We start from the raw sequence: 1,051,402 nt of genomic DNA, 5'->3' as shown, positions 1-1,051,402 counted from the left end.
TGCACAACAGAGACTATTAATTTTAAAGGTACATCTCCATTCCATACATTAGCACAGTCTCCAAAAAAATAACTAAAGTCCTTAAAAAATATAATATCAGGACCTTCTTCACTACACTTCCTAAAATCCGTTCTCTAATCAGCCATCCAAAACCTACTCATCACAACCTTAAGTACCCTGGAGTATATAAATTGTGGTGCGATTGCAATATCCCATACTTTGGACAAACAAACAAATCTATTGAACAAAGGATAGAAGAGCATAAGAGAGACATCTCTTACAAAAGATCTCATGCAACTGCGTTATCCAGTCATGTTCTTTTTTCAAATAATCCTAATGATGACCAACAAAGCCACTCCGTTTGCTGGAATAGATCAGAAAATATCTTTCGCTGTGATGATGAGTTTGAGAGGAAAATTGTAGAATCAAGAGAAATCCTGCTGAACCCGGTCCACTTAAACAACAATTTAAGTTATAACATCCCAGATAGCCATGCTGCAGTTGTTCAATATTGGCGTTCACGTGAACCTGCACGCACAATTGCAATAAACAATGGCACGCCAGTTGGAACAACTTGAAAAAATACAACGTTTTTATGTATCGATTATGTGAGGCAATTTGTACCTGTAATTTCCAGTTTGTTTAGATAATTCAATGTTTATTAGTATTCCTTTATAAATACCTGAAGAAGGCTGCTATATGCCGAAACTAGTAGTATTTATCATTAAAATCTTTATATGTTATCTCGGTTTTATAGTCATTAAATCTATATTTTTTTCAAATGTACAACAACCGAGTAAAAGCTGATCACCATATATATATATATATATATACATTATATATATGGTGATCAGCTATATATATATATATATATATATATATAAATCAGCTGACGCCTTTTTATTCCCGTATACGGGGAGTAGGCGAGGCCATTTAGCCCTATCTAACTTTTGGAGACTGAGTGGGCAGTTCAATCTCCATTGGTACCAATCAGAGATAGATGGCCCAAAGCTATCACTAATTAAGCGGTACTCAGTGAAGGGAGACGGCTCAAATGTGCCGCCATCTCGTGGTCCCTAACCCTAACACAATATATTTAATGTCTGAAATAATGTGGGTTCTACGGTCGATTTTCTTGAGTTTACAGGACGAAAAACCCGAGTTTATATATATATATATATATATGGGAATAAATTTTTAACTTGGGTATATTGTATATTAGGATAACCAAGCAATTTTATATGCTTGGTTATTTTAGTTCCTAATCCCAAGTATGCAAACAATTAAGTTTGCGCCTGAAACAAAGTTCAAGTCTAAAGATGGGCACCATTTAACCACCTTTACAATGAGTTGCCCTGGTGTTGTACCATCTTTGGACTTGAACTTTGTTTCAGGCGCAAACTTAATTGTTTGCATACTTGGGATTAGGAGCTAAAATAACCAAGCATATAAAATTGCTTGGTTATCCTAATATACAATATACCCAAGTTAAAAATTTATTCCCATCAATATCTCCTCCAGAGATTTTTATTAAAACTTAATACACCTTGTTGCAACTTATATAGGTAAAGTTGATAAGGCTTTGTATTACTAAAACCTTGGTATTTAGGGTCTAGCTACTCACTGAGGAGACCTCAAAAAAGGTCGAAACCGGTCTGGGTAGTGACCCCACCCATAATGCATTGCAGTATACATCTTCTAGTGAGATGTGCTTTACATTATGGGAAAATACTAAGAATAGTGATCAAAGCTTTAACCACCTTTACAATGAGTTGCCCTGGTGTTGTACCATCTTTAGACTTGAACTTTGTTTCAGGCGCAAACTTAATTGTTTGCATACTTGGGATTAGGAGCTAAAATAACCAAGCATATAAAATTGCTTGGTTATCCTAATATATCCTAATATATATATATATATATATATATATATATGAATTGAATGACTAGAACCGAGATGTAAGTAAAAAAAAAAAAATTTTAATATAAAAACACGACTAGTTTCGGCTTGTAACAGCCTTCAAATGACATTATAAAAGAAAGAAAAAACACTAAAACACTGAAGCTTAATTAAAATATGAACACCATAGAGAGTCTCTATACATAATTGAATATGACCACAACGATTTAGTGTCAATTACGTATAGAGACTCTCTATGATTCATTGTTTATTTAAGCTTCAGTGTTTTAGTGTTTTTTCTTTTTTCTTTCTTTTATATTGTCACCTGATGAAGGCTGTTACAAGCCGAAACTAGTCGTGTTTTTATATTAAAACCATTTTACTTAAATCTCGGTTCTAGTCATTCAGTTCTTTATAAAAATGTGTATGTTAACCAAGTTAATGATCATTCTTTCATATATGAAATGGAGTAAAACCAGGTTTAAAATAGCTTGGTATCTTTAACATATATAATATTCATCAAAGCTTGATTTGCTTCCTCAGTCTTAAGAAAAGGTTGGTTACATTCCACTAATTTGGGCCCTACCCAAGGGCTTATGAGTTGTGGAAATACTTTCTGAAAATGAAAGCTGTGCCGAACAAAGCGGCCTTTTGCAGCTGCCCAATTTTTAATCCATCTAACTCGAGTGCTTCTAGATGTTCTTTCAATGTTTAAGGGATGGCGCCTAAAGCACCTATTATTATGGGAACAACTTTCATTTTCTTTTGCCAGATTCGTTCAACTTCGATTTGCAAATCGCGATATTTTGTAATGTTTTCATTTTCTTTGTTGTCAATCCGACTATCTCCTGGTACTGATACTAATGACATATATATATATATATATATATATATATATATATAACAGACAAATAAGTCAAGTTTGTGCCTGCACGTAATGCAAGTCTAGCTGACCCTGCAGGTAGTGCAAGACCAAGGTAACTCATGGTAAGAGTGGCATAAGCTCTGATCACTAATCTTAATATTTACCCATAATGCAAAGCACATCTCCTGGAGGAGATGTATTTAATACCTGTTTAATACCCTTGCCTTTAATACAAAGCATCATACATCTCCTCCAGGAGATGTGCTTTGCATTATGGGTAAATATTAAGATTAGTGATCAGAGCTTATTCCACTTTTACCATGAGTTACCTTGGTCTTGCACTACCTGCAGGGTCAGCTAGACTTGCATTACGTGCAGGCGCAAACTTGACTTATTTGTCTGTTGTTTTCTTGGGAAATTGAGTAAAACCAGGTTTAAAATAGCTTGGTATCTTTAACACACACACACACACACACACACACACACACACACACACACACACACACACACACACACACACACACACATATATATATATATATATATATATATATATATAAACACAGGTTTTTAATTAAAAATTGTAATTTCTTATTGATTCATAAAGTATAGGGTTATACATAGAATAGCATATCGGCTAAATGGCCTCCACGGCTTTGCTGGCACATACGCACTCTTTTGTCGAAATTTTCCATGACCGTTTTGCATAAATGTGGCTGAATTTCGTTGATACAGCGTTCAATTTTCTCCTTCAAGGCGTGGGTGGTCATGGGCATGTTGGCATAAACCTTAGACTTCAAAAAACTCCAAAGAAAAAAGTCCAACGGCGTTAAGTCATGTGATCTGGGCGGCCATTTCTGCTCACCAAAACGGGAAATTAGACGACCAGAAAATGACTCATGCAGTAATTGAATTGTTTCTCGGGCTGTATGGCATGTGGCACCGTCCTGTTGAAACCACATGTCGTCCACATCCATATCTTGCAATTTAGGCACAAAAAACTGGATTATCATGTCGCGATAGCGAGCACCATTAACTGTTATTGCGTTACCAGCCGCATTTTCGAAGAAGAATGGACCGATGATGCCTCCAGCCCAAAATCCGCACCAAACAGTGACACGTTGTGGATGCATTTGTTTCTCAACAATCACTCGTGGATTTTCTGAACCCCAAATGCGACAATTTTGTCGATCAACGAAGCCATCAAGATAAAAAAAATGAGCCTCATCGCTGAAGATGATTTTGTTGGAAAAATAAGCATCCACTTGTTGTTGTTCCATAATCCATTCAACGAACTCTCTTCGCTGTGTGTGTGTGTGGTCAGTAGGCTTCAATTCTTGAATCAATTGAACTTTGTAAGCATAAAGATGCAAATCTTTTGTAAGAATACTCTGTAGAGAGCTTCTCGAAATGCCCAATTCGAGACCACGGTGCCGAATTGATGTTCCTGGACTCTTAGCAACACTCTCACGAACTGCTTCGATGTTTTCTGTTGAACGACTTGTTGAAGGACGGCCATAGTATATAAGATCACTAATTGATCCAGTTTCCTTGAATTTTTTAATTAATCTTTTCACAGTTGATGAAGTTAAATCACTATTCCGACCATATTTTCTACGAAAATTGCGAACTGTAGCTGCCAAACCTTGATTATTTTTAAAATATTGCTCAACAATGAAAATGCGTTGTTCTTTCGTGTAGCGCTCCATTTTTAATAACCCTGAACTGTTAGCTGTCACACTGTTTTTTTTTCTCGTTGGCAACACTTTAGCGCACAAATGGCGCTAAATTTAAATCCTGCGTGAATTTTGGGACACCCTTTGTATGTGTGTGTGTATATATATATATATATATTCTGAACATTCATTTTTACTCGGTAGAAAATATTATAAATTATTTTAAATGATTGATACGGAGGGATAAAGAGATGATATTATTTATTTAAAAAGATATACTAGTTTGCTGGTTTCGTTGAATGGATCAACTTCTTCAGGTATCACAATCAAAGAAATATACAAAAAATAACAGAGACTTAAAACTTGCATTAACAGTACTAGTCCAAAAAAAAAAAAATAGAATAACATTTTGAAAACAGTGATGTGAGCTTGAGTTCCAAATAAAAGTTGACTACGTGCTGTTACGAGTGCGCCAGTATTGAACAGAGGCAATGTGTGCGTCAGAAGGATTGAAACTTAGGGAGTTATTGATATGGGAAAAATCTAAGGCAATTTCTCTGGACTCGACAATCTTTCTTTCAAGTTCATCATAGCACATTACGATATTAGATGTTTGTGTCCAGTCCACAATGTGTTGGCGGCCTTCATATGAGTTAACAGAGAAAAGAATGTGGCTAGAGAGAGCGCTGGCTCTAGTCCTGTTGTAGGAAATATCTCTACAGTGTTCTTCCAGGCGAAGAAGGATGGATTTAGCAGTTTGGCTGTAGTATGGCTTTCTGCAATCACATAAGACCTTGTAGACTCCTGGAAACTGAGTTGAAAGATGTTTCTCTTTAGGTTTACTAAGTATGGATTGAAGTTTTGGGAGCGTAGTGAAGCAAGTTCTGAAGTTAAATTTCTTCAGAATTTTAGCTAGTTTTGGTGAAAGAGAGCTGATGTAAGGCAAAGAAATAAAGGCTCTTGGGAAAGAGGGATCTTCAGAAACAGTTGAGTGATGGAGAGAAAGAAATTTTTTAATCTTATTAAGAGAGAAACCATTATTGATAAAAGTCTTTTTAAGAAAAAGGAGTTCATTTTCAATTGCTGTTTCTTCTGTTAGTAACGATTTGGCCCAGTGTGCTAAGGTAGAAATAATACCAAATTTTTTCGGAGGGTAGTGATGGGAAGAAGCATGAAGGTATCTGTCAGTATGAATAGGTTTTCTAAAAATTGAGATTTTAATACTTTCAGAACATCTGGTAAGCTTCAGATCTAGAAAGGGGGAGGCAGCCATCGGATTCCAGTTCGAAGGTGAAAGAGATTTTTTCATGAAACTTGTTTAGGCGGTACAAAATGAAATTGAGGTTGTTGGCACCGTCTTCCCAGATGAGTAATATATCGTTTATATAACGATACCAAAATTTTAGTTTAAGGGGGAAGGAGTTAATAGCTTTTTCTTCAAAATCGTTAAGAAATATATCTGCGAGAATCGGAGAGAGTGGGCTGCCCATGGCTAGACCTGAGTTTTGTAAGTAGATCTTGTTGTCATATTTGAAGTATCCTGACTTTATGCAATGGGAGAGTAAAGAAAAGAGTTTATTTGGATAATTTGTTCTTAAGAAGATTGAGGACTTCTTGAGCGGGAACATTTGTGAAGAGAGAGACAATATCGAAACTGGCCACTAAATTGATGTCCTTGAATTTTGACACAAAGTAAGCGGAGTTTTTAATATGCGAAGAGGAAATTCCAAAAAGATTTCTTAAAAAAGTTGCGAGATACTTAGAAAGTTTGTTGGTAGGTGAGTGTATCCCTTCAACTATTGGTCTGAGCGGGACATTTGCCTTGTGTATCTTGGGGAGACGATATAGTCGAGGGATTAAAGGATAAAGTGATCTACATGAAAGACGGATATTGTGTAATTCAATTGTAGGATCACTGTTAAGTTCAGAGTAAGTATCACTGTTTAAAAGTTCCAAAATTTTATTATGGTAATCAGACTTGTCTAAGTTGTCAGTCGCATTCCCTTTGTCAGCAGGTAGAATCACGATGTCATTATTATTTTTTACAGACTTAATAGCTGCTCTTTGAGAGTAAGAGATGTTGTGTGGAGGTGATCTAGTGACTTATGTTTAAAATGGCTTCTATACGAAGGAGGTTAGCTTCTTTGATTGGTAGTAAAGATGCCGCCTTTTCTATCTTCGTTAAGAGCTGTTCTTTAGGTATGGAGGTAGGAGCAGTGACAAAATTAAGACCTTTAGCAAGAATACTTTCTTCTGCCGAAGACTGTTGGTGGGAAGAATTATTAATAACAACTTTTTTCAAAAAGTAGAATCAAAATGAGAAGTTTGGCGGTCTTGCATATATTTAAGAGAATCAAATTTTCTGATTAGGTTAATTTTATTAGAATTCTGAGTTTTAGAAGCTTGAAGAGTGCTAATTTCTTTTAAATGGTTCCAAGATGAACTGTCCAGAGAATGAGATTAACTGGTTTCAAAATAGGACTTCTTTGAGAAATAAGTGGCAAGACAACGTTTGGTTTCAAAAATGCGTTCCGATAAAAGTTCCAGTTTGGCTCTGCGGTAAATTCTTTCAGCTTTAGTAGTCAAAAAGCATCCTCTATAAGTATCTACTTTCTATATGATAAAGGAAGTATGTGATACTATTTTATCCCTATCTAACTTTTTGGAGACTGAGGGGGAAGTTCAATCTTCACCAGAGGCCAAAAGCAACAGCTGGCCCAAGACTATCACTAATAATATTCGAAATCCGGTGAAGAGAAGTGGCTGAGAAGTCCCACTATCTTGTGGTCCATAATCCTAACACTACATAGAAGGTGTCCTATAAATATGTAAATATTTCAATAATTCATAAAAATCGGAAAAATGGGTATATTAGAGTGTGGTTTGCACGTAAGGAGGGGGAGTTTTTTGGGGGGGGGGCGGAAACATTTACTCCAAAATTTCACCGATAGAGTGCGATCCCAGCGGTGATAGCCAAATGCCATTGAAAATTTATTTATTCATCTGCAGAAACTCGTTACATATCGGCACTGTAATTTTCAACGTGTCTGCTGGCCCAAGTAATTACATGCTGCAAGTGAATGAGAACACCGTTTACTGAAGCATTTAGCATATCTGGGTGGATGCAAGCAACTTCACAGAGAATGGCATCTTTTAAATACGCTAAGGAAGATAGGCTGCTCAGGTACACGCGGGACTTTAAATAGCACCACAACAAAAAATCTACTGGTGTCAAGCCTAGGGACCATGTTGATTTGCAATTATGGCTGATGAGTCGTTCTTGACCAAATGTGCTGATGAGAACCTTCATGGGAGATGTGATATGGGGTGTGCACTGTCGTGCAGGAACATGAACATGAAAAAAAAAAAAAAGAACTTTTTTTTTCTGCAAGCATGGAACCACGTTTTCGCGTAACAGTTGCAAGTAGCGCTGTGCATTTACTGAACACGTCTTCCAAGCCTTTGTTGCACATGGCTCTTTAAAGGAAAAGGGACCAAGAACAATGGATGCAGTGAAACCAAACAGTGTGTCGCGGTGAATGCAACGGCTTTTATGTGTGTGTGTTGTCCTGCTCCCAAATTATACAGTTAACTGCATGTTAACTCTCCCATGCAATAAAAAATGCGCTTCGTCTGTCCAAAAGATGTTATCCAGCCATTGTGGATTTTTTTTGCGATTTTTGTCAAAGTAAACATTACGAGTTCCTCCCACTTAGTGGTATCACTTGGTGAAGAGATTGCAGCTTGTATGGATACAAGTTTAACACTCTTGAAGGATACGGAATACGGACGTTTTCGTCATGCCCGTGATTCTTGCAGCTTATCCATGCACTACTTACGCCGCTCGTTGATTCAACCGCTAGGGCGTTCATTTGCGATACAACAACTGGATAACCCTGGTGTATACCGGTGCGAGGTCTACCTGACAAACTTCCAATTTCCTCAAAACAAAACGTCGTATTAGAGTCTGTAGTCCGGTAGAAGTGACGGGATCGCGACCTATCTTCATGTTTTTTTTTTTACAAATACATTTCTTTTCGCACCGACTGGGAATTTGCACGCATTCATTACGAGCTATCAGCGGGCGAATAGCATATACGGTACAGCGTAGATACGCTGGATAAAGGAATTCCCGTCCTGGGTGGGGAGGCGCGCAATTTAAAACTTATAAATTGTTTATTTCTGGAAATTTCTATTTAATAGTTTTGGAGCTGGATTCACCACGGATAACTGAATCCTCGCTGGAAACGAACCCGCGGATAAGGGAGGCCTATGGTATACCAAATTTTCCAATTTTTATGAATTATTGAAATATTTACAAATTTATGAGACACCCTGTAATTTGTCACAGATATTCTGGGTTCTACAATCAATATTCATGAGTTTGCAAGAAGAAAATGGTCGATTGGTAGAGCCTCTGCTACTAATGGCTCAGCAAAAAGTTAAGCAAGTTTAATCCCGGTTAGTAGTTGGAAGGGGTCAATCGTTCGATGCTGTTGGCACACTCTCCTGAAGGTGTCACATAATAATAATAATAATAATAATAATAATAATAATAATAATAATAATAATAATAATAATAATAATAATAAAAACCCAAGTTTCCAGGGGAAGTAACTCTCCTGCCCGTGCTAGAGATCGACTAACTCGTGAACCGGTCGAAGAAAGGCTTATAAAAAGTTCTTCCAGTCGAAGACTAGAATTGAACCTAGGACTGTAAATGAAGATGGTTAGTGTGCATTTCTAATGTGTGACATTCCATGAGAAATAAATTAATTAATTAAACCTCGAAATTCCTCCTCTTTATGATTTGATCTGGTTGAATATTTTCTTGCTTCACATTACTGCCTTTTCGAGGGACCCTGTAACCTCTAGAGAGTATGTCCCCTGAGTGGCAGATAGGGGAAGCCACCAGATATGGTAGAGTGGTCCAAATATATTGAATAAGTGCTCGTAGATCATCAGGTCCATAAGGGGCAATAATCTTGATTGTAAGGGAAGTAGAACTCCTATGGTCCCTTAGCGGGATCTATCATCTCCTTCCTCTACTTTGAGGAAGATTTACTCACTTTAATCCTTCCTAAAAATTGAATGATAAAGCCTTATCAGCCAACGCTTCTAATTTTATGATCCTTATGCTATTAGAGAACCCCACGGTTCTGGGGGTCTTTCCATTTCAGGCCTATATCAATGTCCCCTATATAATCTACTCTTTCCCACTTCAGTATACCCTATTCCTGTGGGTTGAAATTTGGAAGAAGGCCATATCGAAAGCCTTAAGGTAGCAGCCCTACCACTGGACTATCCATCGCCAGTCTAGTCATCTGACATGGAGAATATTAATCTAATTTAAGCCAACAGAGAAGGTAATCGAAATGAATCTATGGAAAACGACCATGAAATGGAAAAGGTAAAACGAATATGAAAACGACAAGATATAATGCATATTGCAAATTGCATTATATTGAGAGGAATAGCATATACAGAAATATAATTAGACCAAATATTAAATGAAAGACATTTTGAAATAGCAGTAATCACTGAAACAAAAAAAGAAATCAAAAGGAACCATGAGAACTGAAAATTTTAATGCAATATATAGTGAAGTTGACAGAGACCAACGAGCACGTGCAGGTATTATGATCTGGATTCATAATTCTCTTTCAAAACAGTTAAAATAACCTGTATCCATTTATATTCCAGCTTCTGTTATTCGTTCATTCCATGATTTAAAATAATTGGTTTACATTCCCAAGAAGAAGGAAAAGATGATGATGATATTGAATTTTATACTCAGTCACAAAATATATATAATAAAATAAATAAACTTGATTATGCAATATTAGCAGGAGACTTAAATTCAAGAATTGGAAACACGAAAATTAATAATAATATAGGATGGGGAACATACTCTAAACAGGAATGGTAAAAAATTGACGGGCTTTGTAGTTAATGATAACCTGAAAATAATGTGTTCTTTCTTAATAGAAAGATAAACATAAAGACATACATAAATATACTTGGAGAGCAAGACAGTAGAAATCAATATTATATTACTTTATCTTAAATGAAAAGACATCTAAGTTCTTTTTAGATAGAGTCAGAAATAAGTAGTGACCATTTCCTCGTTAAAAGAAAATTAAGATTACCACTTAAATGGCTACAAATAACAAGAACAGAAAGAAAATTTAAAACATTTGTTTATAATTCTAGATCATTAAATGGCATAAATATATAATAGCTATATGAACAAAGAATTAACCTATATTTAGAAAAAATAAACGAAATGAAGAAATAGAAATAGAATGGCTTAATACAAAAATTATACTAAATACAGCAGCAAATGAAAGCTTAGTAAACACTAAAAAATTCAATAAAAAGAAAAAAAAATGAAGATATGGGACGATACAATCAAAGAAATAATTAAAATGAAAAAGCATATCATAAATGGTTAAGCAGTAAAAGATAAGAAGATGATATAGAATATAAAAGAATAAGAGTCATAGCTAAAAGAGATGTCAGAAAAAGACAGAGAATCATGGAACAAATTTGTTTGTAATTTAGAGCATGATTTATATAAAATAAGACCCAATGTATATAAGATTTTGAAGCACTTAAGTACAGATACTAAAGAAAAATTAAAATTAAATATCGAATTGACATTATGAGAATTTCTAAATTTCTATACAGAATTGTGGACAGATAAATATTTTAAAAAAGATAACTGGTAATCACTTAATGAAAATGAAATAACTACAGAAGAATTAGAAATCAGCCTGAAAGAAACAAGAAATGGAAAATCACCTGAAGAAAATAAGTTATGTTCAAAATTATATAAATATGCAGAAATAAGGAACAACGAAAGACTCCTATAATTTTTAAATAAAATCTATTTAACAAATAACCCACCAATAGAATGGAAAAAAGAAATTGTGATCCTTTCTTTAAAAAAGGTAATAGAGATGACCCTAAAAATTATAGAGGTATAAGTATTCTAAATTCCTGTTACAAAATATATAGCAGCATTTTAAATAACAAAGTAATAAAATAGTCTGAAACCTGTATTTTAGAAGTACAGAATTGATTTAGAAAAGGACGATTATGTATAGACCCGGCCTTCTGCCTAAAATTAATAACAGAGAAAAGAAGAATACAATTTAGAAACACATATTACACTTATTGACTTTGAAAAGCATTTGACAAAGTTAAAATAAACATATTATTTAACATACTAAAAGAAAGACAAATACCAAATAATATTATAAAAGCTATCATAAGTATATATGAAAATAATCAAATACAAATAACATTCATTTATGAACTAACATGTACGAGAGAGATAAACCAACAAAGATGTTCCCTTTCAGAAACTATTTTAAATATTTCTTCTTTTTCTAACATTGATTTTAATCCAAGTGGCCTGTTCCAGTCTCGTGTCATCTCTTTATTGGTCTTGAAATTCTTCTTTTTCCATTTATTTTATATCTGTATAATATTTTCTGTAGTCTGCTGTTGTCCATTCGATTTAAATGTTCTGTACATTTTTGTTTATACTGTCTTATGTAGTAATTAATTGGTTTTATATTCAGGGATTGTGGTTCCACTTGATATATCCAACTGCTGTTTGAATTCGTTTTTCATCTTTCCTTTTTATGATTCATGTTTCGCTTCCGTATAGTAGAGTTGTTTTTGACAAGACATTATATAGTCTGATTCTAGTGTGTTTTTATACTAGAGATGGCTTAAAAATATTATTTACTACGACATTTACTTGGACAGAGTTTGATATTTTAGTGTCTATGTCAGAGGTGTCAAACTGGCAACCCCCAAAACAATTTCTTGCGGCCTCGTGACGCCTCAAGGAAAGATACAAAAAAAAAAGGATGGTTGCTTTTTATCATAAAACAGAAATATCGATTTAAACATTCGATTTATTCGGTTTCGTACAACATTTAAAGTTACAATATGGATGCAACAACCTGCTACAATATAATTGCAATAATAAAAATTTATATCGCAATTTCAATGTTAGATCAGATCCTGATCAATCATAAACTATTATGATTTCATTGTTGATTTATAGCGCCCTGAAAAAAATTGAATTCTATTGGCTAGCAGCTGTTCACGTGACGCACATAATACGCGCCCATGTGAATCCAGGCTACGCGACCGACTTTATAATTGCTTGGTAGTCAATCAGCGATCTCAGAAGCACATGTCAGTGCGGCGAACATGAATAAATAAAAAAAAATAAAATAAAAAAAAAATCAGCTAACGTCTTTTTATTTCCATATATAGGGAGTAGGCGAGGCCATTTAGTCTTATAGTCACGTAGCAATTTGGTGGACCGTATATATACATATATATATATATATATATATATATATATATATATATTTTTTTTTTTTTTTTTTTTTTTTTTTGTAGAATTTATTTTTACTCGGTTGGAATATTATGAAAAAGCTTTAATGACTGATACCGAGAGATAAAAAGATGACAAGATATATTTGAAAAGATACTACTAGTTTACTAGTTTCGTTGAATTGATCAACATCTTCAGGTATCACAATCAAAGAAATATATAAAGAATTACAGAGACTTAAAATTGTCTTAAAATTGACTTAAAATAAAATATATATATATATATATATATATATATATATATATATATATATATATATATATATATATATATATATATATATATATTTTTTTTTTTTTTTTTTTTTTTTTTTTTTTTTTTTTACTCGGTTGGAATATTATGAAAAAGCTTTAATGACTGATACCGAGAGATAAAAAGATGACAAGATATATTTGAAAAGATACTACTAGTTTACTAGTTTCGTTGAATTGATCAACATCTTCAGGTATCACAATCAAAGAAATATATAAAGAATTACAGAGACTTAAAATTGTAATAACAGAACAAGTACAAAAAGACAGTAGCATGTTTGAAAACAAAATGCGAGCTTGAGTTCCAAACAAACGTATTGTTAGATCTGAAATGGGCGACCACATTCTAAATGAGGTCACCTTTCCAGAGTCTAACAGAAGATATCCATTAAATAAGCATACTTTTCATTTTGGCACAATTTAACTATGTCTTAAAAGAAATGACAACTGGCAAATTAGAATAAGAACTGTTTGTATTATAGTTGATGGGTTTGTACTTTATTGTAACTGTAAGTCAACAAAAAAAGGACTTGCATGAGAGTAATTATCAGTGAATTTCTACACGTAAAAGAATACCAATAATTCGGTAACAAGGGGCAAAGGTCGCTCAATACTACAATAGCAGCATAAGCGTCCGTGGATGCTACCTCTGAGAAAATATCAAGACGTATGCATTCCCGGAATTGGAAAGCCCCGTATGAGGAACGGTGAAGTCACTCAGTCGGGGACGAATCGAAAGGGCGAAAGGAAAGATCAAACTCGGAAAGATGGCGCTCATGGGGAGCGTATAAAACCTTCAACACAGAATTGAACCCCCCCCCCCCGATCAGATTATCCTGGATCGAGAGGTGGAGATCTTGATTGATCTGATTATGATCTTGAAGAGTGTGTCCTTCACGCAGCAGATTAGCAGTTCAATCGGAGTTTACTACTGTACCGTAGGTTCGTGCTCGATAAACAGAGCAGGTAAGACTTTTAGTTCTACTTTTAGTTCTAGCTTATTTTCATAAGCCTAGCCATGGATAAGTCCTTCGACGATCTCAATTTTCAGGAACTTTTGACGCTTTTCAGGGATTTAGGCAACTTGCTACACAAAAAATGGCCAGATAAAATCGGAGCACACCAGATCCTTGAAGCGGAGACAGAGGATACCCATCCCTCTAAACTTCCTCACCCTTCACATGACAACGCCTGCGAGCCAGCAATAACTACTGAAGACATCTCTCCTTCAAACTCCAGTAGCTTTCAGGAAGTTAAACGGAAGAAGAGAAAGAAAAAATCCCCTGCGACACATCCTGAAATAATACCTCAGACGTCGGAAACTACAGCTCCAATGGATACATCAGCGCTAGCTGATGAAAGAACAGGGACATTGACACAGCCCAAAGAGAAGATTCCGCCAGTAATCTTGAGAGCTAAAGAAAACTGGTCGTCACTTGCTGAGATGATGAAGAACAATAACATCAAGTTCTCATCAGCTAAAAACACCGACGATGGAGTCCGCATACAGCCCGAAGGAGAAACGGACTACCGCCAGCTCACCAGACTTATGGATGAACAGAAAGTCCCATATCACACCTACCAACTAAAAAGCGAAAAAAACCTTAAAGTAGTCATCAGAGGTCTGGCAGAAACCATAACTACTGATGAAATAGCTACGGACCTCAGATCACAAGGTCTTGAACCAATTAAGATCTCGCGCATGTACCGCGCAGACAAGCGCCCCATGCCTCTGGTCTTAGTGGAGATCAGTAAAGACCACAGAGCAATTTACGACCTTACTATAGTCTGCAACTTAGTCATCAAGACCGAACCACTCAGAAGAAAGGCATCCGCCGGTCAATGCCACCGCTGCCAAAAATTTGGGCATGCACAAAAGTTATGTAAAGCAGATTACAAGTGTGTAAAGTGTGGTGACAACCATCCCTCGCACACTTGCACAAAATCATCGTCTACACCTGCTAAATGTGCGAATTGTGGCGGCCCCCATCCAGCAAATTTTAAAGGCTGCTCAATTCACCCATCTAACCAACGGAAGACTAGAGCGGCGTTGGCTCCGCCCACTGAGATTCAAGACACGAAACCTTCGCCGGAAGTCACAGTGCGGAGTGTTCCCGCCGATAAAACATACGCTTCTGCGGTCTCTCCCCGTATTTTACCCGTAGCCTCGACAGATTACAATGAAAATTCTGCACAGATTCTTGCTGCCTCACTTGGGGAGATGCTAATAGCCTTTAGCAAGATGAACCCCAGCCAAGCCGACACTAAGAAATTCCTCAGGAATGCTCAAGTCATCTTCTCCATGATCACCCAATGACATGCTCTCCTGCATCTCGATGCTGATATCCCAGATATTTCCACATTGCTTCGTAACACTACCGCTACTTTTTCACCTAAGCAGCTTCTCATTCCGAGCAACTCATTCAGGAGTTTCCTAAGCGCCCGAAAGTTGCACTACCTTTCGGCTCAGGCGCTTCCGCATTGCCCTAATCAGGGTGAGCCGAGTGCTCGCTAACCTTTAAAATAAGTCTTTTTCATACCGATGACGGGATCAGAATCCACGGGATTGACATCCATCAAGCCACAGAAGTTAACACAGAACCCCCCCCCCCCATTTTGTTTGTTCCTGTATTCTCACCGTGTGCTTCGAGTGGTCATCGTGTTTCAGCTTAAGAGTTGATCTCCGAGAAATCCCAGTATGGCACCGCCACAGAACACGGCAAATTTGAGTGCAGGCCATTGGTAAGGAATAGCATCGACGTAAATCCTCAGTAAAGAAACCGAGCATCCGATCCAGGGAGAGCACGTGATTCCCACGTGGCAACAGAACCAAGGCAGCCAGAACCTCGCAAGAAAGAAGAACGGAGAAAATCCCAAAAGAACTTAAGATAGAGTAGATAAGTAGTTTTACATAGTCTAGCCCTTTAGAGAACTTGACTTACAGAACGGAAGAAAGTGTATCTCGAATTTATGATAAAGGATAAGCATGAAGAATTAATATATGTGTATATGACTCTATATCATTAAACTGAATTCTGAGAACTATTAATTTACTAGAGATTCTGTCGTGACCTATTCGAGGGAGATCAATAATATGCCAAATACCTAGCTGGATCCTATTAAGTTGTAAACTAAATGTTTGATAAGTTGAAGGAATAGTGTTGTAGAGATTAAGAAATCCATGTTTATCTAAGAATGAGAAAGTGAGAGAAACGTAAGAGTTTTAACCTAGCATTAATATCAATTTTGTCTTTGTATTGTAATTAATTATGAATTCATTAAATTTGTATGTTACCTTTCATGCTTGTTTTTCTGACCATGTTGACTGACCTAGACCCTTCATTAAAATACGAACCTGGTGACCATATACGTGCGCAGGGACATCCAAAGTAAGAAAGGAAAAGGGGCACGACTGCAAACAGACTAGGAAACCTATAGCTTCTGATTTTAAGTGAATTATGTTAGTAGCATCTGATACTTTATAACCATCCTAGGCCGAGTTTGACTCTGTCCTTAAAGCCCAGGCTTGCACAGAAAATAAATTATATATATATATATATTTATTTTAATTCCTTTTCCAAAATCTATCCCAAGAGAATCACTCCTCACAAAGATAGAAAAGGCTGCTTCCTTCCTCCCTTCACAAGATGCAAAACCTCTCCGTATCTAATCCATCTTTATCATTAGCAATGCTAAACCACCAACAGATAACATCTCTTCGTCGGAACGACAGGCTCTTAAGAGTTTAAAAAATAACAGAAATATACTTATCCTTTCTGCAGATAAAGGCAATGTCACAGTTGTGCTTAACTTTGAAGATTATAAAAAGTAAGATGTTTCAATTACTACAGAGTGACACTTACTCAATTCTTGAGAGAGATCTCACTCGTGAAATTCAAAATCGTACCAACAATTTATTAAAAACAACTTCTGAACTGTCTAGACGCATTCGCCTTTCTCTTCGCTCTCTCCATCCGCTCATGCTACGCATATATGGAGTTCCCAAGATCCACAAGGAAAATACCCCACTTTGTACCATTGTTGAGGGCAGTTATTCACCAACATACAACCTTTCAAAATATCTCGCAAAATACCTTAAATGTTTTTCAAGCAAGTCTTCGTCTTTTATTAACAACTCTGTGGATTTTGTCATACATTAAAGATATTACTGTTCAAGAAAATGACATTATGACTAGCTTTGGCATAATATCCTTGGTTACAAATGTTCTTACAGACGAAGTCCTGACACTACTCAAAGATAAGATATCTAAAAAAATGTTAGCCTTACTAACTCATTGCATCAACTCTGAATACTTTAGGTTTCAGGACACCATCTACAGGCAAAATTGGAGCCATGGACATGATTCTCTCCTGGATTTCCTTGAACATCTCAATAGTCAACACCCGAATAACCAATTCATGGCTGAGTTTGAAACTAATGGTTCCCTGCCTTTCCTGGACGTGAAACTGACACGTTCTTCTGAAAAACTTAAAATTTCGATGTACAGATAACCAACACACACCAATAGATAGCTCCATAGTCAGTCCCATCATTTCCCTCCTCAGAAACTTGGAATTATTTCTACTTTGGGACATAGAGCTCGCGCTCTTCTTGACGACCCAGGTGAACTTCATAAAGAAATCAATTTTCTTAGACCTACTTTCAGACTGAATGGGTATTCTCAAAAAGTTACTAAAAAATACCTTTTTAATCCTCCTAGTCGTCATACTGAAGAAATTAATAATGTTAAAGGCAATATATCTATACCCTACATAAGCCCAGTCTCTCAAAAATTAGCCAAGGTTCTTAAAAAATATAACATTAGAACTTTATTCACTCCGCTTCTTAAGATCCGCTCTCTAGTGAGCCGACCAAAGCCATCACAACCTAAAATATCCTGATGTAACAAGATATGGTGTGACTGCGACATTCCTTACTTTGGCCAGACGGATAAGTCTATTGAATTGCGTATGGAGGAGCACAGGAGGGACATCACTTACAAGAGAACACATGCCAGTGCTTTATCCAGTCATATCCTTTTTTCTGCGGATTCTGATGATCAAAACCATAGTCATACATTCCTTTGGGATAGATCTAACAACATTTTCCGTTGCCATGACGAATTGGAGAGAAAAATTGTAGCATCTAGAGAAATAATTCTCAATCTTGTACATTTAAATAATAATTTAAGCTATAACCTCCCAGACTGTCATTCTGCTGTGATTATATACTGGTGCTCAAGAGATGCTCTACGCACGCACTCACCCAACAATGTGGCCAACGAAGGAACAGATTTGAATACGTTAACTACAACGTTTTCACGTTAAATATGTATATGTATAGACTTTCCTGTGCTGTTCACAGTTTTTTTTATCCTCAATGTTTAATGTTTTTTTCTTTTCATTTATGAAAAACACTTAAAGAAGGCTGTAAAAAGCCGAAACTAGTCGTGTGATAACCTTTTCCCTTTACTCTCGGTTTATGCCATTCAATTATTTTAATATATATATATATATATATATATATATATATATATATATATAATACATTTTTTAACTTGGAGATATTGTATATTAGGATAACCAAGTTATTTTATAAACTTGGTTATTTTAACTCCCAATCCCAAGTATGCAAACAATTAAGTTTGCGCCTGAAACAAAGTCTAAAGATAGTACAACACCAGCGCAACTCATTGTAAAGGTGGGTAAAGCTCTGATCACTATTCTTAGTATTTTCCCATAATGTAAAGCACATCTCACTAGAAGATGTGTACTGCAATGCATTATGGGTGGGGTCACTACCCAGACCTGTTTCAAACTTTTTTAAGGTCTCCTCAGGTAAGGCTCCGTATTACTTATAACCTTGGTATTTAGGGTCTAGCTACTCACTGAAGAGACCTCAAAAAGGTTGAAACCGGTCTGGGTAGTGACCCCACGCATAATACATATTGCAGTATACATCTTCTAGTGAGATGCTCTTTACATTATGGGAAAATACTAGGAATAGTGATCAGAGCTTTAGCCACCTTTAGAATGGGTTGCCCTGGTGTTGAACCATCTTTAGACTTGAACTTTGTTTCAGGCGAAAACTTAATTGTTTGCATACTTGGGATTAGGAGTTAAAATAACCAAGTTTATAAAATAACTTGGTTATCCTAATATATATATATATATATATATATTTTTTTTTTTTAAAAAAGAATAAATTTTAAATGACTTTAAACCTAGATAAGATATTAAATGTAATGATAATGATACAACTAGTTTCAGCCTTTTACAGCCTTCTTCAGGTATCCACTAAGGGTAGAACCCAGTAATAAAAATTGAAGATACAAAAAACTGAGAATTACAGGCAAAAAATGCAATACATAATTGACACAAAAACGTTCTGTTGAAGAAGGCTGTAAAAGGGTGAAACTAGTCTAATTGTATCATTATCATTAATTTTAATATCTTACTTCGGTTTAAAGTCATTTAAAATTTATTCTTTAAAATGTATGATTACAACCGAGTAGAAGCTCAGGAATACACACACAACCACACACACACACACACACACACACACACACACATATATATATATATATATATTTTTTTTTTTTAATCGTAAGCATACCAATCTTATGTACAGGAATAACCGGTTTTTTGGTTCTCTGCCTCTGCAGTCAGGCAGAGAGGTTACATGCGCATACTCTTGTTGAGGTATGTTACATCGAAATATCAATTATAGGGTGAAATTTTTTTTTTTTTTAAATGAAAGCCATTAAGATTTATTTTGAGATGATACTGTATAAGAACATAAGATCTGACATGCATGTGGAACATAACAGTTACTAAAGGACAATATTATCTATTTACATGGGAGTCGCACTGTTAAGCACAAAGTTCTTTCTTTCCCCTTTCTTTGGGAGGGGGGGGGAGAAGGATATCACTTCTATGCTGGAAAGTGGATTATAATGCGGTGCCCTGCTCAGCCAGGAGTTGATTCCGTAGATTCCAGTCTTGGTGGAAAATATTTAAGGTGTTGTTTTGCCTGTGGTGGTGATGCTCGTGAAGGATCCGACTTCTCATCTCCTTGTTTGAAGGCTGCAAGGAGTTTGTCAGCTGCCTCTCTCTGCGAAGTTTAAGAGCTGTCTGGTCTTGTATGTCTGAGGTAGAATTTGTATGTTACCGCTTTAGCAGTGATGACTTTAGCAGTAATTGCAGAATGAATGATTATTTGCCTCTGCATGGACGAGATTGAAATACTCCTCTTCTGTATGAAGACTCCCACAGGTGAGAGCTGCCGTTTCCTGAGACAAACTGATTAATTGAGTGTTGACTGGGCATTCCAAGTAGATATGCCGGACTCTTCCTGATCGGTAGCAGAACAGGCAGTTATCTGAGACATCTGAGTTAAATTTTCGTAATATAGTTGGAGTGTGTAATTCATTGTACCACCTTCTCCACTGAATATCTGCATCGGGTTTGATGGCTCTTGTACGATACGGTAGGTTCCTTTGAAATGGTGTTTGATGGGATGATGCAGGATTTTCTAATAAAGTGCTTTGGTTCGACTGTTGTGTTAGAGTGCTGTAGGTTTTGTTGGTGTTGCTGGGTGTAAGTTTCTCCAATAAATTATTAGTTTTTATCAGAAAGATAGGCGCCGGATCTTCTGATTTAGGAGGGCTAAGCTCCCCTTCTGTTATGCTATCAGGCATAGCGGCTTGAAAAGCGGCCTTTATAGTGTGCTCAGACTGCTTCCCATATTCTAGGTTTTCGAGCGATTTTGGAAAGCGCCAGGTGAGGCTTGGAGAGAGAATGTCACTCAAGATCCTCACGCTTCGCCAGCTCCATGGAGGAAAGCAAATCTCTTTCTGAGTGGTCGGGTTTCTTACCATCGTGTTGTGGAAGATGGGTTCCTTGAGGATTTCAGGAAGGGATGCCGTCTTCACTGTGTGCTGGAGATTTAGCTTCTTACATCTTCGAAGGGCATCTTTGTAGAAGTTAGTCAGGGGCATTGGAGAAAGAGAGAGACTTCTAGTGGCAGAGGCGAAAATATATTCAGTGGTGCATTTGTGTGATATTTCCTGATGTAGGGTATTAAGGAGAGGTCGAGCCCGGAAAGTTGTTATCCTGTTGTCAATGGAGGTCAAATTTTGTCCACCATCTTTGAGAGAAGTACATAGCTTGGAGTAGGAAAGCCAGTTTGTTTTGTTCCATATGAATCGATAGCTGGTTGACTTTATTTGTCCGAGGAATTGCACTGGTGGTGTGAGAAACTTTAGTGTATGCCAAAGGACACTGATGGCAATTTGGTTAACGATTATTGTTCTCCCTCTTGTGGAGACAGAGGCTCGTATTACTGCCCACTTTCCTAGTACTTGCTTGAAATTTTTTTTAGTGTTTCCCAGTTCTTATCCACATAAGGCGTGTTTCCTAGGTAAATCCCCAGGTATTTGTTTCCCTCCGCTGCCCAGGTACCAGACATTGGGAAATCGGTTCGATTTGTCCATTTGCCACACCACACCACACCACACCTGTGGGTTTATGTGTGTTTAGTTGGCTCATGAGGCTGTGTGACATTCTTGGTATGCCGTTTTCATGTTATGGAAGTCCTCTTCTTTGCGGGCTATGATTATAACATCATCATGCTATGCTGTTAGGGTTATGGTTTGGTGTGGAAGTTTAAGGCGGGATGCCCTAAGCAGCAATGTGAGTCTATACAAAAAGGGTTCAATGCCAACTGTGTAAAGAGGACCGGAAAGTGGACAGCCTTGTTTAATTCCTCTGCGGTATAGTACAGTTATGGTAAGCCTGTTGTTTATTTTCATGCAAAATGTGCCTTGGCATACATCATCTTAATAGAATGAACGATGCCTGAGCCAAAGCCAAAGGCTTTCATGTAGCTGAATAGGTATAGGTGTTCAATGCGGTCGAAAGCTTTTTCTTGGTCTAGTGTTAAGACCTATTGTTTCACTGTTGTTTTTGGCTATGCTTATGAGATCTCTTATGAGGTGTAAGTTTTCGTGGATAGATCTTCCAAAGATGGAATAGCTCTGATGCCTATTTATTACTTCGCTCAGAGCGGGTTTAATTTGTTGGTAATGGCTTTGATATAATTTTACAGTCGGTGTTTATGATAGAGATGGGTCTCCAGGTTCCTAATTTCGTCGCGTCTCCTTTCTTTGGAATGAGTTTAATAACAGATGTTGTCATATTGAGTGGTAGTATTGTTGTTTCTCATTTCCGGGTATATACGGGCTTAACTTCCTTACATGACCTTCTTCGTGGCAGTAAAAGCACTGAGCAGCAACAGTAAAATAAAAAGTGTAGGGTACTCCCTCTATTTCTGTGTTGATTATTTTGGGTATGGAGCCGATTGTATTTTCTCCAAAGTGCATTAGAGCCTGTCTTCTAAAGCTCTTGATGTGAGCGAATTCAGGCGTAGTTGTAGTGGCGCTTAGCTATCGAATTTTACCTGTCACTGCGCCGTATTTTGATAGTAATACGCGAAGCATTTGATGGCTTATTTCCGGTGGGACATTGGAACAGCAAACAGATGTTTGCATTCAAACTACAAGACGGGACCATCACCAGAGATAGATATGCTATAGCAAAAGAATTGAAGAATTCTACTCAATATTATCTCAGGATGATGAATTAAATGAAGAAAAAGACAACTACGACACAGCTGAAGTACCACAGACTCTACCAGAGCATCCAAAGTTTCCAAAATGGGAACGCTGCAGGTGAGGATAGAGTTATAGCTGAACTTCTAAAAACAGATATTCTACAAACTCTTGGCAAAACTATTTACTTTATGCCTGAAGAAAAATGATCTACCAACAACATGGATGAGGGCTACCCTAATTTTGATACGTAAAAATGGTGAGATAGAAGACTTGACGAACTAACGACCTACCAGTCTACTATCAGTGGTCTTCAAAGTGCTTACAAAAGTCTTAGCTCAGGTTTTGTGCGACTCTGGACCTAGCACAACCAAACGAAGAGGCAGGCTGTCGAAGGGGATTTAGCATAATGGACCATTTTCATGTTGTACAGCAGATTAATGAACAAAAATCACTTAAAACATGTGCAATACTTAAAGCATTACGAAACCAACAAGTGGAGGAGCCCTACATCAGAACCATCAAATCAGAATACACCAATGCCACAGCAGCAATTCATTTCAGTGGAAACATCTTTACTGTGGGAATACCGAAAGGTATAAGACAGGGTGACACAATATCTCCGAAATTATTCACAGCGTGCCTAGAAGAAATATTCAAACTTCTTGATTGGGAAGGAAAGGTCTGAAGATAAATGGAAGATATTTAAGCCATTTACGCTTTGCAGATGACACAGTTATCTTTACTTCAATTGCACATGAATTACAGACTCGTATCCATGAACTCCAAATTGCTAGCAGAAAAGCAGGCCTAAAGATAAACCTAACAAAGACCCAAGTTATGTTCAATAGCTATGTCCAAAAATAATAAAATTCAATAATGCGGAAATTAAACAAGTAGATCATTACATATACTTAGGACAATAGATATCAATGGAACAAAATATCATGGATGAAATTAAAAGGCTCACGATGCTTGGGTGGAAAGCATTTGGAAAATTACACTCAATATTCAAAAGCCAACTACCATTATGCCTGAAGAGAAACGTTTTTAACCAGTGTATTCTTCCTATAGTGGCATATGGCTGTGAAACATGGCCACTGAATGCAAAGGAAATTCAAAAAAAAAAAAACTACACAATTTAGTATGGAAAGATGTATGCTTGGTATCACAAGATTGGACACAAAACGAATACATTGATAAGAAATCAAACCAAAGTCTCTGACATCATAAGAAGAGTGAAATATCTGAAGTGGCACTGGGCTGGGCATATTTCTCGAAGACAAGATCAGCGATGGACAAAAGAAGTACTGGATTGGATTCCCCGAGAGGAAACACAACCACGACGCCGACCTAAATCACGGTGGCTCACCTTTTCCATGTCACTCCTGCAAATCTGATGATATCATCAATACACCATGATTTAGGTCGCGTCGTGGTTGTTTTTCCTCTCGGGGAATCCACAGAGAGTTTTGGAGTAATCTTGGAAAGCCCTTCATCCAGCAGTGGATCGACAATGGCTGATGATGATGATGATGATGATATATATATATATATATATATATATATATATATATATATATATATATATATATATATATATATATATATATATATATATATATATATATATATATATATATATATATAATTATTTGTAACAAAACAATATATATATACACGAGGCCGTTTTAGCTCTATCTAACTTTTGGAGACTGAGTGGACAGTTCAATCTCTACTGGTACCCAAACAGAGATAGCTGACCCAAGGCTATCACTAATTAAGTGGCACGCCGTGAAGAGAGACAGCTCAAAAAGTGCTGCCATCTCGTGGGCCCTAATCTAACATTTGTGTTTAATGTCTGAAATAATGTGGGTTCGATGGTCGATTTTCTTGAGTTTACGGGACGAAAAACTAGAGTTTCCGGGAGAAAAAACCCGCTTGCCCCTGCCAGAGATCGACGAACGCGGGAACCGTTCGAAAAAAGGTTTAGAAAAATTTCTTCTAGTCGCTGACTAGATTCGAAACCAAGAAGTCCTCCGTCGTGCGGTCAAGCGCCGTAGTATGCAAACACCACATCCCCTGAGCTCACAGGCTCCAAAGAATAAATTTAGTTTTAATGATGTACGTAATTATATAAATACATTTTAATAAAATTGTTATTAATAACATATTTACTAACCCAGAGAAGGTCGCTTTCTAAGACAAGAAAAAGAAAAATTGCTAATGAGGGGAGAAAATTTCAAGAAAAATGAGAATTGAATACTTCTGTACTGAAACAAAGGACAAAATTATGTGCATTATTTGTAATAAAACAATTAATGTCGCCAAAGAATATAATATAAAAAAGGCACTACGATAAAATTCACAAAGAACAATATTCACGCTTTGAGCGTAAACTGAGAGAAGAAAAATTAAAAAGTATGAAGAATTCATTTCAAAGTCAACAACAAGTATTTTCAAAAATTATGAAAAGCAATTAATCAACAGAGAGACAGTTATGAAATTATCTATTTATTGGCGAAACATTCCAAACCGTTCAGTAACGGTTCTTTGGTTAAGGAGTGAATGATAAAAGCGGCCGAAAACGTCTGTCCCAAAAATGTGCAAGTATTTCGCGATATTTCTTTGTCCAGAAATACCGTGATCGAAAGAATAACCGAAATGGCAGATAATCTGTGTGACCAGTTGCAAGAAATATCCGCAAATGTACGATGCTTTTCAATTGCACTTGACGAAAGTTTCCATATTCACAACGTGGCTCTGTTTCTTTGAGCTTGCTACGACAATATGAATATTACTGAAGAGTTCTTTGAAATGATTCCCATCCATGGAACTACTGCAGGAGAAGACATTTATTACACCGTGTGGAGCATTTTGGAAAAATTCCAACTTCCTCTGAACAGGCTCGTAGTTGACAACTGATGGTACTCCAGGAATGACAGACAAAAATAAAGATTTTGTACCAACACTTGCAGCAAAGTTAAAGGAAACGTATCCAGACATTCCAAAACTGCAATCTTTCCACTGCATTATTCATCAGCAGGTCCTGTGCTACAAAGTATTGGAAATGAGCAGCGTACTCAAGACTGCAACAAATACTATGAACTTCATCCGATCCAGAGGCCTCAATCGCCAGCAGTTTGCACAATTTCTTAAAGACTTGGAGAGTGAATTTGATAAGCTACCTTATTACACAGAGATTCGTTGGTTATCTTGTCAAAAGGTTTTGAAAAGCTTTTTTTTTTTTTTCCTTTTAGAGGAGATAAAATTGTTCCCAAAAATGAAAAATATGATGTTGCATTTATTAATGATCAGACATGGTTATAGGATCTAGCATTCTTAGTTGATATTACAGGACATTTGGATGATTTAAATCTCAAAAGATCAGTTAATAACACACATGTATGATGGACTGGCAAGTTTTAGATCTAAATTAGTTTTGTTTCGAAATCATTTAAAAGAGAATATCCTAAATTATTTTCCTATGTTTGAACAGTTGAACAATAAGAATCAAAATTTTACATTTCCTTAATATTGTCCCAAACTAGAAAAGATTAAAGGAGAATTTGATAGGCGATTTAAAGATTTAAGGAGCAAGAAGAAGTTTTTTTTCTTTTTTACAGGTTCTTTTCCCTTCAATTTCGAAATATCTCCTATTTGTATTCAAATAGAACTTATTTCCATAATAATTCCATTCTAAAAGAGAAATACCAAGAAGTTGGTGTTCCAAAAATATACAGTTATTTAGGTCAAAAATATTGGGAAATAAAAACGTTTGCAGCAAATATTCTATGTTATTTTGGAAGCACCTATTTATGCGAACAATTATTCTCATGTATGTAAGGTAACAAAACAGCCCACAGATCAAGACTAACCGACGTCAATCTTTCTGCCATATTGAATCGTATGTTCTCAATCTTTGAGTGCAAATTTTGGCAAACTGGTTAACAATAAACGTTGTCAAGTTTTGGGAAAAAAATAAAATATTACAATTAAATTACTATAAATTAAAATAGTAATAGATAAAATAGGAGCCTGTGTAGCTCAGTGGATGTGGCGTTTGCGCACCACGGCGCATGGCCGCACGAAGGAAGACTTGGTTTCGAGTCTAGTCGGCGACTAGAGGAAATTTTTCTAAACCTTTTTCCGACCGGTTCCCGAGTTAGTCGATCTCTGGCACGGGCAAGCGGGTTTTTCCTCCCGGAAACTCGGGTTTTTCGTCCCGTAAACTCAAGAAAATCGACCGTAGAACCCACATTATTTCAGACATTAAATATATTGTGTTAGGGTTAGGGACCACGAGATGGCGGCACATTTGAGCCGTCTCTCTTCACTGTGTACCGCTTAATTAGTGATAGCCTAGGGCCATCTATCTCTGATTGGTACCAGTGGAGATTGAACTGCCCACTCAGTCTCCAAAAGTTAGATAGGGCTAAATGGCCTCGCCTACTCCCTACAGGAGAAAAATCAGCTAACGCCTTTTCATTCCCTACTACGGGAATAAAAAGGCGTTAGCTGATTTTTTTTATTTTTTTTAGCTGATAGATAAAATAGAAGAATAATAAAATAGTAGAACAAGTAAATAAATACTTTCAAATAATTGGAATGTGATTTATCATACGAATTTATCATTTATCATGCGATTTATCAAACTCAATTAGACCATGAGCCATTGCCATAAAGTTGCATCTCAATAGGGTTACAAAAAATATTCAACCAAAAAAAAAAAAAAAAACAGCACTAATTAGAATCGAAGGGAAGTGAAAGAATTATTATTAAGAGCCACTTCCAGAGAGTCAGAGACTCATCGAGGGAGGCTATATATTACGCACACCAACTATCATACTTATTCTTGAATTCATTCACACTGCTTGCACTCACAATATCCAATGGCAATCCATTCCAATCACGCACCACCTTATGAAAGAAAAATCTAGCCTTTACCCCTTCTTCGCGGCCTTCATTCTCAGGTTCCAAGGATGCCCTTTTGTCCTTCCCCCCCCACTGCATAAATTGAAAAATTCAGTGAATTGAAATCCTGTTTGACCCTTTCAGAGGTTTGTAAGTCTCAATCACATCGCCCCTTTTTCTCCTGTTTCTTAGTGTCTGCAGTCTACTGAAGCTGTTATTAACCGCTCGGCTATAATTCCGTTTTAGAATAACAAACGGCAAGTAGACGAACACAATTCCTTTTAGTACCTGCATGTGCATTGACCTTACATAAATCTAAAGGAGGAACTTTTGATATTGTATATTGTTATGACAAAAATCAGCGATAGTAACGCATATATATTTCATACTGTGTGCGAGGTTATATGAGCATTTTGTGTGTCTTTAGAACATATTTTATTGGGGCTGTCGCCGCTAGAGGGATTCGTAGTGTGTAGTGTTCGTGAAAGTTCTGGATAAGATAAGTATTATTTTCAGTTATCGTTGATAAATTTATTAAATATTGCGTAGTTTTGTTTGCGTTGCGTCTCTTAGTGCATCTTTTTGTGTGTTTTTGATGTGTTATAATTTATAATTTGATAAAATACGTTGCAAGTAAGTATGGCTCTAGTACGAAGGAAAATGGCGGCCAGTAATGATGGTTCGCCATCTTTATCAAAGAACGGTAGCATAAAAGAGATGATTCAGTGTACTAGCTGCGAAATGTACGCTTTGCGGAGTGTGGTTAGATGATAATAAATGAGTGAATGTGTGTAGAAAATGTAGGGAGAATGAGAAATTGAAGAGTATTTCGGATCGTGAGTGTGATATATTTGTCAAACTTCAGAATGAAGAAAATAGGGATATGACAAGAAACGGTGAGGTTGTACCAGAGAATTGTGAAAGTGTGAATGTAGAAAGTCTGAATGATAGTATTAATGATTTTACTGAGAATAAAAAAGATGAGATAGACGCAATGAGTGAGATCGCGTTGTTGAATGGTGCGATACAAAGGGCAAAACAGCAGCTAGAGCGTATGAGCAAAAGTCGACTGAATGAACCAGCCAATAATAAAAAGTATGACAGGAAAAATAGATGTATGAGTGTGAACATGAACAAAATGAAGGATAGAGTGCTGTATGGAGACTCGTTAGTAAGAGGTGTGATAGTAGAGGATTTGACAAAATCGTACCAACCTGGTGCGACCATAAAGGATGTAACTGAGTCTATTAGAGAGCAAAAGGAAAGGGTGAAAGAAATTATTGTTGTGGCGGGTACGAATGATTTGAAAGGAGACAAAATGCAAATGATAGAAGACCTGAATGAATTGTTTGAGGTAGCAAAAGAAAAGAGTAAGAGAGTTAGAATGATTAGTCTTTTGCCACGGTATGACAGTGAAATGTTTAAAAGGAAGGCCATAATTGCGAATGACTTTATGCATGGGTTATGTATGACAAGTGGTGTGGAATTTGTGGACGTGTGGAGTGAGTTCGATGGGCGAAAGGATATAACAAATGCAAGCCATCCATCTATATAAGATGGATGGCTTGCATTTGAATGGTTATGGTGTAAGAAGACTTGAGAAAGTGTTGCTGAATGTGGTGGATGCGCAAATTCTGGGAAACTAGATTTATTAAGGGGGGGGGGGGGAGTAGATATACAGTCCTTGGAGAGGCAGTTGAATGTAAGAATGAATATAATATGCCCGAGCAAGCAAGGACAACAAATCAGAGTGGGATAGTTAATATAAGGTATCAGGGTAGGGTTGGGCTAATGAGGGTCTTAAATTCATGCACACTAATGCTAGGAGTATTAGGAACAAGAAGGAAGAGTTTTTGGCCATGGTTGGCACTTCCAGTCCACAGGTTATTGGTATTATTAGTGAAACATGGCTGACTGTAGATGATATAGCTAGTGGGATTGAATGTGATGGGTATAGTGTGTGTTCAGGAATGACAGGGAGAATAAAATGGGGGGAGGAGTATTGTTGATGATAGCTGATGAGCTGTAGCCAAGGAGAATAGAAGTTGAATTGCAGGACAGAGAAAAGAGCACATTTGAGGCCATTTGGTGTGAGATTGTGGCTAGCAGAACTTAATATAGAATTGGGTGCAGCTATAGACCAGGTGATGGAAAAGATGGTGGTGACAGTATGCACAAGCAAATTGAAGAAATGAGTAGAAGGAGGGTGATTATTATGGGAGATTTCAACTATGGTCGCATTGATTGGAGTGAGGAGAGGACACACGGGAGGAAGGAATTGGATTTTATGTGGTTATTAAGGGATAACTATCTGCGACAGCATGTAATGGAAAATACTAGGGGTCAGAGGGTGCTTGACCTAGTAATTACATCTGAGGATTTGGCTGTAACAAATATGACCACATTGCCACCAATCGCTGAGAGTGATCATAGGGTCTTGACTTGGGAGGTGGCTAAAGGTGTAGAATTTTCAATTAAGACAGGGTACATGTGGAATTATCAGGCTGGAAAGTATGACAAGCTTAGGAGTTTGATTGGTTCAGTGCCATGGCATGTACAACTACAAGGACTAGAAGTCGATAGGGCATGGGAGGTAGTTAAGAAGTGTTTGCATGAAGCAATGGCTGACTGTATACCTATATTCCGAATAATAAATCAACTAGGGGTTAAATGAATGAATAACACCATTAAGCTTGAGCTGCAAAAAAAGAAACAACTATCGAGGGAATTTAAGGAGAAAGGTGACCGGCAGGCAAACGAACGGTATAAAGCGCAGGCCAGAAGGGTAACGAGTGTGGCAAGAAAAGCAAAAAAGGATTAAGAAAGAACATTGGCCATGCAGGCTAAAGAGAATCCTAAACAGTTTTTTAGATATGTAGCAAGTAAAAGGAAAAATGTACATGGCAGAATGATTTTAAAGAATGCCGATGGTAGGGAGGTAACTGAATCAGTTGATACAGTTGAGTTACTGAGTGTGCACGTTGCAAGAATATATCATCCAGGTGGTGACATTGCAGAAACGAATGTACCAGTAGATTATACGGGAATTGTGGTGAATTAAGTGGAGGTGAGTAGTCTATTGCATAACCTCAATGTCAATACATCTGTGAGATTGGATGGTATAACATCTCGTGTTGTACGAGAAGCAGCTGAAGAATTGTCAGTACTCTTGACCATTTTGTTTAATTTGAGTCTCAGGTCTGGGTTAGTCCCGAGGGGTGGAAAGAGGGGAAAATAGTTCCATTGCATAAAGGTGGTTCCAAGACTGCTGTTATAAATTACCGACCGATTAGCATATCAGGAATCATTGTCAAGGTCTTAGAGAAATTAGTCAAGAAAAGAATACATGATTTGATAGATGAAAATGGGATATTGTATGGGGGACAACATGGTTTTGTGAAGGGTAGATCATGCCTCAGTAACTTGCTCACGTTTTATAACACAGTGATGGCTGAACTGGATAGGGGTAATGGATTTACAGTAATACTACTGGATCTTGCCAAGGCTTTTGATAGGATACCATATAGAACTCTAATCAGTAAATTTGAGCAGATGGGGATAGATATAGGGTTGGTGAGATGGATAGGAGGGTGGTTGAAGGAGAGATACTTGAGAGTGATTTATTCAGGAGTGGAGTCTAAAAGACGGCTTGTGACTATTGAAGTGCCACAGGGCTCTGTTCTTGGACCACTGCTTTTAAATTTGTTCATCAATGATATAGGAGAGGATTTGAGAGGAAGTGTTCACTTGTTTGCTGATGATGCAAAGTTGGGTAGAGCAATTATGAGTGCACAGGATGTCAAAATTTTACAGGATGATTTGGATAGTTTGGAGTACTGGGATTGGAAAAATGGATGTAAATTTAATGTCACAAAGTGTAAGGTTATGCACTTTGGGTGAAAAGAATAGCAGCAGTATATCGCATTGGTGGAACCGTACTCCAGGAGATTGATGAGGCCAGGGATTTGGGAGTGTTGGTGGATAGGGAATTGAAGTTTACAGTGGGCACATTGCAAAAGTGACTAAAACAGCTCACCAAATCACTTGGCTTCTGAAAAATACTTTAACATGCAGAGACAAACAAGTTATTGTTCCTCTGTATCGAGGAACAATAACTGTGCCCAGTTATGGGCACCAGGGTTTCTTCGTGATGGGGAGGAAGTGGAGAGGATCCAGAGACGAGTGACCAAGATGATAGCAGGTCTGTGGAATGAACCTTATGAGAATAGGTTAAAGATTTGTGGGTTGCAGAAATTGGTCGTTAGACGAAGGAGGGGTGATATGATTGAGACATTCAAATTACTGAAGGGTTTTTATAAGATTGATCCCGAAGATATTTTTGAAAATATGACTTGTGATGGGAGGACTAGGGGCCATGAATGGAAGCTGGGCAAGAGCGTGGTTGAAAAGGGTGTTAGAGCTAGGTTTTTTACTTGGAGAGTAGTGAATAAGTGGAATAAGCTTCCAGAGTATGTTGTGGGTGCTACGACCGTGAATGAGTTCAAGGCAAGGTGTGATAGATACTGTGTGAATGTCGAATAGTTGTTCTTGACATGATGTTAGGGCCTCCCTCGACGAGTCTGTCGACTCCTTGGAGTCGCCCGGAACAACAATAATAATATTTTCACATTATCTCAATCACCTCATTGGAAGATTTCTGCTGTACATGACTAATGCTCACAAACTTCTCATTTTATTACGGGAAAACAAAGAATAATATCTAACTCTTTATTGAAGTGAATCGGTTGAAAAATAATAAATCACCATCTTTACAAGACGAGTTACAACATTTCATACAAAACAGATGTATCGATGGTGCCAATGAACGGATAAAGTTTACGCGAACACGTACAGGACGCTTAAACAGACTCTCTCCATCAATTGGCCAAGAAAATGGTATTTAGACAACGGCGAATCTTTGCCGCTATCTTTACATTAATATGTGACCCAGTATAAAAGATCTGGCATTCGTTCTGGTAGTGGTGTAGCTACAATCAACATGAAGAATAAACTATCAACCTACTCCACACATGAACAGCAGTGTATCAATAGCTGAAGCAGATATATTTGGAGACATTTGTATAACTAAATACGATTTCATTTGTCAATTTGTATTCGTCCTTGCCATCGTCAGGCCGGCGCTACCATTTAGGCAAACTAGGCAACCGCCTAGGGCGCAAAACTTCAAGCTATGCTTTATTCATACTTTACCAAAATATCAAAATTCAATAGTGATATATGATTTAGGTATCGATTCTTTTTTCTTATCCCTCGTACATCACACTATTTTACTATTTAACTCTGTTCTTTTTTGTTCCTTACCTAAATGATTTGAACTTACCGCTAATTAAAATTCAGTTAAGATAAATATTTTAAAAAGTTAACATTTTAAAATATTAAATTTCGGAGTTTTATAACTTTTTTTGTAAATGAATTATAACAGAAAATTTCCAAATTAATTAAAAAAGAAAATAAAAAAAAAGCCTATTAATTTAACCTGAAAGACAATTTTATTTTGTTTAATGTCAATTAGAAACATTTTAATTTATGAAATATGGAATGCACTTGTGAAATAAGGTCCGAACTTTTAAACTTTGCCTATGCGCAAAATAACCTGCCACCGACAGTGGTCATCGTTCATAACAAAGATATGAATATCAACTATTCATTATCGTTGTTATGAATAGTTGATATTCATAAATTTATATACAGTTGATGGCATATTCAGCTGAAGTAAAAAAAAATTATTAGAAGAGCCACTAAATCGTTTGCTTATTATTATCACTGCATATAAAATAGCATCAGATATTTTAATAAATACTACGGGTGATGGAACTACTATTGAAGATGTATTTAGTAGTGAACTCAATTTTGTTCGGTTTAAAATTATGCATCCTACTTCGGTCATCACAGAACAATAATTTCTTCAGAGGATGTATAATGAATAAATAAATGGATATAATGTCCATGATATATTGAATATCATTTACAAGTTTTATTTTCACCTCATTTTTTATAACAATTCCCTCACACGAAAGGTTACAAAACCTATAACAGAACAGAACAGTTCAGTTTGTGACTAAATGATCAAGAAAAAAAAATCTGTTAATGTGTTGCTTGAAAAGCAGGACGTTGCTGCAGTGCATACATTGCAGGATAATGATTCAGGAAATGCTGTTCTAAAGAACAGATCAAAGGAAAGAAAGAAAATGATGAGAGTATATGGTTCGATAAGTTTTGAACTGAATTGCATAACGGCTGACTAGCAACCTTTCATATTCTTAGCCATTTAAAGGAAAGCGGGGAAATGGATGAGGCCAATTCGGAAGAGAAGGCCCCACAAAAATAATTATAAAAAGAGAATACGGCAAGAGCAACTCTCAGAAAGCGATTTGGGAGTATTTGTGAGATGTGACATCAATTCAGGGAACTGTCTCTTTGAACAGCATCTGCCATTCTTAAGGAGGTTTTTCAATTTTCCACTTTTTATCTACGAGTCCTTTTTTAAATTTGATTTTGATCCTGAAACCTGATATCTTTTTCTCTGCAGTAACATCTCAATATCTGCTTTTCCATTTCGTATTGCAATATGAAGTATTGTATTTAATCTAGAATCTTTTATCCGTGAGCGAAACTTTGACTTATTAAGTTTCATAATTGAAAATAATTATTCACATACATAGGTGTTTCCAAAGATTGACAACATTTTTTGCACAATAAATGACAGAAACGGGGTACAAAGAATTGTAGTACTAAGTTTTACTTTTGTTTAAAGCTGTCATAAAACATTTAGAAGTTTGAATTTTTTCTGTTTTAATCCCTCAGGATGTTACAAACATTGATTTTTAGAAAAGAAATCAATAAGGTCGCGAGCCGCCAGTTTGCGACCCCTGACTTCGTAATTGCCGGTGCCAGAAATCGACTATCTCGGGAACAGGTCGTAGAAAGGCCTAGAAAAACTTCCTCCAGTCGGCGACTAGAATTGAACTTAAGCCTATCTTCGAGCAGAGCTCCACTTCCTGAACTACATAGCCTTTCGGATGAATCTGGAATTAATAAAATGTTACAGTCGCAGAATATCAAAAGTAGTATTTTAACAAATTTGAGTTTTATTTTGGGAGCTGAGGAAGTTTTGGACCTCATGAATTTATGTGATAGGTGTGAAAGTCAACCACAGAAAACTTATCTTGACTGGAATGGAATGAAAATGGCACAAGTAGTGAACTACAGCTGGGTTTCTCAAAGTGGGCTCCACATCTGAAATTCTAGGGCTCCGCAAATTTTGTTTACAAACATTCACTTTTTTTTTTTTAATTAATGAATCAATGATATGATGAAATGATATAATGGTTCAAGTTACGTCCATTATACCAGACTGAAAAACTCTGCAGTTCAAAACAACTGCATTGTAATTATTAAAATGAACTTATTATGCACAGATATCAAAGAGTGGTTTACGGAGGAGCTGAGTCCAAGAAAAGGCAAGTGACTAGTGGTGTACCTCAGGGCTGAGTGCTTGGTCCTCTATTGTTTATTTTGTACATCAATGATATTGGAAATACCTTGAATGGAAATATCCACTTGTTTGCTGATGATCCAAAATTGGGAAGAGCGATAATCGATTCAAATGATTTAAACATCTTACAGGATGACTATATCATTTGAATTGATTATCAATTCAAATGATATAGTATGACGGCATGGACTAAGGTAAATGGCTGTCAGTTCAACATGGCTAAGTGTAAGGTGATGCACTTCGGGAGGATGACATCGCATGCTGTTTACTATATTAACGGAACTGAACTGCAAGAAGTTGATGAGACAAGAGACTTGGGAGTTATTGTTGACAGAGAACTTAAGTTTAAAGGGCGTATTGCAAAGATTGCCAAAACATCACATCAAATTACATGGTTGTTGAGGAACACACTAACAAGCAGGGATAGGGAGGTTATTGTTCCACTCTATAAGGCATTAATAAGACCGCATTTGAACTATTGTGCACAGATCTGGTCGCCAGGATTTCTTGGTGATGCGGCAGTGGTGGAGAGGATTCAGAGGCAGGTTACAAAGATTGTTGCAGGTCTGTGGGATGTTCCCTATGAGGATAGATTGATGATCTGTGGACTCCAAAAACTAGCTGATAGACGTAGGAAAGGAGATATAGCGGTATTTAAATTGTTAAAGGGATTTTAGGATTGATACTGATGCTATTTTTAAGACCAGTGCAGGAAGTAAGAGAACGAAGGGCCATCCAGGGAGATTGTGTAAGAGTGTGGTTAACAAGGGTGTTAGGACTAGATTTTTTACTTGGAGGGTTGTGAATGGGTGGAATGCTTTGCCAGAGGTGGTTGTGAATGCGTCAACTGTGAATGAATTTAAGGAGAGGTATGACAGGTATTGTGAAAAAAAAAATAATAAAATAAAATTCTCATCCAGAAAATTTTATTATCGAGCACCTTTTGGCTACTTATACATGAGAAATATATGACTTCTGCATTACTTCAACGTTGGTATCTCTCAGGGTCTATCTCCCACTGATGAGAACTTAATAAAGGTCGAAACCTGTCTGGGTAGCGGCCTTTCCTATTATGCATTGCATCATACACGTCTGAAAGGAGGTGTGCTTTGCGTTATGGAATACATACTAAGGCAAGTGATACGAAGACATTAGCCTCTATATACAAGTAGCTCAGACGAATATATTTCACTCACAAAACATTGTTTTGCTTCCTTGGGAAAAAGGATTAAAACCAAGTATATAATTTCTTTGTATCTTTAACATACTGTTCATAGAGGGAGCTCTTCTTAGAATGGATTTTAGTTTCAATTCACTTTAGTGTTGGTCGCTTGTTTGGTACAATTTATGACAAAACGTGGCGGTTCTGCATTCCCCTGACATCCAGGGGAAGTGAAAACCGCTAATGCATACCTCTTGAAACGAATAATTTCGCACTGCAAGGTTTTTTTGAATGAAAAAGAGAAATGGAGTGTATTGTCATCAGCAAAACTATATACAGGAATTGAGTTTTATGTATTATGATCTATTAATCTCACTAAACTCAAATCCTGTATATAGTTTTGCTGATGACAATACACTCCATTTCTCTTTTTCATTCAAAAAACCTTGCAGTGCGAAATTATTCGTTCCAAGTAGCAAAACAGGCAGCAAGAATGCCAGATTTGATCCAATGGCTTGCAAATATCAATAGCGGTCATAGGCGTTTATCTGAATTTTTTCATTGTTCAAAATTAGAAACGTTGGCTAGGAGATCTTCTGTGAAACAAGAATGGCAAATGATGACTTATTTCCTGGTAAGCTATAGATAGTGCAGTTGGCTCTTAATGACCTTCACCATTATTTTGAGGATGACCAAAGTGAGCGCAATGGAATGCTAGGTTGATGGCTGCTCTCTCGCGTTTAGAAACAGATTGGATAAAAGCTTGCTTTTAATGGGACACAATTGATGCCGGGTAAGAACGACAGCTTGTATAGGAAATACGGAATGGGTGTTAATTCAGAAGTAGAAATTTTTAGCACAGTTAGAGAGATAAAGACTTACTAGAATTTACAATGATAATTTTTCCATCTTTCTGGAAACTAATTATACAGTAAGCTGTTTGTGAATAGATGGTTAGCTACACAAGCATTGGAAGTGAACACTGGTGCAGAGAGGTTAGGTTATGTTTAGGTGATATTACAGAGTATTCCCTCAGTGTGAGGGGGGGAAGAAAAGGCAGAAAACATTTGAGCCTTAGATGCTAAGCAAGAAACCAATAAGTCTTCATTAGCCTCTAGGGCTGGGTCATTTCAGCCCTAGAGGCTAATGAAGAGACCTATTGGTTTCTTGCTTAGCATTTAAGGCTTAAATGTTCAACTCAAATTGCTTCTATAGAAGCAATTTGAGTTGAACATAAAGCAAGTTTTCTGCCTTTTCTTTCCCCCTCACATTGAGGGGATACTGTGTAATATTCAGCATATCTTGAGGACAAGGGACTGTCTTAACACAAGATATGCTGAATTTTTATCATGCACAGGGTGTTCGGGATAAATTTGACAGTTTCGTAAGGAAAAAGAAAATCTTCTTTGTATGTATTAAATTTAATGAATTGACAAAAAAACATTACAGGCAGAGTTAATTACAATACTATCAACAAGATTTACTCAAAATAACCACCATTAGCATCGATCACAGCTTCAATTCTGCTTCGGAACCTCAAACAAGCTGATGCTACAGTCTCCCTGGGAAGGGCCGCAAAAACTGTTTTAATTTTATCCATTAACTGGGCTTTTGTATTACTGGAAGTGCGATTGGTGTCTTTTTCAACTGCGCCCCATACAAAATAATCCATGGGGTTAAGGTCTGGGGAGTTTGGAGGCCAAACATTTGGACTGGTGAAGTCGTAGAAATTTTCAGACAACCATTTTTGACTTTTCCCAGAGGTGTGGCAAGGGGCCGAATCCTGCTGCCATACATACGGCCTACCATTGGCTACCCTTGTTATCCAGGGCTTGACTACAGTTAGCAACTCCACGAACAAAGCCCGAATTCCAATGCCAGGGTTCTTCAACACCTGTTCCTGCAGATTTGCGAGGAATTCTGCTGTACGAACGCAATCAGATCGTCTGCTAGGGATCTTTCTTCTTGCTACATCCTCGTAGTCACCATTGCAAGTCTCTAGTTCATGCCTGATTGTTTTTACTGTATTCAGGGAGCATTGGGCAGCAGTCGTAATATCCTTATTTTGATGGCGGGCATGAATCATCATGATACAAGTTATTCTCTTCCATGATTCAGGTGGGTTCCAGCTATCCATCCTTTCTGACATCTTGTATATGAATGAAGAAGGGTCCAAACTTTTAAATGAAGAGAAGTGTGTGTTAATACATGTAACTTACGGAAAAATATAATTAATTATAAATATGTCAAATTTATCCCGAACACCCTGTATTACCTTGGCACACTCGCTGGAAAACCAAGGCTTTGATATCTTTCTATCTCTGGGATACCAATCTCGATATCAACTTTATCCAGATAAGCATTGTGATAGCTGAACTCAAAGTATGGTCCATGTGGGATTAACATTTGTAAATTTGATATTAGGTTTATTCTCACTTTCTTTCATAATGTGACCCATGAAGATGTTGAAGAATTAGTGTGCGCCTTTGTCTTACACAATATTTTACATCTTCCCAACACTTCCATTTGTGCACTAAATTAAATCGTGAGAAGATAGATCTATTCAGGTTAGATTTTAGTCATCACAGAAGGAACATTTCCATGCATTGTTTTAAATTAAAATCCCCCTCCTCCTCCCTTCTTTCTCCAGGCAGTTTGAAATTCAGTCAGCAGATACTTTGGGTTTTATCCCCCCCCCCCACACACACACAAAAAAAAAAAAAAAAAAATTGCAGGATGAAAAATCCCAAATCCAGAAAACAGCAGCGTGCAAGTTTAGAATTAGGTGCGTGAAATAGCTGCAGTTATCTGTCATGGCCTCAAAAAGTTTCATTTATCTTTCCAATAGCACTTGCATTAATCTTCAGGCAAATTGAGATGGGTGCTGATAAAAGCAAAGATGTTTTATTATTATTATGAAAAATGCATTCTGTAGCCTTGTGAAAACATTTCTATTTCTATAATGCTACTGTATATATGCCAGACGAAAGTTCATTATAGGTTCAATTCTAGTCACTGACCTACTAAGAAACCTCAATAAAGGTCGAAACTGGTCTGGGTAGTAACACTTCCCAAAATGCATAGCATTATACGTCTGCAAGGAGATGTGCTTTGCATTATGGGATACTAAGGCAAATGATGTGAAGCTTGATCCACCTTTACCACGAGTTGCTCCAGTCCTGAAGATACTTCAGGTGCAAACTTCGTTTGCTTACACTTCGATAAAGGATTAAACTAAATATATAATTTGTATGACCTAGAGGTACTTTTTTTCTAGGCCACCATGCCATGATTGCTAATCATTGGCTCAGCCAGTTCAAGGGTTTAATACTATAACTCAGAATAACTAGAATTCAGACTATATACCAGAAGAAAATTAATTATAGGTTCAATTCTACTGACCTAGAGGTACTTTTTCTAGACCATGATTGTGGCTCAGGCAGTTAAGTATTTTCCTCCCAGAAATTCAAAGTTTTAATACTGTAATTCAGAATAACTGTAGAATTCAGCCTATAAGGACAGTTAAGAGTTTAGGAACACAAGATGACAAAAGTGGTCTACAATGTTCTCGTCCCAGTCTTCAAAATCATTGGCCTTGAAATCAACTAATGGTGATGAATGAGAGTGATGAGTACCTATGGATTTCCAAAAGAGTTAGGACTAAAATAGTTCTACCTTCTTATTCTCCTAAAGTGATAAAAGGAATTAGGAGATTGATTTATTTATTATGTTGGGTTTTTGAAGCGACTGATTTAGCACTTTTCACCTATGCTAAAAATTGAAATTTCTATTGAAGATCTTTAGATTTCAAAGAAAACAGGGGAGAAAAAAATCACTCAAAACTCCAGCATGAAGCTTTTACTTTTAATATACTACTACTACACTAGTGGCCAAAATTGTGGAAACTTTTTGGAAAAAGCGTATTTTTGAGATTTGATGGCTCATAACACCACTTTTTTTTTGGTGTAATATCATAAAATTATATATCAATGGAAAGATAATTTGATCAAGAATGTAATGCAATAATTTTTATGAAGGATTTTTTTTTTATTAGAACAGTAGTTATAAAGAAGAAAAGTGAAACACACAGAAAAAATGAGATATACAAAAATTTTCACAATGTGAGTTAATACTTAGTTGGGTAACCTTTAACATTAATTACGGCCTTGCAATGCCTTCCCATGGAGTGAACCAAGTTTTTTAGTTCTGCAGCTGTTATAATGTGAAACCAAGATTGAATTATTGCTTCTATTAATTGGGTTTTATTAGTGGGTTGCTTCTGACTAGCAAGTTTCTTTAATTGGCTCCATAGATTTTCGATTGGGTTAAGGTCTGGGCTATCCCCAGGCCATTCCAGCAGTGGAATATGATTATCTTGAAACCACTTTTTGCACACAGCAGTAACAGGACATGGAGCTGAATCCTGTTGAAATATAAATGCTTCATTATCTTGGAAAAGATCATGTGCGGAAGGCTTCAGTTTGGGCTCAAGTATTTCATTTACGTATTTTTGGCCATTTATATTTCCATTAATCACGCAAATTCTGCCCTTTGAATATGAAGATAATCATATTCCAGCAGTGGAATATGATTATCTTGAAACCACTTTTTGCACACAGCAGTAACAGGACATGGAGCTGAATCCTGTTGAAATATAAATGCTTCATTATCTTGGAAAAGATCATGTGCGGAAGGCTTCAGTTTGGGCTCAAGTATTTCATTTACGTATTTTTGGCCATTTATATTTCCATTAATCACGCAAATTCTGCCCACACCTTTTGATGTCATACAACACCAGATCATAACACTAAGTGGGTGTTTCACGGTAGGTGTAATGCAATCAGGATGCAAATTATTAGATACATGAAGAGCCAAAGGCTTCAATTTGGCGACATATGACTTGTTTAAGTTAAGTGATATTACATCCCATATCGTTTCTTAGCCGAATAAGAAACTCGAAGAGTTTCATGCCGAATATAGTAGAAACTATATAAAGTTCGGCGATTCCAAGCGTAAGCACATACCTGGATATGCAGCAACTGACCCTAAAGGTAGTGCAAGCTGAGGCAACTCATGTCTAAGGTGGAGCAAGCTCCAATCACTATTCTTGATATTTACCCATAATGTGAACTTAGCTCCTAGGAGCTATATTTTTGTTCAACATTATGAGAGAAGGTCACTACCCAGACCGGTTTCAACCTTTATTGAGGTCTCATCAGTGAGTAGGTGGACCTAGTTAATATCAAGTTTGTAGCAAACAGAACTTACAACCCTTCTATGAATATTGCCGAGAGGTGTCCTAATAAATTATTAGATATATGAAGAGCCAAAGGCTTCAATTCGGCGACATAATGTTCTCTGATTCTTCTCCTTATGTATTTTATGCCATCACTACCAAACAGGGAGATTTTGGTCTCATCACTCCAAATAACACTGTCCCATTGTTCTGCTGTCCAGTTAACATGGGTTTTAGCCCAGTTTAATCTTTTCAACCTTTGTTTGAGAGATAAAAATGGCTTTTTTTATGGAATTTTAGTATTTAGACCAAATTCCTGCAGTCTGCACCAAACAGTCCTTGCACTCAACTTCACATCGTATTGCACCATTTCATCTTGTATACACCCAGATGATTTTCTTCTATCACGTAGGCACAGTCTCTCAATTCTTCTTTCATCACTTGCTATTGTGCACCTTTTCCAGTCTGGTTTTGTAGTGACTGAGTCTCCTTATACCTCTTCAAAAATTTAGGAATGCCTCCTTTGGTTAAGTTTCCACCAATATTTCTTCTAATTTCTTCATAACTGCAGCCTTGTTCACTTAATAGTACTATTTTACATTGCTTTCTGGGTGACCAGTCAACTCTTTGCACCATTTCTTTAATTTTATTACGTTTTACAAGCTCACTAAATGAAAGAACACAAAAAAAACCCCAACCAACTTGATAGCAATCACATAACACATTGACAAATGTCCACCTCTCAGCTCCAATACATGACATCAATAGCTGAATCCTACTGTGACCTGATTGGCTCATTGCCAAAACAAGATGAAACCTGATTGGCTCATTGGCTACATTCAAATGAAGGAAAGTTACTTCATATCAACCTAAGCAAGTTGTGCTTCTTTTTTCTGGTTATTTGGCTTTAACTGTTCATAGAATACAGATAATTGAATAAACTTTGTTGCATTACATTCTTGATTAAATTATCTTTCCATTGATATATAATTTTATGGTATTATACCAAAAAAAAAAAAAAAGTGGTGTCCACCAAAAACCTCAAAAACACACTTTTTCCAAAAGGTTTCCACAATTTTGGCCACTAGTGTTATAAGTATGATTTATGACTTATTATGATTCATGTTCTGAATATAGTTATTGATCTCTCTCTCTCTTTCCCTGATGATATACATGTAACGTTGGATGAAATAGATTGAAGTTTTTGAATAAAATTCTATATAATTTTTGTTAGATATGTAAGCTGTGAAAGTTACTTTAATGCTTAGTGCATGTTCGATTAAAACTATATGTGTATTCCATCTGCATACCTGTTTCATACAGTGAACTAGTTTGCACCATATGAGATGGCCAAACTCACTTTCAGTTGAAATGCTGTTATCAAGGGCAATGGACAGGTTGAATTTAAACCCAGATAATTTTATATATATATATATAATTATATTACATTAATTTTATAAATTACATATAAATAAAATTACATTAAATGACCTTATGTTAAATCTTCCTTTAAGTACTTAAGGACTAACTGGTAATTAGTTTACGGAATTAACAACGCATATAAAGTATATTAATTAAAGGTAACTTTAATGAATAACTTCTATATTTCGGCAATGTCACATTGCCATCTTCAGGAACATAAAGATATGGTATGTGCACTCAGGAACTAACACAAAGCAAATGAGGAAGAAAGCAAGAAACTAATATTGTTCCTAAAGTCCTAATGGTGCCCTCTTGTGGGCTAATTTGGTAGTCTTGGCAGTTGGGCTGAAGTTCTCATAATGAAAGTCTCCCAAATTTGGGGCAGTTTCATGCACCCAAATTTGTTGAGGTTAGGAACGTTTTTTAGAGCTGCTGAAGATTCTTTGAATAATCTTTCGTATTTAAACTTGCTGCGATGAATTATTTTTGTTTTCTTCCAACGAATTTTATGGTGGGTATCTAAGGCATGGTCTGCCAGCCCAGAGCGGCTGTACTGGTGAAACCGGATGTAGTCTTGGTGTTCTGAAATCCTGATATTTGTTGTTCTGCCTGTTTGGCCAAAGTAGGACAATTTGCAGCTGCAAGGGACCTGGTATACACCAGGTAGGTCTAGGGGAAGTGGTTGGTCTTTGGTAGAGCGGATAAGGGATGCCAACTTTTTATATGGTCTGTAACAGGAAGTAAGGTCATATTTTTTGAGGATATTGGTTATTTTCTCAGAGGTGCCCTGGATGTAGGGGATGGTGATAGACTTGGTGTAATCTTTATTGTGGAGGGGGGTTGTGGTTTACAGGTTTTAGTATTTTTTGGATTTTTTTGGGGTTATAGCCATTGGCTAAGAAAGTGTTGAGGATGTGGTTTAGTTCATTAGTCATGGCCTTGTCATCTGAGCAGATTAATTTTGCTCTGTTATATAGTGTTTTTCCCACCACCAATCCCCCCCCCTCACAACAATATGGGATGATAAAAACACTATATAACAGGACAAAATTAATCTGCTCAGATGACAAGGCCCTGACTAATGAACTAAACCACATCCTCAACACTTTCTTAGCCAATGGCTATAACCCTAAAAAAATCCAAAAAATACTCAGAGGACTTTGTAACATTTCAAAAGATCTACCAAAGAAGTTTTACTAAATTTTAAATTAGTAAAAGTGATAAAGCAAATGAGCAATTAAACTTATTTGTATGTGCATGTAAATTTTGTTTTTGTTTCCAGGGTTGACTGTTAATCATTTATGGATATTAAGGCACAAGCAGGAGCAATGTATTTCCATAAGCAACATTTTTTCAGCTCCCTATCCCTGGTAATCATTGATAAAGAATTTTCCTTATGATAATACAAAGAAATACTGAGGAAACTAAATGACTTGCTGCTAAGTTTTTTAGTTTAGGAGACAGCTTAAAGCTATAGTATGGAATGAATAGTTCAGCAGTAAGGAAATAAATGATGCTTGGGAAGTGATACAGAAATACATAACTATCAATGTGTGAATGTATTCCAAAGGTCAAAAGGCTGAATAAGGTAGGTGTGCAATAGATGAATGAGGGGCTTAAGCATGAAATCTGTAAGAAGAAGAAGGTACTTTGGAAGCAGTACAAGAAGAATAATGGTAATTATCAGTCACATGAAGAGTATAAAGAATAAGCGAAGAGACTGACTCAGTAAGGAAAACAAAAGTTTATTATGAGCAGAAATTGGCAAATCAGGTGAAGAAAAACCCTACAGAGTTTTTTGGTATGTGGCAGGTAGAAGGAAGAATGATCATGGTAGGATGATGTTCATGGATGAAAATGGTAGAATGGTTACTGCTGCAGAAGACAATGTTGAGGTATTCAGTGATCAATTTATAAGGCGTTTCATCCTTATCAGGGTGAAATCACAAGGAACTTAAGTGTAGAGGACATAGGAGAGGATGGCTTTAATTGTGAGTGAGCAGGAAGTATCTGAGGAAATAAATAACCTTGATGTCAATAAGGCAATGGGTTTGATGACATATCACCACACATCTTAAGGGAATGTTCCAGGGAATAATGTCTTACAACAGCAAAGGTTCCAAGGGAGAGGAAAGAGGTAATAAAGCTGTGGCTACAAATTATAGGCCAATCTGTATATCGGAAGTTATGGTGAAGGTACTAGAGAGACTGGTGAGAAGTATAATACAGAAATGGGTTGATAACAGCAGTATTCTCTGTGGCTTTGAAAGTTTATTTTTTACTTGGTTAAACTATAATAAATTTAGTTTAATCCTTTATCCAAATGTGAGCAAACAAAGTTTGTGCCTGAAAGTATCTTCAGGACTGGGATAAGGTGGTACAACACCGGGCAACTCGTTGCAAAGGTGGAGCAAGCTAACATCACTCTTATCTCAGTATCTCCCATAATGCAAAACACATCTTCTTGCAGATATGTATAATATAATGTTATGCATTAAGGGAAGGGCCACTACCCAGACTAGTTTCGACCTTTATTGAGGTCTCTTCAGTGGGAGCCAGGCCCAAATGGGGATACCAAGCAGAAGCATTAGCAAGGTCATCTCTACCTATAGGAGTTGCCAAACAGTGTGCTACCTTTTTATTAAATTACTCTGGATTTAGAGAAAGATGTTGAAAGTTTATTTTTCACTTGGTTAGACTATAATAAATTTAGTTTAATCCTTTATCCAAGTGTGAGCAAACAAAGTTTGTGCCTGAAAGTATCTTCAGGACTGGGGTAAGGTAGTACAATACCGGGCAACTCGTTGCAAAGGTGGAGCAAGCTAAGGGTTTGTTAAAGGGAGATGATGTTTTACTAATTAATTTATGTACTATAGCAAGGTGACAAATGTCTTGGACAAGGAAGACGACAGTGGAATACATACATTTTGCAAAAGCTTTTGATAGACTGCCAAACTATTTTTTGAATTTAATAGTTTGACACGACAAACTATTAAATTGAAACGGATGGGTTGGATATCAGACTTCTGAGATGGATTAGTGACTGGCTGTCAACTTTCTAATACCTAACTGATAGCCAGTCACTGATGCACAGAAGTCTGTTATCCAATCCCATCATCCATTTCAGTTATCCCGAAAGAAGAAGAAATGTCACTAGTGGTGTGCTGCAGGGGTCGGTTTTAGGACTATTGTTGTTCAATTTGTATAACAATGATATTGAAATAGGTTTTAACTAGAGATATGCAGCTGTTTGCAGTGATATGCAGATAATGCAAAATTAGGGAGAGCAATGCAGGGTCAAGCAGATGTTATGTCCTTACAGGAGGAGACTTAGCACGAGGAGAATAGATTGCAAGAATGGACAGGTAAGTGGAACTGTCAGTTCAATGTTGCAAAGTGTAAGATTTTGAAATTTGGTAAGCAGTGATGGAATGCAAAGTATACACTTGGTAGGGGAAACTTTAAAGGAGGTAAGAGATGAGAGATTTGGGAGTGATGGTAGACAAGGACCTGAAATTTAGGGATCACATTGCATAAGTTGTGAAGATCACATCCGATAATGGTAATGATGCGAAGGACCCTGACGTGCAGAAATAGAGGTTATGATGCCATTGCATAAAGCCTTGATCAGACCTCATATGGATTATTGTGCACAGATTTGGTCACTAGTCTTTGGAATGTGGAGTACGAGGACAGATTGAGAAAATGTAAATTGCAAAGCCTCGTGAACACTAGGAGAAAGTGGGGGGAGATTGAGACATAAGCTAGCGAGGGGGTTGTTATCAGGTTAATATGGAAGAGATTTTTGCAAATGTTTTACCCTCCCCCCCACCCTCAGGAAACAGTTTCCTTAATCACAGGAAACTGTATAAGGAAGATGTGAGGAGAAGGTTCTTTACATGGAGAGTGGTTGGCATGTGGAATGCGTTGCCTGAGTATGTTGTGAACGTATACACCAGTGAAAATTTTAATTGGGAGGTGCTGCATATACAAAAAAAAAAAAATTCTTTTTTCCTAATCAGTAACGAATTTATTAATAAATAAATTTACATATTAGAAATTGCTTTATTAAAAATATTTCATCCTCACCACGAACAAACATCAACAATAAAAATTTTGTATCAATAGTAATGACAAGCGCTGGGCGTTAGATCACAGTGCATTTGTTTCATGTAACGATAATTGAAAAATTATAATTCTTTTCGTATTTTCAACAGTGACATTCATAATTCAGCCTTGTATCTATATATAAATAATTATATGTTATTTTAACAAAATAAAATGAGATTGACAAAAAATAGTTCACCACGTACAGGCACCAATAGTAAATGTTTCATATCTCACAAAATAACATGCGTATGGACACTAAAAATATACTGCTGTTTGGGCAGTGTCGGAATGATGTAACGTGCAATGACAAGCGTCAACGAATATCGGCGTTAGATTGCAGTGCATCTGCTTCGTAATCTAAAGCGTTAATCGAACAATTCCAATTATTAACTATTCAATCAATGTCAAAACATAAGCTGTAACCTTTAACATGTTGTATTGTATTTATATAATATTGTAAGCATTGTTATTATTTATAAACACAAACAAAATTAAAATTTTTCATTTTTTCCTTGGGGGTGCTGCAGTGTCGCAGTGCTTATGTACAGGCCGGCACTGGTATACACGTTTAAGGTACAGTTGGAAGAGCTTTATGTGCAATAGAGTGTACCTCTTATGATGAGTCTCTGACTCCATGGAGGTCAGATGTTAATAACAATAATCTTCAACTGCAGTTTTCTGCCCACTTCTGGAAAACTGTCTCCCCAAAACCATACCATCTAATGAGAAGCTATGTCTTGACGGTGGGAAGTAGTAAGTGTTGTACCTCAACATTTTATAAACGACTGCACAAGTTACAATAGTACTTGTGCATAAACAACAGTTCATATCAACATAATATGACAGGGCTGTTAATTCTATATACTGTATAAAGTTTGCTATAACTACTAACTATGTATTCTGTAGTTTACAAAGTCTGTAAGGCAAGAAACCTATCATACATGAAACAAGCTGACTCCCCTTCAGTTGAAAAGTCCTTGAAAGATTCCCATACTTAGACAAACATTGCATCACAGTTGATACTGAATTATCTATGAATATGTCATTTAATGTAAGGGAGTCTACAACATTAAAAATAGGGGAGAAGGGATGGATATTAAACTGGTGATATGTATACAAGGGTGGCTAAAGGACCAATATCAAAATGTAGTATATGGAGGAGCAGAATCCAGGTGACTAGTGATGTGCTGCAAGGCTTTGTGCTTGGACCACTGTTGTTTAATTTGTACAAAATTGATATAGGAAATCATTCGAAGGGAGATATTCAGTTGTTTGCTGATGACGCAAAGTTGGGTAGGGTAAATAATGTTAATCAAAGTGATGTAGTGAGCTTGCAGATTGATTTAAATAGGCTGACAGCATGAAAAAAAAACATAATTCAATGTAGAAATGCATAAAGTTATTCATTTTGGGATAAAAAGAAGATTATAAGCTGTGTACTGTACTGGGGAAACTGTAATTAATCCAAGAAATTGATGAAGCTGGAGATTTGGGGGGGTAGTAATAGATAGAGACTTGAAGTTTAGAGGGCATACAGTAGCTCACAGGATTACTTGGTTATTGAAGAACACACTAAACATCAGAGATAAGGACGTTATCATTCCTCTTTATAAAGTCTTGATAAAACTACATCTGTATTACTGTATTCAGGTCTTGTCACCTGGGTTTCTTGGGGATGAGCAAGTGGTGGAGGGGATCCAGAGGCAAGTGACCAAGATGGTGACTGGTCTGATTTGCTATCAGGATAGATTGAGGGTTTGTTCGTTGCCAAAGTTGGTTTACAAGTGTAAAAGAAGGGATATGATAGCAACATAAATTATTTAAACGATTTTATAGGATTAATATAGAAGAAATATTTCAGTACTTGACTAGAGGGGACAAAACAAGAGGTCATCCCTGGAAATTGGATAAGAGTGTGGTTAGCAAGGGTGTGGGGACTGATTTTGCTTGGAGAGTGGAGCATGAGTGGAATGAGTTGCCAGTGCTTTGTTAATGGATTCAAGGAGAGGTACAACAGATATTGTGTGACTAGTTTGGGTCTCCCACAATGAGTCTGGACTCCATGGAGGTGCCAATGCAATAATAATAATAAACGTAGAACAATTCAAGCATCTAAGTATGGCTGACTTGTTAAAAGATGAAAATGTAATGATGGGTATGGAAAAATAAAATGTTCAGCAAGCCACATAAATTGATGAAAAGGGATAGACTGCTAAAAATATCCATTTGCAACTTCCATTACACATCAGTAAAGTCTCCTAAATAGCAGGGGCCCACAGCTGCAGAGGTTTGCATCATCCATCCCTCTCATTTAACATCAAGAGATGCCGTAAAGCTTCTCTGGAGGCTTCAACTCTGAAGATCGGTCACTTCAGACACATCATCCATCGATCTCATTGACAATCTACCCCTTCCTCTCTTTCCCCTTAACATTACTTTCTATTACTGTTTTGAAAAACCCTTTCAATGTGACTCAAGTATTTCAACTTTCTTCTGTCAATATCCTTAAGGAGCCTTAAAGTTCTACTGATCCTTTCTAGAACCATCCATTTTTCTGCCTTTCAGTATGATATCCTCAACAACCTTCTGTAACACCCCATCTCAAAAGAAGGTATCCTTTTGTTATTTGACTTCTTTAGGTTCCAAGTCTCACAACTATAAGTCACTTTTGGAAAAATAGCTGCTTCCATTTATTCCTGTGGAGACAGATCCATCCTTCCAGATTTTAGAGAAGTCAGAGACTTCTCTAAAATTTTGGGGAGGATGGAAAGAATACCTCACAGTATTCTTTCCATCTGTTTTTGATTTCCAGTTCTCCTGTTAGTACTACTCCATTCCTGTCTTTGATGACATTCAATTTGGGCTTAAACTTGTCTTTAGGTCACGAACTAAATGAAACATCCTTTTATAATTACGTCTCCTCATCTGGAACTCTATCTCTTTGCATTTATTAGTATACTTTCTTTGTCCTGCCTGATGGTTCTTCTGACTTCTCTATGCAATTTCTTATTACCTAGACAGATTAACCAACCTTCATTTCTTTCAACAAAATCCAAAATAAGGTTTCGGTTTGACATGCATGGTACCGAACTCATTGGATTTGACAATATTGTTGGAAAGCTGTGGTGTTTTAATGAGGAATCATATACTCATTCTTTGAATCAGATGTCTGGATACGTTGGCTGCCAAGAAAATATTTAGTAGACTATCATTACATCTTGTTGGAAGTTTTTTCACTTGGTTAGACTAAATTATATATTTAGTTTAATCCTTTATCCAAGTGTAAGCAAACAAACTTTGCAACTGAGTCCTGAAGATACTTCAGGCACAAACTTTGTTTGCTTACACTTGGATATAGGATTAAACTAAATATATAATTTATATCATTACATGCTTCTCCAGGCAGCCGCTTAAGGGATTTCATTAGAGACTGGAAAAATGAACATTAAATATGATAGACATTCTGGAGAATTCTGTGTTGCCTTGTTTTTAAATGTCTACCCATACATGAGAGGTTAAGTTGATCAACCTATAGTACATTAGCACCGTATATGGGTAGTGGGTTAGGAAAGGAGGAACTTGTTTGCATTTGATTTGAAAGACTTTATATTGTATTCCTTTGGAAACACATTAGGGGAAAGGCTGTTTCACAATATAGCAGTTGCAGTGATGAAGAGGAAAAGAAACTTGTTCTGTTTGTTTCAAGGTGCATTGTGAAGGGATACTGAGCAACAGCTGCACGTGTTCAACAAGATTAGTATTAAGCAGGGAATTTATTGATGTTATTAATATTTGTAGAATATACATATTACAGAAACCAAATGTCTTTGTGAAAGTGGGAGGAGTGAGTTGGTAAGAGATGGGTTATTAATAATCTATTGTTCTCCTCTGTATTGAGGTAAACATTTTGAGGGAGCTTTTAGGGGCCCCACCCCATATGTGAGAGCAGTATTCAACAGCTGGGAAGATTTGTGATTTGTATTATATTAACAGTTGTTCAGGGGTGAAGTAACGTTTTGAGTGAAAGAGAAATCCTAGTTTTTTTTAAAGATGAGGATGCAATGGTTGTGATGTGTTTATGCCAGGAGAGGTTTGATGTCAGGGTAATTCCAAGAAGAGAAATCTCACATTGTCTGGAAATTTGGGTGTTATCAAAAATAATACTGGGAAAAAATGGTTCTTTTTTTTATGAGAAATAAGACTGCACTGGGCTTTATTAGCATTGAAATTGACTAGGTTATCTGAACCCCATTTGAAGATGGCTTGGAGATCAGAATTGAGGATGGTGTTTGACGTTCTGTAGGTTGAGGTGAGTTGTGTAGAGTAAGGTTTATCAAATGGAAAGGAGTGCAATGTGCTGTCATCTGCAAAACTGTGTATTGGGTTGAAGGTCAACTGAAGTAGATCATTGATATATTCAGTGTTCATTTTTGTGCAAGACCCGGTCAAAAGCTTTGGAGATGTCAAGTGCAACCACTCGAGATTCACCAAACTTCTCCATGGCATTTGTCCAGAGATGGGTGACATATGTGGGAAGATCTCCTGTTGATCGGCAACGAACAGAATCCATACTGGCGGTAGTTTATTAGGTGGGTGGCTTCAAAGTAGTGTAGGAATTGGAAATTGACGATTTTTTCCATTGCTTTAGACAGGACTGAGGTAAGTGAGATAGGGCGGTAGTTGGACGGCAGTGACTTGTCACACTTCTTGGGAATGGGTTGAATATAGGCTAGTTTCTTGATTATGGGATAGATACCAGTGGAGTAAGAGAGTGTATACAGGTGGCATAGGATAGGAGTCAGTTCTGGTGCACAAACTTTCAGGACAATTGGAGGAAAGCCATTCAGGGCCAGGAGACTTTTTTTGTGTCTAATTTGAACAATATTTTTCTGATCTCTTTCTGGCAAAAGGATAATATGGGGGGGGGGGGGAGAGATAATATGGTAAATGCTCTGAACCACTCCAGATGCCCAACATACAAGCATTGTATGTTGGGCATCTGGAATGGTTCGGAGCATTTACCATTGCCAATTGTGCATGCATTGGAAGCAAAGTTTGAAGTCAAAAGATTGTTTTTTTTCTGTGGGAGATGATCCAATAGAGCCATCTGGGTATGATGGGGTGGGAATAGTGCTGGGCTGAAGTTAAGGCCAATTGCTTTGGCAAGAGACCAAAAGGCTCGGCTGCCATTTGGGCTGCTAGTTTCCTGCTTTTTGCTCTTTCAAACTCTGTTTTGGAAGCATTGATTGTTTTTTTTTTGTATCTATTTCAAGCTTCAGTAAAAGCTCTAAAGAAGGATGGTTCTTGATTTGAGACAGTTACCATATATTTGGTTTTTCATTTGTACAGCACTGGCACATCTTTTGGAGAACCACGTTTATTTAGGGAATGGCAGTTCAGATTAATTTGGGGAATGTATGTTTCCATGCTGGTGAGGATTTCAGTGCATGTTTGGGTTGGAAGACCAGATGCAATAGTTCAACCACTGGAATGTGGCATAGAAGTTGCACAGGCTGTTCCACTTGGCACTATTATAATGCCAAACTACTCTTGTATGGGAGTGGCTGTGTAAGCATTATTACATGGCAGGAGGAGATGAGCGCTAGATTTTGGTCAGAATTACCTAAGGGGTTCACTACTTTCACTGTGTATTTGAAAGGGTCATTGGTGGGGGAGAGATTTAGGGTGTTTGGGGAGTGGTTTGGATTATCTGGTATTCTGTTTGGCATCTGAACAAGTTGTGTGAAGTCATTAGTGATGGCAAATGTTTCAGCATCTCTGCCTGCAAGATCTGTACAATTGGAGGAGGAAAGCCAGTTAGTTTTGTGAACAATCTTCTAGGAGGATAATTTTGCTGTTGGAAAAGTGGGCTGGAGGAAATCAATTTTTAAGAGAGGAAATTAAAGAGCTCCTCTCAAATGATGCCATTCCGTTTAGTTAGGGAACTGCCATTCCCTAACTAAACGTGGTTCTCCAAAAGATGTGCCAGTGCTGTACAAATGAAAAACCAAATATATGGTAACTGGCTCAAATCAAATGATGCCACTAGTAGCCACAATAGAGACAGCAAATGAATTTAACTGAGTGGGGAAGAGATATGGTTTCGTTTATGGAAGATTGATATAAATAGTGCTGGGGGAGGTAAGATTTGAGTTTGTGCCAGAAAGAGTAGATGGGGTTTGGCAGACTGAAGGTTAGTAGTGGACACAAGGTTGGAGTTTAGGCCACAGGTGTTGAAGTGGATATACAAGGTTCTGTGAGGCATATATTTGACATTTCCTATATGTAGTGCCTGCATACTGGTCTCCATGGTGACTACTAGTGGCATCATTTGATTTTTGCACTAATTTAACTACTTTGCTTGTAGTCGATTATCGGAGGCCTGTGTAGCACAGTGGAAGTGGCGCTTGAGTCCTCTGCGCTTCACTACTCAAAGTTAGACCTAGGGTCAAGTATAGCTGCTGACAGGAGGAACTTTTTCTAAGCCTATCTTCGACCGATTCCCAAGTTAGTTGATCTCTGGCACAGGCAAGCAGGTTTTTCCTCCTGTAAACTCAAGAAAATCAACCGTAGTACCCACATTATTTCAGACAATAACATATCCTGTTAGGGTTTGGCACCAAGAGATGGCAGCACTTGTTTGCTGGTCTCTTCATCAGTAGCCGCCTATAATTAGTGATAGACATGGGCCAGCTCTCTCTGATTGGCTACCGGTGGAGATTGAAGTGCCCACTCAGCCTCCAAAAGCTAGATAGGATATAAAGGCCTTGCCTACTCGCTATTAGGGGATAAAAGGTATTAGCTGATTTTTTTAGTAGTCAATTATCCAAATGGTGTCTCCATTCTGCCGTTTTTCTTTGAGTTCTCTTCGAAGATGGTGTCCTTGTTCCCTCTGCAAATGTTAGGTCTGGTCAAACACACATGGTGATTGGGGACAAGTGTCTTTGAATTTGTTTTTGAATCGCTGTTATTAATTTAGATATGTTGTAGGAGTGTCACAAGTCACTTTTATGAGGTGTGGAAAGTTCGTGCCGTCCTTTCTCTTATTTATGGGCCCGAAATGATGGCACCTGACGATATTTTTAGAATCGGTGTTACATTCTTCTGCTAATTTGTTGATGTCTTGTTTTGATTTTCTGTCAGAAAGTTCAAAATAACAGATGGGGTACTTAACATGTGTATTGATTTTTTTTTTTTTTTTTTTTTTTTTTTTTTTGGCCTCCATTGAGTCGTATACCTTTGATGACATTAGATTGTGGAGTTCATTCGTGGGAAAGGGTGGACTACCATTCCAACACTGATTTTCAGTTTATTCGAGCTTAGCTTCCACTGCTCATATTTTGGCAGAAAAAGTTACGTTCATAGCACTGATGTGTTATTTCAACAGAACTTGCAGAATATACCTTTTTTTTTTAAAAAAATCTGTGACACCATATTTACAGCTGCAGCATATTGTGGGTTTATCGATGGCACTGCGCTGGCGAGACACGGGGTGTTCGTTCGTCGTTGGCTTTTGTTGCTGCCATCTTAGCTTCGTACGGTAGGCATAGTGGGCAAATGTTCTGAATAGAGTTTCAACTTCCAATTTATTCAAGGAAAAGAGAGCAGAAGTCAACCTCTCCATTTGGCTTTACTATGATACCATACAAGAGAAAGATGGAGAATGATTACAGAAGAGTATCCCAACCAAAGAAACACACCAAAATTGTGATACATTTGATTATAGATTACACTGCATTACAGGATCTTTTTCTCTTATTTATTTTTGCTACTGGACAATTTAGTTTGTAATTCAATTCAATTCAATTCAATTTGACAGCTGACAATACACACCCCTTTTACTTCTCCCCATCCCATGGATACTTTTAGACTATAACATGCTTACAATTCATAGAATCAATAATTTGAAACATTGTGCAAGTTGGCCATAACTTTAAAATACGGAAAAGGATTTTTGTTGGCAAAACTTACATTAAGACAAATCTTTAATCTGCATAACTGATGGTCTCTTTCTTGTTCCAGAGAACTTAAAAAAAAAAAAAAAGACTAGATTATGCAAATATATTATTAAGGAACAGTGATCATGATCAATGTGCCATATTACTGTTTCGAAAATCTGCATGTTACCACATATAGTGATACATCTGATACACGAATCAGAACAAGTGCTGGATGAGATTTCAGCAACTTTTTAAAATTTTTCAGCTAAGCTCAATTAGTCCATTTCAGATTTCTTTTTTCTCCTCCTGTTCAAGACAAACTAGCTGAGAACAAATGCATTTTGGTACCTCACAGCTGAATTACCTTCATGCTAATTATAAAACAATCCATATGCATCTTGCATTTTCTTTTAGTGAGTGGATTATAACATGATTTACCACTAATGCATACATATACTACTTGGAAAGACACCAATAGACACCATACTGTGAGGAAAAACCAGCCATGGTGCACACCTTAATAAGATGTAGGGCCTCCTTTTGCTGCAATGACTGCAGCAATACTACAAGAGGTATACTTTTGACAAATGTGTGATAGCAATCAATGGAAATTTTGGACCATTCTTCCTGCAGGCACGTAATGAGGTCCTGGACTGTACATCCCTTGACCTCACCCAATGCTCCAGTTCATCCCACAGATGCTCAGTAGAGTTGGGCTACGTGGAGGCCAGTGAAGTATGATGACAATCATGTCCACAAACCACAGAGTTACAGCAGCAGTCTTATAACATGGTGCATTATCTCACTGAAAGAGACAATGGTCAGTTCCATAGAAACGCCACAAAGTAGGAAGCATTGCATTGTCCAGAATATTCAGTGTACCTTTTGGTGTTCAATGTTCATGGCACACCACAAACAGAGGTCCAAAGCCAAACCATCACACAGCCACTTCCAAATTTCATAGTTGGGGTTATGCACAGTGGTGAGCTATAAGGGGCTCGTGCAAGCCCTTTGTTAAATTTTTCTCAAATTTGTGAATCCCTTGTTCTTCTTGTTTAATAATCTTATAGAACTAGAAATACCACCATGGAACGTATACATGCTACTATAATTGCTACTTTAAATTCATATGGATTTTCTGATAACGATTTAAAAAATAATCTCATTGCATTTTGTTCTGATGGAGCTAGTGTAATGTTAGGAAACAAATCAGGTGTTGCAATCAAACTTACAAAAATTTCCCAGCATTGTGATTTGGCATTGCGCTCATCGTTTACACTTTGCATTAGACGATTCGATAAAAAACATTAAAGAAATAAATCATTTTGAAATATTTATGGATACATTATATGCTTTTTATCATCAATCACCAAAAAATCAACGAGAATTGAATAAGATTGCAAAAGACCTTGGTATCGAAATTTTAAAGATCAACTGTGTGTTTGGACTACGATGAGTAGCTTGCAGTTTACGAACGGCTCTTCCTTTGTGGAGAAATTATCCAGCTTTATGCAAGCATTTTGTATTGAACGATAAATATAAGGGCTTTTTACACCAACTTCTCAATTTGGAATTTTTAAAAGATCTAGTTATAAATGATTGATTTCCTACAGGAATTATCATATCTGTCAGGAATTCTACAAAGTCGCAATATAAATATTATAAGGGCTAAGTTAGGCTTTTTTTTTGTTCGACGATGTGAGACCTTTGTTAAAATTTCCATAGCTCACCACTGGTTATGCACTCTCTAGTAAGAGATGTTCACTCAGCATCTGCTATACCCACATCCATCTGATTATTATGGTTAGGACTGCAATAAGCAGTTACTGCAGTCCTGTCATAGAAACCCATGTTATGAGGTTTAGTTGTGAATGTTTCTGTGCAGACTTGTGTTCCAGTTGATGCCTGGAACTCTAAATTCAACATGTCGGCTGAGGAATGACTGTTTTTACATATTATCCTTCTTAGAACCCTATAGTCATGTTCAGTGAGTGTGGTGGGTCATCCACTGAGGTTAGCACTTGCTGTTGATTCACTGCACTTCCATCTCAGTATGGTATCATTGATTGTTAACATGTGATGTCCCAATTTGTTAATTTGCCGAACAGATAGGCTTTCAACATGGCATACTTTCACAATGCCTATTTCAAACTCTGTCAGCTTCCTTCTTGCAGCCATTTCACTTGGACATAGTTTGACTGACTTGGAAGCATTGTATTCCTCGGTTAATGTGGGTTACAAGCACGACTTGTTAAATGGCACAATGCACCTTGCCCATCAAGCAGTGTATGTGGAAATAAGGTGATACTTCTTCAGAGTTCTAACAACAGGTTCAGAGATACCTAACAGAAATATAACAGATTGGAACCCTGCAATTTTTGAAGAATCCTTAGGTGTTGGTTATAATCAAAGATTAAGATCATTGCAGTTTTTTTCCCCTCTTGGAATGAAATAATCAGTTATTCTTAAGTACCTTGCAAAAAATTGAAGAACATTATTTGGATTATTGTGTGTTTAATATTAAGAAAGATACCCAATATAAATTTTTCTAAATCATTATTTCCCAGCACACATGGAAGTAGAAATTATTAACACCAGACCTTCATGGAGTCAAGACTCATTGCATCATCCCAGAAAGATGAATTGATTGGTGTGGTTATCCATTGCTTGAATGCCCTATACTAATAATATCCAAAGTGAAGAGCACATATACTATCGGTATTTAAAAAAATCATGTGTATTTTTTCATCTACTTTCTGAGTTATAAAATGAAGGAATGCGAGATATAATTTATATCAAACAGGAACTGGTGAAACTGGTCAAATAGGTGAAAAAGAGGATATGGAAGAGATATAAGGAGGGGAAGGTGGCAGATGCATGAAGAATATAAGACTCAGGCTAGGAGAGTGACTAGTATGGTAAGGAAGATGAAACTGGAATATGAGAAGAGATTGGCTCTAAGATCCACAGAAAATCCTAGGGAATTTTTTTAGCTATGTGGCCAATAGGATGAGAAATGATTGTGGAAGAATAATGTGGGATAAAAATGGGAATAGAGTGACTGTGAGAAGGACATAGTGTTGTTCAATGAACACTGATAATCCATGAGAAGTAAGTTTTAATACTAGAGGGATAGGACTGGTTCGAGGTTTAGAGGAGAGTGTGTTCCAAATACTAAGTACTCTGGATGTCTGTAATGCTGTGGAACTGGAAGGTATTTCACATTTTCAGAGAATGTGCTAAAGAACTGGTTCCGTTGACCTGGCTTTTCAATGAAAGTCCGGCTACAGGAAAGGTATGCAATAAATGGAAGATAGTGCCATTGCATAAGGGCAGTAGCAGACTGGAAGTGTCTAATTATAGGCCAGTTTGCATTTTAATCGGTATTTGTTAAGATCTTGGAGAAATTAGTGAGGGACGATATACAGCATTGGGCGGATGAGGTAATGTTATCTGTGAGAGTCAACATGGATTTATTAATGGGTGCTCTTGCTTTAGTAAGATTGCCTTTCATAATAAAGTGACAAGAGCAGTTGTTGAGGGAAAGGCATATACTACCATTTTTTTGGATTTTGCAAAAGGCATTTGACAGGGTGCCACATGATAATCTAATATTTAAATTGCAGCACATGGATTTAGATGTCGGGTTAGTCAACTGGATTCAGGATTGGCTGTCTGATAGGTATCAGAGAGTTGTGTACGTTGGGGCAGTATCAAGGAGGCAGAAGATTATAAGTAGGGTCCCACAGGGCTCAGTACTGGGATCTGTGTTGTTTAATATCAATGAATTGCAGGGGATATTTAGTTGTTTGCAGATGATGTGAATGGGCTATTAGTAATAGTGCAGCCCTGCAAGAGGATTCAAATAAACTAGACAGATGGGCGAATGAATGGGGTTTCAGTTTAATGCAGCAAAATGTATTGAAGTTTGGGATACATTGATGGGAGGCTGCATACGAATGGAGGAGCTGTACTGGAGGAAGTGGGGTAGACAAGAGATCTGGGGGTGATGATTGATAGAAACCTGAAATTCAGGTAACATATTGCAAAGGTGGTGAAGGTAACCTAGAGGATTGCTGCAATACTGAGAAGGATGCTGACCTGCAGAGATGAGAGTTATTGTTCCATTGCATAAGACCCTGATCAGACCACATTTAGATTACTGTTCTCAAATTTGGTCCCAGGATTTGAATGGGATAAATTAACTCTGGAAAGGGTACAGAGACAGATATCAAAGATGGTTTCAGGACAGTAATATTAATTATGAGGATTGGTTGAGGGAATGTGGACTGCAGTTTGGTAGATAGAAGGAGAGGTGATATGATTGAGACTATTAAACTGTTGAGAGATAATTACAGGGTTGATACCGGGAGTTCTTTTGCTTGGTGGAACAGTGGGAAGGAGCGATGATAAGGGGCCATCCCTGGAAGTTACGAAAGGAAGCTGTGAGCAAGAGGGTGAGGAGTGGTTTCTTTGCATGGAGGGTGGTTGAACCATGGAATGCATTGCCTGATAGTGGTTAGAGCAAGAACAGTCAATGAGTTTAAGGAGTGACATGATCGATTTTATGTTTCCTAGGAAGGGCCTCCCATGATGAGTGTTTTTGACTCCATGGATGCCTGATTAATAATATTTTGATGTGTTTGCTTATTTACTATGTATTAAGTATACCATGGAAATACTCTGCTAGCTGGTGAGAAATGCTAATTTTATTTCTCTTAGTATTTGTGCTTTTGTGTTAAATAAAATGCCTTATTTTTAATCACCATACTCTATAGTAGTAATTATGTTTTAATTAAATAAGTGCTTAAGGGTCAAAACAGTATAACTGAGAGTAGACCTCCACATAGCTGTTAAAGGAGAACTACCAGGGCTTCTGACCTAATGTCCAATCCTCACATTCTCATGGTGAACACTGTTAGTTATCTACTTGGACACTGAATGAATGAGGATGGGCTGAAAAATTAGAATTTAGCCAACCAAATTGATTTCTTATCGGCTTAAACCACAAAAAAAACGATTGCACAAAATGACAGAATTTTGGGTGTCTTCTGGTAAAATAAGGCCCCTGTTGTTTTCACCAAGAAACCAGGGTGAACAGCAAAGTCAGCTATAGGAACAAATTGTGAAACACACCCTAACTCAATAGAGTTCAATATTGGAATATTGAACTCTATTGAGTTCAATATTGAACTCCATTCAACATAAGACTGAATGGCAAAGAAATAAAGCTGGCTGAGGAATTGAATAAGTACCAGATTGATATGATAAGGGTGATTGAAACAAAAAAGACAAAACCTGGTGAGATCTTGCTAAGCAATAAATACAAAATGTTATATTCAGTCAATGACAGTCAGGGAAAAGAAGGTATAGCTATAGTAACACAAAAGAAGGTGTAACACAAAATATAAGGCTAATATTCTTGAATGGCAAACAATATCAAGTAGAGTGATGTGGGCAAATATCAGAATGGGTAACTGGACAATGAGACTTATTTGTGCCTATGGTCCCACAGAAGGTTCTACTAAGGTAGTAGTGGAGGAATTTGAGGCTTTAGCAAAAGCAACTGACACAATGAAAAAGGAAAAGTTGGTCTTTGTTGGGGGATCTAAATAGCAAAGTAGGAAATGATTGTTAGATATACAAAAATATTTTGGGAAAATTTGGAGAAAAGAGCACAGATAATAATAATGGCAGATACCTGTTGGATTTCTGCTCAAGATATGGACTGGTTATTACTAATACCTTGTCCCACATAAAAATGTGCACAAATTCACATGGAGAGAAGAGGCAAGGAATAAGAAGTCTGACTATGTTATTGTTGATAGCGATGTTTTCTCACTTGTGCAGGACACTAGACTGTACAGAGGATTTGAAATTAGAAGTGATCATTACTTAGTCTTGAGCAGGATAAAATTGAATTTCATATTGAAAAGAACATGTAAAAAAGTTTTAAAGCAAATAAAAGGTGAGCAGCTCTCAGATGTGAACTGTAGACAAAAATACACAAACATTATTCAAGAAAAAAATGAAAGAGTTTGAGAACAAGAACCAAACCTTGGAGATTCAGTGGCAAGCCTTGAAGAAAATCCTGACTGATTCTGCCAGAGAGGCATGTGGTGAGGTTATCTGCAAGGATAGAAAAATGAGAACTCCATGGTGGGCACAGGAAGCTAAAGAGGCAACGAAGGAAAAGAAGAAAGCATATCAAAAGTTCCTGGCAAATAAGTCAGCCTATGCTCTTAGAGAATACAGAGACAAATGTAAGAAAACTAAATACTGTGTAAAACTAGCTAAACAAAAGTCATGGGAAGACTTTGGTAAGAACACAGAAATAAATATCAAGAAGGTGGCAAGATATTCTCGAGGTTGTTGAAGCTCAGAAATGGAGGAAGGAAGGAATTAGAGATGATAAAGGTGACATGAAAACAGGAGAAAAAGCTATCCTTGAAGTATGGAGTAATTACTTTGAAAAATTGCTAAATGAAGCACTCAAGATAGCACAGTGGTAAAAAAACACTGAGTAGGCATGCAATCAGGAATACATATCCATACTTGAAGTACAAAAAGATGTCAAAATTCTGAAATGTTGAAAGGCAGCTGGAGTAGATAATATTCGACCAGAAATGCTCAAGTATGGAGGTATAAAAATCTTACAGTGGCTGTACTGCATAGTTCAGAAGCCCTGGACAGAGGGACATATTCCAGATGATTGGAATAGCACTCTCATAGTAAAGTTAGTAACCATATATATAAAAATGGAAATAAAACTGAATGTTAAAATTACAGAAGCATTTCTCTACTGAGTGTTCCTGGTAAGAATTATGCCAGAGAAGGATTGTGGGAAAAACCTCTGTACACCTGTGACTTCAAGTAGCCCCATAACCAAAAGTCACTAGGTGTAAGGTCTGGAGATATTGGTGGCCATTTGTGCAGGAAAGAGCGACTTAGGACACGGTCATTGCCAAATGTCGATCGCAGAAGGTGCTGGACAGGACCTGTGATGTGCAGAGGTGCTCCATTCTGCATGAATGTTACACTATGGAGTGCTTGCCTCTCTTGTAAGGAGGGAATGATGCTGTCTCTTAAAAGAGCTGCATAATGCTTGCCTGCGACAGAAACAGTTCTAAATGTACCGCTGTGGAAATGCTGAAAGTTTAAATTCAGTATTCACTACATCTGAAATTTACGTACCTCACGGTTTAAATAGTGACAGGCAGCAGCTATGGGACTGCTACAGCGCCACCTGTTGGTGACAAATGTAACTATTCTGGCAATAAAATTTTCCATTATTAAAAAAAAATCATGTCTTTCTGTGCATTTCTGTGAAAACTGCATCGTGCTACTGTCTATACTTTTCGAATTATTGAATTTTTACTTTTTCTGTGACTTTTGGATCACCCAGTATATATGGTCACGTTATGAAGGAAATGGTATTAAACCTGATATCAAAATTGGAAATGTTAATCTCAGCTCTTTACTTTATGCAGATGACGCTTTACTTCTAAATGAATCTGGTACAAGTCTACAAGATTCCTTGACTAAATTGAATAACTGTCGTAATAGATTTGGTATGAAGGTCAAAAATAACAATACAAAGAGAATGAAAATAGGCAGAAACATGTAAAATTTCAACTGCATTGTGAATGGAGAACCTATAGAACAAGTGAAACATTTCAGCCAGTTAGGCTCGAATTTTAATGAAGGTGGTAAATTAAATATAGAAATAGACAACAGAATCAACAACGCTGGTATGGTAGGAAGTCAACTGAATAAATTTATATGGAATAAGAGAGAAATTAGTCAAAACACTAAATTAGCTGTATACAAGACAGTGTTCAAACCAATTTTATGGATCTGTGAGCTGGGTTAGAAGTAAAACACTTGACCAAAGACTAGAGACTGCAGATATGAGAGTTCTGAGAAAGATCAGTGAAGTGAACAATGGCAACATCACATTAAAAATTAGGATATAAGGAAAGAACTTGACATTGTTAGCACAGGAAAATCGTAGATAGGAAGTTAGTGATGATGTATGTTTTTCATGTAGTACTATCATAGCCTGTACATCTCTGGAGAGTACATGTCAGGAATTTGATGATGAAGACAGTAATGGGTCTTACAGTATAATTTCAAGTGAGATTTTGCAGCTCATTGGACATACTCCTAAAGGGGTTAGCTGAAGCATCATATTGGATAAATAATAAATTACACGATAACCACAGTAATTAACTTTAATGAAGGTAGATATTTCGCACTGAAAATAACTACATCATCAGTGTGCAGGAACAAGGAAATCAAAGCAGCCGGTGGTTTACCAATTAAAAACTGTTGCCACATGCTAGAAATTAGTACTAATAAACATTATTATTAAAAAACTATTTTGATGGTTAAACTTCTTTTTTTTTGGGGGGGGGAGACGATCGTTCCAATTCAGATTTGGCTAAGGGCTTCGCAACTTTCTTTGAAAAGGGCATTCATATTTAAACCTGCATCTATGGAGAAGACAAGCTTTATCCCACTGGATATTGTGTTTTGTATCAATACTATGTTATGCCAAACCAGACTTTTGAGGTTTCATATATTCGATATAATATTGATGTTCATTAATTATTTTTTCCACAGAACGACCTGTTTGTTCAAAGTATGTTAGATTAAATTCACATATCTGGTAAATGCCAGTTTTTCTTTTGTAGATGGCAATAAATGAGAAATTTTGTTGATCTGAAAATGTGGGAATGAGATGATACTTCATAAGGGATTGGAAACCTGGGGTCTATTGAAGAACCGTGAGGTGTTGGAACATAGGAGTCGATTATCTGCTGGATTTGATAATGTTGTAACTATTAAATTCCATTAACGTTTTGATAGAAGTTCTTGTTATAAGTTTGAGGGAGAGGAGCACACCTTATGTGCTCTATTAATTAAAGACTTCATCATCAAATTCCTGCTATGTACCCTCAACGGGTGTACAGGATACGATACTACTACATGAAAAATTCCTATCTACAATTTTCCTCCAAATCAGTCTGTTACCTGCCAAATTTCCAACATTTTCAGATCTTATATTTCTATCTTTTTACCATATCAATCCACATCTATTTTGGTCTTCCTCTGGGTCTATTTCCTGCCAACCTGGTATGACATTCCACCTGATATTAGCTCTGTTAACATGTTCCTCTATGTTGACAATGTCAAGTTCTTTCTTAATGTCCTCGATTTTAATATGATACTGCCATTGATGCCATCTGTTCATGCCCCTAATTTTTCTCAGGACTCATATCTGCAGTCTCTAGTCTTTGGTCAAATGTTTTACTTCTGACCCAGCTCTCAGATCCATAAGTTAAAATTGGTTTGAACACAGTGTTGTATACAGCTAATTTAGTGTTTTGACTAATTTCTCTCTTATTCTATATATATTTATTCAGTTGACTTCCTACCATACCAGCTTTGTTGATTATGTTGTCTATATCTATATTTAATTTACCATCTTCACTAACTGGCTGAAATGTTTCACTTGTTCTATAGGTTCTCCATTCACAATGCAGTTGATATTTTCAATGCTTCTGCCTATTTTCATTGTCTTGTTATTGCAGACGTTCATACCAAATCTATTACAACAGTTAAACAATTTATTCAGGGAATCTTGCAGACTTGTACTGGATTTATTTAGAAGTATAACATCAGTGTGCATAAAGCAAAGAGCTGAGATTAACATCTCCAATTTTGATATCAGGTTTAATACCACTTTCCTTCATACATTATCCATTTAGATAATGAATAACAGATGGGGATAATGTACATCCATGTCTGGCAGTAGATTTAACATTAAACCACCTTCCTGTACTTCCTTCAATTCTAACTGCTGACTTACCACTCAAATAATTAAAGACTTGATAACACCAATTTTTTTAGAGGTGTGATGAGCAGGGATTTCAACAAACACTGGTTGATAAATTAACGGAGGCTGTGCATGTAAGACAGATGCCCAAGAATGGTAACTTACTAGCCTTTTCTTTTCCCATGCTGAACTGAATGCAGGGTGAAGGTTATTGATCTGTTATAGGAAAGTGGCAAGTTCATTTTCAGAATGAGGCCAAATAGCAAAGACATCATCAACATAATGAAACCAATGAGAGGGTTGGGAATTAATGGATGAGAACAAGGTATCTTTCAGATGGTTCCACCTGTCTATAGATCTTGTTTTTCCAGCTGAATATCCTGACTGATCTTTGCAATATCAGGAGGGCAATCATCATATAGTAAATGAACAATGTCAAATAATGGCAAAGCTGACTAACAAATCTGACACTGTTGTATTTGAACATCTTTGATTTTTCTCAAGAAAATGTGTGGAATTAACTGATGAATGATCTGGATTGTCCAGTATGGGCAGTTAATGTGACAGAAATTTAACAATTCTATAGGTGAGAGAGTCAATACAATTCACAATGGGTCTTACTAGATAACCTTCTTTATGAATTTTTGGGAGGCCATATAAATGAGTTCTTCCAAAATGAGTGCGCAACTTGCCCATAATATTTTGATCCCAACTAACAACTTCATCAAGCAATGTGGAGGTATCCTGTAAAAGGCAGTCAATTTTTCTCTAATAGTCAGCCTTAGCCATTACCACTACTGTTTTTCCTTTATCTGCTTTCAAAATCGATATATTGCTATTTTTTTCTTAATGAAAATAGTGCATGGGTTTCTAGATAAATTACATGAAGGTAATTTGCTTTTAAAAATTGAATGAGCAACATCAAAGTATAGTTTATTAGCATCTTCCCTGGAAAGTCCCGAGATTGTGCTCGATGTTATGCAAAAAATCAAAATACAGGATGCATTTAGGTATTACCACAGCAAAGTTATGGCCTTTAGTTAATACACTAGTTTCAGCATCAGATAATGGGCATCCGGAAATATCCACAATCCATTTATTAGTAGTAGTGTTGTCAGAAGTAATTTTTTTTTCTTACGGTATAGATTCATATTTTTGCATCAGTTTGCAGGAATCTCTTTCATAAGAATGGACTAAAAATTGTTTAGAAACACGAAGAATGATATCCAGTAATTTGTCATTTGTCAGGGTAGCTGAAATCCTTCCTTCAAGATCTAAAATAGACCGAATATTGGAAAATCTTTTTTAGTCACTCAATGTTGGTTCTGTAGCAAGGAAAAACTTGAATGAATATAAATTGTGAGAGCTCCAGGCGACCGAATAGTTTCTCTAAATCAAGCAAACATAGGAATAACTTTCGTGTCACAACATTTTTTGAGAAAGGAAATCGGAGCACAAAGCTTACCTTGTAAAACCGATAATTTTCCTAACTTCCCTGTGAAGGATAATAAGTCTAATCTTTAAAAAGGTACCTATGGCAAGACTATACAGAATAAATTACATGATAACCACAGTAACTAACTTTAATGAAATGAAAGTACAGATATTTCGTACTGAAAATAACAGTACATCAGTGTGTAGAAACAAGTAAATCAATGGAACAGGAATACAAAGTACATACAGCAGTTGGTGGTTTACTAATTAAAAACTGTTGACACATGCTGCTAGAAATTAATATTAATAAATAATATTACTGAAAAAGAGAACCAAAAGGCTTCACTTTGGCAATACAAAATTATTCAAATTATGCGGCTATTGAAAGATCAGCTTACTCCACCTTTACAATGAGTTGCCCCTGTCATGAAAGGTTTGCTTACAGTTCATCATCATCAAATTCCTGCTATGTACCCTCAAGGGGTATACAGGATATGATAGTACTACATGAAAAAAATTACATCATTATTAATTTCCTATCTACAATTTTCCTCCAAATCAGTCTGTTACTTGTCAAGACTCCAACATTATCAGAGCTTATATTTCTGTCGTCTAAGGCACTTTGTACCGTATCAATCCACCTATATCTTGGTCTTCCTCTGGGTCGTTTTCCTGCCAACCTGGCAGAGAACACTTGTTTTGCTAATCTTTCCTTGCCCATTCTGTTTAAGTGACCATACCACCTGAGATTAGCTCTGCTAATGCATTCCTGGATGCTGACAATGTCAAGTTCTTTCCTAATATCCTCGTTTTTAATATGATATTGCCATTGATGCAATCTGTTCATGCCTATAATCTTTCTCAGGACTCTCATATCTGTAGTCTCTAGTCTTTGGTCAAGTGTTTTACTTCTGACCCAGCTCTCAGATCCATAAGTTAAAACTGGTTTGAGCACTGTCTTGTATACAGCTAATTTAGTGTTCGAACTAATTTCTCTCTTATTCCATATGAATTTATTCAATTGACTTCCCACCATACCAGCTTTGCTGATTCTGTTGTCTATTTCTATATTTAATTTACCATATTCAGTAAAAATCGTACCTAAATAGCTGAAATGTTTTACTTGTTCCAGAGGTTCTCCATTCACAACACAGTTGACATTTTCAATCATTCTGCCTATTTTCATTGTCTTTTTATTGCTGAGCTTCGTACCATATCTATTACAACAGATATTCAATTTAGTCAGAGAATCTTGCAGACTTGTAGCGGATTTATTTAGAAATATAACATCATCCGCATAAAGCAAAGAACTGACATTAACATCTCCAATTTTGATATCATGTTTAATACCACTTTCCTTCATAATGTGATCCATATAGATAATGAATAACAGAAGGGATAATGTACATCCTTGTCTCACACTGGATTTAACATTAAATAATCTTCCTGTACTTCCTTCAATTCTAACTGCTGACTTACAACTCAAATAAAGACTAAGTATTGCTTGATATAATGCCCCATTGACACCATATAACTGCAGCGTATTAAATAGCTTCTCTCTTGGCACCTTGTCATATGCCTTTTCCAAATCGACAAAACTTAAATACAGATCTTTGTTATATTCCCATGCTTTCTCGACTATTTGTCGTAAAGTGAAGATCAGATCCTGACAGCCTCTATTTGGCCTGAATCCGGCTTGTTCTTCACCAAGCTTTTCTTCCACAATTCTTCTCAACCGTTTCTCAAGTATACTTGCATAGATCTTGCCAGGAACACTCAGTAAGGAAATACCTCTGTAATTCTCACAAGCAGTTTTATTTCCCTTTTTATATATGGGTACTATGAGAGCTCTACTCCAATCATCGGGAATTCGTCCCTCTGTCCAGGCCTTCTGAACTATCCAGTGCAGCCACTGTAAGACTCTCACACCACCATACTTCAGCATTTCTGATCGAATATCATCTACTCCTGCTGCCTTTCCACATTTCAAGCCTTTGATGGCTTTTTCTACTTCAAGTATGGATATGTATTCCTGACTGCATGCCTGGTCACTGTTTTTTTTTTTATCACTGCTTGTTTCATTTAGAAGTTTTTCAAAGTAATTACTCCATACTTCAAGGATATCTTTTTCTCCCATTTTCATGTCTAACTCGTTTTACAGCACTCTTTCCTCTATTCCTAAGCTTCTTCAACAACCTCCAGAATATTTTGCCACCTTCTTGATATTTATTTTCTATATTCTTGCCAAAGTCCTCCCATGACTTTTTTTTAGCTAGTTTTACACAGTGTTTAGCATTCTTGCATTTGTCTCTGTATTCTCTAAGAGCACAAGCTGACTTATTTGACAGGAACTTTTGATATGCTTTTTTCTTTTCCTTCACTGCCTCTTTAACTTCCTGTGTCCACCTGGGAGTTCTGATTTTTTTATCCTTGTAGACATCCTCACCACATGCCTCTCTGGCAGAATCAATCAATGTTTTCTTCAGAGTTTGCCACTGAATCTCCAAGGTGTGATTCCTGTTCTCAAACTCTTTCATTTTTTCTTCAATAATCTTTGTGTATTTTAATCTACAGTTCATATCTGAGAGATGCTCAACTTTTATTCGCTTTAAAACTTTCTTACATGTTATTCTTTTCAATATGAAATTCAATTTTATCTTGCTCAAGACTAGATAGTGATCACTTCCAATTTCAAATCCTCTGTACACTCTGGTGTCCTGCACCACGAAGAAAACATCACTATCAACAATAACATAGTCAATGAGACTTTTCTTATTCCGTAATAACCAGTCCATGTTCTGAGCAGAACTCCAACAGATATTTGCCATTATTATTAGCTTTGCTCTTTTCTCCAAATTTTCCCAAAATATTTTTTGTATGTCTCACAATCATTTCCTACTCTGCTATTTAGGTCCCCAACAAGGACCAACTTTTCATTTTTCATTGTGTCAGTTGCTTTTTCTAAAGCTTCAAAAAATTCCTCACTTCTACCTTAGTAGAACCTTCTGTGGGACCATAGGCACAAATAAGTCTCATTGTCCAGTTCCCCATTCTCATATTTGCACACATTACTCTACTTGAGACTGACTGCCATTCAAGAAGATTAGCCTTGTATTTTATGTTGAATACTATGGCTACTCCTTCTTTTCATAGATTGTCATCTAAGAAAAGAAGGAGTAGCCATAGTATTCAACCTGAATATAACATTTTGTATTTATTGCTCATAAAGATCTCACCAGTTTTGGTCTCTTTGTTTCAGTTACCCCTATTATGTCGATCTGGTACTTATCTAATTCCTCAGCTAGCTCCATTTCTTTGCCATTCAGGCTTCTTACGTTGATAGTACCGGTCTTTAACTCTGGTGATGTTGAGTTGGGGTTTGTTTTCAGATTTGTTCCAGTAGCTGACTTTTCGCTGTTCGCCCTGGTTCCCTGGCGAAAACAACGGGGGCCTTGTTTAACCGGGCGACGTCCCAGCTGGCATGAAATTTTGTCATGTTGTACCATCGTTTTTTATTTTGGTTTAATCAATAAGAATACAATTTGGTCGGCTAATCCAAAATTGCCAGCCCATCCTCGTTCGTTCAGTATCCAAGTAGATAACCAACAGGGTGCACCATGAGAAGGTGAGGATTGGACATTAGGTCAGAAGCCCTGGTCGGTTCTCCGCATTCCTTTTAAGGCTATGTGGAGGTCTCCTCTCAGTTATACAGCTTACAGTTGGATCTGCCAAAACTTTTATAGTTTCTATATTTGGCATGAAACTCTTGCAGTTTCTCTATTCGGCTTTGAAATAATGTTGGATTCAATATCCACTTAATTTGAATAATTTTACATCGCTGAAGTGAAGCCTTTTGGCTCTTTTTCAGTAATTCTTGGTGCCTTTTGTGGTGCGACACCTTTTTTAGCAACTCGTATAGTAAAGTATAAGTTCTGCATCATCACTTCAATCTCAGTATTTGTTTACATTTTGGGTCTGGCTCTCACTGATGAGACCTCAATAAAGGTCAAAACCAGTCTGGGTAGCGACCCCCCCCACAATGTATAACATCATACATGTTTGCTAGGAGATGTGTTTTACATTATGTGAAATAATAAGGATAGTGATCAGAGCTTGCTCTACCTTTACTACGAGTTTCCCCTGTCATGAAAGGTTTGCTTACGCTTGGATCCACCGAAACTTTTATAGTTTCTATATTTGGCATGAAACTCGTGCAGTTTTTCTATTCGGCTTTGAAGCCATGTTGGATTCAATATCCACTTAATTTGAATAAACGATATTATTATAAACTATTTTTGATGGTTACTTTTGGGAGGGAGAGACAACTGTTCCGATTCAGATTTGGCCAACGTAAAAGGGCTTTGCAACTCTCTTTGAAAAAGCGTTCAATATTAAACCTGCATCTATGGAGAAGACTAGCTTTATCCCACTGGATATTGTGTTTAATGCCAATACTATGTTGTGCCAGACTAGACCAGAATTTTGAGTTTATATATTCGATATAATATTGATGTTCATCAATTCTTTTTTCTACAGAATGGCCTGTTTGTCCAAAGTATGTTAGATTGCATTCACATGATGTCTTGTAAATGCCAGCTAGTGATAGAGGTGCCAGTGTGTCTTTTGTAGATGGTAACAGATGAGAAATTTTGTTGATCGGAAAATATGTAGGAATGAGATGATACTTCAGATTCTGCCAATCGGTTTCCAAGATGCCAGAAATAACTTTCATTTCTGTACTTTTATTTCATTTAAAGTTAATTACTCTTTTATTGTTTAATTTATTATTTATAATCATGCCACAGGTACCTTTAAAGATTAGATCATATTGAATAATTGCGATGTCAGAGCAACACTAATTTCTAAGAAAAAGGAAGTCTTTGATCTGGATTACTGTTCACAGATGTAGAGCAGAACTAGGTCTTTCCTGAAAACTAACTAAGATTGTGGTTAGGAAACATGCAAGGTCCAACCTCTTCTCATGGCATGTGATAAATGTGTGTGGATTACCATTAGATGAGCTAGCATATTGGGTTAATGCATTCAAAGAGATATGATAGATATTAGGTGACTAAAAGGTCTCTCCCTCAATGACAATCCAATATCACAATTTTCCATGCCATCCTAGCAGGTGGTACTGTTATCATGGTGAAAGTCCATATATAAAAGGTACTGGAGGTGTGTGATGTATTGTTTGTTCAAAGTCATTGATCTGATGGACTTCAAGCTCCAGCTATGCTGTGAATAGTAAGCAGAGGACTAGGTGAAAAGCTAGGAATAGGAATCACTCCAATGTCATGGTCCATAAGAAATAGGCAGGCAGCAGCTTTATGGTATAGAGAAACTCTTGGAACCCTGATATCCACACAGACTATATTAAATGCTGAAAGCACTTGTGATTGATCAGATCATCCCTTCATGGTAACTAGATGGCACAGGTATGTTCTAGCAGAATATGTTGTATCCAGCCAGTATTGTTCCAAAGCAGTTTGCTGAACATGACAGCAACTTCCAGGTATAAATCCCACAGAACATTCTTGGGATTATGTGAATCAATAGTCAGCATTTGAATCTTCAGCACTCGCACATCTACTCTACAGGAAGTAATCCTAATAATGTGATACAGCATACATCCTGCAATGGTCAAATCTTATTTTAGAGTCCATGCCACACTATATAGTGGCAGTGTGAGCAACAACAGAGGCTATAAATTATTGGAGAGTAGTCATAATATTTTGACTGGTCAGTGTATTTTAAGTCAGTTTTAGAGGACTTCAAATAATGCATATGCTTCAATCTCTCTCAAAAGAAGAATGTATTAATGGATGAAAAATTACACAATTTAGTGGATAATCAAAAACTCTCTACTTAAAAAACATTTTATTACAATTTACACTTTGATTGAAAATCAATCTTCCGAATGCTGTGACAAACTGAAAGTTACTGAAACTGAAGGTTTCACGAACCCCTGAAAAACAAAAACAAAACATCAGATAAGTGCACAAATAAAATCTGAAATTAGAAATTAAAATATTGTTTTCAAAACATTCCAAATAAAATCATTCTGAAAAAAAAAATAAAAAAGATTAAGGAGGAACTTTCTTTCAGTGCATTTGTTCAACTAATGGTTGCAGATGGTTTCATCTCCAGAGGAGAGTTTCCTGTTTTTTTCATGCATTCAATGCAGGTTAATTAATCAAGACCTTGATTAATTACCCATAATTAACTAAGGAGTCAGCATCTTCTCCATTCAAGGGTATAGCAGTTTTCTGCAGGCTGAGTGCTAGATAGTACCATTGGTAATGGTTCTGGAAGCTTACTTATCAGCTGACAAATAATTCTGCTAGGGCGCTACTTAGTCTGTCTGGTCACATGACCAGGCAGAGGGAGTCTGTAGAACAGTTTACAGGGGTACTGTGGAGACCATGCTTAAATTAGAGTCTGGGCACTCTCTGTGTGAGACCCATGTCCACAATTCCATCACTACTGCTGTATGCCCCTGCTATATAAATTTTCCCCAAATCCACCACCATGAAAGAAACAAATTACAGTGCCACTGCTATTAAAAAATTTCCCTCAAAAACCAAAAATATATCCCAAATAATCCAACAAAATTCCATGTAAGAAAATTCCACATCAACTTATCTGGGGTCTCAATGCTAATAATGATGTGCACCAACACTTACAGATATCCATACCCAATTTGTTATTCATCACGTAAAGTGGCATTATCTATGACTACAGCTCACTTTAATTTTCCACATTGCATCATATAATACCTCCCATAAGATGACAGGTCAGGTCTGACATCTCACACCAAAGATTATTAGAATCTGTAATCTCTTTTATATGATTTGCCTGACTCAAGGTTTTCTTTATTTGTTGCTTTTATCACTCTTAATTCTAATAATTATACTAACTCCTATGATTCTTTATCTTTGAAAGTTGATCAAATGTAGTCTACACATAGCAGCCACTGAATTAGAAACCATTATACAGATGTATGTAAACATCACTTATGTAGCATGCATGGAAAATACTTGGTCATGTGCATTACCATATGTTCTAGGTGACTATTTAAGAATGCTGCTAATCAGTAATCACCAATATTGTTCATCACAATGGGAAAAATAAAGAATCTTTTGAAGTTCAATAATGGGCTTTTTGTGGGTGCCCATCTGGCTGGAGCCACAATTTTAAAAACAGCAGAGCTGCTGGTTTCTAGAAAGATGTGATATCCCAGGTTTAATATTTGGAAAAAATAACCCACATTGCTTGTCTAAGAGCTGCAATATGGTTGTAAGACAGTGTCAGGAACGAGAGTGCCATCGTTTGAGAAGACTTGAACAGAAAAAACAGAACTTTCCGTGTTTAGCAATTGACCAAAACATTGACTGTTCCCAACCCATATCTCACTGAACAATCAGGGAATTGAAGAGTTCACCTACAGTGTGTCAGGACCAATGTGACTAGACACTGGAAAAAAAGTCATGTGGTTTGACAAGTCGTGGTAACCTTGTTCTTTATTGACAGTAAGAAGAGTTTGGTGGGAGTTCCATAAGGCAATAAAACCCAGCTTGCCTTGTAAAAACAACTCAAGATTATGGTTGAAGTCTGGTAAAGTCCGATCCATTAATAAGGATTAGACTTTCTCTAGATAAGGAAGCAGTCATTACCATTCCAATTAAGACAATGTAATAGCACTTTTGGAATAAGCACCAAAATTTAAAATGGAAATGTAAAAAAGAAGAAGAAACAGGTCGGCAGCCAGAAGATTCTGTAGTCAGGCATGAACTCTGTGACCAGACCTGACTTTTCAGGTCTTCTTACAGCTAAAAATCTACAACTATTGTCACAAATGTTTCCTCCAAATGCAGTCAAGTTGTCCAATTTCATCATGCATTAAGACTATTTTATCCGTAAGAATGAAATATATTTACAAGCAGATTGAAGGAGACAACATGGGGAGTCCTCTCTTTGCTATGGTATCAAGTTACTACTTCAACATCTAGGAGACCATTTTCCTCCAAACAACTTTGACATCTTTCTGAGTGTGCTATTTAGATGATGTCTTCACTATATGACCACATCCTGAAATTGCTGCATCTTCTTTTCTAACCAAAATCAACAGTCTACACTCAAATATCACTTTCACCATGTAAGAAAAGGATGGAAAATAAGCTTTCCTGGAAATCGTAATCTTCACAGACCGATAATATATATGAAATTTGGCACATCATTTCATCTCAAAATACAGGCACCATCATAACTTTTCTTAATAGAGCATACCTTGTCTACTCCAACGTGTATGATCTTATAGCCTAATATTAGCCAAAGAATGGCTTCCCAAGGAAGATCCAGCATAGCACCTGAAACATACGAGCACCTGTTCCTGAGAATTCCAACCCATGTGTAGAGTGCCAATCCCATATGCTGCTAGAATCTTGTAACCAATTTTGAGGGTTCTCAAAAAGTATAATTTAGTGCCTACTTTCTTTCCTGTTAATAAACTTCTCCATATTATCTTCCAAAGATAAATACTCTCTTCTTTTTCTCCCAGGTGGCAAGTGTTTTCTTCATAATTTGGATAAAGCAGATATTTGGCTGAGAAGAGACTAACAAGAACATCAATCGTGCATGCATAAAATTCACAAAAAAGCAGGTGTAATGCACGGCAAAGTTAACATTGACCACAGAATCTTCTGATCTAAGACCTGTCTTTACATCATTTAATATTTGAGTGCTTATTCAAAGCGAGTGCTAAAGCACTGCTACATTAGACATACTACATTACACTACTAAAAAGTTATTTAACCCTTTTTTTTAAATGGTTAACGATAATTTTATCACATGTATGTATCAACCTTACATCCACTGTACTGTAGCATTCTGACATACAAGTTGCATCTTTTGAAATCCATTGTTATGTTACTTCTTTGAATTTTCAGTTCACTATGCCTCACATACAGTTTAATCATCAAACAGTGAGAATCTTTCTTGGAGATTTCAACATCCATCCATAATTCAAACGGGCTCCCCTTCTCTGGATTGTCTGCTATAAGTAATGATCTAACACAAATTGTTCACTAACCTACCAAAATACCAGATAACCCTTATCTTTCTTCAAAGATCCTGGCCATTTTCCAAACCAGCTCTAACTAATAATATACAACTGTTAGTTTGCCTCTTAGAAACTAACTATAATCTTATCCGCATTCCCCCCCCCTTTAGATTATCCCCTCTAGCAGCCATAATGTTGACGATTTAGATGACCTTCAGGATTTCTATGCCTCTTTTTTATAGTCTAATTATTGTGTCCACTCTGATCCAAGAAGCACATGGGCTGTGATTAAACTGAAATTATTCTTGCTGGAAGGAGTGCCTTTATTCCCAGCTAGACTCAAATCCCTGATTTGCTAACAATTGTACCAAAGCAGCCCAAGACAAAAATTCAGTATACATTCAATGGCACACATTAAAAATTCCAACTTCTCACTCAGCTTACACTACAATCTCTAATAACTATAGAAAAATAAACATCAAATCAAAAGGCAGACTCTGAAAAGACTAAATGTATTATGCTTGCCTCCTACTCAAATGGTGGTTGAGCATTCTTATCTCTCAAAGCTGTTGAGCCAAACATCTGTCTTTCCGTGTTTCCTCCTGCCACTCATCCTGAAGGTGCAATGGTAACCTCTCCTAAAGAAAAAGCAGACATCTTAGCATTAGCCTTTTCCTTTGCCCCTTATTTAGACAATCAAGGCACATCTCCTCCCACTATTCCATGAACTATCCACCACAGCATGCTTGTTCTGATCTGTCGAAAGGGTCATCATAAAAATACTCAACAGCCTTGATACTAATAAGTTCCTTGGGTTAAGACATTATCCCTTCAGTGAACTACAAGTTTGTACTCCAGAATTAATACATCATCAAATTCCTGCCATGTACCCTCAAGGGGTGTACAGGATATGATAGTATTATACGAAAAATTTACATCATTACTAACTTACTATCTACAATTTTCATCCAAATCAGTCTGTTACTTGTCAAGACTCCAACATTACCAGATCTTATATTTCTATCATCTAAGGCACTTTTTACCATATCAATCAATTGGTGGGATTAGGCTAGAAAGAAACTGATGAGGCTAGGGATCTTGGAATGTTAACAGATAGGAAGTTTAAGTTCAGGGGCCATGTGGCAAAGATTGCAAATACAACTCAAAAGATAATTATAATACTGAAACGAACATTCACATGTAAAGATAAGGATGTTATTTTACTCTCTTTACAAGGCCTTGATAAGACCTCACTTGGACTATTGTGCACAGGTCTTGTCACCCAATTTCTGTTGTGATTCTGATATATTGGAGAGAATACAAAGGAGAGTGTTAAACATGATATCAGGATTGTGGAATAATGATTATGAAGACAGATTGAGAATTTGTAGACTGCAGACACTAGCAAACAGGAGAAAGAGAGGTGATAAGATTGAGATTTACAAACTTCTGAAAGGGTCATACAGGATTTCAACTGATGGAATTTTTCAATTTATAGAGAGTGGGAAAAGGATGAGAGGGCATCCTTGGAAGGTGAGAATGACAGCCGTCAAGAAGGATGCGAGAGATTTTTCTCTCAGAGGGTGGTGCATGGTTGGAATGGATTGCCTTTGGATGTTGCGAGTGCAAGCAGTATGAATGAATTCAAGAATAAGTATGATAGCTGGTGTGTGTAGTATGTGGCCTCCCTTGATGAGTCTCTTAATAATAATCCACCTATATGTTGGTCTTCCTCTGGGTCGTTTTAATGACAACCTGGCAGAGAACATGTTTGCTAATCTTTCCTCTCCCACTCCGTTTAAGTGACATTACCACCTGAGATTAGCTCTGCTAAACACATTCCTGGATGCTGACAGTGTAGAGTTCTTTCCTAATATCCTCGTTTTTAATATGATATTGCCATTCATGCCATCTGTTCGTACCCCTATCTTTTTCAGGACTCATATCTGCAGTCTCTAGTCAAGTGTTTTACTTCTGATCCAGCTCTCAGATCCATAAGTTAAAACCTGGTTCGAACACTGTCTTGTATACAGCTAATTTAGTGTTTTGACTTCAGTTGACTTCCAACCATACCAGCTTTGTTGATTCTGTTGTCTATTTCCATATTTTATTTACCATCTTCACTAAAAATCGTGCCTAAATAGCTAAAATGTTTTACTTGTTCCACAGATTCTCAATTCACAACACAGTTGACGTTGTCAATGATTCTGCCTATTTTCATTGTCTTGTTATTACTGACCTTCATACCATATCTATTACAACAGTTATTCAATTTAGTCAGGGAATCTTGCAGACTTGTAGTGGATTTATTTAGAAGTATAACATCATCTGCATAAAGCAACGAGCTAGGATTAATATCTCCAAATTTGATATTCGATTTAATACCACTTTCCTTCATAACGTGATCCATATAGATAATGAATAACAGAGGGGATAATATACATCCTTGTCTGACACCAGATTTAACATTAAATAATCTTCTAGTATTTCCTTCAATTCTAACTGCTGACTTACAACTCAAATAAAGACTAAGTATTGCTTGATATAATGCCCAATGGACACCTTTTAACTCTAGTCGTATTGAATAGCTTCTCTCTTGGCATCTTGTCATATGCCTTTTCCAGATCTACAAAACTTAAATATAGATCTTTGTTATGTTCCCATGATTTCTCAACTATTTGTCGTAAATGAAGATCCAATCCTGACTGCCTCTATTTGGCCTGAATTCAGCTTGTTCTTCACCAAGCTTTTCTTCCACAATTCTTCTCAACCGTTTCTCAAGTCATAAATCTTACCAGGAACACTCAGTATGGAAGTACCTCTGTAATTCTCACCTTCAGTTTTATTTCCCTTTTTATATATGGGTACTATGAGAGCTCTACTCCAATCATCGGGAATTTGTCCCTCTGTCCAGGCCCTCTGAACTATGCAGTGCAGCCACTGTAAGACTTTTATACCTCCATACTTCAGCATTTCTGGTCGAATATCATCTACTCCTGCTGGCTTTCCACATTTCACGCCTTCGATTGCTTTTTCTATGGATATATATTCCTGATTGTATGCCTGCTGAGTGCTTTGTACCACTGTGCCATCACTGCTTGTTTCATTTAGCAATTTTTCAAAGTAATTACTCCATATTTCAAGGATATCTTTTTCTCCAGTTTTCATATGACCTTTATTATCCCTAATTCCTTTTCTTCCATTTCTGAGCTACTATGTTTTCATATCTCCTTTTATAGCATTCTTTCCTTCATTTCTGAGCTTTTTCAACAACTTCCAGAATATCTTGCCACCTTCTTGATATTTATTTCTATGTTCTTACCAAGTCTTCCCATGATTTTTGTTTAGCTTTCTTACAATTGTCTCTGTATTCTCTAAGGGTATAGACTGACTTATTTGCCAGGAACTTTTGATATGCTTTCTTCTTTTCCTTCACTGCCTCTTTAACTTCCAGTGTCCACCATGGAGTTCTGATTTTTCTATCTTCGCAGACAATCTCATCACATGCCTCTCTGGATGAATCAATCAGCGTTTTCTTCAAAGCTTGCCACTGAATCTCCAAGGTTTGGTACTCATCTTGTATATCATCTTTACAAGCTATCACTCATCTTGCATCTATCCAACAACACGTAAATAAGCTTTTTCTCTGGCTTGTGCCTTAAAAAAGAAGATGAAAATTCAACCTATTTCAATAATCTCAAAAATAATAGAAAAGATCATTAATGGTCAACTACTATCACTACTTGGAGGTCCTCAAATTAACTAGTAATCACAATACACATTCCATTACTCTTGCTCCATAGTAATTCAATTAGCTAACCTTCACTGTAAATTAAATATGCCAAGAAATTATTTGTTTAAGTTAAGGGATATTACATCCCATATAGTTTCTTAGCCGAATAAGAAACTCAAAGAGTTTCATGCCGAATATAGTAGAAACTATATAAAGTTCGGCGATTCCAAGCGTAAGCAAATACCTGGATACTGCAGCACTGATCCCAAAGGGTAGTGCAAGCTGGGGCAACTCGTGGTAGAAGTGGAGCGAGCTCCGATCACTATTCTTGATATTTGCCCATAATGTGAACTTAGCTCCTAGGAACTGTATTTTTGTTCACATTATGAGAGAAGGTCACTACCCAGACCGGTTTCGACCTTTATTGAGGTCTCATCAGTGAGTAGCCAGACCTAGTTAATATCAAGTTTGTAGCGAACAGAACTTGTACCCCTTCTACGAGTATTGCCGTGAGGTGCTCTAATAAATTATTAGATATGTGAAGAGCCAAAGGCTTCAATTCGGCGACATATAACTTGTTTAAGTTAAGGGATATTACATCCCATATAGTTTCTTAGCCGAATAAGAAACTCAAAGAGTTTCATGCCGAATATAGTAGAAACTATATAAAGTTCGGCGATTCCAAGCGTAAGCAAATACCTGGATACTGCAGCACTGATCCCAAAGGGTAGTGCAAGCTGGGGCAACTCGTGGTAGAAGTGGAGCGAGCTCCGATCACTATTCTTGATATTTGCCCATAATGTGAACTTAGCTCCTAGGAACTGTATTTTTGTTCACATTATGAGAGAAGGTCACTACCCAGACCGGTTTCGACCTTTATTGAGGTCTCATCAGTGAGTAGCCAGACCTAGTTAATATCAAGTTTGTAGCGAACAGAACTTGTACCCCTTCTACGAGTATTGCCGTGAGGTGCTCTAATAAATTATTAGATATGTGAAGAGCCAAAGGCTTCAATTCGGCGACATATAACTTGTTTAAGTTAAGGGATATTACATCCCATATAGTTTCTTAGCCGAATAAGAAACTCAAAGAGTTTCATGCCGAATATAGTAGAAACTATATAAAGTTCGGCGATTCCAAGCGTAAGCAAATACCTGGATACTGCAGCACTGATCCCAAAGGGTAGTGCAAGCTGGGGCAACTCGTGGTAGAAGTGGAGCGAGCTCCGATCACTATTCTTGATATTTGCCCATAATGTGAACTTAGCTCCTAGGAACTGTATTTTTGTTCACATTATGAGAGAAGGTCACTACCCAGACCGGTTTCGACCTTTATTGAGGTCTCATCAGTGAGTAGCCAGACCTAGTTAATATCAAGTTTGTAGCGAACAGAACTTGTACCCCTTCTACGAGTATTAACTAGTAATTAACTAGTAATCACAATACACATTCCATTACTCTTGCTCCATAGTAATTCAATTAGCTAACCTTCATTGTAAATTAAATATGCCAAGAAATTATATTCCTGGTTTCATCCTATATCCAAGTGTAAGCAAACAAGTTTGTGTGCGAGGTAACTTCATGACTAGGCTACTTGTATATAGAGGCTAATGTCTTCAAATCAATTGCCTTAGTATCCCATAATGCAAAACAATTTCTAATCCAGAGTATTTTAGTAATAAGGTGTGACACCTTTTGACTTCTTGTATATGGAAATATGACTTCTGCATTACTTCAACGTTTTTTTAATCACTTCTGGGTCTGGCTCCCACTGATGAGACCTCAATAAAGGTCAAAACCAGTCTGGGTAGTGGCCCTTCCCATAATGCACAGCATTATGGATACTAAGGCAATTGATGTGAAGTCATTAGCCTCTATATACAAGTAGTCCAATCATAAAGTGACTTCATGCACAAACTTTGCTTACACTTGAATAAAGGATGAAACCAAGAATATAATTTATTGGCATCTTTGACTTACAGTATAACCAAGTGAAAAAAAAAAATCATTAACCTTCATTGCTTTTTTTCAAAGCTGGGTAAATTTTGGAAACAAGCAATGAAAAGTTTGAAGAAACTCGTGCAGTTGCTCGACATCTCAGTGAGTTTGGCATTACAACTTGGTTACCAAGTTACCATCCTACCCTTTTGGAGTGGATCTCATGTAGCATGTAGAAATACTCATACATACAAGTACAAATTAATGATCACACAATTATGATCATTAATCATATTTATGTTCATATCCTAGTATGGCAAGGAAGGCAACAGGAAACTACCTTGCTCATAATCATTTCCCTAGTATGGTAGCATATAGCTACCCCTACCAGCCGTATGGCTGAGGGAATAAAATGGAATGTTCATATCTAATAAATATTTTACTACTTTCAGTTATACACAGTTTAAGAGATAATACTATAAACAAAATGAAAATTTATTACTTACACAATGATGTTGTTAATAGGAATATGGATGAGCTTTACAAAAAATCCAATGAATCCCATAATTGCAAAACCAATTGCTGTAGCCATTGCAATCTTCTGAAATTCTAAGTAAACAAGCATATCAAGAATAATGAGAATTTTTTTTTTAAACACTAGAAGTATACAGTTAAAATTAAGTATGTAATATTTATTATTTGATAAATGAAGAATGTTTTATGTTAACCTATATGTACCAAGAGGCCAATTCTTTAATATAAGAATGGTTTCTTTTTTTATTTTATCTTATGTGCTTTGATATTAATAACAGATCTGGTGATTGGGCTTATACATTGGTCATTCAATACAGGTATTTTTTAGTAAGGATATTATAATATTGAAAATATATTAATGAAAGTAATTTAAATTAATACTTCCAGTATTCTGGAAAAGCCAAATTTGCATCAACTTATACATAGTTCCTGATGAACTATGTATAAGTGGGAATGAAGCAGAGCAAACAAAGTTAGGCCCAAAATCCTAAACCCAAAGCGTTCCAGATATGAGGCAGTTTCATGCATCCAGACTTGATGTTAGAACAGAGGCTGATTCCAGGAATGATTTCTCATATATTTATTTGCTACAGGAACTAAGGTTGGCCCCACCCCCCAGAATATCACAAGTATCTAAAGAATGGACTGCGAATTCTGAGCAGCCATAGTGATGGAACCAGATGTAGTTAACATGTTCAGCAATTCTGATTTTGGCAGAATCTCTGAGTAGATATGCAACTATCAAATTCTCTTAGCCTGCATGTTATTATCTGGACTACTATGTTTTGGTGGCACAATAATATGAAGTTCATGATCTGGTCATGGATTCATTTTTTTTTATTTTATTTTATTTTAAACTACCACCTTGGGGGGGGGGATATGTAAACAAACAGATGTAATAACTTTCCCTTGTGAATGACAAGAGCATGAAAAATAAATGATTGCTGACAATCACAGAGAAAGATGTTTGATAATATCATTCATTATCACAAATGAACTGGTTTTTACATACAGATAGGCATATTTAGTCTAAAATTAGACACTAAATATGTTAATGCTAACTCTGCATATGCTAAATATATATAATGAACAAACTAATGTTTACATTAAAATGGTCCAATTAAAGTGGAAAAAAAAATTATATAACTGGGTAAAATACTGGGGGTAAAAATCCAAGTTACCTCCTCGTGGTGACCCTGGGTAAATATCCAGTAGGCTAACATATTAGGGCCAATCACCCAATATGTGGATATTAAATTATTACGAAAGGAAACGAGATAATATCAGCTACTTCCACACAGACTTGTGCCTTAACTGCTGATACAATTACTATGCATACCAAGGATCAAAGCCTTCCAGGAAGTTCTTGGTTGAATAAAAGAGGTACAAGAAAGTGTGATCAAATTAAATTATGGAAATCTAATCTCATCTGGAAAATAAAAAAATTTTCCACTTTTCAAGAAAACTGGAAAATTTTTTGAGCTACTTAGGGGTGCAGAAAAAGTCAACATAGACATTATAAGTATAGAACATAGATGGAGAACTGTCAATCATGAAGTGAATGAAACATCATCAGCTGACAAAAAAGGAGATTTATTTATAACTCAGCAAACAATGATGGTACTGGAGGGGTTGGAATAATGCTCAAGAAGGAACTAGCAGAAAAAGTAACACCAATTGAAAAAGTGTCCCTGAAAGAATTCTCCTCATAACTATAAGTACCAACCCAAAACTGACAATAATATCCACATATGCTCCTACAGAATGTGCTCCACCAGAAGACAAAAGACACCTATTATAAAGATCTTTCTGAAACTGTCATGAACATCCCAGTTCACAATGTCATATTCATTGGTGGTGATTTTAATGCCCAAATTGGTAAAAGACATTGCCAGTACTACTAAAAATGTGGATAAATACACTTATCATGAAACCACAAATAATAATGGACATTCTCTTATGAACTTCTGCAATAGCCATAACATGGTAATCACCCAAACCAAACTTCCCCATCCAAAAGGAAGACTGTGGACCTGGGAACATCCAAATGGTTCTCATTCCCAAATAGACCACAATGGAAAGTGGATCAGATCAATCAAGTACTGTCGAGCATATAACATGGTTGAACTAAACTCTGACCACAAAATAATCACTGCCCACATTAAACTTTCACTAAAAGCCTTTAAAAACAACACAACTGGGACAAATTAAATAACCCACAAATTGCAGCATCTTTCCACAGCACATTAGAAGACAATATGGAAAACATTCTTAAAGATCCAGTTAATGAAAAGCATAAGGATATCATTGAAGCAATAAACATAACATCCAACAAAATTCTTGGAAATAGCAACAAAAGAGACTCGGGAAAAATGGATTACTCCCGAAACTGAAAAATATATAGATGAAAGAAATAAAGCAAGGAAACTATTTATTTCATTCCTGTTTAAGCAGTAAAGATAAACTAGACATTTTATATAACAAAGTCAATGAACCAGAGACCAAGAAAATCAAATAAATAAATACTGCAGGGAACTTGAAAATTATAATAAAAGTGGGGATATTAGAAACACTTTTCAAATGATAAATTATATCTGTCACCATAAAGCAAAAAGAAGTGGAAATATTGTCACACGACAAAAACGGTAGACAGCTATCAGTAAACTCGAACTTGATGAAAGAATGGAGAAACTATTTTCAAGAATTACTGAATGTTGATAATCCCCAACATTCAAGTCAGCTAGCGGACCTGCATCTAACCACCACTCTATAAATAAATTGTGAAGACTTCACCGAAAAGGAATTCAAAATAGCAATAGATTAAACCAAAGCAGGAAAGTCCCCAGGGATTGACAGAATTAGAGCAGAAGCTTTCACAAATGTTAGGTGTAATACATATTCCAATCTCCTTGCCATAACGAATCAAGCTTTAAACATGGAATAATACCTCAACAATGGAAACAAGGCCTTATGGTCCCTATACCCAAAAAGGGCAGTCTTAATAGAATGGATAACTACAGGAGATATTACTTTGCTATCAACCACAGTTAAAATCTACAATAGGATGATACTCAAATGTGGGTAAATACACTTATTATGAAACCACAAATAATAATGGACATTCTCTTATGAACTTCTGCAATAGCCATAACATGGTAATCATCCAAACCAAATTTCCCCATCCAAAAGGAAGACTATGGACCTGGGATCATCCAAATGGTTCTCATTCCCAAATATATATTTGGGAATGAGAACCAAGACCTTACTTAACAAGAACAACTGCTAAGACTTACTTACCACCACTTTTAAGGAAAAACCAAGCTGGATTTCTAAAAAAACAGTGTACAATAGAATAGATACATTGCATCAGAAGAATCATAGAAGGTTCACATGATAAAAAAAACTTGCCACTCATTTTAACCTTTATGGACTTCAAAAAAAGCCTCTGACTCCATTAATAGAGAAGCAATGTTTAAAATACTCAGCTTCTATGGTCTACCCTCAAAACTCATACAAGCAATCTCAGTGCCTTATTAACCCCTTAACGCACCAATTAAAAATCAGAAACCAGTCGTTTTTCCGCCAATTCTTTGGGCAAGGGCAATTTGCTGGATCAAATATATCATTATTTGAAAAATGTAGAAATTGTTTTCTACATTTCAAAATGTAGAAAACAATTTTAAATGACCCTTAGAAAGAGGCAAGGATTTTCAATATCTTGGATCGTACATCAGCAATACAGAAAATATCAGAAAATGTAAACAGCTGGCTCTATCTTATATAACAAACTCTCCCCATCTGGAAATCATCATTAGTATCATTAAAGAAAAATTAAGATTATACCATGCAACCAGTAGATCCATCTTCTTGTATGGTTCTCAAACCTGGACAATGAGCACCAAAAAAACTACAGATCCAATTAACTTCTTTGGAACTACATGTCTCAGACTGATCCTTGGATACACCTGGATGGACCCCGTCACTAACTCTGCTGTGCTAAATCTGGCTAAGCAAGAACAACTTGTCAGTATAGTCAAAAAACTACAACTCAGACATCCCGAAGTCTCACCCTTTTTGGAATCCCTCATCCTGTACAAACCAGAAGATGGCAAATGAAGTAGAGGAAGACCATGCAAACAATTTTGCAATACATATGTGAAACCATCAGTAGGCTGAACTGCAAAACTCCATCTATAGCTCAAGATAGAGAGACTTGGAAGACCATAATTTGCAATATTTAATTTTTAGTATAAATCTCTTTCCCCTTTTCGCATTGTATCATATTGTGAATAAACTATGTATGTATGTATATTATTAACATTTCAATTTATTTTGCAGGGGGTGCTTAAGGGTCAAAGCTGTATAACTGAGAGGAGACCTCCACATAGCCTTTAAAGGAAAGCAGAGAACCGACCAGGGCTTCTGACCTAATGTCCAATCCTCACCTTCTCGTGGTGCACCCTGTTGGGTATCTACTTTGATACTGAACGAACGAGGATGAGCTGCCAATTTGGGATTTAGCCGACCAAATTGTATTCTTATTGGTTAAACCAAAATAAAAAATGGTACGACATGACAAAATTTCATGCCGGCTGGGGCGTCGCCCGGTTAAACAAGGCCCCCATTGTTTTCGCCAGAGAACCAGGGCGAACAGCAAAAAGTCAGCTACTGGAACAAATCTGAAAACAAACCCCAATTCAACATCAACAGAGTTAAAGATCGGTACTATCAACGTAAGAAGCCTGAATGGCAAAGAAATGGAGCTAGCTGAGGAATTAGATAAGTACCAGATCGACATAATAGGGGTGACTGAAACAAAAAAGACCAAAACTGGTGAGATCTTTCTGAGCAATAAATACAAAATGTTATATTCAGGCAATGACAATCAAGGAAAAGAAGGAGTAGCCATAGTATTCAACACAAAATACGAGGCTAATCTTCTTGAATGACAGTCAGTCTCAAGTAGAGTAATGTGGGCAAATATGAGAATGGGGAACTGGACAATGAGACTTATTTGTGCCTATGGTCCCACAGAAGGTTCTACTAAGGTAGAAGTGGAGGAATTTTGTGACGCTTTAGAAAAAGCAACTGACACAATGAAAAATGAAAAGTTGGTCCTTGTTGGGGATCTAAATAGCAGAGTAGGAAATGATTGTGAGACACACAAAAATATTTTGGGAAAATTTGGAGAAAAGAGCACAGATAATAATAATGGCAAATATCTGTTGGATTTCTGCTCAGGACATGGACTGGTTATTACTAACACCATGTTCCAACATAAAAATGTGGACAAATTCACATGGAGAGAAGAGGCTAGGAATAAGAAAAGTCTCATCGACTATGTTATTGTTGATAGTGATGTTTTCTCCCTGGTACAGGACACCAGAGTGTACAGAGGCTTTGAAATTGGAAGTGATCACTATTTAGTCTTGAGCAGGATAAAATTGAATTTCATATTGAAAAGAATAACATGTAAGAAAGTTTTAAAGCATATAAAAGTTGAGCAGCTCTCAGATGTGAACTGTAGACTGAAATACACAAAGATTATTGAAGAAAAAATGAAAGAGTTTGAGAACAGGAATCAAACCTTGGAGATTCAGTGGCAAACTCTGAAGAAAACATTGATTGATTCTGCCAGAGAGGCATGTGGTGAGGTTGTGTGCAAGGATAAAAAAATCAGAACTCCCTGGTGGACATAGGAAGTTAAAGAGGCAGTGAAGGAAAAGAAGAAAGCATATCAAAAGTTCCTGGCAAATAAGTCAGCTTTTACTCTTACAGAATACAGAGACAAATGTAAGAAAGCTAAACAGTGTGTAAAACTAGCTAAACAAAAGTCATGGGAGGACTTTGGCAAGAATATAGAAAATAAATATCAACAAGGTGGCAAAATATTCTGGAGGTTGTTGAAGAAGCTTAGGAATGGAGGAAAGAGTGCTGTAAAAGGAGTTAGAGATGATAAAGGTGACATGAAAACAGGAGAAAAAGATATCCTTGAAGTATGGAGTAATTACTTTGAAAAACTGCTAAATGAAACAAGCAGTGATGACAGCACAGTGATAAAAAAACACTGACCAGGCATGCAGTCAGGAATACATATCCATACTTGAAGTAAAAAAAGCCATCAAAGGCTTGAAATGTGGAAAGGCAGCAGGAGTAGATGATATTCGACCAGAAATGCTGAAGTATGGTGGTATAAAAGTCTTACAGTGGCTGCTCTGCATAGTTCAGAAAGCCTGGACAGAGGGACGAATTCCCGATGATTGGAGTAGAGCTCTCATAGTACCCATATATAAAAAGGGAAATAAAACTGAATGTGAGAATTACAGAGGTATTTCCCTACTGAGTGTTCCTAGCAAGATCTATGTAAGTATACTTGAGAAACGGTTGAGAAGAATTGTGGAAGAAAAGCTTGGTGAAGAACAAGCTGGATTCAGGTCAAATAGAGGCTGTCAGGATCAGATCTTCACTTTACGACAAATAGTCGAGAAAGCATGGGAATATAACAAAGATCTGTATTTAAGTTTTGTCGATTTGGAAAAGGCATATGACAAGGTGCCAAGAGAAGCTATTCAATACGCTGCAGTTATATGGTGTCGATGGGGCATTATATCAAGCAATATTTAATCTTTATTTGAGTTGTAAGTCAGCAGTTAGAATTGAAGGAAGTACAGGAAGATGGTTTAATGTTAAACCTGGTGTGAGACAAGGATGTACATTATCCCCTCTGTTATTGATTATCTATATGGATCACATTATGAAGGAAAGTGGTATTAAACCTGATATCAAAATTGGAGATGTTAATGTCAGTTCTTTGCTTTATGCGGATGATGTTATACTTCTAAATAAATCCGCTACAAGTCTGCAAGATTCTCTGACTAAATTGAATAGCTGTTGTAATAGATATGGTATGAAGGTCAGCAATAAAAAGACAAAGACAATGAAAACAGGCAGAATCACTGAAAATGTCAACTGTGTTGTGAATGGAGAACCTGTGGAACAAGTAAAACATTTCAGCTACTTAGGCACGATTTTTAGTGAAGATGGTAAATTAAATATAGAAATAGACAACAGAATCAGCAAAGCTGGTATGGTGGGAAGTCAATTGAATAAATTCATATGGAATAAGAGAGAAATTAGTTCTAACACTAAATTAGCTGTATACAAGACAGTGTTCAAACCAGTTTTAACTTATGGATCTGAGAGCTGGGTCAGAAGTAAAACACTTGACCAAAGACTAGAGACCACAGATATGAGGTTCCTGAGAAAGATTATAGGCGTGAACAGATGGCATCAATGGCAATATCATATTAAAAATGAGGATATTAGGAAAGAACTTGACATTGTCAGCATCCAGGAATGTGTTAGCAGAGCTAATCTCAGGTGGTATGGTCACTTAAATAGAATGGGAGAGGAAAGATTAGCAATATAAGTGTTCTTTGCCATGTTGTGCAGGAAAACGACCCAGAGGGAGACCAAGATATAGGTGGATTGATACGGTACAATGTGCCTTCGACGATAGAAATATAAGCTCTGATAATGTTGGAGTCTTGACAAGTAACAGACTGATTTGGAGGAAAATTGTAGATAGGAAGTTAATACTGATGTAATTTTTTCATGTGGTACTGTCATATCCTGTACACCCTTTGAGGGTACATGGCAGGAATTTGATGATGATGATGATGATGATTTATTTTGCAGATAAAAACAAAACTTTAACAAAACCTTTCATCAAGCAGTCTTGAACTTGCAATTAGTCTAGGAATTAAAACGACTTCATTGCAGCATATAAATTTGTAACAGATATTAGGGTTAGCAACTCTTACTGTTTATATATACAATTCAGTTTTATATTTGTTATATTGAAATTCTTTTTATTGCTGACAGGCCTCCAATAAGCAGGGCAGTGGACTCACACTGAGCAATGAAATTCTTCTCCCATCTAAAGACAATCACATCATTCATGCATACAGCAGCATTCACACATGCACCCTGTTAGATGCATGTTTGAATCCTGTCATGATACACCATCCACTCAGCCAACCAGGCCAGGAGTTGGAATTCCTCTTCTAAGTTTGCCAATAAAAATAAATAAAGAGTTAACACAATATATAATTGTTATATTTTCCCTTTGTGGTGCAAGTGGCCTAATTTAAATAAAAATTGAAGGGCTCAGATTTTTGCAAAGCTCCAAACACCACCACATTGAGTAAAATCCCAGCCAGAGTTCAACTTGTATACTGATGGACAAAACAAACACATGGATGCTTAAGCATTTTGAAAAATATACATAAAAACATCATAAGATGAATATTTTAAAATATAGTTTTACTGAAAATTAAATGAGTGAATTTTTTCATTGCAAGGTTTTCATAGAGTTAAAAAAAAAAAAAGCAAGATTTGGACATGCTATTGCAAATTAATTACAAAATTTCAAGACTTGATACCCTTTCCAGCTCTCTCACTTAATTACACCCACTCACCCATCTATATACACTACATGCAGGACTTAGAAAGCAGCTTGGGAGGAGAGGGAGAAGGAAATCCTAAACTGTTAAAAGAAAAAAAAAAAAGGCAAAAAATTAAAGATGATAAAACCTCAAATCAGAAATGTAGAAAGAATGAGTTGATATTTGACCTGAAATGCAAGATAGAGTATAATACTTAAATAGAGTATACATACTTTGCACTATCTACTACTGCATGCTTAATTCCAGATTGGTCAAGCTGATTATGGTTTGTAAGCTCTTCTCCCAAGAGCTTGCAAACCAGTTTTCAAAAAAAGATGAATAAATCTGAATCTGATAATTATAGAGAATTTTACTAATAAAGATACAAGCATACATCACAAGAAGGAAGAAAAATCACTCAAGAGAAATTGAACAAAATGGGTTAAGAAAAATGAAAATGTTGAGATCAGAAATTTAAGAAAGCAGTTAAGAAATGTAATTAAAACAAGGATCTCTAAGGTATGTAGATAATGAAGAGATAAGTTGTCATTGGTATAAACCTTGACAGTTGTTGGCAAAGATTATACTTTAGTGCTGAAAGTTGTAGGTTCAAATCTATCTATAGTATAGATGTCTTTAGATAGCAGACAATTATCAAGCAGAATGACTAATGCCATTTTTCTTTCAAAGCATGAAAAGAGCAAAACTTATCTGACTGTACTTCCTTTCACACAGTACTAACGTAATATAGATCCTTGACTTGCTACTATGGATGGAAAAGGAGGAACATGTTTAATGTGTGAGCTATGTGGCCAAACAGAGAACACATCACCAATACATCTTAACCAGATATTTCTGCAAATTCTTGTGTGTGTGTGTGTGTGTGTGTGTGTGTGTGTGTGAGTGAGTGAGTGAGAGAGTGTGAGAGAGAGAGAGAGAGAGAAACCCTAGCTGATATCTCATCTAATTTCACAGCTGAATTGACATTGAGATTCTGCAATATCCTAAGAACCTCGAATTCATCCACTTCTGTTCCCACATCAGTGTCTGACGGAAACAAAATGAGAGTTCTCAAGCTCCCATCTTTTTTGAAACTTTTCCAGATTTTTTAACTCAAAATATCTTAGCACTGTCTGCTAATGATAGTTCCAACAATATCCAAAACTGGGCTGAATGGTAACTTTCTGAAATGCATCATTAACATAATGCCAAAAGAAAGCATCTATATAGTGACAAAGATCTCTGTGGAAAGAACTATGTTTGAATCATGTATAGGATGTAAAGACATTCATTTATAAGGGCTTTTTGAACTAAAGGCAACAGACATGAGGTTTTTGCCTCACAAAAATTCAGCATTTCAAAGAGCATAATACACAGGCTATGGAGATAGAATTAAATGTCCTATAATTATATGCATGTGATTTATGAATATCTACATACTGAGAATGTTGAAATCAACAGCTCTCTCAGTATTAAAAAGTGGCATTACTTTACGTGCAGAAATTTTGGTTGAATATGTGTACATATTCACTCATTTCTTGCCAATTATAATGCACATAAATGGTAGAAGATGCGGAATAAAATTATTATTTTATTTTTTAAGAAGCTAACTGGCTGGAGATATGCTGAAATTAAGGTCTATTAAACATGAAATCACATAATAAATTACAAAAATCCAGTTTATCAAATAATTACATTTTTTTTACATAATTTTGTTATATAACTATGAAGTGAAGAAAGCATAGAAACGTCTAGTTATAAATAAGCAGTAGTCTGTCTCAAGTAGATGGTATATGTGATACTCTACAATGGGGGTTTGAATTTGTTGCTTTGGTGAATATGTTTTGGCTATCAGAGGTAGATGATGATGTTACTGGAAGAGAATGTAAAGGATATAGGATTTTTAGGAAGGGCAGAAGAAATAGAAAAGGAGGGAATATTGCTAATGATTTGAATCCATTTAAGGCAGGCACACATAAAAGCAATAATAGAAATAATGTCCAACGTAACAGTGAGTTTGAGGCTATCTGATGTAAAGTAGAGATTAACAGGATGATATATATGGAGAGCAGTTGCTGGGGGTGATGAAATGCAGCACCAAATTATCCCTATGGGTACTAAGTCAATAATCATTATGGATGACAATTTTCTGAACACTGATTAGCAGAGAAAACTCATAAGAATGACTGACAGTTTATTGAGTTGTTGCAAGGCAAATTTTTCAAGCAGCATGTGAAGGAAGAAACTGGGTCAAGGAGTGTTAAATCTGATACAGCATTAGGGGACTCAGTTAAGAATATGACTGTTTTGTAACGTGCTAGTAAAAGTAATCATGCTGAACTAGAAGGCTGGGAATTATGACAAACTGAGGAGAATACTATCTTTGGTCCCACAGTATCAGTTACTGAATGGGATTCATCAACTATACATGGGAAGCTTTGAAAAGATGCTTAAATGAATGTGTTCCAAGAGTTCAAAGAACAAACAGGGTGAGAATGGAATGGATGTGCTACCTCATTAAGCAAGAGATCCACAAAAAGATGTGGAAAGAATATCACGACAATAATAGTGAAAGAGTTATGAAATATATATAAAGGGCAGGCGAGAAAAGTTAAGAATATTGTGCAAAAGGCTAAATAATAATAAACGCATTGGCTATGCATGCTAAAAGCAATCCAAACAAATTTTATCATTATACCACAAGTAAAAGAAAGAATAAATGAGAGAAAATATACTGAATTCAAATGGTACTCTTATGTCAGAAGCTTATGAGATTGTTCACATAAGAATTTCTCACATTACTAAGATCAACCAGGTGCATGTAACATGGCACACAGTGCTGCCACCACATCAGAGGAAGAGATACAGGCTCATGAAAACAGAGGTTCAAGAGATGTTGCACAACTAGATAAGTATTCAGCAATAGGGACGATGGGACATTAACATATATACTAAAGCATAGGTTGCCAAACTTTTTCGGGCCACCGCCCACTTTGCAAGACATAAATAACAGTTTGAACAAAACCATATTTCAAATACTCAATACTGTGCTGTTGACATTTCTTCTTATATTCAGACATAATGAAGTAATAAAATTTGCAAAAATATTCACAAAATAAAAGGATTTAATTTACACTTTGTATGGCTCCACTTATCTATCATACTTTCGACTGATGATTGTTGGCAAAGCACACAAAAAATAATGAAACTTATTCCTAAACCACTAGTATTTATAGATTTGAAATCTAGCCCGAATCGACTTGCATGCGATACCATCTTACTCGTGCTTTGAACAAGTCACTGCAAGCACCCATATTCCTGTCAAAACATGCTGAATTGAGTGAATTACCTACATAACAGTTGACCGACATGCTACTAGTTAAGACTCATCTGCTGCGTGGATAGACTAAAGCCTGTATGGCACGATCAATTTTTACAAGAATAAATTTTTTAAGTATATAAAAAAGAAGTTAAAATATCCTGTATGACACGTTCAATTTTTTATTTTGCATGCAAGCGCATTTTGTTCGTCCAACCACAACATTGTCCGAATAATTATAAATAATAATTAATAAATAAAATAATTACACGATATAAACAAACCTACAAAACTTAACCACAGAAAACAGTATAATAAGTTTCGAATAATATTTGCTTTGTTTTTTCCCTCTAGTTAGCAATATAAGTTAGTACTAACTAGGCTAACTAAAATTTACGATTTTATTTCTTTGTTGCCATTATTATTTTTACTTGTAATATTCATCATCATCATACGTATCAAGGATTTAGGCCTAGTATGGCCTGTTCCGGCCTTAGAAGTCATCGTTGAATCGTTTAAGAGGACGTCCTGGTTTTCTTTTTCCTAATGGCTTGTACTTTAAGGCTTGTTTTGGTAATCTTTCTGTTTTCATTCTTTGAACGTGTTCCATCCATCTATGTTTATATTTTTTAATTTTTTTCAATTACTGGTTCTTGGTTTAGTTCTTTCATAATATCTTCATTTCTTTTGTGATCAAATAGGGTATATTTGCAGTTTTTCTCATAAACTTCATTTCTGCTGTTGTTAATCTTTGTTTGTCTTTTTGTTTTATTGTCCAGATTTCGCTTCCATACATTAAGACCGGTAGGGCTAATGTATTGTATACTTTTAGCCTGGTTTGTTTTTGAACTAGGTTTGGTTTAAATATAGAGTTAATTACTCCTGTTATTTTTAAATATTTTGCAATTTTTATGTTTATATCTTTTTCATAAGTGATCATACATCCTAGGTAGTTAAATGAATTCAACTGTTCTAAGATCTTGTTATCTAATACTATTTTAGTTCTTGCTGGATCTTGTCCTTTAAAGGCCATAGTTTTTGATTTTTCCGTTGATATTATCATACCATAATCTTTGGATATCTCATTTAGATTTAAAATAGCTTTCTGTAAGTGATCTTCAGAATTTGTAATTATTATTTGGTCGTCTGCAAAGAGGAGAGTGTTTAAGTTAACTGTAGGTGAAAGTTTAATTCCTTGATGTAAATTTTTACTCCATTTTATTATTATTTCATTTAAGTAGATATTAAAAAGAGTTGCTGAGAGGGGACATCCCTGTCGGACCCCTTGGTTTCTCTCTCTTGTATATGATAGCTCATGATTTAATCTTATTTGTATTTGATTATTTTCATATATACTTGTGACAGCTTTTAGGATATTATTTGGTATTTGTCTTTCTTTTAATATGTTAAATAATATGTTTCTTTTAACTTTGTCAAATGCTTTTTCAAAGTCAATAAATGCAATATGTGTTTCTAAATTATATTCTCTTCTTTTCTCTATTATTAATTTTAGGCAGAAGGGTGGGTCTATACATGATCGTCCTTTTCTAAATCCATTTTGTACTATTACTTGTAATATTAAATTATATAAAATTGGGTTTATTTTTGTACAAATCAATTAGAAAAGTGGTTTTATATATTTTATATTTTGAAATGAAATATAACGAATATATTTGCTACTGTAAACATACCTATTATACCCATATATACATGCTCTATTTTCTCATTGACATAGAAAACTGACATCTATTTCTATCTGACATGGTAAATTTTCAAATGATTAAATAATTGAAATAGAAAATTGATAAAAAAAAATTAATCCTGTAAGATGGGCATAAGATGAATTAAAATGCAATATTTAAATTTTAAATGATTATCTAATTGCAAAATCACGAAAATAATTAATTTTTAAATATATATTATTAATTTCTTCTATAAAGAGCCACCAACCCCTAGACCACCCCCAAATGCTTCTGATCCCACTATAGCCCCCCCCCCCCCAGAAGGCTTCAGCACCCACTGGAGGGCAGTACCACCCACTTTGGGAACCTATGTACTAAAGGAATGTTCAGCCAAAGTGGCAATGCCTTTGATATTTGTATAGCTGTAGTCTCAGATCAAGAAAGATATCATACAAATGGAAAGAATGTATGATAGTGCTGTTATTATAAAACATAAAATATGAGCAAATTGCTAAAACATGACCTCCCTTTATAAGCTCATGCTTTTCCTTGAAAAGTATGGTCTGTCTCTCAACCTATCAGTATATGAGTTCCTATCAACTTTTGTAAAATCTTCACAACCATCCATAATATACTGATAAGGTGGCCAGTCCATACAAGCCATACTTTTCAAGGAACAGCATAAGTTTACTAAAGGGAGGTCATGTTTTAGCAATTTGTTTATATTTTATATAATGGTATGGGTGAGTTGGAAAAAAGAAATGGATGCACAGTGATACTGATGGACTTTGTTAAGGTATTCAATAGAATACCGCATGGAAGATTGTTGCATAAACTGGAGAATATGGGATGGAATATAAACTGCTACATATGTTATTTAGGGAAATTAACAATATATACAATATGCTCATCCGTGAACAAAAAAATCAGACGAGAAATTTGGATGATTTAATCCTGAGTTTTATTTATGAAATGCTGATTCTGTTTCATATCGTACATAGTTTGATCATTTCAAACACCTGTTTTGCCGATTATCACTGATTTTTATCATAATGGAATTATGACCAATGAGTGGAGAGAATAAGTACACATTTCATAATTAATGAGTGCTCTGTAGCTCAGTCAGTATTAGACTGAAGCCCTTTGGTCGGAAAGACTTGGTTCGATTCCCATCAATGATGGGAGGAAGCTTTATCTGGTCTCTTTCAACAAAAGGTAAATTAGCCTGTCTCATACAGAGGTAGATTTTTTTTTTTTTTTTTTTGTCCCAGAACACAAACAGATTACAGTCATGAATACTTAGGGAATGCAGCAAGGAGTAACGAACCGGCCACATTAAATTAGTTGTAAATCCCTCATTAGGGGACTCTACCTGTCCTAAAGGGATGGATGAGATCAGTCAGTCATAACTATACTGTGAAGTATCTGCAACACAACAACCTATAATAGATATTCTGCAGACATAAATAATTAGCTTACTTCTTACACAGCAATGAAATATGAAGAATTTGTCTATTAATAGTGAATTAGTAAAATGTGAAAATTTGAACAAAAAAAAAAAAATTTATTTTCCCCAAAAAATATTTCATTATACTGATTCTAACCGAACATTTTTTTTTAACCGTTTTCTGAGTTGCCACAGTATCATATGACATCACAGCCAGCTGGATTTCTATGTCCATCCAACAATGCTTCAGAGCCAATTAGAATTCAGAAGCACACTAATTTGGTTATGCATGGAAACTTAATGAGAATTTTTAATGTTTACTTATAATGGCAGAGAAAAAAATGGTTTGTTTTTTCCATACAAGCAATTTAAGGCATTCTATAAATGTTAGAATTGAAAACTACAAAAAAAATTATTATTATCATTAAAAAAAATAATAATAAATGGTCTTGTATCACTTATAAAATCCATGAATTTATTCTTCACAGACTATAAATATGCTATTACAAGCAGATATGTTAAGTAATTAACATATCTGCTTCAACACTGGTACAGAATTATATAGCATTAATAAAAGCTTATAAATTGGCCAGATCCAGGAATAAACATGTGACTATAACATGAGGCAAACGTGGTAGGTAACACACAGGCCAACATCTGATGAGCAAGATATTTATGTGAGTGGTGAACCAGTCAAATTTTTTCAAATTAAAAGTTTGCTTAAGTTAAATTGGCATCTTCAAGGGAATAACACACACACACACACACACACACACACACACACACACACACACACACACACACACACACACACACCCCTACTGCCTTAGATAAGGAGTAGTTGACAGATGGTATATGTGAATCTGTCAGATTTAAGGCAATGAGTGATATACCCATGGATCAGTCCCTTGGACATTTGTTCAATCTATACATTAATGATACCGGGAAAGATCTGACAAGAGATGTTCAACTGTTCTCTGATGAAAAGATGAACAATCGGGGATGCAACTGATATACAGCACTTACAGAATGATTTGAATAACCTGGAACAGTGGAGAAATAATAGTGGCTGTCAATTCAATGTTAGTAAGTGCAAATTATACACTCTTATGTGATCAGATCAACAATGGTATATTAAATTAGTGGGAATATGCTATGAGAAACTTATGAGGCTATGGATCTTGGACTTATGGTGAATAGGAATTTGGAGTTCAAATCAAAAATTGCAATGTTGAAAAGAAACACTGACATATAAAGATAAGGAAGTCATTTTGCATCTTTACAAGGCCTTGTTCAACCACAACTGTGCACGAATTTTGTTTCCCAGATTCAGAGGAAATAAAGTAGCTGTGGAAAGAATGCAACAGAGTTACAACGAAGAAAGAGCTATAACTCAAGTTGTTGCTCTTCATAAGTTTAATCACATAGCAATGAAAATCCATCACTTTATCCTCGAAATCTTTCTACATTCTTTGGCAAAGGGAAATACTTTTCCTCTTATCTCGTGATCCAATCTCAGCTCACTTTCATTAATAAAAGATCGCGTGACTCAACAAAGGCAAGCTGACGATCGTTGAGTTGAAATGCTGATTCTCTTCAAATGAATTCCAAAATATCTGAAATTGCCATAACAACATTCACTATCTATTTCTTAAAGTTCTAAACTTTCTGTATGTGAGGTATATGCAAAACTTTTCAACTTATTTTCTTGTAAAAGTAAAATGGGGGGGGGGGGGGGGACAGATGCCAGGATAAGTTATATTCGAGTAAATATGGTAAATAAAAAAAATTTTTTTTTAGGATATTGTTCTTACCTTTCCTATCAGGTTTGGTGCACCTTTTTACTAGTCTGATAGAATCTTTTGCAAACTGCCTGCCCGGTTCAACAAATGCCATAACTTGATCCATGATTAATTTAATTGGGATCTGAAATTTAAATTTTTTTACAATGTTTATTTAAAACATAAGTAAATAAAGAAATGATAATTCAGTCAAAAATTAATTAATAAGGATTAGGTTTTGTGAACTAATCTTCAAATATTTTACATGAATGTAACAAACAGCACAGATTTTTAATATCTAAAATCTGCTGGCCTGGTTGCCGAGTAGTTAGCATATCCACTCTCCAGCCAAAAGTTTGCGGGTTCGAATCCTGCCGTAGGCATGAATGCTTGCGATTGTCTGTGATAGTACTAGTGGTGGTAGTCGGCGGTAGATGGCGTTGGTGTAGTAGTGAGACGAAGAGTTGTAGAGTAGATGCCCTCCCTCGTGAGTCTTTGGACTCCCTGGAGGTGTGATGTAATAATAATAATCTTAAGAAAGTAGCAGTTGAATTTCCAAGGACCTCTCTTCAATACTACCACACTGAAACAATATCAAGATTTACTCAATTACAGGTTATGCAATACGCTGGAAAATTTTTAGTAAACATCAGCTGCAATTTTTCTTCAAACTGGATTGGGTCCACTGCTGGACAAAATGTCTCCCCCAATTTTCTCCATTCTATTCTATTTCATCATCAAATTCCTGATAAGTACCCTCAGTGGGTATACAGGATAATTATGATAGTACTACACGAAAAATTTAATTACTTACTTCCGATCACAATTTTATTCCAAATTAATCTGTTATCTCTCAAGATTCTAATATTATCAGATCTCATATCTCTCTCTTTTAAGGCACTTTTTACTATATCAATCCAGCTACATCTTGGTCTTCCTCTGAGTCTTTCCCTACCAACCTGGCAAAGAACACTTGTTGTTTCGCAAACCTTTCTTCTCCCATTCTGTTTTAGTGATCCAAGATTAGAATTTTAAATTAAATTCTAATTTATAAATTAGAAATAAAATACTGCACTTTAAAAATAGTTGTTCATAAATGGACTCATTTATTCTCATATTCAATATTCTAGTGGTAATATCACGGTTATTTGCCTCTGAATGCTGAAACTGTTCCTTCATCCTTCTAATATCTAGTAACTAAGTCTGCACAGAATGGTTCTGGTTCACATGTTTGTTAAAAAGGCTCATCTTAATTTATTAGTGTTTCATTATTGCAATATTCATTTGTATTGTACTTATTTCTTGAGATATAGTCTTCTGGGCACTATGGAGATCAGCTATTGTTAATGCAACATTAATTACTTAAACATTTTATGGATATGACTCTTGTTTGCTACACATTGCACTGCAATTTGAGGTAAATCTTGTAATCAAGTGACAATTGTACTGGACAGAGGAGTGCAATAAGGTAATTTTTCTGGATCTTCATCAATGGTAGACAGTAGAATGTTCTATAAAATATATTAATAACTCACTGATAGATTTCAGTTAAGTTGCATAGTAAAATAGAATCTCAGTGAAAAGATATGGCAGGTGTATCAATGCTCTGTTTTGGTTTATCTAATGATATTATTATTTTGTGACACCTCCAAAGAGTCTTAAGGACTTATCGAGGGACCTACTCTACAATTCTCCATCTCCACCACTTAATCCACAAACTACAGATTGCCACTACCATCATCTATACTAGTGGTTCTTAACCTTTTTTTTTTTTTTGTCTGGTGCCCCCTTTCAACTATTTGTATAGCCTGTCACCAGTGGCATTGCTAGACCTTTTGCCGCCCTTGTCAATACACCAAAAATGCTACAAAAAGTCAAAACGATGTATAGGGTAACATTCAAAGTGCTGCCGGGGCAGACCGCCCCCTCCTAGCTACGCCACTGCCTTGCACCCCCAGCTCAATTTTACACAAGGTATCAATAAGATAATTATAATATATTATATTATTAGGCAAATCTAAATTATCATCAACATATTTGAACTGATTAGTATCAAAGTCTAATTAAAAATTAATGACATACTAATTAACTTTTATTCAAAAAAAGATACTGTATTAAATAAGCCAATTATTAACAGTTGCCCTGAGCCTGATGAGATACTGCTCATTTTTCAATATCAGGTTCAAGTTCGACAAACGAAGTCTCAAGTCTCCTCTTTCACTTATTTGCAATCTATTATTATTATTCAGGCCTCCATGGAGTCAAAAGTCTCACTGTGGGAGTCTATTTCGCTGCTTAGCTAACAATTGCAACACGATGCTGAATCCTTTCTCGACAAAGTATGAAGAAAAAGCAATGAACAGTAATTTTATTTCTTACCAAAGCTGAGGATACTTACATTGCAGGTTTGCCCAGAATCTTTCATACCCACACTACTGAAATTGTACTCGAGCTTCAAAAATCATTTTTTAAGTCAATAAATTCTTCACACAAATTTGGATGAACAGAAGTGACATCAGAAAGAAATAGATTTATGATCCAATCAGGTATTTTGAGCTCATGAAAGTCTTTGAATCTGAAGTCTTCTTTCAGCGTCAAAAGATGGGAACAATAACAATCCAAATCTGTATCTAATATTAAATCATCATCTATTATTTGTAGACTTGGGAACTGCAGAAAATCTCATCTTGCAATACTCTGTTTGAAGAATTAATTTGCTGATAAAAAGCATTTATAATTCCTACTGCTTTAATACGATTCATGCTGCTTTCCTGCAATTTGATGTTAACCTCATTTAATTCGGTGAAAATACTGGAAAGATACATGCATCAATGTTTTCCTTTTTTAGAACATTACACATGTTCTCATCACATGAATTAAGAAATTCAAAAACAGTATCGTAGAGATCATTAAAGTGTCGCAGATGGTTTCCATTTGATAGCCATCTAACTTCAGTGTGAAGCAAAAGACGCTCAAATTCTTCATTTTCATGACAAAGTTCCCAAAAAATATGGGTATTCAATGACTGGGCTTTTATTTTATTCATTCACTGCTTTAATAACATCATCCAAAGTCTCATGTAGTCTCCCACTAAGATGTTTTGCAACTAAGTGCTGACTATGAAGAATACAGTAAATTGTAAAGATATTTGGAACTGTTTCTTTTAAATGTGCTATAAATCCACGGTGATGACCAATCATAGCTGGTACTTCATCAGTTGCATACACAATATTTATGAGAGGAATGTTTTTAGCATTAATAGTCTTCAACAACCTTAAAAATTGTAGAACCTTTTTGTTAATTTTCAGTTGTTAATTCTCAGTTACTATACAAGTTTTTGACTCATTACTGCAATATCTCTGGAAGTTACGAAAGGAAACTGTGAGCAAGGGGATGAGGAGTGGTTTCTTTGCATGGAGGGTGGTTGAGCCATGGAATGCATTGCCTGATAGAGTGGTGAGAGCAAGAAGAGTCAATGAGTTTAAGGAATGGTATGATAGACTATGTTTCCTGGGAGGGACCTCCCATGTTGAGTCTTGATAGACTTGTGTTTCCTAGGAAGGACCTCCTGCAACGAGTCTTTTGACTCCTTGGAGGCCTAAATAATATCTCCACCTGGATAATATACTCTTGCAAAGTTCACTTAGTAATTCTTCTATTTCAACATTCAGTTACCTCCCTACCATCGGCATCCATTCAAATCATTCTGCCATAAACATTGTTAATTTTACTTGCAGCATATCAAGAACTGTTGGAGATTATCTTTGGCCTGCAATGCTAATTTCCTTTCATACTATACTGATTATTACCATCCTGGCCTGTGCTTTGTACTGCTCATGTACCTGGATGCAAGCACTGGTTATATACACAAACTACCCCATATTTTCTTTCACCACTAAGATTCCTTGCATCTATCTTTTGCAGTGCAGTCTACTAACATTGCTCTCTTCAAATCAACATTCAAAATCTTATATTTAGGAATAGTGAACCTGCATCCCTTCATATCCATCCCTTATGATCTATTGGAGTCTTCATTTGAATTTTTGAAAGTCAGGACAAATATATAAATAAAAATTGTAAGTCAAGACAAATGTTAACGTTTATGCAACTAAGATTAGCATAAACAATACACAATGTGTATATGCAAAACAAACATGATCAACGTACACTGAAATACGACTGCCAAAGTAACATTAACATCTCAACTCTTGCAACAATGCCAAAATGTCTATAGAAATATCTAATTTTTGTTAAGTTCCTGAAGTTTATTCTACATCAGACTGTATTATGTTAATCAGTCTGTGGGACAATGTATATCAAATTACATAGTTCATTGGCAATAACGATATCTCCCTCCCCTACAGTGCACATTTTTCCCAAAATTAAACCTCCTGATCACCTGATTTCCCCCCTCCCTTTTTTTTTTTTTTTTTTAGCCATTTGTAAACTATAGTATGGAGAAGTATTATTTATTAGTAGTATTGGCAATAGCATTAATCAACAGGGGAAAAAAAATTCAAAACCGTGGGGCAGCGATTTTAGTGCATAGCTATCTCTGGCTAAATCTGCATCATTATAAAATTCTTTACAATGATAATGCTGTATTGTAATTAATATTCACATTATTAATATAAAATTAAAGTGATACACTGGCGGCTCGCAATCTGTACCTATCAAACAATACTGCCGTAATCTCTTATTTTTTTCTAAATAGCTCTTCCACGTATCTTTCACTGCCAGTCTGAAAGCGATCCTCCAAGTTAACCCCTCATGAACCAACTATCCCCGTTAACATAATTTGGGCAAAGAGAAATATCAGACGATACAAGTGAAATATGTAAAACATGGAAGTACAGTATTTCCAAATTTATTGCGATATTCTTTCACAGAAAATACATTCATTTTTCTTTTAAAAATCCCTCTGATTTATTAATTAGTTGTAGAAAGAATTTCATAAAAAGATCATTTTATGACTCAATAATTTAAAAATTCTCTTCGGAACAGATGTTTGCTAAACGAATGCTATAAATATATTGTCACTATAATTTTATTTAAAACAGTAGGCAGTAATAACATCGTCGCATTATATTTTAATATATACTGCAAAATAAAACTATCGTTTATACTCACAAAACCACTACACACGATCAGGATATAATACAAAAGAACAGCCAATGGTAAAATTCATACTTCTAAACTACGTCACAACGTATCCCTGCCACGTCAACTCTGATAAACACAGTACGTGGTTACTTAACTTGGCACTGTTTTGGACCTTTGAACGAATCCATTCTCTAAAATACAAAAATGCCACATGCGCAAACTAAAACAAAGTAAAAAAACAAGTGGAGCAAGTCTCTCGAATCACATATAGCGCATCTATTCCCCGTGTTTTTTTAACTGATTACACTGGCCAACAAAAAAAAAATTTTTTTTCTGCTGATTATGATCTGACACTTCTTTTTTTACTAATTTCGGTGCGCTGATTTCAAATATCAAACCCATTTTTCTCTATTACGTCAGGTTTTTCCTCTATGGCATTTTCTTTTTGCTAATTTGTAAGTTTTTGATAATTTTAAGGAGGCAGTACTATTTAGAGGATCAAAAAAATCGATTTTTTAATATTATTTTCTGAAAGTATGTACTTTTAAAAATCTGTTCCTAACTTTTTGTCAAGAAATTCGAAAAATTCCCGAAGATATAGCCTATTATTCAAAGCGGTGCGCAGATCAGAATCGGAGCGCTCACCGCTCTCGCTTGTTAGTAAACGAATAAATGCGTAAGAACCTGCAACGGTACGTACTGGCGCTTTGAATGCGAGGGAGGCCGATAACCGACATAATACATTTAGGTGATGAAAAGTAGGCGATGACAACTGCCTAAAACAAATGAATGCTATATGCGTCATAGCGGACAAAGAACGATCGAAATCAGTTAATCGTCAATCGATCGTGAAAGTATGATGAGCGCTTAAAACGTTTCAATAAAGTCTCTGGTTTTTTTTGTTTTATTAATTGTATGTCAGTCGGCAGTGAAGAAAATACATCATGTCTACTACTCAAAATCGTGTCAATAGTGTAGATTCCTTCTGCTACATTTGTGGCAGCTTTACTGTTCCCAGTCAAAGGACAAATATCACTGATTTCGTTAAGAAAGTGTACTTTGCATACTTTGACGTAAAAATTGCAGATCAGGACAAGTCATGGGCTCCAAATGAAGTGTGTAAGTCATGTGTAGAAAATTTACGACAGTGGAGCAAGGGAAAACGCCAAAAATTAGCTTTTGGCATTCCAATGATTTGGCATGAACTGAAAAATCACGTAGATGATTGCTATTTTTGTTTAGTTCAGACTTCTGGTTATAATAAGAAGAATAAGAAAAAAATTGTGTATCCAAATTTCGACTCAGCAATTCGGCCAGTTGCTCATTCCAATGAAATAGCCATGCCAATTTATAAAGGACATCCTTTACTTCAGAACGAGCATAATCGGGATATGCCAGATGTTCTTGAGGAGCAAGACCCGGATGTTGATTTAGACAATGAAAATTTAATTTCTAGTTCTGGATCGCAACGTTTTACTCAAGCGGAATTGAATGACTTAGTAAGAGATTTGGGCCTATCGAAGGAATCATCCGAATTATTAGCTTCAAGATTAAATGAAAAAACTTACTGGAGCAAGATACGAAGATAACTTTTTATCGTAGCAGGGAAAGTAATCTTGTACAATATTTTAAGCACGAGTGTGGGTTTGTTTACTGTAACAATGTGTCAGGTTTACTAACTGAAATGAGTGTTGTACAATATCATCCAAATGAGTGGGGTTTAATTATCGACAGTTCAAGCAGAAGTCTCAAGTGTGTCTTACTACACACTGCGAATGTATATGGCTCAATTCCTATTGGCTATTCAGTCCACTTAAAGGAAACATATGAGGACATTAAAAAGGTTCTGAAGTTATTAAAATATACAAACCATAACTGGATCAACTGTGTGGATCTTAAAATGGTGAACTTTTTACTTGGCTTTCAAAGAGGATATGCAAAGTTTCCGTGTTTTCTATGCTTCTGGGATAGTCGAGCTAGAAACCAACACTGGAGTCAGAAACATTGGCCACTTAGAATATCCTTAAATGTTGGAGAACAGAATGTTATAAATCAACCTTTAATCGACAGAGAAAAAATCATTCTTCTACCTCTACACATCAAACTAGGTGTTATGAAGCAGTATGTTAAAGCTTTAGATTTACAAGGTGACTGTTTCCAATACATATGTGAAAAATTTCCACGACTTAGTTATGAAAAAATTAAAGCCGGTGTATTTGATGGACCGCAAATTAGAACTTTAATGAGAGACCCAAATTTCATCAACTCTATGAACGAAATTGAGAAAAAGGCCTGGACTTCATTTACGATGGTTGCGAATAATTTTCTTGGAAACAAAAAAGCGTGCAATTACAAAGATCTAGTGGAAACAATGCTTGAAAATTTCCAGCGCCTCGGTTGCAGCATGAGCATAAAGCTTCATTTCCTATACAGTCATCTTGATAGATTTCCAGAGAATTTAGGTGCTGTAAGCGATGAACAAGGCGAAAGATTTCATCAAGACTTAAAAACTATGGAAGATCAGTACCAAGGAAGATGGGATTCTCACATGATGGCCGACTACTGTTGGAGTATTCAAAGGGATTGCCAAAACAGAACACACAGCAGAAATTGCTACAAACAAAAATTTATTTTGTTTTATAAATATTCCTGTAATTTTTAATGAATATTTTAAGTAGTTATGTATCTAATTATCGGCCTCTCCCGCATATAAAGCGCCAGTACGTGCCGTTGCAAGTTCTTACACATTTATTCGTTTACTAACAAGCGAGAGCGGTGAGGGCTCCGATTCTGATCTGCGCACCGCTTTGAATAATAAGCTATATCTTCGGGAATTTTTCGAATTTCTTGATAAAAAGTTAGGAACAGATTTTTAAAAGTACATACTTTCAGAAAATAATATTAAAAAATCGATTTTTTTGATCCTCTAAATAGTACTGCCTCCTTAAAATTATCAAAAACTTACAAATTAGCAAAAAGAAAATGCCATAGAGGAAAAACCTGACGTAATAGAGAAAAATGGGTTTGATATTTGAAATCAGCGCACCGAAATTAGTAAAAAACAAGTCTCATATAAAAGTCAGCAAAAATGGTGTTGGTCAGTGTTATTAATCATTATTACTTCATAGGCTGAGTAGGAGTAATAATGTGCATGGAATGAATTTGAAGGATTAATCTGAAGCGGTGGTTCTCAACCTTTTATGCTTCACGTATCCTTGGAAATGTGTATATAACTGGTGTCAGTAGCGCACTCAGAATTTAATCTTGGTGGGTGGGGAAGAGGTCCGAGTTGAGTAGACGATTTGAGAATGACTGAGCATCTGCAATGATCGCTAATTCACAAGTAATATAGAAATAGAAGACACGACACGACATAAATAAAAAAAAAAAAGAAATTTAATTAGGAAAAGATTTTTGGAACATTTTCTAGTGTATTTTTTCCCCTTTTTCTTTGGGAGATCCATGACCCCCTTGTCCTCCCCTATGGGTGGGCCACTAACTGGTGTACCCCTCGTATAGATAGATAGATAAAACTATAGTTATAGCATACTGTTCAAAACAATTAGGGGATAGTTTGGTTTCCTTGTAAATTATAGTTATATAAATAATTTACAAATGTAACACATTTATTTTATAAAAATAAAATAAAATAAATCAGATAACGCCATTCATTCCCCTAATAACTTATAACCTTTGTTGCTGGATGGACCCCAATCCCATGGATTATAATCCCTTCATCTCTATGAAAAATGGCTTAAATTAATGAGAGTTTATCGAGCACCTGGCTCAGCCGTTTTAGGGCAGTGTGGGAGCGTCTGTACCGATGAGCAGGGCCGCTTTCGGGCGCTTGTGTTTCCACCTATCGGTTTCATCGTAGTTAGATAACTCTCGAATGAGTTGCTTGGGATGAATAGCTGCTTTGGTAAAATATGTAATGGCAGTATCACGAAGAAACACGAGAATATCCAGAATGTCAGCGTCTCGGTGGAGGAGAGTATTCCTGACAGACCACGGAGCATTGAATATCATATGGAGACCTTTGTTCTGGATAACCTGTAGCTTTTTGATGTTGCCAGGGGAGGTGTGACCCCAAGCCAGAGATCTGTAAGTTAATGTGGGTCTAGTGATTGCTTTGTAGATCTGTAGTTTGTTTTCGGTGCTGACACGGCTTCTTCGGTTGAGAAGAGAGCAAAGTTGCATAAATGCGGAGCTTAACTTGCTGCAGGCATAATCAATGTGAGAGTTGAGATGGTTATCTAGTTGAATACCTAGATATTCGGTGCTGGATTTCCATGGGATAGCTGTGTTGAAAAGTTTGACTTCTTCGTAGTGGTATGCCTTCTGTCTTGTGAAGAAAATGGGAGTGCTTTTGTCAGCATTCACAGCTATTCTCCATTTCCTGAGCCATTTTTCTAGGTTTGTTGCTGCAGTTTGTAAGCGCTGCATAGCTAAGTACGGTCTGAGATATCTACTCAGAATTGCTATATCGTCCGCATAGCAAACTATGTGGTTGATGTCGTGCTAGGGACGTCAGCAACATAGATGTTAAAAGCAGCGGCGAGAGCAACGAGCCTTGGGGAACGCCCGCAGTGATTCTTGTCGAAGAGGATTTGAGTTCTCTTAACTTGACCTGAAATTTCCTAAGGAGTCAATAATCTGAGTAAGGTATAGTGGAACATTTGCTGTAAACAATTTATAGATGAGGTCTTTGTGCCAAACCTTATCAAAGGCTTTTGCAACATCTAAAAAGAGAGCTCCTGTATGTTGTCGTCAGTTAAAGCCGGTTGTGATGAATTCCGTCAATCTGTGAATCTCTTGTGACCTGAAATTTCCTAAGGAGTCAATAATCTGAGTAAGGTATATAGTGGAACGTTTGCTGTAAACAATTTATAGATGAGGCCTTTGTGCCAAACCTCATCAAAGGCTTTTGCAACATCTAAAAAGAGAGCCCCTGTATGTTGTCGTCAGTTAAAGCCGGTTGTGATGAATTCCGTCAATCTGTGAATCTCTTGTGTAGTACTGTGCCCGGTTCGAAACCCAAACTGCTCTTTCGGAATTATATTGTTTTTGTTCACCACATCTTGAAGTCGATTGAGGATGACTTTTTCCACAATTTTTCCCAAACATGAAAGGAGACTGATGGGGCTGTAACTTTGCGGTAATTGAGGCGCTTTTCCTGGCTTATGAATGAGGATTATGTCTGCTTGTTTCCATCGGGCAGGAAAATAATTTAATCTGAGTATTGCATTTATAATGGCCACCAAATGCATGACAGCTTTGTGCAGAAGGGTCTTAAAAGTCTTGTTAGTAATCTCATCAGGACCGGGGCTTTTTATTATTAAGTTTTCTTATTATTGATTAAACTTCGTTAGGCGAGGTGTGACAAATATTTTCACGGCTGCAGGGTTGACAAAGCGCAATACCAATTCATCGGCGGATTTTCTCAATGAAGGGCAGTTCTGCATATATGTAGTTTGGTCTGCACTGAAGTTCTAATGCATCTGCAAGAGCCTCTGCCTTTTCATTGTCCCTATAAACTACACCTCTTTCTCCATGAATGGGCTGGATATTGGAACGATCTGTAGGGGAGACCTTTTGCAAGTTTCCATAAAGAGTTATCTTCAGCTTTCAGGGAACAAAGTTTTCTTTCCCATTGCTCATTTCTGTAGTCTTTTAGTACATAACGAAGGAAGTTTGATGCTCTATTCAGCTCTCGGGTGTCTTGAGGAGATAGCGTGTTGTGAAAATGGCTTCTTATTTTGTTTTTGTTTCTGATTACAGCAAGGATTTCTTCTGAAAGTAGGCTTGCTTGTGCTGGGGTGGAAAAAGGAGAGGCTGCGGCTAAGCCAGTTTGAATTTTGCTTTCTAGGTTGTTGACTATCGCGTCAATTTCTTCACAGGAGGAGATATTTGGTACTGAATCTATGATAATGTTGATTGTAGACTTGAATTTTGTGAAATTAATAAAGAATTGCCTGGGAATGAGTTCCGAATCCTCTCCCAGTTTTAAAAGTACTGGGTTCTGGTCTGAACTGAGGTCGTTAATCACTTGCAGCTGGAATTGATGAGATGTGTTTTTGAATATAGCTAGGTCTAATACATCGGGCCTTCCGTGTGTTCCATAGCGTGTTGGTTCAATCGGACCTGTGATGATAATATTTCTCAGAATAGCAAAATTCCATAAGGGATGCTTTGAATTTAGATATCCTGTCACTATTGTTGATTCCATAGTGTCAAGCAGCTGATAAAGATCAGAGGATAGCAGAGTTCTGCCTGGAGGGTTATAAACAGAAAATATTTTGAAAATGCCTGCATTATTGGTGTGAATTTCTATGCCAGTTTTTTCCAGATTGGTTGTAGGGATCTCTTTTATTTCATTGTAACGGATGTTTTTCTTGGCAAAGATCGCACTGCCTCCACCTCTGGCATTGAGCCTGTCATTTCTGAAATGAGTAATTCCTCAGCTTGGGATTATCACAGGGCCGTAGATGAGTCTCACTGATTAATAGGATATCAATTTTGAAGTGATCAGCAAATTCTTGAAATTCTATAATGTAGTTACTGAGCCTATTAGCTTTCCAGAATGCGACCTGTGTGGAATTTATTGTGATGGCCGGATTATCCATTAATGATTGAGAATATGACTTGGGTATTTTTGAGAAATCTGTTTGTATCAGCATGGTTTGGATTTGATTTGCAAAAATCTGTTAACATTTCTTCTAAAATGGCAGCAAGCATCGCAGCAGAGTTTTGACTGCTTGGTATAGTTTCTTCCGATTTGGTGTGTGAGGAAACCACTGAGGCGTGCGATCGGTTACTTGTAGAAGCTCGCAAAGGGTTTTCTGGTTGGGCCGCACCCGGTAGTTCGCCAGGTGCGGCCCAACGCAATTTGCGCATTTAGCGGGAGTAGTGGTGGTTTAAAACATGTATGAGAGGGTGATTGCCTCCACATTTAATGGACTTGTGCTCTGCCCCCTACAAAGCTTCTGCGCATGCCCATATTTCTGGCAGCGTTGGCATTGACCTGCAGATGCTTTCCTTCTGAGAGGCTCTGTCTTAATTACTAGGTTACAAACAATTTTTAGGTCATATATTTCTATCTGGTCTTTATTAATTTCTACTAAAACCAGGGGCATGGGATGTTTGTCTGCACAGTACATGCGCGAGACTTTTATAGGTTTTAAGCCTTGTGACTTGAGGTCAGCATCTATCTCCTGTGACGTTATTATTTCCACTAGACCTCTAATTATTACCTTTAATTTTTTCTCGCTTTTTAGCTGGAATGTATGATATGGAACTTTCAGCTCATCCATAAATTTAGTAAGCAGACGGTAGTCCGATGCTTCTGGTTTAATGCGAACACCTTCATCTGAATTTTTAGCAGAGGTGAACTTGATTTCGGTGTTCTTCATCATCTACACTACTGTGGACCATTTGTCTTTAGATCTTAGAATCACTGGTGAAATTCTTTCTTTGGGCTGAGCCGCTGCTCCCTGAAGATGCTCTTTCAATGGGCTGTACCGATGTGTCCATCTGTGCTATTCTATCTTTGGGCTGAACCTCTGCTTGTGCTGTTGTTTCAGGTTCTGTAGCTAGAGACTCCTTCTTATGCTTTTTTTTCTACTGACCACCTGATAGTCTGTATAGTCATTTGGGTCCATTAGGGGCTGTCCGATAGCTGGCAACATAATCTCCGTGGAGCTATCTTGAGAAGTGCTGGAAAGTGGATCAGGGGGTTGGTAGTCCTTTGATTCCACTTCAGTAATCTGGTGTATCTTTACCCTACTGGGCCATTTGGAGTTAAGGAGGTATCCAACATTCCCCTAATAGGAAGTAGGCGAAGCCTTTATACCGTATCTGGTTTTCAGAGACTGAGTGGGCAGTTCAATCTTCAGCGGTAGCCAATCAGAGATAGCTGGTCTATATCTACCACTAATTGTAGGCGGCTACTGATGAAGAGACCAGCAAGTGCTGCCATCTGTAGGTTCCTAACCCTAACAGGATATGTTATTGCCTGAAACAATGTGGGTACTATGGTCGGTGGATTTTCTTGAGTTTACGAGACGAAAAATCCGAGTTTTTGCGAGTAAAAACCCGCTTGTCCATGCCAGATCGAATAACTCGGGAACAGGTCAAAGATAGTCTTAGAAAACGTTCCTCCAGTCAGCAACTAGACTTGAACCTAGGTCTACCATTGAGCGACCAAGTGCAGAAGATGCAAACGCTACTGTCAGTGAGCTACACAGGTCCCTACATTTATTTTAAAATATTCTTATTATACAACAGTGGAGAACACACAACTGCATACAAAATCATGTTAAGACTTGTCAAAACGTGTCTTAGCCGTATTTGCATATTTGTATAAAAGAGTGGCTTGTTGTGCTCGCTTCCACAGTGCATCATTATCACATCAATTGTAAACTTGTGTCACCTAACCCAATATTTTGTTAGAAATGGCAGAATAACACGATATCCCAGAATCCATGGTTTGCAGAGTCATTGGTCGATTAGAAGCCGGACGAACACAGCAATTTGTCTCTCAAACATGTAGAGTATCTCAAAGCATAATTTCGAGACTTTGGAATAGCTTTCTGTAGACGGGAAATGTTTGCCGAAGACAAGGTCATCAACAACTCGAAGAGACGATCAGTATTTGTCATTACATGCCAGAAGATATTGAACATTTAACGCAACACAACTTGAAGCGAACTTGCCGAAGCAACAGGGAGGCTGGTATCAACACAGACAGTAAGAAATCGCCTTCATGCCATAGATTTATATACTCAAAGACCAATGGTTTGCATTCCACTTACTGAAAATCACAAAAGAGCCCAAAGAATTTGGGCACAGGAACACTGCAATTAGACAAATGAGGTTGGGCTCGTGTACTTTTTAGTGACGAGTCCAGGTTCAGTCTGCAACCTGATAACCGACTTATCTTGATATGGCGTGAAAGTGGCACAAGAAATATTCCACTGTTCGTTCGTGAAAGATCCCCAACGTCAAGGTGGGAGTTTGATGGTATGGGATGGAATAAGTATAGTGACCATACTGATCTTTATTTTATCAGAAACAGTTCCTTAATAGTCCAAAGATATCACGATGAGATTTTGAAACCTATAGATCGTCCATATACTGCTGCTCTAATTGGCCAAGAATTCATTTTTATGGATGACAATGCTCGTCCACCCGTACAAATTTCGTACAAGAGTGGTTTGAGGAAGAAGGTAATGAAAGAACGGACTGGCCTGCCTGTTTACCGGATTGTAATTTAATCGAACATACCTGGGAGCGTTTCTGCTCGACTGGTGCCACCACGATCGCTTCAAGAGCTCGAGATTGCTCTCACAGAAGAGTCGAGAAATATCCCACAAGAAGTGTTTGATCAAGTTATCCGGTCCATGCAATCAAGATGTACCGCTGTTTTGGCTGTTAAAAATTAACAGTAGCGTTTCTGTGCATTCTTGTTGTTATTCATGTTAAAATTATTTCACGCTAAAATGTATAATTTGTTAAATTTGTAATAAATATCGATTATTTAAACAACATCTCATCAATTACGCTCTATCCATAAGCAAGAAATAATTATTAATGTATAAAACACCCAATAGTTATAATTATTTGCAGAAATTTATAATTATCCGAGAGGAACTAAAATTGTTTTGAGCAGTATATCATAATGGGAATAAAATAAAAAACACACACATGTACACATTAAATTTTGTATTAAAAATGACATAATCGATAAACACAAAGCATCATATGAACAATTAACAAATCTTATAAACATGTTATTGGGTAATCATTGAGATGGTTGCGCTTGTTTACGCTAGCACAGTTCATCAATGGTCGGGTTAGCTTGCTAAGGTAAAATCGCAAGTCATCATCAACATCCAGCTTGTTCCTATATATTTTTTAAAGCAGTTAAAGATGAAAAACCAGTTTCACATAAACAAGTTGTTGTGAAAGCTAACAAATATTTGACTGCAGTTTTTGACAAAGTCAGATATTCCTTCTCTATTTCAATCCAAAAATTAATCAATGGTTTTTTGGAATGAATGCTATTTAAATTATTGTCGCAAGATATCTCAATCAACTCATCTTTATTGGACAATGGAAGATTTTCCAAATCAAATGTGAAGGGGTCTCGAATCTATTCTTGTGTTTCATCAGGAGATGTAAATATTGCCTTATAAGAGTTTTAAGAGAGTATTTAAGTGAACGATTAATTGTTGTCCGATGTCTTCAAAGTCTGCAATCGTTTGCTCATTTTGTTTAAGAAATAATTCTAGTCGCTGAAATTGATTACATCTGTTCTTTTTAATTCTGTTTTCCCAGGTATACTGTATAAATAAGTTCCAAATATTAATTAATTTAAAAATATCATAAAAATGCTAACCGTAGAAGCCATTATAAGTCTTGTAATATCAAAGAAAGTAGAATTTCGTGGTCCATGAAAAAAAAGGCGTACTTCATTGTGGAGTTCAAATAAATGGCGAAGAGACTTTCCTCGTGACAACCAACATACTTCTGTATGGAGCAGTAGTCTCTTATGCAAGCTACCCATTTCTTCACAGATGATTGAAAAACGTCGAGACTTCAACGGTCGGGTTTTGATGAAATTAATCATTTGCACGCTTTCATCCACAACTCTTTTTAAATCCTCAGGGAGAAATTTAGCTATCAGCACTTCATAGTGAAGACAACAATGTGAGAACTTACATTCTGGTGCAACTTGTTTTACACGACCTGTTAGTCCTGCGATATAACCACTCATTGCTTTTGCTCCGTTATACAGAAATACAGTTTATCAATTCAAGGTTGTTTTCGGCAAAAAATGAATCAGTCATATATTACAAATATCCTCACCCGTAGTAGAAGTTTTGAGAGGCGTAAAAAAAATATCTTCAAATATTGCATCCTGGAATTTTCCACGCACAAAAACAAATAATCGAGCTAGCCCAGGTACGTCTGTCGACTCATACACTTGTATGGCAAACCATGGGCTACGATAAATAGATTGAATGAGTTGGTCCTTAATATTACAGGCAATATCTTTAATTCTCCTGGAAACTGTCTTTTGACAAAAGTATGGTTCTGACAAGGTTTGTCTCTTTATGACCAAATATACAAGAAGCTATTTCTTCCATTGCTGGAAAAATGAGTGATCGCCTATAGTGTGAGCCTATCCAGCTTTGGCAATTTTAAGGCTTACTGTATAAGACGCTTTAAGTGCACTTACATTTTCTTCTACACTGGAAAAATGCTTAATTGTGGTTTTTCTACTACTCAAGTCTTCCAAAAGATGTTAAAAATAGCTTAAGGGCTTATTTTTTAAATGGTCATGTTTTGTTTCTAAGTGTCGCCGTAAAAGAGACGGGAGGGAGAATTAACAACCGTGTATAGACTTGAACTACAGCGACGAGCTTTGTCTCTCAGTTCTCAGAAATTAATCAGTATCAGTGTTGCCAACTTAGCGACTTTCTTACTAGATCTAATGACTTTTGAGCTCTCACGGCATATCTCCAAAACTTTTACCATGTACCCCCCCCCCCAAGGGATACGCGTACACCACGTTGAGAACCTCTAATTTGGAGGAAGTATTGGAAGAGAGAACTGATGTATAGAATGAAAACTAAGTATAATAGTTCTTCTCAGTGCGTGAGCGCACGCGCGCGCGCAAAATTCGTGATTAAGGCGGAGGGATCGTGAATCAAATGAGTAGAAGTGAGAATCACTAATGAATAAATGACTGTCATTTCACGGGGACAAATGTGAATGCAGCTATCCCAAGGAGATATAAGATCTGTGTACGACAATGTCAAATGTATCATTAACAAGGGTAAAGAACTTTTAACATCCACTAGTTCTAGAACAATAAGGGACGGGTGATCATTATGGGTGATTTTAATTATGGTCATATAGATAGGAATGAAGAGAGTTTTTAGGTAAAAAAAAATGAATTTCTTGAGTTCTTGACAGACAACTCAAGATGGGATGCAAACTATACATTTGGTAAGGAGACCCATACAGGAAGTAGAGGAGATGAGAGATCTGTGAGTGTCGGTGGAAAAGCATCTGAAGTTCAGGGGCCACATTGCAAAGGTGCAAATTCATCACATCACATCACAGTATGACAAGAATGCATATGACCTGGGAGCAGAAATAAAGAGGTCATCGTTCCGTTGTGTAAGGCCTTGGTCGGGCTTCATACGGATTATTGTACACAGATTTGGTTATTTGGTTTTCGTGGTGGTGATGATGATGATATATTAGAAAGGATCCAGAGAAGATTCATGATAGTGGTAACTGGGCTTTGTAATGTGGGATATGAAGACCGATTGAGGGCACGTGCAATTTGCAAAGTCTCGTGAATAAAAGGAGAGGGGATATGATTAAGATATATAAGTTGGTTGCTCTTAATTTATACAGAAGAAATTTTTCACAGGGGAGAAGGGGATAGAACAAGAAGCCATCACAGGAAACTATATAAAGAGGATGGGAGAAAAGGCGTAAGGAGCAAGTTCTTTGCATGGAAAGTAGTAAATATTGAACGAGTTTGAAGCAATGACTTGGTAGCTTTGTGTAAGATAGTGCATACTTCCCAGAATGAGTCTTTGACTCCATGTCAGTCTGACGCTAATAATAATAATAATAATAATAATAATAATAATAATAATAATAATAACATGGACAAAAATTATAACTTATGGCGAAACATAGATAGAAATGGTGATATAGTCCAAAAGATGGATAAAAGCTGATACAAAACTTACTCAAGCAGCATATGAAAGGAGGAAGTCGAAGTCAAAGAGTGTTAGAATTGATCATAACTTTACATGTTTGTATAACTTGAGTTTTAGCTCAGCAAAGATCCCGCAGGAATGAAAAGAATATATGACAGTTCATTTTTAAGGATAGTGCAAAAACCAATCTTTCTAATCAATAACCTATCGGTATCTCTGGTATAGCATGAATTTTAGAAAGGTTTCTAATAACTCACATACAGAAATGGGTTGACAGACAAGCTGTACTTTGCAAAGAACAGTATGGGTTTATTAAAGGCAGAGCATGCGTTAGCGATTTGCTCTTATCTTATATTGGATATTGCCAAGGCATTTGATAGGATACCATATGAAAGGATACCATATGAAATCCATATTCTCCAGTTAATTGTATTAACTGGAGAATATGGATTTGGAATATAAACACTTGATTTGGATAATTGCATTGTTGACAGAAGGGCATCAAAAACTGGTACACAGTGGATGTGAATCAGCCAGATTAAGGGTGGCCAGTATTGTATTCCAAGAACCAGTGCTTGGACCATTGCTGTTCAATATACACAGTAATAATATTAGAAAGGATCTAGCAGGGGATGGTCAGTTGTTTGCTGATGATGCAAAGATAGGTAGGGCAGTTAGATATGTTACTGACATCTGGCACTTAGAGAATGATTGAGTCTTGAAATCATGACAAATAATAATGGTTCTCAGGTTAATTGTAAGAGTAAAATTATGCACTTTGGAGAGATGAGAGTTCCGGTGATACAAGAGTAAAAGAAATTGATATGGTTGGAGATGTTGGTGGATAGGAATTTGAAGGATTTCACATAGCAAAATTGCAAATACATCTGAAACGACAATTGCGAAATTGAAACTATCCTGTAAGGATAAGAAAGCCACTTTCCTCTTTACAAGGCATTGATAAGACCCTACTGGACTACTATACGAAGATTTGGTGTCATAGATTTAAAGGGGATAAAAAAAAAACTACGGAAATGATGTAAGGAAGAGTTATAAAGATTATATCGGGATTTGGGACGTTGGATATAGGGACATATTGTATGTGGACTGCAGACTCTGGTTTAACAGGAGAAACAGTGGTAATATGACAGTGGCTATAAACTTCTGAATGGATGTTTTAGTCTACAATTAGTTGAAATTTTTGTTACATGAAAGGCAGAGAGAGAACATGGGCGCATCCATGCTGTTAAGAAAGGGGTAAGAACTAGATATTTCCTCACTGAGTAGTTAATGATTGGAACAGTTTGCCTCTTGAAGAAGTAGTGAATGCATCTAGGCATGGAAGAGTTTAAGAGAAGTTATGAGAACTGGTTTGGACAATGTACACGAGTCCTTACTTCCTGTAGGTGTTAGATAGGAACAACAACAATAATAATGATAATAACAACAGTAACAACAGTAATAATAATAATTGCATAGAAATAGTGGATATTAAAGATCGAACATTATTTCAAAGTGTTTGTAGAAACTATGAAAGTTTCGTAAATTTCAGTAGGGGAGAGGTAGGAAAGGGAATAGGCGAGACCATTTTTACATTACCCCCAGGAGTCTTTGACTCCATGGGAGTCTTGGGTTAATAATAATATTATTAATAATAACCAGTATACATGGTCGAATGACAGAACAATTTAATTATTCGCCGCAGTTAGGCTTAGTGGAAGACAGGGTAATATCTGGAAGTACATTTCTCTTTATGAAAGATAAGAGTGTGGACTCAAATAACTATCGTTTAATAACATGCTTAAGCTGTTCATTGGAATCAGAGAAATTTCCATATAATACGACTTCTCAGGTAATCAGAGTCATCCCATTGAACAAAAAGGCAATGTTAAAAAATCCAGAGGAACAAAAGATCAGGTGCTTGTTGATCTTCAGCAATTCAAAAAGAAGAAAAACGAACTTAAACATTGCATGAAGAGACTAGAAGGAAAGCACTGGATTCCCTTCCACACTCCTGGATCCTGAAATCAGTAGAAATATTTGGAATCAGCAAAAACATATGTTCGCTTCCGGCTGCTATGAAATCATGAAACACAACTTTAATAGTCAATAATGAACGATTCGGAGATATTAGCATTAACCGTAGAATTTTCCACGGTGATTCCCTGTCACCATTATCTTTAAGATTTCTTTGACACCGTTGTTTATGATTTTGAAGAAAATAAAACTTGAATATGAATTCCTAAATATATTATTAAAAATTTATATCTGCTGTATATATGAATAACTTAACATTATATGGTAAATCGGCACAGCAAACAGAGTGATTGCTAAATACAGTTCGTATTTTCAGTCACGATGTCAAAATGGAATTTGGTTGGGATAAATGTGCAATGATATCTATTAAACCAGAAAAATTAACGACACTAGCAATTTTAATTTTGATCAGGACAAATATATTTCTGTTAACAAAAAATATAAATACCTAGGTGTATATGTACGTAGCCAATGATGTATATAGATACTCGAAAGTTATACAACATGCAGTAGAGGAATACAGCAGAAGAGTCAGGATCATTCTGAGAATATGAACAATATTATGGCAGCTGGGTATCGGAACACTGGTATAGCCCAAGAATTCATTGTTCGCATTGTGTTATACCAGTGATCTGATACGCACTGCCATAATAGAACGGACAAAAGAAAACATGGACATATTGGATCGTAAAACTCAAATATTAATGCCTATGCATCATGAATTGCATACGCGAAATGATCTTGGCCGGTTGTAGCTACCAAGAAGAATAAATGGATGGGATATGTTACAAGTGAAATAGATTGTTGAAGAAAAAATTAGATTGAAAAATTACATCCACAATCGCACTAAGCAAATTCTTGAAACCATTTTACAAGAAAGTCTTCTAAAAGCAATAGGATATAAATCTGATTACAAGATGGAACAACAAAATAACCAATATGTGGTCTAGAAAAATAAATCTTTGCATGCAAATTTCTTCGAGACACGAAGGACAAAATTTGCATGACCAATACGTGGCAATGACTATAACATATGGATTTATTAAACAGGAAACGGATGGATTGATCCTAGCTGTTCAAGAACAGGCATTACAAACCAATGCAATCAAAGCAAAAATTGAGAGCTTCAGTAATAACAGCAAATGCACATTATGTGATCCAAAAGATGAGACAGTAGAACATCAGATTAGTGCTTGCAGAAAGATAGCCCAAATTGATTATAAATATCGCAGTGATCAAGAGGCCAAAATAATTCCTTCCCATGCATGCAAAAAATATAGTTTTCATATTTCTGATAACTGGTTGCAGCATAAAATAAAGAAAGTAAATAAAATAAATAAAATCAGCTAGCGCCTTTTATTCTCTTATAGGGAGTAGGCGAGTCTATTTTAGCCCTATTTAACTTTTGGAGACTGAGTGAGCAGTTCAGACTTTACTGGTAGCCAATCAAAGATAGCTGGCCCAAGGCTATCCCTAATTTACGCGGCAGGCAGTGAAGAGACGGTGAACAAGTACCACCATCTCATGGTCCCTAACACTAACACAATAATTTTATTCTTTGAAATAATATGGGTTCTACGGTCGATTTTCTTCAGTTTACGGGACGAAAAATCCGACTTTCAGGGAGAAAAAACCACCCGCCCTTGCCAGAGATCGAATAACTTGGGACCGGTCGGAAAAAGGCTTAGAAAACGTTCCTCTAGTTGGCGATTAGAATTAGAATCGAACTTACAACATCTTTCTTTGTGCATTCTAGAGTTGAGAAATGCAAACATCACCTCCACTGAAACAGTAAACATTATCTAGGATTTTAGAATACAAACCGATCTGCTTTTGGAACACAAGCCTAACATCACAATTATTGAACATCGACAAGTTTGGATTATTGACATTACAGCACCCACTGATAACAACATCAAAACAAAGAACTGGAAAAAATGACTAAATATCGAGATCTGGCAATCGATGTTGGCCAGCTGTGGTTTAAACACAACAAAGTCATCCCAATTGTCTTTATCGGTGGACTTGGTGCAATTTCAAAGAAGCTATCCAACTATTTACAAGAATTAAATATTAACGAATTGACCACACATGGTCAATAAAAAACGGCACTATTTGGAACAGTTCATATATTACTGCGCTACCTGGGAGACTTCTTGGGAAGAATCTGAATTGCTCTGTATCACCAGTCAAATTGTTGATTGAATGATAACTTGTTTTGACTTTTTTTTATGTTGAGTCCATACACGAGAGGTTGATTGGCCAACCTATAATACATTAGCACCGTATATGGGTAGTGGGTTGGGAGAGGAGAAACTTGTTTACATTTAAAAGCCTGTATATTGTATTCCTTGGGAAATACATTAGGAGGAAGACTGTTTTCCACAGAACAGCAGTGGCAGGGATGAAGGAGGAGGAGAGAAAGAAACTTGTTCTGTGTGTTTCACGGTGCAGTGGGAAGGGATGTTGGGAGGCAGCTGTACATGTTTTAATGGAGGAATTATTGATGCTATTATTTCAGATGGCGATTTGCCGTGGAAATATTTATAAAAAACGCAAATTGCAGAGAACAAACGTCTGTGTGAAAGTGTGCTGGTAAGAGATTGGTCATTTATCAATCTAATTGTTCTCCTCTATATTGAGTCAAGTATTTCGAGGGAGCTTTTAGGAACCCCACTCCAAATGTGAGCGCAGTATTCGATAGTTGGGCAGATTTGTGATTTGTATCAGGTTAACAGCAGTTTAGAGGTGAAGTAACGTCTTGAGTGAAAGAAAAATTCTAGGTTTTTGGAAGCTGAGGATGCAATGGTTGTGATGCGTTTATACCAGGAGAGGCCTGATGTCAGGGTAATTCCAAGAAGAGAAATCTCATCTTGTCTGGAAATTTGAGTATCGTCATAATAACACTGGGGGAATGTTTTTTTTTTTTTTGACAAATAAAACTAGGTTTTACTAGAATTGAAATTGATGAGGTTATCTGAGCCCCAATGAAGGATGACATGGAGATTAGAATTGAGGGCTGTGGTGGTGGTTGAAGTTAGTTGTGTAGAGTAAGGTTTGTCGAATGAAAAGGAGGAGTACAATATGCTGTCATCTGCAAAACTTTTATTGGGTTGGAGGTCAACTGAAGTAGGCCATTGATATACACATGGCAATTTTCTATGGATATATTTATAAAAGACGCAAATTGCAGAGCCCAAACGTCTCTGTGAAAGTGAGCTGGTAAGAGATGGTCATTTATCAATCTAATTGTTCTCCTCTGTATTGAGCATTAGTTGGACAGTGACAGGATAAGGAACCATCAACCATCACACACATAGTATGCGTACAGACATGAAGCTTTCAATCCAACTGCAGAAGAACTGAGGCAGTCCAAATGATAGAAGATTGCTTAGTAAGCCTTTGTGCCAGACCCGGTCAAAAGCTTCAGAGATGTCAAGTGTAACCACTTCAGATTCGTCAGATTTCTCCATGGCATTTGTCAAGAGATGGATGGTATATGAGAGTAGATCTCCTGCTGATCAGCAGTGAAGGAATCCCTACTGGTGGTCGCTTATCAGTTGTGTGAATAAAGTAATTATAATACAATGAGTCTGTTGACTCCATGGAAGGTGCGCTGATAATAATAACAATAATAATAATAATAATAATAATAATAATAATAATAATAATAATAATAATAATAATAATAATAATAATAATACGGCCGATAATTATAAGTAGTGGTGCAAAATGGGCAGAAGGTGATATATGAGTAATTTACAGATGGTGGATAGTAAATATGTAGTAACAAAGATATATGTGTAAATGATATTGTATTTTCAGATGTTACAGAATAATATAATGAAAAATAATAAATCTGTTAACCCTTATATTTCGCAGAGGGAGTAGTTGAGGCCGTTTTAACCGCATTTAAATTTTAGAGACTGTGGAGAAGTCATTCTACATCCTTAGTCAATCATGATCGCTTTTGCCCGCTAGAGGGATAGACGGTTGGTTGTGTTTTCAGAAAGCTAAGTATAATTTTGAGTAAAAATTAGAATATCGGTTAAAATCATAACATAATATTGTCTAATTATGGTAGCTTGTTGTGTCTGTGTGATTTTGGTGTGAATTCCGTTATTTAATTTAGTATTTAACGATACGTTTCATATATTTCGATATGGCGCCAATGCGACCTAAGATAATGGCGTCCAAAAATACGACGCCATTGTTCAAAAACTATAATGTGAGAGAGTTTGTCCAATGTCATGTGTGTGGGATGTACGCATTCCCGAATGAGGCTGGAGTTTGGATTGAAAGTGAAAGTCGTGGGAGAATGTGCAGAAAGCGAAAGCAAAGTGAGGAGTTGAAGTATGTGTCAGGTTGTGAGACAGTTATGGTTGAAGAAAGCCAGAATGTGACTGAAAATAGTGGCTTGATAGGGAATTGCGATGTACAAGATGGAAATGAGAGCGGTGATCAAAGAAAGAGTGAAAGCAACTATACAGAGAGAGAAAACGTTTTGAATGTTAAAAAAATGAGGACTTATTTGTAGGAAGTGAGATCGCTAGGTTTTGCGCCATGATACAAAATGCGCAGCGGCAATTACAGCTCCTGCAAAACTCTTTCCAGAGTGATTCGGCTAACGTAAATAAACAGCGTAAGAGTGGGAGAGTTTCGAAATGAAGGAAAGAGTATTGTATGGTGACTTGTTATTAAGAGGAATGCTAGATGGGAGTTTAACTAAATCGTGTTTACCGGGTGCAAAATTTCAGGATGTAAGTGAGAGTATTAGAGTGCAAAAACAGAGGGTGAAAGAATTAATAGTTGTGGCGGGTACGAATGAATTGAAAGGTGATAAATTTTTTATAAGAGAGGACTTGAAAGTATTGTTAAAGGTAGCGAAAGAAAAGAGTGACAGAGAATGGCGAGTCTGTTGTGGCGGTATGACAGAGAGGAGTTTAGGAGGAGGGCCATAATCGCAAATGACATTATGCGCAGGTTATGCAGACGGTGTGGTGTGAAATTCGTGGACGTGTGGAATGAGTTTGATGGGCGAAAGGATTTATACAAGATTGATGGCCTGCATTTGAATGGATTTGGTGTGCGGAGACTGGAAAAAGTGTTGCTGAATGAAATGAAAATGGATGTGCAGAACCAGGGAAACTAGAACTACCAAGGGGGGGGGGTGGATATGCAGACATCAGTGAGACAGTTGAGTGTAAGCATGTATATAATGTACCCGAGCCAGCACTAAGGACAAAAAATGGGATTGGGATATTTAGAATAACGCATCAAGATAGGGGTGTGACAAAGGGATCACTGCATTTCATGTATACTAATGCCAGGAGTATTAGGAACAAGAAGGAAGAATTTTTGGCCTTGATTGGCTCTTCCGGCCACAGGTTATTGGCATTAATGAAACATGGCTGACGGAAGATGATATAGTTAGTGGGATAGAATGTGTAGGTTATAGTGTGTTTAGGAGGGACAGAGAGAATAAAATGGGGGAAGGGGTGTTATTGATGATAGCTGATGAACTGCAGCCAAGGAGAATTGAAGTTGTATCGCAGGATAGTGAAAGGAGCTCATTTGAGGCTATTTGGTGTGAGATTGAGACTGGCAGAATAAAATATACAGTTGGGTGCTGCTATAGACCAGGTGATGGAATAGATGGTGGAGATAGTATGCATAAACAAATTGATGAAATGAGTGGAAGGAGGATAATTATTATGAGGGATTTCAACTATGGTAACATTGCTTGGAAGAAGGAGAGAACACATGTGAGGAAGGAAATGGATTTTATTCAATTATTAAGGGATAACTATCTGAGACAGCATGTAATTGAAAATACTAGGGGTGTGAGTGCTTGACCTGGTAATAGCATCTCAGAATTTGATTGTAATGAATATGACCATATTGCCACCTATTAGTGAGAGAGAGTGATCATAAGGTCTTGACCTGGGAGGTGGCTAAAGGTGTGGAATTTTCGATTAAGACAGGGTATATGTGGAATTACTGTGCTGGCAAGTATGATAAGCTTAGGAGATTGCTTGGATCAGTGCATTGGCATGTACAACTGCAAGGGCTGGACGTCGATAGAGCATGGGAAGTGGTCAAGGAGCATTTACAGGAGATTATGGCTGATTGTATACCTAGGGTCCGAATAGTAAAACAAGTAGGGTTAAATGGATGAATAACACCATTAAGCTTGAGTTGCAAAAAAGAAAAAAGAAACAACTGTGGAGGGAATTTAAAGAAAGGGGTGAGTGTGGTAAAAAAATCAAAAGCGGATTATGAAAGGAAACTAGCTATGCAAGCAAAAGAGAATCCCAAACAGTTCTTTCAATATGCTGCAAGCAAGAAAAAACTGTACACAGCAAAATGATTTTAAGGAATGGCGATTGTAAGGAGGTCACTGAATCAGTCGATATAGTGGAGTTACTGAGCGCGCACTTTGCAAAAGTATATCATCCAATTGGTGACGTTGAAAAAATGAAGGAACCATTAGTTTATACGGGAATTGTGATGAATGAAATGGGGGTGAATAGTCTATTACAGAACCTTAATGTGAATACATCTGTGGGATTGGATGGTATACCGGCACGGGTCTTGCGTGAAGCGGCTAAGGAATTATCAGTGCCCTTGACCATGTTGTTTAATCTGAGTCTCGGGTCTGGTTTAGTCCCGAAGGTGTGGAAAGAGGGGAAAATAGTTTCACTGCATAAAGGAGAATCCAAGAGGATGGTTGCAAATTACCGACCGATCAGCATATCAGGAGTCATTGTCAAGGTCTTGGAGAATGTAGTCAAGGGAAAAATACAGGAAATGAAAATGAGATACTGTATAGGGGACAGCATGGCTTTGTGAAGGGTAGGTCATGCCTCAGTAAGTTGCTCAAGTTTTATAACAAGGTGACGGCTGAACTGGATAAGGGAAATGGGTTTACAGTGATACTGCTAGACCTGGCAAAGGCGTTTGACAGGATACCACACGGAATTCTAATCCGTAAACTACAACATATGGGAATGGATATAGGGTTGGTGAGATGGATAGGTGAGTGGTTGATGGAGAGATATCAAAGAGTAGTTCATTCAGGAGTAGAGTCCAAAAGACGGCCTGTGACTAGTGGGGTGCCGCAGGGTTCTGTTCTTGGACCACTGCTGTTTAATCTGTTCATTAACGATATAGGGAAGGATCTAAGTCGAACAGTTCATTTGTTCGCTGATGATGCAAAGTTGGGTAGGGCAATAGTGAATGCAGAAGATGTCAAAATCTTGCAGGATGACTTGGATAGATTGGTTTTCTGGGCTAAGGAGAATGGATATCAATTTAATGTGACAAAATGTAAGGTTATGCATTTTGGGGTGAAAAGATTAGCAGTTGTATACCACATTGGTGGAACTGTACTCCAGGAGATTGATGAGGCCAGGGACTTGGGAGTGTTGGTGGAGGTGGGAGATGAAGTTTAGGGGGTTTTGAGAGCTTCTGGGACTGAACTGTATAGTTTGTTGAGTAGTTTTTTTTCTCTTTTTTCTTATCTTGAGGAGCGCGTGTGTTATGAAATATTTTCCTTATTTTATTTTTCTCTCTAATTTTATTCATGATACATTCTGGAAGACACATCAGAGTTGCATGTTTTAATGTATATAACATTTAAGAAAAAATGGTGTGATAGGAATTTTTTCAGAAATTTTTAAAATACTTTAATTATTTAAAAATTTTAAACCTATTGATTTAATGCTATTAAATATTTAAAAAGATTTTAAATAATTATTTTTAAAATAATTAAAAAACGTATATATATATATATATGCTCATTGACTCGGTTAACATACATAGTTTTATGAAAAAATTGAATGACTAGAACCGAGATTTAATTAAAAAGGTTTTAATATAAACACACTACTAGTTTCGGCCTGTAACAGCCTTCTTCAGGTGACATTATAAAAGAAAAACACTAAACATTGAGGGTTAAAAGACTATGAACAACATAAACAGTCTTTATACATTATTAGCATGAAAACGTTGTATTTGTATTTGAAGCTGTTCTTTCATTTGTTGCATTGTTGGCAGAGTGCCTGCTTGCTGCGTCACGTGAACGCCAGTACATGATTACAGCTGAATGACTATCTGGGAGGTTGTAGCTTAAGTTGTTATTTAGATGAACAGGATTGAAGATGATTTCTCTCGATTCCACAATTTTTCTCTCTATTTCGTCACTGCAACGAAAGATGTTTGTAGATTTTTCCCAGCAGACTTTGTGACTTTGGTTAGTTTACTACTATATATATATAAATACAAAGAAAATCTTCTTTGTATCTATTAAATTTAATGAATTGACAAAAAAACATTACAGGCAGAGTTAATTACAATACTATCAACAAGATTTACTCAAAATAACCACCATTAGCATCGATCACAGCTTCAATTCTGCTTCGGAACCTCGAACAAGCTGATGCTACAGTCTCCCTGGGAAGGGCCGCAAAAACTGTTTTAATTTTATCCATTAACTGGGCTTTTGTATTACTGGAAGTGCGATTGGTGTCTTTTTCAACTGCGCCCCATACAAAATAATCCATGGGGTTAAGGTCTGGGGAGTTTGGAGGCCAAACATTTGGACTGGTGAAGTCGTAGAAATTTTCAGACAACCATTTTTGACTTTTCCCAGAGGTGTGGCAAGGGGCCGAATCCTGCTGCCATACATACGGCCTACCATTGGCTACCCTTGTTATCCAGGGCTTGACTACAGTTAGCAACTCCACGAACAAAGCCCGAATTCCAATGCCAGGGTTCTTCAACACCTGTTCCTGCAGATTTGCGAGGAATTCTGCTGTACGAACGCAATCAGATCGTCTGCTAGGGATCTTTCTTCTTGCTACATCCTCGTAGTCACCATTGCAAGTCTCTAGTTCATGCCTGATTGTTTTTACTGTATTCAGGGAGCATTGGGCAGCAGTCGTAATATCCTTATTTTGATGGCGGGCACGAATCATCATGATACAAGTTATTCTCTTCCATGATTTAGGTGGGTTTCAGCTATCCATCCTTTCTGACATCTTGTATATGAATGAAGAAGGGTCCAAACTTTTAAATGAAGAGAAGTGTGTGTTAATACATGTAACTTACGGAAAAATATAATTAATTATAAATATGTCAAATTTATCCCGAACACCCTGTATTATTTGTGTGTGTGTGTGTGTGTGTGTGTGTGTGATGTATCCTAATAGACAAATTTATATGTTTATTCACTAAGTCAAAATTTTTATATGTATTCGTTTTAGTGCGTATTGTTTGAATAAACAGTGGTATATATAATTTCTTCTGGTTTCTTTCCTTCATTATGCACTGGTAGAGACCAATTTCGAATATTCTTGATAAATATTAATTTTACTTATATAAATTATCTAATCCAATAAAATTAGAATAAGTAACAATAATGATAAATTAGTTGGCTTGTCTGCGTGTGAAAACAACTGGAAGCATCTCGTATTATATTATAGGAATTGTTCGTTCCACTTTTCTCAAATGCAGCAGATAAAGGATTACTTTGAGTAAATTTAGATTTTAACTGCATCCAATAAGCTGGTATCGTATTGTGTTGCATTTATATTAAGATCCACCATTGCAATTTTATTTTGATTGTCATGGATATAAAATAAAACAAAAAATAAGTAATAAAATTAAAAATATATATATATAACTTAGGAAAATCTCTTGGCGACATAGGGTACTGATGCATTATAATGAAATAATTTACAACTTTTCGTGAGTGGGAGTCACATTAAAAAAAAAAAGAAAAGAAAAGGAAGAAAATAAATTGAATGTTGGCAAATCATTTTCTTTTCTTAATCTTTGTTTTGGTCTTTAATCGCATTCATCATCACAACAAGTGAACCTAAAGCTATTTAGGCCAAACGAATCTTGTAGCAAAACCTAATATCTTAAAAATAGCTATAAATTTCAGTAAAATTCTCAAGACAGAAGAAACCCAGACTAACTTGCGCACGAATGGACAATACCTATTGTCCTATTGGCGCACGAATGCGTAAATACCTATAATATTATAGGTATTTACGCATTTTATATAAGGACATATTTATGAATTTTATAGGTGCCTATTGACAAATGGTCCGCGCGGTTAGCCTAGTGGCTTTGTGCTTTGCAATCATATGCCTGGGGAAGGAGTGTCCTAGGTTCGATTCCCGTCGACTACGTGAGGAGCTTAAGGATCTTTCTCAGCCATTGCCAAGTTAGCCAGTCTGGGGCGTGGAGAGCAGGGTTTTTTCCCACCAGTTTATCTGGGGTTGTTTGGTTTTTCATCGCGCAAGCAGGCAAACCGGCCACGTGAACACACAGGCTACATTGTTTTGATGTGATACCATAAAATTATATATCAATGGAAAGATAATTTAATCAAGAATATAATGCAACAAAGTGTGTTCAATTATCTGTATTCTATGAAACGTTATAACCGAATAACCAGAAAAAAGAAGCACAACTTGCTTAGGTTGATATGAAGTAGCTTTCCTTCATTTCAATGTAGCCAATGAGCATGAGTGTTTAGATAGCCAATCAGGTGTCATCTTGTTTTGGCAATGAGCCAGTAAGGTCACAGTAGGATTCAGCTATTAAGGTTATGTATTGGAGCTGAGAGGAGGCCATTTGTCGGTGTGTTCTGTGATTGTTATCAAGTTGGTTGGTTTTTTTGTGTACTTTCATTTAGTGAGCTTGTAAAACGTAATAACATTAAAGAAATGGCGGAAAAAGTTGACTGGTCATCCAGAAAGCGATGTAAAATAGTACTATTAAGTGAACAAGGCTACAGTTATGAAGAAATTAAAAGAAATATTGGTGGAAACTTAACCAAAGGTGGCATTTCTAAATTTTTGAAGAGGTATAAGGAGACTCAGTTACTACAAAACCTCTTCAAAAATTTAGAAATGCCACCTTTGGTTAAGTTTCCACCAATATTTCTTTTAATTTCTTCATAACTGTAGCCTTGTTCACTTAATAGTACTATTTTACATCGCTTTCTGGATGACCAGTGCACAACAGCAAGTGATGATAGAAGAATTGAGAGACTGTGCCTACGTGATAGAAGAAAATCATCTGGGTGTATACAAGATGAAATGGTGCAATACAATGTGAAGTTGAGTGCAAGGACTGTTCGGTGCAGACTGCAGGAATTTGGTCTAAATGCTAGAATTCCACGAAAAAAGCCATTTTTATCTCTCAAACAAAGGTTGAAAAGATTAAACTGGGCGAAAATCCATGTTAACTGGACAGCAGAACAATGGGATGTTATTTGGAGTGATGAGACCAAAATCTCCTTGTCTGGTCGTAATGGCATAAAATACGTAGGAGAAGAATCGGAGATGATTTGCATCCTGATTGCATTATACCTACCGTGAAACACCCACTTAATGCTATGATCAGGGGTTCTATGACATCAAAAGGTGTGGGCTGAATTTGCGTGATTAATGGGAATATAAATGCCCAAAAATACGTAAATGAAATACTGAAGCCTTCCGCACATGATCTTTTCCAAGATAATGAAGCATTTATATTTCAACAGGATTCAGCTCCATGGCATGTTGCTACTGTGTGCAAAAAGTGGTTTCAAGATAACCATATTCCACTGCTGGAATGGTCTGGGGATAGCCCAGACCTTAATCCAATTGAAAATCTATGGAGCCAACTAAAGAAACTTGTTATTCAGAAGCAACCCACTAATAAAACTCAGTTAATATCAATCTTGGTTTCACATTATAACAGCTGCAGAACTAAAAAAACTTGGTTCACTCCATGGGAAGGCGTTCTAAGCCGTAATTAACGTTAAAGGTTACCCAACGAAGTATTAACTCACATTGTGAGAATTTTTATATATCTCATTTTTTCTATGTGTTTCACTTTTCTTCTTTATAACTGCTGTTCTAATAAAAAATCCTTCATAAAAGTTATTGCATTACATTCTTGATTAAATTATCTTTCCATTGATATATAATTTTATGATATTACACAAAAAAAAAGTGGTGTTATGAGCCATCAAACGTCAGAAATACAAATATAAAAAAAAGAAAAAATATTTTTTTCCAAAAGGTTTCCACAATTTTGGCAACTAGTGTATAGCTAGGGTAGCTATACACTGAAGCCTTTATTGAACTAATTCAAAATAGTTCGATTGAAATAAAAATTAAAACTACAACTGTCAACAGAATCCACCAACTATCAATCAAATTGACAAATGCCGTTATGGCATAGGACAGTTGGTGGATTCTGTTGACAGCTGGTTTTAATTTTTATTTCAATCGAACTATTTTGCGAAACACAAAACGGGACCAAAAAGACGAAAAAACATTTATTGCAATAAATCAACCTTGAATATGTGCAAAATTTAATAAACGTTCGAATATACACGAATTTAACACAAAAGTCAATCGCAGCTCTTTGTTTGAAACTCATTTTCCGACCGTTCGTCAAAACACACTGTCATCACTCTTGGCACTATAACTCGGCTTCTAATGAAACAAATGTCATAAACAGTTGAAACAACACTAATGAAGGTTGCCACTTTCGACAACAAAAAGATACAACAAGTGGCGTCACTAATTCCTTCTATTTTCCAAAAGTTCGGTTTCTTTTTGGACAGAGGATGTAGGATGTACACATATTCAGGGAATTTAATGAATATTTTTATTGGCCAATTGAATAGCTTTAAATGAAATTCAGTATTTAGAAAAAAAAAGTATATGGTCAAATACCATGTCATTACTCAAGAAAAGCAGCCACCATACAAACCATTAAATAAACAATGAGGGGGTTCTGGTGAAGAATTACTAACTAGCTTAACTATTTTTAATTCATTTTAGTAATGTATGAAATTTCAGGAAATTGCAACCAATAATTTATTAACTGATACTAGATAACAAAGGGAGACTGATATTAAATCTTGAACCTCTAAATCACGATCTTTTAACGCAGGTAAATTTATCAAGTCTACACGCAGACCTACGTAGCCCTCTATTCTCGTATTTGCAGTCGCAAAGAACACAAACCACATGCAGATTCAGATTACGGGAATAATGTCAGAATAACACTTAATATCAGAAATTTTTAAAATTATTTTAAAAAGAATTATTTTAAAAATCTTTTTAAATATTTAATAGCATTTTAAATCAATAGGTTTAAAGTTTTTAAATAATAACAATTTTTAAAAAATTTCTGAAAAACTTCTTATCACACCACTTTTTCTTAAATGTTATATACATTAACATATGAAACTGAAACTGTGATGTGTAATTATAAGTGCCTGAGGATAATTCTGGATGCCCCTTGGTTTATAAGACACACCCATATCCATAGAGAAGTTAATATCCCTTATATCTCTTCCGTGCCCCTTGGTTTATAAGAAACACCCATATCCATAGAGAAGTTAATATCCCTTATATCTCTTCCGTTCTCCTAAATCTAGCTGAGAAGTTCTTTACCAAAACAAGTAACCATCCAAACCCGTTAATTAGGGAAGCCTCGGAATATAATGAAGCAGAAATATTCAAATATAAAAGACCAAAGTCTATCTTAAGTTTAGCTGAACACAGCTAACTTCACTGCCCTCAATGGGCGAGCATATAGTTCACAAACGATCCATTCAAAGTTCTTTCATGACAAGACAAAGGGGAATATGAAAAGCAATTTTGCTTCACACATCTAGCCAGAAATGTTAATGTTAATGTGATGTGTAATTATTGGAAAATCGTCTATCATTTTGAAAACGTTATTCTGATGTTTGAAAATCATGACAAGAATACTGGAGGAGATTTTAGTTAGAATTACTTGAAGAGGCAAAATGATATACAGTATTTGTTTTATGATTCAACGTAGAAAGGATATCAATAATTTGATAAAATAGGGATAAGAAAATACGAGACTGAAAGATAAACAAATGAATAAGAATTGTATGAGAGAGTACAAAAGCTGAAACAGAAAACGTAAATGGAACCTGAGTAAAAGACAGATATAAATGATTCTATGAAAACTATGAATTGTCAACAAAGAAAAAAAAAAGACAGTGAACGAAGTGAAGATCTCTCCTCCACTCATGGGAGGAGTCGATGGATCTATTTTTTCAATGATATTGTACACTGCTTGGAAAAGTTAACACCTAACACCTATTCTCCCCCCCCCCCTAATTAGCAAGTTGCATCGCGCCATATAACGAGTCACGTGTTTGTAGTCGGTAAAATTTGAAGGAATATGATATTCTCAAGTCAGTGGAACTGTGTTAGGATGAAATGGTTGCGAGGAGGGAACTGACGGAATATGAAAGCGGCATTGTGATAGGATGCCATGTTATAGGCCTATCTGTTCAACGAATTGTTGACAAATTCGGCCATCCCAGGTTAACAATCAATGATACATACTGAGATGGAAGAGCAGGAAGTCAACTGCAAGTGCGACCAACACTGGACAACCCATCGCACTCACCGAAAGTGACTGTAGGGTGCTATGAACGATATACGTAAGAACAGCCATCCGTCGGCCGACATGTTGAATGTGGAATTCCGGATAGCGACTGGAACACAAATCTGCACAAAAACATTCAGAACTGATGCTCACAACATGGGTTTCTATGGTGGGACCAAAATATGCAAGCTCCACATTACCCGAACCAACATGCAGCGTCGCCTTCAGTGGCGCAAAGAGCATGTACAGCAGGATGTGAAAGCTTGGAAAACTGTGTTAAGAAGTAACAAATCATGCTACACCCTCTAACGAGCAGATGGACGGGTTCGGGGATGCTTGGTGAACGTCTCTTACCAGAATGCGTAACTCCATCTATGAAATTCGGCAGTAGCGGTGGATTGGTATGGTCCCGTTTTTCGTGGTTTGGATCCAGACCTCTGTGATACCACGAACATTGAACTTCGAGAGGTATCTGAACATTCTGGACAACGCAATGCTTCCTGTTTTTTGGCATTCTACCGAACTGACCATTGTCTCTTTCAGCAAGACAATGCAACGTCTCGTAAGGTGGTGCTGTAACTGCGTGGTTTGTGGACATGAACGTTACCACATTCCACTGGCCTCAACAGATTCCTGATCTCAACCCTATTGAACATCTGTGTGATGAAGTAGAGTGTTGGGTGAGGTCAAGGGTCCATGAACTCATTACATGCTTACAGGAAGAATGGTCCAAAATCCCCATTCATTGCTAGTACGATTGTGGAAAGTATACCTCGTAGGATAGCTGCAGTCATTGCAGTGAAATGGCGCCATGGTTATCTGTTTCTCCCACTATGGTGTCCGTTGATTTCTTTCCAAGCAGTATATTTATGACATAAGAAACATTCATATTGGGATTTTAATCTGTAGTCCTCTAGCCGAACAACGAATGCTCTAACCGTCAGGCCATCTATATGATATTCATGAAACATATTTATATTCATAATCAAAACCATAATATTAAGCATATTCAAATTCAAACTCAACATAAGCAGAATTGGCCATCGTCTAAAAAAAAAAAAAACTCAATATAAATGAAGTAATACAGAGAGATAAATTAAAGAACAACCACGTCAATCTAAGTTTTAGTGATTATTCACTAAAGACGAATATAATCTAATTGAATGGCTAGCAATTTCAAGCCGAGTAGTATGGGCAAACATCAAAATAGAAAACTGGACAATGAGGCTATGGTTCTGCAGAAGGTTATAATAAGTAAGAAGTGCAGAAGTTTTTCGAGTCATTAGAGAAGACAGGTGACAAAGAAGTACGAAATATCATTGTTGGAGATCGAAACAGCATAGTAGGAAATGAATAGCAATCATATAAAATGATTTTTGCAAAATTTAAAGAAAAGAACCAATATAATAAATACCTATTGGACTGTGACAGTGTAAACATAAGTGGCGTTGGGTCGCCAAGGAAACACCATTATCATTTCGATTTTAGTCGAAGAGAGGAATTTTTATATTATTATTATTACGTGACACCTCGAAGGACTCATCGTAGGAGAAGATACACTACAACTCACCATATCCCTTACATAATCATTCAGCAGCACGACATCACTGCCATCAACTGCCCACCACCACCATTAGTAGTGCATTTTATAAACTGTGGGTATTTTCATGGCAGATATTTCTGTAGGCGGAATGAAAAATCCGAATTTCAGGGAGAAAAAACCCTTCTACTCCCGTATGATATTGCCTAATCCACCTTTAATTAAACAAAAACAGATTCCTTTCATTATGACGAGAATTGTGTGTTTTAAACAAAACCTATATTAGATTACAAGTATTCGTGAAATACAGGTGAAGACAGTGAAGAAATATTTAATAAACGCTAATTAATTATATACATATTTCAGTTTAAATATCTTAAACCATCATCAGTGCAAGAGAATATATAATGAGAAATTCAAAAACAACAACGTAAGCTCATGAAGAATGCTATCTTTTTTTTTCATGTGCAGTTCGTAAGAAAGTCAAGATCATAATGCTCTTATGATATGATGACATAGATGTATGTAATTATACTGTATTTCTTTTAAAAAAATTAAGAAATACAATAATTGATGATGATAATTTTCTAAATATGAGCACAGACAAGTATCATGGAGGTCGAAGTATGAACAGGGCAGGATCATAGCACTTTCTCTGAAAAGGTGTTTAAATTTGTGGGTATTTCTGAGCAGAAATTTAGCGTTATTGCATATGCTAGTATTGATGAATCCATGTTCAACAAGGCATTTATATGGAGTTAAACAGACTCTAGGTAGCAGTAAAGATTGTACTTTGTCCTTTGGCGATGGAAACAAAGAGCTGGTTCGATTAACAAGTTTAAATGTCATCTCTTATAAAATTAGGAGAAAAATGGCTGGCGATTTTTTTTTTTCAACAAATTTCGGGTTGTAACCATTAAAAAAAGTGGTTGGTTTAGTGTGGAAATTTCATATGGTCCGTTATTCATCGGAATAACGGACAATATGGGCTTTTGATGGTAGGCAATTAATATCAGTTTCTGGAAAAGGTGATGTGTTGATGTTTGATGAATATGGCGACCGGAGAAAGACTGTATGTGCACTAGGCTGGAGAGAATAGGGAGCCATCTGTTCCGCTTTAGACACTTCCATGATATTCAATAATTTATTAGATACACCTATCTCCTTTACCTTAATCTTCAACCCTTTTTCGGTAAATTCTTGGCGTTCAATAAAGAAGATATTTAGAAGTGCCTTTTTTGTTGTTGTTTTTAATAAGTTTATTTCAAAAGAATTAAGACTTTAGGTAAAGCAGATCGAATTTCCCTTGTCAATATAAACTTTCGTGCAATCTAAAGCAAGCATGTTATCATTGGAAAACATATTTATTATTATTATTTACGTGACACTTCCAGGGAGCCCAAGGGCTCATGGAGGGAGGGCACCTACTTTACAATTCTCTGTCTCCACCACTCAATCCACCAACTACAACGAACCATCATCATCTACACCAACGCCACCTACCGCCCATCACCACCACTAGTATTTTCACATCCATCTCCATGATGGGGTTCGAACCCGCAGTCTTTTGGCTGGAGAGCGGATATACTAACCACTCGGCCAACCAGGCCGGCATTTATAATTGTGAAGACGTTTTTAAAATTCCGATTAGTATGCTATTTCGTCAACAGACGTCAAGACTACATTTCTAAGAAAGAAACAATCAACGAATAAAAATAAATTTGAATAATCAGCTTGGTGTTCTGTATGAAGAATTTCCTTTATATATATATATATATATATATATATATATATATATATATTTTTTTTTTTTTTTTTTATATTTATTTATTTATTTATTTATTTTTTTTACTTGCTAGGAAATATTTATGTTTTGGTAAAGAACCCTCAAGTTTAATTAAATTTATGAATAAAAATTCTCCATTAAAATAATTTAAATTTAAAAACATTTGTTAGTTGTTTTGTACTATTTTAATACTGCTACAGGGAAGATTATCTGCGTTACCAATGCGACTGTCGGTTTTTGAATATCGCCAAAACAATCCAGCTCGTTTACCCAACAGTATCAAAGAAATATTTACTTCATCCTGCTATTAGAAAACTGCAGCAAACGTATAACAAAGACATGCTGATATGAGAATAATTTTTATTTTCAAAGTTCTGGACAGACATTTAGCTTTACAAAACACATCAGTGGAAGTGTAGAGGAAAATGAGAATTTTATCCAAACGACCATACCCACCTCTTAAATAAACGACTACAACTTGCATATTATTCCCATTTAGTCGGCCGTGTAGTAGATATGCGAATGACGCATAAAAAAGAAAAAAAAACGCTAATGACAGAGGCACATTTTCCTATCCTAAAGTGCATAGTTAGGTGGATGTTTCATGCATAAGTCAATGGATTAAAATAATGATGATCACATTGTCAAGCATCGCATCTTGATATCCACCGCAGTTTTAACAAACGCGTGCTGGGTACGCGCTGTGTGTCATCAACCTTTCATTTTGCAAAGTGATACTAAAATACCAATGCTGACAAACTATTTGGTCATTTGAGAAGCAGAAGCGGGGGGGGGGGGTGCGGAGTGAAAGCGAAACAGTCTCATTAATAAACGCTTCGTACACGAAAGCGATGTTATCAATACAAACACGATGCTATTCTTATTTATTTATTTATTTTTAATACATCAGAGAATCCTTTATGGTACGTTACAGACCCCTATGTCGACCTGGTAGGACATCCGTTCTCCAGCCAAAAGGTTGTGGGTTCGAATCTTACCTTCGGCATGCACGTTTGTGATTTCTTTAATTCATTCATACATACAATACTGTATATGCACTCTCCCAATATGAACTGGGTTACCTTGGGGGAAAAAGACTTCTTCAGTAATGAGAGAGATCAGAGGCAACTCATACTCATACAGGTCATCATAATTCATGTTCAACAACTTTTACTTTAGAAGATTCAATAGTCTAAGGAAAGCGTTTACTGTGGAGATTCATATCAGTGTTATTTTAAATCCATAACAGCAGTATGGATAAACTAGTTTTCAACCTCGGATTGACTGTGATGTCAACCCAGTTGCAAGGTCTACTGAGGTCATGAATAAGCCTCAGAGAAACGATCAGCTGAATAACAGTGATGTCTTTCGGCACTTAATAAACACGTTAAACGCTATTAACTTATTCTATCATGGAGATGGCATTTCGATCATTCTACATTATGACCATCTTTCTTTTATTGTGAGCGATAGTTGCCACAATCTCCTATACTATCCAATATCTGACATGACCTATGGGTGGGGGGTTACTTTTCTAATTAAATACAAATAATAGTACAGTAACGAATCAGTTACAAATTGGGAACTACAAATTACATTTAAAACGTTTATATATATAAAACTACATCAAACACAAATGTTTTAGCATTTTGCGTTAGTAGTAGTGTAGTCACTTTTGACCAGATCAAGATCAAGATAAGATAAGGAATCGTGACGTGATTGGTTGATAAGAAGATGACGTCATTGTGTGTGTGACGTCATCACTTTGGAATGTTTGGAATTTCCCTGTGAGCATATGTGTCAATGGCTTCGGTTCTTGTGTTTTGGTTCGCGTATGGAATTATGGGTGATGGTAAAGATAAGGATTCGTGTCGCGATTGATGGTGCACTTCTGACCAGATCAAGATAAGATAAGGAATCATGTCGTGGGTGTGTTGTTTTCAGATGTAGATAAGTGACATAATCTGTTAGTTGTAAATAAGTGACGTTATTGTTTTGAATGGAAAGGAAGATATATTAGTGGATAAGGAATCGTGTCGTGATTGGTGGGACACTTCTGACCAGATCAAGATAAGATAAGGAATCGTGACGTGGATGTGTTGTTATCAGATGAATATAAGTGACGTAATTTGTTAGTTGTAAACAAATGACATAATTGTTAGTTGTAAATAAGTGACATTATTGTTTTGAATGGAAAAGGAAGATATTGGTGGATAAGCATTCGTGTCGTGATTGGTGGGATACTATGAACCAAATAGGGGTACGGTGAAAGGATAAGCGATGTCAGTGTCCTGGATGTGTGTTGTTATGAGTTGTAGATAAGTAAATGGTTTGCATATAGTATTATGGGTAATGGACAGTGATAAGATAAAGTTAGGAAATGTTTGGAATTTTGCTGGGGGCCCCTCATCTGTCAGGGACATCATGTAGTGTGTTTGGTTCGCATTATTGAATTGTGTGTTTGGTTCGCATTATTGAATTGTGTTTGCGTGATGTTTAGAGATAAGGAATCATGACATTTTGTGTTTGGAAATTTCTGGGGAACATGTCTCTGTGATATCACATAGTGTTTTGGTTTGCCTATGGAATTGTGGGCGATGTTTTTGAGATAAGATATCTTGGAATTTCCCCAGGGTGACACACATGTCATTGTCGTCATGTTTTGTCTTTGGTTGACTATAGATGGCTGTACTAATTTTCCAATTCATTTTGGAGTATTTCTTTCCTGTGAAACGGTGGGAATTCTTAGAGTAGAGTCTAGTGGTGGGAGCGTTTAGGCTTTTCTGAATAATTTAATTATATGGTGGTGTCCCTCAAACACACACTTTTTTTTTTACATAGCTCATACATATTTTATTCTATATTCATATTCTAAAGACTATGGGAATTCTTTCTAGAAATTCTAATGATAATTTAAATTGCTCAGTCCTTCCAGAATGGCTCTTAAAAATGCAAATATTCCAACACCTTTTTTCCCCATAGCTTATACATATTTTATTCTATATTCATATTCTAAAGACTATTGGGGGCGTAATGGCGGTTGCCAAGTGTTTATATATGTGATCAGTGATTTAAATAGTTGTTATGAATAATACGGAGTGTTGATTCAGATTTTTGATATAAGCGGAAAGCGAAGGTAAACAAGTAGCTGATGATTGTGTTGTTAATTAGTGATTGCGGTCTCGCGGTCCTTTAGTGTGTTATATTTTGTGTTTATACGCTATATGGAAATCTTTGAGATCCAGCTCAGGCAAGCATATATTTGAATATTTTAAACATGACCAGTTTAAGTCCCGATGACTTTATCCAATCGTTGGATAAGAAGTTAGCACTCGACCTCCTCAAAAAACTGTTGAAGAATGAGGTAGAGTGGCCAGGGTTTCTAAACCTATATTCAGCAACAGCGACTCCACAGAAGAGGACAACTCAACATCAGGGGAAGAAGGGAAGATGAACCTGATAATCTCTGCTCCCACTCCAAAACATGATACAGAAACCCATGCACGGAAAAAACGTAAAACAGCGGAGACTCAGATAAACGAGGGGATGGAAGGAGATACCCCAACACTGACCTCCCCACACCCAACAACAAAAAAGTTTCCCCAATTGTTCTACGGGAAAAAGAACGTTGGACGGCCCTTAGGCCTATTATGCAAAAGCACAAAATTGCCTATTCATGGGCAAAAAACGTAGACGACGGAGTTAAAATCCAGCCTACCACAGTAGGCGACTACAGACTCCTCACAAAAACCATGGATGAGTCAAATATTAAATATCATACTTACTGAAGTCGGAGAAAAACCTAAAAGTTGTACTCAGGGGAGTAACAGAAAACATCTGCACAGATGAAATTACTGAAGACTTCTGCCTCCACGATCTCCTACCTGTCAAGGTTAGCAGAATGCTATGGGCTAACAAGAGTCCAATGCCCCTAGTACTCGTTGAGATACCTAACACACACAAGAACATATACAACTTAACAACGATCTGTGGTCTGAAAATCACAACAGAACCACTAAGAAAAAGAGCCTCGTCAGGCCAGTGCTACAGATGTCAGAAGTACGGACACGCACAGAAACTCTGCAGAGCAGACTACAAATGCCTCAAATGTGGGCAAAATCACCCCACAGCAACCTGTTCAAAACCCAGGACCTCACCAGCGAACTGCGGGGGCCCCACCCAGCAAACTACAGAGGCTGCAGTCACTACCCTAAAAATAAAACAGACAACAAAAGGAAACAGATCTCTGAACCCTGCCCACAGGCACCTGAGTTGATGGCTTCCCAGTTGCCTGACACCCAACAAAAGACAACAAAATACCAGCTCTCACAAGTGGAAAATACCAACAGTCTGGAAAGCCACCGTCGAAGCGGGATATACGCCGAAGTAGCCCGCTCATCCAAATATATCCAGCAGGACAAAATTCTTCCAAACATGACAACAGTCATCACAGCCTCATTGGCAAACATGCTTCAAGACTTCAGTAAGTCAAACCCTTCACCAAACTACACAAAAAGATTTCTAAAAGAAACTCAAACCATATTATCAATGCTTGTTAATGAATAAAACTAGATTACTCCCAGACTCACTACAGATCGCCGCTTGGAACGCCAATGGCCTAAAAAACAAGACTCTGGAACTTCAAGAATTCTCTCAGATACAACCCTGACATCATCCTAATTAATGAAACTCATCTAAGACCTGCAGACAATCCAAAACTGAGCTACACACTATATAAAAACGACCGACTGGACTACAGAGGTGGTGGTACAGACATATTTATCAGGAACTGCATCAGGCACAATGGAATACTCACCTCTCCCAACCTAGAACTCACCCGTGTCGAAATCCACACAAATTCAACTGGAAGACATAAAATCTACGCCACCTACAACTCTCCTGCTAAGACCACCCTGCTATTTTCTGACTTGGATGCTGTACTAGGCACAAATGAATCCATCATCGTCGCTGGGGACTTAAACTTCAAACATCCCTCCTGGAACAGCAGAACCACAAATAAAAATGGCCGTATCCTCTTCAGCTACACAGGATTAAACAACACTGTCGTAACAGGACCCACTGAACCAACCCACCACAGCCCAACTGGCACAGCCGACATCCTAGACATCGCCATTCTACACAACATCAAATACCAGCACAGCATTCAAGCACTGAACGAATTATCATCAGACCACAATCACTACTTCACTTAGGGAACAAAGATCAGTCACCTCCCCGACCAAACCTCCATCATCTGGGAGAAACTTAAGAAAGTGCTACCAGAACACACTGGTCCGGTCCCCATATAAAAGCCAAGGAAGAAATAGATACGGCAATAAAGAACCTCACCAATCAAATCAATAAAGCAATAACAGCAGCCACAGTATCCACGATTACCCACAAACAAAATCGTCTCCCGGAAGAAATCATGGACTTAATAAGGGAAAAAAACAGACAAAGAAAAAGATATCACAACACTTGTGCTCCCCAGGACAAAACAGCCCTCAACAGATTAAACAAATCTGTCCGAGAAGCTCTCCAGAACCACAGGAACCAACAATGGGACAACAAGCTCACCTCCATCTCCACAGCAGATCATTCTATATGGAAATTCCTAGACAACCTCAGGATCAAGCACAAATCCCTCCCCCCCCCCTCTGCAAGCAGAACAGCACCTTGCATACACAGATGCTGACAAAACCGAAGCCATAGCAAGAAACCTAGAGAAACAATGCAGTCCTGCATATGAGAACCTAAACATCAGCCACGTATACAAGATCCATCGTAAAGTCAGGTTCACAGTAAATCGTCCCGATGTCAATCCAAGTCCTATAATGCCTACCTCACCTACCGAAATAATCGGCATCATCAACCATCTCAAGATCAAAAAAGGCCCAGGTCCTGATGGCATCATTAACCAAGTCATCAAGGCACTACCACGCAAAGCCATAGCACATCTGGCAAACATCATAAACTCCATCCTCAAATGGCAGCACTTCCCCCAGTCATGGAAAATAGCTGACATCATTCCAATTCACAAACCAGGCAAAGACCCACACCTACCTGAAAATTACCGTCCCATCAGCCTGCTATCCAATTTAGGGAAAATAGCTGAGAAAATCATCCTCATCAGACTCCAAGATCATGTCAACCAACTAAATATCATTCCAGAAGAACAATTCGGCTTCCGTCAAAATCACAGCACCATCCATCAAATCCATAGACTGGTAGAATACATCACCACAGGATTCAATTGGAATCAACACACTGGAGCTGTCTTCCTAGATATCTCAAAGGCCTTCGATAAGATCTGGCACCAAGGCCTCCTCTACAAACTTATCATCGCTAACCTTCCACTAAACATGATACACCTGATCAAATCATACCTCTCCAACAGGAGGATGCAAGTCAAAATCAATGAAACAGTCTCAACCCAACAGAAAATCCTCGCTGGAGTTCCTCAAGGATCACTGCTAGCCCCGATCCTGTTCAACATCTATATGGCAGACATTCCTCAAAATCCTCTCACATCCACCATCGCCCTTTATGCTGATGACACGGCTATTCTAGCCAGATATCGTCAACCACTTCTCGTCACCAAAAAACTACAAGATGCCATCCTGAATCTAGAAAAATGGTTTAAAGACTGGCGACTACAATTAAACCCCCAGAAAAGTACGACACTCTTCACAAGAAGACGAGCATCCCCCAAAGGAGACATCACCCTGTTTAACTCTAAAATTCCCTGGAAAACTGAAGCAAAAGACCTAGGAATACTTCTCGATAAGCGATTATGCTTCAACAGCCACATCAAGAGCATATGCACCAAAGCTTCAAAAGTTATTGCCCAGCTATACCCCTTGATCAACAGACACAGCAAACTAAGCTCAGGAAATAAAATACTACTGTACAAGACAGTGATCCGTCCCACAGTCATATAACCTTTAATTTCTTGGAGCCATACCTCCAAGACAAACATCCTCAAGCTACAAAGACTACAGAACAAATGCCTGCGAATGATTCTGGATGCCCCGTGGTTTATCAGGAATGCCCAGATCCACCGGGACATAAATATCCCCTACATCTCTCCACTACTACACTCCCTAGCAGAGAAATTCTTTATGAAGACATCTACGCACCCAAACCAACTAATACAGCAAGCCAGAAACTATGACGGTAATGACCACTGGAAACATAAAAGACCGAAAGCCATCCTAACACCCAACGACGAATAACCACTTCTGCCCACTCAGGGCGAGCTAAAATAGCTCAGAAATTTCTCCCATCACTGCTCCCGAAACAGACAACAGGGAATATGAAAAGCGTTAAGCTTCACCCTCTGCGCCATATATGTCCTGCATCCTAAAGACTATGGCAAATCTTAGAGTATAGTACAATCCAGTGGCACCAGCGTTTAGGCTTTTCTGAATAATTTAATTATATACTGGTGTCCCTCAAACACAAACTTTTTTCCATAGCTCACATATTATATTCTATATTCATATTCTAAAGAAGACTATCAGAATTCTTTCTAGAAATTCTAATGATAATTTAAATTACTTAGTCTTTCCAGAATGGCTCTTCTAAATGCGAATATTCCAAAATAGTTGAATTTTATATCCACAGCACAACACAAACGCTCACACAGAACAATATTTCTGTAAATAAACAGAAAACATAGTTGACTACATCATTTAGATTTCCACCCGTTTGGTTCCGTTCGTTTTCTTGGAGATGACTCTTTAATTTCCAGTCTTACTTTTCGACCTCTATCACACTATGGAACTGTTTGTATTAATCACATCCTGTAATATATGAGTTGCAGTATTGTTCAAAAGGTATCATTTTCGCACAATTGGATGTTTCTCAAACACTTACATATGACATCGCTTCCCCTTTCACCCTACCCCTATTTGGTTCATAGTGTCCCACCAATCACGACACGAATGCTTATCCACTAATATCTTCCTTTCCCATTCAAAACAATAACGTCACTTATTTACAACAACAAATGACGTCACTAATCTACATCTGAAAACAACACACTCCCACGACACGATTCCTTATCTTATCTTGATCTGGTCAGAAGTGCACCACCAATCACGACACGAATCCTTATCTTTACCATCACCCATAATTCCATATGCGAACCAAAACACAAGAACTAAAGCCATTGAAACATATGCCTACAGGGAAATTCCAAACTCATGACGTCACACACACACAATGACGCCATCTTCTTATCAACCAATCACGTCACGATTCCTTATCTTATCTTGATCTGATCACTACACTACTACTGTTGTATATGCGACATCAACTTCTTATCGCTAACAGCATGACCGCTGCTGGAGTTAATATTTTCATCACTTCGTTCCCCCCCCCTCTCCGCTTTCAATTATGTAACAATTTATTATCACCTCGCATCAACAGTAGATCAGTGACTAAACAACTTACTGGTGAATAACACGGCAGACAGAGCGGACTCAACGAACTCAACCGAAACATTACGAATCACTATATATCGTAAGGTCAAACCGTCAGATGAAATGATGAGATAGTAACCTCATCACTATTATCTTTGAATTTGAATATTTCATCATCAGTTTTTTTTTTCCCTCTCACTTGACTAACAATCGCTGTTTTGAACTTTTTCAATCAACAAGAAGGTTACGATCATCATTCTATTCAAAATGATTTTTAATGTCAGTTTATATAATAAAAATATAAAATAACTAAACAGTTCAATCATCAGACATCGAGTAAGAACTCTTGAAAGTTGGTGCAGCGATATAACGACGAATATTTCTTACCAACTCTTGACGCCTAATATTCAAATAATCCCTTATTTTTGAGATTATTAACAAAATTTGGCCAAACTCACTTTTTTAACGGAAGAGACTGATGAGTATTCTGCATAGTATTACAGTTCTACTAAGATGATATTTTGTTTGTTTTTAAATCACTTGAACATTATACGGTATATCGGTATGATGGATTAAATATTATATATGATATAAGTATGCATAGAAGCAGGCATTATAGCATTTTTCTATAAAGTTTAGTCAATCTCACACGTGAAAAAATAAATGAATTGAAAAATTGAGGGGGGGGGGGAAAGGAGTAAATTTCATTTATTTTAATAACTTATTTTCCTTGTCGGCAGATGGCAGCAATAGTCTGCCAATAAGTTTCAAATAACTATGCACTGGAACACATTCTGAGCTCTACTTTAAGACAGGTAGTGGAGACTTTATTTTTGGGATTATTAAAAATCAGTTCGGAAACGTACGCACAATACGATAACGCAGGCGCGTTTATGTGCTTTATAACTCCATAAACATAACGCAAGATTATTATTATTATTATTGTCATTATATGACACCTCCAATTAGTGCAAGAATATCTTTACAGGGTTCGAATAACATTCTCATGAATTTCATTGTCTACTCATGAGCATAACGAGAAATGTATTTTTAGTAATGAAAAGTGGCAGTTATTATTACAGCATTCTAAAAAGAAATAATTTTTCGACAATTTTTCTTCAAAGTCTTCATTATCAAAATCGGTTTATCTGTTTTCGAACTGTTCGATAAAGCCGATGAAGCAAATAAGCATAAAAAATAACTAATGGAGCGAGTGTAAGAACACAATGAAAAGTGATAAAGCATCTTCTCTGAACGGCATGATGAAAATTCTAAGTTAATCTTCCTATCATGGATTTTAGACCAAGTGGCCTATTCCAGTCTCACGACAGCGCTTTCTTTGTCTTTCAATTATTTTTTTCATTTATTTTATTAAAAAAAAAAAAAAATCAGCTAACGCCTTTTTATTCCCATATACGGGGAGTAGGCGAGGCCATTTAGCCCTATCTAACTTTGGGAGACTGAGTGAGCAGTTCAATCTCCACTGGTACCAATCAGAGATAGATGGCCCAAGGCTATCACTAATTAAGCGGTACACAGTGAAGAGAGACCGCTCAAATGTGCCACCATCTCGTGGTCCCTAACCCTAACACAATATATTTAATGTCTGAAATAATGTGGGTTCTACGGTCGATTTTCTTGAGTTTACAGGACGAAAAACCCGAGTTTCCAGAGGAAAAACCCGCTTGCCCGTGCCAGAGATCGACTAACTCGGGAACCGGTCGAAAAAAGGCTTAGAAAAATTTCCTCTAGTCGCCGACTAGACTCGAAACCAAGTCTTCCTTCGTGCGGCCAAGCGCCGTGGTATGCAAACGCCACATCCACTAAGCTACACAGTCTAAATATATTGAAATAGTTCTTACAGCTTATTCAGGAAATATACACAGCAAATAGAATAGCAGTCATATTAGAACAAAGAATAAAAAGACATATCAAGAGGAGTATGACGTATCCGTATAATATTTTTGGCAATTTGCTATTGTCCATTCCATTTAGATGTTCTAACCATTTTTGTTTATATTTACTTATATAGTGGTTAATTGGTTTTATATTTAGGGATTGTAAAATTTCTTCATTTGTTTTATGGTCTCGCTTAGTATATCCAGCTGTTTTCTGAGAAATTTCATTTCTGCTTTTTCGAATCCGTTTTTCATTCTTCTTTTTCATAGTGCATGTTTCCCTTCCATATAATATAATAAAGTTGGTTTCGTCAGAACGTTTATATAGTCTGATTCTGGTGTGTGTTTTGCATCAGAGATGGTTTAAATATATTATTTATTATGCCGTTCACTTTAACATTTGATATTTTAACATCTGTATCTTTTTTCATCGTCATATGACGTCAAATAAATATAAAAGTACATTTATATTTATTTGCTCTAATATTTTATTAAGCATTTTATTTCTTATTGGAGTTTTCTCATTTGAAGCCATTATTTTTCTCTCTACTTTAGATATCACCATATTATAATGTTATGAAATTACATTTAATCATTTTACTGATCTTTGTAGAGCCTCAGCAGCTCAGTCGACATAGATGAAGCCCTTTGGTCGGAAAGACCTGGGTTCGATTCCCGTTTATGACACAAGAAACCTTTATCTGGTATCTTTCGACTAAAGGTGAGTTAGCCGGTCTCATACGGGGCTAGAGAGTTTTTCATTTGGAAACTCGGGTTAAAGAAAGCCTGTGTAGCTCAGTAGAAAAGCCTCGAAATAATTCGTGGTGTTCAAAAATACTTTTCTTCACTATTTCAAGAAAAACCCAGCAGTCAGAAAGAAAGAGAAAGATTCCTATCACTCCTCCCCAAAATCACCCAGCAGGAGGCTGAGGAGATCGACGCACCAATCACCTTAGCAGAATGCCGTCTTATAGTGAAACAGCTCCCGGATAACAAATCACTAGGTGAAGATGGACTAACAGGCGAATTCTATAAAGAATACTTCCCAAAATTTGAACATATTTTTATTAAAATGATCAACACGATGATTACAACACAGACAACGCCAGCAAAATTCAACACAGGACACATTGTACTACTACCAAAGGTTGGGGATCAACAGAAGTTACAAGACATAAAAAACTGTAGAGGCATAACCCTACTGAATACTGATTACAAAATAATATCTAAAATACTTACAAACCGAATACAAAAGCACCTCCATAAACTTATCTCACCAGCACAATCATGTGCAGTGAAAGGAAGAAATATTCTTGACACAATAATGCACCTCCAATGCATTTGCGATTATTACAGCCTCACAGAAAATCCATGTATTGTAATGGGCTAGATATTCAAAAGGCATTTGACACAGTTAGCCACCAATACCGGTTTGAAACACTAGACCGAATAGGAGTTGGAGTAAACTGAAAGAAACGATTAAGCTTTTGTACAGAAACGGAAAGTAGGCTGATCATTAATAAAAATCTCGCAGCCTCTCCCAATAAAATGTTCCGCTCATTATAGCCATTAACACAAACAACAATATCAAAGGAACACATATACACGGAGAAAGTGACGCCAAAATTTTGGCATGTGCTGATGACGTCACTTTAACACTAGGAACACAAATATCCTTGGACAACACTCAAAATAATAAAAGACTTGAGCAAAGCCTCAGCACTGAATGTGAATCTGGCAAAATCCCACTGCAAAATAATTGGAAAGTGGGAAAACCAACCAAGGATTCCTTCAAGAATACATGTGAATAATTACATACTGGTTCTGGGCATCAACATCGGAAGCTCAGAATCACACGAAGCACAGTGGAAAGAACTCCATGACCGGCATAAAGAAGAAAATTAATGCAATGCGCCCTAGACAGCTGTCCGCCAGAGGAAGGGCCCGGGTTTGCAACATCTACCTAACATCTCGCCTGTGGTACAAGATACACAACACCCCGTATCACGGAAGGTGGGCCGAAAAAATACACAGGTTCTGCGCTACATACATCTGGGGCTCTCAGTATGAACTCATGCGCAGATCAACACTCTTCCATGAAGTTGAAGCTGGAGGTTTAGCATTGCTAAACATCCATCTGAAAACTCTCATCGGCAGGGCAATAACAGCAGCCCGAGCACACACAAAAACCTATCACGCCTATGCGGCAACATTCTTACAAAAATGCTTGCCGCATAGGTTTATAAGCTCACTTCCAGATATAAAAAAACCAAGCCCGAAAATGTTCAAAGAAATAGCCGAAGGGTATACATATATAATGAAACACTCAGATACCGAAACCTTACTGACAATCAAACCAAGAAAACTATATAAAACATTAAGTCAAGTGACATTCCCACCTCCCCAACACAGGGAAATAAGAAAAGGCTAAGTCCGGTGCTTAGCAAAGTTTTCCGACTTCCAATATCACCAAAATACAAAACATTCTTCTATAAAGTACATCATGCCTGTCTCCCCACAAAAATGTGGTGTGTAGCAAAAAAAATTCTATTACAAGGCCCAGCGAAGTGTCATTTCTGTCCCGACCCAGAAACAATATATCATATTATGATGTTCTGTAGCAAAACGTCCGCAGTATGGAACACCATACAGAAATTCCTACATAAGACACAACCATTCTCTGAAAACACATTATTTTGGTTGGAAGACCAAAAAATGAAAAAAAAAAAACAGAACTAATAATCATAATAATAACAATGTATACAATATGGTCCCACAGATGTGACAAAATACACGGAAGAGACACCAGACCAGACATACTAGCAAAAATTAACAATTATTTAAAGGAAATTATCTAAAGGAAATTAAACACTACACAAACCAAAAGCATAACAACACAGCAATGGAGGAAACTCGGCCTAATTGAAGAAGAGAAGAAGAAGGAAAAATAAAACTTATACCGATAATGGAACCCCCGTAGTTAGTGGTAAACAGTTAGTGATAACCCACTATCTGAACAAAAAGCATAATCCCAGACAAAGGTGCTGTTAACGTAGGCCCATTCGCCACAATGAGAGGAATAATGACAAGATATCAAATCTAATAAAAAAATAAATAAATAAAAATAAATAAATTGAAAAATATATATATATATATAAATAATTAAAATAAATAAATAAATAAAAGTTTTAAAAAATAATAAAAATATTAATAATAATATATAGGTACGCCTATATATAAGGGATAAGAATGTTATATATATGCATATATAATTGTGTAAGGAAAAAAAAAGAAAAAATGGAAATGTAAATAGCAATTACTCCTTAAGATAAGTCAATACTATTCGAGTAATAAATATGTAGATTAAGATATATTACCAGAAATATGTATATATTATTGTATATACAGACACAAGGATGGTGGAAATGTCAATTGTAAGAAATGCAGATAACATAAGTTCATAACATGATAATAACCCAAAATGTTAATAGGATATGTTATCCATTTATAGACCTGTAACTAATTCTGCAACTCAGAAAACTTTTGTATATGAGAAATTACAGATTTACCTCTTAAGTTAAGCAAACAATATAATGTTAAAGCAATATGGAATTCATTTTGTAAAAAATAAGAGTGCCTACAAAAAAAAAAAATCTGCATGAGGTATAGAGATGCTACCAAAATATATGCATTTACATTAAGTTAATAAAATAATCATCCAAAATATGTGAACAAAGATATATGTATAACGAATTGTACATATGGAAAATGTCAATGCTAACATACTGTATATATGTATATATAAACGTGAATAGACTGATCTGATAATGGAACTTATAAATAGACTGAAATCACTATGTAATATATACCAACAAAATAACAGCTCAAACAATTTAATAGGACAATAAGGAAAATAGAAATTGAGCATGTGACATGTTGTATCTTATTTAAACAGTGATTGTAAAACAGGTGTCATAAGTATATTGTAACGAGTAAATGAAAACGCCTAATAGAATTAGCAGCCTATGTACAAATTGTAAGTAGCTGTGTGTATATATATATATATATATATATATATATATATATATATATATATATATATATATATATTTTTTTTTTTTTTAAATGTACACAGCTGCTGTTGTTGATACAAATAAACTCAGTAGAAGTGTGGCGTTTGCACTCTACAGCACTTGGCCGCACGACGAAAGGCGTTCGAATCTAGTCGCCTGCTAGAGAAACTTTTTCTAATCCTTTTCTCAACCGGTTCCAGAGTTAGTCGATCTTTGGCTAGCGGGTTTTCCGTCCCGTAAACTCAAGAAAATCGGCCTTCGAACCCACACTATTTTCAGATATTAAAAATATTGTGTTAAGGACCACCAGATGGCGGCACTTACTAGCGCCTTCTTCACTACGTGCCGATTAATTAGTGATAGCCTTGGGCCTTCACTAATTAATCACGATTAATTAGTGATAGCCTTATCTCTGATTGGCTACCAGTGCAGATTGAACTGCCCACTCAGTCTCCAAAAGTTAGATAGGGCTAAAAAACGGCATCGCTCCCTATACGGGAACAAAAAGGCGTTAGCTGATTTTTTTTTTTTTTTTTTTTTTTTTTTGAAGTCGAGTTAAACAGGCAAACCGGCCCATGAACACACACGGATCTAGTCATAAAAATACATACTAAAATCCCTCATTAGGAGGACGCCTAAAGAATGGTGGACGAAAACTGGGGGAACCCCATACAATAACAACTAATCTTTGTAAATCATCTTCTGATGTAACTAAAACAATTTGATCATCTGCAAATGATAGTGCATCTATTTTTATTTATGAGTTTATTTACGTACCAAATCGGTTCTGCTGTTTCCAGATTGTTATTTAAAAAGAAGAGGTGATAGGGTACAGCCTTGCCGTACTCATCTTGTGATATTTGTTATAATTTGAGTGCTATTTTATTCCGTTTATATATTTCTCGAATAGGCGACAAGAGCTGGTTTGGTCTATTTAGATAGGTTAATATTTTAAGAAATTCTTGTCTGTTTATTTTATCAAACGCTTTTTAATAATCAATGAAGGAAACGTGTGTTTCTCTTTGAAATTAATTCTCTTTTCAATTAATAATTTTAGAGTTCAAACTTGGGTTAAATCATGCTTATGGATATTTTTCATGTTCTTGGTACGGACCAGGACGTACTAAGAACACGATCTTTCCATCTTGCCAAAGATCTTTCTTATTTCCAAAGATTAAGATCTTTCTGCTCTGAATCTAAAAGCGGCAAATATTGTAAACATTTATGCGCCGTGGAAGAAAAATATCAGTGTGCATTCCACACGTCACCAGTTTTAACGGAAATGGATAAAAGAAATATTGCTAAATTGGCACTTGGAAATAACATGCAAGAAGATTTTTATGATAATATGATTACATCAGATTTAAATATCAATCTCGCAAACACACAACCAAAGCACTCATTTTATATTACTGTTGACGAAACAGAATTTGAATCTCTTCCACAACATATATCAATAGAAGATTCAAAACAGCGACACATGGAGGAAGTGAAAAAAATGAGGGATGAATACTTAAGAATATGCGACACTACCTCAACTCATATTCGCCAGAATTCACGTCTCAAATAGTAAAACTGACAACAATATTGAAAACGCAAGCACAAATTGCAACATATATTGCTGAGAAGTCATCTTTTAAAAGAAGCAAGAAGATAAAGGTTCAACCCACATCTGTTAGTCGAAGAGTAAATAGAGGAATTTCAAAAACAGGACGACGAATTCAGTCTGGTGGACCAACGAAGAAAGAGAAAAGAAAACATTGTTTAGCAGAGAATATTGAAAATAATAGATCTAATGCAAAAATTCATTAAATAGTTTATTATATTATTTATATGTGCAAAATATTCCTGAATAAATATTTTTTTTTTATAAATTTTGTATCTTTGAATCGTGGTGTTAAAAAGAAACAAAAATAAATCTATTGTGTCTGAACTGATGACGGTTTTGTTACGTTATGCGTAACTATAGCACATACAAAAGCGTGAGCTACTCAGAGCAACTGATTTCTTTTCTGCTCTGAATCAGTGACGCCTTTGGCAATACGCGACCAGGATCGCCAAAATATTAGAGGTGGAACCCAGATCGTCGGTCTGAAGACTAGAAATAAGTGGTTATAGCTGTATTTTTTCCCTCTCTCTTTGTGTTGTGTGTGTATTAATATATATAATAAAATGAAATTATTCGGCCAATCCAAGTTACGAAACCTTAATCTAGATCTATTACTTGAAATAATTTTCTTTTGCAACATATACATTTTTAGAGGTCTTCTTGAAACTTTTTTAGAGTTCTTCTTGTAACGTGCGAGCCATATAGGCTCGCACGTTATTTGTTAATGGCCATTAAAGAGATACGATACACCCTGATAAAAGATTTAAATTTTAAGGAGGATCCGAGGTGAAGTAGCTTTAAGTGTCAATATTTTTACAGCCAATAAAACATTTCGTGATGTTTTGACAACATTTTCCCCCGTATTCAAATAGACATTACAGAACTTATACACATCACACTAACAGCAAACTGTCTTATTCAGATGGCAAAACTAGTTCCGTTAATAACAAATTCCAAGCACACTTCAGCAAGAAGAATGACAAAGAAAGTTGTTCAAAAGCGTCTCCGTAATATTTTCATTCTTTTCCCTCACTTGGAACATGAGTTTTTGTTGTTGTCATTTTAAATACCATTAGTTTTACATCCAGCCTTTACACATACTTATTAAGTAGAGTTACTCTCAAGAGCGCACTACAACTTTCATTACATAAGGCTTTTTTTGTAGAGATGAATGCTAAAGAAGCAGAGATATCGAATTACAGTGCAATATAAAGTCCAACTCAGCTTCTGGCTTTAAAAACAGAAGTGGATAGGCGCTACTCATGTATCGGCAGATATGGTTATTTGACCGAAGCATACCTTGGCTTTAGAGGCAAGCGTTTTAGTCAAGAAGGATAAAAATCCATATTTCTCAACCAGTACAAAAGCAAAGAAGAGTTTTACTCTATTTCAGTTACATTTGCTAAGCCGAAGTCTTTTCATGCTTTCTCAAAATAATGGTTTGGATCTCAAATGACAGCAAATATCATATGAGGTGCTTAACTTTCGAAATGGAGTTCTATAAACAATTCCGAGTTTCTGCCTTGGGAATTGTGAGGGCTCGTCCAAAAGCTGGGGGTCACATGCAGGGGTGGGAGAAGGAAGACATCGTTTGATATTAAGCCAGGAGTGTATTATACAAGCTTGCTGAAACGAATTTTCATCATTTACTATAAAATACAAGAAAAGCGAATCACTATCAAAAAGAACAATCATTAAAGATTTATTTATTCGAGTTCAGTGCAAGGGCTAACGCCAGATGTCAATATTTTATTTATTTTACTTTATTGAAAGGTCAAAAATTGCTTCAATGGACAGTGGCAATTAGACATGCAAGTTTACGTTTTACCAAAATGGGGAGGGGAACAAAATAAAATATTTATTGAAAAATATAAAAATTAACTTCTGAATATAATTTACTACATTTTGAAATAAAAATTTAATTATTTATTTTTTCAAAAATTAGATTTTAATTTCTATCAATAATTTTTATATTCACTATGAGTGAATACTCAGCTTATATTCATGTGCTTTCAAAACTGATTTCTAATTTGTTCGAGGGTGCACAGATTCACTACCTATTTTACTATTGAGGTTCCATATTTAACAATTTTCGAAGCGGTCTCAGATCTGATTCAGGAAATTACAACACAGAACCTAATTTTTGCTACTGAGTGGTATTTTAATGACACGATAACATGCGGATCTAGTGGTCAAATATAGTTTTTTCGGCTATCACTCATTTTTTTTTAAAAAATGCATTATTTCCTTAACCATAAAAAGGATGTTGCCCAACATACAACACTGATAAATTACAATGACTCGTTTTGTGTAATAAAATGGGAACATATGAGTAAATTAATATGTACGAATTCCTCCCCCACATCCCAGTTATGATTTTCAAAAAAAAAATTGCCGATAACTATTCAGTGCGTTTTAAACATCTGAAAACAATTACAGGAGATGACATTCCTTCCCAATTTTTTAACTCAATTATTTCTTAAAATTCTGTTAGCAATTTTCCAATTTTATTATTATAAGGCAAGTGATGCCAAAAACTGTTGAAAACCGTTTCCGCCTCGTATTAATAAAGCAGGTGTAGGATTAAATACTGAATTGGGTTATTATTATTATTTTTAATACTCAAGATAATTTTGTTACCATAAGGAAAATAACTGCGAGTTGAATCCTGTCCGTGAGTAACGAAGCCCAAAATCTGGAAGGCATATGATAAAAAAAATATTACGTAAACGTCGATGAAATAAATCTGTTTCTATTACACCATCTCTTTCACATTTTGCATTTCACGAAGAGTTCGTACACGTTTAAACTTTCCAAACTAAAAAGTAATCTAAAACAACGTCGTCTGCTCAAAATTAGGTCGGACAATTATATTAATATCTATATAACTACTTAATTAATTTAATTTACAAGAATATTAAGATTAATATTATCTGCACACAATGCAGAAATATATAAGGCATGTTTTCAAAATATGAATATCACTAATTAGTTAATAATATATACATATAAATGGTATTATTTACCTCAACTATATCTCTGTAGTATATTTGGAAATGCTAAGATATACTACGTACAGAAAGCCCCAATTTTTCAGCTGTCATTGTCCATTTGTGGAGAAGCTCTTTAAAACGAAACAAAATAGATATTTTGAATCAGCTTGTAGTTTAACAGACTTTTAAAAAATCGAAATAAAGGTTTTTTTTAAGCAATCAAAGTCACCAAGAAGAAAAATCACACTTAATTTCGTCTGACGTCATTTTCTACACACAAGAGACTCCCTCTAGCGGTCTTGTAGAGAATAATTATTGTGGATTACACAATATTGTACTGACTTGAAAAAAAAAAAGTTGTAGCCGAATGACAAGGTAAGGGAAATAAATCACTGGCTCGCCTCAAGACGGCAACGAAGTGGCTGCAAAAGAAAGTTGTCCAATGGATTCCGTTCAATTCTCAAAGTGATAAATAGTAGCCAGGTCAGAGTTCGGCTCTTTTCATCCATCACCGTTCATAGATCACACCTTTCGAATCATAAATCACCCACACACAAAGTGTAAGGGGGCCGAGGAAAGTAGAACAGAATTTAAAGGTGGGCCACCGATACTTGTGCCGTCAGCAGCACGTGGAAATACAGTTACGGAAGTCGGATTGGAAGTGCTGACGTCAACTGTGACCATCAACGTACAAGAAACACATCGGTCACCGTCCATCATACACTGCGTTTCCCGGTGACCGGCAATAAATCAGTCGAACAATTTACAGACGGCAAGCAGATGCCCACTGCAGCCACCATATCATCAACAGCCAGCCGAGTTCTTGTGGGATTTCGTCTCACCCTTTAATGCACAACACGAAGAGTCAATGGTTTCGAAGAAAAGATAAGTTTGATTGACTACACTGCTATTGTGGTTCCGGTTGTTCTACAAGATGTGTAGGACTACTTCACCTATTTATTTCCTTGCGTAGTTGGTGTGTTTTAAGCTGTCGTTACAGTAGAAATAATCCTATCAAGTATATTGCTAATTTCCAAGAAATAATTTTTCTTTTATTTTTGGAAGTAATATAATACCAAATATGAAATTATAAGATGATAAAGAAACCTAGTATAGTCCTTATCTCTTCGAATTTAAAAATACTTTTTAACTGCCAGCTATCAATACTTGAAACTCTATCATGCTTTGGTGGTGAAGTGAATTAAGAACAAATGAATAGTGCTTTGAGAGAGTGGCGATCTTAAGCACCCTGCTAAGGTTGATATGTGAGATAAGATCAAGAAACTGTAATTACCCCACTGAATGCCAATCCTTTCTTGGATATTTGTTAAAAAGTTTTTAACTTGGTTACAAATTAAATTAAAGATAATCAAATTAATTACTGTGCAATGTTACTAAACTCTGCAAATACGTGTTCGTTGACTTGCTATAGAGAAAAAGGACACTTTAAAAAGCCGTTCCCCCCGCAGATATTAAAATAAACCCAAGGTTTATTTTAATCTTTTTGAAATAAATAGTAACGGTTGTATTGAAGTTTACAACCTTCGATCAGAGTACACTATATTGCCAAAAGTACACGAACACCAAAATACAGAATGATCTAAATAAAAAAACATTTTACGCATACTTCTGACAAGTTTCTCAGCATATTAACTTTAAATTTTCATGTAATAGTGTTTTGTCAGTAATACTGGCTAGCCTCTAGGTGAACATCCTCGCACATAGTTCCATTTCATCTCATATGTGTTTGTTCGATCGCATATCCGAGCCAATTCCATTAACTTATTTCCAAAGCTAGCTAGCCATCCATACCAGTAGCAATTTGCTGGCATTGTATTGCACCAAAAGATCGCTTATTGTAATATTGTTGCCCATTATACAGAAGGTACAGTTACAGTCCACCGTTCATCGTGAAATGAATAAACAGCAGTGGATCAATTCCCCTTCACTAACCCCCCCCCCCAAATACACACATTACTACACTTCCATCACTTTTATAGTTGGGACAATGCAGGGATAAGCCCAATCCATATCCTCCCATTCAATGAAAAGAATAGCGAGATTCATCGCTCCAAATTATCGGTTTTCATTGGTTTAGAGTCCACAGTCGTTTAGCTCTATACTCCACTTTTCACTGAATTCAGTTTCCAAACTGAATGTGGTTCTCACTGATTATAAATATCTACATAAATTGAATCATGTGCATTTTTGCTAGAGTGTTCTCCTCGTCTTCTAAAAGATTCTGGAGTATAGTGTATTCCCCAATGTATGTAATACGATTCAAGTACAGTATTTTCGCTGTTGAAGAGAACTGATGTGGCTGCAGTCTAGGATTTTCTACAGTATAAAGAATTCCAGCCTCACCACCCAATTCCAGAAAACCAGAACTATCAAAAAAATTTCAATTTATTATTATTTATTTATTCAAAAATTGTATTCACCAGGACTCGACTCAATAATCTATGCGATAACTGACTCAGAAACAATAATGGCTGATCAGAATAACAATAATTGTGATGATCTTTTTAATAAATGCATAGTATGTCATGATTAGTAGAATTAAGATATTTATTCTCAGATACCGGAAGTACTCTCAAAATTGTCGGATTTTAAGAAGTATTCGAGATAAAATATAGCACGTAGACTTACTTCTAGATAATTATAATAATCGGTTGGATGTATATCAGCATAAAAGTTTTTAATTCAGTGGCTGGTATGTGTACAAGGATGGGGATGGTTTTTACCATTCTTTAGAAAGTTGTCACTGACTGTGACAGAATGATTATTGAATTCGTCAACTGAGATAAGTGTATAAAAATAGACAAAGTCTATTTTTATACACTTATCTCAATTTTTACATTGCATTTTATCTATTGTGTGATCTAGGGCTTAATTCTGTTCATTTTTCTATGACTTTGAGTCTTATATTTTACTGTTTAATATATCAGTATATTTATGACACAAGTTATCGGCAAAATACTTGGTGACGTACACCACCACGTGGCAACTATTTAAGAATGTTGCTGGTCAGTAATCGTCAATAATGTTGATCACAATGGTCTGGCTGGGGTCTGTCTGGAGCCACGATTTTGAAAACAGCAGAGCTGACTGGTTTCTTAAAAGGTGAAATACCCCAGATGTTTAACCAATGGAAAAATAACCCATATTTTTTGTCTAAGAGGTGTAACTGTGGTTCTAATGCAGCCTGTCAGGGAAGGCTGTTCCCGAAACATATCTCACCGAACTGTACGCAGGGAACTGAAGAGGATCAAATATTGGCAGTCGCTAAAGGAGTTTCAATACGGTATTAAAAATTCCTCCCATGTGAAAATGAAATTAAAGTGCACGATATAATGGTATTGTCAAAGAATTTCAGACATAACATTTTGAAATCCTAATTGTAAATTTTTAACTTATCATAGATGACTCATGTTTCGGTCAGATTTTAAGATACTGGAGGAGTACATTATAAAAAAAGGAAACTAAAATATCATTTTAAACATTATAGACCAACTCTCTTCTATCGGGTTTTTTCGAAAATATTAACGAAATTGGTAAAAATTAGGCTAAATATTTGGATAAAAACAACTTTTCAAAAATAAGTCCGGATTTAGACAAAAGTTTAGCACCGAACATGCTTTGCTGAATTTTAGTTTAGACCTTCCTGGATAACTATAAATCATTAATATTATTTAAAGATTTACATAAAGATTTGGACACTATAATCCTATGAAATTTTAATAAGAAATCTGGAAATCATAAGAATACGAGGTATTGCCCTAAATTGTTTTAAAACATATAGCTTAAGCGACAACTATAGCACTTTTCAAACGTAAGATTATAGTTATCACAAAGATCTGTCGTAGCGCCTGATTCACTTCTGTGATAAAAAATAAAATCGCATTAATATCCTCCTAATTTTCTCTTCAGACAAGGAAAAAATGCAAAGCATGGTAAATTCTGATGTTTTAAAAGTAAAAAATACCAAATTGGTTCCACCCTTAAATGAACTTGGTCTAAACGTTTCAAAAAACAAACTTATAAATTTAACTTGCGAAACGTAATAGGTAAGACGAACCTTACACAATTATTCTTACATGATCGGAATTGTAGAGCAAATTCAAATTGCTGTCGTATAGAAATAATTACATTCTGCATGGATTCAAAGCAGACTACAACAGTACGGAATGTTGGGGAGGAATTTATCGTACAACACTGAACTTAATTTCAACTCAAAATAATTTGGATTCTAACTAGAAATATATGAGGATATTGCGATGTGCCATAAATATACTATACTAAATCTGCTACCTCTTAGATATTTATAAACTACTATTTTTCATAAAAGTAGACAAAAGAGCACAAAATATAGTATACAGTTCACAAATCACACAGAGAAACAATACATAAACAGTGGCATAGGAACGCTTGGCATTTGGAGCAGTTGCCAAGGGTGCTAAAAAACCTAACTACACTGTTATTTAGCACCCAAAATATTCAATACTCTACATTTATCATTAAGAATATTAATTTTTCTACAAAAATGAGGAAAGCCTGTTAAAAATTATATTAGATTTACGTAATAATAGTTTCGAGCAGATTGGTTGTGTTCAAGGATCCAGTCTCATGTAAAAAAAACCTAAATAGTGCTTCTGAATACAATGAATCTCCTAAATTCTGTATTATAATATGGATTTTGGCATAAAATGATTATGTTATTTAGCAATTCTATGATGCCTGGTCTTCACTTTCGATTGCAATAATGACTATCTCATAAAGCCGATATGTAAACAGTCAAATGAAAGGAAAACAAGTTCATGAATTGGCCTGACCATTCCACGACTCCTGATGTGAACCCTATAAGGAAGTTTTTCAAACTTTCAGTACCTGCGTATCCCTTTTAAAATTTTAGTAACACCGGCTTACCCCCCCCCCCCCTTGGCAAAGGCAGTTTGGGAGAAGTCATAACATTCAATTCAAAAACGAATTATTATTACTACTATTACTATACAGGCATCTCCATGGAGTTAGTAGACTCATCGCAGGAGACCCAAACTATCCACACAATATCTATCATACCTCTTCTTGAACTCATTGACAGATGCACTCACAATTGAGTCAGGCAATGCATTCCGTTCATTCACCACTCTCCAAGCGAAAAATCTAGTCCTCACCTTCTTGTTAACCACACCGTTACTTAATTTACACTGATCACCTCTTGTTCTTCCACCGCTGTCGAAATATTTCCCCTGCATCAATCTTATAAAAACCTTTTAGTAACTTAAATGTTTCTATCATATCCCCTCTTGTCCGCCTATCAACCAACTTCTGTAATCCACAAACCCTCAATCTATCAATGTAGGGAGCGTTTCTTCTGACTCACCTCTGAATCTTTTCTACCACTTCATCTCCAAGGAATCCAGATGTGGCCGTATCAACGCATTATCAAGAGGAATAATAACTTTATCTCTGCATGTTAGTGTTCTTCAATAGCCAAGTAATCCTATGAGCTATCTTGGACACCTTAGCAATATGCTCTCTGAACTTCAAATTTCTATCCAACAACACTCCCAAGTCTCTAGCTTCATCAATCTCTTGGAGTACAGTTTCATCAATGTGGTACATAGTTCGTAATCTTTTCCCAAATGCAGGACTTTACACCTTTCTACATTGAACTGATACCCATTATCTTTTGTCCATACTGCCAGCTTATTTAAATCATCCTACAAGCTCTCGACATCAGCATGATTGTGCTACCCAACTTTGCATCATCAGCAACAACTGAATATCTCCCTTCATGTCATTTCTTATATATCATTTATGTACAAATTAAACAAGAACGGCCCAAAAACAGAGCCCCGAGGCACACCACTGGCTACCTGCTCATCCTGGACTCTGCTTCCCCCCCCCCATACACTACTTTTGGGTATCTGCCCATGAGCCATTCTCGTACCCACATCACCAGTTTAATATCCATCCCTATTTGCTCTAATTTGCATAACAGTATGAGCTATCCATTCCCCTTGTCCAACTCAGCTGTCATTCTATAATAAGAAGTTAATAAATTACTAAAAGACAAGACCAATCTTTAAACAATCATGTTGCCCCCCATAGAGTATCATATTCTTATCGACCTATTCCAGAATTCTGTCTTTGAGCAACTTTTTCCAATACTTTTACCACCACTCCCGAGATGGTGATTGGTCTGTAATTTTCTACCGGTCCTACAGCCGCCTTTATGCTAAGGAACTATTTTACCTTCCTTCCACCCCTTAGGGACCTTACCAGATTATTATAATGATATTGATTATTTAACATTTGCGTTATAATAAATTATAAGCAGGTGAAAAAAACAAAAATGATGAAATTTAAATAATAATAAAAAAGTTTAATGAAACGAATGGAATTTAGATTAGAGTACTGAACGAGTGGTTCAGACTATTTGAATTTAAACTTTTCATGCAAACAGTTCGAACGCGATCGTACCGTCAACCAGACGGTGTCGGAAGTTGTCAATACATGCCAACACACATATTTTTGCTTAAATTTTTCTTTAGATTGTTTAGTTATCAAAACAGAATAGACCTGCACTTACATCTGAAAAAGGTTCTCTATTTCAGTTGTTTACCACCATGACTGGTCGAAACGTCCCATAGGATCATTTCTGACATTCAGTTCAGTGGACCCGCACCTTTCTTTATTAAATGCATCACTGAAAATTACTTCTCATCAACGTAAATGGTGTTCAAATACTCTTCAAGAGGTATATGATCTGTATAAAGAAAGAGATTTCCCTAAAGACAAAGAGAAAGATCCCAAGACATCACCATGTTTGTTTATGGTTTGCAGTCAATTTTAAAGCACATACAAAATAAACCGCTGTCTACTGATAAACAACATATTACATATTACTTTCTGCTAATCTTTCACGTAAGACGAAACACAAATACACAACAGCCAATTACGGTTAAATCAGAACAGAAGCAAAGTCGTAAGATAATTAATCTTGCTATTACAGACCCTATTTTCCAATAATTACAGTATTAACGAATGATTATGGGTTCTCATTAGTTTGGGTAATAACCGGAAATGATTCATGCCTTATCTTTATCGGCTACATGTCAGATAATGGAAAATAATCACCTCTCAGACAAACCATTAATACGAAGTTGGGCTTTAAAAATTTCCAGATAACCTTCAACACAACAACGGCGATTTAAATATTCTTTGAAAGTATCAAGCAATACGAAGGATGCAAGACAAACATATAAACTAATCCCAACGAACGATGCCAAACCTTAAGAAAGAAACAAAATCCCAGCGACCATTAGAAGAAGCGGAAACACTTTGCCAAGTGACAAATGGTATGAAGGCTAAAGGTCAAAGGTGGAATGATGATGGCACTCTTTCGGTGTCTCCATCATTCCCCATTACACCTCCAAGGCGGTAAATCACGGAGTCAAATACCGTAAAGGTTATAGAAGAAGATGGATCTTTACGGCGCATTGAATCTACTTTCTTGGTTAAGTGTGGAGTTTTCTTTGGTAGTTAAGCGCTTCTGCACCATCAGAGTGAGCGAAACGTGGCGTGTCGTATTCATCTGAAGTGGTTCAAAAATGCATGTTTACAACATACAAAAGTTTACATACAACTCTTCGTAAGCGGAAGGGATAAATGATTGAATAAGATTAACCGAATAGAAAACCAACTTGTGACACCGAATAACTCAGTAAGAGGTGGGGGGGGGGGGAGGACTCAAGCAAAATTTCTCAATCGCTGATGTCATTTCAAATGAATATTTTTCATTTGGAAATCTGATTACGAAATGACCAAACAAGGCTTCCGCACAGCAAGAAAACAACCGTACTCTGAGATCGCAAAGGTCGAGTGCGAATCCCACATATCCGACACTCTCAACGGTGCATAAGCTGCTCAATTACCGAGACATTCCCACTGAAGACAGTGGATTGACTTAATTAGAATTAGCAATACCATCGAGGCAATCAATTCTAAATTGTTGTCAGCATCGGCAATATTTCAAACACCAAGTGGCTCAGAATTTCTGTATTCATAAAATATTTGTCGGACATAATTTCCATTATGTCCTTCTTTGAATGCACAGTTGGAGTTTTAGGAAGTACCAACTTTCTAAAACTCCAACAGCGGGTTTTAGCCATCGCAGCAGTTCTACTTTGTTATTATCTTCTGTAATGAAACACACTTACAATAAAATAAAATTACTTTATTGATGGTCCAAAAAAACGGCTTTAATTGTTTGAATTTATAAAAGTTAAAATCGGGGAATTCATTTACAAGGGCTTTTTATCGTATTAAAATAGAATAAACTGCACGATTACAATCATAAGGTCTAATCAGTCTTCGTCATCGCTTTCAATGATCCTCTTCGCCTTCTTCAAAGGAATATGGTCGTCAAAATCGGAGTCAGAATCAAAGCTGGGAATAGTTTGTAAATGGGTTGGTAAAATCACCTCAGGGAAAGCTAAAATGAGAAAAAAGTAAACAAATGAAGTATTTTGCATATTAACACATGCGCGTCGTACATACCTACACTATTATGACAAACACTAAAAACACACTTACTTTCTTTTTCCACGGCTTTATTAATTCGTTCGGAATGTTCCATTTCGGTGGAATCTAATTTTAGCTTCGCAGATTCTGAAGAAACTACAATATCTGTTTCAGTTAATCTGCCGGTCTGTTCATCTGCTTCATCATCATCTTCGACAACTCTTCGAATGCGGCTTTTCTTTACAGATCTGGATGAGCTAACTGATTTATCTTCGTCTTCTGACATCTTTCTGATCGTAGACTCATCTTCACTGGTTCGATCTGAGTCCTTCCCAAAGGGATCACTGACTTTCCTTTTCGCTCTCGGTTTTAATTCCTTGTCCCTTGAATAAACAATCAGAATTTGAATTGAAAGAAGAATAATAACCATCACTTCTAGTCTTTATATTCAGAACGCATTAATATAATAGAAACCCAAACTTAGCTAAAAAAGTAGCGATGCAAACTTTAAATTAAGGTAAAGATCAGCTGTTCGATAATATAAACATCATAAAACTATAATATTCAAGAAATAAGATCGAGTTATCGTTTTTCATGGAATTAGAAGAACCAAGGTCCTCCCAAGCGAAAGTTATATGCTGGGGTCGACAAATACGCTCGCCAGTGACGAATAAATTTTGACAGCTTGCGAATAGCTGTAGACTGTAAAAACAGAATATTTTTTATTTAATAAAAAAATAACTTTCTAAACTGTCTATTTAACTTTCAGAAAACACAGATGCAGCACAAGTAATCACTTTATGGAACTCCTACTGACTTATTGGAAATACGGATATATCATTGAAAAAATGAAGGGGCAGGAATCTCGGGAGAGCATTTTTTGCATAATTTGTCGGGCCTTGGTTATTATGTCATTCTTTTGATTGCGCCACGCGGTATCGTTAATAACAGGCACTAACCTTAACGACAAACGTTATTAAAGGGCCAATTCGGACTCTATCGAAAACTGATAAAGAGTGGGCTGGGTTACGTTGAGATGACATTAATAGAAGGAAGTAAGGCTATGAAACAGGTGTATTTATTTCTTAACTACATGTTTTTACCAACTGACAAACTACGACTATAAAGCCAATTTTATAGTCTGTGAAATGCGTGTATTCTTCAGACCGGTTTCCTGTCTTGAGGAATAAAAACCCGAGTTTTCAGAAGAGAATGCAAATACCATCAAATGATTTTAGACGAGCTTGCTGTTTTGCAGGATGAAAATCCAGTTTCGGAGAAGAAAATAAATTAAATATTGTATAAGAAAACTCTTTGAAACTCACAAATTTTTCTGCAGAAAAATATCTGACTTACTGTATTCATGCAAGTAGTCATTCCAACATAACATTATCTCAATTTAGATATCAGAATTCTGAAGAAGCGAACATCCTTTAATGAAAACAACATTCTTATTAATTTACTCTTTTACCATTCGAAAGTCAATTAAAATTCCTCGTGACCTGCGTATTATTCATTTATCGGATACACCTGTCTTTCTTTTTATATGAAGCAGAAGAATAAGCGTGCATGATGAATGGAATGCAAGAAGCTTTCTGTGGGAGAATTTCATTCTACGCTGAAGTCCACTATATCCTTCCTCAGGAAACATTAGTGCATCTAGGATGAAAACAGCATGAGCTACACGAATTAATTCCTAAACATTACTGAAAAAAAAATGGGTCCGAGATCAATTTACGTTTCAGAGGAGAGCGCCCCATAACAAACATCACAGTCCTAGGCTGGCTAACTCCATGCTGGAGAGTTACTCGGTCTAATGAACACCAGCTCTTGTAAACAATTATACTATAGCATTACAAACAGCTAAATCTAAAAGGTTCATCGGTTGCTATCGCTACTGAATAATGTCTACAAGTGAAATATTATATTCATTCTTTTATACATTTTCATAAGTTTAGATGTTCAGTTATCTCTATGTACAAAAACATAATATCATCACCTTCCAGTGTTCGGCTAAATTGTCTGTCAGGACCAACTAACTCGGTTTTTACAAAAACCTAATTAATACTCTGACAGAGCCGTTATTCTTACACTGGTGTCCAAAACTCAAGGACGAATACTTTTTCTGAAGGTTACAACCGCAAATTCAGACGACTCAGCTCGTGATAATTTCTATAACTGACGGCTTCGAGTAGAAAGAGGGTCTACATTCAAATTTTCGAATCGCGTGGTAGCACTCAATAGGATAAAAGGTAAAAGGTTGCGCTAAGCGAATTGTGTCTGAAGGAAGCTCTTTTCATGAAGGAATAAAATTGCAAACTTGTAATGTCGCAAAGGCATCATCTAGATGATTCCAATCGGGAAATAATTATTGGAAAGTTTGAAGGCCACAGAATTACTGATATTGGTAGAGTTGGGCATCTCACATAGCATTGTATCCAGGCTCTGGGCAGCGATTCAAATGTATGGAATGTGTTCCAGACGTTTGCTAAGAGGTCGCCCTCGCTCTATCACAGAGCATGAAGACAGATTTTTGGTTATAACAGCAAAATGTCATCGACGCACCACGGCAGGTTAAGCTTGAAAGTCTGCTCCATTCAGGCATAGGTACGCGGATATCTCGACAAACTGTGGCAAGACGTCTGACAATTAGGCCTATACGCCCGAAATTTGCCTCCAGAAAACAAACAAACAAGGCCTTATCCTTGCTCTGAAGGAGGAGTGGGCCAGTTTGTCGCAAGAACTCTTAAATCACTTGGTGATAAGCATAGTACGACGTTGTGAGAGCTGCGTCGCAGTTCGGGGTGGATATTCCCTAATGCAATGAAATGCCTCTCCGCATAGTTTTCGCACTGGACATTAATTCCTTAACTATATTCTTAGAAAATTTGTACTTTTGCCAAAAGCATATTGCAATTTGTACAAAATGTATAACTTTTTTTTTTTTTTTTTGTGTGTGTGTGTGTGTGTGTGTGTGTGATATAATTTATTTGTATGCTGGCAATAAATTTATGTCCACATTTTGCTTAGTTAGTGATGAAAATTAATTAATTTTCATCACTGAAATTAATTACTTTTAAGTTAGTGACCGGTCTATCTATTTGTTAAGATGAAAACTCGTTTTTACATCTTAACAATTAACACGTGGTCGGTGTGATCGGCTGAAAAGTTGGAGCATTATCGTTGCTGACCGAGGCGCTTGAAGGTCACCAAAAAGAGAATATAGTCGTAATAAAGCAAAATGAAACAGAAGAAATCACAAATAATTCCAACTTCTCTATGGATTGTTAAGCACAGAGCTTTCTTTTTAAAGATTTCATTAACCAGAAATCATGTTTCGAACAATTGGTTTGCTTCAGCAATGAAGGAAGATATAAAATAATCTACTCAGTACATTTTTTTTCAAGCTTTTTGGGATTCTCTTAAGAGAATCTTTAAAGGCGGAAACATTAGCAGGTTAGCAAAAATGGCGTTTGTACAGGATTATTCAATTCAAGTAGTGTAAAAGTGAGTCCGAGTTGGAAAAAAGCATCGTGTGTTATCATTGTTCAAAAAACTTTAGCTTCTCAACGTATATGTTAATTTGCCCGTGTGGTGGGAAGCAGATATATTTTATTCGTGACATTCTCAGAACTTCAAAACACAAATTTTGCGAATTAAAAATTTATTTATATGTTTATGTGGTGGCTCTCACCTACGCAAGGTTTTGGAAACCTATAGTATAATCGTACGGTACTTGGCTTAAGATTTTCGCAATCTATTTTTATTAATCATATATATATTCCTGGTATTACAACTATGCCCTCTCTATAAACCTTACTACAATTCTTCTATAAACTACTCTTTCCCCTTCAATATACCCCATTCCTCCTATGGGTTTAAATTTGGAAGAAGGCTAGTTCAGAAGCCTTAAGGTAGCAGCCCTACAACTGAACTATTCCATTATCAGGCTAGTCTCGTGACATGGAGAACATAATCCTACTTGTAAGCTGACAGAAAAAGATAATCGGATTGAATCTATGGGAAACGACCCTGGAATGGAAAAGGTAAAACAAAAATGGAAACGACAAAATATAATACACATAGCAAACTGGAATGTAAGAGGAATAGCATATAAAGAAATAGAATCAGACCAGTTATTAAATGAAAGAAACTTTAAAATAGCAGTAATCACTGAAACAAAAAAGAAATTAAAAGCAACTATGAGAACCGAAAATTTTAATGTGATATACAGTGGAGTCGACAGAGACCAAAGCGCACAAGCAGGAGTCATGATTTGGATTCATAACTCCCTTTCAAAACAGCTAAAACATTATAAATTATGGAATGAAAGAATAATAGAAGCTAGAATAAAAATAGATACAGGCTATTTAACAATAATTGGCTTATATGCCCCAGAAGAAGGAAGAGAACAGGATAATACTGATTTTTATAATCAGCTACAAAACCTATATAATAAAATAAATAAAAATGATTACATAATTTTAGCAGGAGACTTAAATGCAAGAAATGGAACAAGAAAATTAATAATAATATAGGAATACATGGAGAACATACTCTAAACAGGAATGGTAAAAAATTGATTGACTTTGTAGTTTATAATAACCTAAAAATAATGAATTTCTTCTATAAACATAAAGACATACATAAATATACTTGGGCAGCAAGAGGATGGAAATCAATATTAGATTACTTCATATTAAATGAAAAGACATCAAAATTTTCACTAGATGTTAGAATTCACAGAGGATATGAAATAAGCAGTGACCTTCCTTGTTAAAATAAAAGATTACCACCTAAATGGCTACAAGTAACAAGAACAGAAAGAAAAATTGAAACATTTCTTTATAAAACTAGACTAATGAATGACACAAATGTGCAATGGCTATATGAACAAAGAATTAATCAATATCTAGATAAAATAAAACAAAATGAAGAAATAGAAATAGAATGGCTTAATATAAAAACCATACTAAATGCAGCAGCAAATGAAAGCTTAGGAAAGACCAAAAAATTCAATAAAAGAAAAAAAAAACTGAAGATCTGGGATGACACAATCAAAGAAATAATCAAAAAGAAAAAAGAAGCTTATCACAAATGGTTAAGCAGTAAAAGATGATTAGAAGATGAAATAGAATATAAAAGAATAAGAGCCATAGCTAAAAGAGAAGTCAGAAAAAGACATAGAGAATCAAGGAATAAATTTTTTTCTAATTTAGAACATGATTTATATAAAATAAGACCTAATGTATATAAGATTTTGAAACACTTAAATGCAGATACCAAAGAAAACACAAAATCAAACACTGAACTGAAATTAGAAGAATTTCTAAATTACTGCACAGAACTGTGGACAGACAAATATTTTAAAAAAGACAACTGGCAAACAATTAACGAAAATGAAAAGGAAATAACTGAAGAAGAATTAGAAATCAGCCTGAAAGAAACAAGAAACGGAAAATCACCTGGAGAAGATAAGCTAGGTTCAGAACTATATAAATACGCAGGAACAAGATTCAAAGAACGACTCTCATTATTTTTAAATACAATTTACTCAACTGGTATCCCGCCCAACCAATAGAATGGAAAAAAGCAATTGTGATTCCTATCTTTAAAAAAGGTAATAGAGACGACCCTAAAAACTATAGAGATATCAGTATACTAAATTCCTGTTACAAAATATATAGCAGAATCTTAAATAACAAACTAATGAAATATTCCGAAAACTTTATTCTAGAAGTACAGAATGAATTTAGAAAAGGACGATCATATATAGACCCGGCCTTTTTGCCTAAAATTAATAATTTTAGGCAAAAAACACATTGCAGAAACACGTATTGCATTTATTGACTTTGAAAAAGCATTTGACAAAGTTAAAACATATTATTTAACATATTAAAAGAAAGACAAATGCCAAATAATATTCTAAAAGCTATCACAAGTATATATGAAAATAATCAAATACAAATAAGATTAAATCACGAGCTATCATATACGAGAGAGATAAACCAAGGGGTCCGACAGGGATGTCCCCTCTCAGCAACTCTTTTTAATATCTACTTAAATGAAATAATAATAAAATGTAATAAAAATTTACATCAAGGAATTAAACTTTCTCCTACAGTTAACTTAAACACTCTCCTCTTTGCCGACGACCAAATAATAATTACAAATTCTGAAGATAACTTACAGAAAGCTATTTTAAATCTAAATGAGATATCCAAAGATTATGGTATGATAATATCAACGGAAAAATCAAAAACTATGGCCTTTAAAGGACAAGATCCAGCAAGAACTAAAATAGTATTAGATAACAAGATCTTAGAACAGGTGAATTCATTTAACTACGTAGGATGTATGATCACTTATGAAAATGAAAAAGATATAAACTAAAAATTGCAAAATATTTAAAAATAACAGGAGTAATTAACTCTATATTTAAACCAAACCTAGTTCAAAAACAAACCAGGCTAAAAGTATACAATACATTAGCCCTACCGGTCTTAATGTATGGAAGCGAAATCTGTACAATAAAACAAAAAGACAAAAAAGATTAAACAGCAGAAATGAAGTTTATGAGAAAAACTGCAAAGTATACCCTATTTGATCACAAAAGAAAGGAAGATATTATGAAAGAATTAAACCAAGAACCAGTAATATAAAAAATTAAAAAATATAAACATAAATGGGTGGAACACGTTCAAAGAATGAAAACAGAAAGATTACCAAAACAAGCCTTAAAGTACAAGCCATTAGGAAAAAGAAAACCAGGACATTCTCTTAAACGATGACTTCTAAGGCCGGAACAGGCCACGCTAGGCCTAAATCCTTGATACGCATGATGATGATGATGATATATATATATTTACATAATCCGGAAACCGTGCTCTACAGACCAAACATGGAACTTTTTTCAAATCACTTCAGGTCTTCAATAAGCAGAATGGTCGTCTCACCGAACTATGAAATCCATCTTCCACCTAAAGACATTCACACGCATCCATACCCACGGCGGGATTCGAACTTAGCCGGCAAAATTTATTTCCAATATTTTTGCACTTAACCAATATTTCAAGACTGTTCCGCCATTCTCGGAAAAGAAAAGTATCTCATGCAAAGAGAACTTATGGAGCAATGCTGGACTAATTGTACCAAGCTCCAAGGGTACAATTAAATAATATTACTATGCGTAAAATTAGATATGGTCATTACTGAAAGCCATATTTAATACATACAGAAAACAAAAGAAAAACGCACATTTTTATTTATTTATTTTTTTTTAAGTTTTAACAAAGACTAAAGCATACTTTTCGTTTTCTGCATCATCGCTGCTGTCTTCCAATTTCGCCTTCAACCGAAGAGGCCTCTTTCTTTTTGGCTGCTGTTGCTGTGATGTGCGATCAGATTTCACTTCATCATTAAATACGATCCTAAAGAAATTTAAGTAGAAAGAAGAAAAATCAGATTGTTATATGCGCTAAGGCTAATGAACAAAAAAAAATAACATCTTTCCCACCCACCACGTTTTTGATTGTTGAGCAATAGCGAGTTAAGGAATCACTTCACTATTTATTCCAACATTCAATCGCAATTCCCCTTAACCTGAATTACCTCAAAATTATATTTCCACAAACCAATTAATCTCTGACCACCAGCCGACTTTGCCATCTTCGGAAATTTTTTTGCCATCTCCGTCTGAGACCGAGCTCCAATTGGAAAGGCGTAGAAAATGTTGGCATCTTCGGACCCACATTTTACAACTCAAAGACGTTCGTTCTTTTGAATGCACCATGGAAACATGGACTATAAGAAGCTGACAGACTACTAATATCCAAAAGAATCCGGAATGGATTACATTTCGACGTATACTGCTTGTTCGCAGAACATGCATGAGCAGATTTAGTCAAGAGAAACCGCACGTTCTCGGTATGTTGAAGTGACTCATCAAGTCTAAATGTTTCTATTCAATTTTATTTTTAAAATTGACAAAATAACCTAGTGAAACATAACTTATTTTAAATAGCATATTCCTATGCTACTCTGGCACGTACACAATTTCTAGAATGGTTCAGTCGAATTTCATTCAATGACCTCAAGACCTTTTGAATGAAATTCGGCAAAGAGTCTTGTGACCATCTAGAAAACGGACTCAGATTAGAGTTATCTAATAATGGCTGAAATCAGTCCGCCTCAGTAACTAAGTTGATAAAAGCTGCAATTTGCTACAAGAATGGTTGGGTTTAGAATACGCATTAAGCATCGATGCTTGTAAATGCCTGTACTGTAAGAGTTTGTACAGCTTCTACTTTTAAGACTTGTTTTACAGAAAATGTTGCTAAAGAAGGGTCTTACTTTTTGCAAAAAGGAACTCCAACTTCGATATATGCGAGTCTCTATTTCTTTATTCACATCAATCCAGATATTTTTTAAAGAAATCTCGTAAATTAAAAAAAAAAAAACTCTTGGAAAGGTCAATGTTGATATTAAATTCTCACAAATCAATTAATTTTTAGATGAAAAAACATTTTTTTACACGATCGCAAAACTTGTAATTGTGGGAAAATGGTTGTTTGACAGGCAACATTTAATTATGACCTCCTTCGAAAATGTTCGGCAACCATAACTCAACTACTAATAAAATGGCTGCCTAATAAATGACTACGGAATCCTCTGGAAATCTCTTGTTTGCTCCGACAATCACGCCTTCAACTCAATTCTTTAACGTAATTATTACTCTTTGACATGCTAACAATGCCTTACAATCTTCCGGCCAGTAGCATGCATTAGAAACCGGGAATCAAAATTTACGGGGAAAAAAAAAATAAATAAATAAACAATTAGCGTAAACCTTAGTCTAGTTAAAATGATTTATTCGGTCACAATTCCGTTCGGGTTTATGTTGTTCAAGCTGATATCTCTGAACTTCGGTGGCGAAGTCAGCATTAATTGCTAGCATGTATTTTGAGACATGTAATGAAAGTCATTTATCACATTTCGGTGGGATGAATGAAAGTAACGAACATTTAAGATGCTTTTAGTGTCAATTTCTCAATTCAATACACAGAATGATGGGATAATTAACTTCTAGGGAACTATGGGAAATTAATGACGAAGTAGAGAAAGGTATTGAAATGCACGGTAGGAAAATATGTGGGCGATATCAAGTCGCGGTAGACCGCCTATTCTTAGGAAAGCTCACGAGCTGTGGGGAGGGCAATGCTAACGACAATAATATGACGGAATTGACAATATCGAGAAAGAAAATATCAACAGCGGTGGATAACAAATGAATTCTGAGAAACTTCCATACGTTTAGGTAATCAGTAACAAAGAGACAGAATATAGAATACGCTGAATTCTCCAGCAATGAAGGGCAAGGTTTAAAGGCAATATTTGTGCATTGTTAATGGGGGCATTCATCTTTTGTTAAAATCAGAGGAATAATGATATTCCAATATAATATTATTTTAATTACTTATTATGATCACCTTTCATCTTCGCTGCTATCTTCCAAATTACTTATCTGGGATGGCCTCTTTCTTTTCGTTTTCTGTGACACACGATCCGATTTGACTTCGTTATCCAAAACAGAAACCCTAAAATGTAAGAAAACAACAATTTTTCTATTTATAAAGTAAGAAATAATTATTAATTCAAAGATCATGTGATTTTCGTTTTCATTTCGAGTAACTTATGGGAATTACGAGAGCCTCAAGTGTAACACGGATTCGTCTTTAGTTATTCCTCCATCCAATGTCCGTTTTTTTTTTTTTTGTCCACAATAAATATTACAACGAAGAGTGCTAAGACTTTTTCTTTTTCTTCCCATAATTAAGTGTCATTCAATCTCTGTGATTTTCAGAGAGAAAATATATTACTGAGAAGAAAAATCACTTGCTTTATAGAACCAGTTGTACAAAAAAATAATAAATAATACAATAAAAAATATGCAAATCATGCCCTAGAGATAAAACACGGAACTTTTTCAAGTTACTTCAGATCTCCAATAAGCAGAACGGGGATCTCACACCGGGCGATAAAATCCATCTCTTATCTAAGGACCGTAACAAACATTCGCGTTCACGGTCGAGTTCGAACCCAGTCTGTTGGGTGGAGAGCGGTACGTTAATCACTCGGCCAACCAGGACGATATTGGGCCATTTTTCATGTTATTAATCAAAAAATTATTCAATTTATATTTGGAAAACATCATGACAATATACTTATAAACGCATTTATAAATCTACTTAACTCATCCACGATACTAATGTACTAGAGGTTTACTACTTTTGTGGCAGAGACTCTCTCTCTCTCTCTCACACACACACAATTAAGTATAAACGTGAATGGTATACAATGAAAAATGCTTAATCCGAAACCAATTATATTTCCAAATGGGTTCATTTACTGATATTATTAACTCTGAACTCAGGAAGGGATACTGCCTTACACTAATTTTTAGGATTTGGAAAATTTAAAAATTAATTAAAAATACAAGAGTTATTTGATGTCAAAAGCATGGAAGCTGTATAGTTCGTGTTTCTTTTATTTGATTCTTGGTGGAAGATACAGAACATCAAAATATCTGGAAACACATTTATCTGTGAAATAGATTTCGTCATATTGTCAAAATTTTGTGATCTTTCTGCTCCACAATGTCAGCTGTTCCGCCGCTATCCCACTGTACGTACATAATGACAATTGTATCATGTACGTTTAGTTTGAAGAAGCGAGATTTAGAACAGAAAATATTAGTTAAGTATTAGCAGGAATTGGAGCGAGTCAACTAAAAAAGGAATATATTCCAAGTTAAGATTTAGGCGTTGGTGGATTTATTTATTTATTTCTATTTTCCACAGAAAAACCCAACTGAATGCCAGAAAAGTATTCGATTATGCTTAATAAAATGTTATATATTCGTACGTTAATTTAAATCTATTTTACATTCGAAAAAAACAAATAAACAAAACTGTTAATCACCCTTCTCTATGTTTGGAAGCAGCAGATTCTTCTTGATCCGAAAATGAGATGCTTTTGTTTTCTTTCTTTTGTCCTTCATCTGACACCAGTGTTGAAATTCCTTTCAATGCATTATCCAAAACCCGAACTCTGGTTCTCAATGCCGCTACGGTTAATGCTGCAGGAATTCGCCAGAAAGATTCCTATAAATAAATATATAACATAAAAAACGGAGCAAATCCTTAACTTTACTGAATGTGCTTTTAAACGGAATAGAAGTGAAATGTTTAGAATTCCGAAGCAAGCAAGCAAAAGCTACGAGGGCTCAGTGGTTTACGTCTGTTGAGTTTATTTTCAGCCCACTTGATCCGTTCGGGGAAAATATTGATCACACCAATTAATAAAAGATAATTAGATTTGCATGAAATCAGAATTCTTATTTCGATGCATAATAAACAGAACGATATAAGTAAAATAACTATAAAGTAATGAGCGAGACAACAACATTAAAGAACATATTGAATTTTCATAAAAATCAGTCCGCTACTTCACAAAAAAAACGTAATAAATACCTACTAAATACAGAACCTCTTTATAAACTTTCATTTCTCGTCTGATAAGTGGCATGGCAAATCTCGTTACAATATCCGTTTAAGTTTCCCAATGTCTTGTGGCAGTGATAATACGTCCACAGAACCCTCTTCACGGCATCACCGTAAGAAGCAGAGGTAGATAGAATAAAGTAGCATCTCCTCGAATACCACTTTCTATAACACGCATATGAAAATCAGGGAAAGAATCATTTAACTAAGGTAAACCCTAAGATTCCTCATTAAGTTGAAGTCGTAACAGATTGATATTAGCATATTCAAGAAAACAGTTTCGGAGATGGTAGTCAGCCTCTTTATAGTAAAACTGACCATCTAAATGAAAAATCAAAATTCTATTCTCATGCATTGTAGAGTTGTCTTCACTATTAACCAGCATAAAGAGATACATCCTTTATTTTCGAACTGTTTACACACATTTAAACCCATCTTTGCTACACAACTCATGATACAGAAAAGAAACTCATGCTTACAGGGATTACAGAGAAAGCTTACTCTCGAGGTGTTGTCATTCGCCTATGACAGGACCTCTAATGCTAAGAATATGAAGGACTTTCTGGCAGAACTGTCAAACAAAACAAAACAAAACAATTTCTTCAATTTCCAGCAATTGATTGATTTTATGAGATATGTAGTTTTACCTTTGGGTTACAAATAAAATTATACTTGACAAAAAAATTATAAAAGATGTTTCGTGTGCACCACCCACTTGACAAAGTGGGTGCACTCGAAACATCTTCACGCGTCAACCATGTTTGCTTATGCATCTTTGTTTACACAAGAAATATACGCTTTTAAATTCATATGATTTTTATGAGTTTAAAAGCGTATATTTCTTGAAAAACAACTTCTTCTTTTCGTACTGATATTGCTAATCAAATCCTGAGAGAAGAATGGGAGAAAATGTCATGAAGCCACAAACTCCCGGATACTCCGAATTTTATTTCATTTAAGTTTAAGACGTTTTTATAACAAAGGACTTGTGAAACGATGTTCAGAACCCGGGTGGGGAAAAAAAAAGTCTTCCCTCAGCTACCGAGAAAGTCAAAATCATACGCAAAATAGTCACGCTCCAGATCTCAAAATAGTGACAAATTGGGCTCGCTGTGAATAAAAAACTTACTCTCAATGCTGAAAAAAACAAAAGCTATATTTAAACTCAGAAATAAACCTATTAGAAACGTCAATGTTTCCATCCATCTCTTTCAACATAACTGGAATTGTAAAAGTAATTTGTATTGAAATTGAAATTTATCTTATAAATTATTTAGGATTAAAAATTGACAGCAATTTAAGCTGGAAATCACATACGGTGTTTGAGAAGAATGTAATCGACTAAAATTTATGTTATATAGTCATCTTTTTAAAAAGATTCTTAACTTTGACGATGTTAAAAAACATTATATTTCCCCTCAATACAGTACAGTACGGTATTGTAAGCTCGAGAGGAATCTATCACACCACACTGATACTTCTAATTTTTTTACAAAATAAATTAATGCGCATTCTAACTAACAGTAAATATAGACACCACAGTGTACACCAAATATAAGCTATTAAATATCATTATATTTCTATAGGATACTACTGTTCCTGATAATCAGGAACATTAGTATCCTATTTATACTGATAATCAGTAGAAACGATAGTTACTTCTGAAAAAAAAAAAAAAAAAAACTGGGCTTCAAATAAGTAATCCCAAAAGCACTATATCTATCTTCAAAATTTTTAATGGCATATCTCTCTCCTTCTCTCTCTCTCTGAATAAGAAACGAAACCAACATGAACACGTACAGAAATCTGATCAAATATTACTTAAATTTCGATAAGAATATTGAAAAAAAAAAATTGTTTAGAGTATGTACAGTATATAACATGAGAAATAAACCAATGCCAAAATTGGCAATTGGTGATCTCATGCCAATTTTGTGCGTGCGAGCAAAATATGGCATTATGCTCTGTATATTGATCTGTGCAATCAGTATTTAAGCAAGATCTTTAAAGATAAAATATTAGCCTCACAACAAAAATTAGAATCGTGAAAGCAATGGCATTACCTGTGGTATTGTACGATGTGAAAGTTGGACCCTGAAAAAGAGTGAAAGGGCAGGGCTGGAGGAGTTGGAATTAAAATTGGTGGAAGAAATATTAATAATTTGAGGTATGCAGATGATACCACCTTGCTAGCAGAATGCAAAGAAGATTTGGAGGAACTTATTATGAAAGTTAAAGAAGTAAGTGCTAAATATAGTCTTAAACTTAACCCCCAAAATGGCAACATGGGAACTTAATGATTTTGAAGTAGATGGGGAAAAAATGGAAGCAGTTAACAATTTTGTGCTCCTAGGATCTCGAATGATAAAGACGGTTATTGTAGAAGAAGTTAGAAGATTATTATTCGGAAAGAAAGCAATGACAAATTTAATCAAGATCTTTAAAGATAAAGATATTAGCCTCGCAACAAAAATCGGTATACGGTGAAAGCAATGGACTGCAAACCAATCAGGGATAGACAGAATAAAGCCAGATTGCTCCCTCGAAGCTATGATCATCAAGCAAAAATTGTCATACTTCGGACATATTATGCGAGCAAATGACAGTCTGGAGAAGATAATGATGCTTGCTAAAGTTGATGAAAGCAGGAGAAGAGGAAGACCAAGAATTAGATGGGTGGATGGAGTTAAAGAAGTAACTGGAATGCGCTCGAAAATTCTGAAAGATATGGCCAGGGACAGATATGAATGGAGAATGTATGTTCATAGAATCACCAGGAATCGAAAATGACTCGATGCAACATAACAACAACAAACAATCGGTATGTTTTGTAACCGAGTACGAGGTACTGTCCTAAACTGGTTCAAAAATTACTTAAATGCCAGATCACAAATTGTAAAAATAACCAACAGCTATAGCAGCTCCAAAACAGTAAACTGCAGGGTACCACAAGGATCTGTCTTAGGACCAATCTTATTTAATATTTCTTTTAATGACTTCTGTAATCTTAAACTAAATTTAAATTATATTAAAATAAATACTTTTGCAGATGATACAGTACTAATTTTCTCTACAGACACAGCCAAATAAATGCAAACCATAGTGAATGCTGATTTTTTAAAAGTAACAAATTGGTTCCAGTCAAAAAAAACTCAGTCTGAATGTCCGAAAAACCAAATATGTAAATTTTAACTTACGAAATACAACAGGCAAAATGAACTTCACTGCACAATTAATTTTGCATGACTGGAATCTATAGAACTACGCTGAATCCTTTAGTCTCGACTCAGAATTAATTCAAATCTTAACTAGTAACAAATATAAGGATACTGCAATGTGTAATAAATACACCATACTAAACATACTATCCCTTAGATATTTATACGCCGTACTATTATTCATAAAAAACGACAACGCTCTCCTTAGTAGACATAAAGGCCTAAAATATATAGTTCCTAAAGCAATACACAAACATTACTTATTTAGCGCCAAAAATATTCAACACACTACCTTTAACAATAAGAAATGAAATTAACCCAAAAAGCGAAATTTGCAATATATTTTGGGTTGCCTCCATGCGTCAGACAACTATTTTTACACTGTTATAACTGTTTATACCAATCAGAAATCTTACTTATGGCATTACTTGTTTTTCATAAATCTATTTTAGCCAGTCAAGTATTCAACCCATTTAAGTACGATACTCAACTGTAGTTTGTTGTCTACTAGCAAAAGACTGTTGTAGTCCACGTGACATCAGCAAACATAGTCCAACAAGCACGGTGTTGGTAATGGCTTGGTACACTTCATTTTTGTTTCTTTTAAATTGGATCTACCGCGATGCGTTTCTAAAATAATTTTTATCCCATTTTTCTGATGCGTAGTGTACTCGCAAGTCGAAGCAAACCTCTTAGTTAAATGCAGTCGTTTGCAGCGTCTCAGGAATGAAAGAAAGAAAGGCAAAAAAAAAAGTTCTTAGCAGAAAGGGAAGGTCTCTAAATCCGATCGCAGCTGTTTACAGTTTAACGACGTTTTAAATGTACCAAGACGGGAAGTGTTTGGTACACACAAAAGACGAATACTGATGTAAAAACAACGGAAAACGGCGCGAACGAATCGATCATGGGAGACTGCTAAGAAAAATCGAAGAGAACGAAATGCATTCTCAAAGTAAGGGAAAAAAGCTTTGCTCAGTCACCTGAAACACACGAAAGGAAATGGAACACTATTTGGGCCTAATGGAAATTCTGCATGGGCCAAGAAGGGGAAAAACCGTAGGTGGGTGGACGAAGAAAAGGGTTCAGTACTTACTGTAAAATCCCACTGGTTTACAGTAACGTACATAACAATCTTACAACTCATTGGTTTCGCTTAGCAAACACTACCTAAAGAACTTATTTTCCGAATGCTGCAGTATTTATTTGGTCGCACATCGAATGAACTAAAAATAAATTCGCTAATGCCGCTAAGAAACTTCACAGTTCACGTTATTAATTAAATTCTGCATTCTCACTAATGAATCACCAAGCTTGCTTTTCTTTAATTATTTTTGCGCGGCTTTAGGAAATGCCTATCCATAATTAGGAGTATTTCATAAAAGGTATAGCACTTATTACGTTTGTTCTGAGCATGCGTTTGTACGCATATCATAACTTCCTTCTGGCTAGGATTTTATTGAAATTTGGTATTTGAGATCTTGATTAAAATTTGTTACGTCGTTTCTATGTTTATTTTTATTGATAAAATAATTATGTAAGAAATGACAAATCAATCAAAATGTTCGTATACGAGTACAAGCCAAAAAATGTCTCTAGGTTCAACTGTTGTGATATAACGGCAACTATTTCGAAACACCACATAGGTTATTTCCATATTTATTAGCGTTTAAACTCAAGTAGATAATTTTGAATTTTATTAGTTTCTTCATTCAGAAGGTTGAAGTATACAGCGAAAAAAAAAATGCAGTCTTCAATTTTGTAAAATCAATACACAAAAATCTCCATTTCAAAGAGTTGACTAATAATAACAATCGGACTTAGAAGCCCTAAGGACCATGAACTGCTCAGATTGGATTTTGTAACCATAATTTTAGGATAAAGTGGCTAGCCTTACACCTAAATACACCCATACCTCGTTATACGGCCGAGATACATTCATGAAAAGTCAGCCGCAAAGCGAAATGCTGTATAACGAATCATTTATTTCCATATAAAGCCGTATAAATTCGGTAAGATCCGTTCCAATTTTATAAAAAAAAAAAAAATAGAAAATCATTGGGTTTCTGGTTGCAAATGCTTTGTTTTTTCCCCCCATTTAAAATACGTTTGCATTCGTTATTAATAAAAACAAAAATATAATACGTATAAAACGAAATAAAACACAAATAACAAATGAACGTTTTTTTTTTTTAATTTTCGAATCAGTCTAATGACGAATTGCACGACATCACTTCGTTAATGTCACCATTTGTTGTTGTCTGAGGACCAGGTTTAAAAAATTTGTCCAACGTTTGTTGTAATGCGTCCTTTTTCTTTCCTTTTCTTTTTGCAATTCTTTGTAGCAGTTAATAACTGTGTTAATGCCGCGAGAAACTTTGGCGCTGCGTTCTTCATTAGGATCGGTTTGAAGTAGGATGTTTAGTCTTTGTTCGAAATGAGTAAGCGCATTCGATAAATCCTTTGAGGTTAATTGTCGGCAAACAACTGGCTCTTGTTGTTCCTCATCAAATGTACGAATTATGTGCTAAGCGAAGATTGCGCGACTACAAGACGACGCAAGTAGTTCCTGCGCGGAGCGGTGCGGCCTGCATAGAACACATGACAAAAGACGTACACATGGGATTTCCCGACTTTTTGGCCGTATATTGAAAAATTGTAGGCCATAAATCGAAACTTACAGAAATTGTGTGTGTGTGTGTGTATGTTCGTCTGGCCGGTTTGCTTATCTGTTTTGACGAAAACCCTGCCACATCAGTATGAGATCGGGTAACCATCTTCAACTGAAAGGTACTTATCATGGTCCTTCCCGTTCTTGACAGGATTCGAACCCAGGTATCTTCAACCAGTAGGCATCGTAGTTTTAAATTGACAAGAGAAGTTCTCTGACGGAGACTTGAGTTCAGGGACATGTTTGAACACGTTACCGCTTGTGTAGATATGATCACCTTATTCTATTGCTTCGAGTTGTCTGAAAATCGGGAACGACGGATGATCGTTAAGTGTTAGCAGCCGAAACACGTGAATTCATGCAAACTGCATATGGTTATGATATTGAACCATGCAACAATTTTTAAGAGTTCTGCTGATTTCGTTCAAGACCCTCAGGAATTAAAATTCACGAGGGTCCTGAACGTCCTTCAAGTGCTCGAAATGACAGAATATCGACAATCTTGACGTATCTAAAAGCAGGAGCTTCTTAACGACACTTATTCGATGATTTTAACACAAGATATGGGAATGAGAGACCAATTCCCTAAGATTTTTCTGCTGCCACCGATCACATTTACTTTGCTTTAGCATGCAGCAGCCGATGAAAAGTTTAAAGCAATAAAATAGGTGGAAACATTGGTGCGTGCCGATATGATCTTTTAACCAAACAAATCATCAAGACGAGAAACTCTGTTAACTTGTGTGTCTTTCAATTTCCCAATAAATAAAAAAAATCGATCTTTGATATTGTCTCAAATATCTTTAACATTTTACACTCCCAAAGAATAAACATAATGCAATCTGATATTTTTCTGAAAGTATTACTTTCTAAAATTGAATTAAAAAAAAAAAAAGTCAGGCCTTCTTGGTTTACCTTTATGGTGTGCCAGAAAGAATTGAGCAACAATAAAAATAAAAATATTAAAATCAAAGTCCAGACCTGAGAATAAAAAATATCTCTGTATCGTTATTTTTGCAGTACATATTTCTAAATAGATTATAGATAATGATTCCAAACACTTCCTACTATTCTCTGGTTTAATATAAAGCGATTAAAATTCTGTTTCCAAGTCAGATTTCATCATCCAAAGAAGTAATCAGATGAAACATTCAATATTTAAACGTTTCATACGTGGGAGTTCTTGTTGATTTGTATTTCGATCAATTGCAATTTTTAGAAGTAACACAAAATATATATTTTTGGACCGCAGAATTAGGGCCGATTGGATTTTTTTTATTGTAAGCCAAGTCGTCCTACGCACAAGAACGAACGGAAGCTATTATTTTTTATCCCCAGATCCAATAAAAAAAAAACAGAAGTTGAACAGTTAATAAGATGGAGAGTTCTACAGCCAAGGAGAATAATGTGAGACGTGGCCACCACCTCTGCCTGCAAATAAAACAAATCGGCCGTGTCAGTGAAAGGTTGTACACTTCAAATAGAACAAGCTGTATTAGCAACGGATCCATTTTTCTATAAGGAAGTGTTGTATATAAAAGCCACCTGGATCTGTGATCAGAAAAGAAATTTTCAGAGTAAATGCAACTTTGTGTTGGTGACGTCTTAAATAGATCAATACTCATAAATTCTGGAAAAATTACAATGTCGTTAGTTTGATTTATATATTACTCCGAAGATCGTAAAATGAAGTTATGCTTACCTGTTCACTGAAAGGAGGAGCTACTCCTACTGTTTTCAACAATTTCTTAAATGCAAAATCTTGCATTGCCTGTTGCTGTCCAGACATCACAGGAACAAGAGGGACTGTCTCAGGCTCATCTGAAAGGTTCACACAGCTCAGTTACACAGTCACGTTACTTAAAAACTTCACTTTTTAAGAAAACGAAACTTACAACTTTAGGTTAATGTCGCTATCTAACTTTCAGCAATTCAACAAGTTTGCTAATCCTAAGATGGGGAAGGGATTTTGATACATTTTCTGAACTGACTCAAATTTATTTCTGGTACTGAGAAATTGAAGTCTTTTGTACATTCCAAGCAACTAATCCTCGGTGAAAAGACTTACCAACAGAGGATTTAACAATTAAGTTGGAAATGATATATTTATTATCCTCCACCTCTTCGTTTACCAGTTTCGTGGAAATTCCACGAAATCGTTTTGAAATTCTTCATATGTAAGTAGTGTTTTGGAAGAATTTCAAAACAACAGGATATTAAGTTTCTACCGCTCATAATAATATTCCCATTATTTTCATACAACGTGATCGGCAGTGAGTACACGTAAATTTTTATCCCTTCAAATGATTCTTGTCAATAATTGAGCAAATGTCCGTAAGAATTGCCTCATACTTACCATCTAGTCGGTCCTCCATAGCTTCTTCCAAGGATTCTTTCAACCATTCCAAGCCATCCCGAAATCCTAGTTAAATAAAGTCACATTATTTTATAGTTAATCAAGTCGCAGTTGCGACAATAATACATGGCTTAATAAACTTAAATCAACAGGATCCTCTTACGGTTTACATGTTTATAGAAAAGTTTTTCAATCTTGAAATAACACACTATTTTTTTGTTATTCCAATCCATTCAGAAAACGAAACAATGGAACATCTAATACTCGACACATTGTAAGAGTAATATATTCTTGTTTATACACCGGCATTTAGGATTTTTATTATAAATCAAATAATGAAATACTGGGGTTATTTAATCAACTTTCCTTCGTTTTTTTACAGGGTGATTAAGACAAAAAAAAGTTTCGTACTTTGGATTAGCTTATAGGCAACTAAGAGGCGGCTCTTTACTGGATCTGTCAATGACATCTGTGCTCTCCAGACGCTTTTCTGTTTACAAGAGAAACACTTGGACGTCAGTGTTTTAGACAGACTAATTCGATTAGCTTGGGAAAAACCTCCCGCGTTTCTGGAGGAATAAGCATATAGACTAAGTGTTATCATAGCAGCTTGGTGAAAACAGTTTCCTGCAAATTTTTAATCCCTCGTAAGAGTGAACATTTGATGAGTTTATCGATTTTATATTAATATGACATTATATTAAAACAGTATAACGATTAATATATTCGACCGTCAGTACATACTGGCTGTTGGCATCAAACGAATAACAATATGTAGCCATAAATGTAATATAATTTCAAAATGTAACCTTCTTCCTAACTCGAGAAAAACAGAATACATGAGGATTCTGAAAAAACAAAACAAAACAAAACAAAAAATCTGACATTTAATTTTAGTGCTACAAATACAATTTGACACTTTTCGATATAAACACAAATGCAAAAACGAATTCATCAGCATTTTAAACTACTGCGTAATAATATAAACATATTAATCAGAACTAATGAAGTTATTTTAACAGGACATCTAAATAGTGGGAATATAATAATTATAACTGAAGCAATTAATTCTTTGTAAGAGTTGGTTGGTTGGTTAGAATTCTGGGCAAAACACTAATACCATGAGATCAGTATGTTATACCATTTAACTGCGTGTGTTCTCAGGATGGTTTGTCTGTTTTTGAGAGAAACTAAAAGTTCTATTTTTTTTTTTCGGAAGGGAAAACCCAACTTCGTACATTCAGCTAACTTACTCGGGTCGAAGATAGAACCCGAATCTGGGTTTTTTCCCCAACCAAAGGGCATCATTGCTATCTTTGTTAGAGAAAATTACTGGATAATCTGAAGTTCAACTCACTATATTAAACATATTTTTAGTTGGGATATAAAATTGCTTTTTTTCCCCCCACTACAAAGATACCTCATGAATTAGAATTCATTGAAATATTAACAAAGCTATTCAAATCATGTTTTTAACTTAAGAAAATTATGTTCTCCTAACATTAGAAATTATATAAGAAAATAAAGAGTCAGTTATCTCCGTTCCATATCTGATGACGTTTAAAAACGAAACGACCAACATCCGTCATGTTGCTGTGTACAATAATAGCAGGTTTTGTTACTTTTTATTGTTTATTTTTAACTCTTTAAAATTATTCGTTTATTTACTTCCTTTCTTCGTTATTGATTTATTCATGTTTGGCTATTTGATAAGTGTATCTACGTTCAGAGTATCGGCTTTTCATCTTCAACACCTCCTAAATTATATCCCAATGCAGTCTAATCAGTCCAGAGTACTGTATCATCCTTACCTTCAAAAATGCACACAGGTATGCCAAAATTAATACTCTTTATTTAATGTAATCCCATTTATTTAACATCTCTGTAACCTACTTGGATAATTCTAAAAAGGGGTGATCCATCACCAAAAATAGCTTTGCTTTCTCCGTGTAATTACTATTCAAATCAACGTCACAAAGAAATAGGCTAAAACGATCAATGATCTCGCTTTATATAAAGCAGACAGTTTTATAATCGCCGAAGAATCCTCTCTAGTTCATCCTGAGTGAATGGGACATCAGATAATCAATATACTATTTTGATCCCAAAGTCAAAATAGTTACACATTTTGTTAAGTTACACGCCATTAATAAAACAATACTGATAAATAAATAGCTGTTCATCATGCATTCCAAATCCTAAAGCAGCTACATAAAACCATTAGTGCAAGCTTCCTCGATTGCAAAGTTATAGTTCTTGGCATTGTACCATTAAGCATTCGGTGGGTTTCTGCAGCATTTTTTTTTAGATTGAACCAAAATTTGATGCAGATTCTTTGTTCCTTAAAATCTGCCATTTTAGTGGAGAAGAAACTCGCCGAACTACTAAAACACGACGTTACAAAAACGCAGTCTCTCAGCTTTCCGGTTGTTGGCATACTGATTCACAAAATGTACTGTTCACTCATTATAGCGGTGGAAGGCCATACAACCGGTTCGCGTGAGCGCTATTTAATCCCCCGAATTTTTGGGTAGCACCTTGTAGACTGTCAAGCGATGATAGATATCACTCTAACAAATAGATATGATGTAAAGCATTCTGTGTGCTATCGCTTACTGATAAAGGCTTAATTTCAAATCCACTTTAAACATCCTGTAAAAGATTGGTCTATATGATCACAGGTATACGGCTTTATATATAAATAAGACACGCATGATATCTTTTCATTTAATTTTGTTATTTTATGAGTTCATTTTAAGGCCACTTCCAGAGCTTTTATTTCAACCTTAATTTTCGAGATCATTTCCTCCCCATTGAGTAAACGATACGCCATCAAAGTTGGAACTTTGGAAAAGAATAAAAAAATAATCCTAAAATCAAGAGAATGAAACGAATTTTTGTAATCGATTACCAATTACCTGAATCAATAACAGTCCTCAGAAGATCTTTCAGATCGCTAGGAGACAAGCTATCTTCCTGTACGGAGTCATCAGTGTCACTGGAATCGTCTTCATATACATCACCGTCGTCATTTGCGAGGTCATTTGGCTCAACGAAGGAAGATCGTTCTGGAACATCTTTAGAATGAGCAGAGAGAAAGAGAGGAAAATAAAAAAGCATTTATATTCTTAGGTGTTCTAAGATTCTTTCCTATATCTTATCTATAACATGAAAATTTCACTATTTAATAGATTATTTATTAATCAAATCATTTAGTTAAGATTAATATCGTTTCTTAACTACAGAAGCTGCTTTTACTTACCGAATGTTTCTGATTGCTCCTCATTCAAAGTGTCGTTTTGTTTTTTCTTAGCTTTCCTAGGCTTCTGTTTTTCCTCGCCATCTTCTTTTGACTTCTTAACCCTCTTTTTGTGTAGTTGTTTTTTGTCACTAACCAAATTCAGCTCCAACAGCTTCTCCACAACTCGGTGTTTCGGACGCTTAATTGTCATGTTATCCATAATAAGACCAAGAATATCTGAAAAAAAAAAAAAAAAACAAGGAGAAGAAGAATGAACTTCGTATGCCGGTGTATATATTTCTTTGAACATATACACCGTTCAAGTTTTCAAAGACTGAAATAATACGCTTTTCATAAAAGACAAATAAGAGAAAATATTAATAAGCCGATGAAGACGGAGATAAAATATTTCCTTCTGACAATGAAAATTATTAAAGAAATAATAAATACCTATCTATCATTACATCAAGTTGAAACTAGAAGTATTCAGTGTTCAATAACTTATCAAGAAAAGAAACCTTCCGCAGCAGTTGCCATGATACTGAGCTACTTAAAACTTAAAAGCCAGAATTAGGTACAGGAGTCCATATATATATATATATATAGAAAGTATTTTACCTTGGGTATATAAATGTTAAAGATGCCAAGCTATTTTAAACCTGGTTTTACTCCATTTCCCAAGTAAGCAAACAGACAAATAAGTCAAGTTTGCGCCTGCAAGTATTGCAAAGTCTAGGTGACCCGGAAAGTAGTACAAGTCTAGGCAAACTCGTGGTAAAGGGTGGAATAAGCTCTGATCACTATTTTTAATACTTACCGTTAAATATTAAAGCTTTAAGTAAATGGCAAGGGGCCACTACCCAGACCGGTTTCGACCTTTATTGAGGTCTCATCAGTGGGAGCCAGGTTAGAAATACCAAGGTTAAGTAATACAGAGCTTATAAGTATTTTACCAAAACAAGTTACCATAAGGTGCTTTGACCTTATTAAATAAAAATCTCAGGATGAGAGATAGATGTAGAAAGTTATTTTACCTTGGGTATAATAAATGTTAAAGATACCAAGCTATTTTAAACCTGGTTTTACTCCATTTCCCAAGTAAGCAAACAGACAAACAAGTCAAGTTTGCGCCTGCACGTATTGCAAGTCAAGGTGTTGCATATTACACCCAAGGGTGTATATATTGAACTTTTTATTAGCTAACAACCAATAAAAAGCTAATAAGAGCTGATCGTTTGAATCTTTCTGATTCACACACTATTTATTCAGAAGTACTTACTAATAGCCACTCAATAAACCCTTTCTGACCTGAATTTTTTTTTCCAAGTGAAAAAAAAAATTCTTTTTATTTATTTCGTCTTTAGGTCTAAAAAAGCAAGAGTATCAAGTATTTTGATGAAAAATACATTTCAGGATAGGAATTCTGATCAACTGATTCCATATGGAATCATTATATTCTGGTAGCAAATATTCAACTTCTGAGCTTATACTCTACAATCCAATATATGCATATTATTCTACTAAGTCATAAAAACCGACATTGGTAAGATTTATACGTATAATACATACCTGTTATTATATTAAAGAAATGGAACTACGACGAGCGATACCAATTGGAATCATTCGCCACGTAATATGGGCTACGAAAGCCAAGATAGTTAATGATTCCAATTGGAATCACTAGGGCAGAAAGGGTTTTAATAATTACTAACATCACTCTTGAAAAATCCTCTCCACGCTGTTCTGAAGAAAGCAGTTAAGCTTATCAATGAATTATTTCTCAATGATTCGCCCCACTTCTTACAACAAACGCACTCCGTTTCTGTGCACGATTTTTGCCATATATTTGCACAAACGAAGCTATAATACAATTCTACCATGAACTTCCGAATATAAAATATAATTTGGAATTCCGGTTGCTACATGCAGCTATTAGAGGTATTTTATAAGCCTAGAAACTTTCTTTGCCAAGGTGGTTTTTACCTCCTCTAGTTGTTACTGATATGTGCATTGCTAGATTAAATGTACAGATGACGTATTCCATTAGTATTTGAATTAACTTAAAAATATCTAACATTTCAACCATAGACAAAGAGAGGTGACTGTATTATCATTATTATGCGGTATCTCTATGAAGCCAGAAGACTCATCGCGGGAGACCTTTATTTACACACTAGCCATTATTCGTATAAACTTATCATTCCCTCCTTAAATCCATTCACTGACGAAGCATTTACAATCACCTCTGGCACCCCAATCCACCCATTCGCTATCCTCCAAGCAAAAAATTTAGTCTAACACCTTTGCTAACCACACTTTCACACAATTTCCAGGGGGTGGCTTCTCGTTCGGTTCCTTCCTGCCATGTACTAAAAAAATAAATAAAAAATAAAATAAAGTCTTCAGTATTAACCATATAAAATCCTTTTAACCACTTATGTGCTTCTATCATGCCTCCTCTTTTCAGCTAGCTTTATTTTTTAAGCCCACAGAACTCCAACTATTCCCACAGAGAGCATTCAATAGATCTGTCATAATATTTTCCACATCTTCTCCACGAAATCGAGGTGACCAGATCTATGCGCAGTAGTCAAGATGTGAAAGCTTATAAAGGGAAACAATAACCTCCAGATCTGGTCCTTGCTTGCCAGGTGTTCTTCAACAACCACGTAATCTGGTGTGCTGCCTTTTGGCTACCTCTGCACCATGCCCTCTAAACTTCAACTCTCTGCTCACAATAATCAATTTCTCGTAGTTCATTCCCACCAATATATTATACAACTTGTGATCTCTTCTTGCCAAAGTGTGTCACCTGACATTTGGCCATGTTAAAATGGCGGCCATTTACCTTTACCCATACTTTGCCAGTCTGTTTAAGTCATCCTGCATGATCTCTGCATTACCTTCATTGATTATCACTCATCCAAGTTTTGCAATTCTTGTGAAATCATTTCGTATTCTACTGATATCTAAATTAAACAACAGGGGAACAGGCATTGAGCCTCTACGATACACCACTAGTCATTTGCCTTCTCCTGGACTCAACTCCTCCACAAACCACTCTGGCATATCTGTCCATCAGCCACCCTCTAATCCAAATCACCAGATTCATATTCATCCCCATTTGTTCCAATTTATGCAACAGAGTTCCAAGTCCTACATGGAACAGATACATACAGATATAAACAGAAACCATTTAATATGGAATTGTAGGTTTCATTTACAACTTTTTGAGTAGTTATTTGACATTTTCCCCGAGGGGAAAAAGGCTACTTTTCTATTTCTAATCTCTGAAAACAACAATTTTCTGGATGAAAATAAATACGAAAATAACACTGTCTAAAAGTTAAAAACACAGCAGTTAAAAAAAAAAAAAAAAAATTTCCGACCATACGATTAGCATTTAATGGCACACTCTGTTGGTTTCAACAAATTGAATATTTGATCTCTGTATGGTATTATTATATTTCATCAATGTCAGACCAAATCCTTATATAGCATTTATACAAAGTCATTATGTTCTAGTTTTATTTATTTCTTGATTTATTTTTAAGATATGTGTCATTTTCTCTCTCTCCTTGTTTCCCCCCACCCCGATTCTTAGGCAGCATACACTAAAAGCAATTCAACATTTCCATGCTGGCAAGAGATGTCACTATTCGAAGTAGTGAACAGAGATCTAAACGTCACTCTTAGAATTTCCTTTACGCATTGCTGTATCTTTTATGAAATTCTTTTGACAAGACGTAAAGAGAATGTCTGTAGCTACAAAGCGATATTCGCAGCGAGTCTTTAAATGCGAGCGAGATGCGATCTCTGGCTTAGGGCCAGTGATCGAATCGGTATAGTAGCAAGAATTACATTTCTTATAGACTTGCTTGTCCTACACACACACACACACACACACACACACACACACACACACACACACACACACACACACACACACACACACACACACACACACACAACTGTGCGTCATCAACAGACGGCTATTCAGCCTCCTGAATCTCAAAAGATCCCTACAAAGAGATTTTTCAAGCTTCAGAAAGGGTCAATATATTTATTTATTTTAGGGGATCGTAAACTGCTGGTAAAGCGTTTAAGATGTCGCAGTTTATCAAGATTAGTAGGCGTTACGTATTTAGTCAGATGTCCAGTTCTCTACCGTAATGGTATAGTAACATATAAACCCAGCCAGATCTCTTGAAGATACGCTAATCGTTAATACTCCCGAGGAGAGTTTAATGACAACAATATCAACGATCTCGTCAGTGCATCCAAAGAATCCCAAGCTCGTGAAGATAATCTTAATGGACACTGAGAGGAAAACAAATATCCAAAGGATCAAAGCCATTCCTATAACCAGATCAATCACTAATGGATACCAACAAGAATAGAGATACATTACTGAGGTAGCAATGAATCATAATATACAGCTTTTTAACACTATGAGGACGACGTGGAGGGGAACCATTGTGCTATGAAGTTAAAATAAATATATTGGAAATAATTTTTCTGATTATAAATAAGTCGTATTAAAAGTTAACATCCACAATACTGTAGTTCTAGGACTCAACTAACATGATTCAAAAGTTTAATTTAATAATCAATCAAGTTTTATGTTTCAATTAAACTTTCCAGTTGTTTAATTGAAATTAGCAATGGATGGGCGAAGGATTGGTCAAACAATACACGCTGTCAAAGTTTAGTAATTTACTTGAAACCTACATGCCTGTATGAAAGATTGACTAGTCCTGAAATCGTCTGATGAAAAGTTTAGAAAATATTCCTCTAGTTGGTGACTAGAAACAAAGCTATAATGGTCCTTCGCCTCTATACCTATTGTCGGCAGTTACTATGAAGCCATGCATACATTGTCTTTGAAGAATATGTTCCAGACCTTTTCTTACAAGATTAAGTTAGCCAGCAGTGAAAACACTTATTCCTGCAAATCGATCTGAGAACACGCATCATTTATGGAAACACTACCGACTAATGAAATCTAAACCAGAGATATTCTGAAAGTTTAAACCGGGTTAGATAACGCAATGAATGGGACTGCTCCAGTAACATATCTTCTCTTCTTCCTTTACGTATTAGGCTTCGTGGTCTATTACGATTCGAAACCGGAAATCCCACTGAATAGGTCGGTCAATCCTATTCCAGGAGTGTCCTATGTCTGTAGATGCGTGTGTTCACACGTATCTATAGACATAGGTCGGTTTGCCTGTTCTGGGGGGGGGGGGACGAAAACCCCCTAACTTCCTATGAGCCAGTTAACTAACCTTTCGTCGAAAGAGACCAGATAAAGGTTCCTCACTGACGGGAATCGAACCAAGGTCTTTCCGATCAAAGGGCTTCGTCTATCCTGACTGAGGTATGGAGGCTCTCCAATAACATACAAAGTAGTGAATAAATAAATAAATATATATTTCTTAATCGATTTCATCTTATATGTATGATGTAAAGGAAGATGACATGGAAGAGCCTTTTAGGACCAAGCGACTTACTTCTGATAAACCTAATTATGGTAAGGAGCAGAGAAGTTAATCCTAACTCTAATAATTTACAGACTTTATCATAAACCTTTCTATACATGATTTTAAAAAAAAAAAAAAAACAGCCATATCTGTTTGTGGGAATATATATTTGAGTTTTACGAATTCAACATCTTTTTACTTCTGAGGCCACCCGACTCCCTTCCAGTTGATACAGAGCCGCCACAATTCATAATGTTAATATAAAACTTATTTTCAAATTTCGGCCTTCACTTGAACCAAACCTAATTATTTTCTGTTTCATCATAAACTATTCAATAGTTTAACATCGAAATTTGAGTTGATTCCTCGAGAAATAAACGAGCTATGCACAAAGTACCTACACAACTTAAGGATTCCTCTTATCATTCTGACTCGAGCTTTGTAATTCGAATCGGCTATCACTGGATGTCTTAAATATGCTAGTCGAATAACATCATTTCTGCAGAGTTTCATTGCTAAGTAAAGGCTACCGAATTTCTATTTAAGGAGAGCTAGAATGCTGAAAAAATTCAGATAACAACGCTTTAACATTATCACAGTAGCACATTATCATGAAGAGCAGATGTTAGTTGCTCTTAATCATCCCAATGCACATAAATGAGGAAAGAGAGAGCCACTTTTTATTTACTAGAGTTGAGTCATCGTTATTCTAATGATGATTATTATTATCATTACACCAACTACCGAGGGATCAATGAGCCGTTGAGGACTGTAACAGCATTATTACCATACTTTCTCACCATGATTCACTTGATTCTGTCTTCGTATTTACTACGCCACTCTAGTACACCCTGATGAATTCACACCTTCTACATGTGTGTGTGTGTGTGGGGGGGGGGAATTACAGAGAGAAACTCGAAACATACAGGTTTCACCAACAACAACAAAAAAAAAGCAACTATAATGGAGTAGAAATTGGTTGTTATGACAACACAACCCGAAAACTACACTTTCGTAAGTCAAAGTAAAATACTAGAGATTACACCATTATTCTCTTTATTAGAAACATAACATTAGAAACCTTTGAAACATACAGGTTTCAACAACAAAAAAAGCAACTATAATGGAGTCGAAATTGGTTGTTATGACAACACAGTAGACTATTCACCTCTAATCATGCGCAGAGAAATGTAAAATGGGTTACTGGCTACAGTACCAAAGCTAGTATCCCAGTTCGCATTTCTCTGCGAATGATTAGCATTAATAGAGGTGAATAGTCTAAGTTGATGGAAGTCTAAATCCGATGCAATCTCAGAGTTCCTTTTAACAGTCTCTTAGTTCTTTTCCGCTGTTATTGCTACACAGGTAAATTTATATCCCATTTTCTTCTTCTCTCTTCTACGTATTAAGCCTGTTACAGGGCTAACTTAAACCTTTTTAAGTCGTACCCGGTCCATTTTATATCCCATTTTACTTATCTTAATTCAAATGAAGTGTTGCTTTTCGTTTAATGCAGGTTATTTAAGGTCTCCAAGGTAACACGTGACCGCACAATGTATCCCTAATCGACAAATTTTCTCTGATTAAAAAAAAAAAAAAAAAAAAAAAAAAAAAAAAAAAAAAAAAGGTACAGGATATCTAATTTTATGGTTACATACAGATTCAATTCCTCTTCTTCCACCACCCTTGTAATCTTCAATAATGATGAGTACGGAATTACTCCAATAAGGTTATTTTCCGAAATTTCGACCCAAGCTGAACAGAAAATGTCATATTAATTTAAGGGCAATGATTTAAACCATGTCAACCACAAAGAAAAGCAACCAACTATGGTTATGGTGGAGAAAGAAAAGCAAAATTTTGGACAAACCGATTAATCACCGCAGTGTTTACACGTTTCGAGGCATTTCAAACCATGCGTGATAAATAAAACTGTAAATTCAGAAAATTGGTGCAACGTTCATTAATCATAGCAACGTTTTGACCCAGATTGGAGCTACTGAAAACGAGATATCTTGTCTAAGTGTAGTGGCTTGATAATAAATAAATAAAAAAAATGGCAAAATTAACAAAATACAACTATAATTATGGCTAATATTATGACATTAATTGCTAGGAATGTACGAAATATGCTTTGGAAACTATTAATGTAATAATTATTCGAATAACCGTAAACTTACATAAAAGATAAACGTTTATTAGTTATGCCGCTAGATGGCGGAAGCAGCCACATTTCATAGAATGTATAAGAATTTAGTTTTAATGCAACAAAACGTTAGTAAAGGACAATATTTTTACTCAGAAATCAAGCCTTGTAATTTGGCCCGGGTATTTTATTTTTTTTTTTATCCGCAGTTTCATGATGTAGTGCTGAAGTTAGCAGATAAAAAAGAAAGTAATCAAAATGGATACATTAACCAGACAGGCATCCTCCACAGACCTACCACACACACACACACATACAGAGAGAGAATGAACAGCATAATTTAAGAATAAAAAGGTTCATGATGATGCCGTAGCTTTTCGAAGAGATCTCCTTGTCAGCGCATTGCATTATCTATAATGATGTCTATAATGAACGCTATTTCGCCGTATTAACCTAGCGTTAGCTAAAACGGCACTTTTGCCCACTGTCTCGCTCACTACGTGATCTCACATTTAAATTTTATTGCAAACGCTCACGCTACGCCATCAATCTAAATTACTCCTCTGTCCCTTAGTAACAACGTTGGCATTTTGAATTCGACTTATTTTTAACACTGTATACGCAGTTTTCTATCCTGCAGAGCAACAAAAGAATTTTAACACTATGCGCTTTACATATTCTAGTGTTTCGACAGCTAGACAACTACGACAATGGTATTTAGATATCACGTCTCTCCGGCGAGGCGCTCGTTATAATGACGTTCTTTAGCGTTCTTTAGTTCGGTCCATTTGTGTGTGACAGTTTTGGATAGTAAGCACTTAGCTTGCTAATATGCTCAAGATTTATTCTGGAAAGTAGTTACAAATCAAAGAACACGAACAATGGAAAAAAATTAAGGGGAGTCCAACAATTAATGGCGCTGATAAAGGTAGAGAAAGAAACACAAAGATTTTAAGAATAAATCGCGCCATATCTCTTTTAATGGATGCTTCTTTATAAGGACATTAAAGTATTACTTTTAACTATGAATTGTATTATCTTAAATGGAAAGTGTTTGTTAATGTCACAGAATTACATCTAATCTATGCTTAAGTTTTTTTTTTTTTAATTTGATTTTTGATCATGGAAAGCATATGCGAATAGACCACAGTGATCTCAATAGAACTCAAACTTCAGATATCCGCGTACCCCCTTTTAAATTTTCATTATTAACAGTACCTCCTTATCAAATAATAAATAAATAAAGTATATTTCATTGTAAATGTCTATATTATTTGATTTTAATAGAATAAAATTTGGAATAGGGTTCCTCTTCATTTCCCGTCCATGAAAATTCACATTTCAAATACCGTATTTGCCGGCGTATAAGACGCACTTTTTTCCTTTGAATATAGTTCTGAAAAACAGGGTGCGTCTTATACGCCGATACTCAATTTTTTATTACTTTGATTTCTGGAAATCAAAGTAATAAAATGTTCCGAGTTACGCAATTTTTTTCTTGCTTCCTTGCGGTGTGTGAGAGCATTCCAGTTACGTAGAGTTCGGTGGATGCGCATGTCCTGTAATCGACGAACACAGCTGTGTTCCTGTTCGTTGAAACTTTCCTGTTGTCGCAGTTGTGAACGGTGATACATTTCTACCGTTAAATCTTCTCTAAATTTCTTGACAAATTATGGCTGAACAAAACGTCGGTATTGCATACAAGCTACGTGTGATTGCGTATGCTAAAGAACATGGAAACAGGGCTGCAGAGAGGCATTTCAGGCCCCAACTGAGAAAATGATAAAAACTTGGCGGAATCAGGAAGAGGATCTAAAAAACCCAACTCACAGTAAACATAATCTGCGAAGTGGAACTGCAAAATGTCCAGAACTTGAGGCAGAACTGAATACTTGGATTTTAGATCACAGAAAAGCGGGACTTTCAGTGTGTACAAAAATGTTTATTCATCAAGCGAAAGCAATTCATTATAATCAGAGATAAAGTTTTTTTTTTCCTAAAAAATGTGTACAAAAAAGGGGGTGTGTTTTACACGCCGCAAATACGGTAATTCATATCATATTTACGAAGATTTTTCATCTTCTTCCTAGTTGGTTCTCTAGAGATGTCAGACGACACACCCTTATCAATTTCATTTGATCCAGATGCAATATAAACGTTTTCTTGTTGCTTACAGCTACTTGTATTTGCTATATTGCTCTCTTTTATTGGTTTTATAAATCCAATCTTTAACCAATGACCCATACTTAAATTTGAAAGCTAAAAAAATTACCGTATTTACTCAAATATAACTCGCACTTTTTTTCCCAAAATTAAAGCTAAAAAATCGTGGTGCGAGATATATGCGGGGATTTTCGGAAACTAAAGTTTTCAGAAAAAAAATTTAAATGGTGTGACGTATCAAGCTCCTACTCGCTGTCGCTACTTTAGGCATAGAGAACAGTTTCCTTGTGTGCAGCGTCAAAGTCATCTTCTTTCCCATTATTTCAAGCAAAAATTACCAGTAATTTACAAGACTTGAGATACGTAGAGCAGCTATGAAGAAGTGCATATGATTGTTTCGGGATCGCGCGAACCAAAGATAAATTAGCATTTCAACAGTTGAGTTGAAATGCTAATTAGTTTTAACACGTTCACGAAGGGGTGGTGTCGAGCAAAACCATATGTTGCACCGGCAACATATGGTTTTGCTCGAGTCTCTAATTGGAATTAGAGACCAGTTGTCTCTAATTCCACTATTTGTTGAGAAATATGCCACGTACCCCCTGGTACCCCCGGGGGTACGCGTACCACACTTTGAGGAAACACTGGAATAGACTATAACTTCGAGAGCATTAAATATTGCCCATTGCGTTCTTGACGACGTGAAGAAATCTGCCATGCCTAATTGTAGCTGTAAGCATAGAAATAAGGAGACTGATTTTTTTTTTTTTTTTTTCGAATTTCGAACGAAGCGAAGCAACTAAGGTTCTGTTAATTGTGTGTTCATATGGCCAGTCTGTTTATTCAGTGGGATGCACAACCTCCGAGTTGCCGGAAGTACAACAGGCTAACATATCACCAGCTGAAAAAAAAAAAAAAATCCCTATACTCTCTCTCTGCTTCCTAAATGGAATTCAAACTCAGGGCGTTCCAACCAAATAGCATCATTAGTACCAGCTGAGCCACGGAGAGAAACAAGGAAGCATAACGCCACATTACTTGGGGGCTTAAAACCACACGTATAAAACAATGGAAGCTATTTACGTACATGGCTACCACCATTCTTTCACTATCCTTTAAGCTTTTGAAAACACGAACTATTTATCAACATCGATTCACTGTTCAGCTTCAAACCTACCGAGTTAACTTCTCGACCTCCTTTTTCATTCCATACATTTTGGTATTTGCAAATCCTTCCTCACAGGGTCAACAATCACCAGCTGTTCAAGAAACATAACACAGCCCTTCTTTTTCTTCTGCTTTTCCTTTTGTCCCCACATGGTACTGATGCACTATAGGTTTTGGAACTACCCGTGTAAGTTGATACAAGAGAGAGATTTAACTACATCAGATTTTCATCATTCATTAATTGTCCAAAATAAAGTTGGTCTTGTTTGTAAAGACGATGCCTTCTGGATGGAAAGAAGTTGGTTGAAATATTCATTGCGTCGTATACTGAAATCCAGTATACGACGCAATGAATCCTTATAATATATTTAATCCAGAAGAAATCGAGTTCCTCTCTCACGTGATTAAAAACCCGAAGACAGTCATGTTGCCAGGAATGATCCCCCAGTTTTACGACATCATACAAAATTTAACTATATGATAATTACATTGATTAGGTAACAATTATTTTGTTTTTGGAGATCAATGAGCTGCCATCCTCCTGACGTTATTAACAGCCGTCTTCAAAAAGTCAGACTAGTGCTGCCATTTCGTCGTCCTAAATTCTAACGTGTATATAATTATGGCTGAAAATAGTGAATTTTTTAAAAATTTATTTTTAAGTGGTGAATTGAGATTCTAAGGAAAAATCCTACTTGCATATACCAAAGACTAACTCGAGAAATGGCCGAAAAACATCTAGAATTATTTTTTTTACTGTTTTCTAAGAAACTGTTTAAAATCTTACCTGTTGTATCCTTATATTGTTCATACAACTGTCGTAGTTCTACTTCTTCAGTTTCTTGCCATTCGGGTGCCCTGTTAGCGAAAGAATATATATATATATATATATATATATATATATATATATATATATATATATATATATATATATATTCTATATATATACAGGGTGTTCGGGATAAATTTGACATATTTATAATTAATTATATTTTTCCGTAAGTTACATGTATTAACACACACTTCTCTTCATTTAAAAGTTTGGACCCTTCTTCATTCATATACAAGATGTCAGAAAGGATGGATAGCTGGAACCCACCTGAATCATGGAAGAGAATAACTTGTATCATGATGATTCGTGCCCGCCATCAAAATAAGGATATTACGACTGCTGCCCAATGCTCCCTGAATACAGTAAAAACAATCAGGCATGAACTAGAGACTTGCAATGGTGACTACGAGGATGTAGCAAGAAGAAAGATCCCTAGCAGACGATCTGATTGCGTTCGTACAGCAGAATTCCTCGCAAATCTGCAGGAACAGGTGTTGAAGAACCCTGGCATTGGAATTCGGGCTTTGTTCGTGGAGTTGCTAACTGTAGTCAAGCCCTGGATAACAAGGGTAGCCAATGGTAGGCCGTATGTATGGCAGCAGGATTCGGCCCCTTGCCACACCTCTGGGAAAAGTCAAAAATGGTTGTCTGAAAATTTCTACGACTTCACCAGTCCAAATGTTTGGCCTCCAAACTCCCCAGACCTTAACCCCATGGATTATTTTGTATGGGGCGCAGTTGAAAAAGACACCAATCGCACTTCCAGTAATACAAAAGCCCAGTTAATGGATAAAATTAAAACAGTTTTTGCGGCCCTTCCCAGGGAGACTGTAGCATCAGCTTGTTCGAGGTTCCGAAGCAGAATTGAAGCTGTGATCGATGCTAATGGTGGTTATTTTGAGTAAATCTTGTTGATAGTATTGTAATTAACTCTGCCTGTAATGTTTTTTGTCAATTCATTAAATTTAATAGATACAAAGAAGATTTTCTTTTTCCTTACGAAACTGTCAAATTTATCCCGAACACCCTGTATATATATATAGAATATATATATATATATATAGAATAAAACTAACAAACAATTTCAAAGTCGTGCATTTTGTCAGAAAAAATGTAAAGAATTTCTGTCTCACCGAGGTAAAAGATTAAACAGTTTTACGACTGATACTGTGTTTAACATTCGGTGAATTCTCAAATTATGGATCACGATTCCTTTGAGAGATAGTAGTGACTTAAAAGTATCAACTTCTTAAGATTACTTGAAATATTTAAATTAGTGATGTTAATAAAGCTTGAATGACTTTTTTTCCTTTTTTTTTTTTTACAATTTAAGTAAACCAAATCTTTCGTTATATGCTACGGTATCAAAATGGATTTGGTCATAGATTTGTAAGCCTCTTGCGATGGTCTTTTAGAAGTGCCACCAAACTTGTGAGGTCCCATAAGGATTTCCACGACCATGGCAACTCGAGTAGGATATATTTCAATTTTCATAATACACATCCAGTTAAAATATTATGACCGTCCTCATTATTTCACAGTCCTCCCCCCCCCCCCTCCCCAGGTGGCAGAGGTATGAAGGTGAAAGATATTCATACATGACGCTGTTCATTCGGAGCTACTCATCACAGTGTGATACAACACATCAATTATACTAACGCGTCATACCTTTGGACAATGAACTCTTATGGATCGCCTTTATTTCGAATTAAAGTTGTGACACTGATGGAGTATAACATTTTGTAGGATTATGTCCATTACATCGCAAAGGAAAGTCTACCAATTCTGCGTCAATGTCGGCAGAGATGATGATGATGATGACCTCTTCTCACATACACTGCAGAGAAAGAAGTTAACGTAAACTCCCACGGACAAGGTGGACTATGTAATGAGTTACATTTTTGTAGCTGGCATAAATTGGAGGAATATGATGTTCCCAAGTCAGTGCAACAGTGTACAGGTAAAATGGCTGTGTGAAGGATATGACGGAGTCATTTCCCTTCTGAAAGAGGCGTTCTGATAGGATGCCACGTCCCTGACCTATCTGTTTGGCAATTTGCTCACAAATTGGACCATCCTGGGTCAAAAATCTGCGATATCATACAGAGATGGAAACGCAGGGAATCAACTAGAAGTGCTACCCGCAATGGACGATTCACCACACTCACTGAACGTGACTATAGGATGCTAAGAATGATAACATGTAAAATCCACCATTCGACAAGTTGAACGCGGAGTTCCAGGCATCGACTAGAACACGAATCCACACATAAACATTCAGAAGCGAGGCTCGCAACATGGGTTTTCCATGGTAGGACCGCAATATGCAAGACCCACATTACTCGAACAAACATATGGTTCGTCTTTAGTGGTGCAAAGAGCGTGTACAGTGGGACGTGGAAGCTTCTTGGAAAGCTGTGTTACGGAATGACGAATCACGTTATACTCTCTATCGAGCAGATGGATAGATGTGAGTGTGGCAGATGCCCGGCGAACGTCTCTTACCAGAGTGCATAACCCCAACTATGAAATTAGGAAATGGCGATGTGATGATATGGCCCTATTTTTCCTGGTTTGTCTTCGGACCTCTGTTTGTGGTGCCACGAACATTGAACTCCGAGAGGTATCTGAACATTCTGGGCAATGCAATGCTTTGTGACGTTTCTACGGAACTGATCACTGTCCCTTTCAGCAAGACAATGCATTGTGTCATAAGGCTGCTGCAACTGCGTGGTTTGTGGGCATGAACGTAACCACACTTGATTGGCCTCCAAAAACCCCTGATCTCAACCCTGCTAAACATCTGTGGGATGAACTGGAGCGTCATGTGAGATCAAGGGACGTATGCCCCCACAAGTCCAGGACCTCATTACATGCCTACAGGAAGAATGGTTCAAAATTACCATCGATTGCTATTGTACACTTGTGGCCGTAGGATTGCTGCGGTCATCGCAGCGAAAGGATATCCTACATCTTATTAAGGTAGGTGGCATGGTGTCCGTTGACTTCTTTCCGAGCACTGTATCTGGAATATTCAAGTGAATGAACAGACCTTCACAAACAGTCTAATACATTTTTGTGTGATATGACCAACGTAGTCGCCAAACTATTTTTAATGCCACATGATTACCTAATGATCCAATTCTCATATTTATTATTGATAGATCTTTCGTCAATCAGCAGGAGTATTTGCGATTTGAAATGTGATGATCACGCTACCATCTGATCGTACTTTAGAATTCTTTCAATCACAATCCTCGTTTGTGTCATTTGTTTTGGCAAATATTTTATGGTCCTTTTGCTATTCCGGAAACTAATAAGAGCTATCTTACACAGAGAGAGAAATTGTCTTGCCGTAACAAAGACATCTAATAGATGTGTATCCAGGCTGTCGTCTCTTTGTGATGATCTGAGATAATTACCTTTCTCCGGTAAGATGACTGCAATACTATCGTATTTTTTTCCCTAAGCGATTTTTACAGTCGCAAAATGTGATCACATTACATGTCTTAAAAACATGTGACCCAACAGGAATTCTCATTTATTTTGATCGAACTCATTAGGATGAGGGAGTTCTTGAACATCATAATTTAAAACAAGTCGTTACACTTTAAGAAATCAGTGTCTTTAATTTATACCTGATATATTTCTTTGGTTTCAGTTCTTTCACGTTAGCAATTATACCCAATAATCTTAACTTTCTGGTTATCTGTCTTCTAGTCCTTGTCTTATTAATGATGTGGTCCAGGATATTATCGACAACATCTTTATCTGCAAACCAAAATGTAACGAGTTAAAATTATGATCTTTTTCAAGTTAAATAATAATAATAATAACTTAAATGGACTAAAATAACAAATTTCCCAAGCCATCACGGCTACATTATTAAGTAATCCTCCTCAGTATTTAAGAAGTGGATCTCTTTCTACTTCGAAAAATCAGTCTGATATTCGACTAACTGTTTGACTATACCAAAGGTACAGTGAAACAATCTTTTTAGTCGTTCATTTTAAAAATATAGCTATTAGGTGCATTTCAAGTTAAGCAAGTTATTCCTGGCAGGATATATCTGATTAAAATTCGGTATTTCGAATTGCATTTTTTTTTTTTTAAAGCGGATCATTTGTAGGCGCAAAACGCTTGAAAATGATATAAGATAACTACACTCTCGTTAAATGGAATTTAATAATATGTGGTATTCAAGGATATACACTCTCCAAGTGTTTCAATCGGATCATTTGTATTGGAACAATCTGGCAAAACGATTCCAGCTGTAGTAATAATTGTGCATTTAGGATCTCTATTAAATCTATCGAATCATTGCAATTTCGATTGCTAGTAGTGAAATTCGGCAAAATAAAAAAATTATATGTAAGAGTACATAAGTCAAACACGTATCAATTTATATAACTTTTGACATACTCGTTCTTTTTTTATTGTTTTTGTTTAACACAAAATGCCATTCGATAGAGATTTTGAATTCCATTATCTCTGATATGCATCTTACTTTTTTTATGACTGTCTAACAATTATTTCCTTACTTCTTATATTCAACATTCGTGTACGAATGTAGATATAAAATTATAATCACCTCCTTCTGTTTCATTCTTGTACTGGTCATAAAGTTCCCGTAACTCCATCTCTTCCTCTTCAGTCCACATAAATTTAGCGTTACGATTCCTGAAAGAAAAAAAAAATATCGCTAAAATTATATGCAAATAAAAAAAACTAACAAAATATAATAATCTAACCTGTGGTATTTAGGATCTTTCTCTCGGCGTGTTAGGTTGAGTTTACCTGATAAAGGTTTCTTGCGTTTTACATGGGATTCGAATTCAACTCTTTCCAATCTAAAGGCACTGTCCTTACTGACTAAACCACAAAGGCTTGTCAAAATCATATAATAATCAGACAAGATTGTTACTGTTGTTCGCAGTTCATATCCCGCGATACGATCTTAGAAATTTTGAACGCTGTATGCTACGGATAGCAAATTTTGGCAAAAGTTCCAACAATGGTTTTGAGGGGGAAATTCCAGTTCAAATCTCAAATATACCGTTTGTCATGCTCGATTTTATTACGTTCGCTTCCGAAATTTGGGACAATGTATATTTATGAAAACGGACGAACTGCACATAACTTTTCATGGAGATAGGATTAGATTAATCTTCAATAAAAAGACAGACGACTTCATGGAGCAGAAATATAATTATATATAATTATAATTAATATAATTGGCTTAATTGAGAGACTGATGGAAGTGTGTACTTAAAACACTAAGTTCGATGTTAAAACCTCGGTTTTTGCAAAATACTTACTGCAAATGGCATATACAACGAAGAGGCTTCAAACCTCCAAATAAATATTTATAAATACAGTCCCCCCTTATCCGCGGGGGATACATTCCAAGACACCCCGCGGATACCTGAAACCGAGGGTAGTACTGAACCCTATATATATTGTTTTTTCCTAAACATAACTCTGATAAAGTTTAATTTATAAATTAGGCACAGTAAAAGATTAACAACAATAACTAATGATAAAATAGAACAATTATAACAACATACTGTAATAAAGTTATCTGAATGCGAATGGAATCTTAGCAACCTCAGCATGTGAGTAGCTTTCTCCACCTTTGCAACAAGTTGCCCTGGTATTAGACTACTGGGATCAGCCGAATTGTCTATTACTTAAAGAAAGAGCCATACAGCTTCATTTCGGCGATGTAAAATTACATCGGCAAAGTGGATATTAGATCTAACATTATTTCAAAGCTGAATGTTTGTAGAAACTATGAAAGTTTCGTAAGTTGACCTGAGAGCTTACGAGAATACAATCATCGGCATCCTCGAGTTGCCTTAGCTACTTAAGTCAAGTAGGTAGTGCACCTCGAGGATGCCGATGCTTGTATTCTCGTAAGCTCTCAGGTCAACTTACGAAACTTTCATAGTTTCTACAAACATTCGGCTTTGAAATAATGTTGGATCTAATATCCACTTTGCCTATGTAATTATAAATTGTTTATTTCCGGAATTTTCCATTTAATATCTTCCGACCGGGGTTGACTGCAGATTAGGGGGAGGAGGAGGACTACTGTATGCTACTGATAGTATTGGTCAGCGAATGATCAAATAAACAGGTTGTTCGATTACAATCGATTGACGTGAAAACAACTTAATGACTTTTTGAAATATTTTGTGTGGAACAAACTTTGTTTTCATTTTCTGTTTTTTAGTAAATCATACACCACAAAATATTTAGGATGGAGAAATAAAATATTTGGTTCTTTTCTCCACTTAAAATCTTTCATATACAGGGTGTTCGGGATAAATTTGACAGTTTCGTAAGGAAAAAGAAAATCTTCTTTGTATCTATTAAATTTAATGAATTGACAAAAAACATTACAGGCAGAGTTAATTACAATACTATCAACAAGATTTACTCAAAATAACCACCATTAGCATCGATCACAGCTTCAATTCTGCTTCGGAACCTCGAACAAGCTGATGCTACAGTCTCCCTGGGAAGGGCCGCAAAAACTGTTTTAATTTTATCCATTAACTGGGCTTTTGTATTACTGGAAGTGCGATTGGTGTCTTTTTCAACTGCGCCCCATACAAAATAATCCATGGGGTTAAGGTCTGGGGAGTTTGGAGGCCAAACATTTGGACTGGTGAAGTCGTAGAAATTTTCAGACAACCATTTTTGACTTTTCCCAGAGGTGTGGCAAGGGGCCGAATCCTGCTGCCATACATACGGCCTACCATTGGCTACCCTTGTTATCCAGGGCTTGACTACAGTTAGCAACTCCACGAACAAAGCCCGAATTCCAATGCCAGGGTTCTTCAACACCTGTTCCTGCAGATTTGCGAGGAATTCTGCTGTACGAACGCAATCAGATCGTCTGCTAGGGATCTTTCTTCTTGCTACATCCTCGTAGTCACCATTGCAAGTCTCTAGTTCATGCCTGATTGTTTTTACTGTATTCAGGGAGCATTGGGCAGCAGTCGTAATATCCTTATTTTGATGGCGGGCACGAATCATCATGATACAAGTTATTCTCTTCCATGATTCAGGTGGGTTCCAGCTATCCATCCTTTCTGACATCTTGTATATGAATGAAGAAGGCTCCAAACTTTTAAATGAAGAGAAGTGTGTGTTAATACATGTAACTTACGGAAAAATATAATTAATTATAAATATGTCAAATTTATCCCGAACACCCTGTATATAGAGAGGGATGGCCAAATGATGTATAATGGGAAAAGTTTTAGACAACAGTGAAAATGCTGCGATCTTTATGGGCGAAGGATGAGAGTGCATTGAAGGCATGCACTGTCCTTATACTCTTAACTGCTTCAGCCATAATTAATTAATTAATATTGCGGTCAGATCCAGCCAACAAATTAGTTATCGCTGATGTAATAAGATATATCGAAGGACTTGTTTTTTCCTAAACAGCTACTTGGGTGCAAGTGCATTTCAGTGCGGTGTAAGTATCATCAAGAAACGAAAATATTTAGGGACTTATTAGCTAGGAACATTAGTTGAACAAGAGAAAATCTTCAACTAAATGCGCGCGAGCGTATACACACACACGCACGCGAAGTTGTTATTTTCAGAGCTATAAGGTATGTACGCAGAACATGTGCTTATTAAGTAATGGCGATCTATTAAAAAAAAAAAAAAGGGCCGATTACCAGAACAGGAATTGAAGCACTTAAAGAAGATTAGTGAACTCTCACGATTAACTTGATGTGAACAAAACTCGTTTGTATGTACATCGTAACGAATCACTGAAATTCCTTATAAAAGAACTAATTTTCTACAAAGAATCTAAGACTGTCGAATTCTTTCTTCTTCTGTGGTATTCACGTGCAACACGCATAGTATAACGAAGAAAAATGTAATTAGAATTCTACCTTTTTTTAAAAAAAAATTTAAGCAATTTGAAAAGAATTTCAAATCACCCAAACGAAAGAGGATTCTCCATTTCTCTGTTTATTATTAAAACGGATTCTGTTATATTCCTGTTTCGCAAAAGCGAGTTATGCGGTTTGGCTGCGTTTTCAATTAAGTTCGATAATTAACAGGATTAAAAACTAACCATTAACTTTTAGAAATAAATTTTAACTGCCAACAGATCCCATTGTTTTGGTATTTAAAATCGTAATTTAGATTGGAACTCAACTTCGCAGTTGACAAGCAATTTATTTGACGGTCATAAGTCTAACGAACTAGCACAAGACTTCTAACTGCTAACGTTCGCCTACATATAAATATCGGACGGCCCTTCTGTTGTTAAGTGTCGAAACACGCATGCTTCCATCAAATGAAGGAAAACTTTAGTTGTACTCATTGAAAGAAGAGAGAAAGGAATGCTATATTCATCTGCCATCGCTATATTACCGATGGTATGTCTCACAGACTTCGGCCAACTAAAATTAATAATTACTTCACTGGTAATGTCAGTTCCTAAATTAATATAAATTTAGGAGTTCATATATAATTATTTTATTCAATATATCCGCGAGAGATGATGTGACAGCAGCAACATCGACTTTGAAGAAAAGAGTCTCAAATTTTTCATTTTAGCAATTATTACGAAAGTTTATTCAACGAAGATCAATCATTTACATTTTTATACACGGAAGTTTTGATGATAATAGCATTACAAATCAGTTCGATTTTTTCTAGAGCAAGCAAACTTTAACAGACACACGGAAATAAGATTAACACTGGTTATCTTAAAGATAAGACAAATGTTGATGAATTCCTCAATAAGTTTAATGGTGATTCCAATTTTCATTAGGGCGATGACTCATAATTACTTCACTGGTCATTCAGATAGGCAGTATCTAGAATCCAGAGCAATAAGACTTCAAGGTACACTCAAATGAGCCAAGAGTATAATAATTTAGTATCTCCGAGGGTGGCATTTTGATTTTGATTTCAAAATCGGGCTGTCAGAGATCTGATTTTTACTTAACTCTTATTGCATACATTTATTAGTAAGTAAGCATTTCGCTAACCCTCTGTCTATCGGAAATATATAATAGAAATATCCTAAGTGAAATGATTTTCATGAAATTCAGCATCTTTATTAAAATTAGTTTTGAGCAATTTAGAATCTGTTTTAAATTAGGTTCTAAAACTGTTTATTTTTGAAAATTATTCGATACTAGGTGCATACTACCTGCTAGTGATGTTGGCGATGAATTATAGATTTGGCATCATTCGGCTTACATCAACGTTCATTTAACGTACTTATATATATGTAGAAAGTATTTTACCTTGGGTATAATAAATGTTAAAGATACCAAGCTATTTAAACCTGGTTTTACTCCATTTCCCAAGTAAGCAAATAGACAAACAAATGAAGTTTGCGCCTGCACGTATTGGAAGTCTAGCTGACCCTCAAAGTAGTGCAAGTCAAGGCAACTCATGGTAAAAGTAGAATAATCTCTGATCACTATTCTTAATATTTACCCTTAATGCACAGCCCATCTCCTTGAGGAGATGTATGATGCTATGTATTCTGGCTCCCACTGATGAGACCTCAATAAAGGTCGAAACCGGTCTGGGTAGTGGCCCCTTGCCTTTAATACATAGCGTCATACATCTCCTTAAGGAGATGGGCTGTGCATTAAGGGTAAATAATAAGAATAGTGATCAGAGCTTATTCTACTTTTACCATGAGTTGCCTTGACTTGCACTACTTTGAGGGTCAGCTAGACTTCAATACGTGCAGGCGCAAACTTGACTTGTTTGTCTGTTTGCTTACTTGGGAAATGGAGTAATATATATAACTTTGTAGTTATATATATATATATATATAAATAACTACAAAGTTGTATTTAACAAACTCGACATGAAAATATCCTGTAAATGTTACTAATTCCTCAACTCATTTCTGATGAATCTATTTCTCTCAATCGAAAATACATCAGGTCTATGTTTAATCTTCATTTACGCACGCGTGGCCATGTTAAATTTCATTATTACTGAACCTTCTACAAATGACTAATCAGTTTAAAATTCCTCGCCATTTTAATTCATCAGTGCAGAGCAGTGAGCAATGACAATGCTCACTCACTACCTTAGGAAGAAATTGTGACACTGTCCATAAAACAGAAAGACATCACCCCAAGATTTAATTATTAGAAAAATAACTTGCAACGTTTTACTTGAAAATATTGTTTATATTATTCCTATATATAGATATGATTTATTTCACAATAAAGTACAAGCAATACATGATAATATACAATAATAAATTATTAACGAAGAACGACTTTAAGCTCAACTTTTTTATTACATCTACGATTGTGCTGATGCATTTCATATTGATCGTACCTTCTTTACTCACAAGTTCCATCACTAGATGGCGAAAGTAAGGCTGACACTTAGTCTGCAGTATCAACCTTAAGATTTTGGAGAAACTGTTTTACTTTTCAAGAAGATTTATTATTATTTTTTTTTAAAGTTGGGTTGTTTTTGATGCTCTAATGGAATACAGCATTGCATTTTGAGATGTCTGACCAGACGTCAATCAATTACAATCCTGAAATCACGAATAGCGAGCGATTCAGGAATCAATGAATAGCGTTGTCACAATGTTATATGGACAGTATACTGTTCGTCATTTTGAACTAGATATCTTTAAACAACCATGCTAAGCAATATAAAAATATGTGATTTTATTAACAAATTACTTCAGATTTTATTTTGTTAACAATCAATCGTTTTGATTTAAAAACAAAAAGTACATTTTAATTTTCGGTGAATTGCTGCTTCGAGAAATTATCTTTTTTTTTTTTCCCCGACTAACTGTCTCTGCGATTAATTGTTTCGACAAATTGCTTTTTAGGTGGACATTTGATGAATTGTTATTCTGTGAATTATTTAATCGATTATCACTACTTTTTTGGAATTATAAGCTACCAGAGCAGTGCATTATAACTGTGAAATGCGTATGTTCTAAGGCCGTTTGCGGGAATGAAACACCCGAGTTTCTTGAAAGAAAAACTTTCCCACCTCAGAGTGGCACCGGCTAACTCACTTTTATTAGTTGGGGGGGGGGGGGGTGTCCTTATAAAAGTTCTTCGTGACAGGATAGGGACGGGATTCGAAATCAGGTCTTGCCAACCTAAAGACAAACCTTACAACGCCTATGCGAATGTAGGGCTAGTGGCAGAATATGTTCTTCGCAGAGTGAAAAAGATTCGGAACACAGTGAAAAAAAAATTTATTTAAACTTTTTCGTATTTTAGTCTGCTATATACATTTAAAATATTTAACACACACACACACATATATATATACACTATCTACCAATAATTTTTCCAAACACTTTAGCAATTTACAATTGATATCAGTAGACGAACTCTAATACCGGGTATGTCTCCATCTTTGACTTTGATAATCTCCTTTGAGGAAGGCTTTCCACCAATGTGTGTGGTAGACAGGTGGAATTTGTCTCCATTCCTCTATCAAAAGCATCACTGAGTTCAACGACAGATCGAGGACGTGCTGCTCAATCGCCGCTCCAATTCGTCCCCACAGGTTTTCGATGGGATTGAGGTCAGGACAATCGTTTAACACCCATCTCTTCATACCATTGCTTCAGCTTTGTGGTGGGGGCATTGTCGTCTTGATAGTACGGGCTGGAACGGGTCCGTTCAATAAAAATTCCACAGGCAGTACCTGATTATCCAGAATATCAAGGTATTGGGCTGCCTCATGGAACCATGGACAGCGACCAATGGCCCCACTTCAAACCAGATGAATACACCCCACACCATTACACCTCCACCACCAAACTTTAATGTGAGTACAATACACTGTGGTAACAAGCGTTCACTAGGCTGCCTCCACACCCATACCCTGCCATCAGACTGGAAACAGATGAACCTTGATTCATCGCTCCAGAGTACCGTTTTCTAATGGTCAATTGTCCAGTTCACATGCTCTTTGCACAAGGCCAGACGAGCCGCTGTTCTTCCGTGGAAACCCTGTAAATGGAGTTCTTTTCGTACAGTATTAGTGCTCACCATGGTGTTACTGGCGCTCATCACGGATGATCTGTGCCGATTGTAGCCGCTTTCTGCGTGCCACCCATTTCAACACCCTACTGTCCTTGTCAGTCATTTTCGGCGCCTGACGTGAGTGTTTTCCTGCACTAGTGATGCCAGAAAGTCTCCATTTGTTGATTTTAGATGCTCTAGTTGAGCGGCAATGGGACGGATGGGTATGCCCATGTATGTGACAGCCCACGATGACACCTCTTATTCAACTGCTACGATGAAATATTGCCTCCTACTATCTGTACACCAGTTTTTATGTTATTAACAAACTTGGAATGTTCCATAACGTTAAATAACAGGGGTGTCAAGACAATTATTGGTAGATAGCGCGCACGCACGCGCACACACACACACACACACAGAGAACTCGACATAGCTGCAGACTGGGCAAAACATTTGCGAAGTATCTAGTACCTGCTCTATATTCGATACTATTCTTGGTAGCTGTCTAGCATTAACTTAAGAAATTATGGTGAGTCTGAAATCAAGGCACCCAACTCCTGAAGATTCATTTACGAATGTTACAGAAACCATTTTAAACGAATAGTAAGAAGTTAAGGTATTATGCAAGCACCTGAAGCTTCAAGACATTCTTAAATCAGCCGAGTCACAAAAGGGCAGATTTCAGTTTTTCTTCAAATTAATATGAATAAGTAGTAAAAACATCTATTTTAAATATATATTTAAAATTATCGTAGTAATATTATTAATTGTAATAACAATAAATTGTTTCTGATACAACAGGACATTTTAATTAAAAATTCGTCAAAAATAACAAGTAAATAACGATCGATCTATATTTGAGAGAGGAAAAAAAAAAAAAAAAAAAAACGGAACAAGTCAACCCACTCTACCACAAACACCATTCATATTTGCAATAATGTTCCAAACACTAGCTTTCTACATATCTGTCGGCTCCTTATATGAATAAATAAAATTTATTAATTACCGTCATTAATTTTATAAGTGGATGTATGGAGATAGCAATAACGTTTATTATAACCTCCATCGACCAGTTAAAATTAAATGGTTCACCAGTCATGCACCCTATTTTACAGAGCAACGAACGCTCTTTTTTTTTTTTTTTTGCAAAATGGCTGTTATCCAACACGATATCTGTATTATCTATGTCACCGTGACTATAGAATAATGGATTAACATGTGTTTTTTCAAGTGAAATGACAGAAATCTTTACAATTCAGTTAACTTTATGTAACATCTCAGTGACCCGAAACTAGAAACAGCATATTTAAAGAGACTTCCTTCCCGACATACAAAATAAAGAAAAGATTTTATTGTTTCACTTAGCAAAACTGTCACATCAAGGCACAAACATACTTTTCGTAAGAGCCATATCCTTCCTGCAGCTCATAGACCTCTCTCGTGTTCTTCCAGAATAAAATCTCCATGAAGGTTTTCTTGTTTTTTTGACAAACTTCGAAAAACTTTCCAAGTACAAACTTGGCAAACGTTGCCAGTTCCTGAAAAAAAAAAAAAAAACATGAAAAATAGTAGAAAAAAAAATTATATAAAACAAACAACGTGACATACATAAACAGCAAAATATCTGTAGTTAGGATCACTGCACTATTAATAAATAAAATATTACCGAGTATGAATAAAAAAAAAAAAGATAGATTATTTGGTGTTTTATTGGGAACTATTTCTGCTTACTGACTGTCTCAGATGATAAATTCCGGTAAAAACGAAACGTGAACATCAAATATTCCGAATATATAATATTCACGTGATCTGTATAATGTTGACGATAATGAACAGTGACACGAAATATTTTCGAAACTGCTTACTAATCACTTGCATACAATTTTCGCTGGCGGTTCCAGTTGCTTTGTTAATCACAATGTGCTAATGCTGACCATATAATAGAACACGATAGAATGCTTTACAAGGGGCGATCATCATCAAGCGGGAACAATTCGGCGCATGCGACTTTGAAATTCAAGGTATTCACTGGCGTAGCAATTTTTGCAACACGACAGGTGGGAACCGAATTACAATTTGCCAGCGAATGAATGAGAATATAAACTCTTTCGGAAATGGCATTCAAACTAAATACAAGGTAACTGTAATGCATGTTTATTTTTTACTGGTTATGCTTTCGACATTTACATTCACTTTAAAAGTGAATATAAATTGAATTGAGGGTAAAAGTAAAAACCAAACCAAAACGAAACACGAAACTGAGCGGATTAAAATTAAGCTAAATAAAATGATGTCTGTAATATTCTAAACACTCCTTAATAACCTTATTAAATAGACTTTCGTTTCACGACGGTTTATAAGTAAACAACGTCGAGTTTAAATTGCTTCGATTAAGCGACATTGGTGGAAGTATTAAGAATCGATTCAGATTATGTTATTGGAGACAGAACACAGAAATCTCAGTGTAGACGTTATATCACCACACGAACCAATTAATATAACACGTAAGAAAGGGTTATATGTTTATCAAGCGGTTGCATCGACGGTGAAACTGAAAAGTGCACCTACGAGGGAGAAAAACACCAAGACCGAGTACATGCGATGTCAACGTATGGGGTGGATTGTTTCTAGTCCGTTGTTAAGAGCTTTCATACATCACATCGCTAATGTTTAAGTGATGGATCATCGTTGTCCGGACTTGGCTTTAGATCAGTCCTTAATCAGGTTTTGGCTGCGGTTGTTGTTTAAAGAATTCGGATTCTTGAACCTCCACGGCCCAACGTATTTATGTTATTATTGGCATATACATGAGTATTCTCTAGGACAATTTCTTTAATAAAAAAAAAAAAAAAAAAAAAAAAAAAAAAAAAAAAAAAAAACATTTGTCTACAACCGAAGTGTTTCCCTTTTACTGATATTCAGTTAAGGGAATGCGACTCTTGTTCAAATAATGCATAACTAAAATAATAAGTGCACGTTATTGAGGCGGTCTGGATGTGGATCGCCAGTTGATAATTCCTGATATATATGTCATCTCGGTCTAATGCCACGGAATATTTAATCCCATTATCTCCGCCAAAGCTTTGCATAATTTATGGACCAGCTCTGGTTACTCTTACTCAGTTGTGTGTGTTTCAACCCGAATCGTCTGTTTGAGGTAGGGAAGTTCCCACTTTGTAGTCTCCTTAACGGGATATTCAAGTCCAGGAGACACCTATGTTGAACTGCGATACATTTAATAAGATTGATATTGTAAGAAAAGCTTCCATAAAATAAAATAACTTTAGAGAACATTGATCTCAGTGAATAAAATAAAATTTTATTAGCCAGGTTGCCAAGAATTCCAGGATGCAAAAACTTTCTGAGAGTGGCTAAAATTCATTAGATAACAATTTCATGAGTTAACGTTTGATCTGCAACCGCCTCCAGGGATTCAGTCCAGCCGCTCTGATCCTTTTTGATATGCAAAGTATATTTTCCAAGTTTTGATATATGCTTAGAAAATATAAGCAGGAAATTCTCTCAAGCTAGTCTAGTGTTTACAATTGCATTATGAAAATCTACTTGGTCTGCAAGTGTTTTGAATGCAGTACTCAGCTTCATCTAGAGAAAAGTGTCAAGCCATCAAGGTAAGAGAATTACCTCCACATGATCCCAACAGAATGCAGAGTTTATGAAATAAATCTCCTTAGTAGACACTTTCCAGACAAGCCTTAGAATGAAATTACACACAAACATGAGAGAGGAAATCTGTAACCACGCCTGCAGGTTCTCAACTACAAAGAGACCTTCTCACTTCCTAGATGAATCGTTAATCCTGTAGCATGGAAAGATTCTACATAAATAATGTAATACCTCAATGTCTTGTTTAAGGGACATGTCTATCAAGTGTGTAATACAAAATTGAGTTTCTTTGTAAGCAAACTAATATAAGAGTTAACAATACACACAGTTAGAATGATTATCATAAAAAAAAAAAAAAACTAAAGAAGAGAGTTTGAAGTGAAACGCCCTGAAATAGTTTTAATAAACAACGAAAGTGCTAATCAATAACAACAATGATATATATATTCATAATTACTTTTTCTTTTTTTTTTTTTTGACTAGCAATCAAACTAGTAATGAAGTTATCTAAAGCAGTGGTCTCCAAACTTTTTTGATCGCGTACCCCCAATTGATTGAGCAAAAATCTATTGTAATAAGTATTATAAAGAGGAAATATGCCTTGTATCATCATATAATAATTAAAAATGCTAGATATTTTTACACATTATTTATATTATTAACAACTTACAAACATATTTATTACAATATTTAATGTGAACAATGGCCTTGCATTTCTTTCATAATTTCTTTAAATTCTGGTTTGATGGCTTCTCATACTACGATACGAAGGTCTGGTTCCAAGTTTAATTAATTTCGATATTTGGTTTTAATACCTGTCATTGCAGAAAATGATACCTCACATAAATAAGTACAGGGTGTCCCAAAATTCACGCAAGAAGTAATTTTGATAGAAAACACAGATTTTTAATTAAAAATTGTAATTTCTTATTGATTCATAAAGTATACAGTATAGAGTTATGCATGGAATAGCATATCGGGTAAATGGCCTCCACGGCTTTGCTGGCACATACGCACTCTTTTGTCGAAATTTTCCATGACCGTTTTGCATAAATGTGGCTGAATTTCGTTGATACAGCGCTCAATTTCCTCCTTCAAGGCGTGGGTGGTCGTGGGCATGTTGGCATAAACCTTAGACTTCAAAAAAAACCCAAAGAAAAAAGTCCAACGGCGTTGCGTCACATGATCTGGGCGGCCAATTCTGATCACCAAAACGGGAAATTACACGATCAGGAAATGACTCATGCAGTAATTGAATTGTTTCTCGGGCTGTATGGCATGTGGCACCGTCTTGTTGAAACCACATGTCGTCCACACCCATATCTTGCAATTTAGGCACAAAAAACTGGATTATCATGTCGCGATAGCGAGCACCATTAACTGTTACTGCCTTACCAGCCGCATTTTCGAAGAATGGACCGATGATGCCTCCAGCCCAAAATCCGCACCAAACAGTGACACGTTGTGGATGCATTTGTTTCTCACCAATCACTCGTGGATTTTCTGAACCCCAAATGCAACAATTTTGTCGATCAACGAAGCCATCAAGATAAAAAAATGAGCCTCATCGCTGAAGATGATTTTGTTGGAAAAATAAGCATCCACTTGTTGTTGTTCCATAATCCATTCAACGAACTCTCTTCGCTGTGTGTGGTCATTTTTAATAACCCCGAACTTGTCAGCTGTCACGCTGTCTTTTTTTTCTCTCGTTGGCAACACTTTACCGCACAAATGGCGCTAAATTTAAATGTTGCGTGAATTTTGGGACACCCTGTAGAACCAAACAGTAGGAGTGCATCATTTGCTGTGTTTACTAAATTGCTATACTCGGACTTCAGTCTCATCCGTCAATTGTGAAGAGATTTCTGTTGAAATTCGTTTTTCAAAGTTGTGTTGTATCTAATGTCAATTAATTGCTCTTAAAAAATAATCGGAAGGTGGTCAATTTTTACATTTTCTGCAAATGGCTATAAAATCCATTGAAATTCTTCGCTAGGAAGACCTGTGAAGTTACAAAAATATGTGTCCAAACTTTTTAAATGTACAGATATTAAACTTTTTGTTTGTTTTACATTTACATTATTTTCTGTAACGAAATCAGATAAAGATGGAAATATTTCTAAACATGCCTTTTCTATATCTTTATAACGTCTTTGTCTATATTATATATATGTTTAATTGATGAAAGAAAGTAATATTCTTTATCTTTAATTAATTACTTAATTTTTTCCCTATCAATATAAAATTTTTTTTGACGTACCCCCACGTATCGACTCGCGTACCCCACTTTGGAGACCACTGATCTAAAGTACTGATTGCAAACATAAAATTGAAACGTTTACAATGAGAATCATGGTTGTCTATTTTACTCTCATTTCGCAAATAATGTAATTTTTGCGATGGTATCTAATTATGCCCACATTTTAAGTCTAAGTCTGAAATACTATCACTCTTGCGCAGTACACTGCAACCGCTCTCTCTCTCACACACACACTTTTCGCATATCTACAAACTCCCGTGGCTGCGAATTAATTTCATAACGTTGCAATTTTAATCAGCAAACGCCACATGAGACTAAAGTATATTTGACAATAATAAATGCCAGGAAAAATAGTTTCTATTTTTCCTGTGTAGAGTTATATTCAAAGGAAATGTTTGAAAATGCAGACTATTGAGTATATGTAAGGTTAGACATGTTGGTTCGCGCTTTTATTTAACTAATACAACTTTCAATAGATGACAGCAAAATTTAGAAATTCTACTTTTAATTCACATAAACTTCAGAAACCCATCTACATATATATGTTAGTGCAATTTATGGTTTTATTTTCATGCAATTACATGCTATTTACAATTTTTATTATTAAATAAATAATGAATAAATAAGCAAATTGCTGCTTACTTGCAGATACAACAAATTAATATAAGTGATGTCAACAATAGATAGTGTTTTAAACACTTCTCATAGATAGGATATAATAAAACGTGCATAAAACAGCATATAGTTCATAGAAAATACCCACCAGCTATCAAAGAGTTGTAAATGCTGCTCTCATTGAAGTGAAGAAATAAAAGGCTTACCTTTACTGATGGAGAAGTATGTCTTGAAGGATCTTCTAGAATTCTTTGAAAAATCCTGAAGACAGACGCTTGGAAAAGAAGACCGTACATCTTGTTATCCCAAGAAATGCGATGTAGCATCTTAATAATACAATGATTGGTGTGGTTCGAGTTTTTGTCGTAAAGAGTGAGTTGTTTAACATACGCTTGAACAACTTTGACAGTGGCAAATCTAAAAGAGACGATAAATATTATCTCAGTCTGATCAGCAATTTGACATTGAAGCTAATGCTAAAATAACCAAATAATGAATAAATATACCGTTGACTTTTTTTTTTCTTCAAGATCATTTCCAGCAAGATATTTCTCTTTTATTAGAAGAAAGAAATTCTACCCATTTCTGCTCTTCCTTCACTCTAAAACATCTGACAAAGTTTCACCTTCTGCGCGTACAAAATACGCATTCGTATTTCTTTCAGTCTTAGAATTAATGAATAAAAAATCACAGTATCTACAATCAGTATATCAACAAACTTATTATGTTTATCAGCATTCCTTTTATCCAACTCGTTAGCTTAGGTATTGAAGTTCAGCGATAAAAACATAAAAACAATCGAGTTTACGCTAAAGTAATTTCGGTTTTAATTCATACTAAACTGAGTTCTTTTACATTTAATTTCGGAATATATTTCCAAGGTATGTTTTTACTAAAAAATATAATTTGGCCATTTCTATTTTAATTTCTAGAATTATTGCCCGCAAAGTATTCCTGGTGAGATTTTTTACAAGGGTAGTTCACCACTGCTATCCCCCCCCCCCCCCCCCCCCCCCAATTTTATCCGCGCTAGGGACGAGCACTATGGCTGGGACGCATTCATGACTGTAATCCATGTGTATTCACGGGGCCGGTTTGCCTGTTCTGGGGAATGAAAAACGGGTGATCCCCCCCCTACCTCCGTATGAGCCCGGCTAACTCACCTTTAGTCGAAAGAGACCGGATAAAGGTTCCTCACGGCACTGACAGGAATCGAACCCAGGTCTTTCCGACCAAAGGGCTTCGACTATACTGAGGCTCTTAGAGCAGACTGGATTATTTTTATGTTTTAATCACTAAACTACAGGGTTCAAGCTAATGAATTTAACAAAAAGGGTTAAACTAATAATAAGCTTGCTATTATAACTAGTTAAAAACAAGGAGCTTCATGAAGAAAAAAATTCAGAAGTCGTGTGTCCGTGTATTATTATAAAGTGTCTGTTCTGTTAGAATCTATTCGACTATTTTAATTGGGTGAGTTCTTCTGATGAAATACCCAGGAGGAAAACAAACAAACAAACAACAACAACAAAAAAAACTATATCACTTCTGTATGATCCTGGCTAACTCACTTCAGTTGGAAGGTCCTTATAAAACTTTATTTTGCGTTGTAAGAACACAGGATACGAACTCAAGTCATTCCAACTAAGAGGTATCAACGTTACCAACTGAGCTCGGAGCTACGGAGACTCCTTTCAGGTCTCTTATACCTGAGTGATGTAATGAATTATATTTTAATATTCTTGATATCAACAGGGTTTGAATCCCGTCTAAGATACGAAGAACTTTTATAGGACTTTTTCAACTGAAGGTTGAGTCATAGGTCTAATACGAAAATGGAAAGATTTTTCTTCCTGGAAATTCGGGTTATTCATTCCTAAAACAGGTAAACCGCCGAGAACACACGTGATTAACACACTTAAACCAGCCTTAGTGCTTCAGCCGTAATTCAAAGCAACCCAACTCACACAATGTTGAACATCATTGCAAAAATAATTCAATACAAAACAGCATTTATTCACTTTGTTATATAACACAAGAAGTGAATAAAGTAGCGGAGAGACGTCAATAAAAAGAATATGAACAGGAAAGAAGATTATTTCTAGCCATAATCCATCCAGCTCTGTGTGAGAATAATAACCAGAAGGTGGCATGAGAATAATAAAACAAATCCTTGTATCTTATGCTGAATCTCGTACGTGAAGCTTAAGTTAATATTCTTAGATTTCAAACATTCTTGTGTTAATATTCTTAGATTCTTATATCTTATAGATTCTTATATTTTTAGATTTCAAACATTCTTGTGTACAGTTCTGAAAAGTTTTCTCAAAGGAATATGTGACCAGAAACAAAACCAAAACAGCTGATGTGACATAAATATAAGGAATCTTCGAAGGATAACAGACGAAGTAACTAGGATAGTATATACTGAAAGACAAATCCGTGAGCCAGAATAAGATTTATAAGACATGCTTCATTTTCTTGATGGATGAATATTTACGAGAACGGCAAAAGAATGTTACTGACCAAGAAATGTGTATCTCGGTTTAATAAAAAGAGGTAAGTTGTACGTTATTCATGCAAAAAAGCACTTTGTATATTTTTAAGTTAATTTGCGAGTTTATGAAAACAGTCAGGTAAAAAAAATAGATATAAAAAGCGAAAAAATTCACTACATATTTTCAGAATTCTGTATAACCAAGCAGCAACTATTTTTTTTTTTTTTTTTTTAGAAAATAAAGATTAAAAAATTCGCAGTTTTCAAATCTCTTACTTCAACTACACCAAACGCTTACATGCACTAACGAACAGAAATAAAAGAATTTTCAACAAAACTTTAAAAAAAAAAAAAAAACCACAAAAGGAATGCACAATCTTTTAGAAAGGAGAATGTCAAGATTGTTGAACGTTAGAAGAAAAAAAAAAACTAAAAAAAAAAAAAAAAAAAGAAGAAGAGAAACAAAAAATCGAGAAGGGGAAAACCCTGGGGGTGGAAGAGCGGAATGCCAATCCCTGTCGGTTAGGGTGTACCATGGAGGAACGCCACTATTCCTATGTTGCCGACAGTAGTGGGCGTTCGGTGGTAGCCGTGTCGACTGTACCTCCGGAGAGCAGCCGATCGACGTGTCCGAGAAGCAGGAATATATTGAAAAGTCATCAATCACAGATGAGCCACCGAAGGTCGTCGTTAAGTGTCGCTGATCGTCCTGTTCCCGAGCACTGGGTGACATTTATGGCGATGCGCTGTCACCGAGCACGCGGGGCGGAAATCGGTTTAATGTTTTCTTTTACAGGGTTCTCATTCCGTGCAAAAATAGAGGGCGCTGGAGCATTTAAAGAGTATTCTGCTCAATGGAGTTGGTCCATCGGAGAGAGAGAGCTAATGGCGCGAGAAAACGAGCCATTCCTGGCTTGATCAAGCTTGAAGTCATATTGGTCAGGAGAAATGAGCCATGATATTCTGCTTTAAGGGGATAACTGAATGTCCCCTTGAGTCTGTGTCACAGTGAACTCCAGATGAATCGTGATGCGCCAGGGAATTTAAAATGCTCTCTTGACAGCCAACAAATGGAGGAGAGAGGGATGCTAGCTGTTGAAGAGGGAAAAAAAAAAACGTCTTGACAAACGATTTTCAAATTCTATATAACCTTGAAATATAGGAGGGGAGGATAACAATGAAAACAGCTGGGTTAAATCAAGAATCAACAGCAAGTCGTGATTGTTAAAAACTCCCTCCTAGCTTAAAAATATAACGATATATTGTAAATTTGAAGATAAAATTATCCTTTATTAATGATCCTTTTAAAATTTGAACTGGCCACCTGGATCTTCCATCAGAAATGTTCCAAATGTGTGCAATTACTAAATCCCATGCCATTTTTCCAAGAAAACGAAGCAGATTTATAATCGAAAATATTAGTGTATACTGTATATATAAATAGTATTGAAATCTTTTCTATATTGCAGAAACAGTTCAGAAGCAAACGGGGTTGTCGCCTCAGTGCATATTGGGCAGAAATTTTCTGAAGACTGTTGCCGAACAATTAGTAGGTGGTAGGGGAATAATATGAAGGCTAGAATGGAGAAATGGTCACCTGAATGGCATGTGGCCATTTCTAATGAGATGCGCCAATGTTAAGATACCCTGGCAAAAAGTCAGATCACGATGTGCGTCATCAAATAAATGGATATTGTACATCGATTTATCCATGTTAATTTATAAATGATGAAAACAGAGACAACAATTAAAGTCACTTTAGTTTGCTTTATTTATGATAATTTCACCGAAAAATATTGTAAACTATAGCATTTGGTACCTAATTAGATATACCAGAAATACCCTTCTATAGACCAAACAATGAAAATCGTCTATCATGTAGAAACGCAGGAATGTTTGTTATTACTAGCCTCGAGGCCAGCAATTTGTACTTGTTCACGCAAACAATATACTTATTCGTCGCACTTTTTGCCATTCAACTTATTTTTAAAACAGTCTATTTCCATGATAAATAGATGATTTTTTAAATAATTTATTTCATTTTTTTTAAATCAGATTTTAATGAATGAAAATTCTGAGATTCTTTCAAAGAATTATTTGAAGAAACATGTTCTCTCTGTATTTGTGCCTGTGTGTAGAGGGAAGGCTTTGATTTAGGTTCCACTTGACCATATGCTCAATTTTCTTCCTCTAATCCTCGTCAGTGCTGATTTGATATGTTGTACTAATATGTGTTGTATTACTTTATGCTACCATGTGAAAAAAAGGGTTTTCATATTCCTGTAGTTCCTTGGCCAGTTGGGTACAAAAAAAAAAAAAAAAAAAAACAGATAAATAAAGAAAAATAAAATAAAGATAAAGTAAAAAAGAATAAAAATAAAAGTTTGTTGCTAACAAAAAATTTACCGGTCTCAGAAAAGTAATTCTTTTTAATTATTACGAAACGGCGTTTAGAAAAGACTGCTGTTGATCGCCTGCTGCCATCCCCAATAAAAAAAAAAATCATCCAACCAGCTTCGATAACGCCCCAAATAAATGATGTACTGATATTTTCTGTGCTCCAGTTGTTGATGCATTAAGCCAAGTTGCCTCTTTCACTAAAGGTAGCTCAGATGATATTAAAGTCAGCGAAATAATTCTGCCATCATAAATCACCACAGTGAATATTCAAAAAGAGTATGTCATTTTGCCACACTTCGAGAGAATCAATTTTTAACAGCAAAGGATATTAAATTTTCAACCTTTTCCCTACGTCTCCCTCCTGTTTACAGCATGGCTGGGAGAGCAAGGCGAGTCAAACTGTTATAAACAGTTTGCATAAGACGAGGCGCATTATACATGAGTGTACTTTAAATATTTGCGCAAATGCAGTATTTTACTTTGAATCGTCGCTTATTAACAAAGAATAGGAAAGCTCTTTTCGTATCCAGGAATACTAGCCGTGGCTTCGATTTATTTAGATACAGTATGCACTGCAATACTACGACTAAAAGTCTTGAAGTCAGTATTCTGCATTTTGAATGATTCTCATTTTCGATCTTTATTTTCGATTCTCAAAATAAAGAGCAACAGAGTTCTTAAAATAAGCCTCAGCTGGTTCTAGGAGCAGCATTTGATCAACCAAAACCAACGAAGATTTAGGAAGGGATCAAAAACAATAGAAGCGATAAAAAACAGAAACCTAAGTTTTATAGAGTGAAGAGATTGCGAGTAACTTATTCGCTGTGAAACTACTTGAGACGGCAAACACAAGAGATATAACACACCATTTATATTTATATTGGTAACAAACAGTGCTACTGAAGTAAACTAACAGAGTGGTTTGGCACCGAGTATGGAAGGTTGTTGTCTCCTTTTTAATGTTTATTGAGAGGATATTCTGAGGCAATGTAATTTCGGGGTTTAAGGCAAGCAACGGCAAATCCTCTTCGACAAAGTTGCACTGCAAACAAATGGGCCTTTCAGTAGGTTGAAAGAAAACAAGAACTCGTTTATTTTCGATGCAGTAAAGCGTGCCAATAAGGATATTTTGGTGATGCATTTCTTGGACGTAAAAAAAAGTTTTATGTGGATAAAATATTCTCGAAAACTGCCATCAGCAAAGCGGCGTAGTGAAGCTTTTCAAAACTGGAGGAGAAGGAAAAAAAAAACCTATATGATTCTAAAATTCGATAAAAGATGTTTATCAAACCGGGTCAACATGTAGAGCATATCACATGTACGAGGAAGTAAAGATGAAGGGGAGAGAGAACTAGATGAGAAACAGAGATTAAAATCGAATTAAAAAATAACTTTCTAAGAATAAGAAGAGGGATAGATACAAAGAAATACACAACGAACTAAAGATGAGGAAGATACAGAATCAACAAATGAAGAAAGTCGAGTTCACTATTCATAGCTTGCCACAGTTAGATACATCTCCAGTATCCATTTCTAGAAATGTTTTCTGGTTATTATTTGTTTCAAAAGCTAATTTTAGCATTTGCTGAGGTGGTGACAATTGAAACATTCCTTTAACAGTTCCATACACGCAGAGAATAAAGGAAACATCCGCGCGAATAGTTTCTGTACGTGAAGCTATCAAAATTCTTGCAAGCAGGAATGTGGTGAGGGGATATCCACGAAGTAATAAAAACTTCACGAAGAATATGTGCACTGTTACAACACTGAAAACGAGAACACAAATCGGTATATAACTTCAAGTGCATTTTAATAACGTTCAACAAAGACCCAAGGTTTTGAGAAATGAGTAGCACTTTGATTCGTTTTGTCCGTAGGCATTAATTCCATTCTGGATGGATGGATTATATTCAAATATGTTATTTCTAGACAATTACCATGTCATCTCAATTTTGATTTCGACTAAATCATTTTTATCGGTAAAATTAAGACAAAATTACACGTCACGAATTACAATATATAAACTATGTATAGTACATACGCCAAAAGAGTGTGACATAATGAAGACAGCTAAGAAGGATGTTATTGAGAAACCATATTTTTATGATTGTCACGAAACATTTTGTAAAAGCTTTTCTTTCCTGTGCTACAAAAAAATTTAACTGTGTTAGGAAACCAGAATGTTTCTAAGAAAAAAAGTGGCTAAATATGCGCAATTACATTATAAATTTCGAATTAATACAAAAAAAAAGTGCCGAGACTAACCAAAATTTGATTATGTTAATATCAAAAAAAAAAAAAAAAAAAAAAAAAAAAAAAAAAAAAAAAAAAACGACATAAGGAGGTTAATCTCCGCTCAAAGAAGGCAACTTTCAAAGAACATAATTTTTTTTTTTTTTTTTTTTTTCATATTTGTGTCAACATATTCGTATCTTTGACATTCCATTTTATTTCAAGCTTAAGGGCAACTTTTGTGGTTACTTTAAGTAAGAGTGAGCAAGAACATCATACAGAACTATACCTGTAGGACTTCCATATATTTTTTTAACAAAAGCACGTATGCCTAAGAAAAACACACATATTATTTATTAATCACAAATATTTCGTTTTATGCATCGTAAAATATTATTAGTGTGAGCTGAAGAACAATCATAGAAATCTGAATACAAAAGAAAGAAAATGTGCGTTACAATAGAATCCGTCTGAATACGAGTATAAAGTAGCTAGGATAAAATACTTCTAGGTTATGTATGTGTGTTAAAATTATTTTAATACAACTGCATGTTTAGATTATTTCTCAGTAATATATATAACAATTTTTCTCAAACTTCACAAATAGAAAAGCAGTCGTTACGTTTTAAGCCATGACGGTAGTGTTAGGCTTCGGTACTTTTTTTTGAATAAACATTAAAATTTAAAGCTAAAGTTATGGAATTTTTTTATGTCCCCCCCCCCCCCCGCCGCTGCCCATGAAAAGTTGTAAAGCTATAGTATACATTAGTACTATGGGCGGGATAAGATTTTTTTTTCTATTTTATTAATTTTTATATTCATTTTTTACCTAATCCAGAAACCCTAATTTACAAACCAAAATCATGGAACATTTTTAAGGCACTTCAGGAACCACCAGTAAGTGAATCAGTAGTCTCAGTCTCACACCAGACGATAAAATTCATCTCCCACTTGGTAAGCAAACATTCGGGCCCAAGTTGCATTCGATATACGAGGCTTAATCAGCTGAATATGGCTCTGCTATTCTCAAATAGGTTTGAGTTGAAGAACAAATTGCTATTTATTGTTCTTCAACCAACAGGCTGCGAGCTGGAATTTCACGGTGGGCATGGATGTTTATGATTGTCTTTAGGTGGCAGATGAAAAATATCTCTAGGGCAGGGTTTCTGGACTATGTAAAAAAATAGAAAAAAAAATCCTCAGCTCACCCACCAAATATACTATAGGTTTCTAAATAATCTTTCGTGGGTGGGAGCAACAATCAAATTTATATTAAACTTCTCTTGTTATTAGAGATTAAGTTATTTAGAATCACGTACGAATTATCTCCTGCCTAATAATTATGCACGTTTTCAAGATGGATACTGTTTTTGAGCAAAAAAAAAAACGATAGAACAGGAAAATTTTCCGTAGCTCTGTCGGTAACGACACTGCTCTCCTGCTGAAGAGACTTAAGTTCAAATTTTGTTTGGAGACGAAACCTTTGTAATGGCATTTTCAACTGGAAAACTAGCCAGAAGAACACGCGCACAATTAACATAAATAACACACGTCTCATACCCTTAGTTGCTTCGGTTGTAATTCCAAACTCAATCTATACACGAGACCGGCTATCTTACCCTTAAGTTAAGGAGTTCTCAGCCTTATATGGGAACTAAGGCTTCATCATTCGAGAGAGAGTGAATTTGCTTCTAGATTCTTACAGAGATACTCAAAAGAATCTCTGAAAGAATAGAAGCAAAGGTAAATTGACTTCCACCTTGAGGCTCATTCATCAAATGTATACACTGTAAAATATGTAGTAATGGAGAATCTCGTCTAAGAATGTGATGCTGTATATTGAAACACGTTTATCCGTTACCTCATATGCTCGTTGTCTTTTCTCGACTTTTGTTATATTGTTTGCGACTTAAAGTTACTGTAATCTGATATTTACCTTTTGTGTTCTGAAACGTATTCGCAATTAAATGCAAATTTTAAGAAGAAAACCGATTCGTTCCAGTGAAATCTTAGAAATAACGGTATAAGACGTCTATTTATCGATAATAAATCAACTGTAGAATTTCGTATTGCTTAATGAAAGGATAAAAATTTCGCAGTCGAACTTACTATTCAGCTTAAAAAAAGATGAGAGAGAGAGAAGAAAAAAATGCAAGTAATCCAAGCTAGGAATAAATTTAAAAGAAAAACTAAGCAAATAGCAAGTACGCGGGGAAAACAGTAGAGAAAGAGGAAACAAGAAGTCATTTCTAATTCCAGCAGGTGTTGGTTTCCTAATGCCGTTAGATAAGGGGAGAGAGAGAGAGAGAGAGCGTAACAAATTACTTAATTATAAAGTTAATTTAGCCGGTATATTTAATCACAGAGCTAGGATTTAATTAATTGGTAATGAATTATTAATCGAAGAAAGCTCAAGATCCTTGCACTTTAAATAAAGATTTTCTCGGTTTCAAAAGCCTCACCATTTCAATTTGAGTTGGAATGCTTAGTATTACGCCGAGGACGTTCATTTTGCTGAATAGATGTACTGTCTGACAACTGTATCTGCTTGCTCTTCTTTTTTTATATTTTGTGAAAAACAATAATCCTCAGTGTACCAAAGGAAACTGCCTCCTTTGTAAGTGGGCAGCTAAAATAGACTTTAGTTTTTGTTTTTGTTTTTTTTAAAAGTTTATCGCATCTTTGACAGGATTCAAAAATGCTGTTGGGTAGGAAAGACCTGAGTTCAAACCCAGGTTTTTCCTATTCAACCGTTACACTAGTTCTGGGAAGTGATCTTTTTTGGGGGAATTGGGGGTGGTGTGTGTGTGGGGGGGAGCAAGTGTGACAGTAACCAAAAAGAAGGGAAGGATTTATTAAAATGAGCTTTTGGAAGTCTTATAATGAAGTCGAATAATTTTTACAAAAAATTGAATTTTCCTAATTTAAAGACAACGCAGTCTTTTGATAAACAAGTCTCGAAGCAGAAAGCAAATAATTACGCATACCAATATTTCAGCAAAATAAAAAAAAATATTAAATAAAAAAATTATACCGGAAATGATAATTTCATCCATAATCTCGAAATCAAATATTTGGTTTCGTATCCCACTCCCCTTGTAATAATAACAACGTTAATGAAATTGACGCCATTACAAAGAATGAGTTCGCACAAAAACTAAGTGTGCGAACTTATTGCCATATATTTCTGAGCACTAATTTATTTATTTTTATGCATTCATTTTTTGCGCTGCAGAAAAAAAAGATAAAATAATAATCATGAAAGTAATTTTTCTTTTCCCCCTGTCTTTTTTACGAATTATGGGTTAGTGTCATATATATATCCATCGCTCCGTGCATTTTCAAAACTACTTTCTCTTTTTCTAAAGGAAATATGCTTCCATCTTCGTTCTACAAACAGCTAAATGCGAGATGAACCCACTTAATTACGTAGGCATTAGTAAGCTACTTGGCGGTAAGTAATGCAGTTGTATATATTACCGCTAAAGTGCAGAAATCAGTTATTCTGCAGATTATCTAGATATTGTGCAGATTAACTACGGTGATCCGTTAATGTGCGGAAAATTGTTTCATTTCTCAAATTACCTAGGTAATCTGCAAATTACCTACTAGGCACTCGTTAAAGTGAAAATAAGATCTTTGCTGGAACAACAGCAATGTTTCTGTACGCTTAAATTAACATAATGTTATTTATTTATTTTTCGATATCTAAAGAATCAAGTTAATACAATCAAACAATCAACAAATTAGTTGATAGAATCAATCATCAATCAATTAATATAATACAAGGAATCAAACGGTTTAAAATATTATTACAATTAAGAAAAAAAACATATGATAAAATTATGTTTACTTATTAAAAAACCAAACTAAAAGTGGAGGGAGAGGGGGGAAGGAGTAGGGAAAGGAAATGAGAGAAACAAACTTTTGAACTTTAACGATACGGAAGCCGGTAATGTGCACATTACCTAGGTAAAATGCGGAAAACTCTTGATTCCGCACGTTAACGGAGCAAATCAGCTAATCTGCAGATTAGCTAGGCTAGGTAATGTGCACATTAACGGTTTTCGCACTTTAGCGGTAACATATACACCAAGTTAATACAAGAGGAGCACAAAGAGAAAGTAAACAAGCAGGAGAACTCTGAAATCAGCAGTCCTGTCATCATGATATCTCCAGATGGAGCAATTTGGTGCAATGAACTTTGACAAATTTTCCTTTACTTGTAGATCAAGACTAAGAATTCTTCTCTAAAATATTCAACAAAAGCTGAGTAGAAGAATATTTAAACATTTTAGCACTTTTTCCCACCTTCTTACTCATTTATTTTTCATGTGCGAAAGAATTGTTCCTAGCTGCACCCAATTCACTATATTTGGGTGAGGCGACATTTCTTTTCTTTTTTCAAGTCTTTGTACTGATCAGTTCTGATTATGGTAAGGCTTGGCATTGAGTAGGTAATAATTTTAGAAAGAAATCATGATTAAAAAAAAAAAGAAACAATATAACTAACAGTGGTGCTGGTTTTCCCCTTTCAGTCGTTTACGACTCTAGGTGATTTTGTTTTTGTAGGGCATCGCCCACAAAGTGTTCTTTGTGAGATTTTTTACAGGATAGTTCACAATTTCTCCCCCCACCCCCCAATTTTATCCGGGCTCGGGGACATATTCATGACTGTAATCCGTGTGTGTTTACGAGGCCAGTTTGCTTGTTCAGGAGGACGAAAAACCCGAGTTTCTGGGTGAACCTCCCCCCCCAACTTCTGTATGAGCGCGGCTAAGTCACCTTTCGTCCAGATAAAGATTCCCCACGTCACCGAATCGAACCCAGGTCTTTCCGACCAAAGGGCTTCGTCTACACTGACTGAGCTATGGAGGCTCCATAGCTAACAAAATTCAAATATCACGCAAACGAGATTTCGTTTTCGGAGAAAAAATAATTCTAAAGTTATTTTTCTCCAAATATTAAGTAAAACTCAATCGCATGTGGCCTGTACCTCATAAGAAACCAATAAGAGAGAGAGACACGAGCTTCACGTTAAGAATCTCTCTTGACTTCTTAAATGCAATCATTCAGACAGTGAAAGTTTCTTTTAATTTTCACTGTCTGGATTTCCGCATCGGCGAAATTTTTACTTTTCGGTAGATTATCGACAAACGTTTGTCATTTTTCTTTTGTTTTCTGAGAATACTTTCTAAGACAGGCACAACTTAAACGAAGTCTTTTCAGCTGAAATAATTTGATTGTCGACTACGTATAAACTTTTGATGTCTAAGCGAAGAACAAAAGACAATAGGTTTTCATTTGTTTTGTTTGTCTGTTAGACACTTGAGACAAATGCATAGAATATTGTTACACGTGTGCTCAACTTAGACAATATGCTATGCATTTGACTGTTGTGAAAATATCGAATTAAATAGAAATGAAGTCTATTTCTCAGAAAATCACCACATTGCATCATTTTTTCCCACTCTTTTCGTTAGATTTGGTAGCCTATTACCGTCAAGTTTATTTCTGAAACCCGATTTTGATAACATGACTAGTCATATCCAATTTCTTTTTAAAGGAAGGGCAAACTGTCATAAACGTCGCGACCGGCAATTCAAGCGTTACCTTAAAAAGACCTAAAAATATAATTTTTCTTTTATCACGCAAGGAATTTGAACTCAGGTCTCTTCCTCTGAAATCTAGCAAGTGAGGTAACAAAATCACTCAGCTAAGAGAACATTATATATACAGTTTGCCGCGGCAGTGTTTTTGTTATTGTTGTTTTGTTTTTAAGATGTGTTTTTCGCAAGTGGAAGCCAAAAGATTTCAGAGAATCTAATAAAATGAATAGCAGAAGTGGTATGCATGCATTTTATTCACTAAAATTTAAGCGAATCTTTCAAGTTATTTTAAACGGGTATATAGAAAACCACGAAGAAGGTAAGTGGCATATCGTTTTCTGATAAGTAGGATACTCAAAAAAGTCTCCAAATGGAACAATGATATTTAGGACCGGTACTAAGATTTGCTGCATCATTTGAATTTTGGTTTAAATCGGACCATTCTATGAGCAAAATTAGGTAAAACGTTTTGAAACAATAGAAAAATATATGTAAGAAAAACAGACTCATTACCTCTTGTATAAAAAAAAAAAAAGTTCCAGGATTAATTATTGATAATGAATGACGTCATCACTATGTAAGCCTACTATTGCCAAATCGCTTTTTCTTATGATTATCTAGAATCCTTTTTCACACACGCTTTTTTAGCATTAATATTAACAAATATAGAGATGCACAACTGATACTTTTTTATTTTGTGAAAAAAAAACATTAACATCATAATTAAATACAAAAATTGAAAACAAACAAGAAAAACATTGCTATATTAAAGCAGCAAGAAATCATGGCTTCATTCCATTTGATTCAGGACGCAAAAATGAAAAATTGCAAGCACATAAGAAAAAAAAAATCTCCCAAACATCTGTTATTGATACAGAAGATGATAGAAAAGGAATGCGAGATAAAGAGAAATGATATTAAGTTAAAAAAAAAAAAACGGAAGCAAAGGGGAAGAAAAACGAATGCGTTTTGATAAGAGAATGACTGCGATAAGCTAGGTGAAATGTTAAAATCGACAATTAAGCTATAAAATAAAGTGAAATAAATATTCCGTGAAAATACACTGACGGAACCAACAGAGCGAATTCTAAACGAGGCCTTCAAGTGCCACATCTTCACACACAAGGGAATAAATCAAAAGGGAAAGACGTCAAAACAAACTAAAAGTTCAGTGGTTAAAAAAAAAAGAAGAAAAAACAGGACTCGGATCTGACAGGAGAAAATGACAAGCATTTGCGAAACCCTTACTAGTGAGTTAGGAAGAACATCCCTTGGAGAGACATTTAAGATATCCTGTATTTGTCTTTATATTTGACAAAGTAGAAAGCTTTATGTCTGTCCATCACAGGCAAATATCAAGTCAGACGAAGAGATCTTTAGACGATTTCCACTGGGGACACTTTAAAAAAGAAACTTTTTTTTTTTTTTTCGAAAGCTAAATAAATAGCCTCAAACCTATACGTAATACTATGTAAAGTAAGAAGCTGATGCGTCAAAATAGCGATCCAAATTCACAATCGTACAAAATAAATATTCTAAATAAGGCACGTTAGGAAAGCCACGGTGTAGTTATTTTCTCTGCGAAGGGAGTACAGAGATCGAAAGGTAGTACTAAATATCTTCAAAACCTACTTCCCTTATAAAAACAGACTAATCTTTTCATTTACTGATTATTTTTGCTAAAAAAAAAAAAAATCCAGATGTATATTCCAAATCTAGAAATGTTATGTTATGTTATATCACATGATAGTTAAGAACCAATAATATGTTAATTAACAAATATTTTTAACAAGTTCATCTTTAGCATTTGAATTTCAGCTATATTTATATATGAATTCAAAGGCAGTATTATATGAAAAATTATACAAAGCCTGGTTCAGCTATGTTTATACAACAGATGTCAAATCTATAGGGTGCTGCTGTGACTAAGTGAGAAGTTGTATACTCGTATGCGATATTCGTCTTGAATGACCATATAATGTTTGGGAAATCCTTAAAGAAGAATGCTGTTCGAAAGAGTCATGATGTATATGGTTGGTGATCTGATATGAAATTTCTTCTGGTTTGATGTTCAGCAACTTAAAAGACTTTAAGTCATTCTGTGCGTTTATTTTTCTGTTTATATCGCTCATGTCAAACCGAGAAACTCGAGTCACAAGAGACCAGGGGTAAGGAACAGAAATTTTTGCAATTGAATTGCAGGAAGTTTATTCCGAATTTAATAAGATCAAACGCATGTAGCATGATCATTTAATTCAATTAAAAAAGAAAAAAGGAAATATCGAAACCCCCTTCGCTTTTGGAATCTTGTTGTTATCGAAGTAAAAATTAATAATAATTAGTATATCAACGTTCGTTTTGACATATTCATTTTGAGAACGTTGCACTTATCATTTGGACTTATCGTTCGATAATTTATTTCGCAACTAACGTAGTGGTTATTAGTCTGAACAGTATGTAAACATACAGAAGTGTTTTTAGAAAGTAAGCCAAAGGGTCGCAACTGAATGATGACTGGTGAGTGTATAATTTGACGTCATTAAATTTACATGACTGAAAAGTTTTTTTTTTTCATCCGACTTTATCTCTTGCGTCTGTTGTATACGATCATAGCTATAATAATCGCAAGCTCCATATTACAGGTCAAGCGCAATACAGACATGTCAGAAATCTCTATGCAGCATACTACTATCGAAAGCCTACTAGGTAAATGTCTCCCAAATGTCCTTGTCCATATATTGATTTCTTCATCTAATAAATGGTTAACACACCATTTGCTAAATTTAACTCCATCAGTTCAAAAACAATAGTCTAAAACGGCTATTATTTATCAACTATAACTGGTGTTCCTAACATGAGTTCATCTATCATCTATCCATTCACGACGTCCTAGCAATTTTGTTGGAATATCCGAACATCTTTCATACTTAGGCTCTAATAAAAATGACTCCCTAACTGCCATATACTAACCACAATAAAAATTTTTATATCGGAAATCCTATTAGTAATTGTGTTGGTTGAAGACTTCTTCCATTTTCTTCGCTCCCGTAATTCTCCTCTTAAAGAAGAATAAGTAGATTATGAGAAGTTATCAAGTTGAGGCAAACCCAATAACAATCTCGCATTTAAAACTATTATATATACACTAAGATGAAATAAGTAATTGGACATTTCATACACATCGTAAGCGTGCACATAAGCAGACATCTTCATAGAGTGCGGTCCTTACCTACTTTTGGTTCTGTTTACGCTTCTACGCATACTTTCAGCCAATTTGTTATACTGAGACCAGTCGTCTTTCATCACAAATATATCAGTCAATTGTTGTTGGACGCATTAGTCTGGCCCACGCCAGACGATGGAATTCATCCCAAAGGAGTTCTAGTTGGTTGAAATCGGAACGATTTCGTGCAAGCTAGTCAAGTTTTTCCGCATGATTTGCCTTTAGACATTGTAGTAATAGCACCTACAGTGCTTAATCTTGCTGAAAATGATAAATATTTCTGTTTTATAAAACGGCCACGATGTGGGAAGCATTTCATTATTCAGAAGTGTAGCATATCCGTGGGATTCATTTCTCCAGGTGCAACGCAACCAAAGATCCAGATGCATAACAGAACAAATAGTTTCAGTCTATTACAATTCAACCACCAATTTCGCAAATGAGATCATGCATTTCTTGAAAAAAAAAAATTATTTAGATTTTTTGTATATTACTGACGAACATGTTAGTTATCAGACTGTGAATTAACGTTGCAAATTTAACAGGCCGATTTTTTATGAATAAAAGTGTCGGTGGACAATATTCAACTCAGAAGCGGACTTACAGAACATCGAATACGATTGTTGTAATGAGAGTAGTCGTCAGTGATTCACTATAGTACTTTTGGCATATGTTGTGACTTGATAAATTTAATTGTACATTATAACGCTCTTGTCAAACATTAAAAAAAAAAGTATCTAAAAGGAGAGCTGTTGCTTCATCGGACAGTCCGGACACCTTTCATTAATATTAATGCCATGAAGTTGGGAATACTCGGACAGGACAGTGTACATGCATTGAAGAAAACAGCAAACACAGTCGACGCTGTATACTGTAAGGCGAAAGCGTTAGAAGTATCCTCTGCAGGAGACAGTGTCATGAACAGAAAGTAGAGCATGCCGAAGATGCATGACATTTGATGTCAAAGGCCTTTTTACAAGGCTTTCTTAACTTTTTTGTGATAAGAACTTTAAAATTAAACTTTTTTCCTCACAGCTTCTAAAATGTGAAGGATTTTATTTCTTTGGTGTTCGCTTTCACTTTTATCTCGCGCTGTGTCACAAGGTAATAATGCGTCTGGTCCTCGAGGCTGTCACTTATCCCACCATGGCGGCTTGATTGACGACAATTTGAAGTCTCTTCTACACTATGTCAACAATCAGGAGGCCAGCTAGCCGTCTTGGAAATCTCTCTCTTTTTTTTTCATGGACTGAAAGCACTCGTAGCCGACAGATCAGGCCAACAGACAGACGTTTACACAAGAAAGCGGGGGTCATCTCCATTAGATGTTGCAGCATGGCAAAAAGTGCTTTCATGTGCGACCAACAAGTATAAAAGTCTGTCTGTCAGAAACTCTGCTCAAGGCTCTTAGATACCCCAGAAACTACAGTGATGTTTAGCAACATGAAAATACACTTTTTCATTCTATCTTTGCTTATCTGTCACATAGGACATATAGGCTTAATGTAATGATATTGCCTATGTATTATTGATAAGTGCATCAACAGTCGGGATTAATTGTTGAGAGTGTAAGGTTCATTTTCATGCACTGACAAGTGAAATAAGATCACTAATGAACTAAGCTACAGTATGAGTAAACTGTGAGTATTGTTCCTCAGAAAACAGACACTGAAGTTTATTTTCTGATATTTATTTGAACCGTTCTTAAAACTGGCGATCCGGTTTCGGCCAACGAGGAAACCAGTGAAAGTATTGCTACTAAATGGTTGCCTTTCTTTTCGTTAGTGGTAATATATTAAGGGCCACCAAATGAGAATTCTAGAGTTACGAACCAAACCATTTTGATCTTTGAGTAGCATAAAATGAGCTCCAACACGCCTAGCTTGAATACTCATATATTGAACACTCAGCCAAGCTAATAAAATGGAAACTTTCGATCAGAAGTGATAAAAAATTACAGATGAGACAATCAAGGCCACGAGGCGAGCATATTATTGCACAGGCATCTCCATGGAATGTCGTAAGGCACATTTGGGAAGTCCAAACTCTCTTACACACCATCTATTATACTTCTTGAATCCAAAACATTCACAACTGACTCTAGCAACCCATTCCATTCGTTCACCACTCTCTAAGCGAAAAATCTAGTCCTCACATTCTTGCTAACCATCTATTATTCACAAGCGGGTTTATCTGTTTTGCAGAAATAAAAACACAGCTTTCCAAAAGTTACTGATTGGAATCACGGAAACAACTAAGGCTATGAAGCCAGTTATTATGTCTGTCAATTAGGTCGATGCTCTTACTGGTGTTGTGCCTATTTTGTGGAAAATGTTTCCTTTGAAATTACAGCCGAAGCAACTATGAGACCAGTGTATTGCATTTGTTAATTTATTAATGCCTATTATCTGGTCAGTTCGCCTGACTCCAAAATGTATAATATTCTTGATTTTATATATATATATATATATATATATATATATATATATATATATATATATATAATGCGCATTTCTATGGATTTTTATGGAAAATGCTACCTTCTTGACCATTAATATGCTGAAAGATTGAACAAAAGATATTAACAGAAAGGACAAAAAGAAAAAAAAAATGACCATTCTAACTGGAATGCGTGAACCATTGGTAGGATTTCTGCTCACCAACCAACACGCAGGGAATTCAAATAGTACTGCGGCGTGGCTATTTGTGAATGTCTGGGTTGATGATTGTCAGTGAGACGATCATCCAGCTTACTGAAGGCCTGAAATGGCGTTAAAAAGCACTATATTTGGGTATCCAGACTGGATTTCTGGATATCTAACGCTTAATCTGCGCACACAGTATATTAAATGCACTACTGGTTACAACTTTCGTCGGTACGACTGATATAAAAAATCTATCGGGCTTCTTTAGTGCACTCTCAAGACTATGTAATTCTCTGTTCAGAACGGCTTGAGTTTGAATTCCGTTCAGAATACGATGAGTATTACTGAATGAGACAGATAAATGACCAATGCAATTATTATTGTTTATTTATTGGACACAAAAGATCGCAAACTTATCATATAGTTAGTACAATGAGTGGAGCTGAGTTTCCTTGGTCTACAGACCAAATATGATACTAATTTAAGATATGGCTGGTAGGAATGTGGTACACTGGGCAAGAAAAATCATTTACTACGCAAAGACTTTCACAAGTATCCATTTAAGGCTGCAACCCACACCCTGTTGGATAGAGCGTTGTTATTCATTTGGCCAAAAGGCCGACATTAAGAGAAATGGGCTTAGTTGCTATTTCGTATTCTCAACAAAATTCGTGTTTTATCGCTTTTACAATCCGTATTTATTAAAGAATATTTCAGCAATAGCAGCGAACGGTGGGAAATAAGAATATTCCAAAACTGAACGCTATTTATTATTATTTTTTCATCTTTATTCAACCTCGTCTAAGGAAAACGGGGGTTATTAAATCAACTATGTTTTTATCTGTTCGTGCATGCCGCCATCATAACCTTTGTTTTCAATATTCATGGAACTTTTTAACAGACATCATCCTCTATCGTAAAGACGTCATCTCAAAGATCCTATAATATAACGTTTTACTTTCAGAGGCAATATGAATGCTCATAAATCTTGTGAAGGAAGACACAAAACAACTACAGACACATTTCTAAGCTTTTTTTTAAAGACATTTAAGATGGAAATGAGATCTGAAATAGATACAAGAAGAAAAAAAGCGCAAAATAATACCCAGAAACATGTTAGGGAATGTATGTACAACGTAATATTATAGGCGTGTTTCATGATATTAAGATATATATACTTACGACCTGATAATAGAAAGATTAGCGTGCCAGATTACAATACGTTCACTAGAAATCAGATATCTTGAAATTGCGATTAAAATCGCGTGTCCATGGGTAAACCGCTGAGTTACCCTTTCACTAGCTAAGTCAAAATATATTTTGGTTTTTATGTAAAATAGTGATTATTATTATTATTCCAACTTTAATAAATTAAAATTGCTCGGCACTTCCTCCCGAACTCTCAAATATTAGAGGAACTTGGGATAATCATTTCTCACCTCTAAAGCAGGGGTCGGCAACCTTTTCAGACTCGCGGGCCACATTCAACTTTTATTTTTAATAATCGGGCCGCAAGCGTTTAATTAAGAGAAAATAGTGAGCGAAAAAAAAACTTAAGTTATCAATTTTTATGATATCAATCTTGAAAAACACAGAAATATTTAAAGTACGAGATATGAAACAAGCATGAAAATGAAACTCAATTAAAAATTATTATCACCTAAAAACAAAGTAAGATAGTTGATATGTGTGTCTCCCTGATTAATGTGCCTTTTGTGATTGTTTTCCCTTAGCCAAATTATCTAGATCCACTTTATAACGTGAGGTGCAAATTCGAATCGAAGCATGCAAATATTCATCAGTCAGTCGAGAAGAAATTTATTTTTTCTAAAACTCATGGCAGAAAATGCTTGTTTGCAAATGTATGTGCTTCCAAATGCGACTATCATCTTCTTTGCGAAACTGATTAATCCTTCAAATTTTTTTGGTAAGAATCAATAAAATTTTTGGACATTTTCTAACGAAAATGCTTTCTTTAATGTTTCATTTGTGTTGTAATTCCAACACTTCCATCTGTAGTTGATTTGACACGTCATCAATGTCGACATTAAAAGGGTTCAAAAATAATCGCATTTCGATGCTATTTTTATGAAAATCCACAAATCTTGTTGAAAATTACGTTTGTAAATCTTCAATAGTACCAACAAAAAAATTTCCTTTTGTGTTTGCCATTCAACTATAGATACAAATTTGCAACAAATATATTGAGGTAGATTTTCTTCCATCATACATTTCTTCGACAGACATAGTTTGCCTTCAAAAGCTTTTATGTCAGAAAACAGTTCTGCTAGTAATTTACCTTGGCCCTGTAGGTTCAAATTAAGTTCATTAAGGTCCGTTGTAATATCTACCACAAATTCAAGAGACATGATCCATTTTTTATTCGATAGTTGTGGGACAGTATTTTCGTGTTCCGTCATAAAAATATCTATTTCTTCACATAAATTAAAAAAATCTTTTTAGCACAACACTTCTGCTTAACCATCTAACAGCTAAGTAGTAGATAACGTCCTCATACTCCAATTCTATTTCTATCAAGAATTCTTGAAATTGGCGCTGTTTCAGACCGTTGCGTCAGATGTAATTTACAGTTGATATCACAATGTCCATAATGTCCTTCATTGATGATAAAATTTTGCTACAAAGTGCTTCCTGATTAATGATGCAATGGAACACCATTGGATTATCATAACCTAAATTCTGTAATTCCGCACAAATTCGACCTACTGCACTGGTGTTAGAGCCACAAATATTTCTTCACCATCGGTTGTCACACTATATAATTTTTTTCCAGTCCAATTCTAAAGAATCAACAATTTCTTTTGCCTTTATGAACAAGTCATTGCACCTTTTAAACTACAGAAACTGGCCAATTCTTTATAAACATCAGTCACTATCGATGCCCCGAATAAATATCATTAACTGCGCAATGTCTGTTACTTCAGTACTTTCATCCATTGCCTGAGCGCAATACTCAAATGATTTTGCTTTAAATTTAAGCTGCTCAAATAAATTGATACCGATTTCTTCTACTTGCCTTGTACAAGTCCTGGTAGATAAACTAATATCTTGAAATAACGTCTTCTTTTCTGGACATATTTGTTCATTTTCAGCTAATAAACATCGTTTAATAAATTCTGAATCTGTATAACACCTTCCTTCTTTCGCAACAAGTTCCCCTACGACATAACTAGTACGAACAATCGATTCATTATGAATACTTTGCTTCTTAAATATGTTTTGATGAGCAGTCAACGAAGTTTGTAACTTATTCATTTGATTTTTTCCAAGTTCACGGTTCGAATCCGTGTATTAGCTTTCATGTTCATTCTCGTAATGACGTCTGATATTATATTCTTTCATAACAGCAACACTTTTATGACAAGTAAGACAAAAGGGATTACTCCCATTTTCAATAAAGAATAGTACGCCCACAGATTCGAGACCCTTCGACACTTCTGCGCATGTCACAAAAAAGGAGAATCCATTCCGATAATAGGGTAATCAATCCGTCTTCTAGGATGAGTTTGTTTATTATTACAGGTCGGAAAATTTAGCTTTTCTTTTACAAACATTGTAGTTTTTAAACTAGTACAGCGACAGACAAGAAAGCACGTGATTTCGCATGTTGGCGACCAATTCGTACATCCTTCATTTCTTTCTCCCCTTCAGCATGAATCGACTATTCTTGGTAGAAATCCAAGCGAAGCTCTACAAAGTGATGCGTACTATAGTACTCGCTATTCCATTCATCATTAAACTTTCTTCCTTCATCTGCAATTTTACGTGTTCTTGAACCGATTTTTGAAATTATTTTTAACAAATATACATCCTCTGAAAATAATAGTTGATGTTATTGAATTATATTAAAAGGCGGACCAAGGAACGCGACTACAAAAGTGCGCCAAAATTTCGGTTGTCGTTGGATGGCGATATCACGAAGTATAGGTATAATTATTTTTAATTTATTATTCATATTATAAAATGTATTATTTAAATAATTCAATATACGGGCCACGTGCCATGTAAGTGTGGTCAACCTTTTATGGGCCGCCAAAAATGCACGTTTGGGCCACATGTGGCCCGCCGGTTGTCGACCCCTGCTTTAAAGTATCGCAACCTACCAGACTACAGTGGAACTAATTAACTCCTTCAGCCCCCCTCCATGTATGCGAGGAAGTGGTATCGTTGAAGCTTCTGTCTTGGGTAGACATTCTTTTTTCGTATTTTGAAACTCTTTACAGGTAACTTTTCAACTTTGATATTCATGATTAAATGTATTCCACATATCCTTAATCACTCTTGGCTATCTACAGAACAAAGACTGATTTTCATTCCAGCCTGGTTTTTACGTTACTTTTGTCTCAGTTTGTGGTCATGCCAAGCGTCATTTTAAAATGGCGATATCGGGTATTATGGAACAGTTTCATTTCATATTACCCGACAAGTTTTCAAGTATTCCATATTACGTTACAAGTAGGCTTTAGCTATTTTTTCTAGGATTACTTTTTTTTTTTTACAGTTTTACGTCACAAAAAAACATACAGCTCATTGTTTTGGATGAAAAAAAAAGTATCCCGTATTACCCATACTACTACATATTACCTCTCAAAAACGTTTTTGGTGATCTTTGAATAAAAAGAAATGTACTCGAGATAAAGGAAATGGCATTTAAGGTATAACATTCTGTTATATCTTAGCCCAGAATGTTATAACAGTTTTCATTTTATCTCTTACAAAAACAAAATGGTATTCCATATTACCCGAAATTCCTCTTTTTTTTTTTTTTTAAATCAAAATCAGTTCATCCATTTCCGTGTTTTACACGGACAGACATGAAGAAACTAACAGGTGATGATCGTTTGAGAACCTTTCCCCTTTAGTGCAGAGCAGTTCTTTAGTCATTGAATTAGCAATAACGTTTCTTTTTATAAGGATTCCTATCTTCACCCTAACCTTAATTACCTGAGTTTATGATACTCTATTATAACTGATGTAGGTGGTACGGATGCTAAGTAGAGCAATAACTAAATACTAACTTAAGGAAGCTTTCGTGTGTAAGCAAGAGCAGATGCTATTTCTAGATACAATCACTTTCATGCAGTTAAAGCAAGAATAATCGGACGCAATCTGATCCATCGCATTGCTCACTGTCAAACACTGCCCTAGTAACTCCAACTTCCCCTACTAGCACTCCAATAATGACGCATTTTAGTGAACGCAGGCAGAAATGGTACCTTCGAGACTATAAAAAACGATTGCCCGTTCTCTGTAGTGTTTAGCTTTAATCCGAAGAGACGGCTACTGATAAAGAAAACGCCCTCTGAGGACTGGATCATCCAAGGGGCTAATACCACTTGGGTCTTTTTATAGAAGCAATAACTTTGTTTCCATTTAAGTTTCCATCCAGTCCAAATTACTGGTATTACTATAAAATAAATTTGCCACTGTATAGGTCCGCTCGTTCGGAAAATGCCAGATAAGAGCTTGCGCGCTAAAGTTCGCACCATCTCTCTTTTGTCATAAAAGGGAAAAGTACGGAAAAAACGCGCTGATCCGTATTTTGTGGCAACGCACAAGAATACAATATTGCGACTTTGAACTTATGGACAATTTCGGACGACGCGTCTAAGAAAGGGAAAGAATTCTAAGAGAGCCTTTTATATCCTAACGTCCGCGGATTTAGGAGGCTGAGTTTTAATGATCGCCTTAGCTTTATCCTCCACCTCCTCCTTCCATCGTCCAGCAGATTTCATAACCGTATAAAGTGCAAACGCTGCAAGAAAGTAGTTCTTTGTAGAAACACCCGTTGGTGATAGTGGGGAAAGGAGACTATACATTGGCAGATGTTTCGGAGACGACGAAATCGTGAGGCAAAAAAGAAGAGAAGAAAAAGCAAGCAATAAAGAATAAAGACGAAGAGAAACTACAATATAATAATCGTTGAAAGCAAACACGATTCTACATTTCAGATTACCAACGCAATGAGACGAGTGCATTACATTAGTTAAAATGCGTGTGTTCTTTGGCCTGTTTACATGTTTTGTGGAATAACAACCGAGAGGAAAAATCCAGTTATCACTTAACTCACATTTTGTTTAAAATACTCTAAATAATTCCTCTCATACTGTCATACAGGAATCAAAATTAGGTATTTCCAACAATACATAACATCGTCACAAAAAGTCACTCCTCTTACTACATTACTGAAGACCAAACTGGGGAAGTGGCTGCAAATAAATGCAAACAAACATTTCGGAATTTCGAACGATTAGCCCACCCATGGTACTACTGGTTTATAATCTTTCATAAGGGAATTGCATGCATATTTTTTCATTTCATTATTTCTAGCAATGTATATCACAAGACTTCTTTAACAAACAATCTGAACTGTCTCAAACAAATCGACCATTAAATAATTGTTTGTATTCAGGTTGGGATTTTAACCTGATCCAGTATTAACGATAATGATACTGGATAAATCAGGGTTAATATCCGAACCTGTATACCAATGTAATTATTTAATAGGATTCAATTACTTAATGGGTTGGAGGGTAAGAAACACGTGATTAGGAATACCTTACCACTATTTATAAGGTACTTTGATGCATCAATTTCTTTTCTAATACTTAGTTCTGATTTTATATCCCTATCTAGAATCACATTCCAATTGCAATAGATAAGCCAACACAAGAAGGGTAAAATACTTTGATTTTATTAAAAATAATAATTACTCATTACTATTCATAAAACTCAATTAAGCACCATTAGACGGATTTATTAGATGTATCTTTCGAGGTTATGCAAATAGATGAAAAAAATAAGGCCTATGATATTAAGGATATTATATCCAGTATAATTAATAATTTTATTTCATCCGCTGTCATAAGGTTTTTATTAACTTTGATCTTCTAATGATTACTAATTTGAAAGTGCCATAAAATTAGCATAAATATTCGATTAAACGTTCTGGCTTAAATTCTAGTGAGATAGCAGCACAAAAAAAGTGGCAGTTTTGAAATAATGGCCATATGCTAAGTGTATACCAATGCGGTCGTTCTCATCTTAAATTTAGTATTGTTCATTTTAGAAATGCCATTTATTTCTCATATGATATAAGCTACAGGAGAGGGAGAGAGAGAGATCTTTTATGAACATTTTAAGATTATTGCAGTTCTACTATTCAGCAAATGATTGTTATTTTTAATCTCATGGAGACATAATATACGACGAGAAAATGAGAAATGCAAGGTTCATCAGTCGAAACCCTATCAGTAAAGTACTTATTTCAAATGTAATTGGAAACAACCACTCAGTGGTAATCAACTCACTAAGAATAGGCTGTTGATGTTCGGAAAAGAATGGTTAAATGAATCGAAATGTATACTTTTTTTTTTTTTTTGCAAAGACCGAATGAAGAAATAACTGAATCTTTCATATTTTCTACGTTACGATACGCAGAAGGGAGAGGAGAAATAATAATATAAGGCATGAAGGCAAACTGTATCTCAAATCACACAAGTATATTACAATAATACTACATTTCTCTTCAGAAAGCGTTGGCAACTTTTAAAACTCATGAACCCACCACCGCATCAAACTTGCCAACAACTCGAGGAAGATAGTAGTTAAATCGTTCATCTCCAATGATGATGGTATCAAATAGATACCATCATCAGTACCTTCCAAATATCCTTGGATTTCCTAACCGTAATACGAGGATAAGGCGGTTACCCCTATCCATCCAAGTATTCTTGTCTGTAAATTGCGTGTGTTCTACTGGCCGGTTGGTCTGTTTTTGAGAGACGAAAGACCCTCTATCTCTGTATGAGACCAACTAACTCACCTTTAGTCTAAAGAGACCAGATAAAAGTTTCTCACGTCATGGACGGGAATCGAACCCAGGTCTTTCCTAACAAAGGGCTTCGTCTATACCGACTGAGCTACGGAGGCTAATTGAAATAGATTAGACCACTAGATAAAACACGCAATGCACGACCTCAACATTGAAGTACGTTATAAGTAAGTATTCAAAGCAGTACTTATCTGGCAAAAAGATGAAAAAAAAAAAATCAGCTGGTTTAATAAAGCTTTTCTAAATTTCTTATTACAAAAAAAAAACCTCTATGTGTGGATTTATGGCGATTATTTAAATTATAGACATAGGAATATAAACTTACAATCTAGTAAAAATAAATAAATAAAAAAAATAAAAAAACTATTCCATTACGAAATATAGTGTCAAAATTTAACAGAAGTTAAAGAACGAAACTGCTTTAGAAGTCTTTGAATTAGCATTTTTCTGTGTTACAAGAAGGGGAAAATATTCTTGGAACACATTGTATTTATTTCTAATATTTTTTTTTTTCTCGTTGTCTACAAAAAGATTGTTCTCATGATGAAATTATGCATTTATCCCAAATGGGAGTTAACTTGATAGTGTTACGTAATACGCAGTCATGCATCTAAGAAAATCTCCAATTATTTTGTCCAGACCTTCTTTCTCAAATTATGTCTCATGCCAGTTCATTAAATTTTAATCCAATTTTGACTTTCTAGGCTTCTGTTATTCCAAGATGTTGTTGCAGCTGCATTTATGTATCTCTTTATTTTATTTTAAATGCTTCATTTAGCCTCTCGGAACCTTCCAGCAGCTGTTGACTTACCCTCAATTGTTTGTGAATGTTTGCACAGTTTACATTTAATTTAATTTTTTATTTTTTAATATTATTTATTTCTCCATTTTCTTTCGAGTAGTACTAGAACAACAATAAAAATGACATGTCCAATCTATTAAATGTTGGAATTTACTTTCCAAATGCCATTGCAGTTATCAAAATTAAAAAAAAAAAAAAAAAATTATATCCCAGACGACAAGGTTGTTACGTAATATTCAGTTATAATCATAATGATCTATTGATGCTTTTTGTAAAAGCTCATCTGAGTGGAAATATGAAAATTTCTATTCTTTCATGAAATAATTATAAATGCTAACGATTTCATATTTAATATCTATCATCTTTTTACATAAGATGAAAAAAAGATGATTTGGAAAAAAGTCAACGGCACCCACTACTCCATGGGCAAGGCGCATCGTGGAACCGTCCAGATGAAATGGCTGGGAGAAGGGAACTGACGGAGTTTGAAAGAGGCGTTGCGATAGGATGTAATGTAGCAGGCATATCTGTTCGGCAAATTATTGAAAAACTGGGCCATCCCAAGTCAATAATCAGTAACACCATACTGAGATGGAAGTGCACGGAGTCAACTGCAAGGACTACCCGCAGTGGACGGCCCACCACACTCACCAAATATGACCGTAGGGTGCTACGAAGGATAATATGTAAAAACAGCCATTCGTCGGCCGACGTTGAATGCAGAGTTCCGGGCATCGACTGGAACACGAATCTACACAAAACCATTCAGAACCGAGGCTCACAACATGGGTTTCCATGGCAAGACCGCAGTATGCAAGCTTCACATTATCCAAACCAACATGCAACGTCGTCTTCGGTGGTGCAAAGAGCCTGTGCAGTGGGACGTGGAAGACTGGAAAGCTGTTATGGAGCGAAGAATCACGCTACACCCTCTACCAAGCAGATGAAGGGGGTAATGGGTGCGACAGATGCCCGGGAACGTCTCTTAGGATAGTGCATAACCCCAACTATGGGTATGGTTCTGTTTTTCCTGGTTTGGCCCCGAACTTCTGTGGTGTCACGAACACTGAACTGCGAGAGGTATCTGAATATTCTGGACAATGCAATGCTTCCTGCTTTGTAGCTTCCACAGACCCCTGATCTGAAACCTATGTAACATTGTGGAATGAACTGGAGCATCGGGTGAGGTCAAGGGACGTTCGCTCCACAACTGTCCAGGAGTGTAGCCGACTTCCTACAGGAAGAATGGTCCAAAGTTCCCATTGACCACTATCGTACCCTTTATGGAAAGTATTCCCCGTAGGATTGCTGCATTCATCGCAGTGAAAGGACGTCCTAAATCTCATCAAGATGGGCGCCACCGCTGTTTGTTTCTAACAGTATGGTGTCCGTTGACTTCTTTCCAAGCAGTGTGTGTGTGTGTTTGCATTTTTCCTAGTGAGTTTTGTTTTAAAATCTCACAGGCGTCCATTAAACACGCCACATGCACAATATTAACAAAATGAGAATAGAACTGAAAGCTATGCAGTGTGACATTTGCCTCAAGCTGACGTTAAATAGCACGTGCGGTTAATCTAGATTTGGAACTGTCGGTAAAAATATGTAATACTTTTCGAATAGCCAAACACCACTATTATACGGAAATAATAATCTAAACAAATTGCTGAATTCCGAAGTTTTCAATTGTACATAAAAAAAATAATAAAAATAAAAAAAAAATAAAAAAAAACGGCCAAAATTATAGCCAGAATTTTAAAGCCGTACGTGATCTGCGAGTATGGAATAGTAGTATTTCTATTTCACATTATTTTCACGTTATTTTCTAAACATACACGCAAATAAACCAAATAAATTTTATAAACAGTTACTGCGTTTCATCCCTTGACACCAGAATCGAAACAAAACCAAATAAATACATAAATAATACTCTAATTATAAATGTTGCACATTCAAATGTGATTATTTTCAATCGGATACGCAATATATATATAATTAGTATCAAAGTAAAAAATAAAAAAAATAATGTGGGAAGTTATGATCCGCTTCAGTTTAAGTGCACATATTTTTACCCTCTTATACTGCGTGCACATTAATTCTGAAAACGATTTGGTGAGTTTTTTTAAAATATATACTGTGTATATACAGGGTGTTCGGGATAAATTTGACAGTTTCGTAAGGAAAAAGAAAATCTTCTTTGTATCTATTAAATTTAATGAATTGACAAAAAAACATTACAGGCAGAGTTAATTACAATACTATCAACAAGATTTACTCAAAATAACCACCATTAGCATCGATCACAGCTTCAATTCTGCTTCGGAACCTCGAACAAGCTGATGCTACAGTCTCCCTGGGAAGGGCCGCAAAAACTGTTTTAATTTTATCCATTAACTGGGCTTTTGTATTACTGGAAGTGCGATTGGTGTCTTTTTCAACTGCGCCCCATACAAAATAATCCATGGGGTTAAGGTCTGGGGAGTTTGGAGGCCAAACATTTGGACTGGTGAAGTCGTAGAAATTTTCAGACAACCATTTTTGACTTTTCCCAGAGGTGTGGCAAGGGGCCGAATCCTGCTGCCATACATACGGCCTACCATTGGCTACCCTTGTTATCCAGGGCTTGACTACAGTTAGCAACTCCACGAACAAAGCCCGAATTCCAATGCCAGGGTTCTTCAACACCTGTTCCTGCAGATTTGCGAGGAATTCTGCTGTACGAACGCAATCAGATCGTCTGCTAGGGATCTTTCTTCTTGCTACATCCTCGTAGTCACCATTGCAAGTCTCTAGTTCATGCCTGATTGTTTTTACTGTATTCAGGGAGCATTGGGCAGCAGTCGTAATATCCTTATTTTGATGGCGGGCACGAATCATCATGATACAAGTTATTCTCTTCCATGATTCAGGTGGGTTCCAGCTATCCATCCTTTCTGACATCTTGTATATGAATGAAGAAGGGTCCAAACTTTTAAATGAAGAGAAGTGTGTGTTAATACATGTAACTTACGGAAAAATATAATTAATTATAAATATGTCAAATTTATCCCGAACACCCTGTATATATATATATATATGTATATTACCTGTTTTATTATTTCATTACCTCATTACGTCATTACCTGTTTTATTATTTTTTTTTTATATTCTTTTTTCTTTCTTTATTTTTTGCATGTACACATCTCATATCAGCCACTGAATTGGAAAATTTTATTTTACCGATTCTCTTCAATTCCCTGCACATAGTTCGGTGAGATATGGATCGGGAACAGCCTTCATTACATGTTTCGGTCAATTGCTGTATACACGAAGTTCAGTTTATTCGTACAAGCTTCTCAGACGATGACGATCTCGTTTCTGAGGCTGCAACAAGCCCTTTATTTGAACTGCGAAAGATTCTTTGTTTCTTCCATTGTGATTAACATTATTGATGATTACTGACTAGCAATTATTTCCAACGATTGCTAGATCACGTGGTGCTACACGTGACCAAGTATTTTGTATATACGCTGCGCAAGTGACGGTTATGCGCATCTGCATGAATGTTTCTAATTGAGTGGCCGGTATGGGTAGGAAAATGTGGGAAGAGTTATGATCCATCAGCTAGTATGTATCACTTTGGTTGTAATCACAGGAATAAAGGCAACAAATCCATTTTTTATGATAATTTTCTTAGGAGAGACCGTGCTCCAGACATTAACTATACAAATGAATTAAGGATCCACATATGCAAATCGTGACTTCCTTTTAAATTTCATATCGGTCCTTATATAATTTAATATAAATATAAATTTAATATAAATCTTCCACTGCTTTTAAGTTTATCTTTACCAAAAAATAGTAGGTTACTCTTAATGTTTATCCATACATTTTAAATTCTTAAATCTCAATCGCCATTTTTTAGACCATGAAATGTCCTATTTAAGTCTATCTGAAACAACAGTCTGCTCTTCATTAACTAAGTTTCCCATCCTTGAATTATCTATTAATTTGGATATTAAATTTTGTTTTAATATTTTGACCATCATCATTTGGAAAAATTAAGAATAACAAATGACCGAATAGCCTCCCCACCCCCAAGTCACAGTAGCATCATTCGGAGATATAACCATTTTAAACAACTCAGTGCTATCCAGGCCGTGTAACATCACCGACATAATATCGTAAGACTTTGTGTGAATTTTAAATGTGACAGAGAACTTATTCATTAATCTCCTGATACGATGACTAATCTCCTGATATGTCATCGATTAGTCTCAGTCTATTGATTAGTAGGGTAGAAATGCTACTTTATCGGAGAATTATTATAGAGCAAGTGGTTTCCCGTTGCCCTCCTTGTCCAGTAGTATTTTTTATCTATAGATGTGTGTTCAGGGGGTAGATTTTCCTGTTTGGAAGGACAAAAACCCGAGTTTCTGGAAAACTTCTCCGCATGAGACCGAATACCCCACCTTCGATAGAAAAGCCCTGATAAAGGTTCTTCGTATCATATACGGGATTCGAACTCAGGTCTTTCCAACTAAAGACCTCCTTCGAAACCAAGTGGGCTATGGAGGCTCCATCAATTAGTAAGATTATCATTTTTAGATGGTGGAAATAAACGCAATATTATTAAAAACATCTCTTAAAAAAAGATCTGGTCGAAACTGCTCGCAACGTTTTTAGTCGTCAAAATATATATATATATATATATATATATATATTTGGATTCAACGTAAAAAATAATAAGATGTACACCTGTACATCTTATTATATGAAGAACAGATCGGCGATATCACACGGCATGCGAGTTTTTTGTTTTTTAAAAAAACTGTTAACGAGAGAGAATGCTTAAGAAATGAGTCAATATAAATGTCATCAGCAAGGGACGAATTACATTATCAGGAAGAGAAAGCCAATAATGGAGAATCGAAGAGCCAACGGAGAAAACTACACGCCATATCGCCATATGAAAATATGAGTCAGAAGGAGAACAGATCGAAACTAAATATTATTTGATGACACATTATTTAAAGTTACGAGTACAGCACTAATGGTCAATGAATATACTGTAGTGTAAAACCTTAACTCTATTTACCCCAATTCCAACATGTGCATGCATGCTCAACAAGCTAATACAAACTCGACTTAGCCAGCGATTCAGAGGGGGGGAAAGGGGGAGGGGAATTGTACAGAAACATCGAGTTAGCAATTAAAGCAGCATTGTTTTGGTGACAGATGATTTCCATAGACCGATGTAAGACCATCTCCGTACTTATAAAAACGTATCAAAGGATCGGCACAATAATATAAGTAAGATAGCTGTCTGAGAAAGGTAGCTTTCAGCTGTCTGAGACTGAAACAACCAGCACAAATTGCAGTTAACTTGAAAGAAGAAAAAATAGATCCGGATAATCATACCCGCATACATTTTATGAGAAAAGTAGCTTCAAAAATAGCACATTACATTACTGAAGTACGTCTGAAAATTTTTGTTGCTACGGTTACAGTTTGACGTACTTAATAGGAGAGTCCTTGTAAATTTCAGTGAAATGTATTTCTACTGCAAGAATGCGCGCGCATCGTTAAAGATTGCATTAACTGTCATTATTCGGTGGACCAAGAGAACGGTCTTATGTAACCAGCGAAGCTTTATTTTTGTACAAAATTACTTTACCGAAGCGGCAGTACTTTACCCACCCTACCGTACGGATTGCATATATTTATCAAGCTCCCGAACACCCGGGAGGCTGGCACAGCGAAAATATCGGCGTGTTGTAGGAAGTGAAACAAACCACGTCGAGTTTAGCTTGTTTGCAGGCGAAGTCTCTATGGAGAACGGGAAAGACGACATTCGAGCTGAAGCAACCTCTTAGCGAGCAAACGTTACAGAATGCAGTACTTGGAGTGTCGTCGTGTGGTTACATGTGAAGTCCTTCGGGAGAAATGGCAGCGAGTTTCGATTTTACCGATTCACGAGATTGCAAAACAAACCAGTGGAAAGAAGTGTCTCCAGTTACCTTTAGCTGCTACTAAAATAGTACGTAGGAAAGATTTTTTTTTTTTTTACGAGTCTCATTACTAAACTAGATTGATATAACAACAATTAATGGAGAACAGGTGGTTAATATGGGAAATGGAGTTTTATTCAACTGATACGATATACGTCTGTACATTTATTTCTGAGCTACCAGTTGAAGGTCAAACGAGGTGTAACTCGATCCCGATTACAACATACTGGTGCCTGAAACAATTTCAATTTAGGGAACGCAGTGAATTTCATTGTTACGTTCCATCAAAATACTAGAAATAAATAAAAATAAAATAAATAAGCTGTGTCAATTAAAATTGATTTTTTTAGTTCAGCTTTTAATGATCACGATGTTGTATACATTTTATTTGTAATAAACACTTCGAAACAGTATTTATTTACATAAAAATAAACAGCAATAAGCACATTTTATTTATTTATTATTATTTTTTTTTAAAGATTTTGAGCTGGAAAACCCCGATGGCCAATAAGTATTAACTATGCAACTCCTAGCCCGCCAAACCGTCCTTTAAAAGTACAGCATTCGGATTTTCAAATACAATACCGAGTCGACTCGGTATTGTATTTGAAAAGTGGTGCAAGCACCCAAGTTGAGACAATTATTTCAAGTTTTTTTTTTATTTTTTATTTTTATTTTAAGAACAAACATCCTTGTTTACTGAATATGGATTTCCTTATTTTGATAATAAATCAATTCTTTAGTTCAAATAACGGAGTTTTTATTACAAATTTAAACTACAATGCCTGATTTTTACTGAGTTAGTTTTTTAACTAACTGCTATTGTATTAATTGCTATTGTATTTATGACTGTCTAACTTTATTTCTTTTATTAACTTACAACAGATTTTTTTTTTTTTTCACTTGAAGCTAAAATTACTGTGAGGGTTCATTTATTACTCTGTATAAGCAACGCAACTGTAATACGAGATAAAATTAATTTCGCGAAATGAATCCAGCACTACAGCTAAATTAAAAATTAATAATATAAAAAAATAAATGTCTAAAAATTCGCTCAAATTACAACCGTTCGCTTGGTGGTTGCAATAGGAACATGTGTTACACGTAGAATCAACGGCACTTGTTAAAAATTCCAGATAAAAGCAAGAAGGTTTTGACTGTAAGATTTTTAACCGACTCCCCCCAAAAAAATCCACAAACAAAAAAGCTTCTGTGATTACCTAAAAGCATTTAACATAATCAGGAAAATTTGAATTTCTCAAATTAACCCTAGTTTAATGAAAAAAAAAAAAAAAATTGAGCTACCTATCATGGTACATATATCTCCATTTTTTTATCATTTCGTAAAATGTATACGTGTTTATTAGATTTTGTCCGTCTGTCTGTCTTTACGCTAGCCATTCTTCTATTTTGAAAGAGTAGAATTTAATAAACGGTATTTGGAATGTATCCAAGAATATATATGCGATTCAATTTTGAATTTCAATCGGACCACTTTTAACAATTTGAACTGCTAATAATTCTGCACTGGCGGTATTTAGGATTACTATTAAAATTTGTTCAACCTTTTAGTTGGTCCATTGTAGTGGTAGCAAAATTCCGCGAAACAAAATTATATATTTAGGACATACAAGCCTAAAACCAGCTGACATCACATATATTTGTCGTTTACGTTATTCAAACATGAATTATTCAGATTTGTTACAGACTTCATGATAGTTCTCGAGAAAACGATGGAAATATCGACGGTCCAAAATTCAACTTTGAATAACATCGGTTTAAGACTGAATGATGAAAGGTTTTTTTTTTTCCCCATGAATAATCCCATTTTTACTGGTAAAACTATTTGAACTAAGGCCTATTTGGTTTGATGGAATTTAATGCATCTCTTATGAGATTCTCCATTAAAATTTGCACAAAAGATTCAAATGGAGTATTATTTTAATAGAAAAATTCGGCAAAACAAAAAAAAAAGTTCAACCGTTCTGATAGTGAATTGTGTCCACTATACAAGAAACCTATCATGAGACACATTTTCTTTTCTGTTTCTTTTTATAATTTAAACAACTGCGTGTAATTATCTGAAGTATCAATCATTACACCGACACTATATATTTTGAAATAACAAATCAAAAACCAATTTTCTAGATACACAATAATTTTTAGAACTGTTTAAGATTTTACGAAATATATCTAGACGCCATTTTTTCTAATCTGAAAAGGTCTTAATCTCTCCCAAAGATTTTTGACTTCTTAGTGACTTCAATGATGATGAGTTTTCTGCAAATTAATTAAACTTTTCTAAAAAAAAGACAATTTGTATTAATTTTCAGAAAACGTTTTGAAAAGAGTAAACGTTCTTTGGATGACAATGAATTTAAACAGAAATCAGGAGAATTCGGAGCGTTAACATAGCGCGGTTGAAAAGGCTGCAAATTTAGCGAATCACGTAAGCCACATGGTAAATGGCAAGAAAAAAAATATTAGAGGATTAAAAAATGAAAGTGCGCTTAAAAAAGGGAAAATGCTTTCAATTGCACAAAGGAAATCAACAAATGAAGTCAATTCTAATGAGATGAACGCTAAAGAAGCGAAACATGCAATTCGTTTAATGCGGAGACAAGATATATAGTCAATGCTAATTCTGCACTAGTACACTGGTTCAGAAAGACGCCCTCTAAAGGGCGCATCCGATATGCAGAAGAAAAAAACAAACAATTGATACGGTTAATGAAAACAATTATCAACAACGGCGGTCTTAAACTAATTTTTGTATTGACGCTATCGCCAATGGTTGGAACGATATACTGTACTGCAAAAATTCCATTAACTAATTAAAATAAAGAAGTGATCACATTTACGAATTCGACAAAGTGGTTCTCTTCCAGGTCTCAATTTTTAGTTAACAAGCTTCACACTGTTAACATTAGAGGGATTTGTGTAGTGTATTCTCGCAAACAAATCACAATTAAAATTCGTTGACTTTCTAAAACAGAACCTTAAAATATAGGGTAATTGCAATTAATTAATTATAGGAGTGTTTCTTTACCTGTATTGCATTTTCTGTATCTCGGTGCTAATAATTCTCTACTTATACAAGCTTGTTAAACAAAACAAAACAAGCACAATAAAAAAGAAAATAAAAACCACGGATTCATAAATTGCAATATGAGAAGCAGCAAGAAATGTGTGCAATTTGAACAAAAGTAAATAACAATAAAAATCAGACATTAATTAACAAATATATAAATTTTCTGGTACATTTCTGTAAAAGCAAAAAAGCGTATAATTTCAACAAAAATAAATCTTGTAATAATAAGCTCAACAAATGTTGCTTTCATCAATGAAATAAATAAATATCTGTTGAGCGGATATAAGCTCAACAAATGTTGATTTCAACAATAAAAACAAAACAAGCAGGAATGTTTCTTGATACTTATATTTTCACTAAACGGATGTAAATAAAAAGAAAATAAACAAGCGGATATAAAGTATTCAAAATTCAATTTTAAATAGAGAACAACAACAATTTAACAAACGGCAACGGCTTCAACAGAGGAATGAAAATTTAGCAAAAAAAAGAAAACAACAAAATACCACTTGCTGTACTGGCAAAATTTGCTCAAGTTAGTTCAGTAGACGAGAAATATTTTTATGGTTAGAGTTCGCAGCAGTAGCTCCATTAATATGCAAATAAGCGTTTCAGTAGGTCAACAATTTCCAGTAAAGCCACGTACGATTGTTACTTAGCTGATTAGATGGTGCATAACGTTGATGGAAAGCTAGCATAACCAGTTTACTGCAAAACTTCTGGTGTCCGTAATTCAATTTTCAAAGGAAGAAAAAGCCTCTCTGGGTAATATGTGTAAACAAAGAAGCAGAGTACAAGAACAGAAGGCAGGTAGCGCCATTTGCATACCATATCTCCTTCAGGCGAAGAGTTCATGCACGACATAGTCGTGAAATCTTAATGGCAATCGTTACAATTTCAACAGCTCCTCTGTCCCATAAACCAAAGTCGACATTATTTGGGAGGAAAAGTGGAATAATGTTTTTATTACTGCGAAGTGAGCAAGCTAAGAAAATAACACTGTCTACAAGACACCATCTCGAGTCTTCACTGCAATAAAAACGGTCAGAATCTGTTGATATGCAAATAGGTTTGTAGAAAACAGAGCAGTTGCTATGAAGAAATGTTTGTAATAAAGTCTGATTATTTGAAGGGGTATGGACTGTTTTGAAGGTGGTTGGGCGAGGAAAGAAGGTCTAGAAAGCTGTAAGAGAAACAAAACTATCTCATGCTAGACCGTGGTAACATCTCCAGAGTAAAAGCTACTGAAAGGCACTAAAGAAATGTTGCGATATAACTTTGCACTTAATACTTTGGAGGGCTGACTATCACAACTACATATATTGGATTTAAGAAGAATTTCTGGCACTTTACGTACTACAACTCCAATTGATTTATCAGTTGGTAGCGGAGGAAGCAACGTATAAAGATAATATGCACGGTGCTACTGTGTTATAACGGGGTGGAGGACAGCCTCGGTCTCTATTATTATTTTAATATATGGATCATGCGGTATCCGTAAAACTTTAACCACCAGCTCACCAAAGGTTGCTTCGAGAAAGGGAAAAAAATCCATATCAGGGTTGCTTCGCTTTTCTACTTTTATTACACATTTGCAACTAAAGAATCCTTTACTTGGCCACTTCTGATTTTTACTGAATTTTTCACCAGGCTATTTGTGTTGTTTTGGCAAACTATGGTTACATTGAACATTGAAAAAAGGCCAGTGTTGAAATACATACCCAAAAGATACCTACTGGCGTCATGGATCACGTGACACTATATCACGTTACCGAATCAGATGAAATTAACTATCATAGATGGGCTTAGTCCAACGAACAGAGATGAAATGTCAAAGCATCGAGTGACGATTTCAAGAATCTGCACGACCGAAACATTCCTGCAAGAATTAAGCAACGTGATGGTAATACTGATCGTCGTCTAGGATTTCACTAACATGAATGTAATTAATGATGAATGTACACTATTTCTGCTGTTTAAACTGTTCGCACATGCACAGGCAGTTGACAAACAATTCGTCTATTGTTATGCATGAAGATTTACCAAATCATAAAGTCAACAGACTTTGAAAACCGAGTACTTCTAGCAAAAACAAACTTTCATTAGCGAGAGATTACGTCCTCGTGCATGTAGGAAAAGATGAAACGATTGAATTTATTTATTATTTAATGAAATTAAATCAAATTCTTTACGTTCAAGAAACAAAAGTTACGAGGCAAGTCAACTAGGTCTATTAATTACATGTGTTCCCCCGTCAATCTGTTGTTTGTCTTGTGTGGGCGTAACACACACACACACAAAGGGCCGCTGTCTTCCCTTCTTCGTCAGCAAATGCTGAAAAACCGTAATTTTCCTGTGAATCCAGTGAGTTAATTCGTTTGCATCAACCTCCGCGGGTCGCAATTTGCCTGTTTAATTGATTTTCTCCTTTGCTAGTTTGCCTCTTTAATTGAAAAGCCATTATAAGATTCCTCGCGAGATTCAACCTCCCGAGTCTTTCCAGCCAAAGGGCATCTTCAAATCTTTCAACTAAAGGTGAGTTAGGAGGTCATATATAGACGTGATGGTTTCCCATCTCATCCTGGATAACACAAACCAGCTAAAGAAAACAATGCGGTTTGGCGTATAAACAACCGATCGATTTCATCAACCATATTAAAAAGATTCAATTCTTTCTGAATAAAAATTCGTCACAAGTCGGGGGAATAAAATTTAGCAGCAAGTGATCGATTATTTTAAAAGAAAGAAGCGACATCATGCGTAAGAATACAAAACTCTCATCCGAAGGAAGTTTTAATGGAAGGAACAGATAAAGAGAAAACGATAACGAACAAAACCATACTCCATAGGAGATAAAATGGGCGCAAGTTCACATTTCAGAAGTAAAGGAAAATAAAATTCTCTTCTTAGATCAGAATTTTTCTTCTTACAATTGCATCTGTGTGACCTTTATATCTAAAATTTCTACGAAGACGAAGCTTAAAACCAACACCCACAAGGAAGCGATTCGTCATGAAGGAGGAAAACTTACTCCATTCTTTAAGTGCACCACGATCGGAAGCTTCCCATCATTCCTCTTCGTCAAATCTATGAATAAAGCGTTATTGTTGAGAAAAGAGTGGGGGGTTAAAGAGGGGGAAGAGAGGAGTAAAAGTACAAATAAAAAGAAAAGAAACTATTCATCTTCCAAACAGTGCACTTCAGTTGTTTCATCGCAACTCCATCGATTCTCCACTGCTATCAGAAAGGGAGTCTTCGAACTTCTTTTTCAATTCCCTTTTTTTTTATTATTTTCTTTTTTTGGTCCACCGTAACTGTATAGCGATAAGCTTCGTAGAAGAGCCTATCGAAACGGAACAGAAGATCAAGAGATTACGGTAATTTGAGAACAAAATTTTCGCTTAATCTTTCCTTTTCGTGTGAAGAAATCTTCTTATTGGAAACCACTATACAGAGAAATCGTGTTTTTTTCCCCCTGCCAATTTTACAAGCTCGCAGAACAGTTAATATGAAGCGATGAAGGAGGGAGAGAGAGAGAGAGAGAGAGAGAGAGAGAGAGAGAGAGAGATGGGGTGCAATTCCAATCACAAAAATATGAAGTATGAAGTTCATTTTCTCATATGATTCACAAGCAACTGTACAATCACAGAAAATCTGTAGAAAGATTCCATTTAACTTTCAAGATCTTGAAACGCAAGTTTATTAATGGGAAAACTTGTAAGAGATATCATCAATTTCAATCAGAGCTCATCACATCACTCACAATAAGTTTCATCTTTCAATAATGCTAATCTATAAATTACGTAACACCATATTTTTGAGTTTTATATCCTTCTGTCCCTTTCCTGTCACAAATTGTCGCAGATAATATTCTTTGCGCGTTTTGGCAACCCAGTTGGAAAAACAAAACAATGCCAGATTAGGACTACTTGGGTTCGAAGAAAGGCCGAATTCGATTCTCATAGTGTAAGGAGCATTTGCAGAATTACTTCTTCAACTCAAAGTGAGTTTAGCCATTCTCGTATGGGGGTACTGTTTTTTTTATTTTATTTTTTCTGTCTCTCCTACCTCCCTTAGGTATATCTAAAAAAATTCGAACACTTCATATATGGATGATCCTAACGTAAAAACCTGGACTAAAAGGATCAAGATTTCGAACCTAATTAAACGGAAGTGCCTAGGCAGTGAATCTAAAAGTCGCGGCGACCTGAGGTCTACGTACAGGATAATCTACTAAGAAATCCTTCGTATCCAAACCAAGTTGAATAACAAAAGAAACAATGATATTTTATCTTCTTAATTTTATGTCATAATAATTCAGCTGATCGAACGTCCATAGAATATTTCAATAGACATTCAAACATGTCATCAATATAGTCTTTATTAAACCTATACTAGACTAGAGCCATCGACGAAGACAAAGATGCCCAATTTAATTCTATTTTAACAGCCTCACCACCATTTTCGATTACCGTTTCGTTAACTAAAGCAAATTTTTGCAGTGGTTCTTTCATCCAGTTTCATAAGTCTCCTCCCCTCCCCGCCAATTATCAGATTAACTCTATAACTCGCATATAGTTGAAACGTTGTTGCCATAGGAGTTTCCCTTGTTTAAAACAAAATTCTTGTCTAAGACAATTTTCAACACACCAGATTTAAACAGAAAGGGAGGAAAGAAATTGTACGAGTTCGATGTGTAATAACTCTGCAATATCTGACTTTATCTTCTCTTCGACTGGCATTAACCAAATATTTTGTTTCTGCATTCAGCAAAGCATACTTCCTTTCTATTAGGATTGATTTCAACAGCACTGACTTCTTTCCCTGATTTTCACCTCGCAAATGGAATTTTTTTTTCCTCTGAATTTAGGTCGTTTTACTTTCTGTTTCTTCCCTGAATAGTTTTTCCCATCGATTTAACCTATGGCTCACGTCTTTCGCAAAATTTCATGCATTTCAACTGCGCTGAGTTTAAATTATTACACATCGAATTCGTACAATTTCTTTCGCCTTTTCTGTTTATATCCAGTGTTTCCAAAAGAGCCTTAGACAAGAATTTCGTAGGCCTCGAAATAATTCCGCACGGGAAATGCTGCAAACATTTAAGAACAGTGAAGGATAGCTGAATGAATAGAATAATAAATTTTCAGTATAAATTCAAAATTCTCTAAAAAAGATTTAACTGTAGACAAACTGATTAACCATGGGAGATTGTATGCAATCCAGCAGACGATTATTTTCACACTGCAAACGCTATAAAATATTTCGTTTCGAGATTATACTGCCATGCATTATGAGGAGGGTCACTATCCGGAGCAACTTCCATCTTTATTGAATTCTCATCACTGGTAACTAGACCAGTGGAGATATTGACGCAAAATCAATGTAAAAAGTCATATTTTCCATATACAGTTTGCAGAAATGATGCATCATCTAATCATAAAAATCAGATTCATAAAAAAATCATAAAAATACACCATCAGATATAGTTTGTTATTATTATTACGGGCAACTTCAGGGAGTCGACAGACTCATCGAGGGAGGCCCTAACATCATGTCAAGAACAACTGTTCGACATTTACACAGTATCTATCATACCTCGCCTTGAACTCATTCACTGTCACGGCACCCACAACAGACTCTGGCAGCTTATTCCACTCATTCACCACTCTCCAAGTAAAAAACCTAGCTATAACACCCTTGCTAACCACATTCTTGCCCAGCTTCCATGTATGGCCCCTAGTCCTCCCACCACCAGTCCTATTCTCAAAAATAACTTCTGAATTAATCTTATAGAAACCCTTCAGTAATTTGAATGTCTCAATCATATCACCACTTTTCCACCTATCAACCAATTTCTGCATCCCACAAATCTTCAACCTGTTCTCATAAGGTTCATTCCATAGACCTGCTATCATCTTAGTCACTCGCCTCTGGATCCTCTCCACCTCCTCCCAATCAAGAAGAAACCCTGGCGCCCAGTTGTAGCAAGGTTCTGTGAATAATCACGCACTCGCCATATACACAGGGCTAGTTCTCACTGATGAGACCACAATAAAGGTCGAAACTAGTTTGAGTAGTCATCCTTCCCATAATGCATGGCAATATATGCTGTGCATTATAGGATACCATGGGAATCCGATGTGACGTCAACAGCGTCCGTATACATATAGTTTAGTCGTGAAGATACTTCAACAGTAAACTTTTATTTCATCATGCTTGGGTCAAGGATTTTAAAACAATATATAATTTCTCGTCATGTAATATAAATTATAAGTTTAATATATTTTTAAATTAAATTTAATAATAATTTTCGAGCCAAACGTTTTTTCTTTCTTTATGATAATTCCACCCATGAAAAATTGGAAACCATACAACACAAACACTGAATTCTTATAATATACATCATGCATTCAATAAGCAGAGCTGTAGTTTGACAGCTGGCGATGACATGATCAACCCACATAAAATCATGTACCTGCTTGGTGTCAAGGAAAGTATCAGCAGAAGAAATGGTAATTCTCATACCGACGCAACTTCTGTGCCAAACGTCGTCAACACTTTTAAGCCATACGTGGCGTCTCCATTTCATTTAAAACTATAAATAAGATCTGTACGATGGAGCCTCGTACCTCTGTCAGTAGTGATATCTTTGGTTGGAAAGAACTGAGTTCGAATCATATCCACAATGTAAAGAAGTCGTTATCAAGAAGGTGAGTTATTCTGTCACATACGGCAAGATAGCCACACCAACCAGTGAATAACCACGTAACACAAAGGTGATTATGTAAATAGAATTAACTATCTCATCACTAGATTTATATGAAACCAAGTTACTTCCCGTTACAGGATAGTGAGCCTAGCCAGTAAACTAAAATAAGAGCTTGATTGTTTCAGGTTGGCACGAAATCTACTGAGGTTTATTAATTAGTAAACGTATAATCACATTTATTAATCTATCTATATATCGATAGACATGTCCACTATTTTTTAAATTCAAAATTAGGATTTGGATTTATTAACGTTTAAGAACCTCTAGGCTAGACTAATATTTTGTGCTTATCAGATATCCCGAAGCCTGTAAATGAGCGGATGCCAACAACATTCCAAGCAGAAACTTCGGTGTCAGCAGTAGCTGACTCACGCTTAACGAAAGATCGCCAAGAACAATAAGGTGCATATACGACCACTTGCAAAAACTCCTTCAGTGCATTAGAAGGTGGTTCGTGGGTGTTCTCGGCCAATCTCTTTCTCTACCATTGTTGCAATCTAATCCATCCTTATATCGGGCGGGAGGTATTGACGGTGTCAACACTCCAGGAGTCGGCGGCCACGAAATATAAACACTTCCCGCGCCTCGAGCTCTCCATCGTCGAGGACATGAGCAAACATTGGCAGCGAGACAAAAGTCTGAGCTACAGCGAAAGAGAGGATTCGGAGATTATTTACCCCGCTGGATGGTGATCGCCGCTGTTCGCCTCTCCGCAAACCCCGGTGGTTGGCGAAGAGTTCAGGATATTGGTTACCGTTTTTAACCGCGTTTTTTTCTCCCTCCTTCCCACCCCAAGTGAGCGTTATCTTTGTGTTAAAAAAGGTTCTGTCAAAGTTAATACTTTTTTTATGTGCAACTTACCTCAGCTGACGCTACAAAAACATTCCAACTCATAGTTAGTCAATAACTTATTGCGTCATCCCTCAAGTGTATAGGGCTGGTATTTACACTGTCAAAAATTTTCCATCTTTGGGAAATTCCTAGAGGCGATGTAACATCAAACATTTCTGTGTAATGAGAACGTAAATTAATTCTGCTTGTGTCGACGTGATTGTTAGCAAGAAACTGTGATGAGAAAGGAAAGAGCTTCTTCACCGTTGCATAGCAATTATAACTTCTCTAAAATCCAATTTCTTCTTTTTTATTTTATAATATATAAACCGAAAAGAAATATCGATTTTCTCTCTCTCACAAATACACAGTGAGATGATTCTGATAAGACAAAGTTTGCGGGTATTAAGGCAGTAAGAAACTTTACTTCCATATGACACCGAATACCACACCTTAAGATGTAGTATTAGTCTTTCCAAATGTTTCTCACCTCCTACACGGGATTCTTTCCCAGATTTTTTCCAAACAACTGGCATATGACACGATGATCTCTCGGTTGCGTAGAATGGATTAAATGAAATAACTTAAAGCTGACTCTATACCACCAACAGCTGAGCTTGCTAACGTCCTTTTTTTTATTATCAATGAGACCCCCCCTCACTATCAATACGAAATAAATCAATTTTAATATAAAATAAAATTTAATATTTAAAAGGAACTTACACCCTCTTCATCAAAAAAATATACGCATACAATTCACTGGCTAACTATAAACAAAAATTAACTTTCTAACGTTAATAAATTATTATATTAATGAAAATCACAGTTGGTCCACTGAAGAAATCTGCTGGCTTCTTAAGCAGAAGGCTATAAATCCTTAAAAAGAATGATAATGATGTATATTTGTTAGGTAAACAAATATTTGTGCTAAGAAAAACCATTTCCGGAAATGTTAGCTACGTGATTCTTATTGATGTTTGTCATGTGGTTAGAGCTTTCGGCCTTTTATGACCTCCATTTTGCCCATCTGTCTTAAGAAAATCAAAATGATTGTGATAACTATATTTTCGTCTTCCTCCCACAACTTTTTTTTCAGATTACCAATAAGCAGAGTAGTGGTTGTCTCACATCAAGCGATGAAATTCAGCTACCACCTCAAGACACTGACAAACATCCATGACTATGCTATCCAGACAACAGCAACAAGGGTAATGTGCACTGGTTGAGCCATTTGATGGGATCGCAAAGCTGCCGCTACTTCCAAGATAGCATTGACTGCAAAATCCTACCGATTTCTGGAAAATATTTCCTTTTAAATTTAAGTTATAATCGCCCATTCTCAGTACGTTTATATTACTGGGACTTTTTTTTTTTTTAACAACATACCAAGCATATCATTTACAAAATTTTATTGATTTAAAAATACATAAAAATGTTTCATGAGAATTGAAAATGCGTCTTTCATCCTACTCTCATTTGGTTTTCGGTCTTCTCATGAATACTGTCACAGCCCTCTTGAAATGACGTCATCTATTATCATCGAAATTGCATAGTAAATGTATCACAATTCACTATTCTGGTAGTAAGAGTTGTTCGTTTTAGACCAAGATTGAAATGGATCGACATTTTAGTAAGGAAGTAAAGAAAAGCGAGTAGTAGGTGGAGTGACATAGAAGAAAGCCAAGCGACCCCTCAGCTAGAGTAATATGATGCAGGAGGATAGATGATATATTTATGTGTTAGAGTAATTCAATAAAAACATTTTTATATTAAGAAAAGATCAATGCATTATACTTATAAGCACTTAAGCATTACATATAAATAATATTAATTGTAATAAAATTCCAAGTAATATTTATTCTACTTGAATTATATATAATAAAATATATTTAATCTTCAATCAGTTTTATTTCAAAATGGATTCATTTACTAATAATTCTCATATTATTTGCAAACGAAATGTGGAGTGTTTCAAGAGATTTGGTTTTCGACTTAAAATTTTAAAGTAAGGAAAAATTAAAGAAACATTTAAACTTAAATATTTCATAATGCAAGGATACAGAAACAAATACTGCTTTCGGAATTTCAGAAAATTAAATAATATATGGAAATCATCCAATTATCATAATAAAACCAAATGAAAGATCTTCAATAGCTATGTTATTATATGGATCAGAGAACATGCAAGCGGACAAAAAAGAGCAGGATGCTAAACTAAATAGCTTTCAAGCAAAATGTCTGAGTAAAATATGAAAAGTATATTATTCCCAACGTGTAACGCACGATGACTTATATAAACTGACTGAGAAAAAAAGCATCACCAGTGAGTGAAATAACAATCATAAAAAAAAAAAAAAGGAAATGGATTGGACACGTACTGAGAATGGATAGCAGAGAGATTCCAAGAATAGCTCTGACGTGGATTCCAGAAGGAAAAGCCTAAATTAACTTGGCGGAGAATGACAGAAAAGAAGTATGGTTGGGTGGGAGTGCTGGAAGAAACGGATCTCGGCATTCTATACCATGAGGCACGAAGAGGATAAGCAATGTTGAAATGCTCTACAAGTCAGGTTAATATATCGTACTAATTGGGATTTATTGTCGCGTAATCTAATTTCAAAGAAGCAAATGAAGTCATCACATCCATAGAGCCATAAATAGGAATCGCAGTTTAATTTTGCGTCATGTGGAAATTCCTAATCAGATCCTGCAGCCTCAGAGATGCAAATGAGCTGAATAATCACAAACAAGAAATAAGAGAAGTAGAGAGAGAGAGAAAGATAAGATGAGATATAAAGATAACCGCCGTAATACCGTGTTTCCAATCATAAGTAGTAATGTATGAACATCATTGTGGGTTCTATGGTTAATTTTTCTGAATTTTAGGGTTAAAACTTAAGTTTTTTTCGGCAGGGAAAATAAGCCTTCACTTATCCAAACCAAAAATGGATTAAGTCGGGAAAATTTCCTTTGGTCAGCGACTAAACTCAAACTTGTATGCATTTGTTTTGCCAATCTAGAGTCAGAGAAGTGACCATGGGGGAGGGGGGGGGGTACGCAAAGCGCCTTATTCAAATTTAAGTAATCAAGAATAGTTTTGTGGCACGAAGAGTGCAAGATATAAATGTACAAATACAGTAAGGAGGAACAAACTGATTAAGTGTCATTTATTTAGTAATAATTTTTGTTTTTTTTTCTAATGTTCATTTAATTCACAAATATTGCATTTTGTTTGATATTATTTATTTGTTAAGTACTATTCATATTAGAAAATGACTTTTAAAAAAAAAATGCTCTCCATTGTGTTTTCTAACCAGTCGAGCTGCTACAGGAAAGAAAAAAAATGGACACCTCCATTAAGAGTGGTTAATTTAGCTTTGCCTCGTGCCAGAAAATTTATCTCGCCATGGATAAGATATGAATCCGAGTCTCTTTTCAAAGAAAGTGATGCGTGGCAAAACTGACTTTTGGAGGTAAATTTCAATCATACATAGACTGAGTGCCTAAACAGTGTGGAGTACAACATACGGAAATCAAGATAATAGGAAATTCATCCTTTCAAACATCTTTAGCTCAGGGTGAAACCACATAGACAGCTATTCTACTCAAATACATACACAAACTAGAACTTATAAAGATACAGTAGTAGAAGGAGACATCTCGACTCTCTATTTTTATTTACGTTGATTCTCAAATGTATTTTATAAAAAAGATAAAAAAATAAAGAAAATTACTAAAATTTCCGATCATTCATTGTCAAATGACCCAAAGGATGCATAACCAAGTGATTTTGCGAGTCGATTTATAAACTTGTCATCGGTACTCCACTGTAATTTACTTTCTCTAGAAAACTTTATTTTTAACGTTCCGGAACAGCATACACAACAAAACCAAACTTCATCGGATAATCTAATAAGAGAGGACAGAGGCAGTACATCAGTTGAAGATTTCGCATACAACAAATTCTAGTTTGAAGCGTGTTCTCGTTCCACAGAAATGCTTGTCAACTAAGGAATTGGCAGCTATGACAAGTACATTGATCTGATCCACTTCAACCACTCTAAGTGATGAAAATTGGAATCTCCACAGACAAAAAAAAAAAAAAAAAAAAAAAAAACTTGACGAAGCAACAAAAATCAGATATACCAAGATGAAATCACTTCGTAGATTTGAGTTTTAAGAAGATTCTCGTGCAACGTGGAAAAACCATCGTTTAAATTGATACAGCAACTTTCATTTAAGAAAAAAATAATGTTTTGTTGCTTTGATGTTTACGTTGTCTTCGAGGTGAAATAAGTTAACCATTTCGGCTGTGCGTGGATCGCCAATTCTTGAAGAGAGAAAGTTTGTCCGTATTTGGTTTATACGTTCAATAGTAAATTATGCTGGTAAAGTTTAGCGTTTCACTGGCTATAAATTTTGGATGGAATAAATGTAGATAGAGAAGTCCAATTATAAAAGGAGTGTAAAAAGAATAATACATTTCTTGCAATATTACCTAATTTAGTAAAACCATATTCAGATAAATACAAAAAATCAAAGTTCAAAAATTTGATTTTTCTGAAAATTTCAAAAGAAATCAAAAAAAAGAAATTCAGATATGTTGTTGTGTGAAAATCAACATTATTTTCAGGAGTGGTGAACTCGGAAACACCTAAATCGAAGTACAAACACCAATTAATTATCCCCCCCTTCATTTTCACCGGATATTAAAGGGTCGTGATGAAACAACATCGCAGGAAAAAGCTATTAGTGAAATAAAAGATTTATTTTTTCTTAAATGAAAGTTGTATCAATTTAAACGATGGTTTCTCTCTCTCTCCACGTTGTACGAGAATCTTCTTAAAGGTGGAAAACATACATGATGAAGCAGCAAAGTATGATGTGAAAGTATCCTCGGCGACTTAAAATCGACAACGACAGGCAAAGTTTACATATGGAACGAAACGAGGCTCACAGATTTCAATATCAAGAACATGCTCGTAAAGAGTACACGGATCCAACCAAAGGAAGGACATTTATAGTAACATGGATATCACCTGAAGGAGTAACCAGGAATCTGAAGTCTTGACTGATGCAAAACATGTTTCAGATATCCTGGAAGTGACGAGATGTAGAAGATGAAATTATAACTCCCCTTATAATTATAAAGAAATTATAAAATTTCTTTTGAGAATTAGATAATACAAAAGATTCACTAGGCAGAGAGTGATAAAAAAAAATCAAAGGAAATCTGATGTTGAGAAATAAAAAAAAAAAGTGAATTGTCAAGAAATGAACAAGAAAAGAAAATCGGAGAAAATTTCAATAACATGGAATAGTAATATAGACATTACTAAGAAAATGGATCAAAATGACGGAGATTTAACCAGAAAAAGTGATGACGGAGGAGGTAATAGGCAGGGAAGAACAAAAATGCAGGAGAGAGTAACCTATGAGAGAGAGAGAGAGAGAGAGAGAAAGAATAAGAAAAATGCTCCATAATAAAATAAAATAAATCAAGGACAACAGTTCTAAACCTAATCCATACAGAACAATAAGGTATTTGAAGTAGGTATTATGACAACAAAATTAAAATAGCAGAAGGAGAAATGAGCCGATATGTACATCACTTAATAAAACAATAGGAATAATATGCTCAGTTTATAAGTACTGCGTGTGAGAACTATCGACTAATTACTCTCGAGTGTTGAGCAGAAAGTATTTACTAAAGTGTTGGACAGAGATTATATCCTCGTCGAGACGGAATTATAGTCAAATATTCAAGATTTACGAAGAATCGATTGAGCACGAAGCAACTAAGTTCTGTTCGAGAAATACTTGAGAAATTTTATGAGAATGAAGCAAATCCTCAGCAACCCTCCAACTTTGGACAAACCTGTGACCCTGTTAAGAGAGTATAGAACAAGGAGTTAGAAGAGCTTTTCTAATAAAGGTGAGTTATTTATTTTCATATTGAATCGATAGTGCTTTTCTTCCTGGAAATTCGGGTTTTTCCAGAGGCAAACTGGCCTGAACGCAATTAAAAGACATATTGCCCTTAGATGTTTCGGCCCTTACATATTAGCATCACACGTTGGGAAAAATAAATTAAAAAAAAAAGGTTCTAGCGATTTCATAGAAACACCAAAGATCAAACAAAAATAATGCAGAGCAATAAGAGACTTAAGAATTCTCCGGAAATTAATCATTCTGATGAAAATGACAATGATACAAGAGTGTAAAGTGGAAAATTTGTTTTGATAATGGGGGTACATTATCTAAAACATACTTTAATTTGACCTTGGAGAAAGTGAGAAGACAGCCAGATAATGGAACAGCACAACACAATTACTATACACAGGTAATCTTATAATTAATGGTGAAAATCTGGAATATAGATTGTTCTTTGAGAGGGGAGGAGAGAACAACGAAGAAAATGGGCTTGTCGAGAATGCTGAAAAAACAATTTATATATTGGCAATAAGAAGAAGAAGGGACGAGGAGGATATGTTTTTAACAATAAGTTATCATCTATTTTTTGAGAGAGTTTGAGAAATAGCAGACAGACACTTAATTTATGCACCTAGGCGCTCTCGTTACAGAAGATAAGTATTTTAGAAGAATTCACAGCTAAAATCAGTTGTTTTTGCTTTAGGCTTTGTATAAACAAGAGAGACTGTTAGGTCTTATTATGGATGGTAGGGATTCGCTGACCTGCAATCCAGCCAAATTCATATCAGATATTGGCACCACAGGTTGGGAAAAAAAAAATAAATAAAGAGGTTCTAGCGATTTCAGAGAAACACCAAAGATCAAACACCTGATGACTTTTCATATTATGTATACAGTGAAGAAACTACTACAGATTTGTTAAGACCACCAGTTCTATCCGACAAAACAAACTTATTCCTATTCCAACTCTGTTTTGATAACCGCTTCTTTCCCTATCTGATTCTCGTATACATGAACAGAAGGAAGGCTTGGATACAAGTTCAGCCACACATCTCAGCTTGCAAACGCTACGTGGAGTCCTTTAAACTAGCGCTTCCCAAACTGTGGGCTGCGGCCCCCTTGGGGGACATAAGTTTTGTTGAGGGGGGGGGGGCGTGAAATAATGAAAACAAATTTAAAATGTTTTAAGACTAAGTAGATTTTTTTTAAATCTTAAAAGAAACGTATTTAATTTTTATTATTTCTTTTTTTTTTTTAAATATATATTTTAACGGAAAAAATCACACATTGGTGTTGGTTCACAAATTTTGCTTCTTGCGTATTTCGACGATTAATGAATATTAGTAAATATATGCTTATTCATATAAATTTCATTTCAAAGTTATTGATAAGAAACACAAAAAAGATTACAAACGCAAAATCTTGAATATAAATTGTATTGAATATAAATACAATAAATTTATAATAATATATGTCTATATTACGATTTTTTTTCGATGGGGGCCGTGAAATATTTTAATTTTTCCAAAGGCGGCTTTGGCATCCATAAGTTTGGGAAGCACTGCTTTAAACAACAAGGACTGTCTAATTACCATATATAGCCAAAAATGAATTGCATATATTGATATCGATGATATTTTGATTATCTGCCTAATAACACAAGTTCATTTCGTGTTCCTAGCCAGACGTGTTCCGGATAATAGCTTAACCACTTATATTCCTCATGTTAAGTTTAAATGCGAGACTGAAGCTAACGGATCACTAATTTTTTTATGTTCTTTTCTCTTTTTCCAACCGAAAGAAACTTAAGAAACGCCATTACAAAAAGAAAACGAATATGGGAAAATAAATACAAGCAGAATCACACCCTCATCACAGAAGACGAGGGTTTATGGATCCTAAAAAATCGGCCATACGCCATCTCGAGTAAAGAAGAAAAAATAGCATTATGTTAAACGCATTTTGACCAGAAATGATTATGGCGTTAGCCAGCAACAACAAAGAATGTTAAACCAGACACCGACAAAACCCAGTCGACATCAAGCTCAAAACTACAACGGTGCTGTGACGTTTCCATACATAAAGCATGTGACCAAATATATCTTAAACAATGGGATTATAGTGGCCTCTCATAACATGTTTCCTCTATCCTTAGATCCCTTAGCTCGTATCGATAAAGAGATCAAGTGTTTATGGCATTTATTGTCCATGTGGCATGTACTGTGTAAAAAAATGAACAAAGTTTACTACATGGAAGATGTTAAGAAAAAGAAGTCACAAGGGGTCAGGATTAGAATTCCATACTACATACATATAAGAAATATAATGTAATCTTGGAGAAGACAGAAAAGCTGTACACTAACATCTAGCAGTTACACAAGAAAATTAAATCCGACGGCAAAGATTTCACGCATTCTTCGAGTGCAATCTTTGTTGTATTATGGACATAATGCAACAAAAATCAAAATGTTCTCTGGTCTACACTCTGATCAACCAATTTAACACATACGAAATGAGCAATGAGAGAAATCAACTTATCAGCAATACTACACGTATGTGAAATGTCGCGAATTTTCACATATTAACTGTTAATTTATTCCTGTAATTTAACGAAGTTATCTGCTGTTTTTCTTGTTATAAGGAATGCTTATTAATTTACAATTTTTGCTTAAATGTCTTGTAACCCAGATTTCGAAGAAGCCACTAATAGATGTTTGTCTACGGTTCGGATGAACCGTACACAAACATTCGTAGACATCCACTCATTTATTATTTTTTTTTTTTTTTTGCTACGAAGATTTTGACTTCGTAGCCAATTATGAGGACTACACGACTGATATTGTCTAGCAGATGATTATCGACTGCATTTTCACTTAACGGGAAAAATGCAGAGGAGTTCCATCATGCTGGGAGTACATACAAGAGGTACATCACTTAATACTAGTGGGAATTTCTTTTGCAGAGATCGGAGATAAATATCTCCGGAAAACCGATCTAAAAATTAACAGACCACAGAAAATAATATCACACTGAAGCAGTTTTGAAAATTACTTTTCCACAGGAGCATGAGGATTCCTTTCCGACTACACATGTGAATTTTCAACATATTGGCATCGTCACGGATAAACCGAGCTTCACACAGAGCAAGATGTATCAATACATTCATCTACTGATATTGAGCCAAGCTCGGTTTCAAAACTGGCTCAAAAACATATATCAACGCCAAACAAGTAGCTTGCAAGAAACCAAATCAAAAAAGTAAGAAACAGAAACTGGAAAACATGAAAGAGATAGATTTGTGCCCTCAATTCTGCTATATAAACATTTTTGAGACGCTACAGGTATACATTTAGTACCTTCTTCCCCATTGTCTTAGTGTCACCTTTCAGCTCAATTTACTTTTCTGAAATAATCATTTGCACAATACGTAAAACAAGCAGGCATGTCAGATAAATGCAACAGTGCTGGGATTTCTACAGTCTCATCGGAGGTCACAAGAGTTCCATGTTTTAATATCAGCTTCAACAAGCTTCCATAATGGAATTAGTTTTTAATATTACTCTATTATTTATTTCATAATTAAATCTGCATACACCCAGAAGCTGTTTGACTTTCGTAGTGTCACGCTTTTATTACCAAAATACACGCGGTCCCTAAACAAAATATCAGTTGTATTGTTATTGTTCATGCATTTCACAGTCCTTAATTTCATAATAATTGAGGCATCTGGGGAATGTTGAATACCAGTGCAGCTGGGTGGAAAAAAGATGGAATTATGTTACTTAGTGCTCCATGTCATAAAAGACTTACATTATCTCAAAAGGAGAAGAATGTTTATCTTTTGTCTTCATTTCGGGATTAGCATCATCATCTATTCCGCTCTTTAAAATCTGTTTGTCAAACATTTATTTAGAAAACAAATTTTGTTTCGCTTAACTTCTAAAATGCTATTGTTCCAACAGTCTCTAAAAGACATGTCTCAGGATAACTGGAGAATACGTTCCATCCTTACTCTTTCTCAGTGCTTTCGCGGAGCAGCCGGGCGTGTTTCCACGCCTCCCGCCTAGGTCTATGTTCCATACCGAGACTTTTGGGCCTTTCAAGTATATATAGACTCTAGTCCAATAAAGAGGCTATGAAACAAGTATATCAAGCATATTATCAAATTTTCCTTTTTTAAATTTGATCCTCCTTTGCCATAAATTGCAAACTTTGAAGATCGTATCTTGTAGACTGCTCTTCGAAACTTCTATTTGAATCTAAACTACCTACAAATAACATGACGGCAAAAGGAAATATAATCAAGCAACTATTTAAAGGACGAATGTCAATTATCATTCTTGAACGCCATCTTCAGACATCAAGTTTCTGTTATTTTATATAAAAGGGGGGAGTCATACAATGTGCAGCAATGGTTCAAAGCAAATTTGATCTGTATACACCTTGTGTTATCCAGTTTATTACTTACTATCACGAAAAAAGAAAAAAAAAACCGGCATTCTCTTTCTGTTCCTGGCGTTTACTAAGTTCCTTGCTCAGGTCAATTTGTTATTTTGGTTAGACTGGAGGCTCGGTTGCAGTCAGAATTAAAGAACATCAAGACTATACTATCTGGAGTGTAAATGGACTTGCATTTCTTATCAGTCACACCAAGTTCACTGGAAACAAACGAAGATATTGAACAGAAACCAATTCAAATTTGGTTGTTTCATTATGAAATTCTGTCAGGCATTAATAATTTCCCTGTTCCAATTTAAATCGTTCTCATTATACACCTATAATTGTATTACAGAAAGTGGTTGAAATATAATTTTTTTTTAAATAAGTGTCTTAACTTTAATAGTGTATCGCTTGCACAATCTGTTGTGCTGGAAACTTTTATTATAAATGCGTGATAATCAATTTTAAATGCAACTTTAACTTTTCTTTACTCTCTCTCTCTCACACACACATTAATCATTTCTTTATGAGTAAATAAGGTCTGACCTACAATATCCTATTAAATGATATTTTTGTTTTAATCTAAACAACTCACAACAAACGTTACTCATAACCGCACACATTAAACTAATGTCAGCATTACGCACCCGGGAAATATTTATTTTAATTAAAACTATCCACAATTTTTAATTCTAAGATTTCATAAGGTAGTGTACGAACATCTCAGATTTTATAAAAATAATAACGACAAAAATATAAAATGTCGATGATTCAAAGGATTTCCGTTCTTTCCAACTTCGAATGTGATTGAACTGGTTGCCCAAAAAGAAAATTACTCTGGATTTTGCGTTTGTCGGTTAGATAACTAACTTCATTAACGAATTCAGACATCAACGATGGCTGGATACATTTCCTCACTGAAAGCTAGCTTAATATAGAGAACCATTCAATCATCACTCTTTCGTGGACTCGGGGAAAAGAACAGACAGCTTACAGAGAGCCGCGTTGGAAAAGGAACTGAAGTGGAAATAGCATTAAGCGGCGGCTGTTCGCAAGCACTTCCGGTGCCTACTTGATATCTGCTGTTTATAACGTAATTACCGTCACGTATAAGCGTGTGGGCAAAAGAACGTGAAAGCTGTCGTTTCTGTGTGCAATGAACTGGATCTTATGCTGTGATAAACAGAATGCGTTAATTTGCATAGCCACATATTTAGATTGAATCGTACAAGTTGTTTAATTAAATGCTTATTATTAACCGCAAAGTAGTCAGAAGTCACAATTTTAAAATAATCCCTTTACTCAACTAGCTTCATAGAGACTATCATAGTAGTTCTCAAGAAATCCAGATTGCGTGTTTATTTGGCTGCATTGAATTCCATTTGGATATGATTACGAAACCGTACGACAGACTACCAATGTCTAAATATAGAAAATTAACAACGTAACAATTGGCAAGATTCATACTGAATAAGAATATATATATATATATATATATATATATATATATATACACACACTCTCTGTCCAAAAAGAAACCGAACTTTTTTCGAAAATAGAAGAAACTAGCGGCAACACCTGCTGTATCTTTTTGTTGTCGAAAGCGGCAACCTTCATTAGTGTTGGGTCCAGGGACGCCGAAAGGGGGTGACATCTGAGACTTTTGTCACTGGCCCGGCATCGAAAAGGGCCCGACCGTCGGGCCCCCGACGTGTCATATAACTGTTTATAATGCATGGTTTTAATTCTCGTAATAATAGAACAAAGCTAAAGGATAACAGCATATCGAGAATGATACTGTATTTTGTTTTAGATAGACAGCTAAAGAGCGTATATTCTTTAGCCGAAATAAAATATTGCAATCCAGTACCATATCGATTGATGTTGCAACAGCAAATGTTGAGTCTCTTCTGAAAGAACTTGAACATTTTAGAAATAAGTGGTAAGATGTTCTCTCTGAAGCTACACTTGTTGCAGTTGAATTGGGAATAACTCCAAATGTCGAAAAACGGTCGAAAGCGAAGAGAATAAGGCTAGCAGATGAAGAAAGTGCAGATGGGGATGATACACAAGAACATTTTAAAAGAACTGTATATTTTGTTATACTGGATACAATTATTTACTAACTTCACATGCGTTTTACATCTTTAAAAACCATTCAGAATTTATTTTCACCATATATTAAATTTTCAAACAATGAATCAAGAAATTTCTGACTCGTGCAATAATTTAATAAATAAATATTCGAAAGACTTAACATTATCTCTGAAAGACGAAATCTATCACATAAAAAAGATTTATAACGTCACGTTTAAAGATGTTATACCAGGACTAGATATATTAAATACCATTTATAAATTTCGACTTCAAGTGTTTTTCCCGAAAATACTTCAATCAGAATTTTTTGCACAATACCAGTAACAGTTGCCGAAGGTGAAAGAGCGTTTAGTAAACTTTCAGTAATAAAGAGCTTCTGCAGATCAATGCTCCAGGAAAGATTAAACGGCTTAGCTTTGCTATCAATAGAACATGACCTGGCAATGAAAATTGATTATAACGAGGTGATTAAAGATTTCGCTAACCATAAAGTAAGGAAGTGGATGAGGCAATAAAAATTTTAAAATTCTCTTTTTATTTAATGTTTGTATTTTGTATGGTATGCAATGTACCGAAATTTGAATTTATTGTACACCCTTTTAAATGAATGTTTAATGTTTTATATGACTTCTTTTTATTAAACAAAAGTAATGCATTTTTTTAAGTGGGGCCGGGACCACAGACTTGTCACAGGTCCGAAAATTTCTCTCGGCGGTCCTGGTTGGGTCAACTGTTTATGACATTTGTTTCATTAGAAGCCGGGTTACAGTGCCAAGAGGGACAGTGTGTTTTGACGAACGGTCGGAAAATGAGTTTCAAACAGAGAGCTGCGATTGATTTTTATGTTAAACTTGGTAAAAGTTTTACCGAAACGCATCAAATGCTTCAAAAGGCATACGGTGATGAATGCTTATCCCGTACTCAAGTTTACGAGTGGTTTAAGCGATTTCAAAGTGGTCGTGAGATGCTTGAGGTCGACGAAAAGCTCGGCCGTTCAAAAACTGGGATGAGAGAAGTTAACATCCAAAAAGTGCGTAATTTCATCAAAGAAAACCCGAAATTGCCCGTGAGATTGATTGAAAATGAATTGGGGGATTCCAAAATCAACTCTGCACAACATTTTGACCGAGAGTAAATTGAATTCGCTATTTGTTCCCCACAAGTTGACCGACGACCAAAAAATTGCATCGCATTGAACATTGCAAGAATCCCCATTAAAACTGCTCATAAAGACTCGAACGTCCTTGAAACGATCGTTACTGGTGACGAAACGTGGTGTTTTGAGTATGAGCCCGAAACAAAGCGCAAGAGTGCTGAATGGAGACCACAAGAAGAGGGGCATCCGAAAAAAAAAAAAAAAGTCGCTTGGAGAAGTCAAAAGTAAAGACAATGCTGATTTGTTTCTACGATTCCAAGGGCATTATCCACAAAGAATTTGTTCCGCCTGGCCAAATGGTCATTGGTGAGTTTTATCTCGAAGTTTTGAAGCGATTGATAGCGAGAATTCATCGCGTACGGCATGAATATGGATGGCCTGCATTTGAATGGACTTGGTGTGCAAAGACTGGAAAAAGTGTTGCTGAATGAAGTGAAAATGGATGTGCAGAACCAGGGAAACTAGAACTACCAAGGATGGGGGGGGGTGGATATGCAGACATCAGTGAGATAGTTGAGTGTAAAAATGTATATAATGTACCTGAGCCAGCACTAAGGACAAAAAATGGGAATGGGACATTTAGAATAACGCATCAAGATAGGGGTGGGACAAAGGGATCACTGCATTTCATGTATACTAATGCCAGGAGTATTAGGAACAAGAAGGAAGAATTTTTGGCCTTGATTGGCTCTTCCTGGCCACAGGTTATTGGTATTAGTGAAACATAGCTGACGACAGATGATATAGTTAGTGGGATAGAATGTGTAGGTTATAGTGTGTTTAGGAGGGACAGAGAGAATAAAATGGGGGAGGGGTGTTATTGATGATAGCTGATGAACTGCAGCCAAGGAGAATTGAAGTTGTATCGCAGGATAGTGAAAGGAGCTCATTTGAGGCTATTTGGTGTGAGATTGAGACTGGCAGAATAAAATATACAGTTGGGTGCTACTATAGACCAGGTGACGGAATAGATGGTGGAGATAGTATGCATAAACAAATTGATGAAATGAGTGGAAGAAGGGTAATTATTATGGGGGATTTTCATTATGGTAACATAGATTGGAAGGAGGAGAGGACACATGTGAGGAAGGAAATGGATTTTATTCAATTATTAAGGGATAACTATCTGAGACAGCATGTAATTGAAAATATTAGGGGTGTGAGAGTGCTTGACCTGGTAATAGCATCCCACAATTTGACTGTAATGAATATGACCATGTTGCCACCTATTGGTGAGAGTGATCATAAGGTCTCGACCTGAGAGGTGGCTAAAGGTGTGGAATTTTTGATTAAGATAGGGTATATGTGGAATTACCGTGCTGGCAAGTATGACAAGCTTAGGAGATTGCTTGGATCAGTGCCATGGCATGTACAACTGCAAGGGCTGGACGTCGATAGAGCATAGGAAGTGGTCAAGGAGCATTTACAGGAGGTTATGGCTGATTGTATACCTAGGGTCAGAATAGTAAAACAAGTAGGGGTTAAATGGATGAAAAACACCATTAAGCTTGAGCTGCAAAAAAAAAAAAAAGAAACAACTGTGGAGGGAATTTAAAGAAAGGGGTGACCTGCAGGCACACGAACGGTATAAAGTGCAGGCCAGAAGGGTAATGAGTGTGGTAAAAACAGCAAAAGCCGATTATGAAAGGAAACTAGCTATGAGCAAAAGAGAATCCCAAACAGTTCTTTCAATATGCTGCAAGCTAGAAAAAAACTGTACATGGCAAAATGATTTTAAGGAATGACGATGGTAAGGAGGTCACTGAACCAGTCGATATAGTGGAGTTACTGAGCGCGCACTTTGCAAAAGTATATCATCCAGGTGGTGACATTGAAAAAATGAAGGAGCCATTAGTTTATACGGGAATTGTGATGAATGAAGTGGAGGTGAATAGTCTATTCCAGAACCTTAATGTGAATACATCTGTGGGATTGGATGGTATACCGGCACGGGTCTTGCGTGAATCGGCTAAGAAATTATCAGTGCCCTTGACCATGTTGTTTAATCTGAGTCTCGGGTCTGGTTTAGTCCCGAAGGCGTGGAAAGAGGGGGAAAATAGTTTCACTGCATAAAGGAGAATCCAAGACTATGGTTGCAAATTACCGACCGATCAGCATATCAGGAGTTGTTGTCAAGGTCTTGGAGAAAGTAGTCAAGAGAAAAATACAGGAATGGATTGATGAAAATGAGATACGGTACAGGGGACAGCATGGCTTTGTAAAGGGAAGATCATGCCTGAGTAACTTGCTCAAGTTTTATAACAAGGTGACGGCTGAACTGGATAAGGGAAATGGGTTTACAGTGATACTGCTGGACCTGGCAAAGGCGTTTGACAGGATACCACATGGAATTCTAATCCGTAAACTACAACATATGGGAATGGATATAGGGTTGGTGAGATGGATAAGTGGGTGGTTGATGGAGAGATATCAAAGAGTGGTTTATTCAGGAGTGGAGTCCAAAAGACGGCCTGTGACTAGTGAGGTGGCGCAGGGTTCTGTTCTTGGACCACTGCTGTTTAATCTGTTCATTAACGATATAGGGAAGGATCTAAGTGGAACTGTTCATTTGTTCGCTGATGATGCAAAGTTGGGGAGGGCGATAGTGAATACAGAAGATGTCAAAGTCTTGCAGGATGACTTAGATAGATTGGAGTTCTGGGCTAAGGAGAATGGATGTCAATTTAATGTGACAAAATGTAAGGTTATGCATTTTGGGGTGAAAAGATTAGCAGCAGTATACCACATGGGTGGAACTGTACTCCAAGAGATTGATGAGGCCAGGGACTTGGGAGTGTTGGTGGATAGGGAGATGAAGTTTAGGGGGCACATTGCGAAAGTAGCTAAATCAGCTCATCAACTCACTTGGTTGTTGAAAAATACCTTAACGAGCAGAGACAAGCAAGTTATTGTACCTCTGTACCGAGCCTTGATAAGACCTCATCTTGATTACTGTGCCCAAATTTGGTCACCTCGGTTCCTGCTTGATGGGGAGGAGGTGGAGAGGATCCAGAGGCGAGTGACTAAGATGATAGCAGGTCTATGGAATGAACCATATGAGAACAGGTTGAAGATTTGTGGGTTGCAGAAACTGGTACAGGCGGAAAAGGGGAGATATGATTGAGACATTCAAATTGCTAAAAGGATTCTATAAGATTAATTCAGAGGATATTTTTGAGATCAGGACTGGTGGTGGGAGAACTAGGGGACACCTATGGAAGCTTGGCAAGAGTGTGGTTAGCAGTGGTGTTAGAGCTAGGTTCTTTACTTTTAGAGTGGTAAATGAGTGGAATAAGCTGCCAGAGTCTGTTGTGGGTGCTATGACAGTGAGCGAGTTCAAGGCAAGGTATGATAGATACTGTGAGAATGTCGTATAGTTGTGTGGACATGATGTTTAGGGCCTCCCTCGATGAGTCTAAGGACTCCCTGGAGTAGCCCGAAAATAATAATAATAATAATAATATCGTGACGATCGACCGTTCGTCAAAACACACTGTCACTCTTGGCACTATAACTCGGCTTCTAATGAAACAAATGTCATAAACAGTTGACATAACACTAATGAAGGATGCCGCTTTCGACAACAAATAGATACTTCGAAAAGTTCGGTTTCTTTTTGGACAGAGGTGTATATATAAAAAGATTATACTGAGGAATAAAATTGACAGTCCATATAAGCAAAGCCCTGTTGATAAATGGTATCCGCCTTTCTTTCTTTTTTTTTTTTTTTTAAACACTTTTCTCGAGAACTTATCAGGCACATAAGCGCCCACGACCTTCCAAGTATCTTTGGGTTTAGTAACCACAATTCGAGTATTAGGTGGTTAGTCTTATGCCTATAAGTGTTCTTTTTGTCTGTAAACTGAGTGTGCTCTACTGGTTTCTAGGTGAAAAACCCGAGTTCCTGGAAGAAAAATTCCATTCCTACTACATTCGCATGAGACCGGCTAACTCACTTTCAGATGATAAACTCTAATAAAGATTCGCGTCATAGACGGGATTCCATCATATATCTTTCCAACCAAAAGGCTTTGTCTATACTGACTGAACTACGGAGGCTATCTCGAGGACTAATAGCAATAATATTCTTATTAGTTTCTAACCTCGGAAACTAACAATAAATGAGAAGGTTAACATTATCCCACATTAAACATTATTGTCGATGACAAATAGTAATCATTTTCGGAAACAATAATTTAATGTCTGTTTAGGGAAGAGAGAGATTAAAAATGTTCTCTTAATAAGGTAATCAAGAATGCTTATCTGTTGTCTTATTAAAGGAACTGAAAATATGTTTAAAGTTTGTCCCGGGAAGCTCAATTCAAGTTATAAGAAATATTGAACAGTGAAAATAGTTCATAGATGTCCTGTGGTCTATCAAGTACATAAAATTTCCTGTTTAACAAAAATGGAGCAGTTGATATAATTTCGTTTGTTCAGATGCAACATTTTAACATTCATCAGTTATTCAATATCGGGATGTGGGATGATATGATGTCTTTAAAAGTCCTTGCAATGACAATAACATCTCAAGAGATTCGATACAGCGTAATAAAATAAGAAAGTAGCACCGGATGATCACTTGATCTCCCTAAGTGCCTTCTGATATTCAGACCAAACCAAAAAACAATTTTTTTTAAAAACTCATAAGTTTTTTTTTTTTCAAAAACCGAACTTCATAAAATAAATTAGCAAAGGATATATATATAGTTACTGTATATTACTTGCCATCTGCAGGTAGATTCTCTTTTGTGCGAAGTTCAAAAGAGATCAAAGAACTTCGAACACAGGCACTGGAAAGGCATTTTAAACACGCCCAAAAGAAAACGATTAAAAAGCTAAAAAAGGAGAAAAAAATATTAGAAGATAGGCACGGTGTCATTTATCGATATACGCCCTCACTTTACCGAGCAGCCGTCAGTGTTGTTATTGTTGACGTAAAAATTACTTTCAATCCTTAATGGCCCGTTATTTTGGCAGCCTATGGGAAATAGACTCCAAACGACAAAGAAGACTTCAATAATAGTGTGCCAACAAAAATAGCCGATATCTAACCACCTCAAAAGTCTGGTTTTTAAAAAAGAAAACAAACAAACAAAAAAAAAACCCTATGACAATCGTCGATCAATGTCTTAATTACCAAATCAATAATTCCTTCTAGAAACCCAACTTCCTTTCTATCTCTCTCTCCCGCCCCCTTCAAAGTTTCGGTCTGGAGTTTCCAGAAAAATGAAAGTAAGGATAATAGGAGAACAGAAAAAAAAGAAAAAAGAAAAAACGGCAATGGCGAAATCAATTCCTGTAAAAGATAAAAAAAAAGTAAAAGAAATATCTTGTGCGAGATGTTCTGAAGTGTTAGCTGCATTACACCCTAGCAACTTTTCTATTGACTCTTCACTCCTTTAAAAAGTAATCTGCCTTTCATGCTTATTAACTATTCATTCTAATGAATGACAGATGAAGCGTGCTTGGATACACTCGATGAATGGGAGTGAAAATACGTGGGCGAGTCAAAGGATGGTGACAGTAACGATTTTTCATGACTGTAAAGATGGATATATAGTTTTTGTAAGCTCCAGTTAGCAGAATGACATTTTACTTTAATGATTTAGTTTTTAACTCCCCTTCCCCCCACTTCTCAGAGCTTTTTCCCAGTATATGACGTGAAGCGGTCTCGAAGAAGAAAAAAAATATAAATAAATAAAATTGCACCACCGTCGGCCAAGTATTATCAAGAGAGCGGAGCACACGCCTTTTAAAATTGGATTCCATTAGATTACCTTCCCTTCCTCTGATGATGCAGTGAAGTTGGTAAAGATGAGGTGAAAATTCATGATTATCACCCCCATCTTTTCCCATCCTTTAAAATGGATTTTATTATAAGATTCTTTGGGAGGGGGATAAGGCACTACCTCACGGCCTTCACGTAGTAAGTTTCGACGCAATTAATTACCAAAAAAAAAAAAAAAAAATGTACTTTCCCAGGACTCAATTGAATGTGTCCAATTTTTTTCCCCATTATTTTATATATTCCGTGGAAATGTCAGGATGTTGTAAAGCCTATTTTATTCAATTTGCTGCATTAGAATCCTTAGGGAGTTAGGTATTGAAGTATACTCTCATCAATAACTTCCTATCTAGTATTTAAATAATACGAACATCAATCTTACATATCTTACTACAGTATATAATATAAAATACTTTCGTTTGTTTGTTGTTGTTGATTACGAGAGAATTTGTTGCCATGATTTCTGGGCATCAGTACGGTCTGTACACAGAAATAATTCATGTGTGTGTTGTCGTCAAACAATATCATCAGTAAATGATGTTCTTTTTCTGTTTAGTTGTTTATACTTCCTATACAAGGTTTCCTTATTACTAGTACATTAAATATTTTTTATGTGCATCTCATCCATGAACGGTTGTAAACCTATCGCGTAGGTGGACTAAGGTAAGAAAATGCAGATACATGATATGTTTTCAAGGCACTTAAGCACCCAATAAAGAGAGTGGCAGTCATATTACATAGCGCATACAAATAATACACTCGCCTGCTTATAGGCGAGTACTTAATTGTGTTGTTAAAACAAATTAAATAAGTACTTATCTTTTTTAGTGTAAATATCCCCTGGCGAGCTTTTAGCATTCTGGCACGAGTAGCCCCCAATCACTGATTACAGAAATGTGTCTCTCTCTCTCTCTGTGTGTGTGTGTGTGTGTGTGTGTGTGTGTGTGTGTGTGTGTGCCAGATATTAAGTTTCTAGTGATCCAATTCGTTTTCGAGATTTAGCGACAAGCATTATGCAGAAATTTGGCCTGAAAAAGATGCACACAGACAAAAGAAAAACTTGGCGAAAGAACCACAGAAATCGCAGGATAGCATAGAAATATGCAGTTTCATAAAGGTTCACTTGACACAGCTGGTCGAATGCATAGCGTATCCGTTCTCTAAACTACAGGCTGTCGGTTAAAATCTCCACCACGGGCATCGATATTTGTTAATGTCTTTGGGTAGTGGAAATGTTCACTGTCTGATACGAGAGGACGCACTAGCTTGCTTTTTTAGAAATGTGAAGGGCATTAATGTTCAGTTTATATACATAAACGTACACAATTTGGGGCATTTTATAAGAACTACCAGTAGATGACGTGTCTGACGGATTCTAGGAATTGCTACTCATAATGAAAAGTGTCCAGAGAATACTAGCTCATTAAATCATATAACTAAGGCTAAGTAGCACAATAAATTATACATTTCTACCACACATAAATACTAGTTGAAACGACCCTATGTAGATGTGAAAACATCTGAAATTATTATTCTGTTAAAGTAGGGTAATAACTATGAGTGTACGACTAGTACAAAGATACTTGGCTGATTCACTGTCTTCTGTAGATATTCCCCCCCCCCCCATTTCCCTCTTTCATGTCTTCAATTCTTTCATCTGCGTAGACAAACATAAAATGTTAATGAATTATAGGAACCTTCTTATGGTTCACAAGAGTGAACGAACTTTCAGTTTCTGACACAGCAGACCATCTTTTCGGGCATGTAATAGAAATGTAATAGCCTTCTTCATGGTATTCCCCCCCCCCCCTCCCCCCATACACACCCAGCAGTGCATTTCTCTCTTTTGGTACACTCTTTTACTATTCTGAAATGGTACAGACGCAGTCTGGAAACCATTTAAAGAAGAATTATATACACAACTTATCTAGGCAAGTACAAAAACAGAACAACTCAAAAAGAAAGTACGAAGAGAGAGAAAGAAAACTGACTTAACAGCACAAGAAGTTTCGCAAGTTCAAGATTAATAAGAACCAATTTATGCAAACTGCACATAACTATCTGCACTCTTTGCAGCAACACATCTGGGGATGCCACGCATTGTTATATCGAGAGTTTTCAAACGATGATCATAAATTAAGTAATCACTGGCTTATTTCCCTCAAACCATGTGGCCAAGTCATTAGCTGCATTATATAAAATTAATACCCCCTTAACCCACCCACTTTGATCTATCCTCTTTGGATCCCTTCTTTCATTTCTTTATTGCAGCTGACATTAAAAACATACAGTATTCGTTACAAGCTGACACATCCAGCAAAGTCATTAACATTGCGTTTTAAAATCGCCTCAACCCGACAAGGCAAACAGGTTTTATTAATTGCAGTACTTATAGAAAAATCAATTTCTTAAGTTAAATACATTTATTGGTAATTTCTGAGAATGGCGCAGGTCATAAAAATAACAAAAGATGAATTTCAAAATGCCGTACAGATCTAAACTGTATTGCTAACGCTCTAGAAGCCATTAACTTTTATGCAATCTGTTGAATAATTTCGGTCCTGTCTTGGATCGGTACCAAAAGAAAAAGATTGCGTTCAATTTATTTATTAATATAAATATTAACCGCAGCTAAGTTTTCTCAATGGAACAAATAATGCTTTAGTAATGAAATAATGTAATTTTTGCTTTCTTCAAGGACAACTCAGTTATAAGGATGTCACTATGCATGTTATTTATCAGGTCAGCCCCATCTTTTGGTTCCTGTGCTGAGCATCATTTAACTTAAAAACTCTAAACGAGCATAGTGCTTTGATTAAAGTTATATTATTCATCCGGAGAACCACGAGTTAACTGCTTGTGTAAACCAAGCGATTAAGTATCCGTCTTTTATTTTATTCTTTTTTAAGGGGATTACTGTATATTATGATAAGCCAACTAAGTCAATGACCAGGTGTATGATGTCTGTGAGTTACGGGTATTCTCCAGCAGGTGTGTCTGTATGGACAAGTGGAGAAGAATCAGGTGAGGCAACATTGCCACCTCGTATTTTAGATTGGACTCAAACGAATCAAGTATTTTCTACTAAAGTAGGTCGTTTTTCTCACATGCCAGAAAACATATATTAATCTTATTCTTCAAATGCTTTGACTGGAAAAAGTTGGGAACTTCTAAATCTGAATTGTTCTTTACGGTTTAATGGAGTCATTTCTAAAGAACAGACATTTTAATATGTTTATACCATATAGGCTAATAAGTAGAGTAGACGGAAAGAACACCTGAGCTTGGTGGGAGAGGACGGTGACCATTGAAAGTTCCTCTTGCAGCTGCTGCCCCCACAATCCAATTAGGAAAGGTGGGCCTTGAAGATGTGTATGTATGTATGTAAGAGTGAAAATGATTTCGAGTATTAGAAGAAAGCTAGATCAAAAACAATAGCTAGTCAAACAGTCTGAATTGCACTGACTCAAGTTTCTAGCAACAACTATCTATTGATAATGCCCTATCTCCGTGCAACCACATTCAAGTCGTTTCATTACTTATTTGACATCAAATTTGGATGCTATATTACGCACAATAGGAAATATTTTGAAACCAGATTCGAAGATTTACCGGATAACACTGCTTCTACTCATAATCCAGAATGAAATAGATTCCGAAGCCAAAAAGCACAAGTAATATTCGCCCCATATTAACGTAAGAGAAACAAAAGATATTCTTTGACCAAAAAAAAAAAAAAAAGTTTTTTTTTCTATTCAGTAACAACCGTTTTTTTTTTTTTTTTTTGCTATTACATACAGTTCCACCGAGGCAAGTTGAATCTCTCAGGTATGATGGACAGAGTACAATCGTAACGATGATGGACAGAACGCAATCGTAACGACAATAGCTTCCATGGAAAGATATGGGTTTGAATCTTCTCTCTCTCTCACTAAGAAGCAGCTTTATATGGACATTCGAGTTTAGTTTCTCGCTTAGTAGAGGAATCGAAAGAGATCATTCCAACCGAAAGGCAAATATTGCGTACATCTTCAAGTTGGTGTATGAACATTATTGATCGCATTATACTGAAAAGAAGAGTACTTGCAAATATGAACAATCTGTAGCAGAGTTCTGAAGATTTTATTTTCAAACTCATTATCTTCGCTTCGTATCCATAAGAACATTGTCGATCTGATAAAAATACACCCACAAAATTCAATTTTCTAGTTTAAATGACAATTCCGAACTCTACTTTACACTAAATGTATGAAACGAATATCAGTGGAGATCATAGATTTCGTTTTTATATTAGAGCTTAGTAGTAAAACAGCTGGCGTGTGATTACTGTGCAACTGTTATCATTGTTGAGACGCAGTACTGCAGTTGTCGAAACATAAAGGTTATACGAAATGCACCAACTTATGATGCACTGATAAATAACTTTTCTATTCTTATGTTTTTTCCACTGTGAACCATCTTCTTAAATTGTACACAAATCTATATATTTCGTGCGAAAACACTGTCTTTGTTTTCCTATACTGTATTTTTTTGGTGAATTACATTTTGAGAATTGAATCACTTATTTAAATATATGTGACACTGCCAATGATTCTAGCAAGAATGTAGAACGCAGTCTGATATTGCTGATTATCGTCTTGAAATGTTTGCAATCTTGAGATCCACAGGAAAGTGTGCATCATCTCTGATATATTGTAAACAGAAAGATGGCAATGGCAACACTTTTAGAAATCTCTTCCAAAGTTTTTCTAAATGAAAAAAAAAAAAAAAAAAAAAACCAATGGCACAGACACAATGGATTGAATTCGTGAAGTACATGGGAGGAAAAAGAGTATATTCAGAATGACACATTAAATATATAAATAAATGTATGCTGAACTATCGTAGTGCGATATGACAGATGAACATTTAACAGCCGGTAAACATTTGTTACACAGCTGACAAAATAAACAGGTGGGGAACGGTGGGTCAAACGTATTCTTTGTTGCTCAGCTGACAGACTTGACAAACAGCATTCACTGAAGTGCCAATAATCTGTTTAGAAGTCTAAGCAGTCGGAGATTCCTCGAAGATTGTTGTCCCAAAGCAGTCTGGAGAATGCTTGAAACAGTATTGAACTAGATCACAGAGGGACGAACTTTTGAAAACTATGGAATTAAAAGACTATCTAAAGTTCTAAAGAAACTTCTCAAATCGCCCAATAAATTTAAAAGAGTAACAGAAGACATTACGACCCCTTTCCACTCGGATGCATCTCTTCAATACTGGTACAGTGAACTCAACAAAGGATGTATTCTTGGAATAAAAATGAACCTACACAGGAACAGAGGAATGTCATTAAAACATTTTATTATGAGTTTGCCAAGTTTCAGCAAACTTGATTTTTCAAGCTGCCAAGCGCACATGTAGAGAATGAAACAGTGTTCGTTCCACTTCAACAAATTAAATTAAAATACCTGAATTAAAAACATCAATTCCCATACCACTGAGGAAGATAGAAGTGTAGGATTCCTTCAGTAATTAACCGACCAGAGACGGGGGTAGTTACTGAGCCGAGTTAACACGTGCGCCTTTAAGAAATGAAACTTGCACACGATACTGTAATGCTCATTTTTCGCAATGCTGCAAACGTATGCAGGCAGATTTCTTTCCGAAGAGATATTTTGTACATGTAAAGAGTGCCCAGAAACTGTGCCATATCTTAATTAAAAATATAAATGTGTTGCATTCCGAGTAAAATAAAACTCTGTGGCGCATGCTGTTACTAAAGTGAGCACGGAATTAAACTTTTGTTGGAAAACTGAAGTTAAAATTGAAACAACCATTAGGAAAACTTGTTTCAAATGCTTCAGTAATTTAGAAAGTTTTTCTTCTTTGTAGTCGCACTCCAGTGCGCTTCTGTTTTTGACAAGGGAGATGGGGGCAAAAAGATTTCTTGATTTGTGAAAGAAATCTTTCAAATGCACAAATATTCAAGGATAAAAATTACAAAAATTATATATATATATATATATTAAAAATATTCAAACAACTATTAAAGGAAAAGGAATTATAATTTTTAATTAAACCAGAGTGAATATGTCTACTGAATAGTAACACTCGAACAGTTCTTTAATGAAGGTTGTTTGAATTTGTTTTCGAGATTAAACTGAATATTTAGTTCTTTATAGTTTTATGGAAAAAAAAAACGATATTATATTTACTTAAATTAAGGGGATATTAAATCCCACATAGTTTTAAAACCGAATAAGAAACTCAAAGATTGGAATCAGAGAGTTTCTTGCCGAATATAGTAAACTATAAAGTTTACTGTCGTCCGGTATTGTACTACGTACTAGGATCACTTGCATTTGCTAACGCTAGTGTCGCCGATACTTTATAGTTTACTATATTCGGCAAGAAACTCTCTGATTCCAATCTTTGAGTTTCTTATTCGGTTTTAAAACTATGTGGGATTTAATATCCCCTTAATTTAAGTAATGTTTTCATTGCCGAAATGAAGCTTATTAGCTCTTTATATTTAAGTAAAAAAAGACATTATATTTATTTATTTTTTTTTTAAACAAAAGAAAAACAGAAAGGATTTCAATGACTGCATCGGCTAATTCGGGTCGAGAAGCTGATTTTCTTTGTGATTCCAAAGAAAATCTTTTGACAGAAACCTTCTCATTTATTTCGAATAGTAGGTTTCAGTATCATTTTTTTAAACTTTTCAACTCATTCATATACTTTTCACCATAATTCTTATACGCCTGTTTTGGAACCAGCTAACTGACTTTCAGTTGATAAGCCCCAATAAAGGTTTTTCTTGTTCTAAACGATTTGAACCGGAGTCTTTTCGAACAAGGAGTATTCTTCATTACCGAATGAGCTATGGAGGCTCATAAAAGACGACTTGGATATAGAATGCGAACGTGGTAGCAGATTATTGCTTTGAAAGAACTTCATTTTTTAAATATGCATTAAAATACACCAGCTTCTAAATCTATTTCAATATGCACTTCGTACATTTCTCAAAGTATGCGGTAGGGGAAAAAAAAGTTCACGATCATTAATTTTTTTATATTGTTGTTTAACACACACAACAACAAAAAAAAAACATTTTTCAAAAAATGAAAGAGAAATCTTTAAAAGCAACCAATGAGTTACTTATCACATGATCTTCACTACGTCACTGACATTATCCATATATTAATTTAAAGAAAGCAGTCGTCATTCGTTGGTCAACCAATCTATCAACAGGGTTGAACATATTCTTTTCTAAGATCAAGATATTCACTGCGGTAGAGTGAACCTAATAATCACAAGAAAAAAACAATAATAATGAGGTAATAAAGCAAGCAAATTTGCCGAAGGTTATTCAAACAATTATGGAGAATAGTGTGAAGTCTTAAATAACACGTAAGGAGATGTCGGTACAGCGTAAAACAAGAAGATTAGCGAAATATCTTCGGCATTCAAGAATAATTCCACTACACGCATCACTCGCACAGTGAAGTTACTCCAGTCAGCGGAGCTGTAAAAAAAAAAAAAAAAAAAAAAAAAAAAAAAAGCGTCTTCATGTTAAAAAAAAAAGTGATAATAGTTATTGTCCCATTTGAACAACAAATAAAGTTCCTGGACAGTTTTTCTTCAGCAAGTTGTAAATACTAAATTTCATCAAAATCGGATGATGCTCTCTAATGCAGATGGACTGAGAATATACATGACAAAGAGAATATTTGTTGAAACTTAAATTTCTACATCGTCATTTTGGCACGTGAATTGCCTCTCGCGATGCATAAAGGGATTTTGGGAATTACTTTCATGACAGGGAAAGGTTACTGAACTGACGACTCATCAACATATTAATGAGTAGTGTTCCAATCATTGCATTTGATACAATACAGGAATCATATAAATATGCAAAATACTATATCAATTTTAAGTATATTTGCTTTACTAATGCTGTAAAACAAAACTGGCAATATTAAAAAAAAAATGATACATATAAATAAAATGGAACTATCACATTTTCTTGATAATTGTTTACAATCAATTATATCAACATTTATTTTTTTCTAAAGTGTTAATCCTCGGTGCGTATATTATATTAAATACATCGCACTTTTTTTTTTTTTAAGGCAAGTTTCACGAAATTCGTGGGCATCTAATAGTCATTTTGTTTTTGTTCATCCGACAATGGCTGGACACATTTTATTTCTAATCGGTTTTCGAGATGTTGCTTACTGAAAGGGTAAATTTACCTTCAAAAAAGTACTACCATAATTTTGAATTAGGGTACGTAAAAAATGCTCGCCTTTCAACATTGTATAATTTTGTTTCATGCATACAGTTTTCTCTAGATTCTAATTTCTTTTTGGCACAATGAAATAAGATCTCTATAAAAATTTGTCGAGTTATTTTAATCACAAAATCAGGCAAGAGAAATTCTTGCTCCAGTGCTCATGCAAAAAAAAAAGTTGGATTCATAATCAATAGTGTCAAAATGCGAGAATGGTTATTAAACCATACTTTTATTAACTGCACGATCAATTCCTTACTTGCAACTATACTACCAATAACACCACTACCATGATGGCGGTGTTATTGAAAGCCTAGTTACTATTTTTGAAATCATTAGATATACCAACAATTGTATTTTGTTAGTTTAATAAGTGCTATATCTTTTTTTTTTAAAATCTTTTTTGATCTTTTTTTAGATCACGTACGTAATATCCGAATTCGTTATATTTAAGTTGAGATTTCTTTGCATCAGGCCCACGAATATAGAGATACATGTCCCTCTGTGTTTATTAAGAAAGACGCAAGCAATTCTTGTTATTTTTAGCTATCATTTCGAAGTAGCAGTCGCAGAATTCCAACCACCACTATTATAATCAGGAAACTATGAATTTCCACGTTCAGTGTCGACACTCTAATCACGAAACTAGGATACCTGAAGTATTGCAATTTCGGGAAGTAATTTTATCGAGCGCTCTCTTGCTCTCTAGTGTGCACACACAAACACACAGGGGAGAAGCTGGTCAGTGGTTCCAAATTAAAGACAACAAAAAATAACCTTCGGGGTCTATGACCTGCCTATCAAGGAGCATAAGGTACAGTTCCGATATAAACAACCAGCTGGCTTTTATTATATGTGGTAGGTGAAGTGTTCAGGAGAAAGAAATAAAACACGGTCGCTTTACTTTTATTAAAAAAACTGAAAGTGTTGAAAAAGCCTAGAAAATATATAAAACGGCGATAAAGCTTTCTGAAGAACATAACTTGTAAAAGATACAATAATGAATTTGAAATTATCGTATGAAGATTATATTTGAATAGTTTATTGATTCTAGAGCAAATAATTTATTTAAAATCAATTTTTAGCGATGTGAAGGAAGCTTAAGAACAAAGAATGGATCGCTCTAGGCGCATCCAAAAAAAAAAAAAAAAAAAAGGGAAAATGAAGATCCAGGGATTGAGCTACTGAGCTCAGTAGCCCTTTTCAAATGATTTCAATATCATTCTGTTATGTGATTGAGTAAATATTCCATAAATTGTCTTCAGACACATTAATATAGAATAAGGTATTGCAGCATGCTACCACAACACGAACTACACTTTCTGTAAATTAGATAAAAGGCCCTACCAGCCTGTGCAATAACTTGGAAGCACGTTTCCCCGATGTAGAATCCTCATCAATCTTCATTCCTATTCCACAGCACAATAACCACACAGATGTCATGCCTATGAAACGCTTTGTAGTGCTCTTGGCCAGACTATTTGAATATAATTTAAGATATGTAATTTGTTATTCTACTAGTAGAAATTTCCTAAAAGAACTTAATGGAATGCAGTGTCAGATTAACATTTTTGGTCTTCTATATATATATATATATATATATATATATATATATATATATATATATATAAACACCTCAAATACCTGCAGATCCCTTATATTCAAATGCACTTTATCGCTTTGAACTAATGAGAATGTTTAGTGCTAACCGTAAAAAATTATCATTCACATTCATCCCCGTTCTTCAAAATTACTCTGGGTGAGGAAACCCCGATAAACTTTTAAGCGTTGTGTTTATATTTTCTTACAAAATTAAATCCTTGTGTACAGCACAATAAGTAATGACATAAGAAGAATAAAAATAATTTCCATTTTTTCGGCTTTCAGTTTCATAATAAGCTTCCAATACATCTTTGTTGTAGCTTGTGAATGTGAATCATATCATGCACCCACACAATTTTTCTTCTTTTTATATCACTTTCACCTTATTCGAAGACGGATAATTTAATCCCCTCCCCCCACATTACAACTATGAATATTCAAATAATGGTTGTAGTTGGTGACTTATGTGTCCAGGGAGTAACTGCACTCCTCATGGAGTTTGGCTTCGAGTAAATGTAAAGTTCACAATGGCAGTGAACACGAGGAAAGAATAGGCATCGTATAACAAGCTAACATTTCAATCATTCAGTGTCTCTAGTGTAAAGATCCATACTTCAGTACGGCTATGCATATAATGTTAGCTTTAAGCAAGTTTTTGTCTCGTCATGATTTAAACATGGATAATTAATTTCTGCTGCTGTGTAATTAGTAATTAAACCCTGTAATCTCACTTCGATGAAATAAATTATTCTGGTCCCAACGGAATATACAACACCGCAAAAGAGATCACTAATTTTATAAATAATTAGTTGCCAAGAAAAATTAATTAACACAAATTAAGTATTCATTTCGCTCTATAACCACGGCTCACTTTTATGACTCATGTGGGTAAATTTAATGCCGCATCAAAACAAAGCCACATAAACGTGTTTATCATGAAAATTCCAACATATTTTTATGGCAGTAAGCGGGCACAATTGTACTGCATAAGATAACATTAATAATTCCCAGCTGAGTCTAATAAATAATTTCATTTAACTCATCAATCTTCCTTCTGTATAGAATAACGAATGTTTATTTTTATGACAGGGAAAAGCAATCATGAAGACTTTCTTTGAAATACTCTTCTCTTCGTTACATGATAGGAACCAAAAGCTGTTCACATAAAAATATGATTAAAATTAAATTATTTGTGTTGTAAAATTAAATAATTTTTTTTTAAGATCAAGATTTCGCCACATACGTTAAGTAAGACTATTTATAATTTAAAATCCATTAAACTTCATTTATTTGGAGTGGCCCTCATATGCAAGTTGATTTAATCCCCATTGCAAAATGGCCCATATCACATATACAGTTTATAACAATTGTAATTTTTTTGACTGCACATTTGTATTTCTGTTACAATGCATAAGGGAAAATGTCAATGGTGGTATATGTACTGACTCTGAGATTTATCTAGTTACTTTCAAAATATGTGTAAAGGCATTCGCTGTTTGCAAATACGGGGAGTTTCATCATGAAAAGTTTTTTTTTTTTTGGAAACAGTATTTTGGAAAGTCACGATCTCGACCTTATGAAAAACTACCGCTATTCTAAGTTTTTTTTAAAGTTGTTCTACACACCAATACTTTATATTGTTACTACGCATTGGCATGAAGATGGGGGGGGGGGGGACTAGGGCATTTTGTTTCCTTCCAATGACCAAGGAACAAAGGAGGGGACAAAGAAGAACAATTTTCAAAAACTGTATTTGAAATCTGACTTGAAGTATAAGAGACCTGCTTTCTTTCATAGAGTCAGTGATTGTTATGTCTTGGCACATTCAACAAGCACGTTCTTCTGAAAATGTTACTCATTCGTTTTTAAACATGTTTTCTGTAAATACTTCTAATATAATTTTATATGCAGGATTTTTCAAGTGACAAGTAAAAATTATGTGTTATAAGTACACTCTGTTATCAGAGAATTCGAGGTTTTCTTTTTCTTTCTTTCTTTTTTGGTATAACAATTAAACTTACTTTGTATGAGACTTGTAACTGTTCATCGTGTCTGAGTGCAAACTCTTCCAATAGCGTCTTGACTGGTAATTTTAAATGTGATATACAGTATACCTTGATTATAAATATACTGAATATGACTAAAAAAATACCACGTCAGTATTAGTGATTACGTTATGAATAAAACAATCTTATGATGAAATAAATTTTCAACCTTTATTTTAATTTAGTACATGTTTTAAGTTTTTCTGGCAGCTTGGTTGGCCGAGTACCCTAAGGTCCAGCATACAGGAGATCTGAAGTGGGTTAAAAAAAAACTCCCATGTTTGGTCTATAGAGCAGGGTTTCTGGACCATGTAAAAATATAAAATATATAAGAAATAAATTTTCAACCTTTGTTTTAATTTAGTACATGGTTTAAGTTTTTCTGGCAGCTTGGTTGGCCGAGTACCCTAAGGTCCAGCATACCGGAGGCCTGAAATGGGTTGAAAAAAAGTTCCATGTTTGGTCTATAGAGCAGGGTTTCTGGACCATGTAAATATATAAAATATATACATTAATTTAAAAAATTGGGTTTGTGTGAATTGACTAATGTGAAACTGTCGCGTTAAGTTGAATAGCTTGCCTACGTATAAATGTACTATAAGTTTATAGACACCTTTGGTAGCTATAAAAAAAAAGTCTCCATCTTTATTTGTCTCTTTTCTGTAGAAAGAATATCCGTTATTCTTTTTTTTTTTTAAATATATTTGACAGATCAGGGGGAGATACCTGCGTATATTTTTATAACTCGTTTTAAGCAGAGAGGAGTTCCCTTTTTTTATAATTTTTTTTTCAGAGGGAGAGAGATTGATTATCTTTGAGGAGAAGCATAAACTACTGAAAAATGGTGTTATGTAATTTATGGAAGAGAAACCACTTCACATTTGTGAAAAAGAAAAATCAATATTTGATTTTCGAAATGAATTTTAGAAACTGAATTATGAAGTTGAAAAAAAAAAAGAATCAATTCCAAAAGTAAAAATAAAATACAAGGAATAGATTCACAAAAACAATCAGTTTCCAGTACGTATAACCAGCTACCCCCCCCCCCCCCCCAATCACAGATTGACACAACGCAGAAAATTGCATTTTAGTATTTTTACTTCAAATTGTAAAATGATCACGGAACTTTTATCCGATGCACGTGCAGAAAGACGTTATAAAACAGATAAGTAACTTAAGTACGTCAGAAACAGCAGCACAAAGATCTGCACAATAACTACATCTTATTTCTTTCTAACGAAGAAAGAAGAAAGGAGAGCGATGAAGCCATGTAGCTCTATTTCCATCTAGCCACATAATCTATGTAAAACGTGCACAGTCTGTTACTTTGTGTGTGTTATCGTAAGAGGAATGGCAAGTGGAGAAGATTAAATTGCTTTCGCTTGATAGTCTGTGACAGAAGTCCGCAGCTAATCTTCTTTCCTAGAATTCGCCACATGTTCTATGCAAATCACGAGATGATGATCTGAAAATGCTTCAGGGCTGAAATGGTCAAATCACTGCAACATACGGGACTCTGACGTTATTTTACTCGTCCCTTTGTTTCTTTCATTACAGACATCTAGTATTTATACAGACAAGTATATGGAGCATACAAAAGAATACATTCTTTTTTAGTTATAACAAAATCAAGCTGTTCTCTCATAGGTTTATGATGCACAATATACTGTTTTCTTTATATAACACTTAGAATCGTGTTTGAAACTGTGGAGTTAAGTTAAATGTAATCGATTTCTGAATAGCTTTTAACATTTATGAATATGATATACACATAAGATCCAAAATGACTGTATTGATATCAAAGTAGGGAATAAAAAAAGGGAAAAAAATGCATTTTTTCTCCAATCGAACCGGATAAAATACAGTGTATATAATAAACAACACAAAACATTAACAATTCATAGATTTATCTCTTTATCAAAAACTCATAGACATAAAAGACAGAGCGTCTGAGTAGTGAGAATATAGACATTTATCCTTTGGTTAAAAACTGAGTTCGAATCCTGTCTCAGACGCTTCAGGAACTTTTTTTTTATAAGGTTTTTCAATTGAAGGTAAATTAATCGGCTTCACCCGGAGATCAGGAAAGAAACAAACCAGATAGAGAATACACTAGCGTCAAAGCCTCTTACGGTAGTAATTCCAACCAATCAACTCATAACGAGCTGGCAAATTACAAATGTTCATACCACTAAAGTCATTTTAGAACGTGTGATCTTCCAGCTGAAGATCACACGTTAAATAAAAACAAATTGTTATTCCAAAAGAAAAGAACTAATTCCTTGATATACCAATACACAAAGTAGAGTAAAAATATGTTTACATTCCCCCAATATACCAACAACATTTAATGAACTGGAAGAAACGCACCCGTGAAGCCATGCGTCAATGAATATGGATATATTAAAAACTGGCAGGAGTTTGAATACAAACTGGATGTTTGTCTAAAGATGAACACATGGACCTGAAATTGTGCAATATAATTTAATTGAAAATTACTAAACTGGTCCCTGCAAAATGATGCTTTACTTTTATACCTACGCAGCTTTAGCGCTGCAAGCATTTCCAATCAGTCGGGTCTTTATGAAACATTCTGTATAAATATGACACACACGACTTTTTACAACTGCACTGGTGTCGCACAGAGTGGATCAATCTGGTCATCAGTTCGGTTTGAGAATACAATAAACCATTGTTGCACAGTGACATTACTGAATCTTACAGCAGTTATCTCTAGCAATTTTTGATCTACTTAGGCTCAGTTTCTTTATTATTTGAAATGCATAACTTTATGTCACTATGAGTTGTTGAGCCTAATCATGGAACTAAAACGGAGCTAAATGGATAGATTTTAGTAAATTTATCACAGTAAATGCGTACGGACGGAAAGGAAAAACAAATATCAAAAGTAGTTGTCGTAATGCTTGCACTATTGGCAAATACTGTATCTAAATTAATAGGAAGATTTCTGTTTTCTACTTAGGCTCAGGTTTATAGCAAGTCGTAATATTAATTCAATAGAAGGATGGATTATTTTTTGCTGATGTCTCTAAAACGTTAGCGTGAACTGGTAGTTTGGAACTGCAATAAAATTTCGTGCATTTTAGGTAAAATAGCTATAGAAACGGTTTACATGATGATAATACAGTCGGCACGACAGAGTATTTGAGTGCTATAAAAGATATTCTGAGGGATGTGGATCAATAGATGATGAACCCCGCCCGCAGTGGTTGACCGTTACATCACGATCTGAATCAAAAGTCAATAAAAACGGTCAATGAAGGGATACGATAGTCTAAGAGTAACTGTCGAATGCTATACCAAAGGACGAGGAAGTGTACTATTAATAGCATAACAAAAAGTCTTATCTTAAAGACCACGTCGCACTCATAGTTGCCAGTAAGCCATAAGTGAGGTTTGAGATCGTGGAATTTATTTATTTTTCCTTCTTGGAGCTTTAAAAATAAATGAGACGTCATTCTGAATCCGAAAGTAAGCTAAACAACGACTTCACGGATAAAATTAATTAATTAAACTATCAAACACTAGTTTTTCGCATACTTAATAGTCAAAATAAGGGAAAACATGACAAAAAGGAACCCTCAAACAATCCTAAGTATTATTAGAATTTATTACATTTCATTTTAGTTATTTATTGATTTATTTTACATACAAAAGAATAGGGAAAAGATTATACTTGAATAGCTACACTATGTACAACAGAAATAATTCATTCATGACACAAAATAAGCGAGTCAATCTACTTTACGAATGAAGCCAGTGAAGCAATTCACTGTTTAAGGCTGTTTTTATATTTCTTCTCTCGTCCCACTCGTCAGTGAGTGACTGTATTAGTCCACAGCAAATATTGGTCCTTTGCCACTATCGATGTTCCGTGCTTGGTGAGGTAAACAGAGCGCAGAAAATGAAAGAAAAATGAAAAAGAAAGAGTAGGGTCTAAACTGATAAACGACAGAAAATTAGAATTTCATCAATAAATCCAACTGGACGGAGCAGACGGAATGTCGATAAACTCACAATTCAGAGCAAGCAACAACTGAATTTCGACAACTGTAAGACTTGAGAAACTGAGTAGACTGCAACACTGTGTGATTCATGTACTATTTTATTTATTTATTATCCGGATTCCACCCAACAAAGACTGCAACCGAGACTGTAAATCGATTGTACGGATTTTTGTACAACTTTCGAGTTAAGGACTAGATAATCCGGGAATCTTCCTCTAGAGACCAAACGCAGAATATTTTTCAAGCATTTTAGACTTCCATTAAACTTGAAGAATTAAGCAGGGAATCTCGCCACGGTTGATGAAAATCATCTCAATCATTCTCTAAATTTATCCGATATGCAGCTTTTATTAAAAAAAATAATAAAAAAAAAAAGAATGGACCAATCCTATTCGGATGTGATGGAGTATACAAAGAAATGGGATTAAAGAAATTTAATCACTTCTAAAATGGCGGAGAAAAACAACATTTCTCTCCCCTCCCCACACACACCTTTCTATTCCTCTTAGAGCGATTCTACAAAAGGCCAAATAATCAAACCTACGTTACAGTTTTTGAAAAGCTAATTAATGCTCTCATGGGGTGGTATTATGACTGTCAACTGCGCGTGTTCTTCTGGCAGGTTTGCCAGTTTTACATGATGAAAAAGATCCTGCAACTATGGAGGCACCATTTAGAGTTTTATGAATGGGTTAGCTTTCTGAATATTATTATGTGTTTTTTAATATATCACTTCCACACCAGAGAGGTAAAATAATATCAATTGATTTATCATGTCAGCACAGGAAATTAATTTTAATAATGAATATCATTCATATTGATTGATATATTACATTAGGTACAAATGACATAATTAGAAGATTCGATACCACATATGAAAATGTTAGTATCGCCATTAATTTGTAATGAACACTACAGAATAGACAAAGTAATTTTCTTGCTTTTACTGTTTATATATAAAAAACAAAATACAGTATGTTAAAGAGAGAAAGAAGAAAACAAAATCTCCCGGTTTGTATCCATTTCATCGCGCCAAAATGTGTATCAAGTTGTGGTTTCCTCTGGGAGTTCCTGTAGTGCAGTTTAAAAAGTAAAAGTTGTGTGTTTTACTAAATTAACGTGTATCAACTTATGGATTTTTTTCTGGTGCTCAGGTAATAGGGTTTATACTCATGAAAAACTTGAACAAATAACTGGCCTCAAATTTATAGCAGATAGATTCGTTATAGAGTAAGAATTAAATTATTAGTAGAGCTTATACCATCCAGGATGGAGTCTATAATAAATTTGCTTTAATTGATCTTTAATGCTTAGATTTAATGAAAAATCTAAAAATCACCATTATCAATTTCCGAACTTCGCCTCTCAGAAAATCCTTACTGACATTAAGGGTTTTCTTTCTGTTAAAGAAATAAAAATGAAAATAAAATGTGACGCAAAATAATAGATTTGTTTCAGTCTTTTGTTTCTAGTACAGCAACCATCATGTGAAGATATCACTTGGTGTTCTGTACATTTTTTTTTTTTTTTGAAATCAACAGAAATGTCAAATGATAGTGAGAAATCTATCTCCCCCCCCCCCCAAAAAAAAGAAAATTGCTAGTTTCTAACTTGAAACGCCAAATTACCGTTTTACTTGCACTAAAATATATACATAAAGAGGGTCGCTGCAAAAATAAGCTGGTCTTTATCATCTTATTTATTTATTCTTCCCCAGAGTAATTTTGCAGTACATTGCTGAACATAAATTTTCTGCTGAAAGTATCGGTGGATTTCAGCTAATGGAGTGGGAATTCAAGCAACTAAGTAACCTCTTGGGTCATAAAGAAAATCAGAATCAGGAAGCAGGTTCAGGCAGAACGCTGCCACTAGAAAGCAGATCGTACGATGGCCATTGCCCAAATATCTACCATCCACTTAAGCACGATAAAGCCATCAATAATGGTGCATGTGGTTATGAATTATTTAACCTTTCCTCTCTTCCCCTTAACTTTCCCGGTCGTTTATTCCTCCACAGTCTTAAAGCAATGAAATGTCATACAGCCACTCAAGTTACCGTCATTATTATAACTGTTGTCACCTACAGAACGAAGGCATGCACGAAAACAAAGGCTACAATAGAAAAGGGAGAGTTTGTGCGTAGGGGAAGAATGGCAGGATCTGACAGGGTGGGAGTTCTATTGCAACGTGAAAGACACCCTCTGTCAACCTCCAACAGTCACCCTATCAAGGTACTTTCTGCACCGCGAAGCACTTATTCAGCGAGGCGATGAAGTGATGTATGACAACAGCGATCCCGTGCGTCACATGCGTGAGCGTTCACGCATTCATCCAATAGCATTTCCGTTGTCGTAACATAGCGACTTGTGATAATCAGTTGCTTGCGTCGTTGCTTGCAATCTGCCGTGGAATTTGACAAGGCCCGAATCTGACGTGCCATAGCGTTTGAACGGAGAGGTGAAACTTGCGCTTTTATAATCCACGAGCCAATGGCATGGCCACATTCGTGACGCGTTACACACGCAAGTGGGGGGGAAAAGGAGGAACAGAATTACGAAACATAGGTGATGACTCATATTTTATCGAAACATGGGACGCATTCTCGCTGGCTTCTGTCAAAATATAAGGAAACTTTATAGCTGGTAAAATTACCAGGAACGTAAACTAGCCGACTCACAGTGGTCGGACAGAATCACTTGATGTATCTCCCAGGTGAAAAGTTTTCGACTTTTCCACCGCCTTCAAAGTAATAAATGAGAGCAATTCTCAGTTTTAATATACTGCGCGGTCGAAAGGTCACTCACAAATATAGAAAACGATCTTCAGTAAATGACGAAACTATGTGGATCGTATTTCAGTGAAGGGAAGCTGGTTCCTTGCAGTTAATATGCGTGACAACGAGTTATGAAACAAAATTCACGAACCAACCGCCAGATATACAACTGGAATTAGCATAAAGCTGTTCCACTTGGTATTCAGTCCTATTGATCATTCGCCGTTTAGAGTCTGTTGCCTTGCAGTAATACCTGTAAATTGACTATTGTGCGTTGTGTGGAAGTGTACAATCCCCTTGAAACTTTGAATAACTGCCAGAGAAACTTTCTAAACGTAATTTTAAACAACCAACTTTCCCAAAAATACGCATTCAGAGAAGTTGTTGTTCTTGTTCAAACTGCGCTAAAGCAACTAAGCTATTAAGCGGAAGCGAGTATTATGTTTATAAACTGCGTGTGTTCTTCTCCGACCGGAATGCATTGTTTTTGAGGATGAAAACAACATGTGTGAATATCACTTCACGAGACCACCTAACTCATGTTTAAGTGAAAAGTCCATATAAATATTCTTCTTGTATCACTACGGGAATCGAACCAATGTCTTTCTAAGAAAAGGGCGCAGAAGAAACAATAAACAGAAGTTAACCATTTCAATGGTTTTCCAAGTTCAGAAGTGGAATGACGTTTGTTGAAGGAGAACGTTGAACACTTCACATTGACAGCAACAGGATGAATACGTGCTACTGCTCAAGGAACTTGTCCATGAAAACAAAAGCGTCACCATCTGTCAGCATATGAGTTGGGAATCGCATCCGAATTATGCTAAAGCACTCTGACACACCAGATCTGGTATCTTGCGACTTTTCACCCTATTTTCAATTTTATTTATTTATTTATATATTTTTTAAATTACACTTTGTATTTTTCAAGTATAGCATTTTTATTATTATTTTTTTTTTTTTTAAAGAAACCACCACTAAATCCCGAGCTTCTGTTGACGCATTAGATATTAATAATAAAGTCACTATAGGCACTGGTGAATTATATACCAAACAAAGATTGTTCTCCTCTCCCTTGAAAACGTGGTTTACCATCCCGTAAACACGCAAGTAACAGGTATTTCATAGTTATCTTCATAACCTTAGTCGCTTCATACTAATTTTAGCCAATAACGTAACTTCTGAACTACATGCTGCAACCCCAAACCCTCGCTTTGCAATATGTTGCAAACGTATTCAAACATATTTAGTGCAAATGAGCTGAGACAGCCAAAGACATATACGTCTGTTAACTGCAGTGTTTTCCATGCGAAAATATTTTTACCTAACTTACTTTCAGTGAAAAAAAAAAAAAAAAAAAAAAGAAGTTTATAAATGTTCCTCTCATCCCAAACAGGATTCGCCTCCAAGTCTGTTTCAAAACCAAACGCAGGTTTAGTTTTTCCAACTAAACATACTAAAACTCATCTGAAAAAAAAAGAAAAAAGGAGCGCATTATACTCGCTCGCATTCAGCTACCCCGGTGCTTCTCTGAAGGGTGAGGATGGCTCAATATTTGCTTTTCGGCTGGAAAAACATATATTCGAATTCCGTTATAGCAAGAGGAATATCTACAAGAGCTTTACTACTAGCGAGTTTTATCCATTCCGGAAACTTTTTTTTTTTTTTTTAAATTCCTCAAAACACACAAACTGGTTAACACATGCAATTAACTGGCAAAATATAAAGACTTTATTAGTCTTACATATTCGGCCGTAATTCCAACCACCATTACAACAGGCAGTGTATGTTTTCCTCACACATGTGAAAAATGTATATAGCCTTTTAGTACCATGAACGGGAACATTGTTTTAGAATGCAAACCTTTTTTTTTTTTTTTTTTGAAGCTATTTCTGTCAAGAATCTAATAAATAAGATCATAGGGCAACATCTACAACTATAATTAAGCATAAATAAGTGAACAACGATTAAGATATCTGTAGAGTTTTAAGCCTAACCTGGAAATCAAGGTCGATAGAGACTGCTCCATAAGGGCTACGATACTGGGATATCAAAATTTTCTTATTATTTTCCATATCCATTTCATTCCCTCTCTCTTATTTCCGGTGTGTGTTTTTCTTGAATTTACAGTAGAAGCAAACTGCGGCTACGATCATGAGATGCACCATTATTGCCATCACAAACGGTGGCACTAGTAATGCTCCGAGTGTTAGTGCACGTCTGCAAGCATTTACCTAACCAAATAGCACTCAATCACCTGTCCTCTTTGGAATTCAGTTCTCGTTAGCCTAACATGTCACCGGTTTCTCATTATTCCCAAGTGGCATTTCATGTCTAGAGACAAGATGTCTGTGGCACCTGGATGACACAAAGCACTCTTGCTTTCATTTGGGAGTCGGCATTATGCATGGTGTGAGTTACTCCTGGGTTCATGTCGGGGCACTACACAAGGAAATCACCAAATGGAGGTCAATTTAAACACAGTGAGCATAATAATTCACAATGAAAGAAAGTACAGAGATAGAATAACTACTGAGTGTGGAGGAGGATTTATCAGATATGTTCAACATATTTCTGCAAGGACCATGCGGCTAAAAATTGAAGTAATCCTCAAAATAATCTGTCACAAGAAAACATGTCGACATCCTGTGGATGCCACAACGAACGTGCTACGATAAATATGAAACATTTTTTACTCTTTTTTTTATTTTTTGTAATATCGATCTGCACTTCGCACACTACAAACGTGTACTTCGTTCATCAATCTGTTTTCATTTACGGCTTTCATACCGAAGAATTATTTATTCACCAGCTGACTTGCAGCACAAATCTGCACAGCTGATCCAGTCGTTCACGGCTTTCTTTCCTTGAACATTTCTTAGTGTTCATGATTTTCACGAAGAGCGGATACGCTTATTCATCTAAAAGTCACCAATTTTATGATTCTGCCATAAAGAATTCAAACTCCAATATATCACGGTTCTCATACACGCGATTTAGTCTAGAGCGCCAGAGAAACACTCTCAGAGACCTAGAAAACAAGAAAACAATTTTTTTTATAATTTTTTTTGTAGTAGAATAATATCAGAGACCTAGCTGTACAATATCAATAAGGAATATATCCCACGCTGCCTAAGTCAAGTAAAATTAATCTCTGACGAGAGATTGAAATTCTGTAATATTTTAAAATTTTTTTTCCGCATCTAGTTCAGTAGTGATGTGAGAACGAGGTGTACAAAGATCAAATATTAGAAGCTACTGAATTAAATAAACGTCAGTAAACTATATGACTTATTTCTTTCCTTTAAACTGTTTTCAGAGTTAGTTCTAGTTCAAACTCGGCTGTGCAACAACATGGTCTCTGCTAACAGAAAAATACCGCATAATATAACGCGAGTCTGGTATCATCGAATTTGGATAAACTAAGTCCCCCACTCTTACCAATTTAGTAAATAAGACGAGATTTTTCTTTAACTTTAACCCGCAATCGTATTCGCATTAACAAATTCAGCAAAATTTTCATATGGTGCAGAGATGAACACTTAGGTTGATTAATGAACCATCTCTAGCTGCTACCATCCACACCGCCACTTTTTCTACAATATTTTCATTTCGGAATTAGTAACAACAAATCTCTCCCTTTCCCACGAATAGGTTCCTGCCACGAGACATTCACCTTTCAACACCAACCTCAGAAAGAAATGCTCTTATCCTTCGTTCATCCCAGTTACTTAATGTACGAAACAACTTTAGTTTATACGTATTTTCCCAAAAGTAAAACCTACAGTTCAGATATTAAAAGTTTCATCTCAACCATCCTTTACAATATAGTGTGCTGCAGATTGAACATTATCACGTGTTTCGAACCATTAAAAAAAGTGCCCAATCAGGAGATTGAGGATAGTGAAAAGATTTATTCCTTAGGCAAAAGTGGATACTAGATCCAACATTATTTCAAAGCCGATTGTTTATAGAAACTATGAAAGTTTCGTTAGTTGACCTGAGAGCTTACGAGAATATCTGATTTCATTTTCCCGAGTTGATTTATTCCTTAATTAATAACACCACACATTGTCTGGATAATGAAAAATTTTTGAATTTTTGAAAAAATTTGAATAAACAAAAATCATACTGAACAGTCTTTTTATGACAACTTGATATCCCACGTTTACATTATAGCCTTATGCTCGGTAATCCCGAAAGCGGCCATTACTGCATCATCGTTAACATCCATTTCTTTCTTTGGTACAGTATACTGTACATACACACGGTTGGTTAGCTGCTGTACATTGACAAATGCGAACAAGATAAGAGCTTCTACAACCACCAAGATCACTTAATTAATAATAATCATTATCATGCATATCAAGGATTTAGGCCTAGCGTGGCCTGTTCCGGCCTTAGAAGTCATCGTTGAATCTTTTAAGAGGACGTCCTGGTTTTCTTTTTCCTAATGGCTTTTACTTATAAGGCTTGTTTTGGTAATCTTTCTATTTTCATTCTTTGAATGTGTTCCATCCATTTATGTTTATATTTTTTAATTTTTTCTATTACTGATTCTTGGTTTAATTATTTCATAATTTCTTCATTTTTTTGTGATCAAATAGGGTATACTTTGCAGTTTCATTTCTGCTGTTATTAATCTTCGTTTGTCTTTTTGTTTTATTGTCCAGATTTCGCTTCCATACATTAAGACTGGTAGGGCTAATGTATTGTATACTTTTAGTCTGGTTTGTTTTGGAACTAGGTTTGGTTTAAATATTGAGTTAATTACACCTTTTATTTTTAAATATTTTGCAATTTTTAGGTTTATATCTTTTTAATTTTCATATGTGATCATATATCCTAGGTAGTTAAATGAATTCACCTGTTCTAAGATCTTGTTATCAATTACTATTTTAGTTCTTACTGGATCTTGTCTTTAAAGGCCATAGTTTTTGATTTTTCTGTTGATATTATTATACCATAATCTTTAATTAATCCAACCAAAAAATCAGAGAATAACATCGTAACCATTATTGCTATACTATGAGTATTTGTATTTTCACTTATTTAACAACAGTTACGATCAGCATACCATATTCTAGGAACGTATCCTGAGCACTAACAGGGGTATTAGTGTATATATACAATATGACAGCTCACTCATGAAAGTTGTAAATGTATAGCATATTACTGCCATGGGTGGGCTATTGGTCAGATAATCAGATATAAATAGATAAAGCAGATAATCCTACTCCAGTGAATAAACACGGTACTTTTTCAAATCACTTCCGGTCTCCAGTAAGTAGGTAGCGGTCTCACATCAGGAGATGGAAACATCAGCCAGATAAGCAATACTTTTGAATAGCAAATAATGCACTACTACAGTTGACCACGCGTCAGAGGTTTCCTGCCGAATCGGTCACTCGGACTTTCTCGTAAAAAAAAAAAAAAAAAACTTTAAAACCGGCCATTTCTGTCAAGAATATAATAAATTCTTGACAGAGAATTTATTAGATTCTAATTTAAGTTAAGCATCAGGATTGAATGTATGTATATTAGGCTTTTTTCCAGCAGTAGCTTAGCCTGAGTCGTTTGAAACGGAAAATGACATTGAAAGCTGCGAAGTGATAACTATCACCAGCTCATCCAAAAAAGAAAAATGACGAGAATTTCAGTAAATGTACGTCTGAAATAATAATTGCCAATCGGCAAAGCGAATTTGTGTTGAATAATAATAATAATAATTTTGTCTGTGATCATCAAATCTTATAACTGTTTATCCAAAACAGAGGCAAAGACATTTCTATAAAACCGGGACAATTTCCTTTACAAATTAAATAAAAAGAAAACCGAATTCGACTTTTTTGTTTTTTAACGTCCCAAAAAAGTTTGAAATGTTTTCCAAGTTCCGCGTAGTTTAACGCAAGTGCATTCTTCAGCAGTCGATAGTGACAGGTGAAAGTGGAGCGGAGCAGTAGTACAAGTTGAAGAGGAAGTAGAAGCCTTGAAGATAACGACTGGGCGACTCCAGCTGACACAGAGTAACGCAAAGCAAACCGTAACAACCAACAAAGTGGAATGAAATTCAAGTTGAGAACCCCTTTAATTACATGTGATTAGTTGCTGGCACTAATTAAGAAAACCGATAGCCAGCCCAATAAATCAAAAACCCTCGCTGCCCGCCATGCTCTTATCAGTGTGGCAATGTCAGACTTTGGGATAATGAATGGAGTGGATAAGAGGGTGTAGAGAGAGAGAGAGAGCGAACGCGAACGAGAGAGAGAGAGACAACCCCATTTCCGAAGACTTGTGCCGAGCTTAATGGCTGGCTGGCAGTAAGCTAAGCTATGATTATAAAATCAATAGGTCTTGCCTGGACAGTGACATTTGGGCCCTGCATGTCTTTACAAACCAGCAATGACGAAGATGGAAACCAGTGTAGTTGCGGAACAAATAATGACAAATGGACCATTTATTGATTGAATCCAATGTTCGTTACCTATGTACTTACAAGGACGGAGATTTTCATTTACGATCTGATTTATGACTTTTCCTAACTACAAACCACGAGTTCTCGCTATTTAACTCTCTAGACAATTTAGTAGTGCAAAATTAGCGCGCATAGCTACCGCATGGTAGTCCGCTGGACTAGACTACTGGCAACAAGTACATGGCTGGGAAGCAAGCGTAATCCTAGGACGCATTCTTTCTATATGACTATTCTTGATCAAAGGGCTCGATGATCTACACACCAGTTTTCGCTTACTCTAAGATAACTTGCACAACTGCCTGACTGATACAAGATTAGGAAATTACGAAGTAAAAAAGATGTGTATGTTTCTTCAGTTTCTCAATGAAATGATGTGAACAATCGACTCTGCTGCTATTTTTCAGTTGATTTCGTAAAACAGTTCAAATATAAACCAGTGAGTGGCAGTGGTCAGTGACATTACCAATCACTCTTTACAAAGATTGCATGGATGAAAGCGCAGACCGCCTATTCGTAGCAGTGGACTTGCTAGAATCCTCGAACCGTAGCACGCCGAATCTCATTAGTATCGCTGATGACTGACACTAGTTGATTCGATCAGTCTGGACGTAAATGGTCGGACACTAAGTGTTGCTATTCTCTATAGCGCATAATCAGCTTGTTAACAATTCTGTATGATTTTAATCAGCCATACTTCTAAAGATTTTTTTTCTTCTTTTTACCTGCACCAACATCAGTGATTCAAGATATCGCACAGTTTTAACTTCGCAGGGTGAGGAATTAGGCTGTAAGGACAACGTGTGGATGTTGAAATGTTAAAAAAAAAAAACATAGCACGCCACATGTAAAAATGACTCTCTAAGTGGGTCAAGTTTACCTTAAAATCAGTAGTAGCAATAATTAATGGAACTTTTTTATATTATTTTTTTTCCACCAACACCTTTTAAATGCTCTTCGTAAGATTTCACTTGCAATACTTTTGCTTCAGGGTAATACGAAGCCTCACACACACACACACACACACACACACACACACACACACACACACACACACACACACACACACACACACACACACACACACACACCTTCCTGTTTCAGAAGATTGGTTTAAAAACGCTCTGGATATGCCGTCTTATTCAATTTAAATTTACTCTTTCCGGATATATTAAATTTAGATATTAGAAACATTTCCTGGAAGACCAGTTCTGTTATTTCGCTTAGATAAGTACACACTTCTTTATCTATGATGAACATCTTAAGACTTTTATCTAAAGATATGAAAGACGCTACGGTACTCTCGTTAATTCTTCCATCTGATTATTTGCGCATCCAGTGTAATATTACTAATGGTGTGTAATTAAATAACGATGTGATTATTATTTAATTAATGCGATGCAAAACTACGACTAATCACGTCTTACTTATAATTTGCCTTATTGCTAGTTAACGAGATGCAGTTTTACGTTTGCAGGCCTGATAATTTCGATGGTTCCTAAATGTGAGAAGTAGCATCTTGCTAAGTGCCATGAGATTTGCACGGAAGTCCCTAAACACGTTATTCTCCGTATCTGGTGTCAATCAATTTGATCAGTGCCTACTTCCTTCTGGATTAACTCAATACTTGACACTATCCCTTACGCACAGGGAAAACGAACTAAGAAGATAAATTAAATCCGTTTCGTTGTCAGAAGAGAATCGAACATATCCACGCGATTAGGTATAAATTTAATGTTACAATTTTCCAATGACAGTTAAGTATCGTACTTGCTTCAATATATGTTTTATTTGCCTGAAAAACTGTATATGGGAAAAAAAAATTATCCAATTTTATTTCTTGGTCACCTTTTACAAGCACTTCTCAATTCGTATAACGTCTAAGGTCATGAACCGAAGATGACATTACATATTACACCATTAATATTATATTAGCTCATGCATGTGCAACTGCACTCTTGGCTCTCCACCTGTTTTATAGCCCTCTAGACGTTAGATAATCCGCAGCAGGCTGATGAAAACCCTCAATGGGAAGTGTTCTTGAAATGGTTTTCTTTTCGATATTCCGCACATAATTATTCTTAAACATTTATATCAATGTGTTAAATTAAGCAAAAAGCTGTAGGATCCTTATTTAAGGGAAGGGAGGGAAGTAATAATAGATATATAGATCTTGGAAATCAGAAGCAGCATTCCAGTCGTTTGGTTTTCTAGAATGTATCAGCGACAAACGTAAATGCAAAAATCTTTCAGTGCTTTGAGAAAATATTTAAACTGCGGATTACAAAACTTAGACTCCCCCCCCCCCTCTTGCGTTCTTAAACTACTCCTTTAACATTTATAATCTTTCCATATAAAACGATTGTTTGTAAAGCCCACAAGAAATCCAACATTTTCTGAAATAAAACATACAAGAGGACACTTCCAAGACAATTCCAGTTTTATAAGTGTAGGTTACAAAGGAATAAGAGTAGCATAAAGGTTTAGTGCTTGGGGAGGAAGGCCTTAATCATGATCCAACTGTCTAATAATGTTTATGAATTTATTTTTCATTAAACTTCCAAAGGTGGATGTTAAGAATAGTGACCACGACGAACTAATTCTGGCTCATGACTTCACAGATGTCACTATATTAAAAGGGGCACTGACACAACCTATCGCATAGGATTTACGTTGGTAAATATCACTCTTAGAAAAACAGCATTTACCGTTCTAGTAAATTAGTTGAGTTCTGTCATGCAAACAGAAGGTCTTAATTATTCAAACATTCTTATGAGCAATTAGTGTAAATCTAAACACAGCTTATTCGGGCAAAGGTGATCACGAACATCTGGCTTTGCGCTAATGACGCGCAGTCGGGACATAGTTACCTTCTCGGAGAGGGTAACTACAACCTACAACAATATAAGCTAGAAAGAACAAAAAATAAGGTAATGAACTAGAAAAATATCGCCTTTCTTTCTTTTCTATTTGCAAGGTAAAAGCAGCGGATTCTTTTATGAACATAACAAACAAACAAACAAACACAAAAAAAGCAAGATGAACTCACAGAATGGCCGCCGAAAGCCTTATCTACAAAGCTTGCAAGAGAGAGCAGTCTTACATCTCGAATAGAATTCACGTCCCCTTGAGAACACAGTTTCTATTTCATTTGGTATTCCTATGTGTGCTATGCCTAAGTAACTTGGGATAAGTGCCCTTCAGCATACGTGCTTTGTCTGGCTGTTTTTTTTTTCTTTTCTTTTATGTAACTTCCACCACGAAAGGTAAATCTACAGAGTACACCACTACCGTGGGCAGGCTAAAGATTTTTTTTTTTAATTTTATTTTTGTATTTTAAAAAATTTATTTTTACATTGAATGGAAATCCGGCTCTAGAAACCAAACATGGAACTTTTTTTAAGCCACTTCGGGCCTCTAATAAGCGGAGAGGTGGTCTCACACCTAACGACAATCACAAACATTCATGTCCAACGCTCGATTCGAACTTGCAGCCTATTGGCTGGAAAGCGGATAAGCTAACCACTCGAAAACAAAATCTCCGCCACCTCTTAACAAGACAAATTAACTCGTGTTATCAACTGAAGAATAATCCTTATAACGTTCCTTGATTCATATATAGAATTCGAACTTGGATTTCTCCAACCCAAGGGCAACGCTGTTCTTCTCAATGTGACAACATGGAAGTGCCTGCTTTTCAGAAGCGTGTATTAGTGTATCTACAGCTAGTAGAAGTAAACATAGAACACAGCGAAGATTCCATCTCATAAGTGTAAATTCAAATAAATAACTTAATTAGAGTAATTATTTGGAGAATAGATCATGTGTTAACTAATAAATATTTAAGCCTACTAGTTTCACTAAACTTTAGCTGTTGGCATCTTCAGGATACAAGCACTTAGGTTAAAAAACATTACACAAATATGAATAACTGTAAAATTCTAACGTTATAGCTACAAACTGAAATAGCATTGAGCGTGAGTGATACACGCATCGCGTGTACATGATTAACTAGTTGTTGCTAAGGAACGTTCTGTAGTTTGCATTGAAGTTCGTTTCCTGTGTGTTAAGAGATTTAATTAGGGTTTTCCATATCTCTGGGAGTATTAAACCCTGGTTCCTGTTAAGGTTATCAACAGAACGAGCGACTGTAGCTGCTTCTTTAAACATTCGGGAGTGGTAATCTTCTTCTATGTAAAGGGAACAGCTTTTATTCCACTCAATGACATGGTTAGTTATAGAAAAATGAGATGACAGGCCTGATATGTCTTGTCTGTTGTTTTTGACGTAACCAATGTGCTCCTTCTGTCTAATTTCGAGGCTTCTTGATGCCTCGAAATTAGACAGAAGCCCGATGTAATTTAACCACATGAGCATGGAATATTGTAACCTCCAGCATATTTATAGAAAGGATGGTTATCTTTTGGAGATCTTAGTAGTTTACGAATTGTTCTATAGGTTTGAGGAGACTAGCGAGCTTGTTGGAGATGCCACTCACATACGGAATTGCGATAGTTTTGATATATTGAGTACCCTCTCACTTTCTTTGTGGTGGTTCAGAGAAAAGGATTTTGTTGACGAGTCTTCGTGGGTAGCCGTTCAAATACAGATTATTAGACATCAAAGTTAATTCGCCTTGAAGGTCCTTGTTATCTTTTCTTTAACATGTGTACTACACTGAGATTGTGAGAAATATGGTGAGAGGAGCTGAAATGTAGACAGTGACCCCTGTATTCGTAGGTTTCCTGGAAACTGATAGGCTTATATGGTCATTAATTTGCTTCTTAAGTGGCATCTCCAACAAGTTCGCTAATCTCCTCAAATCACACAAAATAAAAGTGACATTTAAACCTATAGAAACAATTTGTAAACTACTAAGATCTCCAAAAGATAATCATCCTTTCTATAAATATGCTGGGGTTGGTTCAAGTTACATCGGGCAGACATCAAGAAGCCTCGAAATTAGACAGAAGGAGCACATTGGTTATGTCAAAAACAACAGACAAGACATATCAAGCCTGTCATCTCATTTTTCTATAACTAACCATGCCATTGAGTGGGATAAAAGCTGTTCCCCTTACATAGAAGAAGACTACCACTCCCGAATGTTTAAAGAAGCAGCTACAGTTGCTCGCTCTGTTGATAACCTTAACAGGAACCAGGGTTTAATACTTCCAGAGATGTGCAAAACCCTAATTAGATCTCTTAACACACAGGAAATGAACTTCAATGCAAACTACAGAACGTTCCTTAGCAACAACTAGTTAATCATGTACACGCGATGCGTGTATCACTCACGTTCAATGCTATTTCAGTTTGTAACTATAATCGTTAGAATTTTACAGTTATTCATATTTATGTAATGTTTTTTAACCTAAGTGCTTGTATTCTGAAGATGCCAACAACTAAAGTTTGGTGAAACTAGTAGGTTTAATAAATATTTATTGGTTAACACTTGATCTATTGTCCAAATAATTACTCGTTAGATGAAGAAGAAAATAAGCATTCATTATAAATAACTTAATTATCGAAAAAAAAAAATATATATATATAAAGCCTTAAAATCAGTAACTGGATGGGACTGCCAAACTACGTATGACTGAATTCCCTTCTTATCCTGACATTGATTTAGTAGTTTAAATAAAATTCGGCATCCTCTTAGATTGAAAAAGTCTAAAAATAAAGCGTAACCAAAGAACGTATACTTAACATACCAGTGGGAATTTATGAAATACGAAACAGAATACAATAACGTACCATATAATGCATTTATACAGCAAGGTTGGAAGTATGACGTTGTTCGAGTCACGTTTTTCGCACGTCGATATAATCCATCAAAGTGATTCTCACATCCAGAGTCTCGGTAGCTATCAGCATGATATGGTATTCACATGGGATGCACTTCAAATCAAGTAGAAAATGCAAAGGAATACTCTTGTAAAGTAATGTAGTTACGATAATTTATCCTGCCATAATTCTGAAATGTTTCAAGAAACCTCCTAGCAACAATCTGATTCTGGTCTCCCTCTAGTGGCGATTTTATGAATTCAGTTTCAAGTAGTGAAAACAAATACATTTGAATTTAAGTGGGGATCGTTTTAAGAGACAATATATTACTATTAGAGAAAACCAGAAGCGTCTCTAGGAGTCCAGTATTTGAATAGACATCGAAACAATCCGAAGGAAGCTCGAATCCGTTTTCCAAGCACTCCCACTAAGTGAAATTATTAGTCCTATTAGAAAAGCCCTCGAGGAGGTGGGAAGGGGAGGAACGGTCAGTTTTCGCTCGTGTCACGTCGATGCGCGGAGTAAATTAGATCGAGAAAGGTACACGAGCTTCAGACGTGACGGACGATAATCTGTCGGTTAACGCTTCGCGAGTTTCTAAGAGGCGTCATGGAGATAAAAAGACGGAAGTTGTCAAAAGGAGCTCAAGCACGTCAAATCCAACTGTACACCTCGTTTCTTATAAATTAAACTAATTAGCATTCATTAAGGCTCGCTGAGCGATTTTGCGATAGACTTTTCTTGGCAGTTCGTAAGCGAAGGTATATGACCAGATCCATCAGCTGCTGTCAGGTAAAAGAAAGACTTTTTATTTTCGAAGAGCTACGCTATAAATGAAATAAAAAGAAAAGTATTTCTAAGGGTTTTTTTTTATCGTATATTACTTGAGTTTTGCAAAAGCACTGATTTTATAACTGCCCAGGCAGATCTCTATATTAAGTTGTTATTTTGCATTCAGAAGAAAGTAGTTCAAATTCATGTTCTTCTGACCAGTTTGCCTGTCCCTGAAAATCGGATTTTCAAAGAAAGAGAAGACCGTGCCAACCTCTAGTTGAATTCAAACACAGGTCTTTCACACCGAAGGGCATCTCTGATAGAGGCCGACTACTGCAACTTCTCAAGGAGCACATAAAAGTTAATATGCATAGCGGAATTTTCGAGGACAGGTCTAAAACTGCATGATCTTCCGTTTCCCTCTCATCATGTTTCCTCGGTACATTAGGAAACTCATTTATGGCCTTTGAGCTACTTTAGCAAAAGGAAAGTAGCGGAGGCCATGCAGAACCAACAGAACCAATATCCCCAATTTTAACACCTTAAAGGATTACGGAGCAGTCGCGATGAATATGATTTTGGTGGTAGATTGAAGAAAAGTAAGATCATGAAGTGTCCATATTATTTTATTTGGAGGATCTATTTTGTATTCTATGGACTATTTTTAGTTGACGGGATTAAAAACCTTTTCAACTCAATCTCAGATCATCGAATCGGACTCAGCAAGAAAGACTCAGAAAACCTTTATCACTAATTTTAGAAGTTTTTTCTTTCGTATGAATTGCAGGTCAGCTCGTAATAATCCTTCTCTTCTTAATTGCACGAGTGGCTGGCCTAGTGGATACTGTACCCTTACACTAGGATACACTATCCACTAGGACATGGATGTTTGTGAATATATTTAGACGGAAGATGATTTTCATCATCGTGCTTATTGTTTACAAGATGACTGAACTGGCTTAAGAAAAGTACGATGTTTAATCTCTGGACAAAGTTTTCGGCTTATTTATCCTTGTGGCTATCCATTGTGATATATGTTAGCAACAATTCGGCGGGGAAAAATCATTTTTCGTTTCGTTGGTTGGAGAAAGTTGGGTTCGAATTCCATATGAAAATCGAGGAACATTATAAGGATTATTCTTCAGTTAAAAAATAAATTTTCGTTTCAACTTTTGATCGTGCAATTAAATTTGCAGAAATCTCCACCACAGAGTAAAAACTATCAGTGTTTCATCGATACTAACTTGTTTATTTTCTTATGCAGTGTATATCTTTCAGGATAGCACAAAGATTGTTGGTCGCTTTTTTTTTTTTTTTAATTTGGAAACGCCCATAAGAGAATCATACATAGTTTACCTTCTATTATGACACGTTAAATTCATTATAATGGCAACATTGAAATAATTTTTTTCTTTCGGTCCGAAACGACTTCTTCCTTTTTATGACCTTTTTCTTGACTACTAGTATTAATAAATTAAAGACTTAATTCTGTATGTTAGTCAAGTAAATATTAGTTTAATATGCAACGTTTCACTGACTGAAATCTGTCAGCATTTTCAAAGCAATACACTGGTAAGCAATAGAAAGTAACAAAAACTAGGAAACTAACCGACAATTCTATAAAGTTATCACTGTGCGTGATACAAAGATATAATACGCGTGTCGCAAGCGTATTATATTTTTCTACGTGTCGTAGAAAAAGATAATAAACTTCCCTTCCTAGACGTCCTTATTAAGAAACAAACTGACAATAGCATCAACCTGTCAGTATATAGAAAACCTACTAACACTGGACGCTACCTCCATTTCGACTCGTCTCACCACATATCCCAGAAACTCAGCATTATCCATATGCTCAAAAAAAGAGCTATACAGTGTACCGCAGACCCTGGCGACTTACAAGAAGAATTAATGAAAATATCTAAAGATCTATCCCTAAATGGCTACCCTACAAGAATCATCATAAAGAGAATCTCATACCGCAAAGACAACGAGATGAAACCCAATACATAAGCTCTATAACAATTCCATTTGTTAGTGCCATATCCACAAAAATTAGCTCTTCTTCTAAAACCATATAATATCAGAGTAACCTTCAAACCTATTGAGACCATTCAAAAGTTTATAAGATCACCGAAAGATAGCCATCCTTTCTACAAATACTCTGGAGTTTATAGCATACCTTGTTCTTGCGGTATTAATTACATCGGACAGACATCTAGAAGTTTCGATACAAGAAAGGAAGAACACATAGTCTATGTAAGGAATAACAGACAGGATATATCAGGCCTTTCTTCACACTTTGTCTCTACCAACCATAATATTGAATGGGATATGAGTCATATGCCCTACATAGAAGACAACTACCATTCTAAAACATTTAAAGAAGCTGCTACAGTCGCCCGTTCAACAGGTAACTTAAACAAGAATCAAGGCCTAACTTACCATTTAACCAAAAAGAAATGAACTTTCATGAAAATTACATTAAATATCTCGACAAATAAAACGTTGCGCTTGCGACACGCGTATTATATCATTGTATAACTTTATATAATTTTCAGAATTGCCGGTTAGTTTCCTAGTTTTTGTTACTTTCTATTGCTTACTTACCAGTGTATTCCTTTGAAAATGCTGACAGATATCAGTCAGTGAAACGTTGGATATTAAACTAATATTTACTTGACTAACATAATAATTAAGTCTTTAATTTATTAACTTCTTTCTTTGTTGCTACACTCCGTTGTTCTTTACGGAATTTGTTCTAGTTTTCTCAAAGTCTGTCCAAAGGTGCTTCTATTTTCGGAAGAACAATTTGTGCAGACAATGAACAAAACACTTGAGAGTCAAAACGAATCAACAAATTTATCGAGAACTAGTATCTGCTTCCGTGAGCTCAAGAACATTTTGAGCAAACAAAGAAAAATCTACTTCAACAGGATTCTGATTCCACACATCATATGAAGAAGAAATAGTTCCCGCATTTAATGTTATCATAAAGCAATTTTATTTGGCCAATCACTATCCCTTTGATTACTTAATAAAGATGCATTGGAGTCGAAGACTGCAAATTCCCAAAAGTGAAATGAATCACTGAAGCGATTCTGAAGAAAACAAGAGGTAATTAGAAAACTGACTGACAAGTTTCCGAAGGGAGTGAAACCATAAATCGAGGTTGGAGAGCCGTTTTGTGATCAAAAATAATCTCACTGCATTACTTTTCCTTTTCTACGATAGTTTCACGACTCCCCACTCTTTTTCACAAGACCATTACTAATTATTCCTTTAAATTATTTCTCTATTTCGTCCAAAAAAAAAAACAAAAATCTGGCATAATTGGATTAGAGTTTTCTAATCCAAGAAAGCTGTTCTTTTTAAAGGTGTTTGATATATTTACCCTACAAGCTTTACAAAGATTTATCACTTTGCTCTTTTTAGGAAACTGGAATGATTAATATATTTATTTTGTGGCTTCAACCATATTTCTACCGAAGATGGATATAAACCAAAAGTTTGCTATCATTGGTTCAGGGCGATTCATCAGGAGTACTGTATATAATTTTGTGCGAAGATTCCATGTTCGATTCACTCAAAGTCATATAAAGATTCAATTCACTGTTAGACAGCAAGTGAGCAAAAAAATTGAAACTATCAGTATGGACAGATAACGTTATATAGTTTTGCTCCACATCATTGAAGCCTATCCTGGAGAAATGTCATATATCAACAATGATGATGAGCTTCCTTCATTTCTTTAGGAATAACTGATAGAGATGAAATGAATACCGCAGAACAAGATTTTCACTAGCAAACCCGTCTCTAAGATTTGTCAGTTATCATTATCAGCCATGCAGAGATTTATATATATATATATATATATATATAATAATCCAATTCAAAAGTTTAAAATATTCTATAAAATTCTAAAAATTCAACATACACCTATAAATGTTCTGAACCATTATTTATATTACGGTATTAGAATAAGCTCTCAAACTGCTTAATGGAAGCCTGAAAAAATTTCATGTTTGATCACTGAAACAAGATTTCGGGATTATACAAAAATAAATAAAATATCTTATCCGGCCCACCGCACTAATGTACTAAGAAGTTTACAACCTTTCTGGATTGAAATGACAAACAAACAGCCCAACGTTCCACTGATTTTTATAATACTGCATAGTTCGGCGTGCTGAAGGCCCTAGAATATATATTATACACAGACATTCAGAAGAAGTAATATTTAAATTAAAAATATAACTGAAACCTTGACAAAATACACGTATTCACTTCTGCTGTGGAAGAAAAACTATGGAATTCTCTGTCAGATAATTCAAACATTAACATCTACTGAGATAATACTATTTCCATTTTTAACTCAAATCAAAAGAAAATGATGGATTCTCTCTTTATTCCAAAGGCCATTCGAAATATTCAAATAAAAGGAGTAAGTAATCTTCATTAGGATTACAACCAAGTTAAGGTTTAACCCTCCACGTTATGATCACGTCTATACGATAAACTATTCGTATATTTGGTTTGTTACAATTTCCCATTTAATGCAGCTTTTTGACATAATTTTGTGGCTTCGAGAAGAATCTATGATGACCAAAATCACGACTGTTACGTACAAAATAAATTAACGGTCGTGGGCTACGAGGTTTCCTACATACGATGTTGCTAGGCGCCAAGTGGCTGCACGGTATTTATCGCATTATCGCTACTACAAGTTAAACTGTCCGTGCTTAAAGACCTGGAGAAACCACTAAGTGGCAAATATGTCCTTTGCGGTAAGATGGGTGGCGTCATGAGTGGACAGTAAGAAAGAAATGAATTTGTCGTCAACCAGATAAAACTAAAATAGCTCCCAGAATTGAGATTTTATAAAACAACTCGATAATATTAGCATACTCAGGGTAGTGATATCAGATGCCTACTAATTATGCGAACAATTTAAATATTTTGACTAGTAAATTAGGCTTACTGTTCTCTGTTAAGTCTAAATAATTATCGACCTCACCCTAAAGAAGCATATATATTCAAGTGGCCCTTTATCTTCGAAGGCGTAATCTCATTTAAACATTAAATCAAAGACTAGATGTTCGTAATATCTATCAGTCGTGAAAGACTAATATCAGAGAGTACGAGATGGCACTCGTGTGATTTTTCTCCTCACTGATAATTGACTACACAATATTAAATCAGAAACAAAAAAACATTTCACTTTTTTTGGCACTGAAAATATTACTATTGGTATAAGTAGGTACAATCTGTAGGTATTGGGCACCGTTCTACCGCTGGCTTTCATCCTTCATTCATGCTCCTTTAAGACTGCAAAAGAACAGTAAGAGCTGTTTGGCAACGTCCACATTCCTTTCCTCTTGTCGTCATTCTCTTTTATTCAATCTACTTCCACTGGAACACTTCTCCTCACTGTTTTCAGGCTTTAATCACTTCCCCACACACGGCACTGTATACTAAAGGTTTTGTTACCTCTGGCATGTCGAACTGATATATATATATATATAAACTCGCAACGTTCCCCTTGTCATTTCTAGCCATCTGATCGTGTCTGGCATAGATGTCTATCCGAAACTTCCATCTTATAATCGACGTTCCGGCATTTGCAATTGGGTTTAAAGTTTTCTCTCCTCTCTCTCCTGCCGTTCAATAAAAGAGTAATATTATGACACTTTCAGATTTCTCTACCAATGCCAGAGTACCACAGGACCCTGTAATTTCGTTGTTAATCTTTGGTACATTGCTGACTGCACCAAACTGTCAAGATGTGTGTGTGTGTGTGTGTGTGTGTTGTGTGTGTGTGTGTGTGTCATAATGTCATACTTCAGATTTCCCTACCAATGCCATACAGAGTATTTCATTACTCACTAACTACATTAAAAAAAAAAAAAAAACTTATTGTAAAGTCCCACAGGCAAAGCATTAAAAAAATCCATAGCTTATAATAGACCCGAGGGTTGAAGTCTAGGCTACCTTCACTAATAATTAGAGCCCCCGTAGCTCAGTTGGTTTAGACGAGTCCTTCATTTAGAAAGACTAGAGTTCGAATTCAGTCTATGACGTGAAAATCTTTATCATGTGTTTTCAGTCAAATGGTGAATGTTAGCCAGATTCAGATGGAGGTAGTGGTTGTTTTTTTCTCCCGGAAACTGTGGTTTTTCGTCCCTCAAATCAGGCAGGACACACACACACACACACACACACACACACACACACACACACACACACACACACACACACACACACACACACACACACACACACACACACACACAATATACAGTCATAGGACAATATAGGAATAAGGATTAACCACTCTATTTTGTCGGATATGGTTTCGAACGGCTGCCTATAATGTACGTGCGTAAATCAATAAGGAAGAAATCTAGTGACAACTGTAATTCACTGAAAATAAATTTAGACTGTTTAAACAGATATCAAGTGCATTAATGATTTTTCTCACATATTTTGAATGGTGAAGAGGAAGAAGACGAGAATTATTTTGTGATTCCTGATTTTATTATTATTATCTGAGACTTCCAGGGAGTCAAAGACTCATCGAGGGAGGCTATAAATAACCCAAACCAGCTATCATACCTTCCCCTTAAATTATCTTAGACTTCCAGGGAGTCAAAGACTCATCGAAGGAGGCTATAAATCACCCAAACTAGCTTGGGTGATTTATATTCTTTCCCCTTAAATTTCCCCTTAAATTCATTCACACTAGATGCAGTCACTACCCTTAAGGACAAATTATTTCATTCACTCACTGCTCTCTGGGAGAAAAAACCTAGCTCTTACCCCCTTTCTTGACTGCAAATAAATTCAAAAATTCCCAAGTTTATAGACCTCTATCATATTACCCCTTTTTCTCCTGTTAATCAGTCTGCAATCTACATATTCGCAACTGTCCTCATAATCTAAATCCCATAATCCAGATATAATCTTTGTAACTCTTCTTTGCACCTTTTCCATAGCTTCTTTATCCCCTTGGAACCCTATTTGATCAGATCAATAATTTCTTCACAACTCTCTTTTTTTATTTACACATATCTCCGTTCTTCTCTCCTAAATATCTTCTTTTCCTGTCCACCTCTCAATATACCATACTACCTATTTTCAATCACTGAGACTGCCTCGATGACGTCACGATAGAACGGACGGAATTTACAAAATAGTTAAACAGATTTAGTCATGACGGTGAACTTGCGTGCGTGTGAACTGAAACGAAGCTTCTCACTTAATATCGCTGCTTAAGTATCTAGAAGTCTTCTAAGTTCCAAAGATGTGAAAAAGTGCACATATCTGGATGATTTTTCTTGAAATCTCTGCACTAAAAATGTTTTCCATAGATGACTTTTTGATCTTGAGGTGGTCCTGCTTAATGGCCATACTATCTTACATGTCGATAACGAAACTAAAAGTGCTGCTACTCCATTTTCTTTATAAAAAAAAAATTAAAAAATAAAACACCGTTTTGAAAAGACAACTTTGTAACATATCAAGTATAATGATCTTGCAGTTTCCCCTATTATAAATTGGGAAAGAACTGAGTTCGACTATTGTCAAGAGAAGAGGAACGTTTATATGGACGTATTTCAAGTGAAGATGAGTCAGTTGATATCGTCTCGGAATGGCATTTTTTTTTTTTTTCATCTCGCATACAGGCAAATCAGCCAGAGAACAGCAACAAAAATACAATTTGCGGGTGGTGTAGTGTGCAGATAGTGGGTTGCGTACTGTACAGTTGGTGGATCAAGTAGTATAGACGGTGGGTTAAGTGTGTAGAGTGCCTTATCGCTATGGGCCTTTGGATCATGGAGATGTCACTTATTATTCCAACAATCAAATAAGGATTATTTAAACGGAGTCTTTGGAGTGTTAAAATCTGACTTTCAAGACTTTCCATAACCAATACCTTAAAGGCCAATCTCCTTATTCCAGTGGTCATGAGGAAGGACAACCTTGTGAAGTTCTGTGTAACCAAAACACAGATCTATCTTATCTCCATTAAGAAAGATTTCACTTCAATAGCCATTACCTTACATAATATTCAGATCTTTAAGTAGACTCTCAGCGCTCTTTTCTGGTATAAAACAGAGCAAATCGAAACCGTCCTGAGCTTCCAAATACCTTCTCACCTATTACAACTTCTTAAACTATATAAATGCCAAATTCGCGGAGCTTACAATACTGTTCTTATAATTGAAGAGGTTAAAATGCTGTATGATATCCAGAAGAGCAATCCGATTAAATAAAAAATATAAATAAAAATTCTTTCCGACATAAACACGCCAACAACTTTCTCACACTTTTTTTTGTGTGTGCGTGTGTGTGTCTTTACTACAGCTTTGATGGACATCGTTGTATCGAACTGGTCACCATCATTTCTTTTCTCATTTCCTCAAATATGTAAAAATACGAGCAGCTGCTTGTCAAAGGCAAGTACTCACACACAGTTCAGCTTCCAAGTTATTAGGAGCTTCTCATTTCCACTTTCATTCTATCTACTCTGTTCTTTAGAACAGTCTTCTCGACACCAACTCCCAAAGGATTGAAACCTTTGGCAACTGAAGACACACATCGAAAGGTTTCTCCTTGATACTTCTCCACACACTCTCATGTTATGGGTTTTGTTATCTCTCTGGCGACAGAAGTTGATATAAGAAACATATATTTGTACTTTATAATCCGAAGGTCCCCTGAAAATTGAACCTATTCGGATTAAAATAAAATGTTCAGGGAGACCTTTCCTCCACGAGTGTCAATGAGACACTCGTGGATTCACAACTCGGAAGTGATTTACTGGAAGCATAAAGCGCCGTGTTTGGTTCTAGCATGCCCACTGTGCTAGTATCTTTTGGGTCATTTTGTTTATACGAATCATTTTATCTCGTGATCATCAAAATCCTACAGGACACGAGCCGCTTTTGCGAGAAGTTAGATTTGTGCAGCTTTCTTAGATCATGCAAGTCATTCTGTGGTAATAAATTACTGATGCTTTGATTTGATTAGCTGCTAATATTTGATGACTAATGACTTGATTAGCTGAGGTTATCTTTTATTAAATTCCATCCAACTAGAGGCAGAGTTAATACAACAAATAGCTTTGAGACTTTACATGATATATAAACTCTGTGTCTGCTTATGAGAGGAAAAAAAAAAAAAAAAACCAAGCCAAAAGAAAGCAAGATGACTAAACAGATTTTTGTACGGATTCCAAATGTTGAATTTGAATAAAATCCAACCACATTCCAGGACTAACTTTATAGACGGATGAATAAAAGGGAATTTATCAAGCATTTTCTCACTTTGCGAAACATCGCTAAAATTGTTTCATTTCTTACCAATAATTATAATCTTTTGTAATCTAAAGCTAGATTTGTGCAAATAACTATGATCGTAGATAATCATGAAATGGTATCCGTAAAATAGTAACATCATTTATTATCACAATAACTGAACTCAGCCCCGTTTTTGACAGGTGTAGTGTAGATAATAGTATTTTTTTAAATTTGCAAATAAAATATCAAATAAAACGAGTCGACACATTTTAATACTGATAGCGATTCTAAATAGCAACTTTTATATAAATCAAGCCAAACTTTTATCATTCTGAATCATCCGGGAACAAAAATGAAAAGGATTTTTTTCTCAATAAAACTAGAATTATAAATAGAAAGCGGGAAAAAAAAACTTGCTAAGCAGCCTTTCAGTGTAAAAGAGGTTTAAGATAAAATTGTTGTCCATCACTATACGTTGTTATGAAGGCAAATGAGCAATCAGGATTAGCGTGCTGTTCTGTTTACATATAATACAGGTTGCAATTCTTCATAGTAGAATTTTCGATAGTCGACACTTCAGCTGTTTTCTAGGAGAACTATCACGTCCGGACATAGTTATGTTATTCAAAGGACTCTATCGAGTGGTGGTACTTTTGTAAAACTCCAAACGAGTGTGTGAAAAGCTAACATGCGTTGTTAAACTCTGCCAGATTTCGGCTTGATCTACTCAAGACATACTTTTATCTAATTTGGCCATTAAAACGATCTAAAAGAAATCAAATTTGATTCTTGTGCGTAATAAATCACAAATCAAATTAAATTCCATCTATCCATAGAACATTACCTTTTTTTTTTTTCAACTTTAATGAACTATCAGCTTAAGATGAATGACATTTACTTAAAGTAAAAGCATTATAAAAATTGCATTAGAATAGCCAACGAAAACAATTTTTCTTTGTTGTTAAGTTAAGCAATGGAACAAGAAAAAACCTTAAAATAGTCCTTAAAATACCTTAAGTCTCCTGATGGAAGGCTAATAATAATAGTACAAATAATAATTATAATAGCGACAACAAACGACAAATGTGCCTTATATGGTTTTGGTGGTTAGGCTTTACACAGTCATATAATCTATAAGTTATTACATTATAATCTGATAACTTAAGTGATAAATGCTACGTCAGCCAATTTCCCTTACAAGTAGCAAATCCTTAAGAGAAAAATAAGAATGGTCTTTAAATAAAGAAAATACGTCATCCAAAAGATTCTATTCTTCATTATATCAAAAGAGGCAACAGAGAAGTGTACATGAGGGGAGAGAGAGAGAGGTACGCACGCACGCAGAGGAAACCCGATCCGTTCTATGGAGTTCCGCGAGGTAGTTAAAAGGTCACGGATGCTTACACACTCTTTCACTGCGTCGATTCTGAACCTTGTGACGGTAATGCTACTGATTTCTAGGCTATTACACTAGACACACTGTAGAGATCAAACAAAACAGAAATGATAAGATAAATCTCAATCAGTTTATGATCAGATGTACTAGTTCATATGGATTTATTCCGATTAATTTAAGCGGTTAAAAAATGTGTTGTCAATCTTTCGAAACAAGAGAAAGTAATTCATAAACAGTGGGGGAATTATGAAATTCAAAAAAAAATTTCCTACGCAATAAATGTGCATGTAAACATGTACATTAAGGTCTATGTTACATGCACATTAATATCCTTAATGTACATGTAAACATGTACATTAAGACATTTTGATATGAATTTTGTATATCATATTATGTGCTACATAAAATAGGAAAACATTATAAATATTAGATTTGCCAATATTTTATATTGGCAAATCCTCTTTTCATCAAAAAAAGTCGTGTAACATCGGCTTTCGGCTATTACTTCAAATAAAGTTTAAAGCGATAGCCGATGCCAGTCATGTGAAATGATGCGAAAGATGTGTAGGATCATTTGAACATTGCATTAAACCGTAATGGAATCAGAATTATGATCTTCTCCTACTTAGCTGCTTTTTCCAGCCTTGAGGGATTTTGGATCCCATGGGATTCAAGGAGTATCTTCGCCATATTCCATTAAACTCAAATGACCAAGTCTCATTTCTGCGTAAAATGTGAGCAAACACGGTGTACCAAGGCAGTGAAAAAAAACGAAGATACTAAAAATGTTCTGCTTGGAAAATAACACACGATTGGTTCATTTTGCTGCATTCAATAAGTAATTATAATGTACAGAAATGGATTTTAGAAAAGTCTGGACAATGGTGGTAACAACATAAATTTGGTAAGGCGTTTAGTGGAGAATTTATTTAGATAATTGCACCTTTTCCCTTTAATATAAACTTAAGGTAGCATTAAGTATAAAATGATAGTTTTTCTACCTTCTATAGGATTCTATCAATGATATTTAATAGATTTATTACTAAATTCTACCATTTGTTAATAACATAAGGTAAGTATATGTGCGAGAAGAAATTTTTGTCCCTATTTATTTTTACGAAAATAAACGTGTGCAACCTAAGTCCTCTAGAGATACGCAATCCGGAAAGGGTTGAATTTCATCAGCAGAAGAGGTATAAAGAATCAAAAATCATTAAAGAAATCATGCTTTACATGAAATATTTTCTAGAAATATGGATTAAACGAAACAGCTTACTTGACGATGTTACAACTAAAAAATTCAATTATATTTTTTAACAATAAGTTGCCTAAAATTTATAATCAATAGATTTTGAATTGCAGGATGTTTTATCAAATTCTTTGTATAGATCCCATAATTTCATTTTCGCCCTAGCTCACAGAGATAACCTTAAATTTCATTTAAGTTAGTTTTATATTTTAAATTATATTTAAATTTTTTAATCAAAACTATTTTACGCATTGCTTGAATACTGCCAAGGTAATATATTTTAATATCATATCTTACTTAAAGATATCCTCAATATGGAATGACCAATTCTGGTATATACTGATATGAATGTAATTATTGTAAATTGGTTGGTTGATTGGAGGAGAGACGCTAATTTACACGCATCAACTCCCAGGCTTCGGGTTCCTACACTGCCCAGGTACCCTTTTTTGACTGGAGTTCTTGATACTTTCAGCCCCCAAAATCACTTTCCGATTTAGAATGTTGGATACCCTATATTCGGGTATCCAGCATTTCTTCCTCTGCATCCATATTTCAAAAATTTCTGTTCTCTAAATCCAGGTTCTACCAAAGACAATTCCCGAAATCTAGATTTCTAATCCATCAGACTACAAAAACACTAAATTCCTAATCCTTCAGCACAAACACAATTAAGTCCTCAATATCTTTCTGACTATATATAACTACTGCTCTCTGCATTCAAGCCATTTGATCTCGGTCTATGTATGTCTGGTCATTGTCAATGTACTTCAGTAAATTACTGAAACCAAGTGATGAATGCAGAAATCAAAGTATTGTTTAACGTTAATAGTATTACTTAAAATACAAATAAAACTTCAATATTTGAGTAGAGAATCCTTTCGTATATAAGTCCCAAAAGAGTGCTAAGAAATGGCAGTAGTTTAGAGGACTACACACAAATGCAGAACAGCTATGAAAACGATACGAGAAAACATGATTAACAGATAAAAATAAGCCCCCCCCCACACAAAAACAACTTCGTTTTCTAAGCAAAGATGGAATGCAATAACAGTAGCTATGTCTTGTTTCGCCTCGCTTCATCCCTGTTAGATAAAGGCACCTTAACCTTTAACTTTTCAGTTTTTTCTGTCTTTAGCCATGACCACCATCTCATGTCCAATCTTTGTAAATCCCTATATCTTGTTCTCTGGTGGGCTTTTCTTCCATTGGTAATCATTCGGTGCTTAATTTTGTCCATCCGTCATCTATTAATCTGCTAAGAATTTATTTGGATGAATTCACCCAGTCATCGCTCTGATTTTTTTTCCCTTCTAAAAATCCCTTTTTGTTATGTCGAACATTCTTCTCTCCATGAATGGGCCACAAGCAAACTGACTTCTGTTTTGTAATAGCTGCGCATCACTCACTTCCATAAGTAAACATTGGAATAATGCACACATTAAATAGTTTTATTTTTAAACAAACAGACAAATCACCCAATAGGTCATCTTTATGCAGACAAAACGCTTCGCTTCTTGGGATATTTGTATTTATTTTTTTATCTAGTTTTTCGATAAAACTAAAATTTACTCATTGCCTAAGGAAAATATAATCATCCCCAATTTCATAGGATTTAGTTCAGTTTGATCTGAATATATCGCTATTTGAATATCTGATCTCGTTGCCTCACTCTTCTCTCAATGCCCGAATTTCTTTCCCTGATGAATTTTACATTGCCGGTTATAAACCACATGATAAATTATAAATAGTAAAATTCTAGTCGAAAATATAATAAAAATCAGATTAAAAATTTACGCTTAGCATCTCTCTAGAAGTAAGAGTTCCGTCACCATCCTGAATCGTGCATAAGGAGGAGAGAAACAAGTGCCACACTACTGAAACTAGTTATTGATTTAACACTTGGCAGAGAAAAGACATTAAAAAAAAAAAAGAAGTTTTCCTTTAAATATTCAGTTATCAAAACTATTAACAGACGATGATTCATTCGATATATTGGTTATATTTTATTGGGTTAACTAAATTTCCAATGAGTTAATATTATTAAAAACATAGCATGCTAGTATAACGCAAATTCCGATAAGCAGATTAAAGCTTTATTACGGAGATGAATTCATTCGAAATCTGTTGCATGTAATTCATTATACAGTCACAAGGGAGAAAAAAGCGAGAGAGAGAGAGAGTTTGGATTTCTCTAGATAGTCCGTTTAGCCGGCAGCAGTGACAAATAAAAATATCAAATTTTAGAGGAAAATTTTTATCACGAAAAGCTAAAAATCGGTTTGATTCCAAATGCAATCACCTACTTACTGGGAGTAGAATCAGCTAAAAGAAAATTAAACAGAACTAAGTAATTTTATGATTCTATTATAACATCTTTATTATCTTTACAAAAGCGCGCTACACTGAATCCCAAGAGATTTCCATCAAAGTCATCTTCAAAGATGAGCTCTGAGTAATTAAATGCAACTATGATTACTTTATAGCGCACAGTGACATGAAAGGTAATTGCAACTCGTGGAACCGTGGAGGAAGGTGTGATTAAACCGGGTGAGGGGAGAGAAAGGAATCAGCTCTCTCTTTCCACTAGAGGGCGGACACACACACACACACAGACCGAGAGGTGTTGGCTAAAAAGGCGGATAAAACACTATTTAACAGATAGATAGATAGATAGACGGAGAGAGAGAGAGAGAGAGAGAGAGAGAGGCGAAACTGAGATTCAGGAAAAGTATTGTAGTGAAAGAACATAGAGAAACAGTACTCTATTGATTGAAACGAATAGACAAAAAAAAAAAAAAAAATGTAAAATCCCAGATAGAAGGGAGAGGATACACAGGAATACCAATCAACATTCCCACACTCTGCACCATCCCTCGTGAGCGAGTGCGTGCTCCCGACATCCGAAACCGCCACACCTCCAATGGAGTGAACCTCTCCCTTCAGGCCTGCCGACCTTCGGAGATCACGCACTGAAAACAGAGCGGAGGCAGCGGGCTAGGCCACAGAGTACGAGGTAGCGGAATCGCATGATCGCCCGTTACGCCATCAGCTCGTGTAGAAGAGGATGCAATGGGATAACTAAAACCTGCAGACGATCTTTTATTTCGGGAAAAAAAAAATTTTCCCCTTCTTTGTGGATAAGCTGTAAATGATGGCTTGTTACAACATGGCCGGTCACTGACTTTTCGTGAAATTTCGATTGCCAGAGACAGACAGAAAGGATCTTTCAGGAAGGCAATCCGTAGCGTTGGATAACGGCGTGCAGCTGCTAGTGTCGAAAGAAGAAACAACGACAACAGCAGTAAACAGGTAACTTCTATAATCCTTGATCGATGTGCTTTTTATGCGCAGTGAGATTAGCAATCTGTCTGTTAAGATTTTTTTGTCTGTTAATCTGTCAACCAGTGTCATGTAATACAGTCGCAAAACTCCTCTTTTTTTTTCGGTGATTCCCAAAATACTCTTCTTCTTCATTACATAAATAGTTCTTTCTTACTAAAATAAGTGAAAACATATTTTAGATAAACAAATAACTGAATTTCGAAAATAAGAATGCAGTACAAGTGCGTCAAGTTGAATGACGAAGATTTTGTCCTTGTCTTCAACAAGTATACAAAATTGATGCTAGTGCAGAATACTGATTATGTTACTGCGAAGCACAGAGGCAGATGACCTGTTATCAACCGAATACACCTTATTTTTGGTATCTCCTTTCATCAAAAAGCGCATAGAAAAATATATATTCGTCATACAACACAGATCAGCTTTGTTAGAATAACTGCCACGCTTGTGTTTCAGAAACTGCTTAATTTCTCTTAAAGTAATTATAATTTTATTAAATAAATATAACCTTAATTTTTTGTGGAATTAACAAATACGACGTTTCTTTAATTAGAAGAAAAGATCGAAAGGCAACAAACCATACGCAATTGATATTTGTATTCATAACCGAAACAATATGAAACTGTTGGGCATCTTCATCATTCACCTAATTTATGACATTAAAAGATAAGGATAATCGTTCATTACTTTTATCTAGTGATTACATGAGCATCAATTCCTAGAAGGTACCCCGATTCAACTATTAAATATTAATGAATATCAATATTGAACAGTTTTTATCTAGTACACGTTTTCATGGCACGGATCACACGTGCTATTCTTATTGAAATACTTAGCTGGTTCGCATCTCTTCAAGGATGCAGAAATCTCTTTCTAGGTCTTCGTCTGCCAGAAGGGAGGTAGTGGAGTTTTTATCTGATAAACAGTCCATTCACCCCCCCCCCCCAAACAAAAACAAATCGCATGGCGAAAGCATGCAACTGAAAGACGCAATGTACTCCGCCTCGTGGCCTTAATTCTAAATTAGCCACATGAACGACAGATCTGAAAGTTGGCTATTCTATAAACATATACTTTTTCTTCTGGATAATATCAGTAGCTGGTAAGGATCACCAAGTATTACATATGTTAAATTGACCGAGGGGCGGCATCACAGACGCATGCTTCGTTTTCATTTTTCTCTTCGGCTACCTCCTAGATAGTCTATCTAGTGTCTTACATTCTCAGCTCAGTATGAAAGGAAGCATCTTAAGAACTTAGATCAGGAGGCGCCGTGAAGACGGAACGACCGCATCAACAGCAGGGAAGCGAACTTCCTTTTCGTAGAGGTCAAACAGCGGAGCGATAGTAAACGCCAAGGCTTAGAATGTCAGACGATAAGTGAAGGTGAAAGGAGCTGTGCTTTCCAGTTGCCCCGATAAGCAGAACGTTAAAGTGTTTTATGGAACATTACAGCTGATGACAGAGGAAGCGGATATATGATTAAGATTTAACATGCAGGTATTCTCCGTCAGGTCGCGCGCAGAGATGAATACAAACCGATCCGCTAGCTAAAGAAAGTACCCTACTGAGATTGATTGTGTTTCTTATAATGGATTGTTTGATAAGAGCAGACTGGAATCAAGGTTTATACCGCGTGGTTTGGTTTCAAGAGCCTTGATGACAACGTTAATGGTCGTTATTCAAGGGTCATTGCTTTAATATACGGAAGGAATAGAAATGTCATAATGTCAAGATTCTTGTTTGTTTGTTTTTTAATAGTTAATATTTCTCTCCAATTCAAGGGGGGGGGGGTCTTCCCTCCATCATTTTTGCTTTTAAATTCCTGTGATTGGCAATATTTCATTTCCTAGTCTGTCTGTTTAAATGACAAGCTATTTTAAATGTACATTCCACTTCATTCTCGAATATTAACATTGCCAAATTCCGTTCGAATATCTTCATCTGAATACTATTCCTAGATTCATCCATTGGTTTGCTCAAATTTTATTGAAACCTTCATATCCGGTCTTTGATTATAATGAAAATGAAACAAAGCAAGATAAAATCCGTTCGATGACTGTGTTATATAATATTAAAAGTTCATATTTTAGCTGATTTTTCTCTTGTTCCACATAAATTTATTTATTTGAATTTGCATTAAATCAGCTTTAATTATTTCAATTTACTGCTGTATTTATTTTATCCTTTTCAATAACAATTCTGTCTTACAACAGCACATTAGTACCGTGGGTGGCTAGGGATTTTTTTTATTTTTATTAATTTATTTTTTACGCAATCCGTAAACACTGTTCTAGAGACCAAACATGGAACTCTCTCAAGCCACTTCAAGCCTCCAATAAGCGGTGGTCGTCTCCCACCTAAGGACAATTACAAACATCCATGATCACAGCAAGATTGGAATCTACAGTCTGTTGGTTGGAGAGTGGACACACTAACCACTAGGCCAACCAGGCCGGGATTTATAAGATATACAAGAAAAAATATTTCTTTCTTTTTTTAATCTTATTTGGATTTATTCTTTTACAGATTCTGTCATGGTCAGTTACCCATGGATTTAATACATCAATCTTTCTCTACAATTAAATATAGAAAAATAAAGAGTTGTGAATCCGTTGTCAAAAATGCTTGCTTGTTTTCTGGTACTTGCACATTCCTAACAACAGTAATACTATTTGGTACTTGCATTTTTAAATTTATTTCAAAAATATATATCACATATGATCCACATGTCTAGTGCTAGGAGCTGGGTATGAATCACGTGCCAACTCACGTTATTTCATGTTAGTAGAAACTGCTAGAATAAACATTTTAACCTAATTTTAAATATTAATACGTATGGAAACTGAACTAATTGCAAAAATAGGTGGCGAACTAATCCACTTTGATACCAACAATATGAGGTTGAATCCTACTGAATGCATGAAATATGATCTATACGATATTTACAGTATTGCGTGATTTTAGACCGTCTATCATTCCAATAAGCTATAGGTTTTCCACTTCTTAATGGATGAAAATTATAATCTGTCGGCCTGGTCTACTGATGGATAACATCTCCAGTCTCCAACTGATCGATCGCGGGTTCGAATCTCACTAGGAACATGGATGTAATTAAAGCGAATATCTTTAGGGTCAAAGATAATTTCATCGCCCGGTGCAGAATTACCACCCCACTTATTGGAGGTCTGAAGTACCTTGAAAATGTTATATTTTTGATGTACAGAGCAGGGTTTTCCAGATTATGTAAAATAAAAGTAAAGAGCGTATACCGAGCAAGCTTGCGCGCGCGCGCACACACACACACGCACACACTGCAGAATGGCTGTGCTTGGAAATGTGAATTTGTTTTTCACTTGAAACAAATGGCATTGGCTGAGCTATGTTCGATACAGTCTCATATGTTAGTGACATAAACTGCACCTGTGACTGCAGGAGCTCTATGTGCCAACACTCATCTTCGAGTTACCATGGTCAACGCTAAAATTTCATCAGTTTTCATCTTCTGCTTCGGTCACGGTGCCCTCAGTCCTGCTAAAGCTCACGTTTCTCGAGACTTATTGCTTTTCCTCTTCGTTTTATTCCTTTCTGTCCATTTATCGTATAAATTCATCAAACGTGGCGCATCGTATTGTAGTCAGTCTTCTAGAGAGAGACGTAAAAGGTGTATCTAGACATCTCAATGGGGTTAACAACTAGAATTGTTAATACGGCTCGAAAAATGCTTATTTGTAGAGTGCAAGAATGCTTTTATTTCTTCAATATACTTTTTGAAAAACATCGAAAATCACACGTATTATCATGAATACTTTGCCCCCCCCCCCCCTACTATAGATGCGGTTTCATAGTTGCAAAACAGCGACACATACTGGTATTTTTCCTAAATAGACTCTTTATTATTTTTCTTGGACAAATCTCGACATTCTAAAGTTACTGTGTATAAGGTTATTATTATTTTTTCCCCCCGGCATGTTTTCATTTTCTATAAAGATTTCTCTAAATATGAATTCTATTTGAAACAATCCAACACTAATAACCAAACTCTCTTGAATATCACAAGAGTTTCCAAGTAATTCCAGTACCCTACTAACTGTTCTTTCTTCATTAATTTTAGAAACCAGCGGAACAGAATACAAATTTTCATCCTTATGCCATTCTTTCCGTATTTCAACTATCTGGCAAAAACAATTCGTCAAATATTCAAGTGTTATCCTTCAACTACGCTAGACAGATGGTCATCACACGTCAAATTTTCTAGGTTTAACTGATCACAGTCGAATCAAATCCACATCTTAGTGAACCGTCAGTATGATTTAGGCGCCGTATAATGCAGCTGCTGTCGTCCTTTGGGCTTGTTTACGACACTTGTAAAACACTTTTGCTAACATATTAAATTCCTCTGGTTATTTTTTCCTCCCTTTCCATATGGATCGAATATTTGCCTTTGCGATAATTTCGCCGGAAACTCATGACAATACTTCATAAGACGAACATGTGGATGACGTCTTATGATATCACAACTATTTATTACCTCTCACCATGGTAACCATTTTTTTTTTTTTTTTACTCCTCGTTTTCAATTTTTTTCCTTTTTTTTTAAAAAAAAAAAATTTCAATTCGCCTCACTACTTGTCTCAACAAATTTTCGGCAAAATTCGCCAGAAGTGATCATCTTGCAGCGAGCGTCCAAGTGTAGAAACTAAGAAAGGCTGTTTCTTTTCTCAAGCCAATTAAAAACCGAAAAGATATTAATAACTGACTGACGCAGAAGGTGTAGGAGAATGGTCTCGAACACCGCTTACAGGCTAAAGTAGCCTAAGTGATGACAGATGATCAATGACTAAAGGGTTGCTTCGCGGGAAACAGCTCCGCATTGCATGCCTGCTGCCTACCTTTTTGTGCAGCAGTCGCGTATGTTACGCACACTGAAGAAATCATCTGGGCGGATAAGCGGGTGGGATGGTGTCGGGGAGACTTTGTTACGGAGCAGCGATTTTTGGAAATAATTATTTTGCAAGTCAGGAGGATAACTTTCGCTTTCAGGAGCCTCATGAAACAGCAAAACTTTTTTCTTTTTTTTTTTTTAAACAGTATATACAGCGAAATATAAAATGCCATCTTTCATTTTTTTTTATATATATTTTTTTTACTATATTAAATTTGCGTTAATCATGCTGAGAGAGCGTGCGTAATTTGGTTTTTCCCCATTCTGGCTAGAAAGTTACCGATCAGAATCTCGTTTAAGACACAAGAAAAACACTTTTAAACGGGGACGGAAAGGAAGCAAATGGAAAATCTAACTGACAAACATAATGCATGCCTCTCCACACGTTTTCACTAGAGAACCATATAAACTAAAGATGAGTTAACTTGGAGAGAGAAAGAGAGAGGATAGAAACGTTTTTCGATCACAAAATAGAAAAACCAGTCAGAATTCAAAGACACTCCAGTGGTTGTCTTTAACTTAAGCATCAGTGCTAATCGTTATCTCAGGATTTCATTCAGTACTCTCGTATCGCTGAAATCTTATATCTCTTCCGATTTCTCCGAATACTCTCCAAATAGAAAAACCATTAACAAAGCAAACAAGTGCACGACGGAGACAATAGTAAAAACGGTAGGTTTCGAGACAGCATCTTGTGCAATCATTCATTATCACAGCAAATGAAGCAGAATCCTTTTTGGTTTATTTGATGTAGACGGCAAATAGCTAGGTTAGCGGAAGCACAGTGTTGTTATTCACATTAACTATCTAGTGATGGCGCTCTTGTAGCACTTCACCATTGATTTGCATAGTGTAAATATATATAAATCCGTAAAGCTGGAGAAGAACTGTTACTTGGCAGTTTCGAAATGTTTTATACTAATTATGCCATTAGATAGGTGCTTGCGCTGTATTGGGAAATGCATCAAAAAAGATCAAAGGACGGACGGCCATTTATCCATCAACAGACAGCATATATTAAATGAAGATTATGTGCACACGCGTACACACAAAAACTTACGGTAAAAGTATGCAGTTTTCTTTTCAAAATTAAGAAAAAAGTGAATATTGCATATTGTTAAATATCTCTTATAAACATTACAGCAGCGCATATCAAGCCGTTCGAGTTTCCTCCATCCCAAAACCTTTCTTTTAATGATGTAATATTTTCCTATTTGGTTAAGTTCTGTGCAATTTATAGCCAGCCTGTGTGAAGTGTTGATCGCGATCTTCCGGTATACCGCTAACGCAACGAGGAAATAAATGTACTTTTTATTATATCTTCATCCCCCCTCCCCCCCCCCTAAATACAGGTTATACTTAAACGAAGCAAATCAACGATGAATCGCTACAAGCGCGTCGTCACTGGATACAAAACGAGAGTGACACTGTGCTTCTGCTCACCTACGATTTATATCACTAATAATTCAATTTTTATTTTGATTATTGCTTTATCAACTGTAGATACTATTGTAATTAAAATCAACAGCAGATTCGAGCATGAAGGAAAATATTAATTCGGAATGAGTAATTCGGTTAATTGTTCAAAGCCAGTAAAACTTAGAGAAAATTAAGTAAAAAAGTGAACCGAGGTATACGTCCCACTCCTGCTGTATTATTTGTATCAAAGAGAGCATTCATATTTAATTAGCACTTTTTAAATTATATTTTAATTCAATCCAAATTTTATTATATTTTAATTCAACTAGTATTTTCACAGACAATCACAAACATTCCTGCCCACGTCGGGATTCGACCCCGCAGCCGTTTGGCTGGAGAACGGATACGCTACCCACTCTGCCAACCAGACCGACAACTTAGGATGAGATTTTCTTAACTGATTTAAGCCAATGTCTAATTTGTATCTAGCATGTATGAGACCAGCTAACTCTTCAAATGAAAAGCCCTGATAAACTTTCGTGTCTTGGAGGAGATTCGAATGGTTTATGGAACTGAGTTACGGAGGCTACCTGATTGTAACCTCTTAGTATATTCGATTGTTATTTCCTCATCTCATTGATGGAAAATTTCGAGACATTCTTCAGTTGGTTCTGAGTTTGTTAGTCTCAGCCTTAGATTTTTTTTTTTCCGGGGAGGGGCGTCAAGTTTTCCTCCGAATTTAAACGAGCTTACGGCATTTTGCGTGACTTTCATAACATGTTTATTAGTTAACATAACATAGTACTTCGCCACAGGCAAAAAAAGAAAAAAAAAAGAATGTGAGTAAAAGTACTGTTCTCACATTCGCAATTCTTTATTTCATAAAAGTAATAGTTTCCTAATATTTCTTTAGTTCGTTAGGTGTGCTCTATCTCATTGTGATATTTGCTTAGGTTAGAAATCTATGCATAGTTGGTTCCTGATTTGCAACTATATACGTTTTCCCGCTCAGGGGAAAACGTATATTCCACTGCTAAAGATAATGCGATGAATTCAGTGTAGCGACAGAAACATCACCGACCATCCATGTGATTGGTTTTTATGTTATCAAGCAGGAGATAAGAACGTTCTTTTACCTTTGGAAGTAAACTATCGGCAATCTCTTTAACGCAGTACTCAGAGATTTTAGCATCAGTTTCTCAGTGCATCATCTACAATAGAATTGCGACACACATTCAACTTCCATCGGCTTATAGCATAGTCTAGGATTATGTTCCTGATACAATTAAACTCGTCAATGGTAATCCTATTGTGTTCTGATCGGATGAGAGATATTTGCAAACAACTAAGCAGTCATATGAGATTAAGTGAATGCCAGTAGCTCGGATGATTACGTATTGGCACGGTTCATTTGTGTTTGAAACCGAAATATAAAAATAGTGTTTAAATAATGAACAAATTCAGATAATGTATGAAACTTAAATATCTCAACTGCTTTTCGGAATACAAAAAAGACAATAAAGAAATGTGAATCATACAGCAGATGTATGGTTAACAGAAATTTCCGATCAAATAAAATCCAAACGATATGTTTTCATAAAGTGATATATTCCAAAAAATATATATAAAAAAATAATAATAAATTTCAGAGGAAAATAGCAAAACCAAAAACAATATGAAAACAATTATATGGGCACTCGTTAGCCATAATGCTCATTTGAACATTATGGCTAGCCGCAGTAGCCCTTTTATATTTTACAAATGTATATTAAGCACGTTCCATTTTATGTAACATTTTAATGTCCTCGTTTCTTTTAGGGAAGGACAAAGGAACGCTTAATGCAGTTAGCATAAAGCGTCCCTTTGTCCAACAAATGCTGTTAGCCTGCAGTGCGTTAGGAATAGTATTGTGGGTGGGTTAAGAATTAGATAATTCGTACAATGCAAGTGATAGTTTCGCACGGGTGATTAAATTCATCTCTCACCTAACGACATTCACCAGCAAACATGCCGGCAATGGGATTCAAACCCACGACCCGGTGGTATTGGACAGCGGATACGTCAATCAACCAGGCTGATCTACCGCTACGAAGATCTGCATGAATAGCGGCTTCACGTCAGGCATCTACCAACCACATCACTGCGAATCCTCCTATTCACTGTCTCAGAGTAAAGGCTAATCAGCGCAATGACCGGCTAAAAGACTACTCCGGAGCGCCATCCATTTTCAAGGGTAGTTGCTTCAGTAGATGAGTTGTTATTCTATAGTGGATTTCGACTTCCATGACCACGGCCCTACTGCTATTCCTTTGGAACTATTCCTATCTGACACTACGGTATACAATTCCAAAGGAATAGCAGTAAGGCCGTGGTCATGTTAAATGAATTTAATTGAGTATTTTGATACTTTTTAAAAGTATAAATTACTGTGTCTTTTCTCTTTTTGTACTCAAAAAAAAAAAAAAAAAAAAAAATCAAACGGAAAAACAGAAGTGAGGTTTTAATTTCACGTCTTCTGTAATTAAAATGTAAATAACTAATTTTTATTATGTTGCTCCCACCCACGAAAGGATATTTGTAAAACTATAGTATATTTTATAGCGTGAGAGGGCTAAGGATATTTTCCCCGTATTTTTATCAAATTTTATATTTTTTTATATTTTTAATTTATTTTTTTACATATTCTGAAACTCTGCTCTAGAGGCCAAATATGGAACTTTTTTTCAAGCCTCCAATAAGCGGGAAGGTGGTTTCAGCGTGCGATGAAATTCATCTCCCACCTAAAGTCACAAACATCCAAGTCGAGATTCGAACCAGAAGTCTGTTGGTCGGAAAACTAGTATACGCTAAGTGAATTTCCATGCATTGAATTTCACGAATAGCGTAGGTGTTGCATTTTTGAAAACAATGCACCTACGCTATTCAAATTATATGCATATATTATGTATCTACATTGCATTCTTGTTGTGTCCAGTTTCACACTTGTGTGAATTATAACCAATATACTGTACATGCAGATCCCAATGTGTACAATACATTTTCCTTATACGCGATATTCCTAGTTCGCCTATTCGTAACATGCACTATAGCCCCAAGACACGTTCGGAAAGTTTATGAAGTTACGATGCAATCACTTGAAATATGTTCGTGATCCATACTTCCTTATTTGATTTGTGCTTCGGTAGCTATCTTAGTAAATATAATATAATCACAGATGGCTTTTTTACTCAGACCATATGATTTGTTTCGCGTTCTTGCACTGTATCTGTGAGAAGACCACACGTTGTGCATTCGGCGATGAACTATATACTATTAACATGCACTGAAGCATTACTGACGCTGGTAGCGAGAATATGTTCATCTGATTATCTTAGTTAAGCGGATTTGATGACAGACAGGGATGGAGAGAAATGTGTGATTATATTCGAAGTAGCAATTGCAGTTATTTTAAGTAATAACTTGTAAGATACAGAACAGATCAATATCCGTGATCAATAGTACGATGATTTCTATGATTATTATTATGGCATATGAAGCCAACGACCTCTGTTATTCTTGATTTAATAACTCAACTGTCAAAGGTCGCGTTCTGCTAAGTCGTTTCGACATATAGGAAAAGGCTGAAGTAAGAGCGTCGCTCTAAGTCAACATGTCGCCTAAAGGTAAAATGAAGGAAAACCCCTTTGGACATGTGACAGTCGAAAGCTATCACTGCCGCTAACAATAAACGTGGTTACAGATTCAGGAATAGCTAACATGCTTGTCATTTGTCACCATAGCAACGAGGACTTGGTAACAGAGCCTCCTAGCAATATTACTTTAGTGCGAGTCCAAGCAGTGATATCAAAGGGCCGATAGCAAGGAAACTTGATAATTGGTAAGACTGCCGAAGAGTAGTTTCCTGCAGGCAAGGCACAAGATGTACGGTAGAGTAATTGGCACTCACATTTCCTTGGTGTGTGTGTGTGTGTGTGTGTTAAGGCTGTCAACAGACTAGATAGTGCACAGTTTTTTATTTCCTCTTCCCTCCCTACTATTTAAGATTTCAATGACTTCGTTGGGATTTACTACTCTGATGTATTTAAAATTCTCAGGATATTACTTTAAAATATCGATCTTAATATATATATATATATATATATATATATATATATATATATATATATATATATATATATATATATATATATACGTAGTAGCCAACACAGAGGAAAGTAGATTCTCAGAAACTGTTCGGAGAAAAAACAAACAAAACACTTCCTCTCATTCTCTATCTTTCGATGTTAACTTCTTAAGGATAGAGAAAGAATCAAATTTATCAAATATTCTTAAAGCGCACAATATTTCAGCACTTCAAAGAAGTACTAAAGCTGGAAACTCCCATTCGACTGTGAGTTTCAAGTCTGGTAGTAATGAAAAAAAAAAAAAAAATACGGACTCAAATTGGGAGGAGTGCTCATAAAGATAGAGTGAATATTTCGGATCAGATATATAAGTTAGGAAAATTATTTATAATCGCACTAGTGGCTGATAACAACAAAAAGTGACATGTTTAACATAAGCATTCATTATATACTATCATAATTTTTAAGTGCATTCTGCAAAATGCATTAGCATCAATTTATGTGTATGCATGAAGTCTGGCTGGACGGATTTTACTGAAATTCGGTATTTCGCATTCATACAAAATGTCTTGCTATTTCAATTTTTAACTCAATCAGATGCTTGTAGGGATGCCAAGGAGCAAAACCGTTTTAAGTCCACTCTGGTTGGATTAGAATTTACCGAAATATACTATATAAACAAATAATATGTCAACCGTACACATTAAGACGATATGGGGTCAAAGCTTCATAGCATGGTTTAACTTTTGCGGACTTGTCAAGGGCATCACGGTTCTAGCGAAAAATACAGAAATTTTGGTAATGAAAAATTTAACTCTGAATAATATTCAATGCAGTATTGTTTTTGTTTTTATTTTCCACCAGCTGCACTTGAACTGTTTTCATTATATAGTAATCCTGGTAGTATCTAAGCTACAATTACAAAAAACAGTCCATCTTTTAAATGAAGCATGTAAAAACTTTGGAATGAGGATCAACAGCAGTAAGATCATAATATATGCACAATAATAAACTCTCGAAACATTTTAAAATCAAACTACCCAAAGCCATGATCATCCCTACAGCAACATAAGGAAGTGAGTCATGGCGACTCACTAAGAAGGACTACTCAAAATAAATGCATTTGATGGGAAGTGCCTAAGAAAAATAAACAAAACACACTGGACTGAACATAACCACAGAAGAAGTAAAGCAGGATCTCAACTACCAGGACAACTTCACAGACATTATTCTTCAGCAACACCTCCGATGGTTCGGCAACGCCCCGAAAATACCTCCTCACAACAAACTTCAAAACGTCGTGCTAAGTGGAAGAACAAGAAACAGCGTCCACCCGGAAGACCGAGGAAACGTTGGCTCGGATCTTTAAAAGAAACAGGCGAACTCCAACTTCATTACTATGTCCGAGAAGACTAGAAGTAGAACCATTTGGAGACATTGTACAAAGGGAATTCAACCCGTCACCAGACGGATGAGATGAAGGGGTTCGCATCCCGGATGAGAGTGTGACAAACATCCATGTCCATCCCCTTTAGGTGAGAGATGAATTTCATCGCTTAGTGTGAGACCACTACCCCGCTTATGACTAAACTGGCATGATGCACTTTATATTTGGTCTCTTAGAGATTGATGATGATGATGATAATAATAAGTCTTAGCCTACTTATGTACTTTCTTATAGGTTTAGAAGCTTGTGGGGGTGAGAGTCAGATAAAAAAAAAAAATACCCAAAGAACTTTATAAGCATCCATGCCACCGTGAGGATAATTCATAGGCTGCTAAGTAGAGACGCTATTCATCCAGCCTATCAGGCAGGTTAAACGATTTGAAAGGAAAATATTTTCTCCCCTAGCTGGATGTCGTAAATTTAATGAAATTGATGTAATATCAATTTTCGTTTTAATCGGTTTATTTTCAAGAGAAAATGATGTCTAGCCTTACTAAAGAATGCACTTAAGAAACAACCTATTTCATGATTTTTTGAGATTATTTTTCTTACTTTACATATAAAATCCATCACACTTTTTCAAAAACGATTCTAGCCGGTTGATGAAAACAGTTTCACTTTGAAACATTCATAAGCAAATTAACTAATTTTGGCTTGAAATTGAAAGGTTAGCAATGACCATATAAGTCACTCATAGGGCTTTCATTAATGGGAAACAATACTTTTCTCAGCAATTAACTTGCGTACACGCCAATTATTGAAATTTCAGATTTTTTCCCCCCTCCTTGACATCGGGTAAGGTGATCTTGAAAACAAGTGGTCGAACATCGTTATAAAGACACTTTCATTGGATCTTTTTTTTATTTCGTAGACGAGAGCATATTTGTATTAGCATAGAAACGATGGATGAGCAGAAAGCTAATGAGAAATAAGAAACATGTTAACAGATGCTTTCTTTACAATGTTCGTAATCGGAGAAGCTTGCAAAATTGAATATGTCGATGACTGGACACAAAAGCTCAAAAGTAGAGAATGTGCTACTCAAAAAAAAGTTTCTTGAACTTGTTGCAAAACAAGGCGTATACGTCTGAATTAGCTACAGATTATTGATATTCCCTACAGACTAGAGAAACAACGATAAAAATGCGTTTCGTAATAGCATTCACGTAATCCAGCAATTGAACTAAAAGTCGTTTACGGTTATATAATGTAGACAGATTTCAATGTTATCTGTAAACATATAATTTCATATTTAGACTACTTCTAGCATATTCTGTGACTCAAAATAGTCTGGAATAACATCAAGATCACTCAATACATTTTTGAAGAGTATAAACAGTCAATTTTTCATTCATAATAATCCAGTAAGAGCACAGGTCATTACTCTGCATCAATTCAAAGAACGAGTTTGTCAAATTGCAAAGAAACATGACCCGATTTGAATCAAATTTCACATGGCTCGACAATTTTTGCAAATATAGAAGATACCGATTTATAAAACCCATCCAACAAAGAGCGGGGAGATCAAACATGCGTGTATACACACAAAAAAATTAATATCCGCAAGTACTTTTGGAATTTTTCCTTGCAATTTATTAATGAAAGATATCTTCATCTCAAATATCAATTTTACTGATTACGCAGAGTCTCTTCCAAAGAAACTAACGAATAGACCAACTATATTTTACTGATTTTAGAAAGAAATATATGGTGATAGTCGATATGGTAGCATTTATTATTATTATTAACCTTGTCGAGTTATAGTTTGAAAAGCAGTCAAGAAAGACTTCAATCTATATCAACTCTTTTATAAAGTTCACTTTGCCATCTTGTGAATCAGTATTTCCAATTCTCTAAAAATGTTCTAGGAGCAATTAACAATTCGGTATTTCCTAGAAAAATTATTTCTAAAATTTTAATATTTACCTAAAATTATTATTTTATTATGATTTGAACACTGGAACTTACAGAGTTTGAACTTCGCATCCTTAATCAGCTATAACCGTCGTCTAAAATATAGCTACAAATGAACCAAGTTATTAAACCGGAAGTAACCAGCGCACTTGGATTAAAGATCAGTAAAATGAACGCGATTAATAATAGACTGTCGTGCATATACATACACCAGTCTGGTTTGCCGATTGGTTAGCGTATAAGCTCTCTAACCGACAGGCTGCGAGTTTGAATCCTGCAATGGACATGGATGTTTGTGATCGTCTTTACGTGGGGAGATGGATTTTATCGCCCCACTTAATTGAAAAAGTTCCATGTTTGGTCTCTAGAGTGGCGTAAGTAGTAGGATTATGTTAAAAAAAATACAGAAATATAACATATATGCTGAAAGTTTTTTTTAACTTGGTTCTACTATAAATTAAAGATGCCAAGAAATTATATTGTTGGATTTAATTTTTTATCCAAGTAGGCAAAACAATACTTTGCGCGTGAAGTATCTTCACGTCTGAGCTACTTGTATATAGAGGCTAATGACTTAACACAATTGCATTAGTACGTATCCCATAATACAAAGCACATGCATACGCACCATTTCGGATGTGTATCATGCTATGCATAATAGGAAGGACCACTACCCTGACCGGTTTCGATGTTTATTGAGGTCTCATCAGTTGGAGCCAGACCTCAATATTTAGATTGAGTTCTGACAATATAAAGTTCTTCGCGTCCTGAAGGGGGGGGGGGAATTGAAACCAAGGTCATCATCCAAACCAAATAATAACGCTGGTCTTTCTAACACCACTATAGAGACACTCAAGTTTCCACACTGAGAAGGGACGATAAGCGACATTATGTATGCAAATTCAAAAGAATTATTTTAACCCTAAATGCAATAAACACATAATTCATAATCATACAAGACTTATTTGAGAATAGAAAAAATCAAGTCTAAAATGAATGTGCCATATTATAACAATCTCACATTCTACTACATGAAAAATTCAATAAATGCACGTTGAGTAACAAGGGAGTTTGATTTTTGCTGAGTAAATGAAAATTTATAAAGGAAAAAAAATCCATATCTACACTTCATTATTTTACGTGCACTCATTAAAAGCCAATGGCTTTCCCATACAAATCCAACAGAGAAAGAGATGTATTTTAACCCCTATGATCAATTGCGCTAACAACAGCAAAAGGACGCCGATCACGCGTTCAGGAAGTGCGTGCCGGGTGCCTGTCGTGCAATACAAAACAGTAGGATGGGATGTAACAAATGTGCGGGATCCACGTGACTAGTTCAAGTTTACAGTGTCTTGGGGAGTCTCGATAATCCATAAGGACAGTGCAAGAGAAACGTCGCTGTCATAAAATCGGAAGCGTTTAGCGTTTTCGAAATACTCCAATGCTGCGTGATCGGGTTATTGAGAAACCGACAAAACTCACTTCTGATGCAAGCGATGACAAAGTACTTTGTTTGGAGAAGGTGGGGACGGAGCTAAGGATACAGAAAGCAAATGATAAGGAGAAGAAGCAAGAAAAGTTGTAATTTTATTTTTATAAGAAATATTCTCTTGCATGACTTCGTCTTTTTATTCCTTTTTCCAATACTTCGTATTTAACATCCTTATTAATAAAAAAACAACAACTAAATATAATGTCAGGAGTTCAAAACACTGAATGTATAGAACTTTTCATTTTTCTCATTGAGACTATTTGACGTCCAACTTGCTATGAGTTAAGTCTGTTCTTAGTTGAAATATAAATATGCTGATGTTTGATTAATCATACGTTTATATATATATATGTGTGTGTGTGTGTGTGTCTGCACAAATTGAATCTTATCAACAATCAATTACAGCACCCTTCACACACATATTCAACAAAACGTGATTCTTGATATACAAAATATATATCTTGATATATATAATAATAAATTAATATCCCCACTACCATATTCTAACACTTTTAGTAAACCAATAACAACATTTCTTCATTTTTATTGTCCAATTTTTAACAGTTTATAAAAAAAACTGTTCTAATTAATAATAACTTCCGTGCTGTAGTTTCCTTTTTTGTTGTTGCAACTGGGCGGTCGACTTCCTTTCTAAGCCGTATATTATGCGTGGATGGCTCCTTACGTTCTAATTTTTCAATTAACTCTGGAGTACTTCAAGGTTTTGTCCTACTTTCACTCAATTTTTTTTTTTACTGTCCGACAAAGACCTTCCTGGCTTCGAAAGTTTTACTGATGACAATAAACTATACTTCCCCCGTTCCTCTTACTCCTTAATACGGCTACCAATAGCTCAATAAATGCAATTTCCCGATAGCTACAGATACAGAGTAATAACCTTGTTACCGTCAGCGTTTTTATAAAAACCCATGCTGTTTTATTGCAAACTTCAATTTTCCCCCCTTGTAGAGCAGCTTTAACCATTAACCTATCCTGACATATGATATTATGGTTCGATTTGTTTTCCAATTAACCTTATAGAAATCCAACATACCTTGAACTTTTGATTTTGCATCTTTGTGGGAAGTGTGCCAATCTTGTTTTTTTTTTAACTGTGCACAAAGACCTTTACATAGAAGTTAATTAGTCTACATCAGTCCTTAAGTACACAAAGTTTATAATCAAACACTTTTGTAGAAGTATTCCCACGGTCAATGTTTTTTTTTTTTTTTTTTTTTTTTTGTCTACATTTATAATTACAAAATTTCAAATTCAACGAACTAATTTGTCTTCTGTTCAGTCTAGCGTAACGCACCTCGTATAGAGGTCCTCTGGCATATACTCCACAAGAATTTCCCGAAAACTTCAAAACACTTAAGAGGTTTCAAATTAATGTCGATAAGTACATTCTCTCCTTTCCTCCCACTACCAACTTACGACACAATTTACTAAGCATGGTATAGATTCATTACCTTTGATGTTTGGGATTATTACGAAGGCGTTGCTTATTTTTCGGTCGAATATTCCACGCAGTTCTCCAATAAGCCTTCGGTCAAAACATTAGTTGTCTCTAAGCCTATTGGCATCTCTCCGTCTGTCATGGAAAAGCTGATTGATCTTGGCAATAGCCTTTTTCCAGCTGTCGTCGGCATTTCTTTCAACACTCGAATAATATCTCCTGCTACGAGTTGTAAGCGCTACTTGCGATTTGTAGAGACAAATATTTCAGGAGATGTCAGAGAAATACCGCTTAATTCTTATATATATTCTCTTCGTAAACAGTATATGATTCACAGTTCTGGAAGAAATCAGTAGAAGGAAAAATTATCTACAGTGGGGAGAACAAATGGTTGTGTCTGCGAGACCAATAATAATACCCAAGCAACGTTCTTTCCTACTAACATATAATCTATAAACATGTGAATCTTAGTACCATTATTCACAATGAATAATATGTATCTAAGGTTATTGCTTAATAACACGTAATAAATACAACATAACATATATAGCAATTTTCTCGTTGCGACTACGCCATCCCTTTCTTGCGTTTATTGCTTCAATGCTTCAATTTATTCTCCAATTCAGTTCTTTGAATGCAGCGTGCTGTATTTCCCCCCAAGAAATACACTGAATTCTGAAGATTTTCGAACATTTGTTCTCTTTCCATCACCTCTAAAGTCAAAGAGATTAAAGTGCATCCCTAGGGCACAAGTCTGCACAAATGTCGAAGTGTTGCATTTAAAAAAAAAAAAATCTGCAACAGGTTCAGACAGTGTTGCCTATACATTCGCTTTGTTAGAAAAATCTCACAGTCTACAGTAATGGTTCTCTTTCCCACATCCATTCCATATGTAGCGAGGTTCGATTGACATCAGTATTTGATCATTTTGTACTTTTTCAAGAAAATTGTTGACAGAAGTAAAAATCCAGTACCCGAACATGTGAGGTAAAGCTTACATATATAAAAATGTTTTTTATAAGGAAACGCCTTACAATTTTCATCCCTCCTCCAAAGTTCCGTGTTGATTTGTGCTCCTTTCACCCTCTTATGAAAGACGATGAACTGACTGATGAAATGCACTAAAATGCTGACGCCACCAACGCGGTATTTGAAATGTTCACTCTCGTTTTTTTTTTTTTTTCCCCGTCTTACAAATCCCGATTCACATATTTCTCTCTATCTTTCTCTTTAACTCTGTATTGCAGCATGGAACAAACTTCACTTTCAACCCACGTCAAAAGAACTTCAATTAGAAATCTGTGCTCGTAGAATGAAGATTGCCAAAGACAATCTCGATGGGCTTAGCTAATTTCTGTTTATCAACGCAAAAGAAATTCCCAACCCAGCAAAATTTCTCCTATTTGACAGAAACAAGAATTATGGGAACAGATTTTTCCTGTTTAATCAAACCAAGTCACTTTTCTTGACATGTCATGAGAATTATAAATGCATAATGCGAAATCGTTATGAAAAACGAGAATGGACGTCTGAAATTCTTTGACTCATGAATCATTGTATAGCATCATATAACGATAAAGTTCTATTCTTTGCTTAGTACAAAGCTTTAAAGAGGTTGCATTAATACCATCCTAACATTTGGTAGTCATGGCAACAAAAACCCGATTGAATATAAGGTGAAAGATGTTGTATTTTCATTCATTTGTTAAACTGGTGATTAAAAATATAAAACAACCCCAGATCAAAAGTTTTTATATACTATAACAAAGGAAGGAAATAAAATTCATACTTTACACGATACTTCAACATTCAAAGAATGAAACCAAGGAACCAAAAAATTAGTATGGCGCAATACACTAATCTGTTAATAGTATCCTGTGCGACAACTATTTTGTTCGTTTTTCGAGGTAAAATTTGGTTACGAGGTGGGCCTACTTGTCCGAGCTAAAATAAATAAATAAATAATAATAAATAAATAAAATGAAATCGTCTAACTCAGGAACCGGCCGATCAAAAGTTTGAAAAAAATTAATCTGGTAGGCGACTAGCATCAAACCTATAACAGTCTTTATATGGGTGGTTCTAGTACTGTTGATGCAAACGCTATTTCTCCAGGCATCCATTGTAATATTACTCTGCACATAAATTTGAACTATTTCTCCAATTATAAATTTCATACATGAAAGAATTAAGGAGTAAACTCAAACTCACTCCTTAAGTCCACTTGCTCGTCGCATGACATGCCAATATTAATAATTAAAGTAATATGACGAAATAATGAGAACCATTCGATAGATATTTAATTGGATTTTACAATATATAAATAAAAAATGTATGTTTAAAATTTCTTAATAAAATTAAATAAATTTAACAATAAACATCACAGATAGCGGCTATACGGCCACTATCTATGTATTTTTCATAAACATTCATGTTCAGGGTTGGGATTTGAACCCATAACCTATTAGATAAAGAACAGGAAGTTATCCTCTAGGACGACAAATTTACACCTCATATATGTGATAAGAAATATCAACTAACTAGGACCGCTATAGTCTGAAAGAAATGATGACATGAGAATGAACTAAATCACGGAAAGAGAGAGTCTCCAGTTAATTTTAAACCCATTTTATCATGATAAATATTACTCGCTTTTTTTACTTACACTAATGTAAGAATATCGAGGATCCTGTTATGATATCACAATGGCTAAAGAGGGTGTTGAGAAAACTGCACCTGCAACGAATTAAATCACTTCACAACCTGACGCTACACAATGCTATTCATGAACACCTGTTATATATTTTATAATCTCTTGTATGCCTCTTCATACAGATTCATTTCCCGTTCAGAGGATTATCCATATTTCTTTCTCCCCCTCTGGAGCCGGATGCGTGTTTGTGTGTGTGTAAGGTGAGCACATTTATTTTTGCTTCCCCTCATCCTCTTTCGATATTCGCGTGACAATTTTGACAGCCCGTAGGCAACTGAAAGTATACAATTTGTTAAATGGGTGTGATGATAAAGTTGACTGTAATTCTTCCATTCTGCTTATCTTGCGCAGAAACACGCCCTCGGTGATTAAAGAAGGTGTCAAATAGGCGCAATTTAAAAATGCCTAAATAGATGATTTCGTGACACGAAACAAAAACTGGATTTTCCCAATCTTCTAAATTTCCCACATATATAACATCCATGATAAGATGAGTAATACCATTCATTACAGTTCCTAGTTTCAGAAAAACGGCGAGAAAGATGTCAGTGACTGACTGAATGAAAAAAAAAAAAAAAAGCGAATGTTCGCATTATTATTACAGTTAACAAGGTCAAATGCGCTCCATACATGGAATATACAAAGTTGGTTTTAAAAAAAAATGAATTTTTAATGCATATTTTGAATTTCATTGGCTTATTTAAGGGACAACTTAAAAATATGTGAAGCAATTTTTTTGTTAATTAGTTATAATTAATAAAAATATTGTCGGGAATGCAGGTGTTCACTGCGATCACTGAAAGTGATATCTTCTCCATATTCTTTTACACAAAATACAGAAAATTCAGAAACACTTCACGTACAATCGATGATGAAATTTGAAGCATAAATACCGTCTTTCCTATAATAGGAACATGGTAGATCATACTGGTCAGTATATATATATATCAAATTTAATCGGAAAATATAATATAAAAATATAATTAAGGTTTTTTTTTTTAATTACCAAAACATATCAGTTACTTTTCCTAGTACACTTATTAGTAAACGTAAAACTTAATGCCGTCGAAACATTCTGGATACTGAATGCCAATTCCAAATGCCATTACAGATCCTTTAATCCATCTTATTTCCCTTTGCAACCTCGTTTTCCCCCAAATTCCTGTCAACCTGAAGATTTAGAGTGGGCAACCAGCTTAATGACAAGAGTTGTATGGGCGGCTAGTCACATAAGCTAACCCAGTCTCCACCGATCTTTCCCCAAGGCCACGGTCACCATCCATTACCATCTGTCACCCAGAGACGCGCGTGCGTACAACTCCCCCAAATCATGATTGATCACAGGGAACAGAGCAGTGGGAATTCTTTGATCGCCGGTTGAACGATTCTCTTGGATGGGTACTGGGTGAGGGTAGGGAGGGAGAGAGAGAGACGCACCTCCAACCCGCGCTACAACGGTGCACGTCTTTAACGAGCCTTTCTGTAATCTCCGAGTGCAGTGTTTCGTAATGAGACAAGCGGCACAGTTAACTTTTGTTCCTAAATGCAATATATTGAATTAATCTACTGCACGTGCGCGTGGCAAACCCACATATAAACAAATTCGCCTGGACAATTACGAACGCTTTCCTAAGCTTTGGATTTTGGAAAGGGATTTAATAAGTAGGGTAGTGAATGACGTGAGGGGAAGGAAATGCTTACGTCATAAAATTAATTTGATGTTTTAGACACACATAGTAGAGAAACTTGGGGGTAATACAGAATACCATTTTGTGTGTAAAATGGTATTCCGTATTATTCCAAGATTCCTCTGCTGAATTCAGAAAAATACAGAATAAGAATTACAAGGGTTTTATATTAGGATTCTAATTTTTCTTTTTAAAGATAATGGAGACAAAGTATGTCTAAAAGTGCTGGGTAAGATGAGAGGTAGAAACGGCCTTAGAAGGTAATTGACTGTGTTTAAATTTCAAAAGTCTGTAGTATAATACCTACCAAGCATTAAATAAATATGAGAATGCTTCTGACTCTCTCAAAGAGAGAGAGAAAGAGAGAGATTAAAAAATGGAACGTTTCTCGTCTGAGATGGAAGGAAGTTGGTTGGTTAGATTATGCCAAAGCAGTTAATATGCGAAACCACTTATCTTCATAATATGCATACATATGTTATGGCCTTCTAATAAGTTATAACAGTTTAACGAAATGCAACTGCCGTATTAAAAATTAAACTGATGATCCAGTCAATCGACAAACATGTCATTCACTATCCTGAATCTGGAATAACTCGTTTTGAATAATCTTGCATAATTATGAAGCACTATAATGGCTCGATTAGAATGGAAATTACGATTATTTAACAAATTTCAGCAAAACATCTAACTGCCATAGTTCATCAAAATCCACTCAACCAGAAAAGTGATCGCATGCGTACGAACAGACAGAGTTTAACAGATATTTCTACATTGTTAAAAAAAAAAAAAAACCTTAAACGAATTAACATAGCACTCATTTCTTCATGCATACTATGTAAAGGAATGAAGAATCCTTCTTTCATTAACAGAATTTTTAACAGAAAGAGAAACGCTTGATAATTTGAAGAATGCACTTAACTACAAACTACGTTTCAAAAGCTTATTTTGCAATTCCAATTTCTTCGCTCAAGTCCCGAAATCGAACTTCCAAGTGCCAAGCTCTGCTTAAGACACAATACTGCATATTAACACATGCAAAACTTGAAAGCGTATGCTAGGATTTAAATCAAAACTTTTTTTAACGAAAAAAAAAAAAACATGAAACTCTCCAAAGAACTTTTTTGTGTTCTTAATAATCACGAGCACAAAAGACGACATTGGGAGGGTAGAGAAGAGAGGAAAGAAAAAAAAGAAAAATCACGCAAACAACTTCAATAGGTCTTTGTCTTTCAGCCACCGAAATTTCAAATCGACAGAAATGTAAGCACGCATTGTGATCGAGGAAGGTTCTTCTTCACTCTGCCGTGCAAAAGCGGTCAATATTTCATGAGTCAGCCGAAGCTAGGAGACCGACAGGTCATTCTCCGGCTGTGAATCAGCCAGCGGGCGGAAAGAACGCCTTGTGCCTTCCAGCTGGAAGTTAACACTCTCTGATCTTCTCAACTGGAAATGTTTTAAACGTTGCTAACAAGTGAGAGCAAAGTTTTAGATTTTTTTTTCTTCTTTCCTTCTGTTCCGTTTTCTGTACCTTGTTTTCTTAGGGAGAAACAAAAGGCATGACTTGGAATGTAATCTCGCCTTGCTTGCAGGCAACACACGAAAGAGTTAAAAAGAAACTGTTGAATTTTTCTCCCCTCAAACCCAAGAAAAAACACTGTTAATTTGTTTTATTTTTTTAGTACGCGCTTTGTTTCCTTTTAAACCATGTAAATAGAAGCGTAGATGCAAAATGGCTCTTTCAATTTGTGCTTGGAAGATGGAATTTTATGTTACTTTAAAGTTATGTGTAAAGCTTCAACTTGTTTACAACGCGTCTTGAAATGTGGTTCATTGAACAAGTTACTTGAAATCACATATATTTTTCTTTGTCTTACTCTCAAATATTTTCTATTTCGTTTCATTATTAATATATATATATATATATATATATATATATTATGTGACCACCCACGAAAGGTTTTTGTGTAAACCTATAGTACATTCGTAGTGTGGGTGAGTTAAAGAATTTTTCCTCTATTTATTTTATTAATATTTCATATATTTCTCGTTTTTTTTTTAATTTTTTATTTTTACATAATCCGGAAACCTAGCTCTAGAGATTTATCAAGCCAATTCAGATCCCAAATAAGCGGCCGGTGGTCTCACACCGGGGGATGAAATTTATCAGCCACAAGAAATTCAGAAACATCGATGCTCACGGGATTTGAACCCATAGCCTGTTGGTTGGAGAGCGAATACACTAGCAACGTAAATGAAATAACACGATAAGTCTTGGTGTATCTCTCTTCGAATGAATCCAGTTTTGTCGTCATTTAGTTGCAATAAATAAAATACCGACAACTTTCTTTATTAAATGTGAATAATTAAAAAATAGAAACTAAGTTGCGTGCACCGTGATTACTACAAAAGATTCCTCTGAACGGAAAGGTAATTTTTTTTTTTTTTTTTGCAATTTACAGTATGAGATAAGAAGATATTCCTATACTGTCTTACTAAGAAGTCACAAAAACATGTATTAATTACTCAAAATCGAGGATTGGTCTTTCTGTTGTCTTTAACTTTCAATTTAAAATTTTATTTAATGTTAACCTGTATAAGTCTTGTTTTGCAAGTATTTCATTTGATTTTCACTGATTTAACAAAATCGACTGTTTGATACAGCCTATTTCGTAGTAGCAGCGACTGAAGGTATAACAGAAATAAGATTATTCGCAATAATGAATTTAAAATATTCAGAGAATAACTATAAAACATTGTATAAACAGAAGAAATGCTAATATTCAACACCACGATTATTCTGTTGGTAACTGAAGTACTGAAGAAACGAAGGTAAGCATGACAGTGATGAGCCCATCACTCAATTAGGCTTCAACGTACACCATGTAAAATTTGGTTGAGAGTTTCGTTTCATTTAGCGAAAATATCATCAAACAACTATTATTACAAGTAAACCTAGAGTAGTTTTTTGGCAATTTTAATTCTCCCATTAAAATAGTCTAATCGAAACGACTCTACAAATTTTAATAATCCTAAATATCAAATTTCATTAAGTTAGGAAGAAATTGCTATTTTGATTATTGTGAATCGCTTTCTGCCAATAAAATGGAATTGTAATGGAATGCTGTTTTTTCATAGATGATTCACGCGCAATTTCTAGTCATTCAGAGAATAAAATCAATGCAATTATAGCGAAAAAATTATCATAATTGCAAATTACTTTCACAATCAAAATGGAAATAACGAGAGAAAATAAATCTCAAACAGTCCTGAAATTAATAATAACCAACTTATTCTCCAACGATCTAGATGAGTATATAAAATGACCAGAAGTAGGCAAGCAGGCTTCTCTAACTATTTACATTCAATATAGATTGAAACTGCTCAGAGTTTAATTTTCAATAGTCAATATTTCGCTTCAGATACATAGTATTACTTTCTTTTCATTTCAGACAACTGAAATAGCTTCGCGTCTGCGACTTGACGATGAAAAGGAGAATTTCTTATAATCAAATGCCAATTCAATCACTGTTGTTGAAATAGAATTACACTCCGCATTTTTCTATATTCTTTTTTTCTTGCTACAATTTACAAGCATTCTGTTTAACCGCAGATTTTTTTTTTTTTTTAAACGAGCAGTCTCTCTCTCTCCTCTTGAAACTTTTCGAATACGGAATCAAAAGGTTGAAGCAAGACGTACTTAAAAACTTTTTCTAACGTAAAAGTTTCATTAATAAGAAACTTTTATATTAGCGTCTTCAAAATTCTTCTCTAGAGCACTTCTTTTAAACTGAAGTCATCTCTTCAGACTCAATCTCATTACTACAAGTTTTTACTTCTTCGACCAACTCTGAAGTGACAAGTCCGATTATTTCACAAAAAAAAGTAAGACAAAATAAAATAGGTGACAAGGATGGAATGTCTTTAAAGTACAATTCACGCACATCACTATCCCGCAGCTGTAAAATAAAGGGGGGGAAAAATCCCGAAGTGTACTTGAGCGGAGAAAGCTAGAGCTGTTCGTTTCTTTTCCGCCACTGTTTGTTAGCGTTCTGATACGTTGCTCGCGAGCCATTATCAGCTACTTCCTCGTGCTGACTAACGAACCGACCACATGCGGTGTCACCATCGACCGTTCTCTCCAACACTGTACTATAGCGTTACCTAAGAAAATAAGGTTAAGCAAATCCTACATACTAGGAGAGCGACAGGTTGAAAAAACAAAACAAAAATCTATACATCAACTCCGAGTTCATATAGGACATAAAAGATAAATGGAAAGAGCAGTCCAATGCATATATATGGAAATTTTAATTTTATGGAGGAAAAACGGAAAAAAAAGAAACAACTAACTCACCGTACACTCCTCACATGATGACACAAGAATCTCTATCACAGATTTCGGGACAATGCTGTGTGAATGTGATTCATTAGTAGCCACCTCACAATAGTAATACGTGTTAGAATAACTAAAGTGACCCACAATAACCTTGTCAAGCATAATAGAAGCTATAAAAGTAAGAAGAGCCTTTGAATATTCTAAAGGAATAGCAACAAAAGAGAAACAGAATACAAAGAAATCTGCAGTGGTAGCCATAGTAACAATATGAACACAATACTATACATAATAAAACTGATGGATGGACATTAGTCAATAAAGAATATCCTCTTGAAGACTGTATCGTCAGTTAGTGTTTTTATAATCCTAAAACAATACCTTCAAGATTTTTTTTTATTTTTTTTATTCAGCTCAACTGATACATAAACGCTGCTAGTATATAAAACAGGGTTATAGAATAAAGAAATATTCTTCACTGGCCTTGCTTCCAAATCTTTCTTATTTGAATAAAGTTTTTCCATTTGTTTAAAGCGTTCCAATAACTACCCGTAGAGAGCTACTGAGCAGGCAAACAGTGCACGAACGGACACAAGGCAGACGGAGCAGAATAAGTGAAAGCATTATTCAATCTTTCGAGATCGGGATTCACTCACAGTGGGAAAAAAAGGCAGCGACTTAAGGCCAGCAGTAACATAACGAACGAAGAGAGAAAAAAAAAGTGCCAAATTTCTTAGAAAAGCATTGAATTTTTCCCCTCCAAAGAGCTCGTCCCTACCCACTTCCTCCTGAAAACGATAAAGAAGGCAACTTTATCAACGATCATACAGAGAGAGAGAGAGAGAGAGAGAGAGAGAGAGAGAGAGAGATGGAAGGGCCACTCCAGACAGCTGTCAGGTGGAGCAAACAGAAGAGTGCACCGGCACGAGCCTACATTAGAAGAGAAAGAGGAAAGAAAGAAGGGAAGAAGAGAGTCAGAAATTACATTACCTGGCGTTCGAAAACGGCCTTTCAGACAGTTCTGGGAAAGTGAAGACCACCTTGAAATCGATAAGATATTGGCAAGAAAAGTGGAGGCAGGGTAGCGCACGAAATATCTGAAATGCGAAGTCCCACGCTATGAGTGAGAGAGAGAGAGAGAGAGAGAGAGAGAGAGAGAGATGAAAGTCTTCTGGAAGAGGAACTGGTCACGAATTATACACCTTGGTCAATTCCTAGGGGAAATACTGTGCAAGAAACAGCACCGAAATCTGCAGATGGAAGGCTTAAAACTTCTAAATTCGTTCACCCGCCCCCTCCCTATAAACGTCTTGACTTTCCATTGTACCACCTTTCTACACTTCTGTTTCCAATCGAACTCTGGTAAATCTAAAGGTATGTCAATAAAACAGCGTGGCCATATTTAATTATATAATCGCCAATGAAAGATATTAGACAGGTTTACTTTTTATCTTATAACAACATTTCAAGAGAAATGCCATTAAAACAAAGAAAAGAAATTCGATTCATTAATCGATGTTTAAATTCAACTGTGTTAGATTTTCATGTACTTTATTCACACACGTTGCGAAGAGCTTTACATTTTATTCAAATATTCAACATATAAGCAATATTAAGGTGTGTGCGTGTTTTTACAAAAGAAATACATTTATAATCTCAGAAAGTTTATGAGTTTATGATGTATGTTGCAAAACACGCAACAAACAGCGACAATCACTTAAAAATGAATCATATTTTCGTAATTGAGAAAGGACATTACAGCCATGCTTCCCTTTCTTTTATATCAGAGAAAAGAAGATAAATGCCGTAAAAATGAGCAATAAGAGAGAGCGGACTGGATATCTGCAGTGCTTCTTTCTACACTCCGGATGGAGTGTTCTCGGGAAACCTTTGTCCAAGCCGCCTGATCAAATAGCTACAAACATCTCCATGGCATTCGTTTGGAGGTGGCTAATGTAGGGTGTCCATGATAAGCACTGATTCACGAGGGACTTCTCAAGTGATGAATATATAATTTGGCTATCGATGGATTTCGTTCGATATTATTCTGGAAAGAATTGGAGTGAGCGTAACAGGTCTGTTTAGAAATAGGTTAAATAGTGGATTAATCAAAGTTACTGGAAATGGGGGAAGAATTGGACGAGTACTCTCAGGATCAGATGACCTTCTCGTATCCAAGCTGTTAAGACTTTTTCTGATTATTCCAGTGGGAAAAATAAATCAGGAGCATAAGTACGATTATCGGAAGTCTCGTGGCAAATGTATTATTGTGCGAGGTGATCACAGTCATCTTTTACCAAGAGAGAAGTGTAGAAATCGAGTCGGAGTTGTGTACACTTCAGTAAGTGCATAAAGCAGATGATTTTATTATTATAATATATTTTTACAAAAATCTTAAGGCAAATCTATTTGAATTATTTAATTTAAGATGAGGGGGGCGGCTAGTAACACAGAGATGATAATCAATTCGCTCGTTATCTTTTTTTTTAATGTCAGCTAGTTCAGTAAACAATGCATCAATGCATATTCAACATGCATATGAAATTTCTTGCAACCTATAAAATACAATAACACAAAAATACACTGAGCATTTTTAACTGCAATTAGAAGATTTATTTCTATAGCAACACGACCACCCAAGCACGAGTATAATATAAAAAAAAATAAATAAACAAAAAGAGAAATAATTTTCTCTAAGTACATTTTCAGTAATATCTTGAAAAAGCAGAGATCAGAAATGTTAATAACTGGCAAAAAAGTTTGTTACATTCAATAAAAAATAAATAAACAAAATTCTGCATTCAAAATTATTTTCAAATCTCTCCACATTTATAATGGACGAGTTTATGACCAATAAATAAACATGACTCTAGAAAACGTGATATAAAAAAAAAAAGGAGAGGAAATAACTTCAAAAGTAAATCGATATGATGTAGAGCAGAAGTTAGGAATTTACATGAACTCAGAAAGTCGAAAAAAAAATATATATATATATATGTGTGTGTGTGTGAGAGAGAGATACTCTAAGAATTTTCTTGTTACTGTACTGAGTTTAGTGCCTATCTATTTTATTTGCATGAGCAACCATGGAAACGGTTACTAGTATACTAGTAGCAAAAAATCCAATACAATGTTAAAGCAAAAATCCTTATGGGGAATTGGATAAAACATTCTCCATCATGTGGCATACATAAACTGACAAAAACAACAACGAAATCGTGGTCGAAGAGAAAGACCTCGCACGATAAACGAAAAATATGTCATACTTGCTGGTTTCGGTAGCCGAGAGGGTAAAGCCATCGACAAGCTGTAAGTTCGAATCTCACTGAAGTATGGATAACTGTGCACTTGTTTTCAGCTTTATATGTATAAAAGTTTTCGAAACATAAAATAAAATTTGGTAGTAGATGAATTTTATTGCGCGACTTGACAAAGTCGTACAATGGAGGCCAAGTAGCATGAAATGATGCCTGGTGTCTTAATAAACCTTTTTTTTCCATGGGTGAAATAAATAAAAATAAAAGAATAATTCATCAATAAGGGATGTAAATCTTTCTAAAATTTTTCTGCCTCAAAAGTTCGGAAATACTTTAATAACATTCCCTTAATAATAATAAAAAAAAATAATAATTCGGGGTTATTAAATGACAGGAATGAGGTAGCATTTCTTCAGTCTCATCTTTAACACTTTCATTGCCAAGCTGAAAATTGGAATTTCGTGTGGTGGCCAAATTTTTTTACACGTTTCATTTAGTTAGTGCCGTCCACGCGATAACGCGTGATCGGCCGTTTGGTGAGAACTCGCATCGCACGTATCGTTCATTGCCAAGCTGAAAATTGGAATTTCGTGTGGTGGCCAAATTGCTTTTATTTTTCTATTTAGTTAGCGACGTCAACGCGATAACGCGTGATCGGCCGTTTGGTGAGAACTCGCATCGCGCGATATCGCGTGATTGGCAATGAACATGTTAAACGATGTCACTATTTTAGGGGACGACATTCTTCGGCGGTTAGAATAAATAATTTTTTTTTTTTTTTTTTCACTGGGAAATTCAGTTATTTAGTCCGTATACAGCAATATCAGCCAGAGAACACACAATTTATAGACAAGAAACATTATTAGTAGGCTGTAGGTGTGTAGATGGGAGGATTAAGTAGTAGAAAACGGCTTGAATGTAGTAAAATCCCTTGGGCTGCTGTCACGTAATAATAACAATGAAAAGTTTCGCAGCAATCAACCATTCATATATTAAAAGGATTGTATTTTTTGAATATATTTTTTTGTATTAAAAATAAGCCAGAGTTCTTCAAACACTGCGATGCTTATATTTTGTTTACGAAGAGGTTACACGAAACGAGAAGAAAAATCATCGCAGTTATTGTTAAGAAACCGCATTGAGGATTATTGAAACTTCTACAATTAATCTCATTTTACGTTCACTGTAGAAGACCCATAGCCTGTTGACTGGACAGTGGATGGACTACCGTTCGGCCAATCAGGCCAGCAGAAAGGCATATTGCAGTAAAGCGATTTACAAGCTGATTGAGAGTAGACTACATTGGATGATCACATGCAGAAGAAAGGTTCGATCAGAAATTTAAAGATTCGTTCTAATGAGATGGCAGAAGTGATATGAAACAAAAATTATATGTAAAGAACCAATAAATTTTCTGCTTACACGAAAAAAAAAAAAAAAACAGAAAATTTTGCTTAACTTGAACACTTTATAGCAGTTATATGGGAATGCATACTTGCCTAAGACAAGTGGTGGTGTGACACCGTCCGGAGCTTATTAGGATTTCAAGAGAAGCATGCACACGGTATTAAGTAGTATAATTTTGTATTTCGAAAATGAAATACAAATGACAGAAGACTGAAGGGAGGTAAGATTTCCATGTTCATCAAAAGGGATTGCATGGACTATAATTCAGTATTGAAAGAGGTCGGATGATGGTCCTAAAGACAATTTGGTATCCATCTATTTATCAATTACCCAGATACCATCTTATATCAGGTCCCCGATTTCGCCCAGCCCCAGAAAATTAGGTTCCAATAGTTTAGTCATTAATCAGGTGCTATATAAGGAGTCCTACCAGCTCAGATCCAAGTTCTCTATCTCTGACTACTCAGAACCAATACTATGCATGCGAACCACCTACCCATAGTAGGCCTGTTATAAGCCCCGATATTTCTCGTCTGACTTCACTGTATGTTTTTTGGTCAAATTATCTAGTTGCGCAATTTTTTCATCAAAGTTATTCGAGAAGGAAGGAAGAATCCTGTTAACCTTCCCCGTTATGAGAATGGCTAACTTACCTTCAAATGAAAAAGGTCCTTTTCTTTCGCAGAAATATCTGTCAGGTCAGTGACAAGAATTGAACCCATGTGTTTTTCAACCTAAAAATGCCACATATGCACTTTTGTCGGACCAGACTACGAGAGGCGCTTGCAGAATGGGTAAAAAGAGATGATTCTGGTGTAGGACATTTGAATTATTATTAAAATTCTTTCATCCTAATATATTTTTTTAAAATCGGAAATGACTGCTTTCTAATTCAAAACTATTCTTTAATTAAATTGGGATAATTCAAAATTATCCTTTAATTAAACTGGGATAAAATTCCGATTTTCATCCGAATTCAATGAGGCACCTCTCCGTTAAATTCACTGAACATCTACAATTTTCAATATGGTTCATAAGTGGACTTAAATGAAGATGCACAAGTAGAGATACTTTGGATGTACAACGCTTATTGTTGTTCTCATTATTTATGATTACACTGATTGGTTGGTTCGAATTGCGGCCTGAAGCAATTAAGGCTATGAGGACAGAGTATTATATTGTATATGTAAATTGCATGTGCTCCTCTTGCGTTTTGAGGTAGGAAAAACCCTAGCACTTCCGGATGTGACCTTAAGCAGCTGATACGTGGGAGTGTATTATTAATTCTATAAATTGCGTGCACTCTCTTAATTGGTTTGCATGTTTATGAGGAATGAAAATCCATCCATCTCTGGATGATATCAACTATCTCACTTTTAGTTGAAATGCTTTTATAAAAGTTAGCTTCCAAGACGGAATTAAAACTCACAGAGTTTTAATTTGGTCCGGAAAAAAACAAACAAACATCCTAACTGATAAGAAATTGTCACCGAAAATGTCACTCACACTTTAAAACTTTAATTATTGGAAAAAAAAATGAGCCATTTGTGTCGACTTCGAAAATAATTACACTTTTCTAATGAAGCCTGAAACAAGTCAGTAGGGTGGTATCTTTCTTTACGTTAAAAAAAAAAAAAAAAAAAAACTCATTCCAAAAGTGATGTTCAGATATTTCAAGTAGTGAAACAGACAATTATCATCTCCAGCTCAACTAACCAACAGTTCCGTTCTCATCATTAATGATTTCCGGTTCAGAAATTACAAGTTCCCGAGGAAATTATCATCATTAGTCAATAACTCCATTTGAACTAATGAAATATTTGCATTTAATTCATCAAATATGCGTTATAGATGGGATGTCTTCTCTTGATTATTTCCGGTAATCAAACTACTACGTTGTTAATTTTATGTTTGGCCAAAGTGCTGAAACAATTATTCGACGAGAGGACATTCTGTGCCCCTAATGTGATTTCAACAAAATGAAATAACGGATGAGTAATGGACAGAAATTTGAGAATGGAACTTATTTTGTAATACAATGGAATCCAAAAACGTGTAGGCAAATCATCTACACATTACCTGGAGATTATATAGAAAACAATTTTTGATTATAGCACTTTTCAGTAAGCACATGTTTCCTACACAAATCTGTTGGAGTATCTTACATCAGATTAAAAAGAAAAAAAAGTGATTCTGATAAATCTAGATGACTCTCAAAGTAGTAATAGTTAAGTGGTCAGTTTAACTGGTCATTGCAGTACTTTGTTCTCTACCATGATTCACACAAACGGCAACAATCGATTATTTTTAATATATATAAATTTCATACTCCATTCAAAGAATGACATTTACGCAGCAAAGGGCTTGCTCTTCCCTCTTTCTTTATTGCTTATCTGTAATAAACTATTCATTGAATACAATACTCGTCTTATAAGGCTGACGCGTTTGTTACATCCGTTACCTTCAATAGAATTTCCTGTATCGGAAAATTCAGTCTTTTGTCTAAGTTAAATAGCAGAATGCTGTACATAACTCGCTCTCTACTTTTTTTTTTATATTCCATATCAACTCAGCGGTTTCTATAATACCTAGACAAAAGACACTTGTTTTCTTTCCTTTGTTCAACTTTTGCTGTTAATTTTAAATAAATTTTGACAAAAGGGATTTAGAAGAGAGTTTTATCATTTTATGAGTAGCCTGTAATACTTGAACAAATAATATGGCTTTTCGTAGGACAATTTATCGGTACTAAATTACTTAAATTAGGTCTTTTTTTCATTCTACTGATAGGAAGAATATCATATTTAAATCATCGTTCATGGAAATAGCGCATAAGAATCGGTCGTTCAAATGAAATGTGATATCGGATGCTGCTTTTTGCTGGATAGCCACAACTAAAGCCATGCGATGCATGCATCATGTTGTGAAATGCCAGTGTTCTCCATCTCGTTTACTGTGTAACGCAGGAGAGTCTGAAGGAACCCTGTCCTCTCGGTATGAGACGACTGGGTTCCTTCCTTTTATGAAACATAAAACCTTCACCTAAATAAAATGCACTGCATATTGGAACATGTCTCGCTGCCTATAGTTAGCAATATGACATCTTATTTCTAGAATGTTTTTGGCTGCTGCATGAGAAGTCTCTAACCATGCACTGCATTTTCTCATACAACAGTAAATAATTCCCTTTCAGAGCTTTCTGTGAAGGTCTGGCATTGAAAATCGAATATAGATCAGGACTGTGTGTGTAGAGAGAGAGAGACCCATGCAATCATAATTATACCTGCCGATGTTGCACTCGTTAATCTTCGAATTAACACTGAGACTTGGTAGTATTGTCGCTGTTCCCAGACTCAATTAACAGTAGAGCCTTTATAGGTACACGCACAGTCAGCATAACATTTCCGGAGCACGAAAAACAAAGAAATAAAGATTTTTACTGCTTTATTTTAGCACATATACTGCAAAAATTCCGCCTCTGCCCCCCCCCCCTCCCCCCGATTGGTTCCTAAATTTTGCATGAAAGTATTATTTTACACGCACTATAACTGTTTCCTTTGGAGATAATTTAAATTTCTATAATTAGACAACGAAATCGAATGAATGCCATTTACCAAAATCCCTTTATCACAAGCAAAGACATGTTACTCATGTTAAGAATATGAATCGCCTTTATGCTTTTCATTTGTTGAATTTTAATGAATTCTGATTTAAGTTCATTACCAGAGATTCGCATTATACTTCCTCGTCTAAATGAAACAATTCTAATGTGATTTCAATCCCTAACAGCTAATTCAAGCCCTTCTTTACAATAGAACTGTTCGTTTCCTGAAATCTTGGTATAATATGGAATATACATATGGAATATGGAATCTTGGTGGAATATGGAATATACATAAAAAGCTTCGTTTCTATAACACTCAGTATTACAAGAGGTTTGAATAGACACTAACATAAAAAATATATTATTTATGCGGGTTATTTCACTTCAAAACCTTATATAAATATTTAAGGTAGGAATAGTGCGCATACCTTGGGATTTCTTATAGCGCTATATATACAGTCATACCCCGACTTACGCGAATCCGGAGTTACGCGGTTTATTATATGTATGTATTCCCGTCCCGCCTCACCACTAGTCGTATCTTTCAGGCGCCGGCCGCATTCGCCAGTGTCGCACATGCTGTGAACAAGCACTGACGTGTTTCGCGCGGTCTCTATTCATACACGATTTTTATAGTCTACATACCTTGCGATTTTTTAATGTTATGTTCTTGATAAAAAATTTTATCACATAAAGAATAATAATGTCATCCAAAAGAAGCAAGTCCGATTCTTCTACTGCTAGCAAGAAAAGAAAAACATTGACTTTGGAAACAAAACTCAACATTATTAAGGATTTTGAAGGCGGAATGAAAATTTGTGAGCTAGCAAAGAAGTTCGATCTACAGGAATCCACAGTAAGAACAATCATAAAAGAAAGGTTTACAGATTTTGGAGGACATAGATTCTAATGAGGAACGAATTGTAGCCACAAGGCAAGGAATAAAAAAATCATTAATTATGAAGAAATTTTGCGTGACAAGAAAAAGACATTATGCCGCCAGACGAATCTATTAGATTTTATGAAATCATCGACATCGAAATAACTTCTTTTTTTATGTACGAAAAACTACAATTATGATTATATTTCTTAAAAAATGTAGGTGTTTTTGTAAACCTTTGGTCCCAATTGTATATTTGTATATATAAATTACAAGCAAAATTATACACCGAGTTACGCGCTTTTTGTTGGTCCCACCTACCGCGTAACTTCGGGGTTTTACTGTATATATATATATTAAAGATACCAAGAAATTTTATATACTTGGTTTTGATCCTTTTCCCAGGTAAGCAAAACAAAGTTCTGCACGTGAAATATATTCATATCTGAGCTACTTGTATATAGAGGCTGACTTCATATCACTTGCCTTAGTATGTATCCCATAATGCAAAGCACACCTCTTTCAGGCGCGTATAATGCAATGCATAATTGGAATTTTTAGCCTCTATATGCAAGTAGCTCAGACGTAAATATATATTTCACGCGCAAAACTTTGTTTTGCTTAGTTGGAAAAAGGATTAAAACCAAGTATATAAAATTTCTTGATATCTTTACCGTATATTACACCCAAGGTAAAAAACTTTCTCTCTCTCTCTCTCTATATATATATATATATATATATATATCATTTCAAAAGTATTAAAATTTGATCTTACGAGCGACATGTTTTTAAATTCAGCATACACGGTTATTCGATTTCGATTCTGCCTTTTTTTTTTTTTTTGACAGTTTATTTCTTATATGATGGAACACGTTCTATCCAATTACCGTTAAGGATTTCTTTCTTGAAACTGCACTGAATTTTTGAGACAACAAGAATAACTATTTCCATGATCGCCACCACAGTATGCTAAGAAAATCCTAATGTTTTCACATAATTCTGCCACAGATAAAAATGTACTGATTCTGTAGAAATACAGAGCACTTCTAAACACGCACACATACACTACTACCAATAATTGTCCGGATACCCCTGTTATTTGAAGTTATGGAACATTCCAGGTCTGTTAACATAAAAACCGGCGTACCCATAGTAGGAAGCAGTGTTTCACCGGAGCAGTTGAATATAGGCGGTATGGCAACACGACGTGAACTCAGTGGCTTCGAGAGAGGTGTCATCGTGGGCTGTCACATTGGTGACATGTCCATACGTGCCATTGCCGCTCAACTGGTGCATCCAAAATCAACGGGTGGCGATATGATCAACAAATAGAGACATTCCGGCGTCACTAGTGCAAGAAAAACACTCGGGGTTGCCGTCGAAAATGACTGACAGAAAAAGGAGTGTGTTAAAACGGGTGGCACGCAAAAACCCGCTACAATCGGCACAGACCATCCGTGAAGAGTTTCACCATGGTGAGTTGTACAAAAGAATTCCATTCACCAGGTTTCCAAGGAAGAGCAGCGCCACACAGGCCAAACATACAAGGCGGCTTGTCTGGCGTGGTGCAAAGAGCATGAACTGGACAACTGACCAATGGAAAATGGTACTGTGGAGCAAGGAAGCAAGGTTCATCTGTTTCCAGTCTGATGGGAGGGTGTGGGTGTGAAGGCAGCCTAGTGAACGCTTGTTACCACAGTGTGTTGTATCCACAGTAAAGTTTGGTGGTGGAGGAGTAATTGTGTGGGTTGCATTCAGCTGGTTTGGAGTGGGACCACTGGTCGCTGTCTGTGGTTCCATGAAGGCAGCTCAGTACCTTGATATTCTGGATAATCAGGTGCTGCGTACACTGCGGAATTTTTATGGAACGGTCTTGTGTTACTATCAAGACGATAATGTCCCATGCCACAGAGTTGCAGTTGTTATAGAATGGTATGAAGAGATAGGTGTTAAATAACTGCCCTGGCCTGTGCAGAGTCCTGACCTCAACCCCAATGAACACCTGCGGGACGAATTAGAGACGCGATTGCGATCCACAGCAGCATTCTCGATCTGTCGCTGAACTCAGTGCTGGTTTGATGAAGGAATAAAGACAAAATCCATCTGATGTCTGCCGCACATTGGTTGAAATCCATCACCTCCTCCTAAAGAGTGCAGGAGGTGATCAAGGCCAAAGGTGAGCATACCCGATATTAGAGTTCGCCTGCTGGTATCAACTGTAAATTGCTAAAGTGTACGGACAAATATTGGTAATTGTGTGTGTGTGTGTGTGTGTGTGTGTGTATATATACACAATATACACATTCCGCCCACCGTTCGCCAAAAGCAGCTAAAGGGGGCATTATATGCATATGAAAAGAATTAAGGCGACACTAAATGATACCTGTTTGAAATAAAACACCACGCTATCATCACTATTATGTATTGAAATATTTGACATTAAAAACTTTACAAAACGAAATAATCAGAAGAACATCCGTGCTGCTGTATTTTTAAATTAAAAATTTATGACCAACAAATACACACGTGTTCTGGGCAGAACCATTGCCGCAGAGGTGAAAAATGCTAACACGTATTATATGATAATGTCGCCTAAATACTTATAACTATTGCGAATTTGTCGAGGCAGCTATGGCAACGACTAACATCAATGTGTTTTTAGGTCAGTTGGCCCACCTTTTGCTAAGAAACTCTTATAAAATCATACTTAGGTATATTTTCTACACACAAAGGCCATCATGTAGTTCTTCCATAAGCACTGTGAAGATTCGCAAATATGTGAGAGCGTATGGGGAGTTGCTATTAAAAGATTTTTACACATCGATTCATACATTTATTAATATTGAATATCCTTTATATGTACAATGCAATCAATCCACGAATCTATCTTTACGCCATGAATGAAATGAAGTGCAAGTACTGAAGTACACTAATTGAAATCATGATTCTGCTTCTCCTCTTGAAGATGGGAACTAAACAAAATATTTTAGTTAAATCTCATCGATAGCATGTTCCTTTTCAACTTAAGAGATGTAGGGTTATTTCTGATTCGTCGTGGTTCGATTTCATGATATTTTAATTACCGTATATTATCGCGTATAATGCGAACTAGAAATTTTGTTTGAAAACTAGCCCTAAAATGCCATGTCCACGTATAATGAGATCTGTTAATCTTGTTCCATAACATTATAAATAATACAATACGAATTAACGAAAGAAATATTTATTTTAAAACAAAATGTCAAATCATTTAAATTCTTCTTCATCTTTTGAGTCGTCAAACATTTCATTTATAAATTCATCTGTAGGGATTGCGTCATCAGTTAGCAGTTGTCGTCATCGTCTTCATGCTCTCCAATTTGTTGTGCGTCATCCTCGCTTTCGTATATAACGTGATCTTCGGATCCATCCATTGAATTACTTATTCGACATTTAAGAAATGAGCGTTGAATCATTTCAGATGGTATCGAATCCCATGCTTCTTTAACCCAGCTGGTGACTAGGTTGATCTCAGGCTTCTGAAAATTCCCACCCTTTGTCATCTTCACCAAACCAGATGGCATCCATTTTTCACGTAAGTGATCTTTAAATTGCTTATTCAAGCTGACATCAAGCGGCTGCAAAACGGAAGTTAGACCACTCAGTATGACTGCTAGGTCTGTACGTAGCTCACGTGCTTTCTCTTTGCTTGCCTCTGTTAAATGCGCCCGGAACATATCCCAGACTAGCATGCTTTGTTGACGTAACAAGCTACCTGGACGTATGTTCCATACTTGATCCAGCCACAATTGTACATCTTCTTCATCCATCCAACCTTTCTGATTGGCGCGAACAATTACACCTGGTGGAAATTTCATATGCTTCGGAATTTTCTTCTTTTAAATATCACGGTGGGCTTTAATTGGGTTCCATCTGCCATGCATGCTAGAACAACGGCAAAATGCATTTTTTCATGTCCCGTTGTTTTTATGAAGACACCCTTTTCACCAACTGAGTTTAATGTTCGATTCCCAGGCATATCAAAAAGTACATGGGTGTCTCATCCATATTGCCAATTTGGGAAAGTTCATATCCGTGACACTTCCGCAATTTTATGATAAATTTATGGAAGGACCACTTTTTCTTCAAGCTGCTTTGGTAACTTCTGCGCAATTTTTGTTCGGTGTCGTAATGTTAATGCTTTGCGTTCCATAAATCTGTTGCCCCACCCAGGCGAAGCAAGAAAAGATGAAACACTTGGTGTGTCCTTGAATTTACCATTCTTGAGTTGTAGAGCTCGAAAACGAATTGCATTTCTTGTTACTATAATGCCATCTTGTCGTTGCGTCAAAATCCATTCATTTAGCTCTTCTTCGAGTTCTGGAAAGGATGCTACATCTCCATGACCGGGCACGTTTCGTTTTGGGGATTTTTTCAGGACTGTCTTTTTGCTTACGCCAAAGTCTAATATTACTCTCTGCTACACGAAATTCTCTCATAGCAACACTGTTATTATGTTCTTCTGCAAACTGCACGACACGCAATTTAAATCCTGCTTCAAAAGATGAACGTTTACGTTTCTGTTGGCTCATTTTCAGGCTAGGTGTTTGTTTAACGAATAATATTTAAAATGAACTGTGGTTAAACCGATATACCTAACTGTGCTCTATCATTCGGCGACGGAGAGCGCATCGTATCTGCGCATAATGCCAGTAATGTAAGTAGCTTTATGCGCAGATACGATGCGCGCTCGGTCGCCGAATGCGAGTGGGTCAAGTAGATTTGGTTGCATAGGCATTATGTAGTGTATATTGTGTGTCCAAGTCTAATAAGATGTTATATTTTTTAGAATCCGCATATAATGCGAACCCCTAACTTTAAGTAGTATTTTTTACCATAAATTTTTCACATTATACGCGATAATATACAGGTATAAGTATTTTATGATTAATGTAAATTTAAAACAAACTTTTTAACATTTTGCACCGATTTAAGTACCGGCATAATTTTGGCGTTTCGCGGTACAAAGAAGGAGACATGTAGAGAATTCTTTTAAGGACCTACAAAGATTTCAAAAAAATATTTAAACCTTTCTTTAATTAAACTTCCACATGGCAGTAACTGTGATCTAACTCATTATATTCAAGAGGAACATCACATGAGTTCACTAGAGAGGAAGCTTAATGACTTTTCATAGCGATATAGTTAATTTTCAAGTTAATTTAAATCTTTTTTTAGTCTGACATTTCTGTATCACATCATGGGATTACGGTTTTGAGTGGTGTGAAGCCGATGCCCAAGGACACCAAGTATACAACTGCAGTCACAGCTAATATACTAATCTACACAAGAGCATGAAATTAAAAAATAAAAAAACATGGTACACTGAAAAACCTGTTCAAATACTCCAGTCAGGAAGGATAGCATCTATACATATGCATAAACAAAGTGGATGTCTGCTAGTTACGCTTCAAAAACACTGTTATCATCCTCGAGAATTAAGTGGATGTCTCGTAAGAAGATATAATCCGCTTAGCTACCATCTCAATAACATATACGCTTTATTTAACTACTCGCAGAATTAGGAGTTGCATAATTCGCTGTTAAATATTCATACTTGCGCAAAATTTTTATTTTCTTCCTACTCCGTCAACATTATCTAAAAGATTTTCTCTGCCAAGTTCTGAAATTAAACTTCTCATTAGATTACATGCAAATGATGAAGTACTAGTCAGGCTTAACGCACATTATTTGATAAATTAATGGAAACAAGACCCAAGATTCTAAGGTCTAATGCGAGTGCTAGCAGCAAAAGTTTTCGTCGACCTTTAGAAACGCTTGACTTGATGTTATGCTTGGGGCGGAGTGACCTTGTAGTATCAGCTTGAAGTATCATTGTTAAAAGATTTGGTCGTTTGATTTATCTGAGAACATCGATATTGGTTATAATGCACATAAGCCAAAAAAAAAAAAAAAGTTTAAAAGAGGGATGGGGAATAACAAGTTCCACTTTATGATTTAGGCTTAGTTTGCAAAAATAAAGCTTCTAAAGCATTTTTAATGAGCAATAGTTCGTTAGTTTTTTTTTTTTTTTTTAAGTATGACATTAATATAAATTGCAATACTATAAAAGACAGGTCTATTCTCAGGTATGATATTTACTGCCATTTTTTTTTTTAAAGCGAAAAGGATAATATGCTATTTTTATGCTATAGTCATACTTTCATTTCGAAACCACAGAACAGGACAAAAAAAAAAAAACGAAGGAAGCTGATTATGGGTATTTTATCCAGCAGATTGCTCTGTTGTTTGAACAACAAAGTATGCCGCTGCGCGGTAAATACGTGCCGAAAAGGCACACTATAGGCAACTGCAAACTGGCGAAGTGAGAAATTTACATTAACACCAGATCAAGGATTAAAGCAGTAATTATCGGGTAATTAACATGGATCTAGTTGGCCGCTCTCCATCATCAGGTTGCGGGTTCGAATTCCAATGACGGCATGGTTTGTGAATTTCTTTACATGGCGAGGAACTTCAACAACCGTTGCAAGTCCCCCCTCCAATTATCGTAATTCTTGAAAGAGTGGTTTCTATTATATTATGTGCATGAGACACACAAAATATCAACATTTTTTGTAATACAAAAGTATTATTTCATTATTAAATTTTTGCACATCATCCTATTCTCCATCTTCTGATACGAGCAAGTGAACTTTGCTTTCATAAACGTAATGTTTGCGAATTAGGTGGTATTCCTATCCCCATAGTTAGTTGAATCTGTCAATGTGTATATTCCGTAATCAGGCTGTTTGCTTTGAGGAAGCAAAACCGTGTCGGTTTTGCTTCCTCAAAGACCGACTAACTCATCTTGGGGGGGCCCCCATTTTAACAGTTACCCGCATTTCGCACGGAGTTCGAAACCAGATCTTTCTAAATAAATGGTATCGTTACTATGAGCACTTTTAATTATCTTTAGAGAAGTAATTTCATTGATTATGACTTTCATATTCATTGACTCTCTTTAGTTTCAAAACTGAACAGAAAACATTGTCAAAAGAGAATACCGTCTATTACAATCATACAATCATATGCTATAATAAACTAAAAGTTCTGTCGACATGTTAAAGCCCATGAAGAAATTTTTATATAAAAAATACGTTTACTTTTGCCAAATCCTTAAATTCCATCTTCGAATCTCCATGATTTCGCAGATCATGGAGATTCAAATTAGTTTTAGACCTACTGAAAAAACTTCCTTCCAAGTGACTCAGGCGTTATCATTACAAGATATAACCGATTTTTAAGAACTATTCGCTTATTCAACCAATCACGGCCATAGAATGAGTTATCAGGGGGAAAATTACAAATATTGGTTTCCCATAATTCTAACAATCAGATGAAACGAGGAAAGTACTAATTAAGAAACGTTCTTAATATGTTTAGCAAAATACATAAACACCTATTACATCCATTCTGTCAGTGTCTGGCCATATATTACTAAAACTAATTAGCTAGGTTTCTACTAAAATTTTCCGCGTCATAAAATTTTGTTTTAAATTGGACCATTTGAATGGCAAAATAAGTCGGAATTATACAAAATAATATCTCCTCTCTGAGTGGAGCAATTTAATGACATTTGATATTTAGAAGTGGCTGGATGACTGTTTTAAGTTAGGCATTTTTCCAAAACAATCAAAGCTAGTAGGCGAGTAGTTGTAATCTGCATGTTTTTCCAGTCTGTTTGTATGTTAAACGCGACGAAAAATTCAAGATTCCAGAAAAATAATATTTACAATCTCAACTGCAATTTGTCAAACCATCTAAATTGGTCCATTTCTATTGGAAAAATTAAGAAAAACGATCGTAAGTGATATAAAATGTGTTCAAATGAAAGGAAATAAACTGTCTACTACGTACACTGCTAAGTCCATCAATGCCATAATGAACAATATCACTATATATTAAGACTATTGTTTGAAATGCACCTTTGTTATTTATTTATTTATTTACATTTTTTTTGATGTTTTCACTGCTTGTGTTAACAAAAAGTTCGAAATAATTTAAAATATTCATTCCTTTCATTTGAATTGGAGAATCGCATCTTTTCTATACATCTGAAATATGTAAATAGCTTCAGATTACTGCTAGTTAATCGTTAAAGGCAAACACAGCTGTCATGCCTTTTTTTTTTCTTTTTTCCGAAGTTGCTTGCGGCTATTAAGCTCCTCACGATAAATTTCAAGCAACACAGTACTTACACAGCTTGCAAACAACCAGTGCAGTCACCTGTGCGAATACGTCTGGGAAAGAAGGAAAAAAATAAGAAGCGTCATCTGTTACAAATGCCTACATTGGAGCCATACGACAGTTATTGGTCCTTCATGCTTGGATCAAAAAAAAAAAAAAAAAAAAGCCTCTAGGCCTATATGGAAGCAACACTCTTGTTACATTATCTTCACGAAAGATCGAGAACGGAGCAAAATAGACGCGAATCTACGAGAAATCCACTAACTCTAAAACAGTGAAGAAATGTCCAGTCAAATGATTCAATTACGTTAACTTAAAGAAATCGGTATTATTAAGGTTTTTCGCAATTAATCAAAGAATCTTTCTCTCTCTCACTCTTCTTCTTCTTTTTTTGTAGGTTCAATATGATTGATAATCTTCACATCTGAAAGTACTGCGGTTTTTTCTTTTGCACTAAATTTTCTAGATTAAATCTTTTCCGTTGTCTTCAAATTCACGTTTTAAGTCAGTCTATGCAAGAGGAAAGAAAAACAAAATTTATTTATACCAGTAGTGTATGTAATTACGGTAGGGGGGGGGGGGGTCCATGTGATGTTTCTTAAAGTCTGCAAGTGTGCCGCAATCAGCATACATCGTGAGAAGGAACCAAACTAACCGCATTAGACAAAAAGACTTTCGTTGGCTGAAAGATGAAATAGAAAATCAGGAAGAAATGGAGAGAACTTTGCCAACTTGGTCATTCAGAACAAATGCAAAATTGTGAAACACGTCTTCAAAAGCTAATGAAGTCGCCCTGCTTTATTGAGGCAGTTTAGCATATTTCAGTAGTCGTGTTTGGATGTGTGTGGGGGGGAAAAGAAGGGAGATAAGTGAATAAAAACAGGAAATAACATTTCCGCCGGTTTTCAGCCATACAGAGAGGAATTTTCCATTTGAAAACGCCTTCTGTCTTTTGATTAGAATGCTCTGCGACACTCAGCGTACTTTTTAGATCCCTCAGACTTGTTTCATTGGTGCAAATCAACTGGATTAGATTTTTCTTATTTCTAGAATACTGTAATAATTTTAGAGTAAAAAATAAAAGTAACAGTTCGTCGGTTGAGAAGTCACAGCTATAATCCACTTCCGATTTCTTGTTGTAAAACCGGGCCATTGTTATTTGAGGATCAATATTGGAATTTTTCATGTTCTGCACTTCGTAAAAACATGTAGTTAATCAACCATCGTAAATAACTGCCACTACGAATGAGTGGATCAAAAAACCCTTATAATGCTGGTATTTTTGAATCCTAGCGAGTACTGTAATGACATATTCTTTTAAGCCAGCGAGTATTCCAATTTACACATCCTTGAAAGAGTCGCTGCAGGATCGCTGTTCTTTGAAGTAGAAGGACTCGAACTAGTTTTGTAATCTATTTTTGTGTGGATGCGAGCGCATGCAATTTACATATCTGCCACATCATTATAAGAGAGGGGCAAAGAAGTATTTCACAAAGTCTGAGTGGAAAAAATAATAATAACTAACAACCTAGTTAGTACCATCGCTTGTCGACCAACAGGCAGATTCGAATCACACGGAGCATGGATGCTTGTGAATGGCTTTAAGGTAGTAAATGAGCCTTAAGAAGTGTGAAAAGTTCCATGTTTGTTTCTAGAGCAAGATTTCGAAATTATCTAACCCATAGCCTACACACGGTATACTAATGTACTGTACGCTTACGACTTCTCATGGTTTGGATTCACTTCAAAAAATTCCAGTTGGTCGGTATCATAAAGAAAATCATTGCGTGTTTCATGCATTACGATAGAAAATAAATTAACAATGAGAAATATGCGAGTTATTACCGTACTTATTTCTGGAGAGAGAGAGAGAGAGGTAAGAAAACTATGAACACATCATTAAAGCAAATCTGTAGCAATTCTGTGAATATCACAGCGTCCAATCTTACAGAGTAAAAGTATTTAGTACTTCACGGAAAGAATTTCATAATTAATAATTAGTAAATTTAGGTTATTAATAAATATAGCAATTTTTCCATACATACAAAAGCATTTCGGTTTCATTATTTGTTTTCTTTTCTTGTGTGTTTATCTTTTAAATGTTCGTGTCTCCCTTGGGCTTTCTGAGAACCTTCTGGTATGAAAGCCTGATAAGCATGTTTTGGCTTGATAATTAAACTTTTTCCACGGAAAACATGAGATTCTTTATTTGCACTGATATAAATCAAACGGATGTTACCTTCCAGAAGAAATAAAATTTATCCTTTATACCTGAACAGCGACTGTCCAATAAATTCCAACAGTTAAACGACGCAGAATTCGATGCACGGCATACTAAAATATAAATTATTACTCTTCAGGATTAAAGTTGCGAATTGTACACTGATCCTTTTTGATCACTATAAAATGCAGAGTGGTAAATGAATAATAGGGTTAAATTTAACATACAAAGAAACCAACAGCAATGAATAAGGAGAAAAGTAGCAAAATCCTATTATACTTCTGTTTATCCTATAAGAGAAACAAAAAGATAATTCAGTGACGTCTCTTGGCGAACAAGATAATTTGGATATGTTCCAATTGTACAGTAATAAACTAAAGCACAGAGTAGGATGAAGCCGTTCTCATAAAAAAAAAAGTATCCAGGAATATTTATTACAGGTCAAAAATATCTCAGTTCAGGGGATTTTACGCTGCAAAATCTAAAAGTTCATTACTTTTATTATATTCCTTTATTAGGTAATAATAAAAGTGCTTGAGATTTTATCAGGATATTAATCGAGTTGAATATTAGTTCAAAACACAGTTTTAGTCAATGGAGCCGTATAATAAATAACGCATGTTGTAAAAGTCGAGACGGCTTCTCGTCATATAGAAAACCAGTTTCTCAAATTGAAAGATAACTACAGTTATATGCAAAATTAGCTTTCTATTTATTTTTCACCCGTTAGCATTATATCGAAGACTAATCAACTGATCAATCAATACGGTGAAGATCTCCCCAGAAATTAAGATACAGTAGATAATGAAGGGTCAAAAAATATCTGTAAAAGCAGCAAGTAATAATGGGATTTATACTGAGATGATAAAAGCCTTGGCAGAACAGGGACTGAATTAATGCTGAGATTATACAATCAAATTTAGGCTCATGGCGTCTGTACGATGGACTGGGTGAAGACAATCTTTATTCTAATCCATGAAAAAGGAAGAAATAATTAATAATCATCTAAAGGTTCATATCTCTTTAGAACAGGCTGGATTCATGAAGGGAAGAGACACCAGAGACTAAATCTCAAATCAAACATTAACCCCTTATTGAGAAATCAAAAGAATTCAATAATCCTCGTTACTTATACTTTATTGACTATACCAAAGACTTCGACTGTGTAGAGTGGAAATTAATGTTGGAATTAATGTCTAAGTCTGATTTTCCCCAATTAATAAGTCAACTTTATAATAATAATAACCAAACTGCGATAAGAACTGAAATGATAACGCATTAGTTCCGTTTACACAAAGGTAAGGTTATTCTAAACTATGATGCCATGCAATTTATGAAAGTTTAATCCATCCGTTCGTTATTAAACATTCTATTTCCCATGTCAAACTCTCTATAATCATATCCGTCAGTTATGGCTCACATTATTAAAATTGAAAAATTCATCTCTGTGACATTCAAGCATTATATCCAACCGTTCTAATTTTCATGTACATATGATTCCACCCTAAGATTAACAGTACCTTTTTGCTCTTAAAGAATATGCGTTATTCCCAATTTCCCTTACTTCTACTTAAAATAACAACAAATTCAGTAATATACACGTGGCAGACATTATTCCGTCAAAGAGCACGTTAATAATCAAATGAGAAAATGTATCATTTGATTATCGACAGGTGACACTAACCAAATACCCTGTACAGATTAAACAGTATCAAATTATGCCTAGCAAAGACTAGTATTTATGATTCATCCATTTAACCTTTATAACAAAGAAAACGTGCAATACGGATGTGATCTACTACCAATTAGTATGTTATTTTATCGCCACTACACAGTTTGCAACATTTTCATCAACATAAGTACCAAACTGGTTGCTTATAAAAGAGAAATAATGAGAATCAGCACAATCAAAAATAATTTCGTCTATCTCCTTGCATTCCTTTTCCATATTTCAAAATAATGTAATCGCTTCGGCAGGCACCAACACATATTATCAAGATCTTAAGAGAAAAAAAAAAAGATAACTACAAAAACTAATATTCACAAACGCGATGTGCATGTTGAAACTGGATATGAAAAGAACTAAGGAAATAAACTCCTGGATATCATATGACATTTGGAGTTGCTTTCAACAAGGTTAAGACAGATTAAAGGATACGGAGTAAGATGAAACATAACTTTACTCCAAATCACCTCCTTAGAGCTTTACAATTACATTTCAGACGCTACCTTCTATTAAAATTCATGCAGGAAGACTTAGAGCAACGGTTGCTAAGCAACCTGCATTGTTAGGCCCACTAGGGTTCATCAGAGCAGAAACTGAGAAATGGCGTATTTTAGGAATGCGCTGTAATGATACACCTGCATAGTATTATGTACGAGTACTGCTTTCCAGGGAAGCATAAGGGAAATTCTGGAACAATACTTCCACTTTAAATCTAGAAGGAGGTCACAAAAGCACTCATGGTTGTTTAATTCATAACGTTGTAATATTTAAATTTCATTTCCAATAAGTTTCTGCATTGAGAAAAATGCTCCCGTACTTTTGGAGTAAAATTAGGGTGATTAGTAACGGCCCAGAGAGTTTAATGAGCAAAGATGATTCTTTTCTTAGCATATTGTGTTTGTACAATTGATTTTCTTCAGAGCATTTGTTGTTATCAATTGTAGTTAATATAGAGAAAAAATTGCATTTCATATCTGTCGCTTCAGCATCTTTAATATAATAACCATTTTGCATATTCATGTAGTGAATTGAAATGATAATTATTGAACATGCATTTACATATTCGCATTCAAATATGATTTGCGTGCCGGCGTGTCAATAGCTCACTGCGCGTTAATTATTAAGATGAAACAAGAATTAAAATTAATAAATCATACTTTATAATTAAGGAATATTAACTAATTTGTTTACCAGAATTCCACTTTGCTTAATCGCAAAGAAGAATTATATTAAGAAATCATACCGTTTAATAAAGTCGTCAAGCTTGAATTCCTGCTCAGCAGCTGGCTGCATTGCAGCTAACTCTTCTTCTTCGTCAGTCTCCTCTGAATTATCGTCATCTGAAAAATGGCAAAAGAAATATAAGAGTTATATAAAGCGCAACGAAAGTTAAGAATTAGAATTTGCAACTTGCTCAAAAAATGCTAATATTTAATGGAGAATGATATACTTCATCTAAGTATAAAGTCGTATGCTATGTTTAGCTAATTTCAATTATACATACTCATCTGATGTGCAAAGGTACCTAATTGAATGTTTAATTAGCTGCTTATAGCAGGGAAATGACAAGGCACACTACGCCCAAAAATCAGTTGCCTATTTTACATTTTAAATTTACATTTCAAAATCATTCAAAATCCTACACATGCAGGATTAAATCAAACATCATCGTACCGTAAGATTATAGCAAAACCGATATCATCAAGCTGAATGTTTGTGCAAAAGTAATATGAAAAGTGGGTGACTCTTCTCACTCATCTGCGTTTACTATTATTATTTCAATTTGGGACTGGAAACGCAAAAGGGTCTGAAACCTACTATATGGCAGTACGACGAAGTGATGTGGTCGTGAAGAGAGAAAGATATTTTTAAAATTTATTTTTCATAAAAATAGAAATTCCATCCAAGAAGAGTGAAAAAATGATGTGCAGGCATACCACTGATTGGCGAAGGACTCGATAAGTCTAGAAATTGACTCTGAAATCCACAGATTCCCTCTGGATAACCGTAATAAATTTTCAAACCTCTCAGATTATAGCAGATCAGATGATCTTGACAGTTTTATGAACATCCTGGTCACAGCGGGTTTGTATTGAAGAGCCTGTCGCTAAAAAATAGTTGAGACTTTTATCACTTACCAACCAACGGCAGTGGATTCCAAATCTGTTATCAAAACTATCTTCAATAAAAATATGAAGCATCAATTATACCACACTGTACATAAAATCTTTCTGAGACTTTTGGGATTTTCAATACGATGCAGTTGTCATTAGATGAAACTACATGGAAGGTTGTTATTTTTAAATTTATTCTTTAAAAATTCTCTAGATGAAAGGCTCCTTTAATTGGCAAAAATCATACCTTAAATGGATTCTTTAGAATCCCTTTAAACTATGATTTCCTGTATAACGAAAAATCGAAACGAATACAGACACAGAATAAATCTGAGTTATGTCCTTAGGCCAATATTGTAGCAATCTTCAATTCGGAGACAAAGCTAACATCACCAGCACTCAAATAAATATGAATTGATTCCATTAACAATGCATGCACCATCTATCGAAACATATAAGCTAATACTCGATAACTAATTTAACCGAATGCATCTAGTAAGCAAAGAACATCCAAATGATATTTGCTTTAGAGCACTTGGTTTTGACAAGACTCCGATTCTGAATTTTATCCGTATATTAAAAAAAAAAAAAAAAAAAAAGCTAAAATAAACCGAAACGAGTAGTTAATGTATGCAAATCTACTTAAGCCCTTGGCAAATGTGGAGATTTAATTTTCTATCGGGCTTGCTAGCAAAGTAGATGTGAACTCGCTTCTTTAAATTTCTTATGAATTTCCTAACCAACTAAATCTAGAACCTCCATATAAAAATTAGCAGAAATATACGAAATGCTCAAATCCTAATTAGAATGTTCGCTTTATCCAAGAGAAGTTTTCTTGAATAACTTAACGGATTAAAAAAAAAAAAAAAAAGAGAGAAGGCTTTTCAAACGAAACACGGAAACATCATTAAACACAATATTCAATGTTCGTATTTTATTACGTTCTCTGCTTCTGTTAGGCATAGTCTACTACAGTTAATACGGCCATAAAAGAGGGAAGGACACGACTCGTGATAATCAGAAGTACATTAGTAACATCTCTGTATTTATAATGAGGAGATATCAGCCATTGTGAAAAAAAAAAATGAACGTTAATGTTTATCCAGGTATGCCATTTTTCTTTAACGAGACTTTTTTTTTTAACTATGATTTCTTCATAACTTATTGCGTTTCCAAAAACCCTTCATCTTCGATGAAATAAGTTAGAAAATTCTGCATATATTTTAAAACGTACAATGCTCTCAAAATCGTGAATTAGAAGCATGACTTAGGAGAAGAAATCGAAATAGACAGATGCGGGCATTTCCACTAAATCGTGCACTGGAACAGAATATTATTTTACGGACTCATAATTCATACAGATGAGAAAGGAGGGAGAAATAGGGCAGAACCCAAGCAATGCCATTAATAATGCGAACTGTTTTGAATCAATAGAATCTACTCTGCCGGTGAAATCAACAGTTCATTGTTGACAAGCCTTCCCGTGCGCTAACAATAAAGGATAATTCACGAGACCTGCTAACGCAATTCGCGAGTTTCATGGACGCGGAAATTGAGTAATAGTGCACAGCTAATGTGTTTTGTTAAGCGAAACAGTTGAGAGCAATGTTAATTTTAGCTCCCTCCCTCTTTCACACATAGGTCTGAGAGAGAGAGAGAGAGAGATGGAGACTTGAGTAATGCTATTGTTAATCGGTCTAGCGTGTGTTATGTAAATTCAGAAGTTTCCTAATAAATGCAAAGTTCAGTAGCACTCGATGACAAGGGGAGGTTGAAATCTGAAATATCAAATAAACGCTCGAAATATTATCAAGCTAGTTTTTACAGAATTGTGAAGTTCATGACTGTGTAGTATAATATGACATATTGCAGTGAGAAACAAGTTTTGCCAATTAGCGTGTATAAATATTTAAGCCATTATAATTAATTAATTTAAAAAAATGAAACTTTTTTGATTCTTTTTTCATCTCATTTCAAGACAGAGATCAACCAAGTTCATAGAATAAGCAGTCCTAACGAAAATCTTTAATTTAAATAATAAATATGCATTATGTGATTAGCATATTTATCAGAACTCGGATGTAACTGTAAAAAGTACGTTTCAAATAATCACGCGTAACACACTGGTGCTTATAGGTGAAACGTGTTTTACAGGGGCAACCAAGAGGGGAGAAAAGCGGAAACGTGACCAATTAACAAATCAGTTTCTGAAACGAATTGGAATTTGTAAAAATGAGTAATAACAAACACGCATGTTATCGATTCAATCCTATAATTTGCCATCTGAAATGTGGTCTTCCTAATGCTGTTTTAACCATTTGGTTTGCTCAATCACCAAGTTATGTTACCACGTATTCGTAAAGTTATCTCCTGCTGGTATATAATTCCCATTAAACAAATTGCCGCATTAAACTAAGCTAACAAAGGCATCCTATGTAGAACGTCTAATGTGTTTCAGATCCTGAGCGCTTGATTGCTGCACATCGGTACAAACCATAGGACTAATCTGTCCGGCAATATGTAGATCTGCGTCAAACCACACTACAGTGAGTGTTGACGCAATCTGGTTAGAACAGCAACACTTTCGTGCATTTAGACATCGATGTACAAGGAAATTCAATAAACTTAATGTGCAACACAGGAATCGCAATACGAATATCATCTTGTAATGCTTAATGGGTATTAAATGAATCGCACAGTCCGTAATTTTCACTTAGCACCTAACATGTGATTATAAAGATCGAAAAACATTTGTGGAGTTATTGGATATATTTCAACTACTGCTGAATTCCATCCCACCATAATGCGCGCACACTGATTCCGAGTTTTTCGCAGATTACATATAAGCAATTAAGACGTTAAATTCAAATCAATTAACACATCGCAATTATTATTTTCACTGAAGATTTGTTATTTACAGTCAAAATAGAACGAAGGCCAACTCTTAAAATCTCATGACTGCAACTTTGGATGTATTACCGAAGAAAAAGAAGGAAGGGGTGTGTGTGTGTGGGGGGGGGGAATAGAGCTAAGATTAAGAATGTGTTTTTATATTTTTACATTACCTTAATTAAATAAATATGAAATAGTTACAAATGCCATAGAATAAGCGAACTGTACACCTTAAACTACAACTTCATTATCATCTGAATAATATTGTAATGAAGTGCTAAATCTGAAAATGTAAAATTCCCTCAGAAGATTCTGTCGAGGCAAAACATGACATCTTACCATGCACTGTGCAATTTAAAAAGACCCAGAGAAATGCATTTCGAATTGACGGACCTTTTCTACGTCTCATTAATAAAGCAAGCTTTTCAAAAACTTAGATTTAAAAAAAAAAAAATGGCCTGGTTATCCGAGCAATCAATGTATACGCTCTCCGACTAACACGATGCGGTTCGAATTTTAGGTTGTTCGTGAATGTCCTTAGGTGAGAGATAAATTTCATCGCTCGGTGTGAGACCACCCTGATTAATAAAGGCCCGAAGTGGCTTGGTAAAAAAGTTCCATGTTTGGTCATGGAACAAAGGGCAGGGTGTATCTTTTTCATCTTCATAAGATAAGTCGCATCCCAGGTATTTGAAAGCATATACTCGTTCTAATATTTTATTATCTATCACTCTTTTACTTCTTATTTGGTTTTCCCCTCATCATTACAATTAATAAAATAAAATAAAAAAAGCCTTAGCCTACCCAGGATATAAGGTAGGTTTATACCTTTTGTGAATGTCATTAAAAAAAAAAAAGGGGAAAAAAAGTCAAACTCGCATTCCAAATTCCAGACAGCGCACCCAAAGTACTTTACAATTTTCACATGTATGCTCTTAAACATTTGCTTTATGTTAATTGCTATGCTATAGAACCTCCGTAACTCAGTTTGTTTCGAAATGAGTTACGAAGCCAACGTCTTTCCAACTAACGATGCTCGTTAGTTGGAAAGACGTTGGCTTATTTAGGATACGAAGAAATTTTTTCAGGGCTTTCCATCCGAAGGTGAGTTAGCCGGTCTAATATAGAGGCTATACGGCTTTTTCTCCCGAAAAGCAGGCAATGGCCAGAAGGACACATACAATATACAGACAGGACACTACGGTAATAAGAATTAATCACTGTATTCCATCGAATTTAGACCGACGCGCATGCGCAATACTAAAAGGACTACACTATAATAAATTTAATACTTTTATTAAGTGATTCAAAGGTATGAGGATTTCGGAGGGATCAAAGCTTTATCGATTAAAATAATCTATTCCTCAAAACACTTTTTGTTAACATAATGACTTCTTAGAGCTGACCGTCTGCATTGTGTAACCTCCGTAGTTCAGTTGGTAACGACAGTGCGGTTTTGTTGGAAAGTTTCGTGAATTCTAGTACGCCAAGCAACTTTACAACAATTTTTAACGCAGGTGAGTTAGCCAGTTTCATACGGGGTAGTAGGCTTTTCACCCCGCAAAAGTAAATAATTTGACTCGAAAAACACACGTAATTTACAGTTGTTATATTACTCTACAGTAAAGCAAAGAAACAACTTTGAAATTTTTATAGTGTGGATGTTTTTAATGACGACTGTCATTAAAGCATGCTTTGATCAACTGGTAGCAAAATAGTAGTGAAACTTATAGGAAACAACAATAATGTACACTTATTATTCTGGCTTTAAATGATAATCGTTATCACCGGTTTTTTTTTTTTTTTTTTTGTAATTCCTCATTTTTCTCAAGATTAATTATTGTATTTCTTTCATAGGAATAAACATTTGCCTGTCTGAATAAACAAACTGTATATTTATTACTAATGTGTATATATTTCTGTAATTTTCAAACCAAATTTTTTAAATGCAATTAATGGCAACACGAACTAAACTTCGGAAAAATTTTGACTAATAAATGATATATTTTCTCTTATGTATTATGTTGATATTACTGAACTTCATACTAGATGTTAAAAGCTTGATGGTATTAGTATAAATCAGCAACAAAACACTTCATAACAAAATATTTTATTCAACTAAGATAGTTCTGCTTAAAAATGGAAAAATATACAAATATTTCAGAACGCCTGGCAACAGTCGTCAGCTAGCAAATAAACAAAATAACATCCAACAGTTTTAATAATTTGAGCGGCATTTGATTCTAATTTATCCATTTACGCACGAACTTGAGAGTCAGACAAACGAAGATGACGAATACTTGAAACCACACCGTTTCTCTTACGCTACTGAATCCTAACATTTCAAATGAACAAGAGGGACTTAAAAAAAAAAAAAGCTCCATCACAGAGTCCGAAAGAGGGGTAAAAGATGAGGGGAGAGACGACGAATTGCAGAGATAAGTAATGACGAACATTAAACGGCATTCAAAAGACGGCAGGCGGCAGTTAATTAATGTATTCAATGCCCTGGCAGTTGATCACAAGCTCTTCCTGAAACTACTGTCGATGCCTATGTTAACATCCATTAATTTCAAGTCATTGTGGCTGAAAACAAGTCTTAACGACCAGAACATGAGCGGTAATGAATTAGGAGCAAAAAGGGAAAGAAGGGGGGGGGGTGGAAAGACAGGTCTCATATATTCCTCGGGAAGGCGACACGCTTCTAAAAGGAGCCACAACAGCAATCAATACGCGACAAACTAACAGTAACAGATGGGGCTTTGCACACACCGCGATAATGTGCGTCAAGTAAGATGGCTCCCATTGAGCCTTAACGAAATGAGCAGTCGGCGTTTAAAACAAAAGTCCATGCACACATTTCTGAGCCACTACTCTACTCCGGAGACAATGGAGTTTCCCCCTTCTCTTTTAACAGTTACTGCCTTCGACAAATCCTGCTAATCAAACATTGCGCCTGGAAACCAACAGCCGCCAAAGAGCCCTAAAAGAGGGGGAACCAGAGCGAGAAATGCAGATGTAGATATTGCGAGGGTAACACGCTATTATCAATAACGAGAAACACATACACACGCACTAGCGAGTCAGTAAAATGAAGCTAAACCTCGGCGTGTGTCTGTTTTGTTAAATACCAATTAAATAATAGCGTCCCCATTGTTGCGTAAGCAATAAAATGAAGCTATCTGAGAACGCAGCAAGGGAGCTAGGCCTAATAGCTAACGCAACAAAAGGAGTGCTGATAATTGGAAGATGCTGCTACTGGTAGCTATCCGTCTGTCTGATTAATCACTAGTCTGAAAGCAGTTGATGAAAATGGCTACATTAATCTACGAGAATGAGAAATCTCCACCGATCCCTATGACCGCGCAAACGTAATCAAGAAAAAAAAAAAAAGGGGGTGGGGGGTGGGAATGTTATTAAACTTAATTTTGTGCTCATAGAATGAGTAAAAGTTGTGTGTTTCGATTCCCTTAAATAGAGGTAATTAGCATATAAGTTTCAAACCAAACGTATTCATGAATTATAAAACATTTAATGAAACTAGACCATTATATTAAATAGCAATAATCCATTTACCTTTGGACAGAAGTTCAAAAAGATAGAAAAAATGGAAGTCATCATCATTGCAGTTTCTCAATTTGTGGATCTCGAGGTTTAAAAAAAAAATAAATATAATAACTAAGAGAACAAAAACAAGTCCTCAACTCACAATTAAAGAACAGATCTTATAGAGAGGGAAGAAATCCGTTTGACATTAGTATAATGTTAAATAGCACGAAGATGAAAACTGTAGGAGTATGAAGGTTTTTTTCAACGAGAGATCAACACTAATTCTGAACCACGTATTGGAAAATCGGGAAAATTATATCGACAATAATTACACCGAGAAAGATTACTGGTGAGACAAATATCAAAAGAGAGATTATCTGGTATTTTGGTAAGTAGACGGGTATTAGATTGTTACAGAAAGAGATCCCTTCTGCGTCTAGCGAAGTCAATACAACCGGAAAGAGTAAGTCAGCCGGAGTTTAGTGACTAGGAGAGAAAATCACTAACTATTAAGGAATTCAGTCTACTGAAAAGTTTTCAAGAGAAGAAAAAATACTCCAGAACGATCTGTAAAACTAGAGACCAACAGACAAGTAAATTAATATAACAAAATGGAGTCAAAGGTCAAAAAAAAAAAGAAAAAAGAATATTTCGAGCGACCTTTGAGTAAATTATCGCTTTCATGAACGCAATGAATCATATTTGAAGTATCACGCTTTGGAAAGAGGTAGGTCCGTAAGCTCCATCAATTCTGACAGATCAGAACTGATGAATCCCATGGACCTAATCTGAAACGAAGTAAAAGAATGTGAAAAATGATATTATAAGTAACCTCCAGCCAAGCCAAGTGCATTACTGTAATCAGCAAGAAACGTGCCAAGTCCATATGTCATAAAAAGGAACTCCTGCAAACGTGAGAATAGTTATAAATGGGGTGGGAAAAATTCTACTGCTGTTTTAAAAATGTAGAATCGATACACCGTGCAATATCAGAGTTAGAAGCATTACCGAACAAAATTTTACATTTGCGTGACAACGTGGCGGCCGCTAACCTTCACGCACACTGCCTACAATTCAATAAGAAAAAAAAATAAAAAAATAAATAAAACAGAAAGCAGTAAAGTTTAACTTAATGCAGAGTCAGCATATAATAGAGGAACTTTCAATTTATTCCCACGTACTGTAATCATACAAACTTTAGGGAAATGAACCTGTACAGTCAATTCAGGTTTTCCTGCAGCAAAGAGGAAAAAAATTACCACGATTCATCTAAAAATAAATAAAATATATTTGTAAGAAAGAAAAAAACACAGAATCACTTCACGTGAAATACAGTGAAGGCATAACTTTTTTTTTTATATTCGTTGTAGCTGTTTTTGAAAACTGTTTCGCGATGCATCAATATTGCATTACACTTGTCTGCATTTGTGATGCTGTCACGTTCGGTAAATTATTAACGTAAGGTATGAACAATCAGAAAGGAGTGACATAACATCTGCTACAAACATAACACATTGAATGACGCCTTCGTTCTTAAATTCTGACGTTGGTATTCGATGCTCATTTTGAAATAATTTCAGTGATGAAAGAGAGTGAGTGAAGCTCTATTTGATTGGATTATATTTGAGATCGTGGTAAAACTTTGATAACAAACAGTTTTCTTTGTCGGCAGCTGAATTTCAGTACACTCAATTATTTATATCTCGTCCAACAGATTTATTTTATTTTTTCTGCTACGAGGTGAAGTTTACATGAACAGAACCAATCCCCATCAAATTACAGAGAGCTGGTTTGTTTTCGTTCAATGAAATAACCACAGGATCTGAGCAAAGCAAAAACAGATGGTTTGATTATGCTTCGGCAATAACTCTTCGTCGTTCGATGAGTTCATCAACCTTTTTTCTTTTATAAAATAATTCACATAACTGAATATAGTCTTAAGTCTAAACACAAACTGGAAAAACTAGAACGGAACGCAAACATAACTTTAATGAATAACATTTTTATTCAAAGAAATTAAAAGTCTTGTTTTAAAGGTTGTTTTTTATGTGATAAATATTCAACGTTTATCCAATGAAGATATTGTTTCCTCAATGAAACGAGTATTAGGGGGGGGGGGGGGATGGCTACATTATTGGTAGACAAATAGCTACACCAAGCATGCTTCCGTTTCCTACATTCATAAGACAGTAACATAATTTTCTTTGTATTTTTGGTAACAAATTATATGCACTCAAACAAAGATGGGTGATTAGTTGAACTGGTTGGTTACGAGACACTTTTTTTTACGGTAGAATGCTCTTTTTAAGCTATTAGTATGCCGAAAGCCAGAGAATAACCGACCGTGGCCTTCAGAGATTTTGTAATTACTTCTATGCATTCACGTGATGTCAGAGAACACAACGCAATAATACAAATACAAGGCCACAAGCGAGTAAATCACAAGCCATCATCAACTAGCAAACAACTTTTATAAGAAATTTGGAATTTGTATAATGACATGGTAACGACTGGACAAAAACACAAAGACTGGTAAAAACAGGTTTTAATGTGCGATATTTTTCACTATAAAAGCAATCATAAATATGTAAGCAACCTCTTGAGTTGGAACTTCTCCAGGAACATTTGGGAGAGTATTTTATTTTTTTGTTTAAAAATACATCGACTTTTTCACGTTTGAAAAGAGGTGGTTATTCAAAATGAAATACGGCAGATTAAAGTTGTTTTTGTTTCCAGGCTTTTGGCTCGCAAAAACTGAACTTACAACAAGTGTAACGTTCACTAATATTTCAGTTAAATTTAGAAGCTGCAGCTGAAAACAACGTGGAGAATATTTACATTTCCAAAAATGGTTTTAATAAACCTTATATAGTACGTTGGCTACATGACATTGCCTTTTTATAGTATTAACCTCTCAAGATGACCGAACTAATCACCCGTATACTTTTACTGGTACTGATGACCAGTCATGAGACAGATAATAAAGAGAGGGAGAAAACCTCATGCGTTTGCAGCTCAAAATAATAATGATAATCAATAAAAAAAAAACATCTGTGCTTTTTTAGCATAACAACAATGCTGGGGAAACTGCAATTGCATAAAGAGAGAGAATTGGACCTATGAATCGTTTGCTAATCCCAACAGAGATGAAAACTACAAATCTAGGAGCAACAGCTAAACAATTAGTTTGAAATGAGCGCCACAAAGGCGCAAGGCTGATTGAACCTCGGCTACTGATGACATAAAACATTTATGGGGAATTAACAGAGAGGAATAGTACGCAAACCGAAGTGAGACGAACCAAAGATAACGATTAATTAAAGAGAAAGTACACCGTTCTTTCTTTCCGCTCCGCCTTGTCTAAGAGAAGGAAAGAACAAAACATTAAGCTTTTTCAGAGAGGAAACGCTTCCGTTCTTTCACTGCAAACACATTCATTCGTTTCGTGTTCATTACTGCATCGTTTGTTGCACAATTATTTCTACCGGGGCACATCTGCGTCTCCTTAATGACTCCTGGATAAATTCCTTTCTGGAGAGACAAGCACAGAGTCAGCGAAATACTGAGCAAGCTTTGACAAAATACAGAGACAAAAGACGAAATTTGTTTAATTAAAGAAAAAAAAAAAACGAAGATGGGGGGGAAAGGGATAGAGAGTGTGGATACATGAGTGAAAGAGAGAGAGAGAGAGAGAACGGCTGACTGTTAAACGCTAAACGCACGAATTAAACAGAAACGGAGGCAGATCACGGAAAGAAATGCTAGCAATACCAAAGAAAAGAGCAATGGTAACGAGAAAAAAAAAAAAAGAATAAAAGAAAAAAATCTTAAGTTTAGTACTAATGGGCATTCTTAGGAATCTGAACACATTAAGGTATTGCCGCTCCTCTGAACTGTAAATTATAGGGGCAAAGAACACCGAAATTGAAAGAATAGTTTCGAAAGCTTCCATTAGTATCTGCACTGGCTGAATAGACGAAAGGCGCAGTTCGTGTCACAGAAATCTGTGGTCGAATTCCCAAAACAAAAGCAGCAATGTTACGTATTTGGTTGTCGCCACCGTTAGAGGACGCCACGAACAACTTATGGTTTTTATTTATTTATTTTCTTATTTTTCTATCTTGTAGTCTCGTAGGCAGGAGAACACTTCCGATCTGGGCAGGAAACGAAATAAATCTTTTACAAATACACAGGCAAGTAGATATACTATGACTAAATTAATGATGTCTGGAGTAACAACGACCTGAACTGTAGAAAACTCAACTACTAAAATATTACTGTAGTGAAAGCACCAAACGAAAACTACTCTTTCATGGCTTATAATATGCAGTTATATTTCAAGCATTCTTAAAGAAATAATGAACCTTGCGTAAAATCTGGACGCATTCCAGTTGCAATGCCTTTTTAAATATCAATAGACTGGTAGCATTTTGTATTTCGAGGAATGAGAGGGAGGATAAGCCAGGGGGGCGGGAAATCTAATATGACCGCATTGTGAATTATTCATTAATGCCCAGAGACATATTACTTGCGCCAAGAAGACGCCAAACGAATAGCTCAAACTTATAACAATGACGATACTGGTGACTATCTCGAGCAAAACATCGCTAACAATACGAGTTCTGTTCATAGCTTTCCATTCAACATTTCAGTCTTAACAAGTTGCCTATCTATAAGCGCATGGGTTTCCACATAGCAAAACGGTAATATTTTTTCTTTCTGTGTCTTCTTTACTCAGATCTGGTCATGCTGTTTAATCTAAAGCAGATCGGAGAAATGTTTTTGTAAGAGATAGGCTCTGGCAACAGTGATCAGACTCTATCTCTCCAATACAACGGCTGGTCTCTAGACAGATCGAGAAGAAAGGATGCCGGGCACGAACACGACTACGCATTGGTACAGTCAGCTGGGAAAACCTTTTCTTTTTTTTTTTTATTTTATTTCTTCAGACACAGCAACATTTTTACTAGTAGAAGAGGAAGAGGAGGAGATCTAGAAACCAGCAGTTTGATACCACTTTTTCCTGAGCGAGAAAGAAGGGGGTGAAAGGGGGGGGGGTAGAGAAAGCGTGGGTGGGAAAGAAAAGTGGGTATCAAAGAACTGCAGATTTACTAGACTGGCGCTTTAGAAAAATAGCTGTGCTAGTAGGTTCTCAATGGACTACACTACTAGAATGCAATGGAGAAAGAGAGAGAGAGAGAGAGAGAGAGAGAGAGAGAGAATCTTCTTTCGATGTGCTATTTATTTATGTTTTTCCCTCTCTTTCATGTATTGGGAGATTGCCAGAATAAGATCGTATACCGATATAAATATAAACCCCCATGGAGTAATGATAGGATACGATGTAGATAAGAAATTTATGATAAGAGGAAAAAAAAATCTTCAAATTCTCCTTAGAGAGTGACCATTTCAAGATACTGTATACGATAGCAGACAGAAATGGATCTTTAATTTTCGCCAGTATACATAAACTTTGGAAATTCCTTTGAGAATATAAGAAAAATACTGCACAGAAAAATGTCTATTTTAAATTGCAATGTATTTATTGCAAAATTATTCCAGCTATCAATTTATGATGCGCGCGCACACACACACACACACACACAAACCATGAAAAGAATGTGAGGTAAGCAAGATTCATAAGAGATGTGGCAAAACTAAAATAAAATAATAAATACATAAAAGTTGGAATTTACAGCTCGATTTTGATTTATTATGCTTTGATCACTACAGCGAGACGATGCTTTGAAGTGTTTCATCATAAACTGCCGTTAACTGTAATATAAGTAGACAGCAATACATGGAGTTATCTTTATATGTTGAAATATGTATTACTTTAAAAAAAAAAACTTTACACCATTAAAAAGAGAGATGACGCTAACCAAATGCATATGCTTGGATAATGGCAACTCATTGGCAGATTGTGTTTGGTTTCTTTAATCTAAATCATGGCTACTGTTAATAGAGTGTATTCCGAAGTGTTTAATGTGGAAAAGCCGTTCCTTCTACTTATTCCTGGTACAAAAATTTTATGGATAAAGGTTGCTTGTGCAAAAGTAAAAGTCAAGGGCAATTTCAAGTACCCAACTGAATTGGACAGAGATTATGACATATGCAGGACTGACAAATTGCTTACATTTCTTTTTTTTTTTGCAGTATTTTTCTTACATTCTCGAAGAAATTAACGAAATTTATGCACACCTGAGTAAATTGAGATCTATTTTTCTGTTATACATTTCTTTGCGTCCTATCATTATTTGTCCAGAAAACTTAAGAGCACCCATCTTCTTAATAATGCGAGTTTCATTTCTGTAAATATTTCAGTTTTATATTGCTTTTTTTTATAAAAAAAAATTGCAAATGGTAATGTTGATTTGTAAATAACGAAGGCAGGTTAAAGGGAATCTACATAAGTTATTTCGCCAAATGTTAAGTGCTGTCTGAACATGTACTCTGAACTCAAACCTCTAACACCAGCAAATTTTAAGTCTTATCAAGAATGGCTTAATAAAGCTCGACAGCTTTAGAAAGAAGTAGCAGTTTTTTTTTTTTTTTTCTCCCAGCACAAGAATACACGTGTAGACACTCATTTCGACAAGCATATAGATGAAGGGCAAATGTTTAACCTTATCTCTTGGGGTTCCACAAAAAGTATCCATAATTTTCATGCTGAGTGATTCAAAAACAGACATCACAGAAAAAGCACTAGACTGTTTTTTTTTTATTCGACTGGCATTCAATTTTTTTTTTGTTGCAACTATGATATAAGAGAAAACTAGATTTTGCTCATGTTATTATGATCATCGGAAGCGTTGCGTTATTTTCGACCATAAAGATCAAAGACCATAAAGAAAAAAAGAACAACACTACTGTACACAAGGAAATCCTATTAGCATAGTATATCATTTCCAATACTGCTTTAGTTGCCACTAGAAAGGAGGATATAAAGACCTACAGAAAGAAAATTATTCTTAGTTCATCTTTGATGCGATCAACCTGTGCGATCATTAATGACTTATCAAAGGCAGAACAGACTGAAAGCCGTGAGAGATGCATGGACTGCACGGTTTGGGAGAGAGATTCACTTTGAAAGGAGTCTGTTCATGCTATGACATGTAAAATGCAAACAGCTACATGAAATGTCGCTTTTAATTTTCTAGCGATGAATTATTTGATGGGGTATTATAATTTCGTTGACTAGCTAAGAATACACCACAAGAGAATACACGCATCACAATTTGAATATTTCCTACTTACATAATGTAAGCTGTCATCATTTCGGAGTCCAATTAATCACAGGTTTCTAAATTATGGATACACTTGACACTGATTTATAACTGTTCGCATGCTAAACAAATTACATTGAGTACAAAATCACAAGATTTTGCATAATACTAATTTGTAAGCACCAAATAATTTCTGAAGAAAGGTTGGTGCATATAAAAATAACTTTATTGCAATTTCCAGTAATACAAGAATAGCACAGGTATAAATCCTAGAGGGACATTAAAATTTTTAGTTTGTGAATAATTCTGATTGTGTGTCGATTCAACTCGTCCGTGACTTAATGTTGTAGTATTAAAGTTAAAAGCAAGGCACTAAATAATAGTGAGAATGCATTTACTACTATTATTAATCTATCGGCTGTAATGATAACGAGTTTGTTTTTATAGTGCAATGTTAATCGACGACATTATACTAATGTCTTGATCACAGCTTAAGCACTTAAAGCATGCATTATTTAAATACACTATTTAAATTCAGGTACTGAGTCATGTTGTTCAATTTAAATTAAAATGGCTAGGAAATTTCCTAAAGATCACAGCAAATCGCGTGGAAATCCCTCAGTACGGAGTGGTACTATTATGAGTACAGATCGGTGACTGGACAAATCGACCAAAATAATATCGGATACAAATTGATGCAAAACTCGTTCAAGTTATTAGATAAATGAAACAATATTATGAAAGTAGAACCATGTGAAAGAAAGAACCAAAGCAGGATAAACAGCAAACGAAATGAAAAAAGTGAATGAGTAAACAAGCAAGCACGCTAGCGTGAGAAATAGGAGGTTGAGGTTTTAGGAATACCCCGTAGTGCAACTGTTACGCAATCATTTTACATACAAACATTCTGTATATGTATTGTGAAGTCGCTATATAGCAGCTGTATTATCGGCATACTCCTAAAACCTCACAAACGAGGGACTGCAGCACTTATAACAAAACAGGATCATGTGTGGGGGTTAGCAAAGCGATTAAGGAAAAAAGAAAATATATATCATATCATAGCTGTTAATTGCATGTATTCTCTGATTGGTCTGTCCGTTTAACACAGGAAAATTCCAAGATAGAAAAAGGAAGAAACCCTTTAACAATAACGATGTTAGAAAAACAATTATAAAGGTCCTCAAGTGCTACATAGGACTCGAATGCAGGTTGTTTAGGCGAAAGAGTAAGTGCCGATCTTCCAAATGAGCTATAAAGGACGTCTGAATAACAGACATATAATCACAGGTCCATTTACACTCTCGAAATAGACACTCCACATGTTGGAAAGTCAACATTACAGTCATGTCCGCTAATTAAAAAAAAAATTAAACAATAAAAAGGAATAATTGATGCAAAAGCGTGTTTACAGCTCACAGTGTGCAGCGATGTGTCTGCCAAGTTACCGTTTCTGTAGATAAGATCAAGTTTGCTTTGTTTTACTTGTTTGAGTGCAGCACTGAAGCTCAGTATGTAGATTCCTCAAGAAACATACGTAATCCGAACCCAGCTTTTTTTATTTGTGTGTGTGTGTGAAATTCGGTCCTCGTGTAATTTTCGATTCTATTCATCGATTAGGTGAACTTTTTCCCTAGGTCCTTTTCTCCCCCAGCGGATTTCAGCATTTGATGCAGATAAGTAGGAGTTTTCTGTCAGAATAAACCGAAGTTTTTCATGCTGCACCCATACTAGTTAGGATTAGGAATATCACGGTAGAGACTAGCTGGTTACCGATTACCGGAAAAAAATGGGGGGGGGGGTAGCTAAAACGGTCCCTCCCTTTCGGGTAATTAAAAAGAGGTCGAGATACTTATTTTAAACTATTTAAAGATGCTAAATTATATCTTTGAGGTAAAATAAATTACAGTGATAAAACGTATTAAAAGTTTTATCCATGATATGCTTATCTCAAACAATCAAAGTGAAACTGTTTTCGTACGTATGTATAATTACACACACACACACAAAGAAAGAGATCAGAGGAGCAAGAAAGCTTTTAGCAATACTTTAAAAATACAATTGAAGGCATTTTCTTTTCAAGTGGCAGCAGAAATGCGTGCATTTGTGTGTTTAAAACAAACTTTTAAAAGAGATTTAATCCTTTGCCTCTGTAAAACATAAATATTTCGGATGCCACAACCTTAGCCGCGAAACTCAATTTTATCTCGTATAATATACTTAACACTACCTCTGAAAATATCTTAAACATGTGCAACCGAATTTTCCTATTGTCACGATCAAATAATCCTCCATGCCTTGCTTCAAAGTGTTACCGAGTAAGCTATAACAATTTAAAGTTAAAGCAACAATTTCAGACTGACACCTATCGGCACGTACTTAATATCGTGCACTAACCGATTGTGCGTGTTGTATTGCCTCCGTATTTCATTCGCATCAGCGGTTCTCCCTTATATTTCACCGCCAGAAGTCAAAAGGAAGCAGGCGAGTGATGGTGACCACACCCCTGCAGATGTTAGACACGTCTCTCTGCAAGCAATATTATACAGCAAGGCAGTTAAGGAATGGGGTTGTACGCGACAGATATTGGTAGGAGGCGGGAATCAAGGCTAATAAAGTGCATCGAAAACGTACTGATATTCGAAGGCCGAAAACAGAGGCAAGTTTGACCATATTTCACATCAGAGTTGTTTACGAAATGTTACAGCTTTAGTTGCCATCAACGGGCGAGAATAACATGCCATTTACAGAAGGGTGAGTGTTCTAAACTATCCGTAGTTATTCAACTTCAACAGTTGTTTGTGGGTGATGTAAAATACATATACAAGCAAGAGAAGCCATAAACAAGCGCGTAACAAACTATTTTCATTCCTGTCTGTAATTTAAAGCTGTACAGTGTTTTAACATTTTATTTTTTCAGTTATTTTAGCGAACATCAATTCTTTTTTTTTTTTTAATCGTATATTCTTTGTATGGAAAAGAGAAAAATTCAACCAATGAGAAGTTTATAAGGGCTAACCGAAACTTGCAAGACATTTTGGTTCTAGCCAGGGGATTATTTCTTCAGTTAACGTGTTGCTGTGACTCTTGGGAACTGTACTGTAGCAAGTCACCGGCCGCTCTTTTACAAGATATATTAGGGAGAAAATTAGACCTGCTTATAACTCCGTTAACACTGGAATATTATCGATGTGCACATATATTCGACAATGCTCAATTTTGCCAAACTTGACCAATTAATAGAAACAGTTATTTTGAAAACAGAAAGACAATTAAGCAACGTTAGTTCTTACACCCTATGATCTTCGGAAAAATTCAGTACATTCGGACTAAAATGGAAGGGGAATTGTAGGAAAAGGTGGCTTCTTCTTCTGCATTATTTAACCGATTTTCATTAGTTTGTATGATATTTTATCTACTTCTCCAAAAAAGTGATATCTCATTAAAAACAACAACTTATTATTATTTTTTTAATGAACTAAGTACTGAATAAGTAGGAGGTTAACTGCTATTTAAAAGCGGGTACTTGGCTGACATTGTTTTAATTGTTGAGAATATAAATTCCGAGCACTAATAGAACAACAGCAGCATCATTATTAAATATGTCAGTAAAGTAATTACCTCCTCCTTGCTCATTACTTGACCCAAATTTTTTAACACATGTTTTTAAATGGGATATCTATTTATCATGATATTAAGAATTTAAATTTCTTGCTAGCTGACAGTTGCGAGCACACATTTCGGCTCCTGCAACAGAATCTTGGGGTAACAGACATATCAACAACATAACTGTTCTAGCATATTTATCAATTGTTGTTTTTAATTAGTTGCTGGCCGGGCTTAACTTACTGCTATTCCTCAACAATATGTGCGGAATTGTATTAATTCAAGAACAGCAACAAATATATACAACATAGCTATTGTTTAGCATTAGACCGAGACAGCTAATTTTTGTAGAATTGTATGCGATCGTTGATACCTAAAAACTGCAGTAATGTGCGGTGAATGCTCATTTTGTTGAGTCCATTAACACCGAAATCATAAAGAATAATAAAATATATATATATATGACGAAGTATCAAACGAATAATTCAGTCAACAGTCAGCCTATGTACTTATTAGTTATTTCCCCAAATTTCCTGCCATTCTTAATTTCTCGTGAGCAACAATTGATTTCAGGTAATATTTGTTCAAAGATTCCATCCAGTCCAGATGAGTGCTTACAGAACCCCCACAGCCATCTCATATCAGCTGCCTTTGTCTTATCTTTTTGGCATTTCTGTTTTCCGTATTATCCATTATATCGAATGTCTGATGCACTACTGAGTTGGAAGTGTAACAGCCTCTTAAATAATTTGCGGTAGATTTGATTCCCAACACGCATCTCTTCGCTGGGAGGATGGCAACCTATCAAATATTGGAAAACCCGAAAATAAATAGAAGGCCGTAGCCCCAAGTCGATTTCTGCAACGGCTTTATGATAGAAATCTTCCAGGTTACATTGTTAGCTTACAACGGCATTCAACTGTTAACAAATATTTGCTTCCGGTAAACTTTCAAGTTGCACCCCATTTCCTTGCCCCTTAGCCTGTCCTATTGATTCGTTCATAACGATATCATCGATATAACGTTCTACCAATAAGCTGCTGAGCGTTCAGTAACAGAAGCTGTTATCAGAAACAATGACTACCTACTTGCCCTATTACACTATAGGCTATGGCGCACGTGTTTATAAAGCAGATCAAGAGCTTGTTACTATGGTGATGTAAACGTGCTATGTGGAGATAATGGGAACGATTTCAAATAGTTAATCTAATTTCAGTGTTATTTTCCATTGTTATCTATCTCTTAGTGAATAGGACAGGGCGTGATAGCAAAACTGATTTTGTTATTATGATAAAAGAAAAGTTTTTCTTTAGATCTTTAGCTTGCAATCTGCTCTCATTCCTAATAAAACGTGGTCTGTAATTTTTAAAATTAGTATGAGAAGGAATAACAAAAAAAAAAAAAATGCCACGATTGTCTGTAAAAGATTTTCATTTTTTATTTTTTGGAAATTAATTCGGATTAAAACTGGTGTTTCTTTTGATCGGAATCAGTAACATACAGCAATTAAAAAAAAGGTTGATTCGTAAGTTATAAATATTTGGAGAAGCAATGTGCTCAATAGACCTAATATATTGCCTGTAAAGTGTTTTTTTTTTTTTTTCCCTTGAGAATTTTAGGAATGGATGACTGTCGCATTCTTAGGGTATCACAAGAGGGGGGAAAATGAATGGTGGGATGATTGTGATAGAGAGAGAACATTCCTCTTTCAAATTTCAAAGGAATTAATCAAAGTTTCATTTTACTGCTACTGCAGTTTCTGTTTCATTTAAAAATCGTTCGGTAAGTTGCTATTTGCTCAGCAAGAAGCATTTAGAACAGTGCCATCTGAAATTACTAAATCTTATTTCAGATTTAATCTTAAATCATATCTTATTAATTATTCTTAGTTAAGATTAACCATAAATATAATTACCCATCATCATTAAACATCACCATATTAGAAACTCTCTCTCTATCAACTTGCTTTTTCAATCTCATTTGTCTTGTCATCCTCGTGCTTCATATATGGCCAGTATTCTCCAGCTGGTTCACTTATCGCGGTATCAGCAAGAGAAAAGAAGACCTATACTGTTCCTGTCCCTCCCTTTTACGAGATATTCGCTTTTGTTTTCTCGTTTCACATGTTATCCACTGTTCTGATCATCCGGATCAATACCAATTATTTTATCTTTATGGCGATGTTTATTGTCTCTTAACCGCACCATATTCAATAACCTGTTTTCATATCTCATAAATCTCGCTATAACTATCTTTATATTCCTTAATGTTATCAGCACTGTCTATGTACTGCTTTCTTCATAAGAACAATTAAAAGCAGTGATTTATGAGAATTATTATTCAAGGTTAAGTGCGAATGAGAACTTATTCCAGCTTGTATTTCTGACGTAATTTTATGCGGGCGTCACTCACTACAATATGAGATTAATATTTTTATATATTTATTTTGCCTGAAAACATTCCTTGATGCTCAGGGCTCGATTAAATACCCTCGTCCACTAGCAAGTGACGAGTTGATTTTGTCAGCTGGTGAATAACTGCAGACTGAACAAGACGGAATATTTTTATTAGATAAAAAATAACTTTCTAAACGAAATCATTTTAACTTTAAAAAAAAAACAATATGCAACACCACTTTTATGGAACCCTTAGTGATCTTGAAAAAAAAGAAGTTATGCTAAAGATATAACAGAAAGTTTCCTAGTAATTAAAAGCTAGACATTCTGCCATTATTCGTTATGATATTTCGTTGCAAGTTTTGGTTATCAGTATATGCAGTATTCAAGTCGTCTTTTATTAATATCGTTTACGAACATAAGCACATTTACTGTATATTATTTACGATCTATACACACCATTAGCTTTAATCCAAAAGTTTATAGTTTATTTTTTATAGTTCGTTCCGATGATCCTATCAATATGATAATGATATCATAAATAATAATGATTCGTGTACATATGACATATTACAAATAGCTATCATCTTTCGCCATTAGAAGAATTCTAATTTTCTTGGATACCAGCAAGTCTTCTAGTCGTGATAACATCTCCCGACTGACCTCCAGCAAACCTATATTCAGCGCATCCACCCCCCCCCCACACACAGAAATTATGATGCATGAAAATAGCTGTGAGTGCCTATAACTGAAATATGAGAATATTTACGTTTAGAGATTGTACTTGTACTTAATAAATATAGCCTTTCCATGTGAGTGTATCAAGTATGTCTGATGGGAGAGTTCTATGACAAGGCATGGAAACGTGAGACGAAACCAGTAATCCAGAAAATATTAAAGCATCTTATCTTATTTCCTAACATGGATTTCTGTGACTTTTAATTTTCCCATAAAACGGAAGAATTAACTTCAGGTTGGGTTTTCAGTACCGATATTCTAAGTCCCACAGACCAGTATTTTACAGATAATGAAAACAAAACAAAAAAAAAAAAACTGGACGTGATTGAAGAAGGAATATCTCGATTACCAGACGCGTGGAAATGTTATTTAGATAAATAGCGATTATTGGAAGAAAGAAAAATAGTACAGTGGAAATAGTCAAAGGGAGTTTATTATTATTAAATATATGAAAGGTAAAATGTACTGACGATTGGTATTATTTTTCAATACAGTTCGTTGCTTTTCTAAACATTTATTAAATTAGTTCACAAGCTTCATAATGTCGACAGAAAATAACATTTTTGGTTATCCCTCTCTCTCTAGGCACGTATGCACCACATATATTAGTTTATCATCATGTGAAATATGTTCATGCAATACTTTTTCTTCATAGCACCAACACTCGGCATAATCTAACACTAATTCACCTGCCTTCTCGTATGTGCCCTTTATTACAGTTGTCTGTTGAAGTTGCAAGATGGTCTTAACCGACCAAATTTGTTCTGCGACTTCCAATGTTTCTGAAATCCCTTTGTTCTGCGTGTTATACTTTTTTATACACAACACAACTCTTCAATCGCAGCTCACATATTACCCCTCGACTGTACTAAATACAATGCTAACCGGCAAATGGGAAAACAGGTTTAGATTTATTTCACTACATAGTAACTATAATGATAACGAGATATGCACCATATATTAGTTTGTCATCATGTGAAATATGTTCATGCAATACTTTTTCTTTATAGCAACCAGGCTTTTTATAGCATGCTGTGCTTTTTGGAATACAAACTGCCTTTACATTTTTGATTTCCTTTCGTACATGAAAATACAAAATATATCTTTACTGTCGTAGTCATAGCAGTATCCCCCCCCCCCCATTCCTTGGGTGTTTTCAGTATGTAACAAGTAAAAAACTGACAAGTTGGTAATTTTTGGTATACGTTGAATTGTTTTAGAATAAGATGACAACACTTACACCGCAGTTTTAGCTTACTACGATGTTATGAAATGATCTGAGAGTTATGTATCTCCACTCGCTAGTATGTAATTATTTTATTTCTGAGAATTCCAGTCATCATCGGTCTCAAAGCCCACTTTCCATTTCGTATTTCAACTTAGCGCAAAAAATCTAATTTTTTTTTACCTATTATTGTCATACTAATTCTTTCTCTCTTTCTCGTTTAATCCTATACAGATATAACTCAATCTGTTCTAGTAGCAAGGCTTATACGTTGGTCACACATGGCAGTTGGGCTGAAGTTCTCAAAATGTAAGTCTCCCAAATTTGGGGTAGTTTCATGCACCCAAATTTGTTGAGGTTTGGAACGTTTTTTAGAGCTGCTGATGATTCTTTGAATAATCTCTCGTATTTAAACTTGCTGCAACGTATTATTTTTGTTTTTGTTGTTGGAAGAAAACAAAAATACGTTGCAGCAAGTTTAAATACGAGAGATTATTCAAAGAATCATCAGCAGCTCTAAAAAACGTTCCAAACCTCAACAAATTTGGGTGCATGAAACTACCCCAAATTTGGGAGACTTACATTTTGAGAACTTCAGCCCAACTGCCAAGTCAACCAAATTAGCCCACCAGAGGGCACCATTAGGACTTTAGGAACAATATTAGTTTCTTGCTTTCTTCCTCATTTGCTTTTGTTAGTGCCTGCGTGCACATACCATATCTTTATGTTCCTGAAGATGGCAACGTGACGTTGCCGAAATATAGAAGTTATTTATTAAAGTTACCTTCAATTAATATACTTTATATGCGTTGTTAATTCCGTAAACTAATTACCAGTTCAATCTGTTCTATTCAGCATTCAAATCTCTTTATAACAGAATACTAATCTGGTTAGAGGTCTGGGATTCACTAGTCCACCATCGATACTAATGAGCTGTAGGTTCGTGAGTGATATTAAAAAGAAAAAAAATAGATATAACAATGGGATTCTCTGTTACAAAGAAAGACAAACATTACAAAGAAATTATTGCCCTACTCTACAATTACAAAAGCCAGAGATTTAAACCAGAGTATAACCTTTTCAGTATTTGAACGAGACTATAATTTCGCTTAAATAAACGGAGAACTAATTTGCAGTCAAAACAGATCAATGAACCAAATTAACATACACGCATACAGGCACACATACAAGAATGATAATATTTCGCAGATCACACGTGCAGAACTGAGAGATAATCTTAGCTTATCCACTGGTGAATAATTCTATTATTATATGTAGCGAATAATAGGCTTGCAATGTCATGCTTCGTCAAATCGAAACGGCGACGAGATCAGAGGTGGTTCGCATTCGTCAATTAGAAACTGTATTCTGACATGTACAGTAGTTACGATTAATTTTAGATCAATGGAAAGAAGCGCGAAAGGGAAAAAAATATACATATACACCGGTAAAAGATGAAAATAATCATTCACAAGCACCGGCAGAGCACTCCTGCATGGAAGACATCGGAAATGAAAATGAGATCACCGCAAGAAAAGACAGTCACGTAATCAATCAAGATGCAAGATCGAAGATAGATACTTTCTTACAGGTACACATCTGAACAAGACGTGATGAAGAAACGCCCGCCCACGTTAGAAAATAGTGGTTGCCGGTTGAGTACAAAGACATTAACGATTCCAAGAGAAGGCAGCAGTTGGAAGAATACATAAAAACGATGAAGATGGCATTAATGAGAAAAATGTAAGAAAAATTGTATTCCTGTATTGTAACTCTTCCCCAATCATCGAACACTAAATTTCAATTGCAATATTTAAGAAAATAAAAGTCAAAAGCACCGAAAAGAATATAAAGGAGATCCTCTAAGTGCACACAAAGAGGTATGGTTTACGTTACTGAAGATAAACGGCAGCCTTTTTGCAGCAAAGAATATTCACCCACTTTCGTTACTAAATAGGCATTTCATAACGACAGTTTGCCACAATGATTAACGACTGTCGTAAACTGTAATGATTAATTCTCGATTAAGCATCCTCGTTGTTAACTCTTAACAACCAGTCGGGTTAATCAAGCAAGCCATAGTTCTTGATTTGGTGTTTATGTCTACATATCCTTGATTTTTGCAAGTTCCATAAAGGGAAGAAGAGAATATATCATGAAAAATTCACGAATAAAGATTTTCGTCTCCTTTCATAGACTGATATTAAGCTTATGTCGAAAAGTTATTTTTTTACTAAATGTGGATATTTTAAAAGTGAAATACTTATCCGCAAGATTATTGCGGATAAGTATTTCACTTTTTCATAAATTAGCACATTTTTCATTCTTTCCACGATCATTTCCAGATTTATATGCAACAACTGTAATATGACGAAGTCGATTTGAGATTTCCATCGATTTTTTCCCCTTCAGGAAAAAAAAAACGTTAATTTGAGAATAGAAAAATTAGATACAGGAAAATGAGTTTTCTACTTCCAATTAAAAATGTATGAGAATAGAAAGAATTCAGATTCAACGAAATATCAAAGGCAGATCTCTGTACTTTGCTGATTAGTTGAACAAAGCTTAGTTTCAGTCGAACAATGAACTCAATTTTTCCCCCTTTTTTTCTCTCTTTTTCCCGAGAAGCCAAGATAAGGAACACTATAACTTGTCTTCTACGAGACATGCAGTCTGTAGTTTAGTTGGATAGCAAATATTGGGTTGAATGAATTAGAGGTGATCCGTTAACAAGTACATTAAATTATCTTTCTACAACAAGAAAAAAAATGGGAATAAAAAAAAAATAACAACTTAAAATCGATCTAGCTGTTCGCTGCTGTATGTATTTTCCTTCCAGGCTTGCGACAAAGATTTCAAACAACGCCGCCAGTTCTCAAGGCGTGTCTGTTTATCGCTAAGAGTGGCGTTAAGGGAACTGTCTGTCTTACTTGTATTTCCATCTTGTGAAATTAAATTATCTTGGGAGGGGGGGAAGGAAGAGAAGGAGAAGAATGTAAATAAGAAGTAAAAAAAAAAAAAAAAAAAAATGCGAGAGGCTCCGGATGTGGGATTGTCTGTTTCAGACTAAACAAATCTTCGTAGCTGATTCTTATCGCTGAGCAACAATCGAATCATCAATTTAAATTTCACAATGTAAGCTGGTATGGTGAAAAATCTGCCGAGAAAACAATAAACAAATAAAAAAAAAAAGCGTGCGAGTTTTAATGTAAAAGCGAATAGGGAAAGACAAACAGTGAAACACAAGTTTCAGTAGGACGATAACATAGCGATGGCAAAAAAAAAAAAAAAAAAAAAAAAAAGAAAACAACAGAAAAAAAAAATCAAGGAGACAGGGATGGGGGGACTTCGAAACAATTTATCAAAATCAACTCTAACGTTGGCTGAGGAATTTGTATGAAAAGGATTTGCTATCACGTTATTGAGATAAAAGTAAAAGAAATCTGGAGGCTAACGGCAAAAGAAAATTCTGACAGTTGTCAGATGTGTTGGACTCTTCGTACTGCGCTGTTTGCATTTCTGTTGGATTGAAAATATATGACTTCGATTTGGCAAGAACGTCGGCTTGGCTAAAAGCAAGTAATTATCCTTCAAAGACAGACCAAAATCCGTCTAAAATGAGGAATTTTTCTAATAAGCATTCAACTCATCAGTCAGCAAATAAAGAGTAACTGGAATTTTTCAATGCTATTAACATTTCAAATACAGATTCTGTTCATCAATTTATTTCCTACCAGCACAAAAGCTATCCCGCGCTCCTCGAGTTAAATAAGTTTTTAGTCATTTTATTTTTCAAAACAATAAGATAAATTTGTATTTATAACAGAATTAAAAGAATTTAAACTAATTATAGAGCTTCTTGGCATTTTGCAGTTTTCCTGTATCTCCTTGAAGCAACTTATAAATGCCCATATCCAAAACGATTTATTCTCCTATCTACCCATTGTTACTTGAAACCCTACTCTTTTGTTTATTGTTATCGTACTAAGAATTGCAAATTTAAACCGAAGCGAATAATATGCTGATATCAAACCTGGTGTAAACATCTACGTTCTTATTTATAGCACAACCAAACCTTCAGGTTACTTCAAGATATGACGACAAAGCTTTATATAATATTGCGGTCCTCGCGATTTCCATTTAGGAATGTGATCTTGAGAGTAGCTCAAGATCACATCGGAACTGTGCAAGTTTATATTCTTATTATATAAAAATATAAATTTCTTATTATTTCATATAAAACGGTAGGGTACGTTAAACAGGTAACTCTGATTTGTACTTTGCTCGGCTGGTGGATGATGTCAGATGTAACATAGGGATAATCACAGGGATTTCTTTGGCAAATTTAAGGGCCAAGAAAGTCTTAAATGTGAAAAATGAGATAGAAGTCTTAAACAAAAATTAGTTTTTGCATCAGCGATGCCTACGATAACTTGAATTAAAATAATTTCAAAATAATTTGGAAATTATAATGATTAATATAAAATATTAATTTTAATACTAAGTCAATGAATTCTAAGGTTTTTCATCCCACCGATAGCGGTAATTTTTGATAAACACGAAGAACTTCAAAACTTACACAGTTAATTTAATTCATTTATTTTTAATAATCTGGTAAACCGAGAGCCCCATTAATCATCAATTGAGGAGTTCCTATTCATTATGAGATCTTCCGAAGGGGGGAAAAATAGGATTTGCACATATCCAGTGATCACATTCTTATATGTAATTACAGTTCACTACAAATGCTATTAATATCTTAATTTTTAAGAAAATAAGCAAGAAAACGCTTCTTTAAAAGATTCTTCATCCAGGAGTATGGTTGTGTATGTTTATATCATTAAGTACGTTATCTATTTAAATTCAGAAGTGTGAATTTCACAACACACACACACACACACACACACAACAGATATAACAGCGTCTCGCTACTTTGCTATTTCCATATTTTCCAAAATCAAACCCAACCGATATAGGCTAGAAATCAGAAAGGACCATTAATTACAGGAGGAACTGTGTTCGCAATTTAGTAATCCAGAATCACATATCAATAACCACCTACGCATATAAGATTCGATATTTAAAAAAAAAATTAATTAACCCACTTGCCTTTGTCGCAAATTTTAGTGTCTTGAGTAATCTAGGGTTTAGAAATTCAGAACCCTCTTCCAGGAACCAAACACGTTATTTTTCAAGATACTTCAGTCTTCCAATAAACATTGTGGTGGTCTCAAACTAGACGGTGAAAATGATCTGCCAAACTAAAGAAGTTCAACAAATGTCGACACCCACAAAAGGACTTTTGTGGGTGTCGACGAAGATTGTCTAAAAACAAAGGGTCAAAAAATAAATAAATAAATAAATAAATAAGCTCAATATGTATCCGAATTTGGAAATTCGTTAATGTTGAACATGTTGATAAATACTAATTTACAACATTATCTTCCGTCATCTAATAACTTCTCGTTGTAGGCCATATTTTCGAATTTGACTTCATCTGACTACACAATCCGTTTCCTTGGGTTGTGCAAAATCTGCTCGTAACGTATCGATTAAATTCTATGGAAGTGAAGTAAGTCGCCTTTATTAAAATGAAACGTCTTTCATGTAAATTTCCAACCAATAATCTTGGCTTGAAATGAAAAACATATTCAATGTTTTACGGATGTCTCTATGAAGCAGGTTTTCTCTTTTCCGACGATATTCCGAAAAACGATTGGAGACGAAGACAATGTGCGACAGTAGTCTTACTATCTGAAAGTCTGGCTGAAATATGCGTGACGTTGAAAAATTGCACTTTCTCAACAGTGTCAAAGAGTAGTGTCTCTTGATCTTCACATAATGCATCGTTTAACACGAGGGGACTAAGGTGGTGAGCGGAGCAGTATATTATTTTGAAGCAGGTTATTTATGTTCCATCCTCCTTTTAATGTAAAAGATCAGCTGAAATGAATGCGCCACTGCTTCGAGTGACATGCTGACAAAAGGCAAATACTTTTCAAACCTACTTGTGTCTTATTTTTAACATTTTGAAAAACGCGATCTTCACGAGAGTTTCAAAATTTTCTTTCTATTCATCGGTTTTATTTCTATTCAAATGGGGATTTAAACATTAGAAATTCGTTTTATGATAAAATATAAAGATAAAAATCAAATGATAAATGAGATACAGTTCTAATAAGTGGCTGTCAAATGGAAAATAATCTGACAGGTTTAAATGTTACTAATTCTGCTCTCACTGACTATTTCCGCTATTGATTCCAGACGCATTAATCATACTTCTTACTATATTAATGCAACAGACACACAAGTAGTCACGAACATTTTTTTTATTATTATTTCACCACCATACAAGAATTTCCAATGAAGCTGAGGGCTTTGCTTTTCTACAATAGAAACTTACAGCTACCTCAAACTTAAAGTGAGGTAGCTGTAAAAAAAAAAACACTTTTTTAGCCAGGTTTTTTTTTTTTTTTTTTTTACTGGTCTATGACAAATTGACCGGTCGGCAAAACTTTTCCTACCGCAGATCGTTGCTTCTTAAACACTATACAGACAAGGCGAATTAGAGCTTGACTCAGTGTTTCTCAATCGAAATTCCGCAAAACAGTAGCGCCCTGCAAGATTTTTTTTTTTTTATAAATACTACAAAAGCCGACTTTCAGTGTTACAAGATTTTTCTTAGGTAAAATAGGCTTGACAGGCGAGAATATATAAAAAGGATTTAAAACACTTTTCTAATTAACTTTTTTTTCTTTTTTTTTTTTACAAAGGCCTTGCGTTAAATAATTAGAACTCAGCGTGTTCAAGTCAATTAGGAATAGTCACACAGAAAAACGTCTACAGAGATAATTGTTATGTTTGACTATCAATCGTGAGAAATCAAGTTAGTGAAAAAATATTTCATATCTTAAATATCTTTATTATTTATTGAATAAATTGATAAGTATACATTTTACACCTATATAATCCGTACGTTTTGCGGGTCAGTTTTTTTTTTTTTTTTTTTGATATTTTACCATCCGTAATATTTTCTAAATTTACAGCTCCATCATCTACCTTTTCATCTTTATGTTACTTATTTTACTCTATTTAACATATACACAAAGAAGATAATAAAAATCACCGTTTTCTTTTCTTTTTTTTTTTTTAAATTTCAGTACATTTTAAAATAAATTTTCGGTGGTTATGCTTTATATAAATTCACATTGTACGCATACAATATATAACGAATGTTTCTTTGTATTGATTTTCAGCATTATTATAGCAGCTTTACTTTTGTAATTTTCGGAATGTTGAAGTGCGGAGAAATAATACACAAAGTCTGATTATAAAAATGCAACGTATAACGAGAAGTCCGTTTTAAGGAGTGTTTGGCATGCTCCGTAAAAGTAATAATGATTAATAATATTGAACAAAATGATCTGGTCTACCGACAACAGGGGACTATTGCTGGTAGATCCGTCCTCACTAATGTTTCATTAAATTACCAGCATGACAGAACAATGTTTACACACTTGTATGCCAATAATGGAAGTACTCGTAACAATTGTCTACCTGTTGTTGGAAACGAACTTCACCATGACATACGGTATCGCTCTAGGACTTCTCTTTCATCGCATTCTAGATCATTGAAGTTCAACAGATTACGGTATGTTTATTTTCGAATGTTCATTCGGTTATGCTGCGCTGCCAGTTGGAAATTCTCTTCATGACAAACTTACACACTAGGGGGAATCGTTGTTCTTAGAAGGAAGATATATTAGAAGGAAAATTGACATATTATCATTCGAGAATATGCTAGCAAAGCTAATCTATGACCACTTGAAAAAGACGTAGAGGAAGACCAATATCGATCCAGGCGGATCCATACAGTTAGTAGTACCTCAAAAGACAGAAATGTAACATCTGAAAATAACAAATTCATTTGGAAGAAAATTTTGACAGAAAGATGGGATAATAACTAGCATATTCAAAGGGCATGAAAAAAAAATCTATCACCTTCTTGAACTCTTGTAATCTCCAAGTGATAACACTTTTTTTTTTACTTACGAAAATGCTATTTTCGTAAGTAACACAATGCTCATTAATAAAAAGAAGAGAATTAATTAGGTTAAGTGCACAAACCTCTGAAACAACAATCCTTAAAGATCATTTCAATACAATGCTTGTAATTATACCTTAATACTGATTTTAAAGTCAGTATTAAGGTATAATTGCTTTAAAAAAAAAGAAAAGAAAAAAGGATGCATGTTCTTAAGCAGAATATGTATTTTTATTCCTCATATCAAATAGGAGTTGTTTTTGTAATTTTCACATTTCGATGTTTTATATTATATTAGAAATACACTTTTCTTTATTAATACGACGTAAGTTTATAGTGCAGTACGATCTTATTTCCAGAGATCAGTTCTTAGTTTTTATATATGATAAGAACGTTTGTGTGGTTCTTCTTCTTCTTTTATCTATGTATTTACGATAGCTGTAAACAGTCACAATTAAAATCGATCGGGCTACTCCCCCCCCCCCCCTTTCCGTTTAATTTTCTAGTAATAACACATCGGCCAAGAATTCTTTTAATTAAAACACTGTAATAATTGCTGTCATTTTCATTATTCTCTACAAGGGGAGCTAAAGAATTCTGAGCGTAGGTCGTTTAGATTTATTGATTAACTTTTTTCCCCTTTCTCTTTTCTAAGACAGATGAATTGCATGTGTTTCTTTGAACACAGCAGAGCATCGATCCCCACACCAAGATTTCTAAATGGCAGTTCTGGCTGAATTGATCTTTCAGTGAATCCTACAGTACCTAACGATCTATGTTTACAGCTTTATGTGTAATGGGATGTAGAAACAATCTGTCTCAACTAGAAAGCAATCTAACCATGCAAAATCCTTAGTAGAAGAGTAAGAGAGGAATTTCGAAATGAGATATCTACCAGGCTCTAAATTAGGGATGGATTAATGGAAATTGAATGACGAAAAAATATCGTATTTTGGAGAAAGAAAAAAAAAATACTGAAGAGAACATTATTCTATGCCTACGATTTTTCAAAAGACTAATTAAGTAAAAAATCATTTACAATCTTACAGGCCCAAAATTTAAAAAAGAAGAAAAAAAAATAAGCATTTCAGAGACAGCGTGGCTCTCGAACTATTAAACAGTGTGAGAATGTAGGGTGTAATGAAGCATAAATATTTTGGCCAAATTCCATCTTTTTAATAGAAATTTGCGTAGAATACAGCAGTTGCCAGGAAATGTAATGAAGTAGTTTGCTACTATACAGGTTGATAAATAATTCTGTGAACCATAGGTATTAAACTATAGATTCGTAGAAATATATGGAAGTCCGAATGCTGAGTTTAGGACGGACGGACACACACGCACACAATATAATTCTGCACATGAATGCGGTATTTAGCAGAAATTTAACGGTATTTATCCTAACAAACAATCACAATTGAATCGATCGCGCTACTTTTTCTCCCTTCCGTTTCATTTTCTGGTAATAACACATCGGTCAGGAATTCTTTTAATTAAAACTCTGTAATAATTGCTGTCATTTTCATTATTCTATACAAGGTTCACGCATTGTTAGATAACTGCGGTCTAATCAGCAATATATCTGGCAGTGATAAAATTTTGCATATGCAGAAAAAAGCTGTTAATGACAGCTTTTTTTTTTTTTCATGAACTTAATAACAATGCGGATTCTTTCAGCATTTTCCAGTAACTAAAACACATCGAGCGGCGTAACCAGCAACATATACATGCATAAAGAAACATGTAACTCGTACTCTGGCAGAATTTTACAAGAAATAAAAAACGACGAAGCCTCAGAGTAAAAAACATTTGCAACTGCCAAGGAAATCATTTATTTCTGCAACAAATTTCGTAGTGGAGGAAATGTGTTGTAGAAATAAATGCTTTCTGGCCGAGAGCTGTCCGCTTGGCCAGAAGTGCTGGCCAGAGCGGACTGCATTTCTCTCTCTCTCTCTCTGTCCAATTAATAGATCATCGTTAGAAATCACACAGCGGATATGGATATTTGTGAACATCTTTTAATTGGTGGTACATAAATTTCATCGCTGGTGTGAGACCGCTACCATGATTACCAAATGGCCTGAAAACGTTCAACGTTTGTTTTCTAGAGTAGAATTTCGGAATTTATTTCTCCCTCTCTCTATGAGCATGCACACGTGTTAAAGTACTACAGTTTACCAACCTTGTCGGGATGGGCATATAGAAAAACAGATAAAGTATAAAAAAAACGAAAATTATACTTGCCAAGAAATTATATTCTTGTTAAACCCTTTTCCCAAGTGTACAAAACGTGCACCTGAAATATCTTCAAGACTAGGCGCTACTTTAATATACAGGCTGTTGACCTCCACGTCGTTTCTTTCAGTATCCCATAATGAAAAGCACGTATGTAATGCCTAAATCAAAGCGTTAGGTTTAATAGCGCTTTGGTGCTATGGATTATTGTCAGCCTTTGGCCGAATTCAAGCGCGCGCACACACGTTACTTTGAATACTGCTAAACCGCATTTTCTTTTATAGACAATAACAGAGAATTATAAGATAAAGCTTACTTTTCCGAGCAATTTTGGTCTCCAATAAGCAACATAGTTGTCTCAAACCGGATGATCAAAATCATATTCCACTTAAAGACTATCATGAGCATCCGCAGCACGGTGAAATTTGAAAACTACACCCCACTGGCTACAAAGCGGAGACGCTACGCACTCCTGAGACAACAGACAGAAAAATATTCCGGTAGTCCACAATATCCTTCTCTTGCAGCATAGTAGTGCTTCGCGCTCTGATAAACATAGTTCAACGTTGAAAGCCTTTCCTATACTTATACAATCATCGCAAAAATAATAATAATACTGAAATCATTCGACAGAATCATAAAAAAAATGTTAATTTATTGGTATCTATCTCCAATTCCATTTCTGGTTATGATGGTCTCAGTACTAAGGATAATTTGAAAATGATATGAGGTCACTGTTGTAATACAAAAATAGCAATATAAAATTCCTATGATTTTGTATTATTTAAGTAACGAAAGAAGTCATGCGTAAACCAAAATTGAAATGGCACGACATATTTTAATAAAGATCGCGATCTTCAAATTTCACCAAAATTCGTGCAGTAAAAGCGAAGTAGTTCTATGCGTTGTAGATCAACAAACCGAAATAGTGCGTACCAGATTTACGCACTATTTCGAAAATGCAGAGTGTGAATAAAGACAATGAGTTTATGAAGTTCAAAGGAAATTTATCATAAGATCAAATAGAGCTGAAAATGGACTCAACATCCAACTGTGTTGGAATGTTTATTATGTCCATATTTCACGAAACGGAGAGCAAATTAATACGCAATCCCGCATAGAGCTAAAGCATACATAAACTATGTACGTTCAATTAGTGATGATAGAGATGACGAGTTCTACAAAGTGCAGTTAGTTACACGAAGGTCATTCCATACAATCATTTTTACGTATCAACTATAAACGACAAATGGGTCATCGCTAAGCTCAGCTTGGTTACATATATTCCGACTGTTCCAGCGAGTGGATATTTGCTGTCGGCAAAGGCTACGCCAATTTTCATTATCACTTTGGAATAAATGGATTCATTTATATCAGTTGACCTCAGTGGGAGGTCAGGCAGAATAATTATAAGAGCAGCCGCCAGGCTTCATATCTACCAGGAACATGCAATTACTGTAAACGAACCTATATTTCGCCTACTGTACATCACCTGTAAATGAATTGTGTCACGCATCAACATTATTTCAAATGAGTGCTTTCACTTACACACGACAGACCAATACTATAATATTTTACACGTATATAGTTAAAGAGTTTCCTTTCGCTCAAAAAGCTGCGTATATATCTTTTAAAAAAAATGTTTTAAATAAGAACGATTATATATATATATATATATATATATATATATATATATAATCACTTTATGACTGTTTGCAATCATTTTTATGCTGAATCTAGTACTTTTTGTACTGAAGCTAAACTGCATATTTTTATTCGAAAATATTAATCGAAAAGAAAAAAGGAGTATGAATCACTATATCTTTTTTTTTTCCAACTTAAATATTTCTTACAACTCCATAGCGATAGTTTCGAATGCACGAGTAGTTGCCGAGATGTGTTGATTTTTAATAGTAAAAATATAAATAATTTGGTTTTCCTTTAAATTAAATAATTTCAATAAATCTCATCAAAAGAAGTTTCCATCGCTTTCAAAACATGATATCGCTGGGTGTCTGAAAAGTGTGAACTGTCAAATTCGTGCGCGCGCGCAAAGTAGTAGTTCAACTAGTTTTTACTGTGTATTTGGCCTTTATATCGACTGCTTCTCCTACAATGAACTTAGTTATTACATCAGCACATTTGGTCATTTAATTTCTTTTACGGTATACTGACCACCGAAGTGTACCGAAATATGGTAGAATGTAATTAAAAAAAAAAAAAAAAAAAAAAAAAAAAAAAAAAAAAAAAAGATTAAATACTTCGTGGAAACTCTATCCCATCAGTTCGGCTTGCTATCGGGGGGGGGGGGGGAGAAATTTAGTTGAAAATTCCATTTGAAGTTCCTCTCCTACTACGAAGCTATTAAGCGTAGGCCATTCCAAACAAAGTATGTCTTTGCTATGGAGTTGGTGTACAGTATGGACACGAAGCATATATGAATTGTAGGAGTCTTACGATTAAGGTAAATAAAATATTATCCAGAGCGACATGAAATGCTAAAACAAGATTACATAATCACCATTCATTTATTAATTGGGTTCATGAAGGGAGAAGCAACGTTCCGATGTTCTTGAATATATCTGACAAACTACACTAATTTCTAGATAACATAATAAACATGCCAAGCGCCGGCAATAGTTATGAAATTCCTGATAGTGAAAAATAACAGCTTATAGAGGTAGTATATTCACCGATACTTATTTCACGTTCCTTCGTGCTAGTAAACAGTTCATAAAGTATTCCGTAGTGGATGTGCATTCCCTTAAAGTTAATCAATAGTGTCGCACACAAATTACTAGACTTTCAGTTAACACCCTGATATAGATCATGGTCGGAGCACGGAGGTGCTGTGAGCATGGAAATCAATGGAATCTGTCACTTCCTTTTCGCGAGCTATGTTCCTAGAATTAAATTGTTAATTAAGTCAGGGTATAGCTCTTCCCTTGATATTCCACGGCCGTTATTTCTCCAGAATGATACCGTTTGGGGGAATAATTCCCAGATAAGAAATGAAGGTTGACAATTCGGTGCCACTGTTCCAAAACGCTCGAAACGGGCCTCTTATAATGTTGTCAAAAGCTCTGAGAACTGGTTGTACGAATCAATGCCGATGCTATCTGTAAATCTGAAAAGCAAATTGCATTCTACCATCTAATTTCCCCTTATTCATACAAATAAACCGCTTGAGTTAATGAACAGTTCTGTACATTGACTTTTCTTAGATCGAAATTACTAACAAAATAGCAACAACAACAAAAAAAAAAAGAACCCAGTTTATTTAAAAATGATTTTCATAATTAGTGTATGACAAAAACTAGAAAACTGCAGAAGCCATACAGGAAGAAAAGATGGAGCAATATAATGAAAGAAAAAAAAAAGAAAAGAGAACAAAAAGAAAAATACTTTAAAAGGTCATTGTTAGTAAAGAACAAAGAAAAGAAGAGGGAAAATTTCTGAACGTATTCACAAAGTAAATAGCCCAATATATCTTGCTCAGCTCTTAAACAATTGGATAAGGAAGTAATCTTTATTTATATCTCGGTATTTCTTTTTTTTCTCTCTCTCTCTCTATCCCGGATGCTATTTGGCTACTCTACAAAAACATAAATGCGTATTTCTCTGCATTTTTTCTTTTTCCTTATGGCGGTGATCTGGACAGTACCCAAATAGCACCAAGGAATGTTCTGTCATTTCCTTCTGTCGGAGATCAATCCTCATCCACACACACATGGCAACACTTCCCATAATCAAGTTCGCGTAGAAAGAAGAAAGGAAAGCATTAAAATAAAACCATTAACCAATTCGTTACTGTGAAAACAAATGATGTTTAGAACATGCGCATCGTCTGTCAATTTTTTTTTTTGGGGGGGGGGGATGAAAAATTAAGAGTTCATTTCACCGATGCAGATAAATAATATGAAACAGGTTTAGGAATTGCCCAAAAAATATTGTTTATATAAGAGATTCGGATAATTAAGTTCAAAAAATTTTACTATCAGTAGTCGGTAGGATTTTTTACCCCCCAAATAACCTCAAAACGTTTTAATCATTACAAAATTTTTGTTGCTAATCTAAACGCAATAAGCATTTCTAAGCAGTAGCAATGCATACAACCGTTTCCCTGCTTGAAACCAATGAATCCTTTCGGAAGATATCATGCTATCGTAAATCGAAATTCTTATTCCAAAATAATCTAATTTTACCTCTAATTATAACTGTGAAATGATCCGAGGCGATCCTTTAATGAGTGAAAAGTATCACAGTTTCCAGAAGGACTACATCAAGTGTATACGTACTTCCATGATCAAACAGAAACAGGTATGAGAGTGATTTAAATACGCCGTGTCCTTTAAAACTTTCCTTAAAAAGAAATCAGGTGGAATAAGGTCTGGTGACCTTGGTGGCCATAATCTGCTTATGAAACAAAGAATAATTAAGTCAAGGAGGTTCGGAAAAATGTGTGCGGGCGTGCTATCTTATTGAAGCAATGTTTTGTGGCTGTTCTAATAAAGTTTTCACCGACTTCTTAGGACTGTTGATTATTGAAGCATAAATGTCCACAAGGTTGTTTTCAGCAAAGCACTTTTGGTCACTTCCGCTCCTCAATGCATCAATCACATCCAAACCGTCAAAGTTTTTTTTTTATATATATATATATATATATATACATATATATCGCAGAGGAATTTGATGCTCGACTTGTTCCGCACCGCTGTTCAAATCCCTCCCTTGTTATCTTAAATTTCGATTCCTGATGAATTCAACAAAGAATAATCTTTTTTTCCTAAATCTGAAAAAACAGCAATTACGTTCAGTTAGGCTTATTTTTTATACCCATTGTGTAGCTGAAATGTTGAAAAAAATATGCATGATGACGTGTGTGTTATATATATATATATATATATATATACCATTTACCCATATATTCTTGATACTCACCTAACAAAATATGGATGTTCTATAGTCGTGAAAATTTTCCTGCCACATCAGTAAAACGGTGTTTATACTTTCAGTAGCTTCGCCAGCCTCTTTTCCACTTTATTACAAGATACACACGTCAATTGTAGTTAACCCGGAACATTTCATCCTGTAAATTGGTTTTCCTCGCAACGCACCTATGTTCAACAAGAAAACTTAACTCGTTCCAATAGCTATAGATCCACAGTCACGGATGGCGAATCACATTGGCAAAGACAAATTGACGTATACTACAGGGACGACACCAAGTCCGATCCTTCCATTAAATGGTTCTAGCATGGGATGGGGGATAAGAAAAAAGTAATGCCCCCACCGACCTTCATCTGTTATGAGGTTATTTTATCCCAACACAAACACTTCTATTTCGTCGGCCTTGCTATCGACCGTCGTCGCGGCTTCAACGAACGACCTGCAAAATCGACTTTATAACTTCTTCATTAATCCACTTTCCTCGCTAGCTAGGATTAATTAGGATACGCTGAGTGATCACAAAAAAAGTTAAAAGGGCAGAGAGTTACGGAACTCTAAAGTTTTGTCTTACTTTGTCACCGTTGCTAATCCTCGTCGGAACAGAAGAGTGTCGTGAGTGTGACGAGATAATTAAAAGGGGATGTCCGAGCGGTGAATTACATCCACAGACCAAGTAGAGAATACAAGCCTTTTTCAGTTACTACAACACGCTCGCAACGATCTTAAGTTGCGGTTACACGCAGTCTGAAACAAGAAGTAAAAATTTTTCCCTTTAAAATTAAATGATGGAAGAGTACTACAAGTTTAAAACTAAAATTGCACAAGCTTCTGAGTGACGTGTAAAACCGCAAAATTTCTCATTTCTAGGACACGGTTTTTAATTATAATGTCTTGCATAAAGTTAATATTAAACAGCACTATTAAAATGCTAATATAAAAACGTACTTCTGTTGACAAAGTTCAGTCTTTTATCGCATGAAAACAAAACATGTTCTCATCAGATAAAATTACGAGAGAGAGAGAGAGAGAGAGAAAACTAGATTTCTTTATATTTATGTCGATAGATTCAATTACAGCTAGCAGTGAAGAGGGTCTTTGTTGGAAAAGTATGGGTTCAGTTCCCGTCGTTTATAATTTATAAATTTGCAAGCTACGTCAGCAACTCTCAAAAACAGAAATTTACTTTCTGGAATCAATTGTTTATGTCACATAACTCCTAAAGCAGCCAGTGAACATATACAAGCAATATGAAGAATAATACTCTTGCTTCCATAGCAATAGATGCTTTAGCATAATCGAAGAAATCTCACAGTAGTATAAACCGAATTATCGCCTATCTAATTTTCTTTTGAATACTTTCCTTACGCAAAACAAACATTTAGCGGGAAATATTTTCAAGTTGCATCCCAAAATGATACTAATACATGTACACATACCATTATCATTTCTTTCTGTATTTCCATCTGTCCAGTCAGGATTGAATATTTTGGCGAAATCTGCTAAACTTTATAGAGGAATATGAGTGTTAGAGACAAGTTAAAATCAGAAAAACTGTAATATGAATAAATTATATTTCCTCCCACTTGTTACAGGTGCATCTACAGAGGGAGAGAGTTAAACCGTAAAACAACACTCAAAGATGACATATGTGACACATCATATGGTTATCTTGGTCACAGGTATACGTGCAGTACAATGCATTATTAGGGTTCATACAAACTGTTTAATATTGTGAAGGAGGTGGTGAGAGAAGACGCGCCTTGGACAATGTTGTATGCAGATTCAAGAGAAGAAGCTAAATAAACTTTCCTCCAACTTGGCAGCTAAACTGGCAAGTTGGAGGAAAGTACTGGAAGAGAGAGGTATGAGATTGAGCAGAAGTAAGACAGAGTATATGCGATGCAAAGTGGATGGCAGCCAGGAGACAGATCTAAAGCTGGAAGGAAATGCCATCAGGAAGGTCAGTGACTTTAGATACTTAGGTTCAACAATGAAAGAGGATGGTGAGGCTGAGAAGGAAGTGGGATGCAGGATGGAGGAACTGGGGAGAGAAAGAGAGATGGCTGGAGTGCTATGCGATAAGAGGGTGCCGATCAATCTTAAAGGCAAAATCTACAGGACGGTAGTGAGACCAGATATGACGTATGCTATGGAAACTGTGGCCGTGAGGAAAAATAACATCAGCAGGATGGAGGTAGCGGAGATGAGAATGCTTAGGTGGATGTGCGGTGTGACCAGAAAGGATCGTCTGAGAAATGACTATGTAAGGGGAACGGTGAAAGTTACGAATTTAGGAGCAAAGATATAGGAGGCAAGGTTGAGATGGTTTGGTCATGTGCATGACCTTTCTTCTCACATACTCTTCCTCCCTCCTCATCACATGACCAAACCATCTCAACCTTGATGTGCTTCCCCTGCACATCCATCAAAGGTTGATGGATGTGCAGGGGAAGAGGAAGCGCGAACGGCCAAAGAAGAGATGGTGGAGGAGGTCTTGAGGATGAAGAACTTGGATGTAGTTTCAGCCCAAGACAGGAGGTTGCGGAGGAGACTCACCACAAACAGAGACCCTACTTAGTGCGAAAAGCTGCAGAAGAAGAAGAAGGATTCATACAAACTATTAACTAATTCTCAATATCTACCACTCAGATTATTTATATTATAATATACCCAAACTTTTGATATTTAAACGGCCATGTTTCACAGTTCTCCATGAAAATACGATCAAAAATGAAGTAACTCGTATCTTTGTTTGGTTCCGGTAAACGCCATGACTAGCATTTCATGGCATTGGATGCTAGGTAACACTGATCAGATTCTAAGTGCTTGATGAAACTTTGTGTTCTGGTAAAAATTCTAAGGAGTAACACAAACTTCGTCAAAAGAGGATACTTGCGAAATTTTAAATGACTTTCGTAAAATATCAATTCAAAATTCGCAAGTATTCTTATTAATTTTTCGTGTTATTTAACACCAGGTATGGTGTTAAATGGTATGGATATCTGTCCTTGGAGATAATGAGAGTTTTCGAACTGGTAGTCTGTGGTTCAGATTTTAAAATAGCTTATGTTATCTTGTCCGATGTCCCTTTAACGTGGAGGGATGATAACACTGATTGAAGTCTAGTTGAGGTTTGATATTTATCAAAATATCGGCTGAATGTTAGTCTGCTTTTATCTATTAGTAATCATTTTGGATGAACTATAAAAAAAAAAAAAAAACACGACCAGTTTAAAAAAGTTATCTTTTATATTTTTAACGAAAGCCGTAAGTTTTATTTAACGTGTTTCTAGTTACTGATATATGAGAAATATGTCAGTTTTCTAATTATTATTATTATTGCAGTTTTGAGTGGCTTGAAAAAAAAAGTGTTTCATGTTTAGTCTCTAGCTCAGTTTCCGGATTTTCAGTCTCTCACTGCGCACACAGATTGCATTCTATGCTACAGTTTTTAAGTTAGGCTCAATCTTCAGTAAGTGGGATTAGCATAAATTATAGTAGAAAAAAATGTAGATATATTATGTTTAACTGAGGGTGGTTTGTCTTTTTTGCAGGAAGGAAGAATTCAGGATTTCCGGGATGGGAAAAAAAAGAAAGGGGAAAAAATTGTCATCTCCGTATTATAGAAATTATAAGAAACGGTTTTACAACAAAGAACAGTTCAGAGACCGCTACTGTTTGATGATAGTCGATCATGAGGAACGTCTACATATAGCTTTCAAACTGAATTTCAGTTTAATCCGAAAAATATTTAAAAAAGTCTGGAATGTTGGTTCGTTTCATAACGGTTTTGTAATGCATGATAATACTGATCTATAGCATTCACGAAACCATGCCACTTAATCTCACATCAATTACATAATAACTCCATTACTTATATTTAAAAAAAATATATATGGCCTTTAGCAGGATGACAGTATTATTTCATAAGTATCACACAAATTTCCTCTCTCATTGAGCGTGAATAAATGCAATGACTCAAAAGAATATACTCTGAAACCAATGTTTGCAGTTAGATTTCGAAAGGTTGGAATAATAAGTTTTATGTGAGTTCGTTTGATCTTTCGAACTCTTAGAAAGAAATTTTTTATTATTATTTAATCCAGAATTCCTAGTAGTTTCAAACTTGACAAGGGTATAAAACTAATAATATTCCAATAAGTTATTCTATTCCTATATTTTTCGCCCTTTCTTCTAATACAAAATTCGAAGCGCCAGCGCCTTATTAACAGCAAATATATTCCTTCAGAGACTCGGAAACAAAGTCTGTTCACAGTCTCTAATCATGTTTTCAATGTACCAAACCAGAAAAGCATTACACTGCGGCCAAGCGGATATTCTCAATTACTAATCAATATGCTGAACGTTTGTCTCAGTGACTCCGAAGTCCTTTAGCATGCTCATCAACTACTGAATTTCTTCTTACTTTTTTTTTTTTAAATAGGATAAACCAATAATAAGATTTACTGAAAGCAGGTAGAAAGGAATATGAAACTAGCAATGACCTTCTGAGTTACAAATACACTTTCGATGTGGGCAGCAATTGGCACATACGTTCCATTATATAAATCCAAAATCTTCAAGAGGCGATGGACTCCTGTGCGACAATCCTGAACACCATACCCACAGTATTGATATAATTCCAGCTAATATCTACTGATCACTGTGAATACGTACAGATAAATATCTGACTAGTCATGACGTTATTCTTTTATGGTATAAATAATATGAGTGACACATCCTAAAACTAAACATAGCACAACTACAACGTCTGAGGAAGGCGCTGCAACCTGCGGACTTAAACAGTGTCACGAACTGAAAATATATTTTATGGTCTAACATTTAATCGAATTAACGATGCCAGGTCAGCAACATTTACAACTATGGAAAACAGATATGGAAAAACCTGCCAAGTGATCACTGAGTGTATGTGTGCTCAAGCGAAAAAAAAAAAAGTCCATGGGAGGTCAGTGTCAGAGTTTATTCGATGAAGCGCGTGGAGTAATTTTTATAAGTAGAAAATCGACTACGAGGCAGTAACACTCCATTTAGTGCATGTGCTGTTCTTCCACAAAGTATTCTACGTAAACGTAAAATTCTATATGAAATTCTAAGTGCATAATAATATGAATATCCCTCTAATCTCGACATTAAGGAACTGAAGAGTCCCAACAGCGCATCAAGGAAGTTCTTAGACACATTTAAAATGTATAGAAGAAAATGAAATATGGGAACATAAGGTATGAAAGCAAGTCAGTACAAAAATAAGCTATGCAAAATATACAAAGTATAGATTTTCGAAAGCGTTTTCTAGCTTGTATTAGACATGGGCAATTGAAAACTGTACTTTGGTTGCCAGCAGGAGAAATTATTCAGAAACGTTAGGTTTGAATATCTACGGATTGTAATAAAAAAATAAATAAATAAATAAAAATTAAAAAAAAAAAACGATGGAAAGCTGCTTTGCCAAATAATAATAGGTAGCAAATGAAAATAAGGAGGTAAGAAAGGTAATTTAATAAATATGGGGAAAAATCGTATCAATGAAATGATATAATTTTTCCCATATCAATCAATGAAATGGTTTTGAAAAGTCTAGGTGACACTTGCGACTGTAGTAGGTGTAGCATTTAGGTTAAAATAGAATGGCTTGAACATGCACAATAGTTACTTTCAACCTTAGTTAGTGGTGGAACACAGGCGAGAACAATGTATGAGGATGAAGGCCGAGGTCACAATTTATCTTAAGAAAACAATAAGAAGCTTAAATTAAAGAGCAACAGTCTCCACAAAAAACTCTTGCAAGAATCAATATTTAATGTGAACGCGGAGCTGATGTTGCTAACAGTGTGGGTATTCTCCTTCAGTATAGTACAACGGTAAATATAAAGAACCACGTAAACCGCGCTGCAAATGGAAATAAATGGTACATTTCATCTGTTCTAGCGGTAATGCAATACAGGAGACCTTAAAGCAGAATCAAGCGATCTTCTGAACAAACAGGACCGGGAAATATACCATACCCAGATGGTTGCGAAATAATAGTGAAGTACATAAGGGGGAGGGAATCCCCTGGTGCCCTGCGTATTTCTCAACATTCGTAATGAAAAATTAAAGAATTCTATATTCCAGTAGGGATGAATATCATAGAAATACCCTAAAACTGGAGGCAGTATTTATTTGGGTCGATGTAACAAATAACTTGCTGCAATCAGCGAAGTGCAAATTGATTATTTTCCCTGAAACATTGTTTAGAAATGTATCTAGAAGTGAAAATTAATTGGAAAATTATGTGCATATTTGTTAAACAAAATTTTTGAGAGCCACACAAAAATCAGAAGTCTCGGGATCAACATCAGCCAGAAAGAAATGAAAAAAAAAAAAAAAAATCAGACCTAGTTTAACGGTAGAAAGAACATCTAATTTAAAAAGTGGCAGCCAAGTTTTTTTGCAACGACTGCCCACTTCTGCTAGGTTATTAATTTTAATAAAAGATCAGCATAAACTGTGATTGAGAAAATGTTTAGTAGAAGAAAAACAAGAACTCGTCTTCGGCTTTTAAGATTTTTATTATTTCTATTTTCTCCTGTTTTTGTAGTGGGATAAAGAATGAGGCATTGATGAGCCTCCAACCAAACATGTTTGCTACATTAGGTTAATTTGAGCAACTCTAGTGGAAATCACAATCCAGATTCTCATCCTTGAAGAGGTTATCTATTCAACATCGTTCGTGTTAAAACTTATTTCTGCAGCTTATCAATACTTTTCTCCAATCCGGGCCGTCTGATAATAATTATTCCGCATCACCTAAAGAATTTTCAAGAGATCTGTAAAAACTAGGTAATCTCTTCTTCTCTATCCAAGCATGAGCGCACAGTTAAAAACCGACGGCACATTCTAAGCAAACAACGAAGGTTAGGCGCCGGCTTCTCTTCCTAGGCAAACTACTCGATCAATAGTTTCAGCCTTCGCCAAGTCTCGCCGATGGCAAGTGGAAGTCATTAATTAAGGTGCGGAGCTACCACTGATATGATGACCAAACTTCCTGCGGACGCCGTACACTTCCTCTCGTGGTCACCTCGGCTGCACGCGCTCGTCCTTCAGACATCGCGCGCGAAGTACTATCTTCTACAAACTGACCAATTTCTCTAGTTAGCGGTAATCCAGCATTACGGTGCTTGTACATGTTGCCGTTCTACAAGGACAAATTAGGTCGCCTGGCCCATGTTGTAGGAACACTTAGCAAGTGTGTGTGTGTGGCGGTGCTGCAATACGCATCGAGATGAAACGTGGATAATTACCAAGCGGGCGCGGTTTCAAGTGCGCCTCAGGCCATAACTCTTCACTCTCGAGATAGTTTTGTTAAATTCTTATCTAATCTAATTGTATGGATGAAAAAAAAAAAAAAAAGAATGCGCTTATCTGGAAATTTGTTTTTCCGTTCCCTGGAATGCTCTTTTTATGCGAGCATTCAAATAAAATGGCTTCCAGCATGATTTCTGGGTAAAAGAGAGTTAAATTTTATCAAACAATTGAAATGCATTTATATATATATATACATAATTTCTGACTTAATTTCCAGGAATGACTCCTTTAGGCTATAATTGTCTGTTCCCCCCCCCCTCTCTCTCTTCGCTCACCAAGTAAGATAAACATTCACTAACTTAGTGAGCAAGTAAAAAGACATTAAATATTTTACGACCGTAATGTTTAACTGTAAGTACTCAAAAGGTAGGGTAGCACATATTTTAATCGACCACTTGATTTTATTCGGGACCAGTCATTTTAAAAAAAATAGCAGTTTACACCAGGATCCAACAACGGAACCTCTAGCACTTTTGGATTCCAAACAGACCGAAAGCAAATTCTCAGCCAAATCTAACGGTAGGAATTGGATGACAACGTAGGCAGGAAACACAAACATTATAGGGGACTCCGTTAATTAAATATGTATAAAAATAATTTTAAAAAACTAGAATTATAAAAAATAGAGAAATGTATTTACTTTTAAAGGCATTTCTATAATGTTAATTCCATTAGGTCATCTAAGATCATTTAACTTCCATATAGAGATTTCTCAAAATGTTTTTGTAACTAATCAAAAAGCAATTCGCGTAACGAAACTGAAATATTTATCTGACATACTTAATGAACCCCTCTTTTTTTTTAACTGTCACAGCTAATGTTGCTCTGGAATAACGGACAAAGTAATTAAGGTTATGAGGCCAGTGTAAGATGTCTGGTAATTTCTTCTGACCAGGTTGACCGCGATAATTAACAACGCGCACCACCCACATGATACCGGTTAACTTACTTCTTTCAGATGAACCAAACCTTATAAATGTTCTTAGTGTCCAAGATTGGAATAGACACTTGGTCTTTCTTCCTTTCATAATGGAAGCCGAAGAAAGAATTTCATCCACGATTGGCGTTATTGTTTAATTAATACAAACAACTCAATATTAGAGATACTTATGATTATAAGGCGAAAGCTTTATGCCTATCATTTGTATGCGTGCATCCCTGTTAGCCGTTCTATTTTGCAGGATAAAGAGAAAACTCGAAATTGAACAGCAAAATTCTCACCACTTCAGCAGTATAAGACCGACTAACTTTCATTCAAACGAAAAATCTTTATATTATGTTCTTCGTCTGTTTGTCCATTTTCGGATCCAGTTTCCGCACTACAAAAGCGTTCAAACGAGGTTAGGATAGGTGATAGATGATCCTCACCAGGTATGATTAGCGATGAACATCCACCTCCGAACCTTAAGGTGTAACAATTTGTTTAGTGCAGGATGGAAGTGACTCAGTACCATACTGCTATTTAGAAAAGGCTTTTGGTTATCTTGCTCGTAGCCCATCTATGATATTGACGTGTAATAGGTTTAGAACCTTTCGTGAACGGATTAAAAAACTATTAGGAATTAAAATTGCAGTACAGTTCACGAAAAATAAGTAACACGTCTATCAAACGTATATATTATTACGATTTGTTTGTGGGAGTGTTAAAGAAAATAGTTGTTAAGGATTAAAAACACTGTCACTACACCCTTCGACTTTCTAGCTTAAATTCGATCGAAAGGACCTAAGGGTTACTCGTACTTGACTCGATTCTCAATTAGGGGAGGGTGAACTTATTGTTATCAGTGAGCCGCGAAGAAGTCGTTTCATCGGTCTTCGCTGATTTAGTCTTTGAGATCAATCAGAAACAGCGTCTTGCACTTTACAAATATCCACTACAGTTACATTCGTTGCTATTGTACCCTTAAATTACGGTCAACGCAATTAAAGCTATAGAATTAGTATGCTATGTCCAAACATTGCATGCATTTTTCTGGCCTATTTGTCTGCTGTGTGGGATGAGATTCGGGGAAGAAGGGAAGATGAGTTAGCCCGGCTAATTTCCCTTCAGTTGAAAAGCGTATAAAGGTTTCACCCCACTTATTTTCAACCAAAAGGCATGACCGAGCTACGAAAGCTCTGAAAATACGGTCGTGAACAGCCAGTCATTATAAATTCCACACGTGGAAGCACAGCGTTCACATTCAGTTTTTACAGTTCAGTTCAGTACACAGTGTAAGCATACTAGTGAAAATATAGGTGTATATATTTTCAGGAAGAGATGTATAACTAAAATTCGGCATATTCACCACCCGCCCATTCATGATATACTTTAATGCAAAATGGTTTCATGTCTCCGCAAGGAATCGCTATTTGATCAGAACCATCAATTTCAGAATATTCAGATGATTTTTAAAATCATAAAATATCCGCGGTTATCCATCCATTTTTCATGAAAACTTCAAAAATTATTTTTTCAGTGAACAAACTATCGACGGTTTCACGAAAACATTTCTTAAAATAAAAACCCTGACTTTGCTTCGCCATCTGTGTATGGTAAACAATACAATACGGCAGGTTCCGTGGGGGCTACTGGGAATGACTTGGCGGTTCATAGCTCCAGACCAAATAAAATTGACGACTTCACTAGAACTTCCAGATCGTGTTCCTTTTCTTCGCACTTTACAAAAGGACTGTTGACGCACGATGCAATGGAAGGTATTCTTCTTTTTTTTTTATTTATTTCTTGAAGTTGTGTTTTTCTTCCAGCAAAACAACAACGGTATTTTTCTCCTCAGTCATAGCAGGAACTCAGTATGTTCTTATACCTGCAAGAGGTCACAAGTTTGAAGGATTACTTTTATTATATATTTTGAGACAATATTTTATTGTCCGTCGTCTCGTTAATCGAATATGATCCACAGGGTTAGTTGAAATTACGGCTCAATCAACTGAGACTATCAAGACCTGTGTATTTTGCCTGTATTGTGTGTTCTCCGGCTAGTTTGTCTATTTTGAGACATGAAGGTTATTTATGTGAGTTGTTCATCGTAAGTATACCTATCGTACAAGTAGATTGTATGACAACTAGTTTATATACCATTGATGCTGTTGGTAGTGGAGCTAGCTAAATAGCAATTCTCATACTTCAATGGCAAAAGAGGTGTTTTTTTTAAAATTTTCCTATTAATAACGAAACTTTTTTAAATATATATCACTGTAAGATCAAATACAAAATAAAATGTCTTCCTGGATGCATATAGACTGCAAAAATATGTAATCAATATTAACGATAAAGACGCAACCTTAAAATAAATAAACGGAAAAAGAAAAATACATAATGTCATTTGTAATTTTGCGACTTCTTTAAACAGCACACAAGCAGAAAAGGACCACCTCCATAGTCTTATTCACTCTGTGGCTGAAATAATTCTCTTACATATCAATTATACCCTCTACCTTCATTCTTTGGAACAGCCTTGCTTTGTTTCTCGATTTTTTTAAGTATTTTGCTGCATACGTTAAATCAAATGTTCCTCCATCCCCCTTCTTCCCCTAACTACAGGCTATCCAGAATAACACTGATTTGAAAGGCTCTGCAGAGAAGCTCATTCAAAAGAAACAAATAAGACATCTCGTTGGTTTTCCACCCAATATCTTCAAGACTAAAAACACGTGTACCCATGCACTCAGTTAGTAGTGGGAACAACTAAAAATGTAACGGACAAAGAAAAGAAATTAAATCATAATTTGATACTCTCTGCTGTTAGATAAAAGATCTCTTAATTGTTGTCAGTTTTAAAAGGCTTCTCCAGATTTCTTCTAAATCAGTATGGCCCTGCTTATTGAGGTTTGGTGAGTGTTGTATTACTGCTACTCCCTCCTAAAACGGCCGACTCGGAATGCCTTTTATAGCACTTTGGTTTTCTTCTATCTAATCTTGTGTGATGGGATATGTAAAGCATAGCATGCAGTCCTGACATACCATAATGGTGTTAAGGAATGTATTTTTTATGTTCTAAGAGGGGAATGTCAATAAATCTCCCAGTCAGTCCATATTAAGCTAATTCACAAATACAAGCCAATACTTATATGACAGAGGACGGCTTTTTGTATATGATGAACCAATAAAGGCTGAAAGTTTGATATCTAGTTTGAATGTGATGTGGAACTTATATTTATTAAGCAATGCAAATGTGCAACTGGTAGGGATCAATTTAAATAAGCGATTAAATTTTAAAATAGTAAACAAGCATTAGGAAAATAAGGCAGCAAGAAGGAATGTTTATGTATATGAATATAGTTGACCTATTGAAATATTTGGAGGAAAAAAAACAGAGAAACAGTGGAAAAAGCGAAAGAAAATTCTATTTAAATTGATATAATACACTGAGCCCAGTGCTCAGATATGTTTCAAGCACTACTTTATTTGGGAAGTAACGCCAAATAAACACAACTTTCTTAGAAAAAAAAAACAAGCATACAAATCACTATGAATTATCTAGGAATGATACCATTTAAAACGGCATTCTTCCTAAATATAACGTTAGGTTTAAAAAGACATACGGAATTAATTTCATTTTTAAAGCAGGTGTTAGCTGCAAGTTCGGATTTTCATAACGGTAGCTGTTACGCGATAAATCCTTAAGACAAACTACAATCTGACAGCGTAGTTTTTTGCTGAGGCTAAAAGAGGAAAAAAGCAATAAAAAACAAATCTGAAAAGCAGTTTTGAGATTTAATATCATTTTTACTTGTGTACCAAGATCTCTTAACTCCAGTTCTTGCTTTGAGTGTACGCTATAGATAACTACAAATCCCTAGCAATCAATCTAGACTGACACTTTCTCCGCACACAAAAAAAAAAAAAAAAACGGTTAGGAAAATCTTATTTGGTGCGTTTAATATCACGAAGAGGAAAGAATATCGGGACGAAAAAAATTTCACTTGTGGGAAAACGCTTTACTGAACAAAAAGGTTAATAAACAGTTCCGATGGATGACACTACTGATATCGAGGTTAATTCTTTTGGTTTCATTGTGGATGGTCGGATTTATAAGTGCTTGAAACACTTTCCCAAGGACATATTTCAGGTCGGCATTTAAAAAAAAAAGAAAAAGAAAAGAAGAAGGGGAAAATATATTGCTTTCTTCTATACGTTTCGTAAACATAAAGAATGAAAACGCTAGTTTTATAAGTAATATAACGCCTCTAGCTGGAAGAACGACGGAACAATGCATTATTTAGATGGAAAAGACCGGAGATTTGATTCTTGCCATGACGAGAGGAATCTTTATATACAGCTTTCAATGGAAGGTAAGTTAGTCGATCTCGTAAATGGGAGTAGTAGTAGAGTTTATTATTATGCATCTCAGAAACTCGTTTTCTCCCCCCCCCCATGAGAAAAATTAGCCAGAAAATACAAGCGATTAACAACAAAAATATACTATTAATGTATCTGGTAGATGGTATGGTGTAGTGTAGCGTAGACCAATGTTTTTCAACTCCTGGGTGGAAATCAATTTTGTGGATTGTGACTAGCGTTTTTCAAAACGAAATCAGAGTAGATCTCACAAATTTTGGAGCTTTAAAACACTTTCATTTTGTACAAGTATTCAAATCTAACTATAAAACACGAATGGACGAAATAATATACGCTTTTTTATTAATGTGTAGTGTAAGGGTATGTATTATTTTGTGTTTCAGTTTAATAGTGTGTGTGTACTGGGTCGCGGTCAAAAAAAGTTGTTTGAAAAACACTGGTGTAGAAGGTAGGTTGTGTGGTGTAGAGCGCCCTCATGCGATGAGTCCTTGGACTCTAGCGAGGTGTCACATAATAATAATAGGTATACTGTTGAATAATTACTATTTATTGTTTCTTTCTTCAAGGCATGTTGCAGTAATTTTTCCGAACAATAAATTTCTAAATGTTCTAATAAAATTGCATTAATAACATCCATAAAAGGTACTCCTGCGTAACTTTCCGAACCTCATTTTCTAGACGTATGCCTCGCAAATTATGGGAGCAGGATAATTAATTTTCACGGTGATGACTGTTGAAATGCATGCCTGCTTGGTTGGGTATCATCTCTACTCTCCAACCAATGGGCTGTTGAGTTCAAATCCCATTACGGCTGTGTGAAATCAACACCGTCTCTGGCTGAGATGCCTGAAGTAATTTAAAAACTACCACTTAATTTCCAGAGCACGGGAACAGGATTACCTAACAATTAGTCCACCCATTCTGCTGAATTTACGATAAGTTTACAATCTTTCACGGGTGGAATTCACATTAAAAAATGACTACACAAGTATTGAAGTAATAAGTATACTGAACATTTTATATGTAAGGCGAGTTAGCAGTATGGGGAAGCTAATGTGAGAAAACCAGCAAACGTATAAAAACATGGAACACTGAAATAATACAGCAGCATGGGAAAATAAATTTAACTCCAGTCTGGATCAGCCAGGTGGTTGGCATATCTGCTGTCCAACCAACTGACTACGGATTCGAATTCCACCGTGGGCAAGCATGTTTGTGACTGTGTTTAGATGGCAGATAAACGTCATCAAGTAGTGAGACCATCAGACAGCTTATGCGATGCATAAAGTGGGTTTAGCGATGATTTGGCCATCTTAACCGGCCCCAAGCTAATATTAATGTACTATAGAATAACAGTCTTTCATGCGTGGGATTCATAAAAAATAAATAAAATAAAAAAACTATGCAAGACTCAGTGACTGATAATGATAAGCACAGGCATACAAACTTGGGAAATATACTAAAATGCGCCAAACAGGTTTAACAACTAAAGCAATGAAATAAAAAGACAAAAATTCTAACTTGCAATACAGCGCGGCCTAGTAACTCCAAAATGTAACTACAACATTGTGACCATCCTCCTACATTTCTGAACTTGAAAAAAAAAAAAAAAAAAAAAAAAAATTTTTTTAGCTCAGCATACTGTTTCTTATCTGAAACATAACAACATAAACTTAACAGGTCGAAGTTTATGTTTTTTCAGATAAATTGGAATATAATGCAAAAACCTGAAGTTTTTTTGTTTTTTTTTAATGGAGTGAACATTAATGAACTTAACGACACAGCATACATTTGAGACGCCAAGGTAAAACTTCGAAATAAACAGTGAGTGATCTATTAAATTCTACTTCAGTTACACCAATAGTAGCAAGTAGCGTAGCACTAAATGAAGTAAGCCACCTTAGTGTCAGTCATCTTCTGGGATTTTTTTTTAAATTACACTTACGACCCGCCATCCCCTGCCCATCCCGGTTCCCTTGTTTCAAGTAATATCTAAATATTAATACTGTCAAATGGTAGTACTCAAAATCTTAACAATGAAGAAATTTTCAAGTCCTTTATTAATAGTGATTAGTATGTAAATTCATGATCAAATTGCGAGCATGTTTAACTTAATATTTAAGCGGTGCTTTCTCTCTCTCTCTCGCACCTGGAAGAGTTCGCATTTATTATAATATAATTGCATTATAAATTTTTCACAAAACTAGTTTTAGAAAAAGTTATTGAGATAGTTTGAATGTCACAGTATTAACGAGTAAAAATAAAAGCCATTATTTAGGGAAACAACTAAGCCAGCTGACTGAAAATCTTTAAAATTCTCACAACGCCAGTTATTTCAAATGTTGGCCTTTACCGAAGAAAGATATTTGTGAAGAACGGCACGCCGTTAACGCAAAGATGCCTTAGAAAATGTGGAAGCCACTAGCCCAAACGGTTTGCTATTCCAGGATCCCGTTATGTACCGCTGCGCAGGAAATAGTCTGTTCTACTACGTAGGGGAAAGATGAAGGGGATGGGGGGAAAAGGAACAGCATCACTATCAAAGACAGTGATTTATTCCAACCGACACGGCCTGAACTCCCCCCCTCTGCCAAGTCCGCTTCGAATTCTATCTTGTACGAGAAAAGCGACTGCTTATCAAAGCAAGACAAGTCCATTTCCAAAGAGATCGAACAAATCACTTGTAAGTGGGCTGAGGTGCAGATGATTCGGCCTCACTCCATCAACGGCAAAAATTGAAGGATTGCGAGGCAAATGAAAAAATCTACGTTCGCCTATAGCGGAAAGTCTGCTGGAGTGAACTTCCATTTTCTCTGTTTAGTTCCCCCCCCCCCCCTTTCGATAGAAGGAAATAGGGTTACCACAACAATGTAGCTTTCGAGTTCCAATAACGGCCTATTTACAATAAAAGAGGCAGTGGAAGACCTATTTTTTCTATTCGAGTTTAGGAAACGAAGTCAGTTGCTATTACTTCTCTTACATGTAGTCTAATATCATGGGGAGCATCACGTTCTTTTCGAGGCACGTTCACAAAGAAAATGAACAGCGAAAAGTCATGAAACTGGGTACATGATAGCTGTAATACAAAACTCTACCAAAACTTTAGCTATTTAATCAGAACTAATGTTTATTCATCCAAACTATTCTTCATCAAAGGCCACAACCTTTAAAGTGGAAAGTTTTCTTTCTTTCCTTTACATTTATCAGAAACCCCAGACCAGTTTCACTGGCCATACATTAGCCTCGAACGTTAGTGCCACAAAAGAAGGACCGAAATAGAACAACAACAAGTCTCTGAAAGCAATTACCTAACAGGAGCTCCAAGAGATTTCTCAGGGATGCTGCAGATAAGGAATCACTTGATGTAGTTACACAATGCAGGCTTGAATGGAGGAACGAGTCTACAATTTTTATTCGGTGACATAATTACTACCAACTGTTTTCCCCAGGGTTGCTTATTACATCCGCGGACTTAAGATGATGCTACAAAACGTCACGAAGATCACAACAAAGGAAGTAATTAATAAGATAGGAAAGAGAAACAGAGTAATAGCAACTGAAGAAAAGTTCTGGATATTTATTAACAATGCATAAAATAATTATAATTTAGAAATATAAGCAATTTGACAACTTTAATTCTGTTGATAACAGCATTCAAAATATAACAACGCTGCTGAAACTAAGAATGGACGGTCGTTTCTAAACTTGAAATGCTCTTTTGGAACAGACTATTTTTAATGTTGAGAGTGACCTTTTTCAGAATAATGTGTTAGTTACTAGAAGGGGTTCATAGAGAATTTGGTGACACTAACATGAATATAGAATACTAGGACTCCATCACAGCTTCACATATGACCCCCACAAACACACACGAAAGGTGGCAAGATCTATAACAGGTCTGTGCAGCAGGTGGGCAAGAAGATACGAAGAAAGGAGGAATCTGTTGACTCTTTTTTTTTTTTTAAACTGAAAGTTCTATGCTTTGGAAAATACTGTTCCAAATAATTCAGGTAGATTGAATAAAAGAAGAATCAGAAAAGTTAGCTCGGCGAGTTCGGAATTGGACTATAAATGGAAGCTGGTTAGCAGCAGTTCTTATTGGGAATTATGAATTCTGGGTGAGTTAGTGTTCTCCAGTTCTTTCGCCTAGCGTGTGCTTGTTGATTATGATCTCGAAAAAACGATATTATAGATATGTTAATGTGAAAATTGATATTATACGCGAATTTTGATTTCTCCTGTAGCGTCAGCAGCATACTTGTTCAGCAGAGCAGGTAAGGCTTTTTTCGGTAACGCATTTTTTCCGGTAGCAGTCAGAAGGGACAAGGCAGGTCTTGCCCCCCACATTAAAGCTTTTGCCTTGATATGGATTTGCCTTTTGACGATCTCAGTTTTAAAGAACTATTGGCTCTGTTCAGGCATTTAGGCAACATACTAAACACAAAATGGCCCAATAAAATCAGAAAACACCAGGTTCTTGAAGTGGAGACAGAGGACCTCCAACCCTCTAAACTTCCTCCCTCTTCACATGATAACGCCAGCGAGCCAGCAACAACAACTGAAGACATCCCCAATTCAAACTCCAGTGGCTTTCAGAAGGTCAGAAGGAAGAAGAGAAAGAAAAAGTCCCCCGCAGCAGATCCTGAAATAATACCCCAGCCCTTGGAAAGTACAGCTCCAATGGACACAACAGCACAACCTGTTGAAGAAAGAGAGACGGACTCAGGGGCACAAATAGCTACTGACCAAAGAGAGGATACCTCCAGTTATTCTAAGATCGAAAGAAAAATGGTCATCAATTGCAGAGACAATGAAGAACAGCGACATAAAATTTATATCAGCTAAGAACACAGATGACGGAATCCGAATTCAACCAGAAGGGGTGTTGGACTACCACTGGATCACCAGACTTATGGACGAACTGAATGTCCCATATCACACATTTAAACTTAAGAGTGAAAAAAACCTAAAAGTAGTCATCAGAGGTCTGGCAGAAACCATTACATCTGATGAAATAGCTACTGACCTCAGATCACAAGGCCTTGAACCAATTAAGATCTCGCGCATGTACCGAGCAGACAAGCGCCCCATGCCTCTGGTCTTAGTAGAGATCAGTAAAGACCATAGAGAAATTTACGACCTTAAGATAGTCTGCAGCTTAGTCATCAAGACCGAACCACTCAGAAGAAAGGCATCCGCTGGTCAATGTCATCGCTGCCAAATATTTGGGCATGCACAAAAGTTATGTAAAGCAGATTACAAGTGTGTAAAGTGCGGTGACAGCCATCCCTCGCACACTTGCACAAAACCACGGTCTACACCTGCTAAATGCGCGAATTGTGGGGTTCCACATCCAGCCAACTATAAGGGCTGCTCAATTCATTCACCCGTCTAACCTACAGAAGACAAGAGCGGCGTTAGCCCCGCCCACTCAGAATCAAGCCATGGAACCTGCGCCAGATTTCACAGCGCGGGGTGTTACAGCCGATAAAACTTTCGCTTCTACGGTTTCTCCGCGAATTTTACCCGGAGCCTCGGCAGCTTACAGCCAAAACTCTGCCCTGATTCTTGCTGCTTCACTAGGGGAGATGCTAACAGCCTATAGCAAAATGAACCCCAGCCAAGCCGACACCAACAAATTCCTCAGGAATACCCAAGTCATCTTCTCCATGATCAACAAGTGACATGCTCTCCTGCATATCGTTGCTGATATCCCAGATATTTCCTCGTTGCTCCTTAACACTACCACTACTTATTCACCCAAGCGGCTTTTCATCCCAAGCAACTCATTCAGTTTTCTAAGCGCCCGAAAGCTGCTCTGCTTTTCGGTTCAGGCGCTTCCGCACTGCCCTGAATAGGGTGAGCCAAGTGCTCGTTAATCTTTAACACAAATCTATTTCCTAGCGATGAAGGGCTAATAATCCATGGGATTGAGGTCCATCAAGCCACAGAAGTTACCAGTTCTTATTGTCATGATTTTTGAATAAAGTGGAGGGCTGATATTGGCCAATTCAGCAAAGTACTATTTTTGCTTTAAATTTTTTTTTTCTAAAGTACTATCCACGAGTGGATAGTACAGGTTCAATGAGTGGATAGAACATAAGGTAGAACTGCACTTCAAAGAAAGAGGTATCATTAATTGATTAACTTCGTATCTTCTTCGGTATTCATGTTCTCATTTTTGAGGCTTTCGATTTGTGTATTCCTTTTGATTCTGCCCTTAGTGTATGCATTTTTGTTTATCAAATATTCATTAAAAATGTTATGACTTTCTTAGAATTTGATGATCAGAAACAAGTGTACTGTTCTGTCTACTAACAAAATACCGCCATTCGCTGGTATTCAATGTTAACACATTGAGAAGAGAGAACTACGTCAGAAAGATTTCAGGTTCGAATCTGTGCTAAACACAAGGAAAAAGTCTGCTTTAACTGTTTGCTGATATGATCACTACGTCATATTCCGTATATTTTATTTCTGTTATTCTATAAAGAAGAAATTGATATATTACCACTTTGAAATATTTTTATTAATGGCTACTTATTATCAGATTACATACGGACTCCACCTACGCATAAAAACGTACTCGCATGAAAATCTCTGGACAGTGCTTGGGGCGTTTTAACAAGAATAAAACTGATTTTATATGTCGATTTATTACTATGGATGAGACTTGGATTCACCATTACACACCAGAATCAAAACAGTGGACAGAAGACGGTTGTTCAGGCCAAAGAAGACAAAAGTCGGTTCCATTAGCACGAAAAGGTCATGGCATGGATGTTTTGGGATGCTAAAGGCATTTTGTTTACTAATTATCTTAAAAAGGATAAAACAATAACCGGGGAATATTATTCCGATCATTTAACTAGGCCCGGTTTCCAGAAGAAAAATGTCATTTTTCATCAGGACAATGCACCTGCCCACAAAGGTGTTTTGGCAATGGGAAATTTACGGGATCTGCACTATGAATTGTTGGAACACCCACCCTATTCCCCAGATTTGGCTCCATATCTCTTCCTAAAACTAAAATTCTTCCTCGTTGGTCAGCGTTTTTCTTCGAATCAAGAGATGATTGCAGCTGTAGAGGGGTATTTTGCAGATCTTACTGAGAACCACTACAGGGACGGGATAATGGCGCTTGAGCATCGCTGGAATAAATGTATTAGTCTTAAGGGAGATTATGTTGAAAAATAAAAATAATTTTGAAATTCTATATTCGTTTTTTTCATTGTTAGGCCGAGAACTTTCCAGACCACCCTCGTACATCACTACATTCAGGCTATAAGACATGATTGGTTCAATTATGTCACTGCATTCAGACAATAAGACATGCATCATATCAGTTAAATGCGTGTTTGTTTTTTTAGCAAGATGGAGAATAAACCCGAGTTTTTCCGGGGAAAAACCATACCCCTCACTCTTTATATGAGATCAGCTAAATACATTTCGTTCCAAACTCAGAAATGCTCCTCGTCACATCCTCTAAGTGGGATTTGAACCTAGGTTCCAAAAGGGCACACAGAGATAGCGTCAGATTTGAATAAGAATCTCATCGTACACAACTTCTTGGACCGAATTCTGCAGAAAGGAGAGCTAAAGAAATTGCTAACCATTTTCGAGAATACACAATACAACAGTCCGTTGATTAACTAACGACAACCATCACAGATTGCAATGAAGTTGGAAAAAAAAATCTTAAAGAAAAATCTTGTAGCTACAAGTCAACTTTTCGTTTTACTTGCAAAACTCTACATATATAAAAATTCGAAAGTAGCTTGTAAGAAGTGGCTTGTGATAGTCGTTATTTAAAAACACCCCTCACGTTTTACATGCATACTTTGTGGTAACATTTTAATCAATGCAGCCACCAGCTGTTTCCCCCCGGAAATTTTCTCTTTTCATCAAGAGTTTAAACGATAATCATGAGGAAGGTTTTACGGAATTTGTTTTCTTGCTGTTCTGAGAATTTAATAAAGTAGGAAGGACAAGTTAGCCAGCACAAACGATGAGTCTTCCTTTTTCTTCTTCTTATGAGATTTTATCAACGAACATCACAATACAACGGTCCACTAAGATCACTAACGATGGTAAACTGATCCTGTTCTTTGAGTACGACATCGGCACAATCCATCTAAGAGAAGCTGGCAGTCAGCCCATTCCGGTTTTGGGTACGAGAGTGCCTCAAAATTCAAATAGGAAAAATCTCATAATTCAAACTTCTTTCTTACAAATAAGTAATTAAATACTTAAATCATGTAAAAATAAAATTACCGCTAATATAAATCAAATGGTAGAAAACTGGGAAGAGCAAGAACCATTGTCAATTAAACTCTCAACCAATATATTTTACTAAAATGAGTTCTGCTCTGCTATTATTTCAATGTCAAACTGTTAACACTTACACAGCAGTTTAGAGTTCCAAGTGTTTAAAAAAAAAAAAGCATTACTCTTGCGCATAAACTCTAAGTGCGTTTTAAAAGTCTGTTTCCGTACGACTGCATCATTATAACACAGACTGTGCTACGGGTGACAGGATATGGAACATTTGGATCTTCCATTTCGGTCTACATATTCAAATAGAATTTCACCACATTTTTTTTTTTTTTCATTCACTGGAAAAAAAAAATGTGGTGAAATTCTATAGTATCACAAAGCGATACTCTTATATTCGCAATAACCATTATAACTACAGGTTTGCTAATTTATGAATACAGCAGTGCTTTTCATATGAGCGATTGCCATTGGGTAATCCCAGAGGGGAAAAACGAGTCTGTTGAAATACTTTGTAAGCCAGTTCGATAATGTTCCTTTATGATGGCCGCTGCTATTCTGAGCAAAATATTTTTCATTTAAGGTATAAGTTAATTATTAAAAACCATCATGTGATAGTTTGTGCCTATACCGTGTGTTTTCGTAAACATGTTTCCTTTAAGGATCAGTAAATTAAAAAATAGATAACCTACTTTCTCTTCTTGCTGACAACTTCCAAGTATTTTTTTGTTGGTGTTGTTGTTCTTAACGATAGTGATGATGGAAAACAATGGAAGTAACGACCCAAATGTTTTAGTTTGATGTAAAAGCCATATCATCTTCTCAAAGTCTCTTTCATTTAATATAATACAGATATCGTTCTATTTATGTTTGTCACAGCTAGGCGAACTATTAGTGTTAAACTTCGTTTTATAGATATGTGATGGTGGGTCTGTGTATTTTTTCTTATTTATTTAGAAGGAAAAAAAAAACGAGTTTACAGCAGAAAACGCTGTACTACCCTCTCAATCCAAGACTTCCACGTTAGATTTACCCGAAACAAAATTTCAATAAAATTCCTCTCTACCCATTAAAGAATTTTTATTACTCTTATCTTCCCCCCCCCTCTATCTAATATCAAGTGCTGCTACTTTTTCCAACCCATACAAAATTTGATGATGTGCTGTCCTTAGTCTGTCGATATAATCGGTATAATTTTTTTTTTTTTTTTTTTTTTTTTATTGCTGACCACGCTATGGAACTGAATCAGTACGTTATACACTGAGTTAGCTTTGCATTAGGAACACCGACCTAATAGCGCGTTAGTCCACTACTCGGTGCAATCGCAGCTCGCAGACGCCTAGGAACAGATTCCACAAAGTGTCGAACATCCTACATGCGTAACTCGACCCATGTCCGCTACAGCAACTCCGTCACTTCACGCTAATTCCGTGAGGATCAGCAGTTCCCATACCCTGTTCCAGTATGTCTAATTCGGTTACAGTCACAGGAGTTTGGGGAGCTAAGGGCAATGTGGCTAATTCATTGTCGTATTCCTCCGATCACTCAGTGGTTGTATGAGCCCAATGACAAGGCGCGTTGCCCTGTTGAAGGATGACACTGTGGTCGGGGATATACCTCTAGTGCAGATATGGATGTAGATAGTCGGCTAGCAGATTCCTGTAGCGTTCACCATTCAGTGTTTGTGGGATGATACCCAACGGACCTTGAGCGTGTCAGGAAAAACAGCCCACAATACTATCTTCACTGGCCTGTTGAACCCCAACTGTGCAACCGGGTGGTAGAACTTCATGCTGTTTACGCCAAATACAAACCCGGCCAAGAGCATAGTGCAGCACGAAACGGAACGTCATCACTTCAGACGACTTCCTTCCATCTGTGGAGGTCCATTGCCGAAGTTCCCTGGCCCATGCGAGGCGTTGTTTGCGATGCCTGGCCGTCATCATGGATATCCTTGTTGGTCTCCGGCTCACCTCTAGGATCAACCACGATCACCAATGTGATGATGACCAATGTGAGCCCTTCTGATGGATGCCTGTTCATGGTTAATCCAATCATGGTATACCCTTGATACATACAGTAGTACGAAAGCAATCAACAAGCGTGGCTGTTTTCAAAATACTGGTACCTTCTCTCCGGGCCCCAACGATCTGCCGGCTGTCAAATTGCCTTAAGTCGCCACGTTTCCCTATTACTGGCAAACGTTTACTGATTACGTACAATTGACATTTATATCTTTAGGGGCGAAGCAAGATGCTTTTCATATTCACCGCTATCTGTTGTGGTTACAGTGGGGGTAAAATTTATGAGCAGTTTGCTCGCCCTGGATTGGCATGGTGACTGTGCATCGCTACAGGAAGTTAAAATGACTTTTGGTCTTTTATATTTGACCATATCCATTGCTTTGTATGCTACAGCTTGCTGAACTGGATCGTTGGGATGTATGGACGTCTTTAGGAAGAACTTAGTTGCTAAAGATTATAGGAAAGAGAAGACGTAAGGAATATTTGTATCTCGATGAAGTCGATTGTTTCTGGCATACCATGGGGCATTCGGAATCATTCTCAAACACTTGTTCTGTACTCGTTGTATTTTGATAATGTTAGTATTGGCATCTAAAGCCATCGCTCAGATCTATCCGCTAATTAAAGTAAGTTATGCAACAGAATAAAATTGCAGCTATACCAGATGACGATTCGTCTTATAATCACCGGACAGATCTGAGCGATGGCTTTAGATGCCTTTGCGCACATAGACGATGTATTGGTTGAAAGTTAGCTTTTTGTCGAGCATTATTTATTTATTTATTTTTTATTTTTGGTATTTTGTTTCTGTCTGCCAGGGAATTTTAGTATTGAATAGTGATGTCTCCTGCAGGAGACATTGGTCTTTTCGTGAAGAGAATGGCCGAGCTTTTTTGGGGGTTGACTTCCAATCTCCATTGAAAGTCAACCCTCCAACTTTAGGTTTCCTTGAAGCTTTCTGGTAATGAGGTGTGGTCGGAGAGATCTAGTTAGTATTGCTGTATCATCCGCATATAGGGTCATAATGGATGACATCGGATTGTGCGGGTTATCTGACATGTATATAGAGAACAGCAATGGAGCCAGTAGGGATCCCTGAGGTACTTTGGCCAAGATATGGCGCTGGGATGAGGTAGTACCATTGATCTTAACTTGCATGGTTCTGTTTTGAAGATATGATCTGATTAAATGTACCATTTTCAGCGAGATACCGACTGAGAAATGACATATTTTGTCAAATGCTTTGGATAAGTCTAGAAAAACAGCTCCTGTGCACTGGTGCCAGTTAAAGCTGGTGGTGATGTATTCCACAATTCTATGGATTTGTAAGGTGGTACTACGGTGTTGCCGAAAGCCGAACTGCTCTTTAGGAATGATGTCTAATTCGTTTACAGAGGCTTGAAGTCGAGAGGATGACCTTCTCTGCAACCTTACCCAGACTGGAGATGAGACTGATTGGACGATAATTGTGGGGGAGGTGCGGGCCCTTACCTGGTTTATGAATTGGGATTACATCAGCCTGTTTCCAGGTGGAAGGAAAATAGTGAAACCTTAAGATGGCATTAATGATTATAGTCAAGTGCACTACAGCTTTACGGGACAGTAGTTTGATCACCCTATTTGAGATACCGTCTGGTTCAGGAGCTTTATTGTTCTTTAGTTTTTTAATAATATCATATACAGGGTGTTCGGGATAAATTTGACAGTTTCGTAAGGAAAAAGAAAATCTTCTTTGTATCTATTAAATTTAATGAATTGACAAAAAAACATTACAGGCAGAGTTAATTACAATACTATCAACAAGATTTACTCAAAATAACCACCATTAGCATCGATCACAGCTTCAATTCTGCTTCGGAACCTCGAACAAGCTGATGCTACGGTCTCCCTGGGAAGGGCCGCAAAAACTGTTTTAATTTTATCCATTAACTGGGCTTTTGTATTACTGGAAGTGCGATTGGTGTCTTTTTCAACTGCGCCCCATACAAAATAATCCATGGGGTTAAGGTCTGGGGAGTTTGGAGGCCAAACATTTGGACTGGTGAAGTCGTAGAAATTTTCAGACAACCATTTTTGACTTTTCCCAGAGGTGTGGCAAGGGGCCGAATCCTGCTGCCATACATACGGCCTACCATTGGCTACCCTTGTTATCCAGGGCTTGACTACAGTTAGCAACTCCACGAACAAAGCCCGAATTCCAATGCCAGGGTTCTTCAACACCTGTTCCTGCAGATTTGCGAGGAATTCTGCTGTACGAACGCAATCAGATCGTCTGCTAGGGATCTTTCTTCTTGCTACATCCTCGTAGTCACCATTGCAAGTCTCTAGTTCATGCCTGATTGTTTTTACTGTATTCAGGGAGCATTGGGCAGCAGTCGTAATATCCTTATTTTGATGGCGGGCACGAATCATCATGATACAAGTTATTCTCTTCCATGATTCAGGTGGGTTCCAGCTATCCATCCTTTCTGACATCTTGTATATGAATGAAGAAGGCTCCAAACTTTTAAATGAAGAGAAGTGTGTGTTAATACATGTAACTTACGGAAAAATATAATTAATTATAAATATGTCAAATTTATCCCGAACACCCTGTATTTTAGCAGGTGATATGGGTGCAATATGGTCAGCACTGGTATCTGGGAGTTTTAATACGTGTCTAACCTGTCTGTGGATTTTATATAAGTGATTGAAATCTAAGTTGTCATATGAAGGTTTGCACTGCTCCTCTAGATTCTTTACTATGGCTTCTGCCTTGTCTGCATCTGTGGGAACTAAGCCCTGGTTAGAGATTATGGGGAGAGGATCTGTTTTTATTTCTGATGCTTCTCAGTAATCCCCAGATAGAGTGATCAGTAGGTGAGATAGAGGCTAACTTTTTATCTCAAACTTGGTTCCTATGAGTTTTAAGTGCATGTCTCACTGTCCCGTTCAATCTATTAAGAACTGTTTTGTCCTGAGGTGCGCGAGTGTTACGAAATTTCTTCCTAGCTCTGTTCTTCTCTCTGATCAGGTCCATAATATCCTCGGGCAAACGACCAGGCTTGGGGACAGATTTGTAGAAGGTGACAACTGTTGTAACGGACTTAATTTGTTGGGTGAGGCTAGTAACTGCAGATTCCACATCTTCTTCTGTGCATATGTGAGGGACAGGTCCAATTTGATCCTTAAGTGCTTTAGACAATCTGTCGCACGATATGCATTAGTTAGAGGGAGGAGACAGGTATTCTTGTTCTCCCAGTTATAGTAGAATTGGGTTGTGATCCGATGACAGTTCTTTTAGTGATTTAAGGCTGTACTGTAGTTTAATGTCTTGCAGGATAGCTATATCCAGGATGTCAGCAGTGCCAGACGTACTGAGATGATTTCGTTCAGTAGGTCCAGCCACATCAGCATAGTTTGATCCTATGTAGTTGGAAAAGCTGCAGCCATTCTTTTTGGTAGTTCTACAATTCTAAGCAGGGTGTTTGGAGTTTAAATTCCCAGCAATAATGGTGGGTACTCTAATTCCTAAAATGACATTTAGATCAATTTGCAGTAGAGTTTTTAAGGGTGGATTGTAAACTGAGTAGATTTTCAATCTGCCGGCAGAGCTAGTGAAAACTTCCAAGCCTGTAATTTCAAGGTTAGTGGTTGGTGAGTTGTTCACAGAATGGTGCTTAATTTTTCATGAAGATGGCAGTGCCGCCACCTTTGTAATTTGATCTATTATTTCTGTACATGAGATAACCGCGTATTTTCGGGCTGTCTGAAGGTCTAAGATGTGTTTCACTGATAAGTACAATATCTGGTTGGTATCTGTAGGTGAAATCTTGTAGTTCCAGAATTTTGTTCCTTAGGCCGTTTGCATGCCATGCAATGATCTGAAGGGAGGAGGGAATGAGTTTTTTTTATTCATTTATGATTGCTGTGTGGATGGCCTGAGTTTCACGTAGGAATCTTTTAGTGGAGGTTGCTGAAGGGTTAGACAGGCTGAAATCTTGTAGCATGTTAGCTAGAGAGGCCTTAATAACAGCTGTCAGATTATGTTCTGATGATGGTTTATTTGTGTGGACCACATCAGCAGAACTTCTCGTTTGCTTTTGGCTTCGACTGTCTATGACGGTCACCGACTGTTGCTGCCGAGTCTCAGGCTGTGGAGCGGAGGCCTCAGGTGTTCTTTTACTAAAGGAAGAAGGCGGTTTAGCTATCTCCATTCATTTTTTTTTTTTGGGTGCTGAGTACATCCCTTGTATTTCGCTGGATGAAGACTACCACAGTTGGCAATTTGGCCGAGGTGGTTTTCGGCTTTGTGCAGATGTTAGTGGGGTGGTTCTTAACACATTTGTACTCTGCCTTGCAGAGTCTTTGAGCATGGCCAAATTTCTGGCATCTATGGCATTGATCAGTAGATGCCCTTTTACGGAGTAGCTCTCGGGTGATTCGGAGTCCACAGACTGATGTTAACTCATAGATGTTCTTATAGGATTTGTGGATTTTCACTAAGACCAGAGGCATAGGGGATTTGTCCGCTCTAGTCATTCTGCTGATCTTAATAGGTGGCAGGTCACCCTCAATTTCATCTGTAGTTATATCCTCTGTGACACCCCGCAGTACCACCTTCAGATTTTTCTCCAAACTAAGAGAAAAGGTGTGGTATTGAATATTGCTAGATTCTAACACTTTGGTTAGTTTCCTGTAGTCTGTCACAGTAGCCGGCTGAATTTTTATACCATCATCCGTGTTCTTGGCCGAGAGATACTGTATCTGTGAGTTTATCATGGTGGACCTTAATTATTTCCATCTTTTCTTTTCCCGGTGGAGGGATTGGAACTGGGAGTATCCTCTTCCATACCAAAATCTATGGGAGGTTCTGTCAGCGGTTTTGCGCACATGTACGTCTTCAAAGTCTGGGGGAGACTGCAACTGAGTAATGAGCCCCTCACTTATATCGTCCGTGTTATCTTCTATGACTGCAGAGGGTGGGAATGAGTCAAAAAGCTTAACTTTTCTCGGCCAGCTATAATTCAGCAGTTTTCCCAATCTGAGGAATTCATTATAAACCTCCTCGAAAATGGTCTCGTTTAGAGGTTTTGCCATGGTAATGAAGCGTTCGAGCAAATTAAAATAATCCTGTGGATTGGATCCAAATCCCGTAGACGCGGTCTGGTGTCTACTAGCAGTACGATATATAGTTTAATATGCCCTGTGATTAGGCTTAGAAGATCGTTTCCGATGGAACTAAAGATTTTGAAATTAAAGTATTTACTCACCTGCAACTTACAAAAACTTTTAGTAAAAAAAAATCCTTGATCAACACATGTGAACATAATACTCGTCATTAAAGCATAAATCGCTAAAAAACATTATCAAATTCGCAATTCACCATCAATAATACACGAAACTAACAGGCGAGTCGCCATCTTGATCCCTTTCATCTGATTACGTACATATCATAAGTGTGCCTATTTATAGCAGCACGTGATGCTGATATCACGTGGTACTGATATCACGTTACCGCTCCGAATATGTAAATCAGGGAAGGGGTGTTTCTAATGCAGAACTAACTCAGTGTGTATCAGACTATTTTCGCATAAATATATGAGGGGCACGGCACTCGAAAAATATACGTCTTCGATCTCTGTTAATATCTTTTTAACAAATACGACTGACGTGTGTGGGAGAGGACGTACTTTACAGTCACTGGATGCTGTGAAGACAAATATATTTATTATAAGGAGATATGCAAGAGCAGATCTACAGATTTTCTGTGGATCTGCCCTTGCAAAAACTGACTCCATATCATATGGAAATAGAAAATCCAAGTTAATCCAAAATAAAATAAAATCTAAAATACAAAACTTTTAATCCATTTCTACCGTAGGTTTCATATTAAAGAATGATATTAAATTATAAAATTTTTCTGATGGTTCAGAAGTTATTTACAACAATAACTCATACAGCAGAGAGAGAGAGAGAGAGAGAAAGGGAAAAAAATGAATGTCAGACATCTATCCAAGTAAAGCCAAAATAAGCAAGTGTCATCGAGCCTACCTGTGCACTTTTGGATGAGATCTGCGAAATCTGTAGTCTTTGTTCGGCGGTACTGCCATAAAGGGAAAAACTGTAATGTAGGATGAATTGTGTGACTACAAAAGAAGAAACTGAGGGGCCGGGGAAAGTAATTACGGGTTCCTTGACAATGTGAATGATATCTCAGCTAACAATACGAAAAGCTAAAAAAAGAGCTAAACGTGGCATCAGAACATTCGATGTAGGACAACTGATAGATAAAAACGCTACTGAGATGTGGCTGTTAGTACTGGATGAAAAATTGATACTAACAAGGGACATTGATTAATTTCGCTTGTCAGCATTCTACCTGTTTCCTTCGCCAAGAAAAGAAAAAAGAAAAAAGAAAAAAAACTCGGAGAAATCTCGTTCCAGCAGTTCCCGCAAGAGTTGAGGAAAAAAAAAAAAACTGCTTCGTAAAAAAAGAATAATCAGAAGCAGGTTTATATCTTTCCTACTCGAATGATCAATTAATATAGTTCTTATGGATTAGAGGATCCCAAACTGTTTTTAATTACATAAAAACAAGCTATTAATTCTAAAGATTATTTCAATAAGTCGATTACATAAACAAAATTATCTTAACAGCCGTATGAAAATAAAAGCTATCGCAATTAACAGAACAGAAAGTGTTTTTTTTTTTGTATAACTTTTTTTTTATTCATGTACAAATTCGCAGCAACAGGCGGGGGAGGGGGAGGGTTGAAGCAGATATGTTCTACACCGTGATTAGCCCAAGGTATTGGTTACCTTGGTAACAAACAGTAAAAACCATATACTCTCAAACTAGGTAATTCAAACAATAGTAATCTGAGTATTATTGGGATAATTGCTTTTACATTTCTACATTACTAAGTGAATAAACTCAGAAACTTTTCTTATAGATGCAAAAAAAAAAAAAAAAAAACCCTTCCATTTCTAGGAAAGAAAGCAATAATGGTTTAAGAATATTTTTTCCATTATATAACACATTTGAATGCAATATTTTCTTTTCTACTGCAACTCCAAAAAATGAGATATAAAACTTAAATCAGCAAAAACAGTTTCTATTCGATTTTTTAGGGAAAGCATCTTAGCCAGTTTCTTTTAATATTCTTTATTTTGAAGAGGGAGGGGGGGGGAGAAAGGAGTATGTTGTATATCTTTATCAGTGCTGTATGTGATAGCGTTTCTTCCTTATCGCGCGGATGTTTTTAAAAGGAAAATTTCAAAACATAAAAGAGAATTTTTCAATGGGAAACTACTCATGAGCTTCGAGGCTGTTTTACTTTTTATTCTTTGACCTAAACTTGATGGAATTTGCAGGAAATATTTCACCTGTGGCAACAACAAAAAAGATAGGATAATTTCCTCTGGAGCATCTAGAGATAGGAATTTGCATGAAAGAAGTTGTTCAATACAAATTGAGAAAGAGCAACGCCATATGGGTTGATGGTGTTCATTTATTTATTTTTAATCACAACAGATGAACATTTTACTGAGTATCCAATCAGAAACTCGTATAAATATAAGCAATCACTGTACCTATGGAAAAACGGAAATTACACCAATAAAAGACGCCAATCTTTCCCTATTTCGTAATTCGAGAAAATAAATTTATTTATAAGAAATGCATAGATGAACTGTTGCAAATAGAACCGGAACGCGGCTAGGTATTAAACTACATAATAATTCTATTGCTTAAGAACGAAGACTATTCACGTGTTAATTATCATGACAACAAAAAGTTCGTCGCCACGTAGGAACTCAAGTAATTAACACTTTTATTTTTCAACTAACGTCATACAATGGTAACGGTCTCTTACAATAGACTCAATATGTTAATAAGACTAAAAATTTCCTAATTTGAAAAGTGTGTGTGTGTGTGTGTGTGTAAACAAGAAATTTAAAGAATGGCAACAAAGAGCATTCGCCTGAAAGATCCATCCCAAATTTCATGATGCATCATGAACCTTATAAGACAATATCTAAACTCCTTTATTCTTTCCCTCTCTCTCTCTCTCTCTCTCTCTCTCTCTCTCTCTCTCTCTCTCTCTCTCTCTCAGGAAATCATGTCTTAAAAGTAATATCCGCAAGAAAGTGAATCATTAAAAACACCTGATTGAACGATAACAAAAAAAAAAAAAAAGTTATATTAAAACTATTAAATTCCGGCAATAAACTTAGCTATTACAAAACTTCAAAAAGGTATTACGATGTCATTTTCTAGGGGTAATTGCCATGTAATCAAGGAGCCAGGTTACAGACTACTAACCCAGAGGTCAGGAGACTAGGAGCATAAAACAATTATATTCACAGCTCGCAAAACAGATTTCCCCATCCACAGCTGTGACTTTTGACCCAAAATAAATTTCCTACTTCTCTTCCAAGGATCTTGAAATTAAGTCATATTATGGAACTTTTGAACTGCTTTGCCCCTTTCTATAAAACCATCACAGGGTTTCAAACTGCTTCAGTTTGAAACCCGGTGATGGTTAATCGATGCAAAATAAATAAAAAAGTGGAAGTATGGATATTAAGTTGTATAGATAAATTTATTTCTAGTTTCGAAACCTCAAGAATTCTATACAATAACACCAAAAATTCCATTTTTGAAATCATGCGACAAATCAAAACCGTATGTTATTTGTATTGAAGTCCTTTGAATCTGTTATATTTTCTTCCTTTCTTTACTTTTTTAATGCTCTTCAAGTGCAGTGTTTAAGTTAACACTGCTAACTCTGTTAGTAGAAATAATGTTAACAGAGTATTATTTTATGTCTCAATATTAGTTTTAAATAAATAACATAAAACAAACGTCTGTAAGTCCATTCACCGTGTTATGGATTAACAAACCAATAAAAAAGCGCTCTATATTTGAATCTGTAGATATAGAGCTAGATCACAGCCATAACTATATGTGTGTGTATGTGTTAAAATAAATGAGTATTTTTTTTTTACAATAATAATTTAATTTCCGAAATAATTCAACCAGTTTAACGCGGATGGTTGAAAATTGAGAAATGTTCTGGAGTAATTTCTATCTTAAGTCGCTGAACTGCCCACACATCCGTTAACAAAGATAAGCCAGTCAATTACATAGCAAAAAATAAATAGAAAAAAAAAAAAAAACAGTTTTGCCGCCCAGCGAGTCGTCAATCCCTATGTTTTCAGTCACATCACTGCTAATGTGAAGCGTATAAGAACGTTTAAATCCCACGAGGTTGCAAGGCTTCTTGTAGTCGTGCACATATCCCCGTCAACTGTCAAGGAAACCCATCAACACGGCAAAAACCTATCTGGGCAGGGATCAAGTTATCTTACAAGCAAAGAGATATTTGCACTCAGCTCTTCTGATGGATGACCCTACCGTGTGCACAAAATGACAATGTGACTCGCTCGTCCTGACCCCATGGCGTTGGACGTCATCCATTCGGCGATTGCCGCCATTACGAAGGGACAAGCCATGAATCTAGTCAGTCCTAAAGTCGCTCCCACAGGACAGATCCGTCCGCGTGACAACAGCCAGACTCTAGGTGCTTAATTCAGCGTTGACGACAGGAGGCAGTGCATTGGTGCTGACGGAGTAAGAAGGTAGAAAAGGTGGCGATAAATTGCAACTGTTGCCAAACTGGAAATTTGCACGAACTCGTCTCTGGGAGATAAAAGCATGCGAGGATGTTCGACTAAAAGAGACTACGAACTGTTTTGAGGAGTGGAAGAAGTTTTAACTATATCGCTAGAATAGATAATAACGAATAATAGGAATGTCAGTAATTCAAATACATGACTATAATTTTGATTAATATTCACAGTTGAAAGATGATTTTATGACTGCCAGTTTTGTGAAATTTATTGAAAGTTAAAAATATTTAAATATTATAGGAATTACGCCGACATCAAAATTCACATATATCCTCAAAAACGTTGATAAGCCTCTAAGAATATTATATTAGAGGCAAATCTCTGGTGAAAGTTTAGTATGATAAGAAGACTTCATGAAACAATCACATTTTGTTTCATTCTTATTAAGAATTGAAAACAGCAGAAATGCGATTAAAGGGCTGTAATAATATTTGGATCTAAATTCCACCAGCCATAATTCTTTGATAACATGATGGTGAAACAATTCACTTTTTGACAAAAACCAATATATACTGCTATGTAAGCAAAAATTGACATCAGCATATCGAGGCTGTGAGCATGAAAAAAAAAAAAAGAAAAAAAAAAGAAAAAAAGGAATATACGATGCAATAGCTATAGCATATGGATTCAGTGTTAATGCTATTTATCAAGTGAAACAGAATAAATGTGGAAGTTTCATTCAAATAAGTTATTCGTTTTAATATTTTCAATCTGTTTATTTAGCACCTGCGTAATGGAGTTGAAAGAACCATGTGTGTCCGACAGGAACGTGTCTTCGGTAAACGTCGGTCCTGCAAAACAGACCAATATTTTGCACAGAGGATCAGAGCATTTAGGTATTCGATAATACTGACAGTAACAATAAAAAAAAAGTTTACATCGATATTACATGCTGCTCTTTTAAAAAAAAAAAATTGTGGATGTTGCCAGTATGTATGCGTCGATAGCATATGAGTTGGGTTGTTGATTGGAATAGTTAACGTAACTAAAAAGAAAGAAAAAAAAAGCCGGTATATTATGTCTATTCAATTCGTGTGTTCATCTTGCCGGTTTGCTATCTGTACATAAATTTAAAAAAAAGTCCAACACTTTATGAGACGGATTAAACTGGCAGCTGAAATACTTTTCATAAAGGTTCCTTAAGTTCTTGATGACAGGATTCGAACCAGGTATTTATTTTCAGGAATTCAAACTGCTAAAGAAAAGCTGTGGATATCGTCTGCTTTAAAAAAAAAAAAAAAAAAAAAACCAGACTGGGTTGGCTGGAATTACGGCTAATAGAGAGATGATGAAAGATCTAAGTTTCTGGGAGAAAAAAATCCCGATGCCCCATATGAGACCGGCTAACTCGCCCTCAGCTGAAAAGTTCTTATAAAGATTCCTTGTATTCTAGACGAGATCTAAATCCGGATATTTTCCCCAGAAGGGAAAATGTATCATCACTATGAGCTCTGGCAGCATCGCCACTTTCCTAACAAGCTGTGAATCGAATCCTACAGTGAATATGAATATGGACTGTTTGTGGATTTTGTAGTGAAACTTTCAGGCCATTTTGTTCAGGTTTGGTCTCTAGTGCAAGGTTTCCGGATTATCTAACGCTTTGCTTTGCGTTAGATAATCCCATCCATGCTATTATCTATTATAGATTTCCAAACTTTTGAGGTGGGATTTGCATTAAACAAAAAAAGACATGAGCTATGTTATTATATATCGTTAATAACTGCGTTAAGAAATAAGTGATATTTTGTATACTACGCACATATCGAAGCTCTAGTTTTTGGAAACCTAAAGGTATCAAAGTACAAGTTTTTCACTGACGTGTTTGATTTCGAATTATTCCAGTCTTTGACAATGATCCCTGTCGTACTGGTTCGTCGCATTGTATTTGATGCCAATAATTTACAATTTGCACAATTTACTATGCGAACCGAACTGGCACACGCCTTTTCTAGCCCGGATGTTCTTGCTATATTGGTTTAAAATAAACATACATATATATATATATATTTTAATTTTTTAAGTAGTGGCCAAGATGCTTCAACATTACTTCTTTTGAAACAATCAACTTAGTAAACAAGTGTACTCAGCATGAAATCATACATAATGTTCTTATCTACTGCGCAAAATTGATTTAGTAATATAGATTTTTCATTATTTAAATTTTCTATTAACTCTGAAAGAAATTCTTTGCTTCAGAAATACCTGTTTTATGTTCAATACACAATAAACCAAGATCAAAGAATAATTTTGCATTTAAAAAAACATTACGAAAAAAATTCTTTTCAGATTTAATGGAATTTTTATACGGATGAATACGAGTAATTAAAGTACACTGAGACCACTTTCATGTCTCGTTTTACCCGATTAACTTTCCAATTAGTTATTTATCCGGATAAAGATACTGGATTCATTATTATTGACGGGTATTACTGCACTGAAATACGTGTACAAAGAGCATTTCCACAATGATTTATTTGTGGAAAAAGATTATTGTATTCTGACAGCGTAAAAATGGATTTATTTTTTTCATTTTAGAACTATGTTGCTTTTTTTTTTTTTTGCAATGAGTAAATAATAATGATATAAGGTGAATTACACTAGATTATGACTACGAATTTTCTAATTTGTTCTTTTTTTACCATAGGAACTTTTAACCTTCCCTATAAATGTTAGAAGAATGTAAGTAAAATTCATTAAAAAAAAAACGAACACATGGCTATGAAGGTGAAAAAGAAGATGCAAAAAAATGTCAGAAAATGCTTATCAAAATAGAAATCATTGTCATCGCAAGCTCCCACAAGCCAAAAACAACTCAGCATATTCTTAATTAAGGTTAAATACGATCGAGTTAAATCTCAGAACACATAATAACACAAATCTCCCAGAAGGAATTATTTAGTTGTTATAAAACTACGGTTTTGTAAGTAGAAATTTCATTCGACAGATTTAGAAGGGGAGAGAGATAAAATAAATTGAGATCATTTACTATCTCGTTAATCCGAATAAAATTAATTTTTCTAACTTTACTTCCTGTAGCACAGTTTCAAGATTTTATGTTTTATTTAAAAACAACTTTAAAGGGAATTTGAAATGGTTGAAGGAATTCCGTATGTAGTCTCTAGATCAGGATTTCTGGTTTATCTAACCCGAAATATAATCTACCTATGATACCAGTGTACGATTTATGTACCGTTTACAAATTTACACCGTTTGTGGGCGGAATGTACTTTTTTTTTTTCACTTCTGATTTATAGTAATAGCCAGTGTTTCAAATTTCGACATTATTCTACGGCGAGACGACAGAGATTAATATTTTCACAAATCTAATTTAAAATAGGTCTTTAAATGATATATAATATGAATTAGTTTCCTTTAGTTTGTTATATGTCACTAAAGATGTACAGAAATTGTCATAAATACACGAAAGGGCAGAACTGAGGTTGAAGTAGGACCGTGCTGTGATATCACCCACCTTAAACACACACACACACACACACACACACACACACACACACACACACACACACACACACACACACACACACACACACACACACACACAACACACTTTTCAAATATATGTGTCAAATTCATTGTCCACAATGATTTTCCATGTTTATGGTCGATCTTGATTTTATGTTTTCCCAAATGGTAAATTCCATGACCTTCGAGTAAGTTAAATCTACCTCTCGGTTCTCAATAATAACCTAGCGAACTTCAACTCAGCTACTCACCAACTAAAAATTCGTCATCGTTCCCTCCACCCCAATCTGCTTTTACCCAATATTCTTTGACATATATTACAATACAATCTATCAACAGCTGGAAGAGCTTTAAACTTCTAAAGGCTTTTGCATTCTTCCATTAAGAAGAATGCAGAAAATAAGAAGTGCAAAGAATACTGTGGAGATTAATGGAACATCTTCTCCACTAATATTAATATCGTCTGTCTTTTATGGCTTGGAATCTCGTGGCTAAATTCTTTCATAGACTTCTCAGAGTGAAATCCAATCAATTACAAAAGCCTCGCGTAAAGAGGAAGCATCAAGTGAGAAGCGGAATATTTCTGCAAATTACTCACGAGTGGTGATTTAATGTGACGACTTTAAGTGGATTAGTTTAGCGACTAATTTGGCGGAAGCAGCTGCACATTTATTTTCTTAAAGTTTCTGTGGACAACAGCGAACGATGGCGTCTTTTCAAAGCCAAGATTTCCTATTGTCGGTACACAAACACTTCAGAAAGTATTAAACCGGCTAGAATGATAATAGGCTTGGGAATTAGTACGCGAACGGAGTTGATTACATGGAGTCAAACATTCCCAGACAGTGGCTAGAAATTAATGCTTTTGGTTATCGAGTTTTAGGTTTCTTTTCTCTCCTTTCAACCAATGTACCTCATTCACACAAAAACTCTAATGTGCTTGGTAGCCTATCGGGAATTTATCATAAAAACAATGCAATGAAGGCAACTGTCCTTAAGACATTTAAGCTTAAGAATCATACCTGTTTACTTAATAATGGCAAAAAGTAATAATGAAAGAAATAAAACGAGGGATAAATAAAGACGCTTTTTCTAGACGAAGTTGAGTATTAAGTGGGTAAGAAAAGGAGAAAAAAAATATTAAAAAGATCATCAAGGAGAAACAACTGCTTGTGATATACGTTATCCACACCCCTTCCACTATTTTTTGCAAAGGATAACAGCTGTATTTACGCTTTTGGCCTATTCTTTACCCCCCCCCCCTGAAGACACTTGCATCTACTCCTCATTATTTGTATTACCATTTTTATTTTTTTTTCATTTTTCGTTCTGTTAACATATCAGTATAACTCAACGCAATGCATCTTGAAGTGCAAAGTTCGTGTATGTGTTCAGTTTCATTTCGCCTTTTTCTATTTGTACGTGTTCTAGCAGAGTTCAGTTCATAATCTATAACAGATAGAATCGCGAGGTTATTATTTCCTCTCCCACCTCAGCGACGTAGAACCCGACTGCATATTAGCGGCTTTAAAAGATTGATTGCATGTGTGCCTTTAGTTGCCAGCTACATCAAACATGCTACAACAGGTGTTTTGTGGTATGTCTATTGTAACCGAATGACATGTAGTAATTATTCGCCAATGCAGCTCAGCAAACATTTTCATTTCTGTTCAGAAATTCAGAAACTGTACATATAATAGAGTATTCACTTTAGTTCGAAAAGGTTTCTTTGGTATCAGAAGAACTGCGCAATTCTACAACCTGTTCACGCACACCACTACTTTTATTGTGAAGAATTTCTTCACGATAAAACTATTGTGTGAAACTATACGCACACACTGAACTTCACGATCGCGTATCATTTTAAAGTATAATTTCACTTTCTTTCCCAAATTCGACAAGTACCTCAGTATAACACCAAAACTCGATATGTGAATTCATCGGAGAAAGCAATGTGATGAAAACTGCGGATAGATAATTAAATTATTATTTACCCACAATAACATCTCCAGTGCGAACTTGTTCCCTTAATTACGAGTAGCTACAATCTTTTGTACATAACATTGTATACCAGCAATACTGACGGGGGATATACTGTAAAACCTTCAATTCTAGCTTCATATCGATCCTCAGATACTGTTTGATAACTATTTCCTTTCCTTCTACGATACAAAACCAGTTTTTAACAACTGCTAATGCCATTTGATGGATTCTGTGCGCAGTCCTGCCTGAATTTCTTGCAAAAAAAAAAAATCACACACACACACACACACGCGCGCGCGATGAATCACATTTCTCGTTCCGATTCACAACTTCAATTGACAAGATGGGAGAATTCAATTCTGATGACTGAATTCGTCTTCATATATTTTAAAACTAAAAGGTTAAACCCGAGTAAAACGCGGTCTGTAAAATGCACAATTCGATAATTTTGGTAAAAACTTAGCATCACATATTTGTTCGTTATGATTGTACGGTAATTTTATTTATATTAAAACAAAACACAATTAATGACTTTGAGCAACTCCGTTCTTCAACTTGTGGGTGATGTCATCTTGAAAACGGATAGATCGCTTATTGAAGGTATCGTTTCGGGCGTTGAATGACATGGATGGATGTGTATGTAACAAGTGTTATAGAATCGGAAAGTTTGTTGAAAATACGAGATACGTAGCCGTTTGAGCGAAGAAAATAATAATAGCAAAGATAATATCGGTAAAATCAATCCAGTATGTGACCACTTTTTTGTAAACACTACAGTATAATGGAAATCTGATCATCTGGACTCTCCACGAGCTCCGTCGTATTTCTCAACAAGTAATTTGGTTTCGAGATTATGCTCAACCTATTGCTTCGCACTCTAGATTATATGGTTTCCCTTAGGTAACTTCTCCCTAGTTTGGTCTAATAGCAAAGTCACAGACACAGATTAGTGCTAGTATCTCAGGGTATCTCGCACGGCAGTATTACTATAAAAGCGTGAAAATTAACATCACTCCAGCAAGGGATGGCGGCGAAAGATGAAACAAGTTTGAAATCTGCTATTGCGTACCATGTACTTTTTCTGTTTTTTAACTACCGAAATAACTTCCTCCAGTCATTAAAAAAACCTTTTCTATATACGAAGACAGGATATTAGGTTTTCCAATAACAACATAAAATCCAAACTTTCACTGCTTTATTTAACTTTGCATCTATTTTTAATCTATCTCGAATCTTTCATCCCACGCGACCAGTCCGGCTTCGTCCATCTTTATCTTATTGTCACAAAGTTAGTAATAACGGCGCTTGGTAAACAATCGCCGAAGACGCTGGTCTCACACGCGCCAATTAACTGCGGAGAAAATTAAGTCAACTCACAACCCTGACCAAACACAGTTGATCAAGTCTGTCACAAGGAATGTTAGCGTCGACATCGCTACAAGTTTCTCCTCCCACTTGCAATCACCGCGCTTAATGACGCTCCAAACATGGAGAAGACACGACTGCAGTTTTCATGACGGCAACCATGTAGTACAACTTAGATTGAGCAACTTACAGGAAAGGAGGCAGAAAATTAGAGGTCGATCTGTAGTAGGTGCACGTAGCACGCTGTAATCTTGTCAACCCAGCAACGACCTCTTTTATCTGAAGCTTGTCACGCCGTCTCGTGGAATGATGTTGTGAAGTGAGGCACACAACGCCCAAGACGAAGAAGTGGAAAGAAAACCGCGTGGGGTAGGGAGGAATACTTGGGGGAACGACACACAAAATGTGGTTTCTTTGATAGATAGCAGAGGATGATAAACCCCGCCTTCGAGATATCAATGTAGTCGGATTTTGTAATAAATAACTTGAGGATGTACACTTCGATAGGAGAAGGGAAGATCATTTTAAATAACTTCGCACAAACACGGTTGGTTTGGGAAATTTTAGGTCAATGAACAGGACAGCAACAAGGAAGAATATTCAAACGATCAATATAATAAAGCCGTATTACAGTAAGTTAATACTGATCAACAAATTATTGTCGTTGTTCGATAACGCTACCACGTGTTCGTAAAAGCTTGATATGCGAATCACACTGCACCATTAACTACGTAATAGATGACAGAAAATATATTAAATTATTGGTTCTTTTTCATTTTTATTTCGATATCAATCTGAAATCCTCATAGAAACTAGTAAATTTTCTATGTGATTGCTCCCTTTTTTATGCTGGCAACGATACTTCCAAAATCTCCCTCCAAAAATCAATCGTATTGATTTCGGTTGAGATGAAGTATCCATCTTGCTTTCTTGAGTATCTACGTATAAAGAGCCAACCGCTATTTATCGGAAAACTGTCCAAACCAAATTTTGATTTCTTACACTGGCAGTTTCTAGATGACGCTAAATAAATTTCTTCTCTCTAAAAACTCTTAACTGAGTACTGGTCGTTCATTTTTAGTATTATACAGCTAGACATTTTATACAGAAGATTTTTCACACAGCAAAATAAGGGTTTAATAAGCCTTCTCTTGTAATAAATTAGTGAGCACACATTAAAAGCAAAAGACTTTCCACTACGGTAGCGCTATCAAGATTCCAAGATGCTTTTAAAATGTTCAAAACATTTTAGGTTTCATATTACGATTTATAATTATTTCGCGAAACTCTCTCGTGCACATGGGTGAACTGTTTAAGGATCAGGTGGAAAATAAATAGCCTCAACAAAATAACAAATTGTGCTTTGATCTTAATATTTTAACATCTTGACTCCCATTAGTTGAATATGCTTCAAACAAGTAGTGCTCGAAGAAAGAAAAAAAAAAAAATGCTATGTTATAAAACAAAACCAAAAGACTAAGCAAAAAGCCCTTTTTATTATGACGAAGTAATTAATCACTGGAAAATTGGATGGGAAATGATCCGAAAATCAAAATAAGCTGACTAAACTAAAGAAAGCAGGATAAAAAAAAATATGCATTGTTACTAAAGATCAACGAACTCCTCGATTTTTTTTTTGGGGGGGGGGGGATGTTTCCCAAGTATTTGTAAATAATGTGATGGAATATCGAACCAGCTGTTCTTTTATTCTTGTAACAAATTCCCGTAATATATGTAACCCCCCCCCGGAAAAAGAAAAGCATTAGAGCCTAATTTTACACACGGTTTTTAACGGTGCGTATTCTGAAAGTAAACATGATGATTATTAGGAATTATGGCTTGTTATTTAAGAAACCAAAATTTAAGTTTCGAATATTCAATGCCATATCTCAACTATTATCACAATAAAAATCATAACATTGATATAAAAATAACCTTCATTCCCTCTATTTTTAATATGCTTGTGTGCCAATCTTTTGAAATGGGATATCTTTAATACCTACAATCGAATTCATGGAAGTATTTATTGATTTCTTTCATTGCAGATACAACTTAGTTTTACGTAGAATGACATGTGATTATAATTGAAATCTGACCTTTCAATGGGAGTGCAGTATATTTTAACATCGTTATTCATAAGCATTTCCGATTTGTCCGGTTCCCAAAAGAGACCCAAAGATCGAAGATAGAACTATGACAGTATCAAGAGACTGGCTAATTCAGCAATAAAAAGTGTGAAATCAAGAAAACAAAGGATTTAAAAAAAAAAAAAAAAAGAGTAAATATCTTCTCCCGAAACTTGGTCGCTGTGAACAGAAGAAACTGAAACCAGTCTTTTACAAAGAACCAGCAATGCATATAAAATTCCTCTCTCAAAGAAACTTTTTTGCATATAAAACGACAACCTCTTCACATATAACAGCCTAGTATTTGATAACTGCAAGCATCGGCGATCGTTTCTCTGTTGTATCACCACAAATAGTTAATTTATATACAGAAACATTTCAAAAGGTTAAGCATACGTGCGCATTCCTATTTCGAGAGCAGAAAGAAAGACCTTACGAAATACACCTTTAAAAAAATACATATGTCCAATCAAAAAGTCACCGTGAACATCAACTGAACTACGAAGGTTCCTTTACTGCTGTAAAGCACAGCAGCAATGTTATATATGATCATTTGTACATGTGGAAAGTATATACAGGGCAAACGATTTTTTAAAGTTATAATAATACGTTTTCAGACACAATATTTTCCTATTTTATTATATTTCCATTTATCTCTTACTTTCCATTTTTATATAATTGTTTGGTTACTATTTATTATTTCTGCTTATATAATGAACATCGTCTAAGATAGCAGACCATCATTTTATAAGTAGAATGTTAAATAAATGTCTGTTTTTAACCTTATCAGTGCCTTACTACTATTACTATTATGATTAGAGAAAACCGGTGCTAACTTAAATGAGCCTAGCACTTTCGTGTGTCTCTTCACATGAATTAAGCACAATTTTGCTATTATTTCAGTCATTTGCCTTTCTAAGCAACTTCAAGGAAAGATGCGACGCATTACAAGGTTATCTAAGTATGAAGGTTAATCTTTCACATCAATAACGTCTTATTAAGATAACACAATTAAGGTATACTCAGCATCAATTAGTTTGCTCGTTTATCAAGGATGGACGTCGTTATTAAAATAGAAGAGATCTTAACGTAATCCTCTCCTTCCGAATGTAACTGAATGATAATAAATGAAATCTCAAAGCTCTTCCTTTTATCTTGCACACAAAAGCTTACGAAACTAGACACGACAATTTATTCATAGTCTCTAGGTACTTCAGTGTTGGAAATGCAGGTGTATGAAATCCAGATAATTATCGTAAATCAACAGCTGGCTTTAATTCAACCCCCCCCCCCGATTACTAATAATTTAGAATGCTTAATACTGGTAAGTGGGGAGTATACAAAATATGTTTGGAAATATTTAAAAAAAAAAAAAAAATTAAATGAAATGAAATGTATACTACCAAACATTTCACTTTATCTAAAGGAATCAAATCAAATTCACTGATGTTGGTGTCTATCGGATCACACGGCAACTAAAGTATGAAGCGCATGTGTAATGTCTGTCAATTGCGTGTGTTCTCCAGCAGTTTATTTGATTGGATGGGAGTAAGCAACCCGTTTCATTCGTTAATATATCCTCCTCCTTATCAGAGTTTCTTGCGGTTTCAACGACTCGAACCCATATCTTTCCAATCAAATATTTTTCTGAATGCGCCATAAAGTCCGTTCAAAATCTACGATGATGCTTGAAATGCAATTATATATAAATGGTCTACAATTCCAAAACTAGTTTCTTTCCTAATTCTCCTTTACTCATTTCTAGTTTTGCCGAGAGCATCCTAATGGCAAAACGGATAGTATATTCGTGTAGAGAGTAGGCGATTTTCGTCGCTCGGTGTGAGACAACACCATTTATTGAAAGCTTGAAGTGATATCGTGTTTGGCTTCTACAAAAGGGAAATAGATTTATCTACACAGTCTTTCGCAGGTGGGATGCACGTTAAAAATTTTAATATTTGCAGCTATTTTTAAACAAGTTAAAAAAAAAACTTAGATGATTTTCATCATCCAACGGATATCATCACTTTTTTATTTTATTTATTATTATTATAAGCCTGAAGTCATAAACCAGTGTTTGGTCACCTGAGCACAGTTCTCAGCTTACCGGATTCTAGGTCCAACCCGAGTAGTATTAACATGCTGTACGTTTCAAACTTTTGTAAATAACGCCATAAAAAACGAATACTCTCAAACAAAATTAAAATAAATAAATAAATGGAACCATCTAGTGGCGCCTGTCACTTAGCTATTCTTAAAACCACGGACCAAAATCAAAGCCGATGAACACTGCAACAAAATCGGTCCAATCATAGAGATTTAAGAAGTAACTCAATAGTATAATTCCTGCATTATACACAGAGCAGATCGTTTTCCAAATGACATTAAGTAACAGAGAGTTAATCAATAATGAACCACTGAGGTACTTTATTAAAGCTTATAAAAAATATGTACACGCCAGAAGCGCATAAAATCTACTAAGCTCGGTTTCTCAGGAGAAGTCGTTCATGAATCAACTGAGCGAAGCCAGTAAGTAAATAACCTTCGAAACACCAATAAATCACCCTTAAGTCTGAAGCTATCTGAATATGAAAGAGAACGAGAGAAGAATGAATGGATGGAGATCATGGAAAACAACCGATCACCAGCGCCTCATAAATTGCAAACGGCAAAGGAAAAAAAAAAAAAAAAAAGGGAATGAGACGAGAAGAAATTTTCGGGGGAACTTGTGTGGGGAATGAGGAAAATAAACGAGTGCCATGTTAGCACGGATCGAATGACAGTGACGTCAGAGAAACGAGGGAGACTTTCTCGTTGCGCAGGCAACCCAGATAAACCGGTATTTGATGTATGACTTCATTCCGCAGTTATTATGGCTCAATCTGCTGCGTCCTGACACCATCGATTCCATGGGTGATAGTAAAGGAGATAGCGAGGGAAAAGCGGGCTAATTAAAGCTATCCAGGAGCCTTTTTTTTTTTATCCCTTCCGCTGCAGACAATACGGTCATCCATCTTCATCGACCAATGAGGAGACAATAATGCAAACAACCTCCCACCACTCACAAAGGCTCGGATGATTAAAAGTGTTTTCCTTTGCGTGCAACCACCCGCCTTGCGATATATATTCATGTGACGAACGAACTGCACTTAACGAGCCGCGCGACACTTATCCATCGAAGGCACCTGCATCATAGCTCCTGTAGTGAAGTCGTAGGGTGCAGAGAATAACCTAAGGGGACAAACGGGCGGAACATCTCTGGGTAACTTATGGCTGTTGATCATTCCCGAAAGATTGCGAGGTCTTTGAAGATTCCTTAATAACTGATGCTGGAGGAATAAGCGACTCAATTTCTGTGCCAGTTCTTTATTTCAGAAGATTTCACATATACAACAGAGCCTGTCTCGATATCCGTTTATGAATATATCAGACGAAAATTTTAGCCTCAAGGCACTACTTAAAGCTTAACTCATGGTTAGGCATTTTATAAAAATAAAAGAAAAAGAAAACTGAATGAATTTACCGAAAGTTTTTTCTATATACACGAAAACAGTTTACTTCCCACGGCAACAACAGAAAAGAGATCCGATGCTACAACGATTCACAATCCACTCTAATGCCAAAAATATGCTGACATATTTTCAACCTTAGTCGCATTATAAGAATGACCTAATGACCTGGTGGAGAAAATTAGAAACAAACAGGAAGCTTGTAAATTTTCAATTCTTCAGAATCAAAACATCCAACAAGGGAAATTTTAGCATGCTACGCGCGCCGAAATTCTGGTATTATCAAGACAATGTATTCAGTCAGTGAATGTGCATGTTTAATGATGAAATGATAGGATAGGACTGTTTTAGAATAATGCTGAAAGAGAGTTTAAACTGCGAAGTGAGTTGTCCATTAGATGCATATTAGCTGGTATGTCTGCACTGAGGCGCAAAAAAAAAAAAAAAACGACTCCTCCTCAGAAATGTTTAGAAGGGATTTTCAACTGAAGGTGAGTTAGCCGGTCTTGTATAGCAATGGTACAGTGCTTTCTTCAGGAAACCAGGAATTTTCGTTCAGCAAACAAGCCAGAAGAACAATTTGCCAGCCTAGTTCTCCGAGTAATTAGCATATCCGTTCTCTCACACAAAAGGTTGCGATTCGAATCCGACTAAAGTGAACGGATGCTTGCGACAGTCTTTAGATGGGAGATTACCACTGTACTTATTGGAGGCTTGAAATGGCTTGGGGAAAAAAAGTTCCATGTTTGGTCTCTAGAGTAGTTTCGGATTATGTAGAAATAAATAAAATAAAACTAATGTACTACAGGTTTGTATCCTTTCGTGGGTGGCAGTCTCATAAAAAAATATAGCATATCAGACATACTGTACAAGCCTCATACAATTAGTGTCCTCGTACATAATTCCAAGCAACCCCACCATGCACTGAAATTGAAAGTGATGAAAATTAAATGCGACCTTGAGCCTCGTTGCACTCATTTTTAAGTATACATAGTAATATACATTGATAACCTGAGGGCGTAAAAATTCACTGAAGACTGGCATCGCTATATGGAGGCAGACTTTGCCGCCAAATTTCTATGATGAAAAACTGAGGATTAAATCACTAATAGGAACTGATTAGGGGATATCCAACTACGAATGAGAATAATGAAACAGCCTGACACGTATTCCTGAAAGGTCGCGTATTCTATCATAATATTAAAAGGATGTCATATTAAAGGCATAATTTTAATGTGGCATATACAAAATGTTGCACATCAAAAATAAACTTGTTTGTTAAAAAATAGTTCATATATTTCCCTATAAGCAATAAAAAATTCTTAAAAACAACAGAAAAATTCTATAATCAATAATTCTAGTAAAGTTCTTTGCAAAATGTTTGTTCAATTTCGTCATTTGTATCAATATTTTTTTTTATTAATTTATTTGTGCATAACTAAAATGCATGCACCATTAAAATAATAAAAAGCTGAATAAAATGTTAAAAATCATCGACAATAAAAGCAAAATCTTCTTGGAGTATTTAAAATATCTTGAGGCAACTCTAGTTAACAAAACACGAGAACAGAGTTAATATCTGATTTCAAGTGACCTTTGAGATCGCTAAGGACATTTTTTTTCTTTTTCTTTATTTTTTCCAGATAGCTGACGGAGATAATTACCAGAAAAATGTTTTCTAAAAGGACGAAAAACGATATGAAAGTCTCAGTAAAGTTGCGTGCTAAACAGTTAGGACGAGCAGAACTAAACGCTAGCAAAAGCTTTCTTCGACGAACCATTCCCCTAAAAAAAGAAAGAAAAAAAACGAAGGAACCGTAACAAAAGGCAAGCATGCTTTCCCTTACTGTCGCCACTGCGAAGTCGGTTTTATATTCCTGGGAGCATCAGACCGGCAGTGTCACAGCACCCAACTTGACTACACGAGACGATAGTGGGCGGGAACAGAGCGCGCTTCATTGACGTTAAGAATGACAGCGAGGTTCTTGTTGATGCTCTCCGCCGCCATATAGATTCTCAGAGATAACACGGTTCTTTAGAACCTCACGCATTTCCGAGATGCACTTATTCACTTTCGTATGCTAATCTATCGTCAATACCGAGAAAGCACACTTCAACAAGTATCTCTCTAGTCGAGTGCCTACTCCGTATTAAAACCCTGGCAGCGGACTTTTCAATAGCCTTATTTCCATTTCATATGTCATTCACCACAAACTTTCTTTCACCCTTTTCTTTCCCCTCCCCCACTTTCTTCTTTGAGAAGATCACGGAAAATATATGCTACAGATGACACAGTACTTCCTCGTCTTTCGGAAATAGTTACCAGCCTTCGGTCAAAATGCGCTAAGCCTTTCCTTCTCTTTTATTACAGTAAAATCCTCCTTGCAGTATGCACATGTTGTGAAGGGATAAAGCAAAGCTGTGCTAATTATTTCGAAATTCACTGAAGTCTTAGTACAAGGATTATTTCTCCATATGTTCAAAAATAAAGAAGAAATGTATCTTGTTTTAGAATTTAAAAGCGGCTGAATATACTGAGACTGGGATAAATATTATAATTTACCATCTTACATCAGTGACCTGCAGTAACTCTGCAATCGAACAAAAACAATGTGAATCTATACTTTTCGAACAAAACGAGCAACTGGAGAGTCGTATCTAGATCATATAATTCGAGCATACATTTATAAAATGGAGAAATATCGTTTTTCAGTACCAGAACTACATCGTTTTGGTTGCTGCGGTAGTGATGCAGGTGGAGTAAGATGATGAAGGATTTAGGCGGGCCTACGACGCCCAAGATTGGAAAAAAAAAAAAAATTATAATAACAAAAACAATTTCTAGGGGAAAAAAATCCGCTCAAAAAAAAAAACTCACCAGGCTACAACATATTTCCACACGTAGAGAACAGATGAAATTTCGCACAATTAATGGCATGTGGAACTATAATGCGATGCTGAATTACATCTGCGCCACATAAAAAAGGATGCCGAGAGGAGATAAGACGATGCTTTCTGAAAGAAAGTTTTTTCCCTTCTCCCATAGTGTGTACACTGTGTAAGACGGATAAAAACAGGAGGAAAATGCTTGCTTCTCAAACAAGAAAGATGATTCTAGTGTTTAGAAGTGCTTGTCTATGCAACCAATTGTTCTCAAAAACAAACATTATGTAAAATTAGCACCAGAACGCTCTTGGTGATAAGCTTTAAACAACTTTATGTGTAAAGTAAAATAAACAAAACCACCTATCTAGCTGACATGTGAAGTAATATTAATTGTTTTTCTGGCTCGGAAATAGGTGGTTTTGTTCCCAATTGCTCCTGCTTTGGTCCTTGTATCTGAAACGTGTGCAGGGATATGCTTTAATTTTTTCATTTAAGTGTTCTACGATGAAGATATGTATATCTCTTTATGTTCATTATAGTGGCTGGTTAAGGACAGTTATCCAGGTAATTCACAGGAAATTCGCTGTGAGGATGCATCTCCAAAACATGAAGAGAAGACAAGTATGAAGATCTGAAAAAATGGAGAACAACTCTTCCACTAATATGATTTTTAAATGAGATACAGTGAGAGAATAGGATATGGAACAGTTATAGTTTTCACTTTGTGCACTGAAAGGCTAGTTACCGATAAGCCCAGAACCGAAGTAAATGAGCTGATTGTTTTGTTAAGCCAAAGCAGCTAAGGCTATGACGAGAATGCACTATGTTAGTAAATGGCGTATGTTGTCGGTCTGGTCAGTCATTTATACCGAGTGGGAGAAATCTTGCCTCCTCCATATGAATACCTAATTTAACTGAAAATAAATAAATAAATAAATGTTCCACGCTTCCTAGATGAGATTCGAAATGGATCTTTCCAAACGAATAGCATCCTCATTTCTAACTGAGGCTTATTTCACGTGGGCTGTAAGAGACTACATAAAAACTGAGACAGAGAATCAAATTCGAAGAAGTCCAGGAGGCAGTGTATCATGTGTATTGCAAGCATTAACGTCCGTCTGCTTGCTTCGAAGGGAGAGGGATTGTATCTCCGTCTGAGACCAGGTAACTCGGCTGTAGTTGTAAATGGCTAAAAAACGTGCCAGAAATACATAAAGAGTTATTTCCCGAATAAGGAATTATAAAAAGTCTAGTCGTTCGCGATTTGATTCCAGATATTTCGTCTTTAGATGAAGCTGGTATTGATAAGTCGATATCGACTTCGTTTAGAGCACCGCGCACTACTTATGCGAGTATATTCCACAGCCTTTCCAAAGAAAGGGTGTCCGATATACTGCACTTAAATATAAATGGCTACGGATTTATCAAGCAAGAATAAACTTGTTAACTTTCAATTTAAATATTAAGAGTACAATTTTCAGAAAATACATAAGAAGACTGGTTTTAAATAAGAAAGAAAACGAATTAATGACATGAAGAAATGTTACGTGAATGCATTAGGAAGACGGTACCAAAATTATACATGTCGATTCGAAAACATAATGCGCCTTTTCACATTTTTAAGGTTTGCAACAGAAACTGTTGGATAAAATTATCATAAATCATAATAACATAACATAGTATTAACATTATTGTTATTGCGAAACTACGACAGGATTCGAACACAGGTCTTTCTAACTAGATGGAGAACACAACTGTCTTTCGTAGGAGTCAAAATACAATATTCCAGAAGAAAAGGCATCGCTACCATATCCGTTTAAAACCGGTAACTCCTCAGCTAAAAACCCCTCATATCCTAGATATGGTTGGAACTAAGTCTTTCAAACCAAGAACCATGTGAGTTCCTTCCTATTGCGATATGAAATATAATCCGCAGGCAAATTCATTATCTTAAAATGTTATACGATGTGCCATTTCTCAAATAACCATCCATCTACTGTATGTTTTTATCGTTTTGCCTAATAACTGTACTGTGCGCTAACACCTGTGGCTCAATAATGGACTACATTGTCGTGCAGAATAAATTAAAGAATCCAATGATAACTCGCACGCAAGATCCACAGGCTCTTAAAGGAGAGTTTGCGAAAGAAAGATAAACAACCAGTTATTAATCATGCGTGTTAAGAAACTGTGTCATTAGTAAGAGCGGACTATATAGAAATGGTTCTCATTCCTCGACAGCCAACGGTACATCCTTGTTAAAGAGTAGAATTTTCATAAATATTATATCTGCTAGGGTACATAATGACCCGAAAAAGATTCTGCTTATTAAAGAATTGTTGTTCCCATCAAATATTTCATTATTTCACTACATAAATAATAAACAGTAATCCTTATTTATTTGTTTAGGTCTGCTGACATAAGAAAGAATAATAATAACCTTGTACGTATTTTTAATTTAAATGTTTTCTTGATAGAGTAAATTTCAAAACAAATTGTGTGTGTGTGTGTGTGAGAGAGAGAGAGAGAGAGAGAGAGAGAGCGGCCATGCTTTTTTGAAAGAGGAAAAATATATAAAAAGGTCCCTAAAGATTTTTTTTAATCTTCGTATCATATCAGAGTGATGATTTTTTTTCTTCCTTTTTCTTTAAGTCTGCGACCTCTTTTGGCAACTGTTCAACACTTTATGAGTACCGATTCGTTTTCTTCATCTCCTGCATTGTGTTGATGGAGTGATAATGCTTGTCTATGCCTGCATCGTTTTCTTTTTTCTTTTCTTTTTTCGCTTTCTGTTCTATTGCAGCTACGGTTATGTCAAAGGACAAGGCTAGTGCTGTAAGTTCTTTTCTTCTCTTTGCTATTCTGAGGAATAAAAAAAAAAAAAAAGAAAAGAAAAGAAAAGCCAAACACATAAGCATTCATTCGCTTTCGTTACTGGATAGAAGAAACACAATAATACGAAGAACCATCAATGCAAGAGGATATTACTGGTACGCAACAAATGACTGACAAGATATTTCGTAAAAACTTTCCGTCTACTGAAACTAATAACAAATGATATGAAATGGAACAAAACAAAACGAAAATGGAACGGCGTTTCAATTTAAGCGAAGAAAGAAGGCGTATTGGGCTGTGATTAGTAAAAAGTAAATGCATGCTATGTAAATATAAAAGTCGAACTGTTGCGGTGAATAAATTTCTAAATGGAAAACTCCAGAAAGAGTTTCACCAAACAAAATTAACAAAAGAAGCGCCCACACGATCCTTGCTTTAAACTCTCCTCCAATAATTCTTTGACCTATTAACCAAAGAGCCGCAAGAGAATTTTCGCTATTCTACGAGATATGAAAAGCCAGATCTTTCTACTTGGTGAACGGAAGTCACATTGTTCCCATTCATGAGAATCAATGCGATAAGGGAACTACGAGGCTAGAAAAAAAATAATAAAAAATAAAAAATAAAAATAGCGAATAATCAAGAGGATGTAGAAACTATTAAATCACAAAAGTGACAAGTATCCAATATAAAAGGGTGTCAAATTATCTTAAGATGTGTTAATTTATAAGTATAGCAAAAAACAAAGAATGGTACTAAAGAAACGTAATTATTGTCCTGTATTTTAGGATATATTTTACCTTTTCCTTTATTGCACGATAATTCCATCCTTCGATTTTTTTTTCCTCTTTACATAAATATAAATACTAACAATCCTTTCTTGGTAATACCAATCACGTCGTTACGGTAGCAAAGAAATTAAAATGAAGTTCATATTAGCATGAACGGCGATATCGAACTTTTAAGAGCCAGTTAAGTGTTATTAATTTTTAAAAAAAAAAATGATGTATTGGGAAAAACCAGTTTCTGGTTACAATTCATATATGGGACTAATGGTGTTACAAGGTTACCTCTCATTGTGTGTGTGTTTGTATTGATATATCAAAACACACGCAAAATACTTTTTGTGACTAATATTCAAAGTTGAAGGTAAAATTCACATTTTTAATTTACACCTTTTCTGGTTCTTCTGCACTGTTTCTATTATTCATAAACTAGACAACTACAGCAGTAAATGCCATAAATGGAGTTTTATAGTAATGCAGTTTCACTTAATAAGTTTTATTACACAACTGGAGGAAAAAAACCTTTTCCTCATTGTTAAAATTTTTAGTGTCAGATTTTCTCACTCAAATGGAACATAACTAGCATCCTGAAAGTATTAAACCTGCGTGATGTTTTCATTTTCCAAATAAAATGAAGATTATTGCGAACAAGATGTCATGTGTCTCCTTATAATAAGGAATGTTTAGGCCTACAGTTGTGGTCCTAATGGTTTATTTTATTTTTTAATGGCAATTCCACTTAGAAATGTAGGAAAGCTAGAATATACTCGTATTTTGTATTCTGCGTGAGCTATGTGTTAAAGCGTGATGTTTTCTTCAAGACAATTCAAGTCTCCTGTAAGACTCATATGGAGAATGGATAAAAAAACAACTTAAAGGCAGTCACAAACAACCATGTCACAATGGTATTCTTTCAGTCTGGCAGCGGATGCAAAATGTAGGCGGTATTACAGTACTCGGCTAACATTAGTCTGCAATTCCATACCCTGGATGCCTTTTTAAGTAGTTGTTGATTTTCAAATTTCAGTGTCTGGAATGAGACTACCACCCTGTTTATTGGAGACCTGAAGTGGCTTGAAAAAATTGCCATGATTGGTCTTTAGAGAAAGCATCCCGCATAATCTATTCATTAATCCACGACGGTGCTATTGGTTTAACTTTCGCGGGTTAAGCAAACATAAAAAATACTCTAGAGCAGTGCTCTAGAGTATTTTCAGCCTTTTAATACTTAGCATCCACTTCTGTAACTTTTGTGAGGGTAAAATTTCCTTACCGTCCATTAATATTTAAATTGGGGGAAAAAAAGGTTACATACTGTACATAAAACAATAAAATTAATTGAAATCATCTTTAATTTAATGAGATCCTTGAGCCTGATGTTGAGAAACTAAATGCTGGATCTGTGATTCGATTTTCGTAAGGAACAAGCGAAAGTGTTCTCTTTCAGTGATTTTCAGACAGTTTCTCTGTTTGGAGGCAATAAGATTCACAGCACTAAAGCACGATTCCACTAGATAATGAACTAGGGAAAGATACCAGTAAATTAAATATCGTTTTCCACATATTTGGATATAAGGCAGGCTTTTTTTTTTTTTGCCAGAGTTTTTGGTTTCTACCACTATTGAAATTCAATTATCTCTCTTCATCATATTTAATTTTTAATAGTTCTGCTTGTCATGTTATATCAGCCTCAGCAGCATTCCAGTAAAAGGGATTCAACATCCAGTCATACACCTTCAAGTTCAAAATATGACTAAATCGTTTTTCCATATCTAATTTAAGTTCAATGACATGACTACTGAACCTTTTTATCTCCTTTGGAGTTACACCACCTTTTATTAATGACAATTCCGAAAACTGATGAAATTCCTTCTTTAAAAGATTATGACAGAAAATATCAAGTTTTTCGATAAATAATGACACAACATTTTTGCAACTGATAAATATTATATTGGCTCCTTGAAGCTGCAAATTAATTTCATTAAGTTTCTTAAAAATGTCTGCCAAATAAAATGCATCATGCTTTAGTTTTTAATTGATGACAGAGATCAGCCTCATTTTCACTTTCAAAAAACTACCATACTCTCATATACGTGATTCAACGTGATTCTCGTAATTCAACAAATCGAGTCATGCATTGCGCCATTTGAGAGCCAACGAACTTCTGTGTGTAACAGTAATCTAATAAACTGCTCATTATTGTCCTGGCACGGCTGTCGAAACATTTTATCATTTTTGGCATTCGATTTGATCTTATTAATAGCCATAAGTATTATACTTAATGATGAATGAAGGCTTGTACTCAAATGCTTTCCTACAAGATGTCGCCTATGTATCACACAATGAATACACAAAACGTTTCGCACTTCCTCCCTCAAATAAGCAACAAAACCACGATAGCGACCTATCCTTGACGATCTTCCATCAGTAGCGCATGCAACAATATTGTTCAAGGGTATATTATATTTTTGCAAAGTAGGATTTTACAGGCAGTATTAATAACCTTTTATATCTGTAATACTATTTAAAGTGAATAACATTTCTTCTTGCAATGTACTATTTTCATCATGGTACCACCATATATAAAACATTATTATCTGCAATGGTATACTTGTCCAACTGCATGGAAAATGGTGAGTTTGGAGAATAGCTATAAGTCACATTGATGAAACGGCCATTTCATCAATGTGTCGCCTTAGTGTGGTAGCGCTAAGAGGCAATGTTTTTATAACTTCAGTTGGACCTTATGCATTACTGTTGAGATAAATTCTTTGATAAAGGGTATTATCAAAGTTTCTCCAATGTTAAGGCTTTTACCACTATTTGCAATTAATTATGATATACGATAAGATGCAGTTAAACTTCGTTCTTTGCATTGTGTTTCTTGAATGATGCACTTATTGTAGAAGGATTTTGAAATCTTTCATATAGTTCTTGAAAATATTCAATGAGCTTATCTTTTGGATGCTTTGTAGTAAGATGTTCTCGCAATTGAATTGGTTTCGCTGCTTCGTTAGAAAATGTCTTGTGGCATAGTAAACACATTGGAAGCTATTTGTTTGTAACAGATTCGACGAAACCCATCTTCAGATACTCTGGTAAATAGCCACGAGCATAATTTCTATTTTTTTTTTTTCTTTTCAAGACATGGTTTCAATATTTGTTGCACAAATGATTCAAATCACGACAAAATAATAATACGAAAAAATCAAAAATCTCATCAATGGCCACGCACTAGCAATATACGTTTCGACTGCGTCACGGAGGCTGTGGGCATCGGTGAACCAATATCGTGGCGCGTTGAATGAAAACGTTTTGGCACAATCTTGTTTTATGTATGTTCAACCAACAGCAGGGCACAATAAAATCGCTTTGGAACAATCTTGTACTATATTATTTGACGTATCTCACAAATATTTTTTTTAACTTTTTATTTATGATAGTAACTTTCTTTTCACATACATTCTCTCTCAAATTTGAGTTTGTATATTTTGGATGTTTTAAATACAGCATGTAATTATTCTGTCACCCACCTTGAAAGCTTAAATCACCCAGATTGAAAAGGCACTGCTCGAGCGGCTGGTGCTTTCGACGAATATCAGGGTTCGATACTAGCTGATAACTGCGATATGAAATGTACCTCCGTAGGTAGGTGTGTGTGTGCGCGCGCGTACGTGGTTGACAAAGATCCGTTAGCGTATTCGCTCTCCAGCTAAGAGGCTGCGGGTTCGAATCCCGCATAGGCATGGATGTTTGTGATTGTGTTCTACATTCATTCATACAAATGAATAAACATTCTCCCAAGATGGAGTGGGTCACCATGGGAGAAGCAGACCCAACCCTTCCGCAATGGGAGAGGCATTTACCCCTGCAGTGGAAAAAGTTACAGGCTGGGTCAAAAAAAAAAAAAAAGAAAAGAAAAAAAAATGCACACACACACACACATATATATATATAACTAATAACGTCAGTTAAAGTTTTGTAGCTGATTATAATCTTAACGTACCGATTCGAAACACGAAGAAAACGAGGGAATAGAAAAAGATATATATATGTAGAAAGTATTTTACCTTGGGTATATAAATGTTAAAGATACCAAGCTATTTTAAACCTGGTTTTACTCCATTTCCCAAGTAAGCAAACAGACAAACAAGTCAAGTTTGCGCCTGCAAGTGTTGCAAGTCTAGCTGACCCTGCACGTAGTGCAAGACAAAGGCAACTCATGGTAAAAGTAGAATAAGCTCTAGTCACTAATCTTAATATTGACCCTTAATGCAAAGCACATCTCCTGGAGGAGATGTATGATGCTTTGTATTAAAGGCAAGGAGCCACTACCCAGACCGGTTTCGACCTTTATTGAGGTCTCATCAGTGGGAGCCAGGCTAAAAATATCAAAATTTTAGTAATACAGAGCTTATAAGAATTTTACCAGAACAAGTTACCATAAGGTGTTTTAACCTTATTAAATAAAAATCTCAGGAGGAGATATAAATGTAGAAAGTATTTTACCTTGGGTATATAAATGTTAAAGATACCATGCTATTTTAAACCTGGGTTTACTCCATTTCCCAAGTAAGCAAACAGACAAACAAGTCAAGTTTGCGCCTGCAAGTGTTGCAAGTCTAGCTGACCCTGCACGTAGTGCAAGACCAAGGTTATTCCAGGTAAAAGTAGAATAAGCTCTGGTCACTTATCTTAATATTTACCCTTAATGCAAAGCACATCTCCTGGGGGAGATGTATGATGCTTTGAATTAAAGGCAAGGGGCCACTACCCAGACCGGTTTCGACCTTAATTGAGGTCTCATTAGTGGGAGCCAGGCTAGAAATACCAAAATTTTAGTAATGCAGGCGCAAACTTGACTTGTTTGTCTGTTTGCTTACTTAGGAAATGGAGTAAAACCAGGTTTAAAATAGCTTGGTATCTTTAACACACACACACACATATATATAATCACCCTCCCTGAGTATATAATTCATCATTCGTTCAGTACTTTACCAACAGTATTGAGATGAAATTCCCATAGTTGAATATGCCTGGGTTAACGTAACAGTAATATGGAAGAGCAGGTAAAATATTTTATATAAGAAAAGATTTTCTCTAGTAATTTAATGCGGGTCGTAAGGAGAAATAAATTTCAAGCTAAACTAATGTTACCTCAAAGAGAGATGGGGGGGGGGGTGGAAGACCTCTTTCAGAAGAAAGAATAATTAGAGCGGAACACCAAATTTAGGATGATGGCAAGAATGAGTTACGATAAAAGTGAAAATACGACCAAGCAGAAAGGAACTGTAGACTCCACGAGAAAACATAATGAAACATATTTAAGAAACCGGTTGCTAAAGTTCAGGGGGAAAACGCAATGGAAAATTTTGAAGAAATAAAAAAAATGGAAGAAACTACTCAAAGAAAGAAAGATGGAAGGAAGGATTGTAACTCTGAAAACGATAACGATGAATGGACAGCAATAATAAAAGACACCAAGCGTAAATAATTGCCCATTCTGAAAGAACCCAAGTAAATCGTACGTGGATAATTGCTTCCAACTTTTGAAAAAGGAATTGGGATCGATTAAATCACAAAAGAGAACATACATCAATCTTTAAAAATTTCCCTGCCTTCATACTAATAATATCGTTAGGAAGGTTTGTTATCACAACGTATATTTTAATATTTTCTTGTGCTAATTATTAAAAAGTAGCTGCTATTTCGTAAGAGAAGAAAGGTATTAATAACCATCAATATTTTGCTCATTTCCGGATGTCATATGAAAGGCAAATGAATGCTCATTTGGACAGCTTCATGCATAACTTGAATCGGTTGTAAAAATAATTTCTAGTGTTTTTTTTTTTGTGTTTTTTTTTTAAACAATCAAAATGACGATGTCAATTGGGGGTGATCACATTCTGCATATTATTATTATTATTTGACACCTCCAGGAAGTCCAAAGACTCATCGAGGGAGAGTGTGCCAATAGCATCGAACGATTGAGCCCCTTCCAACTACTAACCGCGCTCAAACTTGTTTAACTTTTTGCGAGCCATTAGTAGCAGAGGCTCTACCAATCGACCAACCTTGGCTGGTCCACTTAAAAGTATTTGCTTGTGAATACAGAGCAAATATTTAAAGTTTTCATTATTCACTGTTTCACTAAACTGTCAGTTTAGACTTTATGACATTTATTTGCGGCGAGAAAATTTGCCACAATACGGATAATGATTGTAAATGTTGTAAAAGATAAGTTATTTTTGATGTTTTCAAGGCTGTTGTTCAGGATACATATAGGTGGCATTAATTTTTTTTTTTTTTTTAAATCAGCGGGAAGCAAGAAAATGGGAGAAAGAAGTATGCCAGTCAAGCAAGATTAAGGAACGAACTAACTTCATAATTCTTCATAAATGACTTTTTCCCTAGCAAGTATTAGAATCGGACTGATTAGAATTACGGACATGTAACTAACCGTGAGGCCAGTAGAATTTTACTCATTGCGTTCATTCTCTGGTCTGTTCTGCGAGGAGACGGGGTGGAACCTGCCACACTCCTATGAGATCAGATTGCCTCATAGATGGTATTTAAACCTAGGTCTTTTCAGCTAAAGAAAAATGGCGCTCAATTTCACGAACGAGCTAGAATACGCAAATTTATGGCAGCAGTATCATTTCAGACAAAGGGCACGTGTCGAAGGCCTGCGTCTATTTAAAGTTTTCATTGTGCGATGAGAATCTAACCATTACTTCTTAGGATTCGAAATATAAATCCAGCATGAACTTAATCTATAACAAACATAATGCATGGATGCATTTATCACTACCCTCATCATTTTCTGGTGTGGCATAACAAATACTATGATCATCTAACATACGTTATGAGGAGGTCTCTTCCCCTTTATTTCGACTCTAAAAATACAGCATGGTATCAGCTGTGGAAGAAAACAATGCGTGTCAATCAATATATCAGCCATTCACCCATTAGTGCTGACTAATTTTTCCGAAATGACAAACGTTACAAGAACAAAAGACCGGAGCGCAGTTTTGAGACCAGTTAAATAAACGATTTCGATCTATAAATACCAACAAGAAATCTATTTAAGCAGCCAAGTGTTGAATGCAATAAAAAGATTAGAAAGCTGCACTTATGAAAACTAGTCCTACTGGCACGTACCCAATATGCTGACAAAAAATATCCGTTATCATATCTTTTCGATTCACAGGGTGTCAAATGCACCAAGAGATAGGTCTAACTCTTAGAAGTAAATATTTGCTAATAATCCGTTTTCTGTATTATTCGAAACAATAGGTTTGTTATAAATATTTAGTGCTTTCGATTTTTAATAAGAACAAGTACCTGACGATTTCATCAACTAATGTAATAAGGTAGTACTGCAAACCGAATTAGGAAAAAAAAAAAAAAAAACTGTCCATACCAAAAAAGAGAATTATATTTTTGATATTATTTAACACGCGCAAGAAATGGATTAATGAAAAAAAAAAAAAAAAAAAAAAAAGAAGGGGGGGGGTGTAATAATGTTTAAATTACTATACGTCAAGTTGATTTTCTTGGACTCGCGACAATGCTATTGGACCAAAAACTGAAATGCATTTTCTTTAGATTCTCCGCCACCATCTCCTCTCACATCAATAAAATAAGCCAACTGAAACTATTACACTTCTCTTAACACGAAACTCCACTTTTTTTTTTTTTTTTTTATTCCTCGAAGCTGTCGATCTTCGGTTTGTCTTCAGAAAGGTTCTCCTAGCCTTTCTCTTCTCTTCTGACAGACTACATCACCAATGATTTCATCTAGCGTGCTCGCAAGTACCCCCCCCCCCCCACACACACACATCTCTCTCTCTCCCGGACCAACGCGGTAATCCTCCATTGAACATCCGATAATATCGAGGAAGAAAAAAACCGAATATCTAGTAATCAATACCAACTTCAATCCTATCTTTAGAACGAAAGAAAACTACTGATGATTTCGGTGCGACAACGACCCGTTTTTCCTTTAACGAAATATGTGAATATCCTCCCTTTGCTTTTGCATTATCTTCGTTTCTTCTTTGGTTCGGAAACGAGAAAAACCCATCTGTCATAAAACACCAAAGAACCAGTAATAAAATACGTGTTAAAATCGAAAGGAAGAAAATCTTGGAATAGGATCGCGTTTGTGGAAAGCTAATTTTGTCTCCCTTTCAAATGCGAAGTTCCTTGACCCTAGAAGAAGAAGAAGAAAAGTCAGAAATGCAGTCAATTAAGCCAACTTGATTACTTTAAAAAAAAAAAAATAATAAAATGCGTTAATGTTGCAAGGGTACGAATATCGCTACGGTATCCTACCACTAATGATTATCAGAGTACCATTAATTACAATAAGCAGAATGCCAAATGCCAACTTAAGATACTAATTACAGTGTTATTGTGAACGTTTCCTGACCATGGCAGAAATCAATAATTTGCCTTATTCAATGATTCTCTCACTTTTCTGTTAAATACTGATACATTTATAAATTAAAAAAAAAAAATGGTAACCGAAATCTTACTTCATTTCAGGACCTTCATAATCTAAGGCACTTTCATTCTAGACGAATGTCAATTAAACAAGAATTTCCAACCGTTATATTTAGACAGTAAAAGAGAAATGGATGGGAGGGGAGGGGAGTGGAATACCATTAGCCTGATTTTTTTTTAGATAGTTATAAAATCGTGAAAACTCAAACATGTAAACATCTAGTCTGGTTATCCTTGAAGCAGCAGATTATTTCCAAGTTAAGCATCATAAATATTAACGTGATGTTTAGATGTTTATCGTCAGTGGTGCAGTAATTATGCTAATAGAGAATGCTTTACGTAAACATAAGGCATAACAATTTCCCTAGATGCGGAGCTCTTCTCGCTGTCAATTATAGGTTCGCGTATTTAGAAGAGCTGTTTCAGTTTTAATGCATCATGATGAAAAAATACTTCTTTTAGAGGATCAGCACAACAACAAAGATGATAAAGAGATATCGAATAATCAAACAAAATGATAAACCAAAGGATATATATGCTTATATATATATATATAAACACATTATATTTAGATACTTAATCACTAAATGTACTAGCAGATCAGTCCCTCTTGTGTCTTCTTTAGCTTCTTAAAATGCTCCTAATGAGAATTTTGACAAATGAAATGATCATATTTCATGCTATTCGACAGTTAAAGGATGCTGTGTTAACTGAAATTAATGTCGAAGCCTGTTTTGCTGGATAAAGAATGCTGTCACCATAGGTTAACTCAGTCTTGAGTTAAAAAGCCCTTAGAAAGACTTATTGTATCATAGATGGAATGCGAACCCAAGTCTTCCCAACTACAAAGAAAATGTCGCGACGTCCTGGTTAAACAAATAAATCACATTCATTAAAGCTTCGAATTTTGTTCCTACTTATGCTTTAGATTATCATGTCCCCTCATCCCTTACACACATTCATTCTAGTAGTCAGATTTTTATACTCTTTCATCATTTAGAATCACTAATTGTGACAAACAAAATTAGCCTGCTTCGGGAAATTAATGAATAAATTATAAGCAATTTGATGCTACTAGCTTGTAGTGATGATGATAAACGAGTAAACATGTATCAATTAATTACTTTACGTATGTATTTATTTATTATTTTTCTGTGAGGAGAGAGCTACGAAACCCCTAAAAAAGACTGTCCTTTATGACAATAAAAACAAACTTATATTCTATATATAATCATCAACAATATTGAATCTAAATGGAAGAAAACAAAATATATTAATTTTTACGGTAATCGTTCCGATTCAATGCTGCTAAGCTTCAGAAAATAGAACATAAAAAGTCAAGCTGCTTTATTCCTGCCATGAACGTTCGAAAAAAAAAAAAAAAAAAAGAGATGGCGAGTAAAAACAAGGTTAAATTATTTCGAATTCAGGGTTTAATTTTCAAAATTTTGTTCAGAATAGTGGCCAAACTATAAGACTGTGTCATGCTGACTTTATCAATAGACTTGCAACAGTGCTAGCGTAAACTTATGGAAAAACACGCTTAAGTCCCTGCTCCAACTCACTTCGAGCCTTCACTAAAGAGAAAGAAGGTTAAAAAAAAGCGTCATTAAAAATTCAACCGAAACAATATTTTTACTGCATCCTTCACGAAAGATCATGAATCTACGCGAACGCTTGGCTTCGCTCCACCACCACCCGGTGGATAGAAAGACAGCATTGCCATTGGCTTTGTGACGAACTCGGTGCGCTACGACATTAGGAGTCGTTTTTACAGAGAATTTAATAGCAGGTCTGCAATTTCAATGTTTGTTCTTTACGAAAAAATTCAAAATTCCAAAAATGCGGAGGGAAAACTGCACTTCCAGAAAAGAAAGAGAAGAGGAGGAAAAATGTAAGTACGAAATTATATAATTTTTGGCTTTAGATGCGTTTGTTCAAGTGTGCAAATTTCAGTAGTTGTAAACAGTCGTTATTCTGAAGAATTTTTGAAATAACTAAGGAGTCTTACAGAAATATCTCGGGATTCGGAAATCATCTTGATTTCCATATGAGTTTATTCTCAGTGTGGATCTTTTAGGCACGTTGTCTAGCGAAAGTTTTGATTATATTATTAAACTGACTATATTCAACTAGTTTTAGAGTTATTAAAATGTCAACTACAGATAAAATTAAAAAAAAAAAAAAGTCGTCTGCAAAGTGAAATTCTGCTGACGACTTCAATACCAATCGCTATTATAAAAGTGTTTAGATGAATCAACAAGGGACTTTGCACCTTTCCCGCAGCTATTTTTGTGGTTATTACATCTCATCGGAAGACAAATAATTACACAAAACATCCATCAAAACAGATGAAGCAGATGTTAAGCTATCTAATCATAAGTATGAACGTTTCATTAAAAAATCTGCTTAAATGACAGAAAAGGGAAGTACCGCAGTCCAAGTAAATCTGATAGTAGGTCCATCGTCAATGATGCCATGCGCAAACAAGAAGAGGTGAAAGAAGAAAAGAAAACAGGTGGAACTCCATTCAGCTTAAAATTCAGGAGATCCAACAAATGTTGACTTTACCTAAAATAACAGTGCAACATCAGCAAAAATATAAGATGTTTAATATTTTAACTTATTGGATGTTGATATTAATAAAATAAAATTGAAGAGAGCCGCTTAAAATATCGAATCTGACAGCTTTTCGTAATCATTAACAGACGTAGACATCTTTAATAAAATACTCCTTTTAATCTTGCCGTCAGCAGTGGAAGCGTTTCGTTTATACGCCCAATTACCACGAGCATAGAAAATTTCCTTCCCCCGGTAGTAGCTGCCCTTCCATGCAAAGAAATTGAATTTTCATGCCCATTACTGAGCTGTCAGAACGAGTGGATTACGTGACAAAGGTAGCCAAGGCACTGAGCCCTACTTCTCCAACCTCACAGGCAATCCTGTCTCCATAAAGAGGATTATACAAAGGCTCTTTGCTCTGTGCTCTGCTTTCAAACTCAATCAAAGCTCGCTGCGAAGAGTTTATACAGGGAGATATTTAGCTGTTGCACTAGAGTATACTACATACACAAACACATGCTGGAAAAATGCAACGAAAACAGAGTATTATCAAGGGATAAATTCTGGAGGATTTTAGAGCTTGCAAAATCACCTGATTTTCCCTCGTGTGTTGTTTCGGATTATACGAATAATGTTACGGTATACGAAGAAGTAGGTGCGCATTAAATTCTGCTGCGGAACATAACCGACTATAAAGTAAAGCATAAAGCTAAGATTCCAAAAATATATACACGATATTACAAATTTTACATGAAAGTAGATAGTTCCTTTTCTTTTTGCATGAATTAAAATGAGAGAGAGATTAAAGAATTAATGTGGTACATTCTTATATGCAGGAACTTTCTAAAGAAAAAGAAGATATAAATAGACATAAACTGCAAGTATATGCCTAAGACAAGCCATTTTAGTCTTACCAGAAAAATACCTAATACAGCTTTTCCCGTCACATGCGCGATTTCAATTCCACTCGGTTTCCAAGGCAAATGACATGTTGCGAAACCATTTGGCAACAAAATATGCTTTAATGTGAGTAAACCAACTTTTGTCGCCAGCTGTTAACAAACGTACACTTCTCTGACCGAAGTCTGATGTAAACAAGCCAGAGTACAAAATAGGTAGAGACTAAATACTTCAATAATGACTGCAATTTAATTCCGCCAGGCCTTAAGCAAGTTTGTAGTCACCTTCGCATTCAAATGTGCATGTGTTTACAATCACATCTGAAACCCATTCGTTGATTAAAAGTTCATTACATAATTCCCATTCCTGAGCATCTATGCATAAAGTTGGCATAATTTTCCTATCAGCGCGAAGAAGCGTTTGTATTACATCATCCCTCTAATGTCAGCTAATTTCTAATGCGTAGGCAGGTTTCTAACACTGAACGCAAAAATCTTTCGAACTAGAAAGTTGAATTTCATTCTCTTAATTAATTTTATTTCATTAACTTAATTTCTGCCCCAAAGCACGCATACGGTTATATTAATAAAAGGCTAACATAAGCTAAATCAATTCGCTATTGTTATTATAATTAGCTATTAAATATTCTGGAAATGTAAAACAATGTAATAACAATTAGCTGGATGAAGCTAACTTGCCATCCTCTTGTTCAACAGAGAATAGTAAAACTCCACTAGCATCAGAATGCACTGTTTTCAGTTCCTGGACTTCCAGTGAAGGTATGAAATATCAGAGTTTCCTGATTAATGACGTTTCTGCGTCTATTATGATATAAACTAGTTTTCTAGTTATATATAAGAAGAGAGCCGAAGCACAAGAGCTACCTTGTTAACACACTACTTTAACTAAAATATAAGAATGTCTATTGGGATCTCCATATTGCCTCTTATTATACATTTTAAACTTTTTTTTTAACTACTAGAAGTCATGAGTAAAAGGCTGTCCAGTAGCGAAAATCCTTAAAACATATTAAATTTATAAATTGAATATAGCAACAATAACATTAAATTATTATTTTTGTTTTGTTTAAATTCAAAATGGTATCAAATATTTTATAACCAACTAGACCTTCAACGCGCATAACACAATGGCGATACATACTGTTTATCGCTATAAATCGCGATCTTTAGAGAAGTTTTCCGGATTTTCTTTACTATTAATGTCTTTTCAATGTTGGAACTACATATGTTCGAACCCCATCTAGGACGCACAGAACCTTTATAAAGGCTTTTCAATAGAAGGGGAGTTATCCAGTCTGATACGGGGTGGTTAGGTTTTTTTCCTCTGGCTCAGGAACTCGAGTTTCTGCATGTTGCGAAACGGACAAACCGTTTAGAAGAACTCATGCAATTTACAAGCAGAAATATCCATCGATTACTATGCTCACGCAGAACTAAGCCGCCGTTTATTTTTTTTCCTGTGGAATTTTACTTATAATTTTTGCCTCAAACTATATGAATAATTAATTCAGATAATTACGTAATATCTTGAAATCAAGGATATCGATCACTATTTTATCAGAGGCAAGAGGAGATGAGAAACAGGACGGACACGTAGGAGATTCCGATCACTTCAACACATAGAATATCTTCTTATTTTCTTTAAAGATATTCAGTATGCCAGAGTGGTCGAAGTTTTCAGTATAGAATAGATACGAGTAGTTGGATCATGCGTACAAGGATCGTCACAGGGGGTGAACTGCCTTGGGATCGAGTGAAGCTGACAGTGAGAGATGACTTCATGCTCGAGGCAGACGGAGAAACAAGAAGAGCCAAGAATCTGTGAAGTTTTAACGAGTTGGAACTTCAAAACTATGTGAAGCCTTTCTAACTCTGTCAGTGTGGAGCATCGATTGCCGCAGTAGAATTCCAATAGGCTTGGGGTTGGCTGTCTGTTAGTTCAGTTCCAGCTCGTAACACAAGCAAGCCAGGAGAACAGAGAAAAGTATACTTTGTTCCTGAGCCGAAAAGCTTCTTGTATATATTTAAACTTCAAACAACAACTACAAAAGAATGTCAATCCGGTAAGACAGTATTTGTTTTAAGCGACTATATAGCAAATTCCTATAATTTTTCTTAGGTGTCTGTTAGCTGTAAGTACTTTCTTGCCTACTGATGTTCCGGTAATTTCAAGAAGGGACCATCAATAAATTATCTAAAGCCATGGTTCATATATTTTATATTAAAAAAAAAAAAATCTATGACAAGAATTTAGACTTCCTCTGGCACGCTCTATTTACACACAGTATAACTATAAAACCCGAACATTATGCAATTTATGGATGATCCCTAAAAATAATACAGAATGAGAATAAGAAAGCGAAGAATCGTCATTCTGCGTTCCCTCCCCCCTTTTTATGTGAATTCCACACGAAATCTTCCTCTAGAGAAAAACAAGGAAATTATGAGCCACTTTAGTCTTACTAAGTTAAGGGGCGGTCTCATTCTGGGCGATGAAATTTGTTTTCCACTTTAAATTTTATATAGGGGTTAAAAGAACGATTTAAAATATTGCTTATTTTGTTTTATTTATTTTTTAATGAAAATAATACTTATGGAGCAAATTAGACTCTGAAACAGAAGCCATAAAAACAAAGTGCATATCTTACCACTGTAGCGTGAAAACTCGCCTACTAACAAAAGAAATAAATAAATAAACTGACCAGTTTAGCAAAGCGGTAGAACCAGATGTCATGGTAACAAGGAAGAATTACGTCACAATCATTATAAGCGCAAACAAAGTTTTCTTACATAGATGAAAATATATATAAAAAATATGACAGAATAAACTGCAAACAAAACATGATGAGCTACGTAATTTACTGCTACAACGAGTTACACGACTTACGCAAAAATAATGTAAATAAGTAGTCAATTATTGTTAAACAGATTGTGCCCAACCACCGATGGCATACATACGTGTGTTTAACACACATACCTTACCTTCTTCAAGTTCAACAGCAGTCTGCTCGCGATGGCTTTCTTCGTTATTGCTGGGTGCTGGTCCTACATAAAAATAAAAGCAAATACAATAAAATCTTAAGAAGGAAAATGTGTTGTGTGCATCACTGTAAACAAATATAATCACTCCAGCATTACAATGATATTAAAATATCTGCTTAAATTTATTAGCATGGTATTTTTAAAATCTTTCTTCAAACAGAATATTTTGCATCAGCCGTTTACTAAAGTAAAACGAATGATAAGCACAAAATAAAAATTACAACACAATAACAAGCTGAAGAACCCACCGAAAACCATACTGAATAGAATGCAAACAACTATTTCTGTAATTAGTAAATTAATTTTCATAATAAAGCAGCAAAATTGAAAGAGGAGAAAGGACACATTCAAACAAATAAAATTTCAAACATTGCATATTTCAGTATAAAAGGACGCATAAGATCATTAGAATGATTTAATAAACTTTTCTTTTATTCCAGGAAGGAGAAACAATTCGAAATCAAGAAACGTGAAGTTAATTAGTAAGTTTTTTTCATTGTTCTTTTTCTGCATATGACAGATAAACTATTAAAAATGAGTTAACTTAATTTTCCTATTTATTTAAGTTAGCGACTTAAGTAAAATATGAAGCTTATTATAAAACTGAGCTGCAATTGTTTGTATTTCAAATTAGTGTGTTTAAAATGAAGGGATAAGAAATGCTGTATAAACAATCGCATTTTAAGACCTCTACTTTTCTTCAGTGAATTTAAAGAAATTAAAGAATTGCCCAATTAGTTTAATGAGTGAAATTCAAAATAAAAACAAATAATGATTTAATACCACATGAATGCATGGCTTAGCGCGTGTGAAATCAAGCTTTATGAGATCACATAAAGGGTTGTTCCGTGTTTGTAAATGTGACGAAATTTAAAGCCACAGAGAGAAAGATGATATTCCAGAAAAGAAAAAAAAAAAAAGAACTTTTATCATCTGATAAAAAAGATCGAAGGATAACAATAATTGCCTTTTTTTCCTTTCTTCGCAGCTGTTAACTTCGATTTATGAGACCTCAGAAGCGTAAGACTGTAATTTAGTGTTTGGATAACTAGATGACACAATGAAGATTCAAAATCTTTTTACTGAGATAAGAAGAGACAATGACTAATATTTTGTAATACATCGGTTAGTATTTTCCACAGATTCTGATAGACGGAGCGGAGGGGGGGGGGTTGTTGGAAAGAGGGACAAAATATAAAACTAGAATTCTATTATGACATAAATACAAGCTAGCACTTTCATCTTCGTAACTGCTTGTATCGACAGGCGTATGTCCCATGCTGACAACCAGTTAGAAGTAATGGAACAAACGGACAATGAAAACTTACGGTGTCAGCAGCGAGGAAGAGTTAAGTATTGTAATCGTTTGTCGTCGGCAGATATTTGAAGCTACTGTATCAGAGAAAACGGAAAGAAAGAGAAAAAAAAAAATCGCGTCGACAGGATTCAGTGCAACCCCTGATGGAATTAGACGCGTCATATCTGGCGTTCATGATTGTTTTTCCTGTCACATAAGCCTTATACCGATGACTAGAACTGTAATCTACACGACCCACATGGGAACAGGGAACTGTCGACATAATATGATGGAGGAGGACAGCCCATGAGGTAGTACCGTCGGGTCCCAGCCTGTCACCAATGACAGTTAGGGCTCGCAGACTACGAAGGAGCAGCACGCTTCACACCAGGATCTGACTCGTAAGCCTCCGTAAATAAGCTGCCACAACTCCTCAGTCAGCCTCGGGTTATAAGCCCACACAAGACGGTGACCCCCTTCTTCTGTTTTGTCATATTTCCCTTCCCCTGCAGACGGTAAGATTATGACCCAGATCAATAATTAAGCTCGCCCACATGGAGAAAGAGTGCATGCGGATGACATGAAATGGGATTACGTCACAAGCACAGACACATGGGCGCGCTCTTCAGCCTCCGTTATCCCTTGCGACAGCCAAGCTAAACATATCCAAGCGCTTTCAGCCAGGCAGATCTTCATCCCAGACATCCACCGAGTGCAAATCGTTGCCGAAGGGTACAGAAGCAGAAATAATAACAAAGACATCGAAGGAGATAAGAGGATAGAAGAGAGGGGTGGAAGGAAAGAAAGGGGTTTGTTTTACTCTACAAATATCGGTCTGCTGTAGTCGGAAGACGAATGAATATACATAAGTTATATTTCCTTTGTGATACTTCAAAATAAGAGTCTGAGAGCCGGTTTCAAGATAAACATCTTAAAATTAACACTGAGGTACTGATTATTCTATTAAAATTAACTAAAACAATTACAAGTGAAGCAAGTACCTGACTATTTCTTAGTATTGAAAAATAAAATTTCCAAATTTTTATTTTATTTATTTATTGTCAAATGTGTTACTGAGTAGTGCAGAATATATAGAAGTAAATTCCTGGTTGTATTTATTGATATCCACGAAACTATATCCTGCTTTGCATAGTCAGCACCGGTAATATCAAAGAAGAACAAATAAATCTTAATGTTGGTCATTAGCAGTAATAGTGTGAGAAAGGTTTGAAGCATTAACTAATTTCAATTGTTTCATTTAAAACTGGAGAGGGGGAAAAAAAAACGGTTGTCTGGAGAAAAAGCATCACTGGAAAAAAAAAAAAAATTACGCATCAGCTGACAGGAAATTATTGAGGGATGGGAGAATGCAAGACTGAAATTTTTTTACGTTTTATGCGTAACGTAAAAATACGCTGTTCGCATAAATAAGACAGAGCCATCTCTTCTGGATGAAATCTAGTATTTAGGATTTCTAGAAAAATTTGTCAGGCTAATTTAAAATTCGGTTTAAACTGGAAAAATGCAAATTGTTGTTGATATGTATACTACAGAACTGCGTTGAATGAAAGAGATCTAAACGTACCAGCACGCACATTCTTCGAGATTCATATGCAATTTCAGTTGGTCTAAATTAAACCAAAATTAAAATCACTCGATACGTTTAGTAAAGATGCCCAATGTCATCCTTGTCAAAGTAGTTTTATAGTATACATATCAACAAACAGTTCGCATATTTCAGTTTAAACTGAATTTTAAATTAGCCTGACAAAATTTGCTAGAAATATGTGGATTTGAGATCTTGGATTATTTCCATAGTGTTTTCTTCCTCTTTTTTTTTTATTTTTTAAATATAAACAATTAATCCATTCTATAATAACTGCTAGTATGCTAATTTTAAAGAACATTATCACCAATTAGAATATACATACATAACAAGACCACAAAATTCTGACCCGTCTCACATTTAACAGAAATATGATCAATTTTTTTTATTTTATTATTATTTTTTTTTTTTAAATTGAAGTCTGTGTATGGGAGCCCGTATATTATGGTGGCAATAGCAGGTAGTTTTTTTTTTTTTTTTTTTTTTGACAGAGAATAATCCGAATTTATAGAAGAAACTAAATAAATAAATAAACTCCTCGCGTCCTTTAGGAATCCAGTCTACATGAAAAGATAGTTGGCAAAACAAAAAATTTTATCTGGGAACACACATACAACAGCCATAATAGTATTAATTAGTTCGCCTAACCAATACCAAATCTTTCAAACTAAGAGTGAGTTTGCCAAATATACTATTATTGCTATATATATAGCAATATTAATAGCACTAACCTCTTCTAATGACAGCAATTTATTCTTTTAAAAAATCTGAGTGAGTGTGTGATAATTTTATCACCCGATCCAAACTCTTCGAAAGGAATCAGTTGTGACATCACGGCTAAGCAAAATATTATTAACACTCTACGCAAATCAGAGAATTAGTGGCGTTGCAAGCACGATGTTTATCTAATTTTTTTTTTTCTTATTTTACAGCAAAGTCTCGATATTCTGGAAAAAAAGTTTATGTTACGCCACTGCAATGGATGTTAACTAAATATAGTACTCAATATGGAACTTCTCATGCCATACCATCACAATCCCTTCATTTTGCGACAGTTTGCATTGCAATAATATCGGGTTTACATAAGTGAAAAAAAAAAAAAAAAAAAGAAGTTTATCATATGACATTTTATAAATTTAAAAAACAATTAACAATATCTAACCAAGAAAATATTTACCAAATGCAATAGTGACATTTCCTCCCTTCATTCAATATTCACTGGAACGCAACTTGTTTGGTTTTGCTATTATTTGTTTCCTTTAAGTCAGATAAAGAACATTTTTAAGAGATAATGCCGATAAACATGACACGATGTCCATTGTTTGTGTTCAATGACAGATGACTCCGCTTTATTATAGTTCGACTCGATAATATTGCCCATTCATTAAATATGTCACTATCTGACAATATTCAAAATAAAATATTGAGCGCTCGATTGAACAGACTGTCGGTGTCAAGTCTTAGTTTGCGACCATATTCAAACTGCACTCGGCAATCTAAATAATAAAAGACTGTAATATCGATAGAAATTGCATTTATTTTGCAATGCATACACACATACTAATTTAAATCTAAAAAGTTTTTTTTTCTTTTCCTGCAGTTGTATAAAATATAATTTTAGTACATCGGATTTTTTTTTTTTTTTTTTTAAAAAACTTACATAATGCTTCGAACTTTATCTTAAGTTAGTTATGGTGTGTCCGCGCGGTTAGTCTAGTGGCTATGCGCTTCGCAACCATCTTCCTGGGAAAGGAGTGTCCGGTTCGATTCCGTAATGATCTTTCTTAGACATAGCCAAATTAGCCGCTCTTGGGCGTGGACAGCAGGGCTTTTCTCCCCAGTTTATCTGGGGTTTTACCTTCCGCAAGCAGGTAAACCGGCCCCGTGAAAAGCTACAACCATAGAATATACCAGGAGGCATAGGGCTAGTCACCTTATCCGCGAGACGGGTACGACTTAGAAGGGCTTAAGATAGCTCTGTAACAGGCCAGTAGGCCTAACACGTAGAAGGGAGAAGAATGTAGAGTTGAAATCAACGCATGGAAAATGGCATGTTTCTTTTACAAATAAATTTAATTCGATGATACTATCGAATGGTTCAATTAACTGGTTCCCAACAGGTCCAAACTGTGTAATTATCGAAAAAACTGATAATAGAAATTCATTTCAAATATTGCATGATAACTTTCCTTAGTCCAAGAATACTCAATTTAGTATTATTCGGTCCATCTCGAATAAACGTCGCACCATCGATAAATAAAGCGTGTATACCTGAACACATCAGGATTTCCGCATTCAATGACAAAAGTTTTCTGTGGTTATTATTCTTGTTTCTTTAAGACGCTGTGATTCTTAAAAATGGTGGAGATGTTGGCACTCTTTATTTAAGCTCCCCAATCACAAGTTTATGAAGACCTTCAAGGAGTTCAGATATTCGCCGGGTATCAGGGACTGCATTACTCGCAGCATGTTATTTTGAACTTGTTGATTAATGTTCAAATACAACACCAAAAGATTCCGTTTCTCGCCGACTCCTTTCTCGACAGTAGCACTTCACTGCATTAAAAAAAAAAAAAAAAAAAAAGTAAATGAATTACGCAAACCTACAACTGGTTTGAAAACTCAGTCGGCATCGTTTTAGTAAAAGCACACAGTTAAACAAGGTCAACCCAATAAGACACAACGGATCGCTGTTTACAAACTCTGAGAACCAGAACAAAGTACTGTAACTAGATTACGTCAACTAGCGCTACAGTTACCAGCGAAAGAAAATCACGAAATGACCCTGTGTCAGAAACATCTTTAAAGTATTATTCAGCGTATTTAGACAAGACTGCCTAGATAATGCCGAAGCATCTAGGCAGACATGGAGGCAAGAACTCTAATATGGATGGAAGGAGTACAAATACTATTGTCGGCGACCTAATGAAATGCCGCGCATTTTATCCGTTTAATGAAAAAATTCTTACTTCATATTCCACTCCCAAATCAATCAGAGCAAAAGGTCAAACACAGAGCAATAGCTTACATTACACAACAAGAAGTTTATCCTTTGTAAAAGAATTCAACTGATTTTCATGTATTTTTTTGCACTTTGATTACAAATATATATATATATATTTTATCCGTGTCTTTGTTTTCACTTAAAAGGTTTAATACAGGAAATAACAATAATAGCATTCGCTTATAGCTGGCAATGCTGCTAATATCAGAGGTTCCTGTCTGTCGCTGAGGAAAGTCATTAAGTTTCAAACAATACTGTCTAGTAGAGGAACCTTAAAAATGTTCTAATAAGGAGGGAATATACGGGTTTTTCCAAGTTATGCCTTTTATTAATGCAATATGTTGACTGCCCACGTCGGGAGAATTCGTGACCTTAAAAATGCGAAATTTATTGTTAGTTTAGGGTTTTATGATTAAATAAAAAAGCTGGATATATATTCAAAGAAGATCGTAGGATCTCAGACGAAATATATTATGTGTTTTATTACAGCGGTAGCGGATATGGCTCTAAGAGGAATAAAATGTAACCTACAAAAAAAAAAAAAAAAAAAAAAAAAAAAAAAAAAAAAAAAAAAAAAAGGAGAGAGCGATCTCAAGTTACTGCATATTTTACTTTCCAACCGAAAGCCATCATGACCCAGTCGAAAAGACAACAAGTTGCTCTGGATCTTCTTTCCGAAGAGATTTCGATTCGAATCGCATCAAGAATGTAGGGAATGTTTGTCGTTATTAGCTTTTTCGCGTTTATGCTTTAAGAATAAACCTTTTCAATCGAAAAGGTTTTTTTTAGGCCTTTTTCAGCAGTTGTCATACAGTTTCAGACAAAGGTGACGAAGTCAGATTTCTCCAGGAGAAATCTCGGAAATTTTCTTCCCGAAAGCAGAAAAGCAGGCAGTGAACACACACGCGCATGTGCTCACTGCCCGCTTTTCTCATATTTTTTTCTCTCCAAAAATGTAACAATATTTCTAAGAAGAATCAAAATTTTTATCGTTCAGTTATTGCCCTAGTACCCTTTTGCGGTATATTCTAAAATAAAGGAGAATATCCAGTAAAAATTTCTGCACTATCTGAAAAACTACATTAAGTGATCTGATGATCGCTAAGTATGCCACGCAACAATACGGAAATGTCACAGAAAATGGTTGGAAGAACCGAATGAGAAATCTTAAGATCACTTAAATTCTTGATATGTCTAAGATATCTGATTGAGTATAATGATAGGGACAGCTTTCTCATGCAACTTCGCAACTAATGATGATGTGTTCGTTCTTTTATCGCCATAAAATATTTTTTTAAAAAATCGTCGAATGCCTTTTATTCTCCAAAGGGAGTAAGCGGAGCTCCTTTAACCCTATGTTTTGAAAACAGACTGGCAGGGAGTTTCCATCTTTTATTGATAGTGAACCTAAGTTACCAATGAACAGAGATTCTTGAGAGAGAGAGAGAGCAAAAGTACGGACAGACAAATGCCACGATCTTGTGGCTCATATGTGGCTTAGCCCTCATATTACTGTCTGTAATAATGTGAGTTCCAAGGTAGTTTTTTGAGATATGGGATTAAAAAAAGCCGAATTTTCGAGCAAAAAAAAAAAACTGGCCTTTCTAAAGATCAACTAATTGGGAACTAATTAAAGAAAGGCATAGAAAAAAGTTCTAATCGCCGAGTGGAATCGAATGGGCGATGGGAGCAAACGCCATTTGCTTCACAAGCTCACAAAAATATTATATTTCTATCTGTTGTGATTCGAATGCAAATTATAATTGGTGATTTTATGACCATAAACATATTTAAAAAATGTTTAACGTATTTTATTCTCCAAAGGAAATAGACGGAGCTACTTTAACCCCCCCCACACACACACAGAGAGAGAGAGAGAGAGAGAGATAAACAAGTTCTTATTAAAATAGAGGATGTTATGGATCCATCCATATGATTATAGCTAAATACAGAAAGTACAGGAGTTCTTTTAGTTCTTGAAATACCACAAGAACTAAACGAAGGGAGACAGTGAATAACTGCCTTGCATCCAAAGATAATTTCGGAAACATATAAATGTAATCTCTTATTTTTATTTTGATTCTAAGCTTGAGAAAAAATCTTTCCAAAAGGAAACATAATACCCTAGTATTTTATGCTAAAATAGGCAATAAAGGAACTCGCATAATTTACTGAACTACGTGTGTAATTCCATCACAGCAATTATCCTTCCATTGCACTGATGCTAACAACAAGACTAAACGCTTCATCTAGAAAAGCCACTTAGCGAGTTACTGCCATCTTTGCTGTTGGCGTTCGACCAGAGTGCCCCAAGAGAAACTTCCACACATCCCCAAGGGTGCTATTGTAACACATGAAGCGATACTCTACCCCTCGCCAATCACGGACTACTAACCTGTACCTCGTCCTTAAGGTAGAGAACCGAAGCACATCTGAAACTATCTTTCTCTTTGCTACACATCCTATCGATTCTGGACCTTATTTGAAAAGAGAGGAAAGAGCAAATGGACAACGAAGTCAGTAACATATCACTTGTTCACCCTTGATTATCAGATCATTCGAAAGAGAAGAGAAAAAGAAGCGCAAATGTATTTTTGGCCTAAGCGACACCAAAAAGTTAAGAGTAAAAAGAGATTCTTGGAAAATAAAGATTAACAATAATAATAAAGAATCATTAACAAGATGTGGTGACCGTACTTTAACGTAAACAGCCATGATTTTTAACTGACACTGTGGAATGTCTGTAAGCTATACTTAGAAAGCATGTAATGCGAATCGATCGAGGTATTTACGAATTCTAAGAAAAAGATGTGGCTCTAGAACGTTAATTCCTAACGTCAATTTCACCTGTTTCAAAAGCAATAGCACTTCTGCTCTAGGTTGCAGTTTTTCACTCGTTACCCCGGTAATTAAACATTACTTAATTAATAAATCAATTAACGACATCTATTTAGTAATGTTGGACATCGATATATGAACTAAGTCATCTTTGGAGAAACGCAAGCACTGACAAAAGGGAGAAAAAAGTGAGGGGTAGATATTTGTGAAGTGAAGACTGGGTAAAATTAATTTGGCTATTGTTATCTAGTAGCTGAGTACCCATAATGAAACTATTGATCGTTCGAGTTAGTTATTACAACACGCATTTAATTAGAGCATTAACTTTGAGGGAGATATCGATTAAGATGTTTATTCGCGAGCTATTGATATTGACAAGAATTTAAAATGCTGTGCTAAAAATGCCCCTAAGGCTTGACTCAATTTTAGCAGTATATTATTATCCTTTATCTCGCAAGAGATGCAAACCACCATGGAATCACCCACGTGATTATTTATTTAACACACAGAATTGATGGGCAGAACACTTTGCAACGTTGAGCTGCTTGTTTATAGAGAATGGGAAGCGATAGATTACGCTAATGCAATACAGTGTGCATTAGTGGAGTTCTTTAGCTACTATTTTTTTTCTCTCTTATAGTTTTTTTTCCCCCATACATCGGGAAAGTACTACCATCTTCGGATAACTTAGGAGGAGGCATGGCAATGCATTCTAAGGGGCGTCGTGCTTCACTGGCTTCGAATCTGATTAGATTGCCTTGGACAACAAACGTCAAAACGTTTTTGCTGCTGTCGTTAATAATTTTGATTTTAACTATACATTACTCTTAGTTTTCGTAAAGTGTAAGCGGTAAGTAGAAAGAGTCTCTTGTTGTAGAAAACAACAAGAGACTGCAGAAATTACAGACCAATCAATTTACTCCCTCACACCTATAAAATATTCATAAGAATTATACAAAATAGATTAAAAAACACCTATGAAGAAATGATAGGCATAGAACAAGCTGGTTTCCGAGGAAACTATTCAACAATAGACCAAATTTTCACATTGCACCAACTAGCAGAGCTCAGCTGGGAAGACCATAAAGAACTATATTGTTGTTTTGTGGACTTTAAACAAGCTTTTGATAGCATCAACAGAGAAATCCTTCTTAAAATTCTACCAGAAAAAGCAATAGACAAATATATAATAGTTTCTAATAAAATATTATTCTAAGACAAATGCAATAATTAAAAAGGACACACTCACAACAGAACCCATAGAGATACAAAAAGGAGTAATGCAAGGATGCCCATTATCCCCATGCCTATTCAACATATATCTAGAAGAAGTTGTAAAGAAGGCAATAGACAATGAGCCTGGAATCAATGTCAATGGTTTAAACATAAATAATATCAAATATACGGATGATCTCGTCCTTCTTGCAAGAACCCCAAATGAACTACAAAAGTTGATCAACAAGCTAAATGAAACCTGTAAAACATATGACGTGACAATAAATATACAAAAGACAAAAGTGATGAAAATAGGGAGGAACAGAACTACCATCTCAGCCACCGTAAACGGAGAACAAATAGAACAAGCAGACAACTTCATATACCTTGGATCAAAACTAACAGAAACAATAGATGAACTCAAAACAATCAAACACAGAATAGCGATAGGATGGACCACCATGGGAAAATTACAGAAAATCTGGAAAACAAACAAGATATCTAAGCAAGCCAAAATCAAATTATATGAAGCAATAATTATACCAACAGTCACCTATGGAGCAGAAGCGTGGACAGTTAAAAAAAGAGAGGAGAAAAAACTGCTGGCATTTGAAATGAAATGCTTAAGAAAAATAAATAGAACAAGTTGGATAGAAAACAAACATTACAGTCAGACAAGAACTATTGTATAAAAAGACAATAATAGAAAAAATTAGAAAACAACAACTGAGATGGTTTGGACACACTGTACGCATGGATGCAGACAGACTTCCTAACGTCCTAATCAATACTTTTCCAACTGAAAAAAGAAGATCCGGAAGACCAAGAATTACCTGGCTGAAATTAATAAAGAACATCTCGGGATGCAGAACATATAAGGAACTTTTTCGAACAGCAAGGAATAGAGAAGACTGGAAGATCCTGCTCAAGAGAAGACTCAACCCGTCTTAGACGGAAGAGAAGAAGTAGTAAGCGGTAAGTTCCATTGCAAAGGAAAACATTGTGATTAGACGCCTATGAATAATCGTTATGTTGTGCTAAATGCTGTATTGTGTTAGAATGAGGTTTTTCCGCCTTGCCGAAAATCGTTAAAATTCGTCATTTACAGTAGTTAGTTTCCTTCATACAATTTATTAATTTTAGCATTGTCATTAGTAATGATATTATTAATGAGAAATTTAAACGATTACTAATGTATATATCTAATATAGGTATTCAGAAGTAATACTGAACTGCTTATGGAAACTCGAATAAGTTTGCCTGCATTCACAGTACTTTATTTATTTCTATCCTACAAGGGTAAATAAATTCAACTTTATACAATTACGATACATGATATGAACGAATTCTGATATTCACAATTAGTCGCATGGATGTTTAAATTTAAGGGGCATGTTGCAAAGGAAATAAAGACAACTCAGAGGATTAATGCAATATTAAGACGAACATTAATCAGCAGAGATAAATTGGTAGTGATCAGGGGCTTATACAGGTCCTGATCAGGACAGATCTGGATCTGGTCACTGGCGTTTAGAGGGAATGAAGATATTTTGGAGAGGATGCAGAGGCAGTTGACAAAAATTATTTCAGGACTGTGGAATGATGGCTATAAGGATAGATTTAAGTCATATAATCTGCAGAGTTTGACTGATAGAAGGCAAAGGGATGATATGATCGAGATTTTTCAGATTGTGCAAAATAAGGAAGGGAGAGTGGTGAATAAGAGGGTGAGGAGTATTTTTTTATTATTTAGATTTCGTAATATAGACTAACCATTGGCTATAAAGCAGAACAAACGAAAGATATTTTGACGACCAAGATGATTTGAATTTTAGCGCCCCCCCCGTTTCTACACACATTTGTACGCTTTATTATGTTACATACAGTATATTCTGTTTAGAAGAAAATACTTTTCCAAACTACTTAGACGTTCCATTTTTATGGAACGTATGGTAACTTACCAATTTATCTTACGTGGTTTTGGGAATGATGGCTTCTACTAGAAGTAGTAGGGTCGCAGATGCCTCTTCCACAGGCCAATCACAAACATTTGTGCCTATGGTGGGATTCGAACCCGTCAAACCAAGCCGGCAACAGTAATTTCATATTTGTGAATTATTGCTTTTAGGTATATTACAGAAAACGTAAATCTTGCTTAGATTAAAAAAAAATGCATTTTTCTATTTTATCTTTCTTGCATACAAGTAATTATTTAGCTTAACAAACGAATTTTTACTGGCGATATTTCAAATATAATATTGCTATTATTATTACTGCTACCGTAATGTTTTCTAATAATTTCTAATAATAACTGATTTGCATTGCAAGTGTGATGATATCATATTTAAAAATGAAAATAATTTCTTTTTTTTTTTAACTTTTTGTATACGCTGTTATTCCGCTGGGGGAAAAGTGTCAATATAAAACAGGATTTCGTCGCCACTATTGTAATGTAGGCTTCAATTTAACTGTACGATCAAATGAGATCGTAATCACCCAAGAAATATTTTGACAGATGAATTAATATATATTTTTTTTTCATGGAAGTGAGGAGAAAACCTACAGAAAATGTAAAAGATTCGATTCTCACTAGGTTTGATGCAGCTATTCCTATCGTTATATGCGTGGTTTTCTCGTCTTCCCAGTAGCAGCAGTTAAACTTATTTTAAAAGCAAACTGCTAGAATAGTTTGAAATAGCCATTCAATTTCGTATTTAATAGTATCAATTCTACAGCTGGTGAATGACAATACATGCAGAATAAAATTCAAAATAAATGTGAACACTGAGGGGAATTCATTTTGCAAAATAAATCGCACAAAATTAGCCAGAATGCAAATAAAACTATTAGCATTGAGTAAATCTGGAGCCTTCTACTTTTGTTCAGGTTATTAAGCAGACTCTACGGACGAAAGAAATGTACACATTTTTAATATTTCTTCATATATAAGTATTCGTTTAAGAACAATTTCTAGGAAATGATGAATAAACGAGCATCATTGGTTTTAACCAAGATATAGTAACTAAGACGCATCCCACCTTTATATCCGTTAAAAGGCTATAAAATATGTGGTCATACTATTTTCACTACCGAAATCTCACTCTTAGCGACGCGATAACCTCAAGAGGGTAATGGAATAATCGAGGCAAGCTGAATGTAGTCGTCTCTGCGGAAGTAAGAGACCACAACCCTTCATTGTGATATTTAGAAGGCTCGCTATGCGCCATCTTCACAAGAAAAGGCTGAAGTAACTGAGACTGCAAGGAATTCTTCACTTAGACTACAAAGAGGAAAAAAAGAAAAAAAAGTTCAAGTTCCTGTGTGCCGAATATCTCATGGCGGCCATTTCCTGTGCACCATCCATCTTTCTGTAGAGGCAATGAGCCAACGAAAGAAAAAGGGAGAAGCACACTGGATTTTTATTTATTTTTTTTTTTTCAAATCCACCACGAACACAAACTAGAGAAGAAAAAGAGGTCGCAAGTAAAGTACAGGTATGGATGAAAAATATCCATCTAACAAATAACATAAAGAATTCCACGGAGTTCTACAATCACGGTAACTATATAAAGAGAAAAAGAAAGCCATAAAATACTACCGTAAAATGCCTTTAAAATCTTATAGAAGACTTTGAATGAGATTAGGCAAAAAGGGGGGGGGGGAGGACTTACTTTAGGAATTTATTTTTGCTTCCTAACTTGAATAGAACATCTCTTATATATATATATATATATATATATATATATATATATATATATATATATTCTTTCCTCCGGGTTATTTCACTAATGGGATATCCGTAAGTTAAGAGTTGGGATGTTCTGAGAAATAAATAAAATAAAGATAGAAAAAAAAATGAAATGAAAAAAAAAAAAAAAAACACCGAAGAACAAAGAAACATAATCTTACAGAACTTTCTGAGATGTATAAATGTTATTTTTATTGATCTTCGAATATTATCAAACCTTTGTCTTGAACAGGTTAAAAAGCGAGACCATCAAATTTTAAATTATCTATGAAATAAAAAGTTTAAAATATTCCACTGAATAAATAAAAACATTTTTCTTCCCTTTTCAATGTCGATACTTAAAACTGCAGTTGATACACGCGTCACTTGATTATGCAATTATTCTTTGGTGTTGGAGGAATGCTAAAGAAATCCAACGATGTAAGGTGATGCTATAGGAAGGAAGAATATAAATAAGCCTTTCTATCCTGTTGAATAAAGGATTACTCGCCTTGATTCCGCTTTTCAATATGAAAGAATCTGAGATGGTTCTTTCATATAGTTTCAATATCCGAAAAATGGAGAGACGTACCTCGTCAAAACACGACAAAGGTTCAATTCTCGCTGTCATGTGTTTTTGGTACATTCAACGTAGCCTATCGTTATTTCCGTGGGTTCTCGCCTGCCAGGTAGCGGATATTAATCTTGTTTCAAAAGCAAGCGAAGTACTGCTAAAATGGTTTGGATGCAATCCTAGCAGAATTCTCGCAATCCTCCTGACATTTTCCAGTTTAGATACAATCGATACAAATTAATCTTGAATAATTTTAATATTCGCCAACAAGAATTTGTCGTCTATTGGGTCATCTTTCGTACTAATGTTACGTAATTTGGTACCACACGAATCAAAATCAGAGAAGAAAATGGAAAATCGCTTGGCGTATTTAGTCTCATACGATCTTTAACCAAGGAACTAATTTCTCCAGTAGTTAATTAGGTTAATTCCGTCTTAAGGATATTTAAGTAATGGATAATAGATAATTTATCTTGGTAGATTTATATATATACAAGTCTTACAACGAAATTGGAATCCAATATGGATACCAACTTTAAATCAAACAAAATGATCACAAGACACTTCTCTTTATAATGAAACTTTTTTCGCTTGAAGATATCCATTAGGTAATACATTAGGTCATAGCTGATTCCGTGAAAGACACAATGGACTGTATGAACGCACAATAAACTTGATTGTTCAATTTTATTATTCTTAATTTGGAAACTAGGGAAAAGGACAATCACCCAGATCGCCCAAGCAAAGAGTAAACATGAGCTTATGCAATATTTTATAGTTTGCAAAATTGAAAAGGATAAAATATTGCCAGTGTAGCATCCATACTGAAGTCGAAACTTCGGTTGAGATGAATGTATTCGGTTTCGAATCCCGCCTAAGATGAATCTACAGTTTTATGATGACAATCATTCCGCTTGCTAAGATTTTGACCTTACACAACTAGTGCTAAAACAGTGATCTCCTCCTCAATCCAAGGCTAAAGCCTTTGTAGTCAAAATTTAGTGAATTTCAATAGTATCAAAACAGAATCCTGTTATATTTCCAGGAAGAAAAAATTCTACTTCACTCCCTCTTTTGATAATATTCCGATCCTCAGTGAAGATCAGTTTTCTCTTCTTGGTTAACTTTCAAATCTAGCCTATCCTGGCACAAACTATACATCCATAGGCTTTCACCCTCTAGAAAATTTGTTATTCTTTTCGTTCAAAACACCCTGCAGAACTCCTTCTTCTAGCTTTAACAACTCTTTATCAGTTTTAGCTTGCAAAACAATTTTCAGCCATTCTTTTCTTTTCTGTGCAATATTCTTCCAATTCTTAACTTTTAGAGTTGTAAGATCTTTCTGTGCATCATCAATCCATCTTTTACTTGGTCTTCCTTTCATCCTTTGACCTAATGGTTTCCATTCAAATATATTTTTTTTAACTCCTCTACTTTTTCCATTCTTTTTATATGTCCCAACCACCTATTCTTTGTGTATTTATTATCTCTTACTATATCTTCACCATTAATTAGTTGTTCAAGTTCATTAATTGTTTTAATCGCGCAGAACTCCTAGACTTTATAAATTACAAATTTGCTCAAACTTAGAATACTGTTCTCACATTTGGAGTGGTGCACCAAAAACCTCCCTAAGAATGTTTAATGCTATTTATAAGAAGACAATCACTTAATAGGCGGCTTCTCTCTCACAAACTCCTTCCAATCAGTTTATTACAGAAGCTCTATGCATTATAACATTTTATGAGTATTTTCATGAGAGCTGCTCCACCGAACTGGCCACAATCATTCCTCCTCCTTTCTCTAATCTTATAGAAGAAGAGGCATTTTCTTCAATGAATATAACCACCATTTTGTTTTTCAAAGCGAGTGAGTTCAAAGTTTTTCTCATTTGCCCCCCGGGCAAACAAATAATTTTAAAAGAGGGGTACACGTATATCAATCTACTGTTATATAAATAGCACACAACTGGAACACGACACTGTATATAAAATTCCACTGACAATAAATATTTCCCTTTCTATTTGTAACCATGTTTTATTGTTGCTTTATGTACATCACCGGGTGCAACCACAAATGTCAAAAGCATGTCAAGTTTTTTTATTCGAAATTTTAAAAAAACACATACAAAGAAGCTGTACGTCTTCCAAGAAATCACATAGGAAATCGTTTAATGTCACAGCTTGCATTTCTGCAAAGATGCCATTGATGTAACTGCCTACTTTTTATAGCTTCGATTCAATTATCGGAAAGAAAACGTTACACAGTATTATTAATCCCCAGAAAATAAGAAAGCTCTGGATTTATATTCAGAGCCTTCTCAGAAAGAACCAAGAGAAATGAAAATAATAATAATAAAAAAAAAAAAGAGTACAAGACTTAGCGAGAGAACAACAAGGTATTAACAGAATTGCAATTCCCAGTTAATACCACGGTTCCGGGAATTACTGTGGACCAGCTGAAAATGGACAATCACCTTACCGCTATGGAGCCGGATGTTGTCATCTCACGTACGCGTTTGCCACTATTTTAATAGCTTCTTTTACAGCTATTGGCAGAGAGAGTACCCACTGCACGTGTATAACTATAGTAATGGGATAACGCCAGTTACTAGATGTTGCAGGGCCATTTCTAATGGAAGTTTTAATTCCCTGTGGAGATCGTTGTATCGGAACTGAGAAACGGTCATCATGGATTTTATTGATGTCATGGAAAGGGCGAAGCACTTCCGTTATAAAGATGTTTCAAAAGCTAGTGAATTCATATAGATAGGTATAAAAAGGTTTTGCTGCTGTTGTTTCTTGGAAAGTATTAGGATGAGCCAACTTCCAAGTAGGTTAAAGTTAATATCTGAATAGGAAAGGAAAACTCATAAATGTTCCTCTAGCAATCTAAAATGGGACCAAGTTCTTTCCAATCAATTTTCGGCAAGAAGCGCACGTTCCTTTTCTTATATCTCAACAGTAAAATCAACATTTATTGAAAAACTCACTATTAGTGAACATTATGCACTTGAAATCGCCATTTGTTTTAAGAAGTTCATTACCAATTCTGTCCAGAATCAAGGACTAAATTATATGCATTTCGGTTAAATGCTGTAAGGGGACCTACTAAAATGAATACGTCTTCCAATCTTGTTTTATATCACAACACTGTAGAATATTAAACTGTACGAAAATACAAAACAAACTAAACATTTTATTCAAACGCAGAGCATTATATTTGCATTTATGTACTGATTTTATATCTTACAGTGTTGTGATATAAAACAAGAAATTCCCTCCAAAATACACCACTTACATCTTTGAGCTAAAAAAATAAACAACGTAAGCAGTTCAAGAAGATAAAAAACTTAATATTTCAATGCAAATAAGGTGCAACCATGTAAAAAATTATCAATATATTTGTAAATAGAAATATGTCTGTTAACAACTGCTGACTGATTTCAGTACATATCTTGCATTACTATTAAGTCTGCTGGAAAGCATTTTTTGACAACAGTTACCAAATTTTTAAATCACTTGGTTTAGAAAGAATGTCTTGGAGAGATGCAATAAGAGTTACTCGTAAATATATGATGCTACTATATTTGCAGAATGGAGAAGTGGGGATAAGGTGCTTCGTTGCACTGTTTATTATCATGTGTTTATTTGTGTTCGTGGATGTTTCTGGAAGGGAAAACAGGAATAAGGAGCACGGTAAAATATAAATTTTAACTATCTCGAAATAAAGTAAATTACAGCGAAGCCTGTAATCAAGCATAAACATTAGCAATCGACTTCAGAAAATCTGATTAAGTTACGATCTAGCTGAAGTAAGTTTTGAGACTTACTTTTGTAACACTTGAATGCTACATATGGCAAAGCGCGTGTCATCTTCGCTGTGTACTTATTTCTAAAACAACTACGTAAGTAGAAATTTTCAGCGAAGAAATATATCAGCTACCCGGTTGGCGAGAAACACTGCGCAATAACAACGATACGTTTAGTAATAACCAATATAATTTTTTTTTTTAAAGTGACTACAGTGCGGTGTAAAAGCAACAAAAATCCTTTCTGATTGTGTACAGACACACACACACACATGGAATACAATTCCATGGTAATAAGACAACCGACGTTTGCTAAATAGCATTTTGTTCTTCAAGATGTGATTTACTTGTACCTTTTGTTTTCTTGATGTCAGGTCATGCTCTTTCATAACAGCATTTCTTATGCGATTCTGGATCACAAAATGCTGTAAACCTACAGTGCATCAGTACTATGGACGGGCTTTTTTATTATGGCCAGCAAGTTGGCAAAAAAAAAAAAAAAAAAAAAAAAAAACGTGAAACTGACACTCATGCAGATAAAATTATCCGTCCTATCAAAGCATTAATCAAATTTTCAAAGAAGTTATTTGGCCATTACAGCTCATTGAGATAAACACAGAATGGGGAATGGAATTTTTTCTTTATTTTTTTTTAATTTTTTACGTAATCTGGAAACCCTGCTCTACTGACCAAATATGAAACTTTTTCAAGCCACTTCAAACCTCCAATAGTGGGACGACGATCTCACACTAGGCGATGAAATTCTTCTTACACCTAAGCGACATTTACAAACATCCATGCCCATGGCGAGATTCGAACCGACAACTTGTTGAGTGGAGAGAAGGTTACGCTGTCCACTTGGTCAACTAGGCTGGCATAGCCAACATTAGCAAAATATTTCTATGTCGAGCAATGCGCTCATACGACAGGATAATAATGACACAGCAATACTAATCTTACTCCATCTCACACTCGAACAATATCAATGCAATCTGAGGTCTTCAAACAGGGCGGTGATGTCAACAAGGAATGAAAATCATCCGCTGCCCCCTTTATGAATCTCACCGAGGAATGGACCCTGCTTTAGAGACGGACACGGTACTTTTTCAAGTCTTTAATAAGTAGGATGGCAGTCGCACGCAGAGCAGATGAACGAAAACTGCATGCAATCTAGATTTACATAATGCAAAACACAACCTAGTAACAGAGGAGAGGAGATATTATCCACATTGACCACTTTTCTGTGGATACTTTTAAAAAATAGCCAAAGCCAGAATTTTATAAATATGTCAAATAAGACTCGAACCCATTAGCTTCTCGATGAGAAACGAAATCATTCGCAGCCCGGAACCAGAGTACTGCCGTGAGGGTATCGAAGTATAAATATGTCAAATAAGACTCGAACCCATTAGCTTCTCGATGAGAAACGAAATCATTCGCAGCCCGGAACCAGAGTACTGCCGTGAGGGTATCGAAGTATAATGCTATGTGTTCAATTTAAATGAATATGAGATATATCTCAGGATTCTGTATTTGTGAGAGGTCTGCATCATCCGGTGTACGTGCAAACAAGCCAAGATGCTGCTTTAAATAATTTCGTGGTGATGGTGGTGGTGGAATGTGTGCGCGCGTGCAACCATAACAAATTACAGAAACCAAATCCTTTCGGAATTTGCTTTGTGTAATTTGTTGTATTTGTTTTATTCAAGCATTTTTCAACGCTAAAATTCTTCAGCGTTGAAAAATGCTTGCTAAGTTGGAGAGGATGCATAAAATAGATAACATAAACAATGAGAAAAAATAAAACACGTGAATGAATAATAAAAGAGCAATACGAACAAAAAAGTGAAAATACTACAAGCATAAACTAATGCAGTATGGAAAAATAATCGAGTTAAGTGGGCGAATGCCTTAATAAATGGAAAAAGAAAAAGACAATGAAGTCGGAAAATGCATCTAAAATGAAGAAATAATAGAGAAAAAAGGCGAAGAACGAAGAATAATTCGCATTATATCAGCTGAAGCGAGAGAAAGATGGATGAATGTTCTATAAATAATACAACAGAGGAATACATGAGCACGTGAATGGAAATAGGAATACAAATAGCATGTCAGGCAGTGAGCGCTTGAGTGCACGTGTGTGAACGAACAATAAAGGAGTTTAGTGAATCTGGAATTTACCGATGCCAGTTTTATAAGAAGCAGAGGAAATCAATCAACAGTCAAACCATCTGTGATCTACAACCCACACGCACTACCAGTGTACAGTGAGTGAAAAACTGCGCCAAAAGCTCTATTACAAATGATGTCAGTTGATTCTATTGCAGAAACATATTTACATGTGTTTCCAGTCGTAAAGTGTGACATCCGGATTACGTTACACGCCACGGCACAAAGGGGAGTAATTCACTCTCTACTTGTCCGTAATATACGACAGAATATCGGGTGTCAGCGGTAGGGTTAGGAGTGCATTTTGGACAGCACCGATAATACAAGATGTCACGCCTACCTCTCCTTTTCTCGGGTTTTCCTCACATGTTTCCGCGAAGCGCCACAATGATGGAACGAAGCAAAGAATTTTCATTTCCTCAAACTCATTCCACCCACCCCAGTCATCTCTCACTACAGAAGATGCCGCGTCAACAAGGGACAGCGTTTGTCTCGCAGTAAAGTGACACTAACACTCTTAACAAGTGAATTAGAGTCACTGTTCGGTGGTTGGCACATTCATGGCTACAAATATTCATCGCCGACTTTCTGGGACACAAGGAAGTTAAATTAAGACTTCTTTAAAATAATTACAACCTCATCCAACTCCTACTTTACTCTTGGGCACACACACGCATTAGGTACTTTAAAGAGAAAAGCATTAGGAAGCAGCCTGCGGATATCAAATTCGGGCATATACCATTTCTCCGAGAGAAATCCGGTTGAGTTCATCATCAAAGGTACGTTTAATGAACTGTAAACATTTACAAATTAGTCTACATACTAGCATTTTAGCCATACTTTGAAATCATAAGCTTGAACATCATTTACTCCTATTTAATTAGTTTGTTTTTCCAATTTGGTTGAGAAATTCGACACATCGTGGTCGCTATTTATTTTTTGTGTTAGAGAGAAACTCGCATTTTCGATGATAAAGCAGAAAAGAAAAAAAAAATGAACCGATATCGAAGCGAAAATTTGTGTAGATTAGCTTCGTTTGTCGACGGCAAACAACTGTTTCTCGAGTTACCCTCGTCTCATTCTCATAACTGTCATAATATTGTTTTGTTGTTAGCTCGCTTTATGACAGTACCTCCAATAATGACTGCTCTCTCTATACGAAGAATAGTTTTTTTATATTCTGAAAAAATGATAAAAAATAATAAATAGTGTACGGCATAAATAACTTATTTTATTCGAAAAAAAAAAAAACATGTTATATTATGCCTGTTCCAATCAATAGTGCATCTCTGCAACAGGTGCTTTAAAAGACAGTGATTCAACTATGGAGAAGAAATACAGAATACCGGATAAAATATTCTTAATGGATTCGCAAAAAAATTATCCTTGCAATTTGTTATTGGTATTTTCAAACGATAACATACGAAAGAAGAAAAGAAAGATGAAGGATTTTTTCTTATCTGCTTGTTTAACTGAAACAAAATGAGCTTTTTACGGTTACTATAACGATCCCTTAAAAACAGGCTCAAGAATGAAGATGTGAAAACCATGTTGTACTTACAACCCATTGAATAATCAACTTCAAAGTACTTTTGATTTGATAATAGAATACTTGAGGTAAAATACTTGACGTACTGTACAAAAAAGCAAAACAAAGAAATAACTGGGTTAGGCTTAACTTTCCGTCAATTAAGTTCGATTCATATAAAACTGAGTTTCATAAGGTTACCATTTTTTTCCACGTGGATCCCACCCACGAAAGGTTTTTTTTTTTGGTAAACTTATAGTACAATCGCATCATTTTTTCAAGCCAGTTCGGGCCTCAATAAGCGGATCGGCGGTCTCACACCAGTATAGTTAAATATAGTTTCGAGAAAGATTTATACTTCAATTTTCGAGATATCTTTAACTTAGCAAAGCATATCAAGCTATAGCTGTTACCCAGCAGCGTCGTAATGATGATTCTGCCTTATCTCTTTGTATGAGCTCTTGAGAATTTTTGTCAGACCCACCAAGCTTACAGTCTCAAGATTTGCGGGATTTTACAGTATAGTAGTCACTCGCTTGTTATGCCATTCTATTAATCTCGCTCCCTCTCGACGCATGCCTCTTACTTTTATTACTTGAACATGTATGCTTCCATTACTTCGACAAGTAATGGCAGAAGTGCACTAATTTATAATTTAGAAATATAATTTATAATTTTGCTTTCGTTAATTTATAATTAAAAGGAAAGAAATAATTCAAAATTCAATATTTGACATATCATTGCAGGAAAAAGAGTAATGTGTTTGGGGCTTTCATCAACGGATATCGACCAAATGCAGTGAGACTCTTTACGATCTTTCTGAAAAGCAGCTAACAAGCATTCACTTTACTTCGGTCAGTGAATATACGAGTAGATTTCACTGCGAGCGTAACTTGCTAGTAATACAATAAGGATGCTGGCTCGGTTTCTTCCCTGAACATAACCACCAAATGATTCTGTTTATGCAGATCTTTTTATTAAAAAAAAAAAATCTGTACGAACATAAAACATTTTCTTGAAAGATGAACCAAATGATCATTTTAGCAATAAATTACAAAGGAGAAAGAAGAAAGAATGGGGAAAAAAATATATGGGATGGCTTCACACTGGTCATGAGTGTAGTAGATGAATTTCCTCGTCTAGTGAAATTCATCTCGCACTTAAAGACATTAACACACATCTCGACCCACGTGTGGGATTCGAGCCCACCGTGGTTTATTGATTGGAAAGTAGAATCACTAAGCCAAACAGGCAAGTTTGCCAACAAGGTGTTGCTTTAAGTGTACCAGAAATGGGCTCTAGACGATGTATGCGTTATGTGGCGGATAATCACAACAAAATATTCGAACTGCCTAAGCTGTTCTTAGCGAATTCAGTAGTTTTTAAGTTCTTCCAGAAGTGCTTACTAGGAGGCAAAATTTACGGTCTCTCTAGCTTGTAGAACTTCACGAAACATGCAGTAGCGTTTCCGTAACCCTTTCTGCTGAGTGCACAAACGGAGTTATGTGTTGGATTGAATCCGATTATTCCATTGCAGTGGTGCGAGTATTAAAGCTTTCTCTCAGCATGCAGTTTCGTCTCGAAATTATCTTCCATTATAAGATGCAATTTTCTTCTGTTAACTGTTATCAGACAATACGCAATCCTTCTCTCCTAAATGATCTTTTTAATTGTTGGGGTGTCAGAATCTTTGTGTGTCATTATATTCGTTCATTCCCCCCCCCCCCCCATCCATCTAATCTGTCGCACTTGTTTGTTATTCCTGCCGTTTTCGTTGAGTGTTATATTACTCAAAATTTTGCCGATCGTGGAGCATCTGGATGGTATGACATGAGCTGTTTGATGAGTAACATAAAAAAATTACCTTCTCTGTTCTATCAAACAAATCAGTACTAAGATTACGGGAAATTATTTATATAGTTATGTTATTAATTATACAGTGGATATAATTACATTTGTCGATGCCTGTAGTAATCTCTACTAAATGCATAAAAACTTAATATCCTCGGTTTATCCACGAAGACTAGTACTCAAATTTTGAGTACTAGTCTTCGCGGAGCATCTGGATGGTATGACATGAGCTGTTTGATGAGTAACATAAAAAAATTACCTTCTCTGTTCTATCAAACAAATCAGTACTAAGATTACGGGAAATTATTTATATAGTTATGTTATTAATTATACAGTGGATATAATTACATTTGTCGATGCCTGTAGTAATCTCTACTAAATGCATAAAAACTTAATATCCTCGGTTTATCCACGAAGACTAATACTCAAATTTTAGATTCTACCCCCCACACTTTCCTTCCACATGATCAACTCAAAATCCAGACAATGGCAAAACTCGAAAGATTTTTCAACTTGCTTTTTTCTAAATTTTATTTATTTTTTACTTTTTACCTACCGAATAGAGTGCATACGGTCTGCAGCTAAATTGTTGTTTTTTTGCATACCTTTTTTTTTTTTTGCGGTGTAGTGCTGTGGTCTTCTCTTCAACAAGGAAAATACACCATAGAACACTATTTTTATCTTGATAAAAACCAACTTCATGACTAATTTTGTGTCATAAAATTACATGCAACAAATTGCTAACAGATGGAGAACACAGTAGGAAATCATTCAGGGATGTGTGGAAATCACCATACATCCGTAACGACAGAGGTTCTACACTTCCCATCCAAGTTTTTATTTTGCGGAACATGCAAAGCCCGTCACAAATATTCGCTTTATGAAACAGGAAATACTACTCATAAACTTAAATGAAATTCACCCATACCATCCCAACTTAAACTGTGATCTCATTAAAGCGGTTCGAATTTAAAAATACAAATAAGAACAACCCTGTTCACTATTCTCATTCAGAACTTACATTTCTTCTGAAAGGTAGCTGACTATTATCCTTAACATGAGCCCTTTCCATTTGCCTATGATAATCCGAAACAGACAAAACTGCTAACCGTATAGGATACTTGGTTGATGAGTGAGTGAGTGGAAGGTTATGAAAATTAAAATATTTGGATAATTATGTTTGGATATTTTCAGTTGTAGCGTTCATTTACTATAAAATGGTAGAGTGAAATTTTTCGTAAGTATGAGCAAGAGATGATAACAGTTCCAGTTATGGATAATGTTGTGTCAGTAAAAAAAAAAGAAGGGCGAATTTTGTACTTTCATGAATCCGGACTTATGACCATTATTCACACAGCTTTCCATTCAGAACTAATCTCCAGAATAAGGATGGGCAACATCCCATGCGGTATACATTAGTTTCTACTCTGTTCAGCAACGCTAGTGAGAAAGCGCTATGAAATGTTCAGCAAACCTGTTAAACTAATTGGCTAACTCGTCGTGAATCAGAGCATACAGGGTGTTCGGGATAAATTTGACATATTTATAATTAATTATATTTTTCCGTAAGTTACATGTATTAACACACACTTCTCTTCATTTAAAAGTTTGGACCCTTCTTCATTCATATACAAGATGTCAGAAAGGATGGATAGCTGGAACCCACCTGAATCATGGAAGAGAATAACTTGTATCATGATGATTCGTGCCCGCCATCAAAATAAGGATATTACGACTGCTGCCCAATGCTCCCTGAATACAGTAAAAACAATCAAGCATGAACTAGAGACTTGCAATGGTGACTACGAGGATGTAGCAAGAAGAAAGATCCCTAGCAGACGATCTGATTGCGTTCGTACAGCAGAATTCCTCGCAAATCTGCAGGAACAGGTGTTGAAGAACCCTGGCATTGGAATTCGGGCTTTGTTCGTGGAGTTGCTAACTGTAGTCAAGCCCTGGATAACAAGGGTAGCCAATGGTAGGCCGTATGTATGGCAGCAGGATTCGGCCCCTTGCCACACCTCTGGGAAAAGTCAAAAATGGTTGTCTGAAAATTTCTACGACTTCACCAGTCCAAATGTTTGGCCTCCAAACTCCCCAGACCTTAACCCCATGGATTATTTTGTATGGGGCGCAGTTGAAAAAGACACCAATCGCACTTCCAGTAATACAAAAGCCCAGTTAATGGATAAAATTAAAACAGTTTTTGCGGCCCTTCCCAGGGAGACTGTAGCATCAGCTTGTTCGAGGTTCCGAAGCAGAATTGAAGCTGTGATCGATGCTAATGGTGGTTATTTTGAGTAAATCTTGTTGATAGTATTGTAATTAACTCTGCCTGTAATGTTTTTTTGTCAATTCATTAAATTTAATAGATACAAAGAAGATTTTCTTTTTCCTTACGAAACTGTCAAATTTATCCCGAACACCCTGTATATATAAACGTGAATAAAAATAAAATATAGAAGCTTTCGCTCCCTCACATTCAAACACGTTACTGAAAACGCAACATTCTTTGTGATAGTCAGTTAAGCGCTTTTGTTCAGCAAAATTAACAAAAAGTATTAGAAGATATCAATTTGAAAGTGAATTAAAAATTCATACTTCAAAATTTGCATATATCACTTCTTGCAGAAGTGATATATGCAAATTTATATGCAGATATATATAAAATTCACGTGACTGCTAATTCGTACTTTTTAAGGATTGTTCTTAATAATGTAAGTTTCACTTTTGTATTTTTATATTTTTTATTTTTGTAATAAATGTTTCAAAGCGTAAAGATCATTTGTAATACAACTACAATGAATCAAAGGAAGTGAATGCTTACTGCCTAAGTTTTAACAGCAGAATTCAGTTTCAAATCAGCGATTTAAAAATTTCAAATATGATCAACGATGACCATGTAAAGGCGGTAAAAATATATACAGCAGAAATTGAACATTTTGTATAATAAGGAGTGCAATGCGTGAGTGAGAACGAATGTACGTACACACATACCAGAAAGAAAAGAGGGAGAAAATCACTAATTAACTTAAATGCTTCAGGACAGAAAAGAAATAGGACGCTTTAGGAGTGCTCATGGTATTATGCACACTAAAATTGTTTTTCAGTTTCAAAAAAAAAAAGTTTCCATTTTAGAGTGTTTGAACTATTTCTTCATAGCTAAATATCATTAGTTAAAACACAAAAGACCAAACAAACTGCGCATAAATATAATACTGCTCAATTTGCTTAAATGCGAAAGCGTTTCTGATTAATATATATATATTTTTTAATACCACTAGATAATCTTATTACACTAACTTAAGAGACTAAGCACTTAACGAAAGCCGAATGTTCTTTTTTTTAATCTATTATTTCAGCCATACTCAGATGTTGAATATGCAAATTGGTTAATATTAAGCTTCTAAGTGAAGAAGGCTTACCGGTCATTTTATTTGTAGTCAAACCTACGTGGAGGGATTCGGTGTTATAGTAATTGACAGTTTACAAGCAATCTAATTCGACGCGACAATCTCTCCCCACCACTCACCACCCGGATCTTAATGAGCTCATTAAGACAAACTCGCCTTTAAATTTCTGGATTCTTTTTAATGAACTCTTTAATACCCACTGCTTTCGAGCGAAATTTAACAAAATTACAGATAGATCGATTTCTCTTGGGAGACTCTGAAAATCGTATAAAAAAAGGCAATTTTGCCCAACCATTCATCACGGACGTAAATATGTTTTATTGACATTCCTATTTCGCCTTTCTTCGAAAAGAAAAAAAATAGGAAGAAAGAAAGAAAAAAAAAATTTCAGACTTCCCAAAGCCAATACTGAATAGCGGGAAAGCATGTAAGAGGGCAGACAATGCTTTTGCAACTCAGAGCTGAAGTAAAAAGCTTTTACAAGTGCATTTTTTAAGCTTTCGTAAAAATGTCACAAAAAAAAACACCCGAAATGTTAGTTGCGCTACAATTGCAAGCTCATGTATACATGCATGAAGTTACTTTTTTTTTTTTTTATCTCGTTATACGATTTTTCCCCTGCGGTCTTCAGTAGTGAGCTGACAATGTGGGGAGGAGAAGAGAAATGCCATCTTATTTTGCACAAAGAAGGCAACATCGTGTCTTAGCAGACGAGACACAGAAGGGAGGAGTATGGATGATCCCCTAGTTTTGTACCTTGCTTATCGATTGCTACAAACTGTGAGTACCGGGGATAAAGAAATTGAAGAGATGCAGGGAAATGCTCAACTTTACAAACCACTCCTAAACGGGGTGTCCACATCTGTTTGGACAACGAAAAAACATTGAAAAGTGTCGGTTTCGTCATCGATTCCATGTTCGCAGTTGAACACATTTTCCAGGAATTCTATGAGGAGTTCGTTAGAATGACAGGGAAAGTCTGGTAGCATACGACACCCCAGGGCTTCATGTGTAATAGATAACTTACCCCCCAACAACTTAATCCGGTATGGAGAAAACTTGGAGGGGGGGTGGGGTGTTCCGATTCAGTAAACTCCGATGTCGATTTACATATAAACAGCGTTCGGTGTGCTTTCGGTTACACGCGCCAATAATCCCTAAGTTATTGGCGTCACCTGCGCGAAATTCGGATCACGACGACAGCTGTGGGAGACACTTAGCTAAACAGAGTGAGACACGGGATAGGGGAGGACAGGAATGTCAGCGATAGTAGGAAAGAGAAGTTAACGAACAGTGGGCAGTCAAGGTAGAGGAGAGACTGTCGCTTTTTTGAAGTCCTACTGTAGAGTCATCAAGACAGCGTGTAGAAATATCGCGATACAAGACAAATGAAACCTCTAAACTATTTTTCACTTGCTATAACATGACTTTTATTCATTTATTTTTAATTTTAGTTATATACATATGTATTTGCTTTCTTACATATAAAATTATTTCAATCCAGAAAAATGCGTTTCGATACAAGGAAATCTAGACCAGTACAAACATTAAGTATTCATTTCTCTAGAAATTTTGACTTGTCTGAGACGACCGGAAACAAAATTTATGGGTGGAAATCCTTCTCGATGTCAGCCGCAGATAAGTTGCTGACTATTCTCATCGATTTCTGCTTACATTTCTGTTCTACAATGGGAAAAGAGACCAGCGACAGCGAATATCAACCTCCGAATTCGCTACTTCAAATTTGATCATTCAGGGGCATTCAAATTCCTCACAGAAAAAGCTTAAAAAAATCCTAACTCACAGGCTCCGTATTTGACAGAACGCAATCAGTGACACTAGGCGCAGGGGGAAGGGGTGTGGAAGAACGCCAAAACTTTTACATTTTCTCCAAAATTAAAACCGCGTAAGTATGACTTCACCCATTTTCTAAATAAATCAGAAAATGTCACTCTGAAACATGAAAAATGTCGTATCAAGTGTAAGTAGAGTTTCCTTAAAAACTAAAACTGGTAATATATATATATATATATATATATATATAAAGATATTTTGCACAAATATCATCTGAACTATAGGAACAGGGATAGTTACAATTGGTAAAATAAACTGGTTTTTTTTTTGTTTATTTAATTTCCTGTATCACATATCAAGAAATTATTCTTAAATAATATGTTAATTTACATGGTACATCATTATGTTACATTCGCTATCAAAAATGAAGTATAAGAACTTGAATAATGACAAGCTACGTGAAGTAGAGAGTGCAGAAGCTTTGGACTAAGTTCGACTGACACTCTTAATGACAAAATCTTCTTTGGACCTTTCAGCACAGAACCGGATAAGTGACAAAACTGATGTTCAGTATTTTCTGAATCCCATTTGCGGAGGTCATCGTTAAAGTATGAATTTTAACATCAAATCATTTGTACTTTTTATACCTCACACGAAGTATAACGTAAACACATATTTAACGTACATCAAAATGTGGGCCTTACCGGAAGCGCGATGAGGATACCTTATCGACAAGAATGTTTCATCAAATCAGTCCTGCTTAACATATTTCATATCGGCCTTAGTTAATCAGCCAGCCCATACGACAGAGTATACTGCCTCATCAGGCGATCACTATGGTACCCCTACTTGCCTGTCAGTTCGGCAACAGGAATATCTGAAAAGGACTGACTTTTGATTAGCGTTGAGCAAATGACATATTCTGCTGGGGCTTAGTCGATTTCCCAACACGCATGTCACAACAAGAAGAGGGGATTATTTTTGTTCCCTTCTATTTATCAATTTCAGTTACTTATATTAAGTATTCACAAAGGGGGTACATGTTCATCTATCCAAATTATCTATGCACTGTTGAAAACTTAAGTCTCCTTGGATACGAAATCTCCGTTAAATAGAGGAGAAAGTCGAGGAGAATGCTAAGTTGCTTAAAACTTAGGATGTGTAATCCATCCTAATTAAAAATACAAAGCAGCAGTCTACTTTTTTTATTTTCAATTTGTTCCCCTGGTAGACTTGACTAAAACATTCTTCGGCTCAGTTCACAAAGTTATAAAAATTCACCCAGTGCGCAGAGTTAAAAAATAATGCGAAATTACTTGGTCTTCCGCTTCTTTAGAAGATCCTATTATTTGTTCCTCATCTTGGATCAAATGTTTTGTTCCAAGATGTGAATAAGCAGGTAAGAAGAATTTTTTTAGTTTCATTAGCCTTTCATCAATAAGATTTTCCATTGATGCTTCTTTATGTCTGCAATAGCAAATTTAAAACAGTAATTGAGCAAGAGTGTTACAGGTTTACCATTATATAATATTCACAAAATATATACGATAGTGTAGCTATTTTATAATAGCTTTTACACTCGACGTTTCGACACTTATAAATAATTCCTGAAGGTATAAGTTCAAATGCCCGGGGACCAAACAGAATATTTTAAGTGAATAAATAAAAAAAAAAAAGTTAACAGATGAAACTTTCTTTCTATAAGTTAAATGGAAGCGGATAAGACAGTAAAATCTTGCCGGATCATTGAGGTTCTAATTACAAGAATAATTTCCATAAAGACAAATAACAAAAAGATAAATAAACAATAAACTCATATAAATAATAAAATCTCTTCCTAGTGTATAATTACAACTAATAAGTTAAAAACAGTAACGGTAATCCACTGGGAAGGATGGACTTCTCGAGTTGCCACCTTCCCACTAAATCAGTGAGATACGAAATAAAGACGCAGGATTCCACATAAGGTCTTATAAATCTTACTTAATCCTATGCGTAAAAGAATCTTTTTAAGTGTTCTTGGCATCGAAATAGCGAGCGAGTAGTAATCGTAAAAATTGCCAGTTAACAAGTTTTTTTTTTAAATGATAAAGAAAATAGCAATAAGCCTATTTTAATCAGTACATTCAGATATTAATTCGTATACGTACACTTAGTAATTAGCATTCCTCTTTTTCATCATAATTAAATCTCTTAAACATAGATATATACACCCTCTGTCCAAAAAGAAACCGAACTTTTCGAAAATACCAAGAAACTAGTGGTGCCACCTGTTGTATCTTTTTGTTGTCGAAAGCGGCAACCTTCATTAGTGTTGTGTTCAACTGTTTATGACATCTGTTTCATGAGAAGCCGAGTTATAGTGCCAAGAGGGACATTGTGTTTTGACGAACGGTCGGAAAATGAGTTTCAAACAGAGAACTGCGATTGATTTTTGTGTTAAACTTGGTAAAAGTTTTAGCGAAACGCATCAAATGCTTTAAAAAGTATACGGTGATGAATGCTTATCACGTACTCAAGTTCACGAGTGGTTTAAGGATTTCAAAGTGGCTGTGAGACGCTTGAGGACGACGAAAAGCTGGGCCGTCCAAAAAAGTGGACTGAGCGAAGCTAACATCCAAAAGTGCGTGATTTCATCAAAGAAAATTCGAAATCGTCCGTGAGATTGATTGAAGATGAATTGGAGTTTCCAAAATCAACTGTGCACAACATTTTGACCGAGAGTTTGGTCCTTCGTAAATTGAATTCGCGATTTGTTCACCACAAGTTGACCGACGACCAAAAAATGTATCGAATTGAACACTGCAAGGACCCTCATTAAAACCGCTAATAAAGACTCGAACTTCCTTCAAGCGATCGTTACTGGTGACGAAACGTGGTGTTTTGAGTATGAGCCTGAAACAAAGCACCAGAGTGCTGAGTAGAGACCACCACCAGAAGAGGGGCAACCGAAAATAGTCGTTCGGAGAAGTCAAAAGTAAAGACAATGCTGATATTTCTACGATTCCAAGGGCATTATCCACAAAGAATTCGTTCCGTCTGGCCAAACGGTGAATGGTGAGTTTTATCTCGAAGTTTTGAAGCGATTGATAGCGAGAATTCGTCGCGTACGGCATGAATATCGTGACGATCGACCGTTCGTCAAAACACAGTCACTCTTGGCACTATAACTCGGCTTTAATGAAAGCTGCTTTCGACAACAAAAAGATACAACAGGTGACGTCACTATTTTTTATTTTCGAAAAGTTCGGTTTCTTTTTGGACAGAGGGTGTATATAGTTTTTCATTTAATTGTTCAGAATCCCCATAAATACTGAACATTTATCACTGATTACTTATTTATTAATTTTTGTTTCAGTGAAAGCTTCGCTGATTTGTTAAGTATTTTTTCGGTTTGTTTAGTTATTGATCTAAACTTTATTTTTAATATAATACCATGTAATATCATTTTCGGTACAATTATCAAATTCTGTACTCAATATTGTGTAATCGTAGCATTAAAAATATCCAGGTAATCTAATTAGTACTCTACCATAATAAATTTTAATTAGTAAAATTAGTTTTTAGCCTACAGGTTGGAATACAAGGGTAATTTCATTAAAAAAAAAAGGTTTACTATTTTAAGGTGATCATCTAATAATCAGGAGCTACATGATACTTTCAGACAATCGCAAAATACTGAGGAAATGAGCGGGGGGAGGCGTGGAAGGAAGGGAACAAATCCTATTTTCTTCGGTTAAGACTAATTCTGAAAATCAATTTTCATTAAGGAGGGCGATAAGTCGCAAACCGTTAAGGTATGAAGTTTCAGGGCAATTATGCTATATAAAATTATTAAAAATAATAACAATAAGGCCACCTATTACTAAGAAAAACGAATTTCTGCGAACTAAGATCACAGACTTCTTGATAAAAACACACAAACTATATCAAATATTTATTAGATGTAGCCCTAAATTTCAACACTATGTTAATAAATTATTACACAAGCATTCGTGTAGCACTTATTAAAATTAGGAAAGATCTCGGCATGAACTTAAAATATACACAAAGCATAATGTCCTTGAAATGTCTAATACAGAATAAACATTAAATAAACAAATAAATGATGTTTTAAGGATTTCGCAACAGTCGTGTGTGTGTGTGTGTGTGTGTGTGTGTGTGTGTGTGTGTGTGTGTGTGTGTGTAATGCATCATGTACTGCGGGAAGAATGTGAACTCCGCTGGCATTCTAGATCAGTCGACTGATAACTGTACATTATGGTGAAGTTAGCGCTCGCCAGTATATCACGCCTTTCTGCGTGAAAAGCTTAAAATTGACCTTCTCAGGATATCATATATTTTCTAAGGGAAACCCGAAGAATGATTCATCGTTAACCGTAGATCCGTACTTGCGTCCCTATACCTTTAGTTCATAACAGGAAAAACTACTCATGGATGCAAGCAGAATTGGCACGTAAAATGGACGAAAAAACTGCAACCTGCATTCACAAATAAAAAAAGAATAATTGATTCTCTTTGTTTCTGTATATACCAGAAACATGAAATAATTTTAAATAGCGAATTATCATAGCATCTCGCAGACCTACGAAGCCAAACGAAAATGTCTGAGGAAAAGGTTTGCCACCCCTCATTTATTCTATTAAATCGGTTATATGATTTTATTAATACAGTATATTAATGCATATTTCTTTTTTTTAAATCCATTTACACCAAACTCTCGCTAACGTACTGAAAACAAATTTTAAGGCTATTGATCAAACAATATCATTTATTTTTTTATAAAGATAATGGTTCAAAGATAGGGAATTTGAACTTCACCACTACCGCAAATGTATTGTACATGTGTAGTACAGTACACGTGGGCGATTCTAATGATAATTATTGGAATTGTCGTTCATTTTCAAAATATTTTTGTTTCAAGAATATTCTCAAGCACTTAATTTCTCACACTCACATTTCGCACAGAACTAAAGATTTTGTAACATTACGAAAATCGCTTGTCACTGAGGCAATATGACGATTTCACATGTGGGAGATGATTTCCTAACTCAGCGTTTTCAATAAATAATGAACATTCAATGAATAATATCAGACAAAATTCATTTGTACAAATTTTCAATTTATTTCTCTGTTTTGCGTAAATGAGCAAATTATTATTATTTAAAAAATCATCACACCTTTCAATTATCAAATTATTCTTATAAAAAAAAAGTCATACCAGCTCGGTCGGTTCGTGGCATGTATTATTTCCCTGCCAAGCTATTGTATAAAAAATGTAATAAAATAAAAATCAAAGTATAAAAACTTAAAGACATCGTTAATTAGAATTTATCAAAGTTTGAAAGAAGTTCAGTGTGACTTTCTTTATTATATTTTACTTTCATTGTACAATACTGATTCGAGAATTATTCAATGTGGTAACACATGGAGACAAAATCAAAAGTAATTAATTCTTATTAATGCATTTTCGACCATTTCTATTGTATAATGAGAGAAAGTCTCAGCAATTAATTTTCATTTCATTCTGAGCATTGCTCAGTCGTTTGTCATTCGTGCCATTCTTCCATCTAATAGAATTGTGTTCTTATGTCCTTTTTCAGTCTGCCAAATGACCAGACCAACGCAATTTCCTGTTTTTCTAATTACTTGTAATTATTATAAGTGCTATATATAAGCCTCCAGAGAGTCAGGGACTGATCAAATGAGTATCTTGGAAAATGTAATTTCTTGGTACCGAATATCCATCGCCTTAAAACATTCACCGAAGACGTATTTACACCATTCACATGGCAGATTATTCCTTCCCTCATTATAGGCCATGGAACCTCACATTCTTTCTGGCTACACCCTGACTCAGCTTCCAAGATAAAGTCGAGTTCTTTTTCCACCGTGGATTGCAAAAGTGATCCCTTATCTATACTGTAAGAATCCCTTACCAGCTTGTACATTTCTACCACTCTTCTCTCCTATTCCTCAAACTTTGAATGCCACATTCCTTCCATCTGTCTACATATGCAAAGTTCCATAAGCCAGATATAATAATTCTGGTTAACTAGCGCTGGACCTTTTCCACTGTTTCCTCGCCTCCACGGAACTCAAGTGACCATATCTGAGCAGAGTAATCCAGTATAGTTTTATCAACGCCTTGTAAAATGGGACCGTAAAACTTCCTCATTCCTACAAGCAAGTGTTCAACACATTGCAGCTATCATATGATGTGATAACCACTTTGGCAATGCGGCCTATTCATCATTCACTTACAAGCAAATTCCCATTAATATACTGTATAGTACTCAACCTGCAATGCCTTCAGCTCAAAATGCATAATTTTGCATTTAGCAACATTAAACTGACCCTCGTCAACATTTGTCTTAGAATAAATGTTTGAGCCTACAAGGATTCTGTATCAAAAATGTTCTCTTATCACCAGACCCAACTTGTTTCATCAGCATATAATTGTGCCTCCAGACTATCCTCAATGCTAAAGATACAAATTAAACAGGACTGGCCAAAGGTCAGAATAGTGGTACTCCACCAGTCAGCCTCTTTCTCTTAGATTCGACCACTCGAATATTATTATTTTTTATACTTGTCGGACAGCCATACTCCAATCCATGTATCAAGCCCAATTTGCACGATCCATATCCCTCTGAGTTTGTACGGATCGTAAATTTATATAAACTCGGCTACCTTCCCGCCTTAGTTTCTGTCAAATGCCTTCACAAAATCTGAAACAATTATTGTACATCCATTTCCTTTATACATCTTCGCTGTCGCCGTATTATAAAACGTGAACAGATAGGTAATACACGACCTACCTTGAACAAATCAATAAAAGGTCAAATTATCTACCACCTCTGGATACAATTTCTCACCGGCTTCTCCAACACTTTAATAACTAGAGATAGAGAACTGAGCTATAAATGGCTCCACTTTTCATAATGGTATTAGTTTGCCCTCCTATTCATTAGGAATGGTGTTCGTGTTGGGACTCAAGTTAAACAGGTTAGGATAGGTAATTCTCAAGCACAGTCCTTTATCACGAGTGCTTATATCGCATGGAAACCCACAGCTGTGTTTGCACCAAGCTCTTTGCAATATTTTTAATATCTTGCCTCTATCATTTCATTAGATCCATCTCAGTTTCAGGAGAACTAATAAGTCTGTCGGGAATGTATACCAAAGTGATTACTTAATAACTCAGCTACGTCCAGTATATTCGAGACACTTTCCTGCTGCCTTTATTTACTAAGGCTACTCAGTAAATAAAGGCAGCTTTATTTACTTAGTAATTAAAGTAAATTACTCATCATGATCATTCTTCCTTTCTTATGTCATACAGGAAAAAAATTCTCTTGGATGTTCTTTAACTCATTCACCTAACTTCTTTTCAGTGTGATTTCGACAAGACTGTCACTCGCCTTCTCTATTCTTTGCACTGCTCATCACGTTTCTATCTAGCTCATGTTTTAAGGTTTTATTAATCAATTTCACATTCCTGCGATTAATTATCCTAAGCTGGAATGCAATTGGTTATAACTTCCTTCAAACACCCTTGACCCCTTCCCACGCATTACTAATTCGTCTACTGTGTGGTTTCTCATAACATGAAACAACTGCAAGCTGACTTTGCGGTTTATCATAATCACCTGCTTTTTTTGTATTTCCGCATATTCGCCTTTTTAGTGAAAGCTCTTATACATCTTAATCACCTGCTTTCTTATAGTTCCACATATTCGCCTTTTTAGTGAACGCTCTTACATGCGGTCACCAAAACAAATTGCATCAATCACTTTCACCAATTAGAGGCAAAAATTATCGTATTTACGGTCAAATTCTCAGATGTTAATTTGGTGTGATTTGATTTTTGATACACTTGATTTTTTTTTACTATCAAGTTTTGTGTATCGCAATATATTCCTTTCAATAACTATTTATATAGTTTAATAAGCAAATTAGGATAAAATGTATAATCTTCAGATTTCAAGACCATAAACTACTTCTCGAACAATACATCTATTAAAATCTTCTCGGTTTAAATATATTGAAATTTAAAATTTTTCCATTTAAATACGCTTCTTATTATTTTATATCTTACATACAATTTTATTTCCTGAATCCATTTCTATTAACTGTTCGAAATATTTCCATTCTTCTACTTTTTTCGATGGATTATATTTTCCTAAGGTTATATCTTTTCTATTTATATATTTATTATATATTACTTATACTTTTCCTGTATTCATTTTTTCAAATGCCTTTAACCCTTTTCTCCATTGCATTCATCCATTTCTTGTTTACTTTGCAATTTTCTAGCCTAGTAGGCCAAGTGGACAGCATTTCCACTCTCCCTCCAATTTGTGGGTTAGAATCTTGTTGTGGGCATGGACGTGAATGTTGCCTGCATGTTTGGTCTTTAAAATAGGTTTTCCAGATTATCTAAGTCCTTTGAGTATGCATGTGCATGTTAGCAGACAAGGCTGGCAAATCCACTTTTCAAGCGGTGGTAAGTTTGGCAAGCAAAGATAACTTTGCCAGATGGAATTGAAGTCACATTTTGTTGGGGAAAAAAAAAAAAAAAAAAACTGCCTTTCAGTAAACGGCTTCAGTATTTTCAAGATTTATGATTATTTCAGAAGATGTAGGGAGTAAAACGTTTGCACATCGATATCAAAACAAAATTTTCATGAACCAAATGCTTTAAACTGTCTCTCATATTGACAATACGATTTCGGGCTCTATTTTGCCTTTCATCAACGGTATATTAAAATGTTGCATCGTTCACCAAATAGGTGTTTGCTAAATAGATCGCCAAAGAGCTTACCCTGGACCAAGAAATAAACCAAGAACACTTGTGTTTCTTGCTATTAGAAGTCGTAAAGTTTAGAATCAACAAAAATAACTTGAAAGTTATTTTTATTTAGCTCAAACGATTAGCTAAATATTTTATCAGAAAGAAAACAGAAAATTCTTTGTTTTCTATGCAGTTTAACTTACCCTGTAAAGATAACTGGATAGGTCTTTATTCAGAAAGTAATCATTTGCACAATCAGAAGAGTTTTAATTCTATTAGCAGGCAACACTAATATCCAGAGGTATGAATAAATAATAGAATAATCCGAAGGGGGAGGGGTCTGGTAATCAGACTGGGGAATACCACATTTATTGATAGTGAAAATTATCGATTGATGTGTGTGTGTGTGTGTGTGAGGGGGGGGGGGGTATTTTGGATTAATGGCAGAAGCTAGTAAGGCAATTACGCTCTGGAGAGTATACATACTCTCCAAGGAACAGCATCTTTCAATGGACACACGAAAAGTCCAGTGAAACTATATTCTACATTCAAAACTGTCTTCAAATTATACTCAGAAATCAAACTAATCGGTTTAGCTCTAAAGTTAATGCTCTAGTAATTCGCAACACTAAAGTAAACGAAAAAAATAAAATAATCAAGCTCTTGCAAAGATTCAGCATGCTAATAGAAGAGTTGAGATTGTTAAGCGAGGGAAAAAAAATGGTGCACAAATCGCGGAATGCATCGGCCGTATTTCATCAGTTCCAATACAAAATATACCCATTGGGACATACTTAAAAAGACTTTTCCTTTTTTATTATTATTAGTATTCCTCCGGTTTGTACCAATGTTAAGCGCCGCAATATGCATCTAGTGAAAGCTGAAAATATCATATGAATAGAACACTGGGAAGTCGAAGAAGAGACAAAAATCGATTATTTACTTCTCATGTGACTACTGTCAACATCCCAGCGTGCTGGATATATCGCAACAACCACGGGGATCGATTGACAAGCGCCGAAGGTTCCTTTCTCCCCCTTCCCATTCCATACCCTTTCTTTAAGATTGATAGAGAAACGTCTTATTAGTCCATTGCCAGCTCCTGAATAGACAAAATCTCTCAAGAGTAATAATGTTGATGGAACTTATGTTAAAAGATATAGTTCGAGTTCTTTCGAAGGCTTCATTCTTTCTTTTTTTTTCAATGAAAACAGTCTTTGTCTTTGGAAATGTTTTTCAGCATAGATGGCAGATTATAATTTAATATAACAAAATGAATTTTTTTAAACACATTATGATGTTACAAGTATTTTTCATATTGAATTAAATAACAACTATTCACTAATCTTTGATAGACAATCTTTTTCTGTCGAAAAATTCCTCGCTGCGAATAATGGATGGTTTGTGTGCAACGGGGGGGGGGGGGTCTTTCATATTTCCAAAGAGTATTTCACCAATAAATTCCCATGTTAATTAGATTCCCGATCCAATTAGTCAGTTATTTTATTGAGTATTCGACTGCAAGCAATCTTCCTGCTCTAATCACATCCCGAAGTTAATCAATATTTCATATTAAACATGAAACAATTTTTTCCCTAATATTTTACATATTCAGAGAATTACTACCAACTACTTAATATCGTGCAACACAGGCGATACCAAAGTTAAAATGAAAAGATAAGGGGCATGGACTTAGCGGTTTTCGTTTTGATATCTTATTCCCTACGCTATTAATTATTTCTAGACTTTCGCGCGACCTATAAAATTTTTTATAGGAAACAAAACCTAAAGTCCATAAAAGAAAAGGTTGTTAATAATATTTATTATTATGAAGAACTGAAATATGCAAGCTCAAGCCAAGTTATAAAAGTTAATTGTGTGCGGATGCAACTAATGATTTGGGAAACTTGACACTGTTAAATGAACTTATCATTTGCGAATAGGAAACATATGAAAATGTGCTTACTCACACAAAAAGTTCTTATGAAACAATGTTAACAACAGACAACACGCTATAAAAGATGCAGGAAGGAGGTAGACGAATATAATATGATATTTTTATGAGAATCCCATAAAGCAATCGCACATTAGTACTCTGAATTAGATAATCCGGAAATCCTGCTCTAGAAACCAAACATGGAACTTTATCGAGCCAATGCAGGTCTCCAATACACAGAGCAGCAGACTCACACTGGGTGAATTAATCGCCCACTTAAAGTCATTCACAGATACCCATGCAAACAATGGGATTCGAATCCGCAGTTTGCAGTTGGAAAGCAGCGACTCTCTCCATCAGCCAATCAGAATGAGAGCACTGTGTATTAGATCTAGTAGGAAAGCAACGACAAAACGAATTGTTCAATAACTAAGCAACATTCACGTTTCATAAAATTACGAATAATCCTACTGCAGATTATTGTGGAAGTAATTCATTAGCTGTGACTTAATTTCATAAAGTGAATAACCGTTAGGTCATCACTTTGAATTGTGAAACTGTGGATATCGGAACCGGCACTCTAAACTAAAGAACTTCACTATGTCAGTGAGAGAATGTGGATTCGATTCCCAATGCGGCGGGGATGTTCGTAACACTTTTTATCAATACGTCGATAGGACACTTGCCTTATCTAACCCTTACTTTATCCACCCATTGCCGAAGAACACATATGGGTTTCGCCTCTTTACACGGATGTGGATGGGAACATAAAAAAAATGGCCTATTTTGGTAAACAACATTTCGCCTCTTTATGAAAGTGCACCAAAATTTAAAGAAGCAGACCAAGGTTATCATTAATTAACAAACTGACAGCCATTGGCTAAAGGTGAACAGACGTTTTTTTTTTTTTTTTTTTTTCGAGTGAGCTGGATTGGCTGGAATTACCACGGCTCAGCGAGCCATGACACCAGTTATACTCGTATTGCGTGTGCGTTTCCTTTGTCTGCTTTGCGGAGATAAAACCCGAATTTCAAGGAGAAATGTGCGACTTTCGCATGAGACTGGGCTAATTCGCCTTCATTTTTTTTTTTTTTTTTTTTTTTTTTGGTTCGACTGAATGGCGATGGACCGATCAATCGAAGTAACGTTCTATATGAGTTTCAAAATATGCATGTCAAAAGTATGCATTTATTTTAACCATTAGCCCTGATTAATAAATACAGTAATATCCCGAATAATGCTGCCCGTTTAGAGGCCATGTCAGTTAATTTCGGAGAGGGCCATTACCGCATCATTCCTAACTTTATTAAATTAGGTTTATTTGTGAACCTAAAGTACATTCGTAACATGGGTGGGTTAAGGATTTTTGTAATGGATTATAAATCATTTCAAGCCACTTCAGGCGCCAGTAAGCGGGGCGGTGGTCTGTCTCACACCGGACGATGAATTCCATCTCCCATATAAAGATATTCGCAAAACATACATGCCCATGGCGAGATTCGAACCAGGCTTCGTGCAGAATGCATATGCGCGATCAGTTGCTGTGTATATTGTTTGACAAATGCAGGCGAGAGTTTCTACTAACACGACTTCAAGAATACAACCAACAGATCAGAGAGTAACCACGAAACACCCACACTCTGATCCCTCATCTAAAATACAGTATAAAAAAAAAAATCGGTAAATAAAAGTTTGTTTTCTCTACTATATTTATATTTTCACTAATAAAACACAATGTTATTACGACCCATTTAACACTATTTCGAAACGTACCCCGAGGGCATTGCCGTACATATCTTAATATTGCCGGCGGTCGGGTTCACTTCTGATTTTTGAGCTGCGGGAAAACCACGTTTCTAACTATGATAATTCAAACTAGCCATAAAGTGAAAAATTACGAAATATCTGAAAATTTCATTAGATTGCCAGCAAGAATTAAGAAAAGGAAGTGAGTGGGGAAGCAGTTCGTTGGTTTGATGCCTTACCATTACATTGAGGCAATTAAGATCACGAGCCAACAATGTATTATGCGTCAATTGTATGTGCTCTCCGATCATTTTGTTTTTCAGGAAGAAAATCCCCACAATCTAATTTTATGTCGAAGGTTTGTGCATCTAATATGCTGGTTAGTAAAGCAGAAAAACCGGATGCTATAAAAGACTTTTTGAAAGAAGTGGGATTTTCCCATCACGTAAGGCATTTGATCTAATGTATAGCAGGTTTATTATCGTGCATACAGGCAAATCGGCCAGAGAATACGCACACAATTTATACTCCATGCAAAAAAGTACTATCACCTGGCGATAGATGGCGCTGTGAGTAGATAGAAGCGTGAGTAGTGTAGACGGTGAATTGTGAGCGCTCCCGCTATAAGTTCTAGGACTATTTGGAGGTGTCATATTCCAAATCAACAGTTCCATTGCAGATGTCTCAAAATGGCCAAACGTGTCATTCTCATTGCTCAAATTATAGAAAATACGTGCAATGTAAGATCAAAAATGGAACCCATTCTATATTATGCTCAAGTGAATGACAATCTTATTTTTTTTAAAAAAAGATGATAATAATAATATTAATATTGGAACTGTAGGCAAAATGAAAGCTTTTAATGCGAATCCCATACCTGTAAGATTAAAAATGTATAGTACATTTAATATTATTATCGAGGGCGGGTTCCGGAAACCCGGCTATATATACACAGGGTGGTTCAAAATTCAACGTACAAACTTTGAGGGGAGGTAGAGAACATCAAAATCAACCATATTCACATAGGAAAGCATGACCGGAAATGCCACCGGTAAGTGATATGTGAGCAATTGGGGCTTCCTCATTCAAGCTTTCGACGGCGTACGAAGAACATGCACCTCGTTTACCATATTGTGTACCCAACTACTATTGAACTGTTCAGCTACGCCTAATAAAGTTTTTTACACTACTTACTGCCTTGTGTTATTTCTGTATCTTTGTGTCCCTGTTAGTATCTACCTGTGGCGTTTCCGGTCATGCTTTCCTATGTGAATATGGTTGATTTTGATGTTCTCTACCTCCCCTCAAAGTTTGTACGTGGAATTTTGAACCACCCTGTATATATATATATATATATATATATATATATATATATATATATATATATATATATATATTTGTCTTGTAGCATCGACATATAGGTGATATTTGATGTAAGGAGCAGATCTCCAGGAATAAGAAAGCGATTACTGATTATCCTAAACCTGTTTTCTCTTAAGAAATTGGAATCATCTCAGAATGGTATTTCTATGGGATGTATGTACGAAGTTGGGGAAGGTAAGAAATTTATACAGCGGTATATAGTCGTTCAGGTGAGATGGTGATTAGTTACAACACAGGCAACTGAGGCTATGACTAACGTATTCGTTTATCAGTTGCGTGTATCCTTCAGCTGGTTTCCCTGTTTTGAAGTATATGCAATCCCTCTACCCCTGCATGAAAGAAGCGGATAACTCTCACTGAAGCGGAAAGTCCTTATAAATGTTTTTTTTTCCCCCCATACTACATGGGATCTGAACTAGAGCTTCAAAGGGCCACACATGCCATTCTTCAATGCTACGAATATATAATTCTAGAAGGTAAAGTTTACTGAGAAAAATTCCTGAAAAGTTTCCTGAGAAATTACAGTATGTCTAAGTGTCAGAACATATTGGTCACCCTCTCCGCTGATATATAAATGTTCCAGTCCACGGTACAATACCATACTGTTTACTCAGACAAAGAAAGCAAAAAAACAGTTTTCAACAACTCTTGTGCAAGTGCTGTGTAACAAATTTTCGAAACAGCTATCACAAGTACACACTGATGGTGCCACTACACTGAACAACAACAAAAATAAATAAATAAATAACACGTTGCAGAAGATTCTAAGCGCATTTTTAAAATATAAAATGTAGCTTTTGCGATTTCAGTAACTCAAGTTTTGTTTGGAAAGAAAAATATATCATCACGAGGAAGCAAATACATAATTAAAATGGAATTTTTGTAGACGATTTTACAGTGATAATTAGATTTTTCGATATAAAGAGGATTAGAAAATTAATGAGAGCAAAGGCTTTATTTTTACTCTCATTAAATGAATATTTACCTTTAAACTCAGAGCAAAGAGCACCTTAGAGAGAAATCATGCTAACGAGGTGGGTAATCGCCTAATGTCGTTAACTACATGTCTGTTGTATGTGTTACAATCATGCAGCAAAAAGCGGGAAACGAGAAGGGGAAAAAGCTTCATTTTACCATTTCCTATTCTTAATTAATTCAACAATAGGATTACATTCCAGCTTTTTGATTAACATTAGTGCTTCACACAATTTGCACTCCGAAGGGACCAATTAAATATATTACATCTCATGGTCTATTCAGTAATATTTTCCTAAAGGGACCGACATACGTATCGAGTAATTTCATTACTGATTACGTAAATAACTGTTTAACACGGTTAAATAAGTCTTATTTTTAACGATTTCCAAGATACACTTCTATAAAAATGTCATAATTCATCGAAATTTGAAAACAGCGGATCAATACTGTCAAATCTTTAAGTGACTAATTATATTAGTCACTGAAATATAAAATAAAACATTTCACAACGAGTTTCAAACATAACGGATGTAATTCTTGACTAATAAGCTAAGTCAAAAAAGATTTCGAGTAGCTACTGAATAAATTATTCATAAGCTATGATTATTAAGTATTAATATTTTTGGATAACGATATATTAACATTTTAACATGGTCTTATTATGATGATAGGTAACACAAAAGCGATTCACGTGAATTACTGCAATGTTAAAATCACTCTAAAAAATAAGTTTGTTAAACAAAAACTGTTTGTCGACATGTTCCGGATTAATATTAACCCTGCATTTGATAATAAATTCGCGAAAACGTTGTAAATTCTATAAAAAATAAAGTTTAACATGCTTCAGAAAGCCTAATGACTTGAAGTAACCTTCGATAAACCCTGTAACTTTATCTCTATACAAAAAGTCAAAGGGTAACAAACTGGCAGCAGATAAGAGGGAAAACAGGAAGTCTGTGCAGACTGCAGTTCAGCGCGACAGACTATAGTGATTAAGGTAAGGTGATGTTTTTTTAAATGTCTTAAGTTATACATATTTTATGCTCACTGATATTTATATATACAAAGCAATTATTCAAATCAGCAGTATATTACGTAGACTGCAATAAACAAGACAAGACTAATCAAAGAATACAAAACAAAAAAAAAATTATACTTTTTTTTCGTTCTTCATTTGATTATTATCCTAGTAAATGGCAACCAGTTTTATTATGCATACGTTATTATTTAAATATGCCGCTTAGTTTTAAATTTCAAGAAAAATTTTGAAGCAACAATGCTTTTGCAAAGTACTTTTTGTTTGGCTTATCTCCAAGATAAAAATAAAATGACAATATTAAAAATAATTACGCCAGCTATAGTGTGTGTGTGTCGAGAAGGTACCTCGCATCGATTTCTGATAAACTTTACTATACTATCTTGTATTCTAAAAATTAATAAATAAATCACATTTTAAATAGACATCAAAATAAGCAAAACAAAAGAATTTTCTTATTTTTAAATTTATTCTGAAAAGCACTTCCTTAGAGATGACTATTTCTACTGGTATATACAACTCGTCTCCATCTTGATATTATAGTTCATCAGTGACAAAAAAAAAAAAAAAAGCCAGTACACTGTATAACAAACCCACTCTCGTTGGACTGATTCTGATGAGACTTGATGAAACTTCGCTAATTTCTTAAAAGCTGTTGAACCAGTCACAGAATTTAGATGTATACTGTTCGTGCTAATTATTTCCGAAAACACTTTCTAAACTGCACTAGTAATACAGCATGTGAGGTAATCTGAGAATGGCTATTAGTTTAATTTACGCCAAAGCAATCAACGTTACGATAATCTATTAAGGCTGATAAGTAGCGTGCATTTTTTAGCTAGTTTGAACGTCGACAGATGACTGGGGAAAAAATCCGAAGGAAAACCGAGAATTCCAGGAAAGAAAGAAAAACACTTTCATCAAAAAAATCTATTTTGGAAATAGATTCAAAAATAGGTAATATTTCGCTATGGTTTTATTATTAAAAAATTTCGTACATGTCTGTTAAACAGACACAGATCACCATGAAAAATATTCTTAATATTACTACGAGAGCTGTGATTAAACTCAATATTTTTGGTAAGTTTTCTCTCTCGAAATGCCTTTAACAGTAGAGTGAGAAAAAAAAAACTACCGGAAATCATGTGTTCTAGATTATAAGCATAACTGAATTTAGTTGTTTAGCCATTATTTGAATCTAATGCGCACAGAGCAGATAAAAGTTCCTTTTTACAACAAACGAATGGAACCTCTTTTGTAAATAAAACGATTTTCGTAATATCAGTGCAGTCATTCATTCTAAGCAGATCCATTCCCCAATTCCATGGAGCGTTATTAATATATTAATACACGTTTGCACGTGCTGGTGACTTGCGGCAGGACATTTTTCTATAAAAGAATGAAACGAGAATGCACACCGAAAAAAAATAATAATAAATAAATAATACATATTCCTGTCTTAGCTTGCACTTTTTTTCTTATAGCATTTGACAAAAAGTCCCCTTCTCTCGGGAAAAAAAAAAAAAACTGTCTACCTTCTGGTTACAATATATTACGCTACACATTCTTGGAAACACATCGGAAGCGACGACTCACAGTAAAAGATAACGCATTAGAGCTGTGCAAAAATAAAGTATGGGGAAATTAGATTCTACGTGCAAGACTCCATTTCCTCAATGACAAGCAATTTCCGAATTCATTTCATGGCCAGCCGCGCTCTCATTGCTACATGTCTAAATACAATTTACAACTCCATCACTGAAGATTCACAAAACAACGTGAAATTCTACGACAGCGTTTTTCTTTTAGAGACGATAATGAAGACATCAAAACTAGTTCGTAGTATGCACAGATGTGCAGAGATGGGAAGAGTGGGTGGGACATGACTGGAGAGAAAGCGGAGGAGCAGCATCTGTCGCTATTATAATTCTCCTAGCTGAGAACTCCTCGGTGATACATGACAAAGACACCGTAAATTCTATTCGACACCGTCCGAGACCACGTCACGGGATTCGTAGAAGGAGAACAGACAGAATGGGTTTTGCTTATCGGACTGTACAAATTGATGCACTACAGATTTCTCTGTGTGCGCGTGCAGGCTTTCGCCGCGTGGGTTGGAGGCGTCACAGATGAAGGAGCTATCGTAATGCAATCTCAGATGGATATCGCGAATAAGATAGAAGGTAGACTCCCCCCCCCCCTTTTCCAGGAGAAAAACGGTTGCTCAAGAAATGTTATTCTTTTAAATTTTCGAAGACTAATGACGGATTCGACGCGCAAAACTACTAACAATTTTTGTTTAAAACTAATCTAGAGAAAGGGAAAAGGTACAACAAAGAAACGTCCGTTTACTTACGATCCTTCAAAATTCCACATTAAGGTAAGCATTGCCACTTCTAAGTACAAGAAGAAAAAAAAAAGAAAGAAAGAAAAATTCGATGAACAATTACTAGGAAATCAAAAAAAAACAAATATCAAAACATAGAACTTTATAGAAGTGACCTCTCGGATACAAAACAGATCTGATTTTGAAAAATCTGCAACCAAATAGCGCCACTAAACACATATTCATACACTGAGTATAATTCAAGCCCACCAAACATTGATATGATAAATTTTGCATATATATATAATACGCATGATGAAAGATAGCTCAACGAAACAGAGTGCCCGTGAAAATGCTTATAATGAAAACGAAATAAAACAGAAAAAAAATTCTATTAGAAAGTGAGCAGAATGAGTCTCTCTCTTAAGCGAACTGCCCTTTTCTGGATAGAAACATGTTTAGGTAGATGTTTCGTGAACATCTCCAACTCTTGAGAACAGCTTCTAAAGTTCGGCGGAAGATGTAGAGGATTAGTAGCTGTTAAGAATTTTAGTGACGAGAAGAAAAGGACATCAAAATTTTTAATGGCTGTGCGCATGTGTTTGTGTCAAGAAAGACTAGAAGCATAAATCAACCCCCCCCCCCCAAAATGATTATCTGGAGATATGGATATTATAAAAGGCAATGGGATAGGTGGGGATGTGAACGAAATCTCGCTCCCTCTCTTTTAAGAGGAATAAGAATTGGAGTGAGGTTATTAATTAACTAGTGAACCTCCAGGCGATTTAGCTGGTTGTTGATGAGATAAGATGAGACAAGGGAATGATAGGTACAGGCAGACTTTTATTTCCTTTTATTTTTATTTATTTATTTTTGTGGGAAGGATAAATATAAGCTTGTTTCTCTATTGTACGGTAGATGTGATGAGAATAAGGATCGCCGAGACGATTCAGGAAAAGTACTAATTCCGGAGCGCACATTTTGAGCAGAAGTAGGATCAGGGGAAATAAGAAGAAAGGCATGAGGCATGCAGTGAGCTATCCTTGGTATACTAGAAAGTGAATTTCTAGTATACCTAAATTTCCTTTTGGAACACTTATTAGAGAACCAAGACTTCGATAGCATTCGGAGATTTCAGTGGAATGAGGAATGAATGCCTTCTATCCAACAAGAATTATTTCAATTTTTCAGTCAGCAGGTATTTGGATCAAAAGAGCGAGAAAGAGTAATAACAGCATTGGAAGGAAGAGTATAAAGAATCAATCCATGATGTTCTATTTTTTTTTTTTCATTCTTTTAACAATCAACTAGATAATTCTACGCTCCCTATCTCCTTTTAAGACTGTTCTGTTTAAATAATATTTATGGTAGTTTTGTGAGCAGTGTCTGTCTCTAATCATATTGTTATTTTTCCCTGCAACCATTCTATCGTTTATTTTTATCCTGCCGATAAAAGAGAAGATATTAAAGTTCTAATTACGTAGATGTGCGGGAAAAACAACCAACTTCATAATTTTCGTGGCAGGTGGCAGTCGGTTCGGACTCTTTAGCTCTTATGGTAGTGAAGATATCGTGCTCACCTAACTTAGCTCCTATTCCTAATACCACTTATTCTGCATGCTGCTAATAAGCCATGCTTCTGTTGTCTATTATTCGGACACCTTCAGTTCAACACATGTCTGTGTTTTTGGGCAGCAGTTTATAAATATGAACTAACTTCGAATACCAGAGGTAGCTATGACAAAGTTAGATGCATACATAATAATTTGGATGTACATTATTTCGAATAAGCATTTCAATGCAAAATATGCAACTTTCTGTTATTGATTTCATCCTCTTTACCTATGACAACTATATTCTCATTGAAATATAGTATCTATTTTTTCATTTTGTAATTTTTCTAATCGAACAAGAAGTCTGGACCATTCAATGGGATTGCTAATTTAAGACTGATTTATACAAAATAAGTCCAAAGTAATAAAATTAAAAAAATACATACATATATATATATTAAAAAAATTCAATGATATAAACATGGACGAATTTAAAAAAAAGTCGGCATATTTAAATTGAAAAGCTATTTCTCATTTGCGTAATTTTTATATGACTGACCACTGTGAACAACTATATGCATGGAAGCAGCGATTGCATTCAGTAACACTTGACGAAGGGTAACCTAAGTTAACAAAAGTTGTCGCCAGTTACCTAATAAGGAAGAGGAAGAGATGGCTTAATTATTAGTTCGGATTCTAGTACGCTTAAAATTTCGCACGCTCATTAGTGATTACTAAATATAGCAGCGATCCGCAACAAGTACCAAGAGACAACTAAACGGATAAATTATCATATTTGATGGGATGCTAGGAGCAAAATATTAAATTCAAAGAATCCCTGCTGGCTACAACTGACTTCTCCTAGTGGACAGCAAAGGATGCCTATCTGATGTAGAGATGTCATGTATGGAGGAAAATTACTCTACAGCGAAGATTCTTAAGTTACAGCCTAATTAAAGCATCATAGAACTGAAAGTTTCGAGGTAATGCTGTGAGAACTGAAAAATAGCCCACCCTAGCTCAATAAGAAAATAATATATATATATATATATATATATATATATATATATATATATATATATATATATATATATATATATATATATATATATATATATATAGAAATGCTTCATAGCATGTTCGATATGCTCAGAAAATAAAATATAAACATTAGTGGGGCAAATATTCGAGGTATTAATAATCGTTCATTTACTTTGGAAATGCGAAAGATTTTCTAAACGAGAACGAAGTAATGGCCAGACGTCCCGGAGAATGTTAATGTGGAACCTAAACTTTACAGCCAGAAGATTTCTTTTCACTGCTGAGGGCATAAATGAAATCTGAAATGAATTGGATTTTTTTCTTCTTCTTTCAAATGCTAAACTCTATTGACACTTCTCTTATAAGGCGCTTCTGTTTTATAAGAAATCCCAATGAATTGAATTCTCTAGGTTTACGTAAAAAAGTGAACACTTCCACTTAATGCAAATTTGCTAAACAATTTCAACAACCAATCAACTTCTAATTTACACTTGTGCTTAAAACTCATCGAATTAACTTTTCTTTCGCAATATTTTTCATATGTAAATACAGTATACATGATATTGTGTTTTCGGGTTGAAAATCCTTCGTTAGGAAAAACAGGCAAGCCAGATTTTAATTTAAAGAAGGAAATTTTAGTTCATTTAATTATTTAATATTCCCCTTGAATGGGTGCAGAAGTTACAAAGATGAAAGAGAACTCGCTGTGGGAGATTTCTACCGCCTCGCTGCGGCGTTCGCTTCTTCTGTGTAGTACTTGGGCGAAACAGTCTACGTCTCAGAAGTAGAAAAATTACCAGACAATTACCAAGGCCATAAATTTCGACTAAGAAATCCAGGAAAATAATATTATATAATACTTATATACGATCCTTCCGAAAATATACAAAAAAAAAGCAATTAACTTCACACCGTATCCTAGAATGCCATCCGTACACAAGGCAATTCCTCCCAGAGATAAATGAGAAAAAAATAAATAAAATAAAAATAAAATTTGCGTGCTTAACGCACAAAAAGCCACTGACTAGATATCGCTCACACGACTCTCAATAGGTACAACTTCATTTCCAGTAGTATTTTCTGTATATTAGATCTCGCTAGTGTGCAGTAGCAGGAAGGTCTAGTATACATTAGATGAAGCATCAGTATAACCTATTATTGGCGTTTTTGTCTGGCTTACTGCTGGTAATTTTTATTTTTTATTTTTGGATGTGTGTGTGAGAGAGAGAGACAGAATGTTATTTTATTCATTTCATAAAAAATTCTGAGCTGATAAAGATTCGACTGCTCTGTTAATTTCGACCTTCCTATTAAAATTAACCAAAATCCTGATATATCTGATATGTTCAAAGGGCGATATTACAGCAAGAATCTTAAAATTCAGAAATCAATGAAGTTTGCAATTTATCTCGCAAAATTCTGATTATATATATATATATATATATATATATATATATATATACACATATTTTTTTTATTTATTTATTTATTTAAGGAGCGGTGATATATTGATTTTTGTCAGTACAGCAAAACATAAAATCAATGCATTATGAAAAGCGATCTAAAAACTGATAGTTTGCAATCGTTTGCAGCCAGATACCTTCTATATGGCCAGATAATCGGAATTGTGGTAGAATTAACCAAGGTTATAATAATACCAATGCATTATTGTCTGTAATTTATGTTTTCCAGTTGGTTGGTCTATTTTGAGTTAAAAAATGAAAAACCCGAACAAATAAGAGAAACAGGCTAATTGATCTTCAGCTGAAAAGCCATCACAAATACTTCTCTGGTTCTAAACGGGATTCGAACTCAAGTCTCTCATAATTGAAAGATAAATATAGAGAAAGCCTTGCAACTCCGTCTTCCAGTGGAAAAAAAAAAAAAAAAAGTATAAAATAAGATCAAATAAACATCCCCAGCAAGTAGTTTTTTTTTAAAAAAAAAAAAAAAAAAAATCCATAAGCAGCCAAATATAGGCTGGAGACTTTCATGGAAATGTAATATCGAGATAGAATATGTAGCAATTCAAAATCTATTCTTTAACTGCTCCACTAATTCAGGAGAGACAATAAGAACCAAACAACTTTAACGTTTAAAGCACTACAGCATACACTAATAATTATCTTCGTATAAGATATTCGCATAACAATGTTTAAGATGCATTGTCTTATTAATCCTTTATGGATTTTTAAATACTTTATATTTTGCTGGTGTTATCTGTCGGTTTCAAAGACAATTTAGGTTAACTTGTTCTTCATCAACAAAATTATACTAAATATGGCATTCGTACCAAAAGATCTGATATATTTTGAAAAGTGACAAGACAATGCAACACCAATTTTTAAATTCTCCAGTTTTGAACGTAGTTTGAACAGAATCTGCAATTGTATTTAATTCAAAATCGAAAATATTTGGCAGCTAGGATTTCCATAAATTACCAAAGTTTGACGATATCATGTACTAATAGATCACAAAAAAAAAAAAAAACTTCTTAATAACAAACGAACACATTAGTAATTATTTTCGTGTCTTCAAGTTTAATTGCGGGTTTTCCTATTTTTTGTAGTTTCACAATATCTTGAATACGAATTCTCATAATTATATGAGAATTCGTAACTTACAACAAAGCATTTGTACTTTATTCAATTTTTACCCACTCCAGATGTGATTTTTGCGAGTGCCTTGGTACATATAAAACCGCACGCGTAATCTCTTCCCATACAAATCAACATGAAGGAAGGTCGAGCTTATTCAAAAGAACTATGATTCTAGTGCTTAAGTTCTTACACCGTATTTAGGAGAGGAGGAGAAAAACGCGAGCTTTTTTTTAACATATTCCCAGAATTGGAAATCGATGAATGTCAGGAGAAACAAACGAAGTGACCCTCCTAGTTCGATTCATTTAGGGATAAGGGACGCTAAGACCTCACCTTCCTGCAATTTCGTGACTAGAGAACCGGAACAAAATTGTACGAACGTGGTAGATAATATGTATCAACGTAGAGTTTCGCCTACTGAAACTATTCGGCTTTTGACATATCACATCTGGAATCCGAAGATCTATAAAATGTAGAAAATGCAATGATTTTATGGTTCATCTATAAATGTAACTTCAGCTAATTCGTATATGCAGAACTCCTGCGTATTCTAAGAAACTATGAAAATTATTTACTGGTATCTGTATATGTGGATTGGTTATAGTCAAACCTTGGTCGGCTGTAGCTAGTATACTACCTCCATGTTTAACCATGCAGCTTTAATAGATAACTAATAAAACATCTAGTTTGGTTGGTATATCAATTACTGGTTAGCAAATAACATTATATGGATTTCAAATTACAAAAAAAGGGCAAAATATTTTAACACTTCTTGTAGTTAATGATAATCCTTTTTGTAATGACAATGGTGTTATTTTTAGCGAAATGATTTACCCCCAGTAAATGCAGAAACGTTCATTTTTAAAAATAGCATACACAAAAGGAGCATATTATCAAGAAATTTTCTGTAGTTACAGAATTGAGGTCCGTATATTAATATTTACCGAGTTGGTCGAGTTTTGATGCAGGCAAAGCAGCATTTTTTATCTTGTATTTATACTCGGAAAATCAACAGTAGAAATTTCATTTTAAATGAGAATACCTGCTAAGGTTCAGGAACGTGAGATGGTAATTAGTCTCTATTTTCTTGTCCCCCCAAATCTTCAAAATCATCTGTAGCCATGAACTTGATTATCCGTGACGACTAACGGTGGAGTCACCCAGCAGCATACCTATTTACAAAAGTCAGCACTAAAAGAATTCCACCCAATCCTTTTGCAAAATAAAAGGAATTAGAGATTTGACATATCCATACGTTGATCTATAACTTTAATTTGAAGCTTGGCATATTCATAACAATAAAGGATGTACGAGAAATACGTTACCATACTCCTGTGTAAGGAAATTTGGTATTACAATGGCGAGACTGTTGTCGAAAAACCTCAACTAATCGGTGTGCAGACTCTTGGCAGATAGCGCAGATATTTGAGCAGTCCATTTTTTTTTTCTTTTCCTAAGGTCTTCCATTACTTTTTGATTACAATATTTTGTGAAGTGTCGTGTGGCTTATTTGAACAATCATTCCGAGCCATCATAACCCACTAAGCAATAGAGACAATGCCTTGAAGCAACAAGTCTGGAGGACAACAACAATTTGTATTTGAATAAAAAAAAAAAAAATTAAAAAAAATAGTGCGGCAAAATAGTACTTGCCTAAGGGCGGCATATAACCTGCCATCGTCGCAAAACTATTATGAAAAGCGATGATATGCTAGCGAATTTTTAAACTGAATGGCTACACATGTAACATATGCTACATGGATACTGATTTTTCCTTACAAGCACTGACCGAAGACAATAAAAAAATAATAATAAATAAATAAAAAAAGCTTTCTATTCCTGAAACACCACAAATTGTATAAGTCTATAAAATGAATGGATCCTAGCCAGGAAATCGATTCCAGTTTCTCACAATGAACGAACTATAAAGTGAAATAAAAAATTTTTTTAAATAAAATGGTTTTCAGCTGGGCTTGGAACAACGCCTTTTTTTTAAAGAAGCGATTTTTAAAACAATCTAAATTTTAGCTCAGGAACAGGTAATATGAAAAGATGAGAAACATTGGAATAGTAGCGAAAGTACTTTCAGTTTATTCCAAATTCAAGCGATCGTCAAATTATCAACTACTAAAGCCGCTAAGAAAAACACAGATCATTTAATCTACTCTAAACGAAGACGGAACACGTGCTATAAATTTAGAAGAATTAACGAGAATCCTGATTAAACACTGCTATAAAAAAAACTGGCAATTGTAAATTTAAACTACCACATCAGATGTTAATTAAGTGTGCAGTATTTCATTTTTATGTACCACCCTTTAATGTGAGCAGCATTCGTTTTATAAAAACGGTCTGATGACTTGCAGCTACTAACCAGTCAGAAAAATGCGCGGCAAATCACCTGCAAAGGATTTGGCTGTTCTTCCTTTGACGTTCGCTTCTTTATGCACTTGTCAAATCGAACGTATATTTAAGCTCTTTGTTCGCTAAAGCGGTGGGCGGGAGCAGTAAAAAGGAAAAATGGCACATCCTTTTTTTTTCCCTTTCTTCTTTTCTTTGGCCACTAGTGTTCTGTTCAATTTCATAATGTTTGCACGGCTAATCCTATCTCTGATTGTATTCAGAATCCGAACCGCTGATTGTCTTCTGAAATTGCCTAGGACAAAGAAGAAACATTGTGAGCTTATGTCTGAGGAGACGTTTCTTCGTTAGACCGTTAACACACAACAAATAGGGAGAAGGGATAAATTAGATGAAGCAATTATCTCCCGCCTCTACTAGCGTAGAAGCGGAAGCGAAGGGCTGAGAAATCCTGGGTGAACGTGATTAATTCTCCATGGCTACCACCACTTGGGCGAAACTGGTGAAGCAGGAAATTTCCTGAATATGTATACAGTGTCAAGTGTTTTGTTTGTGTATGACAAACACAAGCAATAGAATGGTTTTAATCACACCGCTGATAACAAGTATAATAAAGGCCTCAAATCAAAATGATTAGTTAAATTATTAAGAAAAAGGTCTACCTCCCGGAATAGAAATGTTCAAATTGATAATCTTGCTTATTTTCTTAAGTCGCGCGTGCTTTTCGATTAATTATGCTTGACCCTTAATACCAACGCAACTACAGTAATTTCACACATCAAATGCTGCACAATCCACAGAAAGGCGTCAAGTGCTTATATGTGGAATTGATGATGATGTCTTATCAGAATGTGCAAATCGTGTATATCTTCTCGCGAAGCTGTGGCCTTATATTTCAAGGACGTGTTTGATTAATTCTATTAATGAAGGAATTCAACTTACAACCTTTTTATAACTTTAAAAAAGTTACATATTTTAATCTAAAAAAATTACTTCAAAAACAGTCAAACGCAAATGACCTGGGAGGTTTAAAAATTTACAAAAATTGAGGGGAAGGGGATTGTTCTTCCCCAATGGATCATAATCCGTTTTTGCCATTATCTTAATTATTATGCTCTATAATAATTAAGTTTAGAGGGAAGCATGGCAAGATACTTTCTCAGAAATTTCTACTGCTGACTGGCGCAAACGGCAAAAAGTTTTAATTTAATTTACTTTTATTTTTATTTATTTTTTTCGGATACAACCGGTGTCTTGAAATTGTCCATGCCTCTCTGAAAATTAATTTGCTAACGCAGATAAAACCCATTTATCCAAAATATTACGCTAATGAATATATCTGGAGGACTTGTGGCGGTTACTTTTCATAAATGGATGAGACACCATTCTTTCCTGAATAACGTATATGTAGGTTGGCACATTTACAGCTCAGATTGGCCACACTCATAATTGGTGCACCTGTTTTTTTTTTTTTTTTTAATTCTCTGTAGCACTCCATCTCAGGTGTACCCAATGGTTTTAATATAATTTCTGATTATGCGCCTCTGTAGTGCACTAGGAAGAATGACGCAACAAGCGCAGCGCCTTTTGGCTGAAAAAGACCTAAGTTTCGATTCTCCTCATGACTTTTACAAGAAACGAGGACTTCCTGAGCTTAGTCAAAATGCCCAGTCACCTTATCTTCACTTGGAACGAGTTAGCTGGTATCATAAGCCGATTTGGCAAAAATTTGGCAAAACTGTTCTGTTGAATAATGTGTCAAAAGTGGCTGCCCAATATCAATTTAGAACTAATGTAACTTTAGTTCTAAATTGATCTCAGCCACTTTTGACAGAGGAATAAAGTTGTTAAATTCAAAAAAATTTTACAAGTTAAATTAATGAAATAATTAGAGCACTTATAAAATTGCGAAGCAAAGGTTCAAAAACATTCGTATTCTTTTCTTTTCAGCAGACACCCTTGAAGGGCCACACCTTGCAAAAGATTTGGATCCTATTCAAAATAAATAAATCTAGAATAGTAGTTACTTCAATTCGCATCGTTCCACTGCTCTCGGCCAAATTTCAAAATTTATTATTCCTCAATACTGCTTATGCTCGCCATTAGATTTTATCGCAATAGGACTAAATTGGAGGGGGAAGTGCAAAATGGGGAAGAGTAATCATGTGCAGATACCATAGATTGTTTGACTGATGTGGATCAAACTTAATATACTTGTTTCTTACGTTAACTCCTCCTGACAATTTTCCGACACAACTGGATAAAATTAGAGGCAGGAGTAAGTTATAAACATTACTACATGCCGCATCATTAAATCAACATCGACAATTTATTCCTCGATTGATTTACCTACGTTATGTAAAAATTAAAAATAATATATCTCATAAAATATGTAAACAAAACTCAGCAAAGTAATAAGAGGACAGAGAGAGATTGTCGCAATTTAGAAGTGGCATGTGTCTGCTTTAATAGGAATACTCAACTGAAATTCCAGCACACTCTAACACTAACAGCAAAACAGTACTTCTTATAGTTAAAAATTGTAAAGTAACCAATTCTAAATTACAGCCGACTTTCTGATTCCAACTTCGACCACTTTTCGTTATGAGATTCTAGCTAAAACAATTTGAAATAACAATTTCATAAAAATGGATCTACTTTCTGAAGTTGTTCATAATCGATGAAAGTCTAAGAAATAAGCTCTGGGTTGATCATGGCACCGTTAACAACTTTTACGCCCTTCAAATTCAACGAAACTGACTGGATCCACAAGCAAAAAATTATCTGCGCTTTTAGTCGTAACGAGGGAAGAAAGGAGATTATAAAAAAGGAAATATTATGGGAATATGTTTATAATTTTGAAAGGAAAAGGCGATTAGCCATAAAAGTGCTGCTAATGTGTGTAAATTGTTAAAAAGTAGTTTGCTCATTTAATGATGTGAGGGAAATTCCGAACGCTTAGTAAGGAAAATATATTAATAAAAACTGTGGTAACCCGCCCCCTAACCCCCCCCCCAAAAAATTCTATTTCTAGAAATTTGGTGGTATGTCTATCTAAAGTCTCAACCGACAACCAGAGTTTGAAATTTCAAACTTTTCTCTAACTAAATTAATGCTAAAACTCATGTAGAATCGGTCTGATATTGGATAAAATAATTTTAATAATTTCCACTAAAATAGCGATCACCGATGACGTTTAATCGCAAATTTGGTATAACAGGTTAGAAGATGCTTCATAATGTGTAAGGATGTCCTTTTCAACTCGGCTAAAGCAAAACCTACAAAGAATTATTCTAGAGCGTGTGTTAAATCTGATGACTTAGAAGGTCAATTCGTTTTGGATTGGTTACAAGTTGATGCTGTTTATATTTTGTTTTTAATTAATAACTTAAAAAAATCCTCCTGTGCAAAAAAAAAAGCACATAAAATGAAATATGTGCCAATATAATCATCACCAAACATATTTAATGGAATAAAATCAGCAAGTCTTAAAAAAATTTCGGCATGCAGTTTTGCGATGACAATTATACTTTTTTAAAATTCTTTTCAAAATAATCTTTTCTTGACTAATAGAGTAGTTCCCGACGCCAATCACTGTTCTAAAGTAAAATGGACAAAAGTCGTCCTCAATTAGTGAGCGCATCGCTTCTCATTAAGATGGTATAATTTTTAGAGAAAGGTAAACCACGTCTAATGATTCAATCGTTTATTCAACAAACCGCACATCAACGAGTCTCATTATAAAAAGTCAGGAAAGGGTGTGTAAAAATCTAGCAGACAAGGAAATCTAGAATGAGAAGCAATCGATATTATTTACTTGTTTAGCTATCCAGTGTTTCTTAATGTATGCAACTAAGCATAAATAAAATTCCAAAGTTGTTTGATACAGCATTTTCTGTTGTGTCTAATCTTAAATCTTTATTTCTTAAGTATTCTTCTTCTGAAACCCATCCGTTCCTTAGGACGGGTACAGTTCTATGATTAAAGGAGCCAAGCGAATTAATGCAGCCAGCACGCCACTCTTCTGCTGAATCCCTTAAGGACAAGCCTTTATGCCTAAAGATATCTGTGTTCGAACAGGCAGTCCGTTTGCCTGTTTTGATGAACAAAAAACCCTCCACCTTCATATGGGACCGGCTAACTCACTATTTGATTGAAAATACCTGATAAAGTCACGTCATAGATGGGAACCAAAGAGTATACATCAACTGAGCTACGGAGGCTCATATCTTATCTAATCGTCATCAAAAGACACACGCGACAGCTCACTTCAATTTAAGAATACCATGGTCTCCAAAGATTTGGGATGCCAGGTTGTGAAGAAAAAAAGAAAAAAAAAGGAAATACTTGCTGTTAGGATTAAAATGGTTGGTTTTCTATATGCGTTGAACCCTAAATGTTGAGAAGTATTGCAAATTAAAGGCTTGAATAACGTAAGAGAACTTACAATTCTTTTCAGGAATTCATGTTCCCTGATGCGAAAGTATTAAATAGTAGAACTCTAAACTAATATGCTAAATTACTGACCTAACATGACATACTCAACTTCCATCTATCACTATATGTTTCTTAAATCATGAAAATGTGCTGTGCAACTGAAAGTTTAGCAATAACTTATCAACAGCGATTTGCATGGCATGTTGTTTGATAAATAACGGATAAGCATGTTTTAATTTAACTAGCTGTTGTGAAGAACTTGTGTGTTGGAAGAAGAAAAGATAAAAAAAAAAAAAAAAACTGCAAAGACGTCAATTATGATATACACTCAGCAGGGTCTAAAATTTCGAGTGTCTCCAGAATTTATCAGCAACATTCCCATCTTTTAAATATTTTATTGCAGAAAACATTCTTTTCTTCTACGATGAAGAGAGAAGTGTCAATTAAAAATAAGGTATAAAGGAGGCATGAATTCCTTCCCATCAAAAAAAGTACGTTGTGATAGTTCAAAGAATGGGGATAGGAAACGGCTCAATCCCATCAAATTAATTTACATTACAGTACCTAGCATCATGTAAATTTAATAAAAAAAAAAAAAAAAAAAAAAAAAAAAAACGTGGGTATCAGCAATGAACCTTCGATACACTTCTCCCTAAAGTTATCTTTCTTCCTGCGCACTTACTACGTATAATATTGTAGTGATTACTACGTATACTTATTTATTTGTTTATGAAATCTCGAAGATAAAAGCGGGAAATCTTGGTAGATCCAGACGTTCGGTCTTTGAGTATATGAATAAGCACGAATAAAAAGAACGAGACTAGATCTAGCAAACAAAACCGTGCTAGTCTCTGCTTTATTTTACAAATATGTACTGTACTTAAACATTGGGTTTAGTTTCCCCGAAGTCTTCCGCTCTCCGCAATGTAAATGCTATCTTCGAAAAGCTGTAAATTTATCATACATTAGTATTTGGGGAAGCTACAGGTTAGATAATACGAAAACTCTGTTCTGATTCACTCATGTGGTCTGCTCCTCTAGAGGTCAAACAATGAACTTTTCCAGCCATTTTATACATCCGATCAGTAGTGCTCACAAAGGTTAATGAAATTCACTACCATCTAAAGAATTCATAAAAAAAAAAAAAGTGTCCGCAGTGAAATTTGAACCTATGGAGTAATAAGAGGAAGTGCATTTAATTCGGGCAACCAGGCCGGCGAGTAACATGAATGTTACTCAAAATAACAACAAAAGCGAAAACAACTTAAACAGAACAAAAGTTAAAATGTGAAGTATATTCTTGATAACTTTCTCACCATCAGAAACCGACTGTTCTTCAATAACAGAAAAGCACCGGATGACAGCAAACTAGCTTAGGTAAACCTTAACTGATATTCGAGTCGTACGTGGTGTTGATGGTACACATATTCATATGACTTAGGTCCAATAAAACTTCCGAAATCTTAACCCAAAGAAATATCCCTCATACCAAAAAGATTCTACTTCGTTGTAATATTTCTTTGGATACAGTTTATCCGAACGATGATTTACGTTCATAGGGAAGAAAAAAAAAAAAAAAAAAAAAAAACACCGAAGTTAAAATTATTGTTCTCTTAATTGCGTAAGTTCTCCTGTCGGTTTGCCATGAGGGATGAAAAAAACCCGAGTTTCTGGATGGGAAAACTGTCCCCCATCACCATCATAGGACCAACTAAATTTGTTGTCATCAGAAGAGTCCTTATAAAGATTTCTCGCTTTCTGCACATGATTTGAACCAAGTATTTTCAATCGAAAGGGAAATAACATGGAAGATATGCTATGGAGGCGGTCATTGATGGTTCAGGCTCTGTCATTGTTTAATGTGAAACCACATCCAGATGAAATGGTTCTATATTAAAACGGGAACTATACCTGAGTGATTTATTGTACTAAATCATGAGAGCACGCACCCCTCACAGTGTGAAACCTCAAATTCATATTTGCGTTTTCACACTTTGAGGAGTGCTCTCAAAACCATAATTTCGGGGATATCAAATTTCAAATAATCTTCTATTTATGGAAGATTCTGTCTTCTGTGAGGGATGGGAAAATAGCAATCAACAGGAAATTTATCAGGGATACCCACAGAAATAGTCACTTAAATTAAAAAATTAAAAAAAAAATTTTAAAAAACATCAAGAATCGATCACACTGCCAACACAGTATCTTTTCTTTATTCGCTTCGTTACCCAACTACAGGTACCACACGCCTTGATTACAAATGAGCTATGATTTGAATTTCTCTGATACAGTAAGAACTAGCTTTTAAGCTCTATTCGTTAACTTTGTAGCATTAAACTAATCAGCAAATATTTTGTAACTAAGGCCAAAATACTTAATTAAAAAAAAATAAAATAAACAATTCCGCATTTTTTGAGGTTTTGATACAGTTTGCTTTTCAATGACTCAGTACGAAAAATCAGTCAACTATACTCTCGCTTTAATATTAAACTCTTTCCAGTTTTGCCTGTGGCTTCTCATTAAACATCAAACAACAACAACAAAAAAAAAAAACTTAACTATCGACGACCGCTTCCATATTTCACGAAGTCCTTGTATTGTAAGGCGTAGAATTTAAAACACAATGTGATTATCAAAAGAGAGGGCAATACATATCCACAATTCTTTTATAGCCAAATAACAAAACTTTTGCCGAAAACAAGACTACGAGAATACATCATTCAGTACGAGAATCGTCTTCGTGTTGTACGACTTATAGGAAGATGAAATCTGTCCGCTATAGGTTCGTCTTTTCGCCTTACATATGCAAAGACATCAAAGATCACACTGCTACAAGAAAGAGGTTATTACAGCAGTGCATATTGTAAACGGTTAGGACAATTACAGCAGTGCATATTGTAAACGGTTAGGACAATTACAGCAGTGCATATTGTAAACGGTTAGTAGGACAATCACAGATATCTATTCCCTTTGGGGGATTTGAACCTGCAGCCTCTCGGCTAGAGAGCGAATAAGCTAACCACTCGGCCAACCAGGCTGGCACATCTCTCTGAACGGTCCTCGTCAGAAATCAGAAAGAAACCTTAAGATGGGACAATCATTTCGCAATACCACTGGAATCACATATCTGAAACTTTTTTAAGTTTCAAAAGCAAACATGGCTTTGCTATTTGTCTATAAGACAATACTACATATGTTATCTTTCATTTTCACAGTTTTGATATCAAAATGAAGGGTTATTCCAGGACATTCTTGTCTTTTGTTAAAAGTGTGGCAAAAACATAAGTATGGCTTAAGTATTCGTGAATATTTTATATATCATACCAACTTTGAAAGTATTTTGTAATACGATAAATACCTGCATAGTTTACTATACTTATAATAAATATGAAAATTTAAAAATTCTAAACAGATTCTAGTAACAGTTGCTATTTTCAAATACTTTTTAGTCCTGTTCACATATAATGCTTGCAAATTTGCATTAGAAGTTCTTCGTTTCTTTGTAAGTACCTTCAATCATCTATGCTATGATTGAAACTAGCATTCCATTCCATTTTCCTTTCTACGTTCTATTAGCATAGTAGAACGGTCTACCCTGCTCCTCATCCATTACACCAGGGTTTCCCAAACTGTGTTCCGCGGAAGGTGAATAAGTTCCTGGATTTTGTCATTTTAGTTTTCTAAGCATTTTTCATGAATAAATATTTTATAGTGGAAATATTCTGAGGAGAATAATATTCGTGAATATGTCGAAAAGCTCAGACCCAGAACGCCTAATAACATCTGTGTATCGTTAATTTTCACACATTGAAACCTTTCAACATTTGGGAAAGGGAATACCGCTGTTTATGACCGGTCATAAAAATTGCCTGCAAGCGGATTATAATAATGGGCGGTGCATCATCTGTTCTCAAAACTGAAGGAAATGACATCTGTGTAGCAAATGTCAGTGACCAAGCCATGTATTTTTAAACATGGAAATATTCATGAATTATCGTTAATTTTCACACATCGAAATCTTCCAACAATCGGGAAAGAGAATACCGCTATTTATGACCGATCATAAAAATTGCCTGCAAGCCGATTACAGCAATGGGCGGCGTATCCTCTGTTCTCAAAACTGAAAGAAATAACATCTGTGTTGCAAATGTTAATGACCAATCAGCAAGCCAGTATAAAGAAAATTTTTCCACTAAAATTGAAGATCAAGGTAGTCCTGTATCCGGTTCTCAAATCTAGTAATACTGGATACTTTCTTCGCAAGTTCGTATTGTAGGGTGAAAGTTTCGAAACCGTAATGCCGTGATATTTTAAAAGTAATAGGTCTGCAGATTTAAATTTTAATATGAATAAGAGATAAGGGATTTTGTTTAATTTTGGTATTAAGACATCTATTGAAGGTGTTTGTGACGCAACAGATAGTGATTCATCCACATCCAGTCTACAAAGCAATCTCCAGGATGTACAAAAGGAGGGGAAAACTACCAGCACACAGGAGAAAAAGTCTGCATTCACTCGTATGTACTTATAATATTATAAATTTTTGGTGATCAGAATGGGATATATCGATGAAAATCAGCACAAATTAATTTAATGATGTTTATGTTTAATTGATGTTTAATTAATACATGATCAATTATTAATTAATAATAAAAATCAGCTAAATTAACAATTAATTATTAATTAATACATTACAAAATAACCAAGGTGTTCCGTGAAAATTTCAGGATTTGTGAAGTGTTCCGTCGTAGGAAAAGTTTGGGAAACCCTGCACTACACAATGGTTTTCAGAAAGAGAGTTAGCTGCGAATGAATAAAGTGAGCGTTGTTTGACTATAACTTGGTCAACTAGTTAGTAAGATCTCAGAACGATGTTCTGGCTTCCACTTTTATTTTACTAACATTCATTTCGAACGATTCACCTTTAAATACTTCGCTAATCTGAGGTCCAACAATATACCTTTCTTTAATTTCCGAAAGTTGTGGAAATTTGACAGTTCAATACCAGAATGAAGGTCTGGATGAAATAGTTTGTCAAATGCTTTAATAAGGCATCAACTTGGATATATTTTCAAGTGTTCTTTTTACATATTGCATAGCAAAGTGATGGAAGCCTTCTCATTATTATTATGTATAAAAATTACTATTCAGTTTGACTTTGGAAGATTTTAAAAGCACCAAACATTCAGCACATGAACTTATTCATTTCTCCAAAAAGAAACAAAACTAACAAATTCTATCTAGTCTTTGTCTCAAAATACGAATCTAAGATTCTGTTTCAAAAGAGAAACAAAATTTTGTTCCTGGGGCTAAGATTTGTTGAAGACCAGATACTAGATCCTCATCTGCACGTAAACAAATCTTGCGGTGATGGAGAATCAGAAGAGTGAGATATCTTATGCTGATTTCAACTTCAAATGTTTGATTTTTATAGAAAATCAATCTTACACACACACGTGTATATATATATATATATATATTCATTCAGTCCGAAATGGCTGCATATACTATGCAGATATTTCAACTTTTTCATTTGGTCCTCGATTTCACACCCGAAATAGTGAATACTCATCCTTATCGCGTGAGTTATGCTGTGTCGTTCCTTTATACTTGTAAGCGAACGCAAAGAAAAGGCAGTCCTCGCTTCATTTTTTGCAGCCTCTAACTTTTTTAACTGTAACCTAATAACGAATTAAAGATGCGCGAGTAAGTGAGCCTCATATAAAGATTGTATTACCAGTGTTGTTGACGATGTTTTCATTTCAATTCAAACTAAGTTACTGCTAATGCTTTGAGAGAACAACAGCTAAAAAACATTTCAGTGACAATAATTTAAAATGTTAGTATTACTATTGACGAATTTATAATAAGATATTCCAAATCTTATTAAAAGCATGTATGTTAAAATAAAATTAAAAAAAAAAAAAAACACGTGGTGGAGCATTTCTTAAGATTCGGAATCAAAATGTAAGTTACATGGATGTGTGTGTGTGGGGGGGGGGGGGGGGCAGAGAATTCGCTTTTTGATCAGTATTATTAAAAATTAGGACTGAAGTTAAAAGTGTACTGCTAAAATATTAAGCAGAAAAAAGTAGTTAACTGATCATTGACGTAGTGTATAAGGGAGTGTACATTCCTTGCAATTTTCTTATTTTTATAAAATAAAATTAATAATCGAAGTAAACCATATTTTATTTTGCTTAAATTAAAACGTGTCTTTTCATATTTAAATACTATTTAGGGAAAACTGTAGCCGAGAGCTATTTTTGCAGAAAAATAGCAATTTAGATATTCCAAGAACGGTGAACTCACGCATGCACACAAATCTATTCCAACTCTATGAGTTCTTGTGGGGTTATCAGGGCAATCCTCTGTGATGGAAATTACCATTTCGATTAACTTGGGCTTATAAAGAAACACTCAGAATATTATTATTACTACATATATGTATTCAACTCTCAAAAAATCTCTGCGCGACAAGAGGGAATTAGCTGGATCGTCGAAATAGCTATTCTGCTTTCTGCATGTTATCCGTCCATTAACGAGAATCTGAACTGTAGTGGATTGGAGAAGAATGACTTTCTTGACAAACCCGCTACACTCCGAAAACTGGTAATTCATTTAATGGGAAAACGCAGCGCTGCTCGGACAAGGAACAGAGCGCGCAAGGAAGATATGGAAGTTAATAGAGAGAGAGAGCCTTCTTCCCATTGATTATTTCCTTTTGTGCCCTAAATGACATGACTATAATTACCTAGTCTTGGCTGAAGGTCCAATTAGTGCAACATTCATATAATTACTCAGGTGAGCCAATAAGTGAAAATATCTAAGGATGAAAATGTTTTGAGCCGTTGTCTTTTAAACAAAAGCCGAGAAAGACAGAGAGAGAATATATTCAGAAGATGAAGTTATTTATTACAAGATTAATATACGCATTTTGATACCATTTATTGTAGTAATCCACAGTGAATCAAGTAAATAAGTGAGATGAGATGAGACCTTAAAAAAAAAAAAAATCCAATTCCGTGTTTAAAATAGCGTGCTAAATTCGCAGCCAATTTCCAATGCACCATTGATTGTGGTTCTATCTTGATATGAAGTGGAATAAAAATGACTGTGTCAAGCTACTGTAATTATGTACACCAAGGGAGCAAGTACTAACTGCGGGAAAACTAAATGTTGTCAAGAAAACATGAGGGGAAAAGAAATATGGACAATAATACTGCAGTATATTAAAGGCCAAAGAGTGAAATATGTTTTAAAAAGAATGAAAATAGGAGCATAAGGACCTTCCTACTTTGTCTCTTGATAATTTCAAGAACTAATTAGGTTACTTAATTCTACTGTTTCTTAAAGTTTGGTAATCAGTATGTAACCATTATACAAGATAACTTGAAATGTATAATCCCAAAAGAGCAAAAATAGAAATATAGTAATCCCTCGATTAGTGCGTTATTTTTTTCGATACCCAAATTCGATTAGTGCATCTATATTCATCTTAAAAATAAATGTTACAGATTTTAAACATTTTCTAGTTATACATTTTTATGGCAACTATTTTAAAAAATCACTCACCAGAATGAAATAATTTAGTTACCGATTTAAAACATTTCACAAAGTTATTTTTAATGAAATACTACACTACTTCCATGTACGCTATGTTCCAAATTTTTCCCGCCAAAATTTATGTCGTCTGCTATAGTACGCCCACAGATTCGAGATCCTTCGACCCTTCTGCGCATGTCACAAAAAGGATAATCCATTCCGATAATAGGGTAATAATCCGCCTTCTGGGATGAGTTGTTTATTATTACAGGTCGGAAAATTAACTTCTCTTTTATGATCATTGTAGTTTTTAGTGGTAACTAGTTTGCTTGTATAACAGCTGCGAAATTTTATCTATAAAGCACGTGATTTCGCGTGTTGACGACCAATTCGTACGTCCTTCGTTTCTTTCTCCCCTTCAATGATAATGTCCAAGAGTTAATTAAATCTCATTCTGGAGAACTGAGTGATTCCGAAAAAACCTGCTAAATTTAGATACACAGCGGGAAGATCCCGAAGAATAAGAAGAAAATTTAACACTGATAGTCAGCCAAAAGAGATTTCACAGAAACAATTTGGAAATATTTTTCGTACAAGCGAAGTTTTTAAGCAGCAATGCAGAGGCTGACCCTGATGAAGAGAGAAGCAGTAAAATTTGCAGAAGAGTAGAAGAGCCAACAGGGCCATACCGTCGGTTGTATGAAAAAAAGAAACAAAATGCCCACCAAACTACGTTAGCTCAATTCTTTGTTAAGAAGTAGAATAATAAAATTTATATTCTAAATATGTTTTATTGTCTTTCAGCTTCATAGTTTTCCTGTAACTAGGCCCTGAGACATACCTTAATTCTTTTATAAAAAAAATTAAGGTTCAAAAAAGAAATTTGAGGAACGAATTATACTTTTTCCCATAGGTTACTATATTCGATTAGTGCGTTTTCTATTAACGCCTGTTTAAAACGCCTATTAACGCCTCGATTAGTGCGCCGCATTAGGCGCACTAATCGAGGGATTGCTGTAATACATAAATAAACACTATATCCATTTGGTTCCAAAAATCTTTAAATAAGAAATGAAAACATAAAAGTACAGAAATCTGATCAGAAAGTATAAAGTGAGAAATTAACCAATGCCAAAAAGTCAATTAGTTATATGCATGCTCTTATTTGCGCCTGTGTGTGTATATATACCCACCTACAGGTCGATTTTGATTATCAATATTATTGTGTTCCCACGCTATTATGTTCCGAATATTGATTTGGGTAATCATTATAGATTCCGTAATCCGGTTCAACTTATGCTTTGAGTTATACATATGATGTCTTTTGTTGCATAATTTTGAAAAGAAAAAATAAAATAAACTTGTAATATGAATTAATGAATTTTGTATGTATTTATCTGAATTTGTAATTATATTGATAAATAAATAAATAAGACAATAAACCTTATCTTGAAAAAGGCAACAACTGGTTCAAATCTAGTAACGTAACATATTCAGAATAAATCTGAACTGAGAGTACATACCATGTCAGTTAAAATAGGACGCTCGAAGAGCTGTTGTATATCCCTTGGTACAGTTAATAAGAGTGCAATCACTTCAGAAAAGATCAGTTGATAAACTGATCTCTTCTGAATTATTCGCTGTTGAGGTTTCAGTATTTTCTTTTAGACATAATTCAGGCAATTTCTCGACAAAATATATACAATTCATCAGGAACAATTTTGAATGATCTAGCCATGAATGTGGAAGAATTTAATGAGTATTTTGTAAGCGTATATATAAATATGGTCAGCAGAAAAAATACTACTTGAAACAGGTCACAATGGTGATTAATCAGCGTTCACCTATATGGTTGTTTTTTCTCTGGGAGCTCCGCTTCCCGCCCCCCCTCACAAACATAAAACTAACTTGGTAACAATATTTGGTTTCAGCTACGTGCGCATCCTGGTTTAAATATGAATTTAGATATTGGGTGGAGTTCAATGCTCTTAGGTCTTTTGGTGGAAGGCGAATAATAATATCGGTTTTTCCGAAATGAAGGGGGAGACCACCAGTGTTGTTTTTAGTTTGGTTCAGCACCATGGAGAATTCATATGATGCCATATCTACAATCACGTTTTGGGCGTTGGTCAGTTCGAATGAGTAAATACCTAGGGATCTTCGTGGAGGATAAACTGACTCATCTGTCTGAAATAAGCTAACTCGGATTCTAATGAAAATATCTAAAGTTCGTCGGGTTTATGATGGTCTTACCAAGCAAGCGGTTTTCGCATTCATCAAGGTGTGTGTATGTGCGTGCGCGCGCTCCATTAATACGAAACGTTCCATTTCTGACTGAAATTCGTAAAAAATTAGTAAATTTTATAGGAAAAAATCACAAAAGTTGCACACTAATATGGGAAGTATATACACAATAAAAACTGCGAGTTTTTTTAATGATGAAACTTTTTTTTCTTTACTTCAAGTTTTACCAAGGCCAACTGAACTTGAACTGTATTCTGCTTCCAACCAATCAGTATTTATAAATATTCATATGGATAATTTGTATTTGTTGTTACTCAAATGAATAAGCAAAGACTCGCAATTTACTGAAATAATTACAGTATATGTTCAATAATCAGAAAGGATGCCCAGTTTCTGCGGTTGTAATGCGACGGCGAATAACACAAAAAGCAAAGTCATCATACCGTTGAACCATAACAAAAGATCGGCGAAACTCGTACGTTCCAATACTGAGATTACACGTGACTTCCAACTAGAGTGCAATGCAGGACAGTGTTGCCAACTCTGGCAGGAGGATGTCAGCTGCCTTCAATCTCAAAGTGTGATTGACAGACCAGCAATGTGGAACGGCTTGCCTTCTCAGATAAGCAACGAAGCAGAAACAAGATAAGCCAAATGCAAAGGGAAAGGTGAGGGAACTTTCTTCCATCCCCCCCTACTCCATTCCCGTAAATTGCTATTTGTTGGATAGAAATTCAAGTGCTAGATTAAGCATTTATTACACCGTAATGCCCAAAGGAATACACACAGTAAATAAAGCAACAAATAATTAACTATAACCTGAGAAACAAAAATGATTGGGAAAACAACTCAAGGCTAGCTAGCGCACCATTCAGCTAGCTTGAGTTTACATCAGAAATAATTTAAATAATATACAATCCATTATAGGAATTGCGCTACATGACGCTTGGACCATATTAATATGAATTCTGCTTTTGTAAGTGCTTCGGTCCTTTTTTTTTTTTTTTATATATATATAATTTTCTATTGATAAGTTCAAATACCACAAGCTATGTTGCAGCGGGACAAAATGCGAAATATATGCCAATCAATATATATGGAATTTACCAAAGTAATATGTTAGGTTTAAAGGGATTTTATTACTACTGCTTGATCGTCATTGAAATAGAATGAAATAAGGCACAGTTTAGTTGGCTAACAAATTTAGGCCTATTTGGAACAGTTTATTCAAACATTACTTTTTTTTATTGTTATTGTTCGACGAGTATTTATATTTTTATTCAGTTTTATTATCTGAAATTAATTTTTGTCTGAGTTTTTTTAAATGTATTGCAAACATGAAAGAGGACACTTCAGATATTTCATCGGGTGCAATCAAAAAAGTAATGAAAAACCGGAAGATCGTGCATATTAAGTACCAACAAATTCAAATGACGTTATATTGCTCTTTAATACTGTTGTGTATGTGGTTAAGTTTATTAACCTCTCATTAACAGATTAAGTAGGCTAATGAGATATCGAAGAAACCAGACTTCTCAAAAGTGCTAGCTATAAGAAGCCTGAGTTTTCTGACATGAAAGACATTGTCAGAATCCCTGTACCAATTATAAAGGACACCTTATGATGTGTTTCGGCTAGTGTCATCTAGTATAAACTGTATTCATGAACGTTGACGAACTTTCGTATTCGAGATAATTACCAAAACTCCGTATGAAAACATGCTTTATATTATCACAAAATACTAGATTTAATAATAAAATATGCGAAATGGATTAGTAATTGCTTAGTTCATTTACGTTGTTTCCTAGGCAGTTTTGTGCATTATAGTGAGCGAGTTTACTGTATTATGGAATGACATACATATTATTGCAGCAAATATAGCCTTATTCAAATGAATGTGAATATATATATATCCCCCCCCTATCGGATACCACAATTTAGTGAACTAATCTTACTGTCACACAGTCACTATCAGTTCCCCATCGCGATTATGGGATATGTTATAGTCGATACAGCATTGCAACTGACAAGTGGGTGCGTTATCCTGAGACAGACAACGCGTTTCTTTATTGCTAACTAATTTTCTTAGTAACTAAGTAGCATTCTTTTTAATACCAGTAGTCCCCAGGAAAGGATTTAGAGTTATACTATATGGATTAGATAATCTAGTCTGCTCCCGGAACAGAATATGGTATTTTTTTAAGCCACTTAAGGTATTTACTAAGCAGACTGGCTGTTAAAAAATAAATAAATAAATAAAACGAATTTAGCCTTGATCCAATTTCTGCTCATTGGAATATTATAACTGGCATGCAAAACTCCGCAATGGGTGAGCAAGCATATAAGGGAAGGAGAGGAGAATGAGCCAAAAACAATAATATTACTGTTGCTCTTTTTGGTCTACGCTGCAAGATAAACTTGTTGCAGCATGGCACAAACACCACAGTTACAGCACTTTTGCCAGTAGTGTAAACATTTATCGAAATACGCTTTTGGAATGCCAAAAAGTGTCTTGTCAGAACTTTTAATGGTCTAGATGTCATCGAATGTGTGGACATTCAAGAAAAATGCCTGGAGCAAAATTCAGAGAATCTGAAGGCTACTATAGGTCATTTCGTGCTATTTTTAGCGAGCAAAAAAAAAAAAAAAAAAAATCTTGTTTCTTATTAAAATGACCAACATTGCTGAAAAGTGCTGCATATTCGTCGATTAAAATTGGCTCGCCCTTATAAATTTCACTCTTCTATCATTTTGAACACATTTAATCGTCAGTTGTGTCGAACTAAATCTTTCTCGCTTTGTCCAGTTTCGTAATTTCTAGAAATTTATGGTTGTTCAGAACACCAAGTTTCGATTGACTTTATTTTCACTTTAAATCGACGCAATCACTTGTAGATTTAGGTATCCACCCCTCTCAATCTTGTTATCAGTAATTCATGTTATATTAGTCACTTGGCCAATTTTAAAACAAAATTTAACATGGAGAAACGTCTTTTGTAATTTAATATCATAAAAATATCCTCGGGAAAAAAAAATAAAATAAGTCTTCACATTTATTGTCTCACCACAGCAAATTGCAACTACACGGCAATCTAATCTTAAGATATACCTTCATTTTGAGTTTTTGAAAAAAATATTGTAAGTCCAAATAAAACTTATCAATTCTAGTTCTGCATGCAGAGTGATGTCATGTAATGGACCGCATTTTGTTAGATCTTTGTTTGTCAACCAAATCATAAAAATATTAGAAGTTCGTTTCTTGAATCTGGTGCTATTCGTGCTCTATCCTTGAACCACAGCTAGTCGAAGATCTCACTAGACAAAATTGATTTTTAACTAACTTATAACAGCAGTAAAGGTCACTAAAATTGAACAAATCTAGCCTAAACGCTAATTTTTTTATGGTGGTCAGCATATTGTCCAGTTTCAGTCACACTGGAATTAAGACCAAGTCAAGGTTTCATGTATTTTTGGTACGATGTGCAATCCATGTCAACAGCTTATAATAGGACTAATATAGTTAACTGATAAATCCTTCGGCTATGTTGATGCTGTTAAAACCGAACACTTACTAGAATCAGAATTAGTTATTAATGTAGCTGAGCATTTCTCGCTTGCGAGAATATTAACAGGAAAAAGAATTTCACCAGTCTCCGTGAACTAATTTATATGGAAAGGCCAATGACTACATGCAGAGGCGATTTATCTTAATCACAAAGCACTTTCTAGCTAATAAATATGGCCTTGCAACGGTGGCTTAGCTGTAACTTATCAATGTTTCGCTAGAACAATTCTTGAAACAATTTAGTCTAAAAGTTATTCTGAAGTAGCGTTATTGCCCACAGATTAAACAACATTAATAAACACACCGGAAATCCTTCTAGTTAACAAACAATTCAAAACAACACGCGATCTATCAGATTAATACATCACCGTTAAAAAAAAAAACTGCAACAACCCTCTTAATTATTTATGTAGATGTTTATTAGAGCTCATATTTAATGCCATAATTTCTTTTTTACACGTGCTTAAAAGATTTAGAAAGTTAATTTTCATCACGCAAAACATCGCTTATAACAGGAGATAAATCGACACAAAACTAAGTTAGGGATATATACCGTAAGTAAAATACAAGGAATAGCTTTTTTTTTTTCCCCTTTTTTTTTTTTTTTGAGGTAGGAGGAAAGAAATTATTTCTATTTCGGCAAAAAAAGAGAGAGGAAAAAACCCATATCTTCCATGTTTTGCTTTCTACTAGGTTAAATGTGGGAGGTACGTGAGCTGAAGGAGTCTGAAGGGATCATTTGTAAAATGAGTTTAATCAAAATGAAGTGATGTGTTCGCCAAGTTTAAGCAAGTCGAAAGTATACATTCATTAAGTTATATTTTACTTCATGAAATTAAATATATATATCTACCCTTCTTTCACTACGAGTTATTCCCGCTTCCTATGCAGGGTCCGCGTGTTACTTAGATGCGACTACTTGTTAGTACCACTCTGAACCGACCTGTCGCCTAGTCTGCCGCTGGGGGGGTATATTTTTGGCTGTACAAGCGTATGTTCAAGGGCCGATTTGCCTGCTTGCGGGATGAAAAACGCTACATAAACTGGTGGGAAAAACCTACTGCCCGCGCCCAAGACCGGCTAACTTGGCTATGCCTGAGGAAGATCCTCACGTCTTCGACGGGAATCGCACTTGGGACACTCCTTTTCCAGGCATATGGTTGCGAAGCGTAAAGCCACTAGGCTAACCGCGCGGACATATATCTACCATATATATATAAAATGATAAGCCTTTTTATGTCACGTTTTTTGAAACGTTTTGAAACTCAGGAGCTACCCTGAGTGTCGAGTCTTCAAAATTCGAGTCATCAGAATTCAAGGAGAACCGGCCTACCAGTCCGGAACACGGGGGGTTTGGCGCCGTAGGCGCCAGGGGGGGGGGCGTATCCCCTAGTATGTGTATATATATATATATATATATATATATATATATATATATATATATATATATATATATATATAACTGCCTCTCAAATATCCTTCTTCTTCTTTGGCACCACAGCCCCATGTAGAGCCTTGGCCTCCCATTTTTGGGTTTCATTGCTCACTACGAGGTGGGGTCGTTATCCCCGCGCTCAACCATGCGCAATTGTCTGTAAAGAGTTGTGTTCTTAAGACCGGTTTGCCTTTTTTTTTTGCGGGAGGAAAAAACCTCTTTTTTGGGGGAAAAAACCCTATAGTCTACGCCCAAGACCAGCAAATTGGCTATGTCTGAGAAAGATCCTTAGCTCCTCACGTCAGCGATGAGAATCGATCGCAGGATACTCCTTTCCCAGGCATATGATTGCGGAGCGCGTAACCACTCGGCTAACCGCGCAGGCTCAAACATTAATGCTTCAAATAAAATAAAAGAAAATAGCAAAAACAAATGTGACTTATCGATGTTCTCCAAACCGTTAAAAGTCAAGATATAATTTTGGTAGTTCTTTATTACTGAAGTCTACTTATCAAATGGTAGTTTCTCGTGTCCCCAGCATGTATTTAGTTTACGACTAAATAATTATGTAGTCGTAAACCCAAAATATTAAAATATTTTGGGTTTACGACTCTGTAGGTAGGACCGTCATGAAATATACTTTTTAGTATTCTGGTGCTCAATTTTAATACTTTTACCCTTGGAGTTAATTTTTTTTTCTATTTTATTACGTAATGAAGTTAATACACATTTATATGTGAAATAATACACAGTATTTCTTCTTAAAAAAATTATTACAAACGAAAATCGTTGTTGGATAGCAATATAGAATTCCATACTATCAGCATCACTTGTTCTTCATAGTGTCCGTAGTAGTTCCAGCTACTGCTTTTTGATGTATCACTAGTATTTTTGTTCTGACAATCAAATAAATCCTTTAACACCCTTTAATCCTTAAAAGAGTGAGCAAAGTCTCTGTAGCCATAAGTGACTTTCTGAAGATAGATATAGCCAAACTGTCCTTCACCATCACACTGATAATGAGTTCTAGACTATCAATGAATCGACTTTCGGGAACAAATGAGAGAGATCACGGAAGAACAGTGCTGCTATATCGTGGCCCTAAAACCTAAACGTATACATTAGGTCTGAAATAGTGAGAGTCCTACAGTTCGTTTTTGAGATGAGGGTTAAAACTCGAGTTTCCGGATGGGAAAGGGGAAGGATTCTACTTGCTTATGGCAAACTTTAACGAACTTGGGACTGGTAGACGTATGTTGTGTACTGACATCCTGTCAGTTCGCTACGTTAAACTGGCATGACGCTCAACCTGTCTTTGTTAATGTAGGGCTGTATCACGTGATACACCCCCGCAATTAGCGAACAATTACTCCATACTTTTTTAAAATAAGGAATATATAAATATATGTGCATATTTTACTCATGGTTAGCGGCAAATTATTCAAAACCATAACGAGAAAGCATGGTATAAAATTAGCTGCTCTTAAGTGGGACTGTAGTTCCTACTGTGACCAGCAATACAAATTCTTAGATGATACTTTAATTTTGTTTAATGATCCGACCCATGCAAAGCTGCAGCCTATAGTACAACAAACTTAGTACTGTAGGTAAGCGAAGGGTTAGATATTCTGGAAGCTATGTTCCAGAGATCAAAACATGGAACGTTTTTTAAAGCTACTTCAAATCTCCAAGAAGCAGCGTGATGGTCTCACACATCGAGAAATGCAATTCCCCCCCCCCTCCCCAAAAAAAGATCAGTATCTACCAGGAGACACGCACCTGATACTTCCAGCGTGTTAGGCAGATATGTTAGTACTATAAGATTGGTAGAACAGTATTATTAGTACACCAAAGAGAAATCATTATTCTCACTTCTTGTTTACTGAGAGAAAAGATTACACGTTGTCTAAAAAACATAAATAAAATTAAAAGCATCTTTTCGGTAAATTTTAATGCTTAATTTTTTAGAATATTCTGAAAGCAAAAGCGGAATATTTCTACAAGGTTTAGATATATTTTGGTAATATCAAAAACTGTTAAGTCGAAATTGTTCATTACTCCCCCCCCCCCCAAAAAAAAACTACTCATACATACATGCATGCGCCCTGATTTAATTCAGTTATCAGGCAACTAGGAATCGTTACGTTTAATAGACTTGGAATATTAAAAGAGTTACACTCATTTCATGAAAGTTAAAGTCACTGATTATTTGGTGGTCAAGACTGAAAACGTCCAATGATGCAACTACGATTTTTCACCTCTCTCCATCACAAGCTTCACTGAGATCCGTGGAAGCTTAAGACTTGTACGAGTTTCCCCCGTCCGCGTTAGCATTTTTATTTTAATAACCTCCCATATTTCGGAAATTATAGGTGTTGAAGTTGAAAAGGCTGAAATGCACCTCACGTTGTACTTATAAATGGACTTTATTAATTTATAAAACCTCTAAGATCGAAATACGTAGCAATTCTCCGTCAGTAAATGCCACCAGGTTACTTACAAAATTCACAAACAAAGATTTTCAGCAGCATCACATATAAATATACGGGTGCATATCATATGTGAATAGAGATACATACGAGGAAGATGCGAAAAGTTCTGATAAACACCTAACAAAAATTAATTAATTTTATATCTTCTTATATATCCTAAAAAGAAACAAAACGAATTATTACAATTTGATGAAACATGAGGGTTAAAGAGTTTTAAGATATGTTCTTTCTTGTGGTTATATCAGAACTTTCCAGATCCCCCCCCCCTCCCTCGTAGGTCTCCCACAACTTTTATTACCCTAGGTCAGCAGGAAAAAAAATACCATTATAGTTTCTATTCTAGTCATCAACTAGAATAACTTTTTCTAGCCCTGTTTCAGCCGATCTTTGACAAAAGCAAAAAGAGGTTTCCTCCTATAAAAAGCCTTAAAAAACGAGGTAGAGAATGACTACTTACAGATTTCCGGGAAAAAAAAAAAAGAGAGAAACCAGTACATTCTCATCCATTTAAATAATTAAAAAACACAGTGGTTAAATATTAGTTAATATTAATAGTCAACCACACAAAAATTGCTACTAACTACACAGGCAAACTCTCATCCTCCCGTACCCAATTTCAGAAGAGGTTTTGAGCGAGCAATACTGTGTAAAATGCACTTGACTTCTGCAAATGTAGAAAAAAAATTCTCTGTTTCTGTTTACTTATTTAATATACTGGGAAATATATGAAGTGCAATTTCCTCCTAATGCACTTTTGTTGGTCGCATGATCTACGGCTAATAAATACAAATGATTCTAAAGAAGTAACCGTTGCTGGCTTGCGCTTTCTTATATTATTCGTATCTACCTCCAATAATCACAGAAAGCTCTTTACAATTCAACCATTCTAGAAAGAAATGGGATCAAAATGATGCCATAATATAGTTATGGGTAGAGATAGATGTGTTTTCAATAGAACATGCGACTGATATCACCGTACTACTTCTTTATAAGCATTGATTTTCATATCAAATAGAATATATTTGGTATTTATGGATATTATTTTCGTTTAAAGAAGTCAACTTTTACGTTTATTGCATAATGCTTAGATATAACTTACGCAATATGTAAAACAAGTAGATAAAATATTCATACAGCACACTGGATTTGATGTTACATGGACCGCAACTATATTATACTTCTCAGGAACTATTCAAATACAGATTTAAAGTATATCTCTTTAATGAAATCATGCTGCATTTAATTTGATGTTGCGGTAAAGGTTTATGTGTGTGCTTTCTATTTCTTTCACGTTATTAGAAAGTACTTTTTATTGTGGGTTTTTATGGTTCTGTTGGGAGTTCGAATGCCGCTTCAGCATAGGTCTCCACGATATCTATTGTTAGGCCGCTTAATAAAATAGCCCAAGTAATCTTGCTTGCTTCAAAGCATACCACGTTAAGCAGCGCCGAATAGCAAAAGTTGACACACAATTCACGCGCACACGACTGGTGAGGTGACGTTAACTCACTCTGCAGTATCAACGACAAAGAAACCGAAGGAAGGGAGAGGTTGGCTAAAGCCACACAATAGAACCCGAGCAGCGTACAAATGAGGCCAGAGAATAACTGTAGCCATTGTGCAGTCCATGTATCACTGACGTTAAATCGGGAATAACACCGCCCTGTGTATTTTCAATGATATTCCCTCGAAATTTGTTGAGAAAACATTTTTAACAGAAGACAGGAATGTGGTATATGAAGCATATAAAGAAAGTTATGATGTTAATAGGTTTCGAATCATAATGAACTTCATTATCCACCCATTTTGAAAAAAAATAATAATAACCACATGCGGACTTGAAAATAGAAGTGTACACCAAGTAGTTCCAAAAAAACAATCATCTTCTGAGAAAAATCCCTATCCGTGCCTTTGATATACTGTTTGTTTTCTTCGCTTTTTCAGTGTTCCGTTGTATATAACGTTTTAAAGATTTGTTATTATGTATAATGGTATTGCAACTAGATTTGAAAGCGGTAAAATTCAATTGAGTGAGCAAATGGAAATGTAATATCTGAGTATTGGCAATTTCTAAAATTTGGATAGAGTGCCATTAAAACTCGAGGCAAGTAATTTGACAATAAAACAGGGAAGGAAATGGTCGTAGAGATAATCATATAAGAGTGTATTTAATAACATTCCTTAGCACAACTGAACCTATAGCTGTTTATTTATGGCGATATACTATGGACATACTCGTAACTTCTGCTATTAAAATTATAGTTCGAATATACCCAAAACGAAAAAACTTTACTAGAAATCTTAAGTAAACTTCCATTACCAAGAGGATTTATTATTATCATTTCGAATCGTTTTGTCGATTTATAAAAAAAAAAAAAAAAAAAAAAAAACATTCAGGTATGGCGAAAAGAAAAGCTTTTTCAGGCAGTCTTGAATTTAAGACTGAAATTTTTTATACTGCAACGTATACGAGCGTATATAAGGCTCTTACACTTCGTTACATAAAATACAGTTTGAAAATTTGAGTTATTTTGGAATGACGATTCCTTTTTCGGCGAGCTCACCGCCTCACTAACACACACACACACACACACACACATGTATATATATATATGTAACTCCCATCCACGAAAATGTGTGGACCTATGGCACATTACTACCGTAGGGTGGGAAATGTTTTTTTTTTTTTTATTAATTTATATATTTTTTTTCGTTTTTTTTACCAGGTCTGGAAAAACTGCTATAGAGACCAAACATGCAACTCTTTCAAGCCAATTCAGATCTCCAATAAGCAGAGCAGTAGTCTCGCACCGGGTAATGAATTCATATCCCGCCTAAATATTTACGGTTTTCAAAGAGGTTTTCTTTATCCCCCCCCCCGGTACAACTTTTTGGGATTTTAATGCAGTATGTTTTAATTTCTATGGGTTTTAATATGTGGAACCATTTTGTGAATTACACATACACAGTTGCGTTTATGTGTAATTAACGCAAAATACGCAAGCACCTATGCATCGTTCAGCCCGTTCCCCTAGAAAAGCAAATTAATCCTAAATTCTGGCAATTAAGAATTTACTGAAATAATCTGGCAATTAAGAATTTTGAATTTTACTGATTCAAAATTTTCCAATAACTTCATTTTGGCTTGATTGAATTCAATAATATTTGCTATTTAATATCTATTAAATATTAAATAGCAAATTTAATATCTATTTAATATTTCAGTCGGATAGTTCCAATTTTGCTTTCGATCGGTCAATTTGACTACTAGAAGTAGTCTGATGGAACACAATCGAACAAAGCACAAAAATTTATGCCTACAGTATATAAATCTAAAAAAAAAAAAAAAAAAAAAAAACCTTTTTTCGTTTTTTTAAATAACTCCATTCAGGGGAGTTACTGTTGTTTAAAAATCTCTGAATACTGTAAACACTGCAAAAACGATATATTAACAGTCCTCGAAGTATTTACGATATTGACCCGGATGACCCGATTTGTCAACAATCTGCCGAACAGATAGGTTTTCAACATGCACCCTATCACAACGCCTCTTTCAAACTCTATCGGTTGCCCTCACGCAGCCATTTAACTCGGACACAGTGCACTGACTTGGGAGCATCCTCCAATTTATACCGGCTAGAAACACATGACTCGTTACGTGGCACGCTGTACCTTGCCCATGGGGGGGTCCGTTGACTTCTTTCCAAGAAGTGTATAGTCCTTCCTGAAGAATAATGAATTTACTGTTTGTACAATAAATGAACTTTTCACGATCTTGTAATAAACAAAGAAGAATTTCAAGCCATTTTATGATATCTTAAGAAATCACTGAAGAAAGATGGCTACTTGACCTTTGAAATTCATAAATGGATCTTCAAAATTTCATACACCAAATAAACTAATCTACCACTGCATCAGCTTATCTCACTATGTGCCTATTTTACATCTGAATTTTAGAGAAAGAAAAAAAAAAAACTACTTGACAACTGTTTTTAAAATGATGACAAATGTTCCCCTTCTGCTAGTTACAATTTCGGATCTAATTAACACTATAAGAAGAAGGGGGGGGGATCATAATTAACCATAATCAGCAGAAAAAGAAATATAACAAAAACAATATAAAAAAAAGTCTTTTAGGGAGAATCATAATGTAGGCAGTAATGAGAAAGAACAATGATTCAATGTTGAAGTTTCTAGAACAAAAACCGTAGAACTGGAATAAAAATAACTAATTTACTAAATTAATTATTTAGACGACGACGTTTCGCTAGTTCTTGCATTATCAAAGGTACTTTAAAACGCATACTCCACGAAGACCGAGAATGAAATGCCCTCGAGAACGAGGACACTCATGTGCATGTATGACAACAGTGGCGCTCTTTGCAATGATCTTCTATGATTATTGCTGACGTGAAGATAAGATGGAGCGCCAAAATTGGTGCAGGATAACGCCATTCGTTCTACTGCAGTTAACTGGGTTTTGTAGAACTTCAGCCTCTTCCGGGAATATTGAAATATATCTTGAAACAGACAAATACGTTCTCAAACAAAAAAAAGTACTATCTGCAATCCAAACTGATAAATTATGAACGATTCGTTGAGCAAAAGATCGGTTCTCTTTTAAAAAGAGGATTTGCTTTAAATGTACGCATTAAAAACCTTTTTAATAGCGTCAGAGCTTCTATAGACTCGTCCAATTGAATCTTATTATAGTACTCTCTTTAGCTAGGGGAACATAACCGATTGAACAAAGTTAAACACAACAAATTACGCCTACAGTGTGAATATGTGTGTATTATTGGTTTATTGTCCTGTTCAATAAAATGATGGAAAACCCAGACGAGAGTTGTGCGCAAAAAAACTCACCACTTTGTAAAAGTTGCAGGGAAAATTATTAGTGCAATCCAAGGCAACTCCGATGCCGAGGATATATATATATACTAAAAAAATTTATAGAGGCTAATGATTTCATATCACTTGCCTTAGTATGTATCCCATAATGCAAGGCGCATCCCCTTTCGGGAGAGTATAATGCAATGCATAATGGGAAAGGTCACTACCCAGACCGGTTTCGACTTTTATTGAGGTCTCATTAGTGGGAGCCAGACCCGGGAGAGATACCAAGGTTGAAATAATGCAAGATTCATATATATCTCATATACAAGTAAACAAAAGGTGCCTGCCCTTATTAATAAAAATCTCTGGATGAGAGAAAGATGTAGGAAGTTTTTTACCTTGGGTGTAATATACGTTAAAGTTACCAAGAAATTTTATTCTTGGTTTTAATCCTTTTCCTAAGTAAGCAAAACAAAGTTTTGCGCGTGATTATATTCACGCCTGAGCTACTTGTATAATTTTCTACATCTTTCTCTCATCCAGAGATTTTTATTAAGGTCAAGCACCTTTTGTCTACTTGTATGTTAGATATATATATATATATATATATGACGTCTACATTACTTCAACCTTGGTATTCCTTCCTATTATGCATTGCATTATACACGACCTAAGGGGGTGGGCTTTGCATTATGGGATGCATACTAGGGCAAGTTTTTAGATGTAGAAAATATATGTAGAAACTTTCTATACACACATACACACACACACACACACACACACATATATATATATATATATATCTTCCTGCTTGGTGCAGGGTCCGCTACGATTATGCGACAGTGGGAGCCCACCCCTCCCAACCAGCTTGTCGCAGAGTCTGGCGTTGGGGTGGGGGGGAATTTTCATGACTGTGGAAGTGTGTTCAGGGCTGGTTTATCTGTTCTGAGGGGAAAAAAACCCGAGTTTCCGGATGAAAAATAAACCCTACCTCCGTATGAGACTGTCTAACTCACCTTTAGTCGAAAGAGAGCAGATAAAGATTCCTCACGTCTTGGACGGGAATCAAGTCCAGGTCTTTCCGACCAAAGGGCTTCGGATTGACTGAGCTAAGGAGGAGCTCTCTCTCTCATATATCTACTCTATAAAATGATAAGCTTTTTTTTCGTTTTTTGTCACGTTTTCGTGTCAAGTTATTTGAAACGTTTTGAAACTGAGGGGCTACCCTGAGTGTTGAGTCTTCAAAATTCAAGTCATCAGAATTCAAGGAGAACCGGCCTACCAGTCCGGAACTCGGGGGGGGGGGGGCGCCATAGGCGTCAGGGGAAGGACCCCCTAGTGTGTGTGTGTGTGTGTGTGTGTGTGTGTGTGTGTGTGTGTGTGTGTGTCAGGGGCGAATATTCCAGTTGTGCGGTGCTCATCCACGGAATAGCAATATCACCGATATTATATTTTTGCATTTATTCCCATTAAAGACTCCCCTAATGTTTTCAGACTTCGCGTGATTTCTAAAAGTAAACACAATATACTAATGCTTCATGAAGAGGACACTTTTCGACGCGTAAACATCGCATCACATTCGCGTTAATAGCCCGGGTGTACTCTCAAAATACATACACCTTTGATCCTTTTGAAAAGATGTACAGATGGCGCAACGAGTCAAATTCTTAGCGTTCCAGTAGTTTTAAACCTCTCAGAAGGCGAGACTGGGTGAGCTCTGAGACAATAGCACCTAGAAGGTGTGACTGGTTATTGTGTCAACCAATCTAATAGACCGTTGTCGTTAGTCATGAGTTGCTGTTTTTTGTTTTCTGAATTTCATCTGTTTTGCTTGCGGGAAGTGTGAACTGACGTGGTAGGGAAGTTTTTATATATAATATAGACAAGTTTTTAATATATAATTTTCGATAAATTTATAACTTTTTTGCCCATATTTACAATGGGAAATAGTATTGTAGTCGAAGGAGGTAAGCCTCGTCCTCCTCTTCCAAATTTTACATCTCTGAGTAATTCAAATATACCAACCAAATATTGCATTCCCCTTCATTATTGTTTTCTAATATATCTTAAAACAAACACACTGTCCCCCAACTCTGCGTAGATTTGGCTACAATTAATTGATAAATTAAAGTATTCAAAGTTATCCTACAATTAATTGTATTAGACTAATTAAGATGAGCACTTATGTGCTATACACTCTTAAAACTTTCATACATCGATAAAAATGCATAAGCCATGACAGCCCAACCGAAATGGTCACGCGATGCCACTGATTATATATGTGCGTGTTATGAATTGATATACAGTGAAAAGCTAAAGATATGAAACTATTTCTGGACAAGAAATGGGAGAAAGATATTGAAAGAAATAGTTGCTTTTGACTTTTACAAACTCTAACTGCAAGATTCAAAGCTCGTATTATTATTATTAGTAGTAGAACGTTTTGTCAAAAAAAAAAAAAAAACTTGTAAATTTGATTTTACAATAGAATGCACAGACACTATCAAGTAATTTCATTCATAGCGAGGACAAGCCCTGAATATCGTTATCAGTTTTTTTTTTTTTCGAATGACACACGAGATAATATATAGATTAGATTATGACGTAAGATATGGCCGGACTTCTTCCATTACTAATACTTAGCTTAATTCACTCCTTCCTTCATTCTTGTCTCCTTTCCCGTATTAATCATTTTGTAAGTTAGCATAACACTTTAGCCGGCAAATTCCCAACATGCTTAAAAGAAGCGATGTCATTATTTCTTATATTTCAGGTCAACTGATGATAAAACGTAATCAACGGAGTTCTTCTCCAGAGAGAGATAATCATAAGAATTTCCTGTTCTCACTACCAGAACGATTAGCATGCTTCGCTATCCAACATCCGGTGCTTCCCCCCCTCCCCCTTACACCATTCTCTGACTAACACAGTCGCATGATGTGTACGCACAGATAACCAAGATGTGTATGTTAGTGTAGACCACGAGGAAGGAAGGGAATGTACCACAAACTAGAACATCTCAAGTACGGAGAAATCTATTAAATTCAATAAGCAACTCAAACGGATTATATGTGAAGTCGGTGGAGTTTTCGAAGAGACGGCCGCAGGAAATGGACGTCTTTAAGCATTAAAACACTTCCCTTATGGCCCACCATTTACAGGCTCAACCCACTGATAGTCTCCCGCACGGAAACAAGACAGAATCTCAGATAACATGAAAGAAGAGAGATACTTCAGCAGACACTACAACCCATGACTGAAAGACTGCGAAAAAAAGAAGTATCGCAGAAGATTAACCGGGATGTCCGGCGATGCCATCTATCTGATTAGCAGCTGATGGCAACCTCCTGTAAAGAGCAGGAATGAGGTCAGCGCTGGGGAGAAAAACAAACAGGATTGCCAAGAATGAGATTATTCATAGGCCCAAGGAAATGAAATCTGATAAGATACTGTAAGTTAGTTTGCTTCTGGCACAGAAAAAAAGGACTAAACTTGGAGGACTTTCAGACTTTAATCCTTGTTATGAAGAAGAGAGTTTCGCACTTTTTGTATCTTAAAAAAGCAGTGGCGAAAAACGTCAAATCACCATAAGGACGTTTTTAATACGAAAGGTATCCATTGAGTCTTCGACATATCTGACTTCACCGACATATCTAAAAATGTTTAGGCTAATGATCATCATTCAAAACAGTCAGAGCTTTAAATCTCAAACCTGAAATAGCAAAACAAGCACTATCATTTATAATATGACTGAAATCTAGTAGCCTATTTAATGCACAGTAAGTATCTAATTTGTATTGGAACGCTTCGAGAAATCAGCTTGATTGTGTGTGGGGGGGTGGGGGGACTGAAAATAGGATAATGAGGGCAATTGTACATTTCAATGTGGCTCGCATAGCAGCAGTAAAAAATATCAAAAATAACACTCGATTTCCAAGCATGTTAAGGGCTCATAAAGATAAATATATTTGTTCGGTAATATCCATCTAAAAGCCATTGTTAAATAGCTTTTAGATGGATTAATTCATCTTTCGCAAACATTTTGTGATTTTTTTTTTAACGAAGTCTTTCATTCTCTATACACCTTTGCTGAGTGAGATGCTGTATGCTAACAGTAAAAGTTTTTACTCCGATATCAGGACGGAAACAGCTTGTTGCAGCTTCCTCGGAGTGTACTCTTAAGAGGGCCAAACAAGGAGATCAAAGAGTGCCAAATCCAGGCTATGGATGGGATGAGAAAGATGAATTCAACTAAATATTATAATTGCATTCCTTGCATGAGGTCAGCGCTGGAGAAAGAAAAACAAATAAGACTGCCAAGAATGAGATTATTCAAAGACCCAAGGAAATGAAATATGATAAGATTTTAAAGTTCTTCAAACTACTGTGAGCCGGGCATTGTCATAGAAAAGGGCTTATTCATGTTTCTGATGGGTTAAACTCGACGGATGTATTTTTTTTAATCCTCTAGTGCCTCCGCTTACCGTACTGAACTGATTATGACACCTCTCTCTCTCTCTCCAAACAGTCTACAATGAAGGTTCATCTTTATTCCAGAACAAGACTGCCACGAGTATAGAAAGAAGGCTATTTTTTGAATTTCTTCTTCGATCCATCGACTGTCTCTTCGTTTGAGATCGTAATGAGGAACACGCATTTCATCACCTGTGACTATGCGTGACAAGAGAGCCTCCTCTTCATTCTCATGATGTGCTGGAGAAATTCCACACAGGTGACTTTCCAGACTTCTTTGTGTTCGTCGCACAGCATTTTCGGGATCAACCGTGCGCAAACCTTATTGTTGAGGTCGTTAATGATGGTCTTCACCGGTGGTTTTCCGATACTGACTGCGTTGCACAATTTTTAAAAGGCTTATAAATGTTAATCAGACTCATTTCCGTCATAAGGAATTCAATCACTACTCTCTGCTTCTTAATTACATCTATAATAGCAGCCATTTTAAACTACCTGCGTGCTGAGTTCATGTGATCGATCGCAGCGCCATTCACTGTGGTGGAACTAGAGAACCCAACTGTTAACTCAGTGATATGAAAGTTTTCTGCTGTCCTAGAATCTAAAAAAAACAATAGAGGCATTACTTTCGTCGTCGCCCCCCCCCCTCGTAGAAATGAATAATAAAATGCATTTATCCGTTTTAGTCCTTTTTTGTTGCAGTTTTAAAATCTCAATTAAGCACTTATGACAAAATATGCATGGCACCTATTCGCAACATGCTCTAGATGACAGACATCATTTGAAAAATTTGTATTGATGGAAAGAAACTTAAGAGATCCCTCCCTCTAAGATAAGATTCATTTCAAAGTAGAATTTCGTTATAGGCACACAATTACATAAAATTTTCTGTACAAAAACAGAAATTCAACTGAAGGTTGAATCTTCACTGAGAACATCTGAATGTAAGGCTTCGCATCCTGTTAGGAAACTTATACATTGACATAAAAAGGGAATCACGTTGGTCAGTAGAAAAGGCTACATGCTTTTGTTCCTAACAAAAATTTTACCCATCCAAACTACAAGTCAAGATGATCATGAAAAAAAATTAAATTCAAATAGATCCAGATAATATAAAAATATAAAACAATCAGTTGACCTTCGCACATTATCAATGAGGAAAAGTTTGTAAACAATATCCTATGGAAATCATTGATATCTAATTGATTTAGCAACTGACAAGGCTTTATCGATTTTGTGAATCCCACGAATAGCTGCGAACCTGTACTACACTGAATTAGGTATTAATGCTGTTTGGTACGTGTGTGTGTGTGTGTTGGTCCACATCAGAAAAACCGAGTAGTGGTTCACACTAAGCGATGAAATGCATCTACCTCCTAAAGACATCTAAAACATCCATACCTTCAAGCCTGCTGGTTGGAGATGTGCTATCTATCAGCTTACCAGGCAGGGCGGAGGGTAAGGAATAAGATAACTCCTTTAATGATATGAAGATTTCTGCCAAAGTTAATCAGTTCACACTTTGATCATCACCATCATCTTCAATGAATCGCTAAGATGGTGAATTGTATTAGAAATATGCAAGTTTTATTCCATTTCATAACAGTGTCCGCTTGCATTACGTGGAGGTATACACTTAGTTTTTATCAAAGACAGAGCATTAGCAAAATTAATTAGGAATAGTGCTCGGGATATCCTTGATAGGAATTACTCGTTGAGCTGATTCAAGAGCATGATTTTGTTAAGGGGAGATGGTCAATGACGACCAGTTTGCTTATTTTATTAGTCATGAGTAAAAACAGATCCAAAGTAATGGTTATGATGTGACTGATTTGGATTTTAGTAAATTCTTTGATAGCATTTCACATAAAAACTTGCTGATTAAAATGTGTCATGTATCGATGATCATGTGGTGAGATAGATAGCAAATTGCTTAATACAACAGGACGTAGTGCTTGGCATATATGTAAGATATATGTAGTAAAGTTCAGCAGATAGCAGGTTTAATTTAAAAAAGCTTCACTTGTAGGAGAAAAGAAGTTAGGAAATCAGGCTAATATTAGATAAGGCTCACAACTTTATTTACCCAGATTTATAATGGATGACGGGAGAATCTAAGGTTATTGCTAGCTTGATTGGCCGAGTGGATAGCGTACCCACCTACTGGCAATACTTTTGATCCTCCCGGCATCCATTATAAATCTGGGTAAATAAAGTTGTGAGCCTTATCTAATATTAACCTGATTTCCTAACTTATTTTCTCCTACAAGTGAAGCGTCTTTTAATTAAATCTATTATCTGCTGAACTTGACTACATATAACTTACAAATATGTCACACTACGTCTCTTGGTTGTAGAGACAAGGTTTGAATCCTATTGCGAGCTTCATGATATTCATTCATCTGAATGTCTTTTAGATGGTTCATGCTCAGAAAACTTATTTTAGTGAGTCTAAGAATTGTGTCATCACAGTTATGAGATTCAGCTGGGTAGATGTGACGAATTTATCTAATCTAACAGAAGATGACGCAAAGACATTTCAAATGAAATTTATCGAGTCTTATATAAGAAAGGCAGCTGAATACAGAAGAGACTCGTTCATAAATTGCACAAGTCATTTTTTGAATTTTCATTTCTTTCTATTACAAACTGCTGCAGTTAATAAACTCACTCAAAAATTAAATAACAGAATCTCTTCCCTGTTTAGAAAAAAATTCATAAAAAAAACTATATTTTGATTTTCTAATGCTCGTAATCATTTATGCTAATTTCATGTTAATATATTTATTTTTTTTATACTTTGTTTATTTGACTAAAGAACTTAACCATCAAGTTCATAAAAGCGATCACACATCTTTATTTTCGTCATAAACAATAATTATCACAATTTCTTTCAATTTTCTTCTTGAAGTGAAATATGGCTTCTGTTACATTTAAGAAAACGCTGTCTTTTAAGCAATGCAGATGAAACGAAATGCCCCACGTCTTTCCTATCTTTAATGAAATACAAATGCATTTCTCTCTAATTTCATTCACTTCATTTCGTGAATTAAACTATATTCAAGGTTGAGACGTTTTAATAAAGCAATGTTAATCAAATATCGAAATTAAAAAAAAAAAAAGCAGAATGAAACGTTTCTTTTGTTTACCCATCCTAACAGGATTTCTGACGCAATATAAAGAGAAAGGGGACGAAAAAATTCCCTTTATAATAGACTATACTGGTTCATGCTCCAAGAAGCAGACTGTATTAGAAAGATAAATGTGATCTTTTTTAAAAAAATTTAATCATATGTTTTTCTCCTGCTATTACTTAAAAGTAAAATGTGATCAGTGAAATTCGCGAAATATTAAGATACTTTTACACTATCATTCCCTCCCTGGACAATATACTAAAAGAATAGCACCCAGAAAAGGTTGGGAAAATAATTGAAGAAAGTGAACATAGATGGATTGTTATGAAAATCATAAAACAACCTTTCACATGTAAATACAAGCATTCCAATCCACGAATAATTATATAAGAAAATCCTCATTGATTTCGTACAATATCACAACTAAAATATTAATAAATCTTAAGCATGTATCTATAAACACGTACACATTCCTAAAAGTCGGTTTGTCTGTGAAAATACTTTGGAAAAACAGATTATCTCAAGGTTATCGATGAAAAAACGCAGATCTTTCATCTGTGCGTGTTGTTGGTTCAAGCGACCCCCACCCCCCGAAATTCTTTATACTACTACGCATAGAAATAAAGATAAGAAATATGTACAGTAACGAAATAAACAATCTATAAAATTCGCTAGCACTCCGCAGATTCAAAGATTAAAAAAAAAAAAAGGGGGGGGGGACTGTTCATCGTATTGGTATGACATAAAAAAGCGGCCTAGCGCTATAGTGATCACCAATAAGACGAACAGAACTCCCCCACTCCATTCCTCATCCTTCTGACATGTCAGCATTCACATTCACCCTCTGTGTCAACCTCTCTAATCACGACAGGAAAGGAAGAGACAGTGATAAATAGCGCTGATAGTATACCTCCAACGACCAAAACCCAATGTAAAGGACTAGTACGAGGGAAGGAGGAACTGTTCATGGTATTGGTATGACATAAATTGTGATGTGGGGATTACGGGGTGACTGTGATCATGCCAGAGTAAGAGAAATGAGGATTAAACATAGAACTAGTCGCTGCTGCCAGAATATGAGAGAGTGAGGTGGATGGGGACAGCAGAGGGATGTAAAACGTCTATGATATGCGTGGTTACCAAGAAACCATATAACTACAGTACTCGGTTACAAGCTATCATTTCTCTGTCACGCGCTTCGCCGATGTCCGTAACAAAAGAAGAGTTAATAATTGTCATCAAGTCTGCAGCACAGAGCGGAAGAAAGGGCTACTTTTCCCTGAAGATAGCCGACAAGGGTAAAAGGCAGTGCCTTAATTTATCACAGGGCACAGCATCAAAGCTCACAAATTAATCTACCGCTTCAAAAAGTTAGCGGCATTGTAGTGGAGGGTTGGAGAGAGAGAGATGCGCCTTCTGCTCTGCTAGCCATGATTAAGAACACCCAACATCCAAACGCCAAGCAAGCTACTCAAGTGCAGAGAAAGAAGACAAATGCAGGAGAACAATCTCGAAGGAAGTGCAATTCCTCCTAACAAGCGTTGAATGCGAGAAACAGAACGGCCAGACAAACGACTAGTCGGTTCCTCTTGCAAGGGAGAAAGGCCTGCGCGTGACAGCGGTTCTTGATTGTCGACGAAACAAGCGAACTGCTTGCCAATCACGCTCTGCACGGAGTGCGTGATGGGAGCATCTCAGCCCCTTCCCGGAAACAAAGTTCCTCAAGTACAAGGAAGTGATGTTAACGACAGCCCAAATGAATTACTCCCATCGCGTCGGTGGCTGTAATGTTCGTCGGTAAAGTCGGCCCAATGGTCTCTGTAAGTTTGGCATGAATCTAATGTCATGTCAAGAGCAGCCGTCATGACAGGCGATATATTAACTTCTTCACCAAACAATGGAAAGACCAAAAAAATAAAAAAATAAAAATTAATCAACCGCATGTGGTGTATGTTGGCCCAACTAACCTATTTTACTAGGATCCAAAGTTATGCTTTTCACTTCTTTTATTAACGATCAAGAAACGAAATCTTACTTCTTAATTCTAGCAGAAGTTTAACAAGGATATATCAACATCTTCCTTCGTATTATTTATATCGCAAATGCTTGAATCATATCCTGAGGAACTGTGTTTATGTTTTGAGGTGTGTCTGTGTTTTCTTAATAATGTCGTTTCTGGCTTTCTGCCACCCGTGCAGTAATAATGTCCGTAAAGTAACATAAGTGAGCAAGTGCATTTTGTTTTCTATGTAGAAGTGTTTTCATACTTTATTGATCACTATTTCAGTGTCTTTTTAATGGTTATGTATTTTCAATACTGTTTAATGTATGGCTGAACATATTCCCGTTCCCCCTATCCTATCATCCATGAAATCCACTGTTTCGTCAAAGTAAGGGGCTGTCCATTCCAAGCTATATTATACAAAGTAGGTAAAGCAGATAACGAGAGAATTGTGTGAGAGGGTGCAACTCAGCGAGATAATAGGTCAATACGTGATAAATGATTCTGAGTCACTTAGGTTGGGGCAGCTGTGCCGTGAAACTTGCACCGGCACGTCTAGACATAACAGTATTAAAAGCGTATTGAGAATGGAGCAGCAACCATAAAACATCTAGTACTGGCAGTCCTGTGATCAGAAACAGAGTCTTGGATGGTGAAGCTAACTGAGGATTACAAAAACTGTGCAGTTAACGGATATGTTACCAACAGGCATATGGGTACACAAGACAATTGCAATCTGCAAAGAATCACATCAAAATGTACAGTGGATCCTGTCCGACCCGTGCTTTGATGTCACATGGATACTGCAACCAAAAATACCAGCGTTCCGGTGTGGTCACAGCTAAAATCGAGTCCCTACGGGTAGAGCGAGCACAAGAACTGAGTACTCCGGGAGTGGAAAACATTTACCTGATGAACGAATCCAAGATCTTCCATTGTGACGGAAGGCAAGGGTAGCAATGTAGACGAGTGCTTTTCTAATACACATTATATGCTTTTGTGCGGTAGAGTAACATTTGAACAGATGAACAGTGCACCTGCTGATTCTTCATACAGTCTATCCATGTCACTTCGGGCAGAATAATGAACCATAACGCAAGGCACAGATCAGAAATGGTTTCGCATGCGAGTGACTTTATTAGACTTCAATGACTTGTTTGGGGATGAGAAAGAACGAGCTGTTTGTGACAAGGATTCGCCGCAATTCAACGATAACCGCAGGGTGCGATCAAGTCTCCATGGGCCAACAGCTTACATGGAAGGAACGCTTTAGGTAAACTTCGGGATGTAGTCTATGTTCTAATTAGCTGAGGATATTTCGAAAAGATGCTACTTATGAAGACTCGGAATAACTGTCCACGTCTTGTGTGCGTACGTGAGTACAACGTAATAAAATAAAATTTAAAAAGCTTTTATTACTTAATATAAGTATAGAAACTGGAAAAAAAATGGCAGTCATAACAATGAAATAAAATAAGGTATGATTAGGGTTGTAATTTTCTTAAAATTAATGATTTTTTTTTTAAACTGGATTCTCAGTTTTGCGTACTACTACTAACAAGAATAGACAGTGAAATAGCAGCCATGTCAAAATGTGATAACCACAGGTGAGATGATAATTATTTAAACTTCTCCAATGACGAGGCCAAAGTGTTCGTAGATGGATATAAACTTTCTAAACATGACTTAAACCTGACAACGGACGGGCTTTCAGATCATACTATTTCAAGCCTCCAATAAGCAGGCAGTCTCATAGCAAGATGAAAATCATCTCTCACCTAATATACAATAGACATACACATGCAACTTGAATTGTTTAATAAAACAATAATTGCAAGAAACAGAGCATAATAAACGTTAATAAATAAAACGGGTTAAGAAGCAGTGAATAAATCGGCCCATTCTGATATTTCCTATTGCTCTGCTGAATTTTTTTTCTTTAACTAGATGGAGAAATCATTAAAGAGAATTTAACTTGCACAGTTAATGTACAGCTCACAGATAAGAGTATTATACCCTAGAGATATCTCAAAGAAAAGCCATTAACTTTTGAAAAAAAAAAAAAAAAAAAAGAGAACTTAAATAATTTTAGTATTCAGTAGCTAATGAACTTTTTTTCCATAAGAGAGCAAATAGAAATTACAGGGCTTTTTTAACCGAAACACGGTATGATGTCAATGAACAGTATCTGTCCAAGTAAATATAACTGAAGAGAAGATTTGCGGATACAATTATTAAAAACACTGATATTGCGATAAACATTTATCGATGAGACAGATACGTTTAAATTTGCTTGAAAGTTATGAAACTTTAGAGAGAGAGAGAAGTAGATTTTTTTAAACGTATCATGTGCGCGTGCGAAATGGGTTGAGGGAATGCATTGTAAATGGGGGTATAAATTAAGTTTAAGGTTTAGTATGAGATATGATGATAAGAAGTCGGAAATGTCTGTTGACTAGAAATTCAATAACAATAATAATAAAAGTGTATGTTAATATATTTTATGAGAAGCGCATTGGGAGAATTTAATTCATCAATGTAATACTAAAAAAAGTGGCAACAGTCATTGAAAAACCAAGAAACTTTTGCGCGTAACAACAGCATTAACTTAATACTTTTATCCCTCCACGGATATAACATAAAACGTAGTTAAGAAGGCAAAGTGGTTTGTTTTGGATATCTGGATTATGTAGCTTTGTGTGAAAGGAAGTTCTGCTTTTGATAGATTAACGATAGTGACTTGATCCTCTATAGAGTAAGTCACTGCTTTCGTTATGACTAAAATGTGATCTGCTGTAACTCAGTTTCAAGCTAAATATTATCGACTCATCACAAGGTATCAAAGCATTCAACAGGCCACAACAACACACATCACAACAGGCACACTTTGATGTATTAAATCCAATTATATAAATGAATAAAAGCAGAACATCTAAAAATAGGAAAATTTCCCAAAAGCACCATTTATTATTTTTTCTTCCCTCCTCAGCAGACCTGTACAGGTCGCAATGTTAAACCATTTTTGCCTAAAACTGGAATATTATTATTTTAAATTACTGAAAGATCCCCGGAGAAACTAGGAAAAATTGATGGGGGGGGGGGGGGACTTTCACTGCAGACACTTCTGCAGGTAACACAGTTCAACTGATTTAGCAAATAAATCTGAAATGCCATTATTTCTTACGTTGCCTATGCTGCCATGAGAATTCAGCCCAATCGGAAAAAAAGGAGGGGGAAATCAACCTTAGCAGCTAAATCTCCTAAATTTCCCAGTACTCTGCTTTTTTTTTTTTTTTTAAATGAAAGATCCCAAATATGAATTTGTCCAACTAAAGTACATTAATGCCATTAGTATGGGTATGTAAAATGTTTGGGAAAAGGAAAAAAACTTTTCATTATAAGCTTTCAATTATTTGTAAGGAAATTATTTACGGACAAAACATTTTATTGGTGGTAGGCGGTTAGTGGAGTAGTATGCCTCATCACGATGAGTCCTTAGATTCCTTGGGGGGGGGGGGGGGTCAAGTAATAACTAATAACAGCAAGTTCGTTGTTAGCGAAACAGAAATCGAAATGAGGTTGACTCTAAATTTTCATCAATATATAACCAATGCAATTGTACTCTTTTTCTCAAAAACGAAACGAACTCGCGAAGTAGGATTAAACTAAAGAAACAGGCATTAAAAGAGGCCCTACCACTTTTCTTCTTCCAGCAGATAACTAACATTATCATTACATTTTCCCCCTGAAATTCTCTTTCCCCACAGTTTTACACTTTGGGGAACGGTACTTATGGCCCTACCACTTTTCTTCATCCAGCAGATACTTCACTGCCAAAACCCTGTGAGGTACCATATGGCGCCCGATAAGAGACGTTAATTGCGGAAAAAAAAAAAAAAAAAACTTGCGAACCCTCTCCGCTCACCTTTTTTTTTTTTTTTTATGGGAATGGCGTCAGGAAACACCTTAAAGTAATGACACCGAGTCAAAGGGTCTCCTGTATATTTTAACAAATAACTATATCTCGAGTCTTCATCTTCCAGAACCTATAAATGTGTTTCTCACAGCTACCAGAAATTAATGCCTGACATATTCGGTATCTATGATATTAAGGATTATCTATACATCTGCATTTCTTCTCCTGGGATCGGCCATCTCAGCAGCAGGTGAAACAGTGCTTTTCAACTAAGGGACATTCGTTCTTCTAAGTATCTTTTCACACGACTGATTATGCAAATATGAAGTCTTTGAGGTTGATTTCGTTGGGGGGGGGGGGGAGCTTTGATTGGAAAGACCTAGGTTCGAATCCCTTCTATAACGCAAAGGGCCTTTATCAGGCTTTTCAATTTATTCATTCGTATGGAGTTTCCTCCCTTTTACTCCCCCGTCCCTATTGGGACGAGTTGAGCCCCCCCTCGTGGTGGGTTAAGTATTTATGGCTGTAGATCCGTGTGTGTTCACGGGGCTGGTTTGCCTGTTTGCGGGATGAAAAACGCCAGATAAACTGGCGGGGAAAAACCTTACTGCCCGCGCCCAAGACCGGCAAACTTGGCTTATGGCTGAGGAAGATCCTCAAATTCCTCACGTCTTCGACGGGAATCGAACCTGGGACACTCCTTCCCCAGTCATGTGGTTGCGAAGCGTACAGCCACTAGGCTAACCACGCGGACAGGCTTTTCAATGAAAGTAAGTTAGTCAGTCTCATAAGGATGCTGAGGGTTTCCCGGAAACTCGAAAGAAGCAAACCGGTCCTGTGAACTCACACACACATCTGCCGACATACAATACTACTGGACAAGGAAGGCAACGGGACACCATCTTGTTCTATAATTCCCTAGCAAAGTAGCATTGCAACCCCACTAAGCATTAGGCTGAAGAGAAAACATAGTGATAAGCAATGCAAAATACGTGACGAACCGATCTTTTTTTATAGAAGCTGTGCAGTTTGGATTATGATTGGCAATGTCGATATCCCATCTGAAAATTGATTACGCAACTTATCGTCGTTTCCATTAATTGTACATGAAATGCTATCAGTACGCGCTTTTAATGGCGAGTGCGGTGAAAGTAAAGGACAAATTTCATGACAGCCAAAAATCATCTGATTTCACTCCAGTTAAATGTAGGAACTACTTTAAGGTTTGATTATACACGGAATTGTACGTGGATTCGAGATAGTACCTATAACATCTCAGATATAAGGAAATATAAGGTACAAGATTTATGCTTGTGTAAGTAAAGTTAGTTTCATTTTCTGTTACTGTAAATACTATGCGAAACGCACGTTATGTGTTTAACAGTTCTGGCTATCTCACTTTAAACATCTGTTCAGCACTTGTTAATTAGTAATCATTCTGTCTATTATTCAGCTACCAATCGGTAAGAATTGTGTGTGTGAGAGAGAGTGCAGCGTCAGTAAACGATCGTGTTCTAATGCGGGGGTTGGGGGGGGGATAGTGATTCCTTCCATTATGACCAGTTAACTTAGTTTTATTTGAAAACAGCACGTTCGTTGTAAGTACATGCCTGGGACAACCGGACTATTCTCTTGAAAGGCTTATCTTCCATAATTAAAGTAGTATCATAAAAGATCAATGTTTGCATGAATTATCGAGGTACTGACAACAATTGTGTATCCAGAAATAATTACTTTTCACTATAATAACAAAGGAAATTCTCCCAAAGAAGGTCATACATTATATATATATATATATATATATAATGTACGACGCAAATACACGCAAATATTTTTAGCATTCAACAAATAACTAAAAATTCAATTTAAAAACTCATCTCCCTTTTATCGATTAAAGCATTTTTGGGGCGAGATGACCGAAATAAATGATGAATGCTTGCTGAAAATAAGTTCTCCACAACAATATAATTAAGAGAACCTTGTAATCGCCATCGGCACTGTTCTCTGGTTTCTTCATAATTTCGGTAATAATTCACTTAATTATACGAAAGGAATAATAAAGAATTATGTACTCTGCTGGTGCATTGTGAAACAGTTGGTATACGTAAAATGCAGACATATTATTATTACTTTTATGATTAATAACATGAGATCAATTGTGAGGCAATCACATATACTGATTTTTGTGACCCTTTTTAATTCTTTATACGGTATTTTATGATTATATGTTGTTATTATTATTGTTAGACTTACACGAAATCAGAATCGCAGTACGATCAGACTCAGCGATAAGTTTGTTATACGGTACTTTAATACAAGACTATGTTTTGGTAGTATTGGGGTTCGTTAGGTTGTTCACATCTAACTGGAGAATGCAAGGAGATCAGTGGGTTTTTATTATTATTATTTTTTTTTTTTTAAGATGGCGGCATAGGAGATTTCGAAGCATTGTTCATTTCTGCACTACCAATTCCGTAGTTTTGTTGGTGGCACAAAATTACGGACAGAATTTGTAATTAGTGCGCGAAGATCGTTATTGTATAGAAAAGAGTGGACAAAGTATAGAATTGCAAGACACCCTACATTGATACAAAAGTCTGAAAAGAGGAATAAACTGAACAGTTTTTCAAAGGACGTTTAACAGACCATCAGATGATAGCCAGATAAAGTTGTCTCTCTTCCAGATCCAATTAAATGCCATAGATATGTCAAGGCCAAATGTGAGGTTTCTCTAAACTTTTTCCATAGTTTGTATAAAAAGGTGAGCCAAACCTATGATATTTCCTTCATAGCAAGAGTGGCGAAATATATTATTGATAATCATTAATTAATTGGCAAACCTCGATGTAGCGAAGAAGCCGGTTGCAATGAAAGAACTGATATATGTGCAACGGAATAATAGCATGATGGCTAACCTTTACTGCTTTTTTTTTTTTTTTTGCAGGGGGGGAGGGATGATTTGAGAAGGAATGTCACTTAACAGCAAACAGTTCGGCATCTGTCTTGATCAATGGAGTCATTGAAGGCATAGTTTGAGCTGTGAACACTGAGATCCCTCAAGGAAGATCACCTAACGCAACAAAGAGCGGTAAGAAAATTTTGAGCAGGAGTAGATAAAGATAGAATTACAGGTTTGGCATCCAATGTGGAATGTCAAATCTGAAGAAAGCACATATACCCCCGCCGTTTTTTTTTTTTTTTTTTTTTTTAATACAAGGAATCGTATGAAAAGTAGCCGGGATAGCTACGGTGAACAGTTGTTGATGCTACCATTGAAAGCTCTATGAGAAATTTCAGATCTCGTTTAGATGCAGATTAAGTGACGGTGCACATAATTTATATCTGTATTAAGGAAGCGAATTTATTGAAGTAAGCGTGGAGGATAATATTTTTGATTTTGAATGTATTTGTTATATTTGTGATTTTTTGTTCTCATTTCTGAAACTTCCCCCTCCTGATTAGTGGTATTACTACATATTTTAACGATGGCCTTTGTAAATGTCAGAAAATACAGAGGGGGGGGGGGACACGCGTGGCGGTGGAAGTTTTGTAAACATGTCTCCAACACAGAGAGTAACTAGCCTCCTGGCTATGGGTCGCCCCGACAGTCTCTTGCTTGACAACCTAGTTGGAGTGTTTTGCATATCCGCTCTCGATGAGTCATAATCGAGAAAAATCTCTTAAACATTCTTTCTCACATTCTACTATATGTCGATACAATAATTTCTAGAAGTGGTGTATATGCAAAGGAATAACGATTTCCATAAAACGAAATGATTCGATACTAGTGGGGGGAAGAATTAATTTTTCAGTAGAGTGGTCTGCTCAATAATACGAGAACACTGCTAAGCCTATCGCAAATAAAATAAGTTCCTCACTATACGTTTTATAACTGAATGCAACACAAGTTCTGTTTAATAAACGGCTTGAACAGCCTTTAACACTTGCAAGCGACTTTAAATCACCGCCTCCAATGTCTGTATATTTATGTTTCGAGAAAAGCTAAAATGAAAGGCGTTGTAATTATTTATTAATTTGAATATCTTTCGTATCACTGACAGAAATTCTTTAGAGACTGCATTTTATCGCCTACATCCGAATGGGCAATTAAATAAAATTTAACTAAAAATAGCGATTCCTTCACTCATGCTTAAACACATCGCCTCCGGTACTAACGTGACTCGCAATGATCGTGCACACAATTAGGTGCTAATGGCTACAATTCCGAAATGTGGAAACAAATGAAAGTAGATTTAATTTATTTCTCATTGAAACAACGTTTTGGGACGAATTTAATTTGTAGGAATTCTCCGCAATAATGGAACGGACAAATGAGATTAATGAACAGTTAGGGCGCTACTGTATGTAGTGGACAACTTATTGAAACTATGAGAATCCAAAACAAAAAAAAAAAAAAAAAAAAAAAAAGAATATTCACTAATGTCTTCCTTTTCTATATTTCAGGCATTACAGAAAGGAATGAGGAAAAAAAGTCACCATTAACTCACCGTAGGTGAAGGACAAGAAGAATGGAAGCAAATGAGGGGAGAGGACACAGAACAGCAAGTACATGTCACGTTCAATCTACAGGGACAGCTACTATTAGAGAAAGTAGCGTACCGTGAAACGCCTTGAAGAAGTTCAACGCTTTTACTTCACCTACCGAGTGAACTTTTTCCACACAGAACATAAAAATAAAAAGTGAACAACAAAAAAGCGGAAAGAATTGAGAGACGGGAAGGAAAATTTATGTAGGATGCGGCACGTTCTATACAAGGAAATATCAAGAGGAAAAATCAATGTGGAGAGTTCATATACAAGACAGGCGGATGCAACATAAGATACTAACTTTTCAAAGGGAAAAAAAAAAATCTTCAACCCATCCAAATTTCTAGCAACTATCGGTATCATATATTCAGCAATACTAAACGTGGTGACTCCAACAGGAACGACTATATCGATGATTGTTTCCTGTAGATAAAGGAACCTCGACCCACTCTATTAGAAAAGGAAACAGCAAGCAGGGTAACCACATCTACCGACAGCGGAACTAAGCCAATGTTTCCCGGTCAGGAAGGACAAACACCTTGCACGTGGAAGTAAAACGGAGTAAGAAAATACGCACTTCAGTGGGTGGATCCGTGGAGTGAAAGATGCGCCCTCTGTATTACACTTGGAGATTGCTATGAAGATGATAAACATATTAATAGTCTGGTGGTCGTTTGTATTAATAACAATAGTTTAACTCATTCCTGCACCATGACAACGAGTCCAAACGTGCTGACGACACTGTTTTTCCGTGTCGAGTCAACGCTGATTGTGTGTGCTCTTTGTGTCATTCCTTGTTTTGCAGTCGTGTGTCCAAGTTCGTGTTATTGCGATGATGAAGGTGAATACGTCAGCTGCGTCGGAGATGGTCTATGGAAGGTGCCTGCAGATATTCCCAGTACGGCAATAAGACTGGAACTGAGAAATTATGTTATTGGTATCCTTTCGACGAAAGACTTGGAGAAACTGGTGGAAATGCACGAGCTTAAGTTACAACAGACACAAATCGCAAGTATCGAAAATGGGACATTTTCTAAGTTACTAAAGCTACAACGCCTGGAGTTGAGTCAGAACCTGTTGGTGAACTTAACAGCAGCTACTTTTGAAGGTCTGGTGAAACTTCGTTATCTCGATCTATCATCGAACTTACTATTAACAGTAGAAGAAGCATTTATCAAACTGTCTAATGTAGAACAGCTCAACCTAAGGGCAAATAACATTCCACACTTAACTTCTCACAGTTTTACTGGACTACTGAAGGTGCAATATCTAAATTTGGACAGTAATAAGATTGCAGCTATTGAGGTAGGGGCATTTCAATATCTCACTAATCTAGCGCACTTGATACTCAGTAACAATCCCCTTACCACCTTATCAAGGTTAGACTTTTTTGGTTCCAGACTCCAATATATCGACGTTTCGCATGTGGGCCTTGAAAGGGTACCACAGAGCTTGACGAAATTCGTAAGGGATTTGCGTCTTGCTAAAAACAATCTTACTCGTATTGGGGCAGGGGATTTTGAGAGCTATCCATATTTGGGATTACTTGTTTTGGATGATAACTACATTACGGATATCGAAAACGATGCCCTCGGACGTCAAGAGTATCTGATGCGCCTCTGGTTAAATGGCAATCGATTAAATAAAATCCCACCAAATTTACCTCCCAGTCTTAGCGCTCTCTACATGGAAGAAAATCAGCTGACGAACATTCCAAGTTACAGTTTCCGAGGACTTATCAATCTGGAGCAGCTGTTTCTACAGAGGAACACAATTAGAGAACTATCCACATGTGCCTTCTGTGATCTCGTCAGTCTGAAAAGCCTTGACCTCCAAGCTAACCAAATTGAAAATTTGACAGAAGGTGTTTTTGCCAATCTTACCCAACTAGAGACACTTGACTTATCACAAAACAATCTTCAGCTGATGGATGGACGCTGCTTTTCAGGGTTAGATCATTTAAAAATGTTGCAGCTATCAAGAATGCCAACCTATTTCACATTCGAAGAATCAGTATTTGATCTTCTTAAGAATCTACAAACGCTGGAAATGTATGACAGTGCAGAGTTTGCCCAACAAGTAGTAAATTCAACACGAGTTCTTCATGGTCTGAGAAACATTCAGGAATTAAATATCATGCATAACAAGTTGCGCTCACTACGGTCAGATTTTCCTTCTTTTTTCCCTCATCTTAAAGTAATGAAGATGAGTGGTAATAACTGGAATTGTGATCGCAATATCTTGTGGCTCACCAGTTGGATCAAACATTCCAATATCCAGTTCTACCATAGTTACAGCATCAGTTGTGCTACACCAGAGCGAGTTCAGTTTAAACCAATCATGCTACTAGAGGAAAGTGACTTTTATGAGCCAACAACAGAAGCACAAATATCACAAGAAACTATACCAGCAGATGCAACAACAGACCTCACAGAAATACCCATCCAAGCTATCATCAGTATCAGGACCTCAATCCCAATAAACAGTACCCTGAACCAGGTGATAAAAGAAGTAACCAGTTCTTTGCCAACATCTCCTGAGCCACTTCCAAGTCTTGTATCTACATCAATCATACCAACAGCTTCATACACAGAAAAGTTAAGTCCGAAAACAATGTCAACTGCAATCACAATAACGAAAGTCAACAATCCTACTGTGAAAATGGAAACTGATAGTGGTAGTACAAAAAGTTCCCTCACTACTTTAAGCATGCCACCAATCGCTTCTGTTACCATTAAAGGTACAAGCAATCCTAGAAGGAATGATAGTACTGAACCTTCAATAACAAATCACCCATCTCCTCAAGTAACTACTCCATCATATACAACGATACCTTTGCAACTGAGTACTCAGAATAAAACCACCATAACAATTACTCAAAAGAGAGTAAATGCTCCAAGGGATGTGTCACCAAGTCGTGTCAACTCTTCAAGACTGAAGGGTTTTCTTGTGACTCCAGTAGTTCATAATCCTCGTACTCCTGGACATCACTGGGATCAAACAACAGCTATCATTGTGTCAGCATCCCTTGCTGGTGGTTGTCTTCTTGTTATTGTTGGTATTCTCATCTCCTTCGTTCTGTATCGTTACCAACGTCATCGCAATGCTAATTCCAATCACTGTCACATGCGAAGAAGCAGCAGTATTTCCTACTGTCCACATCGAGATGAAGTGTCCATTGTAACTGTGTCTGAAGGGACAGTTGGTCTTCAAACCAACACTCATCATGGTCTTGGGAACAAACTTTATTATGTCATGGAAAATGGTGATGTGCTGCGAGATCCAACAAAAGATGCTCTGCCTGACCCCCAACTACAAGAATTACTGCCAAGTTCTATAAAAGAAAATGGCCATGCATACGCTGCTGAAGACTATAGTGTCAATACAAAGATATATGGAAAAGGAATGTGGTCATGAGCATATGTAAACTGATATTCTTAAGCTTCAATTAAGTTGCCTCTCCAACCATCAACAGATATGATAGCAGACTCCTCTGTGCCATAGCCTGTTGAAGCCAATGAACTGGGCACACACACACATATGTATACTGTGATCTATTAACTCCCAACAACAGGTAGAAAAAGTTACCCAAATATCAATAGCCAAAGAACTAAGATAAAAAGAAAGGGTGTCAAATCAGCCACTCAAGCCAATGGTCAGTGTACTAAAACAGGTCCAAGAAGAAGCTATCAGTGGCCTTTGCTAACACATTCCATATATTTCCCATGTTGTACGACACTCCCATGTGAAATGTATTTTTGTATTGCAATGTCAACCAATCTTTTCAAGGTTCACCAGAATAAATAGCGAAGCTGGTCAGATGGCCAGATAGCTAATACAAAAATTTGTCATAAGACAAATTAATCCGATTTTTCAATCCAAAAACTGGATTTCTCAATTCCTGTTCTACAATTGTAATTTGGTAACTAATTCTATTTAAGATAACCCGTTCAGAATTCTAAAGCCAAAGTGAGAAAAAAAAAAAAAACACTTAAGTGTTATTAAAAAAAATATTATGAACAAATATATAGTTTTTAGTTATCAGAAGAAAACGAACAATTAAATTCTTTACATTTTTATTGTGCAGATTGATTTTCAAATGAAATGTGTTCAGAAAGATAATTTTTTAACAGTGAAATGAAACGTAAAATGTTAGTTAACTTCTGCAGTTTTAAATACCAGATGTGTGTTACATATGTCAAAATATCTTACTATGAAAATAAACTTTCAGAAGTTTTAATACTGCTCAAGTGTTCTTGAAATCTTTTCTAAGTATATTCAAAACCAAAGTGTATATTATTAATAACTAACATGGTTCTTAACACATCACCTAAAAGTTGTTATAAATAAAGAGAGAAAATTATTTTAAAAAATTCTTTAATAATTAGCAGAATAAAATTCAAAGTAGGTTCAAGGGGGCAGTATAAAAACTGTATGCATTCTTAGATAATAATCCAAAAATTAAAATGAGAATTAGACTTTAAACATCAGTGACTTAAATAATTTAGTAGTTGCATTTATATATATACAATATATATATATATATATATATATATATATATATATATATATATATATATATATATATATATATATATATATATATATATATATATATATATATATATATATATATATTTTTTTTTTTTTTTTTTTTTTTGATTCTGCAAAATGCCACATATTATCACAAAATTGGATTCACTCTGAAACAAGCAATGCAACAATTAAAACTACATGGTAATGGCAGCAGACTCAACCCCATATGATCTACACCTATTATCATTATTATTCAAATGAAGAACAATTTGTTTTAAGCATGCTACAGTCAACATTCCCTGTATAGCAAATTCATAACTAATAGTTTGTTATAGTGGATAGATTTTTTTTTTTTTTAAATCATAGCAGCCTACCTGTGAAGCAATGGTCAGGACTTTTGTAATTTGCTATAGTGAGGAAGATTGTTATAGTCGTGTCTGCTTTAGTGAGAGTCAACTGTAAGTGCCCCATAGCACAAATGAAGAATAGCGAGAGCTACAATGAGGCGATCACTTGAAGAGTGGCTAACCATACGAGGACTTCTGTTAGAAAGGGATACATGTGGAACTTATAAGGTTGGTGATTAGGAGATTCTTCGGAGGCGGCCAGCAATAACACGGAATGAGGAATTGGATGAAAAGAATATAGATGCTGCTTGGGCCCTCCTAAAGGAGTATCTAATAGAGTCAATATCAGGGGTTAAACAAAGTAGGTGTGAAATGGATAAATGAAGAGGAAGAGCATGTAATCCAGAATAAGGTATTATGGAAACAGGATAAGATGAGTGGTAATAACCAGTCACATGAAATGTAAGGAGCAGGCAAGGGAGATGACGCGTGTGAGGGTGGCAAAAAAAGGGTACGAGCAACGATTAGCCCACGAAGCTAAAATAATCCCAGGGAGTTTTTTCCATGCGTAGCCAGTAGAAAAAATAATGATTATAGAAAGATGATGTGGGTTGCTATAAATGGTAGAATAATAACTGCAGAAGTTATAGTTAAGATGTCTAATGAGATTTAATTCTTGCAAATCTAACAGCATGCAGATGAATGCAGTGATAAGGAAAGAGGTACTAATGGTGAGTGAACAGGAGGTATACGAGGAATTGAGCAAACTCGAGATTAATAAGGTTGTAGGGCTTCATGACATATCACCACGTGTTTTGAAGAAATGTTTCATTTGACGCACTTTTAACATGAGTCTTGCACTGGGCCGAGTTCCAAAGGGGTGGAAAGAGAGTCAAGTCATTCTGCTTCAAAAAGGTGGTGATAAGACGAAAAGCTTCTAATTATAGACATGTGTAGCTGGAGTTGTTTAAGTATTAGAGAAGTTAGCCAGGTACAAGATTCAGAACAGAGTTGCTAACAGTAGCATTCTCTTTGATGATCAGCATGAGTTTACTAAAGGATGGTCGTGTTTTAATAATCTGCTTACTTATTATAACAAGGTGACCAATGCATTGGATAAAGATGATACACACAGTGGTATATTTAGATTTTGCAAAGCCCTTTGACAGATTGATCACCAACTTATCATGGTGTAAACTGGAAATATCCGACACAGGGTAAATTGCATTTTAATTTCATAAACATTTACAAAAGGTGCTCGAAGTTGCGACCACCAATTTCAAAGCATGCATATTACACCTACACAGCAAGTTCTGGCGCACTCTTTCAAAAATGTCCGGCATGGGTTGTATCTCGCCGGCTGCAATCAGTATCCTTGCCAACAAATCTTCTACCGACTCCATAAAGGTTGTGTACATGAGACTCTTCATGTGGCACCAGAAAAAGAGTCCAGTGGAATGAAGTCTGGTGAATGTTCTAGGCTACCTCTGCCAATCCATCGCCCACTAAAATTTTGGTGGAGGGTAGTGTTGGACGTCGCGTGAAAAATGAAGTGGCCCACCGTCGTGTTGCCTAATGTGCAATGACACATCTTCCAACTGTGGCAGTGTCTCTTGCAGGAACGTCAAGTACATGGGTCATTCAGGCGGGGTGGAAGAAGATACGGTCCGATCAACTCGTCACTAATGATGCATGCCCACATGTTGACGGGGAACTTGTTCCGGAATCCATGGCAATGTGATGTGAGGGTTGTCCCAGAACCAAATGTGGTTGTTCCGCATGCCTTCCCTAGTGAATACAGCGTCATTGGTGAAGAGTACCAGTTCTGGAAGTCGAGGCTCTTCTATAGAACATTGACTGAACCACCTGCAGAATCCAACCCGTAGTACAAATTCGGTTGGGTCCAGGACATGAACCTTCTGATACCAGAAGGGGATGGAGTTGATCGGTATGCAGAGCTCGCCAGGTGCTGGAGTGAGGGGTACTCATGAATATGCAATACCACGAGCACTCACAGAAGGGTTCTCGTCAACCCGACGAAGCACCTCCTCGTCGATTCCGGGATACAGCGAATCCTTGGAGCTCTGCAGTCATGCCTGTGGGCATTTATGGAACCTGTTTCCAGAAAGTTTATTGGCAAACAAGATGTGCGATGGAGTTGGGCGATGCGGGAAACGCTGTGCGTACAATCGACGGGCATAGTCAACATTCGTGTGATTTGCCATTGTGAATTACTGCATTATCATTATTAGAGAGAGGATTTTTATGGTTTCAGCATAAACGCACGCCACCTAAGGGGTGATCCAAACTGTTTATTGTGAGGAACTCTATACCAAAAACGAGTCAATCTGTTTGCTGATCACCCGTTTGTTGTGGTTGAGTTCATGATAAAATTACGTAAACATCCTTTCCCTAGTCACCCCCCCCCCCCCGATGTTAATATCCTGATCGATACCAGTGGCTGAACTGACATTTAACACAGAGCTGGAAATGGAGAGACGGGTTGCTAATCAAAACCTGATCTACCCTGACCCCCTCCTACATACCCTAGAAATTTGTAATGAGTATTCTGAAACACCCTACAGAGTGGCCATAAAATAATTTTCCCTCTTTGGAGGCATCTTTAGCTAAAACTAATAAACAGAATGAGACCAAATTTTATATTGAGACTTTTGAAGGCATAGGGAGATGATTTCCGTGAAAAAAAAAAAAAAAAAGTACGAAAAGTTGCCAATAGGGGAAATTTTGGCGCTGGCGGATCCGAAAGCAAGCTGATAATTTCATTAATAATAATAATCAAACTAAAACAACAACTTGCGAGAGATACAGAAATTAATGTAGTGATTGAACTCACGGGAAATAATGTCTTATTCATCAGAATCAGGGTCCCCTGGACCACATACACAATTTTCAATGTGCTGACCTTTCTTGTGTACAACAAATTGCATCTGGTGTGCTACATGCTCTACAGCTGAGCGTAAGGAGTCGGATTGGATGTTCATAACAGCCCGTTTTATGTTCTCTTTCGAGACATGCAAGCTGGGAACGCCACCAACATACACAACGGATTTCAAATACCCCCACAGCCAAAAGTCACATGGAGTGATGTCCGAGGCGGCCATGCCGTCGGAAAGAACTGACTGATAACCCTCTAATTACTGACATGCTGGCGTAAAAGGCGCTGTACTGAACGTTCCCAATCCCTTTTAAAGAGGTATTGGTGTAGATGCTCTCACGTACGCAGAGTAAAATTTGCATAATCCTTTTAACTGTATTTACTGCAAATATTTGACTGCTTTCGGTTCTGCCAACGTCAAAATTTCCCCTGTCGGCGACTTTTGGTACTAAATCTTTTTTTTTCGCGGAATTCATCTCCTCATGCCTTCGAAGGTCTCAATCAATATAAAATGTGGTCCCATTCCGTGCATTCGTTTTAGCCACAGATACCTCCGAAGAGGGAAGTTAATTTATGGCCACCCTGTGTGTGTGTGTGTGTGTATATATATAGATAGATAGATCAAATTAGTAAAATATGGAAAACAACAATAAAACAAGGTATTCAATTAACTTCCAAACTTTGTGGATACAATTCCTCTGCAACCATTAACAATACTCTCTCCCTCATGTTTTCACATTCCTATTCTGAAAAACTGTATATCCTTCCAAGTCTATTCCCATCACAGACAACCAAGTTTCATTTGCACTGATTATTTTTGGGAGTGCTGACTCAATCAGTTCAATAAAGTCAGCCCTCTTACTTCGAATTCTCCTTACATTTGTATACAAATATAACAATCCCCGTTTCTGAGGCCATTCCACCAACATTCTGTGCTCTAGTCGCTATACCACACCATTTCCCTGATCCTGACTCCGATTTCCATTCATACCTGAATAAAGCTCACTTTTATGCATTCCATCACATTGTCCTGCCAAAATCACATCTTCAACTCTACATCCATCTTCCTCCTGATTTACAACCACTTTGACTGTGTTATCCTGCTTCACAAGCACCCTTTATTCCTTAGCTACATTAACTTCTTGATTCTGTGCCTTCTTCGCAAATAATAGTTTCTCTAAATGATCAACACCTAACCCAATCAAATGCAATTCATCGACTTTAAATCATCTCAACTTCCATTCAAATTTAATCACAAACTGACCCCTTTTGTTTTACAAAACTCGGCCATCTTGCTATTCATTATCTCTGTTCTCCGTTTCAGTTTAATATCATCATATCTGGGCAATATGCTAACACCAACACTATTATTGTTTACCTCCAGCAAAATCTTCCTCAAATCTCTATCAAAATTTTTTCACCAAGTCATTCATGCCCACAACTACCACTAGTTCTGATACCTGCTCTTTCCTTTTCTGCAAAGCATCGCTTTGTTTCGATATTCCACCAGGAAAGCATGTTTTGTGTACTTTATTATTCATTATACATCTAATGACCAAGTCCCCCACACACAATGCTACACGATCATCCTTTGACTCTTTCTTCATAATACTAACTTCCTTCTCATTCACGTCGACAAACTTCTTTATAAGTTTAATCTGATCTTCCAGATGCTTCATTTCACTTTTCATTCTCATCAACTCTTTCTTAAGCTCTTCCACTCTGTTCCTTTTGTTATTACTGCTAACACTTCCATCCGATTTCTGTTTACTACTGGTGATGCTAGTTCCCATTTCAAAATGCATTAACCTATCACACATTAATATTTTCCTTCTTATCGTTCACCCTAACATTCCACAAATCTTTCACATTTTTTCAGTGCACAGATAAAACAATTCTCACAAATGAGAAAAATTCAGGGCAGAACTCAATCTCCGTGCCAAAGCTTCCCATCCTGCAGATGTGCGCTTCCTTATGGATTCCATTTTCAGAAACCAGAAGGACCAAACGTACAAAATTAGAAAACAAACACTATTGAAGAACACTTGTATCCAGTATGGAAAAAAATAAGCACAATTATATATATAGCCACACTATACACTATTTAAAGCAATGTTTTCTTAACATAGCTCAAATATACAGCTAAATTCGCTCGCGGCTATTATTTACAGCATAAATGAAAAGATCAATGCATTTATGACGAATGGAAAGATACTGGTTACCAAAAGAAGTGGAGCCAAAGCCAAAGTGAAAAGAGAAAGACCAATGAAGCCAGAACAGGCAAATGCCTAATTATTAATAAAAAGATACAAAAAAATTCCAAATTAATAATATGCCTCTTATAAAAAAATGACAGAGAACATAAAATAATTACAATTTTCGGATGGAACAATTTATTACAATTCATTTCAAGAGAATGCTGCACGATTTATTCTGAATATGACTTATTCTCAAAAATCAAACTATTTTTAGTAATTTAAAATCAGAGTACTCGACAATCCTATTAAAAAAAAAAAGTGTAAGCTATTTTATGCATATATGCAGAGTACACTGTTTAAATTATTTTTCCTGCAAACAATTTCTTATCGCCATCCTGTGTGTATCTAGTGACAGCTGCAATTCCCATAAATCCACTGCAATAAATGAGAAATCTATTATTTTAACCACTCATATATTGTGCGATTTAAATTAATTCACACAGAAATAGTCCAGAGATAGAAAAACGTGTTTCTAAATGTAAAAGGATTAGAATAATATTGCTGAATTTATTTTCCTCATGAGCTCAATGCAATGTAGATGGATTTTTTTAATTATTATAATAATCCAAACTTTCTCCTTTTTTTTTTTTGAAAGAAATAAATGAGAATGAATACTTTTACATCATATAAAATCACTTTTATAGATTTTTTGCAGAAAAAAAATTGAAAACGTTTAAGTTTTTAAGAAAGAATTGAGGAAGTCAGAAAGTTAGAGTACCTGGAATCCATTATTAATGTGAAGAATTGCTGTTCATAAGACATTAGAAGAAGATTAGGAATGGTTAAAATAATAGTCAGAGACTTTTCTAAACTCTGGAAGGATGGATCTATGAATGCAACTGTTTTTCCAACAGCAACTTATGGATGTGAGACTTGGAACCTAAAGAAGTCTGATAGGAAAAGTATATGATACCCTCAACAGCTTTCTGTGTTAAAGAAGGCTGTTGAGGGCATCATATACTGAAAGGCAGACAAATGGGCTGTCTAGAAAGGATCACTAACATTTTAAGATTCCTTAAAAAGTCTTAAGGACATTAAACTAATGTCTTAATGTACAAGAATAAGTTTAATTTCAAAATATAAAAAGACATTTGGTATTTTTTCTATATAATAAAATAAAATAAATGTCAATTAATGATCACAGTTGATGAGAATTTAAAATACTAATACTTACAATATATTTATGCCAACTTTCCTGTATAGAGATGATGCAAGAAAATTATGACTATAGCAGAAGACCAATAATACCCATTGTGCACACAATACTTATCTTACCTTTCTTTAAACTCATTCACCATTGGGACACTTACAACTAACTTTGGCAATCTATTCCCCTCATTCAGTACTCTCCAAGTGAAAAATCTAAATTTCAAATCTTTGTCCATCATTCCCAGATCCCTAGTCTCATAAATTTATCATCAATATGATACAAAGTATGTTATCTTTTCATCCCAAAGTGCATTACCTTATATTTCACAACATTAATTTGCAATGTAAGCAAACAACTGAATAATCCTCCCCTAATCTTTCTTATATCATTTAATATAAAAATTAAAGACCAGTGGTCCTAGTACAGAGTCCTGCAGCACCCCACTAATCACCCTAGTTCACCTTGATTCCACTCTACCACATACACCCCCCCCCCATTCATGTCACCAGTTTCATATATGTTCCCATTTGATCCAACTTATGTAACAGTTTCCATGTCATGTGCATTTGCAAAATCCAACAGTATCATGGTGTAACCATTTCCTTTATCCAATTCTGCTGTCACTTTATTATAAAATGTGAATAAATTACTAAGGCAGGACATACCTTTTACAAAACCATGCTATTTCCTACCTCTTATTCTATCCACTCATTCCTGAATTTTACCTTTATCCAACTTCTCCGATACTTTAACCAATAAATTATATATACATTGTAACATTATTTATACATTATAAAGGAGTATACATCAAAAGATTTCTTCCAATATATGCTCCAAATATTTTAGCAAATCTTTCTTGTTTGCTAAAATAATATCTAAAACTGATAAAAAGTAGTGCATGTATTCTGTGACTTGTGATAGTGGCATTATTAATTTATGCACTCAGTTTGTTAGAAACAGTTTGGTAGTGATAGCATCCATCTAAATACAAATCCAATCAAGTAAAGCTGTAAAATTAGTAATGTTTTTAAAATTTTATGAAAACAAATCTTGCAAAGCAAATTTAGGAAAAGTGGGAATTTCGATAATTATCAAGGGAATGTTCACTAATGCACTGTACCTTAAATTATTAACTTGAAGAAATTAAACTATATATTGTATTTCTTAACTGTTCTGCACAAGAAGTTGTGAAACACTAAAATTCTGCATAAGAATCAGATGATAAAAATATATCAAACAGATACTGAAGATTATTCTGTGAGATAGAAGTATTTGAGAGAAAGACTATAGGAAGAGATGTTTAGAGGAAAAGTCGTTTTAAGAGGAAGTGATTAGGAGTGAAGTTTACCAGGGTTTAGTGTTAGGGCCTTTGTTGTATAATATATTCATTCAAGGTCTAGGATGAAATATAATAATGAAAATTTTCTCTTTGCTGATGGTGTGAGCTAGGTAGAATAGAAATTATATTAATGATCTTAAGATATATTAAAAGACTGAAAGAGTGGAGAAAAGAGTTGGGATTTAAAACTTTATATGAAGAAGTTAAGTATACATTTGCCAGCATAACTGATTGCGTGTGTTGCATATCTACTCTCCAATCAAAAAAATGTGGATTCAAATGTAACCATGTGGAACTGATGTTTGTGAATGCCTTTCAGGTGGTAGATGAATTTCATCACCCCAGTGTGAGACCATCCAGCTGAAGCAACTTGAAAAATCTCCACATCTGGTCTCTAGAGATGGGTTTCCAGATTATCTAACCTTTAGCCATGATACTAATACTAATATACACAGTCTTGCCATAAATACTGTTACAACTTCCACACATCCCCACACCCCACAGAACTGCATGAACACGGTTCCATTAGTTGCACTATGTGCAGCCAACGCGTGTTTATCAGTATGTCTAGCTGTACAGGTTAATATGCAGTGGGAAGATTATGAGAACAGCGTAGCTGTAATAGCACCTCACAAGGTGCAATTGGAATACAGCCACCTGTTATTTTAACACACTAAAAACACTCAGGATCATCAGGATGTTTGTGTATCGGACTATTAAATGTTATAATGATACAGAAGACATATCTGACTGCCAAAGAACAGGCCGACCATGCTGTGTTAGGACATGCCATAGCACCCAAGATTCAGAGATCATCACCCCTGCATCAAATGAAGGTCTGGTGGTGTGTGCGTGGTGGTGGGGGGATAGCCAAGTTTACTTTCTGCAAGAAAAAGATCAAAACCTCGTCAGTGTACAAGACACCATCCTGAACCTGTGGTATGGCCCCTGAACAACACCTTGTTTCACAGTATGCAGTGGACTTTTCAACAGCACTCAGCCTCTTCACACAAGGCGAAGACTCTACAACAGCAGTTGGAGGCAAATGTGCACGACCACATATCACTATCTGAATCTGTTGGACTTCAAATTGTGGTCGGAGCTTTAGAGAGTAGCCTGCAAGAAACGAAACCCCAGCATAGCCAGCCTGAAGGTGGATTTGAAGCAAACAGTGGTAGCGCTTCCATTGGATGTTGTGCGTGCTGCCTTCGATATGTGGCATCATTGACTTTGGGGGCGTGCGTGAAGACAAAAGGGGCCATTTCGAACACTGAGTGCTGCTATATGCACATTGTAAATATGGTTTGTATGTGCTAAAAGTTGTAAATGATTTACTGATAGATTAAAGGTTTATGCACTGTTCAAGTTGTAACAGTATTTATGGCTAGATAGGTACTCTTAAGTTAGGTTGTCTCCGTTGTACACTCAATGATTATGAGATGCCTCTTTGTGGTGGGACCTGAGCATCTTGGGGTAGCTAAGTTGCCTGCTAAGACTACTTCCTCCCATCTTGGGTTAGCAGATGGGAAAGGAAAAGTTAGGAAAACAGGTGTTTGATACCAGGATTATAGGAAAAACACAGAGCAAGACAAGAACTAGGTGGATTGATGCCATTAGAAGTGCCTTAAAAGAGACCAAAATGTAAGTTATAACAATATTAACAGTGCTGACAAATAATACTCTAATTTAAAAGAAGTCCGCACAGTTAGCCTAGGTGGATATGCACTTCGCAACCATATGCCTGGGGAAGGAGTGTCCTAGGTTCGGTTCTCGTCAACGACATGAGGAGATGAAGGATCTTACTCAGCCATAGCCAAGTCAGCAGGTCTTGGGCATGGACAGCAGGGATTTCTCCCCAGTTTATCTGGGGTTTTTCATCCCGCAAGCAGGCAAACCGTCCCCGTGAACACACAGACTACAGTCACAGGATATAGTACTTAATCCCTCATTAGGAGGGCTCAACCAGTTCTAAGGGGCAGTTGAGGCATGGGGGAAGGGGGGGAACCCCACACGAAATAAATAAATAAATTTAAAGGAAAATTGTTGACAGATTAATAATAATGTAAACTTAATCATGTACTGTCATAGTAACTTGAACACATATGCTCCTTGAGGATACATATCAGGAAAGTCATGATAATCATCATCATTTTTCATCAAATTCCTGATATATATAGCCCGATGGGGTGTTCATGAAACTATGACAGTACATGATTTAGCTTACATTATTATTGATCTGCTGTAAACAATTTTCTATTAAATTAGTATATTATTTGTCAGCATTCTCAATATAACAGATCTTATACTTCTGTCTTCTAGGACATTTCTGACTGCATCAATCCACATAGGTCTTGGTCTATCAGAAATACTTTTCTAAGAAATGGTTACAGCCAAAACACTATTAACAAAATTCTCTATAAGACCTCAATAAAAAAAACAAAGATAAACCAGACTACAATAAAACTATAACCATTCCTTACATTAAAGGGACACCAGATAAAATAAACAGAATACTACAAAAATACAACCTCAAAGCCACCTTTAAACCTCCTGCAAAATTAAAAAGCTCACTCAACTCATCCAAAGACCCACTCCCTCTGCTGCCTCACCCTGGAGTATACTGTATTTATTGCACCTGTAATATACCATATATAGGGGAAACATGACGCACAATTCCTATCAGACAAAAGGAACATAAACGACACATTAAATATAATAACTATGGTGAAGCTGGTCTTTCTGATCATGCCCTGAACACTTTACATAGAATTGACTGAAAAAACACCAGTTCTTTACATCACACCAAAACATGGTATGAACACAAATTTAAGGAAGCTTGTGAGATTCTTCTCAACCACCCCAATCTGAACAATAATGATGGTCTAAAAATCCCAAGCATATGGAAGGCACATATTCTACCCACGGAACCTTTCTCCCTAAGAGTTAACTATAAACAGGACTGTAGATAATCCAGAATTTTAAATCTAAAATAACAATTGTAATGTTAAAAATAGGACATCATTGTAACCGTTAATATTTGGTCCCTTTACACTAAGTATGAGAAATTTTCTTTTGGATTTATTAGTGGACCATAGTTCTTTATAAATATATACAATCGTCGACAACTTTTGCCAGCTTAAGTCTGTCTGTCTGGCTTCTTCAGGACAAGAAATGGGTACACTAATGTTAAATGCTAAAAAAAGAATGAAGTAACAACAATTAAATTAAAATTGAAATGACACGTAACATCAAGAACATGGAGCGTGGAGTCTTAGTCATTGTTCATTGATCGCGTTTTATAGTTTTTCGTGAAGTTGAGTTCTGCTAAACATAGTGAATTTATTAAGCTTTTCCAAATGTCTTTTAGTATCATGCCTTGATTTCTGTTGAGATTGTCTCCTGTCTGGAGTACCACTGCAGCTTCTTTAAAGTTTCTACATCTAAAATCTTCTTCAATGTACGGCATGGAGCTGTTGTCCGAATCGATGGAGTGGTTCGAAATTGAGAAATGATGGGCTAATCCTGAGGTATCTGTTCTTTATTTCGGATTTCTAGGCTTTGTGATGTTTCTGTCACTGAAAATGAAGAAAGTCCTTTTTCAATGTTACTTATGAAATCTATTTTTGGGATGTGATTTGGAGCAATTTCCAAGTTGAAACCTTTTTTTTAATATGTCCGATTCCTGTTTAGAAAGAGTGTGGTCCGAGAGGTTGAAAATAATTTTATCATCCAGGAGACATAGTCTAGAGTTGCATTTCCTCTGATAAAGTCTATCGAATTTTTTAATTTGCGATTCTTTACTAGATTGAAAAACTTTGTTGTAACTATTTTGTACCATGCGGTCAATTATGTTCCAAATGTTATTATCTATGTTATTAGAGATGCCATCGAAAAGATCTAAGCATTTGAGGTGTATTTTGTTCAGTACATATCTGACGTGCTGGGTTCTTTCACATAGTAAGGATAAAGAGGTTTTAAAGTAAATCCGTTTTGCTCTTATAGATTTTATCTGCTCTTTAATGATTAGGAACTTAGGAATGATATTAAACTACCCGCATCTTTTAAGGAAGGTTAGATGGTTACGCAATCTTGCTTTTTTGCATTTTTTAGTTTTTCAAAAGAACGGTACCTTGTGCTTTGTATATCCATCTAGATTATTCATCGTAACTGTTTAACTTATTTTCTTTTTACTTTCTTCATTTTCAGAGACAGTAGTAAATGACAATATTAAAAAGCACCGTCATCCTCTCTACCTCAAAAAACCACTGAAACGTAATATTACCTCCTCTGAAAGAAGAGCGCTCTAAGACATTATCATCCTAAAAGCAGACAAAGGCAACTCAACAGTTATTATGCATACCAAAGATTACATAACAAAGATCGGTGATTTAGTTTCTGACACGTCTACCTATCATATATTAGATATAGATCATGATTGGATCTACATGATCATGACTGGATCCAAAGAGACCAATCTCTTAATACGTAATATGACTAGATGGCTGCCAGAATTACAGGGAAATTTTAAAATCTCTACATCCATTACCACCATGCTTATATGGTGTACCAAAATTTCAAAAAGTTGGAGTTCTGCTCTGCCCGATCGTGGACGGTAGAAATTCTCCAACATACCTACTAGCCAAACACTTAGCCAGTCTGTTGAAAGAGAAGAAAGAAATCGGACTCTTTTATAAAGAATTCTAAGCATTTCAGTGAAAGATTAAAAGGTATCAACATCTCAAATACAGACATACTTGCAAGCCTAGACATAGTATCATTATTCATGAATGTACCAGTTGAAGAAGTGATTAAGATCATAGAAAATCTCTATCCACACGACATTGCGCTCAGCTTTTCTGCCATTGTCTCAAATTAAACTACTTTAAAGTAAATAATATAATGTATGAACCACTTAATGGCTTAGCCATGGGCAGCCCCTTGTCACCACCTTGCACAGATCTGTTCATGGAAAAACTAGAAGCTGATATCCTATCCAAAATAAATCCGAAACCATTAGTCTGGTGGAGATACGTGGACAATATCTTCGTTATTTGGAAAGAAACAGAAAACAACTTACATGAGTTCCCTCGAAAAATAAATTCTTTCCACCAAAAAATCAAGTTCACATTAGAGTTGGAAAATAACAATCAATTACCTTTTCTGGACACACTAATAAAAAAAACAAGAGAATGACAAATCAAGCTCACAATCTACCGCAAATCTACAGACCCTGGACGTTATCTTCACTTTAAATCTACTCACCATCATGCACAAAAACGTAGCATTATATACATATGCTTAAAAATAGAGCAACAAATATCATCACAGAAGAAAAAGATCTGCTTGATGAACTCTCACTCATATCTCAAACTCTAGTCAGAAATGGTTACCCAAAAAATATAATCAAAAAGATTCTCAATAGAAACAACCCACAGCGACACCTCCAGTCATGCAGTATACATCGCCATTGTCATACCTTATGCCGGCTCAGTTTCAACAAAAATAGCAAAAATCATGAGGTCTTTCAACATCAGGGTTGCTTTCAAACTACACGACACGTTAGGATCACTTAAGAACAGCATCGCCTTCTACGAGTATGCAGGTATATATAACATCCCATGTTCCTGTGGACTGAATTATATAGGGGATGTCAACAACAACAATAGAACAGATACATCAGGATTAGCCCATCATTTCTCAATTTCAAACCACTCCATCGATTGGGGTACATTGAAGAAGATTTCAGACATAGAAACTTTAAAGAAGCTGCAGTGGTACTCCAGACAGGAGACAATCTCAACAGAAATCAAGGCATGATACTAAAAGACATTTGGAAAAGCTTAATAAATTCACTATGTTTAGCAGAACTCAACTTCATGAAAAACTATAAAATGCGATCAACAAACAATGACTCCATGCTCCACGTTCTTGATGTTATGCGTCATTTCAATTTTAATTTAACTGTTGTTACTTCATTCTTTTTTTAGCATTTAACGTTAGTGTACCCATTTCTTGTCCTGAAGAAGCCAGACAGACTTAAGCTGGCGAAACTTGTCGAAGATTGTATATATTTAAAAAGAACTATGGTCCACTAATAAATCCAAAAGAAAATTTCTCATACATAGGACATCATTGTTACTGAAAGAAGACTATAAGAAACAATGTTTTTCTCATGTTACCTTAAATAGAATTTAGCTGTGATGTAGTTTCTAAATAATTAATTAATTTGTAATTTTTTTTTCACTAGAGGTCATGCCAGTAGATAACTGGTGATCAAATCATTGTTTCTTTAGCTTATTGTGTGTAATGTAACTCAGCTTGTCCTTGTATATACTCCAGATGATGATCTTAATATGAAGATTGAAACATCAGCAAATAAAAAGAGTTATTTATAACAGGGTTGCAAAGTCCATATTTTCTAAAATGAGAACTAAAAGAAAAGGTCTTTCTCTGAGTATTTTTCCCTGCAATCTTGCCATGAAACATGCTTTAACAACATATCCTTTCCCCATTCTTTAAGTGTTCCTACTACCTAGATCAGCTCTGATCACACATTAACATATCTAACAATGTCAAGTTCCTTGCTAATATCTTCATTTTTAATATGATTCTGCCATTGCTGCCTTGTGTTCACAACCCCATTTTTCCTCAGAACTTTCAAAGCAATGGTCTCTAGTCTCTGATAATGAGATATGTCTATCAAGTTTGTCACACACATTAAGTATGATAATAGAATAAGCATAGCTGGTATGACACCTGACAGTTTCATAGAGTTTCAGGCATGACACCTGAAACTCTATGAAACCATCCGAACCTGAACTGATCAGACTGCATGCTGATATCCAAGTTTGGAGAAGTGATCACTATTAACCGTTCATTTTTTTTTTTTATCTACACAAAGTTTTAGAATTGTTCCTTTGAGATAGTGTAATATCATGTACTTCAGCTGCAACTGAGACACAAGCTAATATGCGCATGACTCATGACTTATTATTGTGATTCATCTTGAATGTAATTGATGGTCTGTCTCCCTGATGAAGTACACATAATGTTGGATGAATTACATATATTGAAGGGTTTTAAATAAAATTTCATATAATTTTTTGCTACATGCGTAAGCCATAAAGTTACTTCATAATGTCGAGTGCACATCACATTAAAGATATTAGTATACTCCTCAGTTGGTAATAATTTCCTGCTCCGAAGTTCAGAATGTAACTTTTTCTGAATGGAACATCCATAAACTTAGCTACTTCTCAAATAAGCACAACATGATCATTGTCATCAACTGAAGGTAGAACAGTCACGTCTTTAACTAAAAATCCCTTCTGATTCTATAATCAGATCTAGAACTCTCTTGCTTCGAGTTCCCTCCTTCATAATGCTGCTTGAGAAAGTTGTCTCACAGCAGCTCATTAAACTGAGTTTCATTCTTCCCATGAGATTTCACTGATAACCAATGAATGTTTGGATAATTAAAGTCATCACCCAAGATGATTACTCATTCTGCACTCATAATGTTTATTTGGTAATGCATTTCATCGTCACTAGCAAGCAATCCACCAGGTACATAACAAAATTCCACTATGTATTTGATTTTGTTGGACTCCATCTCACAATGGATGGCTCTTCAAACTCACTGCCACATGAAAACTTGCTATTAGTATTGCAGTCAAAGCTTTTGGCCCTAACTGGACTCAAATCATCCAATATCATTAGCAGAACATCCTCTCCTGCCTATCCTATGTAAGGGGTACATAAAAATATTGTACTCAATAGCAGTTATTATATCTGCCTCTGACAGCCAGGTCACACTAATGCCTACAGTCCAAGACCCCCAGTGTGTTCATCAAGGCAACAAATTCTACCCCTTTGTTTCTGACACTCCAGACATGAATGTCAGGAGTATCTAATGCCTTGCTTATGCTGGAATCACTGCACTTGCTTAATGACCCAGGTGAACACACAATCGTTTTTTCTGCATAATCATTTCCATGATATCGTCATAATTGTGTCCATGATAACGAGAAGAATGTGCATTGTAATGCATTGCTCTCGTTAACACAGTTGCATAACATAGTTACTTTTTTTTTTGAACAGATTCTTACCATTCCTCCTATTATAATCTAGTTTCCCTGACTCTCTGTGTTAATTTTATTTATTAAGTCTCATAACAATTAATCATTTTTCCAGACTTCTGATGCAAAATGTATTCAAGTGTAGGCTATCCCACTTATGAGAGTGGTCTGAAAAGTGCTCGACCATAGATAGCATCACTATCAGCAAGACTTTTTTTTTTCTAAGTCGATACATTTGTCACAAGCATCCATGTGAAATTGCAAGTCATTCTATAAAGTAGTTTGTTTTATACAGCTGTCTGAAGCAAAAGTGGTATAAAATTCTTTGTAAAAGAAGGTTTAACGCCAAAAGGAATTCATACGAGGTTCATGAAAGTTTATGGGCACTTTTCTCCTTCGTTCTTGACAATTAAAATATGAGCTGCCGAGTTTAACCATGGCCGTACCAGCCTCGAAGATGATCCACATGAAGGATGTGCAAAAAGTGTAACAACATCAAAAATCACTGATCAAGTGCACTATATGGTGTTGGATGACCGGCGAGTCAAAGTGAGTGAAATTGCTGAGATTATAGGCATTTCAAAAGAATATTTAGGATATATTTTGCATGAAGAATTGCAAATGAAAAAGCTTTGCACAAGATGGGTGCCACGCTTGCTCACAGCAGATCAAAAACGTACTCGCGTGAAAATCTCTAAACAGTGCTTGGAGCATTTCAACAAGAAAAAAACTGATTTTGTGCATCAATTTATTACTATGGATGAGACTTGGATTCACCATTACACACCAGAATCCAAACAGCAGTCAAAACAGTGGACAGAAGCCGGTTGTTCAGCGTCAAAGAAGACAAAGTCGGTTCCATCAGCCAGAAAGGTCATGGCATCAGTGTTTTGGGATGCTAAAGGCATTTTGTTTATTAATTATCTTGAAAAGGGTAAAACAATAACTGGGGAATATTATTCCGATCTTTTAACAAGACTAGATGAAAAAATTCGTGAGAAAAGACCTGGTTTGCAGAAGAAAAAAAAAATCATCTTTCATCAGGACAATGCACCTGCCTACAAAGGTGTTTTGGTAATGGGAAAATTAAGGGATTTGCACTAGGAATTGTTTGGAACATCGACCTTATTCCCCAGATTTGGCTCCCTCTGACTTCTATCTCTTCATAAAACTAAAACTCTTCCTCGCTGGTCAGCGTTTTTCTTCGAATCAAGAGGTGATCGCAGATCTTACTGAGATTAAGGGAGATTATGTTGAAAAATAAAAATAATTTTGAAATTATAAATTCATTTTTTTATCGTTAGGCCAAGAACCTTTCAGACCACCCTTGTATACAATTTATTCTTCTCTGAAACTTACAACACAGATCCTAATACTCATAATAATTTTTTCTACACAGCCTATACCTCGAATCATTCACCATCATATCCCTTCTTCTTAATTCATGTCTATCATATCTAGGTAATATACTAACTATACCCAATTTGTCACTCTTCACTGTTACTTCACTTCTTCCAACAGCCCTTTCATATCCTCTCTCATAGTGTATTGATCACAACAAATCCATATAGAAGGATGAGAGCAAGTGAAATAACAGAACTGTTGGAACCCCGTTTGATTTGTCAAGTCTGAGGATAAAGTTTCATCAATGAACACATGTAGTGTACAACCAGAGAGAAAGGCTAACAGCCCAGTATGCAGGAAGAGTCAGACTATATGATGAAAGTTCGCTTAATAACCTTTGTGACAAACAATCAAATACCTCAGAGATATCAAAAATAACCATTTGAATTTCCAAAACTTTCTCATAGCATCTGATCAAGTGTTTGTGGTTTAAGATCTCTTGTTGATCATGAGTGGTGGAAATGCTACTGCAGTTTTTTATTAGCTGAGAAGGTTCTTGTAGCATAGAAGTATTAATGGCTTTCTCCGTTACTTTAAAAGGAAGAATTAAAGCAGGAGAAAGAGGATGGTAACTGTGATGTAAAAATTTGTCCTTGTTCTTAGGAATAGGTCCAGTAAGGTCCAATAGGGATACAGTCATCATGTTTTTAACTAAATCATGTTAATGGTAGAAGGATTTATCAAGATCATGAATGCAACAATTAGAGGAAAGTCAGAAGACTGATTTTTTTAAAATTTTTTTATATGAGTGACAATGCAAGAGGATCATCTGAGAATAGATGAAAGCAGTGAAGCAAAGTTACAATCAATTCCCAGTTGGTTGTACTTTTTTCTTACCTAATCAGAAAGCATGATTGCTATTTGGGTGTGATGCAAGTTTCCTGCTTATAGCTTTTGCAAAATTAGTTGTGATGCATTTATAATTTGCTTGGAACTTTTTGGCATATGCCATTTGCACTATACTTGACTATTTTCTTGAGCAGACTTGCACACCTCATGGAGAACATCAGTTTACATAAGAGATGAGAATTTAAAATGAAATGGGGAATAAATGTTTTCAGATCTGCAAGAATTGAGTAATGCATTGATGTAAATGTTCACATGAGATGCCTGGAAAGAGCAATCCAATTAAATGAGGCACAGAAATTACTGCTTGTAATTTCTTGTTCCATAAAAGAAGAAATTTGCTTCTGCAAATCATGGTCTTGTCATGCACGCGCACACAAAGCAGACTTGATAGAATAGGCGCAGAAATATATGCTGGCCAACCTGGAATCCTCCTAAATTTACCATTAGGTCTACACAATAACCATTTTAAAGCTGTACACTGGGTTTCTCCACAATGTCTGAAATAACTGAAAGTATCACTTATGCTAAATGCTGAAAAAAATTTTAATTGGTAAACCAAGTCATTGCACTGGAGTTCAAAGATGGTTTCAGCTACTAAAAATTTCAAAGTGGTGGTATTACCAGGAAATGAAACTCATCAATCTGCATAAGTTACACATAGACACAGTAGAAAAACATTTCATTAAGATAGATTAACTATACTGTTTTTCAGGTTATCATGGAAGTAAAGAAATATGCTACAGGAAGTACCACTTCCGAAGGTAGCGGGATATTAGTTCACTGTTACTATGGCAACAGTGAAATGCACCGCATTTGTAACATGCGTAGAAAATCCCCTAAAAGCTGTCATTGCCCGAATCCCACCATTCTACGTATAACATTACATTATGATTGCTAATATGAAATTGCACAGCCACGATGACTCTATATGAGTCATGAATTAACTAATAGGCTATAACAAAGTAGATGTCATATAACAGAGTAGTTTATTATAAATTGGCTTAAGATAAGTAGTGATTGTTTACATTATGAAGTAAACTTTACTTGTCACAATGCACATTTCTGAACATGACATATTTTATTACAATAATATATACATAAACACTTTTATTCCTTCATTAATTTAACGAGGAAGCTCCTCAACACCACTCAGGCTGTGTGTAGTATCATCAGATTGTGCATCTTCACTAAATAAAGATTCAGAGCTACCATCTACCGTGAAACACACATTTTCCACCACCTCATCTATCATTCCATCAAGGGTCCAGAATTTTTCTTCTTCTTCAATAAGATGAGATATGCAACTTTTCCATGTGCACTCAGTAATTTTTTGAAATCCTTTAATGACGCCCCCGTAATGCAATTGGAAGAATGATGGTATGTTGCGCCCTTCGATTAGAAAAGGACTAAGTTCGATTCTCGTCATGATGGGAGGAATCTTTATATGGACTTTTTCAATTGAAGGTGAGTTAGCCGATCTCATACGGAGGTAGCAGGGTTTTTTCTTCCGGAAACTCGGGTTTTTCCAGGGGCGCACTGGCAATACGTGCGATGTGTGCGATGCACACAGATGCCAGGATAGTAAAGGCGCCAAAGATTTCAGGCGAGGAGGAAATACTTAAAAAAATATTATTCATTAATTATATCAAAATAAATTACATTTTTGTTTAAATTTTAATTATATTTTATAGATTTGTCTTAAAAAAATAATTTTAATCACTTATTTGTTATTATTCCTTAAGATCTTATTTTATTCTGATCCTAGTTCTAACAAGTAGTTTAGCATAAACAAGCAAAAACTTGAACTTGCGCAAGTTTACTCTTTACAGGATGACGCGCGTTTAAATTTGTTTAATCTTGTTCACACTCGCATTTGCTCTAAACATATAAGAAAATCTGCTGCAGTTTTTAACTTTATTCTATATTCTGCTGATAACAGGAGAATATAGGCAACATCTTACAATGTACCTGAATCATCATGAGAAAAATTTAAATCATTTGAACAATTACAAAAAATGGACAGAATTAATTACATCCTTAAAAAAATAAAACTTGTATTGATTATTTGCAACAAACAGTTTTAGATAACGAAAGGAAACGTTGGTATGAAGTTATAAAAAGAATAATTTTTGTAGTACAGTTTTAAGGCAAACAAAATCTAGCTCTTCGTGGTAAAAGTAATAAACTTTACGATCGCAACAATGGCAATTTTTTTAAAATGCATCGAGATGTTAGAAAAGTTTAATCCTTTTATATCGGAACACACGCGGCATGTAGCTAATGATCCTGACTTTAAAAATATGCCCTCCTATTTAGGGGATAAAATTCAAAATGAAATACTCACTTTATTGGCATCAAATATTAAAAATAACATTTTTATAAAGTGTTTTTTATTGGGGGAGGGGTATAGGGGCACCAACTAAGTTTTGCACACAGGTGCCAGACACTAGTGGTGCACCCCTGGGTTTTTCATCCCGCATACAGACAAATCGGCCCTTTATAACACATGCAATTTACACACAAAAATACTAGCTGTGGTGGTGGTGGTGGGCAGTAGATGGCATTGATGTAGGTGATTGGTAGTAGAGGTTCAGTGTAGTAGTGGAGACAGAGTGTTCTATAGTAAGTGTCCTCCCACAATGAGTCTTCGGACTCCTTGGAGGTGTCATGAATAATAATAATAATAATAATAATAATAATAATAATAATAATGACCAGTCTTTCAACATCTGAAATTTTGAAAGTTGTATTTTTAGCTGCACATGCCCCTTAATTTGTGCCCAGATGAGTTCTATGGGGTTCAGTTCACAATGGAATGGTGGAAGACGAATAACTGTGCGTCCTTTCTGGTCGCCAATGTGTCAATGTGATATTTTTGAAACTGACTCTTGACATTTGCCACCAAGTTCAATAGTTCTGTTATCACCAATTCAGAAGTAAAACCGATTCCTTTTTCCTTCAGCCACTTCTGAATGTCCTCTTTGCATGTAGCCTGAGATGGCACATTTTCCAGTCAGATAGAATGGTAAGGTGCATTGTCCATTACAATAATGCTGTTAGGCTCAATGTTTGGCAAAAACATTGAGCCTAAGTAGTGAACCAATGTTCATAGTGCTTTCCATCCATTTCCTTATGATAATCCCCTTGTGATTTCTGCACTTGTAAAATTTGAAGGCCCAACAAAAATGCTTGATGAGCACTTTTTACTGTTGTGTCCTGGAGAACTTTAGTGCAGATGTGACCAACATTCACCCAGGTTTCGTCTGTATAATAAATTTGTCATCCCTCGCAACGATAGATTTCCTGATAGAATGCAAATATTGGTGACTCCATAAAATTATGTGATACTGAAATACTTCAAAACTTTCTTTTAAAGAGATGCTTATATTTACAGGAACATCATGTAGTAATTTGACATTATTCCAAAGAATCCTCTGGCTAGTATTTGTAATCCCATGTTCTGCTAGATTCAATTTGTTCTGCTTCTTGGCAGAAATGCAAAATTGGTGTCCAGAAAGGCATTCCCATGCAACTGCAAATTATTCTACTTTGGTCAAACAGGCCGATCTGTTTCTATATGCCTTTCTGAACATCAATCCTATATTTCCTCCAAGAAACTGAACAAATTGTGTCTAGTAAATAGAGGATTACTAATACTAGCCACAGCATCCTTTGGAATGATACTAAATTACTGCACAGATGTTCCCATAAATATGAGCATCTCTTTAAAGAAAGTTCCGAAGTACTTTGGCATCATCCTAACCTTAACAATGGACTTACCATGCCAATAATCTAGGAAATTGTATTAAGAACTATACTGTTTAATTATATAAGTTTTTACTTCATGTACATATATGCCATATCTTTCATTTTTTTTTAATCACATGCATGCACACTTCAAATGATCCTAATTATCAGTTTTCTAACTCACTGTCTCACAACTGCATATAAGGAGAGATTTCATTCTCCATATACCTTCAACTGTTGTTTCATTTTTTAATTTCCAACTGTATTATGCTGACGTATCCACATTATGTGAATCGAAATATCTGTAGGTTTTTTTTTGTTTGTTTTGTTTTTTATGTTGAGCCCATACACAAGAGGTTGGTGATCAACCTATAGTAAGTTAGTACCGTATATGGGTAGTGAGCTGGGAAAGGAGAAACTGCTTTACATTTGATTTAAAAGCCAGTATTTTGCATTTCTTGGGAAATACATGGGAAAAGGGGAAGGGGGAGGGGTAAACTGTTCCACAAAAAAGCAGTAGTAGAACTGAAGGAGGAGGAAAAGAAACTTGCTCTGTGGGTTTTGAGTTGTATTGTTAAGGAGAGATTCCATGCACATGTTTCAATGGATTTAGTACAGAGTGGAGGAATTAATGATGCTATTTCATATGAACAATGGTCATGGAATGTTTATAGAACATGCATATTTCAGAAATCAAACACGTGTGAAAGTGGGTTCAGTGAGTTGGTAAGTGATTGGTTATTAATCAATCTGATTGCTCTCTTCTGTATTGAATTCAAGTATTTTTAAGGAGCGCTTAGATTTCCCCACCCCAAATGTGAGAGCAATATTCAATAGCTGGGTACATTTGTAATTTGTATGAAGTTAACAGGGAACCTCCATAGCTCAGTCAGTATAGACAAAGCCCTTTGGTCAAAAAGACCAGTTTGATTCACCGTCAGTAACATGAGGAACCTTTATCTGATCTCTTTTGACTAAAGATGAGTTAGACGGTCTGATACAGAGGTGGGGGGGGGGGGGGGGATTTCACCTGGAAACACAATTTTTCGTCCCCCAGAACAGGCAAACTGGCCTTGTGAACACACATGGATTACAGTCATGAATACATCCCAGCCATAAGCCAGTCCCTAGCCCAGATAAAATGGGGGGAAGCAACGATGAACTACCCTGTAAAAATCTCACCAGGAATACTTTGTGGGCAATGCAAACAAAGTCACCTATGGTCAGAAACGACTGAAAGGGAAAATCAGTCAGTAAAGTTAACAGCTTGTTGAAGGAGATGAAGTAATGCCTTGAGCAAAAGAGAAATCCTAGTTTTTTGGAAGCCGAGGAGACTGGTTGCAATGTGTTTATGCCAGGAGAGGCTTGATATCAGAGTGATTCCAAGAAGAGAAATCTCATCATTATCGAGGATAATATTAGGAAAAAAAATTGTTCTTTTTTTTTTTTGTGGGAAATAAGGCGGAATTGGGTTTTGCTAACACTGAAATTGATGAGGTTATCTGAACCCCATAGGAGGATGACTTTGAGATCAGGATTGAGGTGGAGGTAGATGTTCTGTAAATCTTAAAACTTAAGTATAAAAAAACAAATTGGAAAGCCTAAGAACTTGAAAATGTAATAAAATATATGATAAAGGAAACAATAAGGGAGAACAAAACAATTTATGGGTTGAAATAAAACCTTTTTTTGCTGTATCAGTGATCTGTTACATTTTGATAGGTGGAAAGTTGTGCACACATATTTATGTTATGGAGCTACCAAACCTCAGCAATAACGTAGAGAAAGTGAACACTAACAGTGTTGATAGTTTTTATCTCTATAGCCCTGATATTCTTAATTCTATTTCATTTTTTTTGAAAATTGAGAATTGTCATTTTTTTCTATTTTGGGGATATGGATGAGGTGTATATAAATGTTTGGCTATTTATTTATTTTATTATTATTTTTTTTTTTTAATTTTTTTATATCAGACCCCACACATGAAAGGATACAAAACCTATAACATAACAGTGCTGTTCATGGGTAATAGATTAAAGAGGGAAAATCTCTTTAAGTTTCTTAAAGTTTGTAGTCTTTGAGAAAGTCTGAACAGAGGTAAATGGGATGAAAGAGAAGTTGGCTCACTAGATTTGAAGCCAGAGAGTAAATGGATGCTGACCAGCAGATGTCTATGTTCTTAGAGTCTTGAAAGAATGTGAAAGAATGATGGTAACCAGTTCAGCAGACCATCATCAATAAAAATCCCTATACAAGAGAAAAAGATATGAGGCCAAAAAAAGTCTGAGAGAGAGAGAGAGAGAAAGAGTTAACCACTCAACTTTTCACTGACAAGTGAAAAGTTGAGTGGATATGGGATCTATATAGTGTTAGCAATTGTAGATAGTTGGTGAGATGTGTTTGTGCAAGGAAAGGCTAGCCACCCCAAGAAAAGAAATCTAATCATGGTGAGAGAATGCTGAGTATTATTATAAAGCAATAAGAAAAGCTATATTGTATGGATGTATTGTTGGTACAACATGACAAAATTTCATGCCGGCTGGGGCGTCGCCCGGTTAAACAAGCCCCCCCCGTTGTTTTCGCCAGGGAACAAGGGCAAACAGCGAAGAGTCAGCTACTGGAACAAATCTGAAAACACACCCAACTCAACATTACCTGAGTTAAAGATCGGTACTATCAACATAAGAAGCCTCAATGGCAAAGAAATGGAGCTAGCTGAGGAATTAGATAAGTACCAGATCGACATAATAGGGGTGACTGAAACAAAAAAGACACATGCGTATTTCTACATGCATATTTTGTATTGAATACTATGGCTATTCCTTCTTTACCTTGATTGCCATTGCCTGAATATAACATTTTGTATTTATTGCTCAGAAAGATCTATAAATACAAAATGTTATATTCAGGCAATGGCAATCAAGGAAAAGAAGGAATAGCCATAGTATTCAATACAAAATACGCATGTAGAAATTCACATGTAGAGAAGAGGCAAGGAATAAGAAAAGTCTCATTGACTATGTTATTGTTGATAGTGATGTTTTCTCCCTGGTGAAGGACACCAGAGTGTACAAAGGATTTGAAATTGGAAGTGATCACTATTTAGTCTTGAGCAGGATAAAATTGAATTTCATATTGAAAAGAATAACATGTAAGAAAGTTTAAAAGCAAATAAAAGTTAAGCAACTCTCAAATGTGAACTGCTAACATATACAAAGATTATTGAAGAAAAAAGGAAAGAGTTTGAGAACAGGAACCAAACCTTGGAGAGTCAGTGACAAGCCTTGAAGAAAACCCAGATTGATTCAGCCAGAGAGGCATGTGGTGAGGTTGTCTGCAAGGATAGAAAAATCAGAACTCCATGGTGGACACAGGAAGTTAAAGAGGCAGTGAAGGAAAAGAAGAAATCATATCAAAAGTTCCTGGCAAATAAGTCAGCTTTTGCTCTTAGAGAATACAGGGACAAATGTAAGAAAGCAAAACAATGTGTAAAACTAGCTAAACAAAAGTCATGGGAGGAATTTGGCAAGAACATAGAAAATAAATATCAAGAAGATGGTAAGATATTCTGGAGGTTGTTCAAGAAGCTCAGAAATGGAGGAAAGAGTGCTGTAAAAGGAATTAGAGATGATAAAGGTGAAATGAAAACAGGAGAAAAAGATATCCTTGAAGTATTGAGTAATTACTTCGAAAAATTGCTAAATGAAACAAGCAGTGATAGCACAGTGGTAAAAAAACACTCAACAGGCATACAGTCAGGAATACATATCCATACTTGAAGTAGAAAAAGCCATCAAATTCTTGAAATGTGGAAAGGCAGCAGGAGTAGATGAGATTCGACAACAAATGCTGAAGTATGGTGGTATAAAAGTCTTACAGTGGCGGCACAGCATAGTTCAGAAAGCCTGGACAGAGGGACGAATTCCCGATGATTGGAGTAGAGCTCTAATAGTGCCCATATATAAAAAGGGAAATAAAACTGAATGTGAGAATTACAGAGGTATTTCCCTACTGAATGTTCCTGGAAAGATCTATGCAAGTATACTTGAGAAACGGTTGAGAAGAATTGTGGAAGAAAAGCTTGGTGAAGAACAAGCTGGATTCAGGCCAAATAGAGGCTGTCAGGATCAGATCTTCACTTTACGACAAATAGTCGAGAAAGCATGGGAATATAACAAAGATCTGTATTTAAGTTTTGTCGATCTGGAAAAGGCATATGACAAGGTGTCAAGAGAGAAAAGCTATTCAATACGCTACAGTTATATCAAGCAATACTTAGTCTTTATTTGAGTTGTAAGTCAGCAGTTAGAATTGAAGGAAGTACAGGAAGATGGTTTAATGTTAAATCTGGTGTGAGACAAGGACGTACATTACCCCCCTGTTATTCATTATCTATATGGATCACATTATGAAGGAAAGTGGTATTAAACATGATATCAGAATTGGAGATGTTAATGTCAGCTCTTTGCTTTATGCGGATGATGTTATACTTCTGAATAAATCCGCTACTAGTTTGCAAGATTCCCTGACTAAATTGAATAGCTGTTGTAATAGATATGGTATGAAGGTCAGCAATAAAAAGACAAAGATAATGGAAATAGGCAGAATCGTTGAAAATGTCAACTGCGTTGTGAATGGGGAACCTGTGGAACAAGTAAAACATTTCAGCTACTTAGGCATGATTTTTAGTGAAGATGGTAAATTAAATATGGAAATAGACAACAGAATCAGCAAAGCTGGTATGGTAGAAAGTCAACTGAATAAATTTATATGGAATAAGAGAGAAATTAGTCGGAACACTAAATTAGCTGTATACAAGACAGTGTTCAAACCAGTTTTAAGTTATGGATCTGAGAGCTGGGCCAGAAGTAAAACACTTGACCAAAGACTAGAGACTGCAGATATGAGAGTCCTGAGAAAGATTAGAGGTGTTAACAGATGGCATCAATGGCAATATCATATTAAAAACGAGGATATTAGGAAAGAACTTGACATTGTCAGCATCCAGGAATGCATTAGCAGAACTAATCTCTGGTGGTATGGTCACTTAAACAGAATGGGCGAGGAAAGATTAGCAAAACAAGTGTTCTCTGCCAGGTTGGCAGGAAAACGACCCAGAGGAAGACCAAGATATAGGTGGATTGATACGGTACAAGGTGCCTTAGATGATAGAAATACAAGATCTGATAATGATAATATTAGAGTCTTGACAAGTAAATAGACTGATTTGGAGGAAAATTGTAGTTAGGAAGTTAGCAATTATGTAAATTTTACATTTAATACTATCATATCCTGTACACCCCTTGAGGGTACATGTCAGGAATTTGATGATGATGATATTGTATGGAATGCTCTATATACTATATGTTTTTTGGCTACGACTCTTTTGAAATTAAGAAAATTAAATTAATCACATATGTAATTAATTATTCCAGTCTGCATGGTTAGCCTAGTGGCTGTACGCTTCGTAACCATATGCCTGGGGAAGGAGTGTCCTAGGTTCGATTCCTGTTGGTGCCATGGGGAGCTGAAGGATCTTCCTCAGCCATAGCCAAGTTAGCCGGTCTTGGGCATGGACAGTAGGGTTTTTTCCCCCAGTTTATCCTAGTGTTTTTCATCCCACAAACCGCCATTGAGAACTCAACACTACAGGACATGGGATACACTGGGACGTAGGACTGACCACCTTATCCGGTGAACAGTTTGAGGTCCAATGATTAATAAACCCTCAACACTGCAAGGTAGAAGAGGGTAAAAGGAAGATGAGATTAATTATTCCTCTTGACATCTTTCTTGAAAGAAATAAGATAGGGCTGTTTTTTTTTTGACAAGGATATCCAAGCTTTACTAAAGACTGGCAAGGGAATCGAAGTTTAAGACAACACTTATAAAGGATCTTGAAACTTTTAAAGATCGTGAACTACAAGGTTTGTCAGTGACAAAGAATAATGGAAAATACTCTCATAAGTAAAACTATAAATAGGATTTGAAGCTGAGAGAAAAGGTAATTTATCTACAGAAGGAAATAGTGGGTTTTTCACCTACTTTTTTTCAGAGAGCACTAGGATATTTGATGGAGAAATCTGAGGAGAGGAAGCCATCAACCATGACATGCAGTGAGAAACCAGAGGTTTCTATGTCAGACTGATCAATACCCTAGAGATATCAAGAGCAACTATACGTGGTTCCCCCTAACCTTTCCATGGCTTGTGTTCTAAAGCGAGTAGTGATGGACAGGAGATAAGGTGTGGATTAAAAATGGTGAAATTCCACATTGCTGGTCATTCATTAGCTAGTGGATCTTTTCTGCAATTTTTAAGGGCACTGAAGTAAAAGCAGCTAGATATTTTGTTGGCTGAGAGTCAAGGAGATTAATGTTATTATATGCTGAGAATCAGCATAAAATAACATGAATACACACGTGAGCACAAGCAAAAATGGTTTCCCCTTATAATTACTTACAAAACACAAAACTGAATTTTTAATATATCTTTTAGAATGCCATTTAGTAAATCCCCAGCCTCATCAAAAATTGATAAGGCTAAGGATATGGGGTGATGGTGGGCAAAACAGCTCAAAGGATTACTTGAATACAAGAAACACCTATAAGCAAACAGAAACTGGTTTCCCCATTATAGTTACTCTTACAAAACACAAAATTTTAAATTATTTTTAAGAATGCCATTTAGCAAATTCCCAGCCTCATCAAAAATTGATAAGGCTAGGGCAGTGTTTCTCAACGTGGGGCGTACACCCCACAAGGTGGCAGTTTGAATATTTGGGGGGGGGGGGGGGGCAATTAAAAAATTTACATGTACATATTTATACAGATTTATATTATACTTTTTCAGAACTTGGCTGACTATTATGCTAGAGGGGGGGGGGAACATCAAAATCTTTGAGATGTTGAGGTGTGGCATGATTTTTTCATGCCACACCTCAACCTTTTTTCTCAAAAAAGGTTGAGAAACACTGGGCTAGGGATTTGGGGTGATTGAGGGGAAAACAGCTCAAAGGATCACTTGAATGCTAAGAAACACTTATAAGCAAAAAGAAAGAAATTACTATTCCTCTTAATAAGGCATTGACACAAAGCTTTACATCCAGACTGCATGGTGATAGCTGTGTAATAATAAGAATAATAATGGGTAGTTATTGAAAGTCAGGTAGTTTGAACTGCTTATTTTATTGTACACACCCTTATTATAACATATAAGAAATTTGTAACATATAAAATTTATGTTGACAAAAGCTGTAAAATATTTCATATATTTGCAAGTTAAAATCAAAATTAAAGTTAAAATTATTCATTTGTTTAATTTTAAATTGCATTCTAATATCATTATGCTAAATCTTTATAAGTTTGTCAGAAATCAGAAATATTTTTTATATCTTTTATAATAAAGAGAAGAAAAAAAGTGTGATTTTTGAGAAGAATTAGTTCCACTACAACCACTGCACTTCTTAAAAATTACTTTCATTTTAAGAAGTAAACTAATTTTTAAATGTTTTCAGGAAATATTAAGTAGATGCTGCCATGAACAGCATATGTAATTAATTATTCCTCTAGCCATCCCTGCATGATACACTGGAGCTTGTCTGTTGACAGAGGCATCTGGGTTGGGCTATGTGGCAGCAAGATAAATCACTTTTATCACATGACCACTGAATTATTAAAAAAATATTCTAACATAAGAGAAGTGAACAGCTAAGGAAGTCAACAGATCTTGAGAGAATAAAAAAAAAAATGTTTTGTCAAACTATAGCAATTATTTCAAGGGCCAGTGAATCATTAGATTGATTACATAAATCCTTGCATTATCAATTAATCATGACAATGTCAAGTCATGAATGAACAGCAATTTATACAGTGTCCAACAAACTAATATTTACCGACAACTGTATGTGACAGAAATTTTAATACCTATCTTGCAAAACTATAGTGACATTCATTAGTATGCCAAAAAAAAAAAGTTTGAAATGTTACTCTAAGAATACTTGCATCTCTTAAACATGCTCAATATTTTAGAAATATATTTGCTAGATGTAAAAGATTAAAATTAAAAACTCAATTACAAACTCCTGTTTCAACTCATTATGCCTTTAGAAAGGGATATAACTTTACATTACTGTGATCCTTGATAATTAAACCAGAAATATTTATATCCTGTTCATATTACAGCTACTGCTACTATTTTTATTAGGATTAGGTAAGAAATAAATAAAAATACATCTGATTTTCTTATTAATGAATCACAATAGGATTACTTTAAGTGATTAAATGAACAGAAAAAGCATGCATACAGTATGCACACAAGCTAAGAAAATTAAAGGGAGTTGCAAAAGACATGCAAAGAAAGGCACCCAAATCTGTATAAACAAAAGCACTAGATTCTGTTGATACAATACAATAATACAGTAATATATTCAGATTGCGTATATATAAATATATGCAATACAGAAACATGTAAATAACAATAACAAAAAAGTTCATGCAATACATATCAAGATATACAAAGACAGCTAAAAACATACATCTCTCTTCTTTTCAATTATTTTTAATGGGAAAATTGTTCTCAGATTGCATAGGTTTTGTTTAGTCAAAATGATTCACATATAATTATTAAGTTAAATAAAGAACTACTGTATGTTAATACACTTGTATTACTTCTCAGATTGCTTTTGCTTGCTTGTCGGATTGATTTTGTTTTTTTCTTTTTTCTTTATTACAACAGACCGTCACTACAGCAAACTCATAGAGACCAGAAAAATAGTTTGTTGTAGCAGATAGCTGGCTATAGTCAATTTCATTTAACACATTATCTTATTGGGAAATAACTTAGATTCAAATAAAAAAAATATCATTGCCTCCACCATCATAATCTATATTTTGTGCACTACAGACCTATTTAATAGGTCTTGAGCCTAACTTTCAAGATATGAACAAGATTGTAACTCAAAATTTAAAAATTTATAGAATGAGCACAAACCCCACACATACAAACATTTCATGTTGCTTGACTTTTGTTATATTTTATGATACACATCAGAAAATATTTAGTCCAGTAATTGCTTCCCTTTCTTATGCCATATTGAATATTCTTAAGTTATTGAACATATTCCTCATATTAATAGTATGTGCATATATAAACAGAACTACACACACACACACACACACACACATATATATATATATATATATATATATATACATACACAATTCTGTATATACAGTACATGAAAAAAAAAACAATAATAAAATAAAGATAAATTTAAAACATAAATAAAAAGGCATGCATATATATATATACATACATATATATATACAGGGTGGTTCAAAATTCTATGTACAAACTTTGAGGGGAGGTAAAGAACATCAAAATCAACCATATTCACATAGGAAAGCATGACTGGAAACTCCTCCAGAAGGTACTAACAGGGACACAAAGATACAGAAATAACACAAGGCAGTAAGTAGTGTAAAAAATTTTATTAGGCATAACCGAAGAGTTCAATAGTAGTTGGATACATAATATGATAAACAAGGTGCATGTCTGTCATCTTAGCGTTTGTAAAATGACGCATGTTCTTCGTACAACATCGAAAACTTGAATGAGGAAGCCCCAATTGCTCACCTGGAGCACTGCCGAACAGCGCCACCTATCACTTTCGGGTGGCATTTCTGGTCATGCTTTCCTATGTGAATATGGTTGATTTTGATGTTCTCTACCTCCCCTCAAAGTTTGTATGGAATTTTGAACCAGTGTGTGTGTGTGTGCGCGTGCGTGCTTGCGTACAAGTAGCGAACAAGTATATATATATATATACAAGTCCCAAAACAAGTAGCAAACCTACTCAGAATTGAAGCTATTTTTACGATAAGTAACAGTCATCAGCCTGCAGATAATTTATCTCGTGCTGAAAGAAAAGCTATCCACCATCTTCGTAATAACAACGACATTATTATCCTGCCAGCAGACAAAAGTAATGCAACTCTCGTCCTAGACAGATCTGATTATCGTTCCAAGGTTCACAAAAATCACAAAGGCCTTCCAAAGATTCACAAAGCAGACACACCTTTAAGACTGATAGTTGAAGGCGTTGACTCACCTACTTAACGACCTATCCAAATACCTTGCCTCTTGTTTAAAACATCTCATTGGTAATTCCTCCTCGTATATCAAAACCTCTGAAGATTTTATATCTAAGGTAAAAAAATTGACAACTCAAGGAATCTGACAGAATGGTTAGTTTAGATATTGTCTCTCTCTTTACAAATGTCCCCACAGAAGAAGTCCTCAATCTACTAAAAAACAAAGTTTCCAAAAAAAAAACATTTTTTGCCCTATTAATGCATTGCATAAACTGGTATTTCTCATTTGAAGGAAAAATCTATAAACAAACCAGCGGCTTAGCTATGAGTAGCCCATTATCTCCAGTGTTAGCCAATATATTTCTTGAAGACTTTGAAGAAAGAGCTATTTCATGCGTTACATTAACTGTGGCTGTGATACATGGATGATATCTTCCTCATCTGGGAATATAGTCAAGAGGATTTAAAAACCTTCCTAGATCATTTGAATAATCGCCACCAAAACATCAAATTCACATCGGAACTAGAGATGAACGGCATCTTCGCCTTTCTACATTTAAAGATCACTAGGATACCTGATTGTCTCAAATTTTCGAAAAACAACTCACACAGAGAGATACTTACATGCCTCCTCTCATCACTTCCCTCCACAGAAACTCGGTATTATTTCCACTCTGGCCCATCAGGCGAGATCTCTAAATTCAGAAGAAGAAGATCTTCACATAGAACTTAACTACCTCAAAAGTACCTTCTTAAACAATGGCTACTCATCTCGAAGCATTACTAACCGTCTATATCCACATCTTCAACCTCAGCAAGAAGATAATTCCAATCCTATTGCACATATTCAATTACTGTTTGTAAGTTCTCTATCAACAAAATTGGAGAAAATTATGAAGAAATTTAACATTAGAACTTACTTCACTACCCTACCAAAACTTCGTTCTTACCTGAGTCAACCCAAACCAAAACACAACCAACTTCAGTTCTCAGGAGTTTATAAAATCATCTGCAGTTGTGGAAAACCATATTATGGGCAAACCGATAAGTCGGTCTCACTACGTCTCTAAGAGCTCAACATGATATATCTTACAAAAGCGCCTCCCCAGTCATGTCCTTTTCTCTGCCAACTCTAATTTATAAGAGCGTCAACACCAGATAGACTGGAATCTTACTACGAATATCCATAAATGCGCTGACAAACTAGAAAGACGCGTCGTAGAATCAAAACAAACAGTTCTGGACCCCTCACACATGAACAGTAATCTAAGCTATAGCTTACCTGACTCACACAGCGCAGTGATTCAGTTCTGGTGCTCATGAGATAGTTGCCACTCACTAACGCCTCAAGCTAGACCTGCCAGTTCAAATTTGACTGTTGTTATTCCTAACTTCTTTATATGAGAAGTCTATGTTTTCTCTTGCTATTTTTTCCAGTTTTTATGATAATTTATACACCTGAAGAAGTCGGCGTTGCGACGAAACTAGTTGTGTTTTAATTAAAGTTTTTATCTTACCTTATCTTGGTGGTCCTAGTCAGCAAAGTTATGATTTTAAAATGTCTACAATCCACAATATATATATTTATATTATATGCCTTTTTATTTTTTATTACCCTAAATATATGGAAACAAAAAATTTTTAAAATTTGAAAAATTCAATTGCTTTCAAGACAAACTAAAGTGGAAATAATTAAGAAATCAGAAAATAGTGAATGACTTGCTTAAACTGTTGAGCTTACAACATCAGTTGCCTTCAATGCTGTCGTTTTAGAAATGGAACACTGTTTTGGATTTATAGAACACTATTAATAATATTAATATTATTTCTTTCAATGAAAGAACAAAAGGATGTTGTGTTTAAAGAATTAGAATTTAATTGATTAGAATAAATTATTTTCAAATTATTTTCATTTTAACTATTTATATTAACATAAATTATTTCAAAATGCATTAAAAATTTAAATTTTAAAAATTTATCTTATAAAAAAATAAATTAATGAACATTCTTGAAAATGTGTCAACTTGCCGACACATTTTCAAGAATGCATTTCACTTGCTTGCAAGTTGGGGTTTACTTGCACTTATTTTACAGTTATGCAATTTTGGTTTAATTCAATTGAACAACACACACACACACCAATTCATAATTTATTTAAGTCATTTTGATTTTCATTTCAACATGTCAGATTTCTGCTTGGCAGTGAAAACAATAGAAATTATGAGCAAAAATTGTCAGACAGCTTGGATGAGAGAGAAGCTGGGCATGCCTTATCTCTCAGTTTTGGTCTACCCACTCTTTTATCTTGCATCATGTAAACACATACTATTTATGCTGCAACAAACAAGTTTAAAAGTGCAAGAAGAAAATGTTTCAAATACTGAGTACTCTGGATATCAACAAAGCAATGGGACTAGATGGGATTTTGCCATGGGTTTTGAGATAATATACTAAAGAACAGACAGCTCTGCTGACCTGGATTTTCAATGAAAGCCTGGCCACAGAAAAGGTGCCCAAGGAGTGTAAGATAGCACCACTGCATAAGGGTGGTAGCAGAATGGGAGTGTCAAACTATATACAGTTGGTATTTCATCAGTAGTTGTTAAGATTTTGGAGGAAATAGTGAGAGATCATTTATGGCATTGGACAGATGAGGGTAATGTTATCTGTGAGAGTCAGCATGGATTTGTTAAGGGGAACTCTTGTTTTAGTAGTGTGATTGCCTTTTATAATAAAGTGACTGATGAAGGAAAGGCATATTCTTCTTTTTTTTTTTTTTTTTTTTTTTTTTTTTTTACAAAAGCATATGACAGGGAACCACATGATAAGCTGATATTTAAGTTGCGGCACATGGATTTAGATGTCACATTAGTGAACTAGATTTGGGATTGGCTATCTGATAGCTATCATAGAATTGTGTATGAGGGAGCAGTATCAAGGAAGTAGGCAGTTACAAGTGGGGTCCCAGAAGGCTCAGTACTGGGAACCGTATTGTTTAACATTTATATCAATGACATTGTCTCAATGGATTGCAAGGGGATATTCAGTTGTTTGCAGATAATGTGAAGATGGGTAGGGTTATTAGTAATAGTGCAGATGTGGTAGTTTTGCAAGCGGATTTGAATAAACTTGACAGATGGGCAAATAAATGGGGTGTTAGTTTAATTCAGCTAGATGTAAAATCTTGAAGTTTGGGAAACATCGATGGGAGGCTGCATACTCTGTTGGAGGAACTGTACTGGAGGAAGTGGGGAAGGCCAGGGATTAAAGGATGATGAGTGACAGAAACCTGAAATTCAGGGAACATATTGCAAAAGTGGTGAAGGTAACCCAGATGACTACAATACTGAAAAGGACGTTGACCTGCAAAAGAGTTGTCATTCCACTGTATAAAGAAGCCCTGATCAGACAACACCTGGACTACTGTGCTCAATTTTGGTCCCCAGGATTTCAAGGGGATAAATTAATCGTGGAAAGAATGCAGAGGCAGATAACAAAGATGATATCAGGATTACAAAGATAGTTATAAGGATAGGCCGAAGGAATGTGGACTGCAGAGTTTGGTAGAAGGAGAGGTGATATGATTGAGACTTTTAAACTGTCAGAGGTGGTTACAGGGTTGACACTGGGGAGTTCTTCATTTAGTGGAACAGAGGGAAATAGCAAGAATAAGGGATCATCCCTGTAAGTTACGAAAGGAAGTTGTGAGCAAGAGAGTAAGGAGTGGATGATTTGTATGGAAGGTGGTTGAGCCATGAAATGTATTGCCTGATAGAGTGGTGAGAGCAGAATAGTCAATGGGTTCATGGAGTGGTATGATAGACTTTGTGTTTTCTAGGGTGAGTCTTATGACCCCATGGAGGCCTAAATCATAATAATGATAATAATAATAAAAGCATTCTATAAAAAATGCTCAGTTAATGGTCTATATTCTTTAAAAAAAAAAAAAAAAATTCTCTACTCCCCCCCCCCCCCCCCACACACACATTTTTTTTAATTTTTTAATATATTTCGAAGAATAGATAAAACGTATACATTACTTACTTGGAAGTGCCACAAAAAAAATTTCTCTCAATGCCAAAAATTCTTCTTCTGGTTTAATATTTGGTGCACCAAAAACATTATCCTCTGGCCAAACTTCCCTGAAATAATATGTAACCTTTACACATGCAAGTATTGACAGTTTATATAAGTTGTATATATATTTAGGTTAGATGAAATATTAATACTAGATGAGATATAAATTATATGGCTTAACCTGTATTACTTTTAAGAGCTGGCTAATGTCATTCATATCGAAAATTTATGGATATTTAAAGATATTAACCTAACTGCCCTGTTCTGAACAGATCCTAAATTTTTAGCGAGAGAAGTTTTAGGTGCACCACTCCAAATGTAAGAGCAATATTCCAAGTTGTGGCAGGAATTTGTACAGATGAAAAGTACTGTCTTGAGAGAAAAAGAATGGCAAGATTTTATGGAAGGAAGTCGAGGATGTGATAGAAGTGATGTGATTATGAAAGGTTGGGCATAAAAAAGCCAGTTTGAGAAGAGAGCTCTGTCTTGGCTGCTAAGATGAGCATTATCAAAAGTAAAGCATAGCATAGTAAAAGGCTGTAGCAAAAGCTAAGGGAAGAAAAACTAAGGTCATTTTTGCAAGAAAACCATGTTTTGGAAGGACTGACTATTGACACTAATATGGCTGGAAATCTGTTTAGGACCTTGAATGTAAATGATCTTGAAGTCTGAACACTGCAAGGCTTACTGTATAAGTAGGATGAGAGGAGAGTGAAAGAAGGTCATTATGTATATAAGGAAAAGCTAGATGAAATACAACAGCCCTGAGGAATATTGGCATTAAATGGAATATCTGAAGAGAAAACCTTCACCATGAAATAAATGATCTGAGATAAAATTGAAAATTCAAATTATGATTTGAAACCCTTGAGACCAATTCCTATCAAATGCCTTGAAAATGTCATATACAACAGTGCAGATTCTCCAAAGTTGCATGTTCATGTTTGTGTGCTAGGTGGAACTCATATTAAGAGGCTTAATGAAATGATAAACAGTGCAGGAGAGGGCAGGAGAGAGAGAGAGAAAGTGCCTGATCATTAGGAGAATGGATAATGGCAGCCAGCTTCAAGGATACCTGAAAATCGGCCACAATCCACTTAAAATAACATAAAAAGACATCTGTAATCATGACTACAGATAGTCAGGTTTAGAGGACCTGCCTTGGACACCACACAGAGGAGAAAAAATAAATAAACAAAACACTATGCCCCATCACATCAAGTTCAAAAGTGAAAAGCTTTCTTCAGAATCTGCAAATAACTTTAAAAACTAACCTAATTTGAATAAACATGGATGTGTTAAACTTTCCAAAATTGGGAAACATTAATTAAACATCCAGTGTTATAACTTAGGCATCTGACTAGTAGCCATAAAAGGTTCCCTTCCTAGTTAGAACTCTAGACTTTAGTCTGTTAAGTTCCACTTTACTAAGAGACTGCAGCATCTCTCTGCAAAAACCAATGTAAATTTACTATCGTTGAAATTTGAATATATTGTTTTTCAGATAGCAGCATGGTGACACACACACACTATATATATATATCTACTCTATAATATAAAACGATGGGCCTTTTTTTGTAACGTTTTTGTCAAGTTATTTGAAACATTTTGAAACTCGGGGGCTAACCTGAGTGTCTAGTCTTCGAAATTCGAGTCTTCAGAATTCAAGGAGAACCGGCCAACCAGTCCAGAACTCGGGGGGGACCCTTTCAAGTCATCATAATTCAAGGAGAATTGGCCATTGGCCTACCAGTCCGGAACTCGGGCGGTTGGGCGTCATAGGACGGAACCTCCCTTCGAGTTTTCAAAATTCGAGTCATCAGAATTCAAGGAGAACCAGCCTACCAGTCCGGAACTCAGGTGGGGCGCCGTAAGTGCCAGAAGGACAGAAACCCCTCCCCTCAAATTTGAAAATTCGAGTCATCAGAATTCAAGGAGAACTGGCCTACCAGTCTGGAACTCGGAGGGATTGGGTGCCATGGGCTTCAGGGGGGCAGAGCCCCCTAGTGTGTGTATATATATACTGCTTTACTGCTTGTAGAATTAATTCCTTCCCTGTGCTGTTTTCATTCCATTAAGCCTCTAACGTGAAATTTCTCCAAACTTTTCCATGACTGTATCCAGGGGTAGATTTTGCCAACGAGATCTGCTGTGGATTTTGAAATCCATATCAGTGATCGGTAATTAGTTGACAGTTTTCCAGGTGTTGAAGAAGTTGACTATTGGTAACCTCCATGACTTTAGATAACAATGAGGTGAGAGAAATAGGTCAACAGACTGATGGTAAACCATTATCACCTTTTTTAGAACTGGCAGTAAGAGTGCTGCTGAGTATAATATAGTATACAGTTTCAGGAGCACCTCTTGAGCACAACTTGTGGGATGCTTGAATATCAAAAAGGCCAAAAGCCTTTTTGATATTCAAGAAATGTTTAAGATTCTTTTGATGCCTTTCTGGTAGAAAGACATCAAAGGGGACATGATGCAATGTTTCAGGTGAAGGAGAAACTTATTTGCATTGGTTATCTATGCAGCAGCTGGATGAGAAAAGTGATGCATGTCAGGAGATCAGCTGCAAATGTTGCAACACTACTCATAATCCTTACCTTGAAAATACTAGTTTCCTCAAGAAAATAAAAAAGGAAAGCCACCAACAGAGAGAACTGGAAGGACATGGTGCTGCACCCTCTCTCACTGAGGAAGCTACATGAAGAAGAAGTAGTTCTGTTTTTTGTATGTAAAAACCTGCTATAACAAATGTGCTTTTTAATGAACTTGCTCACTGTAACAACTTCTTCTTTCACTCTGCCTTATCCCATGTTAAACGGGGTCGGCGCACCAATCTTTAACCTTCCTCTTCCAAGTTCTCCGGTCCAGAGCATCCTTCGGACTCCATCCTTTCTCCCTAAGATCCTCTGTCATCTTATCCCTCCACCTGAGCTTGGGCCTGCCTCTTTTCCTCCTTCCCTCCAACTCCATATACTCCACTCGTTTACCAACATACTCCTCACCCTTCCTCTCAACATGTCCAAACCACCTCAGCCTACTTTCTTGTATCTTCTTGCCAATTGGTCCTACCTTAACCGTCCCTCTGATGTAGTCATTCCTTATCCTGTCCTCCTTTGTCACACCACTCATCCATCTCAACATCCACATCTCCGCTACCTCCATCTTCCTCTCCTGTGCCTTGGTTATAGGCCACGTCTCTGCACCATGGAGTATCGCCGGCCTCACCACCATCTTATAGAGCTTTCCTTTCCTCTTACAACTCACTCTCTTGTCGCACAGGACCCCGCTCATCTTCCTTCAATTCATCCAACCGCATGTTATTCGGTGCTGTATTTCCTCATCCAGGTCACCATTCCTCTCGACAACTGACCCAAGGTACTTGAATTTCTTCCCTGAAATTAGCCTTTCACCCTGGAGTCGTATGACGATATCCTCGTCACTCCCCATTGACATATATTCAGTCTTCACCCAGTTAATTCTCATGCCGCTCTTCTCCAATGCCTTTCTCCACTCTTCCAGGGTATTTTCAAGCTTCTCTTGGGATGATTCGCATAGAACAATGTCATCGGCAAACAGCATGCTCCATGGTGCCTCCTTCTTGACTTGCTCACTGTAACAAAATACCAAAAATGTCTCAACCAAAGTCTCTTAAATAGCAGTCATGTTTTTAGTTTATTACCTGTAGCCTACAATATTCATTTTGCCAACTATGAAAATGAACATTGTAGGCTACGGGTAGTAGACTAAAAACGTGTGTACTGAATATAAGTTCATCAATTATTTGAAATTTTGAACCAATATTTGAACTTTTTCAACTGGCAGGTACATACATAATGACTGAGTTTGAAAGAGGGGACAAAGTCAGGTATGGCATATCTGACTGATGCCTTGGCACTAACACAAAACAATACAATTAAGACCAAACTGCAATAATTCAAGAATTATACCAAAGAATATTAAAACAAAAGAGTGATCAAAAACAGACAGCTCACTATAAACTGATATATTTATTGGAATATTATGCTTATAACACTAGTTCTGACTTTACTAAATAGAGTCAGTTGGAGACCTATGGTACAGGTCCTATGGAGTGAAGAGATTGCTTGTTTTGGGTTTAATAGTGCAAAGCCAGCTATGGTTGTATTGTGCCAGTAAACAAATAAATAACAAGCGTAAATAGGTATAAAAAACAGCATATAAAAAAACAAATGTAAAAGGAACATAAAAATAAGAGTACAAAACATTAAAAAAAAACTAAAAAAGTGTGACACTTAAAACTGAATTTTGTGGAACTCTCTCCTCTTGGATATACAGTCAGGAGAGGGCAGTTCTTGGAATATTTAGTTGGATAAAAAGTTCTTGATGAAGGGAGGGGAGATTCCCTCTGTACAGGTCTTTCAATATTCCAAATCACTGAGCAGTGTTGTAATAGTTGTTTGATACGCTTTTCAATATCAAAGAAAGAGGATAATAAGTGCTTGTGTTTTAGGAAGGCATCTATAATGGATGCTTCCAGTATTTCTTGAATAATATTTATTATTATTACAGGCAACTCCAAGGAGTCCTTAGACTCATCAAGGGAGGCCTTAACATCATGTCAAGAACAACTATTCAACATTCATACAGTATCTATCATACTTCGCCTTGAACTCATTCACAGTCATGGCGCCCACAACAGACTCTGGCAGCTTATTCCACTCATTCACCACTCTCCAAGTAAAAAACTTAGCTCTAACACTCTTGCCCAGTTTCCATGGATGGCCCCTAGTCCTCCCACCATCAGTCCTATTCTCAAAAATATCTTCTGAATTAATCTTATAGAAACCATTCAGTAATTTGAATGTCTCAATCATATCCTACCCCCTCCCTCTTCTGCCTATCAACCAATTTCTGCAACCCACAAATCTTCAACCTGTTCTCATAAGGTTCATTCCATAAACCTGCTATCATCTTGGTCACTTGTCTTTGGATCCTCTCCACCTCCTCTCCATCAAGAAGAAACCTACATGACCAAATCTGAGCACAATAGTCTAGATGGGGTCTTATCAAGGCTCGATACAGAGGAACAATAACTTGCTTATCTCTGCTCATCAAAGTCTTCTTCAGTAACCAAGTGATTTGATGGGCTGATTTAGTCACTTTTGCAATGTGCACCCTAAACTTCAACTCCCTATCCACCAACACTCCCAAATCCCTGGCCTCGTCAATCTCCTGGAGTACAGTTCCACCAATGTGGTATACTGCTGCTAATCTTTTCACCCCCAAAATGCATAACCTTACATTTTGACACATTAAATTGACATCCATTCTCCTTAGTCCAGTTCTCCAAACTATCCAAATCATCCTGCTAAATTTTGACATCCTGTGCATTCACTATTGCTCTACCCAATTTATGGAAGTCAGGTTGTGTTCTGGAGAAAAAGGTTGTTTCTCTCCAGAAATCATAAAAGGAAAAGTTAACAAGTTTTTTCCACAATCATGCACAAACAGCTGATTAGATGGTTGGTTGGTTGGTTGATTAGTTTATTGGTGCAAGGAGAACAAAAGTTACAGTATCCCAAACCAAAAGTTACAGCAGTACTTGAAATAATAACAAAAACAATAATAAAAAAATAAATTAGTGAATATCATGTTATATACAAAAAGCAATTTTTTTAAAAATAAATTAAGTCAAGAAAGACTGATTGGTTGATTAGCTTTACTGGTGCAAGGACAGCAAAGGTCACAGTACACCAAACCAAAGGTGTGGGTAGTTATGGTAGCAGAGTAACCATAGCAAATGATATAGTGGAATTATTTAACGACCATTTCATCAGTGTATATCATAGTGGTGTGAATGCTGTGCAACATGTAGAAGGGAGGCAAAATTAGGAGAATTAAAGGTAAAGAATCGGAGGTGTAACAAGCGTTGCACAGGTTAGATGTTAATAAAGCAGTGGAAACGGATGACATATCACCATGGATTTTTAAAGAATGTGCAAAAGGGTTGGCCATGTCTTTGTCCTGGTTATTCAATAGAGTCTTACAGTAGGTAAGGGTCCTAAGGAGTGGAAAGAAGGCAAAATATTAGAAGGCATAACATTCTCTACGATGGTCAACATGGGTTTGTGAAGGGCAGGTCTTATTTTAGCAATCTGTTTTATGATGTGGTGACGAATGTGTTGGATAAAGGAGAATCATATACAGTGAAATTCATGGACTTTGCAAAAGTATTCAATAGATTTCCATATGATAAGTTGGTGTACAAGCTGCAGAGGATAGGAATAGATAGTACATGGGTTACATGGATCAGAGTTGGCTCGCTGAATGATACCAACAAGTTGTGTATGATGGAACTGTGTCTCAGAAAAGCAAAGTGACCAGTGGAGTGCCCCGGATTCTGTTCTTAGGCATCTATTGTTTAACTTGTTTGTTAATGATATTTTGTGTGGATTGACTGGGGATCTTCAAATGTTTGCTAATGATACAAAGTTACGTAGAATTATCAGGAGTAATGCTGATGTTAATTCTCTACAAGAAGATTTGAATAGTCTTGGACAAATGAGTGGAGCTGAAGTTTTAATGTTAATAAATGCAAGGTGTTGCACTTTGGGATACAGAGATATAAGGATACATACTATATTGGTGGAGCTATACTTCAGGAAATGGATGAGATTCGGGATCTTGGAGTGATGATGGAGAGTGGACTGAAGTTCCAAGGGCACATCGCACATGTTGTAAAGACTGTACATTGTATTGTTGGTATGATAAAAAGTACTTGAGAAGTATGGATAAGGAAGTGGTGGCGCATCTATATAATGCATTGGTCGGACCACATATGGACTATTGTGCTCAGATTTGGTCACCTAGTTTTCATTGTGATTTAGAAACATTACAGAGGGTCCAAAGACAAATAACCAAAGTGATATCATGACTCTGAAGTGTAGATTATGAAGAGCATTTGAGAGAATGTGGGTTACAGAGGTTGGTGGATAGGAAGAAAAGAGGAGTTGTGATAGAGACCTTGAAGTTAGTTAAGGGATTCTATCAGATTAATATGGAAGAAATTATAAAAAAAGAGTGGATGTTAAGATGGACAGAACAAGAGGGCATCCCTGGAAAGTTGTATGGAGATGTGGTGAAGAAAGGAGTGATGAGAAGTTTTTTTTACATGGAGAGTTGTTAATGAGTGGAATGCATTGCCTGAGTGCATTGTGAGTGCAGATAGTGTAAATAACTTCAAAGCTCATTATGACTGAGTGGGGCTTCCACAATGAGTCTGTTGATTCCATGGAGGTTACCAAATAATAACAATAATAAAACCAGTATACACATATAAATAGAATTTATAATCAAATGTGTTTGTATAAATTAATTTTTCTTAAAAAAGTTAAAAACTTCATGCAATTTGTTCGAGTCTACTAGGATCTGACTCAACGTATATAGCTCAGCTAGCATAGTAAAAAATTAATTTCTTTCTCGAGTGAAGTGCTGGCACTCCACCAAAACATGAGCAGGGGGCGAATGCTGGTCTTGAAATTTACACTTGCTCTTGTTATCATTCAAGTGAGAAGTGTGATTGAAGTCTGATTAGTGGAATAATAAATTACTGACCATTTAAAACTATATATTTAGAAATTTATGTACATATAATCATACAAATACAACATTTGTATGACAACAGCTGTAAGCTGTCCTGCTTTGGCCAAACAGGCAGGACAGCTAACATCAGAATTTCAGAACACAAGGACTACATCTGGTTTCACCAATAGCCACTCTGGTCTTGCAGACCATGCACTGGATATCTGCCATAGAATACGGTGGAAGAAAGCCACCGTATTCTATGGCACCGATAATACACTGTCATAAATTCAAATACGAAAAGCTTTTCATGGAATCAGCCTCAACCCTAAGAAACAATCCAAACCTCAACAAATTTGGGTGCATGAGACTGCCCCAAATTTGGGAAACCTACATCAGAAGACCTTCAGCCCAATCGCCCAAGAATACCAACATTGCCGCTAGGGGATACCATCAGGACTTTTAGGAGAAAGAATATCTTCCTGCTTCGTCCTCATTTACTGTTTGTTGTGCTTGCGTGCACGTGTCTTGCTTTTAAGTTCCTGTGAAAATGACATGACGTTGCCGAAATATTGGAAGTGTATTAAAATTTATTTTAATGTATATCCTAGTATACGTTGTAATTTCCTTAAGCTATTTAGTAAAAATACAACATTTATTTTACAAATGATATTCTATCTTTTTCAATTCAGCTATATTAGAATACAAATTCTACCCTATGGTTCTTCTTTATGAACTAGTCAATAACATCATCATAAAAAGTTGGTTGTAACTTAATGCAACACGCACACTTGTAAAGGCTGGCTGAAGCTCACTGGCTAGAGCTACTTTGACTGCGTATGACCTTGTGTTTGAGACGACGTGAAGGGAGCAGAAATGGCTACGCGTGTGCATGAAATCACAATGCTGCAGCGAGGACCTGGAAGCTCCTACAACTGAGCAAGCCAAGGTAGCTTTGACTAGACGAGCAAGCATCGGCATTCGATACACAATGCAAAGTCCAATTATTGCCATGCAAGCTTAAGACGTCTTCTGTCTACAAAAATAAAAGCCTAAATAGAATGCTTATAAATGCATGCGCATTTATTAATAAATAAATATTACTTCTTTCTCAATTAATGAGCTTGTGCAGCAAGCATAGCAAGCATGAAAAATTCGCCCCTGAACATGAGGAATGGTAAGATGTGTGTTGAATTGTTCACACACACACACACACACACACACACACACACACACACACACACACACACACACACACACACACACACACACACACACACACACAGGTGGATCATGAGCCCTCAATAAATACAAATGTGTAAGAGGACTATGATCTATGCAGAGTATAGCAAGAAAAATTCCTCTCTTTTGTTTCTGTGTTGACTTGACTACCAGCCAATGCTTAATTTCAGATTTGAACTAATTTCATGCAGTTTATTTGTCAGTGCTTCCTGCCATGATGAATGTCATTGCATGATTAGCTTTGATCTTATAAACTGCATTAATAAATTTGGTATGAAAGTCAAATGAAATGATTGTCTTGGTTGGCACAAACGATTTGAGAGAGGAGAAGTATTCTATGAGGGAGATGTAAGGGAGTTGTTAAAAGAGACAAATGAAGAGTGAGAAGGTGAAGACTGTAAGTCTTCTACCACACTATGATAGAGGCATGGTAAGATGCGTGTTGAATAGAGATGAGGAGGGTATTGCTAGCTTATGAGGTTCTATACATCGGTTTTGCAGAAGGAATGATGTAGAATTTGTGGATCTGTGGCATGTTTGACAGAAAGAATTTGTACAATGATGATGGACTGCATCTAAATGGTCTTGGTGTTAGGTGTTTAGAGAGAGCTTTATTCACTGAGCATGTTGAAGTGCAAATTCATGAAAACTTAAGCTGATAGCAGGTGGGGTTGTGTGAAGGCACTCGAGTGTGAGACTGGCCAAGTACAGAATCTAGTCTCTCAAGCAAAAATATTGAATAGGGTAGTCGATTCAGAAAGTAAAGGTGTAGGGGCCTAAAGGAATGCTGCAATTTCTATATACTAATGCCATATCAGAAACAAGAAAAAGGAGTTTTTGGCACTTTCAGCAAGGTTAGTGCAACCTCGCTGAAAGTTATAGGCATTAGTGAGACTTGGCTGACAGCAGATGATGTAGTTACAGCCACAGAATATGAAAGGTTTAGTATTTTCAGGGAAGATTGAGAAGATAGGATGGGGGGAGGGGTACTGCTGATGAATTGCAGCCAAAAAGAATAAGAGATAGTCAGGAGGGTGGCTGTTCATTTGAAGCAGTCTGGTGTGAGATTAAAGCTAGTAAGACAAAATATACAGTTCGTTGTCGCTATAGGCCAGGAAGTTCCATAGATGAGTTGGAAGACATGCATTGCCAAATTAGTAGAATGAGTATAGGTCGAGTGATTATTATGGGGGACTTCAACTATGGAGACAGAGCCTCCGTAGCTCAGTCAGTCCAGCTGGATATGTGGCACGTCACAATGATACTAATAATAATAATAATTAAACTAAAACAACAACTTGCGAGAGACACAGAAATTAGTGCAGTGATTGAACTCACAGGAAATAATGTTTTATTCATCTGATTTTCAATGTGCTGACCTTTCTTGTGTACAACAAATTGCATCCGGTGTGCGACATGCTCTACATGTGGAGGGTATTACAGCTGAGTGTAAGGAGTCAGATTGGATGTTCATAACAGCCCGTTTTATGTTCTCTTTCAAGACATGCAAGTTGGGAATGCCACCAACATACACAATGGATTTCAAATATCCCTACAGCCAAAAGTTACATGGAGTGATGTCCAGGGGATCGAGGCAGCCATGCCGTCGGAAAGAACAGACTGATAACCCTCTCATTACTGAAATGCTGGCATAAAAGGAGCTGTACTGAACATTCAATGTGTGGCAGTGCTCTATCCTGCATAAAAATTATGGAATCCAAACATTCTCTTTGCTGCAATGCAGGAAGGACAAAATTTTCCAGCATTCGTCGATAAATCTCTCCAATAATGGAACAGGTCATAGGACCTGTAGGGGTAATACGCTCAAAAAAGTATGGTCCTATTATGAAATCAGCTGTGAAGCCACACCACATGGTTACGTTTGGAGAATGCAGTAGTACTTGCTGTATTGCTTGGGGATTCAGATGTCCAAATTCTGCAGTTGTGAGTGTTGCGCGACCCATTCAGATAAAAATTAGCCTCATCGTCCCATAACATTCTCCAAGGCCAGTCATTGTCGACTTCCATTCGGACAAGAAATGTTAGCGCGAAGGTCATGCACTTATCATAATCTGTGGTAGTTAGTGCTTGCACATGACTGAAACTTATACGGATAGAAGTGAAGCATTTTCCGTAAGATTTTCCAGAATGTACCATAAGCCACATCAAGCTTGCGAGCTATGGCACGAGCACTTGGACCAATACTGGTCCCTGTGTAGTCGAACACCGCAGTAGCAATGTCTGTTGCTGTCTCGTCTTGCACTGCTTTCCGTCCTCTGCCAGGTCTAACTCCTAGTGATCCAATTTCTTCAAACTTTTAAATCATAGCTCTCAGTGATACAGCTGACATAGGACCTGTATGCAGGTCATGAAGTATTCTAAATTCCTGAAGGGTCGCTATGGCATTGCACTGTTTAAGGTAAAACAACTTAACAAGGCACGCTGAGGCAAGGTAGGAAGCATATTGAGCACAATTCGTCAGTCATTCGAATAACTGCCTGAACATTCCCAATCCCTTTTTAAGTGGAATTGATGGCGCTTCTGCCACGTACGCACAGTAAAATTTGCATAATCCTTTTTACCTGCATTTACTGCAAATATTTGACTGCTTTTGGCTCCGGCAGTGCCAAAATTTCCCCGATCGGCGACTTTTGGTACTAAATCTTTTTTTTGTGGAATTCTTCTCCCCATACCTTCGAAAGTCTCAATACAAAATGTGGTCGCATTCCGTGTATTAGTTTTAGCTACGGATACCTCCAAAGAGGGAAAGTTAATTTATGGCCACCCTGTACTTAAGACAGCATGTGATGGAGGAGACTAGGGTAGGAGAATATTGGATCTGGTCATAGGATCAGAAGAGCTATCCATAACTAAGGTGACCAAACTGCCTGTAATTGGTGAAAGTGATACTGCAGTCTTGGCTTTGGAGAATGTAAAACAAAAGGAATACTCTGTAAAGAAGCTTAACCCTCTCATGCATAAGGGCCTCATATGAGGACACACAAAAATGATGTCCTCAGATGACATCATTTTTAACATATAAAGGCACAAATTTAGCAAAATTAATGAATTCATGGTAATACTGTAAGATTAAATGGTACTGTATCATCATTATAATTTTTTATAAATGAATATAAAAATTCTTGCATGAGAGGGTTAAATCTGTGCTATGGCATAAAACCTGCAGGATAAGGATGTTAGTAGTGCATGGGATATAGTTAAGGGTCATCTAGAGCAGTGTTTCTCAAACTTCAGATATCCACGTACCCCTTCTTAAATTTTCATTATTACCAAGTACCCCCTTATCAAATAATAAATAAATAAATAAAGTATTTCATTGTAAATATCTATTTTATTTGAATTTATATGTTCATGTAAACAAAAAATATGATTTATTTTTAATAGAACAAAATTTGGAATAGGTTCCTCTTCATTTCCCGTCCATGAAAACCCAAATTTCAAGTAATTCATATCATACTTACGAAGATTTTTCATCTTCTTCCTAGTTGATTCTCTAGAGATGTCAGGCGACATACCCTTATCAATTTCATTTGATCCAGATGCAATATCAATTTTCTTGTTGCTTACAGCTACTTGTATTTGCTATATTGCTCTCTTTTGTGGTTTTATAAATCCAATCTTTAACCAATGATCCACACTTAAGAATTTGAAAGCTAAAAATATTACCGTATTTACTCGAACATAACTCGCACTTTTTTCCCAAAATTAAAGCTAAAAAATCGTGGTGCGAGATATATGCAGGGATTTTCGGAAACTAAAGTTTTCAGAAAAAAAAAATGAAAATGGTGTGACTTACCAAGAAGCTCCTACTCACTATCGCTACTTTTGGCATCGAGAACATTTTCCTTGTGTGCATCATCAGTCATTAACTCAAATTGCGTCATCTTCTTTCCCATTATTTCAAGCAAAAATTACCAGTAATTTATAGGACTTGAGAAACATAGAGCAGCTATGAAGTGATGCATATGATTGGTGTGGTATTAACAAAAGATCACCCCAATCAAAGACAAATTAGCATTTCAACTCAACTGCTGAAATGCTAATTCTCTTCAACCGAATTCCATAATAACTGAAACACATTCGCTATATATTTCTTAGCTTTAACACGTTCACGATGAGGTGGTGCCAAGCAAAACCATATGTTGCACCGGAAACATATGGTTTTTGCTTGAGTTTATACAGCAGTTTCTGTTGGAGGGGAGATGTGATTCATTAGTTAGTGCTGTTTTTATCCCGGTTGTCTCTAATTGCACTATTTGTTGAGAAATATAATGATTCAATGCGTTAATGATGCATAGCCGAAAATTGCCATGTATCCCCTGAAGACCTTTCGAGTACTCCGGGGGGGACACACATACCACACTTTGAGAAACAGTGATTTAGAGGAAGCAATATTTATACCTAAGGTGAGGAGTGTTAATCAGATAGGAGTTAGATGGATGAGTAATACCATTAGGCATGAGCTTCAGAAGAAGAAAATGCTGTAGAGAGTATAAAGAAAAAAGTGACCAGAAAATGAATGAACAGTTCAAGGCTCAGGCAGAAAATCTGACCAGCATGGCAAGGAAGGCAAAATCAGATTATGAGAAGAATCTAGTCGAGCAAGCCAAAGGAAATCCCAAAGAGCTCTTTCCTTATGTAGCAAGTAAGAGTGGAAGATTAACTTTAACGAGTGATGATGGTTATGAGGAGAAAGAAGCATATAAAGTAGTTGAGTTACTAAGTGAAAACTTTGCAAGGGTATATCATCCTAGTGAGGTTACTGCTTTAACATATGTGCTAGACACTGATGTGGGAACAGAGGTGGATGAATTGGAGGTTCTTAGGATATTGAAGAATCTCAATGTAAATACAACTGCGGGATTAGATGGAGTATCAGCTAGGGTTCTGCAAGAATATGCAAAGGAACTGGCAATGCCTCTGACTAGCTCTTTAAGTCTCAGCTCTGGCAGAGTTCCAAGGGAGTAGAATGAGGATAAAATAATTCCCTTGCATAAGGAAAGTTCTAAGACTGCAGTAGCAAATTATATAGAATCACAGTATATCAGACATGGTGGTAAAAGTACTAGAAAAACTGGTCAAAAATCGAATTCAAGAATGGGTAGATAAAAATATGATACTGTATGAGAATCAACCTGGATTTGAAGGGTCAGTTATGCCTTAGTAATTTACTAACTTTTTATAATAGAGCAGCAGCTGAGTTTGAAAGGAAATGGTTACATGATGAATATGATTTTTTGGATTTTGCAAAGTCATCTGATAGAATACCACATGGACCTCTGTTACACAAATTAGAACAAATGGGGGATGGATATGACAGTGGTTAAGTGGATAAGAGGATGGCTGCTGGACAGATATCAAAAGTGGTATATGGAGGGGCAGAATCAAAGCAAAAACAGGTGTTGAAAGTTTATTTTTCACTTGGTCAGACTATAATAAATTTAGTATAATCCTTTATCCAAGTGTGTGCAAACAAAGTTTGCACCTGAAAGTATCTTCAGGACTGGGGTAAAGTGGTACAACACCGGGCAACTCCTTGCAAAGGTGGAGTAAGCTACCAACACTCCTATCTCAGTATCTTCCACAATGCAAAACACATCTCCTTGTGGATATGTATAATGTTATGCATTAAAGGAAGGGCCACTACCCAGACTAGTTTCGACCTTTATTGAGGTCTCTTCAGTGGGAGCCAGGCCCAAGTGAAGATACCAGGCAGAAGCATTAGCAAGGTCATCTCCTCCTATAGGAACTGCCAAACGGTGTGCCACCTTTTCAATAAAGGTCGAAACTAGTCGGGGTAGTGGCCCTTCCCTTAATGCATAATAACATTATACATATCCGCAAGGAGATGTGTTTTGCATTGTGGGGGATACTGAGATAGGAGTGTTGATAACTTACTCCACCTTTGCAAGGAGTTGCCCGGTGTTGTACCACTTTACCCCAGTCCTGAAGATACTTTCAGGTGCAAACTTTGTTTGCATACACTTGGATAAAGGATTAAACTAAATTTATTATAGTCTGACCAAGCGGAAAATAAATTTTCAACATCTTCCTTTAAATCCAGAGTAATTTAATAAAAAAGGTGGCACACTGTTTGGCAGCTCCTACAGGAGGAGATGACCTTGCTAATGCTTCTGCCTGGTATCTCCACTTGGGCCTGGCTCCCACTGAAGAAACCTCAATAAAGGTCGAAACTAGTCTGGGTAGTGGCCCTTCCCTTAATGCATAACATTATACATATCCACAAGGAGATGTGTTTTGCATTGTGGAAGATACTGAGATAGGAGTGTTGGTAGCTTACTCCACCTTTGCAAAGAGTTGCCTGGTGTTGTACCACTTTATCCCAGTCCTGAAGATACTTTCAGGCACAAACTTTGTTTGCACACACTTGGATTAAACTAAATTTATTATACAAAAACAGGTGAGTGACTAGTGGTGTGTCGCAAGGTTCAGTGCTGGGACAATTGCTGTTTAATTTGTACCTAAATGATATAGGAATAACCTTGAAAGGAAATATTCAGTTGTTTGCTGATGATGCAAAATTAGTTAGAGTAATAGTTGTGGAGAGCTTGCAGGATGATTTAAATAGGCAAAATGTCAGTATGGGCAAAAGTTAATCGGTGTCAGTTTAATGTGGAGAAATGTAAAGTTATGCATTTTTGAATAAATATATTACAATCCATGTATCACATTGATAGCACTGTACTCCAAGAAATAGATGAAGCTAGATATTTAGAGGTGGTGGTGATAGACAGAGAGTTAAAGTTTAGAGGACATATTGCAAAGGTTGCTAAGGTAGCCCATAAGATTACTTGGCTATACAAGAACATATTAACATGTAGAGATAAGGAAGTTGTTATTCCTCTTTATAAGGCCTTGATATGCCCACATCAAGATTTCTCTGCTCTAGTCCGGTCCTCTGAGTTTCTTGGGACAAGGAAGCAGTGGAGAGGATTCAGAGGCATGTGACCAAGATGGTGAGTAGCCTGTGGAATATTCCCTATGAGGATAGATTGAGGGTGTATGGATTGCAGAAGTTGGTTGATCGGAGAAAAAAAAAAAATAAAGATAAGAAAGAAACATTTAAGCTGCTTAAAGAGTTTTATAGGACTGATGCAGGGGAACTGTTTCTGCACTTGGCTAGAGGGACCAGAACAAGGGGTCACCCATGGAAGTTGAATAAAAGTATTGTTAATAGGGGCATGAGGACTAGATTTTTTGCTTGGAGAGTTGTGAATGAGTGGAATGGGTTGCCAGAATCAGTTGTGAGTGCTTCGTCTGTTAATGGGATCAAGGAGCGGTATAATAGATTGTGTGGATAGAGGATCTCCCGCGATGAGTCTTCGGACTTCATGGAGGTGCCCATATTATAATGATGATAATAATAATAATCATTAATGCCTACTAAAGTTTTTTCCCCCACAACAAACCTTCACAACATTACTATCACAGGTGAGCTGAGCATAAATCCAAACAGAGACTTGGGATTTGAATTCAGTCCTCCAATCTCAAACCAGGAAATCACCACCTACATAGATTTACAAACTTCCATACTGCAGTGGCATTCAAACATCCAACCTGTTGTTCAGAGAGTGAAGACACTACCCACCTAAAAGTGATTCAGTTTTAGGATTAACTGTTTATGGAACTTTCTCCCCCCCCTGCCCCCATGTCTTAGTTTTGGGATGTTTTTGAACTTCACTCCAATTTGATATAGTTCATACTTTTTTTTTTAGATTAGTCCTCATCATATAATCCAATATTAGTCATCTCTCACTCTAACAGAATGAATAAAAAAAAATATCCTGACTTTTAAAAATTTATTTTATTGCTGTCTATCATTTAGTGCACTTGAAAAATGAAATACAACATTGTAGAATCATAAGCCATGTGTTTAACATTAATGTGTTTCATGTGTATCTAAACCTATCAAAAGACATCTCCTACAACTATACTTGAATTTTACACATTATTACAAAAATTCCCTTTTTTGAAATGTATAAGTGAAACCAAAAAACTGGAAGAAAGAAAATGGATCAAAAGAGTGCCTCTCCATTTTTGTGTCTTATTCAAATACATCCAGCATTTCTGAGCTTCAAACAGATGCTCAGAAATTTTGATTTTCAATCATGCTAATGTTCAGAGGAGATAAAGTGTTTATGGATAATAACTAGCTAAATATATTTAGAAATTAAATTATTAGGCCAATATTTCTCATTCATTGCCAAGGCAGCTTTGCATGGGTACAATGATATACACCAAGAACATGCACACAGGCACACTAGCAGGAAGATAGACACATACAAAGTGTAATAAGGTAGAATCCTATAGACTTAAGTGCATTCTAAGGATGTAGTGTTGGAATCTTGATGAAGGCCTCAAGACAATGATAGTCCAGAATTTTGGGAATGTTAGGCAGCCAAATATGAGATTTGGAGAATGTTGTAATCCTATGGAAGATTCTAGAAATATTCTCTCCGATTTATATCTGCTTCTGTATAAAAGGGCAGTTTCCCTTCCATTTGATCTAATGACCTGTACAATAGCATGATCTCCTGCCCTGAAATGGCTGTACTGTAGATAATGGACATAGTTTCTATATTCTTCTAAACATCTTGGTTATTCTTCCAGTTTTTCCCAAGTATGTTAGTTTTTCAGGAGCAAAGGATACTTTAGACATCAGGATGATCTAGATCAGGGCTATCCAACCTTAGGTAATCTGAGGGCTGCATTAAAAAAAATTATTCGAGGGCCGCATCACAATGCAGGTCTAGTAATTTGGTGAGCAGCAGCGACACAACCTCGATAGTTGAACAAACGAACAACACTAATTGCATACTCGTGTTCCCCATTAACGCCTGGAGCATGCAAGTTGGAACAAAACAATGTAAGAATGCTTCTGTGACAAATCTAATATTTGAAAAGCATGTGGGTATATAGTGATGTAAAAACACCAAATAAAATTACCAACATGAAGATCATCGATTAGAATTAAAATATCTAATATGAATTCAATTCAAATTTTTGTTTTATTTATTCGCTTGTGAAAATCAAAACTCACAGGCAGGATACACAAATTCACACCAAGGGTCACATTCGGCCTGCAAGCAGTGTCTTGGACAGCCCGATCTAGATGAAAGAGAGGATCTTTTAGTGGGCAAGCAGATGAGGGTGGCTACTTTTCAGTATGGCCTGAAGGAGGTCTGTATGTTGTACCTTTTAATGATTATTATTATTATTTACAGGTACTCAACAGAGCCAAAAGACTCATCGTGAGAGACCCACTCCATCCATTAACACAATACTTATCAAACATCTCCTTAAACTCATTCCCTGTTGGAGCGCTCACAACCACCTCTGGCAATTGGGAACTATTCCACTCATTCACTACTCTCCAAGTAAAGAAATTAGTCTGCACACTTACTAACCACACTCTTAGACAACTTTCGAGTGAGATGCCTTGTTTTCACCTACTCCCCATGTATTAAATATTTTATTTTGTGTCAATCTTATAGAATCCCTTTAGTAACTTATAAGTTTCTATCATATCCCCTCTCCTCTGCAACCCACACACCTTCAATCTATCCTCATAGGGTACATTCCAGAGATCTGTCATGAACTTGGTTACTTGTCTATAAATCCTCTCCACCACCTCCTGGTCCCCAAGAAATGCCAGTGACCCAATCCGCATATAGTAGCCAACATGTGGGAGAATTATATTATCAGAGGGATAATAGCTTCCTTATCTTTACTTGTCAATGTGTTATTTAACATCCAAGTAATCCTCTGAGCTATTTTGTCAACTCTTGCAATATGTCCTCTGAATTTCAAATCTCTATCCACCATCATCCCAAGACCCTCACCATCATCCACCAACCTCATATCCATTCCCATTTGCTCCAATTTATGTAATAATTTTCCATGCGGTCTTCTGTCAATGCCTTTGCAAAGCCCAGAAGTATCGCAGTGTAGCCATTTCCTTTATCCAATTCTGCTCTCACCTTTATAAAATGTGAATAAATTGCTAAGGCAGGACTTCCCATTTACAAAGCCATGCTACTCCCATAGAGTATCACATTCCTATCTACCCATTCCTGAATTTCACTTTTAACCACCTTTTCCAATACTTTAACTACTATTCTACAGATACTAATTGGTCTGCAATTTGCTACTTCTGTCTTAGAGCCACCTTTATGTAATGGAACTATCTTACCCTCTTTCCACTCTCTTGGAACATTGCCAGAGCTGGGAACTTGGATTAAATAACTTCATCAGAGGCACTTCCAGTTCTCTTGCACATTCTCACAGTAGCACAACAGCTGACATACCATACAGGCCCACTGCTGTATTCACATTGATATTTTTCAATATACTGAGTATTTCCATTCATCTACCCCAATTCTTGCATCAGTCTCTGTCATGTCAGTAACTGCAAAGTCACCATCTGGATGCTATATCCTTGCAAAGTAATCACTTAGTAACTGAACTATTTCTTCTGCTTCTGTCACTTTCCTCTATTCATTTGCCACTCTCCAAGTAAAGAAACTCCTGCATGTTGAGCAACCTCCAAGAACAAGACCACAGAACTACAAGGTCACTTTTCATCAGCACTAAGTAAAGCTATCTTTTCGTAATCATCTTTCTCTTACTTGCTACATAGTGAAAAAAATTCTTTTGGATTTACTTTGGCCTGCTTAGCTAATTTTTTCTCAAAATCTGATTTAGCCTTACCATACTTGTTACCCTTCTTCTTGGTTGTGTTTTATATTGCTGATGAGCATGTTCATCATCTTTCTATTTATATTCCTTCCACAATGCTTTTTTTTTTTTTTTTTTGCAGCTTCTGCTTTATATTGCAACTCGTTCACTTAATTTCTGCTCGGTTTATCCTCCTGACACTGGGTATGCAGGAAGATAGTATCTCACTCAAATAAGCCCTGACCGCTTCCCATGTACTAATGATATTCATTTCATGTGGATTCTTATGCCATGGTACTGCTCCAAGTTGCATCAGCATCCTAAGTTTGTCATAATTGCCAGCTTTGTAGTTCCACATAAACCCTTTTACTGCTAGGGTGCTCACAACTACCTCTAGCAATTGGTAATCCATTCTATTCATTTGCCCCTCTCCAAGTAAAGAACCTCCCACACGCTGAGCAACCTCCAAGAACAAGACTTAAAGGTCACTTTCCTCGATCGGCGATAGAGTCGCTACTGTAGTTATACATAGATCTTCTGATGTTATTACCAGATCCAATACTCTCAAAACCCTTGCCCCCTCCCCCATCATATACTGTTTCAGGTAATTCTCTTAGTAACTGTATAAATTCCATTTCGCCATGTGTCCTTTCCTCCTTCCAATTTATATCCCCATAGTTGAAGTCTCCCATGATAATTGCTTGGCCTGCACACTCATTGTGCTATTCTGCCAATGCATGTCATCCACATCTTCTTCAGGATCCTCAGGTCTATATCAGCAACCAACAATATATTTTGCCCTACTGGTCTCTATCTCATGCCAGACAGCCTAAAACGAACCATTTTCCTCAGATCTAAAATCTTCCTTAACTTCTATTTTTGTTGGTTGAAGCTCTTCAGCTATCAATAATACCCCTCTTCATGCCCTATTTCCTCTATCTTATCTGAAAATACAATATCCATTACATTCTATCCCTGTAACTATATCATTTTCTGATGACCATGTCTCAGTGATGCCAAAAACTCCTCTTCTTTATTTCTGATACTTCGAGCATTTATGTACATGCATTTCAACATCCCCTTGGGCCACCCACAATTATCCCTACATAATGTCATTACCTGCCTATTCAGACTCAAAACTTGGGAAACTGTACCCAGCTACTTCACAATCATTCCTGCACTTATACTCATCTATTCCAGGAGTGGCTCCTCACAGTCATTCCTGGATGCGCACTCATTTGTCCCAGGGGTTGTTGTTAGACACATGCTTGATTGCTTCCCCCTAATATCTCTAGGCTTTCCCTGGTTTTGCATTTCCAAACTATCACTGAACAACGCTTTCTACAAGCATCTCATTCCAAAACCATTAAGTGCAGTCCATTAGGCATATACAGGTCCTTTTGTCCAACAAATTCACTCCACACATCTATAAACTGACACTCCTCCTCCTACAGCAATGTGATTTTTTTTTTTTTAAAGATTCCTCAGATGTAAGGAATGCCAATGAATTTTCTGTGTTCTAGAATTGTGTGTGTGGTAGTGGGGGAATGCGTCTGGGAGATGAGCAGAAAGTCCTGTTGATTTTGTGAAGGGATAGCCATTGGCTAAAAAAAAGTGGCCAAACAGAAATCTCTAAGCAACATATTGTCTGGGGGGGGGGGATGTGATAGATATTGGATGCACCTTTGTGTGCAGAAAAATTACTTTCTGGTAGGTTTTCTGTATGAAGAAAAAGATGCACATCCATTGGGTAGGTAACTGGGTAGGTCCTGAGTGTCAAGAACACAATGTGGCTGAGCTACTGCTACCCATCAATGTAATAGCATAGCCACATTGTGGGTTTCCGAGAGGTGGAGTTTAGGGCTATATTTTTAAAACATTCCATGGAAAGATTGGCAGGGAAAGGGGTAGCCATTAGCTGTGCTTTCAATTGCTTGTAGGGCAGGAAAAACCTGGATGGGAAAACCTAAATAACCAAAGAACGTAAAAATTCTCTTCAGATACAAAGGCTGTCATTTAAACTACATTTTTAAATAAAGCAAACAAGCCAATGTAGTTGTACAATAAAGGAAATATAATCTTTTTAATTCTTTGTTAAGAATTATCTCTCTTTTTTTGCATGCTTTTTTAACAATTTTAGCAGGAAGCATAATGTTTTAAAAATTCACAAATTTAAATTTAAAACTACTTACACTCAAACTTTTTTTTAAAAAAGTATAAAACTGAAATGGCTTATGTGCAATCCAAATTTGAGGAGCATTATTCTGTTATAGATACTATATAACTAACACAAAAAAACACTTTTGCCATGTGAATAACTCAGTGCCATTCAACTTCTCACAGAAATGACTAATGCATTTCAGATCTCTTCTGCCATCAGAAGCATATTTCTATTCACTAGTTCAAAGCAAATGCATTTCAATAAAGCTTCAAAACAGAAATCTATAACTTAAGATTCTAAATGGATATATGAAAAAAACATGAACAAACTACCATCAAAAAGTAATGTGAACAGTAGAACAGATTGCAAAACCATTATAGCATGTACACATATTTTTCAGTTAAAAAAAAATAGACAAATGGAAAGTTGAGTAAACTGAGCCACTAAAATATACACTATCAAATGGTTTTGGATATAACTCAAACAGCAATTGAAGTATAGAAATCATAAAACAATAGGCTTTCACTACACAGACAAAAAATATGCATAAATCAATAATATATTATTGAAGATTATATGCAAATACCACCAAATGTCAACTGTATTTTAAATAATTATTGCTGCCAATGCTGGAGTAAGATAATTATCATGCAACCCATACCACAAAGAAAATAAATTTTCTTCTTGGGTTTTAATATATTTGATTCCATTTCTCACAAACAGATTTTCCGTAGTTAATTGGTAAGAGTTTAATGAATCTGGTTGACTAAGTAAGCCAAGCTTTAAATAATTTTCATTTTCTTATGCAAGAATTTTTAATCCAATAAAAAAAAAGCCTGTGTAGCTCAGTAGAAGTGGCGTTTGCACTCTACAGCGCTTGACCACACGACGAAAGGCATTCGAATCTAGTCGCTGACTAGAGGAACTTTTTCTAAGCCTTTTCTTGACCAGTTCTAGAGTTAGTCGATCTCTGGCACGGGCTAGCGGGTTTTTCCTCCCGGAAGCTCGGGTTTTTCATCCTGTAAACTCAAGAAAATCGGCCATCGAACCCAAACTAATTTCAGATATTAAAAATATTGTGTTATTATGGACCACCAGATGGCAGCACTTACTAGCTGCCTTCTTCGCTGTGTGCGAATTAATTAGTGATAGCCTTGGGCCAACTATCTCTGATGGGCTACCCAGTGGAGATTAAACTGCCCATTCAGTCTCCAAAAATTAGATAGGGCTTAAAAACAGCTTTGCCTATTCCTTATATGGGAACAAAAAGGTGTTAGCTGATTTATTTATTTATTTTTTTTTAAACTGTCATCATCAATACTTAACAGCCATTTAATAGGTGTACAGGATACTCTGATAGTACCATGCTGGTCTGGTTGACACAGCAACAAACTTTGGGTTCGAACTGCACTGCACTGTTGACCAAAACAAAGCCATCACTCTGCTTATTAGATGCCTGAAGTGGCATGAAAAAGTTTGGTGGGATAAGATAAGATAGGGGAACCAGATTATGTTATTGAATTAATACTGAATTAATTAATGTGTACTAGAAATATGGGACACAATATTATTCTGTGTTAGCTTAAACCACAAACAAAATAACGGTGCAAAGAAAATGTCATGCCAGCTGGACCTCACCTAATTGTGAGGTCTCCAGATGGAATGACATTTTCTCATGTCAGTTAAAATGACATGAGAAAATATCATTTTCTCATGTCATTTTAACTGACACTATGCTCTTTTTCATTCCCCCCCCCACTCCTCCATGCTCTTTTTCATCAGCGAACCATGATAAACCAGTTAAAAGATACCTACTGAAACAAACTCAACCTCAGCAGAAATGATGACAGGCACTATTAATGTGAGAAGTATCTATGGCAAAGTGAGTGACACTCACAGAAGAAGGATAAGATGATATCCAGGAAAAGATGGTATCAATGTGGAACTTTTCAACTGCTCTGAAGACAACTTCAGATACAAACTACTAGAATTCATGAAAATAAGATCCTAAATGGCCAATTACTACCACAAAAGTGATAAATGCTATGATTGTTCCCATCTTCAAAAAAGGCAATATCAATGAATGTCAAAACTATAGAGGCATTAGCCTTTTAAATACCGGATATAAAATATATTCAAGTCGCTTAAAGACTAAATTATAATAAAAATATTATGAAAATATTTTTGGAGAGGAACAGAACAGTTTCCATAAAGGCAGATCCTGCACCTTTTTCACTCTCAAGCTCCTGATAGAAAAAGAAGAGAATTCAATTTATAGACCCACATATTATTCATTGATTATAAGAAGGCCTTTAATAAAGTCAATCATAATAAGCTACTGGAAATTTTAAGAGATGACAACATTACACGCACCAGTTAATTAAAGCAATTTTCAATATATATATATATATAACAATAACCAAATTAAAATAAAGATAGCTGCACAAAAAACTGAATCACAGAACATAAATGTAGGTGTCTGACAAGGATGTAGTCTATCATCACTCCCCCTTTAATATCTATATTAACAATATTATAAGATAGCGGAGGGAAACAACCAGTTTTGGCATTAAAATAAATGATTACACAAACATTGATACAATTTTATTCACCGATGATCAAGTTATAACTGAAGATAATGAAGATTCACTACAACAAGCAGCTTTTCCATTAAATGAAATAGCAAAAACATACAATATGGAAATTTCCACTCACAAAATCAAAGTCATGGCTTTTAAATGCCATGACAATTAAAAGCAAAATTTTCATCAACAATGATATTAGAGAACTGGTTAATACTTCAAATATGCAGGCTGCCACCAATCTTATGAAAGAAAGACATGCAACAAAATACCCAGTTATATAGGAAGAATATCAAAAACTATTAATCAGATATTCAATCCAAATTTAATAAACAAGGAAACAAGAATAAGAATCCATAACTCAATAGCAAGAACTATCTTAACATATGGTTCAGAAGCCTGGACCATTACTCAAACAGACAGAAAAATACTGATAAGCTCTGAAATTATATTCCTGCACAACACAACACAACAGATTTCAAAATAAAATATAATAAACTTCAAAAGAAATAGTGATATCTTAAAGAAACTTTAGGTGATATGTCTTAGATTACCAATCTTTATAGAGAGAGAGAGAGAGATGGAAACAACATACAAAAAGAATGAGTGAAGGAAGATTCCCCAGCGAGATACACAGATATCGACCTCGAGGGAGAAGGAATAGAGGATGGTCTTTAAAAAGATGGGAAGAGACCATAACATGCCACTAGGCTTATTACTGGAAAGGAAGAAACTATTTTTCTTTCTGTATACAAAACAAGGTCCACATGGTTAGCCTAGTGGCTATGCGCTTTGCAACCATATGCCTAGGGAAGGAGTGTCCTAGGTTCAATTCCCATCGACGATGTGAGGAGCTCAAAGATCTTCCTCAGCCATAGCCAAGTTATCCGGTCTTGGGTGTGGACAGCAGGGTCCTCCCCCCCCAATTTATCTTGAGATTTTCATCCCACAAACAGGCAAACCTTATGAACACACAGGCTACAGTCACAGGATACCTCCAGGAATAAGGAGTAACCAATCTATTCCTTAGGATTTCGGTTCTAAATGCCTACACAGTAAAAAGTGTAGGTCTACGCATGAGCATAAATTAGGATAGGATACAAAACAATAGTAATGAAAGAAGTCCTTCCCTTTACTTAGCATGCAAGCACACAAACATGTCTTACCTGGTTCAACTCCAACTACACAAAACCCAACAAGCATTTTTCATTGAGAACAAAAGAGAAGAAAGCTGGCAATGAATAAATTCTGCCACTCATGATGACAACAATAAAATTATAAATTTAAAAAATGAATATTGAGCATGTTATACAGTCCATTCTCACTATAGCAAACTCACCCAGTATACCAAAATATGACAAATTCCAACTTTTTAATAGTTTGTTGTATGGTTATGAAAAGGAATTTTACTGAATTTATTAGCACTATTCAATATAATAAACTATTCATGTGGTCCTTATGAAGTTATTATAATGAAAGTCTTCTATAGTCAAACCAGAACTGACAATAATGATTACAAAATTCTGAAAGAGTTTGGGCACATAAGGAAATATGGAACAGATACTAAAGCAATTAATGTGAAGTATGATAAACATTTATCATGCATCATATATCATAAGGGTTAACAAGTATGATAACCCTTCATTAGCATCTACATACAAGTAGCCCAGTTGTGAAGTTACTTCACATGCAAATATTGTTTGCTTACACTTGGATAAAGGATTAAACCAAGAATATAATTTCTTGCCATTTTAATTTTTAGAGAAAAGGAAGTAATAATATTGGGGAAAATATTCTACAGAGAAAATGGAGAGAAAAAGAAGCTCTAAATAATGACAGAAAAATCAAGAAATCACATGTGAGAATTTTGCAAAATAACTGGATATCACTGTATGATTTTAAAGAAAATCATTCAGTGATAAATGGAGAAATGTTAACAAGATCATGAGTTCTTAGCAATAAAGAGATGGAACTGATAATGATGGTGGAAAATAAATTCTCTGATAAATATAAGTAAGCAGCAAAAGATAAATATAAATGACTTATATTTATCTTCTATGATTTATGGTTTATTTGCATCTTTTATATATTTCAGCATAAAAGTGTAGGTGTCTGTAACAAGAGAAAACAAATGTGCTGCCATCTCTTGACCAAATTTTGAAGTAGATTAAATCTAAGTCAGTATATCTATGGACTAACTGCAAGTGCACAACTTAGGTAAGTAAAAGTAGATCGACAAGTAAACAGAATTATGGGGAAAAAAGTATAGAAACAAAATGTTACAAGAATTTCTTCTGGTAAAACAAAAGTTATGGGGCTGCAGAGAAGAAAGTCAATAATAAGCTAATAGAATAAACTAATAATTTTAATTAACTGAGTTGTAATTATTATTATTACCCAAGACCTCATGGAGTCAAAGACTCACCTTGGATGGCCTTTTATCACACACAGCTCATCATACCGTGCTTTGAACACATTCAAACTCTCTGCAGACACGACACTCTCAGGCAAGGCATTCCAATCATTTACAACTCTGCACGAAAAAAACCTGCCTCTCACTCCCCTACTCACACCTTCTTTATACAGTTTCCAGGGATGACCTCTGGTTCTCCCCCCGATCTCCCACTATTTTCTGTAGAACTTCTCCAGCACTGATCCTATAACAACCCCTTACCAACTTAAAGGTCTCTATTATATCTTCCCTCTTCCTCCTGTTCACCAGACTCTGCAAATTGCATCTCCTCAATCTTTCCTTATACTCGACATTCCAGAGGTCCTCACACTGCTGGTAACCACCCAGGTAATCACCTCATGGTCACTCTCACCAACTGGTGGATGATTTGACACCTCATTTATAATTATATCCTCTGATGAGATGACCAAATCCAAGACCCTCAATCCTCACATGCCCTCTGTTACATACTGTCTGAGGTAGTTATCCCTCAAAAACTCAAGAAACTCATTTTCTTTACTTCCAGTTGCTATCTCATCACTCCAGTCTATATTGCTATAATTAAAATCACCCGTAATAATCACCCTTTTCTTATTTGCTTGGCTAATTTGATTATACATTTCATTATCACCACCACCCACATTTCCTGGTCTATAAAAACATCCAACCAAGCATTTGATTCCATTCACCTCTATCTCACACCATACTGCCTCAAAACCACTGGCACTATTTCCCTCTTGCATCTCTACTTTGTATGGACATAACTCTTTCTCTATCATCAATAGCACTCCCTCTTCCGTTTTACCCTTTCTATCCTCATGAACCACATCATACCTTCCATCTCTATTCCTGTCAGGATGTTGTCCTCTTCCAACCATGTCTCACTTATTCCGACAATTTTTGGGTGAACAGACGCAATTAATGCAACTATTTCATCTGCCTTGTTTCTTATACTTCTAGCATTTGTATACAAACACAACAGCTCATTTCTGGATCTACAGATAGTTCCACTGAAACCACCCACTCGATGTGATCTCTCAATGCTCGACTGGGGCCATTCGCTTTCTGCTTATTCATTTTAAAAACCCTTTTCAATTCCAACTGTTTCCTCTTGATCCCAGGTCATCCCATTCCTTTCTGCGCATGCTCTCACCTCCACTCGGAGCATCCACCTTTCTCATGCTGTGTACCCCTGTCCACCCTGAGCCTCCCCGTTTTCCTGTTCCTCTTGCACACCCATTCTTGCATTTTCTATACTCATACCGCTCACTTCCTCATTCATAACCACCTCTTCAATCTCTCCTAACTTACTCTCCTGCTCTTCCACATCATTTCCCGCTTGATCTGATTTATTCTCTCTCACTCTACTCACTTTTCTACCTTCCAGCAGTAGTCTCTCCAAGCGACTCACACCATAACCACTCAAATGCAGCCCATCGCCCCCATAGAGCTCACTTTGTCCCTCAAACTCATTCCACACATTAACAAACTGCACTCCAGTCTCCTCGCACATTTCAGCCAGCATATCATTCATAATCCTTGCTCTCCACCTCATCTCACCAGTCATACCTAGGCAACACGCTGACCACCCTTCCTGTCACACTATTCTCTTTTAACCTTCTAAGCAGCCTCCTGATATCCATTCTGATGTTCTCTTTGTCCTCTGTCAAATCATTTGTACCGATTAAAACCATTAACTCCTTTGCTCGCTCCCTCCTCATATCCAATGCCTCAATCACTCTACTCATTTTACCACCTGGAACGCATACCTTATGCATCTTGTCATCCAGCACACCTTTAATAATGGAGTCACCATACAACACCACTCGCTCATCTTTCATTAATTCTTTCTTGCCATCATGATTTCTTTTAATATTTTTTACCCAAATTTTCTTAATTTCATTCTGCATCCATTTCATCTCTTTCCTCATCCAATCCAATTCAACTTCCGAATCTCGCATCACATTCTCTCTATCATTCAATCTTCCTAATTTTCTAACTCTTGACCCCCTCTTCTCACTTTCACTCTCATTCATCCTTCTGTGCTTCCGTACTTTAGGTCCAACATGCCGTCCAACTTTCACTATCATTCATTCTTTTGATTTTTTCCACTTTCAATTCCTGCATCACGCCGTTTCCAGTTTCATTCGCTCTCTCAATTTCGTTTCCTTCCGCCACTCTTGCCTCACTTTCGTCCTTTTTAACATCCGTTATGGATTTTATATTATTCGTTTTCTTTTTTACTGATTTTTTAACATTCTTTTGCCTCTCTTTCACACCATCCTTCTCTTTCGAACGTGCACTCATTTTCCCTGCGACATTCTCACTACTAACACTTTCTGTCATCAATTTCATATTTGCATTCATCAATTCCTCGTTCAGGTTGCACTTCGCACACACACCCTCCTTCCATCCACCCTAAACATCCACAAATCATTTATGTAATCGAAAGAATACATATAGCACACCTCACACTTAAAGAAACGACTGAAGTCTAAATTAAAATCATGGAATGACAAAGCCACTGCCATGTTTTCTGCCGGTACTGCTCTAAGGTCTAATGATAACGAATTCATAATTATTTCTGTAATTATGCTATAAAACTCTGTAGTACAACAATCGCACCAAAAATCACAATAATATACCAAAATTACACCATCAAATCAAAGAAAACAATCAACAAATCAACAAAAATCAAGGAGCTTTCTAACAGCACGTTATTTCACCAGATAGCCTCAAACCAATCATTCCAAAATATAAGTTATGCTGTAGAAACATCTAAAACAAAAACATTAACAAATTAAAGTTAAAAGTATTGGTATAATTATGACATTTTAACTACCTCTACCAGCCACAGTGTTATGTGTTTACCAAATTATGGATGTGAAAGCATATGATAGGGATGAAATAATGCAGATAAGTGCAAGCCATCAGTTATCCCCATTATGAAGTGGGATAACCCTTCACACTGAAAAGAAACACTTAACTGGATTAACTTTCATTCACTGCTGCATCTCACAGCCAGAGCTACATTACTGAAAGCAACAAAAGAATAGTTCCTTTGCAGTACACAGTACGGTCTAATTTTAATTAGAAATATTACAGAGATAGATGTACACAATATATTCGTATATTTTTAGTCTTTTATGATATAATTTCTAGTTAATGACAGGACAAAAGGGGAAAAAAATTGCATTCTGTAATGTATGTTTTTGTTTTTTTATGACAGAAAAAAATTAAATGATCATCACTTGTGTTGATAAAGAGATACAAACTGAATTTATTTAGCTAATAAATTATTAAGCCGATATTTCAGGGACACAAAGGAATATAACTGAACCTGTACAAGCAAGAACACAGACTGAATATGAAAGGCTGGAATCTACAGTCCTAACTGGCACCTTCTATGGGTGTGGTGATGTAATCTCGTTGAAAGGTCTAAAGTCTCCCAATTTCTGATAAAGTGAAGCAGTCAAATTTGCTCAGAGTTGGCAAATGCCATAATGTTCTGGCAGATTATAGAAATAATGACTTCAAATTTATATCTGCTCCAATATAAAACAGAGGTTTGTTCTACTGGATTCATATTCATGAGATGGTCTGCTACTCCAGAACAGTTGTGGAAAACGTGGAGTTTCTGTATTCTTCTAGATGACTATTGGTGGTTCTTCCTGTTGGTAGAAAACACAAAACTTCACAGGAGCAAGGGATGATGTAGACCCCAGATGGGTAAGATGCTGGAAAGTATCTTCTGGTGAGCAGATAAGGATAGCTAATTTTCAGTATGGCTTGAAGACAGAGGAGGTTTGTTTATCATACTTTTTGGAACCTATAAGATTTTGTCTGAGGTGTACCAGGTATAGGGAATGCAATGGATTTGGTGGGGATGGGGGGGATATGAGATCATTCTATTGATTTTGTGAAAGGGAGAGTCATTAGCTTAAAAAGTGTCTCACATGTGATTCAATTCTATGAAGAGGTTAGTGAAGTGAAGAGCAAATGTTGCCAAAATTGAGATCATGTCATATTTCAAAACAGGTGTAATTTATTTTAAAAAAAGTGAAGTTCATTTTTATAGTTCTGGCAAATAAATGAAAAAATAAAATATAAAGAAAAATGTTAAAATACTTAAAGACTAATTTTTGATACAGGAAATTTGAAGTAAAACATTCTAAGAGACACTGACTTCTATTTGGGTTTATATAGGTCAAATTTATTTCAAACTAAGTTAGAAAATACTAACAAATTTTGCCAACTTTAGCTGTTTGACTTCGTCAGGGTTAAAAATAGATGTAAGACAACTTAAATGCTAAAACTGTTACACTAAAACTATAAATAAAGGAAGAACCGAATACAATTGTATTTTTACAAAAAACAGAAGAATGCATACATCAAACGCATGGAGATGTATGATCTCACTTGTTGTTATGTAGGAATGTTCTGTAATTGGCAGCAAGATTTAATTCTGGCATGCTTAAAGATCTTATGAGGGTCTTCCAAATCTCAGGCAGAATTAATCCTTGGTTTCTATTTAGGTTTTGTTTTCAATCACTGTATAATGGTTTCTTTTATGATTCGTTAAATCCTCTTCTAAGTAGGGCATAGAATTTTTGTCCCATTCTATGGTATGTTTGTCCTGGAGAAATGAAAAGCTAACCCCGATTTGTCTTCTCTACTATTGTTTACATCTCCTACATGTTCCTTTTTTCTGATTTCAAAACTTCTAGAGGTCTGATCAATATAGTTTAAGCTGAACGAACAGGGGATGTTGTAGACGTCAGCATATTTGAAAAAAGGATGACTGTCTTTTGGAGATCTTAAGAATTGGCAGATGATGTTTGAAGGTTTAAAAGCCACTCATATTCCATGTGGCTGGAGGAGTGTAGCAATCTTATTGGAAACTGTCCCCGTATACAGAATCACGATAGTGGAATTATAATGTATATCTTCAGGCTGTCTTTGTGAGGGATCACAGAAAAGTATGTTGTGGATCAATTTTCTAGGATAACCATTGTTTGTAAGGTTATTTGATATCAGGGATAGTTCATCTTTGAGGTCTTTACCATCTGTAGTGATGAGACAGGCTCTATTTTTTAGCATGTGTACGATGCTAAGTTTCTGAGAAATGTGGTGTGAAGAAGTGAAGTGCAAGTATCGACCTGTATTGGTTGGTTTGGTTTGTTTTTTTATTGGTTTGCAATAGACTGTAAGGCTGATGCATCCATCTATTTGTTTCTTAATTAAAGTGTCCAGATATGGTAATTGTTTTTCTTTCTCAAGTTCTAAGGTGAATTTAATTTTGTGATGCAATGAGTTGATCTTGCTGAGAAAATCGAACAGATCCTTTTCTATGTTTTTCCAAACAATAAAAATGTTGTCCACATATCTCCACCACACTTTGGGTTCAGGGTCTAGTTGAGATAAAATTTTACTTTCAAGTTTCTCCATGAAGAAATCCGCACAAGGGGGTGAAAGAGGGTTGCCCATTGCAAGGCCTGTTAATTGTTGATAAATCGTTTTATTCCACAGGAAGAAATTAGATTTTAAGCAATGATAGAACAGAGAAGTAATGTCTTGAGGGAAGAGGTTTCTTAAAATGTCGATTACTTCATCTACTAGAATGTTGGTGAATAAAGATGTAACATTCCGGCTTGCCAGAAGGTCTGTATTGGAGATCAAGATGTTACTTAATTTCTCAACGAAATGTTGTGAATTTCGTATGTAGGTATCCGAATTGCAGATGTGTGCCTTAAGGAGACCTGCGAGGTGTTTTGATAATAAATAAGTGGGTGAATTAATTCCATCAACAATAGGGTGTAGCGGTATTCCATTTTTGTGAACTTTGGGAGAGCCATAGTGTCTCGGCGTTAGTGGATGCATTGACTTTAATCTTAATTTTAAGTCTGTTGGCCAGCTATCCATATTACGTAACTTGGTATCATTATGATTCTTTAATGTGGGGTCTGAATCTAAAACTTACTCTCTGATACATCTACCTACGGTGTTTTAGATTCAGACCCCACATTAAAGAATCAATGATACCAACGATTTGTTACGTAATATGGATAGCTGGCCAACATACTTAAAACTGAGATTAAAGTTAATGCATCCACTAACGCCGAGACTATATGGCTCTCCCAAAGTTCACAAAAATGGATTACCGCTATGCCCTATTGTTGATGGAATTAATTCACCCACTTATTTATTATCAAAACACCTCGCAGGTCTCCTTAAGGCACACATCTGCAATTCGGATAGCTACATACGAAATGCACAACATTTCATTAACATCACAATCTCCAATACAGACCTTCTGGTAAGCCTGAATGTTACATCTTTATTCATCAACATTCCAGTAGATGAAGTAATCGACATTTTAAGAAACTATTTCCCTCAAGACATTACTTCTCTGTTCCATCATTGCTTAAAATCTGGTTTCTTTCTATGGAATAAAACGATTTATCAACAATTAACAGGCCTTGCAATGGGCAGCCCTCTTTCACCCCCCTTGTGCGGATCTCTTCATGGAGAATCTTGAAAGTAAAATTTTATCTCAACTAGACCCTAAACCCAAAGTGTGGAGATATGTGGACGACATTTTTATTGTTTGGAAAAAAACAGAAAAGGATCTGTTCGATTTTCTCAGCAAGATCAACTCATTGCATCACAAAATTAAATTCACCTTAGAACTTGAGAAAGAAAAACAATTACCATTTCTGGACACTTTAATTAAGAAACAAATAGATGGATGCATCAGCCTTACAGTCTATCACAAACCAACCAACACAGGTTGATAATTGCACTTCACTTCTTCACACCACATTTCTCAGAAACTTAGCATCGTACACATGCTAAAAAATAGAGCCTGTCTCATCACTACAGATGGTAAAGACCTCAAAGATGAACTATCCCTGATATCAAATAACCTTACAAACAATGGTTATCCTAGAAAATTGATCCACAAGATACTTTTCTGCGACCCCCCACAAAGACAGCCTGAAGATATACATTATACTTTCACTATTGTGATTCCGTATACCGGGACAGTTTCCAATAAGATTGCTACACTCCTTAAGCCACATGGAATACGAGTGGCTTTTAAACCTTGAAAGACCATCCTCCAATTCTTAAGATCTCCAAAAGACAGTCATCCTTTTTTCAAATATGCTGGAGTCTACAACATCCCCTGTTCGTGTGGCTTAAACTATTATTATTATTATTATTATTATTATTATTATTTGACACCTCCAGGGTGTCCAAGGACTCATCGAGGGAGGGCACCAGGTCTACAACTCCTTCTCCACCATTCAATCACAACTGACCACAAATACACCAATGCCATCTACCGCCTACCACCACTGGTATTTTCACAGACAATCACAAACATCCATGCCCATGGCGGGATTCGAAGCCCCAGCCCTTTGGCTGGAGAGCAGATACGCTATCCACTCGGCCGACCAACTATATTGGTCAGACCTCTAGAAGTTTTGAAATCAGAAAAACGGAACACGTAGGAGATGTAAACAATAATAGAGAAGACAAATCGGGGTTAGTTTTTCATTTCTCCAGGACAAAGTAGGGCATGGAGGAGGATTTCCACTCACGAATCATAAAAGAAGCCATTACAGTGATCCGTTCAAAACAAAACCTAAATAGAAACCAAGGATTAATTCTGCCTGAGATTTGGAAGACCCTCATAAGATCTTTAAGCATGCCAGAATTAAATCTTGCTGCCAATTACAGAACGTTCCTACATAACAACAAGTGAGATCATACATCTCCATGCGTTTGATGTATGCATTCTTCTGTTTTTTGTAAAAATAAAACTGTATTCGATTCTTCCTTCATTTATAGTTTTAGTGTAACAGTTTTAGCGTTTAAGTTGTCTTACATCTATTTTTTATCCTGACGAAGCCAAACAGCTAAAGTTGGCAAAGCTTGTTGGTATTTTCTAACTTAGTTTTGAAATAAATTTGACCTATATAAACCCAAATAGAAGTCAAGCTCTCCTATAGTTCTTGTGGTCGAAAAATAACCTTTTTATCATTATAAAACACTCTAATTTAAGTCAAGTGATCTCAAAAGTACTCCATTACTGTTAATCCATGAATGGAAAGGAAACAGCATAAAGAATAAAATCTGTGCTTAATTTTTTCTCTGTGTGATTTTCACTCCATGAAACTTCAACATGTGTAAAATCATCAACACTTAAGTTCTACACTGCCTTGAAGGCACTCAACTAATAAATCATTGGCAGTATAGATTCTACCATAGTTGATCAACAGGAGTGTTCCTGCTTATGTTACTCACTTTTAGACAAATGCCATTAATTGTATATGTCCTTGGAATTACAGGGAAGCAACTAAGATCATGAGGCTAGTGTATTACATTTGTAAACTGAATGTGTTATTCTGTCCCATTTGCTGTTTTTTTTTTTGAGAAAAAAAAAACATTTGGCACAATAACCCAAGTTTCTGTAGGAAAATTCTGCACACCTCTGTATGAGCCTAATTAACTCACATTGGGAATGAAAAAATCCTTAGAAAGGTTGTTAGTATTTTAGACATGATTTGAATTCTGGTCGTTCTAGCTAAAGGACACTGTTGATACCAACTGACCTATGGAAACAAATGCTAAGGAAATGTTTCAGGAATTTCAGGTTTTTGCTCTTGATATCTCTAAGAGATCAGATTACAACTGGTGCAAAGAGAAGTTAAATCAGCTCTCATCCCATCCCTTCTGCAACTGGAATAGCAGCTTTCTGTCAGAATGCATAATTTACATGTCATGGTGGATGGATAAAGACATCTAAATTAATTTAAACATCGTCACATAATTTGTCTCCAGAAAAATTTTATTATTAGTTGAATTATTAAATTAGAATAAGAAAAGATGGATATCTTGACCCCCACTGTAAAGAAAAAGAAAAAAAAAATTTTTAATGTATTTATAATTTCGTTTGATAGAAAACTAGTGAGGTCATTAAGCTTAATCACACCTCACAGTAAAAGTCACCAGAAAAGATTTCATTTCACAAGAAGAAGAATGAGCAAAGAGTAGTTGTCTCTTTGCATTGATGGAGCTAAAATGCATATACAGGGTGTTCGGGATAAATTTGACATATTTATAATTAATTATATTTTTCCGTAAGTTACATGTATTAACACACACTTCTCTTCATTTAAAAGTTTGGACCCTTCTTCATTCATATACAAGATGTCAGAAAGGATGGATAGCTGGAACCCACCTGAATCATGGAAGAGAATAACTTGTATCATGATGATTCGTGCCCGCCATCAAAATAAGGATATTACGACTGCTGCCCAATGCTCCCTGAATACAGTAAAAACAATCAGGCATGAACTAGAGACTTGCAATGGTGACTACGAGGATGTAGCAAGAAGAAAGATCCCTAGCAGACGATCTGATTGCGTTCGTACAGCAGAATTCCTCGCAAATCTGCAGGAACAGGTGTTGAAGAACCCTGGCATTGGAATTCGGGCTTTGTTCGTGGAGTTGCTAACTGTAGTCAAGCCCTGGATAACAAGGGTAGCCAATGGTAGGCCGTATGTATGGCAGCAGGATTCGGCCCCTTGCCACACCTCTGGGAAAAGAAAGTCAAAAATGGTTGTCTGAAAATTTCTACGACTTCACCAGTCCAAATGTTTGGCCTCCAAACTCCCCAGACCTTAACCCCATGGATTATTTTGTATGGGGCGCAGTTGAAAAAGACACCAATCGCACTTCCAGTAATACAAAAGCCCAGTTAATGGATAAAATTAAAACAGTTTTTGCGGCCCTTCCCAGGGAGACTGTAGCATCAGCTTGTTCGAGGTTCCGAAGCAGAATTGAAGCTGTGATCGATGCTAATGGTGGTTATTTTGAGTAAATCTTGTTGATAGTATTGTAATTAACTCTGCCTGTAATGTTTTTTTGTCAATTCATTAAATTTAATAGATACAAAGAAGATTTTCTTTTTCCTTACGAAACTGTCAAATTTATCCCGAACACCCTGTACATGTTTTCTGCAGTTTACATTAAATAGGCATAATAACCCAAGTTTCTGTAGGAAAATTCTGCACACCTCTGTTTGAGACCAATTAACTCACATTGGGAATGAAAAAATCCTTAGAAAGGTTGTTAGTATATGAGAAGCTTCATCTTGATGGTTCCACTAATAAATATACCTTGTGTATTTGTGAACTGCTCTTTTGTTATTTGCAATATACAGCTATTTGTGAAATCATTCATGCAGTTCCAATGATTGAAAATATGGAGCATGAAGTATGTTAACAGATGATACGAACAGATTATGGACACATGACGTATAGGTGAGGAAATGTTAGAAAGAAGCAGAAATATGTGAAAGGAGAAGAGAGTTATCAAGAATTCTCTTAAAAATAAACATATCGAAGAAATGATGAGTATGTAGAATTTTCGAACAAAAAATAAATTAACTGACATTGGGTTTTATCAGGGCCTAATATTACAGATGATTATACTGACTAGTTTTTACACATATGCTAGTGGCTTCTGGGTTAGGAAGAACAAGAACATAATATAATAAAGGGATCAATGTGAACCATTACATAAAGGTAAAAAACAGAAAACATGGGGAATGTGGAAGCTGGCATGAGTCATCATTGTTCAGTAAGCATGAACAATAGTTAGCAGAAAGGTTAAAGTCTGATGTGTGGAAAGATCTAATAAGTGACTTCCAAATATCACACAGAATCATTCCTTGGCTTCTGTTGAGTGTGCCTTGTGAGTGGATAACCATTGTATATTCTTTGATATTGCGGACACTGAAGTTGTCCTCTATGCAAGGTATTGAATGGGAGCACTTGTCCCATTCAATATTATGATAAGTGTCAGAGAAGTGGACGTCGCTGTCTTCTCTGTTACTATTCGCATCTCCAATATGTTCTTTTTTTTTTTTTTGTCTTATTTACAAACTTCTAGAAGTCTGCCCTATGTAAGAAAGGCCACATGAGTGTAATATTATAAACTCCAGGATGTTTATTGAAAGGGTTGTGGTCTTTAGATGAACATAATAAAACTTGTAGTCACAATGGGTTTGAAAGCCACTCTTATGTCATGAGATTTTAGGAGATTGGCAATTTTGAGAGAATGTTCGGAATTTGTTATGCAGCAGGAGTAGAGAATAGTATTTTTTATACCATGTTCTTAAAATATCCATTACTCTCCAGTAGTTGGAGTAGAGACTGTAATTCTTCTTTCATTTTTTTCTTTATCTCTTGTAATAGAGATTACTCTTTTCTCAAGTGTATATACAACACCTAATTTTTGTGATATATGGTGCAATGAGGAGGAAAGTAGATAACAACCTGCATAAGTGGACTTACAGTATACACTAAGAGAGAGAACGAGAGGCCTACTTCTGCTTTTTATAAAATCTAGGAAAGGTAATTTTCCTTCATTTCATGTGCCAAAGTGAATTTAATTTTATGATGGAAAGAGTTGATGGACAAAAGTAAATGAAACTCAGCAATGCTATATTTTCAAATATTAAATACATCATCTACGTACATCCACCAAAGTAAAGGCTTTTGATTTGCAGATGCGAGGAAATGATTTTCAAAATTTTCCATGAACAAGTCAGCAGAGAGGAGGCGACAGACAGCTTATCATTGCAAGGCCAGATGCTGCTTAATTTTTCTCATTCCATCTTAAATAATTTGACTGGAAACAATGCCCTAAACAGTTGAGAGATGTTAGGAGGGAACAGATCATCTATAAGTGCCATCACTTCATCCACAGGAACATTGGTGAACAAGGATACAATAGCTAAAATATCCAATAGTAAGATGGAAATTTCTTTGAGTTTTTAAACAAATTGTTGCGAGTTTTTGATGAATGAGTCTGTATGTGTGATGTCTTTCTTTAAAAGATTAGCCAGATATTTTCTATGATAGGCCGAAGAGGAATATTAATCTTATGATCCTTTAGCATTCCATAGTAATGGAGTCAAAGGGAGCTTATGTTTTTTAAGAAACATAAGCCACATAAGCATGTCGCATAAAAGGTTATTGGTCTCCTCATGATTTGTCCAAGTAGGATTATAATTTAATGGAGTATAAGTGGAAAAAGAAGAGAGGATCGTAGCCTTCAATCCGATGTCATTTGCAACGGGTTGAGACAGAAAAGGGCCTTTGGTATGTTGCAAATAAAATCTATTTTAGGAATGCGTTCTGGTGTGAGCAAAGTTGAAACCGGTCTTTAAAATGCTAGCATTCGCTACAATTAGAGATGTTTATTAGCAGTTTTTCATCAGGTAGGGTGATTTTCGTTGAACTTTTTTCTGTTAAAGGTGTTACATTTTTTGATTTGTTTATTTTTGAAGGTTAGAAAATTGTTACTGTAAAAAGAGTTAACCATATTATTTAACAAAGACCATAAGTCAGTATCTATTCAGTTTGATAAAATACAGTGCAAATGTAGGAACTGTTATTGTTCAGCATTGCTAGCATTTTAAAGAAAGGTTTCAACTTTGTTGTCACACCAGAAAACATTCCTAAAATATATTTTATTTGCAACATAGAAAAGGACCTTTACTTTCTACTACAACCTGTTGCAAATAATATCAGATAGAATATTAGTATCAGCCTTCTCTTGTCTTCTCTTCCTCCTAAAGAAGACAACATCAATTCCTCAGAAAAAAAAGAGCTCTTTCAAATTTAAAAAAGAACAAAGATATTATAATACTTAAGGCTGATAAAACACAATTCAACTGTAATCATGAATACAACTGATTATATGCCTAAGATTTCATCTTTACTCTCATATATCTCCACTTATATTCCATTAGATTATGATCCTAACTGAACAAATCATGAGGAGGCTAATAACCTTTTATACAACATGAGCTACAGATCTTAAAAAAAAAAATTATGAAATCTTTGCATCCTTTAACTCCATGACTATATGGAACACCAAAGGCTCACAAGACTAACATTCTTCTTTAGCCTATTGTAGGAAACACCTGGCTAAACATTTAAAGAAAGATATGCTAAAAGCCTGTTTTGGTATCCTAAGGGCTATATTTTCATTCTTTTCATATAAATTCCTTCATCAAAAACTCGCAACACTTTGTACAAAAACTAGGAGAATTTTCCATTTCCATCTTATCATTAGATATTCCAGCTAGTCTAGATATTGTATCCTTGTTCACCAATGTTCCTGTGGAAGAAGTTATGGCACTTATAGATGATCTATTTCCTCCTGACATCTCTCAACTATTTAGGCATTGTCTGTAGTCAAATTATTTGAGATGGAATGGGAAAATTTACAAGCAGCTATCTGGGAAGTGCTAGCAGTTCCCTGGAAATATAGTGTCGCCGAGTTGCACGATTTTCTTTCGTCAATCAAAGCTTTCTATCATAAAATTAAATTCACTTTGGAACTTAAAAATGAAAGAAAATTATCTTTCCTAGATATTTTAATTTAAAAAAAGTAGAAGTACGTCCTCTCTCTCTCTCTTAGTGTACGAGGGTGGTCTGAAAAGTTCTCAGTCTAACAATGAAAAAACGAATTTATAATTTCAAAATTATTTTTATTTTTTAACATAATCTCCCTTAAGACTAATACATTTATTCCAGCGATGCTCCAGTGCCATTATCCCGTCTTTTGCAGTTCTCAGTGAGATCTGCAAAATAACCCTCTACAGCTGCAATCACTTCTTGATTAAAAAAAAAACGATGACCAGCGAGGAAGAGTTTTAGTTTTGGGAAGAGATAGAAGTCAGAGGAAGCCAAATCTGGGGAATAGGGTGAATGTTCCCACAATTCATAGTGCAGATCCCTTAATTTTCCCATTGTCAAAACACCTTTGTGGGCAGGTGCATTGTCCTGATGAAAGATGATTTTTTTCTTCTGCAAACCAGGTCTTTTCTCACGAATTTTTTCATCTAGTCTGGATAAAAGATTAGAATAATATTACCCGGTTATTGTTTTACCCTTTTTCAAGATAATTAATAAACAAAATGCCTATAGCAATCCAAAAAACACTGAAATGACCTTTTCTGCTGATGGAACAGACTTTAAAAGATACCAAGCAATTTTATAAGCTAGGTTTTAATCCTAGCTTATAAAATTGCTTGGTATCTTTAACATAATATATACCCCAAGGTAAAAAACTTTCTACATCTTACTCTCATCCTGAGATTTTGATTTAATAAGGTCAAAGCACCTTGTGGTAATTTGTTTAGGTAAAATTTATAAGCTCTGCATTACTTCAATCTTGGCATTTTTATGTCTGGCTCCCACTGACAAGACCTCAATAAAGGTCGAAACCGGTCTGGGTAGTGGCCCTTGCCTTTAATGTATAGCATCATACATCTCCGCAAGGGGAGATGTGCTTTGCATTACAGGAAATACTAAGGAAAGTGATCAGATCTTGTTCCACCTTTACCACGAGTTGCCTCAGACTTGAACTATGTTCAGGCACAAACTTGACTTACTTGTCTGTTTGCTTACTTGGGAAAAACGATTAAAATCAGCTTATAAAATTGCTTGGTATCTTTAACATAGTACATACCCAAGGTAAAAAACTTTCTACAGGAACAGACTTTGTCTTCTGTCCACTGTTTTGACTGCTGTTTGGATTCTGGTGTGTAATGGTGAATCCAAGTCCCATCCTTAGCAATAAATCAACACATAAAATCAGTTTTATTCTTGTTAAAATGCTCCAAGCACTGTTCAGAGATTTTCATGTGAGTGCATTTTTGATATGCTGTGAGCAAGCATGGCACCAATCTTGCGCAAAGCTTTTTCATTTGCAATTCTTCATGCAAAATATATCTTACATATTCTTTTCTTTTGAAATGCCTACAATCTCAGCAATTTCACACATTTTGACTCGCTGGTCATCAAATACCATATTGTGCACTTGATCAATGATTTCTGGTGTTGTTACACTTTTAGGACATCCTTCATGTGGATCATCTTCAAGGCTGGTACAGCCAAGTTTAAACTCAGCAGCCCATTTCTTAATTGTTGAAAACGAAGGAGAAGTGTACCCATAAACTTTTATGAACTTCAAATGGCACGATACTCAATTTTATCCATTTAAAGATACAGACAACACTTTTGCTTCAGACAGCTGTATAAAACAAACTACTTGATAGAACAACTTGCAATTTCACATGGATGCTTATGACAGATGCCAACTTAGAAAAAAAAATCTTGCCAATAGTGTTGCCAACTATGGTCGAGGCCGATAACTTTTCAGACCACCCTCGTATACTATAACCCCACTCATCCAAATCATTACCTACATTCCTCCTTATTGAAACATATCAAACAAATTAGATATTATACATACACTCAAGAAAAGGGCAATCGCTATTAAAAGAAATGAAGAAAAATGAAAGAAGAATTACAGTCTCTACTCCAGTACAAAGAATACTATTCTTTACTCCTGCTCCACAACAAATTCCCAATTTCCATTACAGAACCTCAGTTTCCATCCCTTATATTGATAGACATCAATATAAGGGATGGAAATTGATCCCTTATATTGATAGACATCAGTATAAGGGATCAAAATCACCAATCTCCTAAATTCTCATGACAATAAGAGTGCCTTTCAAACCCAATGTGACTATACAAGAAACCTGATCAACAGAAACCAAGGAATGATTCTATGTGATATTTGGTAGTCATTTATTAGATCTTTCCAGATGTCAGACTTTTAAATTTTCCATCAACTATCATGCATACTTACTACACAATAACTGATTCATGCCAGCTTCCACATTCTCTGTATTTTCTGTTGTTTACTTTTGCATAACAGCCGTTACATGTCCTGTTTTTATTCAGTTATGTAACATTTATATATTTAGTTATATACTTTTTTAAATAGTTATATGATTAGTAGAGCTGAATATATAAACTTTTGTTTCCACAAACGTTTTATATTATTAGAATAGTCTTGTCCCCTGATTGGTCTGATTCATTTAAATGCCTGAAAATTTACCTTAAGTGTGTATATAACTAAATACCAAATAGATAGGCAATGGGATAAGAAGCTGTTTAATAATAATAATTAAAAATATCAGCTAACACCTTCTAATACTTTATAGATAGTAGGTGAGGTCATTTAACCCTATCTAACTCTTATAGACTGAGTGGGCAGTTCAATCTTCACCAGTAGTCAATCAGAGATAGCTGGTTCTAAATTATCACCAATTTTAAGCAGCATCCAGTGAAGAGACTGGCAAACAAGTACTGCTATCACATGGTCCCTAGCACAATGTGTTAACACCTTTTAATACTTTACAGATAGTAGGTGAGGCCATTTAACCCTATCTAACTCTTATAGACTGAGTGGGCAGTTCAATCTTCACCAGTAGTCAATCAGAGATAGCTGGTTCTAAATTATCACCAATTTTAAGCAGCATCCAGTGAAGAGACTGGCAAACAAGTACTGCTATCACATGGTCCCTAGCATAATGTGTTACTGTCAGAAATAGCGTAGATTCCACAATCAATATTCTTGAGTTTACAGGATGAAAAACCTGATTTTTCAGGAGAAACTCAGGTTTTTCATCTAACCTGCTTGCCTGTGCCAGAGATTGACTAACTTGGAAACCAGTTGAAGAAAGGCTAGAAAAAGTTCTTCTGGTCGGAGACTAGAATTGAACCTAGGTCTTACTTCAAGCAGCCTAGTGCTGAGGAAGCAAAGACCACTTCTACTAATAATAATAACAATAAAGAGGAGGAGAATAAATTTTCTAAAGGATTCCTACTTTAGAAAAAATTTTAACAGAAAAGTAGTAATTAAATTTTGGTGTAGTCCAGAAGAGAATTAATAAACTGCATTAATAAGAGGAAAATACACAATGTCTCAGTTGGCAGGATTTGAATAGCTGTCATAGCTGTTTCAATCTTGCCTGTTTAAAGAATATTCTTATGAAATCAACTCTGTTGATCAAATAATAAACAATGACATACTATTTATGGTTGCATTATACATGGTACTGATTCTAGTAACATTTTTTCCAGTTCATAAAGCTTCAGTACTTGATCAAATTATCTATCTAATATGCATAACATAGTTAATTAGTTACATGAACTTGAGTAAGAGATTGTTTTACATCATAAGCCCAACTTAGTTTCATCTGCTTTATTATTTATTTCACCCTTATCACAGCTACAACAAATAATAAATCTATTTCCCCTAAGTAAATTAAACTTGTCAAGAAATTATATTCTTGTTTTATCCTTTATCCAAGTGTAAGCAAAGTTTGTGATGAAGTACATTCACAACCAGCCAACTTGTATATACAGGCTAAATGACTTCACATTAATTACCTTTGTTTCCATAATGCAAAAGTATACACCCTTTCGGGCATGTATGGAGAAAGGTTACTACCCAGACCAGTTTCAACCTTTACCAAAGTTGAATTAATGCAGAAGTCACATATTTCCCATATACTAGTTAAAACAAGGTGTATCACCTTATTATTAAAAATTCTCTGGATTAGAGATAGATGTAGGAAGTTGTACCCCTATTTACTACTTGTATATGGGAAATATATGACGTACGTATTAATTCAATCAATGCAAAAATCATTGTTAGAAACTGATCCTAGTAGTAGCTTTCCAATAATGTATAGCATCATACACAATGCAAATTTTGTATCCCATAATGCAAAACACACATAATACAAAAAACACATAATACATAACACACATCCAAAAGGATGTGTGTTATGCATTATGGGATACAAAGGCAATGAATGTGAAGTCATTTAACCTCTATATACAAGTAGCCTAGGCATGAATGTACTTCACATGCAAACTTTGTTCACTGACATTTAGATAATGGATAAAACAAGAAGTATAACAACACTAACAAAACAAGAAGGATAAAATAAGAAGTGAAGATGGTAAATTAAATACAGAAATAGACAACAGAATTAGTAAAGCTTGCATGGTAGGAATGTATTTGCATGTATTTGCTTTAGACCTTGCAGCCTCTAGTGTTCAGGGAGTTATTATAAAAACTAATTGTCTTACCTGGATGCACGAAATAATGTAACAGCCTCACTTGTTTTCTTATTATGCAACGAATCCTGAATTTTCAGAAGAGCATCAATTCTGCAAAAACAATTCTTTAGTTTCAGCTGTTTCTACACATATTAAATCCTTATCTTACTAAAGTCTTTAAAACATAATTAGTTTTATTACACAATACAATAAAACTTAATAATTTTATAAGTTATAAAGAATTTACTAAACCAGATAATTTGATAAAATTTACATTTGTGATATTTTTAACCAGGAAAAGTGCATGAAAAAAATTATCACAGATCAATTCTTTAAATTTATGAATAATAATAATAAAAAAGACGAATTACAGTATTCTAAGGAAAACACAGAATACTGTGTTTATAGGATGATTTGACAAGATATATATAAATATATATATCCTCCAGTGAATTTCACTTATTCTACAAATTATAGAAATTCAATGGTTAAATATTTACTTTAAAAAGAAAAAAAACTTTTATCACTTATTTTCTATTTAATAAATAAAATTACAAAAATCAAAATTAATAACTTTAAAAAAAATCATGTAAAATAAACATGTCATATGCTAAAAAACTGTAGCATGCATGCCCTCTCTCTCACTCTCTCTCTCACACACACACACACACACATGAGAGAGAGAGAGAGAGAGATTATTACTGCTGTTTTTCTTTTTCCATTTCAGCCATTTGCAGTTGAAACTGAGATTTGAAACTTGGAAAACAAATAAAACACACTGAGTTGGGTAGAGAAAAATACTAAATCTCAAAAAAAAGTAGCAAAGAGGATGCTATACTGGTCCCATTCCATTCAGGTGTTACAATGGGAATTGTGATATGAAAGTTGGCATATACAGTAACAGAGAATAGACTGATAATTGAAAGGTAAAAAATGCCAAAAAGTCATGGGAATGGCATACACATGCTTACGCTTTTCAAGTGCTTCCAGATGTAAATGAGATGTGAAAGTAAAGAATTAGAAGACAATAAGATAACCTCTAGAAAAATATTAAAACCCTGAAACACAATGCTTGACGTTGTGTTTCAGGGTTTTCTTTTTATCTATTTATTTTAGTTTAATTATTTATTTTTGATTTTCCTCTAGGTTGCTTAATGGTCAAAGTTAAATAACTAGGAGGAGACCTCCACATCACCTTTAAGGAATGTAGAGAACTGACTAGGGCTTCTAACCTAAATGTCCTTCATGTTGTGCAATCTGTTAGTAGTATCCAATGGGTACTTAACAAACGAGGACGGGCTGGCAATTTGAGACTTAGCTGACCAAATTATACTCTCTATTGGCTTAAACCAGAAATATGTATAATGGTACAGCATGATAAGAATTCATGCCAGCTGGAGGGGGGGGGCATCACCCAGTTAAACAAGGCCCTGCTGTTTTTGTATTTTGATCAGTGAAAAGTGAACTACTGGAACAGACCCAAGCTCAGAAGGATAAACCAAACATCAGAAAAACTGAAGATAAAAACCAACAATATAAAAGTTTTAATGAAATATAAAATACAATATAAAAGTAAATAGAGCTTGCAGAAGAACTGGAAAAGTACCATGTGGACATAATTGGCATTGCTGAAACAAAAACAGGTGAGATCTTACTAAATAATAAGTATAAGATGTTATATTTGGGCAATAATACTCAAGGAAAGGAAGGAGTAGTGATAACATTCAACACCAAACATGAAGATAAACTTCTTGATTGGAAGGCAGCTTCAAAATGGACAATTCTCTGAAAGAAGAGGTGGAAAAGTTTTTCAAGTCATAGAGGCAAGCAGCTGACATAAAGAAATGGAAAAAGTGGTAGTACTATTTGGAGATCTGAACAGTAGAATAGGAAGTAAATCCCATCGAGCATACAGAAATGTTCTGTATAAAATTTGGAGAAAAGGCCAAGCCTAATAATAGTGGTAAGAATCATGAATTTCTGTTCAAAATATAGATTAGTTATTACTAACATAATGTTCCAACATAAAGATGTACACAAGTTCATGTGAAGAGAAGACACAAAAAATAAGAAAATCCCCATTAACTATGTTATTGTTGATAGCGATTCTTCATGCTGGCTCAGGATACAAGAGTATGCAGGGGTTTGAAACTGGAAGTTACCATCACTAACTTTTAAGTTAAAAATGAATATCACACAAATTGAAAAGAACATTATATAAGAAAGTTTTAAGAAGAATTAACAGGCAAACTGTAAACCCAACTATTATTATTATTATTTATATGGACACTCCATGGAGTCAAAAGACTCATTGCAGGAGACCCACTCTATCAATTAACACAATACCTATCAAACATCTTCTTAAATTTGTTATTTTCATGGCTATTAAGCCTATTTTTGTTTAGGTGCCTTTTTTATAATGTCATTGGCTTTTTACTCAAATTTCAGGGCATTACTGATGTTTTATATGGACAGATATATGAAGAATATATAGGAAGAAAAACCAGACATACCTTTGTGGGATATGTTGTTGGCTGTCTTCTTTTTCAGTGGCATCCTGGCATATGGCAATATACATTCATTGGTTGAAGAAAGAAAGAAAGTATGACCTGAATGGAAGGGGGGGAGTGGGAACTTTTTTTGAAAAATCTGGTTTTTTATATATTTTTTAAATTAAAGGTGGGCAGAGAATACTCTAGGATGGGGGTGAACATAGAACATAGAAATATGGTGAAATTGCCATACGCCAAGATGCCACTGAAAAAGAAGACAGCCAACAACATCCCACAAAGGTATGTCCGGTGTTTCTTCCTATATAATATATCTGTCCATATAAAACATCAGTAATGCCCTAAAATTTGAGTAAAAAGCCAATGATATTATAAAAAAAAGGGTACTCCTAAACAAAAATAGGCTAAATAGCCATAAAAATAATATTTCCACAGAGGAGTAACATGGGAATTTTCCCAGAAATAATACCTTCTTAAATTTGATTTGAGACTACATTGTGATTGGTTGGTTGGTTGGTGAATGTAGTGCTCATGTAAAATTGGTGATTTTTATCTGTTTTATTTGTTTTTCCCTTAGAAAATTAGTGTTTATAATATATTAGTGTAGATTTTCATATTTTTAGTGTATTTAGTGTTTTATAACATATTTTTGTTAAGATATTACAATAATAAATATAGTTTAAAATGGCACCAAAAATGTCAAGGCAATGCAGGAATTACAGAAAGTCAAGAGGTGTTTGAATAAACACAGGGAGGAAAAGAAAATTAAGCAGCAAAATAAGAAACAACAAAGACAGAATCAGGTAAATCAGTAAGTAATGAAAATCAGGTAAGTCTCCTCCTCTTAATTGGTGTTCAGTTTATATTTCCATGCAATATTTGGCCATCTGTCCTCATTCATTCTTTCTATGTAGTTTTTTCAGTTGATGCGTCTGTAATGTTAACCTTGTTTGTAAAAAGAAGGATGTTATTTGGTATGGTGAATCTATCATAAAACAGGCTGTTGAAATGTTAAAAATATAATGCAAGCAATTCAAAAACAGAAAAAAAAAAAAGTAAACAATATTTAAATTAAGGGGATATTAAATATCACATTGTTTTAAAACCGAATAAGAAACTCAAAGATCGGAATCAAAGAGTTTCATGCCGAATATAGTAACTATAAACGTATTGGCGACTACTAGTGTAAGCTAAAGCACGTAGTACAAACTAGGGCAACTCGTTGCAAAGGTGGAGAAAGTTCTGATCGCTATTCTTAGTATTTTCCATAATGTAAAACCCATCTCCTAGGAGATGTATGATGTTATACATTATGGTGAGAGGTCACTACCCAGACTGGTTTCGATCTTTATTGAGATCTCATCAGTGAGTAGCTAGACCAAAGTATAATACTAAGGGTATAGCAAAAAGAACTTATATACTCTGCTATACGAGTTGTCAAAAAAAAAAAAAGTGCACCCATAAATTATTTAAAGTAAAGAGCCAATAGGCTTCATTTCGGCGATGTAAAACATTATTTAAATTAAGCGGGATATGTTTATAGTTACTATATTCGGCATGAAACTCTTTGATTCCGATCTTTGAGTTTCTTATTCGGTTTTAAAACAATGTGGGATTTAATATCCCCTTAATTTAAATAATGTTTTACATCGCTGAAACAAAGCTTACTGGCTCTTTACTTTAAATAAAAGTAAACAAGATCATAATTGTACTAACGACTTAGGCAACGATAAGTTCAGCATGAGAGAGGATATGAAAAGGTTGTTGGAAGAGGCAAGAGTGAAGAGGATATTAAATACCTGAATGTTAATGTGAAAATAGTAAGTATATTACCTTGATATGATAAAAATGAATTAAGAAGGACTATGATGGCAAACGATTTGATGCATAGGTTGTGTAGAAGGAATGGATGCGAGTTTTTGGATATGTGTGTGTGTGTGTGTGGAGTGAGTTTGAGGGAAGATTAGATTTGTATAAGAGGGACGGCCTGCACCTGAATGCATCTAGTATGAGACCTAACATAAAGAGTCAGGGAAGCTAAATTATAATGGGAGGGATGGTGAGAATATAAGTATAAGAGTGACAAGGTTATATAATTGTGCTAATGATGTAAGTGGGCATTATCATAGAAATGATTATGAGGAGAGAACAATTTCGACTTTGTGTTTGTCCAGTTCAGAATCATCAAAGATATGCACTAGAGAAGAATAGAGATCTGCAAATTATCCTATTATCTTGTCATGCAGACAAGAGTATACAAAAGAACATGCAAGTAGATTATTATATCTGTACACAAATGCTAGGAGTATCAGAAACAAAGGGATATAGAGTTTGTTGCCTTGGTCAATATGTTGGGACCTAAGATTGTGGGTATTAGTGAGACCTGCCTACCAGAAACAGACATACTAACTGGTCTTAGCTTCCTGTATTAGGCAATTGTTTGCCTGTAGCGTTTTCAAGGGTTTAAAAATTTAAAAAGTCTTCCGCCCATCTCCTCCTGGGTCATCCTCTTGATCGGTGTCCCTTTGGTTTATATTTCCAGGCAATATTTGGCCATCTGTCCTCATTCATTCTTTCTATGTAGTTTTTCCAGTTCTTTCTATAGTTTGTGATGTCGTCTGTTATGTTAATTATGGATAACTGTTTTCTTATTTCTTATCTTGTCTATTCTTTTATAGAATGCAAGTGGTCTTAGGCACTTCATTTCTGCAGCTTCCACTTGTCTTGTATCTCATTATCCCCAAGTCCATGAATTGGTTTGGCTATTATTTTATATAGTTTTATTTGGGTTGTTCTAGATATCTGTTTACTGAAGTGTCTATTCAAAGTTCCAATGACTGCTAGAAATTTTTGCTTTTTATATGCAATCGATTTCTCCATTGGGGTTTATGCAATTTCCTAGATATTTAAGTTTGCTCACTTGTTCTATTACTTTGTTGTGGATGACTAGTTTGCATCTTTTAATTTCTTTACCTTGAAATGCTATTGATTTCGTTTTATTGAGATCTTCATGTCATGCTTTTCTATTGTTTTGTTCAATACATGTAGATTTTTCTGTAATTTGTCTTCATTTTCGGTAAAAATAACTTGATCGTCAGCATACAATAGGCTGGTTAATTCCTTATTTCCTATTTTAATTCCTATGATTTTGTTTTTCCTCCATTCTCCTGAAATTTTTCTATATATATATATATACCAAAGCGTATTGGTGATAATCCACTTCCTTGAATGAGACCTCTATTGGTTTTAATTTTTTCAGTTTCATTATTAATTTTAATTTAGCTTTTTTCCATTATATTTGCTATTGCTTTTGTGGTTTGAGGTGGAGCTTTCAATTCATACAGTATATTGATTAATTTTGTTCTGTTAATTTGATCATATGCTTTCTCATAATCCAGGAAGGCCACACATGTTGGCAGGTTAAATTCTATTCTTTTTTCTATAATTTGTTTGAGCGTAAACGTGGGATCTGTGCAAGATCTTCCTTTCCTAAAGCCGCATTGTTCTTCTCCAATAATTTCCTCGGCCCATGGTGTTAATTTACTTTTAATTATATCTAGATATATTTTATAGCATGTATTTAATATGGATATTCCTCTGTAGTTTCTGCAATCCTTTCTGTTTCCTTTTTTGAATATGTTTATGACTATTGTTGTGTTCCATTCTTGTGGGATGTTTCCTTCTACCCATATCATGTTTAGAAATGTAATTAATTGTAATTGAAATGGTTTAAAGTTATATTTGTATAGTTGTGAATTTGTTCCATCTTCTCCTGTAGCTTTTCTATTTTTTAGTTTCTCCAATATTTTCTTTAGATCATTTAACTGTATTGGTTCTTCATTTGTTTCTTGACTTATTACTTGTTTTATTTCAATTTAATTATTATTGTTTAGAAGCTGAGTGTAGTGATTGGTCCATTCTTTTGTGGAGAGGCCTCCTAATTGTAGATTAACCTTTGTTTCTTGAGTCATTTTTTTATGATTTTATAACTCTTTAGTTGAGGTCCGTTTATGTCATACTCTAATCTTAATACAAATTTTTCCCAGTCTTGTCTTCTAATTTTCCTGGTTTCTATTCTTGTTATTGCTCTGATTCTTTTATATTCTATTTCATTTCCTGTGGTTCTGTCGTTTAACCATTTAAGGTAGATTTCTTTTTTATTTCTTATTAAAGATTCTATTTCTGGGTTCCAGGTTCTGAGTTCATTCCTTTTTCTTTGCAGTTTTGTTCCTATGGCTTTATATGCTGCTTGTTTTATTATTTTTTTTAATGTTTTGCCATTCATTTTCTATATCTTTATCTTCATTTATTTTCTTTGTATGATTTGTAAGTCTTCTTTAATATAGTTTTCTGATACAATCTTGCTGTAACAGTTCTTTTTAAATTGCTCCTGCTTTTGTTTTGGTGTTCTTGCATTGTTTCTATTTCTCTGGTTTGGGATCTTAATAGTACTGATTAATAAATGGTGGTCTGAGTCAATATTGCATCCTCTGTATACTCTGCAATTTCTTACCAACTTCTTTAGTTTTTCACCCACTATTATATTGTCAATGATGCTTTTATTTCCTCTGGCTTCCTATGTATATTTAAAGAAGCTGTTGGTGATTTTCAAGCTATTATAGCCACAAATTTCCTGAGTTCTCTTCCATTGTTATTTATGGTGTTTTCGCCTTGATTACCTATCAAATCTTTAAATGTATTTGATCCAATTCTAGCATTGATTGAGTAATGAATGAGTAATCTTGTTTATTTGTGTTTCTGAATTATGCTTTGGAGGTTTTCATAGAATTCTTCTGTTTCAGATTTTTTTCCTTCTTCGAGTGCATGTATTCCTATGATTGTAATAAATTTCTTATTTAATTTAAGTCTAGCCATTATTATTCTTTCAGAGATCCAGTTATATGATTCAATTTTGTCTTTCCGTTTATTGCTGATCATGATGGCTACCTGCAGCTGCTCATTTTTTGTTGGATACTCTACTGTATATTAAATTGTAGTCCTGAAGTTCTGTAGAGCCTTTTGATTTTTTCTTTGTTTCTGAAACTACTGCTATTTCTATTTTCATTTCTGTTAGAGCTTTTTGTATTTCTTTGATCTTGTGATTGATGCCTCTTATGCTTACTGTTCTGATCTGTATCCAGTTCATAGCAGTTTTTTTCATTTCCCTTTCATTATCTGTTTGGGCTGTCCAGTTTTTATTCCCTTGAAATTTCCGAGTAAAAGAATTTGTCAGCTGGGCTGGTTACCAACCATCTGCAGCCTAGTCTGGTGATGGGGGCTGCCATCTTAGGGCCATCAGACATGCCTGCTTCGGTCTGGGACTGCTTATTGAGTATTCGCAGCCAACCACCATTTCTGATGGCCATTTCCCTATCTGCCACCGGGGAACCTGCTTGGTTGCAGTATCTCTGCTCCAAGCTTCTGGTACTGAGTAACTGGTATCGAGTGTACTAACTGGTATTGAGTGTAAAGGATACAATATTTTAGGAGGGACAGACAGGATAGGAGAGTAGAGGAGAAGGGGGGGGGTGCCATTAATGATATCAGATGACATGATTCCAGTTAGTCTTGAAACCTATAACTGTAGTACTAGTAACAGTATTTCATATGGCAGAGAAGTTGAAGCCATCTGGTGTGAGATGGAATCTAACAAGATCAATTACATAGTAGGGTGTTGTTACAGACCTGGTGGATCAGTTGCTAGTCCTGAAGAAATGCATCACCAAACAGACAATGGGAGTGAAAAAAGTAATCATAATGGAAGATTTTAATTATCCAAATATTGATTGGGCAGCAGTAAAATCTCATGAAAAGAATGAAACTGAGCTGTTAAAAGACAACTTCCTCAAGCAGAATGTGACAGAAGTAGCTCGAGGTGTCAAAGATTGTTAGATTTGATTATAGTGTCAGAGGGTGCTTCGATAAAAGACATAACTATTCTGCCTCTGGTTGGTGACAGTGATCATGCAGTACTCACTTGGGAAGTGACTAAGTTTATTAATATTCTATTCAGAAAAGGTTACATGCTGAACTACAAAGCAAGAAATTATGACCAACTACGGAGTATACCAAGTTCAGCAGAATGGTATCAGTTGCTAGATGGGAAGAATATCAACAGTGCATGAGAAGCATTTAAAAAATATTTAAATGATGCAATATCAGATCTATTAAACAAGAGACTTGTAAGAAAAGGATGAGGTGGAAGGAATACCGTGTGTGCATAAGGATGATGTCAGTTATGAAAGTTATAAACAGCAAGCTAGAATAGTCACAACTGTTGTACAGAAAGCAAAGTCTGAGTATGAAAAGAAACTGGCTCTGCAAGGCTAAAGACAACCCACAAGAATTCTATCGATATGCTGCAAGTAAAAGAAAGAATCAATATAAAAGAATAACTCTTCTGAATGCAGATGGTGTGAGGGGTAACAGATGAAGAAGACGTTGTTCACCTAATGAGTGCCCATTTTGCTAAAAGCTATCAACTTGGTGCATGCAAGATTCAGTTCACTGCTACCTCTTCAGTGTATAAAGAGGAGGTATTAGAGCTGTTGCACAATCTGAATAATAATTCAGCAATAGGGACCAATGGGATCAACACAGGTGCTAAAAGAGTGTTCAGTGAACTGGCTATTGTTTTGACCAAGCTATATAATTTGAGTTTGAGAACAGGGAAGATTCCAGAAGGATGGAAAGAATATATGGTAATTCCATTGCGCAAGGGTGGTGCAAGGACCAATGTATCCAACTATTGACCAATCAGTATCTCAAGTGTTGTGGTAAATTTTGGAAAAATTGGTTAGGGCTTACATTCAGAAATGGTTTGACAGTGAATTTTGCAATGCCCGCATGGGGTTTACTGTTGACTTTTATGGCAAGATGGACGCCAGTCCCTAGGACTTTTATCCCTTTGTCACTAAATTTTTTAATTTTTTTTTTTTATTTATAGAGAGAGATTTTTGAGTGCCTGGCTCACCTGAATCAGGGCTGTGTAGAGTCTTTTAAATCAGTGATCAGAACTGCCTTCAGGCATTTGTGTTTCCATCTGTCATTTTCATCATAATTTGATGATTCTCGAATGAGTTGGTTGGGATGGAGGGATGTCAGAGTAAAGTACTTGGTAGCTGTCTGGATGAGAAACTTAGGTATATCTGGCAAGTTTCCGTCATGGTGTAGGAGAGTGTTCCTTACAAACCACGAAGCATCAAAGATCATTCTGAGGCACCTATTCTGGAGTATCTGAAGTCTTTTGATGTTGCTAGCGGAAGTGTGGCTCCACGCTGGTGATCCATACATTAGTATGGGTCTAATGACTGCTTTGTATATTCTCAGTTTGTTTTCTGCACTAACTTTGCTTCTTCGGTTAAGTAGAGGGTAGAGTTGGGCTATTGCTGAGTTGGCTTTGTTGCAGACATGTGTGTGTGTGGGGGGGGGGGGGTTTGAAGCTGAGTCGGTTATCTAGTTTGATTCCCAGGTATTTTACTTCTTCTTGCCAAGGAATATCAGTGTTGAACATAGTGACTGCTCGGTGGTGGGTTGCATTCTTTTTTGTAAAGAGTATGGCCATGCTCTTGTCTGTGTTGATGTCTATCCTCCATTTTTGAAACCATTTTTCAGATTTGTTGCTGCGTTTTGTAGTCGTTGTGTGGCTAGATGTGGCCTGAGTGATCTGGCTAGTATCGCCATGTCATCTGCGTAGAAAGTCATGATGGTTGAAGAGTATTGATATTGAAGAGTAGTGGGGCTAGAAGGGAGCTTTGCAGAACACCTGCTGTGATTCTTCTTGAAGTGGATCTGAGGCCACGCAACTTAACTTGAAATTCAGATAAGAGTCTATGATTTTGATGACATTTAGTGAGTATTTTGCAGTTATTAGTTTGTGGATGAGGCCTTTGTGCCATGCTTTATCAAAGGCTTTTGCCACATCTAGAAAGACTGCACCTAATCCGGATTGCACTTGAATCAGGTAATTATGTATTCTATAAGTCTGCGAACTTGTTGAGTTGTGCAGTGACCTGTACGAAATCCAAATTGTTGGTTAGGTATTAGATCTAGTTAATCCGTTTCGTTTTGTAGGCATTTTAGTATTACTTTTTCCTATTGCTATTTTTCCCAGTCCTGACAAGAGGCTATGAGGTCTGTAATTCTGGGGGAACTGAAGTGCTTTCCCCGGCTTATGGATGAGGATTATATCTGCCTGCTTCCAGTGAGTGGGGAAGTAGTTGAGTCTTAGCATTGCGTTGATGATAGCCACTAGATGCATTATTAGTTTGTGAGGGAGTGCTTTTATAATTTTGTTTGAAATCTGATCAGAACCTGGTGCTTTTCAGTTGTTGAGGTTCTTGATGATTTGGTATATTTCCTTTGGTGTAATATAGCTTACGTTGTCACGGCTGGTGGGATGATGAAGTGCACAGCATACTTGCCTCTGGATTTTTTCGATGAAGCGCAAGTCCGCATGAGTGGAATTTGGTTGAAATTGCAGCTCCAGGACATTTGCAAAGGTTTCTGCCTTCTCATCGTCTCAGTAGACCATGCCTCTTTCTCCATGGATTGGTTGTGTCTTGGGGTGATCGCTGTGAAGAGCTTTAGTCATTTTCCATAATGAGTTATCTTCAGCGTTTAAGGAGCTTAGTTGTTTCCTCTCCCATAGTTGATTCTAATGGTCTTTGATCGCATATCAGATCAAATTTGTTGCCCTGTTTAGCTCTTGTTTATCGGGTGATAGTGTTGCATGGTATTGACGTCTGATCCTGTTTTTGTTACGGATAAGCTTTAGAATCTCTTCTGGGGGCAGGTTGGCTTGAGCAGGAGTAACGGTGGAGGCTGTTGCTAGTCCAGCTTGGATTGTGTTTTCCAATTTATCGATCACTATGTCTACTTCTTTGGGTGAGGAGAGAGACAGTTGGGACCAGGCCTGTACGGTTGTAGAGAGTTGCGTTGAGATTCTTGAAATTTGTGTAGGATTAACTGGGGATGATTTCTGCTTCTCCGCCTAGGCTAAGCAGAACTGGATTGTGATCGGAGCTAAGATCATTAACAACCTGTAACTGGAATTGGTGTGAGGTGTTCCTGAAAATGGCTATATCCAGCATGTCAGGTTTGCCCAGTGGTCCGTAGTGTGTTGGTTCAACAGGACCTGCTATGGTGATGTTTCTTGTCGTAGCGAATTTGTGTAGGCTCTTCCCATTATTGTTGGTGTTTCTACTGTTCCACACAGGATGTTTTGCGTTTAGTTCTCCTGCCACTATTGTTGCTTCGTTTGTGTCAAGGAGCTAGGAGAGGTCCGAGGCTAGGAGTGGTTTGCCTGGAGGGTTGTAGATTGAATATAGTTTTAGACTACCTGTGTTGTTGGTGTGTATCTCAATTCCAGTTTCTTCCAGGTTTGTAGTAGTTGTTTTCTTGTTCTCATTGTATCTTATGCTTTTTTTGACAAAGATAGCCGTTCCGCCCGCTCTGGCGTTGAGCCTGTCTGTCCTAAGTAGTGTGTAGTATCTTATTTTGGGGTTGTCGCAAGGCCGAAGGTGCGTCTCGTTGACTAAAAGGATGTCTATTTTATATCGTTCAGCAAATTCTTCTAGTTCTAGGAGATTGTTGTTTAGTCCGTTAGCATTCCAATATGCAATCTGTATTGAGTTAGCTATGGTAACCATGTTATCCATTAATCATGGAGATGATGACTTGTTTGTTCTTGAGGAATTTGTTGGTGTCGGCCTGATTGGGATATGTTTTGCTAAAGGCCGTTAACATCTCTCCTAGAATGGCAGCTAGGATTGCTGCAGGGTTTTGGTTGCAAGATGCAGGTTTGTTACTTGTAGAGACCGCAGATGCATATGATTTCTTCTGCAGGTTAGATGGGTGGAGTGAACATCCCTTGTAGTTGGCTGGGTGTGGGCTGCCACAGTTTGCACACTTAGCAGGTGTGGTTCGCGGCTTAATACAAGTGTGCGAGGGATGGCTGTCACTGCACTTGTAATCTGCTTTACATAGTTTTTGTGCATGCCCATATTTTTGGCAGCGATGGCATTGACCGGCTGAAGCCTTTTTTCTGAGAGGTTCAGTCTTGATGACTAAGCTGCAGACTATCTTAAGGTAGTAAATTTCTCTATGGTTTTTACTCATCTCGACTAAGACCAGAGGCATGGGGCACTTGCCTGCGGTACATGCATGAAATCTTAATTGGCTCTAGGCATTGTGATCTGAGGTGAGTAGCTATTTCTTCAGCTGGTATGGTTTCAGCCAGACCTCCATAAGTCTGGTGAGCCAGCGGTAGTCCGAAATTCCTTCTGGTTAAATCCGGATTCTTTCATCTGTACTCTTGGCTGATGTAAATTTGATGTTTGTATTCTTCATCGTCTCTGCAATTAAAGACCATTTTTCTTTTGTTCTTAAAATTACTGGTGGAATCCTCTCTTTGGGTTGTGCCCTAGAGTCAGTCTCTATTCTTTCATCAGGTTATTATTATTATATTATTATTATTATTATTATTCAGGCCTCCATGGAGTCAAAAGACTCCATGGAGGCCTGAATAATAAAAGTGTGGTCTGATCAGGGTCTTATACAACGGAATGATAACCCTTTTATCTCTGCAGGTCAGTGTCCTTCTCATTATTGCAGCAATCCTCTGTGTTACCTTCACCACCTTTGCAATATGTCCCCTAAATTTCAGGTTTCTATCAATCATCAACCCCCAGATCTCTTGTCTCCCCTACTTCCTCCAGTATAACTCCTCCCATAGAGTATGCAGCATCCCATCGGTTTCCCAAACCTAAAGACCTTACATTTTGCTGAATTAAACTGACACCCCCATTCATTTGCCCATCTATCTAGCTTATTCAAATCCTCTTGCAGGGCTACCACATCTGCACTATTACTAATAATCCTTCCCAGCTTCGCATCATCTGCAAACAACTGAATATCCCCTTGCAATCCACTGGCAATGTCATTGATATAAAGATTAAACAATATAGGTCCTAGTACTGAGCCCTGTGGGACCCCACTTGTAACCCTCTGCCTCCTTGAAACTGCTTCACCACACACAACTCTCTAATACCTATCAGACAGCCAATCCTGAATCCAGACCCATGTGCTGCAACTTAAATATCAGCTTATCATGTGGCTGGCACCATGTCAAATGCTTCGCTAAGTCTAAGAAAATTGCAGTATATGCCTTTTCCTCATCTAATGTTCTTGTAACTTTATTATAAAAGGCTAGCATATTGCTAAAACAAGAGCAAACAAGGTTGTGCTGTTAAGTCCATTGGAGCTATTCTTTCCAAGGGTTGAAGTATTATTTCAAGTTCTGCAGCTGGTGACTCCTTCTTGCGCTTCTTTCTCTGACAACCTGATAGTCTGTAGAGTCATCTGAGTCCACCAGAGGCTGGTCGATAACTGGCGACACAATCTCCCTGGTGTTATCTTGAGAAGTGCTGGGGAGAGGGTCAGGGAATTGGTAGTCAACTGATTCGACCTCTGCTATTTGGTGTATTGCTACCTTTCCTGGCCATTTTCTTTGCAACAGGCCACCTACATGCTTGAAGACTGCCAATAGCTGTTTGAAGTCTAGCTCATCATATGGAGTATCCATGATTTGGCTTAATTTGTGATTAGAAGAGAGAACAACGGTTGCTCAGGTGTCCCGTGCAACTTGCAAATAATCCCGTGGACTTGAGGGTCCACTAGCAAATACCGTAGACTTACGCAAGAGTCTACCAGCTAAATTATATGCAACTGCAAAAATAGTCGCAAATCGAGGAAAGCTTACCTCTAAATATCACGTCTATTTAATTGCAAATTCATAGCTTTATATCTTTCGTCACTTCTTCCACTACTCACACGAAACTGTAATCTCTTCTGCATGGGGTTTACTAAGGGAAGGTCATGTTTTAGCATCTTGCTCACATTCTATAATAATGTTACCATTGAACTAGACAAGGGGAATGGATACAACATGATACTTTTAGATTTTGCTAAAGCTTTTGACAGAATACAGCATGGAAGACTGTTGCATAAATTGGAGAATATAGGTTTGGATTATAATAGATTAGTGTGGATAAGAGGATGGCTGACTGACAGATATCAAAAAGTGGTATACGGGAGATGTTAGTCTACAAGATTTAAGGTAACTAGTAGTGTACCACAAGCATCAGTCCTTGGTCCACTGTTATTCAATATGTGCATTAATGATATTGGGAAGGATTTGACAGGTGACATACAGCTATTTGCTGACAATGCAAAGATATTTAGGGCAATCAGGAATTCTGCTGATATGCAGTACTTGTGGAATGATTTGAATAGGCTGGAATTGTAGCCATAGGAAAATGGATGTCAGTAAATGTAAAGTCATTCACTTCAGCATAATTAGCTATCCAATGTTGTATTATATTGGTGGGATTATGCGTGAAGAAACTAACAAGGCTAGAAATGTTGGAGTGTTAGCAGATATGAAGTTGAAGTTTAGGGTCCATGTAGCAAAGACTGCAATACAACTCAAAAGATAATTACAATGCTGAAACAAATGTTCAGAATGTAAAGATAAGGATGACATTTTGCCTCTTTACAAGTTCTTGACAAGACCTCACTTGACTAATGTGCACAGGTCTGGTCTCCTGGTTTCTGTGGTGATTCTAATACAGTGGAGAGAGTGTAAAGGAAAGTGTTAAAAATGATATTAGGATTGCAAAATACTGATTATGAAGACAGATTGAGAATTTGTAGACTGCAGACACTAGCAAACAGAAGAAAGAGGGGGTGATATGATTGAGGGCATCCTTAGAAGCTGAGAATGAAAGCTAGATTTTTCTCTCATAGGGTGGTGCATGATTGGAATGGATTGCCATTAGATGTTGTACGTGCAAGCAGTGTGAATGAATTCAAGAATAAGTATGATAGCTGATGCATGTAGTATGTGGCCTCCCTCAATGGGTCCCTGACTCCCTGGAGGTCTCTCTTAATAATAATAAACCTATTCACTGTTGGGGTGCTCACAATCACCTCTGGCAATCCATTGCACTCAATTTGCCACTATCTGAGAAAAGAGCCTAGTCCACACACACTCTAACTCTTAGACAGCTTCCAAGTGTGATCCCTTGTTTTCCCCTACTCCCCGTGTATTGAAAAATTTCTTATGTCAATCTTATAGTATCCCTTTAGTAACTTAGAAGATTCTATCAAATCCCCTTTCCTCTGCATATCAGCTGAACTCTGCAACCTCCACACACTCAATCTCTCCTCATAGGGAATATTTTACAAACCTGTCACTTATCTCTGAATCCCCTTCACCACCTCACGATCCCCAAGAAATGCATGTAGCCAAATCTGTGTACAGTAATTAACATGTGGCCAAATCATAGCCTTATAAAGAGGAATAATAATCTCCCTATCTGAGCTATTTTGCCAACTCTTGTGATATGTCCTCTGAATTTCAAATATCTATCCATCATCACCCCCAGATCCCTAGCCTCATCAATTTCCTGTGAACTACTATCAATATGATAGGATCTGTGTAATCTTTTCATTCTGAAGTGAAGTGCATTAGCTTACATTTTACAACATTGAATTGACAACAATTGTCCTTTGTCCACACTGCCAATTGATTTAAATCATCTTGTAAGATATCTACAACACCTTTATCAACTATTACCCTTCCTAGTTTTGCATCCTAGGCAAACAACTGAAAGCCCCACCCTTCAAATCTGCTATATTATTAATATACAAATTAAAGAGTAGTGGTCATGGTACAGAGCAACGAGGCACTCCACTAGTCACCCCCCCCCCGATCCATGCTACCAGCCTCATATCCATTCCCATTTGCTTCAACTTACATAATAGTTTTCCATGCAGTATTCTGTCAAATGCCTTTGCAAACCTTTGGCATGTGGACTGCCTTGGTCAGCACTACTTTAAAGATAATGGATTCAGCCCAGAAGCTCACATTTTTGCTTTTTATTAGTGCATTTAGGTTTCACTGGCCTGTTCGAAACAACCAACAGTTGTTTCGAACTGTTGATTTCATCGGAGACCAGGTAGAAACTTTAGAATCTAGCTAAAAATATAAATGAATATATAATATCCTTTGTAGAAATAATTACCTCTGCCAGAATGAAGCCTTTAGGCTCATTATTTCAGTAATTTATGTATGCACCCTACCAAAAGTTCCCTTATGAACAATATAACTATCTGATATGGCTGCTATGGTTAGACAGAGGGTTTTAGTGCTATTAAGGTTTCTACCTGGTCTCTGATGAGAACCAACAGTTTAAAAGCTGTCAAGCCAGTGAAACCTAAATGCACTAATCAAGGGCATATATGTGTGCTCATGAGTCCACTGTCTTTAAAGTAGTGCTAACTAAGGTCAGCACTACTTTAATATAAATGAAAATAATGAAAATATAACATTCGGCAATCCCCATGCTGAATGTTATATTTTCATAAGATCTCAAGAAAATTTTGAATCTGGCTAAAAATATAAATTAATATATATCCTTTATAGAAATAACTAACTTTGTCAGAATGAAGACTTTAGGCTATTTATTTCAGCAGTCATCATTATTTTCTGTTATATTCTGGTGTAGAACATATTATAACATAGTGCACTCTATGCACTATGTTATAGTGCAGGACGAATAATGTGCTCTGATTGCAAAAAAAAACTATTTTTCAAGCCTACCTAACTAGGATAAGAGTAACATTTATATGAATTTTTCAACTGAAGATGAATTAGTCTAGAAGAGAACTTTGTATTCCAGAAACTGAATTTTTTTTAATCCCACCAAACATAACACACACACACACACACACACTGAAAAAGAAAGACAAACTATGGAGATAAGATTGACCATCCTATAATTACCAAACTTAGGGATATAAGAAAAGTTGCACGGCTGTAACAAGCCAGTGGCATTGGGTTGGAATCTTATTTTCCATCAGGTATCAATAACTAAAAATAGCAAAAGCTATTAATTACAGTCACTATAATGAACTATAATAGTTTATTATAGTGAAAAAAAGTTCCAGCCAGAACATCATGACATCAGCACTATTTCAAATAAAAATTACTACAGAAATTCTGCTCTCTCTGATGAAAGTAAGTTAAGAAAGTAATTACTGAAGTATAGAGCCAAAAGGCTTAAAATTTGGCATAAGTAAGATATTAAAATGGAGGATATTAGTCCATCTATATTTTATATGGATGGATTGAAACATTTTTTAAGTTTCTTTCTACATTTGAAAATAAAAAGGGATGGATCCATAATATCGTTCATTTTAATAAATTAGAAAGTAATGTTTCTACATAAGCCATGCAAATGGTCAGTAACAGACATATATCCATTTAATTTTACTTAGATCTGCTGGTACTCGTAAGAAATCTGAAATGTTAAAGAGAACACTAACTTGTAGAAATAAGGAAGTTATTACAAATTAATTTTACAAATCTTTGATAGGACCACATATTGACTGTTCATATTGGTCACCTGAGTTCGGGAATGATGAGAAAACAACTAAAAACATTTAGCAGTGGGGACAGATGCATACGAAGACAGACTGAGCAATGTTCTTAAAAGTTCTGCATAATCATAAGACAAGAGATATGATAGAAACATATAAATTGATTAGGGGATCTTAAAGCATACATGCAAGTGAGATTTTACTTATGGAAGTTAAGTGAGAAATCAGGCTCATCCCTAGAAGATGAGTAAGGGTGTGATTAGGATAAATGCAAGGCAAAGATTCTTCTCATGGCATGTGGTGAGTGTACAGAATGTGCTGCCAGCAGTTGCTGCAAGTGCAGTTTAGGTGAATGTTTTCAAAGGATACAATAAACCTTTAGATTAAAGATGCCAAGAATTATATTCTTGGTTTAATCCTTCATCCAAGTGTAAGCAAACAAAGTTTGGCATGAAGTAACTTCACAACTGAGTAACTTGTATATAGATATAGAGACTAATGACTTCACATCACTTGTCTTAGTATCCCATAATGCCAAGCACATATCCTTATGGACATATATAATGCATAGCATTATAGGAAGGGTCACTACCCAGACCCGGAAAAACTTTCAACATCTAAATCTAATCCCAAGTATTTTAGTAATAAGGTATGACACTTTTTTGGCCACTTGTATATGGAAATGTGACTTCTGCATTACTTCAACCTTAGTATCGCTTCTGGTTCTGGCTCCCAATGATGAGAATTCAATAAAGGTTGAAACCGATTGGGTAGTGACCCCTCCCATAATGCATAGCATGATACATGTCCATAAGGATATGTGCTTTGCATTATGCGATACAAAGGTAAGTGACGTGAAGTCATTAGTCTCAATATACAAGTTGCCCAGTAGTGAAGTTGCTTCACGTGCAAACTTTCACTGCTTACAATTGGATAAAGGATTAAACCAAGAATATAATTTCTTAGCATCTTTAATTTATAGCATAACCAAGTGGAAAAATTTTCAACAAATCAATAAACCTTTAGGCACTGTATGCTTCCCCCCCCCACCTCCATGAGCACTTGACTCGCTGCAGGAGCTTCAAAAATAAAAATAATGTTTGAAACGAGGGAGAAAAGTGGGTAGAAGAAGTTATTTACTCATTTAATATAAATGAATAGTTTACAAAAATAATTTATTTAGAAATAGGTTATTTTATACCTCTGATCTTCAATACTCTTTTCAGATGTTGCATCAAATGGCACAACATCAATAGCTTGTCCTGTCTCACTCTGAAGTAAAGGTGACAACTCATTGGCAATAACATCCCAGTCTTGTTCTAACTTCTCTTCGCTTAAAGGCTCAGCATTAGTGTTCCGATCTAGTGAACAGGAAAAAAAAAATATAAAATATTAATCAAGTAAGAAATAATTAATATTGTATGCATTAAAAAATAAAATATAATATCAAAATTATATTCTATTAATAAACTGTAACTTTCAAATTTCTGAGACAGCAACCACCAGTATGAATTCGGCCATTCAAGATTGATTACGTTATACTGATGATATTTTTGTTATTTGGTTAGGAACCATGGATGACTTAATTCATTTCAAAGACTAACTGAACAACTTGCATCCCAAAATATAAAATTCATTCTTGAACTAGAAGATCACAAAAAATTACCGTTACTGATATTCTTGTCGAATAAACGAAGAAGAAAAAAGATTATCCTTTTCATCATCATCAAATTCCTGATATATACCCTCAAGGGGTATACAGGATTTGATAGCACTACATGAAAAATTTACATCATTACTAACTTTCTATCTACAATTTTATTCCAAATCAGTCTGTTAAATGTCAAGACTCCAATATTATCAGGTCTTATATTTCTGTCTTCTAAGGCACTTTTTACTGTATCAATGCAACTATATCTTGGTCTTCCTCTGGGTCGTTTTCCTGCCAACCTGGCAGAGAACACCTCTTTTGCTAATCTTTCCTCTCCCATTCTGTTTAAGTGACCATACCACCTGAGATTAGATCTGCTAATGCATTCCTGGATACTGACAATATCAAGTTCTTTCCTAATATTCTTGTTTTTAATATGATATTGCCATTGATGCAATCTGTTCATTCTCCTAATCTTTCTCAGGACTCTCATATCTGCAGTCTCTAGTCTTTGGTCAAGTGTTTTACTTCTGACCCAGCTCTCAGATTCATAAGTTAAAATTGGTTTAAATACTGCCTTGTATACAGCTAATTAAGTGTTTTGGCTAATTTCTCTCTTATTCTATAAAAATTTATTCAGTTGATTTCCTACCATACCAGTTTTGTTGATTCTGTTGTCTATTTATTATTATTATTATTACCACGGGCTACTCCAGGAGTCCTTAGACTCATCGAGGGAGGCCCTAAACATCATGTTCACACAGCTGTTCAACATTCTCACAGTATCTATCATACCTTGCCTTGAACTCGCTCACTGTCATAGCACCCACAACAGACTCTGGCAGCTTATTCCACTCATTTATCACTCTAAAAGTAAAGAACCCAGCTCTAACACCCCTGCTAACCACGCTCTTGCCCAGCTTCCATGGGTGTCCCCTAGTTCTCCCACCACCAGTCCTGATCTCAAAAATATCATCTGAATTAATCCTATAGAATCATTTTAGCAATTTGAATGTCTCAATCATATCTCCCCTTTTTCGCCTATCAACTAGTTTCTGCAACCCACAAATCTTCAACCTGTTCTCATATGGTTCATTCCATAGACCTGCTATCATCTTAGTCACTCGCCTCTGGATCCTCTCCACCTCCTCCCCATCAAGCAGGAACCGAGGTGACCAAATTTGGGCACAGTAATCAAGATGAGGTCTTATCAAGGCTCGTTACAGAGGTACAATAACTTGCTTGTCTCTGCTCGTTAAGGTATTTTTCAACAACCAAGTGAGTTGATGAGCTGATTTAGCTACTTTCGCAATGTGCCCCCTAAACTTCATCTCCCTATCCACCAACACTCCCAAGTCCCTGGCCTCATCAATCTCTTGGAGTACAGTTCCACCAATGTGGTATACTGCTGCTAATCTTTTCACTCCGAAATGCATAATCTTACATTTTGTCACATTAAATTGACATCCATTCTCCTTAGTCCAGAACTCCAATCTATCTAAGTCATCTTGCAAGACTTTGACATCTTCTGCATTCACTATCGCCCTACCCAACTTTGCATCATCAGCGAACAAATGAACTGTCCCACTTAGACCATTCCCTATATCGTTAATGAACAGATTAAACAGCAGTGGTCCAATAACAGAACCCTGTGGCACACCACTAGTCACAGGCCGTTTTTTGGACTCTACTCCTGAATAAACTACTCTTTGATATCTCTCCATCAACCACCCAGCTATCCATCTCACCAACCCTATATCCATTCCCATATGTTGTAGTTTACGGATTAGAATTCCATGTGGTATCCTGTCAAACGCCTTTGCCAGGTCCAGCAGTATCACTGTAAACCCATTTCCCTTATCCAGTTCAGCCGTCACCTTGTTATAAAACTTGAGCAAGTTACTGAGGCATGATATACCCTTCACAAAGCCATGCTGTTCTCTGTACAGTATCTCATTTTCATCAATCCATTCCTGTATTTTTCCCTTGACTACTTTCTCCAAGACCTTGACAACGACTCCTGATATGCTGATCGGTCGGTAATTTGCAACCATAGTCTTGGATCCTCCTTTATGCAGTTGAACTATTTTCCCCTCTTTCCACGCCTTCGGGACTAAGCCAGACCTGAGACTCAGATTAAACAACATGGTCAAGGGCACTGATAATTCATTAGCCGCTTCATGCAAGACCCGTGCCGGTATACCATCCAATCCCACAGATGTATTCACATTAAGGTTCTGTAATAGACTATTCACCTCCACTTCATTCATCACAATTCCCATATAAACTAATGGTTCCTTCATTTTTTCAACGTCACCACCTGGATGATATACTTTTGCAAAGTGCGCACTCAGTAACTCCACTATATCGACTGGTTCAGTGAACTCTTTACCATAGTCATTCCTTAAAATCATTTTGCCATGTACAGTTTTTTCTTGCTTGCAGCGTATTGAAAGAACTGTTTGGGATTCTCTTTTGCTTGCATAGCTAGTTTCCTTTCATAATCGGCTTTTGCTGTTTTTACCACACTCGTTACCCTTCTAGCCTGTACTTTATACCGTTCGTGTGCCTGCAGGTCACCCCTTTCTTTAAATTCCCTCCATAGTTGTTTCTTTTTTTGCAGCTCAAGCTTAATGGTGTTATTCATCCATTTAACCCCTCCTTGTTTCACTATTCGGACCTTAGGTATACAATCAGCCATAACCTCCTGTAAATGCTCTTTGATCACTTCCCATGCTCTATCGACGTCCAGCCCTTGCAGTTGTACATGCCATGGCACTGATCCAAGCAATCTCCTAAGCTTGTCATACTTGCCAGCACGGTAATTCCACATATACCCTGTCTTAATCACAAATTTCACACCTTTAGCCACCTCCCAGGTCAAGACCTTATGATCACTCTCACCAATATTTCCATATGTAACTTACCATCTTCACTAAAAATCATGCCAAGTAGCTGAAATGTTTTACTTGTTCTATAAATTCTCCATTCACAATAAAGTTGATATTTTCAATGTTTCTGCCTATTTTCATTGTCTTTGTCTTTTTAATGCTGACATTCATACCATATCTATTACAACAGTTATTCAATTTAGTCAAGGAATCTTGCAGACTTGTAGCAGATTCCATGACTAAATTGAATTGAAGCCAAATAGAGGCTATCATGATCAGATTTTCACTTTACGACAGACAATAGAGAAATCAAGGGAATATAAAAAAGATCTGCATTCAAGTTTTGTCGGTCTGGAAAAAGGCATATGACAAGGTGCCAAGAGAGAAACTATTCAATACGCTACAGTTATATGGTGTCAATGGGGCATTATATCAAGCAATACTTAGTCTTTATTTGAGTTGTAAGTCAGCAGTTAGAATTGAGGGAAGTACAGGAAGATGGTTTAATGTTAAATCTGGTGTGAGACAAGGATGTACATTATCCTCTCTCTCTTATTCATTATCTATATGGATCACATTATGAAGGAAAGTGGTAATAAACCTGATATCAAAATTGGAAGTATAACATGATCCACATAAAGCAAAGAGCTGAGATTAACACCTCCGATTTTGATATCAGGTTTAATACCACTTTCCTTCATAATGTGATCCACATAGATAATGAATAAGAGAGAGGATAATGTACATCCTTGTCTCACACCAGATTTAACATTAAACCATCTTACTGTACTTCCTTCAATTCTAACTGCTGTCTTACAACTAAAATAAAGACTAAGTATTGCTTGATATAATGCCCCATTACCACCATATAACTGTAGCGTTTGGAATAGCTTCTCTCTTGTCATCTTGTCATATGCCTTTTCCAGATCTAAAAACTTAAATACAGATCTTTGTTATATTCCAATGATTTCTTCACTATTTGTCGTAAAGTGATGATCTGATCCTGACAGCCTCTTATTTGGCCTGAATCCAGGTTCTTCACCAGGCTTCTCTTCCACAATCCTTCTCAACCGTTTCTCAAGTATACCTGCATACATCTTACCAGGAACACTCAGTAATTCTCACATTCAGATTTATTTCCTTTATTATAAATGAGTACCATGAGAGCTCTACTCCAATCATCTGGAATTTGTCCCCCTGTCCAGACCTTCTGAACTACAGTGCAGCCACTGTTCAACTTTTATACTTACATACTTGAGCGTTTCTGGTTGAATATCATCTACTCCTGCTGCCTTTCTACATTTTAGGCTTTTGATGGCTTTTTCTACTTCAAGTATGGATATGTATTCCTGACTGCATGACTGTCAGTGTTTTTTTACCACTGCGCTGTCATCACTGCTTGTTTCATTTAGCAGTTTTTCACAGTAACTACTCCATACTTCAAGGATATCTTTTTCTCCTGTTTCCATGTCACCTCTATCATCTCTAATTCCTTTTGCAGCACTCTTTCCTCCATTTCTGAGCATCTTCAACAACCTCCAGAATATCTTGCTACCTTCTTGATATTTATTTTCTATGTTCTTGCCAAAGTCCTCCCATGACTTTTGTTTAGCAAGTTTTACACACTGTTTAGCTTTCTTACATTTGTCTCTGTATTCTCTAAGAGCACAAGCTGACTTATTTGCCAGGAACTTTTGATATGCTTTCATATTTTCCTTCACTGTCTCATTAACTTCTTGTGTCCACCATGGAGTTCTTATTTTTCTATCCTTGTACATAACCTCACTAAATGATAATGTTCTCTGGCTGAATCAATCAGTGTTTTGTTCAGGGTTTTCCACTGAATCTGCAGTCTGGTTCCTGTTCAAAAACTCTCATTTTTTTCTTGAATAATATTTGTGTATTTTAGTCTACAGTTCACATCTGAGAGCTGCTCAACTTTTATTATCTTTAAAAACTTTCTTACATGTTCTTCTTTTGAATAAGAAATTCAATTTTATCCTGCTTAAGACTAAATGGTAATCACTTCCAATTTCAAATCTTCTGTACACTCTGGTGTCCTGAAACAGGGAGAAAACATCACTATCGACAATAACATAGTCAATGACACTTTTCTTATTCCTTGCCTCTTCTCTCTATGTGAATTTGTGCACATTTTTATGTTGGAACATGGTGTTAGTAATAACCAGTCCATGTCCTGAGCAGAAATCCAACAAGTATTTTCCATTATTATTAGCTTTGCTCTTTTCTCCTAATTTTCACAAAATATTTTTGTATGTCTGACAATCATTTCTTACTCTATTTAGATTCCCAATAAGGGCCAACTTTTCCTTTTTCATTGTGTCAGTTGCTTTCTTTAAAGCCTCAAAAAATTCTTCATTTTTCTACCTTAGTAGAACTTTCTGTGGGACCATAGGCACAAATAAGCCACATTGTCCAGTTTCCCCATTCTCATATTTGCCCACATCACTCTATTTGAGACTGCTTGCCATTCAAGAAGGTTAGCCTCATATTTAGTGTTAAATACTACAGCCACTTCTTTTCCTTGATTGTCATTGCCTGAATATAACATTTTGTATTTATTGCTCAGATAGATCTCACCAGTTTTTGTCTTTTTTGTTTCAGTGAACCCTATTATGTCGATTTGGTATTTATCCAATTCCTCAGCTAGCTCCATTTCTTTGCTATTCAGGCTTCTTATGTTGATAGTACCGATCTTAAACTGTGGTAATGCTGAGTTGGGATAAGTTTTGTTCTAGTAGCTGACTTTTCGCTGTTTGCCCTGGTTCCCTGGTGAAAACAACGAGGGCCTTGTTTAATCGGGCAACGTCCTAGCCAGCATGAAATTCTGTCATGTTGTACCATCATTCTAAATTTTGGTTTAAGCCAATAAGAATACAATTTGGACAGCTAAATCCCAAATTGCCAGCAAATCTTCGTCCGTTCAGTATCCAGGTAGATACCTAACAGGGTGCACCATGAGAAGGTGAGGATTGGACATTAGGTCAGAAGCTCTGATCGGTTCTCTGCATTCCTTTTGAAGGCTATGTGGAGGTCTCCTCTCAATTATATAGCTTTGATCCTTAAGCACCTCTTATCCTTTTCAATATATAGAAAACCAACTGCAACTGGAAGATTTTTACATGCTGCTTTACCCCATCATCCAGTACTAAAGATAGGCATGATTAAAACATTACAAGATAGAGCATACAAGTCGTAAGTTGTCCAGTACATCACAATCTACCTGAGGCATAACCTTGCCTTCAGTGAATATGAACCCAAGACAATCAACAAAATTCTTTATACACCTCCTACAACTCCCGTACTTAAACAAGATTTTAAGAATGCAACCATGCTACCTTACATCAAGAATGTTATAGACAAAGTGTTTTTTTTTTTTTTCCCCATTACATAAAACCTTTGGATTCTTACATCTACCAAAACACCTCCATATCCCTGTGAATAAACCAGACATTTGTGAGATTCTTTGCTCTTGTGGTATTTGCTCAGTAGGCTAAACTGAAAGTTTTTTTTTTTTTTTTTGGGGGGGGGGGGGGGGAGATCTGCATGTTTGAAGATCAAAATATCCTATTTCTAAATAAATTATTTTTGTAAACTATTCATTTACATTAAATGAGTAAATAACTTCTTCTACCCATTTTTCTCCCTCCTTTTAAACATTAATTTATATTTTTGAGGCACCTGCAGGGAGTCAAGGACTCATGAGTCAAAAAAAGAAGATAACATAAATCTGGTTGAGCATTCCATACAAATACCACAGGCCATCACAGTAGTTTAGCCACAAACAAAAATGCCTTATATTGATCATAATTATTTTACAAGAAAGTTGAAGGAGGTCTCTGAAATGCTGTAGATCCCCACACAACGTAACAAAATTCAAGACTTACTCCTACACCAAGTTTGGTCTGCTTTCATTAAAAAATCTAACTGCTGTGGATATGATATGCACGATGCTACAGAATGTGACAGCAGCAAATAACATTGTTCCAACACATATGTATAGTAATTAATTTAACATTTTTATTCAGATTATTTATTTATGTTTTTTTTTATTTATATTTATTTATATATCATATCTGCAAGGAGATGTATTTTGCATTATGGGAGATACTGAGATAGGAGTGATGTAAGCTTGCTCCACCTTTGCAACGAGTTTCCCGGTGTTGTACTACCTTACCCCAGTCCTGAAGATACTTTCAGGCGTTAAACTTTGTTTCCTCACACCTGGATAAAAGATTAAACTAAATTTATTATAGTCTAACAAGGGAAAAATAAACTTTGAACAAAAATTAATCTAGAAGAAAATTGTTACAAGAAAACTAGTAAGAATGAAATGTGTTCGATTATCAAAGTATCCAGTTGACTTCCACTTGAGAATAAACAGGAAATGATGAGATCAATTTAAAATATTACCAATTATTTTAGCCTATTTTGCTTCTTTACAACATATAGGAGTGCTTAAGGGTCAAAGCTATATAACTGAGAGGAGACCTCCACATAGCCGTTAAAGGAATGTAGAAAACCAACCAGGACTTCCGACCTAATGTCCAATCCTCATCTTCTCGTTGTGCACCCTGTTGGGTATCTACTGGATACTGAACGAATGAGGATAGGATGGCAATTTGGGATTTAGCCAATCAAATTGCTATTCTCATTGGCTTAAACCAAAATACAAAATGATGGTACAACATGACAAAATTTCATGCAGGCTGGGGTGTCGCCCCCGTTGTTTTCACCAGTGAACCAGGGCGAACAGCGAAAAGTCAGCTACTGGAACAAATCTGATAGTACACTTTAACTCAACATCACCAGAGTTAAATATTGGTACTATCAACATAAGAAGCCTGAATGGCAAAGAAATGGAGCTAGTTGACGAATTAGATAAGTACCAGATCGACATAATAGGGGTGACTGAAACAAAAAACACAAAAACTGGTGAGATCTATCTAAGCAATAAATACAAAATGTTATATTCAGGCAATGACAATCAAGGAAAATAAGTGCCTATAGTATTTAACACTAAATATGAGGCTAATCTTCTTGAATGGCAGGCAGTCTCAAGTAGAGTGATGTGGGCAAATATCAGAATGGGGAACTGCACAATGAGATGTATTTGTGCCTATGGCCCACAGAAGGCTCTACTAAGGCAGAAATGGAGGAATGTTTTGAGTCTTTAGGGAAACCAACTGACACAATGAAAAATGAAAAGTTGGGGATTGTTGGGAATCTAAATAGCAGAGTAGGAAATGATTGTCAGACATGCAAAATTATTTTGGGAAAATTTGGAGAAAAGAGCAAAGCTAATAATAATGGCAAATACCTGTTGGATTTCTGCTCAGGGCATGGACTGGTTATTACTAACACCATGTTCTAACATAAAAATGTGCACAAATTCACATGGAGAGAAGAGGCAAGGAAAAAGAAAAGTCTCTTTGACTATGTTATTGTTGATAGTGATGTTTTCTCCCTGGTGCAGGACACCAGAGTGTACAGAGGATTTGAAATTGGAAGTGACCACTATTTATTCTTGAGCAGGATAAAATTGAATTTCTTATTGAAAAGAATGGCATTTTAAAGCGAATAAAAGTTGAGCAACTCTCAGATGTGAACTGTAGACTAAAATACACAAAGATTATTGAAAAAAAAAATGAAAGAGTTTGAGAACAGGAACCAAACCTTGGAGATTCAGTGGCAAGCCTTGAAGAAAACTCTGACTGATTCAGTCGCAGAGGCATGTGGCACGTTTGTCTGGAAGGATAGAAAAATCAGAACTCCATGGTAAACAAAGGAAGTTAAAGAGGCAGTGAAGGAAAGAAGAAAGCATATCAAAACTTCCTGGCAAATAAATTAGCTTGTGCTCTTAGAGAATACAGAGACAAATGTAAGAAACCTAAACACCTTGTTTAGCTAGTTTTACAAAGTGTTTATCATTCTTACAAAGTCCTCCCAAAGTCCTGGGAGGACTTTGGCAAGAACATAGAAAATAAATATCAAGGTGGCAAAATATTCTGGAGGTTGTTAAAGAAGCTTAGAATGGAGGAAAGAGTGCTGTAAAAGGAGTTAGAGATGATAAAGGTGACATGAAAAGGGGAGAAAAAGATATCCTTGAAGTATGGAGTAATAACTTTGAAAAATTGCTAAATGAAACAAGCAGTAATAGTACAGGGGTAAATAACACTGAACAAGAATACAGTCAGGAACACATATCCATACTTGGAGTAGAAAAGGCATCAAAGGCCTGAAATGTTGATAGGTAGCAGGAGTAGATGATATTATTCGACCAGAAATGCTGAAGTATGGATGTACTAAAAGTCTTACAGTGGCTGCACTGCATAGTTCAGAAGGCCTGGACAGAGTGACAAATTTCCGATGATTGGAGAAGAGCTCTTATAGTACCCATAAATAAAAAGGGAAATAAAACTGAATGTGAGAATTACAGAGGTATTTCACTACTGAGTGTTCCCGGTAAGATTTATGCCAGTATACTTGAGAAATGGTTGAGAAGAATTGTGGAAGAAAAGCTTGGTGAAGAACAAGCTGAATTCAGGCCAAATAGAGGCTGTCACGATCAGATCTTCACTTTACGACAAATAGTGGAGAAATCATGGGAATATAACAAACATCTGTATTTAAGTTTTGTCGATCAGGAAAAGGCATATGACAAGGTGCCAAGAGAGAAGCTATTCAATACGCTATAGTTATACGGTGTCAATTGGGTATTATATCAAGCAATACTTAGTCTTTATTTGAGTTGCAAGTCAGCAGTTAGAATTGAAGGAAGTACAAGAAGTTGGTTTAATGTTAAATCTGGTGTGAGACAAGGATGTACATTATCCCCTCTGTTATTCATTATCTATATGGATCACGTTATGAAGTAAAGTGGTATTAAACATGATATCAAAATTGGAGATGTTAATGTCAGCTCTTTGCTTTATGCGGACGATGTTATACTTCTAAATAAATCCGCTACAAGTCTGCAAGATTCCCTGACTAAATTGAATAACTGTTCTAATAGATATGGTATGAAGGTCAGCAATAAAAAGACAAAGACAATGGAAATAGGCAGAAACATTGAAAATATCAACTTTATTGTGAATGGAGAACCTGTGGAACAAGTAAAACATTTCAGCTACTTAGGCATGATTTTTAGTGAAGATGGTAAATTAAATATGGAAATAGACAACAGAATCAACAAAGCTGGTATGGTAGGAAGTGTCAACTGAATAAATTCATATGGAATAAGAGAGAAATTAGTCGGAACTCTAAATTAGCTGTATACACTGACAGTGTTCAAACCAGTTTTAACTTATGGATCTGAGAGCTGGGTCAGAAGTAAAACACTTAACCAAAGACTAGAGACTGCAGAAATGAGAGTCCTGAGAAAGATTAGATGCTTGAACAGATGGCATCATTGGCAATATCATATTAAAAACAAGGATATTAGGAAAGAACTTGATATTGTCAGCATCCGGGAATGCATTAGCAGAGCTATTCTTAGGTGGTATGGTCACTTAAATAGAATGGGCGAGGAAAGATTAGCAAAACAAGTGTTCTCTGTCAGGTTGGCAGGAAAACAACCCAGAGGAAGACCAAGATATGGGTGGATTGATACGGTACAATGTGCCTTTGACGATAGAAATATAAGATCTGATGATGTTGGAGTCTTGACAAGTAAGAGACTGATTTGGAGGAAAACTGTAGATAGGAAGTTAGTAATGATGTAAATTTTTCATGTAGTACTATCATATCCTGTACACCCCCTTGAGGAAAGATTAATAAAACAAGTTTTCTCTGCCAGGTTGGCAGGAAAATGACTCACAGGAAGACCAAGATATAGATGGATTGATACGGTACAATGTGCCTTTGACAATAGAAATATCATCATCATCATCATCAAATTCCTGCCATGTACCCTCAAGGGGTGTACAGGATATGACAGTACTACATGAAAAAATTACATCTTTACTAACTTCCTATCTACAATTTTCCTCCAAATCAGTCTGTTACTTGTCAAGACTCCAACATTATCAGATCTTATATTTCTATCGTCTAAGGCACTTTGTACCGTATCAATCCACCTATATCTTGGTCTTCCTCTGGGTCGTTTTCCTGCCAACCTGGCAGAGAACACTTGTTTTGCTAATCTTTCCTCTCCCATTCTATTTAAGTGACCATACCATCTGAGATTAGCTCTGCTAACGCATTCCTGGATGCTGACAATGTCAAGTTCTTTCCTAATATCCTCATTTTTAATATGATATTGCCATTGATTCCATCTGTTCACGCCTCTAATCTTTCTCAGGACTCTCATATCTGCGGTCTCTAGTCTTTGGTCAAGTGTTTTACTTCTGACCCAGCTCTCAGATCCATAAGTTAAAACTGGTTTGAACACAGTCTTGTATACAGCTAATTTAGTGTTCCGACTAATTTCTTTCTTATTCCATATGAATTTATTCAATTGACTTCCCACGATACCAGCTTTGCTGATTCTGTTGTCTATTTCTATATTTAGTTTACCATCTTCAGTAAAAATTGTGCCTAAGTAGCTGAAATGTTTTACTTGTTCCACAGGTTCTCCATTCACAACACAGTTGACATTTTCAATGATTCTGCCTATTTTCATTGTCTTTGTCTTTTTATTGCTGACCTTCATACCATATCTATTACAACAGCTATTCAATTTAGTCAGAGAATCTTGCAGACTTGTAGCGGATTTATTTAGAAGTATAACATCATCCGCATAAAGCAAAGAGCTGACATTAACATCTCCAATTTTGATGTCAGGTTTAATACCACATTCCTTCATAATGTGATCCATATAGATAATGAATAACAGGGGGGATAATGTACATCCTTGTCTCACACCAGATTTAACATTAAACCATCTTCCTGTACTTCCTTCAATTCTAACTGCTGACTCACAACTCAAATAAAGACTAAGTATTGCTTGATATAATGCCCCATTGACACCATATAACTGCAGCGTATTGAATAGCTTCTCTCTTGGCACCTTGTCATATGCCTTTTCCAAATCGACAAAACTTAAATACAGATCTTTGTTATATTCCCATGCTTTCTCGACTATTTGTCGTAAAGTGAAGATCTGATCCTGACAGCCTCTATTTGGCCTGAATCCAGCTTGTTCTTCACCAAGCTTTTCTTCCACAATTCTTCTCAACCGTTTCTCAAGTATACTTGCATAGATCTTGCCAGGAACACTCAGTAGGGAAATACCTCTGTAATTCTCACATTCAGTTTTATTTCCCTTTTTATATATGGGTACTATGAGAGCTCTACTCCAATCATTGGGAATTCGTCCCTCTGTCCAGGCTTTCTGAACTATGCAGTGCAGCCACTGTAAGACTCTTATACCACCATACTTCAGCATTTCTGGTCGAATATCATCTACTCCTGCTGCCTTTCCACATTTCAAGCCTTTGATGGCTTTTTCTACTTCAAGTATGGATATGTATTCCTGACTGCATGCCTGGTCAGTGTTTTTTATCACTGTGCTGTCATCACTGCTTGTTTCATTTAGCAGTTTTTCAAAGTAATTACTCCATATTTCAAGGATATCTTTTTCTCCTGTTTTCATTTCACCTTTATCATCTCTAATTCCTTTTACAGCACTCTTTCCTCCATTCCTAAGCTTCTTCAACAACCTCCAGAATATTTTGCCACCTTCTTGATATTTATTTTCTATATTCTTGCCAAAGTCCTCCCATGACTTTTGTTTAGCTAGTTTTACACACTGTTTAGCTTTCTTACATTTGTCTCTGTATTCTGTAAGAGTAACAGCTGCCTTATTTGCCAGGAACTTTTGATATGCTTTCTTCTTTTCCTTCACTGCCTCTTTAACTTCCTGTGTCCACCAGGGAGTTCTGATTTTTTTATCCTTGCACACAACCTCACCACATGCCTCTCTGGCAGAATCAATCAATGTTTCCTTCAGAGTTTGCCACTGAATCTCCAAGGTTTGATTCCTGTTCTCAAACTCTTTCATTTTCTTTTCAATAATATTTCTGTATTTTAGTCTACAGTTCACATCTGAGAGCTGCTCAACTTTTATTCGCTTTAAAACTTTCTTACATGTTATTCTTTTCAATATGAAATTCAATTTTATCCTGCTCAAGACTAAATAGTGATCACTTCCAATTTCAAATCCTCTGTACACTCTGGTGTCCTGCACCAGGGAGAAAACATCACTATCAACAATAACATAGTCAATGAGACTTTTCTTATTCCTAGCCTCTTCTCTCCATGTGAATTTGTGCACATTTTTATGTTGGAACATGGTGTTAGTAATAACCAGTCCATGTCCTGAGCAGAAATCCAACAGATATTTGCCATTATTATTAGCTTTGCTCTTTTCTCCAAATTTTCCCAAAATATTTTTGTATGTCTCACAATCATTTCCTACTCTACTATTTAGATCCCCACCAAGGACCAACTTTTCCTTTTTCATTGTGTCAGTTGCTTTTTCTAAAGCCTCAAAAAATTCCTCCACTTCTACCTTAGTAGAACCTTCTGTGGGACCATAGGCACAAATAAGTCTCATTGTCCAGTTCCCCATTCTCATATTTGCCCACATTACTCTACTTGAGACTGACTGCCATTCAAGAAGATTAGCCTCGTATTTTGTGTTGAATACTATGGCTACTCCTTCTTTTCCTTGATTGTCATTGCCTGAATATAACATTTTGTATTTATTGCTCAGAAAGATCTCACCAGTTTTGGTCTTTTTTGTTTCAGTCACCCCTATTATGTCGATCTGGTACTTATCTAATTCCTCAGCTAGCTCCATTTCTTTGCCATTCAGGCTTCTTACATTGATAGTACCGATCTTTAACTCTGGTGATGTTGAGTTGGGGTTTGTTTTCAGATTTGTTCCAGTAGCTGACTTTTCGCTGTTCGCCCTGGTTCCCTGGCGAAAACAACGGGGGCCTTGTTTAACCGGGCGACGCCCCAGCCGGCATGAAATTTTGTCATGTTGTGCCATCATTTTTTATTTTGGTTTAACCAATAAGAATACAATTTGGTCGGCTAAATCCCAAATTGCCAGCCCATCCTCGTTCGTTCAGTATCAAAGTAGATACCCAACAGGGTGCACCACGAGAAGGTGAGGATTGGACATTAGGTCAGAAGCCCTGGTCGGTTCTCCGCATTCCTTTAAAGGCTATGTGGAGGTCTCCTCTCAGTTATACAGCTTTGACCCTTAAGCACCCCCTAGAAATATAGAAAATAGAAATATAAGATCTGATAATGTTGGAGTCTTGACAAGTAACAGACTGATTTGGAGGAAAATTGTAGATAGGAAGTTAGTAATGATGTAAATTTTTCATGAAGTACTATCATATCCTGTACACCCCACTTGAGGGTACATGGCAGGAATTTGATGATGATGAAATCCACATATATCAAATTATCACATTTTTGTAATACAAAATGAAGCTCCTGTAGTTTGGTCATTAGCAAAGATCTGCTTTAGTTGTAAACACCCAAATTCGAATCCTATATAGGATTCACGGAACTTTTACAGCACGGAACTTTTACAAGTGTCTTTCCGCTGAAGTGAGTTAGCCAGTCTAATACTGAGATGGAATGTTTTTTTAAATCCCAGAAACAACTCACAGTTGTCATCCCTCAAAGTTGCCAAGCCAAGCAGAGAACACACTTAATGAGCAGACAGCAGATTACCACGCCTTCATTAAGAAGTGTTCTATGTAGATCCTATACTTGAGAGGTTTGCTGGTCAACTTCTAATACATTAGTACAATACATTTGCATTGCACAAAGAAGAAATTTGTTCGTGTTTGAAGACCTATGTATTTCTCCCCCCCCCCACTGAAAACAGGGAGAGAACCTATCATCGATGCCCTGCTCAAAATTTGTCAAGATGTATGTGGAACAACGAATCATAGCCTAAAGATTGGTGCACCACTGTTCTGATTCCTATTCCTAAAAATGGGAATAGTAAAAAATGCAGCAATTATAGAGTGATCAGTTAATTAGACATCCAAGCAAAATTTTCCTAAAAACTTACTCTCTAGCATTGAGAAGTAAATAGAAAATATACTTTCAGAGAACTAGGCAGGATTCCGTGACTATGTCACAATTTTATAGATATACAGAAGGCCTTTAATTCAATATGGTGGCATGAGGCATTGTGCAGAATACTGAACCAGCATGGAATTGGTAATAAAATAGTATGCCTAATTAAAACTCATCAACATTCCTCATAAATGTGAATAGAAATCAATGGCAACTATAGCAACCTTTCAAAATTGAAAGAGGGGTGCATAATTTTGCCAATGCTTTCTTAACCTATATTTGGAATATATAATAAACTTCGCCTTGCAAAACAGTGGTGGTATTGAAATTATAGTTGGTGGGGGGAGGGGGGAAGAAGAGAATCAAATAATCTCAGATTTTCCAATGACACTGACCTAATAGCAGAAAATGAATATCAGTTACAAGTATTAACAGACAGAGTTTAGACAGTACTTAATGTTATGGATTAAAGATCAGCATTCAAAAATCAAAAACAATGTCTTGTGCAATAAGCTTATGAAAATTTCAATTAATGATGAAAAATTAGAAGACGTAGAAAGATTCCCCTATTTGGGAATCATACAACCAGAGATAGTTGGTCTAAACATGATATTAAAGCAAGCATTGTTAAAGCAACAGTTGCCCTTTAGAGGTTATAGCCACTTTGGAAGGACAATAAAATACAGCTGACTACAAGAGTCTCTCTCGCTGATACTCTTGTTAACTCTATCTTACTATACGGATGTGAGAGTTGGATATTGTTAAAGGAAGATGAGAAAAGATTATTGGCCTTCGAGATGAAGTGCTACAGAAAACTTTTGAAGATACCATACATGGCACATGTAACAAATGACGAGATTAGAAGGAAAATGCACTCCATTGCCAGAACACAAGAAAATATCATCACTAAAATACACTGAAAACAGCTTTGAAGACTGAGTCATGGGGATAGATCAGGTAATTTACTTAAAATAGCACTAGAGAGCACTTTATAGTCATCATTATTTCCCTCCCTTCAATTCTAAAATGCTCAATAATATTCTCAATTCTTTCTATTTCAAAGCATCCTACAACATGTAATGAATAAACATTTATTGTAACATATTATTACAAAGCAGCTTCAAAGAATCTGAGGAGGAGTCATAGAGGGCACTCCACTCGACACAACCTGCCATCTATAACCACTATACCACCCACTATAGAATATTTGTCTGTAAATTGCGTGTGTTCACTTGGTCAATTTGCCTCGCTGCACTATCCAGGTATTTGCTTATGCTTGGAATCACCAAACTTTATATAGTTTCTATATTCGGCATGAAACTCTGAGTTTCTTATAAGAAACAATATCCCATATTGTTTCTTATAAGAAACAATATGGGATAATATCCCTTAACTTAAATATGTTCATGTCACCGAATTGAAGCCTTTGGCTCTTCATTATAATTAGTAATTTTCACTAATGTTTTATAAATACATGACATGAGGAGTTTACAAGCATTGCTGTTAATCTACAGAATATAAAATGGCAAATGGAATAAATTCAGCTTAAAAATGCTAGTTACTTAAGTACTAATTTTAATCAAATAAGGCCATAATTTCTTTTACTTTAGGTCTACCATTTATTATTATCAAAATTTTATTTTATACAAATAATGCAAAATCATTAGAAACAGAAATTCAGAAACTCTCTTTAAGCTGTGATGATGTTATAAAACCTTTAAAAGTTTGTTTATTTCATTAGAAATAAGTTTGTTTATTTCAAGTACCTTCATAACACATTGGAAGAACAATGGGATATTATTTACAGGACCTGAGTTTGATTCTTGTTGTGATGAGAGGAATCTTTATGTGGGCCTTTTCAGTTGAAGGTGAGTTTGACCTGTCTCACAGGCCAAACTTATTTTTCCCAGAAACTTGCGGGTAAATATCAAGAATAGTGATCAGAGCTTGCTCCACCCTTTCTATGAGTTGCCTCAGCTTGCACTACCTTCAAGGGTCAGTTGCTGCACTATCCAGGTATTTGCTTACGCTTGGAATCACCAAACTTTATATAGTTTCTATATTTGGCATGAAACTCTTTGAGTTTCTTATTCAGCTAAGAAACAATATGGGATAATATCCCTTAACTTAAATATAATTACTGAAAATGGCTGTGTCAAGATAACAGACATTGGGATTCTTGCAACTTTCTGCTGAGAATAAATCATACTGGTCTACAACAGTGACAGGAGTGTTAGTGCTATCTCTATACCAGAGTATAGAGACAGCACTAACACGAAATCCTAAATGCTACAATTGTTCCCGCACACTTCAGGAGAGAAAATGAAAGAGCAATTCTGTATCCCATGAATATCGCATAATATCCCAAAAGTCATCTATGGCCTCCATCCTTCAGAATGAAATGCATGCAAAACCAGCAGGTAAATGGATGAGATATTTCTTATCTAATATGGCACTAAGCTATATTCCATAATGAATCTAAGATTACGATAGAGGATGATGATGGCAAGGACCAGTCTCCTCCACATGAAGTGTCCTATTAGTGAGATATTAGCTACAGTCAATAATCCCTCTGGTGGATCAGAAAGGACTCACAACCTCAATGCTACAAACTACATTACAACTATTTTACACCATCATTCTCAATGTCTAAGAGAAGTGCATAATTTAGTCAGTTTCTCATAAATATGCATAAGTTCAACATGAAATTCACACTTTTCTTCTACTTCCTTTTTAATAGAACATTGTTCTGTCTTTCCTTAATCTCCTCATGTATGCATACTTTCTATAAACAGAAATTATAATGCTCAAATTTCATGTTAATTAGCTTGTTTTTTGCTTTATCACTCTATAGGTGTAACTCATTTCCATATTATGGAATGAGTTACTGTTGTAGAGCTAAAATTCAATCTGACATGCAATACAATCTAACAAACATATTCAAATAAATTACCTTTCACAACTTTCTTTTTTTTACTCTTTTTATGCTGTTTCTTTTGAACAACAAGATGAGAATGCCTTTTGCAAAACTGTTGTATCATCCTCACAAATACATGAGTTGTTTCAATCAAATCTCTAAGATACGATCTGAAATCAAAATTATAATATTGAGTTCTAACACACATTCAAAAACTCATATAGTAAAAATGGTACTGATTTGCTTTTGTTTTTTTTTCAAATTTTTTACATTCAACAGTTTGCATAAATAAACATTTTTAATTCAGGACTTTTGATGACTGTTGATTAATTCTTCTGTCAATACCTTGATTCTATGGAATACACTACACTGCTTGGCAAGAAGTCAAAGGACACCATACCATGAAGAACAAACAGCCATGGCATCCACCTTAATAAGATGTAGGACATTCTTTTGCTGCGATGACTGCAGCAATCCTATGGGGCATATTTTCCACAAGCACACGATAGTAATCAATGGGAATTTTGGAACATTCTTCCTGTAGGCCTGAATAATGTCTGCACTATTATGAGGCAAAAATCCCTTGACCTCACCTGATAGTCCATTTCATTTTACAGATGTTCAGTAGGATTGAGATCAGGGCTCTGTGGAAGCCAGTCAAGTGTGGTGACATTCACGTCCACAAACCAGGCAGTTACGTTGTCTTGCTGAAAGAGACAATGGTCAGTTCCACAGAAACACCACAAAGTAGGAAGAAATGCATTTTCTAGAATGTTCAGATATCTCTTGGAGTTCAATGCACCACAAACAGAGGCCTGAGGCTAAACCATGAAAAACAGGACCACCCATCACATAGTCATCTCTGAATTTCATAGTTATGCACCGTGGTAAGAGACGTTCAGCAGGGATTTACCACACCCACACCCATCTGTCTGCTTGGTAGAGTATTTGTATCATGAATCATTACTACATAACACAGCTTTCCAAGCTTCCAGGTCCCACTGGATGCAGCATCACCACTGAAGATGATGCTGCATGCTGGTTCAGGTAATGTGAGGCTTGCATATTGCACTCCTGGAAATCCATGTTGTGAGTCTCAATTATGAATGTTTTTGGGGCAGATTCGTGTTCCAGTCGATGACATGAAATCTGCATTCAATGTGTCGGTTGATGGGTAGGTTTTACATATTATCCTTTGTAGCATTATTCTCCACAGTCACATTTGGTGAGTGTATTGGGTCATCCACAGCAGGTAGAACTTGCAGTTGGCTCCCTGTGCTTCCATCTCAGTATGGTATCAGCGATTGTTGACCTGGGATAGCCCAAATTGACACTTGCAGAACAAATAGGCCTGCAACATGGTACCTATAACAACACCTCTTTCATACTCCATCTCGTTCAGCCATCTCATTTGGCTACAAGAAGTGTCGTGTGTTTGTAGCTGGTGTAAATTGAAAGAATATGATGCTCCTGAGTTAGTACAACTGCCACAAATATGACTCATTACACAGCATTATATACCTTGGCAAGGGTTGTCCCTTGACTTCCTTCCAAGAAGTGTATACTCTCTGGCTCGAAGACATAGAGTGAATTCAATAGTTCTAAAGAGAAATAGTTCTGCAGCATTTATTTTAGCTTATAAAACTTTCTAAAAATTAGATATTAAACTTTTTAAATTTATTAATTCGTTTAACTTTCAGAGTATCAAAGTTTTAGACATACAGTGGATTCCTCAATGTAGAAAAGGTTTTCGTAGTTTGTTATAAAACAAACTATCAAAAAAAATTCCAAATGAAGTCTCAATCATCATCATCATCAAATTCCTGACATATACCCTCAAGGGATGTACAGAATATTATGGCAGCACTATATGAAAAACTTACATCATTACTAACTTCCTATCAACAGTTTTCCTCCAAATCAATCTTTTATCTGTCAACACTCCAACATTGTCAGACCTTATATTATTACTGTATCTTATAATCTTATAATATACTTATAATATTACTCATCTAATGCACTTTTTACTGTATCAATCCACCTATATCTTGGTCTTCCTCTGGTTCTTTGAGATGCCAACCTGGCAGAGAACACTTGTTCAGCTGATCTTTCCTCTTCCATTGTGTTTAAGTGACCATACTACCTGAGATTAGCTCTCCAAACACATTCCTGGATGCTAACAATGTCAAGTTCTTTTCTAATATCCTCATTTTTAATATCATATTACTATTATTATTTTTATTATTTGACACCTCCAGGGAGGCCAAAGACTCATCGAAGAAACCCTGATTGGTTCTCTGCATTCGTTTAAAGGCTATGTGAAGGTCTCCTCTCAGTTATACAGTTTTGATCCTTAAGCACCCCATACATATATATATATATATATAATCTTCAAAAAATAATTAAGCTATAGTGAACTATCTACTATAACAAATGATTATTGTGGTCCCTATGAGTTTGCTTGAGTGAGTCTACAGTATCACTGTGTATTAGCCATTCACATTATAGTGAACTTCCATTTAATAGTATATATGGAATGGAATGGGAGAATCTCATACATATCAACCAACCTTGAATAGTGCATATACTGTATTACTAATGGCATCTTGAAATGATTATGAATATGACAATATGATTAAAATGAATATGAATAAAATAATATGACACACTTTGTTTCTGAGACTTATGCACAGCCAAAAAATAACATTTTTTTAGGTGGATTAAGACATAACGATCCATAATATGAGGAAAAGTTACTATTTGTGTATAATCACAAATGGTTATACAAAACAAAATAAGTGAAATACAAAACTTGGAAAAACATTTTTGTTTTGTCTGTAGATATTTACATTCCAAATTATTTTGCATTTATGTTTAAGGTACATATTGATTTTTGGAATTCATCTTCACTTCTTGCTATGCTTATCTGCTCATCTGCAAACAAAAGGGAATTAAGTATACTTCCATGATGCAGTTTAAATGCTGGTTTTATATATATATTTTTTCATTTCTTTACTATTTCATTTTTATATAGATATTAAATAAGACCTCTGTTTATTGATTTCCATTCTGTAACTTTTGCATTGATTCTTACAGCTTATTTATTTCGTGTGGATTTCCCCCATTCCTCGACCACCTCCTTAGGACTGGTTAAGCCCTCTTAGTGAGGGATTAAGTATGTATTTTATGAGTGCAGATCCATGTGTGTTCACTAGCCAGTTTGCCTGTTACGAGGGACAAAAAACCCATGTTTCCAGGTGAAAAACCCTCCACCTCTGTATGAGACCGACTAACTCACCTTTAGTCAAAACAGACCAGGTAAAGGTTCCTCACATCGTGGAAGGGAATTGAACCTCGGGTCTTTCTGACCAAAGACCTTTGTCTATACTGACTGAGCTACGGAGGCTCTATTCTTACAGCTATTTGGTTGTTATGATACATGCTAATTATTGCAGCAAGAAGCTGATTCTGAATGTTTAGATTCTTGAGTACACTCATCAGTTTGTTCCTTAATACTTTGTCAAAGGCTTTCTGGTAGTCTACAAATACTATGTGTGTTTCTTTATTGTATTTGTAATGTTTTCCCATTAAGATTTTTAATGTAAAAGCTGGATCAATGCACAACTGTCCTTTTCGGAAGCCATTTTGTTCTTTGCAAACTTTATCTTCTACATATGATTCACATTTTGAACTTAATATTCGTGCATATAACATCATCAAATTCCTGACATGTACAGGATATGATAGTACTGCATGAAAACTTACATAATTACTAACTTCCTATCTACAATTTTCCTCCAAATCAATCTGTTACCTGTCAAGACTCCAACATTATCTATCTTCTAAGGCTTTTTACTATATCAATCCATCTATATCTTGGTCTTCCTCGGCGTCATTTTCCTAGCAACTTGGCAAAGAACACTTGTTTTGCTAATATTTCCTCTCCCATTTAACTAACCACACCAGCTTAGATTAGCTCTGCTAATACATTCCTGGATGCGATAATATCCTCATTTTGAATATGATATTGCCATTGATGCAATCTGCTCATTCCCCTAATCTTTCTCAGGACTCTCATATCTGCAAACTCTAGTCTTTGGTCAAGTGTTTTACTTCTAACCAGGCTCTCAGATGCATAAGTTAAAACTGATTTGAACACTGTTTTATATATAGCTAATTTAGTGTTTTGACTAATTTCTCTCTTATTCCATATAAGTTTATTCAGTTGACTTCCCACTACCAGCTTTCTTGATTCTGTTGTCTATTTCCATATTTAATTTACCATATTCGTTAAAAATCGTGCCTAAATAGCTGAAATGTTTTACCTGTTCTATAGGTTCTCCATTCACAATGCATTTGATATTTTCAATGTTTCTGCCTATTTTCATTGTCTTTGTCTTGTTATTGTTGATTTTCATACCATATCTATTAGAACAGTTATTCAATTTAGTCAAGGAATCTTGCAAACTTGTAGCGGATTTATTTAGAAGTATGACATCGTCTGCATTAAGCAAAGAGCTGAGATTAACATCTCCAATTTTGATATCAGTTTTAATACCACTTTCCTTCATAATGTGATCCATATAGATAATGAATAACAGAGGGGATAATGTACATTCTTGTCTGACACCAGATTTAACATTAAACCATATTTCTGTACTTCCTTCAATTCTAACTGCGGACTTACAACTAAATAAAGACTAAGTATTACTTGATATAATGCTCATCGACACAACACAACTGTAGCATTTCGAAAAGCTTCTCTCTTGGCACTTTATCATGACTTTTCCAGATCTACAAAACTTAAATACAGATCTTTGTTATATTCCCATGATTTCTCGACTATCTGTCATAAAGTGAAAATCTGATCCTGCCAGCCTATATTTGGCCTGAATCCAGCTTGTTCTTCACCAAGATCAAGCTGAGTGTTCTTTACCAGGAACACTCAGTAGAGATATACCTTCGTAATTCTCACATTTAGTTTTATTTCTCTTTTTGTATATGAGTACTATCAGAGCTCCACTGCAATCATCTGGAATTCGGCCCTCTGTCCAGGTCTTCTGAACTATGAAGTGCAACTACTGTAAAACTTTCATACCTCCATACTTGACCATTTCTGGCCGAATATCATCTACTCTAGCTGTCTTTCCACATTTCAGGCTTTTGATGGCTTTTTCTACTTCAAGTATGGATAGATATGGATCCTGGTCAGTGTTTTTTTATTTCTGTGCTGTCACTGATTGTTTCATTTAGCAATTTTCCGAAGTAATTACTCCATACATGAAGGATATCTTTTTCTCCAGTTTTCATGTTCTCTTTATCATCTGTAATTCCTTTTATAGCATTCTTTCCTCCATTTCTGAGCTTTTTGAACAGCCTCCAAAATATTTTGCCACCTTCCTAATATTTATTTTCTATCTTCTTACCCAAGTCCTCCAATGACTTTTGTTTAGCTAGTTTTACACAGTGTTTAGATTTCTTACATTTGTCTCTGTATTCTCTAAGAACACAAGCTGACTTATTTGCTAGGAACTTTCGATATGCTTTCTTGTTTTCCTTCACTGCCTCTTTAACTTCCTGTGTCTTCCATGGAGTTCTGATTTTTCTATCCTTGCAGATAACCTCTCCACATACCTCTCTGGCTGAATCAATCAATGTTTTTTTTCAGAGTTTGCCACTAAATCTCCAAGGTTTGGTTCCTGTTCTCAATCTCTTTAATTTTTTTTTTAATAATGTTAGTGCATTTTAGTCTATAGTTCACATCTGAGAGCTGTTCAACTTTTATTCTTTAAAACTTTCTTACATGTTCTTCTTTTCAATATGAAATAGTGATCACTACCAATTTCAAATCCTCTGTGCACTGTAGTGTCCTGCACCAGGGGAGAAAACATCACTATCAACAATAACATAGTCAATGAGACTTTTCTTATTCCTTGCCTCTTCTCTGTGTGTGTGTGAATTTATGCACATTTTATGTTGGAACATTGTGTTAGTAATAACCATACCATGTCCTGAGCAGAAATCCAACAGGTATTTGCCATTATTATTAGCTTTAACATATACCATGCATATAACTTATAACAGTATAGAAGACTTATTCCTCTATAGTTTTCACCGTTTCACTTACCGCCTTTTTTTATATATTCGGATGATAATTGCCTTATTCCAACTTTCTGGGATTTTTTCCTTGCTGTAATAATTTTAAAAGTCATTTGATGAATAGGATGGCTACATATTTTATATGTTCTATATCTATTCCATCTTCTACTGGGAATTTTCCGATTTGCTTTGTTCTATTGCTTGTTGGATTTCTTATAATGTTATTTCTTCCCATATATAGTTAGTAGTTAACATTATGTCAGTTTTAGATTCATTACTATCTTGCCATAAATTTTGGTAGAAGTCCAGACAAGATTTCTCTTTGATTATTTCAAGTTTCACTTTTTCTTTTAAGTCCTTATTCATATTCCTTGGAATTTTGTATGTATTTGGTCTCTTCACTGTAAGATCTGTTTCCAATTTTCCTATGAAGTTTATCCCATATTTCTCTATTTTTTTTAATGCTTTTTTGCTATTGTTTTTTTGTATTTATAATTAATTTCTGCTTCCTGCTTCTAGTGATTTTGTGTTTATCCATTGTTTATATGCTTCTTTCTTGTCTTTGTTTATTGCTTCAATGTTTTCATCCCAACTTCTTATTCCCCTTTCTCCTCAATTTTTTAAATTATCCCATTCTATCTCTATATGATCATTTTCTTTTATTTGCTCTAGTTTTCCATTTATTCTTTCTGAATAAAAGTACTTAATACTTTTATCATCCAAGAGTTGAACTCTAAAAGATTCTTGTAGATTTCTCTTAGCCCTGATTTGGTTAATTTTAAACCATTTTGGCAATATTCTTAATTTTCTGTTTAAGAGATAATGATCAGATTTTATTTTTGCATTTCTAAATACCTGGCTATCTAGTATCATATAAGCTGTTTTCCCTATTAGCTATTATATAGTCTATTATACTTTTTAGGTTTCTTGTTTCCCAAGTGAATTTATGGACATCTTTGTGCTTGAAAAAAGTATTAGTAATTTTTAAGTTATTATATGTGGAAAAATCCCTAAGTCTGTATCCATTTCTATTGCATGTTGTTTTACCATTTGTTCCTATATTTGTACCTAATGGAATGTTCCCTACTCTAGCATTGAAATCTCAAATTATTAATAGATAATCATTTGGGCTTATTTTATATTTTATTTTTGTAAATCTGAATAAAAGGCATTGTTATCTTTCTCTCTTTCTTCCTCTGGAGCATAGACATCAACAATAGTCAGGAGGCCACGGCTTATTTGTAATCTATTTCTAGAATTCTATCACTCCAGCATTGGTAATGTGTGATTTTTTTTAAAAATTGATTTGTGAGTAAATATCATCTCTCCTGTTTTTGCTTATTCTTCCTTTTGGACTTCACTGTAGATATAGATGTAATTATCTGTTTCATCTGAACTTTTTTGCTCTTTTTTTTTCTTTATTTCTGTTATTACTGCTAATTTGATATTTCTTTCTGTTAGGGTTTTGTGTAGATCTTCATAATTCTGATGGATACTCCTGACATTCCAAGTAGCAACATTCCAGCTATTCTTGTTTATTTTCATTCTTTTTCCTTTCCTTATCCTGCTCATATACATTAACCTGTCCGAGTCACTTTCCAGAGTGACAGTTCAGTCACTTCTTTTCTGAGTCATTGGAGTAAGAAAAGATTCAGCTGGGTTGTTTGCCATCCACAGCCTAAGCTTCCCAATGGTGTTAGTACCCAAGTGGAAGATTGGGTACTAACACCAATGGTTTTAGTACCCAATCCACGTGGAGGTGAGACGTTAGTTCACCAACTCTCACCTCCACGTTAGTTCACCACGTGGAGGCGAGAGTTGGATTGGGGGAGGAGAGGCTAAGTGATCCTACTTGAGAGGATCATATATTGCATCTCCTTTGAACCCTGTTCTACTTTGTAATTAACTATTGTTGCCACAGACGATAGCCTGTAATATTCAGGCTGAAATATATGGCTTTAAATAAATAGTATTACTTATCCCTTGTGTTTTTTTGTGCAGCAACATAGAATTCTTTTGTCTGATGTCTCGACCAACTCCACACCTCATTTTCAACCTCCTGTTTGTAACTTACTGACTTTCCAACATACAATTATCAGAAATAGATGACAGAAATGTTAAAAGAATAGATATGAATCAAGTCATGCATAACAGAGCTTGACTTGAAATGAAGGAATATGTGAGATTTCATTATTTATTATGACAGAGTGAAAATTATCAAAAACTATGAACAAAATTAGTAATGTTAACAGATCAAGTCTTATGAAAGAGTCAGTTTGTAGTCTTTAAAGAAGCATTAAAAGCAATTTATAATAACTTTAAGAAAAGCATCATTTAACATTTAGTTTACATCCTAAATAAAAGTAGGATGTAAAGTAACAGATAAAAAAAAAAGTAGATGTAAAGTAACAGATAAAAAAAAGTAGAATGCAAAGTAACTTATTGTTTTTCTGATATTAAATTATTACTATTATTAAATAAAAGTACAACTAATAAAAACTTGTCATTACTCAAAATTCAGAGATTTGCATCCAGTTGATTCTTTCACTAAAACAACTCATTGGGACCACAGCAATACTTCCTTACATTGGACAGTTGGCTATAGTAAATTTAAATTAAAGATGCCAAGGAATAATATTCTTGGTTTCATCCTTTATCTAAGTGTGATTTATGGTTCACATCGATTGCCTTAGTATTCCATAATGCATCAGCCTCTATATACAAGTAGCCCAGTCGTTCACATGCAGACTTTGTTTGTTTACACTTGGATAAAGGATGAAACCAAGAATATCATTTCTTGGCATCTTTAATTTATAGTATAACCAAGAGGAAAAACTTTCAACATCTATCTCTAATCCAGAGTATTTTGTTTTAATAATAAGATGTGACATCTTTTGACTACTTGTATATGGAAATATGACTTTTGCATTACTTCAACCTTGGTATCACTTCTGATTCTGGTTCCCACTGATGAGACCTCAATAAAAGTCTGGGTAGTGGCCTTTTTCCATAATGCATAGCATTATACATGTCCGTAAGGATATTTGCATTGCATTACGGGATACTAAGGCAAGTGATGTAAAGTCATCAGTCTCTATATACAAGTGGCCCAGACATTTACATGCAAACTTTGTTTGCTTACACTTGGAATAAGGATGAAACCAAGAATATAATTTCTTGGCATCTTTAATTTATAGTATAACCAAGTGAAAAGACTTTCAACAACTGTACTAAATTTTTTTGATGCAATGGCTTAGAATTATAAATATGGGATTATATTCATAGAGATATGGAACTATATTCAAAACATTTCAGTGGTTTCTTATCGTGAGCTAGACTGTTATGGTGGAAATCAATAAGCTCAATGACTTGCTAATTGAAAATAGCTCTAAAGCATGGGTGTCCAACCTTTTAGCTTGCCTAGACCACATTGAGTGAAGAGGAATTGTCTTGGACTGCATATAAAATGTATAATATAGTTAATGTATATAAGTAACAAAACTTCCTTTATATTTTTAAATTTTTTATTATAATATTAAAAAAAAAGAGGGCAGCATAAACACAACACTAATGAGATATTTGGCCTTGTTTACATGAAACCAATGCATCAACGTCTGGTTTGATGGAGGTGGTTGCAATTCGTAGCGAGCTCTCAAGGTTCTCATCAGAAATTTTCGATCTAACTTTACTCTTCGTATGCTTCATTCTTGAAAATAGTCGTTCACAATCGTATGTAGTATGTACTAACAAAAAAAAAGCAATAATATGAATAAAGTGTGATTGTGAAGTGAAGGATATTTTTCTCTGGGAAGATAGGTATTATAAAAATATAGCAAAGAGACATGATCAAATTTTTCTTTGAATTGAATATCTGATTGCAACTCTATACATTCCATTTGAAAATTCAAAGGTATTGTATTTATGTTGACTGAAAATGGAATCACAAATATACAAAAAAATTTATAATTTTTTCTGAAATCTTGAAACCTATTCTCAAATTCCTGTATCAAAATGGGAAGAAAGACAGCATATTTTTCGCATCACATAATAATTTAAAAGTTTAAGATCTTATGGAGCTGCATTACTAACAATCCAGGGCCACACACGGTCCACAGGTAATCAGATATAGTTTACTTGAACTCTATGAATTAAGAAAAATAAAAACAGTAGTTTACACTGACAGGTGTAAACAGGTGTAAATTAAAAAATATCTGTCAAGTATTTTTAAAGAGTAGTAACAACATAAAAAAAAAAGTCATCTCTTACTTGCACAAGAAATTAAAAGATGACTTCTTGTAATTCCACAATAATGATTATGCAACTTATGTAATTCACTCCTCACAGCTAAAAGCTTTATCAAGGGTGAACAATACATTTTGTTACTACCCTTCATATATCGGTCAGCTGGATATAATGGTGAGGTGGAAACATTAAAAAAAGTGCACAGACAAGTAACGACTAAGCCTATCTGAGGACTCTGAAATACTGAATATGAGGACAGAATGAGGGAACAGGCTCCTTCTCATCAAGAGAGAAACTGGTAAGCCTATTGGATAGATATGGAAATACTGCATTGGATAACAGGTGGTGGAAGAATGGGAGGTCATCTCTAAGAACTGTATATATGGTCAAGTGAGTAATGTGAGTGAAAGTGAAAAGTATATATGTTTAATATGGTTAATGCTCAATGTTGAATGTGCATAAGACAAGATATGACATGTACTAATGTACTATAGTCTGCAGAAAATTCTTCCTGTGATGAGTCTCCTGACACTCATGGAGCCCCAGAAACAGTAAATTATTCATAATACTATTATATATTACAAATAATGCTGCAGACTTCCACTTTGACAACAGCTGTTACTAGTTACATTTAAATCCCATTACAGTCTGGAAACCATATTTAAATATAGCAGACCATACTCACTGGCGCATTCCTTTTCTCTATTATTATAGCTGTTTATAAATGTACAGTACATTTGTAGTAGACTTATTTACATATATCCCTTTAGATTCTTACTGGCAAATGCTACTTATACGAATTCCTTGCACTAACTTTCATGTCTGTTTTGGCATAAAAGTTAGTATAATGAAAGTTACTGCCAATCCTCCATTGCACTAATGCCACTCTTAATGAAATCTTCTGTAACAAATCTTTCATTGTTTTGGTTCATGGTAGTTCAATAGTTCTACAGTATCACATTACTACATTAAAGTTTTGCTGGCTCCTTATTTTTACATGATAACCCAATGCAGAACTCTGAGTCAATGCTCAAAGAAATTATTATTAAGAGCTTCCAGGGAGTAAGGGACTCATCGAGGGAGGCCACATACTACATGCACCAGCTATCATACTTTATTCTTGAATTTGTTCATACTGCTTGCACTCAACATCCAATGGCAATCAATTCCAATCATGCACCACCCTATGAGAGAAACTCACAAACCCTCAATCTATCAACATAGGGAGGATTTCACAGACTACTCACCGTCTTGGTCACTTTCCTTTGGATCCTCTTAACCACTTCCTCATTCCCAAGAGACAAAGGTAACTAGACCCGAACATAATCCAGATGTGGCTGTATCAAGGCCTTACACAAAAAGGAATGATAACTTCCTTATTTATAACTAATAAGAAGAAATTACTTTTATGGATATATAAAGATTAAAATACTCACTTAGGTAATTTTATTTCATCATAGTTCATTAACAAAGTCAGAAGCAGGTCTCTGTATTCCATCATGTAGAAGATATTTCCTAAAATAAAAATTATTATTATTGTTATTTATTACACAGGAACCTCCAAATCTAAAGACTCAGAGAAAGTCCAAAGCATTGAACACAATATGCACAGTACCTCTGCTTAACACTGCACTGACTGACAAAGCACACAACAGACTGACCATCCAACTCATTCATCTCCAAGCAAAAAATCTAGTCCTTACATCCTTGCTAACCACACTCTTACTCAATTTACAGGGATGATACCTTGTTCTGTCCACTCTAGCCAAGTGCTGAGATATTTCCTCTGCATTAATCTTATCAAAAGTCTTTTAGTAACTTAAACGTTTCTATCATATCAACTCTTTTCCACCTAGAAACCAACCTTTGCAACTCACAAACCCTCAATCTATCAACATAGAGAGGATTTCACAGACTACTCACCATCTTGGTCACTTGCCTTTGGATCCTCTTACCCACTTCCTCATTCCCAAGAGACAAAGGTAACTAGACCCGGGCATAATCTAGATGTGGCTGTATCAAGGCCTTACATAAAAAGGGAATGATAACTTCCTTATTTCTGCTTGTTAGTGTGTTCTCCAATAACCAAGTAATCCTATGAGCTGCCATGAATAACTTTGTACATTACAAAGTCCTCTGAGAAGATTTTCCCCGAGATCCTTAATCGCCAACCTGGAATTCAGGTGATATGCTCGACTGTAAAACAGAAGAGGGACTTTGACCTCCCAAGATAGAAGACCCAGTGCTCATCTTTTCAATTAAAAGCTGGTAATGCATGGGTGAGACTTGCATTCTTCAACACAAACAAGATTTATACCATCCTGCAAGGGTCCCAGAAAAACACCTCATCAGATAATTCCAACAAACAGCATTCCAATATTACACAATTTAAACAGCATTATTAGAAAACTGTCTCTAGTATGATTGCTGTCATCAGTGTCAGCCAAAACAATTGACTCTTTCATATTAACTTTTTGCTCCTGGACAGCTTCAGTAACATTAAATTTCACACCAGGGAAACAACATTTAGTCATGTTCTCCTTAAGTACAACTATTATCATAGAATTACCAAAACATTTTTCTGCTGTAGTCATCCATACCTGTTTCTTATCTCAAACTTTTTTTTTCCCCACTTCTCAGCTCTACCAATTGCTTTGTCCCATGAAGTACTTCATGTAGGCATGCTATTGCTTTCATGTGGCCTTGTTATTCTCCTGAACTTCCACCACTGCATTTTCAATAATATTGCCAACACTAACATTTTTCCTGGCTTTTTACAATATGCTCTACTACCATATGTTTTACTCTCTCCATACCAATGTCACACTTTCAAAATGCTTCCTACATATTAACTCACTAGTCTCACTTTCTCTTTTCACAAATCTTTCATCTTTTGCAACAAATTCATCTCACACACAAATGCACAGATGTATTTAACAATACACATGCAAAGAAAATTAAAGTAAATTATGTATAATACGCTTAGCATTGATGACAGAACAACTATCACCATCAGTCTACAAAACGTACTTCAAATAAAAATAAGAATACCTACTGAGCTCCATAGTGCACTGGTGATAACAAAGAGCATACTCCCCCAATGCCTACTGATAATGTTCTTTGTTGCAGAACTGGGACTCAAAAGTCTAGGATACAAGAAATGCTTATAAGAGCTCTTCAACTGAAGGTGAACTAGTCTCATAGGAAGATGGTGATGGATATTTCATCCATATATGTACCCTGAATAGGTGTTCGGGTTACTATGACAGTGCTACATGATTAAGTTTACATTATTATTAATCTCCTATCCACAATTTTCCTCCAAATTAGTCTATTACTTGTGAGCACTTCAATATTGTCATATCTAACATTTTGTTCTTCTAAGGCACTTCTGACTGAATCAATCAATCTACCTAGACCTTGGTCTTCCTCTGGGTCTCTTTCCAGTCATCTTGGCATCAAACACCTATTTTGCTAACCTTTCCTTTGTTAACCATTCTATTTAAGTGCCCATACCACCTTAGATTAGCTCTGCTTACACATTCTTGAATGCCAATGGTGCCAAGTTCCTTTCTAATATCTTCAGTTTTAATATGATTCTGCCATTGATGCCATCAGTTCATTCCCCTAACTTTTCTCAGAATCCTCATATCTGTGGTCTCTAGTCTTTGATCAAGTGTTTTATTTCTAACCCAACTCTCAGATTCATAACTTAAAACTGGTTTGAACACTATCTCGTATACTGCTAGTTTGGTGTTTTGGCTAATTTCTCTCTTATTCCAGATAAATTTATTCAAGTGGCTACCCACCAGACCAACTTTGCTAATTCTGTTGTCTATTTTCAGATTTAACCTGCTATCTTCTCTAAAAACTGTGCCTAAAGAGCTGAAATATTTTATTTGTTTTATAGGATCTCCACTAAGAATACATCTGAAGGTTTCTATGTTCCAGCCTATTTTCATAGTTTTGGTCTTTTTATTGCTGATTTTCATGCCAAATTTGTTACAGAATCCTGGAGACTTGCACTAGATGTGTTTAGGAGTACAACATCATTTGCATAAAGCAAAAAGAGCTAAGTTTGGTATGTCCAATTCCAATATCAGGCCTAATGCCACTTTCTTTCATAACGTGATCCATATAGATTATGAACACAGCAGAGATAATATGCATCCTTGTCTTACCCCCTGCTTTTACATCAAACTATCTTCCTGTATTTCCTTTAATTCTAACTGCTGACTGATAACTTAAATATAGACTATGTATTGCTCTGTATAATGTTCCATTCACACCATATAATTGTAGTATTTTGAAAAGCTTTTCTCTGGGTACATCCTATACTTATTATTTAGTAAGATCTCACCTGTTTTTCTTCTTTGTCTCAGTAATGCCGATTATGTCAACATGGTACTTTTCCAATTCTTTGCAAGCTCGATTTCCTTTCCATTAATACTTCTTATAATGATGGTTCCTATCTTCAGTTCTTTTGATGTTGGGTTTATTCTTCTTCTTCTAGATGTTGAGTTAGAGTTTGTTCCAGTAGCTGACTTTTCACTGTTCACCCTGGTTCTCTGACAAAAACAGATGGGCTCTTGTTTAACCAGGCAATGCCCCAACCAGCATGAAATCTCATCATATTGCACAATCATATACATGTGTGGGTTAAGTCAATAAAAAGTACAATTTGGTTGGCTAAGTTCCAAATTGCCAGCCCATCCTCATTTGTTCAGTACCCAGTAGATAACTACTACCTCACCTTCATAGGACACACCACATGAAGGTGAGGAATGGACATTAGGTCAGAAGCCCTGCATTCTGACCTAATGTCGGTTCTCTGCATTCCTGAAAGGCAATGTGGAGGTTTCCTCCCAGCTATTTGACTTTGACCCTTAAGTGACCATAAAAATAATTACTTCAATACCTATATATATATAGAACCCAAAAAACTGCTGTTATTATTTTGAAATCAATTCTCAATTTTGTGCTTAACTGGTACTATATATATATATATATATATATATATATCTTAGTTGGTGCCTGGCTCCTTAACTGGTACACTGCTGTGGGTGCCACTGGACTATTTGTCCATTGGTTTCTTGCCTGGTTTTATGGCCCCTCAGCAGGAGTCCAACTGTTGTTTCCTACAGTTGGCCTCCTGCCATCATGTTAATTGTGTGTTCTAATGATATCCAGAATTATGCACAAGACTAGAACATGTCAGGTCTCTCACCACTTGCATGTTGATCTGGTTGACAAAGGAGAACATCTCCACTTTCCAATCTAATTGTGGGTTTGAATCCCATTACAGTGTAAATTTTTCCAAATATTTTTAGGTGACAAATAATTTTTATCTCTGGGAATTATACAAAGACAAATATTAAATCAATTTTGGATGAATTCATGCTTTACTTTCAACAGATAGCATCTCACTGCATTCAACATACTTTGACTTATTGCCCATTACATAAAATCTATTTTGTAATAAGTCTATTTATATTTCTGCATTTCTTACTTTAAATGAAGGACCCATTTCTTTTTGCAGAAATCCACATATACTTATGCACTTCATAAGAAGATCAATAAAATAAGGGAAAATTCAAAATCAAATTAAAAAAGCAAATACAAAAATATATCAGAATATGTGCAATATATTACTATGAAATATAACTAAGAAACATTTGACTCTGCTAACCAGACAACACAATCATTAAAACTAATTTATGATTATTATTATTACTACCAGAGATCTCCAACAAGTAGTCAGAAACTCATCAAGGGAGGCCACATAACACCTACATCAGCCATCATACTTTTTTTTTAATTAATTCAAGCTAACTGCACTCACAACCTCCACAGGCAAGCTATCAAGCACTGCTCTATGAGAGAAAAATCTACCTTGCACCCCCCCCCCCTTCTTGACTGCATTCATTCTAAACTTCTATGAATGCCCTCTTGATCTCTCTCTGTCCTCCATAAAATGAAAAATTCCTACTGGTATCTCATATGATCCTCTCAGAAGTTTGTAAGTCTTCATCATGTATGCTAGTGTCTACAGTCCACAAATTCTCAATCTGTTCTCACACTCTACATTCCCGATATCAATATTTCAATTTGGGGAAAGAGAGGATCAGATGGCTCCAAGAATTGTCAGAAGAACAGCAGACAGAAGATTAAAACAAAACAAAAAAAAAAAAAAAAAAAAAAGACCAGAAGGAAAGATTTTGCATTTGGATCTCTGATATGTGATGTCAGAGCACAGTATCACCTTTAAGATAAACAGAATCATGTAGGGACGAATGAAAGTGGGCTTGGTCAGAAAGGGAGAGTTAAGTGTAGATTAGATTGGAGAAATTAATAAAAAAATTAACTTCATAAAGTTAGATTAGGCTGTGCATACTGCTGAAGTATTTGAGACATTTTTAATTTAATTTTATTTTTATTATTTTGAGGAAAGGAGGGTAGTACAGTTTGATTTGCACCATAGCAAATTCACAAGAATTTGTAATAGTGGACAGTTTCCAACAGTAAATTTCTTTTAGCATATCATTATATCAATAAGCCTTTGGTCAAAATATTCAGTAGTTTGTTATAGTGGGTGAGTATGTTGTGGTAGTAGTTGCTACAGTGTGAGATGAGGTTTCATTGGCTGAAAATATCGTTATAATGTAGTCACACTGATTCGGAAAAATATATAGGTATATTTATCTCAAAGGAAGAAGATTTTTTTCTCTCTCTCTCTTTTTTCTTCCAATCATAAGAAAGGGGGGGGGTACTACACACATTCAGCTTACATACCTTGTTTGTGATGCAGAATATGTATATGTATTTTAAATATGAATATGTATATTAATGAGAAAATTAACTTCATAAAGTTGGAATTAGGCTGTGCATACTGATGAAGTATTTGAGACATTTTTAATTTAATTTTAATTTTATTATTTTGAGGAAAGGAGGGTAGTACAGTTTGATTCGCACCAATTGTCAATTATGACCAATGCCTATTTTATATAACACTGCATTCACTCATTATGCTTTAGCAACATGATGCACCCATGAATCAGCTGATGTACAGTTTTCGTGAACTGTTTGTTTATGATGCTGTTGCTGGCTACATTTATGTTTTGGTGCTTTGTTGTGAATTACAAACTGTTTATAATAATTATTTTATAACTTTAGAAAATTTTATAACTGCCTTAATAATGGCTGATAAAATTCAAAACTAAAGGTACTGTTGCTCCAGTGAAAAGAAGATGATGCATAAACCTATTACATTAGATATCATCATCATCATCATCATCAAATTCCTGCCATGTACCCTCAAGGGGTGTACAGGATATGACAGTACTACATGAAAAAATTACATCATTACTAACTTCCTATCTACAATTTTCCTACAAATCAGTCTGTTACTTGTCAAGACTCCAACATTATCGGATCTTATATTTCTATCGTCTAAGGCACTTTGTACCGTATCAATCCACCTATATCTTGGTCTTCCTCTGGGTCGTTTTCCTGCCAACCTGGCAGAGAACACTTGTTTTGCTAATCTTTCCTCTCCCATTCTATTTAAGTGACCATACCACCTGAGATTAGCTCTGCTAACACATTCCTGGATGCTGACAATGTCAAGTTCTTTAATAATATCCTCATTTTTAATATGATATTGCCATTGATGCCATCTGTTCACGCCTCTAATCTTTCTCAGGACTCTCATATCTGCGGTCTCTAGTCTTTGGTCAAGTGTTTTACTTCTGACCCAGCTCTCAGATCCATAAGTTAAAACTGGTTTGAACACTGTCTTGTATACAGCTAATTTAGTGTTCCGACTAATTTCTTTTTTATTCCATATGAATTTATTCAATTGACTTCCCACCATACCAGCTTTGCTGATTCTGTTGTCTATTTCTATATTTAATTTACCATCTTCAGTGAAAATCGTGCCTAAGTAGCTGAAATGTTTTACTTGTTCCACAAGTTCTCCATTCACAACACAGTTGACATTTTCAATGATTCTGCCTATTTTCATTGTCTTTGTCTTTTTATTGCTGACCTTCATACCATATCTATTACAACAGCTATTAAATTTAGTCAGAGAATCTTGCAGACTTGTAGCGGATTTATTTAGAAGTATAACATCATCCGCATAAAGCAAAGAGCTGACATTAACATCTCCAATTTTGATATCAGGTTTAATACCACATTCCTTCATAATGTGATCCATATAGATAATGAATAACAGAGGGGATAATGTACATCCTTGTCTCACACCAGATTTAACATTAAACCATCTTCCTGTACTTCCTTCAATTCTAACTGCTGACTTACAACTCAAATAAAGAGTAAGTATTGCTTGATATAATGCCCCACTGACACCATATAACTGCAGCGTATTGAATAGTTTCTCTCTTGGCACCTTGTCATACGCCTTTTCCAAATCGACAAAACTTAAATACAGATCTTTGTTGTATTCCCATGCTTTCTCGACTATTTGTCGTAAAGTGAAGATCTGATCCTGACAGCCTCTATTTGGCCTGAATCCAGCTTGTTCTTCACCAAGCTTTTCTTCCACAATTCTTCTCAACCGTTTCTCAAGTATACTTGCATAGATCTTGCCAGGAACACTCAGTAGGGAAATACCTCTGTAATTCTCACATTCAGTTTTATTTCCCTTTTTATATATGGGTACTATGAGAGCTCTACTCCAATCATCAGGAATTCGTCCCTCTGTCCAGGCTTTCTGAACTATGCAGTGCAACCACTGTAAGACTCTTATACCACCATGCTTCAGCATTTCTGGTCGAATATCATCTACTCCTGCTGCCTTTCCACATTTCAAGCCTTTGATGGCTTTTTCTACTTCAAGTATGGATATGTAATCCTGACTGCATGCCTGGTCAGTATTTTTTATCACTGTGCTGTCATCACTGCTTGTTTCATTTAGCAGTTTTTCAAAGTAATTACTCCATACTTCAAGGATATCTTTTTCTCCTGTTTTCATGTCACCTTTATCATCTCTAATTCCTTTTACAGCACTCTTTTCTCCATTCCTAAGCTTCTTCAACAACCTCCAGATTATTTTGCCACCTTCTTGATATTTATTTTCTATATTCTTGCCAAAGTCCTCCCATGACTTTTGTTTAGCTAGTTTTACACACTGTTTAGCTTTCTTACATTTGTCTCTATATTCTGTAAGAGTAAAAGCTGACTTATTTGCCAGGAACTTTTGGTATGCTTTCTTCTTTTCCTTCACTGCCTCTTTAACTTCCTGTGTCTACCAGGGAGTTCTGATTTTTTTATCCTTGCACACAACCTCACCACATGCCTCTCTGGCAGAATCAATGAATGTTTTCTTCAGAGTTTGCCACTGAATTTCCAAGGTTTGATTCCTGTTCTCAAACTCTTTCATTTTTTCTTCAATAATCTTTGTGTATTTTAGTCTACAGTTCACATCTGAGAGCTGCTCAACTTTTATTCGCTTTAAAACTTTCTCACATGTTTTTCTTTTCAATATGAAATTCAATTTTATCCTGCTCAAGACTAAATAGTGATCACTTCCAATTTCAAATCCTCTGTACACTCTGGTGTCTTGCACCAGGGAGAAAACATCACTATCAACAATAACATAGTCAATGAGACTTTTCTTATTCCTAGCCTCTTCTCTCCATGTGAATTTGTGCACATTTTTATGTTGGAACATGGTGTTAGTAATAACAAGTCCATGTCCTGAGCAGAAATCCAACAGATATTTGCCATTATTATTAGCTTTGCTCTTTTCTCCAAATTTTCCCAAAATATTTTTGTATGTCTCACAATCATTTCCTACTCTGCTATTTAGATCCCCAACAAGGACAAACTTTTCCTTTTTCATTGTGTCAGTTGCTTTTTCTAAAGCCCCAAAAAATTCCTCCACTTCTACCTTAGTAGAACCTTCTGTGGGACCATATGCGCAAATAAGTCTCATTGTCCAGTTCCCCATTCTCATATTTGCCCACATTACTCTACTTGAGACTGACTGCCATTCAAGAAGATTAGCCTCGTATTTTATGTTGAATACTATGGCTACTCCTTCTTTTCCTTGATTGTCATTTCCCGAATATAACATTTTGTATTTATTGCTCAGAAAGATCTCACCAGTTTTGGTCTTTTTTGTTTCAGTCACCCCTATTATGTCGATCTGGTACTTATCTAATTCCTCAGCTAGCTCCATTTCTTTGCCATTCAGGCTTCTGACATTGATAGTACCGATCTTTAACTCTGGTGATGTTGAGTTGGGGTTTGTTTTCAGATTTGTTCCAGTAGCTGACTTTTCGCTGTTCGCCCTGGTTCCCTGGCGAAAACAACGGGGGCCTTGTTTAACCGGGCGACGCCCCAGCCGGCATGAAATTTTGTCATGTTGTACCATCATTTTCTATTTTGGTTTAACCAATAAGAATACAATTTGGTCGGCTAAATCCCAAATTGCCAGCCCATCCTCGTTCGTTCAGTATCAAAGTAGATACCCAACTGGGTGCACCACAAGAAGGTGAGGATTGGACATTAGGTCAGAAGCCCTGGTCGGTTCTCCGCATTCCTTTAAAGGCTATGTGGAGGTCTCCTCTCAGTTATACAGCTTTGACCCTTAAGCATCCCCTAAGGTTAAAATTATTAAATTTAGTAAACCTCGGTGTATTGAACACCAAGATAGGCTGCAGGCAAAAAACTCATTTTGCACTACTGTTGTTACAGTTGTTGAAAACGGAGATATAAAGTTCTTAGTGAAGTGAAAAGTGCTACACTAGTTAATGCCAAAGTTATCCATAAACATGACAATCTTATTGCTGAAATTGAAAAACTATTGAATGTGTAAATTGATGACCGAACCATTTGGCCTGTTTCCTTAAGCCAAGATTCAGAATAATTTTTTATTCTGAATAGAATAAAAAATTATTCTATAGTGAATAAATAGTGAAAATAATTCATGATATTTTTGTGAAAATAATTTGAAATTTTTTGTTTGTGTATGTGACGTAAATTAATTCTTTATTTATGTCATTCATACATAAATATGACTGCTTAAAAATGTTATTAAACCATTACATTCATTTATAAGTGAAAAAAAAAAGGAAATTTGTTATGTGATGATGATAGTCTGGAATCTAACATGTATGACTGGGGTATGCCTGTTAATACAGGAATATGCTCTCAATTATTTAATAATAATTAATGAGCATGGCATTTGAGGCTATATCACAATAGATTGGTTTCTTTCACACTCTTGTAAAATAAGTGATGCTTATTTGTTTTATTGTGTTTTTTTCTTAGAAAAAATTTGTGTTTTATAGTATATTACTACTTCTCACGTTTTTATTGTATTTGGTGTATTATATAACATACTTATTGAGATATATCAATATTAAAGTATTTCTGTAAAATTGCAGCAAAAAAGCACAAGCATACAGTAGGAACAAAAAGGAATGCTAACCTAAATATTGCAGTTGAGAACAAGAAGGTTTGCCACACTGAAGAGAAATATGCCACTATTAAAACAAAAGAAGATAAGTGAAAAGTGAATTAACTTTCAAAATCTCAAAACTGAAACAAATTGTTAGACAGATCATATGGGAATTATAAAATGTCAAAAGGTTTTAGAGGAGCTTTATAAAATAAGCCATATAAACTCCAGGAGCTATACAAACTCATTCAGAGTAGGTTTTCACAATAGCAAATGCCAACCAGCATTTCTGTACAAGGAAGTTAAGTAGTAAAAGGAGAGACAGCAATGCAATGAAAAAGGCAAGATATTATAATAACCAGGTAAGTAAGCAGAAAAAAAAAAGAACAACATTATTTGGTATGGTGATTCACTTATAAAACATGCCTGTGTTATTGCTCAAGATTTACAGGAGCAAAATATCAAAAATATAATGAACACAACTCAAAAACAGCAAAAAAAATCAAAAAATCAAAAGAAATGGTAGTTCTTCTAGGTACAAATGATTTAACTAACAAAAATACAGTATAAGAAAGGATATGAAAGGACTTGTTAAAAAAAAAAGAAAAAAAAAAAGCAAGAATGAAGAGCAAGAGGGTGAAAATTATTAGCTTGTTACCAAGATACATTGAGCGAGTTTAATTTTCTGGATATTGATTGTCTTGTTAGAACGATGAAGCAGACTTTATTGAGCTATTTTGAAAGTATATGACAGAAAGAAACACAAGGTCAAAGAGTGTTAGATGTCAGGGAAGGGGAGTTCAGATAAAGATGTGACTGTTCTGCCTCTGGCTGCCAACAACGATCATATTGTACTGACCTCGGAATTGGCTAAGTACGTGCATGTTCCATTCAGAAAAGGTTACATGCTGAATTGCAAATCAAAAAATTATGACCAACTGAAATGAATATAAGTTTGGTCTCATGGTATTGGATTCTAGATGGTTTCTAGATGTTACAGATAAGGATACTGACAGTGCATGGGAAACATTAAAATACTTCAAATACTGGAAGATGTCCCTAGAGTTCAAAGTATAAACAGAGTTGGAGGGAAATGAATGCACAATTTTATTAAGCAAGAGACTGTAAAGAAAAGATAATGTGGAAGGAACAGCATGTGCATATGGATGACATCAGTTATGAAAATTATAAGGTACTGGCCAGAAGAGTTACAAATCTTGTATGGAAAACTGAGTATGAACCAGTTCTGTAAACTAAAGACAACCCAATAGGCTTAGAGGTTGTTGATTATTCATAATAATGCATCATGGTATAAACAACACTAAGTAAGGGGAAAAAAACACATTTAATAAACTTACTAATATTTCACTAGTTTTCTTCCCAGCATTGTCAGAGAACAATTACAACTATGGTAGGCATGCAGCACTGAACTAAGTAACTGTGGAAAATAATTCAAATTTTAACTGAAAGCAGAACAAACATCCTTATATGGTGCCCACTATGGGCCCAATAACAATACAGTTAATTTAGAAAAGCCAGGCTATCAAGTCTCAAAATTATAGTCTCAGAGATCTTTGGTAAATTAAGCACACTCCCAATCTTGGGAATGTGCTTCATAACTGATGCTGATTCTAAAAATAGTCTATCAAATCTATAATGACTTCTATGTAATATAGATATTTTCCTCCATCCTAATCCTATGTGAAGGAGTATACAGAGCATGGGCTGACAATATCAACTTGTCATACAAATGATCACAGATGTAATTTTTGTGCTCTTCAAGATGGATGTTAACTGATCTACCAGTTTTTGCAAAGTTGGCTAAAGTTGGCACAGAGAACTTTATGAACTCCAGGATGTTCAATAAGATGCAACTGATCTTTAGAGGAATGGTGAAAGATCTGAAAGTAGTATGGAGATCATATTTGCAGAGAACATTCACTATTTTTCATAATGTACCCTTAACACATGGGATGGGAATGGTTTTGCTAAGATCCTGTGTGTTGGGTGTAGAAGGGATGGGGAGGGGGCATGCAGTATTTTATATGTTTGTGACTGTCTTTAGTTGGGAGATGAATTTCATTGTCTGATGTGAGACTGCCACCCTGCTTATTGGCTAGTCTGATTGACCAAGTGGTTAGTGTACCTGCTCACCAACCAGCAGATTCAAATCCTGCAGTGGGCATGGATATTTGTGATTGTCTTTAGGTAGAAGATGAATTTCATCGCCAGTTGTGAGACCACTGCACTGTTTAATGAAGGCCTGAAGTAGCTTGAAAAATTTCCAAGTTTGGTCTCTAGAGCAGGATTTCTGGATTATGTAAAAAATAAATTAAGAAATACAAAAAATATATACCACACACACACACAATGTATTTCTTAATTTAATCCTGAATGGTGAACCTACAGAACAAGTAAAACATTTCAGCTATTTAGGCACAATTTTTTGTGAAGATGGCAAACTAAATATGGAAACAGACAACAGAATTAGTAAAGCTGGCATGGCAGGAAATCAGCTGAATAAATTTATATGGAACAACAAAGAAATTAGTCAGAGCACTAAATTAGCTGTATACAAGACAGTTTTCGAACCAATTTTAACTTATGGATCTGAAAGCTGGGTTAGAAATAAAACACTTGATCAATGATAGGAGACTACAGATACGAGATTTATGAGAGAGATTAGTGGGGAAGATCAGTTGGCATCAATGGCACTATTGTATTAAGAATGAGGATATTACAAAAGAACTTGACATTGTTAGCATTCATGTTGTGTTAGCAGAGCTAATCTCAAATGGTACGATCACTTAAACAGAATGGGAGAGGAAAGATTAACAAAACAAATGTTCTTTGCCAGAAAAAAAGACCCAGGTGTAAGGGGATTGATACAGTAAAAAGTGCTTCAGAAGACAGAAATATAAGATCTGATAATGATGGAGTCTTGACAGATAAGAGATTAATTTGGAGGAAAATTATTGATCAGGAGGAGTTAGAAATGGTGTAATTTTTTCATATAGTACGATCATAATATCCTGTACATTCCCTGAGGATACATATCAGGAATTTGATGACGAAAAAATATACAGGTAACCCTCGTATAACGGTACTTATACAATGTGGTTTCGATATAACGTGGTCTAAAATTGTAGTAACCCTTGTTGAACGCGGTACTTATACAACATGGTCTACAAATTATAGTAACCCTTTATCTTTTCATATGTTTTTCACCGCACGACTTAAAAATCCAGTTTTATCATTAAATTTGTGTCTGCCTGTATCCCGCATGTAATTATAAGTAGCGAATTTATATTAGGGGGAAATACCCTTTAGAAGGCATGTACCTCAATTGTTTACCGTATAAAATGTTTATTGTTGAAAATTGTCCTCGTTTCTACCAGGAAAGTGCATTAAAAATCATAAGTGTGTTCATCTCAAGCTGAGCACTTTATTTTCTGGTGAGTTACATACAATATGTAATGCTTGCTTTTTTGTGTAAAAAATTATTTTTATAGTAATGGCCACAAACTGCAATGAAAGGGAAAAACCAACGTTGAAAACAAAATTAATTTCTCCCGAAGAAAAATATTCAAAATCTTGGATTGGATCTGTTGAAAAATGGAGAAAAACCAGGAGTTTTTGCAGGGACTTTGAACTTAAATGACTCAACAATTCGAACAATCAAACAAAATGAACATAAAATCCGAGAAAGTGTTTATTGCTGGGTCAACGATAAGTGCAAAGCGCATTGCTCGTGTATGCGATATTCTAATGGAAAAATGGAGAAATCTCTAATAATTTTGATAGAAGATTGCACCTCAAAAGAAAATTCCTATGGATCGAAATCTTATTAAACAAAAAACTCTCAAAGTTTATAAACATTTATAGTGCAGACCAGGTGTTCAATGCGGATGAATCTGGGTTATATTGGAAAAAAAGTGCAAAAATGCACCTATATTTCGAAAAATGAAAGATCAGCTACTGGATTCAAAGTTTCCAAAGATAGAATTACTCTACTGTTTTGTAGTAATGCATCGGGTGATTACATGACAAAACCAGTGTTTATTAACCAATCCTCAAATCCTCGTGCTATGAAAGATTAAAATATGCATTATTTTTGCCTAAAACATTTATGCATTATGTGCAATGAAGTTTAAGTACAATTTGTAATTTTTATACTTTTATACTATGTATTTGTTTCATGGTTAATGTTTTCTTAACTTACATGAATTACCTGAATTAAATAAAAATTTATTTTTTGTTGGATATGTCATTGTTGTTTATATAAAAACGATTTTGGAACATAACCCTACTTTTTCTATGTGATCTGAGACTCACATAGCGCGATTTATATAACGCGGCATTTCTGCAGAGCCTAATATCCGTGTTATACGAGGGTTACCTGTACAAAGTTGATAAAAATGGGAGAAAAAAAGAAATCTTAAATCGATCCATGGTACAAAATGTAGTGCAAGTTTGAAAATAACCTTCCATGGCTGGGAGTTAAAAAAAAGAAAAAGAAGGGGGGGGGGCTCCAGTCATTGGCTAAAAAAAGTTTTTAAAATGTTTCAGAAAAGGTTTACAAAATGTTCTATATAGAAGTTAGCTGGGGGGGGGGGGTCCACTTCAGTCCCATCCAGCTGTTTGTATATTTTTCCTTTCCATAAGAAATAACCTGCATAAACAGTGAATCTGAATAATTTTACTATGCCAGGGGGAAAGTGTGGCTTAATGAGGTCAAGGGTGCCTGTCAAAGGTACATTAGTGAATAGTGAAAGAATATCAAAACTGACCATGATGTTAAAATCTGTCTCAAAGCAATTTTTTTATTAATGTTTTCAAGTGTAGAGAGTTTTTAAAAGATGAGGAAGAGTTACTTGTAAGGATGACAAGTGATTTGGATAAATGTTTGGCCATTTTGTAGGTGTGACTGTCTATGCTTTCAACTACTGGATGAAGGGGATATTGGGTTTCTGAATTTTATGGATCCTATATATATCTGAGGTGGTTAAACCTTATCATGTCAAACCATTAATAAAAAAAATTTAACCCTGACAGATTCTGACATCATGATCAGCCTTGATATTATGCCATTATTCACCAATGTACCTTTGGCAGAGACCCTTGACCTCATCAAGCCACATTTTACCAACAGCAAAAACTACTCCCATCACATATATTAAAGTTACATCAGAAAAGACAGCTAAAGTTCTCTGTAAACATAATCTTCTTGCCACATTCAAACCATTTCTTCAGATTGCCACTTTCATCCATTTTCCCAAAGATCAACTTCATCCTCCTACTTATCCTGGAGTGTTCCTTGTGCCTGCAGCTTAGTCTATTTCAGACAGACCAGTAGATTAGTTAACATCTAACTTAAAGAACACAAAAATTACATCCACGATCATCTGTATGGCAAGTCGAGACCTGACAGACCATGCTCTGGATACTCTGTCACATAAGATTAAATGGAATAAGACTTCGCTATTAGGTCTGAGAGACTATTTTTGGAATCAACATCAGCTATGAAGCCCTCCCCCCCAACCTCAACAAATATGGTGGAATTAATTTACCAAAGATCTGGGAGAAAGTTATTCTAAGACCAGGTAATTGGACTTCTCCAAATTAACTTTAAAGTTATCTTTCTTAGAGAGAACACCATGTTAGGACATTAGTTTTGTTTCAGTTACAATTGTTTCCAATGCTTTAGTTGAATGCCTTATGCTTGTCACAGTTATTATTTGTAAGTTTCAATAAATTAATTTAATTTTTTCATTTGTTGGTGTTGTTAATACCATGAGCACTAGAACGAATAACTAACAACACCTTTCAATAAACATGTTGAAATAACTTGCTAACATTTTAGAAGAATGTTACTACTGAGTTAAACAAGGAGACATGCTCTGGATACAGTACTTTTGGACTCTGCTAAGGCTTTTGACAGGATACAGCATGAAAGGCTGTTACATAAATTGGAGAATATGGGATTGGATTATAAACTATTAGCATGGATAAGAGGTTGGCTAATTGATAGATCAAAAAGTGATTTATGGGGTGACATGAGTCTGAAAGGTTAAAGGTGACCAGAGGTGTACCCAAATGATCAGTCTTTTGTCCACTGTTTTTCAATCATTAACAGTAATGATATTGAGAATGATTTGAAAGGAGATATACAGTGTTTGCTGATGAGACAAAGATAGCAAAGTAATCAGCAATGAAACAGACATGCAGCACTTAGAGAATGATTTGAACAGGCTGGGATTGTGAGCATGTGAAAATGGCTATCATTTCAATGTTAGTAAATGTAAAGTTATATACACTTGGGCTGTGCACACATCATATTATAATTGTGGGATTAAAATAAAAGAAACTGGACTAGGAATCTTGGCAATTTAGTAGATAGAAAATTGATTGAAGTTCAAGGGGCTAATATAGAAAAGACTGTAAATACAACCTAGAAGATAATTGCAATGGTGAAATGAACATTAACACGTAAATAATTTTTATTTTTCTCTTTAAAATCCTTGATATGACACTACTGTGTGTAGATCTGGTCTGATGCAGATACACTGGACAGGATGCAAAGGGGAAAGAGAAAGTCAGAGTTAAAAAGAATTTTGAGACTGTTAAATGTAGATCATGAAGACAGATTGCGAATTTGTGGACTGCAGATCCTGGCAAACAGGAGAAAGAATAGTGATATGACAGAGATCTACAAACTTCTGAAAGGGTCATAAAGGATACCAAGAGATGAATTGTTTTCTCACATAGAATGATGTGTGACTGAAATTGCTTGCCTTTAGAAATGGTGAGGATAAGTAATGTGAATGAATGTAAGAAAAGGTATGTGTGTTTGATATGCAGTCTCCCTTAATGAGTTCATGATTCACTGTAGGTCTCTCATAATAGTAATAACATTTTCAGTATTGTCATATTTATAAAAGCAAAAAATTTTCTAAATAAATTGCACTCTATCTTACCCTTAATTACATTAGCACATTCCTTAATGCTACTGTCTGGGTTTAAATCCATAGTTGCTAGTGTCATTAATAATTCTTGATAAGCTCTAAGAGCCAAATGCATTCTGAAAAATTGAAAATATTTGTATTAAATGAAGAAAAATAAGCATTTTAACATTCTGCCTAAATATATGAAATAAGTCAGAAAGCATCTATGACGTATGTATTAAAATTACTATAATATAGAACATGCAGGTACATCATTTTGCAGCATAACCTTCTTCCCTCCCACAAGTGTTTGAACACATAGTCAGTCCTCATATTACAACAGGGTTCCGTTCTGGCAAAGCCTGAATAGTAATATAACTGTTATGAATGTGTAATATAACTGCTTTCTTATATTTTTTAACTAGCTTCATTCTTTGTTTATAGTGAAATAATACAATGTACAATTTATAACATAAAATTACTGTATATAGTACTGTACTATAATAAATAATAAAGCATGAGTGTACAGTGTTTTTGTGCACTTACAAGTAAAATAATCAGATTGAAACACATGGAGGAAGAGTAATTTTTCAAAGATGCTACTTTATTAATTGTACAGTTCCTCAGAAGAGGCAGGGGAGGCTAGATAATCAACAACAAATTCTTATTCAGGAATTGCAACAAAACATTCTAAGGATGGTTCACCAGATGCATAACTTGTTGAGGGTATAAACTCATCTTTAAGGGATAATGTGAATATATGAAGCACCATTCGTACACTCTATTGCAAGATATGTTCCTTCCAAAATTCTTTGAATGTTTCCTCACCCTCGGTAATGGCAATAATCTGTGGTTAGACTTATCAAAAGTATTTCTTAAATAATATGCCATGAAAATGGCAATAGCATTCTGGTCAATGAGTTGCAGAAGTGAGGTGGTAATCAGTGAACATATTAATGGGCTGACTATCGCATGAGTGGTGATAAAATTATAAAGTAACGGAATATGACACTTAGAAAAAAAAAATTAATATTTGTAGTATTCTCATTTAGGTTTCCTAGCATAAGTGCCATTCCATTACTTGATAATATCATTATGCTGTCTCCTTATGTCTCGATATTTAAATCTGTTTGTAAGTATGTGTGGTCCTAAGTCGAAAACTGGCTGTATTTGTTCCATTAATGAGCAAACTTTTTGTAAGTCTGCAAAAGAAAATGTTTCAGCTGAGTAGACAGATATTTACACCACCTCTTTCACTTCTTAATCAGTGACAAAATGGCCTTTCAAAGTACTTTCTACAGTTTCTGAGAATTCATCATGCACAAACTTTATGGCACTGAAATCAGTTATAGGAGACTTCATAGGTAGAACCATGACCAACATGCAGCTGATTTGCCACTTCATTGATAGTATCCAGTTGTGAGAAGCAGAAGAGGGATGTTTCAATATTTTCTCCAACTATTGATGTAAATAGTTCTTTGTAATACTGCTATTATACTGTGATGTAATTCATAAATCAATTTTTGAAACTGCGTTTTCAGTCAAAAAAAAAAATGCATAATATTTTTATTGGGTGCACACAGTAATATGACTTCTTTTCAGCCATTTTCTGTCCACTGCTGGACAAAGGCCTCCTCCAGTGCCTTCCACCTTTCTCTGTTCTTGCCAACGGTTGATCATTTTTTATTAACAAAATTTGATAATTCATCACTCCACGTTCTTTTAGGAAGAGGAATAATCTTCTTTTCTGGATAGATGTCCAGCCCATTTCCATTTTAGTCACTTGTTGTGAAGAATGTTGTCAGTGATACGAGTCTGGCTTCTTATCTTTTAATGCGATGCCTAGCATCAGCCTCTCCATTTTTCTTTGAGTAATGCTAGCTTATTTGTCAGTGCTTTTGTTAGAGACCAAGTTTCACAACTATATGTGATTAATGGAAGTTTATACTGATTAAATGTCTTCCTTTTTAAACAGAGTGGGCCATCATTGCTTTGAAAAATGCTTTTCAATTTTCTGAATGCACTCTAGGCAAGTTGAACTCTTCTATTTACAGGGTGTTCGGGATAAATTTGACATATTTATAATTAATTATATTTTTCCGTAAGTTACATGTATTAACACACACTTCTCTTCATTTAAAAGTTTGGACCCTTCTTCATTCATATACAAGATGTCAGAAAGGATGGATAGCTGGAACCCACCTGAATCATGGAAGAGAATAACTTGTATCATGATGATTCGTGCCCGCCATCAAAATAAGGATATTACGACTGCTGCCCAATGCTCCCTGAATACAGTAAAAACAATCAGGCATGAACTAGAGACTTGCAATGATGACTACGAGGATGTAGCAAGAAGAAAGATCCCTAGCAGACGATCTGATTGCGTTCGTACAGCAGAATTCCTCGCAAATCTGCAGGAACAGGTGTTGAAGAACCCTGGCATTGGAATTCGGGCTTTGTTCGTGGAGTTGCTAACTGTAGTCAAGCCCTGGATAACAAGGGTAGCCAATGGTAGGCCGTATGTATGGCAGCAGGATTCGGCCCCTTGCCACACCTCTGGGAAAAGTCAAAAATGGTTGTCTGAAAATTTCTACGACTTCACCAGTCCAAATGTTTGGCCTCCAAACTCCCCAGACCTTAACCCCATGGATTATTTTGTATGGGGCGCAGTTGAAAAAGACACCAATCGCACTTCCAGTAATACAAAAGCCCAGTTAATGGATAAAATTAAAACAGTTTTTGCGGCCCTTCCCAGGGAGACTGTAGCATCAGCTTGTTCGAGGTTCCGAAGCAGAATTGAAGCTGTGATCGATGCTAATGGTGGTTATTTTGAGTAAATCTTGTTGATAGTATTGTAATTAACTCTGCCTGTAATGTTTTTTTGTCAATTCATTAAATTTAATAGATACAAAGAAGATTTTCTTTTTCCTTACGAAACTGTCAAATTTATCCCGAACACCCTGTATATCCTTTTGAAGTCCACAGTTTAGATCAGTGAGATGACCTAAATATGTATATGAAAGATTCTTTCCAAGAAATTGTTTTCTATTATTGTTTTTTGGTGTTACAAAATGATTAAACATCGTTTTAGTTTTTTCTCTGTTTATTTTTACGCCAACTTTTCTGCTTTCATGATATAGGTCCTCTATCATTACATTAAGGTCTTCTGGAGTGTTTTGCAAAAATTATGATATCTGCATATCTTAGGTGTGTTAAGTTTTGTTATTAATTTTTATATCAAAGTTTGTCCAGTTTATATTATTAAATATTTCTTGAAGGACTGCTGTAAAGATTTTGGGTGATAGAGAGTCTCCTGTTGGACATCTTTTTCAATTGATATTTTATTGCTACTCATGTGAAGTTGGATTGCTGCTATTGCAGTGTGGTACATTTCCTGGAGGAGGTCAATATATTCTCAAGCAACTCCCTGATTCTGGAGAATATATTGCATTAGTTTTGATGAAATCAAATGCTTTTTCATAATAAGTAAAGGCTAAAGCAACTGGTTTTCTTCTGCTTTTTCTACTATTTGTTTTACTGCATGAATTTGATCAATTGTGTTAAAGCCTTTGTGGAATCTTGCTTGTTCTGCAGGTTGATTTGAGTCTAGAAGAGAGGTTTAACCTGTTTGTTATTACTTTTGTGAAATTTTGTACAAATTAGAGAAAATACTAATTGGTCTATAGTTCTTTACTTCTTCTTTGTCTCATTTTTTTAAATAACAGTATCAGAGTAGCATTTTTCCAGTTTTCGGTATCTTTCCCTCTTCTAGGCATAGATTTAGTAAGTTTGTGACATGGTGAATTGTGTTGTTTCCTCCACATTTTAATTAAATGGGGAGGAAATATTCTAGTCTGCTTAGAATTTGTTCTTGGTTCCTTATTGAAGTTCCATTCTTATATTTTATTGCAATTATTTGACTTTTACCAACTGATAAATGTTTTCAATTACACATTTGGTTTAATCCTTTATCCAAGTATAAGCAAACAAAGTTTGCGCCTGAAATATATTCCGGACTGGGGCAACTCGTGGCAAAGGTGGTATAACTTCTCATGAATTGCCTTAGAATCCCATAATGCAAAGCACATCTCCTTGCAGACATGTATAATGCTATGCATTAAGGGAAGAGTCACTACCCAGACTGGTTTTGACCTTTACTGATGTCTCATCAGTGGGAGCCAGATTATACTTGGATAAAGGATTAAACCAAATATATAACTGGTAGCATAGCCAAGTGAAAACAGTTCCATCAACTATCTCTAATCCAGAGAATTTTAATAATAAGGTGCGACACCTTTTGGCAACTCATATATGGAAATATGACTTCTCCATTACTTCCGCCTTAGTATCACCACCTCTGGGTGTGAATCCCACTGATGAGATCTCAATAAAGGTCAAAGCCAGTCTGGGTAGTGACCCTTCCCTTAATGCATAGCATTATACAAATCTGCAAGGAGATGTGCTTTTGTGTTTTGCATTATGGGATACTAAGGCAAGTGATAAGAAGTTATACCACCTTTGCCACAAGTTGCCCTAGTCCTGAAAATACTTCAGGCACAAACTTTGTTTGCTTACACTTGGATAAAGGATTAAACCAAATATATAATTGATAGCAAAGCCAGTGGAAAAAACTTCCATGATAAATGTTATCTTAGTTATAAAAATCAATTGGATATTAAATCCTGCATTATTTCAAAGCCGAATACAGAAACTATAACTGTTTCATATGAAATCTGACCAGATGAAGCTTACGGGAATACACTCACCGGCATATATGAGTTGCCCTAGCCAGACCTTATAGGTGTTTTCAATTGTTTCTTTTATTTTTGTAGTGTTATAAGATCTTATTTCATAATCTTTTCCCTTATTGTTTTGCACAGTTCAGCATATTCTATTTTAGAAGTTTAAGTTTTTGTATTGTTTCATATTTCGTCTCTTTTTTAGTAGTTGTAAGGTTTCCTCTGAAACATTATGGTCTTTTTGTTGTTTGCTGCTTTTGAATTCATTGGCTGCTGATATTACTTCTGTTAGGTTTTTGGTTATTTTATTTATGTGTCAACCAAAATACAAAATGATGGTACAACATGACAGAATTTCATGCCGGCTGGGGCTTCGCCCAGTTAAACAAGGCCCCCGTTGTTTACGCTAGGGAACCAGGGCAAACAGCGAAAAGTCAGCTACTGGAACAAACCTGAAAACACACCCCAACTCAACATCACCAGAGTTAAAGATCGGTACTATCAACATAAAAAGCTTGAAGGGCAAAGAAATGGAACTAGCTGAGGAATTAGTACCAGATTGACATAATAGGAGTGATTGAAACAAAAAAGACAAAAACTGGTGAGATGTTTCTGAGCAATAAATACAAAATGTTATACTCAAGCAATGACAATCAAGGAAAAGAAGGGGTAGCCATAGTATTCAACACAAAATATGAGGCTAATCTTCTTGAATGGCAGGCAGTGTCAAGTAGAGTGATGTGGGCAAATATCAGAATGGAGAACTGGACAATGAGACTTATTTGTGCCTATGGTCCCACAGAAGGTTCTACTAAGGTAGAAGTGGAGGAATTTTTTGAGGCTTTAGAGAAAGCAACTGACACTATGAAAAAGAAAAAGTTGATCCTTCTTGGCAATCTAAATAGCAGAGAAGGAAATGATTGTCAGACATATAAAAATATTTTGGGAAAATTTGGAGAAAAGAGCAAAGTTAATAATAATGACAAATACCTGTTGGATTTCAGCTCAGGACATGGAATGGAAATAAAATCTTCCCATGGAGAGAAGTGGCAAAGAATATGCTCTCATTGACTATGTTATTGTTGATAGTGATGTTTTCTTCCTGGTGCAGGACACCAGAGTGTACAGAGGTTTTGAAATTGGAAGTGATCACTATTTATGTTGAAAGTTTATTTTCCACTTGGTTAGAGTATAATAAATTTAGTTTAATCCTTTATCCAAGTGTGAGCAAACAAAGTTTGCGCCTGAAAGTATCTTCAGGACTGGGTTAAGGTGGTAAACACCAGGGCAACTCGTTGTAAAGGTGGAGCAAGCTACCAACACTCCTATCCTAGTATCTCCTATAATGCAAAACACATCTCCTTGCGGATATGTCTATTGTTATGCATTAAGGGAAGGACTGGGTTAAGGTGTACCACCTTAACCCAGTCCTGAAGATACTTTCAGGTGCAAACTTTGTTTGCTCACACTTGGATAAAGGATTAAACTAAATTTATTATGATCACTATTTAGTCTTGAGCAGGATAAAATTGAATTTCATTTTAAAAAGAAGAACATGTAAGAAAGTTTTAAAGTGAAAGTTTTCCAGTTCATATCTGAGCAGCTCTCAGATGTGAACTGTAGACTAAAATACACAAAGATTATAGAAGAAAAAATTAAAGAGTTCGAGAACAGGAACCAAACTTTGGAGATTCAGTGGCAAGACTTGAAGAAAACCCTGATTGATTCAGCCAGAGAGGCATGTGGTGAGGTTGTCTGCAAGGATAAAAAAATCAGAACTCCATGGTGGACACAGGAAGTTAAAGAGGCAGTGAAGGAAAACAAGAAAGCATATCGAAATTCTGGCAAATAAGTCAGCTTGTGTTCTTAGAGAATACAGAGACAAATGTAAGAAAGCTAAACACTGAGTAAAACTAGCTAAACAAAAGTCATGGGAAGACTTTGTTAAGAACATAGAAAATAAATATCAAGAAGATGGCAATATATTCTGGAGGTTGTTGAAGAAGCTCAGAAATGGAGGAAAGGGTTGTAAAAGGAATCAGAGATGATAAAGGTGACATGAAAACTGGAGAAAAAAATATTCTTGAAGTATGTAGTAATTACTTTGAAAAATTGCAAAATGAAACAAGCAGTGATAGCACAGAGATAAAAAACACTCAACAGGCATATAGTCAGGAATACATATCCATACTTGAAGTAGAAAAAGCCATCAAAGGCTTGAAATGTGGAAAGGCAGCAGTAGATGATATTCGACCAGAAATGATGAAGTATGGAGGAATAAAAGTCTTACAGCAGCTGCACTGCATAGTTCAAAAGGCCTGCACAGAGGGACAAATTCCCGATGATCAGAGTAGAGTTCTCATATTACTCATATATAAAAAGGGAAATAAAACTGAATGTGAAAATTACAGAGGTATTTCACTACTGAGTGTTCCTGGTAACATTTATGCAAGTATACTTGGAAAACGGTTGAGACAAATTGTGGAAGAAAAGCTTGGGGAAAAACAAGCTGGATTCAGGCCAAATAGAGGCTATCAGGATCAGATCTTCGCTTTACAACAAATAGTTGAGAAATCATGGGAATATAACAAAGATCTGTATTAAATTTTGTAGATCTGAAAAAGGCATATGACAAGGTGCCATGAGAGAAGCTATTCGGAACACTACGGTTATATGGTGTCAATGGGGAATTATATCAAGCAATACTTAGTCTTTATTTGAGTTGTGAGTCAACAGTTAGAATTGAAGGAAGTACGGTAGATGGTTTGATGTTAAATCTGGTGTCAGACAAGGATGTACATTATCCCCTCTGTTATTTATTATCTATATGGATCACATTATGAAGGAATGTGGTATTAAACATGATATCAAAATTGGAGATGTTAATGTCAGCTCTTTGCTTTATGCGGACGATGTTATACTTCTAAATAAATCTGCTACAAGTCTGCAAGATTCCCTGACTAAATTGAATAACTGTTGTAATAGATATGGTATGAAGGTCAGCAATAAAAAGACAAAGACAATGAAAATAGGCAGAATCATTGAAAATGTCAACTGCGTTGTGAACGGAGAACCTGTGGAACAAGTAAAACATTTCAGCTACTTAGGCATGATTTTTAGTGAAGATGGTAAATTAAATATGTAAATAGACAACAGAATCAACAAAGCTGGCATGGTAGGAAGTCAATTGAATAAATTCATATGGAATAAGAGAGAAACTGTCAGAACACTAAATTAGCTGTATACAAGACGGTGTTCAAACCAGTTTTAACTTATGGATCTGAGAGCTGGGTCAGAAGTAAAACACTTGACCAAAGACTAGAGACAGCAAATATGAGAGTCCTGAGAAAGATTAGGGGCACAAACAGATGACATCAATGGCAATATCATATTAAAAACGAGGATATTAGGAAAGAATTTGACATTGTCAGCATCCAGGAATGCGTTAGCAGAGCTAATCTCAGGTGGTATGGTCTCTTACACAAAATGGGCAAGGAAAGATTACCAAAACTAGTGTTCTTTGCCAGGTTGGCATCTCAAAGAACCAGAGGAATACCAAGATATAGGTGGATTGATACAGTAAAAAGTGCCTTAGAAGATAGAAATATAAGATCTGATACTGTTGGAGTCTTGACAAGTAACAGACTGATTTGGAGGAAAACTGTAGATAGGAAGTTAGTAATGTTGTAAATTTTTAATGTAGTACTATCATATTTTGTACATACACCCCTTGAGGGTACATGACAGGAATTTGATAATGATGATGATTTATGTCTTCTTCAAATATATTATTAAGTCTAGTTGTTGATTGATTTTTTCTTCGTAATCCTTCTTTTTTGTTTTCAATAGGCTTTAAGTCAAAACTTCTTGATTTTTTGTTGTTTAGCCATATTATTCTTTCAAATTTCGGGTTTATTTTAATTTTGGCTTTCACCCATCGGTTGTTGCTTCCTGTTTTTACTGGATTCAGTAGTGAGGTATCTTGGACTAGTTCTTTATTATTATAGATTATAAAATCTATTTCATTTTTTATTTCTCCATTTGGACTTCTCCATGACCATTTTATTTTGGTGGCTTTCTTAAAAAATTTATTCATAATGTAAAGCTTGTTACTGATAGAGTTCTGTAAGAGCCATTCCTGAGTTGCTGCTTGTACCATATACATATGGTCCTATTGTGTCTATTTGGTGAGAGAGAGAGATGTCCTACTTTGGCATTAAAATTGCCCATTATTAGAGTAAAGTTTTGATTGCTATTTCTTTTTTTGTCTAGAATGTGTTGCAGTGAGTCATAAATTGCTTCTATCTCTTCATTAGTGTGGGATGAAGTGGGAGCATATATTTGGATGATCCTGATTTTAAGTTCGGAGTTTATTTTAAGTGTAATTTCTATTATTCTATAATCTGTATAATTAAATTCTTCTATAAGGTGTGTAATTATTTTCTTAATTAAAAATTCTACTCCATATTGTCCTTTTGTTTTCCCATAATAATACAAGTAATCTCCATTTTTTTTTAGTTTTATTAAATGTTCATTCTGCCTGCATACTCCACTTAAGCCTATGATGTCCCATTTAATATGTTCTAGTTCTTGCTGTAAGATGGTAAGGTTTTCCTCTTCTTTAAATACTCAACAATTAAATGTTCCCATACAAAGGAAAAGAGGATTGCATTGATTACTATTATATTTATGAGTTCTTTGGACTATTCCAGTATTGCTTATTATTTGGGAAAGCTTTGTAGAATTTTCCTGCCCAAACGAAATAGCCTGAGTTCATGGTGAACTTAAATAGGGCTGAGGCATCGGAAGAAAATTTGGCTTGGATGAGGTCTAAGTTTCTTTGAGTGGGACATTGGTGAATAAAGGGGAGACATCAAAACTGACCATTATGTCAGTGCGTTGTAGTGTGAGGTTTTCTATAGTGGCTTTAAAGTGGGATGAGTTTTTTATGTGTGAAGGTGTATTGCCAGTATACTGTGTGAGCACTTTGCTAAATGTTTGGCTAATTTGTATGTGGGGGAAATCAATGCCATCCACAATAGTACATTCTGCTTATGGATTTTTGGTAGTCCATATATTTGGGCAGGGGGGGGGGTCCTGGAGTTAAAAGGTTTTAGTCTGTTAGTCACTTCCACAGGTCAAGAGGTAACCTTCCTAAGGAGTGTTCTGATTTGGAAGCTGGCAGGATCATATTCTACAGGGAGGTAGGTAAACCGATATAAAAGTAAAGAGGCAAGATTACCTGTAGTCAGTTTGGTTTCGAATCACAGTGACATTTCCCTTATCCACTTTAGAATTATTATTTTACTGTGTTTTTCATTTCTTGCAGAGCTTTAAATTCTTCTTTTGAGGTTGTTTTTGGTTTTGCTTGAGTAAGAACAACGGCTACATCCAGTCTGATATTGCTGGCAATATGGTTGTAAAAGCTTCAGATACCACAATCTACCTGTATCATTATTTCTTCAGAAGGGATCTTTTTCAGCGCTACAATGAAGTTGTGGCCACGTGCAATTGTGTTGTTGCTTCAGGCTCAAGGTTTTTTTTTTTTTTTTTTTTTTTTTAAATCAGCCATATTTGCTTAGTGTTAGTGCCTGCATACAAATATCATTGTTTTGTAATCCCTGAAGATGGCAATGTAACATTATCAAAATATAGAAAGGTACTGATTAAAGTTGTTTGTTTTTTAATGGTATATATTAGAACACAGAAAAATAAGCAAATAATTACTTTATTAACTTATTGCTGATAATAATAATTTATTAGTGTTCTTTCGCTGGTATTATAACCAGCATCTTCAGAGCACAAAAACAGTTTGTCACAATACGCAAGACTATAAGAACATGCTGTAATCAATGGACTAGTTAAACAAAATTGTAGCAGCAACACAAAGACTAGAATCCTGATTTTGACACCCTCTATCTGAAACAAAAAAAAAAAAAAAAAAAAAAAAAAAAAAATTGCAGCTATCACATAAGACTATAGTCCTAAACAAAGAAAAAAACCAGTACTAATTTTTTCTTAAGATGACTGTCTCCCAGATTTTAGGCAAATTTATACAGCCATATTTGTTGAGATTTGGAGTGTGTTTCAGGGCTTCTGTTGCCTCTAAGAACAATCTCTCCAACTCGTGAGAGCTTCTGTGCAGTACTTTTGTGTTCTTCCAGTTGATCCTGTGTCCAGGGGTATCCAGAGCATGGTCTGCTAAGCCCGACTTGCCATAGTGATAATGCTGGATGTATTTTTTGTGTTCGCTAATGCGGATGTTCACAGTTCTTCCTGTTTGACCGTAGTAGACTTGATTACATGAGCAGGGTATACTTCGTAGACTTCTGGATGTGATAAAGGGGGAATGCTGTCCTTGGGTGAGCAGATAAGGGTTGCTAATTTGCCACATGGTCTGATGTGATGCGTAGTTCATGTTTATTAAGAATTCTTGAAATCTTTTCGGGTGTGCCTTTAATGTATGGGATGGTGACTGTTTTGTTGTAGTTCTCTGTGGTGGATAGTGGGAGGGGTTTCTTAGGAGCATCTAGTATTTTGTTTATCTTATGGGGATTATAGAAATATCAGCAATAAGTTAATAAATTAATTATTTACTTATTTTTCTGTGTTCTAATATATACCATTAAAAAATAAACAACATGTACGACGAACACATAAGTCTGTCCACACGTGTACTGATTAAAGATTTTAATTAATATTCTAGTATACATTTTCATTTCCTGAAAAATGAAAAGCTATATATAACCAACATATAAGTTTATCTACAAGAATTAAAGTATATTAAGTCGAAAAGGGTTAGAGTAATATTGGAGTAGTGACAATGAGAACTTACTAAATAAAATAAGTGCCAAGTATGATTTGTCATGTAATTTGTTTTTATAGTATGTTCAAAAATTATTGACTGGAAACTGGAAATTCTAAAAGCAAAAATTCTGTGTACAGTAACTGGGCAAGTGAACTCCATTTTTTGACCACTGTGTGTGTGTGTGTGTGTGTGAGGGGGGTGCATGCACACACACACATAGCTTAGAGGAAACATTGGTGATAAGTCTAGCCACGGATCCATTGTTGACCTATAATGATGTCATATTATTATACAGGTATCTCCATGGAGTCAGAAGACACATTGTGGAAGATCCACTTATTCACACAATAGTTATTCACGCAATACCAACCATATTTCTCCTTAAAATCGTTCAATGATGAAGCACTCACAACCACATCTGGCAATCCATTCACCATCCTCTAAGCAAAAAACCTAGTCCTAACACCCTTGCTAACCACACTCTTCTACAACTCCTACTGGTGACTCCTGGTTTTCTCCCATCTTGTCATGTACTAAAAAAATAAAAAATAAAAAAAATAAAAAAATAAAAAAAATCTTAAGAGTCAATCCTATAAAACCCCCTTTAATAAGTCCTAACACCTTTGCTAACCACACTCTTCTACAACTCCTGCTGATGACTCCTGGTTTTCTCCCATCTTGTCATGTACTGAAAAAAAAAAATTTCTTAAGAGTCAATCCTATAAAACCCCCTTTAATAAGTTAAATGCTTCTATCATGTTCATTCTTTTTCATCTATCAGCTAATTTTTGAAGCCTACAGACCATCAATCTATTCTCATAGGGAACATTCAACAGACCCTGCCACAATCTTTGTCACTCATCTCTGGATCCTCTCAAAAGAATATGGGGATCCAGATTTATGTACAGTAGTCCAGATGAGGCCTTATTAAAGCCTTAATAAGGTTTTAATAAGGCAACCTTTTTGGTTACCTTCACAATATGCCCTCTAAACTTCAACTTTCTGTGCACAATCACACCCAAGTCCCTGGCCTCATCAGTTTCCAGCACTTCAGCTCCATTGATATAGTACACAGCTTCTAATCTCTTCCCAAAATGCATTATTTTACAATTGGCAACATTAAACTGGCAGCCATTTACCTTTGCCCATACTACTAGTCTGTTTAAGTCTTATTGTAGAATCTCTGCATCACCTGAATTTACCATGTCACTTCCCAGTTTAGCATCATCAGCACACAACTGAATATTTCTGTCAAATCATTTCCTATATCATTGATGTACAAATTAAACAACAGAGGACCAAGTACTGAGCCCTGTGGTGCTGCCACAAAACTCCTGTCTTCTCCTGGACTTAACTCTTCCATTAACCACTCTTTGATATCTGTCTATCAGCCACCTAATCCAAATTACCAGATTTATATCCATCCCCATTTGCTCCAATTTATGCAATAGAGTTTTATGTAGAATCTTGTCAAATGTTTTTGCAAAGTAGCAATATCACTGAGTAGCCATGTCCTGAGTATCCAACTCCAGTGTCACTTGATTATAAAAAGTAAGGAAATTACTAAAGCAAGACCTACATTTTGCAAAACTATGTTGTCCCTTATAGAGGATCATATTCCTATCCACATAGTTCTGAATTCCGTCTCACCAATTTTTCCAATACCTTAACCACCACCCTTGAGATATTGATTGGCTCTATATAATTTGCTACTTCTGTCTTGAAACCTCCTTTATGCAATGGGACTATTTTACCCTCACTTGAATGGAATCTTCCCACTACAGAGGCTTAAATTAATGAATGACCACATGATATGAAGTTATATATATATATATGTCACGGTTAAAGTGATAAATCCGGTTATTATTAATAATTACCAATGAAAGTGAATAATTAGAATAAATCACTTTAACCAGTGAAAGTGAATAATTCCTAGAGGAGTCTGGTAAATGTAATAAAAACATGTTTATAGGTTTTATATATAGGTTTTCATTCTCAATAGAAATTATAACAGCTTAGGCTAGGTTAGTTTATAATGAAAAAAGTAAGGAAAGTACTTCTTTTGCACTCAGTGAAATCAGAAATCATTATAAACTAACCTTACCTCACCATATCTGTACCATACAGTAGAGGTATTAAACAAGGCTGTCCACTTTCTGCTCCTCTTTACACAATTACCATAGAGAGCAAATGTGCTGCTTAGGGCATTCCGTCCAAAACTTTCCTACCAAGCCATAACTCTGACAGCATATGCTGATGATGTTAACAGTTGTAGCCCACAAAGAAGAGGATTTCTATAGCATAAAAACAGCATACCAACAATACCAAGTGGCCTCAGGAGCCATATACAACCTATACAACCACAGACTGTGGTGTGGCATATGTCTGGTTCCCCTAGGAAACATGCCCTCTTATGTGGATAAGAACTAGGAAACACTCATTAAACCTTTCAAGCAAATACTAGGAAAGTGGGCAGCAATACGAGCCTCTGCTTCCAAAAGAGGGAGAGCAATAATCTTTAGCCAAATAGCTACCAGTGTCCTATGGCATACACTAAAGATTCTCAAGCCATCAGTGCAATTTATCAAACAAATACAGTCAACCATCTATCAATAAGTACTTCACTCAAAGAAGGAAGACAAAACTTGACCTCTATTCACCACAGGATAACAATGTTCCATACTCGCTTTTTCCTTAATACTCACAACAGAAATGGCACACAAAACACACCACCAAATATAATTTCAGTTCTGCCACTATAGGTCTCTCTTTCTCCAAAACCTTAAGAATGACAAGTGCACACATGCCAGTGAGTCTAACAAATTTCTACAAAGATGACCTTCGAAGATGGAAGAAGTTAAATCTCCAGCACACAGCGAATACAGCATCCCTTCCTGAAATCCTCATGGAACCCATCTTCCACAACACAATGGTAAGGAACCACATGAATTTCTTTCCTCCACGGAGCTGGTGAGGCATGAGGGTCTTGGATGACATTCTTTCTCCAGGTCTCAGGTTTCACCTGGCATTTCCCAAAATCATTCACAATCTTGGAATACAGGAATCAGGCCAAACAGATACATACTGATGGAAGTTTTTTCCCACTTGGTTATGCTACCAATTATATATTTGGTCATCATCATCAAATTCCTGACATGTACCCTCAAGGGGTGTGATATGATATGATAGTACTATATGAAAAATTTACATCATTACAAACTTCCTATCTACAATTTCCCTCCAAATCAGATCTTATATTTCTATCGTCTAAGGCACTTTGTACCGTATCAATCCACTAATATCTTGGTCTTCCTCTGGGTCGTTTTCCTGCCAACCTGGCAGAGAACACTTGTTTTGCTAATCTTTCCTCTCCCATTCTATTTAAGTGACCATACCACCTGAGATTAGCTCTGCTAACGCATGACAATGTCAAGTTCTTTCCTAATATCCTCGTTTTTAATATGATATTGCCATTGATGCCATCTGTTCACACTTCTAATCTTTCTCAGGCCTCTCATATCTGCAGTCTCTAGTCTTTGGTCAAGTGTTTCATTTCTGACCCAGCTCTAAGATCCATCAGTTAAAACTGGTTTGAATACTGTCTTGTATACAGCTAATTTAGTGTTCCGACTAATTTCTCTCTTATTCCATATGAATTTATTCAATTGACTTCCTACCATACCAGTTTTGTTGATTCTGTTGTCTATTTTTATATTTAATTTACCATCTTCACTAAAAATCGTGCCTAAGTAGCTGAAATGTTTTACTTGTTCCACAGGTTCCCCATTCACAACACGGATGAAATTTTCAACAATTCTACCTATTTTCATTGTCTTTGTCTTTTTAATGCTAATTTTCATACCATATCTATATCAACAGTTATTCAATTTAGTCAAGGAATCTTGCAAACTTGTAGCGGATTTATTTAGAAGTATAACATCATCCGCATAAAGCAAAGAGCTGACATTAACATCTTCAATTCTAATATCATGTTTAATACCACTTTCTTTAATAATGTGATCCATATAGATAATAACAGAGGGGATAATGTACATTCTTGTCTCACACCAGATTTAACATTAAACCAACTTCCTGTACTTCCTTCAATTCTAACTGCTGACTTACAACTCAAATAAAGACTAAGTATAGCTTGATATAATGCCCCATTGACCCATATAACTGTAACGTATTGAATAGTTTCTCTCTTGGCACCTTTCATATGCCTTTTCCAGATCGACAAAACTTAATACATATTTTTGTTATATTCCCATACTTTCCTAACTATTTGTCGTAAAGTGAAGATCTGATCCTGACAGCCTCTATTTGGCCTGAATCCAGTTTCTTCTTCACCAAGCTTTTCTTCCACAATTCTTCTCGACTTGAGAAACAGTTGAGAAGAATTGTGGAACACTCAGTAGGGAAATACCTCTGTAATTCTCACATTCAGTTTTATTTCCCTTTTTATATATGGGTACTATTAGAGCTCTGCTACAATCATCGGGAATTTGTCCCTCTGTCCAGGATTTCTGAACTGCAAGACTTTTAAACCACCATTTTTCAGCATTTGTGGTTAAATATCATCTAATCCTGCTGCCTTTCCACATTTCAAGCCTTTGATGGTTTTTTCTACTTCAAGTATGGATATGTATTCCTGACTGTATGCCTGTTGAGTGTTTTTTTACCACTGTGCTATCACTGGTTGTTTCATTTAGCAATTTTTCAAAGTAATTACTCCATACTTCAAGGATATCTTTTTCTCCTGTTTTCACGTTGCCTTTATCATCTCTAACTCCTTTTACAGCACTCTTTCCTCCATTACTAAGCTTCTTCGACAACCTCCAGAATATCTTACCACCTTCTTGACATTTATTTTCTATGTTCTTGCCAAAGTCCTCCCATGACTTTTGTTTAGCTTGTTTTTATGCAGTGTTTCGCTTTCTTACATTTGTCTCTGTATTCTCTAAGAGCAAAAGCTGACTTATTATCCAGGAATTTTTGATAAGCTTTCTTCTTTTCCTTCACTGCCTCTTTAACTTCCTGTGTCTACCAGGGAGTTCTGATTTTTTTATCCTTGCACACAACCTCACCACATGCCTCTCTGGCAGAATCAATGAATGTTTTCTTCAGAGTTTGCCACTGAATTTCCAAGGTTTGATTCCTGTTCTCAAACTCTTTCATTTTTTCTTCAATAATCTTTGTGTATTTTAGTCTACAGTTCACATCTGAGAGCTGCTCAACTTTTATTCGCTTTAAAACTTTCTCACGTTTTTCTTTTCAATATGAAATTCAATTTTATCCTGCTCAAGACTAAATAGTGATCACTTCCAATTTCAAATCCTCTGTACACTCTGGTGTCTTGCACCAGGGAGAAAACATCACTATCAACAATAACATAGTCAATGAGATTTTTCTTATTCCTAGCCTCTTCTCTCCATGTGAATTTGTGCACATTTTTATGTTGGAACATGGTGTTAGTAATAACAAGTCCATGTCCTGAGCAGAAATCCAACAGATATTTGCCATTATTATTAGCTTTGCTCTTTTCTCCAAATTTTCCCAAAATCCCTTGTTAGATCCCCAACAAGGATCAACTTTTACTTTTTCGTTGTGTCAGTTGCTTTTTCTAAAGCATCAAAAAATTCCTCCACTTCTACCTTAGTAGATTTTTCTGTGGGCACAAATAAGTCTCATTGTCCAATTCCCCATTCTGATATTAGCCCACATCACTCTACTTGAGACTGCCTGCCATTCAAGAAGATTAGCCTCGTATTTTGTGTTGAATGCTATGGCTACTCCTTCTTTTCCTTGATTGTCATTTCCTGAATATAACATTTTGTATTTATTGCTCAGAAAGATCTCACCAGTTTTTGTCTTTTTTGTTTCAGTCACCCCTATTATGTCGATCTGGTACTTATCTAATTCATCAGCTAGCTCCATTTCTTTGCCATTCAGGCTTCTTGTGTTGATAGTACCGATCTTTAACTCTGGTGATGTTGAGTTGGTGTGTGCTTTCAGATTTGTTCCAGTAGCTGACTGTTCGCTGTTCGTCCTGGTTCCCTGGCGAAAACAACGGGGGCCTTATTTAACCAGGCGACGCCCCAGCTGGCATGAAATTTTGTCATGTTGTACTATCATTTTGCATTTTGGTTTAACCAATAAGAATACAATTTGGTCAGCTAAATCCCAAATTGCCAGCCCATCCTCATTCATTCAGTATCCAGGTACATACCCAACAGGGTGCACCACGAGAAGGTGAGGATTGGACATTAGGTCAGAAGCCCTGTTCGGTTCTCCGCATTCCTTTAAAGACTATGTGGAGGTCTCCTCTCAGTTATACAGCTTTGACCCTTAAGCACCCCCTAAAATATATTTGGTTTAATCCCTTATCAAAGTGTAAGCAAACAAAGTTTGCACCCGAAGTATTTTCAGGAGTTCTGAAAATACTTATATAACATTCGTATTATATATTTGGTTTAATCCTTTATCCAAGTGTAAGCAAATAAAGTTTGTGTCTGAAGTATTTTCAGGACTCCTGAAAACTTGGTATACCTTTCGGCAACTCGATATGGAAATATGACTTCTCCATTACTTCCACCTTAGTATCACCACCTCTGTGTCTGTCTCCACTGATGAAACCTCAATAAAGGTCGAAACCGGACTATGTAGTGACCCTTCCCTTAATGCATAGCACTATACATGTCCGCAAGGAGATGTGCTTTGCATTATGCGATACTAATGTAAGTGATGAGAAGTTATACCATCTTTGCCACGAGTTGCCCCAGTCCTATTGCAAACTTTGTTTGCTTACACTTGGATAAAGAATTAAACCAAATATATAATTCACAGGTACACACTGTGAAATCTGCTTTTCAAGCTGCTATGCCTGATAGCATAATGGAAGAGGGGCTCAGTTCTCCTGACACAGAAGATCCAGTCCAATGCATATCTTGTAATATCATTTTATAACAACTGTTATTCTTATGTGATTTATCTCAACAATCAAAGAACATGTAACCTCTCTGCTTGACTACAGAGAACTGAAACCAGTTAATCCTGTACATAAGAATGTTATATATATAGTAGACCCTCAAACTCATTAAATTTACAGTGGAAGATCTGAGCTAATCATATTTTGAATACTACACAGAATCAAATGAAAGAAAACGATTATTCACAGAAGTGGAAAAAATCTGAACAGCTATTTGCAGGGGTGCCATGCAGAATTGCCTATATAGTGAAACGACATGAAATAGAATTTCAAAACATACCATGGCATAATTTGCTACAGCATGAAAGATAACCAATACAATGATAACTTGTGACCCAGAAGGAACTATTCAGTTCTTAATATATCAGAAATCCACATTCACAGGCAGATATGCCACCATTATGCACAAAAGGAAAGCATCATCGAAATTTTCATGCAGAAGTTTACATTATCCTCTCCAATGACACTAGAATATGAAACAGATGATGCAGAGATGCTAGTCTTCCGGAATTAAATTATATAGAACAAAAATAAATAAATAAATATGGTTACTAATGGTAATAATCTAATTAGCATCAACAACAACATTGACAGATATCATAGGTTGGTCATACCAAAAATGAAATTTAATTAAAACACTGAAAAGAGGCCAAAAATTATGTTGATTTATTGATTTTGATCAAATTCTGATATTAATTATAAGGACAGTTGGTATTATATAAAAAAATAGTTGACCATTTTGCATCTCTTATGAAAATCTGAGTGACATAGCCATGCAAATTGTATAGATTGTATTAGCTATCATAAAAAAATTAAAATAAAATTATACAAATAACATATAAACAGGTGCTGAAAAATTTTTTTTTTTTTTTTATATTTTCCTGATTTTGACTTATAATCATGAATAAGATACAACACTGACCTTCTTGACCAATGAGCTAATTTTTTTTTATCAGTCACCATCATCTCATAGTAGGTTTCTAACTGTCTTTGAATATAATGAAAACTCTGGATGCTCATAGTTTCGCTTACCACATCTAAATTTATATTATTCAGACGGGTAAATTCCATGAAGAATCGCATTGCCCACAAATAGTAAGTTTCATCATGTTCCTGTGCTCTTTCTCGAACTAACTGATCCTGAAAATTAAAATGTTAAAAATTTTCTTATTTTTGTGACATAACAAACTGCAAACGACATTGCATTATAACATATTTCAAGTTTCCTCTTAATAATATGGTTCTGGAGTATAGTGAAAAAAAAACAAATAGAAATAAATGAGACAGATTGAAATACTGAGTTTATATAAATATCTAGTACAAATTGTTACCAATTATCATAAACTTCATAATGAAATTTCAGCTAGAATAACAACAGGATGGAAAGTTTTTACCCATTATAGAGATACATTTAAAAGCAATTTACCAAACTTTAAAAACATAGATCTACAACCAATATGTACTCCCAACAAATACCCATGGCAGCAAAAAATTTAAGATGCCAAGAAATTATATTCTTGGCATCTTAAATTTAATTTACCATCTTTTTTAGTGAAGATGGTAAATTAAATATAGAAATAGACAACAGAATCAGCAAAGCTGGTATGGTGGGAAGTCAATTGAATAAATTCATATGGAATAAGAGAGAAATTAGTTGGAACACTAAATTAGCTGTATACAAGACAGTGTTCAAACCAGTTTTAACTTATGGATCTGAGAGCTGGGTCAGAAGTAAAGCACTTGACCAAAAACTAGAGACCGCAGATATGAGAGTCCTGAGAAAGATTAGAGGCGTGACCAGATGGCATCAATGGCAATATCATATTAAAAACGAGGATATTAGGAAAGAACTTGACATTGTCAGCATCCAGGAATGTGTTAGCAGAGCTAATCTCAGGTGGTATGGTCACTTAAACAGAATGGGCAAGGAAAGATTAGCAAAACAACCCAGAGGAAGACCAAGATATAGGTGGATTGATACGGTACAAAGTGCCTTAGACGATAGAAATATAAGATCTGATAATGTTGGAGTCTTGACAAGTAACAGAGTGATTTGGAGGAAAACTGTAGATAGGCAGTTAGTAATGATGTAATTTTTTTCATGTAGTACTATCATATCCTGTACACTCCCCTTGAGGGTACATGGCAGGAATTTGATGATGATGATGAGAAATTATATTCTTGATTTAATTCTTTATCTAAGTATAAGTAAGCAAAGTTTGCGCATGAAGTATCTTCACAACTGGATGGGAACTTTAAGATGGATTTCTGGGTTGATGCTATCGAAAGCTTGTTTAAAGTCCACAAAACAACAATATAGTTCTGTATACTCAGCTGGGAAGAACAATAGAGTTCTTCCCAGCTGAGCTCTGCTAGTTGGTGCAATGTGAAAATCTGGTCTATTGTTGAATAGTTTCCTTGGAAACCAGCTTGTTCTATGACTATCAGTTCTTCATAGGCGTTTTTTAATCTATTTTGTATAATTCTTTCTAATATTTTATGGGTGTGGGAGAGTAAATTGATTGGTCTGTAATTTATGCAGTCTCTTTTGTCTCCTTTCTTGTATATTGCGATGATCTTTCCAGTTCTCCAGTCATCTGGGATCTCTCCTGTTTGTATTTTATTAAATAGGGTTGTTAAATATTCTAATGATGTGCTGCCTGCATATGACCACAGTTCAGTAGGGATAGTATCAATGCCTGGTGCTTTATTGTTTTTCATCTGTTTTATTGCGTATCTAACTTCTTCTTGTAAATTTTTGGGTGGTCGTTGTTTTCTTCTATTGTTGGCATTGTAGTTTTGTTTCCTTGGTAAAAGATTAGTCTTAAAATGGTTTGACCAGATTTTTCTTATATTTTCAATATTCCCGGTTTCAGTCATCTTGTTGTTTATCATTGTTACTGCTTTTGCTGAGAATTCCTTTGTAATTTCTCTTATAGTGTCATGGAAGACTTTTAGGTTGTTTTGTTGGTATGCTTCTTGGCATTTCTTAGCTTTTTCTTCTAATCATTTTTCTTTTGACTTTCTTGCATAGGCTATCAACTTTATTTCTTAGTGCTCTGTATTTTTCTCTATTCTCTTCATTGTTTTGTTGGTTTACAAGTATCTTGGCCTCTCTTTTCTCTTCTATTGTAGTAACGATTTCTTGTGTTATCCACTGCTTATTTATTTTGGGTTTGGTACTTAGAGTGTCTTTTGCAATTGATAACACTGTTTCTTTTCCTTCTTCCCAGTATTTTCCACTGTTCTGGAAGATGGAGGGTTTTAATTTCAAGCACATCTGTTCTAAAAATCGACTTCTGCTTGAGCTATCTTTTAGTTTTGATAGGTTGATATTTTCTTCTTTCCTGTTGAATTTTATCTTCACTTTGGCAGATTAACTATTACTCTACCTAATTTCGCATAATCAGCAAACAACTAAATACTTCCTTTCAGGTTATTTCCTATATCATTTATGTACAAATTAAACAACGATCCCAGCACTGAACCTTGCAGCACACCACTAGTCATCTGTTTTTGCCTAGATTCTGCTCCTCCATATCTATTTGATTTCTGTCCAGCAACCATCCTCTTATCCATTTAACCAGTGTCATGTTCATCCCCATTTGTTCTAATTTGCATAGCAGAGTTTCATGTGGTATTCTGTCAAATATCTTTGCAAAATCCAGCAAAATCATTGCGTAATGTCCTTGATCCAACTCAGCAGTTATTCTATTATAAAAAGTCAGTAAATTACTATGGCATGACCGACCCTTCACAAAGCCACATTGCCCCTCCTCATACAATATCATATTTTTATCCACCCATTCCTGAATTCACTTTTTTTTTTTTTATCAATTTTTCTAATACTTCTACTGCCATGCCCGAGATACTGATTGGTCTATAATTTGTTACTGTAGTCTTAGAACCTCTCTTATGCAAGGGTATTATTTTGCTCTCTTTCCACTCACAAGAATGTGCAATGTCTTTGCACATTCTTGCAAAACTTGAGCTGATATCCTATCTAATCCTACAAGTCTATTTACATGGAGATTCTGCAAAGTCCTAAGAATCTCCAATTCCTCCACCTCTGTTTCTGCATTAGTCTCTGTTACATATGTTAAAGCAGTAACCTCACTAAGATGATATACCGTTAGGAAGTGATTAATCAGTTAAACTCGACTATTTTATCTGCTTTTTTCACCTCGTGACCATCATCACTAAGTGAGGTTAATCTTTCACAGTCATTCTTCCTCTCACTTGCCACATAACGAAAGAATTCTGGTATTTCCTTTGGCTTGCTCGGCTAGATTCTTCTCATAATCTGATTTTGCCTTCCTTGCCATGCTGGTCACCTTTCTCTCCTGAGCCTTGTGCTGTTCATGAGTTTGCTGGTCAACTTTCTCTTTATACACCCTCCACAGCATTTTCTTCTTCTGCAGCTTGTGCTTAATGATATTACTATTCCATCTAACACCTACTCGGTTAACCCTCCCTTCCCTTAGGTATACAATTTAATATTGCTTCCTCCAGATGACCTTTAGCTATCTCTCATACACTACTAACTTCCTTACCCTGCAGTGTTTTATGTCATGGCACAGATTTAAGCTTCCTCCTAACTGTCATAATCACCTGCCTTGTAGTTCCACATATAACCCTTCTTAACAGAATATTCCTCATGTTGCACAATCTCCTAAGTCAAGACCGCATAGTCACTTTCACTAATTAGAAGCAATGCAGTCACCTTGGTTAAGGATAGCTCTTCTAATCCTATGACCCAGGTCCAACATTTTCACACCCTAGTCCCCTTCATCACATGCTACCTCAAGTAATTATATCTTAGCATATATATAAATTCCATTTCCTTCCTGCCTTTGATCTTTCTTCCTTACAGTCTATATCTCCACAGTTGAAGACCCCATAATAATCACTTGACCTACACTCATTGTACCAAATTGCCCATGCAGGTCCTTCACATCAGAAGTAGATCCACTGGCCTATAGCAACAACCAATTGTATATTTGGTCTTACTGGCCTCAATCTCACACCAGACTGCTTCAAATGAACAGCCACCCGCCCACTTATCTCCTATTCTTTTTGGCTGCAATTCCTCTGCTATCATCAGCAGTACCCCTCCCCCATCCTATCTTCTCTGAAAATACTAAATCTTCACATTCTATGGCTATAATACATCATCTGCTGTCAGCCAAGTCTCACTAATGCCTATAACTTTTGGCGAGGTTGCACTACCCAATGTCAAAACGCCACTCTCTTGTTCCTGATAGTTCTGGCATTATTACATAGAAACTGCAGCATCCCTTTAGGACCCCACCCACCTTTACTTCCTGAAATAAGTACCCTATTCAATATTTTTGCTTGAGAGACTTGATTCTGCACTTGATCATTCTCATACTCACTCGCATCATGGGTGCCTTCACACAAACCCACCTGCTCCCACCCTAGTTGCTTAAGTTCTCCTGAATTTGCACTTCAGCATGATCAGTGAACAAAGCTCTCTTTCTCTCTCTCTAAACACTAAAACTATTTAGATGCAATCTATCAGCATTGTACAAATCCTTCTTTCCATTAAACACAGACCACAGATCCACAAATCCAAGATCTGTGGATTTGTGGATTTCTGCACAACCTACATATAGACTAATTAGCTACCAATGCCCTCCTCCTCAGTTCGCCTCTATCATAGCATGGTAGGAGATTTACAATTTTCACCTTCTCGCTCTTCAGTTTTGCCTCTTCTAACAACTCCTTTACATCCTCCCTCGTAGAATACTTCTCGCCTCTCAAATCATTTGTGCTAACCAAGAATCATTTCCTTCAACTTTCATACCAAATTTATTACAGCAGTTATTCAACATGGCCAGAGAATCCAACAGACTTGTCCTGGATTTATTTAGGAGTATAATATCATCTGCATAAAATCAAGAGCTGATATTAACATTGCCAATTTTGATATCAGATTTAATACCTTTTTCCTTCAAATGTGATCCATACAGATAATAAATAACAGTGAAGATAATGTGCACCCTTGTCACATACTGATTTAACACCAAACCATCTTCCTATATCTCCATCAATTCAAATTGCTGACTTACAGCTTAAATAGAGACTACTTAAGTACAAGAATACTACGTATTACGTGATACAATGTCCTTTTCTTCATAGTTACAGGGCGATCAGAATTCATTATAAAAATTATGGAAACAACTACCATGTTAGAGAAAACTTCAGTTTTATATAAACCAAAATAATCACTCGACATTTCGACCTTCACATAAAGGTCAACATCTGGAGTATACACATATACACAAAGAAACAAGTTGCACTATTGTCTATAGTATGCTAAAGTTACAATGATTTGGCCAACAGTTAAAACTACTGGCCTGACCACTTCAGCATGATCAGTGAACAAAGCTCTCTCTCTCTAAACACTAAAACCATTTAGGTGCAATCCATCGGCATTGTACAAATCCTTCTTTCCATTAAACACAGACCACAGATCCACAAATCCAAGATCATTCCTTCTGCACAACCTACATACAGACTAATTTGCTACCAATGCCCTCCTCCTCAGTTTGCCTCTATCATAGCATGGTAGATTTACAATTTTCACCTCCCCCCCCCCAAAAAAAAATTGCTTAACTTTTATATGGAAGCTTCTAAGAAATGGGCTCTAGATTCCTTTACTTTAAAACCTGTAGTTTGGCTTAGATTGACGATGTTTGCATTATCTGGCCACACAGCCACAAAGGCAAGACGACAATTATTGAGTTGAAATGCTGATTCTCTTCAACCGAATTCCAAAATATCTGAAACTGCCATAACAACATTCCCTATCTATTTCTTAAAGTTTTAAACTTTTTTCATGTGAAAACTATATGCGAAACTTAATTTCTTCTTTCATAAAGTAAAATTGGGGTGCGAGATATACGCAAGGGTGAGTTATATTCAAGTAAATATAGCATATAAAATCCTTGTTACATTCCCAAAATTTATCAACCATTTCTCATAAAATGAAAATCTAATCCCAACAACTTTTATTTTGCCAGAATCCAGCTTGTTATTCACCAAGTTACACTTCCACAATTTAGCAATTTCTCAAATATACTTGCATAAATCTTACCAGACACACTCAGTAGTGAAAGACCTTTAATTTTGGATTGTTTTATTTCCCTTTTTATAGATAAGTAACTATGAGTACTCTAGTCCATTCACATCTGGAATTCATCCCTATGCACAGGCCTTCTGAACTATATAGTGCAGCCACTGCAAGACTTTTATTTTATACCTCCATACTTGAGCATTTCTGGTCAAATATCATCTACTCTGGCTGCCTTTCCACATTTCAGGTTTGTGATAGCTTTTTCTACTTCAAGTACAGATGTATTACAGATGGCATTCTTGTTCAGTGTTTTCTTCTACCATGCAGTCATTGCTTGCTGCATTTAGCAATCTTTCCAAGTAACTGCTCCATACATCAAGAATATCTTTATCTTCGGTTTTTATGTCCCTTTTATCATCTCCGATTTTTTTTACAGTACTCTTTCCTCCATTTTTCAGCTTTTTCAATAGCCTTCAGAATATTTTACAACTTCCTGATAATTATTTTGTATATTCTTACCTTCCCATGACCTCTGTTTAGCTAATTTCACACAATTTGCTTTGTTTACATTTTTCTCTGTATTTCCTAATGGTCCAAGCTGACTCACTTGCAAGGAACTTTCAATATGCTTTCTTCTTTTCCTTGATTGCCTCTTTAACTTTCTGAGTTCACCATGGAGTTCTGATTTTTCTACCCTTGCAGACAACCTCACCCCATACCTCTCTGGCTGAATCAATCAATCAATGTTTTCTTCAGAGTTTGGCACCAAATCTCACAGGTTTAGTTCTTGTTTTCAAACTGTTTCAGTTTTTCTTGAATAATGACTATTTCAAATACTCTGTATGCTCTTCTGTCCTGAATCAGTGGGAAAACATCACTGTTGACAATAACATAGTCAACGAGACTTTTCTTATTCCTTGCATCTTCTCTGTATGTGAATTTGTGCAAATTTTTATGTTGGAATATGGTGTTAGTAATATCTAGTCCCCATCCTGAGCAGAAATCCAGCAGGTACTTGCCATTATTATTAGCTTTGTTCTTTTGTCCAAATTTTCCCAAAACATTCCTATATATCTGGTAATCATTTCCCACTCTGCTGTTTAGATATCCAACAAGGACCAACATAATCTTTTTCATTGTGTCAGATGCCTTCTCCAATGCTCAAAAAATACCTCCACTTCTCCTTTAGTAGAATCCCTTGTGGAACTATAAGAACAAATGTCTCATTGTTCAGTTCCTCATTCTGATATCATCCAACATTACTCTACTTGATATTGCCTGCCATTCATGGAAAAGAAAACTAATAACTAATAGCTACAGCTCCTACAGAATCAATAAAATACTTAATCCCTCTTATAATCCTTAGTGGGAGGGATTAAGTATTTATTTCTTCCTCCAAGGGTTAGCGGAAGGATTAAATACCATTCTCTCTATGTCTGAGGAAAGAGAAAAAATTTTAAAAAATACATCCTGTTCGCTGTCTTCAAGCCATACTTAAAACCGGCTATCCTCATCCAATTTCAAATAAGGCTTGAAGGTTAGTCCATTATTCTAAGGAGCAACTCCTTCCTCTCTCAGTTCCTGGTATGTATAGAGCTCCTTGTTCCTGCAATTGGCATACTATGGGCAGACTGGGAAACCAACTGCCATTCACATAGAACTACATAAAAATTACATCTATAGTCATGACTAAATCTATTCCCTGAATAAACTGGATTTCTGCACATGGGCTGGTTATTCCTAACACAATGTACCAACATAAAAATGTGAACAATTTCACATGGAGAGAAGAGGCAAGGAATAAGAAAGTCTCGTTGACTATGTGACTGTTGAAAGTGATGTTTTCTTCCTGGTCCAAGACACTAGAAGGTAGAGAGGATTTGAAATTGGAAGTGATTACCATTTAGTCTTGAGCAGGATAAAATTGAATTCCATATTGAAAAGAAAAGCATGCAAGAAAGTTTTAAAGCAAACAAAAGTTGAGCAGCTCTCAGATGTGAATTATAGACTAAAATACACAAACATTATTCAAGAAAAAATGAAAGAATTTGTGAACAAGAACCAAACCTTGGAGATTCAGTGGCAAATCATGAAGAAAACATTGATTAATTCAGCCAGAGAAGCATGTGGTGAGTTTGTCTGCAAGGATAGAACAAATCAGAATTCCATAGTAGACCCAAAAGTTAAAGAGGCAGTGAAGGAAAACAAGAAAGCATATCAAAAGTTCCTTGCGAATAAGTCAATTTGTACTCTTAGAGAATACAGAGACAAATGTAAGAAAGCTAAACACTGTGTAAAACTAGCTAAACAAAAGTCATGGAAGACTTTGATAAGAACATAGAAAATAAATATCAGGAAGGTGACAAAATATTTTCGAGGTTGTTGAAAAAGCTGAGAAATAAGAGGAAAGAGTGCTGTAAAAGGAATTAGAGATAACAAAGGTGAGATGAAAACTGGAGAAAAAGATATCCTTGATATATGGAGTAATTACTTCAAAAAATTGCTAAACAAAACCAGGAATACATATCCATATCTTGAAGCAGAAAAAGCCATCAAAAGCCGAAAATGTGGAAAGGCAGCGTGAGTAGATGGTATTCGACCAGAAATGCTCAGGTAAGGAGGTATAAAAGTCTTGCAGTGGCTGCACTGCATAGTCCAGATGCCTTCTGAACTATGCAGTGCAGCCACTGCAAGACTTTTATATAAAACATTATATAAAAAAGGAAATAAAACTGAATGTGAGAATTGCAGAAGGATTCCATACTGAGTGTTTCTGGTAAGATTTATGCATGCATGAGAAATGGTTGAAAAGGATTGTGGAAAGGAAGCTTGGTGAAGAACAAGCTGGATTCAGGCCAAATAGATTCTGCCAGAATCAGATTTTCACTGTATGACAAATAGTTGAGAAATCATGGGATATAACAAAAATCTGTATTCAAGTTGTGTAGACCTACAAAAGGCACATGACACAGTGACAAGAGAAAACCTATTCAAAACACTACAGCTATGGTGTCAATGGGGCATTGTAACCAGTAATATTTAGTCTTTATTTGAGTTGTAAATCAGCACTTAGAATAGAAGGAAGTACAAGAAGATGGTATGATGTTAAATCTGGTGTCAGACAAGGATGTACATTATCCACTCTGTTACTCATTATCTATATGGATCACATTATGAAAGAAAATGGTATTAAAACTGATATCAAAATTGGAGATGTTAATCTCAGCTCTTTGCTTTATGCAGGTGATGTTGTACTTCTAAATAAATCCGTTACAAATCTGCAAGATTCTCTGACTAAATTGAATTATTGTTGTAATAAATTTGGTATGAAACTCAACAATAACAAGACAAAGACGATGAAAATAGGCAGAAGCATTGAAAATATCAAAGACATCGTGAAAGGAAAACCTATAGAACAAGTAAAACATTTCAGCTACTTATGCATGATTTTTAGTGACGATGGTAAATTAAATATGGAAATAGACAACAGGATCAACAAAGCTGGTATGGTAGGAAGTCAACTGAATAAATTTATATGGAATAAGAGAGAAATTAATCAAAACACCAAATTAGCTGTATACAAGACAGTATTCAAACAAATTTTAACTTATTGATCTGAGAGCTGGGTTAGAAATAAAACACCTGACCAAAGCCTAGAGAGCAGATATGAGAGTAGATATGAGAGTCCTGAGAAAGATTAGGGGCATGAACAGATGGCATCAATGGCAATATCATATTAAAAACGAGGATATAGGAAAGACCTTTACACTGTTAGCATCCAGGAATGTGTTAGCAGAGCTAAACTCAGGTGGTATAGTCACTTAAACAGAATGTGAGAATGTAATATAAAATCTGATAATGTTGGAGTCTTGACAGGTAACAGATTGATTTGGAGGAAAATTGTAGATAGGAAGTTAGTAATGATATGAGTATTTCATGTAGTACTATCATATCCTGTATCAAATTCCTGACATGTACCCCTTGAGGGTACATGTCAGGAATTTGATGATGTTCATGACTATGATCAGTCAGGTCTAGTGGACGATGCTTTGGATACCACACTCCATCAAATGGGAAGTAACCACCCTGCTCCACTGCAAAGTTCAACAGTGGAAGACTTATTTTTTTGGAATCACCAATCACCCATAAAAACGAAACTAATCTAAATAAGTATATATGCATTAAACTCCTCACAATAGGGAAACATTAAATCTTAGAGATTCCATGTTTATTTATATCCAAGGCTTCCAAATAATGCTCATAGAGCCCTGTCTAGTTAGAACTCAAAGTTGTATCCATTTTGCTTGTGTTGCCTTTGTGTATGCATTAAACATTGTTTTTTTCCCTTCCCAGTACATTTTTCCAGTCATTAGGTCCTTAAGATGAGTTTTACCTTGTTCTATAGGCAAATGACAGTGAATGTTTAATGTTGCTAAGTGCAAGATTATGCACTTTGGATGAAAAATAGCATGCAGAGTATATTAAGGTAATTTACTAAGTGGTCAATGAAGCTAAACAGTTAAAGTTGAGGAATGCTAAGGTGAGTAAGTCATTAATTAGATCAGATAAGTGCAACATTAAAGAGAACTAACTTATAAATAAAGAAGTTATCTCGCCCCTGTACAACGTTTTGATAAGATCACATTTTAACTAATGGACTGAGATATGACTTCCTGGATTCAGAGGAGATGAGGAACTGAAAAAATCCACTAAATGAAAATGAAGATGATGGAAAACATATGAACTGGTAAGACAATCTTACAGCATAGTCACAAATGAGATTTTATGGCTGATGATAGGTAGAGGAGAAGTAGAGTTCATGTCTATAAACTAAATAAGAGTGTGGTTAGGAAGCATGTGAAATCCAGGTTCTTCTCATCCTAGTGTTCTTTTCATGGTATGTCTGTGGCAAGTGTGTGTGTGTGTGGACTGGACTATCAAATATTGTAAGTTCATCTTCAATTAATGCATTCATGGAGAGATATGAGAGATACTACTCAGGTATGAATAATTAAAAAGGGACATCTTCCTTTGAGTCTTTGGACTTCCTGGAGGACATAATAACCCTCAGATCTGCATATTAATATTTGTTAAAATGCTATCTGCACTGCTAGTTCAGATATTTTATATGATTTATTCTCTATTCCATATAAATTTGGTCAAATGTCCCCCAATATCAGTGAAATAAACTGGACTGTGTTGTGATTGACTAGGTGAGGATAATCTAGTGAACATCAATGCTACTAAAATCTTGCAATATGTTAATTTAACATAATATCATTGCAAAATATGTAACATTTTGCAAGGAGATCATTGCCTAGGGCACCGGCCACAAATCACTTCTTGAATCTTATAACTGAATCTTGAATGTGAAGAGAGGAAACCATCCACTAAGACATGCAGTTGATGACCAGAGAAGAAACAAGTAACCCTACTGCAAAGACCAGAAGCAGATCAGTTAGCTGTAACTGATCAAATGCCCTGGAAATGTCAAGAACCACCATGATTTTCTCAAAACATTTCCAAAGCCAGTGCCCAAAGTGATGAGACTTGATAGGAATCTGTTATTGAGGAGTAGTGTCACAATCTATGGCAGTAAATAATTAACTGGTGGTCTCTGAGTAGTGAAGAAATTTGTTGTTAATCACTTTTTGAAAAGGTGAGGATAAGACAATGATGGCTCAATATAACTTGCTCCCATGCTGTATAGCAACTTGCGAAGGTATACAATGAGTATTCATTCTGGAATGCAAATTTTGTTCATTTGTTGGTATCAAAACTATTAAGGATTTCTCTTCTTTCTTTCAAGCAAAAAATCAGAGGAGGAGGCATGCAACATGCTATTGGTAGTGAGGAGCATGGGAGAAACTCATCAGGGGGAAATACTACCTTTTGGGTGATTATTATATTATCTTTTGATGATCAGTAGCACACTTAAATTTTTAATTCTGTTGCTACTAAATTACTTACATATGAAGTAATAACTTAAACAACTGTTTCTTTTACTATTTTAATTTGTTCTTGAAGGCAACATTAATTTTAGTATGCCAATTTTTATTTTTAATTCAGATTTTAGGAATTTTGAATTTTTGTTTAAAGAAAAGGTATTTTTTCCATGCTTGGCATTTGCATGCATATTGCTAGGCCATTTGAATCAAGATTGTTCTAAAGTCAATTCTAGTTACCAACTAGAGAAGCTGTTTCTAAGCCTTTCTCTGAATGTTACCTTAGTTAATTAATCTCTGGCTCATGTAAATAGAGTTTTTAACTCCTCTAAACTCAGATTTTTAATCTCACAACTCAATAAAATCAATCATACAACTTCAAACAATAACATGTAGTGTTGGGGACTATGAGATGGAAGCAGTGGTCTGTCATACTCTCTTCCCCAGATGTCAATTAAAATCTGATAATGATAGGACCAGCTATTTGTGATTTTATTTTTTTTATATATATATCTGATCCACACACGAAAGGCCACAAGACCTATGGCACATTAGTGCTGTGTGGGGCAAGAGGAATAGAATCCTCATCTGTTCACATTTTGCTTGAACAGATGAGGATTGTAATCGTTGGGAAAGATTGTTCCAAAGAACAGAAGTAAATGGAATGAAAGAGGAGGCAGTCAAGTTGGCTTGGCAAGTTTCAAGATAGACAGTAAAAGGCTGTTAGTTAGTAGTTGCTCTTGTTTTTATGATTTTGGAGGAGAGTGGAAGAATAATAATGGCCAATTCAGCAGAGCACTGTCCATGAAAGTATCTGTAGAAGAGGAACAAGGCAGAAACTGAACATCTGTGAGAGTGGGATTGAAGTGGGTTTGTGAGAGAGGGATCATTAATTTAGCCAGATTGCCCTCTTCTGAATAAAACTAAGCAATCTTAGAAAGGATTTTGGTGTACCACCCCAAATATGAGAGCAATATTCCATAGCTGGGTGGATTTGGACTTTGTATAGAGTTGGCCATGTAACAAACTGAGACTCCGGTTGTTGTGGAAACACAGAAGACTCAACCTGTCTCCGACAGAAGAGGAGAGTAAGTAAAGAATAGAGTTGGCAGCTGTGAAAGTGTGAAGTAGTGTCTTGTGCAAAAAAGTACAACAAGGTTTTGGTTGGCTGCGGAAGCTATAGTTGAAATGTAGTTGTACCAGCAAAGGTCGTAGGTGCAGGTTAGTCCAAGAAGAGAAATCTGATCGTGTTTGGATGTCTATCTTTGGATATCGTAATTGGCTAAGGATGGAGATTAGTTTCACCCAAGTTTCTAAAATTTAGCTAGAGATAAAAATAGCCTCACCTACTTACTTTGGGAAATAAAAGGTGTTAGTAAATTTGGTTATTGTTACAAAATGCTGTAGGCTACCTTATATGATCCAAAAGAACTGCAGTCTGCAATGAAGTGCAATCAACAACATATCTGGAAAGAAAAATAATGCAGAGATACATAACAATAATGCATAATAAATGTCTTATTTACCTTAATAAATGCCATAAGTGAATTATAGGCACTATTCACAAATTCAATGCAAAAATTTCTAAGAAACAGACGAATGCTTAGAGTTGATCGTCGGGTAATGCTGCTATCTTCCATTGGACGGCGATTTTTTGGTTTTTTCTTAAATGATTTTTCTCTATCAAAAGTTAAAGACTGAGAACTGCTAACCGGTCGATGCAATATCAGTTCACGATCACTAATTGACTTAAAATTCTTCACATAATATGTTCCATTGAACCTGGGGAACCTAATTCAAAGGAAAATTTGAAGTGATTTTTTTTTAGCAAAGCAAAAACAATTTTAAAAAATCCAACATTAACTTTTCAATTTTTTAATTTTTAGGAAATATCTTTATTGGGTAATATGAAATAGAACATTCAACTGATAAAAATTACCAAACATTTGTATTTTATATATAAGTGTTCATAAGATAAAAGTTTTAGAAATGATAATGTCTCAACTTTGCAAAAGTCTGAATAAGCAATACAATGAACTCTTATTATAATAAACTCATTAAGGGATATGAGGGTGATTCATTTCAGTGAAAGATTTGCCTTGGTGAATTTCCTTTAGAATAGCATTTACTGAGACTTTTTGTTGTTATTGTTGTTGGTGTTGGTAGTTTGTTATAGTGATTGAGTTAACTATAGTCAATCTCACTACAGTACACTAGGGATCACAGGAATGGTTTGTTATAATGAATAGCTTGCTATAGCATTGCACTCATAGGGCTCTGGTCAGGAACTTTTCAAGTAATTTTATAGTAATGTTCAACTGTATAACAGTGTTTGCTATAACCTCTTCAAGGGTACTAGAATGGTTCATGGGAGATGTATTAGAAACAAAGAAATCGTATTCATTATTTAGATTAAAACCATACAAAAGACAAACTACCATGTTCTTATAACTTCATCAGCATAGCAAAACTCATTATATAATATATAATCTATACAAAATTTTCCATCCTACTTTATGCAATCTTACTTAAGTCAATGGCTTGTTACAATTAAGCAGCTTGGCTTCTTAGAAGTGATAAAGTCATTAATAATAAAGCGACAAATCCTATCCTATCTCCATATCTATACTGTAGTGAAAAAAGAAATGAAACTTATTTAAAATAAAGAGCCAATAGGCTTCATTTCGGTGATGTAAACATTATTTAAATTAAGGGGATATTAAATCCCACATTGTTTTAAAACCGAATAAGAAATTCAAAGATCGGAATCAAAGAGTTTCATGCCGAATATAGTAACTATAAAAGTATCGGCGACTACTAGCGTAAGCTAAAGCACGTAGTTCAAGTACGTAGTACAAACTAGGGCAACTCGTAGCAAAGGTGGGAAAGCTCTGGCAACCTCCACAGTCATTATCCACCTAAAGTGCCTAAACTACACATTACAGTTTTTTTTCTGTCACAAGGGCAACACTTGTGCATTCATCAGAACGTGAACAAGATTGTAAAACCTCGATCCACCTCTTGTTTGATCTGCTTTGCCTCAAAATTTCTCAAGCAAACTAACAAACTGCCCATTTCATATGCTGTCTCCATCACTCTTCAAAACTTCATTAACCACTTTGACCTCTTCAAATCTCTCTCTCTCTCTCTAAAGTTTGACTTTCTACAGTCAAAATATCCTAATAGTGAGGTCATCCGTCTTGGGGACTTCAATGTCCACAGCTCAAATTGGCTTCCCTTCTCCAGTTTCACTGATCAAGCAGGCAAGGATGCTGAAGTGGTTGCCATTGACATGACATAACACTGATCATCAATCTCCCTACCAGGTATTCTGGTAGGGAGATTGATGATCTGTGTTAGGTTGACAATCCCCTCCAATTTGCCAATACATTTCATCTCTTCTTAACAAGCTCCCCTTCCAAATATCCTGTGGATGTCAGCTCTCCGGCTGGTAACTCAGATCGCAACATCATACAAGTTTCTTCTGGCACAGAACAACCTTCACACACCAGTTATCAGTCTCATGTCCTTTGGCACCATAAGGATGCCAAATGGAACAACCTCTGCGATTTTTATACCTCCTACCCATGGTCCAAATATTGCTTCTTTAGTTCTACTGATCCAAACACCTGCTCATAACAGAAATCATCTTCACAAGAATGAAGGCCTTCATCCTTTATTCCACTCCAAATTCACAGCTGCCATCCAAGCATTGGTTCTCAAAAAAGTGTGCCAGTAATAGAAACACTTCTGAATACCTCGAATGGCTCAAGATGAAAATTCCATCTGCTCACTTTGCCTATATAGCTTGCAACAGCCATAAGGGAATCATCACCAAATCCAAATCAGACTTTAAAAGGGCCAAATGCTGCAAACTTGCCTCCCCCAAATGACAGTCGCTCCTTCTGTCCCTTGCCAAGGCAAATGGGCTGAACTTTTGCCTACCCATGCTTTCACCATGCTCACATCTGGATGGTACTGTTTTCTTCCAATTCCTGTATTGATGACCTGGGCAAAGTTCCCTCTACTCCAACAACATCAGCTATCTCCATGTCACCCATAGTCTTCTGTAAGAAAGAAATCCAAAGAATCCTCAATAACCTGAACACAAACAAGGCATCTATCTGGTCCTGATGGTATCCCACCTATTTTCCACATTTCTAGAGAAACACTTCACTAGCAAGGTGTATTCAGGAAAAAGTGAGACCTATCGTGCAACTGAAATGACTGTAGAGTTAGTCATGCTCCTTCGTTTATAATGTCTTATAGCTCAAATAGTATTGTATGCAAAATTCATTATCTTTTCTCATTCACAGTGCCATATTTCTCATATTATTCATTTTTGAATCTAATTTTTTTTTAATTGAAAAAATCTCTTCCCTGTGATCTGGTTAGGATATACATCAGATCATGGGTGGGCACTAAATACACAAAAAGAGAACCAGTAGACGAAATACTATGTATTTTGTCTACTGATTCTCTCTACAGATTGCTCTGAATAGGGATACTTTAATTTGAAACACTCTGTATATATGAACTGATACAACTATAATAATTATGACAATATATGAAAGAATCTGACAAATACCTTGATGACTGTGCTTTATGAAGTGTTTTGTGTTTCATGACATTTTCTCTCTCTCTTATTTTCACTAGTTCCCTGAAAGGTAATATTTAAAATCATTTATAAAATCCTCTAACAATATTTCTGATTAACAAAAATATCTAAATGAAACCTGATATTGAATGATAGGCAAATGTTGCAATGGTTCAGGCTTGTGGTATAGACAATACAGTATCCTGATTATTGGCGTTAACAAAAAAAGTTTGCAACACATACAAAGAATTTTTTCAACAGATAATATATTAACATTGCTAAAATTAATAAAATAAAATTTTTAAAAATTCTAAATCCCTGTTAAAAATCTTTCAGCTATTAAAGCTCAATATAAGTGAAATGTCCGCTACAAAATAACTACCTATTGAGGATGAACTATAATGAGCAAGATCAAATGAATCATATTTCTGAAAAAAAAAAAAGCAAAAAAACCTCAGAACTAGCAGGACTTAATGAAATGAGTGGAACCAATAATATCTGTATTGCAATGCAATAAAAGAAAAGAAAAGTTGAAATTTCTATATTTTTTATATACATAAATCTCAACATATGAGAGGCCATAAAAACCTGTACACCAGTGCTGTACACAGCAGCATCATGTCTAGAGCAATTAATGAGAAAGAAGAAAAACCATCAACATTTTCTTCGTAAAGTTTGAAGATGTAATACTTGAAAAAGCAATGTGAGAAGACTCATTCCAAAGGAGAGAGGAATATATAATGAAAGAGTGAATGCATGATATGACCCAGTGTACTAGTACTACTCATGAAAATACCTAAAAAAGGCTATGGCAGAAAGATGTTATGAGAAAAACTGGGGCAAGTGTGTGTTGGGGAGGGGAATTATCTATTACCTGGATCTCCCTCTTCTGAAAGGCATGGATCATTTTATGGATGTTTCTAGTACTCTACCATAGCTGTGAGAACAGTATTCTAAGACTGGGAAGATTTGGGATTTATATAGTACTGGCAGTTGTACAGGCATGAAGTACTATTTTGCATTTGGGCAGAAAAGGATGAATAGTTTTGTGTGTTTGAGCTAGGAAACACTATGTTATAAATCAGCCAAAGAAGAGAAATTTGATCTTACCTAGAGATCTCAGCATTCATACTTGACATTTGGGTCACTAGTTTCCTCTTTGGTTGTTTATTCACTGTGCAGTGTAGATGGTTTCTTCTGTTCACATTTCCATACCAGTGCTGGAGTACTTTAGGGCTCTGTACTTTCACCTACATTCTTTCTCCTATATATGATATTTTCTCTCACTAAACTCAAATCCTAATTATAATTTTGCTAATGAGTACATTTGCTTCATTAGAAAATTTTGTAGTTTTCAAACACTCCAAGTTTCAAGGTCTTCCACAACTAGTGCCATAAACATTGACCCTTCCTTCAGTGGGTGAGGACAATTTCATCAACTTCAGTAATACCAAAACATAATCCTGAAGTTTTTTTCATAAGAAAGAGCCTTTTTTTCCTCCACTTGTGAGAAAAACTTCAGGATTGTGTATTGGTATCATTCAAGTTGATGAAGTTGTTCTCACTCCACTGAAGAATGGTGTGTGTGTGGGGGGGGGGGGATATCAATGAATACCGGACTAGTTGTGGAAGACTCTGAAGCTTGGAATGTTTGATTTCCAAGATTTTCAAATGAAAAAAAGGATAGAATGTACTCAATAGCAAAATTATAAATAGGATTTGAGGTTAGCGAGAGAAGATATCATTTATATACAAGAGGAAGAGTATGGGCAAAAGTACAGAGCCCTAGAATACTCCAGAACCGGTAAGGAAATCTACTACAACAAAGTGAGCAAACAACCAAAGAGAAAACAGTGATCTAAATGAAAGGTATGAAAGGCAGACCATCAAATGATAGTTTGGTAGTAAGTCTCTATGCCATACTCAACCTGATCAAATGTCTTGAAAACACATGCAATCACACAAGTTTATCTAACCTTCTCTATAACATGTGGCCAATAGTGGGTATTGCTGGCTAAGAAGCTGCTGGTCCTCAGGTAGTGAAGAGGTTGACTGTTGATAACAATATGAATATTTTTGAGAGAACTGAAGTGAAGGGATGACAGCTCAATGGCTGACTTTTATCCTTCTATAAAATGGAATGAGTATGTCTGCTTCCATGCTATAGGACATTGTGAAGCAGATGTAGGATAGGTGGGCACAACATTCAGCTTTAAAACCTCCCATTAATAAAAGTAATCAAAAAGGTATACACAGCAATTTAAAATTGTACAATAAATTACATCTCTCATATAAACAAGGAAATTAGGCATCAAAGTTATTTTGATCTGAACTGAAACTATTTTATTGAACTGAAACTATTTTATTGAACTGAACCTGAAAGAAACTAGACTAGAAATATATAATACATTAGCCCTACTAGCCTACTGTATATGAAATCTGGACAATAAAACAACAAGACAAAGAAAGATTACTAACAGTTGAAATGAACTTTATGAGAAAAACTGCAAAGTATACTCTTTTCAATCACAGAAGAAATGAAGAAATTATGAAAGAATTAAACCAGGAATCAGTAATAGAAAAAATATAAACATAAATGGATGAAAACATTGAAAGAATGAAAACAGAAAGATTACCAAAACAAGTTTTAAATTACAAACCATTAGGAAAAAGAAAACCAGGATGTCCTCTAAAGAGATTCAATGATGACTTCTAAGGCCAGAACAGGCCACTCTAAGCCTAAATCCTTGAAAAGTGGGATGATGATGGTGTATTTATCAACAGCAGAGTATACAAAAAAAAAAATAATAAAACAATCCTTAGCCACCCAAAGTACTAATGTACTATAGGTTTACAACCTTTTGTTCATGGGAGTCACAGAAACTCTAACAGTGTATTGATTAGTAACATCACTATACATAAAATGGTAAACTATTAACAGATATGTGTGAAATGCTTACATGTTCCCAGTACATGTTCATTTATTTTCACGGTATCGATGAACAACACAGAATGATAAGAAAATAATATTTATTAACTTATTTACTAAAATAAAGAGCAAAAGGCTTCAATTCACTTCACTGGACTGGCAGCTATTTCGAACTGATTGGTTCTCTTCAGAGTTGGATGTTGGATCTAATATCCATTTTGCTTATGTAATTTTGCATCACAGAACTGAAGCCTTCTGGCTCTTTATTTTAGTAATTACTTTTACACATCGACTGAGAGTTCACTTATGAAAAATACAATTCTCTAACATTTCAAGTTCCTTAGTACTGAATGAGAATTTTTGCTCTCTTAAGGTTTCTGCCTGGTCTCTGAAGAGAACCAATCAGTTCAAAACAGCTATCAAGCCAGTGAAACCTTATCAAAATGGACTAATAAAAGGTGAATATATATAGGTGCTTAGGCAGTGCCTATGTCTTTTAAGTAGTCCGCACTAAGGCAACTCATGAATGCTGAGGAATGTATTCCCAAAAGATATCTGGTTAACTTACAAAACATTCATAGTTTCTACATTCAGCTTTGAAATAATGTTGGATCTAATATCCACTTTGCTTATGTAAATTAACTTATTTTGCTGATATTTCACTGGTATTATATCCAGCAACTTCAGAGCACAAAAAGAGTTTGTCAGCGTATGTGAAACAACAATTTTTTATTTTTTTTTACAATTTTTTTAAACTAGTCTCATTGTTATATCAAATTATTGTTGTTTCACATAATGTGACAAACTGTTTTTGTGCTCTGGAGATACTGGATATAGTATCAACAAATAAGTTAATAAATATTATTTTCTTATTATTCTGTGTTGTCATCAGTACTGTGAAAATAAATTAACATATTAACAAGTAGATTTTTAAAAATAGAAAATGAATGCAGGAAATTATCATCTGAATTTTTTCCAATAAAAAGGGTCACACCCAGAGTAATGTAAATAGTACGTATTTTTTAGGTTTCCAGTGCTCTGCATTTTATGCAGAGCACTGCAAGTAGATAGTGTGCTGAGATTATTGCTACCTCCCTATGATGTCACTGACATGATGACAAAATGTAGAGAATAAATAAGTAATTTGGGCTACTTATTTTTCATTAACAAGTTCATCTTGGCAAATCAACAGTGCAATACTGCTGTACATATATATTTAATATATATACACTATTAAAAGAATGAAACACTACCTCTGATCTTTCTCCTTTTCAGCCTGAGAGCGACACTGACTAGCAGCAGCTAATTGTTGAGGACTCTGAAAATAAAATGCACTATAAGAAACATTTCCTTCAAATTATGCTATAAAATCAAAAATAAACTTTACTAACTTTCATGTACCTCTAGATTAGTTAAGTTAATATGAACTTAATAATGAAATATATTTAGATATTAATGAGCAATAGCAACAAAATTTTATAAAACGAATTGTCAAAATAAATACTACATTTTATGTGTGCCACACATGCATCTTGATTTTAAAAATTAAATTTGGGGAGAGGAGATAATGTAGTTAATTAAAATGGAGGGAGGGAGGGAGAGAGAGAGAGAGAGAGCATTTGACCTGCATATTAATTCATTTTAAGAATAATGTTAATCTTTAGACCTCATTGTGCTACTGCATAAATCTGAATGAAATTCAAGTACAATGTTTAACACTTATAAAAAGACAGTCACGATACAGAGAAATGAGCCTCAATTCAATTGTACACCTCCACATGATAACATTAGTTCAAAAATCTTTAGCAATGGAATAAGGAGCATCATTTATTCTACCCCACCCCCCCCAAAAAAAATTAAATTTAGAACTATTTCTGCATAACAAAAGCATAATATTATTATCTGAGACCTCCACAGACCTCCATGGAGTGAAGGACTCATCGAGGGAGGGTATAAATCACCCAAACCAGCTGTCATGCCTTCCCTTAAATTCATTCACACTAGATGCACTCACTATCCCTAAAGGCAAACTATTCCACTTACTCACTGCTCTCTGGGAGAAAAACCTAGCTCTTATCCCTTTCTTGACTGTGAATAAACTTAACTTCCATGGTACCCCTGTGTTCTCTCCTCATCTTCCATATAATGAAAAATTTCATCAGATTGTATCCTATAACACCCTTATTCAAAAGTTTATAGACCCCTATCATACTACCCCTATTTCTCCTGTTAATACAAAGTCTGCAATCCACATACTCACAATCTGTCCTCATACTAAATCCCATAATTCGAATATAATCTTTGTACCTCTTCTTTGCACCGTTTCCACAGCTTCTTTATCCCCTTGGAACCTTGGAGACCAAATCTGCACACAATAATCCAGGGGTGGTCTTATCAAAGCCTTATAAAGAGGTTATGAAGATCCTTACAAAGCCTTATAAAGAGGTTATGAAGAGTCTTACAAAGCCTTATAAAGAGGTTATGAAGAGTCTTACAAAGCCTTATAAAGATATTCACTGTGCATGAACAGCAAATACAATCTATAGATGAGAATATGAAAACAGCTGCAATAATGACCAATTCTAGAGTATTAATACTTATTGAAAGTTAATTTAAAATTCATTCAAAGTTATGTAAGTTTACGGAGCTCTTTCAATGACAATTTCCATGCCTTTATGTCATCCTTATCTAAAAGAAACAAGTGAATTACATGTACTAATTGCAAAATGTATGAAAGTGAACCTTGCTGTAACATACATCAAATATTATTATTGTACAATTACAATCAATAATTGATTTACTGTTTCAGAAAGAAAAAAATCTTTGAGAAAAATAAATAAAAGATATGAAAAACACAAAAATACACAACTATAATTTAAAATTGAAATTGCTAAATTGATTCTGAATCAATTAGAAAAGTAATGACCCTCTTGCCATCCGTTAACACTCAACATAAAATGTTTTATTTTTGTCCTATTTTCACAAGAAAAGCATGTACAGCATCAGTTTCGCAAATACTTTTAGCTTTTGTTTCTCAAAAATCTATTTTCACCTCTAAGGACTATTGTTTGTTCTAAACAATCAATTGTTCTAATAACCTTCCCACCTTCATTATTTTATTTATGTATAATTTCTGTACTTAATCTTTGACTTCGTATTCATCAGTTTTCATATTCATTGAATGGAAATGAATATTCATCATATTCATTTCCATTTGTCCACTCCAAGAACCTTTTTCCATAATGAAGGGGATACAAATCCTTTGATGTTTATCTGCCAGTAAGCGAAACTCTAAGAACTAGGACTAAGATCTATGAGTTTCATACCGAAAAACTATCGGCAAATCCAAGTGTAGGTAACCACCTGGTAGTACAACACCAAGGCAACTTGTATCAAAGGTGAAGCAAGCTCCCTCACTATCCTTGATATTTTCTCATAATGTAAAAACACAGCCACTAGTGGATGTAATACTGTAATTACATTATGAGGAGAGGTCACTACCCAGACCGGTTTCAACCTTTTTTGAGGTCTCATCAGTGAGTAGGTAGACCTGGAAGATAACAAGGTTTAAGTAAAAAGAACTTACATACCTTCACTATATGAATGCCATAAAGGTGTGCCTGTATATTATAACATAGAATAAAAGCCAAAAGGCTATTTTTATGGCAACCTTAATAATAATGAAGGGGATACAAATCCTTTGATGTTTATCTGCCAGTAAGCAAAGAACTAGGACTAAGATCTATGAGTTTCATACCGAAAAACTATCAGCAAATCAAAGTGTAAGTAACCACTTGGTAGTACAACACCGAGGCAACTCATATTAAAGGTGGAGCAAGCTCCCTCACTATCCTTGATATTTTCTCATAATATGAAACTCATAGATCTTAGTCCTAGTTCTTAGAGTTTCGCTTATTGGCAGATAAAATCAAAGGATTTGTATCCCCTTCATTATTATTAAGGTTGCCAGAAAAATAGCCTTTTGGCTTTTATTCTATGTTATAATATACAGGCACACCTTTATAGCATTCATATAGTCAAGCTATGTGAGTTCTTTTCACTTAAACCTTGTTATCTTCCAGGTCTACCTACTCACTGATGAGACCTCAAAAAAAGGTTGAAACCGGTCTGGGTAGTGACCTCTCCTCATAATGTAATTACAGTATTACATCCCCTAGTGGCTGTGTTTTTACATTATGAGAAAATATCAAGGATAGTTAGGGAGCTTGCTCCACCTTTGATATGAGTTGCCTTGGTGTTGTACTACCAAGTGGTTACTTACACTTGGATTTGCCAATAGTTTTTCGGTATGAAACTCGTAGATCTTAGTCCTAGTTCTTAGAGTTTCGCTTACTGGCAGATAAACATCAAAGGATTTGTATCCCCTTCATTATTATTAAGGTTGCCAGAAAAATAGCCTTTTGGCTTTTATTCAACCTTTTTCCATGTTCAGCAATGTCATAAATGATCTGACAAAGTTGCAGTGCCTTCCAAGTAAGTAAATCACATTTGAGATGAGAATTTTTATTTAAAAAACAATTCTTGAACCCTTTCCTTATCAACTCTAAAACAAATTAAGTGATTACACTGCAGATGAAATACTGTTTCCCATACTTTTGCTACTCCTTAAAAATGTAAATACTGAACAGCTTTAAGGTTTATTGAAATCTCATCCTGTTTTTCCCTTTAATGGATTAGGCTCGCTGGTCTGTCATGGCCAAGTAAATTGCCTTCATATGAACCTTTTTCTTCTTCTTCTCTTCAAGGATTAGGCATTTTCCTGTTCCAGCTTCATCATCTTGTTTTTCCATCTTGCCTCTGGTCTTCCTCCCCCTCCCCCCCAGTCTATATCTATCCACTTCTTTTGGAAGCCGATATCTTTCCATTTCTCTCCATATTCCTTGATCTTTTCATTTACGTTATAAATACCCAGTTTTTTTTTTTTTTTTTTTTGATATCTTAATTTCTTATATAGTCCAATTTTGTGCATCCTTAAAAATCTCATCTCTGCAGCTTGTATTTTATTTTCATCTTTCTTTATAACCTTTATAACAGTCCATGTTTCTGAACCATATAATAGGAGTGGGAGTCTCATCACTGTTTTTTTCATCTTGCCTCTGGTCTTCCTCCCCCCAGTCTATATCTATCCACTTCTTTTGGAAGCCGATATCTTTCCATTTCTCTCCATATTCCTTGATCTTTTCATTTACGTTATAAATATCCAGTTTTTTTTTTTTTTTTTTTTGATATCTTCATTTCTTATATGGTCCAATTTTGTGCATCCTTAAAAATCTCATCTCTGCAGCTTGTATTTTATTTTCATCTTTCTTTATAACCTTTATAACAGTCTATGTTTCTGAACCATATAATAGGAGTGGCCATTATTTTGTAAAATTTTAGTTGAGTTTCTTATCTTGTTTTTATTCAGTGTCCTTTTAATTGTTCCACAGATTTTCTGAAATTTCTTTATTTTTTTATCTATATCTTTATCTTTTAGATATGTCATTATGCAGCCTAAATAATTACACTGTGTCATCTATTCTATTATTTGATTTTCTATAACTATTTTTGGTGTAATCATATGAACCTAATTAATGCAATGAGAGGACAGATAATCCTATCTCCTAGTTTGCTGAGTAAGTCAGTCTCTGGTTAGTTTTTCTAATTTCATGGAGCAAAAACTGCAAGTTTCAGTTTATAACACCATATAACTGGAAGTTATATGTGCAACTGCAGAATGTGGCACAGCATTATCATGCAGCACGATGATGCCATCAAGGCAAAAGAAACCCAGAATATTCATAATGGTGAACTGTATTGATACAGGGTAGTACAACAGCATTCAACAGATACCTCAAAAGTAGCTAATCAAGCGTCATTTGATACATCATGGATAGTGTGCACATTGTTATGCAATACCTGTAGGGTAGGAATTCTAAGTATTATAAAAATGAGACCCTAATTTCTGCTTAAAGTGCCTTGAAAATAAATCACTTCAGAAGATTCCTAAAACATTCATTAGGATGTTTAAGGAATGTTAAAGAAGTTGTCATTTAGGTAAGGCACTGATGAGATGGCCAGCCCATTATGTCATTCAGTGAAGATATGTTCAGCAATAGCACTTTTTAAGTTCCCTTTTATATTTCACATCACTTAGGTATTCTTTCTTATGAATTCCAGTAACTACCTACAGGCATTACATAACAATGTACAAACTGTACATGATGCATCAAATGACAAGCAATTTAGGTACTGTTTATCAATAGTTTGCATTATCTTAAAATTCCATCTTGTAAATGATGGTACAGCTGGCAGTTATAAAATGGATGAATGATTGTAAACATGTTGACTGGAGAGGCGATTAATTTAACTAAACACTATATGCCTAACAATATGCAAAAAAATTCAGCAGTGTTTCAGAGGATAAAGAAAGATATTATTTGGGGAAAATGTATGTGATATTATGTAATATTATAAAATACTAAAGCATTCCCAAGTGACAACTAGCAATATACAAAGAAAATGGAAGTCCACAGGCAACACCAAACACAAATGACCAGCCTGGTTGGCTTAAAATACTGATTGACTAGCAGAAGCCTGATCAACTTGTCTTGCTGTCCAAGAATCTGTGTTTGGAAATGTATATGTAGTGCAATTGGAAGAACGACGGTGCGTTGCAGCCTACAATTGGAAAAGGCCTAAGCTGAAGTCTCGTCATGATGGGAGGAATCTTTTTCTCCTCCTGTCATGGAGTTTTTCTATATGGACTTTTTCAATCTAAGGTGAGTTAGCCGTTCTCATACGGTGATAACAGGGTTTTTTCCTACCGGAAACTCGGGTTTTTCATCCCGCATACAGACAAATCGGCCCTTCAGAACACACGCAATTTACAGACAAAAAATACTAGCTGTGGTGGTGGGCAGTAGATGGCACTGATGTAGATGACTGGTAGTAGAGGTTCGGTGTAGCGGTGGAGACAGAGAGTTGTACAATAGGTGTCCTCCCGCGATGAGTCTTTGGACTCCTTGCAGGTGTCACGAATAATAATAATAATATAGCCACGAGTAATTCCATAAATGTTTCCATGATACATAGAAAACTGCAAGCTATGAATTTTCATGAAAGGACTGCAGCCTATACTGATATTAACAACAGTAGATACTTACTGTTGATTGACATAGATCAAGGAACACAAATTCTGAAAAGAGGGGCAATAAGTCACATTATAGTCAGATGAATGTTCTTTGTAATGGCAAATATCTGAAGAATGCATTTTACTTGAGCACTAGAAGGAAGAATGATCACAGGGAATGAAGGAAATGGAATTTATACAACTGTTATGAGATAGTTACCTAAATGCATTCACCACAGATGGTTACTATGCATTTGTAACACCAAAACAGTAGCACCAGAAAACACTTTCAGGAATAAATGGTCATAAAATTCCAACACTCATATGACATCTGTCATCTTTCTATATCTTATGAAAGTGGAAGGACATACCATAAAAAGTTACACTGATTAGCAGAAAGAGAATGAAAGGGTGCAATACCAGTGGTGCCAAGTCTTGCTCAGCTTTTTTTATGACTTTTTCTTTTCCCTGCCCATGAAATGGGGTAGATCTATAGTCCCATCAGTATTATGGATATGAGCTAATGGTAGAGAATCTGGGAATTCTGTTCATGAGATTAAATATGGTACTTTTCGAGCCACTTCAGGTATCCAATAAGCAGGGTGATCCAATAAGTAGATTATTTTCATCACACAGCGATGAAAATAATCTACTACCTAAAAGCATAAAGATCCACACCACAATGCAGTAAGCAAACTATTAATTAATAGTTTGCCAAATGGTTTCTTATTACTTCATGTTGGAGGCTTAATGGATTTTTTACAACACTCAGAAAGGATTAAACAGAATTTAATAATTCCTATATTTTGTCTCAGTCACTGAGACATCTTCAGGGATTACAAAAAAACTAATGTAACATAAACACAAATAACAAACAATACTAAGCTCAACCACGTGGGTGACACTAAAAGTCCTAACTAGGTGGAGCCCTCTAAGAGTGGTTGTAGGTGGCCTGGAATGTAGAGTGGGACCTCTGGTGATAAGTGTTTCCCAAATCTTAGGAACTTAATGCAACTGTATTTATTAAGATTTGATTTCTGAGAGCTGCTGCTGATTCTAAGAATAGTCTCTCTTTTTTGAATTTGCTGTGGTGTGAGCATGGTGGTTTTTTCCAAGAGATCCTATGGGTTGTATCCAAGACATAGTCAGAAAGGCCTGACTGACCATAGTCGTGGTTGCAGATGTATGACTTGTGTTCCTCCAGGCAGATGGTTGCTGATCTGCCTGTCTGTCCAAAGTATGCTAGCCTAGACGAACAGGGTACTTTATAAACTCCAGGCACTGAGAGAGAAGGGAGCTGATCTTTTGTAGAACGGATAAGGGTAGCAAGTTTGCGGTGGGGCTTAAATGCTGTGTGCAGGTTGTACTTGTTTAAAATCTTGGCTATTTTTTCGGATGTGCCACGGATATGTAGGGTATGGTGATGGCATTTCTAAACTCTTTCTGATGAGAAGACCGGGGAATGGGGGAGGAACTGATTATTTTTTTGATACTCTGATCACTGTAGCCATTGGAGAGGAAAGTGTTGTGTATGTGGTCAAGTTCAGATGTAAGGGCGGTTTCACTGGAACAAAGATTGGGCTCTCTTGGTAAGAATTTTAATAATGTCATATTGCTGAGTGGGGTGGTGGTGGGAGAGTTGATGAATGTATCTGCCTGTGTGTGTGGGTTTTCTATATACAGTGAAGAAAAGTGTACCGTTAGGAAGGCATGTAACTAAGGTGTCTAAGAAGGGTAAACAATTGTTCTTCTCCCTTTCCATCGTAAACTGGATTCTTGGATGTAGGCTGTTGAGGTGACTGAGGAAGGGTCTAATGTGTCTGGACCATGAGGCCAAATAGAGAATACATCATCAATATATCTTAGCCAGATAGAAGGTTTGAGAGGGGCTGAGTCTATGGCTCGTTTTTCAAAATCTTCCATATACAAATTGGCAAGAGGGGGTGAAGGGGGGAATCCATGGTGGTTCCCTCTATCTGCTTGTAGATTTTGTTCTTCCAAGAAAAATAACCAGAATTGATGGCAAAGGAAAAGAGATCTAAGATGTCAGAAGGAAAAACGTTTTCTAAGAGTGTTAAGGTATCAATTAAGGGGATATTGGTAAACAATGAGGATATGTCAAAGCTTACCAATATGTCTGTGTTATTTAAGGTTAAATTTTCTATGAGGGTTTGAAAATGGGTAGAGTTTGTTATATAGGATGTAGAAAATCCAGTGAGGGGAGTCAGAGAGTTGGCCAGTTGTTTTGACAGTTTATAGCAAGGTGTGTTAGTGGCATCTACTATAGGTCTTAGGGTGCTCCACCTAGTTAACTTTAGTGTCATCCAAGTGGTTGGGTTTAGTATTGTTTGTTATTTGTGTTTATGTTACATTAGTTTCTTTGTAATCCCTGAAGATGTCTCAGTGACTGAGACGAAATATAGTAAGTATTAAATTCTGTTTTAATCCTTTCTGAGTGTTGTAAAAAATCCATTAAGCCTCCAACATGGTGTCCTCACAGCACTTCAGCCTCTACACACGGTTTCTTATTACTCTCCTACCAAATGGCAAGAGAGTATTGTTGTCTAGAAAATATAAACAAAACATTGATATGTTTTGTTTATATTTGCCAGACAACATATGCCTGTCAGAAGCAGAAGAATATAGATGTTCTATCTTTGACTATAATAACTGCTTTAATTTGTTATGGAAACAAATTTCAGGTAGGAAGTTGGAGTGTTCTGTCCCTACCTCTTAAAATATTAATAAATGAAGACCATCATGGCCATGGCTTAATTCTACATTATAGACAGACGATCTTGGGATCAATGGGACTCTCTTCAAACCACAAATCTGCAATCAATGTGTTGTGATATGGAGTATTATCACATCAGAAGATTTAAGGACAAGTTTTATAAACTACCACAATGTAGGGTATGCATAGGTGTCCATCTAGGTGCTCTCAAATGGAACTAGGAAAGCTTTTCCTTCTGGGAACTTGAGTTTTTCATCTCACAAGTCAGACAAACTAGTCATAAGAACATATGTTAGGCAAACATAATACAATGACCTTATAGCCTTGGCTGTGATTTCAAACAAACAACCAGAATCAGAGTGTGGGAATTGGGACCTCGTAGTAATGATTCCAAACTAGGAGCAAACTGACTTAATCCAAACTATGAGAATCAATCCCACACTATTACACTTCCATCTCCAGATTTCCTTGTTAACCTGGTTGACTGAAAATGATATAGTTAAAGGGATAGAATGTAAAGGGTATTGTATTTTCAGGGAGGATAGAAGGAACAGGACAGGAGGTGGGGTATTGCTGATGATAGCCGAATAATTATAACCAACAAAAGTAGAAGTTAAAGAGAATATTAGGTCTGAGGGAGATGGTTCCCTTGAGGCTATCTGGTGTAAGAGAGAAGCAAACAGGACAAAATATGTTATTGGGTGCTGATATAGACTAGGGAGGGTCCACAGAAAGATGTAGATTGTATCAGCAAATCGGCACAACAAGTGTAGGCTGAACAATTATTATGGGACTCTTTAACTATGGGGACATCGATTGGTGGGAGGAAAGGGAGTATAGCAAGATGGAAGTGGAATTTATACAGTTGCTAAGGGATAATTATATGAAACAATTATAGAGGGAACAAGGGGGGGTTTGAGGGTGTTGGATCTGATAATAGCATCAGAAGATGTATCTATAACCAAGGTAAACACTCTGCCTCCAACTGGGGAGAGTGACCATGCAATCTTGTTTTGGAAAGTTGCCAAACATGTGGATTTCTCTGCCCTGAAGGGGTTTATGTTCAATTATAAAGTTGGTGATTATGACAGACTCAGGAGTCATCTTAGAACAGTGCCATGGCTTGAGAAGCTACAAGGAAAGAATGTCACTAGTGCATGGCAAGTGGTCAGAGATTGCTTGAAGATAGCAGTATCAGACTGCATACTCAAGGTCAGGAGGATAAGCCAACTTGGAATTAAGTGGATGAGTAGAGATGTAAAGCAAGAACTGCAAAAAAAAAAAAAAAAAGAAAAGAAAATTGTGAAGGAGATATTAAAAGCGATACACGTGAGCAGTACAAAGTGCAAGCAAGAAGGGTGACTAGTATGGAAAGGAAGACCAAATCAAACTATGAGAGAGAATTAGCCAAACAGACCAAAGTAAACCCTAAAGAGTTTTTTCATTATGTAGCAAGTAAGAGATAAAATGACTATGGTAGAATGACTTTAAACAATGCTCATGGTAGGAAGGTGACTGAACCAAAAGAAATAGTTGAGTTACTGAGTGATCATTTTGCAAAGGTGTCATCCAGGTGGTGATTTTATAGTTGATACAGATGTTACAGAGATGCATATCAACATTGAGGTAGATGAACAGGAGGTGTTCGGCATATTAAAAAATATGAATGTGAACACAGCAGTGAGACTGGATGGAATATCATTCCATGTACTATGTGAATGTGCAAGAGAACTGGCATTGTTTGTGATGAAGTTGTTCAATCTAAGTCTCATCTCTGGCAGGGTTCCAAGGGAGTGAAAAGAGGGAAAGATAGTACCATTGCATAATGGTGGCTCCAAGACAGAGGTAGCAAACTACAGACCAATTAATAGATCAGGAGTGGTTGTCAAAGTATTGGAAAAGTTGGTGAAAAGTAAAATACAACAGTGGGTAGATAGGGATGCAATAGTGGGCAGCATAGCTTTGTAAAGAGTAGGTCCTCTCTTAGTAACTTATTCACATTTTATAATCAAGTGACAGCAGAAATGGATAAAGGTGATGGCTAACCATGATACTGCTTGACTTTGCCAAGGCATTTGACAGAATACCACATTGGAAACTATTACAAAAACTGGAGAGAGTGGGTGAAAGGATATTAGGCTAGTAGCATGGATAGGGCTATAGTTGACGGTCAGACAACAGAGAGTAGTATATGGTGGACTGGAGTCTAGGAGAACGATGGTGATTAGTGGAGTTCCTTGGGGTTCGGTACTAGGGCCAGCCACTACTCATTAATTTGTATATCAATGACAGGGAAAGATTTAAGAGAGGATGTTCAGTTGTTCGCTGATGATGAAAAACTGGGAAGAGCAATAGTTGATAAAGGTGATGTAGATATCCTGCAGGATGATTTAAATAAATTGGCATTGTGGGCAAAGGATAATGATCAATTTAATTGCAACATAAGATTATGCACTTCAGGTTGAAAAGGTTGCATATGGTGTATCATATTGATGGTATTGGGTTGCAGGAATTGATGAGGCTAGGGACTTGGGGATAATGGTGGACAAAGAGTTAAAGTTCAGAGGGCATATTGCTAAAGTTGGTAAAATAGCTCAACAAATTACTTGGATGTTGAAAAACACTAACAAGTAAAGATAAGGAAGTTATTACCCATCTTTATAAAGTAATGATTTGGCCACATTTTGACAACTGCGCACAGATTTGGTCACCTGGGTTTCTTGGGGACCAGGATGTGGTCAAAAAGATTCAGAGACAAGTGACCAAGATGGTGACAAGTCTAGGTAATACTTCCTACAAGGATAGGTTGAAGGTTTGTGTGTTACAAAGTTTAGTTGATAGGCAGAAAAGAGGGGGACATGATAGAAACTTTTAAGATATTAAAGGGGTTTTATAAAATTGATGCAAGTGAAATTTTTCAATATATGACAAATGGACAGAGAACTAGGGGCCATCCATGGAAGTTGTGTAAGAGTGTGGTTAATAGAGATGTGCAGACCAGATTTTTCATGTGGAGAGTGGTGAGTGAGTGAAATGGATTGCTAGAATTAGTTGTGAGTTCCTTGGCAGTGAATGGATTCAAAGAGAGGTATGATATGATTTCTGCATATGATGCTTGATTTGGGTCTCCCGCGATGATCTCTGGATTCCATGGAGATGCTGTAAATAATAATAATAATTCAGCTATGCATGCACTGCTAATATCTCTTCCATCCAAATTCTTATGCTGCTTTAAGATGACCACCAATAGTCTTTCAGGTCAAGGTCAAATGACTGCTTCCTCAGTCAGAGGAACTGCAGCTGCATTGGCTACTGCTTACTGCCAAGTTCTCAGATGCTGTCACCAGATTCAGCACTCTCAAAGCTCTAATGTAGAATCTGAAAAACACAGTTGCTAATCGTTGTGACCAATTTGTACAGCTTATCTTGCATAATTCCAATATGTTCTGATGTTTTTTTTATGGAAGAAAGTATGAGGAGACTGAGAATGATAACAAATGAGAATAACAGCAAGTTATATTTTCTCCAGCAACAGGTAAACCAACCCATAAATACTCATATTTGAAAAACATCCTAAATGCAAAGGATTTTTATCAAATATGACCATCTTGATGAGAACATGAAGAAAAAAGAAAATTAATGCATAAAAAAAAATTACACACATACAAAAGAACCCAAAAGAAGAAAACATTAAAAAGTTACTATACTGTACGTGCTCTATTATATTTAGCTTAAACTGTCATAATGAAATAACTTGCAATGATTTGTTTTAACTGGCACAAAAACAAACCTGGTTGGCCAAGTGGATAGCACACTTGATCACCAGTCAACAAGTTGTGGGTTAAAATCTCACTGCAGCATGGATGTTTGTGAAAGTCTTTAGTCAGTTTACTGGAAGTCTGCAGGCTTCCAGAAAGCTCTATAGACCAAGCATGAACATTCCATGTTTGGTCTATAGAGTAGTGTTTTCAGATTACCTAACTTAGTCACTTAACTACTACTATTGTATTATAGGTTAAAAAAGCTTTTCATGAGTAGGATTCACATCATTGTCCTAAGTATTTTAAGGGGAAAAAAAAAGGATTAAAGAAAAAAGTAACTTGTCATAAGGAAAGCTTTAAGAAAATTTTTATTTACATATAAAAGAGTCAAGTAAGTTTATATGGAAATCATACTTGGCAAAATAAACACTGCACAGAGTTTCAACAGTAGATTATTACATGTTACTGAAATCTTAAACTAATCTATTCAATTTAAAAAAATATTTATTGCATACTCTGAAGGTAGCATTTATGATTCTGAACAATCCAAAAAACTTGCTGTATGAAGTTATTTTTCCTCCACACAGCAAGTTTTAACTATTTATGATAGGCTTTCTTTTTGTTGTTAATTAAATTACATATGTTTAAAAACAAAATGGTAAGTTTGTCTGTAAGAATTTCAGTAAATCTCTAAGATCATATGAATACTAAATGAAAATCATAGAAAAAAAAATCTTCTATTAATGGGATTTAAATCTTGTCCACTTATTTATACAGGGGTGCAAATCTCTACTTGGAAAGCATAATCTATTTTTTAATGTATTACAAACGCCATTGCAAATTTCAAACTTAAATTTTCTGTTAATTCTACAGAAATGCAGCACAATTACTAATTAGCATCATAAAATTCTAATTAACTCTCTCATATTATATTTCTAATAATAATAATATAAAAATCAATCATAACAAAGAAAATTATTTAAATATCACAGTGCAATCAGCAATGTCATTTTGTTAACTATTAAAGAGGGCAAAACAGTCAGTTCTCACTATATCAAACACTATTTTCTATAGTGAATTTGCATATTAAAACAAATTACAAAAGACTAATAAGATATTGCTCCAAAACCAGCACAGTTATTCTAAAAGAATTCTCTAGTAAAAGCATTCTCACAATAACAAAGTATTCCTTTAATCTCTATAACTTTATAGTGGAAGTTGACTGTATTTAATTATTCAATAACTGATAAGTATTCAAACATGCTGCTGGCATGATTAAATATTTCTTTACCTGCTCTCGGAACATAAGTGAAATTATTTCAAGAACATGAAAACAATATTGTTCTTCTTCTTCAGAAGCTGAAAGGTAGAGCAACAAGTCTTCCATACCAGACATGTGAAGTGCCCTGTTAAAAATCTTTATTTTAGATATTAATACTGTTTCTAAAATCAAAATATAGGACTAAAGTAAAAGGTATTTAAAAAAAAGTAAAAATGTTTTGATCCTTTTACGATCAAAACTTTTTTTTACTCAAATATTATGTTTTTACAATATTCACAACACTTTCCAGATCTATACAATGACTGATAGAGGTAATTTTTTATTTCATTCACATATAATTCAAACAATTAATAATTCTAATTTAATTTCTTACATTATACAAATATAAGAACATGAGGAGGGAGATGTACAAAAAGTGGATCCAAATTACGAATAATTTAAAAATTTTTAAATAGTGATACTTTTTATACTTATACATTCAGAATTCGTAAGTATTAGAAAAGGTTATTTTCACACTTCATGTGGCTCGCTCAACTTAATAGTTATCATCAGATGGCTGTTCCGTTATTTAGGGAAAGGAAGTGGCAATGCCTCTAACCAAGCTCCTTAATTTAAGTCTCAGCTCTGGTAGAGTTCCAAGCGAGTGGAAAGAGGGCAAAATAATTCACTTGCATAAGGGAGGTTCTAAGACTGCAGTAGCAATCAGTATACCAATTTTTCTAGTACTTTTACCACCTTTCCACATTGCCTTGATTAACTATTACTCTACCTAATTTTTCTAGTACCTTTACCACCATGGTGGTAAAGATACTAGAAAAATTGGTAAAAAAGAGAATTCAAGAATGGGTAGATAAAAATATGATATTCTATGAGGGCCGGCATGGCTTTGTGAAGGGTTGGTCATGCCTCAGTAATTTTCTAACTTTTTTTGTAATAAAGTAACAGTAAGTTGGATAAAGGAAATTACTACAGAATTATTCTGTTGGATTTTGCAAAAGGCATTTGACAGAATACCACATGAAACTCTGTTATGCAAATTAGAACAAATGGGGATGGACATGACACTGGTTACGTGGATAAGAGGGTGGCTGCTGGACAGATATCAAAAAGTGGTATATGGAGCGACAGAATCGAGGCAAAAAACATGTGACTAGTGGTGTGCCACAAGGTTCAGTGCTGAGACCATTGCTGTTTAATTTTGTACATAAATGATATAGGAAATAACCTTGAAAGGAAATATTCAGTTGTTTGCTGATGATGCAAAATTAGTTAGAGTAATAGTTAAAAAAGGTGATGTGGAGAGCTTGCAGGATGATTTAAATAGGCTGTCAGTATGGGCAAAGGTTAATCGGTGTCAGTTTAATGTGGAGATATGTAAAGTTATGCATTTTGGGAAAAATAGATTACAAGCCATGTATCACATTTATGGCACTGTACTCTAAGAAAAAATGAAGCTAGAGATTTAGGGGGGAGGGGGTGGACAGAGAGTTAAAGTTCAGAGGACATATTGCTAAGGTAGTCCATAAGATTACTTGCCTACCGAAGAACACATGAACATGTAGGGATAGGAAGTTAGTTCTCTTTATAAGGCCTTGATACATCCACATCTGGATTATTGTGCTCGAGTCTGGTCCCATGGGTTTCTTAGAGACGATGATACGGTGGAGAGGATTCAGAGGTGTGACCAAGATGGTGAGTGGCCTGTGGAATGTTCCCTATGAGGAGAGATTGAGGGTGTATGGATTGCAGAAGTTGGTTGATAGGAGAAAAAGAGGGGATATGATAGAAACATTTAAGTTACTTAAAGAGTTTTATAGAATTGATGTAAGGAAAATGTTTCAGCACTTGGCTAGAGAGACTAGAACAAAGGGTTATCCCTAGAAGTTGAATAAAAGTGTGGTTAGTAAGATTGCAAAGACTAGATTTTTTGCTTGGAGGGTTGTGAATGAGTGAAATGGGTTGCCAGAGTCTCTTGTGAGTGCTTTGTCTATTAATGGGTTCAAGGAGAGGTATGATAGATTGTATGGATATATTGGATCTCCTGCAATGAGTCTTTGGAGTCCATGGAGGTGCCCACATAATAATAATATCTGAATGGGCATCAAGGAATAATGGAATAGATATGTCATGGGCTGGAATAATTAAATTTCATCTTCCTTAGCTCAGAATCTCTGATAAGGCAGATAATCAATGGCATTCTTATTCTTATAATTATTTTAGTAACCTCAATGGAGTCAATAGACTCGTTGCAGGAGGCCCACTCAACCAGCAACATGTTTATCATAATGAACTTGGAAGTTATTTATACTATCCACATTCACAATGCACCCTGGCAATGCATTCCACTCACCAACAAAGCGGCTAAGAAAGAGGAGGGCATATTTCTTGGCCACCTCAGTCCCATGCCACTGGACTTTCTTTTGTGGGGCCATGTTTGAAATGGTTGTCTATGCATCAAACCTCATTCTCTGGATGATCTTAGGGATAGGATTACAAATTCAATTGACTTAGTCACTGAGCAGCAGCTGGTGAATGTTTTCACAAAGTTCGAAAATCAGTTTGATGGTTACGTCAAACTTTGGGAATAAACCTATCACACTATAAGTTGGTAACATTATGTATCTTAAGTAATTAAAGTTTAAAACTAACTACACAAGAACTTTTAGGACACCCAGTGCAACAGGTTTACAAACGTTTGTAGGTGAGAATCATGTTAAAAAAAAAATAATAATAATAATAATCAACTCTGCATCTTAATAAAATAATTATGATAAAAGTTGCTTCTAACTTCTTGAGTCTACTATGAAGTGCTGATTTTTCTATCCTTGCAGACAAAGATTTTTTTTTTCCCTTAACACTCATTTTTTTCTTGGATTTGATTTGATTGACTGATTGATTTCTTGAATTATTTTTTAAAATTTTCTTAAACACTTTTTGATATAATATTCCAGTTTATCCTAATCTATCAAAACCAAATGGTGCTCACTACCTACATAAGACTTTTATTTCTCATGTCTTTCCATATGAATTTATGAACATCTTTAAGTTGGAATATGGTGTTACTAATGACTAGGTCATGTCCTGAACATAAATCCAGCAAGTATTACCATTATTATTAACTTTGCTCTTTTTCTCTAAATTTTCCCCCATGCATTTCTATATGTCTGATATTCATTTTCTATTCTCTTGTTTAGATCTCCAATAAGAATCAACTTTTCCTTTGATGTCAGCTGCCTTCTCCAATGATTCAAACCTTCTGTGGGACCACAGACACAAATAAATTTCATTGTCCACTTCCCCATTTTCCTTGTATTGAATACTATAGCTGCTGCTTCTTTTCACTGATCAGTACAGCCTGAATATAACATCTTGTATTTATTATTTAGAAGAAATTATTCTGCTGCACTAACACCAGCTTTGCTTCAGGAACACTTCTTGCACAAGTGGTGCATATCTTGAATTCTGCTGGTGGTGAGTTGAAATTTGCTAATTACCACAAACCTATTTGCATGAATGTTTCATAACATCTAACCCAAACACAAAATGTACACTCAGCTATTTTACATGGAAAAACAAAATCTATAAACAATGTGGAAGAAATACCACAGGTGCTCATTGCCTACCTCCATTAGACAATTATTTGAACACTTCAGTGCATTTATTTCGGTCCATTCATGTCCGGCCATCTAAGTGGCTTTGTTATGCCGATGTTGTTTTTGCAATTTCAGAGTGTTTAGAAAAGGAACTCAAAGTGTTTCTGCAAAAATCAATAGGCTTTATCTCAAAATTAAATTTACCTTGGAAAGGAATCTGGAGGCTTACCATTCTTGAAAATCTATGGAGGTAATGTGAAACTGATAGCTTACTCTTACTTTCAACTTCCAAACATTAAAAGCTTATGTGTTCAGTGTTAGATGTGTGTGTGTGTGTGTGTGCGCACACACATGCACACCTGTGTGTATATCATTTGCAAACCATCCTTCTCAATAAGTACAGTGTCATTGTGACTTTAATGACCAGAGTCCATAACACCTGTTCTTCTTAGATTTAGTTAAACCAAAAATCTCCAAAATCAAGGACAGCATATCTCTGAATGGCTATAACCTTAATATGATATATATCATGTAATAAATATCTTAATATCAGACAAAAAAATTATTAATAAGTTCAAGCTGTACTTATAGCATGGAAGAAAGCCTATATTCAGGAAGAAAAAAAAGACAAAAATCATAAGGAAACTTATCATACTACTGTCCTCACATCAACCCACCTGAAAATAAAAGCCAACTTCATCACCTGGAGTCTCACCAATTGATTAATGACTACCAATATGGATTTTGTGAGGGGTTACTATCAGAAAGTGGTAAAGAAAATTTTTAATGGAAAATGATGAGATAGATCAAGGATGAAAGAGCAGAGGATAGAGAAGAACAGAAAATAGGCCAAAGTCCCACATGGGAAGCAGTGCCACAGAACAATAATATATTCTGTCAATGTTGATTCCCAGCAAATCTCTCAACCAATATTACCCACTACAGAGAAACTCTTATTGTTTGTCACTCTTGATATTTCCAGGTTGTTTGATCTGGTCTTGCATAAAGGTTTACTTATCTATAGTACACCCACAGATGCGAGACTCTTCGACACCTCTGTGCATGTCAGAAGAAGGAGAATCCATTCTGATAATAGGGTAATCAATCCGTCTTGTGGGATGAGTTGTTTATTATTACACATCAGAAAGCTAACTTTTCTTTTATGAACATTGCAGTTTTTAAAGTGGTAACTATTTTGCTTGTATAACAGTTGGAAAATTTTACATATAAAGCACGTGTTTTCGCATGTTGGTGACCAATTCGTACATCCTTTATTTCTTTTACACCTTCAGCATGAACTGACTCTTCTTGGCAGGTTGCCAGACTAGGGTCTCGGATCTGTGGTTGGACAGTAATTACCATCTTATGGTCTGCTTTCAACCATATGTAAGAGGAATGCAATTTTCCTCTCTGTTTATGGGCAGTTTCACTATAGATAGCATCTGATTTCTCCACCAATACTGAAGTATACCAGGATCCAGTACATTCACTAAAGCCATTCTTTTTAGCTTTTAGCTTCTGTAGCTCAGTTGGTACAGATGAAGCCCTTTGGTTGGAAAGACGGTTCAATTCCCATCCATGACACGAGGAACCTTTATATGGTCTCTTTTGACTAAAGGTCAGTTAACCGGTCTCATATGGAGGTAGAAGGCACGCCAATGTGACTCATGGTTGACTATGGGCATAAGGATAATGTGGAAGTGACAGGGTACTCACCACATTATCCTTACGCCATAGTCAACCATGAGTCACATCATGGTAGTCAAACCTCCTGGACACGAGATGACACATGATGATGATGATTCTTAACTGTAGCTTTTTAAGAAAATAACAACATAAAATAATATTAACTACAATAAATGTAATTAATATTTCCAATATTTTGGCAAAGCCAAATTGTCATCATCAGGAAACACAATATCATATGATATGTGCATGCAAGCACTACACTGAGTAGTGAGAATCAAAGCATGGTGAAAGAAAGCCTAAAATCCTAAATAGTGTTCACCTAGTCGGCTCACATAGTTGTCCTTTCACCATGCTTTGATTCTCACTACTCATGAACATTGCAGTACAGAGGATGACAGCTTTCCAAATTTTGGGACAATTTCATGTAGTCGGATTAGTTGAGCTTTCAGTAGTTTCTTAAGGAAGAAGCAGATTCAAGGAATAGTCATTTATATTTATATTTGCTGCAGAGCTTCTTCCAGAATATCCTTTAGTGTCCAAAGCATGGTCAAAAAGTCCTCAGTGGCTGTAGTAGTGGAAAGAGATAGTCTTTATGTTCAGAAATTCTGGTGTTGGCTGTGTTACCTGTTTGGCCATAGTAAAATAGTTTATAAGTGCAAGGGACCTGGTAAACAGCTGCCAGATCTAGGGATTATGGCTGGTCTTTGTTGGAGCAGATAAGGCATGCCAATTTTTTATGTAGTCTATAAGTGGTTATAAGGTCATATGAGGGTGTACAGGATATCACAATAGCACCTCATGATAGTTACATCATTACTAGCTGCCTATCAATAATTTTTCTCCAAAGTAATCTGTTATCTGTCAATACTCAAATATTATCATATTTACATTTCTATATTCTAAGGTACATTTTACTGTATCAAATTACCTAGATCTTGGTTTTCCTCTGGGTCTTTTTCCTGCCATGCTGGCAACGAACACTTGTTTTGCTAACCTTTCCTCTCCCATTCAGTTTAAATACATGAGATTAACTCTGCTAGCACATTCCTGAATGCTAACATTGTCAAGTTCTTTTCTAAAATCCTCATTTTTAATATAATAGTGCCATTAAAGCCATCTGTTCACTCCCCTAATCTTTCTCAGAACTCTCATATCAGTGGTCTCTAGTCTTTCATTAAATGGTTTATTTCTAGTCCAGCTCTCAGATCCATAAGTTAAAATTGGTTCAAACAATGTCTTATATACAACTAGTTCTGTGTTTTACCTAATTCCTCTCTTATTCCATATAAATTTATTCAGCTGATTCCTACCATACCAGCTTTGCTAATTCTGTTGTCTATTTCCATATTTAATTTGCCATCTTCACTAAAAAGTTTGCCTAAATAACTGAAATATTTTACTTGCTCTACATGTTCACTATTCAGGATACAGTTGATGTTTTCAATGTTTCTGCCTATTTTAATTGTCTTATTTTTTTATTGCTGATTTTCATACCAAATTTATTAGAACAGTTATACAATTTAGTCAGGGAATCCTGCAGACCTGTACTGCAGAGGTGGCCAACCTATGGTGCATGCACCAAAAGTGGCACACTGAACCCCAGAGAAAAATTTTTAAAAATTTTGTATACGATTTATACATATATAAACACACGATTAATCTACCACTGAATTCTAGAGTGCACACTTATTATACTTGTTTGATCTTGAAGAAACAGGCACCGGCAAATACTGACATGCATCACCAGTTACTCAATTAGTTTACAGCTGACTCTCATGTCATAACATTCGATGAACTTCTGATTCGATGTGAGTGAACAATTCTGTGTTTTCGAACTTCGAATCATTCAAAAACAGTTGTTTAAGTTTAAGATAAGATTTCTGTTTTCATGAAGGCTTAACATAGTTCTGTAAATTAAAAAATAAATGTTTTCATTTTGAACGCGTATATCAAATTCTTGCCTGCTCCCCTAATTTGCTGATTACTGAAACCTGCAATTATTCGGCGTATTTGTATGTGTGTGTTTTTATGTCTTTTTTATACAATATCTTTCCTTTTTATTTATGTATAGTAGATTTATTCCTAAAATTTAACTGGTCATCAGGAAAGCTTTCGTAATGAGGATGTTTGGGTTGTGTGTGTGATTGCCAGCTGATCGACTGTTTTATGGCAGGAAGCGATCTCATATTTCACTGTACACAATATATATTAGGAGAGAGAGAGATGAAAACGCTCTATGAAAAAAAAATATATACATGATTTTTAAACTTATAGAACTATATTAGGCCTTCATGAAAACAGAAATCTTATCTTAAACTTGTAGAACTGTTTTTGAATGTTCATAATGTTTAAAACGATAAAATAATTTAAATAAATTATTTAATAATAAGCTTTAATTTTTGAAATAATTTTTTTTTACAGTCAGTTACTCATTACTTTGCAAAAGAAAATGAGCAGAAGAAAAGCAGAAGGTGATAGCAAGCGCCAGTTTAATGAACTGTGCACAAATGAGTTCTTATTTATTGCGGATCCTTCAGGAAAACCGTTGTGCATTGTTTGTGAAAGCACTCTCTCAGATAATAGAAGATGATCTTAACAGACACTATAGAAAACATCAAGCTGAATTAGAAGAAAAACTGAAGTTAGTTCCTGGGTCTGAGTTGCAGAAAGAATATGTGGTTAAGAAAAAGGAAGAAATAAAAAAGAGACAAAATATATTTGTGAAACGAAGTTGTAGAAAGTGTGGCAATGCTGGAGGCGTCTTATGAAATTGTCTTTGTGTTGGCTAAAAAACGCAAGCCTTTCTCTAATGGAGAGGAAGTTGTTAATCCCTGTCTTGAAAAATTTGCAAAATGTCTTGGTGATAAGAATGTTGAAAGAAAAGTAAACCAAATTGCTCTGGCCAAGCAAACAATTACAAGACGCATCAAAGAACTTTCCCATGATGTTACTGAGCAATTGAAAGACCATGTTCATGCTTGTTCTTTCTTTTCTTTAGCCTTGGACGAATCCGCTGACATATGTGATGTAGCCCAATTAAGCATTTTTATAAGAGGAATTGATGGTAATTTTAACATCTTTGTAGAACTTATTGGTCTTGAGTCACTTCATGAAAAAACCAAAGGGTCAGACATATTTGACATAGTAAAGTCATGTCTAGAAAATCAACAACTAGATTCTAGTAAGCTCATCAGTGTTTGCACTGATGGAGCACCATCAATGGTAGGTAGAGTTTCTGGGACTGTAACTTTACTTGAAAGGTTTTTAGGTCATTCTCTACTAAAGTATCATGGTATTATACATGAAGAATCTCTGTGCGGAAAAACTCTAAATTTGAAGCATGTTATGATACCAGTTGTAAAGTGTGTGAATAAAATTAGAGCAAGAGGGTTAAACAGAAGAGAATTCAGAGAATATTGTGAACTGCTAGCTATGGAATATGGTGATCTCATCCTTCATTGTGAAGTGTGCTGGCTTTCTAAAAGACAAGTTCTCAGTAGATTTTGGAAGCTGAAAGAAAGTGTTCATAATTTTCTGGAAGAGAAGGATGAGCTGCATGAGGAAAAAGCCCCCTGTTGTGTGATGAGAAATGGCTATTTGATTCAACGTTTTTAGTTGATGTTACCAGCCACCTCAATGATCTAAATTTGAAACTGCAGGGCAAGAACAAATTGTTTCCTAGCTTAGTAAATGAAATCAGTGCATTCAAAATGAAATTAAAACTGTTCATCTCACAGATAGAAAAAGATTTAAGTCAATTTTCACATTTAAAAGAACATAGTAAATCTGTTGAAGATAATGGCAACTAAACAAAATATACTGAGAAACTCAGATTATTGCAAGAGTCCTTTAACAGTCGTTTTAGCGATTTTGCCAAAGAAGAAGATTGCATACTTGCATTTATAAATCCCTTTTCACTTACTGAACAAAAAATCTTGACGATGCCTAGTAACATACAAATGGAACTTATTGATCTCAAAAACAATCCAATTCTTCATTGAAAATGAAATTTAATGAACTTCCATCACTCCCAGATGCTTCTGATATAATTAATTTCTGACGATCATTGCCCTGTGAACATTTTCCCGAACTGAGAAAATTTGCTCAGAGTTATATCAGAAGCATCTGGGAGTGATGGAACTACATACATTTTGGAACTACATACAGATGCGAACAAGCATTTTCATTAATGAAAATGATTAAGAACAAACTATGGTTGCGACTGACTGATTCAAATTTGAAAAACTGTTTGATGCATTCTGTAACTGATCCAAACATTACAAGCTTAGCAAAAGCAGAGCAATTTCAAAAGTCTCAATAAAATAATTAATCTTTATCTTGACTTTATATGAAATCCTTTTATTTAAAACTGCTAAAAGTGTCTGTATATTAATATTACCATATATATTACCATATATATAATAAATCATTTTATGCATAACTGTTAAATATATCCATATTACCATATTTTAAAAGGGCTGAAAAGTGGTATAAGTTTGTATGGCGCATCTTAAGTAAAAAATGAAAAAATTGACGCATCAACTATAAAAGGTTGGCCACCTCTGCTGACTACATTTATTTACAAGTATAACATCATATGCACAAAGTAAACAGCTAAGATCAGCATCTCCAATTTTGATATCAGATATAATACCACTTTTCTTCATAATGTGATCCACATAGATAATGAATAACAATGAAGATAATGTGCACCCTTGTCTCATGCCTGATGTAACATTAAACCATCTTCCTGTACTTCCTTCTTTTGTCTTAAAGTGAAAATCTTATCCTGACAACCACTGTTTTGCCTGGATCTATCTTGTTCTCCAAGCTTCCTTTCCACAATTTTTTTAACTGTTTCTCAAGAATACTTGCATAAATCTTACCGGAACACTCAGTAGAGAAATTCCTATGTAATTCTCACATTCAGTTTTATTTTCCTTTTTTTTTTTTTTTTTTTTTATAGATGAGTATTATGAAAGCTCTACTTCAATCAATTAATCATCATAAATTCAACTAATTAATCCAGAATTCAAGCATTCTAAATTATACAGTACAGCCACTGTAAAACTTTTAGACTTCCATAATCGAGCATTTCTAGTCGAATATCATCCACTCCAGCTGCTTTCCACATTTCAGGTTTTTAATGGCTCTTTTTACTTCAAGTATTGATATGCATTCTTAATTGCATGCCTGTTCAGTGTTTTCTATTACCATACTGTCACTTGTTTCGTTTAGCAATTTTTTGAAGTAAGCATCATATATCAAGAATATCTTTATCTTCAGTTTTCGTGTCACCTTTATCATCTCAGATTTCTATTAGGTATCTTTCCATTTCTGAGCTTTTTCAATAGCCACCAGAATATGTTGCCACCTTTCTGATATTTATTTTTTGTGTTCATACCATTATTATTAGCTTTGCTCTTTTCTCTAAATGTTTCCAAAATATTTCTGTGTGTTTAGTAATCATTTGCTACTCTGTTGTTTTGATCTCCAAAAAGAACCACCTTTCTCTTTCTGTCTGCTTCTTCAAATGCCTTGAAAAATTCTTTCTTTTAGTGTGACACGGTGATCAACATTTAAAAAAAATTATGGACTTTACAACTATGTTATAAATAACTATTTTAATTTCCCAACGTTTCAACCTTCATATTAAGGTCATCATCTGGAGTATATACAAATATACAAGGACAAGCTGAGTTACATTTCACATATGATTTCATCAACGGTTATTCTACTGACATGACCTCTAGTGAATATATATATATATATATATATATATATATATATTATGAGAATTCATTTTTACTCGGTTGGAATATTATGGAAAAGCTTTACTGACTGTTACCGAGAGATAAAAAGATGACAAGATATATTTAAAAAGATACTACTAGTTTACTAGTTTCGTTGAATAGATCAACATCTTCAGGTATCACAATCAAAGAAGTATATAAAAAATTACAGAGACTTAAAATTGTAATAATAGAACAAGTATAAAAAGACAGTAGCATGTTTGAAAAACAAATGCGAGTATGAGTTCCAAACAAACGTATACTACATGCTCTTGCGAGTGCACCAGTACTGAACAGAAGCAGCGTGTGCATCAGAGAGATTGTAACGCAGGCTGTTGTTGATATGAGAGGAATCTAGAGAAATTTCCCTAGATTCGACAATCTTTCTTTCGACTTCATCGTAGCACACATGGATGTTAGAAGTTTGAGTCCAGTTTATAATGTGTTGGCCACGTTCTCTTTTCAGCTAACTCAGACGAAGGCCGCCAACACATTGTAAACTGGACTCAAACTTCTAACATCCATGTGTGCTACGATGAACTCGAAAGAAAGATTGTCGAATCCAGGGAAATTTCTCTAGATTCCTCTCATATCAACAACAGCCTGAGTTACAATCTCTCTGATGCACACGTTGCTTCTGTTCAGTACTGGAGCACTCGCGACAGTGCGTAGTATACGTTTGTTTGGAACTCATTACTCGCATTTGTTTTTCAAACACGCTACTGTCTTTTTATACTTGTTCTGTTATTACAATTTTAAGTCTCTGTAATTTTTTATATACTTCTTTGATTGTGATACCTGAAGATGTTGATCTATTCAACAAAACTAGTAAACTAGTAGTATCTTTTTAAATATATCTTGTCATCTTTTTATCTCTCGGTAACAGTCATTAAAGCCTTTCCATATATATATATATATATATATATATATATATATATAAATATACATAAAAATACAGATAAAATTAAAAAATTAATTAACTATTTAGAAACTACATCAAAGCTAAATTCTACTTAAGATAACATAAGAGAAACATTCTTTCATATAAATAGTTTTCTTACAGTAACAATGATGTTCTAATCTAACATGACAATTGTTATATTAGATTTAAGATTCTGGATTATCTACAGTCCTGTTTATAGTTAACTCTTAGGGAGAAAGGTTCTGTGGTAGAATATGTGCTTTCCATATGCTTGGGATTTTTAGACCATCACTATTGTTCAGATTAGGGTGGTTGATAGGAATCTCACAGGTTTCCTTAAATTTACATTAATACCATGTTTTGGGGTGATGAAAACAACTATGCTTTTCCAGTCAATTCTATGTAAAGTGTTCAGGGCATGATTAGAAAGGCCAGCTTCACCATAGTTATTATATTTAATGGGTCACTTATGTTCCTTTTGTCTGATAGGAACTGTGTGTCCTGTTTCTCCTATACATGGCAGATTACAGGTGCAATAAATATGGTATACTCCAGGGTGAGTCTTTGGATGAGTTGAGTAAGCTTTTTAATTTTGCAGGAGATTTAAAGGTGGCTTTGAGGTTGTATTTCTGTAGTATTCTGTTTATTTTATCTGATGTCCCTTTAATGTAAGGAATGGTTACAGTTTTATTGTAGTCTGGTTTATCTTTGTTTTTTATCGAGATCTTGGAGAATTTTGTTATAGTGTTTTGGCTGTAACCATTGTTTAGGAAAGTATTGCTGATAACTTTAAATTCGTCTTTAAGTGCTTGTTCATTGGAACAAATCTTCAAAGCCCTGTTTTTTAGTGTATTAAGTACTCCTACCACCACCCAACACAAAAACATCTAGTTTTTGTGTTGGATGGTGGTGGGAGTTTATGTATATATATATTGGCCAGTATGTGTTGGTTTCCGGTAAACAGTGAAGGAAAGACTGACAGAAGGAAGACGTGTGACAAGTGTATCTAGAAATGGAAGTGTGTTCTGCTTTTCAATCTCAATTGTGAACTGTATGTATTTGTGTTGTTTGTTTAAGTGGCTAAGGAAAGTGTCTAGTGTCTGGCAGTCATGGGAGGCCAGATCACAAAAACATCGTCAATGTACCTAAGCCAAACTTTGAGTTTTAAAGGAGAGGAATCTAGAGCATGTTGCTCAAAATGTTCCATATAAAAGTCAGCAATGGGGGGGGGTGGGGGGATAAATAATAGCGGGCCCATGACTGTGCCTTCTTTTTGTAGGTAGAAAGCATTTTGCCATACAAAATAACTAGAACACAATACATGCGCAAAGAGCACCGTGATATCTGGAGGAAATTTGTCCTGTAAAAGAAGGATTGTGTCATTGATTGGGACATTCGTAAAGAGGGCAGAGACATCAAAACTGATTAATAAATCATCTTTTTCTAATTTAATGTCTTTGATTATGTTTATGAAGTGTTCTATGTTTCTGATATAGGTCAACACTCAAGGAGTTGGTAGGTCATTTCCCCTCCTATATCAGAAACACAAAACACTTTATAAACATAATCAAAGGCATTACAATAGAAAAAGATGATTTATTAGTCAGTTTTGACATCTCTGCCCTTTTTACGAATGTCCCAATCAATGATCAATCTTTTTTTTACAGGACAAATTCCCTCCAGATATCATATCACTCTTTGCGCATGCATTAAGTTCTGGTTATTTTGTATGGCAAAATGCTTTCTACCTACATTTTGTATGTTGACAATGTTGACAATGTTTTCGCAATCTGGCCCCCCCATAGCCGCCAGACACTAGACACTTTCCTTAGCCACCTAAACAAACAACACAAACGAACACAGTTCACAATTGAGACTGAAAAGCATAACATACTTCCGTTTCTAGATACACTTGTCACACGTCTTCCTTTTGGCAGTCTTTCCTTCACTGTTTACCGGAAACTGATATATATACACATAAACTTCTACCACCACCCAACACAAAAACTAGGTGTCATTAATACTCTAAAAAACAGGGCTTTGAAGATTTGTTTCAATGAACAAGCATTTAGAGATGAATTTAAAGTTATCAGCAATACTTTCCTAAAAAATGGTTACAGCCAAAACATTATTACCAAAATTCTCTACAAGACCTCAATAAAAAACAAAGATAAACCAGACTACATAAAACTATAACCATTCCTTACATTAAAGGGACATCAGATAAAATAAACAGAATACTACAGAAATACAACTTTAAAGACACCTTTAAACCTCCTGCAAAATTAAAAAGGTTACTCAACTCATCCAAAGACCCACTCCCTCTGGACCCCGCCCTGGAGTATACCGTATTTATTACACCTGTAATCTACAATATATAGGCACTAGAGGTCATGCCAGTAGAATAACCGTTGATCAAATCATTGTCTCTTTAGCATACTATGTGAAATGTAACTCGGCTTGTCCTTGTATATACTCCAGATGATGACCTTGACATGAAGGTGGAAACGTTGGGAAATTAAAATAGTTATTTATAACATGGTTGTAAAGTCCATAATTCCTTGAAAAATTCCTTTGCTTCTTCCTTAGTAAAATCTTCTGTGGAATCATATGCACAAATAAGTCTCATTGCCTTTGATATACATTCTGATATACATTCAGATTACTTGACTCGATATTGCATGCTATTCAAGAAGATTATTGTATAGTTAGAGTTGAATGCTATAGCTAGTTGTTTCTTTTCCATGATTGTTGTTGCCTGAATATATCTAACATCTTGTATTTGTTGCTTAGAAAGATCCTGCCTGGTGTTTTCTGTAACATCTATTACATCAATCCAGTTCTTCTACTAGTTTTTTTTTTTTTTTTTTTCCCCACAATGATGCTTGTTATGTTGACGGTTCCATTGAATTCTGCTCATGGTGAGTAGGATATGATCTGGGATTTGTTCCAGTAGCCAACTCCTCATTGTTTGGCCTGGTTCCATTAAAAAACAAAGGGGATTTTGTTTAACGGGGTGACAACCCAGCCAGCATGAAATTTTGTTATGCTGTATCATCACATTGCATAAAGGCACGGATAGGCTTATGTGTTCGTCACACATGCTGAATTGAATTTAAAAGGTATTAAATCGAACATAGATTGATAAGAAAATAATTATTTATTAACTTAAAAGCTAATATTTTGCTAATATTATATCCAGAATCTTCAGAGCACACAAAGTTTTTTACAAATGTGAGACAACCACAATTCGGTGTAACAGTGGGGCTAGTATAAGTAATTGCAGCGTGCAACACAAGACTAAAGTCCTAATACGGCGACATCTAAGTTAAAAAAAAAAAAACAGTAGTCCAAAGTTTTGAAAAAAAAAAAAAAAATTAAAATAAATATTAATTTGGTCTTAGAATGACAGTCTCCAAAATCTTTGGTAGATTTATACAGCAATACTTGTTAAGGTTTGGAGTATGTTTTAAGGCTTCTGTTGATTCCAGGAACAACCTCTCTGACTTGTAGAAGCTTCTGTGCAGTACTTTTGTTTTTTTCCAATTGATCCTGAGTGCCGGGGTATCCAAAGCATGGTCTGCCAGACCCGATTTGCTATAGCGAAAGTGCCAAATATATTTTTTGTGTTCACTGAGGTGGATGTCCACAGTTCTTCCTGTCTGTCCATAGTAAACTCGATGACAAGAACAGGGCACTTCATAGACTCCTGGATGTGATAAAGGAGTGAATGTGTCCTTAGGTGAACGGATGAGAGCTGCCAATTTCACATAAGGTTTAAATACGGTGCACAGTTGGTGTTTATTAAGCACCCTAGATATCTTTACAGATGTGCCTTTAATGTATGGGATGGTGATAGTTTTGTTGTAGTCTTCTGTGGTAGATAGTTGGGGAGATTTCTGGGTAGCATTTAGTATTTTATCTATCTTATGGTGATTATAGCCATGGTTAGGAAGGTGTGGAGCAGGTGAGCGAGTTCAGCAGTGAAAGCAATGTCACTGGAACAGATTGCTCTAGCTCTATGGGTTAGTGTTTTTTAGATACTATATTGTTTGTGTAAATATCTCCCTGTATGTGTGGGTTTTACATGGAAAGGGAAAATATACAAACAATTGGATGGGACAGCTATGGGGATCCCCCCACCTTAGCCAACTTCTACATAGAACATCTAGAAAAGCCTAGCTATCAACACAGCCACTCTCAAACTTAATCTCCTACGCTATGTTGATGAGGTGTTTGCTATTTGGCCACATGGCCCAGACACAATGAATACATTTTAGTGCATCTAAATAGCCAGCACCTTAAAATCCACTTTACAATGGAACTAGAAGCCAATGACTGCCTGCCCTTCCTGGACACACTGATCACATGTCTTCCAGAAGGTTCCTTATCATTTTCGGTTTATAGAAAATCCACACATACATTTGTACTAACTCTGTACAAATGTCAAATCCACCCAACTTCAGAATATTGTTATCATATTTTGTATATTATTGCACAAAAAAAATCTTAAAATCTCTGATGTTATGCAAAAGAGAGCAATTTGGCTGACTGGTAATTTCTCTCACTGATACTCTGACAACTGTCTCACAGAAGTCTACTTCAGCCTTATATCTCTTCTACAGATATTTCAAATAGGCACTGCTTTGTTAAAAGATGAGTAGCAGCTGTCCAACATCCTTTTACAGAATATCACATCTATCACACCTATTCTTCCTATTTCATTCAAATTACCTCAATTCGCCAGAACAGCCTTCCTTCTTCCTCAAGAAGTGTTCTCAACAACTACAACATCTTACTGTTCAAAGTATCAATAGGTTTCCTTCTCCCTTAATTCTTGGCTGGGTTCTATAATCTCCTGCATGTGTGTGTGTGCACATATTTATATGACACACACACACGTGTAATTTATATTGTATACAGGCAGCCCCCCCCCACCCGACTGTAAATTTGCCTTATGCAAATTATCATGAAAAGGCTAGAAAAATGGTGAATTATGAAAATTTTACTTAAACTGTTACTTGTGAATAGCATTATTTAGGCTATCAAAAGTAACACAACTTGCTTATTGACTAATCAAGTTTAGTAAAGTGAATTCAACTCTGACTGAAAAATCACAATTTTTTGGGGGGATTCCACTTCTTTACCACTGGAGCTGTAAAAAAAAGAAAAATTGTGAAGGAAATTCAAGGAGAAAGGTGACCAGCAGGCACATGAGCAGTGCGGAGCACAGGCCAGAAGGGTAACCAGTGTGGTAAGAAAGACAAAAGTGGAGTAAAAGGAAATTAGCAATGCTGGCCAAAGATAATTCCACACAGTTCTTTCAAGTAAAAAGGAGAATGTTTTTGTCAGAATTATTTTAGTGAATGCTGATGATAGGAAGGTAACTGAATCAATCAAAATAGTAGAATTATTTTGACATTATTTTGACAATAGACATATTGCAGTAATGAGAGAGGCAAAGGCTTATATGAGAACTGATGTAAATGAAATGGAGGTGCATAGCATATGACAGACCCTTAATGTAAATATAGCTATGGGATTAGATAGAATACCAACTCAAGTTTTATGTGAAGGTGCTAGGGAACTGTCAGTGCCTTTGACACATCGTTTAATCGAAGTTTCAGGGTTTTCCAAAGGTGGAAAGAGGTGGAAATAGTTCCATCGCATTAAAAAGGCTCCAATCAGCATATGTATAGTTGTTGTCAAGGTACTGGAGAAGCTAGTCAAGAGCAAAATACAGGAATGGATAGATGGAAATGGTATGGGGCAACGTGGTTTTGTGAAGTGTAGGTTATGCCTCAGTACCTTGCTCTAGTTTTATAATACAGTAAGAACTGAGTTAGATAAAAGTAATGGGTTTACAGTGATATTACTGGACTTTTCAAAAGGCTTTAACAGGATATCACATGGAATTCTAATCAGTAAAGCATGATATATCATATTTCATATATATATATATATATATATAATAATGTAAGATGAACATACAGGCTCATGGATGGCTTGTGTCTTTTAAGCAGTGCATACAAAGGCAACTCCAATGCCGTTACATTATCATAAGCGCTCTGGTAAATTTTGGATGGGTCAAGTAGATTTGTTTGTAAGTTTCTTTCTATATTTGGCTATAAAATATAGATAGATGTTTATATGGAATATGAAATAGATGTTTATATGGAATAAAAGAGAAATTAATCAAAACACTAAATTAGTTGTATACAAGACAGCATTCAAACCAATTTTAACTTATGGATCTGAGAGCTGGGTTAGAAGTCAAACACTTGACCAAAGACTAGAGACCACAGATATGAGAGTCCTGAGAAAGATTAGGGGTGTGAACAGATGGCAATATCATATTAAAAACAAGGATATTAGGAAAGAACTTGACATTGACAGCATCCAGGACTGTGTTAGCAGAGCTAATCTCAGGTGGTATGGTCACTTAAACAGAATGGGAGAGGAAAGATTAACAAAACAAGTCTTCTCTGCCAGGTTGACAGGAAAAAGACCCAGAGGAAGATCAAGATATAGGTAGGTTGATAAGGTAAAAAGTGCCTTGGAAGATAGAAATATAAGGTCTGACAATGTTGGCACCTTGACAGATAAAAGATTGATTTGGAGGAAAATTGTAGATAGGAAGCTAGTAATGATGTAAATTTTTCATGTAGTACTATCATAACCTGTACACCCCTTGAGGGTAAATGTCAGGAATTTGATGATGATGATGAAATATAGATAAATCCAAATATCCTTCATTTAATATCTTACTTATGCCAAATTAAAGCCTTTTGGTTTTATACTTAAGTAATAAATATTATGCATTTTGAATTTGCAAAATATTGCTCCTTACCATAAAATTTGATCATGAACACTGACATCATCATCAGTTCTCTTTTCTGATACTGGATCTGCAGGTACATGTAAAACATTGCGTATCAGTATCAAAATTCTCTCTATTGTAAGTCTATCCTCTTCTTGTCGTGTTTCCCAGTCCTACATGAAATAAAGAGTTTCAAATATATAAGTATCTTCAAAACTTATTGAAATTAAGCTGAAATATCCTTACCTAGAGTAGGCAACAGTTGTAGTCACTTCCATATTTTAGAACAGCAATGTATATATATATATACCGTATATTATCGCATATTATGCGATCCATGTATAATGCGAACTAGAAATTTTGTTTGAAAACTAGCCTAAAATGCCATGTCCACATATAATGCGATCTGTTAATCTTGTTCCATAACATTATAAATAATACAATACGAATTAACAAAAGAAATATTTATTTTAAAACAAAATGTCAAAATACAATATGAATTAATGAAAGAAATATTTATTTTAAAACGAAAGGTCAAAATACAATAAATTAACGAAAGAAATATTTATTTTAAAACAAAATGTCAAAATCCTTTAAATTCTTCTTCATCTTTTGAGTCATCAAACATTTCATTTATAAATTCATCTGTAGGGATTGTGTCATCAGTGTAGTAGTTGTCGTCTTCGTCAACTACTACACTGATGACACAATGTAGTGTAGTAGTGTAGTGTAGTAGTTGTCGTCATCATCTTCATGCTCTCCATTTTGTTGTGCGTCATCCTCGCTTTCGTATATGACGTGATCTTCTGATCCATCCATTGAATTACTTATTCCACATTTAAGAAATGAGTGTCGAATCATTTCAGATGTATCGAATCCCATGCTTCTTTAACCCACTAAGGTGATCTCAGACTTCTGAAAATTCCCACCCTTTGTCATCTTCACCAAACCAGATGACATCCATTCTCTCCATTTTTCACGTAAGTGATCTTTAAATGACTTATTCAAGCTGACATCAAGCGGCTGCAAAACGGAAGTTAGACCACCCGGTATGACTGCTAGGTCTGTATGTAGCTCACGTGCTTTCTCTTTGCTTGCCTCCGTTAAATGCGCCCAGAACATATACCAGACTAGCATGCTTTGTTGACGTAACAAGCTACCTGGACGTATGTTCCATACTTGATCCAGCCACAATTGTACACCTTCTTCATCAATCCAACCTTTCCGATTGGCACGAACAATTACATCTGGTGGAAATTTCATATGCTTCGGAATTTTCTTCCTTTTAAATATCACTGCCGGCTTTAATTTGGTTCCGTCTGTCATGCATGCTAGAACAACGGTAAAATGCATTTTTTCATGTCCCGTTGTTTTTATGAAGGCAATCTATTCACCAACTGAGTTTACTGTTCGATTCCCAGGCATATCAAAGTACATGGGCGTCTCATCCATATTGCCAATTTGGGAAAGTTCATATCTGTGACACTTCCGTAATTTTATGATAAATTTCTGGAAGGACTGCACTTTTTCTTCAAGCTGCTTTGGTAACTCCTGCGCAATTTTTGTTCCATGTTGTAATGTTAATGCTTTGCGTTCCATAAATCTGTTGCGCCACCCAGGTGAAGCAAGAAAAGATGAAATACCTGGTGTGTCCTTGAAATTACCATTCTTGAGTTGTAGAGCTCGAAAACTAATTGCATTTCTTGTTACTATAATGCCATCTTGTCGTTGCGTCAAAATCCATTCATTTAGCTCTTCTTTGAGTTCTGGAAAGGATGCTACATCTCCACGACGGGCACGTCTCATTTTGGAGATTTTTTCAAGACTGTCTTTTTACTTACACCAAAGTCTAATATTACTCTCTGCTACATCAAATTCTCTCATAGCAACACTGTTATTATGTTCTTCTGCAAACTGCACGACATGCAATTTAAATCCTGCTTCAAAAAGATGAACGTTTACGTTTCTGTTGGCTCATTTTCAGGCTAGGTTTGTTTAAAGAATAATATATAAAATGAACTGTGGTTAAACCAATATACCTAACTGTGCTCTATCATTCGGCGACCAAGCGCACATCGTATCTGCGCATAAAGCCAGTAATGTAAGTAGCTTCATGCGCAGATACGATGCGCGCTCGGTCGCCAAATGCGAGTGGGTCAAGTAGATTTGGTTGCATAGGCATTAGGTAGTATATATTGTGTGTGCAAGTCTAATAAGATGTTATATTTTTTAGGATCCACATATAATGTGAACCCCTAACTTTAAGTAGTATTTTTTACCATAAAATTTTCGCATTTTACGCGATAATATACTGTATATATACATATATATGTATATATATCACTGCTTGGAAAGAAGTCAACGGACACTCCATAGGCAAGATGCATTGTGCCATATAATAAATCACGTTTGTAGCTGGTATAAATTAAAGGAATATGATGTTCCCAATTCAGTGCAACTGTGTCCTGAAATGGCTGCAAGATGGAAACTAACAGAGTTTGAAAGAAGCATTGTGATAGGATACCATGTTGCATGCCATCTGTTCAGCAAATAGTTGACAAATTGGGACATTCCAGGTCAACAATCAATGATACCATACTGAGATAGAAGCACAGGGAGTCAACTGCAAGTGCTACCTGCAGTGGATGACCCACCCCACTCATCAAACATGACCATAGAGTGCTAAGAAAGATAATACGTAAAAACCTCCATTTGCCAGCCGACATTGAATGCAGAGTTCCAGGCATTGACTGGAACACAAATCTGCACAAAAATGTTCAGATCCAAGGCTCACAACATGGGTTTCCATGCTAGGCGTACAATATGAAGCCCTTCAATACCCAAACCAACATGCAGCATCGTCTTCAGTAGTGCAGAGTACAGCATGTACATTGGAATGTGAAGCTTGGAAAGCTGTGTTGCGGAGAGACGAATCACGCTACACCCTCTACCGAGTAGATGGATGGGTGTGGTGGATGCCTGGTGAATGTGTCTTATCAGAGTGTATAACCCAAACTATGAAATTCAGGGATGGTGGCGTGATGGCATGGTCCTGCTTTTCCCTGTTTATTGTACCATGAACATTGAACTCCAAGAGGTCTGAACTACACGGTGTCTGAACATTCTGGACAATGCAATGTCCTACTTTGTGGCATTCTACAGAACTGATCACTGTCTCTTTCAGCAAGACAATGCACCCTGTCATAAGGCTGCTGTTGTAACTGCATGATTTGTGGACATCACCATGAACATCACCACACTTGACTGGCCTCCACAGAGCCCTGATCCCAACCTTACTGAGCATCTGTGGGATGAATTTGAGAGTCAAGTGAGGTCAAGGGATTTCTGCCCACCACAGTCCAGGACCTCATTACATGCCTACACGAAAAATGGTCCAAAATTTCCACTGATCGCTTTCATCTGCTTGTGGAAAGTATGTTCTATAGGATTGCTGCAGTCAGTGCAGCAAAAGAAGGTTCTACAACTGATTTCAGTAGGCATCCTGGCTGTTTGTTCCTCACACTATGGTGATCGTTGCCTTCTTTCCAAGTAGAGTATTAATTAATGTAATATTTATTAAATAAAATTATCACAATAAATGTGAATTTGATCTGCATAACAGCAGTAGTACAAATATCTTACTTCACCTTTTCTATAAGTTCCCTTAAGTGAGTACTAAGAACTGCCCATACTTTTGAATCAGTAAATGCTTGTTTATAATTCTGAAGATGTGTGACTATTTCCAAATAATAATTTCTAGCAGTTTTTTCCTCTGGAAGCTCTTCTTTATAAAGCAACACTGCAGGATTTGTCAAATTGACTAGCAGTCTAAAAAAAAAAAAAGAAACAATACTATTTGATATTCTAATTTTATTATGTTGAAGTTTTAAGAGATCATAACCTGAAACATAATTTTAAATTCAGCATCATTGAAAAAGAACTTCAGTATTTTGAATGTTACTAGCTAAGCAAATTTAAGAAATATAATGATGGACTTTGTTTTAAAATGCTTGACAACTCTCCAAATTTTACCTCAAGTCAACTGCAACCATTCAAAGCCATTTTTCAAACACAGACAAAATACAGAAAATATCAATTAGGGAAGTGAAATTTCTGCCTCTATGAGGCCGTGATCTGAAAAATGAAACTTTCATGTGGAGATATATGAAAAATGTCAAGAAATATCAAGAAAATTCATGAGCTGAGGCATCTATGACAGAATCTCTATAGCAAATCTCTATATGTGTACATGATGTTAATATATGTATATAGATAGATACTTGTTGCTGTGCCAATGTATTTCTACAACCAACAGATAACACTAATAATAGGACTATAGCGTTGATGTATAATTCCCCCCCCCCACACACACACACCAGAGGTCAGGCCAACAATTGTTATAGCGGTTGGTCAGTGTCTTTAACAAACCAGTTTGATTGTAGTGCAACTTGTTTCCTGTGTATAGTTGTATGCTCCAGAAGATGACCTTGACATAAAGGTCTAAACGTTGAATGTAGATTTTAGTTATATTAAACTAAAGTTTTTATTCAAACATGGTACTTGTCTCCATAATTTTCAAAAATGCAGAATCTCTATAGCTTTACCTGAAAAGAGGTGGAGTACCTCTCTGGTACTCTTTGTTCTTTATCAGAACAAAGGTCAAGCACCACATCGATTGTTTAAGGAGTTTGCTAATGGAGATATTCGGTGCTGTGCAATGTAAAAAAATTTTAAAATGGGCAGACAAACGACTAACAAACACTAAACTGAAATGAAAGAGTCACATTATGTGTTGCACTCATGATAACACAGCAATAACATTTAATATCAATTTAATGCAATAATTATAGTATTATAGTTCGAGTACAAATAGTGACTATATTAAAATTATTGAAGTATGATATAAAATCTGCATATTTTGGCTTCTATTTAAAATTTATTGAGAGGAGGGGGAAAAAAAAAACTGTTGACAAAAAAAGCTAGTAACAAACTTAATCAAGTATTATCAATTAGTATTATCATAGTGCTGTGTACATCCCAGGATTATACACATATATGTACAGGGTGGCCATAATAAAACTTCCAGTATTCAGGGCATTATGTAGCTCGATTTAATAACTGGAATATCACCAAATTTTGTAGGGATACTAATCAAGACATGGGAATGAGGATTCAGGGGGGAAATTTAAAAAAAAAAATATATATATATATATAGTTCGAGAAGTTGCTAATGGAGAAATATGGTGCTGTGCAATGTAAAAAATGTTAAAATGGGCAGACAAATGAATAACAAACACTAAACTGAAATGAAAGAGTCATATGTGTTGTACTTATGATAACACAGCAATAACACATTTAATATCAATTTAATTTAGTGCAATATTATAGTATTACAGTTAATGGAGAATAAGTGTTGTCACAAAACTGTTGCAAAACTCAAGCAAATTGAGTTTACCCAGGCAAAAGATGACCTGGTTCAACGTTGCCACAGTTCTTGTGGACCAGAAATTGCATCCTGTGCACAGCATTCTCAACAGCAGAATGTAACATGTCTGAAGGAATGTTCATCATAGCTAATAAATGTTGTCCTTTAAGGCTACCAAGTTCGAGACACCGCAATGATAAACATTGGCATTCAGGTAACCAAACAACCAAAAATTGCATGGAGTAATATCAAAGGAGCAAGGTGGTCGTGTAACTGGAAAGACGTGACTAATCACTATTTCTTCTGTGAAGTGATGCCACAGAAGCTACTGTACCAGTTGTGCCACGTGGAGAGGTGCTCCATCTCGCATAAAAATTATCTCATCCAGACATCATCATTGCTGAAGTTGCAGAATGATGAAACTGTTCAGCATATCACAATATTTCTGTGAAGTAATGGAACAAATTACTAGTCCTGTCAGAGTGATGCCCTCAAAAAAGAATGGCCCTATTATAAAATCTGCTGTGAAGTGACAGCAACTGGTAATTTTCAGTGAATGTAACAGGAGTTCCTGGAGTGAATGGGATGATTCGGAAGCCCAAATTTGACAACTTTGGGTGTTGACCATCCCATTCAGATAAAAATGTGCCTCGTCTTCCCACCAAATTTTCCAAGGCCAAGCAACATCAACTTCCAAATCTGACCAGAGCTTATCATAATCATCTCATAGCAGCTGCTGTACGTGGCTGATCTTGTATGGATAAAATGATGCCCACACTACTCCATGGGCACTGCTACTTCCAGCAACATTTTTATGTGATCTGTTGGCAATCATGGCAGCAACTTCTTCAATTACCCATGGTGGCACTGGTTTCATCCTCCACCAGGTTGAACTTCCAAAGATCCTGTTTCTTCAACCTTCTGAATCACATATCTGTGTTACCTGGTGGAGGACCTTTATGCAAGTTCCAACGGGTTCTAAACTCAAGAAGAGTGGCTGATGCAATATGAACTTGTTAAGGTAAAACAACTTTACAAGTAATGCACAATAAGAAAAGTGATGTACATGTTGAACACAACTATGAATAGGAATGCACCTGTGAAGTTTTCCCTTTACTTTATAGCTTTTATGATGACAGCAAAATGGGAGTACAACTTTGTTTTATGCAAATTTTCAACTTCCTGGGCTACAACAATGCCATATTCCCCTAATCAGCAACTTTTTGAAGTAAATTTTTAATTGGTGGAATCCTTCTTCCCATGCCTTGATTAGTCTCCCTAACTAATTTAGTAACATACTAGTTGTTAGATCAAGCTACATAAGGCTCAGAATAGGGGAAGTTTAATTATGGCTGCCCTGTATATATAAATCAAGAATTCAGAATTAGTCATTTGTTTTGTATTTAAAGAGTTATTAAAATATGAAACCCTGAAGATCTTTTTTTTTGATGATCCTACATATTCGCATAGAAAGTCTTTTACAAAAAGTGTGTAAAAAATTATTGCATACCTTGATTCATAACTGTTTTGTCCTTTAACAATATATTACTGCCTTTTTTGTTTAAAATAAAAAAAGAGGATTGGCCTTACTATTATGGGCTCTAAACCATTATCACCACAGAACTCTAGAAAAGTATGAGTAACAGATACTCAGAGTTTTCTAAGATAAAATTTTTTCATCAGCAGGATATAACAGAAGGATGAAAAGCAGGATGATGAATAACTTTCTTCATAATGTGATCAATATATATGATAAATAACAATGGAGATAATTCACATTCTTGTCTCAGTTTTATGTCAAATCCTCTTCCCACACCTCCTTCAACTGTAATTGCTGAGTTACAACTCAGATATACACTATGTAATGCTAAATATAATGTCAAATTTACATCACATATTGAAGCACTTTGAACAGCCTTTCTCTTGGAGTCCTTTGTCATGAGCAATTTTCACAATCTACAAAACTGAAATATTGATGCTTGTAATATTCTCATTCAACTATTTGTTTAGAGTATAACTCTGATCCTGACAACTTCAATACGGACTGAAACATAGATTATTCTTTTCCAAAATTCTTCTTAGCCTCATCTCAAGTATGTGGGGGTATAAATCTTAATCAAACACTCAGTAGAGAAATTCTCTTATTATTCTCACATTCAGTTTATTATTATTTTATTATTATTATTATTCGTGACACCTCCAAGGAGTCTGAAGACTCATCGCGGGAGGACACCTACAACTGTCTCAACTACTACACCGAACCTCTACTACGAATCATCTCCATCAACGCCATCTACCGCCCACTTCCACCACTACCACAACTAGTATTTTTTGTCTGTAAATTGCGTGTGTTCTGAAGGGCCGATTTGTCTGTATGCAGGATGAAAAACCCGAGTTTCCGGGAGAAAAAACCCTGCTACCTCCGTATGAGATCGGCTCACCTTCGATTGAAATCGTCCAGATAAAGATTCCTAATAAGTCCAGATAAGGATTCTACTCCAATCTTATAGAATTTAACTGACCAGAAATTTTATACCTCCATATTTCAGTAGTTATGGTCATATATACAGTGACATATTTTTTTTAGAGAAAATAAATTGTTTCATAATAAAAAAAAGCAGGTTACATTTATTTGTTTCACTAAAACTAAAAAGCTTTATAACATTTATTATCTATTCTATATATATAAAAAGATAAGCCGAAATTTGAAACGTTTTTATGTCATGTTTTTTGTCTCTTCATTGTTTTGAAACGTCCAACAATGTGTTTGCCATCATGAAACAAACACGTTGTTGTCACATTGTTGTCTCATGTCTCGAGTCATCAGAATTGAAGGAGAACCGGCTTACCAGCCCGGAACTCGGAGAGTTGGACACCATAGGCGCCAGGGGGGGAAGAGCCCCCCTAGTAAAATATAAACATGTACATAGCATTTTAAACAATCATATTACTTAAAAAATTTAATTTTGATATTTTTCACAAGAATGAACTTTTTTAAATAAATCAGGTTTGTGTTTTAAAAATTCATAAAACTGTATACAATTCATGTCAAAGTTGCATTTGGTATAAATGCATGCTTTCAATGTTTCGATTTTTAATTGGGTTTTTTCACTGGTCCACATATTGTTCACTAATGAAAATACTCATTCAGTGGGAGCATTAGATCCAGAGAGACATAAGCATAATTCAACAATTTTTAAAATGTTTTTAAAAGATACGCTTACGTCCACTCACTCCTACCACAGCTTCTACACTACACACAGTCAAGTACAATATGTACACACACATCAATGACACAGCCATATATTCCACACCACTAGCGAGTGCCAGCGAAATGACAGTTTCATGTTTCTGTGGGCCGTTTGCTGTGCCCCAATATTCAATTTAATTATTTCAATTCACAAAATAAAGGACAAAATGGCCATTTTAGAAAAAAAATAAATCTAAAGGACAGAGCAGTGAAATAAAGGACTGTCCTCCTCTTAAATAAAGAATGTATGGTCACCGTAGTCATATATCATCTACTCCATGAAAGGTTGCATGTGACCCAAAAAAGCCTTGGAGAGAAGAATGCTCCACATAATAAAAAGGGATAGAATGAATAAGAAATACTAGAAATGGTTGGAGCAGAAGATATTGTGAAGCATGTAAATAGAAATGGACTGGCCATATTAGTAGATCGCCAGACAAGAGGTGTACAAAATTAAGCAATGAGTGGATACCAAGATAAGGAAAGGTCACCAAAGAACAAGATACAGGGATGATCCACAAAGGTTTGACATGAGATCATGGCCATTGACTAAAGAGACAGACAGAACTGGAAAGTCAAGGGGAAGGCCTATATCCAGCAGTGGATGGAAAGTGGTACTCTAGCTGCCGTACATTTTAAACGCACTTAAAGCCTATTTTTATATAATCACGCATAATATATAGTGAGAATTAACAACCGTATTACTTTATTTTGTCAACATTTTTAAACATTTGTAGCCATGTTTTGGAAATGGTGCAGCCATTTCCAAAACAGGAAACAACTAATGAAAATACAGATACACCCAAGGATGCAGAGAACAACAAAAGGGAAAGATTACCACCGGTCATACAGCGAGACAAAGTATACAGTGGACTGCATTAGCCTCAGTCCTAAAAATCCATAAAATAGAGTTCAGCAAGGCTAAGCTGAAGGCGTCCGCATTCAATCAAAGATAGTTGCTGATTACCAGGCAATTTGGTCATCACTGATTCAGTGACGACCAAATTCTGGTTAATTTCCAGAATCATGGACTACATCCCAAAGTAAACTGCATGTTAAAAGCAGACAAGTGAGTTGTGTAGGTGGTGCCAGCGAATAATTAACGTTAAATTTGTACTCCCGCATTTTATTGTAACTGCAAGTGTTTTTTGTACAAAATAAGCAGCAAACAGAAAAGTAACAGAAGGTACTAAGCGGCTGACTACTACAATACAACTCATAAATACCCATAGTCCATTAAATCTGCTATATTTTACCACCAAAAAACAGCCACATGAAAGCGCTATGCCTACCTTCCGAAATAAAGATGGCGGCAACAAAAGCCAACAACGAAAGACTACCTCAAGTCCCGTCAGTGTAGTGCCGCCAATCAACAACAAACCGAATGACATTGCGAAGTGCCACAGCTGTGAATCCGAAGTCAAAGAAGGGGGAAAAAAGGTATATTGTGCGATTTCTGCTGCAACCGGATACATATTTTGCGAAGATAAATGAATCGCCGCACAAGCTTTTCACCAGCCCTACTTCTGTATGATGTGCTGCCCTTCTGTAAAACAGATACTAAACCTAGGCAAAAGAGTCACAAACCTCGAGCAGCAGCTTAATATCGTGATCGATACCTTCCCCTCCAAAATTGGAATGTTGGAAACAAAGCTCTAGATGCTTCTAGACGTTCTAGAAGCGCCCAACTGCAAAAGCACCCGTGCCTGCTAACGAACTTTGTGAATTAATCACATCATCGGTACACAAGTTGCTCGAGGCCGAAAATAGGAAACTCAACGCTGTTAACCTGAACATGCCGACAGAAAACAGTAAATCCCTAAAAGAAGACATCGGCAAACTTGCAGGGGAATGTAATTTCGATCCCAGAAACATCATCAAACCATTGTATCGGACCCATAAACAAAAGAAAGGATGGAACGAACTATCCACGTCTTGTGAAAGTGACCTGCGACTCACCAATAAACACAACCAAATTTACAACAGTGATAAACAGCAAGCTAAAGGACACTTGCCCCAGTCGCTCATACGTGTTCAACCTGATTTAACCTTTGCCCAGAGAGAACAAAGATGCCAACTCCAAAAACAACTAGAAGAAAAACGCCAAAATGGAGACAACAGTTGGGTAATAGACTACAAACAATCCAAACTAGTACAAAAACCAAGTGACGCCAGCAGCCACCAAGAACACCAGCATGCAGGCACTGCATAGGAAACGTGAAGGACCCTTGGGGTCAAATCCATGCCTCACAGAACCTTGGATATCCACTTCACCAACATCCACGGCCTCAACTCTAACCTCAACAGCATCCACTACCACCTGCAGTTCACCAAACCCCACCTACTCTTTTTAACCAAAACTCAAATCTCACCTGCCCCCAGCACTATTCATCTCAACCTTCCTAACTATACACTATTTAACTTCTTTCGACCCAAGGGTGCATATATCCGCTCTGACATACCCTGCCAGAGAACAACTAGCTTGGAATCGCCTGACTTCGACCTTCTTTGGCTGAAGATATCCCTCCCCCACTCATTCAAATTCATCTGCTGTCTCTATCGCTCTCCTAATACCACCAATCACTCAGAGCTCTTTCATTTCTTCTCCTTAAAAGTTGATTTTCTCCAGTCCCACTGCCCAAACAGCGATATCATCCTCCTGGGTGATTTCAACGTCCATAACACCAATTGGCTTTCCTCTTCCAGTCATACAGATCCTGCAGGCAGAGATGCTGAAACATTTGCAGTCACTAATGACCTCACACAAATTGTTCATAAACCGACCAGAATACCAGATAATCCAAACCACTCTACAAATATCCTAGATCTCTTCCTTACTAATGACCCCTCCAAATATGCAGTGAATGTAGTAAGCCCCCTGGGTAATTCTGACCACAACTTAGTGCTCATCTCTGCCCCAAGCAACAATGCCTACACAGTTACTCCCACACAAGAGTAGTTTGGATTATAACAGTGCCAAATGGGAGAGTCTCCGAGACTACTATGCTTCATTCCCATAGTTAGACTATTGTTTCGGTACTCCAGTCCAGACATATGCACCGAACACATCACCAAAGCGATCCTCACTGGCATGAAACATATATTCCCCACACTACTCAGACCTGCCATCCCCTAACTAAACCCTGGTTCTCCAAAAAATGTGTCAAGGCTGTACAAATGAAAAATCAGGCATACCACAACTGGCTCAAATCAAGAACCCCATCCTCATTCAATGCCTACACTGAAGCCCGAAACAAATGCAAGAAAACTATCAATACTTCCAAAACAGATTTTGAATGAACAAAAAGCAGGAAGCTTGCTGTCCAAATGGCAGCCGTGCCTTTTGGTCCCTTGCCAAGGCAATTGGCCGTAACTTTTTCCCTACACTATTCTCACCTCTATCATACCCAGGTGGCTCATTTGCAACATCACCCATAGAAAAAGCTAACCTCCTGGCATCACACTTTGCCTCCAATGCACATATAACTGACAATGGTGAATGCCCTCCAGTCATTCCAACTTCCCAACATACAATGCCCCCTGTATTATCCTTTTGCCATAAAGATATCATAAACCTATTATCTAATTTAGATACAAAAAAGTCTCCTGGCCCTGACGGCATTCCTCTAATTGTCCTGAAGGTCTGTGCACCAGAACTGACTCCTATCCTATGCCATTTGTACACACTCTCTTACTCCACTGGTATATATCCCAAAACCTGGAAACTGGCCTATATTCAACCCATTCCTAAAAAGGGTGACAAATCACTGCCATCAAACTACCGTCCTATCTCACTCACTTCAGTCCTATCTAAAGTAATGGAGAAAATCATCAACTCTCAACTCCTAATCTACCTTGAAGGTATCCGGCTAATAAGCGACCACCAGTACGGATTCTGCCAAAGTCGTTCAACAGGAGATCTACTCTCATACATCACCCATCACTGGACAAACGCTATGGAGAAATTCGGTGAATCCCAAGTAGTTGCACTTGATATCTCCAAAGCCTTTGACTGAGTCTGGCACAAAGACTTACTAAGCAAGCTCCCATCATTTGGACTGCCTCAGGACTTCTGCAGATGGATTGCTAGCTTCCTATCTGGACGCACACAATGTGTGATGGTAGACGGCTCCCTATCTTCTCACCATCCAACTAATGCCGGGATCCCCCAAGGCTCAGTTCTCTCACCGACCCTCTTCCTTCTATACATCAATGACTTACTTCAGTTGACCTCTAACCCAATACACAGTTTTGCAGATGACAGCACACTATATTCCTCCCTTTCATTTGACAAACCCTACACAACTCGCTTCGACCCACAGAACATCAACCACCACCGCCCTTAATTCCGACCTCCAAGCCATCCTCCAATGGGGCTCAGAAAACCTTGTCAATTTCAATGCTAGTAAAACCCAGTTCTGTCTTATTTCTCACAAAAAAGAACCATTTTCCCCCAGCATTGTTTTCAATAACACTCAAATTCACAGACAATACGAAATTTCTCTTCTCGGAATTACCTTTACATCAAGCCTCTCCTGGCATAAACACATCACAACCATTGCATCCTCAGCTTCCAAAAAACTAGGTTTTCTCTTTTGCTCAAAATCTACTTCACCTCTAAACAGCTGTTAACACTATACAAGTCACAAATTCGCCCAGCTCTCGAATACTGCTCTCACATCTGGAGTGGGGCTCCAAAAAGCTCCCTCAAAATGCTTGACTCGATACAGAGGAGAGCAATTAGACTAATAAATGACTCATCCCTCACCAACTCAATTCCCCCACTTTCACATAGACACTTGGTCTCTGCAATCTGTATATTCTATAAATACTTTCATGGGAAAGGTTCATCTGAAACAGCATCAATAATTCCCCCACCCTGTACTAAGCCCATTGGAACACGTACAGCTGCCACCCAACATCCTTTTACAGTACACCTCGAAACCCACAGAACAAGTGTTTCTTCTCCTCCTCATTCATCCCTGCTACTGCAGTACTGTGGAACAGTCTTCTCCCTGACATATTTCCCAAGGAATACAATATACAGGTGTTCAAATCAAATGTAAACAAGTTTCTCCTTTCACAACCCATCACCCATATACGGTACTAATGTACTATAGGTTGACCAGCCAACTTCCTGTATATGGGCCCAACATAAAAAAAAATAAAATAAAATAAAATAAAAAAAGACAAATGGCCAATGTCACTTGTGCTGGTCAAAATCAGTAAAGAACAGTTCAAGATCTTTGACCTCACAACTGCACAACTTGGTCATGAAGGGAATGCAATGGCCAATGCCACTGCTGCCAAAAATCTGGCCATTAACAGTACTACTGTAAGGCAGAGTTTCTTTGTGTCAAGTGTTACGTCCTAATTTTCTTATTATATATCTATATGTTGTATAGTATACCTCTCCTTGGATGTCACATGGTGGTACTGAGAACACAAAGGAATTGCCTCAGGGATGAGCCAATTCCTAGGTGACAAAGCCTCTGAAATTTGCCTCTCTTAAAGTTCTGGGAAAATTTGTTTTTTATTGCTGCGCCACCCAGAACCCTTAGATTAAGAAAAGAGTTTCTCAATCAAAAAGTGAACTTGCAGATGTACCCACTATTGACCTTTGTTTGCAGTCATGACCTTAACTATCGTTTATTCCCTCCCGCTTAGATTCGAATAATTTATGAGTGGTGCATCGAATTCTTAGACACAGGCAATCAAATTAAAAATAGCAAAAGTTTATTTATCATATTTGTTGTCATACAGTGTAAAGAATAATCAATCATTACTATTAGAATGTTAAACAAAATAACTTACATTTTAAACAAATATGAATATCATAGAAACACTTCTCTAAAAGAAACATAATCTAGCATTCTTAGATCATAAAACAAAATTCATACTTCAGACTTTGACTAAATTACTCAAATAAAGACACTTCAATACCCTTTAAGACATAATTATCAATCAGCACATGTAAAGAACATTCCTTTTCCTTTTGTTTAACTGTTATCAATGCACTATAGTCCTGTCTTATTCTAATCAGTCCTTAATTCTTAAATTACAGCTAATTTCTCTTCCTCGCACACATTACTTAACAAAAGGTTACAATACCGTACTCGATGATCCTTTATACTTGTTCCTTCAATTCTTGATTCTTTTTCTCCAAACTATTTCCTTTCCATCGGTTTTATGGCTGGGATTCCTGCGATGATTGGTTGGTCTACACATTGCTAGTATATCGAGCCTATGTCAAGAACATTCTTAGCGAACGGTGATTCTGCATTCGCGTAGCATGCTACCGAGTCGCTGAGCTTTCCCATGAGTTGCCTACTATCTGTACTAGACGTCTATCCTTTCATCATAGGGCTTGAGACCTGCAGCCTTACCAACTACTATGCAGCATCTCCGACTGCTACTACCGGGAGTGAGAGCAGAACTCCCAGCAAACTACACATCCAAACGATCGAGAAGAGAAAACCACCAAAAAGTCTCTTGGGGGAGGGGGGGGAGTTCCTAACCCTTTTAAATTAAACCCCTACCGGTACTCTCTGTAACCTAAGTTGTTCATCCAGTCTCGTTATTATTGTACACGTGGGTCTCACTTCCGTAGAGTCTTCTCCGAACATCTTAGGTCTGCACGTGCCGTACGCACGCGATACCGCTTGGGGCAACTTCTTAATCCAATGGTTTGCCCTTGTACTATGACCTTGTTTTCTCACTCTGTTACAAGCAATTTATACAGCAATTCATTGTGTATGAATCTTAACAAGTAATACAAAATTTACCAAACTTCACTATCAAATATACAATCTAGTAGAAATTCTTTTACACTGAAATATCCACAATTTTTCTTCTTAACCACTGTATCAGATATTTGTCAAGATATATATTATATACTAGGATGCAAGCATATCCTTTCAGGGTTTAACTTGTTAAATTGTGATTGAACAAATTCCTAATGAATTTTATTCATTCAAAATTCAACGCAAGTGTGAGGAAAATCACGCAATGACTATATGCTATGCAAAAAACAGAGAACAGAGCCAGAGCAAAACGTGTCAACTGCGGTGGACCACACCCTGCCAATTACAAAGGATGTAGAGAAAACACAATCTCCAAGAAAGTGGCAAAACAAACTCAAGCCCAGCCTGACAACAAAACAGAGAAAAACCTACTGAATGCAACCCTCAAAAATCCATAGATGCACCGAAACCTACACAGGGCATATGTGGAAATGTTATCGAAAAAAAGCAACAAAACCGGAATTTCAGCAACCCAAGGGGTCCAATAAAACTGTCAAGGTTGCAGCCATTCAACATGCTTATTGGACATTACAAATTCAACCCCAGTCAAAAAGCCGTTTGTGAGACAAATGCAAGCAATTCTCACACTAATCAATGATGGTAATGAATACCTTATTCCATTCAAATCATATTCTGGAATGCCAACAGTCTAGGAAACAAAATGCACGAGCTTCAAGAATTTATGATGCATCATGATGCTGACTTAATCTTGGTAAATGAAATGCATCTCTGTCCAGCTGACAATCCAAGGCTCAGAAACTATGTTTTGTATTGCAATGACAGGCCCAACGCCAAGGTCAGAGGAAAAAGTTATCTTTATCAAACACAACATTGAGCACAGCAAAATTGAAATATCCTCAACAGCTAACATTGAGATCACAGGAGTGTAAATCCAGACAGCCAATGCAGGTAGCCTGGAAATCTGATCTGTGTATAACTCTACCAGCAAACGGGTATTTGAAATTGATTTAGAACTGAGCAGTGTAGGTAGCAGGCGACTTAAACACCAAACTCCAGCCTGAAATAGTAGGACCACTAATTGAAACAGTAAAATACTCAATGATTTCACCGCCACAAGGAATATTGTTGGTTGTAGGAACTCTAGAACTCAAAACATGCTGAATGTGGTGGAGGACCTCAGTTTGAAACCACTATCCCTAAACACCGAGGTTCATTCATTATGGAAGATGACACAGGATCTCAGAATAGAAAACAAACCCCTCCAACCAATCCATGGTGAAACAGATTTGGTCTATCATGATGCTGAGAAAACAGCTTTCACTGACAGTTCAGAAAACAGGAAAGTTCACCCCAGATGACATCCCAAATGACACCCAACCAATATCATCTGCTGAAATACAAGAAATAGTCAAGAAACTAAAGAAAAGAAAGCATCAGGTACAGAAGGTCATCAAACAACTACCCCACAGGATGCTGGTCCCTGAGGACCCACAAATCCTCAACAGAGCTCTATTCATTTCACCAAGCACTGAGGAACCACCAGAACCAATAGTGGGAAATGAAACTGCTATCCCTAAATACCAAGGATCATTCACTATGGAAGATGACAAAGGATCTCAGAATAGAAAACAAACTCCTCCAACCAATCCATGGTGAAACAGGTTTTGTCTATCATGATGCTGAGAAAACAGAAGCTTTCACTGACAGTTCAAAAAAACAGGAACGTTCACCCAAGTGTACACTGCATGCTGAAATGCACAAATATCCCAAATTACATCAACCAATATCATCTGCTGAAATACAAGAAATAGTCAAGAAACTAAAGAAAAGAAAGCATCAGACACAGGAGGTCACCAAACAACTACCCCACAAAGCCATTATGCACCTTGTAGCTATCATTAATAAGATGCTAAAATTTCACTACTTTCTGCCTGGCATAATCTTAATCCTGAAACTGGGGAAAGCAAAGCAGTTCCCTCAGAACTACCACCTAATCAGCCTGTTCTCTTGCCTAGGAAAGACTGCCAAATGAGGGATACTGATAAAACTGCAAAAAATCATGAGAGAAAAATAACTCATACCCACCGAGTAGTTCGGCTTCTGTGAGAATCAATCCACTGTATAACAAATCATGAGAGTCATGAAACACATAAGTGTGAGAAACAAATGGGAGCAGCACACTGGTGCCATCAGTCTTCATATTGCAAAGGCATTCGACAAGGTCTGGCATAGAAGGCTACTCTATAAACCAATTAACGTCAAACTCCCATTAGGCTTGATCAGTCTTATCAGTTCCTATCTTGAAGATCAGAAACTTTGCCAAATACTTAGGAATACAGCTAGACAAAGGAGTCCACTTTGCATCCCATGTAGATTACACCTGCTCAAAAGCAAACAAAGCAATAGAACGACTTTAATTGTTACTAAACAAATGTAGTTGGCTAGGCATGGAAATCAAGCTGCTCCTATACAAAACAATAATCAGACCTATAATGACGTATAGATTGCCAAGTTGTGAATGCAGCCATCCACTCTAACCCATTAATATACAGTTGACTCAAATGTCAAAAAATATGAATCATAGAAAACAAGTGCATCCGCATGGTGTTCAATGCTCCATGAGGAATGCACAGCTTACCAAGATGCCAATATACCAGATATCACAACCTTCCTATGCAAAACAGTCAAACTTTTTTGTGAATGCAGCCATCCACTCTAACCCATTAATGCGACAAATCAGCCTCCCCCCCTTTACTTGGAACATTGCATTATGTGCCTCCTGTAGCCTTCAGTCAGAAAGACATTAGAAAAATCTTGAACAACCTGGATACCAAAAAAGACTTCTGATCATGATGAAATTCCATCATTTGTTGTTCAATTCAAAAAAGTTGTAGTGTCTACTATCCAACTATCGACCTATTGCTCTCACCTTAGTGTTGTCCATAGTAATGAAGAAGGTCATCAACAATCAACTTTTTCAACACCTGGAGAACTGTTAGCTAATTAGTAATCACCATTATGGGGTTCTCCAATCTAGATCTTCTGACCTACATCACCCACCTCTGCACTACATGCCATGGAAAAGTTTGGAGAAACCTATGCCACTGCACCTGACTTCTCCAAGGCATCTGGTAGGGTCTGGCATCGAAAGCTTCTCAACAAATTACTGTCGCATGAACTGCCAACATCCCTTTGTAATTGGATTGCTAGTGTGCATTGTCACACAGGTGTCCCTCAGGGCTCTGTCATTTCACCCACCCTCTTCCTGATTCATATAAATGACTTGTTCTCATTGACTGAAAACCCTATTCACAGTTTTACTAATGATAGCACTCTCCACTCATGCTACTTACACAACAAGCCTTGCAGTGTTCAAACATCTTAAGCTTCAATATCATGTATGATAACTACTCTAAACATTGGTCTAATTCTGATCTTTATACCATTCTGCAATGAGACAGCAACATGGTCACATTCAATGCATCCAAAACACACTTTTGCCTGTTTTCTCACAAAAAAATAACTTAGTTCTCCACTTATTTTTGATAATGCTGATGTGCTCCAAGGCCAGATCTCTTTTTTACTAGTCTTTTTCTGGAATTTTATTTTACTGGAATAATCACATTACTTCTATAGTATCTTCCGTTTCCTGAAAACTTGGCATGCTTTTTCATGCAAGACATTAATTCTCTCCTGTCCAGCTGCTTATTCTGTACAAATCTCAAATCTGCCCAACCTTGGAATACTGACTGCACATTTGGGATGGTGCAAGAATTGTAGAAATTTTTCATGCAGTTCAGAAGAAAGCAGTTTGGTTAATTGATAATCTCTCTCTTACAGACTTGCTTCAGTCACTACCTCATTAATGATCAAGTTTACCCATTGTTTATGTTCTAGAGATATTTCGAAGGACACCGTTTGATGCCCACCTCCATTTCTGCTAAACCTACTGAAACACGAGTAGCAACTGCCCAACATCCTTTTATAGTTAAACTGCAGACACATTGAACCTATTACTCCCAGTCATCTTTCATTCCATCTATCTCAGTTCTGTGGAACAACCTTCCCAAAGACTACAACATCCAATTCGTCCAGAATTGGATGTTGTAGTCTTTGTCTTGAAATTGGGGGGACCCCTCTCTTACACACTCACTGCAGTCACTTTCTGTTTCTGACTTACGCCTTTTCTACAGTTGCAGTAATCTACCATTTATTAACATGGAACTTCAAAACAACAATCCTCGTATATCAAACTAACTTCTGGCACAGCACCATGCAGCTGTACTTCAATTATTCAACAACTCAATTATCAAGATGGCAGATTGCTTTCCCAGTATAGTCGGATAAATGATAGATTACTGTATTTACTTGAGCGTTATTCTGTTAAACTGACTGCAACCATTCCTCCACTTTTCCTCAAGCATGTAAAAATATAAGCAACTGTTATTCACCCAACTTTATTGCAACCCATTAGATTAACCTACCTTATAAAAATAAATACATTTGAAGTAAAAATATACTTTATCTGGAATATTTATATTGCATGATATGTAAAAATTTTAGGTTTAGCTTTCTCTCAGTGGGTGAATGTTACTGCTAAGTTGAAATTCCGTAATTTTTAGTTTGAAATGATGGAAAGTGCCAACTGAAAAAAGAGATTTTTACCTCAAAACAACATCAAAGAGAGGCTGATTTTTGTTATATTGCTTTAATATGGGCAATAAATCTGTTTGTAACACTTTGATGACTCCAAGCTGTCTACGAATTTCATGTGCTTCATCATCCCTTCTTAAGAATTTAATCAGATCTTTTACACACTCTGAAATTAGATGAAGAAAAAAAATCAGAGAAAATTAATATAGTAATTTATATTAATCATAATATAAATTCTATATATAATGATATCTAGAAATTATCAACATGTATAGTAACTTTTTTTTTTGAAACAATGTAAGTCATAAGTGATTAACAGGTATAAATAATTCCATAGAAAACAGTACTCTTAATGCAAGCATTGTTAGAAAAATGCTGCAGTTGTCTTGTACTAGTATACTACAGACAATAATCAGTGAAAACTATGCTAATGTTGTTATTATTATTATTATTATCTCCTCTCCTATGTATAATCCACATCCAGTGCTGTAGGTGTTACACCTGTTATATAAAATGAAAACCCTTAATTTTGATGTTTGATTGTTCTGGATTCCCAGCCACACTGAAATTAAGGAAAATGAGACACTACCAATGCAGCTGCTAGATCAGCTCATACTGTTTGACAGTACCATGTACAGACAACAGACAGTTTATAAAATCAAAGCTAATTACTCAAAGGCAGTCATCATAGCAGGAAGCATCAGCAAATAACTCATATGACATTAAGCCTGAATTTAAGCATTAGCATTCTAGTCAATGTAGAAAGAAAAGAGAGAGAGAGAGATGTTCTTGCTAGCTCCACATTCTTATTTAATGAGGGCTGATGATCCTCCTGTGTGTGAAAAATGTAATACACGTCTTACTATTTGTCATATTCTGGTGGAGTGCCAGCACTTTACATGAGAGAGGAATGAAATTTTTACCTATCTAGCCAAAGCCATATACACTCAAACACATTTGACCATAATTTTGTTTATAAGTAGATACTGCATTGCTTAACTTAATTTTTGTTAACATATTGTTTACTAATTTCTTTTTGACAGTTTATGTACTGCTGTAACTTTTGCTGTAATTTCATTTATATGTATCCTTTCCTTTAGTGTAGTTCGTTTATATGTAGGTACTGGACTGCTAAACTTAATTTTTGTACATGCATATTGTTTACTAATTTCTCTTTGACTATTTATGTACTGCTGTAATTTTATTTATATGTAGTACATTGCTTGGCTTGGCTTGGTTTTTGTACATGCATACTGTTTGCTAGTTTGCCTTTGCCTATTTATATACTGCTGTAACTTTTGACCTTGTATACTGCCGTAACTTTTGCAGCAATTTTATTTATATGTCTTTGATTATATGTACTGCTGTAGCATTTGACCTTGTGTACTGCTGTGACCTCTGGCTGTAATTTCATTTATATGTAGACACTACATTGCTTGTTTATTTACTAGTTTGTCTTTGACTATTTATCATCATCAAATTCCTGCCATGTACCCTCAAGGGGTGTACAGGATATGACAGTACTACATGAAAAAATTACATCATTACTAACTTCCTATCTACAATTTTCCTTCAAATCAGTCTGTTACTTGTCAAGACTCCAACATTATCAGATCTTATATTTCTATCGTCTAAGGCACTTTGTACCGTATCAATCCACCTATATCTTGGTCTTCCTCTGGGTCGTTTTCCTGCCAACCTGGCAGAGAACACTTGTTTTGCTAATCTTTCCTCTCCCATTCTATTTAAGTGACCATACCATCTGAGATTAGCTCTGCTAACACATTCCTGGATGCTGACAATGTCAAGTTCTTTCCTAATATCCTCTTTTTAATATGATATTGCCATTGATGCCATCTGTTCACGCCTCTAATATTTCTCAGGACTCTCATATCTGCGGTCTCTAGTCTTTGGTCAAGTGTTTTACTTCTGACCCAGCTCTCAGATCCATAAGTTAAAATTGGTTTGAACACAGTCTTGTATACAGCTAATTTAGTGTTCTGACTAATTTCTTTCTTATTCCATATGAATTTATTCAATTGACTTCCCACGATACCAGCTTTGCTGATTTTGTTGTCTATTTCTATATTTAGTTTACCATCTTCAGTAAAAATTGTGCCTAAGTAGCTGAAATGTTTTACTTGTTCCACAGGTTCTCCATTCACAACACAGTTGACATTTTCAATGATTCTGCCTATTTTCATTGTCTTTGTCTTTTTATTGCTGACCTTAATACCATATCTATTACAACAGCTATTCAATTTAGTCAGAGAAGCTTGCAGACTTGAAGCGGATTTATTTAGAAGTATAACATCATCCGCATAAAGCAAAGAGCTGACATTAACATCTCCAATTTTGATATCAGGTTTAATACCACATTCCTTCATAATGTGATCCATATAGATAATGAATAACAGAGGGGATAATGTACATCCTTGTCTCACACCAGATTTAACATTAAACCATCTTCCTGTACTTCCTTCAATTCTAACTGCTGACTCACAACTCAAATAAAGACTAAGTATTGCTTGATATAATGCCCCATTGACACCATATAACTGCAGCGTATTGAATAGCTTCTCTCTTGGCACCTTGTCATATGCCTTTTCCAAATCGACAAAACTTAAATACAGATCTTTGTTATATTCCCATGCTTTCACGACTATTTGTCGTAAAGTGAAGATCTGATCCTGACAGCCTCTATTTGGCCTGAATCCAGCTTGTTCTTCACCAAGCTTTTCTTCCACAATTCTTCTCAACCGTTTCTCAAGTATACTTGCATAGATCTTGCCAGGAACACTCAGTAGGGAAATACCTCTGTAATTCTCACATTCAGTTTTATTTCCCTTTTTATATATGGGTACTATGAGAGCTCTACTCCAATCATCAGGAATTCATCCCTCTGTCCAGGCTTTCTGAACTATGCAGTGCAGCCACTGTAAGACTCTTATACCACCATACTTCAGCATTTCTGGTCGAATATCATCTACTCCTGCTGCCTTTCCACATTTCAAGCCTTTGATGGCTTTTTCTACTTCAAGTATGGATATGTATTCCTGACTGCATGCCTGGTCAGTGTTTTTTATCACTGTGCTGTCATCACTGCTTGTTTCATTTAGCAGTTTTTCAAAGTAATTACTCCATACTTCAAAGATATCTTTTTCTCCTGTTTTCATTTCACCTTTATCATCTCTAATTCCTTTTACAGCACTCTTTCCTCCATTCCTAAGCTTCTTCAACAACCTCCAGAATATTTTGCCACCTTCTTGATATTTATTTTCTATATTCTTGCCAAAGTCCTCCCATGACTTTTGTTTAGCTAGTTTCACACACTGTTTAGCTTTCTTACATTTGTCTCTGTATTCTGTAAGAGTAAAAGCTGACTTATTTGCCAGGAACTTTTGATATGCTTTCTTCTTTTCCTTCACTGCCTCTTTAACTTCCTGTGTCCACCAGGGAGTTCTGATTTTTTTATCTTTGCACACAACCTCACCACATGCCTCTCTGGCAGAATCAATCAATGTTTCCTTCAGAGTTTGCCACTGAATCTCCAAGGTTTGATTCCTGTTCTCAAACTCTTTCATTTTCTTTTCAATAATATTTCTGTATTTTAGTCTACAGTTTACATCTGAGAGCTGCTCAACTTTTATTCGCTTTAAAACTTTCTTACATGTTATTCTTTTCAATATGAAATTCAATTTTATCCTGCTCAAGACTAAATAGTGATCACTTCCAATTTCAAATCCTCTGTACACTCTGGTGTCCTGCACCAGGGAGAAAACATCACTATCAACAATAACATAGTCAATGAGACTTTTCTTATTCCTAGCCTCTTCTCTCCATGTGAATTTGTGCACATTTTTATGTTGGAACATGGTGTTAGTAATAACCAGTCCATGTCCTGAGCAGAAATCCAACAGATATTTGCCATTATTATTAGCTTTGCTCTTTTCTCCAAATTTTCCCAAAATAATTTTGCATGTCTCACAATCATTTCCTACTCTACTATTTAGATCCCCAACAAGGACCAACTTTTCCTTTTTCATTGTGTCAGTTGCTTTTTCTAAAGCCTCAAAAAATTCCTCCACTTCTACCTTAGTAGAACCTTCTGTGGGACCATAGGCACAAATAAGTCTCATTGTCCAGTTCCCCATTCTCATATTTGCCCACATTACTCTACTTGAGACTGACTGCCATTCAAGAAGATTAGCCTCGTATTTTGTTTTGAATACTATGGCTACTCCTTCTTTTCCTTGATTGTTATTGCCTGAATATAACATTTTGTATTTATTGCTCAGAAAGATCTCACCAGTTTTGGTCTTTTTTGTTTCAGTCACCCCTATTATGTCGATCTGGTACTTATCTAATTCCTCAGCTAGCTCCATTTCTTTGCCATTCAGGCTTCTTACGTTGATAGTACCGATCTTTAACTCTGGTGATGTTGAGTTGGGGTTTGTTTTCAGATTTGTTCCAGTAGCTGACTTTTCGCTGTTCGCCCTGGTTCCCTGGCGAAAACAACGGGGGCCTAGTTTAACCGGGCGACGCTCCAGCCGACATGAAATTTTGTCATGTTGTACCATCATTTTTTATTTTGGTTTAACCAATAAGAATACAATTTGGTCGGCTAAATCCCAAATTGCCAGCCCATCCTCGTTCGTTCAGTATCAAAGTAGATACCCAACAGGGTGCACCACGAGAAGGTGAGAATTGGACATTAGGTCAGAAGCCCTGGTCGGTTCTCCGCATTCCTTTAAAGGCTATGTGGAGGTCTCCTCTCAGTTATACAGCTTTGACCCTTAAGCACCCCCTATTTGACTATTTATTTATTGCTGTAATCTTTGACCTTGTGTACTGGTGTAGCCTTTGCTGTTCTTGCACCAATAAACCATAAACCAACCAACCCACTGCATGGCTGCCTCATTCATGTAATCTGATCTCCTGTGACCTCTGGCTCTAGAGATTCCTCAAGGGCAGGTTTATCAGGATCATCCTGATAACTTTCCAGTGCTAAAAGACAGTATAATGCAGCATGTAGGCAACATCAGTCCAGACCAACTACATTCTGCTATTGAACACACCGTGCAAAGGCTGCAGTTTGTGGCGTATCGGGAAAGGCAGCACGCTGAACAGTACAACTCATGAATGCATAATGAAAGTATATAAAAATGTGTTATTTATATAAGCTTCTGTCACTTTTTTCCTTCTTACACACACACAGAAAAATTACTGCATCTACATTCAATACATCATACAGTGTATGATGTATGGAATGTACTCCTGGTAGTGAATTTTGGAAATATGGAAATACTTTTTTTTTTTCTCAGATATTGCTTCTGCACAATATTCCTGTGAAGTTAAAGTTTGGCAGCATTTGATCACTTGTGGAGTACCACTGAGTGGTGCTCCACAAGGATACTTTAATTTTGATCACCCTGTATATACAGTCAAAATAAACTACTTGATATATATATATATATATATATATATATATATACATACATATATATATATACCATTTACATATAAATTCTCTATACAATGGATACTCTAGTGGTAAATCAAACTAATTTTAGTTGTAATCCTGCATCATCATCATATTATTATTCCTTTTACACATATTAGGCCTAGTGGCCTGTTACATTTGTATTAGGAATGGCCTCGAGGCAGTCGAAACCGCGACTGCCTCGAGGATAAGGTGGTTAGCCCTATGCCTCCCAGTGTATCCTATGTCTGTAGATGCATGTGTTCACAGGGCTGGTTTGCCTGTTTTGGGGGAATGAAAAACCCGAGTTTCCAAGTGAAAAAAACCCCTACCTCTGTATGAGACAGGCTAACTCACCTTTAGTTGAAAGAGAGACCAGATAAAGGTTCCTCACATCTTGGATGGGAATTGAACCTAGGCTTTTCCAACCAAAGGGCTTTGTCTATACTGACTGAGCTACAGAGGCTCTAGTAATCCTGCATACAATTTTATCAAATATATTGATGGTGCAGTGCAATACAATACATGAAATAGTACATAACCAAGAAACACAATATGCCTATAAGGCATACCGAAGTCATCAGCCTTGTTAGTAAGAATGCCTAAAATGTAAAGAAAAATAAATATAATTATTTTAACATATAAAAAAAAAATATAGCCAGGATGAACTATTTGGAGAAAGTAAGCGATAATGATAAATGTGCAATGTTCAAACAAATTTTGTTAATTGCCTGACAAAAAAATACAGTATGATACACCAAAACTTGATTAGTCAACTATTTTATATAACACTTTTATACAAACCTAAACATTCTGGGTCCTTTTCATATATGCCTTTGTCATTTGAACCTAATGCACTACAAGTTGATAAAAGTTCTGTATTTAAAAGAGAATCCCCAGAGAACATGTTTTTTTAACTATAATATTACACCATCTAGAAAGAAAATAATATTAATTATTTAAAATCCATTATCACCAATAATTAGATACTGCCAAACCTGCACTTACAAGTTAAGATATTATCTACTTAAGAGTTATTTCAAGGATTACAAGCAATTAAAGTTTTCCTATTTCTATTATTTTTAAATTAGAATATCAAACTTCTACCTGGAAAACTGCTATACAAAGATAAATCATAATCCTTCACATGATGAAGTGATTTTAACCAGGTTGGTTAAATGAAGTTTCATTTGAAGGTCAGTAAACTGAGCAATCACTGTGTGTGTGTGTGTGTGTGTGTGTGTGTGTGTGTGTGTGTGTGTGTTTTGCATTTTCCTCCCAATAGTAACCCTACTAGGAGATAATTTATTCCTACATGCTCCATTGCATTACAATGCTTATATTAGATGTAGCTTACAAGTACTGATTAACATTTCTATTTATATTTTTGTATAATTTTCATATTTACATTTATATTTTTATATATACATATATTAACACTATACAGTATAATTCACATATCAGTATTTATGTTAGATCACAAGGACTGGAAGTTGATTTTATTAGCAAATTTAATTAATTCTATGTAATACTTTTCGATAAGTCTCTGTTTTAACACTACTGGCCACTTGTCTCCGGAAGTTATGACCTGTTGTATTAGGGGCATCCGGACTGTGTAAGTAGTGTCTTGGTTTTCCATGTCCCGTTAGTAGCATGGTTAAACTTGGAGAAATGGAGTGTTTTTTCAGCCGGAGTCTGCTTCTGATGCCAGGAAAGGATTCTTTTGTTGTTGATCCATTTTTTGATGTTTTCCATTCTTCTTCCCACATGTCTAGGCTTTTCTCTTCTGCAAGTGTTTTTATAGCAGATTTTGAGAATTTCTGGTAACTCGTTTCTAGCTGCTTCTTTAGCCAACTAATCCACTCTCTCTCTTGTTTCCTGCTATTCCAGTATGCGCTTTCACCCAGCAGAACTTTCCCATCCCTCTAGAGTGAGTCTCACTCAAAGCCATCAGTGCCATACCCCCCTTGGTTCTCTATCCTGAGAGGCACAAATCATCTATCAGTGGCATTCCAATATCCATTCCTTCCAGCTGCCTAGGTTAATTTTCTATAATCTTTCTTTCTATACAATAGAAGTCTTATGACAAAGGTAAGTAGTGTGTGTGTATGTGTGCGTGTGTGTTCAGTAATTCTTCATGTATTCAATTGTGAGAGAAATCAACTTGCTTCTCTGATAATTAAAAGCACAATACTGAATATACTCTTATATGGTGAAGTAACACGTTGGGTGGGTGTGCATGCACATAAACTTGCTTGGCTAATTTGTCTAAACATTTCTTGTTCATCTTCCTCCTCATCATTTCCAAACTTATACCAACATCTCATTCAATATCCTGTCCTGCCCACCTTGCATCACCACTCAAAACCATCAGTGCCATACCCCCTTGGTTCTCTATTCTGAGAGGCACAAATCATCTATCATCAGTGGCATTCCAATACCCATTCCTTCTAGCTGCCTAGGTTAATTTTCTATAATCTTTCTTTCTATACAATAGAAGTTTTATGACTAAGGTAAGTACTTTTATACTATGATGTTTCCAAAATGACAACAACAGGTTCTGCACGCATGCAACATCTAGCAGTCTGTCATAAACAAATGGTGTACATGACTTGTTTGTGACAGAGATAAAATACTGGAAGCATTTAAAAATGATTTTAATTCCTTGTGATGTCTTCATTCCATTAAAACATGAGTTTGCATTTAAGCTCATGTTTAATGGAACGAAGGCATCACAAGGAAATGAATCCATGTTTAACATTTCATCTCACAGAGACGAATCTTTCTCAGTTTTACAGAAATTACCCACAATGGTAGGTACACTTACAAGTTTTTGATCATCCTCCATCATTTTTATGATCCCAATATGGTATCATAAAAATTCTTGTTAACAGAACCACCAACTACTGTTCCAACCAAGCCTTCTTCACAGTCAAACTATCCTTAATTCATTCCACCTTCCATTAGATGGGAAGGTGGAATGAATTAAGGATAGTTTGACTGTGAGGAAGGCTTGGTTGGAACAGTAGTTGGTAGTTATGTTAACTACAATGTCAAAAAAATGACCAATACTTCATACTTGTTCTGTATCCCTCATCCCCCACCCCATCTCATATCTCACTCTCTCTTCAACATACTGATTACAATAACGCTATTAATACTGTCTGTATTTGTGGTACCTCAGAAAATTAGCTAGAGTGTTTTAAAGAAATATAATTTCTGTACTGCTTTCTGATCCTCATACAAAGTTGACTGTCCTTATCTACTCTCCTAGAGACCAACTTCCTTCCTTACTGGCGTATACAAAGTTCCTTGTTCTTGCAACATCGCATTATGAACAAAATGGAAGACAAGATTGTTCATAATGGGAAAACAAAAAATATATCCAATGACAAACAAAATAATGCAAAATAAAACAAAATCATTCAGCAGCAGTAATGCTGGTTGAATAGTGGATGAGTATCAGCTGATACACATCCAATATCCAACCAACCAACAGGCTGTGGGTTCAAAATCCCATTATGTTATAAATGTGTTCAGAGGACAGAGAATTTTCATTGTCGTTGTAATACCACATTATTTTTTGTGTGGTAGCCTCACACTACTTAAGACAGAAGTGGGAGCTTGGAATTATCACAATGGTCTTCAGATGCTTTCCTGATTACCTAACCCTCAGAAGTACTTGAGGTTTATAACTTCTTGTGGACAGAATTCATGTTTTTATTTTACGTAAATACCAAACCAATCTTATATCACATAAGTATCTGAATTCAACACATTAAGATATCTAAGATAATTAGACCCATTAATATCCAAGTATCTTTTCAATTTGTAGGAATTTTTTTCCAGGTAGTAAGCCCACCAAACATTGGTACTGTGGGTGGATTAAGGATTGAATAATACAAGAACCCTACTCTAGAGTTTAAATGTGGTATTTTTTAAGCCACATCAGACCCCTGATAAAATAATAAGTAGTTGGAACATTATTAGACCATGTCAGTCCAATCAAAAGTCTTATGCAGTTACTATTTGCTGCACCAGTGCATTGTCCTCTTTTGAGTGTCACATTTTGAGTTATGCATTAGTATTTTTTTTTTTTTAATTAAACTTGGTTATACATTAAATTAAAGATGGCAAGAAATTATCTTCTTGTTTACTCCTTTATCCACGTGCAAACTTTGTTTGCTTATACTCGGATAAAGGAATAAACAAGAAGATAATTTCTTGCCATCTTTAATCTAATGCTAGAAAGTTGTATTATCATTATTATTTGACAACTCCAGGGAGTCCAAAGACTCATCGAGGGAGTGTGCCAACAGTATTGAACAATTAATCCCCTTCCAACTACTAACGTGCTCAAACTTGCTCAACTTTTTGCGAGCCATTAGTAGCAGAGGCTCTACCAATCGACCAACCTTTGTATGCCTCAAAAAATATCATTTGAGTAATAAGCATTTCCTGAATCATACAAAATATTCAGTAAAGTGAAAAGGTGAGTTATTAGGTAAAGGAAGATATAAATTCCAATATCATATAAGTATGGGAGAATTTTTTTTCATCTAGGAAACTTGGTTGTTTCATCTTACAAAACAGATAAACCAGCCAAAAGAACACACAATTAACAGTCATAATACAGTGGCATCATGGACCTAGTTACTTTAGTTGCAATTCCAAACAACTGGGCCCAACTTAGTACATAACAGTTGGGCTATTTGTAATTACAGTCAAAGTAACTAAGACCATGAGGTCAAATGCATAATAGGATTGTGTTTCAGTTTTATATATGTACATATGCATAAAGGGACTGTGGATCTATTAACAGAAGGCAATACAAAGAATGAAAGCACCAACATAATTCATAAGAGTGCTAGACATGAGAAGAATTAGTGTGTTCGTTCTTTTTAATATGCAAAATAGAGATCAAGACAACCATTAGATGTGGATGAAATATACCTAGGATATAAATTGTTGGGTATATTTACTCTTATTAATCTTGGAGAAACTGAACATTCACAGTTATGAAATATAATTGCATCCTGCTTAATAAATTGAGATCACCTGTAATACTGCGCAATGCAATAACAATATTTCTCATTCAATCAAACTTGTTAATCTTTTTTGTTAAGTGTTCGGGGACTTACTCGTTCATATAACAGAATTCATACTTACAAATAACTGCATTTTATTATTGTCAAAGAATTGTATATATTTTATTATATTTATTAATCGACAGGTATTTGATATCCTAAACTATATTTAATGATTACCCTTCCTAATACATAAACACACGACCACTCGCACATGGCAGTTCGCGCCAAAAAACAATGTTGTCACTTAATCCCGCCCACTTAGGCAAAATCGCGATTTCTATTGGATAACGATTTATTGCACTATTTGGTCTTTTCAAATTATGGAGTTCTCAAGATGGCATTCAGAAATTGTCTAGCCAATGAAACAAACAATAACATGATGAAGGAAAGAAAAACTACTAATTCTTTAGGGCAAGAGAGACGCACACGGCACCGGAAGCGTAAAACATACGCACTACGCGCAGCTAAGTTATTATTATTATTGTTATTATTATTATTATGGGTAACTCCAAGAGTCCTTAGACTCATCGAGGGAGGCCCTAAACATTATGTCAACAACTATTCAGCTTCCACACAGTATCTGTCATACCTTGCCTTGAACCCACTCATAGTCATGGCACCCACAACAGACTCTGGCAACTTATTCCATTCATTCACCACTCTCCATGCAAAAAACTTAGTTCTAACATCTTTGCTAACTACACTCACGCCCAGTTTCCATGGATGGCCCCTAGTCCTCCCACCACCAGACCTGCTCTAAAAAATATCCTCTATATTAATCTTATAGAAATCCTTCAGTAATTTGAATGTCTCAATCATATCACCCCTCTTCCGCTTATCAACCAAAGTCTGCAACCCACAAATCTTCAACCTGTTCTCATAAGGTTCGTTCAATAGACCTGCTATCATTTTGGTCACTAGCTTCTTGATCCTCTCTACCTCCTCTCCATCAAGAAGAACCCCTGGCGCCCACATCTGGGTACAGTAGCCAAGATGGGGTCTTTTCAAGGCTCGATACAAAGGAACAATAACTTGCTTATCTCTGCTCATCAAAGTATTCTTCAGTAACCAAGTGATTTGATGAACTGATTTAGCCACTTTTGCAATGTGCCCCCAAATTTCAACTCCCTATCCACACATAAGTTATGTACAAACAATTATATAAAAATACTATACAAAAATAAACGGCCATACAAATAAAATATATTAAAAATATTCGCTTCGTATCCATATTATTTGTAAAATATCTAAAGGTTATATTAACTTCAATGGGCGCTTTGCGTCCATGTCATTATTGGTGTATATATACATCAAAGCCGGTGCAGTGGTTGATTATCATTGTAAAAGGAAGCTTATGCTGTTTGTTCCACAACTATAGATATATATGAGGCTATCGTTGTGATCGGACGTATTCCTTTAGACTCTGCCTAGTTGAATTTCATATAAGGTTTTTCGGGAAGCTCTCACTGCACTGGAAATAAGACAGTTCGAGACCCACTACAATCCCCCTCTGTATGAAATATGCAGAGGTCAGATGGCCGGCAGGCCCCACCCACATTGAGAACCAGTGGTGGATGAATGGTATTTTAAGGAGGTAGGTCTCTGCACTGTGTCCAAGTAAGTTCCCGAAACTCCTTTTCTCCTTGTTTAGGATAGTCACCTAATAATCTAACTTTTTTCTGGTAGACGCTTACTCTAAGGTGTCTACGGGATTAGCTAGTGGACTCTCAAAGACTACAGGATCACTTACAAACTACTCGGGAAACTCGATCAACTGCTGTTTTCTCTTGGGCCAAGTTATGGACTCCCAAGTTATGGATGAGCTCGACATTAAGCAGCTATTGGCAATCTTCAAACATGTAGGAGGCCTGCTACAAAGGAAATGGCCAAGAAAGGCAGCAATCCACCAAATAGAAGAGGTTGAAACAGAGGCTGTCAATCCCCTGACCCTCTCCCCAGCACTTCTCAAGATAACACTAACACCAGAGAGATTATGTCGCCGGTTACCGACCAGCCCCTAGTGGACTCAGATTACTCTACAGACTATCAGATTGTCAGCAGAAAGAAGCGCAAGAAGGGGTCGCCAGCTGCAGATCCTGAAATAATACATCAACCCTTGGAAAGAACAATTCCAATGGACTTAACAGCACAACCTGATGAAAGAATAGAGACCGACTCCAGGGCACAACCCAAAGAGAGGATTCCACCAATAATTTTAAGAACAAAAGAAAAATGGTCTTTAATTACAGAGACGATGAAGAACTCAAACATAAAATTTATATCAGCCAAGAGTACAGATGAAGGAATCCGGATTCAACCAGAAGGAACTTCGGACTACTGCCAGCTCACCAGACTTATGGACGAATTGAAAGTCCCATATCACACATTTGAGCTTGAGAGTGAAAAAACCTAAAGGTGGTCATCAGAGGTCTGGCTGCAGCCATACCAGCCAAAAAAATAGCCACTGACCTCAGATCACAAGGACTGGAGCCGATTAAGATATCGCGCATGTACCGAGCAGACAAGCGCCCCATGCCTCTGGTCTTGGTCGAGATCAGTAAAGACCACAGAGAAATTTACGACCTTAAAATAGTCTGCAGCTTAGTCATCAAGACCGAACCTCTCAGAAGAAAGGCTTCAGTTGATCAATGCCATCGCTGCCAAAAGTATGGGCATGCACAAAAGCTATGTAAAGGATTACAAGTGCTTCAAGTGCGGTGACAACCATCTCTTACACACTTGCGTCAAACCACGAACCACGCCCGCTAAGTGTGCGAACTGGGTAGCCCACACCCAGTCAACTACAAGGGATGTTCACTCCACTCATCCAACCTGCAGAAGGCTAGAGAGGCACCACCCCTCCCCAATCACAAGCGAACTACACCAGAAATCAGAACGCGGGCTGTTACTCCCGAGATATCATATGCATCTGTGGTCTCTACTAGTAACAAACCGGCATCTTGCAACCAAACCTCTGCAGCAATCCTAGCTGCTACTCTAGGAGAGATGTTAACGGCCTTCAGCAAAACAAATCCCAATCAGGCCGACACCAATAAATACCTCAAAAACACACAAGTCATCTTCTCCATGATTAATGGATAACACAGTCACCATAGATAACTCAATACAGATTGCTTATTGGAATGCTAACGGGCTAAACAACAACCTCAGAACTAAACGAATTTGCTGAAAGATATAAGATAGGCATCCTTTTAGTCAACGAGACACATCTTTGGCATTGCGACAACCCCAAAACAAGGTACTACACACTACTTAGGACAGATAGACTCAATGCCACAGGGGATGGAACGGCTATATTTGTTAAAAAAAAAGCATAATATACAATGAGATCAAGAAAACAACAACTACAAACCTGGAAGAAACTGGAATTGAAATACATACCAACAACACATGTTGTCTAAAACTATATTCAGTCTACAACCTCCCAGGCATAACACTCCTAGCCTGAGACCTCTCCCAGCTCCTTGACACAAACGAAGCAAAAATAGTGCCGGGAGGCCTAAACTCAAAACATCTTGCGTGGAACAGTAGAAACACTGATAATAATGGAAAGAGCCTAAACAAATTCGCTATGACAAAAAACATCACCATAGCAGGTCCTGTTTAACCAACACACTGCAGACCACAGGGCACACCTGACGTGCTGGATATGGCCATTTTCAGAAATAGCCCACACTAATTCCAGTTACAGGTTATTAATAATCTTAGCTCCGACCACAATCCAGTTCTGCTTAGCCTAGGCGGAGAAGCAGAAACCTTTCCGGACAATCCTACACTAATCTCAAGAAGCTCAACGCAACTCTCTGCAGCATCACAGGACCTGTCCCAAACATTTCCTCACCCAAAGAAGTAGACACAGCGATCAATAAACTGGAAAGCACAATCCAAACTGGCCTTGCAACAGCCTCCACCATTACCGCTCCAGTTCAAATTAACCTGCTCCTAGAAGAGATTCTAAAGCTTATCTGCAACAAAAACAGGATTAGATGTCGATACCATGTAACACTGTTACCCCAGGATAAACAAGAGCTTAACAGGGCAACAGACCTAGACCGACATGCAATCAAAGACCATAAGAATCAACTATAGGAGAGGAAACTAAGCTCCTTAAACACTGCAGATAACTCATTATGGAAAATGAGTAAAGCCCTTCGCAGCGATCACCCGAACATACGATGAATCCATGGAGAAAGAGGTATAGTCTACCGAGATTATGAAAAAGCAGAAGCTTTTGCAGACTCACTGGAGCTGCAATTTCAACCAAACTACACTCGTGTGGACTTGTGCTTCATTGAAAAAATCCACAGACAAGTACGCTATGCACTTCATCATACCACCAGCCATGACAACACAAGCTACACAACACTAAATGAAATATACCAAATCATCAAGAACCTCAATAACAGAAAAGCTCTAGTTCCTGATCAGTTTTCAAACAAAATTATAAAAGCACTCCCTCACAAAACAATAATGCATCTAGTGGCCATCATCAATGCGATGCTAAGACTCAACTACTTCCCCACTCGCTGGAAGCAGGCAGATATAATCCTCATCCACAAACCGGGGAAAGCACCTCAGTTCCCCCAGAATTACAGACCTATCAGCCTGTTCTCAGGCCTAGGGAAAATAGCTGAAAAAGTAATACTGAAACGCCTATAAAACGAAACGGACAATCTAGACCTAATCCCAAAAGAATAGTTTGGTTTTCGAACTGGTCACTGCACAACTCAACAAAGCGAAAGACTTAGAATACAGAACTATCGGATTTAATTGGAAACAACATACAGGTGCAATCTTCCTGGATGTGGCGAAAACCTTGAATAAAGTGTGGCACAAAGGCCTCATCCCAAACTAATAAGTGCAAAATACTCATTAAACCTCATCCAAATCATAGACTCTTACCTTAAAGACCAAAAATTTCAAGTGAAACCGCATGGGCTCAGATCCACTACAAGAAGTATCACAGCAGGTGTCCCGCAAGGCTCTCTATTATCGCCGCTACTCTTCAACATTTTTATCTCGGACGTCCCAAGCACAGCATCAACCACCATGGCTTTCTATGCAGATGACATGGCAATACTGACCAGATCGCTCAGACCATACCTTGCCACACAACGACTACAGAACGCAGCAATGAATCTTGAAAAATGGTTTCGGATATGGAGAATTAATGTCAATGCAGACAAAAGCATGGCCATACTATTTACAAGGAAGAAAGCAGACCATCATAGAGCAGTCACGATGTTCAATACTAATATCCCATGGCAAAAAGAAGTAAAATACCTGGGAATCAAACTAGATAACCATCTTAGCTTCAACTCCCACATCTCTCATGCCTGCAACAAAGCAAACTCAGCAATAGCTCAACTCTACCCTCTACTCAACCATAGAAGCAAAGTCAGTCCAGAAAACAAATTACGAATATACAAAGCAATCTTCAGACCCTCACTAACTTATGGTTCACCAGCGTGGAGCCACACCTCCCATAGCAACATCGAAAGATTACAAATAATCCAAACCAAATGCCTCCGAATGATCTACGATGCCTTGTGGTTTGTAAGGAACACTATCCTCCACCAAGACGGAAACCTGCCCGACGTACCTACGTTTCTCCTCCAGACAGCAACGAAGTACTTTGCTCAGGCATCACTCCATCCCAACCTACTCATTCGTGAGTCATCAGATTACGAGGAAAAAGACAGATGGAAACATAAACGCCCAAGGGAGGCCCAGATCACAGATTGAAATATTTCTGCGGGGCACTAATTAGGGCGAGCCAAGTGCTCAGAACTTTCTTTCTTTAAACAATTAAAAAAAATACTTATTACGGGATAAAAACTCAAGGGATTAATGTCCATCCAGCCATAGAAGTTAGAAGTGTTCCACAACTTTAATTACACCATTTCAGTTTTGTCCTAGTCGTACATTCTGCTAAAGTGTATGCATTTTGATGCGTGATTATAAATACGTTATTATTTCTCTATCACACATAATTTTCGAATAAAAATCAGGCACTCTCAGATTCGTTCATTATGCTCTGAAGAAGCCTTATTACTTAAGGAAAAAATAATTCTACTCTCGTGTATAATGGTGTGAACAGGTTTTTATCAACTAATACCAGTGGCGTTAATAGAGCATTTGCCGCCTGGGACGGTCCTAAGTTTGTGCCCCCCCCCCCCCTCTCAATATACACTAAAAATACTACAAAAAATCAAAACGACGTATAGGTTATAATAAATTTAGTTTAATCCTTTATCTAACTGTGAGCAAACAAAGTTTGCACCTGAAAGTATGTTCAGGAGTGGGGTAAGGTAGTACAACACCGGGTAACTCGTTGCAAAGGTGGACCAAGATAACATCACACCTATCTCAATATCTACCATAATGCAAAACACATCTCCTTGCGGATATGTATAATGTAATGCATTAAGGGAAGGGCCACTACCCAGACTTGTTTCGACCTTTATTGAAGTCTCTTCAGTGGGAGCCAGGCTCAGAAGTGGAGATACCAGGAAGAAGCAATAGCGAGGTCATCTTTACCTATAGGAGTTGCTAAAAGGTGTGCTACCTTTTTATTAAATTACTCTGGATTTAGAGAAAGATGTTGAAAGTTTATTTTCACTTGGTTAGACTATAATATCCTTTATCCAAGTGAGAGCAAACAAAGTTTGCTCCTGAAAGTATCTTCAGGTCTGAGGTAAGGTAGTACGATACCAGGCAACTCGTTGCAAAGGTGAAAGGATTAAACTAAATTTATTATAGTCTAACCAAGTGAAAAATAAACCTCCAACATCTTTCTCTAAATCCAGAGTAATTTAATAAAAAGGTGGCACACCTTTTGGCAACTCCTATAGGTAGAGATAACCTTGCTAATGCTTCTTCCTGGTATCTCCACTTGGGCCTGGCTCCCACTGAAGAGACCTTAATAAAGGTTGAAACTAGTCTGGGTAGTGACCCTTCCCTTAATGCATAACATTATACATATCCGCAAGGAGATGTATTTTGCATTATGGGAGATACTGAGACAGGAGCGATGTTAGCTTTGTCCACCTTTGCAACGAGTTTCCCGGTGTTGTACTACCTCACCTCATATCTGAAGATACTTTCAGGTGCAAACTTTGTTTGCTCACATTTGGATAAAGGATTAAACTAAATTTATTATTGTCTAACCAAGTGAAAAATAAACTTTCAACGACGTATAGGCTCAGAGTGCTGCTCGGGTCGACCAGCCTGCCTCCCCTCCCCCATTTACGCCACTACTAATCCCTCAGTAGTTGTGGTATTGTATTCAGTTATTTTCCACAATCGAATGCCCAATCTAATATCACATATCTGAATTCAGCATATTATGATATCTTCGAAAATTAGACCTATTAATATCCAAGTATCTTTTCAATTAATAGGAATTTTTTTCCAATCTCTTTCATGAGAAAATGACGTTCCACATTTTGGCCCTTCAGTATTTACGAGCTTTCCTACCCTCCCGTCTATTATATTTTTGTCACTCATCGACAGCTCATACTCATACAAGTAGTAAAAAGTTATATGAGTATGAGCTGTCGATGATCACCTTATTATTAAAATACTCTGAATCAGAGATAGTTGCAAAAAAAAGTTTTTTTTTTCATTTTGATAGAAATTAAATGAAACTTCCTAAGAAAATATATTCTTGCTACATCCTTTATTCTAGGGTAAGCAAAGTTTTCGCATGACGTATCTTCACAATTAAGGAGGAGTGTAAAAATATATGACTTCTACATTGATTTAACCTTGTATTTATTCTAAATCTATATCTGGTTAAAAAGACAATAACGATCGAATCTGGTCTGGACAGTAAATCCTTCTCCCAATACAAAGCAATATATAATTCTTAAAGAAAGTGTGCTTTGCGTTGTGAGATTCTAAGGCAAATGAGGTAATATAATCAGTCTCTATATACAAGTTGACTAGTTGGAAGATAATTCACTTTGCTTACAATTTCACAGAGAATTAAACGTGAATATAATTTCTTGACAAGTTTAATTTAGCTTCAAAAAGTTAGTTATGAGTAATGGAGCGGTGCCCCGTCCATTTCCTGAATACACCCCATTAAAGGTTTTAATTTTCATTTATTTTATTTCTCTGCTAGTCTTCAAAAGAAGGTGACGCTTCTTTTAGGCTAAAAGGAACTAAGCCTACTCTTTTTTGAAGAATTAAAGGCGTAAAAGAAGCATTTACTGGGATATGACAGCATTTAATCGGATATGACATAATTATCATAATAGAAATTATGATAATATGCTCATAATATAAATCAGCTTCTAATTATTAGAAGCTGAGAGATATCAAAATAGAAAAATGCTATTTATTATTAGAGAGCACATGTCGTTTCAACTTTTTAGAAGAGTTCAGCAGGTGCGTAACATGAAAAGAGAAATACAAAATATAGACATTACAAGAGTGTAACAGCTATAAATTAACTTACAAAGGTATTGCTAATATTTGAAGGTGTTCCAGATGGCATGACAGCAATGCTTTCGGATTTAATTTATGACCCAGGGTACGTTCAATAAGGCATGATCTCGTGTACGCCAAAGCTGGATAGTTCAAGAGGGATCATCAGAAAGGTTATATCTAAGGTAATATTAAGGTGGACCAGACTGAGGATAACTTCTGTTGATTCCACGATTCTTTTCTAAAGATCATCGTGGCATCTAAAATGTTTTCTCATTTATTAAAAATGACTGGATTAATAACAGAATCTTCATCTTTAGGGTGATCAGAATTAAGAACGTGATTAGGTAGTGTACTGGTTCTAGGACTGTTATTGGTGATGACTCTCATATGTTCTTTCATACATAGGCTGACCATATATCCTTGAGACAAAAACGGAACGGGGTTATGTAACATACTGTATTCATGAAAAAGTAAGACAATAAAAAAAGTTTTATTACATAAACATATTGAGCTTACGATTTTTCTTCAGTGACAGAATCCATATAAATATTTAGGTAGACGTACAGGGAGACTGTATTTCACCACGATCGTACCATGAATATTTTTACAATGAAATGCTCTCATGCAGTAAATTTCGGTCTTTCAACAACTTTTCATAAACCTTCTCACACTCCATGACGCAATTTTGTCTTACAACTAACATAGCCCTCATTGTCTCAACACTTAATCTAGATTTCTCCGTTGACCACATGCTGTTCATAACAGAAAATATTCGCTCAAGAGGTGCTGTACTTCCTGGAAGACAAAGAATAAACTTTACAATATTGCAAAAGTATTGACGTTTTCGCTCATTTCAGAAAAAATCTATACTTTTGTTCCATCACTTGTACACTGCTTGTCCAGTAAATAAATTTGAATTCTTTCTGGAGATCGTCATTAAAACTGCAGTTTCGCCTCTTTGACATTGCAAGGATAGACCTAAAGCTTTAAAAAATATGAAATTCAAACCACCAGCATTGAATAACAAAACCACATCCTGTTCATAACAGAAAATATTCTATCAACAGGTGCTGTACTTCCTGGAAGACAAAGAATTAACTGTACAATATTATAAACGTCTTGAAAGTCTAGGAGTTTTTCGCTCATTTCAGAAGGCTCTACTCATCTATCAGATACAAGAATGTTTTCGTTATTCCATGTATTCAACTGCTTCACAATTATAGATTTTATGATTCGACTGATCGGAAACACGAGTTTCTTCTGTTTCTGTGTATAATGAGTTCCTTGTTCAGGCTATTGTGTATTTTTTTTTTTTCATTCAGGTGTCTTCCTTAGTAACACCCATTTGAACTTCTCAGTGTTTCCTAAACTGCATTTCCACTTGCTGACATATTCTAAGCTGGTTTCATAGAAATTCTCAACTACCTCAAAAAACAGATTAATTAATTTCTCCTGAACTTACTATCATTTTCAGCTGTTTTTTGAATTCAGTAGTTACAAATACTTCACTTTTTCTGGACTCTAAATTGCTTAGAAGATTTTCAATGTTCATGGATACTTCTGTAGCTGATATATTATATTATCAAATGACAACCACAATTTCAAACAGGGATCGTCAAACAATTTTCGCCACATAACTGGGTATTTTTCTTGAGAAAGAAAATAAGAACGAAGCACATCAACATGCATAAAATTTTGTCAACAGATGGATCAAGGATAATAATCTTGTATTTCCATGCCCTAACAATTTAGCGTAATTGTTTCCTGCAAAGTCACAAAATTTTTTCAGTAAAAGTGAAGTAATTGACTGTGTAATATTGAAGTATTTGTATACTTTGACTACAAAACATTTAATAGCAATTGGTAAACAGTCGCAGTCAGTAGCACACTGAAAACAATTGTGTGCCCCACAACCAATACCGATCATCTGCTTTTCAGTTCAGTTTCAAAATTTGCCACACATTATTTTTGCCAAGTCTTTTGCAACCATCGAAATTGATGTTCGTGTTATCTGCACACAAAGCAACAATTTTGTTTTGTAAGGCAAATTTGTCACTTACTTCCTTCAACATAGCACACTGCAAGTAGATCTAATATTTCACCCAGGTAAGGAAATAAAGTCTAGAATTTTGTCTTGAACACCACAATTTGGCCAAAAGTACCGCACAACGATTGAAAAAAATTTGTTGTGTTTTTTGTTTGATGCAAACTGACTGTAAATGCTTTTTGTTTTATTCAAATCCTCTATTACTTCGCCCAATAAGTATGGTGATAAAACGTATGGTTATAAAAGCAAGCATTTACGCGAAAACTTTGGCCGTGATTTACAATAATACGATAAGCAACAAGAGTTTCACTTTCTGCAATTTTATCGCTTTCACTATCACCATCACGTCTCACCATAAACGAGCTGATGTATTTAACAGAAGCCAGAGTCTTTTCAGCATCCTTACATTTCTGACTGAGTAAATGTTGGTTGAGGTCGCTTCTGTCTCTATTTTCCATTGAAAGAAAAATGGACAATCTATATTGTGCATTTTTCTCAACAGAAAAATGGACAATACTATGTTGACATACGACGTTTGTTCCATCACTACACAGCTTGTCCAATTTAATAAATTTGGAATTCTTTCTGAAGATCGTCATTAAAACTTCAGTTTTGCTCTTTGGCATTGCAAAGATAGACTTCAAAGATAGAAGCTTTCAAAAATACGACTTAAAACTTTAAAAAATATGAAATTTAAATCACTGCCATTGAATAACAAAGCTGCCGGTTAGCATATGTTTTCTTCTTCTTCTGCAATTTTTCCCACTTAAGTAGGGTTGCCGCTTGTGGTGAGTGTCCTCCACAACTTTCTGTGGCGGGCTGTAGCCACATTCAAGCTCTTCATCCTCAAGTCCTCCTCCACCATCTCCCTCTATCTCTTCTTTGACACTCTGCACTTCCTCCTCCCCTACACATCCATCTGCATGACCTTTCTTCTTACATACTTCCTCCCTCCTCATCACATGACCAAACCATCTCAACTTTGCCTCCTGTATCTTAGCTCCTAAGTTCGTAACGTTCACCTTTCCCCCTTACATAGTCATTTCTCACACGATCCTTTCTGGTCACATCGCACATCCACCTAAGCATTTTCATCTCCACTACCTCCATCCTGCTGATGTTATTTTTCCTCAAGGCCACGGTTTCCATAGCATACGTCATAGCTGGTCTCACTACTGTCCTGTAGATTTTGCCTTTTAGATTGATCGGCACCCTCTTATCACATAGCACTCCAGCCAACTGTCTCTCTCTCTCTCTCTCTCCAGTTCCTCCATCCTGCTTGTATCCTGTATCCCACTTCCTTCTCAGCCTCATCATCCTCTTTCATTGTTGAACCTAAGTAACTAAAGTCACTGATCTTCCTGATTCCATTTCCTTCCAGCTCTAGATCTGTCTCCTGGGTGCCATCCACTTCGCAACACATATACTCTGTCTTACTTCTGCTCAGTCTCATACCTCTCTTTTCCAGTACTTTCCTCCAACTTTCCAGTTTAGCTGCCACTTCTTCTCTTGATTCTGCACACAACACGATATCATCTGCAAACATCATAGTCCAAGGCGCGTCTTCTCTCACCTCCTCCGTCACCACCTCCATCATAATATTAAACAGGAATGGATTTAATGCTGACCCTTGATGCAAGCCAACTGTTACTGGAAAACTTTCTGTCTCTCCCAGGCAGGTTCGAACTCTTGGCTTCACAATTCTGTACATCTCTTGCACCAACCTGACATATTTCTCCGTCTTCTCCCTCAGACACCTTCAGACGTCTTGCCTTGGCACTCTATCAATACATGCAAAACAAAAACTAACGCTAGAGCATAACAGACACCTGCGCATCAGGTGTCTGTTATGTGACACGCAACTGTCTGTTGGCAACATGCAAAAAATACATGTTGCCAACAAGTTTTTTTCCCCTCTGAATAAATCACTCAGCCATCGATATTTAGTATCGAACAATGGTTATACATTTGTATAACCATGTATTTATGCATGGTTATACAACTGTACAAATTACTTCGTATAACCAAGTAATTTGTATAACCATGCGACAACTGGTTATACAAATCACTTGTATCCATGATATTAATATACGATTACAGCTTATGAACAGGACAGTTCCATGGGTTTTCGCCTCCTGGGTGCAACATTTTTGTGCCCTCCCCCTTCAATTAAAAATTAAAAGATCCCGAAGTACAATAACACATTACAAATTATTTTATTATACTGCACATATTAAGAGGAATGTATATTAAAATAAAGAAAAAACACAAATAGTAAAAAAACCTTTAAAAGAAAAATTCCGGTATCGCAACCACATGCTTATTGAGATAAAGATAAACAAAACCCGACAGGTTTCGTTTGTCGTTTGACTTACTTCTTCAGGGGTTAAAGGTAGACTGACCATATTTCCTTGAGACAAAAATGGGACGGAGATTATGTAATAATATTCTGTATTCATGGAAAAGTAAGACGATAAAAAATTTTATTACATAAACATGTTGAGCTTACCATTATTCTTAAGTGACTGAACCCATATACACATTTAAGTATGCTGTATTTCACCGCGATCGTACCACAAATATTTCTCCGATAAAGTGATCTTATGTAGAAAATTTTGGTCTTTCACTCCATCACACAATTTTGTCTTACAACTAACATAGCCCTCATTGTCTCAACACTTAATCTAGATTTCTCCTTTGACCACATACTGTTCATAACAGAAAATATTCTCTCAACAGGTACTTTACTTCCTGGAAGACAAAGAATAAACTCTACAATATTACAAAAGTCTTGAAAGTCTAGTCGTTTTTCGCTCATTTCAGAAAAAATCTGTACCCGTCTATCAGATACAGGAAAGTTTTCTTTATTCCATGTATCCATCTGCTCACAATTATAGATTTTATGAGGATCAATTGATCCACAAATAATTATAGGTTATAAATAATAATTAATGATTGACCAATATTAAAGTATATTTATAGTTTTTATTAAAAACGGGACAAAATAGCTATTTTTATTAAAACGACGGGACGGCCGGAAAATATAAAAATAACGATACTGTCCCGTTCAAAATGGTACATATGATCAGCCTAGTTAAAGGTAACTAAACGTTTAAACACAATAAATGAGAAAATTACTCAAAATAGTCCATTAGCTGTTGTTATGGCTGTCTAACTGTTCATCAAAATAAAAATTAAAAAATCCGAATGTAGAAGCGATACATACGTTCATTCATGCTATTTGAACAATGCTGGATGTTGTCACGTTCTGTTTTTCACGTTCACATTATCCAAGTAGGGCAAAGTCTGACTGTCACCTCCTCGTGGTGCCCTCTGGATGATCTAACGACAGTAGCATTTCTTCTTTTTCCCGTCATGGAGACAAGTTTCAGTGATTATACTTATGTTACCGCGTAAGGGGCAGCCGACGCGACACTTGATTTGGAAATCATGTCAGGGTTGAGAAATGAGCAAATCATTCCACCCATTACAAGAAATATTAATATCATCCAATGTAATTTAAATAATGGTATCGTTACCCCAGCAAGCAAAGAAAAACTAAACGAACTATTACTACTAGCTCACAAACATGATGCTGATATTATCTGCATCTAGGAAACCAAACTTCGACAAACCAACAGACTAAATATTAAAAACTATGAAATCATAAGACAAGATAGGACTACGGACCAAAATGGAGGATAGCTTCTGACGCTAATCCGAGACGTCATATAAAGTTGTTGAGTTAGACATAGTATCAGAAGGAACTGAAATACAAGGAATCCAAATACTGGAACCAAGTAAAAAGCCATTAAACATATTCAATTGTTATCATCCTCCTGACAAACCTGGACCAAATCTTTGCAATCTATCCCATATCATTGAAGAAAACTCCATTATCTTAGGAGACATGAATAGCAAACACCTGTTGTGGGGTTCCGAGGAAATAAACCCTAGAGGAGAAAACCTGAGTAATTTCTTAGATGAAACAGGACTAATAACTCTCAACAGTGGAGAACCTACTTATCTGTCTCATTCTAATGGTACAAAAGATGCCCTAGATATCACTCTCCTGATCTTCACGACAAAGCGTTTTGGAACCAGTAGGAAGCGACCATACTCCAATATTAATCAATCTGAAACAAAAAATTACTAGACCCACCCAAAAAAGAAAATATTATTGGAACTTCCAGAAGGCAAATTGGGAGAAATATAAGGATGAAGTAAGTAAAATGCTGAAAGATCACACATACCATGATGACTTAGACAAAGACTATATAGCTTGGAAGAATACTGTCCTAAATGAAAAGTATCCCAAAGGGCTACAAGAGAAAAGTTATTTTAAACTACACAAAGGTTCACCAGGAACTTGCCAGTAAAATAACTAAACGAAATAAATTATTTAACATCTTAAAAATTGGCAGCTCTCCAGAAACCAGGATCGAGTACAACTAGATAGATGCTGAAATTAAACAAAAATATAATATATTACAAAGAACTATGGCAAGAATTTTGCCACAACTTAAATCCAAACACGTCAGATACCAAACTTTGGAAACTGACTGCTAATTTACAAAGAGAACCTACCAAATGCAAGTGGGACTAACATGCTAAAAGATCCAGATGGAAATATAATATCAAAATTGGAAATAGGGAGATCGCAAATACGTGGCCTTTCATTTTCAAAATATAAGAAAACTAGAGATGAATACTAGAAAAGACCATCACATTCAAAACAGGCTCGACAGCAGAAAAATTCTGCAAACTCCCCAAAATATCAAAACAAACTTTTCTGGGATCCATTTACAATCTCTCAATTGGGAGATGCCTTGGAGAGATTAGATATAAATAAATCATGTGGACTAGATAACATACATGGAATTATGATCAAACATCTTCCTTTCCTAGCCCTAGATTGGCTACTTCGCCAATACAACAATAGCCTAAAACAAGGAAAAGTTCCGAACGACTGGAAGACAGCCACAATCATACCAATCTTAAAGCCTAACAAAGACCAATTTCACTAACTTCAATTCCAGGCAAATTAATGGAAAAAATGACACTCCAGCGTTTGAATTACTATCTAAACAAAAATATTATACTACCAAATTTTCAGGCTGCCTTTAGAAGAAATCACTCAACAACTGATCAACTTTTCTACTTAACCCTGACAATTCAAGATAATCTCCAGATCAAACCTACCAAATCCACTATTGCAGCTTTTATAGATTTTAGCAATGCCTTTGACAAGGTGTGGAGGCAAAAACTCTTTTCCAAACTTTGTCATATTGGAATAGAAGGGAAAGTTCTTAATTGGATCTATGACTTTCTAAGAAATAGAACAATTCGAGTTAAAATAAATTATACCTTTTCCAAGAAAGTGAAAATAAGACAGGGATCCCCTCAAGGTAGCATTTTGAGTCCACTCCTTTTTTCCATCTACTTAAATGACTTAGATAAAAATATAAATAAAGAAACAAAAATAGCTATGTTTGCTGATGATTTGGTCCTATTCTTAGCTCACAACAACCTAGAAACAGCAGAAGGTCACTTAAACAAAGCAATTGAAAATTTAGCTACACGCTGTGAAAACCAAAAAATCAAAATTAACCCTACTAAATCAGAAATCTGTGTTTTTACTATTAATAACCACCTCAGAAAGTGGAGACCAAAGATTAAGCTAAACTGTCAACTAATTACATTTAATTAAAACCCCAAATACCTTGGAGTTACTCTGGATCCATCGCTAAGCTTCAATAAACATATCAACAATGTTGCAGTCAGAGCAAAAAGAAGACTAAATATCATGAAAAGTATCACGTAAAGAGTGGAAAGCCGATGCTAAAACCTTAAAAGTCATATACACCTCCGACTATTATCCGACCCATAATGGAATATGCTTCGCCTATCTGGATGCAAACATCACAAACCAGTTTAGACAAGCTTATAAAAATTCAGAAAAATGCAGCTAAAATCATATGTGGACTAAGGAATACAATTCCTGGAAAAATAGCAGAATTCAAATCCAACCTTGTTCTTTAAAAATTAGGTGGCAAGAAAATCTATCCAAATTTGTAGAAAAAAGAGCCATCCTTTTCACATCATAGAACAAGTGAACTTTTTAAAAACTGGAAACCAACAAACAGAATAAAGGAAAAATCAAAAATGCACGAAATCATAGAAAATAAAATTCCTTTGGATTGTCCAAATAAAATAGCCGACTTCCCAGCATTTCCTCCAAATCAAGACAGGAAAAATGTAGTTGTCGACTAAAATAGGGAAACGTGAGGAAAAAAAGCCTAGAAAACCATAAAATCTTGATATCATTAGCCCTTTCAAAAATAATGGAATATGGACCTGATTCAATCAAGATCTACACAGATGGCTTCAAAAATCCAAATGGCAATTCTGGGAGTGGCATACTCATCTATGGCTCTCATGATATAGAACTAAAAACAACTAACAGTATTGCATGCAACTCATACCATGCAGAATTAATAGCCATTAACACAGCACTGCAATATTTGGACAAAAAAACCTGAAGGAGTTTATATTTTTCACAGATTCCTTAGCAGCCCTTCAAGCTATTAAGAACTGCTACACTAACCATCAAGAAATACTTAGAGACATAGCAAAAACATAAACAAACTACATAAGGATTCCGAAATAATCTTCCAATGGATCCCATCCTATGTGGGATTAAAGGGAAACGAAACTACACAAGAAGTAACAAAAATGACCGCAACATTAAGGGATAGCACAGATTTCGATCTTTTTAAAACCACCCAAAAGTAAACATAAAAAGAACAATTCTTCAGGACATGACTCACCACTTGTACTCAGCAGAAAATCCAGGAGCTACCATCAATTCCAAGTTTAATCGCAGTGCCACTACCATGACCTCGCATCAAGACCGGCTACACAAGACCAATCAAGATTAGCAAAGGCATAAAAGCCTTCCCCACCTACAAAATCTGTAACATCGAGGAAGCATCACCAATGCATTTGCTAAACTGTATGAATATTTCCAAATGTGAACTCTATAAGAACCCAGAAAAGGTGCTGTATAAAATATATGAACTTGATCTCTATGATCTGGTGTAATAATGCCATGGGATAATAAACAAAAAAAAAACTCTTCAAGGTCTGACTTAGGTATATCTTTTATGAATGCTGACCCAACATGGTGTAGAATTAGGCACTGGATTTGCATTGCGTTGGGATTCTAAGCATATGTGCAGCTTTAAATGACCTTGTGAAACAGTTTTTTTGCCAAAGTACATTATGGCCAGTGGAAGTTGTGTGATATGTTAGGCCTGATTTATGTTCTCTCCTTTTTTTGTACGTCTTTTTGATGTTCGTTCATACGAATTTCTCCCGATCTTCCAGTCTGGCCTACGTAACAGATGCTACAGGAACAGTAAATTTTATAGACACCTGGTTCTTTTAATGGGTGATGTGGAGGTTTGGGGGGGGGGGGGGATGTAGAAACTAAATATTTTTTTCTAGCGGTAGAAAAGATATTTTGATTTTCTGTTTTTAAAATAATTTGTCTAGTTTGTCTGTAATATTCTTGATGTATGGCAGCGTAATTGCGTTCTTGAAATCTTGCTTTTGTGAGATGCTTTTAGGAGATGTGTTGAGGATTTTCTTGATTTCCTGAGTTCAAAACCGTTTTTTTAGGGTCTGTGTTAGATAATGTAATTCTTCATTCAGCTTTTTTTTCTGTGCTGGGAATATTGTAGGCTCTCACCCTCAAAATTTTTATTAAACCCATTTTTTGCATCGGGCGATGGTGGTGTGAGCATTAAGAAATCTTCCTGTATTTGTGGGTTTTCTATAAATGGAGAAAGATAATCTGGTTTCTCGTTCATTGATTTCTATAGGATGTCAAAGAAAGGTAGTTTTTTATGTTCTTCCTGTTCCAAAGTGAATTTTATGTTGTTGTCCAGATTATTAAGATAATCTTTAAAAGCAGTGAGTTCCTGTTGTTCCCGGCCATATGATTAAAATATCGTCAACATAATGAAGGAAAATTTTTCGGTTTTTTATGATAGTTGTTTAATACATTCTTTTCAAAATATTCCATATATATAGATTTGCTAACGCTAGGGAGGAGGGGGGGGGACCCATTGCCTTTTTGTTCCAAAAATTTGTCTTGATACATGAAGAACGTATTTCTTATACAACGTTTATAAAGTTCTACAATGTCCGGTGGAAAAAGATCTTCAAGGAAAATCACTGATTCATTATTTATTCCCAATTTTTATGAACTTGTTCGATTATACTGCCCCTAAACTCCGGTAACCCCGGTATGGACATAGAACCAACACTAAGGTTCTATGGAACGGGCCTGGTTATGAATAATAATTTATGATTGACCAATATTAAAGTATATTTATAGCTTTTATTTAAAATGAGACAAAATTGACATTTTTATTAAAATGACGGAACGGGTAAGATATATTTAAAAAAAAAACGGTACTGTCTGGTTCAAAACGGTATATATGGCAGCCTACCTGGTAAGAAATAGTTAGTAATGTATCCTTTGTAGCTGGTAGGTAGGAAAGGAGATTCCAAGCTGGTTTGAAGGAAGCAAATGGTGTATTTACGAGGGATCCATTCCGAGGTTTCTTCCTTATAGGGTATTGAAATTCTTTTCATATAGGATTGTATGTAGATTGGTAGAACGATAATAATTATCAATAATTTTTGAATGGTGGTTTTGTTGGATAAAATATATTGGAATTTTTGAATAAAAGTCTATATCATGTGTAAGCTGTGAAATTTTATTTAAATATACAGAAAGATTATAAAATTAATTTTTAAAAAATAGAAAAAATCCCCAGCTTATGCCAGGTAATGTTGTAGACTTACAAGCCTGGATGGGTAATTAAAAAAAATCAGCTAATGCCTTCCATTCCCTTATAAATAGTAGGCAAAGCCGTTTTGACCTTAACTTTTGAGACTGAATGGGCAATTCAATCTCCACTGGTAGCCAATCAGTGAATGCTGGCCCAAGAAATATCACTAATTTTAAGCGTCATTCAATGAAAAGATGGCTCACAAGAGCCACAATTTCGTAGTCAGTAACTCTAACACAGTATTTTCAATGTCTGAAATAGTGTTGGTTCTATGTTCAATTCTGTTTCGTTTACGGGAAGAAAAATCCGCGTTTTTCTGAGATGAAAACCAGCTTGCCCATGCAAGAGAGCAACTTATTCGGGAACTGGTAGAAGAAAGCTTAGAAAAATTTCTCTACACGGTGACTAGGATTGAACCTAAGTTATTCTTCAAGAGGCTTAGCGCTGAGTAGTGTAAATGCTACTTCCACTTAGATTATAATAGCAATAACGTTTTGCATTATTAATCCATTTCATTAATTTAATTCCTTTATGCCTGTTTACATTCTTGTTATTGGAATTTTTGTTAAATGAAATACCTATGATTTAAATCCATGAGCATTCACATGTTGATTTCCTAAAATTAATTTCCTTAATTAAAAGGAATTAAGTAAAAACTGAATTTATTTGTAATCAAACTTAGAGAAATAACCATGGACATCACGGAAGAGTTGAGCCTACCAAAACGGTATTTCAATAATCTAGCTTCTTTTTTCAAAGAAAATTTGACATGTTCTATGAGATGAAAAACATTAGCAAAAAAAAAAAAATCTGATCTTTTATTAAAAATTTCATAACAAGTAAAAGAATAAATAAAAGAAAAATGGGAGTGAAACACAGTTTGCTTCTATGGAATATAAGAAGACAGCTGTTCTTTTAAAGTAATCACCATTACAGGGAAGTTTTCTCTTTGGCTATGCCTTTAGTAAGGGTTTGTGGTAGTACAGTCCACTTTATTATTTGCAAGCGTGTCGTCATTTCCGGTCTTTGAGCATGGCGTCATGTGGAATGAATTGATAAAAGCGACTCCATAGAAAAATAGAATGCATTTCTCTTCCAGATTATTTAATCTGAATGAGGAATGATAATTGGATAACAGAATTATAAGTGTGGGAAGCTGTTACAATTTGGATTAATTGGGTCATTTGGGATGATCATATTATATACCAACTGTCAGCTAACACACCATCTCTTTTTGCAATATGTTTGGCCTGCTTCCACAAACAGGCTCCATCAATCATTACACTGTGAAATTATAGCTTCCCTAATTTGATTAAATAAGATAAATAAATATGATCACCTTCCTATGATGGTGATCATACGAAGTTCACTGCTAGAGAGAGAGAGAGAGCAAAGGAATGTGGAGATATATGGAATATTGGTGTCTCGGTGAATCTGATCATTTCTGACGAACCACGGAGCATGTAGTATAATTCGCAAGCGTTTGTTTTGCACTCGTTGGAATTTTAGAAATTGACATTGGAAATATAGCTCCATTCCGGAGAAGTATAGGTAATTATAAGACGAATCACTATCTGATAGAGTAATAGTTTGTTCCTTTTTTTTTTAATTTGCTGTGTCGATTAATTAAGGGATAGAGTTGAGCAACAGCTTTGGATACTTTCACACAGATGTTCCTGATATGGTTGCTGAAGCACAATCTTTTGTATAGTAGCATCCCGAGGTATTTGACTTCTATTTGCCATGCAATTTTGGTATCAAATAGAACGATGTCCCCCTTTGGGAGATTCTAATATTCTAATGAAGAGTATGTTATGACTATACTTTTTTGAGGGTTTTTTGCAGTCTCCAGTCTGAGAACCATTTTTCTAGCTTTAAAATGTTGTCTTGAAGTTTTTTGGTCATAAGGTGAGGACGGAGTGATCTTCCTAATACTGCCGTATCATCTGCATATAGGGCCATGATAGATGCTATGTAGTTCTGTGCGATATCTACCATGTAGATTGCGAACAAGATCAGGGCCAGTAAGGATCGTTGTCGAACTCCAGCCAAAATACTACGTTGGGTTGAGCTTGTTCCATTTATTTTGACCTGCATTTTTCTATTCGTGAGATATATGATTAAATGTATCATCTTCATTGATATGTTAGTAATAATAAGTTTTTAAAGCAAACAATAGTGCAAATTTTGTCAAAAGCCTTCGCGATGTCAAGGAATATAGCACTGGTGTGTTGTTTTTAGCTGTATTCCATAGCGATGTATTCAATTAGACAATGAAATTGTTGCGTGGTACTATGATCTCAACGAAAGTCAAATTGTTCATACTGTATGATATTAAATTTGTCGACTGATTCTTAAAATCTGGAGAGGATATTTTTTTCGGAAATTTTTCCTCGGTTTGATAGCAGGCTGATGTGGCGATAATTTTGAGGTAAATTTGGATCTTTGCCTGGCCTTTGAACTGGAACTACCTCAGCAATTATCCAAGAGAGAGGGAAATATTGCATTCTAAGGATTGCGTTTATAATGTTGACAAGATGCACTATAGCTTTCCGGAGTAGTAATTTGAAAACTTTGTTGTGATTCCAACCTGATCTGAAGCTTTTACTTGCCGATCATCCAATACCATATCGTACACTTGATCAATGATTTCTGGTGTCGTTAGTCTTTTTGGATGTCTTTCACGTGGATCATCTTCAAGGCTGGTACCGCCATGATAAACTCTGCAGCCCATTTCTTAATTGTCGAAAACGAAGGAGAAGAGCTCCCATAAACGTTTATGAACTTTGAATGAATTTCTTTTGGCGTTAAACCATCTTTTACAAAGAATTTTATAACCGCACGATACTCAATTTTATTCGTTTTAAGGGATACAGACATCACTTTTGCTTCAGACAGCTGTACAAACCAAACTATTTGATAGAATGATTTGAAATTTCACATGGATGCTTATGACTGCAGATAGTGTTGCCATCTATGGTCGAGAACTTTTCAAACTACCCTTGTAAGAAGAAAGATGTCCAGCAATCTAATGAACAGTACAATGTCAGACAAGAAAGGGGACCAGCAAGTTACACAAAAATCAGATTACAAGAAAAATGTTGCCTAACAGTCCAAGGGAAATCCCAAACAGTTCTTTCATTAAGTGGCAAGTAACAGAAGGAATGACTATGAAATATTACTCTTAATCTTTCATAGTCATTGAAAAGTCATTGAATGACTATGAAAGATTACTCTTAATCTTTCATAGTCATTCCTCAGCACCTAATTAATCTCTGATGTGGGAATAGATTTGGATCAATTGGAGGTTCTTAGAGTATTTAAGAATCTCAATGTAAATAAAATTGTGAGATTAAATGGGATATCTGCTCGAGTTTTGCAAGCATGTGCAATGGAACTGGCAATATCTATAGCTAGGCATTTTAATTTAAGTTTCATCTCTGGTAGTGTTCCAATGGTGTGGAAAGAGGGCAAAATAATTCCTTGTATAACGAAGGTTCTAAGAGTGAAGTAGCAAATTATAGACCAATCAGAGTCTCAGGCATTGGTGATAATGGTAATGAAAAAATTGGTCAAAAAACAGAATTCAAAAATGGGTGGATAAGAATATATTATGCCTGAGGAGAAATATCGCAATGTGAAGGGTCAGTTATGCCTTAGTAATTTACTGACTTTTTATAATAGAGGTACATCAGATTTGGATAAAGAATATGACTACACAATGATTTTGCAAGATTTTTCAAAGATATTTGGCATAACACCACATGGAATAATGTTACGCAAATTAGAACAAAAGGGGAGGGATTTGACAAGGGTTATATGGATAAGAAGGTGGCTATTGGACAGATATCAAAAAGTGGTAAATTGAGAAACAGAATCAAAAAGAAAACACGTGATTGGTGTACTGCAAATTCAATGCTAGGACCACTACTCTTTAATTTGTACACATATAGAACAGGAAATAGCATGAAAAGAAATATTTAGTTGTTTGATGATGATAATGAAACATTAGGAAAAGTAATAGTTAGGGCGATGTGGAGAGCTTGTAGGACGATTTTAATAGTTCAGTATGGACAAAATATAATGAGCATCAGTTTAATGTGGAGAAATGTAAATTTATGCATTTTGGCATAAATATACTACATGTCGTGTACCATTTTGATGAAACTTTACTCAGGGAAGTAGACGAAGCTAGATATTTAAGTGTGGTAGTAGACAGAAAATTAAAGTTTAGGGGCAATATTGCTAAGGTTGCTAAATTTCCTCATATAATTAGAATCGCTATTGAAGTACACACTAGCAAGTAAAGATAAGGAAATTGTTATTGAACTGTGTATGTCCACATCTGGATTTCTGTGCTCAGATATGGTCTTGTGGGATTCTTGCCGATGAGGAAGCGGTGGAGAAAGTTCAGAGGCGAGCAACGAAGATGGTGAGTAGTCTGTGGAATGTTCCCTATGATGAGAGGTTGGGGTGTGTGGATTGCAGAAGTTGGTTGATAGGAGAAAAATAGGTGATATGATAGAAATATTTAAGTTACTTAAAGAATTTTATAGGATGGATACAAGGGAAATGTTTCAGCACTTGCTAGAGGAACCAGAACAAGAGGTCATTGGAAGTTGACTAAAGATATGGTCAGCAGAGTTGTGAACATGTTTTTTGCTTGAAGAGTTGTGAATAATTAGGGGTTGCCAGAGTCAGTTGTTTGATACTGCTTTGTCTTTTAATGCGTTGAAGTAAATATATGATAGATTGTATTGATAGTTTGATTATCCCCAGATGAGCTTTCGGAGTCCATGGAGGTCCCTGTACAATAATAATAACAATAATAATAATAATAATAATAATAATAATAATAATAATAATAATAATAATAATAATAATAATAATAATAATAATAATCAGCTAACGCCTCCCTTCATGATAAAGTATTCACAATACAATTCAAAAATCTAGTTTCCACGCCCTTGTATACGATATGAATACGCAATTTACATGGTGATCCTTATTCTTTGTCCTTATCGTCACAAATTTAAGAGATATTTCTGTGTGGATCGTATACACTGCTTTTAATAACTACCATGTTTCTACCCTATCCTACCGGCTTTTTTCTAACCCTTTATTAATGACAAGCCTTTGTAGCCAAAAGTCGTCAGTCCATTCACATAGTGAGCATTTACTAATCTTTACAGTAGCAGTTACCTCTCCATCTTCTACGTCACTTCATCCTAAAGGAATCCCTGTGTGCGTGTATGTATGTATGCATGTGTGTGTGTGTGTGTGTGTGTGTGTGTGTGTGTGTGTGTGTGTGTGTGTGTGTGTGTGTGTGTGTGTGTGTGTGTGTGTGTGTGATTATATGCTTCAACTCGGTTGTTGTGATACATTTTCTAAAATAGATTTAATGACTTATAAAACCGAGATTACTTATAAAGATTTAATAAGAATAATACAACTAGTTTCGGCATATATTAGCTTTCATCAGGTATTCTTAAAGGAAGAGAATAATAATAAACATTGAAGTATCTAAAAACTGGAAAATACAGGTAAAAATCGCCACACATAATTGATACACAAAAAACGTTGTATTTTTTCAAGTTGTTTTAACAGGCGTGCTATTGTTTATTGCAAGTGTGCGTGCAGACTCACGTGAACGCCAATATTGAATAACTGCAGCATGGCTATCTGGGATGTTATAACTCAAATTGTTGTTCAAGTGGATAGGATTCAGAAGGATTTCCCTTGATTCTATAATTTTTCTCTCAAACTCATCATGACAGCGAAAAATATTTCCTGATCTCTCTCAGCAAACGGAGTGGCTGGGATAGATCAGAAAATATTGTTGCTCATCATTAGGATTATTAGAAAAAATAACATGACTGGATAACGCAGTTTCATGTGATCTTTTGTAAGAGATGTCTCTTTTATGCTCTTCTATACGTTGCTCAACAGATTTGTTAGTTTGTCCAAAACCGTACAAACAACTTGTTAAAGACTGCGAGTGAACTTCCTCATAATGTTCGCTTCTCTTTACGCTCTCTACATCCTCTTATCCCACGCATCTATGGAGTTCCCAAAATTCACAAAGAAAATATCCCTCTTCACCAAATTGTGGAAGGAATTGATTCACCTACGTATAAACTTTCAAAATATCTAGCAAAGTATCTCAAGTGTTTCTCCAATAAATCTTCATCTTTCAGCAAAAACACCACAGATTTTGTTTCTCATATTAAAGATATTCCCATCGATGAAAATGACATTCTAGCTAGTTTTGACATTATATATTTGTTTACTAACGTTCCTACAGACGAGGTACTTACATTACTAAATGACAAATTATCCAAAAAAAGTTTGCTTTATTAAAACATTGCAATCATTCTGGTTACTTCAAATATCTGGACTTCATTTACCAACAAAAACAAGGCATGGCAATAGACAATCCTTTGTCCCCAGTTCTAGCTAACATCATCCTTGAAGATTTTGAAAGGAAAGCCATATCTTCCTTCTCATTTAAACCGAAAGTTTGAAAAAGATTTGTTGATGATATTTTCATTGTTTGGAATCACGGGCACACATCTCTCATAGATTTTCTTAATAATCTTAACATCCAACATCCTAATATAAAATTTACTGCTGATCTAGAAAATAATATTTCCTTGCCTTTCCTGGATGCCATGCTTACATGTTTCTCTGAAAGACTAAAAATCTCTATATACAGAAAACCTACTCATACCAATAGATATATGCATAATCTTTCTCATCATTTTCCACCACAAAAACTTGGAACTATATCTTCCTTATACAGAGCACGCTCTCTCTTGAATGAACAAGATGAACTACAAAAAGAAATAAATCAACTCTCTCTTATCTTTAAACAAAATGGTTACTCTGAAAATACGATTAAGAAATTTCTTCTGGATCCTCCTAGACAGCGCACAACAGAAACTATTAATTTTAAAGGTAGCATCTCCATCCCATACATTAGCACAGTCTCTAACAAATTAGTAAAGTCCTTAAAAAATATAACATCAAGACGTTCTTCACCACACTTCCTAAAATCCGTTCTCTAATCAGCCATTCAAAGCCTCCTCATCAAAACCTAAAATATCCAGGTGTTTATAAATTATGGTGCGATTGCAATATCCCTTATTTTGGACAAACTAACAAATCTGTTGAGCAACGTATAGAAGAGCATAAAAGAGACATCTCTTACAAAAGAGCACATGCAACTGCGTTATCCAGTCATGTTCTTTTTTCTAATAATCCTGATGATGATCAACAAAGCCACTCTATTTGCTGGGATAGATCAGAAAATATTTTTCGTTGTCATGATGAGTTTCAGAGAAAAATTATAGAATCCTGTCCACTTGAACAACAATTTGAGTTATAACATCCCAGATAACCATGCTGCAGTTATTCAATATTGGCGTTCACGTGAGTCTGCACGCACACTTGCAATAAATAATGGCATGCCTGTTAGAACAACTTGAAAAAATACAACGTTTTTTATGTATCAATTATGTATGGCAATTTTTACCTGTATTTCCAGTTTTTAGATACTTCAATGTTTATTATTATTCTCTTCCTTTAAGAATACCTGATGAAAGCTATTATAAGCCGAAACTAGTTGTATTAGTCTTATTAAATCGTTATAAGTAATCTCGGTTTTTTAAGTCATTAATCTGTTTTTGAAAAAAAAATTATATATATATATATATATGCATGTGTGTGTGTGTGTGTGTGTGTGTGTGTGTGTGAAAAGTTTTTTACCTTGGGAATAATATATATTAAGGGTACCAAGTAATTTTATAAACTTGTTTTTTCTTACTCCTCCTAAGTAAACAAAACAGTTCAGTTTGCGCCTGAACGTAGTTCAAGTCTAAAGGTAGTGCAACACAAGGGCAACTCGTTGTAAAGCTCTGATCACTATTCTTAGTATTTCCCATAATGTAAAACACATCTCACTTTTTATTTCAACCTCAAAAAAGGTTGAAGGCCTGTGTATCTCAGTGGAAGTGACGCTTGCGTCCTCTGCGCTTGGCCGCTTGAAGTTAGAACTAGGTTCTAGTCTAGTTGCTGACTGGAGGAACTTTTTCTAAGCCTATCTTCGACCGGTTCCCGAGTTAGTCGATCTCTGGCACAGGCAAGCGGGTTTTTCCTCCCGGAAACTCGGATTTTTCGTCCCGTAAACTCAAGAAAATCGACCGTAGTACCCACATTATTTCAGACAGTGACATATCTTGTTAGGGATAGGTACCAAGAGATGGCAGCACTTGTTTGCCAACCTCTTCATCGGCGGCTGCTATAATTAGTGATAGACATGGACCAGCTATCTCTGATTGGCTACCGGTGGAGATTGAACTGCCCACTCAGTCTCTAAAAGCTAGATAGGGTATAAAGGCCTCGCCTACTCCCTATTAGGGAATAAAAGGCGTTAGTTGATTTTTTTTTTTCAAAAAAGGTTGAAACCGGTCTGGGTAGGGACCCCCCCCCACCCATAATGTATAACATTATACATCTCCTAGTGAGATGTGTTTTATATTATGGGAAATACTAAGAATAGTGATCAGAACTTTATCCACCTTTACAATGAGTTGCCCTGGTGTTGCACTACCTTTAAACTTGAACTACGTTCAGGCGCAAACTTAATGGTTTTGCTTGCTTGGGAGAAGGAGTAAAAAACCAAGTTTATAAAATTACTTGGTATCCTTAATATATATTATCCGCAAGGTAAAAAACTTTTCACATCTCTATCTCATCCAGAGTTTCTTATTCAAAGTAAAAGCACCTTGTAGCAACTTGTATAGATAAAGTTGATAAGGCTCTATATTACTAAAAACATTGGTATTTCAGGGTCTAGCTACTCACTAAGGAGACCTCAAAAAAGGAATGAAACTGGTCTTGGTAGTGATCCCCCCACCCATAATGTATAACAGTATACATCTCCTAGTGAGATGTGTTTTACATTATGGGAAATACTAATAATAGTGATCAGAGCTTTACCTACCTTTACAACGAGTTGCCCTGTGTTGCGCACTACATTTAGACTTACAACTACATTCAGGCACAAACTTAACTGTTTTGCTTACTTGGGAGAAGGAGTAAAAAAACAAGTTTATAAAATTACTTGGTATCCTTAATATATATTCACCATGTATATATATATATATACACCATGTATATATATATATATATATATATATATACCATGTACACACACACACACACACACACACACACACACACACACACACACACACACACACACACACACACCATATTGCAGGCTATATGTTCGGTAATTTGTTGACAAAATGAGCCATCTCAGGTCAACAATCAGTGATACTATATTGAGATATAAGCGTGGGGTGTCATCTGCAAGTCCTACCCAGAGTAGATAGCCCACTACACTCACAGAACCTGATCGTAGGGTGCTATGACGGATAATGTGCAAAAGCCGTTCTTTATCGGCTGACACATTGAATACTGGTTCTGGGAATTGATTGGAAAACGAATCTGCACAAAAACATCTACAACCGAGGCTCACAACATAGGTTTCATGGTAGGACTGCAATATGAAAATCCAACATTTCCCAAACCAACATACAGCTTAGTCTTCAATGGTAAAAAACGTGTACAGTGGGACGTGTAAGCTTTGAAAGCTATGTTAAGGAGCGTAGAATCAAGCCACAGCCTCTGCTCAGCAGTTGGATGTGTGTGTGTGTGTGTGTGTGTGTGTGTGTGTGTGTGTGTGTGTGTGTGTGTGTGTGTGTGTGTGTGTGTGTGTGTGTGTGTGTGTGTGTGTGTGTGTGTGTGAGAGAGAGAGAGAGAGAGAGAGAGAGAGAGAGAGTTGCCTGGTGAACATATCTTACCACCAAAGTACATAACCCAGCAATGACATTCGGTGGTGGTGGTGGTGTGATGTCATGAGCCTGTTTTTTTCTGATTTGATCTCGAACCTCTGTTTATGGTGCCAAGAACGTGAAGAAGATGAAGCGTTGCAGAATGCAACGCTTCATACTCGTTTCATATTGAGGTTTATGGACATCAACTTCATACTCGTAGAGCGTATGAGAGAGCCCATCACATCACAACAACAGTTCAGTTACTTATTACATGCCTACAGGGAGAAAGGTTAAATATTCCCATTGGTCGCTATCGTGCGCTTGTGGAAAGTATGACCAATAGGACGGCTGTGATCATAGCGAGCGAAAGGCGGTCCTACATCTCTTTAAAGTGGCCCAAAGGCTCTTTGTTACTCATGGCATGATGTCGATTAACTTTATAATGAGTGTATATAGTGGGGTGATCACCTCCTGAACTTTATTTGTCAGACAGTCAGTGTGTTTTTCTTTATCAGGAAATCCGTCGAGCTACGGTCTGCAGTCACCTTCAAATTAACTTGCCATTGTAAATTTCTTGTTATCTGGTTATGTCCATATAGCACACGATGTGTGGTCTCTTCAATTCAAAGTATATAACTTTACACAATGCCCTCAAGTTTTGGCTCTTATTCAATGCCTACCTATACAGTGGTGCTATAATAAAATCATTGTAGAGGATTTCTCTATCAGGTTCATCAACTTTTTCTCTATCCAGTTTTGCAAAGTGTTTTCTCCTTAAAATTATTTATATACGAATACATGATATAAAATAAAAATGCAACGAAGGCCTATGTAGCTCAGTGGAAGTGGCGCTTGCATCCTCTGCACTTGGCCACTCGAAGGTCTAGGTTATAGTCTAGTCGCTGACTGGAGGAACTTTTTCTAAGCCTAACTTCGACAGGTTCCCGAGTTAGGCGATCTCTGGCACGGGTAAGCGGGTTTTTCCTTCCGGGAACTCGAGTTTTTGTCCCGTAAACTCAAGAAAATCGACCGTAGTACTCACATTATTTCAGACAGTAACATATCTTGTTAGCGTTAGGTACCAAGAGATAGCAGCACTTGTTTGCCAGCCTCTTCTTCGGTGGCTGCTATAATAAGTGATAGACATGGGCCAGCTATCTCTGATTGGCTACTGATGGAGACTGAATTGCCCACTGAGTCTCCAAAAGCTAGATATGGTATAAAAGGCCTCACCTACTCCCTATTAGGGAATGAAAGGCATTAGCTAATTTATTTATTTATTTAAATAAAAATGCATCACATACATATTAAAATACAATAATAGAAATACAGAGCTCTATAGTGCATAATTTCTCAACTGCGTTCCCTTGGATTCACTTCTTCAATATGATGGCTGTTCATTAGCCATATTATCCAGATCACAATTTTCATATTCATTCCCATTATTCCAATTTATGTAAGATGGTTCTGTGTGGTAGCATTCTGTCAAATGCCTTTGCAAAGGCTAGGAATATGTTTATACAGCGGTTATCCAAATAAGCTATTCATATTATTATAAAAGGTGAGTAAATTACTAAGGCATGAAATACCTTGCATGAAAAACCATGTTTTCCTCATAGAATATCATATTCTGTGTACTAATTCCTGAATTCTTTTACTGTTTCCTGTACTTTTGGCACCATTACTTATACTGATTGGCAGTTTCTCCCGCATGGAGCATGCGTTATGCGAAATAGCTGTTTTGGCATCTTTGTGCTGAATTTGCACCTTACTGGAACTGACGCTATGCTCTGAGGAACTACCAATTCCCTTGCACATTCTTCTATGCACAAGTGGCCATCACATCTAGTTCTCGTATTAATATTCTGCAATATCCTAAGTATCTCTAGTTCATCTACCTAATTTTTTACATCAGCCTCTACTAAATTTTTTACTGCAATATATCTACTTGGATGGTACGCCCTTGAATAGTGATTACTATTTAAATCAACTCTATTTAGTGTATTCCTTTTAACTCCTTATGTGGAGGAATAATGACTTGTCAAAGTCGTCCTTCCACAGCCATTTCATTTCAAAAAGTGAAAAGAAGTTGTGTGTGTTTGTAGTTTTCTTTCACAATATAGTTTTTTCTTTTTACGATATCAGTCATCTTTCTCATTTGTGATTTTTACTCTGCACATGTGACTGCCAATCACCTTTTTTTTTTGTTATATACATCATGCATAGATTTTTTTCTTTTTCATAAAAACTAAACTAAAATAAATCTGCTAATCCTTATACGGCAAGCCCATTTAGCCTAAACTAACTTTTTGCAACCTGGAGGAAGTCACCTTCACCATGTATACCCCCCCTTCCCTGATTTTTAGTTCATGCTTAGTTCTGCTACTCATTACTGATTTATCATTCTAATCACATGTATTCAGCCTGACAGTGCATCCTTTTATTATCAATGACCATTTCTATGCACTGCTAACCTTTTTTCCCTTTCAGATTTTAATCCCAGGCACTGCAGTAACATGGCTCCTGAGCTAATTATAACCACTTGCTCTGTAATTCCACTTATATCTCTCTTTAACTTAAAATTCCAAGTTTGGCAAGGTTTGATCAAGATCTCATGATTACTCCCAAATTGGAGGCAACGTGGCTACTTTAATTGTTGAAAATCTTTTTCTACCATAAGACAGATCCAGCATTCTCAAATATCGTCTCGTCTTACGCTGGTGGCTTATCCTACGGAATTTCAGAACATGAGTAGCTACATTCAGCATTTTTTGATCATTCTCCCACTTATGAGTGCACATGTGTGCAGATATGCACTCAATTACGTATCCATAAAACTTCTAATTTCCCTGCATAGCTTATTTCTCATAGAAAATACTCCCCCCCCCCCACAGCTAACTCCAAATCCTTTCAAGTGCAATTCATCACTCATACACTTTTTCATCCATGAAATTTATTCTACATATCCACAAATTATACCATTCATCCTGGTACAATTTGTAAATTTGCAATCCTGGCCTTTCATCTCAACTCGACTCTATCGTCGTAGATACATTTTTTTTTTTTTTTAATTCTTCCACTCTTGTCTTTCGCATATTCAAAACAACGAAAAGTACACATAAACTTAAATGGATGTAAACCAAACAGTGTAGCGATTAAGAGTTAACTGGATTGTTACAATTTCAGTTACCGGCAGATGGCAGCTTTGAGTTGTCATCATGTGTTACTTGCCGATTTGTTGCGATACTGAGTTAGTTTACGTTATACTTATTACTGTACTTTTAATTTTTGCATTACTTTGAACATTATTTTTTTAGCTAATTTTTGCATCACATTTGTAAAAAATAAGCTATGTGTTGATTATCTGTTAGTTGTGTAACAGTCACTGAGGTGTTTTTATACAATTCTAAGTTATGTCTGCGGTGGGTGATAACGAATATCCTCCTTTGAAAAACAATCTTTTAATTAGAGCTGCTCTGGGAGAACCTACTGAACGTGTTCCTGTGTGGGTCATGCGGCAAGCTGGTAGATATCTACCTGAATTTCAAGAAATTAGGAAGCAGCATGATTTTTTCTCTATCTGTCAGACACCGAAGCTGTCGTGTCAAGTAACACTTCAGCCTGTTGAACGCTTTAATCTTGATGCAGCAATTATATTTTCAGATATTTTGGTGATACCACAAGCTCTTGGAATGACAGTGCACATGAAACAAGAAAAAGGACCTGTTTTTCCCGAACCTATGAAAACACCTGCTGACATGAATAAATTAGTGACTATGGATATAAATAAACGGTTAGGATATGTATTCGATGCAATCACTCTGACAAGACATAAGTTACAAGGACGTGTCCCACTTATTGGATTTTCTGGAGGACCATGGACACTTATGGGTTACATGATTGAGGGCAGTGGTTCAAAAACGATGTCTAAAGCAAAAAAGTGGCTTTATCAATGGCCAGAAGCTAGTCATGATTTGCTGACTATTTTAACTGAAGTTATTATTAATTACCTTGTAGAACAGGTTAAATCAGGTGCTCAAGTATTACAGGTTTTTGAATCAAATGCAGGTTTTTTAGGAGCACATATGTTTAACACATTTGTATTGCCCTATATTGTCCAGATTCAAGAAAAGGTTCATAAAACATTAAGGGAGCAAGGATTTAATAAAGTACCAATGATTATATTTGCAAAGGATGCCCATTATGCTTTGGATACACTAGGTGATTCTGGATATGATGTTATTGGATTAGACTGGACAGTACCACCACAAAAAGCAAGAAGTGTTATTACTAGAACTGTCTCACTCCAGGGAAACATGGATCCATGTGCTCTTTATGCTTCACCATCTTCTATAGAAAATACTGTAAAGGAAATGTTAATGGAATTTGGTACCCAGAAGTACATTGCAAATTTAGGTCATGGAATCTATCCTGATACTGATCCAGATCATATGGCTGTTTTTGTGAATTCAGTTCATAAATATTCAGAGATAATTAATAATCAATTGATACAAAAATAATACAATTTTTAATTTTAATGCAAAGTTTTAGGTATGTCCAGTAATCTTGGGGGATAGGGGAAAGGAAAATAATATGTGGACAAGCCCCAACTTGCTATAAAAATATTCTGTATAATTATTTTATTTTATTTATTAATAATAATAATACTTTTTTTTTTACAATTTATCATGCTGAAATGGAGTTATTTTTGTTATGTTTTAAATATATATATTGTTATATAACATAAAATCAAGGCTTAATGGGAAAAAAAAAAACTAATGAGAAAAAAATGCATATTAGGAATTATACTTATTTGCTATTTGTGGTCTTAGTTTCATATCAAGACAGAATGAATAATTAAAAATAAAATAAAAGGTATGCAGAGTAGGTATTACAATAATGAGAAAGTATAGACATAAATAAAGGAGAATAATTGAATATGTCAGTTTATGTTTAACTTGAAATAATTATCATTTGGAAAAGTTATTTGAGCAAGGCACAGAGAAAAAAAAACTTTGTTTCTATTGACTGTTTGTATTAGAAAAGCAAAGCATATTACTTCTCTAATACAAAGAGACAATGCAGATTGTCTTGTAAGTCAAGCAAATTACATTTTCCGCCTCACTAGATTGATCATGAAAGCTATGCTCATTGCTATAAAAATGTTTTCCAGCTTTTGAATACCATGATGTTATAAGCTACAAATAATAACATATTTAATATTTAATTTTGTTATGGGTAATCCCACTCTCAGAATGTTCTAAAATATTTATGCTGGATAATCTTTCACATATCTAGGAAGCACATTGAGTCAAAATGGTCATTCAAAAACCGACATTAAATACCGGATTGCTAAGGCAACCGTGGCCCTACAGAAGTTAAAACCATTGTGGGGAGATAACAGAATAGCAATCACAACCTGACTAAGACTAATAGGCACCTTGGTGAATTCTATCGTATTGTATGGTTGTGAGGCCTGGACTTTATTGAGGGAAGATGAGAGGAGACTCCTGTCTTTTGAAATGAAAACTTACAGAATACTTTTGAGAATTCCCTATACTGCTCACGAAACCAATGAAAATGTCTGAAAACTGATTGATTCAATAGACAGGAGAAGAAGGGAAAATATTCTGACAGTCATCAGAAAAAGACAGATGAAATGGCTCAGACATGTGGAGAGGGCTAATGGCATTCCAAAGCAAACACTAGAAGGAATCGTTCTGGGACCAAGGGTTAGGGGCCGACCTCGATTAAAATAGACTGATAATATCGAAAAATGGACAAATTCCTCCCTTTCTCAACTGACATCAAGAACAAGCGACTGAGATGATTGGAGGAGGCTAACAAAGAATATCACCTACCAGCCATGAATGACCCAACGGTCCATTTGGGACTACAGGAGAGAAGAGAATCTTTCGCGAGGTGTTGAAAATCATCTAACTTTAAATTTTTCAGGAAATGACAATGTATACTAAAATATTAATTAAAACACTTTAATCAATACCTTCCTGTATTTTAGCAATGTTCCACTGCCATCTTCTGGGAACATAAGACTATGATATGTGCATGCAGGCACTAACAACGAGCAAATGAGGCTGAAGAAATCAACTGAAGTTAGTCCTAAGGGTGCCCTATAGAACCAACTTCAGTTCTGCTTCAGCTCACTGAAGCTCATTTGCTCACTGTTAGTGCCTGCATGCACATATCATAGTCTTATATTCCCAGAAGATGGCAATGTAACATTGCCGAAATATATAAAGGTATTGATAATTAATATTTAATATGATAATTAAGATTTTAGTATACGTTGTCATTTCCTGAAAAATTTAAAGTCGTGTATAAGTTCATCTACAAGAAATGAAAATCATTTACCTCTTAAAAATGTTCGCAAACATACATGTTGAAGTGGTAATTAAACTCAATGGCTGCTAGTTGAAAGGCAGACATGTTAGACACTTGGCAAGCCAAGAGTGCACTGATTTATTATAAATGATTCTTAGGAGTCCTCTTTAAAGTAACTCCTAAAAATGCTGTTGGAGTAGGAATTGAAGCTATTTCACTAATGTCAGCATACTAGGAATTTGGCCTTCATCTAAACATCAACCAGTAGTTTGCTAACCCATAATTTGACTTATAATTGGAGTTTAGATTAGAGCAGAAAGGCAAAACCAGAATTTTATAGTCTTCAATTAGGAATTCTTAAATTCCTAATTTAAGAGTAAATATTCTGGTAGTTATTTTATATTTTAGGCCAAACTATTTTAGCCATTCCCAGGTCATTGTTATTTATATCTATATGCAATAAATATAGGCATGCTGATATTTTCCAGTCTTCTTATTAATTATATTGTAGCTAATGACTGAATAGCTAGTTAATTCCTATCTGGAGCTGATTGGTCTGCATCTACTAAAATAAATTCCTAATTTTGAGAAATACAGGGTAGGCTTTCCTGTCTTTCCAGTAACATCATAGAAACTTAAGGCTAAAGAGGTTTTTTGTTAATTCTACCTGAATAGTATCTTGTCTGTTAATTGCATTTTTTTGAATCATCTGTCTGTACTGTGGAATAAAGAAATTCAAGTTTCCAAGAGGCAAAAAGGAAAAGCTGTGCCACTTCTGTATGAGACTGGCTAATCATCTTTAACTGAAAAACCAGTATAAAGGTTCTCTGCATCTTAGATGGGATTGAAAACCCACGTCTTTCCAAGCAAAGGCATCATTCATTGTATAGAATTATGAACCCATACTACCATGTTAGAGCTTACTTTAATCAGAATTAAATAGCAGTGTTTTGACCTTTACATCAAGGTCATCATCAGGAACAAGCTACATCAGAATACAGTGAGCCTACAATATAGCTGTTTTGGTAAACCATTAACCCTAGCTTGACCTATATATGTATATTGACTCTGATATAAAGATCGAAATGAGTGTAATGATATTCTAATAAAAGTAAGTGCTCTAACACAGTAGTTCATATTCATAATTCTACACATTGAGTGCTGATCACCATGCAACTACAAAAGAATGAACAAAGGGTATCATATCGACATAAATGATGTGCACCACCACTGTTATCCAAAACAGAATTACAATCCTTTTCAGAACCCCAACCAACAACCTCAACAAACATTGTCCGCCTCGGCTGCCGAAACTACACATTACCCTTGTGGTTGTCTGTCATGTTGTCTGCAATGTCAGTTCTGATGAATAACACTTGTGTATTCATCAGAGCTGACATACCATGCCAGAGATTGCAAAACTTTGAATCTCCTATCTGATCGCCTTTGGCTCAAAATTTCACTATCAAACCAACCTGCCCTTTTCATATCATTCTCCAAACTCTCCATTAACCATTCTGACTTCATCTCTCTCTCTCTCTCTCTAAAGGTTGACTTTCTACAATGGAAATACTTAATAGTAAAGTCATCCCTCCAGTGGCATAGCTGGAGGGGACGGTCTGCCCCGGGCGACACTTTGAACCTTACCCTATACGTCGTTTTGACTTTTTGTAGTATTTTTGGTGTGTATTGAGAGCGGCGGCAAACTCAGGAACTGCCCCGGGCAGCAAATGTTCTAGCAGTGCCACTGCATCCCTCTTGGGAACATCAATGTCCACAACTCAAATTGGCTTAGCTTCTCCAGTTTTGCAGATAAAGCAGGCAGGGATGCTGAGGTATTTGCCATTAGCAAATGAGCTAACACAGATCATCAATCTGCCTACTAGAATGCCTGACAACTCCCTCCAATTTGCCAATACACTTGATTTCTTCATAGTAAGCTCTCATTCCAGGTATCCTGCAGATGTCAGCCCTCCTATTGGTAACTCAGATCACAATCTCATACAAGTCCCTTTTGCCACAGAACAACCTTCACTTACCAGGTATCAGTCTCATATCCTTTGGCACTGCAGAGGATCAAATTGGACGACCTCTGCAACTTCTATGCCACCTTCCCATGGTCCAAATACTGCTTTAGTTTTCTGGATCCAAACAACTGCTCAGAGTAACAGAAATCATCCTTATAGGAATGAAAGCCTTCATTCTTTATTCAACTCCAAATTCACAGCCACCATCTAAGCCTTGGTTCTCTAAAAAAGAGTGCAAATGCAGTAAAAGAAAAAATCTGCATACCACAAATGGCTCAAGACCAAAACTCTAGCTGCTCACTCTGCTTATACTGCTACTTGCAACATCTGTAAAAGAATCACCACCAAATCCAAATTGGACTTTAAAAGGGCCAAATGCTGCGAGCTTGCTTTCTGCCCAAATGGTAATTGCTCCTTTTGGCCCTTTGTCAAGGCCATTTGGTACAACTTTCATCAACTCAGGTTTCCACCATTCTTGCATCTGTATGGTACTTTGGTAAAGACATCTAAAGACAATGCCAACTTAGTGGCATCACTGTTCTCTTCCAATTCCTGCATTAATGATCTGGGCAAAGTTTCCTCCACTCCACCAAGAACTGCTTTCTCCATGTCACCCATAGTCTTCTGGTAGAAAGAAATCTGAAGAATCCTCAATAACCTGAATACAAACAAGGCATCTGGTCCTGATGGTATCCCACCTGTTGTTTTAAAAACTCGTGCCCCAGAACTAACAGCTATCCTATATCACCTTTTCGATCTATCCTATTTAAATGGCATTTATGCTACAGCATGGAAATAGGCTTATCCCAAAGAAAGGTGATAAAAGTCAATGAATGAACTACTTTCCAAATGATCTCACTTCTGTTCTCTTTAAAATTATGGAGAGGGTCATCAACATCCAACTCCTGAACCATCTAGAGACCTACCAACTAATCAGCGATCAGTAGTACAAATTATGCCGCTCACGATCTATGGCTAATCCTCTAGCGTTCACCACCTGCCTCTGGACTCAAGACATGGAAAAATTCAGAGAAACTCATGTGGTTACTCTCAACATTTCAAAGGCATTTGATCAGGTTTTGAACAGAGACCTTCTTAGCAAACTTCCATCCTATGGTCTCACACTCTGCAAATGGGTCACCATTCTCACTGGCTGCTCACTACATGTCATGGTGGACAGTTTCCTCTCCTTAGATTTCCCCCACCAATGCAGGAGTACCCTAGAGTTCCATTCTATCATTCACTCTCTCCTTTTGTACGTAAATGCTTGCTCTCACAGATATCCAATCCTGTACATAGCTTTGCCAATTACAGTACACCTGCTTTTCATTTAACAAACCTTGTAGTGCTCAAATATTAGAATATCCAAGATCCACCACAGCAAATAGCCTGAACTCCACTCTCAAAGAAAGAGCTTATATTGCACCCCCCCCCTCCATTATCTTCAGTGATCAGATTTCCCTTCTCGGACTGACCTATATCTCCATCTTTTCCTCACACAAACACGTTTCACTTATAGCTTCTGCAGTCAGATTGGTATGCTTTTTTGCACAAGACACTCTTCATACGTCTTCAGAACTGCTAAGTCTATCCAAATCCACCCAACCATTAAATATTGCTCCCATATTTGGGTGGTGTACCAAAATCCTTTCTAAGATTGCTCGATTCTATTCAGAATCGAGCAATGTTCCCTCTCCTCTCTCAAATATCCACTTCAATCCTCTGTTTCACAGATGTTCAGTTTTTGCCTTGTGCCTCTTCTACAGATGCTTACATGGACAGTGCTCTGTTGAATTGGCCACTATTATTCCTCAACTTTCCTTCAAAATCATTAGAACAAGAGCTACTGCTAACCAACACCATTTTACAGTTCATCTTGAAACTCACCAAACCAACTTCACCACCTCCTCTTTCATTCTATTTACTTTGGTTTTCTGAAACAGACACTTTCTCCAAAGAATAGACTTCAGCTGTTCAAACAAAATGTGAACAGATTCCTCCTTTCTTCTTATCCACACATGGCACTAATCTGCTATAGGTGTTGTGACATTTCATGTGTGATATATATAATATAAATTATTAGTAACTGAACTACAAAGGCTTAATTATGTTAGTCACAGCTCTTCCCTCCAGAGGGTTAACAATAGAAAATGACTTGTTGGACTGCACAAAATAGTAATGGTATATCACCCTCCCCTTTTTTTTTTCTCACAATTTTAGAGATGAGTGGTATCATAGAGGGCAAGAATAGCGAGAGAAATATGAATGAAAAAATGAGAGTGGAAAGGGTGAATGATTGTGAAGTTTTCGGAGATGGTATCAATTGGGAGAATGAATGGCAAACAAGAATGGCTGACTTGCAGAGAGAGATAGATGAGCTGAAAGAGCAGGTGGAATGTCTAGGGAATGAGATGAGAAGTGTAGAAGATGAGATTAGGCAAATGGAAGGGATGAATACAAGGCAAATCAGAGTAGGAGTGAGAGACAGTTATGGGAATGATAGAAGAGGAGAGAATAGGAACAGTAGAGGAGAGGGAATAGGAACAGTAGAAGAGAGGGAATGAGAGAGAGTTATGGGAATGGTAGAAGAGGAGAGAATAGAAACAGTAGAAGAGAGGGAATGAGAGTGTTATGGCAATGATAGGAGAGAATAGGAACAGTGGAAGAGAGGGAATGAGAGAGAGTTATGGGAATGATAGAAGGGGAGAGAATGGAAACAGTAGGAGAGAGGGAATGAGAAGAATGTGAGGGAGTGTTGGAGCCAGGGATACAGTGATGTCAGGAAGGCAGGTAAGTAGGGAAACACAAAGAAAAAGTGTTAGAGGGGAGAGAGTGAGGGATGCAGGTGAGCTATCGAGAAACAGGATGGTAAGAGGTGTAATGTATGGGAACTCAATGATCCGTGGTGTACAAGATAGGATGCGTGAAGAGTATTTGCCTGGAGGAACGATAGAAAGTGTGGCTATGGCAATTAAGAGGGGTGAAAGGGTGGATGAGATGATTGTGATAGGAACGAATGACTTGAGAGGCAATGTAAATTGGGCAGCGAGAGATATCAGATTCTTGCTTGAGATGGTACAAAAGAAAACAAAGAGGAAAGATGGTGTGCTTGTTGCCTAGGTATGATAGTGACGAGTTGAGCAGAAGAACAGTAATATTGAATAACATAATAGCTAGAATGTGTCAGAAGAGAGGATTGGAATAAATATGTGGATGCTTGGAGAGCATGTGAGGACAGAAAGGAATTGTATGCGAGAGACTGCTTTCATTTGAATGAGGAAGGATGTAGGCATCTAAAGAGATTGCTGTTCTGAACGAGTCGGTGTGTCAATGCAGAGAAACTAGAATACCCAGGGTGGATGGTAGCAGGGGTGGCCTCTTGTGGGAATGGGTACTTGGGAGAAGGGGGAACAACAACAGGTAATGCTCAGCCCAGTGGAGTCTAGAGGAGGATAATGCTAGGTATAGAAACAGTGGCATTTTTATGCTTTATACTAATGCCAGGAGTATTCGGAATAAAGGAGAGGAATTGATGGCACTGATAGCATCAGCCTGGCCAAGATTATTGGGATCACTGAGACGTGGTTGACAGAAGAAGATATAATAACAGGAATAGAAGTAGCAGGGTACAGCATTTTTTGGCAGGATAGGAAGGGAAAGTGTGGTGTAATGACTTATGTCCTCTAAGAGTGGAGGCTTTGGAAGGCAGAGACTAATGATTTTGAAAGCATATGGTGTGAGGTGGAGGTGGGCAAGACAGGATATTTAGTGGGGTATTGCTACAAACTAAGGAGCACAGAGGGTAGGGACCAGGAGATATTTAGGCAGCTGAGCTTGGCAAGTGTAAGGAGATTGATTGTTATAGGAGATTTTAACTACAGCAGTATAAATTGGAGAGAGGAAGATGCATGTAGCAATAAGGGAATGGAATTTCTAGAATTCTTGAGGGACAGATGTCTTAGGCAACATGTAATAGAGGGAACAAAAGGTTCAAGAGTTTTGAATTTGGTAATAGCATCAGAAGAGTTGATAAATAACTGAGATCTCTACCACCAGTTGGACCATGTGGTTTTGATTTGGAAGATGAATAGACATGCAGGAGTATCAAAGAGACGGGAACGTATGTGGAATTATAGCACAGGTCATTATAATAGTCTTAGATATGAACTTGGGAAAGTTTCATGGAGGGAGGCATTGGAAGGCCAGGATATCATCAGTGTTGGGAAATTGTGAAGGAATATTTGTTAGCAACAATAGTAAGCTGTATTCCACAAGTAAAGAAGCGGACACAATTTGGTATAAAGTGGATGACAAACAATATTAAACAGTAACTGCATGTGAAAAAGAGGCTATGGAAGAAATATAAGGAGACAGGTGAAGAGCAGATGCATGAAGAATATGAGAGACAGGCCAGGAGAGTGACTAGCATGGCAAGGAAGGCAAAACTGTAATATAAGAAGAGACTGGCCCAAAGATAAAAAAAAATGCTAAGGAATTTTTTAGCTATGTGGCCAGTAGGAGGAGAAATGATTGTGGAAGAATGACATTGTGGAATAGAGTAAATGATGCAGAGGACATAGTGGAATTGTTCAATGAACACTTTATTGGAGTATTTCATCCTGGAGAAATAGGTTTTAATACTAGAGGGATAGGGCAGGTTTGAGGTTAAGAGGTGCAGGTGGAGAGTGTGTTCCAAATACTGAGTACACTGGATGTCAGTAAAGGTGTGGGACTGGATGGTATTTCACCACGAGTTTTGAGAGAATGCGCTAAAGAACTGACAGCTCCTTTGACCTGGCTACAGGAAAGGTGCCCAGGGAATGGAAGGAAGGTGATAGTACCATTGCATAAGGGCAGTAGCAGACAGGAAGTGTCTAATTATAGGCCAGTTTGTGTCTCATCAGTAGTTGTAAAGATCTTGGAGAAATTAGTGAGGGACTGAATACAGCATTGGGCAGATGAGGGTAATGTTATCTGTGAGAGTCAACATGGATTTGTTAAGGGGTCTTGTTTTAGTAATATGCTAGACTTTTATAATAAAGTTACAAGAACATTAGATGAGGGAAAGGCATATACTGCAATTTTCTTAGACTTAGCAAAGGCATTTGACAGGGTGCCACATGATAAGCTGATATTTAAGTTGCAGCACATGGGTCTGGATGTCAGATTGGTTGTCTGATAGGTATCAGTGAGTTGTGTATGGTGGGACAGTTTCAAGGAGGCAGAAGGTTACAAGTGGGATCCCACAGGGCCCAGTACTGGGACCTACATTGTTTGACCTTTATATCAATGACATTGTCAGTGGATTGCAGGGGGATATTCAATTGTTTGCAGAAGATTTGAAGCTGTGAAGGGTTATTAGTAATAGTGCAGATGTGGTAGCCCTGCAGGAGGATTTGAATAAGCTAGACAGATGGGCAAATGAATGGGGGTATCAGTTAAATGCAGCAAAATGTAAGGTCTTGAGGTTTCGGACACTTCATACTCTATTGGAGGAGTTGTACTGGAGGAAGTAGGGAAGACAAGAGATCTGAGGTTGATGATTGATAGAAACCTGAAATTCAGGGGACATATTGCAAAGGTAGTGAAGGTAACCCAGAGGATTGCTGCAATACTGAGAAGGATGCTGACCTGCAGCAATAAAAGAGTCATCATTCCATTGTATAAGACCCTGATCATACCACATTTAGACTATTGTTCTCAGATTTGGTCGCCAGGATTTGAAGGTATAAATTATCCGTGGGAAGGGTACAGAGGCAGATAACAAAGATGATTTCAGGATTGTACAATGTTAGTTATGAGGATTGGATGAGGGAATGTGGGCTGCAGAGTTTGGTAGATAGAAGATGGAGATGTGGTGTGATTGTTACTTTTAAACTGTTGAGAGGTTGTTAAGGTGGTTGACACTGGGGAGTTCTTTCTTGGTTGAACAACAGGAAGGAGTGATGACAAGGGGCCATCCCTGGAAGTTACGAAAGGAAAGGAAACTGTAAGCAAGAGGGTGAGGAATGGTTTCTTTGCATGGAGGGTGGTTGAACCTTGGAATGCATTGCCTGATAGAGTGAGAATGGTCAATGAGCTTAAGGAGTGGTATGACAGACTGTGTTTCCTAGGAAGGACCTCCCGCGATGAGTCTTTTGACTCCATGGAGGCCTGAATAATAATAATTTAGTTGTTTCCCTCTTTAAATTTTCATCATTCTTGTTATTCACTTTCTAGAAAAAATGTTAAAAGAAATTACAACTTCAATATATTTTAAAATCTCTTTTTAAAATATTCTTATAAATATATTATTGGTATAATCATCAGTACTGCATGGAAAATAACTATTATTTTGCACAGTGTTTTGTTTCTAGTCTTTATAGTGTATTTACTACTTTCTCTTGCAGTTGTTCCAATTCCAATCAAAGTACATAAATCCATATTTAACATTTTTAACTAGCTTATTTTATTAGTCTTGCAAGAGATAGAGGTTCCAAAATTGTTTCGCTGCATAAAATAAGTGGATTGAGTTAGGATTCAGGATTGGGCTGATACCATCAGAATTCTATTATGATGGTTGACATGTTAAGGGAAAGTGGTATTTTAACAATATACTTACATATTACAACAGGGCAGCAAGTGCACTGGACTAGGAGAGATACAGATATATATTTAATTTTGTAAAGGGCTTTGACAGGTTGTCACATGACAAGTTATTATTTAAATTGGAGAGATGGTTGAATAACAGATTACTGAGTTTGCTGTCAGATACTGTACCAAATTAGATAGAAAATCTCTGAGATATTGCCTTCATATGCATCAGCAAGTTGTATATGGGGATCATATCTAAAAAGAGGAAAGTCACTAATGGTGTGCTGCTAGGGTCTATTTTAAGGCTATTCTTAACTTACATGATATCGGAAAGGCTTAAATGGAGATATTGTATTATTTGCACATGATACAAAGTTGCGGAGAGATAGGAGGAGGAATGAAACTTATGTGGCTGTCCAGGAAATTCGAATAAATTGAATGTTGCGAAGTATAATGCTTTGAAATTTGAAAGGTAAGGATGCGATCATGCATATTTATTCAGTTATGAATTTATTCAGGGATGTAGTGAAGGAGGTGAAGATAAGGGACTTGGGGATGATGATAAACAATAACCAGAAATTTGGAGTCACATTGTATGAATTGTGAGGGCACAATCCAGTTCTGTATTAACTACAGACAGGGCTTCAGAAATACAATTTAAATCTATCAGCTACAAAACAAATTTAGCTTGCCCAGGTTTATGTATATATATTGATCCCATACACGAGAGGTCAAGAAACCTATAAGCACATCAGTGCTGTGGAGGGGGTAGGGGTGCAGACAAGGGCTGAGATAGAAGTTTTTTTTTTTTTTTTTTTTTTGAAGAGCCAGGTTGTAATTGTTTAGGAATACTTCATGAGGAAGAATGTTCCAGAAGACAGAGGTGGACAGAATAAAAGAGGATGACGAGAAGCAGGTTCGGTGTGTTTGCAGTTTCTGGGCTACAGCTACTCTTATATTAACAGATGCAACTGAAAGTGAAGGAATGATAGTTGCAATTTACTGGAGCAGTGATCATGGAAGTACCTGTAGAATAGACACAGTGCTGAAACACTGAGTCTGTGAGACAGAAGTTGAAATGAATCTGTAAGAGAGATATCATCAATGAGCCTAATTGTTGCCTTTGGACAGCATCAAGGATTTTAAGGGAAGTTTTAGGTGCACCACCCCATACATGTGAGCAGTATTCTAAGCATGGGCAGATTTGTGTATATATATATATATATATATATATACATGTGTACTTTGTATAAATATTGTTATATAGGTTTAAAAAAAAAAAGTTATGAAGCAAAGTAATTAGATTCTTTACTTTGCCCTATTCATTGCACATAATTATACAGAAATACGTTTTCCTTTAATGTGAGTTTACAATGTATGACACAACACAGCTGATCACAACTCAGTTTGTCTTCTTTCATTTATTATTCGTAACAAAAGGTGAATTTATATAAATTCCCCATAAACAATAATTTAGTAAGAAAGACAATAAAATTCACAAAATAAAGTTCTGAACCTTAAAGAACAGAATAATGTGAAGTTAATTGATTTACGTTATCACTTTTAGAGAAAATCGGCAACTAACATTGCAAGTGTTTTTGTGATTCTTTAAAAGGGAGTGCTTTAATGTTCAAATTAAGGATTTCAGATCCAGAAGTTTTATTTCCAACTCTCTGGAAATAAAACTTCTTTAATAAATTCATTGGAATCCACCCGTGATCAAATAACTTGACAATGAATGAGATAATGTTTTTAAATGAAAAAAAAAAAAACCAGTGTAAATTGTGTAAAGAGAATAATATAATTTAAATGTATTTGGAACAAGGCTGAAAATTCACTTGTCTCTGATAACTCACCTTTGGCAAGTGGATTTCTGGAGCCCTGACTACAGAGGAATTAAATTTATGAGTAACACTATGAAGATATGGGAAAGGGTAATTGGGAAGAGATTATGAGATTTAGTGTCAATTGACATGTTATGTCAATGTGTTTTTCTTAGACTTTCTAGTCTAAGAAGAAAATTATCCTAGAAAAGTATGTAAGACATGTATCATGGGCAAAGGGTAAGATGTGGAGCAGAATCCACTGAGGTATTCCCAGTAAAAGTGGGGTTCATCAAGAGTCAGCTTTGAGTCCATTATTTGTCATGCTCTTGGATATCTTGCCGGCAAAGGTTGGTCGATTGGTAGAGCATCTGCTACTAATGGCTCAGTTAAGTAAGTTTGAGCGCGGTTAGTAGTTAGAAGAGGACCAATCGTTCGATGCTGTTGGCACACTCCCTCGATGAGTCTTTGGACTCCCTGGAGGTGTCAAATAATAATAATATCACCCTAGACAATGTTTGCTGATGATGTGGTGATTTGCACAGTCTGAGCAGGTAACAGAAGAAAGACTTGAACAATGGAAAAAAGCTTTGGAAATAGTGGCTTGAGCATCAGTAGAAATAAGACAGAGTGCATTTCTTATGAAGCAGTATGAAGTATAACTTACAGGGCACTGACATGCCACAAAACATCTAGGTTCACATACCTACAATCACTTGTCCAAAGTGATGGATAAACTGGAAGAGGGTGATACAAAAGTGCCTAGCAAGTTAGAAGGAATGATCTACAAAATGGTAGTAATACCAGCACTGATGTAGAACAGTGAGACCTGGCAGATGACCAAGAAATGGGAGAAGAGAATGCTGAGACTTACAAATGATATAACAAGCTCAAAACTCACTGATCTGAGAGATAATGAAGGTAAACCAATTATCTGGGAAGATTAAGGAATCAAGGCTGAGGTTGTTTGGTCATGTTATCAGTGGCAAGACAAAAGCTATGTGTGAAGAAGAGTGCTGGAGATTGTTACCAGGACAAAGAGGTAAGGGAAGACCAAATCAGCGATGGCTGGACAACTTGAGAGGGACATCCAAGACCTCAAACCAGAGGAGAACATAGTCTTAGAACTGAAAGGTTGATCTGCTGCAGTAACTCCACTTGAGTGGAAACAAAGCTGAAAAAGATTGCAAGAACTGTGAGGCCAATGGATTATGATAAAAATAAAGATAACAATGACAGAAATAAGCAGTATTGTTCTGCTGTATAAGGCTCCAATCCACCATTGATTACATGATGACTACCACTGAGTGAAGATTTGGTTGTGGCTATGGAGATGAAGAGACTTGTGGAAATGGTTCAGAGAAAAGTAACTAAAGCAACATCAGGTCTTTGGAATGTTGGGTATGGGATCACATTGAGGGAATGCTATCTGCACAGTTTGTTGCATAGGAAGAGATGGGCAAGACAAATTGGTGAGGAGGTTTTGTACCAAACTAATGCCAAAGAAATCTTTCTTCCTTAGAGTGGAAAAATGCAGGGATCCTCCTTGGGAGTTGCATAAATAAAGAGGATGTTGAGTAACGAGTAACTCAAGGAGTTTTTTTTTTTCTTTTTTGAGCGTAGTGAGTGCAGAAAAGTTTAAAAGTGCAGCTTAATGAGCACTGTGTTTAATAGTAAAGATTTATCATAAGTGTTTGATCCCTTGGAGATATGGTTATAATTTTAGGAAATCCCAATTAAATCAATCATCTCATATACTTTTATTATTATTATTATTATTATTTTGACACCTCCAGGGAGTCCAAAGACTCATCGAGGGAGAGTGTGCCGACAGCATCGAACGATTGGTCCCCTTCCAACTACTAACCGCGCTCAAACTTACTTAACTGAGCCATTAGTAGCAGAGGCTCTACCAATCGACCAACCTTCGCTGGCTTTTATGACTGGCCTTCAGCGAATTCAGTTTATCAGCTCAAGCAGCATATGTAGTTCCTTCCTTGCACATGATGTAATGTATAGTTCACTTCAATGTGTATGGGTTACAAGTTGGGAAGAAATAATTTTTTTTTTTTTTTTTGGCTAACTAGGGGCAATGCATAAGTTGGTGTGGAGGGTTTTTTTGTACCAGATTAATTTAAAAGAAATGCTTCTTTGTGAGTGGGATTCACATTAAAAAGACCTTTTTTATGTGAATCCCACCCATGAAAGTCTGTTAGCCTATAGTACCATTATTATGATTAATACCATGGATGAGTTAAGGGTTAGATAATTTAGAAGTCCTGTTCTGGAGACCAAACATGAAATTTTTTTCAGGCCCTTCACAATAAGAAGAGTAGTGGGCTCACACAGGGTAATGAAATTCATCTACTACCTAAATACAATAAAAAAAAGCATCCATGCCGATGGTGGGATCTGAACCCATAGCTATACTAACTACTTGGCCAAAATCAGGCCAAGGGGTTAGCATATCAAATTCATGACCTTCAGACTGAGGCTGATAAAAGCTTAAGAAGGAAGGTTCTTCCAAATAGTATGGAAGAACCTTGGTGGAACGAGCAATGAAACCTTTATTCTTGCAGCAATTATTTCCTCAGTCAGAGCAAGCAAGCATTTGGATCAGATGAGTGAGAGCAGTAGTGCAACCTAGGTAAAAACAATGTTTCAGAGGTCATCCTGTACATTGTTATAGCAAATAAGATTTACAGTGGAAAAAAGTTATAATCTTACATTCCTATACCCTAGAGGGAAAATTAACATCAACAGAATGTTTTGAATAACAAGGAAAAATACAAGATATGTTAGAATTTATCTACTCAAGTCTGGTTAGCCAAGGAATAGTGAGTTCAAATTCCACTGCCAGTATGGATGTTTGGGAGCTGTTTTGCATGATAATGAATTTCATTGCCCAGCTATGAAACTACATCCTGCTTATTGGAGGCTTGAAGTGATTTTCAATGTTTATTTCTAGGATAGGGTTTCCAGATTATGATCCTCAGCCCAAAATGGTGTTAATGTCTAAAACTGTCATGGGAAAGAAAAGGGAAGTGGTATCTGATATTCTATTAAGTGAACAAATTGGATTAAAATACTGATAATACAGTGTATTATCAATGTTTTAATCCTGATAATACAGTGTATAGTTTGCTCTATACACTGAAATTTTCAGTGGAGGATGAGTTAGCCAGTCTAATATAGAGGTACATGTTTTTTCTTTTCCTGGAAACTCAAGTTTTCCATTCCACAAAAACAGGCAAACTGGCCACAAAATACATGCAGTTAACACACAAAATACACTGACCAGTCGTAATTCTAAATGATCAACCTATAAACTGAAAAAGGAAATCAAGTTATGGATATTAAAATCATCATGGAAAATCATCTCACTCTTTGAGTACTTGGAACTGTTGAGCAAACACTGTTTAACCTGGAGAAAATTCAAGGAAATAAAGTTGACAGGTTCAGGAGTTTGTGGAACAGCAGAAACAAACTACCAGCCTGCTTGGCCAAGTAGTTAATATACTCGCCCTCCTATGAAGAGACTGCATGTTTAAATCCTGTTATAGGCATGTATGTTTAATTGTCTTTAGGTGGGAGATAATTTCATCACTCAGTGTGAGACCACTGTCCTGCTTATTGGAGGAGGCTTGAAGCAGCTTAAAAAAGTTCAATTTCTGATATCTGGGGCAGGGTGTCCAGATAAAATAAAAATACCACATATATATATATATATATATAAATCCTTGGGTCACAAAGTTTTATAGTTTTTTTGTCCTATAGTTTTACAACCTTCCATGGATGGAATACACATAAAAAGAGTTTTAGTAGGGGTAGGGCAGGAAAATTTCTGCTAAAGAGTATCACAGAGAGAAGATTTCAGGTTAACTGTTTGCAACCATGGAACATTTAAGTGTATATACAGTATACCATGGATTTTTTTTTTTTTTTAGGCTGAGGGAAAAATCACTGGGACATTTCCAGTGAGTGGTTACATCACCTAAGAACTGGGGTTCTGTTAGAATAAATGCTTTAGATCAGCAGTTATCAACTCTGTCTGCTGCCCTTGAATTATTTAAGACATTTTCCGAATGTGAATATTTATCTAATAGACAATATAGTCATCATCCGTGCATCAGCATAATCACAAGGTGAAGATACAGTAACAAAGAATGTTACTCCTATTTATAGAGCTGAGCTACCTGCTGGATGCCACCTAGTGGGTAGTTACAATAAAATTATAATTAAGTCCCAAATTTAAAATTAAGCAATTGGATATAAAATTAAATTTAATTAGATAATGAAATGACAGCATTATATTAAATTAATTTTTATCAAAAATTATACTAATAATAATTGCTATTATTAATTTACGGGTACTTCCATGGAGTCCAAAGACACATCGCAGGAGACCCAATCTATCATACCTCTCCTTGAACCCATTAAGAGACAAAGCACTCACAAGTGACTCAGCAACTCATTCACAACTCTCCAAGAAAAAAATCTAATCCTCACAACCCTACTAACCACCCTTTATTCAACTTCCATGGGTGACCCCTTGTTCTGGTCCCTCTAGCTAAGTGCTGAAACATTCCCCTGCATTTATCCTATAAAACCGTTTAAGCAAATTAAATTTTTCTGTCATATCCCCTCTTTTTTTCCTATCAACCAACTTCTGCAATCCATACACCTTCAATCTATCCTCATAGGATACATTCCACAGGCCACTCACCATCTTGGTGACTGGTCTCTGAATCTTCTCCATTGCTTTCTCATCCCCAAAGAAACCCAGAAGGTCAGACTTAAGCACAGCAGTCTGGATGTGGGCATCAAGGCCTTATAAAAAGGAATAACTTCCTCATCTTTACTTGTTAATGTGTTCTTCAATAGCCAAGTAATGTTATGGGCTATCTCAGCTATACATCCTCTAAACTTTAACTCCTCTCTGTTCACCCCCTAAATCTCTAGCTTCATCTATTTCCTGGAGTACAGTGCCATCAATGTGATACACAGCTTGTAATGTATTTATTCCAAAATGCATAACTTTACATTTCTCAACATTAAACTGACAGCCATTAACTTTAGCCCATGCCGACAGCATATTTAAAATCATCCTGCAAGCTCTCCACATCACCTTGATTAACTATTACTTTACCTCATTTCGCATCATCAGCAAACAACTGAATATTTCGTTTCAGGTAATTTCCTATATCATTTATGTACAAATTAAACAGCAGTGGTCCCAGAACCGAACCTTGCGGCACACCACTAGTTACCTGTTTTTGTCTCGATTCTGCCCCTCCATATAACACTCTTTGATATCTGTCCAGAAGCAACCCTCTTATCCATTTAACCAGTGTCATAATCCATCCCCATTTGTTCCAATTTGCATAACAGAGTTCCATGTGGTATTCTGTCAAATGCTTTCACAAAATCCAGCAAAATTATTGTATAGCCATTTCCTTTATCCAACTCAGCCATTACTCTATTATAAAAAGTTAGTACATTTGTTCCAATTTGCATAACAGAGTTCCATGTGGTATTCTGTCAAATGCTTTCACAAAATCCAGCAAAATTATTGTATAGCCTTCTATTATAAAAAGTTAGTATATTACTAAGGCATGACCGGCCTATCACAAAACTATGCTGAACCTCATACAGTATCAGATTTTTATCTACCCATTCTTGAATTCTCTTTTTTTTACCAATTTCTCTAGTACATTTACTATCATGCTTGTGATACTGATTGGTCTATAATTTGCTAATGCAGTCTTAGAACCTCCCTTATGCAAAGGAATTATTTTGACCTCATTTAATTTCCTTGGAACTTGACCAGAGCTGACTTAAATTAAAGAGCCTAGTCAAAGGCATTGCCAGTTCCCTTGCACGTTCTTGCAAAACTCGGGCTGACATCCCATTTAATCTCACAGCTTTATTTACATTGAGATTCTCGAATATCATAAGAACCTCCAATTGATTTACCTCTATTCCCACAACAGACTAATGTGAGAACAGAGGCAGATGAATTGGATGACAAAAGTAGTCAGTCAGTAACTGAACTATTATCTGCTTCTGTTCACTTGTCACTATCAGCACTCATTAAGGATAATTTTCTATAGTCATTCTTCCTCTTACTTGCCATGTAATGATAGAACTATTTGGGATTTCCTTTGAACTGTTAGGCAAAATTTTTCTCGCAATCTGATTTTGTCTAGCTTGCTAATCAGCTTTCTTGTCTGCGCCTTGTACTGTTCATCAGTTTGCTGGTCATCTTTCTCCTTATATATCCTCACAATATTTTCTTCTTTTGCTGCTCATACTTAATGATATTACTCACCCATCTAACTCCTACTTGATTAACTCTTAGTATGCAATTTAATATTGCTTCCTCTAGATGATCCTTAAGTATATTCCAGGCACCACTGACATTCTTCCCTTGCAGGGTTTTATGTCATACACAGATTTAAGCTTCTCATTATCACCTGCCATGTACTCCCACATATACCCCTTTTTTACAGGATATTCCTTAGGCATTACCATGTGCATTGCCCTTGCACACTCTCACAAAACCATAACTGATATCCAATCTAATTTCACAGCTGTATTTACATTGAGATTCTGTAATATCCTAAGAACCCTTCAATTCATCCACCTCTGTTCCCATATTAGTGTGTGTCACAGGTTAAAGCAGTAACCTCACTAGTATGATATACCCCCTGCAAAGTGGTCACTCAGTAACTCAACTATTTTATCCACTTCTGTCTCCTCATAACCATCATCATCACTCATTAAGCGCCTCTGTAGTGCAATTGGAAGAACGACAGTACACTGCACCCTTCGATTGGAATAGGCCTAAGTTTGATTCTCGTCAGGATGGGGGGGGGGGAGATCTTTATCTGGACGATTTTCAATCGAAGGTGAGTTAGCCGATCTCATACGGAGGTAGCAGGGTTTATTCTTCCAGAAAATTGGGTTTTTCATCCCGCATACAGACAAATCGGCCCTTCAGAACACACGCAATTTACAGACATAGCATACTAGTTGTGGTGGTGGTGGTGGAGGAGGTGGGCGGTATATGGCGTTGATGGAGATGATTCGTAGTAGAGGTTCGGTGTAGTGGTTGAGACAGTTGTAGGTGTCCTCCCGCGATGAGTCTCTGGACTCCTTGGAGGTGTCAGAAATGATAATAATAATAATTAAGGTTAATCGTTCATAGTCATTCTTCCTCTTACTTGCCACACAATGAAAGAAATCTTTGGTATTTCCTTTGGCCTCCTCAGCTAGATTCTTTTCATAATCTGATTTTGCCTTCCTTGCTATGCTGGTCACCTTTTTCTTTATGTACCCTCCACAGCATTTTCCTCATTTGCAGCTTAATGATATTACTCATCCATCTAACACCAACCTGATTAGACCTCCTTACCCTAGGTATACAATCTAATACTGCTTCCTCTAGATGACCCTTAACTATATCCCATGCACTACTAACATCTTTACCCTGGTATAGATTTAAGCTTTTCCTAAGCATGTCGTAATCACTTGCTTCATAGTTCCACAAATACCCCCTTCTTGATAGAACATTCCTCATGTTTTACAATTTCCCAAGTCACCGCATGGTCACTTTCACCAATTGGAGGCGATGTTGTCACCTTGGTTATGGATAGCTCTTCTGATCCTATGACCAGATCCAATACACTCCCACCCCTAGACCCCTCCATCAAATGCTGCCTTAAGTAATTATCTCTTAACAACTGTATAAATTCTATTTCCTTCCTGCCATGTTATCTTTCTTCCTTCCAGTCTATATCTCCATAGTTGAAGTCCCCCCATAATAATCACTCGACCTGTACTCATTGTACTAATTTGGCAATATATGTCTTCGAGATCATCTGTGGAACTCCCTGGCCTATAGCAACAACCAACTGTATATTTTATCTTAGTGGCCTTAATCTCACACTAGATTACTTGAAATGAACAGCCACCCTTCCACCTGTCTCCTATTCTTTTTAGCTGCAATTCATCTGCTATCATCAGCAGTACTCCTCCCCCCATCCTATTTTCTCTATCTTCCCTGAAAATACTAAACCCTTCACATTCAATTCCTGTTATATCATCTGCTGTTAGCCAAGTCTCACTAATGCCTATAACTTTTGGCAAGGTTGCACTAATTCCAAAAACTCCTCCCTCTTGTTCCTGATGCTTCTGGCATTAGTATATAGAAACTGCAGCATCCCTTTAGTCTCCCACCCTCCTTTACTTTCTGAATTGATTACCTTATTCAATATTTTTGCTTGAGAGACTAGATTCCTCACTTAGTCATTCTCACAATCACTTGCTTCATGGGTGCCTTCACACAAACTCACCTGCTTCTATCCTAATTGCTCAAGTTTTCCTGAATTTGCATTTCAACATGCTCAGTGAAAAAAGCTCTCTCTAGACACCAACACCATTTAGATGCAGTCCATCAGCAATGTACAAATCCTTTCCATCAAACAGAGACCACAGATCCACAAATTCTACATCATTCCTTTTACACACTCTACGTATAGTCTCATTGGCTATCAATGCCCTTCTCCCCAGTTCACCTCTATCATAGCATGGTAGGGGACTTTCAATCTTCACCTTCTCACTCTTCAAGTTTTGCCTCTTCTAACAACTCCTTTACATTCTCCCTTATTGAATACTTTTCGCCTCTCAAATCATTTGTGCTAACCAAGACAATCATTTCCTTTGACTTACCTTTTTGCATCTGGATGGCATGAATTTTTGCACCTGGGAAATGTAATTTTCTCACACTTTCTTTAAGCATTGCCCTGATCATTGAGTCTCCATACATAATTTTCTTCCTAACTTGTTTTTCTTGTTTGTTTGGTCGGTCTTTATTATTCCTTCAAATCACCTGCTTTCTTTTTTCAGCCCTGCCGCTTCTGTGATTTTTCAATTTTTCTCTTGCCGCTTCTGTGATTTTTCAATTTCATGCTTTGTCCTGTGAAGGATAACATTTAAATGTGCAATTTCTTTATTATTATCCTTTTCATTCTCCTTTATTTCCACAGCTGCACGTTGAACATTAACATCATTTTCCATCTTACCATCAGTATTTGTTACATTCTTGTCACCTAACAGAAACTCACTTTTGAAACATTTAATACAGACTCTCTCTCCAGTTTCCTAATTAAAATGGGGGGATACTCTTGCTTGCATTTATAAGGATGAGACTCTCCCAGATATTGGCAAAAGAGAGAGTCATTCCAATTTAAATTTGGACAGTGTAGAAGTGCTTCAGCACTCTCTTTAAATAACATTTTTCTAACAGGTTAAAATGCAGCTTTTTTTGCATTTTAATCTTAATTTTTCCTAATCTTATAAAAAAGTTATCTACCAGTATGTTTGTCCATTGATTTAATTATTTTTAATTTAACATAAATATGTTGTTCAATGAACATCATATATCTTCAACACTTCCTATATTCACAATGCATTCTGGTAATGTATTTCATTATTCACCCCTGATTGCCCATGTAAAAGATCTACTCTTGGCACCCTTCAAAAGACCCTTACACAATATCCAGGAATAGGTCTTGTTCTTCCCTTCTCACCTTCTTTTTTTTATAATCCCCTCACTAACTTAAAACATTTTTATCATATCACCTCTTTTCCAAATCCTGTTATTTACATTCCTTTAATCTCTCTCCATAACCATCATTCCAGAGTCCTGATATTAGTCCAATGTTTCTATATCACAGTAAAAACTAGATGATCAAATCTGAGCACAATAGGCCAAGTGTGGTCTGACCAGTGCTTTATATAGTGGCACAACCACCTCATTATCCCTACAGTGTACTTCTAGCTGCAATGTAATTTGCAGTCTTCATAAACTTGCAATGCAGTCTCAGCACTTTAGTCCACTGTCAACCATCACCACCAGATCCCAAATCTCATCCACTTCCTGAAGCACAATTCCATCAATACAGTACACAGCCTTGTATATGATTTAAGAAATTTAAATAATCCATAGAAGTTATAAATTAAAGATGCCAAGCAATTATATTCTTGGTTTCATCTTTTATCCAAGTGTAAGCAAACAAAGTTTTTGCGTAAAGTAACTTCACAACTGGGCTATTTGTATATAGAGGCTAATGACTTCACATCAGTTGCCTTAATATCGCATAATGCAAAACACACATCCATATGGACAGGTATGATGCTATGCATGATGGGAAGGGCCACTACCCAGACCAGTTTTGACATTTATTGAGGTCTCATCAGTGGGAGCCAGAAGTGATACTAGAGTTGAAGTAATGCAGAAGTCATATTTCCATATACAAGAATATAAGTTCTTGGCATCTTTAATTTATAGTATAACCAAGTGAAAAAAAACTTTCAACATCTATCTCTAATCCAGAGTATTTTAGTAATAAGGTGTGAGGGATCTGGCTCCCAGTAATGATAGCTTGCTTCCTGGGTAGTAGAGAGGTTCTGCTCAGTGGCTGGTTTTTTTGCCTATCACTGGGTGGAATCACTGCGGAGTTTCCTGTCCTGGAGTGATACAGATCAACAGTGATGAGCTTAGTAGTGAACCTTTAGGGTCATTCATTGAGATTTAGAGTTGATCTTGTAGATTATTCAGAGTTCTTGGAGAAGTATCCCAGCACTTAAACATACCTCAATAAAGGTTAAAACTGGTCTGGGTAGTGGCCCCTCCCATAAGGCATAGCATTATACTTGTCTGTAAGGATATGTGCTTTGCATTATAGGATACTAGACAATTGATGTGAAATCATTAGCTTCTATATACAAATAGTCCAGTTGTGAAATTATTTCATGTGCAAACTTGATTTGTTTACACTTGGATAAAGGATGAAACCAAGAATATAATTTGTCATCTTTAATTTATAATATAACCAAGCGAAAAAACTTTAAGCATAGTAGATATGTTTAAATTGGATGTAAAAGTTTTTTTTTGATCCTCTAATGTCTAAGCTAGTTATTTGATTCTCTTGATGTAGCTCACAAAAAATGCTAACCCTGTTTTCTATGACTATAAATAAAAGGGTACTTAATTTGAATTTGTACTAACATTCAGAGCTGACTAATATGTAAAAGCATGCTCCACTTTTCCACATTCACTTCAATATATAATCTTAACACAAATATAAACAGTACGTACCACCATTTATCCAGTACTATCTTCCCTTTTTCTAACAAATCCCAGATAACAACCCCTGACTAGCTTATATGTCTAAATCATATCCCCCCCCCTGCCTCTTCCTCCTATTCACAAGGCTCTGCAACTTACATTCTCTCAATCTGTCCTTGTACTCCACATTCCAGAGACCACTGACCACCTTTGTGAATCTTCTCTGGACCCTTTCCAACATATCCTCATCACAACGAAAACCTCTGCACAATAATCCACACGAGACCTGATGAAGGCCTTATATAATGGCATCATAACCTATTTCTGCATGTCAGAGTCCTTTGCATCATTGCATTATCCAATGTGACATCTTCATAACTTGTGCAATGTGGCCCCCTAAATTTCAGGTCCTTGTCCACCATCACTCCTAGCTCTCCCATCTCCTCTACTTCCTTTAAAGTTTCGCCACCAAGTGCATACTTTATATCCTATCATTGCTTACCAAATCTCAAAACCTTACACTTTGCAACAATGAACAGTTCCACTTACCTGCCTATTCATGCAATCTATTCAAATCCTCTTGCAAGGCCATAACATTCACTTGACTGTGCATTGCTCTCCCCAATTTTGTATCATCTGCAAACAGCTGCATATCACTAGTTAAACATATCCAAATATCATTAACATATAAACTGAACAGCAGTCTCAAAACTCACCCCTGTAGTACACTGCTAGTGACCTTTCTCTTTTGGGATACCACATCCCCCATATAAAACTTTCTGATACCTATCTGACAGCCAGTCACTGATACAACTCAGAAGTCTGTTATCCAATCCCATCTGGTTCAATTTATTTACCAGCTTGTTGTGTGGCAGTCTATCAAAAGATTTTAAAAAATCCAAGTACACAGTGCATATGCATCGCCCCTGTTATAGTACATAAGTTAGTGAAATGTGATCTCTTCTTAACAACCCCATGCTGACAACCACAGAGAATACTGCTGTTATCAATCCATTTTTCAATAATACTTCTTGTCAATCTCTCCAGTACCTTCAACACAACTCTAGATATACAGACCAGTCTATAATTTGAGGCTACAGCCTTATCACCTTTATGCAGTGGAATGCTTTTACCCCCCTTCCACTCCCTTGGAACCTGTGCTGTTGCAAGACGTTTACTAAACAGGCATGCCAATGCTACTGTCAATTCCCTGGAACATTTCCTTAAGATATGTGATGATATGTCATCAAATCCTATCAACTTATTGACATCAAGTTTATTTCCTCAAATACCTCCTGCTCACTCACAATTAAGCCATCCTCTCCTATGTCTTCTACACTTAAGTTCCTCATGATTCCACCCTGATCAGGGTGGAATCATGAGGAAGAAACAAAGAAACACCCTTATAAATTGATCACCGAATACCTCAACAATGGCTTCTTCAGCAGTTTACATTCTACCGCCTTAATCAATTAACATCATCTTACCATGATCATTCTTCCTTCTACTTGCCACATATCTAAAAACTCTACGGTTTACTTCACCTGGTCTGCCCATTTCTGTTCATATTGCACTTTTGTTTTCCTTACAAAGTCACTCGCCTGGCTTGTTCTTTATACTCTTCATGTAACTGATTATTACCATTATTCATCTTTTACTTCCTTCAAAGTACCTTATTTTTCCAGATTTCATGTTGAAGTTCCACATTCATCCATTTTGCACCTACCTTATTCAGCTTTTTGGCCTTTGGAATACATTCACATATTGATGCTGTTATGTATTTCTTTGTCAGTTCCCATGCAGCATTTATTTCCTTACCATTCAACTCCTCATTCGATGTTATAGCTCCAAGCTGTCTCCTAAGCTGGTATTCCAGGTCCTTGTTCACCATTACTTATACATCTTTCATCTCCTCTACTTGCTTTAATGTTTCCTCACCAAGTGTATACTTTGCATCCCATCGCTGCTTACTAAATTACAAGTAATAAGAGAAAACATTAGCCAAAATACTAATTATTATTATTGTTGTTATTATTCAGGTCTCCATGGAGTCAGACACATCATGGGAGGTCTTTCCTAGGAAACACAAATTGTATCACACCACTCTTTGAACTCATCAACTGTTCTTGCTCTCACCACTCTATCAGGCAATGCATTCCACAGTTCAACCACCCTCCATGCAAAGAAACCACTCCTCACTCTCTTGCTCACAGCTTCCTTTTGCAACTTCCAGGGATGGCCGCCCCTTGTCACCGCTCCTTCCCACTGTTCCACCAAGTGAAAAAACATTCCAGTGTCAACCCTGTAAACTACCTCTTAACAGTTTAAAAGTCTCAATCATATCACCTCTCCTTCTATCTACCAAACTCTGCAGTCCACATTCCCTCAGCCGATCCTCATAATTTAAATTGTACTGTCCTGAAACCATCTTTGTTATCCACCATTGTACCCTTTCCACAGTTAATTTATTCCCTTCAAATCCTGAGGACCAAATTTTAGAACAATAGCCTAAGTGTGGTCTGATCAGGATCTTATACAATGGAATGATAACTCTTTTACGAGGGTGGTCTGAAAAGTTCTTGGACTAACAATGAAAAAACGAATTTATAATTTAAATTTTTTTTTTTTTTTTTCAACATAATCTCCCTTAAGACTAATACATTTATTCTAGTGATGCTCCAGCACCATTATCCTGTCCCTGTAGTGGTTCTCAGTGAGATCTGCAAAATAACCCTCTACAGCTGCAATCACCTCTTGATTCGAAGAAAAACGCTGACCAGTGAGGAAGAGTTTTAGGAAGAGATAGAAGTCAGAGGGAGCCAAATCTGGGGAATAGGGTGGATGTTCCAACAATTCATAGTGCAGATCCCTTAATTTTCCCATTGCAAAACACCTTTGTGGGCAGGTGCATTGTCTAATGAAAGACCATTTTTTCCTTCTGCAAACTGGGTCTTTTCTCACGAATTTTTTCGTCTAGTCTGATTAAAAGATTGGAATAATATTTCCCGGTTATTATTTTACCCTTTTTGAGATAATTAATAAACAAAATGCCTTTAGCATCCCAAAACACTGATGCCATTACCTTTACTGTTGATTGAACCGACTTTGTCTTCTTTGGTGCTGAACAACCAAATGTATTCCAACCTGCTTCTGTCCACCGCTTTGACTGCTGTTTGGATTCTGGTGTGTAACGGTGAATCCAAGTCTCATCCATAGTAATAAATTGACACACAAAATCAGTTTTATTCTTGTTAAAAAGCTCCATGCACTGTTTTCAGAGATTTTCATGCGAGTGTATTTTTGATCTGCTGTGAGCAAGCATGGCACCCATCTTGCCCAAAGCTTTTTCATTTGCAATTCTTCATGCAAAATATATCGTACAAGTTCTTTTGAAATGCCTATAGTCTCAGCAATTTTACACACTTTGACTCGCCGGTCATCCAATATCATATCGTGCACTTGATGAATGATTTCTGGTGTTGTTACACTTTTTGGACGTCCCTCACATGGATCATCTTCAAGGCTGGTACGGCCATGTTTAAACTTGGCAGCCCCTTTTGTAATTGTCGGAAACAAAGGAGAAGAGTGCCTATAAACTTTTATGAACTTCGAATGAATTTTTTTGGCGTTAAATCTTCTTTTACAAAGAATTTTATAACCGCACGATACTCAATTTTATCCATTTCAAGGGATACAGACAACACTTTTGATTCAGACAGCTGTATAAAAAAAACCTACTTGATAATGACTTGCAATTACACATGGATGTTTATGACAGATGTACCAGCTTAGAAAACAAAAATCTTGCCGATAGTGTTGCCATCTATGGTCGAGGCTGAGAACTTTTCAGACTGCCCTCATATCTCAGTAAGTCAGTGTCCTCAGTATTTCAGCAATCCTCTGGGTACCTTCACTATCTTTGCAATGCTCCCTGAATTTCATTTTCTATCAATCATCATCCCCAGATCTCTTCCTACTTCCTCCCGTACAGCTCCTCCAATTGAGCATGCAACCTCCCATCGATGTGTCCCAAACTTCAAGACACTACATTTTGCTGCATTAAACCGACCCCCCCCTCCATTGATATAAAGGTTAAACAATACAGGTCCCAGTATCGAGCCCTGTGGAATCCCACTTGTAACCCTCCTGAATCCAGTTGACTAACCCAACATCTAAACCCACGTGCTGCAACTTAAATATCAGCTTATCATGTGAGACCCTGTCAAATGGTTTTGCAAAATCCAAAAAAATGGCAGTATGTGCCTTTCCCCTCATCAACTGCTCTTGTAACTTTATTGTAAAAGTCAATCATATTACTAAAGCAAGAGCATCCCTTAACAAATCCATGTTGACTCTCACAGATAACATTACCCTCATCTGCCCAACACTGTATATGGTCCTTCACTAATTTCTCCAAGACCTTTTTGCAACTACTAATGAAACACAAACTGGCCTGTAGTTAGACACATCCAATCTGCTATTGCCCTTATGCAATGGCACTATCTTACCTTCCTTCCATTTTTTGGGTAGCGTAGCCAGACTTTCATTGAAAAGCTAGGTCAACTGAGCTGTCAGTTCTTTAGCATTGTCTCAAAACCCATGGTGAAATACTATGCCATCCCACAGCTTTACTGACATCCAGGGTACTCGGTATTTGGAACATATTCTCCTCTTGCGCCTCTAAACCTTGAACCTGCCCTATCCCTCTAGTATTGAAACTTACTTCTCCAGGATGAAATACTCCAATAAAGTGTTTATTGAATAACTATACTATTTCCTCTGCATCAGTCATCACGCTATTCCCATTTTTATCCCACGATGTCATTCTTCCACTTCCACAATGATTTCTCCTCATATTGGCCACATACCCAAAAAAGTCCCTAGGATTATCTTTGATCTTAGTGCTAAGCTCTTCTCATATTCCAGTTTGACCTTCCTTACCATATTAGTCACTCTCCTGGTCTGAGTCTTATATGCTTCATGCATCTGCTCTCCACCCCTCTCCTTAAGTATATAAGACAGTGATCAAACACTATATAAGTTCTGAGAAACTTAGTGATGAAAATTAGAAAATCAGTGATGGCAAATTAAATATGGAAATAGATAATAAGCAAAGTCAGTTTGGTAGGGCATTAGCTGAATAAATTTATGAGAAATTAGCCAAAAGAATGAACTAGAAGTATACATTCTGGTTCGGTTAGAAATAAAACAGCTGACAAAAGGCTAGAGACCAGAGCTAAGATAGTTCTGAGAAAAAATAAAAGCAAGCATTGCATCAATGGTATCTGTTTAAATATGAAGATATTAGAAAGAGACTTAACATTATTAACTTTGCTTAGACCTTCTTAAATGCTAATCAATAATGCTGGCAGTATGACCATTACATTGGTTTGTAAAATGTGTTCAACAACAAGAAAAATACCCAGATGAATCTAGGTGAATTGATGTATGTCAGTAATGCTTTGGAAGACCAAAGTTATGACAGTATTCAAGATCTGATAATTAACAGATGTGTTGAAAGATATGTTTGCATACCTGGTTGGCTGAGCAGTTATCATATCTACTCTCCAACCAGCAGGCTATGGGTTTGAAGCCTGTCATGGGAGAGATGAATTTCATCATCCCATATAAGACCACTGCCCTTATTACTAGAAGCTTGGAAAAAAGTTCCATGTTTGGTCTCGAGAGAAACAGGTACAAAGTTCATTTAAAAAGTACAAAAAATTATAAAAGAAAAAAACCTCCTTAACCTACCCATGGTATTTATGTACTATTACAACCTTTTGTGGGTGAAAACACAAAAAAGTTGTCGATAGGTAGCTAGTAAATTAATACAAACTCATTATGCATTACTAATTAATAACATAATGCTATCAATAGTATACCCCCCCCCTCCTTTTGCAAGTTCCCTATCAAGAATTAATGATGTTAATCTTCTTCATTTTGGATCATTTTCAATTCCAAATTGATAATTTCAATGAGATTTGGAATAGCTTTTGAATGGAAACCTGCAATTATTCCAGACCAATTAGTCTTATTCCTATTATAGATAAAGTAATGGTAAAATATTGCTTTATTATTATTATGTGACACCTCCAGGGAGTCCAAAGACTCATCGAGGGAGAGTGTGCCAACAGCATTCGAACAATTGATCCCTTCCAACTACTAACCGCGCTCAAACTTGCTTAACTTTTTGCGAGCCATTAGTAGCAGAGGCTCTACCAATCGACAACCTTATCTAGGAGTCCTTAATAGAAGTCACTAAGCGAGGCACAGCATGACTTCTTTAACTGATTATGATAAGCCTACTTACTTTCTTTCTGAAGAAAGTAAGCAGGTAAGAAGGAATTCATGAAGGAAAGAGATAAACGTAATGACTAAGATGTGATTTATTTGGATTACATTAAAGCTTTTGACAGTAATCACATAAGAAGCTACTAATTAAAATGCACAAAATAGTAGTGATGATTACTTAGTGAAATGGTTTGACAGGTAGATGACTGGAAAAATTCTTTAGATACAATGTTCAAATGACTATCGTGGTTTACAGGAGAATTTTAAAAGACTGCAAGAGTGAACAGGAAATGGGATTTAAAACTTAATGTGAACAAATGCAGGCATAAGTGATTTGGTAAGAAGCTAGTATTAGATGATATAAGTTGAATGAACATACTTCAGAAAAAAACTAATGAATCAAGGATATATTTGATTATGAGTCACTGTTTTACTCTCATGAATTTTTAATGGATGGCAAGATGAAGGTATTCAGAGAAGATATTCACTAAATGCAAGTTAATGATCCATGCACTAGATGCATGGTTCATTAACATGACAGTTATAAAGTTGGGTTATATTTAATTTGCTGATATTAATTAACAGGAAATGAACAGGAGTATTTAATTGATACTTCTAAGTTAGTTCGTTGCATATATGTAACACAGGAGTTGTATTTGGCTCGACAATATTCTTTTAGAAGACATACTAAAAAAGAGAGTATACGAGGGTGGTCTGAAAAGTTCTCGGCCTCAACCATAGATGGCAACACAATCGGCAAGAATTTTTTTTTATTTTATTTCTTTTATTATCATCATTATGTGACACCTCCAGGGAGTCCAAAGACTCATCGAGGGAGAGTGTGCCAACAGCATCGAACGATTAAACCCCTTCCAACTACTAACCGTGCTCAAACTTGCTTAACTTTTTGCGAGCCATTAGTAGCAGAGGCTCTACCAATCGACAACCTTATCTAGGAGTCCTTAATAGAAGTCACTAACTAAGCGAGGCACAACATGACTTCTTTAACTGATTATGATAAGCCTACTTACTTTCTTATTTAAGCCTACTTACTATGACAGATATTAGTACATCTGTCATAAACACCCATGTGAAAATGCAAGTCATTCAATCAAGTAGTTTGTTTTATACAGCTGTCTGTATCCCTTGAAATGGATAAAATTGAGTATCGTGCGGTCATAAAATTCTTTGTAAAAGAAGGTTTAACACCAAAAAAAAAATTCATTCAAAGTTCATAAGTTTATAGGCACTCTTCTCCTTTGTTTCCGACAATTAAGAAAGGGGCTGCCAAGTTTAAACATGGCCGTACCAGCCTTGAAGATGATCCATGTGAGGGACGTCCAAAAAGTGTAACAACACCAGAAATCATTCATCAAGTGCACGATATGATATTGGATGACCGGCGAGTCAAAGTGTGTAAAATTGCTGAGACTATACGCATTTCAAAAGAACTTGTACGATATATTTTGCACAAAGAATTGCAAATGAAAAAGCTTTGGGCAAGATAGGTGCCATGCTTGCTCACAGCAGATCAAAAACACACTCGCATGAAAATCTCTGAAAACAGTGCATGGAGCTTTTTAACAAGAATAAAACTGATTTTGTGTGTCAATTTATTACTATGGATGAGACTTGGATTCACCGTTACACACCAGAATCCAAACAGCAGTCAAAGCGGTGGACAGAAGCCGGTTGGAATACATTTGGTTGTTCAGCACCAAAGAAGACAAAGTCGGTTCAATCTACAGTAAAGGTAATGGCATCGGTGTTTTGGGATGCTAAAGGCATTTTGTTTATTAATTATCTCAAAAAGGGTAAAATAATAACCGCGAAATATTATTCCAATCTTTTAACCAGACTAGACGAAAAAATTCGTGAGAAAAGTTTTTTTTCCTTCTTTTTCCTTCTGCAAAAGTTTGCAGAAGGAAAAAATGGTCTTTCATTAGGACAATGCACCTGCCCACAAAGGTGTTTTGCAATGGGAAAATTAAGGGATCTGCACTATGAATTGTTGAAACATCCACCTTATTCCCCAGATTTGGCTCCCTCTGACTTCTATCTCTTCCTAAAACTCTTCCTCACTGGTCAGCATTTTTCTTCGAATCAAGAGGTGATTGCAGCTGTAGAGGGTATTTTGCAGATCTAACTGGGAACCTCTACAGGGATGGGATAATGGCACTGGAGTATCCCTGGAATAAATATATTAGTCTTAAGGGAGATTATGTTGAAAAATAAAAATAATTTTAAAATTCGTTTTTTCATTGTTTGGCTGAGAGCGTTTCATGCCACCCTCATAAATAGAAAACAAATTACATTTATTTCATCTTTTTTACTGCTAGGGTTAAAAATATGCACAACGGCGTTTAGTGATGTGTAGAAGTGGCAATTTTATGTAACATTAAGAACACATTAGATAGCTTTCATGATGGAAAATAGATTAATTAAAAACTTATGCATAATGATTATCTAAATTAATACAGTAGTCCAAGTGATATGACTTCACTTGGACTACTGTGCACAGATTAGTCCATTGAGTGGATCAGTTTGCCTATTGAAGTATCAAATTATCCAATGTGAATTAGTTTAAGAGAATATGCGACAGCTGTTGTTGGTGATCTATGGCCTCGAGATGATAATAATAAAAATGTGACTCCCACCTCTGAAAGGTTGTAAATCTACAGTACATTAGGTGCGCTAATGGTTTCAAACCACTTCAGGTCTGCTGTCTCATTTATTGAAAGCAGCAGGACAGCAGACCTGCACTGGCAATGAAATTTATCTCCCAGCTGAAGACAATCACAAACTTCATTATAACACTGGTGGTCACACCCTTACTAGGTTAATACCATGACCTGGTCCTTCCTTCCTTAACATTAACCCTGTAGTCTAACCAGTGATTTAAGTTACAACTTTAACTCCTGATGCACTTTTTTTTTTTGTGGGAACCACAAAAAAAAATAAAAAAATAAAAAAATTGCAAATAACTTTTTGGTTATTTGCAAACTTATAGTACTTTTGTACCATGGATGGGCTAAAGATTTTTTTTAATCAATTTTATACATTTTTTTTATTTTAACAAAAGTCCAGAAAGTTGACCTAACCAGTGCCAAAAATTTCTCATCCTTATTATGAATACTTATATCAGGAGGACAGGGATGCAGAGAGAAGTTCATAAGAGACCAAGCATGGAACCTTTCAAGCTACTTCAGGCCTCCAATAAGCAGGATGGTGGTCTCATACCAGGTGATGAAATTCATCTCCCACCAAAATACAATCACAAATATCCAATATCTGCAGCAGGATTCAAACCTGTGGTTTTGGTTGGAAAGAAGATATGCTAACCACTCAGCCAAAATCTGGCAAACACTTAAGTGTTGAAATGCTAAGATTATAAATAATAAGATATGCCTGAAAAACCTATTGAACACATCAAGATTTATCAAGAGTTTACTGTTGGTAAACATTTTTCAAGACTAACATACTGTCTTTCAGCACAATATATGTCTTGAGAAACTGTTTTACATGAAGTTTATTCTTGTGTTATCCTGTTATAAAGACAAGCATGGTCGTTTTTAAGTGACATGAAAAACCACCATGCTTGTCTTTATAACCCAAGTATCACCTGAGTAACACAAGCTGAAAGTTTAAATTAAAAACTTTTCAAGTTGAATACAAGCACTTCATTTTCTTTAGTTACATCCCATCTTCCCTTTTCATGTTAAGGTCAATGGCCTGTCATAGCCAAGTAACTTGGCTTCTTGTAAATCTGCATGTCTGCTATAGTTGTCAATTGCACATGTTCTTCTGGCCTGTTAGCTGCTGTAGCTCAGTCAGTATTGACATGCCCTTCAGTTGGAAAGACCTGGGTTCGAATCTATCTAGGACATGATGAACCAGGACTTCTTAACTGAAGGTGAGCTGGCCAGTTTCATACAGAGGTGGCAGAATTTTTCCTCCCAGAAATGTGGAGTTTTAATCCCACAGTAAATTTGCATATACTAATGCCAAAAGTATTCATAATAAGGATGAGAAATTTTTGGCACTGGTTAGCTCAACTTGGCCAAAAGTTATAGTCATTAGTGAAACTTGTTTGATCGAAGATGATATAATCAAAGGGATAGAATGCCAAGGATGTATCTTCAGAAAAGATAGAGAGAATAAGATGGGGACAGGGGTTTTGCTAATGATAGCAGATGAAGCCAAAAAGAATTGAAGTATATCAGGAGGACAGGGATGCAGAGGGAAGTTCATTTGAGGCTATCTCATGTGACAGAGGCAAACAAGATGAAATATATAATTGATTCTGTTATAATACAATTCAGTGAGAATAAGGAGGAATGTAGATGGCACAAATTTGCAAATTAGCACATGATGTGAATGAAGATCATGGGAACATTGTTCCTAAATTTATGGAAACCAGTCTAAGAGAAAAATCACAATAACTTTGGGTGAAAAGGAAAAAAAAAAACATATGAAAGTCAGGAACATTATGTAAAAAGTGACACTGGTACAAATGAGTGGCTCTATCAGCAGTATATTCAAATTAACCTCAGCATTATTAAAAGTGAGCATTTTGGAGTGGTTTTTCCATTTCGTGTCTGGAGTGAGAACAAGACATTTTGTGATAGCAAAATTCTTGGACATGGCTGCAAGACAACATTTAACAGACAAATTCAGGTAGCGAGCCATCATAAGATTGGAGGATGGCAAAAGTCAGGCAGAAGGAGCCAAATGGTTGCATGTGAACCATTGAACAGTTCATAGACTGTGGAACCAATAACTTAACAGTAACCAATCTATCTATGCTCTCTCTCTCTCTGCTTGGGAAGAGTGATCATGTATAGAAGTAAAAAGCAGGTGATTATGACAAGCTAAGGAGTCAGCTTTCAGCAGTGCCACTGCATAAGAAACTGGAGAGATGTTGATGGTGCATTGAAGGTGGTTAAGTGGTTGTTTAAAGAAAGCAGTATCAAACTGTATACCCAGAATCAGGAAGATAAATTAGATAAGGGTTAGATGGATGAAAAGAATCATTAAACAAGAGTTGCAGAAAAAAAAAAAAAGGTGATCAGCATGTGCATGAACAGAACAAAGCACAAGCAAGAAGGGTGATGTGTATGGTAAGGAATGCCAAAGCTAATGATGAGAGGAAGCTAGCTGATTAGACCAAAAGAAATCCTAGAATTGTTTTGCTATATGGCAAGTAAAAGGAGGAATGACTTTAAAAAGTGCTGATGGTAAGTCAGTAAGAGAAGCAAATCAAATAGTTGATTTACTGAGTGATCCTTTTCAAGGGTGTACACAATCTAGGCGGCACTGATCTTGCAATGCCGGATGTGACATTGACTGATGGGAGAACAGAGGTTGAAGAATTGGAGGTGCTTAGGATATTGCAGAAGCTTAATGCAAACATGGCCATGGAATTAGATAGCACATCAGTCTGTGTATTTCCATGAATATGCAAAGGAATTAGTACTTCCTTTGAATAAGCTTTAATTTAAAACTGAGTACTGGGAAGGTACCAATGGAGCTGAAAGAGTGCAAAATAGTCCCAGTACATAAAGGAGGCTCCAAGTCAGAAGTAGCAATATAGGCCAATCAATATCTCAGGAGTGGTGTTCAAAGTATTGTAGAAATTGGTAAAAGGCAGAATTCAGGACTAGGTGGACAGAAATATGATACTTTTATAAGATGCAACATGGTTTTGTGAAGCGTAGGTCTTGTCTTAGTAATTTGCTTACTTTTTATAATAAAGTGACAATGAAATTAGATAAAAGAAATGACTACTCAGTGTTACAGCAGCTAGAATTTTCAGAGGAAGGAAGTTGAAGTTTAAAGGGCACACATTGCTAAGGCAGCCAAAACAAACACATCATATTAATTGGCTGTTGCTGAAGAACTACTGACAAGCAAGGAAATGGAGGTTATTGTTCCCTTTTATAAAACTTTAATAAGGATAGATATGAAATACTGCATACAGATTTGGCTACTTAGAGTCCTTGGTGATGAAGTCGTGGAGAGAATCCAGAGATGAGTGACAAAGATTGCTGTGGCAGGTCAATGGAATGCTTCCTATGAGAAAAGATTGAAGGTTTGTGGGCTTCAAAACTAGCCGATAAGCAAAAAAAAAAAAAAAAAAAAAAAAAAAAAAAAAAAAAAAAACAGAGGAGACATGATAGAAGCATATAAGTTTAGAAAGTTTTTTTCATTTGGTTATAATATAAATTAAACTTGATAAGAAATTATATTCTGATTTAATACTTTATGCAAGTGTAAGCAAACAAAGTTTGAGTGTATGTAGAATCTTCATGACTAGGACTTGTATATAGAGGCTAATGACTTTGCATTAACTGCCTTAGTATAATGCTATGCATTATGGGAAGGATCGTTACCCAGACTGGTTATAAGTGTGTGTGTGAAGAACCTTCATGTACAAACTTTGTTTGCTTACACTTGGATAAAGGATTAAATAAGAATATAATTTCTTGTCAATTTTAATTTATAAGTTATTAAAGGAGATTTCTAGGACTGACATTGTCATAAACAAGGGTGTTAGGTTTTTTGCTTGGAGAGTGGCGAATGGGTTGACAAAGGTAGCTCTTGATCAGTGAATGAGTTTAAGGAGAGGTTTGTATGAATAATGGGTCTCCTGTGATGAGGCTTCTGATTCAATGGAGTTATTTATATAATAACAATAAATAAATAAATAAACAGCAGGCAAACCTTTAGTTACATAGTACTTTAAAAAATAATATGACTTATAAGCTGTTTAAGTTAAAACTGATATTCCAGAAAACCTGTAATTATATGTGTTTATAATTAAAGTAAATATACTGACCTGTAAATATACTATAGGAACTATAAGTGTAAAAGACTTATTTAATGTGCAGTCAATGCAGAGATATTTAATAACATACTGATTATTTAAAATCTGAAAGGCCTTAATGCCCAATTCAAACTTTTGCTGCCTTATTTTTCAAGTATTTGCAAAGTGAAGGTGTTTAGAATCTGAATGCTATAATGAAGAAAAAAACAAACAATTTTTTTAGAAGGGATCTTATTTTGTAGTGCAATATTACAAGTCTAGACGTGTGGACAGACTTATGTGTTCGTCGGACATGTTGTTTATTATTTTAACGGTATAATAGAACACAGAAACTAAGTAAATAATTAATTTATTAACTTGATGCTGATATTTCGCTGGTGTTATAACCAGTATCTTCAGAGCACAAAAACACTGTTTGTCACAATACGCGAGACTAAAACAACATGGTGTACTTAAACAAAATTGTAACAGCAACACAAAGACTAGAGTCCTGATTTTGGCACCCTCTATCTGAAAAAAAAAAAGCTATCATATATTACTAGAGTCCTAGAAAGTGCTAGTTTTTTCTTAATATGACTGTCTCCCAGATCTTCGGCAAGTTAATACAGCCATATTTGTTGAGATTTGGAGTGTGTTTTAGGGCTTCTGTCGCCTCTAAGAAATCTCTCTGATTTATACGGGTTTCTGTGTAGTACTTTTGTGTTTTTCCAGTTGATCCTGTATGCAGGGGTATCCAGTGCATGGTCTGCTAGGCCCGACTTCCCATAATGATAATTCTGGACGTATCTTTTATGTTCGCTGATGCGGATGTTCACAGTTCTTCCTGTTTGACCGTAGTAGGCTTGATTGCATGAGCAGGGTACTTGGTAGACTCCTGGATGTGATAAAGGAGGAATGCTATCCTTGGGTGAGCGGATGAGGGTGGCTAATTTGCTACATGGTCTGAATGTAGTGCGTAGTTTATGTTTATTGAGAATTCTTGAGATCTTTTCGGATGTGTCTTTAATGTAAGGGATGGTGACTGTTTTGTTGTAGTTCTCTGTGGTGGATGGTGGGAGGGATTTCTTAGGAGTGTTTAGTATTTTGTTTATTTTGTGGCCGTTGGCCAAGAAGGTGTGGCGTAAGTGAGTCAGTTCAGCAGTCAGAGCCTTGTTATTGGAACAGATTGCTCTCACTCTATGGGTTAGCGTTTTTAATATGCCATATTGTTGAGAAGGATGATGGTGTGATTGTTTGTGTAAGTATCTGCCTGTATGTGTGGGTTTTCTAAAAACTGAAAATGATAAGGAACCATCTGGGAGATGTGTGATGAGTGTATCCAGGAAGGGCAGACAGTTGTTGGTTTCCAGTTCCATAGTGAAGTGGATTTTTGGATGTTGGCTATTTAAATGTGCTAAGAATGTTTTCAATGTCTCAGGGTCATGTGGCTAAATAGCAAGCACATCATCAACATAGCGTAGCCAAAGTGTTGGTTTGAGAGTGGCTGTATTGATTGCTTGTTTTTCCAGGTGTTCTATGTAAAAGTTGGCTAGGGGGGAAAGGGGGGGGAGCCCATGGCTGTCCCATCAATTTGTTTGTGTATTTTCCCTTTCCATGCGAAATATCCTGCATGTATTGTGAATTTGAATAGTTCAAATATATCAGGGGGGAAGTGTGACTTCAGTAGATTGAGGGTTTCTATTAGTGGTACATTTGTGAATAGTGAAGTGATGTCAAAGCTTACTATTAAGTCTGAGCTTTTTAGGGTAAGGTGTTGTAAGATGCTTTTTAGGTGTGCTGAATTTTTGACAAAGGAGGGAGAATTGTTTGTGAGAGTGGCTAGTAGCTTAGCTAAATGTCTAGCCAGTTTGTATGTGGGACTATTTATACTGTCCACAATTGGGCGTAGGGGTGTGCCTTGTTTGTGAATTTTTGGTGCTCCATAGATCCTCAGTGTTTTAACATGGAAGGGTTTGAGTTTGTTAACTGTGTCTTTGGGCCAGGAAGTGACTTTTTTCAATAATTTTCATGCCTTATTCTTTTGTGTGTTGGTGGGATTGCGATCTATAATTTTGTATGTTGACTGATCTTGTAATAGTGTGTGCATTTTGTTTTCATATTCAGTTGTGTCCATCACCACGGTTGCATTTCCTTTGTCTGCTTTTGTTATGGTAATCTGGCTGTTGTTGTGTAGCTCTTTTATAGCAATGAATTCCTTATGTGGGATATTATTTTTGGGAGGCTTGGACTTGATTAGGATGTTGGCCACATCTAAACGTATGTTGTTAGCTATTGTTGGAGGCAGGTCGTATATTCCTCGTTCGATGGACGCCATTATTTCGGCTTTTGGAACTTGCTTGGGGGTTATGGCAAAGTTGTGCCCTCGCCTTAAAGCAGTCGTGGCTTCTTTGCTTAAGGTGAGTGACGATAGATTCACGACGACGAGGTCTTGTTGTAATTGCGGTCGTTGTATGGTGTTCCGTTGTTGGAGATTTTCGAACTTATTTTGGTGCCGGTTTTTGACTCTGTCGAATTCTTTTTTTGCCGTTGCGTTGGTGATATTCTCTAAGATCTGCCAAAGTTCTGTGTTTAGAATATTATGCAGTGATTCTCGTAATGCGCTGATGGTTGCATTTGCTTTTGTTAATTCCAGGCGAGTGGTGCTAATCTGTTCAAGTAACAGCGCTACACTCGCTCGTTTATAGATGCGTTGGGCTTTGGCCGAGTGGAACTTGTTTTTGATTTTAAAACAGTTCGGTATTAATTTGGTGTCTCGGCACCTCTTTAAGAAGGCTAACCTGTTTAGTTGCTGCGCCAATTTCAACTTCCACTTACCATATTGTCGTGTCTTGCGTACGATATCGTCTCCGTGATGAATCCTTAAACGTGTGGACAGACTTATGTGTGTTCATCGGACATGTTGTTTATTATTTTAACGGTATAATAGAACACAGAAACTAAGTAAATAATTAATTTATTAACTTGATGCTGATATTTCGCTGGTGTTATAACCAGCATCTTCAGATCACAAAAACACTGTTTGTCACAATACGCAAGACTAAAACAACATGGTGTACTTAAACAAAATTGTAGCAGTAACACAAAGACTAGAGTTCTGATTTTGGCGCCCTCTATCAGCATCAAGTTAATAAATTAATTATTTACTTAGTTTCTGTGTTCTATTATACCGTTAAAATAATAAACAACATGTCCGACGAACACATAAGTCTGTCCACACATTTAAGGATTCTTCACGGAGACAAAATCGTATGCAAGACACGACAATATGGTAAGTGGAAGTTGAAATTGGCGCAGCAACTAAACAGGTTAGTCTTCTTAAAGAGGTGCCGAGACACCAAATTAATACCGAACTGTTTTAAAATTAAAAACAAGTTCCACTCGGCCAAGGCCCAACGCATCTATAAATGAGCGAGTGTAGCGCTGTTATGTGAACAGATTAGCACCACTCGCCTGGAATTAACAAAAGCAAATGCAACCATCAGCGCATTACGAGAATCACTGCATAATATTCTAAATACGGAACTTTGGCAGATCTTAGAGAATATCACCAACGCAACGGCAAAAAAAGAATTCGACAGAGTCAAAAACCGGCACCAAAATAAGTTCGAAAATCTCCAACAACGGAACACCATACAACGACCGCAATTACAACAAGACCTCGTCGTCGTGAATCTATCGTCACTCACCTTAAGCAAAGAAGCCACGACTGCTTTAAGTCGAGGACCAACTTTGCCATAACCCCCAAGCAAGTTCCAAAAGCCGAAATAATGGCGTCCATCGAACGAGGAATATACGACCTGCCTCCAACAATAGCTAACAACATACGTTTAGATGTGGCCAACATCCTAATCAAGTTCAAGTCTCCCAAAAATAATATCCCACATAAGAAATTCATTGCTATAAAAGAGCTACACGACAACAGCCAGATTACCATAACAAAAGCAGACAAAGGAAATGCAACCGTGGTGATGGACACAACTGAATATGAAAACAAAATGCACACACTATTACAAGATCAGTCAACATACAAAATTATAGATCGCAATCCCACCAACACACAAAAGAATAAGGCATGAAAATTATTGAAAAAAGTCGCTTCCTGGCCCAAAGACACAGTTAACAAACTCAAACCCTTCCATGTTAAAACACCGAGGATCTATGGAGCACCAAAAATTCACAAACAAGGCACACCCCTACGCCCAATTGTGGACAGTATAAATAGTCCCACATACAAACTGGCTAGACATTTAGCTAAGCTACTAGCCACTCTCACAAACAATTCTCCCTCCTTTGTCAAATATTCAGCATACCTAAAAAGCATCTTACAACACCTTAACCTAAAAAGCTCAGACTTAATAGTAAACTTTGACATCACTTCACTATTCACAAATGTACCACTAATAGAAACCCTCAATCTACTGAAGTCACACTTTCCCCCCTGATATATTAACTATTCAAATTCACAATACATGCAGGATATTTCACATGGAAAGGGAAAATACACAAACAAATTGATGGGACAGCCATGGGCTCCCCCCCCTTTTCCCCCAGACAACTTTTACATAGAACACCTGGAAAAACAAGCAATCAATACAGCCACTCTCAAACCTACACTTTGGCTACGCTATGTTGATGATGTGCTTGCTATTTGGCCACATGGCCCTGAGACATTGAAAACATTCTTAGCACATTTAAATAGCCAACATCCAAAAATCCACTTTACTATGGAACTGGAAACCAACAACTGTCTGCCCTTCCTGGATACACTCATCACACGTCTCCCAGATGGTTCCTTATCATTTTCAGTTTTTAGAAAACCCACACATACAGGCAGATACTTACACAAACAATCACACCATCATCCTTCTCAACAATATGGCATATTAAAAATGCTAACCCATAGAGCGAGAGCAATCTGTTCCAATGACAAGGCTCTGACTGACTTACACCACACCTTCTTGGCCAACGGCCACAAAATAAACAAAATACTAAACACTCCTAAGAAATCCCTCCCACCATCCACCACAGAGAACTACAACAAAACAGTCACCATCCCTTACATTAAAGACACATCCGAAAAGATCTCAAGAATTCTCAATAAACATAAACTACGCACTACATTCAGACCATGTAGCAAATTAGCCACCCTCATCCGCTCACCCAAGGATAGCATTCCTCCTTTATCACATCCAGGAGTCTACCAAGTACCCTGCTCATGCAATCAAGCCTACTACGGTCAAACAGGAAGAACTGTGAACATCCGCATCAGTGAACATAAAAGATACGTCCAGAATTATCATTATGGGAAGTCGGGCCTAGCAGACCATGCACTGGATACCCCTGCAGACAGGATCAACTGGAAAAACACAAAAGTACTACACAGAAACCCGTATAAATCAGAGAGATTGTTCTTAGAGGCGACAGAAGCCCTAAAACACACTCCAAATCTCAACAAATATGGCTGTATTAACTTGCCAAAGATCTGGGAGACAGTCATATTAAGAAAAAACTAGCACTTTTCTAGGACTCTAATAATATATGATGGCTTTTTTTCTTCTTTTTTTCAGATAGAGGGCGCCAAAATCAGGACTCTAGTCTTTGTGTTGCTGCTACAATTTTGTTTAAGTACACCATGTTGTTTTAGTCTTGCGTATTGTGACAAACAGTGTTTTTGTGCTCTGAAGATGCTGGTTATAACACCAGTGAAATATCAGCATCAAGTTAATAAATTAATTATTTACTTAGTTTCTGTGTTCTATTATACCGTTAAAATAATAAACAACATTACAAGTCTAGAGTCATACAAAGTGAAATCATCAGGATACAGAAGTTGAATAATTTCTGATTTTAATTTTAAGTGAGTTACTTGTCACTTTATCCTTTAGATAAAAGAAAAAAATTTTTTTTTTTAGATTCTTCATTTGCATCTTATTGAAAAAAAAAAGTCTTAACGTCTTATTTACAGATTGCCCAATTTCTGTTTTGTTACTACTAATTTAATATTAGAGCCTCCTTAGCTCAGTCAATATAGACGAAGCCCTTTGGTCGGAAAGACCTGAGTAGATTCCTGTCAGTGATGTGAGGAACCTTTATCTGGTCTTTTTCGACTAAAGGTGAGTTAGCCAGTCTCATACGGAGGTAGGGGGTTTTTTCACCCTGAAACTCGGGTTTTTCGTCCCCCAGAACACGCATGAATTACAGTCATGAATACATCCCAGTCAGATGCTGGTCCCGAGCCTGGATACAATTGGGGTTGGGGAAAGAAATGGTGAACTATCCTGTAAAAATCTCAGCAGGAATACTTTATGGGCAATGCCTACAAAGTCACCTACGGTTGGAAACGACTGAAAGGGTAAATCAGATCAGACTAACATTTTAGGTGTGTTTACGTCTTGATTTTGTATTTACATTTTCAGACAAACTAAATTTTTTAAGATGGTGGCTACTTGCTTTAAAGGTGTTCCAAGTAGTACGGAGGTAGGGTTTTTTTTTTGTACTCTACCCTACAGGCCCCAGGTTGAATCCACGAATCTGATTAAGATTAATTTTAAAATCCTTTGAAATTGTGACAAATCTGTTTATCTGACAAATAAAAATGGCTGCTATAATTAACAGCATGCAAGATATATATATATTTTTTATTTTTTTTTTTCATCTTCTATCTAAAAGATAGGGTAATCAATTTCATTTTAATTTGATGATTTCAAATGGAATGCCCCTATCTGAAAAGAATGAAGCCAAAGGTATTATAATTCAATAAGACTAAGTCTCTTGTTTCAGTTTATGGAGGAGATTTTGTAACTTTAAATTCTAAAGCAGAAATATCTGTTTGATAAATGCAATTTAAATGATAAATTATTCATAAATAAAAGACAACTAAATCACATTTTTCATCATATTTTAATTTTATCACTGACATCTTCCAGAAATAAAATCAGAAGGTGAAGCTAATTGCGATTTTTCCACAAGCCATGATTCTTTGTCTGGTGGTATCTGTAAAAGAATAAATACAAGTATATAAATATAGATATTATATAATGACAGAAAAAAATTATTCAAGCAAATGCTATGACAGAATTTCATGCTGACTGGAGCATTGCCCAGTTAAACAAGGCCTCCATTGTTTTTGCTAAGAAACCAGGATGAATAGCAAAAAAATCAGCTACTGGAGCAAAAAAAAAAAAAAAAAGAGCTGGTTGAGGAATTGGATAAGTACCAGATTGACATAATAGGGATGACTGAAACAAAAAAGACAAAAACTGGCAAGATCTTTCTAAGCAATAAATACAAAATGTTTATATTCAGGCAATAATAATCAGGGAAAAGAAGGAGTAGCTAAAGTATTCACCATTAAATACGAGACTCTTCTTGAATGGCAGGAAATATCAAGTAGAGTGATATGGGCAAATATCAGAATGGGGAACTGGACAATGAGACTTATTTGTGCCTATGCCAACTATGGCAGAAGTGGAGGTTTTGAGGTTTTACAGAAAGCAACTGACACAATGAAAAAAGAAAAATATAATAATGGCAAATACCTGTTCGATTTCTGCTCAGGACATGGATTGGTTATTACTAACATAATGTTCCAACATAAAAATCTACATAAATTCACATGGAGAGAAGAGGCAAGGAATAAGAAAGTCTCATTGACTATGTTATTGTTGACAGTGATGTTTTCTTGCTGGTGCAGGACACTGTACACTCTAGAGGATTTGAAATTGGAAGTGATCACCATTTAGTCTTGAGCAGATATAAAATTGAATTTCATATTGAAAAGAAGAACATGTAAGAAAGATTTAAAGCGAAAAAAAAAGTTGAGCAGCTCTCAGATGTGAAATGTAGACTAAAATACACAAACATTATTCAAGAAAAAAATAAAAGAGTTTGAGAATAGAAATCAAACCTTGGAGATTCAGTCGCAAATCCTGAAGAAAACATTGATTTATTCAGCCAGAGAGGCATGTGGTAAGGTTGACTTCAAGGACAGAAAAATAAAACTCCAAAGTGGACACAGGAAGTTAAAGGAACAGTGAAGGAAAAGAAGAAAGCATATCAAAAGTTCTTCCCTAATAAGTCAGCTTGTGCTACCTTAGAGAATACAAAGAAAGCTAAACACTGTGTAAAACTAACTAAACAAAAGTTGTGGAAAGATTTTGGTAAGGACATAGAAAATAAATATCAAGAAGATGGCAAGATATTCTGGAGGTTGTTGAAAAATCTCAGAAATGGAAGAAAGAGTGATGTAAAAGGAATTAGAGATGATAAAGGTGACATGAAAACTGGAGAAAAGATAACTTTGATGTATGGAGTAATTACTTCGAAAAATTGCTAAATGAAACAAGCAGGGACAGTATAGTGGTAAAAAACACTCAGCAGGAATCAGGAATCAATCAGGAATATATATCCATACTTAAAATAGAAAAAACCATCAAAAGCCTGAAATGTGGAAAGCAGCAGGAGTAGATGATATTCTACCAGAAATTCTCATGTATGGAGGTATAAAAGTCTTGCAGGAGCATCACTGCATAGCTCAGAAGGCATGGAAAGAGGGAAGAATTCCAGATGATTGGAGTAGAGCTCTCATAATACCCATAATATCAAATGGAAATAAAACTGAATGTGACAATTAGAGAGCTATTTCCCTACTGAGTGTTCCTGGTAAGATTTATGCAAGTATACTTGAGAAATGGTTAAGGATTGTGGAAAGGAAACTTGGTGAAGAACAAACTGGATTCAGACCAAATAGAGGCTGTCAGGATCAGATTTTCACTTTACAATAAATAGTTGACAAATCGTGGGAATATAACAAAATTCTGTATTTAAGCTGCTTTGAGTTTGACAAGGTGCGAAGAGAAAAGTTATTCAAAATGCTACAGTCATATCGTGTCAGTGGGGTATTATATCAAGCAATCTTCAGTTTTTATTTCAGTTGTAAATCAGCAGTTTGAATTGAAGTAGGTATAGGAAGATGGTTTGATACTAAATCTGGTGTCAGACAAGGATGTACATTATCCCCTCTGTTATTACCTATATGGATCACATTATGAAGGAAAGCAGTATTGAACCTGATATCAAAATTGGAGATGTTAATCTCAGCTCTTTACTTTATGCAGATGATGTTATACTTCTACATAAATCCAATACAAGTCCAAGATTCTTTAACTAAATTGAATAAAATGTAACAGACTTAGTATGAAGGTCAGCAAGAACAAAACAAAGACAATGAAAATAGGTAGAAGCATTGAAAATATCAACTGCATCATGAAAGGAGAACCTACAGAATAAGTAAAACATTTCAGCTACTTAGGACAATTTTTAGTGAAGACTGTAAATTAAACATGGAAATAGAGAACAAAATCAACAAAGCTGGTATGATAGGAAGTTAAATGAATAAATTTATATGGAATAAGATTGAAATTAGTCAACTAAATTAGCTGTATATAAGACAGTGTTCAAACCAATTTTAACTTATGAATCTGAGAGTCCTGAGAAAGATTAGGGACATGAAGAGATGGCATCAATGGCAATATCATATTAAAAGCAAGTATATTAGGAAAATCCAGGAATGTGTTAGCAAAGCTAATCTCAGGTGGTATGGTCACAAACAGAATGGGAGAGAAAAGATTAGCAAAACAAGTGTTCTCTGCACAGGTTGGCAGGAAAAAGACCCAGAGGAAGACCAAGATATAGGTGGACTGATACAGTAAAAATGCCTTAGAAGACAAAAATATAAGATCTGATAATGCTGGAGTCTTGACAGGTAAGATTGATTTGGAGGAAAATTGTTGATAGGAAGTTAGTAATGATGTAAGTTTGTCATGTAGCACTATCATATTATTGTGTAAACCCTTTGAAGGTACATGCCAGGAATTTGATGATGATGACATAAAAATGTTAGTTTGTGGCTATGCATGAATTAACTATCTTTGTGCAGAAAGGTAACACATTTGAAAAAAACCACAATCCCAAAGATGAAACAGTACAGTCTGTTGCATTATCCAACAGATAATGCAACATTATCCTAATAGTTATATTATAACACCCCAATACTTATACTGTAATCTTTATAATCAGTATTAAACTGTTCATTATTTCTCAAACATGTTTTAAACCAGGCTAGGTCTTATTAGAAAGTAGTGGTCTGCTTCATGGATATTTTTTACCATATCTAAGTTTCAGATATGGCAAAAAATGTCAGTGAAACAGTGATATAATGGCACCTACTTCAGAAACATAATGACACGTAAGAAATAATGAAAAGATTTACTGATTTCAACTTAAAAAACTTCAGATGCATTTATCTTTATTTCTTGCAAAAGTTTCAGCCAAGTTTCACAGCCATCTTTGGTGCAAACAATTAAATGACAGAGCTGTCCTAAGAAGCAAAGTCAATTTCTAGTTAAATGTACCTAGTCTAGCCATAAATACTATTACAACTTGAACAGCCCATAAATCTTTAATATATGAGTAAATCATTTACAGTTTTCATTACAAACCATATGTATAACATGCATATAGCAGCACTCAATGTTCGAAATGTTCCCCTTTTTCCTTCACGCAAGCCAAAAGTGTTGTATCGATATGTGGCTTGACACAAAAATCTGTGGGGACCACATATCGATGGCGGCACACACGACATCCAATGGAAACGCTGCCATTGCTTCCTCTTAATCCACCTTCAGGCTGGTGATGCTGGGGTGTTGTTTCTTGAAGGCTACTCTTACCAAGCTCTGACTAAAATTTGAAGTTCAACAGATTTGGTCCAGGACTTCCAGATGGCCAATCAGATGGTGATACATGGTTGGACACATTTGCCTCCAACCAGAGTTGTGTGGGCTGTTGGAAGGTCAACTGAAAAAAGTTGCATTTCTGTGAGAAAGGTTTTTGATTCCTTTCTTACAGAAATCTAACTTGGATATCCCTCCACTAAACCACCACTGATGTGGGTGATGACCTCTCTGAATCCTGGATGTTATGGCACATGATGTGTGACCATCTGGAGCATATACCAGATTGTTTTGGCAGTCAAACAACTCTTCAGTGGTGAAAATCTTCTCATCTGTGAAGAGGATATCGCTGTGTCTGTTGTTTGCATACCACTGGAGAGTGCCTTTGATTTTATCACCTTCTGCTGCATAAGTTGTGGTGTTAGCAAGTGTTCAATAGAATGACAATAGGTTCTCGCCCCTAGGTCATCAGTTAGTACACACGACATAGTTCTCTGCAAAATTTTCATCTCTCATAACTGTTTAGGATATCATACCGAAAAGAAATGCGTGGAAAAATTTTTTAAAAGAATCCAAGTCGAGTTGCTTTCAGTGATGAATGGTAGTTCCAAATGCACAAATATTATTGCAGAAAAAAATGAAACAGTCTGAACACAAGAGTCAAACTTTGGTTAATCAATGGCAAACTCTGAAGATAACAGTGTGTGTGCAAGTCTAGAAAAATCGGAACCCAGGGTGTTAGAGGCAGTCGTGGAAAAAAAAGCACATTGAAGGTTCCTAGCAAGTTAATCAGAATGTGCTCTCAGAGAATACAGAGGAAAAAAAGTGAGCTAAGCTGTGTGCAAAAGTAGCTAAGCATGGAAAGACTGTGGTAAGAATATTAACCATTTAACTGCTACGGCTGAGTTAACTTGAGCACGGAAAAAAATGGCAAACTTGCTATGATCGAGTTAACTCGATTTTTCATCCTGCGCACAGCCAAATCGGCCTTACAGAACACACAATTGATTGGTAGTAGAGGTTTGGGTGGAGACTGAGAGTTGTACAGTAGGTGTCCTCTCGCGATGAGTCTCCAGACTCCTTGAAGGTGTCACAAATAATAATAATAATATGCAGCACAATGCATAAACCACATGACTGCAGGGATTTCAGTGATGTCACAATATGGCGTCTACCAGTAAATATCCACGTTATCTTACTGATGATCAAATTGATGAATTGTTAACAACAAATGAGTTGAGAAAAGAATTATCCGAGTTAAGTGAATCAGTAGAATATAAAATCAGCAGTTAAAGGGTTAAAGATAAATATCAGGAAGATATTCCTGATACTGTATTTATCTTTCTGGAGACTAGTGAAAAAGCTTATAAATGGAGGAAAGAGTACTGTAAAAGAAATCATGTGATATGAAACCTGAAGATAAATATATTCTAGATGTTTGGAGTTATCTTGAAAGATTGCTAAATGAAACAAGACATTCTAAAAAACATTCAAGAGGAATGCATTCAGAGGATAAATATCAATAACTGAGGCAGGAAAAACCATTAAAAACCTGAAATGTGAAAAGGCAGCTGGAGTAGATGCCATTAAGCTAGAAATGTTCAAATATAGAATTATAAAATTTTTCAGTTGCCACAGAGAGACCACACTCCTACCAGGCATGTCCCCCAGGTGGCGGATGGGGGAAACCCAAACAGGTTGCTCTGAATAAAGAATAAAGAGCAGTGGAACAAAGAACGTAGCAGAGGCATGGCAAGCCGGCTACATTATTATGCCAGTAACTTGCATGAACCGTAGAAAATCTACAAACAGAAAAAATGCTACTGCATGCAGGACAGCCGACGTGCCTACTCGAGAACCATATAGAGTGGGTGAGAAATCAGTAATGTGATCAGTAAAAGACGTGAAACATGTAGCAACCCTCAACATAAGATCATTATACTGAGTTGGAAAACTGCAGATAGCCCAGGAAAATTTAAAGACTGAAATGGAATATTTTAGGTATATCAGAGACCATTGGTATGAAGAAGTATTTATGGATTTATCAGAAGGAAGACTATACTTATCAGGAGAAAAAAAAGATAACATACACAGAGAAGAAGTAGCATTATTAATTGAAAAGAAATTTACACACTCAATAATTGAAATAAAACCAGTATCGCCTAGAATAATCACAGCTAAATTTCAAGTAAAAGAAAGAGGTCAAATAATTAAAGTTTCGATTTTGACACCACCCATGAAATATTAACTGCCAAAGTGAAAATAAAATTTAACAGGAAAAATAATACCAGTAAAGAAGAAAGATTCAATCTATCAAAACTAAAAGACAGCTCAATCAGAAGTCAATTTTCAGAACAGATGCACCTGAGATTAACCTCCCTCATCTCTCAGAACAGTGGAAAATACTGGGAAGAAGGAAGAGTGCTATCAAATGCAAAAGACATTCTAGGTAACAAACCCAAAATAAACAATCAGTGGATAACCCAAGAAATCCTAAACACAGAAGATAAAAGAGAATCCAAGATACTTATAAACCAACAAAACAACAAAAAGAATAGAGAAAAATACGAAGCATAAAAAATAAAGTTGATAACCTGTGCAAAAAAAAAAAGCCAACGAAAAATGGCTAGAAGAAAAAGCTAAAAAATGCAAAGAAGCATATCAACAAAACAACCTAAAAGTTTTCTGTGACACTACAAGAGAAATTATAAAGGAATTCTCAGCAAAAGCAGTAACAATAATACACATCAAGATGACTGAAACAGGGGATATTGAAGAGATAAGGAAAATTTGGTCGAACCATTTTAAGATTATCTTCCATCAAGAAAATAAAACTACAATGCCAACAATAGGACAAATTAATGATCACCCAAAAATTTTAAAAGAAGAAGTTAGATATGTCATAAAACAAATGAAAAATAAAGCACCAGGTATTGATACTATCCCTACTGAACTGTAGTCATATGGAGACAGCACATCAACAGAATAGGATTGTTAAATATTCAACAGGAGAGATACCAAATGACTGGAGAACTGGAAAGATCATCCCAATATACAAGGAAGGAGACAAAAGAGATTGCAGAAATTACAGACCAATCAATATACTCTCTCACAGCTATAAAATATTCATAAGAATTATACAAAATAGATTATACAATTTCACAGGGGTTGATAGGCACAGAACAAGCTGGTTTCCGAGGAAACCATTCAACAATAGACCAGATTTTTGCATTGCACCAACTAGCAGAACTCAGCTGGGAAGACCATAAAGAACTATATCATTGTTTTATAGACTTTAAACAAGCTTTCGATAGCATCGATAGAGAAATTCTTAAAGTTTTACTAGAAAAAGAAATAGATAAATATATAATACAGTTTCTGTGTTATATATTTATGCAATAATTAAAAAGAACACACTCACAACAGAACCCAGAGAGAGAGATCCAAAAAGGAGTAATGCAAGGATGTCTACTATCCCCATGCCTATTCAATATATATCTAGAAGAAGTTGTAAAGAATGCAATAGATAATGAGCCTGGAATCAATATCCAAGGCTTAAATATAAATAATATGAAATATGCAGATGATCTTGTTCTTACTGCAAGAACCCAAAATGAATTACAAAGACTGGTAAACAAACTAAATGAAAACTGTAAAAATATATGACATAGTAATAAATATACAAAAGACAAAAGTGATGAAAACAGGGGGGAACAAAACTAAAATCTCAGTTGCCCTGAATGGAGAACAAATAGAACAAGTAGATAACTTCATATATCTTGGATCAAAACTAACAGAAACAATCAAACACAGAACAGCGATAGGATGGACCACCATGGGAAAATTACAGAAAATCTGGAAAACAAACAAGATATCTAAACAAGCCAAAATCAAATTATACAAATCAATAATTATACCAACAGTTAACTACGGAGTAGAAGTATGGACAATTAAGAAAAGAGAAGAGAAAAAACTGTTGGCATTTGAAATGAAATGCTTAAGAAAAATAAACAAAACAAGTTGGATAGAAAAGAAAACAAATAGCACAGTTAAACAAGAATTATCATATAAGAAGACAATATTAGAAAAAATGAGAAAACAACAACTGAGATGTTCAGCCATTCTGCAGACAGACTACCTAACATCCTAATAAATACCCTTACAACCAAAAAAAAAAAAGAAGAAGAAGAAGACCCGGGAGAACAAAAATCACCTGTTGAAATCAATAAAGAACATTTTAGGATGTAGAACTTATAATGAACTTTTTTGAAAAGCAAGGAATAGAGAAGATTGGAAGATCCTGCTCAATGGAAAACTCAACCTGTCTTAAACAGAAGAGCAAGAGGAGACGAAGAAGAAAGTGGATAATTCAAATGGTCTGGTCAAATTTGAGATGGAGTAGAATACTCATAGTAACCATCTGTAAAAGGGAAAATAACAATTGAATGTGAGAATTAAAGGAATTTCATTACTGAGTGTTCCAGTTAAGATTTATACAGGCATCTGTGAAAATTTCCTCAGGAAAAATCTGTGGAAGAGAAACATGGAAAAGAACAAGCTGGGTTCAGACAAAATAGGGGTTGATAGGATGACATTTTTGTTAGAAAAATCATTGAATATAACAAGGATCGATCTGTATTTGAGGTCTGTACGAAGGAGGTCCGAAAAGTTCTCGGCCTAACAATGAAAAAAAGAATTTATAATTTCAAAATTATTTTTATTTTTCAACATAATCTCCCTTAAGACTAATACATTTATTCCAGCGATGCTCAAGCACCATTATCCTGTCCCTGTAGTGGTTCTCAGTAAGATCTGCAAAATACCCCTCTACAGCTGCAATCACCTCTTGATTCGAAGAAAAACGCTGACCAGTGAGGAAGAGATAGAAGTCAGAGGGAGCCAAATCTGGGGAATAGGTGGGTGGATGTTCCAACAATTCATAGTGCAGATCTTAATTTTCCGATTGCAAAGCACCTTTGTGTGCAGGTGCATTGTCCTGATGAAATATGATCGTTTTCTTCTGCAAACCGGGTCTTTTCTCACGAATTTTTTCTTCTAGACTGGTTAAAAGATCGGAATAATATTCCCCAAGTTATTGTTTTACCCTTTTCAAGATAATTAATAAACAAAATGCCTTTAGCATCCCAAAACACCAATGCCATTACCTTTACTGCTGAGGGAACTGACTTTGTCTTCTTTGGCACTGAACAACGGCTTCTGTCCACCACTTTGACTGCTGTTTGGATTCTGGTGTGTAACGGTGAATCCAAGTCTCATCCGTAGTAATAAATCGACACACAAAATCAGTTTTATTCTTGTTAAAAAGTTCCAAGCACTGTTTTCAGAGATTTTCATGTGAGTGCGTTTTTGATCTGCTGTGAGTAAGCACGGCACCCATCTTGCCCAAAGCTTTTTCATTTGCAATTCTTCGTGCAAAATATATCGTACAAGTTCTTTTGAAATGCGTATAGTCTCAGCAATTTTACACACTTTGACTCGCCAGTCATCCAATATCATATCGTGCACTTGATCAATGATTTCTAGTGTTGTTACACTTTTTGGACATCCATCACATGGATCATCTTCAAGGCTGGTACCACCATGTTTAAGCTTGGCAGCCCCTTTCTTAATTGTCAAAAACAAAGGAGAAGAGTGCCTGTAAACTTTTATGAACTTCGAATGAATTTTTTTTTTTGGCATTAAACCTTCTTTTACAAAGAATTTTTTAACCACACGATACTCAATGTTATCCATTTCAAGGGATACAGACATCAGTTTTGCTTCAGACAGCTGTATAAAAAAACCTACTTAACTGAATGACTTGCAATTTCAACATGGATGCTTATGACAGATGTACCAGCTTAGAAAACAAAAATCTTGCCGATATTGTTGCAATCTATGGTTGAGGCCGAGAACTTTTCAGACCACCCTCATATATACTTGGAAGACATATAATGAAACCAAGAGAAAAGCCGATATTGTTGCGATCTATGGTTGAGGCCGAGAACTTTTCAGACCACCCTCGTATATACTTGGAAGATATATAATGAAACCAAGAGAAAAGCTATTCAAAATCCTACAATTATATAGGCTAAATGGTACACTATATCAAGCAACACATAGTCCATATTTGAAATATAAGTTAGCAGTTAGAATTAAAGGAAGAAGTACAGGAAGATGGTTTGATGTTAAATGAAGTGATAGAAGGGTGCACATTATCCCTGCTGTTCTTCATCATTTATATGGATTACATTATGAAGAAAAGTGGCATTAGGACTAATATCAAAATTGGAGATATTCAGCTCAGCTGTTTTACTTCATGAACATTATGCTATACTGATAAATTGTTGTACTAGTCTGCAGGATTCCCAACTAAATTTAATAACATTTGTAATAAATTTAGTATGAAACTCAGTAATAAAAAGAAAGGCTATGAAAATAAGCAGAACTGACATCATCAACCACTTCCTGAATGGAAACTCTATAGAACAGGTAAAGTATTTCAACAATTTAGGCACAAGTTTTAGTGAGGATAGCAAATTAAATTATAGAAATAGACATGAATTAGAAAAGACAGAATAGCAGGGAGTCAACTGAATAAATTTATATGGAATAAATTAGTTAAAAGACTAAACTGGCTGTATGTCTATTAGATAGCATTCAAACCAGTTTAAACTTATGGAACTGACAACTATCTTAGACTAAAAGGCTTAATTAAAGACTGGGAGCCACAGATGTGAGAATTCTGAGAAAAATTAGGATAGTGAATAGATGGCATCAGTGATAGAACCATATTAAAAATGTGAATATCAGGAAGGAATATGAGATTGTTAGCATTGAGGAACATGTGAACAGAGCTAATCAGGTATGGCCATTTAACAAGTTCATTGCCAAGCTGAAAATTGGAATTTCGTGTGGTGGCCAAATTTTTTTTATTTTTTTATTTAGATTTTATTGTGCTCAAAATAAGTTAAATATATTATTTATATGCTTTTATTATTATGTACTCTAAATATCTATTACGCGATATCGCGTGATATGTAATTCGGTCAAATAAATTATATATTTTACAAATAAAAAACATTTAAATATAATAATTATAACTTTAATTATCAGTCTTTTATAATCACATAGAATTTTTAAAAATAACGTACAAATAGAAAAAAATAATTATCAAAAATCAACATTTATAGGGAACTTATTAAAAAAAAAAAAAAAAAAAAACAATACTCAAAATAAATAAAAACCAAACATCAAGCACGCTAAATCAACGAATAACTAAACAAAATCGTCACGTCGTCGCCTTGTCCGAACACCGCCACTGTGTGCACTGGCTAACATAAACAATAGACAATGGCTGGCGGCCATCCCCACTCCATGAAAGTCGATCCCTTCCCTAGTGGCCAATATAAATATTACGCGCCGTTTCGCTGTGGCCACTATACTATTCCGCTTAGAAACTTGATAGCGACGTCTACACGATAACGCGTGATCGGCCGGGAGGTGAGAACTCGCAACACGCGATATCGCGTGATTTGGCAATGAACGTGTTAAACAAAATAGGAGAGGAAAGGTTAGCAAAACAAGTGTTTTTGCCAGGATCTTCTTCATCAGTTGCATCAGTCTTGGGACTGGTAGCTCAGCAGCAATTTCCTCCATTCCGCTCTGTCATTGGCTTTCTTCTTAACCTCTTGGTAACTTCTCAAACCCGTGCTGTCTTTGACTTGGTCAAGAAAGCTTTTCCTTGGTCTGCCTCTTCTTTTCCCCTCTATGTCGAAGTATATCAAACCACCAATCCCTTCTAATTTTGATCGATTTTTATTAGAGTTCTTGTTTCGTTTATCTCTCTCTCAGGACTTGTTGATTTGATTTTTTTTCTGTCTTTTATTTTGTTCATGCAACGCCAGCACCACATTTCAAAAGCCTCCAATCTTCTTACATCTTCTCTGCCTAGAATACAGGTTTCACATCCATACAGTGCAATGCTCCATATCAATGTCTTTACTAATTTTTTTTCCAATTGTAGGTTGAGGTTGCCTGTTAAAATGCTTTTCATCTTAGAGAATTGGGCTTTTGCATTGTTTATTCTTGATCTTATGTCTTCTCTTGTTCTGCCATCTTCTGTTATTAGGCTTTCTAAATATTTAAAGCTTTTCAATTGTTTTATTTGTTCCCCACTGATGTCTATATGCTCTTTATTGATAGGGATTTTGCCTGTAACAATGATTTTAGTCTTATCTGTGTTGATTTTTATTTTATATTGCCAGGGTGGCATGAAAAAAAAAGACCCACTGGAAGATCAAGATCTAACTGGATTTGTACAGATCACCTTAGAAGACTGAAATATAAGGATACTTTAAAAAAACGATTTAACAAATGTAAAGGAAATTAGAATTTATTTACAATTCCTATATATTATGAGCATCATTCAGGGAAAGGGCAAACGAATTGGTTACAACATTCAAAATATTATCACAAGAATGAGTCGAATAGCATAAGTCAGGGTTTCCCAAATTCTGTTCCGCAGAAAATGAACAAGTGTTCCATGATGTCAGCGGCCAAGCCATGTATTTTTAAACATGGAAGTAGTTCGGGAAAGGGAATACACTGTTTATGACTGGTCATAAAAATTGCCTGCAAAATGTTAGTGACCAATCAGCAAGGAAGTATAAAGAAAATTTTTCCACTGAAATTGAAGATCAAGGTAGTCTGTATCCAGTTCTCAAATCTAGTAATACTGAATACTTTCTTTGCAAGTTTGTATTGTAGGGTGAAAGTGCTTGTTTCAAAACTGTAGTGCTGTGATTTTTTAAAAGTAATAGACCTACAGATTTAAATTTTAATATGAATAAGAGACAAGAGACTTTGTTTAATTTTGGTGTTAAGAAATCTCTTATTGAAGGTGTTTGTGATGCAACAAATAGTGATTAATCCCCTCCAGCCTACAAAGTGATCTCCAGGATGTACAAATGTCCAGGATGTGCATTCACTCGTAAGTACTTATAATAATACATAAATAATTCATAATAATTATAAATTTTTGGTAATCAGAATGGGATATGTCAATGAAAATCAGCACATTAATTTAATGATGTTGGCCCGAGGAAACTAAAATATGCTACAAGATTTCATTAGTCAGTGATTTTATATAATTTTATATTTGTCAACATGTCACACCATATACATAAATGTACTAATACTCTTTATGATTATGCCATAATTAATTATTAATACATTACAAAATAACCAAGGTGCTCTGTGAAAATTTCAGGATTTGTAAAGTGTTCCGTCATAGGAAAAATCTGGGAAACGCTGGCATAAGTCATACTTCTATTTGTCACAACTACAGATGAGTAAACAGGAGAAAACAACATTAAAATTCTGTAAAATATTACATGGATGTTTTATGTAACATGTTTTCACTTTTACAAGTTTCTGCTTGTGAAAAAAACTTGAGAAATACATTTCAGATATGTAAATTGCATTCATAATGCAAATTACGTGTTATTCAAATTTGTGACATAAGAACTGTGATATCAGTATAATGTGTATAACGTAAGTCTGCACTGTGAATCCTCAGAAACAAGCATGTGCATAAGACTTTTTGTATAAAAGCTGTTGCTTTTGAAGACAAGGTCATCACAATGTAGAGTATCTCATCTGGAGTGTCACAATGTAGTGTCTCATTTGGAGAGTCACAATGTGAAGGTCTCATACAGGTCGTCACAATGAAAGTCATCATATAGAAATTGTCAAGTAGGACTCGACAGTAAGAAGGAAAGACAACAGGAAGGTGTGTTCGTTGGCAAGGAAGAATTTCATTAGTGGAAAACACATTCATCATTGACTGAGGATGACCTCGGTCAATGATGAATCGATAGCAGAAGTCAGTGTCAAAGAAAAGAGAAATGGCAGGAAAAATGAAGCAAAGACGGCAGGAAGGTAAAGAACGTTGTCATTCAAATGGAAAGGAAATGTGCAGCAAATGTATACTTAAGTGATAATTATATTCCAGAAGAATTCAGAGTTTGTTGTGAATGCTAAAGGAAGTAAAGTTGCACATGGACTATTCGAGTAATATGTTCCCGCTTTTTATTTAGCAGTAATAATTTTGTATTGTTTATGATGCCTTTAATTATTTGTCTATGTCGATGCCTTTAATTATTTGTCTATGTCGAAAGTCAAAAATACTGTTACTTTCAAGGAAGAGTTTAAAGGTTAAATGAACCGCTGACCTGGTTGGCCGAGTGGTTAGTGTATCCGCTCTCTAACCAAAAGGCTGCGAGTTTGAATCCTGCCGTAGGAATACATGTTTGTGATTGTCTGTGAAAATACTAGTGATAGTGATGGGCAGTAGATGCCATTGGTTTAGATGATGATGGTAGTTGTGGTTCATTGTAGAGTAGTGGAGACAGAGAGCAGTAAGTAGGTGCCCTCCCTCGAATAGTGTTTGGACTCCCTGGAGGTGTCACGTATTAATAATAATAATAACTTTCACATGTGGAGCTAAATGCTAGATTTAACTGGTAGAATTAATTTGTTTATTCCTAAACAATGAATAGGATAAGAGAAGAAACTATTTAAGATTGGTTTTATAAGGTTTTTATGATTAATTACTTGTACATACGTTAATAGTTTAAGTAAATACTGTGAAATTTTTAAAGCTTCATTAATTTGTGCAACACAGTGATAATGAATGTCAATGCACTAATCCCTCTCCCCAAAAAAAAACTAACTTGGAATTATCTAACCAACAAAGGATAAAAAATTAAATTATTGTTAATTTAAGCCATGACTGACATAAGAATATTGGTCAGATGAAAGGGAGGGAATAATATACATTTATTATAGTAACCAAACCTCGCAAACTTGCACTCATTAACATAAATGACACAGTTGATTGGTAAAAATAAATAAAGGTGTGTGAACGTGAGAGAAATAGAATACTACTTGTATAACAGTTCCAAGGAACTAGGTCAGTTTAGTTGTGCAATCCAAAAAAAAAAAAAAGAAAAAAAAAGAATATAAATAAGAAATAATACAAAATAAATCAATAATTAAAAAAATTATGAAATTATTTATAGCAATTAATTCCCAAAACTTGGTGAGGGTGATGACAGTGTTTGACACGTTTCAAGGAATAGACAATGTCATTTAAATCTACTATAATGTAACATCTTTGGCTGATTCCAGTGAATTCTATGTATAATGTCGATGGCATGAGAAGCAAGGCCTGAACCCTCTGATTCCAGAAATCTTACGTAATCTTGGTGCTCTTAGATTCTGATCTTAGGAGAATAGTCAGTCTGTTCAAAATAGTTGACAAGAATAGGTTACTTGATAATATCAGGTAAGGATAGTGGAGGTAATTTATCTTTAGGAATAAACATAAATGGAGAAAGGCTGCATCATCTGAAATTTGCAAATGATATTGTCCTAATAGCAGATAATCTTGAAGATCTGGAAGAAAGGCTAAATCAGCTAAATGAAGCCTCCAGAATAATTGGATTAAAAATAAATAGAGAAAAAACAAAAATAGTGATGAATAAATATATTAACCATAGAACTGTCAAAGTTGAAAACCATGAAATAGAACAATTACTTCATATGTGTATTTGGGCCAATTGTTATCCTTTGAGGAGTGCCAAAGAAAAGAGATTGAATGAAGAATTCATCTTGGATGGATGGCTTATGGGAAAATGAGAGACATATTCAGAAGTGACATCCCTATGAGTCTAAAAAGGAAAGCTTTCGACCAGTGCATACCTCCTGCCCTAACATATGGAGGAGGAACATGGACTTTAACAGAAGCCCTAAACAAAAACTGAGAACAACACAACATCGCATGGAAAGAAGTATGCTAAAAATAACATTAAGAGATAGGAAGACAAATACCTGGATAAGATCTCAAACAGGTGTCACGGATATTGTAAAATACATTAAACAGGCTAAGTGGAGATGGGCTTGGCCATATTGCCAGATGCAGTGACAGGAGATGGACTAGAAAAACAACAGAGTGGAGACCGATGGATGGAGCAAGACAAAGAGGAAGACCGAGAAGAAGATAAAGGGATGAACTAAAACAAATTGCAGGAGTGAGAAGGATGGGAGAGGCAGAAAACCGAGTGATCTGGAAAATCATGGGGGAGACCTTCGTCCAGAAGTGGACAGAACCAAAAGGTTGAAGAAGAAGAAGAAGAAGACAGACTAGGTGGAGGTTGAAGCAACTGCTTCATTTAACTGCCACCTAATCCACAACAAACGGGTTATAAATTTAACTAAAAGTCCCCTGACTCATGAATATTATCAAAAGGTCTGGATTTTGTATTATCACCTCAACATATACCATATTTAGATTTCATGGAAAGAGGAATCAGAAACTTACATACAGATGAAGCTAATAAACTTCGGTTTGAAATTGCATAGATTTTATATAAAGCTAAACCAACTTCTTGAACAATTATCAGAACTATATGTTTTTCATTCCCTTAGCCAAAACACTAACACTGTCATCACAAAAGCAGACAAAGATAATACCACTGCCGACAGATACTGCCAAGTATAATCAAAAACCTATGGACAAATCAACATATATTATAATTAGCAGGGATTCTACTCAAAGCCAAATAAACAAATTATTGAACCAAACATTTTTTAGATGCTAACACTGCTGAAAAATTGTGAATTCATTATGCTTGTCCCTCACATATCTATGGCCTTCCCAAGGTACACAAGTCAAATTATTCAATGCACCCAATTGACTGCATTGGTTCACCTACTTATTTAGCCAAATACTTTTGAATTTTCTTCAAAACTTCACTGGCCAAACCAATTCTTACACTAAAAACAGTAATGACTTCAAGGTGAAAATTAAAGATGGACTCTGAAATTATGGTCTCTTTGATGTGGCTTCTCCATTTATATACTGTAATTCAATATGTCAATTGGATAACAGACCTCTTCAAGAAACTCTTCAGTTTTTACAAGATGATTTTGCTGAGGGAATTGCTAATTTGTTTAAATTTACCATCAATGCAAGATATTTCACATGGAAAAACAAACTGTATCAACAAATAGAAGGAACAGCGATGAACAGTCTCTCACCTGCTTTGGCTGATTACTACATGGAGCATCTGGAAAGCAAAATTTAAAACACCCTTTTTCTTCAAACCTGTATCTGGTTATGTTCTGTTGATGAAATATTTCCAGTCTGGTTCCACTCTGAAACAGAATAACTGCAATTTTTGGAACAGAATAAACTCCTTAGGGAAATGTATCAAAGTCACAATTGAATGCAAATTTGACAGCAGTGTTTCCTTCTTGGATACCTTTGTAATCCATCACTCTATGCAATATTGAATTTTCCATCTACAGGAAGCCTACCTTCATTGGTACATCCACCCAGCTTCATATAATCATCCTTCACATAAGACAGGCATTATCAAAAAAAGTCTTGTACACAGAGCACATCCACTGTTCTTCAGACTCCCTTCTTTCAGAATTAAATAAACTATGAATTGCTTTGTTGTCTAATGGATAGAAAGAAACTACCAACCAGAAAATAATTGATAATTATCATCCCTTCGCTGGACTACAATCTGATGTGAAGAGGATTTCTATACTTTATCTTAAAGAAACTTATGAACAAACAGCAAGGATTTTCTGCAGATACAATCTATACACTACTTTCAAACCAGCATGAAAGTTGCTTACTTACTAAAGATAAATTACCTCCACTGTCCTTACCTGGTATCTATTTAGTATTCTGTTCTTGTTGATTGCTAAAATCAGAATCAAAGAATAGTAAAATTACATAAGATTTCTGGAATCAGAGGGTTCAGGCCTTACTTCTCATGCCATTGACACTAGACAGAGTTCACTGGAATAAGCCAAAGATGTTATGCTGTAGTAGATTTAAATTCAATTGTCTATTTCTTGAGGGAGACTTCCTGAATACAGATAATCCAAATGATAACCAACAAAATCACTTAAATACAACAAGAATGGAGATGTGTGACTGTAGAACAAATGTAAAGCACCAAAGAAAGACAGCAACTATAACAGTGAAACAATGACAGGATTTAGCTGTAATATTGTGCAACACGAACTTGGCAGAATAAAAAATTCCTGCATAAAACAGTTGGAGAAGCAAATTAGCTGATACAGTATTGCAGTTGTGGTTACAAAAGAGAAAAAAAAGGCTACACAATAAAAAGCTGAATAAACCATTTGTGGTTTAAGAATTAAATCTCCGATTCTAATATCAGATGATGAATAATAAGAGCAGAGTTAATGTGAATCCTTGTCTTACCCTGATTTTACATCAAACCATCTTCCTATATTTCCTTCAATTCTAACTGTTGACTTACAACTTAAATATAGACCATGTATTGCTTTGTATAATGTTTCACTACCCTACATAATTTTAGTGTTTTAAAAAGCTTTTCTCTAGGCAATTTGTTGTATGCCTTTTCCAGATCTATAAAACTTAAGTAGAGATCCTTGCCATACTCCCATGATTTCTCAACATTTGTCATAAAGTGAAAATATGATCTTGACACCTCTATCTTACTTGAACTCAGATTGTTCTTCTCCAAGTTTTCTTATTTTTCTGCCTCTTTCAAGAATGTTTGCATAAATCTTACCTGGAACACTTAGTAGAGAAATTCATCTGTACTTCTCACATTTATTCCCCTTTTTTTTTTTAATAGAAAGGAACTTTGAGAGTTCTACTCCAATCATCTGGTGCATCTAAGTCCCCTGAATTATGTAATGTAGCCATTGCAAAACTCTTATATTTGAGCATTTCTGGTCGAATATCATCTATTCCAGACATCTACCTTTCTATATTTCAAGTTTTTGATGGCTTTTTGAATAAGTATTGATATATGGTACTGTTTTGTCCTTGTTTTTCAAATAGTCTTTCAAAGTAATTACTCCAGACATCTAGGATATCTTTATCTTCCATTTTCATGTCAATTTCATTATCTTTAATTTCTTTTACAGTACTCTTTCCTCCATTTCTAGTCTTCTTCAATAGCTTGCAGAACATTTTGCAACCTTCCTGATATTTGTTTTCTATAATCTTAGTAATAGCTAAACTTTGTTTAGCTACTTTTAAACATAGCTTAGCTTTCTTAAATTTTTTTTTCCTGAATTCTTTTATGGCTTTCTTCTTTTCCAGGACTGCTTCTTTAACATCATGTGTCCACCATGGTGTTCTTATTTGTCTATGCTTGCAGACAACTTCACAACCTCACTAGCTGAATCGATCAATATTTTCTTCAGAGTTTGCCACTGAGACTCCAAGATTTGGTGCTTGCTTTCAAACTGATTCATTTTTTTCTTGAACAATGTTTGTATATGTTTGAGTCTACAGTTTACCTGTAAAAGCTACTCAACTTTAATGCTTTTTAAAACTTTCTTACATACTGTTCTTTTCAATGTGATGTTCATTTTGATCCTACTTAGAACTAAGTGTTGATCACTTGAAATTTCAAATCCTCTGTATGCTCTTGTATACTGCACAAAAATGAAGATATCATTATCCACAATGATACAGTAAATGAGGCTTTTTTTTATTTTTTGCATCTTCTCCCCACATGAGCTTGTGCACACACATCTTTATATTGAAACATGGTGTTAGAAAAGACTAGTCCATGTCCTAAGCTGAATTTAAGTAGATACTTATCATTAATGTCTTGCCCTTTTCTGCAATTTTTCCCAAAACATCTGGAAAAGCTGAGCCTCCAAGATATAACACCATTTCAACTCTAGAAGACTGCATTATTAGGGGAAACCTTACATTTTATGATGATATCTAGTCAATTCCTAGACCTTTGGATAAGGCTTGAATTGGACTCATCTGCCAGTCAAAAATTTGAATAGGCTGTTGCATGTCTGTTGTTACACTTTGACTACGTGTTAACCGAATACAGAAATAATAATAATAATACCAATTAAAAAAAGATAAACAAAATTTCCTACCTCTTTTTCTTTGCATAAAACGCCTTTCTGAAGACAGACAAAAGCATCACTGATGAATAAACCATAATGTCTGCAAAGTTTCAATGTTTTCTTTTCATCATAATCAGCCAACCATTCACTGAGGACTTTAACTGGAAATTTGCAATTTTTTACGCTGTATGCTACACACATTACTTCCAGAGCCCATCTGAAATGTAAAGGTTAAATAAGTGAAATAACAACATTATATCATTACATTATTATTTTTTTCTTCTCAGCATAAAATAAGTGGGACAAAATTTATTCCATGCATTTAATGATGTTTATAGTTAATTTTAAATGTGAACATGAAACTGAGTTTTCCACATATGCAATATTCTATTAATACTATGATTATTTTATCACAGTCCCAGACATAAAATGTTCTTCAATCCATAATACTTGAGTATCTTAATATGTTTATGATTTAATAGATGTGTGAAAATATTACTGTAACTTATCGACAACTCTTGAACTTGTAGGTCAGAACTTTCAGGAAATGCATATGAAGTTCATATGAGAGCTGGAAGCTGCATTTATTAAGAGAAGGAAAAAGGTAGCACTTGTTTTCAAGCACAATAAATAGTAGCAGCATAAATGCTGCAACTTAAATTTGTTTATTTAGTAATATGGGAGTGAAAATTTAATCTTCTATGATAAACAATGAGGGTAAATTATATTTAAAAAAATTAAAGATAGAAACCAAAATAAATTTATCTGTAAAATTTTCATCTGAATATCGTAGGCATCTTCGTTACACTGAGGTTCAGTTCACTTTAGAATAACAAAAAAAATCAACTAGCTTTTTTTTAGATATTTTAATTCTTTGGCAACCAGATGGTAATTTACAATTTTCTGCTTTTAGAAAAGAAATTCATAATGATTGCCATTTATATATCCATGCTAATTCTTCTCATCATCATAATCAAAAGATTACAACTATTAACATCAGATCTGTTCAACTATTAATTGGACAGATTTGATGGTCCTGTTACATTGTGTTCATATTTGTTCCACTGAAGACCTTTTACAACAAGAACTGAATTACATCAAATCTACTTTTATGAAAAATGGCTTTAATGAATCTTTTATTAAGAAAGCCTTTAACAGCTTTTGACAACGTCTCTAGAGCTGAAGATATCATGGATTCCACTCTCTTATATTAAAGGGCTTTCTGAACATATAGTTAAAAGTCTAAAACTCTTAATATTGTAGTATCTTTTTATCCTGTCAGGAAGAATTTTTACCTTCCTTTCTTCACCTAAAGACAAGCTTTCTCTCCTCAACCCTCCAGATGTCTACCAGATCCTATGCTCCTGTGATCTGTCTTAAGTTGAGCAGTCTGGCAGATCTACATACATTCATCGTGAAAAATATAAATCTTAGACCCAGTACCATAGACTCGAATGGTCTTGCATAGCAGGACATGCGATTTTGATTAAACAGAGTTCTTTTTTTTATTATTTTATTATTATTACAGGCAACTCCAAGAAGTCATTAGACTCATCGAGGGAGGCCCTAAGCATCATGTCAAGAACAACTATTCAACATCCACACAGTATCTATCATACTTTGCCTAGAACTCATTCACAGTCATGGCACCCACAACAGACTTTGGCAGCTTATTCCACTCACCACTCTCCAAGTAAAAAACCTAGTTCTAACACCCTTGCTAACCACACTCTTGCCCAGTTTCCATGGATGGCCCCAAGTCCTTCCACCACCAGTCCTGTTCTGAAAAATATCCTCTGAAGTAATCTTATAAGAACCATTCAGTAATTCGAATGTCTCAATCATATCATATCACTCCCCCTTTTCCACTTATCAACCAGTTTCTGTAACATACAAATCTTCAACCTGTTCTCATAAGGTTCATTCCATAGACCTGCTATCATCTTGGTCACTCGCCTCTGGATCCACTCCACATCCTCCCCATCAAGAAGAAACCCTGGTGCCCAGATCTGCATGAATTAGTCAACACGGGGCTTTATCAACGCTTGATACAGATGAACAATAACCTGTTTGTCTCTGCTCGTCAAAGTATTTTTCAGCAACCAAGTGATTTGATGAGCTGATTTAGCCACTTTTGCGATGTGCCCCCTAAACTTCAACTCCCTATCCACTAACACTCCCAAATCCTTGGCCTCGTCAATCTCCTGGAGCACAGTTTCACCAATGTGGTATACTATTGCTAATCTTTTCAACCCAAAATGCATAACCTTACACTGTGCCACATTAAACTGACATCCATTCTCCTTAGCCCAGTCCTCCAATCTATCCAAATCATCCAGCAAAATTTTGACATCATGTGCATTCATTATTGCTCTACCCAACTTTGCATCATCAGCAAACAAATGAACAGTTCCTCTCAGATCCTTTCCTATATCATTAATGAGCAAATTAAATAGTAGTGGTCCAAGAACAGAACCCTGTGGCACACCACTAGTCACAGGCTGTCTTTTGGACTCTACTCCTCAATAAACTACTCTCCGATATCTCTCCATCAACCACCCACCTATCCATTTCACCAACCCTATATCCATTCCCATATGTTGGGAGTTTACGGATTAGAATTCCATGTGGTATCCTGTGAAAGGCTTAGCCAGGTTCAGCAGTATCACTGTAAACCCATTACCCTTATCCAGTTCAGTTGTCACTGTATTATAAAACGTGAGCAAGTTACTGAGGCATGATCTACCCTTCACAAAACCATGCTGTCCCCCATACAGTATCCCATTTTCATCTATTCATTCCTGTATTTTTCTTTTTGGGAAGAAAACTAAGTTTTCACATAGAAGTAGATTCCTTACAGACCACTTATACAAAGAGTTGTGAAACTTTCCTACACTAATCAAACTTAAACAGAACTGATGGCCTTCGGTTATCCCTTTATGGGAAATATTACACATCATTTTTATGAAAATTCCTGATTACTATATTACTGTAAATTTTTTTTTTTAATTTTTGTTTCTTTATTCTTATTATTTTTTTTTAAATAATTGGAATTTTAGACTGTATGCTGTCCTATTAATGAGAGGATAAAACTTTCTTGGGGCGCTTAAGGGCCAAAGCTGTATAACTGAGAGGAGACCTCCACATAGTCTTTAAAGGAATGCAGAGAACCGACCAGGGCTTCTGGCCTAATGTCCAATCCTCACCTTCTCGTGGTGCACCCTGTTGGGTATCTACCTGGATACTGGACGAACGAGGATGGGCTGGCAATTTGGGATTTAGCTGACCAAATTGTATTCTTATTGGCTTAAACCAATATACAAAATGATGGTACAACATGACAAAATTTCATGCCGGCTGGGGCGTCGCCTGGTTAAACAAGGCCCTCATTGTTTTCGCCAGGGAACCAGTGTGAACAGCGAAAAGTCAGCTACTGGAACAAATCTGAAAGCACACCCCAACTCAACATCACCATAGTTAAAGATCGGTACTATCAACCTAAGAAGCCTGAATGGCAAAGAAATGGAGCTAGCTGAGAAATTAGATAAGTACCAGATCGACATAATAGTGGTGACTGAAACAAAAAAGATAAAAACTGGCGAGATCTTTCAGAGCAATAAATACAAAATGTTATATTCAGGCAATGACAATCAAGGAAAAGAAGGGTTAGCCATGGTATTCAACACTAAATATGAGGCTAATCTTCTTGAATGGCAGGCAGTCTCAAGTAGAGTAATGTGGGCAAATATCAGAATGGGGAACTGGACAATGAGACTTATTTGTGCCTATGGTCCCACAGAAGGCTGTACTAAGGTAGAAGTGGAGGAATTTTTTTGAGGCTTTAGAAAAAGCAACTGACATAATGAAAAAGGAAAAGTTGGTCCTTGTTGGGGATCTAAATAGCAGAGTAGGAAATGATTGTGAGACATATAAAAATATTTTGGGAAAATTTGGAGAAAAGAGCAAAGCTAATAATAATGGCAAATATCTGTTGGATTTCTGCTCAGGACATGGACTGGTTATTACTAACACCATGCTCCAACATAAAAATGTGCACAAATTCACATGGAGAGAAGAGGCTAGGAATAAGAAAAGTCTCATTGACTATGTTATTGTTGATAGTGATGTTTTCTCCCTGGTGCAGGACACCAGAGTGTAGAGAGGATTTGAAATTGGAAGCGATCACTATTTAGTCTTCAGCAGGATAAAACTGAATTTCATATTGAAAAAAATAACATGTAAGAAAGTTTTAAAGCTAATAAAAGTTGAGACGCTCTCATATGTGAACTGTAGACTAAAATACACAAAGATTATTGAAAAAAAAAATGGAGTTTCAGAACAAGAACTAAACCTTGGAGATTCAGTTGCAAACCTTGAAGAAAGCCGTGATTGATTCAGCCAGAGAGGCAAGTGGTGGGGTTGTCTGGAAGGATAGAAAAACCAGAACTCCATGGTGGACACAGGAAGTTAAAAAGGCAGTGAAGGAAAAGAAGAAAGCATATCAAAAGTTCCTGGCAAATAAGTCAGCTTGTGCTCTTAGAGAATACAGAGACAAATGTAAGAAAGCTAAACTGTGTAAAACTAGCTAAACAAAAGTCATGGGTGGACTTTGGCAAGAACATAGAAAATAAATATGAAGAAGGTGATAAGATATTCTGGAGGTTGTTGAAGAAGCTTAGAAATGGAGGAAAGAGTGCTGTAAAAGGAATTAGAGATGATAAAGGTGACATGAAAACGGGAGAAAAAGATAACTTTGAAGTAGGGAGTAATTACTTCGAAAAATTGCTAAATGAAACAAGCAGTGATAGCACAGTGGTAAAAAAACATGCATTCAATCAGAATACATATGAAGTAGAAAAAAAAGTCATCAAAGGCTTGAAATGTGGAAATGCAGCAGGAGTAGATGATATTCCACCAGAAATGCTGAAGTATGGTGGAATAAATGTCTTACATTGGCTGCACCTGTATAGTTCAGAAGGCCTGGACAGAGGGACGAATTCCTGATGATTGGAGTAGGGCTCTAATAGTACCCATATGTTAAAAGAGAAATAAAACTGAATGTGAGAATTACAGAGGTATTTCCCTACTGAGTGTTCCTGGCAAAATCTATGCAAGTATACTTGAGAAACGGTAGAAAAGAATTGTGGAAGAAAAGCTTGTTGAAGAACAAGCTGGATTCAGGCCAAATAAAGGCTGTCAGGATCAGATCTTCACTTTACGACAATTAGTTGAGAAAGCATGGGAATATAACAAAGATCTGTAGTTAAGCTTTGTCGATCTGGAAAAGGTATACACCAAGGTGCCAAGAGAGAAGCTATTCAATACACTACAGTTATATGGTGTCAATGGGGCATTATATCAAGCAATACTTAGTCTTTATTTGAGTTGCAAGTCAGCAGTTAGAATTGAAGGAAGTATAGAAAGATGGTTTAATGTTAAATCTAGTGTGAGACAAGGATGTACATTATCCCCTCTGTTATTCATTATCTATAGGGATCACATTATGAAGGAAAGTGGTAATAAACATGATATAAGAATTGGAGATGTTAATGTCAGCTGTTTGCTGACATTAACATCTTTATGCAGACGATGTCATACTTCTAAATAAATCTGTTACAAGTTTGCAAGATTCCCTGACTAAATTGAATAACTGTTGTAATAAATATGGTATGAAGGTCAGTAATAAAAAGACAAAGACAATGAAAATAGGTAGAATCGTTGAAAATGTCAACTGTGTGCTGAATGGGGAACCTGTGGAACAAGTAAAACATTTCAGCTACTTAGGCACGATTTTTAGTGAAGATGGTAAATTAAATATGGAAATAGACATCAGAATCAACAAAGCTGGTATGGTAGGAAGTCAATTGAATAAATTCATATGGAATAAGAGAGAAATTAGTCGGAACCTAAATTAGCTGTATACAAGACAGTGTTCAAACCAGTTTTAACTTGCAGATCTGAGAGCTGGGTCAGAAGTAAAACACTTGACCAAAGACTAGAGACCGCAGATATGAGAGTCATGAGAAAGATTAGAGGCGTGAACAGATGGAATCAATGGCAATATCATATTAAAAACGAATATATTAGGAAAGAAGTTGACATTGTGAGCATCCAGGAATGCGTTAGCAGAGCTAATCTCAGGTGGTATGGTCACTTGAACAGAATGGGTGAGGAAAGATTAGCAAAACAAGTGTTCTCTGCCAGGTTGGTAGGAAAACGATCCAGAGGAAGACCAAGATATAGGTGGATTGATATGGTACAAAGTGCCTTAGATGACAGAAATATAAGATCTGATAATGTTGAAGTCTTGACAAGTAACATACTGATTTGGAGGAAAATTGTAGATAGGAAGTTAGTAATGATGTAAATTTTTCATATAGTACTGTCATATCCTGTACACCCCTTGAGTGTACATGTCAGGAATTTGATGATGATGATAACATTTTTTTGAAAATGATTCTTTAATTGTAATTTTATGTTGTCAATGTACTGAGGAGGCTTACTATACATAGTAAAAAATTTTATAGCTAATAAATTTATTTCATGCAAGTTTAAGTTTCCATTTTTAATTTTTCCAACTATGTCAACTTATGTACTTATATTAAAGAAGAAATTATATTCTTATTTCATCCTTTATCAGTATAAGCATACAAAATTTGAGTGAAGTATCCTCATGACTAGGCTACTTGTATATAGAGGTTAATCCCTTCACATCAATTGCCTCAGTATTGTAAAATCTCTTATGATATGTGACTATGTAACTTATCATGTTTGCTTTTACACGTTTTTTTAAGGAGATTGCATTCAGAGAAATGCCAGTTTTGTCTGTAATAATTTAACCATAGATCTTTGTTAAAATAATGTTGCACGTGACGTCATTATGTAATGCTGCTAACCCATGTCCATGTATGACAATTTCAAAAGATGTGTGAATATGACATCATCATGGTCGAATGTCATACATGACCATATATGAAAGTTTCAAGAGACATGCACATGCATGTACAATGGTAGTTTGGGCCTTTATAAGGTGAAATGTTGAGAGGGACTTTGTCTTAGGGTTCTCAACCCTCTTTTACCTGGGTCTGCAGCCAAGTGAGGGCTGCTGTCGGTATTCAAAAAAGAAGCATTGTAGGTCTGAGGTTTCTGAGTCTTCTCTTGCCTGGATTTGCAACCACATGAGGTCTGCTGTTGGTAACCGAAAGAGAAGTGTCGTAGGTTTTAGGATTCTCAATCTTCTCTTACTGGGATCCACAGCCATGAGAAGTATTGTGTCGATTGTCAAAACAACTTGCAAAGAAAGAGCTGCACATTGCCACCAAGTTAAGGGTCCTAAAAGGCACAGAATAATCGATGACTCGAACAAAGAAATTTGGCAGGAAATCAAGAACAACCAGCAATAGGGAAAAAACACAAAAAGGAGCACTTTCGGGTGAACAAAAGATTCATATAAAAGGCAGTGCTGAATGAGAATTGTAACTAGTTATGTGATAATTCCAAACAAGAATATACATCAAGTGTGTCTATTTATGGGTACAATAAGATAATGTAAAATGATATTGAATTAAGCTTATTCAAGGTATGCTTTATTGTCGGTTTGAGTATATATGACAGGCAGGATATTCTAGATTGTGAATTAGCTTTAAAGGAAGAAAATTAAAACTAAGTTTAAAATACGAGGAATTGAAAATAAAGAATTGTAATGCAATCGTATATATATATGTTAATGTGAATCAAACTATGTAAATAATCCTTTTTTGATTTAATTTAATTTAACATTGAACTGATTTTGTCAATACACAATCCTGAAAATTTTGAACCTGCAAAAGATAAAGTTAATGTGATCAAGAATCAAGCCATGACTAATTAAAGGTAAAGATTAACACAAGCGGGGAATGCTAACAATATCTGCTTTGTCTTTAGTTTAAAATCTTATAATCTCGCACTCAATACATAGTCTAACTGGCGCAATCGTAAAACAAATAAATTTGTTAGACTATAGAGCGTGAGAACATAAGATCTAGTAGAATTAAATAAATGGTGGCAGTTGACCACTTATGAAGTTTTAAGAAAAGAACAACAAAGACAAAGCAGGGTTGACAAATATGTAATAGAAAAACAGAACATTTTAACAGTATCCCATAATATGAGGCATACTTCCTTTCATATACATACATTTGCTATGTAATATAGGAAAGATCACTATCCAGACCAGTTTCAACCTTTATAAAGGTCCTTTATATACATGTCCAAAAGGAAGCATGCTGTGGAATACTAAGGTAACTGAAGTAAAGTCAACAGCCTCTATGTACAAGCAGACTATTCATGAAGGTGCTTCACACCCTCTTTAAGATATTTCAACTTCCCTCACACTTGAGTGAAGGATTAAACAAGAGTATAATTTTTTGAAAAATATAATTTACTTTGTAACCAAGTGTTGGGAGTGAATTCTATAATGAAGATAATTCTACTTGTGATTACTGGAGGTCAACAGCATCTGAATCAATGCAAGAGTATCTAATATTTTTTTGCAGCATGGCTCTGTGAAGGGTAGGTGATGCCTTAGTAATCTGTTAACTTTTTATAATTGAGTGACAGCTGTGTTGGATAAAGGGACTGGCTACATGATGATACTGCTGGATTTTGCAAAGGCATTTGACAAGATACCACATGGAACTCTATTACACAAATTGGGATGGATATGAAACTGGTGATATGGATAAAAGAGTGGCTGATAGACAGATATCAAAAAAGTAATATGTGGAGGAGCAGCATCCAGGAGAAAGCAGGTGACTAGTTGTGTGCCACAGGACTCTGTGCTTGGACCATTGCTGTTTAAGTTGTGCATAAATGATATAGGAAATAATTTTAAGGAAAATATTCAGTTGTTTGCTGATGCAAAGTTGGGTAGGTAATAGTTAATAAAGGTGATGTAGAGAGTTTGCAAGATGATTTGAATATGATGACAGTATGGGCAAAACATAATGGATGGCAATTTAATGTTGAAAAGTGTAAAGCTATGCATTCTGGGATACAAAGATTACAAGTGTACAACACTGAGGGAACTGTACTCCAGGAAATTGATGAAGCCAGGGATTAGTTGATTACTGAAGAACATACTAACAAGCAAGATATGGGAGTTATCATTCCCCTTTATAAAGCCTTTATACAACCACATCTGGATTTCTGTGCTCAAGTCTGGTCACCTGGATTTCTTGGGGATGAAGTGGTGGAGAGAATCCAGAGGCGAGTGAGCAAGATGGTGTCACTCCTGTGGAATGATCTCTATGAAGAGAATGAGGATTTGTAAATTGCAAAACTTGGTTGATAGGTGAAAAGGGAGGGATATGATAGAAACATTTAAACCCAACTAGCTGATTGATCCTGGCTGGGCCATCCAGGACTGTATATCTTTTATAGGATCAATGCAGGGGAAATGTTTTAGCACTTGGCCATAGGGAGCTGAACAAGAGGTCATCACTGAAATTGGCCAGGTGGTCAGTACCCACCAACAGGTCATGGGTTCAAATCCTAATGCAGGCATGATGTTTGTGATTGTCTTACCTTGTGTACTACTTTAACCCTTGATGTGTTAGAGTATGACCTTTTGCTGTCCTTGCACCATTAAAACCATAAATCATCAATCATTATACCTGGAAGTTGGGTATGGTTAACAAGGGCAGGAGGACTAGATATTTCACTTGGGGAGTGGTGAATGAATGGAATGGGTTACCTGAGTTAGTTGTAAGTGCTATGTCTGTTAATGGTTTTAAGGAGAGATCCCCCTGAAGACTCGACACTCAGGGTAGCCCATGAGTGTCGCGTCTTCAAAATTTGAGTCATCAGAATTCAAGAAGAACCGACCTACCAGCCCGGAACACCGGGGGTACCCCTAGTTATTATTATATATATATAATATTTTTATTTATTATGTATTTTTTGCCACTTTATATAAAATATATATAAAATTAATTTAAAAAAAACCCTTAACCCATCCACAGTACAAAATGTGCTATAGGTTTATGACTAAACAAACACATAATAACCACATTAATAAGTTTTAGTAAGTAAATATTTCATCCTAAGTATCTCAGGACATCGTCAGTACAGTTAATTCAAACAATACTAGCAATAACATAGTTAGGGCACATGATTACAATGGAATCCCAATATGCGTGCAGTAGCATGTTATAAAATAAAATTAAAATATATCTGGAGGGAAAAAAAATTACATTAAAATAAGATAATATGTATAAAAATTATTTTACACAATTTTGTATGACAATTTCTCATACTTTAGGAATAGCAAGAATGGTTTAGATTTGGTCTGTGAAGTAGGAGTTAAGCACTCTTTATATAAACGTTCATGTTTATATAAAGATCTATGTAGAAGTTTGGTCTTTTTCCTAATGGATCGTATGGTTTGGGTTTTCAACTCCACATTGTGTGAGGCCAGATTTCTGCGGTTTGATAAGACAGATATGGTCTTGATGTTCCGAAATGCATTTATGAACAGATCTACCTGTTTGTCCATAGTAAGACAATTTACAGGAGCATGGAACCTCATCCAGGTAGCATAAGAGGTGAGAGTTTCTTAAATATAAAGAGCTAATAAGCTTCATTTCGGTGATATAAACATTATTCAAATTAAAGGGATATTAAATCCCTCATTGTTTTAAAACCGAATAAGAAACTCAAAGATGAAGCCTCAAAAAAGGCTGAAACTGGTCTGGGTAGTGACCTTCCACCATAATGTAATAACAGCATACATTTCCTAGGAAATGTGTTTTTACATTATGGAAAATACCTAAGAATAGCGATCAGAACTTCACCACCTTTGCTACGAGTTGTCCGGTATTACACTACGTACTAGGGTCACTTGCATTAGCTCACGCTAGTGGTCGCCGATACTTTATAGTTTACTATATTTGGCAAGAAACTCTCTGATTCCAATCTTTGAGTTTCTTATTTGGTTTTAGAACAATGTGGGATTTAATATCCCTTTAATTTGAATAATGATGAGAGTTTATTTTTAGGAGAAGGTAATAGTTATAGGAGAAGTTATAGATCTGGTTGATTGGTTTGTAGGTAGTAGCAAGTTTGTATTTCTTCATAATTTATGAAAGACATTCGGAGATACCTTTGACTTAAGGTATGGGAATCCTATGAGCTTGTTCTTGTCTAGGTTGATGTGTGGGGAAGTGACTGATGATTTTTTGAGTTGTTTTAAGATTGTATCCATTTAGTATGGCTGTATTTTTGATTATTTCCAATTCTTGGTTTACAGATTCTTCAGAGGAGCAGAATCTGTGCGCTCTGGTTACTAACGATTTAATGATGCCAAATTTTTGAGATGGATGATGAGCAGAAGAATTGTGAATGTAGTGACCTGAAAATGTCAGCTTGCGATAGACAGAAGTGGAGATGGAACCATCTTCTTTCTTTGGATGTGTAAATCCAGAAAGGAGATACCCTGTGGAGATTCTTTTTCTAGCATAAATTTGATGCAAGGATGAAGAAGGTTTATTTTATCTAGAAACAGGTGCAGTTCTTGTTCGGAAGAATGATCCCAGATAGCAAAGACGTCATCGACATATCGTAGCCACATTTTTGGTTTGGGTTTAAACGTGAAAATTTTTTCTTCAAGGTATTCTAGAAACTGGTTTGCTTAGTTTGGTGATAAGAGAGACCCTATTGCTATTCCTTCCTCTTGCTAAATAAATTTTTTCTTTCCAAGTGAAGTAACCGGACATAATAACAAATTTGAATAATTCAACAATATCAGATGGAAATTTTTGAGTTACCAAGTCTACCATTTCCTTATGGGGAATATCAGTGAAGAAGGAGATAATGCCAAAGCTAATTAGCATGTCAGTTTCCAATAGTTGAATGTCTTATTTTTGCATGAAACTCTGTGGAATTTTTAATTGATGAGGCTGAATGGCCTATGTGAAGACTTCTTGGAAAGAAAAAATTTACAAGCAAGAGGAAGGAACAGCAATGAGGTCTCCCTTATCATCAAACTTAGCAAACCTGTTTCTAGAATACCTTGAAGTTTAAACCCAAACCAAAAATGTGGCTACGATATGTCGATGACATCTTCACTGTCTGGGGTCATTCTGAACAAGAACTACATTTTTTCCTTGTTCAGAATGAACAAGAAAAAAAAATGAAGGTTTACTTTTAGATAAAATAAACCTTCTTCATCAAATTTATGCTAGAAAAAGAATCTCCACAGGGTATCTCCTTTCTGGATTTACACATCCAAAGAAGATGGTTCCATCTCCACTTCTGTCTATCGAAAGCCGACATTTTCAGGTCACTACATTCACAATTCTTCTGCTCATCATTCATCTCAAAAATTTGGCATCATTAAATCATTAGTAACCAGAGTGCACAGATTACATTCCTCAGAAGAATCTCTAAACCAAGAATTGGAAATAATCAAAAATACAGCCATACTAAATGGAAACAATCTTAAAACAATTTAAAAAATCATCAGTCACTTCCTCACACATCAACCTAGACAAGAACAAGCCCATAGGATTCCCATACCTTACATCAAAAGGCATCTCTGAACGTCTTTCAAAAATTATGAAGAAATACAAACTTGTTACTACCTACAAACCAATCAACCAGATCTATAACTTGTTACCTTCTCCTAAAGACAAACTCTCACCTCTGATGCTACCTGGCATGTATGAGGTTCCATACTCCTGTAAATTATCTTACTATGGACAAACAGGTAGATCTGTTCATAAATGCATTTCGGAACATCAAGACCATATCTGTCTTATCGAACCGCAGAAATCTGGCCTCACACAATGCGGAGTTGAAAACCCAAACCATAGGATCCATTGGGAAAAGATCAAACTTCTACATAGATCTTTATATAAAAACAGTGCTGAAGCCCTACTCACAGACCAAATCTAAGCCGTTCTTGCCATTCCTAAAGTGTGCGAAATTGTCATACAAAATTGTGTAAAATAATTTTTATATATGTTATCTTATTTTATTGTAACTTTTTTCCCCCCTCCAGATATATTTTAATTCTATAACACGCTACTGCATGCATATTGGGATTCCATTGTAATCATGCACCCTAACTGTATGTTATTCCTAGTTTTGTTTGAATTAACTGTACTGTACTGATGATGTCCTAAGATACTTAGGATGAAATATTTACTTATTAAAACTTATTACTGTGGTTATTACGTGTGTTTGTTTAGTCATGAATTCTCCAGAGGTTTCATTGTACAATAAAGTATTATAGGTTTGCAAATAACCTTTCATGGGTAGGAGTAACAAAAAAAAATATATTTATTTATACTTTAATTATTACTTTTATTATTTTTCTCTTTTAACTTGCCAGAGGTCAGGCTAGGGTCAAGGGATGACCAGAACAGTAATGCTGTAGCTTGCTATAGTGTATCCAATATAGCTTGGATACCAGTGCACATATATACATATATTTATTCTGATTATGATCTTGATACAAAGGTCAAAACATTGAGTGTTATTTTATCTTAGTTTAAGAAAAATATTCAGTAGTGTATCTCTATCTCCATAATCCTATACATTGAATGGCATGTGTAAAGATAATGGTTATTTAATGTATTGTTTTTTGAATTATCAAGCTGTTCCTAAACATTAGAAAGGAATGAATTACAAGAATACTGAAATCAGAAATATGTGTACCATGTAGTCTCTCAAGTAAAAAATTTGAATAGGATAATAACAACATAAGGAGTACACACAGTTATCTGCTCAAGGGGGATATTATAATTACAGGCAACTCCAAGGAGTCCTTATACTCATCAAGGGCGATCCTAACCATCATGTCAAGCACTATCATACTTTGCTTTGAACTCATTCACACTCATGGCACCAACAACAGACTCTGGCAACCTATTCCACTCATTCACTACTCTCCAAGCAAAAAACCTAGTTCTAACACCCTTGCTAACCACACTCTTACTCAGTTTCCATGGATGGCCTGTAGTTCTCCCACCACCACCAGACCTGTTCTGAAAAATTTCCTCTGAATATTGATCTTGTAAATACCTTTCAGTAATTTGTATGTCTCAATCATATCACCCCCTTTTCCACCTATCAACCAGTTTCTGTAACCTACAAATCTTCAACCTGTTCTCATAAGGTTCACTCCATAAACCTGCTACTGTTGGTCACTCCCCCTCTGGATTCTCTCCACCTCCTTCTCATCACCAAGACACCCTGCCACTCAGATCTGCGTGCAATAGTCAACGTGGGGATCTTATCAAGGCTCATTAAAGAGAACAATAACTTGCTTGTCTCTGCTCATGAAAATATTCTTCAGTAACCAAGTGATCTGATCAGTTGTTTAGCCACTTTTGCTATGTGCCCCCTAAACTTTAATTCCCTATCCATTAACACTCCCAAGTCTCTAGCTTGTCAATTTCCTAGAGTACAGTTTCACCAATGTAGTATACAGCTAGTAATCTTTTCACCCCAAAATGCATAATCTTACACTTTGCCACATTAAACTGACATCCATTCTCCTCTGCCCAGTTGACCAATCTATCCAAATCATCTGGCACAATATTGACATCATCTGTATTAACTATTGCTCTATCCAACATTGCATCATCAAGCAAATAACTGAACAAAAACTGAACAGTTCCTCTCAGATCCTTTTCTATATCGTTAGTGAACAAATAAAACAGTAACAGTCCAAAAACAGAACCCTGTGGCACGCCCCATAGTCACAAGCTTCTTTTGGACTCTACTCCTGAATAAACTACTCTCTGATATCTCTCCATCAACCACTCTCCTATCCATCTTACCAACCCCATATCCATCGCCATGTGCTGCAGTTTACTGATTAGAATTCCTGTCAAAGGCCTTTGCAAAGTCCAGCAGTATCACTGTAAACCCATTACCTTTATCCAACTCAGCTGTCACTGTATGATAAAATGTGAGCAAGATACTGAGGCATGACCTACCCTCCACAAAAAACCATGCTCCCACCCCATGCAGTATTCCATTTCCATCTAGCCATTCCTGTATTTTGCTCTTTACCAATTTCTACAATACTTTGACAACAACTTCTGATATGCTGATTGGTTGGTAATTTGCTACATCAGTCTTGGAGCCTCCTTTATGCAATGGAACTATTTTTCCCAATTTCCACCTGCTTGGGACTAACTCAGAGCTGAGACTTAGATTAAACAATATGGTCAAGGTCATTGACAATTCCCTTGCAGCTTCACCCTTCCCTCGCCCCTTTCGTTTACCTCAGTTCCAGTATAAGCCTTTGGCTCTCTCATTCCTGTAATATCAGAGTATATCATCCAGGTGGATGATATACTCATGCAAAGTGTTCACTTAGTAATTCTACTATTTCAGTTACCTCCCTACCATTGGCATTCCTTAAAACCATTCTGCCATATACATTCTTTCTTTTACTTGCAGCATATCAAAAGAACTGTTTGGGATTCTCTTTAGCCTGCATTGCTAACTTCCTTTCATAATCTGCTTTTGCCTTTCTTACCACACTAGTTATCCTTCTGGCATGTGCTTCGTACTGTTCATGTGCCTGCAGGTCACCTTTCTCCTTAAATTCCCTCCAAAATTGTTTCTTTTTTTGCAGCTCCAGCTTGATGATGATATTCCTCCATTTAACTCCCACTTGATTTACTCTCCTGACTCTAGGTGTGCAATCTGCCATTACTCAAACACTCTTTTACCATTTCCCATGCACTATCAACATCCAGCCCTCACAGTTTTGCATGCCATGGCACCGATCCAAGCAATCTCCTAAGCTTGTACCCCATATTAACTGAAAATTCCACCCATTTGGCCACCTCCCAGGTCAAGACCAGGGAGGCCTGGCTGGCTGAGTGGTTAGCAGATTCGAATTCTGCAATGGATTTGTCTGTGAAAATACTAGTGGTGGTGGTTGGCAGTAGATGGCATTGGTGTAGATGATGAGGGTAGTTGTGGTTAGTGGATTGATGGAGAGTTGTACAGTAGGTACCCTCCCTCGATGAGTCTTTGGACTCTCTGCAGGTGTTGTTATATCATCATCATCAAATTCCTGTCATGTACCCTCAAGGGGAGTACAGGATATGACAGTACTACATGAAAAAATTACATCATTACTAACTTCCTATCTACAATTTTCCTCCAAATCAGTCTGTTACTTGTCAAGACTCCAACATTATCAGATCTTATATTTCTATCGTCTAAGGCATTTTGTACCGTATCAATCCAGCTATATCTTGGTCTTCCTCTGGGTCGTTTTCCTGCCAACCTCGCAGAGAACACTTGTTTTGCTAATCTTTCCTCACCCATTCTATTTAAGTGACCATACCACCTGAGATTAGCTCTGCTAACGCATTCCTGGATGCTGACAATGTCAAGTTCTTTCCTAATATCCTCATTTTTAATATGATATTGCCATTGATGCCATCTGTTCACACCTCTCATCTTTCTCAGGACTCTCATATCTGCGGTCTCTAGTCTTTGGTCAAGTGTTTTACTTCTGACCCAGCTCTCAGATCCATAAGTTAAAACTGGTTTGAACACTGTCTTGTATACAGCTACTTTAGTGTTCCGACTAATTTCTTTCTTATTCCATATGAATTTATTCAACTGACTTCCTACCATACCTGCTTTGCTGATTCTGTTGTCTATTTCTATATTTAATTTACCATCTTCGGTAAAAATCGTGCCTAAGTAGCTGAAATATTTTACTTGTTCCACAGGTTCTCCATTCACAACACAGTTGACATTTTCAATGATTCTGCCTATTTTCATTGTCTTTGTCTTTTTATTGCTGACCTTCATACCATATCTATTACAACAGCTATTCAATTTAGTCAGAGAATCTTGCAGACTTGTAGCGGATTTATTTAGAAGTATAACATCATCCGCATAAAGCAAAGAGCTGACATTAACATCTCCAATTTTGATATCAGGTTTAATACCACATTCCTTCATAATGTGATCCATATAGATAATGAATAACAGAGGGGATAATGTACATCGTTCTCTCACACCAGATTTAACATTAAACCATCTTCCTGTACTTCCTTCAATTCTAACTGCTGACTTACAACTCAAATAAAGACTAAGTATTGCTTGATATAATGCCCCATTGACACCATATAACTGCAGCGTATTGAATAGCTTCTCTCTTGGCACCTTGTCATATGCCTTTTCCAAATCGACAAAACTTAACTACAGATCTTTGTTATATTCCCATGCTTTCTCAACTATTTGTCGTAAAGTGAAGATCTGATCCTGACAGCCTCTATTTGGCCTGAATCCAGCTTGTTCTTCACCAAGCTTTTCTTCCACAATTCTTCTCAACCAACCGTTTCTCAAGTATACTTGCAAGGAACACTCAGTAGGGAAATACCTCTATAATTCTCACATTCAGTTTTATTTCCCTTTTTATATATGGGTACTATGAGAGCTCTACTCCAATCATCGGGAATTCGTCCCTCTGTCCAGGCTTTCTGAACTATGCAGCAGCCACTGTAAGACTCTTATATCACCATACTTCAGCATTTCTGGTCGAATATCATCTACTCCTGCTGCCTTTCCACATTTCAAGCCTTTGATGGCTTTTTCTACTTCAAGTATGGATATGTATTCCTGACTGCATGCCTGGTCAGTGTTTTTTATCACTGTGCTGTCATCACTGCTTGTTTCATTTAGCAGTTTTTCAAAGTAATTACTCCATACTTCAAGGATATTTTTGTCTCCTGTTTTCATGTCACCTTTATCATCTCTAATTCCTTTTACAGCACTCTTTCCTCCATTCCTAAGCTTCTTCAACAACCTCCAGAATATTTTGCCACCTTCTTGATATTCATTTTCTATATTCTTGTCAAAGTCCTCCCATGACTTTTGTTTAGCTATCTTACATTTGTCTCTGTATTCTGTAAGAGTAAAAGCTGACTTATTTGCCAGGAACTTTTGATATGCTTTCTTCTTTTCCTTCACTGCCTCTTTAACTTCCTGTGTCCACCAGGGAGTTCTGATTTTTTTTATCCTTGCACACAACCTCAACACATGCCTCTCTGGCAGAATCAATCAATGTTTTCTTCAGTGTTTGCCACTGAATCTCCAAGGTTTGATTCCTGTTCTCAAACTCTTTCATTTTCTTTTCAATAATATTTCTGTATTTTAGTCTACAGTTCTCATCTGAGAGCTGCTCAACTTTTATTCGCTTTAAAACTTTCTTACATGTTATTCTTTTCAATATGAAATTCAATTTTATCCTGCTCAAGACTAAATAGTGATCACTTCCAATTTCAAATCCTCTCTACACTCTGGTGTCCTGCACCAGGGAGAAAACATCACTATCAACAATAACATAGTCAATGAGACTTTTCTTATTCCTAGCCTCTTCTCTCCATGTGAATTTGTGCACATTTTTATGTTGGAACATGGTGTTAGTAATAACCAGTCCATGTCCTGAGCAGAAATCCAACAGATATTTGCCATTATTATTAGCTTTGCTCTTTTCTCCAAATTTTCCCAAAATATTTTTGTATGTCTCACAATCATTTCCTACTCTGCTATTTAGATCCCCAACAAGGACCAACTTTTCCTTTTTCATTGTGTCAGTTGCTTTTTCTAAAGCCTCAAAAAATTCCTCCACTTCTACCTTAGTAGAACCTTCTGTGGGACCATAGGCACAAATAAGTCTCATTGTCCAGTTTCCCATTCTCATATTCGCCCACATTACTCTACTTGAGACTGACTGACTGCCATTCAAGAAGATTAGCCTCGTATTTTGTGGTGAATACTATGGCTACTCCTTCTTTTCCTTGATTGTCATTGCCTGAATATAACATTTTGTATTTATTGCTCCGAAAGATCTCACCAGTTTTGGTCTTTTTTGTTTCAGTCACCCCTATTATGTCGATCTGGTACTTATCTAATTTCTCAGCTAGTTCCATTTCTTTGCCATTCAGGCTTCTTACGTTGATAGTACCGATCTTTAACTCTGGTGATGTTGAGTTGGGGTTTGTTTTCACTATGATCACTTTCACTAATTGGCGGCAACATGGTCGTATTTGTTATAGACAAATTCTCAGATGCAATTACTAGATCGAGCATTCTTAAACCACTAGTATATCCATTATATGCTGTCTCAGGAAATTATCAATAAGTAACTGTATAAAATCCATTTCTTCCTCTCATATGTCCTCACCGCCTTCCAATTTATGTTCCCATAGTTGAAATGCCCCATAATAATTACCTGTCCTCCACTCATTGTGTTTATTTGCCAATGCATACTATCTCCATCATCTTTTCCATTCCCTGTCTATAGTAGCATCCAACTGTATATTTTGTTCTGCTGGCCTCAATTTCTCACCAGATAGCCTCAAATGTGCTATTTTCACTGGCCTGAGTTGAACTTCTACTCTCTTTGGTTGCAGTTCAACAGTTATCATCAATAACACTCCTCCCCTAGTTCTTTTCTCTCTATCCTCCCTGAATGTACTATACCCTGCACATTCTATCCCACTAACTATATCATTATCTGTTAGCCAAGTCTCACTAATGCCAATAGCCCCTGGACAGGATGAGCCAACCAATGCCAATAACCTTTGGGCAGGATGAGCTAACCAATGCCAAAAATTTCTCCTGCTTGTTCCGAATGCTTCCAAGATATTGCAGATTATGTTTATTAATGCCAGAAGAATAAGAGGAGGAGATTTTGGCATTGGTTGGTACAAACTGACCAAAAGTTACAGGCATCAGCGAGACTTGGTCAGGGGATGATGTATTTACAGGGAAAAAAAAGTAAGGGATACTGTATTTTCAATGAATGACAGAGAGAACAGGATGGGGAAAAGATGCTGCTGGTGATAGTAGATGAATTGCAGCAAAGAGTAGATCTCAGGTGGAAGCAACATTTGATGCTATCTCTGTAAGAAAGAGGTAAACAGAAAAAAAATTTTTTTTTCTTTTTTTTTCATATACGAGGGTGGTCTGAAATGTTCTCGGGCTAGAATAGATGGCAACACTATCAGCAAGATTTTTTTTTTTCAAGTTTTACATCTGTCATAAGCATCCATGTGAAATTGCAAGTCATTCTATCAAGTAGTCTGAAGCAAAAGTGTTGTCTGTATTCCTTGAAATGGATCAAGTTGAGTATCGTGTGGTTATAAAATTCTTTGTAAAAGAATTTTATAACCACAATTTAACAGCAAAAGAACTTCATTCAAAGTTCATAATATATGGGCACTCTTCTCCTTCGTTTTTGACTATTAAGAAATGGGTTGCTAAGTTTAAATATGACCGTACCAGCCTTGAAGATGATCCATGTGAGGGAAGTCCAAAAAGTGTAACAACACCAGAAATCATTCATCAAGTGCACGATATGGTATTGGATGACCGGCAAGTCAAAGTGCATGAAATTGCCGAGCCTATAGACATTTCAAAAGAATGTGTAGGATATATTTTGCATGAAGAATTGCAAATGAAAAAGCTTTGCACAAGATGGATGCTGTGCTTGCTCACAGCAGATCAAAAATGCACTCACATGAAAATCTCTGAACAGTGTTTGGAGCGTTTTAACAAGAATAAAACTGATTTTACACATTGATTTATTACTAAGGATGAGACTTGGATTTACCATTACACACCAGAATCCAAACAGTGGACAGAAGCCGGTTGTTCAGTGCCAAAGAAGACAAAGTCAGTTCCATGAGCAGGAAAGGTCATGGCATCGGTGTTTTGGGATGCTAAAGGCATTTTGTTTATTAATTATCTTGAAAAGGGTAAAACAATAACCGGGGAATATCATTCCAATCTTTTAACCAGACTAGACGAAAAAATTCATGAGAAAAGCCCCGGTTTGCAGAAGAAAACAATCATCTTTCATCAGGACAATGCACCTGCCCACAAAGGTGTTTTGGCAATGGGAAAATTAAGGGATCTGCACTATGAATTGTTGGAACATCCACCCTATTCCCCAGATTTGGCTCCCTCTGACTTCTATCTCTTCCCAAAACAAACTTTTCCTCACTGGTCAGTGTTTTTCTTTGAATCAAGAGGTAATTGCAGCTGTAGAGGGGTATTTTGCAGATCTTACTGAGAACCACTACAGAGACAGGATAATGGCGCTGGAGCATTGCTGGAATAAATGTATTAGTCTTAAGGTAGATTATTTTGAAAAATAAAAATAATTTTGAAATTATAAATTCATTGTTAAGCCGAGAACTTTTCAGACCGCCTTTGTATATACATATAGATATACAGGGTGTTCGGGATAAATTTGACATATTTATAATTAATTATATTTTTCCGTAAGTTACATGTATTAACACACACTTCTCTTCATTTAAAAGTTTGGACCCTTCTTCATTCATATACAAGATGTCAGAAAGGATGGATAGCTGGAACCCACCTGAATCATGGAAGAGAATAACTTGTATCATGATGATTCGTGCCCGCCATCAAAATAAGGATATTACGACTGCTGCCCAATGCTCCCTGAATACAGTAAAAACAATCAGGCATGAACTAGAGACTTGCAATGGTGACTACGAGGATGTAGCAAGAAGAAAGATCCCTAGCAGACGATCTGATTGCTTGTTGTTTATTATTTTAACGGTATAATAGAACACAGAAACTAAGTAAATAATTAATTTATTGACTTGATGCTGATATTTCGCTGGTATTATAACCAGCATCTTCAGAGCACAAAAACACTGTTTGTCACAATACGCGAGACTAAAACAACATGGTGTACTTAACCAAAATTGTAGCAGCAACACAAAGACTAGAGTCCTGATTTTGGCGCCCTCTATCTGAAAAAAAAAAAAAAAAACGCTATCATATATTACTAGAGTCCTAGAAAAGTGCTAGTTTTTTCTTAATATGACTGTCTCCCAGATCTTCGGCAAGTTAATACAGCCATATTTGTTGAGATTTGGAGTGTGTTTTAGGGCTTCTGTCGCCTCTAAGAACAATCTCTCTGATTTATATGGGTTTCTGTGTAGTACTTTTGTGTTTTTCCAGTTGATCCTGTGTGCAGGGGTATCCAGAGCATGGTCTGCTAGGCCCGACTTCCCATAATGATATTTCCGGACGTATCGTTTATGTTCGCTGATGCGGATATTCACAGTTCTTCCTGTTTGACCGTAGTAGGCTTGATTGCATGAGCAGGGTACTTGGTAGACTCCTGGATGTGATAAAGGAGGAATCTGATTGCGTTCGTACAGCAGAATTCCTCGCAAATCTGCAGGAACAGGTGTTGAAGAACCCTGGCATTGGAATTCGGGCTTTGTTCGTGGAGTTGCTAACTGTAGTCAAGCCCTGGATAACAAGGGTAGCCAATGGTAGGCCGTATGTATGGCAGCAGGATTCGGCCCCTTGCCACACCTCTGGGAAAAGTCAAAAATGGTTGTCTGAAAATTTCTACGACTTCACTAGTCCAAATGTTTGGCCTCCAAACTCCCCAGAACCTTAACCCCATGGATTATTTTGTATGGGGCGCAGTTGAAAAAGACACCAATCGCACTTCCAGTAATACAAAAGCCCAGTTAATGGATAAAATTAAAACAGTTTTTGCAGCCCTTCCCAGGGAGACTGTAGCATCAGCTTGTTCGAGGTTCCGAAGCAGAATTGAAGCTGTGATCGATGCTAATGGTGGTTATTTTGAGTAAATCTTGTTGATAGTATTGTAATTAACTCTGCCTGTAATGTTTTTTTGTCAATTCATTAAATTTAATAGATACAAAGAAGATTTTCTTTTTCCTTACGAAACTGTCAAATTTATCCCGAACACCCTGTATATATCTATGGGTCAGGACTACAAAGAATGATGCAAATAACATGCAATGGCAAATTAGTACAATAAGTACAGACTAAATAATTATTTTAGGAAATCTCAACTATGGAGACATGGACTAGAGGGAGGAAAGATCACACAAAGAGAAAAAAATGGAATTTATACACCTACTAAGAGGTAAATTCTTGAAACAGCGTTTGATGGCAAAGAAACAGGGTCCTTCAATACTGGATCTAGCTACAACATGAGAATTGTCCAAAGTAGTGACACTGCCTTTGATTAAGAGGAGAAAAAGAGAGATCATGCAGTCTTGACCTGAGAGGCTGCTAAACTTGCATGTGGAATTGTAAAGCAGATGATTATGAAAAACTTAGCTTGAAGCACTGACATAACATAAGAACATTGAAGATGGTCAAGGTGTGTTTGAAGGGAGCAGTATCAGAACATATACCCAGATTTAAGTAGAAGCTGGGGAAAAAAGTGAGAGAGAAGAAGGATGACCAGCATGGTAGGGCTGCTTTGCCAGCCTGGTTGGCCAAGTGGTTAGTGTACCTGCTCTCCAACCAACAGGCTGTGGGTATGGATATCTGTGATTGTCTTTAGGTGGGAGATGAATTTCATCACCTTGTGCGAAACCAATGTTCCACTTACTGGAGGCCTGAAGTGGCTTGAAAAAGTTCCATGTTTGGTATGTAGGGTTTCTGGACAAGGTAAAAAAAAAATTAAAAATAGAAAAAATATATATAAAATTGATAAAAAGTAGAAAAAAAAATCCTTGGCCCATCCATGGTACTAAATGTACTATAGCCTTGCGAATAACCTTTTGTGGGGGGTAGCAACATAAAATAAATAAAAAGGCAAATTCAGATTATGAGAGAAAATTAGCCAAACAGGTTAAATGAGGAAAAAAATAATTAAGTGTCAATTAAAATTTCAGTATTATTGCTGACTGACTTATGACAAAATATTTCAAAAAACTATTAAAAGCATATATATCTATTTTTAAAAAAACCTCAATAAGATGGAATTTTTTAGATTGCAGATGTAGATATGGATTTTTTAATGTGAAACACATTAGCCTAAATTAATTTCTACTGAAACAAATAATACCTGCGGATTCCTGGAATATGTTGAAGGCAGCAAATTCCTAAAAGAAATGGTAATTTGTTCACACTCTGCAAGATTCTGAAGTAATTGCCATGAAGATAGGCAATACTGATATTGAATGTTTGCTTCATAGAAGGATGATCTCTTAAATGAAAATAAAATACTATTTTATAACAGAATTTTAATATAAAAACAACTAAAAATTTCAGCTCTCACAATTTTTTTTTACTATATATATATATATATATATATATATATATATATATATATATACACACACACACATACTGTATACCTGACACATTACATATATAAATGTATGTATAGTACAGTGCTAGATATTATGAGAACCTATCTAAAGCAAATGAAATGATGAAATACATTTATGCTCTTGCTTTAATACAGAGTTTGCATGGTTGGAACTATGCCCAAGCAACTACAAACACTGATCAAAGAACACAAGCACCTGTTTGTGTTCTTAAGTCAGTTTACCTGTTTATCAGAATGAAAAATCCAGATTTTTCTAAATCTAATTTTTCATTCTAAAAAAAGCTAATTCACCTTCCTTTGAAAAGCCCTTATAAATGTCCCCTGCATTCTAGAGGATTCAAGTTAAAGTCTTTCTAAGCAAAGGGAAATGTCATGACATCTTTATAACTGCATATTGCAAGGTACGCATAACAACAATATCTCTAAGTTCCTATATGTAAAACAGACATTTCATTCTATTAAAAAAAAAGGGGAGGGGGAACCAAACTCTATGCCAAGCTCAACTAGCTGCTACTGAAAAATCACAATGATTTTAGTTTTGACAATAGTTATTAAGCATGCAAGTAGATCCTTCAGTAATGCCTGACACTGCCTTATGGAAATCAGTGCAATAAACCATTTGAAGAATAAAAAAATGGATAATGCAATTAAACAAAAAGGTTAGAGAAAGCTCAAAGATCTTTTAAACAAAATGACTAATCAAAGGTGTTCTCTACAATATCTACCAACTGTCCATTCCAAATATTATCTTAAGGACATTCTTATTTCAATAAAACAATCTACCTTTGCAAAAGGTTTTGATTATACTATTTTCACTAAATTAGATACAACAACTAAGGTAGACTACACAGACTACACACTAAAAACTTATTATCTAATGCCAAGATTAATGAAGCAAATGCAAGTGGGTTTCTTCTGTATGCACATTCAGCTCCCGTAATCGAAACATCACTAGAGGAGATGTCAAGGCCTTATGAGATCTAAGAAAGCATGGTGCATATTTATTCATATAAAGAAAATGCAAGTTCAGACAAAAGAGAATATGATCTAAATGACCACAACAATTAGTCAGTGCCCCACCTACACATTTCTAGCCCATCTTGTAAGAGTGGCACCAAAAACCAACATACTCATTAACAAACTAATCAGAAGAACAAAAAAGTAAGCTAAAGTTGAGACCTAGTTAACCTAATCTATCCAGAATATACAGATAATAAAAGCGCTCTTCAATAATGTTCCCTATAAACTGCATAAGTGGATGGCTGCACTGTAACTGAAATGTTGCTGTGCAGCTGCTGGAGAACTTAGAAAAAGAGCTTTCAAAGTACCATGTAGTAGCAAGTCTGCATGGCTGTATATATATATATATATCATATGAATCCTGGTCAGTCTGGATATGGTAACATTGTTTACAAACATTAACAATGTTACCATATCGAGATGATCATGTTTCTCCAAATTTAGTGGTAGGAAGATTTTTCACTTGATCAGAAAATAAATTACACTTGCTAAAAATTATATATGCATTGAAACTACCCAGACTGGTTTTTGTTCTTTATACGAGGTCTCATCAGTGGGAATCAGAATCAGGAAGATGTTGAAAGTTTATTTTTCACTAGGTTAGACTATGATAAATTTAGTTTAATCCTTTATCCCAGTGAGAGCAAACAAAGTTTGCGCCTGAAAATATCTTCAGGACTGAATATAGTGTTGTACTATCTTACCTGGGTAAGTAGTACAACACCAGGCAAATCGTAGAAAGGTGGAGCAAGCAACCAACGCTCCTATCCCAGTATCTCCCATAATGGAAAACACACCTCTTACATACAACGATATGTATACTGTTATGCATTAAGGGATTGGCCACTACCCATACTAGTTTCGACCTTTATTGAGGTCTCTTCAGTGGGAGCCAGGCCCAGAGTTGGAGATACCAGGCAGAAGCAGTAGCAAGATCATCTTTACCTATAGGAGTTGCCAAAAGGTTTGCCACCTTTTTTTATTAAATTACTCTGGATTTAGAGAAAGATGTTGAAAGTTTATTTTTCACTAGGTTAGACTATGAAAAATTTAGTTTAATCCTTTATCCTAGTGAGAGGATTTATTATGCCTATTAGTATGCATTAATTCAACTAATACCAAAGTTGAATTAATGCATAAGACAATAATATTTCTAATATACCAGTAACAAAAAATGTGTTTTACCTTATTATTGAAATACACTGGATCAAAGATAATTATATAAAGGTTTTTCACTTGGTTACAAAGTAAATTATACTTGACCAAAATTATATTGTTGTTTAATCCATTATGCACTTCTGAAAGGAAGTATGCTTTGCATTATTGCAACTGACATCAAGTCATCAACCTCTATATACAAGTATATGAAGGTTTGGCCACAAGGTCTCATTTTTCATCTAAATTGGCAATTTTTTTTTTTTAAATGGGAAAAGTCTGAAGTTAACAACTTGCCATTAACAACATAAAAACAGAACCAAGCCTAAGGGCTAATTATATAGATATCTTGATAATCTGAAAACACAGCATCCAGACCTATGAGGGGGGGGGAGGAACAGTCACAGTTATTGTCCCCTTTCCTGATCTGTTATTGCAACTGACATCAAGTCATCAACCTCAATATACAAGTATATAGAAGCTTGGCCACAAGGTCTCATTTTTCCTCTAAATTGGCAAGTTTTTTTTTTTAAATGGAAAAGTCTGGTTTAAGTTTTCCATTCAAAAGTCAATATACACTTATAAAATTCACATGGAATTAAAACAGATGGAGGGAGAGAGAGAGAGGAAGGAGTCATTCCATTCAGAGATTTTTTTTTTTTAAATCAAATTATAAACTCATGTTTATTGTATAAAAAACTTTTCCAAATGCTAACAGATACTTGTATTTTCATTTTAATCCTTGGCACTACAAGCTAGGAGTAATTAAAACATTCATATCATCTAAAAGCTATTCCTTATGTGTTAAAGTATTTTCAAGAGAATGGATACACAACTAAACAGATTGATATTATACCGCCCACTATCCCACATGTTAGAAAACAGGGAATAGCATTTTTTTAATACAAGTAAGATATCATTAAATATTAAGGTCACATCCCTTACTTATCAGCCATCACTTGCCCCTTACTTCTTCTTCCACTGCCCCATTTTCCTACATGCAGTGCAAGTGATACCTTAAATGAAAGACACACTCTAGGGAGCCCAATTCTCCTCCTTCCCTGGGGAAGAATACAGCAGCTAAAATAGTTCCACAGACAGTCTTGCTAGATAACGAACAGCACTGAACCAGACAGTAACAAATCTGGAGGCTTCCTGATCAACTAGTACTAAATCCTGCTGCTGCTTACTTTGCCAGTTTGGTTGTCAAGCAGTCGTACTTGATCTCCCTCAACAGGAGGGAGATCGAGTACGACTGCTACAGGAGAAACTGTCAAGGCTACATGTGGACAGGAGACTGTGTGGACAGCATGTTTGATAGCCTGTCACCTCTCATTGCATGTCCCTATTCCAAATTATTTCTTCCTCCCCACATATAATGGATTACAAGTCAACAAAATCATATTTATGAATTTAGGGACACAAAACACACGTGTTGAAAAGATTATTTTACTGATTATTAATAAAATAATAACTTGATGTTTCGACCCTTGTATTGAGGTCATCATCATCAGAAGGATGCGTGTGCATAGGAACCAAGCTACATGCTGTTGCACTCTATACAAGTAAATGAAATCTACGTTGTTAACTAATCTTTTTCTTAGCCTGCCCTCTAGTGATTAAAAAAAAAAAAAAAAAAAAAATATATATATATATATATATCAATAAAAACTACAATAAACTCTGCTGAAGTCCTCACATACGTAGATTCTTCTGGAATTGTACAGTTCATATTGTTATATTACGATTATCTTCTGGATTTGTACAGTACAGGTTGCTATTGAATGTTCAGGAGAAAAAAAAAAACACTTCACCAAGTCTTCTTGTATTGAGATTTTTCTTCGTGGTTGCTATGAAGGTTGTAGATGGTCCTCCACATTCTTGGAATGGTTAGACCATCATTTTTATTCAGATTCGGATCATGTTTGAGCATTTCACATGCTTCCTTGAATTTCCGCTCGAACCGGGTTTTGGTGTGGTGTAGGGACTTGGTACCTTTCCAATCAATTCTGTGGTATGTTTGGAGTACGTGGTCAGAAAGGCTGGTTTTTCCAAAATAGAGGTATTTTATGTGTCATTTGTGTTCATCCTTCCTGATTGGGATGGTTCGCCCTGTTTTCCCTATGTATGGTATGTTACATGTGCATTGTATTTTGTAAACCTCTGGGTGGGCTAGGTGTGACAGAGGATCCTTGGAAGAACTGAGTAGGTGTCTTAATTTTGTCAGGGGTTTAAAGGTGGTTTTGATGTTGTATTTATTTTATATTATATATATTTATTTTATATTATATATATGTCTATTTTTTCGGAAATGCCTCTAACATATGGTAAGGCAATAACATTCTTGAAATCTTTTTTGTTATTAGTGGTATCTTTGTGGAGGATCTTGTGAATAGTTTTTATACTGTATCCATTTTTTATAAAGGTATATTTGATGGTCTCATATTCATGGTTAAGAGCTTGTTCATTTGAACAAATAGTTTGAGCTCTGTGTTTAAGGGTGCCCCTAGTTTTTGAGTTGGGTGGTGATAAGAAGTTTTGTGTATGTACTGGACTGTGTGTGTAGGTTTGCAGTAGACCGAGAAAGAGAGACAGCCTGAAGGAAGATGTGTGTGTCAAGGAACAGAAGAGAGTTGTTTTTTTCTATTTCAATGGTGAATTGGATGCGTTTGTGTTGTTTGTTCAGGTGGCTAAGGAACGTATTTAGTGATACGCAGCCGTGGGGTCAAATGGCGAAAATATTGTCGACGTATCTGAGCCAAATTTTGGGCTTTAGGAACGCCAACTCTAGAACTCGTTGCTCAAAGTCTTCCATATAAAAGTTTACCTGGGGGGGAAAGTGGTGAGCCCATGGCTGTACCCTCTTTTTGAAGGTAAAAATTGTTTTGCCACACAAAATATCCGGAGCGGAGTACGTGGGCAAAGAGGGCAGTGATGTCGTGTGGAAATATGTTCTATAAGAGCAAGATAGCATCATTGATTAGGACATTGGTGAAAAGGGAAGTTATATCAAAGCTGACTAATAGATCTTGGTCATTGAGTGTAATGTTTTTAATTTTGTTTATGAAATGTTGTGTATTTTTATGTAGGAAGGGGAATGACCAACAATTCCTTGAGTGTGGCCGCTAATTTTTTGGTTAAGTGATCATTCGGGCTGCAGATTCCTTCCACAATTGGACGTAATAGTCTGTTTTGTGTACTTTTGGCAGGCCATAAATTCTGGGTGCACGGGCATAGTGAGATATTAATTTTTTAATTGTTTCTTCTGGCCACGTGTTAACTGATTTAAGTAGTTCAGTTGTTTTCTTTTTGTTACATTGGGTGGGGTTGTAATTTACCATTTGGTAGTTGTGGTCCGATACCAAATGGTTCATTTTTTCTATGTAGGTTGTCCGATTTAAAACAACAGTGGCATTCATCTTTATCTTTGATAATAACGTTACGGTCATAATAATGTTAGGGATTTGAGGGCCAGTTTTTCACCTTTGTTTAGGTTGCTGCTTAATTTTTTTGGTTGAATTTAGTAAACAGGCGGTTTCCATCTGTATTTTGTCAGCTAAATTGGCAGGGAAGGATCTTAAACATCTCTCGATATGATAAATTATATCTAGTTTATTTACTGACCTCGGCGCAATGGTGTAATTTAAACTTTTCTCCAACAGCGAGAGTTCACCTTGGGTGAGATTGTAATCTGACTGGTTGATAACCAGACAGTGGTCCGATGGTGATTGTTGCTCCTAACTGCATTTGTGGGTGATTGGCTGCTCCTTTCGTTATGGCGTTGTAATTGTCTTGTGCTTTCCTGTAGTTTTAATGCTTGAAACTTTGTTATTAATTGTTCTTTGTTTTTGAGTAATAGGTGCTTGGCTAAGTCATCTGTGATCTTGTCTAAAATATCCCAAATTTCTGGATTAACGTAACTGGATAGCTCAAATTTCAGTTGTAACACTTTGGCTTGGGTAGATGCTAAGTTTTTCATGCCTCGTGGATCTGTTCCCTTAACAATGCTTTTTCTAGCTTGGCATAGATATGGAGCACTTTAGCTGATGTAAATGTCTTCTTTAGTTTAATGCAGTTGGGGATTAAGTTGCTGTCTCTACATCATTTCAAAAAGGCTAGTCGATTAATTAACATGGAACTACGTATCTTTAGCTTACCGTAGAGGCTACTTGTGGATCACATCTCCATGGATTATGATGACTCTTTCTTTTAAGTTACATGGTGATCAGCATTCATATTAATGAATTTAGGGACACACAAAACACACGTGTTGAAAAGATTATTTTACTGATTATTAATAAAATAATCATTCTTTTTCAGTTTCATGTGCTGTGGCACCACAAGGATGCCAAAAATTCTTCCACAAAGAACAATTAAAAAACCATGAAAGCAACAAAAATCGAACAAAAAAAGAAAAACCACAAACACCAATTCTTACAAAAAAAAAAAAAAAACATATCCATGGGCTAAACAGTAATGCACCACCTATATTCATCTAAACACTATTCCTGCCAGAACCTCAGATGGTAACCTCAATAACCCCGGTCCTCAACTGACCAAACTATACATTACACAGTTCTTTCTGCCACAAGGGCAGCACGTGTACATTCACCAGAACCGACATCTCATGTCAGACATAGCAAAATCTCAAATATCACCCTGTTTGATGTTTTGGCTCAAAATTTCTTGACCAAAACCAACTTGTCACTTTCACTTGTTGTCACTGTTTCTTCCCAAACTGCAATAACTACTTTGACCTCCCCAACTATCTCTCTCTCTCTAAAGCTCAATTTTCTACAGTCAAAATAACTTAGCAGTTAAGTCACCCTTCTTGGGGACTACAATATTTACTACTCAAGCTGAATTCCCTTCTACAGTTCCACCAATCAAGCAGGTAAGGATGCTGAAGTACTTGACATTAGCAACGAACTAACAGGATCATCAATCTCCCTACCAGAATACCTGAAAAAACAATCCGTCAACACACTTCATCTCTCCTTAACCATACTCCCCTTCCAAATATATAAGAGATATCAGTTCTCCTCTTGGTAACTCAGACACAAGCTCATATAAGTCTCCTTTGCCATGGAACAATCTTCACCTAACAGTAGTTTTCAGTCTCATGTGCTCTGGCACTACAAGGATGCCAAATGGGATGACCTCCATGACTTCTACTCCTCCTTTCCATGGTCCAACTACTTTAGTTCTTCTGATCCAAACACCTAATCAGACTGAATATCAGAAATAATCTTCACTCTTCATTCCATCCCAAATCCCTGGCCACCATTCAAGCATTGATTCAAAATAAATGTGCCGACACACACACACACACACACAAAAAAAAAAAAAAAACCAGCATTCAAGTGGCTCAAAAACCAAACTCCAGCTGTTTGCTCCAAGCATGAAAAGTTTTTTTGGCCCTTTTAATCAGATTCTGAAAGGGCCAAATGTTGCACATTTCCTACAGTCCAAACAGCAGTCAAGCCTTCTGATCCCTTGTCAAGGCCACTGGAAGCAATGGCTTTGACAAGGTCTCACCCATTCTACCACTCTCACATCCTGATGGTATCATAATCACTTCGTCCAAAAACAAGACCAACTTACTGGCATCACTCTTCTCTTCCAGTGCATTTGAACATAAATATTTCAAAAATGTTTATTTTCAAATTATCATCATCATCAAATTCCTGCCATGTACCCTCAAGGGATTTACAGGATATGATAGTACTACATGAAAAATTTACATTATTACTAACTTCCTATCTACAATTTTCCTCCAACTCAGACTGTTACTTGTCAAGACTCCAACATTATCAGATCTTATATTTCTATCATCTAAGGCACTTTGTACCATATCAATCCACCTATATCTTGGTCTTCCTCTGGGTCGTTTTCCTGCCAACCTGGCAGAAAACACTTGTTTTGCTAATCTTTCCTCACACTGTTTAAGTGACATTAACACTTGAGATTAGTTCTGCTAATGCATTCCTGGATGCTGACAATGACAAGTTCTTTCCTAATATCCTCGTTTTCAATATAATATGGCCATTGATGCCATCTGTTCACGCCTCTAATCTTTATCAGGACTCTCATATATGCAAGTCTCTAGTCTTTGGTCAAGTGTTTTACTTCTGACCCAGCTCTCAGATCCATAAGTTAAAACTGGTTTGAACACTGTCTTGTATACAGCTAATTTAGTGTTCCGACTAATTTCTCTCTTATTCCATATGAATTTATTCAATTGACTGCCTACCATACCAGCTATGTTGATTCTGTTGACTATTTCCATATTTAATTTACCAACTTCAGTAAAAATCGTGCATAAGTAGCTTAAATGTTCTACTTGTTCCACAGGTTCTCCATTCACAACACAGCTGACATTTTCAATGATTCTGCCTATTTTCATTGTCCTTGTGTTTTTATTGCTGACCTTCATACCATATCTATTACAACAGCTATTCAATTTAGTCAGAGAATCTTGCAGACTTGTAGCAGATTTATTTAGAAGTATAACATCGTCTGCATAAAGCAAACAGCTGACATTATTTTGATATCATGTTTAATACCACTTTCCTTCATAATGTGATCCATATAGATAATGAATAACAGAGGGATAAATGTGCATCCTAGTCTCACACCCGATTTAACATTAAACCATCTTCCCGTATTTCCTTCAATTCTAACTGCTGACTTACAATTCAAATAAAGACTAAGTATTGCTTGATATAATGCCCCATTGACCCCACATAACTATAGCGTATTGAATAGCTTCTCTCTTGGCACCTTGTCATATGCCTTTTCCAAATCGACAAAACTTAAATATAGATCTTTGTTATATTCCCATGCTTTCTCAACTATTTGTCATAAAGTGAAGATCTGATCCTGACAGCCTCTATTTGGCCTGAATCCTGCTTGTTCTTCACCAAGCTTTTCTTATACAATTCTTCTCAACCGTTTCTCAAGTATACTTGCATATATCTTACCAGGAACACTCAGTAGGGAAATACCTCTGTAATTCTCACATTCAGTTTTATTTCCTTTTTTATATATGGGTACTATGAGAGCTCTACTCCAATCATCTGGAATTCGTCCCTCTGTCCAAGCCTTGTCAACTATGCAGTACAGTCACTGTAAGACTTCTATACCACCATACTTCAGAATTTCTTTTCGAATATCATCTACTCTTGCTGCCTTTCCACATTTCAAGCCTCTAATGGCTTTTTCTACTTCAAGTATGGATATGTATTCTTGACTGCATGCCTCGTCAGTGTTTTTTACCACTGTGCTGTCATCACTGCTTGCTTCATTTAGCAATATTTCAAAGTAATTACTCCATAATTCAAGGATTTCTTTTTTTCCGTTTTCATGTCACCTTTACCATCTCTAACTCCTTTTACAGCACTCTTTCCTCCATTCCTAAGCTTCTTCAACAACCTCCAGATTATTTTGCCACCTTCTTGATGTTCTTGCCAAAATCCTCCCAGGCCTTTTGATTATCTTTCTTACATTTGTCTCTGTATTCTCTAAGAGCACAAGCTGACTTATTTGCCAGGAACCTTTGATACGCTTTCTTCTTTTCCTTGACTGCCTTTTTAACTTCCTGTGTCCACCATGGAGTTCTGATTTTTCTATCCTTGCAGACAATATCACCATATGCCTCTCTCACTGAATCAATCAGGGTTTTCTTCAAGGTTTGCAAATGAATCTCCAAGGTGTGGTTCTTGTTCTCAAACTCTTTCATTGTTTTTTTCAATAATCTTTGTGTATTTTAGTCTACAGTTCACATCTGAGAGCTTCTTAACTTTTATTCGCTTTAAAACTTTCTTACATGTCATTCTTTTCAATATGAAATTCAATTTTATCCTGCTCAAGAATAAATAGTGATCGCTTCCAATTTCAAATCCTTTGTACACTCTGGTGTCCTACACCAGGAAAAAAACATCACTATCAACAATAACATAGTGAATGAGACTTTTCTTATTTCTTGCCTCTTCTCTCCATGTGAATTTGTGCACATTTTTATGTTGGAACATGGTGTTAGTAATAACCAGTCCATGTCCTGAGCAGAAATCCAACATTTATTTGCCATTATTATTAGATTTGCACTTTTCTCCAAATTTTCCCAAAATATTTTTGTATGTCTGACAATCATTTCCTACTCTGCTATTTAGATTCCCAATAAGGACCAACTTTTCCTTTTTCATTGTATCAGTAGCTTTCTCTAGAGCCTCAAAAAATTCCTCCACTTCTACCTTAGTAGAGCCTTCTGTGGGACCATAGGCACAAATAAGTCTCATTGTCCAGTTCCCCATTCTGATATTTGCCCACTTTACTCTACTTGAGACTGCCTGCCATTCATGAAGATTAGCCTCGTATTTAGTGTTGAATACCATGGCTAACATTTCTTTTTCTTGATTGTCATTGCCTGAATATAACATTTTGTATTTATTGCTCTGAAAGATCTCGCCAGTTTTTATCTTTTTTGTTTCAGTCACCACTATTATGTCGATCTGGTACTTATCTAATTTCTCAGCTAGCTCCATTTCTTTGCCATTCAGGCTTCTTATGTTCCATTTGCACCGATCTTTAACTCTGGTGATGTTGAGTTGGGGTGTGCTTTCAGATTTGTTCCAGTAGCTGACTTTTCGCTGTTCATGCTGGTTCCCTGGCGAAAACAACGAGGGCCTTGTTTAACTAGCGACGCCCCAGCCGGCATTAAATTTTGTCATGTAGTACCATCATTTTGTATATTGGTTTAAGCCAATAAGAATACAATTTGGTCAGCTAAATCCCAAATTGCCAGCCCATCCTCATTCATTCAGTATCCAGGCAAATACACAACAGGGTGCACCACGAGAAGGTGAGGATTGAATATTACGTCAGAAGCCGTGGTCAGTCTCTGCATTCCTTTAAGGGCTATGTGGAGGTCTCCTCTCAGTTATACAGCTCTCACCTTTAAGCACCCCTATTCAAATTATTGGGAAATATTTTTCATTTTCTCTTGATTACCACCTGACGACTTTTTTTTTTTTTTTTTTTTTTTGTGGTTCCCGCCCACAACAGGTTATTAGTATACCTACAGTACATATGTAGAATGAATAATTGATATCATTACTAACTATCTATCTACAATTTTCCACCATAGTCTCTTACTTGTCAAGACTCCAACATTATCAGATCTTACATTTATCATCTAAGGAACTTTGTACAGTATCAATCCACCTATATCTCGGTCTTCCTCTGGGTCTTTTTCCTGCCAACCAGGCAAAGAACGCTTCTTTTGCTAGTCTTTCCTCACCCATTCTATTTAAGTGACCATACCACCTTAGATTAGCTCTGATAACACATTCCTGGATGCTGACAATGTCAAGATCTTTCCTAATATCCTCATTTTTAATATGATATTGATGCCAACTGTTCATGCCTCTAATCTTTCTCATGACTCTCATATCTGCGGTCTCTAGTGTTTGGTCAAGTGTTTTACTTCAGACCCAGCTCTCAGATCCATAAGTTAAAACTGGTTTGAACACTGTCTTGTATACAGCTAATTTAGTGTTCCGACTAATTTCTCTCTTATTCCATATGAATTTATTTAATTGATTTCCTATCATACCAGCTTTGCTGATTCCGTTGTCTATTTCTATATTTAATTTACCATCTTCACTAAAAATCGTGCCTAAGTAGCTGAAATGTTTTACTTGTTCCACAGGTTTCCCATTCAAAACATAGTTGACATTTTCAACGATTCTGCCTAGTTTCATTGTTTTTGTCTTTTTATTGCTGACCTTCATACCATATCTATTACAACAGCTATTCAATTTAGTCAGAGAATCTTGCAGACTTGTAGCGGATTGATTTAAAAGTATAACATCGTCTGCATAAAGCAAAGAGCTGACATTAATATCTCCAATTTTGATATCACTTTTAATACCACTTTCCTTCATAATGTGATCCATATAGATAATGAATAACAGAGGGGATAATGTACATCCATGTCTCACACCAGATTTAACATTAAACCAACTTTCTGTACTTCCTTCAATTCTAACTGCTGACTTACAACTCAAATAAAGACTAAGTGTTGTTTGATATAATGCTCCGTTGACACCACATAACTATAGCGTATTGAATAGCTTCTCTCTTGGCACCTTGTTATATGCCTTTTCCAGATCAACAAAACTTAAATATAGATCTTTGTTATATTCCCATGCTTTCTCAACTATTTGTCATAAAGTGAAGATCTGATCCTGACAGCCTCTATTTGGCCTGAATCCTGCTTGTTCTTCACCAAGCTTTTCTTCTACAATTCTTTTCAACCGTTTTTCAAGTATATTTGCATAAATCTTGACAGGAACACTCAGTGGGGAAATACCTCTGTAATTCTCACATTCAGTTTTATTTCCCTTTTTATATATAGGTACTATGAGTGCTCTACTCCAATCATCGGGAATTCGTCCCTCTGTCCAGGCTTTCTGAACTATGCAGTGCAGCCACTGTAAGGCTTTTATACCACCATACTTCAGCATTTCTGGTCAAATATCATCTACTCCTGCTGCCTTTCTACATTTTAAGCCTTTGATGGGGTTTTATACTTCAAGTATGGATATGTATTCCTGACTGTATGCCTGTTGAATGTTTTTTACCACTGTGCTATCACTTTTTGTTTCATTTAGCAATTCTTCGAAGTAATTACTCCATACTTCAAGGATAACTTTTTCTCCCGTTTACATGTCACCTTTATCATCTCTAACTCCTTTTACAGCACTCTTTCTTCAATTTCTAAGCTTCTTCAACAACTGCCAGAATATCTTACCACCTTTTTCATATTTATTTTCTATGTTCTTGCCAAAGCCCTGACATGACTTTTGTTTAGCTAGTTTTACACAGTGTTTAGTTTTCTTACATTTGTCTCTGTATTCTCTCAGAGCACATGCTGACTTATTTGCCAGCAACTTTTGATATGCTTTCTTCTTTTCCTTCACCGCCACTTTAACTTCCTGTATCCACCATGGAGTTCTGATTTTTCTATCCTTGTACATAACCTTACCACATGCCTCTGGCTGAATCAATCAAGGTTTTCTTCAAATCGTGCCACTGAATCTCTAAAGTTTGGTTCCTGTTCTCAAACTCTTTAATTTTTTCTTGAATAATCTTTGTATATTTTAGTCTTCAGTTCACATCTGAGAGCTGCTCAACTTTTATTCGCTTTAAAACTTTCTTACGTTATTTTTTCAATATGAAATTCAATTTTATCCTGCCCAATTTTAAATCCTGTGTACACTCTGGTATCCTGCACAAGGTAGAAAACATCACTATCAACAATAACATAGTCAATGAGACTTTTCTTATTCCTTGCCTCTTCTCTCCATGTGAATTTGTGCACATTTTTATGTTGGAACATGGTGTTAGTAATAACCAGTCCATGTCATGAGCAGAAATCCAACATTTATTTGCCATTATTATTAGCTTTGCTCTTTTCTTCAAATTTTCCCAAAATATTTTTGTATGTCTGACAATCATTTCCTACTCTGCTATTTAGATCCCCAACAAGGACCAACTTTTCCTTTTTCATTGTGTCAGTAGCTTTTTCTCAAGTCTCAAAAAATTCCTCCACTTCTACCTTTTGTGGGACCATAGGCACAAATAAGTCTCATTGTCCAGTTTCCCCATTCCGATATTTGCCCACATTACTCTACTTGAGACTATCTGCCATTCAATAAGATTAGCCTCGTATTTAGTGTTGAATACCATGGCTAACCCTTCTTTTCCTTGATTGTCATTGCCTGAATATAACATTTTGTATTTATAGCTCAGAAAGATCTCATCAGTTTTTGTCTTTTTTGTTTCAGTCACCCCTATTATGCTGATCTGGTACTTATCTAATTCCTCGGCTAGCTCCATTTCTTTGTCATTCAGGCTTCTTATGTTGATAGTACCGATTTTTTAACTCTGGTGATGTTGAGTTGGAGTGTGTTTTCAGATTTGTTCCAGTAGCTGACTTTTCGCTGTTTGCTTGGTTCCCTGGAGAAAACAACGGTGGGGCCTTGTTTTAACCAGGCGACGCCCCAGTTGGCATGAAATTTTGTCATGTTGTACCATCATTTTGTATTTTGGTTTAAGCCAATAAGAATACAATTTGGTTGGCTAAATCCCAAATTGCCAGCCCATCCTCATTCGTTCAGTATCCAGGTAGCTATCCAACAGGGTGCACCACGAGAAGGTAAGGATTGGACATTAGGTCAGAAGCCCTGGTCATATATATATATATATATTTTTTTTTAAAATTTTTTTATTTATTTTTATATAGTCCAGAAACCTTGCTCTAGAGACCAAACAATGAACTTTTTCAAGCCAATTCATGCCTCCACTAAGTGAATCACTGGCCTTATAGCACAGTGTTATACAAGAGTTAGTTTAAAATAAATGAATACTTGTTTAAAAAAAAGAAAAAAAAAAGGTTTATATGTAGAAAGGTTTTTCACTTGGTTACTAAGTAGATTATTGTTATTTTACAGCGTCTCCAGAATCTGGACTCTCATTGTGAGAGACCCTAATTAACCATTATACACAAATCCTATCATACTTCTCCTTGAAACCATTTACCATCATGGAATTGACAACCAATTCTGGCAATCCATTCCATTCCCTCACCACTCTATAAGCAAAAAATCTGGTGTGAACATACCTACTAACCACACTCTTACATAACTTCTAGAGATGGTCCGAATGCAGGGTGGTCGCTAGATTAAATCACATCCCGAGGCAAACAATTAAATATCACCCATGATGGATTTATAAGACAAAAATATAAGAAAATCTCCAAATGCTATTTTTTTTATTACAAGAGAAACAATGCAAAACAATTACATAATAATATTAATTAAATGTTTGCTCTATGAGGATATCGCACAATAAAATTGTTTATAAGCTCGTCTAAATTTGAATTATAAGCCATGTCCGCCTCTATTGATATAGTTGCTAGACCAAATCATCTTTCTTGGGTTATTGCTGTTTGTAAATAATTTTTAATCAGTTTAAGCTTGAAAACACTACTTTCTGCACTTGTTACGCTAACAGGAATTGTTAACAATATCCTTAGGGAGGTGGTTATGTTGGGATAAATTTCTACATAATTTTGGTTATATATATATATGTGATAAAATTTGGTGAGGACCACTTTTCTCTTGTATTATTTTTGAGAGAAATTTTAATTCTTCAAATAAATCGATTGCATCTACATCACATGTTGTAAAATATCTTGTTGCTCTAATATGGTGCCTACTGTGATATGGCTGAGCGAATGCCCTTAATTAAGTGGCGCTGTGAGGCAGGCTGCCTCTATGCTACACCCTGTCGACGGTACTGCCCTATGTCTCTGACTATTTGTTCATATATTGAAAAATTTCACTTGCATCAAGCAAATCATGCATTGCAAACTATGTACTGCACTTAAATGCAATAAGTTGCATTTAAGTTGTAAGTCAGCAAATTAGAACTGGGGAAAAAAATACATGAAGATGCTTTGATGTAAAATCAGGGATAAGACAAGGATGCACAATATCTCTGATCTTATTCATCATCTACATGGATTGCATTATGAAAGAAAGTGGCATTCAACTGATATCAGAATTGGATATATCAACCTTAACTCTTTGCTTTATGCACTCCTAAACACATCCACTGAAAGTCTCCAGGATGTTCTAACTAAATTGAATTACATTTATAACAAATATGGCATAAAAATCAGCAATAAAATGACCCAAAATAGGCAGAAACATAGAAAACTTCAGTTGCATTCTCAATGGAAAACCTATAGAGCAAGTAAAATACTTCAGCTATTTAGGCATAGTGTTTAGTGAAGATGGCAAATTAACTTTGGAAATAGATAACGGAATAAGGAAAGCTGATATGGTGGGGAGCCAGTTGAATAAATTTATATGGAATAAGAGAAAATTAACCAAACCATCAAACTTGCAGTATACAATACAGTGTTGAGACTAGTTTTAATTTATGGATCTGAGAGTTGGGTTAGAAATAACCCAACTCTCAGTTCCATAAATTAGAGATTACAGATATGAGAGCTCTGAGAAAAATTAGAGAACCTGAACACATGGCATCAATGGCAGAATCATATTAAAAATGAAGACATTAGAAAGGAACTTGATATTGTTTACATTCAAGAATGTGTGAGTAGGGTTAATCTAAGATGATATTGTCACTTAAACAGAATGAGAGAAGGAACAGGTGCCACAATGGCAAGGAAGTGCCTTTAATGATATTCCTGTTATTTGTTTGATAATTTCTATCTTGTTTTATCATTATGAATAAAATCTGTTGTTTATACAGAACCTTTAAATGGTTCATTATATATGTTTTTAAGGATTAAATGACTGGGAAACTGAGATAAGAAATAAAACAAATTTTAATGGCATGACCAGTTGTCTTTAACATCAGGTGTAAAAAAATAAAAAAAACCCGATAAGAACTGGAAAGGAAATAACTCTAAACAGTACAAAAAAGGTTAGCATATGCATTAACATTTGTGTATTTAAAAAATTCTCTCTCTGACTTCATCGTTGGGAGTACAAGTGCACTCAAATTTCGTATATGCCAATATTGTATAGCAGCCCAGTGACAGTCAGACAGGTTATAACTTAGGTTGTTATTGAGATGTATAGGAGTGAGAATGATTTTTTTAGATTCTACTATTCTTCTCTCTAATTCATTGGAATAACGGAAAATATTAGTAGCTTGTCCCATAGTACTGGTTGGGTGTGATTCTCTTCATTAGAATTTGTGGAAAACAGAACATGGCTAGACGGAGCACTGGCTCACACTCTCCTGTAACTCATGTCTCTCTGATGTTCCTCGATGCGTAGCTCAATGGATTTCTCTGTCTGGCCAAAGTATGGCTTATCACAACCACACCAAATCTGGTAGACACCAGGATACTTGAGATTATTATGCCCAGGGTTTGTCTGCTCAGTAAGGAGCGGAGCTTCTGTAAAGGTGTGAATAAAGTCCATATGTTGTACTTTCAAAGAACCTTGGCCAATTTGGGAGAGACGGAGCTGATGTAAGGTAGAGAAAAACATTACCTTTAACACTTGTTGTATCCTCATTATGGCAAGGGAGTGGATTAAATAGGAATTTGCTAATAGTTTTTTGTGAATAGCCATTCAGTTGAAATGTAGTCCAGAGGAAATTAAGTTCTTTGTTTAGTTCCTCCTTATCATAAAGAAGGGAACGAGCCTGATGTCCAATTGTCGAAATGATTCCAAACTTTTGTGGGAGATAATGATGAGACTGAGTGTGGAGATATCTGTTCGTGTGTGTAGATTTAAAGTAAATCGAAATCTTCAATTTCTCCACTGAACGGGTCAGTTTAACATCCAAAAATGGAAGAAATCCATTAACTTCTAACTCAGCTGTAAATTTGATGTTTGGATGTTAATTATTCAGATGGTCTAGGAAATTTTGAAGAGATCCATGGCTGTGGCCCCAAAATAAAAAAAAATGTCATCTATGTATCTTTTCCAAATTCTAGGTTTTTAAAGGGAAGGAGGAGATAGCTTTCTCTTCAAAATCTTCAGGGTAGATGTTAGCAAGTACTGGTGACAAAGGGTTTCCCATAGCTAGACCAGAATTTTGTTTGTAGATATTACTTCTATACTTGAAATATTCTGAATAAACACAGTGAGTTAATAGGGCCATGATCTTCTTAGATAATTTATTTTTTAATAACAATAGAACTTCTTCTGTAGGAACATTTATAAATAAGGAGACTATGTCAAAACTGGTCATGATTTCCTCATCCTTAATAACAATATCTTTAAGGCTAGAGACAAAATCCATGGAGTTTTTAATACAAGGTGATGACTTATAGGAGAAACATTTTAGATTTGGCAAGAAATCTGGAAAGGTTATAGGTTGGTGAATCAATCCCTTCAACAATTGGGCATAAAGAATCATATTAAAAATGAAGATATTAGAAAGAAACTTGGCACTATTGCCATTCAAGAATATGTCAGTAGAGCTAATCTAAGGTGGTATGGCCACTTAAATAGACTGGTTCGCAAAACAGGTGTTTGATGCCAAGATGGCTGGAAAGAGACCCAGAGGAAGACCAAGGTCTGAGTGAATTGATATGGTCAGAAATGCCTTAGAAGCAAGAAACGTTAGACACAGCAGTATTGGAGTGCTCACAAGTAATAGATTGATTTGAAGGAAAATTGTTCATAGGAGATAAAAATAATGTAAACTTAATCATATAGTGCTGTCAGAGTAACCTGAACACCCCTTGAGAGAAGATATGGAACAGTTGTTGGAAGAGGCAAGAGTGAAGAGTGAGAAAGTGCAAATCATCAGTATTTTACCTCGATATGATAAAAATGAATTAAGAAGGGCTATGACGGCAAATGATTCAATGTGTAGGCTATGTAGAAGGAATGGATACAAGGTTTTTGGATAAGTGAAGTGAGTCTGAGGGAAGATTAGATTTGTATAAGAGGGATGACCTGAATGTGTTTGGTATCAGGAGTCTACAAAAACTAATAATATGAAACCTAACACAGAGAGTCAGGGAAACTAAATTATAAAGGAAGGAATGGTGAGAATGTGAGTGCAAGAGGGACAATGTTATATAACTGTGTTAACAATGGAAATGGGCTTTATCGTGGAAATGTTGATGAGGAAAATGTTTGTCTGGTTCGGACCCATCAAATGTGTGCAAAGATGTCTACATGTATATGTCACTAGAGAAGAATAGAGATCTGCAAGTTGTCCAACTGTGTCATGCAGACTGCAGACAAGAATATACAAAAGAACACACAGGTAGATTATTATGTCTGTACACAAATGTTAGGAGTATCAGAAACAAAGGGTAAAGTTTGTTGCCTAAGTCAATATGTTGGGACCTCAGATTGTAGACATCAGTGAGACCTGGCTATCAGAATCAGACATACTAACTGGTATCGAGTGTAAAGGATACACTATTTTTAGGGAGAATAGAGAGGAAGAAGAGGAGAGGCATTACTAATGATATCAGATGACTTGAATCCAGTTAGAGTTGAGACCTATTGTCCGACCACAGATGCAAGACCCTTGGCTGACAATGTGCCAAGAAGAGTCAGTTCATGTTGAAGGGGAGAAAGGAATAAGGCAATGTATGAATTTGTTACCAACATGTGAAGCCACGTGCTTTATATGCAAATTTTTCAACTGTTTCACAAGCAAAATAGTTACCGCTTTAAAAACTAGAATTTTCATAAAGGAAAAGCTAATTTTCCAACATATAATAATAAACACTCATTTCATGAAATGCATTGATTACTCTATTATCGGAATAGATTCGCCTTCTTCTGCCATGTAGAAAGGCTTATGTGTTCGACGTACATGTGGACTAATTTTGACGGTAAAATATCAGAACACAGAAAGATAAGTAAATAATTATTTAACTTGTTCCTGATATTTGGCTGGTGTTATAACCAGCATCTTCAGAGGGTTTGTCACAGTATGCGAGACTAACAACAACATGGTGTAATAATGGGACTAGTTTGAAAAATTGTAGCAACAACACAGAAGCTTTTACAAGTCAGAGAGATTGTTCTTAGAAGCAACAGAAGCCTTGAAACATACTCCGAATCTTAACAAATATGGCTGTATAAATTTGCCTAAGATTTGGGAAACAGTCATCTTAAGACTTAACTAGTACCTACTTTCTCTTTTTTTTTTTTTTTTTTTTTTTTTTAACATAGAGGGTGCCTAATTAGGACTTTAGTCTTTGTGTTGTTGCTACAATTTTTCAAACCAGTTCTATTGTTACACCATTTTGTTGTAGTCTCGCATACTACGACAAACTGTTTTGTGCACTGAAGATGCTGGTTATAACACCAGTGAAATATCAGCAATAAGTCAATAAATAATTATTTCATTATCTTTCTATGTTCTGATATATTACCGTCAAAATTAGTCAACATGTAGCAGTGAGTTTGAAACTGTTAGATCTTGAATGGGGGACTCTTTCAACAGAAGAGTCACTCATACAAAATCTAACAGGAAGCACAACACTGAATAAGAACATACTTGTGCTCCTAGCAATCAAGCTCATTTTATCAGAAAACATGTCATGTTTAACATAGAAAGGATATAATAGAAAACGAGATAATAAGTCTGAGATTTGAATCTGTAATCTGAAACGATGCTATTGAAATAATATGTTTTGATTATATATATTATTTTAAACATTAGTATTAAAATTGTGTCCTATGCAAGAAAGTAAATGTACTGCCAACAAAAGTCCAAAGGTTGCGGGCTAACCACCATCGGTGACGTAATGCCTGAAGCCAGAGCATTCGTAGAAGGTGAACAGGGCACGCGCTCCCTGAAAGGAGCAGACACCGTAAGGCGGCGGAGTGACATCACCTCGTCGGGACGAATAGGGAGGCTCCAGTGAATAAGATTCCAGCATGGAAAGAGGGCGCTAGAGAGGAGGATAAATACGATTACGCAGGTCTGGTACCCCCCCCCCCATTTTTTCTGTTCCTGTTTGCCCTCGTGCAGACTAGTGATGCGGACGGCGATGACCAGTATCAACTCTCCCGTGGCTGACTAATGCAAGTCCGGCAAGGCTATGCACAAGACGGCAGATCCCAAACACGGGCCATCGATGAAACTGTGCTGATGACAGACAGCAAAGGATCCCCTTTGAAGACGGTCGAGCTAAGCGACAGCGACCTACGTGAGAAGCGTGAGAAGCGAAAAATAGATGCAATTCTCAAGCTGAAATCACTCGATGCAGGATATTTTTCCCTTGGTACCAATTTCCAAAAGTCAATGCCTATCTCATCCTTGACTGGAAAAAGGGGTCACTTTGAAGGTCATACAACTCCAATTGAATAGTGTCATGCTGGTCTGAAATGTTGCATTTCATTGGGTTGTTAAATAATGTCAGTTGTGGCCAAATGTCACTGAAATCAGAAAATCGCTTACTGAATTGCTCGAAAAGTTGGTCTAACATTGGCACAGAAAACGTTAAGTCAATGTCATGGCTCTCCTCCATCAACTCCCTGCAGGAAGGGAAATGTACCAAGTTTCCTCTGACTAGGGTGAATTTAAAAACCTTCACTCAACTTATGAACCCATCTAGATGTCCAACTAAATCTGAGATTGTTTGGTTGTCCCTGTAATTTCACGTATGGTGTGTGATGTCTGTTAGAAAGGAGAGTAAGCTGTTAAAATGAGGATCACATAGTTTTGTGTTTAGTTCTTTGTGTGTCTTCTCGTGTTCCTCTAAAAACTGTTTTATTTCCTTTCTCAAAGCAAAAAAACTGTTTCAAACAGTTCCCTCTGCTGAGCCAAATGTACTTCTGTGTACAACACTAAATCGTCATATTCTGCCTCCATTTCTCTTATAAAAGAAAGAAACTTGCGGTGTGTCAATGCCCGATTTCCGCCTTTAATTAGATTCACGCACTTCATTACAATTTTCATAACATCCTCCATCTCCAGAATTTTACCACACAAAGTCTCCTGATGCATAATGCAGTGCAATAGATTCCAGCCTTCCTTAGTAAGCCAACTAAGACTGTTTGAGTACCACGCATTGGTCGCCATCTGTCACAATAGCTGTAAGATTGTTGATGTCACCAGTACCATTTACAACCTTCATAACTGCATCATAAATGTCTTGACCTTTGGCTGTGTTATGCAATGAATTTAATGCTAGTAGCTCTTCATTAATAACAAAGTCTTTGGAAACAGTTCAAATGAAAATTAGAAGTTGAGCTGTATCTGTTATGTCAGTTGATTCATCCAGAGCCACTGAGAAGTAAGCTGAATCTGTAATAACACTTTTTAATTTATTTAATATGTGATAACCTATTTCCATGACTTTTTTTTTAGTTTGTTTTGATAGTGGGACGCTTTCAAAATCACTGGCAATTTTATCTTCCCCAAATGATGTGCCATTTTTACAGAACAGTGTTTTACAAATTCACCATCAGATAATGATTTTTTTTGCTTTTGCTATCCCTGTGCTTACAACTAATGATGCCAAGAGTTAGCTTTTTGTATTGATGTTGATTTAGTAAAAACAGATTTCTGAGCACTAACCTTTCTCTTCAAATTACATACAATTTTAGTACGTACTGGGCCAACGTATTCTTATTCTTGGTATTTAGCGACACGGTGCTATATGTAGTGGCGTTTGAGGTTATATTCTTTGTGCACAGACAATACTTGCAAACACACAAGGCACTGTGGTTTGTTGTCGTTATTGTTTATAATTTCTGTTTATAAACAGAAAAAAACTGAGATGACCTGTTTTCTTCACAGATCTTACATTTCTCACTCATAGTACACAAAGGATGAAGTAACTGACAAGGGGACACAAACTGCAATAATAACACTGTTAACCATGAAACTGATCACTGTAACCAGAGCAGAGCAAGTAACTTTGAATGATGCATTACTATGTAACTCATAGAAATCTACCACTTCCATTAATACAACTTGCACAGAGAAGCAGCAGATTTCATAAACTGAGTAATCTTTTTAAAGAATTTTGATTCAGTGTTGAGAATATAAATTGTATCCGTCATCAAAAATAATGAATATAACTAGTATATATATCAGAAAATCTGCAGTCGAAACTAATAGCTAAATTGATAATATATATAATTTAATACAGTTTTTATCCTACCGCAGGCTGCACAAAATCACGTTAAGGGCTGCATGCCTGCTGTTGGCCACCCATGATTTAGATCATTCCTTTAGTATTGCTTTGCTTGAGGTAGAATTCTAACCTCGTATTGTATCTAACATATTGTAATCCTTTTAGCCATATAATAAATATGTTTTCTTAAGTAAGCCTATGTGTGATCTAAGTACGAGACTGACTTCATCAATCATTAAATTTTGGACCTATGTGTGAGGGGAATATACAAACAGTTTAGAGTTAATAGGCCATGACTGCAAAGTTAAGATATCTATAGCTATCTAAGATATCTTGGTGACACTTAATTTCTGGGAAACTTCCAGAAATTAAGTATTACCAGGACAAGCAATTTCTATCCTTAGGCTCTGGCTGGCACAGCAAATCAAACAAATTTGTCGGAGTAAGAAAAGGGGAACAGCCTCCAGAGAACTAGTTTATAGATAATCTTAGAAGGCTCTAGAGTGATAATGATAGATAAAATAACAGAAAGTAACGACATAACAAAGCCATCTGCTGTGAGATGGAAGTTAACAAGATCAATTACATATTGGGATGCTGTTACAGACCTGGTGGATTGGTTACTGGTGACGAAGAAATGCATCACTAAACAGAAAAGATGAGCACTGAGAGAGTAATCATAATAGGAGACTTCATCATCAAATTCCTAATATGTACCCTCAAGTGATACAGGATATGATATTACTACATGAAAAATTTACATCATTAATAACTTCCTATCTACAATTTTCCTCCAAATCAATCTGTTACCTGTCAAGACTCCAACATTATCAGATCTTATATTTCTATCATCTAAGGCACTTTGTACCATATCAATCCACCTATATCTTGGTCTTCCTCTGGATCGTTTTCCTGCCAACCTGGCAAAGAACACTTTTTTTGCTAATCTTTACTTCCCATTTTGTTTAAGTGACCATACTACCTGAGATTAGCTCTGCTAATGCATTCCTGGATGCTGACCATGTCAAGTTCTTTCCAAATATCCTTGTTTTTAATATGATATAGCCATTGATACAATCTGATCATACTCGTAATCTTTCTCAGGACTCTCATGTCTGTGGTCTCTAGTCTTTGGTCAAGTGTTTTATTTCTAACCCAGCTCTCAGATCAATATGTTAAAATTGGTTTGAACACTGTCTTGTATACATGTAATTTAGTGTTTTTGACTAATTTCTCTCTTATTCCATATAAATCTATTTAGTTAACTTCCTATGCCAGCTTTAGTGATTCTGTTGTCTATTTCCATATCTAATTTACCATCTTAACTAAAAATCGTGCCTAAGTAGCTGAAATTTTTTACTTGTTCTATAGGTTTTCCATTCACAATGTAGTTGTATTTTCAATGTTCTACCTATTTTCATTGTCTTTGTATTGTTATTGCTGACCTTTATACCATATCTATTACAACAGTTATTCAATTTAGTCAGTGAGTCATGCAGACTTGTTAGCGGATTTCTTTAGAAGTATAACACATCCGCATAAAGCAAAGAGCTTATATTAACATCTCCAATTTTGATATCAGGTTTAATACCACTTTCCTTCATAATGTAATCCATATACATAATGAATAACAGAATAACAGAGGGGATAATATACATCCTTGACTGACACCAGATTTAACATTAAACCACCTTCCTGTACTTCCTTCAATTCTAAGACTGTAAGTTGCTGACTTACAACTCAAATAAAGACTAAGAATTGCATAATGCCCCGCTGATGCCATACAACTGTAGCATTTTGAAAAGCTTCTCTCTCTCTCTTGGCATCTTGCCATATGCCTTTTTCAGATCTACAAAACTTAAATACAGATCGTTATTACATTCCCATGATCTCTCAACAAGTGAAAATCTGATCCTGACAGCCTCTATTTGGCCTGAATCCAGGTTGTTCTTCACCAGGCTTCTCTTCCACAATCCTTCTCAACTGTTTCTCAAGTATACTGGCATAAATCTTACCAGGAACACTCAGTGCAGAAGTACCTCTGTAATTCTCACATTCAGTTTTATTTCCATTTTATATATGGGTACTATGAGAGCTCTACTCCAATCATCTGAAATTCATCCCTCTGTCCAAACCTGAGCTATGTAGTGCAGCCACTGTAAGACTTTTATACCTCCATAGTTGAGCAATTCTAGTCGAATATCATCTACTCCAGATGCCTCGACACATTTCAGGCTTTTGATGCTTTTTCTACTTCAAGTATGGATATGTATTCTGGATTGCATGTCTGTGTTCTTAACCACTGTGTTGTCACTGATTGTTTCATTTAGCAATTTTTCCAAGTAATTACTCCATTCTTCAAGGATATCTTTTATTATTATTATTATTATTTGACACCTCCAGGGAGTTCAAGGACTTATTGAGGGAGGGCACCTGCTCTACAACTCTGTCTTCCCTACTCAATCCACCAATTGACTGCAACTACACCAACACCATCTACCGCCGACCACCACTGGTATTTCCACAGACACTCACAAACATCCATGCCCATGCTGGGATTCGAACCAGCAGCCTTTTGGCTAGAGACCAGATACGCTAACCACTCAGCCAGCCAGGACAGGCCAGCTTTTTCTCTAGTTTTCATGTCACCTTTATCATCTCTAATTCCTTTTAAGCACTCTTTCCTCTATTTCTAAACTTCAACAATCTCCAGAATATCTTGCCATCTTCTTGATATTTATTTTCTATGTTCTTACCAAGGTCATCCAATGATTTCTGCTTAGCCAGTTTACACAGTGTTTGGCTTTGTTATATTTGTCACTGTATTCTCTAAGAGCAGAAGCTGACTTATTTGCTGGGAACTTTTGATGTGCTTTCTTCTTTTTCTTCACTGCCTCTTTAACTTCCTGTGTCCACCATGGAGTTCTAATTTTTCTACCCTTGCAGAAAACCTCCCACATGCCTCTCTGGCTAAATCAGTCAATGTTTTTTTCAGGGCTTGCTACTGAATTTTCAAGGTTTGCTTCCTATTCGCAAAACTATTTCCTTTTTTCTTCAATAATGTTTGTGTATTTTCATCTAGAGTTCACAAATGAGAGCTGCTCAACTTTTATTCGCTTTAAAACTTTCTTACATGTTTTTCTTTTCAATATGAAATTCAATTATATCCTGCTCTAGACAAAATGATGATCACTTTCAATTTCAAATCATCTGTACACTCTGGTGTCCTGCACCAGGGAGAAAACATCACTATCAACAATAACATAATCAACGCAGCTTTTCTTATTCCTTGCCTCTTCTCTCCATGTGAATTTATGCACATTTTTATGTTGGAACATGGTGTTAGTAATAGCCAGTCCATGTCCTGAGCAGAAAACCAGTTGGTATTTGTCATTATTATTATTAGCTTTGCACTTTTCTCCAAATTTTCCCAAAATATTTTTGTATGTCTGACAATCATTTCCTACTCTGCTACTTAGATTCCCAACAAGGCCCAACTTTTCATTTTTCATTGTGTCAGTTGCTTTCTCTAAAGTCTCAAAAAATTCCTCCACTTCTACATTAGTTGAATCCTCTGTATGACCAGAGGCACAAATAAGTCTCATTGTCTAGTTCCCCATTCTGATATTAGCCCACATCACTCTACTTGAGACTGCCTGTCATTCTAGAAGATTCGCCTCATATTTAGTATTGAATACAATAGCTACCCCTTCTTTTCCTTGATTGTCATTGTCTGAATATAACATTTTGTATTTATTGCTCAGAAGGATCTCACCAGTTTTTGTCTGTTTTGTTTCAGTCACCCCTATTATGTCGATCTGGTACTTATCCAATTCCTCAGCTAGCTCCATTTCTTTGCCATTTGGGCTTCTTATGGTGATAGTACCGATCTAGAACTCTGGTGATGTTGAGTTAGGGTGTGTTTTAAGATTTGTTCCAGTAGCTTGCGTTTTGCTGTTCACCCAGGTTCCCTGATGAAAACAACAAGGGGGGGGGGGGCTTGTTTAACCAGTGACGTCCCAGCCACCATGAAATTCTGTCATGTTGTATCATGATATTATATTGTAGTTTAAGTCAATAAGAATACAATTTGGTTGGCTAAATCCCAAATTGCCAGCCCATCCTCATCCATTCAGTATCCAGATAGATACCTAACAGGGTGCACCACAAGAAAGTGAGGATTGGACATTAGGTTAGAAGCCCCCTGGTCGGTTTTTTGCATTCCTTTAAAGTCTATGTAAAGGTGTCCTCTCAGTTATACAGCTTTGACGCTTAAGCACCCCTCAGTGGGAGAATTTAATTATCCAAATATTGATGAGAAGAATGAAAATCCATTTACTGAGATATTGCGGATCAACTTTCTCAAGCAGCATGTGACAGAAGGAATTCGAAATCAAAGAGTGTTAGATTTGATTATAGTGTCAGAGGGTATTTTAGTTAAAGATATAACTATTCTGCAACCGGTTGGTGACAGTGATTATGCGTTACTCACTTGTTAAGTGACTAAGTTTATGAAGGTTCCATTCAGAAAAGGTTACATGCTGAACTACAAAGCAGGAAATTATGACCAACTGAGGAGTACATTGAGTTCATTGGAATGGGATCTGTTGATGGATGGGAAGAATATCAACAGTGCATGGGAAGCATTTAAACAATATTTAAATGATGAGATATCAGAATGTGTTCAGAGAATTCTAAGAATATATAGGTTAGGAGTCAAATGAATTTGTAATCTTATTAAGCAAGAGATTTGTAAGAAAAGGATGATGTGGAAGGAATACCGTGTGCATAATGATGATGCCTATTACGAAAATTATAAGTAGCAGGCTAGAATAGTCACAATTGTTGTATGGAAAGCAAAATAAGAGTACAAAAAGAAACTGGCTCTTCTGTGTGCTACAGACAACCCACAAGAATTCTATCGATATGCTGCAAATAAAAGAAAGAATGAATAGGAAAGAATCTCTTCTAAATGCAGATGACATGAGAGTTACAGATGCAAAAGAGGTTGTTCGACTAATGAGTGCCCATTTTGTTAAAACCTATCAACCTGGTACATGACATTGAACTCACTGCTATGTCTTCACTGGATGAATATACTCAGATGTATGAGGAGACGAGGTATTAGAGCTGTTGTACAAACTGAATAAGAATTCAGCAAGAGGGACTGATTGGATATCAGCACGTGTGCTAAAAGAGTGTTCAGCTGAACTGATCAGGCTGTTTGATATAAGTCTCAGAACAGGGAAGATTCTACAGGAATGGAAAGAATGTATGGTAATTTCATTGCACAAAGGTGGTGCAAAGACCGATGTATTCAACTATTGACCAATTAGTATCTCAGGAGTGGTGGTGGTGAAGATTTTGGAAAAATCGGTAAGGCATGCATTCAGAAATGGGTTGACAGTGAATCTACTTTGCAATGAGCAACATGGGTTTACTAAAGGAAGGTTATGTTTTAGCAACTTGCTCACATTCTATAACAATGTTACCATTGAACTAGACAATGGGAATGGATACACCATGATATTTTTGGATTTTGCTAAAGCTTTTGACAGAATACAGTATGATAGACTGTTGCATAAATTGGAGAATATGGGTTTGGGTTATAGACAAATATCAAAAATTGGTATGTGGGCGATATGAGTCTGCAAGATTTAAGGTAACAAGTGGTGTACCACAAGGATCAGTGCTTGGTCCACTGTTATTCAATCTGTACATTAAGGATATTAGGAAGGATTTGACAAGTGCAACATACAGCTATTTGCTGATGATGCAAAAATAGGTAGGGTAATCAGGAATGCTGCTGCTATGCAGTACTTGCAATATAATTTGAATAGGCTGGAATTATGGGCATGGGAAAATAAATGTCAGTAAATGTAAATTTATTCACTTCAGCATTATTAGATATCCAATGGTGTATTATATTGGTGAGATTATGCTAGCAGAAACTAATGAGGCTAGAAATCTTGCAGTGTTAGCAGATATGAAGTTGAAGTTTAGGGCTATGTAGCAAAGATTGCAATACAACTCAAAAGATAATTGCAATGCTGAAACTAACGTCTAGTTTCAGACATGTAAAGATAAGGATGTCATTTTGCCTCTTTACTAGGCCTTGATAAGGCCTCACTTGGATTATTGTGTGCAGGTCTGGTCTCCTGGTTTCCATTGTGATTCTGATATATTGGAGAGAGTGAAAGGAGAGTGTTAAAAATTATATCAGGATTGTGGAATACTGATTATGAAGACAAAGTGAGAATTTGTAGACTGCAGACACTAGCAAACAGAGGGGTGATATGATTGAGACTTACAAATTTCTGAAAGGGTCATACGAGATTTTAATCGATAATATTTTTCAATTTATGGAGGGTCGGGAAAGGACAAGAGGACATCCTTGCAAGTTGAGAATGAAGACCGCTAAAAAAAAAGGGGGTCAGGGCTAGAATTTTCTCTCAGAGGATGGTGCGTGATTGGAATGGATTACCATTGGATGTTGTGAGTGCAAGCAGTGTGAATGAATTCAAGAATAAGTATGATAGCTGGTGTGTGTAGTATGTGGCCTCCCTTGATGAGTCTCTGACTCCTTGGAGGTCTCTCTTAATAATAATATATGTGCAAATGGAATGTTAGATTGAACAACACGTCTCTATTTAAGCTGTAAGTGAGCAGTTAAAACTGAACAAGCTACAGGAAGATGGTTGGATGTTAAATAAGGTGTGCAACAAGGGTACACATTATGAAGGAAACTAGTATTAAATCTGATATCAAAATTGGTGATGCTCTTTACTCAGCTCTTTACTTTATGCAGATGATATTACACTTCTGAATAAATCTGTGCAAGTTCACTGAAATACTGCCTAAGAATTCACTACAGTTTCTGTTCTACAATTTGGTTTGAATTTTATTTAATATTTTAATTAATACTGCTTAATATTTTTAATAAGGCTGAAAATTAACATTTTTACCTTATCTGCTTAGGAAGCTCAAGTGCATGTTGAAGGGCCTCCACAGATCCAAGATTATGTAATAAATATATACATTCCATTTCTGGCCGATACTTAAGCATTGGGTCAACAATAGAACCACTAGCATATAAAACAAGAAGATGTTTTAAACATTCTTGGAGATGCTTTCTATTCAGATGAGGATCAAATGAGGAAAGAGGCTCCTCACATAATCTGTAAAAAATTAGAGATCTCATGATTTGAACAATTTGAGATTATCATAGCCTGCTAATAATAGCATGTTGATAATGTATTATCATCTTATTATGCTGATAAACTATTTTCAATCCAGTTACCATAATTAAATAGAATATAGTTATCAACTCATTCTATATCAAGCTGCTAAATACAGTTATAATTTCTTGAGTACAAAGTGATTAAAAATACAGCAAAAAATAAAAACTTACACATATATTGAATAAACATGAAATCTGACAATCTGTTCCAATATAAGAATACACTCCTCCCCCTGTGCTTGTTGTATTGTTAAGTCTTGACGAACAGCTCGCAGTCTGTCATTTACAAATTCATAAATTACTCTCCAGGGAACATTCTGTCTAGATATAATGCTGAAAAAGGAGGATGATTATATTAAAATAAAGCGACAGAAAAAAGTAACAGCACATAATTTTGTAGCAAACAAAGTAATATATTTAAAGTAGAAAGGATATAGTACACATGCCTTTGCTATTAACTCAGATCAGAGAAACAGAAAACTCCATAAAAAATGAAACTTTGCATCATGAAGCAACATGTCAGTACTTTCATAGGGAGAGAGATGATTTAGCAGAAAAAAACTGAGATCAATGTGTTTGAGATAATTATTTCATTAAATAATTGATGAAAAGATGTAAAAATATGGAGTTAAGACTGATCCTAGATGACTAAACAGCACTACAATCCTCTAATAGAGAACAGCATAGCTTTGTTAAAGGAAATTTTGCTTTTGTAATCTTCTCACATTCTATAATAGAGTGACAACAGAACTGGATTAAGTGAACAGATATACACAAAAATTCTGGATTGCCAAGACAATTCATAAGACTACACAGGGACACTTGTAACATGGACAGTAGAGTGATTGACTGACAAATATCAGAAAGTGATATATGAAATAGTGTCTTTTCAACCTTTGTGAGACCGCAGCCCAGTAAATTCTTTTTTTATAAGATGCGGGCCTGGTCCTAACAAATTTACTCGTAAATGCCTTTCCTTTTTTTTAAAGTTCATGCATTAAACTAAATAAGTATTAATAATTAACTATGGCATAATAAAGAGTATGGTTCTCAACCTTTGTGAGACAGCGGCACGGTAAATTCTTTTTTTTTTATAAGACGAGGGCCTGGTACCAACAATTTGTTGGTACCAGGAAGAGTATTAGTACACATGTATACGGTGTGGCATGTTGACAAATATAAAATTATATTTAAATTAGTTATAAATCACTGGACTAATGAAATCTTGTAGCATATTGTAGTTTCTTCAGTCCAACATCATTAAATTAATTTGTGATGATTTTCATTGACATATCCCATTCTGATCACCAAAAATTTATAATATTATTGTAAGTACTTTACAAACAAAGATTAACAACAGCAGAAATGAAGTTTATGAGATAAACTGCAAAGTATACCCTATTTGATCACAAAAGAAATGAAGAAATTATGAAAGAATTAAACCAAGAACCAGTAACAGAAAAAATTAAAAAATATAAACATAAATGGATGGAACATATTCAAAGAATGAAAACAGAAAGATTACCAAAACAAGCCCTAAAGTACAAGCCATTAGGAAAAAGAAAACCAGGACGTCCTCTTAAACGATTCAACGATGACTTCTAAGGCCGGAACAGGAAATGCTAGGCCTAAATCCTTGATACATATGATGACGATGATGATTGTAAGCACTTACAAGTGAATGCAGACTTTTTCTCCTGTGTGCTAGTAGTTCCCCCCCCCCCTCCTTTTGTACATCCTGGAGATCACTCTGTAGGCTTGAGGTGGATGAATCACTATTTGTTGCATCACAAACACCTTCGATACGAGATTTCTCAAAAACCAAAATTAAACAAAGACCCTGCCTATTATTCACATTAAAATTTAAATCTGTAGGCCTATTACTTTTAAAAAAATCACAGCACTCCAGTTTCGAAACAAGCACTTAAACATTACAATATGAACTTGCAAAGAAAGTATTCAGTATTACTAAATTTGAGAACCAGATACAGACTACCTTGATCTTCAATTTCAGTAGATAAATTTTCTTTATACTTCCTTGCTGATTGGTCACTAACATTTGCAACACAGATGTTATTTCGTCTCCAGTTTTGAGAAAAGAGGATATGCTGCCGTTGTTGTAATCAGCTTGCAGGCAATTTTTATGACCAGTCATAAACAGTGGTAATTCCCTTTTCTGAATGTTAAAAGATTTTGATGTGTGAAAATTAATGATAATTCATGAATACTTCCATATTTAAAAATACATGGCTTGGTCACTGACATCTGCTACACATGTTAATTAGGTGTTCTGGATCTGAGCTTTTCGACAGATTCATGAATATTATTCTCCTCAGAATATTCCCACTATAAAATATTTATTCATGAAAAATGATTAGAAAACTAAAATGACAAATTCCAGGAGAACTTCTCGTGACCCGGTATAATTGATGCCAGGACCAGGTACTGGGCCATGGCTCAGCGGTTGAGAAACATTGCCCTAGAGCATAGACATTTATAACTTGTATTAGATGTAGTTTGCAAAGAAAACCTCTAATAAATGGGATCATATGTTTCTTAATTAAAATATTTTGCATGTAATAGTTCTTTTCTGATAATTTATGAAAATTTTCCTAGGGGGTTACATGAAAAAGATATTTTTATAGGGTTCCACAGTGTCAGAAAGCTAAAAAAATCACTGGCCTAGAGGATAATATCCACAAACTTGCTGATGATGATGCAAAGGGAAGAGTGAAAAAGCACAGAGCTGACAGAAAACCTCTGAAAGTTGATTTGAACAAACACTGTTTCTATGAGCAAATGACAATGAATCCAGTTCAATGTTGCCAAATGAAAGGTTTTATATTTTGGAATGTGGACAATGGAGACAGAGTGTTATATTAATAGGAATTTCCTGAAAGTGACTGATGAAGCTAATGAGTGGAGGTGATAAAAGGCAGAGTTAAAGTTCAAGGGACATATTGTGAAAGTGGTTATCAAACTGGATAATTACAATGTTAAAGATAACTGATGTTTAGGATGAAAGAAGTTATTTTTCCACTTTACAAGGCTTTGATAAGTGACAAGTGTATGCAGATATGGCCACTTAGGTTTCGTCGAATAAGGAAACATTCAAAAAAAAAAAAAAAAGCAAGATGAAATCAGCCTATGGAATTGTGCATGATTAGGACAGAATGAAAGAATAGTTTCCACAGATAAAAAAACATATGGAGAAGAGCAACAGTATAGCTAAGCTTTTAGCACATTTGGCAAATCTGTAGCCATGTACCATTTATAGTGTGACAATTTCGATAATTGGTAAAATATCCTGCCACTAGCACTCTTCTGACACTGGCATCCTTGGCAATTGCCCAAAGCCAGAGTCCCTATGCTTCTGAAGGGAAGGAGATATGACAGAAACATAAAAGTTTCACAGTTATGGCTATCAGTAAGATTCTGCAACTATTATGGTAGGTAGGCAGGTAGGTAAGAAATAACTTAGAATCATCCTTGAAAGTTAAGTAAGGGTGTTGTACAGGGCATAGTGAAATTGTGAAATGGACTGTTGGGTGTAGTGGATTCAGTCAGTGAATATATATTCAAGAAGAAGTATAATAAGTATTTAGGAACTGTGTGACTAGAAAGGGCCCTCTCTCTCTCTCTCTCTCAATGAGTCCTTGAACTCCCCTGCAGGAGTCTGCATTATATAACAACATGAAAATAACAAAATCAGATGAAATAATAAAGAAAACAGTTTCACATACATAATAAATATTTCTATCCTAATCTTGGTTTTAATTCATATTTCAACATATATCATAGAAATCCTTGTGGAGATCAAGTCCTATGTCCTTAATTGGAAAGGAGAAAGGTACATATACTTCAGGTAATAAGTCATACCTTTATTTTAAAAGTAATTCACATATAAAAAGTAGACTATGTGGATTTTTCAAAAATGGTATGGTGCAATGAATGTAATATGTATGAGTGGGAAGATGTTATGGATTATGTAGAGAGGCTGAATAAGAGAAAAAAACGAGTGTGGATATGTAGGAAATATGATATTCTGATGGACCATGAGACTTGCACAAATAAAAGTTTAAATAAGAGTAGGGAACATGGCATCATAACTGACACGTCAGTTGAAGATTATACAAATGTTCAGAGAGGGATATGGGATTGACGGAGAACAGCCTGTGACTGGCAATAAAATGGAAACAGCAAATGATAGCAAAAAAAGGACACAAGATTTGAAAGCTGAGTTGGTGAAGATGATGCATATGCAAAGTGAAACAATGAGAACAGTATTAAAAAATATACTAACGGAATAACTCGTAAAATATTATTTAATAGTATAATTTTTGCCTGTGTATCGCAGTCATCTTCAGTACATTTATAAAGCTAATTGAATAATAACTGATAATTCCAAAGGATGACACCTAAGTAGCTAATGTAAGATTAACTAAAAAGGTCAATAAATATCCTAACTATAAAAAAAAAAAATTAAAATAATAAAAATAAAAATAAATAAATAAATATATCATCATCATCAAATTCCTGCCATGTACTGTCAAGGGTACAGGATACGATAGTACTACATGAAAAATTTACATCATTACTAACTTCCTATCTACAATTTTCCTCCAGATCAGTCTGTTACTTGTCAAGATTCCAACATTATCAGATCTTATATTTCTATCGTCTAAGGCACATTGTACTGTATCAATCCACCTATATCTTCCTCTGGGTCGTTTTCCTGCAAACCTGGCAGAGAACACTTCTTTTGCTAATCTTTCCTCGCCAATTCTGTTTAAGTGACCATACCACCTGAGATTAGCTCTGCTAACGCATTTGTGGATGCTGACAATATCAAGTTCTTTCCTAATATCCACGTTTTTAATATGATATTGCCATTGATGCCATTTGTTCATGCCCATAATCTTTCTCAGGACTCTCATATCTACGGTCTCTAGTATTTAATCAAGTGTTTTACTTCTGAGCAGCTCTCAGATCCATAAGTTAAAATTGTTTTGAACACTGTCTTGTATACAGCTAATTTAGTGTCCCGACTAATTTCTCCCTTATTGAATATGAATTTATTCAATTGACTTCCTACCATACCAGCTTTGTTGATTCTATTGTCTATTTCCATATTTAATTTACCATCTTCACTAAAAATCGTACCTAAATAGGTGAAATGTTTTTGTTCAACAGGTTCTCTGTTCACAATGCAGTTGACATTTTCAACGATTCTGCCTATTTTCATTGTCTTTTTATTGCTGACCTTCATACCATATCTATTACAATAGTTATTCAATTTAGTCAGGGAATCTTAGAGACTTGTAACGGATTTATTTAGAAGTATAACATCGTCTGTATAAAGCAAAGAGCTGACATTAACATCACCAATTTTGATATCATGTTTATTACCACTTTCCTTCATAATGTGATCGATATAGATAATGAATAACAGAGGCGATAATGTACATCCTTGTCTCACACGAGATTTAACATTAAACCATCATCCTGTACTTCCTTCAATTCTAACTGCTGACTTACAACTCAAATACAGATAAGTATTACTTGTTATAATGAAATTGACAGCACGTATAACTGTAGCATATTGAATAGCTTCTCTCTTGGCACCTTGTCATATGTTTTTTCCAGATCAACAAAACTTAAATATAGATCTTTGTTATATTCCCATGATTTCTCCACTATTTGTAATATAGTGAAGATCTGATCCTGACAGCCTCTATTTGGCATAAATCCAGCTTGGTTTTCATCAAGCTTTATTTCCACAATTCTTCTCAACCGTTTCGCAAGTACATGGCATAAATCATACCAGGAACACTCAAGCAGGGAAATACTTCTGTAATTCTCCCATTCAGTTTTATTTCCCTTTTTATATAAGGGTACTATGAGAGCTCTACTCAAATCATTGGGAATTTGCCCCTATGTCCAGGCCTTCTGAACTATGCAGTGCAGTCACTGTAAGACTTTTATACCACCATACTTCAGCATTTCTGGTCGAATATCAAGTACTCCTCCTGCCTTTCAACATTTTACGCTTTTCATGGCTTTTTACTTCAAGTATGGATATGTATTCCTGATTGTATGACTGATAATTAAAAACTTAAGGAATTGATAGCGTATACTAGAAATATAAATTAAATCAACTTTAATATATACATTTCAATATTTAGGCAACGTGACGTTGCCGAATTGGAAAGTATATATTAAAGTTGATTAACTTATATTTCTAGTATATGCTGTCAATTCCTTAAGTATTTAATTATCATGTTTAAGCAGCATATAAGCCTTTCTACAAGAATGACTGCATGCCTGTTGAGTGTTTTTTACCACTGTACTATCACTGCTTGTTTCATTTAGCAATTTTTTGAAGTACTTACTCCATACTTCAAGGATATCTTTTTCTACAGTTTTAATGTCTCTTTATCATCTCTAACTCCTTTTACAACACTGTTTCCTCCATTTCTGAGCTTCTTCAACAACCTCCAGAATATTTTGCCACCTTTTTGATATTTATTTTCTATGTTCTTGCCAAAGTCCTCCTATGACTATTGTTTAGCTAGTTTTGTAAAGTGTTTAGCTTTCTTATATTGGTCTCTGTATTCTCTAAGAGCACAAGCTGATTTATTTGCCAGGAACTTTTGATACACTTTTTTCTTTTCCTTCACCACCTCTTTAACTTCCCGTGTCCACCATGGAGTTCTGATTTTTCTATCCTTGTACATAACCTCACCACATGCCTCTGGATGAATCAATCAAGGTTATCTTCAAGGCTTGCCAATAAATCTCTGAAGTTTGGTTCCTGTTCTCAAACTCTTTAATTTTTTCTTCAATAATGTTTGTGTATTTTAGTCTGAGAGCTCACATCTGAGAGCTGCTCAACTTTTATTTGCTTTAAAACTTTCTTACATGTCATTCTTTTCAATATGAAATTCAATTTTATCCTGCTCAAGACTAAATAGTGATCACTTCCAATTTCAAATCCTCTGTACACTCTGGTATCCTGCACCAGGGAGAAAACATCACTATCAACAATAACATAGTCAATCAGACTTTTCTTATTTCTTGCCTCTTCTCTCCATGTGAATTTGTGCACATTTTTATGTTGGAACATGGTGTTAGTAATAACCAGTCCATGTCCTGAGCAGAAATCCAACAAATATTTGCCATTATTATTAGCTTTGCTCTTTTCTCCAAATTTTCCCAAAACATTTTTGTATGTCTGACAATCATTTGCTACTCTGCTATTTAGATCCCCAACAAGGACCAACTTTTCCTTTTTCATTGTGTCAGATGCTTTCTCTAAAGCATTAAAAAATTCCTCCTCTTCTACCTTAGTAGAACCTTCTGTGGGACCAACAGCACAAATAAGTTTTATTGTCCAGTTCCCCATTCTGATATTTGCCCACATCACTCTACTTGGGACTGCCTGCCATTCAAGAAGATTAGCCTCGTATTTAGCATTGAACACTCAGCAGGCATACAGTCAGGAATACATATCCATACTTGAAGTAGAAAAAGCCATCAAAGGCTTAAAATGTGGAAAGGCAGCAGGAGTAGATGATATTCGACCAGAAATGCTGAAGCATGGTGCTATAAAAGTCTTGCAGTGGCTGCACTCCATAGTTCAGAAGGCCTGGACAGAGGGACGAATTCCCAATGACTGGAGTAGCTCTCATAGTACCCATATATAAAAAGGGAAATAAAACTGAATGTGAGAATTACAGAGGTATATCCCTACTGAGTGTTCCTGGTAAGATATATGCAAGTATACTTGAGAAGAATTGTAGAAGAAATGTTTGGTGAAGAACAAGCAGGATTCAGGACAAATAGAGGCTGTCAGGATCAGATCTTCACTTTATGGCAAATAGTTGAGAAAGCATGGGAATATAACAAAGATCTATATTTAAGTTTTGTCAATTTGGAAAAGGCATATAACAAGGTGCCAAGAGAGAAGCTATTCAATATGCTACAGTTATAAGGTGACAATGGAGCATTATATCAAGCAATACTTAGTCTTTATTTTAGTTGTAAGTCAGCAGTTAGAATTGAAGGAAGTACAGGAAGATGATTTAATTTTAAATCTGGTGTGAGACAAGGATGTACATTATCCCCTCTATTATTCATTATCTATATGGATCACATTATGAAGGAAAGTGGCATTAAACATGACATCAAAATTGGAGATGTTAATGTCAGCTCTTTGCTTTATGTGGGCGATGTTATGCTTAACAATAAATCCACTATGAGTCTGCAAGATTCCTTGACTAAATTGAATAACTGTTGTAATAGATATGGTATGAAGGTCAGCAATAAAAAGACAAAGACAATGAAAATAGGCAGAATCATTGAAAATGTCAACTGCATTGTGAACGGAGAACCTGTGGAACAAGTAAAACATTTTACCTACTTAGGCACAATTTTTAGTGAAGATTGTCAATTAAATATGGAAACAGACAACAGAATCAATAAAACTGGTATAGTAGGAAGTCAATTGAATAAATTCATATGGAATAAGAGAGAAATTAATCGGAACACTAAATTAGCTGTATACAAGACAGTGTTCAAACCAGTTTTAACTGGGTCAGAAGTAAAACACTTGACCAAAGACTAGTAGCCGCAGATATGAAAGTCCTGAGAAAGATTATGGGTGTGGACAGATAGCATCAATGGCAATATCATATTAAAAATGAGGATATTAGGAAAGAACTTGACATTGTCAGCATCCAGAAATGCTTTAGCAGAGCTAATCTCAGGTGGTATCGTCATTTAAACAGAATAGGTGAGGAAAGATTGGCAAAACAAGTGTTCTCTGCCAGGTTGGCAGGAAAATGACCCAGAGGAAGACCATGATATAGGTGGTTTGATAGGGTACAAAGTGCCTTAGATGACAGAAATATAAGATCTGATAATGTTGGAGTCTTGACAAGTAACAGACTGATTTGGAGGAAAATTGTAGATAGGAAGTTAGTAATGATGTAAATTTTTCATGTAGTACTATCATATCCTGTACACCCCTTTAGGGTACATGGCAGGAATTTGATGATGATGATGATGATTTATTGCTCAAAAAGATCTCACCAGTTTTTGTCTTTTTTGTTTCAGTCACCCCTATTATGTTGATCTGGTACTTATCTAATTCCTCAGCTAGCTCCAATTCTTTGCCATTCAGGCTTCTTATGTGGATAGCACCGATCTTTAACTCTGGTGATGTTGAGTTGGGGTGTGTTTTCAGTTTTGCTCCAGTAGCTGACTTTTCGCTGTTTCAACCGACGCCCCAGCCAGCATGAAATTTTGTCATTTTGTACCATCATTTTTTATTTTGATTTAACCAATAAGAATACAATTTGTTCGGCTAAATCCCAAATTGCCAGTCCATCCTCGTTCGTTCTGTATCCAGGTAGATACCCAACAGGGTGCACCACGAGAAGGTGAGGATTGGACATTAGGTCAGAAGCCCTGGTCGGTTCTCCGCATTCCTTTAAAGGTTATGTGGAGGTCTCTTCTCGGTTACACAGCTTTGACTCTTAAGCACCCCCACAATAAAAAGTTAGGAAAGATTAGCTGATTTATAAAGTACTGTAAAGGGGATAGACGTAAACCATCATATCTGTTTAAGTTAGGAGAGTGAAGTAGAGTTTCACATGTTTCTTTATAAAGCCGCTCCATGAGGAACCGACTTTTGTGAAGGACTCTTTTCTTGTTCCAATGAACTCTATGTCTAGTGATGATGTCATGTTCTGGAAGTCCAGACTGTTCAGGTTCAAGGTATTGAATACAAGACTAGGATTCTAGCCGAAAAGAGGCAGATCTTCCTGTTTGTCAGAAATAAGATAATCCACAAGAGCAAGGAATCTGGTAGACACCTGGATAACTAAGATGTGGAAGCTTGTCCTTTGGAGAAGTGAGAAAGGTGGAGATTTTTCTAAAAGGTTGAAAGGCATTCAGTGGTTTTAAAACTTTTGCTATATGTTCACTAATGCCACACATATAAGGGATAGGAATGCGCGTTATTTCTTCTGTATTTGAAGAGGAAGACATATTAAAACTCCTCAAAGCTCTTTTGATGAAGGAATTCTTATATCCATTAGATAAAAAGGAGGAAATAATATACTGAAGTTCTTTTTGTAACAGATCGTCTGAAGAACAAAAGAAGTGGACCCAATGAACCAGTGTTTTAATAGTTCCTGCCTTTTGACTGGGATGATGATGAGATTCAGCATGGATATAATGTCCTGTATGCATCTTCTTTCTATAGATTGAGAAATGTCAGCCATCTGGTTGACGAAGAATTAAAAGACCTAAAAGGCTACTGCTTATTTGATTCTACTTCTAGGGTGAACTGGATCCTTATTAAAACATAAGAGAATTGTAGATATGTATAGAAGAGTGAAGAAGATGAAAACAAATGATGCCAGTATGAAAATGGTAATGAAAGACCCGCAAGGGGCGATTCAATTATTAGAGGTGTGGTAAATGAGAAGATGCATAAGGTTTGTTTTCCTGGAGATAAAATGAATAGAGTGAATAGAAATGAATAGAATGGAGATAAAATGAATTGAGGAATAGGATATGAGGACTAAGCAAGCAAAGGAGTTGGTAGTGGTAGTAGTGACAAATGACTTGATTGGGAACAAGGAGAATGTAAGATTGGATATCAGGAGGTTACTGAGAAGGATAACAGTGTGATAGGAAAGGTAGTCACAGTGTGTTGATCAGGTATGACAGTAATGAGATGAGACAGAGAGCAAGAATTATGAATGATTTGTTAGCATAAATGTGTGAAGAGAAAAAAGTGCAGTTTGCTAATGTGTGGAATGAGTTTGAATTGAACTATATAAGACTATATGGACTGCATTTGAATGGTTTTGATGAGAATCAATTGGAGAGGATGCTGCTGGAAGAGAGAGTAATGAGTGCACAGAATGAATCTGAGTAAGTAAGAAGCAATGAGAAAGAGCAGGAGAGATTGAAGTGATGCTTATGAATGAATGAAGAAATGGGTAGCATGAGCATGAGAACAAGTGTGCAAGACAAAAAGAGAAATGGGGAGACACAGGGTGGAGACGGGAACACAGTGTGAGAACGTTGAAGCCTAAAGAGGATGTCAATGTGTGTGTGTGTAGACAAAAAAGGAAGAGTATGACCTGGGATGTAGCAGAAAATAGTTGGATTGGAAGAAGGTTCTGGGACAAGTAAGGAGAAAAAGAAATGACTCGAGGGAAGTATGGAGATGTTGCATCTAACAAGTGGTATCAGTGAAACTTGTTATAGATTTAGGAATGAGCTCTTATGTTTGTATATGAATGCTAGACATATCAGAAACAAGGGAAATGAAATGGTTGCATTGATCAAGTTTGTTCGACCAAAAATTGTTGGAATAAGTGAGACATGATTGGATGAGGAAGACATCCTGACAGGAATAGAGATGGAATGGTATGATCTATTTCGTGAAGAAATAAAGGATAAAAAAGGAGGTGGAGTGTTATTGATGATAGCAAAAGATTTATGTCCATACAAGGTAGGGATGCAAGGGGAAATAGTGGTAGTGGTTTTGACGCAGTATGGTGTGCGATAGTGGTGAACAGAATGAAATGCTTTGTTGGATGTTGCAATAGACCTGGTAATGTGGAGCGACCAGGAAATGTATAAGCAAATTAGCTAAGCAAATGGGAAAAGGGTGATCAATTATGGGCAATTTAGATTGGGATGATGAGATAGCAACTGAATTGACTGAGTTGAGTTTCTTGAGGTTTTTGAGGGACAACAACCTCAGGCAGTATGTAACAGAAGGCACACGAGGATTAAGGGTCTTGGATTTGATCATTTCATCAGAGAATCTGCCTCCAGTTATTTCAGTTAGTGAGAGTGACCATGAAGTGATTACCTGAGTAGTTGCCAGCCAAGTGAGGAAAGGGTATATGTGGAACTACAAGGCTGGTGATTATGTGAAGTTCAGGAAACAGCTTACAGCTGTACCGTGGAATGAATATTCAAGAAGTATCTAGAAGAAGCAATATCTAAATGTATTCCAAAGGTAAGAAGGATAAATAAAGTAGGTGTAAATGGATGAATGAAGAGATTAAGCATGCAATACAAAGAAAAAAGGCATTATGGAGGCAACATAAGAGGAATAGTCATAATCGATTCTATGAGAAATACAAAGAACAGGCAAGGAGGGTGACTTGGTTGGTAAGAGTGGCAGTTAGTTAATGAAGTCAAAAAACCTAGGGAGTTCTTTCGACATGCAAAAATAAGAATGATTATGGTGGGATGGCATTGATTGGAGAAAATGATATAAGGACAACTACTGCAGAGGATATAGCTTAGATATTTAATGAGCAGTTCATAAAGGTCTTTCATCGTTGTGAATATGACATCATGGAAAATTTGAGAGCAGTTAAAGAGAAAGAGGCTGACTGAATGAGCAAAAGGTATATGAAGAAATTGACATCTACCTTGATTTATTTGTTTAATGAGCCTTACATTGGGTTAAGTTTCAAAGAAGTGAAAGGCAAGATTGTACCATTTCATAAAGGAGATAATAGAATTCAAGCACCAACTGTGTGTCAGGTGTTGTGGTTAAAATGTTGCAAAGACTGGTGAGAATCAGGATCCAGAATTGGGTTGACAAGAATGGTATTATATTTGACCTCCCTTTAGCACAGATATGCTAAAGGGAGGTCATGTTTTAGTAATCTACTTACTTATTACAATAAGGTGACAGCAGATCTGAATGTAGGAGATGGATACACAGTAGTATACTTTAACTTTGCAAAGGCTTTTGATAGATTACCGCATGATAAGCTGATAGTCAAACTAGAGCGGATGAGGTTGAATATTAGACTAGTGCATTAGATTGGAAATTGGCTGTCTGATAGGTATCAACAAGTTGTGTATGTGGGAACAATATATCAGAAGAGGAAAGTCACTAGTGGTGTGCCTCATGGGTATGTTTTAGGACCATTACTGTTTAACCTGTATGTTAATGACATTGGGGAAGATTTGAATGGGGATATTCGAATATTCAGTTGTTTGCAGATGATGCAAAGTTGGGACAAAGTATGAGGAATAGAGCAGATGTTGTGACATTACAAGAAGACTTGAATGAATGGGCATGGAAGTGGGGATGCCAGTTCAATGTTGCAAAATGTAATTTTTTAAAATTTGGAAAACGAAGATGGGATGTAAAATTTACTCTTGGGGTGATGGTATGGATAAGGATCTGAAATAGAGAAGACATATTGTTAAAATTATGAGGACAAAACAGCAAATTCTGGGAATGATGCAGAGGACACCGACTTATAGAAGTAAAGAGGTTCTGGTTCCATTGTATAAGACTCCGATTATGCCACATATGGACTACTGTGCACAGATTTGGTCATCTGGTTTTCAAAAAAATGAAGAGATGCTGAAGAGGGTCCAGAGGCAATTGACCAAAATAGTTTCTAATCTCTGAAATGTTGAATATGAAGAAAGGTTGAGACAATGCAATTTGAAGTCTAGTGGATAGGAGAAAGAAAAACAAAATCTCGTGCAGTCCTGCATGGAACATGAATCATCCCTTTGTCCAGCATATCCACACTGTACTGTCTTATATTTTTCTCTGGGAAAGATTTTGGTAAGAATATAGGAGATAAATATCAGGAAGATGACAGAGTGTTCTGGAATCTATTGCAAAAAGTTTAGAAATGAAGGAAAGAGAACTGTAAAAGGAATCACACAGGTGATGTGAAAACTTAAACTAAAGATATTCAGGATATCTGGAGTAATTACAATGAAAGACAAATGAAAGAAGCAGTGAAAGAACATTGGTAGAAAATATTCAAGAGGAATGCAATCACAAATACATATCAGTATTTAAGTAGGAAAAGCTATCAAAAGTTTGAAATGTAAAAAAGGCAACTACTGGAATAGAATGATATTCAACCAGAAATGATTTAATATGGAAGTACAGAAGTTTTACAGATGCTACACGGCATAATTCAGAAGGCCTGCTCAGAAGGTCTAATTCCAGATGATTGGAGAGAGCACTCAAAATTCTCAGATTCAGTTTTATTTCCCATGCAAGGAAATAAAAGTGTGAAAATTACACAGGAAATTTGTCACTAAGTGTTCCATGTAAGATTTATTCTAGCATCCTGGAAAAAAAAAAAAAAAAAACAAGCTTGATTCGGGACCAAATAGAGGTTGTTAGAATCAGATTTTCACCTCACAACAAGTAGCTGAGAAATCCTGAGAATAGGTCAAGAATTCTGTAGGTATGAATAAATATGCAACAAAGTGCCAAGTAAAAATCCATTCAGAGAGAGCTAAAATTATGTGGTGCAAATAAGACATGATATTGAACAATACATGGCCTACTTTTTCAGTTGTAAGAACTTGAAGAAAGCCGTTTGATGTAAAATCAGTTCTGAAACAAGGGTGCATTCTGTTTCCAGCAAAGGTTGGTCGATTGATAGAGAGACTCTGCTACTAATGGTTCATGAAAAAGTTAAGCAAGTTTGAGCGTGGTTAGTAGTTGGAAGGGATCAATCTCAGAACCCTCATATCTGTGAAGTCTGGCATTTGATCAAGTGCTTTATTTCTAACCTAACTCTATAGCTACCCGACCATACCAGCTTTGCTTATTCGGTTGTCTATTTCCAGATTTAACTTGCCATCTTCACTAAAAACTGTGCCTAAATAGCTGAAATATTTTACTTGTTCTAAAGGATCTCCATTCAGAATACAGCTAAAGATTTCTATGCTCTTGCCTATTTTCATAGTTTTTCCAAAACTATGAAAATAGGCAAGATTTTCATAATTTTTTAGCTATTTTCATAGTTTTTTTCATAATTTTCATGCCAAATTTGTTATAGCTGTTATTCAATTTAGTTAGAGAATCCTGGAGACTTGCACTAGATGTGTTTAGGAGTACAACATCATACACATGAAGCAAAGAACTAAGTTTGACATCTCCAATTCTAATATCAGGCCTAATGCCACTTTCTTTCATAATTTGATCCATATAGATGACGAATAAGAGTAGCGATAATGTGCATCCTTGTCTTACCCTGATTTTAAATGAAATAAACCATTTTCCTGTATTTCCTTCAGTTCTAACTGACAACTTAAATATAAACTACCCTGTATAATGTTCCGATAACTCCATATAATTGAAGTATTTTGAAAAGCTTTTCTTAGGGCACCTTGTCATATATCTTTTCTAGATAAACAAAACTTAAGTACAGGTCCTTGTCATATTCCCACACTTTCTTAACTATTTGTCTTAAAGTGAAAATCTGATCTCTATCAACCTCTATTTGACCCGAACCCAGCTTGTTCTTCTCCAAGTTTCTCATCCACAATCTTTTTGAACCTCTTTTTAAAAATGCATGCATAAATCTTACCTGGAACACTTAAAATAATTCCTTTTCAATTCTCACATTCAGTTTTATTTCTTTTTTTGTAGATGGGTACTATGTGAGCTCTGCTCCAATCATTGGAAATTTGACCTTCTGCCCAGGCCCTCTGAATTACACAGTGTAACCACTGCAAAACTAAGTTTCTGGTCAAATATCATCTACAACAGATGCTTTTCCACATTTCAAGTTTTTGACAGCTTTTTCTACCTCAAGTATTGATATGCACTCCTCTTGAAAATTTTCTAGTATGGTTCTTTTGCTGCTTAGTTCATTTAGCAGTCTTTCAAAGTAATTACTCCAGACATCTAGGATATCTTTATCTTCAGTTTCCATGTCACCTTTATCATCTTTGAATCCTTTTACAGTACTCTTTCCTCCATTTCTAAGCTTTTTCAGTAGCCTCAAGAACATTTTGCCACCTTCCTGATGTTTATTTTCCTATATTCTTACAAGTGTTTCCATGACTTTAGCTACTTTTACAAATAGCTTAGTATTCTTTTAGGACATCTGCTAACTTATTTACTAGGAACGGAACTTTTGGTGTGCTTTATTCTTTCTTTTCTTTCTATCCTTACAGACAACTTCTCCACATACCTGACTAGCTGAATTAATCACCTCTTCTCCAGAATTTGCCATTGAGACTCCAAGGCTTGGTTCTTGTTTTTAATTTCTTTCTTTTTTTCTTCAATAATGTTTGTATAGTTGAGTCTACAATTTACTTGTAAAAGCTGCTCAACTTTAATTCTTTTTAAAACTTTCTTACATACTGTTCTTTCCAATCATATTACTATAATTAAAATCAACCATAATGATCACCTTTTCTTTGTTCCCCAACCCAAGTTGCTTATAAATTTCTTCATCACTGTCCTCCACATTCCCTGGTCTACAACAGCACCCAACTAAATTTTTCTGCATGTCAAACTGCACCTCAAACTATACTGACTCAAAACCAATGCCACTATTTCCTTCTCACATCTCCACTTTTGCAGACATGTTTTGCCTGCTAATCTCAACAGCACTCTTCCCTCCCTCCCTCCCTTCATTGTCCTTTTTATCCATACAAAAAACATCATACCTCCCATTTCTATTCCCATCAGGCTATCATCTTCATTCAACAATGTTTCACTTATTCCAACAATTTTTGGGAAAATAAACTCCATCAGTGAAATAATTTCATCCCACTTATTTCTGATGCTAATGGTATTTAAACATAGCAATTCACTTTTAGGTCTATAATCAGTCCTTCCCAAGCCACTTGCTGGTTGTGATTTTCCAATGTCTAATCATACCCAATAGCCTTTATCACCACTTACTCTATCTCCTCAGAGTAAATTGCATCCCTTACATTCCAGACTATCCCATTCCTATGGTGATCTTAGGATCACCATAGGAATTACTCTCCTTATACTGTGCTTCCCTTTCAACAATAAGCATTATTAAATTCCTATAAAATGTGGAAATAATCTTCAAAGAACTCAAGACAAAAAAAGGACAGTAAAAACTGACAAATGACTGCCACTGAAAAAGTAGTCAATTCTATTTAAATTTAAGATAAACTGATGACAAAATAACTCTGCTAATTTCAATTATATATATACTGCTACATAGACAATATGAGGAAGGAAAAAAAAACAGAATTATTAAAGTTTTTTTGTCAACAACAATGATAAATGACAAAATAATTGTCGAGAAGAGTATAATATTCTTAATAAAAAGAACTAAGTTACTTACTTATTTATTAAATAACATACTGTTTTTAAAAGAATAGTGGGTGGACGTAACTCATTTAGTTTTTGTTGCTGCTGGCCAGCTGCTGATCTTGTAAACTGCTTCACAGTTTTTTCTTTGTCTGCTTTTGGTCTACTCTTAAGAAGATATAATAACACAAAGCATCATGTTAGTACCTCATATATTTCAATATAATAATAATCACCTTAAATTTCCTACCTTTCTTTATAAAGAGGTTACTTTATACTTGCATCACTTAAATAATAAAATTGATGATTGTGGTAATGAGCAAAATATAAGACAAGATAAAACATGTTCGAGAGCAGGAATGGGATTAAAGAGCCCAAAAATTTACTTTACTTCAGTGAGAATCAGGATAGCATTCAATGCTAAAACATGAAGGTAAACTTTCTGAATAAGAGAGAGAGAGTTTCAAGAAGAATGTGGGCAAATTTCAAAACAGGCAACTGAACAATGAGACAACTGTTTCTATGATCACACAAAAGAATCTAGTAGAAAAAAAGGAGAAGAATTTTTCTGAGTCATTAGCAAGGACAGTTGCTAAAATGAAGAAGGAAAAGCTAGCTTATGTTATTGACCTTAACAGCACCCTAACATGGAAAACAAATCCCAAGCATACAAAAATGTTTTGGAAAAAAAATTTGGAGAAAAGTCTAATAATAATGGAAGCGAATGAAAGAGATGAATGCAAGGCAAATCAGAGTAGGAGTGAGAGAGAGTTATGGGAATGATAGAAGAGTAGAGAATAGAAACAGTAGAAGAGAGGGAATGAGAGAGAGAGAGAGAGAGGTATGGAAATGATAGAGGAGAGAATGGAAACAGTCGGAGAGGGGGAATGAGAAGAATGCGAGGGAGGAATAGAGTAATGCCAGCAGGTAAATAGGGGAACACAGAGAGAAAGGGTTAGAGGAGAGAGAGAGTGTGGGATGCAGGTGAGCAATCAAGGAACAGAGTGGCAAGAGGTGTAATGTATGGAGACTCAATGATCCGTGGTGTGAAAGATAGGATGCCGGAGGAGTGTTTGCCTGGAGGAATGATAGAAAGTGTGTCTATGGCAATTAAGCAGGTTGAAAGGGTGGATGAGATGATTGTGATGGTGGGCAGGAATGACTTGAGAGGTAGTGTAAATATGGGTGGCAAGGGATCTAACATTCATGCTCGAGGTTGTACAAAAGAAAATGCAGAGGAAAGATAGTGTGTGTTACCCAGGATGAAAATTCATGACTTATTTTTAATTTTAAGTTTATTTTTTCTATTCTCTCCATTTCTATTAACACCACCACACAATTTTATCAAAGAGATGTTTTATTAACTGCTTATATTTCGCTGAATTTCAACTCAGCATCATCAGAGCACAACACACTTGTACACGTGACAGTGAGTGAGTGGAACAATACAATTGCAATGGACAAAAGATCTAAAGTCCCATTTTGGCATCCTCTAAACGAAAAAAAAAAAAAAAAAACAGCTATGCGGGAGTTTCTCTTAGAATAACAGTTTCCCAAATTTTTGGCAAATTAATGCAACCATATTTGTTAAGGTTGGGAGAATTCTTCAAATTCATTGCTGACTCAAAAAATAATCTTTCAGATCTGTAACGACTCCTAAATAGCACATTCATTTTCCTCCATCTAATAGAGGAATGAGTGTCCAAAGCATGGTCTGCCAGTCCTGACTTGCCATAGTAATAGTAGCGAATGTATTTTTCATGTTCTTCCAGACAGATTGTTAACTGATCTTCTTGTTTGCCCATAACAGGCCAAGTCACAGTCACAGGAAACTCTCACATAGCTGTTTTTTTTTTTTCGTTAGAGGGTGCCAAAATTAGGACTTCAGATCTTTTGTCCATTACAATTGTATTGTTTCACTCACTCACTGTCGCATGTACAAGTGTGTTGTGCTCTGATGATGCTGAGTTGAAATTCAGTGAAATATAAGCAGTTAATAAAACATCTCTTTGATAAAACTGTGTGGTGTTGTTAATACCGTTAAAAATAAGTCATGAATAACCATCAACACCTAAACTTATCTGTTAGACAGGTATGAAAATGATGAGCTGAGCAGAACAGCAGTAATAATGAATAGCATAATAAACAGAATGTGTCAGAAGAGAGGATTGGAATATATGGATGCTTAGAGAACATTTGAGGAAAGAAAGGAACTGTATGCGAGGTAACAGGGGTAGCCTCTTGTGAGAATGGATGCTTGGGGGAAGGGGGAAAACATCAGGTAACACAGAGTCCAGTGGAGTCTGGAAGGGATAATGATAGGTATAGAAGCAGTGACATTTTTATGCCAGGAGTATCCAGAACAAAGGAGATGAATTGGTGGCACAGATAGCATCAGCCTGGCCAAAGATTATTGGAATCTCTGAGAAGTGGTTGACAGAAGATGATATAATCATAGTAATAGAAGCAGCAGGGTACAGCATTTTTTGGCAGGATAAGGAGAGAAAATGTGGTGGTGTAGTACTGCTTATGATAAATGATGACTTATGTCCTCTAAGAGTGGAGGCTTTGGGAGAAAGTGACACTAATGGTTTTGAAAGCATATGGTGTGAGGTGGAAGTGGGCAAGACAGGATGTTTGGTAGGGTGTTGTTACAAGCCAAGGAGCACAGAGAGTGGGGAGCAGGAGATATTTAGGCAGTTGAGCTTGGCAAGTGCAAGAAAAATGATTGTAATGGGAGATTTTAACTACAGCAGTATAAGTTGGGAAGAGGAAAATGCATGTAGTAATAAGGGAATGGAATTCCTAGAATTCTTGAGGGACAAATGTCTTAGGCAACATGTAATAGAGGGAACAAGAGGTTCAAGAGTTTTGGCTTTGGTCATTGCATCAGAAGAGCTGATAATAACTGAGATGACCCCCCCCACCCCAGCTAGAGAGAGTGACCATAGTGACCATGTGGTTTTGACTTGGAAGACATGTGGGAGTGTCAAGGAAACAGGAACATATGTGGAATTATAAGATGGGTGATTATAATTACAATCAAAGCATTTGATTCCATCAAAACTAATGCAATAATCAAAGCACTCCAGAATCAGAGAGTTCCTGGAGAATATACGGACCTCCTCCAGGCAATATACCTCACTGCAACAATCCAACTTCACACGAGTAGCAATAAAATATCAATTGAAAAATGGTGCCTGACAAGGAGACTCTCTATCACCCAAAATCTTTACAGCAATTCTTCAAGAAATATTTAATAATATAAACTGGACAAACTTTGATATAAAAATTAATAACAAAACTTAACACACCTAAGATATGCAGATATCATAATTTTTGCAAACACTCCAGAAGATCTTAATGTAATGATAGAACACCTATATCATGAAAGCAGAAAAGTTGGCCTAAAAATAAACAGAGAAAAAACTAAAATGATGTTTAATCATTTTGTAACACCAAAAAACATAATAATAGAAAACAATTTCTTGGAAAGAGTCTCTTCATATACATACTTAGGTCAACTCATTGATCTAAACTGTGAACTCCAAAAGGAAATAAATAGGAGAGTTCAACTTGCCTGAAGTGCATTCAGAAAACTGAAATGCATTTTTAAAAACAATGATGTCCCACACTGTTTAAAAAGGAAGATATTTAACCAGTGTATACTTCCAGTCATTTCATATGGTTGTGAAACTTGGTTGCTAACAAAAACACTGGTAAATAAATTAACAACAACTCAAAGAAAAATGGAGAGGTTGATGCTAGGCATCACATTAAAAGATAAGCAAAACACCTGGATAAAAAGCCAGACTCGCATCACTGACATCATTCTTCACCGCAAGTGACTAAAATGGAAATGGGCCGGACATCTATCCAGGAGAAAAGATGAATGATGGACCACCATACTAATGAACTGGATTTCTAAAGAAGGGAAACGAGGCCAAGGACGTCCTAAAAGAAGGTGGAGTGATGAATTGTCAAATTCTGTTGGGGGAAAATTGGTCAACTATTGCCAAGAACAGAGAAAGGTGGAAGAACTGGAGGAGGCCTTCATCCAGCAGTGGACAGAAAATGGCTGAAAAGAAGAAGAAATCAACTTGGGCCAGTTCCATGGAGAGCAGAATTGGAAGGCCAGGATATCATTAGTGCTTCGGAAATTGTGAAGGAATATTTATTACCAGCAATAGTAAGCTGTATTCCACAAGTGAAGAAGAGGACACAATTTGGTGTAAAGTGGATGATAAACAATATCAAACAGGAACTCCAGGTGAAAGAGAGGTTATGGAAGAGATATAAGGAGAGAGGTAGAGAGCAGATGCATGAAGAATATAAGACTCAGGCCAGGAGAGTGACTAGTATGGTCAGGAAGGTAAAACTGGAATATGAGAAGGTGGCATAATGATCCAAAGAAAATCCTAGGGAATTTTTTAGCTATGTTAATAGGAGGAGAAATTATTGTGGAAGAAAGGCACTGTGGGATAAAAATGGGAATAGAGTGACTGATGCAGAGGACATAGTGGAGTTGTTCAATGAACATTTTATTGGAGTAGAGTATTTTATCCTGGAGAAGTAAGTTTTAATACTCGAGGGATAGGGCAGGTTCAAAGTTTAGAGGTGCAAGAGGAGTGTGTGTTCCAAATACTGAGTACTCTGGATGTCAGTAAAGCTGTGCGACCGGATGGATTTTGAGAGAATGTGCTAAAGAACTGGCGGCTCTGTTGACCTGGCTACAGGAAAGGTACCCAAGGAATGGAAGGAAAGTAAGATAGTGCCATTGCATAAGGACAACTGCAGACTGGATGTGTCTAACTATAGGCCAGTTAGTGTTTCATCAGTGGTTGGTTGTTAAGATCTTGGAGAAATTAGTGAGGGACCATATACAGTGTTGGCCAGATGAGGGTAATGTTATCTGTGAGAGTCAACATGGATTTGTTATGGGATGCTCTTGCTTTAGTAATATGATTGCCTTTTATCATAAAGTGACAAGAGCAGTTGATGAGAGAAAGGCAGGTTTTTGGATTTTCAAAGGACATTTGACAGGATGCAACATGATCAGCTGATATTTAAGTTGCAGTATATGGGTTTAGATGTCATGTTAGTCAACTGGATTCAGTTGACTAACATGACATCTAAATGACATCTGATAGCTATCAGAGTATTGTGTATGGTAGGGAAATATCAAGGAGGCAGAAGGTTACAAGTGGGGTTCGACAGGGCTTAGTACTGGGACCTGTATTGTTTAACCTTTATATCAATGATACTGTCAATGGATTGCAAGGGGATAGTCAGTTGTTTGCAGATGATGTGAAGCTGGGAAGGGTTATTAGTAATAGTGCAGATATGGCAGCCCTGCAAGAGGAATTGAATAAACTAGACAGATGGGCAAATGAATGGGTGTATCAGTTTAATGCAGCAAAATGTAAAATCTTGAAGCTTGGGATACATCGATAGGAGGCTGCATACTCAATTGGAGGAGCTGTACTGGAGGGAGTAGGGGAGCAATCCATTGACAATATCATCTGGAGGTGATGATAGATAGAAAACTGAAATTCAGAGGCCATATTGCAAAGGTGGTGAAGGTAACCCAAAGGATTGCTGCAATACTGAGAAGGACATTGACTTGCAGAGATAGAGATAGAAGAGTTATCATTCTTCTATCTCTATGAAGTATAAGACCCTGATCATAGCACACTTAGAATTGTTCTCAAATTTGGTCCCCAGGATTTGAAGGAGATAAATTAACTGTGGAAAAGGTACAAAGGCAGATAACAAAGATGGTTTCAGGACTGTACAATGTTAGTTATGAGGATCGGCTGAGGGAATGTGGACTGCAGAGTTTGGTGGATAGAAGAAGGAGAGGTGATATGATCGAGACTTTTAAACTGTTGAGAGGCAGTTAGAGGCTTGACACTGGAACGTTCTTTCACTTGGTAGAACAGCGGGAAGGAGTGATGACAAGGGGCCATCCCTGGAAGTCACAAAAGAAAGCTGTGAGCAAGAGGCTGAGGGGTCATTTCTTTGTGTGGAGGGGTGTTGAACTGTGGACTGTATTGCCTTGATAGAGTGGTGAGAGCGAGAACAGTCAATGAGTTCAAGGAGTAGTATGACAGACTTTGTGTTTCCTAGGAAGGACCTCCCACGATGAGTCTTTTGACTCCATGGAGGCCTGAATAATAATAATGGCAATTACTTACTAGAAATATTTGTGTAAAACATTCATTAGCAATGTGTGAGTAGTTTAAGGGAGAAAGGAAGGTAAGCTAATTTGTTAGAAGTGAAGAATAATTAGGTAGACAATGTAAACAAGATTTCCAATGAAGGATCAAATGAGAAGACATGGAGGGAGTAAAATGAGCACGAAATAATGTAAGTATGAATAGAAGTGGTAGAATGTATTAATGAAAGCAACAGATATGTGAAAAATGTAAGTGAATGTTAGACAGACAACAACAGAAGACCACAGCACAATGACAGTAATTTCAAGGCTGCAATGAGTCTCAACATAAAATGGAAGCTTGAGAACTGGAAAATAGTCTTTTTTGTACATAACTCCTACCCACAAAGGTTATAAACCTATAATATATTAGTACCAGGGATTAGTAAGGATTTTTTTTCTATTTTTATTAATTTTATATTATTATTATGATTCAGGCCTCCATAGAGTCAAAAGCTCATTGTGGGAAGCCTACACCAGAAAACGCAGTCTCTCATACCACTCCTTGAATTCACTGACTGTTCATGCTCTCACCACTCTATCAGACAATGCATTTCACAATTCAACCACCCTCCATGCAAAGAACCCACTCCTCACTCTCAACAGTTTAAAAGTCTCAATCATATCACTTCTCCTTCTTCTATCCACCAAGTTCTGTAGTCCACATTCTTCAGCTGTCTTCATAACTAACATTGTACAGTCCTAATACTATCTTTGTTATCTGTCTCTACACCCTTTCCACAGTTAATTTATTTTCTTCAAATCCTGGAGACCAAAATTGAGAACAATAATTCAAGTGTGGTCTGATGAGGGCTTTATACAATGGAATGACAACTCTTATCTCTGCAGGTCAGCATACTTCTCAGTATTTATCAATCCTGTAGGTTACCTTCACCACCTTTGCAATATGTTCCCTGAGTTTCAGGTTTATATTTTTTTTTTTTTTACTTTTTTCATAATCCAGACAAGCAGCTCAAGAGACCAAACATGGAAGTTTTTCAAGCTACTTCATGCTTCAAAAAGTATCAAGAAAACTAAGAAAGAAGACAAAATAAAAGGGGGAACAAAATAGGAAGGCATGATTAAAGGTGTGCTAGATGAGTGAATAATGAAAGATTGCATGGAAAAAACAATAATCAGACTATAAAGCAATAATGAACACAGTGACCACAATCACTGAAAACAATAATCAGACTTTGGAGACGCCTCGACTGATTCAACCAGTCAGGTATGTGGTGAAGTTTTCTGCAAGACTAGAAAAATCAAAACTCCATATTGAACTCACAAAGTCAAAGAAGCAGTCATAGAATGTGCATCAAAAGTTCTAGCAAATAAGTCAACGCATGCTCTAAGAGAGAAAGAGGGGGGGGGGAGAAAGGGGGGTGTAAGAAACTAAAACAGCATGTTTCTGTAAAGGTAGCTAAACAAGTCTTGGGAAGTCTTTTACACACTGATATACATTCTTACTGAAAAAGCTTAGAAATGGAAGAACTGTAAAATGAATCAGAGATGATGGTGGCATGAAAACTTATTCTACATGTTTGGAATAATTTTTGAAAGACACATGTAAAGGAAGTCACAGAACAGTGGTAAAAATATTCAAAAGAAATGTAATCAATACAAAAAGCCATCAAATCTTGAAATGTGGGAAGTGCTGGAGCAGATAATATTCAACCAGAAATATGCTCAGGAGTATAAAATTTTACAATGGCTGCACTTCATAATTCAGAAGTTCAAATTCAAAATGATTGGAGTAAAGCTCTCATAGTATCATCTATAAAGGGGGAAATAAAATTGCATGTGAGAATTACAGAGAAATTTCTAGGGAAATTCCTCTGTAATTCTCCCATTTCACTTTAAGACAGACAGTTGAGAAATCATTGGAATGCAACAAAGACCTATATTTAAGTTTTGTAGATCTAAAAAAGACGTGTGACAAAGTTTCAAGAGAAAAGCTGTTCGAAACATTACATTTATATGGTGTAAATAGGACATTGTATCAAGCAATACACATAGTTAAGTTATAAGTCAGCAATTAGAAATGAAGAAGGTAAGGAAAATGGTTTGACATTAAATGAAGTTGAGACAATGGTGCATGCTATCTCTACTGTTATTTATAAATAATCTATATGAATCACATTATGAAGGAAAGTGGCACTAAATCTTATATCAAAATTGGAGACATTAATCTAAGCTCTTTAACAGATGTTACATTTCTAAATAAATCCAGTAAAAGGTGACAGAATTCCTTAACTAAACCAAATAACATAAATGCTATAACAAATATGGAATAAAAATCAGCCATAAAAAGACAAAGATTATGAAAATAGGTGCAAGCATAGAAAACTTTTGCTCCATTCTGAATTGAAAACTAATAGGAGAAACAAAACATTTCAGCTATTTAGGCACAATTTTTAGTGAAGATGTCATATTAAATATGAAAATAGACAACAGAATAAACAGAGCTGGCATACCATCCAGTCCCACTGCTGCAATTGCACTGATATTTTTTAATATGCTGAGCACCTCCATTCATTTACCTCAATTCTCACATCAGCCTTTGTTACATCAATAACTGCAAGGTCTCTACCCAGATGATACACCCTTGCAAAGAATGATTATGGAAGATTATTCTTCCATAATCATTCTTTGTCTTACTTGCTGAACTCCCTTTGCGAAATCCAGAAGCACCATGGGGCAGCATTTCCTTTATCCAATACCACTGTCACTTTATTATAAAATGTGAATAAATTACTACGACAAGATCTAACGTTTAGAAAGTTGTGCTGAACCATAGAATATCTTATTACTATTCACCCATTACAGAGTGGTGGTCAGCAGTTAGAAATGAAGAAGGTACAGGAAATGGTCATCATCATCCTTTCAGAAGTTGAGTAAATAAGTCAGGGAGTATATTTGACCAGAAATGCTCAAATACAAAGGTCAGGAGGCTTTAGTGAACTGGTAATTAATTCCATTGCCATATACTCTGCCAGGTCATGCCTGGAGGGAGTCAAAGAATTAGTATGTGTGAGGCACTGTAGAAGCCATGGTATGGCAAGGAGACTGGTTGCTCTCCTGTGTGGGTGTCACATTCATGAGTTTATCTCCTTCCACTACACATCCCCACTCTTTCCTTTCATCTAATAATAAACTAAAAATGAAACAGACAAACAATGATGACAATGCTACAATCAAAATAAATCTCCCTTGACCACTAATTCATTCAAAGAGATCAAAACAAGCACAATATGCCAAATATAACAGAATTTCTCCCCCCCCCCCGCAAAAAAAAATCATTTTCACACATCACCTTTACAAACATCTATGGCATAAAACAAACGACATTCATCACCACTTACAGACATCCAAGACCAGACCTACTCTTAACAGAAATCCGAATTGCAGCTACATCAACCACAGTTCACCGTCAATGCCCAAATTATGCCCTTCACAATTCATTTTTCAACAAGCGCGGCAATATGTACCTTTGAGAAATCTGACTTCAGATGCCAGAGAATGCTAAATTTAGAATCTCCTGCTTTTAAGTCACAGAAATCATCCTCACTGGCATGAAGGTTTCATCCCTCGTTCTACCCAAAATTCCCAATCACTTTCCAAACCCTATTTCAACAAACGATGTATGAAGGTAGTTGAAGGGAAAAACTCAACTGCATATGGCTTGCATCAAAAACCCTAGCCTCATACTCAGCCAATAGTAGAAAACTTACCTCTTGTCTAAATGGAAGCCATGCCTTCTGGTCCCTTGCAAAAGCCATCAAATGCAACTTCAGCTCACCTATGCTTCCACTTCTCTCTCCTCCATACGCACCACTTGCAGCACCCCAAGACCAAAGATACAGCTGACATCCTGACATCACTCTTTTCCTCCAACTTCTGCATAGATGATGAAAGCAAATAACCTCCTTCCATGCTAGCAACCGAGTACTATATACCTTCTGTAGTGTTTCAGCAAAATAGGCATAAAACAAATGTTAAAAATCTAAACACTAAAAAGTGTTCTGGTTCCGATGGCATCTCTCCTATTGTACTTAAAAGTTATGCTCCAGGGCTAACACCTTCTCTATCTATACTCAGCTGGAACCTATCCTAACACATGGAAGCAAGCTTATATCCAATTCACTCGAAAACAGGATGATAAAAACCTACCATCTAACTAACAACTAACTGCCATCACCCCAATCCTCTTCAAAATATTGGAGAAAGTTATCAACAGTCCACTTCTTCACTACCCAGAAGCGCACCAGTTAATCAGTGACTACCACTATGGATTCCACAAATCCAGATACATGGCTGATCTCTTAGCCTATATCATCCACCACTGAATACGTGCCATGGAAAGGTTTGGAGAAGCATGTGCTGTCATCCCTGACTTTTCAATCATGTTTGGCATTCTTTGGCAACCTGCCACCCTCTGTAATTGGATAACCAGCTTTCTTTCTCTGGTCATTCACTGCATGACAGCACATGCTTCTCCAAACCTTTCCATGGCATGTATCCAGTGGTGGACAGTACCCTCTCTATGAGCTTTGCCAACAATGCAGGAGTATCTCAGGGCTCCATTCTCTACCTACTCTCTCTTATATATGACCTACTCTCAATAACCATCCATCCTATCCACAGTTTTGCTGATGACAGCACACTCCATTCATCCTACATCTTCAAAAAACTATACAGTTATCAGACATCCCAAGCATCAGGATCTGCAACCAGTACCTTAAATACAGATCTTCATGCCATCCTTCAGTGAGGTAAGAATAACTTGGTCATCTTCAATGCCACCAAAATGAAGACTTGCCTTTTCTCTCACAAAAGGGATCTCACAGTTCATCTTCCCTTATCCTTGGTAATGCATGCATCACCAGACAGGATCAGATTTATTTCTCTGTCCTTGGAATGACATGTACCTGCAGCCATTTTTGGCATAAATGCATCATATCAATAATTTCCTCGGCCTTTAAAAATCAAAATATTCTTTTTCCACTCAAGAAGCTATTTTATACCCACCCAGCTACTAACCCTATATAAATCCCAAATCCACCCATCCTTAGACTACTGTTCACACATTTTGGGTGGTACACCTAAAACCTTCCTAAAAATTTTTCATACTGTTCAGAAGAGAGTAATTCAAGCTCATAGATGACTCCCTTCCCTAACAGGCTCACTTCAATCTCTGTCTTCCAAATGCAATGTTTCAGCTCTGTCTCTCAAATTGGCATGCATCATTCCTTCCCTTATTGTTGAGTCTATTAAAATAAAAGCAGCAGTTGTCCAACTACAAACACATTGAATCTGCTTCTCTTGCTCATTTATTTCATCTACCTTGGTCATCTGAAATAGCCATCCTCACAATGTGTCTCCCAACAACTTAAACATCCAGCTTTTTTTAAAAATAATGTCAACAGAGTTCTTTTTAATCCTTACCTGTACCTCACACATGGCATTGATGTGCTATAGGTTCCTGTACCTCTTGTGTATGGGATAAATATATATAACATGTCAAATATAATCAACTAATGAAACTTCTATGTCTATAATTAAATATGAAATATATGAACTAGAACAACTTCTATGGTTATATTAAATCCAAAATACAGGATAAATGCAGAACAGATTATACATCATTTGCTATTTATATATGAGGAATGTAACACAAATAAACTTTCAACATCTTTCTCTAAATCCAGAGTAATTTATTAAAAAAAGGGTGGCACACCATTTGGCAACTCCTATAGGTAGAGATGACCTACTAATGCTTCTGCCTGGTATTTCCACTAGGGCCTGGCTCCCACTGAAGAGACCTCAATAAAGGTCGAAACTAGTCTGGGTAGTGGCCCTTCCTTTAATGCATAACATTAGACATATCCGCAAGGAGATGTGTTTTGCATTATAGGAGATACTGAGTTAGGAGTGTTGGTAGCTTTCTCCACCTTTGCAACGAGTTGCCCTGGTGTTGTATCACTTTACCCTAGTCCTGAAGATACTTCAGGCGCAAACTTTGTTTGCTCACACTTGGATAAAGGATTAAACTAATTTTATTATACTCTAACCAAGTGAAAAAATAAACTTTTAACACAATACACATTTATTAGACACTGTGCTATACAAGGTACTAAAAACCAAATTGTAGTTTTAACTGCTCTCATTATATAAACCAGATGTGAAGATACATCACACAAATTTTTGTTGTCATAACTAGAATAAAATATGGATAAAAACAATAATATAGGTTCTGGTCAATTAAGTATAACATATTAATCAAATAAAATGTTACTTGTAATATTGGTATGAAAAAAAAAAAAAAAGAAGATGAGTATCTTTATAGTGCAGTTAGCAGCACCAATGTTCTTTGGTTTGAAAGACCTGGGTTCAAATCCCCTAGAACAATGCTTCCCAAACTTCTGGATTTTAGGGTCCCCTTTGGAAAGATTAAAATATTTCACGGCCCCACTTTGGAAAGTTAAAATATTTCACGGCCCCCCCCTCAAAAAAAAATCATAATATGGACATATATTATTATATTTATTGTATTTATATTCAATACAAAACATACACAGCGAATATTGCAAAAATCAAATGCAAATATTACATTTTTAGCATCTTACATACACATTACAGGCACATTATCTCATATTTTTATATAGATAGATATATTGTTATTGTACATTTGTAGTACAAGCACATGAAACATAAAACAATTAGTAATAAAGAAAGAATTAAAAACATAAAAGAAGTTTAATAACAATTTTAATATGATGGATATGTTTCAATACTGCTACACAAAAAAGTCAGTATCAGGTGAAATATTTGAAACTGCAATTATTAGATTTCTGCTTTGAAATGAAACTTATACGAATAAGCATATATTTACTAATATTCATTAAGTGCTGAAATACACAAGAAGCAAAATTTGTGAACCCGCACCAATATGTGATTTTTTTTCCCATTAAAATAACAAAAAAGAAATAATAAAAATTAAATAAGTTTCTTTGAAGATAAAAAAATCTACTTAGCGTAAAACATTTTCAATTTGTTTTCATTATTTCACGGCCCCCAATGGGGCTGCAGCCCACAGTTTGGGAAGAGCTGCCCTAGAAGATGCAAGAAATATCCCCTCCCCTGCAAATCAGACAAAGTGACCACATAACTGACAGACGTTAGAGTAGAGTGTACAGGATTAAATGCCCATTATTCAAAATTAGGTTTATATGTAGGTTCTTAAGGATCAAAGCTATATAACTGAGAGGAAACTTCCAAATAGCCTTTAAAGAAATGCGGAGAACCAACCAGAGCTTCTGATTAGGGATCCCAGACGTCCCGTAAAATATGGGATTGTCCCGTTTTTGGCTAATGCGTCCAGTTGTGCTGAGAAAACTCTTCGGGACAGCTTTTTGTTCTGTATTTCAGAGTTCAAGACTGAATAACCAAATCGATGAGTTACAATTTCTATTCTATTACAAACATCGCTCTCCGTCATTACAGGGAACTGTAGACGCGTTGTTATTTTCTCAAGGCAAGTGATGGCAACACTGCAGCAATGATAAGTTCATTAGAAGAGTGCACATGTGCATTGACATTTTGGCGTGTGCCATGATATTGGCTCAGCTTTAAATAGCACGGAACGGTCCGCTTGGCCCACGCCATTTTAGAAGCTTGCTCTGAGAGAAACAGGTTGGTGCTTGCAGAGTATTAATTACTGTACGGCTGCCGTTAAAATATATGGTTTTTTAATTCTCCTGTGATCCTGCTGAACGTTGAAATGAAAATATGCAGCCAAACACTATTTGTTTGGCTTTTTACTATTTGTTTACTTATACTTAGTAAAGTGTGTGCATAGTAAACCATACCACGCACACACTTGGAAAGTTAGAATCATTTTGTAAGACTGGTATATGTGATGGATGCGCATACTAAACTTTCACCTTCAGTCATAAGTGTCCCATATTTTTTTCCAATGTATCTGGGATCTTTATTTCTGATTTAATATCCAATCCTCATCTTCTCCTGGTGCACCCTGTTAGGTATCTACCTGGATACTAAACGGATGAGGATGGGCTGGCAATTTGGGATTTAGCCAACCTAATTGTATTCTTATCGTCTTAAATCAAAATTTCAAATGATGGTACAACATGAAAGAATTTCATTCAGGCTGGGGCGCTGCCCAATTAAACAAGGCCCACGTTGTTTTCACCAGGGAACCAATGTGAACAGTGAAAAGTCAGCTACTGGAACAAATCCTAAAACCCACACCAACTCAACATCACCAGAGTTCAAGATCAGTACTATCAACATAAGAAGCATGAATGGTAAAGAAATGGAACTAGCTGAGGAACTGGATAAGTACCAGATCGACATAATAGGGTTGACTGAAACAAAACAGACAAAAACTGGTGAGATCTTTCTGAGCAATAAATACAAAATGTTATATTCAGGCAAAGACAATCAAGGAACAGAAGGAGTAGCTATAGTATTCAATACTAAATATGAGACTAATCTTCTAGAATGGCAGGCATGTGTAGGTTCTTAAGGCTGCTCAAGTAGTGATGTGGGCAAATATAAGAATGAGGAACTGGACAATGAGACTTATTTGTGATTATGGTCCCACAGAAGATTCTACTAAGGTAGAAATGGAGGAATTTTTTGAGACTTTAGAGAAAGCAACTGACACAATGAAAAAGGAAAAGTAGGTCCTTGTTGGGGTTCTAAATAGCAGAGTAAGAAATGATTGTCAGACATAGAAATATATTTTGGGAAAATTTTGAGAAAAGGGCAAAGCTAATAATAATGGCAAATATTTGTTGGATTTCTGCTCAGGACATGGACTGGTTATTACTAACACCATGTTCCAACATAAAAATGTGCACAAATTCACATGGAGAGAAGAGGCAAGGAATAAGAAAAGTCTCATTGACTATGTTATTGTTGATAATGATGTTTTCTCCCTGGTGCAGGACACCAGAGTGTACAGAGGATTTGAAATCGGAAGCGATCACCATTTAGTCTTGAGCAGGATAAAAGTGAATTTCATATCGAAAAGAAGAACACGTAAGAAAGTTTTAAAACAAAAAAAAGTTGAACAGCTCTCAGATGTGAACTGAAGACTAAAATACACAAATATTATTCAAGAAAAAATGAAAGAGTTTGAGAACAAGAACCAAACCCTGGGGATTCAGTGGCAAGCCCTGAAGAAAACACTGGTTGATTCAGCCAGAGAGGCATGTAGTAAGGTTGTCTGCAAGGATAGAAAAATCAGAACTCCATGGTGGATTTTTAGTGAAAATGGTAAATTAAATATGGAAATAGACAACAGAATTAACAAAGCTGGAATGGTAAAAAGTCAACTGAATAAATGTATATGGAATAAGAGAGAAATTAGCCAAACACTAAACAGCTGTATATATACAAGATGGTGTTCAAATCAACTTTAACTTAGATCTGAGAGCTGGGTTAGAAGTAAAACACTTAACCAAAGACTAGAGACCGCAGATATGAGAGTCCAGAGAAAGATTAGGGGCATGAACAGATGGCATCAATTGCAATCTTCTTCTTCTTCTATTTCTGCAGCTTTTCCCAGTTAAGTAGGGTCGCTGTTTGTGGTGAGTCTCCTCCACAACCTCCTGTCTAGGGGTGTAGTCACATCCAAGTTCTTCATTCTCAAGTCCTCCTCCACCTCCCTCTATTTCTTCTCTGGCCATCTGCACCTCCTCCCCTGCACAACCATCTGCATGACGTTTCTTCACACATACTCTTCCTCCCTCCTCATCACATGACCAAACCATCTCAACCTTGCCTCCTGTATCTTTGCTCCTAAGTTCGTAACTTTCACCGTTCCCCTTACATAGTCATTTAGTAGTCTGCATATCTACTTTAGATATGCAGACTTTGGGCAGACAGTTGAGTGTATGAATGTGTGTAATATGCCCGAGAGAGTACGAAGGAAAACAAATCAGAATGGGATAGTTAGTATAAGGCATCAAAATAGGGATGGGACAAATGGACTTCTGCAATTCATGTATACTAATGCCAGAAGTATTAGGAACAAGAAGGAAGAATTTTTGACCTTGGTTGGCATTTCCAGGACACAGGTTATTGGCATTAGTGAAACATGGTTGACAGAAGATGATATAGCTAGTGGGATTGAATGCAAGGGATATGGTATGTTCAGGATTGACAGGGAGAATAAAATGGGAGGAGGAATGTTATTGATGATAGCTGATGAGCTGCAGCCAAGGAGAATAGTAGTGGAACTACAGGCTAGAGAAAAGAGCACATTTGAGGCTATTTGGTGTGAGATTGAGACTAGCAGAACAAAATATATAGTTGGGTGCTGCTATAGACCAGGTTATGGAATAGATGGTGGAGATAGTATGCATAAGTAAATAGATGAAATGAGTGGAAGCAGGGTAATTATTATGGGAGATTTCAACTATGGTAAGATTGGAAGGAGGAGAGGATACATGGGAGGAAGGAATTGGATTTCATACGGGTTATTAAGGGATAACTATCTGCGACAGCATGTAATGGAAAACACTAGGGGTCAGAGAGTGCTTGACCTAGTAATTGCATCTGAGAATTTGGCTGTAATGAATATGACCATGTTGCCACCAATTGGTGAGAGTGATCATGGGTCTTGACTTGGGAGGTGGCTAAAGGTGTGGAATTTACAATTAAGACAGGGTACATGTGGAATTATCGAGCTGGTAAGTATGACAAGCTTAGGAGTTTGATTGGTTCAGTGCCATGGCATGTAAAACTGCAAGGGCTGGATGTTGATAGTGCATGGGAGGCAGTTAAGAAGTGTTGGTTGACTGTATACCTAGAGTCCGAATAGTAAATCAAGTAGGGGTTAAATGGATGAATAACACCATTAAGCTTGAGCTGCAAAAAAAGAAACAACTATGGAGGGAATTTAAGAAGAAAGGTGACCGACAGGCACATGAACGGTATAAAGCGCAGGCCAGAAGGGTAACGAATGTGGTAAGAAAAGCAAAAGCGGGTTATGAAAGAAGATTAGCCATGCAGGCTAAAGATAATCCCAAACATTTTTTTCGATATGTTGCAAGTAAAAGAAAAAACGTATATGGCAGAATTATTTTAAAGAATGCTGATGGTAGGGAGGTAACCAAATCAGTTGATATAGTGGAATTACTGAGCGAGCACTTTGCAAGAGTATATCATCCAGGTGGTGACATTGCAGGAATGAATGAACAAATAGCTTATATGGGAATTGTGGTGAATGAAGAGGAGGTGAATAGTCTATTACAAAACCTCAATGTCAATACATCTGTAGGATTGGATGGTATACCAGCTTGTGTCATACATGAAGCGGCTAAAGAATTGTCAGTGCCCTTGACCATTTTGTTTAATTTGAGTCTCGGGTCTGGGTTAGTCCCGAGGGGGATGGAAAGAGGGGAAAATAGTTCCACTGCATAAAGGAGGTTCCACGACTACTGTTGTAAATTACCGACTGATCAGCATATCAGGAATCGTTCTCAAGGTCTTGGAGAAAATAGTCAAGAGGAAAATACAGGATTGGATAGATGAAAATGGGATACAGTATGGGGGACAGTATGGTTTTGTGAAGGGTAGATCATGCCTCAGTAACTTGCTCACGTTTTATAACACAGTGACGGCAGAACTGGATAAGGGTAATGGGTTTACAGTGATTCTACTGAATCTTGCTAAGGCATTTCACAGGATACCACATGGAATTCTAATCAGTAAACTGCAGCATATGGGGATGAATATAGGGTTGGTGAGATGGATAGGAGGGTGGTTGATGGAGAGATATCAGATAGTCGTTTATTCAGGAGTAGAGTCCCAGGCAGCTACACCACACATCTTTTGGACGGCACACCACTAGTCACAGGCCATCCAAAAGACGGACTGTGATTAGTGGTAGGCCGCAAGGTTCTGTTCTTGAACCACTATTCAATTTGTTCATTAACGATATAGGAAAGGATCTGATAGGAAGTGTTCATTTGTTTGCTGATGATGCAAAGTTGGGTAAAGCAATAGTGAGTGCACAGGATGTCAAAATTTTGCAGGATGATTTGGATAGGTTGGAGGACTGGGCTAAGGAGAATGGATGTCAATTTAATGTGGCAAAGTGTAAGGTTATGCATTTTGGGATGAAAAGATTGGCAGTAGTATACCACATTGGTGAAACTGTGCTCCAGGAGATTGACGAGTCCAGGGATTTGAGAGTGTTGGTGGATAGGGAGTTGAAGTTTAGGGGGCACATCGCAAAAGTGGCTAAATCAGCTCATCAAATCACTTGGTTGCTGAAAAATACTTTAACAAGCAGAGACAAACAGGTTATTGTTCCTGTATATCAAGCCTTGTTAAGACCCCATCTAGACTACTGTGTTGAGATATGGGTGCCAGGGTTTCTTGATGGGGAGGAGGTGGAGAGGATTCAGAGATGAGTGACCAAGATGATAGCAGGTCTATGGAATGAACCTTATGAGAACAGGTTGAAGATTTGTGGGTGGCAGAAATTGGTTGATAGGTGGAAAAGGGGTGATATGATTGAGACATTCAAATTATTGAAGGGTTTCTATAAGATTAATTCAGAAGATATTTTTGAGAATAGGACTGGTGGTGGATGGACTAGTGGCCATACATGGAAGCTGGGCAAGAGTGTGGTTAGCAAGGGTGTTAGAACTAGGTTTTTTACTTAGAAAGTGGTGAATGAGTGGAATAAGCTGCCCGAGTCTGTTGTGGGTGCTATGACTGTGAATGAGTTGAAGGCGAGGTATGATCGATACTGTGTGAATGTCGAATAGTTGTTCTTGACATGATGTTAGGGCCTCCCTCAATGAGTCTATCGACTCCTTGGAGTTGCCTGTAATAATAATAATAATTTCTCAGACGATCCTTTCTGGTCACACCGCACATCCGCCTAGGCATTCTCAACTCCGCTACCTCCATCCTGCTGATGTTATTTTTCTTCAGGGCCACTATTTCCATAACATACGTCATAGCTGGTCTCACTACTGTCCTGTAGATTTTTGCCTTTTAGATTGATCAGCACCCAGCCATCTCTCTCCAGTTCCTCCATCCTGCTTGTATCTTGCATCCCACTTCCTTCTCAGCCTCACCATCCTCTTTCATTGTTGAACCTAAGTATCTAAAGTCGCTGACCTTCCTGATGACATTTCCTTCCAGATCTGTCTCCTGGCTGCCATCCACTTCGCAACACATATACTCTGTCTTACTTCTGCTCAGTCTCATACCTCTCTCTTCCAGTACTTTCCTCCAACTTTCCAGTTTAGCTGCCACTTCTTCTCTTGATTCTGCACACAACACGATGTCATATGTATACAACATAGTCCAAGGCGGATCTTCTCTCACCTCCTCCATCACAATATTAAAGAGGAAGAGACTTAATGCTGACCCTTGATGCAAGCCAACTGTCACTGGAAAACTTTCTGTCTCTCCCTGGCAGGTTCGAACTCTTGTTTTCGTATTTCTGTACATCTCCTGCACCAACTTGACATATTATCCGGTCCTTCTTCTCCCTCAGACACCTCCAGACTTCTTGCCTTGGCACTCTATCATATGCTTTCTCCAGATCAATAGATACCAGATGTAGCTCCCGTTGCTTCTCTCAAAACTTTTCCATCATCTGTCGTAACCCAAAGAAAGCATCTATCGTCGATCAACCAGGCATCAAGCCAAACTGCTCCTTTGCAATCTCCACCTCCTTCCTCAGGCTTCCATCAAGAACCCTCTCTAGGATTTTCATTGTGTGGGACATCAACTTTATTCCTCTGTAATTCTTACAGTCTAGGGCATCCCCTTTACTCTTGTAGATGGGGACGAGTACTTTCCCTCCATTCCTCGGGTATATTTTCCTGTTGACAAACTTTTATTAACAGGTGCCACAGCAGGTCAATTCCCTTTTCCCCCAGTGGAGGCCTTCCATGTAGTTTGGAGGAAGGGTATTATCTCTCCTTAATACCCTTCCTCCAGACTACACTTTGTAGTCCATCCGAAATGCTCTCTAACACATTCTCCCTATAACGGTTCTTCACATGCTCTTCTTTTAAGCAAAACCACTTAATTTTCTTCCTCCCATGGCTTCCAAAGGTTCTTATCTTCGACTTTATTTTAAAGTCTGCGCACAACAGCCGGTGTTGCTGCACCACTTGATCTGTTGGGATTACCTTACAATTTGTTACTGCCTTAAGATGTTTTCTTCTAGTCAAAATGTAGTCAATCTGTGAACAATCTGTGTTATCAAATGCTCTTCCCTCTTACAGAAAAAGGAGTTCACAATTGTCAGATCAAACGCTACTGCAAAGTCCAAAATCCTTTCTCCTTCCTGGTTCATCATTTCCACTCCACGGCCACCATGCACCTTTCACAGTCCCTATTCTGTCTCCCTATGTGTCCGTTCAAGTCTCCTCCGATAATCACCATCTCATTTTCTTCCAGTTCCCTCATTTCTTCATCTAGCACGTTCCAGAATTCATCTTCCTCTTCTGCTGTACAGTCAATTTGTAGGGCATATACACATAAGATGGCCAGTTGCTCTTCTCCAAGACCCAGTTTCATTCACATGATCCTGTCATTCCTCCTACCCACTTCCAGTACTTCGTCCTTCATTCTGCCACACACCACAATTCCGACACCATTTCTTCCCTCTTTATTCCCTCCAGAGTAGAACAATTTATATCCATCTCCTAGTTCCTTTGCCTTTTCCCCCTTCCACCTGTCTCCTGCACAGATAAAATGTCCGACTTCCTCTTCCTCATCATGACTGCCACCTCTTCTCTTCCCCTTCCAGTCATGCTTCCAACATTCAATGTTCCCACTCACAACATTCTCTCCACTTGCTGGGTTCGCTTCTTTAACCGCAACCGCTCTTGATGCGGTAGCCCTCGTCCACTTCTCGCAGCTGCAGGACAATGTGGCTGCACGTCGCTTAAGGGGGCACGCCCTAGTGTTAACCCTGATAAGTTGGAAACATAAAATATTTCATCTTATCATTGTAGAACAGAGCGAACACACAATAAGAAACATTATACCATGCTTGCCTCTGAGTATTAAAATAATGCATTGTAAATATATCAAATATTTCATACTATGAGAAAACAAATGAGTATGCATTTTGTACCACTCGCAAATTAGTTAAATAATAATGGAAGTGTAGATCTTTAGCAAAGTTTAATAGAGCATTGTGTACTAAGAGATAGAATGTTAGCACAAGTTCAAGATTGGGGGGGGTGAAGTCCAAAGGTCACGGAGCAGCAACGCAAAGGAACTGTTCGTCCCAAGCAATCGTGTGGCGTCAGCGCACATGGGATATAGCTGAAAAAGCTGGATACCGTGACGTGAGTCCACGTGAGTGCATTGGGTGGACATCGCGGAATGTGAGAATCGCCGAGAAAGAAAGGTGAAAATATAAGGGTCTAGCACCCTTGAAAAAAAGGGCTTTTTGTTCCTGGATCTCCTGGTGTTCATCTCGCGGTGTCGTGAGCAGGTGAAGGGTGGCAGTGCCTCCATTCCGGAGGGTTTCAATAGACACAGCGGCGGAACTAGATGTAGTACTCCACGGAAGGAATAAGCCCGGCCGTCCGTAGAAAGCCAGATTGGATCACATGGACATTTCGTCTAGGGAGAGGCAGATTCCGGTAGACCTTTCATGCGATGCAGAACCAAGGACAGATAAGTGGACTTTATTTGTATTTTGCTGATTGTGAATGAAAGATTTGTGCCACGTTGTAAACCAGAGGAAGGAACATTATTGATATTAATTAGGACTGAACTGCAGTGATCTAGAGAGAGTTACCTTAAAATTTTACTGTCTCTATTTGTGATAGAGTTACATAATATGTTCTAGGAGGTTAAGAATATGTTTAAAGTAAGGAATTGCTGTCAATGAAGGGATTGTAAAAGATATAAATGCTATCTTGTGTGGTTTGATTGAACCTAAAAAATAAAAAGTTATTGTGATAATCATGCATGATTAAGGTATTTAAGGGTAAAAATAAGAAATCTTACTTCAGGGATTTATAGTTTAATCAGTTTGAGTATACTTATATTATTGTAATGCTCGAATTCCATCCCGACTTTCAGGAACTCCACCTTAAGGTGGGAATTAAGCTAATTGTATTGTATGCACACATTTATGATATCTAATAAACCTTGCTTTTGTACACAACTAAGACTATCTGTGATTTCCGGAATCCGATGCACCGCTTACAAAAAAGTACTATGAACCTAGGCGGGAGACTAGAATAAAAATAGATTTTGGCTACGTCTGCAAAATTTCAAGGTATCACTTAAGTACTGTCTTGAGATCACCTCTTGATTGACAATACTGTTTAATCTAAAAGCGTTAAGTGGCGCAGCGAAATATAAATTTCTTAGTGTTTTACGAGGGGTTGATCTCAGAAAATCTGATACTCTGGTATTGGCTCAATCTCGAGGCAATTCCTTTCTCCCCCCCCCCCAAGATGTACCACGTGATACCCGAATGAGAGTTTAATGGGGATTTGACCCAAAGACTAAATAATAGATATATGAGTAGAAAGTACGACACAACACTAGCACTCATATCACTTTCTTTTCAACTCATTTGATCACAGATAGAGCTGGCAGTGAAGTTTTATGACTGGATACTCTTCCTGATGTCAACCCTCGCCATTTATCCAGGCTTGGGACTGGCACCTATTGGGGCTAGCTTGTCCCCTTCAGTGGCTGCAATAGGCGAAATGACATAGCAAGATAAGAAAGATTCACCCCTAGCCCTCGAATACTCTAATAGCATTGGGGATAAGGAGCAAGAAGAGAAGAAACAAGCAAAGAAAGAAGGGGAGAGGACTAGTCTACAGATAATATAACAGATGTATATTACATAAAGTAAGGCATGGTCCTGCATCAGGTACCTCGGGTTAAGGCATCAATGGCAATATCATATTAAAAACGAGGGTATTAGGAAAGAACTTACCATTGTCAGCATCCAGGAATGCATTAGCAGAGCTAATCTTAAGTTGTATGGTCACTTAAACAGAATGGAACAGGGAAGATTGATACAGTAAAAAGTGCTTTAGAAAACAGAAATATAAGACCTGATAATATAGGAGTCTTGACAGGTAACAGACTGATTTGGGTCTTTTTCCTGCCAACCTGGCAGAGAACACTTGTTTTGCTAATCTTCCCTGTTCCATTCTGGACATCCCTCATATATACTCCTTGAGGGTATATATGAGGGATGTCCAGAAAGTAAATTCCGTTTTTAAATATTTTCATCGCAGCGCTGTGAGTGCCGAGTTTGTTGATGCCTTAGCAAGGCGTTGGTGCCATTTTCAGACATTCTTGCAGTGCGTATGCTTCTTGGTGTGTGTTTATAATGTCTAAGAAATTCAAATCACCTGCGGCATGTGAAATTAGGTCAGTTATCCGTTTCTTGAATGCAAGGAATGTTAAAGCAGCTGAAATTCATCGGCAAATTATTGACTCGTGACTCGCCAATTTCGGATGAGAACAATTCCATTATCCCCCATATAGTCCTGACCTCATGCCAAGTGACTTTCACCTGTTCAAAGATCTGAAATCTTTCCTTGGTGGCAAGAGGTTTCAAGACAACAACGAGGTCTAAGAATCAGTCAATATGTGGTTTGTGTCACAGGCGGCAACTTTCTATGATGAAGATATAAAACTCTCGGTGCCCCGTTATGATAAGTGCCTGAACAATGACAGAAATTATGTAGAAAATTAGTGAAAGATGTCTACTTTAATTTCCAATAAAATATATTTTTATAAATATATTTTTGTTTCTCTTACAGCCCATTGGAACTTACTTTCTGGATGTCCCTCATATCAGGAATTTGAGGATGATGATGATGCAGGTTCTTAGTCTTAACAGATCGCTGAGTCTATTACATAAATGGAAGATGGGACAAAAACAATTCTAATATAGCCATCATTTAAATTATTTGCTTAGAAAATAAGTATGTAATATGATTTACTGAATCTCAAAAAATATTGTTCAGATTCTTACCGCTGATGATTTTCACTTCCAGTTAAAATTTCTAATGGGTGCAGAACGCCATTTCTTTCTCTCCTATTAATAAACAAAACGAAGTTTTACTTTTTGAAGAAGAGAAGGTAATAATGTGAAATATATTATTATTTTTATTATTTAAGTACCATCAAAGAGTCCTAGATTCATTACAGGTGGCTCATGACAAATTACACACTACCTATCATATTTGTCTGTCAGCAGCCAGATTGGTTTGAAAGCACCAGTTCTCATCTGATTACTGAAGTTAAGCAAACCTGAGCCCAGTTAGTACTTTGGAGGGTTCCCACCTGGGAACCCTGGATGCTGCTGGCATTAATTATTTTGTCAGCCTGGTTGGCCGAGTGGTTAGCATATCTGCTATTCAGCCAAAAGGCTGCAGGTTCAAATTCCACCATGGATGTTTGTGATTGTCTGTGAAAGCACTAGTGGTGGTAGTCGGCAGTAGATGGCATTGGTGTTAGATGATGAAGGTTGGTGGAGTTGTGAGACGAAGAGTTGTAGAGTTGATACCCTCCCTCGATGAGTCTTTCGACTCCCTGGAGGTGTGATGTAATAATAATTTCTTATATTCATTCATCAATAACATACTTGGCATTCTACTCACTCAGCCTTGTTTGACCAATCATCCTAAACTTCCAGGAATGAATCCTTCGTTTCTCAGTAGAATAAAGGACCAAACTGAAAATTTTCTAATCTTGAAGAATAAATATGCAATGAAAGGTAATCCTATACAGTAACTGTATTTAATACAGGGCTCCAGAAATATGTTATCATATGATTTTACTTGTGATCCAAGTACCAGGAATCTTGTTATAAATATTTATAGCATTTGAATAACATATATTTGTATCTCCATCAGTGATTTATAATATATCCTTTACTTATTCAAAACATACTTGTCTACTTTTTTCCCCATGCAACATTATAAACCTACAGCATATTCATGCCACGAGTGGACTAAGGGTTAGATAAACTAGAAAATACTCTAAAAAGCAACTATGGTGCTCTTTCAAATCATTTCAGGCTACTAATTAAGCAGAGAGTGGTCTTCAAATGGATGGAAATCATCCACCTAGGACATTCTTGAAATGTCCTAGGTGGATGATTTCCACAATCTGTAAAGTTGAGAGTGGAGACACTATCCACTTGGTTAATCAGGCCAGCAAAGGACAAGTTAAGGAAGAGCATTAGAAAGCAGGTTTTTAGATTGATTAACTGTGAATCTGAAGACCAATAAATAAATAATTTGGAAACATGAAATTCCCATAATGATGCATGGAAAAAAATAAAAAATAAATAAAAATAATTAATCTTTAAAGGTACCAGTGGCATAGCAATCAAACAAACTAATGATAAGTACAATAACACTCTTTAATGAAAGGCACAGATATTTCATATTGAAATTAACAGATCATTAATGTGGAAACTGCAAGCAATTCAAAGAACAGGAACACAAATTAAATACAACAATTAGTTCACCAATTAAAAACAGTTCCCACATGATTAAAAAAATAATAATAATAAAAACTTATTTTTGATATTTACATAAGATGAAAATCTCCCAAACTTTTGGGGGAAAGAGAGAGAGAGAATCATTCCGATTCAGGTTAGCTGGTGTAAAAGTGCTTCATAATTTTCTTTGGAAAGGCCTTTATATTTAACACTGCTTCCATGAAGAGGACAAGATTCATCCCATAAGATACTGTGCTTGGTATCACTACAATGTTGTGCAAGACCAGACTTTTGAGGTTTCGTGTATTCAATGTTGTACTTCAAACGGAATGGTCTATCTGCCCAAAGTATGTCAAATTACATTCACAATGGATCTGGAAAAGAAAAAGCTAAAGATGGCATTGACAATTTATCTTTTATATCTCAGAGATGCCAGAAATATATGCAATCGGAACAACGTGGTTTAGCAAAGAATCCTTAGATGCTGGAATGCAAGACTAAATTATGTGTTGGATTTGATGAGGATTGTAACCATTTAATTCCATTTAAGTTTGGATAGTGAGAACTTGTAAGCCTGAGGGAGAAGAGCAAACATTATGCACTCTATTACTTAATAACTTGACAACACTAATTTTTAGAAGATGTAATGAGCAAACTTTTGATAGTAAACAAAAGCATCTGGACACCTACTCGAAACTGTAATCAGACTTTCCCTGTGACACACTTTCCAGTAGTGGACAATAATACGGGGTGGGTTCACCCTTTGCTTCTATGACAGCTCTAACTCTGCCAGGGAGACTTTCTACCAGGTATCGGAATGTCTCTGGAGGAATGGCTGCTCATTCTTCCTGAAGAGCTGTAGCCAGAGCAGTTCGTGATATAGGTCGTTGGGGTCTGGAATGAAGTTGGTGTCTAATTCATCCCAAAGGTGTTCTATGGGATGGATTCAGGTCAGGGCTCTGGGTTGGCCAGTCCATTTTTGGAACACTACTGTCCACAAACCATTCCCTCACAGACCTTGCTTTATGACAGGTAGCACTGTCATGCTGATATATACAAGTCATCACCGAATTGATCTTCTACTGTAGACAGTACGTACGCAACAGGTCAAAATGTCCTTGTACCCTTCCACATTTAGATTTCCATGTAGTGTTATGAGAGGCCCAAATCCATTCCATGAAAAAGACCCCCACACTGTAATGCCACCTCCTCCAAATTTCACCACTACACATGCTTGCAGGAATCGTTTTCCAGGCATTCGCCACACCCGCACCCTCCCATTGGACTGTTGAAATGTGTCCATTAAAATGTGTTCATTTTAATGGACACATTTCAATTTCGATGGAAATCACATGGTAAAGCATGATTCATCACTCCAAATCACATGATTTCAGTTGTCCACTGTCCAGTGGTATTGCGCTTTACACCACTACAGACAGCGCTTAGTGTTCACAGGAGAAATGTTTGGTTTATAGGCAACTACTTGACCCATTCCTCTTAACTCTCGACGCACAGTCATGGTGCTGCTGGACACTTAGTAACACTGCAGAACTCCCGGGTGATTGTTTCACTCAATGTCTGGCGATTTCCATGAACCACCTTGTGGAAATTGCTCGACAGTCCCTGTCTGTCATTAAACGCAGCCTGACCATGGTTCTGTTGTGGTTGTGCCTTCACGCTTCCACTTCACAATCACGTCACCAACTGTTGACTTGGGCAACTTGAGAAGGATTGAAATGTCTCTGACAGATTTCTTACTGATGTGGAAACCAATAACTAGTTCACGTTCGAAGTCACTGAGCTCCCTTGACCTGCCCATTTTGCTTGTATCTCTTATCACTGAACACCCGTGCCTCCTTTTATACTGGTAAGTGAGGTTGTAGTGACATCTAGACATCAGTTTTTATGAATCACAGAGGGTGTCCAGATACTTTTGATCAGATAGTGTATATGTATGTGTTATATATGCCGACTCTCAAACTTACGTTGTAGATCTTGAGTCCTGGAAAGGAAAATGAGGTAGTCAGAGAGGAGGCAGTGAGTAAAAGAGATGTATTTTGAGTAAAAGAGATGTAATTATGAGGACCAAGTTGAAGATGGAGAATGGAGAGGTTAGAAGGCTTGACAAATGATTAGTTGCTGTATGAAGAACTAGAGCAGAAGTGAAAGAGGGCCAAAAGAAGGAGAGGGCAAAGGAGAGATTAGATGGGGTTGAGAGAATGAAAGAATAAGGGAACAAGAAGAAACAGAAAACATTAGGGAGCAAGGATGATGATTTATGGTTTTTAATGGTGCAAGGACAGCAAGGGTCATACTACACGATATCAAAGGTTACAGCAGCACACAAGGTAAAACAATCACAAACATCCATGCCTACAGCAGGATTTGAACCTGTGACCTATTGGTTGGAGAGTGGGTACACTAACCACTCAGCCAGGGAGAGGAAAAAAAAAGCTGTCATCAGAAGGGTGTGAGAATAATAAGAAAGAGAAAAAAGAGGTGCAGGTGTGTGCAAAGAAATGGTTCTGTGAGGGGTGGGGGTATGATCCATGGAGATTGAATGATTCAGGGTGTGCAAAATAGAATATTAGAGGAATGTTTACCAGGAGGAACAACTGAAACTGTGATTATGACAATAAAGTGATGGGAAAATGTGGATGAGTCTCCTGCAATGATCCTTCTGATTCTATGGAGATATTATTATTATTATTATGTGAAACCTCCAGGGAGTCCTAAGACTCATAGAAGGAGAGTGTGCCAACAGCATCGAATGATTGATCCCCATCCAACTACTAACTGCACTCAAACTTGTTTAAGCTATTAGTAGCTGAGGCTCTCAGAGGGATATCACAGCTGAGCTCCTGACATTTCTATTTAATTTACTTAGCTATACTTATTGCTAGTGTGGTAGTTATTTCTTATTAACATTAATAATAATAATAATAATAAAAGAGGATATATCATTTCTGCTGCTTCTTCCATATTATTATAAAGGTTTATCTAAACAGGAGAAAAAATATCAGGGCTCTTCCATATATTATGTAACACTTTTTTATTTTATTTCTTAAGTCCTTCATTCTTCCATCACAAAGAATGTATAACATTCAACACCACGTTATACTGTAGTGCCAACTTACCATCACAAAATATTACCCCCCCCAGGCCTTATTCCAATGCATTACATAGCTTATGGACGAGCTTTTAGCAAATCAAATATTTTACGTAACTTACCATTGTCTCTCTTTTAATGGGCACATTTCGAAACAAGTGCCCATGACAGGTGGGGCAAACAATCTCTCTTTTAGTGAATTTTTATATGACATTGAGAGTAAAGTAGTGCTTTAATAACTACGCATATTTAGAGGTCGGCATCACCAATATTTTCATCGAAGAAAAGTTTTCCAATACTGTCATGGCAATTTGATTTGAACACAGAATCCTGTAAAAAGAACTTGGTCTAATGGAGTCATATTAGGGCCACGTGATTCTTAAAAACACTATATTAAAAAAATTTAAGTCATATCATTGAGCAGTTTGACATTGACACTTAGTGATTAAATTTTAAACGGCTCTTTAATACACATACAACTACCAAGCATTTTTGTAATTAACGAACACTGTAAATGGCAACTATAATAAAACAAATCTGGGAAACAACTACTCCACTACTTTTTAGAAAAAAAAATTTCGGTCAGCCTGAATATCGATGTAATCGACAAGTGCAATGTGTGGCGCAAAGTTTTTTACAGCATTCTTTACTATACATCTCAAAAATCTTGCAATCTGAGTCTATACCAAAATTAAATTCAGTAATCCCTCATCGAGATCAGCTGAAAAAACATGTCCTGCTCACTTCGTCTGCTACGATACTCTCGTGAATAGCATTGAACACCATTCGTCCTCTTACGACTCACATCTTCTCATAGTTTGGAATTTAAAAATAAAATAAAATAAAACATGACCAGAAAGCATGAAAATTAGATCCTTTTTACCAATTACATATACAAATGGTGAAAAGTTCTCTTCTCACTATTTGTGAAAGGTGACAGATCCCTTTTTGCTTGTGCATTGATCGTATAGCTCTTGAGAATGAGCCGAAGAAAAGCCTGGAGTGCATTCCCAAGCCAACAAAGAGAATCAAATTACGGTTTTTTTTTTTTTTTCTTTTCTCAAACTGCCCATCGCTATAAAAGTAAACGGTACTTTCACAAGGCTATACATACATACACATATTTTACGGCCATAGGACACACTGGGAGGCATAGTGTTAACAACCTGATCTCTTATCCTCGAATTACAGTGCTGTTGCGAAATCCAAGAAGAGTTGGAAGGTCGTGGGACTCTTAAATGACTGTTAGGACCACTGATGGATGAATGAATACATACACATATATATACATCCCTACCCCAACAACGAGAATCAAACCTACGATGCTCTTTCTCAAACTGCCCATAGATATGAAAATAAACGGTATTTTCACAATATATATATATATATATATATATGTGTGTGTGTGTGTAGAAAGTATTTTTACCTTGGGTATAAATATGTTAAAGATACCAAGCAATTTTAAACCTGGTTTTACTCCATTTCCCAAGTAAGCAAACAGACTAAAAGTCAAGTTTGCGCCTGCAATTGATGCAAGTCTAACTGATCCCACAGGTAGTGCAGGACCAGGGCAACTCGTGGCAAAGGTGGAACAAGCTCCGATCACTAATCTTAATATTTACCCTTAATGCCAAAACACATCTCCAAGAAGGGGATGTATGATGTTTTGTATTAAAGGCAAGGGGCCACTACCCAGACCGGTTTCGACCTTTATTGAGGTCTCGTCAGTGGGAGCTAGGCTTAGAAATACCAAGATTTAGTAATACAGAGCTTGTAAGTATTTCGCCAAAACAAGTTACCATAAGGTGTTTTAACCTTATTAAATAAAAATCTCTGGAGGAGATATAAATGTAGAAAGTATTTTTACCTTGGGTATAAATATGTTAAAGATACCAAGCAATTTTAAACCTGGTTTTACTCCATTTCCCAAGTAAGCAAACAGACTAAAAGTCAAGTTTGCGCCTGCAATTGATGCAAGTCTAACTGATCCCACAGGTAGTGCAGGACCAGTATTGCATCAATTGCAGGCGCAAACTTGACTTTTAGTCTGTTTGCTTACTTGGGAAATGGAGTAAAACCAGGTTTAAAATTGCTTGGTATCTTTAACATATTTATACCCAAGGTAAAAATACTTTCTACATTTATATCTCCTCCAGAGATTTTTATTTAATAAGGTTAAAACACCTTATGGTAACTTGCTTTGGCGAAACACTTACAAGCTCTGTATTACTAAATCTTGGTATTTCTAAGCCTAGCTCCCACTGACGAGACCTCAATAAAGGTCGAAACCGGTCTGGGTAGTGGCCCCTTGCCTTTAATACAAAACATCATACATCCCCTTCTTGGAGATGTGTTTTGGCATTAAGGGTAAATATTAAGATTAGTGATCGGAGCTTGTTCCGCCTTTGCCACGAGTTGCCCTGGTCCTGCACTACCTGTGGGATCAGTTAGACTTGCATCAATTGCAGGCGCAAACTTGACTTTTAGTCTGTTTGCTTACTTGGGAAATGGAGTAAAACCAGGTTTAAAATTGCTTGGTATCTTTAACATATATATATATATATATATATATATATATATATATATATATATATACACCAAGAAAAGCAAACAAAAAGTAATTATTGAATAACTAACTCCTCTTCCTTAGAAGTATTGGTCAAGTGGTAATAACCAATTTAATAACCAACCAGTTTCGCCGGCTATTGCTGTTGGCATCTTCAAGGTACAAATAAGGCAGGTAAAGTAAATTACAAGCTAGATGCTAACTGACAACTCTAATTCAATAACAAAATAGTACTGAGCGTGAAACAATACACGTGTGGCGGATACATGATTTACTTGTTGAGAAACATTTTGTAGTTGACGTTTGAAGTTCATTTCATGTGTGTTTAGTTATCTGATTAAGGTCTTCCATATATCAGGTAGGATTAAACCTTGATTCCTGTTGAGTTTTTTGTAGAACGGGCCACTGTAGCTGCCCCTTCGAAGACTCTGGAACGGTAGTTTTCTTCTATATAAGGCATATAACTTTGATTCCATTCAACAATGTGGTTGGTTGTAGAGAAGTGGGAAGAAGGGCCAGATATATCTTGTCTGTTATTTCTTACATAAGGCATATAACTTTGATTCCATTCAACAATGTGGTTGGTTGTAGAGAAGTGGGAAGAAGGGCCAGATATATCTTGTCTGTTATTTCTTACATAAGGCATATAACTTTGATTCCATTCAACAATGTGGTTGGTTGTAGAGAAGTGGGAAGAAGGGCCAGATATATCTTGTCTGTTATTTCTTACATAGCCGACGTGTTCCCTTTGTCTCATTTCGAAGCTTCTTGACGTCTGAACAATGTAACTAAGACCACAGGAACTATGGATGTTATAAACTCCAGCATACTTGTAGAAAGAATCGAAGTCTTTCTGTGTTCTTATAATTTTCTGAATAGTTTCAGTTGACTTGAGGGTCACTCTAATATTGTGTGATTTTAGGAGGAGAGCCAGTTTTTTGGAAATGATACCAACGTACGGAATTGTTATAATGGTGATATATTGGGTGACATCACGTTGTCTTTGTGGTATGTCAGAAAAGAGAATCTTGTTGATGAGTCTTCTAGGGTAGCCATTTAGGGATAAGTCGTTGGATATTGTAGTCAGTTCTTCTTGTAGATAATTTTGGTCCATAGTAAACTGTATAGCTCTTTTCTTTAGCATATGAATAACTCTAAGTTTTTGGGAGATGTGGTATGATGAGCTGAAGTGTAGATGACATCCAGTATTTATAGGTTTTCTATAAACAGATAACTTGACACTGTTATTTTCTTGTTTCTTTATTATGATGTTCAGGAATGGTAGTTGTTTGTGCTTTTCAAGTTCTAGTGTGAATTTGATAGTATGGTGGAACTAAATGATATTTTTAGGTAATCCAATAGCTCTTCTTTTTTGTGGTTCCATATGATAAAGATGTTATCTACATATCTAACCATGCTGTAGGTTTTCAGTTAATCTGAGATAAGATTTTACTTTCAAGATCTTCCATAAATAGGTCAGCACAAGAGAGTGAGAGGGAATTACCCATGGCCAATCCGGTTAATTGTTATACTTGCTAATGGTTATACTTGTTATAATTGTTATAATTGATATACTTGCTAGCCTTGATGTTACTTCCCTGTTTACCAACATTCCAGTAGTTGAAGTCATCAACATCTTAGACAATTTGTTCCCACAAGACATCACTTCGTTGTTTAGTCATTGTTTAACTTCTAACTATTTCGTATGGAAGAAAACCATTTACAAACAATTAACCTGACTGGCCATGGGTAGTCCCCTCTCGCCCTTTTCTGCTGACCTATTTATGGAAGATCTTGAAACTAAAATCTTATCTCAGATTAACCGAAAACCTACAGCATGGTTTAGATATGTAGATGAAATCTTTATGATATGGAACCACAAAAAAGGAAGAGCTATTGGGTTACTTAAAAAATTTCATTTCACCATACAATCACGTTCATACTAGAACTTGAAAAGGACAAACAACTACGATTCCTGGACATCATAATAAAGAAACAAGAAAATAACAGTGTCAAATTATCTGTTTATAAAAAAACCTACAAATACTGGACGTCATCTACACTTCAGCTGATCACACCACATCTCCCAAAAACTTAGCATTATTCATATGCTAAGGAAAAGAGCTATACAGTTCACAACGGACCAAAATGATCTACAAGAATAATTGACTAAATATCCAAAGACCTAACCTTAAATTGCTACCCTAGAAGACTCATCAACAAGATTCTCTTCACCACTATAACTATTCCATACTTTGGTACCATTTCCAAAAAACTGGCTCTCCTCCTAAAACAACGCAACATTAGAGTGCCCTCAAGCCAACTGAAACTATTCAGAAAATTATAAGAACACTGAAAGACTTTGATCCTTTCTACAAGTGCGCTGGAGTTTATAACATCCCTTCTTCCTGTGGTCTTAGTTACATTGGTCAGACGTCAAGAAGCTTCGAAATGAGACAAAGGGAACACGTCGGCTATGTAAGAAATAACAGACAAGATATATCTGGCCCTTCTTCCCACTTCTCTACAACCAACCACATTGTTGAATGAAATCAAAGTTATATGCCTTATATAGAAGAAACTACCGTTCCAGAGTCTTTGAAGGGGCAGCTACAGTGGCCCATTCCACAAAAAAAACTCAACAGGAATCAATGTTTAATCCTACCCGATATATATGGAAGACCTTATCAGATCACTAAACACACATGAAATGAACTTCAAGCGCCAACTACAAAATGTTGCTCAACAAGTAAATCATGTATCGCGACACGTGTATTGTTTCACGCTCAGTACTATTTTGTTATTGAATTAGAATTGTCAGTTAACATCTAGCTTGTAATTTCCTTTGCCTACCTTATTTGTACCCTGAAGATGCTGACAGCAATAGCTTGCGAAACTTGTTGGTTATTAAAGTTTATTACCACTTTAGCAATACTTCTAAATAAGAGTTAGTTATTCATTAATCTCTGTGGTCAAGAATTATAACAATTTAAAAAAGTAATTATATTACCTAGTATAAATCATACACATTTCTTTAAAAAAAATCTTTATGTGCTAGATTTAATTCCACAGTGTAAATCATGCACAGTCAACATTAATAAATATTTATGAACTAGGTAACCAGTTTCTGCGTTTAGTTGTCTCCAGTATTGGATTTAACGAGTAACAATAATTTACATATAAGGCGTGAGTAGATATAACAGTCAATTGCAGGCATCTCAGGGACTTGTCCATAACTTGATTTATTGTCTCTTTGAGAATAAATTGACCACACTGTGCTAACGAACGACAAAATTAGAAATCTGGTTGAAGGGAAGCTTGGAAAATATTCCACTGTTAGAAACTATAACTGTGATCAGTCAATCAGAACATCTCACTAAGTAGGATGTTATATTCAGGCAATGATTTTCAAGAAAAGGAAGAAATAGTAATAGCATTCAACACCAAAAATGACGATAAACTTCTTGACTGGAAGGCAGTTTCTAGTAGAGTTATGTGGAAAAAACATCAAAATGGAGAAATAGACACTAAGCATTTATGCCTATGGACCCAAAGAAGAGTCTCCAAAAGAAGAAGTGAAGCAATTTTTTGAGTTTAGAGCAGGCGAGTGACCTAAAGAAAATGTAAAATGTGGCCCTTGTTGGAGATCTAATCAACAGAGTAGGAAATGAATACCACTATGCATATAAGAAGGTTTTGAGACAATTTAAAGAAAAGGACAAAGCTAATAATAACGGTATTTGCTGGATTTCTGCTCAGATTAAGGATCGTTCGTTAATAATGCTATGATCCAACATAAAGATATACACAAGTTCACGTCGAGCAAAGAAGCAAGAAATGAGAAAAGGCTAGTTAACTATGTTATTGTTGACAGTGATATATTTATGCTAGTTCAGGATACGAAAGTGTACAGATGATGTGAAATTCGAAATGACTATCACTATATTGTAATTAGGATAAAAATGAATATCTCATTAAAAAGAATAGAATGTAAGAAAGTTAAAAACTTGGAATCAGAGAAACAAATTGCGAATAAAATATTCGGTGAGGTTACAAGCAGAGAAGACTGAGAACACCGTGGTGAACGAGATGTTAAAAAGAAGTTTTGGACAAGAAGAAAGCACCTAAAATTCATAGCAAATAAGACAGCAGTTGCCCTAAAGGAATACAGGAGGATATATAGGAGAGCTAAGTTATGTGCAAAATTAGCTAAATATAAGTCATAATAAAAAAAATATAAAAAAAATCAGCTAACGCCTTTTTATTCCCGTATACGGGGAGTAGGCGAGGCCATTTAGCCTTATCTAACTTTGGAGACTGAGTGGGCAGTTCAATCTCCACTGGTACCAATCAAAGAGAGAGATGGCCCAAGGCTTTCACTAATTAAGCGGTACACAGTGAAGAGAGACGGCTGAAATGTGCCGCCATCTCGTGGTCCCTAACCCTAACACAATATATTTAATGTCTGAAATAATGTGGGTTCTACGGTCAATTTTATTGTTTACGGGACGAAAAACCCGAGTTTCCGGGAGGAAAAACCCGCTTGCCCGTGCCAGAGATCGACTAACTCGGGAACCGGTAGAAAGAAGGCTTAGAAAAATTTCCTCTAGTCACCCAGGCGCCGTGGTGTGCAAACGCCACATCCACTGAGCTACACAGGCTCTATAATTCATAATAAAGGTCAGAAATAGGAGACAGAGTACTCTGAAAGGAATCAAAGATAATAAAGGTAACATGAACACTGAACATTACGATATCCTTGATATATGGAGTAATTACTTCGAAAGAAAGACTGTTAAACCAAACAAGAAGCGGCGGTAAAACTGTAGAAAATTTTCAATGCAAATAGGAGTCTCTATCAATACTTAAGGAAGAAAAAGTCATCAAAAACCTGAAATGTGGAAAGATAGCTGAAGTAGACGATATTCGGTCAAAAATACTTAAATATGGAGGTATAAATGTTTTACAGTAGCTAGATTGCTTAATTTAAAAGGGCCTGGTCAGAAAATCGAATTCCAAATGATTGGAGAAGAGCTCTCATAGTTCCAATTTATATATTAAAACAGAGCTAATTTTGTGAATTACAAAGTAATCCTTCTTTCTTATTATTACAGTTGAGATTTATGCAAGTATACCTGAAAACACTTTGAGAAAATTGGAAACAAAATGGGTTCAGGCCAGATAGCCGTTGTTACCATGAGATTTTTTTATGACAAATAGTTGAGAAATCATGGGAACATGACAATATTCTGTACCTAAGTTTTGTATCTATATTTAAGTAGGAATCACAGTTAAAATAAAAAAGAAGAAAGTTTGATGTAAAATCAGGGGTCAGACAAGGATGCACATTATATCCTCAGACATCATCTATATGGACTGTATTATAAATCAAAGTGGCATTAAACTTGATATGAGAATTGGAGATATAAAGCTTAGCTCTTTGGTGTATAACAGATGATGTACTCCTAAACACATCCAGTGCAAGTATCCAAGGTTCTATAATTAAATTGAATTACATCTGTATCAATTTCTGCATGAAAATCAGCAACACAACGACCAAAATATGCAAGAATGTAGACACTTCAGCTGTATACTCAATGGAGATCCCATAGAACAAGTAAATATTTAATTTATGTTGCCCGAGTTTTTAGTGAAGATGGGGGGGGGGGGAATTGAAAGAGACAACAGAATGACAGAGTTAGTATGGTGATCAGCTAGTTGAATAACTTTATATGGAATAAGAGAGAGAGAGAGAGAGAGATTTGCCAAAACATCAAACTAGCAGAATATAATACGGTGTTGAAATAGGCTGACCATATTTCCTTGAGACAAAACCGGGACATTGGGATGGCAAAAACAGGACGGGGGGTTATGTAATATTCCGTATTCATCAAAAAGTAAGACGATAATAAAAAGTTTTATTACATAAACACGCGATCTAATCTGCCATTGCCAGATTAGATCACGCCCGGAGGCAAACAATTAAATATCGCCCAAAATTATAAGAGCAAAATATAAGAAAATCTCCAATTACTATTTTGCTTTTATTACAACAGAAACATTAATGCAAAACAATTACATTATAATATTAATTAAATGCTTGCTATACAGGGATATTGCACAAAAACAGTTTATAAACTCTTCTAAATTTAAATTATAAGCTATGTCCGCCTCTATTTTATAATTACTAGACCAACCAATCTTTCTTGGGTCATTGCAGTTCGCAAATAATTTTTAATCAATTTAAGCTTGGTAAAACTTCTTTTTGCACTTGCTACGCTAACAGGAATTCTTAACAATATCCTTAGGGCGGCGGTTACGTTGAGATAAATTTCTACAATATTTTGGTTATATATATATATAACCAAAAATATTGCCATTAATAAAATTTAGCGAGGACCACTTTTCTCTTGTATTATTTTAGGGAGAATTTTTAATTCTTCAAATAAATCTATTGCATCCAGGGGCGCACCGTCCATATGTGCAATGTGTGCAACGCACACAGGCGCCAAAGATCTGCCAACGCCTTTTTATTCCCGTATACGGGAGTAGGCGAGGCCATTTAGCCCTATCTAACTTTTTGAGACTGAGTGGGCAGTTCAATCTCCACTAGTACCAATCAGAGATAGATGGCCCAAGGCTATCACTAATTAAACGGTACACAGTGAAGAGAGACTGCTCAAATGTGCCGCCATCTCGTGGTCCCTGACCCTAACGCAATATATTTAATGTCTGAAATAATGTGGATTCTACGGTCGATTTTCTTGAGTTTACGGGACGAAAATCCCGAGTTTCCGGGAGGAAAAACATGCTTGCCCGTGCCAGAAATCGACTAACTCGGGAACCGGTCGAAAAAAGGCTTAGAAACATTTCCTCTAGTCGCCGACTAGACTCGAAACCAAATCTTCCTTAATGCGGCCAAGCGCCGTGGTATGCAAACGCCACTTCCACTGAGCTACACAGGCTCGGCGCCAAAGATTTAGTATGATATTTTAAATAAAATGGATTTTGTTAGCAAAATACTGCAGTCTTTATCTATGTATCTCCAACTTATTTTAGATACATTGAATGATCTAAATCAATTTTTAAATGATTATAGGTCTGATGAAACTTTTAAAGAAATTGTAGAAAGCTAAAATTAATTGCAGCAAAATTTGACGCAGAATCTGTATTTTTAGTAGTAGACCACTAAGGCGATGTAAAAAGACAACACAATTTGATTATGAACATGAAAATGAAAATATAGTAGATCCTGAAATTTCATTTAAAGTAATTTTTTTTTTCGCATAATAGATCAAACATTACAATCTTTGCAGGAAAGATTTACTTTATTAAAAGAACATACGAATTCATTTCAGTTTTTGTATTTGTTAAGTACTTCACATAATAAAGAATATTTATTATCTTGTTGTAAAAAGTTACGACAAAGATTAACATGAGAATTATTCAGACATTGACGCAGACGATTTATGCGAAGAAATTTTACACTGTCAACCATTTTTTCTAATTTAAAAAACGATATATATCAGATAATTCAGTATATTTATTCAAACGACTTAATCACAGTTTATTCAAACTTGACAATTGCTCTTTGGATTCTGTTGTCATTACAGATATCTGTAGCATCTGCGGAAAACGGTCCTTTTCTGAACTTAAAATTATTAAAAACTTCTTGCGCTCCACAATGGTACAAGACAGACTTTCAAATCTTGCCATTGTATCAATAGAGTCAAATATTTTGGATCAACTTGATATACATGATATTATTCGAAAATTTTCATTAATGAAAACTAGAAAAGTTCAATTCACTAAGTGATTTTTCTTTCTGTTTAAATATTTATTTAACTATTTCTTTACCCAATAATGTTTAATATGTTCCGATTTTATATACTTGTAAGTTACTATTAATTATTTATTTTATTATTTACATACTTTATTTTTTTCCAAATTATTTTTGCTGTTTTTGTACCCTTCTTTTATGTTTATTGTTTTTTATACAATTTTTTTTGTAATTTTTGCTTTTTGTTCAATAAACTTATAATTAATATATTTCTTATTTCATTTTTACTCACTGATACGTTTTTATAAAGTGATTTTTTATTGGGGAGGGGTTAGGGGGTATATGGGCGCCAACTAAAGTTTTGCACACAGATGCCAGACACTACTGGCGTGCCCCTGATTGCATCTACATCAGATGTGAAATATCTCGTTGTCCTAATATGACGCCTACCGCAATATGGCTGAACGAGCTCCCTTAATTAAGCGGCGCCGTGAGGAAAGCTTCCTCTATGCTACATCCTGTCGAGACGATACTGTAAATACATTACTTTTTGCCAAGTCTTTTGCAATCACCAAAATTGGAGTTCATGCTATCTGCACACAAAGCAACCATGTGTTTTGTAAGGAAAATTTGTCATTTACTTCCTTTAACATTGCACACTGTATGTTGGATGTTTCACCAGCTAAGGAAGTAAAGACTATAATTTTGTCTAGAACACCACAATTTTGCAAAAAGGTACAGCACAACGATTGGAAAAAGTTTGATGTCTTTTTTGTTTGATGCATCTAAACTGAGTTAATGGTTTTTATTTTATTCAAATCTTCTATTGCTTCACCCAATATGTGTGGTGATAAAACGTTGGTAATTCCTGCTTCTGATTTATTACGAGCTGAAGAAAATTTAGGTTCCTAAATTTTATTTATAAATGTCGACAAGCAGTCATTTGCGCGAAAAATTTGTCCGTGACGCACAGTATAATAATCGGCAAGATCTTCACTTGCTGAAATTTTATCGCTTTCACTATCATCAGGTCTCACCATAAATGATGTGTTCAACTGAATTCAGTCTTTTCAGAATCCTCATGTTTCTGACTACGTAGATGTTGGTTGATATCGCTTCAGCCTCTATGAGCAACGGAAAAATGGACATTACAATGTTGGCATACTACTTTTGCTCCATCACTATATTCTTTGACATTGCAAGGATAGGCTTAAAACTTTAAAAAATAAGACTTAAAACTTCAAAAAATATGAAATTTAAATCACTAGCATTGAATAACAAACCCCCGGTTAGCATACAGAAAAACAAAAACTAACACTACAGGAGAACGGACGCCTCGTCTGAGATGCGCACGTGTTGCCAACATGTACTTTTTATTTTCTCTGAAAAAATCACTGAAGATATTGATATTTAGTATCAAACAATGTGACTCCATGGTTATACAAATTACTGGCATCTATCCATGATATTGATATACGATTATAGGTTATGAATAATAATTTATGATTGACCAATAATAAAGTATATTTATAGTTTTTTATTAAAAACGGGACAAAACTGACATTTTTATTAAAACGATGGGACGGACGGGAATATGATAAAAACGGTACTGTCCCGTTCAAAACGGTACAAATGGTCAGCCTATGTTGAAATCAATTTCAAGTTATGGAACTGAGAGTCGGGTTATGAATAAAGCACTTGATTAGCGATTAGAGACCACAGATATGAGAGTAAGAGGAAAATTAGGGGGAGCGAATTGATGGCATCAATGGTAGAATCATATTAAAGATGAAGATATTAGGAAGGAACTTGACATTGCTTGCATTCAAGAATGTTTGACCAGTAGTAATCTAAGGTAGTATTGTCACTTAAACAGGAAGAGAGAAGTTATTAGAATAGCTGTTTGATGCACGATATCAGTCAGAAATGTCAGAAGCACAAAATATTGATAAGAAAATATTGGAGTGCTGACAGGAAATGAACTAATTTGGAGAAAAATTGTTGATAGGAAATTAATAATAATCTAATTTTATTAATGTAGTGCGGTCATGGTAGTCTTAACACAGCTTAAGGAAACATGTCAGGAAATTGTTGTTGTTGTTGCTGATGATGATAATTCAAAGTTTTGAATTTCCGCACATTATCTAATAGGCAACTACTTTAAAAATAAGGACATTAAAGAAATAATTAATTTTTTTGCAAAAAATTAAATCAACTGTCTGTTATTTCCTAGAAAGAGATTTTAACATTAAGAGTGGAAATAAGAAGGCATCCATTTCCAACCCTCAGTAATCACTCGTGCTTTCAATGTTTTGCCTATCGATGATTTATTGACTTTAAGGCAAAATATTACCACTGCTATTTCGTGATCTCTAACTGTACTTTTTACAAACAACATACTTACCCTGTGCCAAAGATTCACTTGTGAAACTGCTGAAAAAAGACCTGTAAAACCTTCATCTTCGACTAGAAACCATCTTGTACTTACTTAATTTGTTCTTTCAGGTACCGTCTCTGATCCGGAGGATGCGGTCATTGTTTTTCTCTTATTAATATTGTTATCTTGTGAGCTAGAGATCTGGATGGTAATTTTGCACTTCCAGTGTTAGTGTCGTTTGTCTAGTGATGTCATGATCATATTATTTGGTCCTTCTCTTATAGCATGCCCTAAGAATTTCATCCTTCATCTTTCCGATTTCATTCAGTGATATTATTCTTTTGTTTTGTTTGCACTTTGTCACCGTAACCATATCTCTAGACCTATCAATCTTTCTTCCATTTTTTTCGCCTATGTTTCTAAGATTACTGTAGAATATGCAAAGCAAATTACATTCGTTTCTTGTGTATAGAGTGCACCCCATCGATGAGTCTTGGAATCTTTGGAGGTGTCATGTGAAAATAATAAATTTAAATTAATCAGACTTTCGGATACTGAGTAGGCAGTTCTATCTCTACTGACAGCTAATCAGTGATAGCTGACCGAAGCCTATCAATACTTTTTAGCTGCATCCAGTGAAGAGACTGCCAAACAAAAGCTACCATCTCGTGTGCCCTAATCATAAAACGATATGCTATTGTCTGGAGTTCTATGGATGATTTTCTTGAATTTAAGAAACGAAAAACCACTGTATTCAGCTGCAAAAAACCGCTTGAATGTGATATCATCATCACTAACCATGGTCTCACTGCCGGTTGATGTCCGATGCCTGCTTCACTATCTTCTTCCACCTCTCTTTGTCCAGTGCACAGTGTCGGAGTTTTACACCCATTCCATACCAGTCTTTTATATCATCTATCTATTGTCTGTATGGTCTACCTCTTTTGTTTAAACCATCCAAAATACCAAACATTATCTTCCAGTCCTCACTCATTCTACAGATGTGTCCAAATAATTGCAGCTTCCGTTTTATAATCTTCTGCATTAGATTCTGTTTTGGTTCTATCTACTGATAGAGCTCTTCATTGGTGATTTGCTGTACCCATCCTATTCTTAGAATCTTCCTATAACAAGTTCTTTCAAATGCCAAAATTCTTTTTCTTGGTTCCTTATTTATTATCCACGTTTCAGATCCATACAGTACACTGCTGAAGATGTATATTTCCAGTAGTCTTAGTTTTGTTTGCAGGCTGATCACTTTACTTTTCCAGATCCACTAATTTGGAAACCTGTCGAAGAAAGGTTTTAAAAACATCTTCTATTCGACAACTAATATTGAACATATGTCTTTCTTCGTGTGGCCTAGTACAAAGGAAGCAAACTCGACTTTTATTGAGCCTGTGCGGCCTATATCTTACACATTGGCTGCACAGGCCTATATGTAGTAAAAATAACGAGAAGGAGAAGAAGAATATAGAATTTTCATTTAGGAAGTATATGTTTCATGTTATGACAATAATTTTGGCTAACTGTAGTTGTTACTTCTTGCTCACATTTCTGATCATCACTGTTTGAAATCCCAATATATAAATCTCCCTACCTGTTTTATGGGTAACCTTTTAAGAGTATATTTAAGATTTTATGCATTGCTGTATCTGTGATTATGATTATCACTCATTTTTTATCAAAAAAGCAAACAAACAAGCAAACAGATAATGCCTTTTTATATCCGCATAATGAGTTGGCGACGCAATTTTATCCCTATCTAACTTTTGGAGACCGAGTGGGCAGTTCACTCTCCACTGGTAGTCAATCAGAGATAGCTAGCCCAAACCTATCATTAATTAAGCAGCCACGAGATAGAAGTAAACAAGTGCTGCCATCTTTTAGTCCCTAACACAATATTTTTAATGACTGAAAATAGTGTGGGTTTGACGGCCGATTTTCTTGAAGTTACGGGACCAATAACTCAAGTTTCCGGGAGAAAAAAACCCGCTTGCCCGAGCCAGAGATCGACTAACTCGGGAAGCGGTGTAAGAAAGCTTAGTAAAAGTTCAATTTCACTTAGCTACACAGGCTCTGTCGTTTTTTTATTTATTTTCTATTATTATTCTTTTTTTTTTTTTTTTTTTTTGTATTTTAGGCCAAATTTCACATGACTCCATTCTTAGTGAATAGTTCTATGTCGTTTGCATATATTATGTTATTTATGTTTTCTTTTAACAATTTAGATGCCTATTTATGTTTTGATTTCTTGCAAGACCCTTTCCAAGAAGATCCTGAATAACAAACCAGATAATAATAATCCCTGTCGAACTTCAATTTTATACCTATCTATTCTTAAGCTTGCAGTTTATTTTTACTGCAGACTGTTGATGATAGAATGTGCTTATTGTTATCCTTAAATATTTTGGGCTAAAACAATGACTTCTAAAATACCTAAGTATATTATTAGATCTGCAGGAAGTTTAGGATGCTTCGATGGAGACAGTACATCATCCACACATACATCACACTACACCAGCTCTGTTACCTTCTTTTAAACTCATTTACTTTAGATGTACTCGGTAGTTCAACAGGCAAACTTTCCATTTTTTATAGATCTCTACCATATCAACCATTTTTTTTCCCCTGTCAACCATTGTCTGCAGTCCAACAACCCTCGTAACTCACACACCATAATCCACATATCATCTTTGTAACTCTTCTTTGTGGCCTTTCCACAGATTCTTTATACCGTTCAAACTCAGAAGATGAAATCCTCGTAATAGTACAGGTGCGATCATATATAGGACTTGTAAAAAGAGAAAAAAATTACTTCCATATCCTTGTATCAATGGTCGTTTAAATATCAAAAATATCCAGTGAAATGTATTTGCAATTTTTTTAATGACCGTTTGACTTCAATTTCTCTCCACAATAACCCCAAGATCAATAATCTCGTCAGTTACTCCAAGCACGATCCCAGTACTGTAATCAGTGGCGTATTTAGGTATTTGCTGCCCCTAAGCCCCCAGAAAGTGTCGCCCCTCATGACATGCCTATAGGCATTTCATGATCACAACCTCCAGTGGCTCTAGTTGCAATAAAATCCCACTTGCTTCACATCACGTAACTTTCTTCTGGTTAGTGTCATTTTCAATTTCGGACAAAGTGGAAATTATTTCCGACAGGAATCGTCACGAGCTGACCAATGAGTAAGCAAAGGACGTTTGATTACTTTTGCAAAGGTTTCCAGGTGCTTTCTTAAAACACTCCACCGATGTGTTGAAGATGTGAAAAATACGTAGTTTCTGAAGGACATCAAAAAATGCAGAAGAGTATGGACAGGATTCGGCAGCGCAAGTACCAATTTGAGACAGAGAATATCCAGCGCACGGTATGAATTATGCCAATGGATTTATCTCAAGAATTCTTGCTCGCAGTCCTGTGTACTTGCCTGACATGTTACTACCATTATCAAATGTCTACCCTCTGCAATTTGCTATATCAATTCCATGCTCGTTTAGTGAAGTCAAAACCGCCTCTTGTAACTCTTCAGATTTGTGACTTACGTTAGGAATGAAACGCAAGAAACGCTCCACAGAAGTTCCATGTTTACATATCGTACAATGAAAGACAGCTGATCAACATGAGACAAGTTTAGTGTTGAGTCAACACTTATGGAATAGTACTACGCTATTTTAAGTTCTTCCACAATAAATTTGATTACTTTCTCGCCCATTATTTTAATAAATTCCTCATGCGTGGCAAAGTAAAGATAGGAAACGAAACTTTTTCCTTTTTTTCCCGATTTTGGCAATGTGCTCAGCAACAAAGGGCTCAAATTCATTAATCTCTAGTGCCTTTGTGACAAGTTACCGATAACAATACAGTAGCTTTTCGTGCACATGTCTCGATCTGTATAGTTATGCAGAATCTGATTACATGTCAATATGCTTGCAGACTAAACTTACAATGAGGAAAAGAAAAATATTTCTCCACTTGTGAGTAGATGCGGCATATAAAGAACATGTTGTAACTAAAAAATGAGAGCCTGGGAAATTTCTGCTGCCCCTCAAAATTTGCCGCTCTAGGCCAGGGCCTATACCTAATACGCCACTGACTGTAATATGCTGCTCGATATCGCATCACTCTAAAAAGCAATAACTTTATACTTACTAACAGTGGATTGACAGTCATTATCGTTTGCCCACTCTTCTATCATATCCAAATCATCCTGTAAATGCCGCATATCAGTAGAATATCTAATTCGCCCTATGTATCTTTGCACAATTATCATCCTCAGCAAACAACTGAAGATCTGCTGACGGTCTCTTTCCAATAAAATTAATGTATAGATTAAATAATATTTGTTTAAGGACTGATCCCTGAGGCACACGACTGGTCACCTAAAATCGGAGAGATTCACATCGAACATACCACACTCTGGTAACTCTCCATCATAAGTCCAATTATCTAAGATATATTTTAGATTTCAATCACCTATTCGCCATTTTATGCAATAGGATTTCATGCGATTTCCTATCAAATGCCTTAGCAAAATGCAAAAATATTATATGCAAGAATATATCCATTCCCTTTATCCAACTCAGCCGTAACATTCATTTTTTTCTCCATTTTTTCCCCCTCAGATTACTGCATGAAAGGTCTTAACAATTTCTTTGTTCTTTAAATTTATTCCAAAGACTGACAGGACGATAGATAGACACATCTCTCTCTGCACAGCTTTTGTGTAATGAAATAATCAAACATTTCGTTATGTTGTTGTGGGATCTCTCCTGAACTAAGAATCAAATTATACAAATATGTTAAGTGTCTAGAGAGTTCTGCTGAACATTCATTTAGCAGATGCTGATATCCCATTTGTTCTATATGCCGAATTCTTGTCTAACTTGTGCAACAACGCTAGAACCTTTTTCTCGAGCCCGTCTATCTCTTCATCCAATATGGCTACCACCATTTTGGATGAAGCCAGCTAGGAACGCCTGGCTGTAAAATTTACGGGGATCCCTAAAAAAAAAAAAAAAAAAAAAAAAAAGTGTTTATATATGTATATGCTACGAAGAGAACTAGGGTTTTACTATAACAAAAAATAAATAACCATAATATGTGATTTAATATTTTTATTTCAAAACATTGCAATAAATTTTTTTGTTTATAATAATATCAGGATCTGGGCCCCTTGGTGGGTGACAGGTCCGACCCTGATTGATCCACCTCTGGTGGTTGCAATATGCACTATGTTAATGGACTAGATTTGGGTTGATTTTTTTAGGATTTTCGGTAGAAAAATCAGTCTGTGAGGCCAGTGTGTTATTTGTTATTTACAAGATTGTAATGGCTAGTTTTGTGGTATGAAAAAGTGGTGTTTCCAGAAGGAAATACCTTGCTGCCCCATGCACTAGGTGCAATAAAGGTTGTTCGATTGGTAGAGCCTCTGCTACTAATGGCTCAGTTAAGTAATTTTGAGCGCAGTTAGTAGTTGGAAGGGGACCAATCGTTCGATGCTGTTTGCACACTCTCCCTCGATGAGACTTTGCACTCCCTGGAGGTGTCAAATAATAATAATAATAAGCCGTTATACGACGAAGGAGATGTCCCCCCCCCTCCCCATTGCTCTGGCTGCAGTCGATGTCTATACTACAAGTGCTCTGGGATCTCGGAAAGCAAATTGAGCTGCGAAATGTATCAGATGTGACAAAATGAAGAAATGACAGCAGACATTAAGCAAAAGCAGTGAGGCACAGCACAGTAAGTCTCTTCCTAATCCTAAGATTTCCGACAACTTAGATACATTCAAACTCATGGAACTAATAATACTCACATGGAACAAATTAACAAAAAATTCGAGGAGTATGAACATTTTATACAGTATAATAATGATAGTGTAGAAGTGCTTGGAACTATGCGAGACATGATCCATCACTATCGTTAGTCATGTCTCGAAACTAACGGTAGTGATGGAAGTGAAAGAAAACCTCAAGCGCGAAATAGAACATATACTACGAAAAGAACTTCAGATACAGGGAATACCAAAAGAAATGACAGACGATTTAAACTCCGCAGTGCAATTCATTGAAACCGACATCGGCATTCCAGCCATAACCGCGGACTTCACCTCTGTTAATCGAGGACCACAAAATAATAGAGACCCCCTCACCAATTACAGCTCATTTACTAGCAAAAGTCTTCGAGACCGCATTCTAGCAACAAGCAATAAAACAATGCCGACAACATCGATCCTAACTGACATGCAGCTCCCAACTCCAATCTATATATCTCAACACTGGATCCCATACTTTAAAAATATTTTATACCAGGCAAAGAAAAAAAAAAGACAAAAAAAAAAAAACTACGCGTTTCCGTGGACTAAAGATGCGTAGGTATTTATGAGAGAGGATGAAACATTCGAGTTTATATAATTGCAATGGAATCCGAATTAAGCAGTCTACCAATATACTCTACCCATCCTTAAGAGCAAGATTTAAAATGATTTCTAAAAACTATAGCATGGAAATTTCAAATCTGGGAAAGCATACCCAGTCAGAAAATATAAATTTCAAAGGCTTTGACTCTGAACAAATCGACAGACAACGCTTCCACAAATAAGGACTTCACCATCATAGATGCAAACAGTGGTGCACCGAGAGGGAGGGGGTAAAAGGGCCCTGGATCCCCCCAGAAGTAAATGGAAAACAAAATATTAGAAAAATTTCCAAAAATCTTTTCCTAATTAAAATTCATTTTTTTATTTATGTTGTGTCCTGTCTTCTATTTCTATACTACTTTTGAATTAGCGATCTTTGTAGATGCTCAGTCATAGGTCGTATGCGATGCGTAGTGTGTTGAAATCATCTACTCAACTCGGGCCTGCTCCAAGATTAAATCCTGAGTGCGCTACTGTATGCAAACCTAAGACGTATAAAATAACACTGGTTTACATTGATAACACTGCTCAAACAAACCTTGACAGCATAGACGTACTTATCCACCGAAGTTGAATGGTGCTGGAGAAAGATAATGAAAATTAGTTGGACAGAAAAGAAAAGTAATGACTAGAGGAATCTTAAGTCTACCTTTCGTGTGGCCTAGCGCAGAGGTTGCAAGCGCCACTGCCACTTCCACTGAGCTACACAGGCCTCGTTTGTATAATAATAATAATAATAATAATAATAATAATAATAATAATAATAATAATAATAATAATAATAATAATAATAATAATAATAATAATAATAATAATAATAATAATAATAATAATAATAATAATAATAATAATAATAATAATAATAATAATAATAATAATAATAATAATAATAATAATAATAATAATAATTCAGTCCCCAAAAGTTAGATAGGGTTAAAAAACGGCCTTGCCTACTCCCTATATGGGAACAAAAAGGCGTTAGCTGATTTATTATTATTATTATTATTATT

The 1,051,402-nt window shown here is 35.9% G+C and overlaps 5 protein-coding genes and 1 pseudogene across 9 annotated transcripts; 3 read left to right on the top strand and 3 right to left on the bottom strand.

Annotated features, from left to right (window-relative positions):
* Positions 1–72,162: 72,162 nt before the first annotated feature.
* On the bottom strand, positions 72,163–103,489 carry LOC150093818 (protein transport protein Sec61 subunit gamma-like). Of its 2 annotated transcripts, XM_090412767.1 has the most exons (4): positions 103,369–103,476; positions 98,272–98,383; positions 81,535–81,637; positions 72,163–72,265 (listed from the first exon to the last, which is right to left on the bottom strand). In XM_090412767.1, the coding sequence occupies exons 2-4, from the start codon at positions 98,363–98,365 to the stop codon at positions 72,256–72,258; spliced, it is 207 nt and encodes a 68-aa protein (XP_090268893.1). In that variant the 5' UTR covers positions 98,366–98,383; positions 103,369–103,476; the 3' UTR covers positions 72,163–72,255. The 2 variants fall into 2 exon arrangements, with proteins under 2 accessions (XP_090268893.1, XP_090268894.1); XM_090412768.1 differs by lacking the exon at positions 72,163–72,265 and having other exon boundaries at positions 81,531–81,637; positions 103,369–103,489.
* A 59,687-nt stretch (positions 103,490–163,176) lies between these two features.
* LOC150093816 (protein timeless homolog) lies at positions 163,177–834,314 on the bottom strand. Of its 3 annotated transcripts, XM_090412553.1 has the most exons (32): positions 834,184–834,314; positions 829,819–829,948; positions 823,545–823,698; positions 807,088–807,268; positions 803,471–803,613; positions 784,634–784,748; positions 770,969–771,033; positions 766,778–766,849; positions 763,716–763,980; positions 750,068–750,285; positions 730,641–730,744; positions 713,672–713,750; positions 701,931–702,064; positions 683,565–683,724; positions 664,440–664,520; positions 619,641–619,738; positions 479,629–479,691; positions 375,313–375,409; positions 216,996–217,206; positions 211,686–211,828; positions 202,853–202,941; positions 201,900–202,032; positions 198,217–198,287; positions 186,492–186,707; positions 186,148–186,306; positions 183,230–183,295; positions 182,576–182,694; positions 174,407–174,588; positions 172,915–173,022; positions 170,734–170,856; positions 163,499–163,809; positions 163,177–163,397 (listed from the first exon to the last, which is right to left on the bottom strand). In XM_090412553.1, exons 2-32 carry the CDS (start codon positions 829,919–829,921, stop codon positions 163,270–163,272), a joined length of 4,191 nt encoding a protein of 1,396 aa, XP_090268679.1. In that variant the 5' UTR covers positions 829,922–829,948; positions 834,184–834,314; the 3' UTR covers positions 163,177–163,269. The 3 variants fall into 3 exon arrangements, with proteins under 3 accessions (XP_090268679.1, XP_090268680.1, XP_090268681.1); XM_090412554.1 differs by lacking the exons at positions 701,931–702,064; positions 713,672–713,750; XM_090412555.1 differs by lacking the exons at positions 823,545–823,698; positions 834,184–834,314 and having other exon boundaries at positions 829,819–829,864.
* LOC150093817 (uncharacterized) lies at positions 579,520–583,070 on the top strand. Its single transcript, XM_090412556.1, has one exon. The coding sequence runs from the start codon at positions 579,611–579,613 to the stop codon at positions 582,314–582,316; it is 2,706 nt and encodes a 901-aa protein (XP_090268682.1). The 5' UTR covers positions 579,520–579,610; the 3' UTR covers positions 582,317–583,070.
* A 32,221-nt stretch (positions 834,315–866,535) lies between the features above and the next one.
* Urod (uroporphyrinogen decarboxylase) lies at positions 866,536–868,005 on the top strand. The gene has a single exon (XM_090412975.1). The coding sequence runs from the start codon at positions 866,728–866,730 to the stop codon at positions 867,832–867,834; it is 1,107 nt and encodes a 368-aa protein (XP_090269101.1). The 5' UTR covers positions 866,536–866,727; the 3' UTR covers positions 867,835–868,005.
* Positions 868,006–911,214: 43,209 nt separating this feature from the next.
* On the bottom strand, positions 911,215–1,032,176 carry LOC150093813 (SAC3 domain-containing protein 1). Of its 2 annotated transcripts, XM_090412985.1 has the most exons (9): positions 1,031,362–1,032,176; positions 1,026,655–1,026,717; positions 1,026,455–1,026,529; positions 1,002,438–1,002,571; positions 985,459–985,620; positions 985,013–985,225; positions 954,932–955,072; positions 931,051–931,237; positions 911,215–911,326 (listed from the first exon to the last, which is right to left on the bottom strand). In XM_090412985.1, the coding sequence occupies exons 3-9, from the start codon at positions 1,026,470–1,026,472 to the stop codon at positions 911,243–911,245; spliced, it is 939 nt and encodes a 312-aa protein (XP_090269111.1). In that variant the 5' UTR covers positions 1,026,473–1,026,529; positions 1,026,655–1,026,717; positions 1,031,362–1,032,176; the 3' UTR covers positions 911,215–911,242. The 2 variants fall into 2 exon arrangements, with proteins under 2 accessions (XP_090269111.1, XP_090269110.1); XM_090412984.1 differs by lacking the exon at positions 1,026,455–1,026,529 and having other exon boundaries at positions 1,002,438–1,002,566; positions 1,031,362–1,032,175.
* On the top strand, positions 1,026,872–1,026,990 carry LOC150093814 (5S ribosomal RNA; annotated as a pseudogene).
* Positions 1,032,177–1,051,402: the final 19,226 nt, after the last annotated feature.

The sequence above is a fragment of the Typopeltis vanoorti genome, chromosome 23 (genome assembly GCF_054136105.1).
Source record: "Typopeltis vanoorti isolate ZY-2024b chromosome 23, IOZ_Tvanoo_1.0, whole genome shotgun sequence".
Taxonomy (NCBI): Eukaryota; Metazoa; Arthropoda; class Arachnida; order Uropygi; family Thelyphonidae; genus Typopeltis; species Typopeltis vanoorti.
Note: the sequence above shows the minus strand (reverse complement) of the source record. Positions and strands in the feature narration are given on the sequence as shown.

Excerpts from the sequence above, each read along its gene's own strand:
- LOC150093818 (XM_090412767.1), bottom strand. The coding sequence starts at position 98,365 with ATGGATCAAGTTATGGCATTTGTTGAACCGGGCAGGCAGTTTGCAAAA. Across the intron at positions 81,638-98,271 it reads CACCAAACCTGATAGGAAAG|AATTTCAGAAGATTGCAATG; the intron begins GTAAGAACAATA and ends TTGTTTACTTAG.
- LOC150093817 (XM_090412556.1), top strand. The coding sequence starts at position 579,611 with ATGACAACGAGTCCAAACGTGCTGACGACACTGTTTTTCCGTGTCGAG.
- LOC150093816 (XM_090412553.1), bottom strand. The coding sequence starts at position 829,921 with ATGTTCTCTGGGGATTCTCTTTTAAATACAGAACTTTTATCAACTTGT. Across the intron at positions 763,981-766,777 it reads CATAAAGCACAGTCATCAAG|GTTCCCCAGGTTCAATGGAA; the intron begins GTATTTGTCAGA and ends CCTTTGAATTAG. Across the intron at positions 683,725-701,930 it reads AAAAAAGAAAGTTGTGAAAG|ATCGGAACACTAATGCTGAG; the intron begins GTAATTTATTTG and ends CCTGTTCACTAG.
- Urod (XM_090412975.1), top strand. The coding sequence starts at position 866,728 with ATGTCTGCGGTGGGTGATAACGAATATCCTCCTTTGAAAAACAATCTT.
- LOC150093813 (XM_090412984.1), bottom strand. The coding sequence starts at position 1,031,453 with ATGTCATATAAAAATTCACTAAAAGAGAGATTGTTTGCCCCACCTGTC. Across the intron at positions 985,621-1,002,437 it reads GTATGTTATTTAATAAATAA|CATTATATCTAGACAGAATG; the intron begins GTAAGTAACTTA and ends CTCCTTTTTCAG. Across the intron at positions 911,327-931,050 it reads TTTTATGCAAAGAAAAAGAG|ATACCACCAGACAAAGAATC; the intron begins GTAGGAAATTTT and ends ATTCTTTTACAG.